This window comes from Penicillium citrinum (genome assembly GCF_028827155.1).
Source record: "Penicillium citrinum strain IBT 23319 chromosome Unknown utg000003l:1.0-4596430.0:1.0-4598250.0, whole genome shotgun sequence".
Classification (NCBI taxonomy): Eukaryota; Fungi; Ascomycota; class Eurotiomycetes; order Eurotiales; family Aspergillaceae; genus Penicillium; species Penicillium citrinum.
Window position 1 is genome coordinate 219,059 of NW_026622688.1, and position 863,160 is coordinate 1,082,218.

Genomic DNA, 863,160 nt, shown 5'->3' on the forward strand with positions numbered 1-863,160 from the left:
GCCGGTGTCAAAGCCAGCGTGGTCCAGATGAGTGCGCATACATACAGACCGTACCAAGCAGGGCAAATGCGAACTGGACTTGATATGATGTGCGTATCTGCACCTCGGCATGAACTGACATTTTCCTTCTGTTAAAGGCAGAAGTGCAGAATGTAATTCTACCAGTGGACCAGACCAAATTCGCAAATTCCAGCACCAAAGCGGGTCCCAATCCACTTGGATGAACCTGTCGGTGAACATTTACCATTGGCCATCAAAGAATAAAATTGATGGTGTCCAGCTTGCTCCCTCCAAAAAAAAAGAATCCTCTCCCTTGCAGATTCGCCGCACTATCGGTCCCAGTGCGGAGAGTCCATGCTGCTGTCTCCAAGTGGATCGATTAGCATATCCAACTGCATCTGCATATATCTGCCATTTCTCCTCCACTGCATGAAATCATTCCCCACGCCTTGGTCAGGTATTTGACATTGACATTGGCATTGACATGGCACTTGCCACATGTCAGTCGAGTCAAGTGTTCCTCGACTAGGTACAGTACTGTACAATATTCGAGGCGCTTCTATCCCGGTGGGTACGGTACATGGGTACTGTACACCAGGACGGGACAAAAGTACCCGACAGCAGAGGCAGAAGCAGAAGCAAGTCAAACTGCATCGACAAGATTGACAACTGTGGCGCAGTGACTTACAGGACCAGTACATATCAAACCATTCAAATCCCGACAAAGCAAACAGACAAGGCGCACGCCAGAGGAAACCAGGGAACCAAAGAAGAAGAAAAAAAAACGATCTGCAAACTGGCGCGAGGCCCCTCAATAGCCCCGCCCCCTATCAGCTATCACCCACCATTCTCACTGGCCCTATGACAGGGTAGATGGAGCAGAACAAGTCATGATGCTAATGCACGATGCCCGATCGCGGACGATGAGCTGGACATTGTCTGGTGCTTTTGGCCGTGCTTATGCTTTTTTTTTTTTTTGCTCAGATCAGACCCCAGCTGAACAGATCTCCATAGGGCACTACTGTACAGTGCAGGATAATTGACCCTTCTCCATACTGTAGTTGGACTGCAGGATCTCATCCTGCATATTACTTACGTGCAATGTGACGCATCGAGTGTGTCTTCTGCACCACGCATGAGGGTTCGTGCTTTTCTCTCTCTCTCTCTCTTTCTTTCTCTGTCAATTTTTTGGACTTCTAAATGTGTCCTCTGCGCTGTTCTTTCTTTTCCTTTTGAGGTTTTGTCGCGCCGGCGCAATCCTTTTCGTCCGACTCCCATTCCCACTTCCTTTCGCTCCTTCGACGCGTACGAAGTTGGCCTGGGATGCCTCGTTTGACCATTGACACTCCTTATTGGCATCGCGGACTCGGTACAGTCTTTCTTTCGCACGGTTATCCTCGGGAATTTGAGACGTCGAGATTGTCTCTTTCTTTAGAGATCGCGGCGCAGTATTGACTGTTGTCGCATCGAGCGTCAGATCAGGTCAGGTCACTGATCGCATTGGGATATTTATCGCCTGAAAGATCTTCTTCGAACTGATTGGACGCGCTCCATCGAGATTCGCATTGCAGTGTGCAGTGTGCATTGTCGCATTGTCGGGTTCATTATCGCATCAGAAAGGGCTCGTGGAAGAATAGCCTAGGGTAGAAACGGGCCGACATCGCAGCTCAATTCCACCGCCAAACATCAACGGGGGTATTCATCTTGAATATTCGAGATTGACTTGAGAGTATATCTTTGAGGAGTGAACAGGAGAGTATATTGTTCAGTTCTGAGGTGAGTAAGGGGGGATAATGACATAACCTTGACTATTGAGTGGACAAGGCTGGGATCAGACCCTGAGATAAAATGCGATATGAGAAAGCTAAACGGCTGACCAGAGCAGATCTCGGATCAAGGGGGTGTGCACAGACTCTCAGCAACACACTCAGTACATCCAGTCACCCAGTGTATGTTCCGAATTACTTGAATATCTCAGCAACTATCAGACTATCAAACTATCGGTCTCGGGTCAGTCTCAGTTTCAGACTGATCGTACATCTCAATACAGAGTACAGAGTACAGCCAAACCGATCATCTCCGAGCATCCCACCCACATCAACCTCGCGGAAGTGTCCATCTCCACTGATACTCCCCTCGACTCTCTCCACACTGGAATGCTAGGCGCCGGAGACCAGGGGCCGAGTCCACTTTGCATCACCTGCATAGCCGCGATCAGGAAGTGACTAGTCGCGCCCGATTAATCGTCAAGTTCACTAGTCATTAGTCGACTAGTCTACTACTTTCTACTTCGGTAGTCGAGTTAACGGTTTTCAGCTTTGAATGAGCGCATCATTCCGGATTCGACCAGTTAAGCCAAAGTCAACCACTTGCGAGTCAACCGTGGTCGACCCCAGCTGAAAGGCCCCCCTTTTGTCCACTTTTTTGGGCCCCGAAGGTCTAACGGTCAATCAGTCAGGGCTTTTTTTTTCCCTCTTTTTTTCTTCTTCTTTTTTACTCCACTTCAGCTGTTTGGCTTGAATTTATTAAAACTAATTTTTTTTCTCTCTCTCACTCTTTTCTGTTTCGCCATCGGCTCTTTAAAGGTGGAGAGAGGAAAAAAAAAAAAGGCAGAGATTGTGGTCGGATTTGGACCAGTTCATGCCTGAGGCGAGCAAGTTGAGATTTTCTGTACTTTTCTGTACTTTCACAGTGTACGAGCAGTGGGCTCCGTACAGATTGCTGCAGGTACGAGATCATCTAGATCTTCTTTTTCCAGTATCCCATCTACACCTTTCTATCTTCCATCTCATCTCCAACTTCCTCTCTTCTTCTTCTCTTCTTCACATATCTACTCTCTACTCTACTCTTCACTCTCTCATCTCCACACCATCCACAACTCTACGACGTGACGACACCACTTCTCTCCACTTCACCGTTTCCGTCCATCGTCAACTCTCCCAACTCACTTCCATCATTCCCATTCCATCCCATCCCATCCCCATCTCCATCCATCATCATCCACTCATTCACCCTCATCCATGGTAATCCGCTCTTCCCGCTCCTGAGCAACTTCTTCCCCCCACTACAGCTCTCTTTCTCTTTCTCTTGGATTTCTTCTTCCCTTTCTCTTTCTACCTTTTGATTTCTTTCTACTCCTCTTTTTTTTCCTCTCCTCTTTCTCCTCTTCTTGTTCCGAGGATCCGTCTACTATCACCCTCCGTGGTTCACTCAAGCTTGTCATCGCTCATCTCCCGGCTCTTGGTTCCACCTCTTCCTCCGTCTTGATGAGTGCATCGACGTTCGCCGACGCCTCTCTCTCGCGCGAAGCACAGAGGTACGTGGTTTGATTCTATTCTATCATCATCGTCATAATCATCATCATCATCACCGCCATCTTCTTCATTATTATTATACCTCAAATTTTTTTTTTTCTTTGTTCGAAGTTTTTTCCCTCTTTATCATTATCATTATCATCTTCACCTTCTTTGTTTGCCTTTGCTTCTTTGATTTTTGGATCTCTCTTGCCCTTTCTTTTCTTTTTCTACTTTTTTTTATTGTGCAATTGCTATACTTTTTTCTTACTCCCTGCACTTTCTATTCCACCGTTCTCTACTCCCTGCTGTTACTTTGGTCGCAACTCTTACTCGGTGGTCCAGGCATCCCACTGACCATGTTGTCCAACAACAGTTCTGACTTTGACCTGACCATTCGCCAGCAGCCCGACCGGGCGCGCGTGGCTGGGGGCAAGGAGAAAGGTATGTCGTCTCTCTACTTCGGTCTCCTTCTCTCGTGCTTTTCACCATTTCTATCCGGATTGATCTGCCTGCTCGCACGTTCCAGCTCTTCCTATCTTCGCTCACCCCCTCCATTGTCAAGTGGGGTTGGGCCTGGACTGGTTCTGGATCGGCGTGTTGGGCAGAGCACTACCTTGGATGGTGAGAGGAAGACTGGCTTGGCGATTGCTAATGCGCTGGTGACAGAACGCAAACCTATCGATCCTCCGCCGATCGTGCAGCTTCGGGTGCGACAAGAGGATTCATATCTAGCCCAGTAAGTCATTTACAATGCCAGACCCTTCTTGTTGTGTGCGTCGTCGGATGTGCGGCAACCCCAAGAAGTGTGGGTTTGTATTTTGTGTGTGCGGACAAGGGTCGCTGATCTCCCCGCGCCTTGCGCTTTCAGACACTACCTTCAAAGTCCTTATTATTTCATGACCTGCAGCCTCTACGATGCTTCAGATGATCGTCCAGTGCCCGTGGCTCCATCTACTGCCTTGGCAGGAACTTTGGTCTCGTCCCTTCACCGTTTAAAAGATGTGGACAACAGTGGTAAGTCGCAGCCCCAGTGCACCTCAGAAAATGGCCAACGAGCTGACTTCAGAGATAGACGGAGGGTTTTTTGTCTTTGGGGATCTATCTGTGAAGATTGAAGGCGAGTTCCGTCTCAAATTCACGCTCTACGAAATGCGCAAGTAAGTCCTCCGGGCTCAGTTGAGCGGTCGGGTTAAGACGTCCATGCCAGAAAACTCACCGCAAGCCTACAGGCAAAACGTCGTCTATCTGAAGACGAGCATTTCAGACCGATTCAGAGGTAAGCATTACCTTGAGTTCACGCGAGTTGTCGCAAGGCGCTGATCTTCTTTAGTGTCACCACCAAAGAACTTCCCAGGCATGATGGAATCGACTTTTCTTTCACGTTCGTTTGCAGACCAAGGGGTGAAGCTGCGTATCCGCAAAGAGCCCCGGACAATGATGTAAGTAGTTCGATCCATTTGCTGGCTCAGCCGCTAGGTGAGGACGGCCGGTTAATAATTGCCCAGGAAACGTTCGGCACCTCGACCGGACGAGTTCCCACAAGCCATCCCTCCTCGGTCACCAGATCGTCAGTCTGTCCAGGGAATTCCGCCTGTAACAGGGTTCCAAGGCTATCCTACAGCTGCGGCGAGAGCCGATTATGGCTATTACCAGCCTGTAAAGCGTCATCGAACCTCGATGGATTACGGGCGACAGAGCATCTACGATGACGGTCGAATGGCTCGACAGATAGATCCATACGGTCAACCAGCGCCAATGTACCCCAGTCAACCAGCATCGTATCAACCGCAGCCCATGGCGGGCTACTCAGGCAGTGTGATGCCAGATTATGGGGTGACTCTCCCTCTTCCTGCTATTTACGAGATTCCGTCCACTGACCATTCTTTTTTCTCGACGCTTTAGATGTACGCTGCCGGGATACCGCCGTCAGCTCCATTGTCACAGATGCCCGATCCATCCGGGCAAGGCCGTGCGAGCCAAAATGCCGCCGTGGGACAGTTGATGGCGATGAACCAGCCTGGGACACCTGTACGGCACCCCTCTTCAAATCAGTGAGTGTGTGGGGAATATCCTGGCTAAATCTTTCTTTTTTTTCTGGATGCGCAAAGTCCCCGGATTCCACAGGAGCAATGATGGCACAGGGATACCCCCGGTCCGCATACCCGACCTCTACAACTCTTCCCCCGCTTCAACGGAGTCGCAACTACCCTAGCATCAATGGGAGTCCTCGAGAATACTTTGATCCGGGGCCAAACGTATCGATCAAATATGATGGAGGCTCCCCCTCGGCTACTCCTATCCTTCCTTCTCAGATGGTCCCTGAAGGCAACGCGGCCGGCTCTGCTGCCTTTGAACATGGCTCTGCGAATGGCACTCCTCGGTGATAGACTGGGCTACTTGCTTTGCTCTGCGTTGCTGCTGTAATTGCTCATACGGGATCCCTTTTTGACTTGGCCCTTCCGGACTACTGGCAGTCTACTTGCCTTGACTTTTGCTTTTTTTTTTCATGCGGTACACTATGACTTACCACTTCTCATGTCTGTCTGGATAGACCGGGGTGTTAGATATCACGTTCTCCTTTTTTTTTGGTTCTTTTTTGGTTATACACTGGGTGGCTCAGGATACGGGGAGGTGGCTATCTGCTTTATGGCTTTGTTTGAGTTACGCTTGGTTATGTTTGGGCTTGGATTGGTTCCCCCGGCGCTGGTAGAAGGGAGGCTGGTATGATTATTCTTATCAAAAGTGGTCTCATTATGTCCTTTTTTTCATTCTTGTCTCACTTCTTTTTTCTTCACTTTTCTGTATATACTCCCGTGACTTCCCTTTTCAGCCCTTCAATTAATCTGGCTGTCTCGATGGCACCTTTCTTTTTTATTTTTCTTTGATCTGGATCTGCTCCTTCCTCTTTCAGTAGATCTTGTAATGTTTGTCTCCTGCTTTGTTTGCTTTACTTCTACTCCTTCACATCATTGCGAATCTCAGCATGGATACACCAAGGATTCCCTTCAGCAATCTCGATGTCTGCTGCATTTGGTCAGGAGATCCTCGCCAAGATGTAGAGGTCACGATAACTGTTGATGTGAGTTATATTGTGTATTGCGCTAGTTCGACGGAGCTGACGATTCGATCAGATTTGGTGCAGCCCAGGCGACCATTTTACGGTCTTTGACACTCATCACCCATGTACCTCCAGTGTGAAGGGATTCACGCTCAGTCCAAAGATAGAATCCAGCGATGGATCGACCCCAAAAGCATCGGCAGCCTCAGCGGCACCAACCGAATCGCCTATCCCAACACTCTCTCCTCCCAGTGCTTCAAAGCCAACACCTGTGACCCCCAAAAAAAAGTCTCCAAAACGGGAGGTTTCACGCAGTGCTAGCTCATTGCCTGACGCAGAAACACCGTCGATTTATTCAAACTCGGAAAGCATCATCGTTTTCAACAACCTACATCAAGATGGGTTTACGGGCGAAAACATACTCCCCGACCCCTTCTGTGCAGACTTATCCCTGAATGCCTCACCTGCTCAAAGCCAAAAGCAAAGCCAGGATCAGTCTGAGAGGAAGAATGATGGTGAACTGCCGAGAACTCCGCTTCTCCCACGAAAAAGATCTGCAAAGGCTGCCTCATTGCCTGATTCAGTAACAGACTCGGAGAGATGGTATGGTGACTTTAGAACCGTGGAGTCACCTATTTCTCCGTCAACACCCTCGACAAAAGCCTCTCAAAGTTGTCAGCGCAGTCTCATTCCTCGACCTCGTCCGAAAAGCCTGACCCTAGAAGATAAGTCTCGGTCTGCTCCCAGCAAGGTATCCCTGCTCAGAGGCCCTGCTCCAGCTACTGAGACTGACTTTCTTCGCTTTGAGAATGATTCTCCTCCTTTGTTTAGAGATCGCAGCAAAGAGAACATGGTTCGTCGGGCTGTGAGGCGCAGACAGATCGGTCCCGATATGATCCCCTCTCTTGTCACACCTTCCAAATTCAGTGGTCCACAAGACGGTCAGAACCAGGCTGATATGGAGAAACTTTCTACTGTTGCAGTTATTGGAAGCCCGTGTGACTTGTCTGGACTGCCTGCTGAGTCGGGCATAACGTCACCAGCCGACAGCCCTGCGGGATCCAGAGAAGCTATCCCCGTGCAATCCTCGCATGATTGCACCGATACTGAGCTTGTCATGGGCGGCGACACGAAGCCACGCCTTTACTTCACTGCGGGAAAATTTTATATGTCAGCTTCATCCAATGTTGATGCCTCCACCTATCAAGCCAGGATCACTCTTTCAGTGCCGCTCCAGGAAGGTAGACCGGGATGGTATGAACTGGCTGTTCCTGGGCTACCGCGACTGGCGCCGCAGGAACATGGCTATGTGTTCTTTTTCGTTCCACCGGGACATGGTATGGGGTTTCGCACCCTTCATCTTCGGCGTTACAGTCTTGTGGAGGGCTGTCTTATGGGCCAGATGCTCATATCAAATCGCCTTATCATTCCTCTTCGACTTTGTGACTTGAATTTCTTCGGGTATTTGAAAGATTTCAATATTATCCAAGCCATACGAGCCGACATTGTGCAGACTCAGGAGAATGAGACAGGAGAGACCTTCCGCCTGGTCAAGTATCGTGCCACATGTTCCGTTCAACTGGTTCAAGCGGACTTTTGGGCTGAAAGATGTGGGTTCCAGATTTATGTCCATGGTGGTCCCGATGACGAGTTTTTCTGTCATCTACAAAAGGAAATCTTCCAGGAGATTCATCTTCAGACGTCGAATGAGAGGATTGGGGTGACGAAAGTGGAGGTTTTATGTGGCCGGTCAAATCTGGAGAGATTCGCTCTCACCTGGGAAGTTAAGCTTGCCAAAGATTCACCAATCTGGATGCCACGTATCAGGGCGGGCTGCAGTTATGAGCTTGAGGACGAGCTCGAGGATGAGTTACGCGGGGAGGTTATAATGAGGAAAGGCCGTGATCAACTGGCGTCTCCTTCATCCGAAGTAGAAAACACGGGTTCAACGGTGAACTATGGCCCCTCAGAAAACACTGCACAGCCCACTCAGCAGCCCCCAAGGCAATATGACGAGCAACAGGGACACTGCAAAAGCTGTGCCAAGCTTTGTCTTGGTATTTTGCTGGTGGTCTTCATCTTTCGTCTCTACTGGCGTGTTCTTGGGAGCCTTTGCTTGGAAAAGCAAGTGCCAGCTGCATGGTGTGGAGAGAGTGATTATGCGGTATGCAAAGTGAAGGTGAAAATTATTCCTCAACAAGAGGAGATTCCTGCGCAGAGTGAGATTGAATATGTTCAATTAGAGGTAAGTGAGGAACTTGTTACCAATGGATCGAAAGACGGAGAGAATGGGTCTGGTAATGGATATGTACCTTTGCGAGACCGGCTTGATTATTTGCTGGGATGGGGAGGGCCTGTGGGGGAGCTTTAGTATCGTTCTATGATCATTGTATGACATAGTCCAGCGTTTTTATGCATGTTACTCGGGTGCAGTAGGTAGTCTATTCAAGGAATTCTTCGAGTTCAAGTCTGCGTAGATGGTTTGGACAGCCGGATCTGTTATAGCTTATTAGCCCATCATCAAAGTGGAAGCAATTCTAATCTCATATCATTACACATTCTCTCGGTCTTATTCTATTCTATATCGAAATTCTAGTAGAACCTCAACCATCCAGGCATTCACAACTCCAGAGACTTCAAAATCTCCTCAACCGCCCATCTCAGCACAACATCCATACCAACATCCCCCATACCAGGCGCAATCTGAAGCCCAACATCATGTCTAACATTCACCCCCTCCCCAACAGCCCTAATAAAATCCTCTTCTCCATCACCCTGAACCGGATGATCCGGAATAATCAACCAAGAATGATCCCCAACATACCTAGGCCAAACAATATCATCAACATAACCAGGTGGATCGACCCAGAAATTCTGCGCCTCATTCCCGTCATCCCCAACTTCCTCCAAATCAACCTCAACATCAGGCCTACTCTTCACATTCCCTTCACCAGGCGGAGGTTGGTCTTTCGGTTGATTCGAATCCGGTCCAATAGTAACATACCCAGTTCTCCCCTCCCTTCTAACCTTAACTTTACTATAAGGAGCCGGTAAGAAAAGAGGTAAATGAATCTGATCCTGAACTTTACGAAGCGGATGATTATTTCCATCATTTTCTCCATATCCCTCCGTACCCCCACCAGATAAAGATAAAGGCGGTGCATAAAGTAAAAAGCCCTCCATAAACGCAATAGTTCTCGACCCTGAAATGGAACGGATTCGATCTCGAACTTGGTCGCGGAGTTCGGTGATGGTGGTTTCATTGACTTGAGGGTCTCCTTCTTCATTTTGATCTTCTTTGCTTGAGAGACGGGGTGGGAGGTGACCGTGTACAGAGACGTAAGAGAGTGATTGGGAGAGTAATGAAGTATCGATTGCGTTTACGGTGTCCCAATCTTGGATTTGTTTTCCGGAGGGAAGGGTTGTGTATGGGATTCTGATATATGGTTAGTATCAGTGCCATGTACTAGTAGCTGTTTGATAGAGGTACGCCCGGGGGAAGGTGGATTGGTTCGTACTTATCGTCTGGATAGTAGAAGTCATCTTCGTGAATGATGAATGTATTTAATTTTGTCGTTGATGCATTCACGCCGGAGAAGATTCGTTGGAGGAGTCGAGCGAGTGTGGTTTTACCGCTGGATGAGGGGCCCGATATCCCCACTATTATGGTATTGGGTGTGCCTTCCTGTGGGTTATTGGCCATCTCGACGAGCTCGTTTAATAATGGCCTTCTTAGCTCCAAAGGTGAGGAGAGGTGAGGTTTGAAGTTGGGAGGTTTGTGCGGGGCCTGGCTTATCTTATCGGGAGCTAAAAGAGTAAGCGGGTACTTCCGGGTACCCACGGCTACTTTAATAGCTCCAACGGTTACGTGGGGACTGTGGAGTGCAGGAAGGGAAGTATATAATTAAAGTATGGATATAGAGATGGTGGAGAACATCATATGTGTGAAATTTGATCTCCAGATGTTATATGTTCAAATACATGGGTATCATTTTGTTAGGTATAGCAGAGAGGGTCACGATTATGGACCAAATAAGGACTTTCGCCGTGGTGTGGTAGAATGGGCGAGTAGGTCAACTGAAGTTTGAGGTTGAGATTGAGGCTGAGTATGCAAATGCGAAGGTTGGGATTTCCCAGGGCTCGAGACAGAATCAGACTCCCCTTCAGTCTCTGGCTCGATGACCTGCACGCTGGTAGCAAAGCCAATACGAGGTCTCTTTGGAGTTGGACTTCCCATCAGCTCGGGGCCATCAGGACCGGTATCAGTCTCGTCCGCATCTGACTGAGGCGGGTGACTCCGTTTAATAAGGTTGCGCCTTCCATCAGAGACACCCTCATTGTTTTCATCTGGGACCGGCAACGGATGTCGATCGAAGAACGTAGTGGGTTGATGCAAATACATCGCCTCGGCAAATCGAGTCCCATTCGCATCCTCCATAGGCAGGAATGGCTCTCTTTGAATGATATCCTTCATAGCCGTATCATCCAACAAACTGCGCTCGGCATTCTGCATCTCCGCTTCAGACATCTCTTTCCTCCGACGAAGCATTCGATCCTCCAACGTATCCCGCAAAACAAGCGTTTCAACATGAACGGGTCTTGTTTGGCCAATGCGGTGAGACCGCTTAATTGCCTGACTTTCGATATTCGGTTGCCAGATAGGATTCGTAATGTAAACACGCGAGGCCTGGGCGATATGGAGTCCATGCGAAGCCTGTCGAAGATCCATCAGAAGCACACGAATATCATTTGATTCGCGGAATATTTCAAGATATTGGGTGCGTAATTCGGGTTTCAGGGTACTGGCATAAATGCGAAATTCGATTCCAAGTAGTTCAATGCCTTCGGCGATCCAAAAGGCCGAGTTGCTGTTGTCATAAAAGATGATTATCTTCTCTTCTTTATGCCAGCGAAGGACCTGGTCCAAGAGATAAGTGAGTTTTGCAGAGGATGTTGCCACAAATTTGGTTTTCATGAGTGGGGAATCCGGGGGAGAGTGCAGGTACGATTCTGTTTGAATGTCTTCTTTGGTGATTTGTGGCTCCGAGGTTTCGGGCTATGACTGAGCTGCCCTGAAGTAACAGTTGAAGTTGTGGAATTTGATGCGTTGGCCGACTCTGGAGCTCCCTTGGCCGGGGCACGCTGGTCTCTTCTTTCAAGTTCACCGCGAACTTTTATACCGGCTCCAGACAGGCCTTGGGTGGGATCTTGCAATCGTAGGTTCTGAGTAATGAATTGTTGTGCCCGTCGAGCCTGGGTGATCCCCATTAACAGTGGCTCTGTGTCTGAACCTCGATCTAAGGCCCAGTGGGCACGATTTTCCTCGGGGAAATTCTGAAGAAATACACCGAGCTCATGAAGTTGTTTGAATTCCCGCCAGCTGCTAGAGTCCATGGCCATTCGAGCAATTTCCATTCCTTTGGTTAACTGATCGATATCCTCTGGTTTCATGATCTTCCTTTTGGCATTCATGTACTTCAATGCATGATCAATCGAATCCCGAGGATTCAATTCTGATCCCGCCCACCAGAACCCCGCTGAGCGCAGGTTATTTATAGTTTGATTCAAATGCTTCCGATTCTTAGGATCAAACATGTAGTCGGGACCCTGCCGCTCGGACGTGATAGCGTTGACCGCGATGCCAAAGAGAAACAGATTAATGGAGATTCGATCATGAAAAGAAGGCTCCAAATAAACAACTCGATTGTACAGATCCGGAAGTTCAATTTCCTTGTTCAAAGTGTCAAGTCGATGTCGCACCACGAGGCCCTGCAATGTGGCGCGAATAGCTGGGGACTTGCGACGCTTGCCATTTGGACCAATTGGTTTCATGTATTTTGTCCAATCAGCTGGGTCGTCATCTTTTGAATTAGACCACGGCTGCAACTCAAGAAATCCAGTCACCATGTACCTTAAGCGATCAAGATCTTTCAACTCATTATCTGCTGCATTTCCAGTTTTCCTTCGACCTTGTAGGGCATTGGCAGTGATGTCGCCCGGAGATTCAGTATCACTAGTCGCTACCTCTTGAGACGCGAGACTGATTTCGACCCCGTACAGTCCAGGAGACGGTGTTCCTGATATGACCCATCGGCGTTCAATGTGCATCTGGCCGAGAAGATGTATCATATTGGTTTTTGAACCAGACCCCGCCACGTTGTGCCCTTCGTCGACAATGACACGCAACCAATGAAGCTCCGTGAGTGGTGAATTCATTGGAACGAATTTCCCACGTCGATTATTTACTGGTTCACCAGTCTCCTTCTCGAATCTTGACTTGGAGAATAGTACAATATCGTAGCCCAGAAGCTCGTCAGCAGAAGGTGTCACATCAGCTCCTCGCTGTAAGAGCAAAACATTCAAACCCGCCGTATGGCGATTAATCTCATGTTGCCAGTGATCGACCAAGTTGTTAGGGACGATTACTATCGTAGCGGTGCAGAGACGAATGCGCTTAGATGGAGGACGCGGGTATGACACGCTTCGTCGGCCCTGATATCTGGTCTGATGAGGAGGTATTTCGTAGAATCCACAATTGTGCTTGCACGCTTGGATGCACCTCTCATGATATGACCCTTCAAGCTCCTTCTCTTGGAAGAAGGCTTTCCATGGAGCAGAATGCCGGCCTGCAGCAGCGGCGGCCATTTCCATCAATGAGCCAGTCTTTTCCCGAACCGGTGTCCGATCATTTTCTTCTGTCAAGAGATATTTAATTGGTATTTTCGGTACATGCCCTCTGGTTGCCCATATAACGGCAAGGGAAATGAGCGTTTTCCCACAGCCCATTGTCTCGGCAAGGATACCTAATTATGTGAGCTAAATACTGGATCTGAAGGTTAGAATGGACTAACCTCCACAAGCCTCTGAATACAAAGGCTTCTCCAAAGATATATATGCGTCCTCTCGGTCATAGTAGTATTCTTTACCAGTTGGAGTGCGGTACACTTGGAGACGAGGATCAAGAACTTGCGCCGGTTGTACCTCACGCTGTACCATTACGGCTGCGGACCGACGCTGATAAGGATGGAGCTGAGTCTTGAGGCCAAACTCTGAGAAATCATCGTCTGACATCAAATCCAACATAGCATGCTGTGCCCATTTGTCTTTGATCAAGTCTGGTCGTGGATTTGGATCCTGCAGAGTATTGAAGATGTACCATAGCGATTCATCTTCCTCGTCATCAGAAACCTTGCTTATTGCATTACGTTCGCCTTTCCATGACTCTATCGAAGTGTCAATATTTGACATTAAAACCTTCAGAGCCGTCCGTAGTTTTTTGATAGACTTGGGAGTGTTGTTGCGGCTGGTGAGCTTCGCGTCGACATAAATCCTGACATTGCCATTCATCTCCTGGGTACGAATCCAAAAATTAAGTTCCAAAAGTTCGATTTCGGCGACAAACCTTCCTGTGGCATCTTTTTGGCTGAGCACGCCTAGAGGAAGAAAAGTAGCAAAATCATTCTCGTTGGCTTTAGTGGATTGAGGGGTGGTCAATTGAGGGTGCGTGTCCACATCCTGAGCTTGGGCCTTCTGGAAAGTGCCAGTCAAGTCACCATCTTGTTCCGAAACTGTAAGGATTGACTGATCGGCAGTTGCTTGGTGTTCTGGTTTTCCTATCTCTGTTTCTATCGGTGGACCCCAAGTGTGGCCGTTAATCTTTGCAGCTGAAGGCAGACATATATCAATTGATGTGTTTGATTTGCGACCTTCCCCGTTCAAGTCTGTCCCAACCTTTGAATAAACACTAGCGGAGCCATTTGTATGCATACCAGACGGCTGGAATGAAAGAGTCGACTCGTTCTCCGTACGGCCCGCTAGAGCCCCATAGTCTGGGGAAGCTTGGCCTGAGAAATGATCCGTAGGCTGTGGACCATGTTGAGTGGTACCAGGGGACTCGATGAGGGGCTGGATTTTCTCATCGACAGCCCTTGTAGGCAGTCCTGGAAACATTCCGAACTGGCGTTGGATGATGAGGAAGAATGCCAGCCAAACCAGACAATATCAAGATGGCAGATCCACACCGCCCCCGTTTTCGGCAGTAGATGCATACAGACAGCTTGTTTCTACGAATTACTGGATATTATTGGGCAAGACTATTCGCCTTGACTTGGATTTTACAAAAAGGCCATAGCTTTGGATTAATTCTATGGATTTTTGCGATCCGACCAGTAGTACATCTTATGTCTATGTTGAGTATTACTGGTACAGTTCAACAAGTTGCAGCCGTGGAGTGGGGCAGTACTCGAAGTATACCTAATGTATACAATGTTCTGGGCTCTAGATCGAGCTTGAGAAATCCATTCTCTTAACAAAAGAAGAAATTTTCTTTCGGCTTTTTTTTAGGTTTATTCAAAATCAATTTAAATATCAGTAGATATAGCGAATCAGACCAATGATGTGGCTAGATTGTCCTGTACCGTCGAAACCGGGTTACTGTAGAGTACATATTGTATATGACACCCGGTAATCGACGTCATCCTGATATAGTGTTCCAGCAAGAAGGGTTTACCTGCCAGGATTTCAAGTATTACATGCAATGAGTGATTGGAATGTCTTTCAGGATTGTATAACCGGTTTCGAAATCATTACAATACTCATAACCTGCTTTACCTGCTGTGAGCTCTATTATCTAACCTGGTTCGTGTCCACGGGTTTTCTATAAAATCTGTTCATCATCAACCATGCCACCCCGCCTGTCATTATCTCTACGATATCACCACCAGAGACTATATTCTAATACCTCTCAAAGACTTTCTATCTTGCATCGCAGAGCAGCCCTCTTCTCTGCTCCACGAATTCAATTTCCTGGCAACCAAAGAGATTATCGATCTACCGCTTCACACTCACTTAGCACGCCTCAGATCAAAATGGACCCTCAACAAATCAATCAGAATTTCCAGTTGGCGAATCTGTTCAATGTCAAAAATAAAGGTATGAGTTCTCCCTCAGATCTGGGAAAATATATACTGATCTTATAAAGTGGCTTTAATAACCGGCGGTGGCTCGGGCATTGGCCTCATGGCAGCTCAGGCGCTGGCTGTGAATGGTGCCAAAGTATACATCACGGGGCGAACACAGGAAAAGCTCGACAAGGTCGCCGAGCTCTACGGTCAGAACATTTCTGGTCAAATTATACCAATTACATCCGATATCACCGACAAACAGTCGATCGACAAGCTTGTTAAAGAAATCAGCTCTCGTGAGAAATTCCTCTCCATTCTGATCAATAATGCCGGTATCTCTACCGGAAGCCAAAACACAGAGCAGGAAGATCCGCATGAGCTGCGGAAATCCCTTTTCGAGGACGAATCAGGCGATATCGCTGCGTGGGATGATACATTTCGTACGAATGTTACGCAAGTCTTCTTCGTCACGTCCGCTTTCCTACCATTGCTTCAGAAAGGTTCGGAGCAGGAGCATGGCTGGTCCAGTACGATCATTAACATCACCTCGATTTCGGGCATCGTGAAGGTATCCCAGCATCATTTTGCGTACAATGCTTCCAAGGCTGCTGCTATTCATCTAACCAAGATGCTGGCACACGAGGTGATGACCTCGAAGTTGCGTATCAGAGTAAACAATATTGCTCCTGGTGTTTTCCCAAGTGAAATGACTACAGGCGAAAGCGATGAAAAACAGAAGAGCTTTATCCCAAAGGAGAAATATGAGGGAAAGACTGCAGCCGGAAGACCTGGCAAGGATGAAGATATGGCGAGTACCGTTCTTTTCGCTGCTACCAATCAATATTTGAATGGTCAGACAGTGGCAGTGGATGGTGGCTATGTCCTCACAGCTGGTTCTTTGTAGATAGATCGTTTCTATCTCATCAAAAAATAAATATTCGCATTTTTATCTTCACTTTGGCTAAATATTTGTGTATGTCTATGCGTTAAAATGTGTATATCTCACTAAATTGAACTTCTTTTTACCATACATCTTGTGAATTGTAATTTTTCAAATATTTCGTTGTATTTTATTTTCTTAAAGTATACCCCCACGCTTCTAATGTTTGGAAATTACATTCTGGAGACAATCCTTTGTCGGATCAGTTCAGGACGTCGCATAAGCTCTATATAACGATAACTCTTTATCAGTAGAGAATTGCAGTTTTGCCTTTTGACCAGCAAAGAAGACACTTCCTTCTTTCAGATCGTAAGAGATATTCTCTCCATGTACCTTCATCTTTCCAGAACCCTGCGTGACAACCAGGATACTGGGGCTTTGCAACTCCGCATGGGTTTCCGTCTGTGAGCCGGACAGGCTCACGCCCAAAACATTGAATTCGCTGAACGGAGGTGCATATTTGACCGTCCTCTTGTTCAAGCCAAGCAAGCTGGGATGAGCTGGAAGAATGGCGGCCTCGGTACTTTGAGGTTGAAATGTAAGTGCCTGCGTAAAGAGATCGATGTTGTCCCTCTCGGCACGCGGACAGAATCCTGTGTTTAACACATTATCGGACCGCGCCATGCATTCAAGAATGTCACCCGATAACCAAGCGTGGATACTATCGGCTGGAACACAGACAGCCTCGCCTGGCTCTAATGTCATGAAATTCATGCATAGAACAGCGACAAGGCAGCCATTATCAGTCTCTGAATATTGCTTGCTAAGCCTGTCCAATAGTCCTGGGATATACGCGTGCTTTCCAAAATCAGATTGAGGAAGCTTCATTATCTGCGAGATTGTATCAGATACTTCCTCCGGGGAAAGCATCAATAGAGCCCGACAAGCTTGTCGTAAGAATGGTGCATCGATCTTGTCGGACTTCGGTAGAATGGACTGGAGAGGCTGCAGCGCGAAAATCTCTGCTAAGTCAGACGTGGGTTTAAATCCGACAAATAGTTCAAATCGAGTCAATGCAACAGCAATCTCGGGCTTGTGATTGGCATCTCCAAATTTGATAGGATCTTGCGCATGAAGCTGTTCAGCTAGTTTCTTGTCCGGATGCATCTGTAGAGGCAGAGCCTTGGCGAAAGACAGCACCTAGAGGTATTTGCTTAGATCCAATTTCTAGTATTGAACAAGTCGTCTATTTTAATTTATTATTTACCTTTGGAAGAAATGGCAGATGTGTTGAATATCGCTGAATGGATGCTTTTCCAAGCAAATCCGGGTTTCTTTTCAGATGGTCCGACAGGAGTTCATCGGTGGAGAGAAGTCGAGATGGCACAGATGGATACGTTCCCATCCACATCTAGTCAGATTAGAAAAAGCTCTTAAGCAGAATGCTCCGAAAGATATACCTCTGAATAAGACTCCGAATCATCCAATGGGCCTGAGCCAGGAATCTGCGACCATAATCGACCAGCTAGAGATTCACTGCCTTTTTTGCCCCATGGGTCGTTCTAGATGGCAACTTGTTAATATACAATATCTATATATACCTATATATATATAGGTATATATCGATAATATAATGGAAATACCTTGCATTCGCATTTGAGTTGTAAAACACTGGCGGCCATGGTGAAGGAAGCTAATGACTGTGGCAAGAAATGTGCTAGGTAGAGAATCGTGTACTGATTAATGCAGAGCAAATTCTCACGAGAACATGAACACCAGAAATTAGACCAAGATAACAATTAAAAAGGTCGATTTAATGTATTACCTTCGGTCTCCGTCATCTCAACTCCGCAAATCAGGTTTCTGGGGGCATGAATCCATTCCTGTTTCGGGGCAATGATCGTCTCTCTGATTGGCCACTCTATTTCTTTCTCCAGATGCAACAGGAAATCGCCAATGATACGGGTCTTGGTATTACAATCTACTGTAATCTCTTGTTTCTTGGTTGCTCGACGTCATGACGACGGAAGAACTTCCATGCCTACTATCATATATAATGTTTGACAACGAATGCTGCCCGGAGAGATGAAGGTCTAACATCTTCACTTGGTACCCTTTTAACAACTTGCAAAATGCAACAAGAAACTGAACGTCTAGCACGGGGGGCCCAGCTCTCAGTTCGAGCAAGGTATGTCACAAAAATAATTGCTCCCTGCGAAATTTTATTTTTTTTTTTTATTTTATTTTATTTTTTTTTTTTACCTGACTAAAATTTCAATCAGGTCATCGGGCCCCGATTCAACACCACAGCAAACCTGGCCTGCAGTCTGAACTGGAGAATCCAAAGCCTACATCGACACAGCTCCCAACCGAGGATAATGGGTACCAGACATATAAAGCAGCTGGAAAATTGAAGGATAAGAGGGCAATCATCACTGGAGGTGACTCTGGCATCGGCCGAGCTATCGCCATCCTCTATGCCATGGAAGGTGCCTCCAGCTTGATCACCTATCTGCCAGAGGAGGAATCAGACGCAAAAGAGACCGTCAGACGTGTAGAAGAACTAGGTCAAAAGTGTCATACCATTGCACTTGACCTACGTGTCAAGGAGAACTGCAAAAAAGTCGTGGATAGAGCTCTGGAATGTATGGGTGGTATCGACATTCTAGTCAACAATGCCGGAACTCAGAACATGATTGAGGATATCCAGGATCTGGAAGAGTTAGTAACGCCGTGAAATTCTTTTTTTCCCTCATTTTTTCCCCTTCTCTCCTTTTTTTCATCGCCATCCACATGCTTTCGCAATTTATTGACGATGACACAGAGACCAATGGGAGGACACATTCGCCTCTAACATTCATTCCGTCTACTATCTCTCAAAATACACACTACCTCATCTTAGAAATGGATCAACCATTATAAATTGTGCCTCGATAAACGCCTACATTGGGCGTCCAGATCTACTCGATTATACTTCAACCAAAGGCGCGCTCATCTCATTCACCAGAGGCCTGTCCAACCAACAAATCAAAAATGGCATTCGGGTCAATGCTGTATGCCCAGGACCTGGTAAGTAATTATAATCACATTCACCAAGTGAGGTGTTGATCATTTGCTTACAACATTCAGTATGGACACCCTTGATCCCCGCTACGATGAACACATCTGCCATGGAGCAATTTACTAGTCCGATGGGTCGCCCAGGTCAACCTAGTGAGATTGCTACGTGTTTTGTTTTCCTGGCGAGTCAGGATAGCAGCTTCATTTCTGGACAATCTCTTCACCCAAATGGTGGAGTTGTTGTAAATGGCTAGATTCGTGTACGAACATAGTTTGAAATTATATTAGTAGACTTCCAGGACGATCATAGGTACATTAGTTTCCGAATTTCTAAGATATCCAAACACTTAATGGAGCCATACTTGGAGCTCGAGCATACTTAATTCTTATAGTTAGTATTTGAGGGCGAATCTTCAATTGAAAATTATTTGAATTTATTTCAGTAATCCCCATACAATTGTCATCCATTGAAATAATTACAATTTATAAAACTTAGCTATCCAGCCAAGGAAATAATCCAACGCTATCCGACCAAGCCAACCAACGCCAGTGCCAAAAAGCTAGATCGAGAAATAAAAATAATAGATAAAAGAAAAAACTGACATTCACCATCGTATGATTGTCCGTCACGGGGACTTGAAGAATCGAAATGAGAACTAAAAGAGAGGAAAAGAGAATGAAGATAACTACTGCGTAAGAAAGTCTTCAATCTCAAACCCAACCCTCTTCAACGCTTTCTCTTCCAAAAGTCCAGGCGAACCTACAACTTTCCGAATAACAATCGTCCTCGCATCCTGTAATCGCATCTCAACCGCATTCCCCCCAAACCGCTCCAATTCTTCCCTGCTGCACTCCCTTATATATACTGTGATATCAGGACCAACACACGTCCGCCACAGACTCGCCATCCACTGCCAGTGATCAAGGGAGGTATACGAATCCCTAATTGGGATCGAGCATGCAAATGCATCGGCCGTGGTTAATTGGTACCGAGGCACGAGGGCTAGGGGGAGTGCCGTGAGCGAGGTGTTTGTGCTTGCCGAGTGTTCTGAATCGGCATCACTCGTTTGGGGAGAATTTATCTGTAGATTGGATGTTTTGGGAATCAGGGTTTTTGGGCTTGCGGAGCAATCTTCTCGTACTTTGTGACTGGCGTCAGTGTTGCAATCTGTGTTGAGTGTGCGGACAAAATCTTTGACTTCATCTGAGACTCGGTGCCAAGATGAGATGGTGTCGAGGTATTCGACTGTTGGGTCTGAGGATGATTCGCCATTTGGCTCTTTGATGTTGGGTCCTTGAAATATTCGGACGTGATATTTGGCTTCTTTCTTAAACATACGTTCCAAGTATGCCATGGCGGAGTGAACGAGGGTCTGATCTTGGCCATCGATGGAAATGACAGGCCCGCGCATGATGGGGGCTTGACGAAGGGCTGGTTGGAGAGGTGGAGATATCTTTGCCAGCACTTTGATTTTGTTCAGGTAGGGGATTGTCATAACTGTTGCCTCGACGGATATATTGCAACTGTCTTGAGAGAATGGGGTGAGAGGAGCCATAACAGGAGTTGAGGTTTTAAGAGGTGCGAGTTTGAGGCTTGACTCTTGGCCGGCTTGTCCAGTCATTGATGGAGAGCCATTGAACGGGCGGCTAATTGAAGGAAGGACTTGTCTTTGTTGCTGTGCAACATCCGGATGAGCACTGTACGGAAGAGGGGACATCGCATATGGTGAGGCAGATTCGGGACTTCGGTTTCGGTGGATAGGAAGATCAGATTTTATTGATGCATGGGAGACACGACGGCGCTTCATATCAGGATATTGGTCGCCGGTTTCTTGAAACTTCCTTGGTCGTGCTCGATGGTCAGGCTGGTCGATTCTGATCGGCTGAAGCTCCTTTTCAGCGGCATGTGAGCTTCGAGCCGTCATGGTTGTGGTCACATTTCGCCCTGGAGGTCCGGCTGACATGCTTGATGATCGTTGTCCGGTTGGTGTGAATGGAGTCATTGGGGAACAAGGTGCATTCATAATTCTTCCGCCGCAATTGTTACATGTTGAGCCTCCGGATGGATTATGACTGATGCCCGATCCTGGAAGACGAGCGTTTCCATCACGGCCAGCTCTCTTCGGCTGGTAGCGGTAAGTTGGATACTGTTGAGCATGGCGAGCTTTCTCTTCCTAGTGAGGTGTGAGTAAAAATATCCCGAAGAAAGAGAAATATATTCCTACATACCTCTGCCAAGGCCCTCCACTTATTCTTCTCACCTTCTGTGAGGACTCTCCATTGCATTCCAATAATTTTAGAGATTTCAGGATTCGCTAATCCAGGATTATGTGCCACGACAGCAGCTTGATGATGTTGACGATATAGAATGAAAGCTGTAGAAATGAAAAAACAAAACAGTTGCTACTGGTCAGCCTGGGTCCAATAAAAGCAAACATTTCAGACCCCGAGTTCCTCCGAGTACATCATCAAATGAAAGAAATGGACTTGCCATGCTCATTCAACATCGGCGCGGATATCATCGACTCACCATTACGAGGCCGGGGAATCTTCGGATCCGGCTTACAGAGGCACCACTGACTGGCATATTCTTCTTTTCCCGATTTAACAGGGCTAGAGCTGCCTGATGATGTCGGTGAGTGCTCTCGCAAGGGAAGTGGTGCTGTTGAAATGGATTGTTGTCGCTGGTGGATGTCTATAGCTGGTGGCCTGTCGATAGGCGGAGTATAGGGCTCGGACTTTCCATGATACATAGCCATTTGCTGGTGAATCTGCGGTACGGCATTGGGGCGATATTCAGGATACCTGCAGGCTGCACCTAGAGGATCTGGTCGGTGTGGAAGGACACCATGAGATATAGGCAGATCATTCATGATCTTGTGCTCGAACGGATTGCTGTGAAGAAGATTCGAGCCAGAAGCATCATGGCGCACAGCAATCGGGGCGGGCAGCACTCGATCGTAAGACATTTATCTATAGAGAGAACAAAAGAAAGGCGACGCAAAAAAAAGAAGAAAGAATGGGTGGCAAAGCAAGGAAAAGAAGAAAGAGATTCGCGAAGAAAACGGGATGACGGTGATTTCCGGCCGGTTCTTTGTTCGCAATAGCTTAGACGAGCACAAGGGAAGGGGAAGGGAAAGGGATTGGAGGGTTGGTAGAAAAAAGGAAGGGAAAGTATAGATGGTTCCAAAGAGGGATCAAAGGGATGAAATAAGATAGGTGAGATGGTGGAGGTTGAGGGGACAAGCTGCGAGAAACAAGACAAAGGGAAATCACTCTATATCGCGCTTGTGTTGGGAGAGTCGGTGGAGCAAAAATAGGAAGTAGCCGAGAATCAGGAAAAGAGGTTAGCACTTTTGGACAGCTCTAGTCAATCGGACTCAATGCAAGACAAAGAAAGGTGCACAAATCAGAGGTTCTTTGCCTTAGATGCAGGAATCCCTGTCGGTGGTGGGCTTTGACAATGTAAGATATACCAATTGAGCCAGGGCAGGATTGACGGGGTCATATCAGGCAGTTTAGTTCTCCCCTAGTATCATAGATAGTACCATAGTTCAGCCCTAAGTCGCAACGATCTATGGAATTGTACGAGAGCAGAGGTCGCATGGAAATGTATTAACACGATGCTCCATAGTATACTATACTATACTACTACCAGCCCCACGGCTATAGACTTTTTTTTCCCTCTCACTCCCAACCAGGAACAGCGCCATCGGACCGACCCTTGCAAACCTTGGAACAAACTAGACCAAACAGTATCATCGAGCAAACGAGATCATTGTTTCTTTGACACCGGATGCGGCGACGAGCAGCCTTCTCTTTGCTCGGGCCGAACTGTCATTGGCCGGCGGCCGGCGGCTGCACCGAGACCGGTTCCCCGGAACAAAGAAATCGCAAACCGCAGCTACACTAGTGGAAAAAGGAGATCAAAAAAGAAATCCAATTCGGGGAAGAGAATCACGACTAACAAACTAGTTGTACCTGATTGGTGCTAACCCTAATAGACATGTTAGGGCCAGCGTCTACATGTCCATGGACATGTCTCTCTTGTAGGGTGTTGCTTGCTATCGACCCGATGATCTCATGCCGATCGGCACTCCACTGTAACTCGAACAATGTCACTCCGATCAGGGGCACCATTGATGACGGGGAGGAAAGTGGATGATGTAGAATTTACTCCACGTATTAGAGTAATATCCCGACAGTCTGATTTGTCTTTGAATCAGGAGCATGCATAGAGGACTACCGAAAAATCTAATTGCAGGTTTTTTATACATACATAGTATGCACACGTTCTCGCATGCCAACATTTACATAGTACACACACTAGGATATGTATGTAGTAGATCCTTGCTAGCAGGAAAATTTCTTGAAACATTTGATTGTCTTGGTGCCTACTCCTGATTTTGTGATTTATCGTTCTGCCAGATAAGTCAATGGTCGAGACCCCCCTAAATATCAGCCCTAGACTCAAAGATTCGTGGTTTGCTCCCGCCACACCCCTGCCTGTACATGTACCTGGTCAACTTCTTTCTTTTTTCTTACCCACTATTCCAGACAAGCCTAGGGACTATCGACTATTGAACAAGATGACCTCAAGACATCTGTTTAAACAACAGGTACGACTCGATCTTTAGTGGGTCCGATCGGTGCTACCATCGATACCCAATTACTTACTGCCCTACAAAAAGTACCACCTCACTCCATCGCTGCCGCATCAGGTAATCCTAGCTCGTTTGTCTCGGAGACGCACAGGAAATCAAGAAACGAAGAAGGGAATAGATTTGTACAAATGCTGAACTGAAATTGAATCATGACAATGTCTAAGCTGCAACACCCCGTCGGATGGCCGCTGGCTCAGTTGGTGGTAGGGGGCGAATCTAGATATTCCTTCGTCTCCTTGTAGACGGCAGCGCCCATCAATTTGTGAGCAGAGGAGCCCAAATGCATCTCATCCCTGGAGACAAAAAAAGTCAGTAACAATGTCGATCAATCGGACCATGGATGCAAACTGGTGGGTGTTGGGAGGACGGGATAGAAACAGGAACAGGAACAGCGCCATGTATTATCCACTTACCAGAACAGATACTTCTCTGGGTGTTGGCACCGTATCTTCTCCTTCTTTGACATCATGACCCGGAATCCACTCTCATTAGAGACACACGGGTCGCTGACGTTCTCCCACCCAGGCTCTTCATTCTTGCCCATGCCGCTCTCCTCCTCAATCCCCGAGGCAAAAAGCTGCCAGTCTCGAATCCGATCGAGCACAAAGGCATTCGTATCGAACATGTAGAGCCATTGGGCCTTTCCATCTTTCCATTCTGTAGCCGCAGACTTCAACTTACTGTTCCACTCCGTTAAAATGCTTACGGCATCCTTAAACTCATTTCCGCCCGATGCTGTGAAGGCCGGGAGAAAAGTCACATCCATGGTTTGAGTCATGATAATTTGTAACTCTGTGGATCCCCAAGCCTTGAATTGTTCATCCAATCTGGTCAATTGCTCAGTCAACTTTTTGATACGACGATCGATAGACCCAGCAGCTGTCTGGTAATCAATATCCTTCAAGCTCCAGATGTCCCAAATTCCGAACGAAATGACGAAGATGGTGCGCTGCTGTCGTTCAAGACGCTTCTCCTCGGAGAGACTCTCCATGACCGCGGTCTCGGCCGTCAGCCATTCATCGAGTTGACCCTTGAAATCAGGCACTTGGGTCTGAGTCAGGCGGCCGAACAGGCTCAATTCCTCGTTATCGACGACGGCACCAGACTCCTTGGACTCGCCGGCGGATCGGGCCGTCTGTGCAAGGTTCTCTTGGTGGCATGAAGACTACAGTGTGTGAGTTTGATGCTGCAAGACATATTCCCGAGACACTGCTCGCCTCCTTTTGTCTCATATCTTTCGTTTATGGGGTAATTGGTGAGTGAAACATACCATTTCGCAAAGGTGATCCGTCCAAACCTTCCCCTGTTCCTCTTCGGTCTCACTATCACTCCAAGAGTCGCCGAAAATAACCAATCGACGATCGAATTCCTTAGAGGTCTGGAACTTGCCGGCTAGCGGAACAGCATCGCTGAATCTCCTCCCAGACAAAAACCAAGTCGTATACAAAATAGTACAGACAGCGACGGCGCAGAGGCCGTAGAATCGATTGAACATGCGCATGATGAAGACCCGCTCAAATCTGACACAGAAAGTAAGAAAGTAGAAATATGTGCGCACTCGAGAACTGCCGGTTTGTATATACTGAAGATCCGCCGGCGAATCGTCAGAGATGGAAAGGAGCGAGGGACAGTGGTAGTCGACAGGCAATGAGGTTGGCGGATAGCAAGGTGTTCGGGTTTCAGCGGTTACGACGCGGCTCGTCGGGACGAGAGAATGTCGCCACTGAAAGGCCGGTGATCCACTCCACCAAGAGGGACGAAACGAGGGACTTGATGTTCAGATGGCAAAGATAGAAGGGAAGTGGTCGAAGTGGTAAAAGTAAAGAACAAATACTGAGCTCAGGAGAAGGAGAATCAAAAATCTCCACCGGGAGGATCGGAAAATCCAGCGGCCCCAGCGGGTCAGAAGAGTGCGGAGGACACTAGCTGACTGGCCCCCAGTAAGATTTTGAGGACAGATTACAGATTGGAGGAAATTAGCAATTAAATAGATATAAATTAAGTTGATAGTTGGAATAAATGGTAGATATAAGATGAATATAGAATATGAATATAGAATTCATGCTGGTATGTAAGGATGCCGCGTGGCGGGGGAGGCCCAACGGGGAAAAGCCTCGCGTGCGCCCAGTTGCACTGCAGCTCGTATCTAAACGAGAAGTATATAGTATCAGGGGTTCAATCAGGGTTGCACGATCAGGGGAATAGTCCGGTGCATCATGATAATATGAGTCTGTATATCATCCATAGTTATCTGCCAATCTGTCAATTTGCTCATACCTCAGCCCAACCTAAGTACGGGCACAGTGTTAGTCGCTCGTCATTCCACCCATTCACGAATACGTGGGGGCGATGCCAAGACATCGGACAGGACGGGGGCTCTCTGGTCGAATGGAGGATAAGGTTGGGGCTGAAAAATGTATGGATAGTCTGAGTATCACAGCTAGAATCAGTAAGTTGGCAATTGCAAGTAAGTAAAAATGAAATTGACTCGTTGCATTCAATTATTCCACGAGATAGAAAAAGTGCAGGTTGAACGTTGACGTCGAAACTGGTTAGATCAGCCAAATAGAGCGGTGAAAAAAGGCGGTGAACTGGGTCAAAAAGTCATGTGACAGGGTTACCACCAACTCGGCTAGCGTGGGCTGAGTCATCACACACTCGCTAGCAAATCTTTGGGAACTCGAAAAATCCACACGAAGGAACCCTTCAAATTCAACCGTCGACAACTTCCGCGCTACCGTCTTGACCGCGCAACCTCGTCAAGATGAAGCTCAACATCTCCTACCCGGCCAATGGGTCGCAGAAGATCATCGAGATCGACGATGAGCGCAAGCTCCGTCCCTTCATGGAGAAGCGCATGGGCACCGAAGTCAGCAATCCCATCCAAACACCTATACACCCATACCCATACCCATACATATACACATATCCAGCCACAATCGACGAACACCCTACACATCTCACACATCTCACACACGAATTATGCAATGCAGAACAACTGCTGACGGTGGATTAGGTTGCCGGTGACGCGCTCGGTGATGAGTTCAAGGGTTACCTCTTCAAGATTACCGGTGGTAACGACAAGCAGGGTATGTCATCCCACACACACACACATTGGTCTCTCTTTGAGAAGAAAAGATAGAGGGAGAGAGACTGGAAATAATATCATTGGAGTCTGGATTTTCAGAAATGCTGACAATTCCTCACAGGTTTCCCCATGAAGCAGGGTGGTACGTTTTGAATCAACACTCAGGTCCACACAACGAAAATGGGCCACCGTCAAAAATTCCAGCCATACTCATATAACATCGTTTACAGTTCTCCTTCCCACCCGTACCCGTCTGCTCCTCGCCGACGGTCACAGCTGCTACCGCCCCCGCCGCACCGGTGAGCGCAAGCGCAAGTCCGTCCGTGGTGCCATCACCGGTCAGGACCTTGCTGTTCTCGCCCTGAGCATCGTCAAGCAGGGTGAGGGCGAGCTCCCCGGTCTCACCGACACCGTCGTCCCCAAGCGTCTCGGCCCCAAGCGTGCCACCAAGATCCGCCGTTTCTTCGGCCTCGACAAGAAGGATGATGTCCGCAAGTTCGTCATTCGCCGCACCGTCACCAAGGAGGGCAAGCCCGAGTACACCAAGGCCCCCAAGATCCAGCGTCTGGTTACTCCCCAGCGCCTGCAGCGCAAGCGCCACGCCATTGCCATCAAGCGCCGCCGCGCTGAGGCTGCCCGTGAGGCTGCGTAAGTCCCCAGTCAAACATCAATGACCTTGATGATCCCTCGTGTCATTCGAACGGGAAACTAACAATTTATTAGTAACGACTACGCCAAGCTCCTGGCCAACCGTGTCCACGAGGAGAAGGCCAAGCGTGATGAGCTCCGCAAGCGTCGCGCTTCTTCCATGCGGAAGTAAATCTCATCATCCGCGATGTCATGATTTCATTTCTGCGGGGTTGATATACCGGGGCGGTCAATAATGGAGGGAATTCTCCCGTTTTCCGGGGAAACGGTTTTTTTTGGAACGGGAACTTGCACTTTTTCTTGAACAAAAAAAGAAGAGGAATGAAACAGTCATGTTTTCCCGGGTCGGATCACGAGGAGAAAGTTTTATGTCTGATACTGAAGAATCTCAAAAAAGGGTTTTCATCATTAAAAAAAAAACAGAAACCTATCGCGCATCTAACTAAACTCATTGGGTTTCTCCCTAACGTAACGAACGATACAAAGACGACCTTTTTTACTTCACGGACTTCTGTTCACGAACCGGTTGATGCATATATTCAATCTAACTTGACAGCTTTTCTCTGAATGAGATGCTTGCAATTATATTGATATCTAGTATTCTGTATTATATTGCCGACCGTAATTGCCCTTTTCATATTGTAAGTCAACGACTACTATTTCAAACCCTAGTCACATGGTGCACTAAACCGAAATTGGTTAGTTCTATATCAGGCAGGTATCAAGTAGAAAACCGTACACTCTACTCCGTACATGTAGTTACATACTGCTACTTGTACGCAAACACCTTTTCCCCCAAGGTACAATCCTTTCCCGAATATCCCATTCTCCCAAAACACCAGGGTCACTTTTGTTGAGGAATTCTTGGCCGAACAGAAGACCCATAGAGGAAGCTTGGCCAGCATATGGAAACAATCCTGACCAAGGATTGATTCCCTGCGTTCCTTCGGCAGTGTGTATTTAAAATAGGTGCAAAATAAGAGAGCGTTGAAGACCATTTCAGATCTTCAGGTACTTTTATAGAGAAGATTGTCATCTTTACGACCATCGTCTCTGCAAAATACCCTTTCGACCTCAATCGTACCAATTCCATTTGTTCGGCTCCGTGGCCCATGATTTAGTAGAATTTTGGGTTAGGTGGAAAGGCCCTGTTTCTTGTCATCCCCCTGGTCACTATTTGTCAGTTACTGTTATAATAGTTGGCCAAGGAAGTTGTACAAACCAGAAGACTTCCAAAACTTTCAACCAATTTCATTTCATAATCGCAATATGCCTTCTCGCAAGAATCCATATGGTTAAATGCTGTCGCAACATCAAAATCCACCCAAACAATCCTTTTACCAGCTACAACAAGCATATTCTTCGGATAAATATCGTGATGGTGAATCATGGCATTATGAATATCTTCTATGCCCTCAAAAGTATAGCGTAAAAAAAAAAATCTTCGGAATAATTCTCGCAATTTAGTTGTTCAGTACAAGGTAAGTATTAGAGCAGGATTGCGCTGGATTGGTATTTATCGTCGGCAAAATATTTCAGCGAGGGATGGAAAGGCAATGAATCGACTCGATTGATATGGCCGTTAAAAAACGGGAACAAAACCTCAGTCGCATAAGCCATATTCACGGAGGTTGTGGTAGGCGTTCAATTCACAGCGAAAACGATTTAGATTTCGGCCTTTTCTCGAGTATCAATGGTCGCCGTTGTCATGGAACTGGCAGGTCAACGCCATCCTTTGATACAAAGAATGAAGTTCTTGTAGCGGTGAACTTAGGGCTGGATCAGAATGCGGGGAGAAATCTTAGTACAATCGACATTGATGACAATTGTGGTACGATATGTCTTCGTCTAGCAGCTCATGCATTGAATTGCAATCATTAATAGTATCGCACAACATTTCTGGAATTTGTTTGAGCTTAATGAAGATGTTTGCTGGGTTATTATGTGGATTAATTAGAAGTATGCAGTGTCGGGTTACGTGTAGTAGTTATATACTCATACAAGATACTGATACCTATCAGTAGGTACTGAATAAAATACATGCCCATGTATACAAATTGGATCCGAAGCAATATTACATTGTAAACCAAGCCATGAAGAAATTCCATTCTATAACCCAAACAGAACAAGCTATTTTAAGAAGCAAATGAGACAAAAAATCAAGTAATTTCCGAACATGCACAATGCAATTGAATAAAACACAGCCCGTGCAGGAAAGTAAACTATGTACTTCCTATCTTGCGGGTTCATACAAAGATTCACCACCGAAAATGAGGATTTGAAAATGGTCATAAAAATCGTATTTTTGTTTCTCCCCATGTCACACACACACTCCGAAACAACCCACGTAACGCATAAAAAAATACCCCGCACTATCAGATCTGGAGATCAAAAGGAGGAATGGATATAGAGAGACCGGGGAAAAAGAGAGTTGATCGAGAAGAAGGTAGGCTAGGATATTTATGCGACAGCATGCGAGAAGAGGAAACTGACACTCTCGCCGTTGTGGGTACGACGGCAAGCCTCAGCAAGAGTGGGACTAACATCGATCGTCTCGATACGATCGCAAGCCTCCTTCTTCTCAGCGTGGGGGACGGTGTTGGTGACGACGAGACGGCTGAGACTGCTACCGTTCAGGTTCTCAATGGCCTTACCAGAGAGAATACCGTGGACGACGATGGCGTTAACTTCCTTTGCGCCGTGCTGCATAACGGTATCAGCAGCTTTGACAAGAGTACCGCAGGTATCAGCCATATCATCGACAATAATGGCAACTTTGTCCTTGACGTTTCCGACGAGAACCATGCGGGAAACCTCATTGGGCCGGGCACGTTCCTTGTGTATCAGAGCGAATTGCAGATCGAGACGGTCGGCGATACCAGTAGCTCTGAGAAGAATTAGCGAGAGGACATTAAAAAATGAAGCTTGAGAGAATAGATGATTTACGTACCGCTTGGCGCCACCGGCATCCGGGCTGACAATGACGCAGTTACTCACGTCAAGATTCTCCCGAATCCACTTCAGCATACTAGGCTCGGCATACAAGTTATCGACAGGGACGTTGAAGAAGCCCTGGATCTGACTAGCGTGCAGATCCATGGTAATGACGTGGTTGCAGCCAGCGGTTTGGAGCATGTTGGCCATGAGCTTGGCAGTAATGGGAGCACGGCTCTTGTCTTTCTTATCCTGACGGGCATAAGGGAAGTTGGGGATGACGGCGGTGATACGACGAGCGGAGGCGGTCTTGCAAGCGTTAATCATGATCAAAAGTTCCATAAGACCATCGTTAATATCGTTGGGTCGTGTAGACTGCAAGATGAAGACTAAATATGGAAGTCAGCAAAGTAGGTCTTTTTTCCTATGTATGACCCATGCCCACGGAGGATACCACACACCATCTTCATCGCGAACACTTTCACCGATTGTGACGCTGGTTTCTTGGTTGGAATATTGCAGGACCATGATCTTGGTCAACTCAATTCCTAGGCTAATTCTCATTGATTAGTTCTCCGTCTGCATATTGGCACCAGCCTCGGCACCCAAGGTCGATGTGATCAGTCATGCAGAATGAACGCACCGGTCAGCCACGAGCTGGGCCAGCTCGGGGTGGCTGTTGCCTGTCAACAGCTTGATGGAGTTGGAATTGGACGACATGATGTATAGGTGTGGAATGAGCGAGAGAGATCTCCCAAGAGAGTCGAGTTCAAAGCCGCAGCTTCAAAAAAAATCGAACCCGCAATCTGCCGTTGCCCGCTTTGGGCCCCGCGTGGGTCCCGTGACTGCTGTTCACCGCCCGGGTATACTATGGACACTACAAAACTATAAACTAAGCACACACTCACGCAGGATGACTACAGAACGACAATATCAAAGTAAACTCAATATGGATATCCCAGTAGAAAGCAATCTAAGTACAAAATATGGGTTTGAAAGGTCCTGGTTGACCTGCACTTCAACCAAGACACCTCAGAACCCATTTCATTTTTTAACATCCTTCCTCCACTTTCACCCAAGATTTCCGGACGCCATGGAATGCCTGAGCACATCGTCATATAAGAATGACCCCGTCTATGCGAAACCGAAGTACTCGCTACCAGCCGTCATTGCCGTGTAAAGACGTTGACGTAGATCCTCATAACTTTCATATTCAGGAATATCAAGCTCTGTAAAACACGAATTAGTATAAAAATGTCAGAACAAGGGAAAGGCGCAGGTTTAGACTTACGGTTGAAACACGTGTGTGAGCTGGGGAGACGATCTTTGTTGCCATAGTCACGGTGGATGTTGAATTTGCTGACACCGTTCATGCCCTCCAACTCCTTGAAGCCGTTGAGTGGGACCTTACTGGTTCCAGTCACAAACTGCAACAGCTTCGCCCGTTCTTCCTTGTCGAAGGAGCGGACGGCACGCCAGAACCATTGAATCTGGGGTGAAGAGGCAGAATAGTTGTGATAATCGGTGTTATTCTTCCACTCATCCACGTCAATCTCTGGCAAACCGGAGATCAGAAGCTCCAGCTCTTGCTCATTGAAGATGGAGATCAGGTCAGGGGGAATGATTTCGTGGAAACCCTTAAGGAAGTTGTCTAGCTGTTCTTTGACAGACTCAACAAGGCGATACTCGACCACGCGTTGGACGTAGTGTTCCTTGTTCTCCTGGGTGACTGGAATGTTTCGCCCATTCTCAATGAGGTCGATCACCTGCTTTTCACCAAAGTCATCGGTTTCAATGGCGAATGTCTCGGTGATAATGTCGGTGATGTCGTTCTCTAACATCCAGAGAAGAGACTTGTAATAGTCGAGGTCAAGGGACTCCATATCCTTGATAGAGACAGAGCGACCGAGAATTTTCTTGTAGACAGCGCGAGAGAAATGGCAGTCCAGAACCCGTCCTTCGTAGAGGGCCTTGCCGATGATACGTCCAATGAATCGGAAGAACAGAAGATGCTCCGAGTTGACGCCACTCAGGCGATTAGGGTGGAATGTTGTTCGATCGGCAGCAACAGGGGTGAACAGAGCGTAGTTAGCGTTGAACATACCCCGTGCAAGGACTTGGAACCATTCTCGAGTCACACCTCCGGCATCCACACCTTCTTCGCCGTGGAATCGTACATTAAGCTTTCCATATTTGAGCTCGTCCGCGGTCTTGAAGTAGAGAGACTTGAAGGAATCGAGGAAGACCTGGTCGCGGCGAACAGAGAGCTGGAGGGGAGGATGGGGGTGACGAGGCTCTGTGCCACGAGAGTGGACACGACGAGTGAAGTAGTTGCGCTTGTTGTCAAATTCCAGCACCTTGGGATTCTTCACCAGTAGAGAGAAAGTGCCGCTCATCAATCGAGGGTTGGTACGGACAAGCTCGTTGAGGATCTTGCGGTGCTCTTCAGTAAACTTGAAGAAGAGATTTTCCATGCCAGGACCAACGTCAGGAGCGCTGGTGACAGATGTCTCACGGCTATTGCGGTTGATGGGTTGGTCCTTGAGAGTGGTGTTCTTGCAGACAACCATCAACGCCTCAATAAGAGGTAGAAGGATAGTAGCTACGTTCAGCATGTTCTCTTTCTGGCGGATGAGAGATAGGCAGTCGCTCAACTTCGTCCACAGAGGTCCGAAAGTAGCACTCTCGTATAGCCTTTTGAGGACATCCTCCTTGGGTGCGGATTCAGGCTCAGTGCCCTTGGATTTGTCCACACGAGTAGGATCGAAGAGGTAGTCGAGAGCAGTAAGAATACGCAGCAATTTGGCTTGGTCAGAGCTGGCCGGGGAGAACTTGGCCAGGGCCAAACCTTGCATATCGGTGCCAGTCTTAGCTTGGTGGATGTGAGGCAAAAGCTCTTCCAGGTCCGTCAGTATCGTGTCACTTAAGGTCTGTGCCTGTCCAACAAGCTCGTTGCCAATAACATCACGAGCCCCAGGGATAGCCGAAAGGTTGTTGATGGTTGAAAGAGTGTCGCGGAAAGTCTTGCCATTGCACTCGCGAGCCGCAAGGATGTGAACAACCAGTCGGAAGTTGTGATCAGGAACGACAGGAGGTTCAATGGATTTGCGCTTGCGCTTTTCCTCTCCGGACTTGGATTTATCCTTATCGACGAGTGTGACATCGTCACCCTCGGCAGTACCTGTAGTACCTTGATCTTCAGCAGACTCAACGGTGGGAACTGGTGCGTCTGTCATAGCAGTATCAATTCCGGACTCGGTCTCAGCTGGTTGCACGGCAGAGTCCTCCGGTTTGGCTCCTTCGGGTTGCTTGCCCTTCTCCTTCTCCTCCTGTTTCTCCTTTTCACGGCGAAGAAGGACAGTGAGCGGTTGTGTGATACTGCTCAGAAGAGCAGACAGCTGCTCCATGCAATTAGGGCTGTCCATGATCAATTTGCGATCCAAGAGAGAGAGCAGGGCGTTCAAAGCGAACTTGTTGGCACGGTTTTCCTTGCCCTTGCCCTTGCGGAAAGCCTTAGGTTTGAGAGATGAGGCAGAGTCATGCTCTGTCAAGAAGAACCAGGCAATGTGGGGGTTGAACTGAGAAAGGAAAGAGAGGGTTCCCAGACACTGCTGTACCACCATAATAGGAGTCACATCAGCGCTAATGCTGGGAGAAGACTGAATAGTAGGGTTACGCTTGCTAGACTGAGGGGTCTTCTGCACGCCTGGGGCCTTGGCGCGCAGTGACAGATGGGAAAAGCTGCGCTCGATAGCGGAGGAATCAATGCTACCGTCTTGCAGAACGGAAAGAAGGAGACTGATAACCTCGCTTCGATTCTGACGATTCTCGCAGACATTATGAAGAATGTCATTCAACTGGTGTCGAGCATTGCCCTGCAGAGGCATGAACATCAGGCGGAGGAGTGTAGCAACACCGGCCTTGTCAAGCATTTGCACAATTTGACGTCGCTGCTGCTTCTTGGGTTCTTGATCTCCAGCAGCTTCACCTCGCTGACGAGCTTCCATGCCAGGGATACCGGTAACATCACCAAACTGTGCAATGCGTCGACCACCAAGGGCTCTTGCCTCAGACAGATACTCTGGGCCTAAGGTAGCGAGCACGTCTTCCGGCTGGTCGGCGAGAACGGCTTGGCGTAAAGAGGGATCCAGAGTTGCGAGGAAGCTGGCAGCATCCATATCCTCGGCACGGGGTGCGGCACCACCAGCGTTGGCTTGTCGTCGAGCGCTTTCACGCTCGCGTCGGCGTCGATCAGCGGCCTCTTGTTGCAACAACTCTTCACGAATCTCCGCAGGCAAAGCCTCGAGGAACTCCTGGTTGATTTCGGTGGGCTCTTCGCCCGCGGCAGCCGCTTGAGAACGCTGCTCTGCGAGCTGTTGCATGATCACTTCCTCGCGAAGTTCTTCAGGTAGAGCCTCAAGATACTCAGGGTCAATCTCAAGTCCAGTAATGTCAAGCTGGCGACCACGAATAGTAGTGTGTACACGTTCAGCAGGCTCAGCTGGGCCAGACTCAGGCAAAGTCGCAGTGTCTTCGGTCGCAGAATCTGTTTGTTGAACATCTTCCATGGGCTCGTCGCCGCCCGCAGCCTGTCGTTCGGCCTCCTCTTGCTCACGCTCGGCCTGGCGTTTAGCATTCTCCTCTTCTTCCTTGCGCTTGCGCTCACGCTCTTCTTCCTCGCGAGCGATTCGCTCTTGACGTTCCTTCTCGGCTCGTTCTTCCTGGGCCTTCTTGCGTTCTTCTTCGAGCAACTTTTGACGTTTCTTATCCTCTTCAATGGCAGGGGGAACCAAAGCTTTCAAGAGGGAGTTGACAACACGCTGACACTTCTCAACGTAGGTGCTGCTATAGAGAATGCGAGCTTCCTCTTGCCATCGATTCTTAGTTGTACAAAGGGAGAACTTGACAGCGTTGTGAGGATCATCGCGGCTACGAGGGGCGTTGGCCTGTCCACGACCGAGACCAAACATATCATTGAGACGGTTTTGAGGCATGACGGAGCTGCGGTCGACGTGGACATGAATACCATCTGGTCGACTAACGATTCCGACGCCTGGTTGGGCCTGGCCGCCAATAGCTTGCATGATGGCATTCATGAAGCTCATAGGACTATCCATTGGCATAAGCCGACCTTGTCCGCCTTGCGGGTCTAAAGTGGCCCAATCAACAAGAGCCTCGGCATTACCTCCACGGATTTGAGCAGGGGCATCTCCGCGATCGTTGCGCACAAGCAAGGGGTTAGTGCCATCATCATTGCCTCTTCCTGGCATTTGACCACGGTGTACACGAGGGTAAGGTTGAATAGGGACTAAGCCACCATTGCGACCAGGCATGATTTCGGTGACAGTTGCCCATGCAGGTCCTGGTCCACCACGGAAACGGTGGTTGTGAGCATGGCCACGGGGTGGTGGCATTTCGTCTCCCTCCCAGCCCCAGGGCTCCAGGAGATCATCATCTAAATAAACGTCAGTTAGGTAATTTAGTAGTACTTCCCCGTTGCAAAAGAGCCTACCCTCCATGTCTCCCTCGGATCCGTTGTCCATCTCGTAGTCGTCGTAGTCATCGCCGTCTTCCTCGAGTTCGTCCATTTCGTCGTCGTCTTCTGTTGCTAATAATGAGCCAAGTGTGGCGCGAAGGTAGAGAAGAGGGGACAAACCTCCTTCCTCATTTAATTCATCGAGGATTTCGTCATGAATGTCTCCTCCGAGGCCTTCGCCGTGGAGATCATCGACTCCACCGGCGGCTTCGTTAAGAGCTCGGAACAAATCATTGATGCGGTGGTGACCTTCGCTCTGACGGTTAGACCGACGCATGTCAGCCATTTCGTCTTCGAACTGGTTCATCATCTCGGCCTCCTCTTCGTCTTCAGTCATCTCTTCGCTTTCCCACTCGTCATCTTCGCCATCTGCAAGGCTGTCATTATCATGATCGCCGGTTATTTCGTCTCCAAACATGCCATCTTCTTCCATGTCAGAGTGATCTTCATCGTCATCGTCGTCATCGTCGTCATCATCGTCCTCATCGTCATCGATAATGACCTCTACGGCATCACCAGGAAGACCTTCAATAGGGCCGACACCATCAACATCTTCGTCTTCATCACTGACGACCTCACCGTCATCTTCAGGCATATCCTCCTCGTATTCCATTTCTTCATCATACTCGTCATCGTACATCTCGTCATCCTCACCCTCGGACTCGTCTGTGCTGGTCTCTTCCTCATGACGGGGCTCAAGCATGCCAAGAGTAGAGTGTCGGAAAAGATCAGGAGTCTCTTCGCGCTCGTCTTCCATATCAGAAACGGATGTTGCAGAAGAGATTTCGTCATCATCAGCTTCACCGAGATTAGAAATGTCGGATGTTTCACTGAGCAGAACGGCTGTTTGAGTCAGTTTATTGAGGGGGCGAAGAATATACTTGATAACACGCTTAGAAGATGGAAAGTTCAAGTCAATCTCAGCGACAGATGCAGTCAGCGCGGGAATGAAATGTTTCTCGAACATTGCCTTCGCCAGTTGTCTTGTTGAAGAGGGGAATCCTGCATCCTGGGAAAAGGAGTAACCACTAAGCATCTTGTCGAAGAGGTCGGCCAGAGACATCAGCTTGGAGTATTTGGAATCCAAAGGCTCAGTGGATGCGTTAGCATCTTTGTAAGATCGAAGGGCATGCTCAAGAACAAAGCGGCGCACGAAAGCCAATTCGGGCTCGTCTTCTTCGTTCCGCTTGTGCTCGTTACGACGTCTGCCGACGCCGCCAAATTCGCCAGTCTTTGTGCAAAGAGCAACGAGAACTTGCATGGTCCAGTTTGAAGTGATGCTGCGCTTCTTGAAGGCTAGAGACTCATCGTGCTCCATCGTGCCAATGGGGACGAGCACATTAAGCAAGTAGTTTAGAATCCCAGAACGTGGCTTCGAGGGAGTTGTGGCCAGGGGATCAGCTTTGCGCGAAAAATTGATAAACTCAACCTTCGTCCGGTTGTAAGAGGACAAAAGCTCCGTGAGACACTGGAGAAGGAAGCAACGGTAAATATAAATGGGATGGTCCTCAGCCTTGAAAGCTGGCTTTTCACCCTTCTTCACGGGCGCGTTCGCGCCTTGGGTGTCAGTGCGGCTGGGAGGAGCTTCAGCGGCACTGCTAGTCACAGAGGGCGTTTGCTCGCCAGTGCCCATTTCCACATCGGTCTGGGGCTCGCTATGATCAGCAGAAGACTGGTTCGTTGTCTCTGTAGGTTCCTTATCATCTACGTCTTTGTAGGATAGAATTTCGGACAATAGATAATGGATCACACCATCTGGGTTCTCGACAACAGGTGGCTTGAGCTCAGTGGTCTTGGCCTGATTCTTATTATCCTTGTCTTTATCTTCTGATGTCTCTGTAGAAGTCGATGCCTCGCCTGCTTGCTCATTCTTGTCATCTTCAATACCTTTAGCCTGTAGAAGACGAGCATTGCGATCTTTGTCGGCCTTCAAGCCAAGGACTTGAGGGCGCTGAGAGTTGTCGTAGCGAAGGAGTCTCAGCTTTTCGTTGGTGACTTCCACAAAGATATCGGGTGCCCTGAGGACGAGGTGGTACAACTGTCGAACATATCCCGTAGTATCGATCTGGCGGGAAGTTTTAGACTCGAAGTTGGCGACAATCTCGCTCCGCATGATTTGTCGAATAGTGGCTTCATCCTCAACGATATGTCGTAGAATGAGCATAAATGAGCTTTGAAGCTTGTCATTTGTAGCACTGGCCAACTGCTTGACCATGACAAAGAGGCGCTGAAGATTTCGCTTTTCACCAAACCGAGCAGCAATGCTACGCTGCCGGGTAAGAATCACCAGCACTCGACAGATGGACAAAGCAAGCGTGCCATCTTTACCCACACGGGGGAGAATCTCGACGAGTGCCTCGAAGAGCTTAGTCTTTTCTTCCAAGGAGACAAGAGGCTCTGCCAGTCGGGCAGGGTTCTCACCACCAGAGCTTGGGTCATCAGGGTTTGGAGGAGTCCAGGTAATTTGTTGCGGCGTGCAATCGTCAGACAACAGCTTTTCCAGGATGAGCAGCACATGGCCGACCCATGGGAAATTTTCATCATCAGACTTCTCAGGAAGTTTAACGAAACCGAGGAAAGTCGAAAAACAATCTTTGAGTTCTTCAAGAGTGGCTGCATACATTTCCTGATCCTGGAGGACCAACGCAAGGATATGCGCATAAGCTGCAACCTTCTTTCCAGCAGTCTGGAAATTCTCCATTTGCAAAGAGACAAGAGACTGGACAAGGGTCTCCCCAATGTCTCTGCGGTAATTATCTGGCTCCGGGTGCTTTTTGATAGCGGAAGAGATAAGGTCTGCAAGCTGGAAGGAGACATCGTGGTGCTCGTTCAAAACGTCCAGGCAGCGGTCAATGAGATTGGATCGAATCTGCTCTCGCTCTTTATCCAAAGCCTCCACAGTGACAAGCTGACGACGAGGGGCAGATTCCGCAGGGGCAGAAGTCTGGGTCTGTGGAGCATCGTAGGGTGCAAGAGCTGGTAAACTGTCATCTGATTGCGACTCGCGGTTTTGGTTCGAGGATCCACCCTGGTCGTCTGCTGCGATATCATCGTCATTCAGAACATTATGGATCGCACGGGCTAAGCCATCACGCATAAGTGGGTCCATACTGCGTCCATCTTCTTGATCAGGGGTCATGGGGTCCTCGACCGGCCGTCCAGTAGCCTGAGCCAACAGCATAGCTAAACCAGAACTTTCAAGGAACCTGAAGGGTGTTCCATCTGGACCGGTGGGCTCATCAACGCCTTCTCCGCCCGAGGCATTGTCTGAATTACCGGTCTGTATATCATTGGGTTGAGGAGGGAGTCTTGGCGGCGCTCGGAGCCATTTTTGAGCCTTACAATACTCTTCTGCGTTGACAAGTGCGTTGTTGCAACGATAGAGGGCCTCCTTGTTCAGGTCGTTGTCGAGATATCCTTTCTCTACCAAGGAAGCAGCACGTTCTTCACTGACGACGAACGCATGATGAGAGGTCTCTTTGAGGGTGGGTGGGGTATCCGTCTCATGGGCAGCTCCATTCTCGTACTCGCCATCCAGAGACGACCTAAGGATACCGACAAGGCATTCGATGATCGAGCTTTCGGATTGAGTCGCAAATTCAGAGTTCCACATCTCCTGCGCCATGGGCAAGATCTCCATACGAAGATCCACAATGAATTGGCCAGCCTGGAAGAAGTCAGGGCTGCCACGATCACGCTCTTGGTGGCTAGCCAGGGCCTGAGTCTGGCTGGAGTCCATGATGCTCTTGCCTCCGGCGAGCCTCCAGAATAGAGCCAGAATGATTTTAATTCCACCGTAAGCAGATGTAAGCTCATCAGGCATTTTCTTGTCGGTGTAAGGGGCATATTCTGCGGGCTTAAGAGATTGGATTTCGCGCATGAACATTTGGCAAATCTCCTTCAGGACATTGAGACCATTCTGGCGCTTAAAGGCCACGAGAACGATAGTCAAATAATTCGATTGGGGGCGCTCGTTAGATACCTCGTAGAGAAGATGTCTGAAGGAGGACAGAGTCACAATAAGATATGTGAAACGATGTCGAGGGTTGTCAGATAAATTGGCAGCGCTCAACTGAAGCTGACGGAGGACAGACGATGCAATCGCATCGGCAACAAGGCTTGCATTCTGCTTTATCTTCTGATCATGCGCTGGTCGTCTCTTAGCGATCAAATCGAGTCCAAGGCTGTGGAAGAATCCTGTGATAGATGATGGTAGGCCCCTCAGAAGATAACGAAGAGTTTGGACGTTTCTGAAAGCCGGGGTTTTCTCGTCATCGCTATTGCCGCTGTCTTGAGGCGCGGAAGTCTTGTCACTATCAGGAGCTCCCGATTCTTCGCCCTGGGCTGAAGGCACAGGAGTTGCGATATCTTGGGAAGCAGGAAGACCAGGAGGAACGTTGATGGCTCTCTCGGTGCCATTCTTTCCGTTCCGGTTAGTAGCATCATCCGGTGACTGCACCCATTTATCTGGAATATTCTCCTCTAGCATGATGTTTTCCCAGACGCATGCTGCCTGCAGATTGCCAAGCGAAGCAACCAACTCACAGTAACGGTCGGCAAGATTGGCTTGGGCAAAGGGAGAATTATGCTGTACTGAGCGAGTCTGATACAATGGCGGCAAGGCAAAAACTTCACGAAGCAGGTCTGTCAAGATTAGAACAGCATTCAAATGCTTAGCGAAGAATGTGCCATGTTCAACAGCAGGTGTAGACTCCGTGCTCGGCTCTTTCGAGTCAGAAGGCTTGGCCAGTGCAGTGAAGAATCCAGAAGGAGTAGGCGAAGTTGAGAATGCTTGAAGATTGTTCACTGCTAGTTGGGCACGGTGAAGCAAGGAAGGAATGACCAGGTGGGGTTTTGTCTCCGCGAGCATATGGACAAGAATCAGGAGTTCCTGATGAGCATCTGTGCCATGGAAATACAAGGGCATTCCTTGGAGTGTAGCAAAGTCAAGAATGAACTCTGATCCTCCAGCCTGAATGAAGGATGTGCAATTCGGCTGATTCTCAAAGAAGGCACCTAGGAAGCGTATAGCGGGGAAAATATAGTCTGTCAAAGTGAGACCGTGCTCATCATGATCTTTTGGCTCGAAACTAGCATCTGGCGAAGGTAGTAGCCCACTGATATCACCAAGCACAAGTTTTCCACCGTTGGGTAAGGCAGTCGCATTCAACTGAGGCACCCCGACGAAAGCAGGATTATCTATTGGCGCATCGGAAGCTACACCAATTTCGCGAAATAATGAGGAGATATCTCCAGAAAGAACTGACTGGCCCTGTGAATCTTCGGCCCACAACTTCGTACCCAGTCCCAATTCCCAAGCCTTGGCCCGGCCAAGCATGTTGACACGAGCGGCCATAACGATAACAGCAGACATGATGGATGTCTTCAACGCAGGATGATGACGAACCAACTCGTCAAATGTTGTACCAAGAGAACGAATCAAATTAGGATCTTCCTTGAGGCATTTGATGTGCTCGGGGTTCTCAAAAATCTCAAAGAAGCTTTCGAGTGCGTCAGAGGACTGGAACAAATCCAACCCGGACGCATTCAAGCAAATGGCGCCAAATGCCGAGGGGATACAAGCAAGCGCATCAGCGGCCGCAATGATTCCTGGGGCAAGTAGGGTATTCCGAGGCCGTGCAATGGGATACTCACGACCTGCTGCCTGTTTTGTCTCTGCTGCAGTAGGCTCAGGAACAGCCGGTGAGGTTGATGATTCTGCCTCTCTTGCGGTATCCTCGGGCTCCAAAGCAGGAGGTTTCTCCTCGACCTGGAGCTCATGGCCCATGACGGCTGCAAGCAGACTTTTGCTTAGTCCAGCTTCGGCGATTACCGCATAGCTAGTGGGCTCGTTATGGATGAAGCTGCTCAAGATGTTGACGGCATTGCTCCAGACATGTGAGCCAAAGATTCTGGAGTTTTCAAAAACCAGTCGGAGAGAGGTAAGTAGCTGGGGAGAATCAATCAGGTTTCTCAAAACTCGATCAAACCCTCCTCCGTTATGTTGCATGATGTGGTTGACAAAGCGGAACATCCAGCGAAGAGTTTGCTGCTGGAAATACGGGATTTGGTAATCGATAGAGGGGTTTTTATACTGATCGGGGAAACCTGCTCCAGCAGAAACATTCTCAAATGCTGTCTTTGTTTCAAAGTCAATCAGGTCAGATATGGCATCAAAACCCTTTGCAGCGGTCAATGTGCCTAGGGCATCGCGCACGGCATGCACGAAAGTGTCCAAAAACTCCATGATCCTAGAATAGACTCGGCGAACTTTATCGGTGCGGAGGTTGAGGATGTCGACGAACATAGGAATTAGGCCAGCGGCAACCAGGGTCTCTGGGGTACGTGAGCTCGAGCTGGGGAGCGTCCTCAAGAGCGCAAGCAGAGCATCCCGCCATTCGTCGTGAAAAGAATCGTTGGTTCCATCATTCTCAGCACCCAATTCATTAACCACTTTGCGTGTAAGGAACATTAGAACACCGTGGTTAACATTGACACTCAGAGCAGCACAGACATCGACGGCACGAGACTTGTGTTTTGCCAGAGCATCGAGCGCTTGAATTGCCAATGTTTGCAAAGTGCGCGAGACTGTAAGATCGCCACTAGCGCCAAGGTGAACGATCTCAGCAAGTTGGTAGGTAAGTTGAAGACGTTTCGATTGCTCCAAATCGTACTGAAGAATCTTTTGTTGGAATGCAGACTCAGTCTGAACATAAGCCAAGTTTGTCACCGCCAATATACGAATCGCCAGTATCTGTTCCCGAGTTTCCCGCGATCCGGACAATGCTTGGGCCACTCGAACTTTGTGAAGAAGTTCATACTTTGATTCTAAGGGCAAGTGGGATATATTCGACGCGAGGATGCTCTCTGCTTTGCCCGAAGAGATCTTGGAATGCTGGAGATCCAAAATTTTGCCGCTGCGGGAAATTTCCTCGGCCTTGCTACCACCAGTGTTAGGCGCCGGGGCCGGAGACTCATCCACATTAGAGCCGCGGCTTAGGCGTGGAGTTGGGTGTGTTGCGCTTCGACGCAGGGGAGTTGGGGTAGAAGGGGTAGTGGAGCTTTGCTCGCTATTCCCAAGCTCAGAGGTCGTTCTTGTCCCCTCTAAAGTCCCAGAGGGATAGTAAAGCACACGAACATTGCCCCATTCCTCCCAACCAGTTTCATCACGGACAAGAGACACCAGCTCATTGGCATTAAGCTTGGTCGGGACGTTCTTTTCTTTGGTCTTAGTACCAACGGCCGGAGAAGCAGCGAATGGTGTTTGACTCGTAACAAAAGGACGAGGAAACGGGGAGGCAATCTTTTGCAATTTCTCCAGGTCAATGTTATAATGGGTCGCCAGGGTTTGCTGGTGGGAGCCCCGCTGACGAGAATGATATCTTTGGGCTAGGCATAGGGCCAATCGCAAGGTAGATTGGAGAAGAGACAGTGATGTGGTATTCAAGAGGTCACCTAGTCGCTCGCTGCTACTGTAGAGACTGCGGTTCCCACACTTCTCGAGTAGTAAACGAGAGAAGTTTAGAATTGCCTCCACGAGCTCCCTATCTCCCTCGGGTCCGTAGCCCAGGGTATTTAGCTTGGCGTCGATACCCTCCGCAGGTTTCTTGCACTCATCAGCGGCATATGACTCTTCCAAAACACTTCGACCGAAGGAGTGTGTCTGCGGGCCGACATTGAGAAAGTACTTTTCGATGACGGAAGCTAGGATTTGATCGAAACGGTCCAGAACAGTGATCCAGTGATAAAGGTCGCCGCGGGGGAAAGGCCATAGCCGAGGGAATGAGCTGAGATGTGCAGGAAGCTCTGGGAGAGGAAGATTTATTGATTTCGCGATAAACTCTTCGAGGAAAGGTGACTGCAACAATTAGCAAACAAAATTTTTCATGTGTGCAGGCAGGCCTTGAAGAAAGGTTGACGGAGCAGATTTGGGATTTTTTTTTCCATCATTGCGGACTGGACATAACTTACGATTGTAGCCTCATGTTTTCGGCTAGCCACCTTCTTAATTCTCCCCATATTGACAATCGGAAAAACAGCCAACCATGAGGAAGCAGCTTAAATTTAAGGAGAAGTCTCCTAGAGGGTGGGGTGGGGAGGTTGACACAACCGGGTCGTGGAGCAACCGCGAGGGTGCCTTATGACGTTTTTGGGTCCTCTGCTCCGGCAGCGCGAAAATCGAGTTCACCGGAAGGCCTGAGAATCACAGGAATGGTGTATCGAGGGATATGTTGAAAACCGGAAAGGCAGAGAGAGCGGAAGTCCGATATCGAAATGAACTGAGAGTAATTAAAAGACAGCTCACAGCGGATGGATGATGGTGTTAATGAGGTATGAGTAGCAAGTGTCAGTCAGATCCAGGGTAAACGGTGCAGGTCGTTTTAGGTCCTGGATGGATGAAGAAACAAGCAAAGAATCGTAAATATGAATATCGAGAAACAATGAAAGAGAAAGATGGAGAGGTTTGGGAGGGGGGCGGAAGGAAAGAGAGAGGGGAAAAGGTGCAGTTAGGAAGGTGAAAGAACCTGAGCTGTCCAGCCGTTTGGAGCAAAGCTGGGATCCTCAGGCACGCCAAGGTTCGAGTCCAAGAGTAGGTCATCCGGGCACGTGATACTCTACGAGTCAACAGGTTGTTTAACACGCATGTTAGAGCGAGATTTTGGTCGTACTTATTGATAATTACAATAGATGTTCTCAGTAGATATCTCTCTGCACAGGAAGTTCATCATCAAATTCTTTCAAATTCCCGTAGAACCCTTGGGACTATGACTTAGTTATACCGGATAACGAGAAGCAATGAAGAATAGTCCAGGCTCACCCTGTGTTGTCTCGTCTTCTTTGAATAAGATCTTGACCACTGGTAGGCCGTGATCTGAGTTACTCGCTCCCTGGCATCCTTGAAGGTTGGTTCTTTGTTTCTTGATGAAAAGATGAAAGATTTCACCGTTCACCAACTCGGAAGTTCCATAGATCAGTTGGTAAAAGCGTGGGACTACCTATACTATATTTATCAATTAAAGATCATTATGTCCTACAATAAAAGGAAATAAACAATAAAATAGCTCTCCCTAATCTGAAGCTAGAGAGAATGTTCTACAGAAATATCGACATATCTGTAGGCTAAACCTCTGGAATGCATGTTCCGCGAGGGTTCTGGCCCTTTTACCGACAAGTACCCCGGGGGGCCGTACCCCGTTGTAATACTAGTTTCTCTGGATACTACATAACTAGGAATGGGTTTTTTGTTAGGTAAAAAAGACTGTCTTGCCTAGCTATCTGATATGTTTTTGTATCTAATACAAAGATACAAATGAAGCAAAAAAATAATGGTCCCAGAGGGGGTCGAACCCTCGACTTTCACGTTATTAGCATGACACTCTAACCAACTGAGTTATGGAACCATCTTATGAAAGAGATTCGCGATTCATAACTAAATCAAGGTAAATAATTTTGGGCTCTCAAAAACAGTGAATTGGAGCAGACATAGGCAAAAAGAAGTGGTCCCAGAGGGGGTCGAACCCTCGACTTTCACGTTATTAGCATGACACTCTAACCAACTGAGTTATGGAACCTGTCATGTCATGTGATTTTGAATCATGATACATATTGATTCTACTGAGTACATAGTAAGACCCTATTAACTAACTACGTAGTTAGTGTAGAATACAAACTGAGATTTATAAGCCCTGATCTTAATACTTGGGTCTCTGAATCAGGAGTCACCTATGGAGTCATTGCAGCAAGAAACTTATCTATGTATTAGATTTTATGTTGAGTGCCAAGTGCTCTTTGATAGATCATTTTTGTCTAGCTCTAGGCTCCATGACTCCCATTCTTCTCAACGTTTGGTATTTTTGGCCAATATTACTGCACTGGCTGCTATTACTATGCTGTGCACGCAGGTGGATTCTTAGCCAGCCTCTTTCTCTCTTCGTGCTCTTTTCCTGGTTCGGTATTAGTGTTCAAGGTGACTGTAGATATGTATAGACCGCGGCTAACCTAAAACCTGATCAAACCCGCGGATTGGTCTCTATGCAAAAAGTTCGCGGCTAGTTTTTTGGGTTTCGGGGCAAAAGAGACCGCTGCAGTCATGCCGTTACTCGTGGTCTTGTAGAACAATGTAAACATACTAAATTGCATGATCTACAGGGCAGATAGGTCTGTTTTCTAAAAAGGACCCAAGGCCTTTTTTGTATATGAAGAATGCAGTAGCTTAAGCGGGTATAATTCTCATCTTCTATACTGGTGCCGTTAGCCACAAGGTAACCGCAAACCGAATCGATTTGGTTTTGGTTAGTGTACCGCAGTCAAGACATGTATGTAGGATCTGTCATGGTAGATAAGCAGATACTTGAAATGTCCTCCAGTAGTCCTAAAGGTTGGAGATGACCTCTCCACTCATGGGAGGGTATTTCAGACAACTACTTATCCTGTTTCATTTGCCTCTCCCGGCATTCTTTGCAATGATGACTATCTTCACGCCACTGGTGGTGTTTTCTTTTCACATATACTAATACCACTGCTTGTGTGTTGCTATTGGAATTCACATATCTATTCAAATCCACTGAGCCGTCCGGATTCGGTTGCCCTGTGACAGCCTTGGCAATGTTTTGATCTCCGTGAACCCCAGAGGTGAACACTTCGATATCAAGTTATCGACTGTGCTGGGCAGTGCATCAGATTCGGCATCAGGTAGGCCCAAAATTGCATGCAACATCTCCAAGTCCCCCCCCCCCCGGTGCTAATCAATCACGCGCTATGCTGCGTTGCGGGCACACTCATATGTGAGGATCATCACTGGCTCTACGGACACCTTGTTAGTGAAGCCGTCCAGGTTCATGCAGAACATCGCCAGGTAGGCCCGCATGGTTATCGCTATTTTTTTTCGCTTCTGGGTTATATAATTCACCTTCTTGTTGATAGACTTGACATTTAATTTGACCCAGTTCACTCCTGCGTGATGAGTACAAAGAGACGGTTCCCGGGAAGGCCGTCCGTTTGATAGTTGCAAGTCGGCTGCTTGAGTGGTTTAGCAGAATTACTATGTTCCCTATACAAATTTGGACCAAGTAAGACTGTAAGCCTCTTGGTCCCCTCGCGTTGGGAATCGTGGCGAAGGTGGCGTTCATGCCTTGTATTAGGGGCGTGGGTGTTTTAGCCGTCCCGTGTTGTAGGGAGGTGGCTACCAACATCCAGATGCGGGTGTGACGAGCGGTCCCGTTTTCCTGCTGGTATGGCCTACTAGTAGATACCCTAATATATCCATAGAATCAATTACGTCCATTCCAGGTGGACCTGTCACTGCTGCTGCCTGGTATCTATTCATGTGGATATATAAGGTAGGTATCTGTGATGACAATGCTGGTAGGCTCCGGGGTAGTAACTACATGTCGAGAATACAATATTCTCGACATGGAAGGTGGTATAGCTATACATACAGTGCAAATTCCTTTTGTCAGTTATGTGCGCTTTAAATGGATCGAATGTGCTTTTGATCTATTTACCAGGTGGTAAAAAGCGTGGGCTGACTTAGCTCTACAGACTGCCCTGGGTAGATGGACCTCTTGAGCCAAGGTGGGTAAAAGAGCTATATATTTTCCCTGCATCCATGGATCTGATTATACTTCTGGATAACGAGGCCATGATTCAGGCACCTAGAATCAAGGGGCTTCATAGCCTAGTTAATTAGTATCATTGTAATGAAACGAGGAATTAAGGAATACTCTTGGAATTTTGTTTGTGTCTTAATCAGCTTTGTCATGAATATTTTTCATTGATCTAGTTAGTACGGTTGCGTTGTTGGCCTCAGGCACCATAATGAACAATGCTGCAATGCTTTGATATGAGATATTCAATACTGCTTGATGTAATCATAAATCGTGGATTTTCTTCAACAAGCGGTTCCATAACTCAGTTGGTTAGAGTGTCATGCTAATAACGTGAAAGTCGAGGGTTCGACCCCCTCTGGGACCACTTTTTTGCCCCAACATGCTCTAGCACGGCTATTTTTTTTGAAGCTTAACAGTTCCATTACTTTAAGATTCTAAGAAGCTCAGGCAGAAAGCCACATGCAAATGAAACCGCGGCGGCAACAATAAAAACAACCAGATCAAAAAGGAGGAAGAGAAGAAGAGGTGCGAGGAACTACATACAGGTAGTAGTGTCTAGTTAGTAGATGCTATCCGGACAAGGTATCAACATAGTAACAATACCCACAGCCATCTATTTCGATATATCATGGTCTACCACAGAAACGTAGCATCCCGATGCTTAAGACAAACCAATATCAAGGCCATCGCCATCAGTATTACCATTGCCGGTGCCGCTGTGGGGACTGGTCGAATTGTAACAGCCACAGTGACTGCCGATGGACTAGCCCACAAGCCATTGACGGACCCGAATGAACTCGGTATAAGTACAAGGGAGGTCCAATTGCCGGACAAGTTGCACCGAGAGCTCGAAGAACAACTATGGAGCAGATTCGCCTGCGCTTGCTGTTCCTACAGATTGGATTCGAGCCTGAAAACGAGCTGGAGTGGAGTTGCTGCTCCTGCTGAGGTGTAATGACCTTATCAGGGCTCAGAAATGAATGTTCGGTTATGCTTCTAACTGGAGAAAAGGCTTGATTTGAATCTGGAACGAGCTGGCCTGCGCAATTACTGCTCCTGCCGAGGGATATCGATCAAGGGCCGAAGCCCTGGTGAACTTTCTAGATCTGGAAGCAGAGGTCTCAGACACTGAAATGGTTAAAATTATGCTTAAGCAAGAACCCGAGAACGTGCACAGAGAACGTAGGTTTGCACTTACTGTTCTCCCCATAAAAAGACCCGAGTCGTTCAAGGGTAGTATAGAGCCGATCTAAGCCATGATCTACGTTAAAGGCGAGGCGAAGTTTCGAAAGGGGCGATAGACACAGGGTCCACCAAGACCAGTGCCAATGCATACATGGTATTTTGTACCCATATATCTTAAACAATTTCTTGTGAGGTGAAGTTGACGGAGGGTTAACCATTGGATTCTTGCGCGCAGCTTATCAGGTTAGTCCATACTAGGGTACATCATTTCAATATCCAGGGCTTCGAACGGCAAAATTGGGTCAACGCACTCTGGCATGGCACCACGCACAGACGAATCTGTGGTGGTAAGAATGAAAGTAATGAGATTAAAGAGAAGCAGAATAGGAAGATACAGGCGGTGGTACCTAGTAGATGCTGTCCAGTCGAGGCACCAAGGTAATGTCAATGAGAGCATTTTGAACTCTTAAATATGAATGCTAAAATCTCGGCCGGTTCTCATCAAATGGTTCCATAACTCAGTTGGTTAGAGTGTCATGCTAATAACGTGAAAGTCGAGGGTTCGACCCCCTCTGGGACCATCTATTTTTGCCTTCATCTACTCTCGCTGTGACCAAAAATTTTTGCCGTGCGGACAGAGGGTACCTATCTATCTATCGACGCGGGTATGCCGCATTCAAGCTTTGACTGTCGCAATGGCGTCTTTTTCTTCCCACTTTTACCTTATATATCAATTTTCAGTACCAGCTATCAATCACTAGTTATTGACCATCGACACTTGATACGTAATTCACTAGGGAAGAGGAGAAAGAATTAGAAAAGCGGACCGTACCAGATAAAGACGTTGCTGTCGAAGGTTTCCATACTACTATTATTGTTGTGTCCTATGAGACATCACATTGTTCTGTGCCATTGGGTCTGCCTCGCATTCGGCGTCAGCCACTGTTGACATAAGCAAAAAAAAGTAACGTAATTCACGGGCGAGTCGGCCACACGGGCGAGTCGGCCACCCAACTACACCTACTATTTTTGATTTATATATATAACCAACAAAACGCAATTAAATTAATAGCTACTGCTTTGGGCATCTATTTATCTTATGCCCTATCACTCCACATCCACTGCATCTTGGTGGCGCCCGAATTCGGTGCGTGCTGGCCTGGTTTGCGATCTCTGTGGAGACTGAAGCTTCAGCTTCAACGGGATATTGGCTGGCCTGTATCAACGCACGCGCCTCTATAGCATTTAGGGCTGTGTCATGGGGTATTTGACGTTTCGATCTCGATCGCTTTTGCTTTTTTCTTGCATTTGCAGCACGTAGGGCCCGATTCTCCTCGGCTAAAAGCACTGCACTGTGCATCGCCATATGACAGCCCTTAATCAGTTGATCAATCGCTGCTTTTGTGGGTGTAGGAGGGCTTTGCGATCGATATTTAAGTAGTGTCTTGACCGAGGAAGCCTGCCGACGTAGCTGTTTTGCGTTGTGTGGTGTTATAGGTATAAAGTCGGCTGAAGAATTGCTTCCGCGGGTAGGAGGGGGTGTTGGTGTTTTGACATAGATATTGATCTTTGCAAGCACAGAAATAGGATCAAAAGGTATTAATCCTGTAGCTTTAAAGCTATTTTGTATCGAGATATCTTTAAATGCTCTAATACGGGCATCTGGATATGCTGCAAGAAAGTCAAGTTTATCGATATGACTGATACCTTTCCGCATAAGATCTTCCACAAGTCCACCATATGCACGTTTCAGAGAAGCAAAACAGCCAACATCAAGTGGTTGAAGCAAATGTGATGAATGCGCAGGCATACAAATCGATATAATATTATGCTCTTTGCAAATCTGGTCGAATTGAGCTGTTAAATGACTGCCATGACCATCAAGAATAAGTAGTCTATATTTGCCCTTTGACCGACCATAAATATATGGAATAAAATGATTTTTTAGCCAATTAAGACTAATATCATCAGTAGTCCATCCATTTTTGCTTTTGTCGATTTTCCAGCCATCTGGAAGATCATTAAACCATGATTCGATAAAGACTTTGCCTTTAAAGATAATATATGGAGGAAGCGCCCATCCTTGAGCACAGATTGATTCAATCACAGTCACCCATTCACGATTTCCTGGTTGTAGCATTGATCTCTTTCCACAATATTCCGCACGAGTGATGACCTTCGCAGTTGCGGTGAGACCCATTGCGAAGCCTGTCTCATCAAAATTGAAGATATCTTCATCGGCGATACCGTATTGGACTATCACGCGTTGTACACTATCGAACCACTCCCGAATCACGGTCGGATCCTCGCATTGTGCTCTCTGATAGTCATATCGACGGCTAAACCGACTCGCAATCATATCTTTATGACGTTTAATAAAGGTTGAGACCCAGTTAATACCGACAGTCGGAGAAGGGATTGTTCCACGGCTTGCAAGTAGCAAATTGGCCATATCTTTAGCCATACTTGGCCGGGGGGGGATTTCCACGTAGATCCATAGACAATATCCATTCAATAAGCGATTCTTCTTCATATTGGGTCAATTTATGACTATTTGCGCGTGCTTCATGTCGAAATTGATAACCGCGTAGTCGATCCTGGAGAGTAGCGCGTGGCACATCAAAGCAGCGTGCAGCTTCACGAATAGAGGAGATTTCCTTATTTTTTATAGCTTTGACAGCTAATAGGATTCTACCCTCTTGTTCGACAGATTTTTGAGCCTTTTGAGATCGAATTGGTGGCATGGCAAGTGGTTGAAGGTAGTAGAAGATTAAATGGGGACGCGACCGCGTTAGGTGGCCGACTCGCCCGTGTGGCCGACTCGCCCGTGAATTACGTTATCTTCAACCGGAGTAGATGAAGGCAAAAAGAGATGGTCCCAGAGGGGGTCGAACCCTCGACTTTCACGTTATTAGCATGACACTCTAACCAACTGAGTTATGGAACCATTGTTGAAAGCAGACCGATATCTTTGACTATATAAGGCAAATATAAATGAAATAACAAAGAACCTGTTGTTGGCACGACAGAGCCCTCAGCGAGCATCATATTGGACTTTCCAATTTTAAGCTCACTAAGGCTATAAAGATTGAGTACAATACTGAAAAATCTCCCAAAAAATTAGCCTTGTACAATATTTAGTTGATTCCGCAGAGATAGCTGCATCCAGTGCGGTTTGCGTTAATACTACTTCGCCGCTCAATCCTAACTAACTCTTCGGCACACACGCGGGTTTGCGAGAAGTACGATGTACCCTCATACCCATTTGGCACTAAGATTGGCCGAGAACCAGCCGAGAAGGGCTAAAGTGCCAGTTTTGACCAAAAGTGGTAAAAAAGGAAAGTAGAACGTGGGTGATAGCGTACTCTCTGAAATCCAATATCAAAGCAATTGAACAACGGCCTTTGTGGGGAGCTCAACTTGTCATCGCTCTCATATAGTCAAAGATCTCGACCTGCTCTCAACAATGGTTCCATAACTCAGTTGGTTAGAGTGTCATGCTAATAACGTGAAAGTCGAGGGTTCGACCCCCTCTGGGACCATCTCTTTTTGCACCCGCAAAATGTTCTATATCTTTTAGCCCTTTCTCTATCTACTGCTTGTAGTTCTTTTTTCTCTTCCTTCTTCTTACCGCTATGAAATAATTTCTGCCGCCAGTGTTAAGGACTACCCACTCACCATATACACGTAGAGCATGCTAGTCTAACAATTGCCTTGATCTCTCGACTGCTTATTGGTATCAGTGCAGACTACTACAAGACATACCAGGACGATGAAATGCAATGTTTCCTACTATAAAGCTTGCGGCTTTTCCTCTGGAAGAACCCGAAAAAAAAATTAGACTATAATGCGAATAGGAAGTACAATAGATCCAATGTACAGGAAACATATCGTATCCGAAAGGAAATACCCCATATTTGAGGTGGTAACCCCCTTCGGCGTGAATATCGACCTCCAAGTTTACGAGTATCTAGCCTTAGGCAAGTCTCCATCCCACTGAATCTTCATAGTAGAAGGATATGGAGAGAAACTACTCTGCTCAGCATCCATATACATGGTGATTCCCCCAAGGGCTGGGATCTTCTTCAGTTGACCCTGAGGACCCGGAATACGACGGAGATTCTCCAGCTGTCCCACAACTCTGAGCATAGTGGGCAATGCCACTTGGCAAACATCTAACCCGAGACATTTATGTGGGCCGTACCCGAAGTGAACGTATTCATTCATGTCTCTATCGAGACGGACCTCTTCGGGGTCGGGGAATGCATTGGCATCATGGCTTGCAGCAACCTAAGGAAGTAATGTCAGAGCCACTGGCCACCGGAACTAGTTTATTGGGGTTGAATAGTACTCCAGCGACCACTCACCAAGTTACAATAAATATTCTGACCAGTCTTTAAAGTCACCTTCTCCCCATTGTCTTCGATGACAGTGGGCTTTGCAACTTCTCGTGGTAATGCCACCGAAGAGCGGATTCGTGCACCTTCCATGAAGCTGTAAAGAGTAAGCAAAATGTATGGTAATAAGGAATGGAAATGGGAAGGACTCACTATCGTAGAAGAAGATCATTTGATTCAGGCGTGTCTTCCTTTGATAGCCGCTGGATCTCAGCCAAGTGCGCAGCATTCTCCTTCTCCAGATAGAAATCTAGACATTGAACGAAGAGTTGCGCTTGGTTAGCCACCATAGAGCTTGCCGAGGGAAGGATGTGCGTCCAGACTATCTCCTTCGGTGGCAAGCCACTGTCCAATAGACGCTGAATCATGTGAACTCCATAATCACTCAGAGTGTCATGTCGATGAAGTCGATTCACAATGTTGGTGATAAATCCAGCCTTGTCAACAAGCTCGACGTTTGCCATGACTAGTTCCCCAAGCTGTTGAGCAACCTGGCGAGAGGCCTGTTCAAGCTGGAAAGACTTCGCAACATCCACATCATAGAAGATGCACGTAAAGACCAGGGCCATGATCTGGTAAAGCTCCATTTCACTGAAGACACCTCGTGGGTTAGATTCAGTCTTCAATGAAAGCGAAAAGATATTGGCGCAGAAATTGATCTGGGCTAGGTTGGATACATCGCGAGAAATATCGACTTGATTGACACCGGCAATTTTATACGAGTGCTTTTTGAGGAGTTGCAGGGTTATATCTTCATAGAAAGATCGGACTTCGGACTCCCATTTGTCTCGATATAATGCGTTGTGGATCATTTTTCGGGATGCCGCATTTGCTGGGCGATCACCCGATAGCATAAAGTCTCGACCATAGGATTGACCGTCACGGCTTAGGATAAACTCAAGCTTCTTACCCCACGTTACCTTGAAGGCATCTTGATTGGAAAGGATTGACTTGCATGCAGCCTGGGAGTTGATGAAGCGGGGGATAGGTCGATAGGTAGGTCGGTTGTAGCTGTAAGTGCTTCCGTGTCCAAGGCTTGTCAAGATCTTTTTATTCTCACTAGGCACCACGAATGGGAAGTGTGCATATACTGAATCTCCACGGATGTGATTCGGGAATGCCCTCAAGGCGAGTTTATAGAAAACCGCGCCCTGATCGACGGAAGTGTCATAGCTGATCTCGTTATAAGCCCAGTTTGTGAGGTTCTTGGGAGTATAGTCGACTGTGTAAAAGCGATCACCACGGACCAGGGCAACAGCATCGGAGAGAATCGCTCTCGAAGTAGTAAAATTAGCACACAAACCACTGCCCGGGGTCATTGGCTCTTTAGCATCTTCTACGACCAACCCAGGATACAATTCGACAAGATCTGGATGATCATAAAGATGCTTGAGCTGATCAACGATATATGGGTCTGAGTTGATTTCCTCGAATGACTTATATGGAGCCAGCTTGAAGTATTGGCGGAATTCATTGAGTGTTGCAAGATTCCAAGAACGAGCCTGTTTGATGCCGAGCACTTCGATGCTCTTGAAAACATCAGGCACATTAGAAGCACCAAAGGCGCCAGCAACATCTTCAACGCCTTCTTCAAAGATTCGGACCAAGTCATCGTCATCAAAAGTTCCGTCTTGAGCACGTTGCAACTTCGCAAATGGGCGCTCAACAGGATCCGCCGGAAGAGATGCTTCCCAACGCCCAAGTCCCATAGTGAATTGCTGCAAGGAGATTTCAGTGTGGTCTTGACCCGCAAAGAGCTCTTTGTACAAATCTTCAGACCACTTCTGGTCCCTAGCAGAGACACAAGAATGCCACCGGTAAACAAGGTTGAATTCAGCGGAGACTTGGTTTCCGGTGGCCACTGCAGCGCCATCACCAAACAGACCATCCTTGATTTCTGCCCTAGGGTCTAAACTCCAAGCACTATCGGTGCGGTTCAAATTGAGAATCGTGCGCACGTAGTCCTTAAGAATGATATTAACGTATAGACCACAGGTGACAAGACGCGCAGTCTGGAAAAGATCGTTATCCCATGTGGCGTAGGCTGGTGAGTTAGACTCGTCTGGCTTGGTAAAACGACCACCCTCATTGATTTCTGCCAGCTGTGTGGCGATGTAGTTGTGGAAACGGTTGAACATGATGAGCATGACGCCAACGCCGGGAGGGAAGCCCAGAATTCGCTTCGTAGAGAAGCAATCGGGTTTCAGCTTTCCATCTCTGAAAGTTCGCACCGAGTCTTGCTCTTCTTGATTGTTACCATAGAGAGGAGACAGGTCCAGGTATGAAGAAGTTAGTGAGATCGAGCTGTCTTTCCGATCTGTCTGGAAAAGGTCTGGTAATTGTTAGATGTGTCTAGGTTACTGTTTTCACTCCCGATCTAAGGGCTGGCTCAGGGTATATTACTTACCATGAATGATAATAGATGCAAGGTAGAACAAAGTGCTGGATATCTTATTTGGGTGTTCCTTGAAGCTTTTCCGGGCTAGGAGGCTATCGAAAAGCGTCTCGGGCTCTGGAAGAGCAGCCGGCTGAGCGGTTTTCGGCGTAACAGAGCGGGCATAAGCAGTGCCTGCAGCACCCAATTTTGGCCAAAAGACGTTCTAATCGAGTTAGCGAGAATATTCCTTAATGAGTCCTGGATATAGATCATACGTTTCCCGAGCCGTCTGCACTGCGGTACTGAGCCTCACGGCCGAGGTACCTATTCACGCTGTTAGAGAAAGCCTTGATGATACGCCACATGGCCTTACATCCCCATAAAGCTGGTAGGAACTAGTAGACTTACGAGATTGGAGGGTGTTGCAGGTCATTCCATAGCGTTTTGAGAAAAGTATTCGTCAATTCGGTGCCATTGCGAGATGTCGCGGGCAAATCGGCTGCCAGCTGCACCTTTGTAAGAACAAGTTCACACCCGAACACCCATTTGTGAAAAACAAACCTGAATGATCCCTTCCATTACATAGTCCCTGTCATCCACGGCCTCTCCGGTCACAGCACTTTTTGCGACCTCAACGAGTGTCTTCACATCATTAAGATCAACGTGTTTTAGATCTTTTGCGAACCCGGTGACTTTTTTGGTTTGAATGTATGTGCCATCGCCTGTTTCGGTGGGCAGTGGTCTTAGAGATGCCTCTACCACTTTTCCAATTTTTTCAATTGGGTTTTGACTGCCATTCGCAGTGGTATTGGTGTTCTCAGGCATGATGGTACGTGGCTAGTGGGTATTTATACAAACAGATAAGCTAGAAAACAATTAGATAAGGAACAGCTGAGAATGCCTTAGTAAAGGCAATATTAAGAATCATTTGAGGAAATTGCAGGTTCACCAGGAGGGACTCTGTGGTCGGATAGATAATAGAAATTGAAGCAGAAGGAAGGCGTCATACCAATTCAAATATCAGAACACAGTCGCTGATAGTCTTGTGAAAGTTGACTTGGCTAGTGGTCTTCGGACCCAAACCAGAAGTATACAGAGGGCTGCAATGCTTTTAGAGAAAAAACGTGAGCCAAAGAGTACAGAAGTAGACGAACACGAGGTATTGTCAAAAGAGAGAGCAGTAAATTTCTATGCGGATACTTCGGAGGATATTGGGGCTATTATACCTTTCCAACGGCGTAATCCGAGGGCCAAATACCTGGGCAAATACGGCCGGGGCTACTCAGCCGTACCTCAGGCAGATACTCCATAGTTTTTTTGGACACTTTGCTTGATCCGGTGATAGTCTGTCATCTAGCGCCACAACCCTAACCACCCAGCTGTGCGCCTTGGACTTTGCATGGGAAAAGACAGACGACAGCCCCACCGTAATATGAACAATGGGGCTCTCCTTATTCGTGCGTCGAATCACACGTGAGAAAGGATGATGTTCATTTTTCCAAAGCTGTTTATGATAGTCATCATGTACAGTACCACTCTGGGAAGGTGAGTTAATGAGCTGATTTATTCATCTTGGCTGTAGACTACTTACAAGAACGACTCATTTCAGACCTGGTACCCTCGTGGTAGCAGTGTCCAATGGGGCATTTTATTTGGCTATCATTGGTACAATGACAGCTCGATGTTCACCAGTTGTCCACTGGCGATCTGCAGCTGGCCCCGCTGTCAACTGGTAACTGTTATTTATGTATGTACTGACCATCTATGTACATACTTCACATATTGTATTGTCAACTCGTTCCGAAGATACTCTGTCTGCGTGCAAAATGCGTGTCAGATATTAATATTTTAATTGACCAATAGTCTGGATTATTAGAAATCTAACCTCAGCCAGACCAGCAGAGTATCACATTTGTGGAGCTGATTGGCCACATTATTCGGTCAGACTAACCGATGCTTTTTGCTGCACAGCCGCGTTGTTGCTCAGCCTGGCCTGATGGGTTGCCCCAGGAAGGGGACAGGGCATTTGGAATTGGATCCAGGCAACGAACAGTCGATTTGGCCCCCAGATTCTGTTCAGTCTTTGCAGTGAAAGACATGCATTTCCATATTTTCAGTTTCACAAATCCCAGGTTGCAGAGGAAAAATTGGGGGCTGCTGGATTTGACTAGTTTATGTCTTTGGTACAGCTGAAAAAGCCCTTCTCCGAGATTCGGCTGATGGATCTCTGGGGGAGAACAGCGAATGAGCAACATACCATTGTCATAGCTGAAGAACGGCCCGTTTAGCGTGCTGATGGCAGATCCGACGAGAAGAGGCCTGAGCATGGGTTGTTGTGCTGTTGGAGGGATGCCTTAGACTTTGGTTTCCCCACTAAAGATGCGCACCTTGAAGCATCAGTATTAGTTTCCCATAACTTCACAACAATTACGTAGTAACTATTAACCATGTAACCAACTATCTGCTATGTGTTGTATACTCGATCATTTTGAGGCATAACATCTGCCTCAGGCATATATATCACGTGATATATACCGAGGTCGACGAATGCGATCGTCAACAATTTCTTGGTGCTTCGTGCGACCTCAACAAAGCTCACCAGGTCCTCTTAAAGTTGACTAGGATCTCTTTGACTTCCATATCGGAGCCAGTCAACATACAATGGCATCCAAGATTACCCTCACCGTCGAGCCTCGGGGTAAGCTTATACAATACCTAAACAGCAGCATCTCACGACTTTAGGGGATAATCCCAACAGGCATTCAGACACTGACAATGTAACAGGCAAGCCCATCCGGAGGCTCCCCAAGGAGCTCACTATTGCTTTGAATGCTTCTGGCGAGGACCTGCACACCATGCTCGCCGATGTCTCCGGCACTTCCGTCCACCGTCTTCGAATCACCAAGGGAAGTGATCGCAGCGTCGTCCCTAATACCAAGGGCACAACTATTGAGGAGACCGGTCTTCGAGAGTCAAGCGTGATTCATATCAAGGATCTAGGTACGTTGAATACCGTTCGGAATAGATATAATTACATTGGCAGCGGAACACGCGAGCAAACCGCCGTGGGCAACACCCCGCAATTCACAGACTCATGACCTAACAAGCAATCCAACAGGACCCCAGATTGCCTGGCGCACCGTTTTTATCATTGAGTACCTCGGTCCTCTCTTGATTCCCGCCCTGTTTCTATTCCCCCTGCGCCCGCTACTCTACTTCAACTACGACACTATTCCCGCTCCCTCCGACACTCAACTCCTGGTCTGCGTCCTTTTGACCCTGCACTTCCTGAAGCGCGAGTATGAAACTATCTTCGTGCACCGCTTCAGCAGCGCCACAATGCCTGCTCGCAATATCTTCAAGAATAGCGCTCACTACTGGGTGCTGGCCGGTTTTAACATCGCCTACTGGGTCTTCCGTCCTGACGCTGCCGCCGCTACATCCGAGCCCAACCAAGCTCTCGTGTATGCCGGTCTTGCTATTTTCACTTTCAGCGAGATCTTCAACTTCAATGCCCACCTGATTCTGCGTGATCTCCGTCGCCCCGGTACCACTGAGCGTGGCATTCCCCAGGGCTTCGGGTTTAACTGGGTTACCTGCCCCAACTATATGTTCGAGATTTTCGCTTGGTTGGGTATCTACCTGGTTAGTCAGCTGAACTGGAGTGTGATCATTTTCACTCTTGTTGGTGGCCTTCAAATGTGGAGCTGGGCCTGGAAGAAGGAAGTTCGTTACCGTAAGGACTTTGGCGATAAGTACAAGAAGAAGCGTACTGTCCTGATCGCTGGTCTCTGTTAAAGGATCTCTTGTACACCTTTCTACAAGACATTGACAGGATTTAAGATTTACCTATGAATCGGGGTCGAGGTGCTGAAAATGAAAGTGACAAGTCTAGTTTGGCATATACTTTCTGCCATACCGAGAAGAATGGGCTGGTTTAATATCTATATGGGAGGAAGGGGGGTTCACGGGAACATGCTAAAGCGTTATATTATGAAGCATGTATTTTATCTGAACATAAAAGAAATAATGATCATGTTTTCCTTTTCAATCCATGGACGCCAAATCTAGAAAAACAAACCTCGCTATGTATAAAATTGTTGCCGAACAAACCGAAAACCCCAAACATGCCAAATTGGCAAGTCATAAATAACGCAATATGATAATAATTTTAGATCAGAGGTTTCAAGCACTTTTGACCTTTTTCTGCCAGAGCATGTAATATGGATCCATCTCCTCGCAATCCCCACCTTTGGCCTCACATCCAGGAAAGCGAAGCACGAGATCCCCATCCTTATAAGTACCATCTGCAGAAGCACTGGGTGAATCTTTGCTATAAGCATTCAGGAACCGCTGTGGTACCAGCGCCGTTCGGGCAAGTACTGTTGGATGCCATTGAATAATATGATCCTAGAAAATGTCAACCAAAGTCCCACTATCGATCTTCAATACGGTTCATCAGAGAAATGAAGCTTACCAGGCCATGAGTCTCGGCTTTTGCAAAATTATAGCTGCGATACAACGGATCAAACCAAAGATCGAGAAAAAAGCGCGCAAAATCGCCATTCCTCAGGATAAAACTGCCAGGGCTGAGGTCCTCACTGTCCTGCGTGATGATCAAGTCCACATCTTTTTCCTTGAGGTGTGCGAATGTCTTGATGATGCTATCTGGCGGAACGATGGGTGCGTCCTTCATCATCACCGATTCGAGTTTACCCCGATCTAACAGGTGAGACTTGAGAGACTGAGTGGGATTCATGATGAGAGCATGGGCACTCAGGTAGAAGAAGTATTTGGAGCGTGGATGCTTGGATATAGCATGTCGAACTGCAGGAATTATTCCCCAACTTCGCGGTGCATCACCAACAGCTTCCTCATAATCGGAGCTGCTTGCAAAGAAGTTCGTATAGCCTATTATGGTGTGTAACACGGTCAGTGTATCTCACAGATATATAGCCTTTTACAACTGTTTCGAAATTCAGATCTTACCATGACGTTTGGCATAGTCTTCGCGATTGGTCACAATCTTCTTAATGAAGCCTTCACTTAAGGATTTCCGATCTAGAACCGTAACAATCACAACACCCGTAGTACCAGCGGGAGCTACAGCCGACGACGAGCTCGAGAAAGTGAAGTGGGAGAGGAGGTAGATAATTGAGATGATAGCGATCGCGAAAATAGCGACTGTCTTTAGCTGTTTTCTGCGGTGATATGGCAGTCGAGTCGAGGGAGCGATGGGAAGAAGGTGAGGGCTCCTCCGCGGAGGTAGAGCGAACTGCATGGCAAGGGATGATTCCCAGCGCTAAATTGCCGGGGATATGATAGAATCAGACGATATAGATCATATCATTAGAATACTAGACAGTTACTTCACAGGGGAATTGATTGCCGAGAGGGTTGAAAGTGGGAAGTTCCACGGTTGAGGTTGGATGGTTGAAGTCCTCCGAATCCGGGCAGATCTCGTTGCGCGCGCATTCCAACGGTTTTTCTTATCTTTCTTCAAAAGACCATTTCAAGCTCACCTACTTATAAAGCTACTAATCATTGAGAAATTTGGATATATTGATTATATATATATATATATATATTCAAGGATTTGAATACTGTCTGATCATTGAGCACATAATCTATTTGCACGATGTCAACTTGAAGCATCTTGGCAGGGATATATACGAATGATCTACACCATTGTTTTATATGGAAGCACCAGCACCATGATGTACGAACTTCAATTGTAAAGCTGCACCGCCAATGGAGTTCTCAGCTGTGATCAATGTGGTCCATGAAATCAAATTCGAACAGCCACGAAGCTGGTAATTATCATATTAAAGTCACTAGTATAAAGTACTAGTATTGATTAAACCAAGAATACCAGTGTAATGGGAGATTAAATGTAACAAATGCAAATGATATTGTAATATAAGTACACATGATTTTAACATGCAGGCCAAGTCGGTAACCCATACATAATCCTCGCTTTCATGGTGTCGAACAGGGAGAACGCGCAGGGCAACTAGCCTCGGAGTAAAAGAGATGCTCAAGAGCGTGAACCGCTTATTTGCGTTAATGGTACAATAAGAGTAGCGTCCGTCCAGAGTATGACACCAACAAATAAAGAAAAAAAAAAACATAGAGAAAAAAAGAGCCCGTAGGTATCTCAATCAAAATAATAGACGTTGGAATCACTGGGAAGACAACTGAGCCATCCTCTGGGGGTCGGCTTGGCCCTTCCGGCGCGGTGTCGTCTCGGACTTGATATTGAGTCGCTCTTGAATCTTCGCCTGCACCTCATCCTCTCTCTCTTTAATCCACTCCTCGAACGACTGTGGCTCAGGAAGTCCCATCTTCTGTCGTTGTTCTTGGAATTGTTCTTGCATCTTCGGAGTCTGCATGATCTGCCACCGAAGCTTCCACCCGAACATGCCGAGCTCCTTGATACGGCCAGGTTGATTTCCCAAAAGATAGTTGTCGAGGCTTCCCTCCTTCTCAATTGTGCGTAGCGCTTTGCGGGTGACCTTGATGAAAAGGTGTTCTTCGAGAGCATCGCTGTACAGCTTCTTGCGACGAACGTTGGGCTTCCAGCTGCGGCGAGTCTTGCCCTTGTTGCGACCGTCGGAGATCTTATTACCAAATCGAATCATTGAGCCGCCGTAAAGGCCCGTATCGGCCTGCTTGTACCATTGCTTTGCGCCATAAGGATAGGGTGGGACGTTTTCGGGGAGAGGCTTATTAGACTTGGGAGCCAATGTCGTGGAAAAGGAACGCTTGGGAGTCGAAAGGGCGAGATTGCGAAATGCCGAAGAAAGAGAAAACGGAGCTGCCATGGCAGACCGAGCGTGGATTGCAGCCATTGGAAAAAAGTGAGTTGGTCAATTGAGACGGAATGGAACAATCGCGAGGAAGTTCCAACGGAGGAATTTTGGGGGTTGCTGACCGCCTTGAGGCACGCCCGCGGTGAGTGGCTGCGCTGATCTCCTTGCCTCGCGAATTTCCAGCAGAAGAGAGAAAGACGCAACGAGAACCATCGCATTTACCCGATTTCGATTGATTTGATACTCTCGTTCAAGCTTGTCTTGGATCCAACCACCTTTACTCTATCCCATTGATTCCCTTTTCCCGCTTCTCACCGGTGGCTACGGAGCCTCCCCGATCCTGCAATCATGGTTCAAATCAGTGAAGTCAAGGGCAACTCGCGCGAGAACAGGACTGCCGCGCATACTCATATCCGGGGCCTGGGTTTGCGCGCTGATGGCACTTCCGAGATCATGGGCGATGGATTCGTCGGTCAATCATCTGCGCGAGAGGTGAGAAAGGATGCTCTTGCGTATACTTTGCTTCTGGATCGAACGAGAGACTGACTATCAACTTGCTATTCAATAGGCATGCGGCGTGGTTGTCGATCTAATTAAAGCCAAGAAGATGGCTGGCCGTGCAGTTCTACTTGCCGGTGGACCCGGTACTGGAAAGACTGCTCTTGCTCTGGCTGTATCACAAGAGCTGGGAACAAAGGTTCCCTTCTGCCCGATTGTCGGCAGTGAGATCTACTCTGCGGAGGTCAAGAAGACAGAGGCTTTGATGGAAAACTTTCGGAGGGCAATTGGTACGAGATGATCCAAATAAGAATATGAACGGGGGGTAGCTGTGCCTGGAGCTAACATGTATTAGGATTGCGCGTTCGCGAAACGAAGGAGGTTTATGAGGGTGAGGTGACCGAGCTCACGCCCGAAGAGACAGAGAACCCGCTGGGTGGTTACGGCCGCACCATCAGCCACCTGATAATTGGCTTGAAATCTGCCAAGGGTACCAAGAAGCTTCGTCTGGATCCTAGTATCTACGAGGCTATTCAGAAGGAGCGTGTCACCGTTGGAGATGTCATCTATATTGAAGCCAACACTGGTGCCTGCAAGCGCGTTGGCCGTTCCGACGCCTACGCCACCGAATTCGACCTCGAGGCGGAAGAATATGTCCCTGTTCCTAAGGGCGAGGTTCACAAGAAGAAGGAGATTGTGCAGGATGTCACACTTCACGATCTGGACATGGCCAACGCCCGGCCGCAAGGTGGACAGGATGTCATGAGCATGATGGGCCAACTTATGAAGCCGAAGAAGACCGAGATTACGGACAAGCTACGACAAGAGATCAACAAGGTTGTCAACCGGTATATCGATCAGGGTGTCGCTGAGCTTGTTCCTGGTGTTCTTTTCATTGATGAGGTACGTTGAACAATTTCAGTGTTGGGTCACTTTAGTCCGCTCTCTGTGCACAGCTGACATCTTTCAAGGTCCACATGCTCGATATTGAATGCTTCACATATCTGAACCGCGCTTTGGAGTCCTCTATCTCTCCTATTGTCATTCTTGCCTCTAACCGTGGTCACACTGTAATTCGTGGCACCGACGATATCAGTGCCGCACACGGTATCCCACCTGACCTGCTTGCCCGCCTTCTGATCATCCCCACAAACCCTTACTCCCCCGACGAGATCAAGACTATCATTCGACTCCGCGCAAAGACTGAGGGTCTTAACATCACCGAGCCTGCGCAAGATAAGATTGCCGAGCATGGTAGCAAGGTCAGCTTGCGGTACGCTTTGCAACTAATGACACCAGCTAGCATTCTTGCACGCGTCAACGGACATCCTAATGGTATTGAGGTGGCCGACGTTGTCGAATGCGAAGACTTGTTCTTGGATGCCAAGCGCAGTGCTTCGATCGTCAACCAGGATAGCAGCAAATTCCTTCTCTAAATGATCTAGACAGCCGGAGAAATTTTGAACAAAGGGAAAAAGAAGGAGTTCGATGATCTGTCATGTATACCATTGGGGTATTTTGATTTTATTCTCTATTTTGTTTCTGTGAAAAGGCGGATCTTGCGTAGGCCTGAAATTTTATGCTAATGCTATCTGATGTTACCCGATTGATCTGTTGGCCGTTTCAAGTAAAATTGTAGAATGTCTAGGGGAATCTCCTGCTACATGGTACATGCTCAGATAAATACAACCCCTGATAATTTTCTATAAACTTGAATAAGCACAATTAAAAAGCACTTTATCACACACTAGACTTAATATTCTCGTTCTCGAACATGGAATCACAATGTACGGAAATGCACGCTAAGTAAATGCAACCCGGCCTCGGCGCAGATCACGTGTGGGACCTTAAATCGTCATTCGATTCCCCCCCCCCCCCAGCCTCCAATTCAACTCCACGCTCTCTGCTATTGTTTCAGCATTCGACGACACCGAAGGATTTACCAGTGACCGAACGAATACCTCGTTAAACCCGCACTATCCGACACTTGAAGGGATCTTTGACCTTTCGCCACACTCACTCTCCGGTGGAACTATCTTGTTGCTCGACCCCAGGATTAACAGTGGAGCCTGCGGTTGAAGACCGGCACCGTCACCTCAACCAGTCGCAACACGCACTCCCCTTTCCAAACCACATTCTTTGCAGAAAATAAGCACCAAAATGTCGACACCCCTGGACACAGATGCGGGATCAGAGATGTTTGCTAGCTATGAGAATGAGCTGAAACTTGTACAAGCCGATCTGAACCAGAAGCTGGACCAGATTGCCGAGGCCAGCGGCGAGCAGCGCAAGAATGCAATCCGACAAGCGGAGCAGGTACTAGATGAGGCAACAGAATTGGTGAGTATTTCATGTATATCGAACAGGCTGTAGCATACCCCACAGCCCAGTCGCACGCGAGCAGGATTCCAGAACCAGTCCACTAACCACACCGATTTCCCCTATATAGCTTGACCAAATGCGCATGGAGAAGCAAAACATACCATCAGAAGCACGATCAAAAGTCAATCAACGCTTTCGGAACTACTCGACCGATATCGATGAAATAAAGCGCAAGATGAAGACCCTTATCGATGACCGTAATGCTCTATTTGGTGAACGATACACCGACGAACCACAAGATGAGCATTTGGAGCAACGCCAGCAACTTCTCTCAGGAACAGATCGACTAGAACGCAGTTCTGCAAGACTCCAAGATAGTCAACGCATGGCGCTGGAGACGGAGGATATTGCGCGCGGCACGTTGGGCGATCTATATGTGCAGCGACAGACGATTCAGCATACTCGCGATAATCTGCACCAAAGCGAAGGCTATGTTGATACTAGTATCAAAACTTTGAGGGGCATGGCCCGTAGGTAATGATCCCCTCGTACCCTGATTCTCCTCCGTGGTCTTTGTATAAGTTCGGGACTTTGCGTGTCTTATAATATCATGGTCTAACTTATTCAATAGGATGGCTACGAATCGGATAATTACCATTGCTATTATTACGGTCCTTGTTCTTCTTATCATCGCCGTCATTTACAGCAAGTTCCATTAGCGGCAGGGTCTATGGCGTTATAATTCTGAGTTCATTTTTTTACTTTTCATGGATATTGTATGTTAGATCTTCTTCGAACAATTGTCAGGTGCTGTCTTGGCTCAGAAATTTCGAAACGTGTAATCGAACCTTGATGCAGCAGAATCTCACCTGCAATCGAACATTACAAGTTATAGACGATCTGGTAATCACAAATTGGCATAAACTCGTATATCTATAACTTTAGAACAGTTGAGTCTGCTGATAATAACAAAAATTGGGTATCTCGCAAAAGCAGATCAAAGGAATAAAAAAAATTTTAAATGCCCATGAATCAATTCATGATCCTCATCGTACCAAAAGCCGCATTAACAAGCACACCCACAAAGACAGCAACTCCCTTCCTCCAACTCCAAACACCCTCCTCCCTCCTCAACCACATAGCACAACCAATAGGCCAAAAGAACCCCATAACAGCACCCCAAAGCATATCATCCATCGCACTCCTAGAACCAGACCCAAACCCCCCATCATCCTCACCAATCCCACCCCCACCCCCACCACCATCCGCCCCAACATTTACCCCCGTACTCCCCTCATCCATCCACCGATCTTCAAGATCCCGCAACTCCTCACCAGAGGGCATGGTATCCGGCGTCCGAGAAACAGACTGTACAGCAAGGAACTGCGAGCGTAGCGCAGTTACCTCCGAAGGCGTAAATCCAGCCGAGAGGAGACGGTCAAAACCGCGAGGAGCCGGAGTCGTCGTGGGAGGCGGAGGTGCTTCAGATTGCGAAGTGGAAGTTTTAGAAGTAAATAATGAAGAGCCATTTTTAGAGTCTAACCGCTCTTCATCTTTTTGTCTCTGTAAAAGGTCCGTTGAAGCGATTGATGCTTCGGCCGCGAGATCTACCTCCGACAATGCGATGTCTCCAATAGAACAGTGAATATATATCCTCGGTCGATTATCTCGAATGGGTTGTTTGCCTTTATTTTTCCCATTGCCGGTTTCAGATCGGGAGTCTTCTTCTGAATCCTCGGCTGGACGGGGTGTACGTGTTGGAGATGGGGGTAGTTTTAGGGAGATTGATAGGGCTATTGAATCTTCTAGACCACGGCCAGCGTAGATGAGACGGAGTCGGTGGGAGGAGAGCTCTTTTGGTAGATTTGCGCGGATTAATTGTTTGAGGCCGGCGCCTGTTGCTTTTTGTGGTTCGGAGACATCGAGGGGGAGGTCTGGGATGGACGCGGAGAAGCGGACGGTTATGAGGACGTCTGCGGGGTCGGTGGTCCCCTCTGCAGTTAGGAAGGCTGGTGATGCCATTGTTGGTGTGTTTAATGGCAAATCATTTAACGGGTCGTCAAATCGTTCCTTCGGGGTGAATTGATGTTGGATGTTGGATGTTTGAGTATGGTTGAAGATGGTCAAGGATACATCCGATGCTAGCCATCATGTGACGTAAGCCATCAGCCAGTTTGATCGGACAACTTGGAATTTATATAGAAAAGATTAGAATTGTATGCTGGATTCTATTTGTTCAAACTATTCTACGTATTAATCTTTGTATTGGTTTGATGAGCGCAACTCAGTCACTCTACTAAAGATATTCATTCCCGTTTGCTCGTTGACCACCCCAGACTCTAGAACTACTAGATGCTTTTTTAAGGTAAATTCTATGTTAATACTATCAACTATCACGGAATATAGCATACTTGAATCACAAGTGGAGTCTGAGCTCACGAACATGTCTCAGCTTTAATCATCGCACTTTTATTTCACAGCTAGATCAGGTGGAAGAATGTCGTTTCATCATGTCAATTGAACTAGTCTATTCCATAGTACAAACATTTAATGTCACATAATCTGGAAAGCTAATCTTAGTAGCGATCGGAAAGTCGCAATTTAACGAAATTCCTCATAGGGGAAGAGAGCTCTCTAAGCATAGCCAGCCCTTTATTCCATATCCCTCGCGACAGATAAGACCGGCAAATACCGGTATAAAACAAAGTGGAGAAAATATCGACTGGATATCAAGCGTATGTACCGGGCCAATAAAGAAAGAATGGCCAGAATCCCGCGAAACCGTATCAAAACGCCGTCCGATGCACCGCGAAAGAAGACGCCGAGTTAAAATCGAAGAAAAGAAACCGTTTTGAAATGAATTTTTAGACCATGAAGGATTCTCCGCAGCCGCATTCCTCCTCTGTAAGCATTGTTAGTATTGATATTGCACTAATTAGGGACGTGGCCGCCCTGTGGGTCATGGTTTAGGTTTTTCCCGGGGAAAACTTACTGATGTTGGGGTTGCGGAAAACGAATCTCCTACTCAGCTTGTCTTCATGCCAGTCCATTTCACTGCCAATGATACTGAAAAGAGCTTTACTGTCGATCAAAACCTTCACGCCATCCTGCTCAACGATTTCATCAAACTTTGCCGGCTTCTCCACGTACTCGAGATGATAGGCGAGACCGGAGCAACCGCGGTTCTTCACACCAACTCGAATATATTTCGGTTCCGGCTGATCCATCAGTTTGCGAAGTTGTTGTGTGGCGATGGGAGTCAATTTCATGGCAGCTTTTCTTGCCCGAAGCGGGCGACGGGGTTTCGGGTAAGTCTTCGGTGGGGCTGTAGAGGCGGGCTTGGGTTTCTGAGATTCGGCCTCTCGCAGACTGGGTCGGGATTGTTCTGATTGTGAAGACTTCTGTGTCGATTTTGAAGGGAGGGGAAATTCCGCTGAGATGGATGATTCCACACTGTCCGTGCGTTGAGGCGGCGGGAAAGATGATGGGAGAGTGTGTGGACGGTAGGCAGTAGCCGTTTGCATATCACGCTTAGAGGACTGATAGGCGTTTCCATAAGAAGAGAAAGAGCGTAGAGCCTGGCATTGCTGGCCCGAGGGCTTCAGCAAGCGGAGGAGGGTGGCGGATGATGTCACTGAACGTTGCATGGTGTTGCAAAAACTCATATTGAGGAAGAAGAAGGACAGTCGAGTCGAAAAGGTTGATAGAGATGATTATACACGCATGGGAACGCTGGCTCAAGGCAATGTGGTGGGTGAATGTGAGAAGAAGAAAGGAAGTTGTGGGTGATTAACAACTTGAGTTCTGAGGAGTTCTCCGTGACCTCGGGGAGCGATTAGGTAAGGCAGTTGCATGACCTGCTGAAACCAATCAGCATTGAGGTATTTGAAGACTGTCGGTGGCGCCACTTTGTTGTGGTTGATGCGAGGAATGAGTCATTAGTGATTGGATGAGCTGATCAGTAATTATTTATAGTCTCTACCATATTGATATATTTTATTTTCTTTATTTTCTATAATATGGTCTGTTAAAGAAAAGGTTAGTTAACTAGAGAGAATTGCATGTGTAATCTACCACGCTCAACTACTGTGACGTTGGCCGGCTATCGGCAGCTGAGTCATCCGATCTTTTTGAAGATCTCCCCGATCTTCGGAGGAAAAGCAGGAACGCTTTTTAGTTTCACTGCAAACTAGCCATGAGATCACAATGTTGTCAAATCGACTGTGTGAGAGAGTAGTATGAAGTATACTAGTAACCATAATAAGATATCATATTAGCATCAGATTGATCAGCATTCATAACCCAAAATCTACATACGAAAATAAGATCAGATTGAAAGACTCTCCATAGTTAAAAAGGACATGTGGCTGGATCCGCTGACAAAGTGGCTGGTGCCAAGCATGGACTCGACACGACTCGCTTCAAAGAAGTCCTCATACATCAGTGTATCAATTCTGGATTTGTGGTCATTGCAGATCACTGCTTGACAATGGAAGCCTCTCCTCTCACCCAGCAGAGTCGACCAGAGATATTCCAGCCGAAAGTCGTCCAGCTGTATGAATCGCTTTTCAAAGTATGTCCCCCCCCCTCCATGTGAGATGTGAGCCTTAAGCTCACAGCCCAATATTGATATTGATATTGATATCTCTGCACTAGCCGGCCGATGACGCAGAGGAGCCCTCCGAGGGCTTTTGGAGAGAGTTCTTCCTTCTGCCTCCTGATCCCAGTAAATTACATGCTCTACTAGACGGGTTGAGTCCCGATGAGACGTTAGGCTTACAGGTCAGTGTCTTGCCTCGATCTGGTTATTGGACCCGCGCATAGCGCTAATCTTCAGCCCTACAGACTCAAACTCGGCATTTGTTCTCACGGGCTATCCGTGAAGCAGCTTCTAATGCTGCTCCTAGCGATGGTCATGCATTGGATGTGAGTGGCCAACTTCTCCTGTTCTTTAACCCGAATTATTTTAGATAACTGACGCCACTCCACCACTTCCAGACGCTGTCTATATTTTTGACTAGTATTTTGAGCAAGAAATACACCAACCCTAGCTCGGATGTAATCACCGTTCTGGCAGGTCTAGATGAGGTCGATCGTGTCATTTCCGACTTCGTGGCTGTCCTAGACGGCACCATCCGCAGTGGCTCCAGCAGTAAGTGCCAACTCCAACAAAATTTGTTGATGAACATAGCTGACTAGGATGACCATCAGTCGAGGTGCGACGAAAGGCAGTTCGTGTAGCGATTGCTATGACCAGTGGAGCATACAAGACCAGCCTCGTCTCGTACTTCACTCATAGGGACCTGTTCCCGTCGATGATGAAGGTATGCCACACATGGTGATAGTGATTGATCGCAAGAATGCTAATTTGCCGCAGTATATCCAAGACTCCGAACAACCAATTGAGGTTTTCGATCCATTTCTTTTGCTGGGGCTTCTGGCAAACTATAACAAGTTTGAATTTCAAAACCCCTATCAGCGACGCCTGGAAGACTTTGTCAATGAGGCAAACATTCAAAAGGTTGCCAAAGGTGTCGGTATGGCTTGTGGAGGCCTTCGTAATGGTTATGTTGCCGTGCAAGATGATATTCCTGAAGGCTGGTCTTTGTCGAACACTCTGATTTTCTTTGGACTTCGAGCTTTGGCACCTGGTGCAAACAAAGTGAATCCTCCTACTGCAGAAGAGGCCAAGGTCATGTTTGCAGAGCTGTAAGTATCCTCCTTGGATTGATGAGAACGACCTACTCACAATCTATTAGCCCTGCTCAAGAAGCCGCCATCCTACTGGCGACCTACGATTTTACCAACTCCAACAAGCTCTTTGGATACCATCTTGTTCACACCAAAGCCGAGAAAAACGCAGAGGAATCACCATTTGCCAGTTTCCTGTCTCTGTCATCTTATCTTCTACAGCATGCCTATCGATCCACCAAAGTTGCACATTACGCGGAACTGAGTCTATTCACACTCCGAATTCTCGTCGAAGACCCAACTCTATGCAAACATATTTGCAGCGATGACGGGAAACGAAAGGTTCGAATCTGCAGGCAGAGACAGCCCTATCTTCCCGTCGTTGGCGGTGACCGTGTCTTAGCAACTGTCATCTTCGACATCATGATCGACACCATTACACACAATCTCCGCCGTCGATTAGACGTGAACCTGTACTCGTAAGTGCTCTCGCTTTCCATGTCCATGATAAAATCTAATATTTCCCAGTCAAGCAATTGCCATAACCCTTCGTCTCCTATCCTACCTCTCAACCAACAAAATCCGCTTGTCATACCACTGGTCCGAGTTGTGGCGCACCCTTCTCTCTCTCATGCGCTTCCTCACAACTTACGCAACGGACCTCGCCTCAAACCCGCACATCCACTTCCTAACCAACTCACTCGCAGAGATAATGGCATTTTGCGTCTCAGGAGGCGACACTTTCCTCCCGGATCCAGCGTCTTACGATGACCTTTTCTACAAACTCGTCGAAACAGGCCCAGTCATCTCAAAGTTCCGTGACGTCTACATGTCACAAGGGAACTCTAAATCGGCAGGAACTACTCCTACCCAAGCATCAAATATTCATGCCGCAGCAGTCGATACCCTGCTCTCCGTTTCGACGCACTTCTACACCTTACTCTTCCACTCAGAAGGTGGGGAACAAGCTGCTGCCGTGACCCCAAGCCCTAAACCAGATGGCGAACCAATCCCCGTCGCACTACCATCCATCAAAAAGAAAAACCTTTCTCCTCGCGAGGTTCACCGAATTATCAAACAGGGCTATGATACACTGAGTATCCAGCCACCGGAGGGACTGAATGCGTGGACAAGGTGGAGAGAGGGTGATTGGAAGAGTGAGTTGAAGAGAGCGGCGCGTTGTGCTGTTGATGATGCGCAGAAATTGGTTTCTTGAATGGCGGGGAGTGAGTATTGATATCCCATATCAAGTTGTTCTGTGGAAGAGAAAATGTAGTATATTTGCATTGATGCAAGCGGTGAGAGTGGTGGATTGATGACCTGTTGTTATTATTCATGATATCCAGTAGAAATATATCTGATATAAACCTCTGATTTGTCTTTCAACGACAAGGTTGCCCAAGGTTGGGCAACCTTGTTAGTCTCTACTTCCAAGTAAGCCAAGGTTGACGTCGCAGAATCAAAAGGTGCCACTGTAGTGGCACCTTTTGATTCCTTTCCTTTGAATGGAGGATGCATAGAAGCTCTTACGCCGGACCGCAATTTTCGAGAAATCAAACTCGTAGAATGAATTATTTATTGTCACCCATGAAACCACTCGCTAACAGAGGCCTGCCGATCCGATAACCCCCCCAAACAAGAAAGATATGAAGAAAAGCCTAGCTTGTTAAAGCACGGCTATTAAAATTGACCTGGAAAAGTACGCAGAGGCAAATGCAAGAGCAAAGAGCAGACAAGAGCAGTGAAGAGAGAATCAAAACATGAAGAGAATAGAAAGTCAAGGCATGGGACCACATAGTCTCACGAGCCCAATCTTGTCAAAATGCTTAACGAGCAGATTTTGTAGCCTTGGGCGATTTCTCGTATGTTTCCTCGACGGGAATGTACTCAGTGCGGAAGTATTTCTCCGAATGCTTACTCAACCAGAGAGAGAATTTGGAGAGTTCTTCACGTAGACGCTGAGTGGACTGGAGATCCATATTGGTTTGGGCGAGAAGTTCAGGAAGCAGACCTGCGGCTCGTTAGCGAAATGGCACGCGAGAGATAGGGGGAAAACGTACTGAACAGGCGAATGAGGTGCTCGGCACCGTAGACATCGACAGGTCCCTCGCCTGGATTTGGCTGGTGCTTCTTACGCAACATTCGGTATTGAGGTCGTTCATAACGATACAGAAGGATCTTATCGAGCATCTTGTCGAAGTACTCCATCATACCGGCGATGACTTCATCAAGGACATCCATGTCGATGCGGTTACCCTTGCGTTTGGGTTCTTCTTCGCTACGCCAGTCCTGGAAAATTTGTCGGATGGTCTTCTCGGCGGGGAGTTTCACGACGGAGCTATTCTTCGTGACGCGCTCCCAGTCATCGACGATAAGCGCCTTTAGGTTATCTGGCATCACAATGCGAATGGATGGGCGTGTGTGGAAAGCCTCTTCCTGCTCGAGGATTGGGGTTAGAGAGTCAGGGCATCGTAACCAAGGACGAACAAATTCCCGGTAAGAGATATGAGGCAAATGGAATTGTAGATCAGGGCGAAGTGGGGTACGTTTAATGCGTGCCATGATGGGAAATGGGAGTGGGCAGTGAGTTGTATGGGACGAGAGGTGGTTGTGAAGGCAAGGAAGGAGGGAGTAAGAGGTAAAAGGAAATGGAGCGCGAGACTCAAACACGAAGAAGTGTGTGCACTAAATAAAAGACTTGAAGTAGAATACGACTCACTTTTTCAATATCATTTTCACCCTTGGAACGCTTGTTCCCGCGGCCAGGAACCGAGCTGCCGCGCTCTTCGCTGTCACGGACTGAGTCCCGATCAGAAAGAGCACGTTTATTCTTGTTAGTTTTGGCATTTCGACGAGTGGAAGTCTCGACTTCACGTCGTAAGTTTGCGGCTAGTTCACGGTTCTCCTCGGTGGCCTTGCGAAGGCGGTCCTCAAGAACCCAGTCATCCCAGCTGTGAAGGTTATCAGCATCATTCCGGGGTTGTAGTGCGCACTCAGTGATATAAAAGAGCTTATTCTATACAGGGAAAGCAACTAGAAGACTTGTTGCAACGTGAATGCAGCAAGATAGGCGAATTTGGGTACATATAGGGATGGCAAGGAGGTTATACCACGGGATTTCAGGGCGAAAACTTCGTCCCAGCGAAATCAAGGCTTGACGCGAAAGGGCAGATGATAGATGTAAAGTAAGCTAAGGGAAGAAGACTTACGTATTCTTCCACCCCTTATAGTGGACGAGAAACTCGAGAGGGTTCTTTTTGTCACCATCTTGATGTCTCACATCAAGGATCTTGGCGTCATAAAGAATCTCATGATGGAAGCAAAGGACTTTTTCGTCCTTGGTGTACATTGATGTAGGCATTGCAAGAGGGGCTTAAATACCAGAGAAAAAGAGATGATACCCCCTTGGAATAAAGAAGACCTCCAAGAGATGGAGTTCGGGCAGATGATAGTGAGTGTCGCGCGCGTTCACAACCTCGACTTGCCTCTGACAGAATCAGATCCGGAGGCAATTAAGGATACTAATCAGATATCCAAGACTCAATTGCAAATGAAGCAACTGTGGCCCAGATTGATGCTTAAGCTGCGCTGATACCGCAAAGCGCAGGGCGATATCTTGATAGGAGAAGGCAATCTGGCCTGGTTCTGATGAACTTTGGCCGAATAGCAGTGACAAAGATACTCCAACGCGCACTTATGGCACTGACTCAAGGCGCTCTTAGTTGATTGAGGCCTGAATTTCAACTTTTGATTGACAAGTGGAGTGTGGATGGCTGGTGAAGAATGGGAGTTTTGATTAAAAAAAGGCGGCGCGGGCGCGCTCCAAAGATCTCCTTTGGACAACCCGCGCTTCCAAATGACATAAGCTCCGTTAAGACCGGAGCTGCACAGGATTGTTCCAAACCTGAGATTTATGAATAATTTTCGTATTAAATTCAGATCGATGCAGAGAGTATAAAAAGCTTTTGATTGAGGGTGTTCATTTAATATACCAGCATTGCCTAACGAACAAGGAACATCGCTGCTGTGAGAAGGCTTAAAGATCCCAACCACTTGCATGCGCAGTATCATGCCAAGGATCCAAATCTTATTTCTGGTTTATAATCTGGAGAGAATAGAGAATGCTCATCATTCAATAGAGATGTAGGACTATGTTTTGAGATACAGATTACTGAGTGGCATGGGAAAACCAGCATTGAAGCCTTTTCTCGAGCCAGATCTAAGCTCGCCAGGGTATACTGCTGAGATTGTACGGGGAAATTTGTCCAGAATAATAGACCAGTGACTATGCCTAGCCTCGCATATCTCGCAAATTCAACCTTACATATAGCTTGGGAGCTTATTAAGATACTACTTTATTCTGATGGTCCCGGTGTCCTGAATGGTATATTCCAGGAACCCATCAAGCTAGCCTACAGACGGATTATTCTCGTAGAAAAATTCACAACTGCATCAACAGATCTAGATTGCTTCTTCTGAGGACCTCTAGTATCATATATCAATAGTTATGGAACAGGAAGAGCCATGTCAAATACTGCGCGTCTTGAACAATCTGGTGCTACTTCAATAGAAGACCCTTTGAGAGATTGTAGGGGGGATCGATCAAATAGTTCTGTTTGAACTTATGTGAATGACAAATGCCTTTCGAATGAAGCTCTATCTTGAATTTTGATTGCTTAAAAGAATAGAAATCAATAAAGTAGATAGTCTTATGTTAATCCAACCCGAAAATCACATATATTTGACTGACACTTGTTCTTCCAACCCTCTACACAGGTCATAATTATAGCATATCAACTCAAAAATAAGAACCAATATCTATAGATGAACAGAATACTCGAATCTAGATACAATTTCCAGTCAATCAATAAAGAGTCAATTATTCTATTCAACCTTTCCCACTCTGCACACGTGACCGGCCGTCACGAAAATTCGCGTGGACGCGTCGCAGGCTTACTACGAAACATCGCTGGCATCGCCGAGTGAAAGAGGCAAAGCCTTCAGTCACAGAGACACAGGATCGCAGAAAGTGTTCATCTCAACCTACCAAGATGGCGCCTACGGAAGAATCTATCTTGAGCAATTTTTTGCTCTCACCAGCCCCGCTCCCAACAGTTCTCTCTCTCCAAAAATTCACAGAACTCTTCCCCAAACGTCTACGAGGACACCCACACATCCGGACATTATACAGAGAACTTCAACAAGTCCGTGAGCATGACCTGGATCGGATTAACGAGAATATCGACGAAGAGACACAACGAGGCGAGCGACAAAAAGCCGAGCTCCGCAAAGCCAGTCGAGCCTCCGGCGTGGAAGCCGCCAATGCGGATGAACAGCGTGAATTGGACGTGGACCTTCATTTGTTTGGTCAGAATTCCACCGAGCAAGAGCTTTATCATTCTCCTGCGAGTTTATTGGAGGAGATGGAGGCCGCTTGTGCGAATATCGAACGGGAGATTGGCGAAGTTGATCGAGAGGCGGAGGGCCTTTTGAAGGAGCTTCAGACTGCGGTTGGTGATCTAAGTGACCTTCGCTATGGCAAATTGCAAGGACCGGCTGGTACGGAAAGCAATCTTGGGGAGGAAGTGGTTCGGGGGTTGGAGAATCTTGAGAATGCTTGCTATGGAGCGAAGATGGGGAGTGGCAGGTAGCGATGCAAGCTCTTCTTTTAATGATCTTATGTGGTCCTGTATTTTAGCGACAGCGAAGCTATCTAGATTCGCTTTAATGACTGATGACAATGATATCTTGAGCTTTTAGCTCATCTGCTTGGCCCAAATTCCCAGTAAGACATGGGTAGTCCCCTATGTGAGCCTTTTAATTTATAGCAATCTTAGTAGAACTTGAGATACCAAGTCTGAGACTAACGCATACGAATATTATACGATTGCATCAAATGCCAGCTGATTGGAACGCAAATATCAACTCGCGGGGTCATTTTGTAGTCTCCGCACGATCGTGTGGGGACGACGCGAGCCGCGTCGCGTTGTCTTCACGCAGACTTCACCAATTCTTCCTGCACTTCAAACACAACCACACTCCCAACATTTCCAACACAGGAGACAAGATATGCCCTCAATTCAGATCCACCCGCAATCTTCAAAGCATGCTGGAACAGCGACTTCCAATGGGCCAGCCCTCCCAGCTAGCAACCCACTTCCTCAACTCCTCCAAACTCCTTCTGGCTTAGCGATCCTCGAGCTACAGGGAACTATCAATCTTCCTATCTCTGAGGATGAGGATAATCAATATACGAGTCAAGAGTCAAACTCCAATGCCAACGGAGCTGACTTCGAGACGCCTATTGGAAAGCTCATTTTCCCGGACTACTCGCCGCTGAACCCGGATGATACCAAATGGATGAAACGGGTATACCTCTATGTTGGCCGGTATCATCGTATGACGGGCGAAGTGAAGAAAGTACCCCGGCCAATTGCCATGTTGCAGAAGAGAGCATCGTCTGCGACGAACGAAGAGCTAGAGGTGGTAGAGATTATTCGCTACAAAATCTTTTTCAAGAACAGACCAGAGCCTGTGAACGATGTTTGAGTGCTTGGTTTATCGCGTACAATATCTTGAACTTCTATTCAAAAGCCGAGAAGTGACACTGTCAAATGAATTGAGAGGCTAGTTGAAACGGAGTCTGACGCTTGTTGATTGTACCAAAAACTGGTGACAACCCCAATTGGATTCAGATTCAGCTACTCCGGTACTCCGTACATGAGAAAGTATTCAGATATGATGTCGACTGATTGTACGAGCCATATATGATATACAATCGCGCAGATTGAGCCGATGATGTGCTTGATTCGGCTCGTATTATAGGTCTTAATCCTATGGCCAAGTCACGTTTCAACTTGGGCATACCAAGAAGGGATGAGAATTCCAGATAGAATGGTGATTTCGGCCCCCCCCCCGCTAAAGATTATTGGCTCTATTGAAGAGGGTATATCGGGACGAGATGCCCCTGTTCTGTCGAATTGTCTTGTGTATCAACGGATTTTGAAGCTGCGTCTATCCGCGGGAAGAGAGAAACTTTATGCAAAGCCCCCCCCACCACCGCTTGCGTCCCAACTTTCTCTTGAATTCTCTCTTATTTCAACTCTCTTAATTAAGAAAAAAAAACCAGCGTTGGTCTCCCTCAATTGGATCTTCCTATCATTCGTCCAATGTTGGCGGATCTCTTTCTTCCTAGTGATCTGTGCTGTCATACAAAATTACTTACTTCCACCATACCGCACGATGACGATCTCCAACAAATCTGACGATGCAATCTTCCCAACCAACTTGGGCCCCGAATACGTTGGCTTTGATTATATTCAATGGTATGTCGGCAATGCCAAGCAAGCCGCTTCTTACTACATCACACGCTTCAACTTCACTTTGATCGCCTACCGCGGCCCAGAGACAGGCTCACCGTATCTGGCCAGCTACGTCGTAGGGAACAAGGCCGCCGTTTTTATCCTCACGAGTCCAGTATGCGGGCCATCACACCCTGAAAACAAGGTTCTACGAGATGCCACTGCCGAAAATCGCGCGACGTTGACCGCAGTACACGAGCATTTGACCATTCACGGAGATGGGATCGCGGACGTTGCGTTCCTTGTCACGGGGAACATTGACGAGATATGGAAACGAGCGATCAAGCATGGTGCTTCGGCCAAGGTAGAGCCACATGTTGTCGAGGCCGAGACAGGTGGACACATCGCAACAGCTACAATCGGGACATATGGTGATACGGTTCATTCCTTGATCAACCGCGACCAATACCCTTCATCTGCACCTTTTCTACCAGGGTATCGAAATATATCAGCAGAGGACAGAGACCCCATCAACGACATGTTGCCGCCAGTTGACTTTATCGAGATTGATCACTGCGTGGGCAATCAGCCGTGGGGAGGAGTTGACACCGCCGTCCGATATTATGAAGAGTGCCTTGACTTTCACCGATATTGGACCGTCGATGATAAGTTAATGTGCAGCGAGTATTCAGCCATGCGCTCCATCGTGGTAGCCTCGCCAAACGAAGCCATCAAAATGCCAATGAACGAACCGGCGCCTGGCTTGAAGAAATCCCAGATAGAAGAATTCGTCGACTATTACCATGGATCTGGGGTCCAGCACATTGCCTTTCGAACCGAGGATATTGTTCAAGCAGTGACAAATCTCCAAAAACGTGGTGTGAAGTTTCTTCGCGTCCCGGCTGTGTACTATGCCGATCTTCGACAGCGCCTTTCTCAAGTGTCTTGGACCCTTGATGCTGATGTGGATGTCTTGGAACGCTTGAATATTCTAGTTGACTTTGACGAACGGGGATACTTGCTTCAGATCTTTGCAAAACATGTTGGTGATAGACCAACTGTGTTTCTTGAGGTAATTCAGCGCAAGGGCTTCGACGGGTTTGGGGCAGGAAATTTCAAAAGTTTGTTTGAGGCGTTCGAAAGAGAGCAGGCTTTACGAGGGAATCTGTGATTGATCAAATCTCCCTTTTGATGCTCTCCTTTATTTTCGGCCTTTCTCTTCCTTCTAGCTTGCATTGCAGAAATCAAAACGGAGTGCCGCACGCATTTCCAATTGAATGTAGTGAAGACTGACTTGGGCTGGTGAGCAAATCTTTCCATCTACATAAAAAATACTAGTGTTCAGCACATCTAGACCAGAAATACTTCATGCCATTTGGTACTTTGATCATTCCGATATACTCCAACTCTCTTTCTTTCCGTCTGCGTCGACCAACGCGGAATTGTGCGCACTTCCATGGCGATATTCCGCACTCCTCCAGCAACAAAAACACTCGATTTTGTAGAGAGACAACTGCAATTATTCAAAGAAAAGGGTGATAATAGAATAAATTCAATTTTAAGTAGTATCTACTTTTGATATACTAATCTATTCTTGATCCATCAACAAATCCCGGATTTGTCAGTCTTAAAAGTAAGCCGATGAATAAACAGCCGACGCGATGCGATCCCCGCCATCTTCCCCCCCCGCAGAACCTCCGCCCATAAAGGACAGCCATGACCCGCGCTGTGTCCACTCTCTTTTTTCTCACTCTCCTTCGCCTTCGCAGATTCACATCTTCATCCACAATGGCCCCAATCGAGCGTATCACTCTTTTCAATGTCCCCAAGGAGGAGGACAGGAAGCGTCTCTTAGAGCAGTACAAGGTTCTTGCAAAGACTGCTACCAAGGTATGTGATCAACCTCATTGTATTGAATTGCTCGTCCGAGTCGGGCTATTATTCTTAAAGAGCCGTTCGAATATACTCGAAATTGATCTAATATGCAAGTTCAGGATGGCAAACCCTACATCCTCGCTGCAGCCGCCGGTGAATCTTTCGATGATCCTCGCAACAAGGGTTTCAATATCTCCGTCAAAACTACCTTCGCCTCGCTGGACGATATGAAATACTACGATACTGAGTGTGAAGCTCATAAGGCGTTGAAGGCTGTTGCAGGCCCGGTCAAGACGGATGTCCTGACTACCTACTACGAGAGTGTCCTGTGAAAACCATCCTCTACTTTTGATATGATTATGATTAGACAAATCTGTGAATAGAAAAAATAATAACAACTCAAGCCCTATAGAGTATCTTGCTACCAATATTTAAAAGCTATATACAGGAAACTGATGGAAATTGCACGTAAGGACCAACTCTCGGATGGCGTAGTGACTTATGAATGCTCATCGGATTTGCTTTTAACCGATGCACTCCACATCTTTCCACGAGCAGCATTCCAATGTCGAGGAACTGGTCCAAGGGAATTTAAATCGAGCTTATCAAAGTCATAAATAATCTGTGCAACGTCCCTATGACCCTCTGTCCGGGCCGCACCTAGTGCATGTACTTGATTGTTGCACGTGTGGTTAGGATTAGCACCAGCTTCCAATAACATCCTCACAACTGATTCGGAGCCATTCTTAGCCGCCAAAAAAAGAGGGGTTTCGTTTGCATTGTCTTTCGGATCTGGATCAGCTCCATGTTTCAGTAATGAGCGGACAATACTCTCCGTCCCGAGCTCAGCAGCAAAATGTAACGCTGTCTTACCCCGGGAATCGGAGTGATTGATGTTAATCCCGGGAACAGTTACGAGCAGATCAACAATGTCCGGGAACTTAAATTGGGACGCGATAATCAGCGGCGTCCTTCCGGTATGTTGTCGGAATCGTGCATGACGCATTTGATCCTCAACATTGACATCCAAATTTAGATTGCGTCGAAGAAAACAAGATACCGTTTCGGGCGAATGGGACAAAACTGCGTAGAAAAGCGGAGAGCGATTAAGAGAATCACGGAACTCGACATCTATCTTTGGCGTATCTAGCAATAATCCGACAACATCGGTATGCGCTCGGAAGGCGGCTATTGAGAGAGGCGATTTGTCAGAAGGGTATTTAGGATTCGGATCGAGGCCTTTGCAAGACAATAGAAGTTTGACAATGGCAGTGTGGCCTCGGCGGGCCGCTCCATTGAGAGCAAGAGCTGGATCGATATCTTCTCTTTGAAGAATGCACGAGACAACATCTATGTGCCCGAAATCAGCGGCGTCGTACAGAGCTTGGTGGATGCTGTCTATTTGGTGGTCGCAGTCGGAACTGGCGTTTATTGACATCTGGGCCGTAGCGGCACCTCCGTTTCGTGCGGCGCAATAAAGTGCTTCCAGTCCACCGGATACTGCATCGTGTCGGTAAAGATATTGATTTAAAGCGTTGAAGAATCGTTGGTTTACTTGGACGAGCGCGTTGATGTCGCCTACATCGTTCAATTGATGCGCGATCATGAGCAGGATTTCAATGGGGAAAAGATCCATGTTCGAACGAAGGTTTTCCAAAATATCCCCAATATGGTAAATCTGATGAGATAGTGGCCAGTTGGCTTAGAAATCGAAGCATGAGAAGATCACATTGATTGATGTCAGTCAGGAGAGGTGGAAGACTTGAGCCTCAAGTCTTGGCGCCTCTCCATTCAAACATACTCATAGTTAGTACAGATTAAAGTATCAGTTGCGTTAACTAATAGACAGTAGATATAAGCGCCTCCATTTTAGTTATTTGAAAGATGCTATCAATTCATTAATCATTTCCTAGATCTGTTTGGCATTGATTCCAACTCCCCAAGCTTACCGAGTGAATTGACTGCACGAAATCGTGATACATTTGAAGACATTTGCTGTCGTCGAGGATTCATATCTAGGACTCTCATATAATGCCAAGCTAATCTCAGAACATATTTCAATCAACGGTACTTACACTCATCAGTATTTGCTCTTTTTTACTTCAGCAGAAAATGGAAATCCGAAAATCCAAAGCCGATTATCGGGATGACTCAGCAGTTTCGCGGACGAAATCCGGCAAACCCGACGAGAGCCGAGAAACATCTTTAACATCCAGTCGGATCGGTGAATTAAAGTAGACCCAATGCGATCGAGTCTCTCGTGTGAATTCTGCAGGTGTGAATTACCCACTGTTCTCGTAATGACATCATTGGGCATCTATATGGTGTCTGACCTAACAATTGAACTATAGGAAGTCAAAAATAAAATGCATTAATGCAGGCTCTGCACCATGTCAGAAGTGTCAGAAATCAAGATTACCAGGTTGTGAACTTAGCAGGCCGCCAAGCAAGACTCCGAGAAAGGCCATTCGTCGGAATACCTTTGATACCCCCAGCCAACATTCTACCCATGAGCATGAGAGTCCTGTACCATCAAGTTCAGCAGCCTCACCGGCTAGAGCAGGACAGGATCAGCGACCCAATATTCAAGATTTCACCCAGTATGAAGATATTGCACAGGTAGAAAGTCACCTGACAGGGCTTTCCACTGACCTAGTCTTGAAATCTTTGAATGTCTTCGTGAACAAGTACCCTGAACTTGCCATTCTTCATCTCCCGTCTTTCGCCAAGAAGCATCAATCGCAAGATACAAAGGAAATCAAGACCTTATTAGCTGCGTTGCTGGCAATCACCAGGTCGCATCCTCTGCTGATCACATTTCCTTGGGAAAGTTCCCTCCTGCCAAAGGAGCGATATGCAGAGTATGCTCGGGACAGGTTATCTAAGAGCTCGTTTGAGGCTCCTAGACTCGAAGTGGCACAGGCGCTTCTCATAATGACCGTCTATGAGTGGGGTACTCGAGAATTCCATCGTGCTTGGATCTACTGTGGTAAGTTCAAGTTTGCTATCAGGATTTGAACGAGTCAAGAGAGCTAATGGTCAAAAGGAATCGCTACGAGAATTATGCAAGCGTTGAATAGTTCCCGAATCGCACCGTATCCGCTCGATTCAACTCCAAACCAACGTGAGTCTGTCTCGTTTGCCATTGAAAACAGGACTACCTGGGCATGCTTTATTCTAGACCGCATGGTCAGCTCGGGGACATACAATCCTCCCATGCTTCCATGGTCAGAGATGGAAAAGCTGAAAGTTTTCCGGCCTCTGAGTGCCGTGGAGTTCGCATTCGGACCCGATCTCGTGTCACAGATGAATGGCATAGAGAATAACCTCTCGACGCCACAACGTGAACAGACCGCTCTATTCGACATCACACAGTCCTTCGAAGTTCTCGTATCGGGATTCGATATCTGGGCACAGGTCATGACGTTCATATATAATGATGGTCGCCGAGCACCCGGAATGTGTGCTCCACAGAATTGTCCATGGGCTTCTGAATCCCCTTGGTCAAAAACAAGACACCATTTGCAGACATGGAGAGCCAACCAACATCATCGACTTTACTATCCCGATAACAGTGTGCTGGCTCATACTACACTGGGCTACGGTGAATCTTTCACATACCTTAACTTGCTTTACTACATATGGTATGCGTATACCAGCTTTCTCTCCCCAAAATTTCTAGGCTTACCAATTGTTTAGTACCCTAATGCTCCATAGAGAATATTTCCCTTTCATGCCAACTGGACTATCAGCCCCTCGGGGCCCGATTGACCCTCCAACACTCGAAGCCGAGTCGCCAGAGGGATGGTGGGAGGCAAGTGCATTTGAGCTTTTTTCGGCCGCAGAAAACATTGCATGTCTTTTACATGATGCCTCTGAGTGTGGCGCCGAGATCATATCTCCATTTGTGGGATTCTGTGCGTTTTCAGCAGCATACATGAACCTCTATGTATCCAGATTTCCACAAATGAATCTGGGCCGTAGTCAGAATGCAGAGCGTAATCTGAACTACTGCCTAGCCTATCTTGAAAATTTCCGGCAGGTTTGGAAGCTCGCTGATAGTTGGGTTAGTATATTTGGATTTCATGGACTCTTTGAACGGCGAAACTAATTTTCATCTCAATAGCTCGCAACTATCAAGAACGCGTCACTGTTGTACCAACGAGCCACGGCAAATAGATCCCGATACCAAGGGAAATCTCGGTTCGACTTTGACGTTCTTCACCAATCTATCCATGAATTCCGAGTCGTTGATCGATCCGACCAGCATCTTCAAGAGATCGAAGGTGCAGAGCGAGAGGTCGAGCGTGAGGTAGTTCCAGTTCCTACACCTGCCACGAATGCAGGGACAGATTCGCTAGATTTGGATATGCCGCTCAATAATTTACTTACTGAAGTCAGTACTTATGCTCACGAGCAAGGCATGTGGTCTCATTGGTGGGGTTCACTTGATGATATTAATCTGTCCATATTCCCGGAACAAGATACTTCAGTACCGAAGGAGCCATGATTTGTTTCACTAGAGTCACGAATACCATATACAACTTCGCCCAATATGACCAATGCATACTGAAACTTTCCGTGAAACCTGAGCTATTTGCCCACGGCGGGGGGCGGATTTCAGGTAAATGACCTAACGATAGAAGTGCTTACTCTGTAGTATGAGTTACGAACTACTATGAACAAGATAGTCAACTTCAGCTTCTTCTTTCTCTCAATAGAAAATCTATTTTTTTTTATATCTGCCACCTTTTTTTGTTTTCTTTTGCTCTCTTTTTGCACCCTGCTTCCTAACATTAGGGTAAAAGCAATCCAACACGAAAATCAAAGACACTGCACCTGCAGCAGTGACCATAACAATAGTGGTTCAAATAACCATAATATCAACCTCGACAAACAAGAAACTCTCAAAATTTGGGAGTATCACAAATCACGCAAAAACGGAAAAGATGAAGCAATAACAGCAGAACAACAGACAAAGGAAATGATTTGAAGCAAGGTAAAGAGTGACAGATCTTTCTGTGGGTATAAGACAAGGGATAAAAATATCAAAAATGAGTAAAGCAAATGCAATATCAATCAAATGTAAACAAAAAACCATTCAACTACTAACTTGGCCCCGACTAGGCACAGGGAGAGAGGCACTGCCGACTACTCCCCAGAATAGCACTAGCAGTACTGCCCAGAGTTGTACGACTCGAGCCATTAATTGGCGTTGGGTTGGCGATGACTTTGGCTCTCAGGGCTGATCGGATCTCCTCAACACTTCGGTCTTTCCATCCCAAATAACCCTCTTTACTCAATGGGTAGAGCGGTAGGTTATCCTCGTGAGCAGTGAAGTCCTTCACCTTAGGCGTAGCTGATGCCGTAATGACATCCAGCTCTTGGGCAATCTGGTGGCAGTATGTATCGAGGGGAAGATCATTGACATCGTCACCGAAGGGGTTCTCGATCTCACGGCCAATAGCGGCAATTCCGAGAATGACATATGCGGCGGCTTGGAAGTGTTAGCTGGGCCTAGAAGGGGTGGTGCGAGTACTTACCGATTGAACCCGGAATGGACACCCATGATAGAGACCCATAGAGTTGGAATGGTAGGACAAGCACGTATATCCATGTAATCTGGGCAATGGAGATGGTATAAGCTGCCGGCAGAGGAGTATCAAGTACACTTTCTGTGCCAGTGACGACTTCCGTGAGAGACGTCAAGCAGTTTACTAGTAAGGTCAGCGTTTCGTTGATTATCCACACAAAGAGAAGTGCTCCGAAACTAACCAGCTTGCGTCTGATAAACTCCCTGGGAGAGAGTCTCATTCGAAATGCACTCGTTGATATACACGGACAAATGGCTCAGCACCTCTAGCGGCAAATGGCCGAGTGGCTTTTTCGCTCGTTTGATCAACTTCCTAGGATTTGACTCGGCAAATGAAAGAGACAAGTACTCCCCAACGGACTTCCAGAAAGATTTTTCAGGAGGCACAAGACGCTGGCTGTCATGAGCCTCCTTGGCAAAAGTATCCAAATGGCCCACTAAACCTGCTAGATCATCATACCCGACATCTGGCTCAAAACGGAGTTTGTGTTTCAATGAAATGGCAAAAGCTAGGATGAGGTTGATAGCCGTGAGTTTTTGAAGAAGGTCTTCTTTCTGAAGATCGCCTTCGCGTTCAGCAATGTTGATCCAGATTGTGCGCGCAAGATTACGAGATGATTGATGGAGCAAAGCCCAGTACCTTCGACCGCTGGCCCATCTGCAGCCTATTAGTACCACCTCGCTACAATAGGGACATAACGTGGCACTCATACCTTTCGTAGCCGGTGGAGCTTTGGAATGAAAGCGACAAACCCACAACAAGCCCGGTAACGGTCAGTAGTATATTGTCAATTCCAACTAATCCGAGTTAGTATACATTTCAAACTCTAGTATTTGATTTGCAAACTGTAGATTGAAGACACTCACGATTATAAACGTATTTAGAAATCACAGTCACAGTGGTTGACCATAACGCAACGAAGATCAGCGGAATGATCAGCTTAGGCAGCACACTACCATGCATACGGAAGACGATAGGCCATTTCGTATGTTGGTTCATATCACGAGGGCCATGCTAGATTAATTGTCAACAAAGGAAAGTCTTATGAGTCGTGCAATTTTGGTGATAAGCGTACAAAGTAGCGAACCAATTCACTGGAATTGCGGCGCCTCAGCGTCGATGGAGTATCTCGGGGATTGACCACATTTTCAAGAAAAGTCGGACGGGGAGTAAGACGACGACCAGGAGCAAGAAAATCCGGTGATAAGTCGGCTTCTAAGTCATGGTTGGCGAAGTGAACAGGTTCGGATTGTGGATGGAGATCGGGCAAGACAACTGGTGGGCGTTCGATATTGTTCAAAATTGGCATACCCACAGCAGGTGCTGCAGATTGTCCTTTGGTATTGAGTGATAGCACCATACAGATCAAGATCAGTCAGATGGAGGATGTTGAGTCACGAGTTGCTGTTGAACCTGGATCTTTGTTTGGGCTTCTCTTTTGGAGCTGGGATGTAGCTGAAATGCAGGATAGACAAGCGAATGACTCTGCGAGGGTGATAACGAATGACTAAGGTGAATAAGAACGAATGAATGACTAGGGTGAATGAACTTGAAGTTGGATAGAGACAAAGGTGAACGGGCGAGGGAACAGGGTTGTATTAAAGATCGTCCAGTTACCCACCCCTCTGCCCTAAGACACCTGTCAAGCGAATCGTCGCTTTTCGTTCAAACAGTGTACCCCGCAGGGGCTCGAAATGTCACTAGTATCCATTGTTATGACTGGTTTGATAGAACTTCAAGATCACGAAGTGCCAAATTATGAAACTGCGGCAGTTGGTAATAGTGGAAATGACTTCATGACGCCTACGTCGTGAATGATATGACATTCGACACTTGGTCGAGAACTCGCTACTTCTACGGCGAAAAAACCTTGAGTCAGAGACTTGCATAGGAACTAAAATACACGATGCGATACAGATACGGAGGAGAGTATGGGTCTGGATGCAGACGCCCGACGGTCCAGCCCTTGTTGATCCCCCTTTTCTACCTTCTAGAATTTCCATGACTTTCCTTTTGCACAGTACAGTATGTTTATGCATTCATGCCATTTTTTTTGCTACTTTATCTTCTGTCACGTGTTTACTTCGGGGTAGTATAGGAATGCAAGCTTTCGGATAGAGTAGCCTATCTGCTCACATCTATCTGAACATGAGATTCAAAGTGATCTTCAAATCCAGACGAGAGAAGAAGTAATTCAACTGACGATAAACACTGCTCCGGTGGAGAATAGCATGGAGCTAGAAAAATATGATTGGTCTGATAGGGCGTTGAGTGGAGATACTCCGCCGTGGTGTAACGGCCGTCGATTCAAACACGGCTTATTCCAGTCTTCAAGGCACGAATCCCTGTAACATCCTGCCTGGCTTGAAAATGGCGGTGGAATAAATTTCAAATCGGAGACGAGAAATAGGGTCCTTGACCTATCGACCCTCGGCAAGTGGTCTAGTATCTCATAGTTTATCTCATCGCAAAGTCCCAGTGATCAAATTACCCGTCTTTCGAGCGCTTTGTCTGATGAATAGAGTGGGTTGCGAGTCAGAATACGATATCAGTGGATGGAAGCTTCATGGAGTCTCTGTTTTCTTGGAAGTAAAGTCGCGTAAAGTCATTTTCTGCCAAAGAGCTCCTTGCGTGAATGAAGGTTGCGGGTGAGTAGTACTTGAAGGATCGAATGATGCTGCGCAAGAGGCTATCTTTCTAGCTCGCCCTAACAGTCTCTACTCTACCCATAAATCCAAAACCTGTGAATCCAAGGAATATTTTTGCTCAACATGATAGTGCACTGCTATCTACCTGATAAATTCTTGTAGGGCGATTGGCACTGCTATCATCATAATAAAATGCATTGTGAACATTATAGGTATAATGTTGGTAGAGTGGTGGTCATTGGCCTTGGGATGGTAAAGAGATATCAATTTATAAACCGACGCTCAATCTTTTAAGCAACGAAATCGTGGTGAAACGAATAATATATCTCGACAGAAAGATTAAGAACAGGTCGCAGACTCAAAATAAGAAGGAATCTACTAACTCTTTGGCCAGGTGCTAGCAATTGAGCGAAATGAAAGAATATTTGGTATCTTTCAACATGAGCTCTCATCTGCCCTTCAACAAAATTTATCATTCTTCAAGAGCCTCGCAGCGTAGGCTGTTTCCTTTAGGCTGGCCCTTATCGACGTGCACTTCCTTTTTTGGTGTTTTTGAGCTGGGCTTATTGACGAAATGGGCGGTTTCTTTTCCACTGCAATCAGGTCGACTTTTTGTTGTTAGCGAAGTAATTTGACATTGGTGGTGATGTCCGAAGTGGTACGTACTCATAAAAAGTACATTGGTAATAATCATCTCCGGGCTTGATGGACATCCAATTCACCCAAAGAGATCTCTCTAATGTTTGACATTGTTTTCCTTCAAATGTAAACCCCGATGTGTGAGACCCGAATAACGCAGGAAGATTGACTTCGAACTTGTACTTTACTATTTGTTAGCAAGGAACAATTTCCTTTCATCGTTTACTAGTGTGAACAGGAACTCACTTTTGGCACATCGTCCTCAGCTGAACACAAGCAAGCAAAAGTCAAAAGTGGAATGAGAGAAAATTGCATTGTGGCGTGGTTATAGCTGAGCTTGGAGGTTCAAATTGACAATTTGGGAAATCCTGTTAACGGATAAGATGTCGTCGAGGACTAATATGAATGGGTTGGAATAATAAGGAGCTTTCCTCTATCCTTTCATCGCATGTATCCCTTGTTTCCCCTTCTAGTGAGACAGCCATACCCTGCATTCCGAGTCTTGCCCAGTGAATTGACCCGGGATATGGATCCCTTGCGTGCTACCGCAAATACAAGTCACGGGTAGATAGAAAGGCGTTAAAAAGATATTTTGGCGCTCATAGATGCAGTAAATGAAATTGCAGCATCATAGATGTAATTTTATCCGACGTCCCTTCTTGTCGTCAAGTCACCATTTCTGGTAGCAAACCTTGGCAATTCATCACGGAACAGGAAAACCAATTCCTAGACCAAACAACATTCGTATTAGGGCTTGTACCGAAGGCGAAATTTCTAAAAAAAAAAGGTGAAGCTCCCGCAGCTGGTATACTCATCAGCCCAGTCGAGCAGCTAGATTTCTCTGGGTCTTAGATTTTGCTAGTAACATACGGTATACGGCCGTGAATTTTGGGATTTACATTGAAGCAATATAGATCAACAGTTCTCTAAAGCCTAGAGGAACGGTATATAGCAATGGAATAGAATTGAAGGCGGCATAGCGATTATCTGCGAACAGATTGCTTATGCAATTTAGATACTAGCTATTCCACAACCTTGAATTGTCAAAAAAACAGGTCTTTTTTTTGGAATCACAGCCATACAACAAGCCACAAATCTCGACATAGGTATCATAATTTGCTGCAATGGCGGACCCAATTTTTATTTGGCCAATTCAGGTCTCCTAGGTCTCGACTGACCCGGATTTCGAATCTTTTAGGCCATGCCCCTCCCAATGATGAGATGTTATGATCTTTTGGCCAACCCGAGAACTTCGACCCAGACTCATCAAAAAACTTTCGCATCCAAGTGCCAATACTCTCTTCAGGGAACATGAATGGGGTTTTTAAACCCGATAGTAAGTCTCTGGAGGATTTGTCTTCCCCCATTTCAAATTCGTAGTCAGAGCATGCATTTAGGAAAGGCCCTTCTTGCCAGAAATCTGTGACAACCTCGACGTTTGCAAAAGGATGATCAGCAAAGGAACAACGGTGGCGTATTCTCCCACGGTAGATTTCATGAGACCATTGTCCTGGCAGAGATGTAGCAAGAATGATTCTACCGTGTGGGCCTTCCTCCTCGATGCGTTCAAGTTCTTCCATTAGATAAATCTTATCTTGAAATGTTATAGGGAGGCACGGGCAGATCTCGACAGTTCCATAATGCTGTGAGGGACTCTGTTCATTGGAGGTGTAACCTCTGGGAGTATTTGGTTTCCAAAGAGATGTCAAGCAACGGGTTGCACCGCGTCCGGTGAGACAATGAGTTCTTTTCTTTAGTGGTGGATGAAGGTACCAGCATTCATTGCAGAATCTCCAGCGTTTATTCTCCATCTGACGGAGCAACTGTACTCTGGGCCACTCATTGACTTCTTTATTGAGACATAATACTGGTCTTTTCTCAGGGGGCAAAGTCGGGCAATATCAAGCTTTCTTGTCTTAATAAGGTAAATGTAAGCTTCATACAGATATTTGCAACACACCGAAAAACAGATCTGGTCAGGTAGAGGAAGGCAAGCGAATAACAATAGCACCACCGGCAGAGGTATTTTCGGGTAGAGTGAGAATGACGGTTGATCATGAGAAAATACATTTCTTATAAAAGCACATACTCGCTGCATAGTGCTGAAGTAATGTTAGAGCTGTGCTACACTGGTGCAAATGGCTATCTAGTAATGAGGATCATCGCGCGAAAGGGAAACTACTACTATTAGTAAAAGTCACCGGTGAAGGTACTTGAGGATCTCAATTGCGCTGATTTGCATCATCAACTACTCACGAGCCATCCGTGGTTTGTAAGATGTAGGAGTAATATTCTCAAAATTTTCTTGGGAGTCAAATCAAGCGGGTGAGCGCTACAAAATCTCGAAGCTTATCTCAGTACAAAGCCTCTATGTTGGAAACAGGAATATGCTGATTGATTACACAAGTATATTCACGACGATGAAGACATTAAGACAGATAAGATAAAGTCAACTTTATACACTTCGTACATAGTACTACTGTAGTACACTAGTGCAATGAGCATTGAATAGAACGAATCACTAATGTCATGATGACGATCCTGATATAAAAACTGCTGGTCACAGCGCCAGATGGACAAATGACTAATGCACTGATTATTAGGATGTTCCCACTCTTCCTCATTGTTGATCCTAAGTGACCGGAACTGCCGGATAAAACAGTGGGTAAAGAGTATCATTCTACTGTATCTATCTCACCTCCATAATCAAATCTCAAAACCTACGGCCGATTCCCGGTCTCGTCTCCGGGTTTCTTTCAACGGTTAGTAGTGTGGGGTTTCTGTTCTACTTTGCTTCTGGAAGGTGCTTGATTCCTGGTTTCTCCGCATCAGAGACCCAGGAGACCTAATAGAATCCTACTAATGAACCGGATTCGATCATATCTTCGCTAGCGGCCGAGTCATGGATGAGGGGCCCCGGGGGGGTCTACGCCGGCCCGGCTCAACCCCAACCGGGCCGGCAACAACCCGGACATGGGGTTGGTTCGTGGGTGCCCAGGGAAGGAACTAAGCTTCTTTGGGAAGGCGGTGCGTGGGGGCTGCAGGAAATCTAAAACAAAGTATGTTATGTAAGCAACTTTAATGAGCGCCTCATGGCAGTAACAGACGATGTATAGATGCGATATTGAGCGCAATTTTGATAGGAATTGAACGCTAGAAAAAAAATTGGATCTGATAGGGCGTTTTGCCAGAATGGGAGACCCGGTGTAAGCTCAAAATATTCACTTATCAGGCGCTATCGTGATGTAGTTATGGGTTTAGGTAATTTTCTCCATTTTTCTCCATCGCCACGCGCCAAGGCGAAAAAAAATATGGGTCAATATGCCTCCATCTCCGGTCAACCTCCACGTCGCGCGACTTCCGGCACCTTTTTCTTCTTGTCTATCTCATCCAGACGCCTGTTGAATTCCATCTTACTCGACATAGGCCGTCATGACTACTCACGAAACCCCCCAAGCTGTCCCCCAGGACATTGAGATCTATAATGACACTACAGACACCGAGAAGCAGCAGCAGAAAGATTCTGTTCCTGAAGATGACCCTTTCGGAAATGAAGAATCCGGGGAAGTCAAGTACCGAGTCATGAAGTGGTGGTAAGTATTCTACTGTGCTCATACCTTTGGTGATATCACGAATGGCTGACCCAAATCCTCTGCAGGCAAGCTGGAATGCGTAAGAACCCATGATGGTCCCTGGCTACGGCCGTGGAAACTCAATTCTAACAAACAATACAGTTATGGTAGCTGAAAATATCTCGCTTGGTATTCTATCTCTTCCATCCGCAGTTGCTACGCTTGGTATCATTCCGTAAGTTGAACAATATATGCCCGTCTTCGTGGGCCACTGACTAACTATCCATCAGATCATTTCTTATTCTCATGGGCCTTTCTGGTATCTCGTGGTACACCGGGTACATTATGGGCCAGTTCAAATTGCGCTATCCCTCAGTGCATAGTATGGGAGATGCTGGAGAGCTGCTTCTCGGTCCCATCGGCCGAGAGTTGTTCTACGTTGGTCAGCTACTTTTCATCATTTTCTTGATGGCCAGTCACATCCTCACATTCTCCGTGCTTTTCAACACCATCACGAACCATGGCACCTGCACCATCGTCTTTGGTGTCATCGGTTTGGTTGTTTGCTGTATTGCCGCTCTCCCTCGTACATCCGGAAAGGTGTTCTACATGTCCACTGTGTCCGCCGTCAGTATCTTGGTTGCTACCCTTGTCACCATGATCTCCATCGCAGTCGAGGCCCCGGATGATGTTCAGAACGATATTACAACTGATCCTTCTTTTGTGGACGCCTTCCTTGCCGTCACCAACATCGTCTTCGCCTATATCGCTCACGTATCTTTCTTCGGTATCATGTCTGAGATGGAGGATGCCCGGGAGTTCCCCAAGGCACTTGCTATGCTGCAAGTCGTTGATACCAGCATGTACCTTGTGACTGCTATGGTCATCTACTGCTACGCAGGCCCCGATGTCAAGTCCCCGGCACTGTCATCCGCTGGTCCGCTTATGAAGAAGGTCGCCTATGGCTTGGCCATCCCCACAGTATGTTTTGAATCTCGATCTTATCTTCTGTGACAATTTACTAACTCGTATAGGTTGTTGTTGCTGGTGTTGTTTTCGGCCACGTTGCCTGCAAGTATATCTACGTCCGTATCTTCCGTGGCGAGCGCTCCCACCACATGCACCAGAATAGCCCTCTTGCCCTTGGTACTTGGGTTGCTATTGGTCTGAGCACCTGGACCATTGCCTGGATCATCGCTGAGTCGATTCCAGTCTTCAATGACTTGCTGAGTCTGATTGTATGTAGTTCAATCCCCTTATTCTTGAGTTATTCTTTACTAATAACTTCGTTCAGAGTGCCTTGTTCGGAAGTTGGTTTAGCTGTAAGTCTTAAATCCCCAGTCTCGTTTCCACCATGACGATCATGCTAATTTTCAATAGACGGACTCCCTGCACTTTTCTGGATCGTTATGAACAAGGGGCAGCTGACTGCCAACTGGAAGAAGATCACTCTCCTGATCATCAATCTTATTATTCTGGGAATTGCCTGTGCTATCGTAAGTTGCAAGATACCAGACTCTCCAAAATAATGGAATATACTAACAGACCTAGTGTGGCTTGGGACTCTACGTCTCTGGCAAGTCCATCAACGAAAGCTCGTCTACCGCCACCTGGACCTGTGCCAACAACGCCACCTAAATAAGGGGTTTCCATCCATGGAAATATCCCGTCGCTACGATACGTCTGAGACGATTGTTTTATATAAGGTTACATGGGTGTACATTTGCTAGGATTTAGGGTGCTTTGCTGGGATCGCTATAGAATGGCTTGAAATGACGAGGCGAGCCCTGTCATTGTAAATAGAATTTTGCTCTTTACATAGAAGCTTCGCATCTTTGCATTGTTATATGATTACAATATATTTGCTCTTTCGAAACTTCGAGGTACAAACAAGACATGAATCTCTTCAATTCGTCAAATGATAGGTTCCGGTCCTTGGGGCTCGTTGTCTCAATATGCGTAGGGCTTGATACCTGCACCTTTACGGTTAAGGTGGCCATAGTAAAGTCGTAAAAGAATACATCCCGCCGCCACGAAGAATAACAGTGCGGCATTTGTCCAATGCCCTGTCGGGTATCCCTTGGCCTTCTCGTCTGACTTGTAAATCCAGACGCCGACAATCTGTCCAGGGGCACCGAAGGATATGTTGAGAGCGATAGCAAGTCCGGCTGCTCCAGTGGAGTGTAGATTAGAAGAAAGCCATCCAAGTAGCGGAGGAATACATGCAAAAGCACCACTCGACGCCACTATCAGGCAGCCGTATCGAGACTGCAGTATTTCAGTCTATAGTCACGGTATTGGAATTCGATGTTTGTCATAAACTTACGGCGTAAGCATCAGCTGGGAGTACAGCTGAAGCCAAAAACCCAACCGCACCTATGAATGCGAAAATAGTAGAGTGAAGTCCACGCCTATAACCATAAGTCAATCTTTAGCCCGGCAAGAATGAGGTTTGCAATAGCTTGTTCCATCTATGACTTACGCATTTGAATAGTCTGCAGACCATGCCACTGCAACGGTCACAACATAGGCAGTAGCATATGGAGGAACTGTCATCAGCTGTGCCCGCAAGTTAGAGAAGCCCAGGCCAGCTGTGATTGATGGAGTAAAAAGCGAAAGACTGGAAAATGGCGTAGAAATTCCGAAGTAGATCTGTAGCAAAATAAGCCAGAGAGCTTTAAAGTGTAATTGTGAGGACCTGGAGCTTACAATATAGTGCGCATATAGACGCCAGTCAGTAAGAGTCTTCTTTGCCTCAGCCCAAGTGAGCCCCCCAGAACCTCCATGAGATCCTTCCACCGCGAGACGCTCGCGGGCTAACTCCTTTTCTTCTTCTGAAAGCCAGCTGGCCGTTTCCGGGTAGTCAGGAAGAAGAAACCACACGAGAAAAGCGGATGCACAAGACGGAGCACCTTCGATATAGAACAGATACCGCCATCCTGAAACACCATTAACTCCGTTTATTTGGCCTACTCCATATGCAATGGCACCACCAAAGGCTCCAGCAAGTGTGGCTGATGCAAGGATCAAAGCAACTCGCAACGACCTCTCTGATGTACGGTACCAGAACGTCAGATAATATACCAGCCCGGGGAAGAGCCCGGCTTCAATGGCACCTAGCAGAAATCGAACGGCTGTGAGTTCTCCATAGTTATTGACACCTCCTAGACCGATTGTAAGGGCGCCCCAAGATATCATTAAAAAGGAAATCCATCTCTATCTTCCAGTTAGTCAAGGATAACGACGCAGAGAGAATTTGATTGTCACAATAATACGAACACTAGGCTTGAGCTTCTTCAAAAAGTAATTCGATGGAACCTCAAATATGGCATATGCAATTAAAAAGACCATTAGAGCGATTCTGCACATCTGTTAGCCTTTGCTGCGCTGAATTCCGGACGATATCGTGATCTGTTCGTGGACAGCATACGTGTATTGATAATCTGAGATGTTGGTTTCGGTCATCAAGTCATTTCCCTTGTCAGAATTAAGTGTTTTGGCATTTCCTGATGAGTGATTTAGTGCTCAGCATTTTATGAAATGCTTTATGGATTGATGTGTGCGTACCGATATTGGAACGATCCAAATAGCAAAGCAAATAGATGACGGCAGATAAGGGGACAACCCGTAGATCTTGCTTCCATACCAAAGCCTTCTCGCGAGCTTGTCTGACTGAAACATCACTTGCATTACCACTCATCTGGAAATAAGATGTTGTCAGAGATCTATCGCGGTGAAGGACAAAGTTGAGATGAGGATCATACTTCATACTGCTCCTTCGGCATGCCATTCTCTAAGTCTTCTGCCATTTCAACACGGGTTTTCAATTCGTCTGCCATGGTTCAAGTAGGTGGAAACATTAAATCAAAAATCTGGGGTCCCCGGATTTGCGCAAAGATACTTTATAACTGAATAGAGACTTGCGTTAGCTTGTCCGGTAGACGGAACCGCACGCCGGCTTGCCCCCGCGCAGGCTATTGAAGTTGTGGTGCCAATCATCAGGGGCAGCTCAGTCAGACAAGGATTATATTGGGTTACTCTCTCAAATCATGGGTCCATTGATTTCAATTTCTATAATTGCAACAACGTGATTGGCGAGTCACTGAAATTTGTTGAGGAGCATGTAGGGCATCGGGGCCGACGACCGAAGGGCCTCAACAGCTGTGGAGAAGATCGGCTAAACAGCGATACCAGTACTTGGGAGTGACCAGTTATTCAAATTGCCCGTATGATTCTTCTTATGAGACTTGGCATCCGAAACATTTGAGGTTTCAAAGAATCCGGCGCATCTTAAGATAAAATAAAATAAAAAAAATGCGACAGGGACCGCTGCGAGTCGGCAATGTGTCGGGCGCGACGGGCGACAGTCCACATGCGATGTATCGCATGGCACAAGATGGGAATGTCAATTTCATTGTTGGAGACTGGCTATCTGAGATGAACATTGCTTGGAATGCAATCGCGAAGTCCCAAGACCCTTCTCTAGGCTACGAGCCTGGCTTCCTCATGCAGCTAAGGGAATCAATCGATCTGATAGTGCAGAAGAAGATCAAGGTCATCACCAATGCTGGAGGATTGAACACAGAAGCATTGGCCCATGAAGTTCATGCATTGTGCCAGGAAAAAGGACATCGAAACACCAAAATCGCGGTTGTGCTTGGTGATGATATCTCCGATCTGATACGTGACCCCAAGACTCGACGCAACCTAACACATCTCGATCATCCAGACTTGAACTGTGATGATTGGCCTCTCGAACCACACTGTGGCGTGGCCTATATCGGAGCGTGGGGTATTGTGGAAGCTCTTAACTGCGGCGCCGACATTGTACTTTGCGGCCGTGTTACAGATGCGTCGCCCGTGATTGGTGCTGCAGCTTGGTGGTATCAGTGGTCGAAAGATGCATGGGACAGTCTTGCAGGAGCTCTAGTTGCGGGCCGTAAGTTCTTGAATTCTGATGTTGTCAGTATTCCCTCTAATAACCTTTGTAGATCTTGTCGAGTGCGGCCCTTATGTCACTGGGGCCAACTTTTCAGGCTTTAAAGCGTTTCTTCCTCAATTGATCGACCTTTCGTTTCCCATCGCAGAGATTGAGGAAGATGGCACTTGTGTGATCACAAAATGTCAAGATCACAGCGGTGCAGTGACCAAACATAATACAATCGCTCAATTTCTGTATGAACTTCAAGGAGAACAGTACCTGAATTCCGATGTTGTGGCAGATCTTCACAATGTTCAAATGGACGAAATTGGTTTAGACCGCGTTCGTGTTAGTGGAATTGTGGGCAGTTCGCCTCCAGAGACAACAAAGGCGATCGTCGCTGCACCCGGTGGCTATCAAGCCGAAGCAACATTCTATATCAATGGACTGGATGTCGCCGAGAAGGCAGAGATGATGCGCAACCAGTTATCGCATATTTTCCGGGATAACAAGTTCAGCAAGCTTTCCATTGAACTGTACGGTTCTCCAGCTACAGATCCAAAGAGCCAACAAGAAGGCACAGTTTCACTTCGTATCTTTGCACAAGCAAGAAAACTGGAAGATATCTCAGCATCCAAGTTCAAAATCCCTATTTATGCATTGCGAATGCAAAGTTATCCAGGTACGAAGACTTCATATTAAGCCATTTCTGAGGATGAAGTTGCCAGTTAATCTGATGCATTCGTATCAAATATCTAGGTTACCATATGAACCTTGACTTTCGCACCATGGACCCAAAGCCTTTCATGGAGATCTTCCCAGCCTTGATAAACTTGAGTGTTCTCAATCATCGGGTTCGAGCCTTTCCCAATGGGCCTGAGGTTCAAATTGCACCTCCTTCGATAACAATGAATCAGCCGATTCAACGACCCTCTTATGAGACTCTCCATCCGGTCTCTCTACAGTCTCTCGGGCCAACACAATTAGCTCCGCTAGGAAGCATAGTACACGCACGCTCTGGCGATAAAGCGAACAACTCTAATATTGGGTTCTTTGTGCGGAACGCGGATGAATACCCCTGGCTGAAATCGTTTCTTACAGTTCCTCGACTGAAGGATCTATTTGGTAGTGATTGGTCCGATAAGACAGAGGATGAAACAGAACGAAGAGTGGAACGCTGTGAATTTCCCAAAATTCTGGCAGTTCATTTTCGTGTTTTGGATTTCTTAGATGGAGGCATCGCTAGCTCTAGCAGGATAGATGGCCTTGGTAAAGGTGTTGGAGAGTTTCTTCGCAGTCGAGTAGTGCCTATTCCAATTAAATTTCTGGAAAGGGGCTGGATTTAGGTGATTTTAGATCGGATGCTTCTTTCTCTATATGTTTTATTATATGATGATCGTATCGAGTTTTCCTTCATTCTCCCCATAAATGTACTGCATCCAAAGCCATACCTCCAATCTCATCCAGCCAATCCTGGGAAAGCTGTTGGATAGGTCCGTCGCCACCATGTGCATCATGGAAATGCTGCAAGTCGTCAAAGCAATCTCGAAGAGCTAGGTCTACTCCTAGACTAGATGAAGTAGAGCATTGCGCCGTGTCTATTTGCGTGCTGGGGTTGAAAACGGAAAGCTCTGTCTCGGATCTAGATTCAGTCACTGTATCATGTAAGGTTTTTTGTTGTTGTCCACTCAATGCCAATGAATCAGTTTGTTGAGGCTTCGTGAAAAATGAAATGACATCGGCAAGTACAGCATCTCCGAGACGATCAAAGACTTTATGGCAATGACGTGGCGTAGCCCAGCGCTCGGATACTGCTACCAGAACAATTGAACAGGACCGGCATGTATTGACTACCTCGAGGATCGAAGGGTCTGCTGTCAAAGTAGTGGTAGAGTAAGAAGAGCTATTATTTACCCTGCGTGCACGGAAATGGCCGCTGACAGCATAAATGTAAGACAGACCAGCCATGAAGACTGCGTGTAGAGTGATCCAAGTATAGTTGATGCGTTGGGATGTATGTAACATTGCATATCGAGAAATTGCCTCTTTCGATGCATCAAATATAGGTTGTAGAGCTAGTGGTGTCCGAATTTGAACATTTGATAGCGCAGGTGAAGGTCGATAAAGCATGAGAAGGGTGTTGTAGTATAGCAGCTCATACCATTCCGGCGAGAGGAAGCTAGATTGACGCGTTTTCTGGGTATCTGCAATCAGACGCAAATCCTTCGTCTCGCTCCTCCAATTCTCCAACTCTCGAAACAACGTTGAGCGTCTATCTCCGATCGAGATCTCGTCATGGCTTTGCCCGCGATTGCCGTGTAGTGAGACCATGACCTTGCCACTCAGGATTCGATAACGAGTAATATGATTGAATATTGCGATTGGGGATGGTACACCATGAGGCTTGTCCCCATCGAGCTCGTTACTTTCGTTGAGATCCGGGTCGGGAAGAGCAGTATCTACATCTTCAAGATGTATTGCTAGTGGTCGACCCAGAGTAATACTGACAACTCTAAAATAAAGTCAGAAAATAGGGCATAAAATCTATAGACCAAAGTCCTCAAAGTACCTATCCATATCTAGCACAGACCAAAAGCATCGCCGGCGAGTCTCGCTCTCTGCCAGAAGCTCAGGGCTGGAATGAGATGTCGTTGGAGTATGATAGGTCTGATTGCGATGAAGACCCATTTCAAAACACATTCGAGCCGCAATACCTACCATATGCCATAAACTAGCCGATGTTTCTTCTGCAGAGCTCGTCATGCGATACTGGCATAGCAGAAGTACAGCTTGCAACGCTCTAATGTTGGTACATTGCAAGACTTCATTGACCCGTGCCATTGCGCGAGCTTGGAAGTTTTCACTTTCGGGTAAAGACTGCCATTCGCATTTATGTGCACTCGCCATTGCAATTGCTTGGATCATGTAGAAGATAAAAGCTGACCCGGCATCAGTTTCGAGAACAGAACCATCGGCGTAAATGCGGTCGAGATTTGCGAGAACAGATCGACGATTGAGAAATGGAAAGCAGAGATGATCGTGGTTAAGATATGCATGGTGCAGATGGCGTGCCACTCTCTCCGGTGGTAAAGTCTCCTGGGCAAGTGATAATGATGAGTTAGGCTGCGTTCCAGACCGCAAAGATACGCGGTGTGGAAATTGGCCATGCTGAGCGGGTGGGTTGAGAGAAGCAACTCCTTGAACAAGATTTGCGAAAACAACCCCACTTGCAACACCCAGATACTGGCCATCTCCACCAGCTTGTCGTGAGAGAAAAGATACCTCATCGGCGACTTCGGTACGGTCAAACGGGAACGATGCTTCGGATATCTGCGATGGTCGCTGAGAATCTTGATCTTCCTCATGCCGAGCCTCATCCGACCGCGAGGATTGATATGCCATCAATTGGGATGACAATGCTCGATTCTTGGCCTCCGCCTGTCTCAAGCGTCTTTCAACTCTATCAAAGACTTCGCGGCGCACAGTTGGTTCCCGAGTCCGATCCACGTAGTGACATGTTGCGCGAGCTCTTAGGCATTGACTACATGCAGGAATAGATTTGTCGCATTTCGACTTTCGTCGGTAGCAACGGTCACAAGCCTGCATGATTGATCTATCCCCGCATCCTGTTTCGGTTTCTCAAGTTCTGGCGAGCATTCCCAAATCGTGGAGAAGATGCGGAGAACCTGGGGTTGCCACGTGTCGGCGATCGGGGCCGATGCCCGAGACTCGGCATTGGTATCAGATGGCTTTCTCGCCGATCGGAGTTCATGATTCCTGGATAAATACTCCAAATACAGTTCAAACATCAATTGACATCTCTTCTACGCAAGGAGATTGTAAAATATTACTTTTATATATGTCTAGCTAGTTTCTCTCAACATAATAATAGGGAAAGCTCCCTCAGGTATTAGATATGGCCAAATCCTTGTGATTTTCGCCTCGTAAACAGTTCCTTCATCCATAGTATCCAAATCCTTACTGTGTCATGTCAATTTCATGATTATCCAGTTTGGCTTGCATCCATCGATCGCGCGCTTCCTCACAGTCCCAGTCAGCGTTGCGGCAATTCTTCTTTGCCTCGTCTAACCATCCATCCCAGTTCTTCGTTGCCGGCGCCGCTTGTGTTTTCTTGGCCCAGCCAATTCTCTCTGTAGTACGGATAGCATCCCAAAGAGCTTTGGTGAAATTGGGATTGGGGTGACTATCAAGTTTCTCGACCACATATCGGTCATTCATATTCCACATTTGCGAAGGTTCGGTCAAAAGAGCCATGGCCCAATAAGCGAGATTGAGAACAATGTAGGCCAAACCTACGGCAATCTGGATTTTCCACCCGGTGTTACTGAAGAAAATGATGGCAGCCATGAGAAGTACAGTGCTAGTGGCAAGGAGAGCTTGGTGATATCGTCCATTGAAAACGTAGTCGCAGACTTCAGTGCCGGCATAGAGTTCGCGCGCGACTTCTTCAGGGCACTGGACGCAGACGAATGCACCAGATCGGGTCTTAATCACGACGTCTCCATCAGCCACCTTGCTCTTGACATTGCGGACCGAGAGACTTGGGCGCCACTGCGCGGACATGCAGGCCATGGAGGTTGACAGGGACATCGTTCCTAGGCCCAGCAAGCCTACTGCCGAATGCTGAACACCGGCCCAGACGAATAAGGCGATTGTCATAAGAATGGAAGCAAATGTCACCAAATTGAGTGGACAGAACTTGTGTAGCGGAATGATGGCCTTCTGAGGGCCCGTCGGCTTCTTCTCGACGTCCTTCGCAGCATCTTCCAACTCTTTATTCGCGTCTTTTCGGTGGGTGATACGGAAGGACTGGAAGAAGAATGGGGGCAGCGATTCAATGTTGTGAATGACGTCGGCGAAGAAGTTGAGCTCATTGAATTGATTACCGGAGTGAACGCCAACGACAGTCACGTCCTTGACAGCCGGTAGTCGTGCTGGTCGGTCGGTATCCAGCATCGTTTCAGGGGCTGGAAGAAGTCGGGGGAAGCTGCCAAAAGGCGACGCTGTGATGGCCTGCGCGTGCTTCTCAATAGCAGACCCTCCGACAACTGCCAGCAGACCGACAATGTCGAAGCTCCAGGAGACTTCGCCCTCCTCGACATCTAGTGGGAACCAGACCATATTGCTTTTTTTGAGAGAAGATATTTTGCAATCAGAATTGGACTCCCAAGAATGCGACAGGCGAGGGTAACGGGAAAAATGAAATAATTATAATCGTGCGTGAAGGAGCACAAGCCCAAAATGTGCTGCTACAGCTCAAGGTCCACTTTCTTTAGGGACGGCGCAGGGTATTCTCCACACAAAGTTCCTATTCAGGTGATTGACATTCGAAGTGGTGGAGATGTAGATTAGCGTTCTGATTTTATGGGACCAGTACGATTCACCGTTCGTGCTTTTTCGCAATATAGTGGATGCTTCTGTCAAGGTGCCAATCAAGTCCAGCGAAGGAGAAATCTCTGCATGATCTATTTCACCCGATCTCTAAATTTTAAGATGTGGGACGAGGGCGGCGTAAGGAGTATGGAATATTGCGTCCAGTCCGTAATTCAGCCAGTAAACAAACGGAGCATATACAGTATTGCTCGGTCCGTGTTGGAACTTCTGCAAAGCTTTGAAGGTTCCTGACTCGCGCTCAATTACTCAAGGACTGCTTGAGAAGAGAGAAAAATTTTGCAAATGACATCCCACCGTGCATTCGTATACGGGCAACTCCGTGCAAATGAAGATTTCATTGATCCTTGACAGCGGGGTAGACATGAGGTGGCTGGCGCCAAGTAGCGGATTTGTTAGGTTCGGGATATAGATCCACCCTTGAGCCAGCCACCGGCCCTAAAATTTTAGACACACGATCCTATCCTTAGGGAGTTTCCCCTCTCCTGTCCAGCAGATATCTTGAAGCTGGGAAAAAATTGCCGAGGGGTGGCGGACAGACCTCATTGGTGGCGGAATATGTAGAAGTGAATAGTGAGGCAGCAAATGTAGGGATACATAGTGGAGAGTGGATGAGCTGGAGGAGTTCTCAACAGCTGAATATCTTCTCCACTTGATCGGCCATCACCATCTCGGGCTTGTCGATCACCGGGAAGACGCGGTATGTATAATCAATCTCAGTCGATAGCCGAGGGTCCACGCAATGGTATCAAAAAGCTTTTCTGGTTCGCCTAGTTCGCCTAGTCTGCACCAACCTTGTCGATATAGTACGTACATTATGTCCCCTCTTCCAGCTGAATTTTCCGTGCGGAGTACCTTGGTATAGATGTGAAAATGGATTTAGGTGGCTATACTATCCCGATGATTAGGTCGCCTCGTCCCTAGATCTTCTCATTCGACAATGCTTGCCGGCCAGCGTCGTTTCCTGACGTCAATCCAGCGAGATATTTTTTGCTCGTGTCGTCAAGACGGGAACCGGCGAGCAGTACACCCATGATATGGCCCACTAGCTGTCCTTGTGTGATGAGACCACAGCGAATCACGTCACCCATCAGATCATACGTGCTGTGTACTTTCAGTCCTCGCATGAGACGCTCTGTCCACCAGGTTAGTCTATTGTCTCGGATAGAAGTTCGGATCGTGCACGGTTGTCACTTACTGCTCAAACCCCAGCTGGCAGGCTTGGTGATCTCCACTTTATAGCTGCGGATCCATGACTTGGGATACGAGGCTCGCAATCCGATCGGGTGACCCAAACTCTTGATTGAGAGGGTGCTGGTATTGCGAACCTCAGGAACCACGGACTCTCCGTCTGGTTTATCGCCAGTGTTTTGGGTCTGCGCGACTGGCTGTTCGTCGGACTGTTTCGAGTCGTCCTCATGGGCCCTCTTCTCGGCGTCTGCTTGATCTCCAGCTTCCTCGAGATCCGTGATGTCTATTGGCTATGAGTATATTGCGTCGAGATAGGTTTGCGCATTAATACTTACTCTCATCGGGCTCTTTCTCCATTGTGTCTTCGGTCTTCTCATCGCTTTGGGATTTTTCCGATCCAGACTTAGCAGTAACCCCAAGGCTCTCAAGTGCCAATTTATCCTCTAGATATTGCTTAACTTTTAGTTCGATGTTTGGATCCAAAGAGCACTCACTATAAACGATAATCCCATGCTCAAATCGAGCATTTGCGGAGTAGGCGATGAGGAAAAACACATCTATGAACCCAATGAATCGAATCTTGCCAGCCCATTGCTCACCATTTATGGACAGCTCCCATGGATGTATATCGCTGAAGCAATGTCAGTTTCGTGGACTGGAAGAAACCATAAAGAGAGCTGTGTTATAAAAGAAAAACACACCAATCGCACTCCAATGTATTGTCCTGAATGGATCTTCCAAATGTCTCTAATACCCGATGATAAGATGCCATTTTGATCTGGCTGTAATCTTTTGATGCTTGATTGAAGGTCTCGTCTAGAGAATCAACTCAGAAAGGATAGAGAAATTGGGAATATCGAAATAACTAAACCACATCGACTGGAAATTAGTCTGAAGCTTAAGAAAGTACCAGCAGATTGGAACGGGGTGTCATTGAGTCTCGAGACCCGCAGGCGATGCCCAGCTGAATCGTGGGTGGAGAACTTGGCCCACTGCGCGAAAATATGTCGCATGCATGAACGGGGTATCCGAATGGTGAAGATTACAGAGAAAGTGTCGATCTCATACTGAATGTCTCAGGCCTTCGTTTACCATATTTCTCCAAATGGATCTTGCAGGTGGAGTTCAATCAAAATGAGAAGATGATAGGCCCAGCCGGTGCCAAAAGAATGCTCGGCTGAGGATGGGACACAAGATGGCGTATTATAATTCCTGCGATACTTGTTTTAGCGTTCGGAGTTGTCGTCTTCCTTTCAGGTTGAGAGAAATCCCCCCCCCATCATCTCCTAACAATATCCGCATTCTTCCCTCATTGTGAAGTTTCTCTCAGGTCACAAGTCTTGAGTGACAATGAATTCGCTCGATACGATCAGATCAGCCCTTTCGGACTCGATCATCTCCAATTCAACCCTAAAAGAGGCGCTTGATGCTGCAAGCTTTGTCACAGATCGTTCCAAGCGGTTCAAAGACGTTGCGCTTGATGATACTCAAAAGCATAAGCTACGTCGAATTCTGAACCATTTTCTTGTTCCGACAGTCCAACCCAAATTTGTGGACGATGATGATCTTGTACATCCCGATGATGATGTCGTGCCAGATGACTGGCTAGTCAAGGATGAAGAAGATGTAAAGACACCTACACGCATGATTGATGTCGATACCATGAACATGGTTCCAACATACAATCTGGGATTACAAGATCAATACTGCATTGTGTCTCATAGTTGGAAAGGCGCTGAGATTACCTACGGATACTTCAATGAAGCCAAATCTTTCGAGCCCGCGGCTTCCAAGAAGGTGCCACAGAATGAAGAGTCAGATTCAGACTCAAATGATGTGGGAAATGTCGTCAAAAAATGCAAGTCTGATATCGAGAAGCTAGAGGCAAAGATCAACGCTGCCCTTCCAGATGTCTGCGCCAGGTCTGATGGAGAGCGCCCTCAAGATATCACAACTCTGCTTCAGTGGTACGCTGATGCCAATGGAGCTGAGTGGTCTCTTGGAAACTCACACAAGAAATACCATGATGCCAACGCAACCCTTGCCAGTGCCGAAAGAGAGGCACAGTTTTATACGAGTCTTTCAGAAAACATCAATGATCTTGCCAGCAACAAGTCTGACAATAATAAGTCGGACTCGAAGAAAGGCCCAGAAATGAAACAAGTGGCTTCGGCAATCAAAAGTCTCAAAAGTAACGCAAAGAAGAACAGTGACGACGCCAAAAAGAATCACGATGATGCCGTGGCAAAGCGAAGAGAACTCGAAAGTACGATTGTCTTTTTTGACAAAAATCGCGAGCTATGCTACGGTATTGAGGCATTGCTCGTAGCTTTGCAACACATTCGATCTTCCCGCAAGATTCTGGAGTCAATCGCTCAGGCGAAAAAGCTTTTTGATGAGCATTTCCCTCGAGGTGGAAAGCGATACGTCTGGCTCGATACTTGCTGCATCAACAAAGCAGACAGTTTTGAGTTGACTGAGTCTCTGTCTCTGATGGGAGACTGGTACACCAATGCTGATCTCTGTTTGGTGCACCTGGATACACCAAGAGACGAGAAATCTTGGATTGAGGAATGGAAATACTGGAAGGATCCCTCCCATGTCCCAGTTCCACTGAACATGACCAGTTTTGGGGAGATCGGTGGCGGCGCCAACGACGAAGAAAAGAATAAATACCAAGTTGAGTGGGCGACGCGTGGATGGACACTGCAGGAGTTGGTACTGAGTAAGGTAACTTACTATGTCAACTCACATTGGCAAAACCTCACACGCCCCATCGAAGTTCTTGGGCCATTATACTTCCTGCGGCCTTTCTTGAACAGCTATCTGCAACATCCCTATGTTCAAAGTCACAACTCGATGCCAACAGAGCGGTTTGAGGATCTGAGAAAACTGGTTTCCTCCCAGTTCAGCAAAGCTAATATGTCTCAGGAGCAGGAGCTCACTCTTATGCTTCAAGCATTGGGCTTTGTGGCACCGAGAGGTCTAAAGGAGAGTCTAGCTGAGTCCCAAATCGGGAAGGCAGTGCTGACTGCTTCCCGGCAACTTCCAAGCGTGTTGAGTGCTCTTCTTACAGACGGAAATGTCTCATGTCCTGCTTCTCTGTCAGATCTGAAGGATGGCGAGGACATTGCGCCACGAATCACCGTCTTCAATCACTTGCTGTCTACCTTGGCTAGCCTCACAAGCCACCAAATCTTAAATGATCGAGATTTCATTGCCAAATTTAGCAAGGTTGAGAACATGACGAATTGGATTGGCGGTGCTCTTGGAGATTCTTCTGCCAGCACATCCCTTGTCGCAGCATCGCAGCGAGTTACCACCGTTGCCACTGACCAGGCTTATTCTTTGATGGGTATTCTCGGCGTGCGATTCCCAGCATTCCCTGCCGAGGGGCTTCCTAAAGCGCTTGCTCGTCTGTTGGACGAAGTAGTCATTTCATATAACGACGTCTCGGTTTTCAACTGGACTGGAAAACATCGCGGAAGCCCTCTCCACGGTCGTTCCTTGTATCCGACAAACATTGATGCATTCGTCGACCCCACAAACAACCCGCAAGTCAAGTCTAAAGCACAGACAAGCAAACGGATTCTTGATCTATTTCGAGCTCAGCGAGTCCGCCAAAGCCAGACCGCATGCAATGTGAATGAGCTTCTGGCCGAGATGCTTGCTTTGAGCAAGAAACTGCCCGAGCAATGTACTGTGTTTGCAAGCCTTGGAGACCTGGCTACCCAAATCAAGGCGACTAGTTTTGACAAGCTGGGCGCGCATATTGGGGAATTGAGAGACATCGTTGCAAAGCTGCGGGACTTTACTCCAGAAGAGTCCTATGAAGCCAGTAAAAACCAATCTCTTGCTGGTAGACTCAACAGCACTAAGGAGCGAGTTGGCTCATATTCCAAGAATTTGAAGTTCGAGGCACCGAAAATCGAAGTTCCCAAGTTCGAAGTTCCCAAAATGTCCTTTGGATGGAAAAAAGGAAGTGCCCAACCAGCTGAAAAGGCTCAACCGAGTGAACCAGCAACACCTGAGACACCTGCCACTCCAGCCACGCCAGCGGCAGAAGAGCCATCCGCTGCCTCCCTGCAATATGATGCATTGAATACGAAAATTGTGGAAGTTATCAAGATTTTCAAAGATCCCGAGGTACCTGAAGTGGAAATTGGAGAGGACAGTGCTCTGGATGCACAGGCTGGCACTGCTGAGGAAAACAGTACTGCTACTCCGGAGCCAGAGGGTAGAAGAATGGTGTGTCCAAACCCAATCACAGTGAGCAGCGGCGGTATTCGTGGAATTTTCGATATCCAGCGAATCATCGTCACCATGATCAACCCCAAATCTCTGCGCGCCCGAGTCCGATCTGCAGTAAGAGGTCAAAAGATCGATGGGTGGTGCACTGTTAGCACTGGTCTTTCTGTGACTCTTGTCGCTTTCTCCGCCGAACGCGATGTTTTGGCCCAGCAGCTTGACCTGGCAGAAGTGATCAGTGCCCATATTGACCCTACAGAGACCCCAGAGCCTGGGCAGTCTGACAAGTCTGAGAAGCCCGAGAAGCCTGAATCAGGCAATGGAGACGAGGGAAAATCTGGTGAGACGAAGGATGCGAAGGACACTCCCAAAAAGGATGAGGGAATTCTCAGTGGCCTCAAACTTGAGAAGTCAAAGGAGCAAGTCAGAGTTGGTCGCATGATCAATTTTGTGCAAAAGCAAGATCTCCACGGAATTGCTGGAGAGTGGGTGTTGGCTCGTTTCTCCGGTGTCCCTGGCGCCAAATGGTTCCTGTCTGAACTGGTACTGGGTGCTGGGAATGACTTTTATGGTCGCAGAATTGCCACGGACGCTTTCAGCTTCGAAGATGCTGCCCCCGAGAAGGGTCTCACTGAGTACTGGCACCAATTCACCACGGAGAAGAAAGCACGTACTTGTGACACGCTTGACATGTACCTCAACCGGCAGAAGATGTGGCAAGCTGCTGGTACTCAGCTCGACCAATTGCAAAAGGTAGAGAACACATCCCAAGAGCCTGGTAAAGAAGGTTTCCAGGGTGATTTGGAGATGGCCTGGGACATTGTTCAGAATGTTTCTCTTGACAAGGTTGTCAACCTGGGTAAGATGTCTGGCTTGGGTATTGGTGGCCTGGGTGCTCAGCTTTGGGCCGATCATTTGGAAAAGCGCATCGAGAAAGGCGCTTTGAAGCGTGTTCCAGTGCATTTGCGAACTCCAGTTCGTGATCTTGACCAGAACAGAAAGCTACTGCCGGCCATGTTCCATGCTGGGCGCGAGATGCACATGTTCTAGTCGTGAAAATAAGGGGAATTGTATCTAGTCCAGCAATTGGAGATAGCCAAAGAAATTGAGACTTATCCCATGGCGTCGAGTTTCATTATATAGACAGACTTGTATTTGAGAAAATGTCGAGAAACGTTTTGCAGTTGAAACAAGGTTTGCTTTGAATTCTTGCTAGGTGAGCATGTGACTCGAAAGGGATTCGATGCAATGCAGTTGCGACTCGCCTTCCTTATTGCTCCTTCCTTGGAAACTATATCTCCAACTGCCTCAGGTTTCTAATAACTTACTACTTCACCTGCATTCTAGTGAAAGACTCCACATTCCTCTTTTCTTGCTGATCCTCCCATTCATATTGTATTGGCATAATTTTGGTTCTAGGGTCAACTTAATTGTCATCAATACAAATACATCCATGACCTGGAAACTATACAAAAAACGTAGCCCTACGTTTATCACATGACCTGCATTTAAACACCACAATGATCTGCAACAATACACCGCCTAACAAGTAGAGCCGCACCAAATGAAGTCCAAGTCTGAATTCGAGTTGAATTCAACGTTTCAAGGAAAGAAAAGAAAAGAATCGATTTGAAACCCTATTTCAGTCCTCTTTATTCAAATAAAAAAAAAATACCAAAATGAGCTCCGATAAGAGAAATTTAACACCGTCGGCCATTGTCCTCGAGATCGAGGGACGTGAAAATATCGTACTGGATATTTCCACCCCAGACTCGCGCAAAAAGCTATCCGAGCACCCCGTTAAGATCAAGGAGGGTACTACCTACAGCATCAAAATTGTTTTCAGAGTACGATTTAATGTTGTGACTGGTCTGAAATATTTGGAGGAAAGGAAACGCCAAGGGATTCTGATCGAAAAGAGCGACACTTTCATGGTAATTGTCATTCGATTTCCCCTCTGTATAAACAAGACACAGCTAACCAAGATATCAGGGCTCTTATGCGCCTATCCTGGAGGGCCAGCCCGATTTTGAAGTCTTATGTGAGTCATCGGCCATTTTTGCATTGATTTCCCTTAAACTAAGTTCTTTCTATCAGTTGGGGGTGAAGAAGCCCCGTCTGGCATGGGAGTCTTTGGAAGATATGATGTGACCTCCTCTTTGGCAGACGAAGAAAACAACTATGTTGAAGCTCATTGGGCTTACGAGGTCACGGAGGATTGGTGAAATGGGCCATTCCGAGCTTTAATTGAGCTATGCTGCATTTTTAAAGGCTACATAAGTTATGATGTTCTCCACCCCCATTCAAATTGTTGAATACAATTACACCTAAAAGGTCTGTGTAATAATACAATTTAACATGAAATCTTCATTTACCTATGCGGTCAATTGATAGTGTTCGTAAATCCTACTACTAGCTCAAACTTCCAAGTTTGCTCACAAGATTGTCAATATTCCAAAGTCATGGGCAGCTGCAGCTCTAAACTCGACACATTTTGAGAGAAATCCTTGTGTTTAGCCTTTGCCATTTGAGATTGACTTGAATTAATTCGTTGACATATTTATTTGGACTTCATATATTGCGAATGCTAGTAGTTTCTAAATGATGAGCTCATGGTGAAGCTTGTGGATCGATTATAAATCAAACTACGGAAGTTGCGGGGATTGCAGAAAACCCCTGCTAGAATTTCTTCACATTTACAATAATTCAACTATCGTATAAAAACTCGAAATCAAAATGACTATTCCGGCATCATTCAAAGCTGCAGTGGTTCCCGAACCACATGCTCAACATACAATCACGGAGCGCTCGCTCCCACCTCTTCAATCCACCCATGTGGCGATCAAGATCACCGCCACCGCCGTCAACCCAGTTGACTGGAAGATGCGGGACTACAACGTTTTCCTGAAAGAATATCCAGCTGTCCTCGGCTCCGACGCCGCTGGTGAAATTGTTGCCGTGGGATCTGACGTTACCACTCACAAGGTCGGCGAGCGTGTATTCTTCCAAGGAATCATCGCCAATTACAACGCTTCAACTTTCCAGCAATACTGTGCTATGCCCGCTGAGTTGGTTTCGAAGACCCCTTCGAACATCACCGACGACCAAGCATCTGGTATTAGTCTTGCGACCGTTGCCGTCGTAACCGGCTTGTACGATCAAACCGGCCACGGTATTATCCCACCATGGGCACCCAATGGCAGTGAAGCTGGTAAAGGACAAGCAATTGCAATCATTGGTGGCTCTTCTAGCGTTGGCCAGTATGCCATTCAATTTGCACGTCTGTCTGGTTTCTCGCGTATCATTACCAACGCCAGTGAGGCGCACCATGAGTTCCTGACGGGCCTGGGAGCTCACGTTGTTTTGGATCGTAAGACAGCGACTGCGGAGCAATTCAAAGCTGCAAGCGAAGACCTTCCACTGTGTTATGTGTATGACGCGATTTCCGGTCCGGAAACGCAGGCCCTCGGCGTGCAGATTGCTGAGGCGAGCGGAGTTGCACAGAAGGTGGTCGTTGTGCAGAGTGTTAATGAGGATGCGAAGAAGTTGGGTGAGAGTAAGACGCCTCAAGTCAGTATTGCCATGATCCTAGGCTTGGGCAGTAACCCAGCTCTGCGACATCTGAGTGAGCCAATGGTCCGTTATCTTGGTGGTGATGATGGATGTATTGCTAAAGGGCTATATACACCTAACCGGGTACGGGTTGTTGAGGGTGGCATTGAGTCTGTGGAGACGGCTTTGAAGCTAAATAAGGATGGTGTTTCTGGTGAAAAGGTCATTTTCCGCCCAAATGCTTAGTTGGCTAGATATCCGCAAAATATCAATTTATAATTTTATCAAGTTGTTTGGAAAGCCTGCAGTTTCAGACCGTCCAGAATCTTTCGTTGCTATGATATAGTTGGACATTATAGAATGTAATAAATGCAATGATTGCTGTACAGCTCGTAGCACGAGATAACACTTTCTGCATCTGTTGATGCTATACTAGCATGACATCAGGCTAGTCCAACATAGCTTCAGCCGATCCCCAAATGGAAGCAGCCATATTCTGGCAATACAAGCTGAACCATCACTCTTTGAAGCATCCATAATGAGTATGAAGGTCTGGTTTAATATTGGATCAAGTAGAGGGGGGAAAGATTTCGAATAGACTGCGGTTTTTCCCGACAAAAAATAGAGTACTTAAAGCTGTGGTATATTGAAAAGGGCAAAAAAGAGAAAAGACCAGGCCCAGGAGTCGAACCCCGATTACAAAGACGGCACTCGAAGTCTGCTAGATCACTACCAACTTGTACTAACCCGGCTGATTTTGACTAGCATTTCCCAGCAGTATATCATCATCGATAGTATGCTCCTTTGTTTAGCCTGAGGTTTGCCATATTCGAGTATTATTCGGGGAAAATCGAGCATGTCTACCTTTGCTTCGTAGATGCTACTAGATATTTTGGCTTTGATAATCTCACGAAGGTCAATTTGAGACCAGACGTCAATAGCAGCCGAGCGAGATGCCTTGAGTGGTAGGTTGCCGGTAATTCTTTATAGAACTCCCAAAGTTTTGAATAGGAATGAGCTATGTCTACTCAAAATTTACCGTCAAGATACAAAAGAGAATTACTCTTATAGACAATTATAATATTGACCATAGGTGCGGCATGCGGAGATACCTATGGTGACTATTATACGTTGAATACTGGGGGCCCGGCACGATCAGGCTAGTTTACTACATACGAGTAGTCTAGTCTATCCCCTTTTCCTCAGGTCTGAGCATCAGATTGAGTCTTTGTCTATTTGCGTGGCTGTGTAATTTCTTACATTTAGCAGATATCCTCTGCATGAACTTTTGTTAACATCAAGATTGGTAATGATAACGCTCGTCTCTACCGAGCCCTATCGAAAACCTCCACATCTAATTCTTTAACTGCTTACTAGCAGAAACACACCAGTTATTCCAGTCCGTAAAGAACGAAGGCTGAACATGAGACTTCGTACTCAGAAGCATCTCCTTGCGAGTCTCTCCATAGACATCCACTGCGCCCGCAACAAGACTCTTATCATGTCCGACAAGGACCTTCACTACAAGCAACGAAGCCTGACTAACAGCAGTCGCATGTGTAGGAGGGCCACTGTGTCCTGCCTCTTTGTGAATACTCCGCAGAAGCTCCCAAATAGCATCGATTCCTTCCTCGTCCTCGACCTTCGGCACTGCAGAGCCCTTGCAGATCTTGGTGTACTCGCGTAACACGGTGTTGGCTTTATTGGCGATCTGCTTGACGGTCGAGCGACGCGTGAGACGTAGCAGAGGGAGAAGGAGGTCCAAAGCCAAGAGGCGAGAGTGAGATTTCTTGATGAAGATCTCGAGAAGGTCTAGAACACGGTTCTTAAAATTGACCATATTAGAGCGAGCGTCCTTCTTGTCTTTTTGTTGGGAGACTGCTTGACGGCGGGCACGGAAGACATTGGCCAGTTGAGCGTCGACTTGCTCCATTTCATCGTCGTTCATATCAGAGTCGTTGTCGGATTCGTCGGCGTTCAAATCTTGGTCTGCGCGGTGTGTGCCAAGTGCAGCGGCAAGCTTAGCTTCGAAGTCGGCGACTTCAGCGGCGTCTTCTTCGTCTTCGCTTGAAGCTTCGGATTCGTCTGAGTCTGACTCTTCGGCATCTCCAGCTTCCACAACTTCGACGTCACTGTCTTCTTCTCCTTCGACGTCCATCATTTCTGCGTCCGAGTCAGAACCCTCTTCCTCTTCTTCCACGTCATCGTCATCGTCTTGGTCGAACATCTCTTGCTGGCCAGCCAGACTCTCCTTGGCTTCCAGGATCTAGTAGGGGTTAGATTTATGTACAGCTAGAGATTGTGGGGTATCTTACCGAGATCAGGGATTCCAGGCCATTCTCAGTAACTTGGTCAGCGAAAGCGCCAAAGACCTGCTCACTCATACGACGGAAGAGCTGTGACTGCTTTGATGCAAAGCTCAGCAGGATCTCGACCAGCGCATCCGAGGCATCGGAGGTATCCTTCTTCTTGGAGGCCTCATCGCCCAAGAACTTAGTGTAGCAGAAGTCCAGCTCATCGAGCATAGACACGGCATCGGCGTCGCCGTTGTATACTTGCAGGAGGGTCATAGAGTAGAGCAGCTTGAAGGCAGAAATGCTTGATGATTCTCCCTTCTTTTCCTGTTAGGTGTGAGCCAGTCTGTTCGGCTTATCAGGCACGATGAACTTACCTTGCTTGAGAGCTTCTTCAAAGACTTAAAGGCAGTCTTGACGGACTCCTGCAACTTATCATCGATGTTGATGATGAACTTGCCAAATTCGCCCGACTTAGCACCATCACGAATCTGCTTGACAACAGCGTAGGGAATGGCAGCAGCATATTTCTGTGACGCGAGAAGACTGTTCAGAGAAGAGCTGACTCTGTTGCGCAACATCTCCTGGGTCGCTTCGGAGACAGCTGGTTCCGAGGCATTTTTGTCTGTGAAGTAGGCGAATCGTACAAAGATGAACAAAATTTGCTCAAGGACAGACTCGAAGTCTTCCTCGGAATCACTGTTACCGGTGGAAGCCTTAGCGCGCACAATCGAAAGAAGAAGGCCAGCTACAAATTGACGGTCGGCCGCAGCAGTCTTGTCATCACTAGCACCGGGACGGCTAAGGAGCTGTTCGAATAAGGGAATGATCTCTTTCAGTGCATCGGAGCTGGCATCGGCCACCATCTTCTCAACAGTCTTGGTCTTGGTGACTTGGTCGAATAGTACAGCACCACCGGTTCCCATCAAGCCTCGGACAGCAGGGGCAGCAAAGCTGGGATCCTTAGAAACTCTTGCCTGCATAGCTTTGGAGGTCTTGACTGCCATGCGGTGCAAGTAGCGGTCCTCGACGGCGAGCTGGTTCATCAAGCATCGAACAAGGTTCTTGGTAAAGACTTGGGACGCCTGTTCAGGAGTGCCCTCATTGAGAACTTTGTTGAAGAGAAGGAAGCCCCAGAATTTACGTTCTTCGGAAGAGGCAGAGGCGAAAAGTCCGTCTATCAATCAAGTTAGCTGTCGGTGCTTGCTTTTGTAGGACAAAGTGAAATGCCACTTACTATCAACAACTTCAGTCCAAAAGTCAGAGAAGCTCAGACGAGAAGACTTCGAGCCTTTAGACTTGGAAATTCCATCACTAGTCCGAGAAAGCACCGCGTCCCAGGCAAAGTGTAGTTTCGAGTTCCATACACCAGATGACTTGCTACTCTTCTGGCCATCGGATTCTTCTGTAGAAGACTCTTTCATGATCTTTGACAAGCTGTTGCGCTCCTTTGGATCCAGGGGATCATCATGCTTCCAGACTTTCTGGGGGAAACTGGTCTGAGGGAACAAGTCTTTTGCGGCGAGCCACACGGCAATTCCCTCGGGGGAGCGAGCCAAATCATACGAGCAGAGACGCTCAATAACAGCCTCCAGGTACTTCGCATCCATCTTTCGTGCTGAAAGGTCATATACACCGCGATACAGCACCCAACCGACCTCCTCCCGAAGCCATGGCTTTTTCTGCGCTAGCTCAAAAAGCAGGTCTAAAACCTTAGTCCATTGTGCAAAGGGGGTGATGGGGAGGAAGAGGACGCCGGATTTGATGAGGGCTTCGGCACCGAAGAGACGACCAAAGTGATGATCACGTTGTTCCTGTTTTAAGAAAGGTCTGGTTAGTTCAAACTCCACCATAGGTAACATACCGAGACGCGCGATATAGCATCATCATTGAAGGCCGGGAATTCACGTACCTGGCCTGATTCGCTACCAGAAGAATTCGACTGTAACTCCCAAATCTGTAGCGCGTCGGTGAAGCTAAACTCCGCACCCTCTCGCTTGACAGAAAAGATCTGTGTCAAGAGCTCGGTCAGCGCAACGGAGAATCCAATGCGGGCAGCTTTGCGACTACTGCAAAGACCGCGGAAAAGTCGCTGGAGAGTCTTCTTGATCTGATCATCAGTGGGAGTCTTGTCTGGTGTGAATTGGGAGATTAGTCCTTGGGCAGCCTTGAGACGAATTTCATCCTTCTCGCTGGCGAGATCTTCATAGATCTCGACGAGTTTTGTGTCAACATTGTATGCTTCGCGACGACGCTTGCGGGCGCCGTGTTGGTCGAAACCCATCGTGGATAATTTCGACAGGCGACAATTCCTGATTATTGAATTGGAGCGAGTTGCAGCCTTGTAGAAGCTGCTTTCACATTCGTAGCTCGTCTGGAGTGTCGGAGTTGCGCGAAGTTGTCCGCAGAAAATTCGGGGGTTACCATATTCGGACTAGCGCGTGCTGATAAGGTGATAAGCATTCCTCTTTGTTTGACACCTTAAAATACAGGCAGCATTACCTGACTAGTTGACTAACTTAACTAGTTGAAGTATTCAATTGCATGGAAGCTACTGCTGTACTCATAATATTCAAGCACCGAGAATAGAACTCCAACGAGTATTTCAACTTGAAACATTTGAACCAGTTAGTAACTTGAGATCAGTTGTCAAGTTGAGGTTCAAGCTGGAGTTCGAGTCGGACGTTTTGAGTATCGTTGAACCGCAAGGGTTACCACGAGTGGAAATATATCTCGTGTACCCCTGGCTTCATACCACATGGATTCGACAATATCAGCATTGACTACTATATAAAATTGAACCAGCATACAGTCTAAATTGTAGTTCAACTACATAGATAATTTCTCTTCTACCATCTATCTTCACTACCATCCAGTATCGTGTTTAACCCTACTGTAGTCCTCCGTATTCGCTACTCGATACACCGATCCTCCACTCCACAAGCAACCCCTGAAAAAAAGAAAATTTTGACAGGTTGCCATGGCAAATAAGCTCATTGCCACTTTTACGTCAAACTTGACCCAAAATCGAGCAATCTGATGCGATGGTCTGGCACTATCCCGAAATCTGACCAGTCCCTACGCAGGATTCAGGGGGAGGCTCCAGACTGTGTACGTATCGAGGGTATGTATGGATGAAGAAGCGGATAACGGCGAACCAGAAATGAAAAGACGGTGGCAGTACAATAAAGCAAATACTTCAAACTTGTAAAAACGAGAAATCACGATTGAAATGTACGAAATGGAAATATCATTCCTGCGTGATTGATTACCTGCCCGGAGTATGCAATAGTTTGGTGGACAAATGCGCTCGCCCGGGACCTCTATCAGTTGATGGAGAGAGTTAAGTTGAACGGTTGTCAGGACAGCGAGGTAGGCTATTGAAATAATGACGAAAAACAAAGTTAGAAAGCAAAGAAATTCGACTTTAATGAGAGGCAGTACTGCATTTTTATCGAAATCCTCCGGGCGACAGGTCGGATAGAACCAGTACGCTGCGTGCTGGTATGGTGGTATATATTGGAGTGGATGATTGGAATGATACCAGTACACTGTACTAAATATGGAGTACATTTACAAGTGTAACTAGCCTACCACATCCGACTTTCTAAATGCATCCAGTTTTAATCCCCATATGAAACCGCAGCAACGGTCACAATCGACCAAGCCAACTTCGTAAATTGCAAATCATTGCGGCGGGACTGCAGCATTGTGGCACCGAACACGTAGCGTCACACGAAGAAGGCGACCGGGCACCATGCGTCTTTTGCGTTTATGCTGCAGGTCCGAGGAGAATGGCAGTTGACAGCTTACCGTGGGAGCTCGAGTCGATAGACTACAAAGTACATAGTTCGCAGAACTATAAGTTTTGATGCAGAAGGATCTATCTGATCCATGGATCCCGTTTATCAGGTACAGTATCAGGCATCGGGGTGTACAGAGTACTCAGTACAGAGCACATATTACAGTATGTACCAGTTCAATCGGAAGATACTTTGGTACCTTGTGTCTTTTACAGTTTTACAATAGTAGATCAGGTTTGCAGGATTAGATTGATCGATTTACTCAGTGGAATAACTGTGATCTATATGCGAACTGGACTACGAGCAGCCGACCATGAACTTTGGCGATTCCGAGCAGTCATACCTACTGTTACTTGAAAATCCGGAGTTTCGCCGGAAATCCGAGAGCCCCATTTGTGTTACCAGAGGGGCTGTGCGAGAAACTGACTGAGTCTATCCCGTACGAATCTATCCATACAAATTGTACACACTTGTACGGAGTAGTAGTTGGCAAGCTGGACTTCCCAGTAACCATGTACATAGTAGAACGAGGCAGCTCTTCGGGCAAACTTAGCACGATCAGGGGCTAGCCTGTGTTCCTGGCAGCCACGCAGGCCGAGGCGTGGGTAAGCGCATGGCTGACGGCCGGGACATTCAATAGCGCTGTCGATCGGGGATACCGGGCTGGAGAATTAATTGACAAATCGCCGGGGGAAGGAAGAGATGAGGCTGGAGTCTGGACAATTCGTGTTTGATGAGTATGCGTATTTCATGTAATGCTGATACACTGGAATACCAGTAGAACGGTAGAAAACAAGATCTTGCGGACGAATGTACGCGGGGATGCGGTCATCACCAGGATGCAGTCCTGATTTTAGGGTGATGACGATCACGGGACTGGGCATTTGGTTCGCGTTTGACGTTGAAAGCAAAGAGAGCGTTTTGTTTATTTCCATCGCGTCTTCCCAATCAACACATTGACATCATCTCAAAAGATGAAATGAGGGGAAAAAAGAGACCAGACCTGATGTGATGGACCCCGCAACCAGTGACAAGGCAAATCGGCTCAAGTCGAGGCATCACTGGTCCATCGCACATGGCAGTGTGACGCATTGGATGGATCACATCATGTTGTGGGTGCCCCCACTAGAGCTACTCCATACCAAGAAGAGAGTTATGCACCACCAAAGATAGATCCAGCCTTCGGACTGGCCGAGAAGTCAGACATCACAGTCGTTTGATGCGGGATATCACGGTCTGCGCGCCCAGTGCAGCCGCCCGTCAGTGTGATTGGATTGATTCTGCATTCAATGCAGAGATAAGCGAGGCCTGGGAACACTTTCCCAAGGTTCACTCACTGTCAACAGTGTCGACAACCATAACAATAACAATAATAACAGGCATTCAGACCGACGCGTCGAAATACCCATTGTCGATGGCTCATCAACAATGTCTAGCCCGGTCGTCGACGTCATGAACAATTGTGTTTCACCAACCGGTTGGCTAAAATAAATTAAACGCAACTCATCACAGACCAATTCAAGTGACGTAGCCTCACGGACCAACATGGGGTCAAGCTTGAGAGAGGAAATTCATGATATCCACGAGAATTGTACTACGTGGAGGCGAATGAAGATTGGACTTCGTATGTACACCGCTTGTATCAAGTGTGCAACACAGCGGGATGGCAGAGCCTTGATGATCCAGAAACAATGCCGGATCTGACATCTTGCATGGCATATCTCGCAGCTTATGTCGGCCCATTGGACCGATTAGATCCCATCACGAGGCACTGTAATGCGTCCGGCGTTTCACACGAGAGCTCAGAATAGGCCGGCCGTGGGGTACAGGATTTTGGTCGATCGCATATTCCCACTATGACTGGATGAATTGTCGCTGGGATCCATCCGCTAGCAGTTTCAAGTCCCCATTTCTCAGAGCCGCTTGAATATCATGTGGCGAATCTTTGATGAAATGATTGTTGTTTCTTCTTTGCTGGAGGCGATTACCGATGGATTCTCCCCACGTTGGGGTCCGTCATAGTGGAAATGTTTCCGATTTTACACGCGCTCGGCTTGATTGTTGTTGTTCCTTTGAGAGAGATGAACGAATCGGACATAACCTCAATCTCAGATCATTCATTCAGAGGAACCCGACCCAGAAATCCGGTTGGGATTGCCTAGCGAGAGAAGATATCTCATGTCAGCTTCACCTCTGTTTACTTTTTTGAGAACCCTATCCTAATCAGGATAGTCAATTGTGCTCTGCGCTCATTCGGACCCCCAATGTTAGCTATAGAATTAGTGTTTGCTATCGTGATCCGCGATTCCCATAGGATGGCTCGCTTGACGCTCGGCTGGGGGGTTATCGGTCATGGCGTCAGGGTATCCCGTCGCGAGGAGGCCAAGAAGCACATTTCATCGTTGACCCGGACAACACGGCGTTGCTCCAGCATTATGATGAAGAAAGTCAGCAGAACAGGATGAAGGTTTCAATAAAACCCGACCGGCCCAGAATTACAGGCTTAATAGCTAAAACATCCTACCAAGGGGGCGCGTCAAGGGATACGCGACATTGAAGGCTCCCCTCGCGGACCCTTGATCTACGGAGAATGTGGACGAAAAAGCAATGTAAGGGCCGACCATCGTGGGCAAATTGATTCTCAGCAATTGCGGGAATGAAAGATGAATTCCTTACTCGATACTACCAAGCCCCAGTGAGAATTGTGTCTCCCTCCGCACTATCTATGAATGGTGGGGTACGATCTCGCGTTCCTGGATTCCCCTTTGGGAAAGGATCTTACTAGGACGAACTCCTCGATGATGCGATCTTCTCGAGAAATGTCCCAGTGCGCCCCATCTCAGATTGGAGATCACCATGGTATCAATTGGCGAGTTGCTAGACTGGCCCTAGGGTTGAACGGGTTATTATCTCCGGACAAATCCATCCTCTGCTATAGTTATCAGCTCCATACAATACGACGGGCTAGTATCGACATCACTCTCAAATTGCACGCCCATCTCGCTCCGGGAATGATCGTCCTGGTTGCATCACTCCATTCGCGAGGCTATCGCTATCTCACTTTACCAGATTGAGTAAACCCGATCCGAATGCCTGTGATTTGAGTATTCTGTATTCAATTGAGTATTGAGAGGTATTGAAAGTGTACCATACTCTGTCGTCCAGTATACTCTCATTTCATCCTCAGTGACGTTTCTTTCATTAAGAGGATGCTTTATTGCATCGAATCCATTCCATTGGATCTGTGCATATCCTTGCAGGAAGATCGAATCACTTGCATCCTCGTTACTTTTCTATTTTCCGAGCATAGGGTGAAGTGGAGATCATTGGCCTTAGGCTCGATCTCACTTTCAATTTTAATTTTCAAATTTTAATTTTTATGTTCAGCTGGCCACTGGAGGACCACTACGGAGTAAATGGAGCTCACACGGGTGAGATGAAAACTTTTTTTTTCTGCTGTGTCTTTCTTTTCATTTTTCCATACCGAGAAAGGTGGATACGGAAGACCCATGGAAGACGCACGGAAAGCGAACCTCTTTGGCGGAAATGCGTTTGTTCGTTTCAGCTGGACCCGTTCGTACCGAAGAGTATGAAAAATAGTTAGAGCTCCTTTGTAACTAGTATGGAGCACTACTCAGAGTCAGTGGTATACTAGTAGAGTAGCTTCCCTACATGATTTATATGAGAATCCCTGGAACAGAGTCATCTCCTCACAGGACCATTAAACAAGGTTAGATTTTTCCCCGGGCAAAGGAAGGGGAAAAGACAGTGTAATCAGCACATCAGCACATGGGAAAATGGGGGACGTGCAGGAAGGAATTCACTGTGAATTGAGTTGCTGGGTGCACTTCTCGGGTAGTCTGGTCAATGGGCGGCAAGGGAGTCCGGGCAACCATTCATCAGTACTGTACTACTATGTACAGTCAGTCAGTACATACTTACATACCATACGTATTATAGACATAGTACAATACATACCATACATATTACTATGCACTGTGGTGTACTACTGTATGCTGTATTGTAAGTATTGTATGTATCAAAGTAGATCTCCCCACTTGCGTTGCCCATTGCAACAGACCCATCCCTTCAGCTTCACGACTTTCGTTCTTCTAACCGTTCTCTGCCACCTTTTCTTTCCGTTCTTCACTCTCGACATTCCGACCATTCTATCCTCCGACACTTTCGACAACCTTCGACATTTCCCAACTATCGACTTTGGGAACTATTTGATTCCTATCGACCTGGGTTCATTACTGCTATTGTTCACCAGCCAGCCTTCTGCATCCCGCTCCGTCATCGCCCACGAGCTGCTCCGCCCCTCTTCCCCCAATTACCTGCATAAGACCTCCGCTCTCCGCCGGTCATGCCTCTTTAACTCGTCTTTTTTTCTCCGTGCAACCAATCTTTCACATCTCGCCCTCTCTCTTTCCTCTACTTATCGAGGTTCGCGAGAGTGAGAGTGAGTGAGTGGGGTTTTTTTTTTTGGGATTGTCTACTTCGTCAACCTCCTCGTCGGTTAGGTTCAAGGAAACAACAGCGGTATTGTGATACATCAAGAACGTATTGTGGCACAGCTGGGAAGTGGAGAATTGAAGCTTCAAAGATATCGCATTATTGTTGGATACTCGTTTCTACAACGGTTGTAACTTTTGGATATTCGTCTGGATAGCTGGGAAACTCTGCTGGTTACATGAGACCCTTTTTGAACGGTCTCCCCAACTATAGCATATCTCAAATATGGAACATTCATCTCCACTGGCCGCTATGCAGCCTCCTTCCATGATGTTCGGCCATTGCTTTCGTGCTGATGCTCCGACCTCATATCCATCGTTATCTGGGTTTGGTCAGAATAGCTTCAACTTCAAGGATTTGTCTATGAAGAAGTCTGGCTCGGATTACTTCAATATCAATCCTCTGCGTACCTCGTCGCCAACTGCCAGTTTGGCAGCCGATCTGTCGCAAAACTTCCATATCGATCAGAGGTGCGTTCCATTGCTTGCTGTCTGCAGCATGTCAAAGAAATACATACTCAAAAGCCATGGAATAATGCTGACAGCCTGATATAGTCCCCAATTAGCAACGCCCCGACGTTCTTTGTTCTCGTCCAACCTTCTAGGCCAGACAAACTCTTACGGTAGGCACTTGCTGGTGGTGGCGTTGGTGCCCGTTTGTTCCTCAAAGATCTCATGAACTAAATACAATGAATAGACGATGTTATGACCACCCCTCCGCTTCCTGAGTCGTCGCCAGCCCCGGCGATGGATATCATGGAGATGTCTCCATTACCCCATAAGAAGCCCGCCTACGTCGTGACTACAGAGATCGAGGTTCACTCGCCATCGCCTCTGGCTAGCCCTATGGACTCTCCTACAATTTCTGCAGCTCCCAGCCCGCTGCAGGCTTCCCCGATGGAGGCTCCTGTCGAGTAAGAGATCCTGCGATTGGTTGGTTGGAGTTGAGACTAAACTTCAATATAGACGTCGTCGCCCTCACTTCTTGCGCCCTAGTTTGGCTAAAAGCAAGGCCCAATCTTTCCAGCTTGGGATGACCCGCCCCACGCCAGAGAGCAAGGCACCCCCCTTCCGGTTTAATTCTTCTAAGACTTCTTTGAGCACATCGACTTCCTTGGAAGACATGTTTGGGGATTCTCCCCCCCCAGGAGAGATCTATCTCACGTAACGCATCTTCGAGCAGTTTGGTTCCGCCTCGTTTGCGGCCGCCATTTCACCATGTTCGCAGCAGTGGCTCACCTGCCCCGAGCTCCATCCGCAAGCCTGCTCATCCCTTGATGCGCCCGCGCAAGCAGTGTCGCCGATCATTAAGTATGTTTGAACACCCCGGCGATGTTATCGCCGATAAAGAGGCCAAGGTATCTACAAATGCACCCCTCCCGTCCATCAGTGACATCCAAAGTTCGCCCAGCCTCCAGCTTCCTCATTTTGTCCCTGAGGATAAGGCGGACTCATTGCCTCGCATTAACCAGGCCACCCTCCTCGAGGTTCTGGATGGAAAGTTCAATGACCGATTCGACAATGTGATGATTGTCGACTGTCGGTTCGAATACGAATATGAGGGCGGCCACATCGATGGCGCTATCAATTACAATGACAAGGATGCCCTTGCCGGTGACCTATTTAATGCCCCCAAAGCTCGTACTGCATTAATCTTGCACTGTGAATACTCTGCACACCGCGCACCTATTATGGCCAAGTACATTCGTCATCAAGATCGCGCCGTCAATGTCGATACTTATCCCAATCTCACATATCCCGACATGTACATTCTGGATGGCGGCTACAGCTCATTCTTCGCCGAGCACCGTTCTCTTTGTTTTCCGCAAAACTACGTTGAAATGAATGCTAAAGAACACGAATTCGCTTGTGAACGTGGCTTGGGTAAAGTTAAGCAACGTTCCAAGCTGAACCGTGCCCAAACGTTCGCCTTTGGTCAACACTCTCCTCAGATGGAGGACAGCCCGACTGGCAGGTGTCGTTTGAATAATGATCGTAACAATCGCCTCCTCTCATCCCCCTATGCGGAAAGCCCTGTGCCTAACCGCACCCCTGGCCGCCGCATGCTCTCATACTGATTTCTTCGCATTGGCGCTTTCGCCATGGCGCATGGCGGATAGCTTGCTATTCTGATTGTTCTTGGAGCGAGGTGTTTCTTTGATTGCTGCATTTTATTGATGCTTTTGCTGTTTTTCTTCTGGGTGGCCTTTTTCAATATTTTCGTTTTTTTCTTACTCTTCTCTCACCCACCTCTTTTTTTTTCTCGCCTTCTCATTTCACTACAAAAGTTCGGTTCGTTGGCGCATTTGGTCTTTCACTTGACACAGCACTGGCTTGCGACTTGAAGCTGCGCAGAGCGCGGATTCTAACCGACTTTCCTTTCGACAATTTTCTCTCTCTCCGACCCGGTATCACATGCTTTGATATCGTCCCTACATTCCTGGACTCTCTTATCTTTTCCTTTTCTCTTGAGTCCCGTACGATCCCAGCGACTTATTTTCCTTTCGTCATTTCTCGCTACGATATCCAGTCGCTCGCATTGCTTCGAGCACACGCAACCACCCTGGGCAGCTTTTCCTTTCTTGTTTTTCCTCTCTTCACATCTATCTGCCCAGTGATGAAACGACAGCCTCGTGAGATCGAGCACCTCTCCTATGTTCCCGATGACCAGTTGATTATGCCCACGAACATCCTGGCTACAGCTCGGAAAACCAATTTCCTTTTCTCCTACCCATCTGCTCTGATTGCTCTGTAGCAGCAATCTACTATCGAACCACAGTGCACCGCTCATAGAAAGCGTGCCTGCTAATCTGCCGCCCAGCTTGGGCTATTCCATTCTCTTTACGCTAATTCCCTTTTGACCATACTGCTTGTTTAATCACTTCCTTGTACAGTGACTCTTTTTCCTTTTCCTTGCGGAATGATTTCATTCCCCGCCTTTACTGAGTTGCATAACCAAGACGGCCAATTTTTTTTTTTCGGTCGACTTGCGAGCGCTTCTTTGACCATTGATGTTTATGGCATTGCGAGTGGGGAGCATGTTTTCATTTTCGTTTGCATTGTTGCTTTTTCCCCTGATGTCGATCCCTGCCTTACATATCGCGGGGACGATCGGAGAGTGAATTTGCATACGCATACACGCATCACGAGTGGCTGTGCAGCTGTACATACTATGTGAGAGATCTTGCCGGCAGTGAGAACAGATGCTCCAGGACAAGAGGAGCATGCTGCTGGGACTTAATGGGTGGAAGGCATGGCTGCAGATACTTCCCTATGTTGAGCAGAATGAATCATTCTATACGAACACCGTGCTGTAGTAATAGTAGTAGTAGTAGTAGTAGTAGTAGTAGTAGTAGTAGTAGTTCATAGTATCGTAGCTTTGGCAGACTCACACTACCACACTGCCTATGGTATAGATCCAGCCCTCCATGTGTGCCACACCAAGACCTTGAATTTATCTTCCTTCACCTTCTCTCATTCATTAACTTCATGACCCTGAATTCGATTCTTCACACAATCCATTGGATCGGCAAACGGTGGATATCTGAACTCCTCATTTTATAACGATTGGCGGCTTGCCAGTCACCCGCGGGAATGCGCACTTTCTGATAGGCCAACGTGACTTTACGATGGATCTTCTTCCCCTTCCCTCTCTCCCCTCCCGTTTCATCTCAACTTCGACCTTCTTTTTCTTCTCCAAGGTGATTGTCGAGTTGTGTTCGTCTTAGGACTGTCACTCTTTTACCTCCACAACTCGAGTCGACTCCATTCAATTCAATCTGGCGTGACTTGACCATCTCGACCGAACCACGAGAATTGTCGCGCATCCACTACAACTCCGCGCACTCTATCCTCACAGCCTTGAACTCTGTTGCCTTGAATCAGGCAACCTGTTCCGTTCTTTCGTTGATTTTGTCTTGCAAGACAAGCCTGTCGCTCTCTTTCACAGCCCAGTCGAGTGCAGTGCCCCGCTGTACTATTTCTGGACTTGCAAGCCACAGGCTCCATCCGTTGCTTATCGGCAACACCCCGGATTTTTTAATATTTCACACGACCTTATTCTATTCCTCTCTTTGACGTACGACTCGAGGAATGCGAATGATTACCCCAATTGATCCCCTCGCCATCCCATTCCAATGATCGATTCCTTCTAGCCTCATCATGCATTTGCCCAATACGAGCCCCGTGGCTCATCCGATCGTTGCTCGCAACATCGCCGACGAGTTCAAATCTGTTCATAGCTGGGATACGTGTATGGCCAAGTCCTGGTGCAAGTAAGTTTGCATTCTACTTATTTCCCGCGTCAAGGAAAACGAGTGTTGAAAACAGTGCTGATACTTTCTAGATGGCCAGTTATAGTCGGTATTATCGTTGGATCCGTCATCGTGATCGCAATCCTTGCCTGTATCATTAACTGTCTTTGCTGCGGCTATCAATGCTGTAAATGTTGTTGCGGTTGCTGTTGCCCATCAGGCCGTCGCAGAAACAAGCAACCGAAATACTATGACGATCCTCCATTCCATCAGCCTCCTCCTCCAGTCCCGAATCCAACATATCAAGCATCCCCGGCTCCACCTGTCTATCGCGGCGCCACACAAACTGCGACATTTGATACTCCCAAAACCGCGAATTCGCACGTCGACGAGGATGCGCTCCCGGCAATGCCCACTTGGGCCAATGCTGTGGATAAACATGTTGAGGACGATACACCCCATGAGGACGTGGAGATGAAACCCTTGGACCGCAAACAGGGCGCTGGTACGCCCATGCATCCAGGCGGCGCATACTCGGATTATACCAAAGACGATAGCATCACTGCTGGTGGGTACCGAGGCTTTGGTCCGACAGACCCATACTCGCGCCGTTCGCCAGGCCCGCAGGCTGCGTTCACACCTACAGATCCTTATGCACGTCGATCTCCGGGTCCGCAAGCTGCATTCACCCCAACGGATCCATACGCGCGCCGCTCCCCAGGGCCTCAAGCTGCGCTTAACCCAACAGACCCCTATGCCCGACGGTCTCCAGGTCCACAGGCTGCTTTTGCCGCCGCACAAGACCCCTACGGGCGCCGTTCCCCAGCACCGATCAACACCTTCGCGGCAGCTCAAGACCCATATGCTCGACGCTCTCCGGGACTTGCTTCTCCAGTTGGCGCACCAAGCCCCTACGACGCCCAGCCCTACCAAAGCTACGACGCCTACCATGATAATGGAAAAGCGGGCTACCACGCCGTCACTTCGCCTTCGCCAGTAGCCTATAACCCGCAGTCAAACTACAACCCAGTTCCCACTGCGCTCTCCCCAGCTGCGGACCCAATCCATCAACAGCAGCAAACTGGGTTCAGTCGCCAAAACTCCTTTGGCTCCAGCGCTTATCCCCCAACATATACCTCCCAGCCCTACCGTGGGCAAACAACATCCCCGTCCATCCCTTCCTCACCACCACCCCCCTTCAACGCCCCCTCGCCGCATGAATATGCGACGCACGAGTACGGCGCTCCGCCAGGAACTGCCATTGGAACAGCCATCTCGGAGCCAACCCGTGATCGCCCACCCAGCCTGTTACAGAGTGGACGTCAACCAAATGCGTCCCAGAACTTCTAAGTGGCGTAACCATGGCCAAGACCATAATATGGCGGCGGAAATGTTCTATACGATCGATGTCTCAAATTGCTTTTGCAATCTTGGGTATTTGCCATCATGGACGAACCTGAAAAATTCCTTTTCATCTTATCACAATTATCCCCCTCTCGTTTATTTCGACTCCCTGTCGTGCCGGGCATTACTTTTGAACTGGTTCGGATTGTATGAGTGGGAGACTTTGATACCATTTTCCTTTTTCTTTCGAATTGTTTCCTTCGCCATCGTGTATGCACTAGGTAGATCCTTGCAATGTATATAATCAATGGCGACCGGTTTTATATCCGGCTTCAGATGATGAAATTAATGGTTTAAATTACATCCGTGAATATGGTAAAATTCAAATAAGCCTCGATCAGCAGATTCTAGTCTCAATTGGACATTGGTATTCATATTTTACATCTAAGGATAAAGATAGCCATATGCAATGAGTAAATAGATTGTTCAATTACTCCATCGAAAAATCAAACTTCTTAAACGCCTCCTTGAAAGCCTCTGCATCAGCTTCCTCTTCAGCCTGCGATTGCGTCGCGTCCTTCCAATTCATGCGCTTATCCAATTCAAGTAATTTGGCCATGACCCTTCGACCAAACTGAATATCAAATCTGAAGTCCGGATTTAATTCCAGAAGGAGGGATTTCTCGATTCCGGACGAAGTTGTTGTGTCTACCTTGCCCTCTGTCTCTGCCTCGGCATCTGCATTTGTCTCTTGCTTCGCAGAATCGTTCCAAATCGAGACGCGGAAGAAATCACCTGCTTCAACATTTTCATTTGAAACAGTTGTGAAACGGGGATATTTCAAATTCTCAGCCTCAACTTTAAAGGCTGCCTCGACGAGACCTTCATTAATCAAAGATACGGGTACAGGAAGGAATTGCCAATGCGTATGAATTCCATTGCCGCGACTAACTTCCCAAGTGACAGCACCAAGTTTACCACCTGAACGATCGGTAAGCATTTTGTGGAGTGCACTTCGGTATCGCTGCATTTCCGCATAAGTGCCGGCACGAGACTCGGGGTCTGAAATCGAGCCTAGCGTTGGCGTATGTGAGAATGGAATGATGAGAATATGGCCCGGGAATCCTAGATCTTCGAAGAAATCCGTTGGAGGAAGGGGCCCCTTTGCGGTTGTGAGGTAGCTTTCGTTACCGATGGATGTAATGAGGTGGGCGGCGATGTTAGGGTTGGAAAGGCAGAAGAAGCATTGATCTGGGCCTGGGGGAGGAGCTCGTTGGTGGCGCTTATGTGGACGGTGGTGATGGTGGTCATCATCTGTTGCGGCGAAGCGCTTGAATGATTCACGTTGGGCTGGGAGGCCTTTACGTTTGTTTTGGGGTGCGCGGAGAGGGGATGCGGTTGCGCCGGCGGGAACGGTGAGAGGTGGCGCGGCTGTCAGGTCGAGTGTGAAGGCGTACATTGCTTTTTGCTTTGAGCCGAATGAAGCCATGGAGATGAAGCGGGTCAATGGTTTGACGTCCGGGCTGTCTTCTGTAGGGAGGTGGAAGAAAGGCTCTCGTTCGTAGAAGATTTCCTCCGATGAAGAGAAGTGATAGCGAGGTTTCAGCGTGGCAGCAACGTCGGACACGCATTGAATTTCGCTTAGTGTATTGGCCTGATCATCCGGAATAGGCACTTTAGACCCAGTTCGAATACCCTTGGGCCATTGGTTTGTAATTAAGATATCCGCACTATGTGTTCCGAAGAGAGCGCGAGCATCGGCCTCGGTGTATGTGGGTTGGAACCTGCCAGAGGCATTGGTCTCCGGTTTCGACTGCGATGTTTCCTCGCTCAATTTGCCTCCCAGAGCACTGATACGAATGCCTTCTGATGTCTTGAGAGTTCCACGCTTGCCCAGGAAGTACAGATTAGGACAGACTTCATCATCTGCCTCGATCTTCTCCACTATCCTTGTTGGAAGAGGTTTATCGCCAAGAGTGAAGTAGGTAGGTAGTGGTACGCTAATGCTGCCGGAAAGTAGGGCAGTAATCTCGTCCAATTCACTCTCTGTCGAGCAATCGCCAAAGACATTGCCCACCAATATCGCGAAAGCAAAATTTTGTTTGACCTGCAACTTGGCCAATTTTGTGAAGGCCGCGCGTAACTGACAGTTCAAGCCTCCAAGAACAATGCTAATCCATCGTTAGTACGCGATTCGGTGATATGATGGGATGTCACTTACATCTTAGAAGCCATGATGTCGTGAGCCTATCCCCTTCTTCGAACGAGATATGCGCTGGATAGCCGTGTCATAAAAATCTCGGAGAATATACGAGAAAGTTAATTCAAGCAGATTACAACACCCTGTACTTCTGGTTCTTTCTCAACCCTCGTGCCGGAGAGTCTTGTCGCAAATTGCAAATTGCCGGCGGATCGCATTGGCGTGGAGGAGCTTGGGCCACCCCGTGACGGGGCTAGTCCGAATTTGGAATAAACGCAGATTGTTCCTCCGCGGCCCGGAATAAAGTGGCTCCGGCGCCGCTCAGTTTTTTTGGATTTGATGCGGGCAAGCCATCACTTTTTGAAGCATCTTTCTCGTTAGCAGCGCTACCTGTTCGCCTTACCAAAATGGTAGCGCCAAGCTCACGAGCAAAGCCGACAAGGCGTTTGAAAAAGGGTACCGAAACTACAAAATCCCACCGATGGGAGCCCTTTTCGCAGCGTATCGCAAAGCTCAAAATCGACCCGATTCATCGCGTGCGCCGAGATAGTTTTGGTGAAGATGACGAGACTTCATCATATTTCAGATCGGCCCTCGATCATTGGGTCGAAATGAATCTGTCAGACAACTTCAGTCAATTCGCACGCCGTGTTAATAACCTCTCCGAGAGTCTCGCCCAAATTTTATACCATGAAGAGAAGATAATGGCCCTGTTGGTGGAGTACATCGAGAAGAGAGACCAGAACTCTATTGAACCTCTGATGAGTCTGCTCGCTCAATTTGCTAGGGATCTGGGTGTTCGATTCGAGAAGCATTTCGCTACGTCAGTCACTTTAGTAGCTTCGGTTGCTGCAACACACCCAGATGTTGAAGTGGTGGAATGGAGTTTCACCTGTCTCGCCTGGATCTTCAAATTCCTTTCCAGACTGTTAGTGCCGGATCTGCGCCAACTATTCGGCATCATGATACCATACCTCGGAAAGGAGCGCCAAAAACCTTTCGTTGCTCGCTTCGCCGCCGAGTCGATGTCGTTCCTTATTCGCAAAGCAGGTCTCGTTTACTACAAAAACCCTACTCCCCTCGAGAATGCCGTGTCCTACCTCTTCGACGACATTTCAAAAACATCACAGGAAGGAAAGCATATTGAAAATTACAAGGAGGGTTTGATGGTCATGTTCTCGGATGCTATCAAGGGTTTCAACAATGGTCTTCACTCCAACGGAATGGATATTCTGCGTTGTGTGCTGGATCAGATTCCTCCGGAAAGTGAAAAGCGCAGCGAACCGGCTGAGGTTGCTTATGGATTGGTGATCAATCTCATCCATCACACCACCCCCGAAACCTTCGGCCCAATTCTCGACACAGTCAAAGAGTACATTGAGAACCGATCTAAGGGTTCTGATAATGCCAATCTGCCAGAGTGTTGTCGCTTGATATTCATCTGCTTCGGAACACGCAAAGCAACCAGAATCAGAGACTGGAAGGCTGTCCACCAGACTCTGGTCACCCTTCTGAAGCAGGTGGCCGCGAAACCAGATGAAAACTCCGAGGTCATTCCCCAGATCCTTGCTGCTGTCGCCTACGCTCTCCAAATGTCACCCATGGATGAAATGCTGCCTTATCTGCGTCCATTGATGGACCAGCTGTCCACAGGCCCTCTTTCAAAATATTTCTTGTTTTTCTGCAACACATTTTCCGAATGGGGCTCCGAGCGTTTCCAAAGTCTTCTTGTTCCCTACTTCCAGAAGTTCCTCAATTCTTCCTGGAAAAAGCATGAATGGGAAATGTGTTTGACACTCCTCCGTCTGAGCCAGTCTGGTTGCATAACATCTGAAGCCTCTAAGCCAGGCTATGTATCATGTCCAGACGGACTGAGATCCCACTTATACGATTCGTTGACGTACCCTGCCAGCGATGAGCGTGTTCTAAATGCGCTGGTCAAACTTCCAAAGGCCATTTCCTTATTCGCAGACTCTGCGAGTTTGCCTAAGATTGTGACAAAGCTTCACAGCAATGTGGTTTCAGCACTGAAAGATGCCGCGGCTGAGCAAAATGGCCAAAAGAACAATGGATTGGTCTTCTATCTTGGTCAAGGGTTCAAGATGTATGTTGATCTAGCCACGCAAGCTGGAAACCTGGATACAGAATTGTGGAAGCCAATTCTATCTGCCTCGGCAAATTTCGTCCGTCTACCTCTATTCCTAGAGGGTGTTTTAGCTTTCGTTACTGCCCTGCCTCAGTCTTCAGATCTCGAAGCACCTGATCTTGAAGAGTTTGCTAGCAGTCTGATCCTTAACCTTGCCGGCCCTTCCCAAAAACTAAGACTGATCTCCCTTCAAATCCTACGTGAACTCATTGCGCGGGTCCCTGGCGACGATGTCTCCCCAGTCTCTTTGGCCATCGAGATCGAAGAAAGTCCCCTGACCCTTCAAAGTGCCAGAACTGTTTCGATGCATGTTCGCAAATTGGCGCTTCTCTACCCTCAGATCTCTTCTCGCAGATGGATGGCCAGTCTCATCCCATACTTCTGCTTTGGTCTATTTTCAAAGAAGCTTACTCCTTTGTGGGACGATTCTGCCGCTGCTCTGAAAACCATCAGTGAACACCCAGACGGAGAGAAAATTGTTTCGGACTTGTCTGTTCGGTGGTTGCAGGAGCGGGACTCTGGTGCCACCAATGAGGACGAAATTGAGGAAGATAATGAGGATTCATTTGTTTCGAGCCCGTTTGAGTGTTTCAATGTTAAGAAGATTGAGAATGTCTTCACAGCCAACATGAAGACGAATGGGGATCCCTTGACAGCTTTGTCTGGCCAGTTTGACAAGGATCACAAACTTGCTGATCTAGTTCCTGGATTCCCCCGAAGCCATGCCTTGCGTGTGTTGAATGCTACTCCAAATGTCGCAGAGAAGCGTTCTCGTCAAATCATGCCATTATTCTTGACCTGGGCTACTCGGGATGACCAGGACGAACTCCCTGCTGATAATGATGCTGATGTGGAAGCTGACTCTGCGACCAGCAAATGGGGGTTCAAAGATCGTCTGGCTATGCTTGGGCTACTTAGTCAATTCCTCAACCCGAAGGTTTTATACAAGGCTCCTGAGGTCCATGAAGCAGTTCTCGGTTTGCTTTGCCACGGTAACTCGGAGATCCAAAAAGCAGCTCTCAAGGCTCTTTTCACTTGGAAGAATGCACATGTCGTGCCTTACCAAGAGAACCTGCTCAACATCCTGGACGAGTCTAGATTCAAAGATGAGATGTCGGTTTTCGTCCGTGTTGGTACCGAAGACAGCCTGATTGAACAAGAGCACCGACCTGCTTTGCTCCCGGTTCTTCTCCGTCTTCTCTATGGTCGTATGATCTCAAAGGCTGGCGGATCTGGACAGGCTGGTCAAGTTGGCAGACGCAAGGCCATTCTCCGCTCCCTTTCGCTTCTCTCCGAGGAAGACTTTGGATTGTTCATGCAGCTCGCTTTCGGCTCTCTATCCAAGGTCTCCGTTGTTGAGGACGACAGTGAGGTCCCCGCCGCATTCTCGGAGGAGCTCACCAGCCCCAGGAGACAACTTGGTCTGCTAAAGATGATCGACACGGTTTTCGACACTCTCCAGAGCCGCATGATTCCTTACTCCGTTCAGACCATGAATATTGTAGTCTACTGCTTGGTTCGAGCGTGCAGAGCAATCTATGACGAGAAGAGTGACATCTACGTGGACCGACAGGACGAGCGTCTCCTGGCCATTTTCCAGAATATTCGTCAGACTTGTATCCGCTGCCTGAATTTGGTCTTCTCGGTTGCTTCTGACCGCGATTGGACGCCATATGTCGGTATCATCTTTAGAGAATTGATTGACGATCGCCTTGATCAGTTCCCCATTGAAACAGCTCAGGGTATCTCTGGACTGCTTCGCTTGTTCCATACCTGGGCATCTGCTCCGAGATCAACCTTCTACCTCGTACAGCACAATAAGAATGTCCTCATCAAGGTTATTGATTGCCTTGGTGTTGAGTCTACACGCGACGAGGTTAAAATCTTCGTCATGGATGAAGTTCTGGTGCCTCTGGTACAGCAGTCCACAGGCAAGAAGGAAGGAGACGATGATCAGATGTCGGACATACCCCCGGAGCAGATTCGATCCGAAGTCCTCTCTCCATACCTCGAACATGCTCTCTCTCACCTCGGTCCTCTCCTGAGGGTTGGGCCCCCTTCGAAACCTGTCCTGTTCTCCGGTGTTAATGCTCTCTCGCTCATCGCCCCATGTGTTGAGTCCTCCAAGGAGACATCTAGCCTCATCAACATCGCGACTTATCTACTTCGCCAGCCTCCTGACCGTGTTAGCCCAAAGACGAAGTCAGGTCTTTTGCGAATTCTGGAGCACTTCCTACCGTTGTATAACCCCAACGAAGATGCCAAACTCTCGCAACAGGTATTTGAGGCGGTTACATCCATGTTCGATTATTTCAAGGATGATGCGAACAGAGAGGTTTTGGCACGCGTGTTCATGGCTCTCGCAAGTCACGATAAGGAGCTCGCTGAAGTTGCTGAGCTCTGTGCTGATCTGAATTCACGCTCCGTCAGAAAGCTCGAGCCCGATTACGAACGTCGTCTCCAGGCTTTCCGAAAGATTAACGATGATTTGTCTCAGAATCTTAGTGCCAAGCAATGGAGGCCTATTCTCTACAACATGCTTTTCCACGTCAAGGATGAAGAGGAACTGGCTGTTCGATCCAGCGCCTCTTACGGTTTGAGATGCTTCATCGAGAAGGCTGCCGCTGAGACCGGAATGGAAGACTTCGAAGCCCTCGTGAACGATGTCTTACTCCCTTCATTCAAATTTGGAGTTCGCAACAAATCTGAACTCATCCGTGCCGAGATCGTTGCCTCCCTTGGGTACTTCATTAAGATGAACCCTGACAGGCCGTCCGTTCAAGACATGAATGATCTTTTGGTCGGTGATGATGAAGAAGCATCTTTCTTCAACAATATTCTTCACATCCAGCAGCACCGTCGTCTCCGTGCGCTGCGCCGTCTCGCGGCCGAGGCTGCCAAGGGGCACCTCCAACCAAGCAACTTGGGTTCCATTTTCTTGCCGCTCATCGAGCACTTCGCTTTTGAAGGGGCGGAAGATGAGAGTGGCCATAACTTGATTGCCGAAGCTGTCGCTACTATCGGTGCCCTTGCTGAGTGGTTAGACTGGAGTCAGTTCCGCAACAATTTCCGCAGATACCGTGGATACATGCAGAGCAAGCCCGAAATGGAGAAGAATATCCTCAGACTTCTGGGCCGCATGTCCGATGCTCTTTCCAGTGCTATGGACCAAAAGAAGGAGGCCAGTGACGAGTCTAATGGCGATGCTATGGATACCTGCGATGTGAAGTGCAAGCTCGCGAAAACACTCCCCAGTTTGGATAAGGTTTCTACTGAGTTGACGACCAACTTCATTCCTTTCTTGACTCATTTCATCCACCATAAGAACGAGGCTGAGATGAGTCTGCGTTTGCCAGCTGCAGTGACCACCATCAAGCTTTTGAAGATTCTTACAGAGGATGAAATGGCCATCCGCCTGTCGCCGGTTCTTCTTGACGTCTGCAGCATCTTGAAGAGTAAATCACAGGATGCCAGAGACACTGCCCGGAAAACGCTCAATGATGTTTCCCTTCTTCTTGGCCCTGCTTACTTCGGCTACATCTTGAAAGAGCTACGACACACTCTGCTACGGGGATACCAACTTCACGTTTTGTCTTTCACCGTTCACTCGCTACTAGTGGTGACCACCGATCATTTCAACCAGGGAGATCTGGACTACTGTCTTCCCGAACTAGTTTCAGTCGTAATGGACGATACCTTCGGTACAGTTGGTCAAGAGAAGGAAGCCGAGGACTACGTCAGCAAGATGAAAGAAGTCAAGAGCAGCAAGAGTTACGATTCAATGGAACTTTTGGCGAAGAACGCCACAATCCCTGATCTCTCCAAGCTCGTCCTACCCCTTCAAGCTCTGTTGCGGGAGAAGCTCAATTCGAACATGGTCAAGAAGCTTGATGAGCTCATGAGAAGAATTGGCATTGGTCTGCTTCGAAACCCTGGTGCTGAGAGCCGAGACCTGCTAATGTTCTGCTACGAAGTCATCAAAGAGTCCTACAAAGACAACAGTACCATTGAACAAGAGAAAGGTCCGAAGTCTAGAAATGAAGAACGCTTCCTGGTCAAGCTTCAGGGTGCTAAGCGTGGCGAAAAGCGAGGCACAACATCCTCCCATATCTACAAGCTTACCAGATTCTCACTTGATATCCTTCGCGCTATTCTGAACAAGTTCGGCTCGTTGATGACTGCCGCCAATATCTCGGGTTTCCTGCCTATTATCGGTGATGCTCTTGTGCAAGCCCACGAGGAGGTCAAGATCTCTGCCTTACGACTGCTGTCCACGATTATCAAGCTCCCAATTCCCGAACTTGACGAGAACTCCCATGTATATCTAACTGAGGCAGTCAAGATGATCAAGGAGTCTCCCAGCACGAATTCGGAAGCTTCCCAGGCGTCTCTGAAGCTGATCTCTGCTATGATCCGTGAGCGCAAGACCACCAAGCTTCGCGATGGACATCTCGCATACCTACTCCACCGTCTCAAGGCCGACATCGAAGAACCCGACCGCCAAGGTATCACCTTCAACTTCATCCGTGCGGTTATGTCGCGCAAATTCGTTGTGACAGAGATGTATGAATTGATGGATTCCATCGCAAGCATGATGGTCACAAACCAGACTCGCTCAGCGCGTGATCTTGCCAGAGGAACCTATATTCACTTTTTGATAGAGTATCCCCAAGCTAAGAACCGATGGACAAAGCAGCTCGGGTTCCTTGCGAAGAATCTCGACTATAAGCACCAGGAAGGACGCCAGTCGGTTCTGGAGGCAGTCCACTTACTTCTTTCCAAGACTGGACAGGAGTTGGCGCAAGACATTGTCAGCACATTCTTCTTGCCTGTTGTGCTGGCTATGGCGAACGATGATTCGCCTGAATGCCGTGAAATGGCTGGTGCTTTACTCAGTCAATTCTACAGTCGCGCGGACCGAGAGCAAATGAAGACGATGCTGACTCCCCTCCGATCATGGCTGGAGCAAACCGATAACAAGACTTTGAGCAGTGTCGGTCTTCAAGCCATGCGAATTTACTTCGAAGCAGAGGAGACAGAGAAGGACAAGCAGGCTCGTTTCGTGGTCGGCGTTTTGCCCGACCTTATCCAGCCAATTGTTGAGGATCATGAGAACGGAAATTGGGAGACCCTCTACTTCGCTCTGCAACTTTTCACTAAGCTTTGCAAGACAGTTCCTTCGCTCGGTCTTAGCCAGCATTGCACCACTATTTGGACTAATGTTCGGGAATCATTATTCTTCCCTCATGCCTGGGTCAAGGCATGTGCCTCTAACCTTGTGGGAACATGGTTGTCAGATGTTGCAAAGACACACGCAGCCCATGGCTACAGCACTCTTCCTTTGGCCGGTAGCTCGGGTCTTGCCCTTGACAAGGAGTCTATGCTCCAGTTGATCCGGGCCAGTCTACGCTGTCTTCGTACTCCTGGTATCACCGAAGAATTGGCTTTGCAAAATGTGCGCAACCTTGTCTTCCTCGGCCGATGCTGTGCGCAGAATGGTCTCGAGCTGCAGAAGACAGCAGTCGAGGATGACATTGAGTCCGAAGTTGAGGAGGATGAAGATGATGACGAAGATGCCGATGAGGATAATGGCGAGGTCGTAACGAACGGTGCTCGCCAGGCCAAGACCGCTATCCACTACATCTTCGGCCAAATCGCCTACCTTCTTCGTCGTGAAGTTATTTCTAGTCGTCCTGCGGCACTGGTTCCTAAGACCGCATCGATCACTCTACTCGCCGCATTAATCCGGCATCTTGAACCGGAACAGATCAAACCTTCACTTTCTACTATCCTCCTTCCCCTTCAACATCTCACCGATACGACTATTCCCGGTCCACGCTCGACCGATCCTACATTCCAGGATACATACAAGTCCTTTGTTTCCAACTGCCACGAGGTCCTCGACTCTTTGCAAAAGAAGCTCGGGGCCTCCGAGTACATTGCTCAAATGACCAAGGTCCAAGAAACCGTCAAGGAGCGTCGTGAAGGCAGACGAGTTAAGCGTCGCATTGAGGCTGTTGCTGATCCCGAGCGCCACGAGCGTGACAAGAAGAGGAGGAATGACCGTAAGAGAGAGAAGAGAAAGGAGAGGGGTCTGGAACACCGTGGAAAGAGAAGAGGATGGTAAATACAAAAATTCAGAGGACGTGTACGGCAATTTGTTTCATGTTGCATATTCAAAGTTTATGATTCGACTGGCATACCAAAAGCTGGCGTTGGGAGTGGTATCTAATCTATTTCCTAGTATATACCAAAATTATAGATTTCATTTTTGCTTAACAATGATGCTTCATAGTTAGTAGTTACTACTAGTAATTTCTAGTCTTTGGATCTACTGATGCATCATAATAGTATGTATATAGATCGCCCTCACCGCCTACTCAGTATCTAGATCTATACTAGCCCCGCCCCCGCTTTATTGCCATTCACTTCGATCTGCTCCTAATATGCGAGATCATGTCCGCATAAAACTTCATCTGCTCACAAATTCAAAAGTCAGAATTTGAGTATCTTTGATTTGAATCCCATGGAATTTTATATCAATGACTCATAGAATACATGCGTCAAGGGAAGTTGTCACTGGATCCCATGAAAGCGGTGGATATGCGATAAATGAGTCAAATATTTGGTATACTGCCGGACTAAAGGCATGTTGCTCGCAAATGCGCTTTGAATATACGAGTCCAGGATGACAGTACACATGTAACATAATGCATTATCAAATATTATACAACACATATAGTCTTATCTCCAAATTAGCTGCTGCTTCTGTGCTCACAAAGAGTATTTCCAAGGCGGTGTCCCATTTCGGAGGTGGCTGCAGAGGCGGTGCGATTGTACCCCACCTATTTTTTTTTTTTTTCGATGCCTTCAAGATTCTTTGCCTTCGTTAACCCCACGAATTCTCTTGGTTTGTCACTGAGACTACATTTACAATGGCTACCAATCTCGACGAAGCGCCTCACAACAACTTCGACGTATGTACATCCACAATCCTGCAAAAGCTGCGATGGCGAACTTGAAAATCCCATTTCCAATTATCTTTCCCTCCCCGCAATTTGCGACCAGTCGCTTCAAGACGGGTTCTTGCAGTCGCAATTGTCTTATAATCGTCACCGTGGACTCAGAAAGAATGTATTTGCTAATTATCTATTCATTAGACTATCCTAGTGCTCGACTTCGGCGTACGTAAACCCCGGCAGTCGAACTGCCCAGGCCTACTTCACATACCAGGGCTTCAATACGACCGCGTGACTCATAAACCTTTACGAATGGAAAATACTGACTTCTCTCGCTGAAGTCCCAAACAAGCCACTTGATTCTGCGTCGTCTTCGCAGTCTCGGTGTCTTTGCTGAGCTTCTTCCATGCACCACCAAGATCGCCGATCTGACATGGAAACCTAAGGGAATTGTCTTCTCCGGAGGTATGAAGTCTCGGAAATCTATAATAGACTGCGTCGAAGACTGACTCGAATAATAGGTCCTGCTTCCGTCTACGACGAGGGATCGCCCCGTAAGGTTTCTTTCCCGGAGTGTCATGTTGCCAATACTTATTTATATAGATGTCGACCCCGGCGTCTTCGATCTTAACGTCCCTATCCTGTAAGTGATGTTACTGACAACCCTTCAAATTTCCATGGCTGGACTAACGCAAGAGATATAGTGGTATCTGGTATGAACTGCTTCAACACCGGCTTTTGATATGCCGCTAATCTTACCCAGCTATGGTTGCCAAGAAATCGCATGGCGCATCGATTCCAAGAATGTTGCCCGCGGTCAAGCACGAGGTTTGTTGCCTTGGGGAAACACTATCGAAGATAATATCTGACATTGCCTTTGCAGAGTATGGTCACGCCGATGTCACAGTCAAGAAGGTCAACAGTCACGTCGACCGTCTCTTCGCTGGCGTGGGTGATGAGATGCCTGCCTTCATGTCTCACTTCGACAAGCTAGTCAGCCTTCCTGCCGTGAGTAATATGAGGATCCCGATTTACGACACATTGATTGATTTGAATAGGGATTCGTGGTCATTGCTGCCACCAAGAACTCCGAGTACGCTGGTATCGCTCACGAGGAGAAGCCCATCTTTGGTTCGTCTTTTTCAAACCCCAATCTTTGAAAGTGCCGAGCAAGATGCTAACGCGATGTGATTAGGTGTCCAATTCCACCCTGAGCTCGAGCACGTTCGTTATCCTTCCCTCAAACCCTATACTATAACTCCCTCTGATATTCGAATTTAGACACCGCGCGGAATCGATCTCCTCCGTAACTTCAGTGTTGATATCTGTGGAGCTCAAGCGAACTGGAAGATGAACGATTTCGCTCCCATCGAAATTGCCCGTATCCGCGAGCTCGTTGGTGATAAGGCACTTGTCCTCGGTGCTGTCAGTGGTGGTGTTGACAGCACTGTCGGTGCTGCCCTCATGCGCGAGGCCATCGGAGATCGCTTCAAGGCCATTCTTATCGACACAGGATGCATGCGTCTCAACGAGTGCGAGGAAGTCAAGAAGACCCTTGGACAGCACCTGGGAATTAACCTCACAGTTGTGGAGGCTGGAGAGCTGTTCCTGAGCCGTCTTGCGGGTGTTGCTGACCCTGAAAAGAAGCGAAAGATCATCGGATCTACTTGTGCGTATCTTAATATTATTGAAATTGGCGAGCTATAGAGTACTGACGGCTCTAAAGTCATCGATCTATTCGAGAAAGAGGCTATTAGAGTACGGACAATCTTTCTGGGGACTTATATGGCTAGCTAACACGGGTCTTCAGATCGAGAAAGAAGCAGAGAACACCCCCAACACCGGCAAGGTCGAATGGTTCTTGCAGGGAACTCTCTACCCTGATGTGTAAGTGGAGACCAGCTTGTCTGTCAAAGTCAAAGCTAATATCGTCAATAGTATCGAATCTCTGAGCTTCCGTGGTCCTTCGGCTACTATCAAGAGTAAGCCACACAATACGGTTCCGCGAGCAGAGCAATTCTCTTAAGGGATCTTTACACGAAATATATGAGGCAAAGCTAACAATTTGTACAGCTCACCACAATGTTGGCGGTCTGCCCGAGGTAAGTATAATTTCCGATCTCTGATATCTAAGGCACCTTGACTAACTAGTATACAGCGTATGATGAAAGGTGTAAGTTGATGTAACATGATATCGATCGATTGATTTCCTTACTAATCCATATGGCTTATTTAGCAAGGCTTGCGCGTAAGTAGATTTCCCTGTTGCTTGACTTACGATAGATTGGCTAACCAAATTCTATCATAGCTGATTGAGCCTCTCCGACTTCTGTTCAAGGATGAAGTGAGGGTAAGTGAAAATCCTATGGCATGGATTATATCTTCACATATACTAACATCCAACAGGCTATTGGCCGTAAGCTCGGTATCCACGAGTCTCTTGTCAACCGACACCCCTTCCCCGGCCCTGGTATTGCCATTCGCATTCTTGGTGATGTTACCCAGGAGCGAGTTGAGATTGCTCGCCAGGCCGACCACATTTTCATCTCCAAGATTAAGGAGGCTGGTCTGTACGATCAGGTCAGTAGATTAAATCAACAAAACCCGGGCACAATCTAACCTTTTCCAGATCTCCCAAGCTTTCGCTGCTGTCGATACTAACCGCAGTGTCGGTGTCTTTGGTGACCAGCGCGTTTGGGGCTATATCATCATTCTCCGTGCTGTCCAGACAAAGGACTTCATGAGTGCGGAGGTGTTCAATTTTGATCACAAGTTCCTCGCGGTAAGTCCAACTCCAGATTGCTTTGCGGGCTTTTATGAAATGAACGGGCTCTGTAAAATTCATTCAATGAATTATCCCCCTTTAAGTTGCGAATTATATATACGTCTCAACTTACTGACTCTCCTCTGTAGGATGTCTCTCGCACCATCTGCAATCAAGTCGACGGTGTCGCCCGTGTCGTCTACGATCTGTAAGTAAAAGCTTTCATGCCATTTATCTTGATCTATCAGCTGACACGCCTCTCTAGGACCTCCAAGCCCCCCGGCACCATTGAGCTGGAGTAAATGACCTGGCATGGGGGATAAATAATGCGATATAGATCACTTGCCGGCGTGACATGAGAAAAAAAAATAGGATTTACTTTTTAGGCGTTTTTTAGAGATTCTATTAGAGGGGCATCCTGTGGGAAAAGTCATCCACAGATTCAGGTCTAATTTTTAGACCAGGATGTCTTTGGCCTTCCAAAAGATAGAGTATGCAATTATGAATTATTTTGGACATAACGAGTGCCTCATGCATGTTACCCGCGGATGCGGTAATTGAATTATACAGTGTACTACTAGTGGATCCTGATCCCGGTGCCTGAATAGAACGTGGACAAACTCAAGCATCATAGACTCTGCCAGAGCAACTGCTAAACACTGGCGTCGGACCTATTTACTCAGTGACTAAGAGTATATTGGCAATTTTGAGAAACGTTAAGTACAGGTTCAGAGACTTCACGTATCGCCTCGACCAAGAAATGATATTAGTGGATGTAGACATTTGAGATTGAAGGTCCCAGTAAGATATTGGTCTTCATCTTCAAAAAGATATCTCTATATCACATCGGTACTCCGATCTATTAAACAACAACGTAGTGTTACATGACAATGAAGTCTGACAGGTAGACATCCTCCTCTATACCTCTCGTTCGCCCCTTCTCATCGATGCCTGGAACCCGCCATGCAGAGAGCGGAGATTTAAATATAATACAATTTTGCACAAGGCACAGACAAGCTTGGCTTGAACGTGTTCACCAGATAACCCACGTGCAGATGGGGAAATCCGTCCGAAGATTCTAAGACGACTCTGACTTGGCAGATTCATCAGGCAACGCCTGTCCCGAGCCAGAGCTCCTCAAAGAACCATCATCCCAGATTTCTAGATTACCATCAGTCTGACCATGTGTCAATGTCTGACCCTGTTCCTTGAGCAGGTCTTCCAGAGTGGTGCTCTTATCGAAGAAGATACCCAGATGGTCACTCATGACATGGCGGTTCTTGCATGAAGGACATTGAATGAGGACCGTGCCGCGGTGGTAGCCCTGTTTTGACATACGGTGCGAGGATCGCTCTCCACAGGGTTTGCAGGTAAATGTGATCTGGTATGCCTCTTCTCCCTGACGACGTTCTTGGTTCTGCTTTTCGCGCTCGGCGTCAGTCTCGGAAGTGACTGGTGATTCGGTGAGTGGTCGTGCCGCGCTTGAATTAAATCTGAATAGTGATGGAAGCGTTCGATTTGATCTGGGGATGGCGGAAGATGGTAAGACCCGCTTGCTCTGTACCAGCTGTGAAGAATAGAATCGGGAGACTGGTACGCGACTTGATGCGAAAGCTGAGGATGGATAGACAAGAGATCGCAATGGACGTAGGGTCTGTGACGTGAAAGGACGCATGTTTGCGGTATTGTTTATTTTATAATATCCTTCCCTTGCCTTGTAAAATAATGAAGATTGAATCGAGTGATGAATATAAAACGAAAAGGAAACCATCGACGTCAAGGCGGGGCGGACCAATGTTATTCCGGTGGCTCCTCCGCGGAGTGGAAAAGGACCAAGTTAACACTTTTTGACCTTGCGACAATCACTTTCGTTCGTGGCAATTTCCGATTTCTCTGCTGATCGACTCTTCAAAATGGCCGCCATGAGGGCTCGTAATAAGATTCGAGCTCCTCGTCGGGTACGTTCCAGAAACCTCCGTATTTAATATCCATACACTCCTCCTAACAGACGACCAATAGGGCTTTGCATCTGCAAAAACAGACGACTTTGACTCTAGCTGGAAAGTCCTATCTTCCTCATTGACCGAAATTAATACCAAAAATGCATCCGCCCTCTCTTTCGAGGAAATCTACCGCAGTGCCTACAGAATAGTGTTGATGATGCGGGGTGATGATCTTTACGAGAAAGTTAAGGCCCTAGAGGAGGATTGGCTCCGGAGCAACGTTCAAAAACAAGTCACAGAGTCTATCTCAACTAGTCTTACTCGCTCTCAGGGTATGGTGGAAATGCAAGATCAGTCAAATGAGAGACGAGCTGCGGGGGAAAGGTTCCTGGGCGCGCTGAAGGCGAGGTGGGAGGACCATCAGCTCTGCATGGGCATGATTACAGACGTTCTGATGTATATGGTAAGAGACTTTCTCACTATAACTCCCTTTTTCCATACCTAATCGCATTTCCAGGATCGAATCATCTCCGCAGACCGAACAAAACCGTCCATCTATGTTGTCGCCATGGCATTATTTCGTGACAATGTACTTCGCGCCGCCGTCCCCCCCCACTCAGATACCACTGTGTACGATATTCTTGAATCAACAATACTCTTCATGATCCAGTTAGAACGAAATGGACACATTATTGAACGGCCTTTGGTTCGACACTGCATTCAAATGCTCGAGGGGCTTTATGAAAACATGACCGAGGAGGAAAGCTCCAAGCTCTACTTGTCTGTGTTCGAGCCTTCGTTTTTACGCACAAGTACGGAGTTCTATCAAGATGAAGGCAGACGTCTTATTGAAATTGGAGATGCTACAACTTTCTGCCGAATTACATCGCAGCGGATTTCCGAGGAACAAGAGAGGTGTCGATACACATTGTCGTCGATGACGGAGCAGAAAATACTGCACGTACTAGATGAGGAACTTATCCGGAAGAACATTGAAGAGGTCGTGCAACTCGAAGGCACCGGTGTTCGACACATGCTCGACCACGACCAGTTGGATGGCTTGCGAAGTATCTACCAACTCAATGCTAGAGTGGATCCTAAGAAAGAAGCTCTGATCAAGGTTGTCAACAAGCGTATCATCGAGCATGGTAAGGAGATTAATGCGTCTGCTCTTACATCTGCACAAGGCCAAGCTTTATCCGGGAAAATCGCCGAGGATGGGAAAAAGGGCGAGAAAAGCGAGAAAATGAAAGAAAAGCCAGTCAATCAACAAACTGTGTCCGCCATTCAATGGGTAGACGATATCCTGGCCCTCAAGCGACAATTTGATACTATTTGGGAAACCTCCTTCCTGTCAGATCAAGGGCTTCAAAGCTCGATCATGGCCAGCTTCGCCGACTTCATCAACATCAACCCTCGCAGCTCGGAGTATCTTTCACTTTTCTTCGACGAGAACTTGAAGAAGGGTATCAAGGGAAAGACCGAAAATGAAATTGACGCACTCCTCGACAATGGCATCACTCTGCTTCGATATATCAAGGACAAAGATCTGTTCGAGACATATTATAAGAAGCATCTATCTCGTCGCTTGTTGATGAAACGTGCATCTAGCATGGACGCTGAGCGACAAATGATTTCCAAGATGAAACTGGAAGTTGGAAACCAGTTCACTCAGCGTATCGAAAACATGTTCAAGGACATGACTATCTCCGAGGATCTATCAGCCGGTTACAAGGCTCACGCCATACAAACCGCAGACCCGGATCAAAAGCGAATCGACTTGGATATCAATGTCCTCACCAGTACGATGTGGCCTGTGGAAATGATGACAAATACGAAGGATGGTCAAGTCCAACTACCATGCCTTTTCCCCAAAGAGATCGAAAGCCTCAAGCAGAGCTTTGAGAAGTTCTACATGAGCAAACACAGTGGACGCAAACTATCTTGGCAGGCTGGCATGGGCACTGCTGATATTCGTGCTACCTTCCGACGTTCAAATGGGAAAACGCAACGTTATGAGTTGAACGTGTCCACCTATGCCCTCATCATCCTCCTACTTTTCAACGATTTACCAGATGGCGAGTCCTACACCTTCGAAGAAATCCAGGCCCGTACTCGCATTCCAAACAACGATCTCATCCGGAACCTCCAATCACTCGCCGTAGCTCCGAAAACGAGAGTTCTCAAGAAGGAGCCCATGAGCAAAGACGTGAAGCCTACCGATCAATTCTCTTTCAACGGTGACTTCCAGAGCCAATTCGTTAAAGTGCGAATCGGTGTGGTCAGTGGTGGTTCCAATAAAGCTGAGAATCAAGATCAGCGAAAAGATACTGAGAAAAAGCTCAATGAGGAGCGTGGCAGCACTATTGAGGCGGCCATTGTTCGGATTATGAAGTATGTTCAACTTACCCTGCTTTTACCCATTGCTCTACTAACTTCCCTAGGCAACGCAAAAAATTGATTCACTCCCAGCTCATGACTGAGGTCCTTGCGCAACTATCCTCTAGATTTGTCCCGGACGTCAACATGGTCAAGCGTCGAATTGAGAGCTTAATCGATCGGGAGTATCTTGAACGAGTGGGCGAAGAGCCGCCAACATATGGCTATGTCGCTTAGTTCTTCAAGAGTGCAATGTGATACAATGGGACATGATGATAACGATATTCCGCTTTCTCTCTTGTTAGCATCTCTTGCTGTTTACCTTTAACTTTTTCAAACTCATTTCCTCCGCATAGCCGGTGTTGATTCTTAGCGGGGGGCGTTATTTTATGGCGGCGATGATTGAATGTTCATAGATGACAACCAAGGATATCGGATAAATGCCCGATAATATCAATATAAATGGTAATCCAAAATCCACATCCCATTCTAGATAGAAATAAACAATGCAATCCTTAGATTCACGAGAACCCCATTCCAACTCCAACGCCATATATATGCACCATATCCAATCAAGAAAGCACCCAACCATAAAGAAGAAAGAAAAAACATACATAAATGCATAAACCATTAACCAAAACTCATAGAGAATTTCGTTTATCACAATAATTCCACTTCCCCCTTCAACCAAGCACTCTTTACACCCTCCCATCGAACAACCCAAACATCACCCATTCGCATCGTAACCCCAACATCCTCCTCTTCCTCCGATTCCCCAACAACAAGAACCGGAACTTCCGCCCCAAGACACCTAACAAAAACGACTTCACGAGTCTCAGGACCTTGAATCATACTGGTTCCACCAGCATTATCATCCAACCTCCTCAATTGTCTCGGAAAAGCCCCCATAAAAGACCCACTATAATGACTAGCCAGTAACTTCTGATGAGCATGTACGAAACTGGCCTCACTCTCAGAAAGCGGATCAAAGGATCCAATCGTCGAGATATCCGGCACCGAGTCCTCGGGATTTGGTTGAGTTTGAGACTGCGATTGTGATTGTGATTGGGAGAGATTTGGATTTGTGGAGGAGAGTTTGACGAGGTAGTGCATGCTGTATTTTGTGAGTTTTGATAATCGCACTCGCAGGAGACTGCGGATTATATATTGGGTTCTTGCGAGGTCTGTTTGGAGGATTGAGAGGCGGAGATTTAAATTTGGGTTATGGTGGTGTGTTTGTGTTGTTGATGGATCTGCTGATGAAGCGGCGAGATCTTCGATTGATTCAATCTGGCCGTGTATTAGTACTCTGCTTCAGAGAGGACTCAAGGGTATTTGTATTATTGGCTTGGGTATAGAAGGGGATTACCTGTGTTCGTACGCGATCCATCATTCGATCCATTAGTGCTGTTGGCCAGGGTAAGACTTCGGAGACGGCGCGTTCTGCGACCCAGAAACGGGTGAGGAGTTGGTGGTCTATGGCTGTTGATTCTGGACTTGCGCCAGGTCCGTGGTCGACGGAAGCGAGAATGTCGTCTATATCCATGGTGAATGATTGGGTGGGTTAAAGTTGAGTGAGTTGAGGTTGGATTGAGTTGAAGTTGAAGTTGCGACGCGAAAATGGCGGAGTTGCGGGTGGGTCCATTTTGAATGATTTAATTATATGCAGGGTTGAAGTTTTGATGGAGAATGTTTACTATTTAATATATGAAATATGAGATTCGTAGACGATATTCCTTTAGAGATTAGTTTATCAATTGGTAGAGAAGAGATGGGTTTGATATTATTGAAGACGGGGCGATTGAACTATATAAGAACACATTAGTAGTTAGATAGACTGATCTATTCAAGTATCGTAATGGTATAATATGATATTATTTTGATTGGTGTATAAACCAGATATGCACTTTTAAATTGAGTATGTCATTATTGTAGGAATCAATCATGTACGAAAGCCAAAATCTATCGCAGCTACTCGCTCGACAGACATTAACTCGAAGAAATATTAGAGGGAAATGATACTATGGCTCTCCCAATACCAATCGCAAGTCTTTCACGAAGGCATAACCAGATAGAAAAAAAAAGATACAAACATCAAAAATAGATATCATCCGGTCTCGCACCAAGCCCAAAAAAAAACCACAAAAGTGTGAGGTCGTAAAAGGACCAGAGAAAACGCCTAGTTTCCCGTGCAATCAGTCCGGTTTCACAGCTTCTTTTACTCCGCAGAAAATATGAATTTCCATACTGCGGAATGAATGCCGCGGACTACCGCGGACCGAACTACCGTCGACACTCATCCAGAAATCACCGTCACAATCGCCCCTCATACCTTCGCGGGTGGGGGGGCCTTCGGGAGGAGCATAGTCACGACCAGCAGCCGCGCCAGCGTAGTGCGCATTCGGTGGGGACTGCAATTCGATACCATTTTGTTGCGCGTGAGGCTGAGGCGCGGCGCCGAAGTATCCGTACTGAGCCGGGTTGGCGGAATATTGAGGCGGGGGTTGTTGGGGATAGTAAGGGTCTGAGCCGTAAGGTTGTTGATAAATTGGTTGATTTGGGGGAGGAGGACCTGGTGGCGGAGCCATCCAGCCTGTACCGGTGTAAGGTCGTTGACCGTGGCTTCGGCGACGTCGGGCATTGAAGCAGCTGGAAGTGTCAGCGGAGATCAGAGTGGTTTGAAGGGGGGGGAGAATTTGAGACTTACGCAAAGCCGAAGAAGAGGATGAATGCGCAGCCAACAATGACGGCGAATGCTACCCAGCGACCCCAGCGGTCCCAGTTGGAGCCATAATAGCAGTCGTCGCCGCCGTAGCTAGGGGAAGTTAGCAGAGTTCTAAGAGACAAGAGCAGAGGAGAGGTAAGAAGAGGAGAGATGGGGAGAGCAAAGGTATTGAAATATCAGTGTAGACGTACCAATAGTAACGTGGAATGATGGGCATTGTTGGATGAGAGGAGAAAAATGGAAGTGTGAAAGATGAAGTTCGGAAGTTGAAGGTGAAGTGAGGCTGGGGCTTGGCACTAGGCTGCAGTATACTCGGAGTCCTACTGTAGGGGCTAGTATAAGCCAATAATATTGGATATGGTAGTGTAGTAGTCAATAATCAAATGATGGGAATTATAATCAAGAGGATAGTGGAAATTAAAATAAAGAAGAAGAAGAAAAAGAAGAAGAAAAAGAAGAAGAATGAATGAATGGAAAAATGATTGATCGCCATTGAGGCGCAGCTCTACCCCAGAGCCAATCACGCCACAGTGGATTAGTGAGGCGCAGGGCTGACTCTTTTGTAGGTACATACAGTGTATGTACTATGTAACTACAGTATTCGTATTAATAATTATAAATATTAGAATAAAAGAGCAGAGTTGTGAGAGACATGATCAGATATAAGACAAAATCAATAATAATGCATAGGTCGCATTAGTGTTGTATCTACCATCAGTATACATAGTGTGATTCTACTGTATAGTACTACATAGTGGTAGTGTACTCCAACAGTCAATGCTATACTTCTACCAGCAGCTATGATTATTTATTGACAGCCAATATCCCTACTATATACTCTACAATATAGTGACTCACTGAATAATGATACTAATAATAAAAATAAAAACGCTCTGAGATTATCATCACGATCTGATCCACTAATGTTCTTCTTGGCGGCATCTGCAATGCCAACGCATCACTTGGTCCGTGTGTGCTGCGAACTTATTTAGCTGGCCATCTCCCTGGAGAATGATCGAGATTGAGTTCTTCTACATCTATTTGACTCTACTCGTATATCTATGGATGAAGATCAATATGACTCTCAATAACACAAGCTCAGTCATCATATATTCGTTGCATCGTCAGAGGCGGCGAGCCTAACCGTCTACCAGTGCTGAATCAAACAGAAAACAAAATATGAAACAAATCCACGATGTTCAGTACAGAAACAAACAAAAGAAAAAGGGGGAAAAATAACGAAATGGATATAATGCCATGAAATGCGTCGAGCTAAATCGAGATCGCAAAGAATGATCGCCAGATATCAATCATATCAATCACAGAAGACATTCCCTCACCATCATCGACTAGCTCGTGCAATCAACCAATGCAAGACGGCATCGAGATTAGTCTCTTCTTTAGCACTAATCCCATAGCAGCTCACCTCGCGATGAGTGATGGATTTAAGATCCATCGCATCAATCAACTCATCGACCGACAACTTTACCGGAAGATCGGATTTATTGCCAAGAACAAGCAAAGGAATTCCATCCAAAGTAGGTTTCGTCATCAAGTCATGCAATTCCTCCGTGGCAGCGGGGAGGGCCCCTCGATCGGCGGCATCCACAATATATCTTTTTAATTAAATAAAAAAAAAAGAGTCAGCCGACGATACATGAACAGACCACAAACCCAAATACAGAACAGACGACTCACACGATAGCATTGACACCCCGACAATATCGCTCCCACATGGGGCGAAAACGCGGTTGGCCGCCGAGATCCCAACTGTGCGGGGTTAGCAGATGCAGCAAATCAGCAAAGAAGGAGAAATGAAAAGGGAGGGGGGAAAAGAAAAAAAAAAGAAAAAAAGAAAAAAAAAAAGGAAGGAAAAGAAAATGAAAAGATACCATTTTAGAGTCACATGGCCTTTTTGGACTCGTTTAGTATTGAAGCCGATGGTCGGGATGGAGCTGCAACCCTCGTGAGTCAAAACGAAGGCGATACGCTTGGAAGTTGGGGGCGCTTGTCACTTACTCGACGGTAAATTCCCCGCCCTACAAATATGAGCAAAAGAAAAATAAGAAAAAGGGAAGCAGGGGGGGGAAAAGAGGGGAGGAACATACTGCTAGAACGCGCAGTAATGAGGATTTTCCTGCATTCTGCAGGCCGATCATGGTGACATCCATCTCGGTGGCCCTGCAGGGTTTCAAGAATGACCGGGTGAGCTTCATTTCTGCGGGGAGAAAAGAGAAAAGGGAACGGGCCGGGAGGGAACTTCCCGGATGGCCCACTCTTACCAGAACATCCTTAAAAGCCAGTCATAGATGGTACGGAAGATGCCAGCCATGATGAGGATGAAGAGAAGGAAGAGGAGGAAGAGGAGGAAGAAGAGGGAGAGAAGGGAGAGAATATGAGTAGATAATTGTGATAGAGATGAAGATAGAGAATATGCTGAGGTAGTAGAATACTAGTAAGAGGAGATGTAGATCCAAGCCAAAACAAGGTGTAACCGTGATTTGGAAGTAGATCGAATAGGCCAAAGTTGAGTCTGCGTCGGTCAGGATTGGATTGGATTAGATTGGATTGTTGTGGGAAGAGAAAGTGGGGGGGAGGAGGAAGAGGAGAGAAGAGGAAGAAGAAGAAAAAAGTAGGAGAGGAAAAGGGGGAAGAAAAGAAAAGAAAAGAAAAAAAGAAAAAGAAAGGGCGATGAGAATAGAATCAAGTATAGACAGAAAATCAAACTGAGATAAAAAAGAAGAGAAAAAGTAAAGAAACCAAACAATCCCCAAGGAATGCAAAGCATCGCAGAGAAATACTGTAGAACCACATGACGGCGCTTACTGACGTAAAGTATAGCACCCTGAAGTACGGAGTAGACTGTCAATCGGTAATGCATTATATAGAGTATCTGATATGAGATTATAGATGAGTTATCCACACAGTACATTGATACTCTTCTACTATGATGTCAATTATACTATTTTACTATTCTATATTTACTATTCACTAATTTATGTTCATACATAGTACTAGTAACTATAGTTAACTATATCCTGTAAGATCTCGGGTGAAAGCTGTCCGATGACTAATATTCTGCCGGTGTGCTTACCGCCTACTATCACCACGTGATGATAAGGATCCTCGAAAATTTCCCCGAGCAACTCAACTTTACGAATGTCTTCCGCTCAAAGCTGCCCCATTGTTGGCTCAATTCCCTCGCTTCTGTGAATATTCCCTAGTGGGAGGCTGAGGTTGAGGGCCTATCACTTATCTATACTCCTTCATCTCAAATATCAACCCTCCCAACACCCCTCCCGATCAAAATTTCCTTTCTTTTTCTTTTTTCTTTTTTTTTCTAGATCGGTCAAGCCGACAAGCTTCTCATCATGGCGCCTGCGCCCACCGACACCCAGTGGACGGTCGATTTCGACACTCTCAGACGAGAGAACCTTTATAAGAACCCTCCCAAGGATCACACGGCCTTCCCCTCTCTGGCCGACTCCATCCGCCCGCATATCGATTCCTTCAATGCCCTCTTTGAAGATAGCAAGATCCTCGAGGCCGGTTTGAAGGACATCGGCACTAAGTCTTTCCTGGATGGGGAACCCGAGACTTCTGAGCAGAAGAAGCTTCGTCAGGCAGAAGGACTACGAGCCCCTAAACGCAATCGTCTCAATGTCCGTGTCAAGGAACTTTTCCTCGATAAGCCCGTGCTCCCGCCCACCAACAAGTACAGCCTGAAGAACCGCAATATCTACCCCTCTGAGTGCCGTGAACGTCATGCTACCTACCGTGGAAAGCTGCGTGCCCGTCTCGAATACCAAGTCAACAATGGCGACTGGATGGAATCGGTTCGCGAGCTGGGTCAGGTACCCATTATGATGCGCACCAACCGGTGCCACCTCGAAAAGGCTACCCCCGAGGAACTTGTCACCCGCAAGGAAGAGTCGGAAGAATTGGGTGGTTACTTCATTGTGAATGGTAACGAAAAGCTCATTCGTATGTTGATCGTCGGAAAACGCAACTTCCCCATGTCCATTATCCGTGGGTCCTTCGTCAAGCGTGGTCACACCTATACCAAATACGGCGTGCAAATACGATCCGTTCGACCCGATCAGACTTCCCAGACCAATGTCCTACACTATCTATCTGATGGTAATGTTACTTTCCGTTTCTCATGGCGCAAGAACGAGTTCCTCATCCCCGTCATGATGATTCTCAAGGCTCTGGTGGAGACCAACGACCGTGAAATCTTCGAGGGTATCGTCGGCAAAGCGTCGTCCAAGGGCATGCAAAACACCTTCGTCACTGATCGTGTGGAACTTCTCCTGCGAACCTATCAGGCCTACGGCAAGCACAGCAAGTCCGATTGTCGAGCTCACTTTGGTAAGAGTTTCCGGCCAGTCCTGGGCGTGCCCGCCGATATGCCAGACGAGGAGGTCGGAACCGAGTTCCTGCGCAGAGTTGTTCTGCCTCACCTGGGGTTCCAAAATGTCACCGAGTCTCAGGATTACGATAAATTCAAGATGATCATCTTTATGATCCGCAAACTATACGCCCTGGTCTCCGGTGACTGTGCACCTGATAACCCTGATGCTGTCTCCAACCAGGAGATTCTGCTTGGTGGTTTCCTCTACGGTATGATCCTCAAGGAACGTATCGAAGAATGGCTGCGATCCTTCGGCCCCATCGCTCGTGACTGGAGTATTCGCAATGGCGGCGCCAAGTTCACAGACCCAGCGTTCGAACGGGACTTCTTGTCTAAGATTGTGAAACGATCCAACGAGAACATCGGTCATGCTCTCGAGTACTTCCTGTCTACTGGTAACTTGGTCAGTCCTACTGGTCTCGATCTGCAACAGACATCTGGTTACACCGTCATGGCCGAGAAGATCAACTTCTACCGATTCATCAGTCACTTCCGCATGATTCATCGTGGTAGTTTCTTCGCGCAATTGAAGACCACTACGGTCCGTAAGTTGCTTCCCGAGAGTTGGGGTTTCCTCTGCCCTGTCCACACTCCTGATGGTTCTCCTTGTGGTCTGCTTAACCATTTGGCACACAAGTGTCTCATCTCCACGGATAACCTTGAGGTCTCCCACCTCCCCAAGCTCCTTGTTCAGCTTGGTGTTCGGCCCGAGTCTTCCGTCGCTCTCGATGATAGTGTAGTTGTTCAACTTGACGGCCGCATTGTTGGTTTCTGCTCCCCTGACCAGGCTCGCAAGATTCACGACACCCTGCGTTACTGGAAGGTTGCCGGCATCAACAATGTTCCCCTTGGACTGGAGATTGGTTATGTCCCCAACTCCAATGGCGGCCAATACCCTGGTCTGTACATGTTCTCGCAGTCCGCCAGAATGTATCGTCCGGTGAAGTACCTCGCTCTGGACAAGATGGACTATGTCGGTCCTTTCGAGCAGCCCTTTATGGAGATTGCTTGCATGGAATCCGACTTGATTGCTGGTCTGTCTACTCACATCGAGTTCACTCCTACCAACATCCTCTCGATCGTCGCCAACATGACCCCCTTCTCCGACTACAACCAGTCGCCTCGTAATATGTACCAGTGCCAAATGAGTAAGCAAACCATGGGTACCCCCGGTACATCGATCGCCTACCGTACAGACAACAAGCTGTACCGCATTCAAACGGGTCAAACACCTATCGTCCGGCCACCACTTTACAACGCCTACGGTCTGGATAACTTCCCCAACGGAATGAACGCCATTGTGGCCATCATCTCATACACCGGTTACGACATGGACGACGCTATGATCATCAACAAATCCGCTCACGAGCGCGGCTTCGGTCACGGAACAATCTACAAGACCAAGGTGCACACCCTCGCTGAGCGTGATTCCCGCCGTAGCAAATCCAAGCGTGAGGTCAGCAAGCTTTTCGGTTTCGCACCTGGCGATGAGATCCGAGCCGAGTTGAAGAATATCATTGACTCAGACGGTCTTCCACACGTCGGTATCCGCGTGAAGGAAGGTGATAAAATCGCTGCTTATCATAACGTTCGGTACGACGCTGCTTCTGACTCTTATCTGAATGTCGATGGTATCACCCATTACCTCAAGTACAAGGATTCTGAGGTCGGGTATATCGAGAGTATCCGATTAATGGGTTCTGAGAATGGCAATGAGCCTATTCAATCTCTCAGTGTCAAGTATCGTATCCCACGTAAACCGATTATCGGTGATAAGTTCTCCTCTCGTCACGGTCAAAAGGGTGTTTGTTCGCAATTGTGGCCTGCAGTCGATATGCCTTTCTCGGAGAGTGGCATGCAACCCGATCTCATCATTAACCCTCACGCTTTCCCATCTCGTACGTTCCTCACAATCCCAAATTAAAAAAAAAAAAGATGACAACCAACTAACAAACGCTCAAGGTATGACAATCGCCCAAATGATTGAATCAATGGCCGGAAAAGCAGGTGCTCTACACGGCCATCCACAAGATAGCACACCCTTCAAATTCTCCGAAGAAAATCCCGCAACAGATTACTTCGGCCACCAACTGAAAAAAGCTGGTTACAACTACTACGGCAACGAACCACTCTACTCCGGAATAACAGGTCGAGAATTCGCAGCAGATATCTACATGGGCGTCGTATACTACCAACGTCTGCGTCACATGGTAAACGATAAATTCCAAGTTCGAACAACAGGTCCCGTGAACGGTTTAACAGGTCAACCCGTTAAAGGCCGTGCAAAGGGTGGTGGTATTCGTGTCGGAGAAATGGAACGTGATTCACTCATTGCTCACGGAGCTGCATTCCTTCTTCAAGATCGTTTGATGAATTGTTCCGATTCCCAACTCGCCTGGATCTGTCGTGGATGTGGCTCGTTCCTATCAACTCAAGTTGCCGTTTCTGGATCCGGTGCTTCGCGCCGTGCTGCTGTTAATCCTGGTGCTGCGGCCGCGGCTGCGAAGGCTGCTCCTAATCAGGTCGTACCTTCTTCTGGTGGTGGTGCGTTGGGTGGTGTGAATGGTATTGTGCGATGCAGACGTTGTGCGCACCAGGCTGGATTTAATGATTCCAGGGCTGAGATTTGGGAGGATGGTGATGGGTTGAGATATGTTGGTGGTGATGATGTGACGGTTGTTGCTGTGCCGGGTGTTTTGAGATACTTGGATGTTGAACTTGCTGCCATGGGTATTCGGATGAAGTTCTGGGTTGACAATTAGTCGTCGTTCTTTTGGCCTGGTTTGCCTGGGATATGTGTGTGTCGCTCACTCCTGGGTAAAAGTGTTTTGGTTGTAAAAATCTGTTTCCTGTTCTGCTTTTTGGTTCATGTCATAGATGGAGCGTCTGGTGTGATTTCCCATATTGTTTATATTACACGTTCTACGGTTCAATATCACGCTTCAATAGTATGATTCTAATTCAAGTTGGCATAGATAGCTTGAGATTACTAGTACTGGTAGTTGTAACTATTACTACAAACGGTGTCACTGTTTACATCGGAAGAACGATTCAACCTTATCTCAAGTCTCAGGTGGGAACTTGAGATCTCGCAGTTTCTTTCGAGTCTGATAGATATGCATTTTTGTTTTGGCTTGAAGTCATGAAATCTTGTATGTTTTAAGAGTAATAGGCAGTCTCACAGTAGCAATGATATTGATGGAAAGCTGGCAACTCCTTTCTTGGAGGAACCCACGGCGACATTCGAAGAAGCTTGTCGCTCCATGTCATTCTCGCTCCTTTCTTGAGTAGTAAGTCAACGATTGGCTCGTATCCATTTTTGATAGCAAGTGCCAATGGCCTTTTGTTACGGCGCAATCCTTCGACTGCCGCGCCATGCTCAAGCAGCAGCTCAACAATCCATATATAACCATGCTGAGCAGCGAATGACAGTGGCCCACATGTGTATCTAAAAGCAATAATGTTGGGATTTGCACCGCATTCAAGGAGCAATTTGACAATCGGTGTATAACCTCGCATAGCAGCAACCGATAGAGGTTTGCCGAGCTCGGACCCTTGACCGTCTGGGTTCGCACCATGTTCAATGAGTATCCTGGCAATGACCGTATTTCCCTCTTCAGCTGCAACTTGAAGTGGTATCCGCAAGCGTCCTCCTCGCTCAGGATTTGCGCCTGCTTCAAGGAGCATCTTCACAATCAGAGGGTGTCCATTATCAACAGCCAACCACAACGGCTTCGGGCCTCCTTCCTTCCCCTCGACATCTACACCTTTCTCAAGCAAGGTCTTGACCATTGACGTGCATCCCTCCGTTGTAGCAAACGTCAACAGTTCAGACGAGGTATCTTCAAATTCTTGGATATTTCCGTCTTTTCCAAAGAGAATTCGGACGACGTTATGAATCAGCGCTCTCTCGCATTTCCTCCTCTTACCTTCACTATCTGTCACCAAAAATGACATTATTTGATATAACCGGGTGTCTTTCTCCTCGACTCTCAATTCCACGCCTTCGAGAAGTAGCTCCGAAAAGACAGTCCTCAGAGTTGAGATATAATCATTGGCATTGGTGAAAGTAAGTCTCATCCCCAAAGCTGCCTGAGTATCTATTTCTGAGTCCGTTAAGACCCGTGCTCCGTTCTCGAGGAGCAGATAGACGGTAGATGCGAGTTCTCTTTCAGCAGCTGCATATAGTAGTCTCGTCCCACCACGTTCAGTCATTTTGGTCTCTGTCGACACGCCCTGATCAAGCAGGAGTTTTAAAATGCGATCGTGCCCATTCATGACAGCCCTCCGTATCGAAGGCACAAAGACGCCAGATCCCTGGGTCGCTGATATTCTGTCGATCAATATCTGAGCTACAGAATAATGATTGAGCTCGACAGCATGTAGTAGAGCCGTTTGATCTTTCTTATCTTTGGCATCCACCACCGACCCTTTTGCAAGAAGTAACTTGACAGTAGGCCCATGTCCTCCCATGGCTGCCAATATCAGCGGAGTCCGAAAGATTCGATCTTGTGCCTCTATGTCAGCGCCTCGCTCCAGCAGCAGCCTCACAGCTGACTCATGTCCGTTAGCAGCCGCACATAACAATGGCGTCCGCTGATACCACTCATCTCTAATTTCAATATCAACATCGTCTCGTGTTAATAACAGCCACATGAAGTTTATGGTGCCAGCGGCAGCCGAGCGAAGCAGATCTTTCGGGCCAACTCCAGGGCCCATCATTTCTGCGAGATCCTCCGAAGTGAATATTTCAGGATCTAGGAACTTGAGCGACTTGGGGGGAGCTGTCACTTCCGAGGTCGTGCTATGTATATGTGTCATGCGATCAGCTTGAACACACATGTTCGTCAAATGGTAATCCACTGGACTCAGATTGATGAGGTCGATGGGTTCGAGCCAGTCCGTACGGACTCTTTGGAATTGTTGCATGTTCATGGACAAGTCTTTCACATATATTGCAATCAATTTATCCTTCCGCGAGCCCGTGCCCTTACAATGAAGAATTGCAAGCCCCAATCCCTCATGGCCTACGCCCTTAAAGCGAAGATTCAGATGTATGCCTCTGTTGCTCACGGAGAGCGGGGTGGTAGGTGTATCGAAAGGGTCGAAACAGACGATGTCGTGGGAGTCTCTGAAGGCAGCTGAATTTGGAGCGAGAATTCCATGACCATGCTCAGCCTTCCAAGCAAATATTGTGTGATCATCCATGACACGCATAATCTCTTCTTGGAGTCTGATGAATGCGCTTTCTCTTTCTCCGTAGATAAGAGGAATGTTGACTCCAAACAGACCCATCAAACAGTAAGCACCATCCTCGACTCTGGTTGTTTCCCTCTTTGATGCCCATGACATTCGTTGCGCAACGCTATACTTTTCAAGACTTTGCTTGTCTGAGAGAACACCAACTGGTATACCCGTGACGTTCGAGATAACTCGTCGAACCTCTTCGAGAGAGCCCATTCGAAGCTCTGTCCAATCTTGACGGAAAAATACAAGATGCGATGGTGCAATAAGCTCCTGGAGCGTCCATCCCCTGGTGAACCATCTGCTCTTGGGAAAATCATCCTTCGAAGACACATCGGCAAGAAAAGCGAAGCAAACTCGGGACTCTTGATACCAGCGAAACATCGAATTGATAGCCTCAGATAGCTCAGAGCTACTTGTTTTATCGATGCAGCAAGTATCAATCCAAATGTAATCCAAATTGAAATCTTGACGCCGAGCTAATGCACAACCTTGTTTTATCTTCTCATATCCCTTTTTGAGTGTAGCGCTTGTCCCCTGCATATCCTGGAAAGTAACTTCTTCTTCCCCCCACGTATGGGAAAGTATGGCGTACGGCGGTATTGCATTATCGCTGAATTCTTTGATTTCAAATCTGCCATTTGCGGATTCCGCCGTCCTCACCAGGCGCATGGTTGGGCCTCTGCGCCTGAGAGTTAGGCAGTGTCAACCTGCGCTTGAATTAGGCTGACAGAAGACGAATCTTATGGGGCTGGATATCAATCTTGATAGATCAATCGGTAAACACCCCTGAGTAAACACTGCTTGACCGCCTCCCTGCTACACATTTAACTGAGTGTCTGGCAGTGGGGCTTCACGTTTGCCGATTTGATGCTGGAGCAATCTAAACCTCTTCAGGTTTGGTGGTTGAGATCGGCAACGAAAGTGTCCCGATCGCTAGTACGGTCCGGGTGGAATTGAACTTGGCGACTGACACATAGGTACATATCACCATAGTGAATTCTTTTCATATGGTGGAAAATCTTCTGTGACGAAGTGTTCACGGGTATTTTGGTGGTGTTTGATGCCAAAAACTCATTGAGCGAAATGATTCTATCTCTTGATTAAGGGATCGACAACCGTCCATGTGCTGGCCTCTAATAGGATATCAGTAAAATGATGATTTATAATTAGTGAAACGGGAGAAATCACGTCGTCGTTTGGAAAGTCCAACCTGTGATAATCACCATCTTTCTCTGCCGCCAACCCTTGTATGTCTAGATTAGACTGGTGAATATATGAATCATGGTGGCAAGGTAAAAGAGGAAGAAGAATCTATCACCAGGTAGGCAGTCATGACACATGCCATACAGTCTTAGACCCAAGGCAGTTATTTCCACATTTCCTCCAAGATTGTGATATTGGTCTCTTCTCAACAATGGCGTCCACATGTGCATCAAAAGGCATTGTTGACAACTGAATTTCGCAGGGTTGGCTGACTAGCACGAGAGCAGTGAGTCAGTCGCGGCAAGAAATAAATCTGCGTAAGGTGATATCCGTTGCTGTATCTTAGATAAACCTGACAATGGCCCTAGGAATAAATCGTTCAAGCTCTGAAAATCGAATATATAGTCCTCGAGCTGCATCAGGTCAATGGAATTTTGAATTGAATGGACAACATGTTCGAAACCTGCATGCTAGTCGGTCTTCATCTGCCCCGAAGATCTCCAGGTGACCGTGATTTCGGTCTTCACAACTTGGTGCCCATGACTTGCGGGATGCCTTTCGCACGCAGAATTACCTGACATCAATCCTCAATTGATCAAAAAGGAAACATTGAATGGTCTCCATTCCGGTGGACCGATTGACTCGATGGGCTCACTGGGCTGATTCTAGCAGTAAACCTGGCTTTTCCTAGATCATTCGTTTTTCACGCATAAATGGGTATATCGGGGCGCACGCGAGTCAGCGCCGATGAATGTTCACCAGCCAAACCCAAGCGGGTGTTGCTGCAATACTATCAAAGACGGGTGACGAAAGAGTGTGATGGAACTTTTTTAGAGATGACAAGGATGGCGTGAGCCACTGTGGCAGTTTCGAGCATATTGTCTAGTTCGCAATCGCTTCCCGGTGCTTCCTTGATGAGCATAGCTTCGGCAACTTTCCTTGGATTCGCGAGTCTCTAGGCTTTAATTCGAAGGAGCTTGTTGAACCTCCAACAAATCTCAATGAAGAGAGTAGACTTGCGCAGGAAACGCGATACTCAGCAGTGACAATGTTAACGAGGAAGAGCGAGAGAGGGAGGGAAAAAAGTGAAGCGGGAGGGAGAGAGCTACATTTATAGAGATGTCCTAGATATAACATAGATAGCAGAACTCGGATGTCTGAGAGAGCGAGGTCTTACCATATATGATGAAATGCATGGGCTATAAAGAAACCAAACATGCTTGAGACGCTTTTGGAATTTTTAACAACTTGTTAAATTCGAAACCCCCTTGTAGAACTTCTAGCAGTGATACCAAAACAGTGGGGGCTCGAACATTAGAGTGTCGGTTAGATCTTCGATATAGTCCTGACGAACTCACTCCCGGCCATTGATAAAAACCAATAGAGCTGTCTCCAATTGGGAGTTCTTTCTCATCATACAGACAAAAAAAATCGATTTGGGGCAGTTGAATAGCGAAGGCTGAAAGGAGGGTGAAATTTGTAGAGAAGTCCACTCGTGCCAAAGGTAAATTTATACCAAGCTTCAAGTTGTCCCGAATTTACACTATCAAATTATTACAATAACGTGACCAAAAGAAAAGAGGTATTATCTCATTGCAATACATCAATGAATCTTAATCCATAATACAAGATTCTATCTAACCTACAACTCAGAAGTGACATTCGAGAACTCTCCACGGTCAAGCTTAGTCTTCCAGAAGATAGGGTTCATATCATCAAAACCATGGTGTACCCATCCTTCCTCCTTGACGTGGTAAAGATTGATGAAACCACCAGAGTAGGCATCGCGATGCATAGCGGCCAGAATGGCACGTCGACCCAAATCCAGCGCCTCTTGCTCGGTCAAATCGTACTTGTAGTTGGCGTCCAGCACACCGTAGGCAAATGTTTGACCGGATCCAACACAGAATAGGTTGCCGGGAAGTCGGGTACCGTCTGAATCGATGTAGTAAAGTGCGGGCCCTTCTTGGGGAGTTACCTATTGAGAGCATTAGTGAGATTCAGGGAGAGCAAGTGTTTACATCATAATTTCGGGGATACATACACCGGCAAGCATGGTTCCCATGCTCAGACCGTAGCCCTTGTAAGCGTAGGTCAAGTTGGCAAGGATCTTGGATGCGGCCGCAACTGTGATTCGGCGCTTGTGTCGGATTTCTGATGATCAACGTTAGTCTGATTTGCCGTACGAGTCATGGACTCCAAGAGATCGGTTTACTCACCATGCAGGGTACACTGTTGACTCAAATACCGCAACCAATATTGGCAATCCTATAACAAATGTATCAGCATCAGTCCATCCTCGACCCGGGTATCATCTCAATGACTGCCACTATCATCCACACCAAAGATTCATAAACTCACCGCTGCACCACCGGCCATGGTACCCAACAGACCCGGTGTAGGGTCCTTGCTAGGCTTATCCTCACCACGGCTCAACCGTGACACGGGGATAACCTTTTTGACAGTTTGACTAGCGATCCAGTTTCCAGCAGTTGCTCGAGAGTCGGTGCAAACAATCTATCCAAGCAACAATTAGCACTTGATCCTCTTTGCATCTCGTTTATTTCCATGATCGTGGTTGCGGGGTCTCGTACGATACCACCCTGGAATCTGAAAGCCAGGGTTGTTGTGCCGTGAGCAAGCTTGATAGGGCAGCTGGGGTTGGAGTGGTCATCAGTCATAGCGCGGAGGAAGGATGCAGACTAAATTTGAAAAAAAAGAATAATGATCAGCTTCATATTCATCATCGTCCAATGCTGGGGAGCTTCAAGCTTCGTTTCCCGCATAGCTGAGGTTATTGCCGTTGAAGCTCATCGCGCAGGAGCAAGATCCTAGTCGCATTGCCATCGGGATTCAAAGCAAGGATTAAAACACTTTTGGCTGGACAGCAACTCACGTTGTCGACAGGAGGCATGCTGAACTTGAGAGAGAGCGGAGGGAGGCTCTCGCTGAATTCCTGTTGCTCTTGCTCGGAGTAGAACTCATTCTGGTGCGCAGAACGCGAGTACTGGGAGACTAGCTTGTCCATGATGTGTGTATATGAAGGAAATAAAAGAATCAAGGTCGATGAGGGGGGGAAGGAATTGGGGAGAAGTCGAGGGGAGGTGATGAATGGCGATGATGGAAGCTCCGAGCTTTGGGGATTCCGCGTCACTTGGGCGCCTGAGGTCACGTGGTCATCGATCACGCAGGTATAAATACAATTTCACTCCATCAACTATTCCTTATATACCTATCATCTACACTTTCAAGGAACAACTCTCGCGTATATCAAATATAATAATTGCAACTACTGATTATTCTGAGTACAGGGTCTTCTTCGCTGATCAATTTGCACTGTCTTTTACCCACGGAATTAGAGCATCTTGATAACGCGCCAAGCATGAACCACTTTACACAGAACACTGAACTGTAACATAGTAAATACAGGTATGTCACTTTAGGATGCCAATGGGACTGGATCAACTTCGGGATGATCAGCCGACTGAGGCTCCTCCAGCTGCTTCGAGGCCGATGGGACATCATTGACCATGGAATCACCCTGGGTCACGCTGCGGGCCTCCTCATCAGAGACGCTGGCACCGCGAGCCGCCGAAGCAATGGGCTCGACACTTGGCTCCCAAGCACGAAGGTCGGTTTCAGCATCTTCAAGAACTTGGCGGGCTTGGAGCTCATTGTCATAGGCAGGTCGAGCATCGCCTGGTACGACAGCGCTGTCATCGATGTAATTGAGCAATCGGCGGGCGTGGCGAGCAAGAATGATCTGCTTCTCGGCACGCTCAATTGTCGCAGCCAACTGAATATCATATGCTTCTTTGAGCTTTGTTCGAGTCTGCGCCGGAAGGAGACCTGATTAGTCGAGTTTTCCTTTTCCAACGGAAAAAAAAGATAATAGTTGCGGAATAGAACATACGGTATTGGACAGTTGGGCTTCAGCAACCAAGTTCTGAGCCTCGGCACGAACAAGTTCGTGCTCTAGGGTAGTCAGACGAGGACTATTCGGATCCTTATACTTGAGCTTGGCAATTTCATCCGTCACCTTCTGACGCTGATCACGCGAAGGTTGAACCGAAGCTTCCATATTACGAATATGTTTCAAAACCCCGCGAGAATCCTCCAGGTTCTGCGCATAAAGATCTTCCTGTTCGCCGATCTCAGCGAGCATCACACCGAGCTTGTCGGAGATGTCAGAGACAGCGTCATCTTCAGTCGACTCTCCCCAATCCGAGAGTTGAGCGGCGATCGAACAGCGCTCACGTCCGGCAGCTTCATATGCGCCGATCGCATTGTTCTCGCTCTTGATCAGTCGGCTCAGTTTACGGCTTAGCTCAGGCGCTTGAATACCTCGGAAGGTCGAGATGCTGAAGCGGTGTCGACCACCGGCATTGTCGCGGTCTCGGCGCGAGCGGATAGAAAGTGCGCGATTCCTAGAGTGAAGGTTAATACTGCTTATAGCAAGTGGAGTATCAGGGTAGTGTACATTGCCATCGGCATGTTGGGCAGGTATAATCGAGTATTGGGGGGTAAAGCCGGAGTATAGTCAAGAGGTTGATGTAGGTACAAGAACTTGGAATTATAGCAGGGCAGCTCGGGGTTTATAGTCGGCACATCCCAAGGTACATCAAGTCATAAAGAAGTAAAGGGCAGAAGCAGAAGTCGAAGAAGAGAAGCAGTAGATGACGCTGTTGCCCACTCTTTCTATCGGGTGACGTCATGACGGGGAAGGGCGGAAGCAGCCAAAGTATACATAGTAGGTGAAAAGGGTGGAATACGACTAGATAGAATAGAATAGAGTATATCACTGGTTCATGACTAGATCCGATTGCAGAATGGTGACTGGAGAAGAAGTCTGTCTGAGTTTGGTTCATGCATGCCTCGTGAGCAGATCCTCATTCTCCACTGTAGATCTCGGGCCGATACTAGTATGACAGTGGAGACAATTTAGTGAAGCGCATAGCTATTCATGATCCTAGTTGTGGAATTATATCGTGTTAAATGATCTAGAAGAGACGGATGGAAATATGAGTAGCTAATAAAGTGGGTATTATGAACACATGGGGGAAGGGAGGTAGGGCAAGAATTTCCTAATCGGGGTATTATCTGAGGTGTCCAGAAATCAGTTTGGTAACGGAGTAGATATTATTGAACCAGGTGTTGCATCTGCCCAGCTCTGGGCAGAGCTGGGCAGATGCAACACCAATCTCAGTGATACAAGTATACGATTATGATGCCTCTCTACCATGATTGAAATCTACGAAGGAAGATTGCACCGATTAAAGTCAAGCAATAGCCTTGAGCAATGACCCTGCCACTATCAGCAGCAGATTCTGTCTGTTTTATCATACAGCCAAATAGAAGGAAATCGTGCATCAATCCAGTCCCCCTTTACCTACAACACCCAAAGCAAACCGCAAACTGCAGCGAGCTAGAACGCAAAATGAACCATCAAGAAAATTTGAACGCCTTCATAAATCTCAGCCTAAACCCGTGTGATTTCTAGGAAATGTCATCCGCGTCCGGGTGATGCGAGTGCTCATTGTCAGAAGCATGGAACGCATCTCCAAACGCCGAATTTTCCAAATCGGGAAGATCGAGACCATCATTTTGCTCGGTATACGCCGCCAAAGCATCGCCGGCACTGTCAATATTGGTAAAGTCAAATCCACCTTCAAGGCTATTCTCGCCGCCGGAACCACCCTCCTTGTTCTCGTTGTTGACCATTACCCACTCGCTGTTTTCTCCAGGACCACTAGCAAGTTGATCACCAAGATCCATTTCAACGTCACCGGCGACTGCGCCAGATGCCGGTTGCTCGGAAGGTCCCCCAGCAGCAGGGCTACCGAATTCATTCAAAAGGTGTGTACTATCGTCCAAGACCATATCGTTCGTGAATGATTCAGGCTCTTTCTGCTCAGGTTCGATTTTCTCGAGAAGACCACCCTTCTCCACGCAGGAGACCTTGGGTTCGGGTACGATTTGCTTCTTCCAGGTGTTCTCCACGTCACGTACAACGCCGTCAACCTTGTACTTGGCCTTCTCTTCAACAAAGTCCACTTGAGGTTGAGCGTCTTCTTCTGAAGGAACAATGATCCGACCCTCTAGTCGCCAAACCTCTGGTCCTGATTCCTCCGGGTTGGTAGCGGCTTCACGGAGACGCAGCTCAGCGCCTTTAAAGATCGAGCTGCGGTTGAAGCGCTCCATGCGTTGCGCATGCTGCTTCTTTAATTTCTCAATTTCCGAAGTCATATCAGCCACCTTTTTAGCGACCCGATCCGCAAATTCCTCGGCCTTAGCGGGCTCTAATTTTGTAGCATCAGGTACATTTTCATCACCCTGAACATCGGCACTGGGCGCATCAAAGAAACCATCCGTTAATGATTGAAGTTCGCCCTTCCGACCTAGACCCAGGGAAACAGGTGTGATCTGTGAGATAGAATATGGCGAGGCGAATATCTCTTCCATCCATTCGTGGTGTTGCACATATCGCATCTTGCTGACTTCACGCGGTGTCAATGCATCGAGCACGTCACCACTGGAAACATCTTCATCTTCCAACGCAAATTCGCCAGCTGCCGCCGCAATAGCAGCTGAAGAAGCGCGATGAGCTCGCGGGACCTTGCCTTGCGGAGTACCCTGCGCAGCCGCAGCAGGGTGGCCCTGAGGGGGGGTAGTAGCCTGGTCGGCCCTGAGGACCAGCTTGATAAGCCGCGGCCTGGGGTTGAGAAAATGCCTGCTGACCCATTTGCGCAGGGAAGTTAATAGTTGGCCAATTGTTGCGATCGTGCAGCAGGAATTCTTTACGGGCAAGTTGGCCTTGGCTTTGAAGGTATCGTCGTTGTGTCATTGAGGCTTGTACTTGCTGGGTAGGCGGGATGCGATTCGCCGGGATCTGATCATTCTGAGGTGCGCGCGAGTAGTGGACAATCCACAGGGAAGGGTCGGGTTGGGGGGCATTGGGGATCTTGCAAGACACGATACGATAACGTTTGCGACTGTGGGTAGCCACATTCTCGTTCGGGGGATGATAACCACTGCGATGAACAAATACTTCGACAGTCTAGAAGAGCCCACGCGTTAGTTCAGTGGAATTCCGACTGAATGATAGAGCTTCTCCAAAACGGGGGAAGAACGTACATAACCTCGGACCTCTAGGACGTGACCTTGCTCAGCATCGGCCCATACATAACCATCGCTGGCAAAGTTGTTGCCCATATGTGCCATAGGTTGCCATGTCAGCATAACAGTCCCATCCCCGGGGCCATCCAAGAAAGTCCAATGCATTGGCTGCGACTGGCAAACCCGGGGTGCGCTCGCCAGGTACTCGACAGCGGTCTCCGGGGGCATCATATGCATGTTCGGATAGCGATTGCGAGAGACCAGGTGCATATGAGGGAGCTTTGAATAGCGCGACAATGTTAGCATCTGAGTTTCATCTTGGAAAGCTTTGCGGGGGAGCGTAAAAGGCGCGTGGGTGGGCGTACCAACTGCCCCGGAATACGGGATGCAGGGTCATCCATCTTTGACCAGAACCCCAGGCGGGTATTAATTGATCCAGATGAGTCGCGAGGAGATGGAGACAATGCCACCTATAACAAATCAGAAAGTTCGTGGAAATGGATGGAGGACGAGAATAGTTCGGCGTGGTCAGGGCTGATGAGGGAGCTCCCTGGCCAACGCGACGCGGGAGATTTTTGATGCGGTCGGGTGAGCCACAGCGACCAGTTACGCATGACACCTCAGGCAGAATTATATCTATACAATTCGAGTAATCAATGAGACTTTGTCAATCACTCCATTGTACAAAGATGAGTGTATTGAAGAGGTCTTGGAATTGCGTTGAAAAGGTTTGGCCAACTTCTGTTTAGGAAAAAGTACAAATGCCATCCAACGCATTGCCTCAGTTTCTCATAGATGGTGCTCGTGTTGACAAAATGGAAGTCTTTCATCCCCAAAAGCATTTGAACTTTGAGCCGCCTAAATGAATCACCACAATGAAAAAAAATTGGTCTTGGTGGACATGGTATCTCTCCATTAGCAGCTCCGGAGCCCTTTTTTCTCTTTACTCCCGATGCAATCAAGCAGATACGGGCTGAGATATTCAGCGAGTCAGTTCTTCGAGATTGTCAGTACTCATCAAGCTTGGCGAAGAACATGATCAGAGGGATGGGGAGAGAGTTCGTGTCGACAATAGTCCAGTATTCTGATTTTCTTAGCTAACTTTTTACTCTAGACGTGCACCATTTACTTGTGACGCTTGGAGCTCAGCCGAACTACAAGGTTTGGTGTCGAAGGTTGCAGGAATTGATCTTGTGCAGGCTTTTGGCTACGAAATTGCAAATATCAATATATCAGTGAATCAGGAATATGCAGAGGATGCCGGAACAGAGAAAACAGTCGATACCTCTGCATTTGCATGACACTTTGACAGCTTCCCATTTGTCTGCGTGACTATGCTCTCCGATTGCAGTGAAATGATTAGCGCAGAGACAGCCATTAGAACACCATCTGGGAATATTCGAAAGATCCGCGGACCTAGCATGGTATGTCTGATATTCAATGACAAATGACAATGACATATTGCTAGTTTTGAATAGGGGACTGCAGTAATCATGCAAGGACATTATATCGAGCACCAGGCGCTGAAGGCCATTGGAGGTCTTGAGAGAATCAGCATGGTGACTCCATTCCGACCACGCGAACCATCTGTTCGTGACGAGCTTGTTATGACGGGTTCCCAAGCAATCAGTAACCGGTCTGAGCTCTATCATGGATTTATTTACGAATGTAGATTAGAGCTTCTTGAGGAGAGAACTGCGTCTGAAAATAAAAGACGAGCAGAAACGAATCGATACCAGGCGTCCATTCAATATTCAAGATATGACTGCATTTTGGAGAGAGCAGGTTTCCTTCTTGGACGCTACAGTCTCGGAACTTGTCCCTGTTCTAGGAATGGAATAGGCCTCGATCTCATCGACGCCAGAGAAATTCCCTACCACTGTCTGTGTTTGATGAAGAGATGTCTCTTCACCACAGAAAGCTGGATTTAGTTGCAGCTATTTTCATGACAACGTGGCCATGTTATGATTACTTGAAAGTTGAGCAGAAATACTGCTCTTAACAATGTTGGTCAATAGCTCGAAAGTAGAAAGTCTGTCAGTCAATTCATTGCCCTTCTTAAACATGAGAATTCCATAAGTATGATGTTTCCACGAAACCCCATTCCAATACAATCAAAATAATGGATGAGATCAAGACACACCACCAAGCAAAGCAAACTCCACGAATTGGGGATCTTGAACATTACTAGTAACAGTGAAGACTAGGATTATAATGGTGAAAAGAAATGCCAAAATTCGAAGGCTTTCAACATATGGACATTTTTCTCTTAAGAATCAAAGAGTTCCTCCGCAACCTCTTTCATCTTCTCCAAAGCGGCAATCTGAAGGCGCGGTCCAACACTAATTCTGGCAACACCAATCGCTGCTAATGTCGATGGGCTTAGTCCATCTTTGGACTTGGATACACTCAAACGACCTTCAAATGCCTCAACAAGTTTCACCACTTCTTCTCGCGTGATTCCCCCTCTAATCGGGCCACCAAAAACAAACACGGTCGTTGCACCGGCGGCAAGATATGCCTGACCGCGCTTGATCACCTCATCTAGCTGTCCACCTTTCAGGACAACATCACATCGAGCATTTATCACAAAATCCGGAACCCCGAGGCTCTTTGCGGTGTCAAGAACTTCTTTAATTCGGTTGACAGCTTGTTCCTGGCTATACATTGTCTTCGTCTGATTATCAAAGTCCTCGAGGTTAACACCGACGACTCCGATCTCAATCAATTCTTTCACTATTGAAGCCAGTTTTTCCCCATAACCGTCCCGTGCATCGACCGTGAGGGGTTTGTTCAGTCCCTCAATGGACTTGGCAATGTTGCGAGATGCTCGTAAGAGATCTTCTGAGCTCAGCTTGTCATCAGTGGTACCCGCGGCCTCTGCCACCGCATAACTCGCAGTTGCAATTGCCTTTGACTGAGGAAGTGATGCCACTAGCTTTGCGGAAGCCCCATCGTAAACATTTGCCAGTATTATGGGCCGTGAAGGGATATGCAAATCCTTGAATTGCTTTGCTAGTGTGTTCTGGAGAGTAGTCATTTGTTTTTTTTTCTCTCGAAAGACTGATACAGTGGATATCAAATGATTAGAGTTGTAGTGGGTATTTTAGTATTTTGTGAATTTAAGCCATTTTAATACATAGTCTATACGAGCTATTGCGGGTCAGTCTGACTCACGTCGTATCCTGCAGGACAGAAGCCAAGATATGCAAGTCGCGGCCCCAATTCCGTATAAACCTTCCTTATTTGGAGAGAAGTGCATACTTTGCTAGTACTTAGTGAAGCATGGTATATCTGATCAACAGCGGCACAATGCATTGGAATTGACATACCTAGCTGCTTATCACATCATTTACCACTAAGTAATTGTGGAGATCTGAGTAGAGTCTGCTAAGCCTAGAATGCTTATTCTTGGATAGATTTCGTCACATTTAGTGTTCCAACCTTGGGACGCTATATATGAACGTATGTGTTCAACTATATTTGTGCATGAAGAATGTCAACAGCTCAGCGACGATGATAAAATATAATCAGGAGACATAAAATTTACAAGATTAGAAATCTCAGCTTGGCGTCGGGTTCGTCTAAAATGATTGGACAGATTCGAGTAAAAGCGCCTCACTAACATAAACACTTTATTGTGAATACGAGAAAGACAATTCGTGGCTGCTGACACTCTAAGCCTAGCTGAACCCGATCAATTTGCTTTTATAACGAATGAGCCCAGAAAATCCTTATTCTCATCAGGTTACGACAATATTTCCAATGCCTGATACCGAGAAACGTAAAGTTGTCTATAATTTGCCTGATATCATTATTCTCTGGACTCTCAGATTGTACGTTCCCACAGCCGTGATCATTCCATCATCTAACTTGAATATGGCACAACAGACTCAATTTATCATACATTAATGCCGCACGATGGCTTATCTATTTCTTCCTCGTTCTCACACCCACTCTTTGGTCGCCTCGCAAGTACCTCATCAATTCTAGCATGCTGATAAGCTACGAAAGTCCCATCTTCCTGGACGAAGCAACCGTGGACTCATGGCTAGCATCCGATCGAGCCGGGCAATGTAAAACATGGAAGGAGTCAAAAGATGCAATATCTACAGCGACAGATGATGTTTCCGGGTGGTACGGCCCGGGGGCATACCTTGCTTGGTTGGTTACAGCATATATTGCAGCAGGATCATCGATATGGCACTCAAAAAGCTCTGCACGGAGTGGGGACAGCAATAGGCTGGATGGAGAGACTCTGTTGACATTGGGATATCCGATAATTGCCGCATTGGATATTCTCGTCCGGCTTGTTCGCTGCAAGATTGATCCCGGGATCAACGCAGCTGTCTTCGTGGTGATTTCTTCACTCACTATTATCGGTCCTATGAGCCGATTATCCTGGCAGTATGATGGCGAAGACCCGTCTACCATTCACAGAGATGCAATACTACCAACAAACGTACGAGAATGGACCATTTGCTCAGTCCGATTCGCATGTCATACTATCTTATATGCTATATTGGGCGAGCCGTATGTAAAGTCCAAACTAGTCATTGCGCTCTACGTGATGTTGTTTTTCCTACTCTTGTATTCTGAGATAACTGCAACGCTGTTATCAGAGGTATACCCCTATCGAAAGACAGTGTATCGACCACGAGCAGAGAGGGTCCTGGCATTTGGTGTTGTACAAATTGTGTTTCTCAGTGTGTTGCTCGGTCTGAAGATATCGCCGTTGCCAGAGACAGGGGCTCGGTTCTGGGATTTGGATCAAGCTGCTGGGTTTTTAATTACAGTCTGCTCACTGTTATACTCGAGAGTAGAAGGATTTAGGAAGGCAGCGCTATTTGTGTGGAAGCGCATATCCGTGCATCTTCCAAATGCTGCGGAGTGAAGGTACTGTGAGCGTGGTATCTTGTTAGTTACTGGTTGCAATACTCTGTTTGGGTGATTAGTTACAACTAGCTGACGGGAGAGAAAGTACTATCAGAACACAAGACTGAACAATATTTAAACAACAGTGATCTCATTAGACTCTTTGAACTTGAATATCTCTTGTTGATCGGTCACCGCAATTCAAAAATAATTGAAGATGACGACATATTCCAATCGACCGAGTATCATCACGATCCCGAAATCGGGCCGGATGTCTTAGCTGTCGGCTACGATGCAGTACAGTATGCCCCCCCCGTCAACCTCCTCACAACGACCCAACTACCATCATAATACCTAAAAGGAAAACTCATCAATGACCCCAAAACAAACCATCGTCCGTGCGTTCCGTGTACTCCAAGCCGAGGGTTACAGCCTCGCAAGCTTTGTGGCCCCACTCAAGCTTCGACGCATCGAATTCTCCGCACAAAAGAAACAAGAAGATTGGCTGACCCCACTAAATTTGCCATCCCCAAAAGACCAAGGCCCACCTAGAGACCCATCGTGGGGGTGAATATCACAGAGTAACACCAATCAACCAAGGGATTGGAGTGATCACACCGGCAATTACACCGAACCGGCCAGTTTCCGAATGAAAATGAGCCATGTCGATCAATATTGTGTTCCATAAGAATTGGTGCTGCCCCTCCCCCGGTTCATTTCCCCGGGGCTCAGATCCAATTCATTTCCCCTTTTGACTTTTACGCTCCCCGCGTCTCGCAGATTCGTTTCGATCCATCTTGTGTGAATAGTACCAGTCGCTATGGGATTCTTTGGGAAGGAGGAAGTACCTGAGGATGAGATTCAAAGCGCGCCGCCAGATCCAGATCTGGAGAAACGAATACCATCTCATGAGGAGACGGGACCGGTTCAACCTCATCAGCCGGTGATTGCGCCGGCAGTAATTGATCCCGAATTAGAGAAGAGAGTGTTGAGGAAGCTTGATTGGCGGGTACCGACATTGATGGGGTTTTTCTGTAAGTCTGCGCGAGGGAATAAAGGAACAGACATTGTTTCGTCCCTTTGACAGAATCCATCTAATTTTTGTCTCTCGTCTAGATTTACTCGCTTTCCTTGATCGAAGTAATATCGGGTTCGTCAATAGTCGCAAAAGTTCAATCGTGAAATAAAAACACTAACATTTTTGAAGAAATGCAAAAATTGCTGGGATGGAGGAGGACCTCAATTTGGATAGTCAGCAATATTCATGGCTACTCACAATCTTCTACATCTCATACACTGTCTTTGAATTTCAAGCTTTGATGTGGAAGATCGTCAAGCCACATCGATGGGCCGCCTTTGTCGTGTTCTCCTGGTATGTTCTCTGCCATGAATAAGCTCCTTACATAGTACTATGTACAGCGAACAATGGTCTAATTTGTCGATTCATTCATCTAGGGGCCTCGTATCAACATGCCAAGCAGCTACTAAAAATTGGCAAGGTATGATGGCTTTACGATTTCTAATGGGTGCATTCGAAGCTGGCTTCGGTCCAGGTGTACCCTATCTACTATCATTTTTCTACCGACGACATGAACTCGGTCTGCGATGTGGTTTGTTCTTATCAGCTGCACCTCTGGCCAATACTTTCGCCGGTGCTCTCGCATACGGTATTACATCGGGCCATGCTGCGCTTGCGAATTGGCGACTTTTATTCTTAGTCGAGGGTTTACCAGTTTGCGCTGCTGCGCTTTTAGCTTGGTTCTTCGTTCCGGATTCACCAGCCTCGGCGAGATTCTTGACTGATGAAGAGAAAGATGTTGCTCGTGCTCGTGGATTACAACAAGCGGGTGAAGCGGATCGAGAGGGGAAAGTACAATGGAAGGAATTAGCCATGACTTTGCTTGATGCGAAGGCTTGGTTCACAGCAGTAAGTATTGATCTATTTCCAAAATACAGAACCGGTCTGAAAATAAAATTCCCCGATCCGCTGATTATTTTGTCTAGTTCATGTACTTCAGCTGCAATGTCAGCTTCTCTTCGCTGCCTGTGTTTTTGCCGACTATCCTGAAAGAAATGGGCTTTACAGCTGTAAACGCACAAGGACTTACTGCACCACCATTCTTCGCCTCGTTTTTGGCAACGATCGGGACTACCTGGGTGGCGGATCGAATTCAGCAACGTGGATTGATGATCGCATTCCTTTCGATGATCGGTGGAGTAGGCTACATTCTCCTCGTGGCGTGCAGTTCTGTGGGCGTTCGATATTTCGGAGTCTTTCTGGCTGCCTGTGGGATCTTTCCATCAATCGCCAATATTCTGCCGTGGGTTTTGAGTAAGTTGATCTTGATATTTTCTTACAGTACTCGTCTTTACTTCGTTACCCCGCTAACTCTATGCAGATAACCAGGGATCCGATACACGTCGTGGTGGCGGTATCATTCTACTGAATATCATCGGCCAATGTGGTCCCTTCCTGGGCACCAATGTGTTTCCTGATACTCAAGCTCCTCGTTTTACCAAAGGAATGTCTATTTGTGCCGCATTCATGTTCTTTACTACTATACTTGCGCTCTGCCTTCGCACATTACTGGTATGGGAGAATCGCCAGTTGGACAAAAAGTATGGCCCGAAGGTAGAGGCGGATCTGAACAAGCCCGAAGCCGGACTGTCAGAAGATAATTACGGTGCAAGCTTCAGGTACGTTTTATAACGCTTTTCCATGCTTGGTAATGCCGGGTCTTCGACTTTGCAGATGTGCATGTTACAATTTCTTGCTATAATGATCGGGTATGATGTCAGACCTTGGGTGTTCAGTTCTTTTTCGAGCGATGAATACTGTACATATCGTACTGTACTGTTGTAGTGCATACCAATGAGCATATTGAGGCACCACGCATGCTCTTACATTTTCGTGAATCATCATTGTGTATTTTGAGTCCACAACCCTTCGTAATTGGCGAATGGTTAAGCGTCGAGGGGAAGACCGGAGAACTGAGGTCCGTGGAGGGTCTGGTGGAGCTGGAGCTCCCCGAGGCAAACCGAGCTTTATTGTACTTTGTAGATGAGAAAGAGCTGGAGTAGTTCGAATTGTACGGATCATGAATCCCTAGTATTCTTCTCTTGACTAGAGTTAAAAAGTTGTCTAGCTTTGTGACTCATTTTATCGTCTCTGAAGATGGGATGATTGACCGATTGCCCATTTTGGATACCCCAACCGTGTCACTTACGACCATGTAAACCCAGATGTCAAGTTGCACGAATCGGAAACGTCATGATTGGAGATCAACATACCCCTCTGCGTTCACCGGGGAGACTCGGAGGATTTCAAAGGTTGAAAAGTGGTCGAAGGTTGGCGAAGTGGGGGACATCCGCCCATTTAAAGTTGGACTGTGCCCTCATCGGTTCTTCTTCTTTTCTTCAACTTCACTTTCAGTTCCAACTCGAATCAAAGCTTCAAGCTACTATTATACAAGTAACTATTCTCCTCGTTACTTCTAGTTCTTTACTAACCAATCTCTCAGCCAATTGTCATGTAACTCAGCCCTCCCCATCGGGGTAGCCATGAACATGCTTTGGCTGGGCATGATATTATCTCTTAGGGATCAAGGTATTCCAGGTAACTTCTGGGCGTGGGCCGGTGTTCGTTCCTGCATTGATGTTGAGGAATCTGAGTATTCATTTCATACTCTGGATCGAATATCCAGGTTTCTCTTCATCAATGTAGGTTCGTCCTGAGATTATACGGCGAAAACTTGATCTGGATAATACCAGCGAAAGGATCATGCCTCCCCCCTTCCAAGTCCCTCTTCCACTAGAAGACTCAACTAACAAAAGGCCCAAGTCAATTCTTCGACTTGATCCCTCTAAATCTCCCACAATGTCTCCCCCAGCTGCTATCTTCGAGCCCACCACTGTGCCCACCGGCATCAAGGGCAAGGTTAACGTCCCCGAGACGGCCACTACCACCCTGACCGGCCAAGGCCAGAGTAAGCTCCTCGATCAGTTCGGTGGTAAGTGGGATGAGTTCAAGTTCGCTCCGATCCGCGAGAGTCAGGTCTCTCGTGCTATGACTCGTCGCTACTTCCAGGATCTGGACAACTATGCCGAGAGTGACGTCGTTATCGTCGGTGCTGGTTCCTGTGGTCTCAGCAGTGCCTATGTGCTCGCCAAGGCTCGTCCTGACCTGAAGATTGCTATCCTTGAGGCATCTGTGTCTCCTGGTGAGTACATTGCTCCATGAATGAATGGGTGCAATAGTTTCTAACTGTTCAATAATAGGTGGTGGTGCTTGGTTGGGTGGTCAACTCTTCTCTGCCATGGTCCTGCGTCGTCCTGCAGACGCTTTCCTGACCGAACTCGGCGTTCCCTTCGAAGAGGAGCCTAACAACCCCAACTTCGTCGTCGTCAAGCACGCCGCTCTTTTCACCTCGACCCTGCTGTCCAAGGTGCTTTCTTTCCCCAACGTCAAGCTCTTTAATGCCACCTGTGTTGAGGATTTGATCACCCGTCCTGATGGTAACGATGTCCGTCTCGCTGGTGTCGTCGTCAACTGGACCCTGGTCACCCTTCACCACGATGACCACTCCTGCATGGACCCCAACACCATCAACGCACCCATCATCATCAGTACCACCGGCCACGACGGTCCCTTCGGTGCTTTCTGTGCTAAGCGTCTCGTCTCCATGAACGCTATCGAGAAACTCGGTGGTATGCGTGGTTTGGACATGAACTTGGCTGAGGATGCCATCGTCAAGAACACCCGTGAGGTCACCAAGGGTCTCATTATCGGTGGTATGGAATTGTCTGAGATCGATGGTTTCAACCGTATGGGCCCTACCTTCGGTGCTATGGCTATGAGTGGTGTCAAGGCTGCAGAGGAGACTCTGCGTGTCTTTGACGAGCGTAAGCGTGAGTGTGCTGAGTAAATTCTCTCACTCTGAAATGCTTTGCTCTTTGCTGTTTTGTGTCTTTGATGAATGATGAGAATTAGCTAGTCTATGTTCTACACCAGATTTAGCTCCGAGAATGCACAACACTCTTTTGTGCTATGTTACACTGAGTTCACCATGTAGTTGTGTATGTGTAGAAGTCTAAAGTCGTTATCCATGCCTGTTACCTAGCTGCATGAAATCCTCAATGGACATAAAATTGCATGCCAGACACCCGATAACTGGTACCTATGCAAGTGAGATGTTTGATATACAGTTCAAGCTACGAACAGGGATATGAGACAATCCATGGAAGACCAAGGGTCATTGACAAGTCGTATTGTCGAATGGCTCGGGTCAAGATGCCAGTCCTCTTACCTGAAGCTAAGTAGATTCAATAGATATAAAACCGAATCTCTACACCAGTAGACAGGTCTACGAAAACACTCAATGTTCTCATTTGATCTGTAATTCAAGACTTACTCTTCTAGTACTTGCCTATAACTTCACTGAAATGCTAGTCAAGCTGAACTCCGCCTAGCGTCAAGATCGAGATGGAACCACCTGCATCTCAATCGGATTTCTAGACGATTACGGCATATACTACGAGGAAATCCAAAATCTAAAACGAATTGCTCGAGAATGGGAAGATAAAGTCCCAGCCCCTAAATTTTCAATGGTACAAAAACCCCGATGAATGTGTCGAGCGCATTCAACTTGATGCCGACGAGTCATGGTCTTGTATCGGCACAAATGCACTGGACATGAAAGATAATATCAGGCCAACGGTGAAAATACCACCTCGAACAAGAGGTAAGGAAAATATTTGAAAACGACATATTCGTCATGAATTCGGACACATGGGTTGGGGCAGAACATGAGCAGTACTCGCCGAATTTCCCATGGGATTTTAACTCTACGAAGGTCATTCACGACGAGCCCAAAAACGGAGGACGGGATTTGTTGAGGGGAAGGTATAAGAAGGATGATAGGATTCAAGTCCCGCGGTTTGATAAGAATTCAATTATGTTGTATAAATTGAAGAAAGAATAGACTAGGAAGAGGGGGAAGGGACCTGCGCCTAGGAATATCCGGGAGAAGTATAAGATTTCGAAATTGGATGCGATGATTGTGAGGAAGGTTTATGCTTGTCGAAATGATTCGGATCCTGATCAGTCTTCTAGTGATTATTATGATGAGGATGAGTATGAGTCTGATACTCTGCCACCAGCGGATTTTATCATTATAGATCCGAATCACTATGAATAGTATAAGTGAGTTCTTGTATGTAGTTGGGCCTGGTAGTTGAATCTTTTATATTTTATTATTCTTAACAGTATACTACTGCCAGTAAGGGGCCATTTACTTCTTCGCTCATGTGGCCTCTGGATTCCAATACTAGTGCAAGTATAAAATGATTTATACTGCACACAATACACTAGAGGAGCACACTCCAAGCTACCAGCCTACACAGATTATCTATACCTAATCAAAACTGGTATGATGCAGTCTCTTATTTTCTGGTCAGTGAAGGGGATCATCGCATATTATTTTCAATCCGGATAGAACCAGCTATCATAAAAGAGAATTATAAAAATACAAATGGTACACGACAACGGACAGCTAGAAAATTAATCATCTTTGTGCTGTTTTCCAGCGCTGCCTCCCTCCGCAGCAAGAACCAAGTTCTTCGCATTGCGCACTTCCCACTCAAACTCCTTCAATGCACGCAGCTCACTCGACATGAAGAGACCACCGATTAATCCATCAAGGATACCAGCCCCAAAGTTCAAAGTGCTAACTAGGATCAGGATGAATCCGATGTATGTGCGACTTCCAACCCACCACACTCCAATCATACATCCGATAGAGACGAAAACGGAAACAATGAAATGAATCAATCGCCACCGTCGTTGAGAACGCTCTCGTCGGACGTAAGTATGGATCATATCAATAATATGGTCATAAGTGTCTGGAGAGAGCGCGGTATTAGGGAAGACTTGTTTTGAGGATGTTCTTTCCAGAGAAGGTGAGTTGGGCGATGGGGAGGCAGGGTGTGTTGGAGTGGATTGAGTGGCGCCATCAGCAATACGAGTGATGACGGCCTCGACGGCGAAATGGTCGCTCAACGAGCAGCGGAGCGTAGGATGACGTTGTGTCATACCTACTTTTGCAGACTCGATAGACCAACGCGACGGTGGGAAATCAGGTGCATAACCACCATCTCCAACGAAAATATAATCAAGACGTTTCGCTCGTGGATCCTCCGCATCCTTGTCCACAGTCACATCTTGGCCTTTATCGAGTTGTTTCCGAAGAGCCTCTGACCAGCGCCATGTATTGAATTTACCATCGCATGTTGCGCCATTCTCGAGAAGATTATATTCGGCCGTGGGGATGGGACGATTTCTCGCCCGCTCGACTTGATCGATTGCGGCGCCGACGGAGGAGTCTGGGTGTAATTCGCGCCATACGTCGCGGACGGGACTTTGAGCTGTAATGAGACGGTGTGCGAATGAGGAAGGAAGCATATTAAAGTCTCCTAGACCAATTACTAGATGTCCACGTTCAGCAGCACCACGCATAAGCTTGGAAATCTCCCAAGCTTGCGCTGTGCGATGGCAGATGTAGGAATCGTGGGGTTCTCGTTCGTAGGGGGCGTGAAGGTGTGTACAAAAGACTTCAGCGACATCTGATACTCCGGGTCCAAATCGAATTCTCGCGCAGGCCACACCTTTACCGACAAACCAGTCCCCGCGAAAGAAAGCAGTTGGTCGGCCATTCAGTGGGTAACCGTACATACTGCTCTCTTCGATGGGCCATCGAGATAGGATAGCTAGTCCTGCACCGAAGATACCTCCAAAATAGAATTTCGCATAAGGTAATATATGCCTTGTTTGTTGATGAATACTTTCGTAGTCTTGCTGTGTCCAACACTCTTGCAAGCCAACAATTTCTGGCGGGGGACTTGCCAGAGCGAGCTGTCGTCCGATCTCGGAAAGGCGTTCATGGCGGTATTTCGCCAGATACTTCAGACCCCAGCAATTGAGAGAAAAGATCCGAATATGCGACGGAGCTTCACTGGGGGTAATTGAGGAGGCCATGTTGGCTGGGGCCGAAACGAGTTGAGGGATGAGCTGCAGTTGGAGTTGTCCATCATTGCGGAGTTGCTTTCGAAACTTTCCACTTTAGGTTAGTTTCGCCGATCCCGAAGTATTAAAGATGCATCATTGAATCACCACTCCTCGACCATCTAGAAGTGGGATATTGGCGAGAAATTGATGAGATACCATACTACGAATCATCTCGAGTCGGAAATTGGTATTACTTGATTGTTTCTATCAAGTCTACGTTTCTCTCCAGAAAGGAAAGGAATTATTATGGGGTGACATGGGTCACTTTAGAGTGGTGCTTGTTTGTGATTGCTTTTTCTTGGTCATTTATACGTGCAATCCAGGGCTTTTAATTTATCGGAAATGGATTCAAAAAAAAAAAAGTATTTTAACATAGGTGGACTTGGTTGTTCAGTCCAGCGTGGGTTGTCACACTGCTGCAGTGCTACACTGAGAAGCATTTCCGAGTGCCAGCCCACAGGAAATATTACTAGTACTACTTGTAGTATAATACTTTGCCCGAAATGAATGATAGAACGATTACTTGGAAGCCTCGAGGATTAAACCCTGATTTTTCATTGTTTGATACTCTGGTTTCCCCCTTACTTCTTGTTGGACACGCGACAGAATACCAGAAGCGGTTGGAGCAATTGGGGTTTGCGGGGGCCCCACGAGGGGTCGGCAAGGGGCTTGCGCCTATCACTTCGGCTGGACTTATTGAAGATGGGTCTAGTATGGTTACATGGTATGATACCAGTCATCTAGTGTACGCTCGGATGCAGTGATTGTCTGCCGAGGAGAGAGGGTGAATTTTTTGCCCCGCTCATATTGTCCGACTTTGATCAGAATTCATACTCAATTTGTCTCATCGTGATGGAATTGCCGAGTCATCAAACGAAGCCATAGTACCATAGACATCCAACCATTGGCAATTCTAAGACTTTAGCATATTGACATTGTGCTTGCAATTCTTTGTTCAAAGTCAGAGATCAGATCAATCAGATACTCCGTGGAATCGGATGAGATTGAAAATAGTAGTTTTTGAGCATAGTGGTAATTATCACCAGCCTGCCTCCCACGTCATTAACGGAATTTGCCCGCATGAATTGCGAAACTAAGCCTTATTTGAAGCTTAGCCAAAAACTGAGTTTCATGCGAATGAAACGTGGGGAAGACATTGAGCATTCGCTTGCAGTATTCGGCTAAACATCGGAATCTTTGCGGGGGCTGGTCATGCATTCATTTATTAATCTTTTACAACGATCGCCCGCATATCTACCTTTCTCAAGAGGAATATCTCTTTCGCTGGCAACATTCCATCTACAATATCACCTTGGTGAATGCTGGCCTCATCATGAACTACCATTCTCAGCTTTTGCTCCTCGGCCTTGCCGTGACTTCTGATGCGGCCATTGTTAAGCCGAGAGCATCACCTTCATCTTCAGTCCCAGATTATTTCCAGACAAGCTACGGCCCATATGCTGGTATGATTATCCTCTGGAAGTACAAGTCAATGAATTCTGCCTAAATTCAGATATTGCAAAGGTCCAACAAAAGCCGGACAAGCACCCTTCCTTGCCCAAGCCACTCTCCCATCGCTCGGCAATAATTCATACGTGCCTAATACTCCAGTGGCGACTGATGTCCCTGTAGACGGGACTTCCAATGGAGCGGAAATATTCAAGTATATGGGAAATCTATCGTGAGTTTAGCTAGTTTGATGGTGTTGGCTTTCATACAACTAAATCAGAGAAGACCATATATGCCTAATCCGTCAGGATTCGGGGTCGACGAATATGCACTCCCACCTGGTAGTAATATCACTCAAATGCATATGGTTCATCGTCATGGATCTCGATATCCAACTCAAGATGCGTCTGTGGCGACTGTTCCTGATCGAATCAACGAGTTGTTGAGTAATGGGACGCGTTTCACGGGTGACTTGTCCTTCCTCAATGATTGGACATACCAACTCGGCGAAGAGGAACTGACAGCTCTTGGGCGTCAACAGCTTTTCGACAGTGGGGTCCTCAATTGGTTCAACTATGGCCGATTATATGATGCATCTAAACCGCTCATCGCTCGTACAACTACTCAGGTCAGAATGCTTCAATCAGCCGAGAACTTCCTAAATGGATTCTTTGGTCCAAACTGGAAGGAAAATGTCACTCTAGAAGCCATTATAGAGCATCCCGGATTCAACAATTCGCTTTCCAGTGACAACGAGTGCACAAATCATAAAAATGGCAAAGCATCTGCAGGAGATGACGCATCAGCTAAATGGCAGGAGAAATACCTCGAGCGTGCAACACAGCGCCTTCGTCAATCAATGACCGGTAATCCCAACTGGACAGCAATTGACACATTCAACTTGCAGAACCTGTGTCCTTATGAGACCGTTGCGCTCGGATTTAGCCCCTTCTGCTCCCTTTTCACTTGGGATGAATGGCTGGGCTTCGAGTACGCAAATGACCTCAGTTACTACGGAGGGAATGGCTTCGCATCTCCCACAGGCCGAGCTCTTGGCATAGGATATCTCGAGGAGCTCATTGCACGATTGCAGCACCATTATCCTCACCCAAATGGGGATTCTGTAGCCATCAACAAAACCTTGGACAGCAGTCCGACAACATTTCCTTTGAATCAAAGCTTGTATCTGGACTTCAGCCATGATACTAACATCTTTTCAATCTTGACTGCTATGGGACTCAAGCAGTTTTCTGAGTTCCTACCTACAACTGGTCCGCCAGAAGATCGTCAACTGATAGTCAGCCATATTGTTCCTTTCGCAGGTCGATTTAACATAGAGGTTATCAAGGCCCCAAGACCTGTACTGAAGAAACGTTCCCGGGATTCTCGTGACTTTGTCTATGAGAAAACTGGATCTGAAACGACGTATATTCATATGTTGATGAACCAAAGGACAATTCCTCTTGGACGAAGTATTTCCGAGTGTGGTCAGCGTGATGATGGATGGTGTGAGATTGGTGCTTTCATCAAGGCCCAGAAGAAGAATATTGCAAAGGCAAATTTCACTGAGAGTTGCTTTGGAAACTATTCGACTCCGGAATATGGAAGTATCAAAGATGGTACCATTTAGAGCGCCATTGATGAATAATAATACCTATGAGAAGTATATGGAATCCAATTTGTCATATTCAAGATGATTTCTAATTATCTCCTGTGCTTATTACCTAATAGGTAGACTCACTTCAACCTAGCAATTCACCATTGTTCAATTTATTCACGTTTTTTAGTGGGCATGTCTATGTATATAGTATTACTGTAGCTGTTTTAGTTTACAATAATCATCAACAAGCATCAGTTTTTTCCTCAGCCAAGTCAATTAGGCTTTCTTTGTTCCTTACTCTGATTTAAGTAATTATATACCTCTCTATACCATTTCAGAATTGAATATTACCATTATCAATTATATCGCAAATATCATCAACAAATAGCGAATATCAACGAGAGGCGCCTTCATAGTCAGTTCCTCTCACCGCCTTTGAACGCGCCTGGGGTTTTCCCTTCCGCGCGTTTGCGTCTGCGACGACGTCAGTTCTCCAATTCTCCCAATCCTCATGGATGATGCGCAATCTAGAATCCGTCGGCGAGAGTCTCGCGCCGAGCCTGTTGTGGAATCTCCTTTAGACGAATCAGCCCACGGTTCAGATCACGAAGCCAAACGCCGCCGAACAAGCTGGTCTCAGAGAGATTTCACCTCGGAGCATGCAAGTCCTAATAAACGCGATTATGATGAGTCTGACAGTCAGAATGAGCTAGGGGCCGGTGACGATGGGTATTGGCGTGGCTCACGTTCTCGCCGAAGTCCCTCGCCTATTAATCGCCCAACGCCGAGTGAACAAATGCATGAAGATCGGTCCCCCAACGAGTCGGATGACCTCTCGGAAGATCGCTTGGGACGAGATGATGAGAAGCACCGGTCAACCCGTGAAGATATGTCCGATCGATCTACAAGCCCCGTACAACCTGCCGCCGTAGAGCCTCCACCTCCATCGAAGCCCGAGTCCTTGAACTATAAAGAGAAGTATGTGCTTAAGGCGCATCTTCGGGGAATCTCGACTGTGCAATTTTCTCCGGACTGCAGCATGATTGCCAGTGGTGGTATGTTATCGCTGATGTTTTGTCATAATAGTCACTGGGCTGATGTTTCTCTATCGCAGGCTCCGACGCTGTTATCAAAGTCTGGGATACTCTGACGGGAAAGCTTATCTACACATTTGAGGGCCATCTTGCCGGTATCTCTACACTAGCGTGGAGTCCAGACGGACAATGGATTGCCTCTGGATCTGATGACAAGACAATTCGGTTCTGGAATGTGAAGACGGTGGGTTGATCGCGGCTTGCCTTTTTTTCATTTGAATTATTTTACTGACTAGTAGTCATCTTTAGGGCCGAGCTCACACTAAACCCTTCATCGGCCACCACAACTACGTCTACCAAATTGCATTTGCGCCCAAAGGCAACATTCTTGTCAGCGGCTCCTATGACGAGGCTGTTTTCATGTGGGATGTGCGTCGTGCCCGCGTGATGCGTTCTCTACCTGCGCACTCCGACCCAGTCGCTGGCATTGATGTAGTACACGATGGTACCTTGATCGTCTCTTGCGCTCATGATGGATTGGTTCGTGTCTGGGATACGCACAGTGGTCAGTGTTTGCGAACCTTAGTCCACGAAGACAATCCACCCGCGACCTGTGTGAAATTCTCACCCAATGGCAAATACATTCTTGCCTGGACTCTGGATGGATGCATTCGCATGTGGAATTATGTCGAGAGTCGAGTTGTAAAGACTTTCCAGGGACACGTGAATAACAAGTACAGTCTGTCTGGCTGTTTCGGTTTATACGGATCTCCTGATGTGAAATACTCCCCTCCTCCTTGCTTCGCTGTGAGCGGGAGTGAAGACGGCGATATCCTCTGTTGGGATATCGTGAGCAAGAATATTCTGCAGCGCATCAAGGGACACACTGAAACGGTGCTCTGTGTGCATACGGGCAAGTTGAATGGCAAACGCCTCATGGTGAGCTGTGGCCTCGACCTGACTATACGCTTGTGGGAGGAAGTGGACGAAGATAATTCAAAGTCGAATTCCACTCCTTTGGTCAACGGCGCAGCTGACAGTCTGCAAGAAAATGAGGACAAAGAAATGGTCGATGCCCCGCTAGACCCATCTGCTGCGAATACCCCAGCCTTGGATGTGACGATGACATGAACTTATAAGCTATTTACCTATTGCATTTTATCCGCGTATTTTCTCTTTTCTATCCTGCATTGGGTGTGGATGTTTTTGTTTCTGGATTTAAGAATACCCGGTGTCTGGAGTTGGGCCTTGAGAGGGTTTCGGGATTGCATGGATCTTGACTGGAGACTTTATTCTAGACAATTGCAATTGTTGCTCGCTTACTCGCAATATCTTGCCTTATTGCCCATAAATGAAGGTTAATACCGCTTGGTTCAATGTGAATCTAATCATAAGATTGTATAAACAATAAGGGTCCATCAAAGTTCTGATGTCTCAAACCCGGCTTTTTCTATGGATACGTTTATCAACAAGCTAATTCCACCTCCATTCATCTGGTGAGCTGCTATAATACAGCCTCAAAATTGCAATCACAGTCAGATTGCAAGTTATGAGATTTCCAGAAGTAACTCTTTCATAGCGGTTCACTCCGATGTATAAAATTCCATTTCGGGATTGATCTCGGATGTGCTCGGTCATCCATCTGATTAGTTTCTCTTGGCGATCTTAAACATTTAAATTGATTAATATCAAAGCTTATGTGGACCTGTCAGTTTTTCTGGATATCTTAGCATTTCCCATTTCAGGAAAGTCCAGTCGGAAGACGACCAAAGATGTACAGAGAAAATATCGTGGCTCTTTTTGAACTGTATAACAAGGTAAGATACGGGCATGATTAGCAAGGTTCCGACGTATTCGGGCTCCTAATATTGTTCTCAGGAGGCATCTGCGTTTGATGTTGATCGGATCAAACCCTACCTCAAAATCTTCGGCAGGCCCTTCTTATATCAGAAGCGATTGTCAATGTTAGCAACTACTCCGGTTCTGAATATTGAGGCTATTCAATTGCCAGCGGCGAATTACAGTACTTTCTTTGGAGGGTATAGCCGTGTCAATCTCCATGCCCGTTAAGGTTATCATTTAAATAACACCAGCTACTATCTCTAGGTACTTGCTTCTGTCATTTGCCCGCTTGCTGGTATTTTGAAGTTATTCTATCCATCATGACCAGATATACCACGATCCTCAATACCATAAATGCACTATGCAGTGTGTCCGCCACCGCTAGTTACTCTTTCTACGTGGGATCCAACCTCACAGCGTCTGGTGCTGTTCTGGTTGGAGGAACTGGCGAAGAGGTCTCAAGTCACTGGTTGAAGATATACCCTGCTGCAGACCACGCGTTGAATGAAACCGTCACTGTTGGAGTGACATCCGCTGCCGTTGTACCCGGGAAGTTGACCAATATCCCCCAGGTTCAGCATACATTTCGATATATCAGTATGGATTACAGTGACTATCTTGGCTTCCCTCCCCCATCTCGAATGGCGGGGTGAATGAGAAGGGTGTCGCTGTGCGTGATGTATGGGCACCTGGTCGTGCAGAACTTCTAGATATGACTCCGAAACCCCAGAAAGGACCATCGTATAGTGATCTCGCCAGACTGGTCATGGAACGCGCTAGTTCTGCTCGAGAGGGTGTTGAGATCATAGGAGATCTTATCAGAAAATATGGTTACTCGGATTACGGTGGAAATACACATCTCATCGCTGATAAAGATGAAGGTTGGATTGTTTGGGAATTCGCAGGTGGAAAGGGACTCTGGGCTGCAGAGAGACTAGGACCAAATGATGTTCGCGTTTCCTTCCCTGGATACATCCATGAATTTCCTACCGACTTCAAACAAAATCCAAATTATATGGGATCAGACAATATTGTGTCGTTCTCCATTGAGCAAGGCTGGTGGAATTTTACTTCCGGCGAGCCTTTCAATATCAAAAAGGTTTATGGGCTTCAACCAGGACAAGAGACCCCTGCCGGAGGTGACGCCGAGTACATGTCCCCTCAGCGCCTTGAAAAGCTGACTATGGAAATGGCTCCTGTCACAGAGAAAGACCTTATCGATCGTGTACGCGATCCCCGAATCTCCAACGATGAAGCGGGATACGGTCAAGTAGTCAGTCTACAAGCCGACATTGATTCTGATATGTATCGCATCTGGATTGCCCCGACAAGCTCTGTCGCAGCTCCATTCATTCCCTGGTGGCTCGGAGCAGAGTCTATCCCTCCAGAGCTCGGAGAGCACCGCTACCTGACCAAAGATGCGGAATCTACATTCCTCAATCCAGACTACCAGCTACAAGAAGCTAGCCTGTTCGCGGGTCGCTTATTCAAACGAGTTCTTTACTATATGTGCTCAACTCCACGGAAATATCTGCCTCTCGTGAAAAGGACCTTCATTGGATTTGAAGACCAGTCACGAGAAGATATCGAATGGGTCGAAAAGGCTGCTAGGCTGATGATTTCCAATGGTGAACCGAACGCGTCACGAAGCCTGCTCACTCATTATTCGCATACCCGAGCAGCTCAAGCGATCGACATGGGGAAGTCTATGGTTAATGCCCTGGATAGCTATATCAAGCTAGCTGGACAGTGGCGCGATCCAAAGGGAGCTCAGATTAATATCAGTCCTAATGGGGAACCTGTGAACTGCTTAGTTGGGATTGATCCAGAGGAGCCTCCGAGTGAACAGTTAAAGAATTGAGATGCTCGTGATTCTTTCAGGGGTTAAGCTTCAGTGCTCGTAGACGTTGTCTAGTATTGATTATGATAGCTATTTACTTTATCGAAAACAGCTTGAATTCAAGGCGCTACGGTAAACCAGTCAAGTTAATCCCGCGAATCAAAAGCCATAGTTTGAGTGGCATTGATCATTGAGATCAAATAACGAGTAGAATGTAGCTATTGATTTCTATACGGCCCATTAAATATGAAAGTCTTGTAATACTAAAAAATGAAGATCTGATACTATGGCACTCTCAATCTATGAATATCGGAGAAAATCATCAATCATCGCTGAATCGAGCAAATACAAAAAGCTATTCTCGAGACTCAGAAATGCCGAAACAATTACCAAGCCAAAACCTCTTTCTGTGGTCCACAAGCCAGACCAGCGCACATCATTTCATCTTTGTCACTGGTAGGTGCATTACCAGGAACTTTCTGCTTGGCAGGCCAAATTTCATGTCCTTGGGCCTTCTCGCGCTCAAAGTGTTCGGTGACAACGTCTCGGCAGGTACTTTGGAAGAAAATAGGTGCTTTCTCATACTTTGGGTGGAGTTGACCGTTAATAAAGACGCCACGGTCAAGATTCTTCTGCGCGTTGTGACAAAGGACCTTGTCTTCTCTCATGACACGCTCATATAGCTCACTGATGCGCTTGAAATCTTCGTCGGAGGAGTATCTGTTTCGGTAAATCTCATATGCCATAGCTGAGGCCTTGGGGCCTTTAGGCATAAACTTCTGAACCATGATGAAATGGGGTCTAGGAATCGTTAGAATAATTATTGTTGTGGGGAGATCTGAACAACTTACGAAACGACCATTGCGGTAGCAGGGAAATAGTATGTGCTGGCTGTGTATAGACCGGCCGCTTTCTGTTCAGGCGTTGATTCACAGTGGTGCTGAATATGACCATCCTTCAGGTCGCTATCAAAAGATTCCAAATTCAAAATATCCGGGATATCGGCATGCGTTGTTGGGCAATGGTAGCATTCATTGAAATTATCGGCGAGAATCTTCCAATTGAATTCTCCATCCAACTGATAGGTATGGTCAAGGTCGTAGTTGTCGAAGTTATATGCTTTATAGCGTTCCTGTTTATCGACATTCGCGAAATGCTCGTCCCATGAGACTTCAGGCGTTTCCTTCGCATCCATATTTATCCAGATAAAGCCATTCACATCAATCTTGACATGGATTCGGAATAGTCCATTCTCTTCTTTCTTCAGATCTTCCTTGAACCCTGTAGCCTTTGCAAGCTTTCCATTAAGCCCGTAAGACCAGCCGTGGTATCGACAAGCCAAAATCTTCGCGTTTCCCGATCCCTCCTTCTCGATCACGGGGTAGGCACGGTGGCGACAGACGTTGTGAAAAGCATTGATATTGTCCTGGCGATCCCGAGTAACGATAAAGTCATATCCAGCCATCTCAAAACGAAGCCAATCTCCGACATTCTTCAATCGCGAGCTGTGCGTGAGAAAAATCCATCTTCGCGAGAAGATGGCACGGCGTTCAAGCTCATACATCTCTGGAGAGGTGTACCATGATGCTGGGAGAGCTCGAATGGGAGTGTCATCGACAGGTTCTTGAGTAGTTGTTGGGGCATCTTTGCCGAAGCCGAGATAGTGAAGCATGGATGACATGGTGAATTAATATTAAAGATACTGGTTTATCTTCAGATGATATTTTCGTGATGGCCTAATAACCTCAATAGCTGGCGAAAGTAAAGGCTTCTTTATAGATGATACATTGATTCAAAGACCGCCAGAGTGTTCATGTGGTCTACAACCCGATATAGATTTAAGATGCGCAAACCCGCTCTGGCTAAATTCCGATTGGGTAGGTTAACCCTATCTGGCGCATTCAATAACCCAGATCAGGAATTCGAACCCACCGATCCAACACTACGGTTTTACTGCCGAACGTATATGATAATGGATTATATTCGCTTCTTTCTACTTGGCTGACAGTCCATCTATAGACTTGTGAGCTCCACATACAAATCCTGATCACAGCACCGATAATCACCATGACGATAAAGATACTCCACTTGAATGCAAGTCTGGGGTATTTTTCCTGCTTTCATTCTTCTTTCATCTCGGATAACCCGCTATCTCTTCATTGGCGGTACCAAATCCGACGTGCTCGGCAACTCAACCGACACCCGTCAGTCGTGGAATGCTTCTTTGGATACAATCCAAATCTGGAATGTAAACCCACTGAACCGAGAAATTCTGCAGTGCGCACCGCGTGATGTGGTCGAATCCCCTTAATTTGAAAACATCAGCCCCAAAAGGCGAGGATGTTTCAAGGATTCTACTCTATGCACCTAATGAGTTGATTGGTTTCTCGAATTGGACAAAACAAAGATCTTCCGGGATGTCGAGGTCGCTGTATATCTCGCGTGGGAATGGCTTTGTCTCTCCAGTCTCGCGATAGCCACGTCGCACGTACCACGAAATGAGCTGTCGACGCGAGGACAAAGCATCTAGTCCTACCCTTGTTATACCCCACGTCCGTTGGCAATATTCCTCCGCGTAAGTGAGAATTTGCCGGCCTGACCCTCCTTGTTGATGATGCTGGTCCACCGCCAGCATGAAGATGCGAGCAAGATCGGAACCTCTCTTTGAGACACCAACAGTCCCTACTATATCCCCGTTTCCATTATAAGCTACCAAGAAATCACTCTCGGGGTCTGTGATTGTTTGTTCGATGTATGCAATATCGACTGTGAAGCGAAGGTTGATGGCCGTGTCAGCGGTCCATCCCTCCCTGCTATCCTCAGCACGAAATGCTGCTTGTATCAACTGTTGGATGTTTGCTGCATCCTCTATTTTGGCGATGCCAAATTGGAGGATCCTGAGACTGTCGGTCATTTCCGATGAATTTGGTTTATGAGTGGAGAAAGTTCCCCACGACGAATGAAACGATGCAACGAGATCAGCGAACCGAAAAAGTCTTTTATTGAAATGAGGTTGATATGGATTTCGGTCAAATTTATATCCTCCAGTTCCCCAGCTGGAATATATGGAGGTTTATAGACGTACGGGCTGTAATGAAAAGGCGCATCAATCTATAGGGCGCCCTTCGGATGACAATGTTACCTTCCACGCCGCTAAGCGCAATTAGTACATGGTTAGAAAGAGATCATCCACTTGCCATTCTCCGCTGAGGATTCAGTTGACCTGATAGGAACCCTCTCAGGTGAAACCATGACATATCAGGAAATTTTAAACATAGCTTGGAATAACAGAGTCACTACATCTAGGGCGAAGAATTGGACCTGACTGATCACTCATTTGCCAGTCATTATACTCGCACCTGGTCAGAAACTAAATCGAAGTAGAAAAAGATTGATATTCAGAAACATCCAGGAACATCCATTCAAATCAATTATGATAGAAGTTTATATATCCTACACACTATGTATATTCAACAATGCTTCTTCAATCTTCTAGAACTCTCGAGTCCGAGGTCAAGAAGCCAGCTTAGGGCAAATATTCTACTGGTACACTACAATATCAAATTCAGTTTCAACTCATATTCGAAAGTAGTAATGGCCTTGCACGGTAGTTCTCGTTTTGTCTTTGCTCACAATCTGTTGATGATAGTTTTCATAGATGAGCGAAATCGCACATACAAAAACCCATGGTCGTCGGATGGCTCGTCCGACAATGCGCCTTTCGTTCCGACAAGGCCCACTTTGATTGAGGGGAATGATTTTCTTTTAACAAATTCGGTTCGCGCTGGATTCTCACAACATAGAGACAACCTCAGATCTTCGGAGCAGCCTGAGTTATATCGATAATTTCAATTACACTGTAGTGCCAACTCACATACTCGCGCCGTCATATAATCATTATGGACGTGGTGCGACAACTCGAAGAGCAGGATGCAATCAAGTGCATTGATATGCATACCACTGGAGAGCCGACGCGCATCATCTACTCCGGCTTTCCTCGTCTACAGGGCACCCTGCTCGAGCAACGAGATCAAGCAAAGAGCCAATATGACAATATACGAAAGCGACTTATGTGGGAGCCTCGAGGACATTACGACATGTACGGCGCCATTATTATCCCCGAAACCGAACTCATTCAGTCTGGCGAGGCCCATATCGGAACTCTCTTCACACACAACGGTGGATTTTCTACTATGTGTGGCCATGCAACTATTGCATTGGGTCGATTCCTCGTCGACACCCACGATCTTACCGTATTTCCACGACGAAATGAGCTAAAGCCGCACCTTGAAACGCGTGAAGTTCAGGTCAATATTCATGCACCATGTGGTCTTGTTCGCGTGACGGTTCCCACTCTTGCGGATGGCCAGAAATCTGATCCCTCTCGTCCGGTCAAGTTTCTTTCCACGCCCGCATACTGCGCTGCTACGAATTTGGAGGTGAATATCCCACCTGAAGTGAGATGGCCTGAACTAGGCGAGAGAACGTCTATCCAGGTAGACATCTCATATGGAGGAGCATTTTACGCTTTGGTTGATGTAAAGCAACTCGGATTCTCTACTGGCTTGCGTAACTTCAGCCTTGAGGCTGCTACATTCGCTGTGAAGAAATTAAAACGCCACCTGGAAACTGATGACAAAGTTTGTCAAGCATTGCAACATCCGGAGGATCAAAGATTATCTTTCCTCTACTCGGTCATGGTTGTGGATCACGAGAATGGATTCAAACCCGATGGCGTAGACGGTGCAGAAACCGGTCTTTGTTTTTTTGCAGAAGATGAAATCGATCGATCTCCAACTGGATCTTGTGTCGCGGCACGCATGGCTTTAGCCCATGCAAAGAAATTGAGAGTTAAGGGACAGTCGTGGGCTTATAACTCGGTTGTTTCGAACAAATATAACAATGGGGCTTTCATCGCGGAAATAGTCCAGGACGGTATAACGATTGAGGGTCAAAATGCCGCAACAAGACACGGCGTCATTGTTCGTGTGCAGGGAAGTGCCTATTATACAGGATCTATGAGTTTTGTTGTGGAGCGTGAAGACTCTATCAGCGAGAGCGGATTCCTATTACAAGCTTGTGCGGAATAAGAGTCCAGTATCATTTCTTCGTACTTAATCAATTATACTACTCAAAAGAATGGGGAAAAAAATCTTTAGTGTCAACACCATTCCCTTATTGGGTAATTTGTTGCACTGGATATTCCCAGCAGTGCAGTTCATAGGATACTTCATACAAGGGTTTCGCCTGGCAACTGTCCATAGAATTTCAATTGCTTCTTTCCTTAACTCTCGGGCGGGGCCTTCATTGAAACCGTCTGTCAATGACAAAATCACATCAGGTTTCCTTAACCTACTCGGATTCTCAGGTGGACATACCAGTACGACTCTGAAATCTCCTGTAACACTCGGCTCTAAGCCAGAAGCCCATCCTGATGGGGGTGGCAGCATAAAAAACAAAGCTCAGCCGAGGAGAGAGGGTCTTCAGCATGGCTCATCCTCACTATGGAGATGATGGGATGTGATGGTCTCGTGTCAGCTGACATACGTGCAGGCTGTCGATTTGGCATGGGAAGGACATCGATATTCAGTTCCTCGGGCACTTCTGGCTTAATAAGGCGTGGTATGTTAAGCCATGCAGGGTCCCATGAAGGGAGAGTTGCTTGATTGAAGTATGCAAAGCAGTCCTCAGCAAGCTGGTGGACGAGACGAGATGCTTCTTTTAACCTTCCAAAAATCCAAGCAACAAAGCTAAAGATATTTGCATCACCACCCGATGGCTCATGGCTCTTCCACTTATGATGCACTATCTGCCTTCATGTGGTGCGCCCTCAGTCGAATTCGTGCTCTGATGTTCATCCCCGATCTATTGGCACCACTCTGGTGCCCCAAAGGTATCGACATGCGACGATGAATGCATAAACCAAAGGTTGACCCTCGAATTCAGCAAGATGGCATTTCCGCCGCCCTTACGAGAATGTATCCGTGGCAGCCGCTTCAACAGTTGTAGATGCGATTTCTGAATCGCCGCGCTGGAAGCTAGCTTACTATATACAACAGTTGACCAATAGTACCTCGTAAGAAGCGCTAGATGAGTCGCTCAATAAATTTGCAAAGGTTCGTGACAAGGCGGCGCTAGGAATCCGAGTTGAAACGTGTCTGCCGTTGTTAATTCTACAAACAGATACTCGCAATACGAACAAAACTGTGGCTGACATCGGATTCGTAAGGCCAGTCACTTATCGTGTCCTTGGAGATTGTCCCTGCAATTGTATTATTGTTCTTTATCCGCGCCATGCCTCTTCCTCTAGCTCGAACGAGGGACTAGAAATTTCTGTGACATATGAAAAGGCAATGAAATACTTCATCAGATATCCTGAATGGGGGAGATATTTTGAATATCTTGGGGTTGATTCCTCTGATCCGAAGGATCAAAGGATCATCGACCTAATTACTGATGATCTCCCACATCCACAAGCTATTTCCATGGAGACTCTTTGATATCATCAAATTGCGTCAAAATCAACTTCAAAAATGGAACTGACCTCAGTTTCATTGTAACGAAAGGTGAGCATTTGTTATTTTCAATCCGCCATGACCTATATGTGTTCATCCTACGAATATACTCGGAGTACATTGAGTACCAGTAATGGGGACAAACGATAATCCAAACTAGCGGTTGAAGGCTCAGTACTGCTTTGTTGAAGAAGTCATTTTCTCGGCTCATGCGTTACACGCAATACTATTCCTTTTTAGTGCATAAATTAACCATCAAATGGGAATGAGTGGTCCCTAGCATTAGTAAGAGAAGAATCGTACTGATCACATTTTGCAGAGCTGAATGCAATGTACGGAGTACACACTATTCGATTTAGTGCGAGTTGTGTTACATAACTCCATGCAAGAGGCTAATAGACAAGCATAAATTGACAGATGTTGGTTACACAGACTCACTAGCCCCAAAGATGAATATGTCCACACCGCTGACCCGATACAAAACAAGCCTGATCCAATGTACTATTTTGAAAAACTCAATTGTGATAGGAGCAAGATGCTAAGTAATTGAGGTGAAGGGGATTCAAAACTCAAGTTTTCAAATAATTCCTGGTTCAGCATTGAATGTCGTATATTTGGACGGCGGAAGTTAGCATAGACACTAATATAACTACATACCCCTTTCACGGCACATACTGTATCATTATTCTTCCGACTTGGCGTGCGTAGTTACTTCGAGAAATCAAGAACTTTATCTCCGTTCGATTAATTGAAGGCTTCAACTTGTCGCAAAGGGCATGTATGTACTATGTACATATGATATTCCTTGGTCCCGCCTAGACTATGTATCTTGGTACTGCCATGGTATGGCGCGTGCTCCACTTGACGTGCCCTTTACCAAATCAAATCAATTATCTCCTTTTCAGCTTAGCCAAAAGAAATGAGTCGTCCCTGCTTTTTAATGCGATGTATCCCTTTCAGGTTTTTATGTAATGGTGATCTATGTACGTCTATTTGACACGTACGATTAGAATCAAGTCTATGGTCCAGGCTATGGTTAACTAAAAATATAGAAAAGGCGAAGAAATCCATTTCCTATACTTGAAGTCTGTACAATCCTCTGGTCTAGCATTATTCCAAGTCGAACTGTCCGGGCTGAAACACACATCAAAACTTTGAACTTTTCTCAACCAACCAAAATGGCGGTAGACTTCACATCTCTACCTATTCTTGATCTTCAAGAGGCACACTCTCCTGACACAAAGCCGTCGTTTCTTTTAGCTTTGAGAGATGCTCTTGTGAACGTGGGCTTCTTGTATTTAAAGAATCCACCTATCCCAGATGGATTGCAGGATAAGCTAGTGGAGAAGGCCGGCGCTTTCTTCGGTCTTCCCACTGACGTGAAAGAAAATGTGCAAATGGTTAATAGTAAATATATTCGTGGATGGACTGCCCTAGGAGTTGAACGGACAGCCACGACAGTCGACAGACGTGAAACGTTTATTGTACTCTTCCCCAGTCCAAAATCAGGAGGCGATTCGACGCTAAAACAAGGTATAGGCGGGACCTAAGCTGTCAGCTCCAGGCCCAGATATGCCGTATTACAGCAATTTTCATGGACCAAACCAGGTAAGAGCAATTCGAGATTCAGGTTCTGACGATAAAGCTAATTTCTACTCTGTAGTGGCTTCCTGAATCAACAGTCCCGGATATGCAGCCTGTATTCGAGGCTTACATCGCGTCTATGCAGGGGCTGGCGGATGAGTTTACAAGCTTGGTCGCCGAAGCACTCGACCTCAGTCCAAAGGTCCTTTCCAGGTTGTTTAATGACCCTCCTTTGGGCCTTCTGAAGTCTGCCGCTTATCCCAACCCCGGATCATCGTCCTCAGCATCCGAAGACACAAATTTCCAGGGAGTTGGTCCCCACAAGGACGCTAGCTTCTTGACATATCTTCTTCAGGGCACTGGCCATCTTTCCAGCCTTGAAGTCCAGAACAAGTCTGGAGCATGGATTTCTGCTCCTCCAATCCCGAATACACTTGTCATCAACATTGGCCGTGGCTTGGAGGCCCTTACGGAAGGTGTCTGTGTCGCAACCACCCACCGTGTTAACCTCTCGCCGAGCCAGTACATAGCCCCGGACGGGTCTCCGCTTGGAACACGTCTAAGCTTTCCATTCTTTCAAACGCTGCATCTTGATCTGAGACGCGAAGATATGTCCCTGGACATGCCAGCTCACATTCTGTCTCTCCGTCAGAGAGACGTTAAGTCCGATGCAGAGACATTCCTCGACGAAATCTTCAAAGGCCCATATGGTGTTTCTGCCTTCACAAGTACCCTTACTAGTCATCCTGAAGTAGGACGACGATGGTATCCTGAGATTCTTGCCGAGGCCCTGGAGCAGCAGGAGAAAGGCAAGCGTATGGATGATCTTCGGAAGGAAACCGGCGCGAATAAGGAGATTCGCGTCGATGCTAATTAGAAACCTATGGTAGCCTACTATCAACATCGTATTCAAGTGACCTGAATCTTGCAACATACTGTGTTAATTAAGACATACTATTCCCCAACGGTGGTTCCTGTGGATCAGCATCCCTAAACCCTTGCATACGACATGTTTCCTATTCGTTCAATCCAGGCGAATCGTGATCGCGTGCAACTAAATGAGCGCAATGTCAACGTAGAACTATGGTTAGCCAAGGTATCAAACAATTTTTTTCGATATATATTGTATAGCCTGGAGATAACTTTGAAGAGCCTTTGTTAGTACTACTAACAAACTAGTAGTCCACTACTAACGAAAAATGACGGGTCGTTTGTCGTTTGCAAGTGTATAAAGCATTCTCCCATCCCCGTTGTCTTGCATCTCTGCCTATTTTTTCGGAACGCCAGTTTTTTTTTTCTCCTTCCATCTTCTAGGAGTATATATTGGTATTGAACGATTATAAGAGTCTTGTATGATTATACATAATCTCAGGCCCTAGTCACCAGAGCAGGTCCACTAACGGGCCTTTTCGTTTTGCATTGAAATACATGAAAAGCTCGAAGATATATGGATGCCGACGAACAGACTCTCCAAGATCCAACTCTCAAACTCTGTAAATCCCTGTGCAGCCATAGTGACACTCTTGAGACAATGGAAATTTCCAGGTCTTGAGCTTGGATTCACCGAGAAGTCACGAATAGAATCCTACTCAGCTTTCCTATTTTATATGGCTCTTAAAATGCTTGTCAGCGAAATTGGCAATCTACGATTAGCGTCTCTATGGCTATAAGACGTTTCGCCTAGGACATTACAATCCTTGACTCTCTGTTCGCAGGATATCCACCGCACCCCTGGCAGTAGAGAGGGCATATCTCTTGTACTGGCACGGCTTTTGACCGAAGAGTTTCCTTTTCTGAAATCTATTCCAATGGATTTTCTTGTCCATATACCAGATTAGATGTGTGAATACCAACAGGTCAATCTTGACTATGAGCAATATCAATCCAGTCTTACTCATCCTGGGACGCACCGCATGTTAAAATTATATTCTCTGAGACAGAAGCTAGCTGCAATTTTTGCAGGCTATTTGAATTCGACTGGTCTAACAAACCACTACAATTGGTTTATCAATATACAGAATGTAGTTTTCAATCTGTTTGAACATCTCAGTTCCAGATTCATACTTCCATAGAAAACATCACATAGTATATAGAGTTTTGGATACCTATCCACAATTCTTAGGGATAGTCAAACAACATATCAATCCAGTCAAGGATAACAATCAAACTCAAATCTATCATTATAGGATATCAATCTAACTATGTCAGCTTTGGATTTCGAATAAAACTCTTTTCCACAGGAAGGAATGCAGAAATACTATTTAGTTTGTTCCGATGGATTCATGAATAGTCCGATATACAAAGCCTATAGCCAGAATGGTAAATGGTTTCATTTTATTATGGTACGAATGAAACATAAATTAGGGGGGCTTGGTTTTGCCTTATGACAGAAGACTGCCGCTCAAGATACTCAGACTCTGTAATTGTCTCGGATTTCTTGGCAATTTCCGTTCTCGGAAACGGAAATTGATATCGTGATCACATGGACACAGAAACACATCTTGTTCTTGAAGACGTGATGCATATCCATCTGTATAAATAACTTTCCTGGGACGTTCCATTCCCCAGTCGCCCCATATTAATGTATCCGACCAAAGCAGAGTCAGATTGATCATCTGGTTCTGAACTTGCTAGAATTGACCAGATAGAACAGTCGTCCAGAACTATACAGTAGTCAAATCGAGGTCTACCAATATAACGAATGTAGCTCTGTTTCTCAATCCTATATGTGCTACTTGCGGCAACAGACATAACCCTACCCGATTGCGGGTCGCGGAGAAATACATCAGCCAAAGGGGGAAAGACGGTCAGGGACCTATGTACTTGTATAGTGTACCATGTATACAGTACCGCCAATCCAGTACAGTGTAGCTATAGTGTAAAATTGTAGTCAACAAAAACAGGTTAATTTTAGTTTCTATGGTCTACTTTCTGCAACTACAAATTATTTCAAGGAATGTGAATGAAATGTTCAGACTTGTGTCTCACATTTGCAAGTAAACTCAGAAGTCTAATATGAACAAAGGAAGTAAATGAAACTCAGATGAGACCCGTAAATGCGCCAAACTGCTGGAAAGATCCGGGACTATAAAAATCCGGTCTTATCCCATGACGCCAAAGAAAAAAAAAGACCCTTCTTTGATGAGTATGTTCATCATGAAACACCGCATCCCTGCTCAATTGGACTAAAACCATAATCACACCTTACTCCTCTTCCCATTTTTTGATATCTGCTTAGCTGCAGTAGGTCTGGCCGACGGAGTTGAGAGATCCACCGCTAAGGAGGTAGTTGTCGGCAGCCATGAAGTAAGAGTAGCGAGTGACAGCGGACTGGCTATCAAGGTAGGAGATGGCCTCGCTGACGAAGCTGTTGGTGGTGGTCTGGTCGACGATACCGTTGACATCAGCGCTGAGGGCGAACTCAGTGATCCAGACCTCGGACAGAGAGTAGCTGCTGGCAGTATCGATAGCCTGCTGGACGAAAGTCTTGAACTCATCGATGTCATTACCATACCAGTGGACAGCCAGACCACTGATGTCGCAAGAGGTGCATTGGTCCATGAAAGACTGGAACCAACTCAGACCCTGGCCATCGGTGGTGGAGGAGGTGACAGCGGGAGAGATGAGCTTGGCCTTACCAGCGTAAGGAGTAATGTAGTTCTGGTAGTAGCCAGCGGCCTCAGAAGCAGACATGCTAGCCTGGGAGGCCATATCGGGCTCATTGAAACCCAGGATGTACTCGCTACCGCTGGACAGAGCAGTCTCGATTGCGGCGAACCAGCCACCGAAGTCTCTGGCGCCCCAGAGCATAGGGACGAAGTCAACGCCGCTAGGAAGGTTGCCGGAGAGGGACATGGCCCAGTTGTAAGCCCAAGCAACGTTACCAGAGCCGGTCATGGCAGAGACGGTGGAAATGTCGTTGTAAGCAGCACCACGCTTGCTAGTGCTGCGCTTCTGGACCTCAACGGGGGCAGCGAGGGTTGCGGTGGCCATGAGGCCGGCAGTGAACAGCTTGGTGAAGGAAACCATTTTGTCTGTTGTTGTAGTTGGATTGATCCGAAATGAATGAGGATCGAAAAGATTGAAAAGATCGGGAGATCGGGAGAAACCTGTTCTCAAAAAGAATGAAGTTGATGTTGATAAAAGGAAGGACTAGACCGTGCACGGCACAGGAACTAGGAAAGCAAAAAAGGACCGAAGACCGAAGGAGTGAATGTAACGAGTAAACTGAGGAAGAGAAGAAAAAGAACAAGTCGAAGGAGGAAAACGACGCTGTTAAATGTGCCGCAGATGCCCCTGCTCGTTGTGCGTCAAACTTACCAGCCAAACCATCCGACTGGAACCATACCGTTCTTCATCCTCATTCTCGCATGTGGTGGATCAAAGACGATATCATTATTGGATGCCATATGGAAACATTTAGGGAATGGGGCATTTCTTTCTTTCGTCCATTTCTTTTCTTCATCTCCGTTTCGTCCAACCAACAATGCCGGCTTTCATTATTACCGTGGTACACGACTCGTGGAGAAAACAGGGGGAGGCGAGACGAGGCCTGACAGCCGGGCATTGTACATCTATTGGTTCAGGTACTGGCGGGGCGCTTCATTTGATACAACATTTTCTACTGAAGGTGGATCGTTTATACTGTACTCCACGGGAGATCGCAAACTCCACCAATTTTGAATGTCTAGACCGTTGGCGGGGATAGTTCCAACAAAGAGTACTCTTGGTATTCTTGAAGTGTCATTTGGGATATCAAAGGTTTACCTGGTCTTACGATTCATAGAACGCAGCTACGGACTATTGATGGGATGTCCCCTGACTAGCAGAATCAAGGGGTGAGGTTCGGTAGGGGATAGTCGACTCAGTTGCTCTGCTTAACGCCCTGACGAGTCCAGGTACATAGGTACAAACGGCACAGACCATGTGAATATTCGACAAAACAGTGTGAAGTGGATCCATTGAACCACGGATGCTGCTTGCGTGTGCAATTTACTTGATTGGTTATCCTGTAGCACCGTAAAGTGGTTCCCTTTGGTTCCGTCAGGGCAGACGTTGTGATAGGGCAGACCTCCCTAACCCTAACTCGCTCTTCTTTGGATCACAAAGAGGGGTTATCCATTGAGCTTACAACAGATCTAGGCCAAAATATTGATTTATTTGGTTATCAGCCATTATATCCCAATTTCAGATGTAACCAAAGAAAAAGCCATGTCTGATCTGTCTCAGGAACAAAGTCATAGCCTCGTCAACGAACCACCAAACAATCCGACAAATGAACTACAATTACAGTAGACACACCGACTACTGCAGTAGGCGCCACCACATGACGACATCCGCCAGTCACATCTTATCCGGCCTGCTCCTCCGATCGACGCCATTGTTTCACATTGCTCTTCCCAGGGCCAGAATTACCTCACACTGCCCAGCCTAGGGCCCACAGGTACTTCTGCGCGGCAGATGAATCGTCTCTGAGACACGAAACCTTGCCCTGATCGATCAGGCCCCATGCCCTAAACAATAACGCTAGTCAGGCGAAGCCTCGACGGTGGCATGCGACTCGGCGCCCGCTTGGCGGATAGTGGGGAGGGTCTAGCCATCCATCGACAATTAGGCCAAGAATGAAGTTTGTAAGTTTTTCGTCGGTGTGGCTCCGTTGTACTCCGTTTGTAATCCGGTAGGATGGATGGTGATAGATGGCGAAGAATACGAATTTTTTTTTCAACCCTTTCGGTCACTGGCTGCTGGCTGGTGTAAAAATTGGTTACGATGTCAATTGGAGCGGACAAGAACTTCCAGATTTCTCCTATAGGCTCCACTCTCTTGGGGTTATGATGCCAGTGGCCCAGGAATACTGCCTTGAAACGTCTTCCATTCTATGAATTCCCGTGGTCGGGTCAGGGACGTGGCTGACATTTGGTATTTAAGCAAGTCCAATATCTCCAACATTTAGGGTTATTAAAATTCATGCAAATTCGCCTCTTATGTAGTCCTTTCTCCTCACACTCAACGCCTCCTGGTGAGGGGAGTTGATTACTCAAAATGGCCACCATTCGATATGATTCTACGGGGTGTTGAGTACTCTTCATGGACGAGAATTATCAGACAGGCTTTGACTACTTTGTATACGCTGCAATAGCCCCCAGCATTGTTGCAAGAATACTCAGCCTTCTATACATTTTAGGCATAGTGCTTTAATTCTTTAGGCATCGGGCGGGAGGATCACTTAGCAGTGTCTTTTAGCGTGCTCTAATTTTGACAACTCCCAGTCTGTCTAAGAACGCCTCCAGCCTTCTAGTCCAGCCACAAGTTAACAGTCCACGTCACAGCGGATGTCTCCGGGGTACTAGTAGTCTCCTATTTTTAATTTTGAATCAATCGTACGACAACTCATCGGACCTATCCCCAAATACGCCATCACTTTAGCAAGCAGCCCCTTTTCATCTTTGAGCTGGCCCCAATATTGAAGAGCGATGGATCGGGGGAAGGCAATGCAGAACTGTGGGTGTTCTCGCTCCTTTTAAAATGAGGCTGGTTTGCTGGCTTTCCTGCATGTAATTATACCTATGATGTATCATCTCAGCGGGGACACACCAACCAACATTTGATATGTCACAACAGGGATCGGGAGCTGTTATACGAAGTACTTCCATGCTTAATGCGCGGTTTATTAAATATTGATTGGTCTAGTTCGTGATGAAAGTCCCGACCTCGGCTGTGTTGCAAATGATATGTAATCCACTCGCGAAGACAGAATTTATCGATTCTGCATTATAGCAACGGTATCTACCAATATAGGTGTATTGGTTTTTGTCTAGTAGTATAAGAAAGCTACTACTAATAGGAGTAGTTATAGTAAATCGCCACCGTGGCAACAATTCACAGATGAATAGTGAATTCTAGATTTGAGATCTTCGGAACGACCTACTGGCACTGCTTATGGTGCTTTACCACCTCCGCTAGTATAAAGACCCTCCCAACCACCTTGTGGATATTTCCGATTTGTTGGGCCTTTTCGTCACCATGAAGTTATGGAAAGATCACTTGAGCTGCTGATGGAGAGACTCCATTAATACTGTTTCACTAGACATGCCAGGGCGTTTTCTACTACCAGATGACCACTAGCATGGAATGACGGTCTTTGTATTAGAATTCACTTAAAGACATCCCATTACGACGTGATTCCGTCTTTATCCATAAATTAGAAGCGATACCATGCAAATTTCGAACGTATTGAGCCTCTTCTTGAGCGGACGATTCTGGCTCTCGCTCACCGTTATCTTTAGTGATGTCTATTCTATAATAGGAACCCGTTTTACCTTGATGAACACCTATTTGACCGCAAAGCTATATTCGGTCTTTTATCTCCTTGTTACACAACATTGAAACTTCAAATTGACTTCTGACTGTGCTGACACTCACTTAGATAGTTGGACAGAGTTGGTATGGTCTAGGAATGAAAATGCGGCAGGAAAATTTGGCAAATCTTGTTGCTAACCGGGTGATTTTCTACATCACTTATGAGGCACTACTAAGAGTGAATCAGTACCTCAGAATTTGAATGAATTCGTGGCACTTATATCTACACTAATGTATAACCTAGTCAACATGCATTAGTCAAATCCTACTCCATGTTAAACACAAAGCAGTTCTCTCGCAACTCCCAATTACTCAAACTTCGCTCTATACCAGTAAAGCTTGATTTCCAACTGATACATGCGACGTGTATATTTTTCTGGATTTAAGAATGAGGTAGCTACTAATAATTACGTCTACTTAGAATGTTCTCGGCTAAAAATGCTTCTCAGCTAACACGCCCCAATACCATCAGGTCTTACTTTTGCAAATGGATGCCAGCGAACTGAGATATTGGAATTAGTGCGCAAACTTGAGGCTGTGGTCACAAGGTCGCGTGTTGTTTTGTCCTTGAAATTTGATCGCGACGTATTACAGCGCTTATTTCGAATCCAGTAAGCACTAAAGATCTACCTGGGAATTGGATATTCGCATATCACAACGTACTAGCAGAATAAGTCGGTTAATGGCGACTTTCTTTCACTTATTTCAATCAGCTTCAGCTTTCCAAGGGTGGTTTGCGCTGTTATTAGTTAATATTCGCCCCACGCTTCCCCACGCTTTTTCTTTTCCTCGCAAACATTCATACGTTGCAAATCTGCTAGCATCAATCACCAATCGGCTGTATCTCCCACTCGCTTTGGACCATTTACTTTCAGGTTAGTTGATCCTATTCATAAATATGACGAGAATAGCATGTCTCAGTTACCAACCCTTTCAACCGTGTCTTCGAATTCTTTTCAGTCCGGGTTCTATCTTCAGTCAAACTTCAGTACCGTCGCTACAGGATCCTGTACGGTCATTCTTCTCCAAAATTGTTCGACGAGTGAGCCATATGCGGGCAAGTGATAAAAGAGTGACACTTTGGCATTATCATACTATTTGATATCGCAATGATAAATAAAGACAACGATAAAATTGTCCTTTCCTCGTATGACTACTATATAGATTCTTTGGGGTAATAATCCTATGATTAGTGAATGATCGATAAGTTCAAAAGCAGCACAATATCATCAGACGAAGCCGAGACAAGAAGTATCAGTTCAGTATATTATGTTGGTCCTATACATTTTTTGATCGTAAGCCCTAAATCAAACAGGTACAAAGATTCTCTACCTCGGTACTTCCTTGTGGGGCACATCCGAGGCGCTTCTTGCGGGGAACTCAACGAGGCTCGGCTGCTTCGGAATTGACTTGAGTAGACAACATACTCGGACAGACTATATTTCAAAAGAATCCTGCAATTATTGCATAAAGCACCAATTTTGACATTACAGCTCGAGCAAGTATAGGAACCATGGTACCTTACCGTTATACAGATATCATAGTGGAAGTGAAGGGCCAAATCGGCATTATCAAAGTGAATATCTCCACACTCTTGGATATTTTCTAAGAAATAACAATTCTTAGTTCAATCGACCAAAATCTCTCAATTCCTTTGGGGGTAACCTCCTCGTCGATACTTTGCATGCGGTGCGAGAATTAGATGAAAATCCAGCGACTGTCTTCACGGTCTTAACAGGTGAAGGTCGTTTCTTCTCAGCCGGTGCCGATGTACGAGGTAAATCACCACTTGTTCTCCGTTTATGGGACTTATTTCTCAGTCATACATCTATAGGTTCGCGACCACTTGATGAGGGGGCAGATAGCCTCACTCAAGTGCAACTGAAGGTTGCCCATCAAGAGCGGTTTGCATTAAGTCAGAGTGCACCCCGGTATTTCTAGAACAAACCTTAACTAAAGCTCATTACAGTGATCGAGCTACTGAGATCCTTAATTGATCACAAGAAGGTGTTTGTCCTAGCATTGAATGGCCCTGGAGTTGGAGGCGGTGCAGCTTGGTTTCAAGGGATCGCCGATATAGTTCTCGCCGCGGAGAACACATATCTCCAAGTTCCATTTAACTCATTAGCTTTGGTTCCAGAAGCAGGGTCTTCGACCAATTTATCAAGACATATGGGTGTCCTTCGCGCGAACGACTTCCTCATGTTCGGTCGAAAGCTTACTGTGCCGGAATTGCAAGATTGGGGACTGGTCAATCGAGTATTCCCTGTTAATGGTTTCCATGACTCCGTGGTAAAGTTTCTGGAAAGTCAGCTCGAGGTTAATTATGGTCTCAGTATGATGGAAACGAAACGGCTACAGAATATTCCCTTGAGAAGTGAGCGGCTGCTGGCTGTTTATAATGCAACGGAGGCTCTCTCAGAAAGACTTGCTAGTGGAGCTCCGGCTGCTCGATTCAAAATCAAAAAGGCCGAACTTGAGGGTAAGCATGAACTTTTTTGCAAGATTCTTCTTCGTAAGTCTGGTATTAATCTTTTAATAGCGAAATCAAAATCACGTCTTTAACTTCAAGTTGGAAATCATATTGAGCTACAATGGGAAACAGTCCACTTCAATTCTTTGGAACTTGAAATCGCCTGGTCTTTGAATTATCCCTTTCTGTATCATCTGTTTAGGGCTCCAAGTATTGGGCAAAAAAAGAAAGAAAAGAAAAAGAAAGAAAAGAAACAAATAATAGAACAAATGTAATACTTTTACTATAGCCGAATCAGCTTGCATCTCATACTAAGCTCAAAGCCTCGCGGCAGACTACCTCAATCACAAATCCTGGCAGCCACAGTTATATTTCAAGGCACTCACTCCAATTACTTGACATTTTCTACTCTATCCCTCAAATTCCCTCAAGTCAATTTAAACAAAAATCCCTTCTATTGACGTCGAAAATAAGCTCACCTTGGCATGAGCATCCGCATTCGGAAGGCGGTATCTCCGCCGATGATGTAGCCCTCTCCGCAACGAAACCACTTCCAATCTTCTTCTTATAGACATCTCTCAACTCCTCAACCCACAAAAGACAAAAGATCAATCCCTCCAAAATGCTCTCCCGTACAGCTCCCAGAATCTTCCGCTACACAGCGCGACCAACCCGGGCCATCGCAACGACCACCCCACCAACCCGGTCCCTCCGCCCAAGCTCAACGCCGCACTTAGCTGTAGCTGCACCCGTAGCTACTCGTTCATTCCACTCTACTAGCTCCTTCGCCAAAGGTCTTCAGCCTGATACCGAGGACCCTCGTCCTCCACACCAGACTCCTGTCGCCGGTGCCGCGGCACACGTCACCGAGCCCACACCACTGTCGCCGGAAGAGTATTATGAGTATTCCGAGCACTATTTCAACGTCCTGCTAGCCGAGCTAGAGAAAGCCCAAGAAGAAGGCAGTGATGTCGAGGCTGAGTATAGTGTAAGTGAATATCTTATTAATTTCACCTGCTTCACGGGTTGCGCAATGAAAAAAGAAAACCTCACTCACATAAATCAGGCCGGCGTTCTAAACGTCTCACTCCCCGGAATCGGAACTTACGTGCTAAACAAACAACCACCCAACAAGCAAATCTGGCTTTCATCGCCGATTTCAGGGCCCAAGCGATATGATTGGATCGTTGAGGGTGATCGTATGCATGAGAAGCAGGAGACACGGGAATTCGTCAATGGGCAATGGATTTATTTGCGGGATGGTTCTAATCTGACGGATTTACTTAATGAGGAGTTGACGCTTCGATTGCCGAAGGATGTCTATTCGCAGATTGTGGAGTAGATGTTACTTGCAAGAGGTGTGTTGTGATGAGAGCTGTTGATAGTGTTTTGGTTGTATTTTAGGTTGCATTTACCCTTGTAAGATTTCATTGGCCTTTTTCTTCTCTCTGGATGCTTGCATTGTAGACGCTAGCTTGGGCTATCTGATACATAGAACCATTTCATGATATCATCTGTTAGGGATAGTCCGTTGGTCCAGGCTGCTAGTGTTGCTAGCGTTGGTAGTATTCAACCAGTAAATCAGTTGTAAGCTCCAAGTATTGCAGAAGCAGGACTGGCGGGACAATATATCCACCTCAGATTAACCGACTATCTTGAATGCAAGATTTCGAGAGATACCCCGTCTTTCCTAGCAGTAATACCGAGATGACGCTTGGCCGAACTCATCCAGTCCTTAGTTTCTCGACTTATAGGACCCATCATAAGTCCTCCAGAGAAGAATTAGCCATTCAAGGCCTCAGTGCCGCGCGTGCACCCATCAGGGTCTAGGCGATACGCTTAGCTGAGCTCGAGACCCGCCAAATCGTACTTCTCTCACATTTGTACCTCATCCTGTACTTCTGATCCTTCTCATTTGGTATCAAATTGGATAAAGCAACATCCAGCCCAATCACACTTTTATAATCCGTCATCGAAGACAAACTCGATCCGCTCAAGCCTGAACAGCAACAGACCCTGAGCCTTGTTCATTATCCGCCCTGGGTAGATCGCTCTATTCGGGAAAGAAAAAAGTTAGTAACAATCCAGGCACAGGCACAGGTACAGCATCTCTTGAACTCGCTCGTGGAAATACCTACCAAGTCGAAAATAACTTTAATCATCAAAGAGCAACTCGGGCAGACGGCGATTTCCTCTCCATCACGTAAATCGTCAATGGCGATCTCGAACCGATCTCCGCAAGGACAGGGGAAGTGGTAGATCTGCATCGCGGGGTCGAAGGTCATATCTTCGATTTCGATTTCATCGTAGATTGAAAGTGCGTCGTCGGCCATTTTTAAATTTCTTCGCTTTGACTTATCTGGCTTATTTGCGGTGTTTCAAAAGTGTCTGTTCTTTTTATTTTGCGTGGAAGAAGTATTTGAGTCAAGAATTAATACGAGGCGAAAAAAGATTGGACAGTTTCCCAGAAGGGAAGTGTGGCGGGTCATGTGATTGCGGAGTATAAAATGAGTTGACGAGTCTACTACATACATATACAACGGACTCAGTTGATTACGATGTGGAATATTTCATATATGACATTTATTTCTGTAAAGAAGATATTCATGAGTCAATTACTCTCCGATCCGAGCTATCTCCATCTTCACCATCTCGACTTCTCTTAGCAAATTTCCATACCGACGAGCGATCTCAACCAACGTCCCTCCATCAGACACACCCCGATCACTCAGTTCTTCCGATTCTTCAACATCCCCATACCGACTTAATTCTTTCCTCGCGAGATTCCGACGATCATCCAATTTCATTCTAGCATCCTGTAAATGACTCTGGTACCGTCCCAACGCAGCAAGTGTCTCAGGCGTATACAGCATCGCCGCTATCTCAAGCTTCGTAACCCTACAACAATTAATAAATATTTACCCAATTCGATATCGTAGCTCGAATATTCCAAGTCAAAAAAAAAAATCAAAAAAAAAAAAATCAAAGAATACAACCGGGGGGATACATACTCTAATTTCCCCTCAATTCCCTGCGAAACAGTAGCCAAATGCTCCGCTTTTGCCTTCGTCGCCCTCGCTAACGCCCCATGCTTCGCCCTCTCAAGTATAACAACCATTCGTTCCAGAACAAGCGTTTGTACTGCTAAAAGAGCCGCCGCAGTCGCTGCCATCTCCCGTCGGGCAGCGGGTAGCTCAGATAACTGTACACGACGAAGATTCCGCACCCGCTCTCGCAATTGCGATGCTAAATGTGGAACGGGTGCCATGGAAGTTCTGACTCGTCTATCTCGTTCACGGGAACGAATGTAGTGATTTGAAGTTACCCGGGCCGTTGATATCATTCTTGATGGGTTTTGCGACGCATCTTGGGCGTTGGGTAGATCGGGGTTCGTATCTGTGTTTGATATTGCGCGGAGATCGGCAATTGCGTCGGAGATGAGGGTTGATAAATGAAGGGATAGAGATGGGAGGTTTTTGTAGAAGGTTTCTATCTCCGGCGCGAGGAGGGAGAGGGCATTGTCGGTGGGTTGGCCTGTAGCATTTTGGTTTGAGATTTGTGTAGATGACTCTGGTTCGATTGCGATGGTGGGTGTTTCAAGGTAGAGAGATATTATGGCGAGATTATCGTGGCACTACATATGTGAGAAATCAGTTATCTGTTTGGGCCTCTGCTGACAGTACGTGCTGCACTGTTCTATGCTTTAATCCATTGGGCAGACTCACATCATGCGGGACCTCGCTGTCCGAGGCAAACGCCATATGTTTGAGGAGGCCTAATTTTATCCTCTTTTTGTTATCCTGAATTTGACATTGTTTCAGGTCCTGTAAGAGCAAGATTAGGTCGCTGATCGACAATGTGTGTACACAGCTGGCGCGTCGAGACGTACTTCAGCAATAGCTGCCCGCGTGGGCTCAGCGCTATAGGCGCGTGTCGAGCAATCTGAATTCAGTAAATTAACTGTCAGGTTCTCATATAATCGTTTGAATTTGGGGTTTTGCTCGAGAATTGAGGGGTCGCAAGGGGGAATCATGTTTGTGGAGGAAGAATGGAAGTTCACCGCCGGAAATGCAACAGATCTCCGCACTCCGCCAATCTCCACTCAATCAACGGAGTACATTCAACTACTGCTACTTTGTGGCTATCAAGAAATACTAAAGCAGATTGATATTCGGTATTCGCGCGTTTCTTTCGTAATCATACAAGTGAAGCAACCTGCTTCAATTCGATCCCACTTTTTCCATCCTCAAAATCATCAAAGCAAATCTGCTCCAGCTAGCGTAGAGAAGAAAGTACATCAGAAAAAAAAAAGGATGGGAACTATTCAAGCAATTCAGTCCTTGAAAACTCCAGCATTTCGGATTTTTTTCTTTCGTGCCCACAGGATCCAGGGCCACATGCTGGGTCCAGGGATTCTGAAAGTAGAAAGAAAAGAAGAGACGAGAAGGAGGGGGGAAAGAGGTTATGTACAAGATTGATCAGATCATAAAAAGATAACGAGGGGGACTGAAGATTGAAATGAAGAAATCGCCAGGGAGGGGGAGGCAAGTCAAACGCTAAAAACGCAAATAAAAACAAGGTCTGCACGAAGACAGGACAATTACTCCTCTTCGCTCTCCTCCGAATCATCATCTGACTCATCATCGCTGGAAACCATAGCTTCAACGGAAGGCATGGGTTCGGGGGAACCTCCGCCGCCACCACCGGCAAACTGGGAAAGATTGCTCTCGAGCATATTGATCTGAGCTTCCTGCTCGAACTTGCTCATGGGCTTGTTCTTCTTGGGTTTGGCAGCAGAGACATGCGGGTTTCCAGGGGCATCGTCTTCATCATCCACAACGTTTGGTGCGTTCTTCTTGACAAATTTGAGCAGCATAAGCAGGACATCGTTGGGGAGTTCATCAATATCGAGCTCGATCTCGGCCTCGGCAGTGTTCTGTGTAAATATCAATGTTAGCGGTGCTCAAGTCTGGATGAGCGGTGTGAAAGTCGTAATAACTTACCTTGAGAGCAGGAACATTGGACTGAATGATCTGGAGGGCCTGCTGCATCTTCTTGTCCGGGAGAGCACTAATACCATTGGAGATGATCTGCTTCTCATTGTAGGTGACGAAGCGCGCCTTCTCTGGCTTCGCGGCCTTGCTGGGTTTCTTTTCCTTCTTGCTCGAAGAAGACTTCTTTGAGTCTTTCTTGGCCGGCTTAGCCTTAGAGCCCGACTTCTTGCTGGTTGGAGGAGTCTTCTTTTTCTTCTGAGTGATCATTTCAACCTGACGGGACATCTCGGCGATCTTCCGCTGGAGTTCATTGAGTTGCTCATCGTCTTCGTCACTCTCAGCATCGTCATCGCTATCGTCATCAGAAGAATCAGAGTTTTGCTCAGGATGCGGCTCATGGCGATCCAAATAGTCCTGCTTCTGCGCCCATTTGCGGTCGAAGATTTCTTCGAGACCCTTACCGCATTGGTAAGTAGGGTCCCCAGGGAGGTTGAAACGGTAGCAATTTTTGAACATGAGACGGACGTCAGCCTCAAACTCCTTCGCGTTTTCGTACTGGCCAGTGTTGAGCTTGCTCTTGATGGTGGACATGTCCATTGGCTTCTTGATGATGCTATGGTATGTGGGGATGTTGAGGGCGACAGGGTCAACGGGGTTGTAAAAAGGGATCGCATTGAATTGATGCTTGGGCTTGTAGAGCTCTTCGAGAGCTTCCTGGCAGAATCGCAACTCCCATTGATACTTCTTCTTCTTGGGTTTAGTAGCGTATGGAAGGTCACGTTTGGGCGGGTGAATAGAACGCTTGGGCCGTCCATCCGGGTTGGTAGAATCGCGTCGAATGACAGGGAGTCCTTCAGGTCCCAGAGCAAATGTAGTGCTTTGTGGAGAGGCAGCCTTTGCAGTTGTGCTTCCAGTCGAAGTCCTAGGCTCTCGTCGGGCAGCAGATGTCTTCTCTGTGAGCTTCTTTGGCTTTTTCTCCTCAACTTCGTCAGACTTGGGAAGATTGACCATTTGCTTGTGGAAGGTCTGCTTCAGCTTGTCACCCTCTTGGAAGACCAGGTGATCGGGCCCGTTGAAGACCAAAGAATTATTCACCATCAGATCAAAATCACGGAAGAGGGCCTCGGGAGAGGAATAGGAGTTGTTCTTTAGTTTCTTCTCAATGGTGCTCAAATCCATGGGCTCCTTAATGACAAAAGGGTAGTTAGGGATATTCAATTTGACATAGTCCACGGCTTCACGATAGAAACGAGAGTCATGCATGCGTTTCAGGGTCGTCAAAGATTTTTGAATGAACTTTTGCTGCATTTTCGTAATTCCAGGTCCCTGATGTGAAGGAGCTGAAGCCGCTGGAGCCGCTGGAGTAGTTTGGGTAGCTGGCGCTGGAGGCTGAGAAGCAGGTTGAGGAGCCGGTTGAACAGTATTTTGAGCGGCAGGCTCAGTGACTGTGGTGGACAGGTTTGGAGGCTTGACGTCGACTGCATTCGAATCATGGCCTTCAACCTTGGTGCGTTTCGCAGCTGGCTCCTCAGAGGGGTCAGCCTCACGCTCGCGTGAGAGCTTTGAAGGAGACATAGGAGCACTTGGAGCATCCTTCATTTCGTGATCAGTTTGAACCGGTGGAAGGTGGGGTGTGGTGGTTTCGGAAGTGGGGTGATGAGGAAGTTGAGTTTCGGGAACCGGCTCGGGGGGCGCTATCAATAGCCATCTTATCTTCACTTGCAGCAACGTCATTTGACAATGGAGGAGCTGGCTCTGTAGATTTATTGGTAGAAGGTTGAGGGGTGTTGTCGACAGGAGTACTCTCAGCTACAGAGGTCGTAGCAGGCTGCGACTCAGCTGGAGCAGGGGTCTCCTCTGACTTCTTAATCTCAGGTGTCGCGGTTGATGCCACGTCCGCGGTTACATTCGCGCTAGCTTTGGATTCACTTGCGGCCGGAAGAGATTCAGACGCTGGTATAGGAGCATCACGCGGGGATCCGGCAACAGTATCGCTGGCAACAGCAGGTGTTGGTGCGGGGGACTTTGGAGGCGATGCGGTAGCACTAGTTCCGTTTGTGAATGAAGGTGCACTGGGTGAGTGGCCGTTGGTCGCGGGTACGACATCGCTCTCAGTTGCGGGAGCGGTGGCGGGTGTGGGGGAGGGAACAGGGGCGGGAGAATCTGTCTTCAAGCCAGTCGCTGCATTCTGACCACTAAAAATGAAGTCAGCGCATGTCGCGCGGGGCCAAGATTGATGCGCAATGCATAGAAGTAGATGCTTACCTGGTGGGCACGATATCCGGGGCAGGAGCTCCAGTCGGAGAAGGAGGCAGCTGAGGCTTCTCCTCCTTGACAACAGGAGGAGCCTCTGGGGGCGGCGTGGCCATATGGAATAGCGAGGATGAGAAGTACAGGCTTTAGAAGAGGTAACAGAGAGGTGAGTGAGATATCGGGTTCGCGAGCTGAGAAACTGGATACACTCTGCTCTCCGCGCGCAATCACAAACTAAACTGAGATAGTCGCGCGGGAGGAATTTAAAGACACGCGACGAGAGAAAAAAAAATCCGACAGCGTAGATGCGACGGTGAGAAGAAAAAGATAGGGGAAAGAATTGATAGAGATTCACCACTTTCCGAAATATAGAAAGAGTGGAGAATGCGACGGAGGCAAAGAAATTAATACTGCCAAGCAAGGCGGTCTGCGGATCACGTGCGATGGAGGAACAAGCAAGTCACGGGATCACAGTCTGAACACTCGCAAAAGGGAAGGCGGAGAAAGATGGATAAAAATTGGGGAGAAAATGAGTGGGTGTGGAAGCCTGAGGTGGGAAAGGCCGGAGTCGGAGAAACTGGGAAAATGGGAATTATGAAGGAATAATTTTGGGAATGGAAGGGTTAAAAAAAAAGAATTAAAAAAGGGGGGTGGACACGCGACGCGTCTGATGTTATGTTTAGGAAGGTAACCTTGGATACGTGGGCGGTCAGGGGGATTCCAGGTAAAAATAGGAGGGAGCTCCAAGAAAAAGGCTCGGAGGGAGGGGGATTGCTTAAGTACAAACGCGCAGAGTTCCACCGGCTTCAGTCGCCCGGATTCTGCTGGGCCCCGCCATCATTTGATTGGTTGAACTCGGTCTACGATCCCCCCCTAATTGGCCCGCGCTGAGTACCGTACCGTATTGCAGGAGAAAAAAATTTGCATCCAGCTGAATCGGGCTGGAAAAGTGGTATGTATGGTTTTATTCATGATTTTTTTTCTTTACTGTACAGTAGTCACGTCTATATGCTAATGGGGATATCTATCTATATTCTCAAACAATAGATTCTTTTTTGGGTATTTCTGATTGTTCATTATTATGTTTCTTCCATGAGTCACCAATCTGCAGGGGATGCAAACTCCTAACTCTCCAGCTTTCTAACCCTGGTCTTGGCTCGAGCGTATGATCCGTCGAGTCCCGACGTCACTGCACGTGATTTTCCCTTCCGGCGACGTATAGATAGAAATTCGCAAGTACTGTTCAGCGTCAGCAATTAGGAAATCTGTTTTTTCCAATATCCAGGTGGTGAGTAGAGCATGATGGTAAGGAATACTTACTGTATTAGATTTATACAATATTTAGGAGAATGAAGTCTATAGATCTAGATGTGCAGGTCTAAGCGCCTGTCATAAGGGGGTCTAAGAGACGCCAAGCCTGTTTGGGAATTCGATCTGTGAGCGACCCTGGATTTTGATGGACGAACGGTTCACAGATTATGTAGTTACATACCTAGTACATTATAGTAATAGCACCTGTTATTTCCAAATAGGCATCCAAGACTGCTTTGACAGGGATAACACCTAAATCTCTTTGCGTAAGGCCAGGCTTAGCTTGCACATACTTTTCCCTCGTACAAGTTGCGGGGGAGGGGAATGATACTGTTTACTAAAAGGATTTACAGTGACATATATGTATATCTGGGTATATACTTTATTGGCCTTTATCTTTTAAATACTCGACTTGGTGATTACCATTGAAACAACCTCTTCCTGCAGCCTTGGGCGGTTCTCCAATCAGCGTCCCCCTTCCGGGTCCTTACATATTGGGTCTCGGCCACAACACTCCAGGTATGACAAGACAGATGGTATAAGAGACTTAGTATTCAGTGACCCGATTAGCTGGTTTTCTAAGGCAGCCATGTCTACCCTGGTATTCATAGGTGAATAAAGATGACCTGGATTATGTGGATGGGCCACTCACAGTCCTTGCCGTTGGTACATACCATAGCTTTTTATATGTATAGTATGAAGTGATGTGGCTGCCCAGCCACAAATGCTGGGTGGTATTAAAGAACTTGAATAGAAAGAAAAGAATCCGTAATCTTGATTGGAGCAACGCGGGTACTGATAAAGAAGAATCCGATCGACCAAGCCACATTGCCGATCCCTGTCATTAATACTTAGTAACCAGGACACTTGATGCCCATGTAAACCTGTACAGCAGTCTAAGTGCTTTCAGTGCTGGCATAAAATTACTCGTAGTAGCATAAGGGACCATGAGTTCAATCTCTCAGGTAGCTTGCACTATCTCGAACCTCCAGGTTCTGAGGGCTGACTGCTGTCACTTATATGTACTCGAGTCCGAATTGTAGTCCCAGTAGTTGCTGATAATCAGTTACTAGTACCTACTAGTATCAGGTAGTATATCAAGAACTCGGAAAGATCGCCATGTCAATCGATCTACCAGTGTCGGTGCTCACAATCACATTGTGGGATTTGATGTACGGAGTCTACGATGTTGGAACGGTTCCAAAAATTTGAATTCAAAATCTGCATAAAATAGTTGCTTGACGGGCAAAGTGTGCCGATATATATTGTCAGCGAATTAATACGGGAAACCTCAGCCATGGACTCCGAGTCGGAGGGGCCTCCAGGACCGCCTCCATTACGGTATAAACACTAATAGTTCTGTTTTGAACTTGAGTTTTTCAAGAGTTAAGCCAAAGTACAATCTTGAAAGGCCCTTTAAACTACAATATCGTCTGTATCGACTGAGCCACTCATATAATCCAGCCACTGTGGCTAATGACCGATTAGATAAGAGCACAGGACTCGCGCTAACCATATTCAGCCTAGTGTTACCGGCACCTACTCAAACATTTTTTTCCTTTCCGCATCAGACCTCGAGAGTCCAAGAACCTCCCCGTCCAGTCTGTCGTCCCACGGACTTCGTGAATTTATTGTGGGATTCTCGTTGTTAATCTAGGGTCAATATTCGAGTTTATTCTTTTTTACCTCCCTCAACTTAATACCAGACAAAAAGTCTGCAAGCAAACCGGAGGGAAAAAAAAGGCTATCCGCTTGAAAAAATGGGCAAGAAGACATCTCGCCCCGCGAGCAAGGTCTCGTCGGCCGCTGACCCTGCCTCGGGCCTCTCGCAGGCTGGCAGCAAATCATCAATTCTGCGAGCTGCATTCTCTCCGTCCGAGTACCAATTGGCCCTTTTCGCATCCGTCATCCAGGGTCTTGATGCCCAGCACCTTCGCATCCACGATACCAATACCGGCCGACTCCAGTGCGAGCATGCGCTGAGCCCGAAGGAGACAATTACCTCATTAGATTGGGGATATTATGGAGGCCAGGGGAAAAGTCGCGACCAGTCCAAAAAGAAACGCAAGCGTGGATCTGATGTCAATGGAGCCGTCGATGGTCTGGAGCACGGCGATATCGTTGTCGCGTTCGGTACCAGCACTTCGGAAATCCACATGTTCTCGCCGTCCGAGGACAAGATTGTCGGAACTTTGACCGGCGCACACGATAAGGGCATCAAGGATTTTAAGTTCACGGCTGGTAAGGCTGCCCAGGAGGCTTGGAGTATTGGTGGAGATAATAAACTTGTGCAATGGGATCTGCGCACGGGTCAAAGCATTAAGTATGAGCCTCACTGATCCGCTATCGATTTTGAGATAACTTGCTAACCAAACTAAAACTATAGGACCATTCATCTGCCTACATCTTCCATCTTTACAGCTCTCTCCCGTCCCGTCCCCTCTAATCAGCCCGTTATCTGTGCATCTCAGACTCCCTTCTTAATAGATGTGGAGAACTCCGACGAGCCCGCCAAATTCCCCGCCATGCGTAACCAGATTCAAACCGTCATTTCTTCGTCTCAAGAGTCCGCTGGCACGGGCGTATTCCTCGCTTCAGACGGTGACCGATTTATCAACGTTTTCGATGCCGCGACCCAGAAGCTTGTGCGCAATCTTGTGGCAGACCAGGAGGTCTCCTCGGTTTCTCTGAATGCAGTTAACGTTGCTCTTGAGAAGCAACTGCTAGCCGCCGTCACTGACAACGGTGCCATCGAACTTTTCACAAAACCATTTGTTCAGCCGCAGAATGCGCAGTCCGGCAACGCCAAAGCCAACCGGAAACAAATGACTCAAAAGGCCAACGCCACGCTTAAGATTGTTCGCTCCGACTCTTCAGATGCTTGCGTGCCTGTAGTATCAACTTTGTTCAACGGCTACGAGATCATTGTCGCATATGCTGAGGGTGGTGTTATTCCCGTTTTTGAGCGCGTCAAGGTCATTGACGAGAGCAGCGATGAACTTGCTTTCACAGGAATCAAGAGTATTGTGAAGAGCAAGTCTAGTTCGGCCATTGCCTCGGTGTCCACGAATGGAACCAAGGCCACTGGCGAGAGCCGTGTTGATGAATCTCAAATGGCTGTGGAGCAGGGTAACATCATGGATGATGATGTAGAGATGGGTGACTCGCGCGAGGACGCTGTCTCTGTCTCCGGAAGCGAAGACTCGGACAACGAGGATGAGGTTAAGCCTGCCCCCAACGAGAAGAAGACGAAGAGCGCCAAGAAGGCCGAGCCCGAGTCCGATGTCGAGATGGAAAACGCCGAGTCGGACGAAGAGGAAGAACAGGAAGAGGAAGGAGCTGAGCCCTCATTCGGCGAGCTCATGCGCGCCAATGCAGGCCAGGAAGTTGACGTTGAGGCCGAGCTTGATGACGATGTTCTCCCCGGCGCATTGATTCCCGGAAAGCCCACAGCCGCCGTGCAACAAATTCCCACCGGCGTGTCATTGGCCACCGTCCTGACTCAAGCATTGAAGACAAATGATAGCGCCATGTTAGAGTCCTGCTTCCACACTGGTGACACCTCGATCATTCGCACAACTATTCAGCGCCTCGAGTCCTCCTTAGCTGCTACTTTGCTCCAGAGACTTGCTGAGCGCCTCTCCTCCCGCCCCGGTCGTTATGGACACTTGCTTGTCTGGGTACAGTGGACCTGTGTTGCCCACGGTGGTGCCCTGGCTGGCCAGCCTGAGCTCCTGAAGCGCATGGCTACCCTATATAAGGTCATGGACCAGCGATCATCTAGCCTTCCCTCGCTGCTCTTGCTCAAGGGAAAATTGGACATGTTGGATGCTCAGCTCGGCCTGCGCCAGTCTATTGACCGGGGCGACGAGGGAATGGACAGTGAAGATGAGGACAATGTTATCTACGTCGAGGGCCACGATGATGATGATGAAGACAGCGAGACCGAGGCTAAGCCTCGGACCAAGTCTATCCGTGACCAGGCCTTCGATGAAGATGAGTCTATGATGAACGGTTTCGATGACTCTGAGGATTCCGAGGAAGATGGCAGTGAAGATGACGAGGAGGCCGATGATGACGATATTCTCGACATCGAGGCCGAAGAATCGGCCGGATCCTCCGATGCCGAGGAGTCCCTCGAAGAAAATGAAGATGATGACGACGACGACGAGGCGGAGGGTGATGGCTCAATGGTTGATTTCATCGCTGATACGGAGGACGAGGACTCTGATGATGCAGTTGAGTCTGTCCCGCCCCCAACGAAGAAAACCAAGACAGGGGGAAAGAAGAAGGGTGGTAAGAAATGAAGCGATTGCTAGAAAGGGGTTTTCTCTGTACGAATTCGGGAAGAAAGACTTTGCGTTTCACATTGTTTGAATGTTTCTATTATCTTTGAATTTTTTTTCCCCCACCAAAAGAATTATATACTGGCATGCATGTGCATAAGTCTGTGGAATTGTTTATAGTCATCCACCGACTTGAATGAAATCACTTTTCAAGAACAGTTCACAGCCCTATTAGACTGAATCACTCTAGTAAATTTGAACAAAATTGTACTTCTAGTTCCATTTTCCACTATCTTCACAATACTTACCTCATATTCCCTATCCTCCATGCTGTAGTATGTACATAGTACAGTACACTTTTACACCTGCAATTCTACCCCCTTACAGCCACCCGCATGTAAAACGCGATGCGCAGGAACACCCTCTTCACCAAGCGGAATCTGCAAGGCTACAGTCGACTCCTTGGAAGGATACTTGGTAATATGACCCAGTTCACTGACATCAGCAGTATCAAGCGCGAGAATAGCACCATTTTTACCGCCAGTAATCCAGGCTTCGGCAGTTGAGTTTGGCAAAGTGATATGCGCCAAGCCGGAGAGGAAGATCACCCATCTATAAGTTCATTAGTTTTTCTTTTACAATTAGAGTACAGAATTTGATCGCGAAGTATTCAGAGTATACTGAGTAGGGGGATACTAGTACTACGTAGACATAGCACCGAACACTCAAAAGCAAGAATCGAAAATAAATATAAACAAAGATATACATACTGCAATGCAGGCGCATTATGTCTTCCACCATCGAATTCAGCCGGAAGAACCGAGTACGAAGAATTACCAGCCTGAGAACCACCAATAGGTCCTAAATTCAGAACTTCAGTCCCAGATGTGCCTGGCGTTATGGACGTTTGGAAACCCGGTTGCAAAGCCCAGCATTCGAGGGTTGATTTGTTGTTGCGGGCGCCGAGGACGGTCACGTTGAGGGTTTCCGCGGAGGTGAGGGCGATGGAGGCTAGGAAGGGGGCGAGGGTTGAGATGCGCATTTTACGTGGGTGTTTATGGTTGAATTGCGAGTTTTCCGGTATAATAGTTTGATTTGCTGTGTTGTTGTGGTAAGGAGGTGTGAAAGAGATGGAGGATGACGATGCCAAGAATTGTGAAGAGCTTGGGGGAGGGGGGTGGGAATCGACGTTCGTTAAGAATATCTACTACATAAGTAGCAGACATTCTTATTATTTAAAGGCCCTGGACCATTGGAAATGAGTATGGCAAGCTGGGTCGAAATAAAAAATACATTATACTATCAGTGATGATCGAATTCTGGGGAGTACTAGTTAAAACCAGCCGGTTAGTACAAGAGGAACACTCGACCCAATAGAGAAAAGGCCAAAATCTAATTCCGAACTCCTAAGCCAGTGTGATCCAAATTATGTGAGCCTTGTTAATAAAATTTTCATTCCAAATCACATGCAACCATAAGCAAGAAAGAGAACACCGAGGTTGATTAATCAATGAGTGATTCTGACTCACAACGTTGCTTCATAAAGACTCACGTATTCTGTTCATATCTTTCACTTTTGCATTGGTTCCACGGGGTGAAATCAAGAGCGCAAATCAGCTATATCTTCCTGTATTATCTACAGCTCGTCCAACGGTCTTGATTCCCTCATATTCCTGTCGAACCGTTTCATCAAGATGTCACCAGTTGACTCCCCTTCAATAATATTCTTTGATATTTTGGGGACCATTGTGGAATGGAGAAATTGTATCGCGAACCTATTGAACGACGCAACTGAAAGGGCTATAAGTGATCAAGAGCGGCCTTTGGATACAGACTTGAAAGCGCGTGTCTCTAATCTGTCCATTTCAGACTGGCAGGAGGTCTCTGCAGAGTGGCATAGCTCATATATGAACTTTGGAAACACTTATGATTCGTCCAAGCCCTTTGTCTCAGTGGATGAGTACAACCGCATGTCTTTAGAGAGGATCCTCGTCGAAAGGGCTCTCCGGGATCTATTTACTGAAGATGATCTCGACAATCTGGCGCTCAATTGGCATAAACTTGAGCCCTACAGTGATAGTGTACAAGGTCTCTTGTTGTTGAATACTAGATTCTTGACTTCTACACTATCAAACGGTAATATAAAGCTTCTTGAAGACCTTCAAAAGCATGGTTCTTTGCCATTCAAGTCTATTACAAGTGCGGAGCATCTTGGTGCTTATAAGCCTTCGCCAGAGGCATATCATTCCGCTGCTCGCAGATTCGGACTCAGTAATTCGCAATGTTGTCTTGTTGCGGCCCATCTCCAGGATTTACAAGCCGCCAAGAAATGTGGATTTCATACAATTTATCTCGAGAGAGAGCTTGAAGAAGCATGGGATAGTCAAGCCATTGCACGAGCCAGAGAAGAGGGTTTTGTGGATTGTTGGATTGGAGTTGGAGGCTCAGGTTTGGTTGAAGTCGCTCGATATTTTGGTATAGAAAGTGAAGCCTAGAAAGATTCATTTATTGGCAACTTACGCAGCCTAAGATATAAGAAGAGAATGGTATGGCCATAGGGTCACCTGTAGGTGCGGTTCTATAACGGTAGCCACTGGCATACTAGTCCTGTCGTTATCGTTCAAATCTTGGAAAATATTTCAATGTAAATGGATGATAGCGTATTCAATTGTGAAGACCAAGATAATGAATAGCGGGAATCACGCCCGACTTCAAGCAGAAAATTAATCACCAAGTCTCCGAATAAGGCCTGAGATCTAATTCATGAGTAAACGAAGTCCTGGGCTGAGTATGCAAAAACCAATAAGATTCAGCAATCTAAGAAAAGTCAGCCAAGTACCAATAAAGCCGGATTGATATAAAAAAAGCATACCCAATCAGGATCTATTTTTGAGTCAGGAATATCCTCCATAAACCCCTTCGTCTTCTCAGTATCAATAATCCCATCAATAATAGCATGAGAAACATGAATGCCCTTGGGTCCAAACTCCCGCGCTAGCGATTGGGACATCGCCCGAATCCCAAACTTGCTCATAGCAAATCCAGAAAGACCAGATCCTCCCTTCAATGAAGCCGTTGCTCCTAATAAATCATAAGTAACATATCCCAGCCCCATCCCCGTTCTAAATCTATCAAACACCCATTCCTGAACAGTACTCACCTGTAAAGATAAGAGTAGGAGGATACTTTCCTCCCTCAGCATCAACCCTCATAAGAGAAAGCGTAGCCTGAGCAAAATTAAACGCCCCTTTGATAGACGGTTCAAGACTCCCCAGAAACTCATCGGCACTCGTTTCCAAAAAGGGTTTGCGGGAGAATTTGCTCGCGACATTATAAATGCTCGCTGCAACGCTAGTCTCCGGTCCGAATTTCTTTTTAATTTCTTCAATTGCCGAGGTCATGCTGTTCGGACTTGTTACGTCGATTGGTATACCGATTGCGGACCCGCCGCTTTGTGTGATGTCTTTTACTAAGGGGTCTAGAGATGAGTTCGATCGGGCAAGGAGGACAACTGGGTAGATTTGTGCGAAACGGCGGGCGATGGCACTTCCTGTGCCTGGACCTGCACCTGCGATTATTGCGATTGGTTTGGACATTTTGAATTTGGTTTGCTTTGAAAGGGTTTGGGTGAGATTGAGTTGTTGTAAGTTGGATTCTTTGATTTTATAGACGGATCTCTATGGTGACATCATTACGACTCACGTAAGCACTGCAAGAGGAGGATGAGAGCTTGAGAGCTTCTATTGGCCAATGATATTTTAAAAAGTGTATAGAAAGGTTGATATCAGATTCTACACTTGGTAAACTGTATGTACATATATGTGGGATAATCTCCACAGCTCGGCTTCTCGGGATTAAACTGGAGGCCGAAGATTAACTCAGCATAGATTGTATTTCAAGGGTTGTAGGAGATGCTACTAGTGTAGAAGGGTCTAATAATGGATGTGATATACATGATTGCATTTATTGATAAAAATAATCTAACAATAAAGAACGTCCACTTTATACAGTTTCATCTCTGCCCAATCCTGGTATCAAATACAAATAGTTAGGAATAATGGGGAATGCAAAAACAAGACATCTAGCGAATGACTTCACTGCCAGCTTTCTCAATACCCTCCATACTCTCCAGGATATCACTACCTCCAAACAGTCCACTAGCCGAGCCCACGCTCGCTCGCCGTCCAGTCCAAATTTCGTGAAATTTGACAGTTTGATCACTGGATGCGACAATGATACATCCCTCTTCTATTGTACGTGTGCACCACATTCCACCCTCCTTCTCCTTGGGTCGAACTGGCTGGTCTCTAGCCAAATGGCCAGCTTCAGCTCGGCTTCTGGATGTTTGTGGTCTTGTGGAGCTTGAAGTCGGTACAGAATTCGAGGTGGAAGGTGACCGACTGTCATCGTTGACAGAACTCACAGGTCGAGATCTTCGGCCTGGATAACTGATAGCCCATAGAGCCCGCCCGCAATCAAAGTTAAAGTCGCGATCATATCCGTCCCAGCTGCTTCCGTATGGCCCCCAAGGGATGACTGCAACCTGCGCACAGCTTGGCCATGCGAATACTGCAATCCGGAAAGGATGTTCTGGCTGTGCATACCCAAATGTCGCGGCAATTTCACGCCGAGTTTGGCTCCAAATAAGACTCGTCACTTGCGCAAACACGTTGATCGTTGCAAGGCAAACTCCAGTTCTGCAATGATAGAAATGAATCGCCCGATCATTGGAACCTCCGCCGGTGGCCAGCAGGGTAGGCTGCCACGGTGCAAATGCAATCGCTTTCACCGCGGCACTATGCGGCAGTCTGTACTTCTGACTATTTGCGGGAATTATGATAGTCCTCTCAAGGCCTGAAATGAGGTTCCCTAAATTACTCAGAACCGGAGATGTTGCAGAAACCCTGATTAACGGGGAATGCGCCCAAGAAGGTAAAAGATGGCTAGCAATATGTTCTCTGCTGAACAATCGCAACCGTCCAGGTGTATTGTGGATACTGATACATGGAAAGGCCTGAAAATGAATACCACTAGGAGAATCGGACGAGCTGGGCGAGACGGGGCTATACGCCGAGCGATTGAGAATCGACGCAGGAATGATGTCGTGGAGATCAAAAAGCAGACAGACGTTGTCATTTCCGCCTGTGGCCAGATATCTCTGATCGGGCGACCAGGCTAGTCCACAAACTTGCTGTGTATGAGCAACGATCTTGGCGAGTAGTGTCATAGAGCCAGTCCAACTCCATTTGTTCTGAATGACAGGCCATTCAACGGAATAATACCAAACATTCCCTGTTTCATCACCGACGACAAGCTCTTCCGCGTCGATTTCTAGTCCGGGAAATCGCTCCGAGTTTCGCCGTGTGGTAGTCGGCTTAAATACCACGCACGAGATGCTGCTGGGATGGCTCAGCTCGAAGCGTATTTTGCTGTCAAAGACACTCCATAAGGTCAGCTGGCCAGATTGGCGACCAACTGCGAGAATGCTTCGGCCACCATTTTCCGACGAGAACGATAGAGATGTCACATAGTTTGATGGATGAACATCGCCGAATGGAGGGTGATCTACTGTGACACCTTCCGACCAAAGGTAGACGAACTGAGCGAGACCAACAGCAAGAATGCCCGAAGTTGAACAGTATGCCAGGGTCGAGCAGTAAAAATCATCACGAAGATAGGGGGCATCTAATATCCGAAAGGGTTTGGGCGGCACGACCTCCGGTTTGGCTCGAGTACATGGCCCTATAGATTAGGACTGGTAGTTAGTTGAAGCCACAGACATATCTGTGGACGGCATTCTGAGGTAACTGTAATTTGGTAGATTTAGATATCATATATATTCGTGAGCAAGGCAAATCGAACGGGGTCACAGTTTGATACGAGCCCAGGAGCTCTGCAAGTGAGTTTAAGAGAGCAGAATAAATAGTCAGAAATGCAAACTTACAAGAATTCTGCTCAGCCTTCTTCCAGGAATTGTCCTTCCACACAAAAGGTGCATATCGCTCATGATCTGCCGAAGTTGGGCTAGGACGGTTTTCCCTGCGTGATATAGAGGTACTGAGTAGTCTGGTCGTAGGATCAATATCTAGTGCAATCGCAAGCCGAGACTCATGTTTCTTGTGATCATCAGCAGCAGTTCTTCTGATTAAGAACCCGGCCACGTAATTCGGCGCAATCGTACTTCTTCCAGCGTCATGTCGTAATCCATCTGTTGCCACGGAGGCAGAATCTGATATAATAGCGGAGGTTCCACCAATGCCCCATACAGAAGCAGAGCTGACTTGCCTCAAAAAGTCAGAATGGCCTCTTCCCGTGAACATTGAATTGGTGACTAGACCAGGCCGCTGGTGAAGCCGCTGACGGAGACGAGTGGGTATTGATGACTGGCCAGGAAAATTTGGAGGTCGACGGACCGTTGGAAGAAAAGGGTCATACCCGGGAACACGGCGACGCAAGAATCTCTCCCGACGTGACAGTACCTGTGGGGGTTTGCTCACACGAAAAGGCGTTGAGGGAGGATCTATAGAATAATCTCGCTTTGGGATGAATCGATCAGGTGACGCAGGACTGCGAAAGTTTCCACGAGACACATTGCTAATTTGAGACTCTTTTTTTCTCGCACGACCTCTCTCGGGAGTTTCCAAAGTTGTGGTTATGTTTTCCTTGAGGTGTGTTTGTGGATGTCGATGTGGAGTATGGCAGCGGGACTCCGGCCGTGAATAAGGCTGTGGTATTTGAGAAGCGTTGTGCAGTTCTTGAAGTGATAAATTGATTGTTGCAAAACATTCGGTCAGTTTTGTCACTCCACTACTCTCAGAAGAATCTGACCGAGAAGACCAGGATCGGGAGGCATGATGTTTCCGGATTGAGGGTATATCCTCGAAGGAATGGCATCGTGAATTGACCATAGTTCGGTGGGCCAATATGGTAACACACGATAAAGTATAAAGTCCGCGATAAAAACAAAAATAGAAAGGAGAATGAGTGACGGTTTATTTTAAAGACCTCGAATTAGCCTTTTCCACCAGGGCGAATCTGTTAGTGAATGTTTATAAAATCGAAGAAAGTTGAAGATGAAGTCGATTGGGGGCAGTTGCGTGCTTACGTGATCCAGGCACGAGACGCGGTTTCCTCCGCCTTCGACGAAGTTGACGTTATGCACATTCAAAAAGAAACAAAGAAGAGAAACACAAGAAGGCATGGCAAGTGTAAGTTAGACAAGTGCCGGTGTGAATTAGAACGGGCTGACGGAATCATTTGATTAGCATGGGATCCCTCGCTTCAAACCGGTGGAGAAAACCCAGGAAGAGCGAGAACGAGAGTTGAAGCAAATCGAAGAGTACAAGTCACTGGAGGGATCTGTGTCTCAAAAGGTAGGCTTGGTCTATCTCATAGAAGAGATGGATTTAAGGATATTGACAGAAATAGGTGACTGCTCAAGAGTATTCTACCGAGACATTGGAGCAGATCTCCGACTTGTTGAGGCGTAACCCAGAGTACTACACTATATGGAACTATCGGCGACAGGCCCTACGCCATCAGTTCTCCGAAGCTGGAGATGGAATTGATTCGATTGTCCAGCTAATCAGAGATGATTTGATGTTTCTCATTCCATTGTTGAAGAGCTTTCCAAAGTGCTACTGGATCTGGAATTATCGTCTTTGGCTATTAGATGAAGCCCGTCGATTACTCCCCTCGCCAGTTGCCCGCCGGTTTTGGCAGGAAGAACTGGCATTGGTGGGAAAGATGTTGACACTAGACAGTCGCAACTTTCATGGATGGGCATATCGACGGGTTGTCGTCGGTACGCTTAAGCAACTAGGCTCTGAGGAGGAATCTAGGGAGATGAACCGACAGGAGTTTGACTACGCAAAGAAAATGATCGGCGCCAACCTATCGAATTTTTCCGCGTGGCACTATCGAACTAAACTTATCCTTCGGCTGTTGGAGGAACAATCGGCCAGCGATGAGGAACGCCAGGCCATGTTGGACGACGGTTTGTGTTTCTCCCTCCCCTCTCCGCCGGAAGTAATGCCTCGTGATAGACTGACTTTTACCGGTACCATTTTCGTACGACAGAGCTGGCTCTCATTCATCAAGCCCTTATTGATCCCTACGATCAATCTTTATGGTTTTATCATCAAAGCTTGATGTGTGTCTTCGACCCATCGGTGGCATCTCGGACAATGGCTCCGAACCTAGGCACGTCAGAACGACTTCAGTACCTAAGGAGAGAGCTTGCAGCCATTGAGGAGATGCTTGATGGGGCTGAAGATTGCAAATATATCTACCAGTCCCTTATCGAATGCACCATGCTGGTGTCCAAGGTGTCAGGCCACATGCTCCCCGAAGATCATCAACAAGTTCTGAGCTGGCTCTCAGAGCTGCAGCAATTGGACCCACTGCGGCGGCAACGATGGCTCGACTTGGAGAAAACATTACAATCGTAGACAATTGAAACATTGATCATTGCTATCCCGGTGGATATGGTACAGCTATGCAGTGTCTTGTACAAGAATGGGCCCGTATAATAACAGCAGTCTCTACAATACAGTATATATCACTGTGCAGAGAGTCCTTAAGAATATGCAGAGTATATCTATGTAAATAACTACGTGGCTTTACTAGAAAGTCCCAGCATAAAACGGAACATGCAGGAATGTAAACCACCCCTGCATATCACATCAAAGTCTACCATCCACAATTCTCTCCATATTTTGATCTGTTCGATTCTCATCTTGCATTCCCAAACGTTCCGATCGACAGGTCCTTCTTCCGCCCCACCGCCAATCCACCTCCAATCGACGCTTTCCTCCTTTCTTTCTCTTCTTCCCCTCCTCTATGTCTTTTTTTCTTTTTCAACATTTTTCAATCCTCTCGCTGGTCTTCTATTGTTTCGTTCTTATGGGGTGTTGTTGGACTTTTTGAGTTGATCTGAGATCCCCCTGGCCATGTCGTCGAATCGCAACAGTAACGACTATGTAGGGGTGAGTTGCTATTTTTGTCTATTGTTTCAACCGTGTCGTCTGCTAATTGTGCTAACTTCCTGTCTATTGTATAGGAGTCCTTTGATGATGCCCCCGAACATCCACAGAATCTAAATGTCAATATCCCTCAATCTTCTTCCACTAGGTCGTTGACCGATAGTCCCCCCCGTTGGGACAACCCCCCCCCCCGACACGACGGAGAAGCCGTCTCTTTCTACTGCATCGCAGGACGAGCAGCAGGATGAGGGGACGGAAGGAAGTGATACTAAAGGATCGAAAAAGAATAAGAAGAAAAATAAGAAGAAGAAGAGCAAGAACGTCGAAGAGGTAGAAGATCAAAATAACAATAACGACACCGTGGAGGATGGCCCAGGGGATGCGGTGGAAGAAACCGTGGACGTGAACTTTGCGACTACCCACGAAAACGAGGCAAAGGATATTATCAAAGAGGACCAGCAGCGTGAGCAGGCTCAGCTAGATGGTCCTCTGGCGACGGATGAATTGGAAGATGGAGACCGAACACCTGTGAAGAGTCCCCCGCAGAAGTCCCCCTTACTCACCTCCCACCGTCTATCAAATGCCTCCTCACTGGACGAGGTGAATCTGACCAACAACAAGGAGGATGAGTCACCTGCTCCCAACGAAATGACCCCGGAGATTAAACGCGACTCGCCTCCAGTGCCCGCCAAGGATGATGTCTCTTCCCCGCCGAGTGGAGGCATAATGGGATTGTCTGGTGCTTTGCCATCTTTACCCTGGGGTCCACCTCCAGTGAACAAGAATCCTCCGCCCGCCGCTCCTCCTCCCCCTTCCCGAAAGCCCAGTGGTCCCTTCTCCTGGTTCTCGCGCAGCTCGAGCGGCCCCAAGGACGTCAAATCTCCCCAATCAACGAGCCGCCGAAACACAGCCACCTCCGTTTCCACACTCGCAAGTAACTTAGATCGATCTCATGATGGTGAAGATGGGGATGCTGCAAGTGTCAATTCGAAGAAGCCGCGGAGGAATAGCCTGAAGGACCAATTTAAGCTGCTGCGCATGCGAGAAGAGATCTCGGCCCACGCTCAAACCCACGAGATTGACGATGGTAGCATCCGATCTGGACACGCTAGCATGGGTCATGCTGGAGCTAGCCCGCCTGCAATCCCAGAGGAAGGCGAGCAAGGTATTTCGGCTGCCGCGACCACCCCTGCTACAGGAGCAACATCCCCCGGGGGCACTCAGTCAACAATCAATGCCAGCCTGGCACCGGGAACTGTGTCTGGGTTCTCTCAATCCGCAAGTGACGCATCCACACCTGTGGACTGGGATCTTTGGCAGCAGCTAGTGAACAACGGGCCTCAGGCTATCGCAAACTCGGAGGAATTGAATGCGGCAATCAAACGGGGTATACCACAGACGATTCGTGGTGTGATTTGGCAAATTTTGTCAGATTGCCGTAGCGGCGAGTTGGAAGATACATATCGTGAATTAGTCGCGCGTGGAACTGACAAGGACCGCCGCACCCCCGACCTTCAAATCAATGGCACCGCCGAGAAGGAATCCACCTCGTCATCACGGTCCTCTATTCGCTCCAACCAGTCCGGCTCAGCAACGCAGCCCACAAGTGCCACCCCCAGTCCATCCCAAGAGACAGATCCCGAGAGACTGGCGAAGGAGCAAGCCGCAAGTGAGAGTGCACGTCAAAAGAAAGCCAAAGATGAAGCCACCGCATTACAAAAGTTGGAAAAGACGATCAGGCGGGATTTGGGTGCACGGACAAGCTATTCCAAGTACTTTGTCTCGCAAGGATGCCAGGAGAGTCTTTATGGGCTGTGCAAAGCATATGCTCTCTACGATGAGGGTGTAGGATATGCCCAAGGCATGAATTTCATTGTCATGCCATTACTGTTCAACGTGAGTCGAATTATGATGCGGAGACAGACTAGGATAAGGCTAATTCCAGATACAGAATGACGAAGTGGATGCGTTTGAGCTTCTCGTCAAGCTGATGAATAAGTATGGACTTCGTGAAATGTTCATCCAGGACATGCCCGGTCTTCACCGCAGCCTCTATCAGTTTGAAAGGCTGCTGGAGGACTTGGAACCTGCTTTGTACTGCCATCTCCGCCGCCGTGGTGTTCCCCCTCAGCTATATGCCACTCAGTGGTTCCTAACACTCTTTGCCTACCGCTTCCCTCTCCAACTAGTCCTTCGTATTTACGATTTGATATTCGAGGAAGGGCTCGAAAATACTATTATCAGATTTGCTGTTGCGATAATGCGTCGCAATACAGAGGCGCTGCTTGAGATGAAGGACATGAGCACCCTGACAGCCTTCCTCAAGGAGCGTATCTTCGACGCATACATTGATAAACAACCTTCTGCGTCATCGATCCTGGAATCGGGCTTCTTCGGTAGCTCTGGTGTTGCGGATAAAGAAGTTTACCGAGCCGACATCCTCGTGCAGGATGCTTGCGATATTCCCCTTACACAAGAGACACTGAGCTCCTACACAGCTGAATGGGAGGAAAAGACCCGGACGGAGAAGGAGCGTGAGGTTGAATTGGAACACCTCCGGCATACCGTTACTACGCAAACCTCCCGTATCCGACTTCTTGAAGAGCGCGCCGAGGCATCTGACAAGGAACATGTTCAATTGGCATCCGAGCTTGTGCACGCCAAGGTGGAGAACGAAGAACTTCGAGATTTGAATGACGCTCTGAACCTCCAGGTCACTGAGCTCAAGAATGTCGTAGACAAGCAACCCGCAGAAGTCGAGGAGAAGCTCCGTGCAGAAATGGAACGCATCATGCAACGAAATATCGAAGTACAAAATGAGAATCGTTCCATGGAGGAGAATATGGCAGAGATGGAGAAGGAGTTGGTCGCCACAAAGATGAAATGGGCCGAGATCTCTGAAAACCATGAAACTCTGCGCCAGAAATGGAGTGATCTCCGCCGAGCTCTCGACTAAATTTCTCTGCGCTCCCGTTTCTCGAGATTCCACCCTCGTGTATATTTGCATTGTCAATTGGGTTAGCCTGATCTGTGATCACTTCCTCGCCCGTTCATGACCCATCAATATGGGCCGGATGTTTGTCTTTTCAGTTGTTTTCTTATTCCCACCCTTGTCTTACCATCCAACCCCTTTCCCTGTTATGACTGTACGGTGATATTTCAGTCGCGTTATTTCGCAACCCAGCATGCCTGTGTAGATGGTATCGGTGTTTCGATTTTACCTTTTTTTATTTCTTTTGAATGTCTCGTGTTTCTCGGTTGCCTTTTGCAGCCGGTGCCTAGGTCACACGGCGAATGGGCATACTCGATGTATCCAATGTACACAATGAATCCAAGTTTCATTTAGCTTCATTACTACTCGTAGTGCTTTGTATGACAATCCTTTGAGATGCTACCTCTAATAAAATACTGAAGTCTTTTACTCATGAAAGTATCTAGTAAATTGAAATTCCAAAAAAAAATGGGATCCTCTAATTGACGCTTCTAGAGAAACAAGAGTGGTATCACGACAGAGTGGTATAAAACAAAGGAAATCATCGAAAAGATAGAAAGAGAAGAAAAAATGAAAAACAATTACTCCTTGCCAGCGTAAACCATTTCCAAAGGCACGCTCAAATTCGTACTGGAGCCACAAATACCCGAAGAGACGCGGTGCCCAAGAGAAAGTTCAAGAGAATAGCTGCGAGATACAGAGCAGGAGTGGAAAGTCGGGAGGTAATCCTTCTTATTGGGAAGAATGATAGGAACAGTCACAGTAGCTGTATAACTGCATTGATCCCAAGACTCGATCTGCTCTTCGCCGAAAGAGATATCCGATTGATCGTCATCCTTAAGTTTATCGGCATAAATTGTAGAGAAAGAAGGTAGTTTCTCCCATTTTACGGACGACAGATCGAGAGAGGAGAGACGCATGTTTTTCTCGTAGACTTCACGATCAACCTGCAGGGGACTGATATCCGCTTGACTGGGATAATTCTCCCAAGGAACTGTAGCGTAGAAAGTCGATGTGTTGAGATTACACTTTAAAGAAGAGAGACGGGGAGGAAGCTCGTTCTTAACGGGGTCAAAGCGAAGATGCAACTGTAATGCTGTGGGTGAGGCATTCGTGGACCCGGACCCGGTGGAGGTGAGTGTAATAGGGGCAGGTTTGATAGCGGAGATTTCCAAGTGTCCATGCTCTTTGCGGCCCATGGAAGATGTAAGAGATTGTTCCTTGAGCATGTAAAGTGTTGAGAGATCTTCAGTCTTTTCATTCTGCGCGGTGGTGGGTAGGACGCGGATATCCTGGGATAACTCGGAGATAGGCTGTGCCGAAGGATGACCATACATCTGGACTCGAACGGCATATTGAACCCGGCACATTTCCGGAGAATCATCTGGTGTTGATTTCAGGTTCCAGAATGGCGTAGGTCCGTTTCCGAGAGTTGGTGGTAGACGAAGATGAGCGTGTTTGATAGCAGCATTCCTTGTTTCGTGTGTACAGGAAGGAGGCATGAGATGCTCGGGAATGATGAAGGTGAATGGAAGTTTGTATCGTTGACCAGGGAGAAGAGTGTTGAATTTTGGATACTCCGGTTCATTTGTTGGTTGGTGCAATTGTAGGAATCTTTGGAAAGATTCTCTTCTTCCTGGGACGAATGCGATGGCTCGGCTTAGAGATGCTGAGGAGGTTCCTTCGAAGGAGATTTCGATCCGGTCGATTGGGATCTCTCGCTCTACCTCGATATTCACGTAGCCCCGGACTTCATCTGATGTTGTATAAATGTTGTCCTTGGAGTTGACCATTTCAATCCAAGCATTGGGGGTGGCAGATGTCAATGCTAGCGGTGGCAAGCTGGCCACGCCACAAATATTAGGACAAAGCATTGTTATTTTAACTTTTGCTTTGAGTTTGATCAGATAGTATGATTTGAATCTGTTTTCATATACGTCAGTATTTCTAATCTCTCTAAATTGATGGAGGTGATCGAGACTTGTGATGTCTTACCAGATCCGGATCAGCCAAGTTTAGTTAAAGAGCACCGTCAGGTATACAAAGCAACGAGAGAATATGGCAAGTTAGACAGATGATTTAGAAAGAATTGAAGAAAGAAAAAATAATAAAAAAGGAAAAACATCCCTGCAGGAAGTCATTCTCGTGAAACCCGACAACCTTTTTTCAAACCCGATTATTTTGACTGGGTTCCTCCCTTGTTGGCATGCCGAATGTTCGGAACCGAAAATTCTCTTTCGAAGCCGATTGTCGTGTGAACCGAGAATTCTCGGATCTCGGGGCACTTCCTATTGACCAACTTGGATTCCTTCATCGGGTTTGGATGTCGGCTTCCATTTTTAATAACCTGTCACGTTTGATGACGTCTGGTTCCTGTCAAGGTACCTTTAAGACTCAACCACGTGGATGCTTGCTTCGAGATTCTTATTTCTCTCCACGACACCCGTTTCTATTTCTCGGATCTGGCATACCCACCCAGTGGTCGGAGAGCCTCAGTGATGAACATCGACTTGAAAACCTCCAAGACTTATTCTGTATTTCCTGCCTCTATAATGGGGTTCAATTTGAGTACGATAAATTCAAAAGCCTTAAGCCCATAGCATATTCATTGATATGGTATTTGTTGATGAAGCCTTAACGTTGGTAATTCTCATCCATCTTTCCCGAACTTAGCGATCTGCAAAGATGCGTGTCAATCAACGACGTGTCACACAAGCCAAACGATGTAAAATGAACATTGCTATTTTTTTAAATCATTGTTGAGAACCTGTTTCTTATTATTAAAGGCATTTGTCCCAGCACTACGCGGCATTCTAATAATTTACACGGGAATAGTAGAACGGGAAACCATTCCCGGTATGAGCGGCTCTCGCAAATGGCTCGACGGTGTTTAGGCCTTGAGCCATGTATAATCGATCGATTATCCATCTCCTGAATTAATCCAACTTTATAATCTTGACTTGCATTATTTCATCGAAAGGTTACAATACCGCAGCCTTGCGTCTATAGCAATGGCTCCAAGCAATACCCCACAGAATGAGAGATCAGCACACAACAATGTGGAGAAACGGTTAGTCGATGGGAATGACCCGAAGGACTAGTATTTTTGACCGTAGCTGACTCGCTTGCAGTAAACTTCGCAATCGATTGGCACAGAGAGCGTTTCGTCGCAGACAGGCTGATCATTTGCGAGAACTACGCAATCAAGCTAGCTCGAAGAATGAGCCGCAAGATGAAACAATTCGAAAACTTCGAGAAGAAAATAGTCGTCTACGAAAAACGCTCATAGATGTACAGTCCAAATTAGCTAGGATGACTGCCAATATGCAGGCATTATCTGAGGCTGTTTCTCAGTCGACAGAAGGGCCAACGCGGGACACTGAAGATCCTATTTTGAACCACGATGGGGTTGATTTGAGCTTGAGCCAAATACTCACTGAATTCGAATCAGGGGCTCTTGAAGATGATGTTGTGATAGACCACGATTCACATGCAGCTGCCTTGGCGAAGTCGCCAATGAAGACGCCATCTGGCATTTGCTTAGATCTGCCAGAGAAGTCGCAAGATAATAGTATTTCTGTGGTAACCCCGAGGTCAGAATCTATCTCTGAAAGAATTAGCAATCTGGCACAGGAAATTCCGAGTATCTGGTCTTTCGAGTATCAAATGGGAACAGATCCGTATACCAGAGCTCTTTCTAGTATGCAAAGCCCCAGAATGAGACCGGACAGGAGTTGGACTGAAACAAATTCGCCATTCTCGGATCATATCCAAACCTTACGCATGACCCTCAAGAACAAGGTGGACTTGAACAAGCCTGCTACAGGGCCAGCCATGTTATTGTGAGTCTATACCAATCTATTGCATCATCTTCAAACTATCTACTTACCACGAAAAAGCTTCTATCAGGAGGTCATGATGTTACTATCTTTGTTTAATAGTCTCACCAGACCCGATGTAATGAAATGGTATGCGAAAACTCGATTTTATCATATCGTCAACCTCACAGCATGGCAAATAAACCCTTGCACAAAGACATACAATTCAATCCATCCCCAATATCGACCCACCAAATTGCAATTACAAAATCCGTACCCAAGTGTAATCGATTGGATTCCATTTCCATCGATCCGTGATCGCTTGATACAACTTCACTCAGCCAATCCACAAATCGATCAAATATTTTGTGATACGGTTAGCAGTTATGTCGTCGAGACTTGGATGTCAGAGCTGATTATGGGAGCCCCCTCAATAAAAGCGTACATTCGAGTCACGGATATCATTGCCAACTTTGATTCACAAGTTCATGAAGATCCCGCGGATCTGATGACAGCCCTTCCTGCTCCAGATGTTGCGACTATTTTCAACTCACCGGTGTGTTCTCGGGCTGTGTTCAACAAATTGAATATGTCCTGTGGGGTTTCTATCTATAAGATTGATCCATCTTTCTTTGGAAGTTATCCCGAGCTGTATGATCATAATTATGATATTGCAGCCCAAGGTATTCCCTTGAGACCGGATGTGCAGTGTCGTTTGACATGTCCAAAACCACTTGATACACAGACTTTCCAAACGTATCGCAATTTCGTCGACTTCTCATATGACTCGCCTATTTGGAAAACATGGACCTCGACTTGAAGACCGTCATTTTTCATAAGTACAGTATCAATGGAGTTTGTATAGAGTGACTTTATGTAAATAGGCGCAGTTATCCAATGAATTTAATTCACTGAATACACATCTTCGCGCTGGTGCGCCTTTTTTGGCTTTTGTCGTGACTAAATATTTCCTTGATAGCTTTTCCCATCGAGTTTCGACCACTCATAAAAAGTCGTAAGTATAAGTATTATGATAGGCTGAGGTTGGTCAAAAGAGTGAAGAAGACTTCTTAGAAATGTAACATTATCGAATAGGTATTCAGTCAACTAGCCAAGTTGGACTAAAACCTTTAACAAATCGCCCGAAACTCCCATGGCAGTGACATCTCCACCGGCTCCTTGTCCCCTGATAATGAGGGGCATGCTTCCATATCTCTTTGTGTGAAAACTGATGATATTGTCGCTGCCTTTAAGCGTCGCGATAGGATCAGTAGGATCACACCATTCCATTCCAACCTTGACTTGCTTACTAGCCATATCAATACTGCCAACATATCGCACAACTTTTCCGACTTTCATGGCCGCAGTCTTATGTTCTTCCATCCTCGAGTCGAATTCCGGTAGTTTCTGTAGAAAATCATCCCCGCTCTTCGCAGACTCTAGCTCTGTTGGGATCAAACTCTGAACTGGAAATGAATCGGGCGATTCGATGGGCAACCCAGCAAGGCGACCCAGAATAGTCAGTTTTCGGGCGACGTCGAGCCCATTTAAATCATCGCGAGGATCGGGCTCCGTGAACCCTAGCTCCTTTGCTTTCTTGACACTGTCGGACCACTTGCTACCCTCTCCATTCCAGGGAGCAAAGGCGTTAAACAAGTATGACATGGTACCACTGAAAACGCCTTCGATTTTTGTAACTTCGTCTCCTGTATGAACAAAATCCTTCATGGTTGAGATGATAGGCATTCCTGCCCCAACTGACGATTCGTGATAGACGAGCGAGCCGCCAGATTCTGCGGCACTAAATATATCTTGCCACAGCTGATAACTTCCGGAGAATGCTTTCTTGTTAGGAGTGACAATGCTGATTCCTTTCCTCAGGAATTCGGGATATGACTCGGCAATTGCTCTAGAGCTAGTGTTGTCAACCGTGATGACTTTGTGCGGTGCCGCTGCAAGGTAATCGACAATGGTGGGAATGGATGGCGGCGTTTTGCCAGATTTCTCCATAGCCTCCACAGCTGTATCAATGTCTATTTCGGAGTAGTCTTCATGATACAGGGCTTTATCAATCATGGCAATGTAACAAAGACTGAAGTGAGTTGAAGCGGTATTTTTCGCGATCCATGAAAGCTGTGATATGAAGACCGACCCGACTCCACCGGTGCCTAAATAGATTCAACTATGTTAACGTACGTCTCGTATTGGATAAAAGAAGCCTGTTTCATTTACTTACCAATGACGGCGATGTTGACCTGTTTTGGAGGTGCCATGCTGGGAGCTTGATTGTGATCCGTAAGATGACAAAAGAGGAATATGCAGCTGTCTCACTTATCTAGCAAGCATCACTCGACCTCGGGTTCTTAAATAGTACTCTAGGTTTGTAAGTCATAAAATCTTCACATATAGTCTCTGTGATAGAATATCGCAAGCGGAAGTGTACTAGTAATCGTTCGATTACATGAAGCTCAGGGTCATCGCAATTCATGAAATTTTCCTAAGCAGGCCTCCGCGCAGCCTCCTCGGATGACATAAAATAAGTGAAAGTTCAATTGCGTAAGAAGCAAAGATTGAAAGCGTAGAATAATCGCCTAATTATTTCATGGACTATCCCAGATTCTAGTTTGGTTCACATTGGTCAGCACCGGAACGCATAACTTAAACACGTAATTCACGTAATGGATAGATTATGTAAAAATCGAAATATTGGAAGCTTTAGCAACATGATCAATAATGTCACAATAATAGTATTAATAAACTAGTTCTTGCGATGATTTAGCTCGGGAAGTTATAAAAGAGTGATCGAATCGCAATTCGGACTATAACATTCTACTACGACGCATCGAACGATAAACAGACATGGCCAAGTCAGAGTTATTTAAGGTATGGAGCATTCATAAATATTATATCCCTGACTACACTGGCAATTCGTTTTTATATTCTTCTAATACACGTCTAGTTGGATGACCCTACGCTCTTCCATGAAGCATCTTTGCTGAATGGTGAATGGGTGAAGGCTAAATCAGGCCAGACATTTGATGTGGAAGGTTAGTCGCGAAAAACTCAGTCACCAGTCAATACTAAATTCTAAATCTGATCCCTCTACTAGACCCCGGCTCTAAAAGAGTGTTCGCTTCTTTTCCAGCCAACGATACTCCGGACGTTGATCAGTATGTCGAGAGCTCGCAGGCCGCGTTCGAGAGCTACCGAACCATGAACCCGCGACAACGAGCAAAGATTTTATTAAAGTGGCACGACCTCATCACAAATGCCCGGGAAGACATCGCTAAAATTGTGGTTTATGAAGCTGGCAAGCCCATGGCAGAAGCCGTTGGCGAAGTTGACTATGCCTTAGGCTTTGCTTGGTGGTTTGCCGGAGAAGCTGAGCGTGTTCGAGGCTCTGTCGCCCAACCATCCATCTCAAACCGACGCACATTCGTCATCAAGCAGCCCATCGGCGTAAGCGTTGCCTTGGTTCCTTGGAATTTCCCCGTCGCAATGGTTATCCGTAAAGTTGCAGCTGCACTTGCAGCGGGTTGCTCCATGATCGTGAAGCCTTCACCAGAAACTCCGCTCAGCACCATGGCATTAGCTGATCTAGCTATCCGTGCTGGTCTACCGGCCGGAGTTTTGAATGTTATTTCAACAGACAATGAGAGGACACCGGTTGTGAGCGAGCGTTTATGTAAACACCCCCTCGTGCGAAAGGTTACATTTACTGGAAGCACGCGCGTGGGAAGTATCGTTGCTCGGCATTGCAGTGACGGCTTGAAGAAAGTTACTATGGAATTGGGCGGAAACTGCCCTTTTATTGTTTTTGACGATGGAGATCTGGAACAGGCTGTCGCTGCACTTATGATTCTCAAATGGCGTACTGCTGGTCAAGCCTGTACACACGCCAATAGGGTCTATGTCCAGAGTGGAGTTTATGACAAATTCACCAAGATGATATTGGAGGCTACTCAGAAGCTTCGCGTTGGACATGGCGCTAATCCTGCAACGACAATGGGCCCTCTTACTACGAGCCGGGCAATTGAGAAACTTGAAAGCCATGTGGCCGATGCCGTGAGTAGAGGTGGTACTATCTTGTGCGGTGGTAGCCAGTCAAAGGATTTAAATGGCTACTTTTTCGAACCTACGATTATTTCGAACATGACATCCGATATGTTAACAACGAAAGAGGAGATCTTTGGTCCCTTGCTTGGAATTTATAAGTTTGAAACCGAAGGGGAAGCAGTGAAACAAGCGAATGACACCAGCATGGGCCTTGCTTCTTATTTCTTTACAAAGGATGTTGATCGGACTTGGAGACTATTAGAAAATCTTGAAGCTGGCATGATTGGAATGAACACAGGTAAGTGAGATTTTGCGGAAATCTTTCTCTCAGTGTCAACACGAGAACTTATATCAATCTATAGGAAATTCATCGTGTGCCGAATCACCCTTTGGTGGCATCAAGGAATCCGGCTACGGGAAAGAGGCAGGCAAAGATGTAGCAATCGAGGAGTATTTGATTTCGAAAACCGGTACTTTGACTGTTGCCAGTGCTAGCTAGGGTACAAAGTTGATGTCTTTTCCCCATCCTACCGGGACTTCTATAGCTATATATTATCTTCCCCGAAATTCTATCAAATCTTCACAAAGATTTCAAGCAAGTGAGATTTTCATGTTATTTTCCATGAAGTTGACGAAGTAACTTGAAAGCCTATACATATATAGTATCCGTTCCAGAGATTGCTGCACTTAGTGTCAATGGTTAGGTTTCATTCACGGAACTGGTCAAGAGTAATGCCATCATGCTTTTCGATTTGAGGGCACCCATCGCCATCAGCAACCCTGTGATATATCTTGCAGTCGGCGGATAGGTCGTGCACTTGGGACGTAGGGCCATGCGTATTGGCAGCGCCAGGGACGAATATCCTAAAGGACCTATGACCTGGGCAACGATATCAGAGCTTCCCGCTGTGAGGCGAAGTACGTTATATGTTGCAGCTTTACTAGTGTGGGCATTTCTCGCCATCGCTGCTCCTGTGCTGGGCCCTCTCGTAGGAGGCTTCGCATCCTCTGCCAAGGGCTAGACATGGAATATTGTGGAGCTGTTTTGGGTATCTGGCTTTACTCTATGATAGGTGCCTTATTCATCGCACTTCCAGCATATTTCTATTGGAAATATCACTGGCAATCAAGACACCTTCCATGCTATTTTCTTTTGGAGGCTACCTGATATTTAACAGCATTTTCTGCTACGAGGCAAACGCGTATTCAAAATTTTCAGCCTCAGTACATGCTGGGAACGACTATCTACGATCATCTTTCGGTTGAGGCTATCCATTATTCGCGACCCAGATGTTCCATAATCTGGGCGTCGGTTGGGCTTGTACATTGCTTGGTTGTTTGGCGGTGCTATTCGTTCCATACCCTTTTTTGCTGTACAAATTCAAGAAGCAGCTCCGAATGAGGAGCAAATATGCCCGACACGACACTTAGTTAGGTTGACTTATGTATACGTCTCGCGGAATGGAAAAGACATTTAATAATACCCTTGACCTTCAGATTTCTCGAACTCCTTACGTACTTGTATCGTTTATTTTACGTCCTAGCACAACGAACTAAGGGAAGCGGAAATTAGCTTTAGGGTTTCACCCTGCGTATTATATTGGTATTATATTGCGGACACATTTCCTCTATACTTAATGATTCCTACCATGCATCACACGTTTGTTGTGGAGAGACATTGCAATCTTCGTAAGATAATTTCCGAATTTGAATCATTCCTTCTTACTTGTTTCGTGATCTCAACGCGTCCACCATACCGTTTGCGTAGGAGCTCGAGCAGATTCTGCATAATATTCAGTATGTAAGATAAGGACCTGCAAAATGAGCGCTTACATAATGAAGATAATAACAAACTGCAACAGACTCAAGGGAACGAGAACGCCCCTTGGGAAAGGCTTTCTGTTAGATTCTTGTTGCTTGGAGTATCGGCAATTTTAGACATAATAGTGACAGGATAATTAAGGGGGTTGTGGTATTAAAATTCAGAAAATAATCAAAGCAAAAGGATCAAGAATGCCTAAGTTAATTCCAGCTTCGGGTTGAAGGTACCTAGGCACTACTTCGGCCACTTCGGCCACTTATGCATCGACAAAAGTCGAAAAAGTACTGCCCACGGTAGATATTCTGAACGAGAATAAGAATATTTATACCTGTTCGCGGGACTTCGACGGGCCTTCAACATTGAAGATGAGAAGTGGGAGGTTTGGAAGAGTAAAGCCCTCGAGAAATGGAAGAGTAAAACCCTCGAGAAGTGGAAAAATGATAGTCTACTTGTGGCATGTTAGAGCTAGTATAGAATGAGAAAATTCAATCTTTACCAGGGGAAGCTGATGTGAGAGCTGTGTATGCACGATTCCTATTCTGTAAGACTATTATCCATCTATTTTGACTCTTTCTGGTTGTTGCTGGGATATTCGAGAATGATAATCTCTTGGAATATAGCCCTAACCCAACCGTTAGACAGTACATACGACCATAGGGTTGTGGGCCTCCCGTCCGCTCAGCCGTACTTAAGCCACGTACTAAACGCAGTCAATAATTGAAGAGCTCTGGGTCTTAAACTAGCGTCGCGTTTTGTGCTAGGTTAGGTGCGGTTGGTATGGGTGAGGGTTCTGGAGATTGGGGGTGAACCCGGGTTGCAACAGGGTGAGAGCAGGGTGAAAGAAGGGTGTGAAAACAGGGTGAGAATGGTGAAAGTAGGGTAACAGAATTCTCCATTTTCTTGATACCATTTTGCTGGGATAGGCAACAACTTCAAGGTTAACGTTCTATCTGCTAGCCTTGCGATGTTTGATCTCTTACTATTCGAAACGATGCCCTTCCGGAGAATATTCAAAGCAAACATTGGGTTGAATACAGGCTCCGTGACACTAGGAACTGCGAATATTCTACAGCTAGATAAGTTGGTCATGAGGCAGACTCTTCGGATAATATGGAATACGGTAGAGCACGAGCTTAGAGTGTCTGTGGTTTCATTGGTGAGCTGGGCAAGACGACCACCCTATAACAACGAATCTAGAATCATGTCGCAGGATTGCGATTTCTTGCAGAGTTAGCCGAAGAAGTGATGTGATGACTTTATTGATTTCTGTTTGATCGTTATGAGTCCATGCGAGGTATTGAACTGATAGGACAGTGTGTATTGTATGAAAGCTCTGGAGCTAGGAAATACAGGCTATCTAGATAGCCTCGATCTTTCTATTTTGAAAAATTACATGAGCATCATGCGTAAATAGTGGCAGGGTGGAGAGCACTGTCCGAGAATTATTGCGCTATGCGAAGGCGGCCGAGATTCGGAAAATAGTTTATTCGACCCGGGAGGCCCATGTTTGGGACGAGAATCCCCGCATCTTCTCTTGCTAATAGGCAGTATCATGGATCCAACCATATCATTTTCTGGCTCCAATCATGGATCACAAATAGGGATAAACCATGGCTCGATAACAAATGAATTTCACATATCCCAAGGTATATGAGGGGAGTAATTTGTCTGTGTCGACAGTGCTGACTTTCACGCAGATCTTGACCAAAAGTTGGCAATCGTGCCTGGGGCTGCCTTTGACTCCTATGAGAATCAGCATAAGGACGAATGTCTTCCAGGTACACGGACCGATATCCTCAACCAAATCAAAGAATGGGCTGCATCCCCGTATAGGGAAGCAATATTCTGGTTATATGGAATAGCTGGAACAGGGAAGTCGACTATCTCTCGAACAATCGCGAAATCTTTCAGCGAAACACGTTCACTTGGAGCAAGCTTTTTCTTTGAGAGAGGCGAAGGGGACAGGGGAAATGCGAGGAAGCTCTTCCCAACAATTGCAAGGCAACTAGCAATTATTCATCCCTTGCTGATGCCAATTCTGCATGAAGCAGTCAATGATAATCCCGGAATTGCAGCAAAGGGACTACGGGAACAATTCGATAAACTCCTTTTTCAACCATTCAAGAAACTTCCCCTTTCTGATACCTCACTTCAGAGTGTGGTAATAGTTATTGACGCATTAGATGAATGCGAGGGAGATGGTGACATACAGCTTATACTTCAACTTCTCCCGCAACTCCAAAGGGTAACTACAATGCGTCTACAGGTGCTTTTGACAAGTAGACCTGATCTATCCCGCTTCGTATTCTCAAAGATGAAACTCGATCATTATAAGGATTTTATTCTCCACAATATTCCTTTAGAAGTGATTGAGCACGATATAACCTTATTTTTCTGTCATCGACTTCCAGAAATTAGGGTGCTACATAACCTACCCACAGATTGGCCCGGCAAGAGAGATCTCCAAAGACTAATCACTTTATCCATTCCATCATTCATCTTCGCTGCCACTATCTGTCGTATATTTGAAGAGCTTGACTGGGATCCTGCCGATAGCCTTTCTTCAATCTTTACTCAACAAGATGATCGCACAAGGCTGACTGGGACATATCTGCCAGTTCTTGATCGCCTTCTTAACAGACAAAATAAGAACCAAAAAGAACAGCTAGTCATGCAATTTCGCCAGATCATCGGTGCTATAGTGGTCTTAGAAACATCACTTTCTATAGGCGCACTATCGAGACTTTTAGGGATTTCTCAGCGGCTTATACATCTTCGACTAAACCCGCTTCAATCAGTACTACGAGTGCCAGACAATGACATAACACCTATACGGCTTTTTCATCTGTCTTTCAGGGAATTTCTTCTTGATCCAGTTACCAGGACAAAGACCCCACTCGGTATAAGCGAGATCGAGACGCATAATATGCTGACCAAGAAATGCCTACAGATATGTCAGAAACTAGAGGAGAACATCTGTCAACTACCGAATTATGGGAGCCAGAATGTGGAAATTGACCGCCAAACTATCAATGAATATTTCCCTCCAGAGTTACAGTATGGTTGCCGGTACTGGGCACATCACCTAGTGCAATGTACGGAGTTGACAAACATAGCCTATGAAGCTTATTCATTTCTCCAGACACACCTTCTACTCTGGATAGAGGCAATGAGTCTATTAGGCCATGCGTTAGAGATATCGGGTATCATTGACCTCCTTCAAACAGCTATAGGGGTAATTATCTAAAGACACTTTTTATTATCTGCATTCGTACTAATAGGCTTAGGGAAACGCTCCTCCTCTCATTCTACAGTTTTTCCACGATGCTAAACGTTTCGTTCTCAAAAGTCAACATATATTTGATCAAGCTCCACTTCAGGTCTATCGTGCAGGACTTGTATTTTTACCCCAGGCATCAATAATTCGTACAATCTTTGCGGATAAGCATTCTCATTGGATAAGCCAGTGCCCACTGGTTAATGAGACATGGAGTGCAGAATTACAAGCTCTCGAAGGCCATTCAGATTCGGTCTTATCGGTTGCTTTCTCACCAGATGGCTACCTTCTGGCATCTGGATCTAAAGATCAGACAGTATATCTCTGGGATCCAGCAACAGGTACAATCATACAAATTCTTGACGGCCATTCTGGCCCAGTCAATTCGTTATCCTTCTCGTCTGATAGTCACCGACTAGCAACCGGATCTGATGATAAAACATTGCGGGTCTGGGACCTAGCAACGGGCGAGGAGCTATATGTTCTTGAGGGACATTCGAACTCGGTCTTGTCGGTCTCGTTCTCACCTGATGATCGTCTTCTGGCATCTGGATCTAAAGACCAGACAGTAAACCTCTGGGATCCAGCAACAGGTACAATCATACAAATTCTTGACGGCCATTCTGGCCCAGTCAATTCGTTATCCTTCTCGTCTGATAGTCGCCGACTAGCAACCGGATCTGATGATAAAACATTGCGGGTCTGGGACCTAGCAACGGGCGAGGAGCTATATGTTCTTGAGGGACATTCGAACTCGGTCTTGTCGGTCTCGTTCTCACCTGATGATCGTCTTCTAGCATCTGGATCTGAAGATCAGACAGTACGCCTCTGGGATACAGCTAGAGGATCCTTGAAACAGACTCTTGATATCTATTCGAGCTCGTTCAACTCGGTTGTGTTCTCGCCTGACGGCGAGGTACTAGCTACTGGTTCGGCCAATTGGGTTGTACGTCTCTGGGACTTGGCGACAAGTACGCTACAGAAGACCATTGATGGCCACATGTCCTTGGGCTTCACTCTGTCGGCAGCTTCTGAATCTGTGGCCTTCTCACCCGACAGTCAGCTACTGGCATCTTGCTCTGCCGATGAAACAGTCCGTCTATGGGATCCAATGGTGAGTGAGATTACTGAAACCCTTAATGAGGATGACCTTGAACCTCCGGTGGATGTCATGGCATTTTCGCCCGACGGCCTTTTCCTGGCATCCGGATCCTTCGAGAGTCCAGTAGTGTGCCTTTGGAACACAACTACCGGTGCCCTTACCCATACCCTTGAGGGGCATTCCCAACCTGTAACTTCGGTGACATTCTCGCCCGATAGTCGAATTCTGGCATCGTCCTCTGCCGACGGAACATCGCGGCTCTGGGTATTACCTATTGGAACCTTAAAGCAGACATTGAGACCTCAATACGGTTCAGTTCACTCAGTGGCTTTCTCATGCGATGGCAGGTTACTAGCATCTTGCACAGATGACGGGAAAGTCTGTATCTGGGACCTCACGAGAGGCACAATATACCAGACTATTGATTGTCATTCGGAATCTGCTTACTCGGCGATCTTCTCATCAGATAGCAGTCTACTAGTGGTTGGCACAGATGATGGAATATTGCGTGTCTTTGACGTTGCAACCGTCGAATTATATCATGAAGTTGATGGTCATTCGGATTGGGTTAATTCTTTGGCATTCTCTCCCGATAACCGACTACTAGCGTCTTGGTCTATGGATGAAACTGTCTGTCTCTGGGCCTTCGACAAAGGTGGACTCTCGGAAATTTGGACTTACGAGATAACAGACGATGCTTATGGATTTTTCCAGGACGGTTTATATTTACAGATCGGGTTAAGCCCCCTTGATGTCGAAATGTCTTTTACAAATTCTGTGTTTCCTAACATCTCTATTGAGGATGGGCAATGGATAAATTTAGACGGCAAAAGGATCCTTTGGTTACCTGTCGATTTCAGACCTAAACGCTTCAAGGTTAATGGTAACAAACTTGCTCTGGGACATGCATCGGGGAAGGTATCTTTTCTCCAGTTTTGTATATAAACGTGGTTGTTTTCTGAATCAACAGTTGAAGAATGACATAGCCATGTACTAGAGTAGGGGAACGGAATGGATTAGGTGGTATTACGTAGATGATAATTAGAGAACCACAATAGAAACCCTCGAACTATCGAAGTGCCTTCGTTAGCCTCGCTCGCATATGGCTGCGGTATTTGATTGTTTGTACCCCGGCCAGACCGAAATACATACAATACGTGCACTGTGCGGATATTTTTTGTACCTTCGAGATCGATTTGCTTGCTCATACCGATAGCCAGCAAGATATTCCATTTTAAATACAAAATAACATGCTTCAGAAGTCTAAGCTAGTATTCTTAAGGTTCTATATTTCTTACTGGTATAAAAAACCCTAGCTAAAGAAAGATTTCTTAACAAAGCTTTTGGCCAAGAAACAGAATTCTGAGAACAAAAAATTCTTGAGAATCTACTTTAATAACTTGAAATATTCTTAAGAATCTCTTTCCTAAAATTTAACTTTAAAGAAAGCTTTTCTAACAAGCTCTTTCTAGGATTAATAGATTCATGAGAAAATATTCCTGATACCAATTAAACATTCCTCGTAGTACTAGATACTTTTACACTGCAGGTAAGGCTACCTAAAGGTAGGAAATTTGACTTTTATCCATAGACTTGGAATACTATTATGCTTCGGTACCAAGAAGGGGACTAATTTAAGCTGTGATAGATTATCCAATGAAATATATATCACTTCAGCTAAGGGTTCGGTGTGCAACTCTCGTATAACTGAGTGTATTCTTGCCCAAGCTTATCACGTTCTCACCGCGTCTATTGCGCACTCACCCTAATCACCCGAGTCACGCGACGCTAAAGCGGCACTCACCTTAATTCTCACCCGAGCGGCACCCACCCGACTATTAATTGTACTTTAGCCACCAGCCGGCAGGTTAGTAGTATGGTGGGTGACCACGAGTGAATCCCTGCTGTTGTATGTTTTTGTTGAGTATTTTTATTGACGAATAACTCAGCCATTGCACATCATGTTTGTAGATTCTATTGGTAGTATCGGATCTGGACCCGGTCGGCGCGACCTTGTGCTGACACACTTACGCAAACCATGGTAAGCTCAAGCCGGTGCGTGGTACCCCAATGCCGTACCTAGCTACAATATTGGCTATTCACAGAAGCAATGACTTGAAGACTACGTATGTAAGTTGTCCACCTTAGACTATATGAACTATGGGCTCTATGAATTGTTTCATTTGCTACCTTGACCGCGAAACGATGTCTACTGATGAGGATTGCCTGCGTAAACCCTAAAGTCCAAGGTGATTTTGGAACCATGGGTTATGTGCAGAAGAAGTGGCTCCAATGGCAATACGTTATCTAGTGCCTAGATCATTATTTCTCAGCCTTACCCGAAGACGGCATTGGGCTAACGGTCACATCATATGACCTCATATTGGTACAGTGGATGATCGATGATCGATGATCATTTTGGGGGTCATCCTCCACGTATATACGAATTCCCGCCAGGGAATCCTGTGGGATGGGTGGTTATGGAAGACCACCTCCAAAATCCTCTGAGATTCCCGGAGATATCATAATGGCCAAACGCCAGACAAGAGTAAGGCAAGTCGTCACTATGTACCCCCCTAATCCAACCTCCCTCTAAAGTGTATTAGTCACTGGTGGGACATTTCTATGGGGTTCCCTGTTCTTGCGGTATGACAAATATCCCGTGTCCATATAGCTCAACATGTTGCTGATGGATAGGGAGGGTTCCTTCTGTTCCATGGCTCTTATGTTTAATATCTGCGCGCTAGTGAAGGGATGGCAGCAGAATGTTTCCGTCGGAGGGGTCAGTGGTTGATCTGCATACACCATACTGGTAAGGCTATCTCACACCTCTTTCCATTCCATCTAGATAACACATCTCCAGGGTCACTGGACTCAAAGCAACCTCATTGGCTCTGTCCGTGGCTGCTTATATAATATATCTGCTTTTGATGATCCTCCACATTAACTCTATCAAGGGGTTCATGGTTACGGTGATCGGCTGGCTCGTGTCGGCTATTATCCTGTTCAGCCTCGTCGGCATTGAGGTCCGACAGCACCAGCAAACTCAAAGCGGCGATGCTCTCGTATATACCCAGAATTTTTTTGCAGGGATCATGTCTGCCGGACTCTACCTTGTGGTAGCAGTTCTGCTCTCAATCTACATAGTCAGTATGCAAGTATCCCCGCTCGGTCCGGCAGATAGGCGGAAGGTCGAATGTACGAGCATCGTGTTACGAGTTATCATTTTCGCCATATTGCTTCTCGGTGGAGCCGCACTATATAGCACCATTGAAGGCTGGTCATTAATGGACGCTCTCTACTTTACCAACTACACCCTTTTGACTATTGGCCTGGGGAATCTAGTCCCTCGGACTCATCTAGGACGCAGTTTGCTAATTCCGTACGCTTTTAGCGGGATCGCTAGTTTGGGCTTTGTTATCACAGCTGTGGCATCTTTCACGGATCAGATGAGGGAGTTGAAGCTTAAATTTAAGATTGAGGAAGCTCAAAGTGAGTGTGATAATACAGATCCCTTGGAGAACACAATTGGTGGTATATCAACAAATGAAGAGATCCAACTACAAACAACTTTAGCCAGAAGCCGTATCCCAAGGGATAAAGAGGTTTTCAAATTACTTAACGTCAAATCTGCATTCTATCGAAGAAGGAGATGGACCGAGCTGGCGCTATTCTTAGCTGCATGGTTCGCCCTATGGCTCCTTAGTGCGCAAATTTTTCACCACTCCGAGAAAGAAAACAATTGGACCTATTTCGTGGCTCTATATTTCACATGCACATCCCTCACGACAATTGGATATGGGGATTATACCCCCACGACCAATTTCAGCAAAGTCTTCTTCATTTTCTGGTCACTACTTGCCATTCCGATTCTGACAAATCTGGTCACAGTAATTGGGGATGTTTTTCATATATGGCTGATTTATTGCTCTGGTTGGGTACGGCGACGATACTTATTTCACAGAGGGCGAATAGAAAAGCATCATGACCATGAATATGCCTTTTATTCCTGCCGTACCTTGGGATTGGCTGTGACGGCCAGCAGATCCCCGATACAGGGTTCACGAAATTACGATCTCAGCTTTGAGGATTGGGGCCGGAGTAACTCCGAATCCAGGCAAGGCTCGCCATCTGTGCAAGTAAATTATACACGAAGTGACTTGTGTGGAGACGAACAACGTCAGAATATACCCAGGAGGTTCTCAGCACAGTATCGACTCTTGCTCTTAAAAGAGATCGAAAACCTTATTCCGATGGTAAGGGATGACTCTTTTGAGCCTCAGGAAGAACTCTGTTGCACATGGTCGAGAATCATCCCTCTACTTCATGCCAAAGCCGATACTGTCAACTTTGCTGAGCTAGCACCACCGTTCGTGCCTGCAAGGCCTGAACACACTATGATGGGAATGCCTCGGAATCCCAAGGAAAAACTTTCAGAGAGGAATGCTGAAATCTCATGGATGCTAAGCCTATTACTTGACAAGCTCTCTTCAGACTTCCGAAAGGAACTTTCTGAGACGATTGAATAAGCATCCATTTATGGCATTGACCAAAGACGAAGACACAGGATGCGAATACTGAAGATGCAACAGCAAAATTAACATATGATATTCCACATGCGATAATCATGATGAGATAGACTTGGTTACTATTTTTAGTAATTTGAAGGGAGATGAGTGAATAAAGTGATTCCACCGTTTTCTCCACGGCTCTTGTTTATTTAGCAACCACCCATATTGCTATAACGGAACCTGCCATTCACTCTGTGCATAGATCGAGAATTTGATATGGCAGTGGGAAATCCTCCTGGGATGGCAGTCAAATTAGCACGTATTTGTTCATGAGCATGCTGCGGACATGAGGATACAACTTCGCTCTACAGATTCCAGAAAGCGAGGCTCAAACCTGACAACCTTTCACACACTCTCTCAAATCCCTAACAGATGGAGATGCTGTTAAAGTACGACGGTACGAACATGACAGTACAAAAGGAGCATGCAGATTGTCATTCGACCCTGAGGCACGGTTTTCTGTGTGATTAGAAAGGCAGAAGGACAGCATAGCGTAGCCAACAGGCTCGGCCAGAAGGCCCGCGGTGTATGAATAATACTAGTAATAATAATAACAAGAATAAATACGAACAACGTCTTCAACCACCGGATTGTCCGTTTTCTTCCAAAAGGTGAGAATGGTGGCAATGACGTGTGATGTGTGAACCATGGTTTAGCCTCAACTTGTGTTATTCATTTCAAGCCACACTCTGGTGGTACATTAACACCTCTCCAACCCGGTAACGGACGATTTCCTACCGAAAACTATAACCCCAATTTACTCAAGTTCCCTCAATTATAGTTCCTTCCTGATAGCTCCCTTTGAAACTCCTACGATTGCTTCGTAGGTTTTATACCTGTATTTCGACGACGCTACTCGCTACTTCATTGAAACATGTCCATTGCGACTGCTACTGCGACCTCAACGAACGGCGATGAAGCTGAAAGACGAACGTCTGTATATCAGCAGCCATTGAAATCCCAGCTTGAAAAGAACCACTGGACTGGGCCGCCATTCAATGTATGAAACCATCTCACTTGTGAGAAATTACGTATTAACCCGTCGCAGACTATCTATGCAGGTGTCGCGGTTCGATTCCACCTCCTGGGTGGAGCGACCTTCGCCATCGCTGTGCGCGATAGCTCTTACCCACTGGACTTTGCGCAATTTGAGTTTCCTAGTAGCAGTGGCAGAGATGGCTGGACCGGTTTCACGGATTTCATCTTAAGGAAGGCTAAAGACTATCAAGAGGAACATTGCCAGAAGTTCGTCGGCTTCGCGATGTCGACTGAACTGTGCGAGCGGTGTCCCGATCTCTGTTCGCGCCTTTGGGCCGAGCTAGATATCATCCCGATTGTGCTGCGGAACTCGGAAGAAAAAGTAAGTTTGGGGGTGTACGAAGAGAACCTATCTTATAAGTCCTTGGACGAACACGCCGAGTCAATAGCAAGGAAATGTATCAGGTCAGGGTTTCCTCTTTCATACAAGCCTAATTGGTTTCTCACTTCTCAGCAGATTTTTTGGCCCAAACCAGGCTCCCGTCCCAGAGATCGGTGTCCGGGGCTTGGTTGAGGTCGACGCCGCCTTCCATGTAAAATTGACCCGACTTAAGGACTATGAGAGAACAGTGGGAGCCCCGACGTGGGCGGCAATCAATAAGTATGCCAACGATTTAAAGAGGCGCAGGGTAAAGATCGCCTTCTTCAGTGCTACTCCACAAGGTGGTGGTGTCGCCTTAATGCGCCATGCCATGGTTCGGTTTGCGAAGGTACTCGGTGTCGATTTGAGGTGGTAGGTCCTTGCTAGCTTCGATTGCAATACCAAGACATTACATGCGTTCTCTACTCACCATTCATTTAGGTACGTCCCGAAGCCGAAGCATGGTATCTTCCGAATTACTAAAAACAACCATAATATCCTGCAAGGCGTCGCACCTGCTGGCACTCGATTTACTCAGGGTGATAAGGACCTCCTCCGTGATTGGATTCTCGAGAATGCCGAACGCTACTGGCTGAAAGGGAGGAGATTCCTAGCTCCCCAATGGTTTGACAATCTTCGCTCCTACGCCTATCCATTGCTCCAGGAACATGGTCCGCCACCTCCCCCTTGGCATCAAAATAACGGCCCTTTAATGCCACCGTGGGAGGGTGGTGCTGACGTTATCATCATTGACGACCCGCAGCTGCCATGGTTAATTCCACTCATCAAAGAGCAAACTCCGGACAGGCCCGTCATTTTCCGTAGTCATATCCAGATCCGCAGTGATCTCGTCGACACGCCTGGCACCCCGCAGGCCGAGACCTGGAAATTCCTATGGGACACAATCAAGCAAGCAGATCTCTTTATCAGTCATCCTATACGTGCTTTTGTACCGGCGGATGTGCCTCCAGAAAAGCTTGGATATATGCCAGCTTCAACAGACTGGCTGGACGGACTTAATAAGCCTATGACGGACTGGATCATCAGTTACTATGGCCGGATTTTCAACTCGGAATGTCGCCAGCGGTACATGCCGAACATCGCATTTCCAGATGGTGAGCAATTTCCAGGGGTTTGCTTGGCTACATCTCTACCTAGAAATCACGTAAACTAAGACCAAGCTAGAGGACTATATTATACAAGTTGCGCGATTCGACCCTTCAAAAGGGATAGAAGACGTCCTTGCTTCCTATGGAGCATTCCACAAGCGTCTCATCCGGGCACACCCGAGCATTAAACCTCCTAAACTACTCATCTGCGGACATGGATCCATCGATGATCCAGACGGCTCTATTGTTTATGAGGCCGCCTTAGAATTCGTCCAGCAACACCTTGAACATATTCAGTCGCTGATTTGTATTATGCGCATTGGCCCCAGTGACCAGATGCTGAACGCTCTTCTGTCCAAAGCAAAGATCGCCCTTCAGCTCTCTACTCGTGAGGGATTTGAGGTCAAAGTATCCGAAGCCCTACACATGGGCAAACCGGTGATTGCGACCCTAGCCGGCGGGATCCCGCTGCAAGTCCAGCATGGCAAGAACGGGTTCCTGGTCGATGTCGGCGACACTGAAGCGGTCGCCGATCGTCTCTTTGAACTGTGGATGGATCACGAATTGTATAGTCGCATGAGCAAATACGCGGTGAACAGCGTTAGTGACGAGGTGAGCACTGTGGGCAATATGTTGTCGTGGCTTTACTTGGCATCGAAGTTGTCAAAAGGCGTGAGCATTCAACCTAATGGATGCTGGATCAATGACCTAGCTCGCGAGGATGCGGATGAGCCGTACGCTCCGGGAGAGAACAGGCTTAAGCGGGTGTTGTCGACAAGTGAGGCTAAGTAAGATATTCGATCTATCCAAAAAGCTACGTATTGAAGAGAGATGAACGCGCGGTTGCAGGCAGTAGGTCTTGTGTATCAACTGAAGCAAGAGAAACCAACCACCAAGCAGAATTGAGAAGCCTGCGGAGTGTTGATGGCAGACGTCAGAGCAAGGCTCATAATACGCATGGGTTCCAAAATTCTTCATTTTTAACGGATGTGTATAGATGCTGAGCTCCATGCTATCGAAGAGGTGAACCTGTATGGTCGCGCTTCATTTCCCTGATGCTTTATTTATCGGCATCAGGACAACAAGATTGAATAGCAACCCCTCACTAGCAAGATCTTACTCTTTGGTTTTTTCTTTCTTTTTCTATCTCCAAATGAATCCCCGATTAGCACGCAGAATTCCAATCGCTAAGTAGAACTCGGAAGAAATTAATTGATCGCAGAGGAAAAACCCTTCAAGCCAAGCTAAGTATCAATCGTTCCCGTTTTTCACGACAGCGTATACAGTGAAATTAGAGTAAAAATGAAGCGGTATCCTTACTATGAATTGATGAATTTTATCAATCATATTTTACGTCAAATAACACGAAGTAATACTAAATTCGAACGTATGGCGTACAAACAGAAATACCGGATGACTTTGGTTGCCACCTTCTGAGAGAGGCAGCAAATCCATACCATCCTCTCCCGGATGGATGATGATATGAGTTGAGTGGCCGGTGCCAACCATAATTCGCTACTCCGGTTCAAGACTTATTCGCCGTTCCGCTGGAGTCCTTCTAGACCATTCGATTTTCTAACTACTATCTCCAAGCTCTGTGCAGGGTTCCGGTGAATGATTATTGGATTGTTGGGGGGAGAAACATAAGTATGTGGCCAGGGGCAACATGGTAAGCTTAGACATTGACAGAACCTTGCAATCAAGGGAGCACAATAGTTTCCTAATGGCATTCTTTGAAGTATATAGGATACTATCCATGGAGAAATAATCATAATGGGACCGATAGCTTCCTTAAATATAAAGGCCAGTGTGTCAAGTCCGTTCAGGGAGTTCAGGACGCGTGGTTGAAGGGACAGTTGGTAAAGCTGCAAAAGAAGCCAGCTCACCGCCAACGTGTGCGAATAGAAGAACCTTGATATGAATAGTCTGTCCTGGTGATTGGGTGAGATGCTGCACAACCTGGACAGGAAGTAAGGCAAGCCAACCACCAAACAGGAATGGGAAGCCTTCGGTGGTATCTGGCTGCGATGGGTTGATGGCAGATAGTATAAAGCGGGTTATGAAACTTACAATTGCACTCAGGCAGGGCGCTACAATATTCAAGCAAAGAGGAAGCACTTCCTCTTGGGAAAGTCAAGGTCGACTGGGAAATCCCGGCGACACTAGCTTTGCCGCTTATGTTAATATCACTATTCTTATTGTGGTCACCTCGGGCTCAGATAGAAGGTCATATATTTCCGATGTCAATATTTCAAAGGCTTCGAATCACAGGATTCGAGGGAAATTGCTGTTGCTGCCATTTTTGGGCAAGTTCCAGCAAATCTCCATGTGATATATCACCCTCTAGCTTCTCAATGAAATCAGGAGGGGCTCGGCTTCGAACGTAGCATCGACCAAGAAACATGATACTCATTGACAAAAGTTGAAGTAATTGGGTAGGCCAATGCATCAAAGAAATACCGACACTTTGTAAGAGAAAGCCAATAATTATGGTAGTCGCCACTGGGCCAGACATTGACGTCGATGGACGAGTTTTAGAGCGTTTATGTGTAGATATAAGCTCTGCCTTGATCACTCTTCCGATGACGTAGCCTTCTGTACTCAGGTGTTCGTTCTTGGTTTTTGTTTGTTTCCATATCACCATCGTACCTTGTTTTGTCGGTTTCCAAATGTCAACCCGAGCCGATGTATCCACTACTTTTGCGGTATATATAAGACCAAAACTCAACAATACTGTCCCAACTAATAAGAACGTAAGAGCTGTTATACGATAACCAGTCCTTGCGTTGATGAAAAATTGTCTTCGGACTGGGCAGTATAAAGTAGTAAGTCCAGCCAATACCAATATGCCCAACTGAAGAGCGATGCCAGTGACTGTCAGCAGGCATAATTTCCAGCGCCTATCGTATGGCCCGAGGTTCATTATAATATTAGGTGGTAGTTCAGTCTCAGCCGTCTCCTTCCACTCATCAAGCTCGCCGTTTCCATCTTTCGCTGTTGAAAGGGGCGCAGCGAGATCATTTGTTTCTATGCCATATAAGCTGAGACATCCTGAGATTTAACGGGCATGACGTACGTTTCATAATAAGGGTTTGATTCTTCTTTGCTTCTTTGGATCGTATAAGGGTACCATCAAATATCCACTCTGTGACTGGTACTTGCGATGCAGGCGCAAATTCCCTGGTCGCTCCCTTGCCATTCCATATTTCGCACACTTCATCGGAAGTAGATGATAAAAGATCCCTCTCAATAGCCCTTTCTTCTTCTTCAGGGGACACAGCAAGACCTCTGAGAAATTTACTCTTTTTGGAAACTCTTATAATAGCTTTCACGGCAAATGGCACTCCTGTTGGTAGAGACGCGAATATTATCCAGTCATAGACGCTTATTGACTGCGACAAGTAGGTATTTGTAAATTCTTGCCCGAGTAGCGCCAGGAACCTGTGATGGTTACTAGGTGAACTATAAGACTGCATATGTAGAACTTACGGCGTAATACCTCCGAAGAGGTTATTCATAACATTATCCCCCTGTGTTAGATTAAGTGGTTTCTCAAGCGGACAACTAAGTGGTGCCATAGCTTTCTCCGTACTAAATCGTATTTCAGAGGCGGAATAGAATATTTTATTTTGCGAAATATTTATGCTAGTATGGAAAACTCTCAAATCACTTTTTCTGTGTTTCATATATATAGCATGGGTGTAAAAACACGCTCTTATGTTGATGATGTGCAAAACGAGGCCCCCCCTATGGAAATGACCGTTTGCGGAAACCGAATCTAACTACTCTATGACTGATGGATTCCATGTGCGCCCGGTCTATCGTGGAAACGATGACCGAAGGGATATTGAAATATATTAACGTTAGTTGCATATATCTGGAGACAGTAGATTTGAGGCGTCCGCAGGCCTTCGACCAAAGTTGACCCGCCAATGGTTCAAGACTCTGGGATGCTCGTAATGTTGATGTAAGCATATGGTCACTAGGCACGTATCAGGCTGTTCTCGGCCCAGGACTTCTAGTCAAGGCTCCAGACTTCGTTGAAAACTGATGGTAACGTGGTAAGTGAGCATCGATTGCTGGCGGGAACCAGTTCAACCAGGGCTTTCTTATGATAAATAAGACGTATACCCTCACCTTGAACTTTGATACTGCATTCAATTTCAGAGTTTATGATAGTATTATTATCGACACAATCTCCCCTCGGAGCATGAAAGGCGGCTCGACGTGTGCTTTAATAAAACAAAAGCTCGGTTGGAGAGGAAGGGAAGAACAGCCGAAGCGTAAGTCTAACGTTACAACATAATGGGAGATCCCGAACAATAACAATCATCAGAAAATACGAATCCTCGCTTGACAAGGTTTTGTGGGTTTCTTAATGAACGTGAGCAATCAAATTTCAATAAATAGTCAAAATACGCTAAACAGGGTGGCCTTAGATGGGTTTTTCTGCATACTTTCAGTTCCTTGTTGGACTTTCCGATGGCCGTTTAGATATGTTCACGACGGCCAGGAAGGTCTGGTGATAGAACTTGGCAAGGTCCAGGAAAAAACTGTCACCCCTGGCAATCTCCACTTTGTCAATCCCCTCACTTCGAGAATGAAAATAATCCACATGACGGAAAGGCTCATCGAGATACCCAAAAGACAATATACTCTTCGGAATGGTAACCTGAAAATGGGTGTCATTATATGCTACAAGTTGTCCAGTGCCAAAAAGTCGAGCCCATACAATGAGGGCATTGAACGTAATATCAGGTATCGAATGGCACTAGGGCTGGAGGATGCCCTGGCAGAAGAGTCTATACTCGATGCACAGAGTCTGGACGACGTCAATCTTACGCCCAACCTGAATTTGGATGATATTGGGGTTAAAATCGTTTGGTTGGAGTTCAAGGACAAGACTTTTGATCACAACGTGGATCATGCCTAGGTGGACGACACAACCAGTCCCTCGACACTTTCAAATAAGGCCTTGTACGATTACGTGGCATTATTTTGTAGTTCTTACGAAACGCTACTTATTACTTGATAGTAATTTGTAAATTACAAATTGGTCCCTGCAGGATTGCCAAGCAGGTAGCATCGTTTCTAATTGGAATGCTTCAATTCCGCGTGAAGTCTTTGATGAGAGGCATACTGGACAGTCGTTTGAAGTAGTAAACCACATATGATACCTTGACCACAACTTGGCACAACCACTACCATGTAAATCTGGAAATTGCATTAAAAGGATGAAACAATGCCCTGAGTTCGCGGGGATTCAAAAATTTCCGACCATCTTCGAGGCAGCGCAGACTGAATAAGCTAGTCAGCCATTATCCAAATCACGTTATTATATACAACAGATAACAGAGAATGTTCCACTCACTCCGAAACTTCGCTAGCTTAGCAATTTGTTTTGTCTTTTGCAATTCACAGACCTCAATCCGTCGGATCCCAAACCGGGCAGGTTTTGAAATCAACCATATTCATGCTTCAGAATGAAACAAGTACTGTGTCCAGGACGACAGTGGCATGGTCAAACTATCCACTGTGCTCATAGTCGAAGGCAAATGCTCTATCTACGCCATCTTTTGGGTCAAATTTTTCGATTCCATTAGATCTTTTAGCATAGACGTTCTGAAGTCATTTTGTTCGTAGTGAATTCAGTTTTGGCTTCTTTGAAAAATGTGGCTCCAGTAGCGAAATGCCGTATGTATAAAAAGAGCTAGGATAGAAAGGTTTTGACGAATAAGTATTCTCCCAAATTTTGAAGAAGAGAGCGAGTAGGGCTGACTTATATCTATACCTTAGAAGGATGTCCTTTTTCCAACTGATTGCATACCTTGGTGGTGTTAATATGGCTCAACAGTGAAGATTATAATGGTTCAGTATATATCCAAAAGCCTGGACGACACAAGGTTTCGTTCAACAAGCTAAGAGAGAGAAAGAGAGAGAGAGAGATTCCACAATAGCGATCGACCCTAACTTTCTCTTTACGTGCAAATGTAATATATGACAATCTGAGCAGCCTCGTGATCTGTGTTAAAGCAACCTTCAGAGGTATCCAATCCGCGGTGTTTACAACATATGAGAAATTTTATCGTCATGGGTTCATTATCAGCTAAATCAACTGTAAGTTTAATTGCCAAGGCTATATACGCAATTAGGTGAGACTTTGCCACTATATATGGCGCTTCAACAACACTTAGATTGTCACCTAGACACCAAGGTGGAGAAAGGAAGTGGCAACTTGCCAAACGCGTGAGGAACGCTCCAGGACCTATTTGAGTAGATTTCATCGCTATGAGAATGCTCTGGATACTAGTATGACGTATACATTCAGTTCTAATAAGTGAGAAAAACATTAATGCAATCCACTTGCAAGCTGGACACTCAAATTACCACAGGAAATGCGATATCTTACAACTTCATAATGGATCTCCAACACCTCTCGGGACAAACTTTGTATGACGTCCTCGGATATCTAGTATTGAGAATGTCCCACTACCTACTTAGTTATATACGCTTATCTAAGTGAGAATTATTTTGAGGTACCATGATGCGGGTATTCATGTTTGCATCACCCGACCCGTCCACGTTTTTAGCAATGCAAGCAAACAGATGTCCTCTACGTTTGAGCGAAACTAGCTTGTTTCTTAAGATGAGGATAATGATTCTTCTGCACCTCCAGTAACATCAGCTTCTCATTATTGACATACAGTGCCCTAAAAATCTCGTCTTATATAATGTTTTGGGATGTCCAGCTCGCATATGGATTACATTATAAGACGCGTCGGACGAGCCGAGACTGTGGGGTCGATGGGGCCTCTCGGAAGGCGGATTTTCCCTGAAGTTAAAACAAGACTTAGCGTTTGATGTGAATGACCGCAGCTAATTTCAGGTATGCCACATGACTTATAGAATAAGTACCTTCTAACCGGATGCAAATCATCTTACCTAGAAGGTCAATATTTTTCTGCTTGTCTACTAAAGGTTATTTGCCCGGCCCCACAACCTTGTTCTAAATGCGTCCATGGTTCTGCTATCCGTGGTTTTGCTGTCCGCGTTCTCATTTCTGCCAAGTCACACAGTTCTCGCATCTACCCAATCGGTACTGAGCAAAATTAGTGGGCAGCTATAGCCAGTCAGACAGTTTTTGGAAAGTGCTTTATAGCATCATGACCATGTACTTTATTACATGTTTCTGGTCCTTATACCTGAGATATTGCGTCATTTTGCGGCCCAGTTTATGGCAAAATAAGCAAGTTGGTGGTAATTTTGTTTGCTACAAAAATAAATACCTCTATTTATGATTGACACCAACCGCTTCGACGTCACCCACATCATGTCTGTTTCCTTGAGATACCCAGATGGCCACCAGTCAATCATGTAATACCTCCTCTTTTTCCCCCTATTGCCAAACCTTCCCTCTCAACTCAACATCATCATTAATTAACTGATGCATTCATTGGTTATATACCTGTGAAAATAGTAGAAACTGCATGGATATGTATACAGTGGACATGATTAGTATTCGGGGGCAAATCAATTTCTCTCTTTGTCAAGTTGTAGCGTCAACACTATTGTGGTGATTGCGGGAATGCATTTAATTCGTACAGCCTTGCCAGGCCAGGCCAGGATGTTTGAAGGCACTAAATATGGCAGACGTGAGGGTTTTAATGCGGCGATAAAGGCCAAGCATATTCAGTAGTAGCATAACTTGTAAGGATTCATTCAGGTAAAAACTATTAAAAAAAAAATCAAAACACAGAAAAAATAATAAAACATACAACAGTAGGGATTCGCATGTCGTCATCCACCATGTTACTAAACTGCTGGCATGTGGCTTAAATGTAGCTGGTAGTCGGGTGTCACCTGGGGAAAAAAAGGAGGTCTGCCGCATTAGAGTCGCGTCATTCGCGTGGTTAGAATTATTGGACAATAGACAGATGAGACATGGTGAGTATCACGACTCCATCGTACCAGAACCATCTAGGATCCTTTCAGCCAAGATTAAGTGTATATCATTGGCTCGTTTTCCATTTTTTGAAACAATCACTTAGCGGCAGGTTTCCTGGAAAATGGTTGGATAGTCTAGTATAAAAGACCATGAAGACATCTTCCCAAATTGCATTATAATATCTACTGTACAGCTCCACAGAACTTGGTATGTTGATATTGTTTATATCAATATAAGTAACTGCATTCAGACTACGTATAGTTGTTTGTTCGTCACATCTCAATTTGTCTGCAATAACAGAATACCATCGCACTTATTACTTTTCAATGGATTAGCTAACTACATCCTATAAATTCAGCAGATACGAACTATGTCCCAATACATAGCAAATTACATCGATTTCGAGTATCGCGAATTCTTCAGTAAATAGATAAATTTACCATAAACAGAACGAGAAACCGAGTCAGCACTAGTTGTTCGTATCCTCGACGGAGGCTATTAGCTGGATAATGGTTTATTCTGTTGAATTAGCTTGAAACCAATGACAGGAAAAAAAGAGATATTTCCTCTACTAAGACCGCTATCGTAGTGAATAGCATTTTGTGAAACACTACTAGTGAAATGGGATAAGATGCTCGAAGTAGCATGGTGGGTACGTGCAGGCCGAATGGGGCAGAAGGATGAGGGCGAACAACAGCCCACCGAGGGCTATCTGCTAGCACTCTCTCGAATAGGCTGGGACTCGTGTTATTAATGCTGTTTGTTGCTAAAAGATGCTATCTAAATGAATGTATATAAGATCCCTCCCATATTTAGTCAATTCTCTTCTATAATCCTCCTCCTGGCAGACAGGCCGATACTCCCCACTACGCTTACAATTGTTGAAACGATCGATGTCCCTAGGGCTGCATTATTAAGTGGATCTGGATGTGATAGGGCGAAAATATGATTAGGGATATGCACGATAACGCCAGATTAGCGATATTGTAATATTTTTACTGTATTGTCCTTTCAGAAATCTGGCAGTACAGTACAGCTTTAGCAATTCAAAAATTTAGCGGCGTAATCTGAGATACTGTTTAAAGAATCTGGTATTACTGTACCGTGGATATCACTATACCAGACTATCACTGTAATAATTTCACATATACGGAGTATATAGCATAATATACCACTGCATTACTGCCAAGATTTTGCATTAATAATGTAATTTTGTCAAGATCTAACTTCGCCCCACCCTTTGAGCGGTTTCCCGCTCATGAGCTACCATAGATAGCTAGGGTAGCTCACGCCCTGATCATGACTCACTCATAAAATCCGCTCATGAGCAGATGCCAGGTCTAAGTAGTATGGTGGGTGACCATATGCGAATCCCTGCTGTTGTATTTTTTTGTTTTTGCTCAGCACGTCACGTTCTCTTCTGCGATTGCCGCTTTCCTCTTTAATTTGTTCGGCCCTTCAATTGAACGCCCTGAAGACCCCTGCACAAATGACATGGTCACCTGGCTAAACCTACCACCGTTCTTCCTGCTACTGCAAACTAGCCCACCATCCATCTTCCGGGGACCTCAAACCTGGCTTTTGTAGACGCTGTACAAGTTAGATATATTTTCACGACCACTACCACTATTTGGTCTGGTCGTGGCTACCTTCTTGAACTAATATCCTGCTGAACAACTGGACCATAGACTGACTCCAGTACACTACGGCCGGGACATGCCGTGGCGATCTTTGTAGTCCTATTATGTAGTTATATCTTCCCAAGTGGCGAATTCCCTGGATAATAAATTAGAATTCGTATCATAGTTTTTACAACTTAAGTCCGGTCCGACAACTATTTCTAATATTGATCTGTAGTTTTTCCCTCTCGATATGCATCGCGCGTAAGGAACAAGAGATTTTATATGATACACATTTTTAAGATGAAGATTGGAATATAACAATAAACGGTAGCTCTCATTGAGTGAATATTTTTGCCATGGTTGGAGATATTTCATTGTCGAAGGAGCAAAATATTGCGGAATTTAAAGGCAAGTGCTGTGACGGCGGATTACGCATTCCCGGTGTAGCGTGTCTCTTTGAGTCCAGCGCCCCTTGTGTCAGTATCGTTCTCTTGGTCATAATGAAGTAATTTGGAGTTCATCTATGATATTAAGGCTGAAACTTCGAAATTCAACAATTTCAAAAGAAGTTTTTGAACTATTTGAAAATCTAGCTCGACGAGCAAGGTATCAGTTTGTTTTTAGGGGCCTACCCATCCAGGACTAAAATGTCAATGCACCACCAGCTTGAGCTAAAGAGTTTTCACGTTCACCACAAATCGTTGGATAACATACCATTGTATATACCCAGGTATCTATACCAAAGCAGTCAGCAATTTTCAGAGGTATTTCAAATTGAGTGCAGACGGTACGAAGAGCTCAACTGTGCTGTAATCTGCCGATATCATAGCCTTGAGCCTGAGGACAACTCTACTCATCATGGCATTTATCTCCGGTATCGAGACCGGCTTCAATCCCTCGAGCGCCGTTTTGGATATACCTGGCTGCCTGCAACGTGGATTAAATTTTCAGGTAACGCTTATAGGCTCTCTTTCCGATCTGATAGGTTAGTCTATCTTTAGCAATCCATATACAGATTCACTCATCCCCCATCAACCTCCAACTTTCCTTCACTGAAGGTTCTCTTCTGAGCCCAAAGTCAAACCACGTGGACGGAGCTACTTACACAATACTCCTTTCTCATACAGCCACAAGTCACAAAAAGACTATCTCCAATTCCTCTGTTACAATCCAACTCCTTACTTTCTCTTCATTATCGACCAATCCCGGTTCAAGAAGGACTTTTTTACCTCGAATAATACATTATTACGCTTTAGATTCTTTCAACAAAACACGCTACTCGCCATGGTGCCGCTACCAGAACACGGATTGGCCGCGGGGGAGTTGGCTGGTGATATACATACATGGATTGTTGAGATGAAACTCAGATCTCACATACGCCAGTGGCTCGGATCTGGTGTTTCAGCTAAAGACGACAAGAGTGAGCAGAGAGTTCCTGATTACGCGATGGGACCCAAAAGACCCCCGTCTGGGCATTCAAAAGACAGACCTACGCTCGTGGTTGAAATTGGGAGAACACAAAGTCTTCCAAGCCTTGGCGAAGATGGCAGATGGTGGCTGAATCCGACTAAAGGAGATGCAAATATCTGCATCACATGCAAGCTCGATCGCACCCCACGACTTGTAATCGATGTCTGGGAGCGAAATATTCCCAAAGGGCGGGACGGTGATAAAGATGATATTACCCGGGCTCAGCACCTCATCATCACAAAGAACAAAAAAACCGACGATATTGTGGTTAGGGGAGCTCCGATGATTATCAAGTTCAGCCATCTTATGGGGAGAAACCCAGACGAAAGCTCAACCAAAGAAAAGGATTTGGTGATTGAAGAGGAGAGATTGAAAGAAATCGCAATCTCTATCTGGGAAGAAGGATTGATTGACAGGAAAGATTGAATACAGCCTTTGTTTATGTTTTTTTTTCTGTTTTTGCCAACCTGTGGTCACTTCTTCTTTTATGATGCTGTACTGCGGAAATGTTCACTGCGAGTATATACTTTACGGGGAGAATACAGGAGTTATGCGTATTTAATTATTTCAGGAAGACAAAAGCTTATCTTATTGGGAAAGATTCTGCCCATCCAAACAAATGCATCACATTGATAATGAGCCAGTCTCGTTCTATTCATCCTTGGTAATGCTAAAAGTACAGTATAATTGATTGCAGATTGTTTTGACTAGGCCACTGCAGGAGTATCTCACTCTCGCTAATCAAACAATGACTGTGAGCAAGTGTCTGATCTTGGCGAATCACATGAGGATTTATTCTAAGCTTAGGCGCAGAACAATACATGCCCGGGACTGAAAGCTACAGGCCTCGTCTCTTGTAAGGTCATAAACTTGACTAAGGATATAGTTTTTGCATATATCTTTGAGTATTATGATAATTATATTTATTTGGGTCCAGGGTCACAAAATAAGATAAACGTCGAATTTCCCGAAAGGCCTAGATTCATAACCAGATATCATATGTTTCTCTTGTGCTGGAATATATTTTGTGATAGATTGAGAGCAAAAAATATCACTTCAAAGCTCATCACTAAAGTCCTAGGTTGACCTCCTTCAACTGCTGTGAATATTCTTCAAGTGAGAATGTGAGATACTTGGTGTGATTTCCGTGTTCTGGATATAGGAAGCAACTACAAATATGCAGAGTAAGCCTTGACCTTCAGCTACGCCTAGACACAGTACTAGTACCCAGTTTATACAATATACGATGAAATCCTCTTTCCGAAGCTCGATCCCTTGACGATGCCAGACCGAGTACAACTTACTACGGTCATTTACGTTGACCTGTTGTTTAGTGTCTGGCGGGCTGTTCTGACCAGCTGCCGCTGGAAGTTCCGCAGGGGGGAAGTTCCATCTCGGCTTACAGGCTCACATTCCCAGATGATCAAGTGCCATCGTCCTCGAGGGTGATCGGCTGGGATGAGTGCCCCCACCTATGGTTGGAGCTTGACGGCCGAGTCTGCCCGGAAGAAAAGGCCTACGTAGGTCGATTATCGAGGCCACCATCCCAGAAAACTCTTCGAAGCGATTTATTACTTAAGTAAAATAGAGACTAGTATTATAATCTACTAAATAATAATAGACTAGTAAAGTTAATACAAATATACTCTTATAAACTAATGTCTTAATTTACTTAATAGGAGAAGTATGCAGAATCTCTATTAGAGAAATATAAATACGTATAAAAAAGCTTATTAGCTAGCCCTATAATTATAAGAGAAGTTAGGAATTATTTCTTTAAAGAAGGAACTAGTCAAATGATTAAATAAATATTCACATCAATCTCACATCACTAATTCTAAAATTAATAAGAATAAAGTTAGTCCTGTATAGAGCTTAGAGGATACCAATGACTAAACTATTGAAGAGACTATATAGATTACTTAGTGGAGACGGCTCTCAGGCATGAAGATACTAGCAGCTATTATAGCAATAGTACTGGAAGTGATGACGATAGTGATGGCAGTACACAGAGAACATCTGGACAGAATCCGACTAATCCCCTCTCGGGTTCATATTCACGCCAACAAAGCCATGTGGTATTGCATAATATTCCGATATCTCTATACATACCAGGCTAGGTACTAGATATCTATTGCTAATAGATGAAGGATTCATGACTCCACAACCTCAGCATCAATCTTGAAAATGTTAGATGTCCTTGAGCTGGAGCCAGTGTATTTAGTAGATCAAGAAGAATCTCAACAGAAAGAAAATCAGCAGAGCTAGATCACAGATCTGATTGACTTGATTTAAAACGAAGGATGGGATCAAAATCTGTGCGGAGTGAAAGATCAAACACAAATAAATGACCATTACTAAGGCTGCAGACAGGGCCAGAACTGTACAGAGACTGAGGATATACTGAGCCAGATACACAATCTAACTATTTATCTCAAAGAGTTGAGGCGTCTTGCGGTGCTGATAAAAAATACTATCCACAGAAGTTGCTGCGAAGAAGGTCCAAGAAAATCGTAAGAATGAGACCGCCTCATTTCCCTCTAATCCTCAAGGCAAAAGACAAGAATAAAACCCCAAGTTCTTCAAGGTCGACAGGCAAGTAAAGGTCTGATAGTACATCAAGCTTCTTGAAATCGAAGGGTTAAGAACGGGCAGATAGAACCCCGAACTCTTCAAGATCGAAGAGCAAGAAACCGGCTACTAGCACACTAAGCTCCTCGAAGTTAAAGAATAAGAAATAGGCTAATAGTACCTTAAACTCTTTAAGATAGGTAGATAAGGAAAGCACACTAAGCTTTTTAAGATCGACAGATAAGAAACAGACTAATAGTAGACCGGGTTCTTCGAGCAAAGAAGAGCAATAGAGTTCAAGATTAGATATAGACGCGCCTAGCTCTAAGGAGAAAAAGAAAAAGGGCAAACGCGGTGGAGAGTTTGTAGGCTAATTTCGTCGACCAGGTACTCGCTCTAAGATAGACTTTGATACTTTGATACTTGATATATAGTTGAACTCGAATCTATAAGTTGCAAAATATCGTCCGAGAGCTCAATCTATGTGTAATACGATACACTAACTAGTGTAGTGGGGAGTATCGGCCTGCCCACCAGTATAGGGATTATGTAAGGAAGTTGGCCTAATTTGGAAGGGAGCCTTATATACAATTATTTAGATAGCATCTTTAGCATCACCCAGAGGGGGACACAGAGTTCAATTACACGAGTTACAGTCTATTCGAGAGAGTGCTAGCAGATAGCCCTAGTTGGGGTGTTGTTTACCCTCATCCTTCTGCCCCATTCGACCTGCACGTACCGACCGTGCTGCTTCGAGCATCCTATCCCGTTACACTAGTCTTTTCAAATTGATCTTTGGTTTGGTGAATTCCCATTATGATGGCAGCTTTTCCAAATTTTTATATAATTGGCCCGGGTGGTCTAGTGGTATGATTCGCGCTTAGGGTTCACCCAAAGCATAATTGCGCGAGGTCCCCGGTTCGATCCCGGGCTCGGGCCTATCTTTTTGCTCATTTCGGAATGGAATTTGTTCTATTATGTGACGATTTTTGTTTTTGTAGATGAGGCCATGTTCCTTCCCCCTTCCCCCCAAGATGAGAACAGAACGTGTAGTAAGCCGCCATTTTCAAAAGCTAATATTTCATACTTATTTCAATTCTCAGACAATTCAATATAGTTCATCTTATTCTGAGAATACCAGTACAGTACTACTATTTAGTACTAGTAGTAAGTAAGTACTATTTAGTATCTTCGAATTTGGATTCACACTTCAACTTAATTTTACTACAAATCTTCCAAGGTTGCTCGAGCTCATTCTAAACTCGACACAAAAGTCGGAGTCATTGTTCTTTCCTGACTACTAGAAGTCCGTCATGAGAACATATATGCCTGACAAAAGTACCTCGAAATATCATCCATCACCTTTCTACGTCCTAACTTTTCTATCATCCGGGACCCCATCTCCCACGCACCCTCACGCCAGACGAAGGAAGATGTGATCTAAATAGAGATGACCAAAAAACAAGGCAAGAAAAAAGTCAGGCCCGAGCCCGGGATCGAACCGGGGACCTCGCGCAGTCAATGCTTTGGGTGAACCCTAAGCGCGAATCATACTGAAGATATTGTTAGACTTATTTAGATTACACGATCACATAATCGATTTACTCACCCACTAGACCACCCGGGCAATTGATAAAAGTAAAATAGCTATACATAAAATCTGAGATCAAGTGTATATACTAGGATGTATAGAAAGAAAAAAAGGAAAAACAATGGGCCCGAGCCCGGGATCGAACCGGGGACCTCGCGCAATTATGCTTTGGGTGAACCCTAAGCGCGAATCATACCACTAGACCACCCGGGCCAATTATATGATCTTACTCAAAAAATGCCATAATCAAGTAAGAGATGAGTTTGCCCGCTCCTAGCAAATTTCCATTGCTGCTGACTACTCGTGCTATGACGAGTTAGTTCAAGTTCTCCGTTTTCTAGATTTCAAGCTCCTTGACTCCCAAGACTCTTGGGAACACACAGATAGTCGCCATATACTCACTATCGCCAGCTGGGCGGGAAAAGACGAAACGACCATCAAAATCAGATATTATATCACCAAAAGTCACAACAACGCAATCAAAAGCGTGCTAGTACTTATAATACTTCGTATTAATACCTATGTCGAGTGCGACTACCAAGTTATCTAGAAATTTTATTCATGCTTAATGCCCCTGATGTTGAGCGGATCTCAAGGAGTACTAGAATTCGGCCTAGACACTGTTCATCATCACTCCGAGTTCTTGGAAGGAAATGTCGTTTTTCACTAGTATACTAATACCAGTCTATAAAGCCACTCGGGGGATCCTTTGTTAAGATTCTGGCTACCGAAATACGCCATCAACTTGAGTATATTTGCCGCATCAGCGTGTGGAAGATCCCAGGCCGTGTAAAGTATGCGCTCTCTAAACTACTCTTGAAGCTCATTAGAGTGCCGAGAGTCAATGTTCAAAAGTTTCTCATATCCTTGGGTGGGGTTAGCGTTCAAATTTAAGAGTGCTTCGCTGAGGATAGGCAATAGCTGTAGCTAACTCAAGGGGAATACTTTGGAGTCGGTTTTCAAGGCGTTTTGCATCTTGGGGATCTCGGACAAAATATGATCGGCCATGAGGGAAGATCCACGGCTACGCGTAAGTAGAGTAAGGGCTTTTTGGGGGTTGGAGGGGAGCTTGAGCTCATTACCGAGGTAGCAAACTAAATCCAATGGCCACAAAGATATATTCTGTACTCTCGTGAGCCCACGTTACGATTTGTACTTTGATTCAGATTGTAATCTAATTTCATCGTCATATGGGCCGCCTATATGTAATTAATCAAGACTTCTGATTTATTTGCGTCCAAGCAGCGACACTGGAGAGCAGTTATAATCAATGCGACTATCACTAAACTCTCGGTACAATCCATCAAGATAAACCCCCTCAATGTTCAAGTCTGAAACTTTTCAACCCCGTGGAGATATTCTCGTAGATCCATGAGGTATGTCTTTGTGCACTCTTGAACTAAATCTTCCTCAGAATGGCCGGACTCTGATTCCACGACGGATAGATCATTTCGATGCTCTCAATCCATTAGGTATATTAGATACCCAACTAGAGAAAGTTTCGAAAGTCAGGCTCCCATTGGCATTGCCTACACGGAAGATGGAATTTAACAGTTGTTTGATTCTTACTCACTTGACATTATCGTGGATAAAAGGGTACAAAACAAAAATATATGAAGAATGGAAGACAAAAAAGATGGGCCCGAGCCCGGGATCGAACCGGGGACCTCGCGCAGTCAATGCTTTGGGTGAACCCTAAGCGCGAATCATACCACTAGACCACCCGGGCGTTGTTATGATCGAAGGCCAGATTTAAAGACACATTAACCTCAAAAGGGATTATTGCAATCCAGACCCTAAAAAAGCCCGGGCTAGGATAGCGCTAGCGAGCGCACGCATTTTGTAGTGGTCTAGAGGATAGCCAGAGGACAGGATTATTAACGAGCAGAGCCATTCAGTGAAGGGGAAACGGGAATTTTGCCACCATAAAAAGGCAAAGCTCCCGGGCGCTCACAAGCAATAAACAGTCAGGATGTACAACAGAGCTGAACCTTTACATATATATATATATATATAAGTTACTAGTACTGATTACCTAGGTACTACTACTAGTTCTTACCTAGGTAAAGATGAATTTTGAATATATAGCGATTAAAGAAGAAGACAGTGGTTACTACCTAGGTAGTAGCAACACATCCCAAGGACGTGCAAATCTACTACCAGCAAATCAGCAACAAGCCGATTCCGATCAGTTCGGCGGCATATAGTACTAGCCCTTAAGTACTAACTATCGCCATCGGTCCACGCCTGGGCAGACCTAGATTTATAGGTTTTCGTTTATTTCCAGTAAGTCGTTAAGCGTCATAGTAGCTATGGCGCCGAGATAAACTTTTTATCCTGAGGCAACGGCGTAGGCGATAACATCCATCTTACTACAACGGGTGACAAAAGTCTCCGGACACTCGCCCTATGCACACCTTAAAGAGCAAAAATATGTAGTACATAGTGCGGGTGTCCGGAGACATTGGTCACCCGTTGTAGTAGATTTTGCTACTAGTACTTTTGCTCGTTCAATTGCGATCTCTCTGCCGGGTTCGATCTTGATCTTCGAGAAGGCTTCGATTCGCCATATGGGGAATAGGGTTAAATCAATCATTTCAAGTTCGTGAAATCTCTCCATAGGCATTTCTTTAGGGCTTCCACAAGTACTAGGAACCGGGCGGACGTCCCGATATTGTTCTGTCTCTGAACGCGAAGAAAGGTGTTCCATAGTGGGTAACCCTGGAGTACATACAGTCGTTCTCGAAATTGGCTTGCCCAGTATACTCTTCGTTTATCTTTCTCGACTCCACCGCCAATACCTTTATGAGTGATGCAAGATGGGCTAGGATGTTCTGAATAATTATGGATCATTGAGCGCTCGAGGCGAGTGCAGGAGATATATGGTCTTTTGTCAGTCTTTCAACGCCTGGTGGCAGGAGGCTTCAAGTTAGGGGTATAAAACTGACTTTGTTGCAGGCAAACTAAACATCTATCCCTACTAGACTGACCCCTTTCAATCAAATAATCGGCTATCTTGCCCCCCTATTAGATGTACGATAATTCCAGATTAAAGGTACTAGTACTTACCTTGTATTAGCTATTCCAATGTCAGGTCTATGGACCTTGTTAATTTCTGCTAGGTAATACAAGAATATTCTATTATAATATTTCCGATCATTCCACTCACATTGCCATTATATGTGGCTGATATGCTCACATCCATACCCTGTATTTCGCTTGTTAGACAAGATACAGTGAAGGCAAAGGCCAATTTGGCGGTCGAGATCCTCAAGGCGATACGAACGTTAACTCCTGTAATTTGGCATCTTATACCATCGGTCATTTCCGCATGGGATATTGAACTCATTGGGAATGAGCCAAGGCAACATTGTTGCTCGTTTTATTGACCCAGAGACCCCGAGTATGTCTTTTGGGTAAAGATTCCCCTCTTGCATTGATTTCATATAGGCGACCACCCACACTCACTTGAGCATGAACAATCATTGATCCCCCCCGATCAGTATATTTCTAAGCTGGAGTCCCGCAAATTTCTTTGTTTCTCTAACCAATAAGTTAGTCATGTTTCATGTGCGTGAGCTAGTTATCCACAATAAAATATTTGAAACCGGGGGTCACTTACGAATCACTCTCCAATCCATTATCTCTTCGATATTATCGGTATGAACGTCAAGGAGGGAAGTGGCATAGTCCATAAAGAGAGCCCTAGAAGTCTGTCTGAAAGCCTGCGCATTCCGAAACTCATATGCTGCAGCCATGAGGGCCATGTTTCCTGCTCCAATTTTCTCACAAATACGAAGCCAGGATCGGTTCGCCATTCCCCAAGAGTCAACAAATCGTACTTGTCAGCCACGATTGCAACGTCGAGAAAATCCTGTGCAGAGAGGTTCTCAGGAATCATCTGGCTCCGAGAATGGTTCCGTACAGATACATTTCAGAGCGACGGCATTTTCTTCAAGAAGGAAAGTTTCTCCATCCTGACTTAGGCAACTCCAGAATATAGTTCGGATATGGTGTGGCAACCATATTAAGATACTTACTATTCTCAGAACATATTCAAAGCATATTAGTACGTATCCTAGATATATTTAACACATATAAATATAATCGGAGCGCATTTAAAATATATTAGTCGAATACTATATTAGAAAAACACTATTTAGAGCGTATTTTTAGTGGTAGTACTAGGATCTTGGTATATTTGTCTTATCTTAAGGAAGGTACTACTAGCACTAGAACATTCAACACAACTAGTAGTCGTTTTAACCTGCCACTAGGCGTTGATTCGACCTATCATCACACGTCAATTTAACCTGCCACCACATGTTTATCTGTCCTGCCACTAGACGTCAATTTGACCTTCTACCATCTAGACGGGTACAAGACTGAAGCCGCCGCATAGGCAGCAGGAATAGAAACTAGCCGGAATACATACAAATCCTTTCAATACTATTGTGTAAATATGGCTCTAATACGGTCTGAATACCATGTTCAAGGCATATTCGAACCACATTCCAAAGTTGCCTAAAGGTGGGATAGAAGAAGTATCTCCATTGACTTCTCTGGACTAGGTTGTTCGCGACCTTTTGTCCAGTCTGGCCCCAACATGGCAGTAAATATTTTCGATGTTGCTTTGAGAATGAGCGACTTGACACGCAACTTGAGCTTCTCCGGGCTCGTGGACTAGAAAACTATCACCAGTCTCGGCTATTTCAACAAAGTCAGCAGACTGAGTATTCTCTTGATCAGACATCGAGGTCAACTGGTAGATTCAAATATTGTAGAACACTGAGTCGGGAAAAAGCAGGTTGGCACCATCCACAAATGGTGCAACCAAAGAACTCGAATGAATTTTAGTATGGGGTGTGGAATTTTCAAGTTGAAAACCCTCAGATCAAGCAAGATTGGAAGAATTCGCCACGGCAGGTTAACCTCAAATTCTTCACGTATCTAAGCTGATTTGACGATCATTCAAGTGCTTGAGATTATCGCGAAGAATTCCAGGACTCAGAGCTGACGTTTGGATGATGCGGGGTATTCCATGATCAACAGAAATATGTACCAACATTGCGACTTGGGACTGCAGTTCCAGCCGGGCTCGGACCACAGTACCCGGGTAGTTGATAAAAGCTACATAGGAAATCTGAAATTAAGTGTATACTCACTATAATTAGCAAAAAGAAAAACAAAAGAGATGGGCCCGAGCCCGGGATCGAACCGGGGACCTCGCGCAATTATGCTTTGGGTGAACCCTAAGCGCGAATCATACCACTAGACCACCCGGGCCAATTATGTAAATCTTAACGAATTTTGCTACTATTAGGGAGAACCACAAAATTTAGGATACTAGAAAGAAATCCAGCACAACTCAGCGTAGTCTTAATTTTTAAGCTTAGCATATTGTAATTTTTGAGAAGTATTAGTAGTTACCATTTTGTATTAGTATATCCATTCTGCTACTAGTAGTCAAGTAGTACTAACTAGTTAATAAGTACTACTGTAGAATAGTACTCACATTTTGATTTACACAGTGTAGTACTAGTATGCCATGGCCCTGGTATTCAATATCTGGCTGGCGGATCTGGGCTTGCGAAAGCAGAAGAAGCTTTATGCCAGGAAGCCACGGAGGTGGGGCTGATTACCAGGAATACAATTTTCCCAGGGCTGGTACTAGTTACTAGTATTATTAGCAGATAGTACTACTATTAACTAAGAAATCAAAATATGATAGGTTGAATAATATTCAACCCCACCTTTTCTGTCGAGGACTCCTGTACCCGAGAGACTTTTGATACAACAAATGCGACCATAGCTCAGATGGAAAATGCCGGGTTCACCCCAGGAAATGCCCTGTTCGTTGACCAGGTGGCCAGACGAGAAATAAGTGGTAATGTCAGGATCGCTTATCCAGAAGAGCTCTGGCAGATACACGAAAGGTTTCTGAGAAAAGTCTGGGCCAACATGTGAGCCACTATTGTAGTTTGCTGGGGATCCGCCGTTCGAAAAAGTCTGCTAGATGATTTTTAAAAAACCGGGATAGTTTCAAAGCTATGAGATCTTGAGATTTTGGGGCCGCTATAGCGGAATTGAGCTGTTTCTGGAACTCAGTCCGGACAAAAAGTTGATGAAACGATTCGTGCTGTTTGTAAAGCATCCTTCCTTCTTCTTCTTTCATACAAAATGATCTGGAATGGGCCCGAAGAATTCGAAAAGTTCTGCCCTGGAAATCGTTGCAAAGCTGGGGTGTATTCGGCTCGAGCCTAGGTTTTATAAATCTAGTCCAAATCTCCGGGCGAATCTTTCTGTTCTACATGAGGTGACAATAAGAAGGAAAGGCTGGAAAGGCGAGGCAGCGGCCCAGCTTTGACGTGCTTTTCCCGGGGGTGAGATATCAAAGACCAAACAAGTCCCGTCGGATCCGTGGTAGTCCACGGAAAGACCAGGAAAATCGTTGACTTCATAAGTTCTTTCAGAATGGGGAAGTTTGTGTAGATTGACCAAAGGTGTCGAACATATCCAAGGATCCAACAAGCCTGGAGACGTTTGATAAATGTCAGATAGTGCGCATTATTCATCTGAATTGTATACCTTCAACTCGAATTATATGACCATTTCCAGCAACATCGCTGTCTTCAGACAATTGAGATCTTCAGGGCCGCAGTCAAAGAATTAATTTGGATATTTGAGCCTTCAGTCGTCTCTGCCAGTGGACCATTGTCAAGACAAGGCATAGAATCTTGCCTGAAAATTATGGACGATATTGGGGATTTTTATGAGCGAGCCGACCTGCCTACATCTATCACAGCCAAAATCACGTTCAGTCAGGTTTGAGATTCGATGGAGACCGCATAGATTCTCACAGAGACCTAGAAATGGTATATCGACTTCTCCATAATTTTGTTCCCAGATCGACAGAATCCGATCCGGAAATGCTAGGAATTATTAAACTCGCTCTTTCAGTTCTATTAGCCTACGACAAAATGATTTGTCGACCCAAGAACACAAGCGTGGTTGATGTGCTTATCCTACGGGACGCTTCTATTCTTTCAAGAAAATGCGGCTAATGTGGTCAGGTCATCCTAGATAATCCATTCCTGTATTTGTCTAAGGTCGCCCCCAATACATACATGCATGTCATGGGCAGTTTTGGATGGATGTGTACGTGCTGATTGTGAAGGCAAATACCTGAGCTTGAGAACGCTCCCCAGGAACGTTAAATGGTCAGCAGCAGTTGTGAAACGACCTCAGTAGCTGGCTACTGATCAAGACGATCTCCCAGATTCCCAGAAACACATAGGATTGGCTTCTTCGCAATGAAACGGAGCGAGGAGATCTTCCAGATGGAGTTGAGTTCAGATGTCGAAATTGTCACCACAAAATATTTGTGAAAGCAAAATGGATTATCTATCCCCAGGCGAAGCTTTTTATTCCGATATTCCAATGTGGACGGATAGGAAATAGTGAACGTATGTAACTGGGTTTTTACAGGAAGATTCTGAGAGGTTCCAACTATCTACTATTCTAATTTTAGCCGGATATTCGGAGAGTTTAAGCGGAGGAGAGAGGGTCCGTGTGATCTTAGAAGATTCTTTCCACGAATTAGTAGTGTGATCTTTTCAGTTAAAGATTATTCTTTTCGAATTGCCGAGCTGAAAGAAAGAGCTGAAGGTTTCAGAGCGAAAGGCCTCGCTCGCAATTGCAGCTGATATTTGGGATATCTATCTGACTTCCAATTTTCTCGCGGTTACCGTGTTTAGCTGATCCAGGTAGAAGATACCCATAGAAAATGAATGCTTTTCATTTTATGCTATCCAATGATGACATGAATCAGATAGAAATAAAAAAGATCGTAAGAAAAGCAAAAATAAAAAAATGTATAGGCCCGAGCCCGGGATCGAACCGGGGACCTCGCGCAGTCAATGCTTTGGGTGAACCCTAAGCGCGAATCATACCACTAGACCACCCGGGCGTTGTATATATTGTGGCCCCATTTTAAGGTTCAAGATCCACCTAGAACGTTATAACATTATAGCGACGCGCCAGGAATTTTATTATATGTGTGCCCTTCACCGCACCTTAGTGCGTGTCTTTATGCAATGGTCCGATCTTGGCTCAGGAGTCCCAATCCAATAAAACTAAGGTAATGTCATAACATAAGCTTTGTTCTTGCAATTACAAAAGAAAATAAAACAGTAAAGTTCAGTCGATCCAAATGATCATCTTCAAAGATGATCGAAAAGCCTCGAAGGATTTCGGGCTTACTCCAACAACTTGGAGAACTTCACTCTCAACTCGTGGTAAATGCCGAGCTTCTCCAGGCTCAGAAATCGGGCCTTCGAGAATGTCAGCCATGCGCCAATTCACTGGAGCCCTGCGCTCATGGTTGGAAACTATGTTTCCAGTCCAGAATCTCGTAACATTCTGCCATGCTTCGCCTGCAAGTACAAGTCTGTTCAATCTATCACTAGGATTTTCAAAAACCAGGACAGCTCCAGCAGGGCCACCATAGCGTACAGCAACGCTTAGATTTGGCGTTGTATAAAATCCAGGACCGAACTCGTTGTCGGCATAGTGCGATACAATTACTGGACGGAATAGTGTCATCAGGGATAGAAGTGCTGGTCTTGTAAGACCTCGGAACAAAAGATTATCTCCAAACGTCGATAGAAGTTTTCGTTGTATTGTTGTAGCAAATCTTTTCGAATTTTTATCCCATTTGATTTTGGCGGCTGAAATTCTCTCTGCTGAATTTCCACTGCGACCGAAAGGAAATAGATTGTTTACTGAATGCTGTTGTACATGCGGCGTAATTGACTGTGGAATTGGGCTGTTGCGGGCAAGATTGTTGGCAAGATTGCGATGAGGCTGATGTAGACCACTTGGGCTATTTTCGATCATTTCCATAAATCGTTTGGGGATTTTATCCTCTTCGAACAGTCTCGAGATAATCCAAAGCCTTGGCGATCCAAGAGGCAAGTAGCGATACTCCTCTTCCAGTATGTAGGCTGGATCGTCGATGAGTTCAATGAGAAATTCGGTGCCAATGAGCCAGAATATGCTCGACAGAGGCCCAATAACCTTGTCGCACTTCTTGGAATCCTCACAGAGTAAGTCCTGGATTTCTTGGGGGATCTCTCCAGGATATCCATGTGATGAGGTCCAGACTGGTGCATATCCAGCAGCTTGGAGATCGAGAGCATGTCTTCCAAGTATCTCCTCCATAGTTGAGACTACTGTTGATAACTTAGACGCACTGATGGATTCTTGCTCTGGTGTAGAATATTCTGTATTTGTTGATAGGCTTGTAGAGAAAATTGCAGAATCACAGGACGATATTGATGTTGTGGAACTCTTCTCGACTTGGGAGGGAAGTATCCGGCGCCTCTTTGGGGTTGGGGATTTCCACGGTTCTATTCCCTCCATTTCCATATCGAGCGTCGGTATTCAAGAATTTACTATGACTCAGATGCATAGAATTGATCCAGGCGTCATAGAAAATCTATGTTCATTTATGGTGTTAACTTAAGCTTTTCTCCCTTCCATGCTCAATCTGGCCTTAGGAAGGTACAGCCATGGCGCTCAATAGGCGCAGTCGGTCTAATCGACAAGTGTTGTGAGAACAACCACTCTTTCTAATAACCGTACCATTCTCCTTTGGAATCTAAATATGTATAACTAATTAAATTTTCCATATTCTCTGTTGAGTTATCACCCAGTCATCGTCACATTTATTCTCTTGAGAGAACACCATGAACTTCATGATCTTCTTTCAAGACCACGGAAGATCACTTCGAGAGTCCCTTTCACCGAAAAAAATCGTCATTAAGCGAAACAGCTTCTTGAAGCTGGCAGTCGCTTCTTGGACATAGTTCAAATTAAGCTGGTTCAAGCAGGCTGGAGACCGGCCCATATATTTGGTACGGAGCTCATTTTGCGCCACGAACATTTTCTGTGCAAGAGCATTTATCGAGTCCAAAAATTCATTGGCCCGATTGACGAGATCAAGAACCAACATTCGTTTTAATGAAGCATCATCGGTGAGTGACACGGAATAGTTACCAATTCCCACATTCACGGTCCCGTTAAAGCCGGACTTGGCAATACAATCGAAACAGAATGCTGTCTGCTCAAAAACGGTCATTATGCAGACTAGGTCAACGGGCCCTATGTTACAGCCGCAGGACGTGGATTGTTGACAGCTCTTAATAACATCCCCTGTTACTTTGAACATCTTGTCTAGCTGCGGCTTTGGGAGTTCTTGGATTGTAGCCTCGAGGCCTGGAATATGCATCATCATGTTTGCGCGACAGTGGCAATTATATGATGGCCGTAACCTTTGAGGAAGTGCTGCTGAGGAATCTGCCGTTGCTTGCTCCGATGATGTGTTGCGTTCTGTGGTTGTCAAGGAACTGGTTCCCTCACTTGTAGATTGCAAAAAGTCGAGATTATTGGTATTGATATCTGGGACTTGCTTGAACTTTCAGGTGAATATCAATCCATGGAAGCCACCTGGAGACTCGAAAAAACTTACAGTAAGGCCGAGATCCGACCCAGGAAATGCCCAATCGAATTCCTCCAGTGCCTGATTGAATGTTTCCTCACCCCACTGCTCCAATCCACTATTTGTCTGAGGAAAGGGTAGCACATCAGGATTAGGGTTGGACGCATTGAATAGACTGCTCGTCGAGTCGACTGACATCGGGTCCGGTTGGGTCTGGCTCGTAGACACTGAGGATGTAGGCCTAGCATGGGAATCGTGAGTGGATTCTGAGGATGCTGGCCGATCTCCAACACTACTCTTCCCGCCATTAGGTCTATGGCATGTCTCGTTGTTCGTGTTCAAGGCTGGGCCATATGAGCAAAGCAAGCCACGGCTCTTGCATCGTTCGCAAATTAATTGACCATTGCACTTGACTTTGGCAGAGCGACACGCCCCGCACGCCGTCATCGGTCGGCGAATTAATGGCTTAGAGGGCTGTTTCGATGGCGACTGCCAGTTAAGAACAAGGGTTCCAGGAATCTGTTGTCTTCGAGCCTGAGACGACATTGGAGCTGGCAAGTAGGTTGAATGTTATAGCAATCATATGGCGTGAGTGAGATCTTTTGACAAGCATGCAGCGCCTGTCCTCTGCCTCCAGGGGTCTTTATAGGTCAAAGCCTTCCCAGAACTCTGCACTAGATGATTTATTTGGGTGTTGGTGCGCTAGCTCTACAAATGGGACATTGTCAGGCCGATCTTCCGGAGTGGGGAGGAGTAAGTTGGGAGAAGTAAGTGGGGAGATGAAGTGGAACTTGGTCGCAGCTCTCTTTGTTCGGATTGTGTGCTTGTATGACTAAATCAAGTCGATCACCAAAGATCAGCCTTGAGTTTGCAGCCTATTGTTTGGTACTAGATCTGATTCATACAAATGTATTAGTCTCTTCCTTGACGTGAACTATATACATATTATCACATAACGACTGTAAAGTACTGTATTTCTCTCTATGCAGGGTGATATTCACGGTCTCCCATTACAGTGCTACATGAAGACAACAGAACACACTCTAGAATTCATCAATTGGCCGGAATTCATCAGGTCATGGAGAAAGCATTCTTGACTTCTGTTGAATTTGGAGGATACGCATCTTACACCGTTCAGTCCAGACGAACCGTGTACTTTTTCCGCAAGTACTCGCCATACTTCCGGAAAATGATAAACATAACACCCAGTCCCAATGATACAAAAGCAAGAAGAGTATTACCCCAGCCATACCCAAGCTTATCATACATCGGGACTCCTGCCAAAGGAAGAAGGGCGGCTGTGAGGCTTCGTAGCATATTTCCAGCGGCAATTCCACTGGCTGCGTATGTTGTATAGGCATCGATCATATAGACGTTGAACGGAATCTGTGAAAAATTAGTCTGGATGTATGATGATTAATAATGAATAACATACAAATGTGAACATCACTCCAAACCCAACAATTCCTGTTGCTACGATTGGAACTGCAGGATGTACCCTTTCTTGGCATGTCCAGCCGTAGGTGATTAGACCAACCGGGATCGCAATGGCACCGTATAATAAGGACTCCAGGCGGTACCTAAAGATGACCATGTTAACTTCCCTGAAAAATATTAAGTTTAATGCTAGGTTTCAACTCACTCTGGCTTGGCCTCTCCGTTTTTATAGGAGAGTCTTTGGTGAGTCTTGTCGTTCGCATAGCTTGCAATACTCAATGAAACCAGAAATCCGATCGCGAGACCAAGATATACAAGGCCAAGGGAGCCGTTATTGAAGGTATATTGACCTTCGAAAACGACGGAAAAGGTTGAAAATAGCAGATAAGTGAATCCGTATACAACGGCATTGTAAATGGCTAGACCGGTGACCACTGGGCAGAAGAAAAACATCTTGACTGGCCGTTGTATAGCTCTTTTGAGAACCCCACTAACAGGTACTTGACGTGCCCCCTTAGCAAATAGATCGGGGTTTCCAGTCTCTTTTCGTAATTTCCTTGCTTTCCATTCGAGCAAGACGGGGGCATATGTCTCTGAACATGTCAAAACGCATATTACCCCCATTGTACCGTTCTGAAAATATCAACGATTAATTAAACATCCTTCATGTTTTGTGACTGACTTACAAAAATAAGCAGCAACCAAAAAACCCATCGCCATCCCACTGCTGCCGCCAGATACGCACCGGCGATTGGACCTACAGCAGGACCGAGTAGAAAACCGGTCGAATACAGAGACATTGCAAATCCTCTCCGGTGAATGGGTACCAGGTCTGAGATAGTACCACCCGCATTGTTCAAAGAGCAGGAAGCCGAGCAACCCTGAAGAAAGCGCATGATGACTAGACCTGATAGCGAGGGTGTCAAGGCGCATCCCAAGGAAAATGCACTGAACCCAATGTTTGCGCAGTTGTAGATTAATTTACGACCGACGACTTCGGACATAGGACCCATAAGGATCGGACCAACACCCGTACCCAAAAGCTATATTTCATCAATTAGAACCGAAATTATACCTTCTGGAAGCAGTATCCAAACGAACCTCTATGGTAACCGCCAGAGTTGCAATCTCATCGTTGTTTGAATGGAACTCCTCCATTATTTGAGGGATCGCTGGAGCGATTGCCGATGAAGCAATAGACCTGAAGTGAAAGTCAGGTCCAACTCAAAGACCTACAATTAGTCTGATTGCACTGACGTAGAAAAAACGACGAAGGTAATGACTGCGACAAGCATAGACCTCCGCCACACCGGCCAATTGCGAGGGTTTTTTGGATCGTCGGGGCCATCCCAGTCCACTTCGTTTGGATTTGGCAGACATTCCTTTTCACTGTGATCCGTAGGAGCCAGACAGTTGTCCTCGACATCAGTGGTGTTGTGGCTGTTACACCTGATACTATTTTGCGCGTCATTGGGGTATTGCGTAGGGACAGTCTAAAAGCATAGCCTGTTACTTAGCTAGTCGACATGAAAAGGTTAAATAAACCGTACCTGATGGCCCTCCTGCGAGGCCCTCGCGTCCTTTCCCTCCATTTCAAGCTTTGTTAGGAGCATTAAGGGGACGAGATGTATGGATCGCGGTAGCTCGTACAAAATCTAGAAGCGATGACTGAGGCTTCAATTGAGCAAAGAGGATGCGTATGAGAAGGAAGAAAGGCGATTTTGGGAGCGGATTTCTGGGGAATAGCTAAAACTCTTTTGGCTACATCAGCACCTTTAGCAGTGGCTACAATAAATATTTGTTATCTCAATCTCCTCTGCAAGGACTTTTGTCAGCTTTCGGAGGACTCTATCCAAATATTTCCCAAAGAGGAAGTCGATTTTCCGAAAGAATCATGGTGACCAGTTTGGTTGGACATTGCTCATTCCAAGTCTTAGCCAATTCCAACTGTAACCAACTTGGTTACAGTCTTGAAGCTATGTGATCAATTACATCGGAAACCAAATTATATAATTCAGACAGCGTCTTTCACTAAGCTAGTAGCAACCATTCTAATCTTTGTTTTTAAAATCTTTTGTTATTGCAATATCTTATTCTGGTAGTGATTAAAACTGCCCTTGAACCTGCATACTAGAGTTGCAAGGCATCAGAAGAGAGTTTGTACTCGACCTAAGGATGAACGCCATTCGATGAATCATTGCTTCTGCAGTAAATGTGGGATTGATAAGTGTGAAAACCGATTCAATCCCAGCCACTGCAAAGAACAGTTCAATGTATTATCCAATAGATTTTCCAGCAAACACGGCCACGCGATCGGCTGTATAAAACTCCACGAACTATTAGGTACCGTTGTATTGCTGGGCTAAAATTTGAAGTGACCGGTAAGTCAAAGTTGATTTCTGCCAGCGCGACACTACAGAGCTCAGAGTTGGCTTTCCTTATAATGAATCAAGTCGCCGAACAGCTTGATATTTTCCCGAGAGAAAATTTGTTTTTTAGAAAGACATCTCCAAACAATTCAAAGCAAGAGATACTAGGCAGATGATGCCTTATAATTTCCGAATATAAAAATCGTATACTTGTCGTTCTCTGGTCATTAAAATTACCAAAGAGATTCCGTGCATTCTGCGGCTCGGGTTATCAATCGCCTATTTTGGAACTTTCGGGATATTCACTGCCTAATCCATCATGAAGATCAATATTCATATATCATCCATAGTAAAGGTCGACTATTGATGATGTACGGCTGTAACATATATGTCTCGCAGCGTCTTTTTGGTACGGAAAATCCGATCGCGACGAATTTTTTCAAAACAGATTGACTTCTCGAGCCATTTAGATTAAATATGATCATCTATTCCACATGCTGTGTTATTGAAAAATGCTCTAGGACTAATCGAAAGAGATCTCCGCAGTGGTTAAACTATTTGCTTGCGAAGGTGAAAAAAAAAGAGAATTTAAACCCTTTTGGATCTTCCTATAATTGAAGATAATATTTAGAACTTTAAATCTTAAATTTCCAAGTTCTAATAAGGTTATTATGATCTCATAGCACTATCCTCAAGTTGTAGACGAAAATGTACTATTACATACTATGTAAACAGTGGAAAGTCTCGCTCTCTCGGCTTTCCAAATCCCCGATCGCCGAGCTTATTAATGATTTCGCGGCGGATTTCAGACTTCGGCGAAAGATTGGTAATTTGGGGCTAAACCTTGGTAATTTTGTTTCAAATAAGATTGGGATACATTCTATAGACTACGATGCTATACTATAAGTACATTCAAAAGTATCTAATTTGAAGCTTCCAGTTCTGATCAATTCCAAACACATACCCAAAGTGACATCCCGTTAACCCCAACGAAAACACAACAATGGCGATCCTTCCCATCAAGCTCTATGGAGGCATCCTAGGCCCGAACCCACTCAAAGTTGGCATTATTCTCACTTTACTCGAGCTGCCATTTGAGTCTGTCCCAGTCGATTTCGCCAATGTCAAGGGCCCTGAATATGTGGCAATCAACCCAAATGGACGTCTTCCCTCAATTCATGATCCAAACACTGATCTAACAATTTGGGAGAGCGGTGCCATCATCGAATACCTCATTGAACGTTACGACACCCAAGAGCCTCGCAAGCTCAGTTTCACTCCTCGCAGCGCCGAGGCCGAACTGGCGCGTTCATTCCTTCACCTACAAGTCTCTGGACAAGGTCCTTACTATGGCCAGGGTTACTGGTTCAAGAATTACCATGCCGAGAAGCTTCCCAGCGCAGTGGAGCGCTACGTGAATGAAGCGAAGCGTGTCACTGGAGTTTTGGATAAGTGGTTGAGCAAGGAGAAAGAGGCTCATCGCGACAACATTGGAGATGGACCTTGGCTAGTTGGCAACAAGCTGTCTTATGCCGATGTGGCCTTCATTCCTTGGCAGAAGGCCGCACTTACATTTGCCGACGAAGGATTTGATATAAACGAATTCCCTCATGCAAAGGAGTGGTACGAGCGCATGACCACCATAGAATCAGTCAAAACGATCATGGATGATGCCGCCCAACAGATGGCTTTAAGAATGAAGAAATAGCGGTCGATTGAGCCGTGTGGATTGGTGATAGCTCGCGACAATAATTTGGATCTCGGAATCCTATACTTATTATATACCAAATGAAAATTCATACAAATATGAGCAGCTACGCTCTACGCCAGAGCATTATTTCCCCGAAGATTGATGAAGTACTCAGCAAAGCACTACGACCAGTGTTAACCTCTATTCATTAAATATTTGTGGAAAGAAAAAGGAGCAATGACGCCGTTGGTAGATTCCCTAGATTTTCGGTAATAATTCCTTACAACCAATGAAATAGTTCAGGGCTGATGAAACTATCCGTCTCTTAAACCCGCAGGATTCCGATATTTCAACTACTGATACATCATGATTGGAAACCAGAAATTTCACATTTAATTGTTATCATGATCATGAAAAAAAGCTAGATTCTCTCAAGTTCTTTTCGCTACATCTTATCCCAAGTCTTGCCTGTGCGGCCGATCAATGGCTTGGCCTACATGGATGTTGGGCAATCGAAGCGAACATCGAACAGCTAATTACTTGGTATCTCTGACAAATTTTAGCAAATGCGGGGAAAAGAAATTGCGGACTGCGAAATTTAATGGCCACTGTAAGGTTACATGTATTCTTCGATTACTAAAAGACTGTGATCCAAATCATTGCTTGTAAAATGGCTAGCTTCATTATGGAGCCCAGACGAGTTGCATTGACATATCAGGGCTAAATTATCATGATATCTCTGAGGACTAGCTAGTATAATTAAGTCATGCATCTTGATGATCACTTCTCGACCAGTTTAGCCCTAAGGAATACCATAACCCACTGGAATATTAGCCCCACTCACTTTGTCTGACTCTTCGCTCAGTAACCATACGATTGTCGAGGCAATGTCAGCGGGTTCGAGCATACTAACGTCTCGTGAGGCCATTTCTGCGACCACAGCTTCCGATGTAGAAGCATTTGGAACGAACTGTGCCAGCATGGGAGTATTCGTAGCAGCTATCAAAAGGTTAAAGTCTGCTATTTCAAAGATACGGGAAAACTTACCTGGGGAAACTGTATTCACGCGAATGTTGTGATTCTGAACATCGTTGGCCACACAAGTACTAAGAAATGAACAAGCTGCCTTTGATACACCATATGCAAAGACATCAGGCGTATGATGGAATGCAGCGAGACTTGCAATATTCACGATTGAACGAGGAGCAGAAGACAAGCCAATCATTGACCGAACCTGCGCTCTATTACAGTAGAATATACCATCAAGATTGATTCCCATGATTTTCTTCCACATTTCATTGGTTCCACCAACAATATTTGGCGATTGACGGATACCAACTGGTTGAGGAATTCCAGCTACATTCGCTGCTCCGTGGAGGTCTCCAAATTCCGAGACAATACCTTCAACCCATCTGTCTACTTTCTCCGGATCAATCACGTTCAATTCTCTAGTCTGTACTTGGATCTTTGGGTTTATTTCTTTCAACTCCTGACGCAGTGAGCCGAACGTTTTAGGGTTGATGTCCCCAATAGATACTGCACTTGCACCCTTATGAGCCAACAGGCGACTTGTAGCAGCGCCCATTCCAGAAGAACCGCCGGTAACAGCGAAAACCTTTGATGCAAGGGAAAATGACATGATGTAAGGTTTTGCTGATGGACGATTTGGAAGAATTCTGATCCAAGTCGTTCGCTTTTCGCGCTCGTAATTCAGTAGTCGAATACTATTATTCTGGAATTTCTACGCAGACATTCATGCATTAATATAGCTTCTGTGGCATGAATGTCAAGGTCAATTGGTCTAGTAAATTCCGGTCGTGCACAATATTTGTACAGAATTCCCCGCATTAGTGGTGAGGAATCAGCGAATCCCAAATGCTTCCCTGGATTGGCTTGTCATGATTCATGACAAAACGATCGGGAATCGGCTACGCCATGCACTAATGTAAGTTGAGAAAGAACTTCCGAGCTCCCGAGGATAGTTATGTTGCTTCTTGTGGGCAGCGTGGGTCAATATCATTCCTCCTCTCGAAATTCAAGATATCGCGGGGAACACACACGCAGGGTTCTTCCTTTCATTGAATAGGTCCCTTTCGTAAGGCCGTACCAGTAGGTAGAACATGCACTTATTTCTATAGAAAGGTCTATGGTTCCTAATGAAAGATTAAGAGGTACTTATGAAATTGCAACAGGAAACGCTTTGAAATTGAGAAAAAACAACGCAATCTATGTGTATCATTATGTATACAGTATGCTCGTGAGCTCCGAAATCATGAAGAAGCTCAAGGCCTATTAAGCTGCTCGCGGCGGTAGAAAAGTAGGAAACCGAAGCTACTCAGGAAGTTAGTAAAGTAATAGAAATAAATGGAAGTTGGGTAGAAGAGGCGACTGACCTTGCAAGGAGCTGGAAGAAGAGAGAAATCCAGAACCACGCATTTCCAACTTTATCAAGAGATGATCCTACATTAGGGGAGATACCCCCAGGGCCAACGTTATTTGGCGCGAATCCTCGAGCACAAATGGTTGCAATAGATCCAAGTGCTTGCGCGGCTAACAAGACGAAACAGACATGAACTCTTGTCAGTGTCTGTAAAAGAATCATTCCCAGGCCAACTTGCTGAATTTCATCGAGAACTCCCAGCCAAAGCCAAAGGCATCGTGAAACGATAGCACCAGAAGTTAGACCTCCGGCCCAAGGAAGGTAGTATCCAATATTAGAGGTACTCCACCAGATTTGGGCCCATCGTGGAGCCCCAATACTCAGACCAAAGACTGGCAAAATCCAAGAGTGCTCTTTCGATAGGAAACGGAAGAATATCATCGCTGCGACCCAGACGATGATGAAGAAGAATACCACCAGCACAACAATCTCCCACGTCTTGGCGTGTTTGGAAGACCAGAGGAAAGACCAGTTACGACCAAATGCTGAAGCAAGGAACCAGTTCTGGATGATGACCATGAAAAAGAACCAAAGCACAATACGACGACGGAAAAGAGAAGTGTAGAAGAAAAGAATCTTTCCAGGGGCTTGGCGATAGTATTTGGGTAGACCCAAAGCAAGCAAGACACCAATGATAAAGCATACTGCTGCAATAGGCATCACCACGGCTGTAAGTTTCCAGGTATTCAGAGCAAGTGTGGAAATACCACCTACTTCCACTGCTGTGACTCTGGAACTCCAATACCATAAAGCAACAGTGTAGATCTGATTGAGGCCCTGAATGAGACCTGCGCGGAACATCCAATCCTTAACAGGGACTGCACCCTGGTCACCAAAGTTGAGGGCGAAGAAAAGAGATCCACTGGAGGATGCGGCGGAATAGACGCCTGCAGCAATATTTTGGGCCCAGAAACGGCCAAGTTCTGAAAGAGCAAAAGGTGAAACGCCAATGATGATGAACGCCATGGCGTATATGAACCAGGGAAGCGTGAGAACAATCACAGACGGGAATCGATAGAACAGGAACCACCATACGATGGACGACAGACAGTACACTGCAGCGATAACATAGAGCTTAACAGCAGTCTCACCAACCGTACCAACCAAAAGCGTAATTTGTGCTGAGTTTGTCGCAATTATTTGCCCAAGACCTAAAAACAGAGAATAGACTGGCCAGTTACCAATACGCCATCTCATAAATCTCTGTATAGCCATTGGTCTCTTGTATCCAAGGCGAGCAAGCCATTGGTCAATATCGTCTGATCCATTAGACTCTGAATGATCATTGGGAGAGTCAGTGCTAGAGGAATCATTGACAATATCCTGAAGGCCTGCGCCAGTCAAGGGGCGGTCTTTGGGCTGCTTCTTCAATTGTGCGTCCGTGTACATGTTGAAGAACTTCCGTTCACTCTTCATTAAATAAACCTCGATACAGTGGTCTGTAGCTGAGTTTTTCTTGTTAAGTTTCTTTAATTGATCTTCGAATTGTCGTGTGAAATGACCCATGCTGTCCGTGAATGTCGGGTCGACCTTTTGCAAATGGAACACAGGCTGTTCGTGATCGGCAACAACAGAAGGCAAAGAAAGAACAGATACATTCTGTCCATGAGGGAGAAGATTGTATTCGCCAGAACTGACATCCCGAGATAATCTGGGAGATCGCACGGGCGATGAATCTCGGGACACAAGACGGGATGAGTCTGAGGCGGATAAATTGGAGCTGGTTCGTGCGTGGTTGTTGTTGTTGTTGTTGTTATTTGCTGGAGATTCAGTGCCTTCCTGGGAGCTCAGAGTACGCTTCACTGCGGCCATTGCCTCCTCTTGGGAAATGAAATTCTCCTGTGGCATATCAGCAACGTCGTCCTCCGCATCCGTATCGACTTCCGCGGCTCTCTCGAGCATTTGACTCTCGCGTAATGATCGCTTGACAAGACGTTTCCTTCCTGCTCCGGGTCCGGATCTTCTGCCAAGAGACAGTTGTCTTTGCGGTAGACTGTTGCGATTGCTATCGTTCTCCTGCATCTGTCTGAGCTCGACGGCCTGGAGCTCAAGGAGTGACGGCTGAACGGCCTGGGAATTTCTTCCAGGCAGCATTTCCACCGAGGCAGAAGGGTTTGATACTGGACGAGACCCGGGGGCCGACTGAAGGCCTTGCAAGTCCCAGTAAATATTGGATTCGCGAGATGGGCCACTAACAGTGTCCTTGTTCTTAGCGTGGTGAGTGTGGATTGCTGTGCGTTGCAGGACCTCAAGCTTTTGAACCCATTCAAGGACAGGGAATCTCTGCTTGGCCGAATTGGCACGCATTTCCTCTCGGGTCTTCGGTGTTGAGTCCAAGGCAGATCCAATGGCAGTTCTCAACTGGTGCAAAAGATGGTGAGCAGAATCAGATTCCACGGTATACCACCAGCCTGGCATCTGTCCAAGACCTCCAATACGTGCGCCAATTCCAAGCGCACCCTTACGACCGAATTCAACTGCCACCAAGCCAAATGGCTCATCTCGAGATGGAATCAGGGCAAAATCGGCACCGGAGAAAACAAAGGGAGGCAGAATGGTAAATTCAGGCTTCGAGAACACACGGCCTGGATACATCTCCATAATGCGCTCGAGCTTGACAGCGGCCAGTCTTCCATAAAGATCAATTACTGGTCCAATGCAGATGACTTGTACATTAGGTCTGGCAGAAAGCACACTTGGCAAAATATCTGCAATCAAGTCAACACCCTTTTGCTTCGACCATCGCCCCACGAAGACGAGAAGATCGGCACTGGCATCTTCCTTCAATCCTGCCCATTTCTGTGCTTGTAGCTTATCATTGGTGGATTCGGCATCTGTCTGGACTGAGACCTGTACATCTTCCTTCTTTGTATCGGCAGGATCGGGGTTAGGCAGACTACCGATGTTGCTCAAACTCCAGAAAATCGGATATCGAGCCCATGACCGCTTGCCATACTTATTTGACACACCGACTGCACCGAAGCCACGCTGATGGAATCGCAAGTAGCTCGCGCCTGTATGAAGGAGGTTGAAGACATTTCCGAACTGACAGTACTTTGTAGCTGTCTCGACGGGAAGATTGAAAACCGAACAAACCTCCTTCTTCTCTTTTTGTGTCCTGAGTGGCCAGAGACCCTGGAATTCGGCGTTATGCAAGGACAAGCAAACCGGGATGGTACGCTCTGGAAGAAGATACAATGGCGCCAAACATCCGTGGAAGTCGTTGATGTGATACAGATCAATATCCGGTGCTCGCCTGATTGTCTCCGCAATACATTGATTCCAAGCAGAGTAGTAAATTGCCGAAGGCAGATCGTCCATTCTGGGTGGGTAGACCTCAGCTTTAGTTTGTTGCCGGAAAACCGGAGCATCGAGCAAGACATAGGTGATATTATCCACAATATGATACTGTACGTTGATCAGATAGGGCTTGTCGAGGATCGTGACCACGTATGGCTCAACAGGGACGTCGACTGGATAATCGACATCACCAACACATGGTACCACCCAAATGAGATTCTGGTGCTTCAGATTCTGACCCATCAGCTGGGCCATCACTCCAAGCCCACCAATTTTGATCTTGATGTTCCAGTCTTGTATATCATACTCCATGGTTGCGATCAACACTGTGCGTTTCTGGTCAGGTGCACCTGCTGCAGCTATTTCCATAGGGATATCCTCAACAGCAGAGTTTTCAAGACCTTTCTGTCCGGAAAGTTTATCCTTGACTCTATGATATAGAGCCACCGGCAGTTTCTCATCTTTGACAACATTGCCGTCTTTGTTGAGCTTGACACGGTAGAAGGTCTGGATAAAGATGAAAATCCCAGCTAATCCCATCAAGATCGGGACAACCCAGAGAAGGACGTAAAGAACAAGCTGAGCCCAGCCACTGCCTATCGGGAGCAATTCATACCTTAGATTGGCGTCGTTGAGAGAGATTCTCCAGCCAAGGTGCGGGAACGGAGGCAGATTCGTCATATTGATGACGTTCGAAGAAAGATATGAAGGGGGAAGCTTTTGAACGTTCGATGAGTTTCCCACGTCTCCGTAGACTTCTGTCGTGTCAGGAATACCCCCTTCATCAATTCCCCAAACATTCAACTGACCAACCGATGGCCATTCGTAGACAAAATCGTAGTTCCAACGAGAGGTCTTGGTGTCGAATGTCATTTCACTATCCAATCCTTGATCGTAGCCGTACTGATTATATGGACCGTTGAACCACAAATGAGGGAATCTTCGGATACCATCGCTCTCCCATCCGTAATCGCCCTCCTGGACATAATCACTGCTGCCAGTGAGCTTAGAGAAGTATTGGACCCGGACGTGAGTTCCCTTCCACCTTTGTTTCTTTGTTCCGGTGAATGCTGAAACATCAATGGTCGTGTTGCCGCCCTTGTACGAGGCCCAGTCAGACCAAGTACTGCCGAAATCAGTTGAATATCGGAATGTATCAGCACCGGCTGCACTGTGTTTAACGTAGAAGTCGTCGCCGGACTTGTGGATGAGGCTGGAAGAGTAGTTGGAAAGGGGAGTAATCAAGGGGTTGCTTTCGAGACCGACGCGGAACAAAAACTTGTCGGTGGAGTTTGTATATCCATTTTCAGACGAGGAAACGTTGGCAACTGTCAGCTGGTGAATTCCGTGATGCACATTCGTCAAGTTCGCAGACCAGGTCCACACCGTAGGGATCTCGCCGATGAAGTTGTTGTCAGTTGTTCGTGCAGAGATCTTCTTACAGCTGACACTGTCCTTGTCCAGAGAAGCTGTGACTCCCTTCTCTGTGGTCGAATTCAAACTGATTGCATTGGTCATGCTCTTGCACTCCATTTCCGTTGAGTAACCAAGTTCGACCGAGAAGGTCTCGCCTGTATCTTGAGCAGATATCAATCGAGCATCGTGACCGGGCGAGAAATTGGTGACAACTGGACCCGGCTCCACGAAATCCTTCTTCAGGACATAGGAGCGGTATTCCCAGGGGAGAAGTTTCATGCTCTTTACACAACCATAGGTGTCATCCGGTCCATCTTCAAGAGTGAGCTCATCATACGGATAGAAGAGGTTTTTCAACGTGCTCCCTGACTCAAAAGGAGACAACAACGCAGCACTTTTATTGCTGCAGTCACCCCCATAAGTCTTCGTTTCGTTTCCATTCTGATATACCAGCCACAAGGTTTGATTGCTTTCTTTTGCTTCTTTTTGAACGCCTGGGAAATAGCTTCGCAAGACAGACCAAAGGCCAGTGACCGTGGGCGTGGTAGAAGAGCCAGGCAGATATATATCCTTTGTCAGTTGAGAAATTGTCTTGAGGTACAAGCCATCGTTTGCAACCGGGTAATGTTGTCGAACTTCGAACATGCGTTTCATGATGTTCCGAAGGGGGTGGGCGGGATTTCGTTGATCATAAGTGACCGTAATATCGTTACAACCATCACGTCCCTTGTCAATTGGGAAGTCGTAGAATTTTGAAGTGTTCAGGTTGAAGCAACCGTTTGTCCACCAAGCAGTCTGATAAGTCATGGGTTGCCGACCAAAGAGATAGTTCGTTGCAGTAGCATCGAAGACGTACATGGCCTGTTCCTCGCCCCACAGAATGAGAGGAATACCAGGCAACTCGAGTGTGACAACGTATAGACCAAGAAGATATTTCTCGGTGCCATTCACGATAGATGGCCATCGAAAGTTGTCCTGGTTAGAGACACCATACATATGTCTCGGGTCCAACTCACCAGTAAATGCATTGATGAAATCGTTTGTGATAAGCATCTCGTTCCAAGCTTCGATGAAATCTGTAGGCAGATCAAATCCAGCGACAAGGTTACCGTCCATTCCTAGAAATCGAGTCATAGAACGATAGATCGTATAGTGGAAAGCCGAGGCGTCTAATGCTTGCAGTCCATCATCTCTTAGGAAGGCATCGTCCGAATTATTGGTCAACTTGACACCTGCACCCGCAGAGTCTGGTCGTTGATTTGGTTGACGACCACGTCCGAGGTACAAGCTACCAAAGGTATCTCCAGCCGTGATCTCGCCGGGAAGGAAAAAGTTATGTTTGCCGTACTTCTTCGCGCACTTTCGATAAACAGCTGTAATCTCACTCAGAGGCTCGAGTGTCGTCTGCACAGCTTTATCGAAACGGAATCCATCAATATCCAAACTCGCAATTTGAGCACAGGAGTGTTGAGTGATGATATCTCGAATTGGTTTATGCCATTCACGCAAGCGATCCTGTACTGAGGCAAACTTGGTAAGTTGGCGCTGCCAATCAGGGAAGTTTCCAAAGGCCTCTAATTCTCCAAATTGGTCGAAATCCGAGTTGTAGCAGCCTTCCAGATCCATCGGTCCACCAGATGTAATCGGATAACCGGTCTCATCCCAGAACTTTGGAAAGTTACACGACTCGTTATACTCGTTGCTGAATTGGAAATCTGCGTATTTTCTATCAGTGACCCACTGAACTTCATATTCGTGTGGGTTGAAGTCGGCAGAGTCATTCAAATGGCCTTTGAAACCAATGAGATTACTCAGACTATAAACTCGCGTGGTTAGCTTCTGGATCACGAAAGTATCTTGGAATGAGGACGATCAACATACGTTGCCACTGTGTTGTCCATCAGGACATACATATCACGCTTATGAATCTCCGTGATAGTCCGCCTCCAGTCATCTAGTGTACCATGGTGCATATCGAGAAGCGTGGTATCGGTTGGTGAATAGCCGTCGTAGGCCCAGGGTAAATTCATCAAATAGGTTCCGGCGAAGTAAATAGCCTAGCCCAAAGACACAATTAGCCATGCAAATTCCTCGAAATGCCGAAAGTAATCAAACACCCACCTTAAATCCCATTCCCTGGATATAGTCAAGGGTATCCAGCAATCCTTCCAAGTCTCCGCCATGGCGCATCTGATTCGAATCAAGGACATGCTCAAAGGTAGTCCCGTTGATATTGTCGTTTGTCGGATCACCGTTTGATATCCTGTCCAAAAAGATTGTGTAGACAGGAAAACGCCAGTTATCTGGCGAGGGATGATATTCATGGTCTGGCCATTCTCCCCAGTAATCGATTGGGGCTGTTGCAGATTTGTTTTCGTTAATATTATAATCCGAGAGGGCCTCGTCGTATGGCCAAGACAAGACCAGCGTGCTTAGCAGTGAAACAATGAAAAGCCCTGAGGACCGCATTTCTGCGAATAGGGCGCCTTGAACAGCCTGTCGCTGTACCTATTACCGGTGGATGAGCGACAGACTTCGAACGAATGACTTGCTTTGATACGCTGCAAATAAAAACGAATGGAAATGGAAATGGAAATGATGAAGAAAGCGAGTGTGATGTGGTACACGAGAGTAAGATTGAGAAAAAGAGAAAGATGATTTGTCTACTCTATTCTATCTGCTACAAAATGTTCCAGGCTGAAATCTTTTTCTTTCCCACAGCTCTATACATGGCGTCAGACCCTTATCGGGCCGAGTGGGAACGGTACATATTCGGTCTACTCCGCTATACAGGAACACGCTACTGCGGGCCCACGATCAGGAACCCTATCGGTCCACAGTGCGTGAGCGGGTCTTGAGGTGGATGTCTCGGACAGATCCCACGGAGGGATTCCACGCGGGTGATCGGTGAAAAGAGGCTGATCCAAAATTGAAAATTCGTTGGGCTGGACTAGTTTGAATATACCCGAACCTGTCAAGGCATGGTAGAAAATTTCTTCGTCCCGGTTTTCTGGCCATATCTCCATGGTTAATAGTTAATAAGGGTACCATTTTCAATTGAGCCTCGGTTTTGATTCTCTTAAATTTCAGTCAAATCAGATTGAAAATATTCTTTTTGTTGGATTCCCAGTTTCACCGAATATTTTTAAACAAGCCTCCGCCAATTGACCCACAGCCTCCGTTCTGTGTGTGAGGCGTCAGAAGCAGAAACCTGCCAACCTCTCCATATTTTTTTTACGACGAACCAGTGACATGAAAATAAATCTACCTTTCTGAGACTAGCCTGTGCTGTTCTTTTTATAGGGCCCCAATGTGTCTCAACCTCGCATTTCGAATATATTAAGAATGAATCCTAACCCTGCGGTACACATTTGCCCCTCCCTCTACTCCGTAAGTTCTTTCTCTCTGACAGGCTACTGATCATCTATGCGGAGACACGGCAAAAGAAAAGCAACAGGCAAGGCAGCAAAAAGACCTTTCGCATCCTTGGTGTTGGCTTTTCTTTGAAGTGAAGGTACTTGTAACGATACATTGGTATCTCAAAGAAATGCTTAGCGCACCATTATGCGAGCCAAATGCACGATAGATGCATCTAAATCCTTTAGAAGGTTCGGTGGTTCATATTGACAATCTCAATAATCTCCCATTCGATGGTGAGACATACCAACGTGTTAGAGAAAGCTAAGCGCAGGATCATTCTATCTTGGATGTATGTCACAGTGGGAGCTAGAAGGTTTTAGGGCAAATGGAGCGAGAGCGGCACAGATAGGCTGCTGTCGCATCAAAGCTGACGGATGTGGCGGGGTTATGTGTATCTCATCTATCATATAGATACCTTGCCATATAGAATTGATGCGTGGAAAGAAGATTTAGAAGAGTGTATCTACTGTAAACAAGATTAAATCAATGTGATAAGAGGTGGAGCGGGTTTTTATTCGCCACGATGCTCAAAGTCTGCAGCCTCGGAGGATCCAGCGAGAATTCTCCGCTTTTTTCCAAAGAATAATCCATTCGATACGGAATCAATGGAAACGGCTGTGTTTGAAGTGGATGCATTACCACAGAACCTGAAATCGTAGCATGTCTAGTCCGGCATTTCAAGGTCGTAGCCGAATGGTAACTACGTATGTTAGACCATTCGCCTGCGCAAAACGACCTAATTATAAATACTCATTGAGCTCTGTTAGGAATCTCTTCTGGACCAAAATAGTCCTGTGCACGACTAAGCACACCACCTGGGCATGGTTCGTCTGGAATCCGCCAGTATCCGAGACATGCAGATTCTTAGGCTTTGTTCACGCCAGTTAGATACATACACGAAAATTTATGCATTGGCCTCTGTTCCACTTCTATTGTTGCCCGAGGCTCTATTTTATCTTGTCTGCTATCCAAATAATCTATGCTCCAATCAGTAGTGAGGCCATCTCACTATTAAACCAAATGATAGTATTAGACAGTGAGTTGTTGGATAGTACACTGCTGGGTTCAGATAGTCACTGTGGACGGCTTCGTACCATGGCACCCTCTGGTCTGAAAGATGGCAGTAATACAATTCTTTACAGACAGCATTATTGTAGCGCTTTTGAGATACGAGGTAGCATTATCAGCCCGCAGGCGTGTTTAAGCAAAAGTCTATCAGTACTAGTGATAGCCCTGGAGCAGATGAATATCGCATTCGGCGATGTCTACTCCCTCGCGACTGGCTCAAGCTGGAATATACCTATATTCTGATCTCAAAGACAAAGTATTCCTGCTTGATCACAGCCTCCAAGCAAGCCTATCTCTTCTAACTTTCGGGCTTGTCGAATTCAGTACTGCTCTAATTATTCTAGGAGTTTTGCTTTGAATACGCGCAAGGTCAATCAGATGTTTGTTTGCAGATTCTGTTCAGCTAGCAGAGCACATGCTTCGTTGGTCAAATCTCAGTATAGTATCATTCACTAATATCACAAGCATAAAGAAGAAGAGGGAAAAGAGGCATGAACAGAGGCTATACGGTAACAACATGAATTATTTCCTGATAAATCGGTTGAATATACGCCCTTCGTTATAGAATTTTGGAGAAAATTGTTTGATTATGTGTCAATTTTAGCCTTCAATGCTCATCATCATATTTCTGGTGGAAGTTTTTTTTTCATGTTATCCTCCGACAGATTAAAATCTTCCTCGTAATCTTTTCTCAAATAGGAAACAGTTTTGAATCGGACATGAATCAAGCCAGTAATCCGCTACTTTCTTGAATGGCGATATCACCTGCGAGTAATACGCATTTCTTGAATACGCTCGATAGATAAGCGACCAGATTGCTTGAGTAAGTGGAAATGGCATGATCGAACGGAGTATCAGACTTTTCTTCGATCATGGAGAATCCTACCGAAAGAAATGACTTATAGCATCAACATCTTCTATCGATTTATAATTAGGATATGAGACTAAGGGATTGCCGGCATTTAAAGTAGAGAGCGTTGCAATTAGAATCTTTTGCGATAAACTTGAGACATGATATACACGAAGAAAAGAGGTATCAATCAAAAAACCACATTCCATCCCAACACCGTGCCAACCTGAAAACGGTACCGCTAACACCATATATTTAGACCCATACGCCAGAACATTACTATAAGATGGGACACAACAGATGTCAACCCATGAGATCTACCTACTGTAGCCGAGTAAGGAGAGAACATCTTGGATTCCAGATCCTCGATATTTATACTCCATTACCAGTTCCAGGTTCGGCTTGAGGCAGTGAAGACTGGTGGTTTCCATTGCAGCCGAGCAGGGTCAATCCTGCGTGAGCCCTTGACCTTCTCCTTTTCGAGTCGTTTATTATGTTCCTCAATGACATAGTCCGTCAGGACGATAACCCAGTTTCCTTTCTATAAAGCTATTAGTATATTATAGATATCGGGGGAAACAAGGGCCAAACATACGTGATACCGAAGCATGTTGAAGACGACGAGCGTTTCATGAACATCCTTTTCCGTCATAGATGTGAGAACAGCCAACTCATTCTCACTCATCGCTTCTCGATTCGGTTCCATCAGTAATTCGACAAGAGTTTCTCGCCAATATTGCCGATAACCAAGTAAACCCAAATCACTGAGTGGTTTCTCAGGAGAACCAAGCTTACCCTCGCGCTTGCTGAGCTCATAGCTGAACGCGATGAGTAAACGACCAAATCCACGACGCTGGTATTGTGGAAGAGTCAAGATACACGCTAAATTGTAGCCCTCGGCGGAATCCTTTTCCTTGGAAAAGTACCCAACAAGATGGCAACCCGTCTCATCACGAGTACACATGCAGTAGAATAAGAAAGGATCAACATCGTAGTAGAGAGTTTTATGATCGAGGAAAAGCTTGCTAAGCAAACATAGGTTCCGACACCATGTCCGTTGACGACGACCATCAACCTCAAAGAAAGAAATGTTTTCATCACGGTAGATTTCATTGCCGGGAGGGTGGACCAGAGTACATTTTGCGCGGTGGCGTTCAAAAGCACGCTGATTGTCGAAGTAACTTAGACAGAATTCATCGATATAAACCAAGTCCACGTCTGAGAAGGCATCCGGATATGGAGAGAAATACCACGGCTCGACATCGAATTTGCCCATTTGAAGACGAGTCAAATTTCGAACTCGATGGATCTCAGTTGGATTTTGGGTCATGCTGCCGCTCGTACGAAGACGTTCGATTTCTTCTTCACGAGTAATCACTTCACCCGAGGCAGTCTTGACTTCATTCTCCGCAGGAGATTTCTCGTCTTGGGCATCTGTCATCTCCACATCTTCAAAATCAACGACTTTGGGAGTGCCTTCTGCAGATACGACTTCGGATGGAATCGTATCACCAGGGTCCAAGGCATCGCGGTTCTCCTTGCCGCCTGCCTTTGATGGGCGAGAGGCTTTTCCAACATTCACGTTCTTGCCACCAAGGGCATCTGGTGTGCCAGATACCTCACGGCTATCAGCACGAGCTCGCTGCTGCTTTGGATTTTTACTCGGTGCAGCCTTGTTGGAGGCGCTGGCCTTTTTCTTATCTGCTTTTTCGGGCTGGGGCCATTCAACCTCTTGTGTGAGATCAATCCGAGTGGATGCGACCCATTCTGTGGATCCAAGTTAGCATTTTCCTTCCTAGATAATTGGGATTCTGCGTGATGATATACCATCCAGACGCTTGTTAAAGTCAACATAGTGGACACTGTATCGATCATGTTAGCAAATTTGTCTCCCTTGAGACCAAGGAGTAATTTTCACATACTAAAATGAAGGTCCATCTTTCCGCTGTCGAATCGAAAGAATCTCCGCTTTGCGTAGTTCGCCATCCTACAATGACCCAGTTAGTCCGATATCACGTGATATCACCAGAATCTGCGCTTGCAACGAACCTTCTGCACCATCGCCTTCACACCGATTCTATTGTCCAAGTTAACAAACGCGACCGATGAAAACGGACTTCGAGTCTCTAATAATCCGCCCTAGAAATCAATCTAGCCAGGAATGAACTTACCTGATAGTGTTGAGGGTGGCGAACCCCTTCTCGACAGGATCGGGTGTCCCCGTCGCCTCGCCATGAGAGTCTCGGACACCCATGATGATGGATCTCTACGCAGAACCAGACTATCCAAGCACTGAGATGGAAATGATGGATATGCAACGATGTCGCGATGGGAGAGTTGCGCGGTGCAAGGCGGAAGGGGGCGAATCCCGGCAGTTTGAGGCAGTTTGGCTGACCGCCCACAATATCCGGCGATGCAACTGTGATATTCCATACGCTACGAGACTACGATATCAACTGAGTATTAACGCTAGATGTCACTAATTTCACTATAGATGGGAAATATTCCGTAGAAAGGTGTACTAGTAGTATAAGCTGTGGATGTCTACTTTTATAAATCGAAAGCAAGATGGAATCATTTTGATATTTCAAAGGTTGTTTACCACGCAGAAAAGAATCTTGCCCTAGTGATACAATAAAAGAAGCGGGTAATGGGTCATGAGCTTCCGGAAAGAAGAATAACATAAGAAGATGAAGAGTGAGTGAGAATCCAAGAGAGTCATTAGCTTAATGCCACCCATTGACCCTCGCAGTACCAGCAACAAGCTCATCCAGTTCGTCCCTCCGGCTCTTATACAACTCCTGGGCCTCGCGCTCTCGGCGCATAATGAAAGACACCTCCTCTCGCAACTTCTCCAGTCGACTCGACACTGCGGCGCCCTCTGAGATTTGTAGATTACGAAAGGCCTCCAGATCATCTTGAAGCTTGGGCAATGCAGCATTGGCTTCCAGAATCTTGGCACGAAGTGTCTTTGCACGGTTTTGATATCCGCCATAGTGCAGGGAGAGCTTCTTCTCCAGCTTATTGCCTCGCTCGGCGGTAGCGAGGAGTGATTCTTGAACATTGTCAAAGGCACCGATCATTCGCTGCTCCTCTTGGAATGCATTTTGCTCCTCCTCGTCGTCCGCATAGTTATCTAAACCAGGCAGACATTTAGCGTGGGTAGATGACCAGACATCGTCAAATTGTTCTTGCCAGGCCTGTTGCTGTTCTTGCGCAGAAGTGGAGGCCACTTCCGCAGCAATGGCAGAGCGCGCAGCCTCCAAGAATCGGTCATCAACACGGGTCAACTTGGGTGCTGTGCCCTCCACCTTGGCGCCTGGCACAGGGTATCTCCGCGAATCATGAGCAAGAATAATAGCGGCCTCCTTGGCAATGAGGCCTTCGATCGGGTCAGCGACATGGGAGGCCCGCTCCATCAAGGCGCTGAGATCGAGAACGGCGGGCCGAGGCAGGCCTCGCTGGTATGCTTGCGACTGACGCTTGAACTCTGCCTGTGCGGCTTTCTCACGCGCCTCCCGTTCTCGGCGATCCCGCTCCGCCGAGTCTTCTTCACTGTATTCAACGGCCGCAGCAGGCTCGGCGCTTTCAGAGGGAAGCTCCTCGAGTTCCCATTCAGTCTCCTTGGGCTTCGGGAGGGAAGCAAGTTTGCTGCGCATTTGTTGGCGTATGGAATTCTCGTGGATCTTAATATCACGGGGGGGTGCTTCCGATGGGTTGAGTTCCCTCGCGATTGAGGGCGAAGTGGTCTCGTGGTGTGCGTAGAGGTGTAGCACCAGGTCCAATTCCACCATGTACAGGTGTTGCGCCAACACCGTTGGCCTGGCGAAAAGGTGTAGCCATGGGATTGGGAGTGACAATGTCTTGTCGTCGAGGGGCGATTCCATCAAATCCAGTGGAAGAGCCACCTTCGTGAAGAGGAGTGTTGTCACCACCAAGCAAAGACGATTGGGTTTCAGTCAATGCTCGGATGTTCTTGATTTCGTTGGCGATATGATCTTCTTCGGGGGCAGCTCTGGGTGTCCTGATGGGAGTGCCTCCAACGATAGCTCCGTAATTTCCAATCAGGCCCCGAGTTGTCTCTTCATCAGCACTCATTCGACTAGCCTTATCCCCTGCCATTCCCATCTTGATAATATCCTCCATTTCGCCTTCGCTGACTTGCGGTGCAGGCAGATTCAAAGCTCGACGCTTGCTGCTTTGCTCTGCTTCACGGATCTTTTGCATTTGGCCGGCACGCGCGGCAGCAGCGAAAGCAGCTGAATTGCTGTTCTTATCGCTCTTTTGTTTCTTGCGTTCATTGTCGTCATCTTGGTCGCCCTTTCGCTTATTAGCCAACTGCTGCTTTCGAGGATCGAACATCTCTCGTTGGCGTTCGTTGGTGGCTTGTTCCTCAGTCGTGTCATAAAATCCAGGTGCAGCAGGCTTTTCAAATGGAATATCGGCGTTGTAATCCATCTGGCCCGGCTTCCGGGTCACCACCTTGACATTGATACCGGCATGTTTAAGCTCGCGGCGCTTCTGCAGCACAGCCAAGCGGCGCGATTCTTCCAACTGGCGCTCTCGAGCCTTGCGCTTAGCCTTCTTACCCTGTGTGTTGGCAAGACGCGCACGGGCTTCACTCAGCATCTCCTTTTCATCTTCATCCAGATCAATGGTGTCGGGACGAGCAGGTTTCGACTCGGGATCAGGATCCAGCTCGCCAGGGCGTAGACGTCGCACATCATCAGCACTAGGAGCAGCAGACTCTCCACCCTCAGGTCCTCCCAACCCCAATTCATCATTCTCACGGGCTTCCGCTTCATCCAGTAGCTTTTGGTACCGTTCGAGACACTGGGTGGCGGTCCGACCGACGATAGGGGCGATGGTGCGCCATTGTGTGGGCATCAATTTGGCTAAATGCAAGAGCTTCTCATCTTCCTCGCGGGACCACTCGACCTTGCGAATACCCGGGTCCAACCATTCTATCCAGCGCGCTTTGCATTGCTTCGGCGTCTTTCGAGCGAGGAGCGACGAGACTCGGGCCCATTGGTTGAGACCATATTTCGATACCTAAGACGAATCAGCATCTCGCGCCATCCACATAGACCATTTCTTTCTTGCGATCCATATTCAACTTACAGCTGCCCGAAGGACTTCGTCCTCGATGTTGGTCCTAAAAGCATGTTAATCCTGATCCAGATGGAAGTTGGACGTTAATAGAAAACTCACCAGACACCACCCTTAACGACGGGCATGGCGCACAATCAAATCAGACGCTTCCTTCAAAGCCTGTAAGTGACCGAACCCAAATTGTAAATTGCCGGGGTTATAGAAAAGTGAAAAAGTCCCCGGACTCAACTTCACGCGCGCAGTGGTGGAGCTTGTTCAATCTTGAATCTCGTTCAACTTTGAACGCGCGCAGGTTCTCTCACCGCCCGCCTGGCCGCCCCCGCGTTAGGTAAGCAGATTCCGGACTTTTTTTTGGATTTTTTTTATTCGGCGAGGAAAGAAAAAAAAAGAATACAAGACCATCCACCATGTCAACCAAGATGGATGCCCCCCAACAATTCAAACAGCCTTCACGTAAGGGTAAGAAGGCCTGGCGCAAGAATGTCGATGTTACAGAAGTTCAAGAGGGTTTGCGCTTGTTGAAGGATGAAGAGATTAAAGGGTACGTCTGTACAACTATTTACCAGTCGAGTAATTTGGGCCTTCACTAACATGTCTTTGTTCTTGTTTTCTCGTCGTTTAGTGGTGTCATCTCTGAGAAGCCTTCCGATGAATTGTTCATGATCGATACGACCGGCTCTGAGGAAGTAAGAAAAGCCGTCGCAAAAAAACACAAGCCGTTGAAGGCAGACGAGATTATTGCTCAGCGGTCTGCTATCCCGGCAATCGATTCTCGCAAGCGTGGCAGCTCTATTGTCACCGATGGTGTTATTGAGCCAAAGACCAAGAAGCACCGCAAGGATTGGGTTACCAACAAGGAAATGCTGCGTCTGAAACAAGCCGCGAGAGACGCAAATATCACCAAGAAGGACAACAACCAACTTTATGATCCTTGGGCGGATGATGCCGATGAATCTGCTGTTGTCGAAGATCCTCAATTCAATTTCCTACCAAAGCCAAAGCCAAAGGTTGCTCCAGAGACTCTGAAACAAGCTCCCATCTCTCTCGCTGCCAACGGAAAAGCAATCCCCTCAGTGCGTATGCCACATGCAGGAACCAGTTACAACCCTGTCTTCGAGGAGTGGGATCAACTTCTTGAAGAGCATGGCAAGGAGGCCGTTGAAGCGGAGAAGAAGCGTCTGGAGGAAGAGCAGAGGGAACAGGAGAAACAACGCCTCATTGAAGAGGCCCAAGGCGACGATGGCGAGGTCAAGTCCGACGATGAGAGCGCATGGGAAGGATTCGAGAGTGAATATGAAAAGCCCGAGTGGTTGAACAAGAAGCGTCCCGAGCGAAAGACCAAGGCGCAGCGGAACAAGGCCAAGAGAAGAAAGGAGGCTGAGAGATTAGCGAAGTGGGAGGCTCAAAAGGGCAAGAAAGAGGCTCAAATGGCCCGCGTGGAGGAGCTCACAGAACTCGCCAAGCAAAGAGAATTATATGCTGCGAATGATTCCGATGCCGACGATACAGATGAGGGAGACGAGACCAAGTTGCGCCGGAAGCCCTTTGGTGGCAAGAATGCGTACGTATCTTCCATTGCTATGGACAACTACATTCTAGATAAGCATGCTAACATATATATCAGTCCTCCCGAGAAGCCTTTGGAGTTGGTTCTCCCTGATGAACTGCAGGACTCTCTTCGACTACTCAAGCCTGAGGGTAACCTTCTGGATGACCGGTTCCGAACGTTGATCGTGCAGGGTAAGCTTGAGTCTCGTAAGCCTGTCACACAAGCACGCAAGGCGAAGAGAAAGGTCACGGAGAAGTGGATGTCCAAGGATTTTAAGGTCCCTGGTCTTGAGTAATCTTATTTTTTCTGGCTTTGATGACATTCAAAACGGCGTATATGGATGATTGGACATACATCATGGGCAAAATATCAGCGCTCTACATACTGTTTCTGGGATAAAGTAGAGATTTTATAATTTCAAAATTTGATCAGACTTTGTGCTTCTGTCATTCAGTAGATCACTACTTTTCCCCATCGAATATTGAGAAAACATAGAAGATCACATTCAACCACGATAGTAGTCCCTGATATTTCTCGTTAAAGCAGGCGGTGTAACCCTATCAGCGTAGCCACTTTTCTGCCGACAAAAAAAGTGAACGGATTTGTCTCGCCTTCAACTTTTCAACAGGATGCTTTGAATTTCGAATTGCTGCACTCGGGATGGATACGAAAACCCTTTCCAGCAATTGGAAGAAGCTACAGGCGACTCTGAAGAAAGATAAAACCTCAACCTTGGCACCGGCCTCCAAATCGGCCTCCAAACGCAAGGCTTCTGATCGCGAGTCCGGACATGATAGCGTGAAGAAACAAAAGTTTACTCAGAAGGATCAGTCGAAATCAAGAGACTCGAAACCTCCAATTAAGAGGAAGAGAATGGCCGATGGGGCGGAGAATGATACGTCCTCGACGAATTTACGGAGAAAGTCTAGCATTGGCGCTTCATCGCAGACTATAACAGGCGGAACATCTAAGGCAAAGGAAAATGAGGGTCTCTCAACAACGTATGTGTTCCTTTTCTTTCTTGTCGAGTATGAACCCTTGCTGATATTTCTTCAGTGCTGAAATAGGGAAATATATCGCCATGGATTGCGAAATGGTAGGCGTCGGGCCGAATCCAGATAGTGACTCTGTTCTCGCAAGAGTCAGTATTGTCAATTTCAACGGCGACCAAATCTACGACTCATACGTCCGACCCAAGGAGATGGTCACAGACTGGCGAACACACGTTAGTGGCATTGCGCCAAAGCATATGGTAGAAGCGCGAAGCCTTGAGACGGCGCAGAAAGAAGTAGCCGAGATCATGGATGGACGAGTCCTCGTTGGTCACGCTGTAAGCAATGATCTCGATGCCTTGCTTCTCGGCCATCCAAAGCGTGATATTCGCGACACAAGCAAGCACCCCGAATACCGAAAGATTGCCGGTGGTGGATCTCCAAGACTGAAGATGCTTGCAGAGCATTTTCTTGGGTTGAAGATTCAGGATGGAGCGCATTCTAGTGTGGAAGATGCGCGGGCCACAATGGCTTTGTATAGAAGGGAGAAGGATGCGTTTGAGCGGGAGCATTTGAAAAAGTGGCCTATACGGGTGAATCCTGAGAATAAAGAGAAGGGAGATGGACAGAAGAAGAAGAAAAAGAAGAAGTCGAACAAGAAGAAGCGTTGATCTTTTGATTATTGGCTGATGAGATGAGACGACTCGGAGGCTGATTGTATCTACTCGAGGTGCACTGTATACCCCCAATTCGCATCTAGTCTAAGAATTGTATCAAATTTGCATTAAAAAGTTACCTAATTAAAAGATTCAGAACTTGTAAATCATACATATTATTTATCTACGTAAATCGAAGATAAATCGAAGATAAATCGAGTATCTCTTGAATCATAAGTGAAGCGCCGCGCTTGTCCGCCCAATTCCACTTAACGCGCAACGCGACGCGCTTCTCGGCAAGACACAACTTGAACGTCGATACTCTCACAACTTCCCCCAGCCAGTCGATATTACATTCAATTAGTCAAGAGCAGACGGTTGTACATTGCGCATACATTGTCTCACATTCATTGGATACAAATTCGCCCCGAACAAGTGCAATCTGCAACACCATGCCTGACATGTATGCCTTCCAGGCTTCAAAGCAAGACTCAACATCAGAGAAAACCTCTGCCGAAACCTACGATCCCAACATCCTGCCCTGTCGAATCCATCATGATGGACCCGTCGAATCAGCAGGGCGTTTCTGGGCTCCCAAGACTGACGAGAAGGGTACAGTGCATACAATCCCGCATGGCGTCGAGCTACAAGTCATAAGGGTAATAATATATTAATCGTATACGAATACAGATAATACTTCAACCGCACATTTCAGAGGCCGTAAATTGCGTGGTCGACGCGTTGCTATACCGGACGGATACCAAGGTGTGTATCCCAGCGCAGAGCTTGTCAATATCACATTTGTGAACGTTGAAACTTACCAATCCTTTCCCAGGCGTGATCGCGACGCCAACAGAGCGCATCTTGCCCTCTTCACAAACAATTGACAAAAATGAAGAATTGGTTGAGGTTCAGCCTGAAGAACCTGTAAAGATCCTTGAGACACAGGGTACATTTGAGCATGTGATGGTCTGGGGACATGAGAATATTCCTGCGGCAGATGATGTATATGTGAAAGGAGTGGAGGAGTGGATACGATTTGCTGAGACGGTAGGCTTCGCTATCCCAATATTTGATGATCTTTTCTGACATTCTCTAGATGCATGGTGTGGCTTCTGTTGATGAGAAGACTACTTCTGCGTAATGATATATGATGCAATTGCATAGCAGTGCTAGAGTAATAATATACCACAATTACCGATGATTCTAGCTGGCTCAATCAAATAGCCATGGAAATGTTTAATATCAGTCCGTGTTTTCAACCAGTATTAGACTACTGTAGCAGCTTCATCAAGACCACAAACATTTGTTAAAAGATCATACAATCCATGGAATCTCCACAGGACGAGGGTTATTTACCACTATGGATACCTGTGTAGGCAGTGCTTGTGCCCGTCCACAATATATACATCGAAGATTACACAGCATAATTATAAGATAGTCCATTCGAACTATTTGTATGACGACTCACGCCAACCGGGGTATCATGTATCACCGAACTCAACAGAACCAGCCTGTTCCACAACAAGGCCACAATTGCCCAGTAGAAAGAAATATAGTAGAGGCATGCTTTAAGGAAAAAAAGATAACGCATAGCCGTCCAGCGCCTCTTACGCCATCGCCAGTACCCTGCCAAAGAGAGCCCAACGCCAAATATAATCATAAATCATCACTTCCGGTCAGCCCCTTTAAGCTGCCACCACCGGAGTCTTGTGGGCACCTTGTGAGGTTTGATCATTGCTTTCCATGGACGCAATGGCAGGGGAGGACGACCCATCCCCAGCGGCATCGAATGGTGCGAACAGATTTCCACCAAACAGAGAGGAAGGTTGGCTGTCATCGGTTGAGAAAAGCGAACTACCATTTCGGCCGCCAATGGCGTGTTGCATTTGCTCTTTGATCCGAACGTATCTGTACTTAGTCTTGGAAGTGATGAGGGTATGCTCGGCCAAGGGTTTGGGTGTCGAACGGGCAATCGCTGCCATGACTAGATCTCGCTCCTCGTCGGAATCAACTGGACCATTAGTCTCCAGATCTTCCTGTAACGGAGCATTGGCGTCGATAGCAGCTTCTGCAATGTGACAAGTTATGTTAGTCCACAGATTTTCCCAATGGAAAGATAAAGTCGAGGAAAAGAAAAAATAATACGCACTCTGCTGTCTAGCCTGATTCTTCTTCTGATATTGCTGAAGCAGCATATCATACGGCAAAGACCGACCCGGCACCGCACGCTTCGCACCCATCGAATGACTCTTACAAGTCAACGAACGAGCACATTGAGCACCATTAGGCAAAGTAACACCACACTGTTTCTCAACATCAACAGGACCCTTCGGTTTAGCCGTCTTCGCTTTAGGCTCATCCTTCTTCTTCTTCTTTGGCTTGGTATCATCCTCATCAGCCTTGCGTTTCTTCCCCTTCTTCGTCCCATCATCCGTCCCTTTAACAGCACTTTTCTTCGCACTCTTCTGACCCATCATCGAATCGTCCCCACCATCCTTCTCGTCGATATCACCCACATCGCCAGCCTTAGCTCGATTCGCCGCGTCGCGTGCCTCCTTCTTCTTCCGCGCTTTCTCCTGCTTCGCTTTAAGACATCCGCGGATGTGATCGGCCGCACTGGATTTAAGTGTAGGACGTTTGCAGTGCTTGCAAATGACTGTTTCTATCAAATCCTGCTCGCGTGGTTTACCCGTCGGGAAAGAAGCGGCGATCTTATCGTCTAATTTCGGTAATGGGGAGGAACCGGGTGAAGTATCAAGAGGTCCATCTTTGGTGTCTGCAGAGTAGAATGAATGAGCCTGATGTTTTGGTTTGGTTTTCCCCCTCAACATCCAGAGCGGAAGCTGCCAGTCTTGTCTTATAGAAACGTACCCTCTGCTTTCTTCTTGGTTGAGGCCTTTGCGGTCTTTTTGACCTTCATCTTGCCGGGTTTTGTATCCTTTTCCGTAAACTTGTAGCCCGATGCCTCGACCAAGTTGCCTGAGGCTGTTTAATTGAATAACATCATTAGCATCTCATAGTTCATCTTGTTGATCACAGGAAGGCGCGGCTGTTTGTCGCGCCCTCGAAAGGGTTGTAGTGGCGTGCCTACCTCGGCTGGAATCGCCGTTGGTCGCCATGATGCGGGCGAATATTGAATGACCCTGACTCTGCTATAGTTTACTTGGCAATCTCTGTTTATTCCTTGTGGTGCCAGTGTGGTTGCTGGGTGATGTTCATTCTCATCTTCAACTCCGTCGTCGGACAGTCGGGCTGGGGCTCCGCATTGGGATAGGTCACGTGTTCAGCCAGCATGTAGTTCGATGAACATCAGCAGAATGGAATTATCAGGCTAAATTGGTCAAGGAGAGGATTTGGTGTGATTTGTAAAGTAAAGTGGGCTCTTGTATAATTGTGCAGAATCTATGCTTAAAGAGGAGTGCTTTTAATTTGAGGACTGTAAATACAACACCCTCGGACAGATATATAACTACCAGTTTGTGCCTAAATGCAATAGTATTGCATTTGGGGAAATCACAGCACATGATTTTTTGAAAAAAGGAAATATTAATTTTGGAGAGCTTCAGCCGTCAACTAAACCGTATTTTGATTTATCGCATTTGCAAATTGCCACTAAATTTTGACGGTGGGGTTTCAGAATATCATCCATCACCATACTTCTATAGGTAGTATAGTAAAATGACACCTAAACTTTAGGTACATTGAATGTAATAGATGTTACATTGAGAAATTCAAAGATTGCAGCTAAATTGGAATTTATTCGAGACTAGGCCGAACTTACCATTCCAATGGTAAGGTTACTAGTATCACAAATACTAAAATAGGTATTTGTAGTATACAAGTATAGAAAGCTACTAGTAGTACATACTCAGAATAAAAGATCACCATTAATTAGGCCGATATTCATAATACCAGGCAAATCTATCACTCATCTCCAGAAATATCGTACATCATAACCCTCAGACCCTCACTCATATCTAACAAAACACAAACTACTATTAGTCCCACCAAATCCAAAACTATTCGTCAGCACCACATCAATGCGCCGAGACTGCGTCTCATTCGCCGCATAATTGCAATCAAATCCATTGGCCAGTCGATCCAAGTTAATGGTTGGCGGCATAACATTCTGTAATCAATCAGGACAAACACCTTCATAGAACAACAATTGGATCAAAAATAAACGAAAGAAACACATTGAGTGGTTGTCTACTCACATCTTGTATAGCAAGGACGCTAAAAGCAGCCTCGATGGCGCCCGCACCACCCAGTAAATGACCAACAGCACCCTTGGTACTGCTAATATTAACGTCCTGCGCTTTATCTTTACCGTCCGGCCCGAGAAGAAGGGCTTTGATAGCAGCATTCTCCGCAGCATCACCAACAATCGTCGAAGTTGCATGCGCATTGACATAGTCCACCGCGGAGGGAGGTAATTGTGCTTGTTTCAATGCCTTTTTCATAGCCATATATGCTCCTTCGCCATTTTCTTTGGGGGCGGTCATATGATGCGAATCAGCAGAGCATCCATACCCTTTGACCTCGGCGTAGATTCGTGCGCCTCGCGCGCGAGCATGTTCCAGTTCCTATATATTCATTAGACCCGTTTCTTCGTATTTTTGGGGAAAGACTATGATCCTCGAGCTATGAGCCATACCTCAAGAATAAGAACGGCAGCACCTTCACCGACAACGAATCCCTTTCGATCTGCATCAAACGGTCTAGATGCTTTCTCTGGATTGTCGTTAAACTCAGTTGCTAAACTCCGGGCTCGAGCAAAGCCTCCAATTGCGAGAGGGTGAATGCATGATTCGGCTCCACCGGCAACCATCACATCTGCGTCTCCGCAGGCAATGAAGCGAGCTGCATCGCCAACTGAATGTGCGCCGGTAGTACAAGCTGTTGTTGCGGCATGATTTGGTCCCTGTAATTTCAATAAGTCTACTATTCTTTTCATGGTAGTAGACATATTGGATATGACATACCATGAATCCATACTTCATAGAGATATGACCTGCACCGAGATTAATCAATAGCTTAGGGACAAAAAGCGGGTTGACCTTTTTGTAGCCCTTAAATGACCTGTTAATATCACAAGTCGAGATCTGGATGCAGAGTCATGACTTACGCCTTTATCGTATGCGACGACAGTATCAAATATCTCGTCGAAATTGCCAATTCCTGACCCGAGACAGACTCCCTGCATATATTAGACCATTTCTTTCTTCTTATAATACTTGACAGTGTCAAAGCCAAGATCTAGGCTCCTACCGTTGCTTCTCTTTGCTCGAAAGGCTCCGGTTTCCAACCGGCATCTTCTAATGCCTCCTCCGTAGCAGCCATAGCATATTGCGCAAACAAAGCCATTTTTCGTTCATCCTGAAGAACTTAAGGTCAATATACCCTCATCTTTCAGAAAAAATAGCTGAAGCATTATTCACTCACACCACGACTCAGCCACTCCGACGCCGTCCACCCTCCATCTTTACGACTGCCTTTAGGCACAACAGCCGCAATCTGACAAGGGACCTCCTTGAATCGTTCATCGCGATGATTAACATTCACAATACCACAATGACCATCCAGTAATCGTTTCCAAGTATGTCGCAAACCTGCAGCCAAACCCGTTAGTTCCAGCCGAGGGACAAAACTAGAGACGATCTTCCCCTCTCTCGGTCTATCATCTTCTCCCATCTACAGATAATCACGGCATGCCGTCATTGGCTGTTAAGACTTTCCCCATCCGGCGAAGTGGAGACCTCCGGCAATTTTTCTTGCGGCGAAAAGTCCGGGGATGCGGTGTGTCTCGGCGATGGCAGGGTGATTGTGGATAGGAGGTTGAAGGTAGAAGATTTGAGAAGTAGAAAGATTCAATGTTGTTCATTGAGTAATGTAGGGAAAAAAAGGTCCTGGTACTCACCAACTCCTAGCGGAGTGACCGCGCCCAAACCAGTGACGACAACACGGCGCATACCGAGGAGATGCACAACGGCAATTGACCAGCTCCTACTATCTCTGTAGAAACTTAGCTTAGCTGTGCAGTGATCCAGCTGTATAGAATGTCTCTAAGTGTAAAGCCGTGAAGGTGCGAAGGTGGAAGAACAGAAGTGGAAGCCAAGAAAGGAAAGTCCGCACGATCCAGCGGGGCGTCTGTTGCTCCTTCCCTTTCGAATTGCGCGCCGATTAGGAAGTTCGGCGGAGAAGCTCGTTTCTTTCTTTCTTTTTTATATTCAATTCTTTCCCTCTTCAACAAAGCTTTGTTTTGATTCTTTCTTTGATTTCCATTGCATTGCTACATTATGCCTGCTTGGAAGTCTTTCGTCGGTTTACTGGCGTTGGCCGGTGGCGCTGTCTCTTGTGCCCATCATGGAGATACTGAGGTTGTACCGGAACATGAACGCGAGGAGCTACTCAAGAAGTGGGATCAAGAGGTAAGTTACTCAGATTGAAGAGATAGTCAATGATCATTTTTAACGTATCTAGTGGTCATTCACTGGTATTGCTAGCTTTGCCCACCTCAAGCCGGTCAAATGTTTGATCGAGCCAAGCGAGAACTATGACATCGCCGTGATCGGCGCGCCTTTTGATACGGCCGTTAGCTACCGACCTGGTAAGTAATTATCGATACAACCCTTAAGGTAGTGCAGCTGTGCAAGGGATAAAGCAAAGAGAAAAGAATACAAGCTTATAATATGTAATTAGGCGCCCGTTTCGGTCCCCGCGCTATTCGCGCCGCCAGTGCCCGTCAAATGTCCGGGACCAGCTTTAACACCCGCGCCGGAATTAACCCCTACAAGTCATGGGCGAAGATCACCGATTGCGGCGATATCCCCATCACCCCCTTCGACAACGGGCTCGCCGAGCGCCAAATGTACGAAGCTTTTCTGGAGCTGGGCTCCCGAAAGACCGTCAACGCTGCGCCTAAGGGTGGCGATAGTATTGGAACCGGACACCCGAAGCTTGTCACTTTGGGCGGTGATCATAGTGTTGCACTCCCTGCCCTGCGAGCCCTGCACCAGATTTATCAGAAGCCTATTACGGTGCTTCACTTTGATGCGCATCTGGATACTTGGAATCCTGTGCGATACTCTGCGTACTGGCAGAGTGAGCAGACTCAGTTCAATCACGGTAGTTTCTTCCATAAGGCTAGTCGGGAGGGATTGATTTGTAACTCTACCTCTGCGCATGCGGGTCTGCGGACTAGACTTACTGGTGTTGATGCGGGGGATTATACGAATCCTGGACCTGAGCAGGGCTTTATTCGGATTCACGCGGATGATATTGATGAACTTGGTCCTATGGGTGTTGTCGAGACTATTATCCAGCGTACTGGTCTTGATCCCGAACAGCCTGTTTATCTTTCCGTTGACATCGACGTTTTGGACCCCTCTACTGCCCCCGGTACTGGTACCCCCGAGCCCGGTGGTTGGACTACGCGCGAGTTCATTCGGATCCTGCGCGGTCTGGAGAAGTTGAATCTTGTTGGTGCGGATATTGTTGAGGTCTCGCCTGCTTATGATAACAAGGGAGAGACTACTGCTCTTGCTGCGGCGCAGGTTGCTTTTGAGATTATTACTAGCATGGTTAAGTCGGGTGTTAAAGAGGATTTGGGTGGTTGGTATGGACATTTGTATGATGATGTGACTGTTGGCCAGACTGAGGCCGAGTCGGAGGTTACTCGTGATGAGCTTTGAGTTGTATATGACATGATGTAGTATGATAGTATGAAGATAAAAAGAATGAATGATGACTATATTTACTGTGACTATTCAGCTCAGCTTTGCTCTGTTTCAGGTTGAAGAACTACTAGATTTCCAAGGTTCGTACTGAGAACTATACCTATAGTTACGGCCATTCGCTACAACTGCCATTATGAGTACACAAGTATATTATGGCAACTGCTCCACGACAATGACTAGTACAACACTCAAATCAAAGACTTGTCAATTGAAAGTCCAGTCTGCCTTCAGAGAAGAGAACCAGACCGATTAATCGCAACCGAGAAACAACGTAGCGAAAAAATCAGTCACCAGAACTAATCTAGCAAGATAATAAGTTAAATATCGAGACAAATGCTTGTATCTTGGAAAAAAAGGAGAGCATCGAGCGTAGAAATGGAAGAGAGAAAAAAGAGGAAAAAAAAACCGCATGCAGAATAACATCTGGTTCAAAATAAACAGCAAGCTCAAACTTGATGGTATTGTCCAATAGGAGAGTTGAATGGAAAACAGCAGAAAAACGGAAGAAGAAAAATGGGATCGGGGAGGTAAATGGGATTTGAGAGAAGTGGGAGATGAAGGATTTTAAAATGGGTGGAAGAGGACGGAAATCATCAGCCAAACACACGACGCCCTGACGTCCAACGCCAAGAGACGATGAGAACAAGTGGGAAACAGGAGAGTAGGGATCGCGGAGGATAGGAGAATTGTAAGGGAGATGGTGATGGTAGCGCTGGAAATCGTGAAGGAGAGGATGGCAGTTGTTGTAATAGGGGAAGAGTATAATCGAGATCCGCAGAGATACGGCAGGAGGTGACGTTGGTCAGGCGAAGCTGGAACAAAGAAGTGAACAGCGAAGGTGGGGAGGATACAGACCGGTCTGGTTCCAAGAATGTGTTAAAGATTTGAGACCAAGAGTCGAGTTAAACAGGTATATCGAAGGCTTGAAGCACGATTCCCAAACAAGCCCCAACTCAAACCATCCCAAACAAACCCGAGCCCTCTCAGTTAAGTAGCGGGCCAGAATCGTGGAGAAAAGAATCCGGGAAAGCACGTAGAGTGAAGAGTGTGGGAAATGCTTTCAAGTAGGCAACGCTAGCTTCAATAAACAAGAATTTCCTCGTTTTGATCCCGTCGCTTCAAATTTGCCCATTCGTGAACCAGACCAGCCAGATTTACCTTCCCAAACGAGAATCAAGAACAGAGCGCGAGAATAAAGAAAGAACATAAAACAAAACAGGGTAGGTTTCATTCCGTCGTATCTGAAAGGTTCGAAGTCGGTTGAGGTGGTGGTGTGTACCTTCACATTGCGCGCAAGAGACAATGCTGTGGCCGACCAACATTCGAAAGATGTCCGAGATATGCGCGATTACAGCAGGCGGCAGCCGCGTGACTTCTTTTTGGGCGCGGGCTCGAGGGCGGCAACGATAGCCTGTGGAGAGAACGGGGCGAGTTAGCGGTGTACAACTGGCGTGGGGAGACCAAGACAACGGGCGAATCCCAGCTTGCTTGGGATGGAGTGGGCTTTTCGGAGTGGAGTGAAGTAGAGAAAAGGAGGGAATAAAATGAAAGAATTGCAGAGGAGGAAGGGAAAGGAGAATAGATGAAAACGAGCAGTGAAACCCTGCTAATATTGAAACTGAAATGAAAATACATACCTCATCAAAGACATCTTTCAACTTGTACTGCGTAAGAGCTGAACACTCGACATATTTCACAGCACCAAGCTCCTTCGCCATGCGGTCACCATCCTCCTTACGGATAGGCTGCATTTTCTGGCGAGCTAACTTGTCGCGCACGTTAGGATCGTCGCGCAAATCGGTCTGGGTACCGACAATCAGGCAGGGTACACCGGGACAATGGTGGTGCACTTCGGGGAACCATTTCTCGCGGACGTTTTCGAAGGAGGCGGGGGAGGTCACGGAAAAGCAGACAAGGAAAACGTCGGTCTGGGGGTAGGACAACGGGCGCAGACGATCGTAATCTTCCTGACCGGCTGTATCGAACAGACCAAGGGTATAGGGTTCATCGCCGATCCTGAGATTTTTATATTAATATATTGAATAGACTTGCAGGATTTTGAGCTGGAGCTGTCGCTATGCTGCTGCCACTGCTACTACTGCCGGTCTACCGCCTCACGATATCAGCGGAGTGGCGGGGTTAAACTCACATCACGGTCACGGCATAGTTGTCAAAGACGGTGGGTACATATTCCGAAGGGAACTTGTTAGTTGTGTATGAGATGAGTAGACAGGTCTTTCCGACAGCACCGTCCCCCACCACGACACATCTGCAGAAGAAAGTCGGGGGTTAGCCAAGTGAGAAGAGGGGAGACACGGACACAAGAGGGGATGAACGGGAAGGGAGGGGGAGGAGGAGAGGGGGGGGGGAAGCGCACTTGATGGTAGCGACGACCATGATTTCGGAGTGAAGATGGAGAGAAGAAGAAAGAAAAGAGAAGAGGGTGGGCGATTAGGGGGAGGAGAAAAGGGTTGTGGGAGACAAAAAGGGAGGAGGAGAGCTGTTGGTTTGAATGGGTCACTTTCGGAGGTCTAGACGTATGTGTATGGCCTGTGACAATACCGTATTACAGGACACTCACTATAGTCAACTATACTCTCTATGCATCAGATTGTTTAGGGCTCTTATTTATTATTCAGTATTACTAGAAATGAATAATTTTGTTTTATTATTATCTTATTCTATTTATCTTTTGCTAGTTCTAATTACAATACTCGCTGTATACTCGGCCAACCGCGTCGGCTAAGCGCGTGATCCACAGTGGACTTCTAGAACGAGCACGTCTGGTCTTGCAATGAAAAATACTATATGATCTATTATCTACAGTATTATTAGTTATACTATATACTATATATTATATCAAGAATACAAATATTCTAATATCTTACGATAGACGAGTCTCCTATAGAATATACTAAATACTAAACTGCTTGTAACTAATGATATCAATGTATGATAACCGTATGGATCCACCATCTCCTATCCAAATTCAATTCAATTTCCTTCGCCGTTTCACCCCAGACTCCGAGGCTGGAGGCTTGCTCCTGTCCGTAAATTGCAATTACGCTAGTCCAGTTCAGTTCACTCCGCTGTATTCCCAGATGCCCCTATACCATTTCATATACTATCGTGTAGGACTTTATTAGATCTGTGAATTACTTAGTCTGAGATTGATCTACACTAGTACAAATCGATTTATGAATAGGTTTTACAGAATACTGCTAGTATGCGATGTATACTGATGAGGTATTCCCATTCAATACTTATAAATACCGATTCTTTGCTGGTACGAACGGGAGTATCAAGGTAAGCCACCAGGGTATCTAGAGTATCTAGAGTACTTAGAGCAGCACATTTTGACATTCGCGTCCAATAATAAATCAACTTGATTTATTCATATGATGGTACTGCTTGAAGCAGTACCATATTAATACCCCCAATTGAGGCTAAACACAATTATAGTATCCCAGCTTGATAATCTTCAACAAATACACGGGTGCAGGCTAAGCAGTATCGACGTGTCTGCTGCATTGATTATGCAGGTACTGCATCACTGCATTTGCTGGCACCAGAAAATAAGAAGACAAGTCACTGCCCAAAATTAACTACAATCAACAGTGTATGTACATCTCCACTAGCATTATTCATCTCGCACCGTACCCCCAATAGTATTGGGTAGATACAACACTGCGACTAGTGAAGCTGGCATAGCCACTTTTCGAAGACTTCGCAGAAACACGTACTAACAAAGAAATACTCCTCAATAATAATTGGAATCAGGCATGTATCACACATATGGCACTGGTACCTGGATTTTGGATTGTTGTCGTGTACCTACACCATTCATTGGATGGGGTGATATTCTTAGATCCAGGCTGGGGCAAAGTTGGGCGGCTAGTGCTACTTGGATATACCTATATCCAAGAGGAGGGCCATGGATAGGTCAACATGATATTCTGTCTACGATTTTAGTGTTTTTTAGTCACTCGCGACTTGTATTATTCGAATACTATAGAGGATGGACATGCCGATTCAACCAAATCATCATCGACAGAATTATTAACTAGGTGAACAATTACTGCGAATTTTCCATAGTGTTTAATATCCTAGTCCTTGCTATTGAAGTAATCTGCTAGTGATTAATTTTGAAATAAATTTGCAGATACAATATGTTTCTATTTTTTATGGTACTCACCACGCAGTAAAAGGAGTATCAGTGACCGCTGGCGGGGCATCATTGACTTAGGCAACACTTCATACAATTGAATTTCGACAATTAGAGTGTACACTATATGCATCTAGTATATTCATAACAATACGAAACTAATTGCAAATAATTCTAGTCAAGCCGCATTAACAATCAAATTCGATTCAGTCTATAGGAAACTCTGCAGCTCTAAACATGACCAGATCCAAACTCCAACAATGGTGGGGGTCTGTATGGAAAAACGAAATGCAATTTTAACTCTTCAGAACGCCAGATAATGATTGATAACAGATAGTGCAAAAAATCTTCCATAAATTTCCAAAAATTCAAAGACAGGGTCATCAGTCGTGATACGTGGCTTGTGCGATGCAGGATGCGAATATCAAATAAATGTGCTGAAATATGTAGATCAAGTACGCTTCGAATGGGAGTCTTCAGACTCGGATTCTGGAGAAATAGGTAACGGTGTACTTTCATCCCCACTACTCGGACTCATCTAAACCAGACAGAAAAAAAAAAACAAAGTTAGTCCTTTTTATTACTCGAACGTTCTGAGCTAGCTTTCCGAGACTGTCTCACCTTATCTAATTTGTAATTCTCCATGATAAGACTGAGCGGAATGAGAGGGAGAGTAACGATGATGGCTAAGGTGAGTAGTCGATTCATCGTCTCCTGATAACTGCGATTGATAGCCATACGCGTAGGTGAACCAACAGGATACTCCAAAGCCTTCGCGAGACTTCCGAAAATCTCCGCGGCCGCGGACTTGGTTTCGTTGGGCAGGTACTGAAGGAGTTTCTGCGGAATGAAATGAGTCCAGACGGCTCCTGAAATGGCGGCACCAACGGCACCACCTAGTTCCATTGAGGTGAGGAACATTGCTGTTGCGGCGGCGACTTCTTGGTGAGATGCGGATGCTTGGACGCCGAGTTGGACGGGGACATTGAGGAGGCCGCCGCCACAGCCGACGAGGATTTGGGTGCCGAGGATTTGGGCGTGCGAGGCATTTTCGGTTCGGTAGGTTAGCATCAGGATCAGCCCTGTCATGTAGATGACACAGCCGATTGTTACGAAGATGCGGTAGCGACGGGTATATTTAATCAAGAGGGAGACGCCGAAGGCGGCGATGGTGGAAGTGAAGGCGAAGGTTTGTGTGACGCGGCCGGCTGTAGCGACGTCGTAGTTGTGTACAACTTGAAGGTAGGAATTTAGGTATGGTTGAACGGAGAAGTAAAATGCCACTGGTGAAGCAGTTAGTGACTGTCATCCTGTGATTTGATAGAGGGGAACGGAGAAGAACATACTGAAATACCAAAATGCGAGAAAGCAGCCCGCGAGCGCAGTCTTTTGCTTAAGTAGATGCAGAGAGAGTAATGGTTTCGATGCGAGTTTCTTGGAGGATTCATAAAGAGGTACGATCACCAGGCACAGCAGTCCAACAACCAGCATCGCAATGATACTGGGATTCATCCACCCATTTTTAGCATTAGCAGCCAAAGTCAGAGGGACAAGTAACAGAGTCACGGCAGCAGAGAGCAGAGTCAAACCACCAACATCCAGGTCGTGCCAAGTACGTCTCGCGATGGCGAAGACACTGCGTCTTCGCTTTCGAGAGGAGGACTTGATCAGATTTAACCGTCGTGCTTTACGCTGATTCAAAAGCAACGACAGCGCGAGAGGCAAAAAAGCAGCAGGCAAAATGATAGCCCACATACCATAGCCCCATCGCCACGATGAAGTGCGAAGAATGGCATCTGCAATCGTTGGGCCTAGCCATACTGTAACCAAGAATGGGAATTCAGGAAGCAAGGCCAGAAAAGCACGGTTAAGTAAGTCACTGCTATCAGCGATAAACACCTGTTGCAGGATCTGCAGGCCTGTTGAACCGGCAGAGTAAAAGATCTGAGCGGAGGCATAGGTTTGGACATTGGTGGAGGATGCCATTTGGATATAACCCAAGATGTATATTAAGATGCTCACACAGAAAGCTTCAAAGCGACCAAAGACATCAGCGACTTTTGCCATGGGCGGTTTGATCACAGCTGGACGACATTAGTCTCTTAGTACAGAGTAAGTCAATTCCCGCGAGGGTAGTACAGGGCTCAGCTTACCGTTGACAACATTCTGCACGACGAGAACCGTCGAAATCAAAGAATGCTTGCTAAAAGCACTGGTCGCATAAACCGAGAGGGACATGACTGTTTGACTCTCGAGTGAAGTACAAAATGCCATCAAGAATATACTTTGACGCCATTGTTAGTGGGCGTGGAAAGATTGCCAAAGGGAACAGCTGCAAGCCACACGAACCTGACGTAGGCGATAATCAACGAGCGCGTTGTCCAAGTCATATTGATCGCCTCGATTTTCCGCACACCTTCCTGTGCCTCATCTAACGAGGAGACCTCACTCTCTTCCCCCTCAGGATGATAGTGGTGATCATCTTGAAGCAGACGATTCCGCTCCGCCCGTTCACCCCGCTCATCCCGTTCCGAGTAAGAGTAGCGTTGTTCCTGAGCACTATATTGAGTATAGGAATGATCATTTTCAATCGCGCCATAGGAAGGACCGGTGCGAGGATCGAGAAGAGGCATTTCGGCTTTTGAGACGAGGATAGCCGAAAATGGATATCTTATGCGATCACGAGAGACACGGAGAGGTCAAGGCGTCCATCGGACGAGCGACAACAGCAGAAGAACACTTGTGAAGGGGAAGTATGATGGTGATGGGCAAGGGAGATCATCGAAAAGAGTTTCATGCAATGAGGTATGAACCGACAAATGAAAATAAAAGAAGAAACAGGAAGAGAAGAGGAGAAGAGGAAAGTTTGCAGAAGGGGAAACCTGCTTGACTCAAGCGCAACACGCTTGGGCACAGCCTTAGTTTTTCCCCCCTTTGGGGCCGAAGCTGAGCTGAGAGCCAGTCAGCTCAGCCTGAAAATGGAAATAGAAAGAAAAAAAAGACAGAAAAAAAAAAGCAAACATTAAACATCAAACGCAGGTGGTCAAATCAGAATGATGAGTATTGGGGGGGGATTCAATCCAGGATTACCTAAAAGAGGAAAAGTCGAAGAAGGAAAAAAGATGGGGCAATCAAATAAAATAGACGGGCAAGCGCGGTAATCGAAAAAGGAATCAAACCATCCGCGTGGAGAAGAGGGATGAACTATACTGCAAAGGGAGAAATTGGAGCTGATGATGGGATGGGTGGGATGAGGGGAGAAATGATAGGATAGGATTGAGAGGCGATGGAGAAGATGGACACGATGGATCGATCCGCCAGTCAAGCATGTGGCTGCAAGGGGAAAAGAAATGGGAGCCCGAAGTGGTCATTCAAGAACTGAAGATCGTCGGTCGCATATGCATGAGGGGAGTGAGTGAGTGTGTGTGTATGTATGTAAACAGGATATGATTACATCAGAATCGTTGAGCAGTGTTAGATCAGTGGAGGGAGATGAGTAGGTTGAATAAGTGGAATGAAAGCGATTGAAAGAGATTGAAAAGGTGAGAAGTGGGATGAGAGTGGCAACTGGAAGTGTCAGGCACAGTGGAGATTCGGCAAGGTGGAGTGGGAGTGGAGTGGGAGTGGCCTGACGAGGAAGAATGATGAATGACTGAATGAATTATATGAGTGAAGTGTGAAACAGGTGAGTCAAATGGAATGAACGGATGAGATTATCTCCGGGATCAAAATCAGATATGATTGATCGATAAGATGCAAAGCCCAGCCTTGGTTCGTCGGAACTGAACCATCCGGGATTGCCTGGTGGGGCATAATATGTGTACTATTACATAGCAACTATACCAGTTATATTATAGAAGGAATATACAGTAGATATCAGATATATATGACAGAAAGAGTAAATATGGTAGATATTAACAAGATCTGTATTCATTCATGACTGAATCTCAGAATATTGTAGTATCTAGTAGAGTGGTATCCATTGAGAATTAGAGTACTGCAAGTAAGTACATACTCATCAGATAAGCAAATTATACTACATTCAATTAAGTCATATTGTATATCATATAATACTTCGCTACTGTACAGTATACTCGAGATAACTGATAACTACCCCAGATATTCTTGTACGAGGTATATACACACAGATCACCTTGCGCGTCAACCTGTGATCATGGCCCGTGCCTAGTGGCGTCCCGTGATGTGCGCCTCCAGAGAGCCCGATCATGCATCTCTTTACTAAAAGCACCAAGTGGCTGGATGATCCAGATGAGTCTGTACTATTCAGCCGATCAGGAAACGGAAGTTGATCACCGCGAGCCTCTTTTCCATTTGGGTTTCGACATAGTAGACTCGTATACTTCATGGGATTACTTAGAGGTCACGTGTTGCCGCAAGTATCACTGGAATTGGCCCACTACCAAATGGGTCATATATTCTCCGTGCCAAGGCCTTGTTGTGAGTGTTTTATTTTACCCGACCTCTATTATATAGCACATAGTACAGTGAGCTATGTGATAGGGGCTCATATTTAAGACAGACTGCACATCTCAATATTGAACAGCATAAAACACGTCTACGCCGCTTTCCCATGACCAGACAAGTATATGCGCACCAAAACAATGCGATTCACACTCTTCCAAGGTTGGAAGAGTGTGAATCGCGTTGTTTTGGTACACATACCATACCATGCCTCCAATCCGCTCGTTAAGACGCCGAGATGCAGAGCATAAATACCGTAGACGATCAGGATCATGCGTTCACGAAAATGGCGAATCTGATAATGTCGACTCATACCTCAAAAGCCATCTCAAATGACACCACAGCGCGCTACAGTACGCGCCAACTCACACAACCTGAACTAATTAGAAGAACAATCAGTAGGCCGTTCCATCATGAAGGTGGGTTGACTGTTGAAGAAGGTCTACGAATTGAAGGTGAGATGGAAGAAGACCGGTGTGGCGGAGCGAGACTTCGCCAGAGATGTGGGCTTTGTAGAGTCAGGGCATAAGCGGAATATATGTCCTGGTAATAATATTGTTCATATCTATGAAGATAGGTACGACGTTATAAAATCACCACCAAGATCAACTGTCACTACCTAGTGATGGCTAATCTTGGAGTGATTGAAATACGTGATGTGTTATGTCTACACTGACTACTCGTGGGATTATCAGTGGATTTTCCATAGTTCAGTCGATTGATTCCTACACCATAGTATTGTACCATTAATTGAAAATTCACTGAAGAATTCAAGGAATTGATTTGATTTGACTCCGTATTACTACAGACAACGCCGAATATTTCCGTAGTATGTGAACACTATGTACTCCATAAGGTCTGATATCTACGGAAAACTCCGAGTTCGCGGTTTGTTCGCTTGTGGGGTGTTCACTATTGACCCATTTTCCTTCAGCTCATAAGTGGGCACCACGAGTTGAAGGATCGCCGTCAACTAAAATATGGTTTGTACAGGAACCTTTTATCGACGGAAGTATTCACAAGCTATATCTCAAACTCAGCCTTGCTTCTAATCAATAAGACAACTAACAAAAATAAGAACAAGTACTATGCATTCATTCACATGGTACAACCAATATCCTTCATGTCGATCTCCCCGCCACGGCTGAAAGATCCCATATTGTGGAGATTCAATAGTTCAATGCCAGACCCTCCTGATCCTGATCATCGCTATGTAGCGAACCCCAATCGACAGGATCGATCACCAATGAAAACACCACGAATCTATATACCGAACACTAATCCTGATAACTGGACAGTGTACAGTTCAGGGACCCCATAAACCTCGAAATCGGCTGCTCGGCTATCATAACAGAGAAGAGTGGCGTGGGAGAACTGGGACACTCACCTTTAACACGATCAAATTCGATCCCGGGAAAATATATGAGTAGTCTAGAAGTCCCACTTCAAGATTGATAGTTGCTCCGCATATGAGAATGAAGTAAGTGACGGAAAATCATGTTTTCGCTTGATAATGAACACGGGCTGACTGATTGTTGAGGGTTTTCGAAATGGAATAGGAGCCAATCCTGTCTATTTAAGCCCTTGACGATCCTTTTGGAAAGCAGCAACTCTCAACCCCCGATTTTACTTTCGACTACTTCTAGACATCGATCCCACAAGAATCGTCTCCAGTCTACTCTTCTCTTCTTGTTTCAGAAGCATAGGCTTCACCAACCTCAAACCATGCGTCTATCATCAATGCTAGCCGTCGCCACGGTGCTTGCCAACGCAGCACTCCCTATGGCCCAGCACTAAGAGCCTCAGTCCTGTACTCTGGATGAACAATGCTACTACGAGTGCGAAGACAACAATACATTCTGCCAGTGGATTCCATACCCAACCGCAGATACGAAGAATGGCAAATGCGGCACCAACAAAAGAAATGGCAAAAAGGAATGCTACCTCCCCTGCGAATCAAACACCGACTGATGGGGCTTTGATTAAGAGTGTTTGCTCGAGTGATAAGGACTGCAAGGATAATCGTGCTTGTTATAAGGCTGAGAATGACTCGAGGGATCATTGCAATATCAAGAATGGTCTGTTGAACTCACCTTGTAATGCTAAGAGTGGCAAGGCAGAGGATCCATGTGTTTCGCCGTTGGAATGCTTCAATGGCAAATATCAAAGACAGGATCAGAATTGCTTGCATCGTGGTAGCGGTTGCTTGTTTAGGCCGAATTCATGCTGTGATGGACTCGAGTGTAAGGGATCTTCGTCTAATTTGGAGGTCATTTGCCGGATCAAATAGACTCAGGAAGTAACTGGGCACGAAAGAGGCTGGATTTGATATTGATGAGCGTGATTCATTGTTAGCTAGCTCGAGTTGAGCAATATACTACCTCGGTAGCAAAAGCAATATCACTCCAGTGTTATTGCTTTTGCAGAACTGCAGACCATGATGATGCTAGAACGTGATTACACAATAATATTGATACTCAAATATTCAAAATATCTACTACTAAAAATTTTCCATTTATTCCTCCTCCACAATCAAATGACCAAAATTCACCTCCAACACCCCACCCTCCGTCCCGGGCCTAGCAGCATATACTCCAACCCATGTCTCTTTAACCTCTTCCTCAAAAACCCAGGTAACCTCGCGAATCGGAGCCTTGGACACCCCCTCCACCAAATAAATCCACAAACTGTTATCCTTCTCTCTAACCAATTCCAGCGTCGCCGCCCCTCCACCAGAAGGAACAGGCAACAAACTCCAATCGGCAAATCGATCCTTGGCCACTGCACTGAGATGCGGCTTGTCGTGTGTCAATTCGATTCCCGTCTTCACCCACTTTTTCTGTCCGTCTTTTGTGTGTAAGACGATGATCAGTCCGCCTTGATCATATTTATGTTTCCAGTCTGCGTTGAATGCGACTCGGGCCCGTTTGAAGGAGTGGAGGGTGACGGGGCGGTAGAGAATTGGTGCGTTGAAGGCGGTAGTGGAGGGTGGTTTGGACCAGATATCGGTTGAGGGATTGGTTTTGATGGTGAATTCGGGTGGAGGGTTTCCGTTGCCGGGGACGGAGTCGTTGGTATTGACGAAGTGGAATTGTGAGGACATTGCGGGGTTAGATGGGATGGGATGGGATGGTGAGATTGAGATTGTATATGCTGGTTATTTAAAGTGGACAGCTCCAAAGCTGGGGTGAGGAAGATGCAGGATTTATACTAATGATGTATTTGATTGCAGGATATGCTGAAGAACTTGAAGGTGAGAAATTTCGCAGTACTTTAATATGCGGAGAATCGGGTATAATTTACGTCACCAATGATGAGCTTCATTCAGATTGGCCACTGCGGGGTTAGCTTCTCCAGAAGCTACTGGTACACTTTTTAAGGATTTGACGTTTTTGGACACGTTCTTGGCGGTGTACACATTTGGAGTAGGAATTATGTATATCTTCTGCGGGGAATTGTATAATAGATCCTAGGTATAAGTTAAAAGGCGATTGAATAATTCAGTGCAATATGAGTAATAGTATTACTCAAGGCCGGGTTGGGTGAGGAAAAAGAGTAGTGCTTATTCTGCCTTGTAGGTACATTCAGCCTAGCATAATTAGTTAGATGTGAGATGTACCGTGTACATACTAAATTGGGCTGGCGGCTATGTTCAACGGCCCCCAAACTCGAATGCAACAATTGAATCGAATCATACCAACAGGAAACACTAGTCTACTTTGCACACGGACGGGAAAATTGATGTTCTCATATGAAATGAGAGCTACAGGCCCCCTGGCAAAAAATTGTACCGAGATCCCAAGCCAAACGTGACTGGGAGGTTGATCGGCATTATATCCAATATCTACACAATAAATTGCTTATATACCGAGAATTAAAACTCGAAGTAAAGCTCAAATTGGCCCCTGCGCCTTGCCAAGCACCGCCAAGCAAGCTCTGTGCGTGCAGTTGGGCATTGTATGCCTCAAAAAGCATCATTTACGGGCCTATCACTTTGGGATCAACACTCAGCCTCAATTTCCCTTGATCCACATAATTTCCACCGGGGCTTTCACTTTCTCTTTCCAAATGCTCATGGAGACAAGCTTCCTCTTTTCAATGAAATAAAAATGTCCAGATGTTAATTTGAACAGTCTGGATGCGATAGAAGACTTGAGGTGGATTAAAATCTGGATCTGTTCCTACCAACGCCATGTCAGCGCGCGATCCCTCAAGTTCCTCTGCAGAGCCGCCATGCAAGTACACCGCTGTTGACAAAGATGAGGACGTCCGACCTATGCCCTGGACACCCTTCTTTTTACGCCGTTCAACTATCGTTATATTTCTCTGCTCTTTCCTATCCGTTCTCGCTGCCCTGATCGCACTTTATGTGTATACAGAGCGTGATGGTCATAGTCTCGGAATCACAACAGAAGAGAGATGGTATTACTTCTGGACCTATGGCCCGACAGCAGGTAGAAATCAGTCCTAACTATTCGCTCCGATTGCAACTCGATTCTCTAACTATTATATTCAGTATTCACCATCCTCACTGCCGGCTGGACCCAAGTTGAATACCGCGCCGCACAACTAATGCCGTGGGTTCTCATGCGCCAAGGCCCAACATCACCTTCGGAAAGCATCTTTCTTGACTACATATCCCCATGGAACATCATATCCCTCTACCAGTCTCTTAAGAAGAAGCATTTCCTGGTATCTTTTTGTATATCCGGGTCTCTACTTCTTCACGGCGTCACGGTATTTTCAACCGGCCTTTTCGAACTACAATCAGTTCCAATAAGTCACCAAACGAGTCTAGCAGTACCCAATAGATTTAGTGATGCTACTTTTAACTCAACGGCCGGACGTGAAACCACGTATGCTGTATGCTCCGCATTTGCAGACTATAATATGACACGCCCGATTGGTCTTCAAGACTCCTTCGTTTACACTCCTTTCTATCCGGCCAGCTCGTTTGCCAATGGCAATTCGACTATCCCAGCAGATCGTCATTATGAAGCGGAGATAGATTCCATCGAGCCCTATTTAGAATGCCATGAAACGACCGCTAGTTGGGACACTGATTCGATTTCAAGATATACGGGTTATTATGAATGGACCGATGACGACTCGAAGGACCACTCTGGGTTCACTCAGAAAACAGTGGAGGCAAATACCACGGTTTTAGCATCTCCCGATGGATGTCGTTGGAAAATGGATGCGGACAAGGTTAACACTACCCTGCTCTATTATCCGGACAAAACAACCATCGAGGTTAAAACCCTAGGCTGTCAAGGACAGGATCCTTTAGAAAAGAACATGACAAAGCCTGGTAACAACTACAGCGATTGGCGCATTTGGGCGTATGTTGTTGATTCAACAGGTGCTAAACGCTCTGGTGACACTGTACTAAAATCCGTCTGGCCAACTCCTCCCTACCGTGGTATTATGTGCAAGCCTCATTTCAACGCGTATCGAGGGCCGGTAAATATCATGCGTCGGACTGGAAGCACGGATACGTCGGCAGACATTCGACGAAAGGATCTTGTAACTTCACAGACACTGGCTGATCTTCCAGCTGGGAAGCTCCTTCTTGGCGCATATAACTCACTACCTGATTCATTGAAAGCTGCCAATATGGGATATAACTTTATTGACCATAAAAATACGTCAGCTAAAGTTTTCTGGGGTGACATGTCTTTGCTGAAGAATGCCACAAAGCAGGATTTATCCTGTCTGATGCGACAGACTATCATGAGCGACTTGATGGAACCTGATCTACATACAATCCAAGGAGTAACCCAGTATGTCGAGCAGCGCTTATTCGTCCGTGTTTTGTCTTTTGGATTGATGACAGGCCTCTTGATTTGTCTGATTGTGGTCTCTATCATACTTTTGTGCTTTTTCGTTCCAGTGACTGTATGTCCACACGACACGAGCTCAATCGCTGGAATGACCACTGTCTTCGCCCAGAGTCCTGAACTCATGAATTTGTTTGATAAAACAGATCTCATGACAGAATCACAGATGGCAGAGACTGCACTAGCCCAATCACGATATTTATCACTTGAGACGGAGGGGGGATTCAGGATCATTTGTCAAGATGCCGAAGAACCAAACAGAAATCTGGAGGGGAATGCGACGAACTCTCCAGAGTGGTGGTGTCCACTGGCATCTACATGGGGCATTCGCATTTCTGTACTCGCCATCCCTATTTTCGTGATAGTAGCACTAGAGGTTGTTCAGCATATCTCTACTAGATCGCGTGGAATCGCCTGCATAGGTGACAAGTCATCATTTATCCATTACGTCTGGGTCTATATCCCCGCATTAATTATGTTTGCTATTCGCTGTCTATTCACGTGTATCGAATTCGGGGTACGGGTCATGCAGCCCTACTCAGCTCTGCGTGGAAAATCTGCCCCGGCAGAAACGACTATCCACGAGAATCAACTTCGCAAGATCGCCATCTATGGGTTAGCTGAAGCCTTGCGAAAACAGCAATGGGCACTCGCAGCAGCAACGACGTCCCTATTCCTTGCCGCCATGACCCCTGTGGTTGTATCAGGTCTTTATACTGTTGACACGTCGTGGCCGACATCGCCTATCCAGGTAATCCAGGCAAGTCGTTGGAATATTGGGGATCCTGCTCTAGCTCAACGTGGCACCGCACTTAAATGGTGGAATTATGCTTCGGATATCAAAGACGAGAATCTTCCTGGACTCATTCTCCAGCTCAATCTTTCCTATCCGCAATGGACATATGATAATCTTGCTTTCCCGGGATTCAATGTCACGGAAGCGGACAAGATGCCAGAGAAGGGATATATTGACATTCAAATACCCGCACTTCGCAGCCCGCTAGTGTGCAAAGAAGCTCCGGTCTCCTGTACATCTAACAGCAAAAGACTTGTTGCTGGCTATCTCGATATTACCTGCGGGGCAGGTGATCCTTGCTATGGAGATGGGATAGATGTCACCGGAAACACGAACGATACAGAAAGTTACTTTCACTACAGTGACTCACCGCAAATTGGATCAAATGGCTATAAAACGTTGCCATCAAACTGTTCCACGCACCACTTTCTATATGGAAAATGGGGCAAAGATCTCGAATCAACAGAGTATCACTGGTACAATTGCAACGCGACAATCGAGCAGGTTACCGTTGCAACGAGATTGCAAATACCATCTTTCTCAATTGATGCCGATGTCCAACCTCATATTATTCCAAACTCCATTGAACATCCATTCACCACTCAATCATGGTCATTCCCTGACCTAACTGATCTTGATACATACTTATACCAACCAGACCCCACGTCATCCGATACAAGTGCTCTCCAATACGCCATGACCATGGGCGTTGATGGTGTTCCCGCTGAAGAACTCTTGAACCCAGTCGTCTTCTCCAGACGCTTAGAAAATATCTGGGGCATTGTCACGGCACAATTACTGGAATCCAATGGCCTGGAAAACTTTCAAGATCCGCTAAACACCAGCTGGTTAGTTCATCCTGTTACAAGTGATGCACCTATTTATGAAGGTACCTTCCATGATGGCCGGACGTATCTCGTTCAGAGCAAGATCTCAACGCGCATTTTAGATGGTCTGCTAGCTGCCATGATTATCTGTGCACTGATCGCTTCGTTTTCTATGCGGACAAAGGGTATTTTACCTAAAAGTCCGTGCAGTTTAGCTTCAGTTGCTAGTTTTGTTGCTGGGTCGAAGTTCTTGAATATCTTGAGGGATGTAGGTCCGGAAAGAAGGGACTTATCTCAAAAGCGCTTTTCCATGGGTTGGTGGAAGGTTGAGTCGGAGACAATTCATACTTCCCAAATCCAGGTGACTTCGGAATATGTCATGGCACCAGCAGATGGGAAGATTCCTACACAAGGAGAGAAAGAGCAGCGTAACAGTCAAAGCGATGGGATCGTTGGTAACCGCTCCATGGAATCAAGATCAATTTCCCCAAACCTTGACGGAAACCAAGACGGAGAATTTACGGAAATCAGGTCCGACTCTCCCGTTGAGGGTGTGGAGAGAGCTATTAACGGAAGTCAATCGGCTCATTTGCATTCGTGTGTTTCGAGTTTGTCTGGCACAAATGATAGGGAAGCTAAGATAGAGAGGAAAGAGGTGTTGACGAGATTTGGTATTGATATTGATGGATCTAGGCCCTTGCTAGATGATTTTGAGTGATTCCAGGTGACTGAACGGCATTGTATTCATAATAAATAATATCATATCTTTTTCAAATTCTTAGTCGTCGAATAAGTATGACCATTAGATCAACAAAGAACCCTTGGCGTCGTACACCGCTGATCTACCATATTCTTCTAGACAATATTCTTGCGAGGAACTCCCAATCACGAAGAATATGCTCTGATAGAAGTTTCATTTTAATTCACTCTACAAAATTATTTAATACATGTGTACACTAGTTGGCATTTCCATCTTATAGATAGTCATCATGTGATCGATGACATAACGGGGCTGGACACTCCAACGAGAGTGGGCTAAGCCCAATTAGATTTGGAGAAGATGGTGTCTCAACACTTCAATCCCTATTCCTCCTATCTGATCAACCGAAATAGACCACCAGGCATGGGCTGAATAGAACAATTCCCGAATTGACGTGCCCGCCATGTCTTCTCGACTCCTACACCCAGACGAGTACGAGCTCGCCTCGCGCTCCTCGCTCGATTCAGAGGGAACCTTCAATCTCGACGACGATGACTTCGAATCACAAGTCCCACCCTCTTCGCGATTCGGCACACATCGAACCTCCTGGCTTTCGCGACTATTCTCTCCTTTCTCTGGATATCGACGCGTGAAGACCAACCACAGACCGATCTTCGCGAGTACGGCACGCCCCACGATTTTCCGACGCTGTACTCCCCGCCGCCGCTTTTGTTACCTTCATGTGGTATTTGGAATTATCTTTGCCCTCGTGGTATTGACCTCGATCTTCCGACCCTCATATACCCATCCACCGTCACACTACGCGGATCTGCAAAAGTCAGCCCGGCAAAGTACAGAGTCAGGGCGGGGGAACCCTCGTCAGGAAAAGGTGTTCATCGCTGCAAGCTTATATGATCGTGGCGGCGACCTCGCTCGTGGGCAATGGGGTGCGCAATTACTCCAATTAGTTGAGTTGCTTGGGGAGAAGAACGTGTTTGTGAGCATCTATGAAAATGACAGTGGCGAGGAGGGACAATCGGCACTGCGCGAGCTGGAGCAGCGCATCCAGTCGCCCAAGTCAATTGTCTTTGAGGAGCATCTAGACTTCAAGACTATGCCTACAGTTACTATACCCGGTGGCGAGAATCGTGTCAAGCGCATCGAATATCTGGCTCAGACGCGCAACAAAGCTCTCAAACCACTTGAAGAGAACCCGGAAATTCGCTACGACAAACTACTCTATCTAAATGATATTCTTTTCGACCCCGTTGATGCTGTTCAATTACTCTTTTCAACAAACGCAAATGACCAAGGTATCTCGCAATACCGCGCTGCCTGCGCCGTCGATTTCGATAACCCTTTCAAGTTCTACGATACCTATGCAACCCGGGATCTGCAAGGCTACAGCATGGGTCTTCCATTCTTCCCGTGGTTTTCGACTGCTGGAAATGCCGACAGCCGTCATGATGTCCTTCAGGGCAAGGACGCCGTGCGCGTGCGCAGTTGTTGGGGCGGCATGGTTGCGTTTGACGCGAAATATTTCCAAACTCCACAGGCAGCGAGCACCAGTCCAGTCCGTTTCCGCTCAGGTCCTGATCTTTTCTGGGAAGCGTCTGAATGTTGCCTCATCCATGCTGATATTCAGGACCCGCAGACCGACGTGGAAGCTATCACCGATACGGGGATTTATATGAATCCGTATGTGCGAACTGCGTATACGGCTCGAACTCTTCGTTGGCTTGGTACGACACGGCGGTTTGAACGGCTATATTCAGTCATTCATAATATCGGCAATCATCTCGTTGGGTTACCGTGGTATAATCCACGACGAACGGAGGGTCCTGGACAAAGTGTCAAGGAGACAGTCTGGGTCGCTGATGCAGGCCAGAGTGGTGGTGGATCTTTCCAGACGGTTGATCGTATTGCTGGCAATGATGGCTATTGTGGTCGAAGGGGATTACAGGTCATTGTTGAAAATCGCAAACCAGGTCAGAAGGGTTACGAGAGTATCCCCGTTCCCTCATGATGACTGGTATTTACCGTCAACCCGTAATGTTTGCTTTGGGCTTCTGACTCAAAGAGCTCCTCATAACTTACTTGTATAGACTTATATCTTACGACTGTGCAATATACCATCATCTACTTTCAATTCCCAATCGTTCTTTTTTCTAGAACAGCAAACGCCTTTCCCCTTTAGGCTCCTTCCCAAACATTCAGGCAGGCACCACCCATTTTCTCCTTTCTCCATCGCTCTTTCCTCAGCACATCTCTCTCATCACGTGGACTCTCGGCCGGATCGGTCGATTATTGATTGTTGACCTTCGTGAAGCTCACAGTTGATTTCACCTTCACTTTTTCCTCATCGTCCACCTAAAAGTCAAGCAGCCGTCGTGCTAAGCCCAGCAAGTCTCATCTATTCCATCACTGCACCAGCGTACCTAGGTCTTGACAGACAAGCAGCCATCGCGCCAGGTTCGGGCAGTCTCACAGTCAGGACAGGCAATAGCAAGTCTACTCACTTCCATATCCTGATTTGTCTTTTACTGACTTATTACCTGATCATCAGATCACTGCTGTGCCATTCCATTGTTTCTTTGCTCTTCACCAGAGTACTTTTCGTCTTTGGATCACTCTTATTCGAGATCAGCTCTAAAGGGTTCCATCGATCAGCATCCATCTCCTCCCTCCAAGTGAGCCGAAGTACGCGATCAAATCAATCATGACTGTCATTATCGGTCACACGACTCCCTTTGGTCAGTCTGAGACTGAAAAACAGGTGGAACTTCGAAGGGTGCGGAAGATCGTGTATGATGTCTTTCGCGAGTTCTGTGCAGCGCGTGGTCGTCCTCTCTCGGCGAGTGTTCATGCTCCTCCTAGAATCCGGGAGCGGGAGAAGGCTGAGCATCTTCGAAAGGCTGCAGGTAAAGTCCAATCAGCTCCAATCCTTCAAAGAGACTCTCAAGAAAGCCCTGAAGCAAAATCTCAGCGTGTTCTTAAGAAGAGCAGCTTAGATGCTGGAAATGCGACTGTCCAGGTTCGTGCCCTCCATCCTCTTTGAGTTCATTCTTCACTTTGTCAGGAATCTCAGGGCAGGGTGGCTGGTATTGAGACATCGCTTGAGCCTTCGTTCTTCGTTTCCACTTACACTTAAATTTGAGCAGATACTGCCCGTGTCTTTAAGCGATTCTGGGACTACTGCAGCACAATCTGGCCCAACTCCATCGCAGGATCCTGACCCTGAAAAGACGCCCACCGGAAGTCCAGTTCGTCGCGGCGTTCGCTCTCCGGAGGAGTTCATGAAATCTTTCCGATCTGCCTCGGCCCTTGGGTTCAACTTAGGTGGTTCCACCGCTGCGCCACGACGAATTATCTTCACTGATGTTCCTGAATGGGCCTCCATATCCGACATATTGGGCCTCGTTCATGGTGGTGCTGTTGATCGTGTCTTCGTCCAGGGAGCAGGAAGTGTTGCTGTTCAATTCTGTGAAGAGGAGAGCTGTCAAAAGTACATCGACACCTACACCTCGGGCATTCGAATCGAAGGTGCGGTCATCAAGGTAGCCAAGGCGCCTACCACGGACAAAATGATACCAAGCCTCACAGCCTTAATCAATAAGGGCGCTTCTCGTGTTGTCCGCGCTGGTAATATCCCTCTATCAATGAGTCTTCAGGATGTGCACCAGCTGGTTAGGAACCTGCACGTTGAACACATTCTGTACAACGCTCGACCCGGCTGTGTAAGTTCATTGTATTTGCCTGCTGTGAAAGATACTGATTGGCATAATTTAGCCGGGATCTGCATACTTGTTCTTCTGCAGCATTACCCATGGCCACAAGTTCCTCGACAAAATTCGGGACCAAGAACCATGGGAGCATTGTGAAGCTGGTTTCGTGATTGATCCGTACGTCCAAATTCAACATGACCCCTTCGAAAGACGAATTTTTTTTACTGACTTCTGTATAGTTGCCAGGCTGCTTCGACTTTCCATGGCAACACCATTCCCTATCAAATGGCTAATGCAGAGGCCGTCTAGCTTCGCTAAGTTGACTATCGCCCCGTGCAACTTGGAAGTTTGGTCCATCGATAACGCATCATTCTAATTCTCACGTCCACCCAAAGCCACAATGAAATTCCATTGCCTCTTTTCGCTGATCCGATTACATCCCTGCTGCCATTGTTCGAATCACTTATCTGGTCGATTGAAAATAATGTTCTTCGTGTGTTCGGCTCCCATTTATGTCCACTGTCTCACCTTAATACTCGTGTCTGTCCTGGTTCATTGTTGTCTCTTCCTTGCCCTTCAAACTTTATGCTGGCTCAATCAATCGATTGGTTGTCCCCCAGCCTCGTTTCATTTGTCCTGGTGGATGAGTCTGAAAATAAAGTTATCTGCCATCGCTTCTGCCTTCTACTGATTCACTCATCTGATTTTACTCTGGCTCGATTCCCTCTTGATACATTGGCAAATGCAGGTGCCTCGTGCGCGCCTTCCTGATTTCTACGTTCTGTCCGCCTAACGGTTCCGTCGATACTATGCTGTTTCAGCCATGTGTTTGCGGTACAGTTGACGGCGTTTCGTGCGCATGAACATCCCACGGGCTCTTCATCATCAGAATCATTCTTGTTCCCCTCGGGGATGCGTCTGGGCTGATTCCCATCACCTCGATAAAAGGCCTGAAAAGCCCTCAAGCTCACCTCAAGATTCGCCCTATGTTTGTTTTCAATCGTCCTTTTCCGGGCCAGCTTCCCAGTTTCAACCATGTTTCCCGCCTTTCCCATTAGTCGACAGCTTTTCGTGAGGTCGTACATCTTTCTGCCGTTCTTTCTACTGTACACCCATTCTTGTCCCTTTGGGGATACCTGGTTCATGTCCATTTGCCTTGACTCTTTCCAATACCTGAAGGTCTGAAAACACCTCAAGCTCATCTCAAAACTTCCCTTGGGGTTGTTTTCAGCCTTTTTTTAAGGCCTGCTTCGCTGTTCCAGCCCTGTTCGTTCCGCACTTTGTGAGCTTCCCGTGCAGACGTATCTCTCCCCACCTCTCTGGATTCACTGGATTCTGCAATTCACATTAGTTATCGCATTTAGCTGCTCCCCCGCTCGATACCGAAACCAAAAGGCCCGTCGTTGAATGTTTTAACCATACTAGTTAGTTATCTCATTCTTGTCCCTCTCGCGGATGCTTCTGGACTATCTCTACGCTCCTGGCCTAAAGTCTGAAAAAGCGTCAAGCTCATGTCAAGATTTCCTTTATGCTTGTTTTCGATCGTCTTTTCAGACCACTTCACTGTTTCAACCATGCCCTTCCCGGCCTAGTTGACAGTTTTGCTTGTACTCGTTCACGGCTCGGTAGCTGTTGTGAGGAAGAAAAGTTAATTAGTACCTACGATATTCTTGAATTTCCTTGTTCTGTTTCTATGGAGCTTTTTGGCCTTCACCATCGGCAATTATGGATAGCAGCAAATATAATCAAATATTATCTTTACCCACTCCGTGACTTATGAATTACCTACCACTATTTACTCCTAGTGGCTAGTAGACCGAACATAGACATGGATACTGTCAACTATATCCTGCAAGTCTGTAGAGTACATGAGTATTGCCCAGATGATAGTGTTGTAGCAGTGTACGAGAAACTCCAAGGCTTGTGCCACCTACCCAGGTAGTACTACGTACCTAGAACGGAATTTTACTTCAATATCTCTGCAAGATAAAGGGCATGAAGTTGACAAGGACAGGTAAGATGGACGGGAGACCTCACATCCTACTATTTCCAACATTAGGGTTACCTAATCCCTAAATAGTCATGCACATATTTAGAGAGAATACCGGCGATTTCTAGTCAATTGGAGCATCTTGTCAGATTTACAGGGTATCACGACTCATACTCGTCAGATTCAGTCATTTCAGATTCTTGTATTAGGTGATGGCGAGTGGATACTAGCAGAAACATCTACTTGCGGTGAAGCGGTGAAGGTATACACAGTGCATCGACGCCAAATACAGAATGTCTATTTTATGCCGAGATGCTAGATGGTTCAAGTTGATTGGTTACGTCGTATAGAAAACCGAGCGGGTCTCGAAGATTCTCGTCAGTATTTCGTGCTTATGGCCGAAATATCACTGAAATCACTGATTTTAGTGACGTGGGTTTCTTCGGAAGTAAGCAAGACTTGTGAATGACGGCGAGAAAGATATGCCAATACCTATGACAGGTGAGAAGCATAAGATTTGGAAAAAAAAACCATTTTGCATGTATTTATTCCAGTGGGATTCTACTCTTTTCGGAATACCTCCGTGTCTATAATCGCTAGTTGATTTCGAACCATGTGGGAAAAAGTAAGATTCTGCAGAACTTGGACCAGTGGCGTTGAGGTTTGGTGAGATTTTACGAGCGAATGGGAGGCCTCGATTATTCGTATCCAATAGAAAGTTATCGGCAATGGTGTTAATGTAAGTACAAGTGTTAAGAAATTGTACGGGGCTAAGGAGATTTGTGTAGCACATTATCCGTCACGAGGGCTAAAATTATGACTCTAACAGTTTATACAGAATGACGCTATATTAAACCTGTGAGAATTTGGTACACAGTACGGAGTATTCTCATATCATATTCAAATATAGATACGAGGTCCACCATGGTTCTCACAGGCCCCTTATCATATAATATGGGGCAGTAGGTTCAATAAAGCAGAAAAAAAAAGTGGACTGGCATATTGGTTTCAGTGGAATGCCTGAACGTTGGCCATTGCTGAATCGTATTCTATACAGGCCAAATTTATGGGGTTAGCATGTTTTACTAAATCAGTGAAGAGAATCTAGTCATCCATGGCGATCGTGAAGGCCACGATCGTGTATTCGTAATCTGCTCCACTACTGTCTCACGTATTTCTTTTGTACTGGAATCCTTCTCCGTACACAAGGACAGCATCTGAATAACCCTATCAGGAAATAATGATGATGGAAACGATTTACTTGAATGCATTACCGAGACATTTTCATCGAAATTCTACTCCTGAACTGTGAACTTTTATTTTCTTTCCAGACTGGGTATGATGAACACTCTCTACGTGTACAGTAGTACATACTCTGTACAGCCTCACAAACACCAGGCTGTCCAGATTTCGATATCCACTTCTGCAACCTTACTTGATTACAATGGATCCGGCGTCAGACCCATACGGTAATAACTGCGTAGTGCAGAACATGCTCGGATGACAGTTTCTGAAGAATGTCATATCGCCGAAAAAGTCTAACAGTGTGAATTAGTGCGAGTGCGGAACCTTGTCAGCCTTGACCTCGCGGTACTAACTTATAATGGCAAGAGTCAGATCCTGGGCATATGACATGGTAAGCCTTTGAATAAATGATAGACTCACACAAACTATTCAAAGATTCATGCTTACATTTTTGACACTTGGACCCCATTGTTTGAGTCAGTCATGGCTGCAAAGCTATGAGTGCGCGGAGTTGCGGAAATATTGTACACCGCACCGCATCCACATTCGAATCCTTCATAACTAAAATAAGAAACAGATAGTTGAAGAAATTGATGTTCATCAGCGAAGATCTAATCTCCGGTCCCCCTGAAGGAACACTAGTAATTGAGCCTCGATTCCACTCATCGGATGACTTGTTCTGGTGTGTGTTCGTCAAATCTTCGCATGTAATCTCAAGGGTCCGCCCCAAATGTCTTATTTCTGGCCCGAAGAAAGACGCCTTAGTAGCTCCTAGACTGCCAAATTATCGAGGAATTGAAGGACGAGGAACGGGGGCTGTGATGGTGGAGATTACTGAAGGATTGCCGGATTGCCTAATGTCCACCATGCATAGCATGAATGATCTTGTCGCCCTCAATAACCGAATGGAGAAAGGGTCTACTGATGATCAAGTAAGATCTGGGGTTGAACTAAGACTAGTTGGTATCTGCACAGCCTCTATCTCAAAGCAGAATTCGGATTTTATGGTAAGCCCTGGTTGGCATGGTTTTTTGCCCTATTTTAGACGGGGTGGCCAGCTTCGGCTTTTCTTGAACGAGATGCGGGTGGCGCCATTGTGCTTGGTCCTTCAGAGGTGATGATTATGATCGATTTACTTGGTAGTGTGGTATAAGCCGTCGTCTCCGGCTCTCCTGAGTTGTTGATGGTTAGGACTTTACTGGCAGGATGGTCAGATACTTCTAAGTTACCACATGACACTTTGATTCGAGTCTTACGATACTATAGTGGATCCATATGTGGGAATATTTACTTAATATTCGCCATGTTACAAGGCTATTATGTATAATGCAATCTATTCACACCGGCTGTGTCAACCTGACTCGTGAACAGGAGAGGCGAGGCTGAGACCATTGGCAATATGGACGATGTGATGCCCAAGCGGGGGATACTACATTATTACACACTAGGATACTTAGAGATGACACAAAAAATGGAACTTATTGATATCTTAATATCTTCAATTAACTGTTGTAGAAACTGTTATATAAATGTAGTTGTATACCAATCAAATATGGTAAGAAGACATATGGTCGAAAGGAAGGAATCCAAAATGCCTGCTGAAACGAGAGAGTAAAAAAAAAACAGATAGCCACCCATGATATGATCATCATCTCATGAATATAATATAATCGCCCCATAGAAAAACAAACGCCTGTGAGGTATCTTGAAAGTTAGACAAAGCCTCCCTGCCCAAAATACAAAAACGATAGTAAACGATGACGAAAAAGTAAACTCCGAAAATCAAAATATTCCTCCAGACAAAAAGAACGGAATAAAACTCATGCAGCAGCAGCAGCCAAACGCTGTCGTCGCAATGCTGTCTCTCGATCCTCTCTCATCCAAGGATACCAAACATTAGCCCACTCAATGACACCAAATCGAGGTGCCCCGGCCTCAGGTCCCAATGCCGCTCCTTCACGAAGGAATTCACCATCACGCATACGACGCTGCTCACGAAGCGTGGGACACTTCTTCTCCTTGATAAAGCGGTAGAATTTGCACTGAATACCCTGGAAACCACGACGTTGGCGCGAAGGGAACTGGCGATTAAAGCTCTCCCGAACCTCCTTCCACTCCTGACAAAGGTCGACACGGTGATACCAGATGAAATACATTTCTTCTTCTTCGTATTTAGGGCGCGGAGGGCGTCGACGGTCTGCAGGCCCGCTTGTCGAAGAACTGCTGGAGACAGAGTCGTACCGTTCACGCGGATGGTAAGGGTCCGGTGAGGACGGGGCGGATCCTGTCCGGGCGGATAGGGATAAAGAAGTAGATCCTGAGTGAGAACCAGCGTACGAAGACACGCCGGATGGTTTGTAAGGGAAGAACATGTGTTGCTGGTGTGAGTTCATATTCATTGCGCCTCCGCTCACACTGCTGTGTGTGGTAGCTGTTGATGCAGCACCTGGGCTTGTGTCGTGATAGCCTTGATACCGGGTGTACCAGTACTGATTTGGGCTTGGTGGGTAGCCTGGAGAATGCTGTGGATAGCCAGAGCCATGCCGTGGCGACGATGATGAAACTGTCGCATGGTGGGGATATGGAGATGACTGCGCGCTGTATTCTCCTGCGACTGAGTCGGAAGGATTGAGAAGATTGCCGATATTCATGGTGCTTGAACGTTTTGCTTCTGGATGATGAAGGTTCATTTCAATTTTTCCGATCCCAACGCTCTTTTGGTCCACTTGAATGTATTTTCAAGGGTTTCTTGCTTCCTTGCTTCTACTGGCCTTGCCAGTTGGCTGGTTTAGATTGTTTCACTGCTGTTGCGGATTTATAGATCTTGTGAATATAGTGGGGGTTTAATAGTGAAACCTCAGCTCCAACCCGGCGATTAGGATAGAGGGAGAAATAATAACAGTGGTAGTCAACAAAATATTGGGAGCAATGGTAGTAGCTTCAACCCTAGCTTGGTAGTTTGATGTAATGTTGGGTGAGAATGGGTTGGGTGGTGAGAGTGGAGGTGAAGTATAGGGAAATCTTGAGGCGGGAATTTCAAGGTTTATAGATGACGAAGAAAACTATTCGCAGATCACTCGGAAGAAATAAACGGGCTCAAGTGCGAGTGAGGGAGAGAGAGAGAGAATAAGTAAGAGACAGCGCGAATCCATCCATCAAAAAATAGTGCCAGGCTAACAGCACTGTTGGGTGCAGCGAACCGAAGACCTGGGTCGGGCTGGTTGTTCTCGCTCCTTTGGCCCCCTTGTACAAAAGATGTACCGCGGATACAGCAACAAGGCTACTTAGACCTAACTTGACCAGGGGTGGACAAGGTGGACAGTGGGCACAGTCGAGCACAGCGGTTCCACCCCCAGAGAGACTAGGGCAGAGGGGACTGACGATGGAGACCGGTGAACCCGTACGAGGTTCCGCAAAGTGTTGGTATTTTTTTATTATTATTATTTTTACTTCATTTGATTACATTGAATTGTAATCCTTTTTTTTTGGTTGGCCATTTTTATTTTCAATATATTTCTTTCCTTCCTTGACACGGATTGAGTTGATACCTCGAATTGTTGAAGAAGCTGGTGGCGATCTAATCCAGTTCTATGTATGTACAGGGTGGATCGGGTAATTGTGATGTTGGATCGGCTTTAGCCTTGACAATAATTCCAATCAAAATAAAAATAAAAAAATATCATATAATATTGAAATTATTTTTATTTGATTTCTAATTTATTTTTTTTTTGGCTTTACGAGTTTCTTTGTCTCAAAAGGCGCGGCAATAAGTGGAACGGGTTGCGGAGCGCGCGATGACACAATCTTTCAGGCCGATCGTCGGTCATTTATGCTGGACGATTTTCATGTTTGATACGCAGATGAGGGTACGCGGGGGAAGGATTGTAATTTTTAAATTTTTTCCATTTTTTTTTTTTTTTTTTTTACAATACCTCTGACCATTTATGGTAAGCTCTGATATGACAAATTGTGGAGACACTCGGCGAGCAAGCTCGAGCTGTCAGTAATGTACGGCTCAAAAGTCAAATGCTCAAGCGGATATCTGTCATTTTGCTTTTTAAAGAAGTCGATCTATTTCCATAATACTCATACATGATGAGTTTATCACCTTGTTGAATGTGGCATTGCCTGCAAGCGCACGCGTATCCTAATACATACTAATCCGTCAAATGCCAAGGCAATGTTGGGCAAGACATTGTCAGCCAATCCTACGCGACACAAGAGATTATCATGCAAAACCAGGGAGGTCCGGCGCTCGCGTGCATTTTCTGTTTTAGATGAACCTCGAAGTCGCGCAATATCTGTAATGGGACTTTGCCATGGGGTCCCTTCATGTGAGCGGGCGTAAGTGCGGATGTACAACTGTAAAGGAAAATAATAATAATAATAATAAAAGTGGGTAGACGCCCTGACCCAGAACGTTTGAAGACCGGATGAGATTCGACCTAAGGAGTAGTGCCAGACTGGACGATGCTGGGCCGCAAGAATGCACAGGGGAAGAAGGTTGGAAAAAGCAAGTCACAAAAAAACCAACACAAACGCGCGGCGTCTATTGGAAGAACGGCCATCACCTGGTTGCGACGCCCGCCGTGGCCCTGGGACCAGCAGACGAATGAGAAAGAAGAGCTAATGCGGACTCAAATTGGCGCTGATGGAGGGAGGGGGGAACCAGCACATCTTGCAGAGCAGTGTTGGATAACTTGCTACATTACCTGTCTGGTCAAATTCAAGATCAATTCTATTTTGTATTTCTTGCTGAGAACAACTACTACAATTTTAGAATGGACGTTCGGAACCTCCGAAATTTCTGAAATCTATTGAAAACTCTCGCAATATCTCCGTATACTCCGGGAGAGAAAAAAAAAGGGTGGATGCTTCAGACCCCCCGAGATCAAGCGAACCATGGTTCCCAGGGTCTTCATTCAAGGCCATGTACAAGTAGTTACAGGATTTCTTGAATCAACGCGGGGGATATTGCGCTTTGGGAATAGAAATCAGATGTCCACCGGTCTTGCCCGGTCTCTTTCCATCATGGTGCATGAGTCCGTTCAGACCTCTCCACTCGAGAAACGCTGCGATGCATACTCCACCCGGATCAACCGAGCAAGGTCTACTTCAAGTAGGAGCCTTGTGATGTCAAACTGTGATCAGCCTTGCCGATCGCCTGCAGTGGCCACAACGGCTACCAGATTTTCTTCACGGCAGAGAATTATTTCTTATACATAGTACACTTTGGCATACACTTTGGCAAGTATACTCATAACCTGATTCGTATCTATACAGGTAGACAACACAACACAACACGGGGATACTTACTCAAGTAGTACTAAACAAGGATCAATATATCATCTACTTCAATCCACCGAATGTTAGAAGTACAATGGAGTCAGTCTAGTAAAGTTAGGTCGTTCTCTCCAACGAGTGATGTCTCGTAACCGCGCACTTCCAACACTTGCATCCACATTGAACAAGGGTGGCAACGCAATCCTTTTCCCCCTAAGATACTCCGTACATATTACAGAATATGTATATTCTCCATTCTTTTTTTTTACTAGGGTGTTTAATCTAGTGTACTACTTTTTTGATTTATTATTATTATTATTATTATTTTCTTTGTCTGCACGGCTAGTGTAGAAACTGATCCCGGTACCGTGCAGATCAGATCAACAAGCCCGGGGCTAAACCCGTCTTTTTCCCCTCCTCATCCCCTTCTCCTCCCTGTTCCATCTCCTCAAAGAGGGTCCATCTAATGTAATTCCAATTTCCCCCATGCCAATCATCATCTTCGATCCGGCGTTAGTCGCGTAGCCGCAGCTACCACCAATCACGTGAAGCGCGGGTCCTCGGAGCCTGCACGGCCCTCATTTCCACACTTTTTTCTCCATTTGGCTGCCTCCATTGCTCGGATGAATCGTGTAATACTCCGCGGAGGATGCGAATATGATGGCTAGTTCGATCCATAGTAAGAGAGATCATTACATTACTATTCACATTTCAAGGGTTTGGCAACTGGGGAAAGGAGAATGTAGTTTTCTGGAACGACTCATCTCGCAAATTACTCCCAGCCACTCCGGCGAAAGACCCCGGTCTTATCGTCGCATTCACCGGTTGTTAGCGAGTCATGTCGTGCATGTTGCCTTCCGATCCTAGCTTGTCTAATGGCCAGTCATTGCCCAGAAGCTACAGATGACCAGGGTCCAACGTGGCAGCGAACCAGCCATAATGAAGCAAAATCCCCATTATTTACTAGCTGTCAACCAATCCCAGCTCAGTAGCCTCATGCGACTTCGTGATGGGCTGAAAAGCCACAGGGGCAAAGAAAAAAAAAAAAAGGTAAAAAAAAAGAAGAAGCAGATGTGTCGATTTTCGTTGATCGATCCCTTTCTTCCCGTTTCATTCATTCAGTCGATTTCTTGCGCTAGTTGATTCTCTTCGTTCTCGAGGATCCGATCCGCGTCTTCATTTTCCTCATATCGACATATCAACCTTGGAATAATGCTATCTGGATAATTCCTTGGCCCTCGATCACCATGCATGGCAAGGATTTGGAATCCTTTGCCTCTGCATTTGGCTCGACTAGGTAAGGGCGGAGGTGGTTGCATGTACGCCTCACACAGGCTGTGCTCTCAAATCGTTCTTCTCCAACCTTGTCACGACGCTATGGTCGACGCCATTTTTGCCCGAGCCATCCACTAGCGATAGCCGCCGTCTGCAAAGTTTCGTAATATTACTAGCACCAACAGCTTATGGTTTGTTTGTATTTCTCGGATACGCAATAGTGCAGTGGTTATGTACTTTTCCCCCCTGTATACTGGCATATGGTGTGTACATCAAGTGCTAGTTACATCGTTGCAAATGCTGAAATGTTTCAGTTGCAAATAGAATCAGTTGTTGTAATTATAGAATTGAACTGCATTATGAACTCTTGACCGGAAGAAGTCTGACTATTTCCTAGTAGACGAAGCGCAGGCGAGATACGGAGTTAATGTTTTTCCCCTTTTACATCTCCCATCACAGTAACCACCAGGAACAAATCAACGACCAGTCCAAAATTGGAAACGGAAAAAATAGAACGCGCGCGCAACAGAAATGATTCTTTGCAGTCAGTTGTCGTTACAGTGCACACCGCATGCGTTGAATCCCTGTAGAAATTGTTGCGCAGTCACTGCGCTCTGCACGGCGTGCGCATCAGTGGGACCGGCACAGTCAATTTGAAGCTACGTCTCCATCGTCTCCATACAGAGTAGTGCCTCCTCCGGTTTAAACAAGCGAGATACGACCTAGACTTAGAATGAGGAGCTGGAGGAGGGGCCACAGCCGAACTGCGCTAATATTTACTCCGTAGCCCCTCTTTCATTCTACGTAGCCTTAGTCTTTCTCCACAAGGAGAGGATGGGGGTTTGATGCACATGCTACTATCATGATCATCATGGTCGAGACCGGGGTGCGAAATTACACGGCAGGGGGTCTCGGATGGGAAATTTGAAGGGCTTTGCGGGGATACAAGGTTGGGAAGAAGTATGCAATTCTCTGACTGTATCTTCATCTCATCTTCTTGCTCTTTGTTTAATAACAATCTGAACAAATCCATAATGCAAAGGGTGCCTTGTGAACGCTAGAGGGCCCCGAACTGCGCCGAACTGTCAAATTGAAGAGTACGCGTGGCCGTTAGAGAGTAAGCGCTGCGACAAGAAGCTAATACTAGCTAACTGACTAGGGTAGATTATCACTGGACACTGATCTGCCGCGAGTCTGAGCTTTGGCCAGAACGTGGTTACCTGGAAGATCAGGGTTAGTGTTGGTGTTAGTGTGAGGTGGTCGTATTAGTGTGGTACAGATCTACTTACTTGTATACAGGTACACGCGATCCACATTGTGCCATCTGCATTTCCATACAGGGTCGTTACTCCGCTCTGTACAGTACGGTATAATGTTGTTGATCATTGTTAGGGTTGATACTAGTTGCCTTTTACATTCAGACCAGTTGTTCGCACGGCTGAGCCCTGCATGCTTTGCATTCTGAAATAGTCCGAGCCAACAAGCGTGTGGAAGGTCGTTGCGATGCACTACAACGCAATATACATCATACGAAGTAACATGTAAAAAGTCACCATGGATGTCCACACCAAGACACCACCACTATTGGAGGAGATTCAAGCCTAACTACTTCGTATTGAGGGCCAATCAGTGAAGGCAGCTTTGATTGCTAACCGATTTTGAAGTGAAATTAATTGCCCCGTCTCCCCCTGTGGAGCAAAGACACCGGCCGAATAACGGACCCGATGCTATACCAATAGCTTTGTAAATTTTCAGCCGCATAGCAGTTGTGCAGAAGCGCTCTTTGGCTTTGTGTTATGTATCACCCTGTAATTTATACGGTGTAGCCAGGGTTAACGGTAATATACAAGGCTGGAGCCCCCATTTGCTATTATACAGCATTGACTCCACCCAGTGGAGTCATTACTTCGCACTTCTTTCTTTCTCCGGAGTAGTCGGCTGGCGGAGCCATGTGGCTCCTCTGCAGCTTTGAATCTCGAATCCTGTACTCCGTAGCGATCGCTAAAGATATGATTATGTTTCTGCTCGAAGTAGACTTGCAGAAACCTTACGGAGTACACACGCATATACATAGCAGACATGATCTGCTTCAGATTTGGTGTTTGGCCGTATTAGCATCGTATGAGCGGTGCAGAAATGTACTAATGTGCCGCGTCGCTATCCTTAGTCACTACATAGTACGATACATGTTCACAAGCGATATCCACGCACGCTACGAAGCTGTGTAGATTAGCTAGAGAGATATTGGTCATCATGAATAATGTGGATTGCGGAGAATGCCCAAGGAGGTGTCTTGACGCGAGATGAGACTTGTTGAGTCTGATCACCGTCCTAAGCTCGCACTTATGGCTGTGTCTAACTTGAATCAGCCTTGGCCAGAACATGTCGAGATGGTATTTCGCCCATGCACAACGCCCTGCTGTTTTCAATAGCTTCTGGAAGGATCGTCGAAAGGAGAAAAGTCAGTTTAAAGCGTGTTTTAGTTGCGCGACGTTTTCCATAACGGTAGCAATGAATGTCACATGCAATAAGCGACACAATAAAAACTCTTCAACCACGCCTCGAAAATAAGAATAATAGTAATTACGATAGCAAGAATAACAAGGCTACGTAAGAGAGATGCTGGTCTCTTTGACCACTGTTCTACGGAGTACATCTCAAGTGATCTACAGGACCTTCAACTGATATCAGAGACAAGACTACCAATCAAAGTGCTTACGGCGACCGGACGAGTTTTCCACCGTCAACAATGGAGTATGTACACACGCATTACCGGTAGAGTATGGCCGGTAATTTTTGGCCTTGACTGGCCCCCATATTTCTGCTCGGCTTCAAAAATTCTTCCTAAGGCAAGGGATTGCGGAGCCTGTACGCCCGTACTCCGTAGTAAGATCTAACCTCCCGCTTTTCTTTGGATCTAATTTCCCATTCTCAACCAATGCCATTGGACGCCTATTTGGACGATCTTCTTCACGGCCTGGTGGCGGAGTTCAGCTTGGACCAACCCGTATTCCGTCAATCTTCTGAAGAGGCAATGGTCTTTCACAGATGAACCTAAATCTTCGCACTGAGTGAAAGTTTTTCAAAGGGTGAATAACGAAATGGTTGACGACCCGGATAATAGTGTCAAAAGTACACTCGCCACAGATCGTATACGGAAGGAGTTAAAACAAAGAATAGAAATAGAGTACTATGCCAAATATGTAATATGTAAAAATAAAGAGAATAGAGCTATCGCACACATTTACTCTTTCTGGAAAAAGGTTAATGTGCGTCGTACTAGTCAACGGTAAGCCGGTATTTATTCGGCAATATTGGCCTCACGAGGTCTATACTGCATCTGTATTACCACATTCATCTGATTTAAAATATAATTGAGTTTCGCGAGAAGGATAAAGGGGGGGGTCCAGTCTCCAGGAAGTGGATATTCTAACGCCACTGCTATTGTCTTACGCTAATGGCGTGTGTCTAGCGCGCAAGTAAACTTCCGCTGAAAAGTGAAAATGACCTTCTTTTGTTTCTTCTTTTCGAGGAAGGCAAAGTTAAAGAATGCGGCCAATTCTGCAATGACATGATGACTTGCAGATGGCAGTCTATGAGTTTGTAGTCTCATATTTTGTAAAAGGTCTGACTTTTTTTTTTCATATGAAGGGGTAGAGTTAGGGCAAAAGGTGGACACGTGGATTGTAACTGATTATAGAAGAAGCTCGAATCATGCCCTGTGACAGTGGTACTACGAGGCGCGTTCACTCTTCCGAATATGACAAATTAGATGCTCGTGCAAGATCGTCATCTCCTTGCGCGGCTGGGGCTGAAGGATCGGGGCAATGATGAAAATTCATGAACATTATGAAAGGGGCTGTGGTGGTACTGCATGCGGCAATACTACTATAGTAGTGAAGGGATTGATCTTAGTCTCTCTATAGTATATACTAGTACGGAGTAGATAATATGATACTCATTCTCTGTACGGAGTATTTGATCCATGTATCAGCCCCGAGCCCAAGTCTCTTTGAACGATTATCCCATCCAGGCTAACCCGCAGCTACACTATTTGCTTTTGGTGTCAGATGAACCATGATCGGCTTATTCCACGCCCCACTAACTGCCGCCACATTTCAGAAATTGCGAATTGTGGATAATTGATGAAGTGCCTCGGGGTTTGTACGGAGTACTGCTATGCATACTCCGTACTCCATGCACGAGAGAATATCATGCACATAGTCCGTTTGCTGCCGCTTACTTTTAGAATTTGCGAAGGATGGCCTGACTAGCACCAGAAAAGCATACTACTCCGTGCTCCATATAACTATAGAACCGGGTTGAAGTACTCCGTACTTGCACACAGAGTAAACTGCGTAAGCTACTAAATAATAATTAGAGACCAACACTCGGGCCTCCTGCTCGCCCGTTTTCTTGCAGTGAAAATTGCCTGCAATCTCATGATCTGAGAATAGAATGGTGGCACACGGAGGCGTTGGCAGGATCTCTATGTTGCAAATAATGCGCCTCTCGCCTAGTCCTTTCTTGCTACATTGTACACCACTCATATCCGTAGACACAAGTTCGCACACTAACATCATCCCTCATATTTGAGTCTTGCATGCTCTATACTTGATACAAGTAAACAGTAACTGGGTACAAGGATCGTTGTTTGGTCCGTTGCAGTTGCTGTCCGCCATTTGTCGATTAGCAAAGGCGGGGATTTTGTGAAACAACGATCCGAGATCCTGCAGGTCAGCCTTGAATTTTGACAAAGGGTTTTTCTTTTCTTAATCTCGATATTGGTGGCCTGAGGTAAGGCCAAGGATATACGAGCAGTTTGAACGAGGGGGTGCTGCAGATGAAGCCCAAAATGGTCAAGGTACAGCTATGCAATTCAACAAATTAATGAGATGAAAGGAAAGGTGCGCTGATCGGGAGGTCTGTGGAATCTGTGACGCTGCAATGTGATACACTCAACTAGCGAATGATCTCTCTTACATTGTGTTGGTTTTTGGTTGTAGTTCCGGTGACGGCTTATTACTGTTTGCTTGTTTGATATTCAACAACTCCGACCGAGCCGAGATGTCACATTCCTAGAGTCCAGAAAGTTGAAGGATAATATAATAAGCAAATTACTGTTCTTCGTAGTGCCTGCGGTACATAAAACGTGAATGGCTACATCCATTATCATGAGCGACCGAGGCCACCCTCCATGATGAGAAACGTTGGGACATCCGGTGCAAGGTAGAGAATTTTAAATATTGATCTGATCTCGAGGCCAATCAGCATGTACACAGGCACTGACGACAGAATCGAACCAAAACTAATGCTTCAACTATCACACCGCGAGCCTGTCACCCGGGTCGGTGCCGAGCAGTAGTGTTAGGCTAGCATGGATGACATGAGAGGACATGCACACCCTCTCTCACCGTTGGAGATAACAGGCAGAAATTACTCCGTAGAGGTCTCAGAGAATGATATTTGAGGTAACAGAGGGCCCGTGGGGAGTTTACTGAGAAACATCATGAATGGGATGTCGTATCTGACGATTGTGTATCGGCCATTCGGCTTTCACCTCGCATTTGAAAACTTAGCACATTCCTCAGAAAGAAATACCAAAAATTCAAAATAGTCATGACAGGTGCTAGAGACAAAAGCTATTCCTAGAGAAGTAGGCGATACGTGGATTCTTCACGGAGCGAACTGCCCAATCTCCGCGGTCGAGAATTGTCTCCACTGTAATACGAGTTCAAAATTTTGCCTTTTTACACTCTTTGAATGACCAGATTGTTTTCAAATTTATTTTTGTTTCTTACAGTCTCTGGTTCGCCCCCAATGGACCCCGTAAAATTACCGCGGTCCACTGAGCGGAGACTTCAATAGATTCGGTGATCTCCGTAGGCGGCAGAGACAATTCATGAGGCCATTATAGACCTCTGATCATGATGAACCGTGTCTAAGACGATCATGACGGAGTACGGAGTATTCAACCCCTTGTTGATCTCCGTGGGGCGCCGCCTGACGACATCTTCTTGCTGGTGGATTTAATGGCAGTTGATAAGTACGAGGCTGCGTCGGCTATGCATCTTCGTACGGATTGGATTAGCGGTACATGATACTGTAATAACCGCTAGGGCAGAATACTGTTTACAGAATACGGTTTATGTATTCATACAATGGATGCGAGCAAGCCTAACTGAGGAAATGTTAATACCTGGAATATCTAGTCTGCGAACAAAAGAAGTTTATAGAGTACTACGTACTACCGAGGTAGTTGATAGTTGACTAGTAAAAGCAATTGAACTAAATTGTAAAGACACCAAACACGGATTTCTAATCAATTTCATTCATCTCTTACTAGTGCTGTACAAAACAAGGTATCATACCGTCAACTAGTTATGTACTCCGTACTCCATACCTGTCCCTGTGTTCCATAATTATACTCCATATCAAAAATCACCATCGCCAAACTAAATAATCTAGCAGAAGCCGAGGTCGCAACAGTGTACGGAGTACGGAGTAATGCAGTAGTATCAAGAGTGGACAGCATCAACCAAGCTGATACGTTCAGCGCGAAACAGCAGAGCCTCATCCAGTGCTTTTTTCTTCGCACTAAGTCCCCCTCTGCAGGAATAGTAGCCCGCTAAATCAGTGACTAAATTAGTCCGATTCGCGAGATGCGGTCGAAGTTTAGTGCTATGTACGACTTAAGCCCTGATTGCTTCTTCACGGTGCGGAGGCGATTAAATTGTGGAATCGACGCTGTGGATGGTTATTGGAGATTGGGTACGGGGTGGCCAAATTTCGATTTTTTTTTTCACTCCAAGGCTGTAGAAGACGAGTCTACTATGTAAGTAAAAATGATGAAAAGGCCAGTCAAGGTGTGACACTAGTCGTGGACTGGACAAGCATTCCGGGTTCGACATCCGTTCATCTCCGTTGAGTATGTAGTGTATATGCACCTCATCGGTGTAGAGCGGAGTACACGGAGACTGGGCCAACATCCCAACACTTGTTGCTTTGCATATGGTTTCATTTTTGGCCTTGTTTGCTCAGAAAAATTTCTGCATCTCATGTCTAGTGTGGAGATGGAAAGGCATGATGGAGGGGTTTTAAACTAAGAGATGCGAATTCTTCTGCCTGGAGACATGTAACTATTCCAGGGTCTGAACCGGGGTAACAAAACGAAGTACTATTCTCCTGCAGCGACATGACGTAGGTATTGATAGGAGACGTGCAATTATTCTATTCTAGTACTGCATATATCTATCTGCAGACACGGATGAAGTTCATACATGTAACTACGCACTATAAAAATCTGCAAGATATCGCATGAACAAACAAAAAACCTTGAACACGAGCGAGCTGATCTGGTCCAGACAAGTCTACTGCAACTAATGCCAACTAATATCTCACTTATTCATGCTTCTACTAGACTATTAAAAGACACAGACATCATCTACCAGCACTAAGTATGCGTTTACTGTCTAGATGACGCGACCTAGCTTACTTGCTTACCCTTATACTTTCACCGGTGCACTCCACTCGACCTGTACATAATAGCTAATAGCTAATAAGAATAAGCACTTACACTAAAAGTAAATTCTCGCTGCGACTTTCTCGCTTCCATCATCCCGTGCTCGGATCGCTAGATAGATCGGTTGCATTGTGCATGCGTAGAAAACCCTCGGAATACAAGTACGCAGTCTACTTTGTACCTTGTAGATAGGAGGAAGACAGGCAAATACCAGTCTGAGGCTGTTGGTTTTCATTTTATTTCTTCCTTTTTAGTTTTCTTTCAACAAAGTGTGGGTGGGCCGAATGTTTCTAGAGCTGCAGGAGATATTCATAATTTAAAGCCTCATTTGGAAGGTGACCTTTTTACGAATAAGATTCATTTTAGACTGTTGGTTTAAGGAAAGTTTGTTTCGGCACTTGCGGGGATAATCGGCATTTGCTGGTTGATTTCAAAGTCAAAACTCTTTAATCGTATCTCTTTGTCTATACAACTCGGTGTTGTATACATCCTGTACCTAAGTAGTAAAGGCTATTTCAGTATGAGCTTCCCTTTCCGCTTACCCCCCCCTCCTAAACGATAAGCTTCTGTCTTCACGGCAGATTATCTTTCCACCCATCATGAACCCAACCCAACCCAGATGAACTTTCTTTCTTTGTCTCTTTGAGCTTTGATCCTTGATATTTCATCTTGGCATCAAACGGCTCGTCATGCCTTGTCAGCACCGACAATACCCGACAACATAACCCCGCATGCTGCCAGCCCCACGATAGACAAGGTATGGGTGAGTCTGAGCATCGCAGTCGTTCCCGAGGCTAATGAAATCTCCGACATTCGAGCATAGACAGCGAGAGAGAAAAAAAAAAACATGGCCCAAAGCGTCCTTGGTTACGGGATGATCCGGTGATCAGAGAACGGCGAGCACAATGCCATTGGGTCATTGAACCTAATCCGAAACACTGATGATCCCAACACTTTCCAAAGAAATCGCATTGGTGGGTGGTCTATAACGTGGTCGACGTTGACTCGATATCAAGGAAATAGAGAATCCGAATATCCAAGATTGGAAGGACTCTCAGTCGATGACTAATGCTGGACAAGGATCACGCAGCAGCCACGGCGTTTATGCAAGAGACATGCGCCAAAAATGACTGGCACTTCATTGCCCGGTAGTATCGCAATGAAGTATCGCGGTGGACGGATGGCGCCGAGACGAAAAGGAAAGAAAAAAAGCCTTGACAGGGTTGCATTGGTCTTCAATAATCCTTGTTCATATTGCTGCACGTTGCACACCATCACAACCAAGCCACCCCCGAGCACAGCCAACAAGTTGGGCAATACATGACTCTTTCAGGGCTACTTTCACCAATCTACTTCTTTTTTGATTAGATCCCCAATCAATAACTTTCCTCGTCGGAATCCACGTGTCCTCCATAACGTTGTCGATAGCCAAAAGCAGAGCCGTACCGGGCACCATTCTCACTGCCAGAGTCATCGATATCAAACTCTTCGTCGTCAGATACGCCATGGCTTCGGTATTTCCCGTAAATGGCAGTGGGATCATCATCCTCATCTGATGACGAGAGTTCCTCGTCCGGGTAGTCGTTGGCAGGGTTATTTTCGGCTGAAACGGGAACAAGTTAGTCAATAGTCGTGAATATAGGGAATGCTAAAGCGTAATATCAAGCTTACCATTTGAGTCTGCATCTTCGCTATCCCATTCCTCTTCATCATCTTCGATGAAATTTTCCCAGTACTCTTCATCCTCCGCTGTAATAACAATGATACCCACACCAGCACGGGATGCCTCCAGATCCTTCATTTGCTGATCCGACTCTAGCTCAGCTAATGGGTTCGTAAGAATATCGGTTTCAGCCAACGGCCGTCGAATATATACATCGTAGACGTAATCCTCATCATTTTCATCCACAGCCTGATCATCCACCTCATTCTGCGCGGGCTCTTCGGGCCGTGAAGCTGACGCACGGCGCTCCTTCGGCAATCGTGGCTGATACTTCAAAGAGGAAGCCGCCGGTGAGGCAAACTGAGAATAATCAGTCCTAGGCGCTTGCACCTTTGGCTGACCAGCAGGAGACGTCACAGAACCAGGTCCAGGGCTAGGACCAGAACGAACATCAACCTCGTCATGAGAATCAAGCTCCATATCATTCTCCAATTCCAAAGCGACCTTTTCAAATTCTCTCGCCAACCGCTCCGATTCTTCATCCCAAGACTGACTCGAATGTGCCTTTGCAGATTTCTCCAAAGTCTCAGAAAGAAGATGTTGCTTCGCCGCAGAAACAGCAGTCTTCCTCTCCTCGCGCCATTTCTTCTCAGCCTGGTTAACAACAGGTCTTTTACGCGGCTTAACAGGTGTCGATGAGAGATCTTTAGCCAGCTCATTCACAGCGATATCCTGCTTTTCGTTGAAACTCGCTTGTTGCCCTACTAAATCCGCAACCATCGACGCTTTTCGCGAGTGCTGAGTACGTTGTAATTGTTCAACAAGAACTGCAACACCAGGTGAGCCTTCAGCACGACGTTTCTGAATTCCACTAGCACTCCGCAATCCCAACACCGCGGCTGGAGAACTCGTTCTAGAAATTTGAAATCGACGAACTGAAGCCGCGCGACTTGATTGTGTTGCCGCGGTACTGGACTCAGAGCCCGAGACCGGATTTGAGCCACCTTGATCAGCATCGCTGGGTGATTTTGTCAAAGCCGTGGATGTAGACGAAGACTGTGGTATGGGTTTATCTATAGCAAGCTTGCGTTTCTCCTCTGCTTCTTTCAGCTCTGCTGCACGGCGCTGTGCAACGCGGATTTCTGCTCCTGGCGATGTTGCTCGGACTTGCGGAACTCCGGTGGATGAGATGGGTTGCGGTGCACGTCTGTTCACGTGCAGGCTACTCACGGAGCGTGGGCTGCGGAGAAGTCTCTGTGCCGCGGGGTGAGATGGTGTCGATGGGTCTGAAGTCGAGGTGTCATTTTCCAGATCACTCGCTTTTATGGGAACCCTTTGGAAGACAAAATCTGTGAAACGGCGCTTCGTTTGGTGGAGTGCGGATTGGATATCTGGGATGAATATTAGTCATGGAGGTTCGATGGTCGTAAATGTATTTAATTTGAAGAATTGGCCATTGTGGTAGAATCTCAATGCTTTATATAGAGGGGGATCGAACTGATCGGGATTTTATGCATCTTTCTTTTTTTTCGAATTCCTTCACGCTGCAAGACCATTGTGGGGGTGTAGATCGTGGGGTAGAAAAAAAAATAGCACCGCAGAACAGCTCAGCAATGGGGTGTACATACACAACGTCTCGACAGGCTCTTCCTCGCGTCGCCGTTTGATATTGATTTGCTCTGGCGGAAGGGCCATTTTGGAAGTTGATGGTGGAAATGTATAGAAGTTTGGGGACGGAAAAGTTGAAGATGGACGAGCCCACGAGGAGACAAGTTGGAGCACGTGATATGGGATGGAGAAAAATTAAAGAAATGAGATGAAAAGGAATGTTTTACGGAATTTATGAGATGGAATAATCAATTTCAAGCTCGTGGATATGATTGATTAATTTTATGATATTCGAGTACATTGCAAGACGAGTAGACCACCGTTCCGTCGACTCATTCATTCTTCCCCGGGAACTTTCCACTATGGAATTACACATCTGCAGGCCGACTACTCCCAAACCAACAGGGATAGATAAGCAAAGGCTGGGTATTTTCAACTGGATCGTACCACCCAATTCAATCTGCATAAGAGCAGAAACATCCAAAAGGGTAAAAGTAGTGGTAAAAAGTGAAACCAAAAGAGAAGGTTGGTCAAGGGAGACCCGAGGGACCGATTTCTCAAAATAGTGAAATCGCAAGCCCAAAAGGATAAAATAAGGATAAAGGAGAAGGGGGAAAAAGAATCAGAACATAGCCAGCTAGCAATACAAAGTGGTAATCAAAGAAGGGATTAAAGGGAGTAGAAGGGTCATCGGCGGTGGAGATATACTTGAACACAAGGGGTTGTAATCCAAGACAATCACAAAAAGGGGAGGTAAAACAAAATCAGAAGGGGAAAATAAAAGAAAAGGGCTTTGAAGAGAATGTCAAAGAGCGAGAAAAAGAGAAGAAAAAAAGACCAAGATATTAAGACCAATACAAGAAGCGAAGTCAAATGCAAACATGGCGTGGCAATCAAGATAAATTATGTGTAAAAAATGAAAGAAGAAAAAGAGAAGAGAAAATGCCATTAAGAATGTCCCAAGGGTAAATGAGTCGAATTATGCATATTCAAGAAGCGAGGGGGGTTCATATGCTTCATTTGGCACCAATCTCCTCTTCGGCCCAGCCAGGCAGCGAGTTCTCGTTCTGGATAGCAAGTCCGAATCCAGAATGGTTCAGCCCACCAAGGGCTGACGAGAAACTAGAGAAACTACCCTGGGGTTGGTGAGTGGTGCCGGTGCGAATGTGACCGCTCTGTCCAGAGACGGGTCCGAATGGCTCCTGCGAGAACGAGGGTAGGCTGACGGCACGAGAGTGAGAGGCACGAGGGACGCTCAGACTGCTAGTGCTGGCAGTAGCATGGTGACCAGGACCAGAGCCAGATCCCACGCTGAGGTAGCCATTGGTGGATTGCTTATGCTGGTGCAGCGAGGAATCAATGTTTCCATTAGAGAGGTCGCCATTGCTGGAGCTGTTGTACAAAGATTGCTGCGGTGCCTGAGATTGGGCTTGCAGACCGGCCAAAGCCATGGGGTCACGGAGACCGTTCTCTTGATCCTGGGACTGCTGAGCGGACATCTGGTTCAAGTACATGGTCAGAGGGTTGTTGGAGCCCACATTCAGCACACCAGAGGGAGAGGACACGTTCTGTAATGGGTGACGCTGTTGTCCATTTTGGGAACCCGTAGATCCCGGGGCAGGTGAGAGCGCAGGGCGGGTTGGGCTCGACTGCGAGCCGGACTGGCTGAGAGGTTGCTGGAATCCATTGATGGCCGGAGTAGGGGACTGAGGCCCTTCAAGACCTTGTCCGTTACGGCCTTGTTGCGAGTTAGAGTGGTTACCAGCCTGGCGCGGCGGGTTACCGCAGCGATCCTTTCCAAAGTTGATCTTGAAGCGGCGGTAATCCTCACGGTTACGCATACCCTCAATCGCCTTGATAGCATTGGCAATGTTGGTGAAGTTGACGAAAGCGCAGCTCTTCTCACGCAGAGTGTTGACCAATTCGATCTCTCCGTATTCCGAAAAGTCCTGACGCAGACGTTCCTCAGTCCAAGCCTCGTCCAAGTTTCCAATATAGACATTTCGGGATGCGCCGCCGCTCACTGCCAGCGCAATTGCTGGTGGAAGAGGTCCAGAGTGCTTACCCCAGCCGATCTTCAATCGTCGGTTGTGGATCATGAGACCCTGGAGGTTGCTCAGGGCATAGAAGGAGGCGGCCGAGGTTGGGTCGATGAACGTGACAAAGCAGATGTGCTTATCAGGGATGTAGCGGATGTGATGCAAAAGACCCCCACGCACGACATTGCAAATCTCCTCGATTGTGGTTTCAGGGTGGATGTTTCCAAGGTAGATGGTGCGGTTGCCCAAGTTGTTGACGCCGCCAGCCGTGGTCGCAACAGCAGCCGCAGCCACGGACTGCTGAGCGAGGGCGTTGGAAATTAAATCGCGATCGGCCGAGTTTAGAACATGCGCATAGCCGGGCGCAATGCCGAGGAACTGCGCAGCGTTCTGCTGTTGGGTCTTGGAGACGTAGGCGCATCGGTCCTTACCATAGAAAACGCGCTTTGGGGCTTGCCATTGAGCTTCCTGGGGCAGTTGTGTGACAGCCTTCATAGCATTACTGATCGAGAGGAAGTGGACAAAGCCAATTGCCTTTTCCTTCACAATCTTGACGGTGTCAATGGCACCAAATTTGCCAAGTTCCTCGCGCAAATTGTCCTCTGTCGTTTCCTCCGGGAGGTTGCCTAGGTAAACATTACGCGACGCACCAGACTGCTGAACCGCCAGGGCGACGGAGGTCGGCACCTGCGAAGGTTTACCCCAGCCAACCTTGATATCATTTCCCTTAATCGCCAACTTTTTCAAGATGGCATCGGAGTGGAAGTGGTTGGCAGAGCTGCTGTCCAAGAAAGAAATAAAAGCACAGTTCTTATCGGGCAGTAGACGCACCGACTCGATCTGGCCGCTGCGCACATGGTTTAGAATTTCCTCGGCGCTGGTCTCAGCCGGGATATTTCCTAAATAGACTGTACGACTGGTCCCGGACAACATTCCGGGTGACACTGATGCTGCCGGGCTGCCCAGAGCCGCGTTGCCGAGGCCGCCCATTCCGTTGATCGGGGACTGGGGTCCTCCCAGCAGGTGCGACGCGCCCAAGCCGTCCGTTGAAATCATTCCGGGGTACATTCCGGGGTTCTGCATCCCCTGGGTCGGGCTGCCGAGCTGGTTCTGATGGTTCTGCGCGTGACCATTGGCATTGGCCTGAGGGAAGCCACCAAAGTTGGCAAATTGAGGAGAGGTAAATGCCGAGGGAGTTCCTGGTTGGAAGGGACTTCCTACTAGCAACTGCGAAGGTAGGAGGGGGGGTGTAGTTCATATCGAAGCCCGCACCGGAAGACATATCGGCGTTTTGACCGGCAGCAGCGGTGTTGATAGCAGGGATATTGGCGCGACGGGCGTTGCGATTCGAGAAACCTTGGTTGGGGTTGTTGGAATGATACGCGCCGTGCGAGAAGCCGGTATCACCGTTCAGAGGATAATTAGAGCCAGGAGAGATCAGACGCGAACTATTGATGCTAGAGGCATCCGAAGTTTGCATGGCGAGGCGAAATCACTCTCAGGGGTGGGGTTAGGGATGGTGGGAATGGAATCGTCCCAGGTTGGGAGAAACCAAAGCCAGGGGGTGAAGATAGATATTCAACGAGCGTAGTCCAAGGGGACTTGGCCGAGACTCAGTTAATATCTAATCACCATTCAGGGATAGGCCTTTCTCTCTCTATCTGCCTCCTTCTCTTGCTATTCCTCTCTCTCCCTCACGTTTTCTCTGTTTGTATTCCTCGAACTATTTCTTGTTCTCTCCGCAACACGACCAAAGTGGGAGAAAAGGAACGGGAACACCAAGTCAAAAGGAGACAATGGATGGGAACCTATTTTTCAAAGAGTTAATCAATATTCTTCCTTCACATCAACACGAGTCAACGTGAGAGGGGGGGGGGAAGGAAGATCATACCTCTTTTTTTTTCTCCTTTTGAATAAGAGATGTCAGATATATATGGGGAGCTCTACAAAAGAGAGTGCGGAGCCGAAGAAGAAAAATGACTATGCAGGGCAAGGAGAAGACATTAGCTGAAACAGGCTAAGTGTGAGAGATGGAGCGAACGGTACGAGACTAAGGCTGAAGAAAAGGGGGTGGGGTGTAAGGAGGTATTGGGGGAAGGAGGGTACATCAGTGGATGGGGAGTATAATGAGGATGAAATGGAATACATACAGAGAGCGACGAGGGTCAGAAGATCAAGAAGAAAAGAAAAGAAAAGAAAGAGAAAGAGAAAGTTGAAAGAGGATGAGATGTTGAAAAATGAGGAAGAATGAAGAATGAAGGTACTCCGCAAGGGCGGCTGGAAAGGGGGAAAAAGTAATTACGTGATCCAAACAGTTTACTCAGTACAGCAGTATTCAGTTTATATCGAGTATAACTAGATATTTACATAGTACTACTAAAAGTAAATATCAATTGATTAAATTCTATGTTAATTTATCTCAGTGATGAGTTAACATATATGATCTCGAAATGTACATACTTACTGCTGTGATGTTCCCTGGGTGGTGTTGGACCAATCAGGTCAACATCCAATATTCAATATGTACATAGTACCATAATATACGGGAAGTTCTGATCTAAATTGTACTAATGTCAACTATTATATCTTCTATTATTCGAGTCCAGAGCAGTATATACATTAATTTCAGGCTATGAATATACTAATACTGTATTTCAGTATTACCGTCAAGCAATAGTATCGACTATGCACAGTATACTGTACATCGATATCAGGTGACCGTTCCTGAGATGTGTTTATTCGTAACTACACTGTAGTGTAAATATTATACGAGTACCATTACTCGAGTTTCGACAAAGTACTTCAGAAATATAGTACCATATTATTCTAGAGGTTATTAAATCCCTGCAGAGAATCATATTCATTACACTATTCTAGTACATATTGAATGATCAGTACTACCACTAGTACATAGTATGTAGGTACAATACTAATAGTTCCTGCCTCAGGCACTATGTTCCCCGCGGAATTTACAATTTTACCCCTCCGCCAATCTGCCAATTCGGCAATTTCATCTTTCGCCAGTTTCTCTGCCATCCCCAATTGACTCAAGGCTTTCCAGCCTGAGGTAAGCCAGATCATTCCAATTCCCAACCTCCTAAACCCTCTCTCCCTCATTGACTATGCTTCTCATCTCCCAATTCACCCTTTCAAAACCTCACCCTATATATATATGACTCACTCCCACCCGCTAATCATTTAATTTCGCGTCTACCGTGCAGATCCTCCAAAGTCCCCTCCAACTACCTACCTCCCCGTCTGCGCCGAATTGGACCTCGCCTGTCCTTCTCTACTCCTACACCATGGCGCCCTCCATCTACATTGACGAGGATGTCGGCCGCGACGACACAACCGCTACCGGTACCGAGTCCGCGCCTTATAAAACCCTCATCCACGCTTTTGTGCAGCACGACCCCTCCACCGAGGGCATTGAATACTTGACTCGCAAGTCTCAGACTGACGCCCCCGGCGACAATGTCGACCCAGCTGCCAAGCTAGAGTGGAAGCACGCCACCAAGTCCGCCGTCAAGAAAGCCACCAACCTACTCGACCAGCGCAAGAAAAAGGCTGCCAAGGAGCAGGAACTGGCTATTCGCGAAAAGGCCGAGTCTGATAAGCGTCAGCAAGTCTTGGAGGAAGCTAAGAAGGTCATCATTAAGGAGGATACCTCTCTGCCCAAGCCCGTTCGCATTCGTCTGGATGTGACCGACCCCGCTATCGTGAAGCTGCGCAGCCCTGACTCCGATGTTCCTGGTACCCGTGTCCGCGTTCTGGGTCGTGTTCACCGTATGCGTGCGCAAAAGGGTGTCGTCTTCATCACCCTCACTGACGGCTACGGATACATGCAATGTATTCTGACCGGCGACATGGTCAAGACCTACGATGTCATGACCCTCACCCTGGAGACTTCCATGTCTATCCACGGTGAAATGCGCGCCGTCCCTGCCGGTGCTCACGCCCCCAATGACCGTGAACTGCACGCCGATTTCTTTACCATCATTGGCCGTGCTGCCGGTGACAAGGAAGCCATCACCACTCGTGTCGCTAAGGACGCTGACCCCCAAACCCTCCTCGACAACCGTCACCTCGTCCTGCGCGGTGAGACCTCTTCCGCCGTCATGAAGGTTCGTGCCGCCACTCTGCGTGCCTTCCGCAAGGCCTTTGAAGAAACTCGTATGTTGGAGGTGACTCCTCCCGCCATGGTGCAGACCCAGGTTGAAGGTGGCAGCACTCTGTTTGGATTCGACTACTACGGCGAAAACGCCTACTTGACCCAGTCCTCCCAGCTTTACCTGGAGACCTGTCTCCCATCCATGGGTGATGTCTTCTGCGTGTGCCCATCATTCCGTGCTGAAAAGTCACTGACCCGCCGCCACTTGTCCGAGTACACTCACATCGAAGCCGAGTTGGACTTCATCACTTTCACCGACTTGCTCGACCACATCGAGGAAGTCATCTGCCGTGTCATTGAGAACATCTTCGCCGATCCCGAGATCGCTGGCTACATCAACAAGCTGAACCCCGACTTCAAGAAACCCACCCGTCCTTTCCGTCGCATGAAGTACGCTGATGCTATTGAGTGGCTTCGTGAGCATGATATTCCCAACGAAGAAGGTGCCCCGCACCAGTTCGGTGATGATATCGCCGAGGCTGCTGAGCGTAAGATGACTGATATCATCAACACCCCTATTTTCCTTACCCACTTCCCTGCCGAGATTAAGGCTTTTTACATGAAGAAGGACGCTGAGGATCGCCGCGTCACTGAGAGTGTCGACGTGCTCATGCCCGGTGTTGGTGAGATTGTTGGTGGATCGATGCGTATGGATGATTGGGATGAATTGATGACTGCTTATAAGCGGGAGGGTATGGATCCCAGCCCTTACTACTGGTACACTGACCAGCGCAAGTGAGTTTCCCTCTGTCTTTACATGTCTTTTGCCCCCGATGAGTTCAATCACTAACTTTTATCTCAGGTACGGAACCTCCCCCCACGGTGGCTACGGTCTCGGTCTGGAACGTTTCCTCGCCTGGTTGTGCGCTCGCTATACCGTCCGTGACTGCTCCCTGTACCCTCGTTTCACAGGCCGATGCACCCCATAAATGAGTCTTGATGATTCTTTCACTTTCAGCGGGAGATAAACGGGGATATAAGATGGTCGCTTATGAGTTTGCATGAGATGAAGATATGTTATGGTTTCTTAAAAGTAGAATTGAATTGATTGGACGGGATTACGAATCAATGTTTCTTCAATACATTAGTGTGCTATTGTTTTAGTCTATTAGTTTATTGTTGTTGAGATGTAGACTGCTCTCATCCAGTACTATGATACTGGTACTAGTAGCGTTATAGTACTGGATCCATGTCCTACATTATTGCTTGGTAGTATGTTTACTAGAAACATTGTAACAAATGAACAAGCCAGTAACCGTAAATTTCCACACAATTATCAAAATTATACATACTTACAAAATACCTAATGAGCATTCTGAAACGATTCCCAATTTCACTGCTGGTAACAAATTGTCAATGCTTCGCTAATCCAGGTACCTCTTTACTACGATTCTTGGTACCTAGTATGTATAACACCCGTGTATACCATATTTCTTTTCCATCTTGTAAAATCACAGCATAGATGCTCTTCTTATCTCGCCAGAAACCCTAATATTCAGTCTGTAGGCTTGAAAACACGAGACCACGTCAATGAAGCGTCCCGATGAACTGACCGAGGGGCTCAACCTGAACCTGCTATCTCTCCTTTCATTATGCTCTATTCCCATCTTACAGCAAAGGTATGATTTTCACGTTCTTCCAGGGAAATGAAGCTCGACAGATAGCTCTGGTTTAGACCCGGACGCGTTCTCAGGCAAACCTATCCCGATCTTTCTGAGCCGAATGTCAAAACGCTTGACTGATCTTCAAGCAATTTGAAACGTGGGGATGAGGAGATTGTTTGATTTCGTTCTAGCGTACTGCGTCGATCGATATCGTAGTCGTGTAAAGGGCTGGTATGTCGTGATGCTCGCTCGGCTTGCGGTGGATGGCATTTCGTTATTTGTACTGCGTATACACCGTACCTGCTGATCGATCGAGATGTCTATTCGACATCAACTCTGGGAAGACCCTGTTCTGTTTCTCTCTGCTTCATCATTCGGGATACTCTGCATGCTCCACTGCCACACCACACCATAACACACTCTAGTGGGTTTCGAACATATTGACTGCACCCCTAGAAGACTCGAGGTCAACAGCTGACATGAGGTTATTTCATTTCATCTCATCTCATCTCCTCTCGGGCTATCCTAGGGACCTGGTGGTTTGGAGAGTGGATCTAGCTGAGTGTTTCGGATGGGACCATTTGGGACTGGATTTCTTCTTGGTTGTGCTGGCGTTGTGCTGTGCTGAACTGGTTGAGGGAGAAGGACGTGTGTAGGTGATGTTGTATACAGTTGGAATCTATAATGACATTATGCTGCAGAGTGAGTCTCGTGAGGATTGGTCAGTGGCCGAGATGAAGATGAAATTGAGAATTCTGTAAGAAAGGAGTTCGCAGGGAAAAGATGTGGTTAAGGGCTCCATCACAAGAGAGACCAGCCTCATATAGGCAATGCTTTCCCCGTAGCCTTCCTTCGTCGTCCGACTGTGGTATGTGAAACAGAACCTTACCTTTCTCTTCTTTTCTCTTCTCTCCTCTTTCAACTCCTAATTTCATTTCCATCTCACCTGAACTGAACTGGCCATTGCAGTGTCGGAAGAATGCGTGCTCCACTGTTAATGGCCCGGAGATAGAATCCGTGCAGCCTGATTCGGTCCTCGTCTGCTTGAACAACTTCTCTTTTCCTCCTTTCATCATCTGTCTGCACACTCGTTATCTCTCTCTTGGCTTACAGGGTCGGAATGAGATTTGAAGATCCGAATTATATCCCAAATTTGACTTATATGGACCCGTTGCGATGGACAAAAACGATGGACTGCTCGTTTCCCACTGCTTGAAGCTAGCCTGGATTCTTTCTCCATTCGCAAGCACATTGGCTCTGGAGACCCTTTCCCTTCCATCTTAGGGGAGTTGAGTTAATCAAAAGCAATAGACAACCACGTTTGTTCACTTTTGATAATGGGGCACTAAGCATCAGTTTGATCACGGTCTCTCGCCACTGCTTCCGTTGATGGTGCTCATGACTGGTGATTCCAAAATAGATCTGGTGTTCTATTCTCCTTCGGACTGGGTTTGTACTGGTTCCGTCTGATACTTCTTTGTCATTTGATGATTGTCTTTGGCGCGCTCCGTCATCGTTCCCCCAGTTTTCTCCATTATCCCCGGCCAGTCACATTGTTGTATCCATGGATAATGCGGGAAAAAATAGTTTGCACTAACATGTCACTTGGAAAATGATATCAGGGGCGAATTCTTCATCTCATGTCTGCCAACACGTCTCTCCCTCTTTTTGTTTTGCTTCGGGACTTAGGATACCTACCTATAGGTATAGAATGGCGCAACGTCGTGTATGAATCCACTCTATTTTTTCTTTGCTGCGATATTTACCTTGATTTTGCAGGATTGATAATGCCCTGCTCATGAGTGGCTTGAATGATCGAGATACTGGATATTGGCAAAAAGTATGATCATTCTGAAGCTGCAGGGAACCGAAAGCGACAGGTAACCAAGCAAACTAAGCAAAGCAAGAAAGAACGCAAGAAGTCATGGCACAAAATTGACTATTTCATTTGCTAAACAACTTCTCGGCTATACGTGAGTACCAGTCATGTTACTCGCAACCCGACCCTGTCCGAACGTTCATTAAGACAGCCGCATGTTGATGAGCAGAGGCGTGCGATAAATTTTAACACACCAAATGGCTTTTCAACACCCATTGCTCTTCGATTTAAAGAAATTGCATGCCGCAGGAAGTGCATGTCGGGGACGCGTTGGAGGGGACAGGTGAGAGTGCATCGTTGCAAAAGTACGGGCTAAATGGCTGTCTGGCTGTTTATGCGCTTCCATTGGGCCGATTTGTGCGCTGCGAGATTTCTTCGACAAGTTGAAGGATTTGATCGTGCGAGGCCCCAGAGCGGACCGCTGAAATTACGCGGGTTACCGATGATTCGTCTGCGTGGCCGATGACTGCCAGCAGTTTGATCAGGAACGAGGAATAGTACTCCTCGTCGCCGGCACTCTTGCCGCTATTACAACATTAGCAATCATTCACGAGTATACGTGCTGGAAAAGGAACGGGCTGATTCGAGATATCTTCTCTCCCGTTGCTCTGCAGGGTGGGAGGATGATAGAGGCTGGACCTGCAAGGAGTGCGGAGTACGAGGCTCTGGCTGGAAGCGCAAGATGAAGGGGATTCTTACTTTGGGCTACTCTGGGACGAGCTCGGTGGTGCCATATTGTCCGATGAATGTCGTGATATACGGTTCTCTGCTCTGACAAGGGTCTTGATGAAGAATAACTGATGCGATCTAGATCAGACTCAACAAGTAAGACCGAAGAATGGTCACAGGTGGCGGGTCTCCTGTTGGGACTGGGCTTCTACTCCAAGTCTGTTAGTATGGAAATTGCCTGTCATATTCCACAAGACTTCAACGATTGGGATTCACAGAGAGGGCGAAAGACAAAAAAAGAAAGAAAAGAAGAAAGACGAGAGTCACGAAGTGCAAATTAAGAATCAACCAAGGCTCTCCGCTATATGGTAATGTAGTCACAGTGGCGGTGCGTGCCTGGAGAAGAGGGGGTAGATACAGTAGTTAAGATGAGGCCACTTAGAGCGGTCGGTCATACTAGGAATAAGAAGTAGATATCGGTGGCAAAATGGTCCCCGGAAGGATCTCTCACCAGTCGAGAATGCACGTCACTTAAGCAGGTCGTGGATGGTTGGCAAGGCGGAAAATGGAAAAGGTGGGACACTCTCCACGGTTTTGCTTTAAGTCTGCATTTTGCGCTCCCGGCCTATGTCGACGTTTGTCTTTGTGAAATACGAAGACTTCATCCTGCTCCATCGGCCCGGCACAATCTTGACAAATGAAACCGGGAAAGACAGCTGATCCATTTCCTATATTCATTACTTCCTCGCCAAACGCCAGAGACGACGCCTTGGAAAGAGCGCCGGGTAAACTTGATTTTCCTTTTTCAATTCGATGCTGTTCTATTGTTCGTAGTCGTCTCGGCGGAAAAAAGTGCCGGCCAATTGTTTCCTCGGACCGTTGAAGTACAGTACATATCAAGACCAGGTTTATATAAGTATCCACCTGGGTTTTTAAACTTTCGTCTTTTGAACGTGATATGGTGGCCAGACTTTTTCGTTGAATATATCTCGCGGTTTTCAATTAAATTGTAGTGATGAGGCTTGAATGATGTGCTGCTTCTGGAGTGGCCCGAGATCTCGGCTTGCTGACTTACTGACTGCTAGCACCAACTATCTCTCCCCACAAAGACCAACGTTTTCCAACTTCGGCTCAATCTGGGAAGCTCTTGACAGCAGGCAATGAATCTGATCATCTGATAGCGGTGGACTTGACCAGGACTTTGCCACGAGAAGGGTATCGTTGAAGCTTGCCGATCATACTGGTTTGTTGCTGGAACCATCCCATGCTGTTGCTTGTTGATAGTGAATCCAGGGACCACTCATTCGAACCTCAAGTCTTCAACGAACCCCTTCCTGCTGGTAGCCATTCTCCTTGAAAGGTGTAGCAAGGACAAAAAACTGCAAGTATACCCTGATGGCTAAATGGTCAATGAAGATGATGCTGTGTAGTTGTTGGTTAAGCCCAGTCTACTCTGTTCATCTGTGCATCGTGGTTGAGGCTCGCTCGCCAGCTCAGGTCCCGCACAAGGATTCTGAGTTGCAGCCCAGCCAGGAGGAAGTGGGCGAGAAAGAAGCTATAGATGTGTTGATGAAGATGGAAAGAGAATGATGAGTCGCCGGTGGTCGTCAATCCTTAGCAACTCGAGTTCGTCCTCTCACACCTTCGCTCTTTCCCAAACAGGGGCGGCCACTCTGCTAACACGCTCCTTCCCTCTTTTATTCGCAGATCCTCACAACTCCCAGTCGTTCGTGCCTTCTTCTCTCCATCAATAGAACAATCCTTCCTTCCTTTTCGAGACTTCCTTTGTTAGCGCCTCATCGCCCTTCGCTTCTTTAACAGCAAGACACTGTTTTCTCCACCTTCACGCTCTCCTCCACTTTCACAGTCTCCTTGACCAGCACCGACCCGTGAATCACTCTGCAGATGCGTCACCAACGATCCATACCCCATTTTCATCCTCTTGGGGACTGACGCAAAATCTCACACCGACAGAGGTATGGATCTCACGAGTCCTAGACCTCAGTAAATTTCGTCCCATTGCATACATGAGACACCCTCAGACGACGATGTATGGAAAGGCAACGTCTTTTCAAGTGTCTTGCCGATGATGCTATGCATTAGCCTCAAGGCTACTGATGCGAGTGGTTTGTTGTGCTGGAGAACATACTACTCGGGGTGTTGCTGGATCAAATGACCTTTGTGCGGTGCGAGCACATTGAGCAGGGATGATGGCTGCGTGGACACCATGGATTACTCCCAGGAATTGAAAGCTACTCTAGGACAGCTTTCATGTTTCCGTCGGGACAGTGGAATATATCGGCACCGTGCAAACAAGGAAACTCAAAAAGGTTTCATAGCAACACCTGTTGGTGGGTAATATGCAATCATGGCCGATGAAATCGATGACTTTGGGAAAGCATGATAGACAATATCTGCTCACAGAAGCCGTTTCATCGCTTTGTGATTACAGCAGATATCTGTTAATATTTGCTGCACCTTTTGCGTCATCCTTGATAGGTTATGATCTATACTCTTTGCTCAATGATGACCCAGGTATCCCAAACAGCATCGATCATCCCGCTGTGAGCAAGAGCATAATAGGATCGAGAGATTGGAGAACTCGCTAAGCCCGTGGGCCATAGGCCTATGAATATTTCGCTGACTAGCATCAACTGGGGTATTATGGTTGATCCTGTATCAGGGTGAAGAGCCATTGTGGATGTGCGACGGCTCGGTGGTCTCGGAGATGGAGCGTGGCAGCGTTTGCTCCTAACTCTTCTAGGTGTCCCAAGCTTTTGCCATGGAAAGTGCATCGTGATGTCAATATCGCTCGGGCGTTCGGGATGGTTGTCGTTCAACCTGCTGCTGCTCCTGTCCTCGTGTCATGGAAATCTCAGGTGATTTTCGTCCGGGTTTATGACTTTGATAGGCGGCGACTTTTATCCGTGGTATTATCTTAATATCTCCGAAGCATATACGGTGGTTGATGCCTATCTCATTGACCTTGAAATAAACACACAAGGCACTGGGAGCTGGTTGGCAGCGTCAACTGCGTCGGTCGGCGTGCAATAATCGAAGATCAGGATGGTGAACTAGCATTGCTTTTCAAGCGCTGCAAAGAGACTGATTCTCGCACCACTCATCGGTACTTGTCATTCGGATCGGTCTATCTTCATGTTAGCAGTCTCTCGATCCGACACGCGGTCGGACAAGTGGTCCTCATCCCATCATGGAGATTCAACGTGGTAGCGTCGTGGCGGCTACCTCGTTTATTTGTCGTCTTGGGAATATACGGCTGTTTTTCAGTGGTCTTGCTGGCTCCCACGATTAAGGTGTTCATGGGAGTACGGTGTCTAGTCAGTGATGTGTGTTCCGAATGATCCTGTTCTTGGTCAACGGCTTTGTCCATGTCAGCTGCGTTGCATTGTCCGACGAGAGACGAAGCAAATGGGAGGACGCAGGATAATGAACAATCACAAAAGACAACCATGAAGTCTTCCAAGATAGGTGCCCATCCCAGATGTTCGGCCAGGATCATGTTGATTGAGAAACGAGACACCTCTTCACCCGGCAAAGGGAGAACGATAGAAAGGGAACCCTTTCTGGGACCGCTGTGGCACCAATTGGAGCCACCAGCCGTACAGGAAAAGGGTTCCTGGCGAAGCTATTGGGGCTGCGGCTCCACCAAATGCCACTTCTATCTAAACACGGAATTGAGAATGGAGAGATAGGAACTGCTCAACATTGAAACCGATCGTTCTAGCCCGGACGAGCAAAAGCGATGCTGTTAGTTGAGATCTGAAGGCGAGGCTTTCCATCAGTTGTGTGGCTTGCCGCAGAAAGGAGAGAAGCGATGCGACTTTTTCCGGTTAATGTATGATGCGACTTTTTCCCATCGATGAAACTATCGACTAGCCAAGAAAAAGGATTTGGCAAGAAAAGGTTCGAATGGAAAGCTTTGCCCCTGCTCAAATCCGGAGTTGACGTGAGTGGATATAAAGGGCCACCCCATGATAGAGAGGAATTTCGGTTTTACAAGCCGAAGGGGGCGATCGATACAGCTGTTCCTGGCATGGATGGTCAAAGTGACTGACAGATTACAAACATACGGTTCGGAACTATAGCCAGATTACTGGAAGACACGCCAAGTACTATAGGTTAAACCATACAAGAACAGGTTCATTTTATGGATCTTTGCCTCAACAATCGAGGCACATGCTAGAAATGAAAAAAATCCAACGATTTGCTGACGTACAGAACGAGTAAGAGGCTTTCATCAGCTCGGTTGAACCTCCTTCGCCACATGAACAGCTGACCACAGTTCGCCTGAGAGACTGATCTAGATCTCAATTATTCAACAATACAATGCGTTCCATTTGACCATTCAGAGCCTAAAACAACTACTTCTCGCACATGAAGAAATTGATAGAAGTCACAACGTGTCGTGCTTAGGGTGACACCTTACGGAAATTATTTCCGATGACGCGCTGATTGCCCGTTCTTATACCCCTGGGGGCGGGTATTCACAATATGATTTAATCAGGGACTGAAGTCTCTTTAAGGTTGGTTATTATGGCAGTTGACAGTAATTATTTTTAATCAATAATTCATCTGACTTGGTTTCGTTGTATGTGAGCAGAAGCATGGACATAGACCGTAGATTTCACTAGGGAACTCTTCTTATTTCACACTGTCACTATGTACCAATAGGGCTTCCGGGTCATTCAAGTAACAGGATAAAACATCTCTACTATCATCCTACGATTAGGGCTACTAGTAATGGTAAAGCGTAAAATCTGAGATGAATTACTGTCGGGCAAACTTCAAGCTATAGATACTATGCAACCTAGGAGAACAACAAATCATTACAAGCCAAACTCGCATCTCTTCAAAGTCAAAGCTACTCTTCCGGCCAGATGGGTAGATCGAGCTACTATAAGATGATCACCGACAACATCTTCAAGAAGTCTATACTTCTTGAATAATGACACCAGTCTTAAGAAGTTCTTGTTAGTATTGTATTCGCCTCTTGCCTAATTGAGCGTTAGTTCGCGCGCCACACAAATTAGCCCTAACTCGTCCATTCACGAAGACCCTCAATGTCTCCAGGTATAGTTAACTTAAACTATTGCCAGTATGCTTGTTATCCCAGTGAGCAACTTACTCGCATACGAGACAAGCCCTGGTATTCCTCATGTCAGTATAGTGGATCCGGACTAGCTTATTCCTCCCGAGGTATGCTACAATGCAGGGTGAATCGCGGGATGCGTATACACCTCAACCCTATCATCTCAACAGATATCTAGAATATCGTACTGAAGGTCCCATCATGTTATCAAAGAAAGATGTTGATTTGTTTTATCCATAATGTGCATCTCACAAGATATACTGAACACACCCAATGAGGTCCTTAATTGATATCAACCGAGAGTTCCAGGTAGTACTGTACTGTGTAAAGACCACATTCCAACGCGCCGCAAAAATGCCCACTATACCACCAAAACAACACCCACCCCTTAAATTATCTAACACGAACCTAACAGTTAAACAGCCCACGCCCACCCGTCTTCCTCAACCATCGCCAACAACAAACGACCACCGACGACCGCCAACCGCCAACCACCAACCGCCAAAATGCACTTCACCCTCCTCACCCTGCTCGCAGCAGGAACAAGCGCACAATTCGTGCCATCATTCGTGCCACAAGTCGCACACGCCTACGGCCTCGAAGCAGAAGGCCATTGGCACCAAATCAGTAACCAAAAGCCAACCTCTGCTCCGGTCCCAACCCCATCAACCATGATCTCAATGGCCTCCGGCAAGAAGAATTCCATCAAACCTCTAGCCTCAAGCATGCCCTACGTCTCTGGCATGTTCGCCGCCCCAATGTCCACCCATGCCTACAGTCATGGTCTCAGTCACGGCTACGCCGCCTACCAATCTACCCCGTCCCAGCAATTTTCCATGGCAACACCGACGCCATCCCACCGTCCAATTCACTCTCTACACCTTCACCAGGCTCCTCCCGCTAGTCATGGTCCCGCCGTTGCACCAGACACTCATGTCGGTGTTCCAGCCGGTGGAATGGGCGTTCCACCTTCCGCTGATGCTCCAGCCCTTCTGAACGAAGCACAGGAAGAGGCTAAGAATCTTCCCATGGGACCGCAGAGTAATATTGCTCCTGTAGATAACCTGGCTCCACTTTCCCCGGGAAACAACGTTGCTCCTACACATAATCATCATAAATTTGGTGCTGATAAGGGTAACTCTTTCTGTTTGGGTCAGTGTTTCCCTTCTGCCGAGGAGGCGCAGTGTGGTCCGCCTTATGTGAGTTTCTCGTCTTTTTCTTTTCATGCTTGATTTCGCGGTATTTGTACTAATTTCGTTTCACAGGGATCGGTTCAGCTCCAGTCTGAAGGCTGCTATACTTGCTGCTTCTCCCCCCAGGAGAATTGGTAGAGTATTGAAGTTGATTTAGGATTGTGCTTGTGCAGATACTATTTTGGTAGGGGGGAGTGGTCTTTTTTCAATTCTTTGATTGCTTTTTTCTATTTTGTGATTTCTGGGTTGGGCTTTTCTGTTTCATTAAGTTATATCCTTTTAAAAAACTTAGTTAGAGATTATTTCATGATGCTGATTTCATTCTGTGACTGTATATCTTTAAACAAATTGTTCTCCATTCTTCGTAAATGCTTAAACATTTCAGATTATGGGAATCAGATTATATCCCATCTAATCCAAAAAAAGGAATGTATAGTCTTGGCTGTAAAAGACGAGGATCGCCCTTAATTACTAATTAGGAGTTTGTTGAGATGTATTCTTCAAGCAGAGCATCATGAAAGCCTTTGCACGTGGAGATTGTACAAGTGTAGAACCAAAAGTGAGTGTCAAATTGTAACTTCCCTACTCTTCCTAGGGGCATGGTCTGCAGGAAGGATGAATATGGGTTAGAGAGATGTAAATGACAACGTAATGATCGTAGGATTATCGTGGTGATCATCGTAAATTTTCACGATGTAAAGTTAAGGGATTTTGCTGTGAAACAGCATATATTTCGAAGGTGGGTCTCCTCAGTAGACCTCTACTGTACACCGGCGACCTGACGAGTCAATTAACTACTATTTGATATTCTGAATACATCTCCACGAGTATACTATTAAGGAGGAATGATTATGGTAGATCTAGCTTGAGTTAGCACCCTAGTTTTCACCCGGTATATTTTCATAATACTACTCGACATTGAACTGATATAGATACCCGCGCTGATGCTATAACCTCATGGATCTACAAAGTAACCTAGAGATTTGGAAGTCTCTACCACGACAACAATATCGAAATAATACTACCAATCATAGTCAATGATCAACTTAAGATATATACTGTACATATATCAAGGTAGATTCTCTCAATAGACCAAGGAATGATTTTTGAAAGTGATCCAGCACATGCATTTCATTAAAATGTCTATTTATGATATCCGTAAAGGAACCGATAAAGAAATGAATCCAATCCAGTCCAATCCAATCTCATCAATCAATAAATCCAGCAAATCTTATCCATGAACCATCACCTCCCGCTCGGAGGGCAAATCAATCAGAAGTCTATCGGGACAAAGTAAGACCGATGTACGAAAAGACAAAACAAGAAAAAAAAAGAGAAAAGGGTTCAAGCTCAAGCTCATGCTCAAGACAAAGATGCGATGTGTATCACGTCCGCGCAGCAGAACGAGAAATAGAAATCGGTTTCGAAACCTCGTCTTCCCAGACCGAGCTTGAAGCTGGGAAGATAGATCCTGCATCACTGTCACTGACGGGGATATTGTCGACCATTTCGACGACGACGCCAGGAACAGACGAAAGATGAGGAACTACAAGCTGAACGCCCTTCGCGGCACCGGAGAAAGAAGGGTTGTGTCGAGGTGGAAGAGGACGGTGCTCATAAGAACCCAGATACTCCGATGCAGAAGCGGAGCTTGAAATGGATGAAGAGAGGGATGGTGTGCTACCGGCTAGACCGGGCAGACTTGTAGTACTGCGGGAAGTAGAGCGGCGGGTGAGGAGGGGCTGATCGGGTCCGTGGAATTGAGAGAGGTAGTTCCATGCTTCGGAGGAGGCGAGTGGAGTTGAGGTTGGGGTGGAAGTTATTACGGGCTTCCACTCTGTGGGGTCGAGATCTGAGCTTGTCGAGTGGGAGGGTTTGCGTGATATCCTTGCGGAGGGAGGGTTGCTTTGAACTCGGGTTGGAGTCATTGGGGCGACGATTGTTCGGGGGGAGAGAGGGGGAGAGGATGGAGGTGTTGTTGTTGTAGAGGTCATTGTTGACATTGAGGGCATTGATGCGGAGAGAGGTTTGCAGGAGTCTTTGCGGCGGCAGCTGAATGTTGTTAGTATGATTGTACTAGGAGGGGGATTATAGAGATATCATGGATATATATGGTCCATGGTAATGGGGATCAAGACATACCCTTCACTGCAGTAGAGGAGAGTATTGTTAGGGACTGTGATTTGCTTCTCGCACATGGCACTGGAGAGGGAATTAGCAGGGTTCTTTATAGTTTGGGATCATCAAAGAAAAGAAGAGGCAAGTTGTAGGATAAATATAGAATGATAAGGATAAGACATCGCCTCGCGGGAAGTGGCATGCAAGGAAGGGAGATTTCAGGGTTGGTCCCTGCAGAGCAGAGATAAGAGAAGTATGAAAGAGACCACGAGCAAAAACAAACACAAGAGCAAGAGCAAGAATGTAGAAGAGATGAGGGTAAGGTTCTTACCAGAAGTTAAGGAAGCTAGCCATATCGAATTCACTCTCGTCCACCTTACGAGATTGAGAGGAATTGGAGTGAGAATGATGATGACCCGAGCCCAATTTCGAGATAGACAGGTTCGCACCGGAAGTGCCTCGACGATGTAAGATGGGACGTGAAGAAGATTTGGGTTTAGAGAGATAATGAGAGGAAGAAGGCGAACGACGATGAGATTGAGTCATGATGGCGGTGAAGCCTTGTTATGAAGAGGACTTGCAAATGCCTCGTTTTGAGACTATCTTATCTTTTTGAGATATCCCTTCAGTGGGAGGGGGGTCTTGTGGAGGAAGTGTAGTACCCAATGATCTGCTTAAGGTGGTGGAGCACGCGAGACTAGCACGAGCAGGAGAGATTGAATGACGAATGTAGGGCAGACGAGTTATGTGACGATCTGTGATATTGCGTGCAATGATTCTGACCGTGATGAAAAGAATCGATGGGCAGCAGGGCAGATGGACAGATGGGCAGCGAGGGATATGTATTCGTATTCTCTGGTAATCTCTGGTTGAATGGGAAGAAGAGGAAGAGAGAACGACTGATAAGAGAAAAGAGTTAGGAAGAGTCACGATTGGATGATATCAAGTGGGGAGATAAGCATACAGTAGCAATAGCACAGTAACCACTAGGTTACTCTGGAGGTTCAGTGGGATATCGGATAGAATGAATTTAATCACAGAAACTCAGAGAGAGATGGCTAGCGTGAGAACAACCAGTTGAAACTTTTCGTTTAACAAGAACAAGAATAAAAAGAAGACGAGGAGGAAGAGAATAAATAAAGCATGGATTGTGCCATCACACACACACACACACACACGAAGATCTCCGGTCTAGACTTCATCCTCCCCCCTCCCCACTTTATCCAAGTCCACTCTTTATCCGGACGCGCAACCCTGACTCACACAGTTACATACTACATCCTTTTTTTTTTTTCCATAATTAGTCGGCGCTCTAGACTTGATTCCCAAATAGAACATTGCCATTGACATTGACCAACTGAATGCATTCAAGGTACTCAACCCGAGGGTCCTTACGGTACAGTATACTATACATAGTACACAAGGTACTCTCTACTCTACTCTACTCTACTGCTCTGAGCGGAGAGAGAAGCCCTAATTCCAAATCCCAAATCCCAAATCCCCTCTTATCCTCGTGCTCGCCCAACGCGCTCAGATTCTATTCGGCATTAGATCTCCCTCTCTACAGTGTCCCTGCCCTGTTTTGCGTGCTTCGATCACGCTAGTCAGGAGTTTATCTTTGCGGTCGGGCCCTACGATAATGAAGGACCACATTGTCGTATAATACATGTAGTAATCTTCCAGGATCTCGCCACAACCACTCATTCGTACAACCCAGTACTGGATATAAGCCCATCCATAGGGTCTTTCATTGTATTCTAGGGAAACTATCCCAGGGAAACACTCGGGAAACAATGGAGAATCGTCTCTAAAAATGACGCCAACCCCGTCTTCGTTCGAGAACCGCTCGAGCACGCCTTGGATCCACACACACCCCCCCCCATCTCGTCTCCACCACCGTGACACCTCCTTGACACGTCGAGTTCAATCATACGTCCACACTGACGACCGTGCGAGTCGGGTCTGGTATTGGCATTACTCTTTGTTGTGGAGTCAGAGAGTCCCCTCAGCTTCAGTCACAGATACGTAGAGGGGGTTTTGTCTAGACCTGGACAAACAAGGTCAACACTAAACGGGTTCTTTGCCCTCCATGGCTAGCGCGCTAATCTTTATCTTTTTTGACATTTCTTTGACTCGGATGAAAAATTACATGCAGGTTGGAGAAGTCTAGAATCTTTCTGGTGCTTTCTTGGCTTTCGTGGGGATACTATCCCTAACATATGTACTATGTACTACGTAGTGATATGTGAAGATGTAAAGATTCTTGCGTACCTATTTTGACGTAGTTGATGGTGTCACCTACCCCATTGTTTTCCACCACACACACACAGACATATACAAGACACATAGAATAATCATTTTCTATGTAACAGTACAGCTATTTCTTCCACCGCCCACTATGTACTGTAGGTCTAGAATCCTCAATCCTTCATTTCGTAGATCAACCGTAGATCCCGTTTCGAGTCGATGGGGGTGATTCTCCCGTCTACAACCGCCAGGCTCGAAATGAAGTGGATTACTCTACAGTAAAGTATGTAGACGCCTGAAGAAATCCCCAGAAGTCCCCATGACAATTTATATGGGGCAAACCTTTAATTTAACAAAATACTGTCGTTCCAAACATTTACAAATCCTGACGATCCGCCAAGCTGCCACCGTAGATCCGTGTGGAGTCTACGAAAAAAGAAACATGCCATCATCACTCCCAACAACAATACACGTATTAACTAATGGGTGGAGAAGATATACTCGGAATAACTGTATTCACTCGATAATAGTGTAGAACGTCAGACGAGACATTACTGGAAATGTTGACAAAGTTTTCAGTCCTCCATTGTTTTTCGTCAACAAACTCCCGCCGCTTCCGTACGAAACCACGGATTGACTTCGGCCAAGTTGTACCTTCGATAGAAGTTTAATAACAAAATAATAATAATTAAAGGAAAAAAAAGGGTTTAGAGTATTATGATGAAGTCAATGATGTTTAAACTTGAACCTGTTTTGGCAGACTGTTATGGTAGACTATGATGGTAAATTGTTTGGGGTATCTATTGTTATTGTTACATTATCATACATGGCCTATCCATCCACTGCCATCGGTTCGGCCGCACTATTTCCTTGTCCAGCTGTGGTTTCAGAATTCGGTTTGACCGGCTCCTTCGATTGAGATTCTTGCTCTTTGGGCTCTTCCTGCTTGACCGTGACGCCATTGATTGCTTTGCCAACAAATCTCTCGGGCACGCCGCGGGCGGCAGTCTCGGCAGATCCAACGAAACAGCCTAGCATGGAGCTCCAAATATACCCCTGCGATAACATCTTGCGAATTTGTCCATACGCATAGGAATTGGCGTATGGGAGAGACGTTTCAGGATCACGATATCGTGAAGGTAATGAAGTGATGACACATAGCGATGACGAAATTTCTTCACTCTGTTAGTTATTTGGACAACCAAGAAAAAAAAAAAGGAGTAATGGAACAAACATACTAGTAAGTCGCGGAGGTTTCTTGGCATTAAAGTAAATGCTGTACTTCTTACTATGCGCCGTCCGATCATCAAAATTCTCGAGGATGGTGAGGATCCGGCCTGTGTGGTCGATAACTGGAGGGGGTGGCGGCGCCTCAGGCTGAAGAGACCCCTCGATCGCATTCGATGATTCGGCCTGTGATTGAAGAAGACTGGGTTCGCCCTGCGTTACGGGAACAGCGGGTGGCGTGGTGTGTAGCGGGGCTGCATCGGCTAACGATTCTGCAGGGGCCTTAGACTCCAATGGTGCATTAATGGGCGCAGTATCTGGAACGTGGTCTGATGAAGCTTCTGAAGCCTTTGTTTCAGTGCTAGCTTGGGGCGTTTCTCCCGAGGTGATTTGGGTGATTTGGGTATCACCGCCTGATGAAGGTACGTTTGCTGGGTCTTGTGCCGGTGTTTCGACCTTGAGAGCATCGGATGGCGCCGTAGATTGGCCCAAATGCATTGCCTCAGTCCCATCAGACGGGGATGGTTTCGTCGGAGGCTGCATCGGTGATTCTCTACTAGGAGAAGATTGGGCGGGAATAACAACCTCCCCGGTTGACGAACTTGCTTTCCTGGAGGTTTCCGCTGCTGGCCGGTCTGGTTTTTTTTTCAGCATCAGTGTTGACTTCTGATCCTTGGTTGGGGTGCGCTGGCTCCTTAGCAGAAGTAGACAAAGGCTCTGCCGCAGTTGTCGCGGAGGGCGTGTTTGCAGATTGTGTAGTTGCATCTTCACCTGGCGCTGGGATAGACGGATTCTCATTCTGCGTAGGCGCATCTGGTGCTGGCTGTGCTGGCTGTGTTGGTTGCACTGAATCAGCGGCTTGCACGGAGGGCACAGCTGTAGCCGGAGGAGCGCCTTCAGGTTGCGTTATCGTCTCCCCTGGCTTGGTCGTCGCACCCTGGGTGCCTTGTGCATCAACCGCAGCCTTTTCGTCGCTTTCCTTCTTTTTCTTCTTCTCGTCTTTTTCCGGCTTGGTTTTGATATCGACCTTGCCCACTCGTGTTAGACGGCCATTCACCCACGTAGCCAGGCCACTCCAGTATGAAATCACAGGCCCCTCGAGGCGGCGATTCTGTAGCGCCTCGATCCGAGCACGCCTTTCCTCGGCTTTCCTCCTCTCTGTCTTCTCCCAGCGGTTTAGGCTCTTGCTGTTTAGACGCTCGATCCGCTCCGCCTCAGCGAGATGTTCTTCTTGTGACATCTGTTTGGGTTTCAAATGTGCCTTTCGCCTTTCGGCTTCCTTCATTGTCGCGATAATTCGGATACGTTTCTCCTGGCTGTCCTTTAAGCGAGCGTGTGTCATTTCCTTATTGACCATTGTTTGCCGTCGTGATGAGGATCGCACGGGGCCATCTTCGACAGTAGGCAGCCATGAAATCCTTTCAGATTTCTTCTTCGGGCGCGGTGGAGGTATAGCAGATGGAGTGGACACGGCTGTTGGATCGATCTTGACTCGTTTGCGTAGAGTTTGGAAGCGAAGGTCATTTTGCGCCCGACGCTTCTTGCGCTCCTCTTTCTGTAGCTGCTTTTCACCCTCATAGTCATTCTGAGCATTCGGTCCTTGGTCATCATCGTCGTCGTCAGAAGAGTCTAGCCCCATATCCTCCTCCTCTGCAGCCTCCACGTCCACGTCGAATTCATTGTCATCTTCCACTTCCTCGAACAGCAATGTCAAGTCATCATCGGCGGCGGCATCGATTAGAGCTGACATATGACGTCCAGCTGTGCTTCGCTTCGCTCGTCCTGATACCAGAGACTCGACAACAGCCTCATCCGTATCTTCCACCATCTCTTCATCCGAGGATTGAAGACCCGAAGAGGGATCCTCCTCCATCGTATCCGCCATGACGTACTTTGGGGTTGTATATATCAGGATAATGGAGGAGAGGTAGAATCAGACATGAAGGTAGATCGATGCGAGTCTCAGCAAAGAAGAAGGGTGAGTTTCCGCCGTGAAATTGCCGAGGTTGATGGTTGACTCTGAAAAACTGCAGGCACGCGTGGGAGGGACTTTGTTCATTTCGCGGAAGGCGCGAACTGGTCGCACCCGATGAGGTAAACGCACAGCCACTTATGGCGCAAACTGATGCCTCAGGATATAAAGGCACGTTTTTCAGCCACTCGCGCTCAGGCACTCAAAGTACTACTGTACACACTCCAGTCGTTTTGTATTTTTCTCCTCCTTTCTCTTTCTACAGTCTACAGTCTAATTCGGGATTTCTTTTTCGCTGTCTACTTGGGAATTCCTGATGGGTCTCGGGCGATGCAAGTGGCTTCCAATTCCGGTTCTTCCGTACCCGCTTATTCCGAAGCTCGAGGCTTTGGATAGTGCTCAGAAACGGATTGATATTGCAAGGTTGCGATGGTACGAAGGAGATTACTGTACAAAGCTTGCATCGCCAACATGGATGATCCTACCTGCAAGCCATCTAGACTGCATGTGACACTGACCCAGTGAAGACCCGGGCAAGACGTGGACAAGGACACGTACCTGACCCATCCCTTGCGGCGCAACACCCAGAAAAAAAAAACAGTATCCTCCGCGGTTTCGGATCAAGACACCCAGTCGGGTCCCTTGCATAAGGCAATTGCATCACCGGACCGTCCTAGACAGACAGACAGGCCTCCCCATACATATTTTTGCACCTATTCTCTGTGGGATTATACAACATTGTATGCGGTGGATGACTTCTGATATTTCGACTGGATATGTACAGTGTATTTGAAGCATGACGCATCCGGAATGCGGGGCTTCTTTGCTTTGATCCCACATCAGGGACTGGATTTTGCATGTTCTTCAAGAAGGAACCAATACCGTTGGACGGTTCCTGTGTTCCATGACAGGCAAGGCATCTTCAAAATGTGCTGCTGGGAATGCCGGGGATGAGTTGTGACCAATTCTCTCCACAACATCCACAACACCATTCATTATACATACACTATGTATGCGCGCCCCCCCCCCTCTCTCTCTTTCTGTCTCTGATAAGTATCGGATGTTTGGCGGGTCTTTAGGAACCTCCAGGCTGCGATGTACACAAACTCGAAAATGGTTGGGTCCATGACATCGATGGGGCTGTGTCTATCCACTGACAGCCGTGCCGAGTTACGGACTGTACTGTTTGTATATTGTGGTATAGTAATCAACAGTAGATCGTAGAGTGAAATGGAATGAATTCAATCATACATTTACCCCAGTACCTTTACTCGAATCCTAAACTAGAGTATAAATCAATAAGTACAAACAATGGATTGTGGGATGAAGCTGAAGAGGCTCTCCACCAACCACATATTGCCTTGAACATCCGGCCAGCTCCCCCAACTTTCTTCTTCTCTCCCTTCCACTTCTTCAACTCTTCTTCCCCTTTCAGTCTTCCCACCTTTCTTCTCTTCTCTTTTTTTCTTTTCTTGCCTTCCTTTTCTCTTTTCATCTCTTTTCCTTTTCCTTCTCCTTCTATCTCTGCATCTTCTCGCGAGTCATTCTTCTCGGTCAGTTATCCTTTTAATTTGAGGCCCCGCCAAAACTGGCTTTCTTTGGTTCTCCTTCGCCTTTTCCCGGGAGCCGCGCAAACTAACATCTGGTTCTCTCCAGCCACCTCCGATCCCTTCGGTGATTCACATCTTCTTTCGCTCGGCTTTTAGTCCTCACTCCTTCGTGGTTGCTGGCTCGGCTTTTCATTCTTATGCATCGACTTTTCTAAGCGCCCTTTTCGACGAAAGTGAAAGCGAAAACAAGCGAGAGACGGACGAGAGAGAGCAAGAAAGTGAGATAAGCAACAGGCAAACATCGCATCGGATTCACCTCATCCTTGCACTTGTTATTACATCTTTTTCGGTGAGTTTAATCAATTAAATGCATCTTGATTATTTCACTCCCCACAATTCCCTCCTCGCCGGCGTGGAAGCGCTTGGCCAAACCCCTCCTCCACCCTCTCTGTCTCTGTCTTCGTTTCGTTGCGCAACCCCCTCCTCCTCCATGAAATACACATATCTGGTTTGAACCAACCACGGCTGACTTGGCTCTCTTCGCAAACCCACAGGTTCCTTCAAGTTACAAGCCCCCCCCCCCTCCCTGACGATTCGAGAACCTCTTCGTTTCATCTTACGCCACCGCTTCTCAATCCGAACCAACCATATGGTTACGACAAATCAACGCGTCTAACCAGGAGACCTACATTCACCTGATTGATTCAGATCTCATTTGGACTCTGAGAATCTGCCGGTTTGCAAGGCTCATAGCCAAAACATCCTCGCTATGCTCCCGGTTTCGCGCCCTGACAGCCAGATGAGCTATAACTACATTCCCACTTCCCAATCCTTGTCGGGTTCATCGACAGGTCGGAGTTCTCCTAGTGACCTGCATGGATCCGGGGCTTCCAAATCACCGTTCGGTCCATCAGGTTCGATCGGTTCTGCCAGGCTTGGGGCTGGATCCCCTTCTCATGAACTGGGAACTCGTCTCTACCCGAAGCGGTCAGTGGTTCTTTTGCTCTCGTCATCAGTCTGGATGAAGATAAATGAAGACTAACATCTGACGGTACAACAGAGCTCGCGAGATTCAGGCACAGGAAGGGGTGTCTCCCAGCATCTGGGGCCCCCCCTACAAGTGGCCACTCCACCCCGCTCCGTGAAAACATTCCCGAATCCCCCAGCCAGGATAGCTTCCCCGATCTGATTCCCACAACCAATGGCCAATTGCCCAGCTCTGGACGCAGAGCCCGCGCGGGCACAGTTCCCTCTCGCTTTCCTCCCATGACGACCCTCAATGAGATGGACCTAGAACAGCCATTCATGTCGCAGACCTCTCGACCAACGCCCTCAACCAGCCCATTCAGACCCCCAGGCGTATCCGGCATTGACACGGGCCCCAAAGTTACGACCTCTGCCGGGCCACCCAACCCGGCCATGATCTCACGTCTTCGAGCTGGCTCGATGCCCCAGCGGAGCAGTCTGCTGGGCGGAGGTGGGCCTTTTGGTCCGTCCTTATTCTCTACAAACTGGTCGACTGGTCGTGAACGAGCCACTACATTGACTAGTATTCGATCGTCCGAAGGCCCGACTTCGCCAAGCCAGTCATCATTTTCAAGGGACGGTCTTAATGATTCTGACGTGAAGACATTAGACTACTTGGGTCTGGCGGAGACTCCCCAGCAGGCGAGGGCGACTCTGGCACGGCCGTCAATGGAAGCTCTTATGCAACAGCAACAGCAACAGCAGCAAGCATCTGCTTTGCCGCCGCTCCTGGCTGAGTTGGCGATGATGAAGAACAATAACCGATTCCGGTCCTATTCGGTTAACGCAAAGGAGAAGTATGCTGATGACGAAGACCTGGAGTATGAGAGCCGCTACTCTCAGCTTCCCTCGGGCACCCTGACACCTTCGGCTGCTGCGACAGCAGCCCAACTTGCTGCCACTCAGGCTCAAATCCATCAGCATAATCTCGCTGTGCAGGCGTTTGCTAGCCATGCAAACGTGAGCCGACCTCGCGCCCGGACTGCGGGTATTTTGGAGGCTCCTCCTCAACGGGCATCTATTCGAAACTACCTCGCGACTCCTTCCCGCCTCGGCGATAACAGCTTCAGCGCCGCTGATCTCCCCATTTCGGAGAACGGTGAGTATGATGAGCTCTCCGATGCGGTTCAATTGATGCGTCTTGGAGCTGGTGGTGCCGCCGTAGGTGTTCGACCGGGCGAGATGGCTGATGAGAACAATCAAGATGGCCCAACACGCGCGTTGTGGATTGGCAGCATCCCAGTTTCGACAACTGTGACCTCCCTTGAAGCGATTTTTGGCATGTACGGCAAAATCGAGTCCACGCGTGTGCTGACCCATAAGAACTGCGGTTTCGTCAATTTCGAACGTATTGAGAGTGCCGTCCAAGCCAAGTCCCTTCTCAATGGCAAGGAAATCTTCCCAGGCGCTGGTCCAGTACGGATTGGCTACGCAAAGGTTCCCGGTGCTTCCGCAACTGGAACTCCTGGTGCGAATGGCATTCAGTCTTCTCCTACCCCTGATCCTACCTTCAAGTCTAAGATCGGCCCCGACAACGTCGAGCAGTCGAACAACCTCGACACCGTGCCTCACATTCCTGACCTGGTCGACCTTCTGCCCGAGATGGTGGAAATTGTGAAAGAATTTGGAGCTGGAGAAGACGACACACTGCGCATCAACAACAGCATCCAAAAGGCCATTGCTTTCCAGGCCTTCGAGGATGAAATCCCACCAATTCCTGAGCCGAGTCAGACTCGCATGTTTGATGCCCCCCGCCTCCGTGACATTCGCAAGCGGATTGACAACGGTGCTTGCTCAATCCAAGAGATCGAAGAGACCGCCGGGGCCATGCTTCCTGAAATTGCTGAGCTGTCTTCTGATTATCTTGGTAACACTGTTGTCCAGAAGCTATTCGAATTCTGTTCCGAATCGACTAAGGAACAAATGCTTTCCTACATCGCTCCTCACCTCGCAGAGATCGGTGTCCACAAGAATGGAACTTGGGCCGCTCAGAAGATTATCGATGTGGCCAAGAGCCCAGCGCAGATGAATATGATTGTGGATGCCCTCCGCCCTTACACAGTCCCGCTCTTCCTGGATCAATACGGCAATTATGTATTGCAATGCTGTTTGCGATTTGGCACTCCCTTTAACGACTTCATCTTTGAAACCATGCTGAGCCGCATGTGGGAAGTTTCCCAGGGTCGCTTTGGAGCTCGTGCGATGCGAGCCTGCCTGGAGAGCCACCATGCATCGAAAGACCAGCAGCGAACTCTTGCCGCCGCCATTGCCCTCCATAGCGTTCAACTGGCTACCAATGCCAACGGCGCTTTGCTCCTCACCTGGTTCCTCGATACTTGCACGTTCCCTCGCCGACGAACAGTTCTTGCACCTAGACTTGTTCCTCACCTTGTCCACCTCTGCACTCACAAGGTTGCCTACCTCACTGTTCTTAAGGTCATCAATCAGCGAAATGAGGCCGAAGCTCGGGACATAGTACTCAAGGCTCTCTTCTTTAGCCCTGGCGATGAAGTCCTGGAGCAGATTCTTAGCGATCAGACTTCGGGCGCAACTTTGATCTTCAAGGTCTTGACTACCCCATTCTTTGACGAGTCGATGCGCACTGAAGTGGTGAAGAATGTGTCCAAGGTTCTCACCAAGCTCAAGGCCTCGCCAAGCCAGGGATACAAGCGTCTCATGGATGAGGTTGGTCTTTCCTCTCGTGGCAGCGGACGTGAGCACCATGGTCGTGAGCACGGAGCTAGCCACTCCTCTACTCCCGAAAAATCGCAGCACCGTCAGTCATCTCGACATGGAAGCACCAACTTCCCGTCCCAGCCCCCCCTGGAGCGACAATACAGCGGACAGCTCCCTACGAACATGCTTGGTCAAGAGGGCCCACGTCCTATCTCTGCTGACCAAAACAACGCCCCTCTTGATCCGTACGCTAATGGTATCAATGGGTTTGGAAATTCTTTGAATGGGCTTGGTGGTATGAATGGTGTTGGATTCCCGCAAGACCCCAGCATCCCCCTTTCGCAACAGCAACTCCAGTACCAAAACTACCTCGCTGCTCAGGCTCGTGGTGTCTCCCCCGGAGGTATGTATGGGGGAATTCCTGGTGCCAACTATGGGTACCCCGGTGGATCGTCTTCTATGGACAACCTTCGTTCGCTGCAGACTCAGCAGCCTCCCCTATCTGCTGCTCCTGGTCAAATGAGCCCTGGCTCTGTCCTTGGTCAGCCGAACTACCCGCCGCAGCAGTTCAGTCCGGCAGTCAACCCTGCCCAGATGTATCAATATCCTCCCCAATACTACGCTCAGGCACAGTCAGTGCAAGGGCAGTCTGGCGGAGGCCGACGTGGACGGGTAAGTCATGCAGCCGCCGTCTTTGATTCTAGTTGAAAGTGTTTATACTGATATGACTTCAGCGCTGATCTTCGCGTATGAATTTTAATTGAAATTTCCACCTGCGTCCATCTACATGTATAAATTTCATTTCCACGTTTTCATCCTTTTCACTTTTTCCTTTTTTTATTTCATTTTTCACCTCTCTCTTCATTTTGTGGCCATCTTTCCCTGTCTTCTATCCATTCTTCTTCTTCTTCTCTTTCTATCATGAGATTCAGCGGTTTTCTAGCTATGTACCGTGGACAAGCCAGTCCTCTCGTCTTTTTTTTTTCTCACACCCTTCCCCTTCCTCGTATGAACGCTGGATCGATTTCGACTGGACGGGGGAGGAGGAGAAAAAATTGGGTCCTGGCTTTGGCTTTGGTTGGAAACAGGAGAACAGAAATTCGGGTAAAAAAATCCCAGAGTCACAAGGAGACAAAACATTTCAGCGTTCTTTCTTTGAAATTTCGAATGCACCATGTATGGACCTTCTGATTTGGCCATCTTTGAGAGAACCTGCATTTTTGGCGGTGCGAGACTGGAGTGGATCTCAATGGATAAATCTTTTCAGCGTGCATGGAGTCTTTTCTCTATAAATTTGATCTCGAAGTAGGGGGGTTTTTATGGTAATTGAGGTGGATATGATGTGGAATTGGTGGATTAGTGGTAGATTTTTTGCTTCAAACTGTATTAAAAGGGGGGGAACTTCGCCTCATAGCTTTATTATTCAATCAGAATTATTGCATATTCCCTGATATCCACATAATGGTATAAATATTCCAACTCCTAGATAGATTTCCTTACTACTTCAGTTCTTCTATTCTATATTCACCACTGTATTATCTTCCTGCGTGATCAAGTCGACATCATCTCCGCCCGCAACTCCTCAACTTTTCAAAAAAAGAAAGAATCCCACATCAACTCCCGAGGTAAAAAGCACATCATAACCCAATAACGATGTCCAATACAGAAAAAAGCGCAATCCTCTTCTCAAATCAAGCAAAAACAACTTTCATCCTCGATATCCCACAATCAATCAAACAGGCACAATCTCTAAGCCCGCATCAAAAGAAAACACAACGGAGTCCACCCCTTTCAATATCAGCACGACAAGAATTCAAAAATACACACAAATGTCTTCTTTCAACTGCACCGTTAACGGAACCTTATCCGACAAGCACAGAGCCAAAGTCAGAGTCTGCGCGCGCTAAAGTTCTTGCGCGGATTCCGGAGAGTGAGCGCGTATATCATGAGGGTATTTTGCCTGTTGTGAATGATGCATTGGAGTGTATTAAGGATGAATTTGGTGAACAGCAGGAATGGTGTCTTGCCAGATACTGTGCTGATGAAAATCGGGTTTCTGCGGAAGATTTGAAGAGGGAAGATGATGATTGTGCTTCTGTTTCGAAGAGGAGGCGTTTATACTCGGCAAAGGAGCCATCTGAATATTCTGGGAAGAATCCAGACTATCCTCATCCTGGATCTACGGGTTTACCTGAAAATTCCAGATCATGGTCAAATGAATTTGATCAACCGCCGGTGATATTATCCTCTACGTCCGAGAATAACTTCCAAATGATATGTGAGATGAATGGTATCGTGAAGAATCCTTCTTTCGAAACTGCAAGGTTATCTATTTCAAATCACGAGATAAAGTTGAATGAAGTATCTTCTTCATCTCGATATATTATTCCGCCAAGATCAAACTTCATTCTCTGCACTCTACCCTTATCATCTCAATCGCATGACAACAACGCATTCAGCTTCGAATCTACCACCACATCTACCAGGAACAATGAACAACAACCAATTCCAGGACTCTCAAAAGATCAAAAATTCAATCTAATCCTCTTCGACCCGCCATGGCCAAATAAATCCGTTCGACGCAGCAAACACTATCAAACACATCCCTACGCAGAAATGGAATTTCTAACCCAACAACTAACCCGCATCCTCCAAATCCACGCCCAACCCCCAACACCAGACGCAAATCCAAATAATCCACCAAAAAAGCCCACGATAGCAGCAATCTGGATCACGAATGCAGAAAAAGCAAGACGCGCCGCATATAACACATTGAATAAATCTGGATTCCGCGTCATCGAAGAATGGATCTGGGTTAAAGTTACGAACAAGGGTATCCCTATAACTCCAATAAATGGACTATGGCGAAAACCCTATGAAATCCTCATCATTGGTCAAAGAGGGGGATTTAATGCAGATGATTTTGCTGCAATGAATATGAATGTGCATAGATCATCGATTTCTGGATCTTACTCGGAATCTGATTTCCATTCTAATCCCAGTCGTGAAAAGCAGATTATAAGGAGGGTTATTGCGGCTGTTCCTGATATTCACTCTCGGAAACCGAATCTAAGAGATCTTTTTGAGGATGTTTTCTTTTCTGAGTGTGATGGTGATGATGATGATGGTTCTTATGTGGCTATGGAAGTATTTGCGAGGAATTTGACGGCGGGGTGGTGGGGATGTGGGAATGAGGTTATGAAATTTAACGACGAGGGATGTTGGGTTGATTCTGATTTAATTTAATTTATGGAAGTATTTGATTGATATCTGAATTATATTCATATTTATATTAGAATATTTGATGGATTGTGCTGTTCGCGGAAAATGACCGCGGCTGACTCACGTTGATTGTTCAGCAGTTGACCGCAATTTTGCATTTGCAGTTCTTATATTCCTTTTATTATATATACCTAAGATATTATAATATATACGATTCTAGTAGAGATATTCTTTCTATTCATTCTTATCAATCTCTTCCCTTCAACGTTTGCACCGGCTAATTTTCGGTTCATCGCCAGATCGTCGGCTTTTCCGTCGTACTAATTTAGCTTGCGTGGCTCTTTCCTTTTGTCTTTTTTTTTTTTGGAACCCTTCTCTCTCTCTCTCTTTTTGACTTCCAGCAACGATTTAATTCGACAGTCCTGATCAATTGGATCCATTTGTCGTTGAGTCTGCCTTTATCATGGCGACTTCACAGCCATTGAACGATCTGAATCAATCTGATCAAGAAAATGGCCCAACTGAAATATTCACAGAGAAAGCAGGAATGCGCCCGAAATGCTTCTCCTCCACACTACAAGAATGTCTCTTTGTTCTTACGGCCACAATGGCCATTGGTCAACAATCTTTCTTCCAGGGGTGTATAGTCGGTGTTACTGCATCCATTGGCTCAGATTTGAATATGAATTCAGCTGAAATCACCTGGATTAATGCCGGTGCATCGTACGTGACAAGCTATATATCCTCAATACTGATCACTAGTTATACTACTAGTATCATACATTACTTCTCCTGGTTTTCAAAGTGTTTCAATAGTACTAACCGTCTCATAGACTCAGCAGCGGTGCATTTCTACTTACATTCGGCAAATTGGCAGACATGTTCGGCCGGAAATCCCTCTTCATAATCGGTATGGCAGGTTTCACTCTCGCCTTATTAGTGGCTGGTTTCGCCACAAATGCAATCTACATGGATGTTTTCTCCGGTATACTCGGACTCTTCGCTGCAGCCGTGGTTCCTCCAGCTGTAGGTGCATTAGGTGCCGTTTACGAAAAACCATCTAAGCGTAAAAATCGCGCTTTTGCCTGTTTTAGTGCCGGGAATCCACTGGGTTTCGTTGGTGGTATGATTATCTCGGGAGTCGCTTCTCATGAGTATAATTGGCGAGCTTCGTTTTGGGCTCTTGCGGTTGTTTATGCAATCTTTACGGGATTGACGGTTTGGACGGTACCGGCTGATGGATTTGCTAGGACGCCTGTTAGTTTTGAGGCGGTTAAGAGGTTTGATTTGTTAGGGACGGGATTGGTTATTGTTGGATTTGCTTTCTTTTCGAGTTCGCTTTCGTGAGTTTGTACTGTCTGCTTTGATCTGATATTATTTACTTTGAATTGGTTACTGATATGTGGTAGATTAGCTGGTGATGCACCCGATGGTTGGCGGACAGGTTATGTCTTAGCTCTTTTCGTCGTGGGCATTGTCCTTCTTGTTGCTTTCATTTATTGGCAATCTATTGCGAAGAATGCCTTGATGCCATTGTGGGTGTGGAAAGATCGGAATTTCTCCTTGGTATGTTGGTATCATCCTAAATTTACTGTTTTTATGTCAAAGCTAACCAAGTTATCTCCTCCAGCTCATGGCAACATTTTGTCTTGGTTTTATGGGATTCTCCGCAGTGACTTTCTTCCTATCACTTTACCTTCAAGAAATCAAGCATCTCACGGCACTGGATATCACCGTACGACTTCTCCCCATGGTAGTCAGCGGGGTCTTGGTCAATGTGATCTGCGGCTTGGTGTTGCATCGTGTTAGCAATAAGCTGTTAACAGGCATCGGAGCATTGGCCTACACAGCTTCTTTCTTGATCTTGAGTTTCATGAAAGAAGATGCTATCTACTGGGCATACATTTTCCCTGCATTGGTCCTTGTAGTCGTGGGTGCAGACATTCAATTCAATGTCACAAACGTAAGTTCACCGTCTGCTTATTGAACAAACACCATTATTTTGTGGCGATGCTAATATCTCAACAGATGTACGTCATGTCATCACTTCCTCCATCACAGCAATCAATCGCAGGAGGAATCTTCAATACTGTCAGCAAATTGTGCAATAATCTTGGCCTTGGTATTGCAACTTCCGTGAACAGCGCAGTTGCCCATCAAATGACACCTTCTACACCGGCAATTCGACCATATCTCGCCACGTACTGGTTTGCTGCGGCTGCGGCGGGAATCTCGCTTTTCATGGTCCCTTTCTTGACTATTGGTACGCAGGGTGGTGATGTTCCTGCTGAGCAAGATGAACAAGGTGAACAAGAAGACCGAGGGGTGAACGAGGAGGTGCATTACAACGAGAAAAGTGCGAGCGTGGATCCTTCTGTCATCGAGACACCCATTATCACCCCGGGTAAATAGAGAAGAGGTGATTCAGCCTAATAATAGAATAATATAGGACATGAAGACAACTAGACACATTAGAACAATATTTGCTCAACCGTATCTCTTCTGAGGAATATACACTTTTAAATGCAAGGAATCCGATAACTCCTTAATTCGTCAAATCTTCCGCTTCTTCGAGTTTGGGGTTACATCTTGATGCCAGTCCTCTGGCAGCAAGGGGATGGATTTTGTAAGTATCCTCGTTCTCGATCTCTGCTTCATAATCATCGAAATCGGTATTATCAAGGAACTCTTCCGATGGGTGGAATAATTCTAAAACATGCCAGCAATCAATCCCGGTGTACACATCGAATGACGAGGTAAAGGAATTTGACTAAAATGTGGAACTTACCCGGATGATAAGAGCAGTTCGTATTGGTATTCTTGGATACATCGACTTCCTTTTCGCCGTTGGTGCAGTCCGTGTAAACGCGGCCGAGAATTTGTAGCATCAGATGCTTCGCTGTTGTCCTGTGAATCGGCGTAAGGAATTTGATCCTCACGAACAAAGAGGCTTCCTTCGAAGCACTCCTTCGCAGACTTATTCTCTTTACAGAGAGTTTGGGCCAGATATACTAGCACTTCTTTCGATACCGCGCTGATTGCATTGTCCAGGGTGGACTCGTTTGTCATGTCAGGTCCAGGATTAGGCATTTGAAATGAATTTCGGAAATAAATAACAAAAGACCCAGGAAGAGGTCGAACTGGGCTGACTCGGCAAGAGAAAAGAAGAGGAGAAGAGAAGAAAGTTGTTGATTGTTTGCCTCCACTCGACACGACGCGGCGCGCTACATGAAGCTAAAAAGACAAAAGAATCATTGCTTTTGATAGGCGTAGAATCGGACTAATGAACAATCAATTGCAAGTAATGTGATAGATAAGAAACGGATCACGTTGGAAAGATGTCTTAGAAGTTGTACAAGTTACATGATTATAGGAAATAAATACAATGCTGATTCCGAGGCTGGCAGCTGCCAGAATGTGGCCGTCATGTTTCACCTTGTAGTTACTTCAATGCTTGTATACAACCCAGGTTTATACAAACAGCAGACTATAGACACAACTATAAGGATGCCACATTCGCAAAAGAACTAATCAAACAGAGGTCCCAGGCTAACAAGACTAAATCGCAAATCCGGATTACCTCCCTCAGCCTCCGTCTTCAAGAACCTCCGCACTCCCAATCCCAACGCAGCCTCACTCAACGCATCCTCATCAACACCCAATTTGCCCCTCGCAAGAGGCCCCTTCCTCCTCCCATCTAACTCCCACAAAGTCCCATCATCCCCCTTAACAAATGCAACAAAGTGTAAATCAACACTATCCTCCGCCTCCGGAGCCGCAGTATCGCCCAATTTCGCCGCATCCGCATGCGCACTCTCAAGCGCCTTACTCTCGTACAAAAGATCTGCTCGCTGGGCCGGCTCTAGATTCTGCGCGTCCCGGAGAAGAGTATCTAGATCTGAGCCTGGGGTGATGTGTTTCTTGCTCTCGCCATTCGAAACGGCGTGTAAGAGACCGATTAGACCGCAAGCGTTGCGGATGGTTTGTTTGAACCATGTCACTGGTTCGTTGGGACCGGATCCGGTGTATTCTGTGATGGAGGAGTCCTCTTTTGTGCGGGAGTTCTCGTATGTTGTTGAGACGGGGAAGACGAGGAGGAGGGCGTGAGAGGGACGAGGGACGAATGCTAGGAGGTCTGGTTCGTCGATGGAGAATACGTCTGTGAATCCGATGTTGTTTGGTAGGCCTAGTTGGTGAACTAGGTGGGACATTACTTCGGGGTTGTTTTCTGGCGATGTTAGCTTGTCTATTTTGTTGTTTCGGGTGAGGGGGGGACTGGTGAAGTACCGAGGGGCACGAAGGCCTTTTGGGTTTGCGGGACGTCTGGATTATCGGCCATGTTGATATAAATTGGATGTTCAGAAGGGTTGTTCCGAATGCGCTGAGAATAGTTGGGGTGGAAGAAGAAGATGAAGAACCAAGCAGTGACGTTGAAGGTTGGAGTTGGTCGTTGCGGGGTTCTCCACTTGAGCTTAGCAGAGCAACAAAGCTACTTTTGTAGAGTCCACGGTGTAAGCAGTGATTGAGTTAAAATAAGGGCTTTGGTATATTAGAAAATGTCCAAGATGAGTTAGCTGAGATCTGTCTCAGTTGATTGTTGCATACTATCAGTTGTAGAGGAGAGTCAAGACCATGCATCTAGAGATACAGAGGTGTAACATTAGTTTGAACATACTTAGCTGCCCTTCTTTCTGCCGTTCTTTCTGCCACATGAAAACCGGAGAATTAATAGTGTAAGTAAAAGGCGGTATGTCTATTAGAAGAGGCGGTAGCTCAAAGCGGTCAGCAGGGAGCTTCAATCTTATTGTACACTACTGTATATCAGACAGTATTGCCGGTTTGATTATCACCATACAGCTATTTCAATGCAATTTGTAGGTTCATTTAGGTATCGTTGTATCATAATAATTGGCATGCCATATCCTTACGCCTTCTGTGGCTGTAATCCTTGTTTCAAAGGGCCAAAAATGTCTGTCCACAGTTCACTTGCCTCTCCCAGATAATAGGTCAGATCGACATCAGCCATGCTCGTTTCATCCCCACCAGACATCGTTTCAAGCTGGGAGATGATGTTCTCCAGACCAAAGGCCTTCCCAGTTGATTGAGTAGCACCGGCTTCCAGCATGACATTGACAACATGAATATGGAAGTGGTAATATGTAGGTTGATCTGCAGGTGCGGTTAGCCATGAAACACTTGAATGAGACACGGTCACGTAGGGAATACATACAATGCACATAGAGCTTCAATTGATCCTGCTCCAAATCTGGATACATCGACACCGTCGCCTCCAGAACCCTCTGTCGAAGATATCTTAACCAGGGAATATGTCTCTTTTGAAGATCTCGCAAACTCCAAATATCCCGCCGATCAATCAACGCAAGAAGGTGAAGAGAGCTCAGAGTTTTCCGATCCCAATTGAGATCCGGTAACATGAGGAACGAATCTTCCGGTCCGTGTCCTGCATCTCGCATGATAACATCTTCCTGCTCGGTTCGGCCTTCCAAGATATTAAATACCCAGTTCAAGCGTCCCTCTTCGCGCTTCGCCTGCATGAAAGGCCGGACATGGTTTTTGTAGATCTCTGGTGTTTCAGTGACCATGCGAACTTGTTGATCCGAGTATTTCTTGATATGTTGTGATGTACACGGCCAGATCAGATTCAATTTCAGGTCTTGCTGTGTCTCCCCATTACCATCACTACTACCATTCGAAGAAGCGAGGTACCATCGGTAAATGTCATTGTCGCCTAAGTTCTTCACTCGTGTGATCGCAGCGTGAAATGCTTGAAGGACCTCGAGGGATTCGGTCGAGAATGCGGCACGCTCGGCAGTCAGAATACCCTGTTCGCCATCGATTGTTCCAAGTAGGGTGATCCGGCGGCCCTGCTGGTCTGTAGCATGAATGTTAGCTGATAGCTCGATTACGCGGGGGAAGAGTATGCGCGGTGTACCTTGTTTAAGCAGCTTTGCGACTTGAAATTTAGCAATTAGAGCCTCGGTGGCAGCTCTAGAGTTGCCCGTAGTTGTAGCCATCTTCTAAAGCTTGTTCCCAATAAGGACGTTGAAATTGACTGGCTTTAATGAAGCAGAAAAGTCCCGCGCGGAAGTTTGAAGCTCGCGTCAACTGGCGAGTTACATAAGCCGAGACGAGCTGGCAGCTTTCTTTGACTGCGCGAACTTCGACCAGACCGAATTGCGAGTCGAATGCTCGACTCGAGCTGATTTACGCATTCACTTGCGCGGAAATTTTCTGAACTCTTGAAGAAACATTCAACACATTCACCGCTTACTTGAAACCCGCCGCGCTACTTGAAGCTATCCATCTCTTCTCACCAACTCCTGCCTGCCAACGCTCAGTCTTCGACACTCTTAGTACGTAAATCCCACGAAGCATACTTCAAACACTCGATCACCTAAGCCGCTGCTACGACCGCTACAATGTCGCACTCTGTGCCCAACCTCGACGCGATCGGCGTGAAAGCCGAGCCGGAACTTGCAGACACATTTCGTCGCGAAGTCGCTCAACTGCTCGGACGCAATAATCTCAATTTCCCCGGTGCGCAACCCGTTAGTTTCTCAGCAAAACACTTGACCGAGCTCCAGAAGGAAGATTATTACGTCTGTGAGAAGACAGACGGAATCAGGTGCTTGATGTATTTTGCGCGCGGAGACCCTGATGTCAAACCCGAGATTCACTACTTAATTGATCGCAAAAACGAATATCGCTTCGTCGATGGTTTACATTTCCCTATGCCCGACGATGATACCTTTCAATCTTTCCACGTGGATACCTTGGTGGATGGTGAGCTCGTCCTTGACACCTACGAAGATGGAACTCAGCAGCTCAAGTTCCTGGTCTTTGACTGTCTGGTCTTGGATGGTTCAAGTCTCATGCACCGTACATTGGACAAGCGACTCGCTTACTTCAAGACAAATATCCTCAAACCTTACAAGAAGATGTTCGACACATTTCCCGAGGAAAAACAACATCGCCCATTCGCCGTTGAGGATAAAGAGACCCAATTCAGTTACGGAATCGAGATGATGTTCCGGGATATTCTCCCTAAAGTCAAGCGCATTCACGGAAATGATGGTCTCATCTTTACATGCCGCAGTACCCCATACCGTATTGGCACAGACGAGCACATTCTTAAGTGGAAACCACCGTCTGAAAATACAGTCGACTTTCGCATGCGTCTCGAGTTTCCTATTCTAGAGCCCGACACAGACGATGAAGCAGATGGTATCTCCGAACCTTACCCGGACTACGACGCCATTCCCATCTGCCATCTTTTCGTCATGCTGAATGCCGGCGAGTATCGGCATTTCGGCGAGCTCTATATCACCCCGACGGAATGGGAGGATCTTAAAGCTATGCGCATCCCGCTAGACGATTGCATTGTTGAATGTTTCAAAGACGAGACTTCTCGCTGGCGATTCCACCGTCTTCGTGATGACAAAATGGATGCTAATCATATCTCGACTGTTGAAAAGGTCCTTGAAAGTATTGAAGACAGAATTACTGAGGAGGATCTTATTCGAATTGCCCCGACAATCAAGACGGCTTGGAAGAAGCGTCAAGCTACTGCACAAAGTCGTAATGGCGTGAAGCGAAAATTTGAAGAGTAATCTCATACTACGCTCTGATTACTTCATTTGTTTCCATATGCAAGGTGTCTGGCGTTGTCCTCTTGTTCTTATTGTGGTTTATGTCTTCAATATCTTTGCATGGTGGATCGGATGTGGACGCAGCTTTTGATGCAATGGTGTTCTGGAATATACATGTCTCTCATACTTTAATTGCTCGTTTTGACCTGGTCTAATTAAACTCGAATAAAAAAAACACAAATTCGTCCTGCAATTCCTCCAGAGTAATGTAGCGATACGATAAGGCCCTTGCCCCTTACCAACAGCCCTAAGTGAGGATTTGATTGGACATATCAGCAAGAACATGAACAACAGATTTGAATAAGTTGTTTGATCTAACTTCAAATGTACAATAAATTTGCCAAGCGCAGTTCCAAGCTAAATTTGGCCCCAATCTCGCGCTAAGAAGAAGACTAAAATATACGAGCTTGTCACAGAGCATTGGAATATCCCCAGTCAGCCACAGCCCCCAAAGATCGACACTCTCAAGGCTGTGTCCAAACAATAAACTAGATATTTTACTGGCCAGGAATGTAAGCTGAAATTGTACGAGCTGGAGGATTCGATTGTAGGATTCATCTACGTAATGTGCGGAGTATACGATTCTTGTATCAAAAATCATATGGAACATACCAAAAAATTGCTTCAAATACCATAAATACTACTTCTTCCCTTTTCTTCCTCGCTTCAAAGAGAAACATTCAATCAAATACTACCTCAATTCTCTTTTTCAATCTCCATGTCACCATCCCAATTCCTCTTGATTGGCGCCATTGGCCTACTGGCGTCTGTCGAAGCCAGCATTATTCGGAACTCCCATTTAACCCGGCGTACTTCTGGTTTCACATCTTCGCTAATCGCCACCCAATTCGGAACTGTCTTTGATGCACCAGTGACTATCGGAAATCAGACATTCCAGCTACTAGTAGATACTGGCAGCAGCGACACCTACGTGGTGCGGGACGGATACACATGTATTCAATCGGACAGCAACAAGGTCATTCCCCAAGACCAATGCCTCTACTCGAACAAAACCTATCATAAATCTCAAAGCCATCGTCACGTTCCCGGTGAAATGTTCGGAATCGAGTATGGAGCCGGGATTGCAAGTGGGGCGATGGCATACGAAGATGTATCTTTGAACGGACTCAGTGTCAAGGGACAGAAAGTGGCTATAGCGAATATTTCCAATCCAATGGGTGATGGAGGGGTTAATAGTGGTCTGTTAGGACTTGCTTATCCTTCTTTATCGTCTGCGCACCCGGCAAACCATACAAACAATGAGACATACTGGTACGACAGAATAGCCTACGATCCGCTCCTCTTCACGATGCACAAAAACGGTCTTATAGACCCCTACTTCAGTCTCGCTCTAGCACACACTCCCCAAAATGCCTCTCGTGCTTTTGGCGGGTATCTGACTATTGGTGGTATCCCTCCTGTTAAACACAGTCCAAATTTCAGCTCTGTCCCTGTTGAGATCTTGGATAGTATCCCTAGAAACATCACGTCCGGTTTGCACGCCAGATCATACTGGTTATCAACAGTCAGCAGTGTAACATACGGCCCTTCATCAGGTGGAAAGTTAAAGACTAACTCGACTTCATTCAAATTCTTCCTTGATTCTGGAAACTATATCCAATATCTACCTTCGGCCATCGCTAAGCCTATCAATGATTTATTCGATCCGCCTGCAAAGTACGTCGAAGGGTACGAAGGCTTCGTCGTTGACTGCTCTGCCAAAGCTCCGAAGTTCGGCTTGACACTAGGTAATCAGACTTTGTTCCATAATGGTCTAGATCTAATTTACCAAACCGCTGATGGGACTTGTATATCGAATATTGCCCCTTCGGATAGCGTTCCTCTGCTCAAGACGTTGAACTTGAATATTCTTGGAGTACCTTTCTTGAAGAATGTTGTTGCTGTATTCGATTTTGGAGAGAATGAGATGAGGTTTGCGAAGCGATTGGAATCAAATATGACTACTCCGGGGAACGTTGGAACTGCAACGCCAACTCCTGCTTTTTCTCTGGGTACAAAGTCCGTCCAGGGAATCTCCTCCTGGGTCGAGACCGTGCTAGTATCTACTGTATTTAGTGCTGCTGCTGTGATGTTCTAATTGTTCCCTTTTGATGTTTAGAGATTGTGTTCATTAGAAACAGCATCGCGTTATCTATTCAACTATTTCATTCTTCTCTTGATAACTTCAGCTACTTCGTGTGTACTTGAATACTTGAGATTATGAATAGCACTAGAATGGTACTATCTAATGTATAGATCATCCATGATACTGCCAAGATTAATAGTGACAGGTAAGAAATTTCAACATAGAGAGTCTTCAATTCGAAGAGCAGAGAAAATCTCGTCCAACCCATTATGATAATCGATGATATCAGCCCCCACATCTTCCAATCGTGTATCCATCTCTTGCACGGTTTCAACCGAATCTTTCTCTGCCAGAATCGACTGGATGACTAGATATGCCTTCCTTGAGTCCCAAAGCCCATCTCGAGCAGCAGGAAGAGATGTCTGCATAAGAGAAAGACATCTCTCTAAGAGAGCCCTGTCTCTCGTTTTCAGACAGACGAAGTATAACAGGGCAATCATATTTGTTGAAACAGTGAAATCACGACCTTGACCCCCGTATTTCTTGGACCATTCAGGGTCGGATACTAACATCGTTAATTGGTCCAAGGCGTAATCGAATTTGCAATATGCGTCCATCGGTGTCTTTTTATCGTTCTCGGTCAAAATGATATTCTCAAGTAGAACACCATGAAATATGAGACCTTGGCAGTGTAGTAGCATGACTCGCTGGCGCTCATGTTTTTCTAATATTTGGTCGAATTTCTCAAGTCTGAATGCTTCGATCGCTTTTTCGTATAATCGACACTGATACTCGATTCGTAGTCTCTCCTGGGCAATTTCAATGGGGAGTTGAGAAAGGTAGACTCCCTTGAGTTCAACAGTCACCATGAGATGATTGGTTTTCCAGTTCTGGAGGATTACAAGTGCCTGCTCTATTTCGAAAACATTGGAGAACTTTTCTGGAACAACATTTGACAGACCACTGATATTCTCTGGAGAGGCCAGCTGAAGAATAGGCACCCGGTCCAGAGTGAAAATGGTTGCATGAACATCCAGATGACAGAAAATCATCTTTATCTGGGGGTAAATGGGGTCCATTTTTGTAATTAATGCTGGATCGTCGACCCAATAGTTCTTCAATAATTTGAGGCCTTGATCGAGGTGCCAAATCGCCTGTCTCGCGTTTCCCACCAAACACTCGAACACGTAGAATATCAGACTGCAGATAAGAGCCGCGTCAGGAGTAGCATCCGGCATAAGAAGATAAGTCGAAAGCTGTTTGTGTGATTTAACCATAAGTTGAATACTCTTTGGTGAACTTCCTAGCCTGGCAGATCCAACTTTCAAATACTCGCGATAAAGCGAACTGAGTGCGACGAGGGAATTTCGGACCACAGGTTGGTGCTGACATCTTTGTAGAATGAGTTGGGTCCAGAGCGTTGAATCGGATAGACGGGATAAACAGTGAGCTGCTTCGCTACAATAGAAGTGGAGTAGTTCGCGGTCTGTCCGACTACCGGGAATCTTGAAGGGAATGTTGTATATCTGGATGGTCGTTTCTTTCGGGGGTGATGGGGACGGATATCCAGGACACTCCCAGCCTGCCGAGACGCACCGCTTGCATTTTGGTCGTTGCTCATCACATTTGACTCGGCGTAGTCTAGGATAGTCATGCTTAAGTTGACAATCACTGGTTTATCTTCTTTCTTGGATACTCACTTGCAATTGCTACATCCTGTCCGGACCTTGGGGGTACTTCGGCGGACTCTGACTGGACCAGACATTGGCAATACTAGGATCCCCAGAGACGTCAAGGGTATACTATCAACAAAGCCCCCTTTTGAAAGCAATCATTCCTTGATGAATGAAGGTAACAATGAACAAGGCTGCTGCTTACTATTTCGCTAACAGTGGGGCGAAAATGCACTGCCGGGCCAAAAGTAACCAACCACAAATCATGCAAGCAAAGTCTACGTCCAGCCTTGTATTTTGCTTTATTCTGAAGATGGAGTTTGTGCAAGCTGGAATGACGCCTAAAATGTTACAGGAATAAGCTTATGAGATAAACTATGGGACAAAATCTAGTAGGTTTCTAACTTTGAAGACCCCATGAGCACTCCGTGATTGCGTAGCTGCAAGTTTTGAGGGTCTACCTATCCATCTGTTATCATATGTGTCTTTATGCCTTGCAAAGAAAGATCCCGAATGAGTTCATTTTTGGCCGTAACCTTTCAAAATTTCCGTTCTGGAAAGGCCACACCGGACTTGTTTGGATTTCTTTGAGACGAAATCCTCGACCGATCTCGGCAATGTTCCACAAGTACTAACGTTACATCCCAATCTTAGTCCCGGTATAGTATTTGGGGATAGGAATAGGCTACTAGTTAGAGTCCACGGAAGGGTCGCGAGGTAAGAATGGTGAGGAGAGTGTACCTGGCTGACACTGGAAGAACCTAGCATAAATGCTCTTTGATCATACCATTATGCTTTCTTATCAGAATTTCAAGCTGAAGTATGGCTGATTGCAGGAGTAGTATATGCAGTCTCTGATCTTTTGATTTGGGGAATTTGTCAACCTTGGGACCCCATTCTTTGATCTTTGCTAGGACCAGTGACTATCCACAAAGACGCGTTGGAGAATAATGAATCATTTTTCTTTGTATGAGTACTATTTAGATACAACGAAAGGACAGCATGATCTTCTATGTCCTCAAACTTCTTTTCTCTTCTGCCCGAGTAATTGAATCTTAAATCTTCGCTCACGTGCGAACGCATCTATCAGAAACCCTGCACCGGAATTCCAATCCAATATGCCGCCATCACGCAGGACTAGAAAAAGAAAACAACAAGATGAACCTAAGCATCCGGAGGAGGAGCAACCCCATAAACAAAGATCTCGTGAGAAGGCTAAGAGACCTTCAAATAATGAAGTTATGCTCGCAGGTACGAAATTAACAAAAGGGCTGGGAACATTCAAGGCCAGTCCATCTGCTCAATCTATCTCTAGTGCAGCAAATAGGAACAGAGTCCTTGATCTTGATGTATCTTATGTTGGGAAGATCAAAGTTCCTCCAAAGCCTCCCAAGCCTCCGCGCCATCGTAGATGGAAGCACAGGGGTAGAGAGCCTCTAGAGGATCCAACACAGCTTCCCGACGATTGGACTGAGTCTGAGCCGGACGGACCTAAGTGATGAGTACGTGAAGCATTCTGACTCTTGAACAGCTTTCACTAACAAATTTAGTGACTATGATGCTCAGATTGAAAGATGCGAAGAAAGGATCAAAGACAATATCATGGTCTCACGATTCCAGGAGAAGCTGGAGGCTTTAAAGGAAGATAAGGCCCAAAAAGAGTATGCTTTCTTCACAGCCATATTTCAAATTATATTCACTAACTCAAGTCTAGTTTTTGGATTGACTCCGAGCCATTTGGACTTACCTGGCCCGTTATTCAGCGTCTTCGTGTTCTCAAGGACATTGAAGAAGATCTGAGCAAAGAAGATCCTTATGATCAATTGTTGACCGTGCGATCTATTATGAGAGCTTACCGATATCATGAAACTTGAATGGAATGATGGCCTAGTCACATATTGGGTGAAGGATCGTCAGCTTTGCCAGCCGCGCCCATTTAATTGGGATGAAGTAGATCAGCTCAAAGAGAAATATGCACAGGGCACTAGTTTCTGGATCGAAGGGGTAAATTCTTACAAGCCACTCAAATTATTGAATGCAACGAGAATCTGAGAATCTAATACATAATTTTTTTTCTTTGGTTCTTTCTTATCTAGGGGACTGCTCCGACTCCAATGCCCTTGAATCTCAGTGTGGGATCGACCCCGGACCGTTACTTAATGCACTATGTAAGCTTTTTTTTTTTTCCTTTTTTGGACTTCCTAGTAGACAAGGCTCAAATCCTCATACACTATCCTTCTACGATTAGATTGGTTGTCAATTCAGAATTCCAGGCGAGCCTGTCACTTCTACCATATCTGTTATGGATGATACTGGAGCTTCAATATGTGCGCTTTATGAAGCGGATATCAAAAACTTGATGCATCCTCGACCTAGAGTCATTCCCCCAGAAATGGTCATTGGACGCATAGGAATAAGAACCAGTAATGGTGGTATCACGCCTCCAGTAGTCAGGCTTGAGGTCAATTTGCTCAGTGATTCTAATGTATTGGTACCCTGGACGCCTATACAAGCGATCGTATTCAGGGGCAGGTACAATGGTCAAAATAGCAACCGTCTCTTAGGCCCAACATTGCGATATATGGCATTTACTGCCACTGCACCGGATAATACTGGTCGTCTTTATATGTCTAATGATAGAAATGGCTTGCTCAGTTCGTTGCCGGATCCCGATATTACTCTGGCAGCTGTACCGGATCAAAAAGTATTACCTCATCCTCCAGGAGTGCCAGCCTTTCCTTAAATGGGCTGCTGTGAAGCATTATACTCTTCAAAAAAGCAGTATAGAAGTCTTCGTATATTCTAGAAGGTATAACTGCTGGTGACCTGATTGGCCGGGCTCTTGATTTTGCCCATGTCGAGATTTCCATAGACATTATTATTCGTTTGTCTTTCTATTATATGTACGCGCGATACTTAATGTAACTCTATATTTACTCCTCTTCTTTCCTACAATATCAAAGTAAGAATGAAAAATAAGAGTGCTTCAGTGAAGCTTGGAGCCCTGTCCTCCGAGTAGACCAAATAGAATACCGTGTCATTGTCATCATTCTCCACTTTTCCTTCTGATTCATCCAAAGCCATGAAAAGAACCCTGAACCTGAACCTGAACCTGAACCCCAACTTACCGGTAGTCACCCAGGGAACCGCCGAACTCATATCCTTTAGAGCCACCTATATCGGCCGCTCATAATGCTTATCATTACAGCAATCATTAATAATATGGAGACCGAATATTGTTGGGAATCAGAACACTTTCACATGCAAATTCCACAAGTGGGGCAGGACTCCACGGAGAATGAATTATGGAGCAAAGCGAATTACGGAGCATCGTGGAACATCATGGAGGTGTCAAACGGGTTTATTCTTGGAAAAAGAAAAAAACTTCAAGAAGAAGAGGAGAGGGGAGAGAGGGGAAAGGTGGATGTTCTATGGGTATAGTCATCACCATGACATATCAATAGAGTATAATGATACAGATTTGCGCACGACCCGGGTTCTAGCCATGCATGGGGCGCAGTGATTGATGCGTGATGGCCATGAATACTTGCTTCTTGCACTTGGCTACGAGAATGGCCCGGTTCATAGATTGGTTCGAAGAAGATGATTGACTCTACACAGTCCCTTAGACCCCCCCAGAGGTGCCACTGAAAGGTATCTCGCTAGACAGCTTCGAGTCTAGTCGCAATGTTTAGTCTCCATCCTTTGCTTTTTATTTTATTTGTTCGTCTCAACAGAATTGCCATGGCCATTGCGGTTAAAGCGGTAGTTTCTTTCGCGTCGCCGGGGGGAGTTTCTTTTTTTCTTTGCGTTTATATTTTTGCGTCTTGGACATCACTTAGCCCTAAGAACCAACTTAACATCGAAATAACCTCATAAAGTCCAATACTCTGAATTTTGGAACTTCAATTGTATAATCCAAAAAAACTACCCCGATTATTTTCCCCGCATTCTGTCCACCCCGGTGATTTACCGAAAATGACTATCCTCGACATCGACAAGGACCTACCGACTCTTTTTCAAAAACAGGTGCACGCGACACCAGATGCGATTGCGCTAGAGGATCACACCACCAAATATACATATGGCGAGCTCAACAAGGAGGTTGAGTCGTTGGCAAATCGTTTAAGACTCTACGGAGTCAGCCGAGATTCACTGGTTGGCGTGTTATTGCCGCGTAGTGCAAACTATGTGATCGCCTGTCTGGCTGCCCTTCGTGCTGGAGGTGCATTTTTAGTTCTTGAGCTCGCATATCCTGCTGGATTGCTGGCTGATGTGATTGATGATGCGAAGCCTGTGGTGATCATCACTGAACGAACTGAGGCTTCCAAAATCAAGGCCCAGTGCCCATTGATTACTCTCGATGAACCACAGGCCGAGATAAATGGATATGCTCAAGAAGCTGCTCCTTTACCCGCTGAGAATGATCTGGATCGATTGGCGTTTGTTGCGTATTCTTCCGGCACCACTGGGAAGCCCAAGGGAATTGCCAATCCTCAACGTGCACCGGTTCTCTCGTATGACTTGAGATTCGCTGTGCAGGACCTGCAGCCAGGCGACCGAGTCGCATGCAATGTATTTTTCGTTTGGGAGATGCTTCGTCCGCTTCTGCGAGGTGCCACAGTCGTGGCTGTCCCGGACGATGTTAGCTATGACCCAGCTACTCTGGTAGATTTGCTCGCATCCAAGAATATCACAGAGACTCTGATGACTCCAACCCTTCTGGCCACGGTTCTCTCTCGGTATCCTCATATCGCCTCCCGTCTTCCTGAATTACGCACACTCTGGTTGAACGGTGAAGTTGTCTCAACCGATCTTGCCCGCCGAGCCATCCAGGCTCTTCCTAATACCAGGCTGCTCAACTGCTATAGTGCCTGTGAAACGCATGAAATTGCCTGCGGAGATATTCGCGAGATTATCGATACCGAGTCCATCTACTGTCCAGTTGGTCCTCCCCTGGACCCTGCCCATACATATATTGTAAACGAGAATGGCGAAGACGTCGGCGTGGGGACCGCAGGTGAACTCTTCGTCGGAGGCGACCTGTTGGCTCGGGAATACCTCAATCTTCCCGAGACAACAGCGAAAGCCTTCTCTCCTGATAAGTTTAGTTCGTCTCCCGGTGCTCGCATGTATAGGACTGGTGATCTGGCACGGATGCTTCCATCTGGTCTCTTGGAGATCACCGGTCGCGTGGGAGCCATGATCAAGCTTCGTGGGTATTCTGTTGTGCCAGCGAAGGTCGAAAGTGACATTTGTCAGTTCATGGCCGTGAGGCATTGCGCAGTCACTGCTCATGGCGAGGGCCTTGAAAAGCAATTGGTTGCATATATCGTTCCCGATGAGGCCTCGGAAGATCGTCCTGCAGTTGAAATCAACGAGTCTGGTCATAGTCCCGCTGCTCGTCGTATCCTTGAGCCCTATCTTGCTCATTACATGATCCCAGCTCTGTGGGTTGAGTTGAAAGACCTTCCAACCAACGAAGTCTCTGGAAAGGTCGATTTGAAGAGCCTCCCGCCTCCTCGCAGTGCCAGCCCTAGTGGCAGCGAGACGACATTGGACAAGGATCCTATCCAGATCAAGGACATCGCAGCCATCTGGGCGAATGTTTTGAAGACCTCGAAGGCTCTTTTGAAGCCGGAAGACAACTTCTTCGATCTTGGTGGTCATTCTTTGTCGCTGGCCGACCTTTCCTCTCGACTGACTCGACACTTTGGCTTCCGCGTTCCTATTCCTCGTCTTGCGGAGGATACCACTCTCGCTGCCCATCTCGAGACAGTCCGTGCAGTCAGAGATGGACATACCGCAGCAGTTCAAGCAGATCTCCCGGCCTTCCTGCTCGCAGACTCCACTCTGGACGACGATATCAAACCCACTGCCAACACAACGATCAAATCAATTGCGTCTGCTGATACGGTTCTTCTGACCGGTGTTACTGGCTTCCTCGGTGCATTCCTGCTGCATGATCTTCTGGAGAACACATCTGCCAAGATTATCTGTCTTGTGCGATTCAATGATCCCGAAGATGACGACCAGGCTGGTGGTGTTGCTCGAATTCGTCGCAACCTCCTCGACTTGGGTCTTTGGAAAGATACCATCATGGAACGAGTCGAAGTTCTCCCAGGCAACCTTTCGCGACCGCAGTTCGGTTTGACAGCAGAACAATATGACGATATGGTTTCTCGGATTCAGGTCATTGTGCACGCTGCCGCAACTGTTAATCTCGTCTACCCCTACGCTGCTCTCCGAGCTGCCAATGTCGGTGGAACCAGGGAGATTCTTCGTCTAGCATCTAAGGCTGGTGCGACCGTACAGTATGTCTCGACAAACGGTGTTCTGCCGCCATCCGAAGAAAAGGGCTGGCCGGAAAGCACCATGCTGGATGTCAAGGATGTTCCAGTTAAACTGCTCGATGGATATGGCCAGACAAAATGGGTTGCAGAGCAGCTTGTTCTTAAGGCCGGTGAGCGTGGACTTCCTGTGAAAATTCACCGGTGTGGTACTATCAGTGGACATAGTCTGACTGGTTCTGCCAACGCGTGGGATCTTTTGACTGCCCTCCTCGTGGAATCCATTCGAATTGGATACGCCCCCGATGTCGAGGGATGGCGTGCGGAGATGACTCCAGTTGATTTCGTCAGTAAATCAATTATTCATCTTGCAACGCAGACCGATTCAGCTGCAGACCAGACAGTCTTCCATCTCGGCGATCCCAATCCTGTGAACACTAGCTCCGTCTTTGAAGATCTGAAGAATCTCGGGTATCCTACCGAGTCATTGCCATGGGATGACTGGGTCGCCCTTTGGTTTGAGAAGCGTGGTTCGGCAAAGGGTGGCGATGGTTCTTTTACCGTCGACATTCTTCGCAGTGGTATGCCCACTGTTGAGTTCTTGCGTGGCATTGTCGTTCTGGATAACGCCTTGACAAGGCCTTTCCGTGAAGCGGTTGAGCGTCCTAAGGTCGACGGCCTTTTACTGGAGACCTATGCTCGCCATTGGTTTGCTCGTGGCTGGCTTCCTCGACCTCCTTCTCGTCAAAACGCCCTCAGCCGCTCTATTCAGCCTTCTTTGAAGGGCCCTCTCAGTGGTAAGGTGGCGGTAGTCACTGGAGCCTCATCGGGTATTGGCGCCGCAGTAGCATCTGCCTTGGCTAAGCAGGGCGCATCGGTTGCTATTGGTGCTCGTCGTCTTGATGCATTAGAGTCCGTAAAATCCAAGGTTGAAGCCCACGGCGTGAAGTGCATCGCTCGATCAACAGATGTCACGAATAAGTCCCAAACCGAAGCTCTTGTTCAAGCGGCCACAGAGGAACTGGGCGAGGTTGATATTTTGGTTGCTTGCGCCGGTGTGATGTACTTCACCATGATGGCAAACACACAGACAGATGAGTGGGAACGAACAGTCGACGTCAACTGCAAGGGTCTTCTTAACGCCCTTTCATCCACTGTTCCAGGAATGCTGTCTCGAGGTCGCGGTCACGTCGTCGCCATATCCTCCGATGCTGGAAGAAAGGTCTTCCCTGGCCTGGGTGTTTACTCTGCCAGTAAGTTCTTCGTCGAGGCTACTCTTCAAGCCCTTCGTCTAGAGACAGCTGGTCAAGGCCTTCGAGTCACAAGTATTCAACCGGGTAACACTTCAACCCCGTTGTTAAACATGTCTACTGATACCGAGGCCGTGAAGAAGTTCGGTGAGCCATCTGGTGCTAAGATTTTGGAGCCATCCGATATTGCCAACTCGATCATTCACGCTTTGTGTCAGCCGGAGTATGTCTCTGTCAACGAGATGTTGGTTGAGCCTCGTGATGAGCCTATTTAATGCATATGCACTACGCCATTTTATGTAAATTTTCCATTCCTCAATCCATCTCTTTTTTTCCAATACAATATTGTCTTGATATCAGTACACAGTTCATTTTCGCATCATCTCCCACAAGTAGCAAGTAATTCGCGATAAAAAGGTCGGCCTGATTGAAGTCAGTAAGGTTTCCTCAGTAAATAAAACCTCTAGTCAGAGGTAATCTCACCTTTGCTGAGACGAAGTAGCTCATTCTCATACGGACCGAGTTCCTCTTCCATCAAGAGTGTGCTTGGGGGCTCATCTTCCTTTGGCCCGTCATATAACCAGCCCCAGCTAGAATTTTCATTTTCATCTATCACCTCATCCAATTCACCATAAGAATTGATGATTTCCCGAGTCGATCGAGATACGTAACGAATTCTCCTAAGGGACCATGGTCCCTTTCTAAGAAGTGCGCGACACTTATATGGCCCAAGGTCATTATAACCCAATCCTTCCAGCGAAAGTCTTATCCGCACACTCCGGTGAATCTTCTCATTCGTATCTCTTAAGAAGTAGGGTGTATTTTGTCCCGTGTCGCGGGTGACTACATGATACATCCCAGGCGTGCGGGTGGTTTTCCCTGCTAGACGGTATAACCCAGTATCAGGCGAGATAATCTCGCCCAAAGCCCACGGACGAACAGGACGATGTTCATCGTAGACCGAAGGAAGAGCCCACTCCTTCAGTCTATCTCGATCCGGTGAGTCTGGACGTGGTTTAGACTGCTGTCCGCAATTGTAGTAATATCGAACATTATCTGTAAATATTTGTTGAATGGTATTTGGCTCAAAAGAGACCCCGATTGAGGCGAGTTGGTCCATCATCCAGGCCATGCTGATATTCGCGATTTCTTGATCTGGTAATCCACCGCCTACATTGGAATGGGCTCCGGGAAACCAGACTTGTCGTAGGTCGGTGCGAACATTAGGTGGTCTTTCCCAGAGTGCTGGTGAGAATGATGCACGATCCTCATCGAGTGCTAGTGCCTGGAAGGCGTATTCAATGTCATTTGATAGCGCTGTGTCGTAAAATTTGCATGTAAAGGGGATGTTAGCAGGATATTGGCCGAAGGATGGCATGCTACTTATTCTTTTGTGGATCGAGGTATGTCGAGTTTATTTGTAAGATTGGTGTCGGGGATACCTTTGAACAATAACAGGGTGATCGTTAGAAAGTGGATTGAGAGGTTGATATTATTGGAATCACGTACCTAGACTGCCGACTGTATCCCACACCGCGACACAGCGAACTTTGATGCGATATCCGTCTGGGTCATATAGTCTTGTAAACCCACCCTTTTGTAGAACGTGAGCATAGAACATTTCTGATTGGGTTTCAAGTGAATACCTCTTCTAGACGATGTCGATATTCCTTTCCTTGATGAGGCGGTTTTGGTTTGTTGGGAAATGGTACTGTAGGAAATTTATCCTTATAGTGACTATTTCGTAGGTTCTGAACATCCTTGAATATGGGATAAAACACTTCCATCCCCTTGGAATTCAGAAGCCCGATATCAGATATCAAGCCCTAGTAAGTAGTCAACAATCTACCACCATTAACCTGAGGGTCTGTTTCTCTCACTGCGACTCCACGCGCTGTAAATGCACCACGCGAAAATCCTACTAGGATAATTTCATCTCCAGGCTCATAATTCGCAGCAACAAAGCTGTAAGCTTCTCTCATGTTCTAGGGTTCTGCGGTTAGATACCTCTCAACCATGGTCAAAAAACAGTATGTGGACCAACCTCGGAGACTCCAATACCAAAAGCTCCCCCCGGCAATCGAATCAGCGATTCCACCGGTACTCCCCACACCTGGTTGATAGTATAAGACTTGACCCGTCCCATCTTGATCGCGCTTTTTAAGTGAACGGTACAGACGAGTCACATTGGAGGGAACCTGCAGGGTGGCGTTTGGCTGGTCAAGAGTGGGAGGGTTGTACCCTTTATCACTATTAACCCAAGTGCCATCCAGACACAAGATGATGCGTTTCGCAGGTATACCCTTCGTAGCCATTGTGTACTCTCCTAGCAACAGCCCCGATACTACTAGAACACGAACTTGAACTTGAAGGGGCCAACCTGGTGTCAGCCCCACGTTGAAAGAGAACGAGAGGAGGTTGAGTGGGTCACTGACCTAAGCGGCTATAAATACTGATCTTCCATAGAACTTTCTATTACGAGGCGCATGTTCATGCATGCTTTGGATTCTCACGTGTTTGTGCCCTGTTTCTTTAATATGAACCAATCAGCATATATATTCTATCACCGTGTATGCATGTCAGATCTCCAAAAAGAGCCCTCTTTTTGGAGCTCGGCGTTTGATCCGGCTGACCAGATATACACACAGCTAACTACCTGGGCACCAGGGATCAATATCAGAATCCTAGTACTTTATCATTGAAGAGATATGAAAATATTTGACTTAATTTATTTATTCGACTTTATCCACTATCTCAGGCAAAAACATTGACCGGTTGAAGTATAACTTATACTGTAGGGTATAGAAGTAGTATATCAGTGTATTGCAGGCAGGCGGAATGATTCCGCCTGCTCTATCAATTACCAACCACCACCAATAAGCACATTATCAAACCCTCCCACAACCAAAACCCGTCAACTACTCGAGCTCAACAGTATCTCCGATCTATACAGATTAATACGAGATATCCTTGGCTATCAGAATGATCAATCACCCCAATGAAATTCACGAACCCGGCACCGCCGATGGTTGGCACGGCATCATCCCAAGCCCCGAATTCCCCGCCGAAAAAGACCGCTATCATCTGTATATCGGGCTATTCTGTCCATTCGCACACCGAGCAAACTTCGTCCGCCATCTTAATGGCCTTACTGATTTTATCAGTCTTAGCGTTGTCATGCCATATCCCAAAGGCGATGCTAAGGGTTGGCCGGGATGGCGATTTCCCACGTCTGATGACGAGTACCCCGGTGCAACGGTTGATCACCTTTTTGGGGAAGACTATATGCATAAGATTTACTTTCGTGCCGACCCAGAGTATAAGGGACGGTACTCGGTACCTGTCTTATGGGATAAGAAGAGTGAGACAATCGTTTGTAATGTAAGTATTGATTCATTCATGGATACCAGAATACTCAGAAAGCAATTTAACCATCTCGATATATAGGAGAGTGCAGAGATTTTGCGCTGGCTTCCGAATGCTTTTAACGAGTTTCTCGAGCCTTCGCTATCATCAATAGATCTCTACCCAATCCATCTCCGCGCTCGAATCGAGGAAATCACACCTTGGATGCAATCCCATGTTAATGCCGGTGTATACAAAGCAGGATTCGCATCAACACAAGAAGACTACGATAAATATATAATTCCTGTCTTCGCTGCATTGAACAAGCTTGAAAGGCTAATCGCTGAAAATGGGGGTCCTTTTATACTCGGGAAGGAATTCACTGAACTTGACATTCGACTTTACGCTACTATCATCCGATTTGATACGGTATATGTCCAGCATTTCAAGTGTAATCTCGGTACTATTCGACATGATTATCCGGTTTTGAATAATTGGTTGAAGAAGGTTTATTGGGATGTTAGTGCGGCGAAAGACTCGACGGATTTCAAACACATTAAGGAAAATGTAAGTCACTTCATTGGTTCTATTGTGATGGAAGAATTTGTTCTGATGTTACTTAGTATACCAAGAGTCACTATGATATCAATCCTAAAGCTATTACGCCTTTGGGTCCTTTCCCTGATATTGAATCGGGGGTTGAGCAAAATTTGGCTAAACTCGGGATCGGGGAAGTCAAGCATCCCGAGGTTTCGAAATTTAAGATCTAAGGGTTTTATTCGGATCGGGAAGTTGATTGAATTTGATGGTCGTTTCTCATATCTGTTCATGTATGGAACGTGAAGACTGCCAGATCTGGCACTGAAATGTTCGTGGAAGCCAAGGGCAACAGTCTGAAATCAGGAGCAATGATATCTTTTTGTTCTAAAGTCTAGTATACCCGCGGATGCTTATAGAATGCTATTCAAGCAGACTCGCAATGCGCGACATTGGTGCCGAACTTTTCATCTCCATCCATTTTAGGACTTACATGTCCAGTAGCCATCTCAGCAACATCATCCGGTAATCCCTCAGGTCCATCAAATATGAGTGCAACCTCTTCGAGGGAATATCCCTTTGTTTCGGGGTAGAAGAAGAATGCAGTGATGCCAAACATAATGAGGACCACTAGAAAAACTATGTAGTATCTCCATGCAATCGCGGCCAACGCGATGGGATTAACGAAAGTGTTGAAGAACATGGCTACGATGGATGCCAGCCAGGTCACTGTAAGACCACGGGAGCGAAGACGGAATGGCCAGATCTCGCAAGGGTATGAGGTGAGGAATGGGGTACTTTAATGACAGATTGGTTAGAATGATGATAGCAAGCGATCAGCAATAGTGACTGCGATAACTTACAGAGCAATGCAATAGCCTGCGAAGAAAAAGAACAGAAATGGAATCACGGCTCCGCCTGTCGCGGCATTTCCGGTTCGTGAAAAGGAACCCGAAAGCGCAGTGACAAGTACATAACTGACGAACATGATACAAGCTGATGCGAGGAAAAGTCGCCGGCGTCCTAGACGATCAGACAAGAATGCACCTAGTATGGCGAAGCACAGGTCCCACATTTGAAGACAGGCAGAGATGAGTGTCTGATCGCGGACTTTGGTGACACCGACGGATGACAAGATCAGAGATAGGTAATAAGATATAACGCCATTTCCGACCCATTGAGCGGAAAATCCCAGGGTGATAGAGATCATCAGACGATGACGATTACCGGGTGTCTTGAACATTTCAGCATAACTGCCGTTCTGACTAGCTTCCCTCTCGGCACGAATCGTAGAGGCGATCTCTTGAAACTCATAATTGACCAACAAAGAATTGAGATCTCCTCCGGCGTGGTATCGGACAAGAATTGCACGTGCCTCTTCTTCTCGATCCATGGAGACTAGCCAACGTGGACTCTCGGGGGCCATGAGGAATCCCGGCAGGCCGACTAGAGGCACCAACATCTGCAAGATAGATGGAAGCCTCCAAGACCAAGAGGACGAGTAGGTCCGCGAGGCAAATACAACCCAAGCCGCAAGTGTACCGCCGACATACCAGCCGGACATGAAGAGTGCATTGAGGACACCACGGTGTGTGGGATAAGCGATTTCGTTGATGAGGAGCGGAACTGCGTTGCCAAAGAGTCCAGATGCAACCCCTAAGAATAGACGTGCCAGCAGGAACGCTATGTCATTGTTGGCTGCAGTTTGCAAAACGGCTCCAAGCGTGAGGAATACATAGCCAAGATAGACTCCTGGCTTACGGCCAAAGCGGTTGGCAATGAATGATGCAAGAGGATAGCCAAAACCACATCCAAGCCAGTAGATAGCATTGATCCAGCCGAGCCATGACCCTGTTGGATGATCCATGAAATCTTTCCATTGGGTTAAGGCCTCGAGGCCATTCATCAATGATCCATCATAGCCGTTGGCGGATGAGTACATCACCAGGGAGATGATAATGAAGTTCAATCGTAGAAGATGACCCTGTTTCCACCATGGCTTTGAGTCTTGTGGAATAAAAGCAGCAAGGTGATCTGCCACTGCAGGCTTGCTGCTGGTGTCAGTGCCCTTTACCCTGTTTACCCTCATGGTGTAGACAAGCGAATGAGAGCAAGAAGACAAAAAGAAGAATTTGAGGTCCAGTAGCAAAAGACGGATAGTCAGGGATACCGAATCCTTTTTAACTAGGTTTTTGACATGCCTCAAATGCCGCTAACTTTCCGATTAACCCATCATCGTTCGTTCAAGGGGAATTTTTTCCGGGGTGCATTCAACGTGCCAGGGCTGATTCGGAGGAAGTAATCGGCGAATCGGAAACCGGAAGCGATATGAAACAGCCAATGACCCAATTCAATTGAGAAGTTATACGCAATTTAGACAGGAGATGCTAGGCTATTAGACCGCATAGTCACCATACGGCATCACCCCAACCGGCCGGGAGCGTAAATGCGGGATAGAGTATGTGGAGGAAAAGATGGGGGACGGCATCGGAGGCGGAGAAACGGAGAAAAGGAGAATCGGAGAATCAGCCGACGAATCGGCGCGGCTCAAATTTGGGTCTTTAGAATGAGGGTGCAATCAGCGTACAATATCAATTGGTGGAGACAGACCCGCTGTTGAAGTACACTCGATGAGGAGTCATGCGGAGCCATGCGGAGTATCTAGTGCGATAACTTCTTGAATGTGAGGGTTTTTTGTTCAATTCATTTCCATGCATCGATGGAGTATTATGGATACATGTACCGAGCTTCGTTTGCGCAAGTATTTAGGAAGCCCCGGTCTGCCGGCATTCGTCCGTAATGAAATATTTCATCCACTTTCTCTCGTGTGGCCTGTTTGTTTGCAGGGGGAATTGGCACGATGGCCCCAACTAATGATTCATCCGCTGTGGTGGACGAGAGTTTCCTCCAGATCGCAAATGCAGACATCGAATCAATTCTGAAGGAATTGACTTGGGAAGAGAAGATTGTGCTTCTAACAGGTATGACGGAACCGATTGGCTCATGTTATGAAAAGCAGAAATGATTCAAGCTGACCATGTTTTTCTCCACCATCAACAGGAGACGATTTCTGGCACACTGTACCAATTCCCAGACTTGGAATTCCATCGATCAGAGTCTCCGATGGCCCGAATGGAGTGCGAGGAACGCGATTTTTCAGCAGTGTCCCAGCAGCATGCCTTCCCTGTGGAACTGCGATTGGCGCAACATTCGATAGAAATCTTGCTTTGGAGATCGGTCACCTTCTCGCCGCAGAGGCTAAGGCTAAGGGTGCACATGTTATTCTAGGTCCGACCATCAATATTGCACGCGGGCCACTTGGTGGTAGAGGATTCGAATCATATTCTGAAGATCCGGTATTGTCGGGTATCCTTGCCGGACATTACTGTAAGGGTCTGAAGGAAAGGAATATAAGTGCAACCTTAAAGCACTTCGTTTGCAATGATCAGGAACACGAGCGTATGGCAGTGAATTCGATTGTGACCGATCGTGCCATGAGGGAGATCTACTTGCTACCGTTCCAAATCGCAATTGCTTTGGGAGAACCTGATGCAATCATGACTGCTTATAACAAGGTAAATGGCTTGCATGCTGCAGAGAATCCCACGCTCCTCCGAGATATTCTCCGTGGTGAGTGGGGCTGGGATGGATTGGTGATGAGCGACTGGTAAATAACAAAAGCTTACAATCTCATGGTTTCGAATACTCGGAATCGCTAATTGCTGTGTGTTCATAACAGGTTCGGCACGTACAGCACCTCTGAGGCTATCAATGCAGGCTTAGATCTGGAAATGCCAGGCCCGCCGAGATGGCGAGGAGCTGCCCTCAACCATGCTATCACGGCAAATAAAATCTCCGCGGCAACATTGAATGACCGTGTTCGTGCGGTTCTCAAATTGGTTCAAAAAGCAGCCAAATCGCGTGTACCGGATCATGCACCAGAGACACAACTAGACCGCCCTGAAGACAGGAACTTGTTGCGAAAGATCGCAGGAGAGGCCATCGTCTTGCTGAAAAATGACGACAGCGTGCTTCCCTTTAATAAAGAGAAGAAAATCGCAGTAATTGGTCCAAATGCGAAAATTGCAACATATTGCGGTGGAGGAAGCGCCGCATTGAACCCATACCGTGCTGTGACACCATACGACGGCCTCTCTGAAGCCGCTCAAGGTGGTATTGAGTTTTCCCAAGGTATTTATGGGCATCAGATGCTACCCCTACTTGGCAAGCAGCTTCAGACGGAGGACGGTACAGTAGGGTTTTCGCTGAAAATTTTCAATGAGCCTCCCACTGCGGCTTCAAGGAAGATACTAGAGGAGCGCAAAGAAACCGACTCGATGATGTTCTTCATGGACTATACTCATCCAGAGCTGCAGCCAACCTGGTATGCAGATGCTGAAGGGTATTTCATTCCTGATTCATCTGGTGTATACGATTTCGGTCTCACTGTCAACGGCACCGGACGGATGTTCGTGAACGGAGAGCTTGTTATCAACAATGCAGATGTTCAAAGACCCGGAACAAGCTTCTTTGGAAATGGGACCGTGGAAGAAATAGTTTCTTTGAGCTTGGAGGCTGGAAGAAAATACAAGATTCTCACGCAGTGGGGATGCGGCAAGACAAGCACCTTTAAAGTGCCCGGTGTTGTTGATTTCGGACATGGAGGCTTCCGATTTGGTGCTTGCAAGCAGCTTTCTCCCGAAGAAGGAATCGCTGAAGCAGCTCAAGTGGCCTCTAATGCCGACCAAGTTGTTATTTTTGCTGGATTGAGCTCCGAATGGGAATCTGAGGGTGAAGATCGAGCAACAATGAAGTTGCCTCCCCATACCGACGAGTTGATCTCCAGGGTTCTCGAATCAAATAAGAACACTGTCGTGGTAGTCCAAAGCGGAACGCCAGTCGAGATGCCTTGGATTGATAATGCCAAAGCTGTGCTCCATGCCTGGTACGGAGGAAATGAAACAGGACATGCAATTTCGGATGTCCTTCTCGGAGACGTCAACCCCGTAAGACTGTAACCCCCAATCCTCGTGAGAATCTCAGCTGACACATACCCCTTTCAGGCCGCAAAACTTCCTCTCACCTTTCCTCGCCGACTCAAGGATAACCCCACATACTTCAACTATAGGTCCGAAGGAGGTCGTATCTTGTATGGCGAGGATGTGTACGTGGGGTACCGCTACTATGATGGTCTAGAAGTTGACCCGCTGTTCCCCTTCGGACACGGACTTTCATATACAACATTCAAGATCTCAAACCTCGAGCTGGCCAAGGTCTCCGAGAGCTCATTGCAGGTGAAACTCAAATTGCAAAATACCGGACTCAGGGATGGCTCTGAGGTTGTGCAAGTATACGTAGCTCCTTTGTCGTCTCCCATCAGGCGTCCTGTCAAGGAACTGAAAGAGTTCAAAAAGGTGCAATTGGAAGCTGGGTCGCAGGAAGACGTCACTATTCCTCTAGATCTCATCCGGGCAACCAGCTTTTGGGACGAGAAGAGTAGCAACTGGTGTAGTCACAGTGGCTCCTACAAGATCCTGGTTGGAACAAGCAGTCGTGGCGTCTTTCTGGAGGAATCGCTAGATATTGCTGAGACCAAATTCTGGACTGGTCGCTGGGATGCTCCAATCTGAGTATGATAGAAAAAGTCAATCTAATAGAAATGTTATTGCTCTCAAATGAGAATGGTGCATATTCACCCCTTAGGAAGGCGATCCGTATCAATCCAGGGCTGTAGATGCATTGTGTTCAATGATTCACTACTATCCAGTCGTGATAGAATATCTGTGGACTTTTGGATGTAGTCGGTGACCTGCTTTGATATAGGGTCTTCTGGATGTAACGGACAAGAAAGGAGACTTGCCGCGATATCCCTCACCTTTGTCGCGAGGTGAAGTCCATTTGCTTCGAGGCATTCGGATGGTGAGTTGAATACAATGAATAGAAGCTGACGGCATAAAGATTCACGATCAATCCAGAAAGTCCGCGGGTCCAAATTTGTGTGCTGGAGAGACATTGCAGCTTCTAGCTGATCCAATATAAGGCTTTGTAGCCACAGATGGGTGACATGGATATTCACTCTCATTGCCGAAAATTGGAAGTAGAGGATTGTATCCGTGCTTCCCAATTGATTAATGTGCTCGGTTGCGTTGTTAAGTTGCCAAGGTTGGAGATAAGGCGGGACGTCGTCCAAAAGAGGTTTCAAGTCGTGGAACCGATTTTGAAAATAACCCAGTTGGGAATGATGATCTTTTATTCGTACGCACGGGCAAGGTTCATTCTCATTTCTATTCTGATCGAGACTCTGGATCGATGCCCAGAATATCCGAGAATGTAAGTTAAATCCAGACATGAGCGAGGGGCTCGCGTTAGATGGAAAGACGACTTCATGTTCAAATATAAATTCGTCATCGACTTCGAGGGGCAAGAGGTCTCCAGGATTGATTAACCTTAATAAAACCGGGTCTAAAAAGGTAAGGCGTTCACCATGCAGATTTTGGAGACTGGCGTGACTAGATCCAGACGTTAGCTCTCTTGCAACCGAGAAGCAACCCCAACACAACTTACACGTAGATATAAAACACAAGCCAGAACCCCTTTTTACGGAGTTGGGTTTCAATACAGTTCAACCCTTCGTAGTTCGTTATAAGGTGCATTTTCAATAGTCGCGCAATTTGCATTGCCTCAACACTGAGCATTCGTGACCAATTTTGGTCACCGAGTTGCAAAAAAGCAGCAGAAAAGAGATAAGAGACTGCGAATTTCTGAAAATTGAGCTGGTCAAAATACGACCAGCTTCTCATCAAGACAGCCTTCTTATAGCAAGAGTGAACAAATTCTTTGCGTGATGAGAGTTGAAGTGGTTGTGCATGGCTTTTATAGACTGAAAAATTGCTCGCTAAAGTGGCCACGACCAGTGCGGCAATGCCAAGCGTGACGGCATAAAAACCTTCGTCTTCGCAGTCTTGATCCTTGCGTAGGGCCTCACGAAATGAGGGACGATGTACAATTGGAACTAAAGGATAGAGTCGATCCAAATAGTCTTGCATCAAGATCTTGAATAAACCTCGATTGCAAAGATCATCGGTCCTGTAGCGGACATCTGGAGGAGGCTCCTGTGATCTTGCATTGGCTTCCGTCCTGGTCCATATAAGCATGAATCAACCCTATCTGGTAAATACGTATCTTAGTTCTAATCATACCGTCTCTTGGGCCCACGTGGTTTTGATGGAGAATTAAATGTGCATAGTATATTCAACCTTTCACAGCGTTGACATCGCGAAGACAATGCGGCATTTTCGGGCGAAGGCAGCAGGCATTTGACCTTGCGCTTGCGGCAAATATCGCAGGCCTGCGTAGTAAGATCTGTCCTTGCAACGCCATTGTAGTCTGCTCTCTCGGGCATGACTGAAGTTGGTGCGCATTGAAGAAGGTGAAAGTTGGCCAAGCCAGGTGGTGGAGTGGTTCAAAACCACGTGCCGGACCAATTAGACTGCTCATTTGTATACAACCAACTGCAACCTCCACTTTGTATGTATTCACTATCGATTGACGATACAATTTATTTTACAATTTATTTTTGATTACATATTTCTACATAAATCCTCTTCGAATTCTACAGCTACTCAATATAGGAGCTTGACATCAAATTCGAAGTCTTCAAAGTTGGTCTTGCCTGAGTGACTATCTTGAAGATGCCTTGTACCCTTGCCACTTGTAGTAATTCTCTAAATGAATGTTTAAAGTGGTACAAGTATTCAATTTCTATTTGAATTATTTGGTATAATTTGCTGTCCTTCTTTCAAGCAGTCATCTTGGATAACTCAAATAGGAAATGGCAGGTAGTTCTGCACTTTCCTTCCCAGAAATCCTCGACCTCTTCGACATTCACTCTCTTCTTCTCTTTTCTTTTTCGCAGTACTCTCAAAAGCTCCCCTTCTCTTTTGTTCGAGAATATACATCCTCGTCTATGTCAGCATGAATTCCCGATCAAGCCCAAGGTCTCGGTCCCAACTGCATTGGCATCGACCACGCCTACCAAAGACTACAAGCAGCTCGCGACCAGCAACACCTCCCTTAAATCCTTCTCTGAATATCCAAGCTACTCCAAATGCACCGCCTCCAGTATACACACCTTCGTCTCATCCACCCGGCTACGCTGATATACACCTTACACCCCTCGCAAGTACCCGTCCAAGTACAACTGCTACTCCAACTCTGAGTACAAATACAATATCACGGCTCTCCCTCGCAGCTACCTCCCATACTGCAACACTCTCGGAGACATCCGTTCATTCATATAATGCTACCACAGGCGATGAATCACTCAGACAAGGTGCAATTGCTGTGGAGACCCAATCCAAGGAGAACACGACCGGCTTGTTTGAAATCATTCTGCGGACACTTCATCGGTGGCGATGGTGGATTCTTGTGATTGTTTTCTTGGCGCTCTTCATAGTTGCCATGGTCTGGTGGATTCTATCGTCGTCTATTGGGGTGACATACCGTACGGGTCACGTTTGACTGTGCTCGTCCTGACTGTCCAACTTTTGGATTGTTCACATATTGCCATGTTTCTGCTTACCGCGAGCAATGTATACATTTTACAACCGACAAACCTGATCTCTCCAAAAGTAATGCTATTCTTTCATATGACGCGTGATGCATATTGACTAGCATATATGACATAATGTTCGGCCCTACTATCATATCATTAACGTACAGTAATATCTAAGGTATGACAACTTGAACTTGAGGTTGATATACAATACTACTACCTAGTCTCACGCTTTGGTGTGAAGCCGTAATCTATCAAATCCCTCTTAGTCAATCCAAACTATACAAATCCTCATTTGGAAAAAAGTGAATCTCACTTTGGCTCTTTTTGGATTCGGCGCCTTCCCAAAGTGTGCGCCGCCAAGGCAAACCGTGGAAGATCTTCCTGGTTATACTTCCACCTCCAACCATCCTCTACTTCTTCTCTTTCTTCCTTTCTTTATTTCTTCCCTCACCTTTTCCATTCCTTTAATCTTCTCCAAAAAACCTCTTTCAAACCACTTCTGACATATCAAGCTTCCTACCTGGGATAACAGTGACTTTGCAACCACTCAAAAGGGCAATACCAAAACCCTCACCTTGAGCGTCTCATATCAACAAACATTCAACGTCATGGTGCAGCCTCCCCAACTACCTCTTGGTAAGCACTGAACCTCCCCCCTAGTCCGTGATGGCCTTAATATTGACTCGAAAAACTAGCAGCGCATTGTGCCAATGAATCAACTCAACACCCGGGAACCACTGCAGGCACGTCGGCTCCCGGTACACAATCTCCAACAAACACCTTAACAAATATACTCCCAAGCGCCGAAGCATATGAAAAGAGACCATGGTGGATCACACTCAAACGAAAAATGAACGGCGAATTTGAAACCGAAAAGGAACAACTCACTTTCAATAAACTAGTCATGATTATAATTCTCCTCGTGGTCGTGGCTATTTTCGCTATCATGTTCGTTTCAATCGGTTTAGTTCACCACCCTTCGCCAAATAGGATACAACAGAAGAACGAACCCAAATCAGCTCATCAAGTACTAACAACCACTACCGTGACAGCGACAATCTCACTCTCAACTGCTGCAAGCGAGTCTTCTGAAGAGATCCGCGTTGCCATGGTCGAGAAACTCGATTCCCAATCCATTAAGGCTCGATCTCTAGCCCCTCCTTACCTTGACGCATGTAAGATAAATAATGACTGTGATTGGGGATACAGATGTCTTGAGGGACTCTGTCATCCTGGCTGCGACTCTGATGGTGATTGTCGCAAGTTGCATAAATGCGGACACTGGAAACATGATGGTCCGAGTGATAATTACTGTATGGTTCAGCCTCATAAGGTCTGCCGTACTCATCTTGGATTTTGCGTTGTGGATAATGATTGTTGTTCGGGTCGCTGTAGGTCTAAGGGGAAGTGGAAGATGTGTCAACCCAGTGCTGGTAGGAATGTACCTCCACTGTTGATGCTTGACCCTTGATGTGATTGTGTACTAGTTATACGAAGATACCAAGTCTGTATGATGATCTGATTTCTTGCTCTTTTTTGGGAGCATATTTTCTTACGGGGCTGTTTGTGAAGAACTTTTGTCGTTCGAGCTTTGAGTGTACGATTTTTCTATTTGTTACGCGGCCAGGGGAGTCGGTCTGATCATTTTCATTGATTTCTTCATGTTTTTCGTATATTAGGATTGTTTCCCGTCGCGTGCGTTGAATTCTTTGTCATTTTGATGTTGACTAGCCTAGTTTAGTCCTTGCTCTAAGATTTGAATTGAATGGACTTTCTCATTCTCTACCTTCGATACCCCATACCTATGGTTAGTTCCATCTGCTTATCATGTCATAGATAATACTGGCGACCTTACCGGTGAACTATGAGTACGAAGATCTAGGGTCCATTTTAGATCTACTACTAGTAGGTGATCTGGACTTTCCAAGGTCAAGCGATGTATTGGAGATAATTCTGATTCTGTAATATGCATTTGGTATCATGAAAATTAAACACCTTCGCAAACCGCTGAGCAGAGCAAGGCGAACAATCAAAAGGAAGAAGTAATGAAAGAAAAACGCCATTCAAAGCACTCCATGCCGTGCCTTGAAGATGGATATCTTATCATCATAATAGTGAATCTCCTGTAATCGGAACTGAACGCGTCCAGCGCTATCATCTTCCGCTTCATCATAGTCGTCACCGTCATCCAGATCGCTGTTAAGGAGGTCGGACTCATTGTCCGTGTACGAAGGAAGGTTATTATCGTCTTCCTGGGCTGACATTTCGTCGAAATCGGAGAGATTGTCGCCTTCTCCTGTGATATCGTTCGTATTTTGATCACCGTATACGGGAAGTTTTTCATGTCGGTCTTCTTCGATTATTTGATAGCATTTCATTTGGAGGCCGATGTATGTCATCTTGAGGTCTGGTCGAATGCTCACTATATCGAGAACTTGGAGGGCAAATTCTTTCAAGTTGACTTGTATGTTGTGGCTGATGTGTGGGAGATATAATGCGCGAAGCTGGGGTATGTTAGGGAGTCGTTGGAGAAAGTAGTGCTAGAAATATGGTCAATTATGTTGTTTCCAAGAAAGCTTGGCCGATATCAAGTGGAAGACGCCCACTCACCCAATCCTGATAGCGAATGGCCATGCCAAGCTCCCTCAGCTGCGGCATTCGCCCGCTTGTCACGAAAGCGATCATATCCGGGTTAAAGATCCACTTCTTCCATTTGTTACTCATGTTGTCGGTTCCATCATGTCTGTCGGAGGCATCAATCAAGACCTTGCGCAGGCTCAGTCGGTGTCTGCGCAGGATATGTTTGTAAATTGTCTCGATTTGAACATTCGACTCGTGCGCCACAGATTCATGGAAAAAAACACTTTCCAGGGTATTTGGAGCGAGAGCATCCTTAATGAAAAGCATCAAGAACGGGGTGACATTATCCGTTCGCAGATGTTTAATTCTGAGCGAATAATCGGCCGCATTGAAGCTCCCTCGACTCCGATCCCCATTCGCCAATCGTTTGATTGGCGTTGCCGGGGTGCGTACTTGCGACGAAGAGCTCGCCATAGATGCTCATGATCATCGCAACAGATCAGAGTTAGTGTTCTGAGACGTGTCCAATCAATTGTCGGTAAGAGCGTTGATATCGATAGAGGTATTCGCTCCAGCTCGAGTACTTCCAGCTTTAATTTATCCTCGCTGGCCTGGAGAGCCGATATAAGCGGATGTGGCTTGGTAAGAGTGTTGTGAGAGGCTGCGGATTGTGGGTCGTGGATTTCTTTCACTGCATCTGGGGTCATTTGCTTTTCCTTTTCCTCAGGCGAGCTTTCGCTCTCTTTCTCATTTCGAAGAGGATCATTCTTTTGCTTCTCTGTTGAGGTTGTGTCTTTGGGGCTAGATATCGGAGAAATAACGTTTTCCTTTTTCATCTGAGGACCGCTCTTCGAAAGGATGCTCAATAACCCCCCAGGTCTCGGCCAACTTGGTTTAGCACCAGTGGTGTCCGAATCTTTCGCGCAAACAATCCAGTCAGTAAGATGGGCCTTTGAAGCGACCCCAATTCTGAGTTCAACAAGGCAATGACGGGATTTCTCGATCAGCTCTGCCAACTCCTCGACATAAGATGGCTCATCTATGTCTAACACGGCCACGCTCTTTAATGGGGGTAGCACAGAAAAAGAAGGATACTCGACATGCTTATACCTCCGAAATAAATTACTCGCAGCCTCGGATGCCGGAGCAATACGAAGAACATTTTCTGAGTTATCGTGCCAGCGCACCCATATCCTTTCCAAGCGACATTCATGGCCCGGTCTGTCTGCCAGCGAAGCCAAAGCCAGCCAGATTTCACGAACCACGCCGGTCGGCATATCCCAAATAAACGCCTCCAGGTTGATCATTCGTGCGACAGCAAGGGCAACCAGCGTCCCTAACATCTTCCCGACCTCTCTATTCACAGAGTATTCTTCGACCCAGCTCAGCGGGCCATTGCCGATCGAAAATGTCCGAGTGTACTGCGCGTAATAATTGCCCCGACGGGAACGCGCCCCCTTGCTTAAAACATCTCTTCGGTTTGAGTTTTGGTAATCATCGTCGGAACAGCCGCATTTCGAACAGGCTTTAGCGTGAGTCGAGTTCAGTCTTGGAGGTGGGAGTTGCTGGAAGATATCTTCACCCATTACCAGGGTTGATAGGCCATATGATAGGGCATCCACCCCAGAATCCTCTTCAGTAGAAGGGTTTAACGATTCCGGCCAGACAATATCAAAGCGTGAGTACATATTTGGGATAGCAAGGCTATGAAGCGCAGAGCAGGTCAGAGCGAGAGATGCGAGGTCGTTGGTATGCGTGATCTGTTTATGACAGAAGAGGGAGTATTAGACGTATTCACGGATAGAGTCCGGGAATACTGCACTTACCTCTTTCACAATGACTTTAAGGATATCAAGTGGGAGATCGAGCAGTTTCAGTGGTTTGCTTGGCTTCAACACAGTCGCATCATAGATAACCGGTGCCGTGAGGGAAGTCGAGGTCGGGGTTGTGGATGAGTCTTCGGAGCTATGACTCGACGCAGCGGGTTGATCCAAATGAACTTTACTCAAAGGTGTCGAGAGACAATGCATCCCTAGACTATTATTAGGTTCCAAAGATGCAGTGCTATGACTTGAAACAAAGTCCTCATCGTCCGACGATAGCGCCGGATCGGAGCCAGGCCGATCGGCCCAGTTCGACCGGACGGCTGCCATAAGTGTAGAGAGTGGGTTAGAAAGTGGATTGCAGATTTGAGAAGTTTTTAAGGTGGATCAACTCTGAAGGAACATAGCAAAAACCAAGGGGAGAATCCAACAGGTTTCCACATGTCACTTCAAAGAGGTCCAACAGGAGGAGGAGGTTGAAGGGGTCTGGGGAAGCAATAAGCTCGTGGAGTTGCCTCGCCGATCACGGGTTACGTAATCGTTAGTCGATCACTCATTTTCTATACATCAACATCTACAATTGCATACTATTAATTATTAGTAGGGTTGAGTAACTGTGGAAGAGGATTTGAAAATATCCCAAAACTGCTTAAGTCAGATTTTATACCTGTTCACTTGCACTAACAGATTGTCTTCAAGGTTGAGATGCTTATCATGTCGAACTCTTTGAGTTCCCCGCCCAGAGGTGCTCCATATTAGTATCAGGTAGTATTTCAGGTAGTATTTACTAGGACTACTGGAATATACTGTCGAATGGGAGCATTCATACTCTGTATGCTCCAGTGGCCTCCAGACCAGCCTGAGACTTAGTATGACATTTATACCCTTTAAGTAGCTTCTAGTCTATTACCATAATAGCACCGGTTCAATGGTTCGTTGAAAGCCTCCAATTGTCATTTCAAAGAGGAGAAAAAACATACTAACCATAGTATATTTTGCCTGATAATACTTTGTGTGCTCATTTCTTCGCTATAATTAACAAGTTTTCTATCAAGTGAAACGAAAGTTATATCAGAATGCTCTTTTTGTTGCTGATGATGCTCTACATAAAACCAAACTGATACCTCTGCTAACCGTGTAAACTCAGCACCAACATTTCATATTACTTCCTAAGACTGAAGTCTGTCCGGAGAAAATGTGCAAAAAATTATCAATCCAAAATATCTATATGAAGTCTATAAATCTAAACTAAGTCACCACTACCATGCCTCCCGAACACTTTGTGCCCCTCCACTCCTTTGACTCAGATTCTCATGCGTAACATCAATCTGATTCGACACCACAATCCCATTCGATGAAGGTGTCTCATGAGGGTGGACCGGCGCAATATGACTTCTTAAGTTATTCATCTTGATCTCATCCTCCATCATCCGTTCCTCACTCTCAGTGAACGTCATTCCAATCGTGATAGGATCCATGCTCGCGGGTCCGCTGCCCTTGCGACTGTATAGGTCACCGCGGCCACTGATACTACGAAACCCACTCGGTCCAGAAGGTGGCTTGTAACTTGTCCTTTGTGATGATCCGAATCGGCTGCCAAATACTTTTGTGAGCCAGGTACGGAATAGGTGGAAGACCATCGGAAGGTTGGTCGTTATCACTGCGACGAAGGTCTCGCGGGTTCCCCATTCCTCAGCGACGGCAGCACCTTTTTCTGGTTGCTGAGCGTGACACATAAATGTTAGCTTCAAGCTGGTGGTTGTCGGAGACAAATGTATATGTTGGAGGTTGGTGTTGACTTACCACTAGCAGGAAGACACTTTTCAAGGTCGCGCAGACGAGAATGAAAATACCGGCGCTGAGGACTATTGTTGTCGCGATTTTCTTGATTAGCTTTAGACTGGATTTCCAAAGCATGGGAATTGGAATGAAAATGAGGTATGGGTCTGTGATAAGATTGGCAGCGAAGGTCACGCCGATCACCGGCTTGGCAATTGCTGGTTGGCACATATCTAGATGAAGAAATCAGCGTCAATATTTCCTGTACTTTTTTTTTCGCACTTTAGTTTGCACAGAATCTATTGGGTACTAACTGCCGGGATCGGGGTTGATTTGCCAATTTTTGTAGAATGGTCTGCATGATGCGAGGATTGTGATCATGCTGGCGACGAAGCTCACGGCGACAAGGACAAATCCGACCCATACTGGGATCTGGTATCGACGACCGAGGCCCTCCTATAATGCAATCTTTTTTAGCCGTGTATTCGAGATGATCCAGGGTTCACGTTCTATTATGATGTCGGGAATTCGTACCATAAGGCGGATATAGAACGCTAACATTGACAATTTCAGAGAGTTAATCAATGCGACATATGTACTCCATCCTGCGATTTGAATCTTGGAGCCAATCACCCTAGCAAGAAAGATTGTTGGTTACTCGATTTCATTTACGTTTTCTGTCTTTCGCCTGCGGGATATAGGTACCTGGAGTGATATTCGGGATCGCTTGGGGACAAAGCGCTCCGTTGCGCAGCCGTCATGCTGTTATTTGCGAGGCCGCCGGCATAATTACCCACAGAAAATGCGAGACTCGTCTGTGCTGTGTAGAAAATCTGTATCAAATTAGTATGCGCACACGGATGACAAGATTATTCGGGCCGTACGCACAATTCCGAGCCATATTAAGTAGTCATCTAGGCGCAGATTCCTCCAACCTACAGCTCCGACTCGAGCATATGTTCTGAGTATCGTAAAAGCGACGCCAATTGCGTAGAGAGTCCATAATTCAACGTTGATCTTATAAGCGGCATCTGCTTGGGCATCTCGCGCCTCTAAGCCGAAGGTCATGATTTCCAGTGGGTTTGCCCTAACGGTTGCGGAGTCTGATCAGCAATCGAGAATAATGAATGGAGTCGTAGGACATTTGAAAATGATATAGAAAAGACGCTCTAAGTCATATTCCCTGTCCGATCACGTTTTCATACCGTCGGAAATACCGAGTAGCTCGGCGGTCTCAATTTTAAGAAAGACGTTGAAGATACATGTGTTCATGCAGGGTTAGTTTCCATGGGACTGGGGATATCTTCAACGAGTTCGTCAAGTAGCCTGGCCATTAGCAGAAAGCATTGTCTGGCCGGTTTCACAGTGCAAAAAATTCGATTGCCAGTTAGATTGCAGAATACCACATTTTCAGCTAATTCCAAGGGTTCCATTCGAATAGTTGGCCAGTGATCTCTCGGAATGAGGTCGATTTTGCCATTCTCCATTTTTCTGTAGTCTGTGGAAAGGCAGTTCTTACGTAGTCCGACCCACAACTCCCAGATCATGTAGTATCCATTCTACGGCGAGGCTCTTTATTCTGCACTAATGCCAGTCCATAAATTTGCAGGATTCATTGTTTGATAGTACTTTTGTCTGAAGAGTACTTTTCTAGTGCGGGTAATTCATCCATACTTCAATTAAAGGAGGACCCTTTGCTTCAGGTTGAGTCGTCTATTTGAGGGTCAATATAAAATCGGATCTCTCGGATAACCGTGGAAGCAATTTAAGGCTAATCAATCGTTCGGTTAGCAGAAAATACATGGAAAGTGGGGTCCTCAATTTGTTTTCATTCCTGTTATCTTCATCAGCCTCTTTATTTACACTTTGATGAATGTCTCAGGAATGATCTTAGTGCATCTACTAGCTTAAATAGTCCACGTGGTGTTGGTTCAACTACGGATTCTAGTATGCTACCAGAACAATCTCGCCATCACTAGCTCAGAAAACTCACACTGCTTGACAAAAATCATCTGATATCTCTTCCAAGTTCCACTTTAGGGCTTGGAGGCCAAAAATCAGCGTCTCATAAATAGGGTTCGGCCAACGCTTCGACATATTGGCCATCAACAGATCTACGCCCTTGAACAGAAAAGTGCACCAGGTGCACAGTGCATGGAAAATGAATGTCCCCGCATTCTAGCTTGAAAAATTGTTTTGGAAAACTGCCTGCAAAAAAGCACAGGTATTACCCCTACGTGAGTAGAAAGAACGAAAGCAATGTAGAACAATATTGTACTGTAGTACTACTTTCAACGGAGGTTTCACCACACATGGCCTTTTTTTCCGACTCTCCACAGCACAATCTCGACATATTAACGAGGTGGATTGTCCAAAGGCTGTGTAGACGGCCAATCAACCGAGTGCAGTGGACTCCATAAGAAGGACCGAGGCTCCGTTTGAAGCCGAATCGCCCCACATGTTTGGGGTCCAAAGTCCACAAAGCCATCGGCGAGATCTTGTTTCGGACCACCCGATGGACAACGCCCAACCGAGCACGTTCCATGGGTGGATCAACTGAGTTGGAGTTATGAATGGAATTGCACTTGAGTTCTCAGTTTGTAGGGTTTGTCTGAGAATCTCCGAGGGGCGATGTGGGGTCAATTTTGTGCAAGGGATGAATTTCTGACGAGCTCAAGGTTCTTTCTGAAGATAGATAAGTTTTGGGTTTTTTGTCTTCGTCTTAACTTTTGTGAGCTCAAAATTCTCAGTCGGGTTTAAATGATCTTCACAATGAAGTTGCTCACTGTTGTTGCGACTTGGGCTTCTATCGCGACGGGGAGTGCTTTACAGGGAAGTTGCTCTAGCTGTGATATTGACTTGAAGGCCCTTGGAAAAAGCCTGTCAAGCACTGCCAAAGTCTATTGTCCTGGTACCAGTGGCTTCAAGAATGTTACCACCCGCTGGTCTGTTCTTGAAGAGCCCAAAGTCAATGTAGTCGTCGTACCCGGGACAGAGAACGACGTCGCCGAGACTGTAGGTTTTGCAATCCACTCCAACTTCCCAACTCTGAAGGAATCTAGTCTCAGGGAGAGTTAGTACGCAGAGAAAGTAAATTTTTACTAACTGCGTATTTCATTGGTTTAGGTCAAATATGCGAACAAGAAGAATGTTCCTTTCCTCACCTACAACGGTGTCCACGGTGCCCTCGTTTCCCTAGGCAAGATGGATCACGGAGTCGGCATCTCTCTTAGCCAGCTGCGCAGCGTCAAGGTTGCTGAAGATGGACAAACTGCCACAATTGGTGGTGGCGTCATGTCCAAGCAGGTTACTGATGCTCTATGGGCAGCTGGAAAGCAGACTGTCACCGGAACCTGCGAGTGTGTTAGTTATCTGGGCCCTGCGCTCGGTGGTGGTCATGGCTGGCTTCAAGGTCACCACGGTCTTGTCGCCGATCAATTTGTATCGATGAATGTCGTACTTGCCAACGGCACTTTGACCACCATCGACGCCAACTCTGAGCTGTGGTGGGCCATGAAGGGTGCCGGCCACAACTTCGGAATCGTCACCTCGATCACCATCAAGATCTTCGATATCGAACACAGTGACTGGGCTATTGAGACCATCACTTTCAGCGGTGACAAGGTTGAGGCCATCTATCAAGCTGCCAATGACTACCTCATCAAGAACGGCACCCAATCCGCCGATATCATCAACTGGTCCTACTGGATGAACAACGCCGAGGCCGACTCCAACAACCCCGTCATCGTCTTCTACATCATCCAAGAAGGTGTCAAGACCGTCGACTCCATTTACACTAAGCCCTTCCATGACATCGGTCCAATCTCCATCGACCCTCAAGCAGGAACCTACAAAGACCTCGCTGGATGGACCAGCATCGCCCTGGACTCCCCTCCCTGCCAAAAACTTGGCTTCGCCAATCCTCGTTTCCCTATCTACCTGGAACAATATAACGTTGCCGCTCAGAAGAAGGCGTGGGACATCTACGCCCCCGCCATTCGCGGCTCCTCCGCCTTCAATAACTCCATCTTTATGTTCGAAGGCTACTCCGCCGGCGGTGTCCACGCCATTCCCGCAGACTCCACTGCCTTCGCTTTCCGCGCAGAGAACTTGCTCGCCGCCCCGATGATCAACTACTCCCCTGCCGGTGAGGATCTGGAGCAAAAGGCTGCTGATCTGGGTAACCAGCTTCGCAATGTCCTTCATGAAGCTACTAACCGCGATGACTTCCGCGCTTATATCAACTATGCCTACGGCACGGAGACATCGCAGCAGATTTACGGTAGTGAGCAGTGGCGTCAGCAGCGTCTGCGGGATCTCAAGAATAAGTATGATCCCGAGGGCAAGTTGAGCTTCTATGCTCCTATTGAGTAAATGGTTGGCGGTAGGTTCTGATGAAATAGACGTATATACTCGGTTCTTCCAAGCGAGTCGTACAATAGCGTTTAGTATACCCAGCTTTTTTTTTTGTTTTCTGTCATTGTATGCGTACAAGGGCACGCCAGTGTAAATATCACGCATACTAGTACAAATCATACATTAATACTGATATATGAACATCTTTACATATTGCATGGTTTTATACTTAGTAGTAACCATCGGTGAGAAATCGGTGTCTGTCAACCACACCTCTGGGCAGAACACATCGGCTGGAAATCATATTGATAACAGTAGATAAGTAAAGCCATAATTAATATCCTGAGTCGGTAAACGAAGTAAACAGGTTACGGAATTTATTGAAAAATCTTCCACCCATCTTTTAGTCCTTCACATCCCCGGTCGACGCAATTTATCCAAATTAATAGCTGCACTGATGCAAGCTAAATGGCTAAATGCCTGAGGCGTATTGCCCATCTGCTCACCTGAGATAGCCACTTCTTCAGAGAACATGCCCAAGTGATTAGAGTATGACAATATATTGTCAAAGTGCGAAAGTGCAAGCTTCCAGATGTTTGGAATAGGGACATCAAAAGCAGCAGCCTAAATGGTACTCATATTAGCAAGAGCATTTGACGTTAACACTTCGGCTGTGTAAGGGGAGAATATATGACATACACGGGCCATGGCCTCAACTAGCCAGAAAGTAACCATGATAAAGGCACCTTCACCCCCACCAACACCTGTGCAACGTAAAATTTAGTAACGAAAGATTAGCACATGACAGTAAAGAATGAAAAAAAATATACCGTCGTTTGCCTTGAGATGGTCGTATCGGAACACCATCTTCGCGCTAGAGAGACCCTCTTTTTCAGGTCTCTCGAGGATTCTTTTCAGAGTGCTAATGAACCGGGGGTCATTTGGTGCGACGAAGAATACCAAGGGAGCAATCAAAATCGATGCATCTAGAACCTCGGGGCTTTCATAACTTTGGCAGAAATGGCCACGCTCTTTGTTGTATCCCTTTTCCATGATCTCGTCGTACAGCTCATCGCGTACCTGGATCCATTTGAAGCGGTCGGGACAGGGCAGGCTAGCTCGCTTCTCTGCAAGACGAATACCTCGGTCGAGAGCCACCCATAACATGACTTTGGAATAGATGAAGTTCTGGATCTGGCCACGAGACTCCCAAATGGACATGTCCTTCTGGTTGCGCACACCAATGACATAGTTCACCATACGACGGATGGCACCCCACTGATCGTAGGTGATCGGATTGCCATGTTTGTTGTAGAGATAGATGCTATCTAGAAGCTCGCCGTAGATATCCAGCTGCGTATGGAAGACGGCTGCGTTTCCGATACGCACGGGCTTGCTACCCTTGTATCCATCGAGGTGATCAAGCTCCACTTCAGGAATTTCACACTCACCGCGGATAGTAAACATGAGCGGGAGGAAAGGTCGTCTGCTACCCGGTTCCATCTCCTGAGCGGCATGCGGGAAGATCCGGTCGAATATGAAGTTGACGTAGGCTTCTGCCTCACGACTGTATCCCATTTTGAGAAAGACGTACAGTGTAAAAGCCGTATCACGTACCCAGGAGTATCGGTAATCCCAGTTGCGGGAGCCGCCCACGTTTTCAGGGAGCGAGAAAGTCGGCGCTGCAACAATTGCTCCTGTGGGTTTATAAGTGAGCAGCTTGAGAATGAGCAGGCTGCGCTCGACAGTCTCGCGGTAATGTCCTCTGAAAGCGCATTTTCGAGTCCAGTCGGTCCAATAGTCGGATGTTTCTTCCTCCATTCTACATAAGTAAGCGGCCATTGTCGCGGAGCTGGGTACAGCCTTTTCGGGACTGTGCAGCACAAGGTGCAGTGTTTGTCCCTCAGACAGACGAATCCAGGCCACCAGGCCCTTGCCTTTCATTCCTGGTCGTTCTTCCAAGGAAAGTTTGGCGCCAGGATATCCATTTTTGTCGGGTTCTCGAGAATCCGCAAAGATCTCAAGTTGCAACCGCTCGGTATCACTCTCAAAGTGAACAGTCTGAAGCCTGTGTTTACAAATATCGTTCTCCAGCTTTGCTCGTGTAATATGGGTGTCCCGTGCATAGTTGAAGGCTGGGAAGAGCTCGACTTGCAATTCCATAGAGCCACGGCTGCATTCTAATTTTCGGATCAACCCTGAATGCTGCAATCCAGATTTGAAGCGATTAGCTCCAGGCTCATTGCATGGACAGTAACCCGAGAGCAGTCGTCCCGACTGGGCGCTTTTCTTGGGAGTCACGGGGAAGTAATCCAACATGGTTACGACTCCCTCTTCATTGGTCCAGCGTGTTTCAAGCAGGTTCGAATATGGCAGATATCTCTGCTTGCTATGGGGATTGACGACTGTCTTGTAAGGCTCCACGGACCAAAAACCACCGATTTTATCATCCAGCAGACGACAAAATACCGAAGGTGAGTCAAAGACTGGCCAGCACATGTAATCCAAGCTGCCAGCTTTGCTCACCAATGCACAGGTGTGCATGTCCCCAATGAGACCATAATCTTCAATGGCATTGTATGCAGGGTCTGTCATGATTGCTGAGTATAGATCCTGGAACCGAATGCCCTCCAAGATATCAACGACGAATGAAAAGAGGTATCAACCAAAAAGCCTGAACGTTGAGTCCCCGATGTAAGGTTGCGAAAAGAAATTTGATACATTGAGACATCTCGCCCATTCCCCCAATACATATATGAGAGATGAGATGCTGGCCGGGAATCACGGTAACCACGACATGATGATGCCTCAGTGATCAAGTACCCTACTGAGGTCATGGCTGTGTTTAGCCAAGACGATCCAATCACCAAGCTAGATCCAACGAAGCTTGACATATGGTGGGGTCTGTATCTGCGCCAAGCTTGCAGCACCTCATCATCATTATGGAAGAGGAGGTCCTGCTATGAATTTTGTATATCCATATTCCAGTGTTCATGGTCTGCAGTCTCTGATTCTTCCATCCTGTGATTTCGGTCAATATTCCCAGGAAATATTAGCGGATACAGGCTGTTTTTGATCATCGTGAGACCTCGGATAGACAGCTGTTTCAAGAGGGACCACCATTTGACCCATTGTAATTTCACCAATTTATTATGAAGGCCCCAGCGACCACCAATTGCTCGGATCAAAAAGTCCAGGGGAGGGGGGAGTAAACTGTGGGAGTATGTATATTCAGGTAAACCGGAAGTCACAGTCCACCAATAAAGCTGGCATGACAACAACCCAACAAGCAGGTCAAGACGGGCTGGATGACCCTTGGGACCCCGGATCGACCGGACTGTGGATCATCTTTGAAGCCTAAGTGGATCCCAGTGGCAACCAGTGAGGAGAGTGGAATGGGTGGGAGTCGAGGGGGGGAAAGAGAAAAACAGCCCATCCACGCTTTTTTTCCCTGCGACTTCCCCGACCCCGTGACCGCCTCTCCTTTCCTTCTTTCCTTTTGATCTTCTCCCTTTGGAAAGTCTCGTGTGCTTCCAACTTCACTTGATCCTTTTCCATCTCTTCCGTTCCTTTCCCCGATACTTTCATATTCGGCCATTTTCCTCTCCTTTAGTCATATATCCTCCCTCCATGGGGCAAACGTCACTCGCCGCTTCGGTTCCTTTCCTCTCAATCCGCGTCTGAGAACTTTCCTCCGTCGTCCTCCACCACCCCAGGATCTCCTTCTAAAATTTTCCGACAATGGGGTTATCAGCTGGTAACCATCATCGAAGACGAAGCTCGGCGCTGACGGGGAATAATCATATTCGAACACAACCGAGCTCATCGGAAAGGAGGGATGATAGTCTGCGACCTCATGGGGATAGGTGGGACGAGCAGGAACCTTTGACTGCAGAAGATACCGACGTGTCGGATCTTTCATCCTCGGCAGTCGAGACACGCGAACTCGATGAGATGAGCTCCGATGATGATCATTATGATGAGGAAACTGGCCTTACCGCATCTCAGAAACGCCAGCGTCGACGACGACGCAGACAACGCCGTAAGCTCGATGCCCGCATTGCAGACACGAAATCATCACGATATGCCTTTTTCCAGCTGGGTCTGGCCGATCGCAATGTCCTCCGCAAGCTTCTCGTGAATGCGGGTCTTATCTTGCTGTGGTATTTCTTTTCGTTGTCCATCTCCATTGTAAGTACCTTGCGCGCATCAGGATTATACATATCAAGCATCAGTACTGAGAACGCTAACTCATCGTTGCCTCGTCATACAGTATAACAAATGGATGTTCTCTGAAAGCGACGTTGTATTTCCTTTTCCTCTCTTCACAACCAGTTTACACATGGCCGTGCAATTCTCATTGGCGGCCCTCTTGCTTTGGATATTCCCATCTTTACGACCTCGACACCCCCCGGATTCGCTGGAGAACTCCCCTGCCGAAGGAATGAAAGAGTCTGAACCGGTTTTGACAAAGTTCTTCTACCTAACCCGTCTCGTCCCCTGCGGTGCTGCAACATCCCTCGATATTGGACTCGGCAACATGTCTCTCAAATTCATTTCACTCACTTTCCTCACCATGTGCAAATCCTCCGCACTCGCGTTCGTTCTTATCTTCGCTTTTCTTTTCCGTCTCGAATCACCCTCTTTTAAACTCATAATAGTCATCGCCACAATGACAATTGGTGTGGTGATGATGGTCGCTGGTGAAACCGCATTCAACGCGCTTGGTTTTGGACTCGTCATCGCCTCGGCCTTCTTTTCTGGCTTCCGATGGGGCTTGACCCAAATTCTTCTTCTGCGCCATCCCGCCACCTCGAACCCGTTTTCGACCCTTTTCCTTCTCACGCCTGTTATGTTCGTCTCTCTCATTAGCATCGCACTGGCTGTTGAGGGTCCTGTCGAAATTCATAAGGGCTATCTCAACCTCGCCGAGAAACACGGCGATGTAACAGGCGCCTTCCTGCTGATTTTCCCTGGTGTCCTTGCTTTCTGCATGATTTCATCCGAATTTGCATTGTTGAAACGTTCATCCGTTGTTACTTTGAGCATCTGTGGAATCTTCAAGGAAGTCGTGACAATTAGTGCCGCAGGTGTAATCTTCCACGATCAACTTACAGCTGTTAACGTCTCCGGACTCGTTATTACTATAAGCAGTATCGGCGCCTATAATTATATGAAAATCTCTCGGATGCGCAGCGAGGCTGCCGCCATGAATGCATGGAGCCGGGACGGAACTCCTGACTCTGATAGCGAGGACGGCGACCTTACTGGTCCTGAAAATGGGGATTATCGCCAAGTCGCAGACGAAGAAAACGACCTCACCTCGTCTTCGCCGGCTGGCCGGTTCAATGATGATCTGCAATCATCCTCAATTCATGATCACCGTCGCTCATTCCGCGTCCGGCCCAGTGGTGCGATGCACGGGCTGAACGTTTTGACCACACCAATCCCCGAAGATGAAGATGATTCATCTCCCATTAAATCCGCCCCTCCTACAATCACTTCCATGGCCGAGGCCGGCTTTCCGCCTCACCTTCACCCGCCCAATCGGGGGGGATTCACCTGGAGTTCAGTCTGCCTCATCACTCTCGCCAGTTCGGAGCCAAACCCCGAACCATCAATAACTCATTATTCTCTTTTCTCAATGATACCAACCTTTTCTACTTCATTCATCTATAGCCATATTCTAATGGTACCCTTTTTCTTTTCTTTCACATTGATGTGGCGGCTCGCGCGCCGATTGTGTCTGTTCGCTCGTTGGTAGCTCAGAGAGTCATCCCCTTCATTCGTCTTGATGAGGCCAAATTGGTTTCTCCCTTTGCACTCTGTCGATATTTCATGCAAACGTTGACTTGGATTTTTCTGGAGCAATGTGTCATCGGGCTGTTAGAAGTAATGCCTCTTGCATGGTGGTTGTTGGAATCATTTATTTGAGCGGCGGTTTGATTGATTGATACCACATGAAATTCACATTTCTCGGGAGGGCTGTATACTCTCACACCATCTTGACTACATTCATAATTCCCGTTGTAGATTGATCTTATAAGCATATCTTGCGGTAAGGTATTAATTACTGTAATCAGTCAACATCTAGACAATCACTCCTTCTTCCCACCTTTCATCATATCCACCAAACTCTTCTGTTTCCCCTTCCCTTTCGCCTCTTTTTTCCTCTCCGTCTCCAACTTCCTCTCATACTGCTCCATCTGCTTCTCCCTCATTTCCCTCCCCTCCTCAGCCAATTTCTCTTCCAACCCCTTGAATTCCTCTCCCTCCGGATCCATCCCAATAAGAGACTCAAGTAGCTTGATCTCTCGCGCCCAAACGCCAGGATCAGGGACAGTGGCCGCTGATGCACCAGCAGGCTTCTTAGCATTTTTCTTCGGTCCCTCCTCATTATCCCCTTCTTCGACTACAACCCGGTCGATAGGGGTTTCTAAGACCATGGGCATATCTTGGAATCGGGGCTCATTCATGACATTATGAAAAGCGCGGAGTCCAAGGAATCCAGTACCGATATTTGCGTGCAAGTCACGGTTACTTCCCTTCGGAGCCTTGGAGTCATTTAGATGCAGGGCTCGAAGGAATTGAATCCCGATTAATTCGTCGAATTCGGTCAGGAAGGACTTGAATCCTTCTGGTGTGATGAGGTCATAACCTGCTGCGAAGCTGTGACATGTATCGATGCAAATTCCGATGCGGGAGTGGTGCTCTTTTGGAATTAAAGCGAGGAGATCTTTGAATTCGGATAGGGAGCCACCGATTGTATTTCCGTGGCCGCACATTGTCTCGAGAACTGGGATAACGGTGGATGTTTCCTTGATTGCTGATGTAAGGGCTTCAGCAAGCCGGGCTAGGGCCTCTGGGAGGGGAGTTCCATTTGTGCTTCCCGGGCTTGAGGGTGTTAGAGGGCGAGCTGATTTTGGGGTAAAGTTCGGAGCAGCAGGACTTACTGGAAGTTATAGAGTTTGATCCCGAGTGCTTCGCAACGACGAAGATCGTCTAGGAAAGATGTGTAGGCTTGTTTGGCCTTGGCCTTGTCCTGTTGGGCCAAATTTACCAGATAAGAGCCGTGAGGTAGGACGTATCTGATGGATTTATTAGAGGTTGATTAACTAAAGACTTCACAGTCGAGACTTACTTTGAAGCATCATAGCCTTTTTCGGCACAGAGTTTATGAAACTGGTCTCTGTGATCGTCCTGCAGAGGCGGATTATCCCATTTTCGCTGGGACTTTAAGAATAGGGCGAATGCATTGCCACTAGTTAAGTTATGAGTATATTTGTTAAAATATCAAATAATATTAGTGATTGTATATCCGTGACTTACCCAATCTGCTCACTGTTGTGGATAGAGTTGAAGACACCTGTTCCAAGGTCTCGTTAATAAGAGACTTTAATGTACTGGATACGTAAGGTCAATAATACTCACCCTTCGCAGCACTTACATGGGCACCGACAAACATCCGCAGCCCAGGTGTGCGTGGTGCCAGAGGCATCGCTTCGGCGTCCTTCTCTTCCTTGGTCTTTTTCGCTCTCTTGGCAGGCTTTGTTTGCTTTGCAGTGGTAGTTGATGTTTTGGCCTGTTGCTTGCTGCTAGAATCTTCGTCTTCTTCCTTGAGGGCTTGATTCCCATTAACAGAGTTGGCAGTGTCGACTTCGGTGTTATTAGTCTCTTCTTTCTTGACAGAAGAGCTCTGTGTTTTCTTAACTCGTAATGCTTTCTTGGGTGTCGTTTTGGCCTCTGGTTCTGAGTCCTCAGAGGACGAGGCTTCTTTAAGACTAACTCGCGACTTTTGACGTTTTGTTCGTCTCAATGGGGAATTTTCCGGTGTTCCATTACTCAAATTCCTCTTGTGGCCTCCCTTAGGCGCCGCGATAGGTTCCTCTTCGTCTGGATGAGAAACACACATTACTGTGAGCTATCCTCAAGCAGTCTGGTGATGTTGCCGGTGGCAATTGCGGTACCTTTTTGATCGATCAAGACCCGGCTGGCTATCGAAAACTTGTGGATCCTGAATCTGATTGGAGTTTCAGCCAGCGCCAATCCACTGTTGTCAGACCCGATCACAGTTACACTTCGATTGCTCAAGTGTCAGTATGAAAGTTCGGACTGATACACTAAGAGGCTCTTTGATTGCGGCAATGATGTCTTCGATCAGTCAGCAATCCTTACCGATCGTTCCTTCCTCTTTTTGCTTATCACTTCTTGTCCGCTACTTCCCTGACTAATAACATATCACGTGTTGATCACCGGGGAAACTCTCACGTGATGTTTATCGATAACCCAAACGGTCCAGCTTGGCCCAAATTGGGAAGGCACAATCAGCCCCTCGCATCTTTGAACCTTCTCAACTTTCTTTCGACCTCCCCACACTTTCAACTGGGGCTTTTTCGACGGTCTCAGCAAAGATGGCGGCCTCGAATGACCTGATTGACTTTGACATCATCGAGGCCCAGAAAGAGAATGTCCAATCTCTGCCTGGTGGCCGATCAGCAAGACAGCTCGCCCAGATATTTTCGGCGGGCAGTATTGGTGATAAAATCCCGGCACCTTCACCAAACGACACAAGGACCATCAATGGTGCCATTCGTCAAGAATATGAGACTGAACTTGAAGCTATTGGAGAATCGGATGATCCCCTCGATGTTTACGACCGCTATGTGAAATGGACGCTCAACGCATATCCTTCTGCCCAGGCGACTCCGGAGTCCGGCCTCCTGCCCCTCCTTGAACGAGCAACGAAATCTTTTCTTTCATCTTCTCACTATAAAAATGATCCTCGATACCTAAAAATGTGGCTGCATTACATTCGACTGTTCTCAGATGCCCCGCGCGAAACATTTGCCTTCTTGGCACGTCATAACATTGGTGAAGGTCTGGCGTTGTTTTATGAGGAATTTGCTGCTTGGCTTGAGGGTGCTGGACGCTGGAATCAGGCGGATGAGGTATACCGACTCGGTATGGACCGCGAGGCTCGCCCCGCGGAACGTCTGCTTCGGAAATACAGCGAGTTCCAACAGCGATACGAAGCTCGCCCACAAGATGCGGGTCCATCCTCTCCTGCTCTTCCAGCCGTACGCCCGGCTCTAGCTGCCAAAATGGATCCATTCGCCCCCTCCGATTCTTCTGCTGATCCGCAAGCGTCACGACCATCGCCATCAACAGCTGCCCCTAAGACTAAATCCGGGAAAACCAAGATGGCTATTTTCTCCGATGCAGATGCGGGTGAATCTAGTCAACCAGCGACAAGTGGACAAACAAAGGGATGGGAAAGCATTGGATCTATCAGAGAACGCAGGAAAGAAAACGAGATGGAGGCCAAGCCATGGGTTGGAGAAACACTGAAAGCTGGGAAAAAATCAGGGCCTTCTCAAAAAATGGCCATTTTCCGCGACGAGGTGAGTTCGCAATGTCACGTTGCTCATTCCCTTTCGGACATTCCATATATTTACGATCACAGGACTAATTACTGGCTTGAACCTATGTGCTTCGATTTTATGTATACAGTCAAACCCAATTTCACCTCAAGAGAAAAAAACTCCCAAGCAAACTCCTGAACACCATGTAAGGGAAGCGGTAAATCCACGAACAGGTCGACGTGAGCGTGTTTTTGTCGACCTAGAATCAGTATATCCAGACTACAGGGACCCGACCAATGAAGTGAGCTTTGAAGAGCTTCGAGCTATCAAGCGCGGCTGGATGGCCAAGAATTGGAGATCCCATAAAAAGCCTCTGGGGCAGATATCAGGGAACTCCGTCGGAGCCGATTCTCAGCCCATCAATGTCAAAGCTGCCGATCTCGACGAAGACCTGCGAGACCACGTAGACCAAAAATCGGCCATCGACGGACAGCAGACTCGTCAGGAGAAGCAGGATGGACGCTCTGAGAATAAGCTTGAAAAGTCCAAGAAGTTTAAGGTCCATGGAGATACCCAAACCGGTAAGTTTATCACACGCTCTTTTGCTTCGTGGAGTGATTGCCTAAACGTCTTCAAAGTGAAAATGAAATTCGATTCTCCCACAGGCTCAAAGGTGCGCCGAAAGAGCACCAGGGAGCCTACAATGACGATGCATACTCGTGCTGCCACCGATGAGATCTATAGTATCTTCAACCAACCACTGAAGGCCGAGGAGGATGGTACAGATAGCTTGTATGGTAGCGACTATGATGACGATGATTGTGCCAGTATCGCGGACAGTACCGCTACCGGTCACATCTCAGCAACCTCAAGTGATTTTGGAGACGAAGAAACACACACTTTCCACAAGTCCTTTGATGATACCGGTTACGCCGACACTACACGTCTCGAGAGCGTTGTAGGGGACGATTGGACCGAGTTCACAGCACGGGATGTTCCTGATATCGAAGAGGCCGACGCTACTACAGGATCCGTGGTCAGTGAGGGCGAAATTGATGAGTCTCGACATGGCACTCCTGAGAAAGAGCGATTTGTACCTCAAATGCCTGCGGACTATAACCCGCCTTTTGGGACATATCGCGATCCTGCAATCATGGCTCAGAACCGGCTACCATTCATGACCCCAATTGTGGAGCGTACAGAAAGCTCCATATCTATGACTGCTGCCCGGAACACCGTTTATAATGCGAAGACCCCATCGAGGCCCCGAACACCATCAGGGGTTCCTCAAATGGGCGACCTTCTACTATCAAGTCCCCTTGGAGCTCCAACACCATACCAGAGCGACAACACGATTTCGTCCATAGCCGATGCGCCTTTTAGTCCGACTGCTTTCAAGACATTGGCGCCCAAGCCACGTCGAAAAGAGGCAATAATCCGGGATTTGCAATGTAATCCAACAGATAAGGGAGTTCGGAATACAATTCTGAATGCCTTAGAGCCCCAACTCGCAACATACGCTGGCTATCATGGACATAAGAAAGACAGCAACTACACGTCGATGATACAAAAATTTGTCAAAGCACACAACAGGAAGTCAAAGTTGAGTGACGATCGGAACTCAGATACTCCAATCCTGCAATTCCCGGGCGCAGAACGAAGCTACATCATCCGTCGAGAGCTTGGGGCAGGTGCTTACGCTCCGGTCTACTTGGTTGAAAGTGTCGACAGTTCCGAGTCACACGATCCCGATTATGACGATGAAGACACAGATCCCAGCAGCCTAGCGAGTAAAGTCAATCCATATGCCAAACCGCGCTACCCGCTCGAAGCCGTCAAAGTCGAGAACGGTCCTTCGAGCTCTTGGGAATTCTACATGATCCGCGCTGCATATGAACGCCTATGCCAATCCCCAGGTCATGTCCGTGCAACGGATAGCATTGTCCGTGCCCATGAACTTCACATCCACCAAAGGGAAAGCTTCCTAGTTGAGGACTATCGAGGCCAGGGCACACTTCTCGATCTGGTCAATGTAATCCGCAACGAACACAATTCTGATGGTGGACTCGAGGAGTCACTCGCCATATTTTTCTCGGTTGAACTTTTCCGTACTGTTGAAGGTCTCCATGCAAACGGTATTCTGCACGGAGACATCAAAGCAGACAATTGCCTTGTTCGTCTTGACGATGCAGAACCCGATTCACCCCCAGCCACGTCATTTTCGCTACTCGACCTCGATGCCGACGAGTCCGAGTCTAATGCCCGAGACACCATTTATTATTCCCCAAAGGGCTTGTACGGCTGGCAAAACAAAGGCCTCTCTCTTATCGACTTTGGCCGCGGCATAGACATGCATGCCTTCCAGCCGAACGTCCAGTTTATTGCAGATTGGGAAACAGGAACCCACGAATGCAATGAAATCCGTGAGATGCGACCTTGGACGCACCAAATTGATTTGTACGGGCTTGCAGGCGTCATTCACGTTCTGTTGTTCGGAAAATACATCGAGTCCGCCCCTGTTCGCACTAGCAGTGAGACTGGCGGCGCTGGCTCAAGAACTTACCGAATTCGTGAATCGCTCAAGCGCTACTGGGATCGAGAATTATGGTCCGACGTCTTCGATCTACTTCTTAATCCTGCCTCCGAACGCTGGGTCTCTATGGAACGAGAAGATCGGGTAGATCTTGTTGAGACCGAGTCTGGTGCTGTCTTGCCTGTACTGGCTTCGATGCGTTTTGTTCGTCACAAAATGGAAGATTGGTTAGTTGCCAATGCCGAGAAGAAAGGTCTTACGCAGCAACTGAGAAAGATCGAAACTATCCTCGCTGATAGGAAAAAGAAGCTCGAGCGATCTTGATTCTTCCCTGCGTTCCTTTTTATCTCATTGTAGGATGAATCCTTTGTCATGTTTCATGAAATCTCTTATACCCATACCCAATACCCTAATTAGCTAGACTTGCCATGCATATTTATAGTCGCTGAGCTGGCTAAGCACTTTCTGTTTTATTCTGTCGATACCTTGTTTTATTGTAGTAGATATCTTCATTTAATCCTTCTTGTTCTTATTCCAACAACCATTGGCCATAGACTTTACCATACAATCTCAAAGCGTTAACTCCCAGTATTGATACTCCTACTGTGACATCCATGAGCAGCCAACTCTGTAAGATGTATTGTAGTAGTCACTTGTACTATTGTAGTTATCACATCATGAGTCACGTTAAATTGTTATCCAACCGTCTCCCCCGCACTAAGCGACCCGCCGTGGATAGACCCGAGTTGGTTGAAGTCACATTTCTCTATTCCTACATTTTTGTCCCATTATCTAGTCCTTTACCTCTTCTGTGCTGTTCTATTCTTGGAGTTTCCATTCAATCTGGTTATCCTCTGTTCATTACATTGAGTCATGAGCTCTCAATCAGAAGCCAAGAAACTGTTTCCGCAGCCTGCGACGGGGTACACGAAACCTTTCTGGAGGACGTCACTCCATCCCCTGGACAGTCACCAAGGAACCCCAGACCTTCCATCCGAGACAGATATTTTGATCATCGGTGGTGGTTATGCTGGTGCTTCGGCTGCATACCATCTTTTCCCTGAGAATCAAACTTCTAACCTACCACGGGTCGTACTCCTCGAAGCTCGGGAATTATGCTCCGGTGCCACGGGGCGAAATGGTATGCTTTGCAAGGGGAAATGTGCTCTAATTCCATGTTCTAACTCAAAGCCATCCAGGGGGTCATCTCAGGCCGGATCTCTACTCAATTACATCGAAATATGTAGAGCGATACGGACTAGAAGCCGCAGTGGATGTTGTCCGATTCGAAATTTCGCATATGAAAGAGATAGCAGACGTAGTCGCTAAAGAGGGTATTGACTGTGACCTGACTTTCTCCAAATCCTTCGACATCTATATGGATGAAACAGAGTTAAAGCAAAGGAAGGAGTTCGTCAACTACCTACGAAATCAGGACCTCAACTTCATGGACGACGTGAAGTATCTATCTGAGACAGACGCACAAGAAGTATGCAACACAGTCTCTCGAAATGAATTGAGAATGAAAAAACACAGAACTAACAACTATCAGATAGCCCATGTCCTAGGCGCAAAAGGAGGTTTCAGCTTCTCCGCAGGCCACCTGTGGCCATATAAGTTAATCACCCAATTAATCGCCATAGCAGTATCCCGAGGTCTCAATCTTCAAACTCACACCGTTGTCTCAGTGATTGGAGAAAGTCGCACTGCGGAAGGGTTCTGGCCGGTTATCACTAATCGGGGTACGATTCACGCACGAAAGATCATTCTCGCTACCAATGCATTCACGGCTTCCGTAGCCCCTGAGTATTCCAAGGCTATCATCCCAGCAAAGGGGCTCTGTACACAGATTGTGGCCTCGCCTGGCGCGCCGTATCGGCATCTTCCCGAGACATACGCTATTCGACATGGACCGGGAGCGTTCATCTACCAAATTTCCCGGAATGATGGGTCAATTATTGTTGGAGGAGCATCATGGACTTTCAAAAATGATCTTGAACAGTGGTATAATAATCCCGATGATGGGACACTGATTGACAAGGTAGAAAACTATTTCGATGGTTATATGCAGCGCACTTTCTCTGGATGGGAGGATAGTGGAGCAGAGGTCAAGCATATCTGGACCGGTGGTAAGTTCTTCTGCAATCTTGTATCCTGATGGAATTGTTTTGGCTTGGTGGAGCTAATTACCTGGCCGTAGTAATGGGGTATAGTGCCGACTCTTTACCTCATGTAGGAGAAGTCCCTGATAAACCGGGTCAGTTCATCGCTGCAGGGTTTAATGGGCATGGTATGCCTGTGGTTTTTCTTTCTGGGAAGGCCGTAGCGCAAATGGCGTCGAATTCGGTTTCTTTCGGTGAAACTGGTCTGCCGAAATTATTCGAGACATCGAGGGCTCGACTGGATCCAGTCTATGATGATATACTTGATTGACGGTATCCTATTATTAACAGCCGTCAGCTTTAGGATAATTTCACGATGTATACTCGTCTTGTATCCCATGCCTATGGCATTCCCGTCAGCAACCACAAATTATGCTGGAAATGTAGAAATTCTTTACTATCTAATAGCAGTAGATACATTATCTAAAATTGCCAGTACCTATTAAGATTAGTACCTACCTAGGTACTAATATTGTATTGTCCATATCCTAAGTTGAGCTCTCGTAGCCCTTGTTTGTAGGACAACTATGAATGACTCAGCATGTGGCTTGATCTTCGACGTCTTGCATCCTCAACTTCTCTATCAAAGCAGTATCAACGAGATATTCTGAGGTGCTGACACTTTGTTTGACATCCTGTATAATTGAATTGAGCCAAGCCATATGTAATCTGTCGAAAGCGCAAGAGACATGGGACTCTACAATACTCATGGCTCTTGACCTAACTACACATACTGATCTCGTCGACTATCTTCCGAGTATCATTTGCAAAGCCACGCTCGCAATCTGACCAAATGGAAAGGCAAACTCTACACATTCAGACAGGACAAAAGCAGATTATCGAATTCATGAAGTCAGCCATCCCCCTCCGATGACTATGCCATCATCTGACTTCTTACTGACTCGACCTTTTCATGCAGATGCGACATAGCAATGAGCACTCACTGCGGAATTGAGTCAGTCTATTCTTTGCAAATCAGGCACTTGTAAAGCCCCTGATATATTATTATACTTTGGCTCCACAGATCACAGTGATGTCACAAAGGACTGGGACTTCACCCAGCCGGTCGCGTTAAGCGTCTGCACGGACCTGCAGCAAGCCAGGGCAGCGATGGGAAATTTCTGCTCGACGATCAACCGCACGACCAAGCAAAATCGACGATTTCCCAAAGAAATCATATTGACAAATACAGTTTCCGTGATGCATGTATCGCCTAGTTCGCATGAAGTACGAGGTCAATTCGATCGATTAGACTATCCGTCTCGGGATTTGCTTTTTGCTCGCACATCTTTTTACGAGTGCAGAATGTACTATCCACACATTATTTCGGGATCTATTTCGATCGGATTCAAAGTGTATCCCCGAAAGAGATCTCTATACTCAGCCTGGCTTATTGGCTCTGACATTGTAGTAGCCAGCCAGGTTGATGATAATTAGGTTTTGCCTTCGCTGCGAAGTTGCCTCACCATCTTGAATGCAAATAACTGCCTTGAGATCCGAGATCAATTGCTACATATGGAAAGAAGCATTGCGTGACAGCCCTGGACAGACCATTTTCGACACCGTGTTTCCCGTATTCGGTGCCGAGAACGAGGGCGTTTGATCCGAGGACACGAAGTCAATAGTTTCTTTTAGTTCAATTGCCAAATCGCGTCTGCATCAAGCTTTTCCTCTCTTCTTCAACCTGCCTTATGGGCCTAGCCGGGCTAGATTTGAATAGTCTATCGCAGCCCAATTTCCAGATCATGCGAGCAAGACTTGGAAGGATTCAACACTACTGTAGGTACAGCACCAAGCTCTCAGGGGATTCGGGGAATGGTTACCCAATTTCGGGGAAGCGCCGACGTATAGGAGTGAGCTAAGTCATGGCTTGTTTGGGGTAATTGTGGGACGGACATGTCATCCTATTTCAATCTTGAACATGACTGGATGCGTTTCTTTGGGATATTGAAGTTAAATTCGGGATAACTTTTTGTACATGCCTTGAAGTTGCACAGCAGGATGATAACTGCACTCCAGGTGCTTTTGTCGAATTCAAGCCCACACAGATCGACTGACTGTCGATTGCCAGAATCCACAGTTCTGCAAGTCCACTTGTGAGCATTGGCCACGCTATTGTGTAATCGGGAATCTCCTGACCAGGTTTTCGGGTTGCCATCAGAATGGTCGAGTCATCATCACGCCCCCTTTTGCTGCATATAGTCGGTCTATCTCGTTCCACAATTTCTATTCAAGGAATCTGGGGGGAGTTGCCAATTTCAACATGACTGTGGAACTACGCATGTATGGTCGCTCTTGAATCATGGTGCCAAGGGTGAATATATCAATAGTACGATTCCTTCTCATCCTGGTATTTAAGTTCAACCACTCAATCCGAGACCGAATACAAGCATGCGCAAGAGAGATAAGACCTGGATTTTCTATCGTCTCAAGGCCACAGGGTTATCTCACCAATTAGCAACTTCTGACCAAATCAAAGGATCTTCGGTGGTGCGGTCCACTTGCCAGAAGGTACTCCCTACACAGCCTTGACAATGCCTAATCCCAGATGTCGCCCACTTGAAGTGGATCTTTCCTTCTCAATAGTTGCGGCCTCGGTCAGGAACCGGATGTGCTTATTTTGAGCAGTGGACGCATGGCTGAGGGTGCGGCGTTCCAAGCACCAGGATGGACTTCCCTTTCCTTGAATTTAAGACCCCAAAACGCCAAGTGTACCTGGTTTGTGGTTGGTATGGAGGACACCACGCTATTAGAACTTGACCCACCTACGACGGGATCGTGTGCGGGATCTCCCTCGTGCGCGGTCGCGTTTCAACGTATGGTGTTGCAGTATATCATGCATCGCGTCGTGGTCCCCCTGTCATGGAACCCCGGGGTTTCCGAAGTTGCGCGCACTTTGATATCATCGATGCTACGCGTTACCAACGGAGTCCGACGTTGAACGTACCCGTCAGATATACACTATGCATAATCAGCATCACCGAAGGGTGTCTAGACTATTTTCTACGCAAAATTCGGAGTGGGCGGCTGGGTTTCAAAATTCCCTTTAGGGCAATGATAGGGGACATCGTAAAACTGCAAAACAAAAACACGACCGCGACTCTAAGGCTCTCCAAGTGAACCATGCAGCTTCTTGAAAAAGCAAGCATCACATCAATAGAAAGCCAAATCAGATTCAAAAGCCGAATATGAATGAATCATAAGAGATCGGAGAATATAGAGTGCCGCGGTTGCAGCACTCATCATTACCCATGTGGTTCATGACGATGACCCGAAAATCTGAACTGACTTCGATAGTTCGGTACATCGATCGATCAATAGCGGCACAAATCGAGATTAGTGGTTTGTACCTGCAGACAATTTCGCACAAATTCCAAATCTGAACTCCACTTTTGCTATCTTAGGCTTAACCGGTCCACTTAGGCACCTCCTCGACTTGGTACGATCTACAGGAGACAATTTCGCATCGACGAAGCAGAGTACCAAGCTAAGAGTTTTAACTCGGCGCCGGCCGCATGCTACCACCCACACGGCCGATGCCCTGTTTAGTGGTGTTTTGTTGATATAATAGCGCGTCCCCACGATTTCGCCGTACTGGACTTGATGTTTGTTAAGCTATCCAACTTCACCACATTCCTTTAGCTTCATCAAGCAACAATCCCCCCCCTCGCCATGGGATCGGAACTCAATGTCAAGCCTGACTCCAAGGCGGAGATCAGCCTTACCCCAGTCTCTATCTGGTGGTGTGTTTGGGCTGTAGTCTGGACCATCCCCGTAGGACTGGGTATGGTATATCTCATCCGCAATCGTCACTCGCCTATTCTCCGAATCCGTGGCCTAGGGCTGTCACTCTCTGCAGTAGTACTTTTACACATCTATTGGATCCTCGTCCAGGTCGGTCTCATGTACGGTGCTGTCGCACCTGGTGATACCGAATTCTGGATTATGGGTCTCTTCCTGCCAATCGGCATTTCTCTTTTCCATGCTTCCAACAGTCGATTCCTCCACGTCGCCAAACTCCAGAAGAAGTACGTCGACGGCGGCAAGGCTATACTTTACTCCAACCCCGAGCCCAAGAACAACAGAGGCTTGATCAACCGCTTCCGTAACCTCGCCTACAACACCCGGATCCTTATCCTCGTTGGTGCCGGTATTTTTGTCCAGATCTTTCTCACGACTCTCATGTGGATCATTTCCCGCAAGTATCACAGCACCTGGGGAATTCCCGGAACCGAACTCACCGGCACCATGATGGAACAGAAGTCTGAGATGGGCCGTGGCTGGGAATGGTGGCCCAGTGTTGTCACGCAGTTAGTCTGGACTTGGTTGATTGCCCCAATTATCCTGTGGAAGTCTCGCAATATTCACGATACTCAGGGCTGGAGGGCTCAGACTATTGGTTGCTGTCTGTCTAATTTGCACGCCACCCCTATGTGGCTAATCGGTCTTTACGTCCCTGCTATGGAGGTTGTCAACCAGTACTGGTTGCCCCCGCAGTGGATTTGTCTTTCTATTATCTTCATTGAAATCTTCACTGTTTTCCTTCCCTGCTGGGAGGTCATGCGCCACCAGTCTCTTCGCCAGGAGACTCTCGATGCTATCTCAAACTGGGAGAAGAAGGTTAAGGGTACAAACTCTGACGAGAAGTCTATGCACTCCACCTCCACCATGGTTGACTCTATGCTCTCTGTTGGCTGGTCTTCTAAAGGTTCTGTCAAGAGTGACAACAGCTCCTCCCGTGACAGTATTCTTACCATGGGTGCCCTGGAGTACGTTCTCGAGCGTAACCCTGATCCCCTACAGAGGTTCTCTGCCCTCAACGACTTTTCTGGTGAGAACATCGCTTTCCTTACCAACGTCGCCGAGTGGAAGAACTCCCTTCCTCAGGCTATTCTGGATGGTGCCGGTGTCAAGGATGACAACATGCGTGACCTCGTTCGCGAGCACTTCAACCGTGCCCTGCACATCTACGCCGAGTTCATCAGTGTCCACCATGCTGAGTTCCCCTTGAACATCTCTTCCAACGATCTTAAGCATCTTGAGTCCGTCTTTGAGAAGCCGACTTCTATTCTTTACGGCGAAGAGCGTGAAGTTGATCCCGTCAGCCCCTTCGACAAGTTCACCTTCGACGTTCCCTCGCCCAGCAAGTCCGAATTCTCCGAGAAGGGTGCCGGCAGCTCGGTGTCTTCCATCAAGGACCGTGTCATGTACTGGGGTAGCATCCCCGATGAGTTCTGCTCTACGATCTTCGACGAGGCTGAGCAGAGCATCAAGTACCTGGTGCTCACCAACACTTGGCCCAAGTTTGTCAGGAACCACCGCCGTCTCTCGGCCAGTTCGGAGTCTACTCTTAACGAGCAGCCTGCCAACATGGTCTAGATCTAGCCACCTGGCTAACGGGATACGAGACAAGTGAAGACCTGTTACATACTAATTTGACAATAATGTGACTGGAATTTTATACCCATTGATGTATCATATAAGCTTTAATTGATAATGACCCCAATATACCCTTCTGTTGAGAATTGAAATAGCCAGACACTTCCTTCAACCTACTTATTTTTTTTTTCTCTCGTAAAACATTTGCCTCCCTTTTAGAACCTTCTTTTGTTCGGGACTAGCCTCTCCAAATTTACAGCAATACCCATCTTTCAGCCCAGCCCAATTTCTACGTCTCCACCTTGACGTTATGCTCTGATTTCTAGGGCCGTTTACCCGCTTCGGGGTCCACGACAAAGTTTGGTACCAGGGGGCAGTGGATACTCGTATGGAGAATGGAAGTAATGAAGAAGGGGTAAGATCAACTATTGCAAAATCGATATCTGACCTAACATTTTCTGTGCTAAAATGAGCTAGTGTAGCACACGCGCAGACTCGCGACGCATATGCTCGAATTGCGATGTCCACCTACTACCACGGCCAAGTTCCATTCTCATTCACGAAATTGCCAGCTTCGGAATCTCGCTCTCCTTCAAGCAGACGGAGAATACCCTTTGCAGAGTTCATAGGATCCCCAGCGGCGCCTCCGGCGCTAATAGCTTCCTCGGAATTCCCTCGTAACTTGCTCCGAACTAAGCCGGGGCAGTAAGCAAAGACTCGAACATTTTGACTTTGAAGTCTCTTATGCTGTTGTACTGCGGCCATATCAAGTGCAGCTTTACTCATCCGATAAGCGTCATATGGTACTTGATAGAAGGGATTGTTTGGATCAGTTGCCAGTCCAAATGAGCCTAGACCACTTGATACTTGGATCAGGTAAGGGCGTTCGGATTTAAGTAATAGGGACACGAATGCTTCCGATGTAAGATATGCCCCTGTAACATTCGTAGCAAATATTCTGTCGCACTGCTCCCGAGCACTGTATTCATGGGCAGAGATTCCGGCATTGCTTATGAATGCATCAACATGTCCGAACTCTTTCTCTACCTTAGAAACGGCTGTAGTGATGGAAGCGTCGTCTGTAACGTCGAGCTGAAGGACTGAGATAGTCCCTTTGATATCTCCGCTTTCCATAATTTGGTCTAGGGCGACTTGCCCTTTCTCAGTGTCGCGGCAGCCCATTATCACATGATACCCCGGATGCGAGGCGATGAGCTTTGTGGTGGAGTAACCAATGCCAGAGTTGGCACCTTTATGGGATTAGTTTTATAATTAACTCCATCGCATACTTAGTATGTAAGACTCTTGGTTCTGTCTTACCGGTGATGACGACGATTTTAGAAGCTGTCATTGTGCACAATGGGCTTTGTTTTCAGTATTCGAGTCAAAGGTTGAAACTACAGTAGTAATTGGCTGGGATATACATGGAGATTTATATATTTTCGAATGTTTATAATTCCAACCCTCTTAGGGCCATGGCTTCTTCAGTCTTCTATGATATCCTTAAGCCCGAAGATCTGATAGTTTATGTTTGATAGACCTTAACGCTTTCCAGTAATTGTACACATCGGGTATAATCTTAAATCCGTAACTCGGAGATACTACTTACAAATCCCGAAATGAGGCTTGATTGATAATTATCACAGGTTTGAAACTGATGGTTACAAGAAGTGCAATACTTGTTTGAGAATATCACCAGATTTATATGCTACGGGGATGGAAAAGAACTTGTAGCTCGTGGAACGGTGGTATACCATTGACGATAACAGATAGCGAACTAATTCACATTCTCCACCTGGAACTCTGGGCATAAAAATCAAAGTCAGCGACGTCTGTAGTTCCATGTTGAGTAATTCGCATACTAGGATAAGTACCTACTTATGCTACTAGGTAGTAGCATTTATTCCGTAGTCCCTGGCCGCGGAATAAGAAAGAGGGCCACTTTGTTATCCGAGCTATACGATCCATTAGACAGCAGTTGATGCTATATACTACTACACCACGCGTAACAGTGGCTGGCATACTTTTGTCAGTTTTGCTCAAAGAGTCTGACTCCTTAGAGAATACATAATTTGCAGAGTTGAATCACACTCCTCAGAGAGGGTACTGTCTTGTGTTGTTTGTTTTTGCTTTTTCTTTCGGCCCGGTACTACAGTAGTACACTAAATGGGACGAAGCATCTGCTGACCCTGTGAATTCCGAGTCCTTCATTCCCCGTAGACAGATTAAATTCGGCGAGAAACTCTGACAATGTTAAGAAGAGGCATATTGAGGCGATAGGCGACACTCTTGGACTTACCAGTGATCAATGTGTCTACACGTTGATTATTATCAAGCCCTAAGAACGATTTGTTGTCATTTGTCCATGAAACTATTTACTAAAAAGTTTAGTAGTACTAGCCCTCTGGGCAGTAAACAGAAGTGTCAATTATTAAGTTGTGGGGTAAGTACTGTCAAAGTATATGAATGATCCTTTCCGTGCGTTGTATGTTATTCAACATCAATAAGTAATCTTGATTGAATCTGTGCCATTGCTGAAATAGTATTCGCAGAACAGGTTTCACCCAAGTTTACTATCAATTGCCAGGTCTAGATCCGCTAGCTGATTACAACCCTTGGCGCCACATTCCACATTCCAAGCTTCTCCCTTGGAAATTCGAAATAATATACATATTGGCGAGAGCAATTGACCTATAGATCACAATTGCATTGTTTTACAATAGCTCGCCAAGTTTTACTCGGGCTTTAAACGTCTACTATTACATTCTATGGCGCTTTTTGTAGTAAACATGAATTATGGTACAGTATACACTATGTACTACATAGTGTATAACGATCTGATTTTGGTCGGGCATAAAAGCCCACCTTGCCCACCCATTTCAGATCACAGTACGCCTTAGATCAGTCGACAAATTTCGTTTTTGCTTTGTTACTTTTTTCTTCTTCTTAGTGAGAGTCCTTGCTGTCTGTCATTAAATATCGCAGCTCTCTTTTTCTTTCAATCATTACTTTCGTTAGGCCAAACACTCACTATGAAGGGGCTAACTCTCATTTCATTGTTTACGATCAATGCACTCGCCCATCCTTCAGGACTGGTATGCAATCCTCTTCTCAATTTTCCTGGGAATTTTACTCAATTGCTTTTAGTGGTGGGGTACCGATACCTGTTATCCTAGTCCGGAAAATACCGACAACAAATGTCTCGAGCCGCAGAAGGCTGGGTTTGACTGGTCTGAGTTGGCGAATGGAGATAACTGGACCTTTGAGGGTTTCAACTTTGTTGGCTTCTCGCCCAGAAACACCTGCGGGTCTTCGGGTGTAAGTGCAAGCGTACTTTTGATCAATCACCGTTCTGACCGTAATCAATAGGGCAAATGCATCGTAGGGAAACTTTCCCGAGACGACAACTACATGCTCGGCGTTGATGCTGTTGATGCTCCATTTTCGGTCAGCAGCTTCCATCTGTCTACTTCGAGGAAGACCGATGTTCTCATCAACTACAAAATGGCTGATGGATCTTCCTGTCGTCAAATGGCCCTTGGTACGCCCAAAGGGAGGGATATCTACAACCACCAGTGTGGTGGTGCAACTTCCGTGAAATTCATGCTTCCTGAAGAGAGCAAATTTGGCGAGTGCGATCTCAACATCCACGAGATCAACTTCGATTGCTCTGATGGGCCAAAGACCCCAGATTTTCCCCGACCCAGTCCAAGCTCGTCGATTCTGTCTTCTCATTTTATCAGACCTTCGACTACAATCACGAGCATTCCTTCCCCTACTAGTTACTACTATGTTGAACCAACGACTGATACTTGGAAAACTGTTGAAACGATCGCTGTTGAATGTGGTTCAGACGCATTTCCCTGCATCTCTCACTCTACAGAGTCTATCAACTCGGCGTATACGCTATCTACCAGCTCGCCATCTCATCCAGGATCGGTATCCACCTTCACGCATACTTTCAGTGCTGCTACTTCCAATGAGCCAAGCTCGCATCCAGCTCCGCCTTCGTGCCCTAATTTAGTACCAAAATGTATCAATACGTGGCTCGCGATCCCCCATTGTACATCCAACAGCGATGCCGCTTGCTTTTGTCCCTCTTCCGAGTTTACAGAGAGGGTTGAGTCTTGTATCAAGGCCTGGGGCAGCTCGCAGCACGAGATATCATCGGCATTATCTTACTTCGCCGGTATATGTGCTCCCTACGTACCAAATAACCCTGCTATCATCGAGATTGTGCCTCCCTCGACAACATCAACCTCTACCACTCGATCAACCGGCTATCCGTCGCATACAACTAGTACAGGCTATCGAGGGGAGACTGATCTGGTCACTTCAACTCCCAAGGTACCCGAAACAACAGTCATCTGGTCATCTACCACTATGGTCTGTCCAAATGTTGGGTTTACCACATTTACGCATGGAAAAACTACCAGTGTTGCTCTAGTTGCTACTAGTAGCTTGCCACCCTCCCCTTCATCAACGAGCCATGTCGTTACCACTACATCCTCGTCCACAACAATGGCTCCATGCAAAACCCATCATACCTTTACCTCGCGCCCTGTGCCCAAGGAAACCGCGGCCGTTGATTTCACAGGGTCCGGCTCAAGAGTGACTATGGGAGACTATTGTTTATACTCTGCTATGCTGTTAGTTTCTATCCTTGTTTACTAACTTATGTGCGAGATGCTCTTCCGTTGAGACTATTTTGACGGTTAGCCTTTCGAATCTGATCTCCGTGACACATCGATAGTATCAGCAGAACAAACCTGTTTGAATATGCAACTGTAAATTCAAGGTTCCGATAAAAGTTACTAGTAGTCTTCGAAGAATGTAGAACCGCCAGAAGTCCTTGTTTATACAATGATTTAAGTATAAATGACTCATGAATACAAGTCGTAATTCTATAAAGAACGTTCTATACGATGAAGTATCATCGACCTGCTCGAACATCCGAGCGATCAAAAGTCTATTTACAAAGAACAATCGAGCAAGATATTTTGGCTGGAGGTCTCCAAGCAAAGCATAGACTCACTTAAGCAATGTTTTCGGCAGTAGGTCCCATTTCACCTTTGCCGGATTGATCGACCTCAACCTTCTCCTCCGGTTCCCACATGGCCTCACGCATAAAAGTGCTACGAGCACGAATTTGAGGGCCCTTCATCACAAGCACAACGGGTACAACTGAAAGTGCGATACCGATGAACCCAAGAAGGGTACCAGCCCAGCCGAAACCCAGGTTACTGAACAACTGGGGCGAAGCAAGCGGCAAAAAGGCACCGAAAGAGTTTCGTCCCAATGAAGCCGCAGATAGAGCAGATGCAGCATATCGCTCGTACGCATCGGTGAGATAGTTCACAACCGCCATGTAGATGGAATAGATACCAATACCAGCCGCGGTGATACCAATTGTAGGCACAATCCAGTGCACGTCAGGCATACTAGCCCAGCCATACCAGAACAGGCCTGCAGCAAAGAGCAGACTTCCTGGAATTGCGGTATACAGACGGGCTTCAGGGATCGGACGTCCGGGTTTCTCTGTATTCTTTGCGGCTGATCGGAAGTAAAGCCAATCTTGGAGAGGATTGATAATAGTACCAATGATAGCTCCCACTGAGATAGCAAGCTGGACGAGGCCGGTGGCAAGGGAACCCCAATTGTAGTTGGTCGAATAGGTCTGCACAACACTGGAAAAGAAGAGATACAAAATCCCCCAGGCGAAACTGATCCAAAGAGTGAAGAAAATCACGACAGGCTCCGAGGTCAACATGCGAGTAGGGCGCTGGAAGGAGACCTTCAGCAGAGAAAGCTTGTTTGGTGCATCAATTTCGGCTGCTGCGTAGATAGGACGTCCAGTTTCTTTCCGAAGCTTGCGAGCACGGGCTTTAAGGATAACATCCGGTCGAGTTTCGCGAAGAATGAACCAAAATACGGGGATGAGAGCTGCGTTGTAGATAATCTGAATATAGAAGATCCTACAGGATTCACAGGTAAGCTTTGACTTCGATTGAAATGACCGAAGATTAATAACAAGGGTAAACATACCACCGCCACGGCTCACTTTTGGGGATCTGCACGATTGCAGAACCAATAAAAGGACCAAGTGCAATACCCACAACACTAGTGAATCCAAAAATGGACATTGGCAGGCTTCGTTGCTGCTCACCAAACCAAACATCACTGATACTTCCTCCGACAATGTTGATCGAGACTGATGAAGCACCACCGCCGAAGAAACGCGTGACAACCAATGTCGCGAAGTTCTTCGCAAAGGCTGAAGGGAAGAGAGAAATGACCAGAATTATATATGCCACAAAGTATCCCGGCATGCGACCGGATGACTCAGTAAGAGGGACGAAGATCAACGGCCAGAAAGCCGCACCCATATTCCATGAAGTTGTGGCCCAGTAAAGGTTGGGGAATGGAGAGTTCTGAACGTTGAACTCAGATTCCATCCAGTCATTCCCAGATCCATATGTACCTGCCGGAAGACCAGTGAGGATCGAACTTGAAAACAAGGTGCCGGTTAGCTTTTGTTCGTGAATACAGGATGGGTGAAGCTTACACGAAGCAGACTGTCAGAGTCAAAAGCCACTTGTATTTGACTCCCCAGTTGAATGGGTTCTCGGGGTCGTCAGGGCCATTCCAGGTGTGAATTTCGATATCCTTATAAGAAGGAATTTCATCTTGAACATCTGATGCAAAGAATCCTTTCAGTCTGGGGAAGGTTAGTAGAAATCCCCAGAAAATTTTCAGCGCTCTGGGGTTACTAACTTGCCCATAATCCCCGAATGGGCCTTTGAGCTCACTGCAGGGGCAGCAGGAGCAGGAGCAGAGGCGGACTCAGCTGCCACAGGCTGGGACTGAGCAGGCTGAGGCTCGTGCACCTCATGGATTGAATTTCCAGTGCTCATCTGTCGGCTGGCCATCTTGTCCAAAATTTGCGAAGATAGCACGTCAACGTCAACTTGCAGCGAACGTGGATTAAAAAGTAATTGATAGTCGGAATTAATCGGATATTTTTCTTCCGAGTTTTTTTCCAGGCTGCATATTCTCTAACTGCTTGAGACCCCGAACCACAGTCTGGTGGTCCCGATAATAACCCGACCGGCATGCCGAAAGCCAATTATACTAGGCCGGCATCTTATGAACTACTTTTTCGGGAAGCCGGTCGGGATCGAGTGGAAACCGCTCTTCATTCAAACGTTAAAAAGCTCCACTCTCTGAACTACCTGTGGGGCTAGAGATCATTTTTGCCAGAACTTCCTTGCTTTCTCGAATTCTAAAGAGTAAAAATTGAACCGAGTTTTACCTTCAAGGAATGATTTTCTATTTTGATTCTGGCCAAGTCATTTCTGTTTTCATTGACTTCAAGAATTGCTTGATCAAAGTCTCCTTATATGCTCACATGCTCGGCAATAATGATACTATAGTCTGATATTTCGTCCGACATCTTTGATTTCTTTAACCTGTTTTTATCAACCCTTACTTCACGTCGCCAGAGGTGCAACAAGACACTCGGTACGAATCCAGACGGATAAACGTCGGACTTGAGACAATGTGTGCCTAGATGCCGAATGATGTCATGCGGATCAGTCGGGCTGGTGTATCCACCTTTTTATTCCAACCGCTCTCCAAGTAGAACTGCTTACTCATTCAATTAAACGCTGAAGAGAGGTGCAATAATTCGCGGTATTCGGATACTTAGAATTAAGAATACATATTGAATCGGCCGTCGAACCACCATTTGCCATAGATCATTCTAATATCGGTGTCAAGCAAAGTGAAAATTTTCAAAACAGGGGCCAATCCCCATTGGACAGTAAGATAGAGTTGAGATGAGCAGGAAACGTTTTGCCACTTCGAATGTGCCAGGTGGAGACTCATGCGAGCTGCCGTGCATAGTAGAGGTTTACAGAAGCAGTCCACGGGTACCAAACCATCAAGTACCGAAGAGTTCGCGGAGTTGACGGCTGGGGCTTTCTCAGAAGTTCCACTTCTCACTTGTTCACTGCTCGTACATATGCCAAATGCTTGTATAACCCGAAAATATGGAGAAAGTAAACTGAGCCCTCATTCCAATAAGGAGTCGCGGGTCAGATTTGCCAGAGCAAATACAATGCACTCGATGACAAGCTAACTGTGATATCAATGGGTGATTATCCTTGCCAATATTTCTGTGATGCTGGTTGACTATATTCAGTCTTAGAATGAAGATTCATTTTGATAGCAGTAGAGTCAATCTTAGAACTCAGCGATAATTCTCACTATACCAAGCCTCTCACACAAAGATGGCCATCGGATAGGGTCTACTCAGAGGTGATAAATCGCGATTCACAACATGTCGAACAATTTTGGGGCAATCATGAGTATCTGAAGATATCGATCATTGTGACTTAGTAGCCCTTATACAGAACCCAGGAATACAGCATGTACGAAAGATCAGGAAAGGCTTTGAAGGGTAGTCAAAATCCATCGGGAGATATGAGTGAAAATTGCCAAGTATACATTCCGTCTCTGGGGTACTGGCAAGCTATCCTCACAAAGTCCCGACTAATTGGAAGGGAGTCACTTCCAATTCTGAGGGTTTCGACTAGATTTCAGTCTAGACCATGTGTTTTCAAATTTGGCATATCAGCCACATAGGTAACCCTTTATGTGATACAATCATCTAAAGATAATTCTGTAAGCCAAAAAGAATTTCATTTTCAAATTGTTCAGTAGCCAGTTTTGAATCGTCAAAATAGTTTTACGTCAAAACAATTTTGATTTTATAGACCTGGCTACTAGCCAACTTGAATCTGTAAACAATTCCGGCTGATAACGTTATCTCAACATAATTATTCATTCACAAAGAAAAACCCAATGTGATTCTACATTAAGCAGCCTTTTCCAATTGCTTCCTCTTTTCCACCAAATACCGATCTGCAGAGGTACATAAGGCAACAATGACGGAAGCAAGTTCCGCACCGACCATTCTTCAACGAAGTCCACACACATCGAATCAATCGGGAAAGGACTCAATACCACATCAAATAGAGCAATCTCTCATTCATTTTTTGGAGTCTCTGCGCGCAGGTGAAAAGAGAAAAGCAATCTCATGCAACATGCTTAACTGCTGTTGCCCCCTCCCAATTTTGCGCATATTCAGATAACTATCCGGAACCGCATATATCTGATTAGATCTATCTACTGCTGTATTGGATATTTGTCTTGTTTTTGAGGGTACTTAATTACAATGACATACATCCAAATCCAGATCCTTTTATCTCTTAAGTTTTCACCTTCCTACTTTTGTTCATCGAGCACAACTTCACAAATGCACCGGTAAACATGGCCGATATTAAGACCACGTCAATAATATTCGCCTCCTAGATTTCCTGTTCATATCGATATCGGTTCCCCGCGGAATGAAAGGCCCATGTTCAAGATAGCCCAGCTCGGCAGATTGGCGGCTCGGGCTTGCGTTGCCGACAAATTGGCGAGCGGAATTCTTCCATTGGCTCAAATCACGAACACATCGGCAAATTCCAAGCCACTTTGTGAGATATTGAGCGGAGCAATCAGCCAGTTTCCCTATCAAAGGTAAGATATTCGAGGTATCCTCTTTTTTATGTTCACGTAACCCTTCCACTGCCTTCCGTGCGCGTGCATAAATCGATAAGTTGTTATCTACCCCACATTGGGGTCGTATCGCGATATAATTCTTCCCTTTTCAGTAAATATGGGGAGAGGGGCTGTGAGATCCTGGGGTAGTCATATAATAGACAGTATTTCCCTCTCGAGTTTACTGCTTCGAAGTCGAAAACTGAAATTGCGTCACCGTGTTAGAGTACGAATAGTCAAACAAAGATGGCGATCAATCCGGTCTCCATTCCTTCGGAGGAAGTGCGCAAGGCTATTGACAGTACCTTGGAAAAGGTCAACAAGAGTCTCCGTGGAGTTAATCAGGCTGTGAGTTCTTTCACTTTACGTCTTGTCGTGGGAAAATTCTCACATGTATAGATCTGGTCCAACCCCGAGCTAGCATACGAGGAACATAAAGCTCATGACACAATTTGTGACTTTCTCGAAAGTCAAGGGTTCACTGTTACTCGGCACGCTTATGGCCTAGATACATCTTTCGAATGTATCAGTGGGACAGAGGGACGACTTGTCAACTTCAACGCGGAATACGATGCTCTCCCGGGTATTGGACATGCATGTGGCCACAATCTTATCGCGACTGCTAGTATCACCGCGTTCCTAGCGTTAGCTCATTTACAGAAGGAATTCAATGTCGGTGGTCGGGTTCAACTGCTTGGGACACCGGCAGAAGAGAATGGTGGCGGTAAGGCGAAATTGCTGGACGCTGGTGCATACAAGGATGTTGATGTTTCTCTCATGGCGTAGGATCCCCCCCCCCCTTGCCCCTGTGTTGACTTTCGTTAACCTTACTTTTCACAGACACGGTGGTCCGAAGAACATCACCGGTCAAACAGTCGATGGAGTGGCTGGTATTCTCATGAACGCACGCAAGGAGCTCTACGTGGAGTATTTTGGCAAAAATGCACATGCGGGTGGAAATCCATGGGAGGGTGTAAATGCACTTGATGCTTTGGTGATGGCTTATAATGGGATTTCTGGGCTGAGGCAGCAGATTATGCCAGATGAGCGAATTCACGGGGCATTTTTGGATGTACCCAAAGTCGCGAATATCATCCCTGCTTATACCAAGTCATATTGGCAGATTCGGAGCCCGACTTTGACTGGGTTGAGTAAACTTATCGAGCGTGTGCGGAGGTGTGCTGAAGGCGCTGCTGTTACTACTGGATGTACAGTCAAAATTGAAGAGTAAGTTGCCTCACTCATTTGTGATCAGGATTGTTTGGGGGTCCCATAATTGACCACCACTCAGAAAGGAGCTATATACCGATATTGTCTTGAACGATACACTATGCGAACGATATGCTTTACACATGCAGAACTATGGCAGGACATGCGTGAAGAAACACAAGAAGGTTCTGACTGGCTCCACTGATGCTGGTAAGGCTTACATTGGTGACTTGTATTTTCAATCTAGATGGAAACTAACATGAATCTACTAGGAAATGTCAGCTATGCTGTGCCTACACTCCACTCCATGTTCGGAATTCCGACCCCAGAAGGCTCTTACCCCCATCATCCATCCTTCACGGCTAGTGCTGGGACAGACGAGGCACACGAGGAAGCAATCATCACCGGCAAAGGCCTAGCTCTACTTGGATGGGATATGATGACGAACAACGAGCTGTATTCTTCGGCGAAATCTCAATGGGAGGGTCAAATACCTGCTGCCGGAGACTTGAAATGATCATTAGCTTCAATTTGGAATGTTATACTCCGATTCTTTCAAATGCACATGGGTCATTGGGTCCTAGTAGTAGGAGGAGAAGTAGTAGTAGTACCCACTCTATCGGAGCGCCTACTCCGAAAGAGCATCAGTACACTATGCGCTATTACACTAATAGCAATGTATGGGCCTGAGGACTTCCAGGGATACTCCATAGAGCAAATTCAGGTTGTGCTACTTCAAGTAGCACAGTCTAAGGTGAAACTTGATGCGATTCTACCAATTCAATGGTATATCGGTATCATTTCTGTAATAGTAAAGTAGTCAAGTAGTTTAGCCTCATAAATGCACGAAGGTTGACCCGTACCGCCCGGTGCCGACAGCTGACTTGATTATATATTTCACGTTAAACAACCATGTCATTAAAATAAGCTTTGCAGCGCTCCCACTCCACCACCTTTGATGAACATTGAAATATCCATTCTCTCAAATATCAGAAAGCAAAAAGGTAAGCAGGAGTCAAAAAATAGTACAGAGCGAAGTCCCAACAATCAATATTTTTCATTAAAAAAAATGCTGTAATTTTAGTACTTCGTCAAAGTTTCCACTTGATTCGTTGGATTTTGGGAAAAGTGGGGCTGAAATGGTAAAAGTTTTTTAGGTTCATAACGCACAAAATTGAGCATTCTAACATCAATCAGGCCGGCTGGCCCAATGGCAAGGCGCTTGACTACGAATCAAGAGATTGCAGGTTCGACCCCTGCGTCGGTCAAATTTTTGTGTTTTTAACAATTGGATATCTTCTGGGTGACTAAAGATCCGTGGCACTCACAATGCATTCTTTTTTTTTTTTTCACTGGGAAAAGAGACGTCATGGTTCGTTTTTTGCTATACTGCGCATGTTTCCAATTGCGGAGAAGACCATGACTGTGAGCAATCATGTGGCTTCTACATTTATGAGAAAAGTACAAAGGAATAAAACTAAAATATATTGACTTCATTTACGGTCATGCAGATTGACAATTGTGGTGACACAACAGCTCTATTATGTATAGGGAATATCCATCCAATCAAATAGGTTACACATCCACATAAGGGAGGGAAATCCCCTTCTCAAAAAGAAATAAGCACATGCATACATACAGATATGCACGTCATCAAACCACTCCATAAAGACATCAGACATTTGCACTATATCCAGCACCAAGTCCCCGTCGACGACGAAGAGCATGCATGTACTTGCGACCCTCGTCGACCCAAAAAACGGAGCTGGCAAGACAAAGTAACTTGAATAACGATCCGAAGCCAAGCGGTTCGGTCTGGAAGATGCGTTGTAGGAAGGGAAGATAGATGACGCAGGCTTGACCTGCTAGTGAGCCTAGAACGGCATAGTTGAACATTTTGTTGCCGAATAGGGAAATTTCGCCGCGGAGGACGGATTTGCCTTCGCTTCGGCAGGTGAGGGCGTTGAACATGTCGAATAGAACGAAGCAGGTGAAAGTCATGGTGGTGTCGTGGGCGGTTACGACGCGAGATCGCTTGCCGATTGGTTGGCCATCGTCTATGTCGCCCATTTCGTGGATGTAGATGGCGAGTGTGCCCAGCATAATGACCATGGCTGAGGTGAGGACCCGTTGGATTAAGGGTTTCGTGAGAACTCGCGCTGTCTTTGGACGCGGAGGTCGGTTCATGATTGTGGGGTCGACAGGTTCGACACCGAGGGACTGAGCAGGTGGTCCGTCCATGAGAATATCTGGCTTATGTTAGTATGAAAAGAAATTGACTGATAGAATCAGGAAAGCTTACTGATCCATAAGATCTGCATGGCGTTCAGTGGATTCTTGAAGCCGAGAGTGGTGCTGACAAGTACAAGACTGAGTGCAGCGACACTGGTGCTCAGTTGGAAGGTGATAAAGTTTTGAATATTATAAAATATACCCTTGCCTTGTTCAATGGCCCGGAGAATTGTCGAGAAATCGTCATCAGTGAGAATCATATCAGCAGCTTCTTTGGCAACGTCTGTGCCAAGTTTGCCCATTGAGATACCAATATCAGCCTTCTTCAGAGCAGGTGCATCGTTGACACCATCGCCGGTCATTGCGACGACATCACCCCGAGACTGAAGTGCGCGAACAATTTTCATCTTGTGATCGGGGCTCGTTCTGGCAAAGATAGAAGTAGTTGCGATAGCCTGACTCAGCTCGCCCATGCTCATGCGGTCAAGTTCATCACCGCGGAGGACGGAACGTGCACCGGCACTTTCGTTAATCGGCATTCCGAGCTTCTTCGCAATAGCCACTGCAGTGGTCTCAGCATCGCCAGTAATCATGATGACTCTGACACCACCGTTCATGAGGCGACGGATCGACTTGTGTACATCCCGACGAGGAGGGTCGTTCATGCCAACGAGACCGGCGAAAACAAGTCCGTTATAGTTATCATCGTCATCGGTGGGACTGCCCTTAGGGGTATTAGAGCGGCTGTTGAATCCCCTCATGCCTCTTGACGAGTCTCGAACTGCCCCACTCGCAAATGCAAGGACCCTAAGGCCCTCGCTGGCCATGTTCTCTGCAGCTTGACGAATAATATTCCGACGGGGTTCATCAAGAATGACTTCCCGGCCATCCTTCGTCAGATATGTGTCCGAACGAGCTAGAACCTGCTCAAGAGCGCCCTTGATATAGGCCACGTTCGAATCACCAGGGCTACCGCTGCCAATAATGACACCCATCCATTTGCGCTCGGAGCTGAAGGGAGTTTCAGATACACGAGCACTAATCCGGTCACGCACATCATCTTCACCCAGAGTGTCCAACAAATCCAGAATAGCAACATCAGTTGGCTGACCCACCCACCGGCTCTTCACAGCACTGGAGTTTCTGTCCACAGTGGAAGAAAGTACTGCCGCGGATGAAGCACTGGCCGGGGAGTTGGCATGAATACGCGATAGACGAGCATTGTTGGCGATGTTGCCGACCCGAAGAATCGTGCGGGCAGCCGGGCCAGGCGACAAGACTGAAGTCATATCTCGCTGGACCTCAAATGGTTCCGTTGAGTCAAAATGCCACATCTTTGTGACAGTCATATGATTGAGGGTGAGTGTTCCTGTTTTGTCACTGCAGACAACATTGACAGATCCAAGAGTCTCAACACTGGGAAGCCTGCGCATGATTGCTCCTCTTTTAGCCATGCGTAAAACACCAAGGGCAAGTGTTACTGTGACAATAATGGGCAGACCCTCTGGAATGGCCGCCACTGCGAGAGAGACGCCGATGGTAAACATTTCAAGCAGCTTACGGCCTTGCAAGAGTCCAATGACAACAATTAAGCCAATGACACCGAAAGAGATATAGCTCAGCTCCTGACCAAGACGATCCATAGACAACTGCAATGGAGTACGCGGGCTCTCAATCTCCTGAAGAGAAGCTGAGATGCTTCCAAACTCAGTCTTTGCACCCGTTGAGATAACGATGCCCTGACCATAGCCCGAGCGAACAAGAGTACCCATAAACGCAATGTTGTGCTGCTCATTAAGACGAATATCCGCACCAACGGCACCGGTAGCTGGGGCATCATAGAATGGCGATCGAGGTGGTTTCGTGGAGCTGGGGGCTGCGAGAGTGTCGCCGAGAGTATTACTGCGAAGTGCTGCGCTGAATTTCACCACCGGTTCATTTTCGCCAGTTAAATTCGATTCGTCGATTGAAAGGTCGGTTGCGTTGGTAATTCGAATATCCGCGGGAATACGATCTCCTGTAGAGAATAGTACTAAATCTCCTGGCACCAATTGGTTGGCGGGGACCGTGGTGGACGCCTTGAGAGCAGAGGATGCAGTGCCCGGACTCTTACTCCTGAGCTCACTCATCTCCTCACCAGATTCTGACGAAGCTGCATTATCAGCAGTAGTTGTGTTCGAGGGCAGATCACGGATAAGGTGCGCAAAGTGTGGAACGAGTCGACCTAGAGCCTCCAAAGATTTCTCCGACCGATACTCTTGCACGAAACCAACTGTCACAACAATTGTGACTGCAAGCGTAATACTGACAGCATCATCGTAATTGCCCATGACAAACGAGATACCGGCTGAGGCGAGAAGAAGCAAGATTAGAGTTTCTTTGAACTGTTTGAGAAACCGCAGCCACAGGGGCTCCGGCTCCTCGTGTGGCAGTTCATTGGGACCATCTCTGGCGAGACGTATTTCGGCTTCGGCAGGAGTTAGGCCATGGACAAGGGAGGTATGGAGTCGTTCAGCGGTTTCATAGGGCTCAAGCCAAGAATATGTGGAGGTCGAAGCCTAATCGCAGATCCGGGGGATTAGCCAAATATCCCAACAACCAACCAGTTGAACTTCAAAACCTATGGGAGGAACAGCAGTAAATTAAAACAGGCTATCCATCTCAACACATACCGACGAAGGTGCATCTGGCCGACTGCCTAAAGAATCGTTGAATGCAGGTCGCGGTGATTCGATTTTGGGTGCATTATGCAGAGGCAACGCGGGTGTTGTCGACCTTGACATCTCTCATGCTTTTGGGGAACGGGAAAGAAGAAAGAAGCGGAAAAGAAAGATCAGACGTCCGAATTAGCGTAGGGCGATTTTCATCCCGCCTAGATCGGAGTTGGTGATGTCGAGAGAGAGGGGATGGGGGTTACGCTCTTAAGAATGCGATCTGGCAGCAAATCCGCCAGACTGCAGCAATGAGCAGCAAGCGAAGTATAATCGAGGGGATTGCGTAGCACAATCTGGAGTACAATTGATCAAAAGAATCAAGGACAATCCAAGGAGGAACAATAAAAAAAGGAAACGAAAAAAAAGGAACCAGGACCAGGGGAAATAAACTGAAAGTGAAGCGCGTGGACTGCAGTCGAATGCGTCTTGCCCGGCGGTGATGATGCTTAACCCGAAGCGGTCTAGCGCATTAAATTATATCAGCACACTTACCTAATCAACTTGATGAGTCATCATTCTTGGCGGTTGCCCCCCAGCCCCCTCCAATTCCCAAGCGGCACCTGACCTTTCGATGCCTAAACTCTTCCCCAGCGAAGACGCGCATTTGCCCTTCCATCCATCCCTCGCGCTTCCCATCTTGGACGTGTTTGAATCACGCGTCTCTTCTATTTTGTGCTTTCTTTGGATCGCAAGACCTGCGCTTGGTGATTCGTTTACTTTTCGCCTCTTGCATCGCGTCGTTAGACACCACTGAGAACGTCTGTTATTATCCCGGCTTTAGCGCGTCAATCCCCTGTTACGCCTTCACCCCGCGCCGGGCGGGTCTTGACTATACATCACCTGAACGTATTTGATTCTTGTATACTGCATTGTCATTGAGTATCATTACGCGACATGTTCTATTCTGAGACTCTTTTGTCAAAGACAGGGCCACTGGCCCGCGTCTGGTTGTCGGCCAATATTGAGCGCAAACTGTCCAAATCGCATATTCTGCAGTCTGATATTGAGGGCAGTGTCAGTGCCATTGTTGACCAGGGCCAAGCTCCCATGGCGCTGCGACTAAGTGGCCAGCTGTTGCTGGGTGTTGTCAGGATTTATAGCCGTAAGGCGCGTTACCTGCTCGACGATTGTAATGAAGCCTTGATGAAGATCAAAATGGTTCGTTTTAGACCCACCCCCGATGAACATTATGTGGAACGTCTTTTTACCAATGCTAACTGTTTTGCTTCCAGGCATTTCGTCTCACAAATAACAATGATTTGACAACAACAGTAGTTGCACCGGGTGGTATCACCCTGCCCGATGTTCTGACCGAATCCGATCTTTTCACCAACCTTGATACTTCGCTTTTGTTCCCTCAAAACCTCAACCTGGAGTCTGCCGATAAATCTAGTGGCAAGGACTTTGCTAGCAGCCAGCTTATGCCTGATAGCAGCTTTCGTCGCTCCGTGTCCCAAGAACCCGCGCGTCTCGAAGACCACACCCTCGTTGACCTGGACCTGGGTGAGGACGAGCTTCCCCTTGGCATGGATAGGTCTATGGAAATTGGTCGAGACGCTCCCCCGGCTCGTCCTTTGGAAGATGACTACATTAGCGACTCTGGAAAATTGATTGACAACGACCTTGAACTCGACTTCGGTGACGATGATGCCCCACTTGATAAGATGGATATGGGCCCTGATGCTCATGACAACATTGATAACTTGTTGCCTGACGGTGGAATGGACCTTGGCGAAGATGAGTCTGGTGTTCAGACCCCACGCCCTGCCGAAAACCGCGTTCGCGATTCGGAAAGCCCACTCTCAGATGCTGCCTCTGTCCAGATGAACCAACTCGAGGGGGAATACAACCAGGAATCCGCTGCCAACACCGGCGCCCGTCAGACACAACGAGCCAAGCGTCAAAAGGTTGTTGAATTCATGGAGATGGATAAACAGACCTCTTACACATCGGGCCAGCTCAAAGAAAGGCAAAAAGACCGCGCTGCTATCTTGAACCCCCCCTGCTTTCCTCCCTCGCGATCCTGTCTTCCTCACTCTCATGAACCGCCAGCAGAATGGCGAATTTGTCTCGAGTATTTTTGGCGAGGAGCGCAACCGTGGCTGGGCCCCCGAACTGCGTAGTCTTTTGTCTCTGGACTCTGTGAAGAAGGCTGGCGAACTCAAACGAAAGCGTGACAGCGGAATTTCGGACATGGAAATGCCAGCTGGTGATGTTCCGGCTCTGGAGCTTGGCGATGACGATGCTATTGTTCCTGAAGACGAGGGCATCGCTCTTGACGCTACCATGAACCAAGGCTCTGAGATTGACTTCCCTGCCGATGACAGCCACGACGACCTCCAATTCAATCAGGGTGACGGATTGAACCAATCCGAGATTGATCTTGAGGACACCATTCGCCCCGTCGACAACGAGCCTGTCTCTATGGGCACCAAGCATGCTGTTCACATCCTTCGCGAGCGCCTGGGTGATTCGGAGCAGAAGAAGAGCGTTCTTTTCCAGGACATGCTTCCTGAGCAACGATCCAGCAAAGCGGATGCCACTAAGATGTTCTTTGAAGTTCTGGTGCTGGCCACAAAGGATGCTGTCAAGGTTGATCAAAGTGCCAAATCGATCGGGGCTCCTCTGAAGATCGGCGGTAAGCAGAACCTCTGGGGCTCATGGGCCGAGGAAAATGCTACCGCGGCCAGCCAGATTGCCCAAGCTCTGTAGATGATGGCTTGAGTAGATGTCAAAAAATTCCGGGGACATACTGGCGCAAAATTTCCCATTCATGTACAGTTGAGTTTGGGATGGTCTAAGGGTTTCTGGAAGATCCGATAATTGAAAGTTTGTGGCTGTTTTGTCTTGTCTTTTGGCTATCAGGAGAAAGAGGAGTTAATGGGTTGGGCTTGGATGGGAGCAATGGTTTTTCTTTTTGTTATGATGGGTTTCTTGATGGATATTTTCCGGAGTGAATCGATACATGGGTTGTCCGTAGTTTTAGCTGTTAGTTAATTGAACATACGTCGCTTCAATCAGAATCAAATGAATATCCACTCTGTACGGTATGTAGTCTGTGTAGTACTTATGTCGTTGCTTTTGTAGAAACTCCACGTGGATCTCCGTTATGCACAGCCGTTACCGAACGGTTGAACTTAATCGACGGCAAATTTCAAGCCAATCAGCTATCGATTCAAGGATTAAAAAATTTGTAGCTTTTATTTTTGCATTGATCTAATGTTATGCCAGCTGATAAGATCTTTAGTTTGTGATACATTGTTACTACGATTATATTGACTACTCCATACTGAGTTACCCTATGGGTAGTACATAGTAGCATTTGAATACGGATATCTGCTAATACTTATTGAGGCATATTGGCTAAAGTAGTTTAAATTCTATTTAGTTTAAAATAGGACAGTTCCAAGTACTAGAATGAATAATCATAATATATATATATATATATACTCAATATATTATATTATGCTAATCATTCACGAATCTAATTGCCCGAACAAATGTATGTGAGGAACAACTCGAGAGCAGACAACAATGATATCAGCATCGAAACTCAAAATCCGGATATTCGTAGATCACTTATTCGATAAGTTTGCCCAGCCTGTGGAGTACATGATGGATCTGCAATGCAAATATCATTAACCAAGACGGAATATTCTACGACGGCCGAAAAATTATCTGCATCCCACGGGAATATCAGGATGTCAAATATATTTTTGTCAGGGATATGACGGTGATATTCTTTGAAAAAAAAAAGAATGCTCAAATACAGTTTTGGGATGTTTTGACATCTTCATTAGGTTCGCGATATTCCTTTCCGAATGGATGGAATACAAAAATTTAGCCACCAAGGGATAAACTCAATCTATATCCAATGGGATATATTCGTTGTGCAACCTTAGAATCCGAATTTGAGATTCTAGCCCAGTCTCCAGGACCAATTTAGTATTTTTTCTAATTTCTATGCAAAACTTATGTACCAAGCGGTTCGTTCTTCATACCGATGGAAAATGTGATAACTCAGCCCAATGTTGGCTAGTGACCAGTACATACGACCATAGGGTGTGGAGAACAGGGCTTCCCGTCCGCTCAGCCGTACTTAAGCCACACGCCGGCAGGTTAGTAGTATGGTGGGTGACCACATGCGAATCCCTGCTGTTGTATGTTTTTGTTTTTGTATTTGCTTCGTTTTGTTTGGTTTTGTTATGATGGTGTTGTATGGTGGTGGTTGAGGAGCATCAATCTCCATCATGATTAAATACATCTTAATCAGGACTTGTGATTGTACTGAGTTACGGAAAGAAATGCGGTCAGCCGCAGTCGCAGCCGCTTTCGATGTCCATGGCCATGTTTCATGAGGTTTCGTAAATTTCTCTATTATAGTTTTGCTTTACAGTGCTCACAGCTTAGTTACATTTAAGTTTAAGTATACATCCCATCGTTTCTATGCAGATTGTAATGGTCATATAGTGGGAAGTAAACAACGGCACAACCACGCTTCCCTTCTGAGTATCATATTAGGAACTATATCAAGATATCTAGCTTCAATTGATAATTAATGAATGCATATAGGATAAGCTAATAGCTTTGTTGCAAATATTAATGGCCTGACTCAGAACTCCCACTCTTCCTCATGGTCATACCGGTGTTGTGTGTGAGGTGCCTTAACCATTCCGTACTCCAAATAAATTCGATCTGTCCATGTACGCGCGCTGTCAATAGGAACAGCCATGCAAAATCCTGGGATATGGCTTTGAATATAAGAGTTAGCGTTCAATCTAGAATTTCCGGGGTTCTTCGATCTGAATAAAAAAAAAAAACTTGCATACATCTTTCCAGTTGATTCATCGTAGATGAGCTTTGAGAAACTGGATGCAAATGGCTGGACGCCGCACCGCGTTAGCTGTCTTATCAACTAGTCAGTTCCGGCTATCAAGACTCATCAAAATACAAATCCACTCGAAAACTCTACGGAAATTCCCAAGAATACCGTCTCGCTGGACTCTATCGAGATTCCAGAAATATTCTTTCGATAATGGAATCCCTGGAACTTTCTCCCAGACGATCATAGTGGTATATCCTCCGGGGACAATTCCATCGTCTGGCTGTTGTCCTTCATGGTATCCAAGGAGCTGGGGAACAGCAGAGCATGCGTGCTTTATAAATGATCGAAAGGCCTTCAATTCGACAAGCTCAATCGGTGGGACTGCTTGAGAGGCTCGGACATTATGGGATGACCACTCAGTGCCATAGATTGGAATCTGGTAATAGACTCGCATAAAAGCTGGCTCTTTAGTAGAATCATCCTTTGAGTAGTAAAGAAACCTGCCAGCAGAAAATCCCGGCGGGATACCGCCATCTGTGTTCATTTGGTACGTGAACATCGAGACCTCCCCGAGTCTTTTGATGATGATCCATGTTTTTGTGGGCAACTGAAAGGCAGGCCTAGCCGTAGTGGTGATCTCAGTGCCCTCTAGGCCGACGAGGAATGAAGTTTCAGCGCTGTGCATGATCGGGCTACTACTAGTAGGAAGCTTCAACGGTTTTGGAGAGAAAGTGTGTATCAGGGGAAACAAACGAGCTTGGTAGATAATAGAAATGATCTCGGATCATTCTGACGACGTCTACTGGTACGAGGTCATGACTGTACCCGCGCTCAGTAACCCTCAACGTATCAACGAACAGCTTTATCTACGACTCAGATTCTAGAAAATCATATTAATTCCCAAATCACCTACTTTGGGAAAAGGAATCTTGGAGAAACAATATTACTGTTGATTCTATATCACAATCTGCCGCATAGCAGTATGCACTATATATATTTTATAGTACGAAGAAGTTTAAAAAACACATCGGACCACCCCCACTTTTAACCAAGCTCTCTCCTCTCCTCTCCACCCTCCATCTCCTACTAGGAGATACTTATACTACAGCAGCAGGATATCAATTGTCTTCAAGATCATTCCTTCCTATTATACGGATCCTTACAACGACAATCTTGCGTGATTCACAACCCTCCAAAAAATATTCAACTGGAACACTGTTTGGATGTACCTTTGCCACAATCTCGGGATTTGACTAGCGCGGAGCCCCGAGCTCTTCCCGAACATCAAGCCGAGTCGATCATCAGGACTTTTCAGAGTGCCCTCTACTACATAGTGTAGCACAAGGCTGAACCAGGTGCTCCCTTCCAATCTAAATATAATGGCCTCGCCATGTCGGGACAAGAAACGATCATCATCTAGCACTATCCACGAAGACCAGCACCAGAACCAGAACCAGAACCAGCACGAATACCAACACCAACAGGAGCGGACTTCGAATTCCGAGGACATCGGATTTGCCCCGATTACGGCCCCCCTTCCACGAGAGGACCAAATACATTTATCAAAACAAAGATCCAGTAGAGATTCCCGTGCGAGTACGTCACGGTCTCTGGAACGATCTTGGTCTTTGAACGATGGGATCAGTTTGAGTGGCAATGATGAGAGGGTTGGTTCTGGATCTGATGAGGAGGTTGTTGATGAGTTTACGGTGACATGGGATGATGGGGATGTGATGAATCCGAGGAATATGAGTAAATTCCGGAAGTGGATGATTGTTATTATTGTTTCGACGGGTTCGCTTTGTGTGTGAGTTTTACTTTACCTTTCCTCTTTTCCCCTTGTCGTCTGTGTTGATGGTTTGTTTGTGATGGCTTCTTTTCGATGTTTGTGTTGACTGTTTCTAGGACATGCACTTCTTCCATGTATACTGTCACTTATGATCAGTTGATGGTAGAATTTGGTTGCTCTAGAGAAGTTGCTACTCTGGGATTATCATTCTTCATTTGGGGTCTTGGTCAGTTACTTGTTTCACTCTTTCACGGGTATCATATACTCAGCTGGGTCTTTGACTGATTATCTCCAGGAATCGGACCACTCTTTCTAAGCCCCCTCTCTGAGGTAGGACTATTCTAGTGTAATCTAGCAACACTGGGATTGATGAACCATGTACTAACTCCAATTAATAGTTCTTCGGTCGAAGAAACATATATATGGTCTCATTCTCGCTCTTCCTCATCTGGCTCATTCCATGTGCCGTGGCCAAGAACATTCAAACGATGCTCGTCTGTCGATTTTTCAATGGCCTGTCTGGTGCTGCCTTTCTGAGTGTTGCCGGCGGTACTGTCGGCGACATGTTCGATCGTCAGGAACTTGCTTTTCCGATGATGCTTTATACCGCGAGTCCATTTATCGGTCCTGAAGTTGGTCCTCTGTAAGTTGCAGATTCTGTGACCTTTGAAAATACTGTCTATGCATGCAACTGACACTGATGTAGTGTTGGCGGATTCATCAACGAGTTTACCACCTGGTACGTCCTCACAAACACCTACTTCGATATTATCTAACATTTTTATAGGCGTTGGACCTTTTACGTATTGCTGATCTGGACGGGCGTTCTATTGATATCCATGATTTTGTTTGTACCGGAGACTTATCACCCAGTGTATGTATGCATGCCTTCGCCCTCTGCGAACCCTTACTGAAATCGAGACAGACTTCTCAGACGCAAGGCCCGGAAACTCAGAGCAGAAACTGGGGATGACCGATGGAAAGCTCCAATTGAAAAATTAGAGCGATCCGTTCCTCAAACAGTTCTACGATCAATGTATCGTCCAATCCTTCTACTAACCCTCGAACCAATGTGCTTGAATCTGTGCATTTTCTCCGCTATCCTACTAGGCATCTTATATCTCTTCTTCGGAGCCTTCCAACTGGTCTTCTCAAATGTTTATGGATTCTCCCTGTGGCAGCGAGGCCTGTGCTTCTTAGGTCTTTTCGTTGGCATGGTCATGGCAATCCTGTCAGATCCACTTTGGCGTCGCAATTATATGCGTCTCGAGCGTAACCACCAACAGGGGAACCACGCCGAAGAATTTCAGCCTGAGTGGCGTCTTCCACCAGGTAGGTGTCAGCTTGGGGATCTGAACAAATCACCAACAAAGAAATTAGGTGAGATCTGACTATCATAACAGCGATTCTGGGCGGGCCCTTGGTCACAAGTGGTTTATTCATCTTTGCCTGGACAATTTACTCAGATGTACACTGGATCGCACCTATAATTGGCAGCGCTCTATTCGGTGCAGGGTACGTTCCGCAACTGAACCTTACCCTTCATCCCCTGGTCCCGGCAGTCTTTTGATTTTGAAAAATTATCTCGGTACTGATGATCCCGTGTCACTACTAGGACTATCCTAGTTTATTCAGGTATCTTCACTTTCCTCGTCGATGCGTATCCCCTATATTCTGCCAGTGCCCTAGCGGCGAATTCCTTCATGCGGTCCAGCTTTGGAGGCATATTCCCTCTCTTCGGTATCCAGAGTAAGTCCACTCCCGTCCTATCCCGTTTCCTCTTTTCATGTCCTCGGCCGGGGCCAGTGTCCGTGCTTTGCATGTGCATGTCAAGAAGTATCGTGTCCCCAGCAAAAATGCATCTCCCAGTCACAGAAGCAAGGTGAAGATGTACTGTCCGGCTGTATGCGGGAAGTCAGGGTGGACTTCTAGCGGAAGATTGCATTGGAGACTGTGACAAGCTAACGGCCGCGCAGTGTACAATAACCTGGGTTACCATTGGGCAACATCACTGTTGGCGTTCCTGACCCTGGCCATGCTCCCTTTCCCGTAAGTGAAATGATCTAACTACCTCTGTCTCTGTATTGAGTGCCTGTTTTCCTTTTATTTTGGGTTTGTGTTCACTGCGGTTATGCGCTTTGGCCCTCGCAACCTCCTTTCCCCTGACATGCGCAATCCTCACGGGGTAGATTCTGGGCGATCAGATCAGCTCAGTCAGAGTGCATGGGGATGAACCTACCTAAATTTCATCTCATCGAATCCCTGAATACATACTGATGACAAAATTTTTAGATACATTTTCTATCGATATGGAAGTCGCATTCGCAAACATAGTCGTTTCGCCACCTCACAAATGTGATTTCTCCTAATATTCTTACCGTGAGCTTCAAATTTGTATTAGCACGATGATTCGGTCGTCTGCACTTATCATATGGTATTCAATACGAATTCTAACTGCGCGGTTGCCTATCACTCTGGAGTGATCCTTGAATCTCGTTTGATACCATTGAGGCACAGGAATCAATTCAACGTTTTCAGTTTCTCGGTTCCTCAGTCAATTTTCTGCGAGTGATCCTGTGACGATGGCTCTGGATTACTCCTGAGCAATGACTACGTGCTGGGTGAGAGTTGGGCTCTGAAGAGAATACAAGCCCAACGGAGCCAGACTCTCCCACGTATAGCTGAGATTGGAATGCAGATGATATAGAAATCAAAGGATGTCATATGTTGCACAGTAGGAAGTCTGTCTACATCGTCTTTTTAAAACGACTACTGTGCATCAACTGCTCTACAAAGAGAACTAAAAGAGAACCTTTTTAACCAATTGATAATATACTAGGTAGGAGTATGGTTCGTTGTCAATGACTGGACTCGGCTATACGATTTACAGAGTCATCTTTGTAGTTCGGCTTAATGTTCACGCGAAATAGACAGGGTAGACCCACCTGTACATAACTAGTACAGAGTACATACTGTATATACATAGGACTATAGATACAATACAGTGGGAGAGTCCAGACCAAAATTGAATTCTCCGACTCTAACCAGGCCAGTTACAAAGATTAAAGATCATGTGTAATTCCAGCAAGGCAGCCGTTCATCAGCATCGGCATGGGCATTAGCATCAGTACTGAACGCAGCAGATCAGATCAGCGATTACTCATTGGAAGCATCTAGCTCTCACGGCCCTCGTCACTAATTATTGTAGTGTACTGGTAACCGAGGCCTGCTGGGCCGGCATTTACCTCGGAAGAAGTCGGGACCGGAGGGCGGTTCCGGGAGTTGAGAATTAGGTGCGGGGACCGAGATAGTGAGGAGGGGAAAAATGAAAATGATTCAAAATACAAAAGTCAAGAAAAGAAAAGAAGAGAATTCGAAAGATGTGAACAGATTGTCTACAGAATTGGGGAAAGGGATACATCGTGCATTCAAACTGTATAACTGTATACAGTAGTGAGTGTGTTGTACATCGGTTGAGCTACCGTTACAGTACGGATACAAGTCCGGTACCCGCGTCGGAACTTACGCCGACCAGTGAAGAGGACGGGTAATGTAATTTGTATGTAATAATAATACACTCACTACAGCCGCCAGTCGCTGCGGGCCCAAACGTCAGCATGTGAATATAGTACTAACTAGTATGTACTCTATATATGACTAGGGATATCAATTCTGTAGATGTATACAATAAGTTATATAGTATCCCAGGCTATTCAATTTAATATATAAATAGATATACATAGAACGAAATAGAAAACTCAACAATTATGTATAGTTAGTCATAAATACTGCAATTAGGTAAAAGAAAGTCAAGTAGGAAGTATATCCAGAATGACAGGATGTACCTCGAATGATTCAACACGGTACCTACCGTGTTCAAAATATCAAAGTCTACAAGTAGAATACCTCGCACAGATCAATACTATTTATGAATGTATTGGATTAAATCTGTATTAATCTGTATGATCATAGTCCACACAGAAATCGGCCCGGTTGGAAGTCCCAGCTTGAATTGCTTAGACTTCACAGAGTCACGGGAACATTCCGATCCAATTTGGACTTTGGTTCATTTCCTTCTTCTACCCCAGGAAATCCATACACTTTTTTACTTCCCTTCTTACTTTTCTCCTCTCCTCTCCTCTTCTCCTCCTCTCACAAAGATTGCTGTGTCTCTCCTCACGGTCATAATCTCCCCTCACCTGGAAATTCTTGACACTTTCCACCTTCCCCGCAGGGCGCCGACTCTTCTTCCACTCTCCACTCCACTCCCTAAACGCTTGCGGCATTTTCTCTCTCACTCGTGTCTGTCGCGAATCTTCCAGCCTCGGCGCATACCCAACCTCCTTCAAATGCGTCACTTGATCACTTCTTCAACTTCTCCGGACTCGACTCGATTGTCCCCCATTCACATTATCGATCTTATCAACCAACCTCTCGGCCTTCCGTTCCCCCGCCGGTAATAGTCGCGCCCGCGCAACTATAGCTTGAACTATCCTCTACTGCCTACTGCCTACTGCTATTACCAAAACAAGTGATTTGTGGGAAACCTTGGGTGATATACGGTAAAGGAATATCTCTGAATATCCTGGTCGACTTTACGATCTTCAGGTCCCAATCGCAGATCGTGCGCGCGGCAAACACGTGGATACATACCCGTTACGCCGAGAGAAAAGCTGCCCGCGCGGATGCCCGTCGCCACCTCCGGATTTCAAGATCGAAGCTAGAAGGTGCTTTTGCTGCCCTTCATTGATATTGATATTGAAATTTGGTTTGGTTTGGATTTGTAGTATTTTTTTTGCGCTTTGTACATCCTCGCTGAAGGCTGCGCAATTTTTCTTACTTGATTTTTTTTTTCATTTCATTTTTCCGCCCCTCTCTCTGACTCTCTCCTCGGCATTCACGTTTCTCACCTACTGGTGGGATACATGACGAAATAAAAGATGGATATGCAAAACGGTTCGCCGATCGCGGATCCTGATGATCGTGATTCTGCCGATATTACGGAACATTCTGAGACTATGGATTCTAGCAGGATAAATGGCGATGGGAAGGATAATGGGCGTAAATCGACCAACGCCAAGGACCCCTCGCGACCGCGCCGCAAAAAGGCCCGACGAGCCTGCTTTGCCTGTCAGCGAGCTCATTTGACTTGCGGTATGCCTCTTCCTTTGCTTCCTTTGCTCTGATCTGCTTTGCTTCTTCATCCTCCTCCTCTTTGAACCGCATAAGACAAGCGTAGATTCCCGACTAACTTCCAATTAGGCGATGAACGGCCATGTCAACGCTGCATCAAGCGCGGGTTGCAGGACGCATGCCATGATGGAGTTCGTAAAAAGGCAAAATATCTCCACGATGCCCCAGACGGAGCACTGATGCCCGGGGTGGGTGGGAACTTCTATAACAACGGGATTCGCAATTCTCTCCCGGTGTCCAGAAATGGTCCTCAGCAACAACCGACACCAACCAACAATAACAACAACAATAATGCCACCAACTTTTACCCCACGCCCCAGCCACAGTCGCAGCCGCAACCGCAGCAGCCGCAATCACAACCGACGTCGGGCTCTTACAATTTGTATCATCAAGATCCTTCTCTCAGTCAGAGTCCTTTCACTACCCAATCCCCTGTTTCGCCCACCTTCAATCTCAAGTCTAGTGCCAATGGTCGCACTTCAAGCTTATCTTCTGCCGTCAATCAGCAACCTACTCCCAGCACCGCAATCTCCGGTGATACCAACCCCCAGAATCCTTTTGCGGGGCCCTTTTTCGATCCCAGTGACCCCGCTCTCTTTAACTTTGACTTGTCAAGCATGAATTTCGAGAACAGATATGGTGCTCTCGAATTCGGTATGCTTGGCCATATGGCTACAGGAGCCGGTGATTCGCCGACCGATTCAGCAACGCAACGAGGGTCGATCGGCCGCAGTGGGTCTGCACAGTTCTCCACGCCAGCTCCCGGGTTTGGAGAAAGTCCGGGGAATCAACAGCCCTTCATGTTTGGCGATCCTTTACTGAATGACTGGTCCTCGGGACAGGCCTCGGGAGCGCATGTGAATGTAGGCGGAGTATATGGTCAGAATGGCATGATGCCCGCACATATGAAAGCAGATCCTCCACATGCGTTTGCAATTGAGAGTGGCCCTGCGAACTTCACGAGTCCCGGATCAGCCACCAGCCCGCATGTGACGACCTCCGGATTCGAAGATCCATCTTTCAATCATACCTCCAAATCGAATAATCTTGCACCAAATGGTCAGCGACCGCTGATTACAACACCAAGTTTGAAGCATCAAGCTCTTCACGTTGCGCCGAAGAGACGTCATCGCAATCCATCTTCCATATACGAAAGTGTCAAAGAACCCTACGCTTATACTAGCGGCTTCCATAATCTCACAGCCTTTATCCAACGCCGATTCACACCACAGAAAACAGTCCGAATAGCAAAGGCCCTCGCATCCATCCGACCATCCTTCATCGCAACCACCAAAACACTCAATCGAGATGATCTCATCTTCATGGAAAAATGCTTCCAGCGAACACTGTGGGAATATGAAGATTTCATAAATGCCTGTGGCACACCAACAATCGTCTGTCGACGTACCGGCGAGATTGCCGCCGTGGGCAAAGAATTCAGTATCCTCACAGGCTGGAAGAAAGACGTCTTACTCGGCAAAGAACCAAATCTAAACGTCAACACCGGCGGAACCACCGCACCAGGCTCTGGGACGACATCACGTGGAAGTTTCACACCACGCAGTTCCCATCCTGAAAATACCGGTGGACGCCCGCAACCGGTCTTTTTAGCGGAACTTCTTGATGACGATAGCGTTGTGGAGTTTTATGAAGATTTTGCTCGGTTGGCATTTGGTGATTCGCGTGGTAGTGTGATGACGCGATGTAAATTGTTGAAATATAAGACGAAAGATGATATGGAAGCGGCGCAGTCTGATGATGGTAAATGGAATAATCATTTACGGAAGGGTGGGATTGCTGGTGAAGCTGGCATGAATCAATTGGGATTTAAGGATGGGAAAGTCGAATGCGCATACTGCTGGACAGTGAAGCGAGATGTTTTTGATATCCCGATGCTTATCGTTATGAACGTGAGTTTTTTATAATATTTTCCCCAAGGTGCCAGCTATTATGGATTTATTTTTAACTAACTTCTTATCTAGTTCCTGCCCTGCATTTGATTTCGGTCTTTTGCCTTTACCTTTTATACTATATTTCATGTGTTTCATACCCCCTTTTTTTCTGGACCATACTTTCTTGTTATTCCTATTTCTCTGCTGGATATTTTCATCTATCTCTTCTCGTTACTTTCGTGCACTTTGTTGATTCCGCAAGTCACGACCATTCGGTATATATCCTTCTTGGGACTGTATGATTCCCCTATCTCGTTTTGATTTTTGCTTTTCTTGTGTGTCTCCTGTTTTGATTTTTTCGTACATATACCTGGCGTTTGGCAATTTCCGATTGATATTCTCGTTGATTGCGGCGCTTAAAAGGATTAAAAATGATATCTGGGTTGGGTTCGGTTATGAGATAATGCTGAATGCTATTTTTATGCTGCAATATACAGTTCTCAACCACGTAATAGTTAATAGTAGATAGTAACTAATCAGATGGCTGGCTCCTAGTATATTGTTTCTACTAGACACTACTATGTAGATGAGATCGTATAGTATGGTCATCATATAATCAACTCTTCCCATTGGCGTACCATAAATACCAATTCACACCTAAGTCCCCAGGCATCAATCAATCTTATCGCCCCGCCATCCTCATCACGAAACCCTCCCCAAGTCCAATTTCCTCTGAGCCCGAATCGCAAAATTCCCAGTACCTTTGCCATACAAATTCCCGCCTCGACCCTGTTTCCCGCGGATACTCGTTTAAACCTCACACCTCGCAAAAAAGCATCTCCATCCGAAACAATACAAACACACATTCGGAGCTCACCGGCCCCGGCACCCTCCCCCCAAAACTCACCCGCACAATTACAATCGCGTCAGTCGGACGCTGTCGAAGAGGCTGAGTCGAGGCTAAGTCTGAGCTTGAGTCTCTAGTCAAGTACATTACATCGCTAGCGCAGAGAGAAAATGAGACCCGATAAACCGCGCGATCCAGTCGCGGGACCGGACTCTGGTCCTGAATCTCCGTTTCCGGTTCGATTATCTGGTCCTGTTATCAAGGGGTTTGGCAGGGGGAGTAAAGATGTATGTTGCTTCGTTTCCGTACTATGATGTACTGCGGTACAGCTAGGCCGTTCTGCAGTGCTGCTAGGCTAGACTATACCAGCGTGCTTGATTGGATGGAAAAGCTAATTGGTGATAGCTCGGTATCCCGACTGCAAATATCCCTGCCGATGACCTTGATAAACATCCGGATCTTCAGACGGGAGTTTATTATGGTGTTGTTGCGCTTGCGCCGGATGGTGGTGATTTGAATGGACATGGTCATGGCAATGGCGATGCAAATGGAAATGGAAGTGTTGAGGCGCAGCGTAGTTCGATATTACCTGCTGTTTTGAGTATTGGGTATAATCCATTTTACAAGAATACCGTGCGATCGGTGGTGAGTTTCTCTCTTTCTTGCATTCATTTTTTTTTTTTCGCAAGTGGAATTACTCTGTTATTCCAGCAAGGTAATATTGACTGACTCATTGAAGGAAATCCACGTTATGCCACCAACGACACAACCCTCACCTACAGCAGAGACACAACCAACCTTCAATCGACTCCCTGATTTCTACGGCACGAAATTGAATTTATTGATTCTAGGATATATCCGACCGGAATTCGATTATGTCTCGATGGAGGCATTGATTGAAGATATTCGGATTGATTGTGAGGTTGCGAGGCAGAGTCTTTTGCGTCCGGCGTATTTGCGGTACTTGGTTGATGATGGGACGGCTTCTAAGGAGGTTGATGCTGATCGGGAGTGGTTGGTTAAATTTTAAGTGAGGGGTTAATTTGTGTGTCTATTACTGGTGAAGATTATATGATGGATGATGGTATGATTGGAGGATCAATGGGTGGATGAGCATCCCATAGATGGCGTTGTAATACGCATAGATCATGATCATGAATGAATGAATCCATTACAGTTCTTAGTATTCCCTGGTGAATATAAAATATAAATCAAATTAAATTAAATAATAAAAAGGGACAGCATTCCCAAGGAATATCATCATGCCATTCCCCCTGCAGGTCAGCCCTACGCCTGCTATCTTATCGTGACTCGTCGACGTCACACCAAGAAACCCTAAGCATTGGCATCCATTGGCATCCATTGGCAAAACCGAAGGCAGTCGCATTCACGTCTTGTCCGATGTAATCCAAGAATTTCCCCTCGGAAGTCTCGGCATTGAAAGAATCCAACTATTTCAATCCCATTGAACTCCGAACATTCCTAAACTACTGCTATACCCGCATCCTCACCATACCGCAATGGTAAACGTCTTCCGACGCCTAACCAGACGAGCAACAAGCTCAGGCTCAAACCCATCCCAGAACGGTTCATCGGCTGTAGCATCAACAGGGCCAGTACCAGCTCGAGCTTCTTCCCATGGTCGGATTCATCGTTCGTTGAGCATTAGCTCTAATAAACGTATTCGTCGTGCGCCGGCAGAAGAACCCTCGCCGAGACATTTGCTTCTGATATCTGATACGCCTGAAGTTGATGAGAGAATTTTACACCGGTATCAGGCGGAGGGATTTGATACCGAGTATATATCTTTTACATGTGCTGGTGATCCCGAGCGGGATCGGAAACATTTGGAAAATGTGGTTCATTTGAGAGAAGATGAACTTGAGGCTGGAGAACGATATGCTATTGTCGGTATGTTTGAATCCAGAATACTCATTTATACTAGTACAGAGCACAGTGAAATTGTCTCTGGATCTATTAGCATACTAGTGTACGAAAGAAAGCAAAGCAACCGATACTAATTCCAATCAAGCATTCAATAGACCCGCATATTACCTCCTCGCCTCTCACCATCTCGTCGCAAGCAATACAAACCCATTCCCGCGACTCTGTGCTCTGATCGCGTATTACCCAATTACATCAACTGATGCCCTTCCAAACCACCCATATAACAAAGAAGAATGTGCCCCAGCCTGCTGCGATACGTCCTCAATCTTCGACCCCGGCCCATCCACTTCCTACCTACCAATTCAAGTGCACATCCCGGGCTCCAAAACAGATCCCGCCACCCTCTGGCCCTGGATAACAATCTCTTCTTCGGAGGGTGATGTCACGTACAAAAAGCGTCATCGATGTTACGTGTATACATACCCAGACGCGGGATTCCGTTTTGCAGAGCGAGAATTCGCAACTGCGAGAAGGTCGGCTCCATCAGATCTCGCTGATAATGCCATTGTTACGGAAGAAGTTGCGGAGGAAGATGGTGTTTGTGAGGGGTTGGCCTGGAGTCGGGCGTTGGCTTGTTTGAGGCGTGCTTTTGGGGTGGGGAGTAATTGGGCTGTTGATGATATTGAGACTGTTTGGGAGAAATATTGGGCACTTTTGTTGGAGGAACTTCAGAGGAAATCGGAGGATGGTGATACTGGGGGAATTAATTTGTCTGCGGCAATTATGGAGTTGATTACAGGTAATGAGTTGGGTCATGAACGGGATTCTAGTATCGCATGTGTTCCTACGAAGATGGGTGGTATGTATAACTCTACTATGCTTGAACTTTTTCCGAGAGTGAAAGTATCACTGACTATTTCCAGGCTCAGGTGTTGACTCCTTGAGATCCTTCTTCTCGCATATCTTTGTTCCTGCTGGACCAACGAGTCAGCATCTTCGCCTATTGTCGCGGACAGTAGGCGCAGATAGAATTGTGGATGAACTTTCACTTTCTTTCTCACACACGGCAGAAATTCCATGGTTACTTCCCAACGTCAAACCTACGAATCGACCTATAAAGGTCATTGTTGTGGTGGTAGCAACTTTCTGCGCCGACAAGATTGTCCATCAGAGTTTATACTGGGATCAAGCGGATGTATTAGTGCAAGCTGGACTACTAGACCCGAGCCTTGTACCACAAAGCAACGAGTAAATTATGATAGAGGTAGAAAAAAAAAAATTCAATATGCATTCCTAAGCGCTATGCTTTAATGGATATCATTAGACATGCAAGTGCCTTTCCTGGTATTTACTTCTCCAAACTTGAACGCAGATCAACCAACTCTCTACTCACACCACCTGCACTGGTCAATGTCCTCCGACTCGCTTCCTGCGCTACAGGAAGAATATCCTCAATACGTGCTGCCGAACCTGCCTTCGCAAGGCCAGCAATCACAACACCGAGAAGGGTATCACCAGCCCCATTGACGCTGACTACCTCGTTAGGAGCCAATGTAGCAGCAGGAGGGAATAAGCGCATATAAACACCGCCAAAAGTAGCTTCGGCAGAAGCAGAAGCCCGAGCAAGGATATATGGAGCAGACTCGGGATCTGTCAGGCGAGGATCACCGGGTGGTAGCAATTGAGTGAGCAGGGCACCCGCATCACCAAGCTTAGTGATCAAACATGGAATAAATGGTAGAAGTTGAATAGACTGCTGCGGAAGACCTTCGTCAACAAGAGCAGCTGATGTCGCATAAACCAAACGCTCCCTTGAACCCGTCGGCGATAACCCCATTGAATCGATGATATCCCACCATCCGGGCGAGTCGAATAAGAGCGCTTCTCTCGCGGCAGAGTACATGGCTGCTAACTCTAGTCGATTAGGACAAGCAAGACTGACCACATTATTGGGGATTGTATTTCCAGGTCCAATCGCCGCACCCGCACCGCTAGCATCGTGTCCAAAAAGGCGTCGTGATTTAGCCGTTGACACAGGTTCAAACGCCACACGACTCCCGTTTTTGCGGGCAATGCTGCTCCATTTTGCAATGACCTCTGGTCTCCAATTCGCGTCAATAACAACCCAATCAGGCTTGCTGCGTTGAATAAGAGGTTCCCAGAACCCTTCGAGATCTAGCTGTTGCTCCGAAAGTTCTACAATGCCCATGTCAGCCATGGCGATGAGAAGGTCCTTCTTTGCATCGTTGATGGCGACGTATTGCGCTGTTCGCGCGCCTGATGTGGCAGGTAGGACTTGAATTCCTGCATTACTCAGTCCTTCTTTCTCCAATGTAGCGAGGGCTGCTCTGCCACTGAGATCGTCGGCTACGACACTGCAGAAGAGTACTTCACTTCCGATGTAACTGGCAGCCAGGGCGACATTGTGGCCGACGCCGCCGAGACTCTGGCTGATGATACCGGGATTGGATGTGTGAGGGAGTGGAGCGATCTGAGCCCGTTCATTGTCGAATGGGGTATAGTTGCAGGCGAGGTCGATAGCAAGCGAGCCTGCGACGAGGACGTCGGTTTTCTGGGGTTGTGTTGATTCAGTGGTGATGTGTTGAGGATTTTGTTTCGGAATTGGGGCTTGTTCCGACTTTGTATTTGAGAAAACAGGCATAGGATGTCTATACGAAGAGGAAAAGTCCAGAGATTTAGTACTTTGTTTCATTCTGTATCTAAGAATCCCACTCACCCCGACGTTCCTTCGTCAACGGCTTCCAATTTGGCCAGTTCCACGGCCACCTGTGTGGCACGCTTGACGTTTGATTCAATCAATGCACGGTTAGCTGTCACACTCTTGCCTCCGCTTAGTTCTTTGATCTTGGCCAATACGAAAGGAGTATTGTCACTCCCTCGGTAGCCTTCTACGTCTGCGAGGCGGACGGCTTCTTCAATGACACGGTCCATCTCCGCTTTGGGGACAGAGAATTCCAGAGGCACAGGGTTAGCAAAATGAATTCCTGACGAGACCTGAAGTTTTGACTGAGCATCTAATATATTGTTATTCATCGGATCGAGGGGATTCGAGTTGATCAAACTTACAGACTATAGCAGCGGCTTCGGCTTCATTTTGAATGACGCGGGGACTACGCACGCCACTGTCTCGTGTATAGAAAGCAGGGAAGTCAACTGCGCCTTCCCGGCCATCAGCAAAAGTACCTACACAGACACCTTCGGTCTCGAGGTATTCCAGCGTTCGAGGGATATCAAGGAAGCTCTTGCAACCGGAGCTGATGACAGTGACTGGAGTTCGTCCCAATTCCGTGAGATCGGCTAGAAGCATCATAGAATGAGTATGAGAAGCATCTTGAATTAATATATAGGATAATCTCATACCAGAAACGTCCATTGAGTTCTCACCGCCACGGTGAACACCACCTGAAAGCATTAGTTAGTTTTAAATATAAGAAGCGAAAGACAACGTGATAGTCACCAAGTCCACCCGTTCCAAAAATCTTAATTCCTGCTAGTTCTGATAGAATCATGGTACCAGAGATAGTAGTACCACCGTGTATACGTTTTCCAGCCATGCCCTTGCATATTGTTAGCTGATACATCCGGCGCATCAAAATGCGGGGAAGCCCTACCATGCCACAGATATAACCCAGATCCCTGCGGGACACCTTCAAAGCAGACTTGCTCTCTGCAGTTGAAGCCAGCTCAATGATTTCATCTGCACTCATTCCAACCTTGGCAATACCCCCAAGCACACCAATAGTTGCGGGCACTCCTCCATTAACTCGGACCACCGACTCCAACAGAGATGCCAAAGCAATATTCTCGGGGTAGGGGAATCCTAGGATATTCAGTATTCTTCTCTCTTCCAGATTAATTTAGTAAGCTGGAAGGTGTCTTGGACATACCGTGAGTATAAATGGTCGTCTCTAATGCGACGACTGGCTTTCCTGTCTCGATAGCATCTCGTACCTCTTCGGATACATTCAAAAAACGGCTTTGAGGACTATCCTTTAATCCATGAAGATACCTAGCTCGAGGTAGAGAAGATATCGGCCTCCAACGAGGTGACCTAAGAACAGTCCTAGCCAACATCGTGTAATGTTACACTGTTGCAATGGTGGAGCAATGAAGTAAAGTAGAAAATGAGGAGAAGCTGTTTATCGCCGATAAGGCGGAGGTGCACTTTGTGGCCGCTCCGCCCGCCGTAGCCGCATTTATACACTGGGGACACCTCAGCAGCTTCATCCACCTCGAACTGTGAAACGACCACCCCATTCACGCCACATTGTCGCAATTGAATATATTAGGGCGTGGTATTCCTCGGTAACCATGAGGTTTTTCACCGCCACAGTGCTTGGGCTGTTAACGTCCAGCCTGGCCACCGCAACTAACCTCACCACTCCATCCCGACTTGCTCTTCCAGCCGATTTCAAGCCCCCACAGGTATTTAAGAATACCAATCTTGTTCGAAACACCAATTTGGAGAAGGGATATGTACGAGAGACTGTCAATGTTGTTGTGGAGAATGTCGATAAGCAGCCCCAGACAGATTACTACATTCCTTTCCCGACAGACGTGTTTGAGCGGGTAGGAGGCTTCGAGGTTCGAGATAAGAAGGCCACTGAAAAGGGCCGATTTGTGGTGGATGCTACGGAAGTAGATCCTTCAAGGTATGGTTTGGTTGAGAGAAGCCAATGACTGTCAAGTGGCTGGATATGCAATGCTATACAATGCCATTGGAGCTATGGAGCTGTTGCTAACACTTCGTACCACAGTGACAACCAATACTTTATCGTCCACTTTCCTGAGCCTCTGGCCCCGAAATCCCAAATTACTCTTGGGATCTCTTACTCAGTCTTGAACTCATTGAGCCCTCGCCCCGCGACTATCCAACAAAACGACAAGCAATACCTTGCCTATACCTTCTCGGCCTACGTGCCCTCCGCCTACCAAACCCTCACTCAGAAGACCAAGGTCAAGTTCCCCAGCACCAATGTTCCGGATTACACTACGACATCGGACCTCAAGTCTGGCGCCGACCCCGAACGTAAGGGCGCTACTTACACCTACGGTCCCTATGACACCGCCAAGGTCGCCCCCGGCACCGAGTACCCTATAACCGTGCGCTATGAGTTCACCAACCCTGTCACCACCGTGAGCCTGCTGGAACGTGATCTGGAAGTCTCGCACTGGGGTGGAAACCTCGCAACAGAGGACCGCTACTGGCTTCGCAACAACGGCTCTGAGCTGTCCAGCCAGTTCTCCCGTGTTGATTGGACATTCTCCAACTACCAGCGTGCCCCGACATCCGCTGTGCGCGAAATCACATACCCTCTGAAGCCCGGCTCCGTCGATCCATATTTCATCGACGACATTGGTAACATCTCGACCAGCCGCTACCGCCCTGGTAACGGTAAGACTGCCGCCAACCTGGAGCTGAAGCCCCGCTACCCTATCTTCGGTGGCTGGAACTATAGCTTCAAGGTCGGTTGGAACAATGATCTGGCCGCTTTCCTGCGCGAGACAACCACGCCCGACTCATGGATCCTCAAAGTACCCCTCATTCAGGGATTCAAGGCGTCCGAGGGTGTCCAGTATGAACGTGTCGTTGTGCGCGTTGTCCTTCCCGAGGGTGCGCATAATGTCCGTTTCCAGACTGTTGAGGGTTCTTCCAGCAATGGTCTTCCTGGTGACAACCAAATTCATGCCAGTCTCTCCTCTTACAAGACTTTCATGGATACCCTTGGCCGGACCACTTTGACCCTGGAGGTTGACAGTTTGACTGATGAGGCACGGGATGCAGAGTTGATTGTAAGTTCTTTCTCAAGGCGAAATTCCGTTTCGACAATAGTTAATTCAATCTCAGGTGACTTACGACTACACCTTGATGGATGCTCTGCGCAAGCCGCTGACCATCTTTGGTGGTCTGATTTCCGTCTTCGTTGCCATTTGGGCAATTGGCAATATCGATGTGAGCATCAAGAAGCGTTAAATCTGCCTTTTTGCAACGAAGCATGTTTCACATTGTCTTTCATAGGCCGCTGTATCAGTTTTCATATTCATGTTCGAGTTAAATACAAATCGAGTTCTCTCGGCCATTCATTACCTACTATATAATAAACTATCGCTAGGTATAGTACAAGAGGGAAGCGATCTGGAATGAGATAATCTCTCGTAGTACAGAAGATCCGGCTTCTTCAAGGTCGATATCGTTGTCTCGGCCTTGCCTTACGCTCATCTAAGAGCGTGGAACACCATCTGCAACTTGGTGGCCGGTAGGATACTTGCCAAAGCAAGCGTGTTGATACTGGGCCTTCTTTTTCAAGGTAGGAACGCCACGCAAGAATCCATCAACAGGGCAGAATCCATTCTTAGCATCTTCACAGCCAAGAAGGCCCTTAGTCGGGAGCGGGGCACCATTCAATACGAAACGAATGTATTTGGTAGTATCGTCAGTTTTGAGAGTCGGGTTGGTATACAAAACGGGGTCCAACTCTTCGAAAGAAGTATTGGCAGGGCAAGACCAGATCTCGGACATCAGTCTCGCACCGAAGGGAGTCATATCGCTTAGGGAGAAGTTGCGCTGGGATGGAGCATGGGGCAAGTCGCTTGGCAGACCGTGGGGACCGAATTTGAAATAGTCGAGACCGAGAGCGTTGATTACAGATAGAATGATGTCGTCGTGGGACATGTCCATGTAGAAGGGCTGGTCGAAGGGGAATTGGGCTTCGTTGTTGTCGTAAGTGTAGTTGATGCTGGTGTCGCTTGTGGTAATCAGCTTGTGTTGTAGGCGAGCGGCTAGTTCGAGGACGTAGCCGATGCCTTGGGCGCGGCCGGTTGGTGAACCGTAGGCATAGTCGCCGTAGTACTGGATGTCGACATTATAAGCGAAGTCCTTCCATTCCTGCTCAGTGAAGAGTGAGCAGAATGATGAGCCGGCTAGACTGGTGTATTCGTATACGCAAAGGTTCTGCATGGCCAGGACGTCCATTGCTGTCAGGTTGAAGTCCTTGGGGAAGTACTGCGAGAGACGGGTACGTGCGTCCTTGGTGTATCGTGATATAAATGTTTTGGCGGCATTGTCACTTATGGAACAGTTAACGCTGCCTATTCATGCGGAACGGGCTAGGGTGGTTAGCAGTGTTTGCTTACCCTTCGGTCATATCCCCGGGGCAAGATTCATAGGAAGCCAAGGTATTGTTGAACGGAGATGTCTCAGGGATGATGACAAGATCGTACTGATCATAAGAGCTGTTGGCGCCACTATTACCGAAGAAACCGCCTAGTAATAGGTTAGTCATTTGCCAGGTAACAATTTGTCTTGTATGATTTGCTACTTACTGAGCCACCAGCGGGCACTCTCCAGAATACGGCCTTGGGAAGTAGTGCGGAAAACGGGCTTAGGACGAGAGGTACCATTAGGCCAGACATTGAGAGACTCATTCCAAGCAGCAACATTATCCCGATCAGGACGGTAGAGCGGACGACCGTATTTGATCCAGAAATGAGCGCCAGAAGTCGCTTCAGTAGCAGCGCCAGTTTCCATGAGAATGTCAGAGCCAATGACATATTCCCAATCATTCAGAAACTTAAGAGGACCGCTAGCAACGTCCTTGCCTTGGTGAGCTTTGCTATAGTTGGTCAATTTGCTTGCGAAGTCCTGCATGCCTGCGCCGTCAAGGGGGTAGTCTGTGGGATAACGCTCCGCATGGCGATGCAAAACATGTACCTGCGACAGCTCACAACCCTGAGGCACGCCCTTGGACAAACCAAAGCTCTTGGCATCCTTATATGGGCTGAGATTAGCCCAGCTTTTGGTCATGTCAAACCCAGACGCGTACTCAGTACCCGTAGGTGCGGAAGCAGAGGCAGAAGAAGTAGCAGTCGCAGTAGCGACATTGGCCACGGCGACGAGAGTCGCTGTTGCTCCAATGAATCCCTTCATGGCTGCTTCAATTGAGGAGTACTATTCTGTATTGGAGAAATGAGGGGAATCTTATCGCGGTAGAACCCTCCCTGATAGCGGATATCTATGCGGTCGAGTTTGAGATCCCTTGGACGACGCTTACTTGTCGGGTGCTCACGTGGGTATTGAATTGACGCGATAGACTCTCTCGCGAGAAGTATTTCTGCAATTGAGGATAATTGCAAATTACCTTCTCACGGAATCATCTTTGAATCCGCGTGTTGTCCCACTTAGTCGGGTTATTATTGTTCCACGGTCTGCAGCCTTGTTCAACGCCGATCTTTGCCGGAAGTTGGGAAGGTTTGATTAGAATGTGACGTTGGGCTGTCATGGCGGAAACTCAGCCTGTATGATAAGGGGTGTTGTGTAAATATGGGTTTCTGGGGGGGCAGTCTGCACGTTTGGGGCAGTTTGATACGATTTGCGAAATTGAGTAGGGAATGTAATGTTGGTAAAATTAAGCTCATCGGCGCTTAGGGCTGATCGATGCACGTGGCAGAATATTTGGATCGCTGCGCGGCTGTGAAGTCCAACCTTGGTTTTAGATACATATATATATCAGTCCATGAGCGCTGCAAAAGAAATATTACCGGAGAAAGGCGTGCTATTCATCGGATAGATTTAAATATCGATATGGAAATAGCTGGGACTAATCGATACATAGAATTAGGAACAATAGTATGCTTCCTACTTTCCCAAAAAGGATTTTTCAGAATGCATACAAATAAGAAGCATATAGTGTTTTTGCGCGTCCATGGCGCAATGTCATTTCCTTAATAGAAAGACATGAATTAAGACGACAGACAGTCAATGAAAGAAAAAGAAAAAAGAAACTCCGATAGGGGGAATCGAACCCCCCGGCTGCCGTGTGAGAGACGGCGATGTTAGCCACTACACCATATCGGATTACTTGTTGAAGACTGGAATATTCTTTGGCTATATGAACCTAATATAGAGAACCCCCCCACGTATTCATGAACGTCCTGGAATGGTGAAGTAAAGCTAGGGGACGCAGAATCTGGTACAATACCATACTCTCAGTTTTGATGCGAATTTGCGTTTATCTTTTTTTTTTCCGGCACGGCTCTTACAACAGATTCAGAAACCTTCCACTGCCTCCGAAAAAACCCCTGAGTATTTTCGTTACAGAGGAATGGATAATGTTGAAGGGGGAGGAGACGCATTGTTTACCTGTATCCGGATTATCGAGTCTTTTGCGTTTGTGTCCGTAGATATGATAGGCCTTTCTCGACAGCTCAAACCAGGTTCAGACTTTTCGCTACATTTGCGCTGAAAGTGCAGAATCCGATATTTTCTATACTCGAGATGACCCTTCTCTCGTTGATTCATAAACGGCTAAATCGGTTCTCGGATTACTACAACGAAAACAGGTAATATCATTTGACATTTTGAACCTACTAGGCCATCGAAGATGCCTTGGGACTTCCCAATTCACAAACATATCATTACACCTTGCCAGGCTAAGAATATTATGTCATGCCTTTACATTAATATTGCCATAATGATTAGCACTGCTTTCCATATCCTGACTACCTAGTCAGATGCACAGAGTTGTTACATCTAGTCTATAGCAAGGGTACATTCCATATAATCTGCCTGTGAAGCAGCTACGTGGTGAAAAAGTAGTATAACGGGTCTTTTCGTAATTTCAAACGGTAGAATTCCTACATGGAGATAAAAGAAACTCGCCCATACGAGTTGCTCAGACAAAGAACACTACCATTCAAAGCCAAGCGTGCCCTCCGGTATTCTGCTGGCAGCCACAGCCGTCTTTCGCCATGGTAGTATATCCACTGAGAGTCTTGTATAGATACACCAAAGTTCCTCTCAGACCATACGAAACTAGAATGACCCCTCAGCGTTTCAAGATGTTGCCACACATTTGATATCGGACCCCAAATCTTGGCGGTTCTATCATAAGAAGTAGATGCTAACAGACTACCATCAGGTGAAAAAGCAACGGACTTGATCGGACCAAGGTGGCCCTCGAGTGTCTTCCGTAGTTCACCAGTTTTGGTGTCCCACAGCTTGATAGCCCCATCTCCAGAGCCTGATGCCAGTATTTGACCATCTGGGGAAAGGCCGATTGAAATAACTGCTTTGAGATGGCCCCTCAGGGTATAGATAGGCTTGCCTGTATTGCAATCCCAGACCCTGACAGTCCTATCATCAGACCCAGATGCAAGTATATGACCACTTTGAGAAAAGGTGATTGTGTTAATTTGAGCACAATGGCCCATCATTTTTCGGATTTCCTTGCAGGTGTTGATATCCCAGGTTCTGACGGTTTTATCACAAGATCCAGACGCCAAAAGCCGACCATCAGGTGAGAAAGCAACGGATGTGACCGTATCAAAATGGCCTTTCAGTGGTTCGTATGGTGTGACGGTTTTGAGATCCCAAATCCTGATTGTCTTGTCACGGGAGCCAGATGCTAGTATCTGGCAATGGGGAAGAGGTAGAAAGGCAAGACACTCAACTTTGTCCGAGTGTTTCTCGAGCGTTCTCAATAGCGTTCCAGTGCTAGATCCCCATATTTTCACATCTTGACCACCGAAACAAGATGCTACCATTTCGCCATTGTCCGAAAAGACGAGAGCGGAAGGGTTACCAGAACCTCGTCTTTGAGAGAACTGCTCTAGTCCAGTCATGCTAATATCCCATAGCTTAATAGAACAACCATCGGAGCTAGACGCTAGCAGGTTAGAATCAGGATCGGATGAGAAAGCAACCGATTTTACTTGCTCGGAATGGCCATTGATAGTCCAAAGCAACTGGCGTGTGCTGTAATTCCAGATTTTTATACTCTTATCTCGAGAACCAGATGCCAGTATCGGACTAAGTGGGTTGCGTGAGCAGGAAATGGAGTTTACTTGGTCATTATGGCCATAGAGAATCTGTTTCTCTCCTGACTTGTAGTCCCAGATCTGTAAATTCTTGTCCCGAGAGCCGGATACAATTAATTCAGTATCAGATTTGAGCAAAAAGGCCAGACATGTAATTGAACTTGAATGACCCAGAGTCTTGACTCTTTTTCCTGTAACATAATCCCAGAGAATGATATTCTTATCATGAGAGGCCGATGCCAACAGGTGTGACTTGGGATAAGGTGAAAACGCAACCGAGTTGATCTGCCCATTATGACCAGAAAGAACATAACTAAGCTTGCCAGTATTGTAATCCCAGATTCGTACAGATCTATCTTGAGACCCTGATGCTAGCAGTTGATGTTGAGGATTGAATGAGAAAGCAACAGAGAGTATCCAGCCCTTATGGCCCCGAAGGATCCTGCGAATTTTCCCTGTGCCCACAGAGCGAAGAACGATGGTCTTATCATGAGACCCAGATGCGAACAGCTTACTGTCATGTGAAAAGGCGACAGAATTAATTGAGTTGACTTGTCTGGGACGACCTTTATGGATCCAGCGTAGCTCGCCTGTATCAGAATCCCATAGACTTACGGTGCCATCACAAGAGCCAGATACTAGCAGCGGAGTATCATGACCAGATGAGAAATGAATAGAATTCACCCCATTGCGGTGGCCCTCCAGCACTTGTAACTCTGGATTCCATGCTTTCTCGACAGGTCGTAGCTTATAGTATGTCCCATCGCTGCCAAATATCCTTTTGATTACCGAACTTTTGGGACAAAATATAATTCCAGACGTGTAGAGCTGAAGGGGTGCCGTCTCAGCAAGCTGTCGGTTTCTGAAGATGAATCGCTTGGCATCACATAGAAAGTCTGATAGTTCTACATTTGCCTAGATCACTTTTCAGTATATTAATTGCATAAATAGGAAACATTAAGTTGGTTACCTCTGCGTGGGAGAATGAGTGTAGATATTTGATGGACCTCACTACTTCCGATATCCTTCTTAGAATGCTCATAGCTTCTAGCCAGTGGATGAAATGGGCTTTTAAGAACGACAAGACATCAGCTGACTTAATGGCCATGCTTTTACTCTGTCTCAAATGTTTCGTCCAGTGACGACAGGCATAATTAATCTCAGAAGCGATGTTTTCTTCCTTCATTTCGGTAATTGAAGCGCATAGACATGCGCAGCCACAAATGTTTTGCCTCAACATCCCTCTCATGACTCGCATGCAATGAGTTGTCATTTCTCTATGAGCCTGTTGGGTGTTGACGTGGAAATTAATTTTGCCAGACCCAGATCTCTGTTCATCAAATAGAAACTCGCCGAAGCAAGCATGGTGCATGCGTAGAGGCCTCGAGTCGTCCTCCGGGATATCAATGATGGCACGATAATCTTGCAGAGTAGCCCGTATATTACTAGGAGATTGGGAAATTAGTCCGCCTAATGACTTTGGAGAAAGCGGTGAAAATAGCACAACTATATCTCCGAGAAGACGCTTTATTGAAGTGCAAACTTCGACTTTCCTTCGAAATTTTCTCGAATCTTTTTCTTTTTCCATTGTCTTCTCAGAATCACGGAGAGGAGATTCAAGCACAGTGCAATATATGCTGTCCAGCGCCTTTCTAGTCTCGGAATCCCTGTGATCTGCAAGGATTTCTTCCAAACGGTCTCGTTTCATCAGTGTATGTTTTGGCCCTTTGGTGATGTAACGACGGGCAGTCTCTGCCCATAAAAATAGACCCCCTGACATTCTGACGAGATCATCGATCTGTTTATCGCATGCCACATTTCCTTTCTTCAGAGTGTTATTGAGAAAGATTCGAATGTCTTCATGAACAGGTATATCTTGCAAAGCGCAGTGGGATATTTGACGAGTGAAATAATCAAGGACCATCATCCTGCTAGTAACCAGAAGTCGAAGACGAACCTGACCAGTTTGGGAGTTCTCTTCAACGCGTCGAAGAAATTGTGTCAGCTTTTCCTGCTCTTCGCACTCATCCAATGCATCGATCACAATGACCAAAGTGAGCAATTTGGTTTTCATTTTGGATAAAGGACCCCAGATCATGCGCATCCATTGATCGGGCAGGAGTATCCCTAGGGCCCCCCGAGTCGCGCCATAGTGTTTCTCCAAGTATTTCTCCATACGGTGGATGGGTTATTAACTGATGGGCGATCGAGGTCACAAGTTGATCCGCCGACCTAACCTTATCAGAGAAAAAGAAAGTTGCCACCCAGAGTGATTCACAACCTGTTTGAGAATTTGAACAATCTTGAGCAATTGTTCGTGCAATAGTGGATTTCCCTGAGCCAGCAAGCCCCTTTAACCAAAATATATGGCCTTCATCTCCATGGATCCATTGATGAATGTTTTCCAGAACCTGAACTCGAGTTTTGGGGTGACAGAAGCTAGGAGACTCAATGCTATTGGAATTGAAAATAGCATTTTTGACGCATGGTAGAAGTTCACGTAATTTGCGCAAATCATAAGTGTTATTACCTTGGCTGGATGGGTTTGTGAAATAGATATTGCCCGAGTTATTGCCGATTTGATTGCCTTGATTAAGAGCCCCAAATTCGAATGTAGATGACTCCATGGCATCTCATTCCTTTGCATATAGTACCTGTTGTAGGAAAGGATGGTTACTCATCGGGGTTCGTAGAAAATGCGGGGAGACGCTAGTTTGTATCGATTAGCTAGACCGCCTAGAGCAGCCCATCTAATTTACACCGCAATTTAATATTGTTGAAGCATGGGAGGGGAGTATCTTACTTGTTGTATGTTAAGCTCTTCAAAATCGTTATCGAAGAGAGAGAGTTTGCCGCCGGTCTACACACCGCAGACTGTTGCTCATCCTAGGAAATACAATCCCATACATCGGACTTGAAGTGTTAGACTTAAAACCGATTCAATTTCCGTATATCATCATTATAAGAAGTAGTTGATTAGCTTGGTGCTAGATTACTTGATTTATATTAATCCCTTTCAGGTTCCGGAGCAGTGTTAGGTTTATTACTAGTAGACTGCGGCGCGGTTTTGGATTTGGTCTTGAGGTACTAACCAAAACCGAATCGATCTGGTATGCGGCCTTGAAATGCTAGCCAAAATCTAACCGCAAAATCGCGAGGTCTTGAAATGAAGACCAAAACCGCTGCGGTTTTGGTTAGGTTTTAGGTTAACCACGGTTTTTGCGGTTGGTGCCGCAGTCTAATAACACGGCAGTTCCCACTAGGCACTGGAGGAGTATACTATTCATGTACTAAGGCAAGTATTTTTTTAGCTATTCTCTTGCACTACAAGTATTTCCAACGGATTAGGCATATTGATGTTACAGGCGGTATAAGTTAGCAGTGAGCTGATGGTGAACTGTCCCCTATCGACTGCTGCAGAAGTGAATGCGCCAGGAACATTGCTATGTCGATTTTGAAATTTTGAATTCTAAACGTGACATTCTCTGGTACATTTCAGATATATTCGAATCCTTCTCAGTCACATTACAAAATCACGAATTTCTTTGTCTCCCTTATTTTCCTTAGCCCAATGATCTCCGGAGAAATTATAGTGACTGATTGATACTACTATGTACTATGATGTATCAAGAAGATCAAATAGCGCCGCAAAAGCCAGCATATGCCGAGGAGTCTAGATGAACTCTCGAGGGCTGCGACCGATTGAGGCTGAAAACATTCCCGACGCCCGAGTGCAAGGTTTAAAACGCATGGGCCTCTGAGCAAAGAATGAGGGCCCAATCAGCTTGTGTCTCCATAGACTTTGCTTTTTCGGGGCAATGTGGCGCGCCTTTTTCGCTCCCTACTCGATTTACTCCGTAGTTACTGTACCTTTCCCCTGGATCCCCATAATACACATGTATTCATGATCCTCAAATCCTTTAATGCGGCAATCAGCCCACCACAATGCGCATATTATTGATATTTTTCTATACAACGACGGCTATCCTAGCTCAATGTTTCTTGGGTAAATAAACTTGTACCTTATATCAGATTGGAAAGTGGTTAACCATGCTCAGACCAAGAGGGAATTGAGGTCCTCCATTTCGGAGAAGACTCAGTCTCAACTGATGATTTTTCTGTCGAATGGTCATATGGATACGGATTCAACGAGGACGAAATTGATATCGCCGATGACGAAGCTGATTATACTATCTTCGACGACACTGTATTCGACGACACTCTCGATGACGACGATGATAATGAATTTGACAAGGATAGATACGTTAAGAAAAGCCTAGATGGATTTTATCCCAATGAATGCGACAATAAATATACCATTATGCTGGTTCCCATACACCGCAACTCTTGCCAAACTCTCTCCGACGGGGGCTATCTTGATCCATTATTTTCCACCATCGTGACAGGCCAAACCAGCTATCTTGACGTTCCTACATCGAAGATGACAGCATTCGCGCCGGGTGAAACGTCCAACGTTGACTTCGTCTTCTACAGTGGGGATTATTCAGACCTTGAGATGTGTTTTTCTACCAGTCTATTCGTATACGCCCCAGCAACTACGGCTGCTATGGCTACTGCCTTCGCTACTGCTACAGCGAAGATGATGGCAACAGAAGCAAGTCATGACCTCCCCGCACCAACTTCGACACCGGACGAAACAGAACGAAAAAATACCGTTTCCCTCGAGGCTTCAAACAATATTCATGCGGAACTTGGAAAAGCACAAACCGATTTCGACTCTCGTGCAATGCCAGCGGCTACAAACTATGGGCTGAGTGGCTGGTTCAAAGGTAGTGCCCTAGTCTTCGTTGCAGGTTCTGTCTATTGGGGCTTGTCGCGGAAGCGTACCATAAGACTGGGAAGATGAACATATCAGTTACCTTCTCGGTCGAAGGAAGAATGTATCGGATTTGATATTCCTGATATTGAGCTGAAGCCCAGTAGGCAAAGAGTAATTGTAATAGTACTGACTGTGGGCAGTGCAGCAAGGAATATTACTGGAGCTCGAATCCGGTAAATGTGAGATATTACTGCAGTGGGAGCAGACAGCTAGGGACGGGAAAGGGAGAATTTTGCAGTTGTCTGTTGGACAATTGGGCTTTAATGGCGCGTCTGCATTATGCTTTTCAAGCACAGCATTGTACTAAGTAAAAAGCTATTGATTCCTTGTTCATTTCCCATCCTGAATTCGTTTCATCGTAGGTTGCAGTGGCATTATAGGAACGCGCGCCCGACTGATAGATGCAGTAATTTGAGAAGGTACCAATTGGTCTCTGACAGTGACCAGCTGCTGGACAAAAGGGCCAACACCTATAAACAAGATCATTATTATAGCGCCAATTGAAGCAACCCATGTGTAGTAATAGTAAGCAGGAGTAAGTCAACTCAGTAGCAATCACCAAAAAAAGTAAACAAACAAACCTCAACGAGACCTGCAAAAATCTTCAAAATGATGTGCACTGTTGTGTGTAGGCGGCTCGACGTATTACAACGTACTGCGGTCACGCTGGAAGTACTTCGGACCGATTCAGCAAAGTCTCCATGAGCTCGGTTTCTCCATCAGCCTCTAAACCTGACTACGCCGGCGTTTGCGGAACCCCCCGCTCGAGAAATTCTGCTGTATCGGCTTCCCTCGCACACTTTAAAACAGCTCTCCAAGCTAACCAGTACCAGGGCAACCAGAATACACACTTCTTCATCTGTTGCTGCATCAATCACTCAAAGTCCCGCAAAGTCTGCAGCCAGTGAGTACATGAAGACAACGGATTTTAGATATACTAATCAAATCGACCAGATCTGTAAGCACTCAATTGGCTATTGTGGAATTCTCGAAGATAGTAACTTAGCGGACAAAGTGGAACATGTCAATGGAATTAGGTACATCTCCCGTCCCCACTCATATCGATGCCGTATACAGAAGCAAATTCAAGCTACGAAGCACAACACTGATCGAAAGAGGCGAGTAGGGCAGAATGGCGGGGACAGAGACACCTGATGGGCGTGCCTGAACAGGTGTCTGACTACCCACTGGAAACCATGCAATCGAACCAAACCCGCCTAACGAAACCCTTGATCATGTACCTTAATGACGAGCCTCAAGTGAGCCGATACTACCTCATTTGAGATTTGTCGTAATTCAGAGAATAAAATAGCAACAATGAATTTTCGAATCAATAAATTTTCAATAACTGAATCTATTTCAGAGAAAAATGTTATAGATAGATTTATCAAAAATTGTTATATATCTATTCAATTTTGTTCTATATTTTGAAATTGTTCAATCAATTATTTGCAAAATATAGTAGTAAATTTTTTTTTTTTTTCGACTGCAACAAAGTACAAAATCTGTTCAACAATAATAGTATTCTGCTGTTTCAACTATTATATCTATCTATCAAAACAATAAATTGATAACAAAAATCAGAAAAAATTGTTAGACTATATCAAAACAACAGAATTATTTAGATATCAGTACTAGACCTGTACAATACCCATGGGCCGCCCAGTGTTACGGACCCTGCGACGAGGGGCCGCAACTTACTGATGGGCCACCGAGAGCCAACCAACATGCTGGTGTTTGGAGTCACGTGCACAAGGCGGAACAAGAGGAGTGGAAAACGGCCTCCTACGAACCGTCACATCCTATACCGTATTTGACGAAGTGACGGTTAGCGCGGCGCCTGCATAAGCGTTCAACTACCAGCACCTTTATTACTGAAAGAGAATATTTACTGGCAGAGAACATTTGCTGAGAATAATGACTGTAACGGGTTGTACCCGATCTCCTATATTAGGCTCTAGCCTAACCTCTAATATACGTGCCTTAGTAGTATATATAGCGTGCTGGACATGTCAGATCTTGATCTGACATCTTGATTGCCTTTTTGGCCTAAGGGTTCAACACTCCAATCCAGCACAAGTGCTTCACCCTTACAATGACAGAGAGAATGATAGTAGAGAGAGTGATAGCAGAGGTCTAATTGGTAAAAAAATGGCAAGTCTTTTGGCCCCCAGTCATAACCCACTCTAGGTATAGCTCGCCGGGGCTGATCTCCCGTAATAGGATTAGGAGATCCACATAATGCCTTAAGCGCCGACATCAGACAAAGCCCATCGCAGACCTAGTGGCTGCATACTTAGCGTGTCAGAGAGCACTTAACGTGTGAGGGGTGTTGAAGAGTCTATTTAGGGGGCATTTCCCCTTGCAAGCCTTTCCAATTTGTCTATCTAGCATATGCGCGCAGCTGGACATCATGTCGGCCACCACTGACAGTCCTATATCCTTAACTACAACTTTCACCCCTCCAGCGGCATGTTTTACCAACACATGGCTTATCGAATACGTCTCCGGAACCGACTACTACGACAAGATCGTAACCGGAACCGATACTAGCTGGTGGATGAGTCTGGGTCCCAGAGAGACGGGATCTTGTTACCCTACGGGCTACCAGGCTAGTAGTACGGACTTCTACTACTCTCCAGGGATCTGTCCCTCGGGATATTGGGTTGCTAAAGACCACACGGTGACATCTGATGGTGAGGCGGAAACACAGGCCACATGCTGTCCTGAGTAAGTGAACGCTGTCAATGTAACGATCGGTCTCCTCCTCTGGCCGGGGCTAGAGTGCTCGCGGAAATTCAAACTGATATCCTGATATAGTAACTACACAGCCAATCCAGATACCACCAGGCTGGCCTGGTACACACACAATGTGTGTACATCCTACAATGCCTACTCAGATCAACTTTGGACCTTCACAAAAGCCGGTACGACCTCGAGCACGGTAAGAGCGGATGGGATCAACGCTCAGGGAATCTCTATACGTTGGAAGTCTGGCGACTTTGCACCGAAAACAACCACAGCTGGCATTATTACCAGCAGTCCCAGCAGCGAATCAATAACAGGAGCTGAAACGCAAGATGCAACACATGGGACCAGCGGCATTCTTTCCAAAGGTGCCAAAGCCGGAATCGGGGTAGCTGCGGCAGTGGGGGTAATAATGATGATCACAATTGCGATTTTGTGCTGGATGGTCCAGCGCAAGAAGAAGAACTTGAAGTTTGAGGAGGCAGATAACATTGATGCCGTGCAGGTGGCCCCGTCTTCCAATGAGAGAATGGGAGGGCCAGCAGAATTGAATGCTGTGTATAGAAATACTGTGCGCTGTGCGGAGCTAGATCCACAGGGGAGGCAGATACCGGTAGAGTTAGATACCCGGACTCGAACTGAGAAGTTCTAAGTTCACCCAGTCAAGGGCCACACGGCGGGAGAAAATTCCAGGGCTATATATAATTTGTAAATTTCATCGAGAATCTTCAGTTCTGTCATAATAAATACGCAAAACTAACGTTGAAAGCGAAAAATCAGTGCAAAGCCCACAAAGTTTCTTGGTTGGCTGGGAATCAGTCAGTCCCGTCAGAATTCAAATCAAAAATTTCACAAGATTTGTTCAGAAAAGTCAGTTTTGAGGCGTGTTTTGGAAGGGGGATATTTCTCATGTGCAATCAAGAGTGTTCCCAAAACAGTCAGCGAGGCCTATGAACGGATCTTGAGCCAAAGTCTCGATGAGAACAAAGCTCGCAGGCTTCTCCATATTGTTGTTGGGGCTGCCAGGCCATTGACGGTCAGAGAAATGAGCATTGCACTCGCTATTAATCTTGATTGCCGGGAGTATGCCAACTTGGACCTCGAGCCCGAGGCGCGGTTTGCTACTACCGTAAGAAATCTCTGTGGTTTGTTTGTCACTATAGTTGACTCAAATATTTATTTCCTACACCAAACAGCTAAGGTGTTTTTGGTTCCAACACTTGCCTTGACAGCCTTTTCTCCCGCTATTGGTAATTCTATCACGGCCACTGGTACTCGGTCAGCGGACAATCAAGACGATCACAATGGCAACGAAAGGGATAGCTGCTGGAAACAGACACTGCTACCTGTTGAGTCGAATCGTATCTTGCTTGAAATCTGCATGTCTTACCTGTTGCTTGACATTTTTGAACAAGAGGTCAAGGATTTTTATCAGCAATCCATCTTCATCGATCTTTCCATACCATGGCCACCGTGGTAGTAAACCTCAAGAGCAAAAATTTGCAGATGTCCTTGACATTGTTTTGGAAGATTCTCAGGACGAGGTCTTCCTTATAATCGATGCTATGGACGAGTGCTCGGTGAAAGATCATGATGGAAGAAGCTCTCTGTTAGAATTCATCGAACAGCTATTGTCGAAACATCCCTCCAAGCTACATATTCTTGCCACAAGTCGACCAGAGCCCGATATACGGTCAAGGCTGGAGCAATATCTAAATGTTGACCTAGAGATCGGGTTAGCAGGAGATGTGGAGACTTTTGTCCGCGATCAGATATCTAAGGGCAGATTGTCTAGATGGGACGAGTCAGTCAAGGAACGGGCTTTGAACAAACTCTTGGATATTGGCGAAAGGCATGTTTTAATGATAAGCAAATGTATATAACACAACTAACACATTCAACTAAGCAGACGCTTCCGCTGGGCAGATTTGCAGATCAAGCGACTTCAAGAGTCGAAGAACGAGGCTGCATTCAACAAAGCTCTTGATACAATTCCAGCCACGCTCGAAGATACCTACAGAGATATCCTTGAGAGGCTCTCATCAGATGATAGAGAGGCTGCTCGCACAATACTCATCTGGCTCAGTTTTTCGCTTGTTCCGATGGATTTGAAGACCGTCGCAGATGTTGTCTCCTTCAACTTCCCTGACGACGTTATCCAAACCTGCACTACTTCCCTCGTCACCGTGAGGATCTCCGACGATACTGTGAGACTGGCCCATTTCTCCGTGAAAGAGTTTTTCGTTTGCAACGAGGCCCAAATCTCGTGGTATCAGTTCTCAGTCAGCATCGGTCATCTTGCCATAGTGAATAAAGCAATTGACACTTTGCTTGAAACTAAGGAGGTCCTAACTAAGACCACTGCCGAGCAAAAGCCATTATTGTTTTACTCTGCGAGATATTGGGACCGTCATTTGGCAGAACTTGGGGAAGCATTTGTCAACGACAAAAATCTCCAGCAGAAAATTTATGTTATTTTCACCGAGCGCGATATTTATTTGAACTGGATGCGCCTGGCTAGTTTCGGGCCTAGTTCCATATGGCGTCAATTATTTGAGGAGCTCCCGCCGCCCCTATATTCCGCATCAGAGAGGGGATTAGAAGCAACAGTCGAACGATTGCTTTCTGAAAGCACTAATCCTGATATGATGGTAGAATCCCGAAGCTGGAGTCACAATGCGTTGTTAGTGGCTGCGAATGAAGGTCAACTGGATATCCTAGAGTTGTTGCTCAAGACTGTAAAGGAGATACCACAAGTAGTGCTTCAGGACATGATGTTTTGCATCAAGATTACAGAAACGACCAAAGAGAAGTTACCGAAGATGTTGAGCCTGCTCTGGGACAAAGGCTGTTTGCATGATGAAACAAGAGGCTCGGAAAAAAGGATTGATCAGGATTTGGTTGAATTGGCTGCTCGGAATTTCCGTGAATCGGGCAACCTCATGATTCGTCATTTCTTGGACCAAAAGGAGAAATTCGGCTTCAGGATAACTGAGAAACTTCTAAAGAGGATAATGGAGAATGATTTCCGCGACGAACAACTTGTGGAATTACTTTGGGATAAATGTGATATCGATCTAAAACTCACACCCACACGAATGAAAAGTCTCGCAGTTTCAATCGGTCGCATCGGCGGGGTGTCTTTCTTGAATAGATGGCTAAATGACATTGAGATAGGTGAGGAATTCATCGAAGTCATCGCAAGAGGAAAAATCGAAGCGATGGAATTACTTCTGGAGAAGCGCGGAGAAGAAGTTCTTATCACCCAGAAAGTCCTCATTACAGCCACCAGACAAGCAGACGATCCACAAATGGTCAGTCTGCTTCTAAAACGACGAGCTGCCGGAACAACAATCAACAAAGATGTTATTTTAGCCGCTTCACAGAGACTTTCAAATGGCAGCAAAGTCATGCGAATTTTGCTTGACGAATGCGGGTCAGTCACCACCATTGATGATGAGATATTACAAGAAATTGTACGAAACAGATACGAGGGGCTGGACATAATGAAGTTGCTTCTTTCCAGGCAACAAGCTGGCTTCGTTGTTACTGAGGAGACATTTAGCAATGCTGCTAGGTGCAACAACCAGGAGATGATGGAACTTCTTGTGAATAATGCCAGTGGCTCTGAGCTTCCCATCACAGATCAAACTCTGGTTGCAGTTGCTGACAATCCTCTCCATGGAGGAGTTTTGATGAAGTATCTCTTTGATCTGAAAGGTCATGATCTTCCTGTTTCGGAAGATTCGTTGGTCTCGATTGCCAAAGTTGAAAGCGAGACATCAGAGGAAGTACTCACATTTATCTTGGAGAGATGGGCGAAATTTCCGACGACTGATAAATTGTTGGAAGCGACATCGCGTCATCTCAGGGCCTTGAAGCTGCTTTTGGACCGACGGCAAGACTGTCTTCCGATCCGAAGCATGGTTCAAAAGATATTAGAAGAAAGGCTGATAAATGGTGGCGGGGTCTTCGAGCTACTTCTCGATCGGCAGCTTGTGGAAGTAGATGAGTGGCTGATTGAAACGGCCGCCGAGAATGCCGATGTCCTAGAGGTTATCTACAACAGAAATCCTCAATTCGCAGTGACACCAAAGATAGTAGCCACAGCTGCGAGAGATGCCAATTCGATGAGAATCTTGCTAGACAGACAGAAAGACCGAACCTTGATCACAGAAGATGTCATCAAAGCTGCATTAGAGGGACGGAACTCAAGTCATGTTATAAGTTTACTCTTAACACGCCTGGGGCCCCGCCAACTGCCCATTACAGAGGATATCCTGATATTTGCTGTTCAAAAGCAGGGGATTGAGTCTCTACGTCTCTTTCTGGAAAAATATCGTGACTTGAATCTTACTGTAGTCTGGCAGGCAATATGGCATGATCCTGGAGTTGACACGCCTACCCTGGCCAGGGCAGCAAGGGTCCTTTTTCAATATACAACCTTTGAAGTGTCAGAAGATATGTTGCTTAGGTTCCCAGCTATGTTTCGAGAAGAGCCCGACTATGGTTTTGAGTTCCCTTTCGATGATTTTGTTCGTTCGTGTATGCGCCATCGAATATCATTGCCAACCACCGAATCAGCAATTGAGTTAGTCATTGGAAGATCAAGCTTGGATACGATTGACATATTCCTCGAAGATCATCCCGACATTCATCTGACTGAAAAGCACATTGAAGCAGGGAAAAACAACCCAAGAGATGACATGGACCAAGATTCCCTGATGTCACTTCTTCATTCCAGGATGAACTACTCTTAAATCCATGGATGGATTTAAGAGATGTAGTATGACTAGCATAGGAGCAATACTGTTGCACAGACTTGGATCACTACCTGTACTTATCTACCTTCATACAAGTGATAGATTTGTTCATATATTCCCAGTCATCCATGGATCCACGAAGACGAATATGATCGTGAAAATGATAGTCGCCGAAAACCGAAAGACTCTCCGAGTCTAACATCAAGGAACGAAATTGTCAATATTCACGAGTATCTATTATATCCATACCCAAGTTGATTCACGCCTCTCGTAGATAGTGTATCTTCGGTCAAGACCATCTAATACCCATCGCGTAATTATTTATATCACCAAATTTGATAGCATTCGCATGCATCAGCTGGTGTTGCAGCTACGATAGACGGTGAAAGCAAGAGCAAATCTAACGAAGTTCCAATTGTCTAGGCCTAAGAATGTTGCGAGTGTACCACCATAGTAATTTGTATATAGATAGCAGGCCACAACCCAAATTGCGGCAATTCCCTCTTATACCGAGTAATTATAGAGGGTAGTAGATATTCCGACCAGTCAGGCGCTGATTTTAGTTCCTAAAGCACGGGTATAGGGAGGTCTATCCTTTGAGATACCTGAGACAAGCATTGGTGCGGGATTCCATGTTCATATCTACTCAGGTAGGTAGATAGTAAGCCCAGATTGTAGACTTGCAACCGAGACAGGATAGAGAAGTACACTACGTAAAAGACATCTAGGCTTTAAATAGAAAGGATACTGAGATAAATCCGAGAAGAAAAAATCCAAGTACAGCTACTTGATATGAATTCGAGAGGCCAACGACTAAGACAAAGCCCAGTCATCCGCCAATTCCACTATGAACGTCCATTGCAGGATGGTGATGATGCAGAAAGGAGACTTGACGCAATCACTGTTATTGGCATTGCTGGCCTTTTACAAAGGAATAACCAGAGCCAGAACTAGAGCCGTGGCCTACGAATGGCCATGAATGGTGATTGATAGTCAAGTTTGTTCCAGAGTGAAAGATGATTCTCCTTGGGAAACAAGTTTCGTCATGCTCATGCTCCTCCATGCTGCAAAAGGTACATACAAGCGATAGACGGGTCAAACGATAAAAGCCACGAAAAGAATACATAACTTGAAGAACGAGGGGCGTCGGGGTTGTAGGGCGAGTAGGTGGTCGGGTTATGAGAGAGGAATGGGTACAGTGACGGAACGAGACTGTTTAGGAGGGAGTAAGAAGAGGTGTGGTGGGTGAGGTGCAACGGCAGAAAAGAGGTAGTGATCAGGAAGCCGGAAGTTTAACTAGAGTATCAATCTCTCTTCAAAACGAGCTGGGGATTGATAGCAGAGATAGCAGTGACAACCAGGACGATTAAGCTGAATAGGCTACCGTGTATGATCTTGACTGCGAAGGCGTAAATAACATCCAGGTTCGCCAGTAGAAAAATTCCCGAAATGAAGTAGAACGGCTATTAACGCGATCCGCTCGCTGTTCGTGGTCCCCAGGATGCTTTAGACGATGGATGCCGGGAGGAGGAAGCACCACTTTGCTGTGATGATCGCTTCAGCGGTGCATTATTGTTTGAAGTCTCCCGAGATTTCGGCCCTTTGCGGGACTTGAGATTGGGAGAGGACCGGGGTCGTGGTGCTGAAGAGGCTTTCTTGGGTAAGCTACAGATCTTCGAGGCAAGAGCACCCGGGAATCGAATTAGAACACGCAGGTTACCAAATTGATCTTTCTCGCCAAGTCCCACTATGTAGGGTTCAACACTGCGACATTGAACGGGCTTCATGAATTTGCCCCGTGGTCGAGTTTGCGGAGGTGCCTGGGCGGCATCCCAAGCTGCAGCTGGGGCCATATTTGGCACTCGCACTGGAGGTTGAGAGCCTGGCTCGCGATCCTCAAAAATCTCATCTTGTTCTTCCACTTGTCGGACAGCAAAGTCTCCGTCTCCACTTTGGTAGCCAACCTCTTTAGCGGGGAAGGACACGGAGACAGAGACAGTCGTAGTTGGCAATTGTACATCCAGAGGCTCTTTAGTGGCAGATGTGACAGCTAGAGAGCTCTTCTTGACAGGTGGTGTTTTCTTGCCGAAGAGAGTGTTGATCTTCTCTTGCCAAGACATCGCAGTCGTAGATGCGGGCGTGCCCCGGGGCGGCGCCGCTGCCATTGAGGCAAAAGTCGGCGGGGGTGCCGGTGCAGCAACAATCTTAGGTGGTAATTTCACAACCGGCTTGGGGTTAGGCAGATGAACCAAGGGACGGCCAGAGCCGCCAAGGTACACTGGATGGCTTGACTCTTCAGGCGGTGGTGGCGAAGGGCTTCGTTCGTAGTCGAACTTCTCAATAACCGTGCGCTTCTGCTGCTCAGGTCCATGTGGGAAGAAACGCGAGCTTCTGGCAGGAACGCTGACAAGAGGGCGAGCTTGGTTTTCTGAGAATGGAAGGCCATCCACCGGAGCATCCAAGCCCGTTAACGGGTTGGACGGTGAACTCTTGCTGTTTTGGTTCACTGCACCACTGATCAGGTGTCTTTGACCGGCTTCTTCTCCGCTTCGAACCTGTTTCCAAGTTTCCTTGAAGTTGACAGCATTGGACTGGTTGCGATTGGCATTGAAATCTTGACGTTTTTGTTCGGATTCTTCGGCGTCTCGTCGGGCTGCCACGGCTTGGAAGTTGCTCCATGCACCTAGTCCACCTGGAGTACCGAGTTCTTGTTGCCACTGAGGATTTTGTGAGCTAGGGGGGCCCAATGGGACCCGGACGACCGATGGGGCTCAAAGGGTCATAGCCTGCTATCCTAGACTCTGGAGAAGGCAAAGAAGCAATCGTAGAGACCTCCTGGCTACTTGGTAAAGCTGGGGGGGATTGTAGGCTGATCCAAAGCCAACTGGCTTCGCAAAGCAAGTTCTCTGGATGGGAATCCACCAAGAGCCTGGTCAAAAATACCGTTCCCGAGGGTTCTATCGCTACTCAAGGGCTTCCATGGGTTCTTCACTGAAGGTGTAGTGGATGCAAGTTTGGTATTAGTTGACCAGGGTTGATAAGAGCCAGACACGTTCAGGTTTCCTCGCCAATGAGTACCTGATTCCTCTACATTCGTTTCTTGTGAGGTGTTCTGGTCGGCGGACTGTTGCTGCTGAGGTTGCTGTTTAGGCGCAGCATCATGAACAGGCTCTCGCTTCGCCTCGCGAGGGGAAGTAGCTTGTCGCAGATGAGGGGAAGATTTTTCTGCATACTTCTCGGAAGCCCGATCCCTCTCGTTAGCAGCAACGAGCTTCTTCACTGTATCAGGATGATGAACCTTCATCATGCCATATTGCTTGGGCTCTCCTGTAGGCTCGGGAACAGGAGGTTTAGGGGGAGAATGCATCGCCGCTGCAGCTGCAGCTGCACCTCCAGATGCTGTCGTTGCCTGAGTTTTCCGGCTTTCAATACTATCTTTGCGCTGTGGCTTCTCGGGAGCGGGGCCCAAACTGGCCAGCTTCTGTCGAATTCTCTCGTCGCGTGCAAGTTTCTCTTTTTCTTCCTCCTCTTCACGACGCTGCTTAGCCAGACGGATAGTCTCCCTCATGACACGTGCTTGCATCGCCAGAGGATCTTCTTGAGGTGCTTCGGGGGCTGTAGATGGGGCTTTTTCACTCTCTGCTGGTGCGGCTTCACCGGCAGCTGGGGGTGGGTGTGAAGAAAGAGGTGGACCACCATGAAGGTGTGATGGGCCGTGCGGATGTGGGTGTTCACGATCGATCAATGCCGGATCAACCATTCCGTTGGTCTGAGATCCTCGTCGACCTTCGAAGTGTCTTGGTGGTCCATCTGCTCTGCCGAAAGACATACGTCGTCCAAATCCTCCGCTTCCGCCACTAACATTAGATGAGGTCCGACGACGGTTCCAACCCATGCCCTCTTGATGATGACTAGATCGATGAGTCTGGAAAGCCGCTGATGGTTCAGCTGGCCCACCGTGATCTTGACCTGGTCTTTGGAGCACCGCTGGGCCTCTAGCGCTTGGCTCGTTCCGCCAGGATGGTCTTCGATTGTCTGATACTGGCTCGTAACGCCCTGATCGTGAATTATAGAGCTCTCTGGGAGCGCCAGGGGCTGACTCACGCCATTGACGGTTGAAGTCATCAGCAGCAATCTCTTGCGGGGGTAGAGGCGCATGGCGGGCATCATCTCGATGTGGGTAATGAGTAGGAGGAGCGCGCATTGGAGGTGGGGGGTGTGCAGATGGGTTGACTGGCGATACTCTATCGACGGGGGGCAACGATGCCCATGGTGACTTAGCTGGAGGTGGCGCGGGGCTCGTCGATCCAGATGGGGCTCTATCATTTATTCCTTTAGATGAAATAATTGCGGCCTTTGCTTGTCGTTCAGCGTTCGCTCCAAGCCGGAGTACCGTCGGATTCGGTCCAATGGATGTCGTTGGCTTAGGAGCCGCAATCTTAGGTGCTTCTTTCGTTGACGCCGGCTCAGGCTCAGGCGCTTGCGTCGGCTCTTCATGAGGTTGGCCGGGGGCAGGTGCCGGATCAGTGTGCGTGAGAGTGACCTTCGTGCCATCTGTCCATTCAATAGTCTCGGGGGCCCAATCATCCTCATCGTCGTCAATATCAGCCCATTTTGCTTCTGAGCCACCACCGCCATCTTCTTGGATACGAGATGTCATGTGAATTCCATATTGCTGCTTCAGTTCTTCATCGGTCAAATGCTTGGCGGGGGTTGGCTGGACAGCTATTTGAGAAAAGGTAGAAAGTCAGTTCTGGAACCGAAAGTTCACGCATCAGTCTCGAAACATACGTCGGTTTTTATTCCAGACTTGGTTTGGATCTGGCCCCGAACCACCCGGCTTTGTGTTGCTTGAGCCCGTCTTTGAAATTGAATTTCCAGATGTTGTCTTTGCGACCAACCTTGGCCTAGAACTCGGTTGTGGTGTTCCTAGAGGAGTCGTCGAGGCGGATGGGACTGGTGAGATATTAGACATGCGACTCGAAATCGTAGGCCAGCGGTCACTCGTACCTTTCTCGGGGGCCTTTGGCGGCGTGGGAACTCCAGGGGCTTTGGGCACTGCGAATTTGGCGAATGACACAGGCTTAAACGTGGAAGGCTTCTTAACCGATCCAGTGCGCGTGTGATGTCTACCATCTGTTCGACTGGCGTCCGACTCCGAACCGCCTTGTGATGCCGTATCATCCCCACCATCCGATACTGATGCTAACCCATTCATTTCAATCGCTCGTGACGCAACTAACCCAGTACTTTGCTTGGAAGAATCCTGCGAAAAGTTTTTAGCAAGCGCTGTCATTTCACCCAGCCTTCTGCAGGGCGACCCACCATCGAAGGACTCCCAGTATCCTTATCACCCCCAGTATTCTCTGTTTGCTGACTAGGCGTTTGTCTCGTTTCATCGTTGTAGAGTAGGTCCGTTGAAGGCCGCATATTTGAACGCGTCGCGATATGTTGATCCTCTCCCGCGTCCCCTTCAGTGGTTGACTTGTCGGTGATGCTCGCAGGGACGTCGGAAGGCGAAGGGTCGCCGCCCGACAGGGTCTGATCTACCACATCACGGCTGTTCTGCTCTGCCATAACAATATTCGAATCTGTAAAAGGCGATAAATGCGCCATATGTCAGAAGACGACCTTCAAAATGGATCTTGGTGGATGGAAGTGTAAGAAGGACCAAGCGGGTGACCGCCAGGATCACGCTTGCATAGTATTTAGGATAGAGAAACAAGCAACAACGGACCTATGGTCAGGTTTTGAGGATCGCCACAGTTGAACTGCTCGCTCGGCTGGTTGCACCCTGGAAAATCGGGAATTTACAACCAGGAAGACGGAAGTTGGGCGGCCAACCTCCAGGAGCTGAGACGTCGGGGTAAGTTTGATTCGGAGTGTACGCCAGGCGGAATCGCAAGGCGTAAAAAATAGTCCGCCGGGAAGCCCCAGAATAGTATCGGAGGGAGGGGGAGGTGAGAGAGGGAGAGCGGGGAGGTTGAGGAGGTTGGTGGAGTGAGAGATGCTTCGTTGTTCGATGACTGTCGGGTTTGAAGCTGAGGGTTTGGCTGTTTTCGGTTAGTGCGAAAGCTGCTTGGACTGACTGTTCATAACTATTAACTATGGGGGAACTAGTTAAAAGTCGCGTAAAAAGTGAAAATACACGAGAAATTAAGGCTTAGAATTATTTTAAATATTTATTTTATTGAGTCTTTTACACGATTCAGTTATTGAGGGTGTTCAAGTTCATAGGGCAATGTGGTGTGATTGGGAAACGCAGTGCGGAGGTCTCCTCCCGAGAGATGCCCGCAGATGGACAACCGCCCAAGGTACAAACATCTATAGTCATTACTAGCTACAAAATCGTATACTACATGTTACTCTATGATATAGTTGAATAATGAGACATAGCGAGATTCCAAAATGGCTCTCTAGTTCCTAAACTGCCTAACTCTGGGTCAGAGGATATGCAGTATGTACATCAAATCAATCCTCCCCCTCTTCCGATAGATCAAAGGAAATAGTTTAGTGGGGGTGGTTCTTGTGGTGGCCTATATCCTCAATTAGCTAGATGATCACAGAAAAGGATGGAATCCAAGACAGAGAAGATAACGTACGCAGGTGGAAGTAATACTCCATGCTGTAGCCCAGGATCAGAATACCGGCGATGGCGTGAACGATGGCTAAGTCGAGTCAGTACCTATGTCTGCATATATCTGCCAGAAAACCCCAGAACGATTCGTCAATACTTACGGACACCGGAGTTCTGGTCGAAGTAGCGGGCCTTGTAGCGGCCGATGATGCCAGTGGGCTTAACCTGGGGAGCAGGGCCACGGGGGAGGCCGGCGTAGAAGTTCACAACACGCTCCATACGGGCAGCATCCTGAGCAGCGCCAATGGCCTTGAAAAGATAGATATGTTAGCGATTGTTCGCGGGCCAGTGGGCGGTATCTGTTGTTTCGAGGTGGCACGAAAAAGCCTTCGGGAAGGCACGGGGCGAAGGGAGGGGCGCGATGAACGTTCAGCGCGAAGAGAAATCCAGGGTTAACTCACGTTGGGGGAAGCGATCTAGGGTATAGAGTTAGTATGGTCAATATTTCCAAGCGACAGCCGGCTAGGCTTCAATTCGAGGTGGTTCGTACCTTGGGAGGGATCAGGGTCGAAAGACCACGGCGGACGATGTAGCTCATCTTGTCAGGACTGTAAAGGGTTAGAAAACTGGTCGCAAATAACACGGCTAATGTCAGAGAATGCAATGACACCATCAGGAGACAACCTACGGCGATTCGCAAGGTAAAGAGGAACCGGGGAACGACTGATGATGCAGGAGAGAGAGAACCTTCGGCAAGCGGGAAGTCGGGATGGTCTGTTGCCAAGCCCACGCTAATCCCTTTTCGGATATGCCGTGACCTGCACTTCGAATCCAAACGCCCTCCACGATCGAACTGCCTTGTTCACCTTCAATCCCCGCTCTCACAACCCTCACTGTCTACAATGTCGCTCCTTCGTGTTGGTGGCGCCGCTCGCCTCCGCGTGACTCGGCTTGCTGCCCCCGTCAATGCCCGTTTTGTGTCCGGCCCTTCTGACCAGGTTAAGACTAGCCCTGCCGATGCTCCCACCACCACCCAGCACGGCAGCTCCTTGATCAACAAGCAGACTCCTGCGCAGGCTCTGGCCCGTCACCAGCCCGACTACGAGGCTACCATCGATCACGGAACTTCGTGCGTACCCTTGCCAACGACTCCGAGATGTCAATCCGTCCAACGCAAAACCCTTTAGCTAACCCGTATATCTCTTTTCCCTCACAGATCATACTCTCCAGTTCCCAAGCGTGTGATGGATGGCAGTGAGCCTGGCCCAACTCTGCCTGCTGCTGTTCTTTCTGGTGCTCCTACCGACCTCCAGGCCCGCACTGTCCGGTACGAGATTCGATTCTTCAAGGATTACCCAATCCTGAACGCACAAGCTAACAATCTATATAGCATCTACCGACCCGCAAAGCCCGCTTCTCAATCCGGTACCTGGCACTCTCACCACTGGCGCATGGACTGGGATATTCTGCAGAAGGGTCACCGCTGGGAGAACCCTTTGATGGGATGGCAGTCATCCGCCGACGGCATGCAGGGCACGAACATCAAGTTCAAGTCTAAGGAGGATGCCATTGCTTTTGCCCAGAAGCAGGGATATGAGTACTTTGTTCAGGAGCCTAATGAGCGCCGCTTCGTCCCCAAGGCTTATGCCAACAACTTCCTTTTCGAGAACAAGAAGCTCAAGCACATCAAGACCAAATGATTGAGTTCTCGATGTATTATGTACATATGTTTTGCGTATTTCTTTTCCCTTCATCAAAATCAGATTCATACAGTGTCCAGGAATGTTAAATGATAGATTGCAGCGAAGATTCAAGATGTACCCCATATGTACTATTAATGTGGGGGATGTGATTGGCTGCCGCGGGAGCCATAGGTTATTCGCGTATGAACTGTTAGACGTAAATTTACCAAGTCTCTACCGAGCACTTGCACTCAAGTACAAGTATTAGAGTGTATTCTTTCATTCTGCCTGTCAGAAATATGTCAATCTGGAGCTTGACATATTAAGACGAAAACATACTCTAGCAATATATCCATTTCAGGTCGCGTAGTTGAGATTACCAACAGTACATCCCGCAGCTAAGCCGCGAGACCACTATATAGCACCATCAGTACCACTGAGAGTACTATTACGAGGCTTAATTTGACTTCTTTTTATCAAGGACTGAAGTATATCGATACTAAATGCTATGACGCTCGCAAGCAGGTCCCTATAAAATTGGTATTCGTGATTGAGTTTCGTTGCTTGTGGTTAAATGGGTCAATGATGCGTTCACCAACTTCTCGACCTATAACAACAAAGTCGCCTCACAAGTGCTCTCCATCGCAGTACTAATTTGGACAATGACATAGTTTCTTACAGAATAGGTATTCTGTCTCAGAGGAGGGTATATAACTAGCATGCTGCCGGGGATCTTTCACCCAGCATCTCAGCACCATTGCTTAACAGACTACAATTATATACCGCCGCCTCCTCAACCACAAGTGAATCCAGCAGACATCATGTCCGACCGTGAGTCACTTCTTCCACAAGATTTGTCTACCCTATATAGAAATTGATCGTTACGGGGTCTAACTGCATACAGAGTCCAAAGCTCAACCCGCCCATGAACATGAGGGCTTCTTCGAGCGTATCCTTCATCACCATATGGGTCAACAGACTGATGAGAAAATGAAGGATCATCATGAGGACCATGATGAACAAGAGGATGCGAATTCTGCGCATGGCCAAAAGAAGAAAGAGGGTGAGATGGATAAATTGAAGGATTATTATCATAAAGATGAGGAGCTTGAGGAGGAGGGTGAGACTTATGGTGGTTTGATGTAGTTGCATTTCTATGTACTCAAGGAGTGCTAACGTTTATTTTTACCTGGATTTCATGGAGTGCTTATTCAAATTATGATATATGTTCTTACTTTGACATTGATCGTTAGTGGTTAATTATTGATTCCTTCATGATATGCAAACTTCCAAGTTTGCATATCATAGTCCAATATACATCCGCGAAGGGCTGGGACCAGGATGAATACCAGTCAGACATAATGGATACATTTTCCCCGTCGTCCATTCAAACAAAGTTCTCAAGGGGTTCTAAAGAGTGCCAAATTGATGTCTAGTTTAAGAGCGATGCCATTCATGGGATCCGAATCAATCTAACATTTGTATAGGATTGTCCTATACACCTGTCTGCCCCATAATCTAGTTCTATATATAATGAACAAAGAGTAAATAGCCGTAGCATCTCCAGTACTTACCAGACTATTGTTACTCTTCAGGTCAGTATTATCACATTAAACTTAACTGCGAAGAACATACGCCATATTTTACCTAACATATACATACCTACTGGCACTACTACCGAGTGCCAGCAGGTCATGTACAGTAGTAAGTCATTTCTTTGGCATATCAACTTACTGCTGTATGTCAAATCATCAATAATTACTAATAATATGCAGCTATATTCAATTGCTATTATATCAATTCATTAACCATTATAACTATATACTAATTCATTGAATATATTACTGTGTATAAGAATAGCGCGGATCTTAAACAGCCGAATGGGCGCAGACACACAGCCCCGCCCTGCAGAGTCCCCCACTCTAAAAATCGATGATAAGATCTTCCCGACTTTTTTTAATCATCCGCCTTTGTTTCATTCATTCTTTTCCACTTTTCACATAACACTCGCACTCTCTCTACTGCAAAAAGTGATCCCAAAATGGCACCCTCAGCCACAGAGTCCGAAAATGTCGACCAAACCGTCCTGTCCCTCCGCAAAGTCCTCGTCTCCGAATCTGAACCTCTCGCCCGCCGGTTTCGCGCTCTCTTCTCCCTTAAGCACTTAGCCTGCCTGCAACCCCCCCACTGAGCAGACCCTCCCCGCTATCCAGGCTATTGCCGCCGGTTTCGCTTCTTCTTCGGCTTTGTTGAAACACGAGCTTGCATACTGCCTGGGTCAGACTTTGAATCGCGATTCCGTCGCTTACCTGCAGCATGTTGTTAAAGATGTCCAGGAGGATGCGATGTGTCGTCACGAGGCCGCCGAGGCCCTCGGTGCCTTGGGTTTTGATGATAGTCTGGATCTGTTAAAGAAGCTGCGTGATGACGAGAATGAATTGGAGATTATTCGGGAGACGTGCGATATCGCGGTTGACCGTATTATCTGGGAGAACTCGGAGGAGAGGAAAGCTGAGAAGTTGAAGCCCAGGTATGTTCTATTTGAATCGTTACAATTTGTCTACGTACGCTAATCCCCCTCTTCCGTTTCTAGTGACTTCACTTCTATCGACCCCGCTCCCCCAATGCCTCTGGAGGCCAGCGAGCCCTCAATCCCCGATCTCGAGAAGACACTGCTCGACACTAAGCTCCCTCTTTTCCAAAGATACCGTGCCATGTTCGGCCTTCGTGACCTTGCTTCTCCCCGACCTCCCCACCGCAGTTGGCGCCATCAATGCGCTCGCTAAGGGTCTGAGTGACCCCTCTGCTCTGTTCCGTCACGAGATCGCTTTCGTTTTCGGCCAGCTCTGCCATCCCGCCTCCATTCCTTGCCTGACTACTTGCTTGAGCAACACCAAGGAAGAGGGCATGGTGCGTCACGAGGCTGCCGAGGCTCTGGGCAGTCTGGGCGACGAGGAGGGTGTTGAGGACATCCTGAAGAAGTTCCTGAATGACCCCGAGCAAGTCGTGCGCGATAGTGTCATCGTGGCTCTTGACATGGCAGAATTCGAGAAGAACGGCGAGGTAGAATATGCTCTTATTCCGGAGGGCGCTGCTGCCGCCGCCGCATGAATGACATGGTAAAAAAAGAATTTGCAATGAATTGATGAATTAAAAGAAAAAAAAGTCGTGACGTCGTTATTTTGATACTCTTTGTTATACAACCCCAATATAGATCCGTTTCCCACAATTGTACATCTTCGATCCCGTTTTTCCTCTCTTCTTTTTTGGGCTCAGTTGTTTTGGGTTTCCCTGCGGAGTGGTTAGAATACATAGAGCTTGGTTCGTCAGGCAAGGAAACGACATACTTGTAACCGCAAACACAGCGGAAGAACACAGTACTACCTTCATCCGCACTACGGAGTTGAACAGTAGTGAAGAACATCTCTTTCCGGCCACATTTCTCACAGGTCTTTTGTGTGATAGCTTCAGTCTTGCGATCTTCGGCGGATAGTGTCTGGACCGCAGATCGCTTGGCTCTCAATGTGGAGGGAAAGGCGGAGGGCTTGGATTCGGAGACAATGGTCTGAGGAACAGTATCTGAGAGATATACATGTTAGCCTTGTCATCCACCTGAAAGTGATCCAATTTGCTGACCTTTATTCCGAGTTCCGCAGACATCGCAGTGTAGAATAGCATTGGCATCTCCGGTGGATTCGCGCAGCAGATTGCCGCAATCCGTACAGAAAATGAGCGATCCAATAACGGACATGATTATGCTGGATTGCTTCAAACAATATATTTAAGTCTGCCGAAATAAGAAAAACCGAAATGCTCACGAAGCTGAGAAGTGCGGCTTGTCCATCTTTTTTTTATCGCACGGGCCACTCGCGATATCAAGGCGGTCAGACGCGGCAGATCAAATGATGCCCCGAAAGGCAAGACGATCATTCAACGACCGATTCTCCTGTTCATTCTATTCTGTCTCTCCCATTTCACAACAAATAATCAAAGAGGGATTGCGCATCGAGGATGGCATAGATGCTCCTCTTTCACCACTCCCGCAACTGCCATGTTGCAACCGGATTTGACCTTCTCTCGCCTCCTCCGCTAGCGCTTTCCCTTGTCCGTCGGACAAAGAAGTGAGCAACGAACGCCATAAAGTCATCATGGATCAAAATGGACGTCCCGCGGTGCAAGTCGTGATCAACAACCACCTGCAGCCGCAGCCAATTTATACAACCAATATGAATTACCCTCAACAATCGCGCCCGCTTTCCGTGGACGAAGCGTTGCAGTACTCGTCGATGTCCAGCGCGCCAGTCTTTGGTCTCGGTCAGTCACTCCGAACACTGTCTACTCTTTGACGATTTTGTATGATGATTTGGAAACTAATTCTTGGGCCTTGTAGAATGTATCATTCGTCCTGATGTCGGTCGACCATCTACTACAACTTCCATAAACCATGTGCTTCAAGCTGGTCGCAACACTCTAAAAGAGCTGGATACGGAGATACAGTCGGGTCAGGATGAATCGAGTCGCTTGGAGACTTCACGTGAATATCTGCAACAATTGTTGGATGGGGATCAGTTAACTGAATTGTATGTTGGTTTTACCCTGGGATCTTCTTTCGGAGAAAGTGTAAATTCGTCTTTGGAATTTTGGACTCTTCTGATACTTTCTGTTCATCTTCTAGCAAGTTCAAGCTTCCTCCAAATCTCACTTCGAACCGAAAAGTCATCTCAAGTGTCCCCGTTGGCTCATCTGCCAGTCGCAATCAACTGGGCCCTTTCGCGAGGATGATGCTAGAGTCAACGGATATAGCTTATAGATGTGAGCTTGAACGACATTGATTCTGATTAAAGTCAATCCCATTAACAAATTTTTTGGTATAGGTCCCGAAGTATCGTCTACCAATGTGAAAGTTGAAATCCCGAAGTCGATTTCCAAAGTCACCCCGGAACGGGAGCAGCAGTCGGTGATCTCCAACCATTCAAGGCCGACTCCAACCCCGACGCCCGCACCACCCCAAGTACCATTCACATCAAATCACACCTCTAGTGGAATTTCTGTGGTAATACCAGTAAAGCCTTCACCCAAGAAATCTGGCCAAGATTCGTCATTGAACGTGAAGCCGCCTCATGATATCGAAATGACGGCTATTCGGCTGAAGGATCAGAAGGCTGAGGCGGACGATGCTCTTCAAAAGTTACAAGACCTCCTTCTGGAGATATTCGAGGCTGAGGATCAGATCGATCTAGATAGTGGAGGTGGTCCTACCTCTGGCACATCGAATCCGACTTTCGTAAATACATGGTCACTAGATGTGCATGGCATGGTGTTATCTTCAGATGCTCACAGCCGACTTCAGAAAGCCTTTCGGAAAGTGGCTAGCTTCAATCGACTCGCAGATATCCCATCAGAATATATCAATCGGGCACAGAAACTCTGCGAGAAAGCGATTATTGCTTCACAGGCTCCCGATCTGAGCTTGACTGATCCGTTTAATGAATCTGAGATACAAGAGTGGAACAGAAAAGTGGATGATATGCTGAACGCCATGTTTGCGATTGGTACTCTTTTGCAGACAATGGCTGGACGGCAAACGGAGCGCGATCTATGCCCTGAGGATCTCATTGAGGCCATACCCAATGTATTGAATGGGGCATTTGACCATTGTATCATCCCTGCTGTCGAGGCACGTTCTAATGGCAAAGATGCGGAAAGATTTGGGTTTTTCTCGGCACAGAGACGCACCATTGGAAGTCTCATCAACCAAAGCAAGAAAGTTCTTACTTTGTTCGCAGACTTTCTCTCTCGCATCGAAGTGTCTGAAGGCACGATAACAGCCACCGAGTTCTTCGCTGCCAAATTGATCTTTGTCGAGAATACCCATAACGACAAAGACTCCGCTGTTGGGCCTCAAAAGTATGAATCAGCGAGACGTGGAGCAATGGATGTTCTAGCAAAGATCTTTTCTAGATATCCAGATCAACGACCATTCATCTTGGATGAAATTCTGGTCTCACTGGAAAAGCTTCCTTCTACGCGCCAAAGTGCAAGACAGTTCAAGCTTGCGGATGGCAAAAATATCCAACTTCTGACTGCACTGGTCCTTCAACTCGTTCAGACTACAGCCTTAGAGGACCCGCGGGCTTCTAAAGCCAAGCGGCAACTACAAGCACAAAGTAACGGTGACAATGATGAGGGCATGGGCGAAAATGGTACCAGAGACGAAGACTCTAATGATGAGAATGAGTTGGATGAGTCTTTGGAACGCTTGGCTGCGAAGGTTAATCGACTTTACGATAATGCCTCGCGAAGTGCGCAATACATCGTTAAGTTCATTGTTCAGCGAGCCATGACCTCGACCAAAAGTGGTGATCAACCATACCGCAACATTCTCGATCTCTTTACTGAAGACCTAATCAACGTTCTTGGTTCCACTGACTGGCCAGCCGCTGAATTACTCCTCCGTATCATGGCATCACACATGGTCGGCATTGCCGATCTCGACAAGAGTCCAGCCACAGCCAAAAGTATGGCTCTTGAGCTGTTGGGATGGATGGGTTCTTCCATTTCCGATCTTATGGCCACTGCTCAACACATGCTCCCGGCTTTGGATGATTCCGATAATGAGATTACCGACTACCTTAGACAGCAATTCGAGGACTATAACTCTCGCGCTCTCCACCCACAAGATCTTGTTGCTCCGAACGGGCCATATAGAATGGCTCTTGAGTTCCTTTCCGAAAACAGAGGCTCTGACAATTCGCAATTGACGAGTACTCGTGGCTTCTACTTGGCCCAATGGGCCAAAACCGCCTGCACACTCTATTATAGCGAAGAAGATGAAGAAATTCCACACGATGAGACGACTGATGAATTGGTTAGGGTTCTGTCTAGATCATTCTCCGATTCACGCTGGATGGAAACACACAGGCAATTTGATTCCATTTCGAACGTTCAAGGAAGATTTGCCTATATCCTTACAGTCTTGAACTCGAGTTTTGGCAAGGCGTTTGACACGATTTTGAAAGTGCTGCTGAATTCTATTACCAGTGACCAAGCCAAGGTCCGCAGTCGGAGCTTGAAGAGCGTCATCTACATGCTTGAAAAAGACCCGAACCTACTTGACCGTGACACTTCAGTCATGCGAGTCATTCTCCGTTGCACAACTGATGCTTCGCCTATGGTCCGTGATTCTGCATTGTCTCTAATTGCCAAATGCATTGCGTTGAAACCAAAGTTGGAAGAAGAAGGATGTCGAAATATTCTTGCTTGTGCTGCTGACCAGACAGCCGGTGTCCGTAAGCGCTGCATTGGACTGCTAAAGGAACTTTACCACAAAACCAACCGTCACGATTTGAAACTTGCTATACTTGACAGTTTCCTTCAGCGCACTGGTGACCATGAAGAGAGTGTCGCTACTCTGGCACGTCAAACATTCGAAGAAATTTGGCTGGTTCCATTCCACGAGTCAATTGACTCTACCTCCGATGGGCCAAAGCTGAAGATGGCTCTTGGTGAACAGGTAGGCCTGATCGTGAGCCTCGTTCAACGCAGCGATACCACGCTTGAATCTCTCAGCACCTGCTTGAAGGCTGTACTTTCCGACAAGTCCAAATCTGCGTCGATGAACTTCAAGGTCTGCAAAGCGATGGTGGCAATCATGTTCCAGCGCCTTGTAGAAGATGCAGATGTCTCTGGCAAGGAGTTCCAGCAAGCTTTGCTCCAAACAGTCACTGTTTTCGCAAAGGCCAATGCAAGATTATTTAGTCCTGATCAGTTAGAAGCCTTGCATCCCTACATTGGCCATCTTGCAACTGCGGACGACCTTTTCATCTTCCGCTCGGTTGTCGTCATCTACCGTTGTGTTCTGCCACATCTTTCGTCAGCGCACAATACTCTCCTCAAAGAGGTGCAAAATGATCTATTCAAGAGTGTGGCCAAGCTCGCCCGTGCCGAGCTGAATGAGGTCATGGCGTGTCTTTGGACTATTAATAGTGTCTTGCAAAACACGGACCGATTGGTCAAGTTGACGGTATCGGTCCTCAAACCATTGCTACAGTACAGGGGTATTAAGGACTTGTCGTCGGAGGCCAATGCGGGAATACTAGCTCGCGCTAAGAGCTATATACGAATTGCAGGCTGTGTGGGACGACACTGTGATCTTGAAGAATACTTCACTCACTTCAAAAAATCATTCCCGACATCGTCCGGACGGAGTGTGGCTGATTTGATGGTCGATTTTATTCTCCCTTTCACCTTTTCTTATCAGCCGTTTGAGCTGCGAGTCATGGGTCTTGAGAGTTTGGGTTCTATATGTCAATCTTGGCCTGGTCAATTCGGCCGAGAGCCTACTCGGAAGACCTTCGCACAAGTTTTCAAAGAGGATGCTCCTGGTCTACAGAATATCGTGCTTCGCTCATTTGCGGATTTCTTCGCCATTCATGAAGGCCGATCTGAGAAGGCGGTTATGCCATCTGCTGAGACCGCTGCACAGGAAGACTCGACTCGACTAGGCGGGTCACTGAAGGCTAGTGACAATGATGGCGCTGCAGCGCTTATAGCCCAGCACTTCTTGAAAGATATGCTCAAAGTGGCACAGTCACGGCAAGACACGTACGCTCTGACTGCAATTGAACTCGTGGCTAGCATCAATCGACAGGGTCTCGTCCATCCCAAGGAATGCGCTGGCGTCCTCGTTTCATTGGAGACCTCTACTGTGCCGGCAATTGCCAAAGTCGCCTTCGATGCTCATAAAATGCTTCACTTGCAATATGAGTCTATGTTTGAGCGAGAGTACATGCGAGCTATTCAAGAAGCCTTCTACTACCAGCGTGACATTGTCGGGGATTCGAATGGTGCAACGCCTCGCCCTTATGTGGCGAAGTTAGCGCCGTTATTCGAAATCGTCAAAATCAGCAACAGCAAGTACCAGAAGAAGTTTCTTTGGAATCTTTGTTCCAAGGTCAACTTCGAATTGAAGAAGCTGGATGCTAGTGGAGAACCGCCGGAACATCTTTTGTTGTCTCGCTTTGTCTCACAAAATTTGGCCTTTTTCGATTACGGTCAGCTTGCTGAGTTGGTACCCACCATCGAAGCTATGGAACGTATTGTCTCGGCGACTGGCACTGTCGTTGCGCATGCCATTGAAACGGACGTGTTTCCCAGTCCTATCGGGCCTCCGATGGTTGAAACTCCAAATGGTATGATGGTACTTGCTACAGAGATGCCAGTGCCAGCCAGTGTCCCACAGCAAGTCAACCCTAACACCTTAAGGGTATTGACAACTGCCGCTGCCTCTCTATCCATGCTCTGGGAGGCTCGAACCTACCTTCGACGTCTCTATAATCTTAGTGCTCATACGAAAGACAAGGAAGGCAAGTCCGCCGCAAAGGAACTTAACAAGACCGCGACTAAGGTCCATGGCGTGACTGGCGATAAATTCTGGGATTCCATCGCCAACAATATGGCTTCACTCGACAGTCAAGAAACCATGTTGGCCAAGTTACGCGAGTTCTCCACCTTGCTCTCCATCGACGAGGAATTCAAGGTCGATCGAGGTGATGATGCTGATGGTGATCTGGATGCGATTGGTGAAGTGGATGATATGATGACTGGACCCCGACCTCAGAAACGCAAGAGCTCTGTTTCAAGTACAGGGTTTAATAAACGACCGAAGAGTCGTAAGGACTCTGTGGGCAAGAAAAGATCCAGTGATGAGCCCGATGATCTATGGGACTGATGATCAGTCTCTTTCCATTTCATTTTCTTCTTGCGAGATGATGAAATACTCTTAATTTTGCTTATTTTTTATTCTGCATATCTTGCGAAGGTGGCGTTAAGTTCTTTTACATGATGATCATCTACGATGGGCTTTTCAGTTCTTTTTTTTTTTCAAGACTAGGGACTGGCGGATATGATATACCCCTTTCCTCCCATTTTTTTTATCTCTACCTACTCTTTGATTCGATGTTATGCATCATACGGCGCTGGCTGGGTGGTTCATTTGCTTCTTTGCTTGTGTGGGGCTGTCAGGCCGGATCCTCCTTAGCTTCACTTTATTTTCTTGACCGGATGATGTGTATATAATAGAATCATTCCAAAATGGAGTATGCCTATCAGATAACCTCCCTGTTCATCTAATTTCTCTGAATATTTTTAAATATCATCCGTCACGGAGTCTATCCTCCCGAAGCCTTTTCTACTTACTCACCGATGCTGTTTTCTGTTTAGGGCTTCGGCCGTGCCGGTTTCCGGTCCACGTGATTCCATGACGTCGCATGCCTTACGCGCATCTTCTTCTCCTCTTCCAACTTGGTTCTAACATAGTATTACTTTTGCCTTTACAAGAAGTACCTTTGTTTCTATTGTCTCGTTTCGGTCATTCACTTGGACTTCATGTATATGCGTCACCTGTGATCTGCCAATCTTTACTTCTTTTCTTGGCACCGTTGATCTGCGCGGCCTTCTTGTTGTCATTCTCCTGCAGTTCCCGTCCTGCCCAGTATGAGCGCGGCGTTGCTCCGGAGTTGTCCGGACGGGCCCGCGCTGAAGGCAATTGGGAAGATATCAACACGACTCAATCCTTCAAAGTCGACATTGATTACAAGGTTCCCTCTCTCTAGATCCTTGTATATCAGTTCTACTGCTCCCGCACCTGCTCCCGTGTCCGTTTCCGCTTTCGCTCATCGTCGACGTGCCTTCGGTCCTATCTCAACCATTACGACTCCAATCCGGTTCAAATCTGATAATTTACCTCCTACATCCACCACAACGAGTGAAGCTGCTAAGCTCCCTCTCAAGGAAAGATCTCGTGCTTTCAGGATCTTGTCGAAGCTTTTTACCTTGTGCGGTGTCTTTGTTTTCGGTTCTGGACTTGTTGTTGCTGCTTTCTTCATCTACGATGCTAGTACTTATCGCGAAACGCCTACGGCGGAGGATATCCCTATTTCGGAATTGGCGCTTAACCCACGCCGTGGTGGTCCTAAGAATCTACCAATTGCGGATTTTCTGGTTGGCGATTATGATTCGGAATCGATGCTCGAACAAAAGGATAAACCTCGTCTTGTGATTTTGGGTACAGGATGGGGTAGTATTGCTTTGCTTAAGAACTTAAATCCTGGCGATTATCATGTTACGGTTGTTTCTCCGACGAATTATTTCTTGTTTACGCCTATGTTACCATCTGCTACGGTTGGAACTCTTGGTCTTCGATCTCTGGTTGAACCTGTTCGTCGCATTATCGAACGAGTGAATGGTCATTTCCTCAAGGCTTCGGCGACAGATGTCCATTTTTCTGAAAAATTGGTTGAGGTTTCTCAGGTTGATCAGGATGGTAATCAGAAGAATTTCTATTTGCCTTATGACAAGCTTGTTATTGGCGTTGGTTGCGTGACGAATCCTCATGGTGTGAAGGGATTGGAGAATTGCAATTTCCTGAAGACTATTGACGATGCTCGTCGGATTAAGAATCAGGTTTTGGAAAATATGGAATTGGCTTGTTTGCCTACTACCACCGATGAGGAGCGCCGTCGGCTTCTTTCTTTTGTTATTTGTGGTGGTGGACCTACTGGTGTGGAATTCGCTGCTGAACTATTCGACTTGTTGAATGAGGATCTATTGTACTCTTTCCCACGCATTGTTCGCAATGAGATTTCCGTTCACATCATTCAGAGTCGGACTCATATCTTGAACACATACGATGAGGCGCTCTCTAAATACGCTGAGAGCCGCTTTACTCGTGATGGCGTTGAGGTCCTTACCAATGCTCGTGTCCGGGAAGTGCAAAAGGACAAGGTTTTATTCAGTCAAGTTGAAGACGGAAAAACTGTCGTCAAAGAACTTCCTACTGGATTTACCCTTTGGTCCACTGGTGTCTGTGAGTCTCAATACCCATTCCTATGCCTTTATACACTCCTCCGGCTAACACATTCTTCCAGCTCGAGCCGAAATTTGCGAAACATTATCGGATAAACTGGAAGGCCAAAATAACAAACATGCCCTTGAAACCGATTCTCACCTTCGTGTGATTGGCGCACCTCTCGGTGACGTCTACGCCATTGGTGACTGTTCCACCGTTCAAAACAACGTTGCTGAAAACATCATCCGATTCCTCCGCACCATTGCCTGGGAGAAAGGTCGTGACCCAGAGAAGGTTCATCTCACCTTCTCTGAGTGGCGCGACGTCGCCAATAGAGTGAAGAAGCGCTTTCCACAAGCCTCAAACCATCTTCGTCGTCTGGACCGACTCTTCATGCAGTACGATAAAGATCACTCTGGCACCCTCGACTACGGCGAACTCTCCGAACTTCTGCACCAAATCGATACAAAGCTCACCTCGCTACCTGCCACTGCCCAACGTGCTAACCAGCAAGGTGTCTATCTGGGCCACAAGTTGACTCATATCGCCGCTGCCCTGCCCGGTCTTCGAGCCAATGAAATTGACTATGGAGACCTTGACGAGGCAGTCTATCACGCATTCAAATACAAACACCTTGGTAGCCTGGCATATATCAGTAACGCGGCTATCTTTGATTTCGGTGGTTTGAGTTTCAGCGGTGGTGTCATTGCTATGTATCTCTGGCGCAGTATTTACTTCGCTGAGAGCGTGAGCTTCCGTACTCGGTCTATGTTAGCTATGGATTGGGCTAAGCGGGCCCTATTTGGAAGAGGTTCGTTCCGTTCTATTTGATTCCCCATTTCAGACTTGAATTCATCATAACTAACTTCTCTCGCACCAGATCTCATGAGCTTCTAAACAAACTTCGACAATATCCGCACCGGCTGGCATTTCTTTCCTATCTCTTTCCCCTCCCCCGCCTTTCCCCTTTCCCCCTTGAGCCCGGTCTGAGACCATCTTTAAACGACTTTCTTTTCCTCTTCATCTTAGCTCTAGAAAATGAGTTCATTCATGGATCTATTTCAGGTTCCTTTGTATCTTACCTTGGACAAGCGATTCAAGGTGAGCATTAGTGATCTGTTCTGCTCCATTCTGTTTTGCTTTAGTCTTATTCGAAGACTGAATTGTACTTTGCATATTCCTTTTTTTTGTTCTGATCCATTGCATTTCCTCTGCTTGTACCCATCTCTATACTTTCAAAGTATAGACAAAGTTTGCCTGTATTATTGCTGGTGGCCCGGGAATTGGGTTTGATTTGATGTGATCTGGAGAATATCTATGGATGAGTGGATAGTGTGTATAGGTATTCGATCACACAGTGCTGGTAATACTTGAACTTCATGGTGAACCTTCATTGGAAGTGAGATCTACTAGGTCTCTAGTTGAATTTTCAGTTAAATGGAGCTACAGAAAGCATTTCAGAAGCGTAAACCTTTACGCTTCTGAATAAGAGGAATTGGAATTACCCTTAAGACAGTCCAAACCTTGAAGGTTTGGGCTGTTATAAAGGTCTTGTCCCACTATCGGAGATACTACTAGTATCTATATATAAACGGCGAGGGGACAGCGATGAGGCAGTTATAATCCGATACAAATACAAACTCAGAAAAGACATGGGAAGTGATCGAATACAATGCACAATGTCTCTTTATTCTAAATTTCGGGCGATCTTTAGTAACCCTCACCGACTGGAGAAAGAATTAGAGGAGCGATTTAAAGTAAGGGTCTTTCGGGGTTATGCAGTAGTACAGGCGATGTAGAATTTGAGGGGCCTATAGAGGCTCATTGTTCAACATTATTGGGCAATAGACTTACAGATAGACATACAGATTTATTTACAATGAAGTAGTACAAAATGGCTTAATAAAAGAAGCTTTGTGGAAATAATCATAGAAAACCTTTTCAATGAGTATACAATGTGCAGAAAATGTATAGTCAAATTAAAAATAGATATCCCCTTGAAACTCCAGAAACATAACCATGCTCCAAGGCGCCTTGCTAAAAGATTCACGAACAGGGACGAGAAGACTGTTCGGTTAGAAAGAAAAAAATGAAAAGAACGAGACCGAGAATGACCAGAGAAAATCAAACAGATGGGAAAGAAACAAGATCATCATGAGATCATAGGGTCAACATCGCCATTGTTGGCCATGACAGTGTCATTGGCTCGATTGCCGGCTCCATTACTGGAAGTGGTATTACGGTTACTGTCGTGAGTTTCACTGATCAAGCCAATATCCAGTTTTTCAGGGATATCCTTTTTAGCCTCGCGGGCTTTGTTCTCTGCATACGCGCGAAGCTTGACCAGTCCTCGTAATCGGGCCTCTTTACGAGCGCCCTGGCTTTCAAGAATTGCTTCGTTGACTCGCGTTGCGATTTCCTTACGTAGACTTGGATCTAGGAGCGATGCAAGCCCGGGTGCCAAGTTATCACTTGGGAAAATGAGGAGCGCAAGGGTCCGTTCCAAGTCCTCGAGGAACTGGGGGTTGGTTGGGGCTCGCGGGGCTAACTGTGAAGTCGCAAACTCTAGGGCTGGACTGATGTCGCCATCGGGTGTAGATGTACAGACTCGAATTAGTTCAATCAGTTGCAAACGCAACAGCGAAAAGTGAAGAGACTGGTTCTCATCCAAGATCTAATTCATCTCGTTAGCAATGCATTCGACAAATTATTTGTGCGTGACAGTGTAAATAAATTGAGATGTGTGAATTTTGCTCATACTGAGGACTGAAGATGTTTGTTTTTCCGCAACTCCCCGGAGGGTATGTAGGAGTGGTGCATGAAACTGGTATAATCATAGCAAAGGGGGAAAGGGGTGGATGGTAATGATGGTGCTGTAGGAATGAGGTGAGTCTTACCTGAGGATTAAGCTCGTTGATCTTCTCAATCGCCAGCCGGATATTACCCGAGTGAATAGCGGTCCTAATCTCAACACGTTCCTGGATCGAATCAAGATCCGTTCGAAGTTGGATGTTGGCCTCAACAGCAAATTTCTTCGCAGCACTCGGGTATCCGTTGGTGATGAGGTAGTCCATGACAAGGTAGTTTATATCACTGCAAATCACTATTAGCAACAGTCAAGCAAGATATGCGTGAAAAGAAAACAATAATGAATGCGACAGGCAGTTCAGTAAGACAAGTCAATTTTTTCTCCTCAGCGATTTTCAGAGAGATTCCCAACTTGATTTTTAAACGCATCATATGAAAGCCCGGTCACACTCGAATGATCCGAGAGACCAAAACATAGGGGAAAAGAGGGAGGGGATGGGCATAACTCACGTCTTGGACGGCTTAACCTCATCAACCTTCCGCTCGAACTGGTGCCATGTTGGCGTCGCTGTTGAGGGAGTGCGAGACATCTGCGCAGTGTTAAAAGACCCCACTACCACGGACGAGAGAGCACGCCGGGCATCATACAAGATTAGCAGACATTGCTGAGTGGACAGCTATCTGTGATGGGATATAAAAGCTATCTCTGAAGCTCAAGGGCGGCCCAAAATAACGACGGCCATGGAGAAAAGGCAGAATCGCAAAAAGGGGAGAAGAGAAGTATTTTTTTGCCCTGAAGAAGTGAAGAAGAAAAAGAAGAAAGGAAAGTTGCGGTTGCCGAAGAAAATGGATACCAGATTACGTAATCCACAAGCGAACAGACGCTAGTCCCAATTGAAGTGGGAAGCTGCTGAATGGGAAGCTCTCGAACTTCTTCTTCATGAGACATTCTGCTCGTTGATAGCAGTAGTCTTGCGAGATACATCAGAGGCCATGGAATCTATTTCACCGTTTGCCTCGTTCACGCAAGGTGTGAACTACTCACCACCATGGCAAGATTTGAGTATCATCGGGATTGCTGGCTGTTCCGGCTCCGGTAAAACCTCGGTGGCTATGGAGATTGTCAAGTCGCTGAATTTGCCTTGGGTTGTCATTCTATCGCTGGTATGAAATACTCTGTATCCTGCGTTACGACGAAAGAGATATATTTTTTTTTGAAAAAAAAGGAAGAAAGACCAGGTTTCTAACATATATCTTCAGGATTCCTTCTACAAATCTTTGAACCCTGAGGAACATCGCCTTGCCCATGCAAATCAGTATGATTTTGACTGCCCAGATGCATTCGATTTTGATGCTCTAGTCGAAACTCTTCAGGACTTGAAGAAGGGGTAAGTCATGGTTGTGGATGTGGTTGTGGTTGAGGAGAACCTCTTTTGTTCTGGTTAATCTGACCAGCATGGGTTTTCAGCAAGAAAGCCCACATCCCAGTCTACTCGTTTGCGGAGCATCAACGCCAGCCTCAAACTACGACTCTCTACTCACCTCGTGTTATTGTATTTGATGGGATTCTGGCACTTCATGACCCTCGAGTTGTCGAGCTACTTGATGTCAAGGTATGCTGGACATGAATGCTCTCCGCAGTGAAGCCGAAGCTTATCAATTACCCCACTTAGATCTTCGTAGAGGCCGACATGGATGTCTGCTTGGGTCGTCGCAGTAGGTGCTCTGCTTGATATTTTGCATGTTATTAGCTAATCTGGACGAAAATTCCAGTTCTTCGTGATGTTCGCGATCGAGGCCGTGATATCGAGGGTATCATTAAACAGTGGTTTGCCTTCGTGAAACCATCTTACACCAAATACGTGGACTCGCAACGACAGATTTCGGGTATGCCTAGGCTTTTATCTTCCAATGAAGATTTCCTTGGAGCTAATCCAGCCCTCAGATATCATCATTCCTCGTGGAATAGAGAATTTGACAGCTATTGGTATGTGTCCTCATACAAGGCTTCTCCGTCGTCACTTCATCCTAACTTGACCAGATATGGTTGTTAAACACATTCAACGGAAGCTTCAAGAGAAATCGGAGAAGCACACTGAGATGCTCCGTAATCTCGGGCTTATTGCGGCCAAGGTGGAGCTACCGCCAAATGTATACGTGATGCCTTCGACACCACAGTTTGTTGGAATGAATACTATTCTGCAAACCCCGGAAACTGAGAAGGATGATTTTGTCTTCTATTTTGACAGACTTGCCTCAATCTTGATTGAGAAGTATGTACGCCCTCGCGATATCTCATTTCTATATATTAATCTTGAATTGCCTAGGGCCCTCGATATGTCTCCGTATGATTCGACCACCGTGGAAACCCCGCAGGGTAACCAATACCTCGGACTGAACCCTCGTGGTATTGTGTCTGCGGTTGCAATCCTACGCGGCGGCTCTTGCCTGGAAACTGCTTTGAAGCGAACCATTCCTGATTGCATTACCGGTCGTCTATTGATTCAGACTGACGAAAATAGTTCTGAGCCAGAGCTTCACTATTTGAAGGTTCAGCCAGGAATCGAGGGCCATTCCATGGTGATGCTCCTTGACCCGCAAATGACCAGCGGCGGAGCTGCACTGATGGCTGTTCGTGTATTGATCGACCACGGAGTCCAAGAGGATCGCATTGTATTCGTAACTTGTGCTGCCGGCGAAACTGGTCTCAAGCGATTGACAGCCGTCTATCCCAAGATCAAGGTTGTTGTTGGCCGAATTGAAGATGAAGGCGAGCCGCGATGGATGGAGAAACGCTACTTTGGATGCTAGCTTAGCCCATGAGTGTTGATTCCACGCATGATAGAGCTTAATGTTCTGGAATTACGAAGTACATAAACGCACGTTGCATACATACATTATCATGAATATGTTTTATCTCATTAGCATTACTCAACTTGAAAAATTTCTTTGTACCAGACTCAAATGCTACACCAATACAAGTAATACTATCTCAAGCCCATCATCAAAAGTCGTTCAATTTAAACCATCACTACTTAATATCAACTGGTTTCATCGCATGGTCTACAAGCGCAGTTTGGCCGCTTTTTCCGTTTTGGGCGAAATAGCACGTGTACGACTACACCGCCCTGAAACGCCGGCAGAAAAAAAGAAATTCCGCCGCGCATCGAATCAATCGTATTTTCCCGCACGACATTTCAGATCTCAATTCCCGACTCTTGTCATTACTTGATCGCTCCATCTGTTAGTAAGAAGGAGTACATTACATAATGGCAGGCCAAGATAGGAAGAAGTCGAAGAAGGGCGGCAAGCCTAAAGGCGAAGCCGGCCCTGTGATTAGTACGTGCTATGCGAATGCCATTCCCAGTCGCAATGCAGCAAAGCTGCGAGGGAAATGCCTTGAGAATGTGTCATTGCTAACTGGTTTCATTATGTAGCGGATCCTCGTTTCTCCAATATCCAAACGGACCCTCGCTATCGTCTTCCCAGCAAGCGCCAAACCCATGTCAAACTCGACAAGCGCTTTTCACACATGCTCAATGATAAAGACTTCTCTCGCAATGCTGCAGTAGACCGATATGGACGAAAACTGGCACGCGATGATACAAAGAAACAACTAAAGAAGCTTTACCGTTTCGAGGATGATGACGAGGACGAGGAGGAAGAGGGTGGTGATGTTGCAGATGATGTCAGCGTTGACGACGATGATGAGGTGCAGAAGGAGTTGAAGCGTATTGATGAAGGTCGTTCTTACGATCCCGCTCGTGACGGTGGATTTGCCGAATCTTCATCCGAAGAAGAAAGCTCAAGTGAAGAGGAGGAGGAAGAAGAGGCAGAAGAAGAAGATGACGAGATCGAATTCCCCGATAAACAACAGGCTGATGTGCCTCTTGGAGATGTCACAAAACGGATAGCGGTTGTCAACCTGGACTGGGACAATATTCGAGCTGAAGATCTTATGGCTGTCTTCTCAAGCTTCGCCCCAAGTGGTGGCCGTGTGCTGCAGGTTTCTGTCTACCCAAGTGAATTCGGAAAGGAGCGAATGGAAAAAGAGGAAGTTGAAGGACCCCCTCGAGAAATCTTTGCCACAAAAAAGGATGGAGAGGAGGTAGAGGAACTCGACTCGGATGAAGAAGAGGAGGAAATCAAAAAGTCTATGCTGAAGGGTGACGAAGGCCAAGAGTTTAACTCTACACAATTGCGACGCTACCAACTTGAGAGACTCCGTTACTTCTACGCCATTCTTACATTCTCATCCAAAGAAGTCGCCAAACATGTCTACGATTTGGTTGATGGCGCAGAGTATCTCTCAAGTGCCAACTTCTTCGACCTCCGCTTCGTCCCCGATGAAACCGATTTCGACGATGACAAGCCCCGCGACCAATGCTCCCGAATCCCTGATGGTTACAAACCTAGCGATTTCGTCACCGATGCTCTTCAACACAGTAAAGTGAAGTTGACATGGGATGCGGATGATAAGTCTCGCAAGGAAGCCCAGGCACGCGCTTTCCGAGGTTCGCGAAAGGACATCGATGAAAATGACCTGAAGGCATACCTTGGAAGCGACAGCTCAGATAGTGAAGATGAGGAAGATGGTGGCGTGGAAGTTGTTGATAATACCACCAACGAAGGCACATCCAACAAGCTCTCTAAGCGGGAAGCTGAGAGACAGCGCATGCGGGCATTGCTGGGTCTCAGTGCGGAGCCTACGCGATCCAAGTCCGATGGCCCAGTCGGTGAGATGGAAGTCACATTCACATCTGGTCTGGCTGGTGGTCACGGCAAGGATACTATTTTCGAGAACGAGCCAGAGATCGAGGAGAGCACCGTCGATAAATACGTGCGAAAGGAACGTGAGCGCAAGAAGCGACGTAAGGAGAAGCAAAAGGCCAAGCGTGAAGGGACTGAAGTTGCAAATGCTTCAGACGGCGAAGAAAAGCAGGACGTTGCTCCTCCGGCTGACGAACCCCGGCAAGAGGAGGACATGGGCTTTAACGACCCCTTCTTCGACGACCCCACCGGCAAAGCCGAGTCTACAGCTCGTCGCAAGGAAGAGAAGCGCAAGAAGCGCGCTGAACGCGATGCCGAAGAAGCTGCTTCGGCCGCTGAACGGGCTCAGCTGGAACTTCTCATGGTGGATGATAAGCAGGCGGATATCAAGCACTTCGACATGAACGAGATTGAAAAAGCTGAGAAACAGGCCAAACGAAAGAAGGGCAAGGGCAAGGGCAAGAACAAGGAAGTTGCTCCGGTTACGGATGATTTCAATGTTGATGTCAGCGATCCTCGATTTGCTCGTCTGTACGAGAGTCATGAATTTGCGATTGATCCAACCAATCCGCGATTCAAGGCCACCTCCGGCATGAAGGCCTTGTTGGACGAAGGTCGTAAGCGCCGACGTGACCGGGATGACGGTCAGACTGACGTTGCAACGGAGGATCAGGATAGCTCTAAGAAGAAGCAGAAGAAGACATCGAAGGAGGCTGGGTCTGAGGATCTCAAACGGTTGGTCGATAAGGTCAAGCGGCAGTCAAAGAAGGCGTAAGCACAGCTGCTGGTTGGCACCTATTAGCATGTACTATGGGACTATGATATCAAAAAATGCACAGATAGAATTGGATAAGTCATTTTCAGTTGATTATGCATCATGCAGATCATGTGGGCTGAGTAGTATAGCTCCGAATAGCTCTAGTGGGTACCACCGATATTGATAAGTTGGTAGTTTCATCAGTTCAACTCGGGGATGTCAAATGTTCCTTTCACCATATCTATCTCCTTACATTACCTTTGTTACACCAATATCAATGCTGTTCATAGCTGGCTTTTTCCAGGTGAGCATACAGTAGTTGTTCATGCTCAGTCACAAGACAGTGGTCCATGCCGTACATCGTGGACTGTGCCACGCCACTGTGTTCACCGCTGGATGTATCTACATCTGCTCTGTACTCATGTAGATATGTTCTCTATCTATCTAACTAACACATCCATCATTCTATACTAATCATTTACTCTGTACACATAACTGTATCTTAGGGCATGCAGCTGATCATGTGCCCATCCCGTTGTTCGTTGCTTCACCGCCTCTTTGGAATCTCCACTTCCTCTCCAACTTCCTCCCCTCCATTCAAAGAGACACTTCAGTCGCTGCTTTCGTTTCTTGTTCGTCTCTTTTGCATTTCCACTGTGGAGTGTCCCCATTCTCTTCCTCTTCCTCTCTCGTGTGCCCCTCTCTCTACTCCTTTTTTTTGTCTGAGATTCTACCCAATTGTGGTATATCTCGCCCCACTGCTGCAGCTCATCCCACTTTCCTACTCTCTTATTCTCCCCCTCCCCCATCATTTCTACATTCCAACCCCTCCATCTATCTGATGATGGTTGCTTTTCGGTGGAATTAAGCAATGGGTACATGCAGTCTAGTCTTGCCTAGCTGTCTGATACCCATCGTTACACTGCGTCTATTCGATCGGACCGTTTTCCTCTTCTTGCTTTTCTTCTACCTTCTATCTTCTTGAACGGCGGGTTCAACTCCCCTCCCGTTCTATTTAACCTGAACCATGTTGGGTCGATTATTGAGTACCGCTGCATCAAGCTTAAACCCAGCTACATATTCCTCCTCCCGCAATCAAAATACGCCTCTCGAATCAGTAACCGAAGAGGAACATACCTCCGGCCTTCTCTTCCCCGATGCGAGCCTACTCCGTCGTTCCAACACTCATGCATACCCGTTACAAACGACCTTTCATTCCCCCAATGCCTCTACTGCGGGTGCCTATGATGACCGTGGGGGAATGGAATTGGAGCCCGGCAAGGATTTCCGGGTAATCGTGGCTCAAAATGCCCTCGGTGACAGGGATGCCTGCGTTTTGTTGGACACACGTGCCTCATCCGATTCACCCCCTTCTGGTCTAGGCATCGAATCGCAAGGCCTGGACCAAACAGGCTCCAGACATGCTCGTGCTGTTTCCAGTTTATCTCGTGGAACTCGTCGAAACCTCCTTACCCAATCATCTGTCGTCGAATCCAGCCCCCTTTCTACCGCTGCTGGTGCACGCCGGGCATCTACAGCTAGCGCCGGTGCCTTCTCACGAGCCCGAGGTCGGAGCTCTACACTTGCTTCCGGGGGTGCATGGCATGATAATCCAAAACATGGCACAGATTCTAATGACACGGGCTTGCTCAACTGCATATTCGGCAGCAGTGCGTTCAGCTACCGAGGCTCATCTACGAAAATGCATATCATCTCTGCTGATGAGGATTCTGGGATGGCTGCTAGCATGTCACCCGCTGGCCGAAGCCCTATCTCTCGAGCTTACACTACTGGAAGCCCTGCCGGAATGATGGGAGCAGCTCGAGGCCCAGATGGCAAGCCACCTGCCAAGGTTACTGTCCTATTAACTAGGATGTTCAGCGTCAACATTCCAGAGGGAGCAGATGCCTCTGCCGACCGACAGGATTATGCCAATGCCATTTATCAAGAGTCTTTGCCCGAAATGGGCTTCCCCTTTCCGGACGTGGCAAAGCGAAAGAAAATCAAAGAGAAGAAAACACCCATGTATGCCGTGGCCATCACTATTCAAATCCCGTTATTGGCGCGCAATTCAACACGACCAGCGTCCCGATTCAGTACCATTGGTGTTGATTCCTCCCGGCTTGGACTATCTAGTTCTCTAGATTCAGACTACCGTTGGCCCGGGACGCTGTTCGACGATAGCCTATCAGCTGCTTCTCCTCCGGCAAGTCTAGACGAGCGCCTGGATTTGTTGGTTGACCATTGGGATGTCATTACTCGCACGCTATCTCACCTGGAGAGACTTGCCCGGAACGAGATCCTTTTCCTACTGAGGAAAGTGGACTCCCTCGCTGGTCCTCAACCGAAACCTGTGAAACCTCCCAACATGCAGCGGACCAACCAAACCATCGTTCATTTGCCCGCCAATATACTTTCGGTGAATTCCAAGCTCAAGGAAGAAGCCATTCGAAGTACTCGCCGCATCAGCATGGCTCTTCAAACCCCGTATGTTGTGACGGGCCAGAGCCGCTGGGGTGTGTGGCGAGAGGAAGGCCGCTCTATCGTTAGAGGACTTGGAGATAAAGAGTCAAACTTCTTCTTCCTGGTGTTGTTGACCGCATTTCTGGGCAACCATACAGAATGGCTCAATGCTCTTGGCCCAGACTGGTATCGGCGTCGTCACAATCAGCAGCAAAAGGCTCAACAAGACTCAGAGCCCATCCTCACTCATCGAACTGTTGTTGTGTGCCCTGATAAAATGACTTCCAGACGCTTGATATTCCTCCTATCTGCATTCTTCCCTTCCAAACAGCGTGCCGAGCCGTTGCCCTCACCACTGCGTCCCGGAACCTCAACGTCAATGCGTGCTGTCTCCCAAAGTCCCCCAGCTGTGCCAGTCCTTCGCCAAGAATCTCTTCGAAGAGCCATCGAGCGACGCACGCGCGCCCAACGAGGCTTCCCAGCAGAGAATGGCCAGCACAGGCGCTCAATGAGCGTTTCATCTCAAGACACTGCTCAGAGATCTAGTGAAGGCGTTGACATGAATCCGCCTACATCTAATCAGTCCGCACGCCGAGGCTCAGATGCTCGTTCTATCCGAACACTGGGTCCCCACCCCCAGAGCAGGGATCCCCGTGCCCAAGCTACCAGTGGAGCAACTATCTCAATGACGAATCAAAGCAGTACCGTCCCTGTTCCTCATTTTACATCACAGCAGAGTCGTCCCGGTCACGGAGGACCTGATCATAACGGAGTGGATTCAAATGATAGCCTGGCATCAGAGAATCTGCTCAAGAACCTACAACGAAGCGATAGCTCTGTGCTGGGCTCCAACGGAAGCGTTCCATCTGCCGGTGGCCGCTGGGGAGGTCTCTTCTCGGGCCTATGGAGCTCACGACAGGAGTCTACCGATGGAACAGATTACTACTCCCCATCTCAAGCCCGGAAAAAGTCAGTGTCTACCATCGCTGGTCCTATTACCCGCGGCGCGCCTACATTAAGTCAAATGGTCAAAGAGGCTACGCAGGACGAGGCGGAGCATCGACCCGAAACAACACCGAGTGGGAATATCTCGATCCCAACTGCCGCACCCCATGGATCTGGAGATGACTCCCCAGAGCCCTCATCCCTGACAAGCCAGGTCCGCGAGTCTCCTTTAAAGCTATCAGTACGGGCCGACGAAGGAATTGTTGATGTTGATCTTCCACTTCCTGGATTCTTATCCCTTTCATCCTCGGGAGATTCTACTATTGCATCGCCGAAAAAGACTCGGACGTCTGTTACCAGCGTTGACGCGATTCCCTCTACCCACAGTAGCGGTTCTGGATTCCACACTGCCATGAAAGATACCCCTGATGGCCCCAGTACTCATGTTGCTGGATGGTTGAAAGGGTTTCATGAAGATTTTTCTCTGCAAGCAGTTCGACCATACGCGTCCCTGGAAGCAGATATCAAACGTGCTATGCAAGCTGAGCCCTCGCCTTACATCCCTTCCACGCCGGATGCGGATGGATCAGAGCGTTGGGTCGATGTTGCAACTACTTTAATTGCAGATACCACATCTTCATCTGTCAAACGTCTTCGCTTAAGGCGCAAGATTGTTGTGGGTCATGCAAACCCACTCCCTACTTCTCCAGTCGGTGGCCTCAATCCAAACCAAAGGTCGTCGTCGACATCACAATTCAGTAGCATATTCGGCTACAACAAGTCCCCAGAGGAGAATATCAATGGCGGGACAGATCCTACCTACGTGGAAGAACGATTTATCGTTGAACCCGTCATGGACCTAGATGGTATTCTCGTCGATGCAGTCGAGCGAGTACTCGGCCAAAGCGGATATTCTTCGCTCGCACACTCTCGCGCTCCGTCTCCCTCGCGCGCTCGCAGGGGCGAAGACACTGGTCAAACCACGCCTCGTGGCGAAGATCCCCCACCTGTTGAAGTGCCCCGCGCCGAATGTCGCAAAACGGTCCTCGGTGCGCTCGAAGAGGTTGTTCGAATTGTCACGGCCGAGCACTGTCGCGAAGACGTTGATACTGGGCTGGGAATCGCTGATCGCGAGCGTCGACGAGCTCAAATCGGTGCTGACAATACCCTACGTCAGGGTATCCGAAAATGGCTTCTCGATGTTGAAGAAGCTTGGTGATTGATCGAGTGCGTTTCGTGTTGCTATGAAACTGGATCATCCTCTCTCTCTCGCTTCCTGCTCCAGCCTCGAAGGTATTCTGCACGCTAATTACTACAAACATCGTCTACTATGGAGAGTTTCTCTCAAATTCTCGCTTTTTTTTGTTTATTGCGAAGTGTGATCCATGCTTCATTTGCATTGCTGCGACTTTCTTCTATGATACCCAACACTTCGTTGATGCCTGTATTAGCAGGTCTTGCATTTTGTTTTTAATATTAATCTTTTTCAGTCACAGCGTAATGGAACAGTTCAATATTTCATCTCTTCGCCTATTAAAATTGTAAGGCTTGTCTTCAGTAAATTGAAAGGTCGAAGTTAAGTGAACCATAGCCCTAGAATGTACGTCAAGTTATTGCTATGGTTGATCGAGATGTATGATGTGTTCTACGATGAACCAATAGAGCAAAATGCTACACTCTTGTAGTATTCTAGAAGGCTATACTTGCACAAGATGTAATATCACATCTTTTGCCATTTCCAAGGATTAATTCTGCAAGTACTTCACATCCACGTCGTGGCCCTCAACCTCGACAGTCTTCCCATCTCCAGCAGGAGAGACTCGAATGGTCTTCAAGACTTCACCCGTTTGGCTGGGATTTACAAGTTCGACCGAGATATTACTGGGCAACTTGCCATTGACCAACACTTGAATCCCTCCCAATGCCTCCTCCTCAGGTGCCTTTAGCGAGGGATTCGTGATCGTCACTGTACCAGGCCGTACCAGGATGGGAAGTGTATCAAAACCATGGGTTTCAGTATACCATTGGCCACCTTCATAAGTCTTTGAATAATCAAACCAGCTAACCCATTTCCCAAGACTTTCATCTTCAACCCTGGGTACGTAAAAAGTGACCTCGCCCTCTTCCGAGAAAACAGGCGCAACCAACAAATTCGACCCAAACATATACTGCGTATCAACAGCATAAGTATTCAAATCCTTCGGAAATTCAAGGAAAAGTGCCCTCATAAGCGGTACACCGTCTAGATGGCCTCGCAAAGCCTCTTGCAAGATATACGGCGTGAGCAGGATCTTCCTCTTCACGCAATCCCTTAAAACATCCGAACAATCTTCACCATAGATCCACGGAACCCGGAAAGAACTAGACCCATGAAGTCTTGAATGAGAAGATAAAAGTCCAAACTGTACCCATCGCTTATACAAAGCTGGCGGGGGCGTCCCTTCAAACCCTCCAATATCTGAAGCCCAGAAGATATACCCACTAAGCATCAGACTCAGTCCACCACGTAGAGACTCAGCCATAGCTTCGAAGGTACTTTCGCAATCGCCGCCCCAGTGAACGGGGAATTGCTGACCCCCCTGGCGCAGTGCTGCGTGCGAAGAGGAGGCCTTGGTTCTTTCCGACGCGGGTGTTTAGTGCGTTGTAGACGATGCGGTTGTAGAGGAGGGCGTAGTAGTTGTGCATTCTTGCTGGGTCGGAGTTATCGTGGTATTTTATTCCTTTTATCGGGATTCGTTCGGCGAAGTCGGTTTTGAAACTGTCTACGCCCATGTCCATGAGTCTTTCTAGATGGCTTGTGTACCATGTACATGCAGCAGGGTTGGTGAAGTCCACCACGGCCATACCGGCTTGCCAGAAGTCCCATTGCCAGACAGAGTCGTCGATGCGCTGTAAAATGTTAGTTAATATCAATTGAAATGGGCCTATACAACGTATTTAATAGGAAAATAGGGAGCCATAAAAGAGCTGAGCTTATCTCCTACCTTGATGAAATAGCCATTCTTCTTCCCTTCCTCGAAAAGAGGAGAAGCCTGTCCCACATAAGGATTAATCCATACGCTAATCTTCAATCCACGATCCTTCAATCGCTTGAGATAACCCGTAGCATCAGGAAACATTTCCTCATCGAAATCGAAATCACACCATTGATACGATTTCATCCAGAAACAATCAAAATGAAACACACCCAGCGGAATATCTCTATCCTTAAACCCATCCAAGAACCCTGTAACAGTCTGCTCATCATAATTCGTCGTAAAGCTGGTCGTCAACCAAAGATTATAACTCCAAGCCGGCACAAGTGCCGGCTGGCCCGTCAAACCAGTATACCGTCTCAAAACATCCTTCGGCGACGTTCCAGAGATAACGAAATACTCAATCTCTTCGCCGGCAACAGAGATATTGACTCTAGTCGTACGCTCAGATTGAACTTCTAAACTCACTTTCCCGGGATGATTGACGAATACACCGTATCCCTTAGAGGAGATATAAAAAGGAATATTCTTGTATGCGAGTTCGGAGCTGGTTCCTCCATCTTCATTCCAGATATCGACCGTTTGCCCATTTTTAACGAGTGGACCGAACCGCTCGCCTAATCCGTAGACCTTTTCTCCGACGCCTAGATCGAGTTCGGCTAGCATGTAGCCTTGTTTCTCGGCGTATAGACCGTCTGTCATGTCGTATTTTGGGGTACGTGCGTCGCGGACGTACCCGATTGATCGAAATGAATGGCCTGTGAGCTTTTTGCTGGCTTCGCTGTGATATACGAAGCCAAGCTCATTGGGGTTGGTGTTTATATCAAGGGATAGGGCTCCGCTGGTGTAGGTGAGCTTTTTGGTATCTTGATTCTTGGTGATTGTGCTGTGCCCGGTTTCTTGGTTTATGGTGTAATGGGGTCCGTTATCGACGCTTCCTGCCCTAGTAAGAGTGAGTGCCTGTTCTGTATAGTTACCAGTGCTTTCTCTTGTGGGTGAAATCAAAAGGGCTCTCGTGTTGATTGATTCAATCCTTGATGAAGAACTTACCAATGAACGAGCTTCACGCCGATGATTCCCTCTCGAGGTGAAGTGACTGTCGCCGAGATGGTTGCTATAATTCAATTAATTAGTCAAATTCTTCCATTACAAGAACATTCATGAAACTAAACTAGGGGAAGTACGTACGCGAGTTCAGAGTATCACCACGATGTCTCTGGAATTTGTTCAACAGTAGATTGACCGTTTCCTGCTGCACGCGTAGTCTCTCAACATTGCTCATCCATTCGATATTCACCCCCTCCTATTAAATTAGTATTCCAATTCAACGAACTAGAAAAAAAATGGTAATATTTTACCTGCAAACACCACATTCCATCCGTGAACTTCATTATCGCGATTCGTTCAAAAGATCTCAAAGCCAATCATCAACAGATAACCGTGCTATTTAAATCAAGACAGACATGAATCATGAGAATAGCCTCACAAAAAAGAATGGACAGATGGCCATAACCCCAATTTCAACCATCTCTTCAACCCCTCGCGTCTCCTAATTCGACACGGAGTCTCGTCCGACATCACCAGATTGTGGATCTGGCACTGCTGTCTGCGCAGACAACGCAGTGGAACAAGCGGGGTACGGATTTCCTCTCACGATGCTAGTAGCAGGTACCTCTGGCAAAGGCCAGGTAGCAGAAATAGACCGGAATCTAAGCCTATCCACCAACCAGCGTCGCGTGAAGCGAATCTCGGCTGAATTTAGGCGAAATGGCTAAATAGCAGCGTGGTGGCGTTATTAGCCTCGTTCGGACTGAAATAATGCGAGTAATGTATTGGAATTGAGTTAAGGACTTGAGCTAAAGTGAGCATAGGATACTACTCGTACCTACTAACTAGTAGTATCCTATGAGTAATTAGGATAGGTATTCTAATTACTAGTAGTAATGGGATTGATCTTGATATTGGTGTAGTTTTAACTATTCAATCCATTGAATGATACGATATATTCCAATATACAGTAAGTTACTGTCTATTCAAAAGAAACAAGCCATTCATCACAAGAACATTATTATGACAGATATCGCGTACAGGGTATTTTGGCAAGATATGGAATAACAAGCAAGCAGAGCGCAGCTCAAAGGGGAATCCGGTATCCTAAATCAGAGGTCGTAACGTTCCACTCCGTGGGCTACGGGCATAGCTTAGACTTTCACCGCGTGCACGAGCACGTACCAATTCGGGCGATTGTAATGAATCGTAGGACTCACGACGCTCATTCGTAACGCGGGACGGCAAGCCGGGTGGAGGGGAGATATGGTGACTGACAACGCTGGCAGGTAATTCCAAAGAAGGGATGGAAGTATCCATCAGATGATGACCGGTAGCAGGCTCGACCTTTGTCGAAACTGGACGGACATGCGATTCCTTATAGAATTGCTCCAATTGACAGGGGTCGTTACAGAATTCTTGAAGCGCATTGAGAATTTGTTCCGGGGCGCGATAGAGGTTTGCTGAGTCGATTGATGATGAAGTTGGAGTGGACATGGGACTTCCGATATCGTGGAGAGGTCGAGTAAGTGGGGAGAGACGCGGGGAGTTACGTTCCAATGGATCGAGGTTTCCTGTACGACCGCGAATATCTGGACGGCTGGAGCTCTCGAATCGGCCCGTGTCACGACTTGCGGCTGCGCGGGTGCTGACGAGACGGTTTGCCAGACATAAGAACTCGCCTTCGTCGGTAAGCTGTGCAATGAGACTACCTGTTCGGTGGATGTATTGAGGGTATTTGTAGTCAGGTTTGCCCCAGGAGAACGATACTTCTACATCTGCTGGGAATGCAGTGCAAGCCTCGAAATCTAGCACGAAATCGAACTTGCGGAGGATGCCTTTTTGATAGTATAGCGGATCTGGAGGGCCTGGCTGTGCAAATGATGCACTGTTGAATACAGTGTGCACGGGTCCTTTGGGCGGCGGTGTCTTCAATGTGATTTTGTATGGCTTGCGGAATGGCTGTGTTCGGTCAATGGCACAACCTTCTGCGATGGGAACCTGTACAAGTTTCAGGCCAAATTTCTCGGCAGTCGAGGCCCAGTTGTGTACTGAGTCTTCGATCAGTTTTGGCGTTGTGTTCATCCAGCTTAGCTCGATATGGAAACAGTTCTCGGGATTGTGTAACCGATCATAATGGAGATCAATCACCTCGGCTCGATTAGATCGTTTACGAGCATCGACATCGTATTTGATAGACTTAGAAAGCATGATGGCAACTTTATTTTTGCCCTTCGATGGCGTTGCCGGGGTTGGTGGTACTCGGTCATCTGTGCTGTCGGAGCGAGTATGGAAACTAGAAGGAGAATCTTTGGCATGCCCAATAGCAGGTGTTGATGGTGTGGACTTGTCCGCTCGCAGTTGTGGAAACCAGCTACCACCCCGAGACTCGGGGCGTGTCAGACGATATTCGGCCGAGATCTGGTAGAAATAGTTACCGTCTCGAAAGTTGTGTCGTCTCTCAACGTGCTGAAAGAGTCCCTCTTTCATCAACTCGTTGCCGAACACAACAGCCTCATCACGTGTATCAATGTCCTTGAAATTCTGCAGTAGCCAAGTCGTAAATTCCACCCCAATGAAACAGTTGTAATGCAATCTCCAATGCCATCTGCGGTCCATCAACCGCACTCCCTTTTCGCCTTGAATCCTTTGCGACAGTGATGAAAGGTTCAGGCTGGATCTCTCAAGTAGTTCAGATTCGGGTAGCAGTTGCGCAGGTGGATTATCAAGTCCAGGGTCGGTGAGCAACACACGATCCAATTCTGCGGCCACAACTTCTGACGGGTTCCTAGTCTGATACATGATGTTGAGCGGATTCTGGTCCCTTTTTTTCGTCGACGATTCAAAGCGTTTCTCTTCCGGAGACACGTATTTCTGCTTTTGCCACATGGAGGTGAGTCGACTGATTCCAAGCAAGTGAACCTCTTCTTCGTTATCCTCGTAGTAGGGTTGGAGTTGACGGCGCGAATTGGACTGGACCTGCATGGGAATCAAGACATAACGGACTCTCCAAAAGTGCAGTTGCTGGGCTGGGTTATGCAGGTAATCACGGTGACCAGCCACATAGTTGTCTGCATAATTCCAGTTGTACTCCTCGGCGGTAGGATCTAACTTGATGTCTTTGATCTCATATTCCGATCTTAAGATTGTTCTCATCGCTGGCTGATACAAGGTTAGATTAGGCCGCTTGGATATGGTGAGTGTCGGAGACGTTTGATGTGTGAAGCGAGTCACCTCAATTTCACCACCATGAATACAAATAAGACGGTGAATAGAGCTTCCTTTGGATAAGAACACAGTAACACCATCCCTCTCTAGGCCTCGAGTATCGAAAACATTAAGAGACGCCAAGGCAGGCTGTGATGTTGCTTCTGCCACATTTTTACCGACGACGATTTGGAAGCCATGAGAAAGGCGCAGCGAGATCATCTCGCGTAGTAGCATGCCTCGAGTTTTCGGTGCTTCAATTCCATCTGCGTCATCGTTCGGGAAAACGCGATATGGTGTTTGCAGGTATTCTGAAGTAAGCTCGTTGCCCGTTGGAAACTCTTCCGTCGTTAAAGGAAGCACCGCAGGCGATTTCAAGCTCTTCCACTTTACTACAGCAACGTGAGGAGGCCGGGGGTACGCATGTTGCCAACGACCAAACCAACTGGTATTGCGTAAAACGTCTTTCGGGGTATTACATGGATTCACTGATCTGACCCAAGGAGCGAGCTCTTTACCCAGAGACCCTTTCGTGAAGCCATCGCGAGAGCCATGGTTGATCGTAATCTCAGGAGCTCGTTCGTGGTACCGAGTTTGACCATCCTGGCGTCCCTCCTCGTAGAAGGGGTTTCTTGCCGCTGATGTTGATAACGGGGCCTGAGTAGTCTCGTGAGGCTGTTTATCTGCAGGCTCTGCAGGCTTCTTCGGAGGGACTTTGATTGATATGGGCTTGGAGGGGGTCAGACGATCTCCATGGAGTTCCTTTGGAGGAGTTGATGGTCTCGATGATGATACTTCCATAATTGTGGGGGTTGACGTAGATTCTGAAGGACTAAGAGAAGTGACACTTTTCGTGTCGGAAAATGTGCCGCCGGTGGGTCTTTGGTTCGACATCGGCAAAGCGCTGGCATGTTCTGCATGGATGCCGGTGCTTGCTTGTGCCTTGGATGGCATAGTGCTCAGGCCGCGGAGTGCGAAGCTGATTGTCCTTGATATCCTAGATGGTTTAGGAGCAGCAGTAGGCTTCAATGCGGGCTTCTTTGGCGATGGGCTACTTTCAGAGGAAAGAGGACTTTTGGGGCTAACCATAGCCGAAGTATCAATGCGTCGAGGGCCGGCTCGCATTGCCGGGTTCGACTCAAGAATATTACTATCTTTATCTCTTAAGCGTGTAATAGACCGTGCAGACATTCGTTCATGTGCCCCGGCACTTTGTACTTCCGGTTCACTGAGTCTCTTATTCTTAGGCCGTTGGTTTCGGCGCCGTTTTGGAGTTGCGTGGAACACATTATCGTCATACTGGTCCATCCACGCTATCACAGCTTTGCGTGATTTCTCTGGGGCTCCAGTGCGAATCTCATTCGGGTCGTCGATATTTTCGAGATAAGAGGCTGGTCGAAGGCTGTCGCCATATTCTACCTTCAGAGATGCGGAATCCGCAAAGCGCGCTCTTGGCGGGGCGCGGGATAAATGGCTATGCCCGGGCCAGTGACCTCGGGGCCTTGTCACATCGCGACCCTCTGAAAGATAGGGAATGGAGATGTTCGACTGTTCACTTTCCATAACCCCCATCATCTGAATCTCATACATCCGAACACGCGGAGTAAATGCCTTAGAAGGTCGAGTAACAGTGAATGGAATGGGGGCATTTGGATCGTTTTTAAGGATGCGCCGAGCCTCTCGATAAGTTTCCGGATTCCAGTATGATACGTCGAGCCAATGCGGTATACCGTAGCTCCATTCTCCAAGCTGGGGTTGTTTTCGCTCTCGTAACCGTGTAGCCGACATATAGGAACTTGGAGAGAGATAGGAGGTTCTGCTTACAAGGCTGGATATTGAATGGTGAATCTCTGGCGACATGTTTCCTTTGGGAGTACCACTTGCGCCTCTGTTAGAATGCTCCTCCACCGGTGCTCTATATTTGAATAGGGGCACAGAGTGAAGAGGCATTGGGCTTAAACAAACAAGGTCGATAGCAATCCCGCGGTTTGCCAAAGCTTCCGTGGTAGAGGCTAAAGATTCGTGCGAAACCTCAAACACACCACTTCCAGGTGTGATAACAATGATAGACGTGCCCGTGTGGACCATATCTCGATCAATGTGGTCATATGCCAAGTGAGCCGAAGCGAGGTGAATGGCTTCTAATATGTTACCACGTAGAGCGGTGCTAGGGCGTCCCGCAATGATGGCAGTGTGTGATTTAGACGCGTTTTTAACGCCACCATCGAGGTCTTCGGTTTTCAATATTGAGACATCTCTCAAAAATGACCGGAAATTCCTTTTGAGTTCATCCAAAATAGTAGTCCAATGACCGCTGGCCATGTCGTTCACCACTACGCGATAGAAATCCCGAGTTGGAACATGATTTGGTCCAGTTGTGGTCTTCGGGCCGCCCGTTGTAATTGATGAGATACTAGGGTGAGCAGAAGCATCGTACTCAACACGAGTAAAAAGTACGATGGTGACCAAATGCTTTGCATCTGAATTGACCCATCTTTTGAAAAGTTCGGGGAGGAACCCATTGATGACACGACTGAATAGGATATCACCAGACCCTTCGGAGTCAAAGTTCCACATTTCCCTGGACATTTGAATGAATAGCACGTACTTGGCGGACTCGCTTCGAAAAACCGGAATCGTGTTTGGGGCAAAGTATCCAGAAAGAACCTTTTTCTCGCGGATGAAGATATTCTTGATAGTGGCTTTTATGCTGTTCATGAAAGAAATCTTTTGGCCTTTGTAGATGGTTTTCTCTGAAAGTTCGGACATCACTAGTCTCCACATATCAGATCGTACCATATACTGATCGCGGAAAGCAATGTCGACATGAGAAGCGGCACATTGCTCACGGTCCACGATTGACAGAAGAACCTGGCTACGGTTCTTGAAGCCGAATGTATTCGCGACGTTGGATGTCACAGATATCTCTAATCTGGGATTGCGTTGTTTGATATCCTGCGGAATTGGCTTCACAACAAATACACAACGTGACTGCAATGGAGTCTTGAACTTGGATGTACTATCTGATTGTGATGTCGTGTTCAAGTCCGGGTGAGACTCTCGTGCAGTTTTCACGTCAGTGTCCAACTTGATACCCGAATGGATTGAATCACCGGGGGCGCGAAATGGTAGAATCTCGACAAGATCTCCAACTTGCACTCCGCTTTCGCCGAAGACTGAGGGGTTGAGAAGAATTTCCTCTGTCGAGAATGGGTCACTATGTACCCAAAGCGTGCATTGATGTCGACTCAGACTGGTCGACAAGCGCACGATACGCTCTTCTGACGTGGGGCCATGAAGCCGGCGAGGAGTCCCCATAGAAGATTGGATGGTAGACACGGTCTCCAGACTTGCAGCACTTACCTGCCGCAAGTGCGACTGGCGCATGGGCCCGCGCAATGACATTGTATATTCAACTCTTTCTTTGCATTGCTAAGGGCAGTGGGAGTAATATCAAGCTGGGCGCTCTGGTTGGGAATATCTTGAATATGGCTGCCCCGGTGGATGGTTGCAGCTCCAACCCCCCCCGATAAGATAATGTTCACGTGACAACGAAATGTCGCGTTTGCCACGTGATATAAAGATTCATGCCTCAGGCGACAATACATTTCGGGTCGAACGAACGAGACGAGGAAAAAAGTAAACATATACTGTACACAAACGGAAGGATTGATATGATGGCAGGCTGCATTGGGTCTTCAAATTAGGGGCTAGTATAATTACTTTATAGAAGAGATGTAACAGAACTATGGAATTGACAGTCAGTGTGACTTTTCAAGGTTGGGAGCTTTGAGATTCTACTGGATAGACATCTCGCTGAACGCCTGGTAAGGGATATTCCGGGCGAAAAGGATCGGAGAGATGCCGCTTGACCTCAGACTGTTGCATCCTGTCCATCCAAAACCCACGCAGCTTGGCTAGAACAGGGCAGATTTAGCCTCATGCAACTCGGGATTTTGCATGCCCAACAACCTGAAGATGGACCCGAGATTGTGGCTGGACAATTCACAGATCAAACAAGCCACGGCAAGATGTTTCGGCGCTAACTCGCGGCTTAAATTCAATGACAGGGAGAGCACAGCATGTCTAACGTAGCGGCAATTCCTCCTGATATTCCAGGGAGAAACCCCGAGTAGGATGATATCAATAGATGAAGTCGAAATAGACTCGGGAGGAAAAAAAGGAAAAAGGCAGGTGACTTGCTCGATTTGAAAGGGCGTCAACGGGGGAAGGCGCGTAAAATACCCAGAAGAGAAAACAAAAGAAGAGACAGGGAAAAGCACGACAACCTCAACGGCCAAACAGGACAAAATGAAGTTTATTTCAACGTCCAGCAATGACAATCAATTCTCTTCTTGTCCTCTTCGACCCCCGTAAAGCTGATCATCAGTAGAACTCCACCTTTTTTTTTGGTTTCACAAGCTCGTTCATGGCTACCGTTCCGTATTTGGTGTTCGGGGAGACAGTATCGGCAGGATAGCAGCCGCTTCAATGACCCTCTTTCAGAGAACCACGAACTTTGGAAGGCGGTTGTTTATGTCCAGTGGGACGCGGTATGCCTAGCCTGCGAGAAGTACGTTGATCTGCAGCTCTCTGCGCGGAGTCAGGGTGTAAACCGTCGCAGTAGAATGAGTATTGCTGGTAGGTGAATGGCTCGGCCATTTCGGATCCTTTCTCCGGGTGAACATCACCTGGGACGGGCCATTAGAACTTGCAACCACATCCCTTCTTCATTTTTGACCTCACTGAAGTAGGGAAAGTCGGCGAGGTTATCGATGCGACCATTGTCCATATCGCTTTCTCTAGGTGCAGAGTCCGAACTGGCCTCAGACTGAGATGTTCCTCTATGATGTCCGATCGCAGTACAGTCAACGTTTCGCAGAGGTGATCACAGACTTCGGATCATTAGTGCGCAGAGTATGCCACTCGAAGGCGGGAAACCCCAGAAACTGAGTTTCGAGTTTATTACTTTCTCGTTCGACAGATCAGACTTTTCTCATTCACAGCATTGATAAATGTCTCTGACGAAATGTCCATGCGAGTGCCTATCTGGGGCTGAATCGGTTCTAGTGGGAAGGTCGCGCACAGCGACCAGGAAGAATCTGTGGAGATTCTTTGACAGAGTGAAGGTATACCTCCGACACGCAGCTCCGATGAACCCCCAAGGAATAGGTAATATGATTTTTCTTACTTTGTTACTACCCGTTCCGTCGTGAATCCTTCTTGTATTGCATGCATCGACCAGCTAACGGAAACCAGATGACATGGGGCGACTGCACAATATCAACCTTTCCCGAAGAGAATGAAACTTTTCGTCGAAACGTGATACGTCTCAAATTAGCATTTTGTCTCCCGTGGTCGAGCACAACTCGGCTTGGTTTTGGCCTAATGAACATCGCCACCCAGACCATAAAATCCGAGATCGCCTTCAAGAAGATCATTTGAAATGTATGTGTGTTGATTATCCGAGGGCCTTCGAATATGAGAAGTGTTAAATCGTCGATGGATTCGAAGGAGGGCAATGCACATATCGGGCTTGCGTTCGATGTGATACCATCGTCGTTCAGATCACTGCCCGTGAGACGTATAGAGTTATCTCTGAATGGTACCCCACGGATATCAAGAGGTCAAGGCTTCGATCACAAGAAGAGGAGTGATTATGTGACTGTTTTCAAAGAGTACTCTGAGTCGATTGGTGACGCGGTCTCGGTCGATTCGCGCTATGCTGGCTTCGCCCGTGTCGTCCCGTAACATCGCGGCGTGATAGGGTTTCGCGTCCCAGAGAAGTCTTCTGTGGCTAGAATCATCATACTTATCATCAGGTTCAGCACGTTGTTGATGGCTTGATCGAAGGAGTGATCTCACTAAACCTTTTGATCTTGGTTGCTGGCCTCTGTTGACGGCACTTCATCCCCTGACCCCTCCGGGTCCCATGGCCAATCGATCTCATCAGTAAAACACCCTAACTTGATTGCTCCGGATATTGTTCCTTGTGAGAACATGCTTGTTGTTATTGTCAGTACTGTGTTGAGCCCACGGCCATCCAGAAAACCACTCGTTTACAGCATGTCAAACTTTGTTCAACCAGTGGCCACCTGAGTAGACTCGCAAGCCAACGAAAGCCTTAAACCATCTCTTGTGTCTGCCCAGAATCTCTCAGGTCTAGAGAACAGTATCTTCTGCCCGTTAAATATGGTATTGACTCTGCTGGTCCAGCTCTCTGTCCTTCGTTGGTTGAGATGTCAGACTCACTTGGTCGATCGGATTCCGTTCAAGCTATGGTCAGTACTGCCCACCTTCAGAGAAGCAAAGGTCTAAAAGAAAACAATTTTTTCAGAGATTTTCATGATAGAAATGGCTCTTCATCGACCCAAAGAATCATCATATAACAACAATAAGTGATCACTAAGTTCCAGCGCTTTCGAGGATTTGGCGGAGGGCAAAATCATCTCAAGGGGGATACGCTGTCGGCACGGTACATGTACGAGCCCCAGGGCAGGAATGGAAAGGTCGGACCCCAATTAGGGCTGCGCCTCTAGGTCAGCACATACCTTGAAACGGCTACAACATGGGTTTTCTTCCAGTCAACCAGACCAAAAGAAAGCACCACCGGACTAGTTGGAGTGGAGCTAGAGCAATACTCGTCCAAAACCAATCGAAGACTCTAGTCCAAAATGATCAACACTCGAGGCACCCTTAACTACAGATGTGCCACGATTCCGGACCTTTGTATCGATTTGCAGTATCTAGACACCATATGCTGATGGAAGAAGCTATCGGTGAGCTATGAACAGGTTATATGCCAGATTGTGCCTCAGCTCCAAACGAAAAGGATCACAAGCTATATCCAACGATATACGGGCAAAAGGATTGTCAAAAAGCGCTTTCTCTTATTCAATGTTTCGACATCTCCAAATCTGTTGTGGTATTATCCACCCGTCTACCAAGATTCCTTCTTTTTACCCGATTATATTGGTCGCAGTTCCATATCCCGACCCGAACAGAAAATAAGGCTTGAAAAGCAGTGGGTTTATTCAAATAACTAGCCCGCTTGGTACATAATAGGTGATCCCTGCATCGTTCTTGTGCAAGATATCGTCGGTGAGAAATACAGTGGCGCTCTTAAAAAGCTCGGGGATCGATCGGGCCCAAGTGGCAAAACATCACGGCTCTCACATCCGACATACCACAGCTCAGCATTTCGCGAGCCCATCTCCACACCCCGTTTTGCTAACCCGTTGTGTCAAGATAATCCGTTTAATTCGTCACAAGCTCCCCTAGGCAGATTCACGGAATGGAATGGAGACGGGGGGTAAAACTGAGGGAAAAAAAAGAACAAAAGGAACACAAAAAAGAATTTCTTTTAAAAAAAAAATGGTGAGGGGAAAGGCTTGGTGTACAATTCTGGCCTTGCTTTAGGGCCTTTTTCTCTCGATCTTCCTCTTTTCCTTCTGCGGGATCCGCTAGGCTCGAAAAGTGCGCTCTGTATATCTCCTCCCACAGAGACATCAGCAATAATCCACTTCTCTCTGTGCCATGAGCGATAATTTCCCTCGTCGCCCGTCCTATCCAGAACAAGGTCCGAGTAATCTAGTGAACGAACAACCTTCGACCACTTATGCTCAACTTGGCTCGGGACAGGACCAGGCCCGGGTGTCTGGGTTTCAGGTTCCTATGGAACCTGCCCCTAGCGATGACCGACTGGGTTCTAACCCAGGCCAGCGGTCCATGAATGCAAAGGTCCCGATTCCCCGTTCAGTCTATCCCAGTAGCTACAGCACCACCACTAGCGGCCGTGTCAGCAAAGCCTGCGAGAATTGTCGTGATCAAAAGGCCAAGTGCAGTGGACATCGGCCGACCTGCCAACGCTGCCAGGATAGCGGTGTCCGATGTTCCTATGGGGATAGGAAACGAGAAAAGTTACTCAAGTGCGTCTGAGGCTTGATAGATTGTGGTATTGTTATTCATCTAACCCAAAGAGTAGAGAGCTGAAGGATCTATCTGCACAAGTTCAATCATATGAAAGTTTACTACGAGATCTTTACCCACGTCTGGACTCGTCGTCGGCCCAGCATGTTGATCTGGCGCTTGGTGGTCTATTAGTCAGGGTAAGAATCTAAATCTGTTAGCCCCTTCGCATCTATCCCCTTGATGAATTCTTGGCTGCCTTTGTTCTATTTGTTCATGCTTCTCTCTTATTTTTCGTCTATTGCTTTCGTGGTCCCTTTGTTTCTTTGTATTCTTACCCATACCTGTCGTCTATCTCAATCTAATGTGGCCAGCAGTCTCCGATTACCTTGGCTACTCGTTCGGACTCTGGGAGAGAAGAAGATCAGACAGCCACCATAGATCACACCGAGGAAGATTTCAACCGCGATGAGGCATCTCAAGCCATGGGTTTTGTTGGGGAGCACTCTGAGGTGGCATGGTTGTACAGACTTAAGCGCGATTTAGATCAGGATACCCTTACCCCCGTTGGAGAGATACCCGATCGACCATCCATCTCAACTCTCAATTATTTCCAAGACGACTCGGAAATCATCATCCCCAGTGATATCGACGTATCAGTTCGACCACCCCAGCAAATCGCCGATCAACTTGTTGAGAGCTACTTCCAAGTGGCTCATCCAGATTTTCCCATTATCGGCAAGGAGATTTTCCTCAGCCAATACCGATCTTTTTATTCGAATCCGAACGTGCGACCTGGTAAACGGTGGATGGCAGTGTTGAATCTCGTGTTTGCAATTGCGTCAAAACACTCTCATTTGGTTCTGAACCAGCACCAGGGGAATTATTTTGATCACCTGGCCTACTTTGCCCGGGCATGGCGACTAAGCATAGGTAGTGTCGTGCTGTTAGACCACCCAAACCTCCAGCAGGTGCAGGTCGAGGGTCTCGCCGCATTTTATCTTTTATCTGCGGGCCAAGTCAATAGGTGTGTTTTTCTTCAAGCGGATCTTCTGATGACATTTGTCATTTCTGCGTGTAGCGTTCGCCTAACCAGCTTTTTCTCCCACTTAGATCTTGGCGAATTATCGGTGTAGCGATTCGTTCAGCGGTGGCGATGGGACTCAATCTTCGAAATGAGACGGAAACTGTGGCTCACCTATCCAAAGAAACTCGGTATCGCGTATGGTGGGCATTGTGCGTACTCGACACTGTGCTTTACGTGGTGACAGGGCGACCCCCAAGCACCAGTGAAGTCTTTTGCACTACGCCACTTCCTGTGCCGTATAGAGAAGAGGATTTCTGGAATGAGGGCGTCACCCAAGTTATCACTGATCATAGAGCTCGAAGCCAACTACTAGCATCTTTACTTTGTTCTGTCAACACCATTTCCCCTGGTTCTAACGTGAATTCTTCGGCAACCTCGAGCGCTGGAGCCGAACAAATCTCCCAACCAATCATCGATACTCCGTCACCCAACCTTTCACTATATCTCCTTTTTGTGGTTGACTTGGCTTTTCTGATGCGGGAAGCAGTCGAGGCCTTGTATGCACCTGGGGCTGGAACGCGGCGGTCATGGCGTGAAATGGAAGTGGCAATTTCTAATTTCAATAATACCGCGGATCAATGGCTCTGTTGTCTCCCAGCAGAGTTCCAGTTCACTGATCTCAACAGTGATCGTCCATTCGCCCGTCAACGCGCAAGTCTAGCCTTTCGCTTCTACACAACTAAGCTAGTCATCACGCAGCCGTGTCTCCGTCGTCTCGCCCATCAAGTACCCCGTACACCCTCCGCCAGTACGGTTTGCGACATCATGGCAACAATATGCGTCGAAGTCTCGCAGCAGATGCTCGAGATTTTGCCTGATAAACCCGATATTAAATGGCTATATGAAGTTCTGCCCTGGTGGTGTGTTCTTCATTATGTCATGCAATCCACAACGGTTCTCTTGGTTGAGCTCTTTTCCAGAACTCAGCCAGGGACCTCTGAAGCTGTTGGGCTTGTTCAGAAGGTTCAGAAGGCTGTCTGCTGGCTTAATGCAATGTCAGACAGAGATCCTTCTGCAGAACGAGCCAGGCTTGTCTGTATGGACATCCTTTCTCGGCATGGGCTGAAGTTCCCCTTCAACATTAACACTTAAGTCTAGGTTCTGAAATCCTTTCCTATCTGTCTGTTTCTCACTAGTGGGAATCTTTGACGGGGAGTCTGGTTCTATCACCTTGCCTTGAAATCTTCGGCATCTTCGGCTAGATGTCACACCTTGGGTTTCAATCAATGGCCCCAATCGATCTTCATTTTCTCTCCATTTCTGATGATGTCTACTGAATTTTGTCTCATCGTTTTACATACAACTCCTTTCTCAATTCCCATTTTGGGCGTTGTTGGCGCCGGGATTAACCCATTTACGTCGAGATCAATCCGTCCTTCTTCTATATGCCTCCTTTCTTACTTTGCTTTTCCTTCCTTTCATGGCCTCTCTCAAGTCGTTGACCCTAGTGACTATTGACCGATATCATTGCGACATACTGAAATTTCTTCTCATCAGGTCCAGTATGAATTAAAGTAATCTTTCAGGCGGTCTGCTTTTTTGTACCAGACTCGACGACTCTTCTCACCGATCTATCGTGCAAATAATTATTCCTCCTCAAGAAATTCTCGGGAGTAGAGCCTCCCATATCTGGAGATCCAATAACTCACTTCACGCAGGTGTAACTAACGAGTATTGAGATTGATCTGATATATCTCCAGATATATTAGGGCTAAGTTCACCCTCGAATACCCATCGGTATAAAATGAGTAGTATCTAGTACAGAATCACCGGTGCATCATGATCACAATAAACATACATTGATTTACCATACTCCAAAAACGATCTTGGAGAATAATCAGTAAATCAAGATCTGATATTCATTGTTGAACTTATAATAACACCAGATTACTATGGAATCAAGCTGCTCCAAATAACCCGACCCCTTATCAATCTCCTAAACATTGAAGCTTGGCAAAAAGATATTGCGCAGTAACCCCCAGCGATACTAATAGAAAATCTTCACCTAGAACTCATGACTGGTATATAAATTCTCCGCTTCAGTAAGAAAAGTATCAACTGGATGCATAAGCCCCAGATCGATATCCGACTGTGCCAGAAAATCCTGCATCGTCGGTTCCAAGAATGCCATTTGCGTCGTGTATCCGCTAATAGTTTCCCGAGGAGGGAAGGTATATGGTTCTGTGTTATGTGCTGTTGGCGGAGGCGGTGGTGCTAGTAGGGATCCAGAGAGTAAATGCTCGTTTTCTGTCGATGTACCAGGTCCGCGTCCTGGTGCCGTCGATGCATTAATTGAGCGTGGTGTTAACATATCGTGTGGCTGCGAAAGTGAATTTATCATCGAAGGCATGGCGGAAGGGCCCGGGAATGTGCCGGGTAGATTTGTGACGTTGTGACTGCTGCCAGCCAGCGACGGACCAACATTGGCGAGTTTAGGCTCGGTAGTTGCTTTCTCTGTGCTGGTGCCACTATTTATATCACTGCCTGTGCCAGTCCCGGGTGTATCATTAGCGATATCGTTTCGACGTAGTCTTGTTGGCGTACCACGATATGCATCAAGGCAGATTTTGACCTGCTCGAGATTATGGTAGAATTCTGCAGCGGCGAGGTTGCCGTTTTCTGACATTGAGCGTAGCAGATCGAGTGCGGAATCAAAACAGCTCATGTCGTTTGGGTTGCCGATTGGGACGAAGCTGGACATAGCGAGGATAAGAGCGGATGAGAAAAGGTAGTGAGCGTGGAAATAGCCAAATGTTGGCATTGTGCCGTTTATCCAGCGAGTGAGGATCATTGAGTGGGAGTGTCTTGCTGCGTGGATACATGCTTCGCTGAGGGTAAGCACGGGTTGGGAGACGGTTGGTTCTTCGTTTTGGTTATTTGTTGACGCTGTGTCTGTTTCCGAAGTGTTCCTTTTTCGAAGTGTGATAAGGAGGTGAAGCAAGGTTGGACGAGTAGTTAGAATGACACATTGATTGAATGCCATATGTAATGAAACAACTGGTTTTTTGCTGGACTCGAGATCTTCCATGTTTAACCGCAGGCCTTCGGGTAGAGTGTCGACCCAGTTCTTAAGTGCTTTGAGGATTTTTTGCACCCGCTGAAGAAATGTTTCTTGGTATTTTCGACGACTGTATAACTTTGAGATTGTCTCACCGACTATTTGAGCCAGTTTTATGTTTGCGGTCATGTAGTCTGTATCTGAGAGTTCTTCTTCGTGGCGCCAGCGAGGAGAAACAGGGCTCGGCATATCGACGTGGATATCCTCGTCGAGAATTTGCATTGGGAGGCCCATCTTGGATCCCCACATTCGATCGAATATGTAGATTGTCCACCATATTTCGATACGGTGCTGACGTTCTACAGGGTCGATGAGTTGTGATTCGGGGATGTTGTGATTAAGTCCTATGGTGAGACCCATACGCATTGCATTTCCGATCAATACGTAGGCTGAATGCCGTCGGTTCAGATAGTATGAGAAGAGGGACTAGATTTGTCATTAGATTGTGCACGAAATAGACAAAGGTGCTTTATGACCACACTTACAAGAGTCAAAAGAGTCTCTAGATGTGTGATGCTCGTTCTCTCCGGGAGAATCTGCACCAAACTCATGGCCTTCGCAAAATATGCAGTTCCAGGAACCCGCAACCCGAGACTGGGTTCAGATCGAATTGAATAGGCTTGCCCGAAAGCAAAAAGAGCGAAGAATTTACACTTGTTCTCAGTGTTATCGAAGTCGCCTGTGAGATAAATCTCTTCTAGTCTGTCAAGGGTGGACTTGCGCATCATTAAGTGGTACAAGTGCCCGACCTGATGAATCGCAATCCGTACTAGTAGCCGTGCATGATGCAGACTAGGCCATTGAACATTTGTTTCGCTAGCGGCGGCGGCAATAGTTTCTTCACGCTCCCATTGTGTTCGGGCAATGTGCGCTGTTGCATTGCTCCCTGTGAGAAAGCGTCGAAAGCGAGTAGCAAAAGCTGAGCAAGCTGCTTCGCCGATATAGATTGGTGGCGAAGAGGGATCATAACGGTGGAACCACGCCCGTTCCCCAATAATGGGATTTTGAATGCTTGTATTATCCGCTTTCTCAGTAGATCGAGAGGGGCCTCTATGCCAACAAGTTTCAGTAAACAGTTCTTAGGCGAATCTCCTGCCACATTGAACGTATGGTTCCCTTGATAGATGTAGAAACTCACTTTTCTGCCTGTTGAGGATCATTGGCTTCCACCGCGTCCGCCGAAGTAACGGACTGCTCTTTCAAGCGCCTGTTTTCGGCGAGTATTTGATCCAGGTAGCTAACAATTGTAACAGACTTGATCAGCGTATTTCATTACAGCTTGCATTCCTCGGATACATACTTCTCGCTCACTTTCACCTGCCGATCCCGCGGTGCGTAGACGCATTCATCTGCTACTCCGACAGCACGACATTTGCTACAAGGCAGGTCGCCGGAGCATTTAATTTTATGCGAATGACATCTTTGGCAACTGTGATATGTCAGACAGAGTTTTGCCAGGCAATCTAAGCTGGAGTAGCACAGTGGCAACGCACGCAACAAACTTCCTTCGTTGTTGGCGCCCGTCTTCCTCGTCTTCGAAGAACGAGCCCCGTTTCAGCCCTATCCTTTGCGTCATTCTTTCAGGTCCATTAGGACACTGGGGATTGGTCGGTGCGAAGGTGCGAGGGGTACGTCTTCAGTTCCACGAAGTCGGCGATGTTGTCAGATGCACCGAGGCTCTCGGTAACCCCCGCCGAAGTTGTATCGGGAGTTTCACCAATCACAATAGTCACAATATCAAAGTGGAGCCCATTCAGAGGATTGTATAGATGGGTCACACGGCAACTAAGAATCCAAGTAGCAACTAGTAACTATTTCATTGAGTGCATTTTATACTAGTAAGATAGCAAGAAAACAGGGATTCTTCTGAATACGTGATCAATGAGTCATAAAATCAACCTCAGAATTACACTTTTGGGCACAGCCTGCCAAAGGTGCTGGTAATTAATAGACACGTTCATTGATAATAGCTGATTCTACATCCTACAATGGCCTAGTACTTGAAGTTGATAAACGCTGGAAGATATTCCTCAAATAAATTGAAATTAGTTCATGCATTATTAATCTATCTCATCAGTCGTGTCAATCTATCTAAGCTATGTCTAATCTAAGATGCTGTGTATACTAGTAAAACCAGAAGTACTTTTGATGAATGCGATGAACTCCAAGAGCAATAGAGAATCATATTGGTTTCGCTTCCTCGCCCAGCTTTTCCTCAACCCATCGTTGCATGTTGATCCCCCATTTTGTGATTGTCCAAACGAAGACCCCGCCAATAAGGGCAAAAAAGACACCTGGAATCGAGTTAGACTCTGAAATGTACGCAATCATCCGGAGGAAGCAAAGGGAAATCTCACAAATTGTAAATGTCCAACCGACTCCTATTGAGCTGATAAGTGGTTCGACTGCTGCAGTTGCAGCTGCGGCAAAAATGTACTGAACAACGTATTTCCCGCTGATAACTTCCGATCGAGTGTGCGGCATCACCTCTAATATATGGTTAGTATGTCCAACACTTTCTACCCTTGTCTTGATGCAGACACATACCAGCTGAATAGGTGTTTAGACCATTAAAAGTGCCTAACAACCCGACACCGGCCGTAAATGCACTAATAACAGGCACCGGCATTTCCCCCAACCCCTTCCTCCAGGGTCCATGAATAGATAAGTGTTGACGCAGGTAGTACAAGGAACAAAGTGATTAAGCCACTATTCAATCGATCCTGAGGAAGTCGGACCCCGTTCCGTTTAAGAATCCACTTCTTCACCGCACGATCAGACAATTTTCCACCCACCACACTTCCGATTAAAAAGCCCATTCCAGGGGAAAGATAGAAAAGTCCGCTGACCAAGGGAGTAGTTAGATTGAATCTTGGATTGAAAATCGAGCGGGCTGATGTAAGAATTGCATATTGAAATGTGGCCAGGAGCCCACAGGTGAGGTGCTATAGAGCTTGAAGTCAGCTGTGTAAACTCATAGAAAGAGGAGCCAAAAAAGATATAGTAATTCAAGTCTCAACTTACGCAAAGAAATACGTTTGGGTAGATAAATGGACGGAAAATGCGAAGCGGGTTGAACATGCTTAAGATATGAGACATACTTTGTGACTTGAACCCGGAAGACCTATTCTTATCGAGTGATGGAACAAAGAGGGTTGCAAGAATGAGCCCGAGTAAAGTCATGCCGAATTGTAGCCAGTAAATGATACGCCATTGGGAGAAAGTGACGATGATACCACCAATGCAAGGACCTAAAATCTGTCAGTTAATGTACAGAAGTAAATAATTATTTTTAGCTTTTCGATGTACCAATTGCAGGCCCGCTGACCGATCCAACCATCATAAACCCGACTGCAGTCCCACGGACGACCTGGAAAATATCAGCAATGCACTTGTTTTGACGGTGGCTGTCTGGTACTAACAGGCTGAAAGATATCAGCAATAATAGTCTGCCCAGCGACCATAAAGAAGGTTCCAGTGAATCCACTCAGTAGACGCATAGCAATGAACATGTGCAAGTTAATGGAGAGAGCTGTCCCCAGAGAACATCCGCAAAGGACGATAACTGCTGCAGTATACGCGGTCTTTCGTCCAAAGACGTTGGTTATAGGCCCCCCAGATGAATGAAGAGAAGCCCATAGCAATAAGGACTCCCGCATTAATGACATTCAATATTTCCGTCGATGTATCAAACTCGGTTGCAATTTCAGGTGTCGCGGGAAGCAGTGAAGTACTGGAAAAGGTGACTGCTAGGGTCATCCAGCTGACAACAAACAAGATGAGACATTTTCTCCAGAATGGAAGAGCATCACCGGGCAATACTGGCGATGTTGGCTTATTTTCTTCATCGGTGTCTGAGTCGTGAGGGGAAGTCAGTTGTGGGGATGGTTTTTGAGATTCCAAATGTACATCATCGCTGGCGTGATTCATTTTTTATGATAATATGCAAAAAGATAATGAACAGAAAGATATCAAAATCATGTAACTGTAGAAATCATAATACGATCTGAATCAATGAATCCGTTGATAGAATGTAATTTGAAGTTTTATAAAGGATTGAGAAGTTCTTGGCTGCAGTTTTGTAATGGAGCGGCTTCGGCATCCTGATTCCTCGCCGAAACGCACTAGAAAATCTCCACTTCGGGCCGAGCACGAGACTTGCCGTCACGGTTGGGCTGAAGAGGGTCTTTCTTTGGGAACTAGATAATTAAGGTGTATGTAGTTTACGAGTCAGTGTCTCTTGGTTTATCCGTAGGTAATGTAGAACTGTTCTAGACCAAATACGGGATAATGAATACATTTTATACTACGGATGAAGAATATACGGTTTACTCTTCATCGACTAGGTACAACTGTGGACATTCATCAGAGATATACTCCTTACTCCCCTACGCAAATATACCTCTATCAGGTAGCTAGATATCCAGAGTTTCGAACTAATATTCTTAATCAGCTTGGGCAAGCTGATTAAGAATATCAGTCCTTGGTATTATCTATCTGGAGTATTTATAGTATATTGCTCTGATTGAATACTTCACAAGTATTCACAATACTTGCATATTAAACAACTCTGATTTAAGTTGTTGCACAAATTTTTATTAGCTTCCCTTAGTATGATTTGATTGAAGCAAATTTCGCTTTATGCTACTAATGATGATTGATCGAGGATGAACTTTTAAAATATACTTATCAAGCTATACTGGCCCTTTTCGGTTGTGCACAAAAGCGAATAACAGCAGCTTTCGGCGGGAGACTCCGTGATCGGCACTGCCTTTTGAAAATTTCCTTCGGAATACAAAACAACCAAAATACCACAAATAAAGTTGTTTCAATTCCTTCGAAATGAACCCAATAAGTCCATTTTCAATTGAACCCGATGTTATCAATTTCAAGGCCTGAGGCCGCGCGCTCAATAACACTTTGAATAGGACACGGGGCTAGAACTGCACTATGCATCGGACTGAAGCCGTGGGTCTGGACTGGATATTCTCCCGTGGTGGATTCAACTCTGACAGACTCGGAGCTATTATGACGGCGATCGGTTCTCTCCAGGAATTTTATTCATTTCAAATGGCCCCTGCATGTAATGTCATCGCGGGGCTAATCCACAGGTCTTGCATAAGAGTAGCATGAGCTTGTCACGATAACATAAAAGCATGTCTATCCTATACCCTACCTAGATGTGACTTCAGGCAGGGCCAACTCCAGCGTACTCGTATCTATGACCTACAATTGGCTCGCGCACAGCCAAGCTTCTCAGCCAAGTAGCCAGCCAAGTCTCGTATAGGTACTTCATCGACGATGTACATAGTATAGCCGCATTTAAGACCACAACTGGGGCCAATGCTGACGCGTCCCTCCAAATGATCTCGGGAACGGTCGCTAACTACTTCAGCTGAAATTAAAGCGTGGGTCGCCAGGCCACTTAGAGCTCCCGAGACTTTGCATAGAAAAAAGAAAATGAAAGATCGCCCGGAAAATCGGACTATTCATCCCTAGCTCCCTAGCTTCTCCAATTCGCGCACAGCTGGAACCTCCCAGGCAGTCTCTTTCTTTTGCCTTCGTTCAAGTAGACTGCTAAGGGTCATGGATGTAAAGGAGCCTAAGGATGTTGAGTCGTCTGTCTCAAAGCCCGTCACAGGCGCGCACGATGCACAGTTCGTTTTGATCCCCCAGCCCAGTACCCACCCTAGAGATCCTTTGGTATGTCATAACTACCTCCCGATACGCGCACCCGACATGCTCTTCGAATATCGAAACATCAATTTGGGAATTGCTGGAGATGTACTGATCCAAACCCTAACAGAACTGGTCAATTAGAAGGAAATATCTCATTCTTTCTGTGTTATGTCTCGCGTCTTTCTCCGGGGCCATCGCGCCTCTCTCCGGACAGCTGAACCTTGCCGATCAAGAGAAATTATACCGTAAGTCGAAGATACAAGAGTCCTATGCGGTATGTTCTCTGCCTCCAGCTTCTCTCTATACAATTTCCATACCTCAAGAAGGGCATTCAAATAAATAACTTGGTATAGAACTCAGCTGCATTGGCTGGCATGGCAGCCGGTCCATTCTTCTTTGCTCCAATCGCCCACGTCCTGGGCCGCAGCTCCGTGATCTTCTGGTGTATTCTCTTCACGCTTGTATGCCAGGTCTGGGGTGCTGTGATGACACATCCGAACGATTATATCGCGTACATCATTTCGCGATTGTTTGCAGGTTTCTTCGGCGCAGTCCCTACAGTCCTGGGCCCTCGCATCGTGACCGACCTGTTCTTCTTGCACCAGCGTGGTCGTGCCTTCACAGCATTGCATATGGCCTTTCTCTTTGGAACTATTGCTGGCCCGACTTTCTCGGGATTTGTCTCTGCAAATGCATTTTTTCCCGTTGAGTTTTGGTGGACGGTCGGCCTTCTCGGATTCACTCTGATTTGCTGCTTTTGTTTCCTTGAAGAATCAGGCTTTGATAGAGAAAATTTCGAGAGGAATCCTGAAATGCCTAGCGGGATTGTTGCTAATAGGATTGCGACTTTTTTCTTTGGACAAAGCGTCGTGCTACCAACGACCTGGAAGGAGACGGTACGTTTATTCACTCATAAAAATGCAAAATCATCCTGATCTAACCAAATACAGGCCAAAATTGGCATTACACCATTCCTCATTGGGATATGTCCAGTTACGATAATCATGGGCATCTTCACTCTGATCTCTTTTGGTTTCTATGTTGGTGTTAATGCTCTTACTCCAGTATGGCTACAGAAACCAGCTTCTGAAGGTGGCTATGGCTTTTCACTTAAGCAAAATGCGGCATTCACCTTCTGCCATTGGATTGGAATTATATTCGTCCAATTCTTCGGGCACTATCTCAATGATCGAATTCCACTTGCCCTGGCAAAACGCTGGAATGGAGGCGCTTGGAAACCCGAGTATCGTCTACACGTCCTATGGCTGCCAAGTCTGGTGATTAACCCAATTGGATTGGGAATTTTTGGCGCCGCGCTTCAGTACCATCTTCATTATATGGTGCTTGCTCTCGCGGTCTTTTTGGTTACTATTGGCTCTCTAGCTAGTGTGCCTGTTACGGTCAATTATGTGGTGGAGTGCTTCACGCGGTATCCTGCTGAAGCAGGAATTGTCATTGGTGCTTACCGCATCGTATATGGACTGACCATCACTTTCTATATCAATCCTTGGGTAGCAGCTGTGGATGTTGGCTGGGTTTATGGAATGATGGCATTTTTTGCAGTCTTTTCGTTCTTTTTCGTTATCCTTTTGATGTGGAAAGGACATGCTATTCGTGGTATTCAATTCTCTAGCATTTCATCCAGTGAAGAGGGCGAAAAACTCGTGGAAGAATGAGAGATTGATGGAAGGGCAGACAGGAGCAGCTAAAGTCTCCTCTAATGTGTCACTACCAGTGCCTATATGCTAGTAGTAGTGCTAAATTTTTGATAAAACACTCAAATAATCATTAATCGCTATCGACGGGGCGGGATATCAGAGGGGTTCAAACATACGCAAGTCATCGACGCAGAGTTTATTGGCTCATTTCTTGAATCAAGAGGTCTTTCTAAAGAGCCATGCAGCCAAGTCAAAAATACACTATGATAGTGGTTAAAAAAGTGCAAACCAGTAATTAAAATTTTCGAGTAAAGTTACTTTTTATCAGATCTTGTATCATCTCAGGTTAAAAGCTCATGACTACTCAGCTGGCATCAAGTTTGGCATCATCTTAGCCACTTGCTGCACGTCTTTGTCTCCTCTTCCACTCAAACAAATCACCACATCCTTTCCGGGGCCGAGATCCTTGGCTACTCTCACAGCACCAGCAACCGCATGCGCACTCTCCAGAGCAGGAATTATCCCTTCAGTCTGGCTCAACAAGCGAAACACATCCAAGGCATTCTTGTCATCAGCAGCAATAAATTTCGCCCGGTTGGAGACTTTCCAGCTTGCCAGCTCCGGCCCAACACCAGGATAGTCCAATCCAGCAGACACAGAGTGTGTAGAGATGATCTGCCCATCATCATCCTGCAAAACATAAGTCCTCACCCCATGCAGCACACCCACTGACCCTCTAGCTAGAGTGGCTGCATGTCTACCATTTGAAGTATCATCACCACCAGCCTCAACACCGACAAGTTGTACCGAGGTATCTTTCAAAAAAGGATAGAACATCCCCGCTGCATTCGAACCTCCCCCGACACACGCAACAACAGCATCAGGAAGCTTACCATTCATTTCCTGCATGAATTGGGAACGAGTTTCCTCCCCAATAACAGATTGGAAAGTTCGAACGATGGTCGGATATGGATGCGGACCAAAAGCAGACCCAATGACAAAATGCGTTGTCTTTAGATCAGTTACCCAAGTTCTGAATGCCTGATTCACCGCATCTCGAAGTGTACCTCCATCACCAGGATGGGCACCAGGTACAGGAATCACCGTTGCACCGAGCAATTTTATCCGAAAAACATTCAATGCCTGTCTCTCAACGTCCTCAGCTCCCATGAAAATCGTACATTTGAGACCCAGTAGTGCGCAAAGCGTTGCCGTAGCTACACCATGCTGGCCTGCGCCAGTTTCAGCAATGATGGATGTTTTGCCTAGACGTCGAGCTAGGAGAACTTGTCCGAGTGCATTGTTGATCTTGTGACTGCCGGTGTGATTTAAGTCTTCTCGCTTCAACCAAATACGGGCTCCGCCGGCATAGTCGGTGAGACGAGAGGCTAGGTGGAGAGAGGAAGGGCGATTGGTGTATGAAGCGTAGGAACGAATTTCTTCCCAGAAGGTTGGATCGGCGAAGGCTTTGTTGAAACCATCCTCTAGCTCAGTGAGGCATTCCATTAGGGCCTCGGGGACGTACTGGCCGCCAAACTGTCCGAATCTTGCAATGTCTGAGGATGCGGTATCCCCTTGATCATCAATGACTCTCGCTTGGCCAGGTCCAGAAGTTTTAGTCTTTGCGGCCCTTGTTGTCTGGTCTTGAACAGCTTCGATAGCACACGGCCCTGAACGGCCTGAGACATGAAGGCAGTACTTCTTGACCTTCTCAGCCCCAGTCCCTTTAGGTGCTTCCTGCAACAATTCAATGATTCTGCTGCCAATCACCACTCCTTCCGCGATACGAGCAACATTCGAAAAGTGCTCGCGAGTATTTATTCCAAATCCAACAGCTGCTGGCACAGAACCCTTGGTATAATGATGTACTCGGCTAAGAAGTTGTTCTAGGCCAGTATCCAGTGTCTTCGATGCTCCAGTCAGCCCCATCTTAGAAGCAACATAGACAAAAGAATCAGCGATGCCGCAAAGCATCTCCATGCGACTATCAGTAGTAGACGGGGCTACAATGGGAATATAGGATAATCTATACAAATATCATCATCAGTATGGAGGTTCCCATCGCGCGGTAATGACTCACCCTTTCACCTTACACTGATCTCTGAATCGAACAGCTTCTTCTGGAGGTAAGTCCACAATTATGAAGCCATTGACCCCAGCATCCCGACAGTCGTCCAACAATTTCTCCTCCCCATATGCACGTACGGGATTATAGTACCCCATCAGCAACACGGGGACCGTCAGTCCCAGTCTACGTGCATCTTGTACCATTTGTAACATTGTAGGAATTCGAACCCCATTGACCAATGCTTGCGCGTTTGATCTTTGAATTGTTGGTCCATCAGTTAGGGGGTCTGTGAAGGGTATTCCGAGTTCGATGATGTCTTCGATGGATACATGTTAGCATGCGCTTGACTCGAAATAATAAAGGGGCATTACCTGAGCCTCCGGATTGCATCGCTAGCATGATCTCTGGAGTTTCTTCAACTGTTGGGTATCCGGCTGTCACGTAAGTCACTAGGGCTGCACGGCCTTCGGCCTTGCATGTAGTGAATACCTGCTTAATTGCTTCCATTTTCCAACTGCTCTTGGGGTAGTGTATTGAAATGCTCAGTTAATACAAGATTAAGTAGCCTCATAGACTGGAAGTTAGCCCGAGGTATTTAAATGAGTCAAGCTATTCGAGAATGTTTTCACGGCACTACTAGTCCAAAGCGTACTTGGTCTGAATGTGAGACGGTGAGTCATGGGTGAGTCTCCCAAGCAGTCTACGGTATACTCAGTAGTGCCAACTAGCCAATGGCACTAAATATGAAAACATTATCCCTTGGACAAGCTAACACACAGACTAATTCTAATTCCACAATCCTCTAAGCGATTGTCGCTTGTTGAAGCTCATGAATGGTCAATATGAACTACGCTTGTCAGACTGAAGCAAATTTTGCCGAAAGTGGATAGATCCTTCAACGATCGTTTCAAATGATTAAGTTAATCTGAGAATATTAGTAGCTATCTGCTATCCAAGATACAATCAGTTTTAGGGAGTGCAATTCTTTTGCATTCAGATACTATCTACATACTCTTGATTGATACGTTCGTAGGAGATATAACTATAGGATTCTCTTAAGAATTCTAGTACCATTAAATAAATCGTTAAACCCTTCACATGACTTGGAAGTTGTGTTCATGGGATGTTAGGGGTGGAAGTTTCTAAACTAAACATAGTGACTCAGACGAGTGGATTGTCATGAATTTAGACCTGGACGTTCTAAATGCCCTAAAATGGGGCCGGATCTACTTGATGATGTTGATTAGGGGTTATGAACACCAATAGTAGGGATCATACCTGGCACTGTTCCATAGGAAGTCTCATCCATGAGACTTACATAGATGAAGAGCGCGATCCATGTCTACAACCAGTCACAACCCATCCCATCCCATCCTACAAAGAATCTACAGGTAATCTTCAACATATCCTTGGAAAGAGGGAGAAAAAAAAGCCATCTGGCAAATAAATTCCAGCATAACGCCATAGCTCGTTATCATATTCCACGGCCAGTAACCGGGATATCCCAACCGACAAAAGAAAGCCAAAGCCGAATAAAAAAAGGCAAGTCACAGAAACAAACAGAAGTTCAAGGGTACACGCTCGAATAGCAATATCGCATACCAGTACCAAAACAAAGGCAGAAACTTGGGGAGCAAGTGGCAATGGAAATAAAACGCGGATAATTGGATATACGCTGGGTCTTTGACCAGGTTAACACAGAAGAGCAAAGAAAAAAGAGAAAGAGATAACAAAAGCAGAAGTAGAAGAATAGGTGTTCTCCTATTGTCAGGTAGGTATGATAAGAGGTAGGGAAAGGTGAAGGTTTGCGTAGAATAGAAAGAGGATAGTAATCCCGACGGAATTTTCTCTGGTCATTGAAAAGAAATCCCACTGGCTGACCATATGATGTTCATACCCGTGCGAATTATTTTTGAGGTCGAGATATCAAGCCCAGCCTCAAATCGAAATGATACCCCCAACCCCGAAAATCGCTAGTTTCGAAATGAATCGTAGAAATAGTCGTACATACGTGAGACGTAAGGACGGAAAGTCGTAAAAAGTTAAAGAGAGATGGAGGGAAAGGTGGAGGATGGAGGGTGATAAAGAGTATAAAAGTACAGACAAAAGATCGCTTTTGCGAATCGTTTATCGAACGAATTGAGTCCACACTGTACTCAACCAACCGACAGGAATACCGACTTCGGATGGGCCATTAAGAGGGATCTGTTCCCATTCGCTGCCTTCTAGGAAGGCAAGGACGTCGTCTCCGCCTAGACTGGTGGATAGAAGGCTTGAATCGGGTCCATCGGTTGAAGTGAGAGGGGGTGAGGGTGCGAGCTGGGTGATTGGCGCTGGAGGAGGAAGAACAGCGAGGTTGTGTGGGGTGGCGTTAATTGGAGGGAGAGACTGGGAGTAAGGTGGAGGTGGTGCGGATGGACGAGATGGAAGCCAGGAGTTGATGGGTTGGAGGCGGTTACCGGCTGTTGCGGTGAGGTATTGCGAGGGGGACTGAGTAGTTGCTGCGATTGATGGGAGGCTAGGCGGAGAAGAGGTGTACATGGGTCCATCGGGATGGTGTTGTTGGAGGGACGGGAGGGAATAGGGTGATTGTGATGGCATGGGCCGGCTGTTGGGGAGAGGTAGACTAGGTCGACGGTCTCCATCGTGTCCTGGGAGAGGTAGACCAGGACTGTTGACAGGAACCCATGATTCACGACGACCTCCGGCTCCCTCCATGGGCTGATCACTTGCATCACCTAGTTCGCTCTTAACCGCGTTGCTTCCGGCATCACTAAGATTGGTAGCGCGATCTGGCATCGATTCACCAGCGACAATGATAGCGGTACCATCGTCGTCGATTGCGGATTCGCCGAGCTGGTCTTCAATAGATCCAAAGTCCAAGAAGAGTTTCTCAAGAAGCTTGAACTCTTCCAGGCCACCTCCAATACCACCTTCGCGGACCGGCCGCACCCCGTTGGCCATTGCGTGATCAGAAGCATCTGACATACTGTCCAGTCGATTGCGTGAGTAGCGGCGGAAGTCACGCTTGACCTTGGAGAAGTAGCTGTGAAGGCGGTTCAGCGTACGAAACCATCCCATGGCCATTCGCAAGCGAGGACGAGTCTCCCGGAGGATATCTAGAGCCTTGCGCACCTGTGCAGCACCGGGTTGAGGGCTATCATGGCTTGCGGGGGGAGCCTTGGGCCCCAGGAGACCCTCGGTATCCATGTGTGGGAAATGCGTCCCATAGATACCGATGAAAGTAGCGTTGTAGATAGCGAATCCAACCAGAGGATTCTCCACCAGAGCGCCACGTCCTTGACAAGTCACCACGAGGTCGATCATCTGACGCGCAGCCTTGAACAGCTCGAGAGAGCTGTCACGCCAGAACCCTTCGGGAGGACCATTGACCTTGTCAGAAGGTAAGAGGGGTTCATCAAGTGGTCCGGCAGGCTCATTGCAGCGAATAGGCAAGAAAGGAATGTATGCGCGGTGAAGCACGATGACCGACAAGAAGTAGACAACATGCATGACAGTGTAGGGAGCCAGTGTAGTCTTGTACATGATGTGAGTATCGGTATTCCGCAAAGAGTATTGCAAGTTGCGGGAAAGGCTATCCTGGAATTCATTCAGTTGCATTCGGAGAGTCGAAAAGCGCGACTCAGGATGCCAAGGAGGGTACTGCTCGTTGCGTCGACCACCAGCACAAGACCATTTGGCAATGCTGCCCCAAATGCGAATAATTCGAATGACACGACTGAGGACCGACTCTTCAGCGCCAACTTCCCATCGATCAACGTCATCCTCACTCGAGTCCTTGCGGCGGGATGAGATGGGCGACCACGCCTTAGGGTCCGGAGTACCGTTAGTAGCAGGAAGCTTCTCGTCGGTGAAGCCACCAATACTCTGTCGGATACTGGGGATCTGAACTCCCTGAGCACCGAAGCTTGGTGGTCGGCGAGCAGTCGGCTCGTTGAGTCGGGCCGTCCTTACCCGCTCCCCGAAGGCAAATGCATTATTACTCGGCAATTGAATTCCGAGTTCTTTTACCCGAATCATGCGGGGGCGGTATTTCCCACTGCTCAAACAGCGGTCTAGAATAAAGCAAGCCCAGAAAGTGCGACGCTTTGTTTCTTGGGCAATAATATCGTCGGATGTTTGGTCTTTGACCTCAGAACGACGACGAATACCGAAATGATCGGCCTCAGTCTTAAATCCGGGGGAGCATCGGAATAGTTCACGCGGGGGAAACTCATTCTCTAATTCAAATGGAAGACCCATGGCCTGGGCCAAACGAATAGCCATACCAACGTAAACCCATGCGCTCTTGCCGCGACACATGCCCCACTCATGCAGGGCTAACATTAGCAGCGCTTGGACCCGTGCAAGATCGGGCATGGTAAGGCTTGCTCCCTCAAGACCGGCCAGCCGGCTACGGAGAGCCGTCGCATAGAATTCGGATGCGGCAGCAGGATTCGAGGCGTGGCCGGGGGAGGCCGGTGAATGGTAGGCGACAAGTGGTGGGTGGAAGCGAGCTGTCAGAGCCAGAACACCCAATGGAATTAACGATGAAGACTGATCCGACTTGGGGCCGGAAGTATTGCGCGTTCCATCAATTCCATCAAAAGGAGCAGGCGGCGGGACAGGTGTAGAGAGTTGCCGGATTTGACCGAGGAAGGTGGCCGGGTGTAGGAAGGGAAGAAGAGTTGCAAAGTGAGTTTGGAAGAGATCGAAGACGGCTTCCCAGACTTTCGTTGTTAAAAGAGTTGAGTCAAGAACATCTAGACCAGCTTTAGAGTTGGCCGAAGGCCCCGATAGACCTGTCAGTTTGCGCGAGCGTTGACGCTTTGGACCATCCCAGTCTCCATTTCGATCCTCCCCCCCCATCCGCCAGAGAAGCCAAATCGCGTTTCGCGCCGCTCACGCCGATAGCTGGAGCTGGATAGACACAATCTCGACCAGAAGATTCGCAAGCGCGGCAGGTAGTATCAATGCCGGCATTGACGCACTTGATCTTACTGCGCCGGCAACGAGCGCAAGCGATACTGGATCGCATGGTGAATTGGGGCAGACCCGAGGTCTGCGGAAACGATAACTTCAAATCGATTGACTCAGTGATTGCGATCGGTATCTCATGAACTGACTCTAGTGAAAATCGTAGTGGGTGGATAGATATAGAGAGTGGGAGGATACGTGGTGGAAAGAGAAGAGTTGCGCGTGTGCGTGCGGGTATGCGGGTGAGTTGAGACTGTGAATGCCGAGAAGATATGTGTTCAGGCGGCAGTGAATATACTCTTTTCTTTTTTTTGGATTAGAAACACGTCGACATTGCAGATTCAGTGCGCGCATACACACGCAACAAGTTCGAAAAGACTCACCGACACCAAACTCCGAAATAAGGATCAGACTAGCAGAGAATGCAGAAGTCGGGGAGGGGAAGAGGCAAAAGGGAGAGAAAGAAGAAACGGGGAAAAGGGAGGAGTAGAAGAAGCGGAGTGTGGGGGAAAATGAGAAAAAGTCGGGGCAGCCGGGAAGAGAAATGGAGTCGGGAGGGAACGGAGTCGAGAACATGCGAGCTAAAAAAGAAAATCAATTTTTAAAAAATGAAGAAAATATGACAAAAATGAAATAGCAGAATAAAATAAAAATAAGAGAAAAAAAAAGGGAAAAAATGGAGCCGAGAGCCGCTGGGGAACTGGGCATTTGAAATTGCGGAGGCCCAAAGTATGCAAGGACGCGATTCGTGGAGAGTGGAGCCCCGTTTGTGGAGAATACACTTAGTATGTATACAGTATAGTACAGAGGATACAGAGAAGATATTCATTACAATGTATAAGTGTTCATCTGGGCAGTACTGTGTAGATATTGGTGATATAGAGCATGTATGTATAGAATTAGTAGGGATCTGTACATCTGTGTTCTTCCTTGAAGTATACAGTGACTACCGAATCCGATATAACATCGGATACTATATGATGTACTCCCCCTACACCCACGGGTACTTGTACTAACTATTACTACTGTATCTAGATATCTCATGATCTCCCGATTCTCCCCCGACGCCGACCGAAGCACCGGAACAGCAACCAGCCGTGTGGAACATTCGAACGTCGCACTCAGTCCGGTTCAAGATGAGCCTGTCATGATCACGATGTACTATGGTATACATCCTTTGTACCTTCATACATATTGAGATACCAGTACCACATCTCATCTACATAGTACACACACACACACACACCTGCTCACGTTCTATACTAGGTCGCCCCGGCGTCGGCGGGTTTCTTGCTGTCACCTATGATGCCCGATCGGCAATTGTGCTGGATCGGATTCTCACGCGGACCCAAAGAAAACACCGTCCCCATAATTCTTTTTTAATAATTTTATTTCTATTCGATTTCATCATTTAATTCCACCACACCCCCATTTCCCGGTCGGAAACTCCTGAACAGGTAAAGCGGGTTGACCGGAGAGAAGTCCACCACGAATGGACTCTTTTCCTTTCCCTTTTACCCCGTCCCGAAGCATTGTACATCTACGGCGTATAAAGTACAGTGTGAAGAATATTAACACTATTCCCTGTCAATTTTCGACTCCACCAGGCTAACGCTCCTCGTGAAGAGGCTATTCCCGCCAGATTCGGTAGCGGCAGAGCTCCCTGCTCAAATCCACATGTCTACGATTCGGGCTCGGCTTCTCTCAGGTCCCCTCTCAGGTTCACTCTCAGCCTTTGAATTTAGATTTAGATTTGGAGTCTGTCTGGGTCCAGTGAGGGGAAGCTTCTCGGGTTGGAGTTTGGAGTAAAAAAGAGAAAAAGGAATCAGAAAGACAAAAAAATTACCGTGACAGCAAGTATTAGACTATTGTGATCCCTCGGGTATTCCAATGTGTCCCCAATTCCGCTATTTCACACATCCCCCATCCACCCCCGGACTCTCTCTCTCCCGGCGCCGAGTGGACAAGACGAAAAAAGGAAGAGAAAGCAAGGGGGGGGGGGTCCGTAGAGGCGTCCAATCGTTGTTAATTCTTTGTATTCCCCCCGGCCATCCCCGCGGGGAGAGCACCGTGATCCGCGAATTGATCCTCGTTCCTCTTCTCCGGGAAGTTACATTCAATGCTCTGTGAGTCGCTCCAGTCGCTTCCTCTTTCTCCATTGTGGCTGCTAGGATCAGCCATGACGGGTTATTACTGGAGGGGGGACGGGTTCGGTTCGACTGGATTCAGTGACTTGGTTTGCGGCGGTCGCCGTGTCACGGTTGCTTGTCCGTGTTGCCCTTGGCTTTCTGGCCCCTTGCCACACCTGTCGGGAGGATTGGTTGCTCGGCAGACAAACGGAATACGACCGATGCATCACGGAGCTGTCCAGTGTACATCGTGACATAGTGATGATGGGTGGCTGCAGACAAAGCCGAGGCCGACCGCATCGGCGATCCGAGGATCCTCAAGTCAATATCTGTTGCCAATAACTCCTAAATCGTTTCTCATTTCATCCTAGAATGTTTCAAAGTGTTCTATCGAGACTGTCAACACTGCTGTCAGCCAAGGATCTGCCTCTTACATCTTCCCAGATGACGGGAAAGTCATACACCGAATTGGCCCCGACCCGTACACAGTTTCGGCCCCGTCCGGCTGAGGCTCTGATTGGTCCCCAGCCTCCGAGGCGCCAGCGAACCGACCCCGGGCAACCCCGCATTTGCTCAATTCACATTAGGTAAGTCGGCTATGGGCCGATCTGGTATTTTCCGAGGTAATACAGTTGGGAGGATGTGATGAGCCATTCTTTGCACACGTAAAGGTAGTAGCAAGTATAGCAGTAATTCTGACAACAACATAGCGAGTATTTGCTCCTTTATCATTGATATGTCTTCATCTGTATCTATACTCGCCATCCTATTACTCCCGAGTACTCTGAATGATGCACCCGGGAATTCCTTTTGCCTCGTGTCAAAGTGGGCCCGTCGACTTTCCCCGGTGGATATTCGAACCAGGAACGAAAAGAAAAAGGGTAAAATACATAGCGAGAAAGCAGAAGAAGAAGAGGAAAAGACGCCCTGTGGGGGAAGAGAAGCTTAAAAGGGAAATTTAAGCAGCCAGACCAACAACCTTGCTGTGAAATTTAATGTAATCTGAATCATACTGTTACTCAAAATCTACACTCAAGACTCCGTAGTGATCTCGCCTAGTAGCAACACTTCCACATCAACGGTAGTACCTACCTATTACTGGTACTCCGGACTCCGTGTCTACCCCATGTCATGTCCAAGCCACACAACCACCACCTTATTCCGGGACGTGCGTAAAATTATTCCTACAAAGGTTTATGTCTGATGGTGTTCCGTTCCTTTCTTGGCTACCGCTCAGCTGACTACCATGCCCTATGACATCGGGCTCTGACATCGGCTCCACGAAAATTAGAGTAAGGGAAAAAAAGCAAAAAAAGGGACCAAAGGTACACACTCCCGTACGAATGTAGGGGAGGCCTCACCTACTCTATCAGGTAAAAAAGGTAAAAAAAAAAAAAAAAAAAAAAAAAAAAAAAAAGTAAAAAAATAAAAATCCGACCCTCCAGCTGACCTTCAGACCCAGCAAATACACTCCTCTCCAACCAGTCAGACAAAGATCAAGACCAAGGGCCCCTGACTCTGACTCGTCCCAATCCTGCAGCCCATTCCGATCCATCATCTCTGCTGGATCCCCCTGCGGCAATGATCAGTGGTCATGGAGCAAATACCGATGCCCTGTCTTCTCCGACTCTCGCATTTCCCTCGCACCTTGCACGTCAGTAATTCCAGATCGGACCTGATCCAAATGACTTCATTCTGCTTCTATTTCTCCGCCCATCGTCCCCATACTTTCTGTACACATCCTCCCCTTCTAGTCCCCTTCAAACTGTCCGTTTAAAATGAACTCGGCTGCCCTCCGATCAATCAGGTATCCCGTGCCGCGCTCCGGACTACCGAATCGGTCGGCGCAAACCATCCCGAATAGGCATCATCGCGCACCACTCCAAGCCCTCTTTAATTTTTCCATCAATCCCTGCCTCACCCAATGTACCCCGTAGCCTACGATCAATCATCACGTGTAGACTACTCTACTATAAGTTAATAACCGACCCGATCTCCGACGACGGCTCAACGCCCGACCGGCGCCCGACCGAGCAGGAAGCCGTGCCAAGACTTTCATATTGGATCTCGTTTGATTTTTTTTTACCTTTTGAACAGATTTACTTCATGGACCCAATACCTGGATCCGGGACCCTACCGTCGTCGTCCGGTGGCTCATGGTTCTCCATAGAAGGAATCGAACAGGGTTATGATCTAATTCGGAAAGAACACGGCGAGTGTATTCAAGACTCGGCCCGAGGATCCATTTTCTCGGCAAGGAAAGTGTTCCACGACGCTTCAATACTCAATGATTACCTTGGCGACGGTACATCCCACGCACAGTATGTACCTCAATCAAGTAACTGAAATACGTGGTTCTTGGAGATTTTCTTCATCCTGGACTGTGTCATTGCACTGGATTCATTCCAGGTTCCGGAATCTAACTCCATAATCCCCACATCGGGCTCGGGTAAAAAAAATCCTTGCGTGGTATCCCGACCGGGCCGACTGTCCGTGTGATTGTTTATCCCACGACCCCCGTGGGGGTTACAGATGTGTAATGGAATGCTGGGTAGGGATAGGAAGGGATAATACTGTATACCATGTAGAGTACTGTAGTAAAGGCTAGGAGGTGTTTGATTGTGCATTAGTACCGGTGGAATTTGCATTCAATGTCACGCTGTTCCTACAGTGAATACAATGTACTAACAGCCATGTTTGTAAATCACTGCTCGACATTAGAGATTGGCTGGTCTAGGATGGTAGACTATGTACCTCCAAACCGGTACCAGCCCGAGTGGTCGCCAGGACAATTTCACACAGGAACAGCCTGCGACTGCAGCTAGAATAATCTTATACAGCCCCATAAGTAATCCCGCGACTAACTTTCCCCATTCACAAGAGAAATAAAACCCCGATATAACTCCGCAACATTCGTCGTTCCATCTAGAAGTAACTTACTCTCTACCGTGCCGCCGGTAAATACCCTTCTTCGGTCCCGGCGGGTGACTTACCACCTTGGGTATGGTGAATCCTACCAGAGAACGGAGTACGGAGTCTGGCGCATGATTCTGTGGGCTCAAGCATGGCTGGCGAAAGTACGGAGTAACCTAGGAGTAATTATCCCGCTCCCCCATGTCCGGGTCAAAGGTACGTGCGTAAAGTTTGAAAGGCAGTTCGGGACAATGAGTCCCGGGTCTGTTTAGGTTGTTCTGTTCTTTGTGGCGGTTGGGGTGCAGAGCGGGGGGTTACATGCAGAGGTAGCCTTGTTTAGATCAAAAGGGGTATTGGTGGCCCGCTGGCTTGGCGGTATCGTGGCCAATCCTGTCTGGTGGCAAGTGGCTGGGTCGAGTATGGGGTAGGTGAGATAAGGTGCGGCGAGGGAGTCTTCCAGGTTATGCTCAAGCTGCATGGATTTTCTGGGGTGCAGTCTTGGTTGAGTACATGGTGCACATGGTACTCACTGGTAGTAGTAGTAGTTTTATGAACAGCTTGAAGGTTCACCAGACTCTTAGTCTGGTGAATCCCGGGTTGACGGAACTATTAGCCCTAATTGAGTAACGTGCAGATAGTAATTCGTGTATATTGAAGGGCGTGGCCCGGGGTATCCGGATTAGACGTATAATTTTTAATAGGGAGCCCAAGAAAGTAAAGTACAGTAAGAGATACTCGAAATAAAGAACGTCCGCCCACTGTAGATATTACCAAGTGATAGATATAAATCTCCAGTGAATTGAGGAGCGTATTAGAAAAACCTGTCGAGATTAGCACTTGCGAATAAGTAGCGTGAGGGTCGGTTTGAACCCTAAAGTTCTGAGCATACCAGGCAGCAAGAGCGATAATTAAGTACATCATCATAAGTAGGACACCCTCAAGCCAGTGAGATTTCCCGTCCCCGATGAGGTAGTTGACCTGTTGCATATTAGCATGACTGTGCGATAGATAGTAAATTTGAGCAATGACATACCAAGAGGACAGAGACGAAGAGAAGAATAACTTGGAATCCATCAAATCCAAGAGTCTGCGCAGAAAGTTAGTACGGGTTCGACGGTCAAAGCAACTACGAGAAGTAGGTTAGATCGGGATTGAATATCATACCATGTCATCAACACCTGGAATCAAGTTATGTTAGCAAATGTCTTCCCTGAGGCGTCCCAAGAAAAGAACATACCAATAATCCATCCGAGAACGACAATAAGCGGCAGAACAAGCAGTGCAATCTGCATACTTGATCCCACGGCAACACCAATGGCAAGATCCATCTTATCCTTGCACGCAACAGTCACCGCAGTAGCGTGCTCAGCCGCATTACCCACAATAGGCAAAAGAATCAACCCGACAAAAGTATCGCTGATATTACCCGAGGCCGTTAGTCCATCGATGGAGTCAACCTATTCAACATAACTTATTAGCACGAAGCAAATTATGGGTATATGGAGTATCGGAGTATGCGCAATAAAAAAAAAAACGATAAAGTTCAACTCACCATGAACTCAGCACAAACAGCAACCAATGCAGTCGAAATGCCTAACGTCAACAACGCAACGAAGATAGTCAATTGCGGCTGCTCAGGCTCATCATCAGGATCCTGAATCTCCATATTCTGAGCATTCTCGCCACCAATTTGCTTTGCAGCTGCGTTGCCGATCCTTGCAATCCCACGCGACAAGTCGCCCTCGCTGGGCTTATTGCGGCGTTTTTCGACTTTCTTGCTTGGCTCGTTGTACATTTCGGTATGGGATTTCAGTTGGAAGAAAAGATAGCAGCCGTAGGTGATTAGAAGGAGAACACTAGTTCCTCGAGAAAGAGGGGCGACTTGTTCTTGGTTACCTGTAATTGAATCAGCTTTTTTTCGTCTTCTTTCTTCATTACTTGAAGAGGCGAGATAGTGAAGTATGAGGTAGGTGCAAGGAAAACGCACCGGATGACCATTGTTTGAAAGCGGTTGGGATAATCAAACTGGCAACAGCAAGAGCGAGTAAACTAGCCGCAGTTTGAGCAACGACAACATTGAAGTGCTGCTCCATACGATCGATTCCACCGAAGAAAAAACACATTCCCATGACGAGAAGCAAATTCGACAACATACTACCGATCAAAGAGGTTTGAACAATGATAACCTCTTTCTTGACCAGAGCGATAATGGCGACGATTAATTCGACGGCGTTACTGCGCGCGTTAGAAATGATTATGATAATCACTGGATTTGACATTGTACTTACCCAAATGTGGCATTGAGTAGACCGCCGATTGTTTCGCCAGTGCTGTGGGTAGTTAGAATTAACTGGTCTTACTTGCAAGGTCATTAAGTTGCCGACATACCGTAAAGCGATCTCCTCTGTTGCGTAACTCAGCATGGCAGCAAGAGGACTATATCAATCTGTATTAGCAGACTCCCTCGGATAATAGAAGATATCCAATCTCACATGATAGCAATAAAGTTGACAACGAAGATGGCAATGGGGTTAGCCTTCACGCAGTAAAGAGCAACTAAGGACGATGTCAGTGATTCAATCAAAAATTGAAAACAAATGGGGGCATGAAAGCAAAGGAAAACTCACTTCCAGCCGGTGCCGCAAAAATAAGCAAATTAATCCAAGAATTAAACACCGTCGCACGAATCTGCGACGCAAACGTAAATTTCGGCACATCATCCTCATCCCCAACATTCTTAAGCTCCTCCAAATCATCCTGCGCCCTCTGACGTCTAAATTTGCCCAAGAATCTAGAACGAGGTTTCCCCGTCCCATCCCCATCAGCCCCTTCAAGATCCAAACCCCGCGATGAAGAAACGTTAATCGGATCCTGACTACGCATAGACGGCTCAGGCTCAGCACCACCAGTCACAGCAGGACTGTGGAATGTCGAGCTATTTTGGAACGGACTCGGGGTGTTGTTGTCGTTGGGTTGAAATTCGCTTCCCGCTGAATCTGGAGGGAATGTACCAGAGTACTCGGGGCCACCGAGACCATTGTTCATTTCTGCGCGGCGGCGATGATCTTCGGACATGCGGAGGTCACCCATGCTTCTGGATGCACCGCGTTGTTCTTCCAATTGAATTGAATTGGTGCGACGGGGGCGACGGCGGAATTTCTTAAATGGATTGTGTGAGGATGGTTCGCCTTCTTCATCGTACCAGGCTAATTTGCGGGCTTGGCGACGGTATATATCTGGATTTGATGTTAGTTTTACATTTTCAGGGTTGAAAGAGTGCCCACTCTTTCAACCGAGACAACTTCAGGTGAAGTTGTCTCGGTTTTGATAAATAACGGTACTATCAGATTTGACTGTGGTGTTGACTTACGCATCTTGACGGTAGTTCAAAGTGTGGATATTTTGATTCTAGAACGATTTGAAGAATACTGAGTACCGTCTGTTAGTTATTGCTGCTCTCAATGAGACTCGGCACTTGAAAAAGGTTGGGTGCTGATGATATGGGTTGGGCCAGACATAGCCAGTGTTCAGGCTGAGTATAATAAAGAATAACACGACGCAGGCTGCCACGTATGCTCATAGCCGGTCTGACAGCCAAACAAACGAGTGGGTTTCAACGATTGACTTACGCGTTTTGGAAAAAGTTTCAATCTAACAAAGCCATACACAGATGACTGGTGGAACGAAGATACGGAAGTTCAGCGTGGCTCAGCAAAAATACCGCCACAGTCGGATCTTAGTAGTAGAAGCGGGGACTAAGAGGACTCGAAGAGGCTGAGAGTAGAAAGAAATCAAAGGAATCGCATTCTTTTTCTTCTTTTAGGCAGAGAAAAGTGGTGTGGAGCTCGCAGCAGGCGAAGCAAGGAGGGGGGAACGAGAAAGAGAAATTGTCAACAAAGCGAAGCGAGCGACTGCAGGATGACTGTGGGCGAGAACAAAACGAGACAAGAGAAAGTTCGAAGGAGCGAAAGAGAAGCAATGAGTGCGAAAAAAGGAGAGAATAGTCAAAATAGTCCAGCGAGATTGCAGGACAAGAGTTAAAGTTGGGGGACTTCAATAATTTGGTGGTAACACAGCCACAATCGTCCAGGGGGCGATCGCGAAGATGGTGGAGAAGATGAAGCTTGGCATGGACCGAATGGTTTGGTGTAGAGTAGAGCAAAAGATGGCAAGGAAGTCGTTTGAAGTTATTGATATGTATCAGATTTTATCAAGTGATTTCTCTCTGTATTGCTAGACAGTTTGTGAAGTACATCTGACGTCGAGGGATGCACTACCAGATGAAAAAGCCAAGCATGAAGATCCTAAAGGTCCCGGTGAAACACGAGTTTACCAAGGAAAAACAAGAAATCCAAGCTTGACACTTAATGCTTGGACGAAGCTTACCATCTGGCAAGTCTGGTTCTGATCTTGGCACCAGTCCAGATCACTTTTCGATGAATGTCACTGCCTATAGGAATCCATTCAGAGTGTCATGGATGTGTTGGCGATGACATCTGATGGATGTGGCACGGAGGTTCCCGACTAGAGACACGATGATTGGCGAGAATCGAGCAGAAAGATGTGGCCCTTCATTTCACGACCCACTATTTCATCCGCGAATTGCAATCTGTGCACTTTTGACCAGTTTTGTGGTTTGTGGATTGGGGAGAAGAGCGAAGTCTTGCAGTCACCAGCTATGACGTGAAGTAGACCATTTCGAAGTCGGGCATATTCCAGAGACAGAATATTGGATATCTTCTTTCCGTGAGATAAATAGGAATGTCTGTAGTTGTTAGACTCATGGTAGTTCGGTGTTTGATCGAGTCTCCAGTCGAGATACGTCGGTGGCTGTTCTCGCAATGATCATGATCACAATCGCGACCGCTGGGAAATTCAGCACAGACGTATATTCGGACTGCTGACGGTCAAATCCGTCGCTCTCATTCTCAGCCACAGCTGTCACAGTCGGTGAGTCGTAGATCTAGAAGCGTAGTTGAAGGAGCGGTGTCAGTGGCTGCGTTGATTAGTGCCCATTGGAGCCTGAAAGTGTGCAAGTCATCATCATGGAGCCAGGCTACTTCAATCTCCGAGAAGATAGTAGGATGTGAGAGTGACATATTCAGACGAATTGAATTATAGCATCGTGAGAATTTAGTCAAGAAATTTGAATGGGCGCCCTAGGGACCTTTATCTGGGGTCAGCCCTAAGGGCGATCCCTTATTATTGTTGCTGCCTGCAGCGGAGACAGCTATTTAGGGATTTCGATAAGATCTCGATTATGAAGATAGCTCGTACTCCTTACTCCGTAAGCTACTAGCACTCGCTCATTGGTTGATTGTCTTGGTAGTGTTTGTTGCTGTAAGGTAATGATCCTGGGATTGTTGGGGTCCGTGGGAAGAACTGCTTCGATTTACCTAAACCTAGCAGTAGACACTGCTATGAATTCGTCGTACGAATTTGTATCAATCTCGAAGGCACGGAGATATATAATTCCAAACGGCCACAATTCAATTCCTGAGTTGATCTATTTAGTTACTTCTAATACTATTAGTAAGTAAGTAGTAGTTACTACTGCTGATCTTCGAAATTCGGGACCTTCTATCGCGGATAAACGTATTCGTGATATAAAATATGCGCCGTCGGAAGTTCAAGCATGGTATAAATCTCAAATATACAACTATGCACTGGCACCACCACACAGCTAATTTAGGTAAACTTCCACCTGGGGACCTAGGTAGCCCTACCCTAAGCCCTCCAGGGCTTAGGGTAGTTCAGCACGTTTCCTGCCAATTTAAGTATTGCTTCTAGTAGTATGGAGTATCAGTAATATGATAGCATGGAAAACCGTTACCGTCTAAATTGGATTTAGACGAGCAATTTGAAGGCATATTGAAATCATCACTATGTACACCGAAAATGTGATCAGGCCCATTCTCAAGATATGGAGACTTCCAGGTCTGGGCTTACCTAGAAATCTTTCATGTTTAAAAAGAGAAGATCCTATCGAGGTAGACCCAAACAGCTTTCACTCATACGAACTGAACCAGTACACCTAGGCAGAGCATGATGATCTGCGAGCGATATCTTGATCAGACCATCCATGGAGAGATATTGCCCAAGGTGGTTCTACAACCTGTTACTTCCCAGGTGGTACTACAAGATCGATCAACTATATTGACTAGTTCTTGGGCTTGCGGTTTTGATCCATGTCGACTTCGTCATTTTCCGCTCTCGAAAGAACTACATTTGTATATTTGGGCACTCCTTCCAAAAAATTCCGAGTTTTCATAGTGTGAAATACTCAAAAGCAACACTATGCCTGCAAATCCATTGTCTTTCATCCGAATTTGTTAGTCTACTCACCAAGACTTATCATATCCTCTCTGCCCATAGACCCTTCAGTTATCGCCCCCGAGGTACAGTAAACATCCATCATGACAAACGCTTATTTCGGCTGGGCCCTCCACTCGTGTTTGTGCCCCGGTTTCGACACGAGGTAAATGAGTCTAGTTATAACTGATCGAAAGGACGAAACATAGAGTCCTATTCCATATCCTAAATGTCCCGTTGAAAAATCGGTGACAAATTGTTGGATGTTAATTTCAAGAAATTGATGTCAAATGTTTGGAGGCTCCGCTATTTCCAAGCCATATTATTGTGCATGACCTTTAGGCCCCTTGTAGAGCGCAAGACAGAAGATATTTATAGTACTAATACATGACCAGCAGCCATTTGACGCGATCGATTGGAGGCAACTTATTTGATTCGGCTACTTAATTAAAATTTCCTTGCCGAGCGAGCGGTGGAAATCAAAAGACGCCAGGTGAGAGGCTTTTGAATTGCTCAATCGTGGAGCACTAGTACAATGTGTCTAGCTATCTGCTTTGTACAAGGCACGTAAAGGAAGGAATGCCCACAGACTTATGTTCCGATGGCCTATAACTCAGTATAGATCTGGCGACTTCCAATAATGCCAATTTGTGCATGGTAATATCCGGTATTAGTATGATATAGGAAGCATTCCGTCTGCGAAGCTCTTCATCAACATTTGATCTGAGATGCTTGCCAGTGCTTGGCCACGATATTCAGCATATGCAACATACTATACCCACCTAACTGGGTGACGGTTGCTTGTACTGTTCATTGAAGGAACTCGCTTACCAAGGGAAACCCGCTAACACAAGAGCAAAACGATCAAGACCCCTTAACTACGAGGCCAGAGACATAAAAATAGCAAACCCATCAAATAATACGTCACTGCATCTAGATCGGCTTTAAAACGGAGTGCAAGGCAACACCATTCACGCGCTAAAAAGCTTGGTCAGTAGTGGATGGAGTCAATGGCGGCAGAAGTTCCTAACTATCGAACCATAATGGAAGAAAAAAAGGGCTTGAGCATCGTGTGCCCCATACTGTACCAATATTGTACATAGCACTGCACGGAAGACCTGCGCACATCCGCGCGCAGATCGAAATGCTTGGATGCACATATTGGGGCTGGCCCGCGATCGTCAGGGGTTAGATTCAAAGGCCCGATTCCCCAATTGACTTGGTATGTATAGTCTTTCTGACCCAAAGCCACGCTGAAAGTCGAACAATATTATTGAGCAATTGTTGCGCCATCGCACTGCCAGACTAAACCATCATAAATGATTTGCGGTTCGTACTTGGGCCGTCTCTGGGGGAAACGGAAGACGCGGGACAGCGACAAGTGGACCCCATCGGACTTTTTGTGCCTGTAATTATGCGTTATTTTGTTTATTGGGACTCTTCAGTCGAAATTTCAAAAGGTTCCCGGTCAAAAGGGGAATATGTCTGCCTACAGGTTAAGGTTGGAGTGGTATTGTAGCTCATACTCCGTACACAATGTACATACATAGACCACGAGGATTGCCGTTAAGATACTCCAGACTGTGCGAGTCGGTGGGACAAGACAAGCCTTCGTCCAAGACTTCCAAGACTTTGCTGGGCAGTCTTGTCTCATCGAAATTAGCGCACGGACATGGTCCTCTATATGGAATGTGACATTATTGTTCCGCGTCAGGGAGTGCTCTTGAGTTGCTAATTCCAGGTCAATCCATGTGGTCGACAGTCCCGGGGTCTGGCCTTGTAAATAAAATAAGTAAAGAATGTGTCGGGTGAGCTGGTTGTCGAGTACATATCCTGTTTGGTGGATTCCAATCGACATCATCCCAGTCACGATCGCCCTTGGCGCGACAAGCTTCCGTACTTGTGCAAGGAGTGTTCAGTACGTTTAATGCGTGTATGGTGTGTACTCTGTACACCCAGGAAGGCTGGTGAGAGTGAGAATAGGGACTTAGCAGCATTCCAGATAATCTGCGTACATAGTAGTGTACACAGAACGCAAGATTGCTCCTTTTCAAACAAAGCAAAACCAGGCGAGGTGGCCAAACAGCATTGGCCATAGCGAGAAGATTGTCATCCTCTCAGCCAGTCAGGGTTTCGCTTTCTCCACAAGTCCCTGATTGAGAGACCCTGAATGGTCCTTCAGGGTCTCACAGTGGAGAGTTTTGGTGGAGTCATTGTGTCTCAGGGGATTCTTCATGATTGGATACCGGATCCACCGGGGGTCAGAGAGAAAGGATTGAGATATCAACAAAGTGGAGTAGGGGTGATGAAGTATCCACGTTACAGGGCCGAAGCCTGACAAGCCTTTTTGTGTCAATTGCCCAGTAAATGATTTGCAGTGCTTTTACCCACCGGCACAGCCCGCCTGATGATGCGTCCATAATCGACTGATGTCAATGGCCGAGGAGGATCTGAAGGGGACGAAGGAGAGAAGTGGATGCATCCCCTTCTTTTGGTTCTCGTCCGCCTTTCCTCCCTTTTTTTGGTTCTTATTCCTCCACTCTTCTTCTTTTTCCTCTCTTTTCTCTGTTTTCTCTCACCTACACTCGCTCGCTGTAAAAGGCTGACTCTCATTTACTTTTTGTTTCCTCGACACTCGTTTCGAGATTGACAAAAAACACTTCACTATGAAGTTCTCCCTTCTCGCCGGCCTGTCCCTTGTGGGCACCGCTCTGGCTAAGAGCTCTATCCCCTCCATTGAGGTTAAGGGCAAGAAATTCTTCTACTCCAACAACGGTACCGAGTTCTTCATTCGTGGTGTTGCTTATCAAGCCAACTTCGATGGCACTGCCAAGTCTAGTGGCAGTGATAGCTACGTCGATCCTCTCGTTGATGCTGCCACTTGTAAACGTGATATCCCATACCTCCTCTCGCTCCGCACCAACGTTGTTCGTACCTACGCTATCAACCCTAACCAGTCTCACGACGACTGCATGAACGCCCTGGCCGATGCTGGAATCTACGTCATCAGTGATCTGTCTGCTCCCGAAGAGTCCATTGTTTCCGCCAACCCCGAGTGGAATGCAGAATTGTTCACTCGTTACTCCCAGGTTGTCGACACTCTCGCTCCTTACCCCAACGTCATTGGTTTCTTCGCTGGTAATGAGGTCTCGGACGATTACAACAACACTGCTTCCATGGCTTACGTCAAGGCTGCCGTCCGTGACATGAAGACATACATCAAGGACAAGAAGTACCGTTCTTCCCTGGCTGTTGGTTACGCTACCGATGACAACAAGGATGTCCGTGAGGATATCTCCAACTACCTGGTCTGCGACAGCGCTGATGACTCCATCGACTTCTTCGGTTACAACATCTACGAGTTCTGCGGTGATTCCTCCTTCCAGCAGTCCGGTTACAAGGACCGCACTGAGGAATTCAAGGATTACCCTGTTCCCGCTTTCTTCTCCGAGTATGGCTGTGTTCAGGGCACCAAACCCCGTCCTTTCGACGACGTCCCCATTCTCTTCGGTGATCAGATGAACGATGTCTGGAGCGGTGGTATCGTCTACATGTACTTCGAGACTGGCAACCACTACGGTCTCGTCTCCACCTCCGGAAGCTCCGTCTCCAAGAAGCAAGACTTCGACAACCTCTCTTCCCAGATGAAGAAGGTCTCCGCTACCGGTGTCAACAGCGCTGACTACAAGGTCTCCACCACCGTTGGCCGTTCTTGCCCTACTGTAGACAGCAACTGGATGGCTGCTAGCAAGCTTCCTCCTTCGCCCAACTCCGACCTCTGCGAGTGCATGTACGACTCTCTCGAGTGTGTTCCCAACGATGACATCTCCAACAAGGACATCAAGAGCACCTACAACTACCTGTACGGCCTGAAGCAGAAGGGTGAGGTTGACGCTGTCTCCGGTGTCTACTCCAACGCTACGGAAGGTACCTACGGTGCCTACTCCATGTGCAATGCCAAGCAGCGTCTCGCTTGGGCCATGAACCGCTACGCCAAGAAGGCCGGCGGTTCTTCCGCCTGTGACTTCGATGGCAAGGCTACGAGCCGCTCTGCTAAGACCGCCACGGGCTCTTGTGCTACCCAGATGAGCTCCATCGGTGAGGCTGGTACGAAGACCATCAACGCCGGTCTGGCTGCCTCCAGCGGTGCTGCCAATGGCTCTGGTGGCGGTAGCGGCAGCTCTGCCACCTCTTCCGGTGTTGGCGTTGGCATGAACCAGCCCCAGGCTGTCCACGTCGGTGCCTGGCAGCTCGGTGCTTACACCGTTGCGGCTGTTGCCTCCGGTATCTTCATGATCATGCTTTAAACCTATTTTCTCTCCTGTTACCTTTTAGCCCTCTGGCGCCCTTTTCAAATGTGTGATATCTGGTCCATCACTTGGCGCCCTTTTGTATTCCTGAAAGTTCTTTATTTAGATGTTTATACATAATTTTTTGGTTGATCCAATCTGATAACTATATTAGACAAAATTGCGTCTTCGATTTACTGTTATGTACGATGTTTGTAGGATAGGCTCAACGCCATCAATTAGTGAGCACTTCGTAATCTCGTGGCCCTGGCAAGTTTGTTTGGCATACACTAATAACGCGCCAAATTCCATCCAGCCAATGGTGGTAAGTCTCAGCCATGCATCCAGAGCATATGTACTGTACAGTACAACTGGCATTAGCGGTCTCTTTCCCTCCACTTTAGCCTACGCCATGATGCGCTTACTCTAATGTTGAATCACGACGAACTGCGGTTTTGTGGGTCCCATTCTGATATATCGAGTACTCGCCGACTGACGCAGCCTGAAAGATCACCCGATTTCACCAGGTATCTCAAAATAACCGCCTGAAGGGCAATAAAACATCCCTGGTAAAGTGGCTGTCTCTAGTGCCCTTTGTACCTACTAGCAGTGCTCGGGTTTGCTAGCGCTTTCAATTTGCGCATGAACCCCGGAAAACCCCATTCAAATCATGAGTTCCTCGGTTAGTAGTCCTACTTACGTTCAATTGTGGTCCAAGAGTCTTGGTCAAAAGCAGAACCTGACAATATTTATGGCGAAAACCAGTTGTCTTTCAATGGCGTTGAGGATACTTATCATTTGGATATCCTGGTCAATGGTAGTGCTAAGCCGCAGTGGAATGGGTCTTGGATTTGGAAATAATACATTGACTATCGGTTATTGAAGTGTGTCTTCAGCCACACGGTTCCAAAATGGAAGACATATGGACTAGGGAATATGGCTCCTGTTGACAGCTTCTTATTATATGTTTGTCGTCTTTCTGTAGTGCGAGTATTGACAGACAGGTCCATGATTTTCACAGAACACCGTCGATCAATACTATTTAAAATCTTTAATAAATATATAGACCTTCTTGGTAGATGAGCGTACGGAGAGATAGACGTGTTTTGATGAGCGTAATTGATCATGATCAAAACAAATACCTATTTGGTTATGTGTGCATAGCAGAAGCTTCACTTAGAATCTATAAAATAGTAGAACTATGAAAATTATCCACCTTTTCCATGAATTCGGTTTCAAGAAGATTCTGAGCCTAGAGCCTACTTAAGCTAACAATTGAGATAGACCGAGCAGGTTCTAATATCATAAACTTGGGTATTTTAGAATAAATTAGGGTGCTCGGCGATACAAGACCACCCATATTGGGTATCCATTCTCAAAATGGCACTGATTCTTTTGGAGCTTGTAGGTTATTTGCCCTCGCCACATTTAGCGGCAGTCTTCCAACCACCGGCAAATGTCTCATTCCACCATGATGTTTGTGTCACAAGAGAAAAGTAATTAAAGTAGTAACCTGAGCCAGGTTGCTCATGTGCGTTCTTATAATACTGGACCGCGCATTTGTCGCTGCATGGGAACTCGGTACTAGCCCAATTTTCACTCATAGGGAAGGTCAGGTAACAGTAATCAGTACTGTGAACATTTAGCATCTACACTCAGATGATCGAATCAAAATGTATCAAACTGACCCATTCTTGGCACAGCCCTGACTGTACTCGTATTGGAAAACCTCGCCGACGGTTTCAACAGGGGCCTCATAAACTTCTTTATCCCCATTGGAGACACCGGCGAGATCGCCGTTCTTGCCGCATGCAGCCTTGACGTTCTTCACATACTTGTACAAAGAATCGCTACATGTGGTCGTGCACATAGACTCCAAATCCGAAGGCTGGGGGTCGAAGTCGGGATCCATAGAGGCCACAATCTTGAGGAGAGTTTCATCGCAGTCAATACTAGCGCTGTAGGCATCCTTACAGGCCTGTGACGTCGAGTCTGCCAGATCCTTGGTTGTGTAATCCCAACTGGGGCCGGAGGTATCGAGACTGAAGGTAGCTGTTGTCGGGCCTAAAGCAGCGGCCAAACCCAGGAGGCGCAGGACAGTGGTCGTTGGGGCCATTTCCCTCGAAACTAAATAATAATGATCCTTTCGAAAACAGGCCCGAGGGTTGTGATGGAGAGGTTTTGAAAGATAAATCTGGAATCTGGCACACTTTATAAGAATGGGAGTAATCTCCAGTTTATTATAGTTTGCTTCAACGTTTCAAGGCTCACCCGTGCCCTCAATTCTGGCCAAACATTTGTTCATTATACCTGAATATGGAGCCGCTATTAGATCGCCCCCAACAATTCAGAGGAAAGTGCGAGAGATCAGCCTCAAGACCCACAAAATGAAGAGCCTTGATGGGGGCCGTAATCTGCAGATGAAGTCAGAGAACTATAAATCACTTGGCTAAATCAGATCTTAATGGACGACAGTCCTATTTATCAATTAACATAAACGTGAACATATACGATCCCAGGATCCAGGAATAGCCCTTGATATTTATCGGCAGTGATTGACATATAACTCGTATCGCCTTCGGGACGGCTGGCATAGCCAATGGCGCAAGAACCTTCTTGCGCCATTTAGCTATTTGGAAATAACTAAATTGACCATTAACAGTGTTTAAGATGCAAATGATAATATGAAGAGCGTTAAACCCTAGTAGGGTACATCAATCCACTGTCATCGAAAGTCTGCTTTTATCTCGCTATTAGATGCAGGGGCTGACCCGAGAATAGAATTCTTGACATGGCCAATCAAGAAAACCAACATCGACATGGAAACCACAAGTCTACACCTCATGGTGCAACAAGGTGATCCTGATCTTTTCTTCACAACCCGCTTGTCGGAGTACGACCTTGAAATCGATGCCACTGATTTCTATGGTATTGCACCATTCGCATGCGCCGTGATTGAAGGAAATCTACATATCGCAAACGCACTGCTAAAACGCGGTGCAGACATAAATAAGAGGACAGGTGTACGCGGTGGCAAGCCCGAGCATTGCCAAACGGTACTCGCGAGCATACTTCAAAGAGACTGCATACTGGTCGTGAAACGACTAAAATACCTAGTCTCTGACCTTGAACACGTTGAGCCCGCACTCGCGCGTCATGGTCCAGCAGTAGACTTTATGGTCGATAACTCAAGAAGTGCGCTTCACGTATTCCTGAGCGTCAATAGGGCAGAGAGGATGCAGCATTTAGAACATGCCTCGAAATACTTCCTAAAGCGTTTTCGCTGCCGGCTCAATTAATCTCTCATGATGATCAAGGCAGGACGCCGTTAGATATTGCAGCTTCCAACGATAATGGAACTGCTGTAAAGGTATTATTGTCTGCAGGGGCGACAGGGCACAATTTGGATCTTGATCTGTCACTATTATAAACAGATTGAAGACTTCGCTTTGCGTTTTCCTAACTTTATTCCAAGACAAAACAGCCATCTGTCAACATAGGTCCCTGAACGGAAGATATTAGGCCTAGATTCCAAGCATAAGTAGTAGGTACGCTTTGTAAGTTGGAAGAGTTCCGCTAGTCCCAAGAATCAGATAGGTCTTTCGGCGTTCAATTTCCACACACCATATCCGCGACGTAATATTTGGACATCGCCAAAGATGTCTATAATGGATTTTCTGGAAAGGTCAATTTACTCAAAAAGTTCATGGCATTCCCCTGATTCAGGGAGACTGCCGTGCTGTCTCACTCAACGTTTCCAGTACATACTCGGAGCTAAGCAAAAGGTGCTCTAGAAGTCCCCACGAGTCAGAACGTTGTATCACCTCCAACTTGAAGTTTGTCAGTAATCTCTCCATAGCTTCACTCAATGACCATCGATGCGGTAAGCCAAGGATTAAAACGACCTATAGACTGCCTATCGGCGGGGTAAGAAGCCATATAGCACAGCAATTCATAAGCAATGCACGGTACTTTGCGACACCATCTGGATGATCTTTGTTGCCACTAGTTAAACGAGATGCAACTCATTTCCATCCGCAAGACGCAGAAAACTGAAATATCTGGCTCAGGCCTTTGACGACACGGGTCAACTAATACAGTAGATCCAGAACGAAAAAGAAAATTCTTCACAAGCGGAACCTCCCCTTGATCCATTCAATGGAAAAAGTCAATTTCTTCACTTTATTATAAACTCGCGCTGGAGAAGACCGGGGTATCTCCGAGGACCACGGACCATGTCTGTTCAACGGTACCGCGAGTGCTAATGCGGAAACAGTCAAAACAGATGCAACAGATGCATATAATTCGGAGTATGTATACAGTACTCATGCACGTTCAGAGAATTATCCTCTCTGCTCAAGATGAAAGGACAACACATGCACTCCACAGGACTTTTTACAGAGATTCCAATTGCTAATCAATTGGTTATTGGTTCAGCCATTGGATGTCAATAAAGAACACGTAGATAAGACAGAGATGTACAGTATGGGCGGGGATTGCCACGCAGGGTTTTACGGGCTCAGACGTGGAGGTCATGAGGTGGATATTCTCCAAATCCACCACAGTGTACAGTATCCGCTGTGATCCACAGCAGCTTCGGAATTACCATGACAGGAATATTTTCTACCCGGTAGAAAATAACTGATAATACTAATTGCGCTTGAATATAGCAGCTTCAAAGCCGGGGTTGTATGCGAATGAAGGGTGAAAGAAACAGGGGGGCTCTAAGAAGGGTAGTTTGTTGTCCTAGCGTTTTGGTCATGGGATTCAATATTGAAGAGTTCTAGCCCGGTCTTGGTCTTGTGTGGCGTATACATGCTGTTAATAACTATCGGCCTGTTTCTTCCGGCATCAAAAAAAAAAAAAGCTCTGACGGGATCTCCGGGATCTCCTTTTTCGGTTAGATCGGGCCGATCATCTCTATGTCGCCTCCCAGCATTGCCCCTCCTGATGCAAGTGTGGAAAATTTCTGAAAGGTAATTGATCTAGAATCTGTACAGAATTTGTTTCATATGCCCAGCTGACCCTATACAAACTTTTTTTTCTTGCCGCTAACATGCATATTCTGCATTCGAAATTGTGTACCTTTTTAGCCGGAACCGGACCATCCCTTTCCCCTGCCGATGAATGTGTATAATATTAGAATTTTAGAACTTTCCGCGTGACGCGACCAGATCCGCATGATCCACAATCGTGCGGGTTTCATTGGTTTCTACCCCGTGGGCCCCCCACAGCTTCGATTTCGCCCAAAGCCGGCGAGTGGCGGTGACTTTTTCATAGTAGGGCTGCTTGCGATTATATTAAAGATTAACTATTCATCCCACTTCCAATATTTTTTTCTCTATTCTTTCTTTATTCCAATCCTCCCATTCTCCTCGTCCTCCTCTTCCTCCTCCTCATTTACCTCAATTGCTTCCAATTCTTTCATAATGGGTGCTGTGAAGCTCAACTCCAAGAACCTGCCCCAGATCAAGGCGGCCAACCCGTCCATCGAGATCCCTTCCTTCAAGCGTGGTGATGCTGTCAAAGAAGGTATCGTCCACGTTGGTGTGGGCGGTTTCCACAGAGCTCATTTGGCTGTTTACGTGAACCAGCTCATGGAGAAGCATGGTGTGACTGACTACGCTATCTGTGGTGTTGGTTTGCAGCCATTCGATGAGGGCATGCGCGATGCTCTGAACTCCCAGGATTGCTTGTATACTGTTGAGGAGCGATCCGCAACTGGCAGTGTCGCTAAGGTCATGGGCTCTATCAACTCATACCTGTTTGCTCCTGATAACCGTGAAGCTGTTATTGCTAAGATGGCACACCCCGATACCCATATTGTCTCTTTGACCATCACTGAGAGCGGCTACTTCTACAACGAGAACACACATCAATTGCAAGTCGAGGACCCTCTTATCCAACACGATCTCGACACCAAGAATCTCCCCATCACTGCCTTCGGTTTCCTCCACCACGCTATGCAACGTCGTCGGGAGCAAGGACTGAAGCCTTTCACTGTTATGTCTTGTGATAATATGCAGGGCAACGGTGCTATCACTCGCCACATGCTTACTTCTTTCACCCGTAACATCGATCCTTCGCTAGCAGACTGGATGAACACCAACGGTCACTTCCCCAACGCCATGGTCGACCGTATTACCCCATCCACAGCCCCCGCCGATAAAGTGGGCCTCGCAGAGAAGTTCGGTATCGAGGATTCTTGGCCCATTGTGACTGAGCCCTTCATGCAGTGGGTCATTGAAGATCACTTCTGTGATGGTCGCCCACCTTTCGAGAAGGTCGGCGTTCAGATTGTCAAGAACGTTCAAAACGTCGAGGAATTCGAGAAGCACAAGCTCCGTCTTTTGAACGGTAGCCACGCTATCATCGCCTATGGTGGCCAACTGGCCGGATACAAATATGTTCACGAAGTTATGGAGAACCCTCTCTTTGCCAAATTTGTCTGGCAAATGATGCAACAAGAAGTGAAGCACACACTCCCCGACATCGAAGGTCACGATGTTGATCAATACTGCAAAACACTCATTGAACGTTTCTCCAATCCTCCAATTCGCGACCAGCTTCCTCGCATCTGTGGTGGTGGTACCGGAAAGATCCCCCAGTTCATCATGCCCACTATTGCCGAAGCTATCTGGGTGACCGGTCCTTTCCGTCGTCTCTGCTTCACTGCCGCTACCTGGTTCCACTACATCCACGGTGTTGATGACAATGGAAACAAGTTCGAGGTTCAAGACTCCATGCTCGATGAGCTCCGCGCTCTGGCTCAGCCCGGCGACCCCACTGGACTTCTCAGCATTAAGCAGTTGTTTGGTGACGATCTGCGTGGTGACAAGCGCTTCGTCGAGACTATCACTATTGCTCTGGAGGAGATCGCCCGTGATGGCGTCATCAAGTCTCTGCCCAAGTACATTGACTAAAGTCAAAAGCGACAGTTTTTGAGCAAACAAATTTTGCTTATGTTGGTAGCGATTTTTTCTTGTTTCTTTTTTTTCTGTTTCTAATATTCTTTTTTCGAGCATGCACCACGAGGGCTTTTACGCAAAAGCAGGATTGGATAGAAAAAAGTGGATTGCGATAGATCAGATATTTTAATTGGAGCATCGACTTGGGAATTGTGATGTCGATGCTATGACGAATGAATGTTTGCTGGACTCGATGACGATTCGAGGATGGATATCCCACCAGTGTACTTTAGCTTTCAAAGTTTTTCCGAATGCATTTTATAATATGCGAGCCTCAATCCATTTCCCCAATGTCTCCTCAATGAAGTCACTTTCGGAAATTGTCTTCCATTATTGCTTGTTACTTTTTAAAAGTAGAGCTTGACAGGAAAGCACCGGGACCACTTGACCGTGAGTTGATCCGTGGGCCATCCGAGGCTTCCCCGAGCCGATGACATCGGACTTTCTTTCCCGCGCCAAATATCGCCGTATCTATAGGCGAAGTGTTCCGACAGATATGGTTGGATTAGGAGTTGTGAAATCTTGGTTGGAAATCGGATGATCCGTGGTTAGCGTTCAGAGCTCTTGAATTCTAAAGATAAATCTTCGACCTAGTCAACGTGGCTAAGATTCATTGATATGATAGCAAATGCACCTATACTAATAACATATAGCACCTTAACGATTCTATGAAGTGAAACGTCAAGTACTTTAACATCAGACACCGTAAGGTCACGAAATTCATATCAATACACCTCGTAGACTTCAACTAGATAATATAATCACGCCAATATCCAGCGCCCCCCCTACGTCATGTATACATCTTCCCTGTCAGAGGAAAAACATCTTCCAGAATTCCATCCTGAACCTACGACTAATAGCAACGCTCTTCATGGCAGTAAAACCTCGCACCGATCGTCCCGTCGCCGTAGTCGGTGCCGGGGTATTGGGCCGACGCATAGGCTGCGTGTTCGTGGCAACAGGGTACAATGTTCACATCCACGATGTATCAACCAGCGTACTCGACTCCGCCCTATCCTACATCGACGCGCACAAAGAAGAATTCTCACTAATGCCCCGAATAAGCAAAGAGAAAAAAGAAATCAGCGGTCTTGACAAGGAGAACGGAGAAAAAAGCGAGACAGAAACCGCTATCACGAAAATTGATCTGGAATCTTACACACAAGCCCCATTCGGTACATGTAAGACTTTCACCAAGCTTGATGCTACTGTTCATGATGTTTGGCTTGCTATGGAGGTTGTTCCTGAGAAATTGGAGGTGAAGAGGGATGTTTTTGCGGATTTGGATGCTAAGACGCCGGCGGATTGTATTTTGGCGTCGAATAGCTCGTCTTTTAAATCTAGTTTGATGAGTTGCAGTGTTTCGTCGGAGCGGAGGAGTAAGGTTCTTAATGTGCATTTTACAATGCCGCCTTCTATTCGAACGGTAGAACTTATGACGAATGGTGAGACTGATCCGCACGTTGTCACTTATTTGGAGGATGTTTTAGGAGAATGTGGTTTGTTGCCTGTGACCGCTCGTCGAGAGTCAACTGGGTGAGTGGTAACCCGATAACCAGCGCAATGGATAATCCTTTTTCTAATCGTCTCTGAAATAGATTCGTCTTCAATCGTCTTTGGGCAGCCGTCAAACGGGAAATCCTCCAGATCCTCTCGGAAGGCGCCAGCGATCCTAGTGAGATTGATTTACTTTGGGAACACATGTTCAAAAATGGACCATTACCCTGCCAACTCATGGACCAAGTTGGTCTTGACACCGTCGCATTCATCGAAGATACATACGTGAAAGAACGGGGTTTGCATAGCTCTGGCACACTCGACTGGTTAAGAAAAGAATATATTGAAAAGGGTCCACTAGGACGAAAGACCGAAAAAGGTGGCATTTACCCACCACTCACAAGATCCGCAACAGCAAAAGAAACACCATGTGATCCACAATCCGCAGCCAAAGACATCTATATGTTAGATGTTGGACTTGGTTCGAACTCAAGAGACGTGTCTCAAGTCCATCATAATGGGAAAATCGTGCGTTTGAACCTTGCAACTCAGAAATTAACTCCGGTTATGGTTGGTCAGAATTTACCCGATGGAATCGATGTATCTCTCAAAGCACAGCGCATTTTCTGGACGAATATGGGTCGAAGTACCGCAGTCTGCGATGGATCCGTCTGGTCTGCGAATCTTGACGGTAGTGATGTCCGTTGTCTTGTACCACAAGGTAAAGTCCATACACCGAAGCAAATCGCAGCACTCGAGTCTAGACAGGAAGTCTATTTTGCCGATCGAGAGGGAACGAGCGTGCATCGATGCAAGTTTGATGGAAATAACCATGAGATTTTGGTGAAGCGTAATGTAGACAAAAGCATGGCACTTCTGGACCAGATGCGGCTATGGTGCGTTGGAGTTGCGATTGATACCGAGAAATCCTTGATGTATTGGACACAAAAGGGTCCTAGTAAAGGTGGTCGAGGTCAGGTTTCTCGCGCTGGTTTGGAGATTCCGGACGGGGAGATGCCAGATACGCGTTCGGATATTGAGATAATGTGGGATGATTTGCCGGAGCCGATTGATATTGAAATTGACAGTGAGACGCAGACTTTATATTGGACGGATCGTGGTGAGCATCCTTTGGGATGTGCGTTGTATCGCGCTTATGTGGGTGGGGAAAAGATTGATTTTCAAAAAGTGATTCTGGCGCGCCATTTTCATGAACCGATTGGGTTAAAGTTGGATAAAGTGAATGGAATTGTGTATGTTGCGGATCTAGGGGGGGGAGTTTATATTCGGTTTCGTTGAATGAGGGCTTGAAGGTTGAGTTGGTGCGCAATAATGGTTGTTATACGGGGATTACATTAGTTTGAGCAAAAGCAGCTTTATGTTCAATTTCAGCGTACCTTGCGCAGTGTATCATTTGTGAATAATTTGAAATTGATAGGTTCAAAAAAGTCAATCAGAGCGTTTCAGGCGTGCAGTATTCTGTGCAAGGCTGCGTGGCAGCATCCTATCACAGAGTAGAATGGGACAATCATCAGTCTCGTGGTGGCTTAGGGCTAGCATCGATCTGTATATTGACAGTGCCTAACAATTCCAGCGCTTACAATATCCAGCCACCGAATGCAACCACCTCGATTCAAAGAGTCAATCAGACTCACGGTCCCTGGATTATCATTCTATCGTCATCTCCTCTACTCTGCACTGGTGTTTGGTCCTCAAACTCCAGCACTGCATCATACTACATACCCCGCCACCAAATTAATCTCCAAATGCAGGTTCAACGCATTTCCATTACACTAAACCAATGATCCAATCCCCAGACAACGCTAAGATAATGCAGAATCACATCCTGCAGACTGCAGATTAAAACAGGGGTAGATCGACAGTTCCACCTCCGATTGTATTCGGATATTTGTCCAGGGTATCATCGCTTCCCCAACCCCATCCAACCTTTTCATATTCGCATACAGTAGTACACCGTACTGCAGTGAGAGGTAGTTCACTATGTAGTTACATCTAACTAGTCTCCTACTCCGTACTACGTAAAGTAGTCAAGCACGGAGTCAATCCATGATCAGCTCAAGCCACTTACTCAACCCCCACGCTACTGTAAATACAGCCCCTTCACCCCCTTCCCCCACCGACTCCACCAAAAGCAACCAAAAACCCCGTCGATCCATTCCAATTTCCTCGAAACGCGGCAGTCATACATTGCAGACTCCCATGTCCTTCCGAGTTGATCTCCTCGTCGCGTATATCTACAACTCGGCACCCAAACCGTCTCTAGGAGTACTATTCTCTTCCCTACATCTATACCCAACTCTCAATTAAACTCGCTCTCAATTGAACGTGCCTGCTAGTTGCTATTACTAGCTACTAGCTCCTACATCATGCGCCTAACAACTCTCCTCCCATTCCTCTCCCTCCCACTCACAATAACAGCAACACCAACTCCCCAACCAAAGCCCTCCCGATTATGGGCAACACATTACAACGGAAACGTCTACAGCCTCACTCTATCAAACACAAATCTATCCATAACCCATACCCAGAAAACATGCGGTAAAATGCCAAGTTGGTTAACCTATGACTCGGAATCACATATTGTTTACTGCTCCGATGAAGATGGGACTTCGGACCCGTCGACTCATGGTTCGTTGACGGCTTATCGACCCGGGAAAGATGGGAAATTACATGAATTGTCTTCTGTAAAGACGATTGGTGGTGGTGTTGATAGTGTTATTTATGGGGTTGGAAAGGAGAAGTTTATTGCTATTGCTCATTAGTATGTTTCTGCTTATGCCATCCATGCCAGTCTGTATCTTCATCAGACAATACTACTACTAGCACTACCACTTCTACTCTAGCAGTAGGGGTAGCAGTGGATTTATGAAAATAAGTTGCTAACGATTTCAAACAGTGAAGGATCAGCAGTATCAACATTCAAACTCCCATTGAAGCAAAACAGTCACGCAAACCAAGAATTCCACTTCAACATGACACACCCCGGCGCCGTCTCCCAACAAGACTCTCCACACCCACACTCAGTCTTCCTAGATCCAACAGGCTCATTCATCGTAAGCCCAGATCTAGGCGCAGATTTACTCAGAATATACAGCATCGATTCAACAGGTGATCTAACCTCCTGTCCACCCGTGAACGTAACATTCGGCAGTGGTCCACGACACGGTCTATTCTGGACAGACGGGACAGACGAACATTCCTCCTCTTCACCGTCCACAAATGACGCAAGTAAACCGACTCATCAGAGAGAAATGGCCGCAGTCGGTAAAACGATGATGTACCTCGTTAACGAAATCGGTGGTACGATGATGGTATTTGATGTTTCATATGCGAGATCAGGATGCTTGAATCTCGAACGTAAACAAACCATCATTCCGTACCCCAATAATCCACGAAAAATGCCTGAAGGCTCGACACCATCTGAGATTCGATTAATTGGTGATAAATTTTATGTTTCTGTTCGAAGTGATCAGGGTTTTGAACCTAATGATTCTATGGTTACGATTTCGCGGAATGCGAAGGATGGAAGGGTTAGTGTTGATGGGAAGAGTGAGGCTTGGGGAAAAGTTCCTAGAACTTATGCTGTTAATCGAGCGGGTGATCTTGTTGCGATTGGGAATCAGGCTTCTGCTAATGTTGCTATTGTGAAGAGGGATCGGGTTAGTGGTGAACTTGGGGAGAAGGTTGCTGTTTTACAGGTTGGAGAACCTGGGAAGGTTGGATCTGCGGAGGGCTTGAGTAGTGTCATTTGGGAAGAGTAGATTCAATCTACTCCACAAGTTGTTTTTCTGTCCTGTTCATGTCATGATTCCTGGGTTGATGTATGTGTGGTTTGTAAATTGAATGATATTGCGAAGATGATGAGACTGTGATTCGTTCGTTTCGTCATCCTCTTTCTATAAATCGATAATCAAGTAAACTCATTGCGGTACAAGTTGCATTCACATGAGGCATGAAATCAAGAAGCGCATAAGTCATGATCCAAAAGCATATACTCGAAAGAACCTAAACCACCCAGAATGCCACTGGGCCATACCAAAAAAGATAAAAGAAAAAGGAAAACCTTACCAAACCGAGGAACCGTGAACCAAAGATGAGAGAATAGAACAAGACCATCAAGACCAAAAAAGACCAGCTTTCTTTTTTCGTGAGTTTTGTTGTTCGGTAACCTGCCGAGATTATAGACTGCCGTATTGGCGTTGGTGAGAAATTGTACTGAGGACGCCTAGGCTGATCTTGCCAAATTGCACGTAACGGGTGCATATAGTCGAGAGAAGGAAAGATAAAAGCATAAAAGAACGTATATCAACGTGAGTCATAAAAATCCGTAAGGCCTCAGGAACGAGCCTGGTGGAATCATTTAAAGTCCAGTTGGAAAGCCTTCCACTTCCCACCTACTGTCCGACATCGCGGACATCCACGAGCACTTGGACTTGGATAACTTGTAGGACCGGGCGGCATATTGTTGATAGAGCCATTTCCTGGACTGCGGAATGAGGTAGGTGGGCTGGTGATGAACATGCCCACGCATTCACGACAAACACCACAGATGCACTCTGTACAGGCATAGCATTCATTCAACGCCCACGGGCGTTTACAATGAGCACAGTAAATCTGAATGTCCTTGCTACGGAACGATGCAGGAGTTGGATTCGAAAAGCGATGATGTTGGCGTTGGGAAACTGGCGGAATGAGATTCAAAACGGGGCTTGAATCGGAGTTGACGGAGTGTGCGACGCCTGATGTTGATGATGGGAAATTTTTACCAGATGCTGTGGACATGGAATCAAGCGATGACTCGATAGAAGGGAATGGCTCGAGGTCACTATCACGACCACGTTGGCCTTCAAATGGCGGTGGTGTGAGTGACTTGTGCAATGGTGAAGCAGCATACGAATGAGGCGGAAATTGTCGATGTGAGCCTAGTGGAGGAAGTCCCGATCCCGATTGGAAGGCTGGTGGTAGTGAAGACCGATTCTTGGATCCAGGTGCTGATGTCACATTGGCAAGCAGTGGAGCGATCGTAGGCGATCGACCAGCCTAAATGACATTAGAATATGAGAAAGTGCGAATTTGGAAAAGAAAAGAAACCTACCTCAGAGTATCGCTCATCATCAGCTTCCGTCGCAGAAGTTGCAGCTTCGATGAGATCCTCCCAGCGTTTACCCTGAGCCCACGCGGCTGTTTGCGGCTCAGCCGACAGAGCTTTCCGATCACCGATACTCGGTCGTCGAGGAAATTCCTTTGAACGTGGTCGATCATGCTTTGGTTTCCTAGCAGACTGTGAAATTGAGGATTTGCGCGACCGGGAAAGCTTATCACGACGCTGAATCGGAGGAAGAGTGGACGAGCGACCGGGTGGGGAATGGTTGAGAATAGACGGAAGAAGCTCCCGCGGACGAGGCGACGAGAAAGGCGGCAATGACTCTTGTTTGAAGTGATCGCGCAGCGATGGAAGTTCAATAGAGGAGCGCATCGGGCCTTGGTGGATTTCGGTATCGGAGTGGGTATCCTGGAGGGGAAAAGCGCGGGGTTAACAGTGTCCCGATAGAGGTAAGAGAGATTGCTTGGCAGAGCCAAGGGGGATCACTAACCATGTCAGTATCCCAGTCTGAAGCTAGGCGATGATGGTGTAATTGAGCGAGAGCCACTGCTGCAGTAGCCGCAGCTGGATGAGGTTCATCGAGAGCTCGAGGAGTGGCCGGGGAACTGGCGTCGGCAACGTAAATGTCTCTATCCGCCACATCTGCAGGTAGCCGGTCAGCGAGTGCCGCAGAAAAAAAAAAGGCAGAGATGATCACTAGAAAATACAAACCTTGAAACTGGCCATGTCGACGACGAGGTGGAGCAGGTTCTGGGGGAGATAGTTGAGCTCGTTGATCTGGCGGAGTGTTCACCATTAAAAGGAAGCTCTCCTCGGTAGCCGGGAGCTTCGGGATGTAGTGGTTCGGATGCGCACGTCGGATATGCTCCTGCATGGAACGATAGCGCTTTTCCTGTTGGTGGAGAAAAGATAAGAGAACATGGTCAGATTATATAGTTCTATTGCGATCGCAGTAGACCAGTGATATATCCAGAATGTGTGCAGTATAGCAGTGTATATTGGAAAATCCCCGGGCGCATGGCAGTGTTCAACTAGGTGGGGCTGCGCCCGGGATGGAATGGGGAGGGGCGAGCTGAGCTGGGTATAGCTGTGGAATGAAGATAGAGAGATATGGGAGGCGAAGAATAGGTATACTCACTCCGAGACATCGTTTGCGACAATTGGAACCATCGTTATTTTTCAAAGGACAGACTACTTCATTATTGGCATCGGTGACCGAAAAGGAGCTGGTCAGCGAGCTTCTGGGAGGCATGGTGCATGTAGTCTTTTTTTTAGTCCCGAGGGGAGGAGAAGGCGAGGTTAAGGCGAGGAGTGGAATGGAGGGAGATGGAAGAGAAAAGGTAAGAAGAGAAGAGAGGAGAGAGAGAGAATGAGACCAAGATCAAGAAATCGCAACAATCAGGAAGCACCAAACAGTCAAGAAGATTGGCAGTGACATGCATGCTCTGGTGGGGAGAGAAAAGGAAGAAGAAATGGAAAATGAGGACGAAGTACTACTTTGGCCCTTGACGAAGGCGGGCGGCTGGTATTGTAATTACCGTATTAGTATATCAGTGTACAGCAGTATAACTACAGTTTAGTATACTTCGTAGTAGTAGTAGTAGTAGGAGTGATAGAAGAAATATAATATTATATCTGTTAGAATGATATAGTGATCGATTACATAGTTGATGATTTGCACAGTGAGATTGTACATTGCTGTATCCGATGCATCGTGCAGAGAGCTCAGCTGAGCTAGATCCGGGCAACCGGATCCCACCGTAGTGAGGTAGTATACTACTACCTATACTATCGATGATATCTTATTTACTTATTATGTTGATTATATAGACTATGGCTCATTATTAGAATGTATATTAGCATGACAGAAGTACAACAGTGAATGCTGTACTGCAGAGAGATCTATCATATCGCTGATAGCGCTATCAGCGGCCCCTCCGAAGCTCTCCCCAGCTCGAAGCTTGAAGCTCAGGAGGGGATCTCCGGTGGCAACGTATTACAGTACCGTACGAGTTAGTAAGTCAGCAGTCAGCAGTCAGCTATTAGATATCTACATTATACACTCATGCTATGCTATGGTACTATGTATGGCTACTATTAAACATAGTAGAAGAGAGTATTGTTTACTCTAATATGAGTTAATATTCCTATTTTTATGATTTTGTAACTATCCACGGTACACTTGCTCCGTACACTTTGGTAATTTGAAGAGACTGAGGCAATCTCGGAGTGGCACCGCCGAGGCTTCCGCAATCGGCTTACTTTCTATTACAGAAATACAGTACTACAGCACTGCCCAAAGGTTCCATTCTATTACTACTATCGATACACGGCTCATGCTATATATGATACACTATCACAACTACATCTTTATTACTATATCTCCTCTCTTACTCTGAAATGTATGAACAATGCTCTCTTCTCTCTCACATGGCAATACTAAAGCAGCCTGATTGGCCGTCACTTTAGTGGGCCTCTACAGTACAGTAATTCTCGCGAATATCTGCACTACCATTGGTTCGTCTTCATGCGGCAAGGGCGCCATACCAAATGGGGTTGTCCGTGCAGGAGGGGAAAGTCTTGCATTTACATACATAGTACTGTATACAGTCAAGTATACAGTCAAGTATTCAGTATCCAGTATACAATATACATGAACAGAGAATGCATATCCTGTACATTGCAATCTAAATTGATTACTCTGTATGAATTGGTATCAAACATAGTCTACTGTAATAATAGAACATACTACACTCTCTGCACTCTCCACGCAACCCCAGTCAACCGAAAGTGGAGATGCTCCGCTCGTAAGTTACAAGTTACGTACGCACCGAGTGAAAACGGAAGAACGGGGTTTTAGTCTGATCCCGCCATTTTCCATCGTACAGTGTGTGTGTGTGTGTGTGTGTGTGTGTGTGTGTGTGTGTGTGTGTATGTGTGGAATACAGTATGTTGAGCAATTCCTATACTAGTACCCTGTACTCCATATCGCTTTGAATGGTAGTGCAATGTTCTGTAAATTGCATTGCATACCAAGGCTCCTTTTTCCCATCTAATCGACACCAGTCTTCTATATGCATGGAATCCCTCTGGTATGCTACACGCACGCTTTCCTCGCCACTACCGAGGGGTCAGCTTGTCAGTGTAATGTCTACCCTTGCGCGAGAAGCAAAAAAAAAAAAGAATGAGCAACCGAGTAAAAGCCTGAGAGAAAAGTCAAAAAGCATATTCTCGGAAAATCACCGAGTCAGTATATTGTCTATAAGTCGTAATCCACCACATCACTACATACTAGTGTCCATTATACCAACTCATACACCCCAAGCTTCCAAGGTAAAGTATATACAAGTGACAGTAAGGCCCAGTAGCAAGGTGCTTTCCTGCATGGATGCAAATCACTCCATCGGCGGTGTCAACATCCCATTCCAATTAACCCCAAAATCACCCGAAAAACCAGAAACAACTTGCTCCTGGTTTATCGGGTGAGTTACATCCCTCCCGGCAAAGAAAAGCACAACCGCCTCAGCCGCAACCTTCGAATCATCATCATCCTCCTCTTCCCCGCCAGAGACAACAGACTTCTCAATATCACGAACATACTCCTCAACCAAAGAAGTCTCCCATCCACCCCTCCGTCCAAACTCCCTACACAACTCCGCATTCAACCAAGCATCAAATTCAAAGTGACCCTGGAACGTCAAAATTCGACCAGGTAAATAAAGACCCTGAATATCACAAGCAGAACTAGATCCAATATTCATCCATGGTGATGGAAGTGAAATTTCTCCCGGTTCTTGCCGTGCCTGTGTCTGTGTCTGTTCAGAATCAAGTTTCGGGACAACAATATCACCGTGAATAAGCTGGATACGAAATGGATCTGCCCGTGCAAGTGGAGGGAAATATTTCTTGAATTCTTCTTTCAAGGTTATGGGTTGAATACCCATTTCATACCCTGTCGGCGAATGTTGGACATGGAATGTAGTCGTAGATGTGGTCATAGATGCGGATGCAGATTCAGGTGAAATAAAACCTAATCCAACATCGGGTTTAGAAAGAAGAGCCTGAGCTATAATCTGATGACCGAAACAAGATCCAAAAATCTTAATTAAAGGAAATTGCCCATGACAAAGCCGAATGAAAGAAATAAGTTCATGAATCCAGGGAAGATCATCATAAGCCGAGAATCCAGACCCCGTAATTAAAATCGCATCAATGGGTCGAAAGGAAGCCGGAATTCCGGCATTTTCAAGTTCTGATATCGGCGGAGAAGATGCTGTACGGAGAATTTCTCGAGGCGGAAGCGTCCCGCCTACAGCGTCAAAGGATGATGTGTGTATTTTGAGTGGGGTTGATAAAGGGTCGGATTTATTGAGTCGTGATGTTGCGTTTTGAAGGAGTGTTTTGAATTGTGAGCTGAAGAGGCCTCGTTTTGCGTAGACGGATAGACAGGGGATTTCTGCGTCTAGGATTGCAACGTGGATGGTTTGCGGGGTGGTCATGCCGCAGGCTGCTAATAGCAGTAGGAGTATTTTTGATAATATTGGAAAGAGTGTGACTGTATATTGTAGGGAGAGGTTGGAGATTGATTTAGGGTGAAGGGGATAAAACTTAGTTGAATTTGATGCGATAGTATGGAATATTCGGATCGAAATGCCTGATCTGGGGGTTTTTTGTGAGTAATCTGGTGGAGAGAATTCACCCGATGAGGAAGTTGAATCCTCGTCGGTCCGATCAGCATTTACAGTACTACTGTCTACTAGTATATACAAGTACATAAGTTGGACTCCTAGCTATAAAACTGTAATGGAATGGCTATTTTGTCCGAAGCCTAGAAGTTGAGCATAATTCTGTTTTAGAGAATAATGATTGGCGCAGACTTTGACCTCGGCTTCTATCAATGTATGCCCTGGCGAGGATAACGCGTTCTGTATAGGCAATGACTGGCCTATCTTGGTGACTGTTTAATGATAATGGAAGTCGAGGTGATTCTCAATGAGTAAACTCGTATATGATTGACTCATATGAATTCCTAGACCACCTCGGCTATTGAGTGTACCGGGATATTTCAATTTGGTAACTTGAAGGTATAGTAGTCCCGAGTCCAAGTGCCTGCACTCGGACTCGGACTTAGGTAGGATAGAAGACCAACCTCAGTGCCAAACTTAACTTAATCTTAAAATCGAGTGCTGATTATCGGCCGAGTAGCTCTTTAAATATGCTAATCAGCTTCAAAGCTGATCCTGATTCAATTTTGGAACCTTGGAACTATGTACCTGGATAGCTCGAGCCGATGACCCGAACAGTCCATGCACTTGTATACTTCCGCCCTCAATGTCTACATAGTTAATACATTATTATACTATAATTCTTTCAACACCACAACTCGTAGTTACTCATTCCTAGCAATTGCATTTAATTATAAAAACAATCTAGCCAAATAAAAATTGAATCTTTTAATTCAACCACTTTTTCACATCCCATTGACGACTATTATACAATTCCGATCGGCCATCACAACATCAACCCCCGCCAATTGCGCCATCTTCCTCTTCCAATCAGCCAACACCACCACATTCTCCAATCCCCAATATTTGACCCAATCCTCGAATTTAGCGTTACCCTGGTTTATTCTCGTGTTCTGTACTATGTATGCACTGTAGTACACAAAGGATCCGCAAAATATACAGTAGTAGAATATTCCCGTCCTATCACATTATGCCCCGCCGAATTCGCACGCCATACTGTCCACTCGATTCCTCAGCGACATAACGACATCGTAAATCTCGGCCGGGAAAAGAATGACGAGAGTATAAGAGGAGCGAACAGCCTTTTGATACTTTTATTTTCTTTCTCAGTACATTCAAACTCTTCTTTCCTTTTTTCTTAAGCTAGCACCGCAGTACCCCAGTGTACTATACTATAGTGTACTGTATACACCATGGCCCCAGCACTCACGGACGCCCTACCAACTGCACCCCACAAATTGGATGCCCCGCTGGACATTTTTCCCGATGGTTTGAGGACGACTGGTCAACATGCTCCTCTCTACGAGCACATTCAGCCATTCGACCGCTTCCCTCGTGAAATTACCGGTCCAACTGTCTGGAAGGCCGAGGACTATCGCGAGAACCCGGAGAAATGGACTCACAGGTTCACCCCGGAACAGATCGATGAGCTCAGCACCGCGGCTGATGCATTCCTGGCTTCAAAGACTCCCCTCACTGGTATCTCTAAGGTAAGAATAATCTAATCATTCAAAATCATTGGACCGGTATATACGTGCCAGACACACAATTAACAATTAATCAGAGCAACTTCCGTCTCCCAAATCTAGCCGACTATCTCGAAAGCCTCCGACTGGATATCATCGATGGAAAAGGCTTCATTCTCTTCAAGGGCTTCCCCGTTGAGAAATGGGGAAACCATAAATCCGCCGTCGCATACATGGGTCTGGGTACTTACCTGGGATACTTCGTCAGTCAAAATAGTCGCGGTCACGTCCTAGGTCATGTAAAAGATCTAGGCGAAGACTCAACTCAAATCGACAAAGTCCGCATCTACCGCACAAACGCTCGGTAAGCTCACACCAGCACAGTCCATACTTTGCAAATTTCATCAGGTAATCAATGGAAAACAAACTGACCCCGGTTCTACTACAGCCAATTCTTCCACGCCGATGACTCTGATATTGTCGGATTACTCTGTATCGCCCGAGCCCTTGAAGGCGGGGAATCGGATATCGTCTCATCTCACCACGTCTACAACACTCTCGCAGTAGAACGACCCGATGTCCTCAAAACTCTAACCGAACCAATTTGGTACTTCGACCGTAAAGGCGAAACAAGTCAGGGTCAAGAAGAATATATCCGTACAAGCGTTATCTACCTTGAACGAGGCGAGAATGGCCGTGTCTACACTAAGTAAGCTCATCTCATCCACCTTACTTTCATCCCCTGTACTAGAGGTCAACCCGCAATACTAATTACTACTGTATCCAGATGGGACCCATACTACGTCCGCTCTTTGACCCGATTCTCCGACGCAGGAATAATCCCCCCCACTTTCAAACGAACAACAAGAAGCTCTGAAAATCCTCGAAGAAACCTGTAACCGATTATCCCTGCACATGATCCTTGAAGTAGGAGATATTCAATTCCTGGCCAATTCGCATATTCTTCATGCGCGTACTGCTTATGTTGATCATGCTCCGCCTACACCGCGTCGACACCTTATGCGTCTTTGGTTGGCGACACCTGAACATGAGGGAGGTTGGAAATTGCCGTTTTGGGATAGTAATGAGAAGAAACGGGGTGGTATTCAGGTTGATGATCAAGCGCCTGTTGCGCCTTTGGATGCGGAGTAAAATGTTTCAGTGTTGTTTGATGATTTATGATGATTGTGTAGATATAGTTTCTAAATGATACCTTTTTCTTTTTTTGATACCTGTATTTTTAATTTCCATGATTGACATCCAGAGAGTTCTCGATTAGTAGCATGGATTTGTATAGGGCTACTGCTGCTACTACGTACCTATTCATGTTCAGACTGACTCACCAGGACAACAACCTTAGAGTCCGAACAATCTACTAGGACTATGCTTGCGTTCCCATTGGCATAGATCCCCGGGGCACAATGACTAGTCCTATAGCCATTGGCTCAATGAAATAATAGATACTGCTAACCGTAGTACTATGAGTGTGCCTCTTTGACAAACATGATAATCAGCTGGTATCAACCATGACATAAATTTATCTCGGAAACTCAAAAGCAATGCCAAGTCGTTCCAAGGCTGGCGGCTGACGGCGGCCGACAAGTGGATCTTTACAATATTAGGGCAAGCACTGAATGGACGTTGCTCTACATAAGATTCCCATTCTGTTATCATCAGTCTTCATCTAATAGGTTGGTTGAATCAGAATATGAGGAATGTAAGTTTGATTTCAAAGCAGAATCAGAACTCCTCTACTTTACTGTAGACGAGGAGAAAAGTTATAAATACCGAAATGCAATTACTAGACCATCCGATTCAGTATCTCAATATTGAAAGTGTTATAATCATCCTTCCATCTTTTCATGATAGAGGTAAATTTTTACCAAATTCGAACAAATCTTATACTCCAAGAATCCTAACTGATCATCCAAACAAACAGCAAAATGTCCCACACGGACAAAATCCAAATCATAACAATCAGTCTAAGCAACCATCTCACCGGTAACCCCCTCGAATCCGTCATAAAAAAAGACTGGTCTAAACGACCCGATCAAGAGGGGCGATTCAACAACATTGCCTTTGATTTCGACATGAACAATGAACCAATCGCTATGGAGAATCTAAAACAAGAACTCCATCAACGAGATTGGGATGGTGTTCTAATTGGATGGTGTATTCGCGGAAAGGTTCAATATTCAATCCTTTTCGAGAATATCATTCATCTCTGTAGAGATCTCCCTGAAAAAACGAAAATCATGTTTTGTACGGGACCGGATGATCTTGTTGAAAGTACTTTGAGGAATTTCCCCCAGTTCTTGATATGAGGTTTATTTTTCATGGGAGTTATCTTTTGAAATACGATGTCTTTACTCATGAAGTATAAGTTAAGAAATACAATTTCGGAATAGTCAATTGAATGCTTGGAATTCTCCTCTCCTCTATAGACTAAAAAGAAACATCACCCAAGCATCTTCGGTATTAATCTTCACACCCAGGTCATTAAAACTAGCAAAAAATTGACCGACGCAGGGGTCGAACCTGCAATCTCTTGATTCGTAGTCAAGCGCCTTGCCATTGGGCCAGCCGGCCTGTGATATTATGAAAATGTTGAAAATTTTGCCTTTTGAGTGGAGATGAGTGGTAGTGGGGTATCAATCGGGATATCCACCAATGGAGTTGCGGATACACCAAGTACATTAGTGCCGAGGTTAGATTATATTCGGTTTATACGGATTGAAACATGATCAGATATTGTTATTCTGTTGATTTTATTCTCTTTGTTGAGAGTAGGTCTGTAGATACGAAATCATGTTATGCTAGAACGAGTCGGACGTGCATCATGGCTAGCACTGAGGTTGGAACCTATCTGTATGGCAAACTACAATTCAGGTCAGAAAGCACTTCATTAACAGGGTATAAAATCCACCCGCCAACGCCATGGCTAAAAGTAGGACACTCAGAAATACTAGCCACCACTTCAAAAATAAACTAATGTACAAGTTTATAACTCCCTCCACTAATAATCTCCAACTTCCCCTTAGTAACCATCCCAGCCAAAAATTCTCTCAACTCCTCATTACTAAACGGAAATCCACCCGGAACAACAATCTTCAACATCATCACGATTTTCTGCAAATTCATCGCGCCTTGATTCGTCAGCATACCGAGAATGAACTGCCAGTAAAGGTTCATTTTCTCCATCGCTGCCGCTTCGGCGGTTTCCTTTGCTGCGGCTGCGGCTGCGGCTTCAGCGGCTGCTGCTGCGTTACCTGCGTCACCGGCCATGCCGCCATCACCGGCGGTGTTGGCTGAGTCTTCGGCGGTTTCTTCATCTGTGGGTAGATACTCGAGGACGCGGAAGGTGTCGCGAGTTGTTTCGGTGAGAATTCGTCTGCCTACCCAGAACAGACAGGCGCTGCGGACGAGAACGCTGGTCATTTGGAGATCGGCGGAGAGGTCAACAACGGATTTTGAAACGGGCTCTTCTGTTTCTGTAGACCCTGAGTTGAAGGCATGGATGACAGTTGCTTGCCATGTTGTTACTTCGTCAGAGAAAGATCGATCGCCAAGTTCCAGCTCGACAGTGACTTGGCCGAGTCCATTGCGCCAAGTCAGCTTGCGAGATTGCTTGAGAGACTCGAATCCTTCTGCGTAACGGGTTTGGAGGGAGGAAATTTCTTCTGGGACATTGAATTCTTGATCTTGGATCTCTGGCCAGAAAAAGCGGGAGAGGATCTTTGCGTGTAGATCTGGATGATGAAGGCGTGGGGTCGGGCGTTTTGGATGAGGACGTGATGGTGGTTTAGAGAGACCTTGATCATGTCGGATTGACTGGTCGACCCGTCGCGAGTCGGAGATATCCCGCAACATGACTTGGCAGGCCTGTAAGGCTGCATCGCCGAACCGGATCTTTAATAACTCCAGAACCGAAATCTCTTGGTCAAAATTCTCACGCTTTTGGAGGAGGCGGCCGGCAAGAAGGGTTTGTAGTTCTTTCACGAATGTCTCCTTGGAATCGAAGAGGCTGATGAGGCTATCTATGACATCGGAACTCTTCGATTTTCGGTAGTCTGAAGCTGCATCAATCGGGTCTGGCATCCAATTCGCATCGTCCCAGTCCAATTCACTAGTGTTACTCTGTAGAGAAAGCTGGTGAGCCTTGGAGAGCTCTGTTGAAAGCTCGATCAAGGTATCATGGCTGGAAGGCAGACCAGAGGCATCGCCAGTTGGAAGCTCGGCCAGAAGACCACTAACGATCACCTTTACCGTGTCCTCACGGTCACGCAAGTATCTTCGAATAGGTCTAGCAATGCGGTCGAGTAGAACACCCTTTGGGTCCAGAAGGTGGAATGCACGGATGATTGAAATGTACAACTGCAAAATTTCAACGGTTGAGGCACCAGGGTGTAAAAGTCGCTGATTCAAAATCGTAATAAACGTTTGCGTGACATAAGCTCGAGCAGATGGATGCGTTGTGAAATGCTTCAAATCCTCGATAGCTCCCGTGCTAGCAGGCCACTCAACGATGACCTCAAAAAGTTCACTAGTCCGTAGTGCACCCAGACGAGAGACGGCAATTTCTTGCCATTTTTCCACGTCAGCAAAACTAACGTCCAATGTACCGGGAGGTTGATTACTCGGCTGGGTGTGAATAATATTCAGAACCTGAACAGCAAGACGAGCAAAGACATTCTCAACCCAGTGACGTAAATGCTGCAAAACTGATGTCGGTGTTTCCCATTCCCCTGTGTAGGCGGCGCGTATAAACTCAGTCATCATGATATTCATGACGCTGGCAAAGACCTTCTGAGCTTTATCGCCGCCTAGGCCGACGAGCTGTAAGCCATTGAGGAAAGCTAGCAGACGATCCCGAGCCATTGTCACGTCGTTATTTTCATGCTCTGTCATTATCCGAGCGCGAGTTTCGGCATTGGCTTGCTTCCAATCGCAATATGAGACCGAGTATTCGCGATCCATCTCCATCTCATCCTGATCCTCGTCATCCTCATCCGACTCTTCAATCAAAGTGTCAATACCAAGGATGATCAGAGCATCTCGCGCAAATTCCTGTGCCAGTAATGGCGAAATCTGTAGCCATGGTAAAGAATAAGAGACGACCGTATGAAAGCCCCGTTGAAGCTGGGTGAAAATGCGACCCTGATCCGAGGCAGAAACCAAGGGTAAGAGGTAGTGTCGAACAGGGGCCAAATAAATCCGGAAGGCTAGTTGAAGACAAGCAACGATGGTACGCAGCAATTCTTCCTTTTGCGAACCGCGAAGGACCTATAACCCAATCAATCAATAATCCCAAGTACTAAGCGCCTCTCATTCAAATCATACCTCGTATAGACCTTCTCGCAAATTCGTCAGAAAATGCCGTCGCATTTCCTCGCCATACCAACTGAACAAATCCCTCGAAGCAGTTCCGCCCTGTGAAGTGCCTGAATATTGTGTTGCTGCGGCCAAATAAGAGAGGGCGTCGGCGGTCTCTTTTGACGGAGGCGTGAGTCTATTCCATTCCTTCAGCGTTTCACTACCATCCGTACCCCGAGCTTCATAAATTGAATCAAATCCAAAATCTGGAATCGACAGAAAAGCTGTTGCTGCAGCCCATGCGTGATCCCATGTTTCTCGGTCTGAAGGTGTATCCGGCGTTTCCTGCGATAAAGCTGTATAAAAAGATCCCGTCTGAGAATCCTTCAACGTCGCAAAAGAGGTGGTCGATTGGAACGAAGCAAGAGCAGCTTGGTCATGATCAAAACTGGACGCTAGCGGCGGACGAGCTTCAAGAGAGGCGGGGGAGAAGACCGAGCCGAACACGCGTCGGCGGCTCGTATTGAGAGGGACGGTCGATAACATGGTACAATCACGATTTGAGCATATTGATAGATTGACACATCAGCGTGTTCGGAGGGAAGAAATGCGAGGGGGAGGTGTATTTCTTCAGGAAATCAAAAAAAGTAACAGGTGAAAGTTGCGAGTTGCTTTGTTTGTCGCCCGCGGGGTCACGTGGAGACAGCAACACAACTACGAAAGAATCCAAACAAATCCAAAGTCGGGGGGAGTAGAGAATAAATAATAGAAAATAAACGTCGGAGAATAATAAACAGGGAATAGAATTGCTTCCAGGGTATAGAAATGTAATAAACAGAATGGGGCTCTATATAAACATATCATCAATGCCACTCAGAGCGCGTAAGCTAAACATCGTCGGGGAGGATATCAACCAGAGCTCATGCTGTGCTGGAAGAACTCGAGTAAAGAACGTAGAGAGATGTGGAAAGACGCAAGATTACCAAAATGCAAGGCACGAGAAATCCAAGTACACAACAATACTCTTGTCCCACCCTCACTAAGCACGGACAATGTTGATAAATGGTACCACCATCTCCTCATCCGGCCGGGGGTTGTGAACTGAATTCACGCCTTGCCATCCACCTTCTCCCACTCACTATCAGTACTTCCATATCCAGAACTATCTCCACCAGAGCTAACGCGCTTTCGAGGGTCTAGGTCGACCGGCTGCAGTCTGCTCGTTGTCATACCGGTTTGCCCCGTCTTGCCCCGAGCGATCGACTCGGTTTCTGTCTCACTATCGGCATACGTGCCCCCGCCGAGGCCCTCATTATCGCCGGATTCCTTCTTCCTGTCACCGGTGTCTGCCTCTCCTTCTGCTGCAGTCTCTGCCTCGGCTTTCTCTTTCTCGGCGTTCTGGGCATCTTGCGCCGCGCGAACTTCCCGGGCAAACCAGTTGATGGAATACCACAGTCCAGCACTAATCAGCGAGAGCGCGACGAAGTGCAAACTAGACGTTGCCAAGAGTAGGCCGAATAACACCAGTTGAAGGGCGGCGAAGGTCACATTTGTCGCGACGAGGAGAACGGGAGTGGGGCCTGGAGTGAAGATACTCGACCATAGCTCCTCCATGAAGGAAGCCATGGTTGATTTATTTTTTTTGATATGCTGACGAGGGAAGGGTTTGGTTTGGTTGGTGGATGGTTTGTAGGAAGGGAAAGGAAGAGAAGTGACGTCGGTTCGGAAAGTGAAATCCGTGGTGGATTTCGGAGAATGGACTCCGAAGATGTGCAGGAAGAAGGAAGAGAAGACGCTGTTTGGTTTAAAAAAGATGAAGAGGAGAAAAAGAAGAGAAGATCCACTCGGCGGGGGTCGGGCAGGAGAATCTCCGAAGGCTCCCGTTTACCCCGTGGGGAGCATCACAAGACACAATTGTTTAGCATGGATATAGCATGGATAATGGTGATGGGATAAATGATATAGAGAATAGAGAGTGTACTAGTTTACTAGTAGTATACTCAAATATTAGACCATCGAATATGCTTAGCCTCCATCTTGGCTGCAGCCGGGTATTCAAATACCCTCATGCTGCTCGGAGTCAGCCCGAGTGGAGAAAGTTTGATTGACGAACGGATTGGGTGATAGTCTGGGGAAAGACGGGGTAGTTTGGAGTAGACAGGTCGATATCACTCAGGGTTCAAGTCAAGGTTGAAAGAAAAGAGAACAGAAAAAGGGTGTCCAAGTTGGTGAGAAAAGGAACTATATAAAAACCTGTTTATACACAAGCCCTAACTACGCCAATGACCTTCAACACAATTTACTAGCATCTTAACTATTCCATAGTTGCTGATAGAAAGCATTTCGCCGACTTTTACTTCTTCGACTGTTTCTCATACCGATCATCCCCTCCTCTTTGTCTTTTCGTCTCATCTTTGCCCCCCCACATCATCCCTAACACCAATGATATCCTCAAGATTACTCTAACCTCCCCCCCACGCCCAACTTTACTCGCAGATCCTCCCTTATAATTGCCTCATTCGTTCTTCTTGCGTCGATTGCCGTCATCCTCGCCGAGATCGTACCGCAACTAGCCTGCGTCTCCCCGCAAAGCACATCCCGGATTCAGCCCGGAGTCGGTCTTTGGCCCCAATACTAACATTATTCAATCAATCTTGGACCTGGAACGGAACAAACGGTGACTGAATGTATAAATATCTTCCGCGGCCTCCCCGTTGAGTCCGGACAGGTAACTAATTTCCGAATTAGTCCATTTCCGGCGATTATTTCCTCTATTATTGCCTCCTTGAACTCGCTCCTCAATTTCTTCCCCAGTCTGGGCATACCTCAATATCATCTCTTGGGTATATCATCACCGCTTCAAGTTACTATCGCAAATGGCGGACCAACCAGATCTTACAAAGGAGCTCACCCCTGAAGGCTTCGCTCATCATGCGGAGGACATCACGGCGGACCGGGAGCCCTACGGTCCACCTGGTCTGCGTGGCTTGGTGCAGAACCCTTTCGTCTTGATGTGTGCTGCATGCTCCACGCTCGGAGGACTGTATGTATTGACCAAAATGCATTCAACTGATTGCAAATCAACACTTCCGATGAAGGCCGCTAACCAAAACCAGGCTATTCGGATATGACCAAGGCGTGGTATCTATCATTCTGGTCATGGACCAATTCCTCGAGACCTTTCCTCGAATCGATAGTTCAAGTGGTGCATTTTGGAAAGGTTTGCTCACTGCTATGATTGAATTGGGTGCTTTACTGGGCGCATTGAACCAGGGTTGGATCGCTGACAAGATTTCCCGACGTTATTCAATCGTTGTGGCTGTCATTATCTTCACTATTGGTTCTATTCTACAAACTGCCGCTATCGACTATCCCATGTTGACTGTGGCGCGATTAATCGGTGGTGTGGGAATCGGTATGCTGTCAATGGTTGCGCCTCTTTACATCTCCGAAATCAGTAAGTCGCGCCTAACCTGCTGCAAGTGCCATCTTACTAGACCATAATCGAGACTAACTCTTTTGAACTTAGGTCCTCCTGAATGCAGGGGTACTCTCCTAGTCTTGGAAGAGTGGTGTATTGTGCTCGGCATCGTTATCGCTTACTGGATCACATATGGAACACGCTATATGGCAGGGGAATGGTCCTGGCGCTTGCCCTTCCTCTTGCAAATGGTTCCTGGGTTCATTCTCGTTGCCGGTGTAATCATCCTTCCATTTTCTCCTCGATGGCTCGCTTCCAAAGGACGTAATGAGGAGGCATTGAATAGCCTGGCCAAACTTCGCAATTTGCCAGCCTCGGATCGTCGTATCCGTCAGGAATATCTGGATATTCTATCCGAGGTCAAGTTCCATCAGCGTATGAATGCCGAAAAGCACCCGAAGCTACAGAGCGGCTCTAGCAAAGATTCTTTCTTGCTCGAACTGGCTTCATGGGCCGACTGCTTTAAAAAGGGATGTTGGCGTCGAACACATGTCGGTGTCATGCTGGCATTTTTCCAACAGGTATGTTTCTTTAGTGATCGGATATGTTGATACTTTGAATGCTGATGAAATATCAGTTCGTCGGAATCAATGCTCTTATCTACTACGCCCCAACCCTCTTCGGCACTTTCGGTTTCGACACCAATATGCAGCTCATCATGTCTGGTGTTCTCAATGTCTTGCAATTAGTCGGTGTGACAACTAGTATCTGGACAATGGATACTCTGGGTCGACGCAAGTTATTGATCATTGGCGCCGTGCTCATGGCAATCGCACACATTATCATTGCCGTGATGGTCGGAATCTATAGCGATAACTGGCCAGCCCACCAAACGCAAGGATGGGTTAGCGCCGCATTCCTGCTTTTTTACATGATTGCCTTCGGTGCATCATGGGGCCCTGTACCATGGGCAATGCCATCCGAGATTTTTCCCTCTTCCCTTCGTGCAAAGGGTGTCGCTCTATCTACTTGTTCAAACTGGCTGAACAATTTCATTATCGTAAGTACTTACTAACTTTCTACACATAGCCTCGGTCCTAACCGATCTCTTCTACAGGGCCTTATCACTCCGCCTCTCGTCCAAGACACAGGATATGGCGCATACGTTTTCTTCGCAGTTTTCTGTATTCTCGCTGGTATTTGGACATATTTCTTTGTTCCGGAAACGAAGGGCCGAACCCTCGAGCAAATGGATCATGTCTTTAAAGACAATTCGAATGAAGCTGAGCGTGCGATCCGGAGTGCTATTGAATCTGAGATTATTGGGACTGAGCGTGATGGTGTATGATTGTATTATTTCATAGCATTTATGTGTAACATAGTAGCGTCACGAATTATGAATTACAATTTGAGTACTATATTACCGGTAGAAATTCAGTATCTTTGTTTCTGGCCAACCTGTACTGGTACAAGTAGACTCGACGCAGTCATTTTTCTCGGTGAATGTCAAAAGACTAGTAGGCGCGATTCCAACCAAAAGCTCCATCATCGAAAAGGAGCTGTGCAGAAATGATTTTCTGTCTCTGTCGACTTGCATATAATCGTTATGTCCCATTTTTCCTCAAGCGAGACCTTGCAGAATGTCATCAAAGGTAGGCGATTCGGAGTCGGGAACATAGTCAGCCATATCAGTGCCATCTCCAAGCGTATCGATCCTGATACATGGCTTAACGGGCTCTGGTTCATTTGTGTACCACATCTCCGGGGAGACAGAGCCAACGTTTTCATGGCCATCGAAGCCAAAGTCGACCGTACCAGCAAACTGGTCATGAGACACATTTTCCTTACACCGAGATTGTTGATGGGCATCGTCAGTAGGTACTTCATAACCGGCCGAGTCGGACGTATGATTCGGAGTTATGAGATCGCATAATTTGGCGTACTTGGACCCCATTCGACGAACGCAGTCATTGCAGAGATTAAATGCTTTTCTTGCTGATTCATCCGTTTGGCCTAGATAGTATAACCATCGCAAAGCTTTCTCAGTCGCAGCGAGGATGACTTTCGGATTTACAGTCTCGGGTGAGTGTCGGGATTCATCGCTTGCTGGATGACCCTTGCTAGATCTCCGATGTAAATCTTCCGATGAATCTGCGTAGGTTATATTGATCAGGAAAATAGCCGTACTCTGAACCAAATAATGGAGAACACTCCACCATGTAACAGCCCGGTACCAGATTGTGTTAGGTTGTTCAGGAAATATCGAAATAATTGCCAGTGCAGACTCTAGACACGTCATTTCGATATCTCTTCTTGTTCGAGAGAGATGGCCCTGAAACCCTTCCTTGCTCTTCTTCCTCGTCAAACACGGTCTGTTGAGAATAATCCGAGCACTGTTATAATGCAAAGCCAAACAAATCCGATAAGTTTCATTGGTAGACAGTCCCGAGGCAAAATCCACTGTATCGAAATTCATGCAATCCGGGAGACCGGCACGCCAATCAAGCATGATATTATTGTAAAGATCAATTCGACTCTCAATCTCACCCCATCCAGCCTTCAGCGACTCTTTACTGTAGATTCTCGCGGACGCTGTATGTAAGATGAGAATGAGATCGATGACACAGAAGAAGTATAATTCGTCTGAGGCTTTCAGTGTCCCTATCAACTCCCGTTGGTATCCAAGTTGTTTATGATCTTGGTCTATTGTCCAGGTCATTGGTAGAGTCTTAGATGCTTGATCAAGGCCATCCTTTAGCGCATCATTGGTGAAGGGATGCATATCTTCTGAGGCAAGGGGTGGAGGTGCTGAGAAGGTACTTTCTCTTAAACAGGATGCACGGCCCGTCATGATAGAGAGGAGATTTTCTAAACTGAAGATTGACCAGAAGAGTCGATGTCGTGCCTCGAGTGCTTGTGCATTTAGATCGTTGTGAGTCGCTCGTAAATGTAGACCAAGTGACACTCCTGCGCGAGCGGCTGTACCGATCATTTTCCACGCTCTGAGTAAAACTTGTTAGTTCCTTACATAAAATTGTTTAGTGAATAATGAAGAAACCCACCTATTCACATGCATGGAAGCCAAAAGATAAAGTGCGGCAAGCGCTTCGATCTGAACTTGTTGCAAGTCCTCATGGTCCTGCACCACACATTCTGATATATTCAATATCTGCGCCCGCGAAAAGAATAAATGACCTGAATTCTGAGTATCTTGACCAGAAATTTGGCATAATTTGCTGCTGATTGCGAAGACCAAGTTTAGTATGGCCAGCCATTTCCTTCCAGGAAGACTCGATTGTCCCGAATAAAATGATATGAACTGGTGCGTAAACAAATCCAATCGAATGATGGGAAGTGATGGGTGGACACTCTCCCTGAAAATAGCAAATAGTTGCTCTGCTACTTCCCTCTGAGGTAGAGCGTAAACATTATCTACTTCACAAGCGGGATAAACGGGAGATTCGACATGATAATTCACTGATGATGTTGGGGGTGTTGGATGATTTTGGGAAGTTTGTTCGCCATTTTCAAGACCGGCTTGCATGTTTAGACTGCGCATCCAAGAGACTTCGGATTGATTGCCGAGATAGCCTGTTGCTCTACTGGCTCTGCTCCGATTGGGATCTTCGTCAAGGACCTCTGTAGCGTCCAGCGAAGCACCAGAAGATGAGGAAGCTGAGCCATGGCCGCTTAAAGTATTCTTTGATTCTGACACCCCGGGCGATGATTTCTGTAAGAATTGTTAATTGCTGTAAGTAGTCAAGAGAGAAAAAGATTGGGCCATACGACTGTTTGCCTAATCTTGTCCGCCAAAGGTGAATCAACTTCTTGTAGTATCTGTTGAAGTAGTCTCTCTAGATTCTCGGCTTTTTGAGTCATCCGCTCTAATTCGGCCTTTTCTCTCTTTCTCTTTGTTTCGGAATAGACGCATGGCACATTTGCTCTAGCACATTGAAGACAAACCGGCTTGGTGCCATCGCATTTGGCTTTACGAAATCGACATTCATCACATGCTCGACCAGTTCGACCAGGTTTTGTTACTGTGTGCTGATTTGGCAAACGCGAAATGGGGACACGACTGAGCATTGTCATCAAATGGAACAAACAAGGCAAATAGACAATGAACTTCGTTTGAGTACAACTATATGTAGACCGTAGATGATGCCCTGTATGATTCGTGATGTTATCCTATTAGTCGAGGGAAAAAGATTTCGTAATATCGATCTGAGCAGGGGATGGTGTCTTGCGTTATCTTCACGCTCATCTCAAATTCTAAGATATCTTCGAAAATTCGATCAGAATGTGTCAGGATTCGCCACTCTTCAGGATTTAATAACCACGAAGAAATGTCCACAATCAGGTACTGTACAATAGTGCTGGAACGACAGTTGTAACCGGTTTCCCCGCGTTCAGGATGTGATCATTTGACGTCATTTTGGTGCTTCTTGAGTCTTAAAGATGACTAAAATGACAAGTACCCGAAGGATTGCTGAAGTCTTTCAAGTGGCGATGATCGGTGGACCACGGTTGACGCTGATTTTCAACTTAATTGCTCCTAGCGCGCATTTAATTCTCGAAAACTATCTTCCTCTGGCTAATCACATTCAATTTGCTTAAATTCAAAACAAGCCTGTCGATTGCCGGATTGGCTACTTACTATAAAATACAAACGGTCATCTTACACTGGTTTAGTACAGAGGATAAATTTTCCGACGAGTTCGTTAAGGAACCCTTGAGTCAAAAGTACAATACAATTTTATCCCCGCTATGACCAACATCGTTATTGAGAGATCTTATTTTCTTTGTCCTCGTTATATTCAATAGGAACTTTAGCGATGAAGCTAACGCAAGAAGGAAAAGCCCATCTTGAAAAGGAACTATGTCGCATAGAACGACTGTTGATTGGTTAATGAGGGCTCGGGGCTGAATTGTGGAGTCCAGCAAAACGAGATATCAAAACTGAACAGTCGGCCTAAAAAATAAGCTGACACCTCCCTTTCTCACCATGAAGTAACGGAATTCATACAAGAAACTCATGTTCAAAAGAGAGAGACGGGAAGGATAGGGTGTGACCTATCTTCATCATCTTATTATGGAGCGCACTACATGGTTGGACGGTCTACGAGGCATCGCTGCGGCTATTGTCGCCTTCGATCATTATTTCATGAGCGATGTCTGGCACCCTTTCGTTTCGTTTTGGACAGAGCCACCGGAGTATAATAGGCATATTGCCCAGCTACCACCTATTCGAATACTTTTTTCTGCCCACGGTATGGTGACTCTCTTCATGGTGATCTCCGGTTACGCGATTTCAATTAGCCTCCTGAAAGCACGCGATGGTCCCCAATTCATTCAGCGCATGTCATCTGCTATTGTACGAAGAGTGTTTCGCATCTACCTACCTGTGATAATCACTGCTAGTATTGCGCAAATTTTCTACTTCTTTGACCTCTATCACTGGGAATTTGACCAGGGTCTTATCGATGATCTACCAAAGCCCTGGTCTAACCCATGGGCCCACTTCTGCTGGTTGATGAACTACATGGCCGAGAGTATCAATGTCGTTGCATCTGAATATCGCGGTGGCTTGAATGGTCAATTATGGACTATGCCACTGGAATTCAGGGGATCGAATATGGTATATCTGCTCATCGTCGGTCTTGCAGGATGGCGCAGAAAAGTAAGACTCATTGTTCTCCCAATTCTGGGAGCTTTCTTCTTTTGGTGGGGGAATTGGGATGTATTTGGGTTCATTTGGGGCCTTTGGCTCGCGGAAAAGGCACACGGTGCTGATAGTTCACGTGAAAATTTCGATATCGACACCGAGATGGAGTTGGCAGATTTCGAAGATACGCCCGGTCCAGCGCTATCTCTGCCCGCGCGGTTGGGCCTGTGCGGTGGAAAACGTGGATACAAATCTCTACGTTCGAGCAGCAAATTATTCTTTCTTTCCCGGGTTGGAGTCGTCTTGGTATTTGTCGCGGGATATTACCTTCTTTGCCTCGGCAATGACGGCCATCTCCCACCAGGTTATCAATTCCTAAGTTATATCCAATCATCCCGATGGAAAGATCGCTGGCACATCTACCATTTTTGTTGGAAAGAACTTGGATCTGCTATGCTTGTCTATGCTATTTCAGAATTCCGATGCCTGCAGCGACCGCTCGATACTCGCATTGTGCAATATCTCGGCAAAATTTCGTTCGCGCTTTATTTGCTTCATGAGACGATTTATCAGCTTTTTCGCAATCCGCTGCGGGATTTCATTTATTCGTCGTTGAGTGGGAGTGTTTACGAGGCTAGCGGACAGGCTTGGAGTACGGATCCATTTGCTTTTCATGTTGCATGGTGGGTTTCAGGGATTATCTTGGGTTCATTGTCTGTGCTTGCGGCGCATGGTTATACTAAATATGTGGATGACCGGTGTGTTGCGTTTTCGAAGCACATAGACCAATGGTTAAGCATCTAATGTAGTTGTTTTTGAGCCTACTATGAAAAACTTAATTTACATAATTTGTGCTCTTGGAGCTCAGCATAAACATATACTGAAGCTCATCAGCCCTGGAGTGATCACGCTTTCGTCCCGACTAATAAAGCACCGCAGATGCCTCCTCTACGTAATCTAGCGGAACTAGTAAAAGGCAGATATGTATACACACCAGGTACTTCCTCGCTCACCTGTTTCTCCAATTCTTGCCCAGATTATCCCGTCATTTTCCTGCATTTTCAAACATGTTGATTTGTTTTGCGGAGGCGACATCCGATCCGACATCCGATGCGAGATCCCTAATTGATTGCAACATCAAACCGCGAATATCGTGATTTGATGCGTAATCCGGGGTATGCCGCTTGAATGATGAGGAGAAATGATATAAATATGCTCTGGCTTGCGGCTTGATGAAAAGTTGTTTTCAGAAGGTTATTGCATATCATATCCAAGTAGTGTATCGGCTTCGTTTTAAAATATGCGTTCATTAATTTTATGGTTACTATGCAGCTCAGCTGTAGCTGTATTTGGAAAGAGTATCGCGATAAATGCCCCCGAATGGGTCCCTAATGGCGCGTCGAAATCAGTCGGACACGATTTTGCCTCTTTCTCTCTGCCATTTCATTTCTTTCCGGACTACGCTGGTATGTCGTCCAATGCACTGGCCATGATATCAAGCATAATCTAATAAACACAGGCAACAAGAGTCATCCGAACCTCTTCTCTCGAGACATAATAAATCTCTTCTACGAAAAGACCGGTGCTCATCCCCACATTCGAGTTGGTGGTACTTCGGGGTAAGTTGCAATTCAGGCACGAAATTTATTTCTGGAAATCGTTATTGAAACTGACAATCTTGACATTATTAGAGATCGTTCCATCTACAATGCGTCCCAACAAGAATCAATCATATTATCAAAAGAATACGATAATGGTATCCCCATTGAAGTTTCAATAGGCAAGGCATTTTTTGAAGGCCTTGATAATTTCCCCGGTATACCATGGACCTTCCAGGTCAATCTTGCCAACAACAAAAGCAATGGACTCGAAAATGCTATCACCGAGGCTAGGATAGCTCTCAGCCACATCAAAGAGAAGCTCGTTGCATTTGAAATTGGGAATGAGCCCGATCTATACCCCGGTATGGTGCGGCCATTAAATTATACCACTGCGGAGTACGTGAAAGAATGGAATCGCTATGCAGATGCCATTTCAAAGCATGTTTTAAAAGGAAATCCTTATGGGCTTGACTCTTGGAGATTGTTCCAGGCTTTGACATTTGTTTACAAGGGTGATGGGTTTTCTACGTGAGTGCCAAAAGGATTCCTTTCATATGATTTTACCATAGCTAAACAGATCTAGCGCGGGTGCATTCAAAGATGGAATTGACGAGAAAGGCCATGTCAAGACGGTCTCCCTTCACCAGTATGTATTGGATATTATCGTCTTAAAAGCTTGTTTTATAGCTAACGTCTCTCTAAGATATGCTGCGGGAAATCAATATTGGGTCCGACTTCAAAGTATATATATTCTCCAAACCAATTCGACGTGTCTTTCTAATCTGCCATAGACTCCTTCATGAACCACACTGCCGTCGCCGGAAATCTTACACAATATATCCCTGACATGAAAGCAATAAAAGAAGCCGATCCAAGCATCAAGCTTGTGCTTGGCGAAACAAACAGCGACTACGTTAATCTAGGCATGGATCAGGTGGAGGGTGTTTTCGGAAGCTCTCTCTGGTTGGCCGATTATTTACTTTACGGAATGAGCCAGGTAAGAATTTCTTGTACCAATTCGATGAACGTAATAAGAAATACTCACAAGATGAAGAATATATCTCGTTTCAACCTCATCCAAGGAACAAATTTCGGCTATGCAGGCTGGGTCCCTGTTCACTATAACGGCCAAGCACCCCATGTTCGTCCACCATTGTACGGACAAATTCTCGCTGCAGATGTGATTGGCCATCATAAGGATGTACAAATCGCCCCGATTAATCTAGACCACTGGGATCTGTCCGCTTATGCGGTCTATCAAGCCGGGATTCTGGCTAAATATGTTGTCATTAATTTGGATGAGTGGAATACTACAACACACTATCCTCGTCCATCTCGGAAATTCGAGCTTCGGGTGCCTTCGAAGGTTCATAGCGCCGAGGTGAAGCGACTGTTTGGCCCCGGTGCTAGTTCGACGACGGAGATATCCTGGGGAGGTGTCAGCTGGAACTGGACTGAAAATGGCCGGCTTGGAAGAACGGGGGAAGACAAGGTTGAGGTAATTCGGACTCATGCCGGTATCCTGTCTCTAGAAGTTCATTCGACTGAGGCTGTTATCGTAAGCTTATATTGAAGAAATACTTTGTCTAGAAGTGTCTATCCTCTATCACGGTCTTTCAATTTCTAATATCCCGTTCAATAATTCGAAAGTAATCAGGAAACCCGTGTTTAACATGCGGATGGCTTACTCCGCGACTCGGTGCTTGTGTTTTGTGACTTCGACCCTTAAGAAAAGTCATATGCAGGAGGCAACTCTGCAACCTCGGAAGGGAAATGTAAAAAGGACAAACATTACTGGCCGAAAAATACTAGACGAATAGAATTATTCACCCGAAAACGACCCACAACGTTTATAGACCATGGTATCCATAACATAGGACTCTCCCTTGAGAATGGAGAAGCTCCTTGAGAGTAACATCAGAAGCAAGCTTTCCGATATTAATCTTGAAATCCAAAGTGACATTCTTGCCACCATAGTCCATGGGAGTGATAGGGCCACCCACTTGATGCAACTCCCCAGGAAGATCTTTCCTCTGCCACTTCCAAAGAACACGATCCAAGTTATAGTGATGCAAATAGAAAAGGGGATCTACAGAGTTCCTTAGTTTGCTCTTCCCTTGAAGGAGTAAAGAATTTATAACCTACCACGGGGACTCAGCGCAGAATTGCCCAATGTCCCAAATACTCCACCAACGCCGAAATGACCACTTCCGTGGATATTGGGTTGCGTGAAAGATGGGATGTTCTCAAGTGCCCGGGCAAATGAGGCGTAGTCGCTCTGACTTTCAACATGGTTGACAAGGCTTTGGCGGGTGAAGTAGTTCATTATCCAGGGAATGTAGTCACGACGAAGACTGTCGGACTGACTCTTGGCTTGCTTTACGTTCAGGAAAAATTGACCTTCACGGAAGGAACCGTCCTCCACACAGCCTCCTTCAGTACAACCGGTAAGGTTGAATGGGTTTTCATCTGCAGTGGAATCGACGAACCGTCCATTACCTCCGAAGCCATACTTGGCATCGAATAGTTCGGAATTGTAGACTGCCATTGAGGAGTTATCCGTGGCAGAGGCATCAAGAGCCCAGTTTCAATACCTGCGGAGTAGCATCAATAAAAAGAAGGATCTTGATTTGTCAAAAGCGACTGTTTGGCTTACGGCTCCGAGCCCCTATAGACGCACTCCTCTTTCAAGTATTTCTCATATGTCGCAGTGAAGTATCGGTGTCATAAGGCAAAGTGACCCCAATCAACAGGGATCAGCATACTCCACTTAAGCCAAGAGGTCTTCAAACACCTACCACCCAGTGGATATCAGGTGTTTGCTGGGAATGCGTGGCCTGGAAACTCTGGTAGAGATTGGTTGCATTCTCGAATCCACAAGTGACATCAGGCTTGCTAGCCAAGCATCGGATAGCCTCGAGATATTCAAGGCGCTCGTGCTTCTTCAACTCTCGCCTTGGGTGAAAGTAGGTACTTCACCCTCTAGAAAAGAATTCGGCTTGGTAACTTACCATTCTTTTCGCTGAGGGGGATTCTTGCAAGTATTCACACAACCTGCGAGGGTCTCACCTTACCATACGACGCAATATAGATATTTAATTCTCTCTAAATCATCTACCTATCCGTGAGACAACACTGATTAACCTTCCGATGGATCCTCCTCTGGTCCCAAATAGAAGTAAACGTCGCCATAATCTCCGCATCAGCCCCCTCCCTCCGTCCAATGTTCACCAGTATCTTCAAAAGCGCCTCGTACGACCGTTCCTACAATTACCGCAACACTTCTGGCAATCCACCTGGATTGCCAGAAGTGCTCTCGTATGGGCATACGGAGCATACGGTACGGGGAGATCGCACATCGTCGTTCATTGAAGGGAGGTGCATCAGGTGCAATTGAACTCCATTCCAGAGACGACGGGAATGATCAGAATGTACTATCGGTTAATGTTTCGAGTCTTATGTCCCCGCGTAGGGAAGGGAGTCGGGAATTTATTTTGGATCCGAATGATCATATTACGAAGACTGTTGTTGAATTAAAAAGTGAACATAGAATGGAGTCATCTATATAGTATATAGAAATTCATGGTGTATGAATCTCATTATAATACCTGCTTTATACATGTATGTATAAACAATCGGACTATCACCTAATATTGTACGTACACCAGGTAGAATGTATTTACATAATTCCAAAGCTCCACTCAAAAATCAACCCTTTATTTAAAAAAATCAGGCCAAATCCCCACTAACTCCTCCAACCTCTGAATCCGAGCTTGCGAATCGAATTCAGAACTAGACTTTCCACCCTCAACTAAATGAACAGCATTCCAACCAAATTCCCTCGCACCAACACAATTTCCAACCGAATCATCTAAAATCTCTCACATTAGCAAGATCCATCACAAAGATACCAGTATCTAGCAAAATACCAGTTACCACTCAAATAAAATTAACGTCGGATTTCCCAGCGTATAACTCACCAACAAAAAAACACTTCTCTACATCTCCAACCCCAAGCCCAGCCTCAACCATAGCTTTCCCAAACATCCCAGCCTGAGGCTTACAAATAAAAGGCAAAACCCCATAATCAACATAAGTAACATCCTCAAAGAAAGCCTCAATGCCCAAAATCTTCAAAACCCGTCTAGCATGCGTAATATACGCATTCGTAAGACAACGCAGTCTAACCTTCGATCTATCAATTGAATTCAAGAATGTTTTCAGTTCCGGATTTGGCTTGAGAAGGGTTTCTAGTGGAAGGGCGTCGTCCACGAGTGAATTATAGTGTAGGGCATTTATTTCGTGGTGTCGAATTAATCCTTCGATTGTTTGGCCGTATTGGTGGAAGTATTTTGCGTGTAGGGTTATTGCTTCGGTTTTGGAGATTGATAGTTGGTTTGATATGTAGGTGTCTATTAATTCGGAGAGGGTTTCTTGGACTTTGCTGCCTGGTATGCTTTGTTAGTTATGTTTTTGGGGAGGTGGCGAGGGACTTTGCGTACTGCGTGGGTAGAGACAATTGTCTATGTCGCTTTTTTGTTGTTAGTTTGGTGTTTGGCTGAGATTCAGAAGTGCTGAATGACTCACAAGAAGAGGACTGGTAGGGATGAAGGATCAGGTACGGTTGTACCGTTGGATGAACCGATGTCTCCCATATTCTATGAATTCTTATTCTCTAGAACAAAAGGATATGTAAAGTGTAAGACTCGAGAATAAAGAAATTGAAGAAATATTCAACTTGACTTGACAATCCCCACATTCAATATCGGGGTCCTAAAAGGGCATGGACGAAAATACGAGACGCTACAACTTCACGTGATATCAAAGAGAACTACTGAATAAAAGAGTGAAATGGTAAATAAATTCGACAAAACTGTCAAGAAATGTCCTTGGTCGAACTTGACAAAGACTAATAATAGACCTTCGAATCAAGTCCGGTAGTTGAAAATAAAATAAAATAAAGGGATTCGCAACCAAGCAAGAGCACCCATCGCCCATCATCTCGGCTAAAAAACAAGCCGAGCAAAAGCTCACAGTAACAACAACACATGCAGAAATAACAAGATCGGGCAAGTAAAAACGAAGGGGTATCCCGAACATCTCAGAGTTTTTTCCGGATAGAACAAAGGGGGGCAGCTTCTATGCTTGGCTGGGATTTCCGATAAAATCATGTCGATCAGATCAGGGGGGGTTTTTTTTGGCTCTGCTGATGCTGAGACTCGGGTAATCAGGAGATGATATCAGGAAATGCGATTATGAAGAAGATGAGGGAAATGATAAAGATGGAATAGTAAAGAGGTTGAAAAGGGGAAAAAATCGATAAATTGAGAGCACGCTCGCGCGAAGAAGAACCTAACACCGTGCTTGCATCTGGGAATGTCGTGGCCAACAGCAGGTTCATGTGCGTCGTTCATTTCGGTTCGTCTATGTGGGTCGCATATGTATCGTCATCTTGCACATTCTTTTTTTGGGGGGGACATGACATCGGTTCAGAAGCGGAAAACAAAAAAGGGAATTTGGTTCATTCTGCTTCCCTTCTGGGGGGTTGTATGCAGAAAGGAAGAGAAGACATAGGTGTGGCCGAAGAGAAATATTGGAATGATGCTGAATGATCGCCGTCAAGCTCGCTCTCCTGCCGTCTCATTGATTTTCTAAGACAGCATCTGTACTGACTTGCAGGGGAAGGCAAGACAAGACGACTAGATTTGACGGGAAATAACAGAAAAGAGATAGAGAGTGTGGATCGCAACATAGGCGGATAAGGCTGGAAGTGACTTTTTTTGCGGTATTGTGAATGATTTTTCCAAGGTTTTTTTTTCTGTTTGATGGTTTATTTGCTGATCTTTAAAGTCAGGTGAACTGTGCCATGACTGAAAGGCGAGAGACGGAAAGGAAAAAGGTGAATCTGTCGAATGTTCGTAGAGAGTGGAGTTTTATTGCAAATGATCGAATTCAGTCCCAGGTTGTCCCGAAGTTTTGTTGATATTTTTCTTCCGAGATATTCACAGTAACAACGAATTCGATCAGATGCTGCAAAGGTGGCAAAAGAATGTAAGTCCCAAATTGGAGTCGACGAATCTTCCAGATCAATAAAACACAAACTTGATACATGTTCATCAAAGTTGTTGTATGCATGAACTCGAGGATGCACAATATACACAGGCCATGTGTAATTTGTAAGTGGCCGACAGCCAAGTTAGGAGAAAAAAGCCCATCACATTTTCTCTTCGGGTCGGAGGTGGATGAATTGCAAATTTTCAGTAATGCTCATAGTCCATTTATGGAGACTAGAGCGATCTCAAAAGACATATCGTTACAGTCGTCAAAGGCCGTTGCTGTCATTAAAAAGGGCTGCGAAATCTCGTTCAGGTCATTATGCAGGTAATAAAAGTTTCGCAAACGAATTGGCGCCACAATGGAACGGAAAACTCGAGACAGCGGATGTTAAAAAGCGCATTTTGGTTTATGCGTTATGCGTGTAAGGCATGTTCAGGATTTGCCGGCGTATACGTTCGGCATCGGAAAGGCCCTCTTCAAAGGGATTTAGCAGTGACGGTCGGGATGGCTTCTCTTCTTGAATGGGAGTCGAGCTGGGGTGGTTTGCCGGTCCCATGTATGGAGGAATACCACCGCTGGAGAACGGGTCTGATGTGGAGGGAGCATGCCGAATGAATCTACCAGGTGCTTCCCGACGCTTGAAGCCACCTTCCAGCTTGAAAGGAGAGCCAAGTCGCTTGATGTTATCGCCACCCAGGTTCAGCAGCGCATTGACAGGGGCTTTCATAACCGGAGTGGTCTCCTCAGGCTCTGCCTGGGACGAGTTGAGTGATGAGGGTGGAGAGAAAAGCTGGCTAACATCTCTGGATCGGGGGCCGACAGCACCAGTCGTGGCGCCGCGATTGCGGATACGCACACGACCATGACCGATGTTTTGGAATTTGTCATCGTGGATGTAGTCAGACAAGCGGCGGTGTACTTCTTCCTCAGATGGGTCCTTGGAATATACATCGCTGGAGAAGACATCATCGGCCTCTCTCGGGGTGAGATCGAAGTGCGTATTGCGGCGCATGCGACGACCAGGAATATGAACAGTCTCGCGTCGGGGTGTCGCTGATACATCAGCCACTTGGCGATTCGAACTTCCAGGAGCCCAGGTGTTGTACACAAACGGCGATCCAAGGCGCGGCGGAATGCTATAAGGTTGAGGACGAAGGTATTGAGTTGAGAGCGAAGGAGCAGCTGCTTTGGGACTCGTGTGGGGGCTGGCAGCCTTGGGGCTGGTGGATATAGGATTGTTGAACCATTCGGAGGATCGATCAGCAACAGGCGCCTCAGCCAGCTGGGCCAACGGAGTGGGAGCGGAGGCAGCAAGAGACACACCGAGGTCTCGAGTAGCATAAGTCGTGCAACTGCCCTCCGCAAAGTTGTGTACGCGGGAATCGGCATTACCGAGCATGTCGGCAACGGGTTCGGGGCTGCGAGATTGCATCATGCGCTGATAGTGCGGCGCAATGCAGAACTTACGGCGGCAGAGATGCTTCAAACGGCTGCGGGTCTTTGCATCAGACTTTGGCCACGCGGCACTCGAATTCGATGCCTTTTCTGTGGCCTTGGGTGTAGAGCTACCGCTGCGATCAGCAGCTGTCTGAGACGGAAGTGTCGTGATCCGGTGTCGCTTCTCCCAAGTACGCTTCGCGCGACGTGCGACTCGGGTAGTCACCCCAAGAGGGGGAATGCTGCCTGGGGTCATTTTGAATGGGGTCATGATGGGATCTTGTAAATATAGTTGGTATGTGTTCCAGAGATGGTTATCCATCTCTCTGGTCCATGATTGATCCTTCACCTGGGGACGCTGGACCTTGTGCTTCTTAGGCAGAGTCGGGGATGACATCTCGGGCTCCTTGGGGAATTCCAGTGGGAAATATGAATCAAAGTCACTTTCAGCACTGGTACAGCTTCCGCCGACAGACGGTCGCGACGCGAATGTTTCGATTGATTCCACCGATGAATCGGAGACATTGGAACAAGCGGAGCCGGGACGCGAGATCGGTCCAGGCGTCTGGTCCCACGAGGGCCATGGGTGAGAGTCATGTTCCAAAGGAGTACCACGAATCTGAGCTGGAGGAGTCTTAAAGCTCATGCGCTGATGGGGAGGCGCGAGATAGCGATCATCGTTGGTGTTGGTGGATTCGTCAAAATAAGATGGTGCTTCATATGACGTACTCTGCTGCGGTACTTCGATGGAAGGCAGCGGTGTGTCCTCAGATGGGCCACTGGGGCCAGAACCCTGGAATCGAAAAAGATCCAAGTCCATTCGAGCGCAAACATCAGTACCTGAGCGCACTCGAACACGAGGAAGACGACAGCTAGAGAAAGAGTGGCGCGGAGCCTTGGGAACGTCGACATAGCGATGTGGGCGCTCGGGGGTTCGCGGCTCGTCCGCGCCATCGGCACCTAACGACGGGAAGGTGAAATTCTTGGGGAGCGTTCGCGACAGCTGACGTTGAGCCATGGCGATTTAATTGGCGTATGACCTCACGCTGGAATGTGTGGGGGAGGAAGTTTGTAGAGGAATGCCAACGTCGGGCACAGTAGATTGGTAGTTTCGTGGCCTCGAGAGTCGAAGCGCGCCAGTCGCGTTTAGAAATCGTGAATCGTGAGAGGGTTTAAAAAAAAGGAGATCGATGGAGTAAATAAAGGATTCAATAACAAAAAAAAAAAAAGAGATAACCGAACGAGAGGTCGAGGTGTCGTTAAGGAGTAATTGGGAGGTAATGATATTGTACGGATGATGTATAGTAGTTCGTCGAGGTACTGGTCTGCGGAATGCGCGAACTTCAAGGAATATCACCACCAGATCACAACAGCGAACTCATCCCGTCAAAACAGCAGGGAGAGATCATTACCGAACTCCAAAGAGGAAAAAAAGGAAAAAGAAAATAAAAAAAAGAAACTGCGAAAGTCTCGCAGAAGGGGGAGGGGGGGGGAGGGCGGAAAAGGTGAAGGAAAAGAGAAGGTGAAGAGGTGGAAGGAGAGAGGAGGTTGGGCAGCCCAGAAATGAGGCGCTTCGGGGGGGGGGGGAAAGAGGAGGTGGTGGTGGAAGTTCAGGGTACCTCTAGAGTGGGTAATGAATAGGCGGGGGGGTTCAGGTATCCAGTACTTACATTCACCACTTCTTAACACTAGTCCACTCCAGCACAAGTAGCGTCAAGTAGCAATTACTATGTAATTCATTCAGATACAATAGAATAGAGTAAAATAATAAAAATAAATCTAAAATACACTAGAAGACTCGAGTGTTTGTTTATTGTCTCGAGTCAAGGGAGAGAGTGTAGAGGACCTTACATAGTGCAGATATCTGCATGTCCATATTACAGTATAACTATACTGTGGTAATAACTAGAATAAGTGAGTACATAGTGAGTACCCCGTATACTTCTACGACAGGAGCAATTGTACTCTAGAATGCCCTAACTCCCATTCACGGACTAACTGGACCAACTTGGTTAACGGGCTAACTGGCCAAAGCTAGCGGCCACTGGCTAAGATGCTCACTTTTAGGGCCAAAGACCCACGATCTCCTCGGTTAAGGGCTCGTTGGGGGGCATGCCCGTTCTTCCCCTGCAAGGGCTGATCTTCTGCAGTGATATGATGCCCATTGCAGATGTTGGCAAAGGGATATATCTGTAAAGTAAATTTGTGTATTATACTACAGAGAACACACCAATATATGATACTACTACTATTACTACGTTCTTGTTATACTTAACTCCCTAAGAATAATTTAAGTTAAAATGCATATACTATGGTAAATTATACCATCTCAACGATGATTTTGATTGTGCGGTGTGTGACTCAATTTAACCCGATTTGGCCCACAGCCGCGTCGCGTGAACGCGACGCGTCGTGTTTTATTACGGTTATGGTATTGTCAGGATCTCGCGTCAACGGCTGCATGACATCCTCACGGTGTATCTACATCGTTAATTGTTGAATATTTAACATGTAGAATATGCAGGAAGTAGTCCAGATGGAAGTTCAATTCAGCTGGTGAACAACTAACTGTAGTAGCTAACTAGTTTGGATATACTTCGTGACCCAGAACATTCAAAATAACTAAAGATACAAACTAGTAAGATGAGATATGGACAAAACTAAGGGTTGATTAATATAAGATCCATCATTCAGTACGTTACTATCAGGCACCAAACAACTTCAGTAGACATTACTCACGCGATACTAGCATAATGGTTTCCATAGTGATGATCTACACCGTCTATCAGAGCTCAAGTCTGCCATGATATTACCCCATGCTTGAAGTACAAATGATATCATCAATATTAATCCACATTGGAAGTAAATTGACCCCTGCAAATTTGTATATATATAAAGATGATTCACTTACCCGGTCAGAATTTTATAGTGCTAGCATTAATCAATATCACTCGTGACTTTCAACATTTCCAGAATATCTACCAACAACCCAACTGCAATTTATATTGCCAGTACCTTCGGAAAGCTCGAGTGCACCTTACCGCTGGGCAATTCATAAATAAATAATTTGAGAGTAGTTTGATAAATCCGATCATTTTGTTATTAATGAGAAATTTGCAAAGATTCCGAACTTAGATAGATTAGTTAATAGTTATTGGCTCAAGTATCATACACCCCTACTGTAGCTTTAGGGTTAGTGCTCAGCCGTGCGTTGGGGGCGATGACTCAATTTCACATGGTTCAAAGCCATTTGAAAGTCTGCGAAATGCGCTGTCCATTTCGCATCTACAGGATTAACTAATAAATATACTACTGTAGATCCCTATAGTAAATTCGTAGTTCACACCAGCAGAAAAAATTCAACACTTATATTCCTTCCAAAAGGGTTTGGAAAGAAAAATCGAGCTCTTGCTTGCGCCTCACACTATATATATTTACCATGGCGCATCAAGCACACAATATTCCCTGGCGTGCACTAACTTCAAATCTCGAATGGAAATCGCCAACACTCTGGAACAATTTCGCAACAAATCTATACCCACGAATGAAACCAGCCCAAGCCAATGACCTAACATATTTCGTCAATCAATTCGTAACAAATCTTGAAGAACATGCGATATGCGAGCGAAGAAAATATCGAGAACAATACGACATTCCAAACCCATCAGACGTAATTCTAGACGAAAATATTGTTCGAAAAATAATACCTACAGTTCGACGCTGGCGCGAAAGTTGGTATACGTCTATAATTTGTCCTTCTGATACATATACATCAGATCATCGATATTTCCAAACACATTCATGTACCGACAAATGTGAACCTATTCCGTCGGAGGAGAGAAAAATGTCTGCATTTCTACGCTCGTTTCGGAGTGAGAATTGTCGGGATTTTGAGAATAATAATGCCGTGTTCTTTAATATGGAAATGGTGAAGACTTTGCTTCTTTATGGAGAGATGGATGCTCTTCTCCGCGTCTGCGCTCATCCAGAGACGCATTTGAAAGAGTCATTTGAAAGGGGTACATGTTGGGAGTGTGGTGTAAGTCCAGATTTTGAATCATCGTATCATTCGGCCAGTGCTATGCCAATGAGAGAGGGCTAATTTGAATAAATCAAAGCCGTATTTTAATAGAATCGGATGGGATCAGATAGGTCGACTCATGCTTCGTGTTTACATCTGTCTAAATGTGGCATACTGTTTTCCAGAATTATGGGATCCTACTTGCGGACGAACAACAACAAATGATTACCGGAACAGTATCTTCTACCAGCGAACACTAATTGAGTGCGCAAGACCTATAGGGGAGTACTCTAATGTCGGAAAATATCCGCATAGCCGATTCTTCGGCCTCGACTCGTGCAAGGCTGTGCTAAAGATGGATAAGGGAAGAAGTGAACACTGGTTACTAAATGAGAATCGTCATCTAAGTTATATACGGGTGGAAAATCAATCGACAACATGGAGATGGTACTTAAGTCATCGAAATGACGGTCACGCAGGATTTTATGGAAGAGTTCCCATTGAAGGATTTCTGTCGTTGTGGTTACCGGGCTACCCTGCTCATGAGCCTAGTTACTCTGATACAATCTGGGTTCGAATGATAATCTGTTCGAAAGGTTTACCGATTGAATTAGCCTTGGATATCATGGAACTTGCAGACTACAATCCTATTAACGGGCAGTTGGATCCACCATATGATCCTCTGCACCCATTGAACCGAGAACAGCTAGATAAACATCTTAAATATTGTTGGCAGACTATGGTTCGTTGTTTCATGATCACGAAAGTGCTTGGATTAGACCCTGTTAATGGTGGGGAGAGGGAGCCGGGTATGAATTGGACAGGTGCTGTTGCGGAGTGCATTGTTGAGCTCTTTGGTCATCAAAAGGATCATGGCCATTCGAAGTCAGATGAGGACCAACGGCCTGATAGGATATGGTATACAAGCAAATCCCACGATGAGGAAGGCTTTCCGGGTTATGTTTTTCTTTGATTGATATTTGGTCAATTGTGATGGGTTGGGAATTTAAAGCAGCCATATTGTGACAGAAATGGATAATGATTGTCAACAGGTCCAGCGAATTCAAATAATTGACGAATAAATGATCGTAAAGCAACGTTACTCCGGAAATACATATCACTCCCCAAGCGTTGCAAGATCAATCTCCGGCTGTCGAGACCGGAAGAGTAACTCCACCGTCGGATCAGTAATACTTTCCAGCCCATGATCAAAATTAGGTGGACGACCAGCACTCTGATGCTTTGCCGAAAGTTTCCAATCATACTTGAGCAACAAATGAATGAGAAAGATCTTAGATTCATTCGCTGCGAAGAACCGACCAGGGCACGCATGAACTCCATGACCAAAGCCAAAACTCTCTCGTGTAGTCGTCACCAGTTGATGCCGTTGTTCATTACCTGGTTCTTGTCGCATTTTGAAGAATCGGTAACCATCGTATGTATCGGCTTGTGGGTAGACCTCTTCGTCTCGGTTTACGTGTGCGGATACTGCGATCATTGCGCCCTTCGGGATGACAGTGCCATCTGAGAGGGTGGTCTTTTTTGTTGTGAGACGGTTCAATGAGGCTGTATTTTTTGGAAAACCAGGTGTTAGTGTAGGTTAATTAAGTTCTTGGACAAATCCTACTCACCCATGGAGACGGGATGCAATCGCTGCGACTCCTTTATCACGCTGTCCATCAATTTCATCTTCAATAAGCTTGTTTTCTTGAGAGAACCGTCTTCATCTGTCACGGCTTTGATCTCGTCACGCAGTGGCTGGATGTATTCAGGGTACGCAGCGAGATCATATATGACATTAGTCAATAGATTAGAAGTCGTATGGATAGCGGCCAATGACAACGACATTTGACCATGGGATAAGTTAACTGGTCGACCTAATGACTTTGACAAACTATCAAACCAGTCTAGTGTATCCTGTTGTCGAGGCTCATCTTCCGCAGCCAACTTTCCCTCGCGAATCAACTCTCGTCGCTCAAGCTCCTGTTCGATGATAGCCTTGCCCTTAGCGAGATGGCTTCGGATTTTCTGAGTAGTCGTGAGGAAATGATGAACCACAGGACGGAGGATTGTTGGCCACTGGCGTAATTCGCGGGAGGCATTGAAGGCATCGATGGTGTAATTGACGGAAATGTTGATCCAGTCTTCGTTTTTCGCAAGTTTTTCGCCCAGGAATGCCCGTGTCGAGATACGAGATACGACGTAGGGAACCTTTTCAGAGAAGTTGTATGGTGTCCACTCTGAATACAGAGCTCGGGTTAGCGACGGTTGATCTCTTTATTTCAGTTAGAAACGCATACCGGTTGTTGGGGGGAATATGTCCTTCGCGGCTGCTGCACTCTCCTGCGAGAGTGGGATCGTCAGGGAACCTATATCCCAATTAGTTTATTGAAGTGCTCGGTGTTAGCCTTGAGGAGCATACCAAGTGCTTGAGTTAACTTGGTTCGTACCAAATCAACAGTGACTTTTCCTCCTTCCCCTGAGTGAAATGGTTCGAAACCCGGGATACGATTATCGAAGAAGTTCTGTCACATTTCAGCTACATGGACCTATCCACACAAAAGGTCCAGTACTAACTCTCTCAGTGGCACCTTGAAAGTCAAAGTTCGGGTTATTCTTGACCTCATCGATGTACTTATGGTGAAGAACGACCAGTGGTCTCACGGCGGAGATGATTTGGAAAATGTCCCTCCCCTGTATCGGTTATCTTTCCGAGTTCGAGTGATGATTTCAGAACTATGTTGTCTTACCTTGGAGAATCCCTCTTGAATCAATCCTCGCGCATTTGAAGTAAAACGTGCCCTTGCCTTGTTGTTAAAGATGTCCAGACCATTTTTCCCGACGAGAGGAATTCGACTATAGGGAATCTCATCTGCCAAATCTTGCCAGAATACTGAAACAAGTACCGCCAGAAATGCAATGCCCAGGCCTTGCAATGCATAAGGATTTTGAATCAGCTCGGCTAGCAAAGCCATGACGGGTATACAAAGGGGGTTCACCGCAGGTATAGAGAGAAGAGAGTATAAAAAAGAAAGATCTGGAATTAAGAAGGAAGATTCCAATTTATGCAGATTTTTACCCCAGTTTCTGTCTATTGCTAGTAATAACTTAAAACTGTACACAGAAAAGCCTGACTGACCACTCAGACATGTTCTGTTGTTGATTGACCCCTTCGGGACTTGTGTCTCCGACGCAAAGGCCCACACCTCGACGATCGGAAGCGGCGCCAGCCGAAATCAAGGCGATTCGTGAAGAATTGAGCTAAAAGTCTGATCGTCCGGCAATCGAACACTCCGAACATTTCTCTGGGTGGTGTGTGGAGCTGAACGAGAACGAGGCTCGAGCCTTGCCTAATTGAGCTTTTTATGAGAGGATCTTTTATTGTGGGAATACGATGAATACGAAGCAAGTTGATGTCTCTAATCAAGAAGGAAAATGCACCTTAAAGGCGCATACCAAATTATGTTGTTCACTTGAGTGACAATGTTAAATTTATGTAGTAGATATCATTTACTGGGCTACATAATTGGGTTGTACAGAGAGGACTATATCCAATCGAACCGTGAGGAGCTATTCCCCCATTTAATTAGTTAGTCAGTATTCGACAAGTCACATATTTGTTGGGCAGATTATAATCTCGACCCATTTGAAGTTGCTCTGTAATATTCCAAAAAAAATAGGCCTAACATTGATCTGAAACTTGAATATTATATGATGTACTCCGGCATTAGCCAATATCAAAAACCCCTTCAATATCCCATTCGTTGACTAATATCATCTGCATTTGGAACTGCCAAGCCCCCGCATTCATCATCATCTTCCCCCGCAACTTCTCCTCTTTGATCATCGAACTTCACCATGGGAGACGTCGGACATGCAGTACCGGCGCAAAATTCCACGCCAGTAGGAACTCCTCGTGCAGGGCCGTCTTCCAGTGAAATATCTGTTTTGGTCACTGGATTTGGCGTAAGTGGTTCTATATTCTCCGTAACTCCCGTCTTCCGAGAACTCACCGTGTAACCCAACCCCAGCCCTTCAAATCAAACCTCGTGAATGCCTCCTACCTAATAGCCTCTTCCCTCCCTTCATCCTTTACATTGCCATCCAAAGATGGCTCTGTCGAGCGTCGTATATCCGTTCACGTCCACCCTACCCCGATCCCGGTATCATACGCCACCGTTCGGGAGGCCATACCAGCAATCATAAAGGAATACACCGATAATCATGACGGCCGGCGTCCTGATCTCATCGTTCATATTGGTATCGCAGCTCCGCGACTCTATTACTCCGTTGAATCACTAGCCCATCGCGACGACTACAACATCACCGATATCGAAGGGCGGTCAGGCTACGAGGATGGAGAGAAGCGGTGGAGAGAAATGGGGCTACCAGCAATCTTAAAGCCTGGCCCTGTCGATAATGAAAATGCCTCCACTTCGCTTTCTTCTCCGTACCCACCAGATGACCGATTCTTGAAACAGTGGAAGGCCTTCGCACCGCCAAATTTGGATATTCGCATCTCTCACGATGCCGGCCATTATCTTTGCGACTTTATATATTACACCAGTTTGTCCTTGGCTTACCGTGAGAATCAGAATCGGAGCGTGGTCTTTTTGCATGTCCCCGGTGCATCTGAACAGGCTGATATTAAACGAGGCCATGAGGTTGCTATTGCTTTGATTAAGAGCATGGTGACTTGCTGGATTGATGAGTGAAATCCCTCGGTATAATTTATATAATTTATACCCCGATGATATTCGTTGATTCGTTAGATGGGCATATATTTGCATGCTAACACCTGCTTTTTGTTATTTTGGAACTTATATATGTTTTCCATCGTTTGATCTAAGGGTTCCCCCCTTTCGTGTTTTCACTTTGCATATTGCGTGTCTTTGGTGTTCATTAGGACCATAACCTCTACATATTTGCCCTTCCCGGGTATTACTACTAGTATTACAATTTTATCAAATTTTGTATTCAATCATAAAATAAACATATAATCAAGTATCTCTCCTAGCAATCCACTGGTTGTATTTGTTTGATTCAACATTTTCCATCTCATTCCCAAACGGCCAGTCTCGGCAAAACGGCCGCTTATCAATCCGGTCCGACCAACCTCTCGCACAATTTTGACTTAAAAAAACAAGTTCTACTTGATGAATCATTTTATAACTATCAAATATTCAACTTCCTTCTGGATGGGCTTGTGCCAGACTGGTCTCTTCTTAGAAATCGCTTAAGGATCCCACGATAATGTATGAATCCACGGCATCTTTTCTAGTCCTAGGACTGATCGTACTCCTCCCATTGATCGTCCTCTCCCAACCGAAGCGATGGACCAAAACATCACTAAAAGAGCTCCTCCCACAACTTCACCTCCGACGTAATCGCTCCAAACAATCCAGCGAAATTGTTTCATTGCGCATGTACCCCATAAAATCATGTCGCGGATTCGAAGTGCAAAGCACAACACTAAAAGAACACGGTCTCGACCTCGACAGAAGATGGATGCTCGTCGACGCATCAACAAATGAATTCTTAACTATTCGCCAAATCCCAGATATGACTCGCATCGGCACATCTTTAAGTCCCGACGGCACAGAATTAATAGTTTCCATACCAACCACCAAAAGCAGGAGCAAGAGTATTCGTATCCCTTCGCACCCTTCGCAAGAGTGGCTCACAGCGAATACATCCATTGCCCAAGTCAAAATCTGGGATAATGATACAGATGGATACATCTACGGTCAAGAAATCAATGCTCCATTTTCCGCATTCCTAGGCCGCGCCGTCGCGCTCGTGTATAAAGGACCCACCCCACGCGTGCTAAAGGGCAATGGTGCGCCAAAATTATTAGGTCGGGAACAAACAACTGGGTTTCCAGACGTGTTTCCTATTCTCATTGCGTCCGAGGCTTCGCTTACGGAATTAAATTCGCGATTGCGTAAGATCAATCTTGATCCGATTACCGTTGAGCGGTTCAGGCCTAATATTGTTATTCGTGGGCAAACGCCTTGGGTTGAAGATTCATGGAAAACCATTCGTATTCGCTGTGCTGAGAAGGGAGAGGACTCGGTTGGTCAAGAATTTAGTTCTTCTGTGCCACTTGATTTGGATATCGTGGCTAGATGTGCAAGGTGTCAAGTTCCTAATGTTGATCCGGAGACTGCAGAGAAACATAAGAAGCAACCGTGGGATACTTTAATCTCGTATCGTCGGATTGATCAGGGAATTAAGTGGAAGCCTTGCTTTGGGATGTTAAGTGCGCCTCGGAACGAAGGGGCGATTGAGGTTGGGATGCGATTGGAAGTTTTGGAGGAGACGAATGAACATCGGTATATTACGGGTTTCTAAAATCGGAAATGTGCACTCAAAAGTTACCTGTCTAGTCCTAGATTGTGACTAGTAGTCACAACCTACAACTGATAGTAACTATCAATTGATATTGACAAACCGTTACTATGAACCAGTGTGCATTACTTGATCTTTCGTAGCTGTACGATTATTTCCAAAGTATTTTGAATGTTTCCACTTGAGCATCGATATCGTCGACACAGGGATATCTAAATCGGTACGCAGAGCTGGAAGTCAGACCTCATCACCGAGGTACATATGAATCTGAATACTACAGCAGCAATCTTTCCGGTAGCCCCCACCAGAATCCAAGATTCCCACACACATTTTTTTTTTTTGAATTTCCATAACTTATTGCACCGCATATGTCAACCCGGGGGACATTTATCTCATCAGCTCAGATCCCGCGGTTGAATGCAACTAATTCATCTTTGCGACCATCCCCAGAGAACTTCTCCTCAAGAGAGCCCTTCCGAATGACTTGCCTCTGTGGAAATATGGCAAGTGCAAAAGGAAGAGCAATAGTTGATGTAAGGAAAACAAGTCCTGGAATTATGATTAGCACACAGAATCCCCATAAACATAATCACCCTCAGATAGTGGGGAATACTCTACCTATATTCACCGGCATAAGTAGCGACGGCCTTTTCTTAAGCCATTCAGTCTTCTGAAATCTCAAAAGAAGCAAAGAAGGTACCACCATAACAGGAATGGCGTTGATAACCCGACTAGTAGCCGTTTCACCAACGGCAAGAAATGCCGCCTTCGAACTCTTCCCCAGACTCTTCTCAGAAATTTCCATCTTCCCTTGGCCGTCATGCTCGGTAGACGATATTACAGGAAACACGTCTATTCCCCGACGAATTTCCTCACCTCGCATCAAGAAGACGTTCAATGCTCCGGCGCTCGCCACAGCCGCGAATGGAACAAGACGTTTGAGAATCGTCTTTGTCTGCTGGGTGACGAAGGAAATACGTGGGACCATGTGAGTCAGACCTAAAGCGACAGTACAGGATGCGGATACGGCCATAAAGTATGACTTGATCATTGTCTCGGTTGAAAGTGGTGCGGATTGATTGGCGTTGGCGCTGTTAATTGCGACGTTGAGAGATTGGTTGGCGATTTGCCAGCCCAGGATCCCTTTCCACTGAAGCTCAAATTAGATTCTAATACAATCAACCGACATGATATAATAAGAACTGATTTGCTTGCCTTCATTCCGGGAATGAGCATTCCGGCTGTGACGACGAGGTTGGAAAACACATAGCATGACATGCGGAATGGTAGAAGAACTGGGTTTCCGGTATCTGGATGGAGAGTGGAATCAACAATCTTCTTTGCTTGCCAGAGTTCTGGGTTCATTTCTTGGATTTTGCCATGTTTGTAGTTGGTGAGCAGGTTGATTGAGTTGTTCAGTTGACTGGCCGATGTAAAGAGAGTCCTGTAGAGGAAACCGTCAATACCGGCCACTTTCCCTTCTATGAGGATATGATCGTAACATACCTGGGATCAGCCAAGTCTGCACATTGACGAACCCTACCCCAATAGCTAGATAGATCGTATCGAGAATCAGGGAGTTGGCGAGAGCCAGATAGTGAAGATGCCATCTTGGAAGTAAAGGGTGGGTTAAATCCGAACAGATGGGTTGAGAAATGAGACTTGTTTCTGAGTACTTGGTAAAGCAGATAAATCCTGGGCACATGGGGATTATTTGCAGGTCTTAAGATTTTGTCAATCGAAAAGATTCTCAAAATGCCCCTTCCAAGAGCATGTCATTCTCCACATAGACTTGCTCGGCCGATCCAAGTGCGTATCCTTGGCATCAAAATATTTGATAATTGAGCGACTTGATTGATCTATCTTGAATTGCGTAGTATTAGATATCAATTGTTAGAAAGAAGACCGGACTGTCCAGAGCAGGTAGAGTGGTGACCGACAGAAATTCTCGACCGGAATTATCAAGTATCAAGCTGGGCACAAAAGAGAACTTAAGAAATTATGCCTGAAAAATGCTAAGGACTGAGTGATCTACTATTTGCCCCTCCTATTTCGAATTTATTCGTTTCTTCAGATGAATGTGAAACTGCAACTAATAGTATTAGAGGCTCCTTGGGCATAACAATTACGCTACGCTAAGCATTGACGAATAACGAATTCGACTGAAAGTACTTTAGCAAAACAAGCACTAGTGATTAAATATGAACAAAAGGATGTAGATCAAAGATTCAGTCCTAGATTCAGCTCGATCAATAACCAAGTTATAGCCTGGGAGTTGATTTCTCGACTCGCAGTTAGATGGCGCCTTCTCATGACACATTGTGACCTCTCCACTTAGTTTGTTCGGATTCTACACATTCTAGTCCAGACTTAATCCCATCTCTATGTGTTCTATGTGTCAATAAAGTATCCGACGAGAGCTCCACTCTTTCTGAATTCGCCTACTTATGTCTATAGTCGCTCTTCCTGATGATCTGTGAACCAGCATCGAAGGGCTCATATCATGATACCGGGGGTCCGGCTGCCTTCCAAAGTTGACGATAGACAAATTATATCATAGAATAATTTTCAGGCATTCTGTCTGATCTTTTCACTTCCGAATCATCTTCTCTTACACACTCAAGAATACATACACCTATTATTCTTTGTCCTAGGAGTGGTAATAGACTCATAACGTTGCAGGCATGCCGAGTATATCTTCAAACCACCTCTCATCCCCCAAGTCCATTGACTGGATCCAGGCCATTTGATCAAAGCCCGGAACAGGACTAGGGTCCAATTCTTGCCCAGCAACATCTACACGAGAACTCGCAGCGGAACCAACCTCCATATCCGACCTCTGACGAGCCGCGTTCCACCGAGCTTCAGTCCACATCCGAGACCTACTCAACAACTTCGATAAATACTTCATCAAATGATCATCACACCGAAGTTGCCGCTCTTTACTACTAAGATCCAATTTTTCTAACATACAATCCACAGTTGAAATAAGGTGAACTGTATTTCGCACCGCTTGATAATCCCAATCCGGATCATCTAACACAGATAGATATTTCAAGAGGGTCACGGTTAAAATCATCTGAGACCAAAAGTGAAAAGGTTGGCCCACGAGATCTGAGCACGGGATTTTATAGAAGTAGTCGAGCCAGGACTTGATAATTTCAACTGAGCGCCATAGACACTGGAGACGCTCGAATGCCAATGGTAGCTCGCTGTGAAGTCTTACCCCTGACAATTCAGGAGAGTGAGATCCCTGATGTAGCGAATAGCCAAGTTGATTTATGTATAAACTCACGTATTGTACGTGGATCTCGAGTATGTCTATAATTCACGCGTGAGAAAAGGGCAATACGAAATAGGAAGATTTATCTCTTCGCTTTTAATATTGGTGCTACGTACCTAAATGGGGGATATCGGATGGAATCGAAGATTGAAGTTCCTGAAGTTCTCTTCGCAAAGTCTTAAGGTATATCAAGCGAGCAGTGGATTCCGTCGAAGAACTCATGACATCCATCTCATCCGGGAAACGAAGGTCCTGCGCCTTTTGCTTCAATAGTTGTAGACGCACTTGAAAGACAAAAAGCTGGTCTTGACTGCACATTTGGCTAATTGTGAGTAGATGAAGAGCTGTATCCATCCGGTGTGTCCAGCGCATAGCATCCTGACGTCCCAGATGTGATGATATGCTAGAGATGGGAATCAGTTCCCGTTATCCAGAGCTTTACCATAACTTGTACTTTATACCAGCTTACTCGGAGATATACGTACTTAGAGCTCAAATAAAAACATGCCAACAATGCCCGTTGTCGTTCTAAAAAGTCGTGGGGACTATCATTGAGATTTTCCCCTCCATCAGTCTCACCCTGCGTAACCGTCATCAAAAGCTGCGTATCAAATGACGATAATTGAGGAAGTCGCATATCAGTTGCGACGGATATTGCTAGCATCATCAATCGCGACATTAGATCTACTCGACCGAGAAAAGCATCCGTACTCCATGCCAAATAAGTTAGTAGTCCAAGTAGCAGGTCGATATTCGATTGAACCTCGAGTAAAGCAGTGGTGAAGAACGTTTTCTTCAGTTCCTCGACTTGAAGGAGTCGTTCCTTCGTTGAGAATGTTGTTATGGTGAAAATTGTCTGTAGAAGGATTGGTCTCTTCTGTCGTAAATACCAGCATTCTGTATCTGTTAAGTCAATGAAAGGGAAAGATGGCAACATTTGTGATCGGAAGAAATCCAATCGCTCATCTATTTCACTCGACAAAAGGGCAAATTGGAATTGAGCATAGATTCGCGATCCTCCTGTTGAGCCATTTAATGAGGTGTCTCCACTGGAAGAATTCGACACAATTTCCGACTCGTTCCTGAAATTCGGTCCTACGCTGACGTCGACCAGTGTATCATCTGAGAGAGAAGTTGCTGAAGCTGAAACACCATCGAGAGATCGAACAGCATTAATACCAACAGACAATTCAGAGTTCCCTGAAGACTTAATGGAAGACTGTAATGCAGATAACAATGCATCCATCTTATCTTCCAATCTCGCGACTCGAATATCAGAGTCTCCGGCTTGTGCATTACGTCTGCGAATCGAGTCTGAAGGCTCACACAACCTGTTTAAACGGATACATCTGGGAATTTATGAGCCAAATGCATTGAATGTGGCATATATGCTGACCTTTCACAGTCATCGCCATTTCTTGTTCTTACGCAGCGACATTTAGCCTTATAGCACTGCGTACATGCTTGGCCGTAAGTGCTGGATTGGGTTAACATGGACTTAGATCTGGCCATGCTAGCATGTAATTTGGAAAGCAATACCTGGGATTATTCGAATAAGAGGAAATGCAATGGAAGAGCTGAAAGGGTTCACATTGGTGTAAGATGGGAATTGAATGGGGCGGATTCTGACCGGAGTCTTTCATGTCAGATTCCGACGGATTTGGCATCCGAAACCCGTTCGCTCAGCCTTGGTTTCTCAATGATTCTTTATGCTCATTTGAGGTAATACCTATACTTTATACTGTTGAAATAAGTTTGTGATATTTTCTTGGAATATAAATACGGGTATCTGCATTGCAAGATGACCGAATTTATAATACCTTCCTCAAGCTATATATAAGTTCACTACCAATATTACTGACAGTAACTTCTAGTAGCGTCAATAGTATACGAAATAATGCCCCCATCCAGCAAAGCAGCTTGGATGCTCACCAAAAAAAACAAAACCATTCAAAATCACTAATGTCCCCTACACGCCCCCAGGTCCCAGCCAGGTCGTCATCAAAAAATACCGCCGTCGCCATCAACCCTTTCGATTGTGTCTTACAACTCGTAGGTCGAATACTAGCCTCGAACCGCAAATACCCTTGTATACTTGGCACCGATGTCGCAAGCTACATCGTCGAAATCGGAGCAGACGTAAAGCGGTTCAAAATCGGAGACCGAGTCTTCGGCAGCGCAGCCGGTATAGACAAAAACGTCAATAATGCTTCTGAATGTGGATTTCAACTTTACACTGTTATGAGAGAGTACATAATATCACCGACACCTTCGCATATTACAGATGAACAGGCTTGCGTACTTGGTCTTGGCGTTGGGACAGCAGCTTATGGACTCTTTCATTCGATATATCTCCGTCTCGATATGCTTTCTCTCTCCTTTAAGTCATAAGGACAGGGTAAACGTGTCATTAGCGTTACCGGTGGCTCATCGAGTGTTGGTAGTAACGCTGTTCAACTTGCTGTGTCAGCTGGTTACCGGGTGATTTCGACATCGTCCCCGAAGAATTTCGAATACGTTAAGAAATTAGGCGTGAGTCAAGTCTTTGATTATAATAGTAAGATGATTGTCGGGGACATGCTCGATGCTCTGAATGGATTTGAGCTTGTTGGTGCTTACGCCATTGGTAAAGGTGCTGTTGAAGTATGTACCGAACTCATGATGCCACATGATGCGAAAGGTACCAAGAAACGAATCGCGTTAGCTGGTGCTATTATACCGGCTGAGCAACTTGTTTCTTTCTGGGGTCAGATGTCATTTTTCATTTTTATGGTGGGTAATTTGGTCAAGTCGAGTATTCAGCAATACAGGTCTGACTGGGGTTGAGGCTAAATTCATCATTCTGGATGATCTGGTTGATTCGGAGAAGTGTGGTGGCTCAAATTTATAAGAATTACCTACATTCGGCGCTGGAGGCACGTCAATTTGTACCTGCCCCGCCACCTCAGGTTGTAGGGCATGGGTTGGAGAAGATTCAGGAGGCACTTGAGATGCAGCGATTGGGAGTTCCTGGGAGAAATCTTGTTGTGACGTTGTAGTCAGCTGTGCATGTAGTAGATTGGTTTGAAAGTATTTTATCGCCTCTAGAATTGATGTAATGATAAGTTAATGGGAAATTGATAATCATATGCGCTTATAACACAGGTAAAGTGGGAGTATTCAAAAGTTTTTTAAGTCTACTCGAGAAGCGATCTTCCTTGAAGGAAAATATCTCCCTGATCGACGTCATTTTTACACTCGTGTATAAATGGCGCATACTAGTATGTACTCCCGTGCGAGCTCTGCAATCCACAGCAATCACTTAGTGCTGATTCAATTCCTTCAATTTCCCCAGAATATGCACCTTGGCCCACATGATCCTATTAGTCGGCGCCATTGATAGTCGTGTGATGCAGGGGAAATAATAGAGGTGGTTTCTCCGGGTCTGTATCCAGTAGATCAACCGCTAGTGTAGCAACGAGGCTGACTGACCCACGAGGCGCTCTAGTGATAAATTTATTGGGGTATGCATGAGTGACCCATAATTGTAGAACAATACTAAGTATGTAAACCCTGTTTTCTGTATAGATACTAACCGCTACGTGTACAAGGATGGAGAGATATAATATTGATGGCATCCATTCGTGATGGAACAATTTTGCTTGATGGCCGGTATACTGTGATACTTACGGGAGAGAGTACTCCGTAGACCGGGCGAAAAGAATTCGGATTAAAAAAGGGTTGATTGGATTGATTGCAATTGCAATCATGCTGGTAATAACTAAGTTTATCACGTGAGAGTGATACTGTGAATGGAGTATCTAATGCGATGACAGGAAGGCTACGATAAGGTCAGACCCTCCCGGACCCGGCCCCACGGGAGCGGATCGATGACCATTCCTGTATGTCCGAGTGGTTGTTATTATCACGGAGTACAGATATATATGTTGTAGTATGAATTGTGCTCCCTTCTTTTATTGAAGACTTTCAAAAATTCCAAATATACATAAGAATAGTATATACTAAAAAGCACATCCACTTTCTAGGCAGAAGATAACTAATTTAAAGACTCGGCATGGCCGAATAGACCGATCGGGCTGGACTGAAAACCAACCCGAGCCGGGAAAACTCGGAAAGATGGAAGGCGACCGACTACGGTGCTTATCTGGAGCCAATCAGAAGACAGATGAATATCAAAGTGTATCGTTGAGCTAAACCCTTTCCGGGGAGACTTGGCGGATCCACCGGTGGCAATGTTTATCTGTGGCGAATGAGCAAGCAGAGATGGGCTGCAATCATAGATATTGAGATAACATCAAACCAGTGACAGTACAGTAACTTATGTAGGGAGGAATGTAGAGGAGAGGAAGATAGAGATATACAGTCAGTAGAGTCTGAATGATCTATCTTGATCTAGGATATATACGGAGTATTGAGAAGAGTGAAGATAAGAAGGATGGTCCTCCGTAATCAATATAAACAGTATAAAGACGAGCATCATTCAAAGAACTGTACGGTAGAAGAAGAATCAAGAACCCCAGTCTCCATCTTCAGTCTCCATTCCGGGGCCAATCCCCGTCTGGTCCCAGTTTCGCATTAACAAATCGTGTTGAGTACAAGCCAAGCCTCGATAGGACGTGGGACCCGTCCCATTGCCACCACCAGCCTGTTCATCATGAAGTAGGCATCGAATTACTTGTAGTAGAATGTCTGAATAGTACTACTATACCAACATATGCCAACAGCTACTATTATCCGTTAAATGTCAACGTGAATAAATATTCCCTCTCTGATTTTGTATATTAACCTTCTATCTACATCGATTCATGCCGGCCAATTCCCTGATTTCTCACATTGTCCTCCGTACTGTTTCACTAAGACAAACAAGTGATAAATCCGGATTATCCCATTACTTCGTGTCATACGAACTACTCACACTCATTCAACTGACAATCTCACCCCAATTTCTTAATACCCGCCGCTTCCCCGGGAATTTAGAAATAACTCAAACCGCTAGCATTGAACTAGTTCCCTTTTCTTTTAATTTCTTCCATTTCCATTTGTTGCCTACTTCTTTTCTTTTTTTTCTCTCCCTTATCGGCACTGAACCACAGAATCCCACCCCGGAAGGCTGAGCAGCTCCGATTTCAGGCCTGGTGGATCCACCCCGTCGATCCGACTTATCTTTTTGCATTTCTGCACTTCTGCAATTTTGGGAACTTCTTATACTTCGCCCTCTCCCCGTGGCGACTCAATTCCTTTTTTTTCCCTTCTCCACATTGACCTTTTTTTCTCAACTTTCAATTCTCACTTCCTTCGTCCTCACCCTCCTCCAACATACATTCAACTACGGACCCTACGCCTAGACACCGACTTTACGCTGGATCTACGCCAACTAACTCCACACGACTGTACCCTACCTCGACGCGCTATTAATTCACCATGTCGGCGTTCAACGGGAAATCCCCGTACGCCCCGGACTATGCATCCTATAACTGGGTCGGTGCTCCTGCAAACTACGACTTAACCACCAACGTCGACACGGGCGGTGATTCCCGTATGTGAACCCTACCAACATCAGCAAAACGTCCAGCAAAATCTCCCTTCCCATCATTCTGCTGAACTCCCTTTCACGAATTGGATCTAACTAACACATCGAAAGGCATCGAAAATGTCAACAAATGGTTCCAATCCGGCGATCAAGCTTATATCATCGTTTCCTCCGCAATGGTGATGGTCATGATTCCCGGTCTGGGTTTCCTTTATTCGGGTCTCGCTCGTCGAAAGTCTGCTCTTAGTATGATTTGGGCTTGTATGGCTTCTTTCTCGGTCATTACTTTCCAATGGTACTTTTGGGGATACTCGCTTGCTTTTTCCCCGACCGCTACCAATGGTTATATTGGAAATTTGCGGAATTTCGGTCTTATGAAAACCCTAGCTGATCCCAGTCCTGGTTCACCCTTGATTCCCAACCTTCTTTTCGCTTTTTATGAAGTATGTTCCCTTTTCTTTCCTCACAAACTGAAGTCGAATGTCATGCATTAACGATTTTCTTTCAGATGCAATTCCTAGGTGTCACCGCTGCTATCGTTATGGGTGCCGTTGCCGAACGTGGCCGTTTACTTCCCGCCATGGTTTTCACTTTCATCTGGGCCACGATCGTCTACTGCCCACTCGCCTGTTGGGCCTGGAATTCCAACGGATGGGCCTATAAATACGGAGTCATGGATTATGCCGGCGGCGGGCCCGTCGAAATTGGATCTGGATTTACGGCTTTGGCTTATTCGATGGTCCTGGGTCGTCGTCAAGAACGCATGATGCTGAATTTCCGCCCACATAATGTCTCGCTTATTTTACTCGGTACTGTCTTCCTTTGGTTTGGATGGTTGGGTTTCAACGGTGGTTCTTCGTTCGGCGCCAATGTTCGCGCTACTATGGCTTCCTGGAACACGAATTTGACTGCTGCTTTTGCGGCGATTACTTGGGTTCTTCTTGATTGGCGTCTTGCTCGGAAGTGGTCCATGGTCGGTTGGTGTTCCGGTACGATTTCCGGTCTTGTTGCTGCGACGCCTGCTTCTGGATTTATCTCGCCGTGGGCTAGTGTGATTTTGGGAGTCGTCACTGGTATCGTGTGTAACTACGCGACCAAGATCAAGTACTGGATTCGAATTGATGATTCGATGGATGTTCTCGCTGAGCACGGTATCGCTGGTATTGTCGGCTTGATCTTTAACGCGCTTTTCGGCGATGATTCCATCGTTGGTTTGGACGGTGTTAATACCGGTACTGGTGTTGGTGGTTGGGTCATTCACAACTACAAACAGCTTTATATTCAAATCGCCTATATCGTCGCAACAGCTGCCTACTCCTTCGTCATGTCCGCGATTATCGCATACACCATCAACGCTATCCCCGGTCTGAACCTTCGCGCCTCGGAAGAAGCCGAACTTCTCGGTATGGACGACGACCAACTCGGCGAGTTCGCTTACGATTATGTCGAGGTTCGTCGTGATTACCTCGCTTGGACTCCCCAGGCCAAAGATCAGTATGAAGACGGCCACCACATTCCTGCCAACGAGCGCTATGGAATTGGCGAGCACTCAGAGATGATGCTTGAAGGTCACCCGCCCATGGGCGAGATCAGTCAGAGCTCACGCGGTGGTAGTGAAGGCGATATGGCAATTCAGGAAATCAAAATTGCCCAAGCTCCACGACAAGTCGCAGAATCACACCCTCCTGATTCCCAAGTTCGACCACCTACTCCGAATGGCACGCCTGTTGTCTTGAGACCCGTTGATGAAAAAGACGTTTAAATTCGACTCATTTGATTTCGATATAAAGACCTTCATCTCACCATCTTCAAACCCTCCGCATCTTCAGCACTTTTTATTCTTTTCGCATTTTGTTCGATATCCCTGAGCGTGTTTTGTTTCTTTATGAAAGCCTGGGGCTTTCTTATGTATACCTTGCCACTTTACCCCGATTACCTCTACATCTACCGCCATTATTACCATCTACGCTATTCTCACCTATCTCACTCGCGCTTACACCTACCCTGTCCATGTTTCTAGCATGGTCAATATCAATAGTGATATTGAGCTTTTCTCCTCCCAGCAAGGCGTTCTCAAAAGTCCTGGATAAGGCTTCTTTAGGATTGGATATATATTTTATTTTCTGGAGTTGGGATGATCCTAGCTTGTGCAATATAGAAATTGACTCTTTTATCAACATGTTTCCTCATAGCTCTGGACTCAGCGATTAACGATTGAGTTCAAGTATGCAAAGTAGTAATCCTCAGTTCGATTAGTCTTGGGACTTTATATTGCCAGGGTCTAGGCAGGACTGACTTATGTACCATAGTAAGCAGCTGCGCAACTCCCCAAGGTTAAGGATCTTGAATCAAACGCATGAGAGCTACTATCGACATCATTCTAAGTCTTCTTCTCACACTAATTTATCTCTAACGTGATTCAACCCAAGTCAAGCTTAATCTTTGCTCCCTTGGGTTAACTTCAAGCCGCCAGACTACCTTCCACGTAGAACTAACTGGCTAGTATAACCGATGCAATGAGAACAGTACTTTGATCTAAGATCCTACTATTCAGAAATCACTGGCTTCCGCCCTCTCTGGCCATTACTGATAAACATCCCTCCCGCTTTCTCTTTCCCGCCTGGGAACTCGCTCCGTAACCATCCGATCCAACCTATATCTTGAGCTTACATGCGGTGCTGGAAAGATGGAAAAACCGGGGGACCTCCCATGCCTCCCGCGTTAGACCCAAAATATCTGCCATTGTCATCAAAACGAGGGTCTTTTTTGAACGTGCGACTTAAATCTATCAGCTCGTCAATCTGGGTCTTAGATAGAGCTTTCTGAATGATATAACTTTCTTCCTATTGACACGTTAGTATTGACTTTGTAATCTGCATCCTCATTCATACGTAGTGATCTGACTTACGTCTTCTCGAAAAGGGTAACCCAAATCAAGTATCGCATGCTCATGGAGTAGTTTCCGTGGAATAACAGTCTTGCCTTTTCGTGGCCATGGCTTTTCCTTTTCTTCCTCGCCCTTCTGTTGACTTCTATCCTTGGACCGATGTTGAGGAATGGAAGTTTGCGCATCACCATACTCCTTTGTATTTCTGTCTCTCGAATGCGGCGAGGAATTGGAATATCGGGTACCTGGGTCTGCGCTTGTAGTAAGATGGTCAGAGTGGCGCGAAGCTGGTTGGATTGGCCTATAAAGTGAATCGGTTGGTCTGATTTCTTTCGTATACCGAACGTTTTGATCGGCACGGTCTAAGTTCTCTTTAGTTGATGGACTCCCCGAGGTTGTTTTAGGTATAAAGCTTGAATCACATTACTTACACCCTTCTGAATTCGGAATTCTGGCCGGTTTGACTGATCGAATCTCTATCCTAGGCGTGCTTCCTGTTGAAGATGCCTTTTTCGATTCTGATTCCCGTGAAGCGCGTGCTTTTCCTTTTTTTTCCCTTTCAAGTATCTGGATACGCTCTGCCACCGATAGTCTGTTTGTGGTTATACTGTTCGCTGCTGCTGGCTTCCGTGATCTTGAGTTATCGGAGGTGTGTGGAGTTCCATCTGATACTGGAGTTGACTGCGTTGGTCTTGTTCTGGAGGACACATCCGCATTACTGAAGAGGCTTTCGGTTGAGTCAGAAGCTGTTCCCGATGAAAGATGCGAGAATTCTTTTGAATCGTCATTTGAATCACAGTCTTCGATAAAAGCATACTTCGCCCTCACGCCACCTGTCTTCTTGTTTTTCGTTGGACGCAAGGTCTCAGAGCCACCTGTTTTCACGTTGCTGTCAAATCCAGTACTTTCAACTGCCGTAGCTGTAGCCCTAGCACCAGCGCTACTAGTCTTGCCCCTTGAAAGCAAAGTCTCCAGAGAGCTACCATTGACTTCATCATATGGTTCAAAGCGTTGCTCCTCCTCGTCAGTCAGAATCGGGTGACTTTCGACACTTCCCAAGGGATCTGCTCTCGGTGTCGACGCCTCAGACGCCAGCTGTGTCCACATATGTCCAAGGGCCGCTTCGGTCGTCAGACGATCATCAGGCTTAGGTTTCATTAATGATTGTATGAAATCAATACCAGACGCACTGACACCGGCATCACTGAGAGCTGTACTCGGAAATGTCTCGGGATGGCGTATGTAGGAAGAGAGCTGGCTAATCGGTTTGAAAACAGGCTTCTTAGTGAGCATTTGGAATATGATCTCGCCAAATGACCATATGTCTGTTGAATAAGGACTCCCGGGATTAACAAATCCGTACAATTCTGGCGCGATAAAGCCCGTTGTGCCTCGTAGTGTTGTTGATGTTTCAGGGTTCTCTTCCATCCTCTTACTTATCCCGAAATCTCCTATTTTGACCCACCATTCCTGGGGAGGATGGGATTTAATCAAGATGTTCTGGATTATGTGTTAGCACTATTGCATATAATCTTTGGGAATTTACTACGGGGGCCATGAAAGATGTGGTCGTCCTACCCTGGGTTTAAGATCACGATGTATGAATTGATTTTCGTGCATCATCTGTAGACCTTCTAGTATCTGATATGAGATATCCTGGACCTGTGTCTCTGGCAGTACAGGTCTATCTAATAGATAATCATGTAAATCGCCGAGCTCCATATACTCCATCGAGATAAAAAGATTCTCTGGGGTGCTATACCATCCGAATGACTTGACAAAACATCGTTCGTACTAATAGCATAAAGGTCATCAGTCCAGCCCAATAATAAAGAACTTGAACCTACAACCTGGCCTCAAAAGTGAACTCCTATCCCAAGCCCTCACTTACCCTCGGATGTGAGAATTTAGCAATAGCCTCAAGCTCACGATTGAAATCAATCCGCGCAAATCGTCCACCGGTCTCAATCTGCTTCACTGCTCGAAGCTGTACACCATACCGTGAAACTTTCGGGCAGCTTTCTAGCCATACAGTTGAATACCCGCCACCTCCAATTTTTCGCTGCCGTTTCCAGTGCTCCGACAGAGAAACGGGGCGGCGTTGAGCAGGCTCAGCCTCATGCCAGTGGTAAATATGCACTGTCTCAACACTGAAGTCAGGCAGGAATCGAGTTTCGAGTTTCGAGTCGCGAACTAGATCTGGTAGTCGGGCCATTCTACAGCGCGGTGTTGTTCTTTTATCAGTTAGTCAACATTGAGCCGTGACCAAGAGTGTTATTGACACGTTAGCTTCGGTGATGACCGAGTCTGCTGTTTGGGGGCTGAGTCCCATCAAGAAACCCCGCTAGAAGTACATTAGTCGCCACGTGATGTTTCTAGGGATTTCAGCTTCGAGAGCTCACTGGATATCTTGACATTGATCAAAGTAAAAGCTCAGGATATTAAAAGGGATTCATTGAAATTAATATCACTAGTGGTTATACACACTGAAATAATACTCGCAGCGACTTGATTACGAAAAGCTAGAGTATCAATTATAGATCAATACTCCCATGCGCTTGCTGACACATGTGGACAGCCTCCCTCACTCCTAGTTCTAAATGAAAAGCTTTCAGATTCTGTATTTGAAATAGCATTTATGTGGGCTGCCTGGCTAGATGTGCTCACGATATGGCAATATTTCATTCAGCAATTTGGCGATGTGATATCATCTATCGGATTGGCTTTTCTTTTCCAAACTTAAAGATCCGATTTGGTGACGACATGTTGATATAAAAAAAAAACCTGGCGATATCGGATCATGAACAGCTCTATATCTGGCTAGTAAAAACTCTACCATGGCAGTATCATAGCCGCACCCAAAGCCATTGCCGCCACCGAAATGCCAATCACAGAACCGAAGCCCTGCCAAGTTGATGCTCCCGTATATTTGACAGCAGCATTGCTCGTACTGGCACCACCTTTCGAATCTAAGGGAAGAAAAAAAAATAAAGGGTCAGACATTGTGTAATTATTTGCCAGACGAAGATGAATGGAAGGTAACATACTATCAGATTGCTTATGAATCATCGTGATAATAGCCTGTCGAGCTATACCAACCATCGTCGATTTATCATCACTATCAAAAGTACTCGTGCGAGGTGTTGTCGAAGCCGTGGAGTTCACAAGAGTCGGCAAGCTAAGAGTTCTAGTGGTACCATTTATCTCAGTTTTAACCTTTGAAAAGCTAATAGCATTCCCAAGATTGTAGTAACATCCCGACGAAGGAATTTCGTAATCAGACACTGTGGAGTAACATCCAACATTCATATCAGCGGTATAAGCGCTATTGTTCGATTATTAGATCATGTTTGCGGCCGTGATACGGAAGAGATGTAGAAAGTTACCTCGGACAGCACAGAATGGCCGTTTCACCATGATCCAAAATATCCAAAAATAACTCCCGATCTCTATCCAACACCGTCGGAGTCGTCGTCGGGACAAAGATACCAGATGTGGATATGGAAGAACCCTCTCCGCGAGTCGCAATGCCAACGGTCTTCCAGTCAGCGGGACAATACAAACCGGGTGAATAGTAGGCAGCTTGGAAGTAGATTGATGGATGGTTATCTTGCGTGGTAGATTGTTTGAATGTCGGTGAGGGGATACAGTCCAATCCGCCAATCGTCTCACATTGAAGTCCGTATAGTAGGTGTGGTCTGGTGGAATTGACTCCGATTTGAATTTGATCGGAATGGCCGGTGCATGTTGAGGGTGCGGTGAATGTAGTTGTTACAGGACCCCAGTTTGAGAATGTATAGCCGGATACAGTAGAGGTGCTAGGCATTGCGGTTGTAGAAATACCCTAGATAGAAGATGAATAGATATGCTTCCAATATTGTAGTATCAGAAGGAGTATTAGGACCTGGGATGTGAATTCAGATGAGTGTTTCAAGTCGATGGGGGACCTCGTATAAATGTCTGGAACCCGCGGCTGAAATCCCCGCCTCGTATTGTGATGGTAGTCCAACCCCCCCTTGGCGGATGGTTAGTTCACCTTGGCAGGGTTCAAGCGCATAAATTCTGTCTTTATTGTGTATTCATTGGTGGCAGGTGATGTTTCTGACGTTGTAATTCTTGGGAAGGACTTCTTTTGACTAGGCTGGGGAACCTACCCTAATGCAAAGCAAGGAAGATGGATGGAATACGAGGATCTTTAAGATGAATCCCTCCATTCAGAATCCTGATATGTGAAGAGAAATATTGACAAGTCATGATTCGAAGCCCGGAGCCTTGAATTGATACTACATAGTAGGACTCGATGCTCGCTGCCTGTATCGATTTATCTCCAATATGATCTTATCCCCTATGAAAGGAAGTATGCCATTCAGAGACTACTGATATACACTTTGGGCGAAGTTTCTAACCGGGGGCCTGTAAGATTAAATTCTTCCATTTCCCATGTTGGACGCCTTATAAAACGGCCCCATAGATTGGCGCACAAATGCACTGCAAATTTCGAGCTAAACATGCAACTCAGAGCTCAAAGATTTATAATCGAGTTCAAAAGCTAATTACACGAATATGCAGACAGAAAAAGACACAAAGAAAACCACCAATACAAACATATGATATGCAGACTATATACATCAACCCTCAAACCACAATCGCAATCACAATCACCCTCTCCTAACCATCCCCCTAACACGAACCCTCTCCTCCCGACTGAGTTTATCAACAACATCAGCCGCCTCTCCGCCATGAACAACCTCCTCCCACTCATCATCATCCATACTCATGACAAGCGTCATCTGTACACAACGTGCAAATGCCTCACGGTGTTTATACCGACCCGGTGCACCAGATCCATAACCCACATCAACAGCCGCACTAACAAGACCAGATATATCACGCTCTAATCGTGCTGCTCCGAGGGGATTTACTCTGCCCTGATAAGACCAGAGGCGTTTCTCGAGTAATCGAACTAAATATGCGATTGTCACCGTGAGCAAGCGGTCGAAGGCTTGTTGGGTGAGGATTCGTGCAATGGGTGTAAGTAATTCGGACCATCCGTTTGCGAAGCGGGGACGGACAATTTCCTTATTACCGCGGTTCTCGTCGTATTCTGATTCTTCGTTTGCGTTGGGTGTGTATTCTATGTCGCGGAATGTGTCTGCTAGAATTGGACGGAGACGGTGTTTTATTACGTTGTTGAATACGACTTGGATTCCGTCGGAGAGGAGTTCATAGGCTTTGACTTCGAAGGAGGTTGAGAGGGATTGCAGGGTTTGTGAGACTTTCAGGGCGGAGCTTGGGACTGGGAATAGAGAGCGTAGGTGTTCGGATACGATGTCTGGGGTTCTATCTGTGGTTTGTTTTGTGCCGGTGTTGTTAGACACGATGCGGCGGATATAGTCGACGCCGATGTCGAGATTGTTCATTTGAACGAGGAAGGCGATTATGGTTTGTTCTGGTGGTTGGCCTCCTTGAACGATGGCTCGGGGGTAGCATTCATCGCGCATTTTACGTTGGGTCATGCCGATGAAATCGGAGCCGAGAACACGGGAAAGCGTGGGAACCACGTTTGTGACCACTGGCTCTTGAGAAGTTGCGAGAGATTGCTGAATGACTTTGTTCACAATGTACATGATATCGTCGACGGCTGATGTGATATGAGGCGGATCGGCCTTTAATGGTTGTTGCAGATTCAGACTCAGTCCGGATGGCGACTCGTCTAGCTGGAAAGCCTTCTCTACAGAGCGCCGGAAGAAGAAGGTTGTCATGGCATTGAAAGGCCCGACCAATTTATCGCCAACCTTGCGTGCAAGTGACGACTCTGATAAGAAGCTGGGTGGGGCGTATTTAGTATCATCTTCATTACCCTCATCGCCGACAGATGGCTGTAATAGACAAAGTTAGTACAATCAGATTATATCACACCGATGTGGCTAGGTACACTCTTACATTGCATGCGTCTGCCAGGAACCGGCAGTAGAGTGACCAACGACCCAGCATGATGGCCATTTCATTGAGAATTCCATCAATCTCTTTCATATCAACTCCCTCATCCTCAGGTGTTGCATTCGCACCCGGAGCTGGAGATTGTGAACGTTGACCCGGACGCTGCGTAGGGAGGAAACTCTGCACCAGAAAAGTGAATGCATACGATTTGATATCCATAAGTTTGCGATCAACATGGCGTTCATCACTCCAGGTATCTAGAATAATACCCCCTTGAACATCCGCTTCAATTTGCAATCGTTCAATGACACGAGTCATCTTCCTCGGTCCATAGTGACGCTCAACAAGTCCACCATGACCATCAATAATCTGCGCAATGTGCTCAAATAGCTTCGTCAACGCATTGGCATAGAAGAACCCATCCTTAGCCCCAGATCCAGGACCAGCATTGAGATTACCCCGAGCCCGCGCCGCGACACCCTGGCAAACGTAACGCCCATAGACATCCAATCCAACCTCCGAGCGACCGATAAGCGGGAACAATTTGAAGAAGCGGGTAATCTTCGCCCCGTCACTCTCCTTGACAGCCTTATCGAATTCACGCAGGAACAGCCCGCAGAGGGATTCCGCAGCATTATCCAATGTCACACTTGGTGGGTCTGGTACCTCCGCAGTAGGGACCATCTCCGCAGCGAATGCACCATTGACAACACCCGGCGGAACCTGCGATGCCCGATGCAAGTAACTGGCCGCTGTCTCCCAATCCTGAGAAGCTCCCATTGACCCGGCTACCCCCAATGCGCATGCCTTAAGCTCCGCCACTTGTTCCACTACATCCAATGTTGCTTTCACGCGAGCTTGTTCAAGGTCAAGCCTGCGAACGGCGCTGGAGATACGGTCTGCAGTTCCCGCGGCTTCGGAGAGCATTCCATGGCTGACGGATCGAGTGGTACTAGTTTGCGTGCCAATATGAGCTCGCATCAAATCCAAACGACCCAATTCACGAGAGAGGTCCTTCTGTGAAGTAACGAGTGCATCGAGTCTAGCTGTCACGGTGGCTTCTTGGGTATGTAGGTGGGATAATGCGGCCTTGATCTCGGCGACGGAACTGGCGTTGAAGATATCGGATTGCGGGGAGGTCTCGTCGACAGTCTTCAATTGTTCGACTGGTGTCTCTGGTGAAGAGTGACCATTTGAGACCGTCGTGGTGGTCATCCTGTATGTTTTTCAACTGATGCAACGCAAGAAACAAACGCTGTCGAGGATGTTTAGATGCCAAATCGCCAGAATGGCGGGCGGTGAAGATCTCCTCCACGCCTTTTTTTCATTCTTTTTTTTGAAGGCATTTTTAGATGATTTTATACAAAGAAAAAAAATAAGAAATAAAACAGATTTAGACGGAAAAAGGGCAAGTTTCAAGTTGAAATTCGGTATTCCAATAGGAGAAAGAAGAGAAAGTGTTTGCAAAATCAGACTTCTTTCAAAGGCGTTTGGATTTTAAAAAGCTGGACTCGCTTGATTCGCAACGTCATTTCTTCCATCCACGCTCTCTTTCAAGCTTCCTTCAAATATCACTTCAAAGTTCGCATTGCTTCCCATCTTCATATTTTTTTCTACTCGTCAATATTGGACGTCGTCGCAGACCCCGTCACCAGAAACCTCGGCGTTCTCGTGCCATGGGGAACGAGGAGTCAACAGTAGTGGATGAGTCCACTCGACCATCGGTGTTGGAGGCTCGCAGCATGGAGGCGGTGGCCAAGTACATCAAGCAGAATGATGTGAAGAGAATTGTTTTAATGGTGAGTTCTTATTCATTAACTACATATTGTTCTACCCATTGGAAGTTTCCCGATTGGAGGTATTGAGAGATGCTAACAAGTGACAGGTTGGAGCTGGGATAAGCACATCAGCAGGCATCCCTGACTTCCGATCTCCAGATACCGGACTCTACGCCAATTTGGCCTTTCTAGACCTAGAGGAACCGGAAGATGTATTTGATATTACTTTCTTTCGAGAGAATCCCAAACCATTCTATGCTTTAGCACATGAATTATATCCAGGCCGGTATCGACCGACCATTGCTCATTCCTTCATCAAATTACTCTATGACAAGGGTATGTTATTGAAGCATTTTACGCAAAATATCGATTGTCTGGAACGACAAGCCGGGGTTCCGGGAGAAATGATCGTCGAGGCGCATGGTAGTTTCGCTTCTCAACGCTGTATCGACTGCCAGAAGCCGTATCCGGATGACCAGATGCATGAAAAGGTGGATCAAGGGGAAGTCCCTCGATGTGATTGTGGGGGATATGTCAAACCGGATATTGTATTCTTTGGCGAGGCACTTCCCTCCACATTCTTTGATAACCGTTCACTACCCGCGGAGGCGGATTTATGCATTGTCATGGGAACGAGTTTATCGGTTCAACCATTTGCCAGTCTCCCATCCTTTGTTAGTGATGGTGTTCCTCGTGTTCTGATTAATATGCAACGGGTTGGTGGGATGGGATCTCGACCTGATGATGTTCTTCTTCTGGGTGATTGTGATGCTGGAGTTCGCAAATTTGCCAAGGCCATGGGGTGGGAGGAAGAATTGGAGAATCTTTGGGAGGCAACCAAGCCCGAGGAAAAGACTCAACCGGAGGAGAATGCGCCGCAGGACAAAGATGAACGTCTGCGGGACGAAGTGGATCGTCTGACACAAGAAATTGACCGCTCACTTCATTTGACAGATGCGTATCAGCAACGAGTACGAGAGAAGATGAGGGAGAATAGCAGTCAAAAGAGCAATCAAGGGGAGGTTGAGACAGTCAGTGGCTTAAGCCATGTTTTCCCACACTTGGCGAAGCATTAGCGGTCAACAAATACAGTCATCAATCATGAATCAATCAATCGGCAGTCAGAATTTAATTTTAGTATTCATTCTACAGTAAATTCATAAGTTTATTTACTAAAATAAAAATAAACAGAATTCTTGTGTTTAACCAAAAAAAAGAAGAAAGAAAAAAGAAAGGCGTAATTTCGGCCAAACTGGATTGACCGCAGCCAAAACAAGCTAAGACGATCGCTGCCCCACGTTGAATCGCTCCGTCATTTCCATTCCATCCCACTTCTTCTTCTTCTTCTTATTTCCTCCCCTCTTCTCCGGTTTATTTCTCATCAATTCATCAATTACTTTTCAATATGGTTGGCCTCGGTCCTAAACAACCCCCTTCTCGCAAGGGTAAGCTTCTTCTTTATTTCCCCATATATCACCATTACAAAAGAGAAGAAGCGGATGACGTTGACGATATGATGCTGATTCTCCACTACTAGGTTCCATGCAAGATCTGCCGCAGAATCTGCTGCAGCACATTAAGGATTTCGAGGATATCTTTACTGTGGATCGCCCTAAGCTAAAGGAGATTGTGAAACACTTCGTGAAGGAGTTGGAGAAGGGTAGGTGCTGCATTGTGGTGGTACGAATAGCTTGTCCTGGCTAACAAGGGTTGAATATAGGTCTGACCGTTGAGGGCGGCAACATTGTGAGTTACCCCTTCCTCTGCGCAAAAGGATAGAAGAAATAATAGCTATATCTGTGGACAACTCGGCTAATCTAATTTATTTACTCTAGCCTATGAATGTTACCTGGGTCCTTGGTTTCCCCGATGGCGAAGAACAAGGAACTTTCCTGGCCCTCGACATGGGAGGTACCAACCTGCGTGTTTGTGAAATTACCCTGACCGACAAGAAGGGTGCTTTTGATATTACTCAGTCCAAGTATAAAATGCCCGAGGAATTGCGAACTGGAACCGCCGAAGAGCTGTGGGAGTACATCGCCGATTGTCTGCAGCAATTTATCGAGCACCACCACGAGAACGAGGATCTCGCCAAACTACCCCTGGGCTTTACCTTCTCTTACCCCGCTACACAAGATTATATCGATCACGGTATTCTGCAACGCTGGACTAAGGGTTTCGATATTGATGGTGTTGAGGGCCAGGACGTTGTCCCTCCTCTAGAGAACATTCTCAAGAAGCGGGTATGTACCATGTCCAATATGCCGATAGATCGATCCATTTGCTAATTAGAGTAGGGACTTCCCATTAAAGTCGCGGCTCTGATCAACGACACTACCGGTACCCTTATTGCCTCCTCGTACACAGACTCCGAAATGAAGATCGGCTGTATTTTCGGAACTGGCGTGAACGCCGCATACATGGAGAACGCTGGCTCCATTCCTAAGATCGCCCACATGAACCTTCCCCCCCGATATGCCCGTCGCAATCAACTGCGAATACGGTGCTTTCGACAACGAGCGGATCGTCCTTCCCCTAACCAAATATGACGAGATCATCGATCGTGACTCTCCCCGGCCCGGTCAACAGGCCTTCGAGAAGATGACCGCCGGTCTGTACCTCGGCGAGATCTTCCGTCTGGCTCTGGTCGACCTCATCGATTCCCACCCTGGCCTGATCTTCAATGGCCAGGACGTCTCCAAGCTGCGCAAGCCCTACCTTCTTGACGCATCTTTCCTCGCTGCCATTGAAGAAGATCCTTACGAGAACTTGTCCGAGACAGCCGACGTCTTCGCCAAACAGTTGAACATCTGTCCCACCGAGCCCGAACTCGAGATGGTCCGCCGTCTGGCCGAGTTGATTGGTACTCGCGCTGCGCGTCTCTCTGCCTGCGGTGTGGCTGCTATCTGCACGAAAAAGAACATTGAGTCTTGCCACGTTGGTGCCGATGGATCCGTCTTCACCAAGTACCCCCACTTCAAGGCCCGCGGTGCCCAAGCTCTCCGCGAGGTTCTGGATTGGGCTCCTAATGAGAAGGACAAGGTGTCTATCATGGCTGCCGAGGATGGTTCTGGTGTTGGAGCTGCTTTGATTGCGGCTCTGACCCTTAAGCGTGTTAAGGCGGGTAACTTGGCTGGTATCCGTAACATGGAGGATATGAAGACTTTGCTTTGAGAGGTTTCAGCTTTTCAGCTTTCCGCAATTGATTGGATTCACTTGGATACCCCCGTAGAGTGGGATCAATGCGAAAAATATATGATACATGATAGGCAAAATATTGATTTCGTTAGCGTGTTACTGCATTGCGTTCCAGTAGGCGGCTACTAAAAATACCTACTAACAGCTCAATAGCTCGACGATATCAAAGCCTCTAATTGTTACTCTACAATTCAATAATAAACGTTATTTGATGAATTTGAAGTCTTCCATTTGTGATGACGTATTGCTATCCTCAGGCAGCAAGGCATCAACATACAATAAGCTTAAATATAAATAACTATTTTAACTACATCAACTAACGAAGCAGACTACAACTTAATAATCACTGTGAATCATAGTAAGACTAGTACCCGAAAAGAGAATAGCCTCACTCTATCAACATTATCTGTCTAGACCATTCAATTCATCGGCAAATCTCCGATGTCAACCATTTCACTTTCTCTCCTTCACGCAATCCGCGCATCGATGTCGTGATCCAACCCCTCCACAGACCACGCATTCTATCCACCATGAATATTCAGAACTGCCATTGATCTAGAAATAATGCAGTGAATATAATAAGTTACTACAATTACTTCTGTGCGATGTTACTAGAATGCAAGGAATATCTCAATATGGCCCATCGCTACAAGTCGTGCAGGTACATAGTAACGCAGTATGAGATGAAGCTTGCCCCTGGAACGAATAGAAACCTTATGTGGAGACAAGCCGTAATACAGCGGCTTAATCCCCACATGGTTCTACTTTAGTCTGGATGAAGAGAAGTTGAATGATTCAGGGCAGGAAAAGTGGGCATATGTGAATTTGTTATAAGGTGGACAGGTCTCGGTATTTCCAACTCGATTTGAAATACCTTGTTCAGTATCTGCCGACCTTATTTCTCTCGCAATAGCATTATCTTCTTTTAATACCTGTCCTGTCATATCCAGTGATTTAACGCAAATTGTTATCGAAGTCAGTGCCATGACTGAAGAAAAGAATCTCGAGGCGGCTACTTCGTCGCCTGAAAGTACGACATCGGCAAAGGATGAAAATTATACATTTTATCGAGAGAATCGCGGGATAGAGTACACAGCCGAAGAAGAGAAGAAAGTTCTCAGGAAAATTGATTTACAGTTGATTCCGATTTTGTTCGTGATTTATTTGATTAATGTGGGTTCTCACCACTGCTCGGGCTCGAGGCTCGTCTGTTAGTAACTACATGTCGACAGTACTAACTTGGATGTAGTACCTGGATAAAAACAGTATCAATTTTGCTTCTGTTTATGGATTGAAACAAGGAACTGGTTTGGAAGGACAGGATTATTCTTGGCTAAGTAAAACCCACCTACCCTCCTCTCATGTGAAGCAATACATGTACTAATTCTCCTCCCCTTTTCCAGGCTCAATCTTCTATTTCGGTTACCTTATTGCTCAATGGCCAGCCGGTCTGGCATTACAAAAACTTCCAGTTGGGAAATTCCTCGCATACACCACGCTGAGTATGAATTCCACCCGCGGTAAACCCGTCACTAGAACTTTTTAATAACAATGTTTGGCTTAGTCTGGGGCGGCCTCCTGATGACAACACCCGCCTGTCACAATTTCGCTGGAATCGCTACAAATCGCTTCCTACTCGGTTTCGTTGAGGCTGTCGTTAATCCTGGTTTTGTACTTTTGATGAGCATGTGGTATACGGCTGAAGAACAACCTCTCAGATTAGAGGCATATTACTGTACCAATGGTATAGCTACCATGTTTGGAGGGTAAGATATTCTCCATCTCTGGCCTGTGCATTAGATGTCAGAGCTTAAACACCTAGAATATACCGCTAATGAAGAGGTTTAGGCTTATCGGCTACGCCGTTGGACATATTTCTACCGGGTTACCTAGGTGGATGTACGTCTTCCTAATATTCGGCGCCTTCTCCCTCGTAACCGGTATCTTCGCTTTATGGCTTCTACCAGATCTCCCGTCAAAAGCAAGGTTCTTGACGGAAAGGGAGAGGGCTATTGCCGTCGAGCGAGTGGCAATTAATCGACAAGGTGTCAAAAACCAGCAGTTTAAGTGGTATCAGGTTTGGCAAGCTGCTAGAGATCCAAAGACCTGGCTTCTATTTGTCATGGCTATTGGGGCTCAAGTTCCGAATTCGGCTTTGACGAGTGTATGTTTTAGTCCTGACCCCAAGAATTCTCTCTTTTTTTATGGGGGGGGGGGTGTGTGAATGCTGTTTGAATGGCGATATCTGACTTTTCTAATATCTGACTTTTCTAATATCTGACTTTTCTAATAGTTCACTTCTATTATCGTCGGCTCCTTCGGCTTCGATACTTTGGGAACACAATACCTACAAATCCCAGGTGGTGCAGTTCAGTTCCTAACTCTACTATTTGGAGGATTCATCGCAACAAAATTCGACGGAAAGTTTCATTCCCGAAATGCTTGCATGATCGTTGCAAATGTAACTTGTATCCTCGGAGCCGCGTTATTAGTCGGTCTACCTGATACGAATAAATGGGGTCGTCTCGTTGCTCTGTGGTTGTGTTATTTCCAGGGTTTGGGATTTAGTATGAGTTTGACGATCGTTAGTTCGAATATTGCTGGGTATACTAAGAAACAGGTTACTGGCGCCTTGCTATTCACTGGATACTGTGTTGGTAATATTATTGGGCCTCAGACTTTTAAGTCTAGTGAGGCACCTGGGTATCACAGTGCTTATATTGCGTGAGTTCATTTCCTTCATGCCCGTGCCGAGTCAGGGTGACATTTTGCTATGAAATTTGTAATGCTGATTGAATCACAGTATGCTTGTTGGTTATATTGTTAAGTTGGGTGCGATTGTTTCGCTGTACTTGTATATGTATTTTGAGAATAAGAAGAGAGATCGTGAGGCAACCGAGAATCTGGATTCTGATACAGATACAGATGCGGTTGAGAATGGAATGCTGGTGAGTCCATTCTAGTGCTATTCGAAGATCTGAGCTGATAATGACGTTTTAGGATCAAACTGAGATTGATAACAAGGGTTTCCGATACGTGTTGTGATTCTTTCAAGGTTTATTTGTACTTGAATGGGGATGTATAATGAAAGCATGCTCTAAAATTTATTTATATTCAACGAATTATATGCAGAAAGTAAATTGTATCTGCCGCCCTGACAGAGATGGGACGATGCCTTTAATTCCCAGTAGAGATTAGATTATCTGTACACACCATCCCTTCAGAGGAAGGCTTCTTGAATCCAAAAAATCCGAAATACCCTCGAGGGGATTTTGGACTTTATCATCGAAGGAAGGGCTTCTTTCGATGAAGAAGTCCACGAGATAAAGTTGTACTGGCTCAATTTAAGCATTGTCGATGATAGATCGAGAAATTTTCTCAGCAAGCATGTCTTTAAGATATTAGCTTCAAGTCTCGAACTTCCTCTAGTAGTACGAAGTGAAACTCACAAACTGTCGACTGGGGATGTCCAGGAGGTAAAAATGGGAAAGCACTAGCATCAACAACCCGCAGACCTTCGACCCCAAAGACACGAGCCTGGGAATCAACGACGGCCATCTCATCGTTGATTGTTCCCATCTTGCAAGTACAAGCAGCATGCCATAGAGTCATGATATTATCCTTGATAAATTCAAGAATCTCCTCGTCTGACTGGACCTCCTGGCCCGGGTTATATTCCGTACCAATAACCACTGGGGCCATCGCATCGCTCTGGAAGGCTTCGCGGATGCGCTTGAACATGGAAATTGCAACTTCTTGATCTCCAGAGTCACCGAGCCAATTGGGATTGATTATGGGTAGATCACTGGTATCGCTAGACTTTAGTGTGACATTGCCTCTGGACAGTGGAGCGATCAGGACACCAAGCATGGAAGCGTATTGGTAACCATCCTTTGGTTGATCGGCCAGAAGATTAGACAAATTTCCAATATAGCCTGCTCCAGAGATATACTAGAAAGAAATTAGTTCTGTTGAATTCATTCTATTGCCTTATCGTAGTTCATACCTCTGCTTCGGGCCAATCATTGGAAAATTTAGAGAGAGCCTTCTGAGTTGCCTGCGAAAAGCCTTTACGCAGCGATTGTGGAATCTTCTCTCCAGGCCAAATAGTCGGCTACTGGGTTGGTAAGGGGGCCGGTTTTCATAATGATTCCACTAAGAGCCTTGTTCGCTGCGTAGAGTAATTCGGTTCCGAATTTAGTGAGTGTATCGACTTGGACCCTATATGTAGGGGCGAAGAAAGGGTGGTCCCATAGATTTTGACCAACGCCAGGAAGTTTCGCGACAATGTCAATATTGTGCTCGCTCAATACATCAGCAGGTCCAACACCGGAAACCATCAAAAGCTGAGGAGACTGGAAAGCACCAGCAGAGACAATAACCTCCTTCGATGCATGCAGGGTAACTGTGCTTCCAAGCACGCCCCTCACCTGAACTCCAGTAGCCTTCTTGTTCTCATTGAAAACAACCTTCTTAGCTAGGGTGTTTGAGAATATCTTCAGGCTGGATGGTGTGATCTTCGAGAGGAAGGATTCCTCAGAACTGCTGCGTATTTCCTGAGCCGGGTCAATCGTCGACGAACAGTATTGTCCTCCCATCAATGAGCCGCTGTTAAAATCATCAACCTCCTTGATACCAATGGCCTGCATGCCTAGGTTCATCCACGAGGAGAATGGACTGCCATAATTAGAATATGATACCTGCAATGGCCCACCGTTACTGTCAAAGGCACCGGCGTTATATTTGGCTGTAGCATTTGCAGCTCGGAGTTTATCGTTCGGCGGAGTGAAGTGCACGCTTTTCTTATAGTATGGAAGTGTCTCTTCAAATGTGTAACTGCTATCGTTAACCGTATCGGCCCATTGCTGCATCGAGTCAATTGTCGGACTACAAGACCATTAGTCTTGAGCATAAACGAGGCGCGTACGTTGTACGTTCATGGGTTGCGTACCGTTGATAGATCATAAAATTCAAAGCAGACCTTCACATCATACAGGTTAGTCCAGTTTTCACATCAATCGTCCACTCTGATATTGATTTCTTGTAAACTCACGATCCTCCAAGACATTTTCCTCGCGCATAGTGGATAGACCGTCCATTGGCACCAGGCTGGTTCTCCGCAACGAAACCCCAGTCCACAGCCGACGAGGTACCAGGATCAGATCCCACGGGTAGAACATCCGCAGCAGGAAAGGCTGCTAGAGACTCTGCTTCATAATACCCTCCAGCTTCGACCAATGCGACCTTGAATGATTTTTGTGCCAATCGCGTCGCGACTACATTTCCCCCAGTCCCGCCACCGACAACCACATAATCGAATGTCTCATCCGCAAGGGGTGCTAATCTACGACCAAGCTCATCAGCCTTCACGCTACTTGCCTGAAGTGCAAGCGAAAGAACGAATGTACGGAATAGCATCGTGGTGATAACTATCCAAGAAAGGAGTGCGATGACCTATCCAGGGACATGGTAAAATCAGCATTTCCGTTGCGACGATCAATTAATCTTGCAGGCAATACCTCAATGAAGGGAAGAAATTGATGGCAACAGCAAAAAAGAGCCCTAGAACAAATGTGAAAAGAACGACTGATCAGATCGAGCGATTAGGGCGATCGGAAGGATATCATATATAAAATATTTCGGAAATATGAAACCCCTTGGTCCTTGTTCACATTCTCCCCGTGAAAACAAGAGAACAACCCAAATAAAAGCCCAATCAACATCCATTGAAATGCATACTGTGCTATAGACTAGATACCGCAATTTTGAGACCAGACCTATAATTAAGCAATATTTCGGCCCACCGTTTCGAAACGAACCTAACTATTCTCCGTACGGGATCGGCCCGTGGGGGCGGACGATTCCTTGGAACAAAATCGATTCAAGCCGAGTGGCTGAAAATTGGTAGAGTCGATTAGATCTTGTTTTCGAGTGAAACGAAAACTAATGACGATTGCACTCTATAGTGAGTACATACCGAGATAACATTTAGTCTATATATGAATATTTGTCTTTTCCGATTTACTCGTTCTTAGGCCGATTTATTTTCTTTTGATGAGAACGAAACCTTGGGGGAAGAAAATGCTCGTGTCTGAAATTGAAGATATTAGATAGATATACATATATATATATATATATATAATTGGGTCCATCAATTCAAGACATTTCAATCAATCAGTTAATAAATTTGCTATTCCTTCAAGCTCTCCTCTGCCGTCTTTTAGTACTCCACTAGTTCTCGGCCTAGTGGGCATTATTCATGTATTATAGCTGGAACCACAGTGTATTCGATTCGACACGGGTGATCTACGTCGCTCTTGGAACGTTCAGTAGTTTTAACTAGACATCACTATAAATTCCGCAGTCATACACGCGAGAGGATGGGTTAAGAGCGGCGATATTCATTTAAATGACAGCAGCCCAGACTAAGCTATTCACACAACCTTTCGAGCGTACATGTCCGATGTCGCTTAGGCACTGTTTTCCTCGCTAGCCGCATCCAAGGGTGTCGAAAGCCCGACACGGTCAATCGTCCGAGTATAGACAACGCCACCGTTCTCTCGGTCTTCTTCCACAACCAGGTTCTTGCGCTTGGTATCGACAAGCAGACGAACGAGGTCGGGTCTCATGTAATGTCCGCCCTAATTCACAATTTGTTAGCTGGATCCTCATCACAATTCATGGACATCATTCAGGACTTACAAAGTCTGCCAATGACTTGGTCAGGTGGATCTCGTCGAGATCAATCTTGAACGCGGAGTTAGTTTCTGCATACGTTGAAATCGTGGATAAATCGACTTACGTCAACGTAAAGAAGACCTTGGAAGTCCTTCGATGGGTGAGGAACAAGATTCTGCCCATCTGGAGCATAGATACGGCCATTTCCATTGTAGATGTTGGGGTCCTCAAGTTCTTTTCCAGGCGGAGTGTTCAACTTGATACCCTCGGCAGTAATAGTCTGCCAAGGGGCAAGAGTGTAGGAACCAGTCTCAATAGCATATGCGGGCGTCACAAGCTGGGCAGTCTTTGTCAGTTATCAGATCGTACGTTCAAGCAAGAATTTTGTTTGAATGCTCTTACATCCGCGTTTGCCTCGGCGACATTGGTGTAGGGGTCGGGATATTTCAGAGTCTCCTTTCCTGGGTACAAAGGCCAGGCTGCGATGTGAACCTGTTCTCCGAGAGATGCGGCGTAGGCCTTCATGAATGGGTTCATGTTCTCCCAGCAGTTCAAATGTCCCACGCGGCCAATCTCGGTATCCATGACCGATTCAGTGGTATCGCCGGTCCCATCGCCGAAAACAAGACGCTCGACGTGAGTAGCACGGATCTTGCGTCGGTGGTTGATGATTTCGCCAGCCGGGTTGATCATAACCTGGGTCGTGTACAGACTAGCGAGATCGAGCTCGGAGTATCCGAGAGAGACGAAGATCTTGTTTGCACGTGCAGCCTCGCGAATGCGACGCATCTCATCGGAGTTGGAAGGGAGACTGTTCTCACGGTACTTCTTCAGCAGCGGGAGACTCTCCTGATAGTTGACCTTCCAGGCCCAGTATGGGTAGCCGGGAATCCCTATGAAATTCGGTCAGATCTTACTTCTTCTTCTCGGAAGATTCATACATACACAATTCCGGGAAAGCAATCAGCTTGCAGCCAGCCTTTCCGGCCTCATCGATCCAGTGAATTGTGCGTCGGACAGACTCCTCCAAGTCAAACCAGCCGGGCTCAGCATTGACTGCTGCTGCTTTGTACTTCTTGAGAACGGGCGCCATTTTGTTGAAGAGTTTGCTGTCTCGAGGATTGAGATTTCAGGAGCAGATAAATAGTTGAGTGATTGGAATGATATTGTCGGCATACGAGGATGGTGCCTCTTTTATATTACATTTTCAATGCTGCGGCCTTGGGAACAATTCTTCAGGCCTACTCTATTCGCATCTGGTGGCCTGATAGCAATTCTTCCGTGCCATACGACAAGTGCAGTATATTCGGGAATTGCTTCGTCAATTGAATAATCAATAGAACTCTAGACTGTCGCTGGATATCCTAGTATGAATGGCTTCGGAGGAGCTTGGAGCAACCAGGATCGGGATTTGGCTTCGTTGCAGAATCACGTCATAAAGATAGTGGCTCACTATAGAAAAACTGCAGAAGATCGAAGATCAAAATTCAGTGGAGTGAGATAGACGGGGTTTGCGGGTTCCCGAAATGATCTATTCATGGAGTGCTAATCTATAATCACACCACGCGGAACAATCCACTCTTAGTTCGAATAGTATCATCAACACCCCCAAATCCCCAGATCCCGACCAGATCCCGGTCATCTCGTTCAAGTTGAAACACACTCAACGTAGCGCAAATTGAAATTGCTGATCCGGGGTTTGGGCTTGCAGCGAATCATGCCATGCATAATATTCGCCGTTATATGTCAGACGGGGTGGAACGGACTAGGATGATAGAGCAGATCCCGGCAAAGCCCGTGTGTTGAGCAAATGGGATATTGTTCCTCACGACAATTCCAACAATTATCAAATCGATATTCGGTACTAGTAACGGTATCTAAACCCAGGTGTCTTCCAATCTGTCGTATCCTCAAAATCGTTGGATACCAGTTGAGCCTGATTTATCATGTTCACCACATCCTTGGAACTATTATCATCATCCAACCTTTTCCCACCTCCGACAGCGCCGGAATTTCCAGCACTTCCTTCATATCCTTCGTCTTGCGCACGTCGTGAATTGGTCCACTGCAAATAGAACCTCAGGCTAAGAGCCAGAAGTACTACCAAGGCATAACAGATCATGATCGTGCGGAATGCCGTATTGTATGTCGGTGCTTCACTACTCAGGAAAAACTGTGGCCCGGCAATATTTCCTGCGCAATATGCCAGGAAAACCATTGCTGTAACTGTCATCTTTTTGGTGACTCCGCGGTAATTGGCCTGGACTAATGACATCGCAAGTGGCATCCCAGCTGGTCCAGTTGATAGGAGAAAGTAACCAAATAACTGAACACCATGTACTATATGAGCTCGCGAGTAGATGATTGCACTTCCAATAATACAGGGAAGTACAACAGCCACTATCAACAAGCAGTTGAGCTGCCTGAAGTGACCGGAAAGCCATCCAGTACCTGTGATCGTTGCGACGGTGATAATCGAGTAAGGAATAGTCAACAATGTTGACTGCAAATTCGTGAATCCAAATGATACAAGCACAAGATTTGCGAAATTTTGTGTGCCTCCGTTGGGAATTTGAGTTAAAAGTGCCAGGCTGAAGATCAACCACGACTTGGGATCAATTAGGCATTCGATGAATTGATCCCATCTCCATGCAGTCTTTTCGGTAACCCCGGTTCCTGCAACGATGGCCCGATTACTGGCAAACTTGCGCTCTTCTTCAGTAAGGAACTTGGCGCTGGAAATCGAGTCTGGGAGAAATGTCCAAAGAGCGAAACCCCAGAGAAAGGTCCACAGGCCGAGGACAATGAACATCCATCGCCATGGACCGACATGGTCATTGACATGTCCAAGGCCATATGCAAGAAGACTCGAAACAATTCCTCCTACACTCTGTAGCACACTGATTTAGCTCTAGTTTTGGAAGCCCCAAAAATACTTGAAGTTACTTACGTTACCAGAGAACCAAAGACCTGTCCGGGTTGGTATTTCATCGCGCGTATACCATGTCGATGTGATAAACATAAATGTCGGTGTGATAGTTGCTTCTGCAACTCCAAGCAAGAACCGAACTGTCATCAGACCCCCGAAATTGGTACAAGCAGCAGTAAGAGCAACAACTGCTCCCCAAAGGAATGTGTTTGCCGTCATATATTTTGCTGGCGGTAAACGAGCAATCAATATTGTCGTTGGGTATTCCCATCCCAGATACCCAAAGTAGAAAATGGACGATACCCAGCTGTACTGCTGGCCCACTAAGCCCTAGTATCTTCATTAGCAGACCACAAAGATCATTGGCTATAGTATTCTTACGGTGTCTTCGGAGAGACCAAAAACAGTGGCACTGGACAGAATGGTTTTGTCCATGAAATTCAACATATAAGTTAAGAATAATAACGGTATTAGCCGCCTATCAATCTTTCGTAGAACTCGTTTCGCAAAGGCATGATCTGTCGCATGCTCCACTGCAGCTTCGGTGGCCGTTACACTAGACTCAGCCATGGCGATGAATCTTGTAATATTCAAAAGTCCAGGTCTATCGAAATAAAAAAAAAAAACTCTTTCAAAATATTTCTCAGCCACCAAGCGTCTCTTTTATCAACCTGCAGCTTATCTTTCCCCGCATTCTATTAGACCAGCCATTGGGAGCTTATGGAAACCCCACTCCTGTTCTTATCGTCGAAGAGGAACGGCGTTTCTTATTGGAAGTCATCAAGACGATTGGGGGATTCAACTAAGCCTTTATGGCTTAGGTCAACCCATAGTAGCAAAACGAATCCCCGAAATGCAGTTTACGTGACATTGGTATTTAAGTTATTCGCAACGACCTTCCTTATCGACGCCGATGAGCACTGTAATGAACAGAATCCCCTCTTTCCATTAAGGCCAGCATGTTCAATTAGTCTGGACTAGTCTGAACTAATAAGCTGATTTAATTATCAGTCAAAGTGAATCTATCTTCCACAAACCTCCTTATCTATAATCATGAACGGCCTTTCTATCTCCCCTTTTATAGCGGATCTTCCAAAGGTGGAACTTCATGTTCACATCGAAGGGACTTTGACTCCAGCCTTACGTTGGAACTTGGCTCAGCGGAATAACATTTCCCTGCCATACCAAACATTCGAAGAGCTCAAAGCTTCCTACGCTGTAACACTGAACCATCGTCCCGAACTTAATGGTCGACAGCCAGGAATCCCAACATTCCTAGAGGCCTATTTCGCAGGCTGTGAGGTACTGCGTACCGAAGATGACTTCTATGATCTTGCAATGGCTTACCTGAGTCGTTGTGCGGAAATGAATGTTCGGTATACGGAGCCTTTCTTCGATATACAAGCACACACGCGTCGAGGTGTTCCCGCCAACGCAGTTCTCGATGGCTACTTACGTGCCCAACACGATGCGGAAGAACAATTCAACGTCAAATCTCAATGGATCATGTGTTTCCTACGTGACGAGCCAGTGGAAAATGGCCTATCTGCATACCACGAGGCAAGGCCCTGGGCGGCTGGGACCGTCAAGGGGGGGCAAGGGACTTTTTCATGCCGTGGGGCTGGCAAGCAATGCGTATGAGAGACCTCCGATGCTATTCGAGGAGGGATTCGCTTTGGCGCTCGCGGATGGACTTCACGTTACGATGCATTGTGATTTCGGACAGAAGGATACTCATGAGCATATCAATGAGGCCATCTTTCAAGTGTGCGGAGGTAAAGGGTCTGAGCGCATTGATCATGGGTTAGATTCTGAGGACCGCGAGGAACTTTGGCAAGGTCTACTCGAGAGGGATATTGGTTTGACTCTGTGTCCCCATGCGTATCATCGAAGAACAGCTACGGACGTTTTGTTTCCCAAAATTCGAAGGCTCTTGGGAAGGGGTGTGAAGGTTTGCATCAATAGCGACGATCCGACCCTGATGCATGATGTATGGATTGACGGGAATATGCAGAAGGTTTATACTTACTGTGATTTGAGTAAGGCGGAAATGGTACAGCTTGCTAGGAATGCAGTAGATATGTCCTGGGCGAAAGATAATGTGAAATCATCAATCTACGCCGAGTTAGATCGCGTTGCCGTCATTGACGGAGATGATGAGATTTCCTGAAAATCAACAGTCTTCAGGACTACGAATATAAAGAAACCAATGATTGACTCAAGTAACATAAGCAAGATTGAATTTAAATCTGATATTTGAGCCTTGTTTCAATGAAAAATGGTATTGGAAAAGAGCAAAAACGCAAGCCGAGTAACTTCTTTCAACACATCTGCCACGAGCAATGATCTCTTTCATGCCTGTCTGATTCCAGGTTCCGAGTTTGTCATAGATTCGATGTTTTGCTTCCAAGGTTCAGCTCCCAACGGCCATTGACTCATTTGTGAAACAAGGTCTTCATCAAATTTGCCTACAGCGTCGCAGTTGCAGTGTATTCGCAAAGCCCATCCTTTCACAAAACTCGGCTCTTCCGTCTGGCGACGGGTGTCCCACTGCAAATAAAATGCGCAAGGCTCACAGTTTGTCTTGGTACCCTCGTGGCTTATATAGTTTTGATTACATTGGTAACAGTCCAGCGGATCGATCTCCGTGGTGTAGCATTGTGTTAGGTGAAACACTCCAAATACTACATCCGTCGGTTATAAAGCCCGAAAATCGACAATTTGCCATCTCAGAACTGTGCATTTACCATGATCAAGGCTGCAGACAGAATAGAATAAGTCCAAAAGTTAACTAACCCACTTGTGTCCTACCCGACAAATTCACACGCCAGAAGTCTGTTTAAAGGTCCTCACCGTCTGGCTATCGGGCAAAATTCTCCAATCCATATATAATCGGAAATACTACCTTATCAAGCCATCCAGTAAACAATGAAGCACCAGGCAGTATCCCAGCTCCTTTTTTTTGCAGGCCTCCTGCTACTTTCTTTGGCTACATCGTCAATGTCCACGGCGGAAGATGAGACCATCCATATAGCGGTAGGAAACTTCAATGGCGAGGCACTCCAAAGGCTGGCAGACGACGCCAAGAAACACGGAGCATCTCAAACCCAAGTCACCGTCATATGCACTCTTTCTTCCTTCCACCTTGGACAATCTTGCCGTAAGATCTATTCCCTAGAATCCTTGTTGGAGTGGTTTCTGATTATGCCGAGTTGATCCAGACGGGCTTAGCTGTTCAATGGCACCCGATGAATTCCATTTCATCTGTCCTTGAGGAAATAGTCAGCGAGAATACCTTGCTTTCTTTCTTGTCTTAATTTCAAGAAGGATCTTGATATGGTAATTGATAACTGGATGTGAGATAGTATAAACAGGGTTGCATTGAAGCCAACAATCATTGCTGGTCATTGTGCTGGTGAATACTATACGTTCATGTAAGACAAACTATACGCCGAAGTGATACCTTGGCAATGATATACTACTTCAGCGATAACTCCTTTGACACCTATTAGCCTTTGGTCCAAAATGCATGCATAATGTAGTCCTAAATCAGTTATTGGCTAGTTAATTAGTTAATGTGCAATGGAGAACGGTATTACTCTCAAACAAGCTGCCGAAGTAGCTTCTACTATTTGTACACCAGTATCAAAAAAAGATCTCAAAAAATAACATATTTATACGAATATCAGATCTTTATATCTATGCAGCTGTTTCAGGGTACTGGTATTCATAGCCTGGTGCCTGTCACAGTCGACTTACATGGGATCCTCAATCTACCTTGATTATTAGCCACCGATAAGCATTGCTCGATCTTATTCAGCGCGTAGCTCCATTACACGGAATGAGGATTCCCTTACTTTCAAATCTATTTGTCCAGAGTTTTCGGGTTTTTCTCGACTTGCCGAATGCTCAGCAGGCTTTAGGCCTTAAAGGCGATCTCTTGGGCGGATCAGACCCTCTGTATATACTCAGTTACAACCAAAATGTTTGACATACTCGATTGGATCATCGAAAATTTCCATTATTTATTCTATTACCTATCAGGGAATTATAAACCTGACGCAATTACATTCGAAACACGTGGAGTCGATTTAATCATTTTAGCACGAGAAAGACCAAATGGAATATCTCAGCAAGCAACCCAGACATCTTAGCAAACATATCACTGGAATTAAATAAACAAAAAAGCAACTTTTTCGGCAAATTTCTGTGCCAAAGAAGCATTTACTTGCGTAGGCAAAATTTCTATATTAGGAAGAACTGTTTTAGAGGCTTTCATCTCATGCGGAACATGCACAATTAACTGGCTCAATTAAAGGGCTAAATATACTTCCCATGCCTGATAGATCTTCCCCAGCCACTTGGCTTTACTGGTTCAATTTCGGACATTGACAAGGCCGTCTGCCTTCACACTAACGGTATTTTCATATTCCGCCAGGGTCATAGAGCCGAGACTAGCCCCATTGTGGAATTCGTGGCTTACTTGGTTCCAATCCTTCTTCGTGCTTATGGGCCCTAGATCGAGCATGGCTTTCTGTACCCCGCAACTTGGCCCAGTAACATGCGGGGGAAATCTGGGGTCGGCTCCAGTAGCGGAAATCTGGGGTATGTGCACTCGGAGTGGCTTTACCGGCTCGCTTGGCACGGCGAGAAGGCTTGGCTACTTCTAAGCTCAATGCCAACACTTCCAATTGAACTTTTCTCATGTCATGAATCAAGTTGTGTGATACAGAGGTGAGACGGCGTTTCCTTCTTCCGTGTAGGGTAATGATTATGGGCTATAAATCTGGGCTCTTGTCGGAAATGGGAGGTCTTTGTAAAATGAAGTTCTCTTTTCCCGACACATTATCATCATCAATTACGTGTTTAATCCACCAAAACGAAGACAAAGGCCCCGTCTGAGAAATATGGCTACCTCGAAAGGGATCGACACTTCAGAATCCGGTCTGGCAAAGGAAAGCGCAGATAGCCAGATTGAATATGCAAACTCTCTTAAGGTTGCGGATGAGAAAGGTGACTATTCTGGCGCGACAGCCAAGACCGATGCTAGAGAGATAGCCCTTGTGCGCAAGTTAGATATGAGGATTATGCCTATCATGTGGGCGATGTACTTTTTGAACTATGTGAGTGACAACCATATGCTCGTTCTAAATCATGTCCATTCTAATGTCAAAGATTGATCGCAATGCTATTGCCAACGCACGTCTCGACGGAATTGAGGAGGATCTTGGCTTAGTCGGCACTCAATACAACACATGTATCTCGATCTTGTTTGTCGGGTAAGTTAAAATATTCAAACAATGAGGAAGGTTTCAAACTGACGCACGGGATCATGTAGCTATCTATTAATGCAAATCCCATCCAATATGCTTATGTCGTCCAAAAGAATCCGACCTTCCCTTTACATGAGCTTATGTATGGCAAGTTGGGCAGTTGTCTCTGCTTGTACAGCATTGACGAAAAGCTATGGTGACCTTGTTGCTGTTCGCTTCTTTCTGGGTATCACCGAAGCCCCATTTTATCCCGGAGCACTCTTTCTTCTATCTTTGTTCTATACACGGAAGGAGATTGCCTTCCGTATCTCCATCCTATACTCTGGGAACATTGTTGCAACTGCAGTTGCAGGTCTCATTGCAGCCGCAACTTTTGCTACTTTAGATCATCATCTTGGACTCAAAGGGTGGCAGTGGCTTTTCATCATTGAAGGTGCAGTCACGTTTGGCGTCGCAGGACTTGGGATATTCATGCTTCCAGATCATCCTCTGAACACACGATGGCTTACCCCCGAGGAACGACAACTTGCTCACCATCGCATTCAAATAGACACTGTTGGAGGCGAAGAGTCTAAAGGCGCTCTTGTGGGCCTGAAACAAGCCATGTGCGATCCACGCCTATATTTGCTTGCCTTTATGCAAAATATGCACCTCAGTGCTTGTGGTTTCAATAACTTCTTTCCCACTGTGGTTGGAAGCTTGGGGTTCAGTAGCACCATTACCCTCGTCTTGACTTGTCCTCCTTATGTCTTCTCGGGTATATGCTGTGTCTTGGTTGGAATTACATCCGGCCGGTACAATGAGCGAACATGGCATATTACCGTCTCCATGGGCCTAGCAGTCGTGGGATATATCATTTCATGCACGACTTTGAACACCGGGGCAAGATATGTTGCTTGCTTCCTTTTCGCTAGTGGTGCCTACGCAGTGAACTCGGTCATCTTGGGATGGGTCTCGGCAACACTCGGTCAAACTCCTGAGAAAAAGGCAGCCTCATTATCATTCATCAATGTGATTGCCAACGCTTCTTATATCTATACGGCCTATCTTTATCCTAAGAGCGATGGGCCTCGTTATCTCATTGGAATGGCGTCGAATACTGCCTTTGGCGTGGCGACCATCGCCAGTGCTTGGGTACTGCGGTTCTGGTTACAAAATACCAATCGCAAGATTGACCGAGGGGATTTACCCGGTACGGATGTTCGCTATGCATACTAATACCTTTTTTTCTCAGTATACCACATTGGTTGGGCACACTATGCCTTGAAATCAAGTCTCGCTGTCGATTTGACTAGTCTGAACTGGATCTCGTTGAAAGTTTCAAATGTCAAGAGATGGATTCGGCTAGATTGAGTTGCGACCAGATTTTAAATATCGAAGTCTGTCTAACTTGTTAGTTCGGGTCTCACAATATAGTGTACCAAAGCGATACTTGTTCTTTCAAGTCTTATATCAAGCATGTATCTGGCCTAGTCTTATGGCCCTCTACTTCTGTCTAACCATAGCTATAATTATACGACAGACTGAAGCTTTCCGTAAGCTTTGTCGCAGTCCATTTCTATATCTTGTAAGGTTGTTTCAAGGTCTACATTCTCATTGGTTTTTCAAAGTTATGATAGATCTCTATTAAGGTGGACATGAGCCAGTGTAACAAAGCTCGTCATGATGAATTGCGAGCTTTGACCATAAATAGAGCTCATGTCTTATTATAAGCGTGTAATACCTGTCCACATTTTTCGGGGGGTCTACGCGATATGGATTAATTATTTTTCTATCATACCCATGATGAGAATACTATCGCGAAGTGGCTATTCTCAAGCTGTTTTGAGTAATAGTAAATGGCTGCTAAATATAGATTGAGTATTGGAAATATCACAGGGTCTTTTTTATGGCCTGATAAGTCCACTCAAAAGTTCCTTCTTCTTCAGGATTTGATTTGCTTCATCTTCTGGTTGTTTCATGGATCTTCTCGATTTTCATCATGCCCTCCACATGCGAAACAAATGCGCGGTCAAATGGGACCAGTAATATTCTTTTCAGAAAATAGCCGCTCATGGCCAGTTCCAAAATGAAGTTCTTGGCATATTGTGTAAACTTTTATTTCTCGGGTCATACAATGTGGTATCCAAATAGAACTGGTACAGCAATACCGATTTGAGCGAATGAACAGATTCATGTGAAATTTAGTGAACGACCATATAAAACCCCCCAGATCACCCTGTAGTATGTGATTCGGAAGATCAGATCCAAAAGATCCAAAGATTGTCAAATATTTTTATCAAACTCGATAAATTCAATCAAATCCTCAAAATGAAAGCTACATTCGGCGCTCTTCTGACCATGCTGGTCGCAGCATCTGCTGCTCCCTACTCTAGTAGCCAATCAAGCAGCATTCAGCTCTCTGGCAAGCAGGTCCAGAGCCTAGCGAGCGTTCTGGCTGTTCACTCCATCGCCAGCAAGCAGGATATTGATCAGGTTGATCAGAACATCTCCTGCACTGTCGCCTACACCCTCGCTCTCAGTACGTGCATATTTAATCTATATCTCAGACCTCACTGATGCTTTAACCAGGCTCCACAGGACCTCCTTACACCATCGATCTCGCTTCCCTTGATCTCTCCAACTGTACTTACACTGGCCCTTAAACAATCATTTAAACAGGCCTCCCAATTTTGGGAATTTATGTTGAGCCCCCTCCCGTGGTCTGTTCGTGACTGGAAGGTGATTAGTGCTTTCACACAAAGACTGTGTCTTTAACTCAGACCGGAGTGCACTCGGTATTGAATCTTGAGAAAATCCAATGAAAATTGTTGTTGAAGGTTGATAGCCTCAAATATCTTTATGCCGTAACACTGCTAGCATCCCTGCAAGGCGTACTGTAAGATACTATAATCACTAAGACCGAAACGTAATTTCATTCAACTTAAAGGAAACATACTCACGCATGCTTCGTAGCCGGTTGATAAAGAAACAGCCACATTATACTCTTTCATTTGGTTGAGGGCCCGGACCTCACGCTCGAAAATCGTAATAACCATCAATGGGCCAAGACAGCCTGGACAATACTAGGGTAATGGAGAGATAGTATCACTGGCTCTCAGCCTTTCCCCCGCTTGATCACTTCAACTTGTCAAAAGTGTCTTTCATTACAACGGAGGTCTATTATCCAGAACTTGTCTGGATTGTGTTTGATTGCATCAGTTCAAGCGTTGTTTGAAGGGCAGTTATCAATTGATGTCTGCCACGACGACCGCTCATAACAGACGAACATTTCAAGCAAGGAATTACTATCTGATATGCAGTAGATCAAACTAGCTCCACTCACTATTAGCAAATCCCCGACTGGCAGATCGCATGAGGTGTTGTGAATGCTGGGCTAGAAACCGAGGGATTTCTTTGATGAAACTTGCGTGACTTAAGCTACACCCGGCCAAGTTGATGGCGTCCGTACCAATCGAACATTTCTTTGAAAGAGCTCGGCTACGCTGCATTTCTTCAGTGAACCTATAGAATCAGTCTCGCAAGCTGTCCAGCGAGATGTGGCAAAGCGACGAGCAACAAAGATTTTGGCAAACACTGGCTTTGGCCTGGTGGTATCTCCCCGGCTTGTTGCTCTAGAACATATATTCTGTCATCCCATCTCAGAATGCCTCGCGAGATACTTATCTCTTCAACTCAAGTTGAAAAAGCAAAGACAAAATGTCAACTGACATTATTGATGAACGGTCAAGCAAGATTTCCCAACCTGTATTCATTGTAAGAGCTACACGAAACTTATGAAAGACGAAACACTGTAAGAAACTAGAAAAGTCTCTGAGCTGATCACAAATATGATAGGGAATACTGTGGGCTCTCACAGACACATCCTTTTTCTTCGTTCTATTTCGCGTCTATGTCCAGATCTCATCATTTCGTCGCCTCTTCCTAGACGACTTTCTTGTGATCTTCGCATGGGTAATTATTCTTTCAGCAGCAGTTATATGGCACGTCGAACACAAAGCACTCTATGAGCTTTACGCAATTTCATCTGGAACGAAGCCATTTGACTTTGGCTTTTTACCTCGATTCAATGAGTTCATGCGACTTCTTGCCCCATTGCAGATATTGTTCTATTCTAGCCTGTGGTGTGTGAAGTTCTCATTTCTGGTCTTCTTCTATCGACTATGTTCGAGGATCAAAGCTTTCCGGATATGGTGGTATGTTGTCCTTTTTTGCACCGCTGCAGTTTATATTGCGTCTGTCGGTGATATCGAGTATAAATGCAGTTTCGGGGGCATAAACTATATCCTAGGTGAGATCAGTACAATCTCCCGAGAAAACATTAAAGGACTGTGAAAATAAATGACTCTGAACTATTTCAGAGCAATGCTCTCAGCTCAAGCACATACATTATGAGAATCGAAGCTTTTGGGCCAATTGTGCTGGTGATGTTCTTACCGACCTATTGAGTAAGTCAATCTGTCGCATTTCTACAAGAGAAGATGAGGCTCAACACTGATATTTTAGTATTATCAATACCTATAATCGTCCTTTGGAAAACCCGCGTTCCTCTTCGAAAGAAGGTCATCTTACTCAGCATATTCTCCGCGACGGTCTTTATCATGATCGTTGCTATAATACGAGTCGCCGTCGACACCACGTATGACCAAGAGATAAACATCGCCTGGCTATGTTTCTGGAGCTTTGTTGAAGTGGATGCAGGTGCGATAAATGTACCTCAATGAATCTTGATATTGACTGATCCGGATTACCTAGCTATCATTGTCTCCTGTGTAGCTTCTCTTCGCCAGCTCATCATAACTTCCCAGACTGAAAGCTCTTCCGGCAGAGGGGCTTACCAGGGCACAAGCGCGCCGATTCTGAAGAGCTCAAAGCCACTTTTGAGTCCAATATTTTCAGATCCTGTTGCATGTGTTGAATCATCAATTGTGGAATACCGTGGAAAGAAGGACTTTCCAAAAAGTACGGTTCATGTTCAAAGTGATGTCGAGGTCTCTACTGTAGCTGTTAGTCAGATTGAAGAGAACAAAAAATGATATGCCACAGAACAAAGAATAACTGTCGAGATTTCTCATCAGGTTCCTCAATAATAGCTTTTAGCTTACCTTTGTGGGTGTAATATAAGAGCAATTAAAACTACTAACAATAGTAAGCTTAAGAAGAAGCAGAGATAGAATCAGCTTCTTTGGCTACCCTGCTGGCCAGTCTTACACAAGTTTGGCCTTTTGAATCTCATCCTTGTCAACGTGAAAATAATTTGAAAATGCTGGCTTCCCCCAATATGGTCCCAAATCTCCCCATAATACATTATCTATGCTCCATTCAATATTAGTATTGCATGTTCCTCATCCGTTTTCATACGTTTCCCGTTTTCCTAGGCTAGAGGACTGAATCAACTATTGAGGTGATGGGTGACCAGCCTATCCTCGGCACTCCAAAAAATAGTTAATGAGCTATATTCTACTTTAATGTTCAAGTAGGTATGGGTTCTATTAACCTACTATCAGAATGTCCTGATCCACCACATACTCCCTAATGTACGTGGGGTTTCCTAGGTCCTTGATGCGTCCCGGATTGCGCATGCTCATGGTAGCACTCCTCAGAGAATAGAGTACAATTGTATACACGCACATATCTATCTTCATCACTATTTCAGTAAATCCACTCTTTCTGCCCTCTTGATTTCCATTCGAATTCTGTTTGTTGCCAGCTGCAGCTTAGTCATCTTGGGCACCTTCCCCTCTTAGCAAACAAGCAAGAATCCCGGACACTCTTTTGTTTTCTTCTTCATTTCTTTCCTCCTAATTTCTCTTTGTTTCTCTCCTCGCACCAATTATCTCCATCTCAATTACTTCCGAATCATCACATATTCTCATTTTCGCTTTACTTACTGAGTACGCAACCTTTTGTTTACAATACAACACCACTATTCGTTCTTCAATTCTGCCAAGTTCCATCAATATGGTTTACACGATGCAAATTTACACCGATGGAGGGTGCATAGGTAACGGCAGGCCATATGCCAGAGGTGCAGCCGCTGCTGTTTTCATGAATAGGAACGGTAGCTACAAGGCCTTCACGAGAATGTTGCTTCCAGATCCCCCGAATCCCCCGCCTACGAGCCAGCGGGCTGAGCTCACCGCAATTATCATCGCCTTGGAAGAAGCCAGCGCACATCTAAAGACCTTGAGGACAAACCCTTGGCTTGATGTCACGATTTACACAGATTCCAAATACGCATTCGGATGCATGACAGAGTGGAGAGACAGATGGCGCATGAATGGAATGATCAATTCGAAAGGTCGCGAGGTTGTGAATCGAGATCTCATTGAAGAGGCTTACGATCTTGAGGACATGCTAAAGGAAGAAGGAGATTTACAGTACGAATGGATTCCAAGAGCGGAGAATCAGATTGCCGATGAAATATGCGATCAGCTTCTTGCTGATTAGAGCTAGTGAGATAAGAGAAGGGATAGAGATACGCAAATACAGGAAACACGAGCCTATGATACAGAGATTTACCTCGCGAGGGCAAAAGGAAGTGGCAGACAAAGCCTACAAAGACTTGCACAGAGGCAATGAAGATGGTTTACAGCGCTCGATAGCGATATGTTGAACAATGTGCTAATATGAATTAGACTATAGAGTAAGAAAGGCAGAATGACCTGAATATAGAGGGGTTACATTATATAATTAAACATCCTAGTTTAGCTTTGATATCCCCAATGCGGTGTTCGTCTTCCGATACATTGCTTCACATCTTTGTCATTTGCAGTGGCAGATAATTATTTGTTTTATCTTTGAAGAAATGCTGTGCCAGTCCAACATGACGAACGGACTTTCACTATGAAAGTAGTCTTTCAGGGATACCATATTATTGAAGGCCATGCTATGGCAGAGGAACATCTATCCATTTCCGTTACTCCTTCAATACACTAGACTATATATAGATTGGTACAATTCTTGAGGCCATTTACGATTCGCTAGCTGAGAGAAATTCAAAGCTTAATAATATTTCGAATATATTGCCTTCTACATGTTATTCATAATATAAAAGCTGGTATCTCACCGACTGGCAGTCATCCATCCCATACTTCCTGATTAGTCAGGGTCCATGGACAACATGAGTGATGCTTTCACCAGTCACTCTTCCAGCCTTCTCATCAACGGGCAGCTCTTGATTTCACTTCCATCCTCGTCCTATTCCAATTCTTTCAAAGCATCACCAATCCTGTTTCTATTAGAGCAAGCTTTGGACAAGGTTGAAACCCTAGAAATGAATCCATGGCCATCCACACTCTCGACATGCAGTTGTCATGGGCATGAAGAACGAGATCTATGCCCGGGGCACGAATGGATGAGCATGATAAAGCAACACCAAAGTTACCGATCGACACCTGTTTGACGAGGCTTTCTGCCTTCCCAGAAAGATGAGAGAAAGGCGTTGCAATATACGAATGGATTTTGCCCGACAGAGTATATAAGGAGGCAATGAATGGTGAGTTCCAACGAAACATTATAAGAGATATGAATACGCCAACACGAGCAATATATCGAAGTCCTATACATGTCTAACAAGTTCAATCATGCTCAGGATCCAACCACCTTGCGGCACTATATTCTGACAGCCTGACCAGCGAGATACATAGTCGACACGGCTGGGTGTTATCGAGGCCTTATCGTCGACTCAACATGTGAGAATCAAAGGCCAATCGTACAGAGGAGCAAAACTGGATCACCGGATTCCCGTCGTATCGTCATTTTATCCTTAGGTGCATGCCAGACCAGACTTCTACCCCGCGAGATGGTCAAAGTCGATATGTCATTCTTGCACATTCGGGGGAGCCAGATATTCTTAAAGATAGTGCCAGACTTGAAGTTGGTATCTACAAACGATATTGAGTTGGAATTAGTTGATCGAGTGAGAATATCGCACGTACAATGGCGGGTGACCTCTGGAATTGATTGAAGCTTGGATTCTTCTTGGCGGTATATACCTTGGATGGAATACCACCTTTGCTGATTTTCCTCCAGCGATAACTTGTCTTCAGAGTCCGATTCCCAAAACATTCGGCATAATGCCACTTACTTGAAGGAAAGAAACTTGACCATTCAACAAGCATCTCAAGATTCGAGATACAGATATCCACGGGTCAACAGTATTGAATCACCGATGAAAAGCTCGGCCCGTTGATCTGGACGCCTCTATCCGAGGTTTTTGGTATTCAATTCAGAATTTTGCTTATTGTGCATAAAATTTCGAAATTTGATCAGACCTTCTTTGAACTAATCATTCGGGCATACGTTATTTTCGGGACTAGATCCTACTCATAATATTCTGCATTAGGAAAGTCTATGCGATGAGTCAATCATAGCTTCGATCGTGTCTGTCCTTCTTTTCACAACCAAATATCTTTCATAAATATCACTTTTCCACAATACTTGTTTGAGTCCAACATCCATTCAAAACCCTGACTGCGATTGATACAAATTGGGCTTGGTATTGGGTTGCAGCGGGATTAGTCACAACCACTTTACGTTTAACTAGACTTTGCATGACATTTTTCAACCTTCCAATCTACAACCACCCTTCATCAAACATCGATCAGTCTCACCGAGGAGTGTATTTACGATAACCAGACTGTACAAAATGACTTCCCCCGCCGAATTTGCAATCACCAAACTAAACAGCAATGATTTCGACGAATGGGCTGCTCTCTTTCGAGGCTATATCGACTTCTACGAAACTACAATCCCCGAAGATCAATATAGAAAAACATTTGATCGGATCCTCGACCCAAACTCCGATCTCTACGCCCTTGTCATGAGACAGAAGCAACAAGAGTCCGAGAATGGAAAGATGATCGCGATTGCCCACTTTTTCCCTCAACAGACTCCATGGAGCGAGAAGAAAATCATGCTTCTCAATGGTATGCCCTAATTGATTGCCGTGCATTGATAAATGGCTGATTTCGTTTCCAAAATTTACAGATCTCTTCGTGGATCCGGCACTCAGAGGAAAGGGCCAGGGTCGAAGAATGATACAGGCGGTTGCAGATGCTTCAAAAGAGATGGGATGCTTTCGGCTTCAATGGTTGACGAAACATGATAATGTGACTGCTCGTCGACTTTATGATACTATGGGAGATGCCTCATTTGTCCAGTATCGCATGGGGTTATAGATTGTTACTACCAGGCTCACCAATTTGCGTTAAATTATAGTCAAATAGAACCGATACGATTGCGCCAACACAGACATTGTATTGAAGTCCCTTATTCGTGTCCCACCATACCAGTTACTCTCCGACCTCAGCCATTTCGAGGCTCGGGGTGTTGACTGCGTACCACACGAATCACTTAGTTGACACGACCGAGTACCATCGAGGCGGTCGGGTCGACTTGCATATACGAGGGAACTGAAGTACATTGCTAACGGGGTTTGGTTGGTCGGGGGGTGTTGATAATGAAGACTCATAATAAAGTGTGTCTTCTCTTCCTTCACCGTCTTCAAGCAAGCGATGAAAATAGTACGGTGGAACCCATTTGACATATAGACAACGACCTTTTAAGGGGCTTAGGAACTGATCACTCTCCTATATCTTTGTGGTAAGAGGCGAAGCATGGACATATGCTTGGCGTCAAGAGAATTGCCCTGATATTCCTATACCTCGACTTTACGGTTTCGCCACTTCCGACGGAGCGACTTTATGAGAATCATACTAAATCGTGATGTGAAACAGTACTGATACAATATTTCGGTCCTTCGAGTAAGCCTCACGGTTTAATAAACTATCCCAAATGTAAAATGTATACCGAGTCATTATACTTATCATATTGTTCATCACTAATCATCATACCCTCCTCCATCTTTATCTCATTGGTTCGGGACTACATTTGATCTCCGATATCGACGATTCTCATAGACGCGGGGCATTTCCGAGGGGTAATCTGGTGTATAAACACGCCGAAAGTGACACCATCCCCCTCGTCCCAACTCAACGAGCTTATGGAAAGTAATTGAGCCATCAAAAATCACACTCATCATGGGCAACCAGATATCCTATCAGGAAAAGCTCCATGAACTTGATTTAGGCCCCAGAGGCAAAATTCAAGGCATCCAATATGATAACAAAGCCAGGCGATACGCGGGGCTACCCTACGCCCTACCACCAGTAGGCGAGCATCGCTGGAGAAAACCCCGTCCATTGCCTGTCGACTATAGCTATAGCGAGTCTGGGACTCCCTTTGATGCTTCATTCTTCCGTCCCGTTTGTCCACAAGCAGCATTTACCTCTGGAGCCGAGAAAGACGTCGGCCCCGAAGTTTACAGCGAGGATTGTCTACTACTCAATATCTGGACACCAGTTGAAGATCCCAACGAAAAAAAGACAAAGAAATGGCCGGTCGTTCTCTGGCTTCATGGAGGCTGGTTCCAGCTAGGTGATCCTCTTCAAGAAGTTGGGATGAATCCCACCGAAATGATCTCCACAGGGAAACTCAACGCCATTGTCGTTGGTATAGGCTATCGACTGAATGTATTCGGGTTCCTTGCTGGCCAAGCTCTACTTGAAGAAAGTGGTGGTGAAAGTGCCGGTAATTTCGGTCTCTGGGATCAACGATTAGCTATGGAGTGGGTTTATGAGAATATCGAGGCGTTTAATGGGGATATCAGGAATATTACCTTGGGTGGACGCAGTGCTGGATCTTACGGCGTACAAGCACAAGTGCTTTATGACTTTCGACGTGAATCGCAATTATTTCATCGGTTTTATATGATTTCAAATGCTATCCCCGCGCAGCCTAAGGCTCTCTCCGACGTCAATCCTCAGTTTGATGAGCTTTGTGAGTACTTCAACGTGCCACCTAATCTTTCTGGTCCTGAAAGGTTGGACAAATTGCGCGAAGTGAGTCACCAGGATCTTGTTGCCGCGCTGAAGAATCTCACAAATCACACATTCCGACCTGTGACGGACGAATTATTCATCTTCAACGGATTCACCGATTACCATCATAGTGGTGCTTTCGCCGAGGAGTTCAAGAGACGGAAATTGCGACTATTTATTGGCGAAGTATTGAATGAGGAGACACTCTATGCAACATATAACAATCCAGAGCCAAATATCGATTCTCTCAGACTGCAAGTGTCAAACTATTATTCGCCAGAAACGACGGATCGGGTCTTGAAAGAATACAAACTCCCCGAAGGTGCAGATCCAAAGGATTGGAACACTTTGTTCGGAAATATCATTGCAGATGGTCAGGTTCGAGCTCCTTCACGGTGGTTGGTCGATTGTCTTAGCAAAAACGGTGTACCTTTGCAAGATATTTGGCGGTATCGCATTGCCTACCGACTTTCTTTCATCACAAACAAAGTTGCACCCGCATCTTTTGGCGTAGCACACGCCATGGATAAACCATTTTGGAAGTAAGTTTCGTATAATATCACCTTTCTTTATATATGTATATACTCACCTATCCAGCTTCTCGATTATCCACGGACCTAATCCTCAAGAAAGAAAATTGATGGAAGATTGGATTGAGGCTTTTGTGGCTTTTGTTAATGACAGTCAGGAATATGACTATGGTACACGAACAATCGAGGAAATGAGGGTAGCAGCACCAGATTGCACGATCCAGATTGAAAAAGATGAACGATGGTCGGACTTGGTTAAGTTGGGACATATTTTTGCGAACGATATCTAAATGGAGTCTTTGTATCATGCATCTATAAAATCATCTAACTGCTAATCTTTCAAATTCCTAACCCTTCGTTCTGTCCAAATTTGGTCATTTATCAAGTCCATCAAATTCCACGAATATCTTGCCTGTGGGTGCAATTACAAGAACATTACGCTAGTGTAGTAACATTCTCATTGCGGAAATTGGACAGAAGCGATCAACTGCTTGAAAAGGACATTCTGATGACATGATTCATTATTCTATACAATAGTCTATCTCTTATAGCCACTGCCACCGTCCACCTCTAAAGCTTTGAGGAAGACGCCTTCGCCACAAGATGCTGGTTAACTGGCGTAATAGCCTTTCCATTTTGAAGGAACGAGATAATGTTCTCCATTCCAAGACGCTCAAATCCAATATGAGAATCCAATGAAGCACCAGCATTGTGCGACATGATTTCAACATTTCGCATCTTACCCAATTCCTTGTTAACATTGGGCTCGTCGTAGTGCACATCCAAACCAGCCGCTGACAAGTGACCTTTCTTCAGAGCCTCCAGCAAGGCAGATTCATCTAGCAGCTTTCCACGGGCAATGTTCACAAGTCTAGAGCCAGGCTTCATCTTCGCCAACAATGATGCATTGAGCAGTGTTTCTCCACTGAATGGAGTCGCAACCAAGACACAGTCTGAGTCGGCCAAGAGTGTGTCCATGTTCTTGTGATAAGTGGCCTGTGAGACTTCCTCCAGTTGACGGGGCATTTGGACGATGTCATGGTATAAAATCTTCATGTTAAGAGCGAGGAATGCCTTCTCGGCGGTGCGACGACCAATCTGGCCGAAACCAATGATACCGAGGGTGTGACCCTTGGGGTTCAGAGACACAGGTGCAAGATTACGGTTTGCTTCAACAAATTGATTGGGATCAAGAGAGCGAGCTGCCATCGCAGACCACGAAAAGAGACGGAATGTCGAGATGATCAACCAGAGAGCGGCATCAGCAACAGACTCCGTACATGCAGCAGCGGCATTGCAATAAACGACTCCTGTGGAAAGCAAAATATTGATCAGCTACTTCCAGTATCTCCTATAGTGTTAGGAAATATATCAAAACTTACCCTTCTTGGCTAAGGTAGTAGTATCAACCCAGTCGAAGCCAGCGCCCGCGCTGGCATATACTTTGCATGAATCCGGCAGCAATGAGATCAATTCTTCATTCCAGTTACCCATTTCACCCCCTGTATTCCAAAAAGGGCGATAAATTGCGAAAAAGTCGCCGAATCTTTTTTCCTTCAGCGCTTGGATAAATTCTGGTCGTGGCATGCTATACGATCGACGAATTTCGAAATGCTCTTGGAATTTGGAGTGCAATTCATGATTCCAGCGGATGTCATCTCCGAGTTGAAGGACGATTGGTTTTCCCATTGTGTCTTTACTTGTATTATTTCAATTTGAGGTTGCTTTGTTCACGGTTGATGTTCGGGTGTAGAATCGCGGTTGTATAAACTTCGCCGTAGTCGCGCAAAACCGACGACACTTGTTGAACCTGGAGGTATTTGTAAAGGCCAAAATGAATTCAATAGCTCTTTCTCTATAGAATGCTTATTTAAATACTTTGCAGAATCTTTCGTCGTCAATTCCCATCTCAATACGGCTATTGCATATTGATACGGCCTCTGCTCCACGGCAATTGAGAATGCCCTCGGCTATTGAAATCCGAAGTATAGACAAAACCCCCCACGAAAAACGAGACGATCAGTCCATCTTTGCTTTTATCAGAAACCGTGGGGATCTCTCATCTACCCAATAATTGACTAGTCAGACAAATCAGTCAAAAACTAAGACCGCTGTGGGCTCATCTGCTGATTTCTCCGCACTCCGCATGCAGTTCGGCTTCCCCAGTTTCTGCTTCGGAAGTATATTTCCAATTAGCCAATTATTATACTCCCTAGTCGCGATGGATGAAGACCTACAGATATTATTTAGCTCTTCTTTTATGTTTATATAGTTGTTCTCCATTGACCCTAATGATCTTGATCCGTGGAACCCCCGTAACGAATAGCATTGCCGCCAGGGCCGGAGACAATCCAAGTGCCATCCCCTAAAGGTTCAAAGTCATGATTATCACGCGAGTACGCCTCGAAGCGATGGCATGATGTACCTGTGCGTAGGTCGATACTGTAATGACGATGCCACTCCTTGTCATCCTTCTCGCCCGCAATTGTGGCAACCGCAATGTCAGGATTGAGAAAGCCCCCGTTCCAATCCATACCAGCTTCATCCTCCCCAAAATACTCGTGGCCAAATGCCTCAATTGGTATCCGCATCACGACCTCACCGCTGAGAAAGGCGTGAAAGGCTACATCATATCGGCCATGATCAACCGTCATGAACGACTGGCCATCGGGCGCCACGTCGATCAATACGCGATCTTCCCAGCCATAAGAGTGTAAGTCGATGCTCTCACCGGTGAATGCTGCTCGGTACATTTTCACACCATCCTGGCCCTCGCCTACATCTAACAGGACATGTCGCCCGTCAGGATGTAGTACGAGCTGGGCTCCCTCCCCAACGCTACCCAAGATTGTCCTAGCGACTTCTTGGCCGGTGTCGGCGCGTAACACGACCAATATATCAGGGCCACGATCAGCCATCGCGTCGGGACGATATACCCAGACCCAGGTACCGTCTAGAGAGAACACGCAGCTGCAATCGCGTAAATGGCGCTGGGTAGAGCGAGGCTCTAGATCGTACTGCCATAGGGTTTCACTATTTCGACTGATGCACACCACACTGTGTGAGGTTGCGTACACAAGCTGGTTCAGATTCGGTGCCACCGCGTGGTTGAGATGCTTGTCTGAAGAATCGACCCTGTAGATTGTCTCCGGGTCTAAAGACCCGCACACGCTCCGTGAAACATTGTAGGCATGTATTTTCCCGGGTAGATAGCGTGTGGCCGTCAGCTTCATGTCTGCTAATCATAGATTGTCAGTCCAGCCTTAGATGGAAGTGAATTAGTTAGTATCTGGCTGGTGAATCAGAGATTGTCAAGAGCTCGTATTTACTATCCAACCCTAACCCAATAAAGTAGCGAGCTGCCACCCAACCAGAATTGTAATTTCGAAGTGTATATATTGCATATTTTCTCATATCATTTGAGAGAGCATCTCAGACGATATCTCTCATTTTTTTCTTCTTCTTTCAGATTCGTCTGAATGACAATCCCCCGCTTCTCTTTCAAATTCTCTTCTTTCGACGCAAATGACACATTAACAGTCCCATTATTCCACACCCTCACATTAATATCATAAACCCAAGAACTCTCAGGATCAATCAAACCCTCAATACTAAATCTCTCAACCACATTGCGATCCTTGGCCCAAATACCCTCCATCTGCTGCCAAGTATTGGCCACGAATTCTCGATATTGTATTCCGCGTTGATTCATAGCTTGGACAAAGCGATATTGATAAGATGATGGATCGAATTGCGGTGGTGTAGAAGCAGTTACTCGTCTCAGCGTATATTTCTTTGCTGTGAAAAATAATAACCAGATTGTGGCCGTGATCGTGATACTTAATTTGCCATGATAAATCATATTCTGACGTCGCTCGGGCTTCTCGACCTTATCGTCTCCAAGTCCTTCAAGGGTTTGAAATGTAAAATTGAATATCGTAAATGGTATCATGAACCAACTATCTCACTCATGAGTCTTTATTTGATTCTCTTTTTTGTTTGGAAGCAGCAAGCCTCTGGCATATAATTTACCTTTCAGACATCCACCCAAACACAGCAATAATGCGATTACATAGCGAAGTTTGATTGAAAATCTCCACGCCAGCTTTACCAGCATACACAATGATTCTATCATCTGGTACATTAAAAGTCTCGAATTCAGGATCCATTTGTACCCCCCGGCGAGCTGCTAAGAGAAATAAAAGTGGTTCGAGGATCTTCGCGGTCGCGTCTGCGTTGATTCTAGTGGGTTCCGCAGCCTCGACGTCCATGAGCTTTTCACCAGACGAGTCATTGGGTGATTGTATCGATGTCATATTGTGATTCTATAAGAAAGGATATCAAAACGAGGGCTTCAGAAAAGTTGCAAAAAGAAAGACCTTTTTTTTTTTTGCCTGGAAGATATCTGAGACATGTGCCTTCGGCCCCCAATATCAAAGTGGAGCAAATCCATACGCGATGGAAATTGAGAGTCTGATCCACTGAATCCATATCCATCAATGATATGATGTCGATGATAGAGTGAAGAGTGCGGTGCATAATTGCTAGATGAGTATATTCTACGTGCTTTTGATTCGAATTTTACAGAGCCAGCCACTCGTCATGCATTATAGATATACCAAGGTTACAAACGACCAAAAAGAAATAGGAACTCAAGTATATTACCATTGGCTATATCAAAAGAATCAATGATACATCTTGCATACGAAAAAAACCATGAACGCCTTGCGCCCAGCGCATAACCTATCAGCAAGGAAATCCAAATCATGATCAAACGGTCGACTAAAAACTAAAGCAGAATAGCAGAGGACGAAGGAAAAGGAAGAGTAGGACCGTGAACAGGGAAAGAAAAGTCCAGAAAATTTGGAAATGAATTAAAAGAGAACAAAAGAAAGTGGAATATCACTGAGCAAGGAACGAAGGTTTAGGACAGAAAATAATACCCCCATATTTGCAATAAACCAAAAGGAGGTGAAGTAAAAAAAAAAAAAAGGAAATGAAATGAAAAATCAAGACACAAACTCCAGATCGCCCCATTTGAATCGAAGACAGGACAAGGACACAAGATTGGTTAAAGAACGCCATTTAAACTAGAGAAAAAAAGAAAGAACAAATGAGCAAAAACGCATATCAACTCCGAGTCTCCTGAACCCGCTCCTAAAATGATAATCCCGTAATGAAAACCCCATTGAAAAATGAGTGGAAGCAGAAAAAGCAAAGGGAAAAAGGAGATTGAGAAAGGAAAATAGAAAGGATGAGAGGTGAAGGATGGAGGGTGAAGGGCGAGAAGGAAAAGAAATGAAATCAATATCCAACGTTTCGGTCATGAGTACCATAGGGTAACAAACAAGGAAAGCAAAATGCTCCAGAAAACAAAACTTCAAATCTAACCACGACGTCGTCGCAATCCAAATTCCTCCTCTTGAAGTTCCCGGATCAATCGCAGACTCTCTGCATCGGGTCCTTCCTCCTCCATATGGTGATGAATATGCTTTGATTGACGCGGAGACAAGGACGTCGTCGCATGACGGTCAAAGCGCTTCTCAACCATCGGAGAGCTCTTCTTTGCATGGGACGAAGAAGGGCGCGAAGAGATTTTCTTAGTTGGTTGCGGGCCTGGAGTCGTTCTTCGAGGTGGGAGGGTTGTTCGTACTGATGGTTTGGGCGGACGTGCGGAGTTTGCAGCTGGAGCTGGAGCTGTAGTTGAGCTCGCTGTTGTAGATGTAGATGCAGCCGTCTCCGGGGCAAAGTGTCGCGGTTGTCGGGAGGAATGACGGGAACTGGAGTTGGGCGTGTGTAAAGTAGGTGCTTCGCTCTCGACCGACACCACGGGTTCCCCGTCCTGGACCACGTCCATTTCATCTGCCAGCGATGTCGGGGGTGATACCAAGGAAGTGGTTGGTTTTGAGGAGACAGATACAGAATTCGTATCTTTCATCTCCACAGAATCTGCATGAAAGACGGGCGGTGATGCGTAGGATGTCTTGTTGACAGGTACCTCTTCTTCCATGTTTGACGGAGGAAATTGATAACCTGGGTGATGCTGACCAAGGGCTTCATGTTCATAGACTGAGGGAACATTTTGCAAAACCGCCTCCTTGCTATCTGGGTGGCCGAAACCAAGATGCTCCTCCTGGTTCATGATTGGAGACGTGCTCTCTTGCTTTGTCTTCTTCGAGGTGAGCCCCAAATCATCCTCATTGGGTCGAGGTCGCTTTGCCGTGGCAGTGCCGCGAGGTTTGGAACGTTCTTGGGCCTTGATCGGATCTACTCGGCCGTACTCATCATGGATGCAACGACGCTAGTTGTAAGTTAGTATGGGATGTTCAAAAAAAGAGAGATTGATCAGAACTAACCTTGCTCTTCCGACAGTCATCGCACGCTTTACTGCGGCCCTTTTTCCCACCACCGCCATCAGGACTCAAATCATTCAGTCGATTGGCGGCGGCTGTCGATGTTCCCATGACTGCGGATTGGAATTTACCAGTGCCTTCGAATCCATCGATGCCAAGGACGCCATTATTTTGCAGCCCGGCTTGCGACGCGATGGCCGCCAAGGAATTCAACGCTGAAACAGCATCTTGTGCAAGCGAGTTCGGAGTGCTGACACCTGACGCGGATCCAAATCCATTTATTGTCATTTGTTTTCCAAATATCATTTCAGCCGGCTCGTCCTTATGGCGACATCGGATTCGACGTCTGCGACAAGCATCACAAGCTACCCGTTTCGGTCCTAGACCGGAGCCTCGCGGTCCAGATGATCGCGCTTTGGGAGTCATGGCTTCCGGAGGCACAGATTCGGGCATATAACCAGCCGGCATTGGAGTTTCACTTTCTAGTGAATATGGCCCGACACTGTTGAAAGGAGGTGCTGGCGCTGGCGCTGTCACTGGAGGAAGATTGGGCACAACATCTTCCAACCGCTGTACAGCCTGTCTTTCAGCATACATACGCTGGCTTTCGATATTGCGGTCAGAACGGCGACTTGGTCGTCCAGCGGGCTTCTTCTCGTTGAGTGAAACTTTGGGGTTACTTTCAATAACGCCTGGCTTGGTCCACCGAGGAGCGGTTTCATTGCCCCGTTTCCAAGTAACCCAGATTCCAAATCGGCGAATCATGTCGACAGGATCAGTGATTCCTTTGGGAATCGAGCGACGAACAGCATTTCGAGTTTCGACAGTGACGCCATCAACCAGATAACCGCTGGCGATGAGTGCAGTCCGAAGAAGATACTTAGTCAACTCCGGTAGACCCTCCAGCTCAGCTTGAGAATAGAATCGAGCGTTGTAGTAAGGTGAACCCAAGGGCTCATGGTTGGCAAGTCCTCCAAACTCATAGTACACGGGATACTCGCGGTGGAATCGAGCATTTTCATCCTGTGCAAACAAATCCAATACATTCTGGGGAACCGGGTCATCCTCCAAATATCTCAAGGCTGTGTACCACTGAATCTTCTGGAAGAAAGGATATCGGAACTTCTTAGGAACCTTGGTATCCTTTTCAATGTTGAGCACTTTGATCTGCATGCCGTAATTTAATCTGGTGAGAAAGTTGCCTCCGATCACCAAACTGTTTTCTGGAGTCCACACAGCATGAATCCAACCGGATGGGATCAACATGGTATCTCCTTCGGATAGATCGACACGATAGCACTCTTTAGTCTGGTTTCCGAGGAAGATCGAATCTTGAGCTGGAGAATTGCACCATTCTTCATACTTCTTCAGATGCTTATCCTTTGGCGGGATGAAGAAGAAAGTCTTTTTACCCTTAAGAATATGGTAGTAAACAGAGGAGCCACCAAAATCGATGTGAAAGTCGGTATAACAGTCGGCAACAGACATGAGACAATAAAATTGCACTTTAGGAAAGTCACCTATTTCCTGTAGTTCTCGAGGCCAGACAGCATCTTGCAAATCTAAGTCTCGAACGATCTTGGGTCGCTTGATGAGTCTGCCGAGCCTGCTCTGGGAGACTTCAAGGCTGATGACGTTCCGAACGGGCTTCTCAGGTTCGTTGCTTTCATAGTAATCAGCCCATTTCTGCATATTCCATCTCTTGTCTTCGCCCTGCTGTGACTTGACATCAATGACTTCAACTCGTTCATCTGGTCCATAGAGTTCCGCAACAGCCCGTACAGTAAGGCCATTGGGGATTACCATGTCCAGTTGATCCTGGCCACAGTCAATTACTTCATCGACGTTGGCCTCTTCCTCAGGGAGATGCTCCATGAGTTCATCGAACATTTCTTGAGTCGAAGCCTCCTTAATAAGAGTGTCGAATTCCGAATTCACCTCCGAGACAGGTTCTTGAGTATTCCAGCAGGCCGGTATCACGATAGGTTCAGTCCAGCCATTTCCACGTTCGAAGTATTCCGCAGTGGCCAATTCAGGTTTCATGCGTGGGAAATTCTCTGGTTGGAAGCGAATTTTGCCTTGACGGATAGGCTCAAGGTAGTGGTGTTCTAATGAGTTTGATGCCGCCTTCACAAGGCCTTGGTTGAGACCCGCGTAGTCAATTGCTGTCCGCGCTCGCGAAGACTTGCGCACAAATGTGGTCTGGCCATGTACTGGTCGACATGACCGACAGATGAATTTATCGACAGTGCGCACCTCTCGGTCATTTTTGAAGCCCGCGCAGACAATGTGAAACCATCGCTTACATCCATCACACCCAATCCAGGTATCTTCTGCTTGCTCGTCCGTCTGTACCGGTATTCGGACCATATGGCACGCAGCACAGCTTGCTTGGCTTGGTTCGCTTTCTTCTTCCTCGGCTTTAGGCATGGGGTCTGAAGGTTTGTGCAAGGCGTGAACTTCTGGGACAGCGGGCCGGGGCTCGCTGTACCCAGTATAGCGAGATGCATTTCCGGAAGAGCTATTTTCGTTCTCGTCTTCCCATACAATCGGAGGCAACGTTCCCGAACTGGTGGTCGGGCGTGCATTTCGAATCACAGAACGTGGTACAAATGCTGAACCATCCGAACGAGATCTCATACGGGAGGGCGGGTGACTATCTTCGGGGTAGTGTGCAGGTTTCCGATCATCAGGGTATCCATCGCTTGCAAAGCCAACTCGGTTATGTCTTACGAGATCACCTCCAAAGTGATTATGGGACTCATCGATGCTGACTCGTTTGGCATGGCTGCCAGGGTGAAAATTGGTCGGCCGGGCAAGGTTGAGAAGAAGTTCAGCATCTGTTGCCATGCTATCCGGGATGGAGGGGTGCGGATGTGAGTTTGTTTGCACATTTGTATGAGAGTGAGAATGAGGGTGGGAGTAAGAGTAGGAATGGGAGTGGGAGTGGGAATGGCTTTGTTGGCCGCGGGGACGATAAGGTGAAGAATCTCTTTCGGATCGAGCTCGCTTGGCGGGGCGTTCGGAGTTGTTCGATTCGGGAGGGAATAAGGGAACGGATGAATAAGATGGAGAGGAGGGTGGTCGTTCAGGAAGTGGTGTAAAGGTCGGACTTGTAGCGAGGGCAATATCCGCAAGAGTGTCAATGGTCGAGTTTGACCGGCCATGACCCGACCGGTGATGAGAATTTCCATCCGCAGCGGGGATTTGAGTATGATTGGACGGCCTTCGGTCACCATCAACACTTGTAGCTCGATTCAAGGTGCGCTCAGCCCAGGATGAACGAAATTCTGCGGCGGACGGTGTGATGGGTTCGACGGCGCGTCGCGGGGGAGACGGAGTGCGGTACTGCGGTGGGCGCTCTCCCAGGGGAGGTGAGAAAAGATGCCGCGCTCATCATCTTGACTGACCCAGAAGATATTGCACACGGAAAGGGACAAATGGGAGTATCGGAGTTGCGAAGAAATGCGCTTGCGGCTGGTGGGTGCAAAGCGGGGATCCTAGACCACACGGACTAGCGAGTGGCCGTCGCAGAGGAATGGAGAGTCATTCCTGGCAAATGGACATTCGCAGTCGAAACCGCAGGAACAATATGAGCGCCAGTCGAGCGAGATAATCGACGACGTGGCGACGAGGGAGAGGAGGATATTTCGGGGTGGACGGAGAAGAAGTCGCAGTTGAGGGGGATCGTTCGAGAGCGGCGGGAGACCAAAGGCGCCGAGGGTCGCGGCGCGCAACCCGCGGGCAGAGAGGAAACCGAATCAAAGACAATCTAGTCAGCAGGAATGAAGTTTCCTGCGATCTGGATGACAAGTCGGAATATCAAGTTGATTTGGGATTTTGGGATCGGAGGGGAAGGGAGGAGAAAGGAGGATGAGATCACAGTGAAGGAGGGAGAGAGTTGGTTTGGTAGTCCGGGCAGGTCGCAAGGTATGGGAAACGCGGGACAGCTCAACCACCGAAGGGCTCTTCTTTTTTGCGCCGGGAGACCACACCTTTCTGTTAAGACAGAAATCAATCTCGCACAAGCTCTGAGAAGTGAAGCGTCCCACGATCGAATGGGGAAAACCGTTGAAAGAGAAAAGTTGAGGGAATCCAAACTCGAAAGGCGCCGAGCTTCAATTGCGACGAGAGCGTCGCCGAGCTGGCTGATACTGTATTGTACGGTTATAACGGAGGTTTCAAGGGAGGAGTACCTGATAAGCTCATAATAAATGGTAGGGAGGGGTAAGTACTGATTAGGCGCACGTGCTGTAATTTTGTCACGTACTGTAATGGCAGCAAAATCGCTTACCTCATCACCAACAATAGTTTCTGCCTCAGGCATTTAGAAGGCATGAGCTAGTCCGAATCCGGAAATGCCAAGACCACCGCATGCTTCCATTCTGCGTCGCTCGTTCTTGCGCTCTCCTCCTCCTCCGAAAATCGATTCCAACCCTCGATACCCCGGGTATCTTGCCTAATTTTTTTTTCTCATTCACCACTTTAATCACTTCATTCTATCCTGAGGATGAGCCGGAAGCTCGCCCCCGAAGCAAATCGGTATGTGCCGTGGAATCTTTTTGCCCCTCTTGACTTTGGCACTTCGCGCCATCCCGCAAAAACCGGAGGCCCATTCACAACTTTGGTGTCTTCTGAATATATTCAGAAATATCCGTGCTAATATGTTCTTCTACTGGTAGGATTCTCTTCGTCAAGAACCTCAAGTATGTTCCTTCGATGCTCGCCATTCCTCCGGTCCCCCAATCGATTACCATACTCGCGTGATGCTTGCGGATCATCGTTCACCTCTGTGAAATTCAATCGCCGATAACTGATACTTTCTTTTCTCTTCAGCTACAACGTAACCGCAGAGCAACTGTTTGATCTCTTCGGAAAGTTCGGGCCTATTCGGTAAGACATCTTTTTTCTGCCTTTCGCTCCACATCTCCGACTTCGATTCCAGCTACGTGGAGCCCTGCATGAAGTCGCTGTTAACACAAGATATTTCTAGGCAAATTCGCCAGGGTATTGCCAACAACTCGAAGGGCACAGCTTTTGTGGTATACGAAGACGTGCACGACGCCAAGCAGGCATGCGATAAGCTCAATGGATTCAACTTCCAGAACAGATACTTGGTCGGTATGTACACGTCTCTCTACAATCACGCTCTCCCCTCCCAATCGAAGCCCCCTGACATTCATTTTCCTTCTCTAGTATTATACCACCAGCCGGAGAAGATGGTTCGTTCAAAGGAGGATTTGGCGGAAAGACAAGAGAATCTCGAAAGACTTAAACAGCAGCACGGGATAGAATGATGTGATGATGACTCTCATGATGCCCTCTGCATGCGGTTCGCAGTGCATGGTATTGCAACGGCTTTCCTGCTCTATCGATTCCGGGATGGTTGAGGGGTTCTTCGGCGTTTTACTTGTTTATTCCCTTTGGTTTTGATTTTCGTGATGCGTTTCGGGAGGGAGATGGAGGCTTGACGGATCCTACTCCTCGGTTATGAATCTCGGAGGCTCTCGCTTGAGGGACATGCCCAGCGAGGGCTGCTTTTTACCTTTTCTTCTTTGTCTATGCTATTATCCTCATATTCCCGATTCTCGTAATCAAATATGGCAAATTTGCTTGACTCTGCTCAGGATGGAACTATTTCTTTGATAACTTATGTGCATTTCTTTTGTCAACTTTGTACTCTCCTTCTATCGTTATCAGCCCGCTTCTTCCCTGTAGAGAGTCTACTGTCATAACTTCAACTATACAATCACCCTCCTAAGGCAGACCTGCGTCACTATGTACTCGTATGACTCCACTTGTCTGCAGAAAACGGGTCGGGTCCAGGGTCTTCTATCCCCCTTGTCTTTGCCCAGATCAAACCCCTTTCATTAATCAGAAGCTGCTATTACCCAGCCAATATTCAACTTCAATAATTTCAAGCTCAAATCACCAACTCAAAGCACAAATTCACCACCAACTCTGCTCATCCAACAAGCATCGCCCAAGTCCGGCCCGGACTAGCCGCGTCGATCCCGCTGCGGGGAGAGAGTCACCGCCTCCAAAGCTCCGGACTGCAACACTGCCACTCTCGGTTTTTTCCAAGTCTTCTGACTCGATCTCTCTTCTGTTCTATATCTGTGCTGGCATTCCTGGATATTAATTTACCATAGTCACATCAATGAGCAGTTGAGACCCGCCACTAATTCAACTAGTGGCGCCTAAAGCGCCCCCGCGTTACACGAGCCGCCAGGCATCTTAGCGTCTTACTTCATCCTCCGTGATTCATTCCAAGATTTCTGACCACTCTCCAAACCCGAGAATCCCAAAGGCGCGCTCTATACTCATCCACCATGGATGTTGCTGCTCCTCTGATGCTAGCTGCGAGAGCAACATCGACTCTCGTCGCTGCTTCACAAACATTATATGCTAATCCAACACCGTCGCCTTCCGGCGGACATGTACTCCTCCAACACGGTGCATCAACGGCAGAATCAGGTATTTCGGGCGGGGAAGATAAGGGAGAATGTAAGCTGTTAGGTTCATTCTCTCTACTGATACAGTTGGCACTCGGAGGATTAGCGCTGCTATCGTTGGTTTACAAGCGATGGAGAGAACGGCCCCAACGACCTCTCAAAGTATGGGCTTTCGATGTCTCCAAGCAGGTCTTTGGTTCAGCTATGCTTCATCTTCTGAACCTGCTCATGTCCATGTTCTCGGCTGGTCAAATCGAAATTCGGCCACAGTATAGGCCTAATCCCTGCTCATTCTACTTGTTGAATTTGGGAATCGACGTAAGTATTCCCGCCATCCCCAAGACTTCGCCCCCATTCTAAATTTAGGCCAGACAACACTCGGCATCCCGATTCTCATTCTCATGCTACGCGTTTTGAACATGATCGCCTCGCATACACCTCTAGCGAATCCTCCGGAATCAATCGAGTCTGGGAACTACGGTCATCCACCAAAGGCCTTCTGGTGGCTCAAACAGTCAATTATCTACTTTATAGGATTACTTGCGATGAAGGTCTGCGTCTTCTTCATCATTCAATTATTCCCGTTCATCGTCAGAGTCGGTGATTGGGCTTTGCGATGGACAGAAGGCAATACTGCACTGCAAATCATCTTCGTCATGCTCCTTTTCCCAGTCACCATGAACGCCATTCAATACTACATCATCGACATTTTCATCAAGAAACCTCTCTCCTACGATGTGTACAGTTCCGATGACACCACCGATGGCTCAACTACCGATAGTGTGGGACGGGAGGCTCTACTTGCCGGTATTGATGAAACATATTCATCGGACACAGATGTCGAAGACGAAACTCCCAGGAAATCTTCTATTACTAAACCATCGAAGAATGCCACTGCAACCTCGCTTCAGGAGTCTGAGCGTCGCTTCGTGGAGGATCAGAATCCGGTTCCTCCTTATGAGCCACCTAGCTCGAGTAGTAGTCGCGATGATGGTGCTCCGCAACACTGATGAGGTTTTATTTTCGGCGTTATGGTTATCAGCGATACTTTATAAGAAATGTGTATATGATTATTGAATTAGTGAATTTTATTACTTAAACGGATCGAATGAATTAAAACATGAAATATCCGTTCACTTTAGCTTTGAGAAGTACTGTAAAAATCTAAATACTCATGTATAGAAATTACTTAGCAGTAAACCGTGAAAGCGGACTTAAATCCCACCGCCTTCCCCATACACCGCACACGTGAGAATTCTGCCGCCCTTCCCAAATTTTTTCCGCGAAACATTCAAAGCTCCACGCCAACTGTGAAGAAATAATACTGAAGTCGCAAACCACTTCAGAATAACCCTATCGACTCTGAAATCCGATAGCCCACTAAATGCCTAAACCAGGCCTGAAACAAAAAACCAAGCGGACGACTACCAAGTCTCCGTTTGACAATGCGCCGATGGCTTCCCGTCCCGCAGACAACGACGTTGACATGGACGACGAGACCTCCAGTGATGAGGAGAGTATCCCGGATAAGGATGATGCGGAGAAGAAGCTTGAGCGCATGCTTTTTGGTGATGAGGGGGGATTTATGGGCGCATTGAAGAGCCAGCAAGAGCGTGCGGATGCGATGCAACTCACACTACTCAGTGATGAGGAGAGTGATGCTTCGGGTGCCGGGGAGAGAATTGGAGACATGGATGACGATGACATGGCCAACATGGCCGATTCAGATGTAATTTTCCTTCTTCCAATCCAGGAATTTCCTTTGGCTCCATTACTGACATGATTTAGCTCTTCTTCCTTGATTCAGGCGATGCGCCTGATACGGACATGATTGCGACACCCGAAACACCATCAGACGAAGACGAAGAGGAAGAAGACTCTGTTCCAGCAGTCTGGCATGACAGTGATGATGAGCGTATCGCAGTCTCACTAGCTGGAAAAGCTAAATTGCGGAAATTGCGCACGACTGAAGACGAAGATGTTATCAATGGCAAGGAATATGTTCGAAGACTGCGAAGACAATTTCAGCAATTGCATCCTGTGCCTGATTGGGCGAATCCCGAACTCGCAGCGAAACGACGTAAAGTGGATTCGGATTCGGATGCCGATAGTGTTGAGGGAATGGATTCTGATGATGAGGAGCAACTGTCCATGCAACCTCTCGCTAAATTACTTCAGAATGCGACGGATCTTACTCGTATCGAGGATAATGCTCGTTCGGGTGGAAAGCGTAAACTTCGCCAGGAAGTTATTGATATTCAACGTTTGAAGGATGTTGGCAAGGCTCAACCGGTAAGATGGCTTTAATATCACATACTTCCCACAAGGAGCAAGAAAAGCTAACATTTATTCTAGTCGTCTGTTGATTCCCTCTCCTTCCACCCACACTATCCCCTCCTCCTCTCATCAGGTCCGGCATCAACCCTATTCCTCCATCACATTTCCCCCTCAGCCCCATCACCAAACCCCCTCTTAACCTCCCTGCACATCCGCCGCACACCAATCCACACCTCTGCCTTCGCTGCACCCTCCGGAAACCGCATCTTCGCCTCCGGTCGTCGCCGCTACTTCCACATTTGGGACCTGGATACTGGCAAAGTAGACAAAGTCAACGGTGCCTCAGACCGCAGTGAGCAAAAGACCATGGAACGATTCAAACTCTCCCCCTGCGGTCGATATGTCGGTTTAGTCGGTAGTTCTCGCAAGGGCGGCGGTCTAATTAACGTTCTCGACTCGGGAACCGCACAATGGATCGCACAGGTCCGCGTCGATGGACGAGGCGGTGTTGCGGATTTCGCTTGGTGGTCTGATGGCGAGGGAATGACTGTTGCTAGTAAGAATGGTGAGGTTTCTGAGTGGGATGGTAAAGTTCGCCGCGTCATTGCGAGATGGGTTGATGCAGGTGCTGTTGGTACAACGGTACTTAGTCTTGGTGGTCGATCCGGTCGTACCCAACTTGGTGGTGATAGATGGGTTGCTATTGGTAGTTCGAGTGGCGTGGTCAATGTTTATGATCGGAGAGATTGGGCTACTGCGTATGCGAACGCTGATGCTGATGCTATTCCGAGAAATCCTTCTCCTGTTCGTGCTTTGGATCAACTTACCACTCCAATCAGTCATTTGGTTTTTGCTCCGGATGGTCAAATGCTTGTTATGGGAAGTCGATGGAAACGCGATGCTTTGCGATTGGGTATGTATTTTTTTTTCCTGCACTTCTCCCCTTTTACTATCTCGTTGTATTGTTCTAACATGGATAGTCCACCTCCCATCCTGCACCGTCTACAGAAACTGGCCAACATCCAATACTCCCCTCGGTCGAATCTCATCTGTGGCTATCTCGCCTAATTCGGAGCAATTGGCCGTTGCGAATGAACAAGGTCGTGTTCGACTTTGGGAGATTCGTGGGTAAATGGGGCACATCACGGAGTGTCCTAGTTAGTTGTTTATATTGAAGAATTGGTGTATGCTTATCTGATGGTTATGATATCGTTCGCGGTTATACATAGATCATGGCGTACGGGAGTTTACCTTTGGTAACTCGCTGGCATTTGAATAAAAGTTTTGCATGATCACAGACATCTGATTCCCTACAGTTCCAATTGTAAAGGTTTGTATTCTCAGCAGTCTCACAGCTGTTGATAGTAAGTAGTGTATGTAGTAGGATTGTACAAGACCAATTCTAGCACTCAGTTCTAACTCTGAGTAAATCTCGACCAGTAACCAACGATTCAGGCCAGATAAAGGTCTAATATATTGTATTGTGATATATTAAATCTAAAACAAACCGAATCCCACGCCATCCATAGCAAAGACCAAAACATCATAAGCGCCATTTAGCAACCAAATCAAATCAATCAAATATACTAAACGCCATAGCAAAAAGAGAGAGAAAAATAAGTAGGCAATCTATTTCATACCGTAGTATTTGAAAGTAGATGCTTCTTGACCAGGTCTATCCTGGAAATGCAGAGGTATCAATCAGGGAAGTGGGTATAAATCAAACAAAGTGGTATATCGGATGTATGTCGGCGTAGAGTCATGTATAATCGTTGAGTGTAGAGGTAGGGGGGGGTGATGATAGGAGTAATAGTTATGGCGATGGTGACGGTGATGGTGGTAGTCATAAAAATGGTCCAGAGGTAGTGAGTCGATGAGAATGAGCGTTCATTGTTTATTCACCCGGACCCGAACCAGTCCATCGTGGACTGCGCACTTCATCACCAATCCAATCTTTAATAACGCAAGCGGCCCGATCCGGACCCTGACATAACTTGCGTCGTCCAAGATGCTTAAATCGCGGTCCAAGCGGCCCGTTCACAAAATGGTATTGTCCAGCAAATCGGTACTGGCGATGATCTCCGAGTGGATAGAATTTATCGCCCCAGTGACCGCGGAAGAAGAACCATTCTGTTGGTGATTGAGGATTGTGGGTTGAGGCAAGGAGGGTGTCATTTCGACTTTCGTAGGTGTATGCTTGCTTGTTCTGTAAGGGATCCCAGAGTGGACCGCGATCTGTCACGTCATGCAGGAGTCCCCAAGGGAGAACATATTCATGTACTCCGGCCGTGGCGTACATGGCATGACTTCCTTCGGCGGAGTATAGGACGGGCTGAAGAGCTGTTAGTCCTGACCCATGACCCCGCAAGATACTTGTAACAAAGCAACACTCGCTTGATAACTGATTTGACTTACTCGTTGACCGATTTTTTCAATTGCCTCGTAGCGATAAGCTTCGCCGCCATTGTGAGCGCTGAAGAATAGCGCTTTTGGTTTTCCATCGTGGAATCGCATGAGACAGTGCTCCCAATCGCCGACGTGGTTCCCGAATCGCACATTCATCACCGTATTTCCAAGGTTAAAGCTATAAAAGAAAAACCAGAATGCGTCAACTACCCCATTCCCTTTATCCATTACGATGAGGATAGCTGGGGCATCGCTGCGACCTCCAGGGCTGTTGGTTGGAGTCTGCTGCAGAGACTCTTGGATTGGGTGACCACCGAAACGCTTGCGCAACTCATGATGGAGAACCCGATTCGTTCGTGAACCCCAGGTGAACCAGCGCTCATTGCCTTTGCCATATCGGCGCAGGTCATCCCATTTTGCTCGGTCTTCTTCCGTTTCACCTGGAATTTGACCATCTATCCGGCCATCCCAATCTGCCCACGCTTCTTCATTGGTTATTTCTTCATCGACGTCGGGAACGTTCTTCTCCCCTTCCAACCACGGTGGACGAGAGGCAGGGTCATCATTGCTCTTTAAAAAGACAGGACGGCCCCATTGATACTGATTCAGTTGATCGAGGTTACTCAGATTTGTATGCTGGGCTTCCGACTGAATGGGGACATAATTGAGATGAGGAGTGGTGTGATAGAGATGTTCTGCAAGGTCACCGGGCCAAAATTGTTCTTTTGAATAAAGATGGACGAGTGGGGCATAGTCGAAGACATAGTCGGGGATCTCCCGGCGTGCCCGCTCCTCGGCATCCCACTCAGTGTGATTCGACCCACTGAACCAGTATGAGCGCCAGGGCTCGGGGTCGGTATCGTCGTCGCTGTCACCATCACCGTCACCCTTGTCCGGGTTGTTACCGTGATTGCCCGGGTCCGTCCATTCAGCGGGATTGCGTCGACCAAACGGGCCGTGGGCTGTTTGTAGATGTGCCGCACCGCAGATGCCGAGCCAGCGGCAACTTTTACGATCGAACCAGGAGCGTGAACTGGCGATCCACGACCGCTCGTCCTTATCTTCTTCATACCAGACGAAAGCACGGGGGTTGGTCGCACGGACTATGCTGTTGATAGAGACATAGGCGATGAGTGTCAACAAGACAACAATGGCGACCTTTGCCGATCGAGTCATCTGCAGGACGAAGCGGCAGGGACTGCCAATGATCCGGACTAGATGATGGTCATGAGAGGGGGAGAGAGTAGAGTATGTAAGGTAAATGTGGAGTTGAAGAGGAAATAGAAGAGGAAGAGGAAATGGAAGTGGAAGAGTGTGTGGAAGGGTAAGAGTAAGAGTAAGAATAGTGAGACTAGTTTGAAATCAATGGCAACAAGAATAGACACATTCCGGTGGGGTCGAAACAAAAACGAATGCGGGAAATCAGCCAGCCCTATTTAATGGGATCAACGAGATAATCGGGATAATCGGCAGCAGTATGATCCGCGTGGCCAGAAAAAAAAACGAATCAATGAAAAGGAAGAATCGAACGAGTGAGAATGGGGCACCGGGAACGTGCGGGAAGGGAAGATGCAAGAAGATGCGAACGGGAGAAAATGCTAAAAATGCAAAAATGCAAAAATGCAGGGATGAGAGCGGAAGAGTCGGGCCAGCCTTACGTTTATGTGCGGGGTTATCACTACATAGATTTACATGACAAACAGTAGAAATAAATTATAGTTAGTCAACTAGATGATAACATATAGGATACTGTTTCAATTATAGAGAGAAAAGTATATAATCTAATCACACCAGATAATATAGATGGTGTACACCAGGACTATACAATACATATACATATTGTCAATGTACACTGTCAATGCAGATTGTGGACGAGTAAACAGTGCCTAGTTTCGTCCATGGAACTCACTTAAAAATGATTATTAATGTACTAATATCCTCCAGTAATGTATATGTAAGTACACTCTTCATGGGGGTATTGCCACTATCACTGCCAGGACATAACGTTATCTCCGGATCAGATCTGAACTCACCGCCTGATAATCCCAGCTTGAATACTGTACCACACTCCATTCTATCCCACTCGAGCTTCAAAATAGCTCTCATGATCATGGAGATCGATTCGCACTCTACTTCTGACTCGGAATATGAATACGAGTACCATCCAACAGAGACTGAGGTACCTCTACCTCCCCCTCCTCCCACACAACTTCACAACTAACACATTAAGACCTTCTACCTCAATCTCGATTTAACCTCCCATCAAGGCCCAATTCGTCCTCCCCGTCGACGCCAGGAAGACAAACCCAAAGAATCCTACCGAAATGATGATTCAAACAATCCAATCGACGCCTTCACCCCGCTCGACAGTGCAGAGGACTCTCACACCCGTGAACGAATCCAAATTCTAGGCCTGCACACGTGCAACCCCATCATCTCCTACCACAACCAAATCTTCAGTTGCTCCTGGTCAGATCAGATCGGCACAGAATTGATCTTCGCTCATCCAGAAACTGATCCAGATATGGACCCTTCTCGTCCCACGCCCCTTCACGCTGGTCCCGCATTCGAACTCCTCGCTGCTAATAGTGTTAAGATCCTCGGCCGCAAAGCAAATCTTACTTCGAACAATGGGCAGCAGGGCGACGCCCTGCAAAATGGATCTGGAGCTGGAGCTGGGTTTGGATCAGCGGGTCCATCTAGTATACCTGGTCGGCCGGGACCGGGCTTGTCGCAACAGGCGCAATTTATACAGAAGCTACAGGCGTTGAAGGAGAGGAAAGGGGAGGCAGATACCGTGAGAACGGTATATCGTCTACGGCGGAATGTTGATGTTGCAGAGCGTCTTTCTGCATGGGCGAAGACCGAGGCTCAATTGGCTGATGTGCGCAAATTGAAGGAAAGGGCGGGTAACGGGGATTTGGATGCCATTGAGCAGTTGGAGGGTCTCTTCCGATCATATTGCGAAGAACAGGATGATGAAGATTCTGATGAGGAGATGGAGGAAGACGAAGAGGTCGAAGATGATGAGCGTGAGGGGCTTCGGCGTCCTGCTTGAGCCATCTTCCTGCATTCGTCGCATTCAGGACTTAAAGTGCTGGTGGTGCTCCTCTACCACCAACCTGATTGTTGCATTTCGACCTTTCTCGGACAGAAATGTCTATATCTGTCTAACCGACAAGCCTGCAATTTTGACATACCATCCCATGTTCTACCGTGTTCTCTTCAGGGTACTCCGTACATACCTGTGGGATCGGATCAAGCTTGGTAGCCGAGGCGGCCCCACTCGGCTTCACGGAAGTCTACAACACTCTCGAATCACATGGCGCACCCCTGGAGGACCCTAGGATCAGTCGATCATCTCCCCTGATGTGAAACTAACGTCATCCACGCGGTTCAAGCTCGCCGTCGCAGAGCACCTCGGTCTGTGAGCCTACTGCATTTGATCTTCGGACATGGCGAATCTGTGCTTGCATCATGACGCCACGCTATCTTATGTACAGTTTACCATGTACATAGAATATACTACGCTGATCTACGCTACAGCACAGGGGTACACTATGTATGTACTGTACTTGATAGATAGAATCTGTCGTCATGGATGTATCGGTTCGGTCTAGACCGGAGCTGTCTAGTCACACCTTACATCATACCATTTCTAAGCACTGCCAATGACTGTACAAAGTACTTCCTACCAGTACTTTAGATCTTTACACATGTGAGATTCAGCATTACACCATTAGCAATAACCACTATCACTATACTCTCCTTCTACTGATATCTAAAAATGGTGCATAATCGGGTATGAAGCATCATCAACAGAAAGAATCAATCCTAATTTAAAACATCTAAATTTGAACTTAAACTCAGTAAAAGACTTATCCAAATTATTCTAGTAAGAAAAAAATACAAAATGAATCCCATATTAAATTCCATCCAACCCAACGCCCGACTTTTATATAACCCAGAAAAAAACAAATCCATCATCCCAAACGAAAAAAAAAAGGAAAGGTATTATCCGCAAGGCTAAGCACAAAATAGATAGCCCATGAAAATCAAACATCCCGCTAATCAAATATCGCTGACGCAGATGGTAAAAATTGATAATTGAAGAAGTGTGAAGTAAAATCAAAGAGAGCCAAGCAGGCAGAACTCAGTAAAAGTAGTACCCAATAACTCGTCGGACCCATGGGTAAGAGAATAATTGGGTGACTGTAGCTGAGGCTCATTGAATGATTATTCAAGACTCAAGCTGGGAATCTTTTCGTGTTTGGATTTATTCGGTTTCCCTGTTGCATCGACGGCGAATGAGACAGGGGATGGAGGTGGTGCGGGAGGAAGTGTATCATGGAGCTTCGGTTTTGTAGATGTGAAGGCGCGAGAAATATCCTGTGAGAAGGAATCGGTGTAGTTTCGAGGAGAAGAGATTGTGTTCATTTTGAAGGTGTTCAATACTGAAATGGCTTTTAAAGTTCAGGTTTGTTGACTCGAATACTGTGGTGTTTATGTTGTATAGTTTCGATGGAGATGAATTAAGGCGTTTCTGAATGGGGTCTGGACGTTTAAATAAGAGTGTGCGAGATGTTTGCTCTTGAATAGAATTGCCTCGGTTCGGCGCTTATTTGAATTGATCTGGGCGGCTGAGAGGATGGTGAGCTGTTGGTTCCAAGTTCCGGGAGTGCCCGAGGAGCTGGTAGAGGGAGATGCGGATAACACGAGCTCGGCGGATCGGAATGATGTCAGGATGGGCGAGTTCGGACTTACTGAGATGATGCCAGAGATGCGAGTCTTTCCGATGGACGATTACTGTAGTAATAGTTGTAGTAGCAGTGGCTTTGAGTGAGTAGCTAGTGACAGACTAGTCAATGGATGATAGCTGTCGTAGTTGGTATGAGTAGAGTAGATAGGAAAGCGAGAGTAAACAGATTGAGACTAGTAGAGGGAACTAGTACTGTAGTAGGTAGAAAGATAGAAAGATAGAAGGATTATTCTCAATTCTAATCCAGGGGAAAGGGTTATATTATATCTGGACACCGTCCCCCCGGAAATCCAAAAACCCCAGCGGAAACGGTCGTGGATAAGTCCCCGATAAAACGGGGTTAGCCCCGACATACGGAGTACAGTAACATGCCAGACCCAGAATCGTAAGTACAGCTACCCCGTACTCCGTACATTACAGAAACAGAAGCCCAAGATCGGCTGGAACCTTGGCAGAACCACATCGCCTCATTTTGATTCTGGGGAATAATTGGATGGATGGGCAGATGGCATTCCGGAAGGGCGGGAGAACTTCCCGCCTGACGCGTAGTGTGGGGAAACAGGATCAGGATGAGTATTGAGTGGATTTATCTAGTGTACTTGTATTGTAGGGGGTGATGATGGGGTAGGGAGATACAGCAGTGTATGGAGTAGGGGTACAATTATTGAATACTGTACATAGTACTCCGTAGAATGGAGTATGCATTGATGGAGCTGTATTATGTATGTAGGTATGGTAAGATGCCCAATTTGGGATCTCCATGCAGTATCCTTCTAGATTTCTTCCACGGAGAAATACCGGAGAACCCCCGACGATCGGTAGTACCGCCAACCAGACTGTCGGGCTAATTCTGTACTATTTGATCTGCTACGGAGTAGTGGCAGTATTAGCTAGATTGAGACTATGATTAGGGTAGTCTGGATTTTGAACGAGTATCGTCCTGACTGCAATTTGTAGTGTACTCGTAAAAGGGGTCAGGCCAACAATGAATGTAGGCAAGTTAAGCCAGGGGCATTGCTGTATCAACTGATTCTCAGAATAGCGGTGGCGGTCGTGATTTGGCATTTATGTGATTTGCGCGGATCAACTCCGTACTTCCGGTCGATCTTACAAAGAGCTCCCTTGAGCAAGTACTGTACTGTACCTGGGTAGGCAGGAGTACAGCGTACGGAGTACAGAGTAGGGATCTTCACCCTGGGGACCGTTTCTTTGTTCAACGCTGTTCTATCTAGCGGGTCACTTGGTGGTGGTGGACTATTGATCTCCCGTGACTAGTTACAGCTAGCCTGGAGTACGGGATACTGCATTCAAGGAGTTGGCAGGTTACTTCATTATGGATAATACCTTTGCAGTGTTACGAGGGTAACCCTGGAGATACCACTGAATAATCTTGATTTTGTACAGTATGTACACTAGTGTAGAGTATGGAGTGTTTCATACTCCGCACTCTACATAGTATATACTGTACTCCCTGCTCTTGGGCTCCAAGATCTGGGGAAGGGGGTCCATTCCAGCCACTCCAGATTTCATGCCCTGGTTCTAATTCCTTACTCTAGGATATTGGATGATACAGAGTTTCAATTATTCATGGGTATTGGGAACCTTTCCAACATGAATGGGTGCAATTTTTGGGTCGAGACTGTCTCATTCATGTTCAGTGTTTAGGATGGTTTCATATATATAGTTACCCCTTTCTACAAACAATTGGTATTATGTACTGCGTATACCTATACTTCAGTATCGCAGCCTAATTGTTACGCTGTCAGATTTACACTGGTCTCAATAACCAATCCCAGTAGTTGAAGCAAATAAATAAGGTCCTCTGGAGAGTTGTTGATCTGCTGTCGTCTAATCATATGTGACAGTTACTGTTCAATTTAGTATTCAAAGGTACAAGGACAGTCTTCTACTGTACATACTGTAGTAGACCGCAACTCTACATGGCCTGCTTTGCATGATCTGTTTGATGACTGTCAATGTTGCGACCAGATGTGGTCAGGTACCACCACACTGATAACAAAAGTAGTGGTACGGAAGTGATGCGGTGGCCATGTACTAGAACTTGCAGGCCACGTCGTGATGTGGTAGCGGCTCAAGATAGTCTCGCACTGCCCTGCCCACACATACAATGCCTGCAGAGTAAACATGGCAAAATTACCCCGAACTCATTATTTGCTATTGTACCCGGCATTCCGTTGAATGTTCGCCTTGACTTGGGCATTGCAGAATACAGACCAAGGAGTTTGGGTACAGGAGGTTAGTATGCAGGGGATACCCCTTATCTAGACATACTGGGCATGGCAGGCCTTCGCAGTGGGATCTGCTGGCTGAAGAATGCGAGATCTGAGATCTGTCCCTGTGACAGCGAGTTATGCCAAGGATCATATCTATGTATATGGCTGTTATCTATCTTCAGCTTTCATACTCCAGAGGCTGGCCTGGAGCAAGTTCCCCAGTCCCCCACCGAAGCGGATTGAGGCAGCCTCTTTTGATAAGCTGAGATAACACGAGGCGATTTTGCAATGACGAGAATGGGATACCCTAGAATAACCGGCTGATTTTGCTTTGACTCTTTGACTTTGCTTGGACCTCTCGATGCACCCAGGACTTAGTAGAATGCACTACACTGGTCTACACTGGACACACTACTCTACGATACAACGCCATCTGACGTGCTGACATGCTGGCATGTTGGCATTCAGCACTCAGCATTCATCATTCATTCAGCATGGACTTGCTTCCAGGAAAGACCTACCTTGCTAGCAACCAGACTCACGCCATCGGCCTGGACTTGTTCTTTGAGAGATATTACCCAAAGATAATCGCCGGTCGGAAGCAACTTCCAATGACGAGGCCGCCGAGGGACCACTACTGGACCACCGGTATCACGTAAGGCCCCGCCGGTCTCCAGACTTTCGACCCCGATCCAAAACTGGACTCGACGATTCACGATGCTGTCTCTGCCACACGCGCGGGGGCGAATTGCAGAGATTTCATGCCAGTAACCAGTCAACACCGCCACTGGACCACGGCTACCCCGCAACCTTCATCCAGCGGACGATCCAGGTACCGCGGGCGCCCCTCCGGTTGGAGATGTGGCCGGGCCGGGTAGGGTTTTCCCAGCGTAATAGCCTTGGCTATTACCCCTCGATAACTTCCCCAATGGCGAAATTCCCCGGATATGACGATTTCTTGGTTATTGGTAGGGCTGGGGTTGAGGGATTTTACTGGAATGATGAAAACTTTGACACATAGGATTGTTGGAATCAACAAGAATCAGTCCGTATAGCGTTAGATCTGATTCTTTCTCTGTACTATGGAGTGTACATAGAGACAGTATCATTCTCCAGTGTTCAGGTGACAAAGTCACGGGGTTGTCACGGGATAGTCAAATCTTTTTTTAGCCTTACTCAGCCATCCTCCTCAGCCATGTTTGGCCACTTGTAGATATTCAAGTATGGAAGAGGCAACATTGGAAATAACCCATTCCCCATCTATGCAATATTCCAAGTGAAACATGATAAGAATAGCATACTATTGACACACCGTATACATAGTACACTTTAAACTGTACACTACAGTACATACTGTACACAATTTGAGGCATTTCGGCCCGCATGACGCGGGATTTTCCACTCGGTCTTGTCCTCGGACAGGAGGGGCTCTCTCAGCCAATCAAAAGCCCCGCCATCGCCGGTTCTTAGTCACAGCAACAAAAAAGAAGACATTCGAGACCGTGGTTGATCGTCGACCGCATATTCTCGGGCTCATATTTCCAAGGTCTCTTTAGCCTTTCTGTATATTTAATCCTGTCATCCCCGGATTTTCCTGTCGTGCTTCTTTTTTTCTTCTTCTCCAGTATCTCCCCCCCCCCTCAATTCATCTCAACTACCTTGGATATAGTCCATGGCGCCTGTGAGTCGTGCTCCACTCCCTTACCGGCTATCTGCATGATATCATCGTTCCTCCCCCCACCAATCCATGAGCCAGTACAGTATGCTCCCAGTGATCCAGCTCAGACCAAATCAGACCAAACAAGCCCAGTATATGAGCTGAGTCTGAAATTGACTCAGAGTGGTCTCTGTGTCTGTCCTTATCTTCGTCAAGTACTTTGATAAAGCATTGCATACGTGCGAGAGCTGGATTGACTGGGTGCAGCTTATCTGACCACGTGCCTGCCTACACACCGTTCCAACTGTGAACTTCTTCAATACAAATACAAGACCGGAGCTGACTGGTTTTTTTTTCCCCAGCGTCTTTCTTTCTTTCTTGCAACTCCCATCTAGACAAAAATGTCGTCTCCCGCCCCCTCTACTCCTCAGTCGGAGGCCTCCAATGGCACTGCCTTGCCAGCTCGTCCGTTGCCGAAGCTTTTCGCGAGTCAAGACGGAAGCTCTGGCACAGGAACTCCCATCGGCTTCCAGCGGTATCCTCACAACAAACACCTCGATCATGTTGTTGGTCCGAACTCCCGGCAACCCTCGCCCCAGCCCACTCACCTGGGCATTCCCGGCACCCCGCACCGTATCCTCTCTGAGGAGGATCCGGGCTACATTGCCGCCACTTTCGAGGGCAAGCAGAAGCAGATGGAGCAGGGTGAGTACACAGATACAGATTTGAAGTGCATCTGAGTCTCCGCTAATCTATCTTTTAGTAATGGATCAATTGGAGGAGAAGGGTTTCTTCCCCAGTGATTTTGTTACCTCCGAGACCGAGTGGTTCTATAACATGCTGGGCATTGATGATACCTACTTCCAGACCGAGTCTGTGGATGCAATTGTCACTCACATCCTTTCTCTGTACGCGGCTAAGGTTGCCGCGTATGCTCGGGATGACAAGAAGCTGGAGATTCGTCTGGACAAGGAGGCTGAGGACCACGCTGTCTACATTGACACCAGTAAGCCTGGCGTTGCTTCCATGGACGGTCCTCGCTACGAGCAGCGTATCGACGAGAAGTATATCAATGTCTCAAAGGGTGCCAACAGCTACCGTGTTGAGACCTTCCGTTCACCTACTGCTCTCCCTGGCGACAATGGGCAGCAACTGCGCTGCTACTTCGTCTACAAGTGCCAGTTCGCCAACCCCAACCCTTCCCCCAATGAGACCAACATCGACATCATTGGTGAGAAGCGTTTCCTCCAGAAGGCTACTCCCAACACCAAGGCCGTTTATCAGGAGATTATCTCTACTGCCGTCAGCCGAACTGGTCCCGTCATCGAGATGTTTGAGATCGAAGGTAGCCGCGAGAAGCGTGTCGTCATTGCCTACCGCCAGGGCTCTGCAATGGGCTTGTTCAGCGCTCTGTCTGACCTGTACCACTATTACCGTCTTACTAGCTCGCGCAAATACCTCGAGCACTTCTCCAACGGCATTACTGTCATTTCTCTTTACTTGCGTCCCTCTGACTCGCCCGAGGTTGCCGCTCGCTACCCCCCCTATTGAGGCTGCCATTCACCAGATCATGAAGGAAATCTCCCTTCTGTACTGTATCCCTCAGAACCGTTTCCAGGGCCACTTCGCTACCGGCCGTCTCAGCTTGCAGGAGACTATCTACGCGCACTCTGCGTGGGTATTCGTCCAGCAGTTCCTTAACCGTCTGGGCTCGGAATACACTTCTTTGTCTGCTCTTTTGGACCCCAACAATAGTGTCCACGCTGAGCTTCTCTCCAAGATCAAGAAGCGTCTCCGCACGGAAACTTTCACTGCAGACTACATCTTTGAGATCATCAACCGCTATCCAGAACTGATCCACAAGCTTTACTTGGACTTTGCCAACACCCACTATGTACAGACCCAGGGCCCTACCAACGATGACTTCTTACCCACTCTTTCCTACCTGCGTCTTCAGGTCGACGAGGTACTTGATAGCAACAAGCTGAAGCAATTGATCCGCAGCTCGGCTGCCAATGAGCACGATGAGATGGTCATGACCTCCTTCCGTGTATTCAATGCTTCTATCCTCAAGACCAACTTCTTCACCCCCACCAAGGTGGCCCTGAGCTTCCGCTTGAAGCCGGACTTCTTGCCGGAGCACGAATACCCCCAGCCCCTGTACGGTATGTTCCTGGTCATTGCCTCAGAGTTCCGCGGTTTCCACCTGCGTTTCCGTGATATCGCCCGTGGTGGTATCCGTATCGTCAAGAGCCGAAACAAGGAGGCGTACAGCATCAACTCCCGATCCCTCTTTGACGAGAACTACAACCTTGCCAATACTCAGCAGCGCAAGAACAAGGATATCCCTGAGGGCGGTGCCAAGGGTGTTATCCTTCTGGATGTCGACCACCAAGACAAGGCGCGGGTCGCTTTTGAGAAGTACATCGACAGTATTATGGATCTGTTGCTGCCCCCGGTCAGCCCTGGTATCAAGGACCCCATTGTCGATCTGCACGGCAAGGATGAGATTCTCTTCATGGGACCCGATGAGAACACTGCTGAGCTGGTCGACTGGGCTACTGAGCACGCCCGCAGCCGTGGCGCCCCCTGGTGGAAGTCATTCTTCACTGGTAAGAGCCCCAAGCTGGGTGGTATCCCCCACGACAGCTACGGTATGACCACCCTCTCGGTGCGTCAGTATGTGCTGGGTATCTACCGCAAGCTCGGCATTGATCCCTCCACCATGTCTAAGCTGCAGACTGGTGGACCGGACGGTGATCTGGGATCCAATGAGATCCTGCTTGCCAACGAGAAGTATGCCGGTATTGTCGATGGCTCTGGTGTCATTGTCGACCCACAAGGTTTGAACCACGATGAATTGATCCGACTCGCTAAGAAGCGTGCCATGATCTCGGAGTTTGACCTGTCCAAGCTCTCCCCTGAGGGATACCGTGTTCTCGTCGAGGAGAAGAACGTCAAGCTGCCCAGCGGCGAGGTCGTTGCCAACGGTATGATCTTCCGTAACACTTTCCATCTGCGCCATACCGAGAAGTTCGACGTCTTTGTCCCCTGCGGTGGTCGTCCTGAGTCGATCGACCTGTCCACCGTTGGCAAGCTCATTGTCGACGGCAAGTCGGTCATCCCTTACATCGTCGAGGGTGCCAACCTGTTCATCACCCAGGACAGTAAGCTGCGTCTGGAGAAGGCTGGCTGCATTCTTTTCAAGGATGCCTCCGCCAACAAGGGTGGTGTGACCTCGTCCTCCCTGGAGGTTCTGGCCTCGCTCTCATTCAACGATGAGGACTTCGTTGCCAACATGTGTGTCGGCGAGGACGGCACTGTCCCTGAGTTCTACAAGGCGTATGTCCGCCAAGTCCAGGATATCATCAAGGAGAACGCCACTCTGGAGTTCGAGGCTATCTGGCGCGAACATGAACAAACCGGTGTCCTGCGCAGTGTCCTGAGTGACCGTCTCAGTGTGGCGATTACCAAGTTGGACGAGGAGCTTCAGCAAACCGAGCTGTGGAACAACATTGCTCTCCGCCGCTCTGTTCTCAGTGATGCTCTCCCCCGTTTGCTTTTGGATAAGATTGGATTGGACACCATTTTGGAGCGGGTATGTTTCCTTGATTGTCCAATTCCACATGTGCTGTTGCTAATTTGATGTTTCCAGGTCCCTGAAAGTTATATCCGCGCTATCTTCGGCAGTCACTTGGCTAGTCGATTCGTGTATGAGTACGGCAACCAGCCAAGCCAGTTCTCATTCTTTGACTTGTAAGCAGTCCTTTCCTCCTAACTTTCGTTTCATCTTACTAATTTCATTTTCTCGCAGCATGAGCAAGCGTCTGGCGAAGATCCAGTCTTAGACTAGATGATGATTTGATTTGACATTGCACTATACCCGTGCCGGGTATCGGCATAAATTAATAAGAGACGTCCTGACGTCGTGACGAATGTATGGTTAAAAAAGTGACCTTTTGGTTCAATGCATGCCGAATGGCTTTGATTTGATGCTATGCATAGTGCATGCAATAGTGCAATGCAATAGATACCATACCACACTCATGGATGGTAAATATGTAGAATAGAATAGAATAGTATGCTAATACCCAGATTCATGTCTGACAGATTGTGACTCGGCAATAATCAGAACAAGACAAACAGCCTATACAGATCAGCCAAATCACCAAAACAAGAATAGAATAGAAAGAAGTACTCACCAATAATAAATCAACACCCTCAGCAATCTCAACTTCCCACCGATGCCTCCTCGCACCCCCCGAATAATCCACCACCCTCCCCCGTTTAACATGAACAATCTTCCTCTCCCCCATCATAATCTCCGCAACAGTCCCACTAGCCTGAACAACCTTCAATTCCACCCTCGGATCAATACAACTCTCACTCCATCTCCTCCGTGTCGGATACGGTACCGCAGACGCAGGAGCCGGTTCTCTCGGCGGTTCAATCGCATCAAGTAATTCGCGTAAACTATGTCGTGAACTTTGCCGACGCATTCGTCGTACACTCTCGTAAGAAGGTAGTACCGTACTCCGACTCTTACTGTCACTATCACTGTCGCTGTCATTGGCGCTGGAAAGTGATGTACTACTTGACGCTGCACTGGGCGTGTTACTTGTGCTGTCGTTACCGGATGAATGTGTTGCATGTCCTGCTGCGGCCGTTGCGCTGTATGGGGGTGGGGCATCCCGGGCTATTGGCGGGGCGTGCGGATAATTACTTATTGTTCGACGACGAGTTGGTGTTGGTCTTGTATATGCTGGTCCTGGTCTAATCCTTTCCTGTCCAGTTGTCGCTGAAGCCGAAGCTGTCGCTGCTGCAGCCGCAGAAGCAGACGTTGAACCTGGTCCTGAGGCGGGAATTACATTCGTACTTGATACGGCTGTCCTTGGTCTTGGTCGATCACTGGAGGAGTTGGAGTATGGATTTGGGCTCAGACCTCGTCGTGAAAGTGTAATTCCTTCTCTGCCTGCAATAAGAGCATTACAGAATCTAGCACCTATTTTCATCCCGATTCCCCAGCGCATTTCTGCGGAGAGTAATTCATCACCGACGCCTCCGGCTCGTTTAACGATCCATTGACCGCGCCACCAGATACGGCGTAATTCGAGTAGTGGACGACCTGATGCATCGCGGATTTCGCGCTGTTGGGAGTTACTCCAGAATCGACCGGATGCGGTGTATAATAAGGAAGTGCGACGGAGAGAGTCGAGGGGTTCGTCTTTGCGGAGTTGGTGGATTGAGAAGTCTCGGCCTGAATGGGTGTTTTCGCGAGTTACAGTGAGAGTTGTTGGGGTGTTGGTCAATCTATCTGGAGCTGGGGCGAGGAGGTGAGAGTGTCGGAGGGCGATGGGGTGGTCTGGGGGGGTTGAGGGGTGTTGGTGGCATTTCGGCATGTTGAGGGGAGTAAATGAGGGGGGATAAGTAGGAGAAGAGGAGGACGAGATGGAGGAGCTTGGAGGTGAAGTAGATAGAAGAGGAGGGAATGCTGGAGGGGCAGTGCTATTGTGCGGGGGGGGCTTGGCATGCAGGGGGTGAATCTACTATATACGATGTACAATAATGATCGATTATATATTGTATAGAGTAACAAGGTTGATATAGAATATTACTTGAATAGTGGGGAGTATTGACTCTCTGTGGTCAAAGAGTTAGAGTAGAAGTATGGAGTAAACAAATGATGCCGATCAGTTACTATAGGTGGGAGTACAGTATAGTTACTACATAAGTATATACGTAGTGATTAATTAGTATATATATACACTGGGGAAATATGGTGTAATAGAATAGACTGACTCTTTCAGTGGCAACAATCTAATTACAGTATATTAATTATAGACTAAAGTCTTACGTATATTTAGACTGTCACTACGGAAGACAGAATACTGAAGACAGTCGGAGTAATAATTGCCGATACTGTCTTCATACCGTATCAATACAATACCGCATAATTATTTATACACAATTCCCCTCTCAAAGTGGTTTAGTCAGATTAAGTGCAATATCAGAACTATATCTAGAAACATCAGCACTTTACTTCACTACTTCATCTCGTCTACGAACTCTAAGTAACATATTTCCCTATCTAGTGGTATAACTTCATCGATCATGCTACACTACTACACTCTACAATATACTACAATGAACACATCCATGGTTGGTAGACCCACCAACGGCTTCCAATGAATTCTCTCTAGCGTGCTTTAGTTTCCTCTGCTGAAGCTTGTTTAATATCTTCCCGTTCTCATTCACTGATGCTCGACATGTTTATAGATCTCTATTACGACCAACCAACCTCCCAAACCAACACTTCAATCACTTCCTCGACCATTTGCTCTCTTTCACTCCTCTTCACGTAACCCGCCCACTTGGCAATCTGGCCAGACCAATGCTACCAAGTGGATCCCGACGCGTTTCTCTCCTGATTCAAGTCCCGTTTAGTGGCTATGCTATGACTTCAGCCCACATTAGCGACGTGGGTCGAGACTGACGTTCTTCATAAAACCCCCTGCTCCCCCCGAAAATTCATCCCCAGAATATGAAGTGTACATAGCCTTTGGTCTTGGTCTGTGGGGTGTGCCTCTGTAGGACTCTCGTTTCTCTTTGTCCTGCACGCTTGTCTTTCGTTCCTATTTTCCCCCGACACATTGACCAACCCCCACATTCACTTCCCCGGAAATACTCTTGAGGAAAAAAAAGAGTCCTTTCCGACACATCCGATTGGTTCCGTCCCTGAGTGATTCGTGAACTTCCATGTCCGGCTCGTTTGATAGAGAGAAGGAAACTCCTTCACCTAATTCGCCTTCTTTTGACGCTTCCGTGCTAGAAGATGAGCACCATGACAATCACAACGGCCTGGACCATCATGAATCGACGGGTCCCCAGGCACCTGTCCAAGATCAGGCCAGTGATATGCCCAGCACAACATCCTACTCCCAACGCTGGAGAACCCTGAGCAAACGAGTCAGAGACCGTGCCGGGACAATAGCCGAGGCCCTAGGTCGTCCTCATGAAGCTGGCGAAGATGGCCTGGATACGACTTTCTCAACAGAGCATTTCGGCGCAACAGATGATCTGAAAAGTTATCAGGCTCGACTCGCGCAGGATGAAGAGGATCAGTTGAATGGTCATGATCACAGCTCCCAGGCTGAACATCTCATCAGGAACCTCGGCTTGCCGTCTTACCGGGTTCAAGAATCACAGCCTCCATCCGGTGCCACCACCCCCGGGGAGAGCGGAGCATCTACGCCACTCAATGGTGGTCTTTTGTCTCATCTGCTCCGGGTTTATGCCAATAATCTACCTGCGGCTAGTCGTATGAGTGTGGCTACTACAGCGATCGAAACGGACCCTGCTACGGAGACTCTCCCACCAACAGCACCAGGTACCCCAGGTACTCCAAATGTGGCGCTAGAAAATGGAAATTCTCCTAATGGCAATGCCAATGGTACATCGACAAGTTCGACTACGACTCCCGGTGGTAAAAAGGAAAAGGTCAAATGGTACGCCAATTCTAACGGCAGCAAGCCGAATGCACTCGACAAGTTGAACAAATTGCATAAACCATCCGATGCTCCAAAGGAGAAGAATAGTGGTCACCATTATACATCATCGCTTGTCGCTGCGTCAATGGGTATGGGAAAGGTGGGAGTACCAGGTGCAGAAGGCACAGCCACAACACCGATGGGCTACAAAGAGCGCAAGAAGCAAAAGCGCAAATCTCAGAAAGATGTCAAGCTCAAGGTACACATTGCGGCTTTGCTCGCCCGCCAGCAGTACATCATGCAACTTTGTCGTGCATTGATGAAATATGGTGCTCCCACCCACCGCCTGGAAGAATACATGCTCATGACGTCCAACGTGTTGGAAGTGAAAGCGCAATTCTTATACATCCCCGGATGTATGTTCATGTCCTTCGACGACCCATTAACTCGCACCGCAGAAGTGAAAATCATCCGCGTGGTCCAGGGTCTAGATTTATCCCGTCTAGCAGAAACACACAACGTCTACAAGAATGTCGTCCACGACCTTGTCGGCGTCGAATCCGCAACTCAAGACCTAGACGAAATCATGCAACGCAAACCTCGCTATAATCGCTGGACTCTAGTCCTTCTAACCGGTCTCGCCAGTGTCGCCGTAGGCCCGTACTCATTCGGTGCCCGTCCAATCGATTTGCCTATCATTTTTGTATTGGGATGTCTAGTCGGATTCATGCAACACATTCTCGCCCCGGCATCAGCAACATATTCAAACGTCCTCGAAGTCTCAGCCGCAATCTTAACTTCCTTCCTAGCCCGTGCATTTGGAAGTATCCAACACAATGGCGATAGAGTCTTCTGCTTCGCGGCAATGGCTCAATCATCCATCGCAATGATTCTTCCCGGTTTCGCGGTACTCAGTTCTTCTCTAGAACTTCAATCCCATCAAATGAACGCCGGTTCTATCAGAATGGTCTTCACAATCATTTACTCCCTCTTCCTCGGCTACGGCGTCACAGTAGGAACGACCATATACGGCCTAATGGATCGAAACGCCACGACAGATTCTTCATGTCCGACGGAAAGTTTATCAATCTGGGGAAACGAGTATGCGCAACATTTCCCGTTCGTCGCGCTATTCTGTCTATTCGCTGCATTAATCAATCAAGCTAAACCGAAACAACTTCCCGTAACCGTCTTCATGGGAATGTGCGGATACGTCACGAATTACTTTAGTACGAAAAAACTCGGTTCGAATCAAGTTGCCAATACAGTTGGTGCGTTTACAATCGGTTTGATTGCGAATTTGTATAGTCGGATTTGGCATGGTCATGCGGCTGCTGCGATTATCCCTGGTATTTTTACACTTGTTCCGTCTGGATTGGCGTCTAGTGGATCTATCATTTCGGGATTACAGTATGCGGAGGCCGTGAAGAACAATGATGTTAATGGGACGACTGGGGCGACGAATCAGTCTTCTTTGACTTCTTTGGGGTATGGGATGATTCAAACTGCGATTGGAATTTCGGTTGGGTTGTTTGTTGCTGCTTTAATTGTTTATCCTCATGGGAAGAAGAGGAGTGGCATCTTTAGTCTTTGAGTGTCAAGTTTAGCGTGATTGTTTCTGGTGTTGTGTATAGTTTCTTTGGCGTTGCATTTACATCTATGCATTTATTATAGATATGGCTTTTCTTTACTTCATATTATACTATCAGCGAGCCATGCAATATACCTATTTAAATTCTATGAAGTACATTTGAATTATATTCAGGAGAAGAGCAAACTTGATACTTGACTGGCCTTATACAAGTGATAATTAATACTTCTGAATCTTCCCAGTCACATTTTCGTTTAAATCCTATGCTGCTGGTTAAATATCGTTTTTAAAGGTATTAAATATGTGACTGGGATTTGCAACTTTCATGTGAGTATTGTTGTAAGAATATTATGGAATGATCTTTACAATAGAACCTGAATTTTATCTATTCTCTTTCATTCAATGGCTCTTATGATTGAGGGTGTTTCAAAAGCGAGGGACTACAACCAAAGAGAATTATAATCAATTTACTTGAAGTAGGCCAGGGCTGAATGAACTAGAATTGACGAATAACATGATCTATTTCTCGCTCTAATCGTTTTTCATATTACTGTCTAAAAGCCACAAATGCTTCATAAACCATATAGGCAATCTAGAATGTCTCACCAAGGCCCATCGCCAATCTCAGGAACAACTTCCTCAATATCAAATCGCATCTGCAGGTTAGTAGTGTCCGCCAAACGATTAGTATGAAACCAAGTAGCAACCCTAGCAATACGTCTAGTTCCCCTTTCAAAAGCTCCAAGGACCAAATAAACCACAAGTTTCCCAATTCGAGTAGCAAGAAGAGCCTGATAGTCCGCTGTTCCATACTCCCATGTTAAAACTTGTTTGAATTCAACCGGAAGTTGTTTCGATTCGTGATGAATTTCATGGCTTACAAATTGTCGCGTGTCAACATTCACAATGCCAGAAACAAATATATGTTTCAGGTCTGTAAGATGAAATTCTGCTTGATAGACTGCTTGGGTAACCTGTGACATATAAGGAAATATTTTCTCACTGGGTCTTCCGGATGGAAGGGTAGGGGGGAGTTTAAAGGTTTTGAAAATATTCTGTAAGATAATTACTCCAGGACCGGTGATTCCACCCCAATTTTCGAAACCGATATCCATCTCATCTTCGTCTTCTTCAAGGTTGGAAATGAAATATGTTTTGTATTCGTTTTTGAGGGTCAGGCTCAATGCTTTTGCTTGGGTTTCTAATGATGAGGGAATACCGTGTGGTCCGCCCAGTTGGTCAATTCGCCATTCTGCGTCGTGGACGAGGTCTTTGAAGGTTAGTTCACTCTTTTTGATGGGACATGGGAGAGAAGGGTCACTGAGCCAGTTTTGACGAGTTTCGCCGGCAATGCGCCGTTCCTCGTACGTTTTATACTCGACTTCCTCGACGATACGGAATGCCATTGTGAAGATGTGGGAGAATCTGGGAGTTCTTATATATCGATGCTAAGACTGTTGTTTTCAGATGAGCTGGTTAGAAAAAAAACTTGGAAAGGAACGAGGTGTGTTTAAATAATATCAGGTCTGGCCAGAATTCGAGGACTAACAAAGAATGCTTCCCGGTGATAATCCCATTTATTAAACCAATAATAGGCTTGGGGGATCAAGAATGGAACAAAGAGATTGAATCGAGAGCGTAACAATGAGTCTACTGAAGACTTACTGCAAGAATAGAACAAATGATTGTTTGAATATAATGAGCATATAAAAGAGGATCTTTATTTAGCTTCATAATTGCCATTTATAGTAATGGACTACTATTTCAAACTTACAAGGTGAAATTAAAGAGTATTCAATTGAGAACTGGCGAGTTTGATAGAAAGTGATATATTATTACAATGCTAGTTATAGCTGCTGCATTTACACAGGCCGTAATGTTTTGGAGCATAATTGGAAACAGCTTGACTTTATACAGTCCGCGACTACACCCAAGTCTCATTCACGATGCCTTCAAACTTGAAACCATCATCAGAGTCGACACGCTTTGTCTTAGACAGATGTGCCCATAGATCAGGATACTTCTTCCGAGCCCATGCCTCGACCTTGTCTTTCCAGAATTGAGCAGGCGAGGCGTTATAGAAGAGACCAATCCTAGATTGGAATTAGTAAACACTAACCACAGCTGTATCCATGGAATACTCACGTTGTGCTTGTAGGAGGTACCCCAATTTCACTCTCCATGTTATCAATTGCTTCAGTGCCCAGTTCAAATTCGCCTTGGGCGGCCAGTGCTTCGAGGAATGAGCTATACAAACGACGATCAATCTCGATATCGAGCTTTTTGATCTTGTTCAACATCTTCGTGGCTTCATAGGTTCCGTCATTATGTCCCTCGCAAGCCTTGAAGAAAATAGCTAGGGTTTTGTGCGAAGGGCCCTCGTCCGACTGAAGAATTTGTCGGAAAATTTCCATGCTTTTCTCCGGCATTTCACACTCTGCGTATGCGAGCATCAAACCGTTCAAAATACGTGTGTTGAGTTCAACTTCCAAATCCAGTTTGAGCATGTTATGTACCAATTCCAAATTGGTCGCGTCAGCTGCACGCGCAATGCCCTGTAGACACCTAGCGTATGTGTCGGGCTTCGGACGACGGGTGGGATCCTCGGCCTGGCGCATATGTCCGAATACCAGAGCTGCAAGATCACTTCGGTTTCGATTAAAGAAAGAGCACATCAACTCTGTTCGAGTGCTGACTCCCGTTTCAGGGAACGCCATTTTGAAAAGTTCGTAGATGGTCCATACGTGATCGTCTTTTTGACTAGGATCCATGATAAATTCGACCAGCGCAGCGCGGACCAGGCTCTTGCCCTCGCTATCGAATGTTCCTAGACGAGGGCGAAGTAGTTCAGAGACTGCTCCAAAGTCGTGGCGGTACAAAAGCATGCGAGTAAGAGCAGTGACAGTTTGTGGCTCCAAGCGTACGTTATCCTGGAATAGGGGATCCAGAAGGGCTGAGATACGCTCAAATAGCGCATCGCTCTGCTTGGAAGCGCATAGCATAGTGATGAGTCGATTGGCAAGTGGGAGATTGTCGCTAGCCAGAACATTGGGATCGACCTGGGACTCCAAAAGTTTGAGTGACCGCTTAACATCCTTGGAACTAGTCGCAGATTCGAGCTGAAGCATATAGGTCTGTTCATTGGGGAAAACATCCCATTCCTCGGCCAGCGCCTCGAGCTCAATAGCTAGTTGAGGATCTTGAATAGCAACAGCATACTCGATAAGAGCATTGAAATCCGCAACGGTAATTGCTTCTTTGATTTGCGCGTTTTTCGCAGACCAAGACTTGACCTTTTCGGCGAGCACAGACGCATTGCTACCTCGGGAGGCCTCCCAAAGCAAAGAAATTCCTGCAGTCTCCGTAGTTGGGCCGTGCGGAAGGGATTCGAATATAGGCGTAGCCCACTGGACTTCCTTGTTGAGGATGGCAGATTTAATGACAGCGATCTTAGCGGTGATAGAGGGTTCAGCATGCCCCGCAATAGGACATTCATAAACGGTCTGGGCCGCCTTAAACAAATCATTGTTGACAAGTATCTCGATTAGTTCCTCATGCGAGGACTGATCAAACTTCACGCCATGCTGATCGAGTTCTTGCGTGATCTTGCGAAGCTGACGCCGGTCATCCTTCATGGCAAATCCCTTGAGCACCGTCAACCACGGGGACGGCTTAGCTCCGCGCAATTGACCTCCAAAGTTTATAATGACTTGTCTGGCTTCCTCCGGATTACCGTTCATGGACAGAAGGTTGATGTAGATGAGCAGAGCAGGTCGGCTAATCGTGTTGGGACCGAACCCATGATCAGCACAGAGCTCAAGATAGGCAAAGCGAGCAATCTTGAGAACCGTATCACGCGCTTCTGGAAGACAATCCACCTCGGACAGCACGAATAGCATTCGCTCCAGGCTTTCAATCGAGAAAACACTATCCCACTCTTTATCAGTCAACTCCTCCTGCTGGGCCTTCATATGCTTCCAGGTAATCGAGAGTAACCGTGCTTGAAACAAATTGATCGAACCTGGAGTTTCCACTCTAGTAGAAAAGAAAAGCTGGAAAGCTCTCGCAAGAGTAAAGTTCGGAGGAGCTCGGCTCCTGTCTTCTAGGGACCGTTTCAAGTCAACCATTGGCTTCAAACCCTTCTCCGAAGCCAGAACCTGGGGACCTCCCCCTTCCAAAGCACTAATATTGAAGGCAAAAAGATTCCTCCGCGTGACATTGTTTAAATTGGGCAGTGTAGGTCGTACTCGCGCCGGGGAGATTGTATGCAAGAGTTGGGTACGGCGACAACGGGAAAAACGGAGTGGCTCATTATTGATAATGGCTCGAATAATACGTCTCGAAAGATGAGACTGCATTGTGTTAGGAAATTGCTAGAGTTCCCAAGCTTCACCCCCGTAGATTAAACCCGTAGAAAATGGTTTGAAAAGGGAGGACGTAGAAAGTTGAAGTTGAAGCGCGGTGGAAAGCAAAAGTCGACGCGGAGAAAGTCTTGGCGGGGCGAAAAAAGAACCCGTCGACTTACACTGCGTTTCCCTTCAACTTCAACTCGTTTCAATCTCGAACAGCCCCCCACCCGTCAATCACTCGGTTCTGGGAGAGTTCATACACACGATGTCTCTCAATCTCTTTTCCTCATCATCATTCTTGCGCAATGTCGCCAATGCCGTTCCTTCGGCGTGTCGCTGGAGCTCGACAGCGGCCATGAGTGCCTTCACCTCTCAACGAGCCACCGGCTCACAACAGAGTATGTCGCCGTATCTACAATTGGAAATCTCCCTTTTCAATTCTTTGTCAATCACGCTTTATCTTCCTGGCTCTTCTTTGTACTGATCTTGATGTGATAGGCCCCCGAGTGTCCCGACGCCGGTTACCGAACCGTCTCCGACTGATTGAAGATCAAAAGGCTCAGGGTGAGAGCCGTGCCTTGGAGAAGTTCCAAACCCGCGAGTGGAAGGCTGGTGATATCTATTCTCCTCATGATCTCAGCCCGGCTGAGATGAAGAAATGGGGAAAGCGCAAGGGACCTTCTCGGGATGCATTTGATGCTTTGAACATGGACCCATTGAGTCTGTACAAGGTGCGCAAAGATGTTCTTCTCTCCTCTCCCTCTTTTTGGCTTTTGCGAAACAATTTAGATCCTGTGGATCCTTCCATTTTCGAATATTGGCAAACACCAACTTCACGAGAAGAACTGTCGCTAATATTCTGACTGATTAGAACTTTGCCGTCATGTCCGAATATGTCTCCCCTCTTGGCCGTATTAAGCACCGAGACCAGACTGGTCTACGACCCGTCAACCAGCGCAAAATTGCAAAGGCTATCCGTCGAGCCATGGGCCTCGGCCTGATGCCTTCTGTCCACCGACACCCCGAAATCTTGGCTGGAGAGCTCAAGGCGAAGATGGAGAACCGTAACCGCTAAGGAATACGCAAAGGAGGTCAGATCGGTCTGCATTGTATTGTTTATGCTTTGTGCTTTTGTACTTGGAATCCCTCCAGGGGCTATGTATGGCGTTCTTGTATAAATCAGCCACCCACTATGATAGTGGGGGCGCAACCTGTATTACTACTTCAGCGTGGATTGACCATATGAATCTTTCAAATCATCTTTTTCTTCTTTCTCTTCCTGTAATATTTGATTGTGAGCATCTAACTTGACATTTCAATCAGCTGTCTAATTGTTTAATTGTGTCGTCTGCAAAGGAGTGGATCATCCCCCGCCAACGAATTGGCCCGACGTCAGTCGATAAACAACTTGCATTTTCCCCTCCTCCAACTTCTCCCACTTTCAACTACTCTCTCCCCTTCAATGTCAATCACAAACGGTATGCAGTTAATTCATTCAGCATGATTAATCACAATGCTAATTGCTATAGAATCCATCTGGGCTCCAAGCCCCTCCACCACGCGTGGTCAGCCCACTCAACTCTCATCTGACTCTAAAGGTGAACGACTTGCGTATGCTGTACGACTCCTTCAATCCACACCAATTCTCCCTAGGCTCCATTCCTGACCAAATCACCTCCAGTCGAATAAATCCATCTTCTTGCGCTCAATCGATGATCCCGCAACCGCGAGACAATACACCGAACACAAAGCCCAAACAACAGTCGCCCGGTTCGCCCCATCTGGATTCTACGTGGCCAGTGGTGACACGGCTGGTATCGTGAGAGTATGGGACTGCCTTGGAGACGGCATTACCAAGGGTGAATATAGCATTGTCAATGGACGCATCAATGATCTGGCATGGGATGGAGACTCCCAACGGATCATCGCTGTTGGTGATGGAAAGCAACGATACGGTCATTGCATCAGCTGGGATAGCGGAAACACTGTTGGCGAAATCTATGGCCATACGCAGCAAATCAACTCCGTCTCCATCAGGCAGCAGCGCCCTCTGCGTGCTGCCGCAGCCGGTGACGATAAGAGACTGGTCTTTTACCACGGTGCGCCTTTCAAGTTCAACACCGGCATTGGAGATAAGCATACCAACTACATCTACGGCGTCGAGTTCAGCCCCGATGGCTCGACTTTGGCTAGTGTTGGGGCGGACCGGAAGATCTGGCTCTACGATGGCAAGACGGGCGAGGCCCGTGGTCAGATTGGCGAGGGAGAGCACAAGGGTAGTATCTTCGGTCTCTCTTGGTCCAAGGATTCTCGGAAATTCGTCACTGCTAGCGCTGACCGGACTGTTAAAATCTGGGATGTGGAAGCTGGTAAAGCTACTCAGAGCTGGACTCTGGGTGAGGAGGGCGCCCTGGCTGTTCGTGATCAACAGGTCGGTGTTGTCTGGCCGCCAGCTAGAAGCGATAATCTGCTCATTAGTTTATCTCTGAGCGGTGATCTGAATTACCTCGTTGAGGGTACTCCTGAGCCCCGCCAAGTGGTCCAAGGCCACCAAAAGAACATTACCTCCCTCGGCCAATCCACATTGGACAACAAGGAGACTCTGTGGACGGGAAGCTTTGACGGCCGTATCTGCAGCTGGGATGTTGCTACGGGAATTGCTGAAGATATCGAGGGTGAAGGTCACCCCGGTTTCATTGCCGGTCTGGCACCGACATCTGAAGGCACGGGCCGTGTTTACAGTGTCGGCTGGGACGACACGATTCGCTCTATCGATGCTAGTGCGAAGACGTTCACTGGCAGTGCTTCCAAGCTTAGCGGACAGCCTAAGGGTGTGGCAGCGGGTGATAAGACCGTGCTGGTTGGCGCATCTGAGTCTGTCGAAATCTTCCAGGATGGAAAGAAGACGGGCGAATACAAGAACAAGGTCCCCGTTACGACTGTGGCTGCTAATGGAAGTCTAGCAGCCGTTGGTGGCGAGGATGGATCTGTTCAAATTTGCAATATCTCCGGCTCAAGCTTGTCTGCACAATCCGAGATTAAAGTGTCGCGAGATCAAATTTCTCAACTGGCTTTCTCTCCCGATGCCTCTAACATTGCCATTGGAGATGCGCGAGGACGGATCTTAGTGCATAAGGTGGCTGATGGCAGTCTAGTCACGGATCGCTGGACTGCCCACACAGCTCGTGTCACCTCGCTTGCTTGGAACAAGGCGGGTTCCCATGTAGTGAGTGGATCTCTGGATACCAACGTCTTTGTCTGGAGCCTGGCCAAGCCCGGTACCAAGCTGGAGGTCAGTAATGCTCATAAGGAGGGAGTGAACGGCGTTGCATGGGTTGATGGTAGCTCGAAGATTGCCTCTGCTGGTGCAGATGCTGCTGTCAAGGTGTGGAAGGTGGAAGGCTTGCAATAGATGAGTTGAGAATTTATCAGGGCATTTAAGTTGCTTTCATTCAATTTCACGTCAGTGACCTCTCTGGAACCGGGATCAATACTATTGATTACTTCTTAGTATGAACTTGTAGACCTTGACATACCAGGGTAAGCATATAATCTAGTAGTGAGGGTTTATATGTTACACATAGCAAAATGTAGTTTTTGCTATGGATATTATATTACTAGAAGTACCTACTTGTAGGTACTTGCGTATTATACCAGCTTACAATGCCCTAATTCAATACAAGTATCTCACTGTCTTTAGGAAAGGTAACTCGTGTATACATCAGTGTACTTTATGATATAATCTGGATTGCAACTTGGTGTTATTTACTGGCTAGTGACTGACCTCTCGCTATAACCGTTAAATTACATCTAGTTCAACCTTGGGAATTTCAATTGGCACAATCTCTGATTTCTGACGTCTTCTTTTGACTAACAGGCTTGTTCCTCTTCTCAAATTTGTTGCATACATAAAAAATTTGTCTTGGTAGCATTGCACGCTACCCATTCTGTAGGTGACGCAAATGCATATACATTGTACTACATATATACCAGGTTGAAGATATCTGTGACTACGCGTGAAGAAGGATGTTCTGCAGTATATTTCTATCTCAACTTTTAATTTCCATGCCATTCAACATTATCACCTTCGGTATCAATTCAATATCCCACACCAACTACATAATAACAGTCTGTAGTTGAAAGTGCGTGGCATTCTCCACAGCGCGTGGCAGAATCCGCTCACGCGCACAACTTCGTCAGGCAGCTTGGCAGCCAACGTGGACTCCTGCAAATTGCGACGATCCAAAGAGAAAACAGGATTCGCATCTTATCCTGCTACATCGACGAATATTAACTATGTCTGGCCCACAATGAGGCCATATTCAACCCTAAAAATCCCGTAATGTCGACGTCTGGAGCTCCTAGTAGCTCCATTCCACGCCGTTTATTACGGCCTCAGGTACGTCAGAGCTAGACAGTTCCCACAAATCAGCACTTGAAGCAATAATATTCTAATTGTCGGTTCTCTCTTAGCTCCGACAAGCTACTTTCGTCCTTCCACGAACCGGTCAACGTTTAAAAGGGCTGGTGAGCCTACATAATCCCGTCGCAAACGAACTCGATGATGAGCGCCGCGGTTTATTAACCGGTGAGATCGAAACGCACTATAATGGAATATTACAGCGGGGTTATGCATGGGGACGAGGGTTAAGAACCCGGTTGATGCTCTTCATGAAGTCAGAGCAAGGTATTGGGATATTCAAGTGTAGTCTAGCATACCTACTTGGTTCTCTTGCGACTTTTATTCCGGCTCTTTCGATGTATTTGGGGAATCAAGATGGAAAACATATGGTTGCGACTGTTACGGTGTATTTTCACCCGGCCAGGTCGCAGGGAAGTATGTTCCGAGCGCTGATATGTGCATTATTGGCCTTCTGTTACTCGGCTTTCTTGTCGGTTTCGAGTATGTTGTTCGAAAACTTATTCCAAGATGTCTTGAATGCTCCGGCTCTCGGCCATGCACTTGTTTTGATCGTCTTTTGTGGAGGTGGATTGGGTTTCGTTGGATGGACGAAGCAGCGTCTTGGTGATCCTTTGGTGAATGTTGCTTGTTCACTTACGGCTCTCTCGACAATCACCGTTTTGACGAAAGAGGGTGCTGTGCAGAGCGGAGATTTGTCCTTGAGGAAGATCTCTCAGGTCCTTAAAATGGTGATTATGGGTGTGATCATGGCGATGGCGGTATCCTTTTTGATATTTCCCATTTCTGCACGGAAAAAACTTCGTGCTAATCTTGTCACATCGGCTGATACGTTGGCTATCATGTTAGCCATGATCACGCAGAGCTTCTTAAGTGGTTCTGAGGAAGTGCTTAAGTCGGACGAGTTTGTACAAACGGAGGCCAAACATCGCAAAGCTTACAGCCAGCTTGATAATCTCGTCCGAGAGGCAAAACTCGAGCATTTTGTCGCCGGTACTGAGAAAGAATATCGACTAGAGAAGAACCTTGTGCGCTGGGTGCAAGATATCACCCATAACCTAGGCGGATTGCGCAGTGCGGCATCTTTGCAGTTTAGTTTGATCCGAGAGACTATCGCCAGAGAGTCTGGATCATCGAGTGGAAATTCATACCCACATGGCAGCATTCGCTCGGATTATTTCGCCTCTCTCGAGCGGTCGTGGTCATTCCCTGATGGATCTATTCTTGAACCTATCGAGGAGCGATCCGAGGAAGATATCTCCCCGTGTGGAACTTTGAACTCTCCAGCATCGCCCAGAAGGGATGATGAGAGGAATCCATTACTTCCGGCGGATGTATTTACAATTTTCATCTCGCACTTGGGACCAGCTATGGTGAGACTCTCTTCAAGAACTGAACCTAACTCAAAAACTGGATCATATAATACTGACGACCCATAGCGATCCCTGGCTTTCACAATGAAAGAAATATTCAACGAAGTCCCCTTTGGACCAGCTCCGACTTACAAGGTTTCGGTGGATAGTCGTTTGCGCACGAGTTTAGACCGTGCCCTTGAACTTTACCGCGAATCAAGAGAAAAAACACTCAAACAGCTCTACCAACAAACCCAGGCAATGAAAATGAAGACTCCAGAAGCCGAGGCAGACCTTGAAGAAGTGTCTGCTAGTTGTGGACACTTTAGTTTCTCTCTACTTGAATTCGGAGAGCAACTCCACGAATTGCTAGCTATCTTGGACGAGCTACAGCTCGAATCCGAGGAAAGACCCAACGGACGATCTTGGAGCTGGTTGAAAATCTGGAAATATAAGAAATCAAGTGCTGCCGTAAATAGAGGTATGCTCATCCTACCCTCCTCCCCCTTGTCGATATAATGCTGACCCGCTAGATGCCTTCATTGCCCCCATAAGCCCGGAGAACCCAATTTCTGCCAATGCCCGAGCTCGTCTGCGACCTGCTGCCGAAAGGACCGTTAGAGAAAGACTGGGCTATCGGCTTTGGAAATCTTTTGAGGGTTTCCGTCGTGATGATACCAAATATGCGATTAAAGTCGGTGCAGGTGCTGCACTCTATGCCTTGCCGGCTTTCTTACCTTCCACCCGACCATTTTATACCCACTGGAGGGGTGAATGGGGTCTTCTCTCGTACATGCTTGTTTGTTCGATGACTATTGGCGCTTCCAATACTACCGGATACGCCCGTTTCCTCGGAACCTGTCTCGGTGCGCTATGTGCAGTCCTTGCTTGGGATATCACTTTCGGCAATGTCTTTGGTCTCGCCTTTTTCGGGTGGCTGATGGCTGGTTGGACGGCTTGGATCACGATTGTCAAAGGAAATGGACCTATGGGTCGCTTTATCATGCTCACTTACAATTTGTCCGTTCTTTACGCCTACTCTCTATCCCAAAAAGAGGCCGATGGGAGACAAGACGAAGGAGGGCAAGAGCCCATCATCACTGAAATCGCACTTCATCGAGTTGTTGCTGTGTTTTCGGGTTGTATATGGGGTATTGTCATTACTCGGCTTATTTGGCCCATCAGCGCACGAGAACGATTAAAGGATGGCTTGAGTCTTCTCTGGCTGCGACTTGGTCTTGTCTGGAAACGGGATCCGCTGTCTTGTATGGAAAAAGGTGGACAGGCTGTCGTTTACATGACTGCTCGAGAGAAACTTGAACTGGAGCGATATCTCTCCAAATTGGAATCTCTTCTTGCCTCGGCCCGTTCTGAATTTGAACTGCGCAGTGCCTTTGCCGACAGTATCTATACAAACATTATTCGACGCACTCGCAACGTCGTGAATGCCTTCCATGCAATGAATCTCGAATTGATGAAGTCTGACATGGCAACAGCAGGCGAAGTTTGTCTACTTCGTTATACTGCCGTTGAACGACGACAACTTTCAGCGCGCATCAGCCATCTTCTTTCGGGTACGTATACAACTACATCCTATGTGGATTGGATATCACTTTTAACTGATCATGGCATTCTCTAGTGATGGCTTCATCTATGAAACTTGAATATCCACTCAGCGATGTTCTCCCCAGTATCGAGCATGCTCGCGACAGACTGTTGGCTCGCATTTACCGATATCGCCAGGACCATGAGGCCTCACAGTTGACTACCGACGAGGACTGTGCTCTACTCTATGCGTATAGTAAGTTTTCCTTGTCTGGTACCACTCAAATTGGTTCATTTACTCACTGATATAGTTCTGGTGACTGGTCAGTTGTCGCAGGAAATCATGGAGATCATCGCCGAGATCGGGCAACTCTTTGGCGTTTTGAGTGAAGATGTAGTACAATTGGCGTAGCTATACCCTCTATCATCTCTACTGTACCTAAAATATTCATCTTTTCCATTTAAACTCAATCTATATTCAAGTATATCCTTTTATAGTCCATTTTATATTGCGTTGCATTGAGGCGGTCCGTTCTGGCGGGGAAAACCACGGCGGAACTTCCAACCTTCCAACCTCCTTCCATTCTCTCTCCCTCTTTTTTCATCATCAGAACATTTCCCCCATCATTCCATTTTCCCCATCTCGACATTTCATCCGATCTTCTCATCTTCAGTCCTTCTACATCATCCTTCATGAATGCGTAGTTCCAATCAACCTCGCCTCGTCGCGCTCCTGCGAGTCCTCCAACCATGCAGATCGACCCGGCCGCCCTGAGTCGCACCGACTCGGCCTCCAGTCCGGCAAAGAGTGCGGCCACAAATACTACGACAGCTGTCAAGTCTTCAAGAGCTCTAATTTCAGTACCGCGACTTGATCTGGAACATTCATATACGGACTTGAAGGCTACGATTGGAGATAAGTGGGCTGAGTACAAGGAGGCCACTGCTCTCTTCCTACTAGGTATGCCGCGGATCTGCGACGCTGAATATCGTCGCAGATTTAGTCCCCTCGTATTCTTTGTCGCTTTTTCGTCCAGCCTTATTTGAAAACAAAATCTTGTGATATTCCCTCGCTAACTCCGCTCTATTAGGACATTACAATCAGAATGAATACGCGTCGCGAGTTGATCCTATTCTATGCGCCGATCCTAAAACCGAACATTTACATAACAATTTTGTCTGCGCAATTATCGGAAATCTCACTCGAGACCTCCCCGATCATGGAGTCGCAAACTGGGTGTCGGCGAACGATAAGCCTTCAATGATGTCGAAGCCAGTCTCGGGAGATGCCGCCGAACAAAGATTGAAAACGGAGGTTATGCAATTACCTCCCAGAGACCGGCGGCGCATCAAGGCAATTCCAGAGGTATGTATAGGAAAGGCAATGCCCGTTTGTGAGAGTAACAAATACGCTGACAGACGGGACTACAGCGCGACCCCAATGACATAACACCAAACGAATTAGAAGAATACCACCTGGCGAAACAGATAAAGCTCCCTAGTCAGGTCCCCGCCAGTGCAGGTGGATTAAACAAAACCAGTAAGGCCACCCTTTCCCCTCCCACACCCAGATATGCTATGCGCTTTCGCATCCCGAGCTCCCCTCCAGCTCCAAGGAACAACTTCTAACACGTCCTTCGCACGGATAGATTGGGAATTGGAAATCCGAAAACGATATGCCCAACCCCTCGCCGCAGAAACGGGCGAATTCCCCGATGCCGAATCCATTCATGCGCGTATGGTACCGATGTGTTACGAAGAATCGCTCCCCAGTGGCGCCGGCATGCCCTGCGCCGAGTTCATGGCCATTGCAACGGAAACGTTCGTTAAGGACGTCTTATCGGCTGTTTTCTCTCGTACCCGATCCAATGGTCCCTCTGGAACGATTAATGGTATGATGATGCGCAATTATAGAGAGCAATTAGAACGTGAGGAGCTTGCATTTACCCGTGGGGAAATTGTTAAAGATACGGCGACGGGTTTACTTCCGGTTGAAGCTCGTGAAGCAAGTACGCGACGTACTCTTGGTGTTAGAGATCTTCGATTAACTCTCGAATTGGGGGGAGCTGTCCTTGGCCATATGCCTCTCATCATTGACCAAATCATGGGAGGGTATTTGGAAGATGAACTTGAGACGGAGAAGCAAGATCGGTTGGAGAATGGGGTTAGTGAGATCCCGGAAATTAAGGCTGCAGAGGATGAAATGGATCTTGATGATGACTTCGATGATTCTTTCTCGGATTGGGAGGGTTGTACGGCTGTCGATCGTAATCAGTTGGGCTCTCTACTGGATGAGTGTCTTTCGATGGCTGCTTGAGGTTTGATACCCTGTTCATGTTCTTTTTCTTTTGCATTTCTTATTTTCTTCCCCTATTCCCTATTTCCTATTCCCCTTTACTGACATTCCTTCACTCTGCTCGTTTCCTTTTTGGTTTTATTTTCATATCTCGGTTGGACGGTTGAACGGTTGAGGATATCGGCGTCTAGGAATTATGGCTTATGGCCGGTTGTCATTCGTGATGCCCATTTGATGCATTTTTAAATTTGGAGTTTCAGATCTTTCGGGGCTCGAGTGTCTCGATTACTTTGCTCTTGTTGTCTTTTTTTTTTTCTTTTTCTTTTGATATGGGATGCTCCCACGATGTAAAGTACATATTCCCCTATGGGAGATTGGAGATTATCAGAATTATTCAAAAGCAGATATATTATGACAAGCATTTACATTTTCTACAGCGTACATCTGCTAGTGACAGTATTGAATACTCCACTACATTCAACGTGAAAGTTCACACGTGTTGATCAAATCTTGTCAGTCATGAGTACATTGGATATTGATATGGGTGCTGTTAAGTTCAACATGGTAAAGACAATCCTTTCAACGCCATTTTGTCATTGTTAATACAAATCCATCAAGATATCTCAGTTGATAGTATCAGCAACCATCTTCAAAACTTGTTCTGTTGACTTCTGCGCGTTCACCGGGTCTTTGGAGATTGATTGCCATACTTCGCCGTGCTTAGGCTCAGTAGAGACACACTTTGAGACAACATCGGCTCGTTTATCCTGGATATAGTTAGCAAAGTATTCAAAAAGAAAAGTCCAGGGCAAAGCGCATAAAGGGGAATTACATACCTCTGTTCCATGCTGCAGCAAGAATTTATAATACCAAGCCCATCCATCACCATAATCACTATCCGAGACAATTGCCTTCTCAAACCAAGTCATAGCTTTATCTAATCGTCGCTCACCCCAGAAAATTCGCGCAACAGTAATGAATAAGATAGGATCATTATCCACCTTCTTGATGGCTTCGAGACTGCGGGATTTTCGCTGAGCACGGGGTTCCAAGTGCCAAATACTTTCGCTCCAGAGGAGTCCGGATGCCGGGACTTCTTGAAGAGCCCTCGACATGAGATTCTTCGCTTGTTGAATATTATTCGCACGACGTTCGACTCGTACACTTTCTGTCCAGAGTTCAGGACTCTTGGGTACAGCTAGACGTGCCCGATCCAGTACGGATCGTGCCCTAACCACAGCACCAGCCTTTTCTTCCAACCGTGATGCCAGAAGCCAAAGAGGTACAGACTTGGAGCAAGCGCGTGTACCTGTTCCATATGCTTCACGCGCTTGTGGGAATTTCTTTTGAGATTCGTAGATTTGTCCTTTCATCATCCAGAGCTTGTCGGTCTTAGGGTATAATTGTAGTCCCTGGGTGACAAGATCCAATGCATCGTCATCGTTTCCAAGTTGTCGTTCGAAAGCGACACTCTTAACCCAAACTCGATCTGTTCCAGCTTCACGGCGAGCGGTCGCCAGCAGCTCACGGGCTTGGTCGGTTTGTTGCGCATCTGCCTCGAGCTTAACGGCGGCGAGCCAGATATCTTCATTGTTAGGATTCTGGTTGAATGCACGACCGAGAACTCGTCGTGCGTCATCGATTTCTCCAGCTTGCCATTTCTCTCGGGCAAGCTGCAGCCAGAGCTCTTCACTCTGGGGGGCATGCCTCGACTGCTTTCTCGAGAACTTGCCAAAGTGCCTCTCTATCCCCATGGTTACGTTCGAGATCCGCGGCCGCAAGCCAGATTGACCGGCGATTGACGAAGACTCGTAAGGCATACGCGTAGATCGCCCGGGCAGTTTCATATTTACCACGCGCAATGCTCGATTTGGCGTCGTCCATCCAGATGTCTTTTCGATCATCATCTTCGTCCAGACCCCATCCAAGTGTCTCACGAATTATAGCACCGCAAGTGAGAATGGCGCCTTCTTCTTCGCAGCGTTCGGCCTCAGCGATCCACTCCTCTCGTTTCAACATCGCATTTTCTCGCACAAGAGACTGGACAGCACGCTTCATGACATTCACCTTTTCAAATGTACCCATTTGTTCTTGAAGACGAGCGGCAGCAATCCAAATTTCGTAACTTGTTGGAACAGCCTTGCGCGCTGTGTTGAGAACCTTCTGTGCGTTTTCAGGAGTCTCTAGTCGAGCAAGAGCCAACCAGAGCTCTACTGACAAGGGAATCATCTCCACGGCCTTGGCCAGCAATAATCGTGCGTCTGCTGGGTCATCTTCCAGGTTCACGGCCTCCTTCCAGATTTCGACGGATTGAGGGATGTGCAGAATGGCCTGTCGAAGCACATTCTTCTTTGCGCGGGTATCCGTCTCCAGTTTCATAGCCTCGGTCCAGAGTCTCGTTGAGCGGTCATTGTTCTTGATAGCATTTGCAGCGATAACCTTCGCATTGTGGCCTTCATTAAGTCGGATATTCTCTAACCAAGCGTCCTCACTCTTCGGACAGAGTTCACACCCCTTCGCGATAATATGTCTAGCCGCCACAATCCGACCAGCGAGTTCCTCTAGACGTGCGAGCGCAATCCAACCCGGCGCATGTTTAGGATTCGTTTTGGTGACCGATTCCAGCAGAACTCGGACTCGCTTGATGTCGCCCACTTCAACCTCTCCAGCCTTCATTTCAGACTGGGTCAAGCTGGTCAGATATCCCTTGGGGTCGATACTCGTAGAGCTACCCGATGCATTCTCAGCTGTCGAACCAAGCGCAGCCTGATCCAGTCGAACCTTCAACACTTTGTCACGAGCTGCACCGATATCCGCGAAATTGGTCATAGTTCCATCTCCACCTTCTTCATCAGGCTGGGCGCCATCTTCGGCAACAGTTGTATCGAACTGGGCTGAGTCTCGTGCGCCCGCGATGACACTATCTGGAACTGCATAGAATCGCTGACGGAGGTTCTGCTTCGCTCGTCGGTTTTTACCCGTCAGGTCACCAACTTCGGGGAGGTTGGCCCAATCGTCTTCGGAAACGGCGGCGAGTGAACGCTTCAAATCGGCGAATTGTTGCTGAATCTTAGGGTTTTTCTGTTCATAGTCGTCTCGTTCTTTTTGCTCGCGAGCTTCCCTGTATGTGGCGAAACGAATCTAGTCGGCAATCTATCCAAACAACGGGGGACTGGACCCGATGAACAAATGTTTTCGGGGGGAGCAGTAGGAAAGAGAAAAAAAGAAAAAGGACTTACCTTCGAGCTTTGCGCCGTTTATCCATCTTCTCATCTACCTCTTGATAGATGCGATCCGCCTCGTCATCCTCCTGATCAAACTGCCCATAGGCAAACAAGCCTACTTCATTATCGGGATCCTGGAATCGTTCATCATCCTCTTCTTCTTTCTCTTCTTTTCCACCTTTCTCGCGCGAATTGTTTCCGTAAGCAGTTGGAGCTGCAGCACCCAGAAGTTGAGCTCGTTTTGTCAATGCAGCTTGAATCTGTTCCGGTGTTGGACCTTCACGCGCAGGGCCTAAATCAGATCGTGTAGTGAAACCAGTCGCACCACGACCCAGACCCGCGACATAATTCTCAGGCGCCTGCTGACTGAGAAAATCCTTACGTCCGGACGCCATAACGGACAGAACTTTCTGAGGACAAACTGAACTGAGAGAAAGTTGGAAGTATACCGTTTCGAACGGGAAAGAAGATGGGCCCGTCGTAGAAAAGTAGCTCCGGCGCCGACAATCTTATCGGCGAAAAAAAGTCTCGAGGGACTTCAAGGTGGACTTGTACAACTTCAGTCGCAGATTTATTTGGATTTTATTTGGGTTTGATTAACCTTCAATTCAATCAGAGATCGTGACAACTGTTTCTCTCTGTTATTATATTCATAATGCCCAAAGTCACCAAGAAGAAGCGCAATAGCGCAACCTCCGATGCCGCCGCCAAAGCCCAGGCCGCACACAGTATCTTCAAGATGAACACAGATATTGGTCAACACGTTTTGAAGAATCCTGGTATTGCAGAACAGTGAGTTATTTCGAAGTATCAGTATGCTTTACCTCCCGCTGATTTCTTTTTTTCCCCTTAAACAGAATTGTCAACAAGGCCGATCTCAAACAAAGTGATGTGAGTAAACCCCGCGATGTCCCATACTAAACTCCTCTCCCCTCTCGGTTTATAAAAAACAATTCGCTAATATGAAGAAAAGGTCGTCCTCGAAATCGGTCCCGGGACAGGAAACTTGACGGCCAAAATTCTGGATCAGGCGAAGAAGGTTGTGGCCGTGGAATTGGATCCTCGTATGGCGGCTGAAGTCACCAAGCGATTTCAAGGCACGCCGGCTCAGAAACGTCTGGAGGTCATTTTGGGTGATGTAATGAAGACGGAATTGCCATACTTCGATGTCTGCATTAGCAATACTCCTTATCAGGTATGCGCTTTCTCGAGATCAGTTTCGGTGTATTAGGTATTGATAATTGGGGGGCTAACAATGATATATTCAGATCTCTTCCCCTCTTACATTCAAATTGCTCGCGACTAACCCTGCTCCTCGATCTTGCATTCTCATGTACGTTGAGACAATTCATATAATTGAATCGGATCTTCATTGAAATAAGCTAACATTACACTACTTCAATAGGTTCCAGCGTGAATTCGCTTTGCGCCTGTTCGCGAAACCCGGTGATAAACTTTACAGTCGTCTGTCGGTCAATGCTCAAATGTGGGCGAAGATCGATCACATCATGAAGGTCGGCAAGAATAACTTCAAGCCTCCACCTTTAGTTGAATCAAGTGTGATTCGTATGGTTCCCAAAGTTCCCAGGCCACAGATTGATTATGATGAATGGGACGGTCTGCTACGCATCGCTTTTGTGCGTAAGAATAAGACTCTACGGGCCAGTTTCATCGGTACCCCAAGTATCATGAATGTTTTGGAGTCAAATTACCGCACCTGGTGTGCTCAAAATGATATTCCGGTCGAAGATGGCCCCGCCGAGGATGGCGATGGTGATGTTATGGACATGGGCGATGAGCAAGCTGGAGAGGAGGCGGACGAAGTCATGGAAATGGATGACGACGATGACGTCCCTGATTTCTTCAAGGAAGAGACCAATGCTCGTCTCCAGCAGGCGCTCAAGGGTCAATCCCGGAAGAAGAAGGGCAAGGTTGCGGAGTTGGTGCGCGAGAAGGTGCGCCAGGTTCTGGAAGATGATACTAAGTTGGGGGAGAAACGAGCCCGCATGTGCGATGAAAATGATTTCCTGAAGTTGCTTTGGGCCTTCAATCAGAAGGGAATTCATTTCAACTGATTGGGACTGTTTCCTGTGGCACGCCAGTGTTCTTGTTCTGATTAAAAGCCCGGTGTGTAATTGATGAATTATGATTACTTTCAATAAAAGATACCATTTTCAGGAGGCACCTCGCCTTGCGGTCGAAGATGAGCGCTCGAGTCCTGGAAAAGACTCTGCCAGATAAATGCTTCGCTCAGCAAGAGTTCAATATCTTTCTCGGTCCAATCCTTGGTGGGCAATGCTTGGAGGAACATCATCACCTCCTGAGGATAAATCATTAGAATTGCCGATAGATTGTCATGGTTGTCATATAAACACGTACCTGGAAATCCATCTTAACCAGCTGATCCGTCCACTTGACCAAAAACGCAGCGCAAACATAAAGATGAAATCGCGAGAAGCCCTGCTCCTCAGCCTAAAGTAGTTTTTTGAGTATTAGTTCTGTCTCTGAAGCCTGCTGCAGATCCACGTACCATGTAAGTATCCCACATGCGTATAGTGTTTCGGATGCTCATTTCCCGCATGAGCAAACAGTTCATCCATCGGAAACTAAACTGCATGAATTCCACGCCCTCTTGTTCCAGATGCTTCGCAAGGGCCGAGTCAATTCGCCTCGTGAGATCACGCAAAGCTCTCACCTGTCGGTGAATTCCAGGCTGTGCGTAGATGTAATTATCCTGAATGCCGTCCAGTAGTTTGGTCAGGCACCAAAAGGTATCGGCTTCCACAGCATCCAGGACGCTCCGAGGGAGCTGGCCGGGATCCATGCCCTCCCCAACATTCAGATCGGTAATGTACACTCCCAGGAAAACTTGCCAAAAAGGCGTGACTAGATCATTGATGCCTTGAACATAGCCACTGGCGGGGTGCCTGATAGCCCACACATATAAGATCCTCTCCAACGACCGCTGCGTAGCTTCATAGCCATAGAGAGGGATATGAGGGCTTGTACGAGGGACATCAATACTAATTTGATGCCATACTGCCTCATCCAGGCCCCTGCCACGACCTTTGGTGGATGGAGGTGGGTTGGCAGTTGCCCCGCTGCCTCGTTCGAAGGCCTGTCGCACTCCGTCCAAGTATTCCTTACGCTTTCGCTCTAGTGTCGAAATTCGTCGTTCACTGTTCGTGGGAAGGTATCCCAGAAGTAACTGCCATGTCATTGGACGAACTTCCTCTGGAACCCCGGACCAAGCCAGATCTCTTAGTTCACTGAGTGAGACGGTGCTTGCCTGGAGAATGCGCTTGAACTTGTTGATTCTTGATATGCGGCTTGAATGTATTTCTCTCTCTTTCACAGAAGCACTCGCGGGCGGGGCAGAATGGTTGATAAGATTCAAAGCATTTGCAGGATCTACATTGTTGCATATTAGCATTACCGTTGGAGCAGCGTGATGGATTTGACCATGCTTACCTTGTAGGATATCCTTGTACTGCGGACGTAAAATCTTCCCATCAACCTTCCGCGAGGTAGGGTACAGCGGTGTACCGCGTTCCTCTGCAATGTCTGAGCTATTTGCCCGCGCTCTGCTGCTTGATGCTAGTCCAAATCCCAGCGAAGTAGGGTTATGGGCGAGACCGCCACCAGGATCGATGTTCTTTCCTCTTGAAGGGGCCGCTTTTTTCCGTCTCATGCTGGCTAGACTTGGAAGCCCGAACTCATCTTCATCATCATCATATACGATCTCGTCATCATCATCGTCATCATCATTGTCATCCTCCTCCTGAGCGGGATCACCACTCCAGTGATCAATTCCCTCTTTCATGACCCCTGAATAGCTTTTATGGGGTGGAGAGGCCATCACGTTCCCAGTTCGGTGACCCAAGTATGATGTCGGAGATGGCGCATGCGTAGAGGAGGTTCGAGGGGGTGTTCTGGGACGAGACTGGGACGATGTACCTCTGGTTTAAATAATGCTCGTTAGTCCTGGTCACATAGCTTCCAATTGATTTAATTAGATAATCCCAGGCTGCTTGACTCACTGTATGATATTTGCATGGGAATATGAAGCTCCCACTACTGTGTTCTGACCATATACCTTTGGTTGTCCCTGATTGACGGATACGGACCGACCAGCCCAGAAAGGAGACTCGGTGCGTCTATGAAATAGTCAGCATTCATGAAGATAACGTAAAGAGCAGGAAATGAATGATTGTATGACATACTCGGAATTGTCTGCAATGTAGCCAGCTCAAATTAGCTATGAGCCCACATTGAAGTCGCGAGGGGAATATACGAACCAACCTGGACCATTTCCTAGGGTCAATTGTCAGCTCTTGTCCTTCCATTTGATTTGATACACGCCAATATTCTTGTCATATCATGAAGAAAGGAGCTTACCTGCTGCCCTTTTTTGTTGGCCATCACCGTGGACTGTGGACTGATCTCAGCGAGTTTCAAGTGCGGGGCCAACAATCGATATGCGCTCCTCCAACGAATCCATGTAGCAACCCAAATAGTTTGATCTCAAAGATCCATAGCTCTCGGCTATTCAATAAACAGTGCAAAACAGAAGAGCTCAAGTTTTCCAAACCAGGACGGAGGAAGAGAAGGAGGAGGTAAAAGTAGTTGTTGACGTCGTTGCAAGTGAACCCGTGCGTATGTAAGCCACACGTCCTCCGCTTTCTCTTCAAGGGGGGGTTCTTCACTGACAACTTCACTTCTTGCAACCCACTCGCGCATTGCTAATTCGACAACAAAACTCTTGTTTCTGTCGATTTACACTCACGTAGTTTATCTTTCACTTTACTTTTGAGCATCTCATCACACAGCATTATAGCATTATGGCTGAGCCGGAGGATCTTGAGGAGGATCTCTTCGCGGATCTGTACGTCTTCCGTTGATCCGCTTTTCTTACATCTATGAGAGGCTAATTGAGTTGTTCTTCTCCAGTTATGATGCCGACGAATCAACAAATCGCACTACTTCTGCAGTTGAGTCCTCCAGCAAGCCTGTAGAGCCTGTCGCAGCTGCAGTTCCTGCATCGGCGGCTACAGAAGAGCCTGCTGCTCCGAGCTACGAAACCTCACCCGTCGAATCATACCCGCAAAACTCTGCACCTCAGAATGATTTCAATTCCGATTATCACAATGGATCCGAAGCTGTAGCTCCTGTCCCGGTGGCAGCTCCTCCCGTGGATCAGGATTCTCATGCATCGGGTACAGGCATCAAGGAAGATGGGTAAGTTTCATATTCACCTTCTACAGAGCATTCTCGTTTGATTTTATCTCCCCATTTGAACGCATATCCTCGTCCATGGCGACGTCTGGGTGGTGTCCTGCTATCTACGGTATACCAATGTGGCCGCAAGGGATTGGGAATTCGACTTCGCTTGGTTGTGAGGCTTTTCTTTGCAAGGCATCAAATGGGCTTTGTGGGCGCTGAGAGGGTCTCTCTACCTACGCTTGTGGAAACGTGGAAACAATGGCATCGGCAGGAAATGGCAATAGCAGTGGCAAGCTTTCAGATTGAAAAAGTTGATCATGAATAATGGCATATGGAGGACATCGGCAACTTGCAAATTTTGCACCAAAATGCGCAACTCGCGGGGCAGTCGATCTCAGAGATCTCTTCGAGGCCCGCTTGGAACCAACCAAGAAAACCAAGCAATGTTCCATGGGATCGTCGATTTGAGGATTGCAGAGCAAAGTCAGACACATTCGTGTGACGGAAAGAAAGAAAGATCGGTCTCTTTTCGCGAAACCTTTGTTGCGCGCGCCTACATATAGTACAGCGGATACTATATAGCTTCTTGTCGATATACCTTGATAGAGCAGAGCAAGAAGTAGCAACGCTGCCGAAGTGATTCAGACTAGTTTTTATGTTTCTAGTTGGAGACTCTTCGGCAAGCAAGAAAGGTTCTCCTCAGGCATAACAAAAGAGAAGCAAGCACAGAAAGAGACAGTGACAATTTCAGATATTCGCCTGAATCCATTCCTCGCGCTCATCTCCAACGATCCGCTTTTTAGAGCCATGACAAGATCTCAAATTTCGAGATGAGGAGTCGATGAAGTCCCCATCCAAGCTCATGTAAATCAAGTGGGCTTGGGAAGAGATTCGAACCTTGTGGACCTTCTATATACGTGATATCCGTGAAGACGACGTATCGTGCGCAATTAGCGTATATGCCCATCTGCCTGTGCCTCAGCCTATGTCACTTCACTCTCCATGCCATGGCCACTTATAACATTCGGCATTGAGAGATCAGAAACCAAAACCTATTGGATAGCTTCAGGCAGTTCATTCAGCATATTAGCTGTACTCGTGAATAGCAGCTTAGCACCACCCAGACCATTAGCACAAGCTATTGATTTGCCTTTTCAACCATATGCGATTGAATCATTATCTTCATCTGCTCGTTCTTGGTGGCATTGTATTGTTTGGTATCTCTATAACTATTGCTAATCTACCGTCCTTGATTAGGAAAATGTTCATTGGTGGATTGAACTGGGAGACCACAGATCGTATGTATCTATGCAAGAATTGTATTCCTTGTTCTATTGAAGAGGTCGGGTCCTAATCAGATATTGCAGAATCACTTCGTGATTATTTCTCTCAATTCGGCGAGGTGCAAGAATGTACGGTCATGCGAGACAGTGCCTCTGGTCGTTCTCGTGGATTCGGATTCTTAACTTTCCGGGATCCTAAGACCGTTAATACGGTGATGGTTAAGGAACATTACTTGGATGGAAAGATTGTAAGAAGACGTACCCAGTGATACAATCTTGCTTTCGTTCGCACTTCCAAGAACTAACATTGTACCTTTCTCTATCAGATCGATCCTAAGCGCGCAATTCCTCGAGACGAACAAGAGAAAACAAGCAAGATCTTCGTCGGAGGCGTCAGTCAAGAAGCCACCGAACAAGACTTCAAACAATTCTTCATGCAATTCGGTCGTGTCGTCGACGCAACCCTCATGATCGACAAGGACACAGGCCGTCCTCGAGGTTTCGGATTCGTCACCTTCGACAGCGAAGCAGCCGTCGAAAACGCCTTATCCCGACCCCTCGAAATCCTGGGTAAACCAATCGAAGTCAAGAAAGCCCAACCACGCGGTAACCTCCGTGACGAGGATCGCGGTGGTCGTCGGGGTCGTGACGGCGGATTCCAGAATATGAACCAGGGAGGAGCCGAGACCCAACAAGGTGGAGGTCAACAGGGTATGGCCGGTGGAATGACACCTCAAATGATGGCACAATACTGGCAACGCATGCAGCAATATTTCGCTATGATGCAGCAACAGATGAATATGGCTGGTGGAGGTGGAATGGGTGGTGGTATGGGTGGAATGAATCCAGCCATGATGCAGCAAATGCAACAAATGCAGCAAATGCAACGTCAACAAATGGGTAATCAGCAACAAGGAAGTCTAAGCCCTAATCCCGCTAGTCCCGGTTCCCAGGCTCAAAACCTTCCAATGATGAATCCCATGATGCAACAAGCTCAGGCCCAGGGCCAATCAACCCCCGGAAGTGACAGCGCAAGCCCTAACCCCCATGCTCAATTTAATCGTCAAGCTGGAGCTGGTGCCGGTGCTGGTGCCGGTGGACCTGGGTACAATGCCCAGGAACAAATTGCCTTTGAACAACAAAAATATGAGCAACAGCAAGCTCGCCGCGTCATGGATAATCGATCTTTCTCGCCTTACCAGCAAGGTGGTGGTCCAACTTCTTGGGAGGGAATGTACGATGAAGTTCCTCAGCCGAATATTCCTACCGGCCCTCAAGGTATGAGTCGTGGCGGTAGTATGGGTGGTGGTAGGTCTTTTCCCTTCCATGTTCCTTCAGGATCTCCACATCCCATACAAATACCATTCCCTCCTATTCTGTTCCTAAAATATACAATCATGTACTAACGAATAACAGGTACAACTCCCCAGCCTCAAAGTGCCGCCCCGGCAAATGCACCCACCGGCCCTAGAAACGCCGGTAAACCAGGTGCCAACTATCGTGGTGGTGGTAGGGGTGGACATCGTGGTTTCCACCCTTACTCTCGGTGATGGAGTTAAAGTTACTTTGTCTTTGACTCTGCCTCTGTCTTCTTGTGTGTCTTGATTGATTTGTTTTGGCTACTTCTATCCCTGTACCCTTCAAATTTTGTTCTATTCAGTTCATCTATTCTACCACCGCATGTCTTCTACACAAAAACTTTCTCAATTCCTTATTTTTCATTTCTGATCTTGTCTGATATTCGATTCCCAGATACTACTCTCTGGGTTGGGTGTGGCCTTGGTTTTTTTTTCTCTTATTTTCTTTTTCCATGTTCCTTTTGAGGTATTTAGTTTCGTTCGATTTCAATGGGATGGGTTTCTGGTGCTTGTTTCGATATGTGTCTAGAGTCAATGAAAGTACTCTGTTCGTTGTATTTCTACTTCGATATCACAGAAGTTACACGCTTTGCTCTAGTGAACTTTTCCATTTTCTCTGATTGAGGTGTGATGTAGGATCTCTGGCTGCCCAAACGAATTTTTGAACACCTCAATGAATTCCAAGATTGGGGAATTTCAGGTACACTTGGGCATGTTTACGGTACGAAGTGTGTGAAGAAAGGGTACTAAATTGCTTTATGGTCAAATCTATAGCATGTACAATGAATGACGCACATTTTTCACCAAAGTTGAAAAGAAAACACGACAAATGCGCTGAAATGAGAGGTTGAAGTCGGGTACACGGTGGAAGATATGAAAAGAAGGTTGAAGGTTGAGTATGTAGAGGAAGAGAGAGAAGGGTGTTTTGGCACAAAATTGAATGAAAACCGTCCACGCTAAACAATAACAGAGAAGATAAAGTATCCAAGTGGATGCTGGCCCCTCAATCAGAAGAAATTGAGAGAGTAGGGCCACAAGAAGGAATTGAAATGAAAGAATTGGCAGCATTGTCGTGTCAGTAGGCCATCCCGTAACCGGCAGTGGTTGGGTGACGCCCGTCAAGTGAAGGGCTTCGCCGGCCACTATGTTGAGAATGCGCGCTGTAGTTGCGGTCATGGGCCACACCATAATCGGCTTGGACCAAGTTCTCGTGACTATCACTGCGGTCGTGGCGCGGGTAGTCCCGGAAAGGCTCGTAAGGACCTGTGAAGTTGAACTTGCTGACTTCATTGTAATCGCGCTTCGGCGGGTGGTCAATGAGAAGTGAATCGCGAGCATCCAGAGGAGTCAGGTCGTCGAGGTCACGGTTGGCCTTCTCGGCTTCCTTTCTCCTCTTGGCATGCGGGTTCTCTCGAATGCACATGATAATAGCATTGACTGCGATAAGAATCGCAAGAACACCAGTGAGAGTTGATTGGACGACAATGAGAACAATACCAGTGACTGTCTTGGTGGTTTGAGAGAGACCCAGCTCCTCAACAAAGACCAACACACAGGCGACGGACAGAACACGGACGATCTGAATAGTCATATTGATACCCATAGACGACTTGGTGGCGTAGGGGCGGTTCCACAAGAGGAGAATCAGAAGCAGAGCCTCGACAACAAGCTGACCAGCACTCTGGAACATGCCGTGGCCCTGAGCTCCGGCAATGATACATCCCTTGGCCAAGGAGTAAATGATGATTGGTACAAACAACCACCAGAAATCCTTCTTGTAGTTATCATAGAACAGACTGTACTTGCGCCAGGTCTCTTTGTTATCGTACAAAGAAGCGGTGTCCCCCTCCATTCTCTTGTACTTGCGAGCCATATAAATAATACGCCACGCAAAGAAGCACAAGACGGCAGTGAAAACTGCCAGCGTTACCGCCGCCAGCAGTTTCGCCGCCCACGAGTCACCTTCCTTCAGCTGATAGACACAGTAGAGCACCCAGATACTGTAGAGGACAAGAATCATGTTGGTGATAGTACGTGCCATCAGACCCCAGTAATCCTTGCGGAAGGTGGCCAACTTCTTGGGGAAGTTTCCATAAAGAGCCCAGACCTCAAGAATAACCTTCACAAGTAGAATTCCGACAACAACGACCGCAATCACAATGGCGAAGATCAACAGAACGGTCATGAAGATATTCGCGGATGGGACCATCAAATCCTCGCCGAGCTTCTTCAATCCGGAAGCAGAGGTCCAATCGATATCGTCGAGACCGTCACCGCTGCTGCTGGAGCTGGAACTGTTGGTCGAGTCGGAGGAAGAAGTATCGATGGAACGGGCTAATATATCACCTCCTACACGAAGAACCATATCCAGACCACGCTTGGTTGTTGTCGAGTTCGATGAGGCGTGGGAGGTGCTGGAAGACACGTCATAGAGGTAGCTATAGCTGTTCTGGGTCAGGTTACCTCCAGTAGCCTTACGGAAGCTATCGATCGAGTGTTGCATGTTATCCCATGGGATGAGACCAGTGCTCCAGGCAAAATTCTTGGAGAAGCTCGAATAGACCTTGGGGTAGCTGACACTCAGCATACCGTTGGTAGCCATGGAGTGGAACCAACCCATCACGTCGCCAAATCCTGGGCTTGAAGAGGTAGCACCGGGGTGACCTGCAGCACCGAGGGCAGACATTCCGCTCAGAGCGAGGGCACCGGCTGCGATACCTGCCGAGGCCCAAGAGACACCCTTCACACTGGTTGATTTTCCATTGGACAGGTCGGATTGCACGCAAGCAACATCTTCCCCTCCGTCGCCCTTAAGAACCATCTTTGCCTGGCCATCCAAATCGGGTATATTGAAGGCAATCGAAGGGATTTGACTAGCATAGTTGTCAGGAATATTGTAACTTCCTGATGCCGAGAAAGTACCGGAGGGGACTGGTCACGAGAGTTAATGTTTCTCTCCGCCGTGTAGGCTGATATCGAGTTGACATGGGATGCTTACCAGGGCACAGTTTGTCGACATGAATTTCATCACCACAAGGGTCGAAGGTCTTTGAGTAAAGTTCATTACCATATGCAGTCACCGTCAAGGTCGCAGAGACGTTTTGTTTCTTCGCGTTGGTACCAGCCACGTCGAAGACTACCTTGTTGGTGGAGCGAGTGTAAGAGACATCCAGATTTTGGACTTTGATGGCAGAGTCCGTCATGCACAGGTTAAACCCATCTGTGCTAAGGGTGTCGGTGGCCAAAGCCGGTACAACACCCAGGCCCAGCAGGGCCCAGATGAGGGACCGCATGTCGAGTCGAGTTGATTTGAGTCGAGAGTGGTGTTCGAAGAACCAGCTCAGGCGTGTTTATCAACGTCGGGCGATTGGGTCAAGATTCATCAATGAGCGAGTGATGAAGATATTACAAGCGCGTATATAGGAGCGAATGAGCAGGATCAACCTGTAGGTGCAAAATCAAGGAATATAGCAGGGGTGATAACTGCGTAGGATAGGGCAGGATAGGAATAGGGATAATCGAGAGCGAGGGACTGGAAAAGTGCGACAAAATAGTCAAGCCACACAAAAAGATGGGTCGCTAGATGGGGTCAACGAAAAAAGAAATCGACGAAAGAGTGACAAAGTGGAGAGACAGAGAGAGAGAGAGGGAGGGAGGGAGGGAGAAAAAAAAAAACGTATGGAGAGAGAAGCAAAAAGAGGGAAGAATTTGGGGGAAAGTCTCGACCGGAGCAGGGCAGAAGGTTGTTACCCCTTCAGGGGGGGGTTGAGTGGCTTGATTGGGTCAGGTACGTTTCAGTCTAGACTCGCTAGTGTTAATATAGTACAACATTATATTATAATTAGATCTACTAAATATTATTATTATAATAATGATAATGATAATTCGTAGACAGCTATATGTATTCTGGGTATTCTTGATGATATTATTTACTCCATACTCTATATCCAGTAACTATACTGCTTGAGTACCATGGTACTAAGTACGGAGTACAGTAGTGTAGTCTAGCTTACTAGTATTGGGAGGGGACTGTGGGAGACCCAAAACTAGACTAGTCTCAGATAGGTTAGTCTGTCAGCCACACACTTCAGCCACTTTCAGCTTCTCTTTTCTACTCAACTTCACAGCTGGACGATACATACTCAGCATTATCACAAGAATAGTACTCACTCAGCAAGCCCATAATCAGACAGCACACGACACATAATAACCCTGATCTGAAACATAGCAACCGTGGATATCAGTGGGTCTCATTCCTCTATCCTCTCGCCACATCAGACGCGTCGATCGCTGATATACCCCCCTCGTTCTAGACGCACCGGTGGATCTATCCTCCCAAGAGATCTCGATTCAGTCTTTTGTCTTGGCTCAGTCCATTCTTGTCCACGTACTAGGACACATCATGAATTTCTACATAGTACATCGTACGCAGACAATTATTCATTCGAGGGAATACAGTATATTGAATATCATGGTCTATGAATACTATGATCATCTACTGTATGCCCCTAGAGTACAGGATCAGCCACTAATCAAAGTGGCCTATCAACCTGAGACATGGCCAAGCGCTGGTCTATTATTACTGTCTTCCTCTCATAGGTCCAGTCTCAGCGGTTATTTATATCACCATCTCGTCTTCTGCGGTTACTCAGTCTCCTGCAAGGTACTAATTTTACTCAGCTGTAGTGATGTACATACATACAGTGTGAACATCTTGTGAAATCATTGCAGATCCCACCAACCCATCCTCTACTCCACATACTGACTCCGTGCCCATCGCATTCTTGACACACGGTCCTGTATCTCAGCAACCGCGGTGGGGCGGCTGGAGGGGTCAATTTCCTGATCAAGTTAAGTTGTCATGTCAAATTGTGTGGATATTAAGTGGTACCGGGCAGAGAACAGAGCATATACTAATACACCACCTATATGGGGAACCCTAAAACCCTATGGTGCGGAGAAGGCACTCCTTCATATGCATAGTACAGAATACTACAATGAACAAGCCTAGGTCTGTGCCACCTCAAGTTTCGTATATACGAGTGACATATAACCTTGCTATATACAACTGTGCATAGCCTAAGACTGACCCTCTGTGTGCGTGTGACATGTTCACCACCTCTCTGATACATCTGACTTGTAGAACCTCGCTCCCGGAAATGGGATTTCAGAATGTAACATTTTATTATCTGTATCACGCTGGATGCTGCAGACTGTGCGCGCTTTCAGTCAACTCTCACTTCTTGGTTTGCATCTCTCGCATCGCAGCCCTGGCACTACGACTACCTCCCAGCTTAGGTCCCTTCGGAGGTTCAACCTTATTGTTGTTCGCTGGTTTGGTATTCGTCCGTTGTCGACGTCGAGACTGGATCGCATCCATAAAGTCGCGCCGGAATTGCTCAGCAACCCGGTCATCAGCAGCTTGGTCGTCAAGTTGGGTTTCGTCTTCGGGTTCATCGTAGACATCCACTAAGAACCATGTTAGCATATCCGTCTAGACTGAACCAGACCAGACCAGTGCGGGTCAATTCGGTCTCGATGCAGCTTTGTGATTTCAACATACACTTGCTCTCACGTAGTACCTCCTCCACAAGTCGATCTCGTTCAATATCAGCACTGGTTCGACGCTTGCGATTTCGCCACGCCTTCTCCTCTGTTCCGGTCCGATTTGCCTGGGGTTCACCAATCCCCCGTGGTTCATCATCGGTGAGTTTGCGTGTCGCTGCTTCAGTCCGCGCAATATTGCGCAGCTTGGCTTCTTCGCCAAGGTCAATCTCATGTAATCTACCGAGCGAGGCGGGTTGTCGCTCCAGCGGTTGTCCTGGTATCGAGGGTTTCTCAGCGATCTGTATTGAGTCCAGTTGCTTGTCTTCATCGTTCTCTGGCTGTGGGCTCCGTCGATAACGCTTAGCCATTTCGGAATCTATATATGCCATCCTTATCTTGTTAGTTTCAACGTCAATTGCGTGCGGTATTCGCCAGAACTGTCAAAAGGATTGCCGTACATGTGTCTATTCACATCCACCGTTTGACCAGAATTCCCCGTGAAACGATCTGCCATAGCTTGTACTCTCTCTTTTTCGCGATCTTCGGCTGTAGCCACCGTGGTCTGCCGACTTCCATCCCGACTTGATCGCGATGTGGTAGAGAATCCTATTCCACCTTTTCGCGCAGGATTAGGTCGTCGTATCCGAGCAATATCTGAAAATTGTAATGTTGCCTCGTCGTGGTCTTGCTTGGCCTGGCCTTGATCCTTTGCTCCTGTCGCGACCATGCTTTCGCTATCTTCGGGCGCATCATCTTGTCGTCGTCGAATGAACTTGCGTCGCTTTGTTGGTCGAAAAAGTGATTCGGGATTAATATCGACGTCTTCCATATTGCTTTTTGCTGTTAAGAATCTTGGGAAGAAGAGAAGAGAAGATAAAAAAAAAGGAAGGGAGGTGAGGTCATCTGCCAAGATGGAAACTCTCCGCCAAACGCCAAAGCTGCTCCCGCACCAAAAAGGACCTTCTTCTTTCTCCAACTCTCCCTCCTTCAAGGAATTGGCTCAACTTGTCAAGTTAAACCCGATTGACAGGCATCTTCTCGGGTCCTCTCTCTTTTCCAATCTGTTTGATTCTGCGCTTCTATCATGAATCCTTCAAATCCGCCTCAAGCTGCCGAGTACGGTGGAGGTAAGTTACTTTGCGCGATGCGACACTTTCTATTTAACCCCTTCCATGATACCTCGCTTGGCCTTTTGAATGGGTAATGGCTACTTGAATCACAAGCTAACTACCTTTTGTACGCGTTCAGACGAAGTTTCCGCCATTGTCCTTGACACGGGTTATTCAACCGTTCGCGCTGGCTTCGCTGGTGAAGACTCCCCCAAATCGGTCATCCCAACATGCTACGGAAAATACCATTTCGACGGTAAAGATAAGTTGGTCTTCGGTGACGACCTCATTGTCACGCCGCGTGTCGGGATCTCCATTCACAACCCAATTGGCAAGGATGGAATCGTCGAAGATTGGGATATGGCCGAAAAGGTCTGGGAGTACTCCTTTACCTCGCGACTCACCAGTGCGAAGTCCAGCAATCCCCTCCACAATGGATTGAATGATATCCCCGTCGATGAGCTCCCGACAGAGATGGAGGTTGAGAATGAGGAGAAGCCTCTGGTTGATAGTCCATTGTTGATGAGCGAGCCTGCATGGAACCCTGGCAAGGCACGCGAGAAGACCATTGAAATTGCCATGGAGAAATGGGATACCCCTGCTTTTTACCTCGCGCGTAACGGTGTGCTTGCAGCGTATGTTCAATCGGCTACATACAGTCTAGCCTTCGGTCTACACTGAACTTTGCTAACAATAAATTAGTTTCGCTTCCGGCAAGGCCACCGCTCTGGTCATTGATATTGGCGCCGCCAATATTTCTATTACCCCAGTTCACGACGGCATGATCCTCAAACGAGGTGTACAGCACTCCCCTCTAGGTGGCGACTACATCTCTTCACAAATCCGTGCCCTGTTCAAGAAGAACTCCCCGCAGCCTATCACCATCACCCCACACTACCTGATCAATTCCAAAACCCACGTCGAAGCAGGCCAACCACCTCAAGCATCCTACAGAACTTTCCCCGCAGACACCGCCCCCGACGCATCTTTCCGCGCCCTCCAAGAAGAGCGTGTTCTGACCGAGTTCAAGGAATGCGTTGTCCAGACCTGGCCAGGGCCAAACAAGCTCAGTGCCGCCGGTCCAACGGGCGTTCCCAACGAAGAACTCGCCCGCTCCTCTCCGGGCCGTCCCTTCGAATTCCCAGACGGCTACAACCAAGTCTTTGGCGTAGACCGGTTCCGTGTCGTCGAGTCTCTCTTCGACGTGAAAGCAGCAATTCCAGACCCAGACTCGCCCGTTCCTGCACCAACACAGGCCCAAACTTTACCCGAGTTAATCAAAACCGCCATCGCAAACGTCGACGTCGATATCCGCCCTCATTTACTGGGTAACGTCGTGGTAACTGGCGCATCGAGTTTGCTGTATGGTTTCACTGAGCGCTTGAATCACGAGTTAATGTCTCTATTCCCTGGTCCACGTGTTCGTGTCTCTGCTGCAGGCCACACATCTGAGCGTCGCTTCGGGTCTTGGATTGGTGGAAGTATCTTGGCTAGTTTGGGGACTTTCCACCAGATGTGGATTTCTAAGAAAGAGTATGAGGAGCATGGAGCGAATATTGTGGAGAAGAGGTGCAAATAATTGGGATGGAATCTTTTCGAGCTATTGTTCCCATCTCTTTTTTCCTCTCGTCTTTTGGTATGTCTGTCTTTGTTTGGGGATTGTTCATGTGTTATGAAGTAGTTTGTCTTTTTGGCGTTTAAATGCTAAGGCGCTTTGTTGAGCTTCGAGCTCGGCCAGCGAGGATTTAAAATGAATGCAGTAGATCTGATCTGAATTGCAGTGATGTCTTTACTATTTACTAGTAATATTTAACAGTACTAGTACAATACTCGAGGAACCAGTCCAATTCATTCTATAAAAAAAAAAAAGGTTGAATGTGTATTGTAGTCTATGTCTATGTGATGCCCAAACACTAGTATACTCGCAGTATTGGGCAAAAATGAGGGTATCTGAAAAACAGCAAGAACAGCAAGAGAAGGGAAAAAGAAAAAAAAATATCGCTAGACTCGTCCAAACAATCAAATAATCACCCAATATATGAAAAAAAAAGTAAGGAAAGCTCCAACTTGGTGGTACTCGTCTAAATCAAGCACACTCCACAGCACGAGGTTGATACTCCGTCGCAAGAGACGGAATAGAAGCAGAGGTAGGAGGAACAGCAGGTAAAGCAGTAATAATGGACCCAGAATCTCCAAGATCAGCAGGAAATTTATCACAATCCACCATTTGCGAATTTTCCCTCGTTAACTCGGATTCCTCATTCAACGCCATTTGTACAGAAAGTACATGAATCCGAGGTGATACGTCCGGGCGTTGTTTGAATGAATATGTATTTAAGGAAACGGGTTCAGAGATCCAGGACATTTGTTGTTCGATTTCTTCCGGGGTGAGATGTTTCTTGTTTGAGCGGAAATCTGATGATTTGGTGCGGAATATACTGCTTGGCCAATCCTTTGATAGAGAGGTTCCGCAGCAATTTGCTTTTTGGGTTATGGTGTCCCAGGCTTCGATTACGCGGTCTGTTTTGAGGAATTGGGATAGTTGGTCTTTCATTGTTTCGGGGCCGAGGGTTCTTTCTTGGTTCTGCGTTTGTGATTGGGACTGGTGTTGTCGAGTTGGTGATTTCGATATTCCTTGGGGAGTTTTTGGACGACTGTTTGCCCAGAGTGCTTTTAATTGTTCGATTGAGGTACTGCGTGATTTGAGAGTACGTGCTGGTGCTGTTGATGGTCTCTCGAGAGTTGTTTCGTGTCTTTCGCTGGCAGATCGTTTGGGGAGAAATGGTTTGGAGAGTTTTCTGCTCAATCTTCCTGGTATTGGAGGTGGAGGATCATCCTTTTTTATGTTGGCGTTGGCTTCTGCGGCCAGGGCACTACATGATTTGGCTCGACTTATAGATCGAGGTAGAATTGAGGCTCTCTTGGCGAGCTTATCTTCAGCTGGCTTTTCTGTAGTTGGTGTTGTGGCTTTTCGAGATGTTGTTGGTTTTGGCTTCAGGAGCGGATCGCGTGGAAGAGGCTTGTTCGATGCTGGACCAGTGGCTGGACCTTTCGCGAATAGTATTTGTCTGACTGATTTGTTTCGATTAATCCCGCTATTGGTGGCTTTGATGAATGATCGCTATCATATTGTCAGTAGTCTGAAATGAATATCGCCTTTCTGCATCCCCAGTACTTACCAAGTCTTTCCGGCTTGCTACGCCAACTCGTCGTTGCATCTCAGTAACTGCAAAAGAAAGTTGACCCAGAGCTTTCTGAAGACTTGCTCCACGTCGACGTAATTTAGACATGGCAATGATCCAACCCTCCATATTTTCCATCATTGCCTTGTAAAATGCCGTGAGATGATCGGATTGAAAACAGCCTGCATCCGATAATTGAAGAAGGTAATGCCAAAGTGCCCCCATCGCCTCTTTACCCTTTCGAAGATCTTTGATAGAATCTGTAATGGCCAGCGTGAACCGATCGATAGAATGCACGATTTGATCATTGTATGCTACCAGGGCCAATCTGAAGTTTCGATCGTTCAACATCTCATCGAATACATCCAGGTTTCCGAGAGGAAGACTGAGATATTGAATGCGAGTGCGAACATCCAAATGAATGATGAGAAAGTCCTCGGTACTTCTTTGTAAGAATCCGTCTAATTCATTGACGTGACTTTGAAGGATTTTCATGACTTCTTGATCGGATTTTGCCATTCCATTAGCGAGAAGATGAACGCCGAACACCATCTGAGAGACCAGCTTCCAGAATGGATGGTATCTAGCATGAGTTGAACTTTAGTTCTAGTAAGTAGTCAAAGCAGCGATAATTTGAAGACTTACTTCTCCGACGCTCTTTGTCGCCATTTTCGTCCGCAAAGTCTCTCGTACTCGTCATTCTCTAATAAATCTCTCCGTCGCGTTTGCGCATCAATATCAACCACCCACTCGTCAGCGGACTGGTCTGTTGCTTCTCGGATCGACTCATGGAATGGTCCCTGGAGTTGCGAAATCGGATGACTGGGGTAGGAACGCGATTCTTTTGTCTCAGAGGGCTCCGGCTGTTCAATGGCTTTCTCCGGCATAGGATTCTCGGCGCCCTGCACGGCCATGATGACAGTTGCACCCCTTCAATTTTCTCTATAGCGGTATGATGTAGTACTACTAGACAGTCGTAATAGTAATAGTAATCGTAGCAGTAGTGGTGGTGGTTTTCGTGCGGCTCAATCCAATACTGTGTGACTCGAATATGTTGTATACTCCGTATGCGACGGGAATCTCGGCTCCACTCCACAATATCCAATCTCCCTCCCAAAGTCGTCAATTAAAGATCAAAGTATCCTAGCATCTGACATATGCCCAATTCACGTCGATGCTAGCATCCATCGGGACCAGCTGGGTATAAAATGAAATCACGATCGAGGCCAAACGTGGGTCCTTTGAAGTGAGACTGATGGCTGGTGCATGTAAGGACCTGGTCGGGACCACCAGTTCGAATTGTGGCCGGGGGGGGAATCAATTTGTAAAAAACAAAAAAGAAAGACAAAAGGGAAAGGGGAAAATCCACAGGTTGGCCAGCGAGGGTTTGAAAGGAAGTGAAATTGCAGGAAAGGAATGAATGAAAATAGAACAAAACAAAGGAGTGCGAATACAAAGTGGAGGTTGAGTGGAGGAGATTCAATTGGAGGGGGCGCGCGTGTTTCAAGAATTGGTGGAAATTAAGAAAGAAAAAAAGACGTTGGAGAATATTGTATCGGCTGATGATGATTGTTAATAACTTTAGTTTGATTACACGTACTCATTTCTTGGTTGTTTATTAAATTGATGGCTGTCATTCTATTCTTCAATCCGTGGTTAATATACGGAGTACACAACCCCCTAACCCTAATTGCAGCCCCCCCCCCCCTATGTACAATGTTATGTACAACACATTATGAAAGGAAAAAATGGACCAACTCGTGCAGTCTTTTGCTGATTCGGTTGAAATTGGGTGGAAACCACGCGAGACTAACTACGACTAACCACCTGAAATGGTTCATCGATGGTCGGTCGCCATTTTGGTCCCACTCAAAAGACCTGCCAACCTGAAAAGTCGCATGTTCTGGCCCTTTTGTCCGTCAATGAGGATCGGCACTCTGCCCGAACCACATACCCCAATTGTTCATCTGCCCGGCACTATCCCTGTAGTCGTAGGGGAGACACGATGCTAGTCGAAGTAATACGTTCATCATACATCCTGTAAATGGAATTTTAACTAATACTAGTTTATACGGAGTCCAGTTACGAGGTTTCCTCCTCCGCAAACACGGGGTCCCAGAAGTTCGTTGGTAGTGAGAGATCTAAGAACTCGCCAAATAACATGTCAATGTCTGCGAATCCATGTGTCGGTCCTTCAAAGTCATGCATCGGGAGGGATTCATCCAGCGAGATCTGTGCTCCTGCCTCTGCCTCTGTCGCAGCCTCGGGCTCAGGCTCAGGCCCAGGCCCGCTCCCAGGAGCCGCGGATGGCATGCCTGATTCAAGGTTGATCGTCTCGGGGGCGAACGTGGACGCGTTCGTATTGGCAGGTAGTGCGAATGAGCTCGGGACTGGCCCTAAGTCGGGAGCGACACGGCTGGTAGTTTGGGGCTGCGATAAGTCTGGTGGGTTTTGAGATTCAGACTGAGGCGGATTTTCACCATGTTCTATCTGGTGTAAGGCTCTTCGCCCCAGACGTGCCATCGCCTCTGCAGAATACCATTGCGAACTCATCTTTTCTAAGAGTGAACAACATGCTTCGAGACTAGCTTTGGCTCGATTAGAGTGTGTAATCAACTTGCTGGACCGAAGTTGTCGGTATGATACCCCCATCGAGAGAGAAATTGCGTATGGCACGATAGGATGTGATGGGAGATTATTTTCACATTCAACAGCCACAATCGAGTATATTCGAATGGCTGCGAGACCTTGTCGAATTGATGAAATTCGAGTTCCATCGAGATTTTCGGTTAATTTGTAGCGACAGGATAGAATCGCGACGCAATGATAATACAATTCTAAAAAGCCTGCGAGTGTCCATGTATTAATCAACCAGGTACTCCGTACAGTATACAAGGCTGCTGCCAAAAGAAAAAAAAAATAAAACTTACCCAAAGTCGAAAATTCCACATCTCCATTCGTATGCTCCTCAACAATATCTTCAAAGGCGGGAAACCCTTCCTCCCATCCACTCGTAGCTTCGGAAGATGGTCGATAAAAGGAGATCACAGTCGCAAGTAACTCTGAAATGGCCAACCAAATTGCAAACGCTCCACGCGCCCCCTCAACTCGAGAATCCGGTTTACTGATCCCAATATCGCGATCCGCTAATAGAACGGGCCGACCCCCAATACTCGCATGCATTTTATCTAATGTCCACAGACACCAGAATAATCTCGCAAGAGGATCGGTAGATGTTCGACCCGGTCGGTCGAGATGTAATCCTATCGTTTGAGCTTGGTGGATGGCCTGGCATAGATGGAAAGATGCGGCTTCGGCTCCCTCGTGTCCTTCACAGTGGAGAGACATTAAAGCCAGTACGCGAATCCGTGTAAGTCGGTCTGGTTCTAATTCTGCTTCCATGGATGTGGTGAGTCCTTTATAGAGCTCAGAGCAGAATTGACGGCATGATAGGATGGGCCCTCCCTCTTGGAGAATCAGCTCGGAGCTGGCGGAGGGGTCTTTAGCTGCGACGAGACATATGGCTCGTTCTAGAAATGTAGAAGCGGATGTATTTGCCTGGGCTTTGCATAATGATTCGATATCGAGGATTGGAATGAGGGGGTGTATTTTCGCGATGAATATTGTGGTGAGTTTCTCTCGTGTCGATTTAGGTAGTGGATGACAGGCCTGCATTGCAGATAGATATCTTTGATGCAATAAAGAAGTGACTCTCTCATTATCAAGAGTAGACCCTTGGGGTAGAGTAGATAGTGTATTCGTGCCAGATAATTGTCGTTTATCAGATTTGGCGTCATGTTGCGTGGGCGTGGAAGATTCAATCCATAAACCAACTCTATCCCGAAAAGGGCTATCGCCAGGTGCGTCTAATCTTTCTCTGATCACAGCCTCTGGGTTCAAGTCACCCACAAAGCGTTCTGTACTCTGCAAAGATGGCAGCACTGGATCCGCCGATGCCGTCCTAGTCCGAGTCCGTCGCTCGGGGTGGCCAGCTGCAGGTCCAGATCCTGTAGCTCTGGATTTTCGTGGCGGTTGAATTGACTCATCTAATGACTCTACACTGAGGCCTAGGTGTCGACATCGTTTCTAAGAAGCGTTCAGTCTTCCAACCTTGTTCGAGAGAGATGGGGTTATTGTACGTACTTTTCGCCTCTGACAGGCGGGACATGCTCGTGGTGCTCGAGTTCGACTCCGCGACTGGGGAGTATTAGGGAGCCAAGTAAGTTCCATTTGGTTCACATGGCAGTTTACATTGGATTGGTAGAGAGTGAAGGGGCGCAGCGCTGAATAGAAGACGAGTTGATCTGGAATTCCCAAATTCATGGAGAAGCTTGACGTTTATCGATAAGTCGGGCCCACCGCACACGGCGAGAATCTTGAATTTCCAAATCTTTCGTAGTCAATCAACTAAATGTTCGTTGTCATATTGGACATATTGAAGATTAATTTGTGATATTCCATGCATATATATCTACGTAAATTCTTTTACTTTCTCGCGTTATGTCTCGTTTGAATGCTAAGTGATTTGGGATGATGTTGGGAGGATCTACCTTGAAATATGTCATATACTCCGGGAACCCTCATCAGACTACCATCAATACTATTAGTAGTATTAATATGGTAAGTAGTATTAATATACTTCTATAAGTGCCAGTCGATGAGATGAGCTTCATGAAGACAGACCATTCATCACTGCTGGCCGAATGATACATTTGGTGTACTGAAGTGTTTGTAGATGGTCTTGATTTTAAACAGAACGACCATGTCCTAACTATCCGTCAAGTGTATACTACACGTAGGTATATAATGCCGAGAGAAAATTTGAGGAATGTTGCACATAATACTAGCAGAATACTATATTGAGGTGTCTAATACACACTCAAGTTGAAAGAACAAGTAATTAACTTAGATCCTAAACATAATATAACACACACCATGAACGCCGACTACCATCCTATAACAAGACCACTATCAAGACAAAACAACCACATCCTGCAGATCAAGCCTTACCAACAGGCGAATTCTTCTCGGCCTCAACCAAAGCCTCCAAAGCATCCTCATCGTCAAATTCATCTTTCTCAATAGCATTTTCCTCCTTCTCAAGAGAACACTTAGTCTCAGCACCACCGGACGCTTTCTTCTCCACAGACACACCAGCCAACGGCAACGCATTTTCCTTATCCGAGAGAGTCGCCGCATCAAGTTTGATGGGAGTTGGCTCTTTCTTAGACGGTACTAGAGTCCAATCGATGATTCCATCCTCACCATATCGCGAAGCCAACCACTCATTGCATTTGATGAAATGGCCATTTCCAAACTAAATATGCAAAATTAGCAACCTTTCTTCCCCAAAAACCCAGTTCCTGCTAATTCTTGATCTGCTAAGAAAAAACTTACAAATCCACCGTGAGCACTTAACGGACTAGGATGCTTAGACTGCAAAACACAATGCTTCTGTCGATTGATCTTAGCAACCCTCGTCCCAGCTGGATTACCCCAAGCCAAAAAGACAACTCCATTCGTCCGGACACGAGCAACGAGATCTATACATCGCTGCGTAAATCGTTCCCATCCTTTATTCGAGTGGCTGTTTGCTTGGTGGGCGCGGACTGTTAAACAGGTATTTAACATCAATACGCCACGCTCAGCCCAGGGAATCAGTAATCCGCCATTATTAGGAGGGATTTTGAAATCTGGGTACTCCTTGCTGATTTCTTTGTAGATGTTTACGAGGGATGGAGGGGCTCTTGTTGGTGGTCGGACGGAGAAGCAGAGACCGTGTGCTTGGTTGTCATTGTGATATGGGTCTTGGCCGACGATAACGACTTTAACCTTGTGCAGGGGTGTGTGTCGGGACCTGAATTGGACCCATGTTAGTATGATTATACTTCTAGCTGGTGCATCGTAATGTGTCACAGGTAGGAGTTACTGGGGGAAAAACTGACCAAGAGTAAACATCTTCCTCCGGAGGAAAGATCTTAGCCTTTGAATCTTTCTCTTTCTTCAGAAATCGCTTTAAATTCAAAAACTCCGCCGTGACGACCTCGTCTTTCAGATGAGCAAGCCAACTTTCATCCAGAGTATTGATCTCCAACTGTAGAAGGTCCTTCTGCTCGGGCGTCAAAGACGCAACCCATTTCTCCTTGTTGAATGAACTAGTCCGAGCGGGAGCGGTCGAGGTCGAGTTTGTCGATTCAGTGCTGAGAAGCTTTGGCTTAGGCGCACCGAAGAACGAGGTGATACTGCCTCCCTTGGGCTTCTTGCTGTCTGCTGGTGAAGCGGAGAGATGGTCTGCACTTCGTTTGAGGCCGGGGCTAACCATACTGGCGAATGGTGTGATACGACGGGAAAGATTGAATCGCGCTAGCATGCAATTGAGAAAACCAGGAGCTGGGTATGGCTTTTAGAAACGATCTAATTCCGAAGTTCAACGGTAAAGATTGAGTATGAGTTTGGATTGACGCGCGTGCCGCGTGATTTGGACGCGTCGAGGATGACAAACGTGACGCATCACTTTATTAGATCAGCACATCAAGCAATAACTAAGTAATCTAATTTCTATATTGATTCAGAGAAAAGAGAAACGAGTCTGTGAGTATTGGTTGCGAGATCAGAATTATAAGTTTGAATTGAGAGACTACGCAGTTTACTAGGTGGTGGCGAATTGAATTGCTTGGCTGCACAAAAAAGATCACATTTCAACTTGGTGATACAGACACTAGATTAACAAGATTTGTTTCAATTCTAAGAGTTTACAGCTCATCGTGAGCCTCCTCAGAAGGAGCAGGAGTCTCAGCAGCCTGGGAGGCGGAGGAGGTGACATCGCCACCCTCCTGGGGCTTCTTAGCATCTCCAGCCAGGCCATCGATCTCATACTTGCCGTTCTCCTTGATGAAGGAGACAAGGTCCTCGACGGTGCGGGAGCCGTTGTACTCAACGGGCTCGTCCTTCTTGCCGGCGGGGTACAGCTTGATGGTAGGGAAGCCAGTGATGGAGTCGGGTACATCGTTGGCAGTGGCATCGATCTTAGCTACAACAACCTTCTCCTTGAACTCGGGGACATCAGCGTACAGAGCGGCGAGCTCCTCGTACTTGGGAGCCAGAGCCTTGCAGTGACCGCACCAGGGAGCGTAGAACTCGACGAGAACGTCCTTCTCGTTGTCAATGACAACCTGCTGGTAGTTCTTGCCGACGACAGTGGTGACGGATCCCTCCTCGGTCTCGGGGATGGGCTCGGACTTGATGCTAGGCTCAACCTTGCCGGCTAGAACATTCTTGATGAACTTGCCGACCTCCTTGGCGTCGAGCTTCTTCTCCTGGTCGTAGGGGTACTTGGCGTTCTTGCTGGTCTCCTGGATAGCGAAGGCGGGGAACTTCTCAGGCTCCAGGTTCAGGTTGCTGGCGTGGGCACCGAAGAGCTTGGCATCCAGGGTGACAATGTTGATGTCACCGCGGTGCTTCTCAGCGATGGGACGGAAGTCCTCAGCGAACTTCTCACGTTCCTCGGCGGTCTCGGCGAAGATATAGGCCAAGGGGATACCGGCCTAGAAATGATTAGTTAGTACCGGTCATCTTTACTTTCGATCTTTCTCTCCTCCCCATCTCACGAGGAAAAGGAATATAACATACCGCCATATACTTGGAGTAAGTCTCAGGGCCAAGCTCACCAACCAGGGGAGTACTGGCAGTCTTAACCCACTTCAGGATGGACTCCTCATCGAGCTTGCCATCGTAAGTAGCCTTCTTCTCGTCGAAATCCTTGTAGAGAACAATTGAGGGTTGCTTGACTCCCTCGCTCTTAGCGAGAGCAGCGTCGTGGGAGACACCGAAAAGGTAGTTGTCGCGTTGAGCCTCGGCGAACTCAGCGAAGCTCTTATCGGCGGCCTTGTCATCGGAACCAACGTATCCGACGATGACAATCTTATCAAGGGTCTTAAATTCTTCCAGGTTGTCCTCGGTCACATCGGAGACGGCGGGCATGGATTGCTTGGTCATGTAGGAAACAATGCTAAAGGAAGTAAACAAACAAGGTCAGTTCCAGTCATTCAAACCAATTGCGTCGCAACTTCAATTCGAGCGGGAATCATCTTACGAGTCAGTTTGACGGGCACCACCGTAAGGCTTAGGCGACTCAGCGCCGCGGAAGACCTTCAATGTAGGGTATCCATCAACCTCATAATCGCGGCAGAGCTCCTCCTCCACTGTGCAATCCACCTTGACCAAGGGGATATCCTTGCTTTTCAGCTCGGTGGCAGCCTCCTCATACTTAGGGGCCAGAGCCTTACAGTGACCACACCAAGGAGCGTAGAACTCGGCCAAGACCAGTTCGTGCTCCTTGACGAAGTCCTTAAAGGTGTCTGTGGTCAATGTGATCACGTCAGAATCAGCGGCAGCAGACTCGGCGGAAACCGCAGCAGTCGCTCCTAAGAGGCTCAGAACCAGAGGGGCGAATGAGCGCATGATGATTAATTAAAATGAAGCAAGTGCGTATCTCAAATCACCTGAAGACGCGTTAGTAATGAGATGGGAGAGGAGTAGAGAGAGAGTGTGTGTCCTAGAGGATGTATGTAGTTGTTTGGTGGTGGTGAGGATGATGGGGGAGAAGGAGAGGTAAAGATCATGCGCATACGTACCCAGACAGCTCAGCTTGAGGAAGAAAGAAAAACAAGAGAAGGGTTGATTGTATTTAACGAAGAGAAAGTGGATGGGGGCCAACAGTTGAGGACAGTGTGTTCTTTGGCACCCGCGGGACTTACCAAGTGGAGCTCTTATGCTTTTGCTATGCAGGGCAACCTTTTACGCAAGGGCCATCCCTGGAGTACCCGCTGGGTACCCGCAGTTCCTCAGGTTTTACATAGTATTTCTATGTATGTATCATGTACTTTGTTATGTTATTGGTGGCTTTGCTTTTGGTAGGACGCCTTTTTATTGTTGTGACACATCGTCCAACTGGAAGAATTAAGAACAATGTATGTATGTACTAGGGAGCTATTCCGTACACTATGACTTGAAAGGACACGGGGTCGTTAGCGATGAGAGCCTTATCCATTGTGTAACGGCACTAGTGCTTATAGTCGTAGTCAGCTCGTGAAGATTAATTTTGTACCGTATAGGTACATGGCATAGTAATACATATGCCTTGATATAACTAATGGTATATCGTGGCTTTTGCCAGAGTAAAAATTGTCAGATTATCTTCTAGTAGACACAATCTATAGATTACCCGATATATCCAGAGGGATACAAATTGTATACGTAGCATATAATCGCCAAAAAGGAACAACCGAAATAGTATGTGGGACAGGGCGCCAAAGGGATCTACAGGGCCCGCTCAGCCGAGGGATCGTCCACGCTGACTGGAATAGTATTTCCATTCCCCGTGGTCTCCGCGATTCGATCTAATTCAGCTCCCAAGTCCAGTGCATCTTGTTTACCTCGATCAACATCCACAAGGAGCATCAGAGGTAAGGGTAGGATAATCAAAATGGCGAGGAAGACAAATGCCGGCCGGATTTCTCCATATCGATCGGCAATCATACCAACAATGGCCGGTCCAAAAATACTCGATCCTTTATCGGTAATGGCATAGAGTGCATAGAAGGCAGCCTCGTATCCCGGTGGAATGAGCTCGGCAAAGAAACTGCGACAGTAGGATGATAAGCCTCCCATCACAAGTCCATAGATAGCTCCCAATGGATACATCTCCCAAGGATGTTGGAGACCAAAGCCGAGTCGCTGCACAGATGGAATGAATCCAAGGATCCCATAGAGAGGGATTAGTTCGAAAAGAACAATGCAGGTGATGATTGTTTGCGATGCGCTTAGCCCAGCCAAATTCGATACATATCGCCAAGAAAAGGCCCCAAGCACGCCGGCAAACATGACAATTACGTTAATCAACCCTAACGCCGCGGGCTTCATATCCAACTCGGTTTTAGCAAATAGGACTGCAGTCCCACTGACGGTAGCAATTCCATCACTTAGAAGGAACCAGGCCGCAAGGAAAATGAGAATGTCTTTGAGACGCCGTGCACGCATCGCGGTCTTTCCTAAAGATTTCCAAGCGTATGCAATATACGCCACCCATGAATCGAGGGGTTTCCCATCGGCTGCTAGAAGTGGCGGACCTGGTCGAGGTCGGAGCCATGCTGTTGCGGGGATAGTGAATAAGAACCACCACAGCCCGATGAGAAACAAAACAAGACGGAGCGAGAAGGTAGTTTGGTGTGTCGTCACAACGACAAGAATACAAATCAACTGCAGAGTTACAGCCCCAATATAGCCTATTCCTATCCCATTGGATGATATTTGAGTGGAAAGAGTGAGCTCCAAGGATACCATCTTTTCCTGTGCGGTTTGTGTACTCCTGGTATTAGATCGTAGTAAGGGTGTCGATGCATCGGGCTCCTCATGGGTCTCTTCGTGAGAACTACCCAGTGTCTGCGGGTTATGCGTCTCGTTTTCTGCACTCTTCTCAAGCAATATCGGGTGATGGCGGACCAGTACCGGTAAAAAGGAATTCAACAATACAAAGGACGCACCGAAACATGTATTTGCGATAATGGCAAGGATCCCTCCAACAATATACACTCGAGGTATCACGGCCAGGAAACACATGGAAGCTATAGCCCCCACAAAGGCAAACGTGACCAGTAACTTCTTTCGATAGCTTCCATGGTCAGCAGCTCCCGACATGGAAATGATAAGAATGGCCTGAACCAGGACGCTCAGGGAGAATGTATATAAAGCAAAGCTAGCGGTGTTGATCTCGGCGCCTAAAATATAGACCACACATGGGCCGGTGGCAGGAGATTGTATGCTGAAATCATTTCCATGAGGTGTATGTTTGGCAGACTTCCAAGTCGGACTACACGGAGTTGTCTTATCTGACAATAAAACGCCCTGATCTCGTGCTAGTTGTTCTAATGTAATCGGTAAAAAGGACCCTGGAATATAGTTTTCGTTAGTTGAGACAATCAACTTGAGACAATCAACCGGTATGTTGAGGGGATCAATTTTCATACCCATAGCACAAACAGTAAACACCTCGGCTGCCCAGCCGTAGCAATACCAGCCCGCGAGTTCCTTTTTGCTGGTAGGTCTCGGGTCATCGCCCATAAAACTAGGAGGAAGCCCTTCGGGCTCCTCGTCGTAATTCATTATGGATATCGGGGGGGGAGGACACAAAACCCCCCGATTGTCAAGAATGGCGGAAGATCATGGAGATAGCTTGAAGAGCAGAGCTCCCAAGGTGGATTTGGTGAGGTCATGCGGGTGCATTCTTGGTAATACGACTGTATTTTCATTGACATAATTAGTATGACGATACATAAATATGACAATACAATACATAAGGCACCAAGGCTGCAAAATCCCGAAAGGGACGTGCACCTCGCGCTTTCACAATTCGATCACCTTTGAAGTTGCTTTGCATCTCTGACATCCTGCACTCCCTACACTTCCCCAAAGATCCTTTTCATTTCTGGGCTTCTTTGTCGAACCACTCTTCGCGCGACACGCCTTGCCTTTTCGCTGGCTCTCTCCTTTCAACCCCGGACCTATCTCGCAGGTGCTACCGCAGGCGCAATCTGAACGGCCTCACTTGAGGGCGTCGCCTTTTCTCCGCAGATCAGAATTCTCCGCATCGTCCGATTCCTTCGACTCTCAGCTTGAGTCTTGATTCTGCGCTCGGCTCTTTTGATTATGCCCGTGGCCATTGTATTGGGGGGGCTAGTGATACCGCATGGCACTGGGTTGAGAACGTCCTTTCTCGCCTAGTCTTCACGACCAGTTTCCCTTCCTCCCCCCGGTGCCGCCTGTTTCGACCCCAGAGCAGCGGCTCACTTGGTCGCTTGTTCTGTGCCGCGCAGAAGGTCCAGGAGGGGAAGGCGCTTAAATCAACGCGCTTCCGGTTAGGCGATTCCCTTAGACATGCCCGGCGTCATCATGGACAATGTCAACATCGAGGGATCTGTACGAACGCCGGCTATCAATGAGGCTGTGAATGGTGCATCTGGGTCATTTGGAAATCATGAGAAATCTGGCCAACCTTCTGCTGCTACAAACGGGCCGGTCCTGGTAAATGGCGCAAGAAGAGGACTTGATTCATTGGGTCAACAATCCAAGATACCTATACGCAATGCTGATTCTAAGCCATATGAATTGCCGCATATCACACAGGGATTCTTCCCGTTTCGGAACGCTCGTCAACCGAGCCGTGCAACAATGTTGGAATGATCTTTCGGAGCTAGTCACTGAATTGGCTGCAATCCAAGTGCCTCATGAGCCATCCTCTACGTCAGTGATGAATGGAAAATCTCCCGGTAACCAGTCATCGGAGAATGTGCATAAGAAGCTACGGATCCTGGATTTTGCACATGCCAAGCGAGCAGAATTCATCAAGCTTCTGGTTCTCTCCCAATGGAGTCGGCAAGCCTCAGAGGTCAGCAGGCTTATTGATATTCAAGGCTTCATTCGCACAAGACACCAGGCATACGCTGCTGCCGTGCAATATGTGGGTGAAATGAAGCGGGATCTGGTCAGGGCGCAAGTAGCCAATCCTGACCTCAAAACGGCCCTGGAGATCCTCTACAAGGGTCGGGTAGCATCTTTACCTGATGTGAGTTCCTTTGCCTGTCTCTGTACTTTGCTACGTTTTTTCTAATGACTATTTCCCCCTAGTTCGGTTACAAGCCTCCAAAGCCATTGACTGCACGATCAACTCTCAAGAAACTACGCAGGATCAACCGCATCATTAGCGTGCGACTAGCGGTATACGACGAAGTACCACATTCTTTGCGCAATTATCGTATTCATGATGGGCGAGTTACATTTACGGTTCCTGGGGAGTTTGAGCTTGACCTTGCCGTTGCGGAAGAGACGAAATCCTCACAATTCTTCTTCGTGGATATTCGATTTCTTTTCTCTCCTTCATCTCCAATTCCGAAGGGTCGGATCTTCAACGAACTTGATGCTAAGGTGAATGACATTCTCCGCAACGATGGTTTAGCTGGATGTTTTGATTTCCTCCACGGCCTGGTTCTCACGAATAAAATCAGCACTCTCCACAGACAAGCCGTGGATCTTGCACGAGGGTTATGGTCCGACTCTTTGCGCATTGAGTTGCTTCACCGGATTCTGGTTGTTCAATACTGGCCATCAAGGGCTGGCCCCAAAAGCTGGTTGGAAATCGGTGTTCAACGAGGATCTCGCAAGAACATAAAGCAAGGCAATGATCAAATTTCCTCTGTCGCTGTTCGCTGGGTTAGAGATGGTCAGAAAGTCAGTAGTGATCACATCAACTTTGACCCAAAATTTCTCTCGCTGGAGAGCATTCTACGAAGCGTTATCGCATTACATACATCACATCTCCTGGCAGCTGCTTTTTCATCCTTCAAGAAAAGCCTACTCTTCGCTACTCACAAACTATCATTGCGTGCTCAATTATCGAAGACAGAGCCAGGTGACTGTCATCTTGATGTTCAATTGACAGCCTCACGATCTCTGCGAGTTTCCGTTGAGCCTTTGTCAGGGGCAATCATATTATCTGGGTCATCTAGTGCCTTGGAGCAATTCAATGTCGAACGACAACCTAAGTCCACGATTGATGAAATACTCTCGCGCGTTTCTCGGCTCAGATGCCATATTGCAGTCCATCAAATCGAGTCGGGTATCAAACCGCTTGGTCTCGAAAGCATCAACCAAAGAGGTCTGGGTGTCGACGTTCGCCGTCTTTTCCCTACGAACACTTTGCGGTACTCCTTCTTCACTCACCAGCAGTGGGACCGCCGCTGGGTGGTCGCTGCGACTAGCAGTATGGATGGTGATAAGTGGTGGCTGGTTCGAGTTCGACCTGCAGAGTCTTCTCGTGCCCTGGCAACGCCATACAGCACGAAGGAGAGCTCGACACTGGCTCATACAATCAGCGATGAATTGATGCCCTCAGAAAAGCTTGACTATTCCGCTTGCTCGGAACTGGTGCATTCTCTGTCAGGAATGTTGGCGATTTATGCCAACGCCCGGAGCTTGGCTGACCTGCCAGGCTCAAGCTTCTACCCAGCACTGAAAGAATTGCGGCTAGGGTCCAATCTCGAAGTCCCGGAACTTGTATTCAGCTACAAACCCAACTCTATCCCAGCTGCATTTCGACTTGCATTGCCGAGATTTCAGAAGGGATCGTACCTGCAAGATTCCATTCGCCTTTGTTTCAAAGGAATTGACCGCGAGAGCCACTCGGCTATCTTGGTTGCTTATGGCTCTTTCAAATACTGCATCAAATCCCTCGTCTTTCTTATCTCTAGCGCAGATCCATCGCTTATCGTACAAGAAAAGGGAGCCGGGTTTGCACTACGGCTACTTGTGCCTGCTGGTCAGTCTGTGCTTGTCACTCTTCTTGAACGCCTCCAGCGTCTGGATTGTGTTATCTACACCCTCCAGTCCCTGATCCAGAAAAAGATGCACCCTCGGTCGTTGTCATTATCGGAGATTTCGTTTTCATATGGCCAAAAGAATGGTCTCTCTGCGCGAATTGGTATCGACGTTTCAGGGCCTTCACCGACAAAATCCATTGACATTCCGAGCATCTTATCAAGTCAAAATCCTCTATTCCGCCTACGCTTAAGAATTGATTTCGACAGCCCGAGCCCCCATCGCCGCATTCAAGAATCACTCACCGTGGCTTTGAACGAGAGATTCTCCGAGACTGGCGTGGAGTATGCCCTCGGCTCAATAGCAGAGACATCTCCCCTTCTATACAGCTTGGAACGAGTCACAAAACCCAGCCAGCAAACTTCATCTGTGGTGCACATCATTGTTAGGACACCCACCGTTTTCCAAATTAATTATTTCCGCAAAGCACAATTCCGATTATCTTTGCGGCATCGACAAGGGCGCACTGTCTGGTTATTAGAGGACTTCAGCCTGAGAGCTTCATACCGCCAAGGCCAAGATCAAGGTCCTGGTCAAGCTTATACTGTGGTACGGGAACAGATTTACAATTCCAAAGGCACTGGCTGGCAAGGTCTAGGGGACGGCGCTCTATCTTCCATAGAAGAAGTTGGAGACCTCCTCAACAAACTACACGAATGCGTGAGCGCCTGTCCACTCGAAACCATCAAACAAGAACAGGAACAACCTGTAAATCCACAACCCAACACAGTGAAACAACCACCCACGACCGCGCAGAAACTCGAGACGTCACCGCAGAAGAGTGCCGTGGGAAACAATGCCGATGTCATCACAATCGATTAGCACCCTTTCTGTTTCTTTCTGAAAACTAAACGTTGTTTTGTCTAACCAGGGATTGATACCCGAGGATAGCATATGCCCTTTTTCTACACGATTGTATTCTTAGAATTTCCATTGTGAAATGCACGCATATTCTACTATTTAAACGTTTCCCCAAGGCTCATCTAGACCTCTTTGCTCTCTTGCTCTCTATTTTTTAAGTTTGGACCTAGTATATCGTAACTTCATTCCATTTGCACGCATGTGAATTATATAGAGTACATTTGAGATCATTGTTGTTTGTTATCTCTGAGATGTAGAGCCAATCTCAAGCTCGACCTAATATCGTTCCTCTCTTACTTTACCCCTGTTTCGCAATACATCATACTCAACCCATCTCACTGTCGGGACACTGCCTTCAGGAAGTAATCGTCCCGGGTTCATAACATGACATCCTTCATAAGTCATGCAGAAAGGACTAGCTTCGGCATCAGCTAATATCAACGCTGTTGGAAGCGGATATAGTTGAATAGCAGAAGCATGGTCCCACAAAACAGGACGCATTGTCAATGGGAATGGAGAAACAGTGCCTTGGTCCAGAATCGTTTTCACTAATCTGCGAGCCATCATTGCTGCAGGGGTCGTGGTATCGGACTTTGTTTTAGGTCCATCTTGTTCCGCGGAGACGGTGTCGTTCTCGAGTGCTTCGTGCATGGTAGTGTCTGGTTCGGGCTCATCGTCATCTGTCTTGGTACTTATTGCGCTACGTCTTAATCGGCCTGAAATGTCATCTCGGAATATGGCTATGTCGTGTACGGGGCCGAACCATGATAATCGGGCTGGATTTGAGGTCCAGAGTGCCTCTCCTGCAGGTGTGGAGGTTTGAGATCGATCGAGCTCGGAATTGGCCGTTGCGAAGGCACGCTTTATGCGGGATGTGAATAGATCTGGGATGGGTTGTCGGGGTATTGAGGAAGCGGCTCCCGCTGTGAATGCTGCGGCCCAGGGGTCGTTGTCGCCAGGGACAAAGACGAATGTAGAGTGTTGGAGGAGAGCTGGGAAATCGGATAAAACGACGGCAAGAGAATCGAAGTATTCTTTATATTCGATACTTCCTGCTCTACCGCCTCCATTGATAACAGCTTTTTGAACAAAATTTCCTATTAAAACGAAGACTTGAGGACGTTCATGTAGGGCTAGGTCGTTGTAGGAACTGAAAATCTTGCGGAGGGCGTCTAGCGTTCTCATGTTGTCGAGATTGACCTCACTCATAACAGCGACTCTCAGCCTGGGTGATGCCGTTTCTGTCTTTTCTTGTTCGCCTTGGAGGCATTTTTCTTGAATTCGTCTCATGCGAGCACCCTGTGCGCGTTCGGAGCCGATTCCCAAGAAATCAACCCAACCAAATCCACCACTTGAACTAATTTCTCCAGTTCCTTGACGGGTATGTGTTCCAAGAGAGATATCTCTTCGTTCACACGGGGGCCCGCAGATAGATACTCCGACAAAATGACCACCAATGGAGCCACCAACGCCGGTATTTCCGCCTAGCACAGATCCTTTGACCATTTCTTCCTCTTCGTAGATACCATCAACAAGCACAATCATCCCTGGCGCGAACCAAGCACCATCTTCAGGGATCATCCTTGCGTGGCTCAGGTCGAGAGCTACCGCTCCCGTCAGATCTACCAGTGACAGATCACCTGTTGGGGATGTTGTCAAAAGTCCCAAGAGCAGATGAGATGTACCGCTCCGACCCAGTAGGTTTGCAATGGGCGTTAGTTTATATGATTGTCCAGCTGCTAGGTTCGATGAAGACCGCTGAAGCGAAGGAACACCCGCAATTCCTAAAGAGCTCTGGAAAGATTCGTTCCGAAGTAGTCGTTGGTATACCAAGTTATATCTGTCCCGGAATAATGCAGTCTTGTGTGAGGGAGGCGGGAATAGCGTCGGTTTTGACTTGATCGCCTCAAAGTACTTCTTATCGACATTATAAGTGAGACGAGGAATATCAAAGGCCTCGATCGTTTTCAGCCAATTCCGAGGATGGATCGATAACTGGGATTCATCTTCTTCGTTGTCTCCAGATTTCGAGCCAAACGATCCTTGTGAGTCGTTGTTCAGATCGATACGGCCGACATCTGCGCCAATGCCAGAGACCTTTGAAGATCCATCTTGAGCATTGCCTTTGCCTGATACAACTCGTCCGCCACTCATTCCCCCTTCAAGGGTCTGTAAAATAGTCTTGAGAGATGCACCTTTTCCTTCCTCCACAATAACACCTCCTCCGGCCCTCTTCCATATCTTCGCAACTTCGTCCAACACTTTCTCAGCCAGTCCCTCCTCTCTCCAACCGGAACCGCAATTCTTTCCCACGAAAGCTGCTAATGTTTGAAGGGCCGAAGAAGAAATTGTGAGGTTGTGCTTGCGGGTGAATGTTCGGAAGGCAACTGGTCGTAGCGTGGCAGGAGGGAGTAATATAGGCAAGATGGATGTCTTTGCAGGAGGGGCATGACTTTTATTCATGCGAAATGGACGTGCAGGCGTTCCAAATCCCGGCGAGGACGAGGGAATTGGATCTGTAGCTGCCATCTTGAAGCGATCTGTATGCCGTGGGGTGGACGTAGGATCCATTGTAATTAAGGACGCACCGAGGCGTAAATTATATTCGATGGGGGTGTAATTGAAGACACAGATGATCGACTAGTCAGTATAATCGACTAATCCAGAAGAAGGGAATCAATCAGAGCATCCAGTCTTTTTGTGCAGAGTGAAGTGAAGTGCAAAAGTCGAAAGTCGCAGGAAACGCGTGACGCGTGCGCGAGCGTTGCTTATCGATAAGCCCCGTTCTCTTTTACTTTCGCAAGGACGTTTCTTCCTCCTTGCAAACCCGCAAAACTGCACGAACATTTTCCATCATGACTGAATCAGAACAACCAGCAACCTCTCAACCTATCGAGACTAAGTTGCAAGACACTCGTGCTCAATTGGACGATCTTATCTCCCGCGCCGCTGCGAAGGATGCTGCGAAAGATCATAATGCCGCTTCAGAGCTTTACTCGCAAGCCACCGAGCTCCAGGCTGAGCTGAATGGTGAACTATCACCTGAGAACGCCGATCTCCTCTACGCCTACGGAAAGTCTCTCTATAATGTTGCTGTCAGCAAGAGTGATGTGCTAGGTTCCAAGGTGGCCGGTGAACCAAGCAATGCGCCGGCGAATGCGAGCCCTGCTAAGCCAGCTCCCAAGAGCGAGGGCTTGATTAAAGACGCAATTAAGAAGTCTGACGCAACCACAGAGGAAAAGGATGGAAAGCCTGAGCCAGCGCAATCCAAGCCTCTTTTCCAATTCACCGGTGACGAGAATTTTGTCGATTCGGATTCAGAGGAGGAGAATGGTGAAGAGGGAGAGGAGGAGGACGAGGAGGATGATTTCGCCAATGCTTTCGAGGTTCTTGATCTAGCCCGAGTTCTTTACCTCAAGAAGCTGGAGGTCGCAGAGGAGAATGATACTGGTAAAGGCAAATCGACTGAGTTGCCAGAGGATCTCAAGCACATCAAAGAACGCCTTGCAGATACCTATGACCTCCAAGCAGAGATTTCTTTGGAAGCTGAGCGTTTCTCTGACGCAGTCAATGATTTGCGAACCACGCTTGAAATGCGCAATGCCTTGGTCCCATTCGAGGATGCTTCCGTTGCGGAGTGCCATTACAAATTATCACTCGCGCTCGAGTTTGCATCCGCGCAACAACCAGGAGATGGAGAGGGCGAGGAGGAACAGCAGCAGCCGAAGACAATTGATGACGGTATGCGCAAAGAGGCTGCGACACATATGGAGCGCGCCATCGAAAGCTGCAAGATTCGAATGGCGCATGAGGAGAAGAAGCTGGAGGACGACAAAGATATGGATGAAGATAAAGCTACTGCGACAAGGCGCAAGATTGCTAATGTTAAAGAGATCATCTCCGACATGGAACAAAGAGTAAGCCAACCCTGCTACGCCCGAGACGATACATGAACCATTTATTAACATGATCAACAGCTTGTCGACCTTCACCGCTCCCCGGTATCACTTGAGCAAGAAGAAAAGGGGGATGAAGCCATGCTGAAGGGTATCCTTGGGCAGATTGTTGGACAGTCTGCGACAGACCAAAAAGCACGCCTGGACGCTGTGAGCCAGGGTGCAACAGATCTTTCGTCGTTAGTTCGACGGAAACCTACTAAAACTCCCGCTCAACAATCGTCGAAACGCCCGGCCGAAGATGATGCACCAGCAGACGAAGGTTCCAAGCGTGCACGAGTCGATGATGATGCCTAACGCTTTCTATATGGTGTAAGCTCCCGGCGTTTAGGATGAATTCGGATTTACCTTTTCATATTTTTTGAACAACTTCATACTGATCTTCTGTGGTATGCTGAATGGATTATTATTATAATTATTATTGGAATATTGCGTAGGAATCAAAAGCATCGAAGTAATAGCAAGAGAGATGGGTATCATATGGGAAACGCCAATGGCATCGCGGACGAGTATCATCACGTCAACAAAGGATGGAATATCACAAATAATAGGGAATGGTGACAAGATTTACTGCCACAGTTCACGACAGACTGAACAACGCAGGCTTCCTTTCCATCCGACGACTTCGTCGACGACTAGCCAGTCCAGGACTCCAAATCCCAGCAAACAAATCCTCACACTCATCCTCATCCTGACTATCAAACTCCACCTCCACCTCACCATCACAGCCTTTATCCGAATTTCGCTCTGAGTCCCCCTTCTGTGGAACAGGCACTTGTACATCTGGCGGTGACTCCCAACAAGACGTCGTCATAGTTTTCTTAGTTTCCAAGATAAATTTCCCAACTTTATATCGTTGAGACTCCTCTTCGGCAGCAACATATTTCCAACCCAATACACTCCCACAAAAGGCACAGCTCACGTCGCTAACGGTATGAGCTCCTGTAACGAGCTGTCGAGGTACGGGCCGTTGGAGAATTGTATTAGGCAGCGATATAGTTGCGGATGATGAGGCGCTCACTGATACCGCGCTGATTACTGGATCCGTGGAAACGAGATATGCGCGGCCGTGACGGCCGGTGAAACCTTTGCTGATTATTTGAGAGGTTAGGCAGAGGTGAACGGCGCACTCGGAACAGCTCAGGTAGGAAACATGACCATCTAGATACTTCGGGTCGGTGTGGGGTTGGGAGCGTGGTGTGACGGTGGAAGGTTGTCTTGGGGGGTTTGATGGGAGGAGGAATCGAGGGAAGTTAAAATTTCTTTTGCTTTCCTTGGACATGATCAAAAAAAGACCGAGAAAGGTAAAGAAGAGAGTTGAAAAGCCAAAGGAGAAAGAGGAAGAAGAAGTAGGGATGTCCTCTTGACCTGCGCAAAATTGGACGTCGTCATAGTTGCTTATCTTATCGGAGCAGCCATACTTGAAGACAGCTCGGGGAGCTGGGGAAGTTCCACCCAGATAAACTAGGGTCGATCATCTAATTTTGTATACTTCTGTAGGATTATTCAAGTGGAAATATTTTGAAAAATCAATTCAAACAGACGAAAGACTGCGACCAATGGTCATCGCTATCAATATGTACTGGCCGGATTAAAAAAAAGCAGAGAGAAAAAGAATTAGAAGAAGGGGAAACTCCAGACACATCGCATCGATAATCGCAAGAATCGTAATTGCAACGTTGGAACCAACTATAAATGGCGCACGACTTAAGTGAGCCCGCTTTTTATCGAGTCACTATACCTCAGCAGCCAGGAATAACCACTTGGAGCTTAGGAAGGGACCCGAATCACCCGCCATTGACCACGGCTCAAGGGTTGTAAGACTAAATCCACACCATCCAAGGCTGCGAACCAGTTCCATCTCATTTGTGTGCTGCGACCGCTTGACGCAGGCGACGATTTGTGAGCAGTCGAATGCATCTACTCCTGCAAGCTCGAATAGCGCAATCAACCTGCATAGAAATATCGGTCAGCATTTGATGAAGTTTCTCAAGAACAAACATAACCTGGGTCCACTGAATATGGCGGCGAGTTGGCTTGCATCATATACTGGAATCAACTTACCCAGACTTGAGGCCGTGGTCGAGGGCTCCATCCTCGAAGAATACGAACAGGGTTCGTTCGCCATTCATGTCGGTCACAAATCCACGATAGATGGCATCACCGGTGTAGTCCCATACTTCGACCCATTTTTGGATTCGATCATATCCAAGCCCAAAATGATTGGGCTGAATGCTCTGAAACGCACCCGTTCCCAGTGACTCCTGTTCCGCACCAGTCCCCTCACCAAGGAAAGTCGCGGAAAGTGTGTCACAGAAGAGTCTCTCACACTCTTCCGGAATGGTATGCATTGCCTCTCCCTTGTATTCGGACCGGTGATTACCGGACCAGCGGTGTTCCGCGGCGGCGGATCGTTCGGGGAGAGGACTTTTTATGGAGGATTTAGACCCTGAGGGGACCTCAGGGACACCACTGTGCTCCTGTAAAGTGTGAGTGAAAGAAAATATACGCGATGATAAGTGAATATGGACTGGGGGGGGGGGAATGTAGACGTACCGGCGCCCAGCGTAGTGCAGTAGTGGAAGCCATGAACCTTGGAGGTTGAGTCAACGGAGTAGCAGCTGGCCAGCGCAGTGGTCTCCTGGTCGAGAAATCGGGTCATTTGATTGTAGTTACTACTACTACTATGTTTCATGTAATTCGCCATGGCTAGTTTGGACTCGTGGTTTTGGGAGGAAGATTTGTAGAATGGTGTAAGTGAGAAAGGAAGATTGAATGGAATCTGGGAGGAGGTTCGGGCAGGGGATTTTCTCTCCACATCACCTGATCGAGTCCGTGCTGCGGTCAGCTTGAACGTAATTCTTCATTATTGGCCATGAAATGTAATTGTAGTACATGTTTTTAGTTGGACTAGGTAGTTTTAATCTGATTTTCGTCTGATGCGCCTTTGTATTGGTCTCTTTTTAGATGAGAGGGGCAGTTATCATGTTTCCGGGTATCTGATCTATACATCAATGTTCTACTACTAGTTACTACTAGTTACTATCTTGAGTATTCGCGAAGTATTTCATTACCAACAGGCTACTTGTAGGTTCAAATTAAAAGTATACATTCGTATGATCTGAAGGTCGATATCGGTCAAATTGAATCTTGCTCCATTGACAGCTCAATAGAAATACATGTTCAAAGAAATGCAACTTGCGTACCACCGCGGCACGATAATGATCCGATGAAGATATCAAAAAAGTACAGAATGAAATGAAAAGTCCACGCCGCTCTAGGAGAACACAAATCAAAAGAAAGAGAATATGAAAAATAGAGAATATGAGATGAAAGATGAAAGAAGAAAGAAGAAAGAAGAAAGGTGATGCCTGTACAGTGGTGCATCCGAACCAACGCCAATGCATAATCCGATTCAAATGGGTCTCTCATCACAATTCTCGGTAATCACTAGGTCTCACTCTTCGGTTTCGAGCCTGATGACGTTGAGGATTCACTGGCTGTCGGAAATACGCAGAATCCTCGTTATGTGAATAAGGCCCGCCGAATGAGGTCCGTTGTTGATTGGAAAAGTTGCTCATAGGACCTGGGAACCCACCATTTGGCATATTTGGCATCGGTCCCATGGGGAACATGTTCATGGAGGGATCACCGTTGAACATGTTGGGAAATCCATTCGATTGATCTCCATACATGCCTGCTTGGAGCGGATTGAAAGGCATGTTCATTTGGTTCCATCCAGGTCCCATTGGATTGGGGAAACCATTGGCCATGGCCATGGGGTTCATGAAATTCATCGCATCGTTTCCAAAACCAGCATCTGAAAAGGGAGGCATCATGCCTGGCCCGTTAAATGGCATTTGGCCATTGAAAGAAGGGATCGCAGTACCTGCGGAGGCGTCCTTGGTATTACCATCGGTGCTGGATGGTGGTGGTGGTTGTTGGCTGTCGCTGCGTTGTTTCTTAGCTGCACTGTCAGAGTTGGCTTCTCCAGACTCCGAAGCGGGATCATCCTCAGCGGGCCTTTTCTTAGACTGTGTAGATGCATCACCTGTCTCGGCTTGAGGGTGGGGTTGCTCTTTAGATTCAGGCTCTTGAGAGTCAGTGTTAGAGGCTCCATTAACGTCCGCTTCCTCCTGACTAGCAGCTTGCTTCTCCTTTTCTTTCTTAGCTTCGGCTTTCTCTGCCTCGTAAGTTTTGATTTTGGAAACCGCCTCTTCATCAGGGACAAGGTTATCAAGAAGAACGCCCTCTGTAGAGCATCCTGGGCAGACAAAGTCACTTTCAATCAAAGCATTGGATATACAGTCATTGCAATAGGTCCTTTCACAACATGGTGTCTTTGTTGGCTCTAGAAACATCCTCTTGTCAATCGGGCACTCCAGGCCTCGCGCTTGCAGGGCCTTGCTCTCCTCCGCGGCTGCAGCCTCTGCTGCGGCAGCGGCTGAAGCCTTGGCCTTTTCTTGATACAGTTCCCAAGCTGCCTTATCCGGTTTCGCAATTACGAAGTCTCCATCGGCATTCACCATAACCCCTGTATTTCTTGCATCATCGCTGGAACCGTCGGGTGCGAGGGACTCGGGCTTTTCTACTTTGGTCTGGAGAGATCGTGGAATACCGGTAGACCGCTTGACCCTGTATTTGCCGTCAAACTTAGGGTCATTGTTGGTAGGACAGGCTTGAATCCAATGTCCTACGATTAGATGTTAGCATTATACTCAGACTGCTAAGTGATTATTGATTATAAGAACAAACCTTTTTCTCGGCAGCGATAGCACAGATATCCGGGCGGAGGAGGGTGATCAGGGACATTAACAGGCTTCCCTCTACCCCTGCCGAATGGGACAGGAGTTGCACTAGTTCAACAAGTTAGTACATCGAACCGGCAAGCAATACATGCGAAAACTGGTAACTCACTTGGCCATTTCTTGCTGTTGTTCTTTCCATTGACTAGCCTGCAGATTGAAAAGAGCATTGATCTTCTCCTCTTCTGTTTGCGCATTGTTCAACTCCAAAACATTATTGTTAACTGCGTGAGCTCCACCTGGTGCTGCACGAGTAATGGAAGGTTCGGTACGAGAGGCATTTCGAGCATTGACGGGCATCTTGCCGGAGACATATCGAGCAGCGCCGCCTTTACCCGGCCGAGCTGCGGGTAATCGGCGAGCGATAACCGAGGTTGATCGTGGAATAATTGTCGTATCATCGTCATATTCTATAGATAGTCGTCAGAATGAAAGTGTATTTGGGAATATTGTGTAAAGAAAAAAGTTCCAGCATCGCCTACCTTCTCCGGTATCTTCGTTGTAGATAGAAAGCTCGAAATCAGATCCATCGCCCAATCTACTCTGGCTGATAATCTCTCGCTTGAGTTCGAAAACAGATATACCAGTACCATCGAAAGTAACCCGAGAGGGTTCTTTCTGGGACTTGAATTTGAAATGAACGGACGATGACATTGTATTGATCTGTGTGGGCGCAACAAGCAATTAAGGCCTCGAAAAAAGAATGCAGACCGAAAATTTTAAGGCGCAACACAATCACAGGAGTACAGATGAGAGAAGCAAACAGAAAAGATAAATGATCTTCAGGGTGGGAAATGACTGAACGACCTTTGGCAACACAGGGTCGATTGAAAGGGGTGAAGAGAGGGAGGGTAAATCACGGGTCAGATATTTAGGGCAGCAGAGTAGTATGTTGATACCTGCGGATAGACACTGGTCCTATCACTGGAAATCTTGTTCGAGATGGTAAATTGGGATAAAGTATCACTCTCTTGCACGATGAAAGGTGGAAGGTTCAAACTGCATATGATTCAAGACAGATGGGAAATACAAATGTCGAAGAGAAAGAAAAGAAGAAAAAAAGTGATAGAAAGAGACCGCCGCTGAGACTGAAACAGACGCAACGGATTGAACCAGTTCCTTTGTAACTCGCAAACCTCCTTTTACTCAAAAATCTTCAGTCCGGTTATCCGCCCTCGCGATGTGAAACCCTTGTCCTAAGGAAGATCGGAATCGGTAACCAAACCAGGCCTTGAGAATAATCACTTAGCACCCGATAAGAACGCTGGCCATCTAACTGGGGAAGGGGAAAGTAGATGGGCGATATCGAATACGCTCGGCGAAGAGGTGAGGGGGAGTGTGTCGGTGGTTGATGAGTTGGGGAGTGGTGAATGGTGAGTGAGTTGGAAGTGGCGATGGGCGGCTTTGGGGGACGATCCACGTGACTTCCCCACCGGCGAGATTTTCGGTCCGAAACCGCTCAATTTGCGGATTGGCTTGATTTAGACAGGATTTCCTATTTCGGAAGTTGAGTCATGGCAGCTCCGCATGGAAAATTGTGATGAGAAACCATTCTGAATACTGTAGGAATAGGAATGAAATTCAGATTGTTCAATCGCCAATCTAGAGTCAGTATTGTAGATATTGTGAGCAATGGAATATCCCTGGGCTCACCGCTTCTGCTGCCGCCTTGGGTTATGTAAGATGGTCAGAATGACTAACCAACTATAAATCGCCCGAACGAGGTAAATCGGCTCGTTTTCTTGTATAAAAAAGATGTCATTCTGATTGATATGAGGAATATGGCATAGAAAGTTCATTCGTGATATCTATAATTTCGGAAGATTCTATTTAACAACGAAAAGCAGGATCATCGGCGTCATATCTGATTTAGATGGTGGGCTCAAATTGACGCACGAGGAATCCTTCGCTTTGGAGGTGGTCTTTGACTTGACTAACGGTATATTCTCCACGGTGGAACTAAATTGAAGTTATTAGTTACCGGTCGATTTGTCTCGTCCATGGATTATATGTACTTACCATGCCCGCTCCCAATGCGGCATCAGTGGTCGTTTTATTGAAGACTTCGGCGAAGTGAGCAGGTACACCGGCTCCACTAGAGGCAATGACGGGGATCTTGATGGAAGCCTTGACATCATTAATCAACTCCAAATCAAAGCCACTGTTACTACCGTCCTTATCGATACAGTTCAGCAGGATTTCACCGGCACCCATGGCCTCAACAGCTTGTACGAGTTCGCGCACATCCATGTCGCGAGTCTCCCGGCCACCTTTCACGGTACATTGGTACCAGCAGAAGCTTTGGCCGGCTGCATTCGGGTAGGCGGTTTTCAAAGTGTGGTGGTGGGTGTCCTCTGGTCGATCCACGTAGACTCTCTTAGGATCAACACTGACCACTACAGCCTGTTTTCCGTATGCGTTCGAGATAGTCTCAATAGCGGTGGTACCGCTCAGCTTCTTTCCAGCCGCATAATAATCTTCCGCAGCAAAGACGGCGTCTGAGCCGATACTGACCTTGTCCGCGCCAGACTTGAAGTACATCGTAGCTACATCCAGTGCAGGGACATGAGTGCCATCAGTGTCGACTGTGTCCTTGATACCACCACCAATAGTCAAAGGAACGAAGACAGTCTCTGATGCTCTTCGCAGGATCTCAAGCATGGGAGTATCTACCAGAGGGCATTCTCGGAAAGAGGTGATGTTCAAAAAAGTGACCTCATCCGCTCCTTGTTCGTAATACTTCTTGGCCATCTCAACAGGCTTTCCGAGGTTTCGGACCTGTCCACCTGCATCAACGCCACTCTTTTCACGGACATCATATTGATCGCCTTTAGTAACGACCAGGTCACCGTTGTCATTTGTCCTCACGTCCAGGCAGGCAATAACGCGACGAGTTAAGCCGTCTGCCTTGCCAGCAAGAACATCTTTCGAGAGCGCTTGAACCTGGTCACCTTGCAAAAAGGCACGAAGTGCTCTCAAACCGGCTGCTCCACTCTTCTCCGGGTGAAATTGTGTACCGAAAATGTTCCCCCGGCTTACTGCGCCAATAAATTCCTCCTCGCCATAAGTGGCTGTTGCAATCGACCACCCATCCTTCTCCAAGGCTCCCGGTGTGTAAGGGGCGGCGTAGGAGTGGACATAATAGTATTTGCTGTCAGGGGACAGGCCAAAAAAGCTTTGCTTTTTAGAGGCATCGCCGGTGTTCATCGCGGAATTCCATCCAATGTGTGGCACACTCTTAGTCTTGTCGTCAAATTGGGTGATTCGCATCGGAATGATACCCAATCCGGGTACTTCAGGATCTTCATCGGAACCTTGAAAGAGAGCCTGGTGGCCAACACAAATACCCATGAAGGGCTTACCGGCATTAATATGCTTTCGAATTGGTTCTAGGAAACCGCCTTTGTCGAGTTGCGAGAGGCAGTGGCCGAAGTGGCCGACACCGGGGAGGATCAATTTCTACAACCCAAACCAGTAAGTCAAAGATCGAGACAAAATCAACCTGGTATGTTCGGCGCATCCAGTGGCATTCTCTAGCACTCACATCGGCATTCTTCACATCCTCTGGGGTTTTAACCCATTCTACCTCATATCCAACCCGGTTGATCGCATTGACCAGGGAACGAATGTTCCCGGCCACGTAGTCGAGAAGGTGAACAGTAGGCATATTGAAGGACAGCCCAACCTACGTGTATAACCTCAAGGTGCGGGGAAGTGAACAATTGCAACTTGGAGGTTTTAAAAGGGAAATGCGATGGGAGCCCCTCCAGAAATTCACCCGCTGAGTCACTCTTTTCTGCCGGGCAGAATGGCGGGACAATGAGGGGTGCCTCCACTTGGCTCCAGTGTTGTATACGAGTTTAATCTGTTTGATGTTTATAAGTTGTAGATGGCAAATATTTTGCTGGAATATACGAAAGATATCATAAAAGAGACAGGTCAAGGAAGAATGTAAAGATATGGCTTTTGATAATAGTATGCTGATGCTGATGCTGATGCTACTGAAGACGGTAATTTCGCTGCTTCTTGCTTATGCTTGGAGGTAAATTAAACCATTTGACGGCTATGAATATGAGTCAGAGAATGCCCGATAAATCAATCTGGAGTGGAGAAATAGTGCTTACGGGGTTGAATTGTCGAAGACGTACACCTGCAGATTCGAGGATAGCGGCACTCTATAATTATACAGTTAGTCCAATGCTAATCATTTCGTTTATCCTATCGTTGAATCTGGCATACCGCGTCATCCATGTTATAGCCTTGGGAGTATACCACTTCAGAGATTCCTACTTGGGCAATCTTCACGGTACATGTTAAGCAAGGACACCTTGTTGGAGTTTGTCAGTAGCCGAAAATTTACAAACCCATAATGACATGGATGACTCACGTATCACAATAAAGAATCGCACCCTCGCGAATGCGTTCTCTACCAGCTTCCAAAAGAGCATTCTCTTCTGCATGTAAGCACAGGCAAGTAGAAAGACCAACCCCTCCACCATCACCACGATTGCAACGGGGGCCTAAAGCATGATTAGTCGGGTAAATCAGTCTCTCGAATCGGCAATGAACCTACATCCGCCTTCATTGCAGTTCGTGAGATGTCTTGGGGTTCCGTTGTATCCTGTACTGATAACTCGGCGTTCTCGGACAAGAACACAGCCCACGCGTCGTTTCATGCAATTACTTCTTTGAGCAGCAAGTGATGCAAGTTGCATAAAATATTGATCCCAGTTTGGCCTAAGTCGCTGTTCATCCGCAAGGTCAAGCTTTTGAAGAGACTGATGGAGTTCTTCGAGGGATGAAGACGAATTGAACAAACGAACTTGGGCCCGGTCTGTCAGGTAGACTCGTCCAATATCCTTTTCATAAAGATTCTGATCATTCCATAGAACAAACTTTTCAAGATCAGGTGGATTCAATTGTCTGCGTAAGCACCTTCAGCGCATGAAGATATATTAGGCCACTTTTTCAATTCCTTAAACGTGCGAGGGACGAGAAAGACGAAAACTGTCTGAGAAGGACGAACCGGTCTGAGAATCGCTTCCAACGGAGGCTTACAGGCGCGTCAACGCTCACAAGTAGGAAGAAAGGGCGTAGAATAAATCGATCGAGGATTGCACCATCCGCAATGTCTGTTGTAACCCAACGTTCTTGCCATCGCTTTGTCACAAAATCGAGAAGCGATTCAGGTGTCGAAAACACGAATTCAGATGGTGTAGTACCATTTTTGTCGATCTTGGACGCTTGAAGTCGTAGATGATCATTCGCCTCACGTGTAGCCTTTTGACTGGACTGATTTGTCAGTTCTAAAAGCTGGAAGCCTTGATGTTGAATCAGATATTCGGCAATTGCATGCTTGCCGGCACAAATGCCTTTGTTTGATTAAAATATATTAGTCTCTGGCGAAAACAAAGCTGTGGCGAAGTGACTATTCTGCTGACCTCCACACAACCCGATAAGCATCTCGTGGTCACTACCCAAAAAAGAGAAAAAAAAGTTGGTGAATATGTGAAGATGGGAAGGTAAATGGAAAATGTTTGGCTGAGATAAGACGATCACGCGTCTGCGGCGGCTGACTTTCGAGTGGTTCGCGCGATTACATCAACTTTTTCCCCACTTCACCCCCTCATATATTTACATTGCATCTGCATCTACGAACAAGAAGAGTACCTTTTTTTATTCTATTTTATGTTTACAAATACTGCGGATCTGCAAGATGCAGTACGCCCCTTTTGCTTCGGATATTGAGTTGCCGTTTTATACGGCACTGGCATCTCACAAAATCAACCATGACAAACTGGATGACTACGCTCGTCCTGTCCTGGGTCTCTATGAGATCCGATCCACAGATTCCGATAATGCTTCATGTCGGATACAGATCCATGGAAACTCCCTTGCTTGTCAAGAGTAGGCTGGATTCTTGCGAGGGGAAAGATGACCATCATCACTGATCAGATTAATAGAGCACCGGCTGGCTACTATCGAGCCGAAGGTATGATTAAGAATGTGAACACCATCGAGGAATATCGAAACATGGATAAGCCACAAATGATTATTCAAAGTGGCAGAACGGTAAAGATTATTCTATTCGGGGAGACAATATGTCGTTCCAGGTTCTTTTTGGTAAACTAATAATATACTACGCCATAGATTTGGGACGCTATTAATGATGGCACGATCTATTCATGTCCTTCTTTGCTTTCTTCCTTTATCATTCTATCATTCGCGGACCTGAAGAAGTACAAATTCTCTTACTGGTTCGCTTTCCCTGCCATTCATTCTGATCCGCCATGGATCCCTGCACAATCAGCCAGCTCTCAATCCAATACCGAACAAAGCGAAGACAACAATACCCTTCAGGGTGACTATCTTTCTCCGAACGACAGTAACTCTCTTGTTGATGCGGTCCAAACATGGAGTTATGGCACAGATGACCGTCAACGGGGCTTTTTCCTGGCTCATCAAGAAAAGGGACAAGAATCTACTACCTGGCGGATAGCGGCGTTATCGGAATATGAGAATGGATTCTTTAATGGTGTCGCTCTTGAAAACAGATATATCTGTTTTGCAGATCCCTCCAACTATGAAAAGGCACCTGGATGGATGCTTCGAAATTTACTGGTTCTTGTCCGGCAACGCTGGGGCCTCAACAAGGTGCAAATTCTCCGGTATCGTGACACCCAGTCAAAACGCGATCAGGGTCGCAGTATGGTTTTTACGCTACAATCAAAATCTGAAACAAGCGGAAAACAACCTCAAGCCCAAATGCCCAAAGTTACGGGGTGGGAGCGCAATCCAGCTGGAAAGTTGTCCGGAAGGACCGTGAGTTTGACGGAATATATGGACCCTACCAGGTTAGACACTCTCCAAGATAGCCAATGGTTTGAGATAATATGCTGACAGATTCGTATTCAGACTAGCCGACCAATCAGTTGATTTGAATCTCAAGCTCATGAAATGGCGAATTAGTCCTAATCTTAATCTGGAAGACATCAAGAATACTAAATGTCTGCTTCTCGGTGCAGGTACCCTTGGGAGCTATGTTGCCCGCAATTTATTGGTCTGTCTGGTCCCATATTCATGTACAAGCTATTTACACAACACGACAGTCTTCTGACAATTTGAGATATTATAGGGCTGGGGTGTTAAAAAGATCACGTTTGTGGATCAAGGCAACGTCTCCTTCTCTAATCCCGTACGACAGCCCCTCTTCAACTTCGAAGACTGTCTGAATGGCGGAGCTCCAAAAGCTCACCGCGCGTCACAAGCTCTTACTGAGATATACCCCGGAGTCGAAACCACTGGCTATCAACTATCGGTTCCCATGGCAGGCCATCCGATCATGGATGCAAATGCAACACGTGCAGACTTCGAGACCCTTCGAAAACTTATAGATGAACACGATGCTGTTTTTCTCCTGATGGATACGAGAGAATCCCGCTGGCTTCCAACGGTGATGGGAAAGGCAGCAGGTAAAATAGTAATGAATGCGGCATTGGGATTCGATTCGTTCGTAGTGATGCGTCACGGCGTGTCAGCAACCAAAGATGCTCCAGCGGACCTTGGTTGCTATTTTTGCAATGATGTTATGGCACCAGCAAATGTAAATCAAAACCTCCCTTCGCTTCTTTCATCTTGCGCAGCAAAAGGCTAACATCCACATAGTCAATCAAGGATCAAACCCTCGATCAACAATGTACCGTGACTCGTCCAGGAGTGGCAGCTATAGCTTCCGCGCTCTTGGTTGAATTGCTTGTTTCACTTCTTCAACATCCACAAAGGGCCACAGCACCAGCACCCTTGAGCCGGGAAGATGATCGAGGGGATCACCCCCTAGGACTTGTACCTCACCAGATCCGAGGATTCCTCTCGACGTTTGAGAATATCTCTGTGACAGGAAAAAGTTATGTATGTTGTAGTGCATGCTCTGAAAGAATCACGAAAGCATATGAAGACGAAGGATGGGAATTCGTGCGTAGAGCTCTCAATGAGCCTGGTTATGTCGAGGAGCTGAGTGGACTCAAGGAGGTAAGTTATCCCTCATCGAGAGTAGACATGATCACCCTCTCCGGATTCTAAAATCGAATCTAGGTTCAAGAGAAGGCAGAGGCAGCTCTTGCCGATGTCGAATGGGACGAGGCTTCTGATAACGAAGAAATCGAAATGATCTAGGCCAAGTCCATTTTGACGATAAATGCAAAAAATTGCTGAAGATTGAATACCATATATTCATCATAACTTGCGGTTCAATCCAACGAAGAAAGATTCCTTGGATTCCTGGAAAGTATAAGCCATTAAGCCAATCATTTTAACAGATGGAATAGCAAAGGGTCAACAGCCTACACTGCGTGATGATTCAGGCTTAAGCCGATGGACTTTATGAAATAGAGCCTTGAGTTGACCTTCTAGCTCTTTATCTTCAACTCCTTGGTAGAATTTACAAACAAAATGCCCACCAGCTTTAAGAACATTCGAACTGAAGCTCAAAGCAGCATTGCATAAATCCTATACCCCAAATATTAGCTCTCAAGAACGCTTCAAGTCAACATAGCCATAGGTAGGAGAGGGAGTTTTATATTACCATGCTTCCGGCATGATCTCGAAAAGCATTACCGCTTGTATTCATCATCCTGTTGTAAGGATTACTTAGACTTCGTTTCCAAAAACCAGTTGTTTGATGCCAGGGTGCGGACATATCACTGAGAACCACATCTACCGTCCTTTGAATGGCTGATTCCTTCGATTCTGAAATCCCGTCTCGTTCCGTTTCTAAGGTACTAGTGCTCTCCTCATCAAGTGCTTCGGTCGGTCGTGGTCTGCCTCTATTCGGATCGCGCAGAAATTCCGTGATGTATTCTTGAATTTCTGGGGAGAGGAAATTGCCTTGGATCGTAGAGACACCTTTTGGGGGTTGAGCGGGAATGATATCGACTCCGACAACTCGGCCATGAGGTTGAGTGCGGTTCACAGCTACCTATTTAATCATTAGGTGATGTTAAAGTGTTTGAAGCGTCCTTGAGGTGAGCTTACCTGTGACCATGAACCTGGCGCATACCCCTAATCAACTGTGAGCTATCTGTCGCACATTTCGTCATAGAGAGTAAGTTCTCACTAGATCGACAACGGTCTGCCCGCGCTTAAAAATCCGGTATTTTTCATCAATCTGAGTTGACGTGTTAGTATCAGTATAAGCAAGGGAGTTGCGACAGCTTTTTCAAGCTAAAATTACCTGAAGTAGCTTGAAAGCAGCTCTACTCTTGAGACCTTGTACAGCTGCTTCTCTGGTGAATTGATCCTTGTGCTGACGGGCTTGCCACCGTTTCGACGATGACCATCTGACTTGTCCCAAAAAATTGAACTTGCAAAACCCCTGAGGTCGAAATGCGAATAGAGAAAACATCTCGCGGCTATGAAAGGGGGAAAAGGAAATCTGATGGGGAGAAACTGAGGTTCTGCCGGCAAAATGCGGCCGAGTTGGAAGTGGATATCGACATTGTTAGGGTAATCTATATATCTAACTAGATTTTATTACTACGTAGTCATATTTGGTATTTACGAGGAAAAGCTTGTCCAAGTTGAGTATTAAAATTGATCGTCGAAATTATCTAATTAAAATCGTTTCCGATCTCGCTTGAGAGGTGAAAATGCACCAAAGCCTCGACCAGCTCCAGGGAGCTGTGAAGTCGCAAGGATCGAACTTCGTCCAGCTCCAAGACCTAATTTGCGTCCTGGCTTTCTAAGTTCAAGTTCTCTTTCTTCCTCCTCTTCCTCTTCGAATAAAGATCGTTCCCGTTGAGCACCAAGTTTACGTCGTTTGATCTTGGCTTGACCCTGGTCCACGGCGGGTTCTTGATCTTCGTCTTCTTCAAGAGATATCTTGGAGGCGGCCTTAGAAGTGGGCTTAGAAGTGGCTTTTGCGGCCGGTTTCTCTTCTAGCGTCGTTGATTTCCCCTTGGTTGCTTTGGACTGAAGTGCCCGAGTAGGGACATCGTGTTTCTCTGACGAATCATGCTCCTCGGCGAGACTGGTCTTGCGAGGTACTGATTTAGCATCATTCTTGGTCTTTCTCACTTCTTGCTCCTCTATATCGGAGCTCATTGGGGAGTCTCCGACATCTCTGGTACGATTGAGAAATGGCGTTATCGAAAATACCGACTTATCCCCAGGCAATGCTGATTTCCGGTCAAGCTTCTCGTGAAATCGAACAGCCCCGGGAGTCGCAATCGTCACACCACTTTGGCGATCTGATCCAGGACCAGGACCTTGAAGCGGCACTGTCTTGATCCGTGATTCAGATGTCTCGGTTTCAATCCTCGGATCAGTACGCCGCTGTTGTAGTTCTTGCCGGGCCTCTTGAAGCTTGTCCTTGGCATTTCGCAATTGTTTCTTCAATGTCTCGATCTTCCCTTCAAGAACTGATCTCTGGCTCTCCCATTCCTGGTTCTGTTGTCGGGTATCATGGTCGGATTGCTGCTTCGCTCGTAATTCTCTAGCAAGCTCGCTTTCCAATGTTTCAATTCGCGCGGAGAGTTTGTCGATTTCTACAGCTTGCTGCGAGCCTTTCACTCGTGTACGTTCATGAGCATTCTGCTCTTGCTCAAGCTGGACTTCCAATGAATTCAGCTGTCTTTCCAAATTGTGTTTCTCTGAAATTAAGGCCTGGTAGGAACCATCTTGGTTTCGTAATCGGTCGAGTTCTGTTTGTAGATTGGTGAGGTTTCGGGACAAGCGCTGTTTCTCTGCTAGGAGGTCACTATAATCGGTAGAGGTATCGTTCAAGCTTGAGAGTTCGTCCTATCCACTGGTTTAGAGAATCCTTCTTCGGCCGGCACCTTATAGTCACCTATCGGGGCAAATACTCACTCTCAGTTTATTGATCTCGCTATAAGACGTGCGCAAAGAAGCGTCAAGGTGTTCGATCTCTTGAAAAGCTTCTTCTAACTGCATACGAGCTCCGCGTTCCGTCTGTGTCGACTCAAGCAATTGTTCGTGGGCTTGATCCAATTGTGTTCGAAGCGCATCTCGCTCAAATTGAAGAAGTAGATACTCCATCCGTCTCACGCGATCTCGTTCATTATCTAACAGGCGACTGGAATCCGCGAGTACTCTTTCATACTCTTTCTCCAAACGTGTTGTTTGGATGGACAGCTCGCACTGGTAACAGTTAGCATGCATTTTCTCTTTCCCAGGACGTGATAGATTTGTAACATATGACATACTTCTGACAATTGCGCTTCTATTGTAGCTGCCATAATGATTCACAGTCTTTGTATGTCGTTCAACTCGAGAGGAGAACATGCGCAAATCGGGGAAGCTCAAAGACGCGCGCGCGGCTCCGCTTTTTCGGCGGGGAGAAGCCTTACGTAAGGGGCCACCTTGCACCTCTAGGTGGTTCTTTCTTGTCCTTCACATTTGACCAAGACTAGATCAACTTCTTGTCATGCCATCATGAAGCTCTGGACTTCTCTTTTTTGGTGTTTCTCTCTTGTTTCCGGCGTGCTCGCCGCACAAAGCTCGCCAGACCGATGGGAGAAATATGAAGCTCTTGCTCGCTCTGGGCCCGTTGACTTGGATAGTTCCTCATTTGTGGAATTGACCCAGGCTCCTCGAGATTACTATGCTGTTGTTCTCTTGACCGCATTGGATGCCCGTTTTGGTTGTGTGATGTGTCGGGAGTTTGATCCCGAATGGGATCTTATGGCTCGAAGCTGGAATAAGGGATCTAAGCTTGACGGGTTGAAGGTTGCCTTTGGAACTTTGGATTTCAACGATGGCAAGGCTGTTTTCCAGAAGGTAAGCCCCCAATACTTCGGCCTTAGTTATATAATGAACATTGGAAGCTAATTGCGTCGGCTGCACCAACAGCTCATGCTTCAAACCGCACCTGTGCTTCTTCTGTTCCCTCCCACCATTGGACCGTACGCCAAGTTGGACGCCGAGCCCGTGAGATACGACTTCACTAGGTGAGTTTTGGCAACCTCCCCGGTTATTTTCGAGCCTCGTCGCTTATTCATATTCTTCTCTCTAGTCCAATCGGCGCTGAGCAGCTTTATGCTTGGATCGGCCGTCACTTGCCCGAGGGCCCTAAGCCTCCTTTGGTTCGACCCTTCAACTATATGCGTCTCATTTCTGCCATTACAATCTTGATGGGCGCTATCACATTGTTCACTGTTCTTTCGCCCTATATTCTACCTATTGTGCAGAACCGAAGCCTCTGGGCTGCCGTCAGCCTGATTGCCATCCTTTTGTTCACCAGCGGACAGATGTTCAACCATATCCGCAAGGTTCCGTACGTTGCAGGCGATGGCCATGGTGGCATCAGCTATTTTGCCGGGGGATTCCAAAACCAATTTGGTATGGAAACTCAAATCATTGCAGCGATATGTAAGTCATACCCTCTTAGCAGTCTCTTCTCTTGGCTCTCGTTCTAATATCTCATAGATGCTGTTCTCTCCTTTGCCACTATCGCACTTGCGTTGAAGGTTCCACGCATGCAAGATGTCAATGGGCAGCAGCTTGCTGTCTTCATTTGGGGTGGTGTGCTGTTCGTTACGTACAGTCTGCTCCTCAGTGTTTTCAAGACCAAGAACGGCGGCTATCCGTTCTATCTTCCTCCTTTCTAGGCCCTTTTTCTTTCTTCGTCTCCTCATTTCCATTCAAGGAGGCCGGGCCAGCAATTGATTTGAACTTGGGGTTGTTTCAAAGTCTTTCGAACAGGAGCAGCACCATTGTTCTCACTAGGCGCATGCATACGAACTAAGAAACATTAAACTCGTGCGCTGTCGCCGGCGACATCATGTATTCATTGTATACTCGTAGATCAACAAAGAGCATATTCTTCTTTTAGAATATTTTCCCCGACGAACTATACAAAATCTTCCACGTTTAAATATAAGAAACGATGCCTACGTAAGCGTGGGGAAGCGGTCAGCGGGTTGGCCGAGGCATCTACAATTCCTCTTTGGGACACGCGTCAACCTTCTCTCCTTTCAAGATGGCGCGCACTGAGGAGGCCCCAATTAACCAAGAAGATGGTAATGGCAATGGCGATGGAAATCGTAATGTGTTTCGGTCGTCCGCCACTGGCACTACTTTTCTCATCTTGATCCAATTGGCATCGAGGATAATGACCTTTGCCTCCAATCAACTGATACTGCGGTCATTGTCACCTGTTGTGCTAGGTATAGCTGCTCAGCTTGAGCTCTATCAAGTGACAATTCTTTACTTCTCTCGGGAAAGTATCCGGATGGCCATTCAGCGACAGCCTTTGGTACCCATCACCAGCAGCAATCGCAGTCGAAACACCGAGGATAGAAAACATTCGCTTGCCTCTCAATCAGTGATTAATGTGTCTTATTTGAGCATGATCCTTGGGTTGTTATTCACGACTGGCTTGACATGGTTTTACAAGCATTTTGCTCCGGACAAAGCACTGTCAACTTCATTCTTCAGTACGAGTGTCACTGTGACTGGGATCGCATCGCTCATTGAATTGACAACTGAGCCATACTTTGCGGTTGTCCAGCAGAACATGTGGTACGAGAAACGAGCTGCAGTCGAAATGCCGGCGGCTTTTCTTAAGAGTTTTGTGACATGTTCTACCTTTTTCTACGCCTCGAGGAGAGGCCAAGACGTCGGCCCTTTGCCCTTTGCGCTTGGCCACTTGGCTTATTCTATCACTCTTGTGTGCGGATATTACATGTCGTTACTGCGGAAATCCGTTTCGAAGGGCTTCTCATTCCTCCCAAGACGGATATACTCAAGGTATTTTCCCCGTTCCTTTAGCCTGGCGACAAAGAAAGAAAAAAAAAGCATTCAGAAATTGACCGTCTCAGTAATGATTCGGAGTACATCTTAGGCCGATTCTCCCGTCGATTGTCCTATCTGGCCGCAACTGTCTTTTTCCAATCACTCGTCAAGCATCTCCTTACTCAAGGGGACTCAATGATGCTGGCTGCCATGTCTAGCTTAGACGACCAGGGGATATATTCCCTGGCATCTAATTATGGCGGGTTGATTGCACGAATCATCTTTCAACCACTAGAGGAAAGTAGTAGGAACCTTTTTTCTTCGCTACTGAGCCATGATGACCCGACAAAGCGAACGATTGTCCAACTTCAATCTGCAAAGACCCAGTTGGTCAATATCCTCAAGGCCTATCAAATTCTCTCGGTTCTGATATTGCCAATTGGACCTGTCATTGTTCCCACCGCACTCACCATTATCGGGGGTAGTCGATGGGCCTCGCCCAAAGTGAGCGATCTATTATCACTGTATTGCTATTATATTCCATTTCTCGCTTTCAACGGAATCACTGAGGCGTTTGTATCTTCTGCCGCCGATCCACGAGAAATTCGGGTTCAGACAGTTTGGATGGGCGCTTTTTCCGCTTGTTATGCATTGGCTGCGTATTTCTTTCTCGAGGTATGGTCTCTCGGTGCATATGGTCTTGTCCTGGCAAATATCGTCAATATGGCGGTCCGCACACTTTGGAGTTATCGATTCATTCGATCCTTTCTCGTTAAAAATGGAGATGGGCTTTCCACGGCCGAAGTCTGCATCGCACCTACTTCTTACGCACTTACTGCTGTAGCTACTGCGGCAAGTCAGATGATGCCAACCTTGCAAAAGAATGTCATTCTGGCAATTGCATTTAGTGGAGTTTACGCGCTTTTGATGTAAGTCATGGAAGAGTGAACAGGATTTTCTCGGCATGAAGAAAGAAAAAGAGAAAAGAAATCCGCCTTCGTTTTGATCTGGTCTAACTTGAAACTATCATTAGGCTCTATGTGGAAAGACAATATATCATGCAACAATTGGCGGTGGTTCGTCAAATCGCATCCTCCCGCGCCAAGGGACCCAAATCCGAATAGTCAATGCTTTTTTGGAAACAACTTTAATCATCGAAAGTAATCTTGGTGGCCTTTTTGTCTGTGTCAACATCCTTGAAAAATGCACCATAGGCATCGTGCTGCTTCTTCTTCACGGTAGTGCCGAATTTCATCAGGTCTTCCGGCACATGTTGGTTGGCTGCCTTCAGAACGTTGACCAATCTAGTAAAGTTAGCATAATGTGTTGTCTGTGTGGACCAAACAACAAAGATCGAAGAGACAAAAGAGAAAGAGAAAAACTCACCCGCCAGCAAGAGCCTTGTCTTGTTCAGTAAAGAGGGTGATAGCATGGCCCTCGGCACCAGCACGTCCGGTTCGTCCAATGCGATGCACGTAGTCCTCGACGGTGAGAGGGAACGTGACGTTGATCACCAACTTAACGGCAGGAATATCAAGACCACGGGCTGCAACATCGGTTGCAACAAGGACAGTAGCAGCTCCAGATTTGAAAGCCTCAAGATTGCGGAAACGGTCCGACTGGTTCAGATCTCCGTGGATTCCAGCAACCTTGAATCCCTTGTAGCTGATGGTTCGCTCCACGCGCATAGCTTCTTTCTTGTACAAGCAGAATACAAGGACCTTCTCAGGGTTCTTACCCTTCTGTGATCGGTTGAGAAGCTGAATGAGTCGATTCTCCTTCTCCCGTCCGTCCAACACCTCAACTTCCTGCTTGATCCTGGTATTGGCACGGGGATCTGCTGAAGGATCTCCGCCAATAGTGACGGTCACTGGAGAGCTCATGAAAGTAGACGCCAAGTCACGGACGGAACGGGGCCATGTTGCGGTGAACATGACGGTTTGTCTCCTTGACACGGGCATAGGTTGAATGATATCCTTGATATCCTGCTCAAACCCCTTATCCAGCATACGATCAGCCTCATCGAGTACAAGATACTTGACTTTGCCAAGGTTGACTGATCCATCATTTTGCAAGTCCTTCAGACGACCGGGGGTAGCGACTACAACCGCCGCGGTCTTGAGAGCCTCTCGCTGCTCGTCTTTCCTTACACCACCATAGATACATGTCACTCCGGCCTTGGCCACTTCAGCAAACTTGATAAGCTGATCGTAGATTTGCATTGCCAGCTCACGTGTTGGAGAAATTATGACGGCAGTCGGGTGATAAGCTTTCTGGCTTTTCTTGGACTCTGTCAGTTTCCGGAGACAAGGCAGACCGAAGGCCAAGGTCTTTCCACTACCTGTCTCGGCAATACCGATGACATCGCGGCCAGCAAATAGCAACGGCCAAGTAGCTGCTTGAATGGGTGTGGGTGCTGGGAACGACTTCAGCGGGGCGTACAGGTCGCTGTCACTTGGGGGCAGGTAGTCGAAGGAAATCAACGGGCGCAGAGCTGGTGCATCGGCAGAAGGGTCTGTAAACTTGATCACCTTCTCACTGAGATAAGTATCGATCTCAGATTGAGGCAGCGCGCTCAGCGCAGATGCCTCAGTGTAAGTGGTCTTCTCAGTGGACTCGGTGCCATTGTCCTGCTCCGAAACAGTCTTATTCTTCTTCTCTTTCTTCTCTTTCTTGTCCTTGGGGGGGGCTTGTCGGACTTGGACTTCTTCTGAGGCTTCAGGTCCGTAGACTCGTAACTCCGTTTACCCATGGCGATTAATTTCAACAACGGGGTCGAAATTAGAATTGTCAATGATTTCTCGTCAAATCGTCCCGTGGAAATTTTGGGAATTTTTCAAAATATTGCCGCATCTTTCCGGTGTCACCGCCGGAGGTGCGCAGTCAGTCCGCCCGACGTGGGGAAATCCTCGGAATCGTTAGTGTACTACGTATAGTTACAAAAGTACATATTATGTATCTGAATAATTTGACGTTATTGAAAAGCTGTCGAGAAATGAAGTACATAATGATCTCATCAATGGAAACTCCTTCAGAAAAATACTTGTATTGGCGATATCACACTAATTCATAGTATAACAGTACTGCATAAAGCCGTTGTTGACATCACGGTCTGAACGACAAAGTAATTGAGAGCACAAAACGTTTCGGATATTCAACAATTGTTTTGACTTTTAGCCTTGTCTAAGAGATATTGTACGAGCTGATGATTTCGGCTAGACGAGAGGCTTCCTCGGAATAGTTGACAGGTGAAGCTGATGATACTTGGTACCGGACCCTAAACGGTGTTAGCACGTCTCTCTGGCCTGTATATTAAAGAATTCTCAGGAGCATACCTCTGTTGTTCTCCGTATGTGTCTATCTTGGCACGGCAGCGGAAATTCCAGGTGCGACAGTTGGCCTCCTGGAACACCTCCCCGAATGCGACGGGGTCATCCTCGTGAAGCTGCATCAAATCATCTGCCGACATCCCCATAATCAACCGTCCAGTTTCATCGAAGCAGCTAAGCCAAAGTTGACCAGTGTGATCGCTCACACTGATCGGCATGATGTAACGGTATTCGGGTTTGGGGTGGGATTTGTCGCACATCTCACAGCGCCATTGACCAGGATCCAACTCAGTCACCTTTTTGTTGCATCGTTCAGACAGACAAGCCGGATAGCACCAAGTAGCATCCTGTTTGATGAAAACAACAGTTGCTTTCAAAGAGAAGTAATCAGGCTGTTCAGACATTCCAAGTTGCTCCTCGGTAACCTGAGCAACTGTTTTGAATCGATCAGGCTTCATGTTCGAGTTGGTAGCACCAGAAAGAGATGCATGCGATGTGAAAGATTCGGTTCGACCCTGAGCATCATACCATCCCTTCAGTCGGTGGGCTTCTCCAATGTCCGGATCGACGGTCATTGTGCCAGAGCTCAGCAAGCTGAGACTACGGCCACCGAAATCAGAGACCTTAACTCCCTTGAAAGCAACAACAGACTCTGGAGGCACGTTGAAATTGTTCGCGGTAGCACCCCAGATAGTCAACCGCACAGAGAAGCCAGTATTGTCGACAAGTGTAAGCTCTCGCTTGTCATAGGGCTTGCCCGTTCCCTTTGAAATGATTTGGGATGATTCACCAACTTCTTTCAAGATACCGATCACATCTGTAGTTGTGTCCTTCTCCACGGTCTGTAAATCTCCAACAGAGGTGAAGTTGAAGCGAATTTGGGGCACATCGCTTTGGTCCTCCGCCTATAAGCCGGCATAAGCAAATAGTCAAGGGGATTTAGGGCGCATGTCAACTTACCTTCTCGACAACAGTATCCCGCTCAAAGGTAAGTTCATAGTCGTTGTTCAGATTTGTGAACTGTTTCTTGGCCATCTGTACTCGACAAGGACTCGAAATGTAGTACACATTACCTTCCTGGAAAAGATCGTAAAGCACATCGCACTGATCATTAAATCCAGTTGCGCGGATCTCGCCGCTATCATCCAGCAAGTTTACACTGAAAAGTTTTCCTTCGCCGTTCTTATTATGCCATGTTTTGATGTTGGACTTGCTTGTGCAGCGGGCTTTGATTGTCCATTTGTTATTGTAGGGAGATATAGCCTCAATAGGATGAATGGAAGCATGCGCAGAAGCTGCGGGTCCTCGTATGGGCTGCGGACGATTTTGCTGTTGGGGCTGTGCGGCGGGCTTTGAGCCATAGAAGCCGTTACTCGACATCGTGGTCGGCTGGGGCTTTTCGTCTTCCTCGGCCTTGACCTCCAACGGCTTCGGCTCTCCGATCTTCTCTGCTTCTCCTAGCTCCTTTAAGACTTCCAGATCGAGAATTATCAGGATCCTGATTAGATATCAGTATGAAGCCACATTAAAAAGATTACGCAAGCACACTCACTTTTTACCCTTAACCGAGTTGGCTTGGAAGGATTTCAACCGGACAAAACATCCCTTTCGGAGGGAACCGTCTGTAACCACATGGTTGGCTTCTTCTATAGCAGTTAGCATATGTATAGATCAATGCATTGGGTTGGCTTCAGCATACGGCTGGCAAGCATCGTCTGAACATAGTTGGCAATGTCACTGAAAACAGCCCGATAGCGCTCTTGGTGGCCGGGTTGAGGAGGCAGAGGCTTGATCTGCACACATTGTACAATAGGCTCATGGACCTGGGGTTTGGTGTCGTCGAAAATGGCACTATATCAAAGACACATTAGCTCTTAGTCGAAGACTCGCCCTTATTTCTTAAAAGGTCTTCAAATGACATTTAGAACGTACCCAAGAGCCCCGACTGTCACTTGAGATGCAGCGTCAGCGGCCATCTTTCTTTTTTCTTTTCAAAAAATACTGGCAATTGAAGATGTTGGAAATGGCGGCGAAAAGTCAAGCACCGAACCAGAGAGATGTGGATGATGAAGAGCCGCGACGCGTTGATTTTAACGCGTAGAGTGGTTTACGTGAGCCGCCGGTTTAAGCCTCAGGCACCTGCCCCGCCGCGATTAGGTAATCTGGTTTGCCCCACGGTGGATAGCTCCTGCCTTGCTTTGACGTCGACGAGTGCCTGCCCTTTTTGCCTGTCTTTTTCTCGAATTTCCTCGAGGCACGCCTTCCTTTTTTTGTTTCATTTCTTCTTTTTTCCTATTTCTGCCTTATTTTCTCTTTCGTTATTGCTCAAGTCTCGGGAGGAATCGCCATCAAACCCCACCAAACATCATCAAAGATGGCTTGCGTCCATGCGGAAGCTCCAGGTTGGTGAGAATTGCAAGTCGTAATATTCCGTGGCTTGCTAACGAAATATCATATAGACCTTGGTCCCCCCGGACCCTTCCAGTCTGTGTATCGAGAGGATTGCACCCAGTGTTTTGATTCTATTGTAAGTTAAAAGGCTGGTTGACATGGTTCGCAAATATATCTAACGAATTCGGGTTTGCAGGATGACGAGCTAGGCCTTAACGTGTGCCTACAGTGTTTCAATGGTGGCTGTGTTGGGGACAGGGACCATGCAAGATTGCATTATCAGCGCTTTGGTCATTCGCTGGCTTTGAACATCAAGAGAACCCCAAAACGGATCCAGGTATATATTTGTTCCTTGCAAATGACGGAATTGTTCTTGGTCCTAATCCAAGCGACATTTAGCGTGACGAACCCCCGCCCAAGATATCCAAACTCGCAATTGCGGCCGAAACAGAGGAAGATCGATACGATGTTGTTACATCTGTGATATGCTATGCGTGTGCGGTAGAGAACGTGGACAAAACATATGGAAACCTCCCAACGGTGATTGACGGTATTATGAACGCGATGACATTTTCCAAAAAAGAGGAGGTGAAGGCATGGGAGCAGGAATTTGTTCCTTGCGAGCATACCCTATGCATGGTTCAACAAGAGAACGAGGGGAAGGACGGCAAAGGTAGCCAGCGACTAGGTCGATGCAGATGATGACAAGGCTAACTTCGGATATAGACTCAAGCCAGTGTTCAGCATGTGATTTGAAGGAGAATCTCTGGCTTTGTCTAGAGTGTGGAAACGTCAGCTGTGGACGAAGCCAGTTTGGCGGGAGCAAGGGAAATTCACATGCTCTTGCTCATGCGGATGCTGTATCTCATTCCGCTGCTGTTAAACTTGGTTCTATCACCGCCGAGGGATCTGCCGATATTTATTGTTATAAGTGTAATGAGGAGCGCACGGATCCGGAACTCGCTGCACACCTCGCACATTGGGGAATCTATCTGGCCGGGCGTGAAAAAACTGAGAAAAGTTTGATGGAGATGCAAGTCGAACACAACTTGAAATGGGAATTTTCTATGACAAGTGAAGATGGACGTGAGCTGCCTCCAGTCTTTGGCCCTGGATTTACAGGTTTATCCAACCTTGGAAACAGTTGCTATCTGTCAAGTATCCTACAGTGTATCTTCGCCACTCAAGGATTTCAAGAGCGATATTATTACCCTGCGAGCGAGCCTCCATTCACCGACACCCCAGCACAAGACCTTGAGACACAAATGCGGAAGTTGGCAGATGGTCTTCTTTCCGGTCGGTATTCTAAGCCTGATCCTCGCCTTGCTGCGTCTGCCGATGCCTCCGAAATTGCCCACCAAAAAGGATTATCTCCAGCTATGTTCAAATACTTGGTTGGACAAGGTCATGAAGAGTTTGCCACAATGAGGCAACAAGATGCCTTTGAATTCTTACTTCATGTGTTCAAATCAATCAGCTTATCGAAACAGCCGGAGGATAAAGTGAATCCAGTTCAAGACTTCCGATTTCTGGTGGAGCAACGGCTCCAGTGTCTTAGCTGCAAAAAGGTCCGCTACAAGGTTGATGAGCAGGATAACATCTCTGTGGCGGTGCCGGCGCGTCGTCTAGAGACTAACAAGGACCAGTTTGAACCGGTAACCTTGGCGGAATGCCTGGACATTTTCACTTCAGAAGAAGCAGTTGAGCTTACCTGCCCTGGCTGCAATAGTGACAAAGGTTTTTCCAAGAAGGCCTCTTTCAAAACATTGCCTCGCGAACTAGCCGTCAACGCTCGTCGCTTTGAGCTAGTTAACTGGGTCCCTACCAAACTTGATATTCCTGTCATTGTAGATGACGCCCCAATCGACTTTGGACGCTATCTGAGCAAAGGATACAATGAAACTGAGGAGCTCCTCCCTGAAGTTGAGGAAACAGTCACATTTGCTGCCAATCCAAGCATTATGGAACAGCTCATGAGTATGGGATTCCCCGCCCCTAGATGCGAGAAGGCCCTTCATGCTACTGGCAATGCAGACCCAGACGCTGCCATGAACTGGTTATTCGCACATATGGAAGACCCTGATATCGACGAGCCTTTGGTCCTAGAAAGTTCGACCGACAACGCTGGGGGCACACAAGATGAGGGCAAAGTGGCACAATTAGGGGAGATGGGTATCGACCCTGCTAGAGCCCGGAAAGCTCTGGCTGCAACCGATGGCGATGTCACTCGAGCGGTAGACTGGGTCTTTACCCATCCTGACGATGGATTGGAGGAGCAGGGCGAAGTTATTGAACAGCATGGCACTCCCGGTTACGACAGCTTGCCAGCTTTTTATCAACTCCGGTCAATTGTTTGTCACAAAGGCACATCGGTGCATGCAGGGTGAGTCCCACTAACTTACACTCGGTATAATCAGATCTCAGAAGTTGACGCATTTTAGACATTACGTTGCTTTCGTTCGCAAAGCGCTTCCTGGACAGGATACTCTTTCCTGGGTTCTTTTCAACGATGAGAAGGTTGTTCAGGTCGAGGACATTGAGAGCATGAGAAAGACGGCGTATATGTACTTCTTCACACGGGTTTAGTTCAGAAACTCAAGGCATTGTCTTCAAACAGCTATGATTATGACATATCTTCTGTATCTACAAAAGGTCATATTTCTACTAGGCTCTTGAAATATCGGAAATAGAACCATTTCAACTTTAGTACAGCAACACTTGCGTGACACAATCAGACACTATAAAATCAAGATAACTTAAATCACAACCGAACCGGCTATCCAAACCGGCCGGCCATCCCCAAGAACATACTTCAAAATATAAATTACATTATTAAATATCAACAACCGTATTGATTTGAAATACTGCATCAGAATATTGTACTCTTAATATTATTGCTAGCCAGAATACCAAATGTAGAACAAAAATAAATTCTGCCGGTCGAAATATTGTACTGCGGCAGTAACCGCAAAAACCACAGTTAACCGAAAATCTAACCAAAACCGCTGCGGTTTTGGTCTTCATTTCAAGACCGCAGACCAAATCCAAAACTGTGCCGCAATCTACGCATGGATATGCTCGAGAGCCGGTATGACAAATGAAAGATGTTCTCTGAAAAGCTCATGTTATTTAATGTATTTCATTATCAGTAATTTCCATAGCTTACAGTTTGGCTCGTACCTTACTGATTATACTTTGCCAAAGAAGCGCCACGAAAGTGACATGCTGGTGTATATCTGTATCATGGACCGCTTAATATTAGGTGTTTCAGATCTCATAGGGTCGTGAAAAGACTTGTCACGGGGTTTGAAGTATACAACACCCCAAGCACTCGATATCGGTCCGAAGTCTAAACCCTTTCGAATCACCTGCATATAGAGGTCCACCCGAACCCTAATATATATAAGATCTCACATGTTCAGAATTCTTGAGCTCTTCAAAAATCAGCCTATATATAAATCCATCCTACCTGATCCCTACCATCCGATATCTTTGCCTAGTCACAGGTCCCTAGCCTGACAACTTAGTAACCATTACAATTCTAAACAAAATAGCTTCAATAACAAGTCCTCTAGCCAATGTAAATTTTCAGTGACGGTTCCAAAACAGGAGCTGAAGTAGAATATATGTAAGTATCACGCATTAGAGGTAGCTTTGATGGCGTCTCATACAATAAATTGATAAACATTCTTTCTGGTCTGACACGTTAGTGCAGAACAACGGATTTACAGATCTCTTCAGGAACATGGAACACGGTGATATCTACGATAAAAAGGGTGTAGTTAGTGGATACTACAAAACCGATATAATTGTTTAGTAATTCGTTCATAGCTAGTAGATGGCCGCTAATTGCCGTTTTCTACATATTCTTGTACCAGTCAAGGATTTGTAATAGCTCTATCATTATTTGGATACAGAATGGTCATGGCTGAAAAATAGATCTAGACCTTGGGAATTGGCCATCCTTACAATAACATCGGAATTCATGTTTTGTATCAAAAAGCCAAATTTCATTCTGATTAATCGGTATCAAAGAAATTTTAGATAATATCGCTACTGTTTTTGCGCAGTACTATAATTCCTTCAGAACTATTCAGATCTTCAATTCAGCGGTGCTATAAATCTAAAACAGCAATGATAGCCGGTATTAACAACAGTATCAAAAATGATCACCGGATGATTGAGAATCTATATCACAATATTTTCACTTCATCTACAGACAAAAAGAAAATCCAGTGATAGAACCTGTTTACCTGGAAGTTGACTCGTCATTCCTGTAACGGTACTAAGGTACAAGCTAGCACTTGTTGACTAGGTGAGAGGATAATGGAAGAAGAAGAACAGGAGATCAATCTAATCACTTAGTAGAATATACAGAGAGACTGATTCTTGAAGAATCTTCAAGCAATCGGGATAATACGAGCGAAGTCATTCAACCTTTTCCTCACGTGCTTTCTTCGAGGAAGAAGCGGTGTCGAATCGGGTTCGAAGCGTGAAGATCAGTAGCTTCACCGAAAGAGGTAAGCTCTATGGCTTCACCGTATCATCCTTCAGATCCGTTGTCAGGGATCCCGTGACAATTCCATTGGAGAAAATTTTGTTGTTTATCCGCAATTCGAAACGAAACAGTCTGAGGATCATAAAATGGCGGAGAAAGATCGCCAAAAATATCTCTGTAAATACAGAACAATAATTTGCAATATTTTCTTTACTTAATATAAAACTATAGATCAAAGAACAGCTCAAAATCTTTCAGAATATATAGTCTTCCGATTCTCAGTTTAAATCTATTGTCAAAACTCTTATAAGAAATCTTCTCAGTATAAAAGAAAAAAAAAGTGATAATTTTCCCAAATTGGAAACCAGTTTGACAACCGAAGAGAGCGAGAAACTTTCTCAATCTTTTGGCAGAACTAAAATATTTGTCCCCTCATTGTCGTATCCCAGTATTTCTGACAAATCTCTATTTGAAACAGTCATTGGACTTATGATGGTTTCTATTGATTATCTGGAAGATTTGTTCCGGACATGGCCGCATATTTCGGACATGCCGAATCCGTCCACTAAATAGAATCCTGGCTCTGAACAACAATTGTTTTTAATTTTTTTTTCTTCTAACAACCAGTATACCAAACCTGGATGGCCTCAAGGGTTATTGGGAAGAAATAGTTCAACGCACATTGAGATTTAGATTTTCAACTCTTATAATATGTTCGAGATAGCAATAGAGAATAATTACTTCATCCAGATTACATTTCTGTTCTGTATACAACTATCCGACACATCTTTTGGTTGGCATATTTTGTGAAAGTAATTCAATTTTCACTTTATTCTTGATCTAATAAAAGTTTCACTGAAACTCAATATAATTCTCACACTCGGCAATTTGACCCTGATTTTTATGTACAAAATTGCGATTGTCCGTTCGTTATTGTATTGCTCTAACAACTCCTGTAGACCGCAAAGCCTTCAAAAATACGGTACGGAAATACTCGACATAGACTTGCTTTTGTTTGTCAGCACTGAGTTTCTAGGGTGTGTTCCGGATGAGTAGTGTTATAGTCGGCCTGCGTGAACAGTAATACTATGTACGCCGCATTCCAGTCCAACTGACTGATATGATACCAGTGTGCAGCCATGTTGCTCAGTAAGTATTTGCTGGTCAAGACTTTAGAGCGAAGACAATATTTATTGGCGCGATGAGTTACTCGTTTTTTCTATCCTTCGTATCTGACGATCTTATCAACATGATTGCGACCCACAGTTTGGCACGCAGCCCTAGCGATCAATGGAGCTCAAGTGGGGTTCTGAATTATGGCTCCACTTGGACATGACCAGCCAACGCAGAGAATACCTCCGAGCTTGTAATTATTGGAGGAATTGAGTAATATCTCCCCATCATCAAAAAACCACTGACCACCGGCTGCTTTGTACCTAATAAAACGGTATAGGATGCTCGATGCAGCATGGCCGGTATGTGCAGGTCGACTGGGGCAAAAGGATGAGGGTAAACGATGCCCCAATTAGAGCTATCTGGTACCATTCTCATAAATATATTGGAACTTGTGTAACTAATAGAATATTATAAAAGATGCTATCTAAATGAATTTATATAAGCCTCCTTCCAAATTAGGCCAATTTCCTTATATAATCCATATACTGGTGGGCAAGCCGATACACCCCACTACACTAGTTGTATGGTTCTTCTTTCGCCAGAAAGGGCTCCAATTCTTTCTGGACAACACTTTATGTATTCATTTATTTTTAACTTTTTTTTTTTTTTGCTGAAGGTTTGATGGTCTGCTGGATGTATGCTTTCCAGCAAAATCCCTGGTCGAACACCCAGCAGATTAACTGTGGGGGGATGGCTTGATATCGGTTCCATTGAAAATAAAAAAAGATGACGGCAAGGCGTCCGTTGAATGCCACCAAACAATTGGCATGTCCTACCTCATTTCTACGTCATTAGAAACGCCGCCCCGTCGTTGAAAAGAATTTTATTGACTTAGTAGAAGCGCTTCCTCATCTACAAATTTATACCATCAAACTATCAGCAAGTGATTCTCCTTTCTCTGATACTTGGATTTCTTCTCCACATTTATTGTATCGTCATGGGAACACGTCGGAAAAACGGCCGGTGTCCGGAGAATACCGAGGCGTGGGTCATCGGGACCGGAACTGCATCGCTAGCGTCCGCACTCTATCTTATCAATGACGCGAAAGTCCCGCCGTCCAAGGTACACATTCTGGACAAAAATCCCTCGATGAAAGAAAATCTTCACAACCACGGCCACTCCTCATCAGGATATGACCAATTTGCCGGATGTCTGCCTGTCCCCGTGGACTCGTCAATGAAAGCATTGTTGGCTATGATCCCATCAGTGGAACTACAAGGGAAGTCCTTTCTTGATGAGATTCAACTGACAGAGTCCAGCCGACGACCATCCCAGGGAAATGACCGCACCTGTTTCCTAGCACGAAAAGGCGGCACCATGGAGCACATGCCCGTCGAATCATTGAGCTTAAGCTACAAATGCCGTGCAAGTTTAGTACGTTTCCTCCTAAAACGGGAGAAATATCTGCTAGGAAGACAAATACGCGACGTCTTACCAGTGGGCTTTTTTGACAGCTGTTTTTGGCTGGTTTGGTCGACGCAGTAAGTATTGAACCTCCTGGTGCTCCGCTATTGCTAATACAATCTCGTCTGTCTGACCAGGTTTGGTTTTCAACAATGGCATTGTGCCGCAGAGTTTAGACGTGCTGTACGGCAATTCCTGTCTTCTTTCCATAATTTGAATATCCTGAATTGTGTCGATATAACGGGATACTATCAGTACGAGTCCATCTACCTGCCAATTTATTTCTACCTTCGGGATTGCAATGCCGACCTTCGATTTGGGGTGGAAGTAAAAGACTTCGAGATAGATTGCAGCTCCAACCAAAGATTTATTACCGGATTGTATCTTACAACGGATGGACTCGAATTTTACCAACGGCTTGGAAGTAATGACATTGTCATTGCAAATTTAGGATCTACAGTTTCAGGCTCGGCGGTAGGTACTCATTATACACCAGCACTATTAGAGTCAATCAGGGCAGCCGATATGTTAGATCAGAATTGGTCAACGTGGTTGGCCCTTCAAAGCCAAAGTCGTGATTTTGGTGATCCTTATAGCTTTTGCACACATCAGTCCCAGTCAATTTTGGGGTCATTTACGATAACCACTGAGGAGCCGGGATTTTTCGAAACGGTCAAAATGCAGTCGCGGTGTACGTCGGAGGCAGGAGCGTTTATTATTTTCAAAGACAGTCACTGGGGTATCAGGCTATGTATTCCAGCACAGCCGGTCTTCTCAACCCAACCACGATATGTTCGGGTCCTATGGGGCACCACACTCTATCCTGAACGTACTGGGAATTATGTTAAGAAACAGATGGTGAATTGTTCAGGCGCGGAAATCCTCACTGAATTATTCGGGCATCTGGATCTTGCTTACGGGACATTTACGACACGGACCGTCCTCGTCGTTCCTCGTGTAATGCCTCGCATGAGTGCGCTCCAACTAACCCGCGCACCAAATAACCGACCACGGGTGAATCCCCCAACCTTCGCAAATATCGCGCTTGTCGGACATTTTGTTGAGATTCCGCGGCGAGCTTGCGTGGATTTAGGCTACGAACTTCGGGCAGCACAATTGGCTGTTTCCCATCTGATGGACTATGATATTCCTACGGATTCTTCGGAGTCACTTGTCTCGACTATTACAAAAGTGCTATTTTGGAAGTAAGTGTGATATGAGACCTAGTATATGCTTTGATATTACTTGTGATTTAATCGAATGTGGTCATTCAAGGATCCTAGTGTATCTTGAGCTACAAGCAGAAGTAGACATCATACGATTGCTAATACAAAACGAGCACTCCTTTTTCGCTTTTGTGGAATCCGACGGGTTTGCGATGTTAGCCGCCCCCAATTCGAACGGTTTTCTTACATTGTAGATACAAGTAGCAAGGATACAGAGGTAGAAATCTATCCTTTTTTCTAGTCTGCTTATATTGTGCGACCGCGCGCAAAATTTATCCTCGAAAGGAATGACAGCGCACCCACCCGTTTCCCTGCGACCAGTAAAGCGGACCTCTACAACAGAGGCCCTTTTTTTACCAAACGGAAAAGTTTTGGAGAGACAGAATCTACATCATGGAAATATTTAATTGTTCTACTGTAATCTCTTTGTCGAAGGATACTAGGAAATCTGCTTACTATTGGCACAGCATGAAGATACTGTAAAGAAACATTGTAGAGCAAATAAACATACATTTGAATAATCCCATAAGTATTGGATTATTCACCTGGTATGACATTTAGAGATCTGACAAGGTTTCCTTGTGTAGACTTTAGTGCTTAGTTTTCTGGGAAATGGATAAAGTATCGAGGGCCGTTCGCGATATAGAATCAGTGAATTTTCAAATAATACCATTGGTGCAGAATGTCAGGTAAATACAAAAGCAAGAAGTTCAGAGCAATGAAGCAACAAAAGATCGCATCAAATCCACTTCAGACTAGAAAGCTCGGCTTCCGAATCCTCCGTGTAACAGGATCAGTTACAAGCACAACTAGGCGCAGCAGATTCAGTGGTGCTAGTGGAGAAGAAACTCGATGCTGTGGGGATCGACGAAGTAATCGAAGTTGAGCAGTTGTTTTTACTTTGAGTTGTTCTTGTGCTGGTCAAAGATTTATTTATATTATTGAAAATATTTTTTGAGAATAAATACAATCAGATTTACAATATATATACAACTATATATCTGTTATTCTCTCTCAATTATCAATAGTTATTCCCCGGATATAGTTTAGAATCTGAAAGAATTATAAAATAAATCAATTTGTAAATAAAAATATTTATTTTTTTCAAAATAGTTTTCAAAGCAAGTATTATCCAAAATTTCCAAATTTAATTCTTTGATATAATTATAAATTCACTAAAAAAACTTGAATTATTTTTTATATTGGAATATATTAAGGTATATATCGGATCCCGAACAGTTATATAAATATACTGCTGAGGCTGGTCTCAGATATCTATATCTTGTTTGAATGACCGGACTGGGAAGATACTTCAGTGTAGTAGTCACAATTAGATAGCAAACTAGATACTGGATAATTGATGCATTAATATATTGATTGATTGATTGATATTGAAATCTATTGGAAATATAAAAATACAAATTATAGATATTCAAATTGTTTCAAATTGAAAAATCTATCTGCAAAATTCAGAAAAAAAAATAAAATCAATTTATAGTTAAATCGAATAAAAAAGATTTATCAATTGAATTAGATTTTATAAATTGAAATTGTAAATAGAGATAATAATATAAATTTATATTTTAATCAAAATTGAAAATAATATTGAAATTTATACAGATTTATATATATATTGAAATTGATTCTATTAATATTAATATTGTAAAATAATAAAAACTGGACAAAAGAAATTATTAATCTATAATATCTGAATAATTCCTATTTTTAAAATCACAAAAAATATCAAAAAAAATTATAAATCAATTTTGTATTATAATCAATAAAAATACAAAATTGAAAAAATTTTCAAAACTATTGTCAAATATTATATATTAATAAATTATTGTATTTTTCAAGTTTTTGATCAAATTATAAATAATTTGAAAATTAATTGTTTAGAAATAAAAATATTGAGTTCAATTCAATTTAAAAAAAATATTAATACAAAATATATATATATATAAATAATTTTGTAAATTACTGGAAATAACTTGGATTCTTGATAAATCTAAAATAGAATTGGAATCAAAATCAGAATTAAATTGTGAAAACTTTTTGGAATTATTGGTTTTAAAAATATATTTTGAATTCAAAATTTTAAAATTATATTTCGGAAAAATAATTGATTCTAGAAATAAATTTAAAATAATATTATTCTTTATATTGATTTATTTATTTTTAATTATAATTAAGATTAAAAATATTTCAAAGAATATTTTACTAAAAATCTAAGAAATAGTTAAATCTAATTTTTGAAAAATTCTATTAAAATTCTATTTTATTTATTTCAAAAAGTTAGAATTTTGTCACAGAATCTCTGACAAAAGATCTGAAGAATAATACAGTGAAACTATAGAGTTTATGTCTTTCAATAAAACTATTGATTTTTATACTTCGAATCCGATTCGATACTGTTTCTTTCTTGACGAAGATATATAAAAAAAAAGATTGAATAACTTTGCTTGTTTTATTCTGATTGTTTGAAAATTCTTCAAGAATCAGTCTCTCTGTATATCTACTAAGTAATTGAATTGATCTTCTCTGAATATTATATTATATATATTATATAATACTATAGTATACTATATCGGCTATAGTATTCACTGCAACTACCGATAGTGATATCATTAATTGCCACTATGTGGCAATTTAGGTCAAATGACCATTCTATTCACTATCATCAAATTAACATAAATAGGGCCATCACCCCCGGCCTAGATGATTAGAACCATCTTCTCTATTTTATTTCAATCTTGACAATTTGAAAATTTCCTATTTGGGACTACTCCCCTCTGCTACTAAGACTATTAGTCATCCCTACTACTAGTCTTCACAGGTTATGAGCCCGGATTGCTACTGCTAATCTACTATTTCCTATTTAGGCAATTGTGAAGTTATATCTACAATATATATCACGATATATATAGTGTGATATAGTTTTCCAGTTGAGGAACAATCACAGTTTCTCCGATATATCTCCGCTATTTATCCGATATTCTACCGGAAGGTTGAACTTTATTTTAAAAGTTTAATCTTATCTAAAAGTTAATCTTATCTAAGGTTAAACTTATCTGAAAGTTAATCTTATCTAAGGTTAAACTTACCTGAAAGTTAATCTTATCTAAGATCAAAACTTGATACTGTCAATAACTATTATTATATATATATATAATAATATATCAGCCTAATATTATATATATCTATATATATAATATTATATCACCTTTTATATATATATATATCTCTATCGATATATATATTAATATGGCAACCCTACCTAAAATAGAGGTTACCAAATTGAGTGGCACTGACAACTATACCACTTGGGCTATTAGGGCATATGCTCTATTAGTTAAAGATGATCTAGGTTTTGATAATGTGCCAGCAAATGGTGAACTACCAGCTGATTTCAATTTGAATACAATACCGATAGCTAAAAACAAAAAGGCATTAGCTATCATAAAATTGTTATGTGAGGATAGTCCTTTATTGTATATAAAGGATGAAACAAATGCAATTAGAGCTTGGCAAACCCTAAGAGATATCTATAATCCAAAGGGTTTTACAACTGAATACCTCACATTGAAACAATTCTTTAATATTTCATTGGCCGATTACGACAGTATGGAGGCCTATCTGAATGAAATCAAGTTGCTAATCAATGATTTAATATCCAAAAATATTATACTACCTAATCAGGTTATAATAGCATGGGTATTGAACAGTTTGGATGACAATTATACTGCTTTCATTCAACATATCACACAATCATTACGTGATAATCCTGCTGCCTATACGTTTGATTCATTAGTTAAATGTTTGATTGATGAATCACGTGGCAAAGAAGTTGATACTATTAACAGTATTAACAAAAAGAATAACAACAAAAACCCTAGACCTAAAACCCTAAACCCTAAATCTTTTAGGGCTAATGGTAAATCTAGGTCAAATAGCAGAATATGGAAAAAGCAACCCTATAAAGGTAAATTTTGCCAGAACTGCCATATGACTAATCATATGACAGATCAATGCTTTTATCTATATCCTGACAAACGTCCTTCCTGGTGGAATGACAGAACAAACAATACAAACAAAACAAAATATCCAAAATCCGAGTACAGTCTCGAAAATCAGAAAAGGAACCAGGCTATCATTAATACTATATTAAATGATAGCAGTCCTACTAATAATACTGGCCAAATAGGCCAATCAGGCCAATCAGACCAATCAGGCCAATCAGGCCAATCAGGCCAAACAGATCAAACTGAGCCAGTTATACAAAATGAAAACGAATTTGATATGGATATTGACAATATGCTGCTTGATATTGATGCTGAAGTAAGCACAATCTCAAATACTAATAACAAACAAATTGATATTAATAATAACCAAATATCAGATAATTTAATCTACCAAAATGGTGATTCTATTTATAAAATTGGTCCAATCTGTCAATTTGTTATTGATACGGCTGCTACTGTATCTGTTATTAGTGATATTAACTATTTTTATGCTAAAAAACCAACAAAACAAACTGTTCGTTGGGGCAAAATGCTAAATAAACAAATCAATATAAAAGGATCAATTGCTATATTAACAAACCAAAACTTTATATATATAATACATAATGTATTATACATGCCTGAATTAGGTATGAATATATTAAGCACTACTAAATTGAATAGTATTGCTATTTTTAAAGCCAACAGTGTATCTCTATTCAGAGACACTCGTTGCACAATAAGGGGTTATAAAACAAATTTATATTATACCAATACTAAAATATTATATCCTATATCTAATAACCCTAACAATGCTATTAATACTATACCAAATAAATTATTGTTATTAGATAATAATAATAATAATAATAATAATATCGGTAATAATACTGATATTAAGGATTGGCATAATAAATTAGGCCATCTAGGCCCTAAGCCATTATCCTATATTATAAAATATATATATAATAAAGATATACCATATAATATACTATATAATATATTATATGATTGTGATACTTGTTTAAAAGCCAAAGCCAAACGGTATATCAACAAACAATCAAATAACAATTTGATATATAAAATAGGTGAAAGAATACACTCTGATATTGGTGGCCCAATAAATCCACTTACCTATAATCATTACAAATACTATATAACATTTGTTGATAAAACATCAAGATATTTATTTGTCAGTTTACTAAAAAGCAAAAATGATGCTTTATTAGCATTCAAAAAGATTGCCATATTAATAAAAAATCAAACTGGTGTTAATATCAAAGAATTATTTACTGACAATGGCACTGAATATATCAATAAAATGTTAAATGAATTTACTACCAAAAGGGGTATTATTCATTCAACAAGCCCTGCTTATACCAAAGAGCCAAATGGCCTAATTGAACGAATAAATCTTACTTTAATGAATAAAGTCAGGGCAATGCTGATAAATAGCAAATTACCTAGCTATTTATGGGGTGAGGCCTTACTGGCTGCTACATATATATATAATATAACACCCCATTCAGCATTAAAATTCAAAACACCGTTTGAATTATACTATAATATAAAACCCAGTATCAATATATATAATAATATCAAAACCTGGGGTTCACTTGCTTATTACACTATTAATCAACAGATTAATAAATTGAATAATAAACAAGAATCAGCTATATTAGTGGGTTATACTCACTTTGGTCACTATAAATTATATATACCAAATAAAAGAATAACAATAATAGTAAGAGATACTACTATTATTAATAACAAATTTTATGCTGATTCAATATCAAATAACAATAACAATAATAATAATAATAATAAATCAATAAATTTAGATCTAGATATTAAATCTAGAAAATCTAAATTAATAAATCAACAACCCTATATTAAAACTAGGGCACAGGTTGATGCTAAAATTGCAAGTGATCCAAATCATCAAATTGAAATTCATATACCAAAAGATACCAATAATATTAACACTATTTATACTACTACTGATAATAGTAGTGATAATAATAATAATAACAATAATAATGATAATAGTATAAAACAATATATATATACTATATCTGATACTATTATTATTGATGACATTTGCCGGCCAATGGCTAAAAGCCCATTACCATTCATTCTAACAATAGCCAACCTTCAAGAGCCTAGCAATCTAAAAGATGCTATGAAGAGCCCTGATTGGCCATATTGGGAGAAGGCTTGTTTAGAAGAAAATACAGCCTTAGTCAATCAACATACCTGGGATATTGTTGACATACCATTCAATATTAAACCGATATCAGGCCGTTGGGTATTCAAGATGAAACCCATTATAAAGAGAATTAATAATAATAACAAAAGCTATATTACAAATAAAAATAACACTATTCGCTATAAAGCGAGATGGGTTATTCAGGGTTTCAATCAGAAATTAGGTATCGATTTCTTAGAGACCTTTTCATCAACATGCCGAACAGAAACCTGGCATATGCTATTATTAATAGCCGTTAACAAAGGGCTATATATATGGCAATATGATGTTAAAAATGCGTTTTGCCATGCTAATATTGACACTGAAATTTATACAATACTACCAATTGGCCTATACAATAACAAACAATATAACAATAAATGTGCTAAACTAAATAAAGCACTATATGGCCTAAAACAATCCCCTCGTTTATGGAATAAATATCTAAAAAATATATTAAATGCTTTACAATTTAAAGTATTTATATATGATGAAGGGATTTATATTAATTCACAAGATGGCTGTATTATAATATGCCATGTGGATGATATTTTAATATTACACAAAGATTTGGTTTATATCAAAGAATTGGCCAATCAAATATCTAATACTATTCAATTAGATGAAATTGGCCAAATTACTACCTTTCTAGGTAATGATATTAATATAAACTATAAAACCAAACAACTAACAATATCACAAATCAATTATACCAATAAAATACTAAATAAATTTATTGATAATATTAGTGATATTGATAATAACAATAATAACAATAATAACAATAATAACAATAATAACAATAATAATATTGTTATTAATAACAAATTATATAAACCAACCAATCTACCTGGCAAGCCTGGTGTTAAATACTATAAAAATATAACACAGGCCAGTAATATTGATATTAAAAACTACCAAAAACAAATTGGTTCGCTACTATATTTGGCATTAAAAACTAGACCTGATATAACATTTGCTGTTATAAATTGTGCCCGTTTTATGTCAAATCCTGATTCACATCATTTTGATGCTTTAGCCAATATTTGGTGTTATCTCTTACACCATAGCAATTATGGCATTATCTATAATTGTAGTGGTAATAATTTATATATCAAGGGCTATTGTGATGCTGATTGGGGCAATGATCTTAATAATAGAAGATCTACTACTGGCTATCTATTCAGTTTATCAAATGATCTAGGAATAACAAATCCTATATCATGGAATAGCCAATTACAAACAACAGTTGCCCTCTCAACATGTGAATCAGAATATATGGCATTGAAAGAAGCTACCAAAGAAGCTATCTATTTGAACAATATGCTAAATTATTTTAATAATATACTAAAATTAGACTATACTACTAATAGTATACCTATTATATTAGTGGATAATGAAAGTGCCAAAAAACTGGCTGAAAATCCTGAATTCCACAAACGCTCTAAGCATATTGATATTATATATCATTATACCAGAGATGCTATACAAAACAATATGATTAAAATTGTACCAATACCAACAAAAGATAATATTGCCGATATTATAACAAAAAACACTACTAAAAATGTGTTTAATTTGTTATGCCCTAAAATAATATGGCAAATATAATATTCACTATAATCTTTATATTATATTATATTTTACTATATCTATAGTATTATATTATACTATAATAAACAAATAATATAAAATAAAGATTAAGGGGGGGCTCTGAATATTATATTATATATATTATATAATACTATAGTATACTATATCGGCTATAGTATTCACTGCAACTACCGATAGTGATATCATTAATTGCCACTATGTGGCAATTTAGGTCAAATGACCATTCTATTCACTATCATCAAATTAACATAAATAGGGCCATCACCCCCGGCCTAGATGATTAGAACCATCTTCTCTATTTTATTTCAATCTTGACAATTTGAAAATTTCCTATTTGGGACTACTCCCCTCTGCTACTAAGACTATTAGTCATCCCTACTACTAGTCTTCACATCTTCTATTTTTCTTTTTCTATTATTCTCTTATTTAGTCAACAAATACTAGTTTTTATCTTAGTACTATTACAAAAAGACAATAGATTAGTTGTAAATAATAAATTATTTCAATATATAGATCCGGATATTCAGAAGATTATAAATTTTTATTTAGATATATTTTGAGAATTATTGCTATTTATTTTTTTTTCTGAATTGATCTATTCTTTATAAAATTGATATAGAAAATACTATCGTGATCAATATAAATATATATTGATTATTAGATAAAAGATTCTATAAATAAAAATACTAGATTGAGAAATTTTTTTATAAAGATTTTATTCAGCTATTCTCAAATATTTGAAAATTTTCAGTAATTTTTGTTCACAAATCTGATAAATTGTAATATATATATATTGATTATTGAATATTGAATTGTTTGTTTAAAAAAATATATTTATTATTGAGAATCTAGAAATTGTTGGATTATATAAAAATATTCAAAATATTATTGAAAATTGATTTTGTATTAAAATATTGGTAAATCTATATAGATTAGAATTCTATCTCTAAAATTATATTTAATATTATTTAGAATAAATATAAATAGTTATAATACTATTTGAATTATATAATATTTCTGCAATTGTTTAGATAATTATAAATAAAATATTTTGATTTTATTTAGATCAATTTATAATTATATATCTAAATAATATATTTATTTATTTTCAGAATATTGATAAATATTGAAATTATTTATAAATAGTATTGAATATATTATAAAAAAATTAATTGATTATTCAATTATATAAATATTTAATTGCTATATATAAATTAGAATTCTATAATTATATTATTGATAATAGAGAGATATATTCTATTTTTGCTAAAATTAATATTATAAAATTATAGCTAAAATTAACTAATATATACAAAATTTGTCAATCTATATGTAACGGGTAGGTTCTATTGTTTGGATTTATAGATTACCACTCGGCCAAAAGAGACCACAATATTGAAGCTCTCGCTTCGATATTCCCAAACTACATATATATAAAGTATAGATAGCGCACAAGTATATTTGACACAGGTTCCTGTGACAGAAATTTATTAAAACTCTGATTCTTATTCAAATAGATTGTTTTAAACTATTTATTATTGAAATAAATATATCTAAATAGACTATTGAAATACTATTATTATAAAAAAAATAGATAATTATATTTAATTGTATTTAATAGAAAAAAATTTCAGAATATTAAATTGAATTATTCTATATATAAAAAGAAATTTCTGATTATTAAAAAAATATTGTATAAATAGAATCAATATATTGAAAATAATATTCAAATTGCTATTATAATCAATCACAAAAAACTGAAATATTTATAAATAATTAAAATTTATAGCAAATAATTAGTACAATAGATCTACAAATTTCAAAAATATAATCTGATTTTATTGTAAATAATTCTACAAATATATCAAAATTCTAATTAATATAAAATATATTTTTTGCTGCTTTATAGATAGTTTCTAATTTTTAGAACTGTGTATTGGACAATCTATAGACAGATTTTTGAAAGATCTACCCATCATAGACTGTCCATTAATGGACAGAGATACCCACAGATATATTCAGTAGATCTAGAGATGAATCCAATTTTTGCATTATTATATATAGTAATTTTTCTCTGTTTCAAAAATATATATCTAAATATAATAAATTATAATAAATTATTAAAAAAACTATTTACTATATTCTACTCAAATATAGATTATAATTATATTACTGCCAAGTTTTTATAAAATTATATATTCTAGTAAAGATTCTAAATTTGCTCTATAATTGGGCCGGCACTGGATATCTGGGCGGTCTATAGCTAGACTGATTTCTGAAGAGTCTGTCTATATTCCGCCTATGGACCGCCTAGCTAGGCCGGTCTATGGGTATTTCATAGGTCTACTATTTTTTTATAAATTATAATAAAAAATTTTGAAAATAATTGATTGATAGCTACTAAATTTTTCTTTCTCAAAGAAAAAATATCAATTGACGAATTTATTGTCTGGATAATATTTTGATTTGCTACAAATTTGTAGATCTATACAATATCTATAGACCGGCCTAGCTGGACAGCCTATAGGCAGAATATAAACAGACTCTTCAGAAATCAGTTCAGCTATAGACTATCCAGATATCCAATACCGGTCTAGTTGTAGAATAAATTTAGAATTTTGACTAGAATATATAATTTTATAAAAGCTTGACAGTAATATAGTTGTATTGATATTAATATAATTGAATCTATATTTGAATAGAATATAGTAAATAATTTTTTTAATAATTTATTATAATTTGTTATACTTAAATATATATTTTTGAAACAGAGAAAAATTACTGTATATAATAATACAAAAATTGAATCTATCTCTGGGTCTGCTGGATATATCTATAGGTATCCCTGTCTATTGATAGACGTCTATAATGGATAGACTTTTCAAAAATCTGTCTATAGACTGTCCAGTGCACAGATCTACAAATTTGAGTTTCTAGACAAAACTAGATACTAAAACAGAAAATTGTTAACTAATCTTTATTTATAATAATAGAATATCTGTTTTGTTTTTAGAAATTGTTTTCTATAGAGATTTTTTGTATTATTTATATAGAGAATATAAATATTTGGATTTTTCAGAATTATTGAATATTATCTGATTATATATATAGTAGCTATAGATAAAATAAAATATTAAAATAGTATAATTATATTTGATATATTAGATATTACAAAATTTTCAGAAATTATTTAAAAGAAAAACAGTATAATATATAATTACTATAGATATATAATTTTTTAAATAATAAAATATAGATTTTATTAAATAGCTATCAACTATATCAAATAACAATAAATAGATTATTATAGCTATTAACTATATGATCTATAATTGAAAATATAGAAAAAATAGATAAAAAAACTATTGACAGTTTTCTATAAAAATATTTATTTATAAATTATAGAGCATTATTTGAATTAATTTCTGATCAAAATATCAATTTTATATTAGAAATTGTTGATCACTATCTCAAATATTTGAATACAAAATATTGTATAATAATACTCTTCTATCTATAAATCAATAGAAAAATTGAGAATTTTAATAATTTGTTTAATAATATTTTTATAAAACTATTGATAAACAAATATATCAAATTATAGAATTTATATCTAGATATAGCAATATTTGCTATATAAATCTAATAATATATAAATATAGAATATAATTTTTACTATCTAATATATAAAATATATTTTTGTATACTAGATAATAACAATTCAGTAGTATTTAGTTTAACTATAGATCAGATTGAGAAATTGGAAATTCTATTGAATATATATATCAAAACAAACAAATTATTGTTTAACTATATTACCAGAACAAATTATATATATAATAATTTTGTCACAAAAACTAATTTTCAGAAAAATATTTAGATATTAATATAAAATAAAAATAGAAAAAAATTTGAATATAAATAATTTAGACTATATTGAATTGTGGAATTCTATTTATTTGAAATATATATTTTGAAGAAATTAAATAACTATATATTATAAGACTTTATCAATAAATCTAGATTTCTGAAAGTAAAAATAAAAAATCTAGAACAATTATAAATATTCTCTGTAATATAAAATATATTGAAGCAATCAGAAATTAGTTTAAGATATTTCAAAAAGATTAGAAAAATTTTTGATATAGATAATTTACTATTTTGATATTTGGATTTATCTATATTTATTTAAACAGAATAGAATAAATTTAGATACAATAATATATATTATAAATAAATAGAGAAAAAAACAATTACAAAATATATTATTGAAAAAAAATTGAACAAAAATAGACTAAAATAAATTACTAAGATTTCCAGAAATAATACTAAATATAAATATGAATATAAAAATATATTGAATATAGAAAATATTCAAAATAGTTAAAATACTAATATCAATAAATATATATTGTTTAAAGAATTAATTGCTATTATAATTTTTATAATTATAAAATAAAATATTATAGTTAGAAAGAAATTATATATCATAATTAATTGATTATAAAGAAAAAATACTATTGAATAATAGAATACAAAAATCTAATAATAAATAAATATTTCTAGAAATACTAAAAAATTCTTCAGAAAAAGACAAAAATTTTAATCTTATATAAAAGAATTAGAAAATAGATTATCAAAGATTGATTTTTTTACAGATAAATCAATTTGATTATATTGTTCCAGAAATTTGTATGACTATTTATTTTCAAATTTTAATTATTAAATTATCTCAGAAATATAATTCTGAATTTTATAGTAAAAGTTTTAGAAATTGTTTTTATAATCCAGAAAACTAGATATTGAAATAATTATTTATAAAAGATAATTATAAATCTAGATTTAAGAATAGAATTAGTTTTTGAGAATTGGAATCAATTGAAATAAAATAAACAAAAATAATAATTATAGAATAGCAATAAATAATTATAGAAAATAATTTCTATTATAATATTTTTGAAAGAATATTAATATAATTAAAATTATATAAAATAAAATATTTAGAATTTATTTAGCAAAAAATATTCAAAACAAAATCAGAATAATTATTATTCTTAAAATTTATAAATAATTAATATCAGAAACAATAAAAAAATAAATAAAATTTATAGAATAAATAAATATAGTTATTACTCTGGAAATTATAATTAATATACAATTTCTTGAAAACAAATTCAGACAATAATACTATAAAACAATAGAAATAGAAAAGTCTTTATTTATAGCAAATATAGTTAATCAAAACTACAATATCAATATATTAAATATATATTATATAGAATTAAATAAATCTAAACCAAAATTTTGGATTATTTTACTAATTGATATTACAAAAAACTGACTAAATATATATTTTCTAATTTATTTTAATATCTATTGAGAATAGAATAAAATTGTTATTGATTATTTAGATCAGCTAAAATTAAATTATAAAAATTAGCTAAATACAATCAATCAAAACAGAAAATTTTATATTGTTCTTTCTTGCTGCTATTCTTTGCAGATTCAGATATCTCTTTATATATAGAAATATATAAGATCGAAAAGATTTTGCAAAGAATATTTTTGAATATAGATAAAAATAATAAATTGAATAGACAATATATTTTAGCAAAAGAAAATAGCAATAAATTAAATAAAGATATAGAAATATTTGGAAAGAGAAAAAAATATATTATTGTTACTATTTTCAGCTATATAGAAACAATTGATTAGTATAAATCTATAAATAAATATTAATAAATTTATAGCTGAAGATATATTTATATATATAGTTATTCTGAATATTATATTATATATATTATATAATACTATAGTATAGTATATCGGCTATAGTATTCACTACAACTACCGATGATGATATCATTACTTGCCACTATGTGGCAATTCAGGTCAAATGACCATTCTATTCACTATCATCAAATTAATATAAATAGGGCCATCACCCCTCGGCCTAGATGATCAGAACCATCTTCTCTATTTTATTTCAATCTTAACAATTTGAAAATTTCCTATTTGGGACTACTCCCCTCTGCTATTAAGACTATTAGTCATCCCTACTACTAGTCTTCACAATAAAAATAGAAAGAAATAAAGAAAATAAATTGAAATAATAAATATCAGAATATAATATAAATCAAAAATAAATATAAATAAAAAAGAATCAAAACAATTATTTGAAGAAAAAACTTTTTTCTCTATTTCAGAATTTTTATCTAATTTCAATCAACTGTTTTTTTCCAAAAAATTTTTAGTCAAATTTATTTAATTTTTAAATAAATAATTATATCTAGAATATATACTTAGATAAAATAAATAATAAATTAATCTATATTTGATTAGATTTTTGAATCTGTTAAAAAAAATCAGAAAATTTGAATAAAAAAATTCTAGCTGATTATGATTTTTTTTGGATTTCTATACTATTGATTGATACTAAACTAAAATCTATAAAAAAATAAAACAAAAAAATAATTTAGATTAATTTTTTCAAATTGAATTAGCAGAAAATTAGAGATTTGTCCAAAAAATATAATGAATTAATCTATTATTGAATATATAATTAGAACAAAGACTGCAAAAAAATATATTTCTATTTATTAATCTTATAATATAATTATCAAAAAAGCTATAATAATTATTTCTTTAGAATATATAAATATATTTAGAAAAAACTATTATTTTAATATATTATATAAAAACTATATATAGTTATTGAGATTCTCTATATTTTTTTGGATTTGAATATTAATTAATTATTTGAAAAAAATCTATAGTCAGTAGATTGTAATTCAATTCAGTCAAAAAAAATAGAAATTATAGAATTATATAAAATATTCAAATTTATATTTATAATCAGATATTAATATAAAACAGCAGAAAAAAGATTGTAGATATTTATATTTTATTATTCAATAATTGGCTAAAAACAATATTAGTATATAGTAAATAGAAATTATCAATTTATAAAAATTTATTGCTGATTATAAAATCAGAATCTAATTAGATTATAGTTATTTTAAAATAGAGAAAATTAATTGAAAATTATTAATATTAAGATTATTACAATAAATTGAATATAAATTTATTTACTTTAAAGAAAATAATAAATATTAAAAAAATAAAAATTCTCATTCAAAATAATATAAATTCTGATAGAATAGTAAAATTTGATTTAAAAAAAATTACCAAATTGATTAATAAATATAAAAATATATAATCACAATCAAATTTATCTAATTCAAAAAAATCAGCTAACAATAACAAAATAGAATTTTTTGATCGAAATATTAGAAAGAAAAAGAAAAAAAAGAAAAAAAAGATCTATAGAAAACAGAAAGAAACTATATATAATTCTAAATTCTGAAAGCAAACAGATTCAATCTAGAGCAAAAAAGTTTTTTTTCTAGATAATATAATACAGAAATTTCTAATAAATAATATAGTTAATAATAAATAGAATTTATCAGACAGTACAAATTAATTATTCTAAATTATTCTGATTTATTTATTTTTATAAAAAATTCTGAAACTATTCAAATTGATAACAGCCGGCCGGATATATTTAGACCTCGCCAAAACCCAAGGGCATGCCCGAACCCGCTGCCCGAGTGGGTCTCGGGCATGGGCAGGGTACGGCAAGCCGTGCCCTAGGACATAGGCACAAATCTATATCCTTATCCTTTTTTGCCCGAATAGATTTGGGCACAAATGCTCTAGTAGTGTTTTAGAATATCTGAAAATAGAAATTTCATAAAATTTATTAATTTTATAGTATTTTTGGATATTTTATTGATAATTGCAAAACAAAGTGCTCCAAACAGAATATAACTAGAAAAGAACAAACAGTATTTAATATCAATAGAATTTATATAAATAAACAAATAATCAATATATCGGATAATCTGATATAGATAATATAATATAGATAGCTAATTTGATTATCAACAATTTCATTTCTTCTCAGCTGCAATTTTAATAATTATCCAGAATCAATAAAATTATATATCAAATATTCTATAGTGAAAACAATTATCCATTCTTATTTTCTATTTTTTATTATCTCTATTTCAATCTCAAAAAGTAATATTATCTAAGAACTATAAAATCTATACTCAATTTGATAAAAGAATAATTGAGAACTATAGAGCTCTTATTCTATTTTCTTCTATTTCTTAAATTTTTGTATATACTGAATATATATTTTGTTCCGCTATATAGTAATAAAATCATCTGCAGTTTGCTTATTTCGGCCGAATAAGATATCAAGTTTTTTTGTTATATAGTAAATATACTACTACTCTATATCCACAAGACAAACCGAAATATAGTTATTCAAATAGAGTTTTGAGACTGCAGAGAATATCAATAGATCTTTACTGTATTTTGCAGAGATCAAATCAGAGAATATTTTTGATATAGAGAACAAATTTTGATAGACTTTGTTTAAATTCTCAAATATATCTCTTTCAGAAATATTGAATATATTTCTATTATTCTGCAAAGCAGCAAACCAAAATAAAATATTAATTCTTTATTTAGTTGCAGGATCAGTTAATCTATATAACAATAGCAGTAAAGATAAATATATATTGAATACAGCACAAATCTGTTTAGTCCAATCTGTATTGAATTTATAGATATAACTATTATTCTACTACTCTAATCGAATAGTATAAATAAAATCTGAGCTACAATTTGGGATATTATTCCACCACTTTTGCAATTTGTTTAGATTATATATTTTCAAAAGAAATTCAGTATAATTGTCAGTATTCTTATTCTTTAATACAACTAATTCTTATAGCAAATTGCTATCTCGGCTGGTATCTATATAGTTAGCTATATTAATATCAATATAATAAAAAAAGATTTATTCGCTGATCTTGATATTCTTGATATAGTAGAAATATAAGATTAGATATTATATATAATCAGATCGAAAAAAAATATAGAATATATAATAGTCTAGATCTTGCCGAATCAGCTACTGTATTAAAGAATGCCATATATTTCTCTGCCAATCAATATAGAGATAATTATTGATCTTGCAATAATAGTATTTATAAAAAATAAATTCTTGTTCAATCTTATTAATCAGATTATTTGAATATTGACTATTCCAATTCTCAATCAATCAGATAAACAAACCAAGAACAATAATACTATTATTCTACTATATCTCGGCACACAAATTGATAATTGATATATAAAACTATATATATTCTCTATGATAAATATATCTAAACAATAACTCCACAGAAAATCACTGACTATATTTCTCGAAATTGGCAATCAAAGATAATATTTGTTTTGTCTGATAAGTAAAGATTGATTGATCAAAATAGACTGTACCGATAGAGAATAAGATAATAGATATATTATCTGAATATAGAAATTTTTCGGCCGAAAACTATCTGATATATTCTTTGTGATATATATTTCAATTATTCAGATACTGATAGATATTGATCAGATAATCAGTCAATTACTGATATAATTTTTTGATTGTATATATATCCAATATTGTAAACAATCTCTATATATAATTGAAACAAATAGTGATTGATAAAATACTATCAGACAGATAAAAAAACTTTCAATCTAGCTGATACAAAATAATCTGCTAATCTTGATAGATAGAATAATTGATAGATATTGCAAATTTATTTATTTTCGATACAAAAAGATAGTATTTATAGATACTAACTAAAATATCAGATACTGAATAAAAAAAGATATTGAATATAGAATCAAAAATCTATAAAGAATTGTGGCTGCTGATCTCAGTATTCTCTATCTCAGTATCTGTTTAATCAATATTCTTTATTTCTATATCAGTTATTTTATTAATAGTATTTTCAACAGTATAAGATCTGACAGATATAATTGCAAATACTATAGTCAAAACAAATAGATCAAGATTATAATCCAGATTCTGTATACAACAAAAATCATTATTGTCAATCTACAATTTAGCTGCAATCAGATTATTATACTACAGAGAATTAAGATTTTGCCAAATAGATATATATAACAAATCAATCTGGATTATTTTTTTATTATATCAATAATCTCAATCTATACAAAAAAAATATTATACAATTTTATTATTGACTATTAATATAATTATATTATAAAACAATTTGATTGCCATCAATTTCTGTGTTTTCTGGACCAAAATTTTGATTGTAATATAGCTATAAAAGAAATATTGAATATTTTCTTAATTCTATACAGAAACTGTTTTCTTCTGATATTTGTTGATAGCAGCAAAATTCTGTATTTTGTGATCTTGGATTTCAATAGCGCAAAAGAACTATTCTCAGAAATTCTCGGATAATTCATTGTTCTATTACAGTTGATTGATACAAACAAATTTGTAAAATTGATAGATAATAGATTCAATATACTAATAATAATTGATCAATTATTTATAGCAATCAATAGTCAAATTATAAATTTTGACTTTGTTTTAAATACTGATAGAGCTCAAAATATTAATTATCTAATCTATATTTATAATATACTGATTTTCGATTATAAAATTAGTAAAGAATTCTGATATAGCAGAATACTCTATAATAGAAAACAATAGATATTAATACAGCTGAATATCTATTGATTCAGCTATAATAAATACTGATCTGCAAATATAAATTAACACAAACAAAACAATCAGATTTTGCTATTGAAAACCCGAGATCCGGAATCAAATCCAAATATAAAAAAATTTATAAAGAAATTTACAAAGATAAAACAAAAAAACAATTGAAGAACAGCTCTACTAATACAATCAAAGAACAGCCAAACAAAACAGAATTAAACAGCTATATCCAATATTAGTATAAAATTCAAATTTAAAGCAGAAGAAGAGATCAGATATAGATTTACTATATAGATTATATTATAAACTATATATAGCGGCAAATTATATACTATATACTGCAAACTATATACTGTTAGACAAAATAGAAACAAAACAGAGAATAGAGAATCAGACAAATTGACTGGATCAACAATTAAATTAACAGAAAGAAAAAAAGATATTTGAAAAAAAAGAAATTGAAAAAGCAAAAGATTTGTATATATATTCACAATATAGCCTGTTCAGAAAAATACCCCAGATAGAAAGATATCCCAGACAGAAAGATATCCCAGACAGCAAACAATCGAGAAACAATCAAAAAGCAACCAAGCAGAGAAAATATAAGAGAGAGTAGCCATTATTGTGCCTGAAATATATAACTGATGCGGCTGTAGCAGTATATCAATCTTAATTCAACAGCAAAATATCCAGCTGTAGATATTTTTCGGCCGAAAAACCAGCTCTGTCTTTGCAGAGCTTTTATTATAGCGGCTCAAAACCAGCTGACTGAATCAGCGGTTTGATATATTGTTTTGACCGCTTGAAAAATAATTGCAGTAGTATATTATCGCTACTGATATTACTATCAGTATTATCAATTCTATTATTTGCTATTCAATCTTTATTAGTATTGTTGTTCTGATATAGTCTTTTTGATATACAATCAGATAACTAAAATAGCAATTGAACATTATAGTAATTGATATCCAAATTCTGTAAATATAGATCCGAAATATCTATCAATTGATTATTATTACTCTGTTTATTATTATTAATATAGTTGATATCTTCTCTATTCAGCTCAAGAATATTTGTCTTATCAATTAAATCAATAATACTATCTATATTGTCAAAATCTTTAGTGAATACAAATTTTTGTCTATTAATATCCAATCTAGTAGCACAAAAATAAAGTATCTATTTACAAATAATAGAGAGATTCAATAATCTCCGGCAATAATAACAAATATCACAATAAGAATTGAACAATTATTCTACTTCTATTTTATTTACAGAAATAGACAATATATCTTGTGCAATAATTGACAAAATTGAATATTGTATTTGATAATCTTTCCAGAATTGCTATAGACAAATATATATTTCCAATATTGCTGAATAGTCGCAGAATCAATATCAGTCTGATCAAAATAAAAATTAAAATATATATAAAAATATATATCAATACTATAGTAGAGATCTAATTTGTTTTGTCCTAACTATATCAGCAATAATATATTATAATTCTTGGATCTGGATATTAATAATATTATCAGATTAGATGACAGCAGCTATTGGATCTTAGCCAAAGTTCAATTATACTGCGGATTCTGGTATATATATATTTGCTGACACAAACTAGATATATATTCTAAATAATATAGATAATCTTGCCAGTCTAGATACTCTTTAAAATAATATAGTTTGTTTTGAGACACCAGAATTGTACTATATATATAAAGATATTCCAAATCAGATTCAGTAGTTATTTGATAATATTGACTAAATTTATTATTGATATAATTTAATATATTTAGTATTTTATTATACTATAGAACTCTTTTGTATTATATTTATTTGATAGATATCTCAATATATTCAAACAATTTATTGTAAAGACAGAAAATATAGTAGATAATAATATTTTTCAATATTGAAATAGCTTTGATATATCTATAGAATAGCTGAAGTATAGTAAACAAATAGTCTATCTGATACTATTTATCAGAGCTCAGTTTTATTGTATTCAGATTTTTCTGATCACAATATTTGTCAAAATATTTCTGCAATTATTTGATATAATATAGTATCAAATAGATTGAATTCTATCAGATATAAACAATCACGGACAAGAATCTAAAAGACTGCTGTTTGTGCACTACAACTTTAGAAAAGATTCTTTGTATAAACTATTATTATTGACAAAGACAACAAAACTGTATATTTAATAGAAAAAAAAATATTAGCAATACAAATATTATTGAAAAAGATTTTTCGGCTGAAAAATATCTGACAAATAATTATCAATAAAACAAGACTATTAGAAACTAGATATTTTTCGGCCAAAAAACAGCTGCTTATCTTTTTCAATATAGTAGAGATTTTGATCTCCGAGCTAGTATAATCATTAATTGATAAAATAGAATCTTCTATTTGACTATTCTTTGACTCAGCTTTTATTTAAGCAAATATAATATTCAAATTGAACTGAATTATATAAACTAGACAAAATAATTGTATAAGATCAATACTATAGTTCTTTTTCATAGCTTTGATCAAGATATTGTTGTTGCTGATATTATCAAATATTACTGCCACAATCCAATCTTGTATATTATATTTTTTTAGTATCTTGTTCATCAAAATTTCTACAAAATAGACACCAATATATCGCTTCTGCAAAAATTCAAATCTCAAAAGAATCTCTTGATATTTTTAGTCAATATTGATAAAATAAATAATAACAGTCAAAAAAACTTGATTGAATAGCGATATCCAATAATCAAAATTGAGTAAAAATTTGATATTTGGCAGTAATTTGTTTAAAATCTGTTTTTGCTAATTTTTTGTCAATTTTTCGAGATAGCTACAAGCTGTTTTCTCTGAAATATAATTGATAGAATAAAAAATATTTTGTATTAGATCAATCAAATCTCTCTATACTGATTGCTCAACAATAACAAACAGAAAGATCAAATTTGAGATAGTAATTACTAATTGTTTTGTCTATTGACTTTTAGAATAGAGATTGAATTGTCAATATACAATATACTAATAGTGACTATTATTAGTAATATAATAAAGGATTTTGTATTTGATTTTATCTGATTATTAGTTTGCTTTTTAACAAAAAATAATAGTAATATTTTTTTGGACAGACAATATATATAGTATTTCTGTTGTATATTTGATCTCTGCAACCAATAGAATAGATATACTAATATACTACTATATTTATAATATTTGATTTTAGATTTGCCAATCTGAAAATAAACTACTTGGCTGAATATATTCTATATATTTGATCTTCTCTTTTTGCCATTCTATTTGATTTTTTGACTTTCTGATTTCTTGATATATATAGTTTGCAACTACCAATACTCGAAATCCCTTTTATTTTTATCTCGGTATACTATCCAGTTTTTTTTTTAATTGTTCTCTAGCAATTTCAATATCACTGAATATCTGAATATAGATAGATTGGCCGATAATATTGACAATATTGATATTCTAGATATAGTTGTAGATATAGAAATGAATATAGAGATTGCTGCTACTATTGCTGTTGCTAATAATTTATTATAGTTATTATAGTCAGTTTATAAGAAGAGCAAAATATCCGAAAAGAAAGATATAACAAAATAAAGAATTTTGGAATAGAGAATCGACAATTGTTGGATATTCTGGATTTGAGAATCTGAGAAGGATGAGAATTCCAGATATTATATATTGATTGAATATATAATAATTAACAAATAAAAGAGATAGATATTATATAGTAATATCTATTTTCGCTTAAAATTTTGTATAAAAATAGAGATTGAATATAATTATTATATATATATATTTTGTATTGTGAATTATATAAATATAATATATTTATACAAATTTGTGGTGATATAATTGCTATTATTTATTTAATTTGTATTTTTAAAAATTTGTTCAGAATTTAGATAATTTGGGGATTGATTGGCTGTGAAAATAGTAATAATATTCTATATATACAATATATAATTTCTATTTTGCTACCGGCACTATTAAATAAAATTCAATTTACAATAGAACAATATCCAAATTATCAAAAGTGGCAATACTATTCAGCTATCTAAATACAAAAAATTCAATTATAATTTTGAAATTATAATTAAATTATTATTGATAGATCAAATTGTCAATCAATCAACAATTACATTGTTGATACAGAAGAAAATTATACCCTAAAATTTGCATTAAATTATGCTAAACCGGGCATTTTGCGGATATAGCGCTAGAGCATAGGCAAAACACGGCATACCGTATCCAAGGGTAAAGGCATAGAGCTTATGCCCATGCCCTAGTGGGTCTCGGGCATGGGCAGGGCACGGCACGCCATGCCCTAGGGTTGGGCATCGGCGAGGTCTAGATATATTATAATATATTTTTTATATTATTTGTTATTAATTTTTATTTATCTACTTAGAAAATTATCTGCAATTGTAACAATTTGTATCTAATTACTATTTTGTTATTCTACAGATATTATAACTATAGTATAAAATATATAGATATATTTCAAATCAGATACAGAAAAATAAAATCCTGGAAATACTATTCCAGTAGAATATAGCTAGCTACTATACAAATAGTCTTAGTATTAGAGTATCTATATATAACCGAACAAATATATATTTATCTATTTGTATATAATACTGCTAATCTAGTACAATATCCAAATATACAACTTCATTTCTCAGATCTCACTTTTTTCGGTGAAACTACTAATCTTTATATTTCGAACCCGATTCGATACTGTTTCTTCCTCGAAAAAGATATATAAAAAAAAGATTGAATAACTTTGTTTACATTATTATAAGTATCTGAAGATTCTTCAAACAATCAGAATAATATAAGTGAAATCATTCAATCTTTTTCTCATATATTTTCTTTGAGGAAGAAGCAGTATCAAATTGGATTCGAAGTATAAAAATCAGTAGTTTCACCGAAAGAGATAAGCTCTATGGCTTTACTATATTATTCTTCAGCTTCTTTGTCAGAGATTCTATAATATTTTATAAATAGAATTTATAGACCTAAATAATTATTTCAATAAAAATCTAATAAATATATTTATTCTATTTATATTCAAAAAAAAATAAAAAATTGTATTCTTATATTGATTATCAAAAATTGATATTTTTTGTTTTTTATATTTGAAATTTTTAACTATTTTCTAAAAATCCAATTTTCTAGCAAAATAAATATATAAAATATATATTATTAAATCTATATTTAAAAAATAGATAGAATATCTGGATCTAATTTTAAAAAAAACCCCCCAAGAAAAATATAATTATTTATCAAAATTCCGAAATATAATTTTTATAAAATATAGAAAAAATTTCTCAGATTTATTATTGAATAAAATAATATTTCTATAAATTCAAAATAGATTTGAATTATACAGAAATAGAAAATTTTAAATTATTCTCAGATTCTATAATTTCTATTGAAAATTTATTGAGAAATATTTTCTGATTATATTATTCTTTACAGAATTTTTTTAACGAAACAAAAACAAAATAAAGAATATTAGATTAAACAATAGAAAATCAAAATTTTTTTTGGAAATCTATATAATATTTTCTCAATAGTTTTTTTTATTATTTCAATTCAAAAAAAAATCTATTAGATTTAAAATGAATATATTAAATTTTGGAATAGCAGAAGTTCTTTTATAATCAGATAATCAAAAGAGAATATTATATTATATATATATATATACTATAATATTCTCTCTCTATATATATATATTATATAATACTATAATATAGTATATCGGCTATAGTATTCACTACAACTACCAATAGTGATATTATTAATTGCCACTATATAGCAATTCAGATCAAATAACTATTCTATTTACTATTGTCAAATTGATATAAATAGGATTATTATCTCCGGTCTAGATAATTATAACCATCTTCTCTATTTTTTTCAATCTTAACAATTTGAAAATTTTCTATTTGGGACTATTTCCCTCTGCTACTAAAACTATTAGTCAACTCTACTACCAGTTTTCACAGAATTCTATTGATACTATTTAATATTTTTTATCAATAGTAATTTGTGATTCAATAATATAAATTTAATAATCTAAATTAATTGATATTTTTTAATAAATATTTAATTCAATATTATTTAAATAATCAATTTCAATGGATTTCTTGTTTATATTCAAAAATCTATTGAATTGATCTAGTTAATATAGAATTATATAACAAAAATAAAGTTTGAATAGTTTAAAAAATAATCTGATATATTAATTAATTAGATCTAATTATAATAAAATATAATATCAATTGAGAAAAACAAAATTTTATAATATTATTATATCTTAGTATATTCAAAAAAAATCTGATTTTTTATTATCAATCTAGAATAATATTTTAATAAAATAATACTAAAATTCATATATTTCGATATATTCAAATATAATTTGAGATTTATAATATTTATATAATCAATTGATTATTATATATAACAGATAGATTCTATTGTTTGGATTTATAGATTACCACTCGGTCAAAAGAGACCACAATATCGAAGCGAGAGCTTTGATATTCTTAAACTATATATATATAAGGTATAGATAGCGCATAAATATATTTGACACGGATTCCTGTGATAATATATTTCTAATTTCAAATATTATTGAATTATATTAAATATTTTTCAATAATATATATTCTATATATAAACTGATCTATATTTTTATGATCTAAATTAATTTGAACTGCATTTCAATTATTATTAAAAACAATTTAGTAATCTATTTTTCAGAATACAATAAATAATCTGATTCAGTTCTTTTTATATAGAATCAAGACTATACAAATAGTATAAAAATATTATATCAATATTGATATTTATCTATTTATTTATATATTTTTTACAATATATTATAAATATATATTTCAATATAAATTTGTTGAATAATATATATTGTATTGATTATATATTTTGATAGAATAGAGTATTTCAAATCAGATATTTCTAGACTTTAGAATCCGAATATACCAAAGAAATATTTTCAAAATTCAATATCTCTCTATATATCTGTTTATGAGCAGATTTTATAAATGGCTTATAATCAGAATATAAGCGGCCCAATAAGCGGAAAACCGCTCAAAATATGGGGCGAAGCTAGTTTTTGGCAAAATTGTATTATTATACAAAATCTTGGCAGTAATATAATGGTATTGTAGTCAGTAGTAGCCATATTAGTATCATATGAGTTTAAAATATTCTCTACTTTTCTATTACTTTTTCTGCCACATCAAAATCTTGTATTTACTATCATTTAGTATCTATCTAAAAATATATATATTATCTATTGTTTTCAATAACTTTCTGTATATAGTGGACTATTGTGACGGCAAGATTCTCAAGAATATCTATATCAATTGAAGATCAGATTTTTTGAGCTATTCCAATAAGAAATTCAAAGATCTCTTTATTATTCAGTATATTTTTTATTTCCAGATATAATTTGTAGATTTTTGTTTTCAATAATATCTATAAATTCTCAATAGAATTAAGATCTGGCAAATAGAAAAACCAATATATAATCTCAAAGTTTTGTTCAGCTAATTATTTATATATAATAATAGCTATATAAATAGAAATATTGTTTTGTTAAAATATTGTCTTATCTATATTATTTATCAGAGTTGGAAATATTTGTTGATAAAATTCTAAAATTATAAATTGATTGACTTCTCTGCAAAATAAATTAGAATCACTGAAAAATAGAATTAAATCAATACAATAATCTGAATCAGAGAAAGCTATTCAAAATATCTATTTAACACTTTTATAATATAAAACTTCTTCAATATTTTGAATCTGAATTTGCTGTAAATATAATATAAAAGTCTATTCATAATGACTACTTTTTTCTCTTTCGATAGTTGTTTTATCAGAAAAAAAGATTATTTTCATTTTGGAGAATCAAAATCACAATATTATTCGGTCCAGATTTGTTGCTCTCAAATCTGTTCTGGAGTTAACTCAGATTGCTGTAAAAATAACTATTTGTATTTATTCTGATTCTAAAGAAATCGATAGATAATGGCTTGATAAATTTTATAGTTTAATAAAGCTAAAAGATTATTATATTTTATATATAGATTTTCTTGGATTGCTTGAATAATATATAATCAATCTTCTTTATTCAGCTTTTTTGGACCACCGGAATACAATAAAATAGCTTGGATTTTATCTCTTTTAGACAACTGGGCAATTGTTGTTTTAATTGTACCAATTGGAATTAGAGAATAGTATTTATAGATCTTCTGATACAACTATTCAATATTCTTTAATTCAACTATACAAATATATTTATATTGGGCCAATTAAAAGCGCTGTGAGCGCTGTATAGTATTTGGCTGCTGATCTGATATATCGAATTGATTGTTTAGCAGCTGCTGTATAGTATTAGATCGAATTGAAAATATTCTATAGTATATAGAATACTATATCTGACTATAAAATATATTGATATATAGATATTGGTATATATAGTATAGGGTAGTATAGAGCAGTCAGCTCTGTTAGATGGGCAGTAGACAAAAGCAGTCAAAAAGAGAGTTTCAAATTTATACAACTTCACTGTATACTGTTAGCCCTATTATTAGTTCTACTGTTAGCCATACTGTTTGCTATACTGTTTGCTATGTTGTTTGCTATATTGTTTGCTATACTATTTGCTATACTGTTAGCTATACTATTAGCTATATTGTTAGCTAATATATTCTTTATATAGATCAACTAATAATTGGTTGTTTTGATTTTGTATCTACTTTAGTATCCACTTTAGATAGCTAATAATTGACTGATAAAAATAAGCCGCTTATAAGTCGCTCATAAACAGCCAGATCTACTTCGATCTCATTTTTTGATATATCTCCGTTCCTGATCCAAAAAAATTTCACTATCTGATCGAACTATATTGCACTACAATAAAATATAGAAAATTCAGAAAATAAATCAAAAATAGTTATATATCTATTTAGATCTCTCAACTCAGACTATAAAAAAGTAGTAATTATCTGTCTAATTGGAAAATATTGAAATTAGAACAACAACAGTAAAAAATAGTGCAACTACTGTATATATATATTTGATAGTAGAATAGAAATAGTAATTTTGGTAATTTGCTATAGTTAACAAATTAATTATAGTACAATCAAAATTACTGGTATTAAATAATACAAATTGGTATCCACTTTTGAGCCGGTTGAATATACTTATAAGCAGCTCATTGTCCAGATCTATCTACAAATATCTATATTATCAAATAATCGATCAAACAGCAGATTTAGTCAATTTATATCAAAAATATCAAATTCAGCTACAAAAACAAACTTCAATATTCAAAAATCTATTTAAATAACAGTCCAATAGTTCTCAAGTTCATCAAAACTATACTAGATCAGATTAATATATTCAACCACCGAATAGACCACACCGCCGAATAGACCACCCTCACTGAAATAGTATATATTATAGCTATACTATACTTTTAACTATCTACTATACCATCAATTCGCTCACAAAAAATTTAGATACTGAGTACCAAGAGAACTATATCCAAATTGCTATATATATCTATAAAAAAGATAATTTTAGCAGTATTTGTGCTGCCATATCGATATTTCATATACTGTGCAATATCTTTATATATCAGCTAGCTGGCATACTACAATACACTATTCTACGGGCAAATTTATACAAATTGATCGAAATGAAAGAACAAGTATTTACAATTTGGATATACTCAATGGATTTATATAATTAGTCTCTAAAAAGCAAACTGTATATAAAATGACTAATTTGCTGTTTGCAAAATAAGAGAATACAATATCTCAAAAAGTTGGCCAAAATTGAATAACTAAATTTATTGTATATATATTGGTTATTAGAATATATTTATTATATTTTATAATTATAAATATAATAAACACAAAAATCCAAAAATTATTCAAAAATAGTTTAATAGTATTCAAAATATAATAATTGACTATAGTATCACTGATAATAATATCTAGAATTTTAATAAAACAGATTTTGCAATAGATCTTATAGCAAAATTTTCAACTATTACAAATTCTGAATACTCTAAAAATCAATAAAAAGTATTGATACTAGATAATCAAAAATGAATTACAGCAATTGAATATATCAATCAATTTTAAATTTTTCTATCAACAATTATTCTGAAAAGAAAAATATTCAATTCTATATAATTTACTATGATATCGGATAATTGACAAATTGAAATATTCAGAAATGAGTAAACTGAAAATTCAATTATTTTTAATTGACTTCAATATTATTTTATTCTAAAAACTCAAAATATTTTTAAAGAATATTGAATTATATTTGTTCTGGATAATTATAGAAATTATACTATATTTCAATTTGATAAAATATACAACAAAATAAGATTATATCAGTTTGTATACTACTGCATTTATTATATCTATTTCAGCTATTTAATATTGACTGTCTTTCGATTATTAAATATATATACAGAAATGTTGTTCAATCAAAAATATATTATAATATTAATTATATTGATGAGCTTGATTTTCTGGCATTATATATCCAAATATACAATATAATATTTATATCAGTATCTACTCTAGTTTTGTCAGCACAGATTTTATACTATTTGATTCTCAGTATATACTAAATAAATTTACAGTTCGGCTTCGAATCTCTATTCTCTCTTCTAGCAGTAGCAATAATAGTAATCAAAATTTTATATTATATATATCACAGTATACAAAAGATCTAAATATCAGATATCAGCTATTAATTTGTTATTACAACAGCGATCAACAAATCCTGCTATTATTATATTAGATATCTTATATCAGATGGATAAAAACTTTGAACAACTGCTATATCAGTATACTATTGACGCATATAAAATCGAGCATTTATATGCTGAATCTATCTACTAGAAAAGGAAATATATTAATAAGTCTACACAGTTAATTCACAAAGATAGTTTAACCGGTATTGAGGATCTACAGCTTACACAAAATAGTGAAATCCCTAACAAAATCACTACAGAGGACACAGATGGGGATGAAACAGTCAATCAGAGATTACACCAGAGATATATATTTTGTAGAAAGCCAGGGTATAAATATAACAGATACCCTGATATTGTTGTTAATTCAAATAGTTAATTTTATTAGTGGCTGTTGTTTTATATAGTGTTTTGTATTGGTGGATGCTACTGGATGGTCTACTCGGCGGTGTGGCCTATTCAGTGATTGAATATATTTTCAAAGATTATTATATAGCACTATATAATAATGTGCTACTAGCACAAGAAAACGCAAATCTATATACAGCAAATGAGAAAAAAACACCAGAAATACAATCGATCTAATAGATAGATATTATATAATAGTGATTTTATAATTGAGAAGAATCTACAGTTTTCTCAGCAACTAGATTTGTTATATAAAACTATTCAATAGATTTGTATATACAGAGTATACTATTTAATCAGATAGTTAAATCGGCTATCGGAGTTCTGTCTAGATATAGTAAATATAGAGACTGGCCACAAAATCAATTTATATAAAAATTGCTATATTTAGCTGAATTAATAGATATTGATTGAGATAGTCAATATTGAAACTCTCTAATATAGTAGAATGTTCCGACTGGCTGTGTATTCCGAATAACTGTAGATTATATTAATTATTTATTTATTTTAGCCAAATAGAAATACTTGAATAAAAAGTTTTTTCGATATAGCTATAATATCAAATCTAGTAAGAATAGTCTAAAAAACCGAATAAGAAATTTGGTTTTTTTCTAATTCTTGTTGCGATATTATATTAATTCTACAAATTGAAAAATCTTCTATAAAAAAGAATATTGATCGATTTATTATAAAACAGCAAACAGAATAGTGGATATTATATATAAAATCAAAAAAAATATGTATTTTTGGTTGAAAATTTGTTTTTATATACAATCTAGAACAGTCTATCTAAAGATTTGGTTCTTATAGAATATATTCTGGATAGATAAAATAGAACTGTAATTTGTAAAAATTTTAGTTTAATTGATTCGAATTTATTTTGGAAATATATTGTATTTAGTATTGTATATCTATATATTATAAGATTAGAGAAAAAGATTTGTCAATTGGATACTGATAACAATAGAAATTAGAATAGCTATATTTTTGATCTAGATAGCAATTTGTTATCAAATATTAATTAAAATAGTATTTCCGATATTTTTAAGACTTTTATATAGTATTGATTTTGTTAATCCAATCAGCTAGATAATTATATTTGCTATTAGATCAAAAATCTATTTCAAAACCAGAAAATATAAAAACCGAAACAATCAATAGAGATATTTTATTAAATTTGATTGATACTAGCAATATAGATAGATCTTTTACAATAGATATAGAGATTATAGTAGAAAACTTATCTTTAAAGCTTAACAAAAAAGAAATATTTGAAGAATAAAAGAAATTATCTTATATATAATATATATACAGCTATTTGGAGCCAAAAATGGTATTTTTAATAGTATTATAGTAATTTCTATAATCAGAGAGAATAATTTTATATACTTTATTAATATAGCAAAGAATATTGATTTATTAAAACAATTTTTATCAATATTATCAACCTTTTATACAGATTGGACAATTGTAAAAATAAATAAAATTGATTAGCAATAATAAAAATATAATATTTATATTGTGAATTTAGAATATTATCTATAAAATATTTACTATAATTAGAAAAATTATATATAATAAATTTTAATTTGATATTTTTGATATTTATAAATTATGTAACTATAATTGGCAATTGAAATACAATAAAAATGATACAATTTATCAAAATATTTACAATTGTAAAATTATTTATATAAAACAAATTTTGTTAGAACTATTTTATATAAATATAAAAATTGCTAAATTTGTATTGAAACAGAAATTATCTAGTATAGATAAACAATAGTTAATAGATTTTATATTTTATATTTTATATTTTCTGTTATTAATATACTGACTTTTCTTTTCAAAAAAAATTTGTATATATAGTGAATAAAAAAATACAATTTTTTACAAATTGTAAGAGATTCATAGACCGATTCTACAAAAGTATCAGCTAAGTTTATTTACAATAATTATAATACAAAAAAGCAATATCAAAAATAAATAATTTAATCTAAATAGAATATAAAATCTAAATAAATTACAATATATTTATCTGCGAAAAACTATCAAAAATCTAGACTAAATATATCTATATATAGTATTATATAGTAGCTATATCTAATATAAAATAATAATTTTGTATTTCTAGTCTACAATCTTCGCTAAATTTTTATTTATAGAAAAAGAGTTATATATTATAACAGAAAATTTTCAGAAAATTTATAAACTAGAATATAAATTTTTACTGACTAAAGATCAGTCTACTATTATATATTAGTAGAAATAGTAGATAAGAAAAGATAACAATATAGTTATTTCTATAATAGTAGCAATATTATCAGACTAGCTGATATATAGAGATAACAAATACCGAAAATAGTAGATTTTCTTGTAAAAGAATACTCTAGTTTATATAATTATTTATAGTATATATATAATACTATAAATTTCTAAATTATTCTGTAAATTTACTGCTAAACTGAGAATTGGTTCTGGCAAATACAGATATAGTTTTACTATTATTATCAATAATAGCCCGAAATTTTAGTAATCTCAATATTAATCTATTAGAATTGAATATATTATTCAATATTATTAAATCACTATTAATTTAGGATTTTGTCGGTCAATTCACGGCTAACAAAAACTAATTTATTAATGAAGATATATAATTTACAATAATATTTACTGAACTTTTACAGTAGAAAGAACAAAAAATATAATAAGTTATAATAATAATAATAATAATAATAATAATAATAATAATAATAAAATAATAACAGAATAATGATACTAAAATTTCTTGATACAAATTTAATATCAAAATTGCTGGGATCGATATAGAATATAGATTAGAAAATCTCAAATTGATTTAGATTTTTTATTAGAAAATATAATATCACAGATTGAACAAAAATACTCGATTTACCACAAATCAATAAACAAAATAATAAAATATTGATATATAAAAATACAGAACAAAATTATATTTTAACCAAAAATTTGTAATATAAATTGTTATATAGTATTTTCTATTATTGTTCTTACTATCTATAATATATTCTGATTTTTCTATTTTCAAAAATTTATATATAGTACCATAAAGTTTTTATCAATATCAACAATTTTGTTTTCATTGATTTCTGATTGACTGAAAAACTCAAATATCCGCGGTCGGTATATTTTATCAACAATTATATTTTTCTACCAATCTATCTAATTCAACTATTAACTATACCACCGATTTGCAGTCAATATAGCCAAATTGGTTGATCACGAGGGGAAGATTCTACTAGCTCTTGGTGATCTTCAGAATAATTGTATTAAAACTATATATACAGCAGTGAAACTATATAATATACTCTACCGAACTCTTGCTGTATATATGAGTGAAAGAGCAGTATATATAGACAAGTATCTATCTGGCTATAAATTGATCTAATATAAAGAGAATTTGCTTGTTGAATAGATATATTTAATAGATTTTTATATAGAGTAGTATCTAGATTCTCTACTGTACAAGAAATCGCTAATATTCTTTTGCAATATATAGATTGAATTCTCTATTAATTGTTGATATCAATTGAATATCAATCTTTATCAATTGTTATAATAAATTTTGTATTTGTTTTTCAAAATAATATAATTATCAATCTGCACTGAATAAGAATCTAAAATTGATTCAAAAATAATTTACAATTATATAATATATAATTGATAAAAATAGTATTTAGTCTGGGAATATTTACAACTTTGATGAAATTGAATTCGCGATAGATTTTATTCCAATACAGAAGATAGTTATACAAACAGAATACTTTAATCAATAATCTATTCTATAGTCAGAAAATTATAAATAGATTATTGCTATTGAAACAATCTATATAGATAGCTATTTATTACTGCTATATATAATTTTTAAAGACAAAATTGCTATTATAGATTATTTAATAATATATCAAAAAATTGGCAATATAAGATTTCAAACAGTAATTGAACTATTGATAAAATTGATCTATATTGATTACAAAAACTATTTATTTTATATATAAATCTGTATATACAAAACTGATTTTGATTATTGATTCTTGACAATTATAGAAATTATTTTATATCTCAATTTGATTGGATCTGTACAGGAAATAATATAATTTCTTTTTGTATATCTATATATTTATTATATCTACTATAACTATTTAATATCAGATATTTTACTGTGATTAAATATATATATAGCTATTTTGTAAACAATCTAATCTATATTGAATATAACTATATTAACAAATTCAATTTCTTAGATTACTATCAATATATACAGCTAGAAATTTTTCAACAGCAAGCTATATTCCAGAATAGCTTTGCAGCTAATAGTCTAATACTAGTTGATATAGAACAAATATTTTCAAAACTAAATATCTTTCTCCGAATATCAATACCATCAGAAAACTGACCAAATAAGAGATTTAGTCAATTTATATCAAAAATACTGAAAACTGTAATTCAGCTATGGAAACAAACTTCAATACTAAAAGATCTGCTAAAACAGTATTCAAATAGCTCTCCAAGTCTATCAAAAACTATATTAGATCAGATTATCAAAAACCACTATATAGTACTATATATCACCGCACTACTGACGAATAAAGTCACAAATCTATAGACTGCAATCAAGAGAATCAAGAAGAAATACAATTGATCAACTAGACAGATATTCTGTGAAAAGAATTTAATTGTAGAAGATAACGAACAGCTAATTGCGCAGTCAGATTTAACTACAGAAATATCTGCAACAGAATCATATATATAGGGCGAATTGCATATACAGCAAGATCAGCTAGCAAGAAGGGCTCTACCAAGATATAGTGGATACAGAGAGATTGGCCACAGAATCAATTTATGTAAAAATTGCTATATCTAGTTGATTCAATGTGTTTTGGTTGAGATATCCTATTTCATAATTCGGTAATGGAGATGGGTATACCGGTCGACTATATATGCCGGTCAGCCGTGGATTATATTAATCACTATATTCTATAGTAATCAATAGATTAATACTAGTATTACCAAAAAACTTATTATTATTATATATTCTATTGGTATCGAATATATCAAAATCGCCAGAAACTGCAACAGTATTGTAAACAATCCAAATTAGATATTTTATAATTTCAGAAGAATAGTTTGAAATCTGATATTGTGGGAAATAAACAATAGCAATCTATATATAAGCAAGAATAAAATTTCTATAATAGAAATATTTTCCTATTGAAAAATTGTATATTGATTACCAATCCATCGAAAAAATTTGTGATAATATTATTATAAAACAGACAGTAATAGCAAATATATTTATAATATCAACTGATATAGATCCATTATTTTTGAATATATTATTTGATATTATTAGTTATTGAGTGTTTTAGATTTTTTAGGAAATAGAAAACTAACAGATACCAATTTTTAATATATATATATCTCAATATATGTTTTGTTTAACTAAAGAACTATAGATGGGACAAATTCAAATTTAGTCAAAATTTCGCTATTTCTATTTTTGTTATAGAATTAATTATATTATAGTATTGAGAGAATCAATAAAGATTTGCCTAACAGTATAGCTCTGCTGTTGACTTGTTTTAACCAGATAAAAAGATTAATATAGATTTTTTTCAATACAGCTATAATATGAAGATCGCAGTCGATACAAAATATCGGTCAGAAAATCTCAAATATATCTCTTTTACGTTTTTGTGATAGTTAGATAGTAACTACTATAGATTGGTGAAAGATAAAAAAAAGTACTATTCGAATTACCGTAAAATAATAAACAAGAAAATATATCTCAGAATATATATAATAATATCTAACAAAAATATGAATTTTGCCAAAGATAGTTCTAATTCTCTTGGAAATAAATATATCTTCAAATCAAGATATATATAATATAAATATAAATTGTTCAAGGATTTCAGATCTACTACTAAACTAAATCTATCTATATATATTCTGATATATTCGAAAACAAATTCTCTATAACCCTAAAGACTACAATTTTTGCCAAATTGTCTATTGCAAATTAACAATATTCTACATTTATTTTCTTTCTAACAAACAACTTAATGTAATTATCTAGATTATTAATTACTGTGGCTATAATTCTAGTATATTTGGATTCAAAAATCCGGAGATACCTAGTCTGCAATATCTATTTTATCAAAATATATAGTCAATACAATAAATATTATCCAACAAATTTAAATTGAAATATAAAATTATTTGGTAATATATTGTAAAATATATATAAATGAACAAATTAACTATCAATATTCAATACAGTACTTCTGTACTGTCTATACTGCTTTAATTCTACAGAAAAAGAAATGAATCAGATTGTCTAATATAGTCTGAGAAATAGTTCACTAAATTGTTTTTGAATAATAATCGAAATTCAGTCTAGATTAGTTGAGATTAATTATAAAAATATAGATTTGATTATATATAATTTTCATTATTTAAAAAATATTTAATAGAATTCAATTGTATTGAGATCAGAAAAATATAGCAATCAGTCAATAATATTAATATTATAAATTTTGATACTATTTTGTTGATATAATATTTTAGATTGATAATAAAAAATTAGATTTTTTTTTAAAATATATTGAAATATAATAATATTGTAAAATATATTTTTCTGAACTAATATTATATTCTATTATAATAAATCTGATCAATTATTAAATCAGATTATTTTCTAAATTATTTAAATTATATTTTTGTTATATAAGTCTATATTGGTTAAATTAATTTAATCGATTTTTGAATATAGATAAAAATTTTATTGAAACTGATATTTATATATTATGGAATTAAATATTAATCAAAAAATATTAATTAATTTAATTTATTGAATTTATATTATTGAATTACAAATTACTATTAATAAAAAATATTGAAAAATTTTAATACATTCTTTTTTCGGCATTTCTTATTTTATTGTATATAGAATTATATATTGTTGTGGAATATTATTTTTTTGGTGGAGTATTGTGGGCCGCGTAATTCCAGATTTTTGAATCCGAATATATTGTTGCTTTACAGATAAATACTACTTCTAAGTTTGTAATATATATAGATCTAATCTATTATTGTTCTGAGACTACAGTAACCAATATAATCAGAATTGTGGTTTCAGTAATTTTTGTCTTGCAGAGAATACTATATACATATTATATATAATATCTATAGTATCAGTAAATAGAGTATTGTATAATTGATTTCACAACAAAATATAGATTAGTTGGATATAGTAGAAAATTATTTAGATTAGATAACCGATATATATAAAATACTATATAATATTATTTTTAGTATATAGATTGTATTTCTGTTTTAGCTAAATTTGATTTATTCAGTTACAATAAATAGTATTTGATAGAATTAGTATAATTGAAAAACCTAAATCAAAATTTTTGTTCTTTTCAAATCTTCAAAGGATCTATTCTATATCCTATATCATTACGGTTCTGCTGCTATTCCACTACAATATAATCCAAAAAGGAAATCAAATTCCTTGTATCCGGCAAGTCCTATATGGATAATGATATATCCCCAACATTGGCGAATATTGTCTAAACCATTTGATATATTAAATAAAACTATTTCACTCTGCGGTGTAGATAAGATTATTTCAGTGCTATATAAAATATTAATACCTTGTATATAAACTAATATTATTTATATATAGAAATAATTAACTATATCAACAATAATAATATTTTACAATTTATATACAAAGAAATTTAATATAAAAAAAGTATTCTTCAGTAAACTTTCCGAGTATTTGTAAAGATTGAACTAGTTAAAATATTATCTGGTCTATGTAATATAAATATAGATTACTAGATATTGTATAAAAAATTCTGAATCGATTTTACTTTCTAGAAAAATGAGAAATCTTTTCTAAATCTCTTACTCTATATTCTATTTTTATATTTGATTACTATACCAATAGAAAAACAGACTTTGGTTTCTCTATCAAATATCTGAAGATAATAATTTATTATCGGTATTCTAATCCGAAATTTCCGGAAAATCAATATAGTTCTATTTTTGATCGATATAGTATAAATTCTCTATTGAATTATAATTATCAAAATATTCTAGAATTAGTCTTCAGATATCATTGATTATTGAATTCATTAGTATTGTTATATACAAATTTACAGATTAAAAGATAACAGATTTCTATACATAGCCTTTAAAATATATCAATCGGATCAAATAATATTATCTATCTATATATCATATAGCTTCGGCTTGAGTAATATTATCTTCTATTACAAGATCTAGAACAGTCTAGTTACTATAAACTAAAATTTTCAGATAAATCATTTGAAATAAATTGAGTTTTTGCTAATATTTCAATTACATTTCTATTTGTATCGGTTTAGATAAAAACTTAGATAGTATTAAAACATATTAAAATTATTTATGATTTCTCTGACATTACAGATATTATAATGATCTATATCAACAATAATAAATCTGGTATCGAAATAATTATTGCTGTGTTTATTAGTTGAGAAACTACTAACAGATAGAAATGATAAAAGATTATTTTATTTATACAACTGAACTATAGAATTATTTTTTTGGTTTTTGATATATCTATTTATTTATATACAGAAGTAATATTATTTTTATACAAGTAAAGGTTATTAACACTATTTTACTGTTTTTATGAAGAATTGAATAGTTACATCATTAGTCTTATATAGTCTGTATTATACAAAATTTTCAATCAAAGAATATACTACAAATAATTATTATATATTCTTTATCTTAGAAAGATTCAATTCTGACTGTTTCGGTTATTTAAGAAGAGGGATTTCGAGAAAATAACTAAACAGACCATCAATAACACCAATATCTATTTTCGAAAACTCTGGTAATTCTTTATTATATATATCTATCTATATAGTAATAATTGAAAAAGAAAGAACGATATTAACAAATATTATATATTCATGTTCGCAACTTTGTTGTCTATATATATTTGTGGAATTCAGCAAATGGATTCTGTACTGTATATTTGCTTACAATTTATCGGAACTAGTATATTTATAAAAATATAATTCAATAAGATTTTATAAATTTATTTATATTTCTCAAACAAATATTCGAAAGATTCGATTTATTGTTTTCTTAATAAAAGATACAAAATACATAGTATATTTTGCTTTACTTCGGATTCAAAAGTCTGGAGACACCCCGTCTGCAACACCCCATCAAAAAAAGCATATACTACAACTATATCTAATTCTATATACAGTTTTCGTGAATTTGGTAAAATTATTAGTGGAAATCGAAGAGCGAATATTGAATTATCAGAATCTATATATATTGCTATTATAACAGCAGTTATATATAGTAAAAGCAAATCTGAAATTGTCTATACTTTCAATATAAATTGCAAAACTGTTCAGAGAATCTGTAATTGATTTTAACAACAAAACAATACTAAATTATATTCTCGGAGTGACTATTCTATCAAATATAGTAATCAAATTAAACAATATATCTATTTATTGATATACTGATATTTATATTGGAGTTGGACAGTATTTTTAGATTATATATCAAATAATTTTTCGAAATCAACAATTCAACGAATTCTATATATTTTCAAGATCAAAAAATAGAAATCCAAAAAAAAGAATTCTATTAAAACTATTTGATATTCTTTATCGGCGGCAATTTGTGGCTCAATAATATAAATTCAATAATCTAGATTAAATAATATTCTCTAATAAATATTTAATTCAATATTGTTCAAACAATCAATTTTACTAGATTTTTTGTCTATATTTAGAGATCTATTGAACTGATCTAATTATAATGGAATTATATAGCAAAAATATAGTTCAAAGAATTTAGAATATAATCTGATTCAGTGGCTGATCAGATCTGATTATAATAGAATATAATATCAATTCAGAAAAATAAAATTTTATAATATTATTATATTTTAATATATTTAAAGAAAATCTGATTTTTTATTATCAATCTGGAATATGGTTTCAATAAAATAATACTAGAATTTATATATTACAATATATTCAGATTTGATTTGAAATTTATAATATTTATATTATTGACTAACTGCTATATTTATCTGATCTCAATATAATTGAATTCTATTGAATATTTCTTAAACAATAGATATTGTATATACAGTCTTATTTATATTTTTATAATCAATTTAAACTGATCTTGACTGAATTTCGATCATTATTAAAAATAGTTTAATAGACTATTTCTCAGAATACAATAGACAACCTGATTCGGTTTTTTCTCTATATAATTAAAACAATATATACAGTATAAGAATATTATATCAAATATTGATAGTTAATCTGTTTATTTATATATATTTTACAATATATTACAAAATAATTATATATTTCAATATAAATCTGTTGAGTAATATTTGTTGTATTGACTATATATTTTGGTGAGATATATATTGCGAGCCGGATATCTCCAGCCAGACTTTTGAATCCGAATGTATATCATAATTTGGATTGTATTTATATCTTGAAATTTTTTTAGAAATAGATATTTCCAACTTGAATAACTTGTATAATCTGTTTTTGTTATCAAAATAGTATAATCCATATTAAATTTGTGTCTATTTGACCAATATCGAATTTTCTGTCTATATATCTACTATTATCGAAAATACTGTTAGTATAATAATATATTTATATATTTCTGGATTATTATTATTATCTAGATCTATATAAATTAATAAATTAGATAGATCTTGATAAGATTGATTGCGATATATATAGCTAAATAATAGATTAGCCAATATTGATAACAGTTATTCAAAATACTGAAATTTGTTGTAAAAAAATACTGGATTATATAACTATATTTTGTAATATATATAAGAACCAATTCTCTAGATTGTTTATCCAATTTTTTTCTCAGAGATTAGATCTAGCAAATACAAGTAAAATCTTATTAGTGTTATTATCATTAATATCAGCTGAATATACTATATATTTAGAAATATAGAATTGTATACAATAGATATAGTACTGGAATTTTCAGTATATATCAAATTTTCAAAAACAAATATAGCAAATCAGAATCGGTTATACTAGTCTACAAGATAAATATTTACAACAAAAAGTATTCCATGAGAATAGTAATCTAGAAATTGGTATATATTATACTATATAGAAAATATTTCTAGTAATAATAGATACAGAAATAGAAGAAAAAACATAATATCGAATACAGAATAGATTGTTTTAATACTGGCGAAATCGGATTATAAAAGCTATTTAATCCAGAGATTGATTTTGAATGAAATCGGAAATATAGAAACAATTGGGACTAATATATAAATAGTTCAAAAATATATTGTATATATTGTATACTTTTGTTATAAAAATAACAACCCGAATTTCTATTAAAATTTAAGTAATATTTGTTTCTATCAATATAAAGATATAAATCGATTTTATCAAACTATATATATAATAGTATATTACTGTCAATATATTATAACCCAATATATAATACAAAATAATATTCGATATATTTCATAGAATATATATAGATATTATTCTGGAAACTATCAGTTCAATATTAATTCAATATTTATTAATCTATTTCATTATTATTTGGTAGATATATATTTATTATCAAATTTATCGAAATAGTTAGAATCTCAATAGAATTCAATATTTCTAGAATATAGATAATTGATATATTTAACAATTATCTATCTTAACCATAGCTGGAAAAAATATATAGTATAGTATAGATTCCGATAATGATAATAAAATACTATCAAAATACTTTATTTGTACTGTCTAAATATAGAAATTGCTCACCAATAAAGATATTTAGATCTAAAATAAATATTACATTATTCAGTCTTAAAGATAGAAAAATCTACTTTTATTTTTAGTAACTATTGAAAACTCCCCCCCCACCTGCTAGATAGCACAATATTTATTTCGATTTCAGAATTATTATTATCAGTATATACTAATACAATACTGTATTGATGTTGCTATAATACTTACAAATAAATTAACATAATCCACGGTCTACCGGCATACACGGCCAAAGGGTATATCCCAACAAAGATCGTATACAACAATCTATCTATCTTCGTCAACCACATAGCATGCTACCAATTTGCTCTGGATCTTTGCAGAAATTGGTCTATAATAAGAACAAGATTTCATTAGTTCTTAATAATCTTCCAAATTGCTCAATCAAATCGATTCGCACAGCTGCAAAACTATACAATATATTCTACCGAACTTTCGCTGCTCGCGCAGACAAAAAAGCAATATTTATTGATATATATTCAAATAGTTACAAATTGAATCAATTTGAAGAGAATTTGTTTGTTGAATAGATATTCTCAATAAATTTATATAAAACAGTATCTTCTCTATTGAATAAAAAATAATCAATATTTTTTTGCAGTATATAAATCAAATTCCCTATTAATTGTTGATATTAATTGAATATCATTTTTTATCAACTATTGTAATAAATTTTGTATTTGTTTCTCAAGATAATATAATTATTAGTATATTCTAAATAAGAATTCAAAATTGATTCGAAAATAATTTGCAATTATACAATATATCATTGATAAGAACGGTATTCAATCTGAGAATATCTATAATTTTGATAAAACTGAATTTGCAATAAATTTTATTTCAATATAGATAATTTTATAAATAGAATACTATAATTGGTAATCTATTTTATAGTCAGAAAGTTAAATAAATTATTATTATTGAAATAATCTGTAGAGATAATTATTTATTATTATTATATATAATTTTTATTAAAAACAAGATTGCTATTATAGATTGATTTAACAATTTATTAAAAAATTGAAAATTTGACATTTTAAATAATAGCTGAATTATTAATAGAAATAATCTATATTGACTATAAATTTCTTTTTTATATATATATCTATATATTATTATATCTAGTATAAGTATTTGTTATTGAATATTTTGCTAGAATTAAGTATATATATATATATATATATATAACTATTTTATAAACAATTCAATCTATATTGAACATAAATATATTGACAAATTCGATTTTTTAGATAACTATCAATATATATATAGCTAAAAAATTTCAACAGCTAGTTATTATCTAGAATAGCTCTACAACTAACAATCTAGTATCTGTTAATACAGAATAGATACTTCCAAAACTAAATATCTTTTTTACAAATATTTATATCACTAAATAGCCGACCAAACAGCAGATCTAGTCAATTTATATCAAAGATACTGAGAAGTATAATTCAGCTATAGAAACAAATTTTAATACTAAAGATTCTGCTAAAACAGCAATCAAATAACTCTCCAAATCTATCAAAACTATATTAGATCAGATTATCAAAGACTACTATATAGTATTATACAATACTCCACTATTGACAAACAAAGTCACAAATCTACAGACTGCAGACAAAGGAATCAAGAAAAAATACAATCGATGAACCAGATAGATATTCCATAAGAAGAATTTGACTCTCAAAGAGAGCAAACAGCTGATTATACAGCCATATTTAACTACAGAAACATCTACGATAGAATTGTATACACAGGACAAATTGCATATACAGTAAGATCAGCTAGCAAAAAGAGCCTCACCAAGATATAGTAGATGCAGAGGGCTTGGCCACGGAGTCAATTCATATAAAAATCGCTATATCTAGTTGATTCAATGCATTTTGATTGAGATGTCCTATTTCATAATTTGGTAATGGGATAGGTGTGCCGGTCGGCTGTTGATTACATTAGTTGTTTTCTAATACTTTTTGGATTTATATAACCATAATATAAATTAAAAAAATTTATTAGAAATGCTACAATATTCAATACATTATTCGGAATTCTAATTGCTAATATATAGAAGATTTTAGAAACTATCTAATAGAAATATATATAAATATCGATATTGGCTTTGGATTAATATATTTCGAAATAGAGTTTTCCAGAGAGAATATATAAATCCAAAATTACTTTTTTCTAGTAAATCGATATATAGCAATATTAATAGATAGAGCAATGAGCAATATTTTGAAAACAAACCAGAAAATTATTTGACAAATATTTATAATTTAATAGAAAATTTGATACTTATATACAAGGATAATATCATATTTATTTTGAAAAATTTTGAAATGATAAATCAATAATATATCATATCAAAACTTCTACAATGGATAAAAAAAGAATACTCTTATCTATAATTATCAAAAATATAATATAGTAAGTAAAAAACAAATTCTTTGTAGAAATAATTGATATACAACTTTTTGATTAGATATTTATCTATTATCATATTTATGTATTTTATATACATTGAAAATTGTATTATTCTATTGATATATAGTAATAGAATTGCGGAATAGTATTTGGCTAAAAAACTTTAGAAAATTTATTGCTTCTTCAGACTAAAACGAGTTATAATATTCTCTACTATATATATAACAATCAATATTTGTTTGATGCAAATAAGAAAATATAGTAATTACTTTGTTTATTCTAAATTATGTGAAAACAATTTAATAAGAAATAATTTATTCAACTTGAATTTTCCTATCTCAGAACTGGTCAATTATTGCTATATAGATATCATTAGAATCAAACCTATTTGGATGAATATCATTTATCAGTGTATATTTTTTCTCTCTATCATATATATATTATTGATACAGCAATAGATCAGCTATATTTTCTATTTAAATGGTACAAAAATATAAATATATACAAATTGCAACAGATAGATTTGATTTGAGAATGCTTTTCAATAGTATTCCAACAAAATCTAAATAGCAGTATCAATAATTTTATTGAATTGTTTCAGAATATTCAGATTCAAAAGTCTAAAAAATCAGAAAGTAATAGCCAATTTGTATAGTAAATTTAAAAACTTTTCATTCAAATTTTTTAGCTGATTTATTTCTATTTGAAAACGATATATATCGGTAATTATTATTACTAAATGGAACCAAATTCAATCAAAATAAGATATAATCTATATACTAAAGATATCTTATAGTATATTATGTATAGTTGTTTTTCAAAAGGGAATTAGATTTGATTAGGAATTGAGTCTATCTAGTAGTTAATTATCTGAAATATCTGACTACTAAATATCATTATACTGTGTTTTGCCATCAAATGATATCTGTAGTTCTCTATTTAGTTTAATGTTTACTAATACTGTAAATAGATATAGTATATATAGTAAGTATTTTCCGGATAGTAAAGTATTGCTCTAATTGCAATTCCACAATATACTATTTCGAAAACTTTGTTCTCGACAACAGTAAATTCCATCTCTGTCTTTATATATTATATTTTAAAAATAGATAAATAGAAACTATATCATTGAAATCTCGGCTATAGTATTTAACAGACTAGATAACCAGTTTTAACTATCTATTAGCAAATGGTATTTTTGAATAATAATGGCTAATATTATTTTTTGGTATTTCTAATTTACCAAGAAAGTACATTATTGCTCTGCTACAACAATTTATAGCATTAATTTACAGAATACAAGATAACTAGCTCAATTCTGATATTGATATATACAATCCGAATCAATATATTGCAGAGTATATTTCAGATAGATCAAATTTCAATCTATAAAATTTCAGCAATTGACTAAATTTATTTTTGGAGAAATTATGATTGTATATATTTTGATCGTAGTATTGTATGTCAATTTGTATTTGGTGTATTCTATTTCGGTTCTGAGAAACACAAAAGCAAAATAGTTGACAATGTTATTTAGAATAGAAATTCTACTAACATTGACAATACAGATTGACCTATTGGCAGATATAGATATTATACCAATAATAGATTGATATATTACTATAGATATAGTAAATACACAAAAGCTTGATAGGCACAATAATTATCAAGAACAAAATATTGTTAAAGAATTGTTAAAAAATATTAAATACCATTCAGATTCGAGAAATTGATAATATTAATAATTTTAGAGAATAGTATTGTAATAATTACTATAGACTGGAAAATACAAAATATTTTATTATACTAATTCAGAATAAAGATTTGATTTATTTGAACAATATTTATAGAACTGTATTAATTTTTCTATGAAATAGAATAAGTATGGAAATTAAATAGAAAAGATTTTCTTGACAACTATAATCCAGAGATTTACATTTAGTAAATATAGAATCAAATTCATGATAACAATAACAGAAATTGTAATAAACTGTATACAATTGATACAATATTGAAGATTTTGATAGGTTTCACTTATATAGTTATAATTCTCTACAGTAAACCAATCGGTTACTTTTTTTCCAAAACAAGTTCTAAAATAAATACTCAACAAAGATTATACTGATTTTAGGAGTTTACAATATAGATATCGGATATATATACCAAAAAACATATATTCAATAGAATTGATTAACTAGAGATACAAAGATATTATATTATATTGATGAAATTTTCTATAAAGAAACGTGTATATAGTAGAAAATATAGTGATGGTCTAATATATATAGATATATATATAGTATAAAATAAAATGTTTTTTTTAGCAAAACCGGACTATATATATTATTTGATCCAGTATTTGATGCAGTATTTAATCTAGTAATATTGATTCAGACAGTGGAAACAAAATAGAGATATATTGAATATTTTATATGTTCTTATTGTATATATAGTAAACAAACTCTATATTCGAATTGGTTTTGGTGCAAAACCGGTTTTTCTTCTAAATACAATAGACAGATAGATCAATAATCAAATCAATTCCATCGAATTATATCTATATTAGTACAGTAAATATATAGTACAAATTTCCATTCGTAGATTTTGCAGATAGAACATATATAGATATTCCGAGAACCATAAGTTTAGTATTTTTTCTATTTTTGAATCATTTATTTCTATAAATATACAGAAAAAATTGCTAGAGTTTTTGAAAAAATACTAGTATTATTAGTCATTTATTCAGCTGTTTTGCCAATCTGCTTATTGTTGAATATATAGAAATAGTTAGACATTTCAGCAGTTTAGAATTTTATTGTTTTATATTTCTTAAAAGAATTATATTATTTGTATACTATTCTGCCACAGTAAATTTGCCTATTTTCAATGCTGATTATTTATCTTTCTATTAATCTGATAATATAATTTTTCATTATCTGTATACAATATATATAGTATAATTTCTGTATAAGCAGATTGGTAGTGTAGGATATATTGTATAGCTTCGCTGCCGTCTATATAGATTTGATCCGTTTATTTTGAAGGTCTGAGAGAGCTAATAGGATTTTGCCCTCTGGCTGTTCTAAATTCTGCAAAGATTGCGAGCGAATTGATGGCATAGTGGATAGTTGAAGGAGACAGATAGGTAGAAATACGCGATTTTTGATGGGGTGATCGGATTGGCCGTGGATTACATTAGATAGATAAATTACTAAATAATTTTACTCAACTGTATTTATATCAATATACTGTGATCTATATATTGTAAACAAATAAATAGTAGCACAATCTATTTGACAGATTTTGCGAATAGAATGAATATATAGAGTCAACAATGATCAAGATTTCGGGAAAAAATATTGGTACTATTGATCATCTATTTAGCTATTTTATTGATAGATTTATTATTGAATATATGAAATAATTAGAGATTCAGTAGATTCAAAATTCAATCTTCTTGAATATAGACAGCCAATACATTTACCATCACATAACTACAGTATTCTTTGACTAAGAGAGTTGTATAATATAGTATATATAAATGCGTTTCTAATAAGCTATCAAATAGTAAAACAGTAATGATATTCTGTTTTGGTTACATAGATGTAGTATAATATATATTTATATTGAATCATAAAAGAAAAATTATATTACAAAATATTGAATATATTCTGATGTTATTTGAGATTTTGATTTAGAATAAATGTGACTTTTCAGATACCATAACAGGCAAACAACTTTGCTAGAATTAAAAACCTTTTGTTAAATATTGAAAACAGGATCAGAAAATACTATCTGATTCGAAATATTATGGAAGATTATCCACTGAATACTTATCAATTGATCCAGATTTATTGATAATTTTCGAAATTCTAATAAATATCGATATTGTTAAAACTGATATACTATATCGTAACTTGAAAGTTAATCAATATAAATATATAAATAATCAGTTTTGTTCAAGAACAGATTTATTCTTATAACAATATGGACAAAACAAAAACAGTCAACAAAACTATATTATTGCATTTGACCATTACTGATAGTATAGATAAATCTTTTGATAAGTAAAAATATTATAACAGAGACAATAGATTGAAATTGGATCATAGAATTAGTAAACTGGAAAAAAGTTACAATTGAAAAATAAAGACTGAATTGTTTTTTTTTTTCAGAAATACTATATTACTATTCATAATAGAGTAGGTACTCAAAAAACTAATATCTCTCGATTTTTATACTGTTTTCTATCTCTTCCAGCTCTGCTGTCTTTTCTGCGATCAGAATATATTATAGAAAACTATACAATATAATAAAAACTATATATCTATCTAAAATATCTATTATATTTTCTATCCCACTAACTATTCTACCAATTAAATTTCCAATTCATTCTCCAAATTATCAGATATACTGTTATTTGAATCTCTATATATATATTCGAATTCAAAAGTCTGCAGATATCTGGTCCGCAATATCCCACCAAAAATATATATATTACAACAATATCTAACTCTACATACATCTTTTGTGAATTTGGCAAAATTATTAGTGGCAATCGAAGAGCGAATACTGAATTATCAAAACCTATATATATTGCTATTATAACGGCTATTATATATAGTAAAAGTAGATCTGAAATTATCTGTATTTTCAATATAAATTGCAAAATTGCCCAGAGAATCTGTAATCAATTTTATCAATAAAACAGTATTTAACTATATACTGAATAAATTTTTAAAATTAACAATTCAATAAATTCTATACATTTGTAAAATCAAAAAATAGAAATTCAAAAAATACTGTTGAGATTATTTAATATTTGTTACAGACCCTGCGACAAGAGACCGCAACTTACTGATGGGCTACCGAGAGCCAATCAATCCGCCAGGGTTTGGAGTCATGTGCACAAGACGGAACAAAGAAAGTGGAAAACAGTCTCCTATGAACTGTTACATCGGATATCATATTTAACAAAGTGACAGTTAGTATATATATCTGTATAAGTATTTATTCTACCGGTACTATTATTACACCACAATGCTAAATGACAGTAAAGATCTATATAATGCCAGAATATATTATACAGTATATTGAGGAGTAGTTGGAAGGGTCCGGTCTGATATACTGTCAGATATATCTTCCAATGTACTATACCACAGGGAATTGGATATATAAGAATAGTTCTACATATATATATTTAGTTCTTCGCGATCAATCTCACTATTGTTACTGGAGTATATCTTTATTTCTATATAGTATAACTACAACTATACTCTGCAAATAAAGAAGCTCTTCGAACTGATCTACTTGATACACATCAACTGGTATATCTACAAAACTTGCTCTACAGACCCGAGCCTGTATAAAACTTAGAACAGCGACAGTACAGTTGCGAGACAGTAGACTTAAGATATATATTAGGACCATGGAGGATCAGCTTACAGTGACCAATTTGCATTGTATAACAATATTTTTTATTAACAGCAAGTTATAATTCAATAATATAAATTTAATAATTTAGATTGATTGATATTTTTAGTAATTATTTGATTCAATATTATTTAAATACTTAATTTAAATAATTTTAAAAAATAATCTGATTCAATAATCAATCAGATTGAATTATAATAAATATAATATTAATTCAGAAAAACAAAATTTTCCAATATTATTATATTCCAATATATTCCAATATAATTTGAAATTCATAGTATAAATACTATAATTAACTGATTACTATATTTTTCTGATTTTAATATAATCAAAATTTATTGAATATTTTTTTAAATATTAGAAATTATATATACAATCTAATCTATATTTCTATAGTGAATTTCAATTGATCTGTACTAAATTTCAATTATTATTAAAAATAGTTTAATAGACTATTTTTCAGGATCCAACAAATAATCTAATTGGATTTTTTTATACAGAATCAAATTTGTATACACAGTATAACAATATTATATCAAATATGAATAACTAAACTGTTTATTTATATATATTTCAATATAAATTTGTTGAATAATATATATTGTATAGCTTATATATTTTGATGAAGTGAAATATTGTGGACTGGATATCGTCAGATTTTGAATCCGAATATATTAAATAGAAAAAGTCTAGAAATTTTACAAAATAGAATAGATTTTTTGGAACAAACAAATCAGAAATCTGGAAATATTTTGATTGGATTATTTATAAATAAATTGAAGAATCAAAAATTATATAAAAATAGTAAGGCAATATTTGTATATATTTATATTCAGATATTATTTTTTTTTAAAAAAAAATAATCAAATATCGATGTCACGGGGTTGGAAATATACAACACCCCGAGCACTCGATATCGGTCCGAAGTCTAAATCCTTTCGAATCACCTGCATATAGAGATCCACCCGAACCTTAGTATATATATAAGATCATATATATGTTCAGAATTCTGGAGCTCTTCAAGAATCAGTCTGTGTACCAATCTATTCTATCTGATCTCTACTATCTGATATTCTTGTCTAGTCACAGGTCTCTAGTCTGACAACTTAGTAACCATTGCAACAATATCTATTTTTGAAACTATTGAAAACAAATAAATATATATTAATAATATTTGAACTGTTTTATTGTTCTCAGGGATTCAAGAAATATCAAAAAAATTATAAAATAATATTATATTATAGTTGATAGAAATCCAAAATTTGATAGATCTCTAATATTTTTATTTAATATTACTCTAATAAATTACTATATTATATTAGTTCTATAGCAGAATTATTAATAGTTCAAAAATAAGTTATTCAGAATAGAGATATTTATAATATATCAATTTAGTAAAATCTATAAAGAATTTATATATATATAGTTCTTTAGTTTTCTGAAAATAATCTAGTATTTTCTAGCAAACAAAAATATAATTTAATAGCAAATCAAAATCAAATTTCTTTAGAATTTGCAGAATATAAAAATATATTTCAAATACAGAATTTATAGATTATATTGTTTAGAAAGAAAATCAATTTCAAAATTAAGTTTCAAAAAAGTACTATATTTTTTTATAGATCTATATATTCTTTTTTACAGATAGAATTAAAGATTCTATAAAATATCTCAATAAAAATCTGAAAAATAATTAAATTAGATTCTCTATAGATTCAACTAGAATTTCTATTTTATTTACTTCAAAAAAAGACAAAGATCTTTAGTTATATGTTAATTACTGAGAATTGAACAAGATTTCTATTAAAAATAGATATTTTTTATTTTAGAGATTCTTGATTATCTATTGAATACTAAATTTTTAGTAAAATAAATATTCAGAAGATATATTACTACATCAGAATCAGTAAATACAAAAAATAGAATATTGTATTTTATAAATATTATAAATATATAATTATATTATTTATATTGTATATCTAGATAATATATTAATCTTTTCAAGAATCTATAAAGAATATATAATTTATTTTCAAAAAATATTGAGAAAATAATAAAAAATTGGATTTTGTATAAAATCTGCTAAATATATATTTTATCAATCTAAAATTGAATTTTTTGAATTTATTATAGATTGACAAAAAATAGCTATAAATCAACAACAAATTGAAACTATTTCAAAATAGAAACTATTTTGTATCTATTATAATATATAGATATTTCTAAATTTCTATAATTTTTATCAGTAATTTATTTAAGATTATTATTTTATTATTTTATTATTTTATTATTTTATTATTTTATTTTTTATTGAATTTTTGAAAAAAAAATAAAAAAATCGGAATTTATATAATTGAATAAAAAAGAGACAAAAAGATTTTATATTCTATTTAAAATATTTACAAAAATATTACTACTATAATTCTTTGATTTCACAAAATCTATTTATATAGAAATAAATATCTCTGAGTTTAATATAATAGAAATATTATTTCAATTATATAAAAAATATAATATCTAATTGTATTCTGATTGAAAAAATTTATATTTACAGAATATAATTGTCACGGGTTCCCTGACAAAGGATCTGAAGGATGATACGGTGAAGCCATAGAGCTTACCTCTTTCGGTGAAGCTACGGATCTTCACGCTTCAAACCCGATTCGACACCGCTTCTTTCTCGAAGAAGGCACGCGAGGAAAAGGTTGAATGACTTTGCTTGTCTTATCCTGATTGCTTGAAGATTCTTCAAGAATCAGTCTCTTTGTATATCCTACTAAGTGATTGAATTGATCTCCTGTTCTTCTTCTTCTATTATCTCCTCACCTAGTCAACAAGTGCTAGCTTGTATCTTAGTACTGTTACAATAATTATATTATTTTGAATCAAAAATTATATATTATTATTTGATTTTTTTAAATATTAATAACAATATTTTAAAGAAAATAGATATTGTATTAAAATTTTTTCTGATTATAATAATTTGGAATTATTTATATAGTAGCTTAAGATCAATAAAAATTAAATTAGATAATATCTATATTTGATTTTGTTTGATTTTATTATTTTATATTAATTAAATAAAAAAAATTTATCAATAGATTATTTCAAATTTCTAGAATTGAGAAATTCTTTTTTATTGAAAAAACAGTAAAATCTTTTTATAATTAATTTAAATCTAAAATAATAATAATTGTTCAAGAATTATTTATAATTGATAGATTGTTCCAAAAAAATATAGAGAAAATATTTTATATTTAGCAAAAACTGATATATTGATCTATAAAGAATTGCAGAATATAGATATTTATTCTATTAAAAATTTGTTTGACAATTTAATCTATAAAAGTATTATATATAGAATATATTTTCTATACAAATCAAATATAAAATATAAATAATAGAGATAATATTATTGATTATATAAATTATTTTTGAACTAATTCTAATAAAAATTAAATTGAGAATAGTATTGATATAAAAAATATTCAAATTTTTTACAAATTGAATATATTTCAGAGTATAGAAATTAATAATATATCTATAGATTTTTATAGAATAATTATTATAGAAAATCTAAATCAGAAAAATAATATAATTATCTACTAAAAATTGAATTATATTCAATTTATATTTTCTAGAATTATATTCATTATAATAACAATTGAAAATATTTTATATAAAAAATTTCAGAGAAATTAAAAGATTTTGTTATTTAATTATAGTTCAAAAATTTTATAATTTGTAAATAAAAAATTATATTATTAAAAAATAAATATAAAAAGAAATATTATAATATAAATCCAAAAATATTATTTTACTATACCAATAAATTATATATTTCTATTATCAGTAATCTACAATTTAGATTGATTTAGATCTATTATAATAATTTTTTAATAGATTATTTTGAAAGAATTTATATAATCAAACTATTTTAATAGAAATATTATTGAAAAAATTTAGAATAAAATACAAAACTATATTATATTGTATAAAATCTATTAAAAAAATCAAAATTCTATAATATTAGTTTTATAGATAATTATAATTATTTTTTCTCAAAAATCTTTTACAGAATTGATAATAAATTTTATTATAAAATTATTTAAAATAAATTATCAAAAAAAATAAATATTATTTTCTATTATTATTGATAAATTCACAAAATATTGTCAATTTTTTAAAACAATTTAATTTGTATATAATAATACTATAAATTAAATAATCTAAAAAATTTTCTTCTAAATTTTTATAAATATCAATATGAATTTTCAATTCTATAAAAATAATAACAAAGCAAATTTATTTTTAGTAGAAATATAATTATTATAATTATAAATTGTATACAAAAAGTTTCAGAAAATAATATGAAAAATCTAAAAATAATATAGAAATATTATAATAAAAAATATATTTCAAGAAAATTCTAGAAAAACAAATCGATTAAACTATCTATTATAATTTTGTATTTCAAAAATCAAATAAAAAAATTTTCTATTTCAATAAATTGAACTATAAATATATTGCTTATAACTATTAGATAAATATAAAATAAAAAGTAGATAAATTATTATCAAAATAAAAAACAAATTCAAAAAGAATTCTATTTCTATATTAAATAGAAAGAATAATTTTCCAAATATAATATATAGAAATTAGAGATTTATATAGACAATATCTGCAATAATATTTATACCTATTAGAATAAAAAAATAAAGGAAAAACAATTATTCAAATAATTTGATTCTGAAAAAAGTATTAAAAAAATATATCTAAAAAAATAATATATTGATTCAATAGATAATCTTGAATATCTATATAATAATAGTATAATAAAATTCTGATAATCTCAACAAAATTATATTTGATTTCTATTCAATTAGTATATTTTTGTTTGTTTTCTATAATATAATAAAAATATAAATAGTAATAATACTATTCTTTTCAAATATTTTAGAGATTATTTTTGATTAGATTTTGATTATTCTATAATAATATATATAAATAATTTTTGATAAACAAAAAATATATAATAGAATCTATTTTCTTTATTTTGAAATAATAATCCAAAGAGAGAATTCTAAAATTTTTCAAAGATATATTTATTATTTTACAAGATTATTTGATACAATTTTAATAATAAATCAGAGATAATAGAGATTCAAAAACAATCTAGATCTATTTTAATAGACAATTATAATTATATATATTTTTATAGATATTTATAAACAATAATTAATATAATAGACAATTTTTTGTATATTTATTATATTTTGAATAATTTTAATTTATATAGTAATTCAAATTAAAAAAAATATTTGATTTGTTTTTCTTTGAGAGACTATTGATCTATAAAATTAAATAAATATTGCAAATTTTCACAATATTTATAGACTACTAATATAAAGAAATCAGAATCAAAAATATTTTGATATAGAGATTTATTCAAAACAAAATCAAAAATCAAAAAATCTATATAATATAACAAAATTAGCAATATAAAATAGATTAATAAAGAAATCTTATACTGAAACTAAAGAATTCTAGAATCTGAAATAAAAAAATCAGACAATACTATTTGAATAAATTAAAATAAATTGATATCTTTATTTTGAATTGAAGAAACAGGAATAATAGAATTGATACTGATTTGAATATAATTGATAAATATAAAATATAAATCTCAAGAAAATTTATTAATATTGAAAGAATAAACAGAGATTGTTAATCCAGATTCTTATTCTAAAAATCCTATATTAGAATAATTATATTGATATATTAAAATCTTTGACAAAGAAAGAATATTTCTCTGATTCTGTTTAGAACTATATCTGATTATAATAAAAAAACAGAGATAGAAT

At 45.1% G+C, this 863,160-nt stretch overlaps 293 protein-coding genes across 293 annotated transcripts; 150 read left to right on the plus strand and 143 right to left on the minus strand.

Moving 5' to 3' along the window:
* Positions 1-3,652: 3,652 nt before the first annotated feature.
* On the plus strand, positions 3,653-5,680 carry vosA (the record flags this gene model as incomplete). Its single annotated transcript, XM_056642277.1, has 8 exons — positions 3,653-4,032; positions 4,165-4,310; positions 4,369-4,453; positions 4,526-4,572; positions 4,627-4,735; positions 4,802-5,129; positions 5,199-5,324; positions 5,405-5,680. The coding sequence occupies 8 exons, from the start codon at positions 3,653-3,655 to the stop codon at positions 5,678-5,680; spliced, it is 1,497 nt and encodes a 498-aa protein (XP_056501689.1).
* A 599-nt stretch (positions 5,681-6,279) lies between these two features.
* Positions 6,280-8,725, plus strand: N7469_003358 (uncharacterized protein; the record flags this gene model as incomplete). Its single annotated transcript, XM_056642278.1, has 2 exons — positions 6,280-6,375; positions 6,428-8,725. The coding sequence occupies 2 exons, from the start codon at positions 6,280-6,282 to the stop codon at positions 8,723-8,725; spliced, it is 2,394 nt and encodes a 797-aa protein (XP_056501690.1).
* A 248-nt stretch (positions 8,726-8,973) lies between these two features.
* N7469_003359 (ribosylnicotinamide kinase) lies at positions 8,974-10,057 on the minus strand (the record flags this gene model as incomplete). Its single annotated transcript, XM_056642279.1, has 2 exons — positions 8,974-9,790; positions 9,873-10,057. 2 exons carry the CDS (start codon positions 10,055-10,057, stop codon positions 8,974-8,976), a joined length of 1,002 nt encoding a protein of 333 aa, XP_056501691.1.
* A 318-nt stretch (positions 10,058-10,375) lies between these two features.
* Positions 10,376-13,140, minus strand: N7469_003360 (uncharacterized protein; the record flags this gene model as incomplete). The annotated part of the gene is made up of 2 exons (XM_056642280.1): positions 10,376-11,364; positions 11,418-13,140. 2 exons carry the CDS (start codon positions 13,138-13,140, stop codon positions 10,376-10,378), a joined length of 2,712 nt encoding a protein of 903 aa, XP_056501692.1.
* Positions 13,141-13,200: 60 nt separating this feature from the next.
* N7469_003361 (uncharacterized protein) lies at positions 13,201-14,304 on the minus strand (the record flags this gene model as incomplete). Its single annotated transcript, XM_056642281.1, has 1 exon — positions 13,201-14,304. One exon carries the CDS (start codon positions 14,302-14,304, stop codon positions 13,201-13,203), a length of 1,104 nt encoding a protein of 367 aa, XP_056501693.1.
* Positions 14,305-15,221: 917 nt separating this feature from the next.
* N7469_003362 (SDR family NAD(P)-dependent oxidoreductase) lies at positions 15,222-16,161 on the plus strand (the record flags this gene model as incomplete). The annotated part of the gene is made up of 2 exons (XM_056642282.1): positions 15,222-15,285; positions 15,335-16,161. 2 exons carry the CDS (start codon positions 15,222-15,224, stop codon positions 16,159-16,161), a joined length of 891 nt encoding a protein of 296 aa, XP_056501694.1.
* Positions 16,162-16,404: 243 nt separating this feature from the next.
* N7469_003363 (uncharacterized protein) lies at positions 16,405-17,819 on the minus strand (the record flags this gene model as incomplete). The annotated part of the gene is made up of 4 exons (XM_056642283.1): positions 16,405-17,337; positions 17,405-17,548; positions 17,598-17,699; positions 17,781-17,819. The coding sequence occupies 4 exons, from the start codon at positions 17,817-17,819 to the stop codon at positions 16,405-16,407; spliced, it is 1,218 nt and encodes a 405-aa protein (XP_056501695.1).
* Positions 17,820-18,269: 450 nt separating this feature from the next.
* Positions 18,270-19,451, plus strand: N7469_003364 (uncharacterized protein; the record flags this gene model as incomplete). The annotated part of the gene is made up of 4 exons (XM_056642284.1): positions 18,270-18,325; positions 18,448-18,858; positions 18,962-19,206; positions 19,267-19,451. The coding sequence occupies 4 exons, from the start codon at positions 18,270-18,272 to the stop codon at positions 19,449-19,451; spliced, it is 897 nt and encodes a 298-aa protein (XP_056501696.1).
* A 432-nt stretch (positions 19,452-19,883) lies between these two features.
* N7469_003365 (putative HMG box transcriptional regulator) lies at positions 19,884-22,166 on the minus strand (the record flags this gene model as incomplete). The annotated part of the gene is made up of 3 exons (XM_056642285.1): positions 19,884-21,371; positions 21,427-21,572; positions 21,728-22,166. 3 exons carry the CDS (start codon positions 22,164-22,166, stop codon positions 19,884-19,886), a joined length of 2,073 nt encoding a protein of 690 aa, XP_056501697.1.
* A 1,888-nt stretch (positions 22,167-24,054) lies between these two features.
* N7469_003366 (uncharacterized protein) lies at positions 24,055-25,362 on the minus strand (the record flags this gene model as incomplete). Its single annotated transcript, XM_056642286.1, has 3 exons — positions 24,055-24,154; positions 24,275-25,026; positions 25,132-25,362. The coding sequence occupies 3 exons, from the start codon at positions 25,360-25,362 to the stop codon at positions 24,055-24,057; spliced, it is 1,083 nt and encodes a 360-aa protein (XP_056501698.1).
* Positions 25,363-26,625: 1,263 nt separating this feature from the next.
* On the plus strand, positions 26,626-27,769 carry N7469_003367 (40S ribosomal protein eS6; the record flags this gene model as incomplete). Its single annotated transcript, XM_056642287.1, has 5 exons — positions 26,626-26,730; positions 26,878-26,950; positions 27,071-27,091; positions 27,180-27,597; positions 27,673-27,769. 5 exons carry the CDS (start codon positions 26,626-26,628, stop codon positions 27,767-27,769), a joined length of 714 nt encoding a protein of 237 aa, XP_056501699.1.
* Positions 27,770-30,057: 2,288 nt separating this feature from the next.
* Positions 30,058-31,251, minus strand: N7469_003368 (ribose-phosphate diphosphokinase; the record flags this gene model as incomplete). Its single annotated transcript, XM_056642288.1, has 4 exons — positions 30,058-30,484; positions 30,548-30,920; positions 30,993-31,084; positions 31,175-31,251. The coding sequence occupies 4 exons, from the start codon at positions 31,249-31,251 to the stop codon at positions 30,058-30,060; spliced, it is 969 nt and encodes a 322-aa protein (XP_056501700.1).
* Positions 31,252-31,658: 407 nt separating this feature from the next.
* On the minus strand, positions 31,659-44,086 carry tom1 (E3 ubiquitin-protein ligase TOM1; the record flags this gene model as incomplete). Its single annotated transcript, XM_056642289.1, has 4 exons — positions 31,659-31,760; positions 31,823-35,986; positions 36,044-43,925; positions 44,039-44,086. The coding sequence occupies 4 exons, from the start codon at positions 44,084-44,086 to the stop codon at positions 31,666-31,668; spliced, it is 12,189 nt and encodes a 4,062-aa protein (XP_056501701.1). The 3' UTR covers positions 31,659-31,665.
* A 4,218-nt stretch (positions 44,087-48,304) lies between these two features.
* N7469_003370 (uncharacterized protein) lies at positions 48,305-48,631 on the plus strand (the record flags this gene model as incomplete). Its single annotated transcript, XM_056642290.1, has 1 exon — positions 48,305-48,631. One exon carries the CDS (start codon positions 48,305-48,307, stop codon positions 48,629-48,631), a length of 327 nt encoding a protein of 108 aa, XP_056501702.1.
* A 1,302-nt stretch (positions 48,632-49,933) lies between these two features.
* N7469_003371 (uncharacterized protein) lies at positions 49,934-51,325 on the minus strand (the record flags this gene model as incomplete). Its single annotated transcript, XM_056642291.1, has 1 exon — positions 49,934-51,325. One exon carries the CDS (start codon positions 51,323-51,325, stop codon positions 49,934-49,936), a length of 1,392 nt encoding a protein of 463 aa, XP_056501703.1.
* A 1,496-nt stretch (positions 51,326-52,821) lies between these two features.
* Positions 52,822-56,460, minus strand: N7469_003372 (peroxidase/cytochrome P450 family protein; the record flags this gene model as incomplete). The annotated part of the gene is made up of 7 exons (XM_056642292.1): positions 52,822-53,151; positions 53,229-53,355; positions 53,412-55,590; positions 55,666-55,858; positions 55,911-55,959; positions 56,044-56,147; positions 56,197-56,460. 7 exons carry the CDS (start codon positions 56,458-56,460, stop codon positions 52,822-52,824), a joined length of 3,246 nt encoding a protein of 1,081 aa, XP_056501704.1.
* Positions 56,461-58,296: 1,836 nt separating this feature from the next.
* Positions 58,297-59,433, plus strand: N7469_003373 (trans-2-enoyl-CoA reductase (NADPH) TSC13; the record flags this gene model as incomplete). Its single annotated transcript, XM_056642293.1, has 3 exons — positions 58,297-58,333; positions 58,420-58,635; positions 58,754-59,433. The coding sequence occupies 3 exons, from the start codon at positions 58,297-58,299 to the stop codon at positions 59,431-59,433; spliced, it is 933 nt and encodes a 310-aa protein (XP_056501705.1).
* A 387-nt stretch (positions 59,434-59,820) lies between these two features.
* Positions 59,821-60,916, minus strand: N7469_003374 (putative alpha-1,6-mannosyltransferase subunit; the record flags this gene model as incomplete). The annotated part of the gene is made up of 3 exons (XM_056642294.1): positions 59,821-60,045; positions 60,113-60,546; positions 60,625-60,916. The coding sequence occupies 3 exons, from the start codon at positions 60,914-60,916 to the stop codon at positions 59,821-59,823; spliced, it is 951 nt and encodes a 316-aa protein (XP_056501706.1).
* A 901-nt stretch (positions 60,917-61,817) lies between these two features.
* N7469_003375 (mitochondrial 54S ribosomal protein bL28m) lies at positions 61,818-62,486 on the minus strand (the record flags this gene model as incomplete). Its single annotated transcript, XM_056642295.1, has 1 exon — positions 61,818-62,486. One exon carries the CDS (start codon positions 62,484-62,486, stop codon positions 61,818-61,820), a length of 669 nt encoding a protein of 222 aa, XP_056501707.1.
* A 309-nt stretch (positions 62,487-62,795) lies between these two features.
* Positions 62,796-64,381, plus strand: rvb1 (RuvB family ATP-dependent DNA helicase pontin; the record flags this gene model as incomplete). The annotated part of the gene is made up of 4 exons (XM_056642296.1): positions 62,796-62,939; positions 63,016-63,235; positions 63,301-63,848; positions 63,917-64,381. 4 exons carry the CDS (start codon positions 62,796-62,798, stop codon positions 64,379-64,381), a joined length of 1,377 nt encoding a protein of 458 aa, XP_056501708.1.
* Positions 64,382-65,105: 724 nt separating this feature from the next.
* On the plus strand, positions 65,106-65,986 carry N7469_003377 (v-SNARE protein VTI1; the record flags this gene model as incomplete). The annotated part of the gene is made up of 3 exons (XM_056642297.1): positions 65,106-65,285; positions 65,395-65,801; positions 65,899-65,986. 3 exons carry the CDS (start codon positions 65,106-65,108, stop codon positions 65,984-65,986), a joined length of 675 nt encoding a protein of 224 aa, XP_056501709.1.
* Positions 65,987-66,299: 313 nt separating this feature from the next.
* Positions 66,300-67,289, minus strand: N7469_003378 (DSC3 family protein; the record flags this gene model as incomplete). The annotated part of the gene is made up of 1 exon (XM_056642298.1): positions 66,300-67,289. The coding sequence occupies one exon, from the start codon at positions 67,287-67,289 to the stop codon at positions 66,300-66,302; it is 990 nt and encodes a 329-aa protein (XP_056501710.1).
* An 842-nt stretch (positions 67,290-68,131) lies between these two features.
* isa1 (Fe-binding Fe/S cluster assembly protein ISA1) lies at positions 68,132-68,932 on the minus strand (the record flags this gene model as incomplete). The annotated part of the gene is made up of 2 exons (XM_056642299.1): positions 68,132-68,169; positions 68,260-68,932. 2 exons carry the CDS (start codon positions 68,930-68,932, stop codon positions 68,132-68,134), a joined length of 711 nt encoding a protein of 236 aa, XP_056501711.1.
* An 824-nt stretch (positions 68,933-69,756) lies between these two features.
* Positions 69,757-72,174, plus strand: N7469_003380 (ARMH3 family protein; the record flags this gene model as incomplete). The annotated part of the gene is made up of 8 exons (XM_056642300.1): positions 69,757-69,840; positions 69,924-70,049; positions 70,113-70,193; positions 70,266-70,419; positions 70,479-70,591; positions 70,645-70,976; positions 71,027-71,437; positions 71,487-72,174. The coding sequence occupies 8 exons, from the start codon at positions 69,757-69,759 to the stop codon at positions 72,172-72,174; spliced, it is 1,989 nt and encodes a 662-aa protein (XP_056501712.1).
* A 610-nt stretch (positions 72,175-72,784) lies between these two features.
* N7469_003381 (Chromatin modification-related protein eaf3) lies at positions 72,785-74,319 on the minus strand (the record flags this gene model as incomplete). The annotated part of the gene is made up of 4 exons (XM_056642301.1): positions 72,785-72,969; positions 73,019-73,394; positions 73,678-73,909; positions 74,168-74,319. The coding sequence occupies 4 exons, from the start codon at positions 74,317-74,319 to the stop codon at positions 72,785-72,787; spliced, it is 945 nt and encodes a 314-aa protein (XP_056501713.1).
* A 1,690-nt stretch (positions 74,320-76,009) lies between these two features.
* On the plus strand, positions 76,010-76,609 carry N7469_003382 (Cnl2/NKP2 family protein; the record flags this gene model as incomplete). Its single annotated transcript, XM_056642302.1, has 1 exon — positions 76,010-76,609. One exon carries the CDS (start codon positions 76,010-76,012, stop codon positions 76,607-76,609), a length of 600 nt encoding a protein of 199 aa, XP_056501714.1.
* A 418-nt stretch (positions 76,610-77,027) lies between these two features.
* Positions 77,028-77,507, plus strand: N7469_003383 (Ctf8 family protein; the record flags this gene model as incomplete). Its single annotated transcript, XM_056642303.1, has 1 exon — positions 77,028-77,507. The coding sequence occupies one exon, from the start codon at positions 77,028-77,030 to the stop codon at positions 77,505-77,507; it is 480 nt and encodes a 159-aa protein (XP_056501715.1).
* A 693-nt stretch (positions 77,508-78,200) lies between these two features.
* On the plus strand, positions 78,201-79,430 carry N7469_003384 (uncharacterized protein; the record flags this gene model as incomplete). The annotated part of the gene is made up of 1 exon (XM_056642304.1): positions 78,201-79,430. One exon carries the CDS (start codon positions 78,201-78,203, stop codon positions 79,428-79,430), a length of 1,230 nt encoding a protein of 409 aa, XP_056501716.1.
* Positions 79,431-80,047: 617 nt separating this feature from the next.
* N7469_003385 (Dabb family protein) lies at positions 80,048-80,466 on the plus strand (the record flags this gene model as incomplete). Its single annotated transcript, XM_056642305.1, has 2 exons — positions 80,048-80,149; positions 80,254-80,466. The coding sequence occupies 2 exons, from the start codon at positions 80,048-80,050 to the stop codon at positions 80,464-80,466; spliced, it is 315 nt and encodes a 104-aa protein (XP_056501717.1).
* A 167-nt stretch (positions 80,467-80,633) lies between these two features.
* Positions 80,634-81,770, minus strand: N7469_003386 (ankyrin repeat domain-containing protein; the record flags this gene model as incomplete). Its single annotated transcript, XM_056642306.1, has 1 exon — positions 80,634-81,770. The coding sequence occupies one exon, from the start codon at positions 81,768-81,770 to the stop codon at positions 80,634-80,636; it is 1,137 nt and encodes a 378-aa protein (XP_056501718.1).
* A 716-nt stretch (positions 81,771-82,486) lies between these two features.
* N7469_003387 (fungal specific transcription factor domain-containing protein) lies at positions 82,487-84,644 on the plus strand (the record flags this gene model as incomplete). Its single annotated transcript, XM_056642307.1, has 4 exons — positions 82,487-83,123; positions 83,181-83,778; positions 83,834-84,200; positions 84,261-84,644. Coding segments are annotated over 4 exons (1,986 nt in total), but the record flags the coding sequence as incomplete, so codon positions are not given.
* Positions 84,645-85,257: 613 nt separating this feature from the next.
* Positions 85,258-87,088, minus strand: N7469_003388 (uncharacterized protein; the record flags this gene model as incomplete). Its single annotated transcript, XM_056642308.1, has 6 exons — positions 85,258-85,631; positions 85,678-85,851; positions 85,910-86,385; positions 86,441-86,525; positions 86,595-86,742; positions 86,804-87,088. The coding sequence occupies 6 exons, from the start codon at positions 87,086-87,088 to the stop codon at positions 85,258-85,260; spliced, it is 1,542 nt and encodes a 513-aa protein (XP_056501720.1).
* Positions 87,089-92,447: 5,359 nt separating this feature from the next.
* On the plus strand, positions 92,448-94,225 carry N7469_003389 (uncharacterized protein; the record flags this gene model as incomplete). Its single annotated transcript, XM_056642309.1, has 8 exons — positions 92,448-92,608; positions 92,674-92,687; positions 92,750-92,822; positions 92,878-93,568; positions 93,622-93,825; positions 93,882-93,909; positions 93,968-94,083; positions 94,139-94,225. 8 exons carry the CDS (start codon positions 92,448-92,450, stop codon positions 94,223-94,225), a joined length of 1,374 nt encoding a protein of 457 aa, XP_056501721.1.
* Positions 94,226-94,537: 312 nt separating this feature from the next.
* N7469_003390 (uncharacterized protein) lies at positions 94,538-96,426 on the minus strand (the record flags this gene model as incomplete). Its single annotated transcript, XM_056642310.1, has 8 exons — positions 94,538-94,855; positions 94,914-94,998; positions 95,070-95,239; positions 95,297-95,803; positions 95,867-95,948; positions 96,018-96,093; positions 96,155-96,287; positions 96,352-96,426. 8 exons carry the CDS (start codon positions 96,424-96,426, stop codon positions 94,538-94,540), a joined length of 1,446 nt encoding a protein of 481 aa, XP_056501722.1.
* A 475-nt stretch (positions 96,427-96,901) lies between these two features.
* Positions 96,902-98,854, plus strand: N7469_003391 (acyclic terpene utilization AtuA family protein; the record flags this gene model as incomplete). Its single annotated transcript, XM_056642311.1, has 3 exons — positions 96,902-97,526; positions 97,579-98,190; positions 98,268-98,854. The coding sequence occupies 3 exons, from the start codon at positions 96,902-96,904 to the stop codon at positions 98,852-98,854; spliced, it is 1,824 nt and encodes a 607-aa protein (XP_056501723.1).
* Positions 98,855-98,921: 67 nt separating this feature from the next.
* Positions 98,922-101,114, minus strand: N7469_003392 (uncharacterized protein; the record flags this gene model as incomplete). The annotated part of the gene is made up of 2 exons (XM_056642312.1): positions 98,922-100,020; positions 100,078-101,114. 2 exons carry the CDS (start codon positions 101,112-101,114, stop codon positions 98,922-98,924), a joined length of 2,136 nt encoding a protein of 711 aa, XP_056501724.1.
* A 372-nt stretch (positions 101,115-101,486) lies between these two features.
* Positions 101,487-102,650, minus strand: N7469_003393 (uncharacterized protein; the record flags this gene model as incomplete). Its single annotated transcript, XM_056642313.1, has 1 exon — positions 101,487-102,650. One exon carries the CDS (start codon positions 102,648-102,650, stop codon positions 101,487-101,489), a length of 1,164 nt encoding a protein of 387 aa, XP_056501725.1.
* A 1,190-nt stretch (positions 102,651-103,840) lies between these two features.
* N7469_003394 (uncharacterized protein) lies at positions 103,841-104,883 on the minus strand (the record flags this gene model as incomplete). The annotated part of the gene is made up of 5 exons (XM_056642314.1): positions 103,841-104,055; positions 104,119-104,394; positions 104,447-104,554; positions 104,606-104,742; positions 104,813-104,883. The coding sequence occupies 5 exons, from the start codon at positions 104,881-104,883 to the stop codon at positions 103,841-103,843; spliced, it is 807 nt and encodes a 268-aa protein (XP_056501726.1).
* A 578-nt stretch (positions 104,884-105,461) lies between these two features.
* Positions 105,462-109,409, plus strand: N7469_003395 (uncharacterized protein; the record flags this gene model as incomplete). The annotated part of the gene is made up of 1 exon (XM_056642315.1): positions 105,462-109,409. One exon carries the CDS (start codon positions 105,462-105,464, stop codon positions 109,407-109,409), a length of 3,948 nt encoding a protein of 1,315 aa, XP_056501727.1.
* Positions 109,410-110,038: 629 nt separating this feature from the next.
* Positions 110,039-110,584, plus strand: N7469_003396 (E set domain-containing protein; the record flags this gene model as incomplete). Its single annotated transcript, XM_056642316.1, has 3 exons — positions 110,039-110,293; positions 110,352-110,400; positions 110,457-110,584. The coding sequence occupies 3 exons, from the start codon at positions 110,039-110,041 to the stop codon at positions 110,582-110,584; spliced, it is 432 nt and encodes a 143-aa protein (XP_056501728.1).
* A 511-nt stretch (positions 110,585-111,095) lies between these two features.
* On the plus strand, positions 111,096-112,157 carry N7469_003397 (zinc-binding alcohol dehydrogenase family protein; the record flags this gene model as incomplete). Its single annotated transcript, XM_056642317.1, has 1 exon — positions 111,096-112,157. The coding sequence occupies one exon, from the start codon at positions 111,096-111,098 to the stop codon at positions 112,155-112,157; it is 1,062 nt and encodes a 353-aa protein (XP_056501729.1).
* Positions 112,158-113,265: 1,108 nt separating this feature from the next.
* N7469_003398 (DNA-directed DNA polymerase POL5) lies at positions 113,266-116,489 on the minus strand (the record flags this gene model as incomplete). The annotated part of the gene is made up of 5 exons (XM_056642318.1): positions 113,266-114,177; positions 114,227-114,532; positions 114,583-115,382; positions 115,443-116,019; positions 116,070-116,489. The coding sequence occupies 5 exons, from the start codon at positions 116,487-116,489 to the stop codon at positions 113,266-113,268; spliced, it is 3,015 nt and encodes a 1,004-aa protein (XP_056501730.1).
* A 6,259-nt stretch (positions 116,490-122,748) lies between these two features.
* Positions 122,749-124,600, plus strand: nimT (putative tyrosine protein phosphatase MIH1; the record flags this gene model as incomplete). The annotated part of the gene is given in 5 exon segments (XM_056642319.1): positions 122,749-122,993; positions 123,078-123,145; positions 123,220-123,436; positions 123,489-123,686; positions 123,706-124,600. 5 exon segments carry the CDS (start codon positions 122,749-122,751, stop codon positions 124,598-124,600), a joined length of 1,623 nt encoding a protein of 540 aa, XP_056501731.1.
* A 2,083-nt stretch (positions 124,601-126,683) lies between these two features.
* N7469_003400 (uncharacterized protein) lies at positions 126,684-128,125 on the plus strand (the record flags this gene model as incomplete). The annotated part of the gene is made up of 3 exons (XM_056642320.1): positions 126,684-126,796; positions 126,868-126,926; positions 126,996-128,125. The coding sequence occupies 3 exons, from the start codon at positions 126,684-126,686 to the stop codon at positions 128,123-128,125; spliced, it is 1,302 nt and encodes a 433-aa protein (XP_056501732.1).
* A 484-nt stretch (positions 128,126-128,609) lies between these two features.
* On the minus strand, positions 128,610-130,354 carry N7469_003401 (CwfJ domain protein; the record flags this gene model as incomplete). The annotated part of the gene is made up of 2 exons (XM_056642321.1): positions 128,610-130,290; positions 130,341-130,354. The coding sequence occupies 2 exons, from the start codon at positions 130,352-130,354 to the stop codon at positions 128,610-128,612; spliced, it is 1,695 nt and encodes a 564-aa protein (XP_056501733.1).
* A 372-nt stretch (positions 130,355-130,726) lies between these two features.
* Positions 130,727-138,592, plus strand: N7469_003402 (uncharacterized protein; the record flags this gene model as incomplete). Its single annotated transcript, XM_056642322.1, has 1 exon — positions 130,727-138,592. The coding sequence occupies one exon, from the start codon at positions 130,727-130,729 to the stop codon at positions 138,590-138,592; it is 7,866 nt and encodes a 2,621-aa protein (XP_056501734.1).
* An 808-nt stretch (positions 138,593-139,400) lies between these two features.
* Positions 139,401-142,490, plus strand: gua1 (GMP synthase (glutamine-hydrolyzing); the record flags this gene model as incomplete). The annotated part of the gene is made up of 22 exons (XM_056642323.1): positions 139,401-139,442; positions 139,626-139,649; positions 139,766-139,889; positions 139,946-139,978; positions 140,028-140,067; positions 140,129-140,137; positions 140,188-140,252; positions 140,308-140,432; positions 140,483-140,555; positions 140,620-140,648; positions 140,706-141,093; positions 141,151-141,182; positions 141,235-141,311; positions 141,363-141,406; positions 141,498-141,526; positions 141,583-141,597; positions 141,661-141,672; positions 141,733-141,774; positions 141,831-142,004; positions 142,054-142,206; positions 142,338-142,396; positions 142,454-142,490. The coding sequence occupies 22 exons, from the start codon at positions 139,401-139,403 to the stop codon at positions 142,488-142,490; spliced, it is 1,626 nt and encodes a 541-aa protein (XP_056501735.1).
* Positions 142,491-143,266: 776 nt separating this feature from the next.
* On the minus strand, positions 143,267-143,863 carry N7469_003404 (DNL-type zinc finger protein; the record flags this gene model as incomplete). Its single annotated transcript, XM_056642324.1, has 1 exon — positions 143,267-143,863. The coding sequence occupies one exon, from the start codon at positions 143,861-143,863 to the stop codon at positions 143,267-143,269; it is 597 nt and encodes a 198-aa protein (XP_056501736.1).
* Positions 143,864-144,101: 238 nt separating this feature from the next.
* Positions 144,102-146,747, plus strand: N7469_003405 (cullin family protein; the record flags this gene model as incomplete). The annotated part of the gene is made up of 4 exons (XM_056642325.1): positions 144,102-144,146; positions 144,208-144,594; positions 144,649-146,525; positions 146,576-146,747. 4 exons carry the CDS (start codon positions 144,102-144,104, stop codon positions 146,745-146,747), a joined length of 2,481 nt encoding a protein of 826 aa, XP_056501737.1.
* A 423-nt stretch (positions 146,748-147,170) lies between these two features.
* sld5 (putative GINS DNA replication complex subunit Sld5) lies at positions 147,171-148,056 on the minus strand (the record flags this gene model as incomplete). The annotated part of the gene is made up of 2 exons (XM_056642326.1): positions 147,171-147,800; positions 147,880-148,056. The coding sequence occupies 2 exons, from the start codon at positions 148,054-148,056 to the stop codon at positions 147,171-147,173; spliced, it is 807 nt and encodes a 268-aa protein (XP_056501738.1).
* A 649-nt stretch (positions 148,057-148,705) lies between these two features.
* N7469_003407 (resistance to Congo red protein) lies at positions 148,706-149,452 on the minus strand (the record flags this gene model as incomplete). Its single annotated transcript, XM_056642327.1, has 3 exons — positions 148,706-149,159; positions 149,218-149,325; positions 149,427-149,452. 3 exons carry the CDS (start codon positions 149,450-149,452, stop codon positions 148,706-148,708), a joined length of 588 nt encoding a protein of 195 aa, XP_056501739.1.
* Positions 149,453-150,577: 1,125 nt separating this feature from the next.
* On the minus strand, positions 150,578-151,567 carry N7469_003408 (ADP-ribosylation factor-like protein; the record flags this gene model as incomplete). Its single annotated transcript, XM_056642328.1, has 6 exons — positions 150,578-150,851; positions 150,934-151,005; positions 151,128-151,190; positions 151,255-151,274; positions 151,344-151,416; positions 151,518-151,567. The coding sequence occupies 6 exons, from the start codon at positions 151,565-151,567 to the stop codon at positions 150,578-150,580; spliced, it is 552 nt and encodes a 183-aa protein (XP_056501740.1).
* A 1,039-nt stretch (positions 151,568-152,606) lies between these two features.
* Positions 152,607-156,411, plus strand: N7469_003409 (DNA-directed RNA polymerase I core subunit RPA135; the record flags this gene model as incomplete). Its single annotated transcript, XM_056642329.1, has 2 exons — positions 152,607-155,547; positions 155,612-156,411. The coding sequence occupies 2 exons, from the start codon at positions 152,607-152,609 to the stop codon at positions 156,409-156,411; spliced, it is 3,741 nt and encodes a 1,246-aa protein (XP_056501741.1).
* A 397-nt stretch (positions 156,412-156,808) lies between these two features.
* N7469_003410 (HET-domain-containing protein) lies at positions 156,809-159,565 on the minus strand (the record flags this gene model as incomplete). The annotated part of the gene is made up of 1 exon (XM_056642330.1): positions 156,809-159,565. One exon carries the CDS (start codon positions 159,563-159,565, stop codon positions 156,809-156,811), a length of 2,757 nt encoding a protein of 918 aa, XP_056501742.1.
* Positions 159,566-161,741: 2,176 nt separating this feature from the next.
* On the minus strand, positions 161,742-163,127 carry pre2 (proteasome core particle subunit beta 5; the record flags this gene model as incomplete). The annotated part of the gene is made up of 6 exons (XM_056642331.1): positions 161,742-162,077; positions 162,144-162,253; positions 162,319-162,367; positions 162,461-162,616; positions 162,694-162,801; positions 162,996-163,127. The coding sequence occupies 6 exons, from the start codon at positions 163,125-163,127 to the stop codon at positions 161,742-161,744; spliced, it is 891 nt and encodes a 296-aa protein (XP_056501743.1).
* A 411-nt stretch (positions 163,128-163,538) lies between these two features.
* N7469_003412 (Eisosome component PIL1/LSP1 family protein) lies at positions 163,539-164,593 on the minus strand (the record flags this gene model as incomplete). Its single annotated transcript, XM_056642332.1, has 3 exons — positions 163,539-163,931; positions 164,013-164,526; positions 164,580-164,593. 3 exons carry the CDS (start codon positions 164,591-164,593, stop codon positions 163,539-163,541), a joined length of 921 nt encoding a protein of 306 aa, XP_056501744.1.
* Positions 164,594-165,595: 1,002 nt separating this feature from the next.
* On the minus strand, positions 165,596-167,616 carry N7469_003413 (uncharacterized protein; the record flags this gene model as incomplete). Its single annotated transcript, XM_056642333.1, has 4 exons — positions 165,596-166,686; positions 166,793-167,156; positions 167,234-167,494; positions 167,581-167,616. The coding sequence occupies 4 exons, from the start codon at positions 167,614-167,616 to the stop codon at positions 165,596-165,598; spliced, it is 1,752 nt and encodes a 583-aa protein (XP_056501745.1).
* Positions 167,617-168,262: 646 nt separating this feature from the next.
* On the plus strand, positions 168,263-168,516 carry N7469_003414 (uncharacterized protein; the record flags this gene model as incomplete). Its single annotated transcript, XM_056642334.1, has 2 exons — positions 168,263-168,273; positions 168,330-168,516. The coding sequence occupies 2 exons, from the start codon at positions 168,263-168,265 to the stop codon at positions 168,514-168,516; spliced, it is 198 nt and encodes a 65-aa protein (XP_056501746.1).
* A 33-nt stretch (positions 168,517-168,549) lies between these two features.
* N7469_003415 (uncharacterized protein) lies at positions 168,550-169,146 on the plus strand (the record flags this gene model as incomplete). The annotated part of the gene is made up of 2 exons (XM_056642335.1): positions 168,550-168,639; positions 168,694-169,146. The coding sequence occupies 2 exons, from the start codon at positions 168,550-168,552 to the stop codon at positions 169,144-169,146; spliced, it is 543 nt and encodes a 180-aa protein (XP_056501747.1).
* A 338-nt stretch (positions 169,147-169,484) lies between these two features.
* On the minus strand, positions 169,485-170,255 carry N7469_003416 (isocitrate lyase/PEP mutase family protein; the record flags this gene model as incomplete). The annotated part of the gene is made up of 1 exon (XM_056642336.1): positions 169,485-170,255. One exon carries the CDS (start codon positions 170,253-170,255, stop codon positions 169,485-169,487), a length of 771 nt encoding a protein of 256 aa, XP_056501748.1.
* A 725-nt stretch (positions 170,256-170,980) lies between these two features.
* N7469_003417 (uncharacterized protein) lies at positions 170,981-172,109 on the plus strand (the record flags this gene model as incomplete). The annotated part of the gene is made up of 2 exons (XM_056642337.1): positions 170,981-171,051; positions 171,107-172,109. The coding sequence occupies 2 exons, from the start codon at positions 170,981-170,983 to the stop codon at positions 172,107-172,109; spliced, it is 1,074 nt and encodes a 357-aa protein (XP_056501749.1).
* An 801-nt stretch (positions 172,110-172,910) lies between these two features.
* Positions 172,911-175,171, plus strand: N7469_003418 (putative MFS transporter; the record flags this gene model as incomplete). The annotated part of the gene is made up of 7 exons (XM_056642338.1): positions 172,911-173,124; positions 173,207-173,240; positions 173,298-173,462; positions 173,546-174,017; positions 174,095-174,422; positions 174,490-174,787; positions 175,060-175,171. The coding sequence occupies 7 exons, from the start codon at positions 172,911-172,913 to the stop codon at positions 175,169-175,171; spliced, it is 1,623 nt and encodes a 540-aa protein (XP_056501750.1).
* A 796-nt stretch (positions 175,172-175,967) lies between these two features.
* Positions 175,968-177,015, plus strand: thiA (thiamine thiazole synthase; the record flags this gene model as incomplete). Its single annotated transcript, XM_056642339.1, has 2 exons — positions 175,968-176,310; positions 176,369-177,015. 2 exons carry the CDS (start codon positions 175,968-175,970, stop codon positions 177,013-177,015), a joined length of 990 nt encoding a protein of 329 aa, XP_056501751.1.
* Positions 177,016-177,864: 849 nt separating this feature from the next.
* Positions 177,865-178,287, plus strand: N7469_003420 (uncharacterized protein; the record flags this gene model as incomplete). The annotated part of the gene is made up of 2 exons (XM_056642340.1): positions 177,865-178,025; positions 178,077-178,287. 2 exons carry the CDS (start codon positions 177,865-177,867, stop codon positions 178,285-178,287), a joined length of 372 nt encoding a protein of 123 aa, XP_056501752.1.
* A 362-nt stretch (positions 178,288-178,649) lies between these two features.
* N7469_003421 (inositol phosphosphingolipid phospholipase) lies at positions 178,650-180,122 on the minus strand (the record flags this gene model as incomplete). The annotated part of the gene is made up of 1 exon (XM_056642341.1): positions 178,650-180,122. The coding sequence occupies one exon, from the start codon at positions 180,120-180,122 to the stop codon at positions 178,650-178,652; it is 1,473 nt and encodes a 490-aa protein (XP_056501753.1).
* Positions 180,123-181,485: 1,363 nt separating this feature from the next.
* Positions 181,486-183,231, plus strand: N7469_003422 (histidine phosphatase family protein; the record flags this gene model as incomplete). Its single annotated transcript, XM_056642342.1, has 3 exons — positions 181,486-181,615; positions 181,677-181,833; positions 181,887-183,231. 3 exons carry the CDS (start codon positions 181,486-181,488, stop codon positions 183,229-183,231), a joined length of 1,632 nt encoding a protein of 543 aa, XP_056501754.1.
* A 481-nt stretch (positions 183,232-183,712) lies between these two features.
* Positions 183,713-185,366, plus strand: N7469_003423 (WD40 repeat domain-containing protein; the record flags this gene model as incomplete). The annotated part of the gene is made up of 3 exons (XM_056642343.1): positions 183,713-184,256; positions 184,316-184,479; positions 184,545-185,366. The coding sequence occupies 3 exons, from the start codon at positions 183,713-183,715 to the stop codon at positions 185,364-185,366; spliced, it is 1,530 nt and encodes a 509-aa protein (XP_056501755.1).
* A 1,031-nt stretch (positions 185,367-186,397) lies between these two features.
* On the plus strand, positions 186,398-186,730 carry N7469_003424 (dipeptidase domain containing protein; the record flags this gene model as incomplete). The annotated part of the gene is made up of 1 exon (XM_056642344.1): positions 186,398-186,730. The coding sequence occupies one exon, from the start codon at positions 186,398-186,400 to the stop codon at positions 186,728-186,730; it is 333 nt and encodes a 110-aa protein (XP_056501756.1).
* Positions 186,731-186,789: 59 nt separating this feature from the next.
* Positions 186,790-187,938, plus strand: N7469_003425 (peptidase family C69-domain-containing protein; the record flags this gene model as incomplete). Its single annotated transcript, XM_056642345.1, has 1 exon — positions 186,790-187,938. The coding sequence occupies one exon, from the start codon at positions 186,790-186,792 to the stop codon at positions 187,936-187,938; it is 1,149 nt and encodes a 382-aa protein (XP_056501757.1).
* Positions 187,939-188,303: 365 nt separating this feature from the next.
* On the minus strand, positions 188,304-189,598 carry N7469_003426 (aromatic ring-hydroxylating oxygenase subunit alpha; the record flags this gene model as incomplete). Its single annotated transcript, XM_056642346.1, has 2 exons — positions 188,304-188,718; positions 188,769-189,598. The coding sequence occupies 2 exons, from the start codon at positions 189,596-189,598 to the stop codon at positions 188,304-188,306; spliced, it is 1,245 nt and encodes a 414-aa protein (XP_056501758.1).
* A 678-nt stretch (positions 189,599-190,276) lies between these two features.
* On the minus strand, positions 190,277-190,831 carry N7469_003427 (acyl-CoA N-acyltransferase; the record flags this gene model as incomplete). Its single annotated transcript, XM_056642347.1, has 1 exon — positions 190,277-190,831. One exon carries the CDS (start codon positions 190,829-190,831, stop codon positions 190,277-190,279), a length of 555 nt encoding a protein of 184 aa, XP_056501759.1.
* A 985-nt stretch (positions 190,832-191,816) lies between these two features.
* Positions 191,817-193,007, plus strand: N7469_003428 (putative proline racemase; the record flags this gene model as incomplete). Its single annotated transcript, XM_056642348.1, has 1 exon — positions 191,817-193,007. One exon carries the CDS (start codon positions 191,817-191,819, stop codon positions 193,005-193,007), a length of 1,191 nt encoding a protein of 396 aa, XP_056501760.1.
* A 685-nt stretch (positions 193,008-193,692) lies between these two features.
* Positions 193,693-194,417, plus strand: N7469_003429 (uncharacterized protein; the record flags this gene model as incomplete). The annotated part of the gene is given in 3 exon segments (XM_056642349.1): positions 193,693-193,810; positions 193,864-193,986; positions 194,002-194,417. The coding sequence occupies 3 exon segments, from the start codon at positions 193,693-193,695 to the stop codon at positions 194,415-194,417; spliced, it is 657 nt and encodes a 218-aa protein (XP_056501761.1).
* A 1,193-nt stretch (positions 194,418-195,610) lies between these two features.
* Positions 195,611-196,893, plus strand: N7469_003430 (isopenicillin N synthase family dioxygenase; the record flags this gene model as incomplete). Its single annotated transcript, XM_056642350.1, has 3 exons — positions 195,611-195,916; positions 195,972-196,040; positions 196,096-196,893. The coding sequence occupies 3 exons, from the start codon at positions 195,611-195,613 to the stop codon at positions 196,891-196,893; spliced, it is 1,173 nt and encodes a 390-aa protein (XP_056501762.1).
* A 2,357-nt stretch (positions 196,894-199,250) lies between these two features.
* On the minus strand, positions 199,251-200,045 carry N7469_003431 (glycoside hydrolase family 128 protein; the record flags this gene model as incomplete). The annotated part of the gene is made up of 1 exon (XM_056642351.1): positions 199,251-200,045. The coding sequence occupies one exon, from the start codon at positions 200,043-200,045 to the stop codon at positions 199,251-199,253; it is 795 nt and encodes a 264-aa protein (XP_056501763.1).
* Positions 200,046-204,888: 4,843 nt separating this feature from the next.
* N7469_003432 (enoyl-CoA hydratase/isomerase family protein) lies at positions 204,889-205,940 on the plus strand (the record flags this gene model as incomplete). The annotated part of the gene is made up of 4 exons (XM_056642352.1): positions 204,889-204,951; positions 205,002-205,290; positions 205,345-205,857; positions 205,918-205,940. The coding sequence occupies 4 exons, from the start codon at positions 204,889-204,891 to the stop codon at positions 205,938-205,940; spliced, it is 888 nt and encodes a 295-aa protein (XP_056501764.1).
* Positions 205,941-206,470: 530 nt separating this feature from the next.
* N7469_003433 (frataxin family protein) lies at positions 206,471-207,190 on the plus strand (the record flags this gene model as incomplete). The annotated part of the gene is made up of 2 exons (XM_056642353.1): positions 206,471-206,836; positions 206,915-207,190. The coding sequence occupies 2 exons, from the start codon at positions 206,471-206,473 to the stop codon at positions 207,188-207,190; spliced, it is 642 nt and encodes a 213-aa protein (XP_056501765.1).
* A 651-nt stretch (positions 207,191-207,841) lies between these two features.
* dph3 (CSL family zinc fnger-containing protein) lies at positions 207,842-208,181 on the minus strand (the record flags this gene model as incomplete). Its single annotated transcript, XM_056642354.1, has 2 exons — positions 207,842-207,901; positions 207,987-208,181. 2 exons carry the CDS (start codon positions 208,179-208,181, stop codon positions 207,842-207,844), a joined length of 255 nt encoding a protein of 84 aa, XP_056501766.1.
* A 282-nt stretch (positions 208,182-208,463) lies between these two features.
* On the minus strand, positions 208,464-209,881 carry N7469_003435 (uncharacterized protein; the record flags this gene model as incomplete). Its single annotated transcript, XM_056642355.1, has 4 exons — positions 208,464-208,746; positions 208,860-209,482; positions 209,574-209,672; positions 209,738-209,881. The coding sequence occupies 4 exons, from the start codon at positions 209,879-209,881 to the stop codon at positions 208,464-208,466; spliced, it is 1,149 nt and encodes a 382-aa protein (XP_056501767.1).
* Positions 209,882-210,448: 567 nt separating this feature from the next.
* Positions 210,449-213,211, minus strand: N7469_003436 (putative transcription regulator BDF1; the record flags this gene model as incomplete). Its single annotated transcript, XM_056642356.1, has 4 exons — positions 210,449-210,784; positions 210,852-212,536; positions 212,646-213,037; positions 213,108-213,211. The coding sequence occupies 4 exons, from the start codon at positions 213,209-213,211 to the stop codon at positions 210,449-210,451; spliced, it is 2,517 nt and encodes an 838-aa protein (XP_056501768.1).
* Positions 213,212-216,166: 2,955 nt separating this feature from the next.
* N7469_003437 (uncharacterized protein) lies at positions 216,167-218,713 on the plus strand (the record flags this gene model as incomplete). Its single annotated transcript, XM_056642357.1, has 2 exons — positions 216,167-216,729; positions 216,793-218,713. 2 exons carry the CDS (start codon positions 216,167-216,169, stop codon positions 218,711-218,713), a joined length of 2,484 nt encoding a protein of 827 aa, XP_056501769.1.
* Positions 218,714-219,051: 338 nt separating this feature from the next.
* Positions 219,052-219,734, minus strand: N7469_003438 (uncharacterized protein; the record flags this gene model as incomplete). Its single annotated transcript, XM_056642358.1, has 2 exons — positions 219,052-219,304; positions 219,463-219,734. The coding sequence occupies 2 exons, from the start codon at positions 219,732-219,734 to the stop codon at positions 219,052-219,054; spliced, it is 525 nt and encodes a 174-aa protein (XP_056501770.1).
* A 652-nt stretch (positions 219,735-220,386) lies between these two features.
* N7469_003439 (uncharacterized protein) lies at positions 220,387-221,187 on the plus strand (the record flags this gene model as incomplete). Its single annotated transcript, XM_056642359.1, has 1 exon — positions 220,387-221,187. The coding sequence occupies one exon, from the start codon at positions 220,387-220,389 to the stop codon at positions 221,185-221,187; it is 801 nt and encodes a 266-aa protein (XP_056501771.1).
* A 232-nt stretch (positions 221,188-221,419) lies between these two features.
* N7469_003440 (uncharacterized protein) lies at positions 221,420-222,288 on the minus strand (the record flags this gene model as incomplete). Its single annotated transcript, XM_056642360.1, has 3 exons — positions 221,420-221,509; positions 221,565-221,773; positions 221,853-222,288. 3 exons carry the CDS (start codon positions 222,286-222,288, stop codon positions 221,420-221,422), a joined length of 735 nt encoding a protein of 244 aa, XP_056501772.1.
* Positions 222,289-222,773: 485 nt separating this feature from the next.
* On the minus strand, positions 222,774-225,600 carry N7469_003441 (WD40 repeat domain-containing protein; the record flags this gene model as incomplete). Its single annotated transcript, XM_056642361.1, has 2 exons — positions 222,774-224,434; positions 224,637-225,600. 2 exons carry the CDS (start codon positions 225,598-225,600, stop codon positions 222,774-222,776), a joined length of 2,625 nt encoding a protein of 874 aa, XP_056501773.1.
* A 291-nt stretch (positions 225,601-225,891) lies between these two features.
* On the plus strand, positions 225,892-227,142 carry N7469_003442 (Rab geranylgeranyltransferase BET4; the record flags this gene model as incomplete). The annotated part of the gene is made up of 4 exons (XM_056642362.1): positions 225,892-225,900; positions 225,958-226,065; positions 226,121-226,688; positions 226,772-227,142. The coding sequence occupies 4 exons, from the start codon at positions 225,892-225,894 to the stop codon at positions 227,140-227,142; spliced, it is 1,056 nt and encodes a 351-aa protein (XP_056501774.1).
* A 699-nt stretch (positions 227,143-227,841) lies between these two features.
* Positions 227,842-230,632, plus strand: N7469_003443 (putative GTPase activating protein (Gyp5); the record flags this gene model as incomplete). Its single annotated transcript, XM_056642363.1, has 2 exons — positions 227,842-229,572; positions 229,628-230,632. Coding segments are annotated over 2 exons (2,736 nt in total), but the record flags the coding sequence as incomplete, so codon positions are not given.
* A 617-nt stretch (positions 230,633-231,249) lies between these two features.
* On the minus strand, positions 231,250-232,542 carry N7469_003444 (uncharacterized protein; the record flags this gene model as incomplete). The annotated part of the gene is made up of 1 exon (XM_056642364.1): positions 231,250-232,542. The coding sequence occupies one exon, from the start codon at positions 232,540-232,542 to the stop codon at positions 231,250-231,252; it is 1,293 nt and encodes a 430-aa protein (XP_056501776.1).
* Positions 232,543-233,679: 1,137 nt separating this feature from the next.
* N7469_003445 (bZIP transcription factor) lies at positions 233,680-235,306 on the plus strand (the record flags this gene model as incomplete). Its single annotated transcript, XM_056642365.1, has 3 exons — positions 233,680-233,738; positions 233,800-234,510; positions 234,619-235,306. 3 exons carry the CDS (start codon positions 233,680-233,682, stop codon positions 235,304-235,306), a joined length of 1,458 nt encoding a protein of 485 aa, XP_056501777.1.
* Positions 235,307-235,593: 287 nt separating this feature from the next.
* On the minus strand, positions 235,594-236,759 carry N7469_003446 (homoserine dehydrogenase; the record flags this gene model as incomplete). Its single annotated transcript, XM_056642366.1, has 2 exons — positions 235,594-236,654; positions 236,723-236,759. The coding sequence occupies 2 exons, from the start codon at positions 236,757-236,759 to the stop codon at positions 235,594-235,596; spliced, it is 1,098 nt and encodes a 365-aa protein (XP_056501778.1).
* A 586-nt stretch (positions 236,760-237,345) lies between these two features.
* N7469_003447 (NAD-dependent succinate-semialdehyde dehydrogenase) lies at positions 237,346-239,041 on the plus strand (the record flags this gene model as incomplete). The annotated part of the gene is made up of 4 exons (XM_056642367.1): positions 237,346-237,369; positions 237,446-237,533; positions 237,596-238,840; positions 238,905-239,041. The coding sequence occupies 4 exons, from the start codon at positions 237,346-237,348 to the stop codon at positions 239,039-239,041; spliced, it is 1,494 nt and encodes a 497-aa protein (XP_056501779.1).
* Positions 239,042-242,045: 3,004 nt separating this feature from the next.
* On the plus strand, positions 242,046-245,688 carry N7469_003448 (WD40 repeat domain-containing protein; the record flags this gene model as incomplete). The annotated part of the gene is made up of 2 exons (XM_056642368.1): positions 242,046-243,599; positions 243,652-245,688. Coding segments are annotated over 2 exons (3,591 nt in total), but the record flags the coding sequence as incomplete, so codon positions are not given.
* Positions 245,689-247,508: 1,820 nt separating this feature from the next.
* On the plus strand, positions 247,509-249,272 carry N7469_003449 (potassium channel family protein; the record flags this gene model as incomplete). The annotated part of the gene is made up of 2 exons (XM_056642369.1): positions 247,509-247,525; positions 247,607-249,272. The coding sequence occupies 2 exons, from the start codon at positions 247,509-247,511 to the stop codon at positions 249,270-249,272; spliced, it is 1,683 nt and encodes a 560-aa protein (XP_056501781.1).
* Positions 249,273-250,188: 916 nt separating this feature from the next.
* N7469_003450 (uncharacterized protein) lies at positions 250,189-252,614 on the plus strand (the record flags this gene model as incomplete). Its single annotated transcript, XM_056642370.1, has 5 exons — positions 250,189-250,314; positions 250,363-250,757; positions 250,810-251,085; positions 251,155-251,828; positions 251,899-252,614. 5 exons carry the CDS (start codon positions 250,189-250,191, stop codon positions 252,612-252,614), a joined length of 2,187 nt encoding a protein of 728 aa, XP_056501782.1.
* Positions 252,615-256,500: 3,886 nt separating this feature from the next.
* On the plus strand, positions 256,501-256,755 carry N7469_003451 (uncharacterized protein; the record flags this gene model as incomplete). Its single annotated transcript, XM_056642371.1, has 1 exon — positions 256,501-256,755. The coding sequence occupies one exon, from the start codon at positions 256,501-256,503 to the stop codon at positions 256,753-256,755; it is 255 nt and encodes an 84-aa protein (XP_056501783.1).
* A 5,918-nt stretch (positions 256,756-262,673) lies between these two features.
* Positions 262,674-263,285, plus strand: N7469_003452 (uncharacterized protein; the record flags this gene model as incomplete). Its single annotated transcript, XM_056642372.1, has 1 exon — positions 262,674-263,285. The coding sequence occupies one exon, from the start codon at positions 262,674-262,676 to the stop codon at positions 263,283-263,285; it is 612 nt and encodes a 203-aa protein (XP_056501784.1).
* Positions 263,286-270,070: 6,785 nt separating this feature from the next.
* Positions 270,071-270,788, minus strand: N7469_003453 (uncharacterized protein; the record flags this gene model as incomplete). The annotated part of the gene is made up of 3 exons (XM_056642373.1): positions 270,071-270,079; positions 270,191-270,315; positions 270,644-270,788. The coding sequence occupies 3 exons, from the start codon at positions 270,786-270,788 to the stop codon at positions 270,071-270,073; spliced, it is 279 nt and encodes a 92-aa protein (XP_056501785.1).
* Positions 270,789-275,220: 4,432 nt separating this feature from the next.
* On the minus strand, positions 275,221-276,243 carry N7469_003454 (uncharacterized protein; the record flags this gene model as incomplete). Its single annotated transcript, XM_056642374.1, has 1 exon — positions 275,221-276,243. The coding sequence occupies one exon, from the start codon at positions 276,241-276,243 to the stop codon at positions 275,221-275,223; it is 1,023 nt and encodes a 340-aa protein (XP_056501786.1).
* Positions 276,244-276,790: 547 nt separating this feature from the next.
* On the minus strand, positions 276,791-278,068 carry N7469_003455 (Zn(II)2Cys6 transcription factor domain-containing protein; the record flags this gene model as incomplete). Its single annotated transcript, XM_056642375.1, has 2 exons — positions 276,791-277,498; positions 277,553-278,068. 2 exons carry the CDS (start codon positions 278,066-278,068, stop codon positions 276,791-276,793), a joined length of 1,224 nt encoding a protein of 407 aa, XP_056501787.1.
* Positions 278,069-278,656: 588 nt separating this feature from the next.
* Positions 278,657-280,572, minus strand: N7469_003456 (MFS transporter; the record flags this gene model as incomplete). The annotated part of the gene is made up of 7 exons (XM_056642376.1): positions 278,657-278,908; positions 278,958-279,126; positions 279,165-279,592; positions 279,646-280,002; positions 280,061-280,160; positions 280,217-280,452; positions 280,510-280,572. 7 exons carry the CDS (start codon positions 280,570-280,572, stop codon positions 278,657-278,659), a joined length of 1,605 nt encoding a protein of 534 aa, XP_056501788.1.
* A 1,759-nt stretch (positions 280,573-282,331) lies between these two features.
* Positions 282,332-283,036, plus strand: N7469_003457 (glutathione S-transferase family protein; the record flags this gene model as incomplete). Its single annotated transcript, XM_056642377.1, has 1 exon — positions 282,332-283,036. The coding sequence occupies one exon, from the start codon at positions 282,332-282,334 to the stop codon at positions 283,034-283,036; it is 705 nt and encodes a 234-aa protein (XP_056501789.1).
* A 784-nt stretch (positions 283,037-283,820) lies between these two features.
* fgaDH (chanoclavine-I dehydrogenase easD) lies at positions 283,821-284,657 on the minus strand (the record flags this gene model as incomplete). The annotated part of the gene is made up of 2 exons (XM_056642378.1): positions 283,821-284,017; positions 284,066-284,657. The coding sequence occupies 2 exons, from the start codon at positions 284,655-284,657 to the stop codon at positions 283,821-283,823; spliced, it is 789 nt and encodes a 262-aa protein (XP_056501790.1).
* Positions 284,658-285,300: 643 nt separating this feature from the next.
* On the minus strand, positions 285,301-292,643 carry ags3 (alpha-1,3-glucan synthase Ags3; the record flags this gene model as incomplete). Its single annotated transcript, XM_056642379.1, has 4 exons — positions 285,301-285,349; positions 285,412-291,990; positions 292,056-292,231; positions 292,296-292,643. The coding sequence occupies 4 exons, from the start codon at positions 292,641-292,643 to the stop codon at positions 285,301-285,303; spliced, it is 7,152 nt and encodes a 2,383-aa protein (XP_056501791.1).
* A 3,251-nt stretch (positions 292,644-295,894) lies between these two features.
* N7469_003460 (NuA4 histone acetyltransferase complex catalytic subunit ESA1) lies at positions 295,895-297,766 on the minus strand (the record flags this gene model as incomplete). The annotated part of the gene is made up of 6 exons (XM_056642380.1): positions 295,895-296,053; positions 296,108-297,279; positions 297,340-297,374; positions 297,435-297,499; positions 297,562-297,589; positions 297,684-297,766. 6 exons carry the CDS (start codon positions 297,764-297,766, stop codon positions 295,895-295,897), a joined length of 1,542 nt encoding a protein of 513 aa, XP_056501792.1.
* A 472-nt stretch (positions 297,767-298,238) lies between these two features.
* On the minus strand, positions 298,239-299,171 carry N7469_003461 (Pre-mRNA-splicing factor cef1; the record flags this gene model as incomplete). The annotated part of the gene is made up of 1 exon (XM_056642381.1): positions 298,239-299,171. One exon carries the CDS (start codon positions 299,169-299,171, stop codon positions 298,239-298,241), a length of 933 nt encoding a protein of 310 aa, XP_056501793.1.
* Positions 299,172-299,205: 34 nt separating this feature from the next.
* Positions 299,206-300,749, minus strand: N7469_003462 (Pre-mRNA-splicing factor cef1; the record flags this gene model as incomplete). Its single annotated transcript, XM_056642382.1, has 3 exons — positions 299,206-300,564; positions 300,634-300,667; positions 300,724-300,749. The coding sequence occupies 3 exons, from the start codon at positions 300,747-300,749 to the stop codon at positions 299,206-299,208; spliced, it is 1,419 nt and encodes a 472-aa protein (XP_056501794.1).
* Positions 300,750-301,031: 282 nt separating this feature from the next.
* On the plus strand, positions 301,032-302,468 carry N7469_003463 (ribosome biogenesis protein NOP53; the record flags this gene model as incomplete). The annotated part of the gene is made up of 3 exons (XM_056642383.1): positions 301,032-301,165; positions 301,247-302,185; positions 302,249-302,468. 3 exons carry the CDS (start codon positions 301,032-301,034, stop codon positions 302,466-302,468), a joined length of 1,293 nt encoding a protein of 430 aa, XP_056501795.1.
* Positions 302,469-302,833: 365 nt separating this feature from the next.
* rex4 (putative 3'-5' exonuclease) lies at positions 302,834-303,836 on the plus strand (the record flags this gene model as incomplete). The annotated part of the gene is made up of 2 exons (XM_056642384.1): positions 302,834-303,174; positions 303,230-303,836. 2 exons carry the CDS (start codon positions 302,834-302,836, stop codon positions 303,834-303,836), a joined length of 948 nt encoding a protein of 315 aa, XP_056501796.1.
* Positions 303,837-304,273: 437 nt separating this feature from the next.
* N7469_003465 (ribonuclease H2 subunit C) lies at positions 304,274-304,965 on the plus strand (the record flags this gene model as incomplete). Its single annotated transcript, XM_056642385.1, has 4 exons — positions 304,274-304,433; positions 304,512-304,586; positions 304,657-304,871; positions 304,921-304,965. The coding sequence occupies 4 exons, from the start codon at positions 304,274-304,276 to the stop codon at positions 304,963-304,965; spliced, it is 495 nt and encodes a 164-aa protein (XP_056501797.1).
* A 544-nt stretch (positions 304,966-305,509) lies between these two features.
* On the minus strand, positions 305,510-306,943 carry N7469_003466 (deubiquitination module subunit SGF73; the record flags this gene model as incomplete). The annotated part of the gene is made up of 4 exons (XM_056642386.1): positions 305,510-305,892; positions 305,974-306,600; positions 306,696-306,809; positions 306,916-306,943. 4 exons carry the CDS (start codon positions 306,941-306,943, stop codon positions 305,510-305,512), a joined length of 1,152 nt encoding a protein of 383 aa, XP_056501798.1.
* An 848-nt stretch (positions 306,944-307,791) lies between these two features.
* N7469_003467 (putative beta-ketoacyl synthase (Cem1)) lies at positions 307,792-310,219 on the minus strand (the record flags this gene model as incomplete). Its single annotated transcript, XM_056642387.1, has 9 exons — positions 307,792-307,953; positions 308,042-308,410; positions 308,482-308,748; positions 308,810-308,896; positions 308,953-309,024; positions 309,096-309,203; positions 309,270-309,436; positions 309,745-309,839; positions 310,155-310,219. The coding sequence occupies 9 exons, from the start codon at positions 310,217-310,219 to the stop codon at positions 307,792-307,794; spliced, it is 1,392 nt and encodes a 463-aa protein (XP_056501799.1).
* N7469_003468 (agmatinase) lies at positions 310,124-311,518 on the plus strand (the record flags this gene model as incomplete). The annotated part of the gene is made up of 3 exons (XM_056642388.1): positions 310,124-310,255; positions 310,308-310,434; positions 310,527-311,518. The coding sequence occupies 3 exons, from the start codon at positions 310,124-310,126 to the stop codon at positions 311,516-311,518; spliced, it is 1,251 nt and encodes a 416-aa protein (XP_056501800.1).
* A 1,393-nt stretch (positions 311,519-312,911) lies between these two features.
* Positions 312,912-313,960, minus strand: cdc42 (Rho family GTPase CDC42; the record flags this gene model as incomplete). Its single annotated transcript, XM_056642389.1, has 4 exons — positions 312,912-312,974; positions 313,201-313,579; positions 313,713-313,832; positions 313,941-313,960. 4 exons carry the CDS (start codon positions 313,958-313,960, stop codon positions 312,912-312,914), a joined length of 582 nt encoding a protein of 193 aa, XP_056501801.1.
* Positions 313,961-316,295: 2,335 nt separating this feature from the next.
* Positions 316,296-318,361, minus strand: mirC (siderochrome-iron transporter MirC; the record flags this gene model as incomplete). Its single annotated transcript, XM_056642390.1, has 4 exons — positions 316,296-317,011; positions 317,075-317,812; positions 317,882-318,012; positions 318,078-318,361. The coding sequence occupies 4 exons, from the start codon at positions 318,359-318,361 to the stop codon at positions 316,296-316,298; spliced, it is 1,869 nt and encodes a 622-aa protein (XP_056501802.1).
* A 3,746-nt stretch (positions 318,362-322,107) lies between these two features.
* On the plus strand, positions 322,108-322,500 carry N7469_003471 (uncharacterized protein; the record flags this gene model as incomplete). Its single annotated transcript, XM_056642391.1, has 1 exon — positions 322,108-322,500. The coding sequence occupies one exon, from the start codon at positions 322,108-322,110 to the stop codon at positions 322,498-322,500; it is 393 nt and encodes a 130-aa protein (XP_056501803.1).
* A 225-nt stretch (positions 322,501-322,725) lies between these two features.
* On the minus strand, positions 322,726-323,313 carry N7469_003472 (uncharacterized protein; the record flags this gene model as incomplete). The annotated part of the gene is made up of 1 exon (XM_056642392.1): positions 322,726-323,313. The coding sequence occupies one exon, from the start codon at positions 323,311-323,313 to the stop codon at positions 322,726-322,728; it is 588 nt and encodes a 195-aa protein (XP_056501804.1).
* Positions 323,314-324,402: 1,089 nt separating this feature from the next.
* N7469_003473 (DUF3433 domain-containing protein) lies at positions 324,403-328,391 on the plus strand (the record flags this gene model as incomplete). Its single annotated transcript, XM_056642393.1, has 2 exons — positions 324,403-324,664; positions 324,727-328,391. The coding sequence occupies 2 exons, from the start codon at positions 324,403-324,405 to the stop codon at positions 328,389-328,391; spliced, it is 3,927 nt and encodes a 1,308-aa protein (XP_056501805.1).
* Positions 328,392-328,836: 445 nt separating this feature from the next.
* On the plus strand, positions 328,837-330,399 carry N7469_003474 (glycosyltransferase family 69 protein; the record flags this gene model as incomplete). The annotated part of the gene is made up of 1 exon (XM_056642394.1): positions 328,837-330,399. One exon carries the CDS (start codon positions 328,837-328,839, stop codon positions 330,397-330,399), a length of 1,563 nt encoding a protein of 520 aa, XP_056501806.1.
* A 693-nt stretch (positions 330,400-331,092) lies between these two features.
* On the plus strand, positions 331,093-332,407 carry N7469_003475 (uncharacterized protein; the record flags this gene model as incomplete). The annotated part of the gene is made up of 4 exons (XM_056642395.1): positions 331,093-331,407; positions 331,535-332,110; positions 332,163-332,275; positions 332,338-332,407. The coding sequence occupies 4 exons, from the start codon at positions 331,093-331,095 to the stop codon at positions 332,405-332,407; spliced, it is 1,074 nt and encodes a 357-aa protein (XP_056501807.1).
* A 3,792-nt stretch (positions 332,408-336,199) lies between these two features.
* N7469_003476 (uncharacterized protein) lies at positions 336,200-336,486 on the plus strand (the record flags this gene model as incomplete). The annotated part of the gene is made up of 2 exons (XM_056642396.1): positions 336,200-336,340; positions 336,379-336,486. The coding sequence occupies 2 exons, from the start codon at positions 336,200-336,202 to the stop codon at positions 336,484-336,486; spliced, it is 249 nt and encodes an 82-aa protein (XP_056501808.1).
* A 667-nt stretch (positions 336,487-337,153) lies between these two features.
* N7469_003477 (uncharacterized protein) lies at positions 337,154-337,984 on the minus strand (the record flags this gene model as incomplete). The annotated part of the gene is made up of 1 exon (XM_056642397.1): positions 337,154-337,984. The coding sequence occupies one exon, from the start codon at positions 337,982-337,984 to the stop codon at positions 337,154-337,156; it is 831 nt and encodes a 276-aa protein (XP_056501809.1).
* A 12,805-nt stretch (positions 337,985-350,789) lies between these two features.
* Positions 350,790-352,771, minus strand: N7469_003478 (Iwr1 domain-containing protein; the record flags this gene model as incomplete). Its single annotated transcript, XM_056642398.1, has 3 exons — positions 350,790-351,016; positions 351,085-352,467; positions 352,705-352,771. 3 exons carry the CDS (start codon positions 352,769-352,771, stop codon positions 350,790-350,792), a joined length of 1,677 nt encoding a protein of 558 aa, XP_056501810.1.
* Positions 352,772-353,700: 929 nt separating this feature from the next.
* Positions 353,701-356,203, minus strand: N7469_003479 (putative differentiation regulator (Nrd1); the record flags this gene model as incomplete). The annotated part of the gene is made up of 2 exons (XM_056642399.1): positions 353,701-355,943; positions 355,996-356,203. 2 exons carry the CDS (start codon positions 356,201-356,203, stop codon positions 353,701-353,703), a joined length of 2,451 nt encoding a protein of 816 aa, XP_056501811.1.
* Positions 356,204-358,025: 1,822 nt separating this feature from the next.
* N7469_003480 (asparagine--tRNA ligase DED81) lies at positions 358,026-359,823 on the plus strand (the record flags this gene model as incomplete). Its single annotated transcript, XM_056642400.1, has 2 exons — positions 358,026-359,629; positions 359,697-359,823. The coding sequence occupies 2 exons, from the start codon at positions 358,026-358,028 to the stop codon at positions 359,821-359,823; spliced, it is 1,731 nt and encodes a 576-aa protein (XP_056501812.1).
* Positions 359,824-362,709: 2,886 nt separating this feature from the next.
* N7469_003481 (uncharacterized protein) lies at positions 362,710-363,111 on the minus strand (the record flags this gene model as incomplete). Its single annotated transcript, XM_056642401.1, has 2 exons — positions 362,710-362,902; positions 363,077-363,111. The coding sequence occupies 2 exons, from the start codon at positions 363,109-363,111 to the stop codon at positions 362,710-362,712; spliced, it is 228 nt and encodes a 75-aa protein (XP_056501813.1).
* Positions 363,112-365,553: 2,442 nt separating this feature from the next.
* On the minus strand, positions 365,554-365,742 carry N7469_003482 (uncharacterized protein; the record flags this gene model as incomplete). Its single annotated transcript, XM_056642402.1, has 1 exon — positions 365,554-365,742. One exon carries the CDS (start codon positions 365,740-365,742, stop codon positions 365,554-365,556), a length of 189 nt encoding a protein of 62 aa, XP_056501814.1.
* Positions 365,743-366,200: 458 nt separating this feature from the next.
* Positions 366,201-366,566, minus strand: N7469_003483 (uncharacterized protein; the record flags this gene model as incomplete). The annotated part of the gene is made up of 1 exon (XM_056642403.1): positions 366,201-366,566. One exon carries the CDS (start codon positions 366,564-366,566, stop codon positions 366,201-366,203), a length of 366 nt encoding a protein of 121 aa, XP_056501815.1.
* A 2,096-nt stretch (positions 366,567-368,662) lies between these two features.
* Positions 368,663-369,487, plus strand: N7469_003484 (uncharacterized protein; the record flags this gene model as incomplete). The annotated part of the gene is made up of 2 exons (XM_056642404.1): positions 368,663-369,355; positions 369,422-369,487. 2 exons carry the CDS (start codon positions 368,663-368,665, stop codon positions 369,485-369,487), a joined length of 759 nt encoding a protein of 252 aa, XP_056501816.1.
* A 1,247-nt stretch (positions 369,488-370,734) lies between these two features.
* N7469_003485 (uncharacterized protein) lies at positions 370,735-372,013 on the minus strand (the record flags this gene model as incomplete). The annotated part of the gene is made up of 3 exons (XM_056642405.1): positions 370,735-371,401; positions 371,492-371,551; positions 371,799-372,013. 3 exons carry the CDS (start codon positions 372,011-372,013, stop codon positions 370,735-370,737), a joined length of 942 nt encoding a protein of 313 aa, XP_056501817.1.
* Positions 372,014-374,545: 2,532 nt separating this feature from the next.
* On the minus strand, positions 374,546-375,484 carry N7469_003486 (putative signal transducer; the record flags this gene model as incomplete). Its single annotated transcript, XM_056642406.1, has 2 exons — positions 374,546-374,889; positions 374,953-375,484. 2 exons carry the CDS (start codon positions 375,482-375,484, stop codon positions 374,546-374,548), a joined length of 876 nt encoding a protein of 291 aa, XP_056501818.1.
* A 13-nt stretch (positions 375,485-375,497) lies between these two features.
* Positions 375,498-376,826, minus strand: N7469_003487 (transcriptional regulator family: YL1 nuclear protein; the record flags this gene model as incomplete). The annotated part of the gene is made up of 1 exon (XM_056642407.1): positions 375,498-376,826. One exon carries the CDS (start codon positions 376,824-376,826, stop codon positions 375,498-375,500), a length of 1,329 nt encoding a protein of 442 aa, XP_056501819.1.
* A 2,406-nt stretch (positions 376,827-379,232) lies between these two features.
* Positions 379,233-382,873, plus strand: N7469_003488 (putative RNA binding protein Jsn1; the record flags this gene model as incomplete). Its single annotated transcript, XM_056642408.1, has 2 exons — positions 379,233-379,450; positions 379,540-382,873. 2 exons carry the CDS (start codon positions 379,233-379,235, stop codon positions 382,871-382,873), a joined length of 3,552 nt encoding a protein of 1,183 aa, XP_056501820.1.
* A 945-nt stretch (positions 382,874-383,818) lies between these two features.
* On the plus strand, positions 383,819-385,411 carry N7469_003489 (MT-A70 family; the record flags this gene model as incomplete). Its single annotated transcript, XM_056642409.1, has 1 exon — positions 383,819-385,411. The coding sequence occupies one exon, from the start codon at positions 383,819-383,821 to the stop codon at positions 385,409-385,411; it is 1,593 nt and encodes a 530-aa protein (XP_056501821.1).
* A 439-nt stretch (positions 385,412-385,850) lies between these two features.
* On the plus strand, positions 385,851-387,799 carry N7469_003490 (uncharacterized protein; the record flags this gene model as incomplete). The annotated part of the gene is made up of 5 exons (XM_056642410.1): positions 385,851-386,110; positions 386,221-386,730; positions 386,797-386,953; positions 387,018-387,350; positions 387,416-387,799. 5 exons carry the CDS (start codon positions 385,851-385,853, stop codon positions 387,797-387,799), a joined length of 1,644 nt encoding a protein of 547 aa, XP_056501822.1.
* A 133-nt stretch (positions 387,800-387,932) lies between these two features.
* On the minus strand, positions 387,933-388,275 carry N7469_003491 (uncharacterized protein; the record flags this gene model as incomplete). The annotated part of the gene is made up of 2 exons (XM_056642411.1): positions 387,933-388,096; positions 388,176-388,275. 2 exons carry the CDS (start codon positions 388,273-388,275, stop codon positions 387,933-387,935), a joined length of 264 nt encoding a protein of 87 aa, XP_056501823.1.
* A 639-nt stretch (positions 388,276-388,914) lies between these two features.
* Positions 388,915-389,726, minus strand: N7469_003492 (ubiquitin carboxyl-terminal hydrolase; the record flags this gene model as incomplete). The annotated part of the gene is made up of 2 exons (XM_056642412.1): positions 388,915-389,615; positions 389,675-389,726. The coding sequence occupies 2 exons, from the start codon at positions 389,724-389,726 to the stop codon at positions 388,915-388,917; spliced, it is 753 nt and encodes a 250-aa protein (XP_056501824.1).
* Positions 389,727-390,311: 585 nt separating this feature from the next.
* Positions 390,312-391,422, minus strand: N7469_003493 (putative mRNA decapping hydrolase; the record flags this gene model as incomplete). The annotated part of the gene is made up of 2 exons (XM_056642413.1): positions 390,312-390,556; positions 390,618-391,422. The coding sequence occupies 2 exons, from the start codon at positions 391,420-391,422 to the stop codon at positions 390,312-390,314; spliced, it is 1,050 nt and encodes a 349-aa protein (XP_056501825.1).
* A 405-nt stretch (positions 391,423-391,827) lies between these two features.
* Positions 391,828-393,018, plus strand: N7469_003494 (mRNA guanylyltransferase; the record flags this gene model as incomplete). Its single annotated transcript, XM_056642414.1, has 1 exon — positions 391,828-393,018. One exon carries the CDS (start codon positions 391,828-391,830, stop codon positions 393,016-393,018), a length of 1,191 nt encoding a protein of 396 aa, XP_056501826.1.
* A 757-nt stretch (positions 393,019-393,775) lies between these two features.
* N7469_003495 (pepsin-like aspartic protease) lies at positions 393,776-395,155 on the plus strand (the record flags this gene model as incomplete). Its single annotated transcript, XM_056642415.1, has 1 exon — positions 393,776-395,155. The coding sequence occupies one exon, from the start codon at positions 393,776-393,778 to the stop codon at positions 395,153-395,155; it is 1,380 nt and encodes a 459-aa protein (XP_056501827.1).
* Positions 395,156-395,358: 203 nt separating this feature from the next.
* N7469_003496 (uncharacterized protein) lies at positions 395,359-396,797 on the minus strand (the record flags this gene model as incomplete). Its single annotated transcript, XM_056642416.1, has 2 exons — positions 395,359-396,399; positions 396,492-396,797. 2 exons carry the CDS (start codon positions 396,795-396,797, stop codon positions 395,359-395,361), a joined length of 1,347 nt encoding a protein of 448 aa, XP_056501828.1.
* Positions 396,798-397,934: 1,137 nt separating this feature from the next.
* Positions 397,935-399,559, plus strand: N7469_003497 (uncharacterized protein; the record flags this gene model as incomplete). The annotated part of the gene is given in 6 exon segments (XM_056642417.1): positions 397,935-398,311; positions 398,367-398,477; positions 398,531-398,648; positions 398,668-398,820; positions 398,913-398,984; positions 399,065-399,559. 6 exon segments carry the CDS (start codon positions 397,935-397,937, stop codon positions 399,557-399,559), a joined length of 1,326 nt encoding a protein of 441 aa, XP_056501829.1.
* A 1,235-nt stretch (positions 399,560-400,794) lies between these two features.
* Positions 400,795-404,631, plus strand: N7469_003498 (uncharacterized protein; the record flags this gene model as incomplete). The annotated part of the gene is made up of 1 exon (XM_056642418.1): positions 400,795-404,631. One exon carries the CDS (start codon positions 400,795-400,797, stop codon positions 404,629-404,631), a length of 3,837 nt encoding a protein of 1,278 aa, XP_056501830.1.
* A 188-nt stretch (positions 404,632-404,819) lies between these two features.
* N7469_003499 (T6SS phospholipase effector Tle1-like catalytic domain-containing protein) lies at positions 404,820-406,671 on the minus strand (the record flags this gene model as incomplete). The annotated part of the gene is made up of 6 exons (XM_056642419.1): positions 404,820-405,673; positions 405,866-405,950; positions 406,003-406,182; positions 406,237-406,341; positions 406,401-406,423; positions 406,494-406,671. 6 exons carry the CDS (start codon positions 406,669-406,671, stop codon positions 404,820-404,822), a joined length of 1,425 nt encoding a protein of 474 aa, XP_056501831.1.
* Positions 406,672-407,338: 667 nt separating this feature from the next.
* N7469_003500 (putative cell wall organization protein/glutathione transferase (Gto3)) lies at positions 407,339-408,471 on the plus strand (the record flags this gene model as incomplete). Its single annotated transcript, XM_056642420.1, has 3 exons — positions 407,339-407,737; positions 407,804-408,268; positions 408,325-408,471. 3 exons carry the CDS (start codon positions 407,339-407,341, stop codon positions 408,469-408,471), a joined length of 1,011 nt encoding a protein of 336 aa, XP_056501832.1.
* A 194-nt stretch (positions 408,472-408,665) lies between these two features.
* N7469_003501 (Major facilitator superfamily domain general substrate transporter) lies at positions 408,666-410,327 on the minus strand (the record flags this gene model as incomplete). Its single annotated transcript, XM_056642421.1, has 2 exons — positions 408,666-409,035; positions 409,102-410,327. 2 exons carry the CDS (start codon positions 410,325-410,327, stop codon positions 408,666-408,668), a joined length of 1,596 nt encoding a protein of 531 aa, XP_056501833.1.
* Positions 410,328-411,098: 771 nt separating this feature from the next.
* On the plus strand, positions 411,099-413,868 carry N7469_003502 (beta-glucosidase; the record flags this gene model as incomplete). Its single annotated transcript, XM_056642422.1, has 4 exons — positions 411,099-411,219; positions 411,299-411,905; positions 411,978-413,244; positions 413,302-413,868. The coding sequence occupies 4 exons, from the start codon at positions 411,099-411,101 to the stop codon at positions 413,866-413,868; spliced, it is 2,562 nt and encodes an 853-aa protein (XP_056501834.1).
* Positions 413,869-414,798: 930 nt separating this feature from the next.
* Positions 414,799-415,640, minus strand: N7469_003503 (beta-glucosidase; the record flags this gene model as incomplete). The annotated part of the gene is made up of 2 exons (XM_056642423.1): positions 414,799-415,375; positions 415,438-415,640. The coding sequence occupies 2 exons, from the start codon at positions 415,638-415,640 to the stop codon at positions 414,799-414,801; spliced, it is 780 nt and encodes a 259-aa protein (XP_056501835.1).
* A 572-nt stretch (positions 415,641-416,212) lies between these two features.
* On the plus strand, positions 416,213-416,758 carry N7469_003504 (uncharacterized protein; the record flags this gene model as incomplete). Its single annotated transcript, XM_056642424.1, has 1 exon — positions 416,213-416,758. One exon carries the CDS (start codon positions 416,213-416,215, stop codon positions 416,756-416,758), a length of 546 nt encoding a protein of 181 aa, XP_056501836.1.
* A 2,100-nt stretch (positions 416,759-418,858) lies between these two features.
* Positions 418,859-421,528, minus strand: N7469_003505 (uncharacterized protein; the record flags this gene model as incomplete). Its single annotated transcript, XM_056642425.1, has 4 exons — positions 418,859-419,335; positions 419,406-419,742; positions 419,829-421,135; positions 421,202-421,528. 4 exons carry the CDS (start codon positions 421,526-421,528, stop codon positions 418,859-418,861), a joined length of 2,448 nt encoding a protein of 815 aa, XP_056501837.1.
* Positions 421,529-422,457: 929 nt separating this feature from the next.
* Positions 422,458-424,045, minus strand: N7469_003506 (uncharacterized protein; the record flags this gene model as incomplete). The annotated part of the gene is made up of 6 exons (XM_056642426.1): positions 422,458-422,919; positions 423,002-423,210; positions 423,292-423,433; positions 423,512-423,611; positions 423,650-423,810; positions 423,866-424,045. The coding sequence occupies 6 exons, from the start codon at positions 424,043-424,045 to the stop codon at positions 422,458-422,460; spliced, it is 1,254 nt and encodes a 417-aa protein (XP_056501838.1).
* Positions 424,046-425,749: 1,704 nt separating this feature from the next.
* Positions 425,750-427,351, plus strand: N7469_003507 (putative FAD-dependent oxygenase; the record flags this gene model as incomplete). Its single annotated transcript, XM_056642427.1, has 2 exons — positions 425,750-425,992; positions 426,104-427,351. The coding sequence occupies 2 exons, from the start codon at positions 425,750-425,752 to the stop codon at positions 427,349-427,351; spliced, it is 1,491 nt and encodes a 496-aa protein (XP_056501839.1).
* Positions 427,352-427,744: 393 nt separating this feature from the next.
* Positions 427,745-429,928, minus strand: N7469_003508 (glycoside hydrolase family 15 protein; the record flags this gene model as incomplete). Its single annotated transcript, XM_056642428.1, has 3 exons — positions 427,745-427,957; positions 428,033-428,097; positions 428,164-429,928. 3 exons carry the CDS (start codon positions 429,926-429,928, stop codon positions 427,745-427,747), a joined length of 2,043 nt encoding a protein of 680 aa, XP_056501840.1.
* Positions 429,929-431,074: 1,146 nt separating this feature from the next.
* Positions 431,075-433,097, plus strand: N7469_003509 (putative nucleotide-sugar transporter; the record flags this gene model as incomplete). Its single annotated transcript, XM_056642429.1, has 2 exons — positions 431,075-431,524; positions 431,607-433,097. 2 exons carry the CDS (start codon positions 431,075-431,077, stop codon positions 433,095-433,097), a joined length of 1,941 nt encoding a protein of 646 aa, XP_056501841.1.
* Positions 433,098-433,431: 334 nt separating this feature from the next.
* On the minus strand, positions 433,432-435,245 carry N7469_003510 (DNA-(apurinic or apyrimidinic site) lyase APN1; the record flags this gene model as incomplete). Its single annotated transcript, XM_056642430.1, has 5 exons — positions 433,432-434,227; positions 434,287-434,421; positions 434,475-434,594; positions 434,663-434,699; positions 434,765-435,245. The coding sequence occupies 5 exons, from the start codon at positions 435,243-435,245 to the stop codon at positions 433,432-433,434; spliced, it is 1,569 nt and encodes a 522-aa protein (XP_056501842.1).
* A 499-nt stretch (positions 435,246-435,744) lies between these two features.
* On the plus strand, positions 435,745-439,552 carry N7469_003511 (putative checkpoint protein kinase (SldA); the record flags this gene model as incomplete). Its single annotated transcript, XM_056642431.1, has 3 exons — positions 435,745-436,734; positions 436,844-437,276; positions 437,334-439,552. 3 exons carry the CDS (start codon positions 435,745-435,747, stop codon positions 439,550-439,552), a joined length of 3,642 nt encoding a protein of 1,213 aa, XP_056501843.1.
* A 549-nt stretch (positions 439,553-440,101) lies between these two features.
* On the plus strand, positions 440,102-441,661 carry N7469_003512 (NAD(P)/FAD-dependent oxidoreductase; the record flags this gene model as incomplete). Its single annotated transcript, XM_056642432.1, has 4 exons — positions 440,102-440,369; positions 440,428-440,717; positions 440,781-441,357; positions 441,429-441,661. 4 exons carry the CDS (start codon positions 440,102-440,104, stop codon positions 441,659-441,661), a joined length of 1,368 nt encoding a protein of 455 aa, XP_056501844.1.
* Positions 441,662-443,653: 1,992 nt separating this feature from the next.
* On the plus strand, positions 443,654-444,331 carry N7469_003513 (uncharacterized protein; the record flags this gene model as incomplete). The annotated part of the gene is made up of 2 exons (XM_056642433.1): positions 443,654-443,673; positions 443,977-444,331. The coding sequence occupies 2 exons, from the start codon at positions 443,654-443,656 to the stop codon at positions 444,329-444,331; spliced, it is 375 nt and encodes a 124-aa protein (XP_056501845.1).
* A 731-nt stretch (positions 444,332-445,062) lies between these two features.
* On the plus strand, positions 445,063-446,769 carry N7469_003514 (uncharacterized protein; the record flags this gene model as incomplete). The annotated part of the gene is made up of 1 exon (XM_056642434.1): positions 445,063-446,769. The coding sequence occupies one exon, from the start codon at positions 445,063-445,065 to the stop codon at positions 446,767-446,769; it is 1,707 nt and encodes a 568-aa protein (XP_056501846.1).
* Positions 446,770-447,300: 531 nt separating this feature from the next.
* N7469_003515 (putative short chain dehydrogenase/reductase) lies at positions 447,301-448,120 on the minus strand (the record flags this gene model as incomplete). Its single annotated transcript, XM_056642435.1, has 2 exons — positions 447,301-448,019; positions 448,090-448,120. 2 exons carry the CDS (start codon positions 448,118-448,120, stop codon positions 447,301-447,303), a joined length of 750 nt encoding a protein of 249 aa, XP_056501847.1.
* A 1,681-nt stretch (positions 448,121-449,801) lies between these two features.
* N7469_003516 (CFEM domain-containing protein) lies at positions 449,802-451,443 on the plus strand (the record flags this gene model as incomplete). Its single annotated transcript, XM_056642436.1, has 3 exons — positions 449,802-449,864; positions 449,917-450,087; positions 450,139-451,443. 3 exons carry the CDS (start codon positions 449,802-449,804, stop codon positions 451,441-451,443), a joined length of 1,539 nt encoding a protein of 512 aa, XP_056501848.1.
* Positions 451,444-451,804: 361 nt separating this feature from the next.
* N7469_003517 (uncharacterized protein) lies at positions 451,805-453,698 on the minus strand (the record flags this gene model as incomplete). Its single annotated transcript, XM_056642437.1, has 4 exons — positions 451,805-452,744; positions 452,815-453,276; positions 453,335-453,487; positions 453,544-453,698. The coding sequence occupies 4 exons, from the start codon at positions 453,696-453,698 to the stop codon at positions 451,805-451,807; spliced, it is 1,710 nt and encodes a 569-aa protein (XP_056501849.1).
* A 2,923-nt stretch (positions 453,699-456,621) lies between these two features.
* N7469_003518 (M20 family metallopeptidase) lies at positions 456,622-458,101 on the plus strand (the record flags this gene model as incomplete). Its single annotated transcript, XM_056642438.1, has 5 exons — positions 456,622-456,723; positions 456,775-457,157; positions 457,216-457,602; positions 457,667-457,794; positions 457,857-458,101. 5 exons carry the CDS (start codon positions 456,622-456,624, stop codon positions 458,099-458,101), a joined length of 1,245 nt encoding a protein of 414 aa, XP_056501850.1.
* A 1,157-nt stretch (positions 458,102-459,258) lies between these two features.
* pmr1 (Ca(2+)/Mn(2+)-transporting P-type ATPase PMR1) lies at positions 459,259-462,599 on the minus strand (the record flags this gene model as incomplete). The annotated part of the gene is made up of 3 exons (XM_056642439.1): positions 459,259-459,833; positions 459,887-462,374; positions 462,489-462,599. The coding sequence occupies 3 exons, from the start codon at positions 462,597-462,599 to the stop codon at positions 459,259-459,261; spliced, it is 3,174 nt and encodes a 1,057-aa protein (XP_056501851.1).
* Positions 462,600-463,424: 825 nt separating this feature from the next.
* On the plus strand, positions 463,425-465,242 carry N7469_003520 (kleisin alpha; the record flags this gene model as incomplete). The annotated part of the gene is made up of 3 exons (XM_056642440.1): positions 463,425-463,688; positions 463,763-464,437; positions 464,583-465,242. 3 exons carry the CDS (start codon positions 463,425-463,427, stop codon positions 465,240-465,242), a joined length of 1,599 nt encoding a protein of 532 aa, XP_056501852.1.
* A 1,900-nt stretch (positions 465,243-467,142) lies between these two features.
* N7469_003521 (uncharacterized protein) lies at positions 467,143-468,040 on the minus strand (the record flags this gene model as incomplete). The annotated part of the gene is made up of 3 exons (XM_056642441.1): positions 467,143-467,332; positions 467,360-467,433; positions 467,498-468,040. The coding sequence occupies 3 exons, from the start codon at positions 468,038-468,040 to the stop codon at positions 467,143-467,145; spliced, it is 807 nt and encodes a 268-aa protein (XP_056501853.1).
* A 694-nt stretch (positions 468,041-468,734) lies between these two features.
* On the plus strand, positions 468,735-471,197 carry N7469_003522 (MFS transporter; the record flags this gene model as incomplete). Its single annotated transcript, XM_056642442.1, has 10 exons — positions 468,735-469,162; positions 469,261-469,370; positions 469,440-469,474; positions 469,543-469,787; positions 469,851-469,883; positions 469,932-470,018; positions 470,070-470,476; positions 470,548-470,659; positions 470,760-470,893; positions 471,121-471,197. 10 exons carry the CDS (start codon positions 468,735-468,737, stop codon positions 471,195-471,197), a joined length of 1,668 nt encoding a protein of 555 aa, XP_056501854.1.
* A 2,887-nt stretch (positions 471,198-474,084) lies between these two features.
* On the plus strand, positions 474,085-476,337 carry N7469_003523 (Zn(II)2Cys6 transcription factor domain-containing protein; the record flags this gene model as incomplete). Its single annotated transcript, XM_056642443.1, has 3 exons — positions 474,085-474,298; positions 474,407-476,247; positions 476,320-476,337. The coding sequence occupies 3 exons, from the start codon at positions 474,085-474,087 to the stop codon at positions 476,335-476,337; spliced, it is 2,073 nt and encodes a 690-aa protein (XP_056501855.1).
* Positions 476,338-477,246: 909 nt separating this feature from the next.
* Positions 477,247-478,106, plus strand: fmn1 (riboflavin kinase; the record flags this gene model as incomplete). The annotated part of the gene is made up of 3 exons (XM_056642444.1): positions 477,247-477,363; positions 477,482-477,721; positions 477,816-478,106. 3 exons carry the CDS (start codon positions 477,247-477,249, stop codon positions 478,104-478,106), a joined length of 648 nt encoding a protein of 215 aa, XP_056501856.1.
* A 490-nt stretch (positions 478,107-478,596) lies between these two features.
* N7469_003525 (dienelactone hydrolase) lies at positions 478,597-480,215 on the plus strand (the record flags this gene model as incomplete). The annotated part of the gene is made up of 3 exons (XM_056642445.1): positions 478,597-478,987; positions 479,109-479,822; positions 479,887-480,215. 3 exons carry the CDS (start codon positions 478,597-478,599, stop codon positions 480,213-480,215), a joined length of 1,434 nt encoding a protein of 477 aa, XP_056501857.1.
* Positions 480,216-480,311: 96 nt separating this feature from the next.
* On the minus strand, positions 480,312-483,058 carry N7469_003526 (pseudouridine-5'-phosphate glycosidase/carbohydrate kinase family protein; the record flags this gene model as incomplete). The annotated part of the gene is made up of 7 exons (XM_056642446.1): positions 480,312-481,632; positions 481,701-481,998; positions 482,051-482,281; positions 482,345-482,386; positions 482,442-482,541; positions 482,596-482,804; positions 482,872-483,058. 7 exons carry the CDS (start codon positions 483,056-483,058, stop codon positions 480,312-480,314), a joined length of 2,388 nt encoding a protein of 795 aa, XP_056501858.1.
* A 237-nt stretch (positions 483,059-483,295) lies between these two features.
* Positions 483,296-484,958, plus strand: N7469_003527 (dolichyl-diphosphooligosaccharide--protein glycotransferase subunit OST1; the record flags this gene model as incomplete). Its single annotated transcript, XM_056642447.1, has 3 exons — positions 483,296-483,636; positions 483,742-484,777; positions 484,833-484,958. The coding sequence occupies 3 exons, from the start codon at positions 483,296-483,298 to the stop codon at positions 484,956-484,958; spliced, it is 1,503 nt and encodes a 500-aa protein (XP_056501859.1).
* Positions 484,959-485,204: 246 nt separating this feature from the next.
* On the minus strand, positions 485,205-486,932 carry N7469_003528 (histidine phosphatase family protein; the record flags this gene model as incomplete). Its single annotated transcript, XM_056642448.1, has 3 exons — positions 485,205-486,051; positions 486,119-486,248; positions 486,308-486,932. Coding segments are annotated over 3 exons (1,602 nt in total), but the record flags the coding sequence as incomplete, so codon positions are not given.
* Positions 486,933-488,617: 1,685 nt separating this feature from the next.
* N7469_003529 (WD40 repeat domain-containing protein) lies at positions 488,618-491,873 on the minus strand (the record flags this gene model as incomplete). Its single annotated transcript, XM_056642449.1, has 2 exons — positions 488,618-490,627; positions 491,586-491,873. The coding sequence occupies 2 exons, from the start codon at positions 491,871-491,873 to the stop codon at positions 488,618-488,620; spliced, it is 2,298 nt and encodes a 765-aa protein (XP_056501861.1).
* Positions 491,874-493,744: 1,871 nt separating this feature from the next.
* N7469_003530 (uncharacterized protein) lies at positions 493,745-494,666 on the plus strand (the record flags this gene model as incomplete). The annotated part of the gene is made up of 2 exons (XM_056642450.1): positions 493,745-493,805; positions 493,858-494,666. The coding sequence occupies 2 exons, from the start codon at positions 493,745-493,747 to the stop codon at positions 494,664-494,666; spliced, it is 870 nt and encodes a 289-aa protein (XP_056501862.1).
* Positions 494,667-497,052: 2,386 nt separating this feature from the next.
* Positions 497,053-498,039, plus strand: N7469_003531 (uncharacterized protein; the record flags this gene model as incomplete). Its single annotated transcript, XM_056642451.1, has 2 exons — positions 497,053-497,369; positions 497,460-498,039. 2 exons carry the CDS (start codon positions 497,053-497,055, stop codon positions 498,037-498,039), a joined length of 897 nt encoding a protein of 298 aa, XP_056501863.1.
* A 652-nt stretch (positions 498,040-498,691) lies between these two features.
* N7469_003532 (uncharacterized protein) lies at positions 498,692-502,147 on the plus strand (the record flags this gene model as incomplete). Its single annotated transcript, XM_056642452.1, has 2 exons — positions 498,692-499,191; positions 499,297-502,147. 2 exons carry the CDS (start codon positions 498,692-498,694, stop codon positions 502,145-502,147), a joined length of 3,351 nt encoding a protein of 1,116 aa, XP_056501864.1.
* A 1,469-nt stretch (positions 502,148-503,616) lies between these two features.
* On the minus strand, positions 503,617-507,766 carry N7469_003533 (uncharacterized protein; the record flags this gene model as incomplete). The annotated part of the gene is made up of 5 exons (XM_056642453.1): positions 503,617-504,857; positions 504,904-504,992; positions 505,036-506,875; positions 506,942-507,416; positions 507,476-507,766. The coding sequence occupies 5 exons, from the start codon at positions 507,764-507,766 to the stop codon at positions 503,617-503,619; spliced, it is 3,936 nt and encodes a 1,311-aa protein (XP_056501865.1).
* A 22-nt stretch (positions 507,767-507,788) lies between these two features.
* Positions 507,789-508,062, plus strand: N7469_003534 (uncharacterized protein; the record flags this gene model as incomplete). The annotated part of the gene is given in 3 exon segments (XM_056642454.1): positions 507,789-507,854; positions 507,868-508,016; positions 508,044-508,062. The coding sequence occupies 3 exon segments, from the start codon at positions 507,789-507,791 to the stop codon at positions 508,060-508,062; spliced, it is 234 nt and encodes a 77-aa protein (XP_056501866.1).
* Positions 508,063-508,660: 598 nt separating this feature from the next.
* On the minus strand, positions 508,661-509,325 carry N7469_003535 (F1F0 ATP synthase subunit f; the record flags this gene model as incomplete). The annotated part of the gene is made up of 5 exons (XM_056642455.1): positions 508,661-508,686; positions 508,753-508,818; positions 508,889-509,036; positions 509,189-509,203; positions 509,278-509,325. 5 exons carry the CDS (start codon positions 509,323-509,325, stop codon positions 508,661-508,663), a joined length of 303 nt encoding a protein of 100 aa, XP_056501867.1.
* Positions 509,326-509,629: 304 nt separating this feature from the next.
* N7469_003536 (ETC complex I subunit) lies at positions 509,630-510,427 on the plus strand (the record flags this gene model as incomplete). The annotated part of the gene is made up of 3 exons (XM_056642456.1): positions 509,630-509,856; positions 509,944-510,054; positions 510,118-510,427. 3 exons carry the CDS (start codon positions 509,630-509,632, stop codon positions 510,425-510,427), a joined length of 648 nt encoding a protein of 215 aa, XP_056501868.1.
* Positions 510,428-511,230: 803 nt separating this feature from the next.
* On the plus strand, positions 511,231-511,555 carry N7469_003537 (uncharacterized protein; the record flags this gene model as incomplete). The annotated part of the gene is made up of 2 exons (XM_056642457.1): positions 511,231-511,240; positions 511,314-511,555. 2 exons carry the CDS (start codon positions 511,231-511,233, stop codon positions 511,553-511,555), a joined length of 252 nt encoding a protein of 83 aa, XP_056501869.1.
* An 895-nt stretch (positions 511,556-512,450) lies between these two features.
* Positions 512,451-513,520, plus strand: N7469_003538 (deoxyhypusine monooxygenase; the record flags this gene model as incomplete). Its single annotated transcript, XM_056642458.1, has 4 exons — positions 512,451-512,516; positions 512,578-512,939; positions 513,003-513,136; positions 513,171-513,520. The coding sequence occupies 4 exons, from the start codon at positions 512,451-512,453 to the stop codon at positions 513,518-513,520; spliced, it is 912 nt and encodes a 303-aa protein (XP_056501870.1).
* A 161-nt stretch (positions 513,521-513,681) lies between these two features.
* On the minus strand, positions 513,682-514,160 carry N7469_003539 (DNA-directed RNA polymerase I core subunit RPA12; the record flags this gene model as incomplete). The annotated part of the gene is made up of 3 exons (XM_056642459.1): positions 513,682-513,700; positions 513,757-513,988; positions 514,046-514,160. 3 exons carry the CDS (start codon positions 514,158-514,160, stop codon positions 513,682-513,684), a joined length of 366 nt encoding a protein of 121 aa, XP_056501871.1.
* Positions 514,161-514,557: 397 nt separating this feature from the next.
* On the plus strand, positions 514,558-520,139 carry N7469_003540 (putative sister chromatid cohesion protein Mis4; the record flags this gene model as incomplete). Its single annotated transcript, XM_056642460.1, has 4 exons — positions 514,558-514,723; positions 514,800-514,989; positions 515,085-515,221; positions 515,284-520,139. The coding sequence occupies 4 exons, from the start codon at positions 514,558-514,560 to the stop codon at positions 520,137-520,139; spliced, it is 5,349 nt and encodes a 1,782-aa protein (XP_056501872.1).
* A 764-nt stretch (positions 520,140-520,903) lies between these two features.
* Positions 520,904-523,154, plus strand: N7469_003541 (putative NADH-ubiquinone oxidoreductase 64 kDa subunit; the record flags this gene model as incomplete). The annotated part of the gene is made up of 3 exons (XM_056642461.1): positions 520,904-522,275; positions 522,337-523,068; positions 523,138-523,154. The coding sequence occupies 3 exons, from the start codon at positions 520,904-520,906 to the stop codon at positions 523,152-523,154; spliced, it is 2,121 nt and encodes a 706-aa protein (XP_056501873.1).
* Positions 523,155-524,409: 1,255 nt separating this feature from the next.
* N7469_003542 (glucose-induced degradation complex GID8) lies at positions 524,410-525,728 on the minus strand (the record flags this gene model as incomplete). The annotated part of the gene is made up of 4 exons (XM_056642462.1): positions 524,410-524,931; positions 525,155-525,350; positions 525,576-525,655; positions 525,714-525,728. 4 exons carry the CDS (start codon positions 525,726-525,728, stop codon positions 524,410-524,412), a joined length of 813 nt encoding a protein of 270 aa, XP_056501874.1.
* Positions 525,729-526,058: 330 nt separating this feature from the next.
* Positions 526,059-527,876, plus strand: N7469_003543 (uridine kinase family protein; the record flags this gene model as incomplete). The annotated part of the gene is made up of 8 exons (XM_056642463.1): positions 526,059-526,229; positions 526,326-526,453; positions 526,534-526,678; positions 526,739-526,781; positions 526,839-526,952; positions 527,011-527,052; positions 527,107-527,338; positions 527,393-527,876. The coding sequence occupies 8 exons, from the start codon at positions 526,059-526,061 to the stop codon at positions 527,874-527,876; spliced, it is 1,359 nt and encodes a 452-aa protein (XP_056501875.1).
* A 458-nt stretch (positions 527,877-528,334) lies between these two features.
* N7469_003544 (pre-rRNA-processing protein ESF1) lies at positions 528,335-530,610 on the plus strand (the record flags this gene model as incomplete). The annotated part of the gene is made up of 2 exons (XM_056642464.1): positions 528,335-528,404; positions 528,503-530,610. The coding sequence occupies 2 exons, from the start codon at positions 528,335-528,337 to the stop codon at positions 530,608-530,610; spliced, it is 2,178 nt and encodes a 725-aa protein (XP_056501876.1).
* A 1,009-nt stretch (positions 530,611-531,619) lies between these two features.
* Positions 531,620-535,219, plus strand: N7469_003545 (uncharacterized protein; the record flags this gene model as incomplete). The annotated part of the gene is made up of 1 exon (XM_056642465.1): positions 531,620-535,219. One exon carries the CDS (start codon positions 531,620-531,622, stop codon positions 535,217-535,219), a length of 3,600 nt encoding a protein of 1,199 aa, XP_056501877.1.
* A 526-nt stretch (positions 535,220-535,745) lies between these two features.
* Positions 535,746-538,366, minus strand: N7469_003546 (putative sugar hydrolase; the record flags this gene model as incomplete). Its single annotated transcript, XM_056642466.1, is given in 6 exon segments — positions 535,746-536,609; positions 536,626-536,889; positions 536,985-537,918; positions 538,026-538,089; positions 538,164-538,278; positions 538,334-538,366. 6 exon segments carry the CDS (start codon positions 538,364-538,366, stop codon positions 535,746-535,748), a joined length of 2,274 nt encoding a protein of 757 aa, XP_056501878.1.
* A 763-nt stretch (positions 538,367-539,129) lies between these two features.
* iml1 (GTPase-activating protein IML1) lies at positions 539,130-544,634 on the minus strand (the record flags this gene model as incomplete). Its single annotated transcript, XM_056642467.1, has 1 exon — positions 539,130-544,634. One exon carries the CDS (start codon positions 544,632-544,634, stop codon positions 539,130-539,132), a length of 5,505 nt encoding a protein of 1,834 aa, XP_056501879.1.
* A 2,076-nt stretch (positions 544,635-546,710) lies between these two features.
* Positions 546,711-546,980, plus strand: N7469_003548 (uncharacterized protein; the record flags this gene model as incomplete). The annotated part of the gene is made up of 1 exon (XM_056642468.1): positions 546,711-546,980. The coding sequence occupies one exon, from the start codon at positions 546,711-546,713 to the stop codon at positions 546,978-546,980; it is 270 nt and encodes an 89-aa protein (XP_056501880.1).
* A 1,785-nt stretch (positions 546,981-548,765) lies between these two features.
* Positions 548,766-551,316, plus strand: N7469_003549 (putative C6 transcription factor; the record flags this gene model as incomplete). The annotated part of the gene is made up of 5 exons (XM_056642469.1): positions 548,766-549,157; positions 549,214-549,337; positions 549,359-549,457; positions 549,512-550,164; positions 550,251-551,316. 5 exons carry the CDS (start codon positions 548,766-548,768, stop codon positions 551,314-551,316), a joined length of 2,334 nt encoding a protein of 777 aa, XP_056501881.1.
* A 913-nt stretch (positions 551,317-552,229) lies between these two features.
* N7469_003550 (transcription factor domain-containing protein) lies at positions 552,230-556,794 on the minus strand (the record flags this gene model as incomplete). The annotated part of the gene is made up of 12 exons (XM_056642470.1): positions 552,230-553,708; positions 553,768-554,332; positions 554,421-554,519; positions 554,583-554,711; positions 554,776-554,842; positions 555,640-555,771; positions 555,830-555,891; positions 555,993-556,005; positions 556,056-556,227; positions 556,307-556,533; positions 556,592-556,652; positions 556,705-556,794. 12 exons carry the CDS (start codon positions 556,792-556,794, stop codon positions 552,230-552,232), a joined length of 3,096 nt encoding a protein of 1,031 aa, XP_056501882.1.
* Positions 556,795-556,801: 7 nt separating this feature from the next.
* Positions 556,802-557,212, minus strand: N7469_003551 (putative MFS transporter; the record flags this gene model as incomplete). Its single annotated transcript, XM_056642471.1, has 1 exon — positions 556,802-557,212. The coding sequence occupies one exon, from the start codon at positions 557,210-557,212 to the stop codon at positions 556,802-556,804; it is 411 nt and encodes a 136-aa protein (XP_056501883.1).
* A 1,656-nt stretch (positions 557,213-558,868) lies between these two features.
* Positions 558,869-560,637, plus strand: N7469_003552 (Major facilitator superfamily domain general substrate transporter; the record flags this gene model as incomplete). Its single annotated transcript, XM_056642472.1, has 4 exons — positions 558,869-558,985; positions 559,089-559,235; positions 559,315-559,857; positions 559,912-560,637. The coding sequence occupies 4 exons, from the start codon at positions 558,869-558,871 to the stop codon at positions 560,635-560,637; spliced, it is 1,533 nt and encodes a 510-aa protein (XP_056501884.1).
* Positions 560,638-560,979: 342 nt separating this feature from the next.
* Positions 560,980-563,227, minus strand: N7469_003553 (tryptophan synthase; the record flags this gene model as incomplete). Its single annotated transcript, XM_056642473.1, has 3 exons — positions 560,980-562,645; positions 562,700-563,003; positions 563,059-563,227. Coding segments are annotated over 3 exons (2,139 nt in total), but the record flags the coding sequence as incomplete, so codon positions are not given.
* A 1,587-nt stretch (positions 563,228-564,814) lies between these two features.
* Positions 564,815-567,725, minus strand: N7469_003554 (putative C6 transcription factor; the record flags this gene model as incomplete). The annotated part of the gene is made up of 2 exons (XM_056642474.1): positions 564,815-567,544; positions 567,594-567,725. 2 exons carry the CDS (start codon positions 567,723-567,725, stop codon positions 564,815-564,817), a joined length of 2,862 nt encoding a protein of 953 aa, XP_056501886.1.
* A 2,512-nt stretch (positions 567,726-570,237) lies between these two features.
* On the plus strand, positions 570,238-570,462 carry N7469_003555 (uncharacterized protein; the record flags this gene model as incomplete). Its single annotated transcript, XM_056642475.1, has 2 exons — positions 570,238-570,380; positions 570,426-570,462. 2 exons carry the CDS (start codon positions 570,238-570,240, stop codon positions 570,460-570,462), a joined length of 180 nt encoding a protein of 59 aa, XP_056501887.1.
* A 3,055-nt stretch (positions 570,463-573,517) lies between these two features.
* N7469_003556 (hydrogen/calcium exchanger domain-containing protein) lies at positions 573,518-576,080 on the minus strand (the record flags this gene model as incomplete). Its single annotated transcript, XM_056642476.1, has 12 exons — positions 573,518-573,527; positions 573,596-573,684; positions 573,740-573,793; positions 573,871-573,884; positions 573,944-574,163; positions 574,259-574,602; positions 574,694-574,941; positions 574,995-575,036; positions 575,095-575,142; positions 575,199-575,262; positions 575,334-575,942; positions 576,077-576,080. The coding sequence occupies 12 exons, from the start codon at positions 576,078-576,080 to the stop codon at positions 573,518-573,520; spliced, it is 1,746 nt and encodes a 581-aa protein (XP_056501888.1).
* A 4,251-nt stretch (positions 576,081-580,331) lies between these two features.
* N7469_003557 (uncharacterized protein) lies at positions 580,332-580,876 on the minus strand (the record flags this gene model as incomplete). The annotated part of the gene is made up of 2 exons (XM_056642477.1): positions 580,332-580,424; positions 580,565-580,876. The coding sequence occupies 2 exons, from the start codon at positions 580,874-580,876 to the stop codon at positions 580,332-580,334; spliced, it is 405 nt and encodes a 134-aa protein (XP_056501889.1).
* Positions 580,877-581,684: 808 nt separating this feature from the next.
* Positions 581,685-583,325, plus strand: N7469_003558 (glycoside hydrolase family 72 protein; the record flags this gene model as incomplete). Its single annotated transcript, XM_056642478.1, has 1 exon — positions 581,685-583,325. One exon carries the CDS (start codon positions 581,685-581,687, stop codon positions 583,323-583,325), a length of 1,641 nt encoding a protein of 546 aa, XP_056501890.1.
* Positions 583,326-584,716: 1,391 nt separating this feature from the next.
* N7469_003559 (uncharacterized protein) lies at positions 584,717-585,423 on the minus strand (the record flags this gene model as incomplete). Its single annotated transcript, XM_056642479.1, has 2 exons — positions 584,717-584,939; positions 584,996-585,423. 2 exons carry the CDS (start codon positions 585,421-585,423, stop codon positions 584,717-584,719), a joined length of 651 nt encoding a protein of 216 aa, XP_056501891.1.
* Positions 585,424-586,126: 703 nt separating this feature from the next.
* Positions 586,127-586,478, plus strand: N7469_003560 (uncharacterized protein; the record flags this gene model as incomplete). Its single annotated transcript, XM_056642480.1, has 2 exons — positions 586,127-586,363; positions 586,425-586,478. 2 exons carry the CDS (start codon positions 586,127-586,129, stop codon positions 586,476-586,478), a joined length of 291 nt encoding a protein of 96 aa, XP_056501892.1.
* A 2,258-nt stretch (positions 586,479-588,736) lies between these two features.
* N7469_003561 (mannitol dehydrogenase family protein) lies at positions 588,737-590,230 on the plus strand (the record flags this gene model as incomplete). Its single annotated transcript, XM_056642481.1, has 1 exon — positions 588,737-590,230. One exon carries the CDS (start codon positions 588,737-588,739, stop codon positions 590,228-590,230), a length of 1,494 nt encoding a protein of 497 aa, XP_056501893.1.
* Positions 590,231-591,146: 916 nt separating this feature from the next.
* On the plus strand, positions 591,147-593,071 carry N7469_003562 (3-hydroxyacyl-CoA dehydrogenase family protein; the record flags this gene model as incomplete). The annotated part of the gene is made up of 2 exons (XM_056642482.1): positions 591,147-591,811; positions 591,874-593,071. The coding sequence occupies 2 exons, from the start codon at positions 591,147-591,149 to the stop codon at positions 593,069-593,071; spliced, it is 1,863 nt and encodes a 620-aa protein (XP_056501894.1).
* Positions 593,072-594,159: 1,088 nt separating this feature from the next.
* Positions 594,160-595,554, plus strand: N7469_003563 (uncharacterized protein; the record flags this gene model as incomplete). The annotated part of the gene is made up of 2 exons (XM_056642483.1): positions 594,160-594,554; positions 594,690-595,554. 2 exons carry the CDS (start codon positions 594,160-594,162, stop codon positions 595,552-595,554), a joined length of 1,260 nt encoding a protein of 419 aa, XP_056501895.1.
* Positions 595,555-596,149: 595 nt separating this feature from the next.
* rfeD (uncharacterized protein) lies at positions 596,150-598,149 on the minus strand (the record flags this gene model as incomplete). Its single annotated transcript, XM_056642484.1, has 4 exons — positions 596,150-596,833; positions 596,889-597,305; positions 597,388-597,789; positions 598,036-598,149. The coding sequence occupies 4 exons, from the start codon at positions 598,147-598,149 to the stop codon at positions 596,150-596,152; spliced, it is 1,617 nt and encodes a 538-aa protein (XP_056501896.1).
* A 2,143-nt stretch (positions 598,150-600,292) lies between these two features.
* Positions 600,293-601,396, minus strand: N7469_003565 (type 1 glutamine amidotransferase; the record flags this gene model as incomplete). Its single annotated transcript, XM_056642485.1, has 1 exon — positions 600,293-601,396. The coding sequence occupies one exon, from the start codon at positions 601,394-601,396 to the stop codon at positions 600,293-600,295; it is 1,104 nt and encodes a 367-aa protein (XP_056501897.1).
* A 1,439-nt stretch (positions 601,397-602,835) lies between these two features.
* Positions 602,836-604,007, plus strand: N7469_003566 (Taurine catabolism dioxygenase TauD/TfdA; the record flags this gene model as incomplete). Its single annotated transcript, XM_056642486.1, has 4 exons — positions 602,836-603,132; positions 603,207-603,472; positions 603,557-603,817; positions 603,896-604,007. 4 exons carry the CDS (start codon positions 602,836-602,838, stop codon positions 604,005-604,007), a joined length of 936 nt encoding a protein of 311 aa, XP_056501898.1.
* Positions 604,008-604,023: 16 nt separating this feature from the next.
* N7469_003567 (uncharacterized protein) lies at positions 604,024-604,260 on the plus strand (the record flags this gene model as incomplete). Its single annotated transcript, XM_056642487.1, has 1 exon — positions 604,024-604,260. The coding sequence occupies one exon, from the start codon at positions 604,024-604,026 to the stop codon at positions 604,258-604,260; it is 237 nt and encodes a 78-aa protein (XP_056501899.1).
* Positions 604,261-606,096: 1,836 nt separating this feature from the next.
* Positions 606,097-608,967, minus strand: N7469_003568 (anaphase promoting complex subunit 2; the record flags this gene model as incomplete). The annotated part of the gene is made up of 2 exons (XM_056642488.1): positions 606,097-608,391; positions 608,449-608,967. The coding sequence occupies 2 exons, from the start codon at positions 608,965-608,967 to the stop codon at positions 606,097-606,099; spliced, it is 2,814 nt and encodes a 937-aa protein (XP_056501900.1).
* Positions 608,968-609,528: 561 nt separating this feature from the next.
* Positions 609,529-610,047, minus strand: N7469_003569 (V-type ATPase assembly factor PKR1; the record flags this gene model as incomplete). The annotated part of the gene is made up of 1 exon (XM_056642489.1): positions 609,529-610,047. One exon carries the CDS (start codon positions 610,045-610,047, stop codon positions 609,529-609,531), a length of 519 nt encoding a protein of 172 aa, XP_056501901.1.
* A 1,250-nt stretch (positions 610,048-611,297) lies between these two features.
* N7469_003570 (sugar porter family MFS transporter) lies at positions 611,298-613,190 on the plus strand (the record flags this gene model as incomplete). Its single annotated transcript, XM_056642490.1, has 5 exons — positions 611,298-611,464; positions 611,538-611,878; positions 611,951-612,423; positions 612,480-612,902; positions 612,960-613,190. 5 exons carry the CDS (start codon positions 611,298-611,300, stop codon positions 613,188-613,190), a joined length of 1,635 nt encoding a protein of 544 aa, XP_056501902.1.
* A 273-nt stretch (positions 613,191-613,463) lies between these two features.
* On the minus strand, positions 613,464-615,928 carry N7469_003571 (uncharacterized protein; the record flags this gene model as incomplete). Its single annotated transcript, XM_056642491.1, has 3 exons — positions 613,464-614,844; positions 614,905-615,572; positions 615,629-615,928. 3 exons carry the CDS (start codon positions 615,926-615,928, stop codon positions 613,464-613,466), a joined length of 2,349 nt encoding a protein of 782 aa, XP_056501903.1.
* Positions 615,929-616,934: 1,006 nt separating this feature from the next.
* On the plus strand, positions 616,935-618,311 carry N7469_003572 (acyltransferase family protein; the record flags this gene model as incomplete). The annotated part of the gene is made up of 1 exon (XM_056642492.1): positions 616,935-618,311. One exon carries the CDS (start codon positions 616,935-616,937, stop codon positions 618,309-618,311), a length of 1,377 nt encoding a protein of 458 aa, XP_056501904.1.
* A 529-nt stretch (positions 618,312-618,840) lies between these two features.
* N7469_003573 (glycosyl hydrolase family 79 C-terminal domain-containing protein) lies at positions 618,841-620,681 on the plus strand (the record flags this gene model as incomplete). The annotated part of the gene is made up of 6 exons (XM_056642493.1): positions 618,841-618,973; positions 619,027-619,126; positions 619,199-619,636; positions 619,692-619,754; positions 619,812-619,849; positions 619,900-620,681. Coding segments are annotated over 6 exons (1,554 nt in total), but the record flags the coding sequence as incomplete, so codon positions are not given.
* Positions 620,682-620,958: 277 nt separating this feature from the next.
* Positions 620,959-621,656, minus strand: N7469_003574 (uncharacterized protein; the record flags this gene model as incomplete). Its single annotated transcript, XM_056642494.1, has 2 exons — positions 620,959-621,197; positions 621,254-621,656. The coding sequence occupies 2 exons, from the start codon at positions 621,654-621,656 to the stop codon at positions 620,959-620,961; spliced, it is 642 nt and encodes a 213-aa protein (XP_056501906.1).
* A 238-nt stretch (positions 621,657-621,894) lies between these two features.
* Positions 621,895-622,477, minus strand: N7469_003575 (uncharacterized protein; the record flags this gene model as incomplete). Its single annotated transcript, XM_056642495.1, has 2 exons — positions 621,895-622,063; positions 622,383-622,477. 2 exons carry the CDS (start codon positions 622,475-622,477, stop codon positions 621,895-621,897), a joined length of 264 nt encoding a protein of 87 aa, XP_056501907.1.
* Positions 622,478-622,824: 347 nt separating this feature from the next.
* On the minus strand, positions 622,825-623,763 carry N7469_003576 (uncharacterized protein; the record flags this gene model as incomplete). The annotated part of the gene is made up of 3 exons (XM_056642496.1): positions 622,825-622,979; positions 623,089-623,564; positions 623,696-623,763. The coding sequence occupies 3 exons, from the start codon at positions 623,761-623,763 to the stop codon at positions 622,825-622,827; spliced, it is 699 nt and encodes a 232-aa protein (XP_056501908.1).
* Positions 623,764-625,571: 1,808 nt separating this feature from the next.
* Positions 625,572-627,620, minus strand: N7469_003577 (uncharacterized protein; the record flags this gene model as incomplete). The annotated part of the gene is made up of 1 exon (XM_056642497.1): positions 625,572-627,620. One exon carries the CDS (start codon positions 627,618-627,620, stop codon positions 625,572-625,574), a length of 2,049 nt encoding a protein of 682 aa, XP_056501909.1.
* Positions 627,621-630,041: 2,421 nt separating this feature from the next.
* On the plus strand, positions 630,042-631,596 carry N7469_003578 (uncharacterized protein; the record flags this gene model as incomplete). Its single annotated transcript, XM_056642498.1, has 2 exons — positions 630,042-630,641; positions 630,721-631,596. The coding sequence occupies 2 exons, from the start codon at positions 630,042-630,044 to the stop codon at positions 631,594-631,596; spliced, it is 1,476 nt and encodes a 491-aa protein (XP_056501910.1).
* Positions 631,597-631,740: 144 nt separating this feature from the next.
* N7469_003579 (cytochrome P450) lies at positions 631,741-633,598 on the minus strand (the record flags this gene model as incomplete). The annotated part of the gene is made up of 6 exons (XM_056642499.1): positions 631,741-632,189; positions 632,255-632,863; positions 632,924-632,992; positions 633,046-633,148; positions 633,201-633,317; positions 633,374-633,598. The coding sequence occupies 6 exons, from the start codon at positions 633,596-633,598 to the stop codon at positions 631,741-631,743; spliced, it is 1,572 nt and encodes a 523-aa protein (XP_056501911.1).
* An 883-nt stretch (positions 633,599-634,481) lies between these two features.
* Positions 634,482-635,338, plus strand: N7469_003580 (putative pyroglutamyl peptidase type I; the record flags this gene model as incomplete). Its single annotated transcript, XM_056642500.1, has 2 exons — positions 634,482-634,589; positions 634,655-635,338. The coding sequence occupies 2 exons, from the start codon at positions 634,482-634,484 to the stop codon at positions 635,336-635,338; spliced, it is 792 nt and encodes a 263-aa protein (XP_056501912.1).
* A 538-nt stretch (positions 635,339-635,876) lies between these two features.
* Positions 635,877-636,977, plus strand: N7469_003581 (MOSC domain-containing protein; the record flags this gene model as incomplete). The annotated part of the gene is made up of 1 exon (XM_056642501.1): positions 635,877-636,977. One exon carries the CDS (start codon positions 635,877-635,879, stop codon positions 636,975-636,977), a length of 1,101 nt encoding a protein of 366 aa, XP_056501913.1.
* A 397-nt stretch (positions 636,978-637,374) lies between these two features.
* Positions 637,375-638,584, minus strand: N7469_003582 (sideroflexin family transporter; the record flags this gene model as incomplete). The annotated part of the gene is made up of 4 exons (XM_056642502.1): positions 637,375-637,523; positions 637,593-638,124; positions 638,178-638,418; positions 638,481-638,584. The coding sequence occupies 4 exons, from the start codon at positions 638,582-638,584 to the stop codon at positions 637,375-637,377; spliced, it is 1,026 nt and encodes a 341-aa protein (XP_056501914.1).
* A 1,995-nt stretch (positions 638,585-640,579) lies between these two features.
* Positions 640,580-641,503, minus strand: N7469_003583 (uncharacterized protein; the record flags this gene model as incomplete). Its single annotated transcript, XM_056642503.1, has 2 exons — positions 640,580-640,660; positions 640,727-641,503. The coding sequence occupies 2 exons, from the start codon at positions 641,501-641,503 to the stop codon at positions 640,580-640,582; spliced, it is 858 nt and encodes a 285-aa protein (XP_056501915.1).
* A 716-nt stretch (positions 641,504-642,219) lies between these two features.
* On the plus strand, positions 642,220-643,083 carry N7469_003584 (uncharacterized protein; the record flags this gene model as incomplete). Its single annotated transcript, XM_056642504.1, has 2 exons — positions 642,220-642,555; positions 642,655-643,083. 2 exons carry the CDS (start codon positions 642,220-642,222, stop codon positions 643,081-643,083), a joined length of 765 nt encoding a protein of 254 aa, XP_056501916.1.
* Positions 643,084-645,678: 2,595 nt separating this feature from the next.
* N7469_003585 (ammonium transporter) lies at positions 645,679-647,549 on the plus strand (the record flags this gene model as incomplete). The annotated part of the gene is made up of 3 exons (XM_056642505.1): positions 645,679-645,793; positions 645,899-646,230; positions 646,296-647,549. 3 exons carry the CDS (start codon positions 645,679-645,681, stop codon positions 647,547-647,549), a joined length of 1,701 nt encoding a protein of 566 aa, XP_056501917.1.
* Positions 647,550-649,097: 1,548 nt separating this feature from the next.
* Positions 649,098-650,889, minus strand: N7469_003586 (uncharacterized protein; the record flags this gene model as incomplete). Its single annotated transcript, XM_056642506.1, has 2 exons — positions 649,098-650,174; positions 650,566-650,889. 2 exons carry the CDS (start codon positions 650,887-650,889, stop codon positions 649,098-649,100), a joined length of 1,401 nt encoding a protein of 466 aa, XP_056501918.1.
* A 617-nt stretch (positions 650,890-651,506) lies between these two features.
* On the minus strand, positions 651,507-651,776 carry N7469_003587 (uncharacterized protein; the record flags this gene model as incomplete). The annotated part of the gene is made up of 2 exons (XM_056642507.1): positions 651,507-651,643; positions 651,722-651,776. The coding sequence occupies 2 exons, from the start codon at positions 651,774-651,776 to the stop codon at positions 651,507-651,509; spliced, it is 192 nt and encodes a 63-aa protein (XP_056501919.1).
* A 1,556-nt stretch (positions 651,777-653,332) lies between these two features.
* N7469_003588 (Golgi transport complex subunit COG4) lies at positions 653,333-655,829 on the minus strand (the record flags this gene model as incomplete). The annotated part of the gene is made up of 2 exons (XM_056642508.1): positions 653,333-654,553; positions 654,618-655,829. The coding sequence occupies 2 exons, from the start codon at positions 655,827-655,829 to the stop codon at positions 653,333-653,335; spliced, it is 2,433 nt and encodes an 810-aa protein (XP_056501920.1).
* A 461-nt stretch (positions 655,830-656,290) lies between these two features.
* On the plus strand, positions 656,291-657,468 carry N7469_003589 (SIR2 family NAD-dependent protein deacylase; the record flags this gene model as incomplete). Its single annotated transcript, XM_056642509.1, has 2 exons — positions 656,291-656,413; positions 656,500-657,468. 2 exons carry the CDS (start codon positions 656,291-656,293, stop codon positions 657,466-657,468), a joined length of 1,092 nt encoding a protein of 363 aa, XP_056501921.1.
* A 329-nt stretch (positions 657,469-657,797) lies between these two features.
* N7469_003590 (putative hexokinase Kxk) lies at positions 657,798-659,566 on the plus strand (the record flags this gene model as incomplete). The annotated part of the gene is made up of 6 exons (XM_056642510.1): positions 657,798-657,837; positions 657,930-658,052; positions 658,113-658,138; positions 658,228-658,635; positions 658,690-658,869; positions 658,946-659,566. The coding sequence occupies 6 exons, from the start codon at positions 657,798-657,800 to the stop codon at positions 659,564-659,566; spliced, it is 1,398 nt and encodes a 465-aa protein (XP_056501922.1).
* Positions 659,567-660,574: 1,008 nt separating this feature from the next.
* Positions 660,575-662,635, plus strand: N7469_003591 (putative MFS transporter; the record flags this gene model as incomplete). Its single annotated transcript, XM_056642511.1, has 8 exons — positions 660,575-660,763; positions 660,840-660,927; positions 660,994-661,092; positions 661,155-661,356; positions 661,439-661,754; positions 661,884-662,314; positions 662,394-662,538; positions 662,591-662,635. The coding sequence occupies 8 exons, from the start codon at positions 660,575-660,577 to the stop codon at positions 662,633-662,635; spliced, it is 1,515 nt and encodes a 504-aa protein (XP_056501923.1).
* Positions 662,636-662,934: 299 nt separating this feature from the next.
* Positions 662,935-665,008, minus strand: N7469_003592 (GMC family oxidoreductase; the record flags this gene model as incomplete). Its single annotated transcript, XM_056642512.1, has 6 exons — positions 662,935-662,981; positions 663,040-663,541; positions 663,597-663,647; positions 663,709-664,477; positions 664,542-664,571; positions 664,644-665,008. 6 exons carry the CDS (start codon positions 665,006-665,008, stop codon positions 662,935-662,937), a joined length of 1,764 nt encoding a protein of 587 aa, XP_056501924.1.
* Positions 665,009-666,060: 1,052 nt separating this feature from the next.
* Positions 666,061-667,361, minus strand: N7469_003593 (carbon-nitrogen hydrolase family protein; the record flags this gene model as incomplete). Its single annotated transcript, XM_056642513.1, has 5 exons — positions 666,061-666,231; positions 666,293-666,337; positions 666,393-666,614; positions 666,671-667,161; positions 667,214-667,361. 5 exons carry the CDS (start codon positions 667,359-667,361, stop codon positions 666,061-666,063), a joined length of 1,077 nt encoding a protein of 358 aa, XP_056501925.1.
* A 771-nt stretch (positions 667,362-668,132) lies between these two features.
* N7469_003594 (uncharacterized protein) lies at positions 668,133-669,767 on the minus strand (the record flags this gene model as incomplete). The annotated part of the gene is made up of 3 exons (XM_056642514.1): positions 668,133-669,158; positions 669,219-669,527; positions 669,579-669,767. The coding sequence occupies 3 exons, from the start codon at positions 669,765-669,767 to the stop codon at positions 668,133-668,135; spliced, it is 1,524 nt and encodes a 507-aa protein (XP_056501926.1).
* Positions 669,768-670,250: 483 nt separating this feature from the next.
* On the plus strand, positions 670,251-671,367 carry N7469_003595 (adenosine deaminase family protein; the record flags this gene model as incomplete). Its single annotated transcript, XM_056642515.1, has 2 exons — positions 670,251-670,832; positions 670,861-671,367. The coding sequence occupies 2 exons, from the start codon at positions 670,251-670,253 to the stop codon at positions 671,365-671,367; spliced, it is 1,089 nt and encodes a 362-aa protein (XP_056501927.1).
* Positions 671,368-674,104: 2,737 nt separating this feature from the next.
* Positions 674,105-675,688, plus strand: N7469_003596 (uncharacterized protein; the record flags this gene model as incomplete). The annotated part of the gene is made up of 3 exons (XM_056642516.1): positions 674,105-674,320; positions 674,373-674,476; positions 674,536-675,688. 3 exons carry the CDS (start codon positions 674,105-674,107, stop codon positions 675,686-675,688), a joined length of 1,473 nt encoding a protein of 490 aa, XP_056501928.1.
* A 1,092-nt stretch (positions 675,689-676,780) lies between these two features.
* Positions 676,781-677,115, plus strand: N7469_003597 (uncharacterized protein; the record flags this gene model as incomplete). Its single annotated transcript, XM_056642517.1, has 2 exons — positions 676,781-676,991; positions 677,042-677,115. 2 exons carry the CDS (start codon positions 676,781-676,783, stop codon positions 677,113-677,115), a joined length of 285 nt encoding a protein of 94 aa, XP_056501929.1.
* A 1,054-nt stretch (positions 677,116-678,169) lies between these two features.
* N7469_003598 (uncharacterized protein) lies at positions 678,170-679,506 on the plus strand (the record flags this gene model as incomplete). Its single annotated transcript, XM_056642518.1, has 5 exons — positions 678,170-678,226; positions 678,308-678,761; positions 678,832-678,918; positions 678,977-679,171; positions 679,226-679,506. 5 exons carry the CDS (start codon positions 678,170-678,172, stop codon positions 679,504-679,506), a joined length of 1,074 nt encoding a protein of 357 aa, XP_056501930.1.
* A 925-nt stretch (positions 679,507-680,431) lies between these two features.
* On the plus strand, positions 680,432-680,920 carry N7469_003599 (uncharacterized protein; the record flags this gene model as incomplete). Its single annotated transcript, XM_056642519.1, has 1 exon — positions 680,432-680,920. One exon carries the CDS (start codon positions 680,432-680,434, stop codon positions 680,918-680,920), a length of 489 nt encoding a protein of 162 aa, XP_056501931.1.
* A 2,200-nt stretch (positions 680,921-683,120) lies between these two features.
* N7469_003600 (GNAT family N-acetyltransferase) lies at positions 683,121-683,652 on the plus strand (the record flags this gene model as incomplete). Its single annotated transcript, XM_056642520.1, has 2 exons — positions 683,121-683,400; positions 683,462-683,652. The coding sequence occupies 2 exons, from the start codon at positions 683,121-683,123 to the stop codon at positions 683,650-683,652; spliced, it is 471 nt and encodes a 156-aa protein (XP_056501932.1).
* Positions 683,653-684,513: 861 nt separating this feature from the next.
* On the plus strand, positions 684,514-686,173 carry N7469_003601 (uncharacterized protein; the record flags this gene model as incomplete). Its single annotated transcript, XM_056642521.1, has 2 exons — positions 684,514-685,895; positions 685,951-686,173. The coding sequence occupies 2 exons, from the start codon at positions 684,514-684,516 to the stop codon at positions 686,171-686,173; spliced, it is 1,605 nt and encodes a 534-aa protein (XP_056501933.1).
* A 280-nt stretch (positions 686,174-686,453) lies between these two features.
* N7469_003602 (D-mandelate dehydrogenase-like dehydrogenase) lies at positions 686,454-687,572 on the minus strand (the record flags this gene model as incomplete). The annotated part of the gene is made up of 2 exons (XM_056642522.1): positions 686,454-687,193; positions 687,266-687,572. The coding sequence occupies 2 exons, from the start codon at positions 687,570-687,572 to the stop codon at positions 686,454-686,456; spliced, it is 1,047 nt and encodes a 348-aa protein (XP_056501934.1).
* Positions 687,573-688,171: 599 nt separating this feature from the next.
* Positions 688,172-689,116, minus strand: N7469_003603 (uncharacterized protein; the record flags this gene model as incomplete). The annotated part of the gene is made up of 1 exon (XM_056642523.1): positions 688,172-689,116. The coding sequence occupies one exon, from the start codon at positions 689,114-689,116 to the stop codon at positions 688,172-688,174; it is 945 nt and encodes a 314-aa protein (XP_056501935.1).
* A 182-nt stretch (positions 689,117-689,298) lies between these two features.
* On the minus strand, positions 689,299-690,199 carry N7469_003604 (uncharacterized protein; the record flags this gene model as incomplete). Its single annotated transcript, XM_056642524.1, has 2 exons — positions 689,299-689,842; positions 689,916-690,199. 2 exons carry the CDS (start codon positions 690,197-690,199, stop codon positions 689,299-689,301), a joined length of 828 nt encoding a protein of 275 aa, XP_056501936.1.
* Positions 690,200-691,269: 1,070 nt separating this feature from the next.
* jhd1 ([Histone H3]-lysine-36 demethylase) lies at positions 691,270-695,786 on the minus strand (the record flags this gene model as incomplete). Its single annotated transcript, XM_056642525.1, has 4 exons — positions 691,270-692,184; positions 692,240-695,584; positions 695,647-695,713; positions 695,752-695,786. 4 exons carry the CDS (start codon positions 695,784-695,786, stop codon positions 691,270-691,272), a joined length of 4,362 nt encoding a protein of 1,453 aa, XP_056501937.1.
* Positions 695,787-696,699: 913 nt separating this feature from the next.
* On the plus strand, positions 696,700-697,665 carry N7469_003606 (putative pre-mRNA branch site protein p14). Its single transcript, XM_056642526.1, has 5 exons — positions 696,700-696,778; positions 696,919-696,942; positions 697,073-697,129; positions 697,230-697,357; positions 697,433-697,665. Exons 1-5 carry the CDS (start codon positions 696,747-696,749, stop codon positions 697,531-697,533), a joined length of 342 nt encoding a protein of 113 aa, XP_056501938.1. The 5' UTR covers positions 696,700-696,746; the 3' UTR covers positions 697,534-697,665.
* A 903-nt stretch (positions 697,666-698,568) lies between these two features.
* On the plus strand, positions 698,569-699,701 carry N7469_003607 (STIMATE family protein; the record flags this gene model as incomplete). The annotated part of the gene is made up of 2 exons (XM_056642527.1): positions 698,569-699,009; positions 699,063-699,701. The coding sequence occupies 2 exons, from the start codon at positions 698,569-698,571 to the stop codon at positions 699,699-699,701; spliced, it is 1,080 nt and encodes a 359-aa protein (XP_056501939.1).
* A 374-nt stretch (positions 699,702-700,075) lies between these two features.
* On the plus strand, positions 700,076-702,100 carry N7469_003608 (WD40 repeat domain-containing protein; the record flags this gene model as incomplete). Its single annotated transcript, XM_056642528.1, has 4 exons — positions 700,076-700,420; positions 700,480-700,983; positions 701,047-701,881; positions 701,949-702,100. 4 exons carry the CDS (start codon positions 700,076-700,078, stop codon positions 702,098-702,100), a joined length of 1,836 nt encoding a protein of 611 aa, XP_056501940.1.
* Positions 702,101-702,862: 762 nt separating this feature from the next.
* On the minus strand, positions 702,863-704,550 carry N7469_003609 (uncharacterized protein; the record flags this gene model as incomplete). The annotated part of the gene is made up of 2 exons (XM_056642529.1): positions 702,863-703,300; positions 703,384-704,550. The coding sequence occupies 2 exons, from the start codon at positions 704,548-704,550 to the stop codon at positions 702,863-702,865; spliced, it is 1,605 nt and encodes a 534-aa protein (XP_056501941.1).
* Positions 704,551-705,484: 934 nt separating this feature from the next.
* Positions 705,485-706,432, plus strand: N7469_003610 (TFIIIC subunit 6 family protein; the record flags this gene model as incomplete). The annotated part of the gene is made up of 2 exons (XM_056642530.1): positions 705,485-705,553; positions 705,605-706,432. The coding sequence occupies 2 exons, from the start codon at positions 705,485-705,487 to the stop codon at positions 706,430-706,432; spliced, it is 897 nt and encodes a 298-aa protein (XP_056501942.1).
* A 1,178-nt stretch (positions 706,433-707,610) lies between these two features.
* Positions 707,611-707,811, minus strand: N7469_003611 (uncharacterized protein; the record flags this gene model as incomplete). Its single annotated transcript, XM_056642531.1, has 1 exon — positions 707,611-707,811. The coding sequence occupies one exon, from the start codon at positions 707,809-707,811 to the stop codon at positions 707,611-707,613; it is 201 nt and encodes a 66-aa protein (XP_056501943.1).
* Positions 707,812-712,425: 4,614 nt separating this feature from the next.
* On the plus strand, positions 712,426-715,872 carry N7469_003612 (glutamate dehydrogenase (NAD(+)); the record flags this gene model as incomplete). Its single annotated transcript, XM_056642532.1, has 5 exons — positions 712,426-712,729; positions 712,788-713,548; positions 713,592-715,622; positions 715,680-715,780; positions 715,839-715,872. The coding sequence occupies 5 exons, from the start codon at positions 712,426-712,428 to the stop codon at positions 715,870-715,872; spliced, it is 3,231 nt and encodes a 1,076-aa protein (XP_056501944.1).
* A 236-nt stretch (positions 715,873-716,108) lies between these two features.
* Positions 716,109-717,423, minus strand: N7469_003613 (uncharacterized protein; the record flags this gene model as incomplete). Its single annotated transcript, XM_056642533.1, has 2 exons — positions 716,109-716,171; positions 716,227-717,423. The coding sequence occupies 2 exons, from the start codon at positions 717,421-717,423 to the stop codon at positions 716,109-716,111; spliced, it is 1,260 nt and encodes a 419-aa protein (XP_056501945.1).
* Positions 717,424-718,780: 1,357 nt separating this feature from the next.
* On the plus strand, positions 718,781-721,105 carry N7469_003614 (threonine/serine exporter family protein; the record flags this gene model as incomplete). Its single annotated transcript, XM_056642534.1, has 1 exon — positions 718,781-721,105. One exon carries the CDS (start codon positions 718,781-718,783, stop codon positions 721,103-721,105), a length of 2,325 nt encoding a protein of 774 aa, XP_056501946.1.
* Positions 721,106-721,704: 599 nt separating this feature from the next.
* Positions 721,705-722,508, minus strand: N7469_003615 (uncharacterized protein; the record flags this gene model as incomplete). The annotated part of the gene is made up of 1 exon (XM_056642535.1): positions 721,705-722,508. One exon carries the CDS (start codon positions 722,506-722,508, stop codon positions 721,705-721,707), a length of 804 nt encoding a protein of 267 aa, XP_056501947.1.
* Positions 722,509-723,026: 518 nt separating this feature from the next.
* On the minus strand, positions 723,027-725,460 carry N7469_003616 (uncharacterized protein; the record flags this gene model as incomplete). The annotated part of the gene is made up of 2 exons (XM_056642536.1): positions 723,027-723,195; positions 723,248-725,460. The coding sequence occupies 2 exons, from the start codon at positions 725,458-725,460 to the stop codon at positions 723,027-723,029; spliced, it is 2,382 nt and encodes a 793-aa protein (XP_056501948.1).
* Positions 725,461-725,716: 256 nt separating this feature from the next.
* Positions 725,717-726,526, plus strand: N7469_003617 (mitochondrial 37S ribosomal protein bS18m; the record flags this gene model as incomplete). The annotated part of the gene is made up of 3 exons (XM_056642537.1): positions 725,717-725,849; positions 725,950-726,182; positions 726,323-726,526. The coding sequence occupies 3 exons, from the start codon at positions 725,717-725,719 to the stop codon at positions 726,524-726,526; spliced, it is 570 nt and encodes a 189-aa protein (XP_056501949.1).
* A 387-nt stretch (positions 726,527-726,913) lies between these two features.
* N7469_003618 (WD40 repeat domain-containing protein) lies at positions 726,914-728,863 on the plus strand (the record flags this gene model as incomplete). The annotated part of the gene is made up of 3 exons (XM_056642538.1): positions 726,914-726,929; positions 726,981-727,069; positions 727,133-728,863. 3 exons carry the CDS (start codon positions 726,914-726,916, stop codon positions 728,861-728,863), a joined length of 1,836 nt encoding a protein of 611 aa, XP_056501950.1.
* A 930-nt stretch (positions 728,864-729,793) lies between these two features.
* Positions 729,794-733,180, plus strand: N7469_003619 (FUSC family protein; the record flags this gene model as incomplete). The annotated part of the gene is made up of 6 exons (XM_056642539.1): positions 729,794-729,850; positions 729,925-731,244; positions 731,311-731,704; positions 731,757-732,797; positions 732,863-733,024; positions 733,080-733,180. 6 exons carry the CDS (start codon positions 729,794-729,796, stop codon positions 733,178-733,180), a joined length of 3,075 nt encoding a protein of 1,024 aa, XP_056501951.1.
* A 338-nt stretch (positions 733,181-733,518) lies between these two features.
* N7469_003620 (TADA1 family protein) lies at positions 733,519-735,085 on the plus strand (the record flags this gene model as incomplete). Its single annotated transcript, XM_056642540.1, has 4 exons — positions 733,519-733,729; positions 733,860-734,134; positions 734,200-734,308; positions 734,418-735,085. 4 exons carry the CDS (start codon positions 733,519-733,521, stop codon positions 735,083-735,085), a joined length of 1,263 nt encoding a protein of 420 aa, XP_056501952.1.
* Positions 735,086-735,687: 602 nt separating this feature from the next.
* Positions 735,688-738,683, minus strand: N7469_003621 (U4/U6-U5 snRNP complex subunit PRP6; the record flags this gene model as incomplete). The annotated part of the gene is given in 4 exon segments (XM_056642541.1): positions 735,688-735,831; positions 735,901-736,808; positions 736,825-738,185; positions 738,304-738,683. The coding sequence occupies 4 exon segments, from the start codon at positions 738,681-738,683 to the stop codon at positions 735,688-735,690; spliced, it is 2,793 nt and encodes a 930-aa protein (XP_056501953.1).
* Positions 738,684-738,943: 260 nt separating this feature from the next.
* Positions 738,944-740,363, plus strand: N7469_003622 (dimethyladenosine transferase; the record flags this gene model as incomplete). Its single annotated transcript, XM_056642542.1, has 5 exons — positions 738,944-739,080; positions 739,146-739,179; positions 739,262-739,483; positions 739,557-739,621; positions 739,694-740,363. The coding sequence occupies 5 exons, from the start codon at positions 738,944-738,946 to the stop codon at positions 740,361-740,363; spliced, it is 1,128 nt and encodes a 375-aa protein (XP_056501954.1).
* A 52-nt stretch (positions 740,364-740,415) lies between these two features.
* Positions 740,416-742,710, minus strand: N7469_003623 (GTPase-activating protein GYP1; the record flags this gene model as incomplete). Its single annotated transcript, XM_056642543.1, has 8 exons — positions 740,416-740,608; positions 740,668-740,760; positions 740,819-741,699; positions 741,760-742,247; positions 742,329-742,445; positions 742,512-742,521; positions 742,587-742,602; positions 742,687-742,710. The coding sequence occupies 8 exons, from the start codon at positions 742,708-742,710 to the stop codon at positions 740,444-740,446; spliced, it is 1,794 nt and encodes a 597-aa protein (XP_056501955.1). The 3' UTR covers positions 740,416-740,443.
* A 419-nt stretch (positions 742,711-743,129) lies between these two features.
* On the plus strand, positions 743,130-743,530 carry N7469_003624 (RNA-binding protein; the record flags this gene model as incomplete). The annotated part of the gene is made up of 2 exons (XM_056642544.1): positions 743,130-743,173; positions 743,239-743,530. 2 exons carry the CDS (start codon positions 743,130-743,132, stop codon positions 743,528-743,530), a joined length of 336 nt encoding a protein of 111 aa, XP_056501956.1.
* A 1,242-nt stretch (positions 743,531-744,772) lies between these two features.
* N7469_003625 (RNA-binding protein) lies at positions 744,773-746,344 on the plus strand (the record flags this gene model as incomplete). The annotated part of the gene is made up of 4 exons (XM_056642545.1): positions 744,773-744,809; positions 744,879-745,042; positions 745,121-746,102; positions 746,211-746,344. 4 exons carry the CDS (start codon positions 744,773-744,775, stop codon positions 746,342-746,344), a joined length of 1,317 nt encoding a protein of 438 aa, XP_056501957.1.
* Positions 746,345-747,227: 883 nt separating this feature from the next.
* Positions 747,228-749,445, minus strand: N7469_003626 (transient receptor potential ion channel family protein; the record flags this gene model as incomplete). Its single annotated transcript, XM_056642546.1, has 2 exons — positions 747,228-749,083; positions 749,151-749,445. 2 exons carry the CDS (start codon positions 749,443-749,445, stop codon positions 747,228-747,230), a joined length of 2,151 nt encoding a protein of 716 aa, XP_056501958.1.
* Positions 749,446-751,388: 1,943 nt separating this feature from the next.
* Positions 751,389-752,528, minus strand: N7469_003627 (telomere length and silencing 1 family protein; the record flags this gene model as incomplete). Its single annotated transcript, XM_056642547.1, has 3 exons — positions 751,389-751,621; positions 751,716-752,089; positions 752,158-752,528. The coding sequence occupies 3 exons, from the start codon at positions 752,526-752,528 to the stop codon at positions 751,389-751,391; spliced, it is 978 nt and encodes a 325-aa protein (XP_056501959.1).
* A 255-nt stretch (positions 752,529-752,783) lies between these two features.
* On the plus strand, positions 752,784-754,387 carry N7469_003628 (actin family protein; the record flags this gene model as incomplete). The annotated part of the gene is made up of 3 exons (XM_056642548.1): positions 752,784-752,826; positions 752,948-753,443; positions 753,511-754,387. 3 exons carry the CDS (start codon positions 752,784-752,786, stop codon positions 754,385-754,387), a joined length of 1,416 nt encoding a protein of 471 aa, XP_056501960.1.
* A 507-nt stretch (positions 754,388-754,894) lies between these two features.
* On the minus strand, positions 754,895-756,904 carry N7469_003629 (uncharacterized protein; the record flags this gene model as incomplete). Its single annotated transcript, XM_056642549.1, has 3 exons — positions 754,895-755,929; positions 755,988-756,573; positions 756,636-756,904. 3 exons carry the CDS (start codon positions 756,902-756,904, stop codon positions 754,895-754,897), a joined length of 1,890 nt encoding a protein of 629 aa, XP_056501961.1.
* A 1,168-nt stretch (positions 756,905-758,072) lies between these two features.
* On the minus strand, positions 758,073-760,313 carry N7469_003630 (transcription factor domain-containing protein; the record flags this gene model as incomplete). The annotated part of the gene is made up of 3 exons (XM_056642550.1): positions 758,073-758,836; positions 758,921-760,076; positions 760,134-760,313. The coding sequence occupies 3 exons, from the start codon at positions 760,311-760,313 to the stop codon at positions 758,073-758,075; spliced, it is 2,100 nt and encodes a 699-aa protein (XP_056501962.1).
* A 688-nt stretch (positions 760,314-761,001) lies between these two features.
* On the minus strand, positions 761,002-762,312 carry N7469_003631 (uracil-DNA glycosylase; the record flags this gene model as incomplete). The annotated part of the gene is made up of 3 exons (XM_056642551.1): positions 761,002-761,307; positions 761,388-761,847; positions 761,936-762,312. Coding segments are annotated over 3 exons (1,143 nt in total), but the record flags the coding sequence as incomplete, so codon positions are not given.
* Positions 762,313-762,742: 430 nt separating this feature from the next.
* On the minus strand, positions 762,743-764,450 carry pdiA (protein disulfide isomerase PDI1; the record flags this gene model as incomplete). The annotated part of the gene is made up of 3 exons (XM_056642552.1): positions 762,743-763,534; positions 763,620-763,998; positions 764,083-764,450. 3 exons carry the CDS (start codon positions 764,448-764,450, stop codon positions 762,743-762,745), a joined length of 1,539 nt encoding a protein of 512 aa, XP_056501964.1.
* Positions 764,451-765,308: 858 nt separating this feature from the next.
* Positions 765,309-767,150, minus strand: atg22-1 (putative autophagy protein Atg22; the record flags this gene model as incomplete). The annotated part of the gene is made up of 2 exons (XM_056642553.1): positions 765,309-766,936; positions 767,015-767,150. 2 exons carry the CDS (start codon positions 767,148-767,150, stop codon positions 765,309-765,311), a joined length of 1,764 nt encoding a protein of 587 aa, XP_056501965.1.
* A 786-nt stretch (positions 767,151-767,936) lies between these two features.
* On the plus strand, positions 767,937-771,239 carry N7469_003634 (mediator of RNA polymerase II transcription subunit 14; the record flags this gene model as incomplete). Its single annotated transcript, XM_056642554.1, has 3 exons — positions 767,937-768,058; positions 768,171-768,609; positions 768,672-771,239. 3 exons carry the CDS (start codon positions 767,937-767,939, stop codon positions 771,237-771,239), a joined length of 3,129 nt encoding a protein of 1,042 aa, XP_056501966.1.
* A 315-nt stretch (positions 771,240-771,554) lies between these two features.
* Positions 771,555-773,849, minus strand: N7469_003635 (DNA polymerase epsilon noncatalytic subunit; the record flags this gene model as incomplete). Its single annotated transcript, XM_056642555.1, has 1 exon — positions 771,555-773,849. One exon carries the CDS (start codon positions 773,847-773,849, stop codon positions 771,555-771,557), a length of 2,295 nt encoding a protein of 764 aa, XP_056501967.1.
* Positions 773,850-774,133: 284 nt separating this feature from the next.
* N7469_003636 (SHNi-TPR domain-containing protein) lies at positions 774,134-775,531 on the plus strand (the record flags this gene model as incomplete). The annotated part of the gene is made up of 2 exons (XM_056642556.1): positions 774,134-775,195; positions 775,256-775,531. 2 exons carry the CDS (start codon positions 774,134-774,136, stop codon positions 775,529-775,531), a joined length of 1,338 nt encoding a protein of 445 aa, XP_056501968.1.
* Positions 775,532-775,814: 283 nt separating this feature from the next.
* On the minus strand, positions 775,815-776,516 carry N7469_003637 (yippee/mis18 family protein; the record flags this gene model as incomplete). The annotated part of the gene is made up of 1 exon (XM_056642557.1): positions 775,815-776,516. The coding sequence occupies one exon, from the start codon at positions 776,514-776,516 to the stop codon at positions 775,815-775,817; it is 702 nt and encodes a 233-aa protein (XP_056501969.1).
* Positions 776,517-776,969: 453 nt separating this feature from the next.
* N7469_003638 (ornithine decarboxylase antizyme) lies at positions 776,970-777,823 on the minus strand (the record flags this gene model as incomplete). The annotated part of the gene is made up of 3 exons (XM_056642558.1): positions 776,970-777,186; positions 777,299-777,714; positions 777,791-777,823. 3 exons carry the CDS (start codon positions 777,821-777,823, stop codon positions 776,970-776,972), a joined length of 666 nt encoding a protein of 221 aa, XP_056501970.1.
* An 842-nt stretch (positions 777,824-778,665) lies between these two features.
* N7469_003639 (cleavage polyadenylation factor subunit MPE1) lies at positions 778,666-780,693 on the minus strand (the record flags this gene model as incomplete). The annotated part of the gene is made up of 4 exons (XM_056642559.1): positions 778,666-779,927; positions 779,990-780,090; positions 780,152-780,449; positions 780,522-780,693. 4 exons carry the CDS (start codon positions 780,691-780,693, stop codon positions 778,666-778,668), a joined length of 1,833 nt encoding a protein of 610 aa, XP_056501971.1.
* A 1,215-nt stretch (positions 780,694-781,908) lies between these two features.
* Positions 781,909-785,502, minus strand: N7469_003640 (histidine biosynthesis bifunctional protein hisB; the record flags this gene model as incomplete). The annotated part of the gene is made up of 9 exons (XM_056642560.1): positions 781,909-781,998; positions 782,059-783,498; positions 783,584-783,724; positions 784,164-784,214; positions 784,279-784,366; positions 784,427-784,559; positions 784,613-784,974; positions 785,066-785,411; positions 785,481-785,502. 9 exons carry the CDS (start codon positions 785,500-785,502, stop codon positions 781,909-781,911), a joined length of 2,673 nt encoding a protein of 890 aa, XP_056501972.1.
* Positions 785,503-785,755: 253 nt separating this feature from the next.
* Positions 785,756-788,211, plus strand: N7469_003641 (putative autophagy ubiquitin-activating enzyme ApgG; the record flags this gene model as incomplete). Its single annotated transcript, XM_056642561.1, has 7 exons — positions 785,756-785,946; positions 786,003-786,111; positions 786,190-786,893; positions 786,955-787,099; positions 787,175-787,642; positions 787,705-788,067; positions 788,131-788,211. 7 exons carry the CDS (start codon positions 785,756-785,758, stop codon positions 788,209-788,211), a joined length of 2,061 nt encoding a protein of 686 aa, XP_056501973.1.
* Positions 788,212-788,370: 159 nt separating this feature from the next.
* On the minus strand, positions 788,371-789,439 carry N7469_003642 (RlmE family RNA methyltransferase; the record flags this gene model as incomplete). Its single annotated transcript, XM_056642562.1, has 5 exons — positions 788,371-788,544; positions 788,621-789,013; positions 789,070-789,096; positions 789,152-789,202; positions 789,269-789,439. The coding sequence occupies 5 exons, from the start codon at positions 789,437-789,439 to the stop codon at positions 788,371-788,373; spliced, it is 816 nt and encodes a 271-aa protein (XP_056501974.1).
* A 209-nt stretch (positions 789,440-789,648) lies between these two features.
* Positions 789,649-791,291, minus strand: N7469_003643 (uncharacterized protein; the record flags this gene model as incomplete). The annotated part of the gene is made up of 3 exons (XM_056642563.1): positions 789,649-790,833; positions 790,903-791,193; positions 791,259-791,291. The coding sequence occupies 3 exons, from the start codon at positions 791,289-791,291 to the stop codon at positions 789,649-789,651; spliced, it is 1,509 nt and encodes a 502-aa protein (XP_056501975.1).
* A 196-nt stretch (positions 791,292-791,487) lies between these two features.
* N7469_003644 (OST3/OST6 family protein) lies at positions 791,488-792,662 on the plus strand (the record flags this gene model as incomplete). Its single annotated transcript, XM_056642564.1, has 4 exons — positions 791,488-791,832; positions 791,905-792,002; positions 792,068-792,423; positions 792,481-792,662. 4 exons carry the CDS (start codon positions 791,488-791,490, stop codon positions 792,660-792,662), a joined length of 981 nt encoding a protein of 326 aa, XP_056501976.1.
* A 371-nt stretch (positions 792,663-793,033) lies between these two features.
* Positions 793,034-794,912, plus strand: N7469_003645 (oligosaccharide translocation protein RFT1; the record flags this gene model as incomplete). Its single annotated transcript, XM_056642565.1, has 3 exons — positions 793,034-793,803; positions 793,875-794,717; positions 794,822-794,912. 3 exons carry the CDS (start codon positions 793,034-793,036, stop codon positions 794,910-794,912), a joined length of 1,704 nt encoding a protein of 567 aa, XP_056501977.1.
* A 23-nt stretch (positions 794,913-794,935) lies between these two features.
* Positions 794,936-796,540, minus strand: dbp3 (RNA-dependent ATPase DBP3; the record flags this gene model as incomplete). The annotated part of the gene is made up of 3 exons (XM_056642566.1): positions 794,936-795,092; positions 795,175-796,477; positions 796,528-796,540. The coding sequence occupies 3 exons, from the start codon at positions 796,538-796,540 to the stop codon at positions 794,936-794,938; spliced, it is 1,473 nt and encodes a 490-aa protein (XP_056501978.1).
* A 431-nt stretch (positions 796,541-796,971) lies between these two features.
* N7469_003647 (replication factor A subunit protein RFA1) lies at positions 796,972-799,093 on the minus strand (the record flags this gene model as incomplete). The annotated part of the gene is made up of 6 exons (XM_056642567.1): positions 796,972-797,065; positions 797,124-798,022; positions 798,078-798,615; positions 798,670-798,763; positions 798,817-798,968; positions 799,050-799,093. 6 exons carry the CDS (start codon positions 799,091-799,093, stop codon positions 796,972-796,974), a joined length of 1,821 nt encoding a protein of 606 aa, XP_056501979.1.
* Positions 799,094-799,491: 398 nt separating this feature from the next.
* Positions 799,492-802,094, plus strand: N7469_003648 (ubiquitin-specific protease UBP14; the record flags this gene model as incomplete). The annotated part of the gene is made up of 6 exons (XM_056642568.1): positions 799,492-799,519; positions 799,577-799,644; positions 799,705-799,845; positions 799,908-800,181; positions 800,235-801,891; positions 801,950-802,094. The coding sequence occupies 6 exons, from the start codon at positions 799,492-799,494 to the stop codon at positions 802,092-802,094; spliced, it is 2,313 nt and encodes a 770-aa protein (XP_056501980.1).
* A 4,025-nt stretch (positions 802,095-806,119) lies between these two features.
* On the plus strand, positions 806,120-807,796 carry N7469_003649 (oleate hydratase; the record flags this gene model as incomplete). Its single annotated transcript, XM_056642569.1, has 2 exons — positions 806,120-806,664; positions 806,725-807,796. The coding sequence occupies 2 exons, from the start codon at positions 806,120-806,122 to the stop codon at positions 807,794-807,796; spliced, it is 1,617 nt and encodes a 538-aa protein (XP_056501981.1).
* Positions 807,797-863,160: the final 55,364 nt, after the last annotated feature.

Coding starts and splice junctions, on each gene's coding strand:
- N7469_003606 (XM_056642526.1), top strand. CDS start 696,747: ATGAGCCGGAAGCTCGCCCCCGAAGCAAATCG. Junction 696,943..697,072: donor CTCTTCGTCAAGAACCTCAA/GTATGTTCCTTC, acceptor TTTTCTCTTCAG/CTACAACGTAACCGCAGAGC. Junction 697,130..697,229: donor GGAAAGTTCGGGCCTATTCG/GTAAGACATCTT, acceptor AGATATTTCTAG/GCAAATTCGCCAGGGTATTG.